The following is a 1,153,433-nucleotide window of genomic DNA, read 5'->3' as shown; positions in this document are numbered from 1 at the left end:
AAAAAATAACATTATCACTTGATTTTGAGACAAGTCTGAATTACAACTACAAACATACAATTACTGGTAGGTCAAATGCATTCTAAGCTGGAAGATAAGCATCAACCCACAGAACATGCTGTTATTTCTCATAGAAAAACAAACATACCATTTTTTAAAAAAAGCTTGATCAGCTCCTTTGAGCCACTAATGTGTGTATTCTGCTCTCTCTCTCTCTCTCTCTCTCTCACTGTCTCTTTAACCTACTTTCAGTTTTTCTTCATTTTCTTTTTATTACTTTAATATCACTTTTAGAGGAGATTAAATATTGTTGCTTTTAGATGTCCTATGTCCTGTTTCTATTGGATAATTCCTTCACTCTCCTTTTCATTGCTCAACTATATAGTTCTATCAATTCACTTTTTTTTTTTTTTGCCAATCATGGGGCTTGAACTCTGGGCCTCGGCACTGTCCCTTAGCTCTTCAGCTCAAGGCTAGTGCTCTACCACTTGAGCCACAGCGCTGCTTCTGGCTTTTTCTGCTTATGTGGTGCTGAGGAATAGAACCCAGGGCCTCATTCATGCAAGGCAAGCACTCTACCACTGAGCTACCTTCCTAGCCCTCAATTCACTTTTTTAAATATTTTGTCAGTTGGGTCCTACTCATTCTAACTGTTCTTGTTTTCAACTCTTTTACAAAATATAATTTCATACAAAACAAGAATCTTTTGCCTCTATTAACCATAAAAGTTGATATATTTTTTCACTACCTTGGAAATAGCATTGTGTTATGATATCCTTTTTGTCACACTAAATCCCTTCTTCTTCAATTGTTAATTGTCTTTTGTCCCTTAAGCTTCTCCTAATTTTGCCTTGTGAAAACACACACACACCCATACATACACACACACACACACACACACACACACACACACTGAATGACTAAAATAAATAAATAACACTGAGGCATGATAAATTATATAGGAACCTACGCATTACCACACGGAGGCCATAGGAGTGGTGGATCACAAGCTCAATAATTATGAACAGATGATCTCTAAAATAATGTTCCATGAAATGAACTCCAAGAAAAGGAAACAAGAGGCATTTATTTTAGCTGCCATTGTTGCTTTTTACGTTTTCTTTTCCTTTTGTCTTGTTTGGTAGTTCATTTGTATTTGGGAGGGGAAGGGTGAGCACATAAAAGATAGAACAAGGATAAACAAATACAACAGTGATACTCAGTAGACACTATGTGGAAAATGAACTGGATATCTTATGGGTGGGGATGGGAGGGAAAGACTGGGAGACAGCAAAAAGGAAGACACACTGCAAAAAGAATTGCACTGATTATACCTGATTTTCATGTAATTGTAACCCTCTGTATATCAATCATATAATAATTTTAAAATAGTTATGTATAATATCATCATTGCTGACTAAAACACAGAAATATTTCCCTTTCACCCTTTCTTTTTCTTCCTTTCTGTTTCTTTTCATGAAGGCATATTTTCTTGATTATTCCCTTTCTTCTTTAAATCAGCCCTCTTCAGATTTCCATGATGTCATCTCTCTTTTTACTTCTGCGATTCTCACTTTTCTGTCAGTTTTGTCACCTATTCTCTTAGGGCTTGATCCATTTAACTTGCCTGATTCCTTAAACAGACATCCTGGTGCTCTCCCCTGATCTAACATACCACTGGTCAGAGAGTGGCATATCATCTGATTTCACATCAGCTCCAGGGCAAACTTGTAAGCTCTGTTGATGTTGTTTCCAGGCTACAGTCTGTCTAGCCAGAGGGTCAGCATGATATTTGGCAAATAATCAATGGCTCTGAAGTTGAAGATCCCACTCCATCTCAGATCATTCATCAACAAACTTTATAGCTGTTTAATCCCATTGGCCACAGACCAAAACGATTTGTTGTTAGGAAATGCATTCCAACACACAGTGGTGCTTCTGAGACCTCCAGGGGCACTGGGAGCATGGCGCTGAGAGCATTCTTAGCTGGTGAGAAGTTGGTTGTCATGGAAACATGTAGGCCCTGGGGAAAAGAGAGCTATTTCCTCTTTTCCAGACAGCTTAAGGACTGCTCTACTACACAAGGAAGGACAATAAAATCAGAAAGGGTTTCAATATTTTGTTAGAAGGAGAACTACCCATGTTCCAGGTATTTCAGTACTCTTCTCATAGAAATAAGTCCTTAGGAAAAATCATATTAACAGAACTACTTTTTAAGAATGAATAATTTCTTTCATAGATTAAATAATTTTTTAACGACATTGATGAGAATAAATACAGTCCCCGGATACCATCCTCCCCTTCCCCATCAATAGATCAGCATTTCAAAGATTCTACCAGCAAGCATCTTAGGCAGGATGAGGTCCACAGTTTTTCTTCTGCCTCCAGACCATCCACCCCAGATGTTTGCCATTGGAAAACAGTTGTTTATGCCCAATACACCAGTCCTTAGCTCTTTGTTGTTTCTGGAAGGCTGCCTTTAGCGTTTTCTCTGCCCCCTCTCTGTTCATGATTATTTCCTCTACTCTTTAAGGTTCCAGTCAAGTCTTCTGATTTTCTAAAAGATTTTTCTCCACTATAACTGCTTTTGCTGACTTCCCTGTGCCTTTAAGTATCACTTATCTCTTAATACATACAGCCATATCTTATTTATTTATTTTAATCTATACTATTGTCATTCCCAAATGGTGGCTTGTATAAGGGACAGAAATTGTTCTCAACCATGGGATAGCAGACTAGGCTCACCCTCAATACCTATTACAGGCAGAAACATAAAAACACAAAGTATAAATAATAATATCAAACATAATATAGTACAAAAATTTTCTGCTTGGTCAAAGTTTCTGTTTATAGAGGTTAGTCTCAAGAATCAGTGTGTCAGGCTGGGATATAGCTCAGGGGAAAAGCACTTGCCTAGAAAGTGCAACATCCATATCTTAGCATTATTTACCATAGGTAAGATATGGAACCAACCCAGATGCTCCTCAGTAGATGAATGGACCAAGAAAATGTGGTATATATACACAATGGAATTCTATGCCTCCATCAGAAAGAATGTCATTGCACCATTTGTTAGGAAATAGAAAGACCTGGAAAAAATTATATGAAGTGAAGTAAGCGAGGCCCAAAGAAACATAGGTCCCATTGTTTCCCTTATTTGCAATAACTAGTATATATCTGAGTCAAGCAGAAAAGGTCAGGTAAATTGATGTTAGGGGAATGAATCCCAAGATAAGTATTCAAATGTTTTTTAGTGTTTTTTGATTTTTCCTTTCATGTAATTGTTTCTAACATATTTATAAGATGATTTCTATGTTGCTTTGTATGTCCCTCCCCCACGGTATAACCCCTGCTTTCACTGTATTTGATATTGGTATAATTTGTGGAGGAGAAGGGAAAAACAAATCATTTAACTAAGAATACAGGTGGACCCATTGCAACAATGAGATGTACAGGTTGTTATGTCGAAAAACGAACTTTACAACATTGGTGGGGAGAGGGAGGACTTGTTGGGGGGAGGCGGGGAGTATGGGAAGGAATGGGAAGGGGAAACAAAGAGTAGGCAAAAATGCTTGATAAGAAATGTACTATTATCTTGCCCATGTAATTGTAACCCCTCTGTACAGTATTTTCACAATAAAAAATAAATAAAATTAAAAAAAAGAATTGCCAGAAAAAAAAGGAAAATGCAACATCCTGGGTTAGATCCCTAGCCCCAGAAAACAAAATAAACAAACAAAAAGACAGAATTAATATATCATGGATATTTAATATTGAACTTATAATATAGTCACCATCTATACGTGTTATAGCCACACCTTCCTACAAGCCTTTTGTCTATGGCTATGATTTACTTTTCTACAACACTCAAAAAGTTAGGGACAGAACATCAAGAATTGTAAGTGGTTGAAAAACCAACTTTACAACTTTGGCAGGGAGGGGGGTAGCGGAAGATGGGAAGGGATGGGAAGGTGAAACAAAGGAGGAGGCAACAATGCTTGATAAGAAATGTATTCTTTACCTTGCCCATGTAATTGTAACCCCTCTGTACAGTATGTTCACAATAAAAAAAATTAAAAAAAAAAAAGAGTCGTAAGTGGAATACTGAGATTAGTTCAGCTTCTGAAATATTCAAAATGTTATATCATGTTTTATTTGGCAACATGTATTTTTCTTTAATTCTACTTCCTTACATGGTAAAAAAAATACCAGCAGAATCTCAGATGAAAAACATAGGTGTTATAGGCATGCTCCTACAGAGATTATCACATGTAGACGGCATGTTACATGTCAATGTACAATGGTAATGTTCGTGATTCTGTTATAATTACACTGCAACAAGGTGAGATTACTAGTTACCATTCTACTCTCTCCTGAAAGCTGTGACCACAATTTGGAATCTTCAGGGAGGTTTAGAATCCCCTGTTACACTGAACAAATCCTTCTCTTCTTTTTGATGGTCAGTTGATATTTAGAACTATAACACTTGCATTTGTAAGGAGAAAAGCATTAGACATAATATAGTTACTTTAACAAAATGCTTGAGAATTGAGCAGCAATCAAAGGTAGCTGTTGATAGAGCTGAGCAAGAGCAGCATGAAGTTATTGGCTACATGGCAAATAAGACAGCAAAAATGCATTGGGCTACAGTAGAAAATCCTTAGTAGTTTCTAATTTATAAAAGTCTCCAGTTTAGTTTTCCTGGTTATGGAGGATATCTGCTGGCTTATCTAGGAATTTAATGCCCTATGCTGCAGACCAGTGAATTTCCTGTTGGAAAAAAAAATTCCTGTGGGAATTTTCTGGGTAATTATCATGTTTCAAAGAGGAAAAGGACTATCCCAAGTGTTTACAGCTGTCTCAGAATAGTTTCAAGGTTTTAGGATGGAAGATGAATAAAACAGGAAGGGTAGATGACTACCTGCAATGAATACAAGTAATTTTCTCTTTTTGTGAAAACTATACTCATGGCTATTGCACAGTTGTTTGGGTAGAAAAGACTCAGTTTTTAAAAGCTACCTTTGTATTTTTGTCCATTATCTGGACTTTATTATTACTAATAATGAGGGTTTTTAGAAATGGCAAAATGAAATCAATTTTCACAGTTAATACAAATGATTCAAAGAATACTTGTACTATTACAGGTCTCCTACCTAAAGCTGACACCATCTTTACTCCCTAAATGTAAGGATAGAAAACTCCAAAATGTTGCTCTGTTATTTAAAATCCTCTTGTCAGGAATAAGGGAACAGAGGTAAAGAAGGCCATTCTGTGGATCTATGGATTAAAAACAAATAGTACAGCATTGCGTGTGGATTAAGATGAAGATACAGTCTATTGTATTAAAGAAAAACTCTAAGTTTAATGAATAGAGAAAAAGTAAATTACATTAGCAAATTCAGAAAGTATGCTTTCACCAATACGATATTGTGTAGAATACAGTAAAGAGTCATGGGATGCATAATATGCAAGTGCTATGGATTCAATATGTTCTACATTCACACCTGGGAAACCTAATTCCAAATACAAAAGTATTGGGAAGTGAAGCCTGTCAAGGTTGTGTGGGCAATAATGTCTCCACCCTCATTAATGAATCAATGCTACAATAAAAAGTACATGTGATGAGGGAAGTGGTGACACTGTTCCAAAAGAAGTAAATTCATTACCAGACCTATATGACTGTCATCTCGCCGTTACATCACATGTACACACAGATGAAAGCAATCCACTCACCTCTACTCCTCTGCTGTATGGGGAGGATGCCACAGTGGCTGTCTCTTTTTTTGCCTTTCTACTTTCCTCCTTGTAAGGATGCAGCAAGAAGGTTTATCAGATGATCTTATACATCTCAGCCTTCAGAACAGTATGAAATGTCTTTCTCTTGCTCATAAAAACTACCTGGTCAAGAGTATTCTTTTACTGCAGCACACACAGAAGGCATATGGCACGTGAGGATAAATAGACAAGCCTGGGTACTTGGCTTACTTCTTTACGGACTGGAGAGTCTTTATCTCTACAATATTTGCCTGAAAACCAATACATTGTGGCTCATATGCAAACAATATTGGCATCCGTAATGAAAGAACCTGTGTTTTGAATAAAATGGTGGAAACAAATGTAATGTTCATGTCCTAGGCAGACTCTCCTAGACAAACATTATTTTAAGATAGAAGTACATAGGCACAAAAAAATTAAGGCAACTTCTAAGTAACGATACAATCTCATAGAATATAAACCCACAGTATGAAAGTTTGTAGTTTGAAGATGATAGGGTTAAAATGAACGAAGTAGGTTTGAGTCAGGTGATTTCATGTTTACACTGCTATCCAGTCATTTTTCCTATGCTGTATTTTTCCTTTTGTTTTTTTTTTCCCCTATAATTTTAACTTCCATTCCTTAAAACATCTTTTTCCCAGTTTTCTTTTAGTAAGTGATCTGGTATAGGACATAATACTTCAAATACTGGCATTTGAGAAAACAGTAAAAGCACAGAGGTCACGCTCACTTTCCCTGTTTTCTCCTGATGCAGTTCAGAAGACCCTTATAGAGAGGTGCTCTACCTATATCAAGAGGAAATGAAGATTCTTGTTATTTTAGGTATTACCATCACATCACTTCTTATGCAATCATACTTCTTCATGACTATTCACATCTCCATCAAATGCGACTACTGCATATATACCTTTACATGTTCCTTTGAGTTTTTAATTTCCTTATGACAGCTTCTACTCTAGCAATCTAAATAAATTCATAGAATTTCTCTGATTAATTTTTCTTTTGTTCCAAGGTTCTGAACTATAGACTTAGTGATGAGTGAGAAATAAAACACTTTCTTCCACTGTTCAAGTAAAGAAAGTAATATGCATTTATATAAGAGAAATCTTTTCGTGTTCTATAATTTACATAAAACTTCCATTCAAGCATAGGTGGAGTTTTTATGGAATTTCAGAGTTATTAAAAAGTCAAGTATTTTCTGCACAAGCATAAAATTATTTTGATGTTATCATGATCTATATACAAAATTCCAGCCTTCTCTAGCCTTCAAAATTCCTTTTACATTAATATTAATTTAGTTTTTGTGAACCACACTAGAAATACTTTATGAAAATGAATACTCACAGCCAACCCTGTGCATGTTTGTTTCAAATGAATGTTAAAATTACAAAATCAAAAGTTCAGTATCTGTGGATTGAAAATAACATCCAGGACAGCAGAAGGAAACATTACATTGTTAGCAGAAACTTTCCAACAAAAAAAGAGACAGTCTGTCAGATATCTGGCCTGTGCCATAAGAAGATTTCTCCTACAAAGACAAAGTAACTTAGCATGAAATATCAGTGGCCCTCCCATCCCCAGATGCACTTGTAAAAGTGTGATAGTAGAACACGACAGTGGACAGAACAAGGACTCTTTCTTATTGGAAAGGAAAATGAAGAATAGTAGGGAAAGGAACAAGAAGAGAAAGAATGAACAGCAAATTTTGAATACAATGACTTCAATTGAAAAAGACATTTAAAAGGAGAGAGAGAATAAATGAGTGGAAGTGAGATTGACATTTAGATGTGGTAAAACAGTCTTGTCAAACATCACTGCTAATCAGAATCTTGATAAATTCATGGCATTTTCCAAATAATGTATACACATATGTGAGGACATGTGTGTCACAGATAAAGATGAATAATGGCTCTGCTTTGGTTTTAACTTTTCAGGATTAATTTGTATTGTATCTAAACTATTTTAAGGCCAGTATAATAACTTTTGGCTAATATCAAAAGTAGTAATTCAATACTATATACTTACAATGTTTAGTTTTGTCTTACATTAATGATATCCACACCTTTATAAAATATTATTTGGTTCACAAAAGTCACAGTTTTGAATTGCAAATATGTTTTATGTATAGTGTCTTTCAATTGTCTTTCTTTTTACTTTTATTTTAATAGTTTTTTATTATGAAAATACTGTACAAAAGGGTTAAGTTACATTAGCAAGGTAATGAGTACATTTCTTATCCAGCATTGTTGCCTCCTCCTTTGTTCAATTGTCTTTCTACATAAAAAATTACTTGATAATTAACTCTTTTCATTCCTTGTTATATGAGAAAGCTTTAACAAAGCAGTGTTCCATTGTTTACAAAAATTTATTTAAAGTTTTATACATGAATTCCAAGAAACAGAAAAAAGAGGTTATTTTTTTCTTAAAAAGTTTTATACCTGAAGGAATTTTTTGAGAGCAAATAAACAATGTATTTCAAAGTTTTCTTTATCTTTTAAAGTCTGAAAAACTCATTAGTTTCCAATTTTTAAACATTTTCAGCTTTCCCTAAAATGTTCTCTAGATCTCCTTCTGAAATGTGAAACACTTATATAGCTAATTTTTAATACATTTATGTCCATTCAGAAATATTGATACAGAAGTGAAAATCGAGGAAAGTAATGAAATTGAGTAGAAATTCAAGTTCATCAAAGTTTTTTAGTTTGAAATCACTGGGGTAAAATTACTTATCATGGAGTCTGCATTTGTTGTGGCTCTACTCCATTAGTTGGAATACTATTAGGTCCCCTGGGTCCTTTACTATTTATACTTTCAAACAGATCCTCCGAACACTATTAATGTTGGACAAATTTAGTGCAGTAGCCATTTGTTACACATACTCAAATATTATGTGGTTGAATCCCAAAGGCAACATAAATGTATATGTTTTGCCACAGCATAGCAGCACATACGCCAGTATAAATGAATGCATACTTATTTAAATCATTAACAGCATATAAGTCCATTTTACTATATGCATTAAGCTGACAAATACCAATATTTTTACATCACAATGTGAACTACATGTGTTAAAGATGTGTAATTCTGTTTTCTCTCATAGAAAAGAGATCCTTGAGAATTGAAAAGGTACATATTACAAAGAAGTTTTCTTTTCTTTTCAGCTCCTTTGCTGCTTTGATATCCTGTGACACCTGGACTCATTCATGAATTCAGCCTTTGAAGTTGAACAACAGTACAATTCTGCATCATTCTCTTACAAGGGAACATTCATCTGAGTGTCAACCTCTGACATAGCCACTTATTAATTTTTAAAAATTACAATCTGTATTGTTCCTGCAAGATTTCCTCACTTAAGAGGCCTAAATTTTATTCGCTGTATTACTTAAGAATTTCCTACTATAATTCTCACACCAGAACATCTTTTATGGTGTCCAATATTATCCATGTTATTCACATTAAATCAGTCTTATGCTAGATGATAGGTGACAACCATAGAGAACTCAATTGATGGAAGGTTTAATTTACTTACTGAATTATTTTCTAATTTATACAGAACAAGAAGCTAATGGAATTGACTACGTACAGCAGGTGAACTACTAGAAAAAAGATGGTGACAAAATTTTGGACAAATGGCATACTCAAGTGCAGAATTTTTAAAATTTTGTTTCCTGAAAAAACAGAATAAAAATTTGAAAGTATGAGATAAAAGAAAGACAAAGAGCAATGTCTTGACAGGGTAGAGGAGAAAAAGGCATTGCACTTTGTAAGTAAAGAAAAAGTGAGCTGACTTAGTACATCTTGCAAAAGGCTCAAATCAACACAATCACTGTGAAAGGAAAAAAAGTCAGTTTGGGGTAATTAAATGAGAACAATTATTTGTCCCAATATATCCTGAGTTCCCTTTCACTCTGTGTCCAACCAGTCTCCCTCGCTGTTTACTTCGCCAACAAAAGGGAAGTGCTTCCACAGAGATGGTAGGTAGTTCTCACAGCATCTTTATCACTATGTTCTTCATTGCTTTACGTTTGTGACCACATGAATTTCCTTTCTCAGATCCTTCCTCAAACTCTCATTGTCAATACACATAACTCAGCTGATGTGTCTAGTGACTATTTGTGTTCCTCCAGCTTTCCTCTGCTGGACTCTCTTCCGTCGTTTCTCTTCTCTTCATAAAAATTTTAATCCCAATATTAAACATTGCATTTCCAAGAGAACTCCTAATCATTCTATATTCCTAAGTGAATGCTGAGAATGAACCATTTTGTTATTGGCTACAATTAATTATTCCCATTCTAAGCACTTCGTTCATAGCATAATCCCATATTTAAATCACTAGTTTTGTCTAATGCACAGAGAGAGTTTTATTGAAATAGAGACTTAAAAGTCTTGAACAAGCCATGGTCGGTAGCTTATATCTATAACCCTAGATACACAGAAGGCTGAAATCTAAGAATCATGGTTGGGAGCCAGCCTAAGCAGACAAATAAACTAGCCAAAGCCATAAACAAAGGCTTGGAGGAAGTGGTAGAGTACAGTAAAGAGAAAAAAAAACAAACAGAAAAAGTGTGAGATTCTGAATCTGAGAGAGAGACAGAGACAGAAACAGAGACAGTCTGGAATCTATCTACTGTTGTGATGTATATTTTCATAGAGTCTTAAAACTGCTATGAAAGTGTAGCAATGTATGTTTAACATTCCTCAGGTGTACAGATGGAGAAGAAGGTGGAGGAGAATAGGTCATTCCAGTAGCAGTTTTCTTAGACAAGTTAGTTCCCAGCCAGCCCATCTGCTGACTATCCATGCATTAAAGAACACAAATGAGGCAAGTTGAGCCTAGTCTCCTTCAGGAGACCCAAAAGCCAATTTATAGCAAAATAACTACATTGTATCTGTTCATTCATAGAATAGAAGAGACTTTTTCTCAAAGTAATTGCCTTAACTTTAAGGTAAAATTGGCCTTTCCTGCCCACAGGGTCTCAATACACTTGAAGAATATTTAATCCACTGACATGTCATCATGAGTATTATCTCAAGTCAAAGAAGCAACTCTAACGAAGATGGTATGGTGCCAGGTGCCGGTGGCTCACACCTGTAATTCTAGCTACTCAGGAGGCTGAGATCTGAGGATGGAGGTTCAAAGCCAGCCAGGGCAGGAAAGTCCGTGAGACTCTTATTCTCCAATAAACCACTAGAAAACCGCAAGTGGTGCTGTGGCTCAAATGGTAGAGCTCTCACCTTGAGCTGAAGAGCGCCGGGACAGCGCCCAAGCCGACTTCAAGCTCCACGATTGACAAAAAAAAAAAAAGATGGTATGGCAATGGCTGTTCGGACAAAGGATCCTCTGGTCTAAATATATATTACATCCTTGGAAGGTAATCAGCATTGATCAACATTGAGATATCATTTTGAATATACAGTGTGATAGAGGACCCTAGGAGAATAGAACACCAAAATCCATGATGTGATTTCCACCCCAATTCAAGAATCATTAACTGGTGCTGTATACATAATAGATTGAATTTATATGCCTAGGATAGAAAGAAGTAGGTTGTTTTGTTCTTCTTGTTGTTTTGTCGGTTGTTGGACTTGAACCCAGATCCTAGGTGCTGTCCCTGATCTTCTCTGTGCTCAAGGCTAGTGCTCTATCACTTGAGCTTCAGCTCCACTTCCAGTTTTTGAGTGGTTATTTGGAAATAAGAGTCTCACAGGGACTTTTCTGCCAGGTCCAGCTTCAAACTTCAATCCTGAGCTCTCAGGCTCCTGAGTAGCAAGGATTACAGGGATGAGACACCATGCCCAATTGGATGGAGTTTTTTTTTTTTGTTCTTGTTGTTGTTGTTTTTGTTTTTAATTGTCAGTTGTGGGGCTTGAAATCTGGGCCTGGGAAAATGCCGCTTAGGTCTTCAGGTAAGCTCTACCACTTGAGCCACAGCACCACTTCCGGTTTTCTGATGGTTACTTGGAGATAAGAGTCTCACGGACTTTCCTGCCTGGGCTGCCTTTAACTTCCATCCTCAGATCTCAGCATCCTGAATAGCTAGAATTACAGGTGTGAAACATCAGTGCCTGCCAGGATTGAGTTTTAAGTGGCTCCATTCAGCAAACATCCCAATGACCCAACTGCAGGACTCATACTTCTTATTCTACATCATTACATTTTCTACTTTATTTTTGAAAAATGGAAGGTCAAATGTGCTATTGTTGCCTATGAATTTTAAGTAACTGAAGCCTTTTTCTTTTACAATATTATTTTCTTCTCATTTTTTTCAATATTAGTGGTGGAAAAAAAATTTGTCTCTGAAGTTCAGCCACTTTACTGACCTTATAACTTAGGTATACAACTGAGACTGATCCATTTAGAAACTATTGCTTTCCATTTGTCTAAATGATAACATATATGGTACTCAATGCGTTTACACACATACAGACTGACCACAGGAGGGTATACTTAGAGAAAGAATACAAAGAGTAACTTCTCGAAACAACTGATTTACTGTTTATCAGAAAGAATACCTGGAAATGGAAATGCTTTTTGGGCATAGGCAAAGAAAAGTGCACAGGAATGGAGACAGGAAGAATAAGCAAATGAGCAAATGTATTTAGATTTGAGTTGAATAAAATCAGGACCTATGGGTTTGGTTAGACATCTCTATGTGACTTTTTCTAGTTGGTTCTGAGTTAGTAGAGACAAAATCATGTCATTTACTGAAAAAGCTATGATCACTTAATGCAAAGGGTGGGGCTTCTCTTTCTGAAATAGTTGATAGTTTGCAAACTAAAGTTTTACATTTTATATGATCAGTCCACACACTGTATATTCAGAATTTCCTTTGTTTTAACCTAGAAAGAGAACCCCCTCAAAATACCGAATACTTCATTTACATATGTTTCATAGTATATTTATATATTTATTAAACACAATATTAACATTAGAAATAAAGTATTTTTTGAAAATAATTTAAATAGACCTATACATAAAATAGATCTCTTAGTACAACTTTAAGTTATTTTGAAAATAGGATTGAGTTTTTATATTGAATTAGAGACCTTCTAAAAGGATTTTGAAAGCCAAAATGGTCGTACTTTATAAACAATCATAACAAACCACTCTAGAAAAACCCACTATCAATGTTCTGTATTCATTGATTATAGTTCAAACTAAGAGTAATCGAACTATAAAGAAGTTTTTATCATTAGCAAATGTTAAATATGATATTTAAAATAATTTAACTCTATAAGAGTCTTCAAAGCATTTTTATTAGAACAATAAAATATGAACTTTATGAAAGGGTAATACATGATAAATAAGCAAAACCTTTCAGCTGCTTAACTGTGGATAAACTTTGGAAGAAAACAGCCTAATACCTCTAAGGATTGAAAAAACACAATGCCTGAATAAGCAATTATAAAAGAAAAATTTTGTATTATTACCAGATCTTTGAAGTAATGATTCTCCTTTAAATATAACCAAATCTTTATTGACTAGTAATTCACACTTAAATCATTCTTTTGTTTTTTTCTGTGGATATACCACAGAAGACTAGACTGGTATGAGAAGAAAATTGTACTATATTTTTATCCATTGAACTAACATTTCAAAATCAGGACATTTTATATAAAAGTCTCAATGTCAATCTTTTCTTAACAACCAGAGCCTGTATTTTTACGGGTCAGACAACCAATGGAAACAGAAGAGAGGCATAAAAAGTATGTGATCTTTACCACACTTCTGACCACTGCCCAGTGAGTTTTTACTTCCTTCAATTATCCTTTACCCAGGTCCTGACACTGAGTTTAACCTCAGAGAAACATTTCTTTAAACCTATGCCTCTATAAAAATTGAAAAGTAAAAGCTAGGCCAGTAATATATCGTATCTTAAGACTAGGGCGAAGAACATATTTCCCTTTGCAGATTTAAATGGCTCTTTTTAATTTAAATTAAGTCTATTGACTCTACAGAAGAAAAGACAAAACTAAATCTGCTTCAATTGTTTAAATTATCACTGTAGTCCCAGAAAATAATTTTTCACAAAATGTTGTATGTCTTGTCAGGTACATTGTTAGTTCCTGGGGATGTTATTTTTAGCATTATTGGGTGAGCTCTTGACTTTGTAAAGTTTAGAATCTTGTATGGACAAAACTAAGAATTCTAGTAAAGTTAAATAACTGTTCACAATAAAGCTCCCTCCCTAAGCCATCAAAGAAAATGAAAACTTCAAAGAGCTGCACTTCAGTGACTGATTGAAAAGGCATTAAAACACAGGTGTTTGGGTTTGCCCTCATTTCAGACTGTGAGATTTGGAGCCATAATACCTGATGTGGCTATGTATGCTGATAATTTCCAAGGCTCATGCTGCTGTCTGCACACTTGCCCCATCCAATCACATTTCACTTTCCTTTGCCCATTTCCACTCTCTAATGTTTCATCAACAAACTTCCCTATAGTGGCCACTTCCTCTCAGAATGTTCTCTTCAGTGGCTGACTTCCATTAAAAAACAAAAAACAAAAACAAAAACAAAAAAGCAAAAAAAAATGGGCTTACTTAGATGAAAATTCTCCCTCTGAGTCGCTCTTAACAGCAAAGTGTTTCATTGTTCTGTCTACAAACATCCAAAACAAAATCCTGAGTTTATTATGATTACTATGATTAATTCCACGTTTCTCTGAGTGAATGAATTCTAACGCCAATGTCTTCTTCCTACATGATTGGATCATTCTTGAGGAATTAATACTACAGCTTATGTCATCTGCTACCGTTTAAATAAGAAATGTCACCCACAGATTCTTATACTGAATGTTTGATACCAACTAATAGTGTTATTTTGGAGGGTTCTAGAAACTTTACAGAATGGTCTCCAGTTGGAAAAAGTAGGTCTTACAGGGGCTGATGCTGAAGGTTATGTCTGTTGCTCTCTGATTTCTGTCTACTGTACTGCCAATAGCCTACTTCCTTCTCCCTTAATGCCATGATTTTCATACTTCTCATGGTCCTGAATCAGTGCAATCAAGACTATGGTCTGAAATCTCTGAACTTGATTAAATATATATTTAATGTATGTATTTGCATAAATATATAAATGTTTATATATTATATGATATGTAATATTTAATATGTTATATAGAATATATGTTATGTATTTATACATTATATATTATAATTTACATTATATATGTATGTTATATATTTAGAATATATAAACTATGTAAATGTATAATATAAAATAACAAATAAAATATAAATATTAAAAATAAATATTTTTATATAAATATACATTTATTTGCATATATATCTTCCCCTAAGGTTTTCTCTTGTGTATTTTGACCCAGTAATGAGGGAACTGACTAATGTATCATATAAGTAGCTAGTGTTTTAATTTATTCAAGACATATGTCAAGAAAAAGAATTTCTCCCTATTTTATTAGCAATTTCAACATTGACAGGTGGCCCTGCCTTATCTCTTTGTTTCTGCAATGTTCATCAGTTCTATAAATCACCAATCTCATGCTCATCTGTGATTTTTTAGAAATTAAGCTAGAATGTAGGTTTTAGACATTACAACTTTCCAGTCTTCTTGATATAAATGTGTTTATATTAGTTTATATTATATTAGTTTATATTAGTTCTTCCCCAATCTATTTTCTTTTTTGTCTAGCTTAATTATAGACTATAGCATTGCACTTATTCATTAGTCAACACTATCAAACATTTTGCTCCTCCTTCAATTTTATACTGTATAAAGAATCCTAATGAGCTCTAACCTACAAAATTTTTCTTCCTGCAACTGATCATTTGATTATTTCTAGGGAAAGGAAAACATAGGCCGGATGCTTGTGGCTCACTTCTATAATCCCAGCTACTCAGGAGGCTGAGATCTGAGGATCACAGTTTAAAGCCAACCCTAGCAGTAAAGTCCATGAAACTCTTTTCTCCAATTTATCATTAGAAAACAAAAGTACAGCTATGGCTCAAAGTGGTAGAGCACTAGCATTGAGCAAAAACAGCTCTGGAACAGGTCCTGTGTTCAAGCCCCATGACCAACAACATACAAAAAAACAAAATCAAAAATAAATCATAACAAAACAAAAAACAAAGCTGGGCATATTTCTCACTACAGTCACAGTCAACATACTCAAATACAAAAAACTATCCTGAAAATCCAATGGTATCTGCCTATTGCATTTGTTTTCTAATATTCTCAGAATGTATACTTGGTTCTCTTTCTAATTCTCAACTCACTTGTGCTATGTGGTGATATATTACTTATATAATATCATTGAGGAAAATATCAAATTCAATCTTAAGAGAGATGTCAATGTAATCCTTTTTAATATTATTTTTTCAATGCCAGTCCTGTGTCTTGAACTCAGGGCCTGGTATTTTGCTCAAGGCTAGTATTCTATCACTTGAGGCACAGCTCTACTTCTGTCATTTTGGTGGTTAGTTGGAGATAAGAGTCTCACAAACTTTCCTGCCCAGGATTATATTTGAACATTAATCCTCATATCTCAGCCCCCTGAGTAGCTAGGATTATAGCTGCAATCCACCAGTGCTCAAATTGTAATCCTTCTTTTTTTTTTTTTATTGTGAGAATACCGTACAGAGGAGTTACAATTACATGGGCAAGATAACGAGAGTACATTTCTTATCAACCATGGTTGCCTCCTCCCTCTTTCCCTTTCCCATCTCTTCCCATACTCCTCTCCTCTCCCCACCCGAACCTCTCCCCATCCGCCACCAAAGTTGTAAAGTTCGTTTTTTGACATAACGACTTGTACATCTCATTGTTGCTATAAGTCCACCTGTATCCCTAGTTAAATGATTTGTTTTTTTCCCATCCCCACCATAAATTATACCAACATCAAATACAATGAAAGCAGGGGTAATAACGTGGGGGAGGGACATACAAAGTAGCATAGAAATCATCTTATAAATATGTTAGAAACAATTGCATGAAAGAAAAAAACATTTGAATACTTATCTTGGGGTTCATTTCCCTAACATCAACTTATCTGTCCTTTTCTGCTTGACTCAGATATATGCTAGTTATTGCAAATAAGGGAAACCATGGGACCTATGTTTCCTTGGGCTTGGCTAACTTCACTTAATATAATTTTTTCCAAGTCTTTCCACTTCCTAACAAATGGGGCAATGTCATTCTTTCTGATGGAGGCATAGAATTCCATTGTGTATATATACCACATTTTCTTGATCCATTCATCTACTGAGGGACATCTGGGTTGGTTCCATATCTTAGCTATGGTAAATAATGCTGCAATAAACATAGTTGTGCTGGTAGCTTTAGCATGGGCTTGTTTGTGATCATTTGGGTAAATGATCAAATGTGAGATTGCTGGGTCATGGGGAAGCTCTATGTGGAGTCTTTTGAGGAACCTCTGTACTGCTTTCCAAAGTGGTTCAACAAGTTTACACTCCCATCAACAATATAGTAAGGTTCCCTTCTGTCCACATCCCCTCCAGCATCTGTGGTTTTTAGAGTTCTTGATTTTAGCCATTCTAAATGGGGTGAGGTGGTATCTCAATGTTGTTTTGATTTGCATTTCTTTTATGGCTAGAGAGGTTGAGCATTTCTTCATGTGTCTATTGGCCATCCTTCTTTCCTCTTCAGAGAAGTTTATCTTTAAGTCTTTAGCCTGGTTATTTATTGGGCAGTTGTTTCTTTGAGGATTTGTTGCTGGGGGATTTTTTTTTTTTTTGAGTTCCAGGTATATTTTAGATATGAGATCCTTGAGAGTTCCGGGAAGATGGCGGAGGAGAAGCTGGAATCTGAACAAGCTCTTGCATAGAAAACAGTTTCAGAGTTCCAGTGAACAGTCCCAAGCCAGAGAATCACACCAAGTGTGCCATCACAGGACAGAGAGTTAGTCAAGAGAGGGGAAGCCAAGCAGACACATCTGAGCGTCTGCCAGCAGCTGCTGCTGCGGCGGCAGGGTCACAGCGGCAACCGCAGCTGCGGCCATACCTGAGCGCTCACACAGAGAGTCCTGGACGAAGGAGCCAGACGCAGCGGGCGAGCGGATTCTACTCAACACCAGCAAGAACCGACACGGAGCAGACAACTTCATCCTGCACTTTGCAGACCAGAGACAACCCAGGATCCAAGACTCGGCGTGAGTAGAAGCCCCACTTTCTCACTCCTTCCCAGGGAGCAGAGGAGGGAAGGCCACCCCTCCCCCCACCCAGCACCAGTGATCTCCATCTTGGATACCAACAAAGCTCGGAGGAGCGGCTAGCTCCAGCTCAGGCCTTGGAATAAAACGAGTCATTTAGCAGGTCACAAGAACTTAACGGCGAAGTGACCTCACAGACTCAGTTCCATCCAGGGAAAAGTCACCCAGCTCAGGCGCCAGCCATTGGAGTGGCTCTCCTCACCGGGTAACCAGAGCCAGAGGCTGCCCCTCCCTCTAGCAGCCACCACAATCAATTGAAAAACAGAAACCCTGAGACTGGCTCCAGGCTGGGTGCTGTGAGTTTTTTTCACAAAATAGCCCCAGGGAAAAGCTACTGTTTGTTGAAAGGCCTCAACTCTACCCAGAACCTAGCCTCATCACTGCATCCCCCTCTTTTGTGATTCTCAAAGCAGATCACCCTCCCAGTAAACTAACCTGGGAGGGGGATCTCAAAATCTTGGGTAAAGCAGAGCATTTTTCTGCCTGTTCCAACAAACTGACTTAAGAAACCAATCAAGACACAGGACCTCAAGCTGACCAGAGACTCCAACCACACTCTGGTTACAGACAAAAGGGAGATACAGGACTCTTCCCACCCCTCCCCCCCCCCCAAAAAAAAATCAAAGACCTTTTTTTTTTCTTCTTCTTCTTTTCTTTTTTTTTGTTTTTTGTTTTTTTTTCGTTTTTTGTTACCTTATATATATAAAAAAATTTTTTTTGCTTTTCTAAAACTTTTATTAACCTTTAATTTTTGCCTCTTCTGAAAAAATAATTGTTTTCCATTAACTTTTTTTTTTTCTCCTCTTATAATTTTTATTTTAGGAATACGTGAATGTGTGTTTTCCTTTCTTTTCTTGTCTTCTTTCTCTTTTTCTTTCATTCTTAATTATCTTTTTGTTTTTTGTCTAGCTCTACTGAACTGATCTTTTCTTCTCACTTTCCTATCCTTTCCATCTTTTCCTCTTTGTTCTTCTTTATGTGACTTAACTCTTGTCCTGCACATCCTCAGATAAACCCGTAGTTAACCAGTAGACCCTACCCCCCATTGTGTACACACTTAATCCACAAACTTATTACTCAATTCAAAACCTCTGAGACTTAAATTCATTAATAGCAGTACTATCTCTTTATACCTATATAATATTTTAAGCATTTTTTTAAAGTTTTTCACATCTCCTCTATGTCCCTCCCTTTCTCTCAACATATTCATATTCCTCTATAAATAGATGGTCTTTTAATCTCTAAAATAACATTAATTTTTACATTTCTATTTTTTTCTGGTCTCTTTTCATTCCCCTTTTCCTTTCTTCTTTTTCTCTCTCTCTCTACTTGCATCCTACCCAACCTATTTCCTGCACTGTGATTAGGACATAGTTAACTCTCCCTGTGCCTCCCCACACCAATCTATTCCTATTTTTTACCCACATCTCTCCCTAACCCTAATAATTTCTGGTTTTCCAAATTCTTCTCTGCGGTTCGAAGTCCTTTAACATATAGTTGTTTGATGTCGAATAGATGTATCTGTTGAACTAGATTGTATCTGTAGACTATTGACTGTACAAATGCAAACTTTGGTTGATGGTTGCCTTAAGATAGTGTTCTAGCACAAAACTGGTACTATCTTCATCTCAAATGGGCAGAGTAAGCCGGAAAAACACAAGAAAAATGGCAAATTCGGGTATCTCAATTCCCAATCTTGATAATCAGGGGTTAGAACAGATAATGAATAATCCAGAGGAGAGTTCCCAAACAGCTCTACAAACACTGCTGGCAAACATGATAAATGAAAAGTTTGACAATGTACAAAGGACTCTGTATGAGCGTGACAGGGAGAGAGAGGAGGCATCCCAGAAGTTTATACAGGAATATCATAAGCGTGAGGAAGCTACTCAAAAACTGATACAGGATTTGCGTGAACAACTTGAGAATACTCAAAGAGAAAGGGAGGAATGGCGTGAGCAGGCTGAGAACACTCAAAGAGATCTGCAGGAATCCCACGAACGGGAGGAAGCTAATCAAAGAGTAATACAGGAATTGAGAGACCAGGTAGAGAACACACAAAGATCACTAAAGGCATTCATGGAATCCATTAACAAAGAGCTGAAGGAAGTCAGGGAGACCACAAAGGGAATGCTGAATGGAACCCAACAGAAGGAATGGGAGCCCAAAGAAACCATAACCAATCAACTAAGTGATTTGAGGACAAACACTGAACACCAAATTAAGGAAGTAAAGAAATTCATACAAGACCTAAAACAGAGCTTCAACAAAGAAATTGAAGCCATCAAAGCTGACCAACTAGAAGGAAAAGAGATAAAAAACAAAGTAGAGAGTCTTGACAGCAGGTTAGACCATGCAGAAGATCGAATCTCAGGGATTGAAGACAGCCTAGATATTATAGAGAAAGAACATACAACTATCCAAGACAAGTCCAAGAAATACGATAGATCTATCCAACACCTGGAAGACACCATCAGAAGGCCCAATCTAAGGATAATGTGTGTAGAGGAGCACCTAGAAACAGAAGTTAATGGTCTAGTAAATTTGTTTATTAGGATCCTAGCAGAGAACTTCCCAAACATGCAAAAAGATAGTCCTGCCCAGATACAAGAAGCCTTTAGAACCCCAAATAGACCAGACCAGAATAGGACATCCCACCGCCACATTATAATCCACACAGGATCAACTCAGAACAAGGAAAAGATCCTTAAAGCTGTCAGAGAGAAAAGGGTAATCATTTATAAAGGGAAACCAATTAGAATCACCTCAGATTTCTCAGCAGAGACAATCAAAGCAAGAAGAGCCTGGAACGATGTATGCCATGCCCTAAAAACAAACAACTATCAACCAAGAATACTGTATCCAGCTAAACTCTCCTTCATAACCGAAGGCCAAATAAAAACCTTCCATAGCAAAGAAAAATTGAAACAATACATCTCCACCAAACCAGCCCTACAAAAGATTCTTAAAGATGTCCTACACATAGAAAACCAACAAGACCGCAATAAAGGCCAAGAAACTGCACCCAAACTGAGAATCCAAGAACCATAGGAAGAACCCAGTTTTCGCAGCCCCCAAGAAGGTAGATAACCTGGCAGGAACTCCCGAATACCTCTCAGTCCTTTCTCTTAATGTTAACGGACTGAACTCTCCAATTAAGCGACATAGACTGTCTAGTTGGATTAAAAAACAAGACCCTACTATCTGCTGCCTGCAGGAGTCACATCTTGCCCATAAAAACAAACACATTTTCAATGTTAAAAGCTGGAACAAAATCTACCAAGCAAACGGCTCTCATAAACAGGCGGGAGTTGCAATCCTAATATCAGATAAAATAGACTTCAAATTAAAATTCGTGAAAAGAGATAAAGAAGGTCACTACATACTAATTAAAGGATCTCTCCTTCAGGAGGATATTACAATTCTAAATATCTATTCGCCAAACAATGGAGCACCCAAATTTATCAAAGAAACACTACTTTCCCTCAAATCCCATATAGATCCAAAGACATTAATAGTTGGGGATTTTAACACACCACTCTCCCCACTAGATAGATCAACTCGGCAAAAACTCAACAGAGAAACCACAGATCTAAACAGCTGCATAGATCAACTAGACTTAACAGACATTTACCGAACATTTCACCCAGCAGCATCAGAATACACGTTTTTCTCAGCAGCACATGGAACGTTTTCTAAAATAGACCACATTTTAGGCCACAAAGCAAACTTGTCTAAATTCAGAAACATTGAAGTTATACCTTGCATTCTCTCTGACCACAAGGGAATAAAATTAGAACTCAACACCAAAAGCCACCAAAGAAAGTCCGGTATCACATGGAGGCTGAACAACACACTGCTGAATCATGAGTGGGTCATGGAAGACATTAGAATGGAAATTCAAATGTTCATGCTATTCAACAAAAATGAACACACAAATTACCAGCTCCTCTGGGACACAGCAAAGGCAGTACTCAGAGGCAAGTTTATAGCTCTGAGCTCCTATATCAACAAATTGGAGAGATCTGAAACTAGCAATTTAATGACGCATCTAAACCTCCTTGAAAAAGAGCAGCAAGATAAACCCCAATCCAGTAGACGGAAAGAAATAATCAAACTTAAATCAGAATTAAATGAATTAGAATCCAAAAAAACTATAGAAAGAATCAACAAAACAAAGAGTTGGTTCCTCGAAAAACTTAACAAAATTGACAGACCCTTAGCAAACCTTATCAGAAAAAGAAGAGAACACACCCAAATTAATAAACTCAGAGATGAGAATGGAAACATCACCATGGAAACAACCAAGAATCAGAACATTATAAGGGAATACTTCTCAAAACTTTATGCTAATAAGTTTGAGAACTTGACAGAAATGGACCTCTTCCTAGCAAATATTGACATGCCAAAACTAAACCAAGATGAGTTAAACTATCTTAACAGGCCCATATCAAGCATTGAAATAGAAACAGCAATAAGAGACCTCCCAGCTAAGAAAAGTCCAGGACCAGATGGTTTTACAGCGGAATTTTACAAGGCCTTCAAAGCAGAGCTCACACCAATTCTCCTCCAACTCTTCAATGAAATTGAAAGAGAAAGCTCACTACCGAACACATTCTATGAAGCCATCATCACCCTCATCCCAAAACCAGGCAGGGACTCATCAAAGAAAGACAACTATAGACCCATTTCTTTGATGAACATTGATACAAAACTTCTCAACAAAATTTTGGCCAACCGACGTCAACAATTCATCCAAAAAATCATACACCACGATCAAACAGGATTCATTTCAGGGATGCAAAGCTGGTTCAATATACGCAAATCAATTAATATTATTCATCACATCAACAGGAGCAAGAATAAGAACCACATGGTTATCTCAATAGACGCAGAAAAAGCATTCGACAAGATCCAACACCCCTTCCTGATGAAGGTTTTGGAAAAATTAGGAATCCATGGAACATTCCTCAGTACAATAAAGGCTGTATATGACAAACCTACAGCCAGCATTATACTCAATGGTGAAAAACTAAAGCCATTTCCTCTTAACTCAGGAACAAGACAAGGATGCCCACTCTCTCCACTTCTCTTCAATCTAGTATTAGAATGCCTAGCTACAGCAATAAGACAAGATGCAGACATAAAGGGGAACCAAATAGGGAAAGAAGAAATAAAACTCTCCCTCTTTGCAGATGACATGATCTTGTATTTAAAGAATCCCATATACTCCACTCCCAAATTACTCAAGCTGATTCAAAACTTTGGTAAAGTAGCAGGTTATAAAATTAACCCCCAAAAATCCATGGCTTTTCTGTATGCCAACAATGAGAAAAGTGTGGCTGAAATTAGGAAAGCAACTCCATTTGTAATAGCCCCACAAAAATAAAATACCTAGGAATTAACTTAACTAAAGAAGTGAAGGACCTCTATGATGAAAACTTTAAAATCTTGAAAAAGGAAATCAACACAGAACTTAAAAAATGGCAAAACCTCCCATGCTCCTGGATTGGAAAGATTAACATTGTGAAAATGGCAATACTTCCCAAGGCTATCTACAAATTCAACGCAATACCTATCAAAATTCCACCCTCATTCTTCAAGGAAATAGAAGAGGCAATCCAAAAATTCATATGGAACAATAAAAGACCCCGAATAGCAAAAACGCTCCTCAACGGAAAGAACACTGCTGGAGGAATATCAGTACCAAATTTCAAACTCTACTATAAAGCCATAGTAATCAAAACAGCTTGGTATTGGCATAAGAACAGACCTCAGGACCAATGGAATAGAATTGAAAACCCAGAAATGAACCTACAGACCTATAGCCATCTAATCTTCGATAAGGGAGCTAAAACAATAGAATGGAAGACAGACAGCCTCTTCAGTAAATGGTGCTGGCAAAACTGGTTAACTACATGTAGAAAACTAAAGCTAGATCTTATATATCACCCTGCACCAGAATCAACTCCAAATGGATCAAAGACCTTGAACTCAAAGCAGACACTCTGAAAACATTACAGGATGGAATAGGAGAAACCCTGGGTCTCCTCGGCTCAGGCCGAAATTTTCTGAATAGAGACCCGGAAACACAACAAATCAAAGAAAGGTTGGACAAATGGGATTGTATAAGTTTGCAGAGCTTCTGCAGGGCAAATGACATAGCTAGCAAGATCAATAGAAAGCCCACGGATTGGGAGAAGATCTTTACTAGCCATACAACAGACAAGGGTCTCATATCTAAAATATACTTGGAACTCAAAAAATTAAACCACCCAACAACAAATCCTCAAAGAAACAACTGCCCAATAAGTAAGTGGGCGAAAGACCTAAAGAGAAGCTTCTCTGAAGAAGAAAGAAGGATGGCCAATAGACACATGAAGAAATGTTCAACATCCCTAGCCATAAAAGAAATGCAAATCAGAACAACATTGAGATATCACCTCACTCCAGTTAGAACAGCAAAAATCAAGAACTCTAACAACAACAGATGCTGGAGGGGATGTGGACAGAAAGGAACCTTACTTCATTGTTGGTGGGAATGTAAACTTGTTCAACCACTTTGGAAAGCAGTATGGAGGTTCCTCAAAAGACTCCATATAGAGCTCCCCAATGACCCAGCAATCCCACTTTTGGGCATTTACCCAAATGACCACAAACAAGGCCACACTGAAGCTACCAGCACAACTATGTTTATTGCAGCATTATTTACCATAGCTAAGATATGGAACCAACCCAGATGCCCCTCAGTAGATGAATGGATCAAGAAGATGTGGTATATATACACAATGGAATTCTATGCCTCCATCAGAAAGAATGACATTGCCCCATTTGTTAGGAAATGGAAAGGCTTGGAAAAAATTATATTAAGTGAAGTAAGCCAGGCCCAAAGAAACATAGGTCCCATGGTTTCCCTTATTTGCAATATCTAGTATAGGTATGAGTCAAGCGGAAAAAGTCAGAGAATGTGATGTTAGGAAAACGAACCCTCAAATATGTATTTTAATGTTTTTGTTTCTTTCATGCATGTGTTTCTAACGCATTTATAATATTATTTCTTTGTTGCTTTGTATGTCCCTCCCCCACAGTGTAACCCCCGCTTTCACTATATTTGATGTCAGTATAACATGTGGAGGAGACGGGGACAAACAAGTCGTTTAAGGATTCAGGTGGACCTGTTGCAACAATGAGAAGTACAAAATGTCATGTCAAAACCAGCTTTACAATGTCGTTGTGGGGGGGAGGGGGGTTATGATTGGGTGGGGGGGAAGAGGGGAGGCTGGGAAGGGAGGTGAAGGGTAAACAAAGGAGGAGGCTGCAATGCTTGGTAAGAAATGTATGCATTTTCCTGCCCATGTAATTGTAACCCCTCTGTGCAGTATGTTCTCAATTAAAATAAAATAAAATTAAAAAAAAAATAGATATGAGATCCTTGTCTGTTGTATGGCTAGTGAATATCTTCTCCCAATCTATGGGCTTTCTATTAATCTTGCTAGCTATGCCCTTTGCCATGCAGAAGCTCTGCAATTTCCAACCTTTCTTTGATTTGTTGTGTTTGAGAGTCTGTATTAAGAAAATTTCGGCCTGCGACAAGGAGACCTAGGGTTTCTCCTAGGTCTCCTAATGTTTTCAGAGTGTCTACTTTTACTCCGAGATCTTTGATCCATTTGGAGTTGATTCTGGTGCAGGGTGATATATAAGGATCTAGCTTTCATTTTCTACAAGTAGTTAACCAATTTTGCCAGTACCATTTACTGAAGAGGCTGTTTTTCTTCCATTCTATTGTTTTTTAGCTTCCTTATCGAAGATTAGATGGCTATAGGTCTGTAGGTTCATTTCTAGGTTTTCAATTCTATTCCATTGGTCCTGAGGTCTGTTCTTCTGCCATTACCAAGCTGTTTTGATTACTATGGCTTTGTAGTAGAGTTTGAAATTTGGTATTGATGTTCCTCCAGCACTGTTTTTTCTGTTGAGGATCATTTTTGCTATTCGGGGTCTTTTATTGTTCCATATGAATTTTTGGATTGCCTCTTCTATTTCCTTGAAGAATGAGGTTGGAATATTGATAGGTATTGCATTGAATTTGTAGATAGCCTTGGGAAGTATTGCCATTTTCACCATGTTGATCTTTCCAATCCAGGAGCATGGGAGTTTTTCCCACTTTCTCAGTTCTGTTTTGATATCCTTTTTCAGGTTTTAAAGTTTTCATCATAGAGGTCCTTCACTTCTTTGGTTAAGCTAATTCCTAGGTATTTTATTTTATTAGGTATTTTATTAATCCTTATTTTTTATTAATCCTTATTTTTGATAATAGAACTCCATTCTTTATGTGAGTATGTTTAGCCTGGTGCTAAAAGATTATTTCTCAGTCTTCCATGAGGTGAGGTATATCATATGACTTAGTCCTAGACACAGAGTTTTGTACAGAAACATAATTTGGCGTCCTCATCTATCAAAAGAGGTCCTTCTTGCTACAACCAGTTACCTGAATGTCAAAACCAAGATTATGGTAGCTTTGTATACTCATATGTAGAAATATTGTGAAGGGAAGACAGTGATCAGAGTTAAGGAGGAATTAAAAACTTTCATTGAAAATCATGATGAACTCTCAATTGAGGTTCTTTCCAAATATTATTCCAAAACAGTAGGAATTGATGTACTTTGCAGTATATAGAGTAAGTGGAAAAGTATGAAATAAAGATCACTAATTTGTAACAAAAGAAATATTTCCAGAAGTTTAATTACACAAGGAATGGGAAAGACAGATAAGTAAATCAAAAAAGAATTAGGAATTAAGATTATGTTTTCTAAAACTAAACACATTAGATGATTTTACTTCATTAAAAATCTCATCAAATGATATTTGTTCGATTTGATAAGTTAATTTTTCTAAAGGCTACTAAGGTGTGGGTTGATAATTTCTTCAATACTTCTCTTTTCCTTCAGCAAACTAGTCTGCATGTTTATTACCATATTTCAATACAACATTGCTCTTGGTTGTTTCTTTTATGGAGAGGAATGCTATTAGCATCTTCCTAAAAGGTTAAAACATTATTTATGTTAATAGTCTTTGGTTATTGAACCTGAAAATTATTGTTTAAACTCAGATCTACTCTACACAAGTCTGATTCCCCCTTTCCATTGATTTCTGGTTTGTTGTGGGAACTCAGATATCCTAACAGATCACTGGGCCTAAAACAGTATATAGAAGAGACATTTGTCTTTCTTTTTTCTTGAATAGTTCCATTTCATATCTCATATTGTATCTGCCTGTCCTCCTCTTCCAGCTCCCGTGAAGATATTCAAACTGGAGATCCCTAAACATATAGCACCACTTGTTCTACTTGCACAGATGATACTCACTTTCAACTGTTGGATATCTCTATTCCTTTTACCACCACTTTTGTCTCTTTCATTTCTTGTGCAGTTAATTTTTCACATGTTACACTATTTTCTTTTCCTAGGTCTTCAACATCCCGTTTAGCATGTCAATAAATATGAAATAGCTAGATGTACATATACATATTATATATTAGATGTTATATAATATGTATATATATATATATATATATATATATATGGTTCTTCAAAGGAAAGATAAGAACAGAATGTAATGGTAAGACAAAAATATTGCAAATGGTCCATGATAATTTCTTTACATTAAAATGGAAAAAAAGATAACTTGCTTGTAGGAGCAGATAAATGGTCAGTACAGTTTATTTTGTATTTTGTTATTTGTGTGCAATCCATTCAACTTGGGCACATATAGGGAGACAGAGACCATGGTGTAATTGTTCTCTACTTCCAATTACATCTCAGCAAGGTAGTGATTCTCCAGAGAGAGTAGCTAAAGTGTATCATATGGAAGGAAGTAGAGCTTTAAAACATGTCCCAGAGGTCCTTAACTTCAAGAGTACATAGCAACAGAATATCCTTTCAACAAAAATAAATGTGAAAAGCAAAAAAGTTTCAACAATTTGAAGGTAGATAGTAAATAATAGGGTTCAAAAATCTCTTCTAGAGACAACAGAAGGATTTCTCTGTCTGAGAATGATACTACAGAAGAAAGAAATGTGTTGAACATAATGAGATGAGAAACTGTAAAAATGTAGTAACAATCCAAGATCTACTACTGAGAAAGAAGCAAGATAAGGCAAATAAAGCAAAATTCCTATCTATGACGAACAAAAATAGGTGGTGGGGGGTGAGGAGGAGAAAAAGGGAAAAATGAAGGAACAGGTGACACTGTTCAAAGAGAAAAGTACTCGATACCTGACTTATATAACCATAAACCTTCTGTATATCACCTTTAAATATAAATGAAAACATAGAATCAGTTTTGAAATAATATTAAAATAAATATGTAATACAATAGTATAAAATTTTATGTTACTCTACTAAAGGTAAGAGTAACTATATTTTGGGTTAATAAAGGGGTAGAAAAGAAGCTTTTTTGCATTGTGAGCCAATTCCTTAATAATTTCATTGAAAAGATAAGGATGTATTTTTTTTAATATTTTATTGTAAAGATACTGTACCAAGAGGTTACAGTTACATGAGTAAGGTAATGAGTACATTTCCTATCAAGAGGTGTTACCTTCTCCTTTGTTTTTACCCTACTATCCCTTCCTTCCTCACCTCCCAACTCCTCCCTTCCACCCCCCTGGAAATTGTAAAGCTCCTTTTCAACATAATGTCTTGTATATCTCATTGTTACAATCAGTCAACCTGTATCCTTGTTCAGCATTTTGTTATTTCCTTTCCCCTCCCCTAATTAGAAAAAAATGTATATACAAAATTTGGGGTACTGGAATCAAATACGGTGACAACAGGGGTTATACCATATGGAGAGAACATACAAAACAAAACAAAAAAAGTAACAATGTACATTAAAAACAACAGCAAGAAAGATAAAACCGCTTGTGTCCCTATCTTGGTCACATGCACATAGCTTTTGACCTTTTCTCCTTGTCTGGTAAAATAATTCTAGACGTACACTAGTTATTGCAAATCAGGGGAACTATGGGACCTACGTTTATTTGGGTCTGACTTACTCCACTTAATATAATTTTTTCCAAGTTTTTCCACTTCCTAAGAAATGAGGCACTGTCATTCATTCTGATAGAATTCTACTGTGTGTGTGTGTGTGTGTGTGTGTGTGTATCACAATCTCTTATTCCATTCATATATTGAGGGGTCACTTGGATAGGTTCCATATCTTAGCTATAGTGAATAATGCTGCAATAAACATAGTTGTGCTGGTGGCTTTAGTATGGCCTTGTTTGTGATAGATGCCCAGAAGTGGGATTGCTGTGTCATAGGAGGGCAGTATGTGTAGTCTTTTGAGGAACCTCCATACTAATTTCCAGAGTGGTTAAACAAGTTTACTCTCCCATCAACAACAATACTCTAAGAATAATTTGTCTTTTTCTTCTGGTTTTGGTTTTTCTTTTTCTTTTCTTTTCTTTTTTTAAATGCCAGAATTGGGATTTGGACACAGGGACTTCTATTCCAGCTTAGCTTCGTTTTGCTCAAACAAAGTTAGCCCTTTCCACTTGAACCACACCTCAACTCCAGTTTTCTGCTTGTTAATTGGAGATAAAAGTTTCATGAAAGTTTCTTCTTGGGCTCACTTCAAAATCCGATCCTTTAGATATCAGCCTCCTGAGTAACTAGTAGTACAAATGTGAGAATATGTTGAATAATTGATTAAATACTTAGATAATTTAAAAGGGTGAATAAGGAATATGATAAAAGTAGTGCCCAGGCCCAGAGTTCAGGCGCCATGACCGGACCCAAAAAAAAAAAAAAAAAAAAAAAAAAGATGATACTAAATGAAATGAACCCCAGAATAGGGACACAAGAGGTTTTATCTTTCTTGTTGTTTTTTTTTTTTACTTGTTTGTTTTTTCCTTTTAAATTGGTCATGGAGCCTGAACTCTGGACCTGGGCTCTGTCCCTCAGCTCTTCAGCTCAAGGCTAGTGCTCTACCACTTAAGCCACTGTGCTACTTTCAGTCTTTTCCACTTATGTGGTGCTGAGGAATCAAACCCAGGGCCTCATGCATGCAAGGCAAGCACTCTACCACTGAGCCACCATTCCAGCCCTCTTGCTGTTTGTTTCAATGTACTTATAATGTACTATGTGATTTTTTTTGGTCTTCTTTTGTATGTTCTTCCCCACAGTATAACCATTGTTGTCACTGTATTTGATTCCAGTGCCCTGCATCTTGTATATACATTTTTCTAAATTGTGGAGGACAGAGGAAATAATGAAATGCTGAAACAAGGATACAGCTTGACCCATTGTAACAATGAGATATACAAGACACTATGTTGACAATGAGCTTCAAAATTTTGTGGGGGAAGGGAGAAGTTGGGGAGGTGGGGAAGGAAGGGATGGTAGGGGAAAAACAAAGAAAGGGATAATAATGCTTGATAGGAAATGTACTCATTACCTTAGGCATGTAACTGTAATACCTCAGAGCACTATCTTTACAATAAAAAATGAAAAAAACAGAAAAGAAACTGTGCCTATATATTCAAAGTATGAATAATAAATTATGAACAAAATTAGTGTGTTTCTTCAAAAGAAACACCTTAATGCACTAGATTAAAAGATACATTTTGAAAATTCCATGTAAAACAAAAAACAAACAAACAGCAACAACAAAAACCTCTTGTAGCCTGGAACAGGTGGCTCACGCCTGTAATCTTAGCTGAGATCTGAGGATCATGGTTCAAAGCCAGCCCAGGCAGGAAAGTCCATGAGACTGTTACCTCCAATTAACCACCAGAAAACCAGAGGTGGTGCTTTGGCTCAAAGTTGGTAGAGTGCTTGACTTGAGCTTAAAAACTCAGGGACGGAGGGAGAGGGACAGTGCTCAGGCCCAGAATTCAAGCTCCATGATCGACCAAAAAGAAAATAAAAAACAAAAACAAAAACAAAACCTTTTGTACACCTAATTATACTAATAAACATTATATCTAAACAAAGAATCAACTGTAAAATTATTTAAAAATATCAAGTATCTGTATCCATTTTGACTAGAATAATATTATTTATTTATTTATTTATTTTGTCGGTCATGGGCTTGAACTCTGGGCCTGGGCACTGTCCTTCAGCTCTTCAGCTCAAGGCTAGTGCTCTACCACTTGAGCTACAGATCATTTCTGATTTTTTCATGGTTTATTGGAGATAAGAGTTTCACGGACTTTCTTGCTCGGGCTTTGAACTATGATCCTCAGTTCTCAGCCTCCTGAGTAGCTAGGATTACAGGCGTGAGCCACCTGTGCCAGGCTAAAAACAAAAAAAGATATTTTATGCAACTATCATAAGTAAATACAAGATAAGGGCTCACATTGTGCTGATTTGTTCCCTGAATTCAGTAGCAATAAGGTATCTTTCACTGAGGTCCCTTAGCTCCAAATTTCCCAGATGCTGCTGTTTTTTTTTTTTTCTTTCTTTCTCTTTTCTTTTTTTCTCCTTGAGGCCAATACAGGGTCATGAAAGCATTATCTGGGCACAGTCACTAATCTTTTTTACTCAAGACTAGTGCCTACCACTTTCACCACAGCTCTGCTGTGGCCTTTTGGTAATTAATTGATGATAAGTCTCACAGACTTTCCTGGCCAGGCTGGCTTCAAACCATGATCCTTTGATCTCAGATTGCTGAGTAGCTAGGCTTACAGGTGTGAGCCCAGCAAATGCTGGTTTTTCTAAGTATGTTCTACTGAGATGTAAAGTAGTAAATTAAAAAGAGGATGATAATATAAATACTCGTGACTACATGTATAATGGAATTAGAAGTGATATCAATTTTTCATATACAGAGATACAAATTCCCTTGGTTTGTATTAATTGCAAGTTTTTTTGTTCTTTTGTTTTTTCTATTCTTCAAAGAGAAAGCTGGTTAGGTCTTAGAGTATGTAAATATGAAAATAAGATGAGAGAGTTCTTTGTTTGCTTAATGTGTTAGTCACAAATTTGGGGATTTAGCAACTATTTTCCAAGACTGAAGACACACATTCAGTAACTGTAAAACAAGCTGTGAATTGTGATACTGTATGTGACAATACCTTCACAATGGAAATTAAGTGAAAAGGTTGAAAGAAGAGAGCTGATCCAGTTCAGTAGGTAGTAGAATGCTCCTTGATGTTTTACCTTTCATATGTGTCTTTATGGGAGTCCAAATATTTTTGTTTATTCACAGACGGAAAATTTCCTAGACAAGGAAGCTGTTATGCAATGATGATATTCCATTTAATCCAATTCCTCAACACAGAAAAAGCCATTTTATTCATTAATTAACAAAAGAGATGAGAAATTTTTATAAAGGAAAATATTACTTTTATAATAAGGCATCAGAATATCCTGTTGTATAGAGTTCAATTTAAAATTTCCAAAAAATTCTCAGAATTAATTAGGATGAACCAGATGGTTGACCACATGTTCTTGGCTTATCATTCCTCTCCCATTAGCGATACTCTATAATATGTATGTCAATGATTCTACTGATCTGTATTTCAAAAATTTTGCCCATTAGCAAATAGTAGACCTATAAAACAACCACCACCAGCTATTACCCATTACTGCTCATGAAGTTCCTCTTACTTTAAGCATAGGGGTTCTGGCTATGCTCTTGCTGATGGCTCAGGCCCATAATCCTAGTTACTGAGGAGGCTCAGACAGGAATCAAGGTTCACAGCCAATTCGGGCAAGAAAGTCTATAAGACTCTTATCTCCAATTAGCCACCAAAAAACTGGAAGTGATGCTATGGTTCAAAGTAGTAGTGCACTAGCCTTAAGCAGAAAGGTTCAAGGAGAGTGTCCAGGTCTTGTGTTCAAGCTCCATGACCAACTAAAATGAAAATAAAATAAAATAAAGGTTCTATTTCCAATGACAAGCAGGGTGCTATGGATTTAATATAACTTCCGAGGTTCAGGGGTTGAAGATTTAAATCTCAATACAGCATTGCTGTGGCTCATGAGAGCAGACTCTCATGATGGAATGATGTTACGGCAGGCAGAGGTAAGTTATATGGAGAGCAGGTTTGTTGTAAAAGCTAGTTAGGCTCCCTTTCATTTCCTTGTCCTCATTTGACTCTTCTTTTTCTGTGATAACAAAACACAGCACACTGTCCCAAAATAACTGCAAGTTTCTCATTCTTCAATTTCTCCAGCTTTCAGAATGCTAAGAAATAAACCTCTGTTCTTTATAGCCAAGTTCTTCATATATATTTCATACATTCTGATACAGTAGCACAAAGTGGAGCAGAATGGTGGTGATAAAATAAGCATAGTAATTATAAGGACATAGTCCCTCTGTTTGAAGATGGCTTTCGAATCTGTAATAAAGAAAGAGGTGTACTATTCTTTTTCTGTGAAATTTGAATACAGAAATAATTTTGAAGGTGCCATAGTATGGTTATGAGGCTTCCCTCTGTTAAATATAACACTAAGTACTTCTGGAGACTTACTAATTCCATGCACATGAAAAAAGAACAAGGCCTGTCAAGTGTAGAAGAAACTATCTCCTTATACCACTGCAGCAGTGTTGGGGATGTCAGGGCCTGTTTTGAATTCATCTGACAATGTTTTTTGAAGTCTGCTCATAAAAGAGAATAACACAGGATTTCCTGCAGATTTCTGTCTCACTCATTTATTAACTAATTTCTGTACAAGGTTGTGTCATCTTACTTATCAATAGTGATGACACAGAATAACTATCATTCTACCACCAATCAGAAAAAAATCATTTTACATATAAATGTTACAGTCTTTTATTATTAACAGTATGCCCAAGCCAGTTCTCTTCTTTTATAGGACTTTGAGCTAACAGAAATTGTAAAGCAGTGTCCTAAATACTTTCCCCCAGTGTTGAACATCATTTAAATCAAAGAGAAGATCAAATGTTGACAAGCTCACATTTTACAGGATTTTTTTTTACCTCAAGTTTCCTTCATGTTCAAAACTAACTGAAAGAATATTATCAAATGCTATAAGACAATGAAAATATTCATTATAGAGCCATCCAAATAAATTCTATATATTTTAAATGTTTTAGCCATATACAAGATCTATAAATCCATGCCTTCAACTAAATGACCTTAATTGATACTTCAAATATAACAATATGTTAAGTAAAGATGTTACCTAGAGTCAATTCTGAATCAGTTCAATGGTGGATAAATCTAAATAAATATTAATACTATGAACTTTTATTCTAACTAAAAGAAAAATAATGTTATTAGGCAATGTTTACATAATTGAATTACTTAGATTATTATTTCATTTTGCTTTTTATTATCAATTAATTTAAACAAAATAAAAATTTAGTAACTATTTAAATAAAGTCTGCAGTTCAAAAATTATATGTATATGCTTCCTTACCTTATTAATATTTCTGGAAATTAAATATTCACAACATAAGAATTCCTCTTTCTGTCCGCTGATGTCCCCAGATTATATATTGTGAATTCACCATATTCCCTTGTTGTTTTATTAAATAAGGGGAGGTTTTCTGCTTTTCTTTTGTTAAATAAAGGAATGAGGTAATACATATTTTCATTTTCTAATTTGGAATGCTAGTATACCCATCCATCAAAATGTACAATGACAACAATATTTGCAGCTTTTAAGTCACATGAATTAATAAGATACATGCCTGCTTTACTTTGACACTATGACTGCCTGGACCTTTTAACAGAAACATCATCTCAAATGCCATTATAGTTCATCCTGAACCATACAGAGTAGTGATCTTCTTACTAACTGGATGTTGTTTTGATGTTCTTCACATTTGCAATTGACATACCAGATATTTTTAAGAAAAAAAGTGAGTTATATATTAATCATTCCTTGAGTTTTAATCGCAATTCATATTCTCCCTAATTTACTAAGAATAAATATAATTTTATGAAACTATACTTCAGCAAATTTCTCTATTTTCAGGAGTTTAGATTGGATAATAAACCACAAACCATATATTTTGTCTTTTGACATGCATTATAAAAATATTACTCTGATAAAACCATAATAATCTGTTAGAATTAACTTTTTGGTTTGGAGTCTTTTTCTTTCTCTGCCTTTTTTAGTAGCGCTAGTGTTTATAATCAAAGACTGGTACTTGTTAGGTAGGCATTCTACCACTTGAGCTATGCCTTCAGTGCTTTTTGTTTTACTTATCTTTCAGGTTGCATTTCATGTATTTACCTAGCATTGGCCTCAGAAGTTGATCTCTTTATCAAAGGATTACTGCATAGCTGGGAAGACAGTTAAGTACTGCCATGCCTGGTTTAGACATTGAGATTGAATATGAGTAAAGCTTTGCATGGGCTCTCCTTAATCCATGAAACTCCCAGTCTTTACTTCCTGAAGTGCTGGGATTATAGACATGAGGTATAATAAATTTTAACTATATATCTTGTGTACTCGCATAGGTGTCTTACAAATGGCTGTGATTTTATCAAAATATAAGTTGATTAAAGAGTTATTCTAAGACTAATATTTTATTATCATTACCAATTTAAGGAATTATATTAACACTTTGTCACTTTTCTTCAGTACAGTTTGTTGTACAAATTAGAAAATTCTTAGATAAATCTGTTGTCCTTATTATACTGTGTAAGAAATTATAGAATTATTAATGCTTAGGTTCTGTTTCTCTGTATCATTCCAATTTTTAGTATATGTGCTGCTGAAGTGAGCACTAGGCTCTGTAGCATTATAGAAATAATGATACAGCAAGAAGCATATGTCAACTTTAGGCTGAAATTCAAGTAAGAAATTAATCCTACTTATTTAGAATTTTAAGTATTCTTCCCTTGTTTCCAGCTGATTGACTAGTTCAAAAGAGCCAAGATAGGAAAACAAAGAAAACTCAGGATATAGAAACAAAGGGTTAAAGTATTTTGTGATATTGATATTCCCAAAGATGAAGGTATTGAGCAATACTGACATTCCCAAGGATCAATCACTCAGTTTTGTAGATATATTGATGAGAAAAGACACAAGAGGCTCATGTTGGAAGTCACCATGCAGAAGTGCATCAAGCAGGATATTAAAAGCAAAGCAGTGAAAAACAACTGAGGATGCCTTAAAGAGATTTATAAAAATATGAACAATCTTTACCCAATTGGAATAAAATGTTTTCTTAAATTGATTGAGCAATGTAGTTTGACTGTAACAAGATAATAAACTGTAGCTTTATTTAATATACCTATTCATTCTTACAATGGTTTATATTACAAAAAAAAGTCTGTTTCCCATCATTTAGTATGATTTCTTTATTCTCCACAAATTAGGTAAGAAAGCTGAGGTCTTTAGTCCTCACAGTTATTTAATATGAATATAACAGAGTAGACTCGTTATAAAGTCAAATGATCTAAAAGAAATAACTTATGCCACTTACAAAACACCATCACTAACAGAAAAATTTCTGTTTGCTACTTTGTTATACCTATTTAGGGGTCTGTGAATGTGGCTGAGTAGTAAAGTTCTTGCCTAGCATGTTTGAAGCCCTGCGTTCGATTCCTCGGTATAACATAAACAGAAAAACCCAGAAGTGGCTCTATGGCTCAAGTAGTAGAGCGATAGCCTTGAGCAAAAGAAGCTCAATGACAATGCTCAGAATCTGAGGTCAAGCTCCAAGACTGGAAAAAAATAATAACCTTGCTTATGCCTATTTTAGAGTATGATTGATTTTGGTAACAGAAACAATATGTAAATGATAAATAGTAGAATGAATGCATATAAAGCTTGACTTAAAAAACAAGAGTAATAGTTAAGCACTTTTTTTCATTGTCTTTCCCCAAAGTAATTATACATTTTTATTTTTCCCTTATATATAAGTTCTAAAATAGATCTCACTATGGCACCACATTAAACAAGAAGAAGTTTAAAATATATACCTTTTCCAGTTCAGCATAGTTTTAAACAACTATTGACAATACCACCAAAGATAGGAGCCAAGTGAATGATGCTATGTGATATGAAGCAAGTAATTCATTTAGAGCCTGACTTAACTATCGTTTCTTTCTTGCTCATTAAACTTGATTGCTCAGTAATCATTTCTGACATTTTCCTGAGATGCAAAAAAAAATTACATGAAGAAAAATACCTGATGTACATTTAGTACTTAATGAACTCAATTAAAAGATCTATTTTAAAAACAGAGAAAGAAAAGAAAAAGGAAGAGAGCTTTAATTTGTAGACAGAGGTCAGGATGTTACAGAAAAGACACCCAAAATTTGCCTGGTCTTCACAACTCTAAGGTTGATGGCTCAAAGAGAAAAGAAGATAAGGAAAGGCAAGGGATGACAGCAGGAAACTCAAGACAGATCCTGAAATACTGAAGTTTAGATATGCAAAGGGTAGCAATTAACAAAATGGTGGGTTAGGAGAAGTCTTTCAATATGGTTACAAGCAAAAGAAAAAATAATACAAGCCCAACAAATATCCATAGACACTTACCAGCCATCATCCTCCAAAAACAAAATTTAAGATGAGAACTCAACATATTACTCAGCAACTCTCCTAAGAATGCTTACTGATGAAGTAGGAGTCATCACAAGAGAAGCAGTAGTCTAACCTCTTGATTGAGGAGAGGAGTAGGCTCTGATAGCTTTTTTCTTATTTTCTAAAAATCTATTTGTAACCTCAAAGATTTTTTCACTACACTACCTATGTAAACAACCACACTTAAAAATAAATGTGGAGCCAGGTGCCGGTGGCTCACGCCTGTAATCCTAACTACTCAGGAGGCTGAGATCTGAGGATCACAGTTCAAAACCAGCCGGGGCAGGAAAGTCCTTGATACTCTTATCTCCAATAAACCACTAGAAAACCAGAAGTGGCGCTGTGGCTCAAGGGGCAGAGCCCTCGTCTTGTGCTGAAGAATGCAGGGACAATGCCTAGGCCCAGAGTTCAAGCCCCACAACTGATAAAACAGAGATAGATAGATAGATAGATAGATAGATAGATAGATAGATAGATAGATAGATAGATACATAGATGCGAACCCAGAAACGTGGACATGGCTTGTTTTTGGATTTACCAACCAAATCTACATGAGTAGAAAGTGTGTTGTTATGTATGTACCCCTGCTTTCACTGTATTTAATTTTGGTATAATTTGGGGAGGGGAAGGAAAAAAACAAATCGTTTAAAGAGGGATACAGGTGGACCCATTGCAACAAGGAGATATACAAGACACTATGTGGAAAAACAAACTTTACAAATTGGGGGGGAGGGTGGAATATAGTTGTGGAGGTGAGAAGGAAGGGATGGTAGGGGAAAAACAAAGGAGGAAGCAACAATGCTTGATAAGAAATGTACTCATTACCTTGCTCATGTGATTGTAACCACTCTGTACAGTATTTTCACAATAAAAACTTATTTTTTTTTAAAAAAGAGAGTATTAGCTGTATTCTAGGTGTCTAGAAAAAGATTAAAGCACCAAAAACTAGGAACAGACCTGTGTGTCAGGTGGAGGTAGTAGCGGAGGAGGGGCAACATCATCTCTGAACCACAGTAAGAGGAAAGATGCAAGCTGCCAATGAATAAAAGTCAGATACTAAGACAGAGAGCTGTGAGAATGGAGGAATCAGGAGAAATTAGAGTCTTATTTCTGGTCCATCTAGTGAAAAATTTTTAGTTGAATACTTTCTATGTTCCCAGAAGGCCAGAGAGAGGAGTAGACATAAGAACTGCTGATAGAGAAATTTCCATGCTATATTATACTGTGGTAAACTCTAGGCCAGAAGGTTCTGATGTTTAACTGGCGGGAAAGATTTGAGGGAAGATATTTCACTCATTAGCAAGTTTACTTACAGTAGGAAAGAACATCATGAATTGACATAGCAGGGAAGTCAGGTCAGGGATCATTATGTAAACAATTCAAAGGTGTTTTGAGATCAAAGATAAAAATTAATAAGAAGAAGTTGAAAAGACAAGTCTATGGGGGAATTTCTTCTTTTCCCCAGCAAGGAAGGAAGATTGACTGTCATCTACTTTATTTTTATACATATTTGTTGTAGTTATTCTTTCATTTTCTTTTGATAACTTTACCTTTTGTCCTATTTGTTTCTTCCTGCTTTCACATCATTATTTAGTGCTTTCTGTAGCTGCATCCTATATGTTTTTCTTCTTTCCAATTTGTTCCTTCTCTCATTTGTCCTTTTTCTGTCTCCCCCTGTTTTTCGTACTCAGTTACTAGAATTGGTAGATCTAGTAAGTTTTTAAAAATTTAAAATTTTTAATTATTTTAATTTTATTGTCAAGGTGATCTACAGAGGGGTTACAGTTACATACATAAGGTAGTGAGTACATGCCTTATTGAACTTCTCTCTCATTTTTTCTCTCACTTTCCCTCTCCCCCAATTCCTCCCCAAGGTGTACAGACCATTTCCAACATACTGTCTTGTGAGTATTGCTGTTGCATCAGTTACTTTTTTGTCCTTGGTCTCACCATTTGTCTCACCCTTCCCTTCCCTAATTTAGATAAACAGATAAACATATATATATATATATATACACCCAGGGTACTAAAATCAGATAGAGTGACAACAGGGGCTAAAACATAGGGGGAAAAATACAAAAGAAGAAACAAAATCTCATACTACATTAAAAACAACAACAGAGAAAAACTTCTTGTGTTTATATCTTGGAGTTCATTTTGCTTAACATCATCTTATATGGTCATATGTACATAACTATTGAGCTGTTCTGCTTATCTGCTAAGATTATCCTAGATGTATACTAATTATTACAAATAAGGAAAACCATAGGTCCTATGTTTCATTGGGTCTGGCTTACTTCAATTAATATGGTTTTTTTCCAAATTGTTCCCTGATTTTTCCCAAGTTCTTCCATATTTTTTTTTTTACAAATGGGACAGAATTCCATTTAGCTAGCTAGAGAGCTAGCTAGCTAGAGATAGACATAGAGATAACAATTTTCTTGATTCATTCATCTACTGAGGGGCATCTGGGTTAGTTCCACATCTTAGCTATGGTAAATAATGCTGCAATAAACATAGTTGTATTGGTAGCTTTAGTATGTCCTTATTTGTGGTCATTTGGGTAAATGCCCAGGAGTGGGATTGCTGGATCAAAGGGGAACTCTATGTTTAGTCTTTTGAGGAACGAGCATACTGCTTTCTAGAGTGGTTGACCAAGTTTACACTCCCACCAACAGTGTAGTACTGTTCCCTTTTGGGCACATTCCCTCTAGCATCTAAAGGTATAGTAATCAAAACAGCTTTGTATTGGCATAAGAACAGAACTGAGGACCAATGGAATAGAATTGAAGACCCAGAAATGAACCCACAGACCTTGGCCAGCTAATCTTTGATAAGGGAGCCAAAAAATAGGATGGAAGAAACCTCTTTAGTAAATGGTGATGGCAAAATTGGTTAAACACTTGTAGAAAACTAAAATTCAATCATTTTATATCTCTCTGTGCCAGAATCAAATTCCAAATGGATCAAAGACCTTGAGATAAAATCAGACCACCAGAAAACACTACAGGAAAGAATAGGAGAAGCTCTCAGGCTCCTTGGCACAGGCAAAATTTTTCTTAATAAACACCCAGAAACACAACAAATCATGAAACTGCAGAGCTTCTGCATGGCAAAGGACATAGCTAGTAAGATCAATAGAAAGCCCACCTATTGGGAGAAGATCTTCACTAGCCAAACAGAAGACAAAGGCCCCATATCTAAAATATACTTAAAACACAAAAAATTAAATCCCTCCCTAAATTTAAGAAACAACTGTCCCATTAATAAGTGGGCTAAAAACTTAAAGAGATACTTCTCTGAAGAAGAAATAAGAATGGCCAATAGGCACATGAAGAAAGTGCAACTTCTCTAGTTATGAAAGAAATGCACATCAAAACAATATTGAGATTCCAGTTAGAATGGCTATAATCAAGATCTAGTAATTTTTTTTTGGGGGGGGGTCCGGTCGTGGGGCCTGAACTCTGGGCCTGGGCGCTGTCCCTCAGCTCTTCAGCTCAAGACTAGCACTCTACCACTTGAGCCACAGCGCCACTTCCGGCTTTTTTATTTTTGCTTATGTGGTGCTGAGGAATTGAACCCAGGGCCTCATGCATACAAGGCAAGCACTCTACCACTGAGCCACCTTTCCCAGCCCTCTACTAACTTTTTAACAGCTGGTATATTATGTATTCTAGTTCCTTTCTTTTCTCATCTTAATAATAGAGTTGTTGATGTTTCTGACTTGTTTTCATCGCTGTATCTGATTTTTTTTTTCTTTTTCTAGGCTTTGTATGCTTTCTCACCAGTGAGTGGTCATATAGAATCTAATCCAAAGGGAAGGCTCTCCATTAACAAGAAAACAAAAGCAAATACATAATACAAAGAGACATTCATCCCAACAGATATGCAAATCACAATGTAGAAACAAGGGGGAAAAACATGCAAAAAAAAGGCACTATTACTTGTCAAAGGTCATAACTACACAACACTTAAAATAAATCATATTGAAATGAATGGAATGTCAAATTGAAGTCTGTTTTTTAAAAAGACAGCAAATACTTGAAAGGCAATTATTAAAGTGAATAAGGTAAATTTTGAATTCAAGATTTAGGCAATAAACTGCAAAACATCCAACAAAAAAATCCAACAATAAAGACACATTAGAAATGCAACATTTGCCAGGCACCAGTGGCTCACATGTGTAATTCTTACTACTCAAGAGGCTGGGATCTGAGGATCTAGTTCAATGCCCGCCCAGGCAAGGAAAGTCTGAGACTCTTATCTCCAATTAGCCACCAGTAAAATGGAAGTGGCTCTGGGGCTTAAATGGTAGAAAGAAAGAAAGAGAAAGCAAGCATGCAATGGAACATTCAGTAAGACAAATACAAAGCATAGAAGCAACCACCACCAGTACATGAGAAGAGTAGAAGAAAAACTTTATCCTAACATCACCTTATCTGACCTTTTCTGCTTGACTCAGACATATACTAGATATTGCAAATAAGGGAAACCATGGGACCTATGTTTCTTTGGGCTTGGCTTACTTCACTTAATATAATTTTTTCGAAGTATTTCCATTTCCTAACAAATGTTAGGGAAATGAACCCTAAGATATGTATTCAAATTTTTTTTTCTTTCATGCATTTGTTTCTAACGCATTTATAAGATTATTTCTTTGTTGCTTTGTATGTCCCTTCCCCACAGTATAACCCTGCTTTCACTGTATTTGATGTTGGTATAATTTGTGGGGGGAAGGGAAAAAACAAATCGATTAAATAAGGATACAGGTGGACCCATTGCAACAATGAGAAGTACAAGTTGTCATGTCGAAAACGAACTTTACAACTTTGGTGGGGGGGGAGAGGATTGGTTGGGGGGGTGGGGGGGAGGTTGGGAAGGGATGGGAAGGGGAAACAAAGGAGGAGGCTACAATGCTTGATAAGAAATGTACCCATTATCTTGCCCATCTAATTGTAACCCCTCTGTACAATAAAAAAAAGAAGACACACCTTTAGTGATTGAATACAAAATGGAAAACAGAATATGTTCAAGCTTGTTTTAACAATAAATAAATAAATAAAATAAATAAATAAATAAATAAAATTAATAACAATAAATAAATAATAAATAAATAAATAAAATTAACAATAAATAAATTTAATAAATAAAATTAATCAAGCATAAAATCAACTCTCAAGAACTTTGGAAAACAATAAGTGGATTAGTCTAAAAATATATGGGTATATGCAGCCGCTAAAATACAAGCTAAAGTGATAGAAAACCATATAATAAACTCATGGTTAAAAATGCTTTAAATCTAGGTAATAGTATGAACATTCACATTGAAAGTATTTGGAATCACAAACAGACTGAAAAGAGTATCTCCATGTCACACAGAGTTGAAATCCAGAGAAGGTAGAAAGGTATTGAAAACCACAAGATAAAATTCCTAATTTATTTACAAAGACACAAATAATAAAAATAGAACTCTCAATAAAACTTCTGAAACCAAGAAAACATATTCCTTATTTCAACCCCTACTGTAAATAATATCCAATATAGAATATTATAAATATACATATATATATTTCTTTTCTTAGAGAAAAATATAATTGTGGAGGAAGGCATTAAAAGAAAACAATCACTTGTTATATACTAGTCATTGTACTATGTCTTATAGATAAAGGATAGGTAAGACACCATTTCTTGCCCAGTGAGAGGAGAAAGCATATAATCATGGAAATAAATGGCTAAACTCAGAGAGATAGTGACTATAAATTATAGGAAGTGATTGTTCTGAGACAGAGAAATTTATTTCAATTAGAAGATCATGGAAATTATTTTGAAAAATTAACTTTTAATCCAAAATTACATTCATCAAGAATTACCTAACCAATAGAAAGTTGGGCTTGAAATAGGTGGACCTGAAAACAGGGAAAGTACATTTCAAGTAATGTGAGATGAAAGTATAAAGGATTTTTTTTTTCAAGGCTTGATTGTAATCCAGAAAAACTAAAAGACAAATGTTACCGGGAATAAGAGTAAGTAGAGATAAATCTGAAAGAATTCCATGATGTCAATGTCAAAGGTTTAAATACTTTTTGAATTATTAAAAATATTTTTATTATGATTAAATAGTTGTACAAAGGAGTTGCCATTCAACAAAGCAGTGTATGAATTCAAAATTTTATTGTCTTGAAAGTAATGCAGAGCTATTGAAAAATTTAGAGCTTTCACATTGCTAGATTTGTGTTTTAAAATTATTTTGAGTGCTATAAAGAGATTGGATTAGTTAGATAAGAGAGTAGAAGAGTATAACAGAAGATAAGTTAGAAAGTTTGGTGACTTAGAAGTTAATGGGGTAGAAACATAGATAATCTGTCCTTTGGAACATTTTTGAGACACTATTGGAAAATATTGGTGTTCAACTTTGTGTGAGCATTGTTCTGCTTGCTTCCTTGAGTCAATGGTGTCATCAATTAGCAGAACAATAAAGATTAAAGAGGAGTAGGTTTGTTTAAGCATCATTTTAAAATTGATATTTAAGATATATGAAACCAACAAAGTTGGCTATGATATGATATTACCTCTATCACTTGTGAAGTATAATAGATGCTTCCAAATGAGAATAATGGAACAAATTTTCTGATACATTTTTTGGGGAGCAGTCAATATGTAAATGGTTTATAAAGGAACTAGTGCTGGATAAAGTAGACAAAGTATAAAATACATGAAAATGAATTTAGAGAGGATATTGAGTTGTACGTGGAGAAACAGTAAAAGACACTTGGGAGAAAAACAAAGAAATGAAAATTCAAAGAAAATCAAAATGATACAAACTAAAGACTTTTTAAAACAAATAGGTCCAACTCATTGAATAAATCACATACTAATAAGAAGTCAAGAAAGACAGAGTGAGAAATGATGATGCACTTGAAAAGATGCATTGTATTGGTGACTAAAGAAAAAGTAAGGAAGTAATCTGCTGAAAAACCCGGGCACCTGTGGCTCACGCCTGTGCAATCCTAGCTACTCAAGAGGCTGAGATCTGAGGATCATGGTTCAAAGCTAGCAGGAGCAGCAAAGTCCGTGAGACTCTTATCTCCAATAAACCAGTAGAAAACTGGAAGTGGCGCTGTGGCTCAAGCCGTAAAGCACTAGCCTTGAGCTGAAGAGCGCAGGGACAGCGCCCAGGCCCAGAGGTCAAGCCCAAAACCGAAGAACAACAACAAAAAAAAATCTGCTGAAAAAAATTCGTGATATTTTTCCTTGGAGGAGAATGTCCTGTCTGGATGAATCAGCACAACATCCCCGATTTATCTTAGATGATTCAGTGAATTCTCTGTACATGTGTAACATATGACAGTGTCTTTAATTGCTTATTTAGTAAATCAAATGTCAAATCAAATGATTTATTTTTCTTAAACTATTATGCCTTGTGTTTGAGAGGTAAGAATCTTAAAATTATTTTTTGACTATTTAGTAGATGAGAACATATTTAAAAGGCAAATGTCCGTGAAAATAAAATAATCAATATTCCAGTAACATTCCAGCAATATTACAGAAAAAAATAAAAGATAGTGTGAGTCTAATAAATATTGATTTCAAAAAGTAAATGGGATAGATGTCAATAGGTATTTGAAGTAAATGGATTTTTTATTTTGAAGTCTACTCCTTCATCAGTGAAGGAAATCAAACCACCATAATAACAGCTTCTTATTCCCAGGAAACTGAAAAAAAAAAAAATTCCTATGCTATTCAACTAAAAACGAAGCCTCTGAATTCAATAAATGTTAATAAATTTTACTGGAAAATAGACATCTACTCTTCCACAAATAGAAAAAATAGCATGCCATCTGTCTCACTACTTGCAAGTTACTGAAATAATACATTACAGATTGGGTAGTTTATAAATAATGGACAAGTCGTATAATTCTGAAGCCTGGGCAGTCTGAGATCAAGGTCTCAGAGGATTCTGTGCCCTGAGAAGGATTGTTCTGCAAGTGTAGCTCTTTTTGCTAGAATCTCAGATGCAGAATATCAGGGTAGCTCTTTTGGGCCTTCTTTTATGGGCATTAATCTGAGTCACTTTCTGTAGGACTTACATAGTTCCAGCTAAAGAATCATCATGTTCTGATTTCAAAATTGTTCTAGCTGATCAAGCAGTGATCTCTTTACTTATTATACTACAAAGTGGTGTGTGTGTGTGTCCGTGTGCATTTGTATGTATTCCACATTTCAGAGAAGCATCAATGTAAGTGAAGGCAACCTAGAGTTATCTAGTTTACTTAGAAGAAATACTGTTCTTTGGTGTTCCTTCATTCAGAATGTTAGTAGTGGAATCTGATGTCATTCTATGTCCTGTAGCTTTCCAATAAATGTTTTACTCAGAAATAAGATCTGGCGAGAGTTTCAGGAAGATGGCAGAGGAGAAGCTGGAATCTGAACAAGCTCTCCCATAGAAAGCAGTTTTAGAGTTCCCGTGAACAGCCCTAAGCCAGAGAACCACACCAAGTGTGCCATCACAGGACAGAGGTTTAGGCAAGAGAGGGGAAATCAAGGCAAAGAGACACATCTGAGCGCTTGCCAGCAGCCGCCGCGGCGGCAGCGGTCGCGGTGGCGACCGCAGGGCACCATAACTGAGCCACAGAGTCTGGGACAAAGGAGCCAGACGCAGCGGGCGAGCGGATTCTACTCAACACCAGCAAGAACCGACAAGGAGCGGACATCTTCATCCTGCAGTTTGCGGACCAGAGACGATCCAGGAACCAAGACTTGGCGTGAGTAGAAGCCCGACTTCCTCACTCCTTCTCAGGGAGCAGAGGAGGGAAGGCCACCCCTCCCCCCCCAGCACCCGTGATCTCCATCTTGAATACCGACAAAGCTCGGAGGAGCTGCGAGCTCCAGCTCAGGCCTTGGAATAAAACATGTCATTTAGCAGATCACAAGAACTTAACGGCGAAATGACCTCACAGACTCAGCTCCATCCAGGGAAAAGTCACCCAGCTCAGGCGCCAGCCATTGGAGTGGCTTTCCCCACTGGTAACCAGAGCCAGAGGCTGCCCCTCCCTCTAGCAGCCTCCACAATCAATTGAAAAACAGAAACCCTGAGAATGGCTCCAGGCTGGGCTCTGTGAGGTTTTCACAAAATAGCCCCAGGGAAAAGCTACTGTTTGTTGAAAGGCCTCAACACTACCCAGAGCCTAGCCTCATCACTGCATCCCCCTCTTTTGTGATTCTCAAAACAGATCACCCTCCCATTAAACTAACCTGGGAGGGGGATCTCAAAATCTTGGGTAAAGCAGAGCATTTTTCTGCCTGTTCGAACAAACTGACTTAAGAAACCAATCAAGCCACAGGACCTCAAGCAGACCAGAGACTCCAACAAGAGGCTGGCTACAGACACAAGGGAGACACAGGATTTTTCCCACCCCTCCCAAAAAAATCAAAGAACTTTTTGTTTTTCTTCCTTCTTCTTCTTTTTCTTTTTTTTTTTTTTTTGGTTCCTTATATATAAGAAAAAAAAATTTTTTTCTTTTCTAAAACTTTTATTAATCTATAATTTTTGCCTTTTTTGAAAAAAAATAGTTTCCCAGTAACTTTTTTTTTTCCTCTTACAATTTTTATTTTAGGGGGATGTGAAGGTGTGTTTTTCTTTCTTTTCTTGTCTTCTTTCTCTTTCTTTTTTTTTCTTCTTTTTTAATTATCTTTTTGTTTTTGGTTTAGCTCTACTGAACTTCCAATCTTTTTATTCTCCCTTTCTTATCCTTTTCACCTTTTCCTCTCCTTTGTTCTTCTTTATATGACTTACCTCTTGTCCTGAACATCCTCAGACAAACCCCTAGTTAACTAGTAGACCCTATCCCCCATTGTGTACACACTTAATCCACAAATCTATTACTCAATTGAAAACCTCTGAGACTTAAATTCCTTAATAGCAGTACTACCTCTTTATACCTATATAACATTTTAAGCATTTTTTTAACTCTTTCACATCTCCTCTATGTCCCCCCCAATCTCTCAATATACTCACGTTCCTCTCTAAATAGATTGTTCTTGAATCTCCATAATATCATTAATTTTTACTTGTCTATTTTTTTCTGGTCTCTTTTCATTTCCCTTTCCCTTTATTCTTTTTCCTCTCTCTCTCTACTTGCATCCTACCCAACCTATTTCCTGCTTTGAGATTAGGACATAGTTAACTCTCCCTCTGCCTCCCCACACCAATCTATTCCTATTTTTTTACGCACATCTCTCCCTAACCTAATAATTTCTGGTTTTCCAAATTTTTCTCTGCGGTTCCAAGCCCATTAACATATAGTTGTTTGATGTTGAATAGATGTATCTGTTGAACTAGATTGTATCTGTAGACTATTGACTGTACAAATTCATACTTTGGTTGATGGTAGCCTTAAGATAGTGTTCTAGCACAAAACTGGTGCTATTTTCATCTCAAATGGGCAGAGTAAGCCGGAAAAACACAAGAAAAATGGCAAATCCAGGTATCTCAATTCCCAATCTTGATAATCAGGGGACAGAACAGATAATGAATAATCCAGAGGAGAGTTCCCAAATAGCTCTACAAACACTGCTGGCAAACATGATAAATGAAAAGTTTGAAAACATACAAAGGACTCTGTATGAGCGTGATAGGGAGAGAGAGGAGGCAACCCGAAGGTATATACAGGAATATCATAAGCGTGAGGAAGCTACTCAAAAACTGATACAGGATCTGCGTGAGCAGGCTGAGAAGACTCAAAGAGAACTGCAGGAATCCCACGAACGGGAGAAAGCTAATCAAAGAGTAATACAGGAATTGAGAGACAGGATGAGAATACACAAAGATCAGTAAAGGCATTCATGGAATCCATTAACAAAGAGCTGAAGGAAGTCAGGGAGACCACAAAGGGAATGCTGAATGGAACCCAACAGAAGGAATGGGAGTCCAAAGAAACCATATCCATTCAACTAAGTGATTTAAGAATAAACACTGAACATCAAATTAAGGAAATAAAGAAATTCATACAAGACCTAAAACAGAACTTCACAAAAAATTTGAAGCCATCAAAGCTGACCAATTAGAAGGAAATGAGATAAAAAACAAAGTAGAGAGTCTTGACAGCAGGTTAGACCATGCAGAATATCGAACCTCAGGGATTGAAGACAGCCTAGATATTATAGAGAAAGAACATACAACCATCCAAGACAAGTACAAGAAATATGATAGATCTATCCAACACTTGGAAGACACCATCAGAAAGCCTAATCTAAGGATAATGGGTGTAGAGGAGCACCTAGAAACAGAAGTTAATGGTCTAGGAAATTTGTTTAACAGGATCCTAGCAGAGAACTTCCAAACATACAAAAAGATAGGCCTATTCAGATACAAGAAGCTTTTAGAACCCCAAATAGACCAGACCAGAAAAGGACATCCCACCGTCACATTATAATCCACACCGGATCAACTCAGACCAAGGAAAAGATCCTTAAAGCTGTCAAGGAGAAAAGGGTAATCACTTATAAAGGGAAACCAATTAGAATCACCTCAGATTTCTCAGCAGAGACAATCAAAGCAAGAAGAGCCTGGAATGATGTATGCCATGCCCCAAAAACAAACAACTATCAACCAAGAATACTGTACCCAGCTAAACTCTCCTTCATAACTGAAGGCCAAATAAAAACCTTCCATAGCAAAGAAAAATTGAAACAATACATCTCTACCAAACCAGCCCTACAAAAGATTCTTAAAGAAGTCCTACACATAGAAAACCAACAAGACCACAATAAAGGCCAAGAAACCGCACCTAAACTGAGAATCCAAGAACCATAGGAAGAACCCAGTTTTCGCAATCCCCAAGAAGGTGGATAACATGGCAGGAACTCCCAAATACCTCTCAGTCCTATCTCTTAACCTTAACGGACTGAACTCTCCAATTAAGTGACATAGACTGTCTAGTTGGATTAAAAAACAAGACCCTTCTATCTGCTGCCTTCAGGAGTCACATCTTGCCCGTAAAAAAAAACACATTTTCAATGTTAAAGGCTGGAACAAAATCTACCAAGCAATCGGCTCTCATAAACAGGCAGGAGTTGCAATCCTAATATCAGATAAAATAGACTTCAAATTAAAATTCGTGAGAAGAGATAAAGAAGGTCTCTACATACTAATTAAAGGATCTCTCCTTCAGGAGGATATTACAATTCTAAATATCTATTCGCCAAACAATGGAGCACCCAAATTTATCAGAGAAACACTACTTTCCCTCAAATCCCATATAGATCCAAAGACATTAATTGTTGGGGATTTTAACACACCACTCTTCCCACTAGATAGATCAACTCGGCAAAAACTCAACAGAGAAACTGCAGATCTAAACAGCTGCATAGATCAACTAGACTTAACAGACATCTACAGAACATTTCAACCAGCAGCATCAGAATACACGTTTTTCTCAGCAGCAGATGGAACATTTTCTAAAATAGACCACATTTTAGGCCTCAAAGCAAACTTGTCTAAGTTCAGAAACATTGAAGTTATTCCTTGCATTCTCGCTGACCACAAGGGAATAAAATTAGAACTCAACACCAAAAGCCACCAAAGAAAGTCCGGTATCACATGGAGGCTGAACAACACACTGCTGAATCATGAGTGGGTCATGGAAGAGATTAGAAAGGAAATTCAAATGTTCATGCTATTCAACAAAAATGAACACACAAATTACCAGCTCCTCTGGGACACAGCAAAGGCAGTACTCAGAGGCAAGTTTATAGCTCTGAGCTCCTACATCAACAAATTGGAGAGATCTGAAACTGACAATTTAATGACACATCTAAACCTCCTTGAAAAAGAGCAGCAAGATAAACCCCAATCCAGTAGACAGAAAGGAATAATCAAAATTAAATCAGAATTAAATGAATTAAAATCCAAAAAAACTATAGAAAGAATCAACAAAACAAAGAGTTGGTTCTTCGAAAACTTAACAAAATTGACAGACCCTTAGCAAATCTTATCAGAAAAAGAAGAGAACACACCCAAATTAATAAACTCAGAGATGAGAATGGAAACATCACCACGGAAACAACCAAGAATCAAAATATTATAAGGGAATACTTCTCAAAACGTTATGCTAATAAGTTTGAGAACTTGACAGAAATGGACCTTTCCTAGCAAATATTGACATGCCAAAACTAAACCAACATGAGTTAAATCATCTTAACAGGCCCATATCAAGCAATGAAATAGAAACAGCAATAAGAGACCTCCCAGCTAAGAAAAGTCCAGGACCAGATGGTTTTACAGCAGAATTCTACAAGGCCTTCAAAGCAGAGCTTACACCAATACTCTTCCAACTCTTCAATGAAATTGAAAGAGAAAGCTCACTACCGAACACATTCTATGAAGCCATCAGAACCCTCATCCCAAAACCAGGCAGGGACTCATCAAAGAAAGAGAACTATAGATCCATTTCTTTGATGAACATTGATGCAAAACTTCTCAACAAAATTTTGGCCAACCGACTTCAACAATTCATCCAAAAAGCATACACCCCGATCAAACAGGATTCATTTCAGGGATGCAAAGCTGGTTTAATATACGCAAATATATTAATATTATTCATCATATCAACAGAAGCAAGAATAAGAACCACATGGTAATCTCAATAGATGCAGAAAAAGTATTCAACAAGATCCAACACCCCTCTATGATGAAGGTTTTGGAAAAATTAGGAATCCATGGAACATGCCTCAATACAATAAAGGCTGTATATGACAAACCTACAGCCAGCATTATACTTAATGGTGAAAAACTAAAGCCATTTCCTCTTAACTCAGGAACAAGACAAGGATGTCCACTCTCTCCACTTCTCTTTAATCTAGTATTAGAATGTCTAGCTACAGTAATAAGACAAGATGAAGACATAAAGTGGATCCAAATAGGAAAAGACGAAATAAAAGTCTCCTTCTTTGCAGATGACATGATCTTGTATTTAAAGAATCCCATAGACTCCACTCCCAAATTACTCAAGCTGATTCAAAACTTTGGCAAAATAGCAGGTTATAAAATTAACCCCCAAAAATCAATGGCTTTTCTGTATGCCAACAATGAGAAAAGTGTGGCTGAAATTAGGAAAGCAACTCCATTTGTAATAGCCCCACAAAAAATAAAATATCTAGGAATTAACTTAAAGAAGTGAAGGACCTCTATGATGAAAACTTTAAAATCTTGAAAAAGGAAATCAACACAGAACTTAAAAAATGGCAAAACCTCCCATGCTCCTGGATTGGAAAGATTAACATCGTGAAAATGGCAATACTTCCCAAGGCTATCTACAAATTCAACGCAATACCTATCAAAATTCCAACCTCATTCTTCAAGGAAATAGAAGAGGCAATCCAAAAATTCATATGGAACAACAAAAGACCGCGAATAGCAAAAACGCTCCTCAACGGAAAGAACACTGCTGGAGGAATATCAATACCAAATTTCAAACTCTACTATAAAGCCATAGTAATCAAAACAGCTTGGTATTGGCATAAGAACAGACCTCAGGTCCAATGGAATAGAATTGAAAACCCAGAAATGAACCCACAGACCTATAGCCATCTAATCTTCGATAAGGGAGCTAAAACAATAGAATGAAAGAAAGACAGCCTCTTCAGTAAATGGTGCTGGCAAAATTGGTTAACTACTTGTAGAAAACTAAAGCTACATCCTTATATATCACCCTGCACCAGAATCAACTCCAAATGGATCAATCCTTGAACTCAAAGCAGACACTCTGAAAACATTACAGGATGGAATAGGAGAAACCCTAGGTCTCCTTGGCTCAGGCCGAAATTTTCTGAATAGAAACCCAGAAACATAACAAATCAAAGAAAGGTTGGACAAATGGGATTGCATAAAGTTGCAGAGCTTCTGCATGGCAAACGACATAGCTAGCAAGATCAATAGAAAGCCCACAGATTCGGAGAAGATCTTTACTAGCCATACAACAGACAAGGGTCTCATATCTAAAATATACTTGGAACTCAAAAAATTAAATCCCCAACAACAAATCCTGAAAGAAACAACTGCCCAATAAATAAGTGGGCTAAAGACTTAAAGAGAAACTTCTCTGAAGAAGAAAGAAGGATGGCCAATAGACACATGAAGAAATGCTCAACATCCCTAGCCATAAAAGAAATGCAAATCAAAGCAACATTGAGATACCACCTCACTCCAGTTAGAATGGCAAAAATCAAGAACTCTAACAACAACAGATGCTGGAGGGGATGTGGACAGAAGGGAACCTTACTTCATTGTTGGTGGGAATGTAAACTTGTTCAACCACTTTGGAAAGAAGTATGGAGGATCCTCAAAAGACTTCACATAGAGCTCCCCTATGACCCAGCAATCCCACTTTTGGGCATTTACCCAAATGTTTACAAACAAGACCACACTAAAGCTACCAGCACAGCTATATTTATTGCAGCATTATTTACCATAGCTAAGATATGGAACCAACCCAGATGCCCTTCAGTAGATGAATGGATCAAGAAAATGTGGTATATATACACAATGGTATTCTATGCCTCTATCAGAAAGAATGACATCGCTCCATTTGTTAGGAAATGGAAAAACTTGGAAAAAATTATATTAAGTGAAGTAAGCCAGGCACAAAGAAACACAGGTCCCATGGTTTCCCTTATTTGCAATATCTAGTATATGTATGAGTCAAGCGGAAAAAGTCAGATAATGTGATGTTAGGTAAATGAATCCTTAGATAGGTATTTTAATGTTTTTTTTTTCATGCATGTGTTTCTAACGCATTTATAACTTTATTTCTTTGTTGCTTTGTATGTCCCTCGCCCACAGTGTAACCCCCGCTTTCAATATATTTGATGTCAGTATAACTTATGGAGGAGATGGGGAAAAACAAGTCATTTAAGGATTCAGGTGGACCTGTTGCAACAATGAGAAGTACAAATTGTCATGTCAGAAAGGAGCTTTACAATGTTGGTGTTTACAATGTCGGTGGTGGGGGAGGGGGGGAGGTTTGGGTGGGGGGGAAGGGGGGAGGCTGGGAAGGGAGGTGAAGGGTAAACAAAGGAGGAGGCTGCAATGTTTGGTAAGAAATGTATGCATTATCTTGCCCATGTAATTGTAACCCCTCTGTACAGTATGTTCACAAATAAAATAAAATTAAAAAAAAAAAAAAGAAATAAGATCTGGCTCTGTGCTTTACTTGCTTGAAATTGCCAATGCTGTCTATATTGCTCATTATTAGGGGGGGGGGGGGGAGGGGGGGGGGTTGTTCACCTAGCCTGAGCCTTGCACTCAGGGCTTCGATGTTCTCTCTGAGCTTCATTTTACTTCAGGTTATCACTCTACCTTTGAGCTAAAGCTCTACTTCTGGCTTTTGGGGTAGTTTATTTGAAGATCTTGCTGTGGCGGGTTTCAAACCTCAATTCTGAGATCTCAGTAGTTAAGGCATGAGCCACCAGCTTCTGGCTGATAATCAGATTCTTATTTTAAAGTATTCTGAAGTGGATTCTCAACAAGCAAATGAGGTAACCTGTAGAAAAATACATGGCTTGCCTGTTGAAGCAGAGTAAAGTAAAAAGGAATCCTTACTAATGACTTACATTTCCAGGAGAATTGAAATTCAGGATATTGGAGATTTATCTAGGTTGCAGACAACATACATTAGTTATTGGTCCAGAAAGATTTCAGGTTTATAACAAAGGAGTAGATTGAGGAAGGTACTCTTTCACAAGGGAAAAAGAAAGAGGAGGCTCAAGTGGTAGAGCACCTCTGTTGGATGTGTAAGGCCCTGAATCTAAACCCCAGTACTTCCAAAAATAAAATAAAGAAAATCAGAGTAAGATGGATTTTTCCCTATTCTTTATAAAGTTTGATGGTGGATCAAATGTTTATTTCCTTAGAAGAGTTGATATGGCTCTTCTCATCTTGTCCTAGGATAAGAACTAGTACACATGTTTGTGGGAATTATTATTTACTACAAAATATTTTAGCAAGAACTCAGAAGTCTGCGTGTTCATTTTGGATGAAATCAAAGTGATGGGTTGTACAAACTCCAAAATGATATAGGACTATACTTTTCACCTTTTGCTTTCTGAGGTTGAGCACTCGAAAACACAAATGGCCTGCTGGAAAGGCTTATTTATGATCTAACAGAGGGAAAAGGATCCAGGCCAGAGCCAGCAGGGAAGTGAAGTCCATAGTCCAACAAACCGCACAAAACTAACCTGTGTTAAAAGTGCAGAGATTCCATGGATGAATTGAGCAATAAATTTTACATATATCTATAGGCAATGGACATTTACTCATCCATCAGGATAACATTATGTCATTCATAGTGAAGGACTGACTTGATTTACAACAACTATTTATAGTGCAATCATGTTGGGATAGACAATGAACATGTGTTTTCTCTCATGTAAAAATTAGATCTAAAATATACATTCATATTCATATGTATGCATGTATATATATATATATATATATATATATATATATATAAATACACAGGGATATACCTAGATACACAGCCGTATTAACTAAACTATCATACATGTAGGTAAGAAAACCCATGGTCCCAAATTTATTGAAATCAGAATGCCTCAATAAATAATAAAAAAGGATTCTTCATTTAATCAACAGTTTATAATACAGTATGCATCTAGACAAATTAACAATGTATGATTTATCTAAGGTATTATCAGAACAACATGAATGAACAGAGGTAAAATCCTTCTTGTCAATTTACCGCATCTGTCTAGTTTTTGATCAAGCAAGAATGATCCACGTATTGCTTAAAATCATCTATGTATGCCCTAGGCATGTATAATACAAACTATTTCAGAATCTGGAGGAAAACTAAAAGCCATTGCCAGTAGGCTTGCCATGAGCAAAAGAAAGATAAAAGAAAAATAAGCTTTTATGAAATATAAATTATACTATTTCCAAGCTCCTCATGTGAATTTTGGTATGGAAAGATTAAGACAAAGAAAATATAGCAACTTAAGACTCTTGGCCTACAAAGTATGTGTACAAATAAATATACATTTATAAATATATTATGCATTTTGTGTTAAGGCTTATATATGAAGAGATTTATTTTATTGTAAACATGTAGTATTAAGGAATAAGGAAAATCAAGCACAAAATGTGGATAAAAGAGGATATTGAGCAATATGTTTTTAAGCTGAAATTGTATTACTTTTTATTCTCAGTGGATATAAAAAGAAACGTATTTTATGTAAACATAAAGTAGCACTGTAGAAATAGTAAATAATATGTAAGTAGTCTGTGTCTTGTCATAGTGGTTGTTTGTGCTATGTAATTATGGGCTGAAAGCATTTAATACACAAAAATATAGATCTATGGGATATGATCCCAGTGGTGGTTATAGATAAAGAGAAGAAATGTTCATGATATTTATACTTATAATAAAAATAAAAACATGCATTTGAGAAGTGCCAAAAATTAAAACATGACTAAGTGTTAAACAGACAAAAAGACACATAGGCAAACACACACACATACACATAGGTACATACATGTACACAATTTTAACTTTTCTCATGTCATTTTAAGGCAGAAAGCAATAGAATGTAAACTTTCTTGGTCTTCAAATACTCATGTAACATTTTTGTTACATATGAAAAGCACTCTTTTTCCATTTTACATAGCATATATCAAATCACAACTCTATTGAAGAAAATTCAGAAAGCCATTTTCTGCTGCATATATGATAGTTTTCTTTTTTTTTTTTTTTGGTCCAGTTGTGGGGCCTGAACTCTGGGCCTGGGCACTGTCCCTCAGCTCTTCAGCTCAAGGTAGCGCTCTACCACTTGTGCCACAGCGCCACTTCCTGCATTTTTTTTCTTTTTTCTTTTTGCTTATGTGGTGCTGAGGAATCGAACCCAGGGCCTCATGCATTCAAGGCAAGCGCTCTACCACTGAGCCACTTTCCCAGCCCATATATGATAGTTTTAAATGGGGAGGCAATGTAATTAATTTTTGTCATTTGAGATAACTTGTATGTATTTGGAAAACAGACAAATACAAAGACTAAGGAGTTGGTCATGGGTTGGAAGCCTTTTGGGAAAGTTTAGAAAAAAACATGGTAGACTTATTAGAGACAAAGAAGGGAAGTAAAACAATTCAAGACATAATATAAATGCTAAAATCTAGCAGAACTTCTAATGATCTAATTGAAAAGAAACTACTGAAGCAGGCGATGGTGTCTCATGCCTGTAATCCTAGCTACTGAGGAGGCTGAGATCTGAGAATTGCAGTTTGAACCAAGCCCAGGCAGAAAAGCCCTCCAAAGTCTTACCTTCAATTAACTACACAAAAAAGAAGTGAAGTTATGGTTTATGTGCGCAATGCTAACTTGGACTGGAAAGAAAAAAAAAACTCAGGGACAATACCCACACCCTGAATTCAAGCCCATGGACCAACACAAAACAAGCAAAATGACTGCTGAGTTATCATTTGAACAAAGAAGGGGACAACATTGAAATTGAAATCACTGATATGGGAACTAGATTTTTGTTTCTTGGTTAGCACACAAGGTTATATTGCCACCCTCCCCCCACCCAACAAAAAACTACTATAGCGATATTTTTAATCCCAGATGCCTATCCAGAATCTTTAAACTTCATTTCCTTTGCATGCTATTTGATCATGTGGTTGCATCCACATTGAAAATGTAATAAAAGGGATGTTTCATGTGTATGAGACTGTTGTAAAAGGCCAGCTTACACATCGGATTTTGGTCCTTGCAATGTAGCCGTCAGAGTGTCTGAAGCTAAGTCTCCATGTTCAAACTAGGAACTCATGCTATGATTTGAGTTAAAAATGCCAGTCACCTCACATGAGCAAACAAGTTATGAGATGATTCCAGATCCCAGATTTTGGAGTGATTCTAGCTGACAAAATGAAGAAGCAAGCTATCACTAGCAAACTCCACCTAGAATAAAAACTTACACCAAAATACACATCATCATGCTTTAAGTCACCAAGTTTTGTAGTTATTTGTAATTTATCCAAAGAGAATAGAAGAGCTGGTTAGTAAGCAGTTTTGCTATCAATCTGATGTATAATATATGTGTATAATATATAAATATATATGTATATATGAGTTAGTGGGTAATGGTAAAATAGATGGCTACGCAGTATAAAAATTTAGACTAGAAATTATAATCTTACATATAAATTAAACATAGACAGATTTTTAAGTAAAATTACCTGAAAATACAGTATAAATAAGTTTCTTTTAACTATCTTAAAAGTTATATAGCAAGTAATTCTGGTAAAGTATCAAAATCAGTGCTAAGGTCTTCAAATGGTGAGGTCTCACATTTTTAAGTATGCACATGCAGTGTATTTCTGAGAATAATTTAACAATCACAAAAATCATATATTTAGTTTGCTGCTTTCCAAGCACATATTCAGTGAAGACCACTGATGATTTGCTCAATTCTCCAATTTGTGTGACCTGCATTAATGCTGTACTTCTGGAAAGAATATCTCATAATAGTATAACATAACCATCAAGACACCACTTTAAAGTGAGTCTGATTTGGTTTTCAGGATGATTTCCTCAATTTTCTTAAAAATAAGGTAATATTTTTAAGGGAAATAACTTGCACTTATTTAATTCTACTCCCAAATTCCTAACATCAGGTCCATCAGGAAACCCTTCTCATTCTTTCTGAGGTGAATATCTTGAATTGTTCTCTTCCTATGAACACAAATCTCTTCTGTCCCTATATTAGGCAAGACTCTTATCATCAAATGTCTAGAGGTGATAGATGCAGTCTCTGTTCTCAGGTCTTCCTTTGCCAGGGGACATTATAATACTAGAAAGGAAATTGTATTTTATTTTCTTACTGCATTGAAGCTAAGCTTGATCAATGGAATGTTGGGAAAAGTGGCAACTATGACTTCTGAGCTGAAGTTTTGACAAGAGTTATTTTTGTTCACATTGCCATGTGAACAATGTCCCTGAAAGGATTTGTTCCCAGGACCAAAAACAGATAGAATAGATCTGAACCAACTAGTAACTAATAAACAAGCCCCAAAGAGTCACAGTAAGCTTCTTCCATGAACATACAAAACCATGAGAAAGAAGCAGTAAAGGTTTGTGTTGAAAGCTACTGATATTGTGGTTATATAACAAAAACTAAAATTCTGCCTTTAGGATCTCTTTTCTCTGACAAAATATACCCCTGCTGGTTTTTACCTACTATAAGACTGTTAGAACTCTCCCCGCTTTACTCCTCAAATGCTTCATCATTCCCAGTCAGCTCATGAAATATCCATATGTTTTTACCTGATTGTTCACAACCAAACTTCTACTTACCTTTTCTGATAGATGCACCTATACAACTAAAATTGAACCTTTTATTTCCAGCAAAGCAATGGATTTTTTTTTTGGTCCAAAGCATTTGTCATCTATTTTCTGGCCTGCTCTATAGCTCACTGCTTAACTCTTTTGAAGTGTTTTCTCCTTCTCTCTTGAGCAATAAACAAAGTTTTAAAAATGTTTGTAAAAGTCATTTTCATCTAGATTATAAAGGTATTTTGTAGCTTTGAAGTAGAATTTGATTTTTGATGTCTATATAATGATCAAATTAAATTGCTACCCTTTGCTTTACGCTCTGGGAATAGATTACTAATGGTGCATGATTTTTTCAATGTGATTTCAACAGCTTCCATGTGCATTGCAAGTGCAAGCTCTTCCTAGAAGATGCATTGTCTTAGCTGTGGGTATCAAGTTACACTGATGGATAGCTTCATATCTCAAGTAAAAACATAAGACAAAAGATGAAGATTGTATATTGACTCATAGTCCTTAAGAAAAGTTAGTTTTGTGTGGACAGAAGGGAACCTTACTTCATTGTTGGTGGGAATGTAAACTTGTTCAACCACTTTGGAAAGCAGTATGGAAGTTCCTCAAAAGAATTCACATAGAGCTCCCCTATGACCGAGCAATTCCACTTTTGGGCATTTGCTCAAATGTTTACAAACAAGAACACATTAAAGCTATCAGCACAACTATGTTTATTGCAGCATTATTTACCATAGCTAAGATATGGAACCAACCCAGATGCCCCTCAGTAGATGAATGGATCAAGAAAATGTGGAATTCTATGCCTCCATCAGAAAGAATGACATTGCTCCATTTGTTAGGAAATGGAAAAACTTGGAAAAAATTATATTAAGTGAAGTAAGCCAGGCCCAAAGAAACATAGGTCCCATGGTTTCCCTTATTTGCAATATCTAGTATATGTATGAGTCAAGCGGAAAAGGTCAGATAATGTGATGTTAGGAAAATGAACCCTTAGATATGTATTTTAATGTTTTTATTTTCTTTCATGCATTTGTTTCTAACGCATTTATAAGATTATCTCTTTGTTGCTTTGTATATCCCTCCCCCACAGTATAACCCCTGCTTTCACTATATTTGATGTCAGTATAACTTGTGGAGGAGATGGGGAAAAACAAGTCGTTTAAGGATACAGGTGGACCTGTTGCAACAATGAGAAGTACAAGTTGTCATGTCGAAAACGAGCTTTACAACATTGGGGGCGGGGGGAAGATTCGGTGGGGGGGGTGGGGGAGGAGGCTGGGAAGGGATGTGAAGGGTAAACAAAGGAGGAGGCTGCAATGCTTGATAAGAAATGTACGCATTATCCTGCCCATGAAATTGTAACCCCTCTGTACAGTATGTTCACAAAAATAAAATAAAATTAAATTAAATTAAAAAAAAGAAAAATTAGTTTTGATATTATTGGTTTGTTTTATAATTCCAAGTAGTTTTTCATCTTATTTAGTAGTGTTTGAATCTTTTAGATACATTCAGGCTACCTAACATTTACTGGACATCTTGATCACTTTCTGGAAAATCTCAAAAGATATACCTAACTACTGCAGTCATAAATATTGCATCCTATGAAATTCTTCTGCTTACTTTTGGAATTTGTTTTCATGTTTTATGATTAGTAAACTTTTTTGTATAGATTAGTATATTCAAATCCTGTAAGTAAACATCAAATTTTGAAGAGTCAATCTAGTTGTTTATAACCCTAAAATCGAGATGATAGCCTAGATATTGTTGTCAAAATAAGAGAAGAGAAAAAAGTATAAGATTTGCGCTTATAAAGAAAATTGTAACTCTACCAATGTCCAAGTTTTGTTGAAGAGATAACTCATCTCTCAAAACTAGTTTTTTTTTGTTTTTTTTTTTTTTTTGCAGATGACATGATCTTGTGTTTATTTATTTATTTATTTATTTTTAATTTTATTTTATTTTATTTGAGAACATACTGTACAGAGGGGTTACAATTACATGGTCAGGATAATGCATACATTTCTTACCAAGCATTGCAGCCTCCTCCTTTGTTTACCCTTCACCTCCCTTCCCAGCCTCCCCCCTCCCCCCCATCCAATCATACCCCCCCTCCCCCCCTCCGACATTGTAAAGCTGGTTTTGACATGACATTTTGTACTTCTCATTGTTGCAACAGGTCCACCTGAATCCTTAAACGACTTGTTTGTCCCCATCTCCTCCACATTTTATACTGACATCAAATATAGTGAAAGCAGGGGTTACACTGTGGGGGAGGGGCATACAAAGCAACCAAGAAATAATCTTATAAATGCGTTAGAAACACATGCATGAAAGAAACAAAAACATTAAAATACATATTTGAGGGTTCGTTTTCCTAACATCACATTCTCTGACTTTTTCCGCTTTACTCATACCTATACTAGATATTGCAAATAAGGGAAACTATGGGACCTATGTTTCTTTGGTCCTGGCTTACTTCAATTAATATAATTTTTTCCAAGCCTTTCCATTTCCTAACAAATGGGGCAATGTCATTCTTTCTGATGGAGGCATAGAATTCCATTGTGTATATATACCACATTTTCTTGATCCATTCATCTATTGAGGGGCATCTGCGTTGGTTCCATATCTTAGCTATGGTAAATAATGCTGCAATAAACATAGTTGTGCTGGCAGCTTTAGTGTGGTCTTTTTTGTAAACATTAGGGTAAATGTCCAAAAGTGGGATTGCTGGGTCATAGGGGAGCTCTATGTGGAGTCTTTTGAGGAACCTCCATACTGCTTTCCAAAGTGGTTGAACAAGTTTACATTCCCACCAACAATGAAGTAAGGTTCCTTTCTGTCCACATCCCCTCCAGCATCTGTTGTTGTTAGAGTTCTTGATTTTTGCTGTTCTAACTGGAGTGAGGTGATATCTCAATGTTGTTTTGATTTGCATTTCTTTTATGGCTAGGGATGTTGAACATTTCTTCATGTGTCTATTGGCCATCCTTCTTTCTTCTTCAGAGAAGCTTCTCTTTAAGTCTTTCGCCCACTTACTTTTTGGGCAGTTGTTTCTTTGAGGATTTGTTGTTGGGTGGTTTAATTTTTTGAGTTCCAAGTATATTTTAGATATGAGACCCTTGTCCGTTGTATGGCTAGTAAAGATCTTCTCCCAGTCCGTGGGCTTTATATTGATCTTCCTAGCTATGTCATTTGCCCTGCAGAAGCTCTGCAACCTTATACAATCCCATTTGTCCAACCTTTCTTTGATTTGTTGTGTTTCCGGGTCTCTATTCAGAAAATTTCGGCCTGAGCCAAGGAGACCCAGGGTTTCTCCTATTCCATCCTGTAATGTTTTCAGAGTGTCTGCTTTGAGTTCAAGGTCTTTGATCCATTTGGAGTTGATTCTGGTGCAGGGTGATATATAAGGATCTAGCTTTAGTTTTCTACATGCAGTTAACCAGTTTTGCCAGCACCATTTACTGAAGAGGCTGTCTGTCTTCCATTCTATTGTTTTAGCTCCCTTATCGAAGATTAGATGGCTATAGGTCTGTAAGTTCATTTCTGGGTTTTCAATTCTATTCCATTGGTCCTGAGGTCTGTTCTTATGCCAATACCAAGCTGTTTTGATTACTATGGCTTTATAGTAGAGTTTGAAATTTGGTATTGATATTCCTCCAGCAGTGTTCTTTCCGTTGAGGAGCGTTTTTGCTATTCGGGGTCTTTTATTGTTCCATATGAATTTTTGGATTGCCTCTTCTATTTCCTTGAAGAATGAGGGTGGAATTTTGATAGGTTTTGCGTTGAATTTGTAGATAGCCTTGGGAAGTATTGCCATTTTCACGATGTTAATCTTTCCAATCCAGGAGCATGGGAGGTTTTGCCATTTTTTAAGTTCTGTGTTGATTTCCTTTTTCAAGATTTTAAAGTTTTCATCATAGAGGTCCCTCACTTCTTTAAGTTAATTCCTAGGTATTTTATTTTTTGTGGGGCTATTACAAATGGAGTTGCTTTCCTAATTTCAGCCACACTTTTCTCATTGTTGGCATACAGAAAAGCCATTGATTTTGGGGGGTTAATTTTATAACCTGCTACTTTGCCAAAGTTTTGAATCAGCTTGAGTAATTTGGGAGTGGAGTCTATGGGATTCTTTAAATACAAGATCATGTCATCTGCAAAGAGGGAGAGTTTTATTTCTTCTTTCCCTATTTTGATCCCCTTTATGTCTGCATCTTGTCTTATTGCTGTAGCTAGGCATTCTAATACTAGATTGAAGAGAAGTGGAGAGAGTGGGCATCCTTGTCTTGTTCCTGAGTTAAGAGGAAATGGCTTTAGTTTTTCACCATTGAGTATAATGCTGGCTGTAGGTTTGTCATATACAACCTTTATTGTATTGAGGAATGTTCCATGGATTCCTAATTTTTCCAAAACCTTCATCAGGAAGGGGTGTTGGATCTTTTCGAATGCTTTTTCTGCGTCTATTGAGATAACCATGTGGTTCTTATTCTTGCTCCTGTTGATGTGATGAATAATATTAATTGATTTGCGTATATTGAACCAGCTTTGCATCCCTTAAATGAATCCTGTTTGATCGTGGTGTATGATTTTTCGGATGAATTGTTGAAGTTGGTTGGCCAAAATTTTGTTGAGAAGTTTTGCATCGATGTTCATCAAAGAAATGGGTCTATAGTTCTCTTTCTTTGATGAGTCCCTGCCTGGTTTTGGGATGAGGGTTATGAAGGCTTCATAGAATGTGTTAGGTAGTGAGCTTTCTCTTTCAATTTCATTGAAGAGTTGGAGGAGTATTGGTGTAAGCTCTGCTTTGAAGGCCTTGTAAAATTCCACTGTAAAATCATCTGGTCCTGGACTTTTCTTAGCTGGGAGGTCTCTTATTGCTGTTTCTATTTCAATGCTTGATATGGGCCTGTTAAGATAGTTTAACTCATCTTGGTTTAGTTTTGGCATGTCAATATTTGCTAGGAAGAGGTCCATTTCTGTCAAGTTCTCAAACTTATTAGCATAAAGATTTGAGAAGTATTCCCTTATAATGTTCTGATTCTTGGTTGTTTCCGTGGTGATGTTTCCATTCTCATCTCTGAGTTTATTAATTTGGGTGTGTTCTCTTCTTTTTCTGATAAGATTTGCTAAGGGTCTGTCAATTTTGTTAAGTTTTTCGAAGAACCAACTCTTTGTTTTGTTGATTCTTTCTATAGTTTTTTTGGATTCTAATTCATTTAATTCTGATTTAATTTTGATTATTTCTTTCAGTCTACTGGATTGGGGTTTATCTTGCTGCTCTTTTTCAAGGAGGTTTAGATGTGTCATGAAATTGTTAGTTTCGGATCTCTCCTATTTGTTGATGTACGAGCTCAGAGCTATAAACTTGCCTCTGAGTACTGCCTTTGCTGTGTCCCAGAGGAGCTGGTATTTTGTGTGTTCATTTTTGTTGAATAGCATGAACATTTGAATTTCCTTTCTAATCTCTTCCATGACCCACTCATGATTCAGCAGTGTGTTGTTCAGCCTCCATGTGATACCGGACTTTCTTTGGTGGCTTTTGGTGTTGAGTTCTAATTTTATTCCCTTGTGGTCAGCGAGAATGCAAGGTATAACTTCAATATTTCTGAATTTAGACAAGTTTGCTTTGTGGCCTAAAATGTGGTCTATTTTAGAAAACATTCCATGTGCTGCTGAGAAAAACGTGTATTCTGATGCTGCTGGTTGAAATGTTCGGTAGATGTCTGTTAAGTCTAGTTGATCTATGCAGCTGTTTAGATCTGCGGTTTCTCTGTTGAGTTTTTGCCGAGTTGATCTATCTAGTGGGGAGAGTGGTGTGTTAAAATCCCCAACAATTAATGTCTTTGGATCTATATGGGATTTGAGGGAAAGTAGTATTTTTTTGATAAATTTGGGTGCTCCATTGTTTGGCGAATAGATATTTAGAATTGCAATATCCTCCTGAAGGAGAGATCCTTTAATTAGTATGTAGCGACCTTCTTTATCTCTTTTCACGAATTTTAATTTGAAGTCTATTTTATCTGATATTAGGATTGCAACTCCCGCCTGTTTATGGGGGCCGTTTGCTTGGTAGATTTTGTTCCAGCCTTTAACATTGTAAATGTGTTTGTTTTTACGGGCAAGATGTGACTCCTGCAGGCAGCAGATAGAAGGGTCTTGTTTTTTAATCCAACTAGACAGTCTATGTCGCTTATTTGGAGAGTTCAGTCCGTTAACATTAAGAGATAGGACTGAGAGGTATTTGGGAGTTCCTGCCATGTTATCTACCTTCTTGGGGGCTGCGAAAACTGGGTTCTTCCTATGGTTCTTGGATTCTCAGTTTGGGTGCAGTTTCTTGGCCTTTATTGCGGTCTTGTTGGTTTTCTATGTGTAGGACATCTTTAAGAATCTTTTGTAGGGCTGGTTTGGTGGAGATGTATTGTTTCAATTTTTCTTTGCTATGGAAGGTTTTTATTTGGCCTTCAGTTATGAAGGAGAGTTTAGCTGGGTACAGTATTCTTGGTTGATAGTTGTTTGTTTTTAGGGCATGGCATACATCATTCCAGGCTCTTCTTGCTTTGATTGTCTCTGCTGAGAAATCTGAGGTGATTCTAATTGGTTTCCCTTTATAAGTGATTACCCTTTTCTCTCTGAGAGCTTTAAGGATCTTTTCCTTGTTCTGAGTTGATCCTGTGTGGATTATAATGTGGCGGTGGGATGTCCTATTCTGGTCTGGTCTATTTGGGGTTCTAAAGGCTTCTTGTATCTGGACAGGCCTATCTTTTTGCATGTTTGGGAAGTTCTCTGCTAGGATCCTGTTAAACAAATTTCCTAGAGCATTAACTTCTGTTTCTAGGTGCTCCTCTACACCCATTATCCTTAGATTAGGCCTTCTGATGGTGTCTTCCAGGTGTTGGATAGATCTATCATATTTCTTGGACTTGTCTTGGATGGTTGTATGTTCTTTCTCTATAATATCTAGGCTGTCTTCAAACCCTGAGATTCGATCTTCTGCATGGTCTAACCTGCTGTCAAGACTCTCTACTTTGTTTTTTATCTCTTTTCCTTCTAGTTGGTCAGCTTTGATGGCTTCAAGTTCTTTGTTGAAGCTCTGTTTTAGGTCTTGTATGAATTTCTTTACTTCCTTAATTTGGTGTTCAGTGTTTGTCCTCAAATCACTTAGTTGATTGGTTATGGTTTCTTTGGGCTCCCATTCCTTCTGTTGGGTTCCATTCAGCATTCCCTTTGTGGTCTCCCTGACTTCCTTCAGCTCTTTGTTAATGGATTCCATGAATGCCTTTAGTGATCTTTGTGTGTTCTCTACCTGGTCTCTCAATTCCTGTATTACTCTTTGATTAGCTTCCTCCCGTTCGTGGGATTCCTGCAGATCTCTTTGAGTGTTCTCAGCCTGCTCATGCCATTCCTCCCTTTCTCTTTGAGTATTCTCAAGTTGTTCACACAAATCCTGTATCAGTTTTTGAGTAGCTTCCTCACGCTTATGATATTCCTGTATAAACTTCGGCGATGCCTCCTCTCTCTCCCTATCACACTCATACAGAGTCCTTTGTAAGTTGTCAAACTTTTCATTTATCATGTTTGCCACCAGGGTTTGTAGAGCTGTTTGGGAACTCTCCTCTGGATTATTCATTATCTCTTCTAACCCCTGATTATCAAGATTGGGAATTGAGATACCTGAATTTGCCATTTTTCTTGTGTTTTTCCGGCTTACTCTGCCCATTTGAGATGAAGATAGCACCAGTTTTGTGCTAGAACACTATCTTAAGGCAACCATCAACCAAAGTTTGCATTTGTACAGTCAATAGTCTAGAGATACAATCTAGTTCAACAGATACATCTATTCGACATCAAACAACTATATGTTAAAGGGCTTCGAACCGCAGAGAAGAATTTGGAAAACCAGAAATTATTAGGGTTAGGGAGAGATGTGGGTAAAAAATAGGAATAGATTGGTGTGGGGAGGCACAGGGAGAGTTAACTATGTCCTAATCACAGTGCAGGAAATAGGTTGGGTAGGATGCAAGTAGAGAGAGAGAGAAAAAGAAGAAAGGGAAAGGGGAATGAAAAGAGACCAGAAAAAAAAAGAAACATAAAAATTAATGTTATTTTAGAGATTAAAGAACCATCTATTTATAGAGGAATATGAATATGTTGAGAGAAAGGGAGGGACATAGAGGAGATATGAAAAACTTTTAAAAAAATGCTTAAAATATTATATAGGTATAAAGAGGTAGTACTGCTATTAATGAATTTAAGTCTCAGAGGTTTTGAATTGAGTAATAAGTTTGTGGATTAAGTGTGCACACAATGGGGGATAGGGTCTACTGGTTAACTACGGGTTTATCTGAGGATGTGCAGGACAAGATTTAAGTCATATAAAGAAGAACAAAGAGGAAAAGATGGAAAGGATAGGAGAGTGAGAAGAAAAGATCAGAAATTCAGTAGAGCTAGACAAAAAACAAAAAGATAATTAAGAATGAAAGAAAAAGAGAAAGAAGACAAGAAAAGAAAGGAAAACACACAATCACATATTCCTAAAATATAAATTATAAGAGGAGAAAGAAAAAAAAAAGTTAATGGAAAACAATTATTTTTTCAGAAGAGGCAAAAATTAAAGATTAATAAAAGTTTTAGAAAAACAAAAAAAATTTTTTATATATATAAGGTAACATAAGACGAAAAAAAAACAAAACAAAAAAGAAAAAAGAAAAGAAGAAGGAAAAAAAAAAAGTTCTTTGATTTTTTTTTTTTTTTTTTGGGAGGGGTGGGAAGAGTCCTGTATCTCCCTTTTGTCTGTAACCAGAGTCTGGTTGGAGTCTCTGGTCAGCTTGAGGTCCTGTGGCTTGATTGGTTTCTTAAGTCAGTTTGTTGGAACAGGCAGAAAAATGCTCTGCTTTACCGAAGATTTTGAGATCCCCCTCCCAGGTTAGTTTACTGGGAGGGTGATCTGCTTTGAGAATCACAAAAGAGGGGGGATGCAGTGATGAGGCTAGGTTCTGGGTAGAGTTGAGGCCTTTCTACAAACAGTAGCTTTTCCCTGGGGCTATTTTGTGAAAAAAACTCACAGCACCCAGCCTGGAGCCATTCTCAGGGTTTCTGTTTTTCAATTGATTGTGGTGGCTGCTAGAGGGAGGGGCAGCCTCTGGCTCTGGTTACCTGGTGAGGAGAGCCACTCCAATGGCTGGCGCCTGAGCTGGGTGACTTTTCCCTGGATGGAACTGAGTCTGTGAGGTCACTTCGCCGTTAAGTTCTTGTGACCTGCTAAATGACTCGTTTTATTCCAAGGCCTGAGCTGGAGCTAGCCGCTCCTCCGAGCTTTGTTGGTATCCAAGATGGAGATCACCGGTGCTGGGGGGGAGGGGTGGCCTTCCCTCCTCTGCTCCCAGAGAAGGAGTGAGGAAGTCGGGCTTCTACTCACGCCGAGTCTTGGATCCTGGGTCGTCTCTGGTCTGCAAAGTGCAGGATGAAGTTGTCTGCTCCTTGTCAGTTCTTGCTGGTGTTGAGTAGAATCCGCTCGTCCGCTGCGTCTGGCTCCTTCGTCCCAGACTCTCTGTGTGAGCGCTCAGGTATGGCCGCGGCTGCGGTTGCCGCTGCGACCCTGCCGCCGCAGCAGCAGCTGCTGGCAGGCGCTCAGATGTGTCTGCTTGGCTTCCCCTCTCTTGACTAACTCTCTGTCCTGTGATGGCACACTTGGTGTGATTCTTTGGCTTGGGACTGTTCACTGGAACTCTGAGACTGTTTTCTATGCAAGAGCTTGTTCAGATTCCAGCTTCTCCTCCGCCATCTTCCAGGAACCATTCAAAACTAGTTTTGAGAAAGGGTTAAAGGAAACAAGTGGCTGTACAATTACTAATGACTAAAAAATTTGAAATAAAATATCTGTTATCAATTAAATTCATTTATCTCAAATTGTAAAATTCATCAAGTTTATATCTGAGAGCTCTGATTTACTCTAGAGCCTGTATATCATATTTGTATGTCTTCAGAGGTAATTTTATCAACATTTCAGCTCATCCATTTATATTTTCAGCAAACCCCAATCAAAAATTAAAAAAGTCAGACCCAACTGGACTGTCCTTAAAAATTCAGAATCAAAAACGTAGCATCAGAGCAACAGAGCTATGGTATGGATCTCTCAGATGTAGAGGGTTGGGAAAAAAAGCTAAATTAGGAGAGGAAAATGAAAAGGAAATGAGCATAGCATTTGATGACTGATGTTAAGTTAGATGCTCTTTCCTAGCACAGATTAAAAATGATAAAAGTTGTATTTTATCTAACTGAAATGTAAGATTGCTTAAAGAATACTCTATGTAATTTGTAAACTCTGAAATTTATATTGCAGTGCCACCGTGGAGACCTGATAGCTCAGACCTCCTCCTAGACACTGAATAAATATATGACAACAATTGATTAAACCACAGGTACAGTGTAATGATTAAGTATCACACACCTCTACTACTCTATCTGTAACAAACAGCTGTTAGGTTACTTTATCAAAAATTCACAAAGTTCAGTATCAATAGAATGACCCCAGAATATTTTTCATTTTCAAACAACTTGATGTTAAGTTTGTAGGCACAGATGACTGTGCCTGTAATCCTAGCTACTTAGGTGGATGAGATCTGAAGATTGGGGTTCACAACAAACCCAGGCAGTGAAGTCCACAAGACTCTTATCTGCAATTAACTAGCCAAAACTGCCAGAAGGGTAACATTGAGCAAAAAAGCTCATGAACAGTGCTCAGGCTCTGAGTTCAAGCCTCAGCATAAGAAACAAACAAACAACTAACAAATAAAGAACCTGTCACTGGTGGCCTATGCCTATAATCCTAGCTAGTTAGGAGGCTGAGATCTGCGGATCATGGTTCTAAGCCAGCCTGAGCAAGAAAGACCATGTAACTCTTACCTCTAATAAATTACTCATAAAAGCCAGAAGTGGTGCTATGGCTCAAGTGGTAGAGTGCTAGCCTTGAGAAGAAGAATCTCAGGGACAGTACTAAGGACCAGAATTCAAGCACCAGGACCAGCTTTAAAAAAAATGCTATCTCATTAGTCATCTCTGGTCTAAATCTTACAATTCTCTCTATATGTCTATAAAAGGACATGACAAAAGAATATTATGTGATAGTATTTAAACCAAATAATTAAACATATCTGCTAAAGTATAAGAACCTCAAGTAGTCAAAACCAAGTATCTTCACTGGGAAATCTAACTAATTAAAATATATTTCTCCATAATGTGAAGCAAAATAAACTTGCTGTTCTTGGACGTAGGCAGTAAGCAGTTCCAGGCCAAAATCAATTTCTTGACACAAAGCAACAAACAGACATGTACTCATCATAGCATATTCCCCGGGAGTTGGTTAAAAAACTTCTTGCCCATTTCCTAACTCTTATTAACACCATGCTTTGTATATGTACTTGAAAACAGTTCTTCTCAGGTAACATCTTACAGGAAATTACAGAACACAGTGTTACTTGGGTACAAAGCCCCTCAGAAGTAATATCCCACAGCCAAGACTAGAAAAGGGAAATAAGGAAAAGAAAAAAAATAGGAAAGGAAAGGTAATATAGTCTAGAAATTTTGTTTTCCATGTGTTTAGCTGATAGAAATCAACTGACCTGGAAAAAAATTCAGAAAATAAGATAGCTGTGATTCATGAATAGCAAAGGCAGTTTATAACTGTCCTATATACTAAAAATCATCTTAGAAACAGTGTGATGCAATTTACCTTCCAGAAAGAATAATGAAATGGTAAATCTGCTAAAATCACAAAGAACTATAAGCAAAATTACAGATCCATACATATGTAAATTTATAAAAATATATATCCCAAACAAAGACTCTTCCTTTTAAAATAAAGTTGAGAACATGGTGGGGAGAGAGTCCTGTAATATAACATAAAAACACTTCCTGAAACTCTTGATATCAAGAAGAAACATTACAGCACAACCTTAAGCAATGCTAGCAAACCTTCTTCATTTTCCTCAATCAACTTTAAAGAGCTCTGACAGCTGCACAGAAAGGGCATGAAACAAGAATAATAATACACAGGGGAACACCAGCATACGAGATTCAGAGATAATACACCCCAGACCAAAAGAACAGCTGTCTTGAGCAAAGATAGAAAGTAAATCTTAAAATTCCCATTGAGGCAATATGAGAAATTATTGACAGGAGCTAATCATCAAAGATCTGAAACTAATATGGGAACTATGAAAGACAAAGACTGAATCTGACATCAACTGTATAGGTATTTGTGAGGAATATGTTTTTGAGAAATATTAAGTGAAAGAATAATTCAAGTGAATGCCTCTTTTACTTTCCTGCCATTCATCTTTTTAGTTTGTATTAATTATACCAAGAGTTTATACCATGGTATTTCAGATGGCATAGCATATATTATATTTCAATTAAGAAAACTTATTTGTTGCTTTTGCTTTCCCAACTCCTCTCAACCACTATTGACTAACAGCTTGCACAGGCTGTGCTTGGGTGGGAAAGTGCCAAGCAGAGGAGGGAGCACTAACAGAGAAGGTGAATGAGGCTGAATATCATTGCATTAGTTTATCTGTATACATGAAAATAGAATAATGAACTCTGTTGAAACTGTTTTGGGAGAGGTAAGGAAGAATAGGAGGGGTGAATTGAATCAGGATATACAATATACATTCATGGAAATTCAATGAAATTTTTTCTTGTACAACTAACATATACTAATGAAAAATCTTAAAGATATAATTATAAAAATATTTCTACCAACATTTCAGATGTATAAACCTGAAGCACAGCATCATTTACAGGTTAAAATATAGGAATGTATGGATAACATGTCTTATTTTTTAGTACATCAAAGAGCTGGAGATATGAAGTAAAACTGTATCCTAATTTCAAAGGTAGATGATCTTCTGTAGGGTAATAAAGCAAAGCACAAGACATGCAAGGACTGTATACAACTCTATATACCAAATAAATTGGATGATTAATTTAAAAGGAAACTTTTTGACATAACGCCTTGTACATCTCATTGTTGCAATGGGTCCACCTGTATCCCTAGTTAAATGATTTGTTTTTTGCCTTCCCCTCCACAAATTATACCAACATCAAATACAGTTAAAGCAGGGGTTATACCGTGGGGGAGGGACATACAAAGCAACAAAGAAATCATCTTATAAATATGTTAGAAACAATTGCATGAAAGAAAAAAAAAACATTTGAATACTTATCTTGGGGTCCTTATGTCGAAAAACAAACTTTACAACTTTGATGGGGGGTTGGGGGAGGGCCTGGTAGGGGGAGGGGAGGGAGTATGGGAAGGGATGGGAAGGGGAAACAAAGAGGAGGCAACAATGCTTGATAAGAAATGTACTCGTTATCTTGCCCATGCAATTGTAACTCCTCTGTACGGTAGTCTCACAATTAAAACAAACAAATTAATTAATTAATTTTAAAAAATAAAAAGAAACTTTTCAAGCTGGTCATAAGCTCATGACTATAATCCAAGCTACCCAGGCTGCTGAGATCTGAGAATTAGAGTTAAAAGCCAGCCTGGGCAGGAAATTCCATAAGACATTGATGTCAACTAACCACCAAAAATCAGAAGTGGAGCTGTGGCCCAAATGGTAGAGTGCTAGCCTTGGGCAAAAAAACCTTCAGTCAGCGCCCAGGCCCTGAGCTCAAACTCTAGAACAGATTAAAAATTCTACTTTTCATAAAGATATAATTGAAAAATTCTGCCACATATCTGAGTATACACATTATAAAACATTTTCATCTTACTATGTAGATAAAATATACTTATGTAGCAAAAAAAGTATTATGTAATATAAAAACGAAAGTAGTGATACAAAAATAGTCATCTAATAGTAGTGAAATTTAGGTACACTCATGATTTCCCAACTGTAATACAAATATTAGCAGTATATGAAGTAACTTAAAAAGCATTTTAAAAAGAAAATTGTTTTGTAGGTTAGATTTTCTAATACTCATTATTGCACACATAAGTTATTGACATCTACTGAATTGATGACTATTCTTTTTATGTTTCTATTTTTATTCTCTTTAGTTGTACGACATAGTTGTAATTTAACAAGTTTATGAACACTATTCATCTTGATTATTGTTACTACTTTCAACATTGTTCTCACGAATGTATAGAAATGAGTCTCCTAAACTTTGCATTTCTGTTGTTGCTTTCATTACCTATCATTAAAACCTGTGTTGCATTCCTTCCTGGCAAGCTAAATTAGAAATCCATGAGCATATCTGATATGAAAACAAGCTCTCCAATTGGCACCTTTAAAAACTTGGTAGCAAGTCCATTTTTAATTTCAGAAATACTAGAAGTTTATTCAGCAAGTCCAATGTTTTGAAGAGAATGTTCAGTTTCCTGCATGCTTTAATAGTTGTTTATGACCTGCTTCCATATGACCACATAGTAATAATCTCACTTTAAATGTCTGAATCTTTATGTGATTGATAAGTATTACGACATTACTAATCACACTTTTTAATAGCAAATCTCTCTCCTGCAAGGAAGTAACATGTTGATGATCATTTTGGCATAAGTTCATATTTTAACACACATAATAGCTCAGAATCTTTTCTGATATTGCAGCTGGGGCTTCACAACACATTCCTATAAACTCTGAAGCATGAAACTGTAATTTAAAACTACGTAATCTTTTATATTTTTAAGTGACGTATTGTGTTTCCAGAAATGATGCTAAAAACATATTCCTCCCTCTCATCACTACTGAGTTCAACTCATGCACATCTATTAAAAGAATTGTCGTATTCGCCTCATCTGCAAATTTGCAAGTTGTGCTGAGAAACTCTTTCAATAGTTTTGTTTCCTCAGATGGTCCTCCTCCTCATTAGCCTGTTTCGGAATATAGCAAAGGCTAACAGAATTTCTAAAATGGCTGCGTTCCAAGAGCTCGCCTTCATGTGACTTAGATGAGAATCTTGGATGCCCAGTCATTTACCTAGACCCGGTTCAGGTACATCCCATAGCTATTCTTTCATGCTTGCCTTATCCACTGACAAATCTGAACAAAAAATGCCTGCTACTTTGAATGTTTGGTAAACTGTTTGGTAAGCTTCTTTCTTTTCTTAAAACCCAGAGTTTACACCTACCATTGGTCCAAGGCATCCAAGTTTGGAACAATCCTGTTAAGAAGGAAAGAAATTCCTTGACCCACTGTCTAATCACATTATCTGTTGCCCTATTTTCTTTTTTTAAAAAAGTTTTTTATTGTGAAAATACTATACAGGGGGGTTACAGTTACATGAGCAAGGTAATGAGTACATTTCTTATCAAGCATTGTTGCCTCCTCCTTTGTTTTTCCCCTACCATCCTGTCCCTCCCACCTTCTCAACTACCCCCCCCACCCCCACCCCCACCCCCCCCTGCACCCCGCCTAAATTGTAAAGTTCGTTTTTCCACATAGCGTCTTGTACATCTCATTGTTGCAATAGGTCAACCTTTATCTCTAGTTAAACATTTTGTTTTTTCCCTTCCCCTCCCCAAATGTTAAGCGAAATGAACCCCAAGATAGGGACACAAGTGTGTTTTTTTTCTTCCTTGCTATTGTTTCTAACATATTTATAAGGTACCATGTGATTTTGTTGTTGTTGTTGTTTTGTGTGTCACTATTTTCAGGACTTGATTCTTTCTAAACTTACTTCTCTCAATTAAGAAGAATAAATAAATTTCTTTCTGCCTGACCTTTGAGACTCCAGGAGATTTTCTGGATGGAGTCACAAACTATTATTTGCTTCCTTTTTCTTTTAAATAGTGTGCATACCCTGTGCAACGAGAATTAATTGTGCCATTGCCACACACGCATATGTTTGCATCTAGTTGTTGTTCCTTTTGTAGTAGCATCTCAAAGCCTTTGACAATAACCCCACTATGGCCCGGGGCACGTGGTTCACGCCTGTAATCCTAGCTACTCAGGAGGCTGAGATCTGAGGATCGCAGTTCAAAGCCAGCCCGGGCAGGAAAGTCCAGGAGACTCTTATCACCAATAAAAACCACTAGAAAACCGGAAGTGGCGCTGTGGCTCAAGCAGTAGAGCGCTTGCCTTGAGCTGAGGGCACAGGGACAGCGCCTAAGCCCAGAGTTCAAGCCCCACGACCGACCAAAAAATAAAATAAAATAACCCCCCCTTGTCCTATTTCAGCTGTTTGAATAGAATGTTTCCTTACATATGCTCAGATATGTTTCTATTTCACACTACCCTTCTACAACATTTAGAAAAGTTTCATCTTTTTTGTGACATATTTTTAATCTTTCATCCTCTGAAATTAAGACTAATACCACAAATGTCAATTCCTTAATTTATCTGATACAGGCAAATTTGAAATTAGCCTTAATGTAGAAATCACTATTTAAAAAATATTTTTCTATTTCTTATATCCTTTTGAAGTATGCACTCAAAAATTTAAACTTGTCTTAGTTTTGGAATTTATTTTCTTTCATGTCAGAAAAACGTACTTAGCAGGCTAACCTTGTAAGTATTTTGAAAGCATTCACTATAAATTCAGAAGCCTTATTCAGTGTTAAAGCATTTATGTGGGGAGTTAAAGGATGAGTGAGAAATGAATACAAGTCTTGCATCATTCTAGAGTAATGAATGAGTTTCTTATCTTTTCTATGTCAGATTCCTTGCTACAATTTTCTTTGTGTGTCTTCACAGTGCTGTGATACGATTTTTACATTAACTGAGAAATATAGGCAAGTGGTCAAAAATGAAAGTATCACATGTAAATTACTCACTAGAAATCCTGTTCTCCAATCTTTAACATTAAATATGTTGGAATTTAGTGACTTGTTTGTTTTGTGTTTTGGTTTCTAAGACAGAATCTAGCTATGTAACCCAGCCTGGCCTCTAACTCATGATGATCCTATCTCAGATTCCTAAGTGCTGGAATTGCCACGCTGAAGTTGTTTTTTAATTAGTGTCTGTGTATGTGTGTGTATGTGTGTATGTGCACATGCATGCACCACAGACCTGGGGTTTGAACTAAGAGCCTGAACACTGTTCTTTATATTCCTTTTGTTCAAGGCTCGTATTTTATCATTTGAAGCACAGATCCACTTTCAGCTTTTTTTCTTCTTTTTTGTTTAAATTACTGGAATCTTATGGGCTTTCCTGGCTACCTGGCTTCAAACGATGATTCTGTTCTCTGTGTCCTGATTAGAGAGGATTACAGGCACAAGACATTAGCATAGGGATATAAGGTATTTTTTAAGTTAATTTATTTTTGTTGTGGCTTTTAAAATGTCTAATTACTAATCATTGCCAACTAGGACTTTTTCTAAAATTCTTTAAGGGTAAACAAGTAATATTTCAGGGATAATTTGTGTGGATAGAAAAAAATATCAATAAGAACTTCAAAATGTCATGTCCCCTTACCCAGGATAGAAAGAATACATTAACTTGGCAAGGCAAATTCTTGAATTGACTGAACAATTTTTCATGAACTATAAAATTTACTAGCCATAATCAGACTGAATTAATTCTCTCTCTTCTTGTTATTTTGTGCTACATAAAATGTGGGAGAATTTTAACATGATGGATCCATCACAAATAAAGTCACTTGGAAGAAGCAGAATCTATAGCTTATAAAAGAGAAACATCTCAAAAAAGCAGAGAGAATATACGGATTAATTCTGTTAGAAATATTTCCACCAAGCAGAAAAGGTCAAAAGCTATGTACATATGATCATATATATATACATATATATATGTATAAAAAAAAATATATATATATATATATATATATAAAACCTGATGCTAAGCAAAATGAACTCCAAGATAGTGACACAAGAGGTTTTATCTTTGTTGCTGTCCTTTTTCATGTACTTATAATATACTGTGTGATTATTTTTTGTTTCTTTGTATGTTCTTCCCCCATGGTACAACCCCTGTTGTCACTGTACTTGATTCTGGTGCATATACATTTTTCTAATTTGGGGAGGGGAAGGGAAATAACAAAATGCTGAAATAAGGATACAGGATGACCCATTGTGACAATGAGATGTACAAGGCAGTATGTTGAAAACAAACTTTACAACTTTACAGGGTAGTGAGAGGGTGGGAGGGTGGAGGGAGGAGCTGGGGAGGTGGAGAGGAAAGGGATGGTAGGGGATAAATAAAGAAGGGTATAACAATGCTGAATAGGAAATGGACTCATTATCATGCTCATGTAAGTATAACCCCTTTGTGCAGTATCTTTACAATAAAAATATATATTAAGAAAAAATATTTCCACCAGACATATATGCCTCTGTTTGGCGAAGCTTTATAACTGAAAATGAACTGCGGAATAGCAGTAAAAGAATCTAGAGACAACTATAATTCAATTTTTAAGATACTCATAAATGTGTTTACACTTGCACTTTTTCCTGCCACATTTGTGTAAAAAGGACATTTAGAAATTTATTTGTCCCAGTATATTCATATCTACATTCAAGATCACCACTGGAGACTAGTACACTGTTTGTTATGATGCTATTTTGGGGTTTACTATTTATGCATTGCTTTTCATTACTTTGTATGCTTCACTGAACCACATTTTAATCATGGGTCTATTTTTGAGAATTAGGGATGTAATAATTCACATGCATGAACAAAAATATAAATTTAGTAATCTTAGCAGTAGCATGAAAATATATACTAGATGAGACAAACTGTGTCCTATTAGTTAAATATTTGCAGATAAACCAAATCAGTCCTTCAAAGGACATGTAGAACTTTTTTTGTCTACATGTAGAACTTTAGAGGACAAAATAATCATTGAGTGAGCAATGAGGTTTCTATGCCAATAAAAATTAATCTTACATATCAGATTTGTTTAAGGCTATAAGCAAATTACTTTCATGGATTTTTCCTGTTCAAATTGACAGCATGCCTGTGACACAGCCAAAAAATCATATTTTAATACTGCAGCCACTGTCAAAGTACCCTGTTTCTTCTCAAATTTCCTGACCCTTGAGTAATTAGACATTACAGTTTTTTTGTGTTTTTCCCTTGAGAAACTTTATATGTACCCATGCTCACACGTTCACACACACACACACACACACACACACACACACACACACACACACCCTTCATAATTGGAAAATAAATTAGAAGAACCCAGTCTTTTGACCTATTATCATAATTTAAAGCAATTAATAAAGAACACAGGAACATAAAAACTTGTCTTGACCTTAGACTACTTATCTCTAAAAGGCCAGATAAACACAGAAGCAGCTTTCATTTGTCCACTGCTGACATGTTCCCTACTGAATTTGTAATCACTGCATCCTTGTTAAGAAAGGATGCTGTGTTATCTTCAGAGAAAAAAGAAACTGAAAGGAGATTGATTCTGAAATAGAAAAAAATTCTCCTTATAGCAATAATGGTAATGCAGTATGCATTTAAAGAACAACCTTTGAGGAAAATCCAAAACTCACCTCTTTGGCACATACTAATGCTATTATGAATAGGCAATTGGGTTCATACACAAAAGTAGTTAGATGAAATTTATAAACATAAATATCTGGCATATTTTCTTTCAAAAACAACCACATACAACTATAACACTAATAAACATATTTATATTAATTCATTCTTTTCCTTTCTTATAAAGTATGAAACTTTCCTGTCTTGACTTATTTTAGTCTCAAATGGAAATGTATTGTTGAAATTAAGTTGAAACTTAAAAGCAGTTGCATAATAAAATATTTACATAGAGCTCTTAACATAATTATAATTGAAACTGAGATGACCCAATCTATTTCATTGTTTTTTTAAGAATGAGCTTAAATTTAATTTATACTGAAAGGAGTATATGCATATCATTTCAGAAGTGTTGACATATAATCATATATAGATCTTTATATAAGTACATATACATGAACAAAGTTATATACAGGTTTGTTTAGTAAGCATATATTGAACATATACTTGACCATTCCACAGAAGAATATTTAGTTCTGACTCTTTGACCTCCTTACGTAGTGAGACTTCTATATAAATACTACTGAAAAGTGCACTTCGTCAAAAATTATAAAAGGGTGAAGGAAAAGCAATATTTACAATATTTACAAAATCAGCATTTTGGTCTATCTTTTATTAATGCTAAATAAAATGTTGACTATGATCTCTTCCTTTTTTCATTTAATATCGTTTTAATTTATTTTCATTTTTAAATTTATCACCTTGCAATAGTTGTACAAAAGAAATCCTATGTAACAAACTTTATGAGTGCAATGCATCTATTATACTTCAGCTAACTCATTTGTAATCACTTGCATACATACTTTAGCTACCGCAAATGAAGGAAATGATGCAACCTTTGTTTCTCAGAGTCCAACTTACTTCATCTAATATAATTTTTCCAAGTCTTTCCATTTCCTTATGAAGTCATTATTTCCAATGGATTAGTAAAATTTCATTGTGTGTATGTGTGTGTATGTATGTGTATATATATATATATATATATATATATATGTATATATATATATATATATATCTCACACATTCTTAATCTATTCATGGAGGGCCTCTGGGCTGATTATCTATTTTGGCTATGATGAATAGTGCTGCAGTGAACGTGGTTGTGCTGGTGGCATTTTTGCAACCATGTTTATATTCAATGACTACTAGGAGTAGAACTGCTGAGCTACAAGGTAGTTCTATGTTTAATTTTTTGAGGAAGAAAGGCAGCCTCTTGGACAAATGGTACTGCAACTATATTCTCATGTTTCACCTTGCACCAGCATCAATTCAATGTATCAGAAACCATGAAACTATCACAGGAAGGGGTAGGGTACACACAAGGTCTTCTGGCCACAGTGGTCAAAATACTCCAGGTAAAGATCCAAAAACACAAACAAATCAAAGAAATACTTGATAAATGAGATTTCATCAAACAAAATTTTCTGCAAGGCAAAGAACATAGATATCAATCTAAATGGAAAGCCCAGAGAATGGGAGAAGATTTTTACCAGCTATACATTGAACAAGGGCCTAATATCCAGAATATACTTAGAGCTCAAACAAATTCTCAAAAATTAAACCCTCAAAGAAACAAAACCTCAATTAATAAATTTGGTAATGACTTAAACAAAGATTTCTCCGAAGAAGTAGAAATGGCCAACAGGCACACAAAGAAATGGTTAATATCTTTGTAGCTAGAAGAATTTAAGGATCAATTATATACCTTGAAACCGGATGGACAAAAAGTGTAAGGGTAAAAAATAACTTATAGCAGAAATAATGAGATGAGACTTGAGTTGGTGCATATGAACTTGGCAAGGCCAAGAGTTTCTGCCTTCACAAGCAGGCTATGCATTACTAAATATATTTATACTAAGTATTATCTCAAAGAGAAAGTGAGCGACAGAAAGGAAGAGACAGAGGCAAAGAGACAGAGACAGAGACTGAAAAAGATGGAGAGATTGCCCAAAGATAGTATGTTTCAAGAGAGCCTAATATCTGTTATAAATTTATTATTCTACTTGCGTTATCACACCTGGGCCTAAAATACATTCTATACTTTGTAGCTCTTCTTCTATATTGACAGAACTAATAATTCTCACTTCTATTATGATGTTAAAATGATGTCACATATGTTAAAAGGCAGCTGTTATGAGAACTTTCATAAGCTTTATAATTGGTCCATATTTCATCTCCTTGGCTATTATTTTTAAGAACTGAGGATTTCTAAGACAATCAATCCCAAGGATAGATGATCTGAAAAGGTACAATTTTCTTGTGTTAGAATTTAAAACAACAGCACAAAGTAGGGTGGGTTTAGCTTGGACAACAAAAAGAAAATAGGATGAAAAATACAAATTGTGTAACAAAAAGATTATATTGTTAAATAATCACATTTTTCTTTGAATGATAATATTTTTTTCATTTTTTATTTTATTGTTATTATTAAGTAGTTGTAAAAAGAGGTTAAAATTCCATATGTCAGGTTATGAGTATAATGCTGCTTGAAATGTTATTCCTTCCTTCTTTCTCCCCATTCCTCCCTTCCCATCCTTACCCATAAGTTACATAGTTTATTTTTTACTTAGCGTACATTAGATACAATTTCTGCATCTATTCACCCTTCATCCCTCCACTTATATGTGACTGCAACCAATTTTGTAACTTGTTACTTAGCAGAGCAGTTTAAAATCATTCCATATAATTCTTAATGATGTATACCAGTATAAGTAGAAGCAAGAAATGAACCATATGTTAACCAATATCACAGTGGTGGACTGGAAGTCATTGACCTCTTCTTCATACAATGCTTTATCTATGGACACATAGTCTCAGAAATAATGAGGATTTTTAGAGAATAAATTATGTGTATGTATATATGTATATATATGTATATGTGTGCAACAATATATGTTATATATAGTAAACTTAGAAATATATTTACATATATCAATATTTAATATACTATATATTTAATATACAATTTATACATATTCAATATATAATAAATATATATCTTATCCTTTGACATTTGTCAAAGAAAAATGCTAATATAGAGACTAAAAGTTAGAAAAGACTTTGGCTTTGTCTCCCATAACTTATTTGTTCTCCTCTGACTGCATCTAAAAAGATAAAGTTGGTAGAACATAGCCTACTTAAGTGAACTTCCAAACATAAGAGATATGATAAATTGGATGGATGCATACTTTAAAAGCACTATTGTCTGTATCTAACTCTCAATGTTTACTTAACTTCCATGAGTCTAATTTAGCTCTTGAATATACAGGTATTCATCTTTTATCACTGTATCAGGGAATGTATAAGATAATAGAAATTAAATGCTTGCATGAAATCTGGCATGTAATAATAAAATTGTTATATCCCTTTTACCAATTCCCTCAAGTGATCTAAAACTTACAAGAACCCAATTATTTGGGTTATATTGAAAAAAAATATTGTCCCCAGGTTTTTCTAGTCAAGTAAATTTTTTACTGGTTGTTTCATGTGTAAAATTAGGGCTCCACTTGCTATTGTAATAAAAATAAATAAATAATGTGAGTCTACAGTTGAGTAAAGAAAGGTATTCAAGGTCAGATAAGGAATTGACTAATAAGGAAGCAGCTGCTTTGTAGGCTGTTTCCCTGGGTGCTCAGAACAGTACTGGAAGGTATGTATTCACAATCGAAAAGAGCACAGTGGCCAAGGTCATGTGGCCAAGGTCAACCAGCTGTTAAGTCATAAAGCACCAATTCAGTCCAGGTATGTCACATGCATTTACATGCATAAATTCTAGAATACTGAGGATGCTACTAAGAAGAAAGAATCAGTCCATCTTAAAGCAAGAATTATGAAGAGAAGAATAATGATAAGCTAATTGATGCTGTGACCAACCACGTAAGTGGCTTATTTACATAATGAGATGAAGCTCCCTATACTGATAAGAACAGATAATGAGCAAGTCACACCTAGAAGAGGAGAAAAAAAAACCCAGTTATTGAATACAATAGGAATGTTTAATGTGCAGGTCTAACATTTTATTTATTTTTATATCTATGAAACTGATAGTGAGAAAAGGAAAATTTCCTGACAATTTATCTTATATCCTAATTTACTTCAGCCACTGATAAAAGGAACCATGCCGCTTGCTGTGACTCCAGAGAGAGAGCGCAGAAATCCTCTACGGAACCCCTGGGTTTACAGAAGTCTATCAATCACACTGTCAATCTTCCGGATCATTATTCAAGTTGCTATCCCCAATTTTGCTGGATATATCAGATCTACTCCAGCTCCATAGGTAATTTTTCTCCCTAATAGATTTAGAAAGTGTTATTTCTTTTATTGTCTTTGGGCTAATGTGCAATTCAAAACTTTGGAAAATGATAAGAATGTCAATCATTTTCTCCGTTTATGGATTATGTATATTCATACATTTATAGCTAACCGTGTTCAGTTATTTCACCAAAAATCTTGCTATTATCACAGTGTTATTTGTAAATATTGTGCTGTATTCATTATAGTTGTTTATATTTTATTTTGTCTTTTACAATGGAGGTGGGAAGGAAGGGATGATATGGGAAAAACAGAAGAGGAGGTAACAATGCTTGGTAGGAAATGTACTCATTACCTTGCTCATGTAACTGTAACCCCTCTGTAAAGTATTTTTACAATAAAAAAGTATAAAAAAAACCCTATAAATACCATATGATTCTGTGATACTACTTCCAGACAAAGAAATATAAGTTGACACACAATTGAAAAAAAAAATTTATACACAAGGAGAAGCATGGCTCTGAGTTGCTGTAGAATTCGTCCAGAAAATCTAGACATTTTATCAAGGATGGACAATTTAGCTAAACATTTAAGAAAATCCAATTATATTAAGTGAAGTAAGCCAGGCCTAAAGAAACATAGGTCCATTGGTTTCCTTTATTTGCAATAACTAGTATATGTCTGAGACATGCAGAAATGGTCAGATAAGTTGATGTTAGGCGAAATGAACCCCAAGATAAGGACTCAAGTGGTTTTCTTTTCTTTCTTGTGATTGTTTCAAACATATTTATAAAATGATTTTTTTTTGTTGCTTTATATGTCCCTCCCCCACGGTATAACCCCTGTTTTCATTGTATTTGATGTTGGTATAATTTGTGGAAGGGAAGGGAAAAAACAAATTGTTTAAATAGGGATACAGGTGGACCCATTGCAACAATGAGATGTACAAGACATTAGGGGGGAGGGGATGGGAAAGGATGGGAAGGAGAAACAAAAGAGGAGGCAACAATGCTTGATAAGAAATGTACTCATTACCTTGCCCATGTAATTGCAACCACTCTGTACGGCATTTTCACAATTAAAAAACAAAAATGAAAAAACAAAATCCAATGCTGAAAAGGGATAAATTGATTAAAACAAGAGGGCTCTAGGATATATTCTCAGGGAAGTTTATTACTTTTTTCAACAAAACTGTGTTACACAGTATGTCATGAATTGCATTTTCTTGGATACATATTAGTAGGCCCATTTTTTCATAACGGGTAAAAAAAAAAAGTTGACAAAGGGTGAGAAAGGTGTAGTGAAAGGTGAGAGAAAGGTGAGTAGTGTTTTAGTGTACATGAAACAGATAAAGCCATGACAACCATGTCCAGACTGCAAAATTCAGGAAGACTTCCCGGGTAATATGACATCTTCGGAATTTACTAAATATCTCCTTCTTAGATCAAGAGGAAACACGGAGCACTAGATAGAAGCGTCACAGGTGACCATAACCATACATTATGGGAAATTCATAAACATTTTAGTATTACCCACTGCAACTGATTTTTATGGATAGTAGGACATTTCATTTTTTTACATTTATTGATATATTTCCAGTAACAGTGCCTCATTCACAATATGTATTAGTTGACTGAATTTATCACTAAATTATAAACTGCAAATCCTAAAACAGGAAAAAAAAAACTCGAGTAAGGAATTAACCACGTCAGAATTTCAAGTGATTCATGCTTTCTCTTCTTTTCCTCCTTCAGTCTTTTCCCAGATACGTGGGGATGACATAACATCTACTCTATGATCAATACTTCACTGCACACTTTCCTTCTAGAATCATTTTCCCTGAGTGTGTGTGTTGTTTTTGTTTTGTTTCTGTTATTTTTATTTTTTGAGGTGGGGGTCTCAAGCTCAGGCTTTTTTTGAACTTGCTATCTTCCCATTGCAGTTGTTTAACTGCTGAGATGACTGGTATATATAAGGATGCCTATGCTGCCTTTGTAATAGATATTATTTGCTGTAATTTCCCGTGGTAACCTCCCCCATGTCAATTTATGCTGGGGCAGGTCTTTAATGATAAGACTAATTCAACAGGTTTTTTAAAGATTTTTGATTTATGAGGGGTACTGTGTGATACTGGCTGAGACCATAAAGATGGTGGTTTGAAGCCAGCCCAGAAAGAAATGTCTGTTAGATTTCATCCCTCATTAACCAGAAAAATATTAAGACTACTCAAGTGATAGGGAACCATGAATAAGTGCAAACATGTGCACACACACACACACACACACACACACATACCTGAGCAAGAGAAAAAGAGAAACACACAGAGAGAAAAAGAGACCCTGAGATTAAACCCCAGCATTGAAACAACAAAAATAAACGAATAAATGAAAAATAAAGCTGGGTGGCTCATGCCTGTAATCCTAGCTACTCAGGAGGCTGAGATCTGAGGATCACGGTTCAAAGCCAGCCTGGGCAGCAAAGTCTCTGAGACTTCGATCTCCAGTAAACCACATAAAAACCAGAAGTGGCGCTATGGCTCAAGAGGTAGAGCGCTCACCTTGAGCTGAAGAGAGCTGGGACAGCGCCCAGGCCCAGAGTTTAAACCCCATGACCGACCAAAATAATAATAATAATAATAAGCTTTAGAATCAAGTCAAAACTATTCACTATGGCTTCTTACAGTAAAAGACTGAAGAATCATCAAAAGTGGTCATGATTCCTGTGATGTTTTATGGATTTTCCAGTATGTTTTGACAAGAGCAGTACTACCCTTTATGACGTATCTTTTACTGTTTTTATATGTGATAATACCCAGTGCACTAATTGTATATTTTATTTTAAATTGTATCTAATACTCACTTTATTTATATTCTTTTTCTTCCAGATGAACAATATGCTTTCTTCCTATTTTTAAAAACAGCAAAAAGGAAAACTGGTGAATCATATAAGGACACACTGGAAAGTGCATTGTTACCATGGCAATAAAAAGGGGAGCAAATGTCCAAATGCTTTTGTGTAGAATTCCATGTCTCCATCTGAAATTTGTCAGTTTCAGTTGAATTTAATATTTACTATTTTCATTTAATTTTCCTGTATTAGACAAATATTTGTTATACTCCTGATATCTTCTGATACAAACACATCCAAAATGTATTCTCTGATCCCTATAATATTCGAGCTTATTTGAAAAAAAAAAAAAAGTAAGCATAAGCTCAACACAAAGTTAATAAGCACTGTGGAGATTAGCAAAGGAAGCAATACTTGTAGCCAGAGTAATGATTGACCTAACCTCTTTCCTCCTCGTATTTTTTAGGAAGTGTGGTGGTGATATACTATCAGAGAAAGAAACCAAGGAAGAAATCCAAGACTTAAGGCTCCCAGAATAAAAGGACATAGAAAATCTAAATAGCTAGGAATACACAAAATGAAGTAGGTATATCCTGCTTCAAGGAACTATTTCAAAGAACACAATCAGATAGATATATCCTACCCGAGGATGTAACATAGACATCCTGACAAACTTTTTATATTCATTTAGTCAGAAGCAATTTCAAGTCTTATCCATACTCAAGGAGAAAGTTTTCTCACTAGAACCTGGACACCTGGAGTCAGGGATCATGGGGACCACTATAGAGTTAGTCTTTAGTTATTATCAATACATACAATCACTATATAATATGTAACATTAATGTTATTTATGTCATATATAAGCTCTATATTATCTATATCATACATATGAGATAAAATACCACCATAATGACTTGGACTACAATACAAATGTATGAAAATTAAGATATTTTCTTTTAAAATAAATCTCATATCATTATCTACATTACCTTTGTTAGGAAAGCAATTAAATGATATGCAACAAGTATTAATGTCTTCCAGTCACAGATTTAATAGAATATATTAATATATAGATTATATTATAGCATATTATATATTAATATATAATAATAGAATGTATTATATGCATGTGTATTTATTAAATATATATATGTAAATGCATATGTAAATACATATATATAAATATGTATTCTATTGGTTCTACAACATATTTATTCTACCTATATAACATATAGTATAAATATTGAAAGACTGGAAAATTTTGCTTGCATTATAATGAAAGCTGGAAAATTTAAGCTGGATGGGGGGTAAACCATCAGTTTGGGGACCCAGGGAAAATCCTGAACTCAAAACAACTCCTTGGCAGTCATTCTCTCTTTTTTTGGTCAGTCTGTCTTTTGTTCTATTCAGGCCTTTAACTGATGAAGTTAAGCCTTTTCACGTCATCTAGAGAAATCTGTGATTTTTATCTCAAGTGCAGTGATTGAGATGAAATTCTTATTAAACTACATCCACAATACTTTTTAAGCAAGCATCTGGACATCATGACTCATCCAAATCATGCAAAAAAAAATCAGCTTGTTAGAATATTAACCATTAGCTTTAATGAATTTTAGGCTACAATTCTACATATTGAGTATTTTTAATGAACACATTAATAATATCTTGCAAAGTATATTTATTACAAATCCTATTTCAGAAACAGATGTCAATGCATATAGAATTTACTTAATTCACTTTGGATAGTGAAGGGATAATTTGTATATGAGTTTGGTTTTGAAGTGTTTTTGTTAACATTTTGTGTTACTTCTGGTCATGCTTGTTGAAAATGCCCAGAATGGACTATAATTATATTTTTTGGCAAAGGATATCTTATGACTTTATAAATACTAGGTTAATGTTCATAATACAATTTGTGGCAATGATCTTTAATAAATTTCTATTTCCTTCAGAAGACCATGAACTTCATAATCTAATATTCTACTTTGTTGCTCACTAATAATTAGAGTTATAACTAAAATATAGTAAGTTCATGGTAAGTCATTAAATCGCAACCTTCTCAGTGACTACATCTGGTGCTTTTTTTTCCTGTACTATCAACTGCTTCACTTCTCAGAGTGGCTAGCACACAGTTCATGATAGGAAATATTTTTCAGATTGGGGAGCAGTGTATGTCCTAAAATCATTGAGCAGAGCCTTTCAGATTACTAACAGATAGGGAGAGAAAGCTAGAATCAATTTTAGTAATGGAAGAGCAAGTTATTTAGACCAATGTTACCACTTCAAACAACTTTCAAAAATATAAAAAAAGAAATGCATCTCTGTAACTCCAAAAATTTAAAAATAAGGAATAATTAAAATTAAGACCTAAAAGAAATAGAATTGTGGTCAGGTTCTGATAGCTCACACCTTTAATCCCAGCTACTCAGGAGTCTGAGATCTGAGGATTGTGGTTCAAAGCCAACCTGGGCAGGTAGGTCTGTTAAACTCTTATCTCCAATTAACTATGAGAAAATGTGAAGAAGTACTGTAGCTACAAGTGGTAGTGCATTAGCCTTGACTGCAAAAACTCAAGGACAGTGTCCAGCCCTGAGTTCAAGCACCATGATCAACAACAAAAAAAGGAAAGAAGGAAGAAAGGGAGGAAGGAAAGAAGGAAGGAAGGAAGGGAGAGAGGGAGGAAGGGAGGGAGGGAGGGAGGAAGGAAGGAAGGAAGGAAGGAAGGAAGGAAGGAAGGAAGGAAGGAAGGAAGGAAGGAAGGAAGGAAGGAAGGTAGGAAGGAAAGAAATGAGGGAGGTAGGGAGGTAGGGAGGTAGGGAGAAAGAGAAGGAAGGAAGGGAGGGAGGAAAGGAAGATAGGAAGGGAGGGAGGAAGGGAAAGGAAGGAAGGAAAAAGGAAAGAAAAAAAAGAGAGAAGAGACATCTGTTGGGTATAGTGATACATAGCTGTAATCTTAGTATTCAAGAGGTCAAGCAGAGGGATCAGTTCAAGTTCCCTACATAGCAAGACCCTGTCTCTTAATAAAACAAGCAATGAAGTCAGTAAACAAATTTTGAAATCCTAGAAATATGAGTCTATCAGATAAGAGTATAAATACTCTTATTTTAAAGATTATTTAAAAATTATTAAATGGAACATTTAATAATCCTAAAGAGATAGCTAATAGATTAGAGAAAATTCTTGACATTCTAACTTTCAAAGATAAATCCTAATCCTAATCATTGGTGGTATGACTGCAGTTGATAAACAACCCCGAGCATTGATGTTCCATGTATCAGACGGATAGAACTAGGTATACGAGGATTTGTTAAGATTTATTATCTGTTGGAGTTCATATTATTATAGTGCTTCAAAAGCCCCATGATAGATCACTTGTTTTAACCTAATATTAAATATGCCCCCAAAATATTTCCCTACACTTCACATCATACTTAGTGATGAGAAAAATCAATTTTCTCTGTGATTAAGAACTAGATAAAGTATTTCTGTCACATTTTCTGTTGCTGGAACCTCATGCCTATAACCTTAACTACTCAGGAGGCTGGGGTCTGAGGATCATGATTTGAAGCCAGACAGAGCAAGAAAGTCCATGAGATTCATATCCAATTAACCACCAGGAAACTGGAAGTGACACTGTGGCTCAAAGTGGTAGAGTGCTAGCCTTGAGAGGAAAAGCTCAGTGACAGTGTGCAGGCCCTGAGTTCAAGCCCCATGACCAAAAACAACAACAACAACAAAAACCCTCATAATAAATGTAGTAGGAAAAATCAATAGGAATAGAAGTTACTCAGAAGTAAAACTCTTCATTTCCAGGGATTTTTAACTATAGAAAATACAAAGAACTTCTAGAAGATCATACTGGAGTCAGTATGGAGATCTAGGGTTTTGTCCAAATAAAGATAAAATAAAAATAGTATCCAGGAAGAAAATAAAAATGGGAGGCTGTACTTCGCAAAGAAGTTTTTACATTGAGAGGAATTCTGTTAAGAAAATATCATTACTGGGGAGACATCAAAAATTGTAAGAAAATATTGTGGGCACATACCTAATAAAGAACTTGTACCTAAAAATTCTTAAAAATTCAACAATGCAACTAAAAAAATGAGTAGAAAATGTGAACAGTCACCTCACAAAAGAAATACAAATAACATGCATATGAAATACAAAAAAAAATCACATTTCCATATCACATATCAGTAGACAAGTACAAATTGAAAAAAAAAAATGAGATCCCACTTCAAACACAGCTAAAACCCTAAACTCAGAAAATCAAATGTTGGCAAGATGTAAAGCAATAGTGGCTCTCATTTACTCCTGATAGGCAAAATAGTATAGCAACTTATTTTACACACCAAATCTACGAACACATTTTCGTATTTTGCCTATAATTGCCAATAAAATGCATTTCAGTATGTGAATTAGACAAATATTTGTTCTGAAATAAAAGCAAATGAGATACTAAGCCATAAGAAAACACTGAGGAGTATTCTTTTTCAGAAAAAGAAAAATAAGTACTCTAAAAAGACTGCATCATATATGATTCTAATTATTCAACATACTGGAAAAATTGAAACTAATAGAGTCAGGGAAAACAATAGCAATTTTAGGCTTGGGAAGGGAAAAGAGGAAATAATGAATAGTTGAAGCCCATACGCTTTTAGGACAGTGAAAATGTGTATTCCACTGTTTTGATTAAGTGGATGACCTTATGCATTTATCAAAAACTATTGAGAAGTATAAAACACAGGAGTTGGCTCTAATATAAATAACTGATTATTTTGTATCAATATAGGTCAGCAATTATAATAAATGTAACACACTTGTTCAACGTGTCTTTAATCTCAAAACTTATAAGAAATAACTAATAACATTTAAACATTGCCTTCTTCATAAATGCTTCATTAATGCTTCTCCAATCAGAGGATCTGGGGGTGTGATTCAGTGGTAGTGTGTTTGGTAGGGAGGGAGGGAGGAAGGAGGGAGGGAGGGAAGGAGGAATGGAGGGAAGAAAGGAAGGAAGGAAGGGAGAAAGGGAGGGAAGGAAGGAAAGAAGGAAGGGAAGGAGGGAAAGAAGGAAGGAAGGAAGGGAGAGAGAAAGAAAGAAAAGGAAAACCTGTTGCTTACTATCCAATTGCAGTAGGTAAAAATATGAAAAAATTAAAATGACTCGTGCTGCTTTTCTTTTGTTTATATTGCTATTCTTGTCTATTTTTTCCAATTCAAAAAATATTCTGTAAAAAGCTGTACTTTGGAACAGTTGTCAGCTTATTAATAGAGGTAGCACTTCTGACACCAAGTGAGAATTTCTATATTTCAACAGTATAACAGAAGAAGGCTTGAATTCCTTACAGATTCCAAAAATTGCTTATTAAACGCTCACGAGCTACTTCAAAAAGCAAAAACAAGATTCAAGTTAAAAAGCCCTGAAGGAAAGAAATAGGAAAAATTCTCTAGCCGGGCGCTGGTGGCTCACGCCTGTAATCCTAGCTACTCAGGAGGCTGAGATCTGAGGATCGCGGTTCAAAGCCAGCCCGGGCAGGAGAGACCATGAGACTCCTATCTCCAATAAACCACCAGAAAACCGGAAGTGGCGCTGTAGCTCAAGTGGTAGAGCGCTCGCCTTGAGCTGAAGAGCTGAGGGACAGTGCCCAGGCCCAGAGTTCAAGCCCCACGACCGACCAAAAAAAAAAAAAAATTCTCTATTTTATTCTATACACAAAGCATCTATAGAAAAGAATGTTTCTTTATTCAATGGGTGGAGCCTATTTTGTAAAAAAGCAAATCTCTTCCATAGTTTCCAGAACATGTTTCCAAAGAGGTTAGATTTGAAGGTGAAACTGACCTGTTTATCATAAAGACTGCTGTGGAGTAACACAAAATTCTTTTACATGGACACTTTGAAATAAGAGTTTGACTTTCCACAAAACAACAACATAATATTAAAGGTATAGTTTAAACCCAGTATCTGAGACTATTGCTTTAGTTTGATTCCAGTGGCAGTTTGTGTTGCTGCTGCTGATGGTAATGATGTTTATATTGATATTAACACTGACAGTATATGATGAAATTGCAAGCAAATGAAGTCATAGTATTTCTATGTGGTTATTTATGAGACCATGTAATTAATATACTTCCCAGAGGAAGACAGTTCCAATACCTTCCACAAACCTCAATTTATTCTATAAACTCTATTCTGTAATGTATAGAATAAAAAAGAAACACAAATATACATGAATATTGGTGTTGCTATATCAACAATATGAAAATGATATAATATTAAAAGAATTAAATGCCAGGATATAATTTTCAAACTACATGAGCTAATGCTGCAAATTTGAAGCAGGTATAAAAATGGAGGTGGTATTTTTCATCATTATGATTTTCTTATAAGCAAAGGAAGCTATTTCATAGCTGCAATCTCTTATTAAAAATCATATGCAACAATTGTGTGGAAGCCTCAAGTATAGCCTAGGAGAATGGAATACTGAACTATGATTAAGTTTATCCATTGAAATATTCAAAAATACTGCAGGAAATGATTTGATAATAATACATAATAACTTTTGAGAATTAAACTTCTCATAAATATGAAGAAATTGCATATAAAGTACATATTTTAATAGTTATTGGGATTATACATTTTGCCTTACTTAGAAAATAATATATTTATTTACTACTTATCTGCAACAGTATTTTCATCTGTTCTTCTAAAAGCAACCAAAAACTAATACCCAGCAAATCTTGGTTAGGATGTAGGATAGAATATAATGGTAGAGCATGTTGTATCATGCTCAGTGCCAAGGTTCAATCCTTAGAACCAAACACAAAAAATATCTGTCAAATTTACTTTTATTCTGCACTAATCTGACTTTTGTATGCTTATAATACAAATCAAATTAAATGTACCTTTTCAAATAATATTCCATATTACAGTGCAGCTTGAGCCTTTACATTTTGTCATTTTTAAATACAACAGCATTTTATACTGAAATACATGCAGAATATTTATGTCGAACCACTTGGATAATTTATTACTACTGGTATATTGACAATATAGGATATAGAACAGTTTAAAATAATTGTTGTATAAGTATATCAGCAAAGTTTGTTAAACATTAAATGTTCCTATTGTTGAATTAACATGAATTATTCTAGGATCTAAATAACAAAGCAAGAAGATACATTTTGAATTAAAAAAAAGAAAAAAGAAAAATAAAAAATGCGTAAAATTTGCATCACAGGTTTTTGTTTTTTGGGCTTTTTTTTGGTCGGTCATGGCACTTGAACTCTGGGCTTGGGCGCTATCCCTCAGCTCTTCAGGTCAAGGCAAGTGCTCTGCCATTTGAGCCACAGCGCCACTTCAGGTTTTCTAGTGGTTTATTAGAGATAAGAGTCTCATGAACTTTCCTGCCCGGCTGGCTCTGGTGCCCGGCTGCATCACTGTTTTATAGGAAACTATAGCAACTGAGATGAAAATTATGCCTTTCACGGTTGAATATCTGCCTACAACCAAATAGCTCTAACTTCAATCCCCAGTACTATCAAAAAAAGATAAGGTAAATTGTAAAATTAATAATTATTTATTAAATATGTAAAGCATAATATCCTCTTAATATTTATTAATATGTAAAATATTTATTAAATATGTAAAGCATAATATCCTCTTAACTGTACTACCACTTGATCTTTATGTGTATATATAGACGTCTTTGTATATATGAATATAAACCCAAGTTATATGGTATTATATTTCTTTTAAACTTTACTATAGAATGAAAACTATTTTAAAATGTATTTAAACAAAGAATAAAGAATGCCTTTGGTCTGAGTAATTCACTAATTATATTATTTTAAGTTATGAATTATTTTAATATCCAGTAAATTTGTGTCCTCATCTTCAAAATTTACAACCTTTTTGGAAAGTATAAGCCAAAATACTGTATGAATATACTAGCATGCCTTCACTGATACACACATAATTAAGTAATGTCATCTATATGCAATTTGTGAAAATTTTAATAAAGACACATTGAGTGTCTTCTCAGTATTAAACATCTAATGTGTTCAATATGAAAATTAAAAACAGTGGAATCTGCACTTTGATTTCCTTTGCTTTACCAAGCTATTCTAGTGAACTAGAAATGAATACTAGTACTACAAGAATACATTATCCATCCTTGAAACTTTTTAATGGCATTTTAAAACTTTGTAACTATAACTGAAAGCGATAGATGATGCTAGCTACAGCTGGATTAAGGAAAGAACAAGAGGAGCCTGAAATAGCTTATGACACACAGGAAGCCACTGATCAAATATAAATGAAGTCATTCCAGGACACAGAAGACCAAAGAAGAGGAGCTACCACAAACCAAACATTAAAACTGTGTAAATACAGGTTCAAGATCTCCAGTTAGGTGTCTAAAATCCAAATGCTCCCAAATCCAATGTTTTGTGTGCTAACAGGACACTACCTAGGAGAATTCCAGACCTGACCTATATCATAGGTTGTAGTGAATTCCCAAGCACACTGAAAATATTGCAAATTAAAACTTAATATCACACTATATGTATAAGGGATATATAAAACATAACTGAATTTAGCCTTGGATTCCATTCATAGAATTACCTTCCTCATGTGTATAGAAATATCAACTCTAAAACAAAAAATCTGAAATTTAAACCATCTCTGGGCCCCAGCTTCTTCAGATAGGAGATATTTGACTTGTTACACATCAAAACTCATGGAAGAAAATTGTTATTAAAATACTTCCAACAAAATATTTATCAATTACTTATTGTGAGAGTTTGGCAGACACCACCTCAATCAAGTTGTCAAATTAATATCCCCACTGCTGGAATAAATTAAAATTGTCACCTAATAGGTGGCAATGAGAACAAAGCTCCACATGTCTAATTTTCCTGCCAAAGAAACACAATGGGCTCCACTGCTAGGGAAAACGCAATCTCCGTTAACGGAATACTCTAAAATGCCTGACCCTGCTCTTGACCTGAACACTTCCAAAACATCACCTATTAAAGTCAAGAAAACTCCGAAGAATCTTTCAGCGAGGAATACAAAGAAACATGCCAGCCATAAGAAATAAGGAAGTTACAAGACATTGTGTTGGAAATGAACTTCACAGATGGGGGAGAGTGGGCGAGGTGGGGGAGGGATGGGATAGTAGGAGAAAAACAAAGGAGGGAGTTACAATGCTGGACAAGAAATGTACTCATTACCCCTCTGCACAGCATCTTTACCATAAAATTAAATTTAAAATGAAAGAAACAAGAAATACACACTAGACCCTTTACCAGAAAGAATATTATCAGACAATTTTCTCAGAACATTTTCTGAGAAAATTTAAGATATTATAGTGAAATACTAGTGCCCCCTCTCTTCCCTCTTCTCTCTCTTCTCTCTCTCTCTCCTCTCTCTCCCTCCTTCTCTCTCTGTCTCTCTCTCTGTCTCTGTCTCTGTCTCTCTCTGTCTCTGCTCTCTCTCTCTCTCTCTGTTGTTACTGAAGTTGAACTCAGCTAGACAGGCCAGGCACTCTATACTACTACTACTAAACCATGGCTTTTTGACATTGCTTAATTTGTAATATGATCAGGACTGTGTTCCACCCCTTTTCAGCTTTCTTCCATTAACTTATTTCCCAGCACAACTAGTATCCTTTGTTCAGACTTTTCTCTTCCTTTTTATTTGGAACTTAGTTTTTGTCTTTGTCTTTTACAGTGTGATTATGTCCTGTTTCTTAAAGTACTTGTTTCATTTGAATCTATTTAAATATGTTCAAGCTTCCTGCATCTGAAAATACGCCCTATCTCTCTCAAGATGTTGGATATTTGCTGGAAAATGTTGAACTACAATGATTGTTCATGATACAAATGTAAGGAGCCTTCAGGGCCAACTGAAAAGTGGTTTCTAGCCACTGCAGCAGGACTCACTGTATTGTAGCAACTTGGACTAAGGTCCAAGGAGAAGAACTCACTATATTTCTGCTGTGGGAATTCCAGGCATCTGCTGAAAATGGGTTCCAGGCTTCTGTGGATAGCAGAATTTCTGCTATGAATGGAGATGCTTATAGTAACAATGTAGATTCTCCTGCTTGCCTTTTTCCACAGTAAGAAGTTTTGCCCAACTCCAAGGTGACTCTGAGATAATCTGTTTCCCCTCCATCTCTTGAAGTCACTGGAGCTTTTGTGCTAATAGAGCTTCCACCAGTCCCTTGCAGTGCTCAGGGCCGCTCCAGAAATATTAGTAGAAGTGTAGTTACTAGTCATCATTCTTCTCCTTTTGACTATAGGGAGGATGAGTGTTAGGCATGTTTAGTCAATTTGTTGATTTCACTACCAAAAACTATACACATATCTATTACTGTCATTGTCATACTTTTGAGACTGAACAGTGAAATGTCATATAAATTTATATTATAAAATATAAGAATAGCCTCAAAGAAACCAAATCCAGAGAAGCTTTCCTTTTTGATATATATATTTTTATTGTAAAGATACTGTACAGAAGGGTTATAATTACATGACTAAGGTAATGAGTACATTTCCTATCAAGCATTGTTACCTCCACCTTTGTTTTTTCCCTAACACCTCCCACCTCCCCTACTCCTCCCTCCTCCCCCCCCACCCCCCCACAAGTTGTAAAGTTCATTTTCAACATAGTGTCTTGTATATCTAATTGTTACAATGGGTCACCTGTGTCCTTATTTCAGCATTTTGTTATTTCCCTTCCCCTCCCAAATTAGAAAAACGTATATACAAGATGCAGAGCATTGGAATCAAATACAGTGAAAACAGAGGTTATACTATGGGAGAAAACATAAAAAAGAATCAAAAAAAATCATCTAGTACATATAAGTACATTTAAAACAACAGCAAGAAGATAAAAGCTCTTGTGTCCTTATCTTGGGGTTCATTTCAGTTATAATCATCTTATATGGTCATATATACATAGCTTTTGACCTTTTCTGCTTCTCCTAGATGTAAACTTGTTAATTGCAAAAAAGGGAAACCATGGGACCTATGTTTCTTTGGGCCTAGATTACTTCACTTATGAGAAGTACAAAATGTCATGTCAAAAACGAGCTTTACAATGTCGGTGTGGGGGGGGTAGCGGGGAAGGGTTGGTTGGGGGGGAGGGGGGAGGCGGGGAAGGGAGGTGAAGGGTAAACAAAGGAGGAGGCTGCAATGCTTGGTAAGAAATGTACGCATTATCCTGCCCATGTAATTGTAACCCCTCTGTACAGTATGTTCTCAAATAAAATAAAATAAAATTTAAAAAATATATATATAATTTTTTCCAAGTCTTTCCATTTCCTAACAAGAGGGACAGAGAAGCCTTCTTATAAAAAAAAAAGAAAGAAAAAAAGAAACAGACACACATATTTCCTTATTTGCATTGCAAGCATTTTCCTTAATGAGGAAGAAAATGGTAAGAAACACAACTCGTACAAGAAAACTCATTAAAGGGTTTTATGCAAGTTACCTACTGTCACAGATTTTATAAAAAGAATATAAAATCATGGTAACTCATTAACATTGTGACTGCTTCAGTACTTGTGCTTCCTTAGTGAAAACTGCTAAGCCATTTGAGCTTCTGATTCATTGTGACCAACCAATAGAAGATTATAAAAATGTTCCTCTCAAGGTTTCTGTGAGAAGTTGCTAGAATATGTGATATAAAATACAGAGCAGCTAGTAGATGAATAAATGGATAATTATAAAATAATATGGTTGTATTGGAGGAACAGTTTTAGAAATTATATTAATAATTCAATTCACTTTCCAGTGGCATTCTAAAACAATTTTTCCTATGAAATCATAAAGGTTTAGATTTCTTAAAGACATGAATTCTATGACAATAAGCATTAATAATTACTTGAAGTATGGTCACTTGCTGTTTTTAAGATGTAGTATCTGATTGCTGGGTATAAATTAGTACCTAGAGCTGACCACAGACAAGGAACATGTCATGTGGGTCTATCCTGTAGCCCTACCATGCCAGCTGTCTGGTCCCAAGACTAAATTCTCAACAGCCTTGTCAGTAACCACCCATTCCTGAAGACTGTTCCTAAATATGTACCACTATTTCTTAGAAACTAAAACACTTGATACAATTACTACACTGTATATCAAAGAGAAAATACTGCTTCATCATTCTTTTTTATACCAGGATTTTCTAAGCATCATATCATTGAATATTCATTAGAAATTCATGAAGTGAGTGTTCACATGCATGGAACTGAGAATTAGAAATCATAGATGAGTCATCCATTGTTTCCCAAGTCATAAAAGGTCCAACTAGAATTCACAGGCAGTCCTTTCTAACACTAGAACATCAGTTTTTGTACATAGAATTATATTTGCATGTCAATTGCAGCCCTTTGGAATATTATATTCCACATTCCTCGCTTGCAAATAACTATCATTAAGCACAATGTGTGAGGGAATTGAGAATACAAAAGGGCTTATGAGCGAGGAACAAAGTACCAAGGTATTTATGAGGACTCATAACAAAACACCAGTTGAGGATGTTTCTTACAGCAAATTCTTTTGTACATTGACATATCCGTGCTATCAAAAGATCTTTAATGTGAATTGTGACCAGCTGATAGCAAGTAAAATAGAGTTAAATGCACTAATGATCTGATCCTACAGATCAAAAAAAACTCTTTTTGAAATTTGTGTCTCCTTTGATCAACTGGATTCATTGGGAACTCAGATAAACTGAGGTGAATCTTGTCTCCTATGAATGTCACCTTCTTGCTTTATGCCTGCATCCCTGATTTAGTGAAGCAAATATATGTGTTACTATTTATATTTACTTAGATAACAAATGCTAATCTCTCACCAACCAATGCTGATTATTATTGTCTCTGACAAACCATGTCCACATCAAAGTGAAGGCTCTCTTGCTTATCATTGCGTTTTCGGACAGTTGATTCTCATTTATAGCACAAGACTTTAAGTTGTCTTTCTGGTAAAGGAATTTTTGTTACAAAAATTTATGGCTTTCCTTTGTGGAATAAGAGTCTTGGGCCTAGCCATAAAAATTGACCGACTCCTGGTCCCCTGTATTATCTAGAGTCCTCTCTTGGGATATATAAAGGATGGGAGGACCTTTCCACCCCTGGATCCAGAGTCTAAGTTGTGCAGCCTTGGCACTGCTCCTTTCCCTCTAGCTTTCTAGCTTTTATTCTCTCTCTCTCTCTTTCCCTCTCCCTCTCTCTCCATTCCTCCCTTGCCCTCTATCCCCCCTCCCTCTCTCCCTCTCTCTCTCTCTCTCTCTCTCTCTCTCTGTATGAAAGATTTTGGAGGATCATTTTTGTTGTATTTATCTTTTTATTGTCCTCAAGAAGTTTTACAAAGGGATTTCATTTCAACATGCCGGTTTGTGAGTGCAATGAATATTAATTAATATCATTCCTTTCACCATTCTCCCCAATCTCTCCTAACCCTACCCAGCTCCTCTCTTTCTCTAATCAGGTATCATTTAATGGCAAGAAGTCTAGAGCAACGAAGTATATTTTACTCTATCAGATGACATTTTTAAACACTATGACACTTTTATGATCTCATATATTTAATTTCTGCTTCTTTATGTATAATTGGTGTTGATCACAGTTAAATAATTCCCAACAACAAACATTGTATCTACTAATAGTACCAGTAATGATTTCTAATGTTCACTACTAAGTTGTTTCTAAGAATATCATCACAAAGTCAAACTAGCACTTATTAGCTTGATGTATATCTTAGAAGATGGCAAAAAGTAAGATTTCCATTTCATACTAGAGTATCACATATTTCATAATCAAGGATTTGTTTAAACAACAATAAATTATTACTAAAAAGTGATTTATAATATTGAGTACAGACTCAGTGTGAAAATTGTGTTATGATCTCGGAAGTAACTCCTCCCTCAAATGACTTATTCTTCATTTCAATTCTGAATCAGAGTAATTAATTTACTATACCTGGACAATACTTATTTTTCTGCTCTTCCTGATTTTTTGATTTAGTTTGGAGTAGTTCAGAAAGAACCACAATGGCTCTACTCTCCTCAGTGCTAAGATTATATGCATGCTAATCATGTTCAACCTGATGGTTGATTTTTCTAAGAATTCAAGGGAATATTCAGTTCAACAGTACAAGTCATTGTGTATCAAATGATAAGCAAAATACTTGGAAAAATTGAAAATTCTCTTTTGCTTTCGTTCTTGGCAGCAATTCCTCCCATGTTCTATCCCTGCCACCTTCTCAGGGTTCTGTTCCAGTCAGCATTAAGCTCTCAGTTCATTGTCTTCTTCCAGGAGATGCGGCCACCTTTCCCAACTTCCAGTCAGAACCTTCATGACACAAAGAATATTGACTGCCTTTTAACTATTAAATGTCATTTATACTTGACATCCTTTCTTTATATTTCCATCTCTACCTTTGAAAATGTATATAAATATATTACATGGCTTAATCCATACACAAAAAGAACCACCTTTTAATGCCAATATGATGGGCACTGAGTTTCAGCATGAACTTTGGAAGAGACACTATTATTCACATCCTAATATGCTACAAGGAAAGATTTATTGGCCTGATTTTACAGATGAAGAGCACGAAGGTCTCATTCTGCAGCATAAATTATACTTTCCAGACATAACCCTGAAGTTAATATAAAAGATAATCAAACCAAAATAGCCTACATAGATTTCCCAGCCCTGCCCCCACCAGTGACGGGAGAAAGTGGAATGATACACACCTATAAGTATACAAAGGTTTATGTATCCAATTCTAACCTATACACAGGCTCCAGAGTAACAGGAAATGGTATTCTTATTTACAATGCAAGTTTTATTAAAAAGCAATTAAAAATTGAATATGTATGATTTGCTGTTCTCTTTTCTGACTTGGATTCATTTCAAGATAGTAATTTTCAGGGTTCATTGGCTTCCTCCTTTATCTTGAGTAAATCTGTTCTAATTCTCTAACTAGAGTCCAGGAGTTCTACCTACTCAAGGACAAGAGGAAGATTAGATGCCTCCTTGATTTAGAAACATAAGGACCCTGAGGAACTAACCCAGACAACTAAGCACCTACAGTGAGGAGGGTTGAAAGTCTGTAGCACACATAAGCACTATATCAGGAAAATGGATGTGTCAAGAATTAGACAATTAAAACCAGGCACTCTTGCTCCTGGAGTTTACATGGATTTTGCTATAGAATATCTAACATTTGTAGGAGAACTGGAATCTGTGAACTATAAAAATAAATGTAGATATGATGTTCATCCCTAGAATGTAAAAATCATCATATCTAACTTACAATCTTATAGAAATATACTATAATAAAAGTTATTTTAGTAAAAAATACTTCCCTTCATTGCAGTCTGCAGTATAATAGACTCTGGAGAATGCAAATAATATAATTTTCCAGTAAGACCATGTTAAAGCCCATATCAAAAGCCCAACCAAGAATGGGTGCAAGGGAGAAGGTGGGATCAAGGGTGGAGGGTAGATAAATGAAAGGGGAATCAGGGAGAAGGCAGGAAAAAAATTCACTGAATATACCAGAAAATGGAGGACCTAAGGGAAAGGATGGATGTAACTTGGGTGAGAATGTTGAAGAGATGACAAGCTGAATTGTATTCATGAACTGCTTTTCTAAATGGCACCTCCTTTGTACAACTACTTCAAGACAACACATAATTTTTTAAAAGAAATCTTGTATTTATAAACTGCTTTGTTATATGGCAACTCCTCTTCTACAACCACTTAAAGATCATACATTTAAAAAATAAAAATTCACTAAGTATATTTTAGCGCCTCTTGCACTAAAGATTTCTAAAATTAAAATCATGTTAACTTGAGAGTAAATCCCTTTGTTATTTCTACTTACAACAAAAATACATAGCTAATGGGATTTGGGGCAGGGTATTAGTGGATACTTCATTAAGATACCATAAATAATGAACTATATATGATCTTCCTTAATGGAGGAATGAGTTCTCTTAGGTTTTATAATTTCTATGACATCATATGCATTCTGAACAGTAAGCAGGGTGGAACCAAATGTTTCCCATTTTAAGCTGGCCACAGGAAAGATTTTAGCTCTGTCCCATGACATATAAACACACAACGGGCAAGAGCTCAATGAAAGCTTATGAAAGAGGCACCTGTGGTTTTTAAATTAAGCCCATTTGACATAATTAGCAGGGCTTATTTTTCATAAGTCAACTTTTTTCATTGTTTTTTAAACCATCCCTGAGGTGACCATAAACATCATGCAGTTTTAATGGGAGAGGATTTTGTTTCTTAAAACCCCAGGCAACTTGAAATCAAATCACTTCGGCTACTACTGAAGAGGGGAGGATGGGAACTGAGGGCACTGGTTAACTCAGCTTTGCTTATAGGCAATTCAGTCCAAGTAAAGTTGGCTGGCATTAGGGCAGCTCCATTCTACAGAGCCTCCATAGATTTACTTTTCCCTTGGAGGCTAATTCCCCACCAGCCTAGTTATTCTGGACTCCAACTTAAGTTGCTTCATGGTTAACCCTTGAGAAATAACTAGGTCTTCAAAAGGAAATATATTTTGAAATAAAATCTCAAGGAATTTCATAGAATATATATGGCCAAATAGAGTAATAAAATGTATTATTTAAGAAGAGCCACTACCATTTTAAATCAATGTAACACAATTGCAGTTTTTATACACATAAAAGGACATTTTAGAAATTATAAGAGTTTTTATTTTCTTTTTCCAGATCCACTTCAAAATTTCAAGCATGGAAAATTCACTTCAATGTACTATGGTGATTAATCTAAATGTAGTTTGCCTCTATTGCTCTGCTAACATATAGATATAAAAATCAGAAATGTTGGCCCTCTGTGCTCCAGAACAAGACTTTTGGAAATTTTATTTTGCACCTTTTTATTGGAAAAAAACTCTCCAAAATACTAATACAAACAACTATTGCTTTAAGATTATTATTTTTAATGTCCTGCTGAAAAGAATTTGAGTAAATCAACGACTTAAAACTATTCTGAAAAAAAAAACTAATCTGAAAATCTGTGAGGCACCTCCATTTTTAATAAAAGGCTGATAGGTGTAGAAAAATACCATTACATAGTTGATACTGCTAAATTTATTTCTTCTGTGTTGTGTTTTTATAGTTGACATTCAGTAAAAGCATTGTCTGTCAGAGTGTCAAAGTCATAATGACATAAGATGCAATCTTCTAAGTGTATTTATGTGAGAAATATGTTAAAACCACAAATTTATTGAGAACTTGATCAACATAATTTCAAAGTTAAACACTGCATAAAAGGAATAAAATGAAACTTTGACCGTATATAAAGTTCAAAAAATACCAATGTAATATTGTAAGTCATAAGGAAAGGCAACGATCTAGACCTCCAAGATAAAGAAATGGACATAGGAACTGAGAAAAATGACCCAAGTGGTACATCCCTAGTTATAAGAAAGCTGAACAAGAGCTCTAAGTTCAAAAAGAATGTCAAGGTAAACTGAGTATGGTTTCATATTTATAAATCTAGTTAGGAGTTTGAGATCAGTAATATCACACTTCCACATCTATCCAGCTCAGAGAAGGAAACAAAAATACTCAACATCACCTCTCAATCAATAGCTGAGTGTGGTGGCATGTGCCTATAATCCTAGTTATATATGAGGCTGGTATCAGTAGTATCATGGTCCCAGGCTATTCTGGGCAAAAGTGTTCAAGAAACTCCATTACAGTAAAGAGGTATGGCCTGGTTGTTTATTTCTGCCATTGCAACTACAGTGAAAATTATAAAATGGGAAAATGTCAATCACAGCATATGCTCAGGCAGAAAGCAAGATGCTGTCTCAAAATAGCCAATGAGAAAAGGACTGGAGGCATGAGCAAGCACTTGCTGAGCAAGCATAATGACTTGAGGACCTGAGGTCATATCCCAGTACTTGTAAAAGAAAAAAAAAAGAAAGAAAGGAAGGAAAGAAGGAAGGGAAGACCGAAAGAAGGAAGGAAGAAAGGAAGGAAGGAAGGAAAGAAGGAAGGAAGGAGGGAAGGGAGGAAGGAAAGAAGGAAGGAAGGAAGGAAGAAAAGAGGAAAGGAAAGAGAGAAGGAAGATAGGAAGGAAGGAAGGAAGGAAGGAAGGAAGGAAGGAAGGAAGGAAGGAAGGAAGGAAGGAAGGAAGGAAGGAAGGAATGGAAAGAGAGAGAAAGAAATGAAAAGAGATAATAAGCCATAGCTAACAACTTAAGGCCCATACCTGCTATCTCAGCACTATGAATCATCAATTCCAGGGGCAGACTGAGCTACTTAGTGAGACTTTGTCTTAAGTAAATACACATGCTGCCTGGCCCACCCCCACCCTAGGGCCTCCTTGGCATAATTTTGTTGGCCTAATCTATTTTGAAAATAGTTTGGCATTTCTAATATGGTAGAAAGCATGACATCTTATGACATATCAATTCCTTTTTTATGGTGTGTGAACTAAAGAAATTAAGGCCTATAATCCTAGCTACTAAGATGCTGAGATAAGAGGATCACAGTTCAAAGCCATCCTGGACTGGTAAGTCCATGAGACCCTTATCTCTTACCTCCAATGAATAACCCAAAAACCAGAGGCAGAGCTGTGGTTCAAGAGATAGAATACTGAGCAATAAAGCTCAGTTCCTATCCCTGAGTTCAAGCCCTAGGAATGGCATAAAATATAAAGGAATAAGATGCATACAAAAATTACCAGAGTAATACGGTTTCAATTTCCATCCACTGAAAATGACTTAAATTTTATGGATAATTGCACAAATTAAAAATTTGTAATAAAGTCGTGTAGCTATGAAATAGTTAAACTCTATAATTGCGTAGAGTATAACATGTATTTCATAATACAATGGCTAAAACATTTTAAATGATACTGAGTTAAAATGCAAGATACAAAATAGTATGTACAGTGAAGTTGCATTACTTGAAAATCTTTTGTTGTTGTTGTTGGTGGTGGTGGTCGTTGTGGGGCTTGAACTCTGGGCTTCGGCACTGTCCCTGTGCTCTTCAGCTCAAGAAGAGCACTCTACCACTTGATCTACAGCTCCATTTCCAGTTTTCTAGTCTCAAGGACTTTCTTGCCTAGGCTGGCTTTGAACCTCGATCATCAGATCTCAGCCTCCTGAGAAACTAGGATTACAGGTGCCCTGTGTGAAAACTTATATGCAAAACTGTGACCATTTTGTTTGAGAAAAAACATAGGGCTTTGTCTAAGAAACACTATACATTAGTCTTCTAAATTGTGAATATTTCTATAAGCAATTGGATTTAATTATACTATATTTTACAATACAAAAATTTAATACAAATTGGAAAGCCAGTTTTTGAAAAAGAAATAATGCTATTAGAAGAGCAGCTGTCTTACGTATAAGTTTAATCATATATATATGTATATATATATATGACTATATTTAAATAATTGGGTATATATTTATGAGTGTATTTTAAGCCTTGCCAAGTAATGAACATAGTATACTAATACAAAATTTGGATGACCAGAAATAATGAGAATGTATAAGAACTAATATGAGATTCTAAAATTTGTTGCCTTTTGGACAAACACAAAAAAATATTTACTAAAATCTGATCTGATTCTTTGGAAAATAAAATAATTGAAAAATGTAATCTTTTTGAATAAAAATTCAGCCTTTCTTACATTTGTTCCTTGTCAAACTCCATTCTTATGTGACTTTGAATAAAATTATTTCAATTAATAGCAAGGTGACCAGTGTGACCTACAACACCCCATTTGTCTGCCTGGTTTAACTTACAGTATTTTAGATTGGTCTTAACATATGATAGAATTCATGACCTCCTGTTTATTCTGCCTACTCTTGGTAGTACTTCCTATTGGCATGACTCGTCAAGCAAATTATATTTGAAATTTTGCTATAGTCAAACTTTCAGCTCAGGTAGCCTGCATCTAAAAGTACTCCACACTTAGAATAATCTGCCCATAGTGACATCCTGTCACTCAATTCCGCGCACCATAAATAAACCACCAAAAATGTGTACCCTTTGTCAGCACACAGATCCTGAATTGGCCACTCCATCTTATTTCAGTTCTATTCTCCTATGCTCTTTCACTTCTTTCTTTAACTTCTCTGCATATGTTTATTGTATTTTGTAAGCAGTTTATTCACTCTTTTTTGAATATATTTTTATTTTAAAGATACTGTACAGAGAGGTTACAGTTACATGAGTAAGGTAATGAGTACATTTCCTCTTGAGTATTGTTACATCCTTCTTTGTTTTTCCCGTATCATCCCTTCCTTCCCCACCTCCCAAACTCCTCCCTCCCCAACCCAAGTTGTAAAGTTCATTTTCAATATAGTGTTTTGTACATCCCATTGCTACAATGGGTCAACCTGTATCCTCAGAAGATGAATGGATCAAGAAAATGTGAATTCTATGCCTCCATGAGAAAGAATGGCAGCACAGCTCCATTTGTTAGGAAATTGAAGGACTTGGAAAAAAATTATATTAAGCCAGACCCAAAGAAAGCTATTTACATATGACCACACATGATGATGCTAAGCGAAATGAACCCCAAGAAATGGACACAAGAGTTTTTATCTTTCTTGCTGTTGTTTTTTACTGTAGTGTATGATTTTGTTTTTGTTTCTTTTGTATGTTCCTATCCACCCCCCAGCCCCATGTATAACTCTTGCTTTCACTGTATTTGATTCCCGTGCCCTGCATCTTGTATATATATATTTTCTAATTAGGAAGGGGAAGGGAAACAACAAAATTATCTGTATATTTTAAAATCAACCAGTCCTCTAGCATGGATTATAGACAAGGAGATTAAAAAAATACAGTTAGCCCTACATCTTCACTTCCTCAAACTATTTTCCCTGCTTTTTCTCTTCTGTCTTCTGACTCTTCCACAAATTCTTGGTCCCAGTCTCCACTTCTCAACGCTAGCTTTTTAAATCTTAATTGAAGGGCTAGTATCTTCTTTATCATTTTAACCCATATTTCCAATATAAAAAGGTTTTGAATACATTCTGGATGATCATATTTAAATATAAAAAATTTTATTGCCTTTCTTTTTTCTATGCATCTCTATATTTTTACCCTTCAGTAAAAGAGTGGCTTACAGTAATTAACAAGAAAATCTTACCAAAAAAAGTATTACAAATAACATTGCTTTTCAAAATATTATTCCATTGTATGAACAGAATCAGTCTAAAAAAATACTATCAATTGTTTCTTGAGATAGTATCTCACTATAGAACACAGATTAGCCTCAAATTTGTAATCTTCCTGCTCACATCCTCGGGGGAATGTAGGCATGCACCATCCTGACCAGAGTGTTTAAAATAATCATTTTTAATGTTTGTTTTAGGAACTTTTAATTACCATTTTCATAAAACTTTTTCTTTCTAGATTGACTCATCCTTATATGTTTTATAAAAGCAAAATATTGTTTTCAGAAATCCTAAAGATAAAAATCATGACTATTCAGTAAATCTATACAGGTAAAATCTATGACTTTTGTTTGCCTGAAACTTAGCTATACCATAAAAGTCAAACCTACAGTTAGTTGCCAGGTTCAAACAATTCCGTTACAATAAAAAAAAATGATACTGAATAATACGTTATTCACTTAAATATTTCTTCTCTTAAACATTATAATAGTTGTGTTTATGTTCTGAATGCAAGATGAAATAATACATAAGTATTCATTTAATATGAGAAGTTTTCTCAAAAGAAATGAGATAGAATCATTTAAGTCAATAGAATTCAGCTCAATTTAACAACCCTTCTTATTCTATTTTCACTTAACATGAAACATGGAGTTGTGTAGATTTTAAGTCCTTCTCTTCTTTTTTCAAATTTTGATTTTCCACAAGAAAGGAGACATTTTATTCACCATATCTTGGAATCAGTAACCAAAACTAATAAAAAAGTTAATCAACAAAATGTAACTAATTTAGATTCGGTTTGTGAGAGAAAATTATATCCACTTCTCTAAACTCTTATTTTCTGATAATTTTCCTAAATTGCAGATGAAAATTGGTGTAACAGAATAGTCTTTTTTGATAAGGTTCACATGTACTTCCAAATAATTATTTCCAAATTAAATATCATGTACTCAGATACACAGAATTTAACAGATTAATATTAATGAGAAATAGTGAATTTATTAATGTGTTTAATTAGTCAATGGTTTCTGGGCTTCACAATTCATCTACCTGAGCGCAATTTTTATAGCAAAGTCGTTATCTAAAAATGATACAAATAGAGACACCAAGAGGAAATGTTTATTCGTTTCTAGAATCCTTTCCCTTTGCGGTAGCTTAAATCTCTTATTCACAAAGCATAAAGAAACCAGCACTACTTACTAGAATTTTTCTCATGACTAATGACTGGAGATGTGCTTTACCACATTGCAACACTCTATCAGGTGAAACACGAATTCTCTCTTTCGAACATACAAAAATCATCAGGTGGACATAGAACCCTGAGTAACTAAAATGATACTTAACTGCTTTTCAATATAACTATTGACAAGGAAAAAAGATTTCTGTTAAAAAAAAACTTTCATTTTAAGGAGAAATTCAATAGAGTGTCTATTCAATTTATCAACTTTAAAGCACTGTAACAAATGCCAAATTCATTTGAAGTTATAGTCAGACAAAAATAGAAATGTATAATTTTTTGTATCTATATTAATTGCAAAAATACTGTACAGAAGGATTACAGTGACATGAGTAAATTATTCAGCATGTTTCCAATCGAGCATTGTTACCTCCTCCTTTGTTTTTCCCCTACCATTTCTTCCCTCCCCACCTCCCCAACTCCTCTCTCCCCACCCCCAAAGCTGTAAAGTTCGTTTTCAACATAGTGACTTGTACATCTCGTTGTTACAATGGGTCATCCTGTAACATTATTTCAGCATTTTATTATTTCCCTTTCCCTCCCCAAATTAGAAAAACATATATACAAGATTCAGTGAAAACAGGGTTTATACCATGGGGGAACATCCAAAAGAAACAAAAAAAAAATCACATGGTACATTGTAAGTACATTAAAAACAACAGCAAGAAAGATAAAACCACTTGTGTCTCTATCTTAGGGTTCATTTCGCTTAGCATCATCTTATATGGCCAGACTTGGAAAAGATTATATTAAGTGAAGTAAGCCATGCCCAAAGAAACATAGGTCCCATGGATTTCCCTATTTGCAATAACTAGTATATGTCTAGGATAAGCAGAGTAGCTCAAAAGCCATGTATAAATGTATAATTTTTGTACCCAAATTATATGAGAAAAGCAGTTTGACATATTCATGTATATATAATAATAATGGTATCATCAGAATTTGAGAAATAAGGACAAAAATGATAGATCTTTCAGTATTTTTTGACCTTGTCTTCTTCATGAACCACACAATCTCTGCTCTTCCTTTGTATTAGTTTTCTATTGAGGCTATAACAGATGACCATAAAGTTGGTTGCATCAAGCAACACATATTGATTATCCCGCAGTTTTTCAAGGTCAGAAACTTACAGTGGGTCTCACTGGATTAGAACCTAGGGTGGAAATCTTTTTTATTTTAATTTAATTTTATTTTATTTGTGAACATACTGTACAGAGGGGTTACAATTACATGGACAGGATAATGCGTACATTTCTTACCAAGCATTGCAGCCTCCTCCTTTGGTTTACCCTTCACATCCCTTCCCAGCCTCCCCCCTCCCCCCCAATCCCAATCCTTCTCCTTCCCCCCCTTCCCCCCCCCCCTGCACCGACGTTGTAAAGCTCATTTTGGACATGACAACTTGTACTTCTCATTGTTGCAACAGGTCCACCTGTATCCTTAAACAACTGGTTTTTCCCCATCTCCTCCACAAGTTATACTGACATCAAATATAGTGAAAGCAGGGGTTATACTGTGGGGGAGGGACATACAAAGCAACAAAGAGATAATCTTATAAATGCGTTAGAAACACATGCATGAAAGAAAAAAACATTAAAATACATATCTAAAGGTTCATTTTCCTTACATCACATTATCTGACCTTTTCCGCTTGACTCATACATATACTAGATATTGCAAATAAGGGAAACCATGGGACCTATGTTTCTTTGGGCCTGGCTTACTTCACTTAATATAATTTTTTCCAAGTTTTTCCATTTCCTAACAAATGAGGCAATGTCATTCTTTCTGATGGAGGCATAGAATTCCATTGTGTATATATACCACATTTTCTTGATCCATTCATCTACTGAGGGGCATCTGGGTTGGTTCCATATCTTAGCTATGGTAAATAATGCTGCAATAAACATAGTTGTGCTGGTAGCTTTAGTGTGGTCTTGTTTGTAAACATTTGGGTAAATGCCCAAAAGTGGGATTGCTGGGTCATAGGGGAGTTCTATGTGAAGTCTTTTGAGGAACCTCCATACTACTTTAAAAGTAGTTGAACAAGTTTACATTCCCACCAACAATGAAGTAAGGTTCCTGTCTGTCCACACCCCCTCCAGCATCTGTTGTTGTTAGAGTTCTTGATTTTTGCCGTTCCTCCTGAAGGAGACATCCCTTAATTAGTATGTAGTGACCTTCTTTATCTCTTCTCAAGAATTTTAATTTGAAGTCTATTTTATCTGATATTAGGATTGCAACTCCCACCTGTTTATGGGGGCCGTTTGCTTGGTAGATTTTGTTCCAGCCTTTAACATTGAAAATGTGTTTGTTTTTACAGGCAAGATGTGACTCCTGAAGGCAACAGATAGAAGGGTCTTGTTTTTTAATCCAACTACACAGTCTATGTCACTTAATTGGAGAGTTAAGTCCTTTAATGTTAAGAAATAGGACTGAGAGGTATTTGGGAGTTCCTGCCATGTTATCCACCTTCTTGGGGGCTGCGAAAACTGGGTTCTTCCTATGGTTCTTGGATTCTCAGTTTGGGTGCAGTTTCTTGGCCTTTATTGCAGTCTTGTTGGTTTTCTATGTGTAGGACATCTTTAAGAATCTTTTGTAGGGCTGGTTTGGTGGAGATGTATTGTTTCAATTTTTCTTTACTATGGAAGGTTTTTATTTGGCCTTCAGTTATGAAGGAGAGTTTAGCTGGGTACAGTATTCTTGGTTGATATTTGTTTGTTTTTAGGGCATGGCATACATCATTCCAGGCTCTTCTTGCTTTGATTGTCTCTGCTAAGAAATCTGAGGTGATTCTAATTGGTTTCCCTTTGTAGGTGATTACCCGTTTCTCCTTGACAGCTTTAAGGATCTTTTCCTTGGTCTGAGTTGATCCTGTGTGGATTATAATGTGACGGTGGGATGTCCTATTCTGGTCTGGTCTATTTGGGGTTCTAAAGGCTTCTTGTATCTGAATAGGCCTATCTTTTTGTATGTTTGGGAAGTTCTCTGCTAATATCCTGTTAAACAAATTTCCTAGACCATTAACTTCTGTTTCTAGGTGCTCCTCTACACCCATTATCCTTAGATTAGGCCTTCTGATGGTGTCTTCCAGGTGTTGGATAGATCTATCATATTTCTTGGACTTGTCTTGGATGGTTGTATGTTCTTTCTCTATAATATCTAGGCTGTCTTCAATCCCCGAGATTCGATCTTCTGCATGGTCTAACCTGCTGTCAAGACTCTCTACTTTGTTTTTTATGTATTTTCCTTCTAATTGGTCAGCTTTGATGGCTTCAAGTTCTTTGTTGAAGCGCTGTTTTAGGTCTTGTATGAATTTCTTTACTTCCTTAATTTGGTGTTCAGTGTTTGTTCTCAAATCACTTAGTTGATTGGTTATGGTTTCTTTGGACTCCCATTCCTTCTGTTGGGTTCCATTCAGCATTCCCTTTGTGGTCTCCCTGACTTCCTTCATCTCTTTGTTAATGGATTCCATGAATGCCTTTAGTGATCTTTGTGTATTCTCTACCTGGTCTCTCAATTCCTGTATTACTCTTTGATTAGCTTCCTCCCGTTCTTGGGATTCATGTAGTTCTCTTTCCTCCCGTTCGTGGGATTCCTGCAGTTCTCTTTCAGTGTTCTCAGCCTGCTCACGCCATTCCTCCCTTTCTCTTTGAGTATTCTCAAGTTGTTCACGCAAATCCTGTATCAGTTTTTGAGTAGCTTCCTCACGCTTATGATATTCCTGTATAAGCTTTTGGGATGCCTCCTATCTCTCCCTTTCACGCTCATACAGAGTCCTTTGTACGTTGTCAAACTTCTCATTTATCATGTTTGCCAGCAGTGTTTGTAGAGCTATTTGGGAACTCTCTTCTGGATTATTCATTATCTGTTCTGACCCCTGGTTATCAAGATTGGGAATTGAGGTATCCGGATTTGCCATTTTTCTTGTGTTTTTTGGGCTTATTCTGCCCATTTGAGATGAAAATAGCACCAGTTTTGTGCTAGAACACTATCTTAAGGCAACCATCAATCAAAGTTTGCATTTGTACAGTCAATATTCTACAGATACAATCTAGTTCAACAGATACATCTATTCAACATCAAACAACTATATGTTAATGGGCTTCGAACCGCAGAGAAGAATTTGGAAAACCAGAGATTATTAGGGTTAGGGAGAGATGTGGGTAAAAAATAGGAATAGACTGGTGTGGAGAGCCACAGGGAGAGTTAACTATGTCCTAATCCCAATGCAGGAAATAGATTGGGTAGGAAGCAAGTAGAGAGAGAGAGAAAAAGAAGAAAGGGAAAGGGAAATGAAAAGAGACCAGAAAAAAATAGAAACGTAAAAATTAATATTATTATGGAGATTAAAAGACCATCTATTTAGAGAGAAATGTGAGTATATTAAGAGAAGGGAAGGGACATAGAGGAGAAGTGAAAAACTTAAAAAAATGCTTAAAATATTATCTAGGTATAAAGAGGTAGTACTGCTATTAAGGAATTTAAGTCTCAAAGGTTTTGAATTGAGTAATAAATTTGTGGATTAAGTGTGTACACAATGGGGGATAGGGTCTACTAGTTAACTACAGGTTTATCTGAGGATGTGCAGGACAAGAGTTAAGTCACATAAGGAAGATCAAAAGAGAGGAAAAGGTGAAAAGGATAAGAAAGGGAGAAAAAAAGATCAGAAGTTCAGTAGAGCTAGACAAAAAACAAAAAGATAGTTAAGAAAGGAAGAAAAAGAGAAAGAAGACAAGAAAAGAAAGGAAAACGCACATTCATGTATTCCTAAAATAAAAATTTTAAGAGGAAAAAAAAGTTACTGGAAAACAATTATTTTTTCAAAAAAGGCAAAAATGAAAGATTAATAAAATTTTTAGAAAAGGAAAAAAATTTTTTATATATATAAGGTACCAAAAAAAAGAAAAAAAAAAAAAAAAGAAGAAGAGGAAGAAAAAATAAAAAAGTTCTTTGATTTTTTTTTTTTTTTTTGGGAGGGGTGGGAAGAATCCTGTATCTCCCTTTTGTCTGTAACCAGCCTCTTGTTGGAGTCTCTGGTCAGCTTGAGGTCCCGTGGCTTGATTGGTTTCTTAAGTCAGTTTGTTCGAACAGGCAGAAAAATGCTCTGCTTTACCCAAGATTTTGAGATCCCCCTCCCAGGTTAGTTTAATGGGAGGGTGATCTGCTTTGAGAATCACAAAAGAGGGGGATGCAGTGATGAGGCTAGGTTCTGGGTAGAGCTGAGGCCTTTCAACAATCAGTAGCTTTTCCCTGGGGCTATTTTGTGAAAAAACTCACAGAGCCCAGCCTGGAGCCATTCTCAGGGTTTCTGTTTTTCAATTGATTGTGGAGGCTGCTAGAGGGAGGGGCAGCCTCTGGCTCTGGTTACCCAGTGAGGAAAGCCACTCCAATGGCTGGCGCCTGAGCTGGGTGACTTTTCCCTGGATGGAGCTGAGTCTGTGAGGTCACTTCGCCGTTAAGTTCTTGTGACCTGCTAAATGACTCGTTTTATTCCAAGGCCTGAGTTGGAGCTGGCAGCTCCTCTGAGCTTTGTCGGTATCCAAGATGGAGGTCACTGGTGCTGGGGGCGGGGGAGGGGTGGCCTTCCCTCCTCTGCTCCCTGAGAAGGAGTGAGGAAGTCGGGCTTCTACTCACGCCGAGTCTTGGATCCTGGGTCGTCTCTGGTCTGCAAACTGCAGGATGAAGATGTCCGCTCCTTGTCGGTTCTTGCTGGTGTTGAGTAGAATCCTCTCGCCCGCTGCGTCTGGCTCCTTCGTCCCGGACTCTCTGTGTGAGCGCTCAGGTATGGCCCCGGCTGCGGTGTCCGCTGCGACCCTGCCGCCGCCACCGGGGTGGCTGCTGGCAAGCGCTCAGATGTGTCTTCTTGCCTTGGCTTTCCCTCTCTTGTCTAACTCTCTGTCCTGTGATGGCACACTTGGTGTGATTCTCTGGCTTAGGACTGTTCACTGGAACTCTAAAACTGCTTTCTATGCGAGAGCTTGTTCAGATTCCAGCTTCTCCTCTGCCATCTTCCCGGAACCTAGGGTGGAACTCTTTAAGAGAGGTGCTAGGAAAAAAACCCACTCCAAAGCTTCCATATTTTGTTTCCTAGAGTTATAGAAGTAGACGCCTTTCATTTAACACTTGGAGCCACTTGTATTTGAAATGTGTGTAAGATTGAAAAAAACTAGAGAAAACTACAGGAACAGGTAATGACTTCCAGAACAAAACTCTAACAGTTCAGAAAATATTTGCATTTTTTGCATATATATATACTGTTTTCACAGAACTATATATTAAAATGTGCTTTCTACTTGGAAAAAATTATATTAAGTGAAGTAAGCCAAGCCCAAAGAAACATAGGTCCCATGATTTCCCTTATTTGCAATATCTAGTATATGTATGAGTCAAGTAAAAAAGGTCAGATAAGGTGATGTTAGGAAAATGAACCTTAAGATAAGTATTTTAAACGTTTTTTTTCTTTCATGCATTTGTTTCTAACGCAATTATAAGATTATCTCTTTGTTGCTTTGTATGTCCCTCCCCCACAGTATAAACCCATGCTTTCACTGTATTTGATGTCGTTATAATTTGTGGAGGGGAAGGGGGAAAAACAAGTCGTTTAATAAGGATACAGGTGGACCGGTTGCAACATGAGAAGTACAAGTTGTCATGTCGAAAACGAACTTTACAACTGGGGCGGGGGGGGGGGGGGGGGGGGGGGGGGGGGGGGGGAAGGATTATGTCGGGGGGGGGGAGGATGGGAAGGGATGGGAAGGGTAAACAAAGGAGGAAGCTACAATGCTTGATAAGAAATGTACTCACTGTCTTGCCCATGTAATTGTAACCCCTCTGTACAGTATTTTCACAATAAAAAAAAATACTAAAATAAAATAAAATGTGCTTTCTTCCCCAATGCATATTTTCTTTTTTTTATTTTTATTTTTATTGTGAAAATACAATTACATGGGCAAGATAATGAGTACATTTCTTATCAAGCATTGTTGCCTCCTCCTTTGTTTACCCTTCCCATCCCTTCCCATCTTCTACTCACCCTCTCTGACCCCCTCACCTCCCACCCCTGCCTCTCCACCCCTGGCCAAATTTGTAAAGTTCATTTTTCTACATTTTCTTAGCACTTTTTTCTAAAAGTAGATAGCTCTGTATGCTTGCTTCTAAATTTTCTATTCTGTTGTATTTTATTCCATGTCTGTTTCTGTGTCAGTGTTATGTTGCTTTTATTTACATGGCAATATAATGTGGTTTGAAGTCAGATATTATGATTCCTTCAGCATCACTTTTTAGCTTATGATTACTTTGGCTATTAAGATGCTTCCTAGTTCCATATGAATTGTGTAAATCTTTCTCTATTTCTGTGAAAAACATTATTGATTTTTTTTCTATGGTATTCGACTGACTTTGCATATTGCTTTGGTGATATGGTCATTATTTAACAACATTAGTTCTGCCAATCCATGAACAAAGGAGGTCTTTGCAACCTCCCATGTCTTCAGTTTCTTTCTTCTGTGTCTGGCATATCTCTCTGAAAAGAATAAGGATTGAGATCAACCTGATGCCATTATTTAAAAAAGTGTCATTTCACTGAGAAGAGGAATTGAAAGGGATGAACAAGCATGGAAAAAAACAACAACAATGGAAAATGAAATATGTTCTTCTGAAATTATTTTTTTACCTGCTTATTTGCTATATACTCCTACACTACTACCTACCTTGGGCTCTTTAATTGTTGGAGTGTGTAACCCCCTTCAGTCTTTGTGTATCTGTATCAGAACTTGCCAGGTTTCTAGGAAAGGTCTTCTGCTGACAAGCAACCATCAATAGTTAGCTATAGTATAACTTAATTCTTATTTTTCTGAAATTCCAGGAACTTAAGATGTGAGCAATTAGCACTTTTGTAACAATTCTTTAATGTAAATCATATCTCCTTTAATAACTATGTGTGGTTATTAAAAGTGTGGGGTCTGTATCAGAATTCCACACATTTATTTCAATTTTGAATAATTTTTTTCCTTTTTAGATCTGTTATTTTATTATTAGTCCATGGGCTAGGTCCTGCTATATAACTCAGACTGGCCTGGAACTTTCCTTGTAACAATGTTGACTCAGAACTCATGATCCCCCTGCCAGCCTCATGAGTACTAGGACTACAAGCCTGTGCCATGACACCAGGCAAATCAGTTTTTAAGTGATATTTTCAAAATAAGTGCTTACTTTTTTATTAGGGAAATGAACTATAGGAAAAATACACAAGTGTACAAAAGAGAAAATTTCATTATTAATTCAGCTATTATTGATTGAGGATATTAATGATAGACCTAATACTAAAATGATAGCAATAATAATGACTATTTGAAGAAATACTAGACACAGAGATTACTATGTCCTCATTTTAAAGAGATTCAATTATTTCCCACAGGCAATTGGTAGTATTCAGATTAAAAAAATCAATTCTCAAGTAGAGAGAAAGGATCACATCTGTCATCTCAGTAATGGAGGAGGCAGAGATAGGATAATCACAGTACATGGCCCAGGAAAATAGTTGTGAGACTATATCTGAGGAATAAACTATTTTTTTTACAGGCTGGCCATAGCATATATTATAGTACTTATCCAGAAAGTGTTATGGCTTGAGTTTTGAGAACAGGCAGGAAGGAAGGAGGAAAGCAAGAAAGGAAGCCAGAATATTTGAAGACACTATCAGAAGACCTAATCTGAGGACAATGGTGTAGAGAAGCACCTAGAGACAGAAGTTAATGGTCTAGAACATTTATTTAACAGGGCCTTAGCAAAGAACTTCCTAAACATGCAAAAAGATAGGCCTATTCAGATACAAGAAGCTTTTAGAACCCTAAATAGACCACTCCAGAAGATGATATCCCACCATCACATTAAAATCCTCAAAGGATCAATTCAGACCAAGGATAGGATCCTTAAAGCAGTCAAGGAGAAAAGAGCAATCACCAATAAAGGGAAATTAATTAGAATGACCTCAGATTGCTCAGCAGAGACAATTAAAACAAGAAAAGCCTGGAATGATGTATGCCATACCCTAAAGACAAACAACTGTCAACCAATTATACTGCACTATAACGGAAGGTCAAATAAAAACCTTCCATAGCAAAGAAAAACTGAAACAATATAGCTCCACCAAACCAACCATACAAAAGATACTTAAGATGTCCTACACATAGAAAACAACAAGACCACAATAAAGGCCAAGAAACTGCATACAAACTGAGAATCCAAGAACCATTGGAAGAACTCAGTTGCCACAGCCCCTAAGAAGGTGGGTAACATGGGAGGAACTCTCAAACACCTCTCAGTCCTAATTCAACATTAATGGACTTAACTCTCCAATTAAGCCACATAGACTGTCTAGTTGGATTAAAAAGCAAGATCCTTCTATCTTCTGCCTTCAAGAGTCACAACTTGCCCATAAAAACAAAAAGATTTTGAAAGTGAAAGGCTGGATAAAATCTACAAGCAAACACCCCTGCAAACAGACAGGAGTTGCAATCCTAATATCAGATAAATATCAGATAAAATAGGCTTCAAATTAAAAAATAATGAGAAGAGATGAAGTTCACTATATACTAATTAAGGGTACTCTCCTTCATGAGGACATTACAGTTCTAAATATCTATTCATCAAAAAACAGAGCACCCAAATTAATCCAAGAAACACTACTTTCCCTCAAATCTCACATAGATCCAAAGACATTAATTGTTGGAGACTTTAACATACCACTATCCCCACTAGATAAATCAACTCAGCAAAAATTCAACAGAGAAACTACAGCTCTAAACAGCTGCATAGATCAACTAGATCTAACAGACATCTCCAATTTCATCCAACAGCATCAGAATACAGCAGCACAGGAATCATTTTAGGTCACAAAGCAGAATTGTCCAAATTCAGAAACATTGAAGTTATGCCCTGCATTCTCTCAGACTCCAAGGGAACAAAATTAGAACTCAAAACCAAAAGTTACCAAAGAAAGTCCTGTAACACATGGAGGTTGAGCAACACACTGTTGACTCACCAGTGGATCACGGAAGAGATTAGAAAGGAAATTCAAATGTTCATGATATTCAGCAAAAATGAACACACAAATTACCAGCTCCTCTGGGACACAGCAAAGGAGAGTACTCAGAGGCAATATTATAGCTCTGAATTTCTACATAAACAAATTGGAGAGATCTGAAACCAACAATTTAATGAGACATCTGAAGCTCCTTGAAAAAGAGCAGCAAGCTAAACCTCAATCCAGTAGATGGAAAGAAATAATTAAAATTAAATCAGAATTAAACAAATTAGAATAAAAAATAGAAAGAATTAACAAAATAAAGAGGTGATTCTTTGAAAAAATTAACAAAATTGACAGTCCCTTAACCAATCTTATCAGAAAAAAGAAGGGAACACACCCAAATAAACAAACTCAGAGATGAAACAACTCAGATTCAGAAAATTATAAGGAATACTTTTGCTAATAAGTTTGAGACTCTGGAAGAAATGGAGAATTTCCTAGCAAATAGAGACATGCCAAAACTAAACCAAGATGAGTTAAACTAACTTAACTGGCACGTATCAAGCAATGAAATAGAAAAACAATAAGAGACCTCCCATCTAAGAAAATCCCAGAACCAGATAAATTTACAGCAGAATTCTAAAAGCCCTTCAAAGCAAAAACTCACACCAATACTCCTCCAACTCTTCAATGAAATTGAAAGAGAAAGTTCACTACCAAATTCTTTCTATGAAGTCATCATAAACCTCATGAACAAACTAGGCAGGAGCTCATCAAAAAAAGAGAACTATAGACCCCATTTATTTGATGAACATAGATGCAAAACTTATCGACAAAATTTTGGCCAATCGACTTCAAGAATTCATCCAAAAAAATCATACACTACCATCAAACAGGATTCCTTTCAGGGATGCAATGCTGGTTCAATATACGCAAATCAATTAATATAATTCATCACATTAACAAGAGCAAGGATAAGAACCACATGGTTATCTCAATAGATGCAGAAAAAGCATTTGACAAGATCCAAAACCCCTTTATGAAGAAGGCTCTGAAAAAATTAGGAATCCATGGAACATTCCTCAATACAATAAAGACTATATATGACAAATTTACAGCCAACATTATACTTAATGGTGAATAACTAAAGCCACTTCCTCTAACCTCAGAAACAGACAAGGATGTCCACTCTTTCCACTTCTCTTCAATTTAGTATTAGAATGCCTTGCTCCGGCAATAAGACAAGATGTAAACATAAAAGGTATCCAAATAGGGAAAGATTAAGTAAAACTATCCCTCTTTGCAGATGACATGATCTTGTATATAAAGAATCCCATGTACTCCACTCGCAAATTACTCAAGCATATTCAAAATATTGGTAAAGTAGCAGAGTATAAAATTAACCCTCAAATATCAATGGCTTTTCTGAATGCCAACAATGAGCAGAGCAGAGCTGAAATCAGGAAAGCAACTCCTTTTTTAATAGTCCACAAGAAATAAAATACCTAACTTACTAAAGAGGTGAAGGACGTCAATGATGAAAACTTCAAAAACCTGAAATAGGAAATCAAAGCAGAACTTAGAAAGTGCTCCTAGATTGGAAGGATCAACATCGTGAAAATTGCTATACTACCAAAGGATACCTACAAATTCAATGCTATACCTATCAATATTCCAACCTCATTCTTCAATGAAATAGAAGGAACCCCAAAATTCATATGGAACAATAAAAGACCCAAGTAGCAAAAATGATCCTTAACAGACAGAACAGTGCTGGAGGAATATCAATACCAAATTTCGAACTCTACTACAGAGCCATAGTAATCAAAACAGCTTGGTACTGCACAAGAACAGACCTCAGGACCAATGGAATAGAATTGAAAACCCAGAAATGAACCCACAGACCGATAGCCCTCTAATTTTTGATAAGGGAGTTAAAAAAAATAGAATTTTTAAGAAAGACAGCCTCTTCACTAAAAGATGCTGGTAAAATTGGTTAATCACCTTTAGAAACCTAAACCTATGTCATTATATATCACCCTGCACCAGAATCAACTCCAAATGGATCAAAGACCTCAGAGTCAAATCAGACACTCTGAAAACATTACAGGATGGAATAGGAGAAACCTTAGGTCTCCTTGGCACAGGCCGAAATTTTCTTAATAGAGACCCAGAAACACAATAAATCAAAGAAAGGTTGGACAAATGGGATTGCATGAAGCTGCAGAGCTTCTGCATGGTAAAGGACATAACTAGCAAGATCAACAGAAAGCCCAAGGATTGGGACTTCTTCACTAGTCATACAAAGGACAAGGGTCTCATGTCTAAAATATACTTGGAACTCAAAAAATTAAATCTTCCAACAATAAATCCTCACAGAAACAACTGCCTGATAAATAAGTGGGTTAAAGACAAAGAAAAACTTCTCTGAAGGAGGACATAAGAATGGCCAATAGACACATGAAGAAATGCTCAACCTCTCTAGCCATAAAAGAAATGCAAATCAAAACACTGAGATACCACTTCACCCCAGTTAGAATGGTTAGAATGAAGAACTCTAATAACAACAGATGCTGGAGGGGATGTGGACAGAAGGGAACCTTACTGCATTGTTGGTGGGAGTGTAAACTTGTTCAATCACTTTGGAAACTAGTATGAAAGTTCCTCAAAAGACTCCACATAGAGCTCCCCTATACAGCAATCCCACTTTTGGGCATTTACCCAAATGATCACAAACAAGTCCATACTAAAGCTACCAGCACAACTATGTTTATTGCAGCATTATTTACCATAGCTAAGATATGAAACCAACCCAAATGCCCTTCAGTAGATTAGTGGATCAAGAAAATATTATATATATATATATATATATATATATATATATATATTAATTCTATGCCTCCTTCAGAAAGAATGACCTCGCCCCATTTGTTAGGAAATGGAATGACTTGGAAAAAATTATATTAAGTGAAGTAAGCCAGGCCCAAAGAAACGTAGGTCCCATTGTTTCCCTTATTTGCAATAAATAGTATATGTCTGGGGGAAGTAGAAAAGGTCAAAAGTTATGTACATATGACCAGATACGATGAAGTTAAGCAAAATAAATCCCAAGATAGGGACATAAGTGTTTTTTTTTTTTCTTTCTTGCTATTGTTTCTAAGATATTTACAATTTACCATGTGATTTTTTTGTTGCTTTTTATGTTCCTCCCCCACACTATAACCCCTGTTTTCACTGTATTTGATATTGGTTTAATTTGGGAGGGGAAGGGAAAAGACAAAATGTTTAAATCGGGTTGCCCATTGCAACAATGAGATGTACAAGACGCTATGTTGAAAATAGAACTTTACTATTTAGGTGTGTGTGGTGGTGAAGGGGTGGGAGGGGCGATTGGGGGGGATGGTAGGGGAAAAACAAAGGAGGAGGCAACAATGTTTGATATATAATGTACTCATTACCTTGTTCGTGTAACTATAACCCCTCTGTACAGTATTTTCACAATAAAAAACTTATTAAAAATATATGTTGGACCAAATGAGTAAATACATACATCCATGATTAAATGCAAGAATTTGAGTTGTTATCTCTTTATTTTTCATTTGGTGCACCCAAAAGAACTTAATAGACAAATGCATTTTAACAAAAATAGAAATTGTATAATGCCTTTGACTTTAAATAAGGGCTCCCTACTATCAGTGTGGCTTAAGAATGCCTGTAGTTTTGGTAATAAGTCTTGAGTCACGAGAAGTTCAAAAGTAAATTAAAAAGTTCAACCACCTGAGACCTTTCTGTCATCTCTGATGTTTCTGGCTCTTCCTGAGGCTGTAACTGTGTTCACAGACAGAAGGAAGAGAGGCTTGGGGGTTCCATTTGTGTACTTCTCTTTTGTAATTTAAGAGAAGAATTATTTTTGTCTTTACCTAGAGTGAGGTCACATGCTCAACTCCAGAAGAGGTGTAGGATTAATGTAATTGACTAGGTGGGTCATTAGTCCAACCTTGTGAAGAACACACTGTGTCCCCTACATCTTAATAAAATCAGAGCTCTGTTTACAAAAATGATGGCAAAGACCACAGTTATTTTCTATTTCCTTCCTCTCTCTCTGTCTTATACCAGACACAGTGCTGTACATTCTTCAAGTATCTTACTGACAAAAGACATTTTCGCTAATGTAATTGCTTGTTTGGACATCAGGAAACAAATACATAACAATGATAAGAATAATTCACACAAGCCAATGTAATAGGTATTTTTGTTTTTCTCATTTATCACTGAGTAAAATAAGATTGAGAGAACATAATTACATTGCCTATTATCAGCAAATAGAAGACAGAAAATGAGAGCAGCTGGACCTGCATCTCATGTTTCTATGACTCCAAAGCTGGAGTTAAGGAGAGAGATACACTACCAAAATGTCACTTGAGGGCTGCCATTTCGAATAATTGAGATGAGTTTCTGTTCCAGGAATATTTTTCTTTACTTTGTAACAATTTAATACCCACTGCTGTTCCTCTGGAATCAAAATTAATATCCCTGAGAACATAATGCAGTGCAAAGTAGCACATGTAATACAAATATCAAAATATCTAGTTTCTGCTTTTGGGGGGGTATAACAGGGTAATATGAAAAATTATCAAGATTATTGATGCAAGTTTTTGTGTCCAAAGCCAAAAGAAACTCATATATAAAATCTACCTGTAAAACATACACATAGAAAGAGAGAGAGAGGAAGAGATGACAGACAGAAGTACACAGCCTTGACTTTGATCAACCTTCATGAAAGCTAAATACAGTCTATGTCTGAACTCTTTTGTCTTGGAAATGAGCAAACACCTGTCTCTCTGAGCTAGAACTATGGATATACAAGTGCAGAAAATGTCTAATAATTTCAAGTACCTTTCAATTAATAATAGATTAATTGAATTTAATATGGTAGGTTTGGGAAAGTCGCAATTAACAAAACGGCCTTACAAGCACCAAATGCAACTAAGTATGATATGTAGAACAAAGCTGCCATATTTTAGTTAAGGAGTCTGTGATTAAAGTACCTTATAATAGCAATGTTGGAGGTTAGAAAGCTCATTTACTATTTACTCTGTTTTAAAATAGAAGATCATCTTTTTTTTAAATGTTTAGTTTTATGTTTTGCATGTGCCTGCGGATGATTTTATCAACATTAAAATAATATGATGGTGATCTTTAATGAAACAAAGGTAATGAATCCTTACAAATACCCAGAGAAATATGTTGAAAATTGATTGCTAGTGTAAACTGCATGTTATCTTTCAGGAGCTAGTAAATATGAATTAAGTGCATAATGCCTGCTACCTAGCAACAGTTCTTATTTCTAGTTGAGTATTTTTAAAAATACGTTTTTATATTGTAAAAATAGTGTACAGAGGGGTTACAGTTACATGAGTAAGGTAATGAGTACATTTCTATAGAACATTGTTACCTCCTCCTTTGTTTTTCCCCTACCATCCCTTCCCTCCCCACCTCCCAAACTCCTCCCTCCCTTCCCCCCACAAGTTGTAAAGTTCGTTTTCAACATAGTGTCTTTTACATCTCATTGTTACAATGGGTCAACCTGTATTCCTATTTAAGCATTTTGTTTTTTTCCTTCCCTTCCCCAAATTAGAAAAGTGTGTGTACAAGATGCATGGTACCTAAATCACATACAGTGAAAACAGAGGTTACACCATGGGAAAGAACATACAAAAGAAACAAAAATATCATATAGTACACTATAAGTATGTTAAAAACAATAGCAAGCAAGAAAAAAACCACTTGTGTCCCTGTCTTGGGGTTCATTTTGCTTAACATCATCCTATATGGTCATATGTACATAGCTTTTGACCTTTTCTGCTTTTCCTAGACACATGCTAGTTATTGCAAATAAGGGAAACCAAGGGACCTATGTTTCTTTGGGGCTGGCTTACTTCACTTAATATAATTTGTTTCCAAGTCTTTCCATTTCCTAACAATTGGGGTAATGTCATTCCTCATGATGGAGGCATAGAATTCATTTTATATATAGATATAGATATAGATATACATATACATATATAATGAATATATATATTCGTATATATATATATATATTTTAGAAAAAGCATTGTTCTTTACAAAATGTCATTGATTCATGCATGGTGGGAAAAAACCCATCTATCTTCTAAAAACAGTGTAATTGTCAAAGAGAGAAATTAAAGTTAGTGTGCTTATAACATATAGTATATCCTGTTATAAAAACCAATGTATTGATTTATGTATTAATTTATTTATTGCATTCATTAATAAAGGATATTTTCAATGAATATAAGTCTCGACTGAAGAGTGTATTTGTCTGCTTTCTCTTTGAAGAAATTCTTCTAGCCTACATGCCACCACTGTTTCTGAAGTGTATAATCATAAAAAATTTGGCTTGCCTTTCCATGACAGTGTCTTTTTCACAGAGTTATTTCATGATTATCTGTTCTTTTTTCTAGCCACTTGCTTATAATGTGTCTGCTTTGCTTTTTTCATAATTAGACAATTTGGGCTTAGTTGAGTTTCTTGAATTGACACTATTATGTCTTTCAATAGAAATAGGATATATATGTGTATATGTATATATTCCTTTGTACCTTTAAATTATACTCTACATCTTTTGATATTCAACATTGTTCTAAATCTCTTTATTAAAAAATCCAGTGTTATTCTCAAGATATAGTAAATGTTATTGATCTATACTAGTGTGCAAAGGCTCTCTTCATGGTTGTTTCCATTCAGTTCTATGCTCATCTAGTAAATTTTTAATTGTATATAACATATTTGTAATTTTGGTATGTCTGCAGTCTTCATTCCTTTGTGTGTGCTACAATTTATTGAAATTTCAACATTATCTCCAAATCCTTATTATTTATTTACACATATCTTTACTTCTTCATGGTTTTGGCTGTGTTTGAATCTGCCCAACACATAAGGAGACATATATACATATATATATATATGTTTAGACATATATATATAGAGAGAGATAGATATATAGATATGTCTGAACATAGGATTTGTGTTTTTGCACCAGCTTTTACTTATTGAGGCTTCTTTTTCTGTTTTCCTTCAAGAATTCTTCATTTTTAATATCATAACTCCCTTAAAATATATTTTCTACTACAGATTTAGCTACCCCTCTCCCCATGATATCTTTCTATTAGACTCTAGACATAAAAATGGGAAGCTAACTTTTCTTCTTTGCATCAACCCTCATCTCCATCTGTAATTTACTCAACTCTAGTGTCACTGGTTTACTGTTCCTGCTTATTAATTTGTGCATTTTTCTTGATATTCATTTTGTATTATGCCCTCAAATTTACAATCATTATCTCCAGAAAGTTCTTGCACAATAGGAACAATTCATAAAAAGAAAAGAATAAAACTCTCAATTTATTTAGTGTGTGAATGCAAAACTCTGGCTATTTCACGTTATTGAGTTTGGTTCACTATTTTATCTGCATTAATTGTAAGTATTTCTCAACACATATTGTAATGTTTATGGCTTATCAATAAAATCTGTACAACAAATTAAAGGCATGAGATGATTTTAAAGGCAATAGCCTTTTCACTGTTATTAATGTATACATAGATATGTGTATTTAGTATATGTAATAATGTACTCATATCTGTATCCTCATTGATTTTATATGTCTTAAATTTTATTACATCTTTTCATATAGAATGATTTTTAAGTATTAGAAAATTACCTCTGTAGGTGTTATGTAGGCAAGGAGTAACAAAGATGGCATACTGTCACTGTGCCCACTTAATAAAATGATAAAACGGTGTGCATTCAGATGAAGATATATTCCTGTTGGCTTTCTCTGTAATCCTAGTTAAGTAGGAGCCTGAGATGTGAGCATCAAGGTCCAAATCCAGTATGGGCAGGAAAGTCTATGAGATTCTTGTCTCCAGTGAGCCACCAAAAAGCTGGAAGTGGACCATGGATCAGATGTAGAATGCTAACCTCGAGTGAAAAAGCAAAAAGAGAACATGCAAGCCTTGAGTTCAAGCCCCATTACTGGCACAAACCAATGGTTCCGATAGTTTAAAAGAACAAAGGAAATGATCAGATCTTCCTCTACTGTCACCCTTCTATAACTAGTTTTCAGATATTCTTATTTTCTTTTTTTGTAAATTTTATTTCATTGTAAAGATACTGTGCAGAGGGGTTACAGTTACAGGAGTAAGGCAATGAGTACATTTCTTGTTGAGCATTGTTACCCTCTCCTTTGTTGTTCTCCCACTATCCCTTCCCTCTCTAGTTTTCAGACATTCTTGTGGATATGATTGAGATAATCTTTCACACTATTATAATTTTTTTACCTTTCCTTCAACATAGTATTTTTATTTTTTCAGACAAAGTTTGTATTAAATATAGCTACCTGGCTCCTCAATTTAGGTTAGTGAGATGAACAACTTATTAATAAGATATTCTCTTGGAATTTTTATTAAAAACCATCTAACTGAACTTCGGAATGCTGGAGAGGATTCTAGCATGTATATATGAAAAATAGCAAAAATGGTAGAACTGTAAGGTGATCTAAAGCATGGTACCAATAGTTAAACATATTCATCTGTTACCAATATAGTTATTTTGATACTGTTTAAGCAAAGTTTTGATGCCAATGATTGTTATATGTTTAATATCTTTCTGGGTCTATAAAAATCAGAATGATTAGGCTTATCAATCTACAAATGTCAACTGTGAATGGATGATTACCAAAACAGTTGTCCTTTGAATTCTGAAACTATAAAACAAATAAATCCTCAAGATGACAGAATAATATTGTTGTCACAATGCAGCCTTCTAAGGTTTCTTTAGTAAATGTTTCTAATGTCTAAGACTAATTCTCCAGTATTTCTCATAATACATTGTTTTCTTTTTCTTTCCAATCAGTTTTCTTCCAGATGTTAGTATGACTGAGATGTTACCTTTAGAAAAAGTTTGATTTTCTGGAAACCAAACATGATAAGCGTGACTCAACTCATTCAGTAATTACAAGCAGCTGTGAGTGACATGCAATACGTTATTATAGCCAACTTCCACCCTGAGAGAGTCACTGCAATTGTATTGGGAAAAACAAGAAAACCTGTTGAAATTGTTCCAAGAGACAGAAAATGGGGATTGTGAGAGAATGACAGAGGAGATAGATTTGATAGGTTTGAATGCATATATCTGTGAAATGCCCTCCTTTCTACAATGAATGGATGCCAAAAGAGGAGGGGGAGACAGAGAGAGAGAGAGAGACAGACAGACAGAGACAGAGACAGAGACAGAGACAGAGATAGAGGCAGACAGACAGACAGACAGAGAATACTTGACAACTTTCCCAAGAATGATAAACAAGTAGAAAAATAAAGCAATATAAGTAAATAAAGGTAAGCTAAAACTTTGCGAAGTTATTTCTGTGTTACTTAGAGTTATAATTGCATTTGTATAAATAAAGTATATGAAACCAGTAACATAGTAACTTTACTTTTGTTCACTACACTTACCTCAGGCATCAAATCAACTCTTGGTAATATAAGTACTATATGGCCTAGAGAAACACGTATTATGCTGTCAGAGAGAATTAAGATGGATGAGACCATATCCTTGCTCCTAAAGTCCACCTTTATCACTTATAGTAGCCAGAGGGATGAAGTATCAAGTTATCACCCAGGACTATTCCAATTTTATATCATTTGTTTGATACTTTTTCTCAGCCCATTGGCATTGTTGTGCTCCAGTATTAGGCTGAGTAACAGCAGTTCTGAAACTTTGTGAACACATTATAAATGACTTTGTCTTCAACTAGATGAAGGACCCAGGAAAATTCAATTCTCTAGTGGACACAGGTTAAAGCAAGAAAAAAATGGACATTTGAAGAGGGAAATAAGGAAAAAGGGTTTTCTTGGCAATGAATATATTTATTTACTCATTGTAAGTCTATGTACTTTGGGTGCTTCGTTTACACTTATGACTGAATCTGATCTTTCCCATCTATTTCTGTCACTTCCAGATAATAATAAAGTAGTACCTCCTTCACCAAACAAAACCTGAGTTATAAGCCTAAAATGGTAGCAAAATTTCCCTCTGGGGTATGTTTTGTTAGATTAAGAAAGAAATACCCTTCTTAACTTATATTTCAATAAGCCAGTTAACTTTCTGAGACTAGAGTTCCTCAAATAACATTCCCCTAAGATATAAAATAATGTATAATTTCTGTTTAATACTGTTCCTGGAATATACTAAGCATTCCTTATGCCAAAAAAAACCTCTTTTATCACCCAGTCACGTCATTTAGTAGAAACAATGGTATTGAGGCATAGCACTGATAATGTATCACTGGAGTCAGATTATTAGTGACACCTCTCCCCACTCACCACATTTGTTTTGCCTTGCCAAGCCGTACCATTTATGGCAAATGAAGTCAGGTGCTACACGGCACAGTGTGTTCTGGGAAACAGACTCTAAATGCTTTCATCATGATGAGGCCATCACACCAGGCTGACACAAGAACAGATGCATAAGGAGAGCAACTCACTGTGACTTCTTGAAGCAATCAAGAAAAAAGACAATGTATGAGGCTTAGCCAGGCATAGCACAGCATTTTATAATAGATGTGTTTACCAGCAATGAAATACACTCAGTAAGAAAAAAAGTATAGAAGAGTAAACACATAAATGATTAACTGACATTTACCACCACTATGACTTATTCTGATTTTACATAATTATGTGTACCATAGGCTTACCCAGTAGGCAGCATGTGGTCTGCTTGCTTGAGCATCCACACAAACACATGAGCAACACATTACAGTGTGATGTTGTGAGGAATTTGAGGTCCTCAGGTGATAGGAGCTTTTTAGTGCTCTTATAATTACCCATATGCAGTCTATGAATGACATAAATATTGTCACGCCATTATGCAGCACACAACTATATGCTAGATAATGAATTATCACATTATTTTGTCTGCCTTGGGGCTTGAACTCTGGGTTTGGGTGCTGTCCTGCGCTCTTCAGTTCAAGGCAAGCGCCCTACCACCTGAGCCACAGCGCCACTTCTGGTTTTTCTAGGGGTTAATTGGAGATAAGGTTCTCACGGATTTTCTTGCCCGGGCTGGCTTTGAACCATGATCCTCAGATCTCAGCCTCCTGAGTAGCTAGGATTAGAGTCGTGAGCCACCTGCGCTCGGCTCTGAGTACATTTCTTATCAAGCATTGTTACCTCCTCCCTTGTTTCCCCTTCTCAATCTTTCCATCTCTTCCCTCCTTCCCCCCACCCCCTCTACCAGCGCCAAAATTGTAAAGTTCGTTTTTAGCAAAGATATGGAACCAACCCAGATGCCCCCCAGTAGATGAATGGATCGAGAAAATGTGGTATATGTATACAATGGAATTTTATGCCTCCATCAGAAAGAATGACATTGCTCCATTTGTTAGGAAATGGAAAGACTTGGAAAAAATTCTATTAAGTGAAGTAAGCCAGGCCCAAAGAAACATAGGTCCCATGGTTTCTCTTATTTGCAATAACTAGTATATGTTTTAGACAAGCAGAAAAGGTCAGATAAGTTGATGTTAGGCGAAATGAACCCCAAGATAAGAACTCAAATGGTTTTTCTTTCTTGCTATTGTTTCTAACATATTTATAAGATGATTTCTTTGTTGCTTTGTAAGTCCCTCCTATGGTATAACCCCTGCTTTCACTGTATTTGATGTTGGTATAATTTGTGGAGGGTAAGGGAAAAAACAAACTGAAAGTCTTATAAGAAAAAAAAAAGCCCTCTAATTAAATAATATCTCAAGTACCCCAACCATGCTATTTTCTTAAGCTATGAGAACCCAATGCTTCTGATCTTCCTTGTGAAGACATTAACCCTTTAGTGTCTAATGGCTTTGGTTTTTTACCAGGACACGAAAAAAACAAAAAACAAACAAACAAAAAAACAGAATCACTTTGTATACTAGCATTGGGAAGCTTAGAAAGAGAGGAGCATGAATTTATTGCAGCTAGACGATGCCGATCCCTCTCTTTCGAACTCCTGGAAATAATAACTACATTCGAGTATCCAAAAGTAGTGTCATTAGATTATGATAGACAAATGATAAGTTCAGAGGGGAGGGGAAATGGAAGATTCAATGTCCTAGGAAAACTATTCTATTTATCATTGCATAATATTCAATTTGAGTACTTTTGAGAATTTCAGGCATTAGGCTGAGTGTAAACATGTGTTGACAATGGAAGCAATGGGCAAGCATCTCAGACAAGTTTCGGGCTTGGGGAGAAAAGAAGATTGTCACCAGTCTCTTGGACTTATTTGAGGATACCATCAACCTCTGTCAACATCAGGATTTTTTGGATGTTTATCATAATTGTTTCTATTTCCATTTATAGAACCCATATGCCTTTCACTTTCTTAGATTCCCTAGTGATAATATTGGGAAATAAAACAAATGCAAATTTATCTTTTTAATGCCACATTTATAAGGACACATCTGACAAATCAGTACAATTTGTAAAAATATATACAATCACTAATTATGTGTCAATTAGAAAATCACTGTGCATTTATATGTACAAATATATAAATGAAAATATTTTATAACAGTGGGTTTTATACTTGACACTCCTGAATTTGTATTGATTTTTAAAAAAATGTTCTCAACATGACAGATTAAGCTATCATAGCCAAACTTGAATCTTTGGCAGGGGTTTTAGTAAAAAAAAAAAAAAAAAAGACACAAAAACAATAACAACAACAATCCTGAAGACACATAGCTGGCGCTTTCTATTATGTGAGGTGATAGTGAGAAAGCAACCTATTGAGAATATTTTCAGAATTTAATTGGTAACTGAAAAATTCATAACCATAATGGAGGTTTTATTATTCTAACTCAGGAAAATTTTTTAAAACACTGGAGAAAAGCAGGATGAACAATATGATAATGGGACACTGGCAAGCATATGTAAAAGCGCTCTTAAAAATTATATATACTGGTAGAGCAATAGCCTTGAGCTGAAGAGCTGAGGGACAGCGCCCAGGCCCAGAGTTCAGGCCCCACTACCAGACCCAAAAAAAAAAAATTATATATACTGAGTGATGAAAACAAGCAAAAATTTAAAAGAATAAAGTATATATTTGTGATCAAAAGGTTTATGCTATGAATCAGTCACTAAAATGCACCTAAAAATTACAAAAAAAGTATTTGTATTATAAAATAGAAATTTTACTTCTATTTGAAAATGTTAGAAGTGTAAGTGCTACATATACAAACTTTAAGGACATATTTAAGAAGTGCATAAGATAACTTATAACTTCAAGGTGTAATTTAGGAAAGAGTAAAGAACTGAGAAAGAATGAGTAGTGTACTTAATTCCCGCTTTGTATGTCCCTTCCCCACAGTATAACCCTGCTTTCACTGTATTTGATGTCGGTATAATTTGTGGAGGGGAAGGGGAAAAACAAATCGTTTAAATAGGGATACAGGTGGACCCATAGCAACAATGAGATGTACAAGTCGTTATGTCGAAAACGAACTTTACAACTTTCGTGCGGGGGGGGGGGGGGGGGGGGGGTGCGGAGAGGATGGGGGGCGGAGAAGATAGGAAGGGATGGGAAGGGGAAACAAAGGAGGAGGCTACAATGCTTGATAAGAAATGTACTCATTATCTTGCCCATGTAATTGTAACCCCTCTGTACAGGATTTTCACAATAAAAATAAAAAAGGAAGAAAATAGATTGAACAACGTTGATTAAAAACCAAAAGAAGAATAATAGAACAGAAATTAATAAAAATAAAAAAATAAAAGCAAACCTAGAGCTGAACAACAGTGCTTAATGCCTACTATTGAAAGTACTTGGGAAATTAAGATTGGAAAATGGTGGTTTGAAGCTAGCTTGGGTAGAAAAGTTCTCAGCTCATAGTTAAGCACATCTAGAATCACAGCTAAGAAGGTAGAACATTTGCAAGAGTTTAGCCCTGGCTTTAAACTTCAATGTTTTTAAAGTTTTATTTATTTTTATTTTTAATTTTTTTCTATTGTGAAAATACCGTACAGAGGGGATACAATTACATTGGCAAGGTAATGAGTGCATTTCTTATTTCTTATCAAGCATTGTTGCCTCCTCCTTTGCTTCCCCTTCCCATTCCTTCCCACCTTCCCCCCACCTCTCACCCCCCAAAGTTGTAAAGTTCATTTTTCCATATAATGTCTTGTACATCTCATTGCTGCAATGGGTCCACCTGTATCCCTATTTAAACAATTTGTTTTTTCCCTTCCCCTCCACAAATTATACCAACATCAAATACAGTGAAAACAAGGGTTATACCGTGGGGGAGGGACATACAAAGCAACAAAGAAATCATCTTATAAATATGTTTATTATCATTGCAATATATTCAAAACGTATAAAATTTAATTTTTTAAATGTAAATATTAGCAAACAAAATATAAGAAGCTTCTCTTAATGAGTATTAAATAAAATCTTATGGAAAATATCACATCTAATCATACAGGTAGTGTTCTATTTGAGATGGTAGAGAAAATATTAACATTCCTAAACTGCTCTCACTTAACAAAGATTTGAAGACCCTAATCAGTAAAACAAAATGATAAAAATAAATAATATTACTGATTTAAAAAGGGAAATAAAATAAATTTCAATACTCAAAGATAAACCAATATGACCATTAATTTCCCAGAAAATCTTTCAGCTAACCTACTGGAATTTATTAAGAGGTCATAGCAAATTTGCATGTATGTTGAGATGCAATACATAAATCAATTATTCTCCTTTATAGTAGCAAAAGTAGTTAGACAATTATTTATGAAAGATTTAACTAGAATAAAAAGTCAAGTATCCATGAAAAAATGCAGCATAAAATATTTGAAACATTGAAATACTTTACTGATAAAAATAAGAGGACCCTAAAATAATAAGAGAGTTACTACATTTATATATTGGCTCATTTAATTTTTTAAAGATGGACATCTTTATGTAGCTTCTGCAGATTCAATCTTATTAATTACAACAGATTTTGTGCATGTAAAAGCACTCATTTCTGGAGAAAAATAAATTATTCTATTTAAAATATATGTGTCAATTCATATTAAATCAGTGACATGTCAAGTGACAAAATACAAAAGTATAATAAGCAATAGCCATTTTTCATTTTGAAAATTGCCTATTTATTTTTGCATTTTGATAATATGTATTAATGCAATTTGATTGATGTTTATATATTTGAGGGAATATATATGGATATAGATATAGACATGCACATACATGTACAATGTAGAATGATGAAACAAAACCAGTTAATATAGCTGTCATTCCACAAATATCTTAGATATGATTAGAATATTTAAAGTCTGTTCTTAATTTTTTTTTATGAAGCACACTATTATTATTATCATTAGTACTGTAGGATAATCTCCATAACTTACTCTCATTCCTAACTGAAACTCTGTACCCATTGATAAACATTTCTCCATTGCATCCCAGACTCAACTTCCAATGTGTTAATGTCAGCTTTCTGTTATTTTATAACAGACACCTAAGATAACTGATTCAGAAAGAGGAAAGACAGACTCTGGTTTATAATTTTGGCAATTTGTCCATGATTAGTTCATCTCATTGCTTTGGGAAATGCATTATGGGGGAAGAATGGGACAAATAGGACAAATTTATTTCATAACCATGAAGTAAAAGGGAAAGAAAGGGGCCAGTGTCCCACTGTCTCCTTCATGTACCTCCCACTGCACTCTTGAAGTTTCAGCAACTTTTCAGTAGTCCAATCCTGAGAACCAAGTCCATAACATACCAGCCTATGGGGGACATGACAGACCTAAACAATACTACAGGGTGACATCATTCTCTTCTCCACTTCTTTGAGATCAACTTCATTGGTAATCCACCTATGAGTGAGAACATGTGGTACTTGTTTACCATATAGTTTAATTTACTTAAGATAATCTTTTCCAGATGTATTTTGTTTTCATAAGTGACAATATTTCCCTTTTTTAATAGTGTACATAAGGGGAATTGTATAGCTTAATAGTGTTCCATTATGTTTAAATGTATCTGTACGTGTGTGTGTTTGTGTGTGTGTGTGTACATACCAGATCCAGTCATCCACTAATGGACACTAAAGTTGACCCTTTTGGCCAACATGATGAACACTGCAAGGTTCATGGGAGCTCAGTTATGACTTCAACATACTGCTTTCACTTCCTTTGCACAGGTTTCAAGAAGTGAGATTGCTATTCAACTTATTTTTTGATATTTTGAATAATCATCACCATTCCCCAAAACATTTACATTCCTACCAGCATTGTGCAAGAGTTCTCTTTTCCTACATCTCTACCTGAACTGGTTATCTTCTTTTCTTTTTCTAATAATAAGTATCTTAGCAGGTACAAAACATGATTCCATTTTGGTATCATTAGGATTTCTCAGGTGATTAGAGATGAGGAGGATTTTTCATCTGTCTGTTGACCATTAATTCTCCTTTCTGGCCAGGGCAATTCAACACTGATTTTCTTCTTCTTGATTTTTGCAGCATCCCCAGGTTCTGAGTCTTCAAAAAGATGTAGCCTACAACTATGAACTGTTGATCACTTGGGTCAAACTTTACAGATTAAAAAAAGTAATCAATTTGTTGTTGATTTTTGCTTTAGTTAGCAATCATGGATAGCTACTGAAATGTATTCAACCAAGACACTCTATCAGTATACTCTACTAATGCTTCATGCAAGGAGCAGTATATTTAACTAAATATAATAAAAATATAATAAATATGATAAAAATAATAAAAATACTCTTAAGTAGAAAGACACAATCTTTATTTTCAATTAAATTATTTGTCAGGATCTAATTACTTTCTCAGACTGATTCTAATACTACTGTTTGTAAAATTTGAAAACACAAGCACCTTTATCTCCCTATTAGACAGTATACTTCTAAGAAAGGAAAAAAAAGTCTGTGCCTAATGCCTAGCTAATTGATAATAATTGATATGATCTAATTGAAAATAATTCTTGTGATTTACACTGGGAGGCAGTATAGCTTGTTGTCAGCCACATTGCAAATGTCAAAAATGAAGTAGAAATATCAGATTAAGGTGAGAACTATTTTAAAACACTGGAATACACTATCTTTCTTATTTTTTACTGAAGTGTATCTTACATTCAAGGTAATGTATTTTAGGAGCTGAGACTTTCACTGGAAAATATTTTTTATAGCATTATTATACATCAGATTTTCAGAAAAAATAACAGTAAAATGATTCTTGGAAAACAATTATTAATAATGATTAAATATGCGTCACTGCAGAATAATGACTTTCAAAATTCTCTTAAACTACAAAAAAAATCTCAATTGTTTTTCTGTATTTTAAGTTCAAACAGGAATGAAAATATGAAAATCATAGTGACTGTAACTTTCCATTTAAAGTATTGATAGAAATGGGGAAAATATTTGAATCCACAATCTGATAATGATTTCTGCATCATAGTTCCACAATTTAAAAAAGACACAAATTTCTTATATTTGGAACATATCATGCCAATGAAAATATAAAATATACTCTTTCAGATCAGAATTACATTGCTAATGTACACTAAGATTTCATGCATTTTGGAAACCATAGTGCCTATAGGAGACAAGAACATCAAATACCTTTGCCAATAGCCATCTGAATTAGTATTTAAAATAACTGTTAATTGCAGCATTCTGCCTGTTCTATCTGATCCTCACAAAAATATTCTGATTTAGCCAAGCAACTCTGCTTTTCCTCATGGCTAATTACTTTCTCCCTATACTTGGTGAAAGTACCATCCAAATAAGCAAACTCTTCTGCATGTGTCCAAAACTATGCTTAGCCCTTGTCTTTTCTTTCTCTGTATACTAAGAGATCACATTGAGTCTTTTAAACCAAATGGAGTCATGTATGACTTTCAAATGCAAATCACATTTCTTCCTTTTAAATGATCTGTAAGCAGATATACAAAGGAGCTGTCATTGGACAAAGTAGTTTGTGAATACAATGTGTTGAGATCAGTGTGACCCCTTTCTCAGCCACCCTGTGCTACTTACCCTTGCCCTCATTCTTCTTAAATTTTGTATACGCACTGAATTCACTGCAATTTCCATCTCTTCTCCTCTTCATTCCTTCACCCTGTCTCCTTGACCCCACACACCCCTTTCAAGTACCACTCCTTGGTGTTTATTTTGTGGAACTTTGCCTTTCTAAGGAATTACACTATTTGAGTTCTCCCTTGAATCAACCATATTTTAGTTAATAAATTTGTATACACTTGTATATCACCCAACATAGGTACTTATAAGTTTATAAGCTAATTCTAGCTTCTACATATAAGGGAAAACATGCATTTTCTGTCTCTCTGGGCCTTACTTTACTTAATGTATTTTTTTCCAGGGCTTTCCATTTCTTTACAAATGTTACAATATCAACCTTGCTAATATCTAAGTAAAATCCCATTGTGTGTGTGTGTGTGTGTGTGTGTGTGTGTGTGTGTGTGTGTGTGTGTGTGTGTGTGTGTTTCTGTGTGTGAGTGTGTGTGTGTGTGTACACCACATTTTTATGTTTTATCCATTAAGAGGCATTTTGACTGATTCCATACTTGGTTACTATGGTGAATAGTGATGTAACCAACATGGTTGTGCTGGTGTGGGTTGTTGTTGTTGTTGTTGTTTGTCGGTCACAGGGCTTGAACTCAGAGCCTGGGCACTGTCTCTGAGCTTTTCTGCTCAAGTCTGGTCTTCTACCACTTTGAAACACATCTCTATTTTGGAAATGAGTCTTGTGGACATTTTTGCTCAGCATGTCTTTAAGCCACAATCAGATCTCAGCCTGCTGAGTAGCTAGAATTACAGATGTGAGCCACCAGCACATAGCAGGCTAGTATTTCTTATAGAAAAAAGATTTCGAGTAACAATTTATGACTTATCCACTACAGTTCTTTCCACTCTCATGACCTATCTTCTTTAAGATTCTGTCAGTGTGTCTATGGGCATGCACTCATCCATCTTCACTCATACCTTCCCTTAAATTCTTCAATCACTGGAAGCACTTCTGTTTTACCCTTTGGCTTGGGTTAAGCACTTTGATGCATATTCCCATAGCACTCTGTCATTCTGCTCTGTTGCATTTAGTGTGTAATGCTATAATTTCAGTAGCGTTGTCTGTGTCTTTTTTCACTTATGGATCTCCAGTGCTTGCTGTTGATCCATGTCCTTATAATATTTACTATCAGATTAATGAGGCCAAAACTTTCCTGAGTCCACAATTGAAAACTGTCTGTACAATAAAGAGAAATGTAAAGCTCCTTATTCTTCTACTAAAATACCTTTGTAAAACATGACCCTTAATGAAATCTCCTTCACCTTCAATAAAGAAACTTTGATTTAATTTCCCCTCAAGTTTTTTTGTTCTGGACATGTAATAATAAAAGGGTAGGTATGCTGGGGTTGCCAACTTACTTCCCTTAACATTAGTTGATGCATTGCCACTGATGGACAAGCTGATTGTCTATCCTAACCCTGGACTCATTTAGAGTGCTCATCTTTATTTAATTGCTTAAAGACAGACTCTTTTCTATGTTTTTCCCCTTTGGGAGAGATTTATTTGATAGCTCAGTAGCAAACAGTTTCTTCCCAAATTATCCTGTCTCTCCCATTACTCCCATTCTAAAAGACCAAGCTAAAAAAATAAAATAAAATAAAAAAGGCCAGGCACAGATAGCACTTGTCTGTAATACTGATTACTCAGGAGTCTAAGATCTGAGGATTATTGTTTCAAGCCAGTCCAGGCAGAAAAGTCCATGAGACTGTTATTTCTAATAAACTACTAAGAAATTGCCAGACGTGGTGCTGAGGCTCAAGTGGTAGAATGATAAACTTGAACAACAACAACAACAACAAAATACTCTCAGAGACAACATTCAGACCCTGAGTTCAAGTCCCAGGACTGGCAAAAGTTAAAAAAAAAATTAAAAATAAAATTAAAAAAATTACAAAAAAAAAAACAAATGAGGTGCTAAATGAACTTTTAGAAACAAGAGTGATATCATTCACATCATTCAATATTTTGATAAAACTTTGGGATGTGTCCTTGCCTTTTTGATTAACATAATCTGATTCTTTTTTGCGGGGGAGTGGGGGGTCTGGTCGTGGGGCCTGAACTCTGGGCCTGGGCACTGTCCCTCAGCTCTTCAGCTCAAGGCTAGCGCTCTACCACTTGAGCCACAGCGCCACTTCTGACTTTTTTGTTTTTTCTGCTTATGTGGTACTGAGGAATCGAACCCAGGGCCTCATGCATGCAAAGCAAGCACTCTACCACTGAGCTACCTTCCCAGCCCCATAATCTGATTCTTGATGGATGAAGTAAGGAAGTGAATAAGGATCTGTCTGTGAAGTATCATATAAATACACATGTAAACATTTAAGACATGTCTCTTGAAAATTTCCAGCAAAATTTCCAAATTCTCAAAGTTTATTTTCAATGTTGTTTCGTATCATTAGTCCTTTTGCATGCAATAAACCAACAATTTGCTTGAGGGCTCAAGGAAAATTGTATATGCAGCCAAATAATTAAAGCACACTAGGTCAGTTGGTTTTGGTTAAAGAGAGGCAAAATATTCAGTGATTTAGGAAGTCAAATATGTAATATAGTAAGCATCAAATACCACTCATCTCGTACCAGAAATCAGCAATTTACTTAGGTTTATATTTTTTCTCCTGATTTAATCATTTCAACTGAACCTATTGTTTTCTTCCATATGATCCTTTTGTTAGCCAGTATGTTAACAGTATATTCTATGTACTTAGTGTCCAAATGCATGCATATTTTCTTAAGTGTTTTGGGCCTTTCCTATAACTCAATAATATATCACCATTATCTATTATTCACCTAAGTTTTACCTAAAATAAATTTTAATATTTTTATGCTAATAAACCCACAATTGGCCTGCTTTTAACCATCCTTTAAAAAGCACTATGAAACTATTATGCTTATAAAGGAAAATAACAAAGGCTACCTCTTCAAATAGACCTAAAAATGACCCAGTTAATTTGTCACATTTTATCCTGAAGTGTTACACTCATATTCTACTGAGTTACTGACACCTTAAAGCAGGTATTCTAAATCAAAATCAACATTCAAAATTATTTGGAATCTGAAAACAACCACATTTTCCAAAGATAATTAAATATTTGAATCAGACTAGGCACCAGAATCCCACATCTCTAATTTTAGTTACTTGGGAGGCAAAAACAGAAGGCTCAAGTTTAGAGGACATACAAGGCAAAAACTGAAATCATAGCTCAATCCATAATTGAAGATAATGGCACATGCCCGTCACTTTAGTTATGTGACAACTGTAAAAAGGCAACTTATAAATCAGGATGGAGTGCTACAGATATATATATATATATATATATATATATATATATACATATATATATACATATATACGCATATGTGTATACATAATATACATCCCAAATACATTTATGTGCATTAGTAATTTTTACATTAATAACATGAAACTAAATTACCGTAGTCTAAAAGTTTAATACACATATAACTAAAACATGAATGCATGCATGGTTATGACATCTGCCAACCTTTTAATGATTATCTTTTGGGTGGGGATGAAAATTAAAGGCTTAGAGTGAAGAATGCTTGGATTTTAGTTATCATATTTTTTACTTAAAAAGCACTAAAAAGTATAAAATTTGTCTAAAATTTTTGTGTATTAATAAGTTTCTGGAATATAAAAAATACTTTATTCAGGTAATTCAGATCAACACCCGGGTTTGGGAAATATTTGAATAACTGTTAGGCTCTGTAATTTATCACTTGAACTGGAACATTATTGATAATTAAAGTGTGCTATTAATAAATTTCCTAGCTTAAAAGACAAACTAAAACATATGGCCAGTCCTAAATTAAACTATTCCAAGTTCTACTTAATGCATTAACTTCTTAACAAGAAAATTTATCTCTTATCATTTCCCATAAGTTCCTTCATCAGAAGTTATCATAGCTAAAGGTTATTGATCTAATCTTCCAATATATTATACATTTTTCCTCCAAAGCACTTTAGGACAATATATAATTTTTAAAGAGGCATGTAAGAATTGAAATGCAAGAAATTTTTAAAATTAAAATATTCCTCCCTAAGCTGCAATACAACATAGGTTGTCAGTCAATAAACTTTATTAAATGTTCAATGTTTCAAAATAGTGAATCAGATGATTTGATGTTAAAAATAACACAAAATGAGTGACCTCAATCAACATTTATTATTATTCCTAAGATCAAATATTGTAAAACAAGAATGAACATTTTTCTAATTTGGGGAGGGGAAGGGAAATAACAAAATGCTGAAATAAGGATACAAGTTGACCCATTGTAACAATGAGATGTATAAGACACTATGTTGAAAACAAACTTTACAACTTGGGGTGGGGAGGCCCAGAGGGAGGAGTTGGGGAGGTGGGGAGCAAGGGATGGTAGTAGAAAAACAAAGGAGAAGGTTAAAATGCTAGATAGGAAATGTACTCATTACCTTACTCATGTAATTGTAACCCCTCTGTACAGTATTTTTACAATAAAAAAAAATAAAAATTAAGTCACCCTGAAAAAAGGGGGAAAAGAATGATAGATTCTGTAACTGATTGACAATAGAATAAAATAAATGATTGTTACTACTAAATGACTCAGAATCCAGGGATAGAAAGTCAAACAGAGTGAATCATATGGCCACCACCAGTCACCAAGTTCTGGATGCAGTTTCTTGCTCTCCATCTTTATGGTGTTTTCTCCATGGGTTCTGTCATGACTTGTGTTTCTCTAGTCTATGGATTATGTCACCAGTACATAGGAATGGCCTCTATGATTTTACCTGATATATATAATGTGCAATATCTTTTCACTAGAAAGATTTTTATAACCCATATATGAAAAAGGCCTCCTAAATGTATTTAATGATCAAAAGCCAACTATTGCCACAAGTAAGTAAATAGTCTAGAGGTAGCTGATGTCGTTAATCTAGGGCTCACTCCCTTGTCCTTAGTGATAGGTTCACTATTGCCTTCACTCACAAGCTGTGCTCCATTCTAATAGAAAACCATGTGTAATCTGCAAGCTATTACCAGCATATGAACAACCAAAGAAACTGTTTCCCAGTTTTTTCAAAGAAAAACCCTGTAACTTCAAATAAAAGTTTAATCTATAAGAATAGCCTGATTTGAGCCAAGTACATTTCCTTGAATCAGCTATGACTAAGGGTCTTAATATACAGCTTAATTTACTCTAAATCCTGATTTCTAATGAATTATGTTACTAAAGTAGATAGGTAAAAAAAGTAGTCATGTAAAGTATTTCTCAAAAGCAATAGTCACAAGAAAGCATACTGAATGATGAAAAGTTGGAAAGGTAGAAAGTCAGAGAGAAAGAGGAAAGGAAAGAGTCAGAGAGAGAGGGTAAAGAGAGAAGGAGGGAAGAGGAAGGTGAGAAAAGGAAAAAGGAATGAAGAAAGAAAGGGAGGGACAAGAAGAGAAGGAAAGGAAAGAGGAGGGCAGAGGACAGAACCGAAGGGGAGGGAGGAAAACAAATAGTTTTCTAAGACAGTAGCAATATTGATAATTATTTAATAACCAGCTCTCAAAATAAAATAAGAGAAAGGAAGCTGAGATTGAGAGGATTGGGTTTCAGGACAGTTCAGATAGAAAATCTATATAAATCCATCTCAGCAGAAAAAGATCAACATGGTGACAAGTGCCTCTAATCCAAGATACCTCACAAAGGCTAAAATAGACTACAGATGAACGTGAGTTTAAATAGGAAATGGGACTAAAAAAGCACTGAGGGCGATGGCTCAGTGGAGAGCAATGACTTATTAAACACACGGCTTGAGTTCAAAGCCTAATATTGCAAATAAATAACTAAATAAATAATAAATGACAGAAAAAGAAAGTTTACTTTATATCGTCAAATTTTACATTTGAAATTCTCCTACAATGATGTCCTACAATGAGAAATTCACTGACTAGAAAATATAAGTATACTGCTTGCCCATGAATATACATGCTCTGATCCAGAGGAAATCTATAACATGAAAAGCAGAGACAATAGCACAATATAGTAAAATATTTAAGGGGCAGTATATATTCAATATTTATAAACTCTGTGTTTAGTGCAATTTATTTGCTTGTAAACTTCAATGAGTTCATTTTAAATATTAAGTATTTTAACATGTGGTTCATAAAATACTTGGAATTTTAGAAACTGTCTCTCCTGTGCTAGGATTGGTTGACTGACAAAGTGTCTTTTCAGTTCTTGGAAAGAATCTGTCATGTAAAACAAACTATGTTTGTGCACTAAAGGCCACAAAACCTTCAGCAGAACAAATAATGTATTTTCATTAAAACAAAATGAACACTTCAAGTCCAGCATTATGAATTGCTACTCTTAGAAATCCTTCATCCTCCACATTTTTTCAGGTTTTATAATTTTACCACCTATTTCACCTTGGGAAGCACCCCACTTCTCATAGTCTCAGAGACTGCCCACTTCTCCTGGTTTTAATCTCCATAAATGTATTCCTATAAGCCTCAAGTCCCTGCAATTCCTCACAATTCTTCTCACATTCCTCTGAGGAAACATCTTACTGCATCCTGCACCAAGACGTAAACACAAGTGAAGTCCTATTGTCATTCCACGCCAGTTGGGCAGGATTGATAAAACTGCAAGCTTTGACAACTGCTTAAATAACAAAGTGTTGATTTAAGATACTGATTCCTTGGTCTTGCTATAGATCTAGTTACAAGCTTCAGGGAGAGAGACTAGATAAGTTCCTGTTTAATAAACTCCCAAAGGGTTTCATGAATATAAGCTGATCTCTTAGGTACTAGGTACCACAGAATGTTCAGGCTATTGATTCCAAAGAGAATCATCACTTATGGATACAGTTTTAAAATCAGCATTGCATCTTGTAATGCCTAGGTCCTTAAGGCCACCTGACTTGCCTGTATGTCTATAAAGGGCTTTTAGAAATCTCTAGTCTCTCTCACCTAATCTCAAGGCTTCCCATGATGTTCTCTTTGTCCGTTTCAGGTGTTTCTCCTTCCAGATGTCTATAACATTCATGTACCATTTAAGAAATTATATTTCCATTTACTTGTCCAGTAGACACAATCTCCTTCAAATTAAATCACTTCTTCTACATGTGAAAACGTCCTGTAATTGATGTAATACCTGAAACATAGAATGTCTCCATAGTCTTTGCTTATGAGGAGAGGAATAAAAGAGGAAGGTTGCGGTTGGGAAGGTGACTCAGAGGTAGAGCACTTGCCTTGCATGCCTGAGGTCCTGAGTTCGATTCCTCAGCACCACATAAGCATAAAGAAAAAAGCCAGAAGTGGTGCTGTGGCTCAAGTGGTAGAGCACTAGCCTTGAGCTGAAGAGCTGAGGGACAGTGCCCAGGCCCAGAGTTCAGGCCCCATGATCCGACCCCCCCCCCAAAAAAAGAGAAAGGTTGCAGGAAGTAATATCAAAAATATCTGTCAATACGTTGGAAATGATCTGTGGGAAGGTAGGGAGAGGGAAAGTAGGAAAAAAATGATCGAAGGGATAACAAGTTTGATAAGAAATGTACTTATTACTTTACTTATGTAATTGTAACCCCACTGTACATCACCTTGACAATAAAAAAGGTGAAAAAAATACATGAAAGGCCAGGGGCTGGTAACTAGCTATGCAGAAAGCTGAGATACGAGACTCATGGTTCAAAACCAGACCAGGCCAAAAAGTCCATGTGACTCTTATCTCCAATTATGCACAAAAGAAAAGGAAGGAAGGAAGGAAGGAAGGAAGGAAGGAAGGAAGGAAGGAAGGAAGGAAGGAAGGAAGGAGGGAGGGATGGAGGGGCAGATGAAGAGAGGGAGGGAGGGAAGGGAGAGAGGGAAGGAGGGAGGGAGGGAGGGAGGGAGGAGGAAAGAAGGAAGGAAGGAAGGAAGGAAGGAAGCGGTAGAGAAGGAAGGAAGGAAAACTAGAAATGGAGCTGTAGCTCAAGTAGTAGAGAATTAGTTAATCAAAAAAGCTCAGTAACAGCGCCTAGGCACTGAAATCAAACCCTAGAACTGGAATTAATACTTTTAAAAAGTTGAAAATAGAAAGAAAATGAAAAAATAATATAATAGAAGTACTTGCTTCAAACTTTAATTTCATTTTAAATTCTTGTTTCATTGAAGAATATCACTTTCAGAAAATCCAAGTCTAAAGATAAAACATGTATTGCACTAGAGTTTTGTATTGCTCCATGTGTTCATCAAAATCAAAGATTTCCATATTGTTTATAGTCTATAAAATTTCCAGATCCTTCTGGGATCCAAAAGTTCATGCCTGTAATAGCATCTACTCAGAAGGCTGATATCAGCAGATCATGATTCAAAACCACCTTGGCAGGAAAATTCATGAAATTCTTATCTCCAACTAACACTGAAAGTCTGGAAATGGACCCGTAGTTCAACTGATAAAGCACTAGCCTTGAGCAAAAAAAACTTAGGGATAGTTACCAGGCTCCAGCATGAATGTACATGCATTGGTGCACACACAAAAATTATATTTACTCCACAAATTTATACTTCATATTTACTTGTATATTTTGGAAAAAATATGTTAGATAAGCATAAAGATTACCAAGTACCAGTATATGGTACTTTTCATACTGTTTGAGATTACACATAGTACAAAAGTTAATCCCACTATTAATAGTTACCCATATGATGAAACTAATTATCCAAAGGAAATATTTTAATATTTAAAAACATTGCATTAAAAGTAGGCGGGTGGCTCATGGTTGTAATCTTAGATACTCAAGAGGCAGAAATCTAAGGATCAAGATTTGGAGCAAGCCTAGGCCAAAAATCCCCGAGAGGCTTTTATGTATTTTTTATTCTTTTTTATGTTTTTATTGTGAAAATATTGTACAGAGGGGTTAAAATTACATGGGCAAGATAAGTTAGTACGTTTCTTATCAAGCATTGTAGCCTCCTCCTTTGTTTCCCCTTCCCATCCCTTCCCATCCTCCTCTCCCTCATCTAACCCTCCTCCCCCCCTACCAAAGTTGTAAAGTTCGTTTTTCGACGTAATGACTTGTACATCTCATTGTTGCAATGGGTCCACCTGTATCCCTATTTAAACAATTTGTTTTTTTCCCTTCCCCTCCACAAATTATACCAACATCAAATACAGTGAAAACAGGGGTTATACCGTGGGGGAGAGACATACAAAGCAACAAAGAAATCATCTTATAAATGTGTTAGAAACAATTGTATGAAAGAAAAAAAACATTTGAATACATATCTTAGGGTTCATTTCCCTAACATCAACTTATTTGACCTTTTCTGCTTGACTCAGACTTATACTAGTTATTGCAAATAAGGGAAACCATGGGACCTATGTTTCTTTGGGCCTGGCTTACTTCACTTAATATAATTTTTTCCAAGTCTTTCCATTTCCAAACAAATGGGGCAATGTCATTCTTTCTGATGGAGGCATAGAATTCCATTGTGTATATATACCACATTTTCTTGATCTATTCATCTACTGAGGGGCATCTGGGTTGGTTCCATATCTTAGCTATGGTAAATAAGGCTGCAATAAACATAGTCCTGCTGGTAGCTTTACCCCGAGACTCTAATCTCAAATTAATCAACAAAATGCTGGGACTAGAGAGGTGGGTCAAATGGTAGAGTTCTTGTCTTGAAAGAAAGTGAGGACCTGAGTTCAAGCACTCCACATTGGCATAATTTTTTAATTAAAAAAATCACTGCAGAAGCTAGTATAGTGTACACATGTCATCTTTGTCATTAAGCATAAATGTTCAACTTCATTGTGATAGATGTCATTGCTGACTAGGATACCTTTCTCTTGCTCTCTAATGATTATTTCTCTACCAAGCTTTCATTGTTACATTGTACTATACAAATTTTTCCTTATAAGAAGCACTTAGTAGGGGTGATTCTTTGAGATTCTTTAAGTTAATATCTTGTCTAAATCATTTATTAACTGTAATCGAGACTTTTATCAGAGCTTTACTCATTCATTTCCTCTGTGAACACGCAGAGGAATTACGTTTTTGAGATTTTTGTTTGACTTGGAGTCATATGACTGATATATCCAACTGACATAAGGAAGCAATGATATGTCTCCAGTGCTGGAAAACACCCTTGTCCCATCCAATCCCAACTCAGACCTTATGTCCTCTAAGTCTGTACAATGATCTTTAGAGCTTGGTATTTCCGAAACTGTAGTCATAACAATCAGGGAACAATGTGGAAGAGATGTGGTATTCTAATCCATCACTTAGAGGACAGCTTCCCAGTACATTTACCCTAAGACATGAGACAGAAACAGATCCAACAGAGCTTTCTCCTGTCAAGTTCTTAGGTATCTGGTATTTCTCTGGCTACAGAATAACCATACAACCTTGGCCAAGTTAATCTTGGTGCTCATTGCCAGTTTTGCAACTAAAACTAAAGGAAAGTATCTATCTCACAGCTATGTCAGTGTGAGAGGCAAGTGAATTAATTCCTATAAACTGCTAAGAACAATACCTGATCTTGAATGATTATCCTATTTTTTGTTCCCCATTGTGTAATTCCTTGGAATTGAGGTTAGCTTTTATTTCTCACACTTTTTAGGGATTTGGAAGATACTTAGCTTTTATTTCTCACACTTTTTAGAAATTTGGAAGATACTGAGTATTAAATAAATGTTTGCCAGTAAACCTAACATTTCTACAAACTATAAAGTCTCATTTCTAGTCATGACATGGCTCCATAACTATTAAAAGTTTCCAGGTAGCAGCATACAGGTCTCACTTCCTCTAGTCTCTTGTTCTTTCTTCACTTACTCCATTGCTCCTCTTCCTCAAATATTATGTATCCCCAAGGATTTAAATAAAAACATTTTACCGTGGGGGAGGGACATACAAACAACAAAGAAATAATCTTATAAATGTGTTAGAAACAATCGCATGAAAGAAAAAAAACATTTGAATACATATCTTAGGGTTCATTTCCCTAACATCAACTTATCTGACCTTTTCTGCTTGACTCAGACATATACTAGTTATTGCAAATAAGGGAAACCATGGGACCTATATTTCTTTAAATGACCACAAATAGTAGTGACAATTTAAATAAAAACTCCAAGATATTTAACTTAAAATTAGTTGAATCTCTTGAGTTACAGCTTTAAATTATATACCCACGTTATGGAACTGGCTCCCCTGAATCATCTAGAGTTTTATTCTCAAATTACAATACAGGAGTGATATAAAACTCAATTTTATATATCCATAAATTAAATTAATCAGTTTGGAAACAGATGGGGCTGTAAGAGTGAATTTTAACTCTGCTTTTTCATTCATTCTAAGATGCTTAGTAATCCTGCAATGAAAAGAGATGTGACCAGCTCTACGCCAGGCATGGGAACATCTTCTTGTCAATTGTGGCTGCTGTCTTTTGTTCTCTTTCTCTTATTTACATATTAGAATCTGAAACAGGTGATTGGGAACAAAAATAAAAGATGTATTATTAGTATCTGTAGCAAATGAGTTGATCAAGGAAGAAACTGAATAATGAAAAATATATTTTAAGTCTTTTGTGTGTGGATTTCAAGTAGGAATGTCACATCCCAATTTTGATAGTAAGTTTAATAGATGAATGACTTTTGTTTAATTTGGACAGCAGTTCTTTATTGGATATATCATTCCAATTATTGTAATTAGAGTTTGTGGCATGGTTTTTCCTTGCTTTATTTTAGCAATACCTTTTCCAAAACAAAAATTTCAAATTCTATTTCAATTCAGCTTATCAGTTCTTTTTTTGTTAAATCCCAGATTGTGCCTTTAGTGCTATCACTAAAAAGTTATTCCCATATGAAAGGTAATCTAGATTTTCTACATCATTATCTTCAAAGATATTTGTAGTTTTCCAATTTTATCTTACTTAACTTTGTGAAGGCTGTGAAGTTGTCCAGATTCTAATATTGTATGTGGATGTCCATCAGTTCCATTGCTTTTTGTTGAAAAGACGATCATTGCTCTGTTGTATTGCATTTGTTTATTGTCAAGTATGAATTGACCATGTAAGTCTGTCTTTGAACTCTCTCTTCTACTCATTGTTATACTTATCTATTTATTTTTATTTGGACAACACTATACTGTCTTCATTGCTATATGCTATTAATATCACTTTCATTGTCTCCTTTCACCACACAGTGAAACTAAAATTTAAATAAAAAATAATGTCAATGTAATGTAAATAAAAGATATACTCAATGTGGACATCCTACTGGAATAAAACATTTCCATATAGTATCTCATTTGACAAACATTCAAAATCATGTGAAAGTATTTTGTTTTTCTATTATCCATACATTGTATTTTGGAATGATTTTCTACCTCATTATCTGAATAATATTAAAAGAATCTCGAAACTTATAATGATTTATGAGATTAAGAATTAACTACGCTAGCAGCTCAGCTGGGCCTTTGTCCCATATCTAAAATATACCTGGAACTTAAAAAATTAAATTCCCCAAAAACAAATCTTCAAAGAAACAACTGCCCAATAAATGAGTGGGCTAAATACTTAAAGAGAAACTTCTCTGAAGAGGAAAGAAGGATGGCCAATAGACACATGAAGAAATGCTCGACTCTCTAGCCTTAAAAGAAATGCAAATCAAAGAAACATTGAGATACCACCTCACCCCAGTTAGAATGGCTAGAATCAAGAACTCTAATAACAACAGATGCTGGAGGGGATGTGGACAGAAGGGAACCTTACTGCATTGTTGGTGAGAGTGTAAACTTGTTCAACCACTTTGGAAAGTAGTATGGAGGTTCCTCAAAAGACTCCACATAGAGCTCCCCTATGACCTAGCAATCCCACTTTGGGCATTTACCCAAATGATCACAAACAAGACCACACTAAAGCTACTAGCATAACTATGTTTATTGCAGTATTATTTACCATAGCTAAGATATGGAACCAACCCACATTCCCCTCAGTAGATGAACGGATCAAGAAAATGTGGTATATATACACAATGGAATTCTATGCCTCCATCAGAAAGAATGACATTACCCCATTTGTTGGGAAATGGAAAGACTTGGAAAAATTATATTAAGTGAAGTAAGCCAGGCCCAAAGAAACATAGATCCCATGGTTTCCCTTATTTGCAATAACTAGTATATGTCTGGAACAAGAAGAAAAGGTCAGATAAGTTGATGTTAGGAGAATGAACCCCAAGATAAGGATTCGAATGTTTTATTTTGTTTTTTTTTTCTTTCATGCAATTGGTTCTAACATATTTATAAGACGATTTCTTTGTTGCTTTGTATGTCCCTCCCCCACGGTATAACCCATGCTTTCACTGTATTTGATGTTGGTATAATTTGTGGAGGGGAAGGGAAAAAACAAATCATTTAACTAGGGATACAGGTGGGCCCATTGCAGCAATGAGATGTACAAGTCTTTATGTCGAAAATCGAACTTTACAACTTTGGTGGGGGGTGAGGAGAGGATCAGGTAAGGGGAGGGGGGAGAACGGGAAAGGATGGGAAGGGGAAACAAAGAGGAGTCAACAATGCTTGATAAGAAATATACTCGGTATCTTGCCCATGTAATTGTAACTCCTCTATGGTATTCTCACAATTAAAAAAAAAGATTTAACTAATGACCAAAGCAAGATTGATTGAAGAACTTTAGCAGCATTTTTTGCTTACATGCTTGTTATATACAATTGTACCTTATCCTTCTTGTTACAATGGAGCTCAGTAAGACTCTGGAAGTTTGCAAGTTTGTGGTGATGGAAAAAACATTAAATTAAAACCATTTCTGTCAAGAAAGAAGAAAGAAGAATATTGTAATGAGGAATTATTTGTTTTAATTCCCAGAATGTTTTACTGAGATAATGTAGCATCTTCAATGGGAGAAATTGGTGCTCAGTCTTCCTCTCCCCTCCTCTGGCTCCACAACTGCTCCCTCATTTGCAAATTCTCCTTACTCAAAATCAAAGCATAGATATGATGTTCCTTGATATCATACCATATTATAATGAAACTAATCATGTTCAACAAAATTTGAGTGCACTTAATGCCATCAAAGCAAAAGAATGACTTCTGTGCATACTTAAATTGGGTTTTTAATCTGATTTCAGAAAATATATTTATTTATGTTCATTATTTATGACAATGCTTAGTTAGTAAAAGTATTGTATAACCAGAGTTGTCTACTGAATAACCGTTTTGATAAATATACACCTATTTTATTTGAAAAGACTTACATGTTTGACATCATATTAAAACTTACTGATGTATGATTTATTTATCATAAATTGAAATGATTGAACTATCCCAGTAACAGAAGTTCAATTACATCCAAACCAAAAAAAATAAATAAAAGTTATATATTTTAAGCTACCTTTGCATTAAGAAAAAAACTATAAATAAACTGTACACATTTTCTTGAAATCTGATATTACTTTTAAACAAAATCAGCCACCTAATAGAGTATTAAACATTCTTTATTTAACAAAATGTAATACATATATACCATCTTTGTGAAATCATTTTAAAATAAACCATGTACTCATTACTTTCATGCAATTTATTATCTTTTTAATCATTTCATACTAAATGAACAAATGAATATTCTCATGTAACAATAAGTCACGTGAAGAAAGTAAATCTTGCTGATGATATACAGAATGGTGATGTGGGACACTAGCAGGCAACAATACAGAATCTAATATAAATTATGAGGTCAGAGAGATAACCTCATAATTTAAGGTAAAGAAGATTTATGCCAAAATCTAAGTGTCTAAGGGAAGAGTTAAGTCTGGAGCCAGAACATTTCAGGATGAAGAAATGGCTTTCACAAGTAGAAAGGATCCTGGCTTGCTCTAAGAATATAAAACAAACCAGTGTGTTTAGAGAACCAGGGTTCAGATGATGAGTGGAAGAAAAAAACCATCAGTAACTGGGATAAAGCCAAACCTGGATCTTATGTGCTATGGTCAAGAGATTAAATTTGATTATAAAGGCATTAAAAGGCAATTTGTGGTTTTAAAGCAAGGGATTATCATAATCTGATTTGCACTTTTAAAAAATATAGCTGCTTCATGGAGAATAGATTGAAAGGGAGATAAGTTTCTGCTATAAATTCAAGAAGTATAAGTGGGATGACAACACTGTCTACTATTGGTATGTCAGAATATTTGATATATGAGATAGGATCAGGACATAGATTTATTTCTATCTCTAACCCATCCTGTCAGCTTTCTATCACTGTGACAACATACTTGAAAGAAATCGGCTTACAGGAGGAAATGTTTATTTTGGTTAATGGCTTCAGAGCTTTGAATCCAAGGTTAGTCTGCTCCTTTATTTTGGGTCTGAAGTAAGGTAGAACATCACAACAGCAGGAGTATGTGTGAAATTAGGTTGAGGAAACAACATATACTCCTGAAATCTATGTCTCAGTGACTTATTGTTTTCAACTAAGCCAAACCTCCTAAAAGCACACCTGGCTATGAACACATTAATGTGTTAGTCCATTGATAAAGTCAGTGCTGTTATGGTTAAGACCCATCTCAATAGTGTCACTTGAAGAGTACAAAGCCCTCAAAATATGAGCTCTTGAAGACATCTAATATGCAAAGCACAACAATGAGATTGCCTTCTTCGGCCCATATTTGGTCAGATTTGGTCAAATCCGTGAATTCTTGCTCCTTCTTATTCAATACACAATTCACTATGAGCAAATGCAACCCCACTATTGTTTATATCCCTAATCTTTCATCAGAATCCGAGTATGTCAATGTCCTTCAAGCAAAGACTTATAAAGATATTGCCTGTCTGTGGGTAAAGAGAATACCATTGCACCTTGCTCAATCTTTCCAGTCAATCTATGGATATTGGCTAAAGTTGAAGCACTCATGGAATGTAGTTGATAGGAAGGAAAGGTTGGGAAGAAGAGGTGAAGGATGTTAGAGACAAGTTTCATTTCATTTTTATCATTTTCCTTTGGTGAATAGCTTGGTGCAAAGTTTAAAGCAGGCATCTTCTTGTGAGTCATTTCTTAGCTCCTTCAGAGTTCTGTTTTTGGAGACTCATGTCCTGTAATTGATTGATCTGAGTGCAGGTTATTTCTATTCTAATTCTGTGTAATTGTGATTTACTTTGAAGTCCATAGGAATGTGTCTTTAACTCCAGCAATGAAAAGTTTCTGAAAATGCAGGTTACTCTCAAGGTTATCATTTTCTTTTTGGAAGGTTAATTTTTTTATTGTAAAAATACCATACAAAGGGGTTACAATTACATGGGCAAGGTAATGAGTACATTTCTTATCAAGCATTGTTGCCTCCTCCTTTGTTTCCCCTTCCCATCCCTTCCCATCTTCCCTTGACTCCCACCCCCCTATCCCCCATCTCACTCCCCGGCCAAAGTTGTAAAGTTCGTTTATTGACATAATGACATCTCATTGTACATCTCATTGTTTCAATGGGTCCACCTGTATCCCTATTAAATGGTTTGTTTTTTCCCTTCCCCTCCACTAATTATACCAACATCAAATACAGTGAAAGCAGGGGTTATACCATATAGGAGGGACATACAAAGCAACAAAGAATTCATCTTATAAATATGTTAGAAACAATCACAAAAAAGAAAAAAAAACATTTGAATATTTATCTTGGGGTTCATTTCACCTTTTCATTTGACCTTTTCTGCTTGTCTCAGACATATACTAGTTATTACAAATAATCCCACTTTTGGGCATTTACCCAAATGTTTACAAACAAGACTACACTAAAGCTACCAGCACAACTATGTTTATCGCAGCATTATTTACCATAGCTAAGATATGGAACCAACCCAGATGCCCCTCAGTAGATGAATGGATCAAGAAAATGTGGTATATATGCACAATGGAATTCTATGCCTCCATCAGAAAGAATGACATTGCCCCATTTGTTAGGAAATGGAAAAACTTGGAAAAATTATATTAAGTGAAGTAAACCAGGCCCAAAGAAACAAAGGTTATCATTTTCAATTCAAGAGACACTGGATTTCTTCATCTGAGTCAGCTCCCACTTTATGTCTTCCGAGTTTCAAAATGATCCTCTTTGAACTTTCTTTAAATTAAGGTAAACAATATTGAAGAAAAAGTAATTAAAAGCTCTCTAAATGATATATATTTTTTATAATTACTCTCACCTGCCCTATAATCAGATTTGTTTTTGTATCCTTGATATTGTCTAAGGATCTAAAAATATGAAACATTTCCAAATCTTTTAATTCTGAATATGTCCATTTTCCTCAGCCTTGTGTTCTTCATTGGTTTAGAATAAATGAGGCATTACTACTTTATTATGTACCTAATTTTTTCTAAGAATTTTACTTCTAATAATATTTTGTTAGGCTATAAGAAACATATTGTTTTTGTCTCCAGTACTTTATCAATAAAGATCATTTATTTTTTTTATTTTTGTTATGGATAGTTATAAAACATTACACATGATCTCTCTATGCTAATGAAGACAACTTTCTTATAGTAAAATAACTGAAGACCTATATAAGCATGTTTTATAGAAGGCAATGAAGTACAAAGAGAAATGGGTGACTGGAGATCTATGACCTATGTGATGACCAGGGATGGGAGAAACAAAAAATGTTAAAAATTAAAAGGAAAGGAGATACAAGTACTGGAAATATACAAAGGCAGAAAGACAGGAAGAGTCTTGAAGAAATTATGGCCAATGCAGCCACACCATAGGCTGCAAGTAAGAAAAGCATTCACAAAGATAGCATCTACAATTTCTTGCCAGTATTCGATGATGGGAAAGCCTGTAACATTCTTTGGGGGAATCTAGATTGACAGTGTGTCTCCTGTGATGTTCACATTAATACATATAAACTACATTAATTTCAATAGGAAAGCTGATTAATGTCTAGTTTGATTTGTCAATGATCATTTCTACTACATCTCAAAAAATAGATTTACTTTCAGGAATGTTATTTAATTCTTTGCTGAACAAAGAAACTAAAAAAAAAAAATCTCCTTAGGGTGTAGAACTATTTCTCTAATGTAGAATGCTGAAGAAAAAAAAAGAAAGACGGCCCACTGTGCTCAAGAATGAATATTGGTGTCAAAATCCTACCAAAAACAAAGAAAGAGAGAAAGAAAGAAAGAAAGAAAGAAAGAAAGAAAGAAAGAAAGAAAGAAAGAAAGAAAGAAAGGAAGGAAGGAAGGAAGGAAGGAAGGAAGGAAGGAAGGAAGGAAGGAAGGAAGGAAGGGAGGGAGGGAGGGAGGGAGGGAGGGAGGGAGGGAGGGAGGGGAGGGAGAAGGAAGGAAGGGAGAAAGAGAAAGAGAAAGAGAAAAAAAGAAAGAGAGAAAGAAAGAAAGGAAGAGAGAGAGAGAGAGAAAGGAATTGAAAAGGGGTAAAAGTTGTGGAGGTGGGAGGGAAGGGATGGTAGGGAAAAAACAAAGGAGGAGGCAGCAATGATTGATAAGAAGTATACCCATTACCTTGCTCATGTAAGTGTAACCTCTCTGTACAGTATTTTTACAATAAAAAAACTTATTTAAAAAAGTTGTAATCAGTTGAAGCAAAGAATTCATAAGGAAAAATGAGGTGGCTCACAGACAAAATCATTAAAAACTAGGCTTCCAAAAACTGTGCAGTTAATCAAATAAAGTCATATATATATATAAATATATATACACACACATATATGGGAAAGAGATTTTTAAAAGATGTCTTCCCAACTCTCTCTGAAATCTCTGTGCATATTAGGTTTCCTTATAAAATGCAACGTGAGCTTAAATTTGCAAATATTTTGGACCAGAGCCTAGAACTAGTTCCACATAAGCCCCTAGGTAGAGCTTCACACAACTCTTTAAATTTCTCTCTGTCTAGAGGTATTGCTCTTCTGGGTCAGATTACTGGATGAGATGAAGGCATCCTGAGCATCAGTATGTCTCCTATTTTATTCAGGCAAAATTTATGCACTTCCTATTCTCAGTTCCCTTGACATTTTGCAAGGATCTGTTAGTTTGCTTTTCCCATCATTATCTAGTTAGTTGACCTTGTATCCATCCCTCTTTCTACCCCTCCTTTCTCTTTCACTTTTTGCCCGTAGATTATGTACTAGAAAGATTCTTAGTTCCCAAACATACTTCTTACATTTGAAACTCAGGGTGAACTCTAAATTTCTGTGTCAACATGGAAGGCAATGTGTGCCCAGGTGTTGGTAAAAAGGCTAGATGATGCTATAAAGATATTCTTGATCCAGTGTATGTTTTCCATCTCCCAGTGTGTTCAGTTGTAGATTTATAGGCACACTCTAGTTAGCACAAATGAGGGAAACCATGCAACTTCTTTCTTTGAGTCTGGCTTACTTCACTTAATATAATTGTTTCCAAATCTTTCCATTTTCTTATGAATAATATAGTACACTGTATTGAACATCAAATATTTCAGGCACCATACGAGGCATTTAACGTGACTGATTTCATGCAAAGTTAGAGGAATTTGAGTCTTTCTTTTAGAGCTGTGGAGTTAGTTTCATCATTTTCCCCACAAGTTTATATATACTGTAGTTACCTTTGTATTAACAAACAGAAGTTCCTATTGTTTAAATTTTATTGAATAATACAAAAGAGCCAAAGTACTGCAGAAAACAGCTTAGAGATTTTTTTACAAAGTGTATTCATACATAGAAATATAATGTACATTTATACATAGAAATATAATTAAAACATTTAAAGAACTTTTTTTAAAAAAGATGATTACATTCAAATACTTTAAAAAAGATAAATGAAAAAACCAAACAGTATCACAATTATAGAATCTCATTTCAGGCAATAGATTTTATTATTATTATTTGGCAGAAATGGGATTTGATCACAGGACCTTATGTTTGCTAGGCAAAAGCTCTACTACTTGGATCACATTTTTAAGAGCATAAGGTTTATTTTTCAGATAGTGTCTCAAGATCCCTCCCCCAACCTCCACTTCCCTCTTAGCTGGGATTATAGATATTTGTCAACATTCCTGGCCCTAACAATTATTTTTAATTTTATAAAATCCCTCATGTATGGGGGCTGGGAAGGTGGCTCAGTGGTAGAGCACTTGCCTTGCATGCCTGAGGCCCTGGGTTCGATTCCTCAGCACCACATAAGCAAAAAGAAAAAAAGCCGGAAGTGGCACTGTGGCTCAAGAGGTAGAGCGCTAGCCTTGAGCTGAAGAGCTGAGGGACAGTGCCCAAGCCCAGAGTTCAGGCCCCAGGACCGGACCAAAAAAAAAAAAAAATTCCCTCATGTAGAAAGATTTTGTCATTATTTCAAAGATTCCCAGCCATTATCTATCTGTGTTAGATGTATCATGGTAGCTAGAACAACAGGTCCAGAGCACCACTTTCAGGGCTCTTAGACATGCCCAGGCTAGCTTCAACCATGGTCTTTCCAACGACTGTCACCCAAATAGCTAGGATTAAAGGTGTGAGCCATTAATTCCCAGTTCCAGGTCTTCCAGTAGAGCAGTGAGTAGTACAAACCTTTGATTCTGGTAACTGGAGAGTCATATTTCTGGAAAGGAAAGACTGTATTTACCTACACATAGTATAAATATGAAGATATAGATAGGACAGAGAGATAACATATTTAATCATAACAAATGACAAGATTCATGTTACATACACTAATTGGGTAAAAACATAGCAAAAATGGTAATGAATTCAAATACTCAGTTATTACTTGTCTGCACTGAACACAAAATCCATCACATTGCTAATTATTCATATAGTTAATGAAATTTGAAACTGATGTAAAAATGAGAGCATTCTAACATGTATTGAAGAAAAATCCTACATGGACTAAACACATTGATAATGCATTTTACATAATAGCATAAATCTTTAAATGTTTCCTCAAATCAGAAGAAATGGCCAATTTATGATAGAATTGTTCTTTTGCATATACTACTATTTTATATATTCACTACTATATTTGTGAATATTTTCTAAAATGAAATCTCAGGAATAATACATTCTCTATAAACATTTAAGTAAATGTTTACATGTAAAATAAATTCTTTGTAAACATTGAAACAATGTTCTAGTTTCTTAATGCCACTGAATCTCATACTGAAGAATATTTTAACAAAGTTTGACAATCTAGTATATTTCCTTCCATGCTACACACACACACACACATATGCACACAAATATGCACATGTCACTGTCTTTACCAGAAAAGAAAACCAAATGCAATTCAAATGAAAGTGCTGGTTGATAAGCATTGAAAATTTATGGACTATTATCAAAAACTAGATATATACTCTCTCTTTTGTGATTAGTTGGTTATATTTGCATGCAACACTAATGATTTCTGTATTGGTAAATCTTGACTTTAAATTTTTAGTATTGTCTTTTTCAAAAATCATTACTGTAACATTTATTTGACTTTCAGTAGACATAAATGTGTTTATATATATATATATATATATATATATATATCCATTTCTACTAATCCACTGTGTGCTCATTTATGTACTTACATACCTTTTTATGATATATTCACAAAAGTTGGATTTCCGGTATGAATAACATGTGGGAATACATGATTTTTTAATATATTTTTATTGTAAAATACTGTGCAGAGGGGTTACAGTTACATGATAAGGTAATGAGTACATTTCCTATCCAGAATTGTTACCTGCCATCCCTTCCCTCCCTACCTCCCCAACTCCTGCCTCCTGCACCCCACAAGTTGTAAAGTTTGTTTTCAACATAGTGTCCTGTACATCTCATTGTTACAATGGGTCAACCTGTATCCTTAGTTCAGCATTTTGTTATTTCCCTTCCCATCCCCAAATTAGAAAAATGTATATACAAGATGTAGAGCACTGAAAACAAACACAGTGAAAACAGGTTATACCATGGGGGAAGAATATATAAGAGAAACAAAAAAAATTACATAGTACATTTTAAATACGTTAAAAAATAGCAAGAAGGAAAATCCACTTGTGTCCCTATCTTGGAGTTCACTTCACTTAACATAATCTTATATGGTCATATGACATAGCTTTTGACCTTTTCTTCCCCAATATGACTCATTTATTCATTTTAAAAAGAGATTAATTTATATTGTTAACTACAATGGAAAACACAAAAAGGAGTAAACTGCAATTTCAGATGCTGTGTACAATTTCTCCCACAATATATAGTTTCTCTTATGTTTGTCCAGAGATTCTTCATTCATATCACATAAAACGAATGTTTCCCCGAATTTTCAGTCCCATTACTGACTTTGCTTTTTTTTAATTGTGAAAATAACGTACAGAGGGGTTACAATTACATGGACAATGTAATAAGTACATTTTTTATCAAGCATTGTTGCCTCCTCCTTTGTTTCCCCTTCCCATCCCTTTCCCTCCGCCCCTCTCCCCTCGCCCTCCTTCTCCTCGGCCAAAGTTTAAAATTCGTTTTTCTTTTTTTTTTATTGTGAAAATACTGTACAGAGGGGTTACAATTACATGGGCAAGATAGTGAGTACATGGGCAAGATAGTGAGTACATTTCTTATCAAGCATTGTAGCCTCCTCCTTTGTTTACCCTTCCCATCCCTTCCCATCTCCCCACCCAATCCTCCCCCCCACCCCAAGTTGTAAAGTTCGTTTTCAACATGACAACTTGTACTTCTCATTGTTGCAACAGGTCCACCTGTATCCTATTTAAACGACTTGTTTTTCCCCTTCCCCTCCACAAATTATACCGACATCAAATACAGTGAAAGCAGGGGTTATACTGTGGGGGAGGGACATACAAAGCAACAAAGAAATAATCTTATAATTGGGTTAGAAACAAATGCATGAAAGAAAAAAAAACATTTAAAATACATATCTTAGGGTTCGTTTTCCTAACATCACCTTATCTGACCTTTTCTTCTTGACTCATACATATACTACATATTGCAAATAAGGGAAACCAAGGGACCTATGTTTCTTTGGGCTTGGCTTACTTCACTTAATATAATTTTTTCCAAGTCTTTCCATTTCCTAACAAATGGGGCAATGTCATTCTTTCTGATGGAGGCATAGAATTCCATTGTGTATATATACCACATTTTCTTGGGTTCTAAAGTTCGTTTTTTAAAGTAACGTCTTGTACATCTCATTGGTGCAATGGGTCCACCTGTATCCCTATTTAAACAATTTGTTTTTCCCTTCCCCTCCACGAATTATACCAACATCAAATACAGTGAAAACCGTGGGGGAGGGACATGCAAATCAACAAAGAAATCATCTTATAAATATGTTAGAAACAATCGCAAGAAAGTAAAAACATTGCCCCATTTGTTAGGAAATGGAAAGACTTGGAAAAAATTATATTAAGTGAAGTAAGCCAGGCCCAAAGAAACATAGGTCCCATGGTTTCCCTTATTTGCAATAACTAGTATATGTCTGAGACAAGCAGAAACAGTCAGATAAGTTGATGTTAGGCGAAATGAACCCCAAGATAAGCTTTTGACCTTTAATTACCAAAACAGTTTAGATGGTATCACATCCACATATGTGATTACCTCCTCTCCAAATTCAATTACTGAAATATTTTGTGTCAATTTAGGAATCAGTTTGTCTTTTCTTATGAAAGTGTGGTACAAGGAATATTAATCCTATAGCTATTGTATACATTTAAAATCTATCACTTGATATATAATATTAATTTAGAATTACATTCCATACCAAAATAGAAAAAAATGATCAATCTACACTTAAATGAACTTTTTTCTTAATTTACTTACAATTGTTTATTACTTCTTGTCATTCCAAATTGTCACTCTGAAATTATTATTATTATTACTATTATTATTTTGGTCAGCTGTGGGGCTTGAACTCTGGGGCTGGGCACTGTCCCTCAACTCTTCAGTTCAAGTATAGTGCTCCACCACTTGAGCCACAGCACCACTTCCAGTTTTCTGGTGTTTTATTGGGTATAAGAGTTTCTTGCACATTCCTACTCGCGCTGGCTTTGAACCAGGATTCTCAGATCTCAGCCTCCTGAGTAGCTAGAACTACAGGCGTGAGCCACTGGCACTTGGATCCTAAAAGAAAATTAATGCTTTTATTAATGAATATTTTGCACTTATTCATGTGTCACCAGACACTGGGAATACATTCATGGAGAGCATTATTAGGCAGTTCTTTCATTGTGCACATATTATGGTATACACATAGAAATCTAAATTGTGTGGCCCACACTACTGCTTGTCAATACCATTAGCTACTGTCATGCATGCAGTGCATCTTTGACCAGAATGTCAATGTGCAGTACATGATGGCACATGTTTCATCTAATAAATACAGATATCTTTTTTTTTAATTTAATTTTATTTTATTTGTGAACATACTGTACAGAGGGGTTACAATTACATGGGCAGGATAATGCATACATTTCTTACCAAGCATTGCAGCCTCCTCCTTTGTTTACCCTTCACCTCCCTTCCCAGCCACCCCCTCCCCCCACTCAATCCTTCCCCCCTCCCCCCCTACACCGACATTGTAAAGCTCGTTTTTGACATGACATTTTGTACTTCTCATTGTTGCAACAGGTCCACCTGAATCCTTAAACGACTTGTTTGTCCCCATCTCCTCCACAAGTTATACTGACATCAAATATAGTGAAAGCGGGAGTTACACTGTGGTGGGGGGAACATACAAAGCAACAAAGAAATAATCTTATAAATGTGTTAGAGACACATGCATGAAAGAAAAAAAAATTAAAATACATATTTAAGGGTTTGTTTTCCTAACATCACATTATCTGACCTTTTCCGCTTGACTCATACATATATTAGATACTGCAAATAAGGGAAACCATGGGACCTATGTTTCTTTGGGCCTGGCTTACTTCACTTAATATAATTTTTTCCAAGTTTTTCCATTTCCTAACAAATGAGGCAATGTCATTCTTTCTGATGGAGGCATAGAATTCCATTGTGTATATATACCACATATTCTTGATCCATTCATCTACTGAGGGGCATCTGGGTTGGTTCCATATCTTAGCTATGGTAAATAATGCTGCAATAAACATTGTTGTGCTGGTAGCTTTAGTGTGGTCTTGTTTGTAAACATTTGGGTAAATGCCCAAAAGTGGGATTGCTGGGTCATAGGGGAGCTCTATGTGAAGTCTTTTGAGGAACCTCCATACTGCTTTCCAAAGTGGTTGAACAAGTTTACATTGTGTAACAATGTTAGTAAGGTTCCTTTCTGTCCACACGCCCTCCAGCATCTGTTGTTGTTAGAGTTCTTGATTTTTGCAGTTCTAACTGGAGTGAGGTGATATCTCAATGTTGTTTTGATTTGCATTTCTTTTATGGCTAGGGATGTTGAACATTTCTTCATGTGTCTATTGGCCATCCCTCTTTCTTCTTCAGAGAAGTTTCTCTTTAAGTCTTTTGCCCACTTATTTATTGGGCAGTTATTGCTTTGAGGATTTGTTGTTGGGGGGTTTAATTTTTTGAGTTCCAAGTATATTTTAGATATGAGACCCTTGTCCATTGTATGGCTAGTAAAGATCTTCTCCCAATCCGTGGGCTTTCTATTGATCTTGCTAGCTATGTCATTTGCCCTGCAGAAGCTCTTCAACTTTATGCAATCCCATTTGTCCAACCTTTCTCTGATTTGTTGTGTTTCCGGGTCTCTATTCAGAAAATTTCGGCCTGAGCCAAGGAGACCTAGGGTTTCTCCTATTCCATCCTGTAATGTTTTCAGAGTGTCTGCTTTGAGTTCAAGGTCTTTGATCCATTTGGAGTTGATTCTGGTGCAGGGTGAAATATAAGGATCTAGCTTTAGTTTTCTACAAGTAGTTAACCAATTTTGCCAGCACCATTTACTGAAGAGGCTGTCTTTCTTCCATTCTATTGTTTTAGCTCCCTTATCGAAGATTAGATGGCTATAGGTCTGTAGGTTCATTTCTGGGTTTTCAATTCTATTCCATTGGTCCTGAGGTCTGTTCTTATGCCAATACCAAGCTGTTTTGATTACTATGGCTTTATAGTAGAGTTTGAAATTTGGTATTGATATTCCTCCAGCAGTGTTCTTTCCGTTGAGGAGCGTTTTTGCTATTCAGGGTCTTTTATTGTTCCATATGAATTTTTGGATTGCCTCTTCTATTTCCTTGAAGAATGAGGTTGGAATTTTGATAGGTATTACGTTGAATTTGTAGATAGCCTTGGGAAGTATTGCCATTTTCACGATGTTAATCTTTCCAATCCAGGAGCATGGGAGGTTTTGCCATTTTTTAAGTTCTGTGTTGATTTCCTTTTTCAAGATTTTAAAGTTTTCATCATAGAGGTCCTTCACTTCTTTGGTTAAGTTAATTCCTAGGTATTTTATTTTTTGTGGAACTATTACAAATGGAGTTGCTTAAATACAAATATCTTAAAGGTAAAAATTTTAAGTATTAATATTATTGTATTTATCATAAACATTTATCATAAACACAATACAATAATATTATTGTATTTATCATAAACATTAAATACTTGTAAAGCATCAAATTGTTCTAGTCTGTTTTACAATTATAATCCATTTTGATTCTGGAGATAAATCCAACTGAAAGTTATAATGTTACGCTTTAATATTCTATATTTGAAAATACCATTTAGTGTATGATTTTCTAGCAAGGTGTAAACATACATTTGATGCTATTTCTCGTGCTTGTCTAAGTCTGAGCTGCAAATAAAGTGAGATATTCTATTTAAAGCTCTTTTAGAGCTCATAGCAAAATGAAGTGAAAATAGTTACCATCTTCCCATCATTCGGTGTAAGGAAAATAACACCAATTACCAGGCTCTTACTTCTCTATCTACATTGCATAGCAGGAAACACTTAATCTTTAGAATCATCTGCTTTTAGAGAGGCTTATCAGCTCTTCACTATCAGAGATAATTCCGACCCCTGTGATCCTCCAATATTTTTTATTATGTACTCACTTTTCTGCACTTGGTCTTTCCTATTTTACAAGTTCAATTATGGTGGTTCACATTATTTTAGTTGCTCCTCTTATTCATCAACAAATATCACTCAAATTTCATAGGAAAAAATATGAAAAAGTCTCATCATCTTACCCTTTTCCTGTCCAACAAAGAGAAAACTGTGGAAGGCAAGAAAGCAATATTATTGTATAAATTTGAAGTACAAAAACGTGATTCTCTAAATATGATATTCTAAAGCAGTAAAGAGAAACAATAAGCTATAACATGAAAGTGAAGAACATTAACAAATAACTCACAGTTAAAAGATCAGATATTATGTTGCAATGTATATGATGAAATATTACAGATCTAAGTAGCATAAGGGAATTTCCTGTCAATAATATGTTTAAAGAGAATAGGAAAAGACAAAAATATAAAGGACAAAAATATAATATAGATAGAAAAATATTCAAATGATGCTAAGTGCTTGATATCCCCTTATGAAAATAAAGTGGAAACAACTATAAACAACTTTTTAAACATCATAGTAGAAAAAGCTGTATTTTAGAAGTAAACCATGAAAATGCATAAGAAAATAATTGGGAAAAAACTTTCTAAAGGTAATTTCAATTTTAGAAATAGAGCCTAGAAATAAAAGTAACATAAATGTGCAAAACAGTCACAAATACGTCATCACACATTTATAGAAAATAATATTTTGGGTTTACAACAATCTTAAAATCAATCTAATTATTAGTAAGTTAAAGAAATAATGCTTCATTTAAAATTATTTTAGAACCAGGCACCCATGTCCACGCTTGTAATCCTAGCTACTCAGGAAGCAAAGATTTGAGGATTGTAGTTCAAAGCCAGCCCAGGCAAGAGGTCTGTGAGATTCCTATCTCCAATAAATCAACAGAAAACCAGAAGTGGCACTGTGGCTCAAGTGGTAAAGGGCTCACCTTGAGCTGAAGAGGTCAGTTTCCAGTGCCTATGCCCAGTGTTCAAGCCACACGACCGAACGACCAAAAAAAAAAAAAAAATCATTGATCTCAGGCCTTCAGTGATCAAGACTGAGATTTCAACATTAAAACACATGCTTATGTGTTAGTTATTTTAAGTGGCTATAGTTTATGTTTTTCATTCTTCCATATGATATTTTAGAAATAAGAATCTACCATGTAATTGACCTACTGTCATATACCACTCACATGAATCAGAAATCCAACTCATTAATATAATTGTACTAGTAACTTGGAAGCTACAAGTAATTCTAACATTGTGAAACAAGGAGAGCTTCAGTTAATGCGTGTAACTACATAATTTACAGAGATCTATTTAAGGAGTTATATCAAGGCTGCTAACAACACTTGGAATTCCAATTATTTGGAAATAGCACCATAAATTTAAAAAAAAAAAAAACATAGTTCTTACACAGTATAAAAAGGTTGCATACTTGATTACTACATAATGATTTTCACATAGAAATCTGGGCTTCTCAAGAAAGTCAACTAATAAAACACTTTCTATTATGTTTTATAAAATATTATTCATCTAACATACGGATAACCATGTATTGGTCTACTAATATTTTGTCTTTTATGTATTTCTAATATGACAGTACGAAAATGCTGGGTTGTAGAATTATTCTCAAAGTATTTATTAAAAGTCACTAAAAATAAATATTTAATGAACTGTCAAAGCCAAATATTAAAACAGCCAGAATGGGTTTGAACTCAGGGCCCAGGTGCTCTCCCTGAATGTATTTTTTTTCTCAAGGTTAGAGCTCTGACACTTTAGCCACAGTTCTACTTCCAGACTTGGGTGGTTAATTGGAGATAAGAGTCTCATGCATTTTCCTGCTGGAGCTGGCTTCAAATCACCATCTTTCAGATTTCAGCCTCCTGAATAGCAACTAGAATTACAGGTATGAGCCACTGGCTCCCTGTCTCTACCAGATTTTGTTTTATTTTTTAATATAGTGAGGTAAAACAGAATTTATTTAACTGAAAAAGTAAAAACCAGTGGGATCTAGAAACTAATTATCCTTTGCATGGTCAAGAACAGAGCAGCCAGAATTTTAAAAATTGAAATTTCACCTACCTCTAACAGAACTAATTTATCTCCTCCACTGCCTCACTCAATGATGTACCAATTAGATACAGCCAGAGCAAGGTTTATTCGAATTAATTATTTATTGAATATTTTTACATTGTATTTTATCCTGCTTGTTTTTTTCTTATCTCAATAATTTACCTACATGATTAGATTCCACTTATTTCAATTCAACTTAGAAGAAAATGAAAAATCTTGACATGAATTAACCTCTGTATATTCTAATAAATTTTCTTATATTTCACATTGACTTAATGTCACTTGTCTTTGCACTAACTTGATACACTAAATTTAAATATAAGATAATAATTACTATTCCAATTAGTTTAAAATATGCAGGCCTTAGCAAATTGGACTGGATTGTCACAATTTACACGTAATCAATTAAGTAAAAACTGCTATCCTAATGAGTGGGTAATGTAACAAATTAAGATATAAAACTTGATTGGTACTTTGAAATTTAACTTAATTGGTAATTGCTTATCTAATTAGTTAAGGCAATAAAATTTGTAAACTGTTTAGTCTGGGAATAGAGAAAGAAACATAACAATGCAACAAAAGAAAAGAATAAAAATTGACTTCCTTCATACCCAAGTCCTAAATTTATAATTAAGCTTTTTTTAACAAGGAAACTTAACCTTTGATGATTCTGTTTAGTTTCTCATAATGCATGTTAAATGAAGAACTAGCTATATGGGCATGCATGAAACTAGAAAAATGAAACCTGCTGAAATTACTTTAACAAAGAGGGAAGGATGGTAGAAAAGTGGTGGAAATGATAAGGTTAACTGATATGTGACTTGTATGAAAATGTCACAATAAAACCCTCTCCTTGTACCACAATAGTATGCTAATAAAAAACAAAATCTGTGTTTGACAGTAGTACTTCTTTATTATGAATAATAATAATAAAGAAGATAAAAGGCCATGCTGGAGATCAGCAATTCCCTATCAGGAAATAGTTGTTGCAAAACATGTCAAAAAATTACTGTTACAGGTCCTAAAAAACCTGGAGCCTCCATTCTCACCAAACGTATGGAATTAATTGTCTAAGTTAATTACATTTAACAAAATAGAACCACTTGTATGTTCTTTCCAAGAGATATGCTTTGCCATTGCCATATCTACATTTTCTTTCTTTAAAAGCCTTTTTTTTGAAAACTAAACTTGATTCTTTACTCTTTGACACAGAAAATAATTATAATTTATCATAGAGCAAATTATCTGAGCCTTGATGGTCCCTGAAGATGAAATTTCTTTTAACAGTAAAACATTTAATAATACATTCTAGCATTTACACTTTTGATTACGTACTATCAAGAACACAGTGTGAGGGGGTGGGAAGGTGACTCAGAGGTAGAGCACTTGCCTTGCATGCCTGAGGCCCTGAGTTCGATTCCTCAGCACCACATAAGCAAAAAGAAAAAAGCCAGAAGTGGTGCTGTGGCTCAAGTGGTAGAGCACTAGCCTTGAGCTGAAGAGCTGAAGGACAGCGCCCAGGCCTAGAGTTCAGGCCCCACGACCGGACCCAAAAAAAAAAAAAAAGAACACGGTGTGACAGTCACTGTGCATGAACACCAATCAAGGAGCCAAGGTCCTTGCTTTTATCCAAGACATGGCATGGCAGGTGGGAAATAATGTAATAAACTAAATGATATGCTATAGAATACATGATTAAAAAGAGCGAATGCCAGGAGAAAAATCAAAATAAATAAAAGAATGCTACTTAGATGGTGGTCATGGTTGGCATTTTTGTAGAGTTGGCATCTGAGCCATAATCACAGTGATATGAGAGTGATCGCCATAGGAATTTCTGACTAGAACACTTTCCAAGAGTGAGTGTAAAAAAGAGCAACTCATTAGAGGAGTTATCTTGATTTGTTTGGAACAAACAGGAGATATGTGTGCCTGCCATAAAAATAGAAATTAAGGGGTTGGAAATGTGACCTAGTGTTACAGTACTTCCCTAACATGCATGAAGCCCTGGGTTTGAGTACCACATTAACAGAAAAGGTCAGAAGTGGCCCTTTGGCTCAAGGGGTAGAGTGCTAGCTTTGAGCAAATGAAGCACAAGGACAGTGCCCAGGCCCTGAGTTCAAGCCCTAGAAATGGAAAAATAGAAATTTAAAAGGAAAGAAGGAGGACTGGGGCTGGGAAGGTGGCTCAGTGGTAGAGCGTTTGCCTTGCATACTCGAGGCCCTGGGTTCAATTCCTCAGCACCACATTAGCAAAAAGAAAAAAGCCAGAAGTGGTGCTGTGGCTCAAGTGGTAGAGTGCTAGCCTTGAGCTGAAGAGCTGAGGGACAGTGCCTAGGCCCAGAGTTCAGGCCCCACTACTGAACTCAAAAAAAAAAAAGAAAAAAGAAAGAAGGAGGAAGGAAGGGGAGGAGAGGGGAGATCTTGAAGGGGAGGAAAAGGGAGAGAGATGAGAGCTATAACAATAAAGTTAATCACATAAGTTAATCACATGAGTTGTAATCCTCACTCTGGTTTTGTTTTTCCAAGTTTGCTAAGGAAATAGGTTTTTCTTTCTTGCTATTGTTTCTAACATATTTATAAGAAGAGAATTTTTTTAGTAACATGCTTGACTCACATTTAAGGGAACAAAGAAAAGATTTTGGTTGGGGCTGGGCGTACACATATAAACTGGTGCCTCTAGACACTAACTTTGATCTTAGATAGATCTCTGAAGACATAAGAAGGGGCAAAATTCAAAGCATATTTTGAAGGTGAGATAAAAAATCTTGCTGTTGGATGGGATTCAAAATTAAAAGTAAAGGTAAAAGGATTTGATCATCTTTCTGATATTGTGAAATAGAGAAGGCAAGAATGTCTTCATGTTTCCATTTGGAGCTGTCATTTGTTAAAATGAGAAGACGTTTGAAAGATAAGGTCTTTTTGTTCAGTGTATGGGGGATAATTACCAAGAGTTTGATTTCACATATGTTCATTTAAATTTTCTGCCTTTATGTTTGAGAAAAGATCTCACTATGAACTTGAACTTGTGATTCATCTGCCTCAGGTTTCCAGATGGTGGCAAAGGTACAAGCTGCTTGACAAGTCCTTCTGTTCTGCCCAAATAGGAGTCATGGGGAAGATGAGGAAAAGCTTCTACAAATATTCTTGTAAATCCTTTGCAGACCACTGCAACAGATAAAGTGGGAAGTAGCAACAGATAATGTGGGAAGTAGCAACAGATAAAGTGGGAAGTAGCACCTGTACCCCCAGTGAGGTCCTGGGTGCTGTCAGTCCTACATAAACAAGCATTATAACTCCAATTGGTTGTTGGGACCTGGGGCAGCACTAGGTCCACCACCATGGTCCCTAGTTCCATTTTACTAGCTCTGCAAGTTTCTGACTTTCCTCAAAAAGCGTTCTCCCTCACTTCCTACTTCTGCTCTTCTTGTTTTCTTTCCAGCTTCTGCTCCTTATTACTTGTGGCTTCAGTGGCATTTCTATGACCACCAGTTCCTGCAGACACAGGTAGCCCACTCCCAGCCCTGCACAATCCTCTTGGCCTACAGGACCTACTGTGGTGCTACCTGGGTGGCTACAATGACCACTATGGTTGTTGTCATTCTGTATACTCTTCTCTGGCATGTTTGAGAGAATCATCAGCTTCGCAGCCAGCTGGACCATCCTCAAGCCATTACTGTCTGCTCTGAGCACACTATGACCATCTTGAGCAAGCCACATGACAGCCACAGCTGCTTACTGCTAAAGCACAACTCTAGTTCACAAAAGCATAGTTGCAATAACCAGGGGCAAGGGAAAATTCTAACAGCTATGAGTTATCAGAATCAAATCACCCCAACATCCTTATTTAAAGGAAAAGATAAACAGTCATTCTTATAAAATGGCTTATTAGACTTCACATTGCACAGACAAGCCCACACTGAAGCTAACTAGCACAACCCCGCCATTGACAACCCTGCCATTGCAGCATCATTTACCATATCCACGATATGGAATCAGTGCATGCACGCACGCACACACACACACACACACACACACACACACACACACATACACACGCATCTAGAATGTGCCTATATATCTACAAGTAAACACACTGGATGGTAAGCAAGTGGTTACAAATGAATTTACTGCGGTAAAAAAGAGAAAGTGAATATAGTGTAATATTTTAAGGAAACCTAAGTCAAACCCCAGCAAAATAAGTACCAGGAAATGGGTACTCATCAGAGGGTAATAAAGTAAGACCAAGGGAGGGGGGAGCGGTAGAAGAATGAATGGGGGCAAGGTGGGACAATGTAGGCAAAAATTCCTGTTATATATTACAGAAACATAAGGGAAGAGATGGGTTGAGGGGAGTTTGAAGGTGTTGAAGTGATGACATAGATCAACACGCACTATACATACAAACCATTTTGTTAGAAGATAAAAAAATAAATGTAATAGCTAACCTAAAATTAAGATACATATGGAAGTGCTGGGTTGAGAGGTATGGGTGAAAATGTTGAAAGGGTAACAGTGATCAAGATGCACGCTGTTCATAAACTGCTATGGTAAATGAGTGGCAGCACATTTGTATAACTGTGTAAAGAAAATAAAAATTTTTTTTTTTTGGTCCAGTCGTGGGGCCTGAACTCTGGGCCTGGGCACTGTCCCTCAGCTCTTCAGCTCAAGGCTAGTGCTCTACCAATTGAACAAGAGCGCCACTTCTGGCTTTTTTTCTTTTTGCTTATGTGGTGCTGGGGAATCGAACCCAGAGCCTCAGGCATGCAAGGCAAGCACTCTACCACTGAGCCACCTTCCCAGCCCAGATAATAAAAATATTTTAAAAATACAAAAATGTTAAAAAAAAAAGTAAATAATAAATTTTAAAACAAAATTAGCATCACTTTAGTGTTTCTCTATCCATATACCTTATGCTGCAGGAAGAAAGAGATCACTACCACACATTTTAGGATACAGGTGTGCACAAATACACTGGGCTCCATTTGACATTTTAACTTCCCACTCCTGCTGGGTTTTGCACTCATAGCTGGCACTCTTCCACTTAAGCCACACCTCCAATTCTGGCTTTTTGCTGGGAAAACTAGAGATAAGAGTCTTTCAGATTTGCCTGTCTTGAAGGATAGCTTAAGATTGTGATTCTCAGATTCCAGCTTCCTGAATAGTTAGAGTAAGTATACTCATGAGCCACCATCACTAGCTCAATTGGCCTTTGAATCAATCAGCCAAGATAACAAGTTGGGTACAGGATCAGATAAAGTGGTGTAAATGTCAGGGGAAAAGTCAAGTCTGAAGATGTAAGTGGTCTTTATTTTTTAATTTAAAATTTAATTTTAGGTCATGGTGATGTTCATAGGGGTTACAGTTACATAAGTAAGGTATTTCTTGTTGAACTTGTTACCTCCTTTTCATTTTTCCCTCCCCCCCTTTACCCATGGCAAGCTGGACAGATCATTTCCAATGTATTGTCTTGTGAGTCTCACTGTTGCTTTGATTCACCCTTTGTCCTTTGACTCACCATTTTTTGTTCCCTTTCACTTCCCCAAGTCAGATAAACATATGTATAATACCTAGGTTACCAAAATCAAATACAGTGACAACAAGGGATAAACCATAGGGAGAAAAAGAAACACAGAAGAAAAAAGAAATCGCATACTACATTAAAAAAAAAAAAAAACAAAAGAAAAATTCTTGTGTCCATGTCTTTGAGTTCATTTCTCTTGGTACCATCTTATATGGTCATATGTACATAGCTATTGATCCGTTCAGCTTATTTGCCATGATTTTTGTAGATGTATACTAATTACAAATTAAGGAAACCATGGGACCTATGTTTCTTTAGGTCTGACTTACTTCACTTATTATGATTGTTTCCAACTCCTTCCATTTCCTTACAAATGGGCAGTGTCATTCTTTCTGATGGGAGCTTATTATTCCATTTTGTGTGTGTGTGTGTGTGCACATGTGTGTTGATCTATTCATCTATTCAGGGGCATCTGGGTTGGTTCCATGTCTTAGCTAGTAAATAATGCTGCAATGAACACAATTGTACAGGTAGCTTTACTGTGGCCTTGTTTGTGTTTGTATGGTTAAATGCTGAGAGTGGGATTGCTGGATCATAAGCTAGTTCTATGTGTATTCTTTTGAGGAACCTCCATATTGCTTTACAGAGTGCCTGAACCAGTTTACATTCCCACCAACAGTGTGGTAGCATATCCTTTTGACCACATTCCCACCAGTATTTCTTCATAATGGCCATTCTAACTGGGGTGAGATGGAATCTCAGTGTGGCTTTGGCTTGCATGTCTTTTATTGCCAGTGAAGTTGACATTTCTTCATGTGTCTATAGGCCATTTTTATTTTCTCTTCAGAGAAGTTGCTTTTAAATTGTTTAGTTCACTTATTAATGGGGCAGTTGTTTCTTCTTGTTGTTGTTAATGTATTGTGTGAAGTTATTTCTTTTTTCTTTCATTTTTCCTTTTTCTTTTCCTTTGGTTTATTCCTTGATGTGGCTGTTTTTTTTTTTTTTTATTTTAGTACCCTGTGTCTTATATGTACATTTATCTGATTTGGGGAAGGGAAGGGGAATAACAAAATGTGAGACAAAGGACAAAGAGTGACCCAATGCAACTGCAATACTCACTGAACCAATGCAACAGTGATGCTCACAAGACACCATCAACTTTATGACTAGGGAGGAATCAGGGGGTAGGGAAAATGGAAGAGAAAAAGAGAGGGGTTAACAATGTTCAACAAGAAATGTACTCATTGCTTTACAGTTACTCATGTAACTGGAACTCCTCTGTATAACACCTTTGCAATAAAATTTAAATTTTAAAAAAAGAAAATAGTAAGGAAGTAAATGGAGGCAAAATAAGAAGAGAGATTTAACTGATCAAAATAATTTTCTTGCTGTCCTAATTTCTTTTTTCTTATCACTCTTGGTATTACAGGATATGTATCTATTTATTTATTTATTTATTTTTGGAGAAAAAAAGGAAATAGTCTTTTTATCTCCACTTCAATTTGTTGCTTTGGACTTTTACGTCACACATTGGAATATACATCCTACAGACAACATTTTATTTGTTCCTTGATGTATTAATCTAATGTGATCTGATATGATTCCCTATGTAACCTGTATTTAAGCTTTAATTTGTTTTTCTGCTACCTTACTGACTATTCTCAGAAGTAAGTGGCAACTTTTAGCAGGGTGTTGATGGCTCAACTCTGTAATCCTAGCTACTCAGGAGGCTGAGATCTGAAGATCGAGGTTCAAAGCCAGCTCGGGAAGGAAAGTCCATGAGACTCATCTCCAATAAACCACCAGAAAATCAGAAGTGGCACTGTGGCTCAAGTGGTAGACCTTGAGTGGAAGAGCTGAGGGACAGCACCCAGGCCCAGAGTTCAAGCTCTATGACCAACCCTCCCAAAAAAGAAGAAAAGGAAGGAAAAGAAAAAGAAATATATGGTAACTCTACCAGTTTTACTCTATCAGTTTTTACTGAATCTGTAGTTCTCTCCATGAAAGCTGTTCTTATTTCAATCTAACCTATATCACTAAAGATGCCAGCCACCTTTTAAGATCCTATATGAGCTGATCATTACCCTTGACCACTCCCTTCTTTTCACCCTTATTCACCTCTTCTAACTAGTCTGCTAATGCAATTCTCATGTATTTCTACATTCATATGCTTATTTCCATTATGGATTTGTCTGCCTTGGCTGTCTTCAAACAATGATGCTTTTATTTCAGCCTCTTGAATAGCTAGAATTATAGGAGTAATCCACTAGTGTCTGACTTAACTTCTTTCTCTTGATTATAAAGACTTAATTTCACTGATAACCATGCAGCGTAATTATTTTTACAGTTTACACATTCATAGTTAGACATAGCAGTAACTTAACGTCTTCTTGCTTAAAAAAATAATCATTAAAATATTTTTATGAAAGAAAAATACTGAATTCTTTGTCCATCAAAATTATTGAACTTTGTGAGAGTATTATTGTCAAAAGTTATTCATATAATCCAAGTTTTATTAGAGGATAAAATATTTTGTTTACTATTGATATTTTACTTGCATCCTCTAGAATTATTGAATTATTGTAATATTCTTTTGGGGTTTTTTGTTGCTCATCCTGGGGCTTGAACTCAGGGTCTGAGTGTTATCTTTTTGTTTTTGCTCAAAGCTTGCAATCACTTGAACTACAACTTCACTTTTGGCTTTTTGGTGGTATATTGGAGAAAAGAGTCTCATAGACTTTCCTGTCCAGGCTAGCTTTGAAGCACAATCCTCAGATCTCAGCCTTCTGAGTGCCTAGGACTATAGGCATGAGTCACCACTGCCCAGCTTTATATGGTTTTAAATATGATAAAATGGAGATAGTGTGTTCTTCTAGGCTACAGCTTGTAATAATACTCAGAATATGTATCAATGGTATTTTCAAGGAATATATATACTGTACAATCAGAAAACATCTACCCATGCCAATACAAAGGAAACTACTTGAAGAATATAAAATTAAATAACTCTCACTGTTCTAACTAATGCAAATATTTTCTTTCTATCTTTAGAAAACTTTTCTGTTTAGGATAATATCTGAACTTTGAAAAAAATGTATATTGCATCATGGGTTAAATAACTAAAGTTTTCCTGTTGAATTTTAACTTTCCCAAAGTCTTTTTATCAGAAAAATCATACCATGTATCCCATGTATCATGACCAAGTATACCAAATACTCACTAAAGTAACTATTTCCAATGGATAACTTTTATGTTTGAGTCTAGACATTTTTCTCATCCATTCCTTTCCTGAATCCTATGACATACCAAGGTAATGAGACTCCGGTTAATATCTCTTATTGTTGATGCCCAGCATCTCCAGATAATGTCCCAATTTCTTTCTCATGCTGTTTTGCTTCTGCCACAGTTGTATTCACTTCTCAATTCTTTGTGATTAAATCCTGGAAATTTGAAATTGTGTTTGTCTGGCCATGGTGAAGGTTAAAGAATGGATACATGAGACAAAAAGAACTTGCAAGATGAAATGAGATTCTTTTGCTGTCATTACTGAAAAGGATTTTCTTCCCCTTTCTTTTGAGACCTAAGATTATGAAAGAACTGGAATCATCTTGTTACCACTTGGAGCCCAAAACATGAATATAAGCCAAGAAATGATGAAAGATGAAATGTCTTCCAACAACATTGAATCCTGAAGCCATATTTGCCATTGCATTATGTCATTATTAGACTCAATAAATCTGATTCTTTCTTAAGCTAATTTTGATTGAGATTCTGTCATTTATGACATTAAAAATCTCTACTAAAACACAGAATGATATTTTATTAACCTAAAAATGAATAAGGCTTCTGCCAACAAACACATCTGTTTTAGCTTTCATATGTGATATTAAAAAAAATGTTCTATGACATCCAGATGTCAGACAAAAATTTGCAAGAAAAACAGTGTGACTCAAAACAGAATTTCAGAAGACAAATTCCAAAGAACCTGTACTTGATATTAGACCAGTTAAGATACTTAAACTAGAAACCATAAGATCTGGGTCCAGAACCAGGAAGAAATAGTAAAGTAATACAGAAAAATAGCCTTTTTTATCTACTCAAAACTTGGCTCACAGGGTAACTGATGTCATTTAACAATTTGGTAATAGCTATGGAATATACAAAGCATAGTAAGGCATAAATTTTTCAGTAGAAGAGAGCAAAGAGTCTAGAAATCCCTGTGGGAGAATTCAGGCACTATGGGGCATGGATTGAGATGCAACATTTCCTATATAAATGTGTGTCATGGGCCAATTGTTCTAAGGTAGAATAGTCAAAGCAGTAGCTACAAGGTTTTGAATGAAGTCAATGTATTTCAGAAAAAAAATTAAAAATGGATCCCCGTAGAATGATGAGTATGTTCAAACCAAGAAATAGTCTAGTTATAAAGCTAGGCAGTAGTTTTTTTTTAATTTAATTTAATTTTATTTGTGAACATACTGTACAGAGGGGTTACAATTACATGGGCAGGATAATGCGTACATTTCTTAGGCAGTAGTTTTATAAGGCAACTTCCCCCCAGGCAGATACCCAAACACCCACTGGCTGAGTGTTCAGGGTAACTAGAAATTCCTTGCTCCCTACTATACTGTTGTCCAAGTCAATCTGTTTAGCCAGATATCAAGAGAAGGCAAAGTATGTCCTGAAAGGATGGGAAACAAGAGAGTCTGCATCTGCATCCCATACATACTGAATGGCAAGATGACATGAAAACTTTTCTGAGGAAAGAGAAAAATTAGTTTCTTTTATTCAACCTTCTCAAAGTCCACTAGAAATAGAGAAATCCAAGTGACCAAACACAGAACAAATTACAGAACACTCAAGGAAATGATACTATCCACAGGGCAAAAATAATTTAAGATTGAGAGGTAAGAAGGGAAAAAGTGAAGAAAGAAGCTTCAATGAGGAAACGGAGTGACCTCTTTTTACATAATGAGGAGTTATACCAAGTGGAACTGATGGTGGACACTTAATAGCCTCAATTATTTCAAAGAATTATACCTGGCAGAAGTCAAGGTGTGGAACTATTCATGATGAAAAAAAAAAGCTCTACCTGATCATTCAATAGTTTGTGGACTCCATGGAGACAATCTTACATCCTTTATCCTACTATAAAGGAATTTGTTCTTGTCCACTCCAAAAATGCTTAATTTCTGGTTGTTGACCCTCTGTACTTTACAAATGAAATATTTTCCTTTTCCTTAGGAGTTTAAATAAATGATTTCATCTGCTTGTATTAATTTTACACAGGTGAAATTATCAGGCTCTAGAAGCTAGAAATATTTTCAATATGAAAGATAATGAACAAATTCTAGGTCCATGAAAAGTGCAGATGGACATTTAATTAATCTTGATAAAAATTAATATAGAAGGGGAAATTTTCTTTTAATATGACAAAAAGTGTAATGCTATCTTTAAAAGAAGAAACAAGAATGGGTCTGGAAAGGTACTATAAAATATCATTTCCTTTTTATTTCAAAAAGATGACAATTTATTATCAGATAAATTAATGTGCGTGTGATTTGTTCACATTTTCTTGACTTAGTAAGGTAAGCAGCCATTAACATTGTATTTCAGTAAAATTTACAGTATCTTATAAAATAAAATATTAATATATAGGAATATTCTCATATTATTGTGGATAAAATGCAACCTCTACTTTTAGGATTCATTGAACCATATTGAATACACTGGATTTTGTCATGTATGTGTGTGTGAAAAAATACAACCCTTATATTTGTATCATATATAATAGTTTAAAAAATTATCTGTAGGTAAACAATAAGGTTACAGATCACTTTTCATTCCACAATTGTTAAATCCTTGGTGAAGTGAGATATAAAAAAGAAATAGATTATATGTTAGCCTGTGAAATAATATTATACATGTTTTCTAAACAGAATTTTTTAGTACTAAATACTTAGGTAACCCCAGCTCAGAAATATTTAAATTGTTTTGATATGACAATGGAAACAGATGCTAAAATTGAAAGATGATGATTTTTTTTAAGGAACATGTTAACTACGAGTGAAACCCCAGACATGATCTCAAATAAGCAGTTCCAAGATGATATAGCTTTCACACAGTGAAAACTCAGTTTATGGGTTGTATTTTCCTAAAAATTGATTTGTCCCAATTAAAACATCAAGCTCATTGCAGTACTAGTAAAGTTTTATATTCTGTACTGACTCCACCAACTGACCCCTTCAAATATAAACTTTCCTTCTTACTTTATTATATCTTTCTCCCATTATAACATCTTTCTCTCTTCCCACTATTAATCGTAAAATGTCTTAAATCCTGAGCCTTTCTGGTAGGACTTTTTTATAACAATATTTATATCATATAAATATAGATTTTGCTCTGAGATATTAATGTAATATTACAACTTGATATTTATTAAGAAAAAAGCTTTGGTTGCTGCATTTTGGCATTCTAATAACATCTCAAAATATTGATGGAATGAATTAATACTTTTCTTATTAGTCACCTAGTCTTTGTTGAGTTAGAAGCAATTATTGTCCCATTTGCATCTCCTGAATTAAAAAAATACTAAATGTCTTTTCCAATGTAGCAGAGATAATCAAATATCAAAGAATTATCAAAAATTGGTCCTTACTACAATTCTAGTCATTTGTCTTCTATATTACACTATTATGAAGTGTCATGCATAGTGCAGTATAACCTTCCTCTAGAAAAATGTCATTGCCAGAATATTCTGTTTAATGGAACATTACAGAAGAGTATACATTACACAGAGTGTGTCTCTCCAAATGGTCTTGATACTTTAGTGTAGGTCAAAATCATCTCAGTTTTTTTTTCATTTTCTACAGGTTTTAAACCAATTTTGCCAGCACAATTTACTGAAAAGACTGTCTTTCTTCCATTCCAGTTTTTGGCACCCTTATCAAAGATTAGGTGGCTATAGGTCTGTGGGTTCATTTCTGGTCTTTGGTTCTATTCCATTGATCTTCAGGTCTATTCTTGTATCTGTACCAAGCTGTTTTGATTACTATGGCTTTATAGTAGAGTTTGAAGTCTGAAATTGTTATTCCTTCAGCATTATTCTTTCTGCTAAGGTTTATTTTTGCTATTTGGAGTGTTTTATTGTTCCATATGAATTTTTGGATTCCTTCTTCTATTTCATCGAAGAAAGAGGTTGGGATGTTGATGCAGATTGCATTGAATTTGTAAATAGTCTTTGGCAGTATTGCCATTTTCACAATGTTAATACTCCCAATCCAGGATCATGGGAGGTTTTCCACTTCCTTAGTTCTGCTTTAATTTCCTTTTTAAAGCTTTTCAAGTTTTCATCATAGAGGCCCTTCACTTCTTTAGTTTATTCCTAGTTTGTTTGTTTTTTTCTATTTTTTGTGGGGCTATTACAAAAGGAGTTGCTTTTCTGATTTCAACCACACTCTTCTCATTATTAGCATATAGGATAGCCACTGATTTTAGAAGGTTAATTTTATACCCTGCAACTTTGCCAAAGTTTCAAATTAGCTTGGGTAACTTGGGAGTGGAGTCCATGAGGTGCTTTAAATACAAGATCATGTCATCTGCAAAAAGGGAGAGTTTTACTTCATCTTTCCCTATTTGGATCCCTTTTATGCTTGCATCTTCTTTTATTGCTCTAGCTAGGCATTCTAATCCTTACATAACAACCTGCACCAGAATCAACTCCAAATAGATCAAAGACCTCGAAGTAAAAACAGACACACTGAAAACATTACAGGAAGGAATAGGAGAAACTCTAGGGCATCTTGGCACAGGCCGAAATTTTCTTCATAAAGATCAAGAAACACAACAAATCAAGGAAAGACTGGAGAAATGGGATTGCATGAAACTGCAGAGCTTCTGCAAGGAAAAGGACATAGCTAGTAAGATCAATAGAAAGCTCACAGACTGGGAGAAGATCTTCACTAGCCATACAAAAGACAAGAGTCTCATATCTAAAATACACTTAGAATTCAAAAAAAAAATCCTCCAAAAACAAATCCTCAGAGAAACTACTGTCCTATCAACAAGAGTGCTAAAGACTTAAAGAGAGACTTCTCTGAAGAGGAAATAAGAATGGGAAATAGACACATGAAGAAATGCTCAACTTCTCTAGCCACTAAAGAAATGCAATTCAAAACAACATTGAGATTCCACCTCGCCCCAGTTAGAATGGCTATAATCAAGAACACTAATAACAACAGATGCTGGAGGGGACATGGACAGAAGGAAACCTTATTGAATTGTTGGTGGGAATGTAAACTTGTTGAACCACTTGGAAAGCAGTATGGAGGTTCCTCAAAAGACTCCGCATAGATCTTCCCTATGACCCAACAATCCCACTATGGGGCATTTACCCAAACGATCACAAACAAGGGTGTACTAAAGCTACCAGCACAACTATGTTTATCACATCATTATTCACCATAGCTAAGATATGGAACCAACACAGATGCCCCTCAGTAGATGAGTGGATCAAGAAAATGTGTTTTATATATATATATATATATATATATATATATTCTATGCTTCCATCAGAAAGAACAATACCACCCCATCTGTTAGGAAATGAAAAGACTTGGAAAAAATCATATTAAGTGAAGTAACCCAGTTAAAAGGAAATTTAGGTCCCATGGCTTCCCTTATTTGCAATAATTAGTATACATACAGGTTAATCTCATCAGATGAGCTGAAAAGCTCAAATGCCATGTACATTTGACCATATAAAATGATGTTAAGTGAAATGAATCATGGACTCAAGAGGTCTGTTTTTATTGTTATTGTTTTAAGTGTACCATATAACTTATTTTTTTTGTGGTTACTTTGTATGTTATTTCCCCAATGACATATTCCCTGTTGTTACTGTACTTGATTTTGGTACCCTGCATCTTGTATATACATTTGTCTAATCTGGGGAGGGGAAGGGGAATAACAAAGTGCAGGGAACCAAGTACTGTTTGCTAAGAAAACACAGCTACTACCTTCAATAAGAGCTGTTAAGCCTTGGGGCCTACCTTTATCCTGTTTGACAACATTGCTTGGCGCCTTCTGAAGATTCCCCACCTATGACCTTTTGCAAGATATATTTTGCGGTTTTGGTGCCTAGCAACCCTATTGACCTGCTGATGTTAATTACCCTGCTCAGGGTGCTATATATACTGCCAAGTAAAAAATAAAGTTTGAGAGCTTGATCAGAACTCTGTCTTGGTCTCCTTCCCGGTGTCTGGTTTGTCTCTCATTCAGGTGAGTTCCTCTTCGAGTCCTTGTTGACTGACCCTGCGGGACGGGGCAACAAAGTACTGAAACAAGTTCACAGGATGACCCATTCTAACAAGGATACCTACTAGACATATATTGGGAACAAACTTTACAACTAGAGCTGGGGGGGGGGGGGGACTGGGAGGTAGGAGTGGGGGGGGGGGATAGTGGGACAACAACAAAGGAAGAGGTAACAATGATCAACAAGTAATGTACTCATTGCCTTACTCATGTAACTGTAACCCCTCTGTACAGCATCTTTACAAAAATAAACAAAAATACCTCCAAGAATTAATAGAGATCAACTAAAGGAGACTAAAATGAGCTTGATATTACTTTGTAAAATCACAGTTCTACAGGAAATCTGGGAGGAAGTTTCTCTATATCTGCTCTTCACAGTTTTGAAAATCCCTTAAAATTTACTTCCCTATTTTCATTATATACTACAATAGTGATAAGAAGAAAATTCAGAATCGACTAGATACTCAGAATATGGTCCAAACAAGGCTCAATCTAGTACTGGCAGTAACCCATCTAGCTACTGCCAAATTTATCCTGGCAGTCCTCAGTCTCTGGGAACATGGGAACCACAAACATGACCACAATGGACACATTCCAGGCTTCTCTTCATTCGCTCCATGTCTCAAGTTTAAAACATCCAGAAATATTTGTTAAGTGGCAATGCTCCTCCTATCTGCATACATGAATGAAATTTAAATTTGGGAGAAACTCAGAGCTGACAGCCTAATATACTTTATAATGATTGCTAAGGTCCAAAACATATTTGGCCAAAAAAAAAAAAAGATGGAGACCACTTTGTCATACTAGATATCTCAATTGAGGATTGCCGTTACTTTTCCTTTCATTTTGCAAATTAGAAATTCATATTCCAAATGTTTGTTTGTTTTGCAGGTTTTGTTTTATTCTGTGCATCTGTTCATTTGTTTAAGTAAAATTGTCTAATTTTTGCTTCTGTTTCCTCTAGTTATAATATCACATCTGTTTGCCATATTTATTTTTAATTGATTTGTGATAAATGACAATTTCATGCCCAATTCTTTAGCTTACAGTTTGGAGTTAATTTGCATAAACATAAGATAAAAAATACCCTCCTGCTTTGTCAAAGACAATAAGACCACAGAGTATGTAGATTTTCTTATTCTAATGTATGTGTAATTCTTATTCTTGTCTTGGATTTCCATCTATTAATTTTGTATTATTTATCTAGTATCAATTGTCATTGTGCATTTTTCCATTAGTATCGACAGTGTAAGAAGATGACATCTCCACTTTCAAGATGCAGGTTGTAATGGATTAGAAGAAATACTAGTAGAAGTTAATAAAGTGAATGAAACAAATACATTGTACTAATTTGCATCAGGTGAATTACAGTTTCCTCATACAAATATTCTCCAATGGAACCTTTGAGGAATATTTTCTTAATGAGTATTCAAATAAATGATTCCACAAAATCAGCCAAATGTGCTTTTGCTGAATGGCTTCACTGAATCATCCCTGGTCTTTCCCCTGGCAGGGTCCACATTTCTCCAAAATGTGCTCTTCTGCTCAAATCCCTGTGTTGACGCTTTCTTTAATTCGCAGTTCTCCGGTGTTTTTTGGTTTTTGTTTTGAGGTATTGCATTCCAACTTCCAGCATGAGATTATATCATCAGAGATATATCTTCTAATTTCCCATTATAGATGACTATTCTGAATATATATATATATATATATTTATTTCTTTCTCTATATTCTCTAAATTTCAAAATCTCTCAGGAAAGACCTAATAAGTTATTGCAGAGATATCACTCTTTCAGGCATATCAAAATCACTTGGCGAATTTGCTAATATACAGACTGCTAGATCTCATCCTCAGAGCTCCTAACCTTGTAGCTCTGAAGTAGAACTTGCAATTTTGCATTTCTTTTAAGTGGGGCTCTGGTATTGTGCCACTGGGCCAAAGGCTGCCCTTTGAGAACCCGTGCTTCTCTACAAGTAGACAATTTTAGAAGCAGACAAGCTTGAGTTTAAATCTCAACTGCGTTTCTTACTAGCCATGTGACATGAACAAAAGACATATATCAAATCCTCAGCAGTACCATTAATGTATATTAAATAGGACAAGCAGTAACACTTAAGGATCATCATGAAGATTCAACAAAGATAGAAACACATGCTTACGTGCCTATGTGGCATTCTGTACTATAGGGAATGCTTTACCATATACATGTTCATTTTCTGTCCTTTTTCCTATTTTTCAGAAGCACTCATCCTGAAGATAGCTCAGTGGGTCTTTTTACAAAGAGGCAGCATCTGCCACACTCTAGGCTACAAAAAAATGCAATATCACTGACTCTATCCCTATGACAAGTATTCTTCCTCAATACAGTATTAGTAATTCTTCGCCAAAGAAATACTGCTTGTTTTCTTCAAGAGTTGTCAAAGCACTCTTGCTGCCTCCCAATTGCTCTCATTAAATTCTCCGTGAAAATAGCCAAGTGACAAAAGGTTTCTTGGTGCCAAGTACTGATCGCTGGGTAGAAACTCACTTGAAGGTAAGTTGTTTAAAAGTTCTCCAACCTGCCTATCTTTCAAAACCTTCCTAAAAAAATACAAAACGAGCTTGAGCAGGAGAAAACCCAAATCTGTTCCTGCTGAGCAAAGGGAAAAACAGGCAAGACTTTCTGCAAGTTGAGTAAACGCATTAACCAACAAAAATACTGCTTTCCCCAAATTTGTCTTCAGATGTCTAAATTTCCACTCTTGATTGAAATTTGATTGTCCACTGGCTATTAAAGTGTAATATCTCAACAGCAGTAGCACAGAACAATTGGGAAAGGATGGCACAGAAGGCATTAGTATCTAGGAAAATTCCAGCTTCTTAGAGAACACTCCGTTTGTAAAGGCATTAGGTGGAAGCATTTCAAAAGTTTCATTTCATCTTTGTTATGGTTTGGATCTTAAATGCCACTCAAAGTCTGGGATGTTGGAAGTATTTTCCACCCCCACAAATTGGGAGATGCTGTAATCTTTGGCATGTCAGGGTTGAGAGAAGTTGGGTCATCGTATACAAACCATTAAAGGGAATCTCCAGACCCTGCCTGTTTTTATCTGTTTCCTCTACCAATAGATTCCACTATGATGCTCTGCCTTGCCAGGGGCCCAGAGCAACAGAACCAAGGAACCTTGGAGCAAACCCTTCAAAAATGGGAGACAAAATAAAAATTTCCTTCTGATAAGTTGTTTTATTTTGGTATTTTGTAACTACGATCATAAGCTAGTTAACACGGCTTATAATTTTTCTCTCATGTAGCCTAGCATTTTTAACCATTTCATATATAATGAAAGTAAAATTGAGAGGTGAACTGGGAATTCATCTCTGTAGTAGGATTCTTGCCTAGCATTTGCAGAGGATTCTTGGTTTGAGCCCCAGAACCAAAAAATAAAAAGCAATAAATAGGTAAAAGGAGTTTCGACATCTAGTACATTGAGGAGTTAGTAGTTGCTTTTAGCTATCTAGTGCTTTTGCACTTAATTATTATGCAAACTCTTTCTTGGTTTTCACTGAGAAACAACTCCTAAGGAATTCTTATCTATGTCGAGCAGTGGTGCCACATACCTATAAATCTTGCTACTAGTGAGGCAGAAACAGGAGGATCGTGTTCAAGGAAGACCTGGGCAAAGTTAGCATGAGACCTTACATGAAAAGAAAAAGAAAAAAGAACTAGGGTTTTGGCTCAAGTGGTAGAGAGCCAGTCTAGGAAGCCAAGACTGACTTGAACTAGAGTTCATACCTAGTGCTGAAGCAGGAGGGGAACCAGTAATCATTAACCCTAAACATGAATGTTAGACCATCTAAAGATTAACTAAAATGCATTCATATTTACATGCACACATACGCACATACAAACATAACAGATATTAAAAATTACTGAACCTCAATAGAAAATATTTGTTGCACTGTTTAACCAAATTTTATTTTTTTCAAATTCAGTAGTTGAAGGGAAAAGACACATTCACCAAGCTTGGTATCATAATAGGATTGAGGGGGCTGGGAAGGTGGCTCAGTGGTAGAGCACTTGCCTTGCATGCTCCAGGCCCTGGGTTCGATTCCTCAGCACCACATAAGAAAAAAGCCGGAAGTGGCACTGTGGCTCAAGTGGTAGAGTGCTAACCTTGAGCTGAAGAGCTGAGGGACAGCGCCCAGGCCCAGAGTTCAGGCCCCACGACCGGACCCCCCCAAAAAAAAAATAGGATTGAGATAACTTTAGAATGTGGATGTAAAAATACAGAAGAAAGAATAAAAGGAAATATTTCACATGCAGTTAAATAAATTGAAATCATTAGAATTAATGCTCTTAATTAAATCTTCCCTTAATTCACTAAGTTTGACTTGGTAACTCTGATGGTACCTTCAATCATCATCAAGGCTCACTTAGTCATTTCAGCCATAATAATCTTATAGTGGACTTAAAATAATCCCTAGGGGAAAATCTTCCCCTTCCCCCCACCTCTTTCTTCCTCCCTTCCTCCCCACACTTCCAACTTTTAAATATATTTGAATTTTTGTATGCTACCAAATAGGTAATTTTTACAGAAAATATGAATATTATGCAATTTGTAGAATATTATTTATACAAAATAAAACCAAGTTAAACAAAACAACTGTTATTTACATAATGACATTTGAGACATAATATCTTCTGTGGCCTAATCAAGTGAACCTGTATTTGAAAAATCACAGTAGACCTTTCTGCTATGCAGACTCTTATTCATAAAGATCCTGGATTTAAACAGTATCATAATCTGCTTAAATGAATATGAGAAATATCACCCAGAAGGCTTGTACCATAATGATTAAATTTAACACTAGAAACAGGCCTGTCTTTTTCCATAACCAACAACAACATATCTTACATGTAATTGATTCACAAAATATAATAATTCACCAGAAAAAATTTAAATATTATAATTATCCTTTAGGCAGAAAGCCCAGTCGTACCATTAGAAGCAAAATTGTCTGGTGAAGAAAATGTTTAGATCAACCAAAAGAAATTCAGAATTTTATATGACAATTGTGAATTATTTCCTTTTGCATGTGGGTCTGGTACAATCAGTATGAAATAGAGGAAAGAAGTTTGAGTTTCAGAAAACATATTTATTTTCAAAATACCTCATTGGAATATATTATTAATATGTGTTATCTCAATGCTAAAAATATATAAATGCTAATATCTTATGAAATCCCCTTTCCTGTATAACTAATTTAAGGTAATAAAATATAGTATCTCAAAATTACTCCTCAACATTTGTTTTTTTGGTTTTTTTTTTAGTTGGTCATGAGGCTTGAACTCTATGCTTGGGCGCTGTCCCTCAGCTCTTCAGCTTAAGGTTAGCATTCTACCACTTGAGCCACAGTGCCACTTCTGGTTTTCTGGTGTTTATTGGAGATAAGAGTTTCACAGACTTTCCTGCCCAGGCTGGCTTTGAACCGTGATCCTCAGATCTCAGCCTCCTTAGTACCTATGATTACAGATGTGACCCACCGGTGCCCAACCCATTTGGGAAATCTTTGACCTTCCTATCCCTCTGTTTCCCTTTATAATTGCTTTATGGAAATAATGATAGAAACTATTTGAGAATATTGCTACTGTGGCTCTTTTTCAGTTTCTGAATAACAAAAAAGACCTGATAATTAAGCACTTAATAAATATTCCTTCTCATCTTCATTGCTTTCATTTCCACACAGAAGTAATGGGGCAGCTCAAACAAAGACTACTCAAAACTAACTTCATCCTCATCCTCTCCAAATTTGCTCCTGTTTCTGGAGCTTGGTTCTGATTAGCAGCATCATTATCCACTCATTCTTTCAGGACTGGAATCTAGGAAATAAAGATAGTCATTATTTAATCATAATATCTACTCAGTAATTATATCACATGAGTGATTCTTCCTGAATAGCTCTCAAATTTTTTTCTTTTCCATGATGTCCTCTGAGCCATGCCATCATCATTTCTCTTCTGATTACTGCAAAAGCTCCTTTTCTTTTTCTCATTCTTGTTCCCTGTGGTGTATACCCCATAAGGTTTCCAAATAGTAACTCTCAAATAATTGTCATCTTTCTTTTACTAAAGTGTCTCTTCTGAAACATTTTCCAATTTCTGTTCAACTGTGGCAAAACACATTTCCATGCTATTTCTTCCTAAAAATATCTCTATCTTATTATCTCTCTAATTATGATGATTTCTATATTGTGATTTAAAATAATAAATGCATCATTTACTGGCCTCTAGGTGTTAGGATCTTGAGTTTATGTGGATGACTCTGTTTCAGTGTTTTCTCATAAGGCTACTGGGCTACTTAGTTTCTGTCATGGTGACAAAATACTTGATGTAAACATCTGAAGGAGGAAAGATTTATTTTGGCTCATGGTTCCAGAGATTTTAGTTCAGAATCAGCTGGATCCATTTGCTTGTAGGCCTGCAGCAAAATAAAGAAAAACCATGATGGAGGAGAATGGCAAGGGCAAGTTGTTTCTTGAAGCAGCCTGAAAGCAAGAAAGGAGCAGGCTAAAGACAAGATGTCCTTCAAAAGGCACACCACTAGTGACCTACTTCCTACAACAAATACCCTATCCTAATTTCCACCAACAACCATGTCACCAAGTTACGACTCCAGTAGTGGATTCATTCATTCATTTACTGTAGAGCTTTTTTTAAAAAATAAGTTTTTTTATTGTGAAAATACTATAGAGAGGTTACAGTTACATGAGAAAGGTAGTGAGTACATTTCTTATCAAGTGTTGTTGCCTCCTCCTTTGTTTTTCCCCTTCAATTCCTTCCCTCCCACCTCCTCAACTACACTTCCCCCTCCCTACCTAAATTGTAAAGTTCGTTTTTCAACATAGCTTCTTTTATATCTCATTGTTGCAATGGGTCAACATGTATCCCTATTTAAAGACTTTGTTTTTTCCCTTCCCCTCCTCAAATTATACCAACATCAAATACAGTGAAAACAGGGGTTATACCATGGTGGAGGGACATACAAAGCAACAAAAAAGTCACATGGTACCTTATAAGTACGTTAGAAATAATAGCAAGAAAGAAGAAAAAAACACTTGTGTCCCTATCTTGGGGTTCATTTTTGTGTTTAACATCATCTTATCTAAGACCTTTTCTGCTTGTTCCAGACATATACTAGTTATTACTAATAAGGGAAACCGTGAGGATTATGTTTCTTTGGACCTGGCTTACTTCACTTAATGTTATTTTTTCTAAGTCGTTCCATTTCCTAACAAATGGGCAGTGTCATTCTTTCTGATGGAGGCATAGAATTCCAGTGTGTGTGTGTGTGTGTGTGTGTGTGTGTGTGTGTGTGTGTGTGTGTGTGTGTGTGTGTGTGTGTGTATCACATTTTCTTGATCCATTCACCTACTGAGGGACATCTGGGTTGGTTCCATATCTTAGCTATGGTAATAATGTGGCAATAATCATAGTTGGGCTGGTAGCTTTAGTATGGTCTTGTTTGTGATCATTTGGATAAATGCCCAAAAGTGGGATTACTGGGTCATAGGGGAGCTCTATGTGGAGTCTTTTGAGGAACCTCCATACTACTTTCCAAAGTGATTGAACAAGTTTACACTCCCACCAACATCTGTTGTTATTAGAGTTCTTGATTCTAGCCATTCTAACTGGGGTGAGGTGGTATCTCAATGTTGTTTTGATTTGCATTTCTTTTATGGCTAGAGAGGTTCAGCAGTTCTTCATGTGTCTATTGGCCATTCTGATTTCCTCTTCAGAGAAGTTTCTTTTTAAGTCTTTAGCCCACTTATTTATCAGGCAGTTGTTTCTGTGAAGATTAGTTTTTGGGGGATTTCATTTTCTGAGTTCCAAGTATATTTTAGATATGAGACGCTTTTCCATTGTATGGCTAGTGAAGATCTTCTCCCAATCCGTGGGCTTTCTATTGATCTTGCTAGCTATGTCCTTTACCATGCAGAAGCTCTGCAGCTTCATGCAATCCCATTTTCCCAACCTTTCTTTGATTTGTTGTGTTTCTGGGTCTCTATTAAGAAAAGTTCAGCCTGTGCCAAGGAAACCTAGGGTTTCTCCTATTCCTTCCTGTAATGTTTTCAGGGTGTCTGCTTGACTCCAAGGTTTTTGATCCATTTGGAGTTGATTCTGGTGCAGGGTGATATATAACTACAAGTAGTTAATCAGTTTTGCCAGCATCATTTACTGAAGAGGCTGTCTTTCTTCCATTCTATTTTTTTCAGCTCCCTTATTGATGATTAGGTGGCTACAGGTCTGTGGGTTCATTTCTAGGTTTTTAATTCTATTCTTATGCTAGTACCAAGCTGTTTTGATTACTATGGCTTTGTAGTAGAGTTTGCAATTTGGTATTGATATTCCTCTAGCATTATTCTTTCTGTTAAGGATCGTTTTTGTTATTCGGGGTTTGTTATTGTTCCATATGAATTTTTGGATTGCATATTCTATTTCTTTGAAGAATGAGGTTGGGATATTGATAGGTATTACATTGAATTTGTAGATAACCTTGGGAAGTATGGCCATTTTCACAATGTTGATCCTTCCAATCCAGGAGCATGGGAGGCTTTTCCACTTTCTAAGTTCTGCTTTGATTTCCTTTTTCAGGTTTTTGAAGTTTTCATCATAGAGGTCCTTCACTTCTTTGGTTAAGTTAATTCCTAGGTATATTATTTTCTGTGGGGCTATTACGAATGGAGTTGCTTTCCTGATTTCAGCCTTGCTCTTCTCATTGTTGGCATACAGAAAAGCCATTGATTTTTGAGGGTTAATTTTATACCCTGCTACTTCATAGCAGGCTTTTAAGATCCAATTAACTTTGCCAAAGTATTGACCATACCATTGAGCACCACAGCTTCAAGACATAACCATTTTATAGTGGAAATAGTTAGAGGCCAATTTAGACATTTATGCTCATTTCAGTATCTTACAAGGAGTCACATAGATTGCTTAATGCAAACTTCATATTAATATATATTTTTTTCTAGTATATATTTCTTAGTATTGATGTTTTAACTCAAGGTCTCAGGCTTGCTTGGCCTACTTGCTCACAGCTGGCTCTCTCCAATTTGAGCCATGCTTCCAGCCTTCCTTTTTCTGTTCATTAATTTGGAGAAAGAATCATAGGGAATTTCTGTCTGGGACGGTTTTGAAATAAATCCTCTGGATCTCAGCTTCCTCCAGAGAAGGTAGAAGCCATTGAAACCCAGCCTACTTTTTAATATTTTAAGATAATTTTTTTCAGTACTGAGCAACAGAGTGACTTTCTTGTCTAGTATTTTTCAACCATCACTAAAATTTATTTGCAGTTTAGATGTTTAAACAAGTGCCTAAACAAAATAATTCTCACTTGAAAATCTGCTTCAGAGTGTGATTATTTGAATTTGGCTAATCGTGTTTTTCAAAGATTTTAACGAATTGTTTTTTAAGTGCTCTCTTTAATGCATCTTACAAAACAACCTGGTATTAATTTTCTTGAAAGACTATTTAAATATTTTATTTATATATAAATATTTACATATAATTTATTTATATTATATATAAATAGTTATATATATAAATTAATTTGAATATTTAACTTATTTTATATATAAATATAAATTAAATATTGAAATAAATAACTTATTTCAAAAATTACTACATCCAACATTTGAATCATATATATGACTCACTATGGATAAAGGGGAAAAACTCTTGTGATTTAATTGTAAAAACATAAATATTTATTGTAAAGAACAAGTCCAAAGATAAATGCTTTCCAGGTGAACTCAAAGTTGATATCACACATAGTTAGCTACAGTATAATAGCAAATTAGTAAGTACATATTGGGATAATCCATAGGGCTTGTCAAATTTGTTCAGTAACTCATACCTTTAGTATGTTTGTGAGGATGTGTGTGTATTGAACCTCATCCCATGTGTAGCTTTCTGTAATTATTATCACAACCAAGATAGTAAAATCCTTGCACCAAAGCTCACTCAAGTACCTCAGTCTTTATTCTCCTTCTTAATTCCTAATCTCTAAAAATCGCCCAATTTGTTCCTGTATCTATAATCATGTTATGGTTACAATGTGTTACTAATGTTATTTTTTTCTGTAGATTTTTAGCTGTGTCATTTGTTACAAAGGGAAAATTTAATACTGAGGAAATCAAAACTAATACCATTCTCAAAAATATATGTGACTATATTAAATAGATTACTCTTAATATCTTCAACATTCCATTTTACTCTTAATACCTTCAACATTCCATTTACATTTTAATAGTAAAATATATCATTTGTTTTATTGCCAATAAGCTAATGTTAAAAACTTTGAAAATAATGGGAAGTTTATCAGTATCTGTGGTCAGGGAGACTATGGGTTTAACAGTGTCGTAGCTAGATCTCTGAGGAGGGTGGTCCTGAAAGAGTATGGAACCTAATTCATAGTTTAGCAGCATTAGTAGATGTAGTTAGATGAGGGTTTTGATGTGTAAAAATGCATTCAGTATGTTAGCCATCTGCAAAAATGAGCATTCTATTTTTCTTACAAGAGAATTGTTTGCCCAGAAGAACAAACTGTTTGCCCAGATAAATTGGTTTACAACAATTTGCTGGAGTAAACAGTAAAGTTATTTTGTTGGGTTTACATTCTTACCTTCCTAGTAAGGATTTTCCTGGAACAAACAAAAAGTGGCCACAGTGCTCGCTCCTCACTTATTCTTGAGTCTGTGCTGGGCATCTCTGATCATTTCAAATCTTTGAGTCATAGTAACAAGTTTCTGTTGGTGGCAATTCAATCTCTGTGAAATTTGGTTTTTCTTTTTTTTTTTAATTGAGTGTTTTGGAATAGTGACTCTAGTGATGATGAGTCTGAGTATGGTGACATTGCCAATTCTAGGAAAAGATTATAAAGAATGTAAGAGCTTTTAGTTTTTTTAAAGAAGCTAGCAGCTAAGAGGACTCCAACTTAATCAAGAAAATTGATTCTTTTACAAATCAGAAAAACATGCAGACTGAAATATTCAGGCATTACAAAAAGCACACTTAACAACAAATATAAATCAATATGTTATAGTCTGAATTGTGTCTTTAAAATTGGTATGTTACTAGGCATGGAGACTTATGCCTATCATCTTAGCTACTCAGAAGGCAGAAATTGGGAACATGAGAAGACCCATTGTCAACCAAAACAGCTTTGTATGGTGATACACACCCTTTATCACAGCTATGCAGGAAACATGAAGAGAAGTATCATCATCCAGACATGCCTAGGCATAAATGTGAGACTTTAACTCCAAAAAAGCCAAAGTATAAAGGATTGATAAAGTAGCTTACGTGGTAGAGTACCTTAACAAGAGTGATGCTCTGAATTCAAACTCCAGTACTGCCAAATAAATGAATAATAGGATGTTGAAATACTAAAATCAATATTTAAAGGTGAAACAATAGATGTGATAAATCAATTAAAATGGTAAAATCAGTTACCACAAACTCATCAATGTTCTTTTAACACATGCACAGAAGAAGACTGTATGAAGACAAGAATGTAATCAGCTGCAAGTCAATAAAGTGGCCTGAGAAGACACAATCCCAGCTGATAATTTCTCCTTGGGCTTCCAAACTCTAGACTTGTCAGAAAATGCTTTACTTAGTTTCACCCATTAGATCTGTGGTGAGATAGCTATGTGGTTTTGTCAAAATTTTCCTTATTTGTTAAACATATCTTGTTTGTTCAATATGATTGTCTCCAGTAGCATCCATTTTCTTACAATAATTTCATTCTTTATTGCTGAATAATATTCCATTGGGTGTGTGTACTACATTTTTCTTATTGTTTATTGGGTACCTAGGTTGATCCCATAGTAAATAGTGCTGCAATAAATACATTTGTGCAGGTATCATGATTGTATGTTCATTGGGGTTTCTCTGCCTAAAAGTGATATAGTACAATCATATTGTCATTCTTCTTTCTACAATAGTGTAGCAGTTTGTTATGAAGCTTCTCTGTGATCAATTGTGTAGAGGTTTTCACATGACCATAATTCCAAGAGTGGAAAAATCCTGAGTATAATTCCAGGACTTTCTAATAAACAGAAACTGTTAAATTATTTTCCAGATTTCACATTCACACCAGCAATGTTTATCTGCACAGTTTATCTCCATCTTTGTAGGCACTTAAGACTGCCACCATACTTTACTTGAGTTCCTTCAATGGACATTTAGGAACACTTAATTTTGGTTTTAATTTGTGTTCCTCCATAGTAGATAACAATTCATGTTTTAAATTGAATGTTAAATTTTTTCACCATTTTTAAACAATATTCTTTTGAATAAAATGTTTCTTCTACATTGCTTCTTTCCTACCAGGATTGGTTTTTGGAGATGGGGATATTTGCTTGTTTGTCTTATTTTGAAGGGTAATTTTGTTGTTGTTTATGATATTCTTGTTATTTAGCCCAAGTTCACTGCAAACTCTGCCTTCACATTACTGGTATTGCCTGTGTTCACATCCATGCCTAGATTACTTTTGTGTTTTGATATCTTTATCAGATATATCATTTACAACTATTTGTCTGCATATCTTATCCTTTATTTCTTATCAAAAAGTCTTTCACAGAGCAAATGTTTTCTTAGTTCTGAAGAAATCCAAATTGTGACAGTTTTCTGTTATCCATCTGTTTTGGGGTATTTTGTCTAAGATAGTCATCCCTAGTTGCCAGAGACCTTTTCTTATGTTATATTAGAGAAGTGCTATAGATTTAATTATCCACATTGAGGTTTGGGTACAGTTTGATGTATAGATCAAAGCTCATTACATTGATCTATGTCTATACAATAATTTGTTGGAAAGAGTACCCCTTCTTCACTAGAGGTCTTATTTAACTCAAAGGCAAATTGTTTCATTTGTAGGATTAGAATATTTGCATATATAGGGCTATTAAATAAACCAATGAAATTGATGATATTATATTATTTTTCCACTCTAGTGTCAATCTTTCATGACTGTACTTTACTCATGTTATCTTAGGAATAAGTAAAATTACAAAATATAAAGTCATGTTCTGACACAACCTGTTTCGCATTAATGACAAGCACATATAATCTTATTTTAAGCCTTTATTTAAACATTTCTTTTATGACCATTCTCCCATCTTCTTTATCCAAATAATAAAATATAATTTATCCTTCAATATTAAATTATAACTCATAACATAAAAGTAATGTTCTCTAATTAGGTAAAATATTCAAAACAGTGATTGGGAACCTTTTTTCTATTCCACTGTAATGACATGATATCACTGGGAACATCATGTAATTAAATACTACAAATGGGCTATTGTTAAAATGAGAACATTGTCTAAATGAATAATCTTTGCTCAGACAATTCTTTAAAATGTTCAAATACTGGTCATAAAAGTTTGGTCATATTTTAAAAAAAAGCTCTGACGTATTTTCCTACTGAATTCTCTATACAAAAATGAATTTAAGAGAGGAGAGAATATTGTTTCATTGATGTTCAACATGGGCCAACTTTAACTGAATTACTCTAGGGAAATTAGAGTATTAGTACTCTAGATCTACAATATTTTCCAAAGCCAAGACTTTGCTGTAACACACTGAAAGATTTTCAGGTTGTGAAGTATTCTTAGATGAACTTGAAAATATTTCTAATTTCTCACTTAGCTTCTTAACAACAAGGCACTTTTCTTTGGGGGGGGGGATGGCAAAGGTATAAGACTGCTCTTTAAAGATGACTTTTCATAGGTATAATGGACTTTAAGGGTGAGGTTTCACATCATGTAAATGCATAAACTAATACACTGAAATAATAAAACCTTTATTTCTGGATATCTAATTATAAAGAAGAAAACTCATAGCTAGAAAAGTATTTATTTTTAATAAGCATCATTTCTCATTTACTAATAGTCCTGGACCATTGCACAGAATAATCATGGAGGGTTTTCTATATCTGGCCAAAGGATGAACTGGTTATGTAAGAAAAGTGAATAGATAATTATTGCAAGGAAATATTAAGTCTGGTTTAAATAACATAATGAAGCAACGTTGTGGTGTCTCACTTCTGTAATGTTATCAACTCAAGATTCTAAGATCTGAAAGTCTATGTTCAAAGACAGCCTAGGAAGAAATTAATAAATAAAAATAGGAAGTAGGGGTGTGGCTCAAGTGGTAGAACAGTTGCCTTGCGCAAAATAAGAAGAAGAAAAAGCCAGCCAAGCTCTAGAAGTTCAAGCCCAAATACTGGCACTCACACAGGAAGGAAGAAAGGAAGGTAGGAAGGAAGGAAGGAAGGAAGGAAGGAAGGAAGGAAGGAAGGAAGGAAGGAAGGAAGGCAAATACAAAGGTATAGATAACAAATAGTAGCAATTTGCTATGCACCAGATGCAGTTTTATGTTTACCTTACCTTACAATAGTAGGCTGATATTTATAATATTAAATAAAATAAAATAACTAAGTTATTACAGCTTGAATAACTTTCCCAAAGTCCCATAGCTTTTTAATTTATTTTATTTTTTTAATTGTGAAAATACCGTACAGAGGGGTTACAATTACATGGGCAAGGCAATGAGTACATTTCTTATCAAGCATTGTTGCCTCCTCCTTTGTTTCCCCTAATCATCCCTTCCTATCTCCCACCCCCCCCCCACCCCTCCGCCAAAGTTGTAAAGTTCATTTTTCGACATAGTGACTTGTACATCTCATTATTGCAATGGGTCCACCTGTATCCCTATTTAAACAATTTTTTTCCCTTCCCCTCCCCAAATTATACCAACATCAAATACAGTGAAAACAGATATTATACCGTGGGGGAGGGACATACAAAGCAACAAAGAAATCATCTTATAAATATGTTAGACACAATAGCAAGAAAGAAAAAAACATTTGAGTCCTAATTTGGGGGTCATTTCACCTAACATCAACTTATCTGACCGTTTCTGCTTGTCTCAGACATACACTAGTTATTGCAAATAAGGGAAACCATGTGACCTATGTTTCTTTGGGCCTGGCTTTTAATACCTGGCTTCAGAATTCATATGTACTACTATTGCATGCTCAATCTTCCTGAATAGTTGGCAATCTTCTTTAGCACAGGGTGTTTTATGAATCACCTCAGAAGCAAGTGCCTAATCCAGCAGGTGACAGATTGATGAATTACTTTTTGTGTGTGTGCTGGTCCTAGGGCTTGAACTCAGGGTCTGTGCACTGTCCCTGAGCTTCTTTGATCAAGGCTAGCACTCAACCATTTGAGCACCACTTCCAGCTTTTTCTGAGTAGTTTATTGGAAATAAGCATCTTGGACTTTCCTTCCCCAGCTGACTACAAACCAATATCTTCAGATCTCAATCTCCTGTGTAGCTAGGAATAGAGGCATGAGCCATCAGCACCAAGGAACTTTCTTTCTCTTGAAAAAGAATGATTGAGAAACCTGGAACTGACCCAATGATATTTACAAATCCTGAAGGGAGGACTTGGCCTCAAAGTGGTTTATAGGCTTGTAGCATTATGATTCTGAAGGACTCTTCTTTTTCCTTTTCCTTTCTTTTTTTCTCCCTTTTTTTAGTTACTGAGGTTTTAACTCAGTGCCTCATGTTTGCTAAGGTGACACTCTGCTAACTTGAGCCATGTCTCCAGTCCTACATTTTTGCTAGTTATTTTTCATTATAGTGATTTTTTTTCTGCCCAAACTGACCTCAAACCATTATGCTCCAGATCCCAGCCTCTTGAGCAGCCAGAATTACAGAGGTGAGCTACCAGTGCTGATCTCGCTAAGGATTTTTCTTGGCCTATTCACTTGTTTAAAATAAAATAGGTCAAGCCACAGCCTTGATGCCTTTCTCCTAAGCCCAAGCAAAGATTCACAAATCTATTACTCTGAAACTAACAAAATATGGAGTATTTCTCATCTACGGAACAACATGTTTCTAAATGATATCTCTGTTACTGATTTTCTCTTCACATCAACGTGGCCTTGGGTTAGGCTAAAAATCAAAGATAAAAGTAATCTATAGTTTTACTATGGCCTTGTTTGTGGTCGTTTGGATAAATGCCCAGGTGTGGCATTGCTGGGTCATAGGGAAACTCTATGTTTAGTCTTTTGAGGAACCTCCATACTGCTTTCCAGAGTGGTAGAACAAGGTTATACTCCCACCAATGATGTAGTAGCATCCCCTTTTGTCCCCATCCCCACCACCATCTGTTATTATTAGTTTTCTTGATAATGGTCTTCTAACTGGGGTGAGGTAGAATCACAATGTTGTTTTGATTTGTATTTCTTTTATGGTCAGAGATGATGCACATTTCTTCATGTGTCTATTGGCAATTCTTATTTCTTCTTCTAAGAAGTCTTTAGTCTCTTTAAGTCTTTTTAAGTCTTCAGCCTATTTACTAATTAGGTTATTGTTTCTTTGAGGATTTCTTTGGGGGGTAAATTTTTGAGCTCTTAACTATATTTTAATTATGAGGCCCTAGACTTTAGCCAAGATATGAAATCAACTCAGATGCCCCTCAGTGGGTAAGTGGACCAAGAAAATGTGGTACACAATGGAAGTCTATGCTTTCATCAGAAAGAATGATATAGTCCAATTCATAAGGAAATGGAAAGACTTGGAAAAAAATTATACAAAATGAAGTAAGCCAGACCCAAAGAAATATGGGTTTCATAGTTTCTCATTTTCAGGAATTAGAATATGCCTATAAATCTACAAGTAAACACAATGGATGATAAAAGAAACAAAAAATACACTTGGACATGATAAATTGAACAGGACTCCAAAAATTCACATACTCATACCAAAGGAGGATATTGTTAGGAGAAAACCACAAAGGCTCAGTAGCTCTGTGCATGTGATCATATGAAATGTTTATGAAAATGAACTCCAAGAAATAAAAACAAGAGGTTTTTTTTTATTTTACTTTTGGGGTTTTGTTTTATTTTGTTTGTTTTCCCTTTTGTTGCTGTTTTTGATTATAATACTTTTTGTCTTATATTTAAGTTTATCTGTTTAGGAGAAAGTAAGGGGAAGCACAGAAATGGTGGAACAAAGAGTTCAGCATTGATACTAGACACTATGTGGAAAATGAACTATACAACTTGTGGTGGAGGGGGGGTCGGGAGAGAAAACACTGGGAGAAAGTGAGGGAATAGGTGACACTGTTCAAAAAAGAATGTATTCATTATCTGACCGATGTAACTGTAGCTCTTCTGTTCATCACAATAAAAATAAATTGCAATAAAAAATAAATTATAAATCATTTTTAAAATTTGATGTATGAGTCAGGTGCCTGTGGCTCACACCTGTAATCCTAGCTACTCAGGAAGCTGAGATCTGAAGATACTGTTCAAAGCCAGCCCAGGCAAGAAAGGCCATGAGACTCTTATCTTCAATAAACCACCAGAAAAATCGGAAGTGGCGCTGTGGCTCAAGTGGTAGAGCGCTAACCTTGAGCTGAAGAGCCAGCTCCCAGGCCTAGACCAACAAAAAGAAAGAAAGAAAAAGGGAAGGAAGGAAGGAAGGAAGGAAGGAAGGAAGGAAGGAAGGAAGGAAGGAAGGAAGGAAAAGAAAAGAATAGCCTTTTACAATTTTGCCACTCATGGTTGTGACATGAAAGTTATCCTACAAAATATGTTTGGATATACAAAATTAAATAGATAAAATATATTAAATGAAAATTGTTTTATCAGAATTTTTTCAACATGTACTACCCTAACATCTGTAAAATCAGCTCTTTCATTTTGTCTATGACTTATTTATAGCAATAAAACTCATCAAAATCATTGTTTAATGTATAAGCAAGTTATCTCTTGCTCAGCATAGCTTATACAAATGTAAATCTACTGAGTACTGGTGGCTCACACCAGTAATCCTAACTTCTTCTGATGCTGAGATCTACAGAATTGAAATTCAAAATCAGCCTGAGCAGAAAAGTCTAAAATACACATTGTCCAATTAGCAGTAAAATTCCAGGCTGCAGGTGTCTCAAGCAGAAAGAGAGACAGATAGAAAGAAAGAGAGAGAGGGAGAGAGAGAGAGAGACAGAGACAGAGAGAGGGAGAGAGAGAGAGGGAAAAAAGAAAGAAAGAAAGAAACAAACAAACAAACAAAGAGAGAGAGAAAAGAAGGAGGGAAGAAGGAAGGGAAGGAAGGAAGGAAGGAAAGAAAGAAAGAAAGAAAGAAAGAAAGAAAGAAAGAAAGAAAGAAAGAAAGAAAGAAAGAAAGAAAGAAAGAAAGAAAGAAAGAAAGGAGGGAGAGAAAGAAAGAAAGAAAGAAAGGAGGGAGAGAAAGAAAGAAAGAAAGAAAGGAGGGAGAGCGAAGCAAGGAAGAGAAGAATGGAGGAAGGAAGGAAAGAAAGAAGGAAACACACTGAATAAATGCAAATAAATAAATGCTATTTCTCAACTACTAAAAAATTTTCAAAAAGTTGACTACTTGCTGTAAAGCCATGGTGAAACAAATGCAAAAATATTTTTGATGGTAAGGCAAAATGGAAATTAATGGGGTAGTGCTAGAAAATTTTCATAAGCTTGAACTTTTTTACTTTAATCTATCCTCACTCTATTTTTTTTCTTTTCATGTATTTTTATTGCTATTGTAAAGATGATGTACAAAGGGGTTAAGGTTACATAAGTCAGATAAACAGTATATTTCTTTTTGAACAATATCACCCCTTCCTTCACCCTCAGCCAATTTTTCTTCAGTCCCCATCCTCCAGTCTCCATCCACAAGTTGTATAGTTCATTTTCAAAATAGTCTGTAATGAGTACTACAGCTGCATTTGTTCACTCTTTGTTCCATCATTTGCATGTCCCCTCTTGCCTTCCCAAAGACAGATAGATGAACAAACAAAACAAAAGGAAAAGAAAACAAAACAGCAACAAAGAAAAAAATCATTTTGCGTCCATTTCCTGGAGTTCATAAATATTATTTTACATGATCACCTACACATAGGTATTACACCTTTTTGTTTGTCTCCTAAGAATATCCTCCTTTGGTCTCACTGCAAGTGAATGCCTAGAGATGTGTATAATTTACCATGCCCCAGGTGACATCTCTGGGCCATAAAGGAAATGCCAGTCAAAACAACATTAAGATTCCACCTCACCCCAGTTAGAATGGCCATTATCAAGAAAACCAACAATGACAGATGCTGGCAGGGATATGGCTAAAAGGGAACTCTTGGTGGGAATATAAACTTGCTCAACTGCTCTAGAAAGCAGTAAGGAGGTTCCTTAAAAGACTAAACAAAAGAGCTTTTCTATAACCCACCAATTCTACGGCTGGGTATTCATCCAATAGAACACAAACAAAACATTAAGGCTTCCAGCACAACCATGTTCATTACAATACTATGTACCATAGCCAAGATACAGAATCAGCCTAGATGTCCCTCAATAGACTAATGGGTCAAGAAAACATCACACACACACACACACACACACACACACACACACACACACACACACACACATCAAAAAGAATGCTATTGTGCCATTCATAAGGAAATTGAAAGAATTGGAAAAATTAAATTAAGTGAAGTAAGGTTGATCCAAAGAAATAGGTTGCATGGTTTACCTCATTTTGATAGCTAGAATGTGCCTATAAATCTACAAGATTCAGAGGGAGGAGGGCAGATGGGAAGAGATGGGAGGGGAAACAAAGGAGGACAAAACAATGCTTGATAAGAAATGTACTCATTACCTTGCCCATGTAATTGTAACCTCTCTGTATGGTATTTTCACAATAAAAAAATCTACAAGATTAAGAATAATTTTGTAGAAAAAAATGGCCTAGATACCTCAACTGGATCATAGTAATGGAAATATAGAATTGGAGATGGATTTTTCTGTGTGTGTGTGTGTGTGTGTGTGTGTGTGTGTGTGTGTGTGTGCTGGTACTGGACTTTGAACTCATGGCCCTAGTTGTTGTCCCCTAGTTGCTGGTACTCTGCCACTAGAGCCACAGCTGTACTTCCATCCTTTTGGTCGTTAATTGGAAGCCTGCCAGGGCTGGCTTAAACTGTGACCCACAGATCTGAGCCTTTTGAGTAGCTATAATTATAGTCATGAGCCACCAGCACTGTTATATAGTGCTGTTCAAAGGAAATGCAGGCATGAACTACTGGCTCCCATCTGGAGACGAAATTTTTGATTAAAAAATAACCATTCATTTTTATTCATGAACTTTATCTCAATTCTAACTTAAAGTACATTCCAAACAGTAAGCATATATTCCCATTCTTGGGATAGTTGGTGATATTTGAAATTGTATTGAGTTTATACATACTTACTTGTGATTATTGTTAACAATCAGCTGGCTGAAGTCCATTTACTCTACATGGATAGAAATCATGAGTAAGAAAGCTTTCCAGTAACTGGGTCCTTGGCTGCCCAAGTGCCAGAGATGGCTTGGCCCATCTAGATGTTTATAGCTCTAAACCCTGAGAACTAGGAGGCTTATAGCTTCAGGCTTCCAAAGCCAGTGACTTCAAAAGTTTATTGCTCTGGGCTCTTCAACACCAGCAGTCCTAGCAAGTGGCAGCTACTGCAATGCTTATATCACACAACAGTAATAATATCAGTTACCCAGAATGTCTAACCCAGTGTCTCACACTGAATGGAGTATCATGTTCAACAGTATTGTATTGTTTGAAACACATAAAAACATATTTAAAAAAAAGCACTACGTAGATTATTTAGAGCTCACTTAGCCATTGGATAGCACTTCTAAACCATTTCTGATGTTCACAGTCACCCGAGGAACTTTTTTTTTTTTGGTCAGTCATGGGGCCTGAACTCTGGGCCTGGGCGCTGTCCCTCAGTTCTTCAGCTCAAGGCTAACACTTTACCTAGTGAGTAATAGTGCCAGAACCTGTGTTTAACTGGAGATAAGAGTCTAATGGACTTTCTTGCCCAGGCTGGGCTGGCTTTGAACCACAAAGCTCAGATCTCAGCCTCCTTAGTAGCTAGGATTAGACATGAGCCCCAGGCCTGAACTCTGGGCCTGGCACTATCCCTCAGCTCTTAGCTAGGGCTCTACCCCTTGTGTAACAGTGCCACTTTCTGCTTATGTAGTGCTGAGGAATCGAACTCAGAACCTCATGCATTCAAGGCGAGCACTCTACCACTGAGCCACCTTCCCAGCTCACCCAAGGTACTCTTACAAACATTCTTCAATCCTTCCTTCAAATGGTGGTTGGTTGCTTTTGCAGTGTGTAGAATAGAACTCAAGACTTCATACATGCTAGACTACCAGACTTATCTTCAAAGTTTTTCAAACACCATCTTTACACAGGAAGATTTCTTATTGCTAATGGAATAAATTATCACAAATTTAGTGGCTAACACAGCAAAATTAATTATGTTGGTGGCCAAAGTTTGGCAGTCTTAGGAATCACCAAAGCCAATGTTCTTCATGAAGTCTTCAGGAGAGAAAACATTCCTTGTTTTTCTCATCTTCTAGAGCTGTCTGCATTCCTTGACTTGGTTAACTCTTGAGCCTAAGATCCATCTCAACCTGTGCCCTTGCTTTTCGACATTGTTCTTGCAAACAAAATTATTACTGCATTGTGGAGGTTATCACCCCATTTCAAAACACTTAACCATATCTGCAAGTCATTTGCCCACATTACAGAACATACTCCATGGACACCTAGTGGAAATTAAATTTATTGCTTTGTGTTTTAGTCAAGATGCACGCAGAAAAAAAAAATACACAAAAATTGCAAAGTAGAGAAGAAAAATTCCAGAAACATTTCAGACTATATCTAGAGCCACTACTGTGGAAAACTTCAGAAGAATTAAAGTAAAAAATTAAAAGTTTATCTCCATTTTGGTACAGAAAACAACGAAGTAGATGAAATGATGAAAAGAAACAATAAGAGGAACAGAACATTTTTAAGAATGCAAAAACAGGCCTCAATATTTAGAGAGGAAAAAAATGGGAAAGAAGTCATATGAATGAAAGAGGAAAACATAAAGAAGAAAGATAAACAGTAGTAAGAAAGCAATTGATAGCACTAAAATAACTGGCTGAGACATTTTGAAAATTGAAGAATAAGCATTGTAATTTAGGATTATATTAGAGAAATGGGATGGTTAAATGTTAAACACTAGAGAAAAGAAGTACTTTTGCAGTAGACCAATTGATTTGGTCACACATACTAAAATGAGTAATTACTGTTACCAAATTCCAGTCACTAGTCTACAAATCAGTGAGTTTTTCTCTTGTTAAAAAGAATTCAAGGACAAACTTAGAGGAGACCTATACAGAAGCAGGTTAAGTGAAAATTAAAAAAAGCAAAGTGAAAACAAAGCTAAGGTGGCTGATTAGAAAGGCTATCAAAAAGCACTGTGCTTGGAATCCCAAGACCTCAGACTTTTATTGAGGTTTGCATACATGGAAATGGTCAGTACAGGAAAACTGGTATATGTGTCATCAGCTCTTCTTGAGTGAGCACATGCAGGAGAACACTTGGCCTTGGACGGTCAGATGAAATCAGTTTTTGTAGGCTGTGCAGGCTGTGAATGAAACAATGTCCTGATATTTGTCACAAGTGATTCTGTAAACATCAGCATTCCATGATGTGATTCCTTGTCAAGATCCAAGTCATTATTCTCAGCCATAAGGTTTCCTAATTTTCTGTCTAGCTCCTAATTGTTCCTTCAAACAATCATTATTATTGGTGACTCTGAGCAATCAGAACAATGAAAATACACAATTATATTCCTCAGACCTAATGTATAAACCAGACCTAATGTATAAACGTATTTTAAAGCTGTATTTACTATTCTAGTTAATTCAAAATTTTTAATTTTAATGTCAGTTAAAGAGTAAGCAAACATTGCTGAGCAAGTTAGCTCAACATAATTTGGAGCAACTTCAGCATTCAATAATATGACTTTAATTGGTGAGCACAATTAAATGTCCAACAAGAGAGACTTAAATAGAATAAGCTATGTGTTCTTCAGACCTAAGCATCAAATTAAAATACAGCCAACCCAGCACAATAGTAATAATTGGCTTATAATGAATTCTCATTTTGATGTATAAATCACCCCGGTTCCCCAAACCATTTCCTTTTGTAGTTCATTTTATTTTAAAATTAATTTGCTTTTTCCTTACCATAATTACAATACTTAATCCAGAATAATTAGAATACAAATAAGTACAAGCACATGCATCCACACAATACCACTGGTAAAACCTTGATATTTGTAATTCAGAGTCCTGTGCTAAATAAATTTTATTCATTTTCTAAATTGTCATATTTTATGTAAGTATCCTATCAAATAACACCAAACTTTTTAGATGCTTCAACCAGTCAACTGTTATTAAATATTTTTTCTATACTATATGTTAGCATTAGATGTTTGGGGGTTACCAACTAATATTCTGCTATTTGGTATTAAAATTGGCCAAAATTTTAAATGTTATGAAAACCTACAGTTAAATTATTCTAAATGGAAATTCTAAATGTACCAAAACCAAACTAGTTAGTTAAGTTGTTGCTCAAAGCATCAGTAATAGAGATTCAATCAGCCATTATGTTGATCAATTTGTTTTCTCTTGAAATTACTTAGGTAATTAGCAAGGGAAAGAGTTGGAAGGTTAAAGGAGAAATAAAAACCAACTGTATATTCCCATTTTCCCTCCAGGGACTGGAATAAATGATTTCTCAGAGAAATACAAGGAAATAAGTTATACTCTAATACTTTCCAGATTTTCTTCTTTGCTTATGAGTCTTAATCCTTGCAATTAAAATTACAAGCTTCACCCCTAGGTAGAGCAGATCATTACTCTCTCAGGCAATCCTACACACACTTCTTAATTTTTTTAATACTATCCCGGGAATATTTGATGCAGATTTTGTTTTTGCTTCAAGAAAATGATAGGTTAAGTCAATATATTACATAAAATTAATTTTAAGTCCAAAGCCCAGTGCCAGTGGCTCATAACTACAACCTACCTACTCAAGAAGCTAAGACTTAAAAGATCACCATTGAGAGCCAGCTAGCAGAAAAGTCTATGAGACTTCATTTCCAGTTAACCAACCAAAGAATGAACTGGAGGTAGGGCTCAAGAAACACAGTACAAGCTATAAATTAGAAAGGTCAGTGAGACCCTGAATTCAAGTCCTGGTACCAGCAAAACCATGCAGAAATAAGTCCATACTACACTACAAAGAAATAAAAGTGAAACTGTTCCCTAAAAAACAATCTCCATTCTTAATATTATGTCTTCCTAGCTTACTAGGAAGTTAGTTTTCAGTCAATGATGAAAGAAATAAACCTCAATGGAAATGAGTAAACACTCAACATTTAAATATTATTAATATCTGTCCCATTTGTAGACATCTAGTAAAAAAAAGAAGTGCAACATCATTTAAGACTCAAGAAATACTTGAATTCTTATGGTATTCACTCCCAGCCAGTCATCTCTAAACCCCCCCAGGAATTAGTCTCTGGACTGGTTTTCCACACTTTTAAGACTTTATATTTTACATTATATATTTACATTTATATTTTACATTATAAAAGGAAATTGAAATACTTGACAGATACATGTCATTATAGTTTCTGTTAACATTATTGTAGGTACTATTGCATTTAAAGAGCCCTAAAAATGGCTAGAACACAAACTGTCATTGTAACACTAGCCCTATATCCATAAAAGTTAGACAAAAATAATAGAATGTGTCACATTTGTATAAATGATATTTTGTCATCCATTCTCTGTATTAACATTGCAATAAATTCCTGCTATATGAAGAAAACTTTAGACCACCAAGTTATAACAATAAAGAAAAACATTTTTCTTGGTTACATCTTATCAGTGAAACAATGAGCCTTGTGACAGGACTCACTGCATATGATGTAATATCAGTCATATAGGACAATGGCTTAGGTAAGACACACTCCAAGTTTGGACAAGCAGGTGAAATAGACTCAACCTACTCTTTCCCAAGATAGTGACATTTGTAATAACCTATTTTCATGTAAGAAGTAAAGTCTGCACAGCGATGTGAGCAGTTCTCAGTCTGATAGCAACATTTTGTTTCCACAGGTGGCCTTTCAACCCATTTTCTACTTTTTCTTTCTCTGAAAATTCCTTGGACCTATTTATATTCCCTCCAAAGAAATGACTTTCTTTATAGTCACCTATCTTTATCTCTTCCATTAGAAAATAAATCTATGCAAAACTCTAAACTCCATCTTGTTCTGAGTATATATAGCTTAAAGTGAGAGCATTATGACTAACATATTGGGTTCAGTCCTCAACATATATATATATGTATATATACATAGATACACATATATACACACATATATACAAATATGTACACACATATATGTATACAGACGTATGTGTATCTACACATATATGTCCATATATGGGCACATATACATATACATATGTATGTTCATATATTTCTTTATGCATACATATGTGTGTACATGCATAAACACCTATACATACATTTCCTTTAGAAACATGTACCCAGAAACCTATGGAAGACTGTTAAAATTATTCTTTGTTGTTTTACTTTTTTTTTCTAAGAGATAAAGTATCATTAGGTTGTCAGGCTGGCAGCAAGCTACTGAGTCCCTATAATCCTCCTATCTTAGCCATCTGAGTAACTAGGACTGCAAGCCGGCTCCTGACACCATCCCTAAAGATGGTCCTTTCAGACACTTTTTGACAATGCATATACTTGTAACCCTAGATACTTGCAAAGTTGGGAGAATTTTGATTGTAGTCCACACTCCATGCAAAACTTAGTAAAACTCATTTTCAATAAAAACTCATGTATGGTGGTATGCATGTGTGATCTTGGTTATGCCAGCAGGTAGGTAAGAAGACTGTCATCCTCTGGTAGAAATGTATGCACTTATGCAAAAACTAACTAAAGCAAAAAAGGTCATGACATGCGTCCTATGTTTTAGCACCTGCCTGACATCTGTAAAGCTCTAAGTTCAAGACCTAGCACCATGAAATCAAAAATAACAGACTTTGACACCTTCTCTACTTTGGATAACTTCTATACATCTTTCCTATTTCAACAGTGGCAGAGACAATCCCTTTGGGAGATTTAATGTAATTTCCCCTTAGTGTTTTATTTTCTACTCTTTCTCACTTTTTAGGCAACCTTAGAAGTTTAAACCATTTTAGTTTTCTTTAGTTGTCCCTTTGCTTCTCTCCCAAGTGTACTTTCTGTTTTTTCTTTGTTTTAACTCTCTTTTCTTGAGAGCAGATACTAATTTCTTTTATTTTAAATATTAGTAGTATTAACCACTCAACTTATTCAGGTTTATATTCGTATGCAAACGTCCTCCTTGATTTCACATTTCTTATGCTTTCCTAAGAGTCCTAGTAACATGATTTCCTGCTATGTTATCTAAGGAGATATGTCATACTGAAACTAATCTGAAAATTATTTGTCAAGATTATCTCTTGAAGCGCCATTAAAATCTACCATTTTTTAACCACTTAGATTTGTCTGATTCCACAATGAATGATCAGGCTAAGCATCCTTATACTTTTCATATCTCAAGTTTATCAAGGTAAGTCCCACTACTTGGAGCCAGCCTTTCTTGGTCACATTTCCTTAAGGACATGTCTTTTTATGGGTAGCTTTATCTGACCTAAGTCAACCTAGTAATATTTCACATATTACTGCTTTGTTAACAGCATTCCAAAAACAGCCATAGCTGGGCATGGTTGTACATGACTGTAACTTCAGCACTTGCAAGGCTGAAGCAGGAGAAATAGTGTGAGTCCAGTAGTTCTAGGTCAAATTGAGCTACTCAATGAAACTCCCGTCTCAGGCACATATGCACGCAGATATATATACACATACGCATATAAGAATTAGGCTACAGAAACAGCAAGAATTTCTGTCTTCATTTAAACACTGTGAGGCATTGCAAATACTTAGGGACTTAATTTTGAAATAAATAATTCTATATTCTTAACTTGAAATATAGGTCTGTTCCAGTCTCAAAGAAGTTGCCTACTTTCAGGTATGTCCCTCTTGTATTCCTTAATAGTTCCCCAGTTTGCCTGTTGCTACTTTCAGAGCTAAAATTTCCCCTGAGTTTCATTCATTTAGTATCTTGGAATTTTTCTGATATTTTATGTTCTCATACACTTTTGATGCCAACAAATGCTCTATAGGAAAGTACATCAGATACAAGCTTTCTTTACCTACTTTTATCTAGGAGTATGTGGAGATCTCATCCCAACTTCCTTCTACCTCAGTCAAATGAAAGAGGTATGTCCATGGAAATAAAGTGCCCCACCCAACTACTTCCTATCTGCTTATTATTTAACATCATTTCTCTGTAATTGAATATGCTGTCAAACTCCTGCAGCCAACACCCACAGTCATGGCTTACATTATAAATAAATCAGAAATGATTAGAAATGATGAGTTAGAGAAGAAGCAGAAGTTGCCCTTGAAACTATTGGGCCAGGCACATAAATTCAGTTATCCACAGTGATTTTTCTTTTACGCTAAATACAGATAATAAAAGAAAAATGAAACAGTACTGGATTCTGACTATCGATTCAATATGACAACTTATGCTGAAAACTAAAATTATAAGGGTAAAAATTGAGGCTTTAATGCTTATATCCCATGGGACAAGAAGCTTATCTTTGAGGTTTAAAGTCACAGCCTGTAAGCTTTGTGGAGAAAATATAGGGAGGAAAAGGTTTGCTAAGAACTAGAGTATACAAAGCCTATGTACTGATCACTCTGAGAAAAATATTCTCTTTGAGACTAAAAGGCTCTCTTCTCCTGGTTCTTTAATCCCTAGCTCAACAGTACCTACTTAGGACCAGCACTGTTATTCAAGGTCAGCCAAAGAAGCATTGATAGTCATCTTGTTTAAACACAGCACAGTTTTCTCTTCCTTGGGAAAAAATATCTTAAATATTAACATTCCATCTGAAGAAATGCTGAACTTATTTTTATCCAGATGATATTTATTGAATCCATTCTAAATACTTTAGAATGCAGTAGGGTGCTAGAGTCAAATGGTTCACAAAAGCTGTGTGGATTACAGTCAAAACACGTGGGTATTAAAAAATAAATAAAACTAATAATGCAACCAAGCAAACCAGGAGATGCAGTACTTTATCAGTTTGAAATCATATTTTCTCATAGTTTAACATTGAATGACACCTTAATATCAGTTGTATTTCACCATCTCTGAAAAACAGGCAGCTGGCATCAGGTAATGTTCATTGTTGACACTTAAGCTGACTCTATGCATTCTTGAAAACTGTTCCAGTTACATTTTAATGCCTCAAAAAGAAAACATTATTATTTTCCATGAAATTAATTTGGAGAAATAAAAATAGGAAAAAGAGAGAATCTAGAACAGGAAAGTAGAAAAAATAAATATGAAGGAAGAGGTATTCAGTAAGAAGATCATGATAATAACTACACCAGTGATCTCTAATCTAAAATGCAGTCGTAAACCAGTAAAACATTCAAATCAGATAAATAGCATGGCAAAATCTATATTCTAAAGGATCTATGGCATCAGCTGACAAAGAAACAGTCCCAGAAAGGCAAACATTTGGAGACCTACTGGGAATGTATAATGGTGACCCAAAATAGAAGTTGGGAAAAGTATACTGATTTGGGTTCCATGTACAGGGAAACTTTGCAGAAGTTGATTGTCAGCAGAATTTTTAGGAACAGAAAGAAGTGTCAAGGATGACTTTTCAATCGCGAGACAGAACAGTAGAGCATATGTCTTATTAAGTGTATGATTATTCTGAAGAAATATTAAGGTAAGAGTTTACTAATATTGAACATTAAGCACAAGGACACTTGTAGGAATTTGTTTTCCTCATAAATTTTCAATCACAATGTTGGGAAGCAGAAATGACACTAACTACTTATAAAGAAAGAGTTCAATATGAAGAATTATTATCTAGTTTTTTTTAACAACTGCTTACAAAAGTGAAAGTAGGCTTTAAAGGATCCATAAAAAAATAGAGGCAAATTGACAAGTGCTTCTTCCAAGCTGATGAAGAGAAATAAAAGAAAGTTGGGCACAAATGGCTCAAAACTATTATCCAGCTACTGAGGAGACTAAGATCTGAGGTTCACAGCTCAATGTCAGCTTGGAGAGCAAATCCCGTGAGATTCTGACCTCACAAACACAAGTTGAGCTTTGGTTTTCTACAAAGACAACATGGCTACCCAAAGTTGATGGCAAATTACAAAGGGATACTTTCATATGGCTTGGAAAAAGTTTTCAGAAACAATCATCTATCTGTTGCAGCTTTCCGAATGCCTATTAAGGAGAAGAATTTAGCCAGAGGTACTGTGGAAGTTTGTCTGGTACAGCTCTTTTGAGGCTCAGATAGAAAAATAAGTTTGGAGAACTTAAAACCTTGGAGAAGATCATCAACACACACACTCATGTGATGCTTAATGACAGAGATATGTTCTAAGAAAAAAGTCCTTAAGTAATTTCTTCATTATATAAACATTACAGAGTCTACTTCCACAACCTAGCTGATATAGACTGCTCCACAACTAGGCTAAATGAACTACAGATTGTAGCCTATTTATTATTGATAACCATGATGAACCAAATAGTATGAGATAAAATCAAACACACGACTAACTGGTGTACTCAAGGGCTGAAAAAAAAAAAGGGTATGTGGGATGCTGATGTCATCTGAAGGCCTACTGTTTTTTTTCTTTGAAAGTAGTACACTCTAAAAATAACAGTGATGAGATAGTAAATGCATAAGCCAATATTTACTTAAGCCAGCATCACCAAAAAACACATGATAGGGCTGGGAAGGTGGCTCAGTGGTAGAGCGCTTGCCTTGCATGCATGAGGCCCTGGGTTCGATTCCTCAGCACCACATAAGCAGAAAAAACAAAAAAGCCGGAAGTGGCACTGTGGCTCAAGTGGTAGAGCGCTAGCTTTGAGCTGAAGAGCTGAGGGACAGCGCCCAGGCCCAGAGTTCAGGCCCCACAACTGGACCCAAAAAAAAAAAAAAACAACAAAAAACAAACAAACAAAACAAAACAAAAACACATGGTAACACACTATGATGTTAGCAGCACAATAGAATCACTACAAAATAGGAATGTTTCACTTTTATTAAAATCTTGAAGGGTCATCAACATATATGTAAGCTGTCATTGACTAAATAGCAGTAAGTAGGAAATGACTTAACTGTCATTTTGTAGTATCCACTCAGTGTACTTTGCCGATGCTTAACAGTCTACTAGCTTGCTAAGGACTCAGAAACCTACTCCAACATCACAAAGTAAACAAGGGTGTTCATAAAGTACTTTCATAAAATTTCAAACTGTAACAAAGAGGCATAGCAATCAGTAAATGTATTGCTTGATATTATTTATTAATAAATCATATTAGTTGCCTTAAAGTTTACATTTAAGACCTTAGCTGAATTTAATGTTTTTACAAGTGAATTTCTGTAGAAGTCAAACAAAAGCAATTCTCTGAACATTAATAAAGAGATTGTTTACTGGAGAAGCTCATTTGAAGAGTAGAAAAATGGTGAATGTAATGTGGACATTATAGGAGTTATTGCAGAAGGAAAGCTGACTGTATCTGAAAGTCTCTCACAAGTCACACACAAAGGGACTTTCTCTTTCCTAAGAGAGAGCAAATAAGACTAATGGATGGAGAAGTGGGATGAAAGGAAGATAATAAAAGATAGTAAATCCAAATCTTTTGCCTTGAGGCCAGCTGTTCTTAAGAGAGGTTGTTAAGGAAGGATTGTTTGCTGATTCATGCTGAGGTCCTCACAACTTTAAGTGCCTGGGGGAAGAAGGGAATCATAACTGAAATGAAGCATTTTAATCCTTTTGTCCAAGTGGACCAGCATTTGAACTAATCACTAGTAAGACAAGGGGGTGGAGGAAAAAAAGAGAGAAAGAGAGAAAGAAAGAGGGAGGGAGGGAGGGAGAGAGAGAGAGAGAGAGAGAGAGAGAGAGATTTTGGAGAGTCTTTGACCTTGTCAGAGGTTAAACAAAGGATGCAGCTATAAATCTTCTCTAAGCCACATAGGAACCAATAGTCCTTTTTGATAATCCCTTTTTCAGAATTGACAAGGTCTGAGGAAAGTTCTTCACCTGCAGTTTAGGATCATAGGACTCAGACGAAATCCAATATTGTCACTTCTAACCTATTGGCCTTTTCAAGATTGTTTCTATAGCAAGAAATAAGCCAGATGTTATGGTTTAGATCTTACATGTTCCCCAGAAGCTCATGGGTTAAAAGACTGGTCCTCGGTAGATGGCATTACTGAGAGATAGTAAAAAATGTAAGGAGTTGGACTAAGTTGGAGGAAGGAGGTCATCACAGGAGTTTCTTTGAACAAAATATTTGTCTCTGGTCCTATAATCTCTGCTTCTGTCTCTGTTTCTCTCTCACTCTCTCTGTGTTTCTGTGTCTCTATCTCTGTCTGTCTTTCTCATTTTAGAAGCTATGAGATAAGTAACTTTGTATACCATGTCCTCCTTACCATGATGCTCTTGCCTTCATTGCATATAATAAGGCCAATGAGTCATGAACTGAAACCATAAACTCAAAAAAATTGTTTATCTCAAGTATGTTGTCATAGAAAGCTTATACACTAAGTAAGAAATTGTCCTCTTAATTCTTCTTAGTAAGCATATACAAAATTCCTGAAGTTAAAATACAAACCTTCCCCCACAGCATAACCCCTGTTTTCACTGTATTTGATGTTGGTATAATTTGTGGAGGGGAGGGGAAAAACAAATTGTTTAAATAGAGATACAGGTGGACACATTGCAACAATGAGATGTACAAGACATTATGTCGAAAAACGAACTTTACAACTTTGGCATGGGGCAGGGTGGGGAGGGGGTGGAATGGGAAGAGAAGGGGAAACAAAGGAGGAGGCAACAATGCTTGATAAGAAATGTACTCATTACCTTGTTCATATAATTGTAACCCCTCATATAATTATATTTTCACACAAACACACAAAAAGTGGGTCTTCTTAAAGTTACTTGACCTTTGGAGTTCAGTCATAAGAGAAATAAAAAACTATCACAGAAAATTATACAATATGTCTTTGTATAAAAGCATTGTCTTGTGCAAGATTTTAGCTAAAAGTAAGACCCCAAGGTAAAACGTTACTTTGTCCTTGGAATTTAGGACAAATCCTGGATAGCTTATGCTAAACAGTACTGGAAAATAAATCTATCATTAGTCCCACAAAAGCTCTGAAAAGAGAAATAAATTCCAGAGATCAACAGAGAGCTATTTTATTTACTGGTTTTCAGGCTAAAATTCCAAAAGAAATCTTGAAATAATGGCTATCCTTTGGACTTCCATCTATTTTTATTATGTTTTTACACAGAGCCCAGAAAAAAAAAAGAGGCCACTCTATAATTATTTTGAATAAGGCTATAGATCACAAACTGTCAGAGTTTAGAGTGTAGTAAGATTAAAACTATTTCAGTGTGAAGCAATAATATTTATTTACCACAATGATGATGATGGTGATGATGATGATGATATTCATGATGATGATATGAAAGGTACATACATGCCCTAAAAAAAGCCATAAATTTAAAGAAAATATTTATTGACGAGGAAGAAGCTTTCATATCAGGCTACAAGCAGACCATGAAGTTAATAATGCTGATTTTCTACATTAATTTACTTATTTTAATTGTATCTCAAATTTAACTGCCATTTAGAGAAGAGCCATGTTTTTTTTCTATAAAGAAAGGCTATTTCATGGGAGAATTAACTTAATTTGTGAAGGCCTTTGTAATTTCAAGTTATTCTTAAATCATTCCTTTCAGCTACTCTGGTAAGAAGATATATCCAATGCCATGTTTTAAGAGCCAATTAATTTTTAAAGTCAGAAAGGTATAAAATAGGCATGTACCTGTCCTGAGAGAATTTTATTACTCAGTCTTCTAGCAAGTCCCAAGTACAGAATTAGAAGTACATCTGCTTTCCTATCAAAATATATTTAGAGTCACAAACTGTAAGTTATTTCAAAAAATGATGACACCATTTTCCTTTCCTTGTCCAATCCTTGGTAATAGGTTTTTATTCTGTGACCTCAAACCTTAAAGAATTTTTCTTCCTTTTCTTTACAATTGTAATTAGCCACATAAACTCTGACAAAGCCACTCTCCTTTGACCCAAACTTTAGTAAGATAAATCTATGTCCTCTGCTTAACTCAGTCTGACCTTGGCTTTTCTTTCTGTTCTTGTTGAAAGCCTTTGAACACACATTTTAGAATCTGACCACTTTTGATATATTCTCCTTTTTGTCTATTGCAACCCAATCAAATAATTTAGTCAGGAATTCTCTATCTTTGAAATTTCTTCTTAATAAATTCCATCCATACCCTTTGCCTAACTTTTTTTTTTTCTGTCGGTTGTGGGGGCTGAACTCTGGGCCTGAGCGCTGTCCCTCAGCTCTTCAGCTCAAGGCTAGCGCACTACCAGTTGAGCCACAGTGCCACTTCCTGCTTTTTTCTGTGTATGTGGTGCTGAGGAATCAAACCCAGTTCCTCAGGCATGGGAGGCAAGCGCTCTACCACTGAGCCAACTTCCCAGCCCATGCCTATTGTTTTTGCCCCATGATACTCAAATAGGAATACTCTGAGATGAATTGGTGAGAACCCTGGTAGCTGCCACATTTCAGGAAGCATATTTTATTAACTTCACTCATCTTTGTGTTCTTTTTCACTTATTTCTTGGCCTCTTCTTCTAATGTCTCAACCAAATCACCTTCCATTGAATATTTCACATCTCTCATATAGTTTCAGTTCATTCTCCCAAACCTTTGTTTCCGGTCAACATCTCCAAAACTTCTGTTTGCAGTCAATCCACAGTCATACAGCAAACAGAACACTCTAGAATCACAAAGACACATTGATAATTTTAAAATTAACACAAGAAATCTTTGATAATTTTGTACATGTACCAGAGGAAGAAAGGGTACTACTATGAGAGTATGTAGGATCAAAATAGGATCTTAAGAAAACTGAACTTTATAAAACATATAGACTACATATAGAGCTACAAATGGCTATGGTTTGGTGAAAACAAAATTACAGCAATAGTATTAAGTGAAAATGTTCACTCTTCTGATTAAGAATGATCAGATGAAGAGAATTTTGCATGAGATGAAGACAAAGGAAACAGTTGTTGTCCATTTTATTTTTAATTCACAGCTAGAAGGTAAGAGATGCAACCCAGGAGAAGTAGTTATTTTTGTTCAGGAAACCTAGCTGCAGACTCCAGAGATGCCAACATTTTACAGATAAGCTGATGAACAACTCTTGTGTAATTAGTCTCAAATGAATAATTCATTCTTTTATATTTCTTGCCTAAATAATCCATAGAGAAGTTTATTAGGCAGATATCACATTTCATCATGAAAACAACTTCAGAAAAAGAAGAAGATACAGTGTGCACTTTGGAGTATAATAGTCCCATTTGTTAAATGCCTAGTCATCTATTTGGAGAAAAGGTGCTATACAATGTAAGCCCCTCATGTGCATAAATAGATTATAGCTACAATTGGTTTGCAAAAGTTTAAGAGATTTCCACCTCTTAATTATTTTCTCTGAACCTGTCTTGCAATAACCATTCATTATTGACAGCACTGTAATGCTATTCTTTTCTTTGCAAATAAAGATCTTAAGTGACTTAACTAGAAAGATGTAGTCACTCCACAACACGAGGAGGAACTACCTTAATGATAAAAAGAGATTCAGAAGCAAGGGGGGAAATTCCACTAGATGAGGAGCCAAATGTTCATGTTGGTGAAAGTGAGGATCTTCCAAAGGCAGATAAAAAGAAAGAAAGAAGACATTCAGCTCCCTTCCTCCTTATGTGCCTTTATTTCATGTTAGGCAGATCCTAAACTCACGGTTCATAGGAGAACTGATTATAGAGCAAATCCCTCAATGGTACATTGTACACATAAATGTTTGTACACACAGATTGCAAGCTTGACATTTGGAAGCTTGGAATTGTTGAATCAAAAAGCCCTCCAACAGTGTTACTGGGAAAATTACACTTGCTGAATAGATCACACTGGAAGCGAAAATTAAGCCCTATAGGAACTACTAGGAGTGACAGACAGGAGAAAGGAGGGGGAGAGCAACTCATATGGGAAAGATATTCTTTTTACTTTTTTTATTTATATGCATCTCTTTTTTTCTTAATATTTATTTTTATTGCAAAGATATTGTACAAAGGTGTTACAGTTACATGGGCAAGGTAGTGAGTCCATTTTCTATCCAGCACTGTTACACCCTCCTTTATTTTCCCCTACCATCCCTTTCCTCCCCACCTCCCCAACATCACCCTCCACTCTCCCACCCTCCCCCAAAAGTCATAAAGTTCATTTTCCACATACTGTCTTGTATATCTCATTGTTACAATGGGATCCTGTATCCTTATTTCAGCATTTTGTTATTTCCCTTCCCATCCCCAAATTAGAAAAAAGTATGTACATGATGCAGGACACTTGAATTAAATACAGTGACAACAGGGGTTGAATCATGAGGGAAGAACATACAAAGAAACAAAAAAAAATCACATAGTACATTATGAATATGTTAAAAGAACAGCAACAAAGATAAAAACCTCTTGTGTCCCTATCTTGGGGTTTATTTTGCTTAGCATCAGGTTATATGGTCATATATACATAGCTTATGACCTCTTCTGCTTGTCCTAGACATATAGTAGCTATTGGAGATAAGGGAAACCATGGGACCTATGTTTCTTTGGGCCTGGCTTACTTCACTTAATACAATTTTTTTAAGTCTTTCCATTTCCTAACAAATGGGGTGGTGTCATTCTTTCTGGGAGAAGCAAGATCTATAGAAATAGCAAGATCAATAGAAAGCCCATGGATTGGGAGATCTTCACTAGCCACATCTAAAATATACTTAGAACTCAAAAATTAAGTCCTAGAACAACACGTCCTCAAAGAACCAGCCACCCCATTAATAAGTGGTCTAAAGACTTAAAGAGACTTCTCTGAAGAGGAAATAAGAATAACCAATAAACACATGAAGAAATGTTCAACTTCTCTAGCTATAAAAAAATGCAATTCAAAACAACACTGAGATACCACCTCACCTTAGTTAGAATGGCTATAATAAAAAAATCTAATAGTTGCTGCAGGTCATATGATCAAAAGGGAAGCCTACTGCATTGTTGGTGGGAATGTAAACTTGTTCAAGGACTTTGGAAAGTAGCATGGAGGTTCCTCAAAAGACTCCACATAGAGCTCCCCTATAACCCAGCAATCCCACATTTGGGCATTTACCCAAATGATCATAAACAAGGCCATACTAAAGCTACAAGTACAACTACGTTTATCGCAGCTAAGACATGGAACCAACCCAGATGTCCCTCAGTGGATGAATGGATCGAGAAACTGTGGTGTACACACACACACACACACACACACACACACACAGTGAAACTCTTTTTACTTTAAAATTAGCTTGTTTGGGCAGAGTATGGTTATTAACAACAGGAATCTCAGGAACTCAGGAGAAAGAGGTAGAAGGATGGTAAATTTGAGGCCATCCTGGTCAAAGATAGAACCTATTTCAAAAACAAAATAAAACTGAAGGGGCTATAGTTAAAGTAGTAAAGTTAAGTAGTGAAGTGCTTGGCTATCAAGCAGGAGGCTCAATGAGTTCAATGTCTGGAAAGGAATAGCTAGGTAGAACAACTTATATTTTGTTTCTAACAGCTTCCTTGGTTGACAAGAGTAATTTTTTTTCATTTCTCTGGATTTGCTATGATTTTTTAATATAAAACTCAAATGAACAAATTGGAAAAGTTTTATCTCAGAGGGTAAGATTAAAAGAAGTATATTTTTCTCTGTAGTGAGATACTCTCTGAAAGCTGTTTATACTGTTTGCTATCATTTTGAATTCATAAGATGAGAGTTGACAGAAAAAAATAATCTTTCCTTTCTCAACATGTAATGTTAGTGTGCTTAATGTGTATATAATTGAAGTATATTGATATTTAACATTGTCTGGGTTGTTACTGGATTTTGGACAAGGTTAAACACATGAAAAATTTCCTTCAAGAAAAGACCTGTTATATACAGATCTACACGGACTATCATACAGAAGTTCAAGGATCCCTCTCTAACTTAAATGGATATACTCTATAACATAAAAATCACCTAAATAGCTTAATTGATTTTGTAACATTCAAATAAACCTAAATAAAGTCAATATTAAGCATCTCTGTAATGATTAAAAAGTTCAAATTTAAATAATGATAAGAACTCATCTACTTAGTATTCTCTGCCATGAAATTATTTTAGAAATCTTTCCCTACATCCACAATTTTTATAATTAGACTAAAGAGAACATTCTTTCTACTAAAATTTCATGTAAATTAAGCTTGAGTTTGCTTTATCACTTTTTATTCTCACAATTGAATGGAATAATATTGTTCTAATTCAAGGAACAATGAGTGGTATACAACAGTAAATAATGATATTATTTTGAATAGAAACAGAATTTTAGAGATGCTGTAATCTAAATGGTAACCTTCAAGAGCAGCTAAACTTTACAATGAAGCATAAATTCAGTTTGTATATCAAATCTAATCTAAAATTAGCTTATTAAAATCAATGCTATTTTATTTGAAAATCAATATCTAAGCTCAACCTATGCTAGAATTCAGGAAATGACAGCTGCTACCTGGCTGTCATGTTTGATTAGTTAAGAATGAATACAAAGAGCTAAACAATATCCCAGAATAAGCCAAAGAGTGTCAGAATGCCAACATGATCCTGTTATTGCAGCTATAATATCTTTGAGGGAAGGATTTTAGAAGACAGCTGTGTTTGTGATTTATACGGCCTACAGACGGTTCCTTATACATAGAAAAGTATTTCATAAATGGAAGTTGAGTATGTTATAGATTATATAGGTTTTCTATTTCTGCACAACAAATTAACACAGTATTTCTCCCTTTACAATATTTTCCATTCCATCATTTCAGTTACCCATCATCAACCATGGTACAAAATTGGTAAATGAAACGTTCTAGATATTAATTGTACACATACCCAATTCAAAAAGACATTTTACAATATAGGCCACATTTGTTCTAGAATATTTTTATAATTACTCTGCTCAATATTAGTTATTATTGTTAGTCTCTGTCCCCAAGGTATAAGCTCAGTTTTATCATAGATATAGACTGGAAAATGTGGTTGTGTATTTATGTATAGACATAGACATGTAAATGTGTGTAAATATATGTGTGTGTTGGAGGTGGGTTTGGTGTCATTTGTGGTTGTAAGGTACTTTGTTGCTAAGGAGAGAAAACTGCTAACAATTTATACCTAAGAATAGATTTGATTTAGGAATCTGGACAATATCCTGTATAGTGAGTGTCTCACATAACTTCAACTTATTTGAGCTAGTATTTATTCCCTTTCAGCTATTTCTTCTATGGATGGCCCTTGCTTTTCTATGACAGTTGGTTGGAGACCAACTTCAGTCCCATTGGCTGCCCACAATCTCCACCACAAGGAGCCTTGTGCTTCAGGAAGATTCCATCCCTACTTGAAGGGCTTTTACATTATAATGTAATGTCCACTCTAAATCCTTTTTATCATCAACTCAAAATCAGAAGATTTGAGCCTAACTTACATCTGAAAATGCTCTTAACTCTTGTCTTATGTTACCATCTGAAATCAAAGTTTACACCTGTGTTTCAGAGGTATAAACATCAGGAAAGAGGTAGGAGTCTCAAGGACCAAACTATATCAATCTGCTATAAAGGTGATTTGATCATTAAATATACCATGAGCCTAGGCAAATATATCAACTTGTCACTATTGATGTCATTTGAAACAACTTATTTAACATCTTTAACCTGAATTTTCCTATCTGAAGAAATAAGAAGCTGAGCTCCGGTGGCTCACTACTGTAATCCTAGCTACTTAGGAGGCTGAGATCTGAGGATCACGGTTCAAAGCCAGCCCAGGCAGGAAAGGCCATGAGACTCTGATCTCCAACAAACCACTAGAAAACCAGGAATGGCACTGGGGCTCAAGTGGTAGAGTGCTCGCCTTGAGCTGAAGAGCGCAGGGACAGCTCTCAAGCCCAGAGTTCAAGCCCCATGACTGACTCCAAAAAAAGAAAGAATGAAAGAAAGAAGAGATACCTTGTTTTGTTGTCATCAACATGAATCAAATACTATGGACATGTAGGTATTTATAATTTGTTGATATTTTATACTCTCATATGATGTAAGGAATCAGAAAAAAATAATTAGATTTGGTGTTGTCTTGAGTCAATTCATTACATGTTTCATCCTAAAGATAAAGTAAGAAGTATCTGCCACTAGTAGATTCTGACACCTTGCATACTGGTTTGAATTGACAGTTGAGCAGGCCAATTGCAAGAATAATGAGTAGATAAGAACTCACCATTGTTTAAATTGATAAATGACTAATATAGATAGAATGATAAAACTGTCCTCAAAATTTGTACTGTCAGCTTTCTGACACCAGAAAAAAAGTATTCAAGATAATCTATTTATAAGGAGAATTGTAGGTCAAGGTAGTTCATGCCAGTAATCCCAAATACTTGGGAAGCAGAGTTGGGGAAGAATACAGTTGAAGGCCAGCTAAGACAATAAATTCTTAATACTCCTGTCTAAACAAATAAACTAAGTAAGGTAACGTGCTTGTAATCCTGGCTACTTGGGAGGCAAAGGCAGAGGATCAAGTTTAGACAACAATGCAAGATAAAAATATAAGGCAATACCTGAACAAAAACCATAGGCATAAAGGGGTTGCAACTATGGCTCCAGAGTGAGTGTACCTACACAGCAAGTATAAAGCCTTAGTTCTAATAAATAAATTAATTAAAAAATAAAAAACATAATGCTAAGTGAAGTGACCCCAAGATATGGACACAAGAGGTTTCTCTTTGTTGTGGTGGTTTTTAATGTATTATGTGACTTTTTTTGTGGTTACTTTGTATGTTCTTCCCCCTATGGCATATCCCCTGTTGTCACTGTACTTGATTTTGGTACCCTGCATCTTGTATATACATATGTCTAATTTGGGGAGGGAAAGGGAATAACAACACCGAAACAAGGACACAGACATCTATTGCAACAATGATAACAACAGACAGTATATTGAAAATGCTCTTTACAACTTTGGGCAAGGAAGGGGGGAAGAATGAGGGTAGTGGGGGAGGGAAAGTATAGTAGGAGAAGAACAAAGGAAGGGGTAATAATGCTCCACAAAAAATGTATTCATTGCCTTACTCATGTAACTGTAACCCCTCTATACAACACCTTTACCATAAAAAAGCCTGAGTTCTAACCATACTATCACTCATACACATAAAAAACAGAAAGAAGGAGAGAGAGAAAAAAGGAAGGAAGGAAGGAAGAAGGAAGGAAGGAAGGAAGGAAGGAAGGAAGGAAGGAAGGAAGGAAGGAAGGAGGAGGAGGAGAAAGGAAGAAGGGAGGGAGGGAGGAGGGAGGAAGGAAGGAAGGAAGGAGGAGAAGGAAGGAAGGAAGGAGGAGGAGAAAGGAAGGAAGGGGGAGAAGAAAGGAAGGAGGGATGAGGAGAAAGGAGGGAGGGAGGGAGGAGGGAGGAGGAAGGAAGGAGGAGGAGGAAGGGAGGAAGAAAGGGAGGGAGGGAGGGGAGAAGAGAATGTTTTAGTTTGTGCTTTCAAAGTATTAGTTCTTGGTCACTTGGTCCTGTTTTCCTTTGAGTCTGTGGTGAGGCCAAAAGAATTGTAGCAGGAACATGTAGCTGAATAAGCTGCTCACCTCAGGCATGCTGGGAAGCAAAGAAAGGGAGAGAGGAAATCATTAGGTTTCCAGTATTCCCTTCAAGTGTACACCTGCAATACCTAAACCCATTCTACAAGGCCTCACACCTAAAAGCTTCTATAACACTACCAATAGCACCTATGGGCTGTCCCACAGGAAAAAGTAGAGAATTGAAATAAAAATAAATAAATAAATAAATACTTTAAAAACTCTAAATTTCAACTCATATTTATTTTTTTCTGGGAAAATAATAATACCTCCACAGGATATTACAATTATTACTTGAAATAACTCTTGTAAAGCATTTTGCATTTGCCTCAAACATGATTAATAAGAACTAGCACTGTTATAATTGTCGTTTTTAGTTGTAAGTGTATCATACCTATTTGGAATTAGGATTCCATTCAAGTTCAGACTACTGATAATTACCTTCCCACTATGCAATTATAGAAGCTGCTAATTCTTTTTGAAAATGAAGGTATAACTTCAGAGTGTTTATGCCAGAATTGCACCTGCTTAGGCAAGGTATCTCTCTAAAGTAATCTGAAAATGTTGAGCCCACAATTTTCCAAGAACAGCTAGAAATTTTGGGGTGAAACCTAACAGGTAGAGCTCAGAAATGACCTAGAAATATGTATTCAAAAGCTTCTTCCTGCTTGTGCCATTCTTGCCATACAGAATAGCTAACGGTGCAATTTCTTTCAGCGATTGCTCCAGTTACTTTTGGGAGACTACACACAACCTGGCTCTAATCCTTCATTTCTGTGCAAGTATATTTTGTAATATTTCAGTTATCATCACTGGTTTTCATGTAATCTCAACCTCTTTTCCTTTCTCTCTCTTCCCCCCTCTCTGTATGTCTGTCTCTCCTTGTCATACTCTCACACACACACAGATACACACACACACACTTATCTCAAAAACATAGATATTTGGGGGAAGAAAAGAGCATAACTTACTATTAATCACCTCTTTTACAATATGCTAATTGTTTCCTCAAGTAATATATAGGTGGTCAAATTTCTCACGTAATAAAAATTTAAGTGTGAGTGAAAAACATTACATGGCAGGAACAAACAATGCAGGGGTTAAATGTGTGCTGTGTTAGATGTAAGACTATGTACCTGAGTCTGCAGGACTGTTTTTTTTTTTGACTGGAGGATGTTAATCTCATAATATAAAAAGTCAATTTCACTATATTATAGTAGATTTACTTATTAGTAAAATTACCAACCAATAGAAAGAAGTAACCTCCCTGCATCTAGTTCATTTTACTTTTCCACAAAACTTATCTCCATGTAAAAGTAATCTTATTCCTTTATCTTCTGCTATTTGACTAATCCATTTATACCATGTCCCTTAGAGGGTAAGATCAGTTTGAACAAACATTTTCACGTCCTTTTATATTGTGTCCATTAGAAGGTAAGATCAGTATGTAAAAAACATTTTCCTATTTATCAGAGTATAAATAAAATATAGAATAGTTCTTTGAATGAAATACAAGATTAATAAATATATAAAGTCTCTTTTAAGAGCTACTAGGTCTGAGGAATGATTAGTTGATAACTTCATATTCATTTGAGCCATAGCCAAGTCAGTAAGAAATACCTCATAGTAATTTGAATCATTGTCAATATTTTAGAGTTGATCTTGACAATTATCATTGAAGCAGTTAGAAAAATAAGCTAGGAAAATACATAAAGAGCTGTAGACATTTACATTTCAGTTGCATTTCCACTTGTTTGAAGGAAAGATATTTTTACTATCATTTAATCAGACTACAGTAAGATAATTCTATTAAGCAAGAATTTGAATTCTCCCATACAAGTGTAAATCATTAACAAATCATCAGATTCCAGTTCATCCAGTCTTCTTTTTTATCTTTGAAGTGTATGAAAGAGAGCTCAGGAGACTTAGGGACTTGCCCTCATTACACATATGATAACGTCAAAGAAAAGATTAAGTCAGATTCTTAATTCTTCCATGCAGTCTTCTTATCTACCACATTTCTTGCCTTTTAAAAAGGATTTTTCTAACTTCCTTGGAGTTAAACTTTTTTCTTTTGTCTTTGACAGTTTTATGTATATATCTTCCCATGATGCATCATCCCGGATGCTCTTTTACCATCACATATTTTGATGTTTTATAGCTGGCCTCAAGTATTTAAGCCAGAAGCATTTGGTAATGGTTTGTCAAGTTTTTTTTTTCCCAATAAAAGCAGAGGCAGCAGCTGAGCTATGTACCTGTTCTATTAAAAACAGGGCAGAAGGACTAACAGGTTTTAAACTACTTTTGATGGCTTATATTAAGAAGCCTTGTCAGAACAAAGGGAACTTAAATTGTGATTGATTGGAATTGTCTGCTACATCATAGTCGGCTGCCATAGACTGAGGGTCTTACGTTAACGCTATTTGTGTGCTGCCCAAGTGTGTCAAAATGTGATCACAAGACAGCTCAGCTGCCACCATTGCAAAAATAATGCACTGAATTTGCTAAGAGTTTCTCAGGGCAGAAAAAAATTTCAATAAAGAGAAGAAACCTGACAGTGGCGTGAAATGTTTCAAATACATTGTTGTTTTCCTACTTGCTTCTTTCAGATGAATCTTCTATTGTCTTTCTGGTTTACCTGTCTATCATTTTCTGCATCTCAGCTTTGAAAATTTAAGAAATGTTGAGCTTTGAAAAAAGTATTCCTATTATTTTTTAGTTATTGGTTTATTTTGTTTTGTTTGCTTATTTGATTGTTTCTTGTAACTACTTAGGCCTTGCTATCCCAATTTTTTTCCCAATGAGGGTCAGTTGTTTTTGCTTAGTCCAGCCTGAACCATGACTCTCAACCTTCCACATAGCTGAGATGACAAGTATTCATCATCATAACCAGCTATGGATGAGGTGAGTCTTGCCACCTTTTTGTCTAAATTGGCCTTGAGTGGTGATCCTCCTAACCTCTGTAACCCAAGTAGCTGGAAATGCAGGCATGAGCCAGTATGCCTGGATCTATGTCCTATTGTTCTACTTGTTACTTTGTTTCTGGAGAACATATGATAACCTTATAATATGGAGAGCAGAACATTATATAATATACTCCTATGTTTTTCCTCCCTCTTCTTTCTCCTTTTATCTTCCTCTACTTCACTCAGGGCCTTGAGCTTGCTAGGCAGGAACTCTACAATATAAACTACATATCCAAGTCTTTTTGCTTTAACTATTTTTCAGTTAAGGTTTTCCACTGTGCAATGGCACAGTGATTGGCTGAGAAATGAGACATCACACTGTACCTTTCTGTCTCATTATCAACAAGGAGTGGGCAGGGATGGGAATGGTAAGGAAAGGCTGGTACAACTCTGTCTCTGAAGACATGAATGAGAGGTAGTGGCTGCCACCATTGAGAAATAGCCAAAAGAAATATATAGATTCCTTTTTGGAGAGTATACTTTTTTTGTTGTTGTTGATCATCAGGCCTGAACCCTGGGCCTGGGCACTGTCCCTCAGAACATCAGATCAAAGCTACCACTTAAGCCACAGCACCACTTCTGGCTTTTTCTGCTTATGTGGTGCTGAGGAATCAAACCCAGAGCCTCATGCATGCAAGGCAAGCACTCTACCACTAAGCCACCTTCCCAGCCCCTTGAGAGTAGACTTTTATTTTCTTTAGTTAGTTGTATAAAGGAGTTGTCACTCAACTGAATGGCTTATGAATACAGTGATTCTTGATCAGTGTCACCGTTTTTACCATTTCTACCCACCCTTCCCACCCCATACCTTCCCCTCACTTTTCTTAATTTTTAGTTTATGTGTCATTATTTTTGACCATTTAACAAAGCAATTTATATATACAACACGTTGATATGAATCATCCCTTCCACATCTTGGTCTTCCTTCCATCCATCCATCCCTTCATTTATTTTTCTCAGTTCTGTGTCATAAACAGTACATTCTTGCACATATTCTACTTATTTGCACACTCATTCTTCTACCTCATTCCTCTTGACAGGCCCACCTTGCAAGTAAGCATTTCCTGGTTTTCATTTTGTTAGACATTGACTTTGTCTTTCTCAAGAAAGACAAAATTCTTTCTTGAGATAGAATTATATTATTTACATTCTCCATAGATTATATTATACTTCAGTTAATTCATTTATAACTGCTTGGGAGCCAAGCAATGTGTTTAATTCTATATTTACAGGCACATTTAGTTCCCACTAGTGAGGGAAAACATGAAATCCGTGTTTCTTTGGGTCTGGCTTGTTTCACTTAGCATAATCCTCTCCAAGTCGTTTCATTTCCTTATAAATGGTTCAATGATGGATGGGTAGAATTCCATTGTGTGTGTGTGTGTGTGTGTGTGTGTGTGTGTGTGTGTGATATTTTCTTAATCCATGCATTCACTGAGGGGCATCTGGGCTGATTCTATATCTTGGCTATGGTAAATAATGCTGCAATAAACATAGTTATGTTGGTGTTTTTAATATATTCTTGCTTGTGTTCTATTAGATAAATGCCCAGAAGTGCAATTGCTAGGTCATAGGGTAGTTCTATGTTTATGTTTTTATGTTTTTTATTAGAAAAATACTGTACAGAGGAGTTACAGTTACATGAGTAAGGTAATGAGTATATTTCCTATTGGGCACTGTTACCTCCTCCTTTGTTTTTTCCCTACCATGCCTTCCCACCCAACTTCCCCAACTCCTCCCTACCCTCCCCCCCACAAGTTGTAAAGTTCATTTTCAACGTAGTGTTTTGTACATCTCATTGTTACAATGGGTCAACCTATATACTTATTTCAGCATTTTGTTAGTTTTCTTCCCCTCCCCAAATTAGAGAAATGTATATAAAGATGCAGGGCACCAACATCAAATACAGTGAAAACAGGAGTTTTACCATGGGGGAAGAGCATATAAGAGAAACAAAAAAAAAAATCACATAGTACATTTTAAATACATTAAAAACAATAGCAAGAAAGAAAAACACGTGTCCCTATCTTGGGGTTCCTATGCCTCCATCAGAAAGAATGACATTGCCCCATTTGTTAGGAAATGGAAAGACTTGGAAAAAATTATATTAAGTGAAGTAAGCCAGGCCCAAGGAAACGTAGGTCCCATGGTTTCCCATATTTGCAATAACTAGTGTAACTCAAGGACAAGCAATAAAGGTCAAAAGCTATGTACATATGTTTAGGTTTTTGAGGATCCTCCATACTGCTTTCCAGTAATATAATTTGTTAAACCACTCAGAAGTACATTCTTATCTTCTGGGTTCAGTGGTAAGAATATACACATCTTGATAGACTCTAATATAGCATGTAAGAAATTGCTCATGTACCTAAAAATAAACTCTAGATACATTGTCAAAATTTTCAGAAAACAGATTTTATTGGCTCATTCGTGTAAGAGTAGACATTTAGGAGTCAAAGCAGGAGGCTCATGTTTCAAGACCAGCTCATGTACACACTCAAGACCTCTTCTCTACTAAGAGCTGGGCATGCTCTGAGGTTGCCATCCCTGCTATCTGGGAAGTTATCAGAAGGTTTGGTGCCCTGAGTCAGCCCTCTCTCACAAGTCCATCTCAGTGGAGGAAACGGGGTTTGGTTCTCCGTGTCTGTCAATGAGACACCAAAAGATAGATAACTTGCTGTCTAGTCTGACCAAAGAAATAATCAGTGCAAAAAGTAGCTGTAGGCATGGTTCAGCAGTAGAGTACCTACCTAGCAAGCGTGAGGCTCTGAGTTCAACTTCCAATGCAACCTCCTCCCCCCATTTTTTTTCAGAAGGGCACAGGTTACCACCTAACTCAAAAGTTCACTTTGGGAACATAGTAAAAATGTAGTATGCCCTTTCACCTTCAAAGGATCACAGTATCTTCTGGGATCTTAAGCCCTGACAGACTCCATACACTGCTTATTTTGAAGGCTGTAAGCCAGCCATCTCGTGATAACTCACAGAACTGAGAAAAACAAGGCCTGAGGGAGGTCAGGGAGCTCATAGAACACAGATGATGGACTTACTTATCACCTTTGTGAAATGTATTAGCAATTGAGGTTTCTCTAAATCAAGCTTTAAGCTTGAAGAAGCAAAGGGCATCACTGAAGATGATATTCAAACTCATGTTATCCGTCCCTTTTAAATGACCATTCAAATTCATCCTGTAACTCTAATTCTTTCCTGTCCTTGAAGAAAATCCTAGTAAGATTTCAAAACAATTAATCTTTCAGAAAATAAAATGTCTCTGTTCCTTTCTAGTTACTAGCAGTAGTCCAACTGGAGTTACATTTTTTAAAAAATTATTTATTGTTATTATAAAGGTGATATACAGAGGGGTTATATAAGTCAGATAAAGGGGACATTTCTTTCTGGATAATGTCACATTTTCCCTCCCCTTTCCCAGTGTGTTAGAATTTAAGAACTTCTTATCCTTCCTTAAATTGGACACAATGTTAAAAAAGCTGGTAGGGTTATGAGAATCATGATGCATTCCAAATTGAATAGGGATTTAATGTTACCTTCTCCCTCTAGAAGTTTATAACTATAACCCCTATTGTTGAAGATGACCTTGTACTCTTGGATAGTATTTAAGACAACTTTAGACTCATTATCTTTTTTCTATGTACTCCAGATTTGTTCAGAATGTTACCATTTTGATCCATTATGGTGAGAGCACTGTACATTTACTTTCCAAACATAGCTCTCATTTTGCTGCTACAGCCCATTTCAATTGGTTCTTTAAGAGGAAAGGCTGGAAAGGCCCCTAGTAAGTAGCTAGCAACAATCTACTATGGTCTCAAATTTCATGCTCCCAAACTTCTTGCTCTGATAGCCATGACCTTCACACTAGACTTGAAGTGATAGAAAACATAATCTCCCCTACCCCTCTTTAAACAATTGCAAATCTCTCCTGAGGAATCTAATCCCCTGTTTGATTCTCTGTGATTAAGATGGAAATCGAATAATGATTGCAAAACTACATTTAGGCTTTTTCATTTGCATATCTGCTATAAGTCTATAGCATCTTACGTTCCACTGATCATTTAATTCTTGGTTTTGTGGGACATATTTTATCATTCTGGCACATAGACAAATAAGAAAATATAACAGCACACATATCTTAAGTTAATGCTACATTATTCAAAACAGTGGCTTCCAACATCACTATCTGGAAAGAATGGCTGGTTATTGCTGTAGTTTTTTGACCCCAACTTTCTTATTCTGTGTATGTGTTGATTACAAGCTATGTGCTTTCTATTCTGGTCAGCAATCTTAGTAGCAGCAAAGATTTGCCTGCTGTGATGATTATACAGATATTTTCAATTCCTTTGTCAGGGAGATTAATTTCTTGCTTTGAATTACTTTTGTAAAATCATTTGAATTATATATCCCTTCCTCATAAAAAAATATTTTGTTGAAGCCCTTAACTCACAATACTTCACTATATTTGCAGATAGAATTTTTAAGTAGATGGATAATTTTAAATGAAATCATTTTAGTTGGCTCTACTTTAACATATTGTAACATATAAGGAAAACAGACAACAGCACAAACAGGCATGAAGGAAGACCAGAGAAAGAAACTCAGGAAAAAAATAAAAGCCTATCTGCATGCCAAGGAAAGGGACCTCAGAAGAAACAAACTCCGCCAACAAGTTTATCCGATATCTCACTTCCAGAAATGTGCGAACATAAATGTCTGTGTTTTAAGCTACACAGTTATTTCTGTTTTGGAAGCCCAACAAACAGATCGAAAGGAAAAGCATGCAGAAAACACATACCCATTTGCCAAAACCAGGACATCATGACGTTCCCTATGAAACTCTCCTAATCATTCCGTAGTTCTCACACTGCAGAAACTCAAGATGGGCTTTTACTCAGCCATTTCACACTTACTGTTGTATAGCTCCAACAGCAGTAGTTAGGTATTTCAATTTACCTTCATACAAAAAAAAAATAAGAAGAAGAAGAAAAAGGTGTACTCGAAGATATGGGAGCAAGAGGATTTTCCTTGTTGTTGTTTTTAATGCACTATGTGATTTCCTTTTTCTTTTGTGATTTATTTCTTATGGTTCATCCCCTTTTGTCACTGTATTTGATGTTTTTTTAATTAATTTTATTTTTTTTGTGAACATACTGTACAGAGGGGTTACAATTACATGGTCAGGATAATGCGTACATTTCTTATCAAGCATTGCAGCCTCCTCCTTTGACTGTATTTGATGTTGGTACTCTGGTATTGTTTATCATTTAAAGAAAGGAAAGGGAACAACAAAATGGTGACACAAATGACAAAGGGAGAAACTATGCAACAGTGATACTCACAAGACACATGTTGGGAATGAAGTGTACAACTTGGAGGGGGGAGGGTTGCAGAGAGGAAAAGTGGGAGAAAAATAAGAGAGGGGGTAACAAGTTTGATACAAAATGTACTCACTACATTACTATATAACTGTACCCCCTCGGTATATATCTGATGATAAAATTAAATTTAAAAAAAGAAAAGAAAAAGAAAAAGGTGTTATTTTTAAAAAGAAAAAAGTATATATTAAAATTCATTAAATTTCAAATGTTTGTGTAAGAGTTACTCAACCTACAACTATCAAAGAAGTAAATGAGAGCATTCACTATTTGAATGCTATTTAAATTATACTAGTTTGTGTAGATATGATTCAGCTGTATTTTAAAAAGGTAATTTAGGGAAATCTGACTTTTTCACCTAGTGTTTTTAATGGGAAAGAAAACACTTGTAATTATGTAAATCAACAAGTAATTTCCTTATCTCAAAGGAATATACATTCTCTACTGTGTTCAAAGATAATGTATTTAGCAGTGGTCATTGTAGGCCTAATTAAAGTTAACCTAAATAAAAATGGGTGTTTGTTTGAGCCAAGAAAAATCTTATTAAATTTTCTACCTAAGACTGTGGGCAGTTATATCTTTAAAAATAGTTCTTACAACTTGGAATAAAAAAACTCTTTAATATAAGGTCTAACTATCCCATGAAAAATAATACTGAAATTGAGGAGCGTAAAACTAATTATTATGGAATCAATGCTCTCATATGATTTCTATCTCCTCTGGTGCAAAGAACAGATATTTCATTACCTTAATGGTGTACATATTATTAGTACTCAAAAAAATCATTCTCTATTTATTTCCAAAGATAAAACTTCTCTTAAACTTAGTAACTTTTTAATAGTTTCTTTTTTTTTTTTTGGTAAAACAAAACTGTACAGAGGGGTTAGAGTTACATGAGTAAGGTAATGAGTACTTTTCCTCAGGAGCATTGTTACTTCCTGCTTTGTATTCCCCTACCATCCATTCCCTTCCCACCTCCCCCACTCTTCCTTCCCCCATCCCAGCTGTAAAGTTTGTTTGCAACATAGTGTCTTGTACATCTCATTGTTACAGTGGGTCAACCTGTATCCTTGTTTCAGCATTTTGTTATTTTCCTTCTCCTCTGAAAATTAAACAAATGTATATACAAGGTGCAGTGCACCAGAATCAAATACATTGAAAACAGGATTTTACCGTGGAAGAAGAACATACAAAAGAAACAAAAGAAATCACATAGTATGTTATAAATACATTAAAAATAATAACAATAAAGGAAAAAGCACTTGCACCCCTATCTTGGGGTTCATTTCGCTTAGCATCATCTTATATGGTTATATGTACAGAGCTTTTGAACTTTTCTGCTTGTCCTTGTCATATAATATTGCAAATAAATGAAACTATGAGACCTATGTGTTTGGGGGTCTGGTTTACTTCACTTAAAGTATATATATATATATATATATATATGTATATACACATATATATACATATATATATGTATATCACATTTTTTGATCCATCTACTGAGGGACATCTGGGTTGATTATATATCTTAGCTATGGCAAATAATGTGGCAATAATCATAGTTATGCTGGTAAATTTAATATGGCCTTGTTTGTGATCATTTGGGTAAATGCCCAAAAGTGGGATTGCTGGGTCATAGGGGAGCTCTATGTGGAGTCTTTTGAGGAACCTCCATACTGCTTTCCAAAGTGGTGAACAAGTTTACACTCCCACCAACAGTACTGTAGGGTTCCCTTTTGGCCACATCCCCTCCAGCATTTGTAGTTATTAGAGTTCTTTTTTTTAATTATTTTATTGTGAAAATACTGTACAGAGTGGTTACAATTACATGAGCAAGATAATAAGTACATTTCTTGTCGAGCATTGTAGCCTCTTCCTTTTTCCCCTTCCCATCACATCCTCTCCTCACCCCGCAACCCAACTCTCCTCCCCCCCCCCCACCAATGTTGTAAAGTTCGTTTTCAACATAACGACTTGTACGTCTCATTGTTGCAATGGCTCCATCTGTATCCCTAGTTAAACGATTTGTTTATACCAACATCAAATACAGTGAAAGCAGGGGTTATACCGTGGGGGAAGGACATACAAAGCAACAAAGAAATCATCTTATAAATGTGTTAGAAACAATCGCATGAAAAAAAACAAAACTGAATACATATCTTAGGGTTCATTTCCCTAACATCACCTTATCTGACCTTTTCTGCTTGACTCATACATATACTAGTTATTGCAAATAAGGAAAACCATGGGACCTATGTTTCTTAGGGCCTGGCTTACTTCACTTAATAGAATCTTTTCCAAGTCTTTCCATTTCCTAACAAATGGGGCAAGTGTCATTCTTTTTGATGGAGGAATAGAATTCTATTGTGTATATATAGCACATTTTCTTGATCCATCCATCTACTGAGGGGCATCTGGGGTGGTTCCATATCTTAGCAATCGTAAATAAGGCTGCAATAAACATAGTTGTGCTGGTAGCTTTACTGTGGTCTTGTTTGTAAACATTTGGGTACATGCCCAAAAGTGGGATTGCTGGGTCATAGGGGAGCTCTATGTGGAGTCTTTTGAGGAACCTCCATACTGCTTTCCAAAGTGGTTGAACAAGTTTACACTCCCACCAACAATGCAGTGAGGTTCCCTTCTGTCCACATCCCCTCCAACATCGGTTGTTATTAGAGTTCTTGATTATAGCCATTCTAACTGGGGTGAGGTGGTATCTCAATGTTGTTTTGATTTGCATTTCTTTTATGGCTAGAAAAGTTGAGCATTTCTTCATGTGTCTATTGGCCATTCTTATTTCCTCTTCAGAGAAGTTTCTCTGTAAGTCTTTAGCCCACTTATTTAACAAAGAAATAACAAAGTTGTTTCTTTGAGGATTTGTTGTTGGGAGGTTTAAATTATTGTGTTGTAAGTATATTTTAGATATGAGACCCTTGTTCCTTGTATGGCTAGTGAAGATCTTCTCCCAATCTGTAGACTTTCTACTGATCTTGCTAGCTATGTCCTTTGCCATGAAGAGCCTCTGTAGTTTCCTGCAAAGTCATTTGTCCAACCTTTCTTTGAGTTGTGGCATTTCTGGGTTTTATTAAGAAAATTTTGGCGTGTGCCAAGGAGCCCTAGAGTTTCTCCTATTCATTCCTGAAGTTTTCAGGTTGGTTGCTTTGACTTTGTGGTCTTTGATCCATTTGCAGTAGATTCCGGTGCAGGGTGATATATAAGGATCTAGTTTTCAATTTCTACAGGTGTTAAACAAACTTGGCCAGCACCATTTACTGAAGAGGCTGCCTTTCTTCCATTCTATTGTTTTAGCTCCCTTATCACAGATTTGGTGGCTGTAGGTCTGTGGGTTCATTTCTGGGTCTTCAGTTCTATTTCATTGGTCCTCAGGTCTGTTCTTGTTCTAGCACCATGCTGTGTTGATTACTATGGCTTTGTAGTAGAGTTTGAAATTTGGTATTGATATTCCTCCAGCAATGTTCTTTCTGCTAAGGAATGCTTTTGCTATTCAGGTTCTTTTGTTGTTCCATGTGAATTTTTGGGTTTCTTCTATTTCCTTGAAGAATGAGGTTGGAATATTGATAGGTATAGCATTGAATTTGTAGATAGCCTTTGGAAGTATTGCTATTTTCATGATGTTAATCCTCCCTATCCAGGAGCATGGGAGGTTTTTACACTTCCTAAGTTCTGTTTTAATTTCCTTTTTCAGGTTTTTAAAGTTTTCATTGTAGAGGTTCTTCACTTCTTCAGATATGTTTACTCACAGGTATTTTATCTTTTGTGGTGCTATTACAAAAGGAGTTGCTTTCCTGATTTCAGCTGCTCTCTTCTCATTGTTGGCATACAGAAAAGCCATGATGTTTGAGGGTTAATTTTATACCCTGCTACTTTGCCAAACTTTTGAATCTGCTTGAATAATTTGGGAGTAGAATCCATGGGATTCTTTAAATCATGTCATCTGCAAAGAGGGAGAGTTTTACTTCTTCTTTCCCTATTTAGATCCCCTTTATGTTTGCATCTTGTCTTATTGCTGTAGCTAGGCATTCTAATACTAAATTAAAGAGAAGTGGAGAGAGTGGATATCCTTGTCTTGTTCTTGAATTTAGAGGAAATGGCTTTAATGTTTTCTCACTAAGTATAATGCTGGCTTTAGGTTTGTCATGCACAGCCTTTATTATATTGAGGAATGTCCATGGATTTCTAGTTTTTCCAGAGCCTTCATCATAAAGGGGTGTTGGATCCTGCTTTTTCTTCATCTTCTGAGATAATTATGTGGTTCTTATCCTTGCTCTTGTTGATGTGATGAATTATATTGTTTTCCATATATTGAACCAGCTTTGAATCCCTGAAAGGAATCTGTTTCATTGCGGTATATGACTTTTTTGATGAGTTGTTGAAGTTGATTGGTCAAAATTTTGTTGAGAAGTTTTGCACCAATGTTCATCAAAAAAATGGGTCTATGGTTCTCTTTCTTTGAGAGTGCCTGCCTGGTTTGGGGATGAGTGTTACCATGGCTTCAATGAAAGAGTTTGGCAGTGAATGATCACTTTCAATTTCATTGAAGAGTTGGAGGAGTATTGGTGTGAGTTTTGCTTTGAAAGCCTTGTAGAATTCTACTGTAAATCCATCCAGTCTTGAGATTTTTTTTTGGGTGGGATGTGTCTTATTACTGTTTATGTTTCGATACTTGATATGGGCTTGTTTAGTTTGGGCATCTTGGTTTAGTTTGGGCATGTCAATATTTGCTAGAAAATCGTCCATTTCTTCCAGATTCTCAAACTTAAAGGTTTGAGAAATATTCCCTTATAATGTTCTGAATCTTGTTTTTTTTCCCCCCCCTGTGGTGACATTTCCATTCTCATCTTTGAGTTTGTTTATTTGGGTGTGTTCTCTTCTTTTTCTGATAAGATTTGCTAAGGCTCTGTCAATTTTGTTAATTTTTTTTCGAAGAACCAACTCTTTGTTTTGTTGATTCTATTTTTTTTTTGGATTCTAATTCGTTTAATTCTGATTTAATTTTAATTGTATCCTTCCATCTACTGGATTGTGGTTTAGCTTGTTGCTCTTTTTCAAGGAGCTTCAGGTGTCTCGTTAAATTGTTGGTTTCAGATCTCTCCAATTTGTTGATGAAGGAACTCAGAGCTATAAACTTGCCTCTGAGTACTGCCTTTGCTGTGTCCCAGAGGACTGGGTTATTTTTGTGTTCATTTTTGTTGAATATCATGAACATTTGAATTGCTTTTCTAGTCTCTTCCATGTTCAACTTGTGGTTCAACAGTGTGTTGTTCAGTTTTTGTGTGTTACAGGATTCCTTTGATGGTTTTTGGTGTTGATTTCTATTTTTATTCCCTTGTGGTCTGAGAGAATTCAGGGCATAATTTTAATGTTTCTGAAACTGGACAAATTTGCTTTGTGACCTAAAATGTGGTCTATTTTGGAGAATATTCCATGTGATGCTGAGAAGAATGTGCAATCTGATGCTGTTGGGTGAAATATTTGGTAGGTGTTTCTTAAGTTGATTTCTGCAGTTGTTTAGGTCTGAGGTTTTTCTGTTGAGTTTTTTCTGGGTTGATCTATCCAGAAGAGATAGTGATTTGTTAAAGTCCTCAACAATTAATGTCTTTGTGGGGGGGGGGGGGGAGGGCGGGAGGAAGATGGGAAGGGATAGGAAAGGGAAACAAAGGAGGAGGCTACAATGCTTGATACGGAATGTACTCATTATCTTGCCCATGTAATTGTAACCCCTCTGTATAGTATTTTCACAATAAAAAAAAACAAATAAAATTTTAAAAAAAGCAATTAATGTCTTTGGATCTATGTGAGATGTGAGGGAAAGTAGTGTTTCTTGGATAAATTTGGATGCCCTGTTGTTTGTTGAATAGATACTTAGAATTGTAATATCCTCCTGAAGGAAAGATTCCTTGATTAGTATGTGGTGATGATGTTCTTTATCTCTTCTCGCTAATTTTTTTAATTTTTTGTACTTTTTTTAATTGTAAAAATGTTGTACAGAGGAGTTGCAGTTACATGAGCAAGGTAATGAGTTCATTTCCTATTGAGCATTGTTGCCTCCTCCCCCGTTTTGGGGGCTATTTCCTTGGTAGATTTCATTCCAGCATTTCACTTTCAGAATATGTTTTTTGTTTGTTTGTTTGTTTGTTGTGGGCAGCAGATTGAAGGATCTTGCTTTTTGATCCAACTAGACAGTCTAGGTGGCTTAATTGCAGAATTAAGTCCATTAATATTGAGAGTTAAGACTGAAAGGTGTTTGGTAGAGCTTGCCATGTTATCCACCTTCTTGTGGGCTGTGCCAACTGGGTTCTTCCTATGATTCTTGGATTCTCTGTTTGGGTGCAGTTTCTTGGCCTTTCTTGTGCTCTTATTGGTTTTCTATGTGTAGGACAACTTTAGTATCTTTCGTAGGGCTGGTTTGGTGGAGATATATTATTTCAGTTTTTCTTTGCTATGGAAGATTTTTATTTGATCTGTTATGAAGGAGAATTTAGCTGGGTACAGTATTCTTGATTGGTAGTTGTTTGTCTTTAGGGTGTGGCTTACATCATTCCGGGCTCTCTGTGCTTTAACTGTCTCTGCTGAGAAATGTGAAGTTATTCTGATTGTTTTCCCTTTATAGGTGATTGATGTTTTCTCCTTGACAGCTTTAAGTGTCCTTTCCTTGATCTGAATTCATCCTGTATGGATTGTAATGTGATGATGGGATATACTGCTCTGATCTGGTCTATTCTTAGTAACTTTTTTTTTGGTCATAACTGATCTTTCTTGACTTCAATTTCTCTAAGGTGGCATTTGTTTATGTATGGTTAAACCTTTTAAAGATTTATGCACATTGAATTTGATTAAAAAATGATTTTCCTTTCCAAAATGTAATGATCCCTATGTAGCTTACAAATGTTTCACTGTTATGGAAATAAAATATATGTATAATAGGCACCTGAACAATAACAGAAATATGAGAATGTATAGACCCTTCTTAGATGGTAGCAAAGCAATAACGTGTATTAAGTTGAAATACGTTGTTAGCAAAACACAATTTTGAAACTTGAGATGTTTTGAAGTAAATAAATAAGATAGTACACTTATGTTTCATGTGCCCATCAAGACAACTGCTGCTAGACTGATGAATCAGTCATTAAGACTGAAGTCATAATGTAATATAACTCATAGTAATGAATTTATGCATATATTATTAGCCCAGAAAAATCTATCAAGACAGTGAAACACCTACCAATTTTCAGTGTCATCAGATGAACTGTAACTAAGCCTTATCTTCCCAAACAAAATCTTTTATTTTGGGGCTGGGAAGGTGGCTCAGTGGTAGAGCGCTTGCCTTGCATGCCTGCTGCCCTGGGTTCGATTCCTCAGCACCACATAAGCAAAAAGAAAAAAGCCGGAAGTGGCGTTGTGGCTCAAGTGGTAGAGCACTAGCCTTGAGCTAAAGAGCTGAGGGACAGCGCCCAGGCCAAGAGTTCAGGCCCCACGACCGGACCCAAAAAAAAAAACATCTTTTATTTTGGTGCTTATATGATCACATGTAGCTTAATGGTATAGATATGTTCTGAGGACAATGACATTAGACAAGTTATTCATTGTGTAAATATAGAATTTTATTACAAACTAAAATGCTATATAACTAAGTGATAGTCTTTGTTTATTGATTTATTTTATGTGTATGTGTTCATTTATGTGTATGTAGTCATTTAAGAGCTTTATCTTGAGTCTGGCTGCTGTCCCTTAGCTTTTTATGCTCAAACTCTACCAGTTTCACTTCCCGCCTTTTAGTGTTTAAGTGGACATGAGTCTCACATTCTTTCCTGACCAGATTGGCTTCAAACCACAATTTTCAGATTTTAGTCTCCTAAGTAGCTAGTTTACAGGCAGAAGTCACTGGCACCTGGAAAAGGTGACAATATTCATAAGGGACAACCATTGTGCAGTGGGTTCTTAAACAAGCAGTGGGTTCTTAAACAATATCAGCAACTAGAATCAACCACAAAGTCAAAAATCTACATATAGCTTTTGATTCACTCAAAAGTTAACTATCATTTAAAGCTATTGTTGACTGGAAATCTTACCAATAACAAATACAGTTGATTAAGACATAATTTGTGTGTTAAATATATTATATACCATGACAAATACCCAAAAATGACCAAAGACCACATTTTACTCTAATACAGAATTTACTGAAGAGATGAGCTGCTCACACAGAGATAATTAGTAGCACACAGTGTTTAAGTAGATCCTCCCAACATGAGTTAATCTCAAAACAACAGGAGGTATCTATGAAATTATTACAATTATTAACTTTATGTGGTTATGACTTAGTATAGCATCCTTGCAATTGTTTACATTTCTCTCAACTTACTTCACATCATCTTGATTGTAAGTCTTTTGCATGAGGTTTGATAATTTTTTGTTTTTTCATACTTTTTATGTATTTTATGGTAGCAGTTCTGTTTGAATATTTTTATCCATCTGGTTATTTGGAGTAAAGAAATGGTCTACCTTCGTTGTTTGTTTTCAGTACTATTTTTCCTGTGCAGAGGTTGAAAATATTATTTCATTTCTACTAGTGTGCAATGGAATAACTATCATTTAAAAAGTATATAATATATCCTTTAATGGTTAATTTTATGTATCAAGTATGTTGAGCAATTGGTTCACCCAGATAACTGACTGATCATTATTTCTGAGTTTCTGTGAAGGTAGATACTCCAGAAGAGATTGATATTGTCATTATTGTTGGACTTTATAAAGGATGACCGTTCCTAATGTGGTCAGGGGTTATCTAATGCATGGAGAGCCTAACAGAACAAAGAAGTAGAAGAATTTTTAATTTGCTATTTGCTTTGGTGGTAAATTTGCCTGCTAAGACCAGACAAAGAAAGAGCAAGGTCTACATCACCAACCATGTGAATCTCAGACTTGCAAATATATATTCAGTATTGCTGGGTCTCTAAGTCCCATGGTTTGCCATAATTATGTTAGACAATTAATTATGGAATATATTATTCTGGACATATCTACTGATTATTTTCTTGGAAAACTCTGACAAATATACACTACACATATGCATTTGGTTTTGTTTTGTGACTATTTGTTCTTTTCTATTGCTCTGGCTTATAGTTTTAGTAGTATGCTATCTCATAATGCATTTTCATCTGGCAGGGTAAATATATCTTTTTTACAACTCTAAAGACACCTTAGTATTTTATCTTTATTACTGTCCAGGTAATTTCATGAGATAATTTGATGAGGAGAAAAATACTGACATCTCATTAGCTTAGCATTAAACCAACAAATTAACTTGGTAAACATTAACCTTTTTATTAACTTTCTACATTTTTATCTGAGAATATGATATGCATCTCCAATTACTATTATCTTGTATTGTAATGTCCAATAGTTACGTGAAGAAATTCAAATAAGTATCACATATAATTTGTGAGTTTTGTCTCTGTTTGGTAGCTTTCTTATCACAACTCCTGGATATGGGTAATACGTTAATATGTATTTGAATTTGGGGTATCTATCTTCAATATAAACATCAAACCTTCTTGTTTTCTCCAATAATATCTAGTAAACTTTCCTGGGTTTTCTGATACATAATTAGATCAGAGACTACTTTACCTAGCTAATGGTCTTCCTCTTGTTCTTTACCAATAGATCTTGGTTTTATTTCATGCATCAATACAACTGTAAATATTATCTCTAAAACTCACTTACAGAGTCTAGATGATCTGGTCCATAGTATGAAGAAGTGCAAGCTCTTAGAATATTTAGGTGGACTTTCCAAGAAAAGATCTTTAAATAGAAGAATGAATTCACCTAGCTAGGAGCTTTCCTTACTTCTTTGTTTTCCTTCCTTCCTTCCTTCCTTCCTTCCTTCCTTCCTTCCTTCCTTCCTTCCTTCCTTCCTTCCCTTCTTTCTTTCCTCCCTCACCCCCTTTCTTTCTTTCTTTCTTTCTTTCTTTTCTTTTTTCTTCTTTTTTTTGTAATGTGGTTAATGTCAAGATATTTATTTTGCCTCAATTATCTACTTTGGTCAGTAAGAGTAAAGACAAAGGTAAAAGGAAGAAAGAAAGAAAGAAAGAAAGAAAGAAAGAAAGAAAGAAAGAAAGAAAGAAAGAAAGAAAGAAAGAAAGAAAGAAAGAAAGAAGAAAGAAAAGATACTCCTAGCAGACAATCACAATGGCTCAATAGCTAACTTATAGTAAAATGAACCCCATGATATGGAGACAAGAGATTTCCATTTGTTGTTGATGATTTTAATGTACTATGTGAAGTTATTTCCTTTTCTTTTCATTTTTTCCTTTAGTTTATCTTCTGTTTTCACTGTATTTGATTTTGGTACCCTGTGTATTGTATATAGGTTTATCTGATTTGGCAAAGGGAAGGAAAATAACAAGATGGCCAAACAAAGGAGTAAGGGTGAACCAATGAAATAGCTATGCTCACAGACAATATGTTGGAAATGAACTTTACAAATTGGGAGGAGTAGGAGAAAGATGAGGGAGGGAGTAACAATGTTAGACAAGAAATGTACTCATTACCTTATGTATGTAACTGTAACACCCTGTATATCACCTTGACAGTAAAATTAAATTAAAGGACGGAAGGAAAGAAGGAAGGAAGGAAGGAAGGAAGGAAGGAAGGAAGGAAGAAAGAAAGAAAGAAAGAAAGAAAGAAAGAAAGAAAGAAAGAAAGAAAGAAAGAAAGAAAGAAAGAAAGAAAGAAAGAAAGAAAGAAAGAAAGAAGGAAAAAATAGAATACCCTGACTCCTTGGTTATATCACAGAATCTCAAGCCAGTTCTGAACTTCTACCTCCAATATTCTTTTTTGTTCACAATAATAACAATAAATTCTCATTTTTGTGTGCGTTGTTCTTGCATGATTCAGCTGAGATGAAATTTCAATACATAAAATAGTTATATTATAGTGACTTTTTCTTTTATTTTCCACAATTTTACCATTTGTTGGGTATAAACCTATTACATTGTGAGCATTTTACAAATCACATTCTATGATTATGCTGACAGTATTGTGGATATAGAATTAAGTTTGAGAATTTTTCTATCTGCTTTAGCCTTCTTTTGTCTTTTATAAGAGACTTGATATTTAACACATTCTGGTTCATATCCGGGAGGGGAATGTCCTTAGAATTAAGAGGTCACTGGATTCATTGCACAGCTTTAACTCTGTCTCAGAAACAACTCAGATTTCCCATTCTCAAAGTGATTAAGATGATCTTATTTTATAGCTTCTTCCATTTGTAACTATCACAAGTGCTAAGCAAAGTAACACAAGATCATGGTGGGCACAGGGGGAGGCTCCTTTTGATAGTTCAGTAGACATTTGGAAGCTACACAGAATACTAGACTGAAAGAAAATTAAAACTGAAACATGAATGTGAAAAATAATATAAGTGAGATAAAAGATAACATTTAGCCTTTTAAGAAAAGACTTGATGAAAATACCGTTTCAAAAGACTCTTTCAATGAAATAGTACAAAACTGTCTTTGGAGGTAATTTTATTACATAGAAAGGGAATTATTCCCTGCAAAACAATATATCTGTAATGGCAGAAAAGGGAAATTTGGTTACTATTTTACATTTTAAGATATTCTATAAAGAGCAAATATTAAAGTAGAAAACAGAAAAAAATCAATCCATTAAAACTGAAAGTACAAAATATGAATTCAACACTAAATTAACTATTGTTAAATTTAACAATAATTTTATTAAACTAAAAGTATTAGATATGGAGATGTATTTCTGTAATTCCAGAATTCAGGACCCTGAGGCAGGATCACAAGTTTGAAACCAGTCTGGACTATATAACAAGGCCTTCATCTCAGAAAATCATGATATATGGAAATTTGCTTGCGGCAGCAAGGATCACATTGTACCAATGACTAGGTGACTTTTAATTTCATGATTCTTTCTGTATGGCTCATAAGAACATCTGACAAAGAATTACAATGGAATCTAATATTCAAAGAAATCTATATCTGGTGTTGAAGGGGAAAAATGATCAATGATTGCACATTATTCAAAAAGCTGATTTCTCTCTTCTCATTTGGGGAAAAAATTAAACTAGGCCCAAAATTAATGCAAGGAAGGAACAGTGATAAGAGACCATGAGGATCCATTAAATGCTATGTGTCTTCTGCTCAAGCAAGCCTCATCCACCAGCCCATTCAACTGCTATCACAGAAGCAAGCAAAAGTAGAACTCCTAAAGCATGAGTTCAGGGAAGTTATGTGCTGAACGTCAAGTGAATAGAACTTAAGTCTGGTGATTATTTGAGACTTTAGCTCAATATTTTAGGCCTTGTTTTTAGAATAATAACTCTGCCTAAGGCATGAGATAGCTACTACATACCCACTTGTGCTTAAATGCGCATTCAAAACAACGCCCACAAGTAGTGCATGCCTAGTTCAGAAATCCTCAGCCTATTATTTTTCATACAATGAAATCACAAAGATAAGCTGATATCAACATTGCAAATGCAACAAGAGACCATGTCTCCTAGTGGTGGTAATTTTTGTGCTATATGTCTCTCTCTACATAAATATATGCCATATATATATACATATATATACTCAAATGCTAGTAAAAGAAAAAAGATAACAATTCATCCTCATTTTACTGAACCATAACTCTCATGTTTTGTCTTCTCATGTTACTTTATGTGCAAGAAGATAATATGTAACACAAAACAGAAGTATCTTGATTATTTCAGGTTTTTACCCCCATCTCTAAAGTAATAAATAATTTGCTTGATTATAACAAGTGAGAATGAAAGAAAGGTAATACTTATTATACTCTAAAATTTCTTTTCTTTTCTTTTTTTTTTTTTTGGTCCAGTCATGGGGCCTGAACTCTCCCGCAGCTCTTCAGCTCAAGGCTAGCGCTCTACCACTCAAACCACAGCGCCACTTCCATTTTTTCCCCCTTTTTTGCTTATGTGGTGCTGAGGAATTGAACTCAGGGCCTCATGCATGCAAGTCAAGCACTGAGCCACCTTCCCAGCCCATACTCTAAAATTTCTGAAGTCAGTCTTTTCAAACAAATATCCAAGGAAGTTTCTTAAGACCTGAAAGTAGAAAGTGAGAAAAATTCACATCTATAATAACAGATACTCAAGAGCCAGAGGCAAGAGGATCCTGATTTGAGTCCAGTAAGGGCAAAATTAGTGAAAGCTCCTAACTGAGGGAGGGTGAAGGGAGACATTAAAAAGTAAAGGTCCAGTGGTGTGGTTTAAGCAATAGAGCACTACACATGGCCCTGAGTTCAACCCTTGTATCATAAAAATTATAAATTGGTAATATTGATTTGTATTTTTCAAAATATCTCTAAAAGAATTCATTCATATTCTGATAAGTAATGCTAAGGTGGTTTACTTCAAAGCTTTAGACTAAGAGATTCACTATCTTTAATTGTAAGTAAAAATATTGAGATTATTTCATGTACTGAGAAAATAAACCACGAGCAAATATACAATTATTTCATGTACCTCTAATCAAATCAATGTCAAGAATTATTTTTTTTCAATGTCAAGAATTATAAAGGCTTACTTTTCCTACAACCTGACAAGTCAGCTTTCCACAAGGTCTTAGACTCTGGTAGAAGACTTGAGACTCCCAGGACAGAGATGAAGGACAGTTCATTACCCTCAATAACAGCATTAGGCAGATCATCAGCATTCTTGTACAGTTCCCAGAATGCCAATGTGTAGGATGGGAAGAGGATGGAAGGCCCATGATGCAGAGAAGCAGCTTGTAGTGGAGGAACTAAGATAGTGGAACTAAAATCTATTTTAAGGATCAGTAAGATACTCTGCAACCCTCTCAGGTAGGAAATTTTCAGTTCTCACTATCACATTAACACACACATACTTTATAATATGATGTCAAGAATTTACAATTAATGGAGTTATTCTGAGCATTACAAAGGATAAAAAGCATGTAGAGAATGTTTAGGACAACTGGTTGGCACATTGTAATACTACTCAGTAAGTCGTAGAGTTTGTTTTCTTTTATCTTTTCTTCTGTGATACAGACACTAGCCACACCATCACACCATACCCAGATCTCCAAAGTTTATACCCAGTAATGGCTTAAAGTTTAACTTCTTCTTAGTAGTGAAATCTAAATTACAGTAGTTAAATAGCTATCTTTTATAAAGTGACAGAAAACAACAGACTAGGTGGGTAGAAGGATATAAGCGTCTCAGTAAATGATCAAAATATGGACAAAAATTGAAACGGATCACAGAACACAAATGTTGTGCCTTTTACAGTTTAGATAAACTTACGGTAGGAAGTACTCTCACCTTTTTATTACCATATATTTTTTTCTATACCACCTTCTAAAGCACTTAGGATACTCCTAATAGACTAAATAAATGAGTCAATCAGCTAACCCAATGGTTAAAACTAATATTAAATTGCAGATAACTAAAGGATTAGATAAATAGATGATTGAATAGTTTATAGTTTACCATGTGTGTTACTGTTTTGTTGTTGTTTTTATTTGTGGGACTCAAACTCAGGTTCTGAGCACTGTACCTGCACACTTTTGCTCTTTTGTGCTCTACCATTTTTTTTTTGAACCACAGCAAAACTTCTCATTTTTGAGTGGGGACTTTTCTGCCTGGGCTGGCTTGGAACCTCAATCCTCAGGTCTCAGACACTTGAATAACTAGGATTACAGGCATAAGCCACCAATGCCTGGATCTTTTAGTCATTTTTACAATAAGAAAAGTGTGTTTCTATCTGAATACTAGACATCATTTTAGCCTTTGAATTTTCTTCCTTTTTTTTCTTTTTGTCAGTCGTGGGGCTTGAACTCTGGGCTTGGGCACTGTCCCTGCACTCTTCAGTTCAAGATGAGTGCTATACCTTTTGAGCCACAGCACCACTTCCGGTTTTCTAGTGGTTTATTGGAGATAAGAGTCTCATGGAGTTTCTTGCCAGGGCTGGCTTTGAATGGCGATCTAGCAGATCTCAGCCTCCTGAGTAGCTAGGATTATAGGCGTGAGCCACCAGCGCCCAGCTAGCCTTTGAATTTTCTATGTCTTATCAAAGACAACCATTTTGAGATATGTAATCATATAACATTTCAAAACAAATGTGGAGCATTGTAGTTGAATCTTTAACTTTATAATTAAGTAGTTATTCTATAATATCCTTAGTTTAATCACTTCAAACTAGTTATATTTTGGATGTGATATTGACACCTTTCTAAGTCATAAGCTTATAACAATTTAGCTTATCCAATATAAATTTTCAGTTAATGAAACTGTAAAATATTGTTAAAAATTACTTTCTACAATGTTCTATTTTTTTAAAAAATATTCAGTTGTGGAAATTTTCTCTTTTTTATGCTCATTAATCCAATATGTAATATGAAGTAAACAATATATATGACCTCTCCACTTAGATTTTTTATTTGGATTATAAAAATATGCCACAAAACATATGTGCCTGAACATACAGAAGTTTATATGCACCTGGAAGAAAAACTTAAGTATAATATTAATCTAATATTTGGTAAACTGTTATACTGTGGAACTTTATAGGATTTTTATCACTTTAAATTTTATAAAATATTTCAAGAATCATTAATAACTACAAAAGTATCCTTATTAACTTCAAGATAGAATTAGATATTCTGAATATACATAGTGCCCTCAACATTTTTTTTTCCCTCAGTTGTGGACTTGAACTCTGGGTATGGGTGCTGTCCTTTAGCTCCTCAGCTCAAGGCTAGAGCTTACCAATTGAGCCACAGATCCTCTTCTGGTTTTCTGGTGGTTAATTGGAGATAAGAGTTTCATGGACCTTCCTGCCAGGGCTGGCTTTGAACCATAATCCTCAGATCTCAGCCTCCTGAGTAGATAGAATTACAGATGTGAGCCACCCGTGCCCAGCAATGATATGCCATCTATGTTTTCTTGGTTTTAGTAAACCAAGCCATCTTTTCATCATCAAGTCTTAGTATTTTTATGTTAATAATGTTTATATCCATCTTCTTTTATAACCTGTAATCTTTCTTTCTATTTCCTACTAGTAGTTTCTGGCTCTGTCTATCAGTCATTATTTACCTCAAGTATGTCCAAATGAAATGTTCTGTTTCTCAACATTGTGAAGTCAGAGAGCAAGGTTCTAGTCAATATGGCAAAAAAAGAAAAGAAAGAGAAAGATTTTAAAAAAGTGAACATGCTCATAACACCTGCTTCTCCTCAGAGTCACAAAGACTGTGGTGAATGAATCAACAGGAAAAATTGTTTCACTTCCCCTTCTCCGATATTAAAATTTAATACATAGCTGCTTCCCTTTTGCTATCCAAATACCCAATGGAATGAAATGATTCTCAGGCAGTGGTTTTCATCAGATGGAAGCATTGATAAATTGAGATGTGAAAGCAGACAATGTATACATGATGGCCTCTAGTAACAGCAGAAACCACTTGTGTCAGGCTATGTGGATGCCCTCATGGAAATATGCCTGAGGTTTCCCAAATGAAAGTCAGCCTCACTGGAAAAGTACCTACTGTGAAACACACAACCTAATCAGTCCACAATGTAACAATGCTGCCCAATCTGCCTGTCAGAAAGACAGCGTTTCACTGAACATAAACTTATTGATTGCTAGTCTACACAAAGACAAGTGATACCTTCAAGTCCAGTTCCTTCAGAAAACTGTGGTGTTAAATGTCTGGCTTCAAGTTAACCTATAACAAAGTCAGGAGGGTAATCAACAACGATGCTCTTACATTTAAGTAACTGGAAACAAGTGTTATAATAAAATACTCAGCAACATGTAAGGCAAATTCTTCCCCTCGGTCCAGCCCATGCTATCTCCACCCACCTGAAAGCCCTTTCTTCTCTCTGCCTGCTCTTCAGAGGCAACTTTAAAGCTCATGTTCTCTATGAAGTCTTCCTCAAATGTTTTTAGTCATCTCTGTTTCTCTCATCCCTGCACTAGTAGATTACATGTGGTCCACAGGGCCCATTTAACTCTGCAGTCATTTTTCTAGTCATTCCACTCACTGACTGAATTATAATTTTCTATGCAGAGAAAGAACTCTTTTGTGTCTTTGCTGTACTTACAGGAGATATATAAAGAACAGAGAACAAATACAAGTACACATTTTATCCACATGGACTTTTTAAAACATTGTTTGAAGAGACACACAGACAACATATGAAAAAAAGTACATTCCAACAGTTGCAAGTGACATTCAGAATTATACTATGTCGATATGATATAAGTAGGAATTCAGAGGCAGTGTTCTACTTTGGGAGAACAACAGAAGTATCAAGAAGGCAGTAATGGTACAATATAAGATCTGAGTACTAATCTCAGCACTAACCGAAGTCCATATAAAAATGACTATCAGGAAGATGAGACAAGTCACTAACAGGAGAACTAATTTTCATTTTCTTCTGGAAGGAAAGCATTTAGCTTTATCTCAACCATTTTGTCTCCATTATCCCTCTTTCTGCTTTCGCCTCTGCCCCCATGATCTTCAGTTTATCTTTTTAACCCCTCTAATTATGTCACTGTATTGCCTTTACTTATCTAGGACTAGATAAATAGTAGAGAAGTTAAGTTGAGCTAAGAAAAATCAGCAGTCATTAGAGTAGAGAGCTGTTGTTAATTTTTTTAAAGGGTAAATAAAAAATGAACAGATCAAAGGAAATCATACATAAGGAAGAGCAAAATGATTTGGAGAAAATCATATCTTTCCCATTTAATAAAATTTTTCATGGTGAAATATTTAACAGACATATAGCTGACTGAATCTTTACTGTGATATACAGATCAGAAAACATTTTAGGAAAGAAAACATCATTTTTTTTAAATATTTAAGATAATACCCAAAGAATTATACCACAAAGTATGCTTCAAATGAAGGAAAGTAATACTACATGTGTATTTGTCAAGAGAAAAGTCAAAACTAACTTTATAATTTAGATTTTTAAATGCACCTAATATTTCATAAATTCATAGACTGTTGTTTCCAGCAGTTCAAGTTATTTCATTGGCTATCACAATGTACTTCACTGCATAGAGTAGATAAACCCAGGTACCTTGCTTTTGGCTTATTTTTCTTTTTCTTTATGAAACTCTAGGAAACCATTTTCTCTCTTACAGTATTAATATTACATATAATAAATATATTTTATTTATAGCAATGCTAAGAGCATGCTGGGTAACATGGTGTGCTCTTCTTGTTTCCGTGGCAACATTTGTGGAAGTGTCCTTTTTGTAGAATTCTCTTAGTCCCAGTATCTAGAATTCAACATTTTTTGTAGAGTCATACCTAAGTAGCCAAAGGAACAATTCTATACATTCTGCAATTCCTAGGGAATGTTAAGGAGTAGCCTATTCTTTTTATGTTAGCAATGTTGACAAATTATGGAAAGATGGCAGTTCTGGGGAAAGTTCCTTATAGTTTTTAATACATGTAAACCAATATTTGTTCTGTTACTATCATTTTGATGAGAACCACAGGGCAATATACTCCCAAAAGAAGCTTCATTTCAGATATCAGGTCAATCAAAAGATGTTTAAACTGAAGATGATACTCTCAGACCTCATCTTCACAAGAAAACTATGGACAAACCTGAAGATTGCCCACTACTCCCTGCTCTCTTCCCCCACAAGTCCGAAAGTTCATTTCCAACATGGTGTCTAGTATCATTGTTGCATTAGTTCATCCTTTGTTCTGCTATTTCTGTGATTCTCTTTCCCTTCCGTGGATCAGATAAGCTTATATACAAGACAAAGGGTACAATGCCAAATAATGTCTCTTTCAGTACCACCACCTCTTCTCCCAAAAATATAGGTACACATATATTTTAAATAACTTGGCAACATGGATATATACCTTGGTAACTGAATAGGAAAATGAAGTGTCGGGAGGATCTGCTGCCACTTGAAAATGATTATCTTCCGTTAGATTGGATTAGGTTTTGTTTTTCTGACTAATGAGGGTAACTGCTTTGTGTAACTGCAAACCTATAAACCCCTCTCCTGAAAATAGTTTAAACAAAAGACTTCTCATCAAGTCGTTTAAAGGCATACTTTAGTATTTATATAAGAAAGTGCTTGTAAGATTTATAGCATAATAAAATATCAATTGCAAGCATACTGTTAGTCATAATTATTATTACAAACCACTTAACTTGGTATTTCATGTTTCATAATCCTCATTAAATACTCAAAGTCTTTGTGTTTTCTAATTCTCTTATGTTTATCAGGTTGCTGAAATTGGTAATATTACTTTTATTTTATTTGTTACAAGTATAGGACCACTTGTAATTTAATTTTTTTGAGAATGTTTTAGTGTGCTCAAAAAATCAGGAAATGTCTTGAGAATTGAAATAAAAGTTTCTATGAGAAACAAGTTTGCTAAGAAGGTTAAATTGATATTTTGTTGTTGTTGTTCTTACAAAGATGATATACAGAGGGGTTACAGGTTTATAAGTCAGGTAATGAATACATTTCTTTTTAAACAAGGTCACTCTTTCCCTCTCTCCCAATAAATTGACATTCTTAAAGGATTTTATCTGCATTATATTTCTAAAGAGAAATTTCTAAAATTTCTAATTTTATTTTTGTCAGTCATAAGACTTGAACTCAGGGCCTGGATGCTGTCCCTGAGGTCCTTTGCTTGAGGCTAGGGCTCTACTTTGTTGAGCTACAGGGTCACTTCCAGTTTTCTGGTGGTTAATTGGAGATATAATTGGAAATAAGAGCCTCACAGGGACTTTCTTGCCTTGGTTGGCTTTAAACTGAGATAATCAGATCTCAGCTTTTTGGGTATCGAGGATTACAGGTGTGAGCCCACAGGGACAGGCTAAGAACTTAACTTTTTAAGTGATTGTACAAACCTGCCAGTAGGACAAAAGAGCAGAAGGTTTTAGGGGAGAGAAGAGCAAATGTAAAAATATAAAGTGGTGAAGTCTAAAAACACGTATTTGAAAGAAAAGCTTAGACTTTACCCTATAGTTGACACTGCTATTGCACACAAACAAGAGCAACATGATCATATTTTTATTCCAGAAAAGTAATAGTTGCTGATAAAGTGAAAAAAAAACATAAACTTAGATGTGAAATGATGAGATCATCTCAACAGCCTGTTACAAATAAGAGGAATTAAGAAGTGGAGGTATGTTTCAAGAGGTAGAGTGCCAGCTGTGAGCAAAACAAAACAAAACAAACCTAAGCAGAGGCCTGAGTTCAAGTCCCAGACCAGCACTATATGTGCTAAGATAAAAATCAAAGAAGTAAAAGGAATTAAAACTGAAGCGAAATAACAAACTTGGCACATAGAAATGTTACTAAAGCCTAAGGAAATAATTCAGAGATAAAATTAGTTTTTACAGAAAAGAAAAATAGGAATACTGTCAGAATCTGGCCATTTATTAAGCAGTATTTGCCAATCACTGTCTGTATACTTACTACAAGAATCCCTTTGTATTCCTTTAAGTCCAAGGTCATCTGCAAAGATCAGTTCATCTTACATTAAGGAATTATAAAAATTTTGTTATATAAGAAAGTATCCCCATAAATCAATAACTCAGCACACATTAAATGCTAATGCTGTTTAAACTAAAATCTGCTCTCATTTATGGCCACTAATGAATAATGGGTATATGCTCTGAGATACCTCACCTCAGTCTCATCCTAATTGTTACGTGGTTGAAACATACTAATCTTAAGCTATCTACATTGGTCCTAATATCTGAGATGGTGTAACATCCTCCTAAATGCTTCAGCCAACCAGTATCATTCTAGGTCCAAGCATCCTTCTCTCCATCTCATTGATAGCTGCAAATATGTAATTCACACACAGAAATAAATGCACAGACAGACACAACATGCTAAGTAGAATATTAGCTCTTCTTTCATTTTTAATCTATTGAAAAGTAGTATCTTTTATCTTTATTTTTTATTCTTCCTTCCTTTTAACTTCCTTCTTATCCTAAATTTGACTCATGTAAAAAAACTAAATATTTATCCATTTTTAGTAACACTGCATTTGTATTCCTCATTACAATATTCATACTTTAAGATTAAATTATTATATTTATAATATACATCTGTTCATCTAAAATGTATATATTAAAATTTAGCATTTCTTGAAGTGACATTCATTTCACTTTGCTTCACCTAGAGTTTAAATTTATGAATCTGAGAATTATTAGTGTTTAATATGTCTACACCTAATAAAACAATAATCCAAGAGATGCATATTAGTGATTGAAAATAGACACTCTTAATAATGACTCTAAAGAGAATCTGCACATGAAAATATTTGAACAAATAAAAGAATGCTGTTGCTGAATGCTCTCTAAGGAGAAAAGTGTGTGTGTGTGTGTGTGTGTGTGTGTGTGTTTATTACCAGTTTTCTGAGGTATACAAACTATAATTGAATAATTTGTCTCTTGTTAAAATACTTCCTATGCAAATTTTGACGATGATGTATGCATATTACAAAGTAACAACATAAATCTTGTTTTATATGCTATATAAACTTACATAATTATTACAATACTTACATAGAAGAGTCTTACCTTTATGTGTATATGTGTATGGGCATACATGGTCAGCATACACCAATGTAAAATTACACGCTCAAGTTTAACTATGAGTTTAATAGAGATGAAAATACTGGCGCTTGTGCACTCAAATGAAGGCTCTAAAAGATAGGAGAAAGGCTGAGGCTGCAGGCTGCAGCTTTGAGGCATGGAGAGTCTAGTTATATAAATAATGTTGAAAGAATTCTCCTTTTAAACAAATGAAAGAACCAGTGATATGAGAAGTTCCTGGTAGGGACCAGAGCCATACGATAGCAAGGCCTGTGAGTGAGAACTGATATCAATGGGCTCTGACCAATTAAAACTGCAGCAGTGTGGAAGGTCCAGACAGATCAAAATATGTTCTTTCAAAGCACATTGCCATATGCTGGGAATGTAAGGACAGCAGCCATGAGATCAAGGTCCCTTCCTTCTGACTAGCCTGTCTACTGCTGTCCTTTTGAGCAGCCTTGGTCTGAACTGACAAGTCTCCTCTAAGTGACCTTTAGGAAAGAGGGTAGAGTGGTCATTTGGACTTGGTTATCTTAGTTTTATCACTTTAGACTAAAGATGAGCAAATGTTAGAGGAAATGTACTTTAAAAAAAAGATTGGATATTTTTAGGATAAAATGAGAATATATATAATGCATTTGTAAAATATTATACTTCATTTGTATTATTTACTAATCAATCTATCATAATATAGTCACCATTTCTTCTGAAATTGACTGTTGTTGTTTTCTGATAAGAACAACAATTTCTGTAGTTAGTTTGATTATGGTTTAGAAAATCATGGAGGAAAGAAAGCTTTATGGTGTTCAATAATGCTATCATTAAGGTAACAAGACATCTATAGGTAGAGTAACAATCATCTTTTCTTATTCTCATAGATTCTGAGGGTTAGAGATCCAGGCATGTCTTAACTATTTATCCACACCTTAGTGTGGCTTCAGTCAATTGGCATCTAGGGTGTTAGGACTGCATGCTTATTACCCTCCAAACATATCCATGTTGGATCAATACCCTCTAACTACCATAGTCTAAATGACCATAATCATGGTAGAGATGATTACCCAGTACTCCCCTCACTAGGAAGGAGGAGGTCTTAGGAATTACGAATCTCCATGGTGGTTAGGCTGTGGCTCCCATGTGTGAGATCTGTGCCCTTTCAAGAGTCACACAAAACTTGCTTCTCCCCTCTGCTCCTCTTCCTGTGAGGAGAAAGCAGTAAGTGGGCTCTCTGCAGTCTTGAACCCTCTTAGAATTCCATCATGTTGGCACCTTTATCTTGGACAATCAGTTTTCAGAATTGCAAGAAATAAATTCCAATCAGTCATAGTCCAGCCAAATTATGTTATTTAGTTACAATAGCTAGTTACAGAATAAAACCACTGGTGTCATTTTAAGAGTCTTGTTCCTCAGATCTGTGTGCAAAGTTGCAACACATGGGTTTTTAGAAAGACTCAGCTTTGATTCTAAACTCAGTCTGGTGGGACTCTACAAAAGCTGCCCTACAGAGGCAAAATCTAATTTCTTGCAGATGCAGCAATGTAGGCAGAACACACAAACTTTTTATGAATATAAATGGTGTCAGAACTGATTTACCAGCCCTTGTTTCTGTACTCAATTCATAAGGCCAGAATCAACGTAAGTCCTTATCACACTCAAGGGGACAAGATTGCAAAACAGTATTAATGCTCAGAAGTGAGGATCACTGGGGCCATCTTAACAGCTTCCTATCACAAGAGGAAAGTGAATTAACTCCACCCTGAGGAGAAAAAAATAGCTAGTCACTACAACTTAAGTCTCTTGGCAATCTATATTCAAGCATGTCTACAAGTAATTTGTAAACTTAACATTGCTTAAAGGTAATACAAGTAAGATCTTAATAAGTAAAGAATATGGAGGATGGGGGCTGGGAAGATGGCTCAGTGATAGAGTGCTTGCCTTAGCATGCATGAGGCCCTGGGTTCATATTCCTCAGCACACATAAGCAGAAAAAAAAAAAGAATATGGAGGGTGATTTGTTCTCATGAACACAGAAAGTATTCTTTGAATTTATTATGGTGATAAATATAAGACTGTAAATTTTACCTGAAATTTTTAAATTGTTTGCTAGGTGGTACAAGAAAGTAGTGATATCTTTGCTTTATAAATAGTGGTAGTTAAATGTATGCTATCTGTTACTTCTTGGGCACAGACAACCATGATGCAAAAATTCCAGTCAAGGGTCAAAACAGATATTTTTTATAAGCTTGACACTTCAGTGTAGCAGAGATGAGGCCCTTCACATTTATAGGGTTTTAAGAAAGCATTTGGCTCCATTCCATGTATTTCAGTGTAAAGATTTCTTATTGCAAAACTTGAGTTAAGCCAAGTGTTCTTAAAAGCTACTTAACCAAATTGTGCATGATCTCTGTAATCCCAGCACTTAGAAAGCTGAAGCAGGAGGATCACTGTTTTTTTCTATAATTTTTTTAAGAATTGGTCTCAAAAATAAAACAGCAACAAAAATTATGCACCTTGGTGGCTATTCACTTAGATTTGAATGCTTGGTCTAGGGATAAAGTAACCTATTCTCTACTCCTTGTAACATAATGAAGAGGCGATTTTAAAAAATCCCTCAAAAGGAAGCATGATTAGCATTAGCATGTCTACATAAGCAGCAAAGATTCTCAGAGGACAGAGAAAGCAGAGAGAGGAAAACAAGATTGGAAAAGCACAGCAGCAGAAAGAGTAGGAAGAGGAGAAAAGCTCGTGTAAGGCCTTGAAATATAAAGAATTTACTGCATAAGATACATCCTATATGGCCTAAGTGAAGAGATATAATTGAAGAGCTCTGAGCACAGAAATGGCCTGGCATGATTTGACTTTTCTTTCTGAAAGCATTATTCAGGGTGCTCTGTTCAGAACAGAGTAAAGAGTAACAAGAAGAGGGACAGAGAGATTGTTACAATAATACAAATTAGAAATCACAATGGTTTGCAACACAGTTCACAAGGGAATAGTAAGAATCATCTGATTCTGGATATATTTTGAATGGCAATAAGAAAAACAAAAATTAAAATGGTCTCAATACTATTGTTTTAGCATCAACATATTTTCTTTTTCTTTATATATATATATATATATGTTTTTTAATGGTAAGGATACTGTACAGAGGGGTTAAAGTTACATGAGTAATGTAATGTGTACATTTCCTATCAAGCATTGTTACCTCCTTCTTTGTTTATCCCTTACCATCTCTTCCCTCCCCATCTCCCCAATTCTTCCCTCACCACCCCTGCCCAGAAGTTGTGAAGATAATTTTCAACATAGTATCTTCTACATCTCATTGTTACAATGGGTCAACCTGTATCCTTATTTAAGCATTGTTATTTCCCTTCCCAAATTAGAAATACACACACACACACACACACACACACACACACACACACACACACACACACACACACACACACAAAGATCCTGGGCACCGGAATCAAATACAGTACAAACAGGTATTATACCATGAGAGAAGAAACAAAAAAATCACATAGTACATTATAAATATGTTAAAAATAATAGTAAGAAAAAAATTACTTGCGTCCCTATCTTGGCGTTCACTTTGCTTAACATCAGGTAATATGGTCATGTATACATAGCTTTTGAACTTTTCTGCTTGTCCTAGACACATTCTAATTATTGCAAATTAGGGAAACCATAGGACTTATGTTTCTTAGGGCCTGGCTTACTTCACTCATTATATTTTTTTTCCAGGTCTTTCCATTTCCTAAAAAATGGGACAGTGTTATTTTTTCTGATGGAGGAATAGAATTCCATTATCTATATACATATATGTGTGTGTGTATATATATGTGTTTATGTATATATATCACATTTTCTTGATGCATTCATCTACTGAAGGGCCTTTGGGTTGGTTCCATATCTTAGCTATGGTAAATAATGCTGTGATAAACATAGTTGTGCTGGTAGCTTTAGGACACCCTTGTTTGTGATCGTTTGGGTAAATGCCCCATAGTGGGATTGCTGGGTCTTAGGGGAGCTCTATGTGGAGTCTCTTGAGGAAGCTCCATACTGCTTTCCAAAGTGGTTCAACAAGTTGACAATCCCAACAACAATGCAGTAGGGTTTGTTTCTGTCCACATCCCCTCCAGCATATTTTGTTATTAGTGTTCTTAAGTATAGCCATTCTAACTGGGGTGAGGTGTAATCTCAATGTTGTTTTGATTTGCATTTCTTTCGTGGCTAGAGAAGTTGAGCATTTCTTCATGTGTCTATTGGCCATTCTTACTTTCTCTTCAGAGAAGTTTTTCTTTAAGTCTTTACCCCACTTATTTATCTGGCAGTAGTTTGTTGTTTTTGTTTTTTGAGGATTTGTTGTTAGGGGATTTAATTTTTTGAGTTCCAAATATATTTTAGATATGAGACCCTTATTCCTTGTATGGCTAGTGAAGATCTTCTCCCAATCCATGCTTTCTATTGATCTTGCTAGCTATGTCCTTTGCCATGTAGAAGCTCTGCAGTTTCATACAATCCCATCTGTCCAACCTTTCTTTGACTTGTTGTGTTTCTGGGACTTTATTAAGAAAATTTTGGCCTGTGCCAAGAAGACCGAAAGTTTCTCCTATTCCATCCTGTAATGTTTTCAGGGTGTCTGTTTTGACTTTGAGGTCTTTGATCCATTTGGAGTTGATTCCGGTGCAGGGTGATATATAAGGATCTAGCTTTAGTTTTCTACAGGTGTTTAACCAATTTTGCCAGCACCATTTACTGAAGAGGCTGTCTTTCTTCCATTCTATTTTTTTTTAGCTCCCTTATCGAAGATTGGTGGCTATAGGTCTGTAGGTTCATTTCTGGGTTTTCAATTCTATTCCATTGGTCCTCAGGTCTGTTCTTGTTCTAGCACCAATCTGTGTTGATTACTATGGCTTTGTAGCAGAGTTTGAAATTTTTATTAATATTCCTCCAGCACTGTTCTTTCTGCCAAGGAATGTATTTGCTATTCAGATTCTTTTGCTGTTCCATATGACTTTTTGGGTTGCTTCTTCTATTTCCTTGAAGAATGAGGTTGGAATATTGACAGGTATAGCACTGAATTTGTCGATAGCCTTTGGAAGTATTGCCATTTTCATGATGTTAATGCTCCCTATCCAGGAGCATGGGAGGTTTTTACACTTCCTAAGTTCTGCTTTAATTTCCTTTTTCAGGTTTTTATGTTTTTATTGTAGAGGTCCTTCACTTCTTTAGTTAACTCCGAGGTATTTTATTTTTGTGTGGGGCTATTACAAAAGGAGTTGCTTTCCTGATTTCAGCTGCACTCTTCTCATTGTTGGCGTACAGAAAAGCCATTGATTTTTGAGGGTTAATTTAATTTAATTTTATTTTTTTGGGTGGCTACTCATGGTTTTCTTCTTTTTATTTTTTTACATTGAATATGCTTAATAAGTTTTTTTATTTTGAAAATATCATACAGAGAAGTTACAATTACATGAACAATGTAATAAATGCATTTCTTATCAAGCATTGTTGTCTCCTCCTTTGTTTTTCCTCTACCATCCCTGCCCTCCCATCTCCATGACTACACTCCCCCCCACCTCCCCAAAGTTGTAAAGTTCGTTTTATTACATAGCATCTTGTACATCTCATTTTTGTAATTGGTCGACCTGTATCCCTATTTAAACAATTTGTTTTTTCCCTTCCCCTCCACGAATTATACCAACATCAAATATAGTGAAAGCAGGGGTTAGACCGTGGGAGGGAGACATACAAAGCAACAAAACAATAACCTTATAAATATGTTAGAAACAATAACAAGAAAGAAAAAAACAATTTGTGTCCTTATCTTAGGGTTCATTTTGCCTAACATCATCTTATCTGACCTTTTCTGCTTGTCTCAGACCCTGCTACTTTGCCAATTTTCAAATCAGTTTGAGTAATTTGGGACTGGAGTCCATGGGATTCTTTAAATACAAGATCATGTCATCTGCAAAGAGGGAGAGTTTTACTTCATCATTCCCTATTTGGATCCTCTTTATGTTTGCATCTTGTCTTATTGCCGTAGCTAGGCATTCTAATATTAAACTGAAGAGAAGTGGAGAGAATGGACATCTTGTCTCATCCCTGAGTTTAGAGGAAATAGCTTTAGCTTTTCACCATCAAGTATAATGCTGTCTTTAATTTGGCCATACACAGCCTTTATTATGTTGAGGAATGTTCCATGGATTCCTCGTTTTTCCAGAGCCTTCATCACAAAAGGGTGTTGTATCTTGTCAAATCTTTTTCTGCATCTTTTGAGATAATCATGTGGTTCTTATCCTTGCTCTTGTTGATGTCATGAATTATATTAATCGATTTGTGTATATTTAACCATCTTTGCATCCCTGAAATGACTCCTGCTTAATCATGGTATATAAGTTTTTGATGAGTTTTCAAAGTCTATTTACCAAAATTTTGTTTGAGAAATTTTGCATTGATGTTCATTAAAAAATGGATCTGTAGTTCTCTTTCTTTGATGAGTCCCTGCCTGGTTTTGGGATGAGGGTTATGATAACAGAGTTTGGTAGTGAACTTTCACTTTCAATTTCATTGAAGAGTTTGAGGAGTATTGGTGTGAGTTCTGCTTTGAAGGCCTTGTGGAATTCAGCTGTAAATCCACCCAGGCCTGGGCTTTTCATAGGTGGGAGGTGTCTTATTGCTGTTTCTATTTTGATGCTTGATAGGGGTCTGTTAAGTTGTTGTAAATCATTTGGTTTAGTTTGAGCATGTTGATATTTGCTAGAAAATCATCTATTTCCCCCAGATTCTCAAGCTTATTAGCTTAAAGGATTGAGAAGTATTCCCTTATAATTATAACATATTTTCTTAAATTTAAATGCTTGGGACAAATAGACATAGAGACAAACTCATTGAAGCCAAGGTGGTAAGTAAATATCCCACACAAAAATACATTTTTGTCTTGCCTCTGAAGTCCTTCTAGGAATGTAAACCTAGTAAAATTTCTCAGAAAATAGGATGTAAACCTAGTAAAATTTCTCAGAAAATAGGAAAACAATTGCAGTGAGTACCACTATCTCAATTTACTTATGTCATTCTGGGGAAAAACAAAACCAAAGCAAAACAAAAACAAAAATAAAAAAACTAAATCCCCTGTTTCATTATTTTTCCCAAATATTTTTTCCCAAAGCAATGGTCAAAAACATGATCTCATTTAATGTAGGTAAGTGTTCTTAATTCAAGTTTTATAACATCAGTTTAGTTTAGTATTTAATATTTTCCAAAGATCTTTCTGTCCAAGGATTTGTTTATGTGGTACTAAGGAATTGAACCATGGGCTTCCTGAATAGTAAGCAGGTACTTTACCAGTAAGCCACATTCCTAGCCCCTTCATCCAAGGATTTGATCATGGAAGAGCAACATTACTGGGTTAGGGTCACATTCATTATAGAATTATACACCACAGCCATTGATAGCTACTACATTGTAAACTGTTATATTGGCACAGTCACCTCTCCATTTTTTTAGTATGTATTTTATTGTGAAATACTCTACAGAGAGGTTACAGTTACATGAGTAAGGTAATGAGTACATTTCTTATAAAGCATTGTTGCCTCCTCCTTTGTTTTTCCCCTACCATCTCTTCCTTCCCACCTGTACACTATACTCCCCCCACCCCACACCCCCACCCCCTCACCCAAATCTAAATTGTAAAGTTCGTTTTTCAGCATAGTGTCTTATACATCTCATTGTTACAATGGGTCAACCTGTATCCCTATTTAAACATTTCAGTTTTTTCCTTCCCCTCCTCAAATTAGACTGACATCAAGTACAGTGAAAACAGGGGTTATACCGTGGGGGAGGGACATACAAAGCAATAACAAAAAATCACATGGTACATTATAAATACATTAGAAACAATAGCAAGAAAGAAAAAAAAACACTTGTGTCCCTATCTTGGGGCTCATTTCACTTAACATCATCTTATCTGGTCATATGTACATAGCTTTTGACCTTTTCTGCTTGACTCAGTCATATACTAGATATTGCAAATAAGAGAAACCATGGGACCTATGTTTCTTTGGGCTTGCCTTACTTCACTTAATATAATTTTTCCAAGTCTTTCCATTTCCTAACAAATGGGGCAATGTCATTCTTTCTGATGGAGGCATAGAATTCCATAGTTTATATATACCATATATATATATATATATATATATATATATATATATATATATATATATATACACCATATTTACCTGTATTCCAATTTTTTTCCCTTTCACCTGCTGTTTCTCCTTTAACTAAAACATAGTACACTTCTATCCTCCTGGACTGAGTAAGGTTGCTTATAGCTTTTGTCTCAGTCTGCTCTGTGATGCTTTCACAGCATATCAGATATTGGGGAAATTTGCAAAATAAAATCAAGTCCAGCAATGTGTTTTTGCACCTGGAAAAGGTGGATGGCATCTTGGTGGAAGGGTGGAAGGAGAGGAACAGCATGGTTGGAATAGCTCCCCTGACTACAGGAAGAAAGGAAACTTACAACCTGATCTTCTGGTAACTGGCCTCATCCAGGAGATAAGTTTGGTCCCTTTCCTTTGAAGATTGGCTCCTCTATTACCAAACTATAGCCTTAAGTGCCACACCACCTCAATATCATTATATTGGAAAAATACTTCACATCTTTTTTTTTCCTTTTCTTTTTTTTTTCAGGTGCTGGATCTTGAACTCTGAGCCTGGGCACTGTCCAGGAGGTCTTCAGCTCCAGGCAAGAGCTCTACCACTTGAGCCATAGCGCCACTTCCCACATCATGTGTTTTGACATGACAAACCACATTCATGCCATAGGATCCTATTTGTCATGTAGATCTAAAATGATTGTCTAATTTATTTCCGAGTTTGAACATGTTCTAAAGGACAGAAGCTACTGAAAAGCAAATGTAAACCAGATTTGTCCTGGGAAAACGAGACTATGTATCTTCTCTTGTTCTCATGCCTGAATGGCACAGGAAGTTTCTGCAAGACTCTTGTAGTACAAATTGGATAATCATGGAAATCTGGAAAGTCATGGACTCCAATCTACTCTCAGATGTCTGCTTCCACTGCCTTAAACTTGGATTATAACACTTAGGAGTTAAGCATTAGAGCACAGAACTTATCTGGTTCTCATCATTTCCATATCTAAACTGTAACACAGAGTTTGAATCTCTTCCAGAATAGGAATAATTTACCCAGGGCTGTTCTTCCATAACTTTTGTTCTTAATTTTTCTTAATTTTCTTTATTTATTTTTGTGGTACTGAGGAGTTGAACCCAGGGCTTCATGCGTGTTAGGCAAGTACTCTACTAATAAGCCACATTCCCAGTCCCTCTTCCATCACGATAAACTTCACCAATTCACTGTCTCTTAAAAGTCAAAACATGTACAGTGTCAGTTCAATGCCTTGGCAATGATGACTATGGCTCAATGAGCACATGCAGGTGATCATAGAGAAGAGTGAGGGGTGAAAGGACAGTAACTAGGTGATAACAATGCAGTGACGACAAATCACTTCTCTTAAATCCTCCTCAGTTGAACTCTATTGTTTAATAGCATCTTTAAAAGCACCTTTTCAGGGTGTGTGTGTGTGTGTGTGTGTGTGTGTGTGTGTGTGTGTGTGTGTTTAAATTATCTTTAAGTAGTTATGCAAAACTGCCATTTAGGAAAGCAGTTTATGAATGCAATGTGTCTTGATCAAGGTGCCATTTTCTTCTTTATTGCCACCTCCAACTCCACCATGGAATATTTCCTCAAGTTTTTTTTTTTAATTTTTGGTTGTATAATATGCATGGCAGCTGAAGATAAACTCTCTGTCTACTTTTTCTCAGTGTATGTCAACGTCTTGATTTAATATACTATATTTTAAAATAACCTCACTTTATTTTACAGGCTACTATAAAACATGTAGTGAAATAATTCAATCAATTAGTTTAAGTGAAAAGGGGATCTTTATATAAGATAATGTTGCTATAAAAACTACAATGATTTAAAAAATATATCCAATTCTAAAAATTACCATGTTTTATGATTTGCTGAGAATAGTAAAATATGTCTAGTACCTTACATTTAGTTTCAAAAGCTTAAATGTGCTAAAGACTGAAATCCTTTAGATCAATGGCATCTTGGGATAATGAAATATTATATTGTTCCATTTATATTATGACTGATATTCAGTAGGGAGCAATTCAGAACATGCTGTTCTTCTATGAAGAAGAAAATGATAGCACATAAGGTTAGAACAGTCAAAACAAATAGAAAATAACTCAGCTTATAAATATGAAAAAGTAATCCAGGTGTAAAATCAAATATAAACATATTTTAAAGACCCTCCCAAACTTTCATGATTGAGATTAATTTATCTGAAAGTACTTTCTTCAGCCTATTTTGTTGTAAATACACAATAGAAACTGAAGATAGATAAATATAGATTGATTAGATATATACATAGATAAACAGATAGATGGATGATAAACAATAGATAGATATAGAAATAATGAATAATTGAATCATTGTTTTAGGAAAAAGTTAGTAAGCTATTTACTATAGGACCACAAAACCAAAACACATAAAGAAAAATTTACCATTTTAACTTCATTTACTTATTCATTTATTAGATTTTTCTTTTAAAATTCTTGTACAGTGTAGAACTTATTCCCTATGACTAAAGCATAAATATGATAGTATAAATGTATAAGCTCAGAATAATTTACAATATAGTTTTAAGGAAAAATTATATATTTTGGGGGGGGCCCAGTCGTGGGGCCTGAACTCTGGGCCTGGGCGCTGTCCCTCAGCTCTTCAGCTCAAGGCTAGCGCTCTACCACTTGAGCCACAGTGCCACTTCCGGCTTTTTTCTTTTTGCTTATGTGGTGCTGAGGAATTGAACCCAGGGCCTCAGGCATGCAAAGCAAGTGCTCTACCACTGAACCACCTTCCCAGCTCAGGAAAAATTATATATATAAATAAATATTTAAATAAAATTTAAAGTACATTATGAAATAATTTTGCATTTTGAAAAAAAAAAGAAAAACATGGGGATATGAGTAAAGAAGTAGCAAATGTATCACAGACTGGTGATTATGCAAGTGTCCTAAATTGGGCTACCTAGAGCAGAATTCTTCCAGCTGCCTAGTATAATCATTTAGGTGGTAAAGAAAATAGTATAGCTAGGTCAATGTGGTTATAGTAGGCTGATTTTAAGAATGACCTAACCCCTACTTATTGTCTGATCTCATGCTTTGTCACCCTAATGGAGAGCAGGTTACCACTGTGGTCTCCAAGTACCAGCATCTACTCAGATACTGCCCCCTACAGTCTGCAAGAAATCCATTATCTCCCTTTTCTTCATGTGTGGTTATCAACTTTATTTTTTAAATTCATTTACCATTCTACTTCTATACAAATATTTTGTTTGTTTGTTTAAATTTAAAGCTAATTATTCCAATACATGACTTTTTTTCCTTCTGAACAGGTCTCCTTGTAAAAGCTACAAAGAATTATAGTAGTTCAAATAGTATCCTTCCTACATTTTTATAAATGTAAATGTTGTTTTTAATGTTCTGACAGATTCACAATGCCCCACAGATATCTCTAGCAAAGAAAGTTGCATAGGTATCTAATAATAAGATGCTGAGCACTCACTCACAGCTATTACGTTGCTTCCAGTGCATTATGTATTGCTCCTAGATGCCTTATCTGCTTCCTTGAGTGTTTCTAGATTGCAAACACTACATGAAGGTAGTCCCTCTTTTATAGCAGTTTGGGACCCTCTTTCTTCCCACAGACTCCACTGTAAAAGACTTCAGACAAATGAGAAATGGCCATTACTGTAAATATAACTTCTCAAGGAGAAAGCGTTCCATGAAAAGGAGATAAGAAGAGTGGAGGAGAGAAGAGAGAGAGAAAGACAGAGGGAAGGAGAAAGAGAGGATGAGAAGAAAAGGGATAGAGGAGGAAAGGAGAGGGGAGGGTGGGAAAAGAGGAAGGGAAGGAGGAAGGAAAGAAGGAAGGAAGGAAGGAAGGAAGGAAGGAAGGAAGGAAAATTAACAAAGGGACATGTTTGTTACTGGCAGAATATATTTTTTGGTCACTCATAAGAATCTGTGTTTGTAAGGACATGATGCTGAGACATGCCCTTCCAGAATATTTGCTCTGAGGAACTCCAAGGGAAGATAAGAAGAAAAACAAAGGAGGGGGTAACCATGCTCGACAAGAAATGCACTCATTGCCTTACTGATGTAACTGTAACCTCTTTACAAGAAAATAAAATTTTAAAAAAGGAATGTTAATCAAAACCAAAAAACAAAGAAATACAAGCATTCAATTTGAACATTGCTCAACTTGAAATTTCTCATTTATGATTCAAGTCCTTTCATAAATTCAGTTTATAATATCAGATTTGTAAATATACCTCAGAACAATCTACAGTACCATAGGTTAAGATATGTGAAATTTACTACTATGATTGCATACAGAAAGATTTTCCTAGAGATGATATCTGCTATATGCATTATCACTAATGTTAATGCCTTCAAAAAATGACACATTGTTAAAAAGATAAATTTTACAATCATATATATATTACCAGATTTTGTGAGTTTTTTCTGCAAACACTAGGCATTTTATTTCAAAGTTTCACCTTTCAATTTCTTTTTCTCATTATGTAATGTATTCATTTTAAAGATATTCTAGTTAAACAAATATTCACTTCAAAGAGCTTTTCTGGGATGGATTTTCTTCCAGGAAGATAATTTATCTTATTGAGTACTGTCTCATAAGCTAAAAAAGAAATTGCTAGATAAGAAACATTCTAAATGCACCCTTAGTATTTGCAAGTATGGCATTTAAAATAAGCAGCTCAGTGTGTGATGCAGTGCCACTGAGTGTGAACTTATTAAGTGTGCACATTTCCTGCAAAGTATTTTTGAAAATGGCTCTCTTTCTTGGTACACTCTAGTAAGGCTTGCTAAATTTGAAACACAGCCATATTTTTAAGATAAACAGGAATGTTTGTTTTATAACACTATAGCAGTTACAGATGTATTCTGCTTTAATTCATTATAGGGACATTGGGAAGCTCTATATTTTGTCTTTTTTCAATTATTTTTATTTTATTATAAAGATGCTGTACAGAGGGTTAGAGTTACATGAGTAAGGTAATGCGTACATTTCTTTTCAAACATTGCTACCCGCTCTGTTTTTCTCCTACTATCCCTTTAGAAGAACCTCCATACTGCTTTCCAGAAAGACTGAACAAGTGTATATTCCCACCAACAGTGTAGTAACACTCCCATTTGGCCAGACTTCTACATCTGCTATTGTTAATTTTCTTGATAATGGCCATTCTAACTGGTGTGAGGTGAAATCTCAATGTTGTTAGATTTCCATTTTTTTTTTTTTTGTTGGCCAGAGATATTGAACATGTCTTCATGTGTCTATTTGCCATTCTAACTTCTTCTGAGAAGTCTTTCTTTAACCCATTTATTAATGGAAGTATTGTTTCTTTGAGAGTTTATCTGGGGCAGAGGGTAATTTTTTGAGTTCTAAGTATATTTTAGATATGAGGCCCTTGTCTGATGCATAGCTAATCTCCTAATCTATGGGCTTTCTTATTTATCTTCTCCATTACGCCCTTTGTCATGCAGAAACTCTTCAGTTTGATGCAATCCCATTTATTCAGTCTTTCATTGATTTGGTGTGCTTTTCGATCTTGGGAAGTTTCAAACCATGCCTTAGGAGTCCTCTTGTTTTCCCTACCTCTTCCTGTAATATTTTCATGATCTAGCCTTACATTGAGGTCATTGTTCCATTTAGAATTGATTGTGGTAGAAGGAGATATATAAGAGTTTAGCTTTGGTTTTCTGCTTGTGAATAAACCATTTTGCCAGCCTCATTTGTTGAAGAGACTGTCTGAAGCTCCCAGCATACCTACGTTTCATCATTATTTACCATAGCCAAGATTGAATCAGCCCAGATGCCCCTCAGTAGGCAAAACAGATCAAGAAAATGTGATATATATGCACAATGGAATTGTACTCACCCATCAGAAATAAATTGTTCCATTTAAATAGAGAAACAGATTGACCCATTGCAACAATGAGATGTACAAAATGCTATGTCAAAAAAACGAACTTTACAGTTTAGGCTGGGGACTGGGCAGGGGGTGGTAGCTGAGGAGGTGGGAGGGAAGGGATGGTAGGGGAAAAACAAAGGAGGAGGCAATAATGCTGTATAAGAAATGTACTCATTACCTTGCTCATGTAACTGCAACCCCTCTGTACAGTATTTTCACAATAAAAAACTTAATAAAAAAAATCCCATGAAAAACAAAACAGGGCTGTTCTCTAGCTTTATAAGCTGAGGACAGATGCCACATGGCTAAATAAAGAACTTCCACCCCCCCAAAAAAATGGAAAGAGTTAGAAAAATTATATTAAGTGAAATAAGCCAGACCCAGAGAAACATAGGTTGCATGGTTTCCCTCATTTGTGGTAGCTAGAATGCGCCTATAAATCTGCAAGTAAACACACTGGATGGTTTGAAAAAATACACTTGGGGAATGATAAATTATACAAGTCTATAGGCATTCATACACAGGGTCAGACCTATGGAGGATATTCATAGGAGAGGATCACATAGGCACAATAGTTGTATGCATCTGACCATATAAGATAATATTTCTCAAAATGAACTCCAGGAAACAGAAACAAGAGGTTTTCTTTTTTCTCTTTGCTTTATTTTTTTTTTCATTTCCTTTTGTCTTGTTTGTTCATATATCTGTCTTTGGGAGAGTAAAGGGGGCATAAGTAAGGTAGGACAAAGGGTAAACAAATGCAGCAATGATAGTCAATAGACACTATGTTGAAAATAAACACTACAACTTGATGGTGGGTGGGGATGGGAGGGAAAAACTGGGAGACAGAAAGGAAGGAGTGACATTGTTTAAAAGAAATGTACTCTTCATTTGAATTATGTAAACATAAGCCACCTATAAATCGTCTTTACAATAACAATAACATTTTAAAAAGAAATTCTATAAAATACAATTTTAAATGTATTGTAACCTTAAAACAATATTTGTCACCTATTTACCAAAACTTTTATTATTCTCAACACTAACTAAATGTTTATGTATATATATATATATATAATTCCTTTTTTATTTATAAGCAAATATTTAAGAAAATATTCATTTTTAAGAAAATGATGACAAAGGTTAGGTTAAATGAGACGTAAATACACAGGAAAGTGAGCATATAGAATAGGTTTTTCAGTATTTAAGGGAATTTCTGCTTACCTTCTTGATTCTAAGTGCCATCGTACATAATATGAAATGATTAATGGAAAAACAACCACAACATTTTGCAAAAGCATTTGATTGTCTCCCTGAACTTCCTCCACCATTCAAGTTCTACAGAAAAATGTAGTCAGTGAGACATCATTCACTGAACAGCTAAAGTCTTTTCACAAAGCCATCCATTCCTGTAACAAACTCTCTAAGAGCCACACCTTTATTTCTACATGATATGAATATGTCAGTTCACAGGACAGTTTTTCCTTCTATAATTAAATTCTATGTAGATAATTTAATATAAACATTATCTTGGAGAATGGTAAGTGCTCTAACAGATACTAAACAGAGTAAGGGAATAGAGACTGATTTAAGAGTACTGTATGGAAAAAGGCATCAAGGCCCAAACTCAAGGACAGCGTGCAAAGAAAAGACATAGGAATACGGAACAAGAACAGGAGAAAGAATGAGCCACACAAAACTGAAACATATACCAAGTAAAGGAAGAACAGATGAAAGGGGTGTAGTGGAAGAGACCAGAAGTTTTATATTGGATCTGCTGAAATCTTGTGATCTTCTAGTTTTAGTGTATTCTTGACAAAAAGGGAAAATATACAAATAAAATAAGGAACTTAAGCAATTTGAGGGGAAGGGTAAAAACAAATCGTTTAAATAGGGATACAGGTGGACCCATTGCAACAATGAGAAGTACAAGTCGTTATGTCGAAAATGAACTTTACAGCCGGGCGCTGGTGGCTCACGCCTGTAATCCTAGCTACTCAGGAGGCTGAGATCTGAGGATCGCGGTTCAAAGCCAGCCCAGGCAGGAAAGACCGTGAGACTCCTATCTCCAATAAACCACCAGAAAACCGGAAGTGGCGTTGTAGCTCAAGTGGTAGAGTGCTCGCCTTGAGCTGAAGAGCTAAGGGACAGCGCCCAGGCCCAGAGTTCAAGCCCCACGACCGACAAAAAAAAAAAAAAAATGAACTTTACAACTTTGGTGGGGGTGGGGGCGGGGAGGATTGGGTAGGGGGGGCAGAGGGGAGGATGGGAAGGGATGGGAAGGGGAAACAAAGGAGGCTACAATGCTTGATAAGAAATGTACTCATTATCTTGCCCATGTAATTGTAACCCTTCTGTATGTATTTTCACAATAAAAAAAAAAAAAAAAAAAACATTTAATGAGTACATTCGAACAGAGCACCCATGGCTCAATCCTGTAATCTTAGCTACTAAAGAGGCTGAGACATGAGGGTTAAGGTTCAAAGTTAACCCAGGCAGGAAAGTCCATGAAACTCTTGTCTCAAATTAGCTACCAAAAAAGCCAGAAGTGGAGCTGTGACTCAGTGTTCCAGCACTGGCCTGAAACACAAAAGCTCAGGGACAGGGCCCATGGCCTGAGTTCAATCTCTAGAGTCTTTACCAAAAAATTAAAATTAAAAATAAAGATTACATTAGTTATAAAAACTGTGACTTTCTCAGGGACCAGGAATAAAATAAAGGTAAGTGTGGTATCTGCAATCTTTAGTTTTCTATCCTTATTACCCAGTCCAATACCAGACATTGTGGTGGTTATTCAGTAAGTGTGGATAAAGCAACTAATTTTAAAATAATTATGAAAACAGTGGACCATAGGCATCCCATTTAGACCTATTTCTGGGTGATAGTCTTGTTCTTTGAGAAAAAAATGTGGATTGTTGTTCTGTTAGTTCTAAATGGGTGAATATATTCTCAAATACTATGTTTTCCTCTATTACTAGACATGATTTTACTGTACTGGCATTATTATATCTTCTCATATTGTAATGTTTCCTTTGTGGGGGGGGGGAAGATAGTTTCTTTATATGTACTAAAGCAGCACAGTTTACAACAAATTTTCTAGGATTTTTTAACAGACTATATAAGCTTTCAAAAGTTAAATATGTGCTTTAGCCGAAGGGATACCATAGTAACACACTACAAAGGTTTATTAAGAACTGACCACAGGTGAAACAGAATGAGCACAAACCAGGAATTCTTTTACTATCACATAACCTCTGTTTAATTAATGACTAATGTTATTTTGAAATGGATTATTTGAGTTCATCTTTACAAACTTACACCTAATTATTTTTAGTGAAATTAATAGCATAGATTTAGAAATGAGCGGGTTTTTTGTTTGTTTGTTTGTTTGTTAGCATAACACAAGCATTCTTCCTCTGGGAGTCCTCTTTTTCATGCTCCGCTCATTTTCAATCACATTCTAGTTTCACTGTTTAAAGGATAAAGCTCTAATTCACTGGCACATGCAATGTACAGCATGGATGTTTGGGTGGACATTTCTTCTCTTAAAATGCACATACAAACTCACTGCTGCAGAGTCCACTGTCTTTGAAAAACAGTGGAGTAATGATAGCTACCAGCTCTGTCATCTGTCAGAAATTTGATGGCAGCTACTGAGCTGCCCCAAAGTATTGCCCTTTTCTCCTTCCCTCTGCCTTAAATTGGTCACTGTGCTGCAGGTTTCGATTCATCCTCACAGTTGTTTTATACAGCATGTCAGCATCTTTCTAGCTTCTCTTTATGTTACACAGGTTTAAAAAAAAAAGAAATACAAGTGGTGACCTGATTCTTGAGTTCATAATATAGAAAACATTCATGTTTGTATAAACTTCAAAAACAAGACTAAAATTATGCAATAGAGCAAGTGGAAATAAAGTATAACCTTGGGATAATTACCCTGCGACTTATCCCTGACCTTATAAAAATTGATGTGTGTGATAACAGATGAATCATTCTTTCAATCACTCATTCTATCTGACCATCATCTACCATGTGCCAAGCTTAACACTATCATGCTGACAGTAAAGCAGGGAGTAAGATAGATTTCATTTTTCTTAAGAAGCTTACATCTTTTTAAAATTTTTATTTTATTGTAAAGATGCTGTATGGAGGGGTTAGAGTTACATAAGTAAGGCAATGACTACATAACTTGTAGATCATTGTTACTCCTTCCCTGTTGTTGTCCCACTATCCCTTCCATCCCCCATCCCCCACTCCTCCCCATTCCACCCCACCCAGCCCCACCCCACTCCTCACCCAAAGTTGTAAAATTCATTTCCGATATACTGCCCTGTGGGTATCATTGTTGCAATGGGCCATCCTGTGTCCTTGTTTCAGCATTTTGTTATCCCCTTCCCCTCCCCAGATTAGACAAATGTATATACAAGATGCAAGGTACCAAAATCAAGTACAGTGACGACAGGGGATATGCCATAAGGAGAAGAACATACAAGGGAAACAAACAAAAAAAGAAATCATATAGTACATGTAAAACAATAACAACAAAGACACATTTCTTGTGTCCATATCTTGGGGTTCATTTCACTTAACGTCATCTTATATGGACATATGTACATAGCTTTTGAGCTTTTCAGCTCATCTGATAAGAGTATCCTATATGTAGACTAATTATTGCAAATAAATTTCTTTGGGATTGGCTTACTTCACTTACAAGAAGCTTACATCTGGTTTTTATTAAAATAAGATTTTTATTGTGAAAATACCATACAGAAGGGTTACAATTACATGAGCAAGATAATGAGTATATTTCTTATCAAGCCTTGTTGCCTCCTTTGTTTGTCCCCTACCATCCCTGCCCTCCCATTTCCAAGACTACACTCACTCCCTTCCCCTTCCCCCCTCCAAAGTTGTAAAGTTTGTTTTTCCACATAGTGTCTTGCACATCTCGTTGTTGCAATGGGTCAACCTGTATCGTTTTTCCCTTCCCCTCCCCAAATTATACCAACATCATATACAGTGGAAACAGTTATACCATGGGGGAGGGACATACAAAGCAACAACAACAACAACAACAACAAATCACCTTATAAATATGTTAGAAACAATCGCAAGAAAGAAAAAAACCATTTGTGTTCTTATCTTGAGGTTCATTTAATACTGGAAAAAAAACTAATCTTGACACAATGAAAGAAATGTTATCAAGGGAGAAATGTAGATTAAATATGAAAAGAAGTCTTCTGTAGTAACTTAAAAGAACATGTCTTTCAGATTTGGGGAGCAGGAGGTTCAATAAAGTGTCTCAGTCAAAAGTGCTCACTGGACTAAACCCTTTAATATGAATAAGATCCTTGAAAGAAAGGAATTCTGGCTAAATTGTGTGTGTGTGTGTGTGTGTGTGTGTGTGTGTGTGTGTGTATGTGTGTGTGTGTGTGTGTGTGTATGTGTCTGTGTCTGTGTCTGTGTCTGTGTCTGTGTCTGTGTACTGGTATTGGGGTTTTAACATAGGGACTGGTCCTGTCTTTTAGCTTTTTTTTTCTCAAGCCATTGCTTGACTTCTAACTTATTTATTTATTTATTATTTATGTTTAATTGAAGGTAAGAGTATCATGGACTTTCCTGCTTGGGCTAGCTTTCAACTGCCATCTTCAGATATCAGCCTCTAGAGTAACTAGGATTATAAATGTTAGTCACCAGCACCAGGCTTAATTTTAACATGTGAATTGCATCAGAGCAAAGACAACAAAATTTAGTTACTTCAGGAAATGCAAGTTTGCTGTGGTTGAATCACAGAGAAAATAGACAAAGGTAGAGAGTGGATGGGGACAAGAATCAGAAGATTAATGGAATCATACTGGGAATTTGAGTCAATTATATAGTCAATCAAAGTTAGTGAAATAGTTATACTAAATCATTCTGGCTACTAAATTGAAAATGAATTGGAAAAGTTAAAATTGGGAGTTGGTCTAAATACCAATTAGTAAGATTCCATAATAATCTAGCACATTTGGCTAGATTATTAGTTGACAGATTTATACTAGTTGACAGATTTATACTAAGACTGGAGAAACTTGATGGGTTAACAGGAAAGATAATCAATTGAGGTGCTTAAAGCAATTAATATAATTCCAAGATTTTCAAATCATGTAACTGCTGAGTTATCTGATATGCAATATGGGCATCTAGTACTTTCTGACCAACACTCTGTATTTACACAAGATATTATATTTATACAAATATGTATATATATATTATATAGACATATAGACATATATACGTATGTCTATATATATCTGTATATATATATATAGACATATGTACATATACACAGGGAGAGTGAATGTATTGATTCAACAAATCTAAATTCCTCTAAGTGCCTAATTTGGACTGAATTGTGTCCCTCTCAAACCCATATATCTAACCCATTTTAATTATTGTATATTTCCTAATAGTCTATAGGATTTAAAAAAATTTACTTGGGGCTGAATATAACTTAGAGTCAGAGCCCATGCTTTTAATGCACAGGGCTTATCAAAAAAAAGGAAGGAAGGAAGGAAGGAAGGAAGGAAGGAAGGAAGGAAAGGAGGGAGGGAGGGAAGGAGGGAGGGAGGGAAGGAGGGAAGGAAAGAAAGAAAGGAAGGAAGGAAGGAGAAAAGAAGGAAGTAAACATGGAAAAAAGGATCCAAGGAAGGAAGGGAGGGAGGGAGGGAGGGAGGGAGGGAGGAAGGAAGGAAGAAAATTACAACCAAAAGTAAACTTATATGTGATTCTTACATATTGCTATTCAAAATGTTTCTTGTAGAATATTATCTCTAAGGGGAATAAAACCAACTACACTACCATGTAAATATGCACTGAAAACCAAATCTTTATCTATGAAAAGCCTGATAATTTTAGAGATTGAAGATACTTAGCTTTATTCCTATCAATTCAATATAAACCACACAATCCAGCTCATCCTCCTCATTGATATAAATCTTGTCAGTTAGCTCTTCTTAACAAGGAAACAAAGCTCAACTACACTGATGAAAATCCACAAAGAGTATTTATTCATGTTTAATTATTAACATCACAGGGCAAATTCAGTAGCATTAATCCAGGTTGGAAAAAAAAGATGACACAACCAGCATTTGGAAAAGATAGAAACCAATTTATAAAACTAATGCCAAAAAAACATGTAATTACATCCAACAAGAAGTAAAAATAATAAAAAAAAGATTGCATAAAGTAATCTTGACACACTTCCCTCCTTAATTCTAAATTCAGGAGCTCATAGAAAACTAAATTCAGGGCTTCAAGCAACTGTTCAGATTATTAACTGTGCATTATAAGAGATCCTTCCCCATGTCTAACCCACAAAGGTATTTGTGCATATGTGTGTGTGTTTGTGTTGTGTGCACAATGGAGATAGAAGTAAAACGAGTGAAAAGTATGAAGTTGTGGCTGAGAAGCAGAGTACCCACAAGAAGTCCTGAGTTCTATGCACACTACATTAAAAAAACAAACACTATATGTTACTCTTAATGTGACAATTAATGGAAACATCTTCAAAGTATAGCATTTATAATCATTTGATAGATTAATCATAACATAAATAGCATGTCAATCAAACTAAGAATCCCTTGGTACTTTGGTTAACAGAATTTCCTTGCTGAAAATATGGAGTGGACTTACAAATATTAGTCCCTGCCTAATGCTGACATCTAGATGTTGAATCCTACATGCTAAGTTGAAGACACCAGAAAGCATAGAACAGAGAAAGGTATGGAATATGTGTGAAACAGAAAAATGGAATGATTTGTTTTTAAAGGACATTTAAGAGAAAACCACAGACCTAAGCCACAGAAAATATAGAGAGGTTTTCATGAAAGAGAAAAGGAATGTTATTGACCCTTGAGATAGTCATTATTGAGCAATGTGTGAGAGAGTGTTGGTAGAGGTCAGAAGATGAAAAGCAAAATCAAGGTTATAGTTCTTACAGGACCGCTTGCTGATGGTCAGCTAGCCACTGTACAGATTATAAATATTTTCAAACATCCAATTCCTCCTCCTCCTCTTAGCAATTTGGGCAGACATTTTCTGTAGTAAAGATGATGTCATTTTAACCTAGAGACTATTTCTTGGAGCAATTCACAGTGTTGTGCTGATAAGAAGTAAATTTTCCATTGTGTTTCTGATGACAGGACAATGCATGATATGTACTAGAGGAAGCAATACACAGAAGTAACTTGGCAATCTTCACTTGAATTGAAACAATCAAGTATTACATAATGCATGAAATTTTCCAATACTCAAAGGCATTGGACGAGATATGTGTCTCAAGTGATAGTGTGCTTGCCTAGTGACATGAAGTCCCTGAGTTCAATCTTCACAACTGCAAAATAAATGAATAAATGAACAAAAAAATGGCTAATTCATCATCACTTCATTTAGGATAAGTGCACAGAACACATTCAAGTATCAAAATTAACATGATAATCTTCTCTTTTTTTATTCTTCTCTATGTGTTCAATTTAAGACTGAAATTACGAATGATTTGTCACTGACTCACTTGTGAGTTTTAAAAATTTAACAAAAACCTGACCTAAAGGGTGGGAAGAGATGGGAGAGAATGTTGAAAAACTGGCATCTTGAATTCAAACATCTTTGTACAACTACTTAACAACAACATCAATAATAATAACAATAATAATACCCTACATTTGAAACATTGTGGGGAAATGAATCTGAAATGTCATATGTATAATGGCTCAAGTCCTAGCTACTTGAGAGGTTGAGATCAGGAAGAATGTGTTTTGAAGCCTTCTCTGGTAAATAATAATAATAATAATTTAGCAAGACTGCATCCTAATCAATGGCTGGTTACAGGATATGTATCTGTTTTCTCAGCTAAGGGAGAAGCACAAAGACTACACTGGCTCCATCATCACCAATGGCAGGCCGAGGCATAAGTTTGAGGACTACAGTCAAGGACAACCCAGCGTATAAAGTGAAGACCCCCCACCTCAAAAATAACCAATGCAAAAACGGCCTGGAAACCTAGCTCAAATTGAAGAGGGCCTACCTAGGAAGCATCAGGCTCTGAGTTTAATCCCCAGTAGTACACGCATACAAAAGTTGAAATGCCTCCTTTGTAAAATTAAGATTTTTTTATAAAATAAGATTTTTTTTAGTAAACTGCAGTCTTTAAAGAACCACATAATTTTTATGTACAACCACAGAGCTCTATAATTGGTATAGATTCTTCTTAATGAAATGTGCCACCGGCACAGATGGGAGAGATTTAAGGGTGTGTCTTGTACAGGCAATAGGTGTTAGCACCATAATGCTACACTTCTGCTAAGCAAGGATGACTCTGTTCTTTTTTGCAAACAAAGCATGTGACAATTTAAAATTTATGCACCTGTCTTGGCTCCTGCAACAATATCTTTCACAAAGTTTAAGTAACAATATACTTCAGTCTGTATCTTTCTGGCACTCATAGCATGCTTATTTTTTTATGTTGTTTCTATTAATAACAGTAACAATACAAGATGTATACTTATATGCACACATAAACACATGATCTATGAAGACTTTGTTTTGCCATCCTAGTGAGGAATATTGTACATCAGTTGTTTCACTACGTAGATTTCTTTGAGGATTCTTAGAGTAGATTCACAGCTTATATCAAATGATTGGATATGATTCATAGCATTTCTCTTTACAGGAAAATCTGTTCTTCAGATTTTGTTCCCTAAACAATTGTCACTGAGTTTTACTTCCAATGTTTCATAAATATATTTTTAAATTATCTTTAATTAATTGCCCAAAGGGGTTTCAACCCATCAGTTTATGAGTACAGCCCATCTTGAAAATGTCATCTCTTCCATCATTCCGTCATCTCTCCCAACCCCACCTCTCTTCTCAAGTTACGCTGCTCCATTTTTATATGTGTACATTAAATATTCTGAATACATTTTCCCTGTTTTAGAGAGTCAAATATTTCATCCTAAAGTTTTCCTTTTAGTTTAGCACTACTGAATTTTTATTCGAGTAAGAAGATGTACCAATAAAAATACAATTTTAAAATAGAAGAGTCATATATTTATATTACTTTTGTTATGATAGAACAAAATAAATCGTTGTTTTATTTGTTCATATGTCCTGTTATAGTACTAACACTGTAAATTAAACAACACAAAATGTCTAAATTGCTATAAAACAAATAAGGTCTAATTCATTGTGTCTAAATGCCTTCAATGCAAATTTTCTTTAATTGGCTTAATGTTAGGATTTCTATTTATTAATCTGGACATATTTACTTCCATTAAATTCCCATAGATGTCTTTAGCCAAGCCACTTTACCTCATGTATCAAAATTCTGTAACTTTAACAGTGTTCTGTTTCCCTTTCATGGTTAATCCTTGGGAAGGTGCCAAACATCACTATTTTAATAACTCAACTTGTGATATGTTATTATAATTACTAATAACAAATCAGAAAGCTTTATTAATGATCATTTTTTAAATCATATACTGTTTGTTGTTGTTGCTGTTTTGAGACAAAATCTCACTCAGTAGCACAGGTTGTCCTAGAACTCTCCATTCTCCCAAAATCTAGGATTAGAACTAGGATTAGAACATTACATAATTGTAGGAAAATAAAACTGTACTGAATAAAATCTTGGAAGTCTGAATCTTCCTAAAGAAAAAACTTAGTAAGCGAAATTGTTTGCATTTGACTGTGTACGAATACTGTTAGAAAATATAAAACCAAATAAATTAGTTTTGAAGTAGAACACTGTGTGCAATAGTGTCTCAGTATGATCATGTGAATTAATTTGCTAGTGTTTCTAGATTCAACTGTTTGACCTTAGTCCAGGATACAGAAAATAGCTTTAAAATGAAAAGTCCTACCCTGGGATATCGAGGCTCATTAAGCTTCAGAAACTCTTGTCCTCTGTTTACCTACAGAGAAGTTCTCAAATGTCTTGAGAATATTTTTTGTAAAAGAAATGATTCTAGAATGTCTATTCTTTGGAATAATTCCCTTTCCTCGGGTGGAAGATGATCTTGAGGAGTTTGAAGATGCGAGGACACAAAGGGTCAATTGGAAAAATGGAAAGAAGGTGCAGGACCTGAATAGAAATTAAGGTCTTAGAGGGTGGGCAGTAAAGTGAGTGAATGTGTTTATGTGTTGGGAGGGAATCAGAGAAAGAAAAAAGAAAGAAGAAAGAAAACCATAAGGAATGGAATTCTCATAATGAAAGGGGAACAGCAAGAATACGTAATGTATATCCGTGATTTTAAAAAAAGGTGAAAAATGTGAATGGAATCTAGAAGGAAAGCACCATGAATGAGGGTGAATGGTGGAAGGGGTGGGCTTGAGTAGGAAATAATGGACATATAGAGGGGCATGTTAAATTATAACTGCCTTGTGCAACTTCTGAAGTCCAGAGATTTTTTTTAAAAGAATAAAAATTAAAATAAGAGAAAGAATATAAACTCCCTGAGTCTTACCACAACCATTTTTTAAATGATATTACTTTGTGTGTGGCTTAAGAGTAGCATAGTATAGAAAACATCAGAATACTGAAGGTGTCACAACCATCACCACTGTGCTCATATTATGATATAGAACAGAAAACATCCCAGGTTTATGTGAACTTTGAAGAGCTGTGTCTTCGTGACTTAGAGACATTCACAGTCACTCTTTCTTAGAGAACATGAACTGACTTCCGATGCATACTGGTGGATTGAGGTAGAGGGGCTTTGAGGTAGCAAAAATGTGAATACATTTGAAGATATACATATTGTATAAATTTTTAATTCAGTAATTGACTCAACAAAAAGCCCCACTTTTCTAAATAGAGAGAGTTGACACTATGTACTACAACTATACTGATGCTGGCTGGAGCTGAATGGTTCTATTGAGCCTCCTTCATAAAGGCCTACATGTTATATTTCTTTTCTATTTTTCCCAAGCCTTCAGTAAAATCCTGTTAAACATTACAACCTGCTCTCAGCGATTCCTGTAGGGAGCTGAAAAACCCGTTATCTACCCAAAGCTAGAATGAAACTGTGTGGATCAGCAGAGCAGCCTGAGAGAAGTTAGAGTTAAGACAGAAGATGATGTGATCTGACACAGCTGAGAGCGAGAGAGAAGAGCAGGAATCTAAAGCCAGATAGAGTTTTTAGATGTGATAAGCAGTGAATAAAACATGCATATGTATTGCTTGCGAATTACTAGACACTGTAACCAAACATGATCTGATAAAAACATGACATAAAGTAATGCAAAGGGATTCCATCTATAGAAGGTGCACTTTAATGAAATGTATCATGTGACACATCATCTACTGAGTCATATGATATTTGCTTGGCATTATAATTAGATTAATAATTATATCTGCATATATAATGAATAGATTTTCATATTTTTAAAAGAGTGAATAAGTAAAAGATTTTTCATCTTGGTACATTTTTCCAATTTAAAATTCCATTGCTTGACAAAACACTGTATAACTCTAAATTAAAATCTCAGCTGCTATAATTTTCTTAATTCACACCTAACACTTTCAGTAGGATCTTTAAAAGTAAAACCATCACTTACCAAATGCCTACATATCTCTGGCACTAATCCACACAGTGGGAGGGAAACACTGAACTTCAGCACAGATCTAGAAGTAAGTTTTGGGGCTCTCTATGCATAGCTCAATAGTGTAGGTTGTTAGCAATTAGAGGAAGCCAGACAAGAAGCAAAGAGGAAACAAAGTAAAGAAGACAACAGATTGTCATGAAAAAAGAACAGGCATGTTTTCCTCCTCTCTTCTGTCACACTTTCAATGCCAGTTCTCCTGCCCATTTTAATCAGTAATACACTCTATCCTAGATTCTCCTACAAGTGTGCATGTACAAAAGAGATCTTTCAGAATATCATAGCCCCCCATCTCTTATTTAAAAAAAAAGAAATCTTACCTTTTGCACACATACACCCTACGCATTATTCCAAAAAGACCAAAGCAAATGATATATTTTTATTTTTAACTTAGAGAAAGTAATATAAAAATTCTTACCCAAAATGTGTTAGTAAATACCTCAACATCATGTTTATTTTTCCCTCTTTGTTTATTCATTATTCAGGAAAATGCAGCACATTTATAGTAAATTATTATAGCATCTTATCCCTAACATACATTTACTAATTAAATGTTTTAAGGTACACCTTATGAGTGTATATCTTAGGAATCTTGCAAGATAGAAAATCAAGAGTTAAAGGCAAAGACACATTTTGTGCTTATAAGATAAAATATAATCTACTAGCAATTATTAATGTAAATGAGAATTGTTTTATAGGTACCAACATTTAAATTTTCTAGTGACAGTTTTAATAGTTTAATAGTTATTACTGTGTCTAGGTCCTTTCCTTAAATTGTAACATTGTGACATATTTAGCATTATGGTAAGTTGTCTAGTTCTACTTCTTCATAGAAATACAAATTTCCACTACCTAAAATTTGTTCTCAGATCCAGTTTAATAGTAATCTTTGCCAACTGTGAAATAAATTGTAAGAGTTTCCAAGTTGTGAATCTGAAACTCATCATTAAACTTCTTTTCACCTAATTTACCTCAGCAAGATTGATAGGCAAATTTTCCTTCACTTACAGACTAAGTCCCTTTAGAAATAATATTCTAAAGTAGATCAGAAGGAAATTAATTTAACCAAGGTACAGAATGAATGAACAATTAAACAAAGAAAGTTACTTTTCAAATGGAAGTGAGTCTTTTCTAAGGAAATAGATAAAAAGAGCTAGATCATAGCATAGTTTTAAAACCTTTGTGAGAATAAAAATTTACTTGTATTTTTGTATTATGTATCATTATGGTCTTCTAGATTCCCAGTTAAAGTTACCCAAATAGCTTACATTTTTCTTTATCAATTAACACAGATATCCTACTGGTTTTTTACAATTTACATTGTCTTGTAACAGATCACATTTTACTCAAATATACAAAAAGCTCAAATTCAATCTGTTTGATCTATTGGTTAATGGAACATAGCTAACATTGCTCACTTATTCTAAGATTCCTATTGAACTTGTCGTATCAAATAACACACTGGACATTTTCATTGTTGTCAAGATGAGTACTCCTCTAACAAAACAAATGTCCTTTACTGTCAAATGCAAGGGTATCTTTTGTCCCCCGTGCCATCACAGACAGGAAATTGCTTGCACTGATTTGAAACAGAGATTTCAGGAAGGAAAAAGGAAAGGCTTCTTGACAAACTGCATTCTTCAAAAATTGTCTATCAATCAACAGAGGAAAAAATTCTTTAGATTACATGTTACCACACATAATATGTGTCTATGTTTATATCATACATTCTCTATGCCAGAAAAGCCTAGGGATATTAGTAATCACAGAGAAATATTCTGAAAACCGAAACAGTTTTCATTCATAATGCTGAAATTATATTACTAAGCAACCTGTAATAAAATGAAACTAAATAGAAAGATGCACCTTAACTATGATTTTAAGTCACATTGTTAAATAGTGTCAAATTATGTGGAAACAAAATAATAAATCTTGACTGTTCTATTTTACAATGAAATCTTGGTTTATAAGCATATGTTAAAATAAAAAATAATGGTGAAGTAAATAAATCATACAAATATTTTAAAAATATTTTAGAAATATAGCCTTAGATATATTCTTTCCACAGTCAGTGTTACAATTGCCTTGCTCAGTTATCTGTGATAAAATCTCTTTGTCTGGCAACTGATTTTCCAAGTACATTTGCTTCCAGAGTAACAAGACCTTTTATTTAATTTTCTTCCCTTTGCAACTTGCCAAAAAGTTTTTATATTATTTTTTTAATCAAGATAGACTATTACAAGTGATCCCTGCACATTTTGGAAAGGAAAATACTTCCATTTCTGATTGCCTTCATGATGAAGTAAGAAAAATTAATTAAATGTAACATTCTACCTTATTGACTAGAAGACTTCAATGTCATTATTTACATTTTTCAAAAGATTGCCATATATCACAAAGCCAAATCTGATTTATGAAACAAATCTCAGTCTGTGAGAAATGGTGTTAAAAAGTAGTTATTCATTGCCGAGTAGAATTTAATGATCTTTGGTAACTTATTGTATCTGTAAGTTATTGCAGAACATATGTGTGTATGTGTGTGTATGTGTATTTCATCATGAAAACATATACAGTAAAAGCAGGAGAAAATATCACAGTATTTTGTCTCTGAAAGTAATAGAATGAGGATGTGATGCAGAAGAAATTTGTATGTTTGGGACACTGTGAGAGTAAGGTGTTAGATGAATTAGCTAACAAAGAGCCTATGCTTAAGCCTGTAACTGAACTGGAAAAATATTGTCACTAATGGAAAAAAGGGCAGAGGCTTTCCATCTTTCCCGTATTCCATCTCTTTGTGAAGTCAATGGGAGGAGAATTATAGGCAAGTACAAAACAGAGATTCATGACTGATAACTCACTGGAAACAGTTTAACATCTAGGAAGAACAGAGACAGCATTTTCAACCATTAATTATAAAAATCACAATAGAAAGCACTGAATTGGGCCTGCTATCTACCAACTGAATAGCATTTAGCTAGAGGCAATTTTATGTAGGACTCTGAGATGGGATTTGGGTGTCAAACAGCACAGGCTCTTTTTCTTGTTTTGTCATTCTAGTATTTTGTAGCTTTGGCAAGCTCAATTAATCTTCTATAGCTTTCATTTCTCCATATTGACAAATGGAGCTAATACCTGCAATACTCAAGTACACCTATGCCTGCAAGTCAATTTCTCCTGCTTTAAACACTGAACTGATGAACCTTATATATTGACTTACAGTAACTTCCTGCAAGTCACTGATTGATTAAATCACTGTGGTAGTCCATTAGTTACTGATAGTCTTCTTAACACCTCAAAGTAAAGATCAGCTCAAAGTGATGACTTTGAAAGTGTTACAGTATGGCAAATGGTGTGCACTTGCAAGTTCCTGTTGGTAAGGAAATGGTGACTCACAATCAGACTCCCAAAACTATCTTAACTGATAATGCCAATTAGATGAGTAAGTTCAGACTGTGTAAGAGAGATATCAAATAGTAGATTTATATTTTAAATTCATATGTATGTATATATGTATGTGTGTGTGTGTGTGTGGTATGTGTGTGTGTGTGTGTGTGTGTGTGTGTGTGTATGTATGTGTGTATGTGCAGGTACGGGGGCTTGAATTCCAGACCTTGGCAAAATTCCTTAGATTTTTTTGCTCAAGGATAGTGCTCTATCACTTGGACCATGCCTCCACCTATGGCTTTTAGCTATTTAATTGGACATAAGAATTTCATGAGGGGGTTGGGAAGGTGGCTCAGTGGTACAGTGCTTGCTTTGCATGCATGAGGCCCTGGGTTTGATCTCTCAGTGCCATAAAAGCAGAAAAAGCCAGAAGTGGCGCTGTGGCTCAAGTGGTAGAGTGCTAGCCTTGAGCTGAAGAGCTGAGGGACAGCATCCAGCCCCAGAGTTCAGGCCCCAGGACCAGCCCCCCCCCAAAAAATAGTAATTTCATGAGAAAGTACTTGAAAGATATGAGGTGGGGTCAAGGAGAAAGGGGTGCATGAATGAAGAGAAGGGGGGGAAACGCAGTCAAGAATTCAGTGTAGCCAGGCACTGGTGGCTCACACCTACAATCCTAGCTTCTTAGGAGGTTGAGATCTGAGAATCATGGTTTGAAGCCAGCCAGGGCAAGAAAGTCTGTGGGACTCTATGTCCAATAATCAGAAAAGGCTGGAAGTGGTGCTGTGGCTCAAGTGGTAGAGCGCTAGCCTTGAGAACAAAGAGGCTTAGAAATAGCACCCAGGCCCTGAGTTGGGGGGAAAGAATTCAATGTATATCCTACAAAATTATAAACAGTGAGGGAAGAGGTAGATAGAGGAAAAATGGATGAGAATGTTGAAAAGGCTGACACTGATCAAGATGTATTCATGATCTGCTTTGTTAAATGACACCTTCTTTGTACAACTACTTAAAGATTAAACAACAATAAAAAAAAAGAGTCTCATGAACTTTTCTACCTGGGTCTAGCTTTGTACTGCAATCTTCAAATTTGATATCTGAATAGCTATGATTACAGTCAAAAGCTACCTGTGCCTGGCAGAATTCCTCTTATATTTAAGTAAAACTATTTGAATGGAATTGACTAGAATTTCTTGCCCTATGGTGCTGACAAGTTCATAAAACATTTCAGGATATTTATCTCTGCAATGGAAGATGGAAGATGTACTTCATGAAAACGATGATGCTTTCTACTTTTAGGTCATGTGATTGATCTTACAATTAATAGCTAAGGTCCTTTATAATCTTTTAATTAATTATAATGACTGGAATAAAGAAAAAGCTAGGGCTGGCAATGTGGGTTAGTGGTGTTTGTCTAGCCCACTGGGTTTGATTCCTCAGTACCACATAAGCAAAAAACCGGAAGTGGTGCTGTGGCTTAAGTGGTAGCGTTCTAACCTTGAGCACAGATAGGCTCAGGGACAGTGCCTGATTTTTTTATTTTTATTTTTTTTGCCAGTGCTGGGGCTTGAACACAGGGGCCTGGGCACTGTCCCTGAGCTTCTTTTCCTTTAGGCTAGTACTCTATCACATGAGCCACAGCACCACTTTCAACCTTCTCTGTTTATGTGGTAATGGAGAATTGAACCTAGGGCTTCATTCATGCTAGGTAAGCACCCTACCACTAAGCCACAGTCTCAGCCCAAGATACTGTTTTGTTTTGATACAAAGTCAATAGATTTTTGGATTGTGGCAAAAGTAAAGATAATAAGCTCAAGGAAGAAAAAGATGAATACTAGGTAAAATCTAGTAGAAGAAAGAAGTAGATATTGGAAGAATTCTAATAGTAGAAAGAAAGAAATACTACAAAAATGTTAGCACAAAGACATGAACTCTGGAGACATCAATGCAAAACTAGACAGTATTGGTCAAGCTATAAAACTCAGCATTTACTACAAAATATATGAGTTCAACTCTATACACTGGTAAGAGCAAAGAGCTGGGGTATAAGGTTCCTGAAAATGTGACAGACGTTGTGTAATAGCAACACAGTGTCTGAAGACTTGTATGAGTTTAATAAAACGTTTTAAGTTTTACTCAGAGGTATCCAGAACAACTCTTTATTTCTTCTTTGTCCCAGCAGACAACCACACAGCCCACACGGCCCATCTCTCAACACCTCTTCCAAGTGTTAACACATTTCCAGTCATGATTTAACACTTCAACAATGTTACCCACCCATTATTCATTAACTGTATTTCTTGAAACAGTTTGCCTAGAGACCTACAAAATAAAGATTTTTAAAAAATCATAGATTTGACAGCAATTGATATAATCTTATCAGCAGTGATTTAATCAACAGGAAAAATGTTTAAGGAACTCAGCTGGATTCAGTGTGGAAAGAGAATACAGGGATACTTACATGCCAGAAGATAAAGTTACCAAGGTAGGGGAAATAGAGAAAATGTTATTCAACACTTAGAGTTTTGTTATGTTGAAACTGAATAGTCAATATACCACTGGCTATACATATAAATGATGTTTGTTTATTCACTGTTAAAAGGGCATACTATTAAGCCACATGGGACTGATTGCTAAATCTCAATATTTTCATAAAAATCTATTTCCAAATGGTTTTACGTTGTCAAAGTGAGTAGAGAAGAAAGCAGTCTGGGCTGATACAGTATGCAGATGGCAGGATATACTGATAAATGAGACCTGTCTGACAATGAAATAAGGGCTACAAAAGTGATAAAGACAGAAGACTGCTGAAATAAAGACAGGACTGGACAGTGACGTTTTGGTATCATAGGCTTACAAGAAATAGAAAAGAAACCCAAAACTTATAAAGCCAGTTCTCACTGTTCACAGGTCAAACTCTGAAAAGGAGAAGATGGTAGAGGATGGCCAAGAGTGTTGACATGGGGTTTAAACTGTGGCCTTCCTTATGTTAGGTTCATTCCACCTTTTCTCTGTCTCCCCTAATAAACTTTCCTGTCACTTGGTTCAAATCTTGTCCAAATTCTTCTCTTGCCAGAATCAAAGACCAAGGTTGTTTAACTGTCCTGAACTTTCTGTTTATATATTTGGTTCATTGGTTGAGAAGCTACAGACTAAGAATGATTTTCTTAGACTCATCCAATGGTTGCAAAAAAAAGTTTTATGTTTGGAAATGTCAACCAAGACCATATTCACAATTATTCTAGTAAACTCAGTGAAATCCATGTAGGCTCTGAAAAGCAAACTTCCTCAGATGACCTATTAGAAAAATATTATGTCAATTATAAAACAACATACTAATAGAAAAATATACTTATTATAACTGTAAATTTGTACATTGAAGCATCTTAGAAAGACCCCCAAAGTAAAAATATGTCATTAAGGGTAAGTAAATAAATATATTATAATTATAAGAAATTTTATTTTATTAACATATATTCTTAAAGAATTCCCTCTCTCCCCACCCCTCCCCCACAATATTCATCTTTAAATATGCTTGATAGAATGTCTTCCTTCCAAGGTCATTGATTATGAAATCTGATATACAATTTCTGAAAAAGATCATATTTATTGCATTTTTCATGAGCATTAACCTTTTGTGCAAAATATTTTCTTTTGACTCATTTCATCCAATAATGACCATATTATCTGAGAATCTAAAGTGACAAATTAGTCCCACTACAGTATCAAAATATCCTGAGAAGGAAATTTACTTTTTTATTTTATTAAATACCAAACTATGTTTTGTACTGAGAAGTTTCTCACTCAATGTTCAGTTTAATCACTTCATAGTGACAGTAAAAGTACTCAGTTGTAAATTCCTTACAGCTTTAAAATAAATTTGTTGTATAATAAAGAAATTAATTTGTTGTACAATGAAAAACATATAAATGGTTTCATTAAGCTAGAACATTATACATTGGTTTGTATTATTTTTAAGCAGAAGAAGTCCAAAACAAAGAAACCATTTTCAGGATAAAGGAAAGAGAGTTGATAGGCTAACATTAAAAAAAAGAGAACTTTCCATTATAGTAAAATGCTGCTTTTAACCAGGAGGTTCCAGGGCAAAAGATGAAGAACTGTCCAAGAAGGGAATAATCCTTTATTTCACCCACAGAGACAGGAATGAATCTAAATGACCGACAGTGAAACCCAAGATGTCTCCCCTCAACCTCCGCTGTGAGAGGTTCAGATTGCCCAGAGCTTTCTTAATGGAGTTACAAGGAAATTAAAAAAGAAGGGCACATTCCAAGATGCAAACAACAAGAAGTCAGGAAGTACTGAGATAAACAGTTTCGATAACACTTCCAGGATACCAGCAATCACTAAGATAAGTACATTCAGAGGACGAGTTTCCACTGATATCATTCACACTCCGAGCACACTAGTCAAATCTCCTCAGCCTGTCACGGTCCCCATGGGACCCTAGGGTTCTTACCACGAAACACACATTTTTAAAATAACAAACAATTTCAACAGAAATGTAAATTTTTAATGGATATGGCTTAGAAGACCTTGGTAAAAATAACTACACTGAGAAAAACTATGTTTTCGAATTATTGTGAAAACACTAAATTACCAACCGAAGAGAGATGGTAAAGGGGAGAAAAGGGAGATCGATTGCATGATATGACATCTGCATGCCACAGGAAGTCAACTCTTCACCATTAGCCATCTTTTCCAATCATTGGTCCTAGACTAAGTAGGAAGAATTATGGGAAGGGTTGAAAGGTATGCATAATTGAAGCAATCTTAAGTCACAGGTGTATTCAGTAGTGATCAGAGGTGGTCTGACAGCCCATTGTCTCAGTATAGTTTATGGAGGGCCCATGGGTACCTGGCATGTGGACCAGTATCCTGTCCCCCTTTTCTCTTCTTCCAGCTTTCCAAGATGGCTGCACACTGAATGGCTTAGAATAGAGACACTTACAAACTGGAGGCAGGGATGCTAAGCTTTTCTCTTGCTTGTAATTAATTCATGAGTGTAAGTAATTATTCAGTGTTTCTGAGCAATAAGCAGTTTAAGCACCTCTTACAGAACCATAATAAGAGGCAACAATTCAATGTTTGTAGTTGTTAGGAACAAATTTAAGCTGACTCTGAATTTTTGTTTTTATCAAGATATAAAATAAAGCCAAAGAACTGAGACTCTCAAAGAAATTTGAGATGTGTTTCTAAAGAAAATAAATTATATATGCTAAAAATGACCCAGAGAATATGTAAATGGTTACATTAATTATGGCTTATTTTTGTAGGGGGTCTTGCTATGTAGCCTAAGTTGATCTTAACTTCCAGTGTATTGGGATTACAGGCATGGACTCCACAATCAGCTACTTAAGGCTTTTCTATTAAACAAAACTAAGGAGTAATTTAAAAGAATAAGATATCTATTTTAAATATAAGAATTTCTCTGTTTATTGTTAGATTTTAAATCAGACTACAGAAAGAAGTTCAAAGTTGCCACTTATGCTCTTGTTTATGTAAATTAATAAATAAGATGATGTGTATGAGAGGGTTTGCTTGTGTCTATAGATATGTTAACTTACATTTAAATGCATAGTGCTGCACCAAAAAAAAATCACAACAAATTGAAAATGGTTACTATGAGTAGAGAAAAAATAGACTTTGTATTTAACTTTTCCAATATGGACATATTTATATCAAAAAATGTACTTTGTGATTTTTATCTAATGCAACAAAGTTTACTTTAATAAGTTGATTAAAGTTATAATCTTAAAACAATTACCTCAATTTTTAATTTTATTATATATAACATCAGTGGGATTATCTAGACTATTCTCAAGATTCAAAAGGCTGTTAAGACTAAAACTCTTGAGACCAACATTTTTCTGAAAGAAAAGAGTTTATAGAGCTGTTCCAGATGTTAGTAAGAAGTGAATCAGGCTTTGGAGTGAGTTCCATAACTGCCAGAAAGAAGGCAAGAGTGAAGTTAGAAGTATATCTGCCGTACCTAAGTGCCAAGACCGTTTCTATTTAAGGAAGGAAAGGATAAATAGTTTACATTACTTGCATTGGTCAAAGGTGAGGGTCGTGAGGTAACAGTGTGAGTGGAGTTTGGGGATGGAGGACAATCTATGAACAGTATTCATTATTCTAAATAGAATGGGTTTCGTAGTCCAGGTAGTAGTGTCTGGGGACTCACTTGCCAGGGGTTTTAAGCAAAGGCTTTAACATCCACTCAAAATGTGAAGCAAACTTTGGTTGCCTTGGCCAGGTACTGTTTACTAATTAATTCCTATATTTCTTTCCTGATTTATTCTTCCCATCTATATATTCCAGTTTAAACTGATTCCGAATATTGAATTTTTGTTTTCTCAAGCTATGACATCAAGGTTAGGTCTAATAGTTCCAATTTAGAGGACAATGAGATTCAGTTTGCATATAGTTGAAGGGGATTAAATAAGACTAGATAATTCTGTGTCTCTGTGAACAATTAAATTCCTCCAAACCCTCTAGAAAGTAAAACAATTGTACTGTAGTATCATTATTATGACTATGAATTAATATTATCATTAAACATTATGTTAAACCACAATTTTATTGCTCTATATCATACTACCACAATTTTATTGCTCTATCTATATCATACTACCACAGAATGCTATTTCTGAAAAACCTTTATATACTGTGAAATCACATTTTATCTTTATTCATATATGAAATATACATTTCAATTGAAAATTACTTGATTTCTACAATTTGACAGAAAGAAAAAGGAGAAGGCAACTTAATTTCCAGGAATAGTTCTCACACATCACTAAGTACTAAATAGATTCCAATTGATTTCTCCTCACTTGATGGCCTTCATGCCAAGATAAGGCTAGCCAGTCTCAACTCTTACTCATTTTCCTAAACCTAATAGAAAAATTATGTTCATGTAACTAAATCAATCATTCATGCAAGTGTTAACTTGCATCTACTTAACAGAAGCAGGAAGGCTGAGGAAGGTCCATTAAAAGGTATACTGATGTAGGTGTCAGTGGCTCATGGCTATAATCCTAGCTACTCAGGAGGGTCTTATCCAGCCTAGGTAGGAAAGTCCATGAGACTCTATCTCCAATTAACTACAAAAAATTATTGAAGTGGAGCTGTGGTTCATATAGTGGAGCCCTCAGGAACAGTGCTAAGGCCCTAAATTCAAGTCCCAGAAACAGCTCCCATACACACACACACACACACACACACACACACACACACACACACACACACACACAAAATCATGCTTTCCTAGCCAGGAAAATATATCATGAAACTTACTGGCAAAGAATGAGCTTTTACAGGAGAAAGAAAATCTTGAGCTGGTCAATTTGTTTATAATTGGTTTGGAAGACTGCCCTTCCTTCAAAGCTCCAGTGACAGACTTGCTTATTTTTACTTCAGAACAATTATTTTAAATGAGGACCATACATTCATGGGATTACTGATGGTAGAAAGCTTTTATGAAAAATAAACAACGTATTTCTTACTAGCCAACTTTAGATAACATCAGATTAATAACCTAAAGCCATTTTGAAAGAAAGAAAATGTCTCATTGTGAGAGTGAATATTAAGTCATCTGCAACATCTGTAGAAAAGAATAACTAAACATTTAGAGCTGGATTCGACATGATTTCTCTCTTCCCCAATCTTAGTAGTAGATTTCAATTGATGAGTGTTGAAATTTACATATTTCAAAACTATCTTCTGCTGCCATTAGAACTCGGCCATTTGCAATACGGAAAGAAAGTACATGGCTATAGAAGAAAGGCAAATATTAAAATGTTTCTCATCTCTTAGAGGTTTATCTCTAAGTTCCTTTCTAGCCATGAAAGCATATGAACAGTGAATGTAACTACACTATACTGCAGAGAGGTAAAAATAATCCTCTACCTACTTACCAAAGTTGTATGGATAACAACTCTCCTTGCACTACTCTATAGAAGCAGATAGAGGTCAAGCCTTGTTTTTACTCAGACCAGCACGAGTCAGGCCTGCAGTGATCTGCTGCTTGGGGAACACTTACTCTTTGATTACTCTTTCTTCTTTGGCAGCCTGATTTTGTTGAGAAGTTGTAGCACAATCCCTGGGAGCTCTTCTCAAAGAGGTATTTATTTATGAAGGGAAGGGCTAATGACACCCAAGGGAACAGTTAGCAGGAGATTTGCATCTCACCTGTGTGTATTTGCTTGCTAGAATCAGGTTTCTGTGTTTCTCAAACTGTCCTATACTGACAAAGTGACCTACATGTTGGCAGCCTTTCCTTCAATGAAAGCCTCTAGCAAAAGCAAACGTCCTTTGAATACAAGTGAAAAAGCAAAAGACAATTCAGAGAGGCCACAAGGTTAACATTTATTTTCTTTTCCATTGTGTATTAAAATTGATAATGGTAAAGAAAATTTAAAATTGGATGAAGGCTGTGTCAATTTAGAAGGTTTTCTGCTATTTTGGAGAAAAGAAAAGCCATTTTTTAACAACTGATGCTTTTTCAAAATTAATAATGATTGCTTTCAAAAGTTATTAGCTAATACCCATTCTTTGTTAATGAGCTATTGTGCTGTCTAATGAATCTTGTCTTATCAACAACTGCATTTCTATGACGCAGATTTGTGCTTTTAAATTGTTTTCAAAAACACGTCTTTACTTTGCCAATAAATCTGCTTTAAAAAAATAAATTCATAAATAAAAAGTGACACACAGATGGTAAATATAGGACCATAATTTGTGGGTGAGAAAGCTAAATCCTATGTGCAAGTTAGGGATTTTAGAGTCACAGCTGTTGATTCAGCTGCCACAGCAGAATCTCCTGAATGTGGTATTAGTGGTAGCTGCATGTGCCTGTTTCCAACAGTGACCTGAAACAACCCCATGCTGAAAACTAACTTATTTACGGTATGTTATTGTATGGAGGTCAGGATTACAACACCTTCCCACACCTTAGTCTCAAACAAACCCTGGGACAACCCCAAGAAAAAACCATTCTTCCAAGTCACACAGGAAGACATACAACAGATACCACCATGTGCCTACACTAAAATCACTCCAGCTTATATGGTCATAAGCACAGGGATGTATCTGCGTTGTCTCGTGGACTTTCCCATTGCTGGTTTTCAGAACAAACGAAATATTTTTTTCTTATTAGCTGGGATTTAGTTTGTTGTAGATGGCATGTCCTACCTTACTTGCAGAAGTTACAGGTTTCATTCATTTTTTTTAATGGGAGTAAGGAAATGTTCTAAGTTTATAATTATTTACATTTTCATTTCTGAAATTCACATCCTTAATCATCCATGTTAGCATAATGAGCTCCCTTCCCATAGCTTAGTCCATTCCTTCCCCTCTCCACAGCTTACCATGTTCCCTTCCTAGGCAACACTAGGCCCATAGAGTAAAAGCAGTAATCAGCCTCCAACCCTCTTTACCTTGAGATGGCACTTCTCTGGGGCAGCTACTACCATATTATGCACCAGGAGCCCCTTTGAGTGACCTTCAGGTCTGGGCAATTGAAGGACTCCTTATCTTCTATTTGGACAGCAGCCATAAATCCTAGTCTGCCATGATGAAGCCCCTGGCCCTCACATCCACACCAGGGTCTTCCCCGCCTAGCCCCTTCTAGCCTCCCCTAAACCTTCTAGGCTATATAGGTCACCTCAGACAATAGCCCTTGCTTCTTCTCCCTTCTCCCTTATGAGAAAGGGTCTTGCCTGCCCCTTTCCCAGCAATAAACCTTTCTGTACCTGGATTTCTGCGAGGTTCTCTGGCAAAGTCTAATAATCTATCAATCCATATTTGTGAATTTTTTTTCAAATTATCAACAGATAAAAGTTAACCCCAGCAATGGTTATTAGCAAGGAACAAAAGTCCTCAAGAAAATTAATTGTGTGACACTTAGAGTATGACTTACCTGTCCATAGCAGGATGTACTTTAATGGTTGGGGGAAAAAACCCACATAATAAGATATACAGATAGAAAATCTTATGTAATGTATTACATTTTTAAATTACTCACATATTTGGGACATGCTGATGGGAAAATAAGTTCCTGTATGCCTTTTTGAAGCAGAAGTAAACAATTAATGATCTATTTTACTGAAAGTAGGTCTTTGGGCCTATAGACAATAAAATATTAATTATCTATACAGATATAAAATAGTTTTAGGCTAGGGACTAGTTCAGTGGTAGAGAGCTAGCATGATTCACTCTCTGGCACTATTAAGCAAACAACCAGACTTTAAACAATTACATCAACTTATCACAGAATAGATCAGTGAAAAGTTAGAATTGTTTAAATACTTAGTGGTTTCTTCTGCATTGTATTTGGGGAGTTCTATTTAATTTAAATAAGTCTAATAGAACTTTGCCTCTCAGGGCTTATGTTGACTTTAAAATCGCTTCACAAAAATGACATGAAAAACAGATAACACCTGATTTTTAAAATCCTAAGTGATATGCAAAATTACCACCTAACAGACGAAGCACTGTCAGCAGAACTGCTGGGCATTACTTTCATCAGTGACCCTGGAACTATTCTCATTAGTTTGTAGGAATGTATGAATTTAGGCTTAATTACAGGTCGAATCAATAGAGCAAAAAAGACATAGTCATATACTTGGTTACATACTGAAAACTGTGAAGTGTAAATGATTCTTAACAACAATATATACATTCCATTTTTCTCAACATATACTTCTTCTCTACTTTATGAGCGTTGTGCCTGGTCTAGGAACTTGAAACATGAGTAATATCCATTTCTGACCCCTAAGATTGTCTTCTATTAAAACTACTTGAAAATTTAACAGCTTCTTTAGCTAACTGAAAGCTTCTTACAGGTGCAATTATTACATTATTTCTAAGTGACTAAAACAGTGTTCAAAAGCTGTAATAGGGGTAAGCAAAGTAAACCAAACAGATATAGAAAGGAGACACTTCTAGCAAAGGTAAAGGAGACTTGTTACGATAAAGCAATAAGCATCCTATCAGGAAATGAAGTAGTGATCATGTGTCTCACCCAGAAGAAGGAACAAGTATAAGGTCATGGATGTAGAAGACATGAAACACCATGGTGAGAGTGAACCAGGAAGACTCCCCCTTACCTAACCTGAGTGAAACTAAGCATAGCCTTTACCAAAGATATTAATAGACTCTGAATCACAGAAATATGTCTATGAATAAAATTTTATTTTTTTTTTTACTTTAAGGTAATTTTTATAGAAGACACTATTTATCCAGCAAGTAGAGAGAGTTTAAAATGATAGATTAATCTCCATGTGTTCTACATATACCTTGAGACTCAATCCACAAATCATTGTTAGGTTTACCGTGGTCTTACTTAAGCCTTTTAAGTCCTCTGACAGAATATTTCTAAGCAAGGAGAGGTGGGTCTGAGAAAAGATAGAATGGGGTATGATGCCTCAAACAAACCAATGAGTATGAAATGTCAGACAGTCTGAATGAAGAAAGTAGAGAGGACTGCTTATAGTGTTTTAGACCAGGTTGAGACACAGGATCCTTCATTGTTTCTCTGAATCAAATAGTGGTGGACACAAGATCAGTATTTCAAATCCTGTCTTAGAGGACCATTAGACAGAGCACTGTGAGCCAGCAGAAAGAATATATGTGAGATAGAAGACTAATGGGAAAGGTAGACTTGGAAGCTAGGAACCAAAGAAGAAAGAAAAGAAGCATCAACGATATCATTGGTATGTAAATTTTCCTGGGGAAGAAGTTTTAAAATGCCTACAAAACTTACGGCATTAGAAAAAGCTACAGAACATGCCAATTGCATGAAAGACAAACTGCCTCCATTATTATTCAGGTTCTAATTATACTAGTAATTATAGTCAACACATACAGAAAGGATTAATATTTCCCAACACACATTATTGACTGCTGTTGACACTGTTGACTCACATGTGAGTTTATTCTGCTTCACCGGCTTCCAGTAACACACATTCTCTGACATGTACTAGTGCTCACACCTGTGTAGTTGTATAAATGGTACTTGACCAGTAATGGCCTGATGTTCCTGTTTCTGTTGTTGCTCTCCTTCTTCCTATGTCAGAATGGACAATTGTCTCTAAACAGACTAATTAATAAACCAGGTCATCTGAAGAAGGAATACAGTCGTGTTTATGTCTACATTCTCAAAAGATCAAGAGAGTATCTACAATAAAACTTGTAGAAAGGGTCTAAAACAGGGAAATGGAACATTCTTTGAAGAAATTCATACTATTTATATATAAGGGTAAATATATACATATATACATAGATAATATGTATAAGTATAGCAATATATTTACATATATGTAAACATAAGTTTACATATATTTGTATAAATGTGTATATAATAATGTAGAGATGTATATGTAATTGTTAGTGAAACGAGTCCGTTCTCATAGCTTAGTCCACTCCTTCCCTTCTCCACAGCTTAGCATACTTCCTTCCTAGGCAACACTAGACCCAGGGAGTAAAGGCAGTAAATAATCAAATTCCAACCCCCTTTACCTTGGATGGCACGTCTCTGGGGAAGCTACCACCAAATAAGGCAACTAGAGCCCCTTAGAGTGTCATTTGGGCTTGGACAGCTTCAGGACCCGTATTTACTATTTGGATAGCAGCCATAAATCCTAGTCAGCCATGATGAAGCCCCTGGCCCACACGTCCACACCAGGTTCTGCGCCGCTTAGCCCCTTCTAGCTCCTCCTAAACCTCAAAGGTTATATAAGTCACCCCAGACAACCGGTGCTTCTTCTCATTCATTCCTTCCTTGTGAGAAGGAGTCTTGCTGGCCCCTTTTCCCGGCAATGACCCTGTCTTTGTTCTCTCTACCTGGTTGTCTGCGTGGTTCTCTGGCAAAGTCTAATTAATCATACTGGAGCTAACAGTAATGATTTGAAAACCATGTGACTTTCATTTTTCAATTTGAAAAATCTTTTCCACTTGAAAATTCTTTCACTGATTAAAAGAGACATTAAAAGTAAAAAACAATGAAAGCAGAGTCAGCCATAGTATCACTGGCAACATTGATTCTTTTTTTCTCTCTTAATGGAACACACAATAAAAACGGTTTACAATTATTAGAATCCTAGAATCCATTAAATCTTCTATATTAATTCCATTCTCATGAAACTTTATAAAATACATAACATTCCCTTTATCGTTCAGGCCAAACTTGTGTAAGTTGGGAAGAGAAGTGGGCCACTGAGGTAGTACTAAATGGAAAAGTGGAAAGGACTTGGGTAGGGCACCACTTTTCCGAAAGAAGGCCCTTTACTCACAGCAGCTAGGAAGAAAGGATAGCTCCAGTCTTTGAAGATTGCTGATAGGGTAAGCCACAGGCTTTGCATGTCTTAAGATATGATTTTACTATTTTTAGAGACTAAAATACTTTGTACTAACAAAGAGCATGCAGAAAGTCACCAGTCTTACCTGAATTGTCATTAAAGAGTAGTTGAGGTCAATCCCACCTAAGCATCACCATACAAAGAAGAGTAACAAGACCAAACAAGTTGCTTTTATGATTACACTCCATGGATTTTTCCTTGTTCGATGAACCCACTCTACTTGGAGTCAATTTCTAATTTAAAAGAAGCATTAAGTTAATTAGTGTCCCTAGCTTGCATGGATTTTTCCTGCATATGAGTGTAGATGTAACTACAGATATGGATAAATATGGATATAATAAGATTGAGCTATAGTCAAAGATAGATTTATTCCACCCCCCCCTCAAACAGGGCATGTCCTGGAATGTTAGGTTAGTTGACAGAGCTTAGTGACAGTTTTACACATAGGACAAGCAAGCAGCCAACTGGAGAGACCCTACTCTCCTCTAACAGTTTATGACAAATTAAGAAGATTAAGAAAAGTAGACCTGTCTGGCTGGGTGGGTTTGTTTGTTTCTTTTTCACTTTTCTGTATCCATTGTAAAAACCTATTTAACAAATTACACTCTGCTTCACTTTCCAAATGCAATGCCCCCACACCCCTCCCACCCCCCCCCACCCCCCACCAGACCAAGGCAAACTCTCACTGGAGTAGTTCAATGACTTGAGCCTAAGGGCAAAGTCCTTGCAGTCAGCCTATTTATTTGCAAAAGAAGCAGGAGGCAGCTCCCAGGCATCTGTTTAATGGATCATTGTGTTGATTACTCACTCTCATTTCTCCTCTGTGTCACTCTGACCTTGGATATCAAGAGATCTATGCTTACTTGGGTCTAAAGCCCAGCATCATAGTTTTCTCTATTCATACCTCCTTATATTGTCTTCTTTTTACTAAGAATTATTTTAGTGTTTTGTTCTCCTCAACACATGTTTTCTTGTTTCTTGATGACAATACAGCTTTGGTTCCCCCCACGCCAAAATTTCAGTAGAAGCCTGAGAGGAAAGAATATATATGAATTTAGAATTCACAGGCTTTTGAATGTTGAAATACATCCAAGGACATTAAAAATGCAATAATTAATAATAATATATTAAAGGTAGCAGTCACAGAATTTAAATTATTATATCAATTCAGCTTTAAAAATGTAAATGTTTTTTAAATCTTTAAATTTTTTTGAACAGATATGGCTTAAAGCATGTGTCCTCTCCAGCTCAAAGATCTCTCGTGCATTTAGCAAAACATTTCAAAAAAGAGTACAGAAAGCCACCTGCACAACCATGTTCATTGTAGGACTATTCACCCTAGCTAAAGTATGGAAACAGTTCGTATGCCCCTCAATGGATGAATGGATCAAGAAAATGTGTTATATATATATACACAGTGAAACTTTACTCATTCAGCAGGAAAAGAAGTGGTATTTTAACATTTGCAAAGAAATGGAAGAACCTGGAAAAGAAATTATGTTACATGAAGTAAATCAGGCCCAGAGACAGCGTGCACATCTTTCATGTGTGGAACCAAGGATTCATTTATAAATATATAAGCCAACAGGAATGTTATCCAAATTTAATAAGTATATTAACTGAAATATGATAAAAATCAGGGGAGAGCTCAAATGATGCAATTCCTTAGAAAGACTAACTTCAGAGTCCAACAAAATGACACCAAGAAATGGGTACTCAAAAGAGAAAGGTCAGATCAAGGGGGGTCGACAAATCAAGAAAGGGTGGGGGAAGAATACAGTCATAAATTTCAATACATATTGTAATAAAATAAGAAAATTGAGGGATTGCTTTGGTAGGATGGGGAAAATAATGAAACAGGTGACATTGGGCAAGAAGCATTACATCCATAAACTGACTTAAAGATTTTTAAAAGAAAGAAAAAAAGAAAGAAAGAAAAGTGAAAGAAGTCAGGATCCGAAACTAGCCTTCAGTAGAAGCAGGTGTTTACCCCGCAAGTGGTGTTGCTCCCGAGCAACCTAGGGCTAAGACTTTTGGTTCCGAGAAAAAACACTTAACGTTCCAACTGACCAGTTCCTCAGAGCCCAGAGCAAAACACACCCTGATTCTGCATACTGCTGGCCCAGGTGTGACACCTTCATGATCAAGTGATGGGACAAAACATATTTTTTTCTCTAAAGATCAACCAATTATATCTGCCCAGCTCAGCTGGCTTCAAATGTTAACCAATCATGTAATTTTCATGTAACAGTTCCTTAAAGTTGTTTGTTTTATAGTATCAAAAGTGTGCTGATTCTATGCTCGAGGCCTCTTAGCATCACTGGTTACCAAGTGTGCGGAGGACCAAGCTCGAGCATGCAAAGAGTAAACTACTCTTTGCTGTTTGCATTGATCTTGGTTTCTGGTGATCTGTGAAGGGGCATCTGAAAACGGGGTACTTCAAAAAGGTTTGCCATGGATTTCACTACCTTCAAGAGAGCTAAGAATGGAAATATTCGAGGTACACCTTTCTTTTTCTTTCTTTTTTGTTTGTTCTGTTTTATTTGTTTTCTTGGTGCTAGTACAGGGGCTTGAACTCAGTGCCTGGACGCTGCCTCTTAGCTTTTTCAGTCAAGTCTAGTGCTCTCCCATATCTAGCTTTTGGTAGCTAATTGTAAATAAGAGTCTCAAGAACTTTTCTTCCTGAGCCGGCTTTGAACCAAGATCCTTAGATTCAGTTTCCTGAATAGCTAGATATACAAGACTAAGACACTAGCATGTAGCAAGACACTCTTTTCTTTTTAACAATATGTCTTAACAGTTTTCCTTTCTGTGTGAATGAATGATGAGCAAGCCTAGTCAGTTCTCAACAGCCTATGAAATGCCTTATTAATCTCATTTCATTAGAAAATTTGTTAGACGTTGAAGGTCTGGCTGAGTGTCTGGGTATCCCTTGAACTGGGATCTTTTCAGTTTTTTATTAATTGTATGTCACAATTATCAATGTTTTCATGATTAGTATTCTTTTGCCAAAAGACAAAGAGAAATGTGAGAATAAAATGGGTCTGACTTTCTCTGGAACAGAAAAAACAAAAACCACTGCAAAGCAAACCTAGAAGTTCAAAAGTTCAGTTCAGCTATGCATCCAGAAAAACCTGGCTTGTACCCAATGTTATTTGAACCTTTAGAACTTATATAATTAGGCTGAAAATCTTATTAAAAAGGGATCACTGTTTGATACCATTTCCGTGCATTTCTCTTCTTGGTGTAGCAAAACAGAGGGTCAGAAACATATGTAAAAGTAATTTAAGAAAATTACCCCCTCTTTTTTTAAGGTAGGGTAGGACTAGAATTGGATTGTCTTCATACCCAATATTCAATCTGCTTAAACATCATTCCCAGTTCAAGAATGTAAAAAGTAATTCACTCAGATGAGACTTTCTCTTAAACCCAGTTACCAGAGCTGATGGAGATACCCCGATTTCTTCATATATAATAAAACAAGAATCTTTGCTCTACCTGAAAAATACTGAAGAGTATTGCACACATGCACACACACATGCACACACACACATGCATGGTGTAATGAAGATCTGTGTGGCCAATGATAAAATTCTTGAAAACATAAACTAGTGTATTTAAAAGAATATCATCCTGTGCAGTGGCACATGCACATAATCCCAGCACCTTATGTAATCAGAAAAATGAGGTAGGAGGCCTAATCTACATAGGAAGATTTTTTTAAGTGAAAGAAAGGGGTACTACCTACACAGATAAATGGACATCTATTTTTTTAAATTTCTCTCTCTAAGTGTGCACTATGTACTCTCAGTGGTCAGATGGAAATGAAACTCCTTTCCTTTGCAATACCACATGTTACTTCTCAACCCTTTTATTTTAAACACATCCAAGTACAGCACAACCTGGAAAACATACAAAACTCCCCCCTCAGCCCTGTGTGAATGACATAACTTCCTTTCCCTCTGGAAAGAGAAAAAGCACACAGCTCTTTGTGACACATTAGGACACTTGAACCAGTCTGGTCTTTGGTCCCCCCCACAAAAAAATAAGGGATAAAATTATGCAGATAAATGCTATTTAATAGCATTTATCTGCAGAAAAGAAAACAAACGTAAACAAAAGACTAGGGTTGAAGTTCAGCTTTATATCCTTTCACTAAGAGTACATTTTAGTGTATGGAATATATCTGCATTTATGTATGATAACCCTAACCTACCAAATGAGCAGGTGAGAAGGAAAAGTAGTAGACAGAAATAGGGAAAAGAAAATGAGAGGAAAATGCATGCCTTTCCATTCTCTCCCTCTTCTTCTCTTCCTTTCCCTCTTTCACCATCTGGTCCATCTCTCTCGTTCCTTTCTGCCATGAAATGAGGAGCCTCTGCCACATATTCCCACAATCATGGTGTTCTCCCTCACTGTGAGACCAGGATCATGGGAGTCAAAGACATAGGTTTATCCCCCTTGAATTGAATTAATCTTTTTTTTTTCCTTTGGAGCTGTTCTGTCAGGTATTTGTTCACAGGAACACAAACTGAAATACTTCAGCGTTTTACCCAGGCTTGTAACAAATATTGCCTTACTCTTAAATATTGCTTCTGCACCAATTTATACAGCTCAAGTCAAAAAGTGTGAGTACTTAAGCATGGTGATACCTGCCTGCAATACCAACACTAGGCATGATGAAGCAGGAAGATGACAAGTTTGAGGCCAGTCTGAACTATACAAGTGAAACCCTATCTTCAAGAATAAAGAGATTTTCTTTCAAATTACTACTTTTTTTACTTTAAAACTCATGCTACTACAATAATACAAAAGAAAACAAGAAAGCAATTCTGGAATAACTTCATCCATGGGGTCTTAATACAAAAAGCATATTGATACTGTCTCCACAGGTCTAGCTACCACATGCTTAAAAAAACAAACAAACAAAAAAGTTGGTGCATATGCCTTAAGGAATATTTTAAAATAATTAGCTCCCAAATTAGTTATAACACAAATTTACCCATTCAGTAATTTCTCACTATCATATAGTCTATCAAAGCAGTCTAATAGAGTTTTATCTTCCTGTCTTACTTAAGAATGAGGAAGCTGCCGGGCGCTGTTGGCTCACGCCTGTAATCCTAGCTACTCAGGAGGCTGAGATCTGAGGATCGCAGTTCAAAGCCAGCCCGGGCAGGAAAGACTGTGAGACTCCTATCTCCAATAAACCACCAAAAACTGGAAGTGGCGCTGTAGCTCAAGTGGTAGAGCTCTTGCCTTGAGCTGAAGAGCTGAGGGACAGTGCCCAGGCCCAGAGTTCAAGCCCCATGACCGACAAAAAAAAAAAAAAAAGAATGAGGAAGCTATCAGAATATTGGTATTATTTTACACATCATTGCTGCAGTTCTGAGATGTGACTGGTTGTCTTTCTTTTAGCATTAACAACACAAAGAGCTTAAGTTCTGAGAAAGTTGCTATTTAGCCAGGCCTGCCCTTTTAAAGAGTGAGAGAATGTCTAGGGCTTGAGTACATTTTTATTTATGGCAATACCAAATATAGAGAAATTATCTAAGGGCTAAATGCTATTTTGATTTTCCACCCAATCTTTTGGTTTCCTTCTATATCAAACAGATACAGGAAACATCACAAGCCATATTCAAATGGCTACTTCAAGAAATTATTAATTTGAACTATTTACCATTGTATTAAAACTATCACCTTCAAATTTGTTCTCTTACTTTAGCTATAATTTTTGCAGTAATAATGATAATTATAGTAATTTCCTTAATTATGAAACTCACTTTTCTGGGGGAGGGAGGCAGAATAATTCTTGCCCATCCCCATTATAAACAAAACAAAAACCCAAAATTAAATAAAAATAAAAAATTAAATAATAATAACCCAAAATTAAAAAAATAAAAACAAAACAAAATTTTGTTACCTTAAGATTTAAAAAGAGCTATAAAATTGTGTAGCAAAAATAATGATTACATTCTTTGTTTTGATTACTGATGCATTCTTTGTAAAAGACAGAGAAATCCTACCAGAGTACCAGTCTTAAATTGATACCTGCCAGAGACAACCAGCCCCAACAATTAACAGCATGTCTTTTCTTCAGGTTCATACTGGCAACAGACCTAGAGTTCTGCAGGAAAAAGCCACTAGAAATCTTGCAAACTACTTTTCTCCTCCGAGGGCACCAGAAATGAACCTCCCTATATTAACAGAAAGACAATATTAAACAGCTGCTCACCATCCCTTTCCAAAAGCACTTGATTTCTATAATAAACAGAATTAAATTGTGTCCAATCCTGCTTGTAAACAACAGAACTGGGCTTAAAAATGTATACCGGGCATATAAAATGCCACTGTAAAATCCAGCCTCTGTCGTAAATGGATCAGTCAAGGGAAATTCCAAGTTGAATTGTGAGCCAAAGCTTATTAACTAGCCACTTTAAGAGGACATAAGCAAGTTTTGTTTTAATTATTTTTTCTTTATTTCAGTACACCAAATTAACAAAAAAAAAAAACTTTTTGTTTGACAAAACAATTTTCCTTTTTAATTTTTGCTCTTCCAATTTGGAATGAAGACAAAATTTAAATTACCAACACATGTCGTTGGTGCTTGAATGACTTTATTCTGTGTTCCATCCAGCCCCATCTATTAAAATCTACAAGTAGAAGGGCTAGGAGATTTAATGGTTCACCTGCTGAGCAGCCAGAGACTCAAGTAGAGAATTTCTTTTCTTTCATGTGTAATTCCTGATCATGGCAGGAATGTCTATCAACAAGTCTGATTTGAATAGCTGGATTATTTCCAAACTCCTCACACCTCCCAGAAGTTCTGATGCCTCAGTTGTTGTATTTTTCTGTGTGCCCTTGGGACATCTTGCATCAGAAACACACAGGGCATGATTCCTCTGGTCTATTTGTTTTCCAGTACTCCCTCTTCAAATGCTTGAATGAAAAGAAGTTCTCAACGGAGCAAATAAGGGCACAAAGCCCAGAAGACATTTTTGAAGGGTGTGAAGCCTAAGGGGAAGTAATTTTAGAAACTATTCTGTTTTTTCATTCTTCTAATTGTGAGTAGGATTCCTCTGCATATGAAAGGAGAAATACAATAAGTTACTTTGGCTTATCAACCTGAACGAACTTTATGCCTCTTGGATTTCTAACAGGAGCATAAGAGCCAAATGAAAGGTACAGAAAAGTGTCCTGAAGGAGAAGTTGACTATTCAGAGATAAGCACACTGCTGGAAGATGGCCATGTTATTAGCTTGAGTGATCTGACCAAGAAAAAAAAAATGTCTTGACATAATCAAGTTACTTAAATAGTTGAAAAGCAAACTGTTTCTAAATTCACTTGAAATGTGTTTGTTCCAGTTACTGAGTCATCTGGGCATAATTAGCAATGAGAACAAAACATATCAAACATTTGCAAGAAATAATATGTATGATTGGAATTTTGTAATAGTAGCAAATAAACACTCGGGCCTTCTAGGCCACTGAGCAAGGATAAAAGTAGTAGCGTTTGCCTGGCACTGGTGAGTCATGCCTGTAATAATTGCTACTCAGGAGGCTGAGATCTGAGGATTGTGGTTCAACACCTTCCCAAGCAGGAAAATCCATTAGAGTCGGGGGAGCAAATTCAGAAATGTAGCTATAGCTCAAGTGATAGAGCACTAAAGCAAAACCTCAGGATCAGGGCCCAAGTCCTGAGTTCAAGCCCCAATACTCACACACACACACACACACAAAGGAGTGGCCTCAAACTATTAATATTAACTTAATAAGTAAGAAATACTTCTCTGAAAGTCAAACACATGGTGCATGATATATTCTTTTACTCCTTGAAATTATCTAAATGACCATTTTTTCTTCCTATTGGGATTATGACTAGATTTCAAGTAAAGTTTTTAGAATGTAATTCCCATTCTTTGTTAACAGAATTTTTATGTGAAAAGTAGAAGTTTGGTATCCTTATATTTTGCTTAGTGTTTGGGGTATCACATTGCCTTAATGACTAAAACTCATTGTAAGATTTCAATTAATTATATTTAGTGTCCTTAACTTCTTTTGCCTCCTCTAATAGTAATCAGAGTTTAAGATTACCTAATTCTTTCTGGCATCTACTGTTTTTTTATGAATTGTTTCTGCAATGGCTAATATCCAGAAAAGGCAAAAAAATGAGTAAATAAATAAAGTGAAAATGACAGACTCATTGATTTTCTAGTCTACAAATTCCAAGTTGACAAATTATTTCCAGGTCAGGTTCCACTTCATGTTGTAGAATATTTTTCTGGTTAAAGTTTATTAAAAGTCACAATATCAGCCATTATTTTTATTTTTAGTTGTTTTTGTTTGTTTGTTTTTTAAATCAACCACATTAGAAATAGAGTATTGTTCGGGTTTTGTGAGACATAAACAGGCATGTAACCACATCATAAGTATGACTAAAATACTTCATTCAACTCAAAGAAACCTTTCTCCCTTTGTATCTTCTGAGACTCCATAGCATTTTTTTAATTTTCTACTCAGAAAATGAAACCTATCCCTGTATTTGATACTCTTTTTAATCTGAAAGGTAATTAACATGAATATTCTCAAATTCTAGTTGGAATTTTTTTCCATTGCCTGGATTTGAGCTCCCTTTAACAGCTGACCACAGCCTGTTGCTCAAATTCAATATTTGGCCAAACTTCATTATGAATAATTATTTGTACATTATTGCTAAATTTGTAAGTGTATGTCTCTTTATGCATCCTCGAAAAAATTTCTTAAATGATGACATTAAGAAAGGAAAAATAGGGCTGGGAAGGTGGCTCAGTGGTAGAGCACTTGCCTTGCATGCATGAGGCCCTGGGTTCGATTCCTCAGCATCATATAAACAGAAAAAAAAAAGCCAGAAGTGGCACTGTGGCTCAAGTGGTAGAGCGCTAGCCTTGAACTGAAGAGCTGAGGGACAGTGCCCAGGCCCAGAGTTCAGGCCCCATGACTGGACCCCCCCCCCAAAAAAAAAAAGAAAGGAAAAAATTATTGAGATTTTTGATAGTGTCAGAATACATTGATAAAACTTAGGTAATTTTTTTCTTTCTGGTGATTACACTCTTACTAAATTAATTCACTTCTCTGTAAAGCAGAGCAAAGATCACCAATTTTAATAACTCTAGATGTAGCATGTAGCTCAGCAGAGAAGTTTGTGATTCACATGCATAAAGCCCTATGTTCAAGCGGGGTGCTGGTGGCTCACACCTGTAATCCTAGCTACTCAGGAGGCTGAGATCTGAAGATGGCGGTTCAAAGCCAGCCCAGGCAGGTAAGTCTGGGAGACTCTAATCTCCAAAAAACCATCAGAAAAACTGGAAGTGGCACTGTGGCTCTGGCTCAAGTGGTAGAGCACTAGCCTTGAGCTGAAGAGCTAAGGGACAGCTGCCCAGGCCCAGAGAAAAAAACAAACAAAAGCCCTGTGTTCAATCCAAGCTTCGCTCCCCTAAAATCTAAATCCTCATTTATAATTGTAAAACCTCAAAATGACACACCTGTTTTAGTGGTATAAAAGCTATATGTCTTACACATACACAATTAGATGTATTTGACTAGCAATATATAGAGAGAGAATAATTGTATATTGAATAAACAAACTTTTCAACTCTGATTATTTATGTTTGTGACTTGAATAACTATTTCAAAATAATGTAAAAGAGAAAAGTTTTGGAAAGGTGTTCTAAGAATCTTTTCTTTCATTAAAAATAATGAATTTATTGCATGCCAACAAAACGATTCCACCAGCATTGCTTCCTTTTCTTTCCAGCATCTGCCACCTGAATCATCCATTTGACAGTTGAAATGATTCTTCCACTCTTCTGTTATTTCTCATAATATCCTGACACCTCACAAAACCCAAAACCTTTTCAAGGCTAAACTTTCTTATAAATATCTTTCTTCTCTGAGAGAAGAGAGGAGAAAGTTAAAATCAATTTTACAACAAGCTACAGAAATGGTTCGACTGAAAGTATGTGCAAGCTACAGACAGAAACAAGCCTAGTCTCTGTGCTATGTTACTTGATGAAATAGAAATGGACAATAAAGTGGATGAAAAAACATACAAGCAAAGATGGAATGCAGCCAGAGAGCTAGTAAATGGAAGGTTGTAATTAAGCAGGCACCTCATGGATTAGAGGAAATTAGACTGTTGCTGCTGGGTTTCTGCTGCTGGTACAGGGTGCTTTTTAACTCAGAGTAGTCAACAGACTACCAGGAGGACTGCAATTTTTAAATTTTTATTTAATAGATAATGACCATGGACAAGATAGAATCAACAAAAAATCAGGGAACTGTTATCAGTGATGTTAAGTGTGATAACTATATCTGTGCAGGAAAAATGAACAAATATCAGCTTAAGAAACTGATGGTACATTTATTTTAATTCTAGTCATGTGGCATTCAGTTAAAGCCTCCCAGATAGGAATCAAAAGGCAAATATGTGAAGAATGTCATTGCCAGCCTCCTGAACAAGAAACATCTGGCATCATATCCTAAAATAACATACACAGAGAGCAAGTACCTTTAGCTACATAAATAAATTCAAAGCATCTAGGCTGGAGCATCTACCTTTTGAATTAATCAAGTCTCCTCAAGCACTTTGATTGAAGACTGACTTTGGGGAAAGTATAAAACACAAAATAAGATTTTAGGGGACTTATCTATTACTGCCTTTTCCTATAAAGGAAAGATGGTGTGTACTTGCTCCTGTATTACCATGGGCCTCCTCAACTCTGTTTTTCCACAATATTCCCCAAAGTGTCTCTGTTTACTAGCCCTGCATCAGAAGTAAAGACAGCAATCTCAACATCTAATGCATCTGGCGGGAAGGGGTGGGGAAAGGTGCCAGTCATGGGTCTTGAACTCTGGGCCAGGGCTCTGTCCTTGAGTTCTTTAGCTCAAGGCTTGTGCTCTACTACTTTAAGCCACTGTACCATTTCTGATTTTCTGGTGATTAATTGGAGATAAAGCTCACAGGAGGGGGTACGGTAGGGAAAAAACAAAGGAGGAGGTAACAATGCTTGATAGGAAATGTGCTCATTACCTTACTAATGTAACTGTAATCCCCTGTACAGTATTTTTATAATAAAAAAATTACTTAAAAAAAAAAGTCGTACAGACTTTCCTGCCAATGGAGGCTTTGAAACGGGATCCTCAGATCTCAGTACTTGTGTAGCTAGGATTACAGGAGTGAGCCCAACAGCCCAGCTCTAGTGAATATTTTTGTGGAACTCATTTTACTGAATATTTATGAACTGCTATCACACGTCACTGCATATTAGGTTGTAAACAATGTTAAGACAAGGTTTCTTAGGGTGTTAAAAAAATCCAATAATTTAGTAATCTAGGCTTTATTTAGTACAATCTCAAAATGCCAAGATTCAGGTCCTGACTCAGTATCTGGTAAACTTTTCTCTGTCTTCAGACTGTAGATGTCTGCTGCTTCCTTTTCATTGTCATGAATAGTGATAACTCCAGCTTAGACTGGTCATTTCAACTGAGGACTCCTCAGAAATAGGTAGGACAAAGCCAGGCACAGTTACTCATTCTGTAATCCTAGCTACTCAGGAGTCTGAGTTCTTAAGATCGAGGTTTGGACTGGCCTGAGCAATAAAGTTGGTGGACTCTTATTTCTAATTAACCACCAGAAAACCGGAGCTCTAGCCTTAGGCAAAAGAGATCAGGGACAGTGCCCAGCCCCTGAATTCAAGCCCCACAACTGTCAAAAAAAGAAAAGAGAAAAAAGAAAAGAAAAAAGAAGTCGGTAGAAGAATAAGTCAGTCTACCTCTGCCAGTTTTCTACTGATAGAAATTTTCCTTACTGCATCAGTCAAGTTTAGTTTATTGTGTAAGTAACTCAATTTTTCCCTCTGCAGTTAACAGTATAGAAGTTTGTGAACAATTATAATAGATATGTAAAACTATCAACCCTAAGAAAAAAATTAAGAAAAACTATCAATTATAAATGTTTGCAAATATGACTTTTTGGTGAAGCTTCAAAACACTGGGATATAAACTACTGCATAACTCTTGTCCAAAAGATAAAACAAGATGGACGTAATATCATATATCTGAAATCCCAGTAGTTTGGAAAAGGCATGAAGATTATGAATTCAAAGCCAATCTTGGCTACCTACCAAGACCTTGTCTTAAAAAAAAAAAAAATCAAAAAGGACGGAAAAATACATACCTGGGCTAATAAAACACTTTCATTATAAATCAAATGCCAAATTGCTATTGGATGACAAAAATTAGGTAATTTCAGATTAAAAAGGCAGTTTAGAAGTAGTTGATACTTTCATTTAAAGTATGTCAAAACTCGAGGTGTAAAACAAAGTGAAACACAACGTGGAAAGCCTGAAGATTGGATCTCACTTCTTCTAGAGTTCTATGTTGCTTCTCTATTTGACAACAATTAAAAATAAGGATTTTTTTCATACTGGTAAATCTACAGAAATATAAATCAGAATTGGACACTTATTTTTATCCATTGGAAAGTAAAATAGTTTCGTAAAACTATTTGGGACCTTTTATTATCTCACATGAATTTTTGGATTGTTTTCTCCACTTCATTGAAAAATGTTGTTGGGATTTTCAAAATCATGTCTGAAGTGGTATAGAACAACATGAACAAGTAAGCTGTGCAAGTGCAAAGCTCTGCGTTTAAGTCCTGGTACTAGAAAAATAAAAATAATCTTTTACATATTGTCTATGCATTCTTCCTGTTTCTCTTATTTTAAGCCTACCTTTCCTGCTTTCCCCTCTTCCCTACAATCTGTGAGACAATTCACCATCCTCCCAATGAATACGTAATATACAAAGACAAAGCAAAGTTTCCAGGGTTTTTAAATTTGTATTTGTTAAGAGATACATATAAATATAAAAATTCTGCAAAGTTATTGGGTACCATATGATATTTAATACATGCATACATTAGCTAATGCTTAAATAAAGGTAAAATACCTTTGACTTCTTATACTTTTACCATTTCTTTATGGTGAAATCATTCAAAAACCTTTGTTTTCTGCCATTTTGAAATATACAGTGCATTATTACATTCTTTAGTCACATTACTGTAAAATACTGCTCCTACTATTGTTTTCATTAAAGAAGAGGAATGTTGTTACCATTATTTTACAGCATGGTAGGCTGGGATCTCCATAACCAGGAGAACTATTTTTCTGAGGTCATTTTTTTTTCTTATGAGTGCCGCCTTTCTCTCTTGAATGAAAATGTGAAAATATCTACTTTTGTTTGCATTTTCTTCCCCTTACCTGCATTTTGCAAAAGAAGTAGTTTTGAAATTAAAAGAAATTATTCTACAATTTAAAAGTTTCACATCTACTTAATTTATTTCTAAAATATCAGCTGAAATTTGACATTCTTTCCTAAACAATAAAATCTCTTTTTAGAGTGACATATTTAAAAACTCAAACAGGCTTGTAATCTGAGCTACTCAGGAGGCTGAGATCTGAGGATCACAGTTCAAAGCCAGCCCAGGCAGGAAACTCCGTGAGACTCTTATCTCCAATAAATCAATAGAAAACCGGAAGTGGTGCTGTGGCTCAAGTGGTAGAGTGCTTGCCTTGAGCTGAAGAGTGCAGAGACAGTGCTCAAGCCCAGAGTTCAAGGCCCACAACCAGGGAAACAAACAAACAAAAAGAAACAAACAAACAAAAAAAACCGCTCAAACAGTAGGAACTCATTTCTATATTAATATATATATATATATATATGTATATAAATGAATGGCTCCTTTGAAAATCTACTTTGCCTTCTCTTTTAAGGTACTGATATTAGCAATGCTAGATTATTTCAATGTAATAGTTTAGAATGTATGTAGAATGTAGAATGCATTTGTTTATCATCTGCAAGGCAATAAACATTAGGTATCTATGGCCCTCATGTATTAGCATGCACCTGTAATGCCTGTTACTTGAGAGGTGGAAATAGATGGATCCTAGTATAAGGCTGTTCCCTGTAGAAACATGAAAGCCTATCTGAAAAACCTATGTAGAGCAAAAAGCGACTTGGATGGGGCTTAAATAGCCTACTTGTATACCAAGAACAAGGGTCTGAATTCATACTCCATCACCAGAAAAAAAATCATTTATACTTATTCAAGATGTTTATCTCTTTTTTAATTACTCAGACTTGGCTGGAAACTACAGACATTTTATGGAGACAAATGAATATACAAGAAAATTCTGTACAGAATAACAGGATAGCTAACGGATGTCTAAAGCTGTCTAGATTAAAATATCCAGAAACTATGGTAAAGCAATTCTTAAATGTATATTTCCTACAGTTTATTAATAGTATTTTAATAATGCTATGAAATAAATTTAGACGTATCAAACTTTAAAGTTCATTCCAGTAATTGGCAATCCACTAACTTAGAAGTGCCAGACCGTGAGCAGCTGGCTTCTACTAAATCAGCACAAGAGAAAACATTTAAAATGTATTTGCGGAAATGAGACCAAAATGTATTTATTGTTGGATTGGTTAAAGTGGAGCTCCCTAGAGGTCAGCTTGATAAACTCCCTAGTTAGGAGTTTCATCGCATGGTTCACAGTGCTTGGGACTTAGCTGTGCTCTCATAGGAATTCAAAGCTGGGAAAACCTTTGCCTGATGTCCTCCCAATGAATATCTTTAAGCACAAATGATAACCTACTTTAAATTTAAAACCTAATTAAGTGTAAGTCTTGCCAGGTTGTAACCTAACCCATTATTTTTCTGTCTCATTAAAAGGGAAAAAAAGTCATCTCCTTTTATTTTACTTGCCGTTATTGTGTTTTGAACTCAAGGCTTGCTGCTCTTACTGGCTTTTCCCTCATGGCTGTTACTCTACCACTTGAATTGTGCCTCCACTTGCATCTTTTTGCTGGGCTGCTACAAACCACAATTCTCTGATTTCAGCCTCCTGATTTAGCTGGACTTAACAGTTGTCAGCCATTGGGTTTCTTGCTAGCATCTCATTTTAATTGTGAGATGTTACTGATGCTAAGATGCTTCCAGATTTCTGAGAGGCTAAAAAATGTAAAATGTAAATCTTACAATCAACAAATTGAGGCATTCATTTTGTTTGTAGTATTTAATTTTTGACAGTACTGAATTTTGACCTCAGGGCCTTTCAGTTAAATTCTACTGAGCCAAACCTCAAAGCACACTTTCAGACCTTCTTGCTCTGGGTAATTTTTCCCATAACTGGACAATCCATCTATTTTAGATTTCTCATTGTAGCAAGGATAACAGGCACATGCCACTACCAACTTTTCAGTTAAGAAAGGGTCTTACAAGTGTTTTTCTGCCTGACTTGGCTTTACTCCATGATACTGTGATTACAGGCTTGAGACATCAGCGTCTGGTTTGGGGTTTGGGATTTCTTTTGTTGGTTTGTTTTTTTGTTGTTATTGGTTTTTTTTAGACATAAGAACTTTCCTTTACTTCAGATAAGTTAATACATAAAACATGAGGTCTTAACAAGCTCTGACATTTCTCTCTATTACTGTCCAAGATTGAATTCCCATTTCTTTAGAAATTCATACTCTTGTAACTGGACTTATTATAGACCTATTATTTCCAAAAGATTATTTTAACATGTCTGATCTTATCCTGTAAAAGTTCTGACCTTATTTTCTACTTAAAACTATATCTCAGGATTTGAGGTTACCCATTAGGCAACTAGCAAAAAAAGAAAAAAAAAGGAGCAGCCCTACTCATACTCTTTTTCTGTTAGGTATTGAATTTTACCTTCTGTTATATTTCAAGTTGGACTCTTTGGAGTCCTAGAACTGAAATATCTGAATATCTGACCAATTTTATTTCTTACAAAATTTTTGGTTCTTTCTCCCTTAATCAACCTTCTGTTGATATAAAAGCCTGTTGTAGCTCTTATCCAAATCTTTTTTCTAAAACCTTGCCTAACCATATCTTTCTCATCCACCTTTGCCAGTGATTTCAATAATGCCAACGTATTCCTCCAGGTCTGGAAAGGTTTTCTATCTGGAAGATAGTATTTTTGGACCTGATAGCTTTTCCTCCTCATTTCCTCCTAAGATGTATTTCATATTATCATTTCTGGTGACAGAAACCAAATGTCAAAAGTCAGCAAGCCAAGAGAAAGCTGTAACAGACTGAAAACATTAAAGTACTGAAAACACTAAGGCATACCAACTTCTGCTGGTGTTCAGAAAGAAACCACAGATGGTACTATTGACAGGAATTTGCTTATTTGTGTTGTAAAATCTTTAATTTGCCCAATGCCAAAGAAAACCATTTGATTGATGAGGTCTACTCAACTCATCAGATGTGTATACAAAAGACAAAATTTATTTCAGTCTTTGAATTAAGATTACTAATTGTGAATAAAAGAGAAAGTAATTAATTAGTTAATTACCTTTAAAAGTATTTGGAATCTGAAAAATATCAAACAGCTTGGGCACTAAATTTTTGTAAAGGATATTTAACTAATCACTGCGATATTTTGACATGGTTTAGCAAAACTGAAAACCTACAAGCTATTCACAAATTCCTAGATCAAAATTATGTGCAATGAATTGAGTTGGAACAATCAAATGGAAGACAAATACAAAATTTCCAATACAGTCATATTTGTTTGTAGTAGATATATAGAATTTTCAACATCAAATGGTATCAGTAATTCCAGTTTTTATACATTTGAGTGTATATAACAGTTTGTACAGGCTCTCCTCATTATTCACAGATTTTGCACATATTCTTGTTCATACACATAACAAAACAATGTTTTCCAGAACTTTTGGTCCAATTAAAGTTCAAATTGTGTAGCATTATGATATAACTCATGATAGCGTGCTTGCCTAGCACTGAAAAGACCCTGGTTTTATCTGTACCATTGAAAAAAAAAGATGCTAGACACAGGAGTTCAGTTGTACAATTCCAGTTATTTATGATGTAGAAATTGAAGTTTAAGTCAGTCAAGACAAAAACTTAGCAAGACTCTCATTCAGTCATTTGGGCATAGTGGCACATGCCTGTGGTCTTAATTACACAGAAGGTATATAAGCAAAAGGAATGTGGTCAAGCTGTCTCTGGGCAAAGTGTCAGACATTTTGTAAAATTATGAAAATAAGCAAACAAATCCTGTATTTGTCCTAGTGATAACTGCTTAGTGTCTCTGATCTTAGAGAATAAGAACAACAAAAACCAATGGTTATAAAATGTCAGGTATACAGACCATATGCTTTTGCTCAGATTTTCTTAATCCAAACCTACTATTATAGAGGTAACAATACAGAGGGAATTCACTAATTGTTCAAGTCTTAGTTGGAGGACTGACTGGATTAGAAAGCTGAAGTGTATTGAGTATTGTCTGTCAGTACTCATTGACCTAGGTTCCTCAACTGACCATTGTTATCTGGGACACTGAATATTGAGCTTAGGATGTAAAGACAGATATAGTTTTAAATGTATTCCCAGCTCTTAGCTGTAGCAGTATTTAGTGGTAGAGTCTAAATAAGTTTATAATATAATCAGAGAATGAAACTTTTTCCTTTTTTTCCATTTTCCTTCCCTCCCTTCCTTTCTTCCTTTTTTCCTTCCTTCCTTCCTTCCTTCGTTCATTCCTTCCTTCTCTTCTTCTTCCCTTCTTCCTTTCTTCCCTTCCTCCATTCCTTTCATTCTATCCTTCTTTTCTTTCTTCCAATACTAGGACTTGATCTCAGGACCTCAGGGCCTTGTGCTCTTACTTGGCTTACTTACTTCACTGGCTGACACTCTACCACTTGAGCTGTACTTCCAGCCCAGCTTTTTGCTGGTTATTTTGAAGATGGGGTCTCACAGACTTGTCTGGCTTTGAATACAAATCCTCAAGCTCTCAGCATCCTGAAGAACTGATAGGAGATATGAGATACCACTATGCAGGCAAGCAGAGAATCTTAACCAGGAGTCTATGAGTGACAAGACAATATATTTCTAATAAGTAGTTCACATATTGTGTTTGTAGTTTGCAGCCCCAAATTCAGAACCAATACAAATTATTGTATGCTGAGAATTATACCAAATAGTGTCAAATTATATTAACTATCTGGATGAATTTAGGATAATTGTGAAATTTTGGAAAGATAAGTGAAATAAATATATTTCCATTTAAGAACTATCTTATCGGGGGAGGGGGGAGGCTGGGAAGGGAGGTGAAGGGTAAACAAAGGAGGAGGCTGCAATGCTTGGTAAGAAATGTATGCATTATCCTGCCCATGTAATTGTAACCCCTCTGTACAGTATGTTCTCAAATAAAATAAAATTAAATTAAAAAAAAAAGAACTATCTTATCACCTTTAACTAATATCATAGTTAAGAAAACTGTAAAAATGAAAAGTGCTTTAGCTGTTTGAAAGCAATATGTATGATTGGTGTGATTATGAAAATGTAAGGTCAAAGGCTTATAGTTACCTCCAGTTGGTCTGGACCTTAAAAATTGATCTTAATGTTTACCTTTTTTAGAAAGATCTTTCACAAATTTATTCTTAGTCAATTTTTCAAATTGGGGTTGAAGTTTTCTCTGCAAAAATGAATTTTCTTCAGAAAGCACAGTTGAACTGCCCATGAAGTCCATCCAACCATGTAAAATTTTATCTAAGTAGAAATTAAAAGTTAATAAAATGCAACAACTATCCTATAAAAATGTGTTACTAATGTAAGTTTAAAATTTTGTATGTTGGTTCATCACACATGACCCTATATATGTAAGTTATTTTCCTGGCATGTAGATATGAAGCCCTTTGCATACAAGCCAACCCAAACATTCAGGTTTCTACTTAATTCTTCATGTCTTTTATAAAAATTCTTTGGTTCACATGGTGCTTTTGGTATTGTTTTGTTTATTTCATTTTCACATTTCAGAAGTGTTGAATAATAAAACTGCTTTCACAGATTGTATTACTCCAAAATTGTTTAGATATACTTGCAATTTCTCTCACTTCTTAAAAAAGATGGTCCCTGGTCCCACATGTTGAAGTGTTGTTGAAAGCCTCAGGGAAGAAAATAAGACTTTTGTAACTCCCAGATTAAACTCATTCTCTGAAAGCAAAAGGCAAACTGCTCAGGTACTGGAAGAACAATTTTCAAAAATAGAAAGAGCAATCACGAGCTCCACTTGACGGACAGCCAACTCAGAGGACCAAGAGGAGGCTCATGGGTACCTAATGTCTTGACAACTTCTAACTACCATACCCTTAGGTATCTGGAAGCCAAATGAACACACCAGGACATCACAAGAATATGAAAGCATGAAATCTATTCAGACCAAAACTGTTTAAAAAAGGTTAATAAACAGGGGATGACAACAAAACACAATGAGTGAGCAAATAGACATTGTGTCTCTTTTCACACTGTAGAAGATGCAAGACCAGGAAATTTTGGATGCACACTATCCAGAAAATTGTCTTCTTTGTTTGGAGATTTTTTTTTAATTAAAACTTTTCCTTGAAATATGTCCAAAATCCAACACTTAAAAGACATTGGATTTGTTTTCCAAATCATCTCTATCACTTCTTAAGATTATAAGCAAATTGATTGAAAAGAACGATTGATAATTAATAGTATGTATTTCCCTGGTCTACAGGTACTTTATATTTCTATAATAACTACCACAAAATTCAAGTCCATGTTGTTTAACGTGTCCAACTTTTCTTCACAAGACTTAACACATTTGATAGAATTCTTTGATGCAGTTAATTTAGAAATCTAAAACTATAGCTTTTCTTTGATTTCATAGTTTTTAATAGCTAATACAAAATTGAATCTCAAAGACATTATGACACTCTTAACTTCTTCCCAATAGCTTGCAATAGAAAATGGTCACTAGGCTGGGTGCCCATGGCTCTCACCTTTAATCCTAGCTACTTCATGAGTCTGAGATCTGGGGATCCTGTTTCAAAGCCAGCCCGGGCAGGAAAAGCCGTGAAACTGGAAAGTGGTGCTGTGGCTTAAGTGCTAGCCTTGAGCGCTAGCCTTGAGGTGAAGAACTGAGGGACAGCACTCAGGTCCAGAGTTCAAGCTCCAAGACTGACAAAAATATAAAAATAAAATTCCTAAAAGTATGGGATAACTATTAAATTATCATATAAAGACTTAGGTCTGAAGAGAAATTAGTAAAAATCAGATTTATAGATTCAAGATATCACTTCATAAATTTATGTCTTATCTCTATATCTCTATCTTGAGATGAATTATGTCACACATAATGAGAATGAATGAGTTTCACCATTTTTTGTTGTTGTTGCTGGTGGTCATGCGGCCTGAACTCTGGGCCTGGGCGCTGTCCCTCAGCTCTTTAGCTCAAGGTTAGCGCTCTACCATTTGAACCATGGTGCCACTTCGGGTTTTTCTACTTACGTGGTACTGAGGAAATTGAACCTAGTGCCTTCTGCATGCAAGGCAAGCGCTCTATCACTGAACCTTCTTCCCAGTCTGACTTTTAACATTTTTACCGAAACTATTGCTTCACTGGCCTCCTACACTCTGTTCTTTTCTGATTCAGAGATGTCTCTGGCTCTCATAATTCCATTTCCTATATTATTACATATACTATTTATAGAAGACTTGGACTTTCAAATTTCAAAATAGAAAAGAGAGTGAAATGACAGCACTACTACTTTTTTTAGTTAATGTTTTCTTGAGGCATCTCAAGTTGTCTTCCAGAGTAGAAGAGAAAACAAAGCTCTTATAGTACCAGCCTAGAAGGGAGTTTACTCCTTCCCTTTTAAACCATTGATTTCCATCCTTATTGTAATGCAATTTAAAAATTGTGTTGGTGACAATGTGTGATGTCAGGACAAACTTTTCATCATTTTCTTTCAGTAACTGGAAAGTTAAAATTTACATAGTAGGCAAGGAACACAGAACATCAAGAATAGAAAACAAGCAAACAAACAAAACCCACAAAGAACCAAAACCCACAGATTAGTCAAAATTATCCTGAGGATCTGGTAGAGAGTTTATAGTATCTTGATTTCAAAACTTACCAAAAAGCAAGAGTAATCAATACAGCAGGTTGGCAATAAGACAGAAAAAAAAACATGGAAAAAGCACAGAACACAGAAATATATGAAAGTGTGACAGAAAATGTTTTAAATCTCACAGGTGATGGCAGTTCCATAGGAAAATAGAATATATGGCTAGATTAAGATGATCTAATTGTAAATTCTAGAAAACCATACAGTGTGATTTTAATTTCTCTTAATGCTTTAAGTTTATTATCTGGAAAATAGAAAAATACTAATACATATTTTGTAAGGTTTTTATGAAGAAGTAAATAGTGTCTCTATATAAAATAATTGTTTAGCTCCCTGGTACATTTATTATTTATTTTATAGCCAAGTATTTATTGATGCCTATTATCATTAGGACCAATATGTTACCTACATGGAGTCACAACCAGACAAGGGCCTCAAACTCCAGAAAGTGAGTATGTCAGGCTAATGAAAGCATCAATGGGAAGATGGCTACGTAAGAGTGCTCAGTAAAAGTTCTTTTGATGCTAACTCTTTTGTAAAAGCAAGAGCTAAATCCCAAAAGGAACTAACCAAGAGATCATCAGAATGAAACTCATTCCAGATGAAATATGCTAGAATTCACTTGGTATGTTCAGAAACACACAGGTTGGTGAAGGAGAATAAGAAAGTTAGAATAAGAGTTAATATAAGTCAATGAACAGATTGAGGTTTTATAATCCAGGATACAGAGTACAGGTTTCAATTGAAATAGAATTGGCCACATTTGGAGTTGTTAATGGAAGGATAACAGGTTAGATATTTGTATTATGTCAAAGGCCAAAATGATAGCAATTTACTTTAACAATCCTCCTTGATTTATTTTTGATTGTAGAATCAGGCAATGCTTTATTTACAGAGTTCCAGTGGGATGAGCGTCAGGGGTTGGTATGGCTTTGTTTGATTTGCTTTGGCTCTTGGTAGTATTGTGATTTGGATTAGGGGTACTGAGCATGCTCGGCAGGTACTCTACTAATTAAGACTCACTCTCAATCCTTGAGTTTGGTTGCATAGAGAAAGACTAAGGACCAAAACAAAACATGAATGGATTATTTCAATGTTGTTTTTCAGTAAAAGGGCAACTGGAATACAGAAAAAATGGAAAAGTAGCTAATTCATTTATACCATCTTATTTCAAAGTACTTTTTTGAGCTTAAGGATTAAGGTAGGAGGATCTTTATTATCAGTACAATTAAACAGGATGGAAAATTTGTATTTTCTTAATCCTGATTTATTAGAAGATAAATAGCTTAGTTTCAGCTTGGTGACGTGAGACTTTAGAACAAAGTACTTTACTTTTAAACAGCCTGGTCTGTTGCAGCACTGTTTAAGATACTGCTGTGATTTTTATTTAGCTATTAGAAAGGTCACTGTGGCTTATGGAATAGAGATTACAGTGCATCAAACACACAGGCTAGCTGTAGTCCATATTAAAGAAAAGACATGATGGTAGCCTTTACTGGACTGGCTGGAGTGTATGGAGAAAAATTATTGCTGACCTTTTTGTGGTTAAGCATCCAAAGTCATCGCTCCTCTCTTTTTCTTTGCTATTTTACCCAAATGAAGGCTAGAAAAATGAAACATTTATTTCTCCAATTCTGTTAAAGCCGGGAATAGCTAATGCTTTGATTCTGGTCAACAGGAAGCAGAAGTCTCATGGTGCTTTTCAGAGAAGCTTGTCATTTACTGATAAAGTGAGTAGACATGTTCCTTCTTGTAAACCTTAATGAAAATGCAAGGCTTAAAATTGTGCAGCATCTCTGCTCATGAGAAAATTTGGCTAAGAGAAAATTATTCATAAAATCGCCATTTTGTCGAGTGGAAGAAACAAAGGCAGTAGAATTAAGTAATTAAAAAGAAGTTATTTGAATGAAGGTTTATAGGTAGTGGCTTGCTGTGTGCACTTGAATAATGGGTTGTTCAAACCAGATCCTGATGGCTCACTCTTGTAATCCTAGCTATTCCGCAGGCTGAGATTTTAGGATTGAGATTCAAAGCCACCCCTGGCAGGAAAGTGAGTGAGACTCTTGTCTCCAATTAACCACCAGAAAACCTGAAGTGGAGCTGTGGCTCCAAATGGTAGAGCACTAGCCTTGAGTAGAAAATCTCAGGGACTGTGTTCTGGCCCTGAGATTAAGCCACACAACCAACAACTACAACATAAAAGAATACACTGAACATTAGCCAGACTGTTTGGTACCAAGGAAATATATATCATACTCATACCATGGAAGCCAAATCTTTAAGCTTGGAAAAGACTTGAGGGATTACAGCGCCCTGACCTAATCTGGTACACTGCAAGGAGCTCTGGGGTTGATTGTATGATGAGACTGCACTATAGTCAGACAAGAGTAAATAATAGAGACATCAAATATGAAGCTATTGCAAAAATCTAAGAAAGAAATGATTGTGTAGTTAAGCACAACAATGTAAAGACATGATTAACTTTAGAGCCAAAGAAAGGATATACTAAGTTTCATCTCTTCCTAGGCTCTTGGAAAGGTCACAATTTGTAACTTAGTATTCTGTTTTTAAGAAGAGCTCCTTAAGGTTTCATAAAGTTCAACACAGCAAACTCTGCCTGTATGCTGCATAAAAATCTATTGTTTTACAGATATGAAGTAAAATAACTGGAATCATGCAGCAATAAGTACCATCACCAACTATTTCATAAAAGAAAGGCACTTCTAGAAATATATAACCTTTCCATGTGCTAGCAGCTCACACCTGTAGTACTAGCTGCTTGGTAGGCTGAAAGCAAACTGAAAAAAGTTAATCAGGGCAAAGAAGTTTGAGTACCCTATGTTGAAAATATCATCCAAATCAAAATCAAAAAACAGGGCTGAAGGTATGATTGGCATCCTAGGAGAGGTGAAATCCTGAGTTCAAATTTCAGTACTGAAAAAGAAAAAAAATCTGTCAGTTTGTCTATTTTTTCAGCTATCTATACATAATCTTTGTTGAATATGTAAAATATTATATTTAGAAGTATTAGAAGGAGATACAATTTATTATTATCAAAATAAAAATCAGCACTTTCGTTTTTTGTTGGTTTTGGTTTTGGCTTTGTCAGTTGTGAGGCGTGAACTCAGGGCCTGCATGCTAGTGCTCTACCAATTAGAGATACAGTACCACTTCCAATTTTCTGATAGTTAATTGGAGATCATGTCTCATGAACTTTTCTGCCTGGGCTGGCTTTGAACCGCAATCCTCAGATTTTAGCTGTTTGATAGCTGGCATTATAGGTATGGAGCACCAGTACCCAGTAACATTTTAGTTTTATTTAGTTTTTATTTAACATTTTCAAAATTCATTCAGGTCTATGTCTCATTTTTACATATTAACATTTTTTGGATAAGAAACAATATTTTTCATCATGTGATAAAAATCTAAAGATTTTACATTTTGGTATATTAGCTTTTAATCACAGACTGTGTCAGACCTCAGGAAAAATATTCAAATTGAAATTGTTATGTGATCTCAATATTGGTTTTCATTTATTTTGAAGACAAAACAAGTGACATCAATGAAAAATTCCATGTGTTAATTACCATGCCTACAAAAATACAATAATTGGTTCTACTGCATTTTGAGACAGAGGATAATGTGGAGCTTGTATGTGTTGGCTTCAAGGGCAATGGCTTGTCAATCTTCCAGGTGTTCAGTGATCTTCCCCCACTCATCCAGTAATTTAAAGGTGGTCACTGAGACTAAGATAGCTTCACTAAATATTTTTTGGTGTTTGTCCAAGGAGGATAACCTAAAATGAGTTTCAGAATAGAGGTTTGTGGAGTTTGTCTGTGTAAATGCAATCTCTTTTTTCTGCACATTTTCCCAAGCCCAAAATAAACAAGTAGAATTGAGCTTCATTCTGGGCCTTTTCCAAATATTGTCTGTCCCTGTATCTGTTTTCCTTTCTCAATTCCATGGTTGTTAAATGAAGCAGATAGCAAACTCAAAATGAGGAAAATCTAATTCTTGTTTTGTATGAAGCTCTGGCCCAGATAAGTAAACATCCCATCCACACAGGGAATTAAATGTCTATAAAACTTGTGAACAATGCGGGGAGGGGGGTGCTTTCTCTTTGATTATATTTTATTGCTTCCCCTATTGACTAGAGTTTATTAATTTTCATGCATTTAATTTCTCACATAAATGAGAGCACCGGTTTGAAAGGATCAAAATTTAAACCTCTAGCATACATGAAGTACAATACTTTCACTCCCTTGCCTCTCTTCTCTCATTCTACAACTTTCTTACAGATTAAGAAACTTGGAACAGAAAGAAAACATGATTAATAGGAACATGACCACAGTCATGGGCTGTTTCTCCATCTTGAAAGAATGTAAGAGAAAGAAAGAGGCATCCTACCAGCACATATAAAGTATAAAGCCCAGATATATTCCAGATATAGTGTAAAAATCTTCAGGTTTCTTGTTCTTAATTTATACTTCTTTTTTACTAGAAACTAGACTGAATATTTCTTCTGTTATTATTTATGCTCTGAATTTCCAAAAGAAAAAAATTAAGCACTATTCACTTATGTTACTGATCATTTTGATTTTCATAGTTAAGTTTGCGGTATAAATGGCAATACCTGTAAATTGGCAGCATTTTCCAACCATCCTCTGTTGTCTCACTCTTTTCTCTGAAAAATTTAGTTGAGAAAACTAAATTTGCTCAAAGCAGTAAAAAAGAAATTGGGAGAGATAGACATAAGATGTGTCATCCAAGCGATGAAACTTAATAAGTCATATCAGAATTCAGTAGGCAAAAAGATTGGAGTCAGCTATCCTGGCAATTTGCACCACATTACCCACAAGGCCCAGTACTTAGGATAGGATTTTAAAAGTTATCATGATTACACAGGAAATAATTTTAAAAGGCGGAAAAAAACTAACATATCCAATCTGCATATTATACCCAGATTTTTGGTAATCACCATGATGTTTGTAAATAAAGCTTTTAAAAAGAATGTGAAACAAAGGTAATTTTGTCACACAATAAGGAATTGCATTTTAGTGCAAAAGCAAGTCTCTACAGGGCCATCAGACAGGTTCCTGGAGTGAAATAATTAAGTTTGAGATTGCTGAAGGAGACTGCAATGGTATTTTAGTTTATAGCCTGAAAGCCAAGGGGACCCATTAAAATGAAATAAGTGAAAGTGTGCTAGTTCCTTGTAGGCCAACTACCTGAGTGACGTCATCGTCATCTAGGTAACACACTTAAGTTATGATAGACCACATTTAAAAATAGCAGAATCTCAGGCAGTCTTTCTTCCATACAGGGATTAAAACAGTATTACAAGGAAAGGAACTTGACAGAAAATGAGCTATTGAAGAAGGAACAATTAATTAAGGAGTCACTTGAGAGTAGAGAGGATTAATAAACAGTCAAAGGAGAATCTGACAATAAAGGTAATTTTAGCTGAATTAGTATACAATGCAATTGCACCCTGTGATTTCCAGATTTCTAAAGGGTGAGTTTTCTCATGTCCAATAGAAGTGGGGACCTAGAACTGTGGAACAAGAGTATTGATCTTGGGTTACCAACTCTTAGTAATACAACTGACACCCAAATTCCCTTTTAACACCACTAAATTTCAAGATGAAACTAGAGTTTGACAATTCAAAAAAATCTTATAGCATATACTTGAAGCACTAAGCAGGTATTTTAACACTCTCCATAACAGAAATGATACAAATTGAGACATTCCAGTTGAAAGTTAAGTGCTATTATATTCCATCCATCTATTCATCTGGAACTGTAACCAAAACAATATATTGTATGTTTTTAAAAAAGAAATGAATCAGTTATCAATAGGCTTAGCTAAATTCTTGGATCCTATTTAAACAATATACTTGATGTGCAAAGAAGCAGGACTTGAGGCGTGAATAAAACTCAGTCTTCTTTTCTCCTTTTCAAAAGGAAGTAGAGATATGTAGCCTTCAGGTAAGTCTCAAGGTTCCCACACCATACACACACACACACACACACACACACACACACACACACACACACACACACCACTCACATTCATAGGGAAGAGATAACAATATGGTTACTTTAATCGGCAAAAAAACAATACAGTGTGGTGATTAGAACACAACCACCTTCAAAATATTCATCCTAGATGTAGCTTAAAGTTCTATCCTTTCTCCAACTAGAGGCTAGTGACCAACAGGAAAAGGTTAAGTACTTGGTGCTCATGCCATTTCCTGTCTGCTGACTCCTTCTTTGATAGTCTTCTGCTGCTTCTTGGCTCCATCCCAGTTCAGTTTGGGCAGCTTTTTGCAGTCTGGGCATGACAGATCTGTGAAGCTGAACATCCTCCTCAAACATGGGAGTTGATTAAAATTCTCTCTCCCATGACCTTGATTATCAAGCTTTGGAATGGTTTCTTAACCTTTTCACTCCAGAGTCCCTTGCCCTGGGCAGATGAACTTCTTCTACTCATATGAAGTACCATACCCTAGCCCTGGTTTGAGGGCACCCAATAGTATGCTTGCAGCTTTTCTCTCTCCTAAAATCCCTAATGAGTGCACATGCCCAAGAAAATCCTTCACCACAAGCTGTATAACTGCTTAACCAGAAATAATCACAAATCCCTATCACTGATCATCTCGGGAAGGTGTGCAGATCACAACAGGGAAGCACTGAAACAGTTAGTTACACTTCTCTATTTCTCTGGAATTTTTTTTTTTTGGACTGGAAAATTCTCAGAAACAAATGTTCTCTAATGTCCCATGTTTTGCAAATTTCAAGCATTAGCCCTCAAGATTTTCTCACTTTCTGATTTTCAGATTTTCTCTGGAAGCCTAACTATCACCCTCTTCAAGACTGGGATGGAAATGTAAACTCCTTCCCAGAAGCGCTTCTTTCCAGACTGGAGGAAGGCAAAGCCAGATTTCAGCAGCTCTCCTCCCCCTTCTCTCTTGCTCACCAGATCATTCAAAAAATAATCACTGTCAAATCCTCTTTGAAGTCTATCTTCCTGCATAATCTCTAAGTACATTATAGCATAAAAATTAAAGGGATTTATCTCTCCATTCCTTTGGTTACTGATTTCATCAACACAGAATCTAGGGTGACAAAGAAGGAGTATCCTATCTTAGAGTTATAAATGTCATGTTATCTTTGTCTAGAGATAAACCTCTTAAGCTTATGCAATTAAGTCATTAGAATGCAAAAAAGAATGATATGTACTTCTTTTAGGAACATCATTTAGATGAAGCCGAATAGACTGGAAATGAAATAATACTAGCTTATATTTGAGCAGAACCTGTCCAAGTCAATAGTGCTTTGGGATTTTAATAACTAAAGTAGTGTAATTACTCAGCATAATTTATTATTCCTTCAAATATGAAATAGTTGAAATAAATAATGAATTTGAAATATTTGAAATAAGGAGGAATTAAATTGTTTTCCTGTATACATAGAGAAGGCCTGGATTTCAAAGACCCTTAAACTTTTGGTAGTCATTTACTATCAGATTATTGAATTTGATCATAACAAATGGGTCATTATCCCAGAAAAAAAAGTATGTACATGTGTGTATGTACAATGGTGTATACAATACTCAGACATTACTACATAAATACCTAAAAGCTATGAATTCTGGGTAGAAACATGACCTTTCAGAAACATGATCACAACAGAGTCCAACAAACTACATTGTCCCCTTGAAGAGCAATTCCTGTAGTTTATAATACTGTGGTTGATTCATCTGCCAGGCAAAATTTATTAGTCAAACACTAATAGCAAACAATGAGCATGTTAGTTTATAATTTTAAAAATTTACATCCAGGCACTGGTGGTTTACACTTGTAATCCTAGCTATTCTGCAGGCTGAGATCAAAGGATCGTGGTTCAAAGCCCGCCTAGGGAAGAAAGTCCATGAGACTTTTATCTCAAATTAACCACCAGAAAACTGGAAGTGGAGCTGGAGTTCAAAAGGGTAGAGTTCTAGCCTTCAGCAAAAAGTTCAGGGACAGCACCCAGACCCTGATTCAAGCCCCATGACTAACACACACACACACACACACACACACACACACATGTACATATGTGTGTGTATATATGTGTATATACATACAGCTATTTCTTCTAAATCATAATTTCTGTACATATAATATCAGTCAGTTTTATTTTAATATTGAAATTTAGATGTAGTGTGACAAAATCATTTAAAGTTTTTTTTAATAATATAGAAAAAAGTGAACAGAAAAATAAAAGAACAAAGTTATGGAAATACCTCACATATTTATTTCGCAGCACAATAAATAGCTAAAAATGAAATATACATATACGTTTGAAAGATAAACTATTTCTAGAGTTGCAGAATAACAAGCAAAATGGTGACTATAAATCATGTCTTATATTTCCTATCCTTCACAAAAATCTCATGGGGGATATGTTACTTGTCATAGGTACAGAATGAGCATGGAAATTTTTAGTATAGATTACTGTCATTTTGTGTAATTAAAGAGAATTAAAGAAATGAGCAAATAGGAAAATCCATCTATAGACAAAAAGGAGAAAATAGCTGAAAGGCAAAAGATCAGATAATTGGCTTCTTGCAATTTTCTGCTACCTGTAAAGTCTTTGGGAAGTCTTGATGGCAAGTGATATTTAATTATCTTGCAAAATGAGAATTTTCTCTGTAGCATATGCACAAGCATATATATACATATATGTGTGTATGTGTGTATACATCTTCATGTATGATAGTATTTGACCTCATTTTTATAAAATATCTATGAATATCTCATTAATGTTTTCATTTTTTCCATATATGCCACTGATTAGAAATTCAATTAAAAAGTTGAAATATTTGGAATTTAAAAGATGCATTATTTGTCTAATGTTGAAATTGGCTTGCCAGTATACACAGTTTGTCCAATTTACCAGTTTAAAATTTAAAATCTTCTCAGTCTCAAACATATTTTAATTTTGGCATAAATATTTGTACATATATGTATGCATGAGCATATACATATTAATACATGTTTAAGATATTTCAATATTCTCTACATGTATTGGCATATAGACAAATATATATACATGAATATTTTAAAACTATATTTAACATATAAAGTACATGTTCTGGGTAAACCTCTATGGGTAAACCTGTATGTGTATATATATATATATATATATACACACACACACACACATATACATGTGTACATATATAAATATGCAAATCATGTAAGTATTGTATAATTTAAATTTTGTAAATTAATATGTATACATATATATGTATATATATTTAAAGTGTGTATACATAGTCTTCTCAGACTACATGTAAAATTTTATGGAAGATAGTCTTAAAGTTTTGACTTGCTACTAAGAAGACCAGATTACTTTATGCTCCTGGTGATGCAGAAAATAAAACCATAGGTGGAGACAATGATATGTTTAAGGACATGACACAGCAAGATGATGGGTGCTGATTCATACAAGGAAACATGTATGGATTTTGGGACATGGATACCTTTGGAGATTTGTAGAATGCTGGCTGTGAACCTACAGCAGATTGCAAGCGGTTCATGTCTATATTCCTAGCTACTCAGGAAGCTGTCATTTGAGAAACAAATATAAGGATAAGAAGATATATCTACACATTGCTTTCCTTAGGAAGAAAGTGATGTATTACCTTACTTTAGATGTAAGTATTAATAATAAGTAAACAATTTATTGGGGAAATATATGAGCTCAAGTATGCATTGAACACAGGAGAAGACACAAGCACATTAGAAGATTACATGTCAGGTTCAAGTCTGTACCTGTATAATGACATGAATGCAACATTATAAATGCTTCCTGGTTCAGGTGTGAAGCACTGGGGATACAAATCTTATGAGCAGCTTGCTGTTGCTGAACTAGTGTTATGAAAAGGTGGCTGATACTAGGTAATGCTGGGTGAAACTCTAAGTGAAATAAAAATGCAGTGATTCCTAAATAAATTTTATTATCTGGAAAATATGCACAAATATTTGGCCTGATTTTATTCTATTTATCTGTCATCTAGCTAATCTTCATAAGCCAAAATATTGTTCATGTTCAAACAAATGTGAAGAGGTTTTTTTAAATGAATATCTCATGTACCACTGAAAATCATGTGGCACAAAACAAAAGTGCATGTATGGATATCTCTTACTCACTAAAAATTATCCTAGCATCCACTCCTAAACATTGTAATAACAAAAAATGTTTTTATGTGTTCTTAAAAGCCACAGAGAATAGAAGCATGGGAATTTAAACATGAACTACACAGGAAAAGCCATCTCCCAGAAGTTAATAATTGCTTTCTTGGAGGCCTGCTAAGATCAGTTTGACAAAATCAGTTTGACAACATTTTAGGTAGCTATTAACACTCTCAAACTGTTCACAACCTGTCATATAGATTGTAATTTAAGCTTCTTCCTCAAGTGTTCATAATTTGTAAGTTTGGTGCTCAGTGTGGTGGTGTTGAGAGGGGGTTGGACTTTCTAGAGGTGGGACTTAGTGTGAGATCTTTCTGACAACCTCACCATGCTCTGAGTCCCTGTCTCACCTTGTGATCCTATGGTGAGTGACATCATATACACTCATAGCAGGACACTATCTATCATCAAGGGTCATGGGAACTGGTGCTACCTTGTTTGGACTTAACAGTCTCCAAAAACTGTAAGGTAAATAAGCCTTCTTATTTAGAAGTGCCTGATGTCAGGTATTTCATTATAGTAATAGAAAATGAAAAATACAATCCTTATTCATAATGATCACTTCCTACATTTGCTTCCCTCCACTATTTGGTGAAATTGCTTGACTAAACTGACTTGACTTTAATCCAGTTTTCTCACTTTACAACTAAGGAAGCTGAAGAGTTGAGTTGGATGTTGAATAAAAAGTAAAACCAAATCTTGTTATTTGCATATTTTTATTAATACTGAAGTTTCAAGCCCACAAACTCCAATGGAACTTGCAGAGAGATTTTCTGCTAAGCATGTATAGATAATGGTTAAATGAAATGTCATCCACTAGGCAACAATCAGTCTGTTCCAAAATTGAAGATAAGGAAAATCCACTACACAACAGTCTAAATAAAACTGGTCGCAAGTAGAGACAGGCATTGCTTGTCCCTTGTCCTGTTCCTGTGTTTATCAGTCTACTCTCAGATGCTATTCAATATTTTCTTTTGTTTAAGATGGAGAGTTGATGGGAAATAAAACGTGAATACATCAGACTATTATTCTTCTAAAAACTGTAAACTAATAAAACTTTTTTAAAGTTTCTTTTTTTTTCTTTTCTGGATTTCATTTTATTTCACTCTCTAAACTTGTCTAAACCCCACAAATCTTCCCTTTTTTGTACGGTTTTTATTGTAAAAATGTTTACAGAGGGGTTACAGTTACATGAGTAATCAGTACATTTTCCATTGAGCATTGTTGCCTCTTCCTTTTTTTTCCACCTCCCATCCCCTGCCTCCCCACCCCTCAAGTTTGAAAGTTCGTTTTCAAGATAGTGTTTTGTACATCTCATTGTTACAATGGGTCAACCTGTATCCTTTAAGCATTTTGTTTTTTCCCTTCCCTTCCCCGAATTAGAGAAGTGAATATACAAGATGCAGGGCTGTAGAGCACATGGGCAGGGCTGTAGAGCACATGGGCAGCGCTGAGGGGAAGTTGAGAGGGCAGAGCCCAATTTGCTTTACTTTCAGTGCATAACCAGCCCGTGGAAGCTTAGGTGCATGATAGGGTGTGACCTTGACAGTGATTGGTTCCTCTTCCTCCCCTCCCAAGCCACCCGCTCTTTTTGCTTTAAAAAGGGCTTGCTCTGTTTTTTCCTGCTTGACTTGACTCCCCGCTGTGTCTGATTGTCTCCCGGGCAGGCTGGGGAGGCGAGGCGAGCAGCTGCACTTACCTTTCCTCGACCCCGTCCGTCCGCCTTTCATGGGACGGAGGAAGACCCGACACAGGGCACCAACATCAAATACAGTAAAAACAGGGGTTATACCGTGGGGGAGGAACATACAAAGCAACAAAAAAATCAGATGGTACATTATAAATACGTTAGGAACACTAGCAAGAAAGAAAAAAGGTATTTGTGTCCCTATCTTGGGGTTCATTCACTTAACATCATCTTATATGGTCATATGTACATAGCTTTTGGCCTTTTCTGCTTGTCTTAAATATGTACTAGTTGTTGCAAATAAGGGAAACCATGGGACTTATGTTTCTCTGGGCCTGACTTACTTCACTTCATATAATTTTTTCCAAGTGTTTCCATTTCCTAACAAATGGGACAATGTCATTCTTTCTGAAGGAAACATAGAATACCATTGTGTGTGTGTGTGTGTGTGTGTGCGCTCGCGCGCCCTTGAGTTTGTCCTATTCTTTCCTGTAATGTTTTCAGAGTGTCTGCTTTGACTCCGGGGTCATTGATCCATTTGGAGTTGATTCTGGTGCAGGATGATATATAAGGTTCTAGCTTTAGTTTTCTACAGGTGAATAACTGTAAGGTCCATTCCTGGACGGCGAACAGACCTCACCCAGTACCTGCGTTACCTAGGCAACTGGGACACCTGGAAGAGGTCACATCCGCATCCGCTGAGGTCACATCTTAACCTGATGTGGCCACACCTTTCTCCCACCTGATCCCACTTCTCTTTACCTGGACACACCCTTCCCCACCCCCTACCCTATATAAGGCCTAAACTGCGGCCAGACCGCCCTCTTTTTTCTTTTGCCAGCCGCGTGGAGTGCCAACCTTGCCTGGTCCCAGCAGGTCTACTGAATAAACCTACCCCTTACCTGAATACCACGTGTGTGGTGCAGTTCTTACTCGGCTACCTCTTTTTAAAAACCTAACATAAATGGTGCCGTGACTCGGATAAAGGGCTTAAAGTCAGGATAGCTGGATTCCTCTCTGTTTTTTTTCCTTTTTTTTTTTCGTTTTTTGTTTGTTTTCCCCTTTTTGCTCTGAGGAATACCCACAGTTCTGACGGCCTTTTATGAACCCGTCTATCTGCTGCGGACACAGTACATCAATTCTATTGCTGGCCTCTGCATCTTCCTCCACACTTCTACATTTTGGTGAGTGACCTACTCTCTAAGGGTTCTGTGTCGTTCAGTCTCTTTCCAGATACCACGCCGGAGAACCTACTAGGCCTTTACTTGACTCTGGTTGCTCGTCACTTCTCTCTAGAGGGCTCGGTGGGCTCGGTGGTAAGTTGGGACACCGCTTCCATTCAGTAAGCCCTCCTTCACTCACTAAATTTTCCTCTTACGTTTTTCTCTTTTACATTTCCAATGGGTGGTTGTAAGTCACGCCCAAAGGAGGAAACTCCATTGAAATGCCTCCTGCGTTCCCTGGATGTCTTGTCTATTGACTGCATCAACAAGAAACAACTGATTTATTATTGCACTCAAGTTTGGCCACAGTACCAACTGGATAATCGTTCTCGATGGCCCAAAGACAGGACTTTTGACTACGTCATTCTCAGAGATTTAGATGATTTTTGCCGTCGTAATGGTAAATGGTCTGAGGTCATTCATATTCAGCCATTCTTTGCTCTCCGGGACAACCCTGCCCTATGCCAATCATGCCCGGCCTTTCCACTCCTCCTGGCACGTGGAGAACCCAGCTCTGATAGCGCAGGGTCCCCTCTGGAGCCTGATGTGGCTGACCCTCTTTTTGACTCTGCCCCTCTTCCTGCTGAGCATCTGGTGCCTTCCCCACCTTCTTCACTCTCCTCTTCTTCACCCTCTCTCTCTTCCCCCCCTGCAGCTCACACCCGGTCTCGCACTGATGGCACACAACCTCCACCAGACCCCCTGTGCCCTTTGCGAGAGGTGGCAGGGGCTGAAGGTGTAATTAGGGTGCATGCGCCATTCTCAATGTTTGATATTGCTCAGATTGAGAAGAGGCTGGGATCTTATGCCCAAGATTCTAGTAATTATGTTAAGCAGTTTAAGAACCTGGCTCAGTCCTATGACCTTACTTGGCAGGACATATATCTAATACTATCCTCTACCCTTACTGCTGAGGAAAAAGAAAGGGTGTGGACTGCAGCCCAGGCACATGCCGATGAAGCTCACCGCCTAGATATTAACTTTCCAGTGGGAGCAACAGCTGTGCCTAGGGAAGAGCCCAATTGGAATTATCAACATAATGCTCCTGGGCGGGAAAGCAGAAATAGGATGATAACTTGCTTAGTGGCTGGCCTTCAAAAGGCAGCCTAACTCCCTGTTAATTATGACAAATTAAACCACATTACTCAAAGGCCCAATGAAAATCCGGCGGAATTTCTTGAGCGCCTTACAGTAGCGCTCCAGCGCTATACAAGGCTGGACCCAGAGTCACCAGAGGCTAAGGTGGTTCTCAATACTCATTTTATTGCCCAATCAGCCCCTGATATTAGGAAAAAGTTAAAAAAAGGCTGAGAACGGTCCTCAGACCCCCAACGAGATCTGGTGAGTATGGCATTTAAAGTTTTCAATAATCGAGAGGAACAGGAGATTGCCGATAAGACTGCCCGTGAGAGGGAGAACTATCAAATCCTGGCTGCTGCCATCCGGCCTCCTCTGAGGAGACGCACCCAACATACACCACCTGGAGCATGCTTCAAGTGTGGGCAAGAGGGCCACTGGGCGAAATTCTGTCCCTCACCACGACCTCCACCTGGACCCTGCCCAAGGTGTGGGCAGCAAGGACATTGGGGAGTCGATTGCCCCTCCTCACCTCCACAAGGTAGGCCAGCCCCTCCCCCACCCCGCCCACCCAGGCAGGCGGAGCCAGACAGGTCGGAGATTTTCTGCTAGGCTACAGAATGAAGGTGCCCAGGGCCACCTGCTCCCAACAACCAGACCATCACAATGACGGAGCCCAGGGTGTGTTTCTATGTAGCCGGTAAGTTAATATCTTTTCTCTTGGATACGGGAGCGACTTACTCGGTGCTATGTCAATACACAGGCAAGACTTTTCCCTCCCAGATCTCGGTGGTGGGTGTAGATGGCCTACCTACCTGTCCCCCAACTACAGGACCAGTATCATGTAAAATAGAAGACTTTCCCTTTTCACACTCCTTCCTAATCCTACCTCACTGTCCTACCCCACTCCTAGGAAGGGACTTGCTCTCTAAATTTCAAGTCTCCCTTTCATTCCATATCCCCAAACAGCCTACACCTGTTCTACTTTTATCTTTAGATGAACCTCCACCTGTAACTTCCCAACTAGATCCTTTCCCTTTACCTCCAGATCTTGTCAACCCTCTTATCTGGGATACTTCCACTCCTACTATGGCTAGACACCATACTCCTGTCCTGATTAAACTTAAAAACCCTACCCATTTTCCTGGTACTTCCCAATACCCCATTTCCCTTAGGCACAGGCAAGGTTTAAAACCCATCATCCTTCGCCTTCTTAAACAAGGACTTCTCAGACCCACTAACTCCCCCTTTAACACCCCTATCCTGCCAGTATTTAAACCTGATGGGACCTACCGCCTAGTCCAGGACCTGCGCACTATTAATGCTGCAGTCCTTCCCATTCATCCTATTGTGCCTAACCCATATACCCTCCTTTCACAGATACCTCCTGGTACCACCCACTTCTCAGTGCTGGACCTCAAGGATACATTCTTCACAATCCCCCTGCATCCCGACTGCCAAGATTTCTTTGCTTTTACTTGGGTGGACCCAGACACTTCAAGGGCACAACAGCTGACCTGGACGGTCCTCCCTCAAGGGTTCCGAGACAGTCCCCATTTCTTTGGACAGGCTTTAGCAAAGGATCTCCTCTCTCTTCAGGTGTCTCCTAGCATTGTTCTCCAGTATGTGGATGATCTTTTGCTTTGCAGCCCTTCCTTTGAGTTGGCTCGCCAACATACAGCTGAGCTCCTCAACTTCCTGTTGACAAAAGGATATAGAGTCTCTCCTTCAAAGGCCCAGATAGCGAAGTCAGAGGTAACATACTTGGGTTTGTCCATAACTCCTACAGAGAGAAGAATTACTCTTGATAGAAAAGCCTACATTGAGTCTCTCTCTGTCCCACAGACCAAGGAGGACATTCTGTCTTTCCTGGGACTTGCAGGCTTCCTTCGTATTTGGATACCCGGTTTTGCCACATTGGCCAAACCTCTTTATGAGGCATCCAAAGGTTCCCTACTGGAGCCGCCAGACCCCACAAAGCCCATTGACACCCCATTTAAAGTTCTGAAGCAAGCGCTTCTTCGGGCTCCAGCACTGGCTCTACCTAACCTCAAGGAACCCTTTATACTCTATGTCACTGAGAAGTGGGGAATTGGCCTTGGGGTTCTTGGACAAATGTCAGGCCCCTCCTTTAGACCTGTGGCCTACCTCTCAAAGCAGCTAGACCCAAGGGTAAAAGGCTGGCCAGCATGTCTTCGAGCTTTGGCAGCAGCAGCCACCTTAGCACAGGAGAGCACAAAACTCACTTTTGGCCAACCCACTACCATTCGCTCTCCCCACAGACTAAAGGACCTTTTGTCTCATAAATCCCTGTCTTCCCTTTCCCCTTCCCGCCTACAGCTGTTTCATGTTACTTTTATTCAAAACCCTGACTTTTCACTGGAAAGCTGTTCCCCGCTCAATCCAGCTACCTTGCTTCCATCCAATTCTAACCCTCTTTCCCATTCCTGTACAGAGACCTTGGAGGAATTCACACCCCATTTTACAGGTATCTCGGAAACTCCTCTTCCTGACCCAGAAGACACCTGGTACATCGATGGCAGTTCCACATCTACCTCTTCAGGAAGCTGAGTTGCAGGCTATGCCATCGTTAATAACTCTACCATTCTTGAAAGCAGCCCTCTGCCCCCTAGCACTACCTCACAAAAGGCAGAACTTATAGCTTTAACTAGGGCCTTAATTCTAGCAAAGGGTCGGAAGATTAATATTTATACAGACTCAAAATATGCCTATCATATTCTCCATTCTCATACAATCTGGAAGGAGCGTGGCTTCCTGACCACCAAAGGGACTCCCATTACTAATGCCTCACTTATTCTTAAACTATTAGAAGCTGCTTCCCTTCCCCAACAGGTTGCGGTCATCCACTGCAGAGGACACCAGACAGGATTGGATGCCATTACAGTCGGCAATTCAAAAGCAGACCGGGAGGCAAAGCTAGCAGCCCAGAGACAACTCCAGGGACAACTTCCAGCTCCCTTGCTACTGGTATTGCCTTCAATTCAACCCTCTTATACCCCACAGGAGCTCGAGGAACTTACGCACCAGGGAGCCTCCTAGGAAGCACAGGGATGGTGGTCCCTGGAAGGACGAGTTGTTCTTCCCAAGGCACAAGCAGACAGCTTTCTTTCCCAGGTTCACCAGGCGCTGCACATTGGATACAAGCCTCTCTCCCACCTTCTTAAACCTTTAATCCATTGCCCTAGCCTAACTACTCGACTAAAGGCTATTACCCAAGCCTGCCCCACATGTTCTCTTACCTCCTCACAGGGTGGTCTCCGACCGGCTGCATTCCCCACACACCAAGCACGGGGACATACCCCAGGGGAAGACTGGCAGATAGACTTCACTCACATGCCCAGATGTAAGCGGCTGAAATACCTTCTAACTATGGTTGATACCTTTTCAGGATGGATTGAAGCCTATCCCACAACGTTGGAGACTGCTGACACTGTTGCCTCTGTCCTTATTAAAGAAATTATTCCTAGGTTTGGCTTACCCAGGTCACTTCAATCTGACAATGGACCTTACAATAACCAACTTGCCAGCACCATTTACTGAAGAGATTGTGTTTCTTCCATTTTATTTTTTTTAGCTTGCTTATTGAAGATTAGGTGACTATAGGTCTGTGGGTTCTTTTCTGGGTTTTCAGTTTTATTCCACTGGTTCTCAGGTCTGTTCTTGTGCCTCTCCCTACAGAGAAAAGAATGTCACTTCTCATGCACTATGAAAAAATGTTACACTCCTCAAATGGACCTCTGGCAAAGAAATCAGCTGGGCCTTCTATTCCTCTAACTACTTGTCTGCTAGGCAGTAGACCATCTAGAGAAGAGTTAGAAAGTTGGATATATAAGCAAATTTGAAAGAAATAAAGGAATATGTTTTCCTTGTTTGGCATGTTAAAAAATGTGTGAGGTTCTCAGAGATTAATTGGATACCATAGAAGGCCTAACCTTTCTTGTCAGAATCCCATATACAAGAAGTGATCTCAAGGGAAGATTAGCAGCCTTAGCTTTAGTTTAATTGCCTGTCTGATACAAGGTTATAATGCAAGAGAGAAAGTGAAGTTTAAAGTTGACCTTTCAGGTCAGGAAAGTCCATTTTGGACACACCCTATGATTCCCTTAATAATGCACAAATGCAACCCAGTATAGTAAATCCTTGGATATCTGTTCCACAGAGTGGCCAAGTATGAGTCTGTATCAGTTTCCTAGGCCTACCAATAAATAATGATAATAATAATAACAATAACATAAATTAAGCATTATAAATTGACAGAAATATGTTTTATCACAGACTGGAATTCAGAAGCTCAAAATCGAGACTGTGAATTTTTGTTTCCTTCCACAAGCTCTCAGGGAAAATTCATCCCATGTAACTCTGCTGCCATCGGCAACAGAGTTTTTGGATTTGCCTGATTAGTAGGTACAGCTTTTTAATCTGTCTCTATTTTCAAATAATCTTCCTTTCTCACAATTGTATTTTGCACCTATACTAATAACAGGATGATTTTATATCTATGAAGACCCTAGCTCCTACTATGGTTATAGTTACAAATATCTTGAGTTAAAATCAGGTACTATTTTGTGAAGGGTAGGATTTATTATCTACCCTGAAATATTTTAAAGTGTGAATAATTGCCTCAAAACTAATGCTACTCATCTTCATGTTTAAACTTTCTCTAGAATTTTTGACAGAAGAAATCTTAGAGGGATAGCAAAATGGAGGCTGTATACTAGAGTTAGATTACATATGTTAGTGTTCTCTTATGATCCCTAAGCCTATGAGTCTAATCTGCTCTGAGTCAAAAGGAAATGAGATATAAAAAAGAATCTAAAGTCCAAGTTACTTTTCATCCTTCTCACAAATTTTATGCCTTTAGAAACAGAATTTTTAGATTTTGTCTTAAGCATTTCATCATACATATATAGGGAAAAATAAGTAAATATGTTGGCTAAGTCTTTCTAAACTTCATATTGAGGTCAACTCTTCTGAATGACTTTATTTTGTTATTACTGACATATTAATTGCATAAAGAGATTTCAGCATGGTATTTCCATATATACAAATAATGTACTTGATCAAATTTAAGTCCATCATTTTCCATCATTCTCCTTCCTCCTCCCAATTTTGACAGGTTATTGTTTTATTTTTACACATGTATATGAAATATTTCAGAAATTCAACATTCTGACAAGTTTACTCTTAATAATATGAGTGGCTAGGATTAAGGGGAATTTCTCTCTATTATTATTCAGGAAACAAGAATCCAGGGTCATCATACCACATAGCCCAAGACAAGAAGTGATGAGAAAAAAAAAATCTCACTGGCTTTAACAGCTAAATACATTGGTTACACAAAACTTAAACACACACACACACACACATATACATAGATACGTTTTAAATGTTTGGAGATTATAGTCAGATTGTGGGTGGGAGAGCTAGGACACCAGAAATTAATAGGTAAATTATTTGGTACATAAGAGAAGATATGATATCCCCAGAGAAAAGGGAAAGATAAAAGTCAAGACTTCATGAAAATCAAAGGTGAAAATACTTAGTCGTAAATCATCAAGCCAATATTTGGGCAATTGGAGAAGAAAAGATGAAATTATACATTTGCATATACACACCCATAACCAAGTATTTGCTTTATTCTCCCTCATATATAAGTGATTGAGACTAAAGTAGGGTTAATATCCTGGCTTAAATGTTCAAAGATGCACGCACATGCACACGTACACATGAACACACAAACACACACATTTGCAGTACTAGTTTACTCACAGTTTCTATCAAATCTTTGCAAAATTATATAAGATACTTAACTTGATCAGGCCTTTCAAAACTAGTGATACTAACATTTTCTAATTTGTTTAAGAGACTCCAGCTCCTTTCCTCGGAAAATAAGAAACAAGAGCAGAATATTTTTACTATGCCACTTAACTCACTTATTTGTCTAAAGTTTATGGTATCTATGTCACATTTGCCTTCCTGAAGCCATTTTTTTTTTTCAAAATTTCTCTTATTTTTTTGTCTTGTTCTCACTGTTTATCTTCACTCAGAGAGAAACATAGTAGACCTTTTGCCATGGGTCTACCCAGTATAGATCTATTGAATTCCTTGGATGTTATACTTACATATCCCAATAATAACAGGAAATTCTTTCAAAGATCCCGTGACTCACAAATATTTCATCTTGTTAAAACTCCTATGGTCTGTTGTTTTGCTTTTCATCTTACATTTTACAACCTTTATTGGCAGCTACATTCTTCCAGAGTTAGATTTTCTTTACACGATTGAGGACAGTTGAAAGTGCAAAAGTATGTTAAAGAAAAAGAAGTTCACAAAAAAACTGAGGAAACAATGTTCATGAGTGAATGTGCTAGGTCATTTACTCAGATAATCTCAAAACCTTGGGAATTAAGGATATAAATTTGTGTCCATTGCCCTCTAAACTCATGTGTTAAAATCTCATCTGAAATATGTTAGTTTATGGGCATGGAGCACTGGGGAGGCAGATGAATCATGAGTGGAAAGTCTTCATTGCTGGATCCAAGTCCTTACAATGAGTGGGAAGAATTTGCTTACTTGCTTTTCTGTCAAATGAGGATATAAAAGGTTTGCAGTTTGAAACTTGGAAGAAGACCCTGACCAGAACCATTTCATGTTGGAATCCTAAACTTGGTTCTCAAGGACCTGTGCTGAAGAGATTCTTTTGTTTATGTGCCACCTCCTCAATGATATTTGGTTTATGACCATTCAATAAACCAGAGATCTCTTGATAGCATTTCCAAATTATTTTCCTTGGGCCCCATGGCCAGCAGTTTAAAACTTGACATCTTTAGCTATCAGCTATTAATGATGGTTAGCTATAAAGACATAAAAAATGCGCTAATCTCTACAAAATTCAATTTCCAGTAAGTCACATAAAGATAGTAAGATATGTCTCACCAGACATGATAGCAAACACCTATAATTCCAGCAGTCAGAAAAGTGAAAGACTGGGATTATGACTTTGAGGCCAAGTTAGGCTACATAGGGAGATCCTGTCAAGATAGATAGATGATAGATGACATTATATTTATGTATAGAGATATGTTGCCTATCCTAATATATAATTAATATAATTTCAGAATGATACAGGCAAAGAGAAAGAGAGAGAGAAGAGGAAAGGAAGAGAGGAATGAAAATGCTTTGGAAACTAATAAAATATAGGACTGACATTCTAGGAAATTTTAGTTTTAAATGTATTACCTATGTATACAGTTTGTAAATAAGAAAACAGGTGTCAACAATTGAGAGTATAACACTTGTATTTATGATAAAGGCATTATGTCTTCTACCTGAAATGAGGGCTGCTAACAATAACAATCTTTCTTGAATGACATGGTTAAAAATTTATGAATATATCCTTTCTCTTTCACCTTTAACTTCATCCATAAATATATCAATTCACATTGCATTAAATAACAAAAGATTTTTAATTAAGTCTTAGCTGAGACATTTCCATATTACATTTTATACCTGGAATTTGAAGATAACCAGAAAGCGATTAGCCAAGGAGCACATGACATATTCCTTAAGATTGTAAAATATAACAAACCTTAGCTCACTATGTGGATAAGTATAAATGGCTGATATTATCATTGTACATAAAAATATTATGTATATAATTGAAAAAATTTAATCAACATCAAATTAAATTAAACTCAATTTCATTAAATATTATCTATTACTGTGAGCAGTACCAAAAAGACAAAAGAGACAGACTCTGGAAGGAGATCAAAGTTTACCTGTGGAAAATGGAAAAAGTGAGTTTATAGCCAGGCACTGTTGGCTCTTGCCTGTAATTCTAGCTACTCAGGAGGCTGAGTTTTAAGAATCGTGGTTCAAGGCTAGCCCAGGCAGGAAAGTCTGGGAGACTCTTATCGTTAATTAACCACAAGAAAACCAGTTGGAGGTGGCATTGTATCTCAAAGAGGTACCACACTAGTTTCAAGATTTAGCAAAAGATCTCAGGGACCATACCCAGACCTCCAGTTCAAGCCCCACAACAGAAAGAAAGAAAGAGAGAGAGAGAGAGAGAGAGAGAGAGAGAGAGAGAGAGAGAGAGAGAGAGAGGGAGGGAGGGAGGGAAGGAGGGAGGGAGGGAGGGAGGGAGGGAAGGAGGGAAAGGGGAAGGGAGGGAGAGAGGGAAGACAAGAAGGAAGGAAGGAAAAAAAGATGGAAGGAAGGAGGAAAGGAAGGAAGGAAGGAAGGAGGGAGGGAGGGAGGGAGGGAAGGAAAGAAGGAAGAAAGGAAGGAAGGAAGGAAGAAAGGAAGGAAGGAAGGAAGGAAAGAAGAAAGGAAGGAAGGAAGGAAGGAAGGAAGGAAGGAAGGAACCGTGAGTTTATATACCAGAGTGGAATAATTACTGAAGAGTTTTTGTAAAGTAATAAGTAAACTAATATTTCAGAGAAGTGTTAAGAAAGCGGCTTAGTTAGGAGGGTTTTCTGGGGGGAGAAAAACCCTGCAATTTGAAAAATAGAAAAGCCAGCTGATCAAGGCATTGTGAGTAAGACAAATATCTGTAGATGTACATCCATTGTTCCAAAATTCAGAGAGAGCAAGCGTTTCAGTATTTTAAGTGCAAATGATAAAGATAAATATCTTGCCATTTTATTAGTTTCACTTTAGAATCTGACATGTTAACCAATACATTGAAGTATACAGAGAGCTACCATGCTATACCTAGGGAAAATGATTATTGACCAGTTCTCCCAGAATTTTTCATTTCTGAAATATTCTATTGGAAAACTGTTAGAAGTATGTGAGAGATTTCATTAACAAATCTCTGGAGCTGTTTCAAAGGCTCTGACCTTTGAATATTGATGAATCTTTATAAAGAAAAAATATGAATGTCAATTTTTCAAATCACATAAAGTGTAAAAGATATCAAATAATTATATCTTCATAGATATAAAATATTTTTACTATACTATAATTTTTCATACAGTCGCTGACAATTTTTATGAACATTCTTATTACTCGTCTGATACTCCTAAAACATTAATGATATATTTTTTCTATCTATCTAGTGTCTTGGAAAACTAACTTTTCTGCTATATTCAGTGACCTATTTTGCCATTGGTAGTCAGCCAATACTTAACAGGCTAGCTATCATTAGTTTAAAAAAACTCTAACTTATTTCTCATTAAAGAACTAGAATTTCATGTTCATTTAATAAACTGAATATTAAAAATTACTGGATACTTATGAGAGATAAAAGAACTCTATCTGAAATCCCAGTAATTTGGGAGACTAGTAAAATTTAAATTAATTTCTAAAGTTTTAGGTTATGTTGACCTACATAGATGAATAATGAAATTATTCTTATATTACATATGCATTTGTAATGGGCATGAGTTTAAAAAAAAATTGGAAGGGATGGGAAGGTGGCTCAGTGGTAGAGCGCTGGTCTTGCATGCATGAGGCCCTGAGTTTGATTCCTCAGCACAAATAAGCAGGAAAAAGAAAAGCCAGAAGTGGCGCTGTGGCTCAAGTGGTAGAGTGCTAACCTTGAGCTGAAGAGCTCAGGGACAGCGCCCAGGCCCACAGTTCATGCCCCACGACTGGACTCAAAAAAAAAAAAAAAAAATTGGAAACATTTATTTCTTCTGAGTTGTTTTCAACACGGGTGGCAATTTTCCAAGTCATCTTGATAAGAACTGCTGTATTTCCTCAGAGTAAAATATACCAGGTAATGTTACAATATGATCTTATAGAATAATATGCACAAAACATGCAAGTTCATGCTACAAGTAACTGCTATTTTTATTAATTCTGAAGATTAGTGGCCTATAAAATGCAATCTCTGTCACCAAAATAGTATTTTTTGCACAAGTAAATATGTGTTATGGGGCAATTTTTAGATAGTAAATAACTGTCTTTTTATTTTCTCTCTCTCATACCAGAGTTTTAAACGCAAAGCTGAACTTTGCACTTGTATGTTCAATTAGTGACACCTCCAGTCAAGCTTTTTGCAGGTTATTTTAGAGATGAAATGAACAGACATTTCTGCCTGGGCTAGCTTCAAACTGTGATCCTAGCCTCCTGAGTAGCTAGGATTACAGGTGTGAGATAAATATTCATGTCTGAAAACTTCCATTTAACAGTTTGGGTGATAACTATAAACATACCAACACGTATGTGGAATATATACCATGCATGATGCAGACTAGCTTCTAATGACAAATATTTCAAATTTTGCTTCCCTTCCTAAAGCCATGATCTTCTAGTGAAGACCATCTTATGATATGAGACATGTAAATATACAATCCAAAGGTTTACCCTGCATTTAGGTTTTGTAATGCTAAATAATGAAGTCAGCAGAGAATCTTAGAGAAAGACTTTTATAAGTTGTTTCCTCTCTTGAGTAGTGACCACTGAGTTTATGAATGATGTGGTTTATATAATCATGCTATAATAGAGTGAAATTAAATATACCCCTAACTCCACTTCCTGTCACCTGTATCTCCCAAATGCCTTCAACAATTCCACACAATGTTTAAGGGATTTGGACAGAGGGGAAACCAAGAGTTACATTGGATAACTAACTGTATCAAACACGGTTACAATATTTTACCATGTTAAACTAATTTTTTGAGTTTTACAAAACCCATCCTCACCATTTTGTTAAGGTCCATTTGAAAGGCTTAGAAGGTGCCTGTGAAAAGAAGATACCTGGAAATTAAAGGTTTATAGATTTCATGATGAATCTCATCTCTCTGGCACAAGAGGGTATGGAAGTTGTATTGATGCACAACTTCCAGACTAAATAGTAATGGACACTATTGGTTTCCACTCAGTTTATATAGCAAATATAAGAGAAAACAGGCAATTAAATATGCTAATGTGATTAGCCAGCATGTGGACAAGTGGCTTTGTGAGTCCAGATGCTGTATTTCAGACCACATCCTCACTACAAATTCCCTGCCAGTCATTCTTTCCTTAATTTTCTTTTCTCTGTTTTCTACATAATTATACAATAATATATTCAAGTGCCATTGTGTTAAAGAGAAATGATCAAAAGGTCATGTTTGCCAACCCTTGTTATGAAACTTCTTCCTCTTCTCCTTTTTTTATGTTTCAATGTTTACAAAAGAGCATTTGGGTTAATGGAGTCTGAGGAAAGGAATTCACCTAGTCCAGTGGCAGTCTCTGCACTTTTAATAAACAAATGAATAAAAAATTCTACTCAGAGAACCACATGGTTATCTCAATAGATGCAGAAAAAGCATTCGACAAGATCCAACACCCCTTTATGATGAAGGTTTTGGAAAAATTAGGAATCCATGGAACATTCCTCAATACAATAAAGGCTGTATACGACAAACCTACAGCCAACATTATACTCAATGGTGAAAAACTAAAGCCATTTCCTCTTAACTCAGGAACAAGACAAGGATGCCCACTCTCTCCACTTCTCTTCAATCTAGTATTAGAATGCCTAGCTACAGCAATAAGACAAGATGCAGACATAAAGGGGATCCAAATAGGGAAAGAAGAAATAAAACTCTCCCTCTTTGCAGATGACATGATCTTGTATTTAAAGAATCCCATAGACTCCACTCCCAAATTACTCAAGCTGATTCAAAACTTTGGCAAAGTAGCAGGTTATAAAATTAACCCCCAAAAATCAATGGCTTTTCTGTATGCCAACAATGAGAAAAGTGTGGCTGAAATTAGGAAAGCAACTCCATTTGTAATAGCCCCACAAAAAATAAAATACCTAGGAATTAACTTAACTAAAGAAGTGAAGGACCTCTATGATGAAAACTTTAAAATCTTGAAAAAGGAAATCAACACAGAACTTAAAAAATGGCAAAACCTCCCATGCTCCTGGATTGGAAAGATTAACATCGTGAAAATGGCAATACTTCCCAAGGCTATCTACAAATTCAACGCAATACCTATCAAAATTCCACCCTCATTCTTCAAGGAAATAGAAGAGGCAATCCAAAAATTCATATGGAACAATAAAAGACCCCGAATAGCAAAAACGCTCCTGAATGAAAAGAACACTGCTGGAGGAATATCAATACCAAACTTCAAACTCTACTATAAAGCCATAGTAATCAAAATAGCTTGGTATTGGTATAAGAACAGACCTCAGGACCAATGGAATAGAATTGAAAACCCAGAAATGAACCTACAGACCTATAGCCATCTAATCTTCGATAAGGGAGCTAAAACAATAGAATGGAAGAAAGACAACCTCTTCAGTAAATGGTGCTGGCAAAATTGGTTAACTACATGTAGAAAACTTAAGCTAGATCCTTATATATCACCCTGCACCAGAATCAACTCCAAATGGATCAAAGACCTTGAACTCAAAGCAGACACTCTGAAAACATTACAGGATGGAATAGGAGAAACCCTGGGTCTCCTTGGCTCAGGCCGAAATTTTCTGAATAGAGACCCGGAAACACAACAAATCAAAGAAAGGTTGGACAAATGGGATTGCATAAAGTTGCAGAGCTTCTGCAGGGCAAATGACATAGCTAGCAAGATCAATAGAAAGCCCACGGATTGGGAGAAGATCTTTACTAGCCATACAACGGACAAGGGTCTCATATCTAAAATATACTTGGAACTCAAAAAGTTAAACCCCCCAACAACAAATCCTCAAAGAAACAACTGCCCAATAAATAAGTGGGCGAAAGACTTAAAGAGAAACTTCTCTGAAGAAGAAAGAAGGATGGCCAATAGACACATGAAGAAATGTTCAACATCCCTAGCCATAAAAGAAATGCAAATCAAAACAACATTGAGATATCACCTCACTCCAGTTAGAACAGCAAAAATCAAGAACTCTAACAACAACAGATGCTGGAGGGGATGTGGACAGAAAGGAACCTTACTTCATTGTTGGTGGGAATGTAAACTTGTTCAACCACTTTGGAAAGCAGTATGGAGGTTCCTCAAAAGACTTCACATAGAGCTCCCCTATGACCCAGCAATCCCACTTTTGGGCATTTACCCTAATGTTTACAAACAAGACCACACTAAAGCTACCAGCACAACTATGTTTATTGCAGCATTATTTACCATAGCTAAGATATGGAACCAACCCAGATGCCCCTCAGTAGATGAATGGATCAAGAAAATGTGGTATATATACACAATGGAATTCTATGCCTCCATCAGAAAGAATGACATTGCCTCATTTGTTAGGAAATGGAAAAACTTGGAAAAAATTATATTAAGTGAAGTAAGCCAGGCCCAAAGAAATGTAGGTCCCATGGTTTCCCTTATTTGTAATATCTAGTATATGTATGAGTCAAGCGGAAAAGGTCAGATAATGTGATGTCAGGAAAATGAACCCTTAGATGTGTATTTTAATGTTTTTTTCTTTCATGCATGTGTTTCTAACACATTTATAAGATTATCTCTTTGTTGCTTTGTATGTCCCTCCCTCACAGTATAACCCCTGCTTTCACTATATTTGATGTCAGTATAACTTGTGGAGGAGATGGGGAAAAACCAGTTGTTTAAGGATACAGGTGGACCTGTTGCAACAATGAGAAGTACAAGTTGTCATGTCCAAAGCGAGCTTTACAACATTGATGGGGGTGGGGGGGGTGGGCGGGGGGAAGGAGAAGGATTGGGATTAGGGGGGGAGGGGGGAGGCTGGGAAGGGATGTGAAGGGTAAACAAAGGAGGAGGCTGCAATGCTTGGTAAGAAATGTACGCATTATCCTGCCCATGTAACTGTAACTCCTCTGTACAGTATGTTCACAAATAAAATTAAATTAAAAAAAAAGAAAAAAAAATTCTACTCAGTATTTGATAATGATTAAATATATTCTCAGCACCATTAGGTAAATTTCATAGTGTTGAATTTTCCTATTTACTGCTTCATATTTTATCTCTCAATCAAGGTGATCTGTTACCACTGACAGTACCTAGAATATAGGTGCTCAATTCTTTAGAGATATTTTTTTCTTCAGAAATCTTTGACTGCTAATCCTTTAAAAACTCAAAGATGAAGCCTAAACCATAGAGTTCTGGCCTATGATCCCCACTACTCAGGAGGCTGAAATCTAAGTCTCTTTGTTTGAAGCCAGACCCAGCAGATAAGTCAAGAGACTTCATCTCCATTTAGTCAGTGAAATCCATCTAAAGCTATAGCTTGAGTAGCAGTGCAAAAGATATGAATATGCATGCAGAATGGGAATGCAAATCCCTGAGTTCAAGCCTTAATACTTGTATAATATATCCTCAAAAATGAGAATAATAGTGTATTTTATAGTTGCTCATTTTTATATCAGTCTTAATAAATGAATGGTTTTGCCACTAAACAGCTGCAAACTGACAAAGATGAGTAAGTCAGATTTTTTTGTCACTATAAAAAAATAACTGAAATAACCAAGAGAAAGTTTTATTTTGGTTTTGAGTATCTCCGTGCATGATTGTTTGGCTCCAGTGGTTTTGGAGTTGTGAAGAAGCACATGGTAGGAGAAGCATGTGGTGATACAAAACCACTTACCTTGTGGTGGGGGAATCCAAAGAGGAAGAGGGTAGGGCTTCATATCCCTACTCAGGAGCATGTCCTTCTTGACCTGAAGGTGACCCACTAGACCCCATCTCCTAGGATCCATGGCCTTCCAAAAGCACCATCATGAGAAGGTAGTGTTTACCACATGGACCTTTAGAGGACACTTATGGTCCAAACTATGTGATTTAATTTCCAGCCCCAAACACACACACACACACACACACACACACACACACACACACACACACACACACACACACAATAAATCCCAAATTGTTCCAATGACTTAATCTAAAACAATATAGAAAGGACATCATAAAAGGAAATGGATTTTAAAAAACATAAAATTCAACAAGACTTCTCTCATTTAGATTAGTTTTCTTGCAATGGCAGAAGCAGCATTGAAACCAACATCTATAATAGTTCAACAAACGATACTCATCTATTCCAACTGTAAATTTTAGTCATTTATAATGAGGATTCATGAAAATGACACAGCTTTCTTATATATCATGGGTCAAAAATACTTCCCATTCTACTTTAACTAAGCCTTTAAGTCATGTGTTGAACACATGAAGGGAGAGGATTCTATGAATTTTATTCTGCTTTTGCCCTCTGCATCACACAAGTCTGAAGAGATTTTTCACACAATTTCACTGAAATCAGGACCTATTGAGTCCCCCACCCTGGCAGACCTATAAATCATATGCTTTAATAGTGGCTTCTATTTTCTGGGCCTGCTCTTTTTTTTCTCCTGGCTTGTACATAGGATTCTTGTCTTCCTCTCAACTTCTATAAGACATAAAATTACATCATTAAGCACAGTGTTTGGATTTTCTTCTGGATCAGCCAATTTAGCTCTTTCCATTTGTCAAGAGTAACAATAATTTATTTTGTACACTACTGCCTCTCATCATCCAAGATTTCTACTGCTATAACAAATACCACACATCTATATCACTAGTGACCCCTAAAACTTTTCTCTGAGCCTCTCGCTAACAAAGCAATTGCTAGGCTGAACAACATCTCTTATGATAAATGGCTAAATACGTTAAGGTTGTCACCCATATAAAACAAAGAGAACCTTTGAGATGATCTTGTTGGGAAATCAACATTTTCTAAGGAAATAAATAATTTTAATTGCCAAAGATCCACACTTAGAAAGACAAAAGTGGCAGCATAGAGGTAATACCACAAACTCTTCAATCGACTGGACACCACTCTCACAATTCCATGTCTTTTCCCCTGTCCTTTATTTCTTCTTCTAGTTTTAACTATGAAGGAGTAGTAGACAAAAGGAATCCATAGTAGCAACCGAAGAAAAAGTGACTGCAAATGATCCACAATTAAGAAGTGTCTGTCCAGAGGAAAATCTTATGTGATGTTTTCTATATAGTTTTCCATCCTGAGATGGTATCATGGACCAATTGTTCTGAGTTGAAAAAACAAATGAGAAAGAAATTGAAAGTACATTTGAAATAACCCAGAGCAAAGGAAATAGTGCCTCATAGGATGATTTATTTGAATGTTTGTTTAAATACATGATAATTTAGAAACCTAAAGTAGTATAATTTGGCAGACTTTAGGGTTGAGAAAATTGAGTATGAAGATCAACCTGAAGACAAACACAAGTGAAACAGAGATGAATTCACATCCAAGAGCAGCACCTTACAATTTACACACTCAAAATAATATGTTCACATTTATAAAATATAAACCCAAAATTGAATTGAAAGGGTATTCTTAGTAATGATATTCATGAATTGCTTTATGGACAGGATTTGGCTTCTTTTTAATTGTTTAGTCAAAACTTTTTGCATTCAGATGAGCTCATAATAATGCCTTGTTCCTACCCTATTATTATTTGAACTAACCATTATTGGAACTGTTTCCTGTGGCTAAAGAACATGTCTTTCTAGAAATTTTATATGCAAAAAATTGTTTAAAAATAGTTAGTTCTTTGCCATTCCTGCTCCAACTGCATTCACTGTCAATCTAGAGGATTCATGGGGTGACATTCTGTATTCCACTTTCAATCTTAGTAACAAAAGCAGGCCTTCTAATTCTGTCACCATTTAATGATAGACTGATGATTTTGCACTTATTTGACCTTTTTCCAGGCTCTCTTGTTTGATTAGCAGCCTGGTCCTGTACTCTTACAATAAAAGGTAGAATGGATTCGCCATTCAGAGTTCCGAATATTGATGCAGTTAAAGCATAACAACAGGCCACTGCTGGCATTTAATGCAGCCATTAAAATTCTAATGACTCATTCCCCTGTCACAGATGAGGAACGGAATAGAAATAGACATAACATGAATCTGTTCTTCTGAAACTAATTATAACAGGAATTTGAGACAGCAAAGACTTCATCCATTCATGTAAATCAGTGTTTCTTTAACTTGATGGAGAAACCCTTGGGATTTACCAAACTTCAGGCTTTCTGCGTATGAAATCAGGTTAGTTTAGGTTCCAGGATTAAATGAGATTTTTCTAAAGGTAATGGATCCCAAGGTGATATAAAAGAAGGCCAAGGGAAGGAAGGAAGAATGCAGCGAGCATATAGACCCTCATAGCTGAGTGGCATGCTTTAATTAAAAACAAAACAAAACTCAGATCCAAAAGAAAAAAATAAAAATTTATAAATTAAAACAAACAGATCCAAAGAAAAACAGTTGGAATTATATCAAAAATAAAAGAAATGAATATCTATACAAGGTTATTCTTTCCTCCAACCCCATTATTCCATATATCTTTAGATCACAATCCCCTCATCTATGCTTCTCACTTAATTGAGATTACAAATACACACCTGGATTTGTTGCTTTACATGGAATTGTGATAATCTTTTGTCCACATTGGCCACCTGACTAGATAGGATTACAAGTTCGAACCACTCAAGGCTGTAAGTATTTTACTATCTATGTTTGAAACAGGTTTTGAGTTTGTTAAGGTACCAGTGATAAATAAAAATTATTCATATATACCATTAACATTTTAAATAGATGTGTGTGCTTTATAATATAATTAAGCAAATTAATGTGTCTATTACCTTACAGACTTACTTTTTTGAATTTGCTGAAAACATTTAATATTTACTATCATAACAATTTCAGGATGATAGATAATATGATGCTATTAGCTCTGATTTCTAATGCATGCAGTAAGAAGATTCAGGGAACTTATCATCCGTCTATATCAGCTGAACTTAGTAGCTATCTAAAACATTGTGCTCGTTTATGGCTATTTGTGTGTGTCTCAATCTCCCAATGCTTGCTGACCAGTCAGTCATGACCTATATCTATGACCCTTACTGGGATTTTTACATTTTTAGATTTCACTTATAGGCAAGCCCACCCACCATTTTTCTTTGTGCATCTGTATTATCTCATTTAACATAATATTTTCCAGGTCTTCTCATGTTGTTGCAAATGATGAATGATAGAATACATATAAGATAATATGATGCCTTACATGTATCTCACTTTTTTGTTATTTGTTCACCAAGTCTATGGTAGACATGAAATATGGATATGGATCTCTTTCCACATACTGTTTCCTTTCCTTTGTATACACACCCCAAACTGGGTATGAAACACATAGGACTTTTAGTTTTAATAATAGCTATTTTTTCCCTTAATAGCTCTATTAACTTACATTTCCACTAGTTGTCTATGAGGGTCTCCACTAATTCAGTACTTAACTGTCTTGTCTTTTTTGATAATAGACAATTCAATATTTTCCTTACCTTCCCCTCCCCCACCCCTTTGGTCAGTTGGAGAACTTGAACTCAAGGCCTGGGCACTGTTGCTGAGTTCTTTTGCTCAAGGCTAGTGCACTCCCATGTTAGCCACAACACCACTTCCGGTTTCCCTAGTTGTTAATTGGAGATGAGTTTCACAGACTTTATTCCCAAGACTGGCTTTAAACCTTGATCCTCAGATCTCAGACTCCTAAGTAGCTAAGATTACAGTGTAAGCCACCAATGCCTGGCTTTGTCCTACCTATTTCTAAGGAGCCTTGGCAAGACATTGGATCCACTCATAGGGTTTTTTCTAATACTCTTTACTGACCAAGATTTACCATCTATTATATGTTATATTTTCAATTCAGTTACTCACCAACCTTGAAAATGTTCCCATCAATAAATCTGTCGGATTCAAAAAAGAGAAAAAAAGAATAAACTACCCTGGAGTTTGGCTTTGCGCTTAGTGAAATGACTTTATTCAACTATGGTTATTTGTGTAGGAAAGAGGTAATGCTAGTATGCTATTCTAGGAAGGTGAATATTGGGGGTAATGGTCTTATCCTGTGGCATGTAGTATGAGAAAAAAGATCAGCCCTAAAATCTCTCTAACCTTTTGAATCAGGATTATCCACATTACCTTCAGGCAGGACCCTTAGAAGCAAGAACCCTTCTTTCTCTGTGCTTTGTCACTCTTTGTGAGTAGGTCCTGTTCTGTCATCCATGGCCGTATGTGTTTTACATGTCCTAAGTTGACAGTGAGGCAAGTCCAACTTTGCATGTGTCTAACGACATATGGCTATCTTGTTTTTAACTTTCTTTTTTTGGGGGGGAAGGGGAAAGGTAAGATTTAAATTCATGGCTTTAAATTCATAGACAACTTGCTTGGCGTGCCATAAGGTGAGTTCAAGCAAGATCAGTCAAGTCTTCACTGACACACAGATAGCCAAGAATAAATGTTAGACTATTTAATACGCTGAGTCCCATGATCCTCCTGTGAAGTAGCAGTTCTCTAAGTTGCATTAGAATAGCTTACATTAATGTCTGTGAATTAACAGTAATATTTTTCCCTAAGTCAATATTAGTTTAATATGCCTGTGTTTTTTCTATGCAGGAAACAGGTATATTAATATATGTCAGAATGTTGACCCGGACATCTACTATCAGCTTGAACTTTTTGGCTATATTCCCAATGCCACAGATAGTAACCTATTACTCCCACATTGTAAGAAACCTGTTAAGCTAGTCCACAAATTACTAATATGATGAAATTAGTCCTTCAGCTACCGACTGCCATTATCTATTTCTAATATCTGTTAAAAATGACTAAAAGGAAGTTAGTTGAATGAAATATATCATTAGAGAAGAGTGTATCCTCTCCATTTTCTAACCCACAAGGAGGGTTTGTCTCTCCACTTTCCCCATCAGCAGCAGCAAATGAAGAGTAGTGCTCAGAAGGATCATACATTAGAATGAGGGTTTTTCAGCATAGAGTACACTAGCATCTTTCACCTGGTGTGGTGATTGAATTCCAGAATATCTCTTGAGGCTATATGAATGGGAAAAGTCTGAAGAAAGTCTGGCATAACTCTTTAGGGTTTGGGAGTATATGTGAAGAGAAAGACAGACATATTTCTCTTTGGAAATTCAGAGGATGGGTCACAAGCCTTGGTACTATGTAATGGTGAAGGGAAAAGATAGCACAGGAAGTAGGTGGCGTTTTATAGAATCAGGAAGTAATTGAATTTCCAAAATCCATGAGGGTATTGTTGTGGGTATGATCATGTGGTTTTTGTCCTTGCTTCTATTGATGTGTTAAATTGCATTAATTGAGTTGCATATATTGAACCAGCTTTGCATCCCTGGAGTGTTTCCCATTTGATCATAGTATATGATTTTTTTGGGGGGGCGGGGGGTTAGTTGTTGAATTCAGTTAGCCAGAATTATATTGAGAAATTGGTCCATAATTGTCTTTCTTTGAGGAGTCCCTATCTGGTTTTGGGGTGAGGGTTATGCTGGTTTCATTGAATGAGTTTGCTAGTAATCTTTCCCTTTCAATTTCATTGAAGAATTTGAAGAGTTTTGGTGTGAGTTCTCCATTGAAGGCTTTGTAGTACTCAAGTATGAATCCTGGACTTTTCCTGATGGGAGATCCTTTACTGACATTTCTATTTCATTACTTGTTATTGATCTGTTAATTTGGTGTAAATCTTCTTGGTTTAGTTTTGGCATATAAATATTCTCTAGGAATTCTTCCATTTCTTTTAGATTTTCCAAATTGGTTGCATAAAGATTTATAAACCATTCCCATATAGTGTTCAAATCTTGCTTGTTTCTATCATGATGTTCCTATTTTCATTTCTAATCTTATTGATTTGGGTGTATTCTCTTCTTTTTCTGGTCAGATTTGCTAAGGGTCTGTCAATTTTGTTCATTTTTTTCAGAGAACTAAACCTTTGTTTTGTTGATTCCTTCTAGTTTTTGGTCTCTAATTTGTTTATTGCTGATTTAATTTTGATAATTTGTTTACATCTGTGGTTTAGGGTTTGGGTTACTCCTATTTCTCAAGGAGCTTAAGGTTCATCATTAAACTGTTGATTTGAATCCAATTTGTTGATGTAGGCACTCAGAACTATACATTTTCCTGTTAGTACTGCCTTTTCAGTGTCCCAAGAAACTAATATTTTGTGTTTTCACTTTTGTTAATATCCATAAACATTTGAATTTCCATGCTAATCTCTTCAACAACCCACTGGTCATTCAGTCATGTACTATTTGGTCAGATAAGTTAGATAATTTTTTTGTGATGGCTTTTGGTGCTCAGCTCTTATTTTATTCTGTTGTGATAAGAAAGGATGCAGGGAATACTTTAATTGATTTAATTAATTTATTTATTTTAGTTTGCTCAGATTTGCTTTGTGACCTAAAATATAATCAATTTTGGAAAAAATTCTATGAGCCGCTGAGAAGAATGTATATTCTGATGCTCCTTGGTAAAATATTCTGTAGATCTGTTAAGTTTAGGTGGTCAATGCAGTTATTTAGATATGAGTTTTCTTTGCTGAGATTTTGCCTGGATAATCTACCCAGAGGTGACAATAATGTGTTGAAATCACCAAAGTTCAACATGTTTAGAACTGTGTTGAAACACCAACATTCAAAGTATTTAGATCTATGTGTGTTTTTAGGCTAAGAACTTTTTATTTGTTGAGGTTGGGTGCTCCAGCATTTGCTGTGTAGATATTTAGAGTTATAATAGAAGAGTTCCCTGTATTATTATATAATATCTTTCTTTGTCTCTTCTCACTATTTTTTATTTGAAGGCTATTTTATATGACACTGATATTGCCATTTGGACTGTTTATGTGGGTCGTTTACTTGCGAGATTTTATTCCAGCCTTTCGCTTTCAGAATAATGTGCTTGTTTTGGAGGTCAAGATGTGTCTAGAAGACAGCAGATGGGTATGTCTTGTTTTTTGATCCAACTAGTAAATTTATGTCATTTAATTATGGAGTTAAGACCAATAATATTGAGAGCTAAAATTGAGAAGTGTTTGGTAACTCCTGACATGTTATCCACCTTCTTAGGCCTGTGCTTCATGTTTTTTAGGTTTTTTATTTACGGTTCTCTGGTAAGAGGGCTTTTTTTTGCCAACATCATGTTCTTGTTGGTTTTCTATATGTAGTATGTCTTGAAGTATCTTCTGCATTGCTAGTTTGGTGAAAATTAATTGTTTCAATTTTTATTTGTTATAGAAAGTTTTTATTTGTCTTTCAGTTATGAAGGAGAGCTTTGATGGGTAAAATATTCTTGGTTGATAGATTTTTTTTTTGCCTTTAAAGTATGACATACATTACTCCAGGTACTCCTAGCTTTCATGGCCGCCATTGAAAATCTCTAGTTATTCTGACCTGACTGGTTTTCCTTTATAAGTAATCAATCTTTTCTCTCTGACACCTTTAAGGATCATTTGCTTGGTCTGTATTGATCCTAATCAGATAATCTTTTTTTGTCTGTTTTGTTTGAAGTTCTAAAGGCTTCTTATAAGTGAATGGGCCTATCATTTTGGATTTTCTGGAAGTCTGCTAGAATTCGGTTAAATTTATTTCTTATCCTGTTAATTGCCTTCTCTTCACTTTCCATAATACTTATCAGTCTTAAATTAGGTCTTCTGATTGAGTCTTGAAGTTCTTTACAGTTCCCTTTCTTATTTGTTGGATTTGTTCTGGATAATTGTCTCCTCTTTCTCTAGAACATCTAAACTGTCCTCAATCTCTTAAACTCTGTCTTCTACATCATCTATTCTGTTGTTTTTTTTTTTTAATTTCACTACCCTCTAATTAACCATTTTAGATGTCGTGTATTGTAGGGCACATGGGCAGCAAAGATGGTGCTGAGAGGAAGTTGAGTGGGCAGAGCCTGAGTTGTTTACGTTAAAATCTGATTGGATACCACGATCAGACGAAGTGATGTCAGTTTGTGAACAGCTAGTGAACGGCAGGGAAAGTATAGAAAGCTTAAGCCCATGATTGGGTGACCTTTATAGTGATTGGTTGGTTCCTTTTCCTCCCCTCCATGCTCTGCGGTCTTTTGCTTTAAAAAGGCTTGCTGTGTGGTAATAAAGGAGTTCTTGCTTTACTTTTGTCTCCGGGGCTAAGGGAGGCTGGGGAATGGGCAAGCAGCGCACTTACCTTTCCTGGGACCCTGTCCGTCTATCACGGGCAGACAAAGGACCAACAGTCTATATTTTTATTGAAAATTCCTTTTAGATTTTGTATGGAGTATTTTATTTCCTTAATTTGTTTATCTGTGTCTTCTCTCATATCCTTTTCTTGGGTGACTTTTTTCATTGGATTCCCTTTCCTTCTCTTGGCATTCATTTAAGTTTCTTTGTGTGGACTCCATGAATTCCTCTAATAATTTTTGGTTGGTCTCATGATACATATTTCATTGTGTACTTATTCTTTTTATTAATCATATTTATCAGCAGTACCTTTAAAACATTTTGAAAACTATATTCTAGGTCTTTCCTTTTCTGCTCTATTGCCTGGTTATTATCTGTGGGAATTAAGCTTCCTTGACTTTCCATTTTTCTTGTCTTTCTGAGGTTTGTTCTTCCCATTTGGAAACTCTTTTGGTTTTAATTTCTGTGGGGGAGAGGATTGTAGTCTTCCCAATATGTGGTTCTCTGCAATCTTTGTAGATTAGCCAGTTGATGGTTTTATTTTCTGTTGTGATTTATTTATCTGGGGTCAGATTTTTGTTGGGATCATTAAGTATAGCATTAGAGTTTAGTCATGTTGAGATGCTGTGGTATTAACATATCTATTAGTTGAAAAAAGAAATTGAGGTTGTTAGGCATGGAAAGCATAGATAAGAGTAATTTTTCAGAGGGAATAATGAGTGGAAGAATCCTAGTGTCATAGCAGATTTAGTTGAGAGTCTATAAATCAGATTCCCTAAACATTAGTATTGCCTAGTCTAAAAAGCCTGTCGGTTGTAAGTATCTGCTATCTAAATACACCTTTTATTTGGGGGTAGAGTAGGATATTGTGGGAAAGGAAAGGAGATTACATATGTTTGCAACTGATGAATGATTCCATTGTAAGTGTTAATATGAGCCAGTTCAAAATAACACTGATACAAATGAAGCAAAACTGAATTCAGTCAAAATTGAATTCTCAACATAAGTCAAAATCTAACACAGAACCTACAATTGCATAGACTTTCAATCAGAGATTTTAAATCTTTGTTAGGTATTCCTGTATGTAAATATGTCTTCACTTTTAATTGGGGGAAGAATATTATGATGCACAAAAGGTGATTATATATATTTATAGCCAGTAATAAAATCAATTGTAAGGGTCAGGATAAATCAATCCAAACCAAAAAGGTAACAGGATGAGTCAACTAAGCAGAAAAAATTGAAAGAAACACAATGAGACAAACAGACAAACAAAAAAGGAACAAAATAATAAAGAAAAGAGAAAAAGATAAGAAAAAATATATAAAAATAAAATAAAAAGGCAGGAAAAAATAAAAACAAGGAAAGGAAGAGAAGGGGGGAAGAACACTCAAAAATATAACCATAATTAAGCACACACGCAACTAAAAAACAAGCTTAGCAATCATCATAGACTGTATATCTAAAACAAAAGAACAACAACAACAAAATGATTTCTCCAATGTGTTTGAGTTATGTTGGGTCTCACAATGTGCAGTATGCAGTATCTTAGTGGCATCTCTCTAATTTAGTTGCTAAAATCTGCAGTTGTCCACGTAGCCAAGATCTGGGCAGCATCCAGTCGTGTAGTTCTTTATTTCACAGGCAGGAGGCATCTCTGATATTTGTAGGTTGGGAGCCACACTACTTAAGTACAGGGGCTGGGGCATAATTCAGTTCTGGAGTCTTCCTGATATGAGAGTGTGGCTATTACCTAGATTCCCACTCTCAGCACAATTGGGGAATTGCGAGGCTTTTAAATCAAGGAGATGAATTATTTGATCAGTTTGTTTGAGTATCCAAAGAAATGCTTTGCCTTAAAAATTGGAGTCTCTGCCGCTCTTCACCAGCCTAGATTAGACAGTACAGGGTGGTATGTGTCTTATCCACAGCTTCAGTTCTATGGTTTGCTTCTGGAAATACACTAGATTTTTAAGACTTGTCTAAGCTCTGTGTGTGTGTGTGTGTGTGTGTGTGTGTGTGTGTGTGTGTGTGTGTGTGTGTGTGTTTACAATGAGATTTAGTGACTTTTGTTTTTGTAATTCCAAGGTGTTCTGTTGGCCCCAGGCAGGGCTGGAATTTGGCTTGAATTCCAACCTTGTTGTTGCTCACTGCTATGGCAGAGCGCTACCTTCTGATGCACCTGTTTTTTGCTTGCCTCCAGAGAGGGGTGGTGCAAGGGTATCGGATTCCTTTGCCCTTTTTGAAAGTGGCACCACTTGTCCAGCAAGTGGTCGTGGCCAGATGTTCTAGTGGCCTCTTTGCCACTTTCAGAAATGGTGCTCTTCTTGGGTGAAGGAAGGATGCTGTTTTGAAGGAAGGTGGGAGGTGAAGATGTTTTGTTGAGGTACTCAAGGTACCAGGTGTTGCTTGGACCATCCAGTGATGTGGCAAATTGTCATTGCATCTGTTTGTGGTAGGCTCAGCTGTGAGTTCCTGTTTCTGCTTTTTCCCCACGTGGGCTTTGTAAATTCCATGCTGAAGGTAAGTGCCAAGCCCTCAGGCTGGATACTTCATCACCAGGCATTTCATTGCTTGTTTCTCTCGTCTTCTTTTTTAGTGTACATCTCCGTATAATTATAGCTTAGTTGGTGTGATGCTCCAGATGTGCAGTGCATGACCTTGGTCAGAGAGCACTGAAGTTGTTCCTGGTTCTCTTCCTGCCATCTTCCTAGCAATCCCTAACTTCTTTCTCTCTCTCTCTCTCTTTCTCTCTCTCTTTCTTTCTTTCTTTCTCTCTCTCTCTCTCTCCCTCCTCCCTCCATCCTTCCCTCCCTTTTTTAATCTCTTTATTTGATAGTGTCTTGTTACTTGACTGAGCTTGCCTTGAACTCCTAATCCTCTTTCATACACTTGTAGAATAGCTGGGGCTAGAGGCAAGAATCACCAGTCTTTGTCTTTCTGCATTGTTCCTGTCACTTAGCATAATATTATCTATGTTCATTGTCTAGAGGATGATATTGACTAGTAGACACCAGAAAGATTTTAAGAGATGACTCTTTCCATCCATGAATTTTTGAGTCATTTGAGTATAGATTATACTCTTTATTGCTAGCTCCTGGAATAAAGTTACCAAATGAATTTTAGGGACTATAGGGAGATCAAGAAAAAAACATAATATCCCAATATCCCTTTAGACAGTTGATATGTCTATGTGTGTTTTACATTTCTAAACCTGGGATCAAGATGATTATTTCCTGTGTGCATTTGTTCTAAAAATGTAATATTTATAAAAACACTTGTTAAATTTTTTAATAATTTCAAGCATACCCAGTTTTTATGTACCTCCAAATATTTCTTTTTTCTTTTGGATGATAAACTGTCATTATTTTGTAATTGCTCTTTGCTTTAAATAAATCTGCTGCATAACACAATTAAAAATGTTAACATTTATTTTTCTATTATTTCATTTATCCAATTTTTAATTTTATGAAGTTTTGGAGTTAGTAATTTTATCTCTGTACATGGCCCTTACACAAACAGCATCTCCTCATATTTTTCTTGTTTGATTTTATCCACCTGTTTGAAACTTTTATTAGACGCTTTAACAAAATTGAAGAATTCTGTCATACTCCAGAAACCTAAGAATTATGCTTCTCCTAGACTACAATGACTAACCATCCAGAAAACTTTTCAACCTTACCAATTCCCTTAATAACAGGTGATGCATGCTTAATGATTGTGCTGTGTGTTATGATCATGTTAGATAGGATTTGATAGTTGAAGGTCATTCCTCAGAAAAGAGAAGAAGCAGACCATCAGATAAAGGTTTTCTTTCATCTCCTGGTTATAAAAGCTTTTGCTTTACCTTTTTCTTGTTTGGATTTATTCACCACTCAGCACCTTACAACACTCTGATATCACACAGGGAAACAATCTTGAAAAAAGAAAAAGATGAGGGGCTGAGGAGGAAAAGTGTGCCTCATTTTCTCCAATAGGCCATTGCCTCTAATGTTTCTTTTCTAGGGGAAAAAGAGAGCAAAGACTTCTTGTCTAAAACATTACAAGGGTGTCTAACAAAATTCCTCAGTCTTGTAAATGATATTGTTTACTTAACAACCTTATTTCTTTTCTTCCTATTTAGGGGGTCTTTGAAAATCAGTGCTATCTATTTCTGTAGTAGCTATATAAATCTATACTATGCTTAAAAATAAAATTTGCTGGGCGGGGGGAGGCTGGGAAGGGATGGGAAGGGGAAACAAAGGAGGAGGCTACAATGCTTGATAAGAAATGTACTCATTATCTTGCCCATGTAATTGTAACCCCTCTGTACAGTATTTCCACAACAAAAAATAAATAAAAAATAAAATAAAATTTGCTAAATCAAGAAATATACAAGTACCTGATAGAAGGGCCAGGTCTACAAGTACACTATAAATTTAAATTATTAATACTTCTTTAAATAAATTTTATTTTATTATAAAGGTGATATACAGAGGGTTTACAGTTCCACAAGAAAGGTAATAAGTACATTATTTTTGAACACTGTTACACTTGGCCTTGTTTTCTCCTGCTTTCCCTCCCCAAGACTTCACTCCCCCACCAGTTGTAAAGTTCACTTCCAACATAGTGTCTAGTGAGTATCTCAGTTGCATTGATTCACCCTTAGTCTGGCTGCTTCTGTGATTCCCTTTTGCTCCCTAAATCAGATAAACTTATACACAAGATAAAGGGTACTTAAATCAGAAACAATGACACGGAGAATAAACCAGAGAAGAAAAACAAAACAAAACAAAAAAAAAAATAATTGAAGCAGTACATGAAAGAAAAGAAAAGAAAAACAAAACTACAATCACAAAAAGCCTCTTATTTCCATATTGTGGAGATCATTTCAATTAGCATCATTTTATATGGTCATATGTACATGGCTATTGGGTTATTATGAATCTCTGCTAAGATTATCCTAGGCATATACTAACTACTACAAATGAGGGAAACTGTGGACCATGTGTTTCTTTGGTTCTAGTTTACTTCACTTAATATGACTTTTCCAAGTCTTTCCTTTTCCTTACAAATGGGGCAATGTCATTTTTTTCTGATGGAAGTATAGAATTCCATTATATACATATATACATGATATATGTACATATACATATATATACATATCTATAATATCACATATTCTCGATCCATTCATCTACAGAGGCACCTCTGGGCTGATTCCATATCTTAGCTATGGTAAATAATGCTCCAGTGAATTTGGTTGTCCTGGTAGTTTTACTGGGGCCTTGTTGTGGTCATTTTGGTAAATGCCCAGAAGTGGGATTGCTGGGTCATAAGGGAACTCTATGTGTAATCTCTTGACAAACCTCCATACTGCTTTCCAGAGTGGTTGAACAAGTTTACACCCCCACCAGCAATTTAGTAGTATTCTGTTTTGGCCACATCCCTGTTAACTGCAGAGCCTCAGCAACGCAAAGGATATAGATGGAAGATAAAAAGGAAGCCCAGATGGGCTGGGAAGGTGGCTCAGTGGTAGAGCGCTTGCCTTGCATGCTCAAGGCCCTGGGTTCGATTCCTCAGCACCACATAAGAAAAAAAGCTGGAAGTGGCGCTGTGGCTCAAGTGGTAGAGCACTAGCCTTGAGCTGAAGAGCTGAGGGACAGTGCCCAGGCCCAGAGTTCAGGCCCCACGACCGGACCAAAAAAAAAACAAAAAAAAAAAAAAAAAAAGGAAGCCCAGAGATTGTTATATCTTCACTAGCTATACAACAGACAAGACCTCATATCAAAAATATACTTAGAGCTCAAAAAATTACCCCCCCCAAAAAACCCCAAATCCTTAAAGAAACAACCACCCAATTAATAAGTGGGATAAAGAATTAAGAAAAGACTTCTCTGGAGAGGAAATAAGAATGGCCAAAAAACACATGAAGAAACATTCAATATTCTTAAGTGTTAAAATAAGGATACAGGTTGACCCATTGTAACAATGAGATGTACAAGGGCTATGTAGAAAAAGGAACTTTTCATTTTAGGAGGGGGCATTAGCGGGGAGTGTAGTTGAGGAGGTGGAAGAGAAGGGCTGGTAGGGGAACAACAAATGAGGAGGCAACAGTGTTTGTTAATAAACGTACTCAACCTTTCTTTGATTTGTTGTGTTTCAGGGTCTCTATTAAGAAGATTTTGGCCTGTGCCAAGGAGACCTATGATTTCTCTTATTCCTTTCTGTAATATTTTCAGGGTGTCTGCTTTGACTCCAAAGTCTTTTTGGAGTTGGTTCTGGTACAGGGTGATATATAAGGATCTAAATTTAGTTTTCTATAGGTGATTAACCAATTTTGCCAGCACCATTTACCGAAGAAACTGTGTTTCTTCCATTCTATTGTTTTAGCTTCCTTATTGAAGATTAGGTGGCTATAGGTCTGTGGGTTCATTTCTGGGTTTTCAATTCTATTCCATTGGTCCTGAGGTCTCTTCTTGTGCCAGTAAAAAGCTGTTTTGATTACTAGGGCTTTTTGTAGAGTTTGAAATTTGGTATTAATATTCCTCCAGCATTGTCTTTCTGTTAAGGATCATTTTTGCTTTTCGGGAACTATTATTGTTCCATATGAATTTTTGGATTGCCTCTTCTATTTCCTTGAAGATTGAGGTTGGAATATTGATAGGTATTGAATTGAATTTGTAGATAGCTTTGGGAAGTATTGCCATTTTCACGATCATGATCCTTCCGATCCAGGAGCATTGGAGATTTTTCCACTTTCTACATTCTGCTTTGATTTCTTATTTCAGATTTTTAAAGTTTTCAAGATAGAAGTCTTTTATTTCTTTGGTTAATTCTTAGGTATTTTATTTTTTGTGGGGCTATTACGAATGCGGTTGTTTTCCTGTTTCAGCTGTGCTCTACTCATTGTTGGTATACAGAAAAGCCATTGATTTTTGAGGGCTAATTTTATACTATTTTTACACTACTTTGCCAAAGTTTTTTTTTTTTTTTGAGTCCGGTCATGGGGCCTGAACTCTGGGCCTGGGCGCTGTCCCTCAGCTCTTCAGCTCAAGGCTAGCGCTCTACCACTTGAGCCATAGCACTACTCCTGGCTTATTTTAGTTGCTATTTTCAGGAAAAAGCCACTATCATATCTAAGGTCCCATACTTATGATAGATAGTACCAACTTTAGACAGGTGATTTAATGTTTGCTATGAGAAGTTCAGTCTCCATCTTCAAATTTTCTAGCTGAAGCCAATGTCAATGCAGAGAAGACTTCCATTGTCTCTTGTCTGAATTCTGGACCCATAGAACTCATGCATGGTTGTGTTATAGCTATAGTTTTGAGGGTAAATTTAGTAACTGGAATATCTATATTTTTAACTTTGTGGGTTTGAACTTTCATAAAAAATATAACAATAAACTAATCCAATGTAATAACATTTCATTTTGAGTATATTGAATACTTTGGATTCATCAAAGCTAATTTTATATAAAGTCTTTGAGGCAGATGTGGATGGTAGCCTGTCTAAAATCAAATCTATATCATTACTCACAATAATAGTCTTGTTAAATATTTGACACCCTTTCTTCCATGCTCAGAATACACCACTTCTGAAAATCAATGTTTTGATAATATAAAGTTTCTTATTATTTCAGGGAAAATTATTATTTGAAAAAAATTACTTGATTCTAGAGTCAAGCCAGTACCCCTGTATGAAAACATGTATTGAGTTGTCACCTCTGTGAGTTTGCTGTACTGTGTGAATCAGCACCGACCCTGGGAACCAGATGGCTTTTAAGTCATCTGGCTATTGAATAATAAACAAAAAGACATCACAGTCAACTCTCTCCATCCAGGTGTATTCTGAATCAGTAGATTCACTCTTCCGCAGATTTATTTTTTTTTAGTTGTTCATAAAATACATGCACACATGCAGACATTTTTGTTACTATTCCCTAAGAAATATATATATTACAGCTATGTATATGTAGCATTTGCATTTTCTTCTTATTGTAAGTAGTCTATAGAGATTATTTAGAACATTCAGAGGGCTATGTGTAGATTAGATGAAATCACCATACTATTTTATATAGAGCACATAAACATCCAAAGATTTTTTGTTATGTATTTTTTTTTTTTGGGGGGGGGTCTGGTCATGGGGCCTGAACTCTGGGCCTGGGCGCTGTCCCTCAGCTCTTCAGCTCAAGGCTAGTGCTCTACCACTTGAGCCACAGCGCCACTTCCGGCTTTTTTTCTTTTTGCTTATGTGGTGCTGAGGAATCAAACCCAGGGCCTCAGGCATGCAAGGCAAGCGCTCTACCACTGAGCCACCTTCCCAGCCCTTGTTATGTATTTATAATGTAAGGCCCATGCATTTACTTCCTGGGGACTAAGGGACAACAACAGTATATGATAATGTAAAGTACCATCTCAAGTAATATTTTAAAGCAAAAACATTAAACTTAATTATATAGATAAAATCTATTTTTGTATTTTATTATTCTTTTCTAACCTAAATCATTATTAAAGCAGTCCTTAAGTTTGTGGTTATTCTTATTTTTAGGTTTGTATGTGATGTTAAGGATCTAACCCAGAGTCTCACATTTGCTAGGCACACAGTACTGTACCACTGAGCTACATCTTCACCTAATTTTTATTTTTCTTTCTTCAGATTTGATATCATTTTCCCTATACCTTAAGGGTCATTTATTATAAATATTTTCTCCTTTTAAAAATGAAATATTGAAATACTGGCTAAATTTCCCAAATAATACTTTATTCTAGATTGTTTCTTTTAAATTCCCCTAGAATTTGTCTTACGCAATTCCTCTATCAATTCAAACAATTTTTAACTGCTTTCTAATTCTCTGTAGAGATAAGTCTTTATTTTTTCTGTGAGATTAAATGCTGAACTGCCTTTCTTTAAACATGAAAGAATATAAAGTCTTATTAATAGAACTCAAATTTTGTTTTGCCTTCTCAATTATATAGATTTTCTTAAGACTTTTCTCCTTAAGAGTAAATTAAGTATTATTATTGATGTGACAAACATATGTGACTACTTTGAAGAAGTTGTGCCTTTTAGCAGTAATTTAATATATTCAAAAGTGCCAGATAACTTCCTAAAAAATGCTTGTCACTAATAGAATTGGGCTCAGAATGAATCAAATGGGAGACATTTAAAGTCAAAGGTGTTTCTAATGGCACTCGTGTGTATATAGCACAGTGTTTCAATGTCGAGAAGAAACTCTGATGACATCACTTTTTAAGCTCTCTTCAGATAAACCAAGTGTGTATACACTAAAAAGTTCATAAAACTAGAGATAGGATAGTTTCATCATTTTTTTTTTTGGGGTCCAGTCGTGGGGCCTGAACTCTGGGCCTGAGTGCTGTCCCTCAGCTCTTCAGCTCAAGGCTAGCGCTCTACCACTTGAGCCACAGCGCCACTTCTGGCTTTTTTCATTTTGCTTATGTGGTGCTGAGGAATCAAACCCAGGGCCTCAGGCATGCAAGGCAAGCACTCTACCACTGAGCCACCTTCCCAGCCGCAGTTTCATCATTTTTTAAAATGTCACTAATACCCCACATGTGTATTTTTCAATGAGTAATTCTTCTGAAGACACCTCAAATCCCTACATCGGCTTCAAATACATTTTACTTAAAGTTGCAAAAACTGTCAAATTTGGGGACAAAATATCTTTTTGTAGTAGAGTTAAAAAAATTAAAATTTAAAAACTTGAAAAAGGAAATCAAAGCAGAACTAAGGAAGTGGAGTAGCCTCCCATGATCCTGGATTGGGAGGATTAACATCTTGAAAATGGCAATATTGCCAAAGACAATCTAAATATTCAGTGGAATACCCATCAATATCCCAACCTCAAGAAGCAACCCAAAAAATCATATGGAAAATAAAAACCCCAAATAGCAAAAATAACCCTTAGCAGAAAGAACAGTGCTGGAGGAATATCAATACCAAACTTCAAACTCTACTACAAAGTCATAGTAATCAAAACAGTGTGGTACTGGCACAAGAACAGACCTGAAGACCAATGGAATAGAACTGAAGACCCAGAAATGAACCCACGGACATATAGTCACCTATTCTTCTATAAGCGAGCCAAAAAAATAGAATAGAAGAAACACAGCCTCTTCAGTAAATGGTGCTGGCAAAATTGGTTTAACACTGCAGAAAACTAAAGCTAGATCCTTACATATTACCCTGCACCACAATCAACTCCAAATGGATCAAAGACCCAGAAAGCAAAGCAGACACCTTAAAAACATTACAGGAAGGAATAGGACAAACTCAAGGACACCTTTGCAATATCTAGTACATGTCTGAGTCAAGCAGAAAAGGTCAGATAAGGTGATGTTAGGGAAATGAACCCTAAGATATGTATTCAAATTTGTTTTTCTTTCATGCTATTGTTTCTAACACATTTATAAGATTATTTCTTTGTTGCTTTGTATGTCCCTTCCCCACAGTATAACCCCTGCTTTCACTGTATTTGATGATGGTATAATTTGTGGAGGGGAAGAGGAAAAACAAATCGTTTAAATTGGGACACAGGTTGACCCATTGCAACAATGAGATGTACAAGTCCTTATGTCGAAAACGAACTTTACAACTTGGGGGGGGGAAGAGGGCGGGGAGGATTGGGTGGGGAGGCGGGGGAAGGATGGGAAGGGATGGGAAGGGGAAACAAAGGAGGAGGCTACAATGCTTGATAAGAAGTGTACTCATTATCTTGCCCATGTAACTCCTCTGTACAGAATTTTCACAATAAAAAAATATATTATCTAATTTTAAAAAAAGAAACACAACAAATCAAAGAAAGGCTGGACAAATGGGGTTGCATGAAACTGCAGAGCTTCTGCATGGCAAAGGACATAGCTAGTAAGAGCAATAGAAAGCTCACAGACTGGGAGAAGATTTTCACTAGCCATACAGCAGAAAAGGGCCTCGTATCTAAAATAGAACAGAAAAAATTAAATCCTCCAAAAACAAATCCTCAAAGAAACAACCACCCCATTAATAAATGGTCTAAAGACTTAAAGAGAGACTTCTCTGAAAAAGAAACAAGAATGGCCAATAGACACATGAAGAAATGTTCAACTTATCTAGCAATAAAAGAAATGCAAATCAAAACAACATTGAGATTTCACCTCACCCCAGTTAGAATGGCTATAATCAAGAAATCTAATAACAACAGATCCTGGAGGGGATGTGGCCAAAAAGGAATGCTACTGCATTGTTGGTGGGAGTGAAAACTTGTTCAACCACTCTGGAAATCAGTATGGAGTTTCCTCAAAAGACTCCACATAGAGCTCCCCTATGACCCAGCAATACCAATTCTGGGCATTTACCCAAATGATCACAAACAAGGCCATACTAAAGCTGCCAGTGCAGCTATGTTTATTGCAGCCTTATTTACCATAGCTAAGATATGGAACCAACACAACTGCCCCTCAATAGATGAATGGATCAAGAAAATGTGGCATAGGGGCTGGGAAGGTGGCTCAGGGGTGGACTGCTTGCCTTGCATGCCTGAGGCCCTGGGTTTGATTCCTCAGCACCACATAAGCAGAAAAAGCAAGAAGTGGCGCTGTGGCTCAAGTGGTAGAGTGCTAGCCTGGATCTGAAGAGCTGAAGGACAGCGCCCAGGCACTGAGTTCAGGCCCATGACCAACCAAAAAAAATGTGGCATATATAATATATATATATATATGTCATATATAATATATATGTCGTATATATATGACATATCTATATTATATATGAATTCTATGCCTCCATCAGAAAGAATGACACCGCCCCATTTGTAAGGAAATGGAAAGACTTGACCAAAAGAAAGCATAGCAAGTGAAGTAAGCCAGACCCAAAGAAATATATGGTTTCCCTCATTTGCAATAATTAGTATACTTCTAGGTTAATTTTATCAGATAAACAGAAAACGTCAAAAGCTATGCACATATGATCATATAAGATGGTATTAAATGAAATGAATCCCAAGATATGGACACAAGAGGTCTTTCTTTGTTGCTGTTTTTAAAGTACTATGAGATTTTTGTTTTTGTTTCCTTTGTATGTTCTTCCATCTATCATATATCCCCTGTTGTCACTATACCTGATTTGATACCTTGAATCTTGTATATACATTTATCTAATTTGGGGAGGGGAAGGAGAATAACAAAACAATGAAACAAGGACACAGGATGACCCATTGCAACAATGACACCCACAGGACAGTATATTGGAAATGAACTTTACAACTTTGGTAGGGGGAGTAGTGGGAGTGGTGAGAGAGGGAAGGGATAGTAAGGGGGAAACAAAGGAGGGGGTAACAATGCTCCACATGAAATGTACTCATTATCTTACTCTATAACTGTAACCCCTCTGTACAGCATCTTTCCAATAAAATAAAATTTAAAAAAATTTAAAAAGATGCCTAAGAGAGGTTCCATATAAGGACATAGAAGGTTATCTGTGAATCAGGTAATTGTGTCTCACCAGAATCAGATCTATCATGCCTTTCAACCTCCAGAACTGTGAGAAATAAGATGTCATTGTTTAGTGCTCTGTGTTTTTGTTATTGCAGCTGGAATAAACTAATACATCTTTGGCATTCCCCCCCCTCAAAAAAATTAAGTTTTCTAACGTACCTCATGATTATTTTACAACTAAATCAATAGTATTTATATTCAAGCCATCCTACAATCAATCATGTTACCATACAGCAAATTGGTTGCTATGATTTATTAATATGTCTAATAAACTAAGAACTTCTAAAGGAAACTGGACAGAAAGTAAATAGGAAAGAAGAAAATTGAATAACAGGAGGAAAAATACAACAGAGCTCAAATTTTCTGTATCCATTCATGAAGCCTCAGAGCCTGCATCTCTGACACATAAATCATGTCTCTGACTCTCTTATACATTCCATATACAACATGTCATGAGAAGAAATTAGTTTGGTGATGTAATCACTGTAATTGGCAAATCAAAATAAATTGAGTTGACCCAATGAAGAGGAAAAGTAAAAATATATTCTGCATTTGATACTTGAAAACAATTTTAAATTTATTTTTATTGTAAAGTTAATGAACAGAAGGGTTGCAATTACACAGGTCAGATAATGAGTACATTTCTTTTTGAACAGTATCACTTCTTCTCTTGTTTTTCTCAATTTTTCTCTCCCAAGCCTCCTTACCTCTAAGTTGTATAGTTCATTTTCAACATAATGTCTAGTGAGTATCACTGCTGAATTAGTCCACCATTTGAACTTGAAGTTTCTATCTGTATAATTGCATTATGATTAATGATTTGCCCTGGATTCTACCCTGTGAGCTTCCTGTTTCCTTCATTTATGATAATATAAAAAAAATTGGAAAGAAAAAATAAAGTCAGAAGAAGTTTGGTAAAGAAAATATTCTTTTGTCAATAGTTAAGAAAGTAGGCTGAGAATGTGGCTCAGTGGTAGAGTGCTTGCCTAGCATGCATGAAGTCCTGGGTTTGATTCCTCAGTACCACATAAACAGAAACAGCCAGAAGTGGCGCTGTGAATCAAGTGGTAGAGTGCTAGCCTTGAGCAAAAGAAGTTCAGGGACAGTTCCCAGGCACTGAGTCCAAGCCCCAGGACTGGCAAAAAAAAAAAAAAAAAAAAAAAGCAATAGCATTTTAATTGCACATTTAAAATATATTGTAATTCATAAATTTACCAGGATAGGCTAGATTCTCTTTGGCTGTTTAAAACAATCCATCTTGACTCTTTATTCTTAGTTTCTACACAACACTGAGATCATGAGATCATTACAATACTATTGTTTACTTGTACTTATGATACTTTCAATTCCATAACAATGTTGAAATTAGGGGGCATTTCAATGAATTATCTTGAGGCAGGGAAAACTAGAAGCCTAGTTTACTTTGGTAACAGGAAGAAAAATTATCCTGATGATGATGCTGGCACAAAGAAGTACACAGAAGTGTCTTGGAAACTGTTGCCATTCTGTTTTTGAAGCAAGATGCACACACTTGAACTGTTCTCTGAGAAAAGGGAGCATTGTTCTAATATAGAAGTATATTGTCAACCAACCAACCTAAACTTTCATCTATATTCACTGTTTCCAATTAGTCATGGGAGAAATCAAGGGTATTTTGCTCTTTATCTGTCCTTTAAATCTCCTTATTTGGTTCTAAATTTGACAAAAGAAGTATAAAATTATTTATGACCTTCAAAACTCTAAAATAAATTAGTTTTTATGTGAGAGACACTCTAATAGCATTTTTCATCTTAGGAATTACATAAGATGGATAATAAAAAACAAAATATTAAATCAGAATATACTCAGTTTAACTTTGTACTACATAGAGATATAAAAGAATATTTGCAAAGTTTATTGACACCGATATTTTATGAGAACAAGAACTCTTACTGTGATTATAGGAAGGCATAAATTCACCACAAAACCTTCTAAATTGGAGTATCTGACCTCTAAATTGTGGATTAGTAGTGGAAAATCTACACTGAATAGCAAGATCAGGAAGTTTTCATATTTGCAGAAGCAGCTCAGAAAAATAAAATACATGAACATCATCACACAATGTCTTCCATGTTGCTTTCCATGTTTCTGAGCTTACCTGTTTCTCATCATGTATATATAAAATTATGTAGGATTATTAAAAGTCAACCCAAACAAAGGATCAAAGGAAAAATTCCATGTGAACTTTGTAGACAAAAGAAAGCATAGATACTATTTTAAGTTTCTGTTTAAAAAGGAGATTCAATAGTAATAAGTATCAAACTCAAATCAGCTTTTCACATGCTCTGCTAGAACCATGGTAACTCCTAAGGAAAGCTTCTTGTCCAGGTGATCAGAGTAAAATTGTTTCAAAAACAACATGAGCAATTGTACTATAATGATATGAATGAAATTAAGCAAGGATGATACTCCAAAAAAGTAAAAATTTGTAAAACCTGGTCCTTCTTGATGCTTTCTCTATCCCATGCTTATACATTTTTGCATTTATCTCATACGGTTGCATAAGAAATGTCACTATTATTTTCTCTTTATAGGCAGGAGATTGAGACATAAGTGGATGATAGAAGTATCTCATTTGTGCAACTGATAACAAAAATCATAATCAATATTATGATGATAGCAGCAAATAATAAAGAAAATCTCAGGGAAAATAGGTATATTTCTAAAAGCTTAGTTATGAGAGATCATAATTTGAGCATAAAAAGTTAAATCAGAAAATGTTTAAAGATGATTTAGAAAAGTTTCTGGTATGTAAAAATTGTTTGGAATACTTAACTAACATTTTGTTATCTAATATACACTTACCTGAAAATAAAGCCATGTCATAACCCCTTTGCACATAACCTTGAAAATAAAATTAAAGTTAAAATTTTTTAAAAATTAAAACCATATAACACTGAAGAATTGAGACTTTCACTGTTTCAAACATTGTCATCAAGTTTAACTGGATTATTTGATTTCATCTGAGTTTTCTGGTAAGCATGCTTTCTTTTTAAAATAATTAATAATATAAATGATTGCCAAATCATATATTCTCCTAATTTTGAAACAAAAATGAAAATTTATTGGTACAAATTATTAGGGCATAAAAAATAAGTTGCTTAATCTTTTCCATTAGAGGAAACAAATGTACAATGCCCTACAAATTCAATTTCAAGATTCTTTTTCTGTTGTAACTTTTAGAAATAAGTTTTTTGATGGCTTCATAGAATGTGTTCGGTAGTGAGCTTTCTCTTTCAATTTCATTGAAGAGTTGGAGGAGAATTGGTGTGAGCTCTGCTTTGAAGGCCTTGTAAAATTCCGCTGTGAAACCATCTGGTCCTGGACTTTTCTTAGCTGGGTGATCTCTTATTGCTGTTTCTATTTCAATGCTTGATATGGGCCTGTTAAGATAGTTTGCCTCATCTTGGTTTAGTTTTGGCATGTCAATATTTGCTAGGAAGAGGTCCATTTCTGTCAAGTTCTCGAACTTATTAGCATAAAGTTTTGAGAAGTATTCCCTTATAATGTTCTGAATCTTGGTTGTTTCCGTGGTGATGTTTCCATTCTCATCTCTGAGTTCATTAATTTGGGTGTGTTCTCTTCTTTTTCTGATAAGATTTGCTAAGGGTCTGTCAATTTTGTTAAGTTTTTCGAAGAACCAACTCTTTGTTTTGTTGATTCTTTCTATAGTTTTTTTGGATTCTAATTCATTTAATTCTGATTTAATTTTGATTATTTCTTTAATTTTGATTATTTCTTATTGGAGAGTTCAGTCCGTTAACATTCTATGAAGCCATCATAACCCTCATCCCAAAACCAGGCAGGGACTCATCAAAGAAAGAGAACTATAGACCCATTTCTTTGATGAACATTGATGCAAAACTTCTCAACAAAATTTTGGCCAACCGACTTCAACAATTCATCCAAAAAATCATACACCACGATCAAACAGGATTCATTTCAGGGATGCAAAGCTGGTTCAATATACGCAAATCAATTAATATTATTCATCACATCAACAGGAGCAAGAATAAGAACCACATGGTTATCTCAATAGACGCAGAAAAAGCATTCGACAAGATCCAACACCCCTTTATGATGAAGGTTTTGGAAAAATTAGGAATCCATGGAACATTCCTCAATACAATAAAGGCTGTATATGACAAACCTACAGCCAGCATTATACTCAATGGTGAAAAACTAAAGCCATTTCCTCTTAACTCAGGGACAAGACAAGGATGCCCACTCTCTCCACTTCTCTTCAATCTAGTATTAGAATGCCTAGCTACAGCAATAAGACAAGATGCAGACATAAAGGGGATCCAAATAGGGAAAGAAGAAATAAAACTCTCCCTCTTTGCAGATGACATGATCTTGTATTTAAAGAATCCCATAGACTCCACTCCCAAATTACTCAAGCTGATTCAAAACTTTGGCAAAGTAGCAGGTTATAAAATTAACCCCCAAAAATCAATGGCTTTTCTGTATGCCAACAATGAGAAAAGTGTGGCTGAAATTAGGAAAGCAACTCCATTTGTAATAGCCCCACAAAAAATAAAATACCTAGGAATTAACTTAACTAAAGAAGTGAAGGACCTCTATGATGAAAACTTTAAAATCTTGAAAAAGGAAATCAACACAGAACTTAAAAAATGGCAAAACCTCCCATGCTCCTGGATTGGAAAGATTAACATCGTGAAAATGGCAATACTTCCCAAGGCTATCTACAAATTCAACGCAATACCTATCAAAATTCCACCCTCATTCTTCAAGGAAATAGAAGAGGCAATCCAAAAATTCATATGGAACAATAAAAGACCCCGAATAGCAAAAACGCTCCTCAACGGAAAGAACACCGCTGGAGGAATATCAATACCAAATTTCAAACTCTACTATAAAGCCATAGTAATCAAAACAGCTTGGTATTGGCATAAGAACAGACCTCAGGACCAATGGAATAGAATTGAAAACCCAGAAATGAACCTACAGACCTATAGCCATCTAATCTTCGATAAGGGAGCTAAAACAATAGAATGGAAGACAGACAGCCTCTTCAGTAAATGGTGCTGGCAAAACTGGTTAACTACATGTAGAAAACTAAAGCTAGATCCTTATATATCACCCTGCACCAGAATCAACTCCAAATGGATCAAAGACCTTGAACTCAAAGCAGACACTCTGAAAACATTACAGGATGGAATAGGAGAAACCCTGGGTCTCCTTGGCTCAGGCCGAAATTTTCTGAATAGAGACCCGGAAACACAACAAATCAAAGAAAGGCTGGACAAATGGGATTGTATAAGGTTGCAGAGCTTCTGCAGGGCAAATGACATAGCTAGCAAGATCAATACAAAGCCCACGGACTGGGAGAAGATCTTTACTAGCCATACAACGGACAAGGGTCTCATATCTAAAATATACTTGGAACTCAAAAAATTAAACCACCCAACAACAAATCCTCAAAGAAACAACTGCCCAATAAGTAAGTGGGCGAAAGACTTAAAGAGAAGCTTCTCTGAAGAAGAAAGAAGGATGGCCAATAGACACATGAAGAAATGTTCAACATCCCTAGCCATAAAAGAAATGCAAATCAAAACAACATTGAGATATCACCTCACTCCAGTTAGAACAGCAAAAATCAAGAACTCTAACAACAACAGATGCTGGAGGGGATGTGGACAGAAAGGAACCTTACTTCATTGTTGGTGGGAATGTAAACTTGTTCAACCACTTTGGAAAGCAGTATGGAGGTTCCTCAAAAGACTCCACATAGAGCTCCCCAATGACCCAGCAATCCCACTTTTGGGCATTTACCCAAATGATCACAAACAAGGCCACACTAAAGCTACCAGCACAACTATGTTTATTGCAGCATTATTTACCATAGCTAAGACATGGAACCAACCCAGATGCCCCTCAGTAGATGAATGGATCAAGAAGATGTGGTATATATACACAATGGAATTCTATGCCTCCATCAGAAAGAATGACATTTCCCCATTTGTTAGGAAATGGAAAGGCTTGGAAAAAATTATATTAAGTGAAGTAAGTCAGGCCCAAAGAAAAATAGGTCCCATGGTTTCCCTTATTTGCAATATCTAGTATAGGTATGAGTCAAGCGGAAAAAGTCAGATAATGTAATGTTAGGAAAACGAAACCTCAAATATGTATTTTAATGTTTTTGTTTCTTTCATGCATGTGTTTCTAACGCATTTATAAGATTATTTCTTTGTTGCTTTGTATGTCCCTCCCCCACAGTGTAACCCCTGCTTTCACTATATTTGATGTCAGTATAACATGTGGAGGAGATGGGGACAAACAAGTCGTTTAAGGATTCAGGTGGACCTGTTGCAACAATGAGAAGTACAAAAAGTCATGTCAAAACCAGCTTTACAATGTCGGTGGGGGGGGAGAGGGGGGGTATGATTGGGTGGGAGGGAGGGGGGAGGCTGGGAAGGGAGGTGAAGGGTAAACAAAGGAGGAGGCTGCAATGCTTGGTAAGAAATGTATGCATTATCCTGCCCATGTAATTGTAACCCCTCTGTACAGTATGTTCTCAAATAAAATTAAATTAAATTAAAAAAAAAAAAAAGAAATGTTTTTAATGTCAATCATAGAGATTGTGCTAGAGCGTAGACGATGCTATCAGAAAGTTAAATGGTTAATTACAACTAAAACATACCTTAAAAATGCAGCCTTTTTTTTCTTGGACAGTCATTACTTTTTTTTAACAGACTAGAGTCATATTTTTTAATTTGAACATGTGTAAAAATTAACTGAAAATCACTATAAACATGAATCACAGTAAGATTCTTAATCTCAATAAAAGCAGTCTATAAGCTATTATGGTCCAATGGATCATATTGTGAATGGTCAAGGGTAAAAAGTACATTGGGTATACTATCCACTATCTCCTTTTTTATTTAAAAAACAACAACAACAACAACTCTCTGTACTGCCTCCACCAAAAATATTAATGTAGCAGCACCATATTCACAGAAATCAACCATTGAACTCAAGTTCCTTTGTCAAACAGTGGGGATTGAGACCTAGAGTCAATTTATCATTTTTCAATAACCCCATCACTTTACATCAATTTCAGAGCAAGTGTTGGTAATTTTCTACCTATAAATTTATCCTGCAATAGAAGAAAAGTAAAGCATAGCATAGAAAAAGAACAGACATAAGAGATTCCAAGAAGAGAACAATGTATATTTTTTATTGTTACAATTCCACTTCAGTTCCTAAGGCTCAGGAATATTGCTGTCCTAATAAAATATATTTTACTCCAGCTGGGAGGGCTAAAGAGTAGTAACTTCCTATTCTGAAATGCATTGTACCTTATTTTCATACAGCTAAAAAAGAGCACATGATATTAGGATGCATAATCAAAGCCTTAGAACATAAACATATGCAAATTCTCATAAAAAATTGTATCAAATATATGACTTTCAACTGGGTTCTAGATATTAATACATGTGATTCTACCTTCTCAGTTGGTTGAAAGTGGAAGGATTTCATTTCAATTCCAGCCTAGCTATAAATGTTAGTGAGAACCTATCTCAAAAATAATCAGCAAAGGGCTGGAAAAGTGGCTCAGTGGTAGAGTGCTTGTCTTGCATGCATGAGGCCCTGGGTTTGATTCCTCAGCATCACATAAGCAAAAAGAAAAAAGCCAGAACTGGCGCTGTGGCTCAAGTGGTAGAGCGCTAGCCTTGAGATGAAGAGCTGAGGGACAATGCCCAGGCCCAGAGTTCAAGCCCCATGACTGGACCCAAAATAATAATAATAATAATCAGCAAAAATTAGGGATGGAAGTATAAATCAAATTGTACAGTGTCAGCTGAGCAAGCATATGGTCTCAGTATGGCCAAAAAGACAAATATGTATGTATACACATACAATATATGTGTACATACAAATACGTGTAAATACATATGTATTGCTTCATATAGCTGTTATATTACAATAAATAAAAATAACTATTATTAAATTTACAGACACTCAGAGAAAAACAATTAAATGAGATATTAAAAGTATTTTTTCTTTGACAACTTTATTGGTAACTATAAGGCTGCAAAACTTATATAAAAATATATGTTAATTAGTAATAAAGGCATCAGATTGTGTTTTTATGTATAGAAACTTAAAAATACTTGTGCTGGGGATGTATCTCAATTGTGAAGCACTCATGTATCATGTGCATGTCCTATCATGTGCCTACCTAGAACCAATAAGAAAAGAGAATAAGAGGAAAGGAAAAGATAGGAAGGAAGGAAGGAAGGAAGGAAGAAAGAAAGGAAGGAAGAAAGGAAGGAAGGAAGGAAAGAAAGAAAAGGGGAGAAAGAAAAAAGACGGAAAGAAAGAAATGTAATTACTATTATTATTCCTAAATTATTATTCATAGTACTAATTTACTTTACTTAAAACTTTATATTGATTTAACACAATATTTACAAATAAGCAGTGCCATAAAATCCTCTCCAACTTTTGGGCTGTAGCCAAGTATGTTTCCTGTAAATATTCAGAGCTGATTTCTATAATTAAGTAGCTAATAAATCCACATCTAACCTAAAATCTTAAAGTCACTCCATACATTTTGAGCAATTAGATTACTTCATCAACACAGGTGTTGTAAAGCTATAATAGAAACTAGTCTCTGAAGAGAATATTAGATTTAACATTTCTCAAGTATTTAGACTAATTATAACACACATGTACATTATAGCAAAAGAATCAAGCTAAAATTAATAATCCAAGGGATGGAAATAGACACAGATCCAGGTTTTATAATGTACCATAGGCTTATTTAGTTTGGGGTTTATTTTCAAAGCAAAAGAAATAAAATAATCGATACCATGTTGTTGCAAAATTTATGTATTTAGAATGAGAAAGGAAATCACAATGAATTACAGGCTTTCAAAAGAAGAAAATAGCACAATTGCCTTAATCCATAAAAAAGAAAGAAGATAAAATACTTTAAAAATTTGTTTTTGAACACATCTGTAAATATTTTCATTGAATCTATATCTATATCTGTTTTGTAAATCAGCACCACAGTTTGAATTCAGGGCTTTATACTTGCTTGCTGGCTCAGCTGGTGCTTTACCACTTGAGCCATGCCTAATGCCTGGAATTTTGCTGGTGATTTTGGGGGCAGAATATCATAGATTTTTCTACTCCGCCTGGCAGAAAAGATCCTCTGCATCTCAACTCTTTGCGTAGGTAGAATTGCTGGCATGAACCGCCACTGGCCTTTATTTACTGTTTTTGTATAACAACTACCTGGTAATATTTTTATGAAAAATGGAGAAGTAAATACATATTGTTCAACATGATTAAAATTAGTTTTTAATACTTGTATTATAGAAGAGTACTGCTTTATTATTTATTAGTAGCATTGTGATACTGTAAATAAAAACTTAAAAAAATTTGATCAACTTGAGAAAACATTTTTATTGTCTTTAAGTAGCTGTACAAAGTGGTTTCAATTCAGCATGTCAGTTGATGAGTACAATGCATCCAAATTGACATCATCATTCTTCCCCATCTCTCCAATCCCCAATTTTCTTGGTTCTATTTTCACATATGTACCTGAAATATGATATCTGCAATTGGTTCACTCTTTCTCCATTCATATAACTCCTTCCCCTTCACCTCACCCTAACCCTGACCGCACACATTCCAGTTTCCTGGTATTCATTTTGTTAAACAGTTAGTTGATGAAAAGAGTTATACCATTGGAATCCTTCCCTGAATATACCATCCTTTAATTACTGATTGTATATATATATATATATATATATATATATATATGAAACTATAAATCCAATGCATTACCCATTAAAATCCTGATGCCATTCTATACTAAAATAGAGAAAAAAATTCATCAATTCACATAAGCCACAAAAAACTTTGAATTACAAAAGTAATCCTGAAAAAAAATGAACAACAACAACAAAATTCTAGGTATCAATACTTCAAGTCTGTTCTATTAATAACAGCTTAGTATGCAAGAAAGGGTTTGAAGATAGATGGAATACACTAGGGGCCCCAGAAATTGATCCACAGATAAGTAACCATCTGATATTTGACAATGGAGCCAAAAATATATGTTGGAAGACGACATCCTCTTCAAAAAACAGTGCTGGGGAAACTGGATATCCACATGACAGAAGCTGGATCCTGGTCTGTTACCTTTTACTAATATTAATTAAAAATGGGTCAAAGACCTCAATGTAAGAAATGAAACCTTGAAATTACTGCAGAAAGAAGAAACACTATGGGCTGGGAAGGTGGCTCAGTGGTAGAGTGCTTGCCTTGCATGCCTGAGGCCTGGGTTCAATTCCTCAGCACCACATAAGCAAAAAGAAAAAAGCTGGAAGTGGCACTGTGGTTCAAGTGGTAGAGTGCTAGCCTTGAGATGAAGAGCTGAAGGACAGTGTCCAGGCCCAGAGTTCAGGCCCCATGACTGGACCCGAAAAAAAAAAAAAAAAAAAAAAGAAGAAGAGACACTAGATTTATTGGCATAGGCAGTAATTTTCAGCATAGATTTCTAGGGGTTGAAGAAACCAAAGAGAGAATTGACAAATGGGAATGGGAAATGTTACACAGATAAGGACATAGTTACTAAGTTAAAAAGATAACTTACAAAATGGAAGAAAACAAAACAAAAACCTTAATTTTAGTTGCACAAAAAATATTGCCTAGACAATTTGACTACACAAATATTATATTCTCTTGAGTAGAAATCAATACACTGTTTGATAGCTGCTCTTGTGCTATTTTTCTAAAACAACAACAAAGCAATCAGCAACTTTCCAATTCATAAAATTGAAATTCTCCTGTAAAGGTTGACATTTATTAGCAGAGACACAAAATGTATAATTTGGCTGTGTATATACATGGTTAATATTATATTTAAGTTGGAAGATAACTCAAAGCCTATATAAAAAATGAAATATTGTAGCAGTTAAAACTCAATTTCTACTTAGCCTTGGGTGACCAACTATTCTGCACCTTAGTGTCTAGACAGAGGCCTTTCTAAGAATCAAATCTAGAGCCATTTTTTCTAAGTAAACTATTATTGATAAGTTAGTGTTTTAAAGGAGAGTTTAAAATTTATTTTTTTAAAAGGGAGACGATCTTTAGCTGCTGTACATCTGCAAGGACTTAGTATCTAAAATATACAAGACACTCAAGAAATTAAGACCCCAAATAATCAATAACCCAATTAACAAATGAACAAAGGACATAAACAGGGATTTCTCAGAAGTAAAACTGGCCAATAGACAAAGGAAAAACTGCTTAACATCTCTGGGCATAAAAGTAATGCAAATCAAAATATGAATGAGATTCCATCGCATCAAATTATAAAATCAAAATCAGATACTCGTGCAGAAGTTGGGAAAGGAACTCTAATTATTTCTTGGTGAGAATATAAATTGGTTCAACTACTGTAGAAGGCAGTTTGGATATTCCTCAAAAAAGTAAACATAAAGCTAATTTAGCCGGGCGCATGTGGCTCACGCTGTAATCCTAGCTACTCAGGAGGTCGAGATCTGAGGATCACGATTCAAAGCCAGCAGGGGCAGGAAAGTCCATGAGACCCCTATCTCCAATAAACTAGAAAACCAGAAGTGGCGCTGTGGCTCAAGTGGTAGAGCACTCACCTTGAGCTGAAGATCTGAGGGACAGCACCCAGGCCCAGACTTCAAGCCCCACAACCGACAAAAAAAAAAGGCTAGTTTATGATCCAGTAATATCCAAAGAATGCAAAAAAAAAGATATAATAATGATACTTGCACACATGTTCATTATTGCACTATTCACTATAGTCAATTTATGGATGCAGCCCATGAGTTCTTCAGTGGGTGAAGGGATCATAAAATTATGCATTGGAAATTTCTTCATCCATCAAGAAGGGTGATAGTATGCAATTTGCTGAGAAATGGATGAACGTGGAAAAACTATGTTAAGTGAAGTGAGTTGGGCTCAGAGAGACAAAGTACACATGCTTTTTATTCTCATATGTGAAAGTTAGATTTCAATTATAAATATATATGTAAACGAGAAAATTTTATGTCTATTAATTAATGAATTCATTTATTTGTTAGTCATGGGGCTTTAAATCAGGGCCTGGATGCTGTCCCTGAGTTCTTTTGCTCACACTTAACACTCTATTACTGGGAGTCACAGTGCCATTTCCAGTGTCTTTTTTTTTTTTTTTTGCTGGTCATTGGGGCCTGAACTCTGGGTCTGGGCACTGTCCCGAAGCTCTTTAACTCAAGCCTAGCTCTCTACCACTTGAGCCAGAGCGCCACTTCTAGCTTTTTCTGTTTATGTGGTGCTGAGGAATTGAACCCAGGGCCTCATGCATGCAAGGCAAGCACTCTACCACTGAGCCACCTTCCCAGCCCAGTTTATTTCATTTTTGAGCTATGAGATTTTAGGTATGTAATCATTTTTTGAAGGGAAAAATAAAGAGGAATTATAAGCCCATCATAAAAATTTTTAATTTATTTTTTAATTTTAAAATGGTGAGAGAGAAATAAGAACAAGCAACAGATGGGACAAAGTTGATCAATGTATATTATAGGCCTATATGGAAACATGACAATGAAACCTCTTTCTGTAATTAATATACAGTAATAAAAAACAAGTTAATTTCATACACAAAATAATTACAACCCCATTAACTACATTGCTGTTAATAACTTCATTGTGAGAAAACATGTTATATTTTAAATAATATATACTATGTAATATTACCTAATATATGCATGATAATCCCAGTAACTTATGAAAGATCTATCAGGTATACTCAAATTTACTCTGACAGTTTTAGATCCATAGAGCATGATACTTGAAGACACTTGTATATCTATTTGTACAACATCCACAAGTTTATTTCTACAACACACAAGCATTCTGACAGATTCTATCATGCAAGATACTTTTAACAAAGCAAAATATGTATTTATAATTATATATATGTGTGTGTATATATACATATATGTGTATATATGTATATATATATATATCTACTAAGTACATACCTGACAGAACTCTTTTCTGAATAAGCATTAAGAAGGATGAGATCCTTTAGTTACTCAGAAATATTTACAATAGATAGGTTTCTGCAGTCATTTATCTTCTCCTATTCATGTGTGTTTTCAGTGCCAGGTTCTTTAGGATGAGCTCACGCAGCAGTTCAGCCTCAGGTGTACAATTCTGTGTTCTGAGGCAGATGGTCAGCACAGTGCGTAGGGGAGGACTCCCAGGAGGAATCCTTGCACCAACGTGACTTGCTAGTGAGCTTATTATAATTCCAAAGTCTATCCATCATGTCACTACAAGTTAAATAAAACACAATGACAAGATAAAGCAAAACATTCTGAGCATGCAAAACTGAGAATTCAGACCCAAATATATGAGTTAATATAGAAAAGGAAAGTGAACCCCAAATAAAAATGGTGCCACCACTAAGATAAGCATTCATACAAAAGGACAAGCAAAGGGTCATTAATCCTACTAAAAGATATTTGACTTAACCTCCAAAAAGCCCACACTATTTTTTAAAAAAAGAGAATATCGTATATTAGTAAGAAACAGAAATAGGGTGTTGTGGTTTATGACTTATAGTCCTGGTTACTTGTGATACGAAGGCAGAATTATTGAGTCTGGGAGTTCAAGAGCAGATTGTAAACATAGTATCACCCCTCCCCGCCTCAAGAGAAATAAAACAAAGAAGAGAGACTAGTTAGAAGTACCAATTGAAATTCATCTATTACATGGTCATTCACTTTTCAAAACAGTTTATTAATTTGGCATTCTTCAGTAAAAATGAAGGAATCTAGATATTCTAACACACATATGCAAAAAAACCTTACTAGAATGCACATGGAAACGTTGATATCATAGGCCCCAAAAGAAATTATCTAACTGTCCAACAATAGTAAATTGAATAAATAAATTTTAGAGAATACAGCAATAAAAAATCAAGTATAAATATTACTATCAATGGTATGGTGTTCACAACATGGAATTGGGAAAAACAAAAGTCACAAAAAGGAGTTAACAAGACTCAAAACTGACATGGCAACAATATACTTTTAAGGGATTCACAGATAGAGGATAACATTGAAAAGGAATGAATAGAATTGCAAGGAAGAGACAAAAAGAAAGATCACTCAATCCTTTTAATGTATTTTTTTCCAATTTTTGGTACTTAACCTGGGTATTGTTTAAATATGTAACTTTTTAATACTTCTATCTTAAAGTATACATTTTGAAGGGTATGCTTGAGAAACTACAATACATTCTATAATTTTGAATATGAAAATTAATCAGTTAGAGAGCATTAGTCAGGAAAAGTCTCTTGGAAGAGCATGAGCCATATACAATCGATATCAACACATATTCATTTACAGAAGTGATTGGAGAAACTGATTGGGGGGTCATGGCACAAAATATGTCTAGTTTGAGGAATAAGAAGAAATTCTCATCTACTTAGCTGTTTTGCTTTTTTTTAGACGTGGGATATCACTAGGCTGTCCAGGTTGATCTTTTTTTGTTAGCATTTTTTACTAGTGCATGCTAGTTGTTGGAGTGCTGAGAGAGTTTGGAGTGCTTTATTGTGATATTTCTCTACTCCTGGGTTGGTTTTGAACTATCTCATACTCCCAAATGCTAAGACTGTGTAGGTTTATTAATAGTCATTTTGACTACCTATCACTTGTCTATCAATGTATCATTTCTGTCATTTCTCTCTGTCTCTCTCTCTGTCTCTCTCTCTCTCTCCATCTATCTAACTAAAATCTACAAAGTTATCTATGGGTCTCTATGCTCTTGAGTTTTATAGGCGTGAGCCAATGACTCCCTGCTCTTGTGTTTTCTTCTTCCTCTTTGTTTAAAACAATTATCTCTACTGCTTGCCATTTATTGGAATAATATCAGCTTTTCAAACACAGTTGCATTATAGAAGTACTTTTTATCATCAGATCTCTTTTACTTACAGCTGGGCTATATGGGAAGTGTCATTCAAAATTATTTTTTAAAATTGTCTTATTTTAATTAAAGCTGGATCCTTAGTTAAGTGAAAGTGTCTTCATGCTACAAAATGACCTCCTGACAAAAGCTTTCCATCCAACTGAGTAGAAGGATATATGACCCATCTTCCTGCTGAAGGTAGTGCTCATGAACCCTGGCATGAGTGCCACAAATTCAATTCTATTAAAAGTAATGAAGTAGGAATGTCACTGTAATTATCTGCAAAAATCTGCTCAGGCTTTTCCACAGTTCATGGTAATAACTACTATAGGCTTATAACATTTTCTGTACAGCGAAGCCTAACTGCAGTGTTTATGTGGACATTAACTCACAGTGTGCATTTCTTTTCTGAGGCAAAGAACTACATGGAGATGGTTTGGGTCTTAAAATTGGTCTCGTGCAATGAATCAGGGGATGATTGGTTTACAAAATTTAGACAAGAGATGATGTATATATTTTTACTTATGCATGTGTGTGTTTATGAATACCTTTTACTTGCAATGTAGTAATGTTAGTGATGGAGTTAGAGGTAGACTGGCTAGTTCCTACTGGTTAATCTTATACCAGGCAGGTTGTATTCTCCCTGCCCCTCTATCTTCCAACATAACAAGAGAAAATGATATCATCTAACTCTTAAAATTGTGCTGTCTTCTGTGAATATTAAGTACAGTTCAATTTGCTCAATATTCTTATCCTAATTTCAGGCATTTCGTTGTGTAATTAGTAACTATTAGCCATTATCAGTGATAGTACAAGTAATGAAAATACTAGTAGCATTTATTCCATACATATCTATATTTTATCTTGATAATAATTTACAAGTATATTTTTCCTTCCTTCTTTCCTTGCTTCCTTCCTTGCTTCCTTGCTTCCTTCCTTCCTTCCTTCCTTCCTTCCTTCCTTCTTCCTTCTTTTTCCCTCCCTCTCTCCCACTCTCCTTCTCCCCCACTCTCTTTTGTGAGTGTGTGTGTGTGTGTGTGTGTGTGTGTGTGTGGTATGTGTGTGTGCCAGTCTTGAGCCTTGAACTCAGGAACCGAGCACTGTCTTACAGAATTTTGCTTAAGGCTGACACTTTAGCACTCTGCATATATCTCAAACTTTCCTGCCCATGCTGGCTTTGAACTGCTATTTTCAGATTTCATCTTCCTGAGTAGCTAGGATTATAGGTATAAACCATTGGGTTCCAGCTGTTTCTTTTCTTTTACAACATCCATTTTACAAGTAGGCCAGAGGTTCAGATTCAGAATAGAGGGGAAAGTTGTACTTCGAATTCTGCAGGCTCTCACTTCCTGTTCTATCTTTATTTCATGCCTTCCACTTGCATAGGAGAGGAGCCTGGTGGCCTACTACTACTGGCCAGCAAATGTGGTGTCATAGTCCAAGCCAGTTTAGCCTAAAATATGACTGCCATCAGGCTAGCATAGCTCTTGTTTGTCCTCTGTTTTGTTTGGTCTAACAATGTTAGCTGTTACATTGTGAGTTGCTCTACAGAGAGGCCTAAGTGGTGTGAAATGAGGGCAACAGCCAATGAAGGACTAAAGTCCTCTGAGAAACAGTCAATGTGAGTTAGTGACAAAATTGTAGGCAACTGAAACTAGTCAGAAACTAGTCAGAATGAACTCTAAAATTCAACTGCTTGGTGAAGAGATTATACTTTGTACTTTTGTTAAATATAAGCTTGTTTATATATATATATATATATATATATATATATATATATATTCTTTTCATAATCTGTCTCTTGGGGATCAGACTAACAGACCTTATTGAACTGACCCTTTAGGTCTTGACACATGATTCATACTTGCTAATCTGGAGAGCCTTCCTTACTCTTAACAAGCCTGCCATTTCTTCCATTTTCAGAATTTTTTTTTTTCCTCTCAAGGTGATATAAAATGTCATATTTATGCCTGTTCCTAACTTCTGTGGGGAAAAAATCATAAAGTACATCGAAGGAATAAATATTGAAATTACTTGTTTCTGTTCGTTTAAATGTGTCTTTCATTAAAAACTCCAATCAAGAATTATTTTGAGGGGCTGGGAAGGTGGCTCAGTGGTAGAGCGCTTGCCTTGCATGCCTGAGGCCCTGGGTTCAATTCCTCAGCACCACATAAGAAAAAAGCCGGAAGTGGCGCTGTGGCTCAAGTGGTGGAGCGCTAGCCTTGAGCTGAAGAGCTGAGGGACAGCGCCCAGGCTCAGAGTTCAGGCCCCACGACCAGACCAAAAAAAAAAAAAAAAGAAAGAAACAATTATTTTGAGTCTGAGTCAAGCAGAAAAGGTCAGATAAGGTGATGTTAGGGAAATGAATCATAAGATACGTATTCAAATGTATTTTTTTCTTTCATGCGATTGTTTCCAATACATTTATAAGATTATTTCTTTGTTGCTTTGTTTGTCCCTCCTCCACCCCTGCTTTCACTTTATTTGATGTCGGTATAATTTGTGGAGGGGAAGGGGAAAAACAAATCGTTTAAATAGGGATACAGGTGGACCCATTGCAACAATGAGATGTACAAGTCGTTATGTCGAAAATGAACTTTACAACTTTTATGGGGGGGAGGGGGCAGCAAGGGGGAGGAGGGAGGGGAGGATGGGAAGGGATGGGAAAGGGAAACAAAGGAGGAGACTACAATGCTTGATAAGAAATGTACTTATTATCTTGCCCATGTAATTGTAACCCCTCTGTACAGTATTTTCACAATAAAAAGATTAAATAAATAAATATTTTGAAAACAGTTTTTGTACCAAACTGATGTATTTATGATACTAAAAATGACCACTTTTATGAGTTTCAAATGCTTTATAAAGATTTATATATGATTTTCTAGAGAGAACTAGGCAATGAAAAGAAACAATAGGATATGAAGCCGTAAGCCCTCAAGCCCAGAACTAAAGTAGTTTATCTTTGTAATCTTAGCAATTAGTACAGAATTCAGCACATAGTATATGCCATAGATTTGTTTTTCTTGCTTCTTGAACACAAGTGGATTTATTGAAACAAGAAACAAACTATGTAAAAAAAAAAAAGGGTAAATAATTTGGAGACAGGCAGATTGTATTTGAAATCCATCTTTGATTCACCACAGTGACATCAACCAAGCCACTTATTTCTTTACAAAATGAAAATTATAGCGAGGTTTCATTCAGTAGGAGAACAAAAAATAAGATGACATATCCTGAAAGTGGCATCATATTTATTATAACATTGTACTAATAATAATTTTTAATGGATCCTGAGAGGAAAGCACAGGCCGACAGGCTTAGTCCATAAGAATCCAATGTCCATTAGTCAATCCAAGTACAATAATTTAAAAGTAATAATTGTGAGATTTTAATTAATCTGTGAAAACAGACTATCTTGATAACAAAACATGTAAATAGCAGAATTCTCTAAAAATACATAAGATACATATGAATTATCTTATTAGTATTCTCTCAATAACCTGATCAATTTGTTCTTATGTGAGCATAAGCTGATAAGCAGTAGCTGAGAGAGCTAAGAGAACTATGGTTTAATAACAGGCAGTATTCATTCAGAGGAAAGCATATACAATTGCTCGACGTAGCTATGGAAATATTATATTGCATCCATGGAAGCATCATAAAAGTGAAAAACAATTGTTTACTAAGTAAGCCTGCAAGGATGAAACACAAGCTCTTATAAACAATTGTGGAAATTACAATGTTTTAACCTTTATTGAGGGAAATTTTCCATTACCAATATTAAGAACACACATACCTACTCTTTCAGAGAACTCTGAAAATGTGGTTACAGTGGCATAACACTGGATCTTCTGAACATATTATAAAAAGGTACTGAGAAATGAGTATAGCAGGGCAAAGCCTCACAATTAGAAGTATCAACAAAAATGTATTAGAAATAATTTCTACAGATTGAAATATAACCAAACAAGGATCACCAACACCTGTAAAATAACATTAGAAAAATGACTATGCCAGGGACAAAATGAAGCAACCAGGCATCTGAATGAGTAGAAATAATGACAGACATAGAACTCTAATGGATTTTAATGCAGACTTCAGACCTCAAGAGTGGAAAAGCATTAAATGATAGAACAACATCAAACACCAGGCATGGATCAAGCCATAGCCAGAGTGTGGTAAATTCCACAAAGGCAACAGTATGGTATCTGCAATAACAAACAACTATAAAACAATTGGCAGACAAATAGATGAACACTGGACTGGGTCTGTAGTTCAGTATTAGAGCACTTGTCTAGCATTCCTGTCTATGTGTGTATATATAATATACACATATACATACATATATACAAATATACACATATACACACATATACACATATGCACACATATATAATATATGCATACATTTTTGTATATACATATATGTGTATATACACATATATGTATACATACAAACCATAGTACTGGTTTCTAATTTTGTGCCCTGTATGTGAGTCAAGAAAGGGGAAACAAAGATTTTGTATTGCTAACCACCTTTAATTGAAGCATACTTTCCTGTCTTCTGACTGTGTACTTCAATGCCATGTTCTTAATGATTACAAAAGAGAGAGGAAGCTCTTTTGATAACCGCAGGCTGGTGATGAGAAACCATGCTGTGCTGGAAAGTAAAAAACAGCTGAGATCCCCTCACAGTGTAAGGGAATCCACAAAGAAATTGGAGTTAACTAGAAATGGTCTGTTATAAACAGTCTAAAAAATGACCTTGATGTACTTGCAGTTTAATTTTGAAATTTAAAGCCTCATCTTTCTCTCCTTATGTTTCAAAGAAATGCCACTATTAATACATCTTCCTAAACAAGAAAATAATGTGCATTATTTACTAAGAATTGTATTTACCTGGGCAAGATAGAGATGCCTAGATCACAATGACTAAAACAAGACACATTTAAACACATTACTTTCTTTCGTTTTTTGAGACAAGTTCCCACTGTGCAGCTCATGATGACCTTGCATTTGCAGCCTTCCTGACTCTGCCTTCTAAGTGCAGGGATTTCAGCCATCCTTTGCCATACCATACTTTGAGATTGTTTTTCTTTCACATTAAAGAGGTTGGAAGGTGGCATGTGGGTGGAACTGAAACTGTGCATGTAGCAGGGATCTCTGCTTCTTCAACCTTTGTTTGCTATTTGTAGTGGCAGAAAAGGAGGAGGAGGAGGAGGAGGAGGAGGAGGAGGAGGAGGGGGAGGAGGAGGGAAGGAGGAGGAGAAAGAGAGGGAGGGGGAGGAGGAGGGGGAGGAGAAGGAGGAAGAGAAAGAGGAAGAAAGGAAGATCTTTCAGCTCAGGAAGTCCACTTAAAGAAGTGGCCTTCAAGAAATATATCTGCTATTTTACTTTCTGCAGCATCGGTTATGTTTCATCAACTGCAGAGAGATTATCAAATGGAAAAACATAGAAGCAAGTATTTTGTGAATTTAAAATTGAGTAGCATTAAGAAATATTATATCATTTCTGTTCAATCCAGCCCAGAGGTAAAAAAGTCACCTTGATCCCATTTTCCATACTATAGATGCTCCAAACATTAGTCACTTAGCAGGCAGTTTGGTCATCAGATTTTTCACAGTATTAAAGCTGTGTGTTCAAATAACACTTACTTTACTTAGTAATAGTCACAGCACTAAAGTAATAGGCTAGAAATTCAGATGTGCCAAAGAGAAGACTTAAAGTATCTTCTTAAAAGTGAAAATATGAAGGCTGATTTAATGCAGATAGAAAAATAAACCATACACTGAGGTAAGATGTATAGTAAGAATGCATATTTTAACCCATGAAATTATGAGGAAGGGAAAAAAAGAAATGTATGCTAGTTTTGCTCTCTTTCCTCAAATAATAGAAATTAAGTCCCTGGTATCTATTTAAATAACATGAAAAATACAACAAATATGCAGGAGGAAGTCAAAAAGAGAACACATGTTTTGATTCATAGAAACTTGTTGCAGGAGAAGGCGATCAGCCTGCGTGAAGACTTCAGGGATCCCATAAACTGAGTGAAACCAATTACTTCAAGTAAGGAATGATAACTGAGATTCAGGAAGAGATCTACTCCGAGAAATATGTATATCACTACATAGAAAGCATTGCTGATGAGGAAACTGCTGCTACATTTCTGGCAGAGCTGAAGAAGTTGATTGAAGAGAAAATATCATCCAAGGCAATGTTCAACGATCATAAAACACAACTCTTCCAAAAGAAGATGCCCAATTCAATATTGCTAAGAGCAGAAAGGAAGTGTCTAGGAATAAAACAGAGGCAACCCGATGGCCAAAAAGATCACACCAAAGATCTCCAAATATTAATATTGTTTGTTCCCCACATACAGCCATTCAGATAGTCTTGGCTCTTTCTTTGAAGATACTTCACATCAGATCATCTTATACTGGTCAGGAAGTCACTTATTGCCTAACACTACATGACAATGCTGGAGTTAGTTACTTCACCCTGTCTCATCACAAAGGCATTGTATCATCTCATACCATCACAAGAATTACACAGAACAATAAGATACATGCTGGGACTTGAACTCTGGGCCTTATTTTCTTGCTCAGTATTTTTTAGCTCAGTGCTGGCATTCTATCACTTCAATCATTCATCCAATCCCAGTAAGGTATTTTGAGAGAATATATTCAAGTAACATTACTCTAGCACATTTCATTATTACTGGTCCTAATTTATCAAAAAATTTAATAGGTTTCTATGTATGCATAACAAAGGTATAGTACATGTATAGGGTTTAGTACTGTTTATGGCTCAGACTTCTTGAGATCAAAGAATAAATGCCCCCATATGAAGAGGGAAAAGCTAAGCAAAAAATTTCTAGCCAGATCTTATTTGTCACCTCTAGTTACAAGGAAGATAGGCAACATAGCCTTTACCTAGGCAAACTGCAAGGTCAATAAAAGAGATTGCATTAGTAAATGTAACCATAATTTACTTCCACATAATTTGATAGCAAACACATGTGTTGTGAATTCTAAATGGGTTAACTAATTAAGTGTCATAACAATTCTCTTGTGTTTGTACAGTCATTCTTGTTTCTCAGATAAGAAAGCTGAGCTGTGCAAGAGATGAATAATTTTGGTAAGGTCAAAATTAAGCCACAATCTGAAGCTTCACAATGTATCCTCCTTACCATTAACCCAGAAGTTGTCAAATATGGTTTTGTAAAGTGCTAAGTAATAAACTTTTATATTTATGAACCATAAGGTCCATACATCTATTCAGTTTTACCCTTACAACTCAAAGCAGCAGTCAACAACACTGAATGAACACATTTGCTGTTTTCAGTTAAAGCCTGGAGGCTCTTCTTTGTTGGTCTTTAGACATGCCATCCTCCTGCTGCAAGGAAAATGATGGTTAGATGGGTAAGGAAGCTGTTGTTCATTCATTGAAGAGCGAGTCTACTAAGTCACTCTTCTGCAACATCTTGACAATGAAGAGAGCATGTCTGTGAATATGTTGAAGAGGACTAGTTTCAGAAATCAATGGATCATGGCCTTGCTAAAGAGTCTCTAGTTTTCTTTCTAATTTGATTTTCCTTTGTTATATCACACCATTTATTTCTTTTTTTAAGGATGATGTACAGAGGAGTTACAGTTACATAAATAAGGTAATGAGTGCATTTCTTGCAGAACATTGTTAACTCCACCCTCATTTTCTCACACTCCCCACATCCAATATAGTGTCTTGTGAGTATCACTGTTGTGTTGGTTCCTTTTTTGTTCATTATTTCATCATTTTGTTTTTTCCCCTTCCCTTCCCCAAATTAGACAAACACACACACACACATACACACAAACACACACACACACACACACACACACACACACACACAAGACACAGAATACCAAACCAAAAATAGTGACAAAGGGGGTAAGACAAAGGGAAAAAAGGAAGGAAAAAAGAAATAGCTTCACATAGTACATTAAAAAAAAAAAAAAGAAAAAACAAAAACCAATGTGGTGTACACACAATGGAATTCTATGCCTCCATCAGAAAGAATGGCCTGGCCCCATTCATAAGGAAATGGAAAGACTTGGAAAAAATCATATTCTTCCTCTTCTTCTTCCTCTTCTTCCTCTTCTTCTTCCTCTTCTTCTTCCTCTTCTTCTTCGTCATGGGGCTTGAACTCTGGGCCTGGGCCCTGACCCTCAGCTCTTCAGCCCAAGGCTAGTGCTCTACCACTTGAGCCACAGCACCACTTCTGGTTTTCTGCATAGCTTATTGGAGATAAGAGTCTCACAGACTTTCCTGCCCAGGCTGGCTTTGAACTGCAGTCCTCAGATCTCAGCCTCCTGAGTAGCTAGGATTATAGGCATGAGCCACCAGGGCCTGGCTAGCGTTACTATTAAGAAGTTATTTCAAACTAATATGTCTAATTTATTTTTGCCACAGAAACTAAAAACACTTACACACACATAAAAACACACAATCTCTAAGCATAGAAATTTGTCCAAACTATTTCAAGAAACATTGACTTCAGACTTAATCTGGCATACTTATTCCATTTTGCTACAGTAATGTTAGTTTAATAGAGATTACTTTGAAAACATAATTTTTTCTAAACTCCTTGAGTAAGGACACAAAATATAAACATCAATTCATTGGGAAACCATTAAGCTTATTTTGAAATCAGTAGACTTCTTTTCTTTTTTCTTTTGAGAAACTAGAAATTGAGGAGAGATATCCAAAGTCCTTTGTACTATATTTTGTTAATATAGTAAATTTCTTTTGCTAAGCCATCAAAGCTTTTGGATAGAAAATCATCTTGGCATGATATATAACAAAAGTCCCTTATACATAACCTTCTACAGTCTTCCATTTCTCTAGGCTACCTTACTTCTCCAAGTTCACTTAATTCAACTTGAGGATGATGTTAAAATTCTAAGTGGATCCCTGGAAGGCTTATTGCAAAGAACATCAAATCACAGTAGCTGAATAAAATACAGGCAGACATCCATCTTCTTATTTCAAAAATGCTTTTTCAATGCCTACTGTAAGAAAAGCATTGTCCTAGCACAGTAGTAAATGTTTGTAAAATAAGTCATTTCTGTCTATCAGTACTTTTGTGTTTATTCAAAATCTAACCTAATGGTGTACTACAACTTAATGGATAGTAGTTAATAAATATGTAATGGGGTAAATAATCTTATCAGGGCATAATTATTGAGCAGCATTTTGAAGCTCTGGAGACATCAGAGATGATATATATATATATATATATATATATATATATATATATGTATAGAGAGAGAGAGAGAGAGAGAGAGAGAGAGACAGAGAGACAGAGAGAGAGAGAGAGACAGAGAGAGAGAAATTTTATATCTGTCCTCTAAAGGATGGTCTTTCTTGCACTTATTTTCTGTAACAACAACATCAGAATTGTTTGTAGTCTAATATGCTTTCTTACAATAGTCTTGAGAGTCATAATCCTTTTAAACACTCCTAGTCCCTTGAAAGTATTTTCAAACACTTGGATATGCAGCAACATAAGACTCAACTGTGATTTAATCTTCAGTAGTTTAGGTTGCTCTAGAAGCCAGTATTCTTCTGAGAAAAGTTATAGTGTATGTAGGTTCTATGCATTTTTAACATTTATCTGATATGACAGATAATGGGAATACTTGACCCTTCTATCACATACCAAATTTTCTTCTATGCCACTCATTTAATGTAAAGCCTATATACATAAAATTACATTATATTATCAAGTTCCACAAGTCAAACCAGACTTTTAAATATAGCAAATATTCAATTGAGTACTGCCATTCAATTAAAAATTTTAACATGGAAAAATTTAGTCTTACCTATAATTAAATCACAATTAGCCTTTAATTATTTGAATTGAAGAATAGTATGATTTCCTCATGATAGGCTCCCTGTAGTTTATTTTAAATTAGATTTACTGGAAGTAATAAGCAATTTCTTCTAATGTATGTCCAAGTCTCTGAGTCTCAGAAATACACACTTCAAATATTTTTTAAAGCTTCTCAATTACTTGTCATATTTCCTTAGCTGTCAGTACTTCTGGAAATGCTTCAGAAGAAAAATCAAAATGTATTACACTCTTATTTTCTTTCCTAAAATTTCTGTAAAGACTTTCAATTAACATGAAACTGAAGTCTATCAAATAAAATGCAAGGGATGGAAATATGAATGCTTTTCACATCTGATTTTGGTACTTTCAAACCTTGCCTCTTTATAAAAGGCATAAGGTCATGTCCTTGACTTAAAATTGTGGTGTATAATACATTCTGATTCCCTCCAAAGTTTTCATGACATTGAAGTAACCTATAGGATTCATCTTTATTGGCTAAAGTTCATGTAGTTTTTTTTTTTCCATTTCTTCCCCCTTCCAGTAGTCATTAGTGTGGTGGTGATGGCAGTAGTAGTGTGGGATTGGGGTTTGGTGTGGGTATGGGTGTGTATGTTGGAAGATAAGATCACTAATCTAGGTACAAGATGCAGTGTACCTGTGAGAAAGGATGCCAAGTTCTGACCAGAAGAATCATCCTTTCACAAGGTCTGCTGTTCTTTCATTAAGATGTGGTGTTGTGTATCCATCAGTTGAAGCCTTCAAGCTTGGTGAAAGTAAGAGCTTCCCTCCCTGTCTTTGCTAATCCTGGATTATACCTAATCACATTTTCCTTTCTCTTTTCTTTTCTTCTCCCTTCCCCACCCCCAACACTTTTCATCAAAACCAATTTAATTATCTTTTCAAGGACATCTACATGGAACACTTCTGCATTTGAAAATTTTTAGTTACAGAATGAAATATGGAAGGAGAAGACACTGAATAAAAGAAATAAACACTATGATTTGATTTTCTACTTTTTAGCATAAGAGATTTAAGAAGTAGGACAAAAGAAATGTGAAACTTTGTAATACTGATAGAAAAGTGAGTTTAATTGTTTATGAATATTACACTGATAAGACAGAGGGAATTGAGAGGAACAATGACTTAAGTTGGTGAGATGTGGAACAAATTAAAGACTGAAGGGTTCAAGGCTTGTGCCTCAGATGGAGAGGAAAGCAGTAGTATTATGAGTGTTATAGTACTATGTTATTAATACAGGTGCGCTTGTCCAACATCCCCCTCAGGCCCCCTTTTCCTAACACCTTGCTGCTCTAGAGAGATAAATAGGTCAGGCATGGTACAAAATATCCCTTTGAAAACAATTGATTAAAGAATAGATAAAATAATCACAGAAAATCCAACTCCTTCCTTGCGATTTGTCTAACCAAATGCTACAGAAAATAAGTTATTTTAAATTCTTCTAGAGCTATTTTATTACAAGCCTAAATTACTTGTAAAATAAACCTTATCAAAAGATAAAAGTGCCCTACAGCAACCATGTGTTATGTGGCAAGGTTGATTCTGCACAGTGTAGAAACTCATGTCTTAAACTCCGTTGCCCCTATAACCCTACCCAGTAGATTTAACTATCATCTCCATTTTCTGGAAACTTTCTTAAATGCATGTAAACAGAAAAACAGAACGAGCAGTCTTTTATGTCAGGCAAACTACATTCGGAGTTTTGACATTCAAGCACTATAAAATAATGACTCTCCATAAGAAAAAAAGCCTAGTGAGAACATAGTGAGAAACATAAACACAACCTGTATATAATCATTACTAGGCATAATATCCTGCTCCCAATTAGTTCTGGCCTCCACATTCTTCTGGATTAAGTGAATGAATAATTCCCACTAATTGCATTAAAATTAGCTTTAATCCTATTAAACTGTGTGGACTTCTAAAATTTTGTTTAGTGTAAATAAGGATGAGTTATTGTTCTAGGTCTTAAAAGCAAAACCACCTAAAAATGCTCTCTGAAAGAAGAAAACCCTTCACAGACAGGGCGGCATAATAAGAGGACTAAGTCATGTAAGGTTTTTTGTTTGTTTTTTGCTTTTTTTGTTTTTTTTTTTTTTTTTTATTGCTGTGACAAATCCCTGGAGAAACAGTTTAAAGAAAAAGATTTATTTAGCTTACAATTTCAGAAGTTTCAGTTCAAGGTCAACTTTACTCCCTTGCTTGACACTTGAGGTAAGGCAGAAAATCGTGTCAGGCTGGGCTACTTCTTCAGGAATGCTGGGACAAGATGGGCATACTTTGCCTACTAGGCCTTATCCAATACACCATCACCTCCCAATAATGCCATAAAATTAATCAGCAGATTAAGCTACTGATTAAGTCAGAGCTCTCATGATCTAATTCTCTCTCATTGATTACATTCACCAGCTTTGAGGGAGGGGGCAAGCCTTCAATATATGAGCATTTGGGGCAATACTTCATATCTAAATGTTCACAAGAATGAAAACAGAAAAACAATGAAGTAGAAAATACACTGATCAATGTAATACCTCTGTGACATAACCATGATGATTACAACTATTGTTTCAGGGTTGCAATTTTGTGAATTTACACTCACCACAGAAAAGACAAATAGCTTAGACTAATGAGTAGAGAATCCCAGAGAGTTGGATGAAAATGGCCTACAGGGGGAAAAAAAATGAGTGCTAAGGATAAGTTGGTTCCAGAACTAGAGAGAGAAAGAGATCGATGAAAAGACTATCTGAAGCAAAGGAATGGCACATAAGATACAAATGGCTTTTGTGGAACACAGAAACAAAAAGGGGAAAAGGGATAAGACTAAAATTAAACACAAAATGAAGAGAGACAAATTGATAGGAAAACAGAAAATAAAGAAAAATTCTGTTCTGGGGTGAAATTGGATAGATCTCAGATGCCATCCGAGGAAGAGTTTGTTTGTCAGGGGTTTGTTTGCATGGGTAGGATGATTGAATAAAGGATGGAGCACTGAGCTCTAAGTTCTAAATGTATCTTGGAAAGATATACAAGGGAACCATGTAGAAGAAGATCATTGCACAACTGATAGAAAATTTTGATGTTGATATATAGATATGTAAAAACATGGTCAAATTAAATGTTGTATACATTTTACATAAACAATCCAAGTATATCAAATTAAAAATAGAATATTGTAGTAAAAATTCCTAATGGAAATACAATTAATATTTTAGAGGTTCATCCGTGAGTCTTTCTACTAGGTATTGTGATTATAAAAAAGTATATTGTAAGAATTAAAAATTCAATTATTCATAATCTTATTTAATGCCATAATGTATTTTAGTTTGGGTATACCTAAATCCCCATTACTAATATGGACAAGAGCTTCTATTGAATTTTTGCATGCAATTTTCCAAATGATTAACAACATTTGAAATTTTCTTGATAAACATTAATGTTAAGTGCTCCTAGGACTGTCATTCATAGAAGAAGTCCTTCAGAGGAGAGGAACAGAAAGGATTTGTGCCCTATCAGACATTTTACACAGAGAGAACTCTTTCTGGAAACAAATATCTTATTAGTATAATATTGCAATGAAGCATAATTACAATGAAAATTTTAAATGTATTTGTAAAATACCAAATGACATTACTTTCTTGAGTGTCTTTGATTTTTCACTTTTTACTCTTGCTGCCACTATGGGTTTTGTCCACTTTGCAGTCAAGTAGAAAACTATCAGATCAATTGCAATTTAGATTGATCTTTTACACAACCAAGCTTTAATGTTACTATTTAATATTACTCCAGGGTGTCTTAGATAAATATTTATGAGGGAAATACCACTTAGCTAAGAGTTTTTGCCATCAAAAACCATTATAGTAATACATGAGCATGTGAATTTTACACATAGACACAATATAACAAACAGACTTAACCCAGTATCTATGGAGAATTGTTTCAGGGACACCCCACAGATATGAAATGTTACAGATGCTTAAATCCTTTATATAAAATGGTAAGATATTTGCATATAGTCTCTGCACATCCTTCAATACACTTTAAATCATTTCTAGAATGTGTATCAGATGTAGTACAATGTAAAGCTACATTTGCAGCTCTTACATTTATCATTTAAGAAATATTGACAAGAAAAGTCTGTCCACGTTTAGTATAAATGCATTATTGTCAAATATTTCGTCTGTTGTTGGCTGGATCCGCAAATATGGAATCTTAACTTAGAAGATCAACTGTAAATACAATTACACATACATACAAACATATGTTTTGTGTATGTATATGTAGTGTGTGTATACATGTGTATATTTATTTTTATAGTCTCCCACTTCTCAATATCATTTTTAGCCTGAAGTTCTAGAGTACTCTCTTTAGCTTGTAACCATCACCAACTTCACAAATACACTTTGCACTTAATTCTAAAAACATTAGCAGATAGACTTTTTAACAAGCCACATTTGAACACTATTCAAAAGGTCTGTTTCCGGGCTGGGAAGGTGGCTCAGTGGTAGAGCGCTTGCCTTGCATGCAAGAGGCCCTGGGTTCGATTCCTCAGCACCACATAAGCAGACAAAAAAAAAGCCAGAAGTGGTGATATGGCTCAAGTGGTAGAGTGCTAGCCTTGAACTGAAGAGCTGAGGAACAGTGCCCAGGCCAGAGTTCAGGCCCCATGACCGACAAAAAAAAAAAAAAAAAAGAAGTCTATTTCCTTTTCCTTGCATATTGCCTAATATTTAAAATAACTACTTGAGAAGAAGAAAAGAGCTGGATGAAAACACAGGGTGAGGCAAAGAGCCTCACTGAGCATGAAGCTGTCGCTAGGGCTTGGGAGCACAACCCCACACCCACTCACAGACTAACCTCTATCAAAGTCTGCATTGCAACAAGATTCTCATGGAACTCCCCTGCACTTTATAAATGAGAAATATAGATGTGTAATGCACACTGCTTTTGTTTCTAGTTGCTGCAAACAAATCAACCCTTAAAGTTAGAAGATTGAAAGTTATACTACAATAAAGAGGTTCTATCTCCAGGGCAGAGTTCTTACAGAAGCATTGGACTCAGTTGTTTTTTAAATCCTTTATAAAAGACTGGGAAAAAGACATATAGTGGAGATATTTTTGTTACATTATTTTTTCATCAGTTATATCAGTTATAAAATCCAATTAATCTCAGTAGAATCCTACCTCTTGCCTTTCATTCTCATAAAATACTCAGGGAAACAAGTACTCAGAGATAGCAAAAAATAATTTTCTGTAGATTTCACAAACTAATGTTGTCATATGTTATTATCTAATGTCCTTGGGGATTTCAAGGTCCGAATGTCAAGAAACAGCATGATGTACAACACTCTTAAGAGTTTGGCGGTGCTTTCTCTAAAATTTTTGCCAAACAAAATTTATTTAGCTTCACACCTTCTAATAAATTTAAACTCAGGAACTCTCTTCTTACCATTATATATACCTGCTAAATAAAGTTAAGGAAGTACTGTTGGTAACACTGTTGGATAATATTGAATTCTGAGAAGTTATTTACATAAATACTAAGTAATATACAGTATTGCACATGTTTTGATAGTGGAGTGGTCTAGTAATATATACCAGAGTAAAATTTAAAATCATTTGAGTTAGAATCAACCAGGCTCTGGTGGCTAATTCCTGCCATTCTAGTTACAACGTAGACTGAGAGACCAGGCAGAGCAGTTTGAAAGACCCTATTTAAAAAATAACCTGGCAAGTCAGGGTTGGAGGGATAGCTTAAGTAGTAGCAAGAAAAAGACTCTGAATTCAAGCTCCAGTACCCTTTTAAAAAGTCTATTACTATAGTCAAACAAGTGTTATTGGTGGGAGGGCTAATAGAGTCAACATGAGAGAGTCTACGTAATATTAACTTGAGAATCCATTAAGTAATTTTCTGGACGAGGTCCTTATCTGTACATTATATATCATTTACAATTATATTTTGATATTTAGAGATGACAAACCCTATTCATAGAGAAGTTAATCAGTCTACTCAAAGGTATAGAACTGGTAAATAAGAAAGTCAGAATTCAAAATTAGGTTTATCTGATGATTTTCTCAGTGCATGGTAGGTGTTTAGATAAACAGACAGATATATAGACTTCATTTTTTTCTCCTCTCCCCTTTCCTTTTCCCTTTCTCTTCCTTTCTTCCAGTCTTTGTGGATTGTTTTCAGAATTGTCAGAACTGTCATTCACACACACACATACACACACACACACACACACACACACATATATATATGCATATATATATGGGTAAAGACATACATGTGTATATATATATGTATATATGACATACATATGCTTCACTGTCTAGTAATATGTGGTTTCCATAATTATTTTGATCCTTGTTGTTCAATTTTTTTCTTGAAATACTTTTTTGTTTTTTAAATGAAAACAGATTGGTTAATTTCTTTCTAGCTAATCACTTAGTTGATATATCAGAATTAAACAATCAAAACTCATGATACCACAGAATTATGTATATATAGCATCTATCTTGTGATCTAAAACATTTTCTAAAATTATACTGTAACTTCTGTTCCAAAGAAGAACAGCATGTCACAGCACAAAGCTCTGTAAGGGCTTTCAATCAATGGTTATCTTTCAAATAGGATCTTGAGTATTTGCCAGTCTTGGACCATAATCCCCTACCTATACCTTCACAAAGCAAGATTACAGACATAAACTACCATACATGATTTGTTTGTTAAAAAGGAGTATTGTTACTGGCCTTGAAATTTGATCCTCCCAAATCTCTGCTTCCTGAGTAGCTAATTCTCAATTTAACTTTCTGTCTTCCTGTAAAGAATAAATAGAGTGTAGACACTTCAGATGGCAACAGTTCTCTAAACACATTAACTAAAAACCCACAAAAATATCAAAGCCTCATATTTTATTATCAGTATAAGAAGGAAAGAGTGTCAGGCATGAGGCTACTGGGCATAGGAAATACATCAAGAGTTCAGGTTTTGTTTTTATCCTGCAGTTTGTAACACTATCCCAAAACCAAAGTTTTGGTAATCCCATGTAATAAGCGTGACTACATCACTTATTGTTTACTGATATTTTTATTGAGATTTGTAGCTCATGATTTTACATGTGATTGTACAGAGCATTTTGTAAAGAATGAAAAGATTGTACAATGGGGAAAAATCCAATAGCTTAAAATCTGGTAGGTGTATATGGTAAGAATAAAAGCAGGTGTAAATATATTGAATCCTAAACCAAAGCTACAATTACTATATTTTAAAAGTGTTTTTTTTTTTCTTATCAGAGAGGAATAGCTCAATTAGTTGTTAGTTTTGTAAATAAAGTATTGTATTTTTAAAAGATACATCTTGAATTAGATTTAATGCTGGAACGTGGGGTGTGAGATATGATATGAAAAACTTGCAGTTTACCCATCTATTTCCAATGCATTTACAGAAGCCAAATGAAGGGAAATCCACCTAACTCTACAAATCTTCATTTTGTAGCTCATAGGCCAAGGTCATTGTCAGGATGTGCAAACATTTGAGTCTTAATTTATAAATGAAAACATTCTGATTATCTACATTTTTTCACAACATACCTTTAATTACTCAAGCAGATTACGAAAATCTCTCAAATGTCGCTTGAGATCTACTTTAAATGGTTTTTACTTCAATTTTTCTTGACTCAAAATGTCATTCCAAACATAAAAAAAAGTTCAAATTCAAGTCATGAAAAACAAAATTCTGGAAAACCAGGAAGATGTTTATCTAAGGGATATTGTCCTGGCCACTCTGATGTGAGTTCTAAATCCCAAAGACTATGTACTAATGAAGGGTTATTGATATATCCATTTTGTCACACACTTTTGAATTCAATCAATACATTTCATTTTAGTGTTAGAATCATTTTGTCTATTTTAACCTTCAGAAAAGTAAGAAGAATGTTTAAAAGATTATATTCAGTGTAGATTGTAGTGTGAATTTTTGCATTCTGGGCACAATTTGGTACAAACTTAACAAATTTAAATGTAAATTCCTCTGATTTGGGGCTAAATTTCTAGAAAGTTCTACCTTGGATTCAAAGAGTATAACGTTCTCCTCTGAAAATTATGCAGTCTGAATGGCAGTGTTTAAATTAGATCCTTGGAAGCATTCTTTCTTTCTTTCTTTTTCTTTTTTTTTCAAGCTCTTCCCTTAATATTCTAGGATGACAAACAGCACTGGGACTACTTAAAGCTACATTTAGGCAATGGAATACTTTGATAACTTATCATGTGTACAACTGTCTGCAGGATTTCATGAATTTAGTACAATAGTTAAAGAGAGAAAATATGAGAGTAATATTTTCAGCAATGTAGTTATTTGTTCAGTCTCAATATAATATTCATATATGAGTTATCCTCTTATATGAACATTGTTTGCTTCTATTTGCACAATGTTCTTATTTCCAATACAATATTAACTTAAGGCTTATTATACAGACTAACATTTTTAAAGATACAAAGCCACGAAGTGCATTATGAGTGTTGGTGCTTGAGTTAGGTGATTAGCAAATAAAAGTGAAGCAACACTTTAGAAATATTTATGAAATATGGGCATTTCCTTATGACAGGACTAGCTACACGAGAACTGTCTAAAGAATGCAAAAGGTACTTAATAATTCTTGTAGAATCATTAGGATAAAATGATCTCATTGAAAAGTCAAATTTTATTTTCTGAAAAAACCTGTAGCATTTGCTACAGTATTTTAATCATTATAAATAATTTCATCTGCCCCCAGGGTTCCCCCCCCACACAAAGAATTAGCTACTTAAATTGAGGTTTGGTTATTTCACCATCAATGTCCAACTAGTTGTTTCTGTTCTTCTTCTGTTGAGCCTGTAGTTGAAAAGATTTCCTCATCATAATAGATGGTGGTTTATGTAGAGTCTTCCTTGACTACACAAAATCATAGTTTGCTTTTAACCTTTGGGCAGAAGCTTCTACCTTTTACTTAATGAAATGAAAATTATCAAGTAAGAAAAAAAAGTGGTTGAGAGCTATTGAGAGAGCAATATCAAGGCATGTTTGAACTCAAGATATTTGAATAATAAAAGTTCTAGATGCTGAAATGCTGACCTTTTACTTTTTAAAAAAGGATAGCAATTAAATATTTCAAATGAGAAAATGCCAAACTACTTGTTTTATTGGGGAAAAATTCAAAGTTTTGTAATGATTGGAAAGAATCTATTGCCATTGAAGCTTTCAAAACAAAATAATCAGTTTGTAAATAGGAATACAGGTTTCCTTTTTAAAGCAAGGGAGAAATAATCAAGGTAAATTATCAAATTGGAAAAGTTTCTCTTGTGATTTAACCATAGAACAGACTACAAATGAAAATTTAGATGTCTAACAGTATTTTTTGAAATGGGTTATAACAGATGTTTGCTGATTACAAAATGTAATCTACTGTTGAAATCTCCTGAAATGATTTCATGAGTTCAAATAAGTTCTTAGGCAAAATTCATTTGCACAAAAATGCCTTTATAAGCTATTTTGCAATGCTGCCATTTGCTTTTATGGCTCCACCTTCCTAACATTTGAATGTGAAGAAATGTAAAGTAGAAAGTATTATTAGGACTTCATAGTAATTATGTATATGATGAGTTGTAATTATGAGTTACTGAAAGAGAACTGATTAATCTTAATACCTTAGTCTAGAATATACTGTGAAGTTTATACATATTATTATGTATTACTGGTTTTGTTACAGAAGAAAGAAAAATAGACCATTATCTTCTCATTCACTCAAAGCCAGATTGGAGTTTTAGGGTTTCCCCTATTGTCTAAACTTTAAGTGGTGTGTACTTGGAGTTAAACAGTATATTATTTAATTGATTTTTGTTGTTGTTGTTGTTTTGTTTTGTTTACAAGATAATAGCAAGGAATCGATCATTGGTGCATTATGATTAGATAAATTCAAAAGCCTAAGTATTTTCATTAATAAGGGCTACAGTTTAGTTCAGAGTTCACTTTTTCCTTATTTTTCTTTCTTATTTTTGTCTACACAATAAAGTAGAGGTCAGTCTCAGTGGGTCTGAATGTATATGTAGTTAAAAAAAAGCTGGATAGTGCTTAAAATTAACATATTCTTTATATATGCAATTCTCTTACATGCTTTTTTCCTTACTATAAAATCAAAAACCTAAATGACTTGAATGTTAATGTATTTTTAAATAATGGTGGTCTTTTAAAAAGCCCAGATCATGAACCATCTTTCTATTTAGACACACTATTTTTTATAGGAACTTAATGGTATTTCTGTTGCCTACTTTTGATTTACTAGATGTTCCTGATTATTTTGGCTTTAATATAATTGTCCTCATGCCTGTTCTTTTTGTTCTTATGAGTGTTTAGATTTTGTGAAGTGGAAGCATGGAGGGAGCCCACAAAACCTAATTAGAAATCTAGCCTTTTTCTCTTTCCTAAAATTTGGGTTTCTCAAAAAAATATTATCAATTAGGTATATACATTGTACAACAATCCATCAGTTTTTTTTAGAATCAGTTAAACATGAAATTCATTACCTACTATTCTGATTTTTAAAAAGACATATAACCTAAATTGAAAAAAGAAAAATGTCAAAACGTAGAACATTATAAAAATATTATACTATCAGAGAGTAATGATCGGTTTGTTTCGTCAACATAACATGTCTAGAAGACTAAGTCATCTGTGATGTCTGTACATTATGTCTATGTGATAGAAGTATATTGAATAAAAAGTCAGATGAAAGCAAAAAATAATGTAGAATAATAGCTCATAAAGGATAATGTAAAAATTGGGGTTAACCACAGGTGCTAGACAGAAAAAATCAGTGCATTCATAGTTTGGCATAAAAAGGCATGTAGACAAAAAGATTCAAGTTCCAGGAATTCAACTCTCACTAGTGTAAACAGGATGAAGCGGCAATATGTAAGTTATACATAAATTTCTATGCAGGATTAACTACTTTCTTTACTGTTTTGTTATCATCATCATCATCATCATCAAATTTGGAGGAATCCTCTCACTGTGAAAAGTCTTTGGGATCTTAGTTCTTTCAGAAATCACACCAGTACTGATGTATGAGATGTCATCAAAATCACCTCTTTTCCTAATGCAAAAGCTTGGTTGTAAGTGATAGTTCTGGATGGGCTTCTGTACCAGCTTATTCAAGTGCTCTTTTTTCATGTTGGCCTATGGAGAGTTGGGGAGGCTACCTGCTTCCTATTTCCCTATGGTGAAACACAAAAGATCACAAGCAGGGAGGTAGCAAAGTCAGAAAAATCAGACAAGCTGAATTGAGGTAGTTTCCTCCAATGTTCGTGAAATAGTTTCTTATGGACTGAGTTGCTTTCATACAGATCACTACACATCAAGACATGATGCAGACAGCCTGTGTTTTTTTGGACTTGCCTACAACAATTAAAAAGTATTTTTTTTTTTGCCAAATAGATTCTCTGTTTCCGGTGGGATAAATACCTTTTAAATGCTGAGATCTCCACAATGTGGCTCCATAAGGAAAACTACTGCTAATCATTGTTGTTCCCCAACTTAAAAAAAAAATAGACTTTGCAGATATTTATAGTATTTGACTAAGCAGGATTCACAAAATATTTGGAGATGCTATAAAGTTTCATGTGTACTCTGGCCCTGCACAACTTTATTTTGTAATACCGTTTTAAAACTGTCAGTGCATCACTGACCATTTCCTAAATTATTCTTTCTCATCTATAATTTACGATATGCATTTATTGGTGGTGTAGAGAATTTTGAAAAATAAAAGCCCTAAGCTATACTACAAGAGGAATTGTGTATTGGCAAGTTCATTTTTAGCTTTTCCCCAAGTAGAACTGAATGTTTGAGTACAGCTGGGAAAGGGTAACTGGAGATCTAAGCCTTATTTTTAACTCCTTGTATGCAAGAAAAAGTCAGAACAGAAACTGTCTTCCACTGTCTATATACAACAGATATTCCCTTTGTTGTACTTGTCAAATTTAGCCAGTTGAGTGAGTTTACATTTCTGCCTTCCTCAAAACAAAGCTTACCAAAATGGAAGAACATTTGACGTCTCCCTTCCAATTTTATAATTAAATCTCTGATTGAATGTGGCTTTTAAAAGAAACATGATGCCTTCAGCTGGCTTACAAATAAACCATTGTAACCTGTTGGTAAACCTAGATCTGAGTAAGGTTTCCATCTTGTTTCAGTAACATAAACTCTGCAAAAACTGTATCATTTTGTGCTTAGGTTATGCATGGAGTTAGATTGATTTCTTTTGCCTGGTTCACTTAGTGCACAGAAGATTAACAAAGTTTATATTTTGAAAACAAAAGGAAAGGCGAGAAAAATGAGAATAGTAATTAATAATATAGTACATACATCCATACAATATAATCTAAATCTCAATCAGTTGTTTATTGGTTGGCAAACAAGTTTCACTTTTACAACAAATATTAGTAATGAGGTCATCCAACTTTGAGACCATACAAAATGGATCATAAATTTAAAAAAAATGTGCTGCTAATTTACCTTTTGTATTTCTACATTACTTAAAATCCTGTCAAATAAATAAGTTTTCTTGTTGATAAACAGAAGACTTAAAAAAAAACACTGCAAAATTATTTGACCTTTCAATTCTTATTATGAGGGAGTGAATTTCCTCTAAAAATTGGTAGTGCAGGTGCCCACTTGGGGATTTGACCCAGAATTCCACATTTAATGCCTATGGAATACCGCTTTTCACATGCAGAAATCCCTCCAGTTCTAATGACACCTCTTGGCTTCTAGAATCATAGCTACTGTCTTAGTGATGAATTGCTTGCCAAATATGCTTTGCATTACAACAGCTGTACCAGAAAACACTAAAAAAAAAAAAAATCTATCCTGTCCTAATTTGCAAACAAAAACAAAAACAAAAATGGTGTTGGAAATATTCCTGCTGGATAAAGATATATAGTGAGGGAAGGAAGTCTAATTTTATTTATTTTTATTTTATTTTTTGTAAAAAATAATTTGTTTGCATTACTAGAAAATGATTCTTATAAAGTGATAGTTTCATTTATTTATTTATTTATTTATTTATTTTTGCCAGGTGAAATTTTAAAAGAAAAAAAAAGGGAAGAAAGGTAAAAGAAAATGCAGGAAAGAAAGAAGTAAAAGAAGAAAGCGTTGCTCTTTTACTGGTAGACAAACTTGCAAGACTAGCACAAAAGAAAAAGAAAATTCCTAATTTTTTTTCCCACTACAGTAACAGGACTGAAATTCTGGAGGAACGAAAAGCAGACTATATGTGCAATGCTAGTATCTGTACATTACATAGAAATTGCTCAATTTTCTGCCATTAGTTTTATCATCCGTTAATACAGCAAATCATAAAATATGCACTTAGCATATAATTCTAGAATTCCCCTCCATCTGATTATTAATTGTGTTGCTTTGTTTTTTCTTTGCCACTGCCCTTCTTGCTGTGGCGAATGTAGGTTGGTGAGTGATCATAAACGACTACATGATACAGTTTTGCTCGTAGGCTGGTGCAGCACTCCCATCTAGACGCAGTATTGTTACTCATCGCAAACAACTGTTCTGGCTTTCACAAAAACAACAACAACAAAAAAAAAAAAAAAAAGAAAGAAGAAAAGGGAAGGAAGATTCAGGTCCTTGTCATGATAGTATCAGAGCATCGGAGATGTTAAACACAACAGAATTCAACAAGGCCACACTAAGCGCTGTTTTCTTCATATCTCCTTCATTAACATAATGAAGTCTCCATCTGAAGGGAAAGGACAAGGAAGGGGAGGGCCCAGAGGACTTTTTTTTTTTCTTTCACAGTTAACCTTTCTCCCCTGGACTGGCTAAAAATCTCAGTTAAAAAAAAAAAAAAAAGAAGAAGAAAGAAAGAAGGAAAAGAAAAAGAAGTCAGAGAGTTCGTGTTTGTCTTTCGAGAACAGCATAAAGATTCAGGAGTACACACAGTCACCACTGCTTCTATTCATGGCAGCACAGTCCAAGGTGGTGTTAGCAGTTCTGTGGGGTTCCATTTCCGTGTCGTCTTCTATAGACTAGTGACCAGATGAGCAGGTCCTTTTGAACTTCCCTCGGGAGAGGTTCCATCCTTGTTGGGAGGAACTATGAATCCATCACTGCTGCCTCGCCCTAGCTGGTAGTAGGTGTGCAGCTGATGGACGTGGTTTCTGGAGCCTAGGTTTGGCATGCTTTTGTAGTAAACATCTTCAGCATCACCACATTTGGCCGCGGGGGTTTCGGTCTGGGTGCTGGTGGTCACACCCTCTGCGGCGGGCACAGCAGCCAGGGCTGGCATGCTGGTGTAGAGAGAGTCCCTGTGGGGTGACTGCAGATCTTCCGTGTGCTCGTTGGTTAGCAGAGGGAAAAAACTCTCACTGTGGTCTTGGGGGATCCTCCTTCTGGTGGAGTGGTGCGGCTGGTGGTTCTCTGTGGAGTACACGCGTGGGGGCAGCAGAGGAGCATCGGATTCTTCATGAATGAGTTCCAGGCCCAGACTCTCTTCGTGGTTGAAGGAGGTGGCATCGTCCAGGACAATGGCGTCATCTTCACTTCCACTGCCGAGGTTATTCACCAGCTTATTCATCAGATTCCGGTTGTGTTCGCTGGAGCGCTCGTGGTTGTTCAGGTAAGAAGGGATATAGTTGGAAGTGAGTTCCTTCAGAATCTTTTTCTCTAGGGCGGTCTCGTTGTGGGTATAGCCACGGTCTATTATTTGCACACAGTTGCTCAGGTATTCGCCGCTGGCAATGCTGTAACTGTTGCCATGGTTACCATTCAGTGGTAGAGTATCCATGACACTTGTATCCCTGGCATTGTTCAGAAGCCCCTCTGAAAAAGATTACAAGACACTATGACATTTATATCCAAAAGGCCACAGAACACACACACACACACAAACACACACACACACACACAAACACAAAAACATTCATTGACTGTGAAATATGTATAAATTGCTAGCATTTTAACAAATAGAAAATGTTCAGAAAGGAGCAAAAAATGTTGGTACATGTATGTGTACATATCAATATCAATGTGAATCTTGAACATCTCACATTAGTCTCATAAATGCAAAAGCTGTATTTAAAGTAAATCTTAAGAGACTTTTCCCATACCTATAAATTATAAACTTGCAATTTCTTCAAACATTGTATAACATTATTTAAAGGATATTTGGTTATAACAAATGGGCGAAAAAAATTTTTAGTGTATTCATTCATAGCTTTCAATTTATACACATCAAAGTCAATTAATTCATTAACTTTACATCTCTTATTGAAATAGCTAAAATATTAACATAATTCCTGTGTGGTACTTTGAATACGCTGGCTAGAAAGGAAAAACAAATAGTTTCTAATAATTTGATACATAATTTCATAAGTTTAGAAATAATTCCTACACACAAAACCACAAAAGGATTATGTTAAATTTGTAGAAATGATGTAGTCATGAAATAAAACTTAAGTCAAACATATGGCTATGACACATCTAAATGATTTCCACATTAGGAACTTAAAATTATTTGGATTTACTTTTTAATTTTTTCTATTTTAAATACTTTTGTAATGGTTATATAGTAACCCATTATTCATTGTGTAGAGTCACTAGATATACTACATGTAAATGTGTAAAAACACAGAGATTTGATTCCTAAAATCATAATGGCAGTATAATGTGATGACTTGGTACATATTGAAATTTGAATTTAAAAGATAAACATTTTATTCTGGTGAGGAACAGTTATAGTGAAATAAATTTGACCATATACTTCTTCAAGGCTTTTGCATCCCCTTGAATAAAGAAATTTAAAAATATGTAATAGTTCCATAAATCACTTCAAATGCAACCACAAAAGAAAAAATACAGAAACATTTAACCAATCAGGAAGGGTTTTTCTTTCCTAAAAAATTAATTGACAAATTCTCTAAAACTTCTCGATATGCTACTAATTTGTGAAAATAGAGCTTTCATTCTATATCTGTGATGCAATTATTTTTACGAGAAGTCAACTAGTTAAATACTGGTTTCATAAAGTATTGAATGTGTTTGAATTTTTATATAGACTTTTGCATACCTTGTGTGCAAGTAAGTCAGTCTTCAAAAAGCAATAATGCATAAAATGCATTAATAAGCAACCATCACAGACATAGGTTGAAGGGACTTATTTTCATGTCATAAAATATCTTGTACACAAATCCACAATGTCAAGGGAAAAAAAGTAAATGCCTAATAAAGTGTTGCATGTGATGGGCGACTGCGCTTGCAGTGACTGGTAGGATGAGCTTAATGGTTATGATGCATTGAAACATGTTCTTTATTTCTGTTGTCAATGCATAACACAGAGAATGAACACAGCCAGAGCAAAGTAAGGTGGAGATGCAGCAATGAGACATGTTTTTATGATGGAATGTACCAATAAAAAGTAAAAGTTTATGAATTACTTAGCAAAAAAATGCTTAATTTAAAAACAATTTAACTCACACAAACATTACATGAGACTTAACTACATTGATTATGTGACAGGATAAAAGAATCAGACAACAAAAGCGTCTAATCTGTATTAGCATATATATATATATATATTTATATATCAGTCAAGATTCATAGGCTCTTCAGTTCTTATATTGTGAGATGAACTGTTTTTAATAACTACATCATCTATATGTGATGCAATAAAAGTGAACTAAAAAAAATTACATTTGATATGCAATGTTTAGCTTTACTCCCATACTTGTCTCTCTGTAGGGCTCTAAACGACAGCATGAAGAAAAGGAAAGAAAACAACAAGTAAGCTTACAGTGACAGTAGAGGAAACATGAGTCAAAAGCAAATTGATGATATGCAGAAAAAAGAGTCAAAGGAAATAATTTCCACTGCCCCAAAATTCATGAGTCTGTGTTACATGGTTTATCAGAATTTAAATTACTGAAATGTTAGTCAGAAAATAAGAAACCCTCCTTTAACACATGCCCATATAATGAGTCTTTAATAAACATTTCTACAGTTTGTCATTTTCATTAGAGCCACACTTACAGTATAAACAGAGGGTAGATTATGACCATTCCACATATCATATATGTCAATATGAGAACACGCCTGCTTGTAAGGTATGCCATACAATCTTACAATTCATTACTGAACTTACAAGCAAAGTCTTTAACTTGGATAGAGAGGATAAAAAACAGAGTTGAAGGCATTAAAATGGTATTCTTTTTCATTCATATTTCTTTTCTCTCTCTGGACAATTGTTATTTTCCCCATTGTACCTATATAAATGTGGTTTCATTAGCAAATGAAAATAGATCAGTATTGTCATTTCTGGAGTTCTTATTCAGAAGTTGTTTAACTATGAGAGGGAATAAAAGTTAAATCCGCTTATTATTTTGTAGTAAGAAAATACATGTGGGAAAAATAGAGCATCTTCAACATCAGGTTTTCCTTTAGATTATTATACAATTGTAAGCAATCACACATTATGAGTGGTTGCTTTAAAAAAATCATAGCCATACTTTTTTTTAGGAAAAATAATCAAGCTAATCAAATCAGATGAATTGTTTTGGCTGATTTGGTTTGCAAGGAAGTTAAAATATCACAAAATAAAAAGGAATGAAATCACTAAGCCAGATTATTTTCAAGGTTCAATTGTACCTTGTGACTAATTCCTATTAGTGTTTATTAACTGTGCAAAATAGAAAGCCTTGTTGTTACATTTTCATATATTTATATAATATAGCTTGATGATATTCACTGTATGAAGAGACAGCTTTTAATACTTTGAAGGTTGGTTTGCTTCTAAGCAAACAGAATGACATTTTAGAATGCACAGGAAATCTCTTTTACTGTTTCAAAGTAGTTTTAAATAAAGATTTGAAATAAACAGCTAAGTTTTTTATGAGAACTGATTGCAGGATTATTAATGGCTCATTTGTTAAATATGAGAAATTATTGACATTTAGTCCCAACTTTTCAGAGACAAGGAAACTATAGCGATCAGTGGCTATGTTGATGTAATGCCACCCAGCTAATACACCAGAGCTAGGATCTGAAAGAATATCATCCAGACTTCTCTCAAATCTGTTCCAATCTCCTCTTCATGTCTGCCAAGAGCTTTGAAAGCCAGAATTGAATATTAATTTATAGACCTTATAATATAGCCTTGTATTCTTACAAACAAAATCATAGTATCTCATCCTATGAATGTCTTTTTTTAACTTTCAGAATTTAATAAATTACTTTGAAATATAAGTTTATCTTACCAAAATCATGAATTCCTCTTTATTTTATGTTGACAGGATTTTCTATAATAAGACTTATCCTTAAAAAAATAAATTTCTACTACTGACAAGAAGATAATGGTCTGAAAATACTATGCATATAGTTTAAAAACATTTCCACAGCTGAAGTCAATATGACAAACATTATTTGTGTTTATTGTTAACTCTACAGACTTCAATAACACAATAAATATATCTTTACATTTCTTGAATGAAGGTGTAATAAACAAGGATGGATTTTGAATGCCTAAAAGCCTATACAGAACTGGTACACCTGAACTGAAAGACTCACAGGGAGTTCAACGTAAACCGATTCATTTATATTTCATATATGATTTCACCTTGGCAGTAAGAATATAAATAAAAATCATCTGAAAAGTATAAGGTTAATAGTGTGGCAGTCATCAAGATTTACTTTTGGAAAGTGGTAAATGAATTATTTTAAGCACTGTCATAAGTCTTAGCATCTTTAAAGGTAATAAAAATAACAACATAACCAAATCTTTCCATTTGGACCATAAAAAACGAGCAAAATTATTTACTTTTATTTTCAATAAAATTCAGTAGAACACATTAAATTTAGTGATGTGAAAGACAAATACATCCAGTCAAAGCCTTTGTATATTTGTTGATAATTTTAATACAAATAATAAGTAATGAATTCCATAGTAATAAAACGTATCTGTTCAGTATTCAGATTTTTTGCATTTTGAAAAATTTAACTTATATCTTTCTTAAGTTTTTGTTTTGTTACATAGCCTAGAATTGCCTGAAAATTTCAGTCTTCCTGCTTCAGCCAACCACATCTAGCCAATTTGCTTTAAAAGTGTTCCTTATTTTGAGACACAAGTAAAAATAAAGATTGAGAAAAATATACTAATTGATAACGGTTTCTTTTTCCTCCTCTACAAATTTGGTAATAGTATTTGAGAAAAGAAAACAACAAAGTAAAAAAAAATGTGATCCGAATTTATTTACTTGTTTGTAAACAACTTCCAACTCTATTAAGTAAGTTGAATAATATATTGTTCATTTAATTTGGTTGCATATCTTCATTTAACACTTAGCATTTTCTAATGTAGAATTACACTTTAAAATATTTCAAATGACACAGTAGTCATCTGGCCTATGGAAAGTAAAGTAAAACAAAGCAAGACAAAAAAAAAAGAAAAAAGAAAAAGGAGCTTTTCATGTCATTCAAATATCATGTAGTGAACAATGACTTATAAAGTACATTAAAAAGGGACTTTGATTAAGGAGAGGCACTACAGAGAGGATATGTATAAGGAACCAAACAATGTCTCCTACTAATCCTTGTGTGTTTTGAGGACAATGGAAGAAGACCAGCAGAAAACAAATGGTCTAGTTTCAGGTACTTACCGGATTTCTGAGAGAAAAGAGAAGAATGCTTTATGCTTTGCTCTTCTCTGCTCTAAAGACAAACCTGACATTTCAGCCAGTGGGTGGAAAGGAATGGAGTATTTTAACAGCAGAATACATGAGATCCTAATATGAGCAATATCTCCATGGTGTGTTTTTTATGCGTATGTGCATACATTTTGTGTGTGTGTATGTGTGTGTGTGTGTGTGTGTGTGTGTGTGTGTGTGTGTGTTAGTAATTCTAAGAAGTTCTGTGCTTATATGACTGGGACAAAGTTAACTTTTGATATCATTTTTCAAGTTGAAGGATATACCTAAGAACTATCTTTCAAAGCCTTGTATATCACATGCAGCCACTGCAGAAAAAGCAATATTGTGACTGTTCTTCTTGGCTCACATAAGGGATGACAGAGCTAATATAGAATCTTAAGGAACTAATGTGGCTTCACTGATCTTGTCTGCCAATGGCTAGTTCAATGTAATTTTCTCTAAAGTTGATCTAATGCTTTTTTTTTTTTTTTGGTCGGTCATGGGGCTTGAACTCTGGGCCTGGGCGCTGTCCCTCAGCTCTTCAGCTCAAGGCGAGAGCTCTACCACTTGAGCTACAGCGCCACTTTCGGTTTTCTGGTGGTTTATTGGAGATAGGAGTCTCACGGTCTCTCCTGCCCGGGCTGGCTTTGAACCTCGATCCTCAGATCTCAGCCTCCTGAGTAGCTAGGATTACAGGCGTGAGCCACCAGTGCCCGGCTGATCTAATGCTTTTATCAATACAAAAGCTTTGTGCCCAGAATGAACTCTGTGATGCAACCAAGATTTTTTTCTCCATCTTGAAACATCATAGCTACTGAATCAAGTCTTCCTTCATCTTACTTACCTTACACAAATGTCTCATTTCTCAAAAATAAATACACAGGTATTTAATAGAGTAGGGGGAATGAACAAGAAAAATACTGACAATCCACAATACATTGTGTAACAATACATAAAACAAACACATGTTGATGGATCAAGGATTCGTTGATCAGAAGGAATCTACTGTTTTCTAAGGAAAAAACCTAAGGAAAATGGAAAATAAAAGCACCAAGGGGGTGGAATGTGAAAGGAGTCTGTGTGTCTGCTTCCAAAACAAAGAAAAGGAAGGAGAAAGGAAAATAGAATGTGCCCATAAAAGCTACATAAAATGGGACTCTCACTTTAAAAAAAAATTAAGATAAATTCCAGCACACCTTGTGTGTTGTACATGCTGACAGAAGGGTTGTTACAGACCGCCGGTTCCCCAAGCAATGTATTATAGGGATTGTTAGTACCATGCGGACGAAGCAGAGCATTGCTTATAAGATGATTAGCCATGACTCCTGGAGCAGCCCCATAGAAAGACAGAGAAAAAAAAAAAAGGTCAATCAGGCAAATGTGTTTGAAAAAAAGAAAGGAAACATTTAGAATGACAACAGTTGATATAGTCCTGATTACAGGCAGGCAGCTAATTAGACCAAAAGGATATGCCACTACAGCACACATTTCCAACAATGCACATATTTGAGTTAAATGGGAAAGAGAGAAAATGATCTACGGTATTGATTTTACATCATATTTAGGGTGCTCTCTTTTCCAAGGTGTATGCAAGAATATATTACCATGCTTGCTAAAAAAGAAAAAGAAGCAAAATCCAGTCATTCATACCAACAAAACACAAAACAAACACTGGGGAAATAAAAACTTTATAATGTGTAAAGCAAAGCTAAAACTAAACAAACATACCCTCATTCACAGAAACTATTGAGTTGTTTTCAGTGAAATTAAAAAGAATAATAGGCAACATTTATGATAACACATTCATTTGGAGAGCAGTTGTTGACACAACAGAAAAAAATCGACACTTCTTGAAATTCTATGAATTAAAGTGAAATAAAATATAATCACTCATTAGTATACCTTAGTGAGCATACTTGTATCATTTAGTGATTACACAAATATGATAAAAATCATTTAAACATTAACTATTTTAAGTAAACTATCCATTTTGTGGTCTCAAGCAATATACAAATATACATAGAATTTCATTTTCCATTTTCCAACTGGTTATCCAAACTTTGGCATAGTAAATTAACACAACAAAATTCTGTTATATTTTTAAATAGATAGTCTTAATTTCTAACAAATCACTAGTATGTCACTCAACTTTTCCCACCCTCCAAAGCCATTAAAACCAGAAGGAAAAAATTAAAAGATGTTTCTTAGATATAACTAGGCCATGAATGAAATGATTGATGGAACTGTATTTTAATGTAACATGATAAACGAAATATGACCGAGGAAATGAAAATCCAAACTGAACAAAGAGTCACGTTCAGCATACATGTATAAACTTATTTAAATTCATATACAATATGATACCTGTAATAGAGAATGAAATAGAAACTATAGACTGAGAAAATATTTCCCAATAAATATGTAAATATACATGATTCAACAAAGAACTATTATCTAGATATAGAAAGAACTCTTAGAAGATAACATAAAAGGGGGAATGCTTATGAAGAACCAGGGTCAAAGAGAGGGAGATAGGATAAGAGTATGATTGAAGTTCACTATATTTATATATGAAGACAGAAAACTGTAGCCCACTAAAAACTGTTAGAGAGGAAGCAAAGGTAGAAAAGAAAGAGTAGTTGAGAAGAGGCATCTGTGTTTTAATGCCTGTGATCCTAGCTATTTAGGAGGCTGAGGTCTGAAAATTGTGGTTCAAAGCTAGTCAGTCAGCCTAAGAAGGAAACCATGACTCTTATCACCAAGTAGCCAACAAAAGCCTGAAATAGATGTGTAGCTCACATGGTACAATGAATGAACAAGTATAATGAGAGCAAGAGGCCCAGAGTCAAGTCCCTAGCACTGGTAAAAGTAAACAAAGTAACAACAACAAAAGAAAGAGTAGGAGAGAGTAGGAGAATATGGTCAAAGTTGCATCGCATACCTGCATGAAAATATCAATGAAACCCTTTTTTGAAGTTAATATGTGCCAGTAAAAATTAAGTCAACATACTCACAAAGCACACAAATAAATCAACACTAAATACAAATAAAATGTAGTTAGAAACTGTTGTAAAGGTATAAATGAACATTTCATGAAGGAATAATACATGGATAACACGTAAGAACTGCTGTTAGTCACCAGAGCAATACAGACAAATACCACAATGACATAACACTACACATAGAAAACAAAAACGCAAAGTCTATTTAAGGCATGTGAGCATGAAAGCAATGAAATGAGATTATTCATATTTTGCTGAAGATGATATAAAAATACTAGGAAAAACAACTACCACTTGAAAAAACAGCTTGGCAGTTTCTCATAAAAGTAAACACAAAATACAAAATCATCTATCACTCAGTCAATATACCTTTTTGAATATTTATCCAGAGAAATGAAAATTTATATTCAAGTAAAAATTTGGATGTGAATGTATGAGGTATCTTGATTTGTAACAGTTCCTTACTAGAAACAAACCACATTTCCTTCAAGTGCAGTACAGGTACACCAAAGACTATTCAACAACCAGAAGGGACAAGTTACTACATACTCAGATCTGACAAGAATCTCTATACTATAAGCAATTATACTATGAGCAAAAAGCCAATCTCCAAATGTTGTAGACTGTGTTAATTCCACTTGTAACAAATATAACAGAATCGTTGAAATGTAGATACGTGGTCACAGGGTGAATAGTGACAGTGACAAACAGGTTGCATGAGGTAGTGATGGAAATGTGAAACTAACTATTCTGTATCTTGAATGTGATGATGGATGCATGAACATATTTCATGGACAAAACTGCATGGAACTAAACAAACAGCCCATACAAAAAACGATGAATGATGAAGAAAACTGAAGAAATCTGACCAGGATGATGAATCTTATCTAAAAGCAGCATGCTAGTTTTGTACAGTTTCACAAGATTTTGGAGAAAATCAGACAAAAAGTACGTGACCTCTCAATTTTATTTTGTACAACTGCATATGAACCTACAAAAAAAGCAACCTACATTGAATTACTACAACAATGAATTTATAAATCTGTTCTGTAAGTAAGATGGAACACTTGTCAAAATAGTGTTAATCATCCAAACTATATCCTGTTGTCATGGCTAGTTATCTGCCAACTAGCAATATTTTGATCTCAATATTAAAATAATCAAATCTGTTTAATAATTTATAGTTCAATATAGTTTTTCAGATTACTAGAGTTGGAAAACATCTCTTCCTTTAGGAACTAAATCACATGTTTACATCATATATCCTGCAAAGAATGAAAGTATTACTTAAATTAATGTCAATAAAAAAAATAGAAAATCGCTCTAATTTGTGCTCCCTCAAAGAGTAAGAGTAAAACCTTCGTAGCTACTGTTGGTTCATTTCTAGTTTCCTTCATTATAATTTATTGCCTAACTTAAGTGAACTGGAAAACAAGGTAGTGAAAATATAGCATGCTATTTCTTTCTGTACTTCATACAGAGGCTGGGAATGTGGCTTAGTGGTAGAGTGCTAGCTTTGAGCTAAAGAAGCTTAAGAATAGTGCCCAGGTCCTGAGTTCAAAACCACAGGACTGGCAAAAAAAATAAAAAGACTATACTTCACACAGTTGAAAATGAACAGCATTCCTTTGTTTCATAGCATAACAAATATACAATTTCTGTTATGCTCAGGCAACAGAAGATAATTTTGGTTCAGATTGAAGAATTAATTAGGAAGAATCAAGTATAAGCAAGAAATGGAGGACTCCATATTTTAATTTCTTTATCATTAGTTTATCAAAAAAATCAAGATCAAAAAAAGGCTAATCACAGAAAAAATATCTATTTCAAAAATTTACATAAAAAATTCTATTGAGTTTATTACAGTTTTCATAGATAATCTATCTGGTTGTTGTTTTTTCCCTGAAAAGAGTTCCTTTTCAGTTTTTATTTTTTAATGTGCTTTAAAGAAAGTATTTTTGGTTAGGGAACCTGTTAATCTAGGAAGCAATATTGCATTTTAAATTTGATTTTATTTATTTCATATTAATTTGGATTCCATTTCTGCTAAGACTACTATGGCGGAAGTTCAAATGGTATCAACAAAGTGTTGGGACATAATGCTGACTACAGGCTGGTAGGGTATGTTGCTTCCTAGAACTTGATGACATCCTGAATCAATTACTGATATGTGGCCATAATGAAGGACTCACTGTCCTAACAGGAGACCCATCTGCTATTTAAACTAGACCCCTATAAACACATAACATTTCTTCCATTTATACATTATGCACCATTTGAAAGCAACTTTGCTCCTGTTGATGTAAATGATAATAGTAGTCCTATTAAAGTAAATAAAGATCAATAGTCCTCTTAATGTAAAGTTATAATTCAGCGGAAGGTGTCAACAACAAGAACGTGAGTTGGAAATGAAATGTGATGATTAAGATTTTACAGCACCATCCCTGGTGGTCTAGTGGTTAGGAATCAGTGCTCTCATTGCAATAGCCTGGGTTCTATTCCAGGTCAAGGAAGCCTTTCTTCTGGAAATGGCGTAGTGGTAAAGTGGTATAGCATTAGGCTTGAGCTGAAGAGCTCTGGGACAGCACCTAGGATAAGTTCAAGCCCCACTACGGACAAAAAAGAAAAAGAAAAATAAATCAACAACCTAGTAAGGGGTGAAAAGGTGGCTTGCCTTGCATGCATGTGGCCCTGGGTTTGATTCCTCAGGGCCACATAAGTAGAAAAAGGTGCAGCACGCTGTGGCTCAAGTGGTAGAGCACTAGCCTTGAGCTGAAGAGCCCAGGGACAATGCCCAGGCCCAGAGTTCGACCAAAAAAAAAAGAAAAAAAAGATTTTACAAAGCTCTCTGGATTTGGGGAGGGGTATGAGAAAACAGGAATAAGGCTGAATTATCATAAAATTGTCACTCATTATTTGATTCACCCAGGTCCGTCAGAACTTACAGGGTCTTTGAGAGATCTTTCTTCCTATAACCACTTTCATGCAATTTTTTTAGGCATGAAAAGGAGCACATTATTCTTAAAATCCACACTCCTATTTAGACATGTCAATTATATTTCTGACTGATGGCACTGATTATGCACAAAGCAAAGAAAACATAGAAACAAATAAGCAAAAACGACACCTTGCTCAGAATGTCATGATCTCTAATCTTGTATGGAACCTAGTCCTTCTCCATCCTTCATATGGGAAGATACTTTTGTCTTTTCTCTCCAGTGGCATTGAATTTCACTTTGTCAATGCAGAAGTCTCTTTGGTTTTGTTTTCCTCCATTGATTTAGGTCATTTGAAATCTGATACCTGTCTTCAAGGATTCTGTCTACCTGTCTCTTCTTTGTCCCTTCAACTAACTGCTGGTTTGTAAACTTCCCTTTTTAACAGCTGTGAAATTACTGAAGACTTTCAAGTTCCTTGGATGTAGACTTGACATCTGTCACTGTTTTTAAAAGTTTAAGATTACTGGCTAGTGGGTTTGAAGACAAGAAAGTAGGTATTTGTGGGAAAAGTAGATAGTCCCATATATGAAAAGAATGCTTTTATATCATTTTCTTTTATGTAGGAAGGCATATGAATATGAGAGTGGAGTATCACTGTTTGATACCAAGTGTCTGGAAGTTTCTAGAACTGAATGGGGGAAAAACCCACTTAATTAATAAAGAGAAATACTATATTAATCTGACTCTGCCATGAAATTGTAAAATTAAAAGTCTGTTCCCACCCATTATATTGATCATTTTGAGTACATTATCTAAGACTGCCTGTTGTCTGATTCCTGATGTTATTTCTTTGTTTCTTTTTAATATATATTGAAACTTTAAAGACAAAAATAAATAACTGTATATATTTTGAAGCTATAGAATGCTACCTAAACAATTATAGTAATGCCATAAACCAAAGCAAACTAAACCACAAGCTACGTGACAATAAGTAAAATGTTCAAGTTAGGGTAAAAAATAAAGTGACTAAGGAAAAATAGCTGTTTTATATGATTTAATTCACTGGCTGTAGTCTAGTAATACCTTCACATTTGCAGAGAGAAATTAGGGTTAGGTCTTAAGTCAGATTAATCTATGGTAAAGCAATTAAGATTGAATTTCAACACATGTAAACCATCAATTGTCAAAAGAGAGACAATCACTTAAAAAAAATCTGGCACCAGTAAGTTACAAAGCAAATAGCTGTTTTATATTTCATATGGGGAAGCCTAGAGGAGTTTTCCTGACAATGATATAGAAAGTCAGACCCATGGAAAAGAGTAAACAGTCATTTTAAGAAGGTTCCTTTTATTTATACCTGAATATTGAGACTGATGTAATAATTTTTCAGTGAAAGGTTTGAAATGGAATAATAACAAGGCTTCTCTTTTCAAATGTATAATTTTGCCACAGAGTTGTGATATTACTTTTCTTAGGAGTATTAAGTGTGTGCTTTGACACTAGAAGCCCCTGAATGACCTCATTGTCTGCAATACTTCACTGTGAGGCTTGTAACTTGGGCCTGGGAATCTAAGGCAGATCAGTAAGCTTTGGAATTGTGAAATGAAAAACAGTTCAGGCAAATAATGAAAGCTGGCTTTCACTGGAATCTATATTCAGTATATATTTCAAGCACTTTTCTTTTTGACAGCTAAGTAACAAAAGTGAGCTGAAAGCTCTTAAAATGGTCTGAATTGCTAACTCCCTCTAGCCCCTCAAACTTAAATTTAAAAAATGTGCTTGCATTATTATTTGAGATTTGGAGACCAAAGAGTGGTCATATAAGATCTTGATGATCCCACGAACCCACTGAATTCTTCAGTGGTCACAGAGTAAGATGGCTTAATTTCAACATTTGGCCCATTATACAATGTGGAATGACAAATATTCCTTTCTTTGTTAGCATATCTCCTTTTCTGCTGCATATTTTTAGTGAATTAATTTCCAATATATTGACTGATATGTGTATATGTATGTATATATCAGAGCTATATTTAAAGCATTACTATTCAGTGATACATTTATGTTTTTATCCTCAGATTTTAATTTGGACCTATATTGTTGTCTTTTCCATAAGTAAAAACAGTGTCTCTCTAATGACAATAGTTTCTATAGAAGAGAAATTGGAATGTAAGCCAAGAGACCTTTTACAGTGATATGGTCTCTATGAGATGGTAATATAAAAATTGTGGATGAAATACTCTGCATTTAGGTTTGTATGCTGAACTGCAAAAACAGACATGCCTAAACTCCTTTCTAGGGAAAAGATCCTGTGGTTCTAATTATTGCCAAAATAGTTATACAGAAAAATGGTGTAAATAAAAAAGAGGTCTTCTTAGCTAGTGAAATATGATGTATACAAGAAAGTTGGAAAACAGTTCATTAGCACTACACAAAATGCATATTATTGTGTTAACGTAAGTTAAAACAATCCACTGAAATATACAATTATGGAGAAAGATTGTAACTCAGAAATTACAACTTAGCAAGATTTTAATACCATCTAATAATCTTCCTCGTCTTTTTTTTTTTTTTGGTCAGTCGTGGGGCTTGAACTCTGGGCCTGGGCACTGTCCCTCAGCTCTTCAGCTCAAGGTGAGTGCTCTACCACTTGAGCTACAGCGCCACTTCCAATCTTCCTCCTCTTATTCTCTTCTTCCTCCTCCTCCTCCTCCTCCTCTTCTTGTTCCTATTCTTCCTTCTCTTCCTCTTCCTCCTCTTCTGCTTCTTCCTCTTCCTCCTCCTCCTCTACCTCCTCCTCCTCCTGTCCTCTTCCTCCTCCTTCTCCTCCTCTTCTTCCTCCTTCTTCTATCTCTTCTTCCTCATCTTCCTCCTTTTCTTCTTCCTCCTCTTTTCTTTCTTCTTCCTTTTCTTTTCTTGGTACCTATTCTGGCTCTTGGACTCAGGTCCTGGGTGCTGTCTCTGAGCTTTTGTGCTGAATGCTAGCACTCTATCACTTAGTTAAATGGAGATAAGAGTCTCATGGACTTCCTACCCCAACTACCTTTGAAGCACAATGCTTGGATCTTAGCCTCTTGAGTAGCCAGGATTACAGGTGTGAGCCACCAGTACCAGGCTCTACTATTTTAATAGTGCTTTTAATACATAAACCAAATGATATGCTTCATTCATCCTAGGTCACACACTCTGATAATTTTACTTAAATATATTTTCTGATTTTCAAACATTCCAGGATCCTCCCTCCTTTTTTAAAAAAGCTTTCAATTAGGACCCTTTGAACAATACACTATTTTTCCTATATGCTTGTCAGCAATTTTCAGTGCTTAATTTTGAATATACTTTATGTGAAATAAGTCAACAAATTCAAATAAAGGTAGGCAGTGTTCAGAACTACAGAGAAAGAGTTTGAAGACATTATCTATTTTAAATGTTCTGTCCTAGATTTTGCTATTCTAGATAACAAAATTATAGCATTGATCTCCAAAACATAATATAAACAATAATTACTCTAACTTCGTAACACTATTTTATGAAATAGACACTACTATATAAATCAAAACTGTTATTGAAACAAAACAAGAAAACAAAAACAACTACTAGAATTTACATGACACTATTAATTGTTAGAAATATAGTTTCACATTTTAATGCTTAATTTAAAAAACATGCAAATGTAAACTGTCAAAGAAATATTTTTTGATCATCAAGAGTTCTCTCATCATTTCTTTGTGAAGTAATAAATTCAAGGACTGACATCTTTATCACACTGGGCACTTTTAATGGCTAACAAGTTTGGTATTAAAATTTAATCAACCTGCCTATTAAGCTTTCATTCAAATAGCCTGGAAATCCTTCACCTTCTGTAAATAGCTAATTAATTCATTAGGAATCTGTTTCTATAGATTTATTTTTTAATTTAATTTTATTGTTTAGGTGATGTACAGAGGGGTTATAGTTATCTATGTAAGATAGTGAATACGTTCCTTGTCAAACTTGTTACCCTTCCCCTCATTTTTCTCCCAACTGTTCCCTCCCCTCAATCCAGTCCCCTCAAGTTGTAAACATAATGTCTTGGAGTAGAACTGTTACATTGGTTTGCTCTTTGTCCTTTGTCTCATCATTTTGTTGTTCCCCTTCCCTTCCCCACTTCAGATAAATGTATATACAAACCCAGAGTAACAAAATCAAATATAGTGACAATGGCGGGGGGGGGGGGGGGGGGGGGGGACACAAAAAAATCACATAGTACATTAAAAACAACAACAACAAAGAACGTCATGTTCCATGTCTTGGAGTTCATTTCACTTAGCATCATCTTATATGGTCATATGTGCCTAGCTATTGACCTACTATGTTCCTCCTCTACACTATCCTTGACATATACTAATTATTACAAATGAGGGAAACCATGGGATCTATGTTTCTTTGGGTCTGGCTTGCTTCACCTAATATGATAGGGCAATGTCATTCATTCTTCCTGATGGAAGCATAGAATTCCATTGTGTATATATATATATATACTACATTTTCTTGATCTATCTGGGTTGGTTCCATATCTTAGCTCTGGTAAATAATGCTGCAATAAACATGGTTGTCATGATAGACTTAGTATGGCCTTGTTTGGGGTCATTTGGGTAAATGCCCAAAGTGAGATTGCTGGGTGATAGGGGACTTCAGTAGTCTTTTATTATTATTATTATTTCATTTATTTATTTTTTATTTGATCAGTCCTGGGGTTTGAACTCTGGGCCTGGGCGCTGTCCCTCAGCTCTTCAGCTCAAGGCTAGCGCCCTACCACTTGAGCCACAATGCCATTTCCGGTTTTCTGAGTGGTTTATTGGAGATAAGGGACTTTCCTGCCTAGGCTGCCTTTGAAGAGATCATTAGATCTTAGCCTCCTGAGTAGCTAAGATTACAGGCATGAACCACCTGCACCTGGCTTATATGTACTCTTTTGAGGAACCGCCATGCTTCTTTCCAGAGTGGTTGAACAAGTTTACACTCTGACCAACAATGCAGTAGGGTTCCTTTCTGTCCACATCCCCTCTAGCATTTGTTGTCATTAGATTTCTTGATTATAACTACTCTAACTGGGATAAGGTGGAATCTCAATGTTGTTTTGATTTGCATTTGTTTTATGGCTAGAGAAGTTGAGCATTTCTTCATGTGTCTGTTGGCCATTCTTACTTTCTCTTCAGAGAAGTCTCTCTTTAAGTCTTTAGCCTATTTATTAATGGGGCACTTGTTTCTTTGAGGATTTGTTTTTGGGAGATTTAGTTTCTTGTGTTCTAAATATATTTTAGATATGAGGCCATTGTCTGTTGTATGCCTAGATGACTCATTTGTTTCAAAGTAAAGGCTGGGTGATTGTAAATTCAATCTAAAATATTTTGAATGTTAAGATGTTGCCTCTAATTCAGTTGGTAGAGTCAGACATTTTAATATTGGAGAAACCTAAGAATCTATGTGTAGCAGTCTCCTTACATTGTGCAAATTGGCTTTATGTATCTCTTGTCCAGATCGGTGAGTTTTTTTTGTTTTTGTTTTTGTTTTTGTTTTCCCTAAGAATTTAGAACCCACATTGTTGGGTCATATATCCAGCTTGCTTTTCCAACACACTTCTGAAGTGCTACCAAATGTGTTTGGGTCAATTTATCTTCCTTTGAACAGTGTAGATATCTCCCTTTTTGCAAAGTTTCATTGTTATCAGACTGACAATCTTTGCTAATCAGGTTAAGTGTAAAGTGACAGTCCTACCACTCTTCCACTTTGTATAAAGTGATGAATTAAAGTTTCAGTGGGCTTCGTCCCCCTTCCCCCACCTCCGCCCCTGCTTTCTTTAGTAAATAAGTACATTATTTACTTATTGTGAACTGTCTGCTTGTATGTTTTGCCAGCATTTATCCTGGATTGTTAAAAAGTTATTTGCTGATTTGTAGACAACCTTTACACAATATGTGTACTAACATTTTTTAAACATATCATTTCATCTTCCCCCTTTTGTCTCACCTAGTATTCCTAGTTTGGAAATTCTGAAACACTCTTGTCTTTATCTTATAGGTTGTGATCTTTGCTATTTTGTGTTTTCAAACTACTCTGTTCATTGAAGTGCTAAAGTATGCATACTTCAAAATTAAGCTTATATTTACAAAGTCTAGCTTGTCTAAAGCCTTAACTATAAAACTAGAGCTTGGATTTTTTTTTTAAATGCCCCCCAAATGAAGTATGAATTAAAACCTGGTACTCATAAGAGTACCTTCACTTCAGAGAATTCTTATTTCATGTCATATGTTCACAAGCAGATTTGTTCTGTTAAACTGAGGATGATTCAGCAAATAAATTATTTTTATTTTTCTAAATCAAACTGATTTACACATCCCTTCAATTTTTCTTTAACTTGCCAGTGATTTTCTGGGGCTGTGTTTTATCTTCTAAGAATTTGATGGGCTAACTCATCTTGGGAAAAAGCCACATTTCTTATAATGATAACCAAGGAAGTTTATTGTGAAAATCATAAAAGAACTGAACACATAAATGCTGATGTTAAAATAGTATGAGTATGTAACATTAAGCTTCACAAAGTATCAGCCTTTTATAATTCAACAACAACTATTTTAATTGAGTATTACATGATTATTGTTAATTACAATTCAGGAATCTATTTTTTTTTCTAATGAGACTTTTTTCCCTAAATGTCTAATTTTTCACATTTTAATTTTTCATGTAAGAACAGGGTAAGAAGAACATATTTTGCAATAAATTAAAAATTAAGACTACATTGATAACTCTGTAAAAAGGTCTGTAAGCCTTTAATTAAATACTATTATAGTAATAAAAATAATAATTTCTAATCAAATTTCAAATAATTTTGAATTTCAAATTATAGAGTTGACTGTATGAGACTAGATTTAATTTGACAAAATAAAGAGACAAACCTGAAAGCTCAGCATAAGAAGGAACTTCTGTGACTCATTTGAAAGTTACTGGTTTTCAGTTCTGCCTACAATTTAGAGTTAAGAACCTTTGCCCCAATTGACTCAAAATTACTATCCATTTCCTATTGCCACTTGAATGGAGAGTTTATCCTTAACATTATTTGGCCTCTTTGAGTTAGAAAGCAGAATATTAATAACATTAATTATATATTTGGTTGAGCATCTTACTTTTTAAAATATGTACTTATGTTGAATTTCGTTATTAACCTTGATTTCTTAACAGATTTCATTATCTTATTGTATATTATCTGACTCTGTCTTTATTGATCACATGTACAAATACAAGAAATGCATATGAAAAACGCTCATGTGTTTATCAAGGATATAAAGATAATGGTGGGCCTCCAAAGAAAAGTTTATATGTGCCATAGAATTTTTGTATTCTCATGTTCTTAATGCTTGCTTATAACAAAAAGTTGTTTGTTGCTCTGATTTGTTGAACTATATGAGTACTATGGGCACATTATTAACTTTTTGCAAATTTCAGCAAGGTGTCAGACTATATTAGGAGTTAGTTCATATATGCAATGTGTAATTTTATGGTCCTTTGGAACAGAAAGGATGTGGACCAGTATGATATATTTGTGCATATCAGCCAAATTATATTTACTGACATTAATAAAGTACATAAGTGAATATGCACATATATAAATAATTAATCACCCAAACATGACTTACATTTTTCATTTTCATTTCTTTTTAAAAACATATAAACAAAATATATAAAGAACTTTGAATATTAATGAGTTAGCAGGTGATTTATTGTTTAGTTTGCTCTGCTGCATTGACTGACTAATTGATCAGGAAAGACAACAGCGACTGAAAAGACATGAGTTAAAAACAGGTCTAGTCCAGTCTCTGCTCCATTATATAATACATAATCAGTTGGCTGTCTGAATGACACTAGCATTCTCTGAGCTTGTGAAGGTCAGGACAGTGTTTGAAAGAAAAGAAAACATTGTTTATATCATTAGCTAAGGAAGGAAAATAGTTATCTAGCCTTTAATTCTTTGATAGTAAAATATGTTTTTCCATCAAAAGTAGAAATTACAAAAAGGTAGATGAAATTTGCATTTCATTTCTAATTTAAAAGGGACAACTGGCTTTATTTGTTTACCCTTGTTGCTAGCCTCAAGGACAGCATCATCTTAGGTAAATTATAATTTGTTTTACTTGGCATTTAGGTTACTACCTCATACTTCCCATCTATTTCTGGAGCATAGATAGAAGAAACCTTAGGTAGTGAATGATGAATTTTATTATCTGCCTGAGAGCATCTCAAGGATACATTTTCATTGATCAAAAATATAAGTAAGCCTCTGAATAAAATAACAAATAGTTCTTGCTACATTCCAGGAACCATTGTAACGATTCACATATATTATCTATTCCTTTCAAATAACTTAAGTGGATATTATTTATGTCTCCATTGCATAGACCTCGAGTAATTAAGCTATTTCCCAAGGGGGTCTCTAATTAAAGTTCAGCATCAAGCTGCATGCAGTGGTTCACTCCTGCAAACCCAGCTATTTGGTCAGTAGAGATCTGGAGGATTGCCACTAGAGACCACCCAAGACAAAAAGTGAGGCCACCCATGGTGGTATGCACCTGTGGTCTCAGCTACGGAGATCTAGAGTGATCTTCACCAAAACTTGAAACTCTATTCAGAAAAATGACTAAAGCAAAATGGACTGGGAACATGGCTCAAGTGATAGAGCATCTGCTTGACAAGTGCAAACCCTGAGTTCAAGCCCCAATACCACACAAAAGAAAAGAAAAACAAACCAACCAAAAAAATTCTCAATGTTCATTCCTAGAACTATTATGCAAAACTACAAGTAAAGTACAAATGTCTACTTGCAAATGTCTCCTTCTTGACAGTAACTTTCTCTTTGGACCAACTGTTAGTATTATGCCCAATTTTAGTCCTCAGCTCCACCATACCTGAGCTCCTCCTTGCCCTGGAGTTCCTGCCCTACAGCTGGCCACTTCCTCTCTCCACCCAGACCCACCTGAGCACCCACCTACTTCACTTCCTGCCTAGGAGACCCTCCTGCTACTACCTGGATAGGGTCGGGTGCCCGTGCTCCTTCTCCTGAGAACTATGGCCCCTCTAATAAACCTTACAATAATCTTTCATGTGTGTTTGTTTGCCTCTGGGTGGTCCCCTGGGATGGACATGAAGGATCCTTTCACCAACAACATTAGTTAAAGGTAAGGTCACTTTTTAGTAGGTATTTGTGTTACTACCTGGGAACTGAAACATACCCTGAAAAAAATTATGAAAATAAATACACCTTGCCAGGTAGGTGCTGGTGGCTCACACCCGTAACCCTAGCTACGCAAGAGGCTGAGATCTGAGAATCCCAGTTCAAAGTCAGCCCAGGCAGAACAGTCTGTGAGATTATTATCTCCAATTTAGCATCAGAAAACCAGAAGTACAGTGTGGCTCAAAGTGGTAGAGTGCTAGTCTTGAGCAAAGAGTTCAAGGACAGCACCCAGTCCTGGAGTTCAAGCCCCACGACTACCACCAACAACAAAAAAAGGAAAAGAAAAGAAAAGAAATACACTAGCATAATCTTACTATTCACACAAGTTTACTAGGAATGTTTGGGGAGATTCACACAACTCTGAATCTCTAAACCTTGCAGAATCAATTTACAGTATTAAAATATAATTGCTACACACATCTAAAATTGCTCTTCTGACACAGAAGAGCTAAGTATGGCTTAAATAACTATAGCTGTTTCCTACCTAAGGAATTGGGTTACTTCAACTTGTTGCCAAAATAGAGAATGGGCAGTTAAGGAGAAAAAAAACAAACAAAAGCGAAAGTGAACAAACAAAAAATCCTTTGTTGTAGCTAACCAAATCATTGCTCCCAGACATGCCCTTTTACTAATTTAGAAGGAGTATGGTTTTTCACTGTAAGTCCAAGCTGGGATGATTTGTGATACCTTTTTGGAATTCACCAAAAGATACTTTGTTGACAAAATCTACTTAGCAAAACTTGATTGTGAACTAGATTACTGGCCTTATTATCTCCAAGTAAATAAAAGGAAAATCGGAAATGCAATAATAGTATTTATAATGAGATAAAATCTAATTTCAGAATACATTTTAATTTATATTTAGAAAATAAATGAAAATGTCCAGTAGTTGACTGAAATGCCTGAGAAGTTTCTCAGTAAAGACTAGATTTTTGTTTTTTGGATCAAACTCAAGCTTTAAAGACATTTTTTTTTAATTTAAATTGTTGGAGATAAGGTTTGACTTAGATTCCTATATAACCCTGGAAGAGGCCAGCTGAGCATGGGCTAAATTTTCAAGACATGTACATATTAGTTAATATTGAGGGAAGCAATGAGAAAATCCTTTTACAGATGTACAATTTTGTGAACACCTGAGTTTGGCTCAGCATGAACTCAGCTTTATGTATTCAGCCATCAGTGTACAGCTCTGGTAAAGTTCCTTCTACCTGTGTAGATGGGCATCCATGGTGTTAACTTGACAGTATTTCAGGTTCCAAGGAATTCTGGATTTGTCTGACTATATAAAACTGCACCCAAGGTACAGTCTTCCCAAGAAGGAAAATAAATACTTGAATAAGTATAGGACCATTCTAAGAAATATCTTCATAGATACAGATATTAAAACATTCTAGATTAAGGAGAGCCTTTCAAAGATATAGAGGGACTGAACAATAAACTCTCAAGTAGAATATATATGAATTTCTATATAATTTACTGAGTTGTTAAATCTTCCAGAGTTTCACATGATACCAAGGAATAAAATCACAGTGGTTGTCTGGTTTATTATAGTACAGAAAAAAAATTATCTGATCTATATGATGCCAGAAGTTGGTTAAGAACAGAGCATAAAGGATATGATTAAAATTTTAAAAAAACTTTACAAGTCATTCTGCACTACATAGTTGATCTTTAATTCTTAAAAAATCCTCAAGATGATCATGATAGATTCTTGTTTGGAAGAATGGATGATAAGACACGGAATTTAAAACAATAATCTTGTGTATTGGAAAGTGATATGGGGAATAAAGAAAATCAAACTTTAAATAGAACAGATTTCAGACAACAGCTTATAGTTTTCAAGGGTCCTCCTTAATTTAAAGACAAAATAAGAGGTTTAACATATCTAATTTAGAAAGAAAGAAATGGAGTTTGAATTAAAAAAAATTCTGGCTGTAACTAAGGATGAATGGGAGGTTAAAGTACATAAAAAATGAAAAGATGTAGTGTCCAAGATTTTCACTGTAACAGTAGATAATATAGTCTTTCAAATAACAGAAGTGAATAATTTATGTGGTTGAGATGACTGAAGTGTTTATCTGGAAAGATGAATCTCAGATGTCACCTACCTAAATATGATACACACGCCTGAATGCAGGGAAGATAGGACCCTGGGGAGCAAGACAAGATTAGAGAAGGAGGTTAAAGACTATCTTTCAAGAACTAATATGAAGAAATAAAATTTTAAAGTATTCTAATCATCTCAGATATAAACTAATGAGAGAAAAAATAAAACTAGGAAATTCTGACTTGGGTCAGGTAGGGAGGCAGGAAATGAATACAGAAAGTGAAGATCATTCTGATTTCTAGCAACTATGGAGTCACTAAGTAAGTATATATTTTGGTGGAAAAAGACCCTGACTGCACCTTCCTCAGATTACACACTCAATTTAATTTCTTCCCCAGAGATGTCATTAAAATAACTTGTGCTATATTACTCACAATATTATAGCCCTCATTTGATAACTTTAATACAGTTCCTTTAAAATTGAGGATCTTGTACATGGGTCTGACAAATTAAATTATTATCAGTTTCTTTAAATATGTTTCAACTGGCCCATTATCACCTTAATTATAAGTTGTTGAAATTCTTGAGAAGGCAAAAAGGAGCTAAATACAAATATTATATAATGTACTTGAGTTTTCAGAGCACAAACATTTTGCAATTAAAACAGTTTTTATTAAAGTTAGATACTTACTGTATTTATGTCAATACTGATAATAATACTAGTCAAAAGAATCTAAAATACTGAGTCTTTCCTCATGATACTCAGTATATCAGTTATATTATCTTATCTTTTAATGAGATTAAATTCAAGGTTCTTCTGACACAAATCCTGTTGACTAGGATAGTTTTCTTTTTGGAACAAGATGCAAATTTTCTATGTATTGGATTAAAGAATAAAAATATATTAGTCACTCTGGAAGCAAATTAGTTCTAAGACTATTAAGGCCTTTGGAAATTAAGGTAAAGTAGAATGTAGATATTTACATACATTTATAATCAACATGAAAATTAAGTTGAAAAATAGAATACTAGAGAAGTTTGTCTAGATCATTGAACACATAATAGCAAATTAATAATAAAAGAAAAGAAGTAGACTGCTGTTTTATTTTAATGTATTGTCCTCATATTATAGGATTATTCTCCCCTACTATACTTGATTAAGAAACTGAAGTAGAAGATTTAAAATAATTACTAGATTATAGTTATTACATTATTGTCCCAAACAACATACAACGCTCAGTACAAAGATGATAAGACACAGATCTCTATATCAAATTCAATTCAATCTGTTCTGTATATAAATGTACACTGACACCTACTTTAGTTCAATTGAGACCACCAACTTATGAGTATTTCCTAATAACAAGCCAGAATTCTTTTTCCATGTAAAGTTACATGTAACAGAAAGCTGACAGAAAGAGGCTGAAATCAGACAATATTTTCAGTTATAGGTTAAATAACAACAACATTGATACTTAAAATAAGTTCATGAAAATACAACCTTTCCAGGTAAACCTTTAATCGATGTTTCCCAACACTGAATCCACAAACTGCACCGAGTAAATTTAACTGTAGTGAATTTGAGAAATTGACTTATCTTTCAGACAGAGAGAGAGAGAGAGAGAGAGAGAGAGAGAGAGAGAGAGAGAGAGAGAATATCTACTGCAAACAAAACCATAGATTAAGTGAATTTCTTTTCAAGTATAAAGGATGTCCAGGGAGCATTTGACTACAAGTACATACCCACAAAGATTCTCAATGTATATAAAGGCACTTTTTTTCCTGGATTGTTGAATGTCTTACATTATCTGGATAAGTCTTTTAGATGTTAAGATTAGATTTAATTTTTTCCCATGTACACAGGTTGTCTTAAGTATGTATTAGACAGAATATTTTTACTCTCATAAGGACTATGAAATCGTTTTTTACTTGGGAAAATGTGGAAGCCTACGATGCTTACAGACTCCGTAACTGGCCATTTTCACTACTTTCAATGAGGCCTGACAGCTCACCAGTTTATAGCCGTGACAGATGACTAGAAAAAGTTTTGCATTTTCTAACTTCTTTCAGAAAAGATTTCCTAAAAATTCAGGATCGTTTTAAAACCGTCTATGAATAATGGAACGCATTGCTACACTCAACCAGGTTTTATATCCTTGCAATATTTCCTTCACATGGTTCAGAATGTGCAAGCAAAGCAATGTATTGAAGAACTTCTTAAAACAATCAGCAGAATAAAACATATGAAAAATCCTTTGTAATTACCTCTGTTGAGTGAGGCTGAACTGTTGATATCCCCTGTAATAAAGGAGGACTCTGACTGCTTTCGAACCGTGTCATTCCACATCCTACGAATTCGGCTCTGAGTAGGGAAAGAAAAAGAACAGAAGCAAACTCATGAAGCTATGGGTTTCATAAAAACTGTTTTTTGGGGATATTTCAGTGTGTGTGTCACTGGCATGTGAGACTTCTTTCTAGTATCTAAATAAAATTTTTTCCATGTTTTCAATATAGTCCTATAAAAACAATATGAATGAATTATATCATATAATATATGATATATATGATAATAGAAATAATACACTATATATCTTGATATATATTGTAATATATATCACAACATAAAATAATATATCATTATATATTATATACTATACATGACATGTTATGCATCATGATACCTAATGTATGTCATATATACATTATATATCCCATAATATGTAATAATATATAATATATTGTGATATATAATGATGCATATAAGAAATAATATTAATGACACTTTATTCTCATGAGGTGTATCTGTAAATATCTATACCACAGATGATTATATGAAAAGAGAATACATATATAATGGTATACATTAGACAGAATTAGCAAATTTTAGTTCCCAAGATAAAACAAATTATTTCCATTGTAACTTATTAGAATGAAAATGTTTACGTATAATTTACACTGTTAGTTTTATTAATAAAAGTTTTAGTTGAAGAGCCTTGCAAAAGTAATTTTTGTAAGAAAAAAACATTCAGTGGTGTTAAAATGCTGCTGTACTTGTTTTCTGTAAGTTTTAGAAAAAAATCTGTAATTTTAGAGGTTGCTATCAAGTTTTCTTTGTTTTGATGGGGATAAACTTAGCTGTTTCAGCTCCATTCATTGATTAATAGTGGAAAGTTTTATAGATAACTGAAGCTCCTTCCATCATTATTTATATATTTAAATTTCTAGGTGGAAGAAATTCAACAAAATATTACTTTATATTTCTCTTTGGGATGGTTTTCTTTCTGGGTTGATCTGTTTGTCCACTTTATTAACTTAGTAAGTAAAAATTGTGTGTCTCAGCTCACTCCTGTAATTTTTCCAACTCAGAAGGCTGATATCTGAGGGCTAGTTTAAAGCCCTCAGGCAGTAACGTCTGTGGGACTCATATCTCCAATTAACTATAAAACAAAGCTAATAATGGTGGTAGCCTTGAAAACAAATAAGGAAGGGATAGCACACAGGCCCTGGGCTTCAGCCCAGCTCTGGCAACAGAAAAAATTTTTTAAAAAAGTAAAAAGGAAGAGAGAGACAGAGAAAGAGTGAAAGACAAGGAAAGAAAGAGAAACTAAAGGAAGGAAAGAAAGAAGGAAAGAAGGAAGGAAGGAAGGAAGGAAGGAAGAAAGGAAGGAAGGAAGGAAGGAAGGAAGGAAAGAAGGAAGGAAGGAAGGAAGGAGGGAAGGAAGGAAGGAGGGAGGGAGGGAAGGTCTCAGAAAATATTTTCTGATGCTTACTGGAGTATTCAACAAGAAATAATTGCAAAACCAAACTAAGAAATGGTTAGGTTGCAAATATATTGGAGCTTCTTGAATAATAATAGTATTCTCAGAATATAAGACAATATTTATCAAATTGTCATGTACACTCAGAGGTGCAAACCTGAAAAAAACTAGTAACAACAAAATCAACAGCAACCAAAAAAAGAAAAAAAAATCTTAGAAAAAGTTGTAGAGGACTTATACAGTCAGATAACATTTATAAACAGATTAAAAAGAGAATACCAAGCAGCAACACACTTTTTAGAGGGGTAAGTAATACAAGTTAAGAAATGAATGGAAAAAATCTAGGATAACTTACTGGAGAGACACTGATTGACTAAGGAGGAGCTATGTAACAACAAAAAAAAAACATGTTATACATGTTCTGTTTCCTAGGGAGGATATTAGGTGGACAGATGCTTTATTATTATTTATCATAATTAGTAATTATTTAATATTAATGTTTATAATGTTTATATTATGTTTCCCATATGTTAAATTCTTTTAAAGATATTATAATAAAACAAAAAATACATCTACGAAGTCAGTAAGCTGAATGGAAGCTACATGACAGAATTCTTACATGTGGGTCAAATTGGGAAGGACAATCTTTCATCTCATAGAGCAGAGTGCTGGTGACTCACACCTGTATAGTAATCCTAGCTACTCAGAAGGCTGAGTTTAGGGATTGCAGTTTGAAGCCAGCACAGGCAGGAAAGTACAGGAGACTCTTATCTGCAATTAATCCCCAGAAAACTGGAAGTGGAGCTCTGGCTCAAAGTGGGAGAGTGCCAGCTTTGAATGAAGAAAATCAGAGAAAGAGCTTAGGCCACAAGGTTAAGCCCCACAAGGATATTTTAAACACACACACATGCACACACACACACACACACACGCACACACACACACTCACCACTATACATATGTATGTAAAATTATATTTCTGTGATTTCATATATTGTCAGCCTTTTAGATGTATAGATGATATTCTTCTACTTCTAACTTATCCAACTGGTTTTCTAGAGTAAACAAAGCAGAACCTCAGAGCCAGCCAGGGTAATCTCAGCTACCCTGGAGGTAAAGATTGGGAGGATGGTGGTTTAAAGCCAGTCTGTGCAAAAAATTATCAAGCCCTCCTCACAATCAATGAACCAGGCCTGATGGGATTCACCTGTGATCCTAACCCCTTACAAAAAGGATGAGATTCTATCAAGGGAAAGGTTGGGAGGGAAAAAAGTGGGAGAAAGTGAGGGGGCAGGGAGTAACACTGATCAACAAGAAATGTACTCATTACCTGACTTATGTAACTGTGACCGCGCTGTACATCACCTTTACAGCACAATTTAAATAGAAATTTAAAAAAAAAGAAAAAGAAAAGGTTATGGGCATGGCTCAGGTGATAGAGATCTTCATTTGGAAGCATGATGTCCTGAGTTCAAACACAGTACTGTAAAAATAAAATATCTAAATTTACATCCGCCTAGAAATATTTTAGGATCTATAGTTTGTCTTTTCCTTTGTTTCCTCTCTCTTTTTCTCTCATAATGTTATTACTCTCCCAACCATCTCCCCCCAAATTCCACTAGCCCAATAAATCTCACTATCCCTGAAACTGCAAGCTCTCCTCTCCTTCAAGGTCTGGGCACTAACTATTTTCTGGCCTAACATTGCCTCTTCCTGAACATCTTTTCCTCCTCTCATTTAAAATAATGTCATTTAAAAAATAAATTAAATAACGTCATTTAGATGTTCGTATTTTTTTTTTTAAATCACTTCCAAAGGCAATCTTTCTCCAGTACTTAGTCCTGGTGGTCACCTTGAGGCTTCATATCTGTGTATTTTGCTATAGCACAGTCTGCTATTTTCTTTTGGTTTGTTTGTGGATACTTTTTATCTCTCAACACTAGCGTGAAACTCCAGGCCACTAGAGAAGTGCTCTTTTAACCATCACTTGTCCTTAGAGCTTGGAAGAAGATGACATCCCAAAGAAACCACTCTTTCTAAATAACAAAATTATATACATGGGGTTAGATATTTTAGAATCTTTTGGTATGAAAAACTACATTCATATCCCTCAATTTTGCTCTTCCATGAATGAGTACTTGAGTTTTTGTTTATGTAAGGTCACAATTATTATGTAATATATTTATTCAGTACTTAATATAGTTATTTAGTACTTACTATATTTATTCACAGTACCTAAGTCATTGTAACTTCATACAAGGTTATATTGTCATAATTACTTAAAATTAACACTATATTATGTACAACAAGAAAATGTATGTTCTTCAAGAAAATTGTGATGTCACAAGTAGAAAGCTGAAGAAAATTATGACACAGCTTTAAAAATATATATGTGAAATTATATCATGTAATGACACCACTACTTATAATTTCTTCTAAGTGGTTTTACATGTAATGGTTTAATTATACTAAAAACCTAACAAATCAATATTATTACCACTGTTTAAAAATATAGAAAGTCAATAACTAAAAATTTTACTCTGGCCAAGCACAGGGATACACACTTATAATGCCAGCATTCAAGAGGCTGACACAGGAGAATGAGTTTGAGGACAGCCTAGTCTATATATTAAGATCCTATGTCAAAAATAAACAAACAAAAAATAACATAAAAGAAATAGCAAAGCCAGAAATGGATCTGTGGCTCAAGTGGTAGAGCACTAACGTTAAGCATAAAAGCTCAAGGCCCTGAGTTCAAGTCTCAAGATTGGCACAAAAAAAAACAAACAAAAAATGAGACAATAACTGAAATCTTTATTGTGTGTCACAGCTGCTGCATGATAATGCTAGGATTAAAACAAAAAAACACTTATAAAATTTATCATTATTTTATCATATTATGAATAATACTGTAATTTTCTGTGACAATTCTATGAATTCTTTATGTTGACTATATACATTATCTATGTGATAATCATTATACTGAACATGGAGCTAATAACCCCCAATTTCATATCTATATATATAGTATATTATATATATATACACACACACATACCTATGTACATACATACATACACATATATGTGTTATTACTTCCTTTGGATTTTAGGCTATGTGGGAAATGTCATTCTTCACTTGCCATACTCAGCTATAAACCATCTGAAGCCACTAATTATTATGCAAACAGATACTCTGTCTCCTATATTTATAAGATTTTTGGTTCTTTGAAGGTTTCGTAGTATCATTCCCAAGCCAGTCAACCAAAACAACAAGTACCAAATATGGTAGAGATTTGAGTTAGAACATTGCTGATCATCACACCACAGCAACTTAGAACGGACTACATGTAAGAGAGGGGTAGGGTAAATGATGACACAGGTTTACCTGTGAGCCTGTGGAGTAGCGTCCAGGAGTTCGAGAGCCAGACGTTTTCCCTGAGCCAATGGAGCTCTCTGTACTTTTGCCACTACAGCAATGCGTGCGCAGACATTTCCCATACTCTTTTCGTACCTAGTCAATTAAATGTTAATCTCTGTTAGAAAGATACTCCAGTTAGCCAGGAAATAAGATATACTTTTTGTACTCTAGGTGAATTTTAGTTTGGGGTACTATAAAGATTTCCTTATCCTACAACTGCAAAAAAATTGTGTTCACTAGACAGATTGGGAGAAAAATGATCAATATTGTCAAGTTTGAAATTTTGCATGAGTCTCTTCACATCACTGTCATTATTGTCAGTAGCATCATAGCGATATTGTCTCTTAGTTCAAAGAACATAGGCTTATGATAATTTCAAGACATATGTTCGGCTTCATAAATTCTATATTAAGTACTCTATTGGTACAAAGTTATTGTAGCTATTGTTCTGTAGGACAAGTTTAATTAGAACTTTAGCTTCTGAGATGTAGAAGGTGGGTTAAGGAAAAGAACAGAGGAAGATAAAAGAGAATATTTAAACACAGAAAGGGAGAATAAGAAGAGTTAAAAATCTTTTAAGTTTTTGTTCTCTTGACCTTATTCACTTAAAAAGTGAGATTTACAAATTTATTTATTTTTTAGTGTAAAGATACTATACAGAGGGTTACAGTTACATGAGTAAGGTAATGAGTACACTTCCTATTGAGCATTGTTACCTCCATTGTTTTCCCCCTACCATCCCTTCCCTCCCTACCTTTCCAGAAGATTTACAAATTTAAACAGCTCAAAAGATTCTAGTCAATAATTGTGGGAAAAATACAACTACTTTATTGTAGATTCAAATTCTTCATCTGCGTTTTAGGATAAAATTATACGGTTAAAAATGAGATTAATATCTAACAACTTTAAATTGTGTTTTGAAGCAGGAAAACATATCAACCATTTTGAGGGAAAGTTTTATCATTGCCTATTTAATTGAAACTTTACTAATACCTATTTATGGAACAAGCCCTACAAAAATAAAAAGGTAACATGTCCAAGTAACAGCTCCACTATGAACAACAACAGAGATAACATAAAATGCTAGTTACATATTATTTTTAGCTCCTTATTTTATTTCACCTGACTTCATATTTTGTAACAATGTTGTTATATTCTATTTACTTTCATTTTAAAAGAAAATTATAAATATGTGCTTTTTAAGGTGTTATTTAGATTCCAAACAGTATACACTCATTTTGTGAAGAGCTCACACTGATTAAATGTTATATATATATATGTATATATATATATATATATATTTGTCGGTCATGGGGCTTGAACTCTGGGCTCTTCAGCTCAAGGTGAGCACTCTACCACTTAAGCCACAACACCACTTCCGGTTTTCTAGTGGGTTAATTGGAGATAAGAGTCTCACGGATTTTTCTACCCCAGCTGTCTTTGAACCAGGATCCTCAGAGCTCATCCACCTCAGTAGCTAGGATTACAGGCGTGAGCCACCGGTGCCCAGCTATATTTTATTTTTTAACTAAGCTTTCATTTTGAAAATACTGTACAGAGGGGTTACAGTTATATGAGCAAGGTAATGAGTACATTTCTTATCCAACATTGTTGCCTCAATGATGGATGGCTGGGATGTAGCAAAAAGTAGAGCTGTCATTTGCTTAACATGGACCCTGCATCCTCTCGTCCAAAGTAAAAACAAACAAACAAACAAAAAACATAGTAATAATACAGCAATGACTAGATGATTGAAACTACGAAGGAAGAGGACCAGTGGGAGTAGAGAGAGAAACCAAGCAAGGTTTAGTAAGATGAGTTATAAGAACAACTTCAAAAGAGAAGTTGGAATGATTCCAATGTTTATGTGATGAAGTTGAAAAGAAAATGGCCAAGAGAGAAAAATTCATTCTTGGTGGAGAAATACAGAGTAAGCAAGTAGAATTATGGTATTCTAGCCCTTAACTTCTTTATTCATTCTGGATTATCCAAAATATATACATTTCTCATGATCTATTTTTTTAACCCATTATCTTCAATGCTACATATATCAATACTTAGAAATGTAGATATTTTTATTCAGTCATTACACAGCAATACTTTTTTCATTAAAAAAAATCCTTAAAATATTTTTGTATGCTTATGAGGGATGTGTGTGCGCGTGTGAGTGTGTGTGAGTGAGTGTGTGTGTGTATGTGTGTGTGTGTGTGTGTGTGTGTGTGTGTGTAGGAGGGTAGACTGAAGAGCCATCTAATTTTTAGTCATTTCTTGTATGAAGTTGTGCAATGTAAGTTCCTCAAAATAACTCTAGGGCATAATTACTAGTCTTATTTTACAGATAAGGTCACTGAAATGATTAAACAGTGAAAGCAAACTGACCAAAAAGGTTAAGCAATGTGCCTTATATGGGAAAATAGGAAACTCATGGTGGTCTGTAATCACAAAGGTCTTTCTGAGATGCCATCTCTAACATTAATGCATCATCAAGTCACATACTACATATTACTAGTACTATTATTAAAGTGGTCTCCTCCATATCTAAAAAGAAGGATAAATGCTTTAATTAGAAATCAGGAAGGCTTAAAATAATCTCCAACCAAAGATAAGCTTTGCTGAAACTAGGTAATTTGTAACATTTCTAAGACCCTAATCTTGGATTGTAACTGCAGCTTCTTCTTGTTTGTTTGCTTTTTCCAGTGTACCCTGAAAATGATTGTCTTTTGTAATGATGTGATTTAAACTTTCACCGATATTGTAGTACTAAGAGAGAACAGAAAAGAGCAAGAGAACCACATTTCTCCTTGCTACAACAGAAGCAATACTGAAAGGGCCACAGAAATTCATCATGAGCTATTTGCATTTTCTAACCGAGATTGAATGTGCTGACCTGATTTCATAAACAAATCAAGAAATCTGGGGATGCCTGCTTCCACATTCACAACATTGTTAACTGATTCATTACACTGACTGTATTTTGCTGTGTTCTGATTTGAAATGGTAAGCATATGTCAAACAGAATAAAGGGAAAGAACATGGACCATGTCCATAAAACATTTTTTTCTGTAGATGATAAGGAAATTCTTTGATTGCTCAATTACTTACATACTCTAATGTGTTTCACATGATCCTCCATCTTAATTACTCCAATCACAAAATGATGTCATATCCCAGTGTGTGTTGTTCTAGACTGTAGCAGACATGGAAGAATATATGCCTAGCTAACAGAACATTTCTTCCACTTTCTCACTTCTGAAGTAAAATACGCTGGGAAGCTCCAAGAGTATATTGAATAGTAATCGCAAAGATGAAACCTCTAGTAACCAGTGCAAAAACTGGGGACAGAACCATGTAATCCATACTTAGAAAAGTACTGTCATCACCAGATTATTGATTATTGTTAATCAGTTGACTCAACCAAAAATAGCCTTTAATTTTTAATTAAAATATCTAAGCAACTACATATGCAGGATCTATGAACAAAGTTGACACATGGCTTAAAAAGAAAAAAAAAAGAAAAACCTTCAAGACTATTTCTACAGCTGTAAGGACAAATAGTCCATCATTTTTTGTTGAAAAAAAACTCAGTAATCACCCATGAGTTTTTATATTTTCTGTTGTAGGGTCATATTCTTGACACTAGAAAAAAATACCATCAAATTTAAAAAATCAAAACTGTAGAAGGCATGGAAGGGGAGTATTATAACATGTATGAAACAAGGGCAGTACATCTGTTTTACAATTCACTATATTTTAAAATATTATGACTGATCACTACAGTGCAGTCCTTTATTTTCATGGACAAATGTCACCAATATTTTAATCCCTCAGATATATGCCCATTTTTGTCTACACATATTTCTCTTGAGAATGCTATGGGTTTTTTTTCTTTTCAAATTGAAACATCTTTCCAAATAATCTCTGATTCGCTGAAGTTTTTTGTTTTGTTTTTCTACAATGCTGACCATTATATCTTGATTTTTTTCTGGTCTTTAATTGGGTATTTTGCTGGGTTTTTTTGATTCCTATTTTATGTTCCTGACAACTATTTTCTTTCTATCTCTCTTCTCAGCTTTTTAAATGTCTCATGTTTTTTAACCTCATCAAGTGTAGTAGATTGCTAGCTGGTGAATATGTCCAATCTCTCTATTTTCTTGGGCAAAATGCTAAGCTATGTCCTAGTTTCCTTTCCAGTTTAGTTGCTTCTATCACTAGGAACTGAATAGGAGCCTGCCCAGTGGTTCCCACAAGATCCACTATTTGTTTCACAGACTGCCTGCTGGATACCGAGACCAATGATGACCACAAAATCAGGCACTGGAATTAAGTAACCCTTTACTAGCTTGGATTTCCCCTTGATAGAAGTCAATATGTAGTAAATAAACATATGCTGAGGTGACCTCTCCAATTTGGGAAGCATAAACATTATTTGGGAAAGTACACCTGCTATTTTATAACCTTTTACTAGGGTAAATTTATCCCACTAGATTAAAATCTATCCATTCAAATACAATCTTTTCTGCAATCTTTTATAGACCTGATTGTTATTCTTTTAGCTTGTATTGTGACTATTGCGTTACATTTTATATAGCTACCTACAAGTGAAACAGAATAAAATTTTGCTTTATTCTTGTTCCATCTTAAGAAGTAGACTAAGCATTGTTCTCAAGTTATTTTAATATTGATTTATTTTATCAAAAATTCTAGTGTTAGAGATCTTTTTCTTCATTTTCTTGTTTTCCAAAGCAAATTATAAGTATGTTATTCTAAGAATTTATGTTTTTTGCATTTTGCCACTTCATTTCCTGAGTCACCTCTTTCAATATTTCATAATTATCTTCATCACCTCTATGTCACACATGAGGAGATTGGGACAAAGGAGGTTAATTAACTTGCTCCAAATCACATAAGCTTTTAAGTGGAGGAAGTGAAATTCAAATTCATGAAATCTGGCTAAAAGGCCTAAGTGATCAGAGCTACAGAGACCACATTTTTTAATAGAGTTGAAAAGAGTAATGTAATAAAAATCAATCTGAGGGGGAAGAAAAGCAATAAAAATATTTGTTTGCTAAAATTGGCTTTTAAAAGTATATGAGGAAAATTATACAATATAAAAATTAAGAACATAATTCTACTCATTCAAGTCATACTTTCTAATGGAGTTGCTTTTAAAGGAAAGACTAGAACATTCTTCATTCAAAAACTATATATTGACTGAAAAATGTATATTATCCTACCATAAAATATCTGTATTTTCCCTTCCATGAAACCTAGCTCTTAGGGATGGGTGAAAATACTCCTTGTGGTTTTCCAAATGATACAATGTTTTTATTTTTTCTTTTATTTGAATACTCTCACCAGCTATTACATTCTTCATTTGTATCTGTTTCACCTTTAGAAGTATAAACAAATGTTTATTTCTTGAGACAAACATAACAAGAATGGTATTTTGTTAGAATATATTAGAGTTCCTTTGCCATGAAATTGAGATTATGTAAAGAATATTGTACAATTGTCACAAAATTGGTGCTATTTAATGTTTAAGAGAGAATTCTCACTTACCTTCTTCTGTAGGACACAATGGAAAATGAATATAAACATTCCCTGTAGAGAATTGAAAATGGTGAAGAGATATGCCATGATGACTGTGCTTTCATTAATATACATGAGTCCAAAGGCCCAGGTCAAGCCCAACAGGCAGAGAAGAGCTATTGCACCTATAACCCATGATCTGTGGAAAGAAGAGAAAATGAAAGGTTATCAAATACTTGGTTTTGAATTAACCCAACCATATCATATCAACAATACTGACACTGAAAAAAAATGTTATGGCAAGTTTTATTGACAGAAAATGTAACACAAGTGGCGTAAGTACTTTACGATTTTAATGGGAACTACAAGTTTCCAAGCTTGAAGAAATATACGTGAATGAAAATGTTATGAACACAGAAATTCATTTAAGCAAAAGCAGATTTGTGCCATAAATTATTCATGTATTTGTAATGCATATGCAAATGGTATGGAGATGTAATTATGGTGAATGGCAAGGGGGAAAATACTTTGAAGTTATGTTAATCCTTACCAGACTCATTGGTATGATAATATTTATTTCATCGGACTTCCTACTTTAGAGCTTCATCTGATACACTTAAACCACATTTTCTCAAATTTTCATAAACATTGTAGTAGATAATAAAATAACAGAACCCTAACTCTTGTTAAAGGGACTAGTATTAAGAGTACATGTATGAGGCTAGCATGTGCTGTGTGTGATTTTATAGGAATCTAATTAGTGTCATCTACAGTCAATGTAAAAGAAAAAAAAATTTCTCTAGTGGAATTACCCAGTCCTCCACCTTTAGATGATTGTCTTCTAGGGTATGTTGGACTAGGTTTTGGAAATCCAACATTTGGCAGTTTTGCTGAAAGAAGATTAAAGATTCAAGGTAACTTCATCTCTGAAGTAGCTGTACATTCAAGGGAGAGGATGAAGCTGAGAATGGGGATGGAGTGGTATGAACAAAGTAGAAGAGCACGGAGACAATTATCACTTGCACTCCACTCTTAACTTCCTCCAAATTCTCAACAGCAGTAATTTTGTATTTATGTATCGAGATAAAGTGAACTCTTCCAATAGATGGGACTCCACCAGCTGAAAATGGAATCTCTCTCAACTTGTCTTTAAATAGATAGAAGAATGGGACCCCACACCAGTCCACTTCTGTGTATAGTCACATAAACCACCTTTTCCTTTGCCAGCACACCTTCCCTGAACAGGATAAAACATTTCTTTTTGGCACCTTTGTGTTTTATTTACTTATGTAATTTATGGGAATTGAAAATCACAAATTGAAAGGGGAAAATGCTTATGTTCACCCTAATCTGAAGCTAAGTTTAATTTGTTCTTGTATTTTGTTTTTGTTTTGTTTTAGAAAGAGCCACATCCATTTGTTAGGAAATGGAAAGACTTGGAAAAAATTGTATTAAGTAAGATATGGTTACAAAGTGTTATTAAATTGAATATTCACATTTTTTTCTCCCACAACAATCAGGCACTATTTCTTAGACTTAAATGTTCTCTCATTTGATCAGTTGTAATGGTAGCCATCAGCATTTTTGAATAAAGGCTTGCTACAGGAAGTTTACTATTACATCTGGCACATTTGCTTATATGAATTAGAAACCATCTTCAATGTTAATATTTTATTTTACAACAGAATTAAGAATTGTGGCAACAAACAAGGGCACGTGCTCAGGTTCTTCAGACATTGAGAACAAGAGAAATGGAAATCATCATCAACAAATAAAGGCAAAACTATTGTTATGGTTTAGAAATAAAATGGTAGGATAGATACTAAAGTCAGATGCTTCCCACTAGAAAACACTTAATGGACCCCAATGTTAAATGATCTAAAACTTCAATGAGCTCCAGTTTGTAAAGGAAACACAGAAGCAAAAGCATGAAGTAAGTGAAATGCATCAGGAGAATGGAAACAAAGGACTCTTCACCAGAAGAACAAACTGAAAGTACAACAAGGTCACCCAGAGGTTGCCAATCTTGGTTAATTCTTGCAGGACAAAATTGTATAGGAAAAAATACTCAAATGTTACCTTTTATGTCTATGTTTATTAAATTGGTACAGACTTGTAGCTTTGTTTCAGAAGCTTAAATGGTGTCACAAGGAATTAGATTATTAATCAAGTGACAGGTGTCAAATTCAAAAGAGAAAAATTTGCTTATGCAAAATTTTAATTTTTGGAGAACTTTTTCCCCTTTCTCAGATATTTCATGCAGTATTTATTCATAGCAATTTAATCCGGGTAGTTTCAGACGACCCGTAAGAAATACCAATAAATCAACAGTTAAGTTTAGATGAATAGTGCTTGAACAAACAACAGAAATCATAGCAGAGACTGACGCATCACACTGTAAAGAGAAAAATTATACAGTGGAACAAGTCTGTAGCCCAGGAAGTTATTATTACTGTGGCACTGAATTCAAGTGATATCCAATTCACAGAGGTGAAGCAGAGCTTCATTTTTTGGCAATACAGCTGCAGCATATTTATTTATATATAAGTGGTATGCCAGCACATTTTCCTGCACAGTTTGCTCTTCTGCCTCAATGTGAATGACAGAAGCTCTAATGATTTTTCAGTACTGATCTGACAACTGGTTCATGGGACCACACTGATAAATGGAATTTATCAGCCATTCAGGTCATTCTTACTTGATGAAGGGTCTGTTATCCTCATAGCTAAAGAATGCATAGACATAAAGACAAGAACACCAACATTAGCATTTTATGACAGAATTTTCTATGAAAAATATTCTCCTGCTCCCCCACCACTCTAAAAAGGTATTGTAACCTTCTCTTTATATCCAGAAGGTAAATCCAAAAATGACCATGAGAACTTAAAAACCAAGGAATAAAATCAATTTGACAATACTGCAATAGCCCTTACGAGACTCAGAAATTTCATTTTTTCATCCTGTGCTCATATTACTTGTGAGTTGACAGAGACATTTATTTCTTAGAGATCATATTTCTCTAGAGAATGAGAAATTTTATGAGCAATCTGGAAAGGGCTTGGGGGCATGCTTAAAATGACAGATTTCATGTCACTTAAAGGTATCCTTATTCTACAGTATTAGTAGGTAAGATTACTTAATTATGGAGAGATGGCTTCTAAGTAATTTTAACTTGCAGAAGATTAACCTGACTTAAATCTGAACATCACAGCCCTTTGAAAACACTCAAGCTTGATGATTTAAAATTCCTTCTGTTAATGTACTGAAAAGCTAAATAATCTTTTGCAGTAACAGGAACAAATGCAGAATCCCATTTTATTGTCACTTATGTTCACTAATTTATTTACTATCAACTGCATAAAATAAAATCTTAGAGTCACATTAGTAATGAAAAGGTAGAAAACATTTTACATTGTCTTTTTACAAGCATACCTTTTGATCAAATACTTGTGATGAGACAAGAAAGAAATAGAAACTATTTAATTTTGCTTTCTTTCCCCTTGGCAGAGAAAAAATATATTTTCTCCTATTATACACGAACTACATGCTACATGCTCTTAGGATGTTTTAAGTGAAGAGAACCATTATAAAAACTCACTCTACAGTAAAGAATGGTGTCTACCTGAGGTTCAAACTACAGTGTGGTCACTGAATAGCTACTTGAACTTAGGCCAAAACTAATATGTGGTTGTGAGCATATATGAAAAATGGTAATGATATTTAAGCATAATCTAATTTCCTTCTTGTACAACGTATCTTTCTGAGAAAGATGAAATTAGTTATTAGATTTAAATTCCTCAGAACTCTGTGATCAATATGGTGATTAGGGGGCGGGGCTGCCAGCAACGTGCATTCACAGTCAGGAGCAGACATACTGTAGGGGCAAGATGGGAGCTAAGCTCTTTGACACCTGGAATCGAAATAGAGATGATCACAGAAAACTTCCAAGAATAAACACTCAGTTGCATCCTGGAAGTCTTCACATATAGTAGTTCTCCTTTACCTAAGAAAACTATGTACTGAGATTTCCAATGGGTACTTGAAATTACTGTTTTATACACACATACTATTATGACAGTTTAATTTATAAATTAGGCACAGTAAGAGATAAAAGAAAGTTACAGTAACCACAAGTGGCCATTTAAATTTAAACTCATTAAAGCAAAGTAATAATCAGAATTCATTTCCTCATTCCAAATGCTCAAAGGCTTTCCACAAATAATATGAATACAGCGGCTAGCACAGTTCTAGAACATTTCTATTATAGGAAGTTCATTCTATTGGATAATATGAGCTAGCATGGTCAAGGAGCGTGTGAAGTCAAGAAATGTAATTGCAAGAGATAACTCTCAGAAATAATTCTTAAAATTCTTAGAAAAAACAAATATAATCAGTTCTTAGAAACAAGAATAAGAGTAAGTTAGAATAAGAATAAATTACCTCCTTTTCTGTCACATGTAGCTAAGCTATAAACATGCATGAAATTATACAGGGTCATATGCATACATACACCAACATATTGACTAGATTAGTGATTGTGTAGGATAGAATTCCAATGATGTAACTGCTTCAAACAACTAACACACAATTTAGCAATATGAGTAACATGAAGCTGAAACTTGTATTGTTGATATAATTGGGCAGTTAAGGAAATGAAAGGCAGAAGAATACAGAGAGGAAGGGGTTGGGATATAATCATAGTATTTAATGTATATTTCTTTTGTAGCTTTTTTTTCTTTTTCTTTTTTTTTCCTTTTTTTCCAGGGTTGAGGACCAAACCCAGGCCTTGCGCGCACCTGGCGGGCGCCCTTCAACTGGACTAAACCCCCAGCCCCTAATGTATATTTCTTTTTTTTTAATTGTGAAAATACTCTACAGAGCGGTTACAATTACATGGGCAAGATAGTGAGTACATTTCTTATCAAGCATTGTAGCCTCCTCCTTTGTTTACCCTTCCCATCCCTTCCCAGCCTCTCCTCCCCACCCAAACCTCCCCACCCCCCCCACCAAAGTTGTAAAGTTCATTTTCAACATGACAACTTGTACTTCTCATTGTTGCAACGGGTCCACCTGTATCCTTATTTAAACGACTTGTTTTTCCCCTTCCCCTCCACAAATTATACCAACATCAAAGACAGTGAAAGCAGGGGTTATACTGTGGGGGAAGGACATACAAAGCAACAAAGAAATAATCTTATAAATGCTTTAGAAACAAATGCATGAAAGAAAAAAACATTTAAATACATATCTTAGGGTTCATTTTCCTAACATCACCTTATCTGACCTTTTCTGCTTGACTCATATATATACTAGATATTGCAAATAAGGGAAACCATGGGACCTATGTTTCTCTGGCCTTTGCTTACTTCACTTAATATAATTTTTTCCAAGTCTTTCCATTTCCTCACAAATGGGGCAATGTCATTCTTTCTGATGGAGGCATACACAACAAATCAAAGAAAGGTTAGACAAATGGGATTGCATGAAGTTGCAGAGCTTCTGCATGGCAAAGGACATAGCTAGCAAGATCAATAGAAAGCCCACAGATTGGGAGAAGATCTTCACTAGCCATACAACAGATAAGGGTCTCATATCTAAAATATACTTAGAACTCAAAAAATTAAATCCCCCAACAACAAATCCTCAAAGAAACAACTGCCCAATAAATAAGTGGGCAAATGACTTAAAGAGAAACTTCTCTGAAGAAGAAAGAAGGATGGCCAATAGACACATGAAGAAATGCTCAACCTCCCTAGCCATAAAAGAAATGCAAATCAAAACAACATTGAGATACCACCTTACCCCAGTTAGAATGGCTAAAATCAAGAACTCTAATAACAACAGATGCTGGAGGGGATGTGGACAGAAGGGAACCTAACTTCATTGTTGGTGGGAGTGTCAACTTGTTCAACCACTTTGAAAAGTAGTATGGAGGTTCCTCAAAAGACTCCACATAGAGCTCCCCTATGACCCAACAATCCCACTTTTGGGCATTTACCCAAATGCTTACAAACAAGACCACACTAAAGCTACCAGCACAACTATGTTTATTGAAGCATTATTTACCATAGCTAAGATATGGAACCAACCTAGATGCCCCTCAGTAGATGAGTGGATCAAGAAAATGTGGTATATATACATAATGTATATTTCTTAAATGGAATCAAGTAATTTTGAAGGAATGGAAGGGGTTGGGAGAGATGGGGGAGAACAATGAAAGATGTGACTGATCAAGAGGCATTTTTGACATGTTGAATTGAAAGCCTTGTAGAACTACTTTATATATGCATATATATATATATAGTACAGAACCTCTATACTTGTTGACATTTAAATGTTATTATATAGAATGGTGGAATTTATTCTATATGTGCATTCTCATTCCATCAGTACATTTCATCTGTTGTGTTGCATTCATGAGCAGAATACTCTTCTGTTAATTTGATCAGTATACAATCAACTAAAGACAGCTGCAGAGGTTAGCATCTAATACATGCAGAAATGCTTTACAAAATTGTGTCAATAAACTAAAAGACTAAGCTTACACTACACTTGCTTAAAGTGACATGCGTTAGGTTTTTGCCTTCAAAATGATGAATTGAAACAGAGAGAAAGGTGCGACTCAGTTTTGTTGGAATTTGTGGAAATCACTAGAAAGACTGTTAATTTCAGCTTCATTTAGAGTTAACTGAAGTTCTTTGTTAAAGTAGTGTTCATCGGGATGTGAAGAGAAGTGAATTGTGACATTTCTAGGTCTTTCCAATTAAAGTACTGGAACTGACTGTCCCTTTTCCATTTCCTCTTTCTCTTTGTCTAGGAGAAAGTGACAACAGTGCATGAGACCCCAAAATGAAAGCTGCTCACCAGTACTACCAGATGTATCAGATTTAAGATACCTAATTTGAGACTTCTGTATAACAGAATTTAAGCCATTATAGTTTAGGGTATTATTTTGTATAGTAGTTAACTCTATACAATGTATATATTTTTTAGGTATAAGCATTTCAAGTTCATATTCGATATAGAAACTCAGGTGAATAAATAAAACTTTTTACCACCAATATTATAAAATTAATATACAATGGTTTAAATCTATAAATCACTGAAAGTTACCCTATATGAAGTAAGTTCCATCAATTTTGTCAGAAGTTCTGTTAGCTCAAGGGGTCATATTTTGTAATGTCTTTGCATCATATCCAAATTGAGTTGAAAGTAATGTTGCCATTACTTGTGGTAGCAAAGCTGTAAGATGTTGATTTCTCTATTTTTATTTTAAAAACATATCTATAGAAGAGTTTATAAAAACTAATATTTTCCTAATGTGCTTTCACAGTTAAAAATAGCCATTAAATAGAAATTCCATAACTAAAAAAACATTTCTCTGCAATTATTTTAACTTTCTAAGAAAATATGTAACCTTCTGGGTTAATGGGATAATTTTTAATTTACAAGTGTCAATTTATGTAAAATATTTCATACATATAGTTTTGAAGACAAATGAAAAAAATGAAACCTATTTGTTTAAAAAGCATGTTTTTCTTTCAATAAAAAATAAGCTTGACAATAATTATGTATATATTTAAATGTTACATAAAATCCCAAAGCCCACAAAAAAGCTATTAAAATCTATTTTCATTGAAGCTTAGCTCAAAGCACATCTTCAAGAAGATAGATTTCTTCCCTAAAGTATTAACTTATAAACTAGTGCTACAATATGAAAAAAATTATATTATCAATATACACAAATGACGAATGGAAGACACATCATGAATAAAACAAGCTAATTACAAGATATTCTTATCTTTCTGTTCTTCAGCAGTTATAGAATAAAATAGCTATGATGTTTTACAATTTTAAGGATGTATCTGAAGTTCAAGAAATAAAGGAGACAAATTCTTTAAACAGTTGAAATATTCCTTTCTATTATCTCCTCCTTGAAGAGATTTTTAGTACTTTACATTCTGCAGAATACTTTTAAATTACAAGATCAGTAAGTGTTGGTATAAAGACAGGTAGGGTGACGAGAAGCATGTTTAAGTATTTAACCCTCAAGTTAAAAGATGTGGTATTGAGAAGTCATAGGTAATAATGGAACAGGAATGATTTTGACAGAACTTTTAATCTTATCACCTTCAAAATTAATGCATACTGAGATCCTTTGGAATTGCTGAAGGATTAGCTAATGGATGTTGATGAGTGGGGTGTGTACTTCATGGTGTGTAAGAGACACTGTGATCCTGATTAGTCTCCCAACTTCGAAGTTTTGGTATATAATTGAATTTACTTTAATTAGTATAGAGTTGATTTTATCAAAGACATACATTTCCCTCTTTTAATTAATATAGTTCATGTTACTAAGAGTAGTAATAAAGTAAGAGAATTAGAACAGAGAAAGAGGTAATAAATACTAATGGGACTGTATATTGAGGGATCTTTGGCTGTTGACCCTCAGTTAAAAAGGAGGTACCCAAACTGGGGACTGAAGAGTCACTCACCTACATGCTAAATGGAGCCAACAGCAATCTATGCTAATGCAAAGACTTCTGATGGGCTTATTTAGAAACCATTCAAGTGATTAAATTGTTGATGGCTCACCCCTATAAACCTAAGTACTCAGGAGGATGAGATCTGAGAATCTTGTTTTAGAGCCAGCTTGGGAAGACAAATGAAACTATTATCTACAATAAATCAGCAAAAAGCCATGTGGAAGCATGGCATTGTTCCACCTGTGAGTCAAAAAGCCAAATGAGAGTGAGAGGTGTTGTGTTCAGGCCCCAGTTGCCAGTACAACAAACAACAAAGTTGTTATTTAGAAGACCCAGCCTTGCTACATGAAGTATATAAAGAAGTACAAAAAAGAAGGAAAGAAAATCTTTCCAAGCCACAAACCTAGAAAATGAAGGAAGGATATTAAAATGGGATATGTAATTCAAGTTTTAAATAAGCTAGACATGCAATAATGAGAATAGACTAGCAAAGTTGCAACACCTATCTCTGAGACCCTTAGGGTATCCGCTAGCCAGAGGTGAAGTGATATTTAATATATTTTTCTAGAAGAGTGATCAGAGAAAAATGTCAACCTTTCAGATATATATGTAAACCTTAGTAGTGCTGAAAATGACTCATCAGTTGATTTGTTATGGCAGAAGTCCTAACTGCTTTATTTTTTTTTTCAAACTTGTTTTCAACTAGTGTGACTATCACACCCAAGATTTACATTGTTATATTTCATACTCTTTATTTACTACTAGGGGAAGATTAAAGGGAAAAGGCATTTAGAATTTAATTAAAAGGTCATAGTAATATATGAACAATTCTTCTTTCTGTTCATAGGTTTAAATCTCTAAGCATTAAAAGCATTAAACTTCTTAGAAAAGTATGAAGGTCATAATTGTAGAAATTATAAAACAGTATGATTGTATTTCACCTATGGATTTTATTGCAGTTGAAATATTGCTTCCAAAATCTATAGTCCTGTAGAATTTACTTAGACAATGAAATGAGCTAAACAAATACAATAAATGGTTTAGAATATAACATAAACATTTTTATTGCTTTGCTTTAAAGTTAAAATATTTCAAGCCTTTAGGAACAAAACAGAAATATAAAAATTTTAAATTACAGGTGATTTAAACTGAAAATAAGGATTTGCCATAATAAATCCAGGTCAATAAATGTCAAGTCAAATATATAGTTTGTTTTGTTTTATTTTGTTTTGTTTTGTTGATGATGATCCTGGGGCTTGAACACATGGCTTGCTTGCAGTTCCTGAGCTGTAGTTTTCAAGGAAAATACTCTACTACTTGAGCCACAGCTCCACTTATAGTTTTATTTCTGATGGTTAATTGGAGATAAGATTTTCATAGACTTTTTTTTTTGGCCTGGGTTGGCTTTGAATCACTATGCTCTGCTCTCAGCCTTCTGAGTAACTATTCTGTAGCTATGATTATAGGCTTGAAGCCCAGGAACCTGCAAAAGTTGTAATTATATTACTTTTATAATGCAATGTTACCTAAATTTATATAACTTCATATAGTCCAAAATAAAGTTACCTTTACAACTCAATGTTACACAAATTTATATAACTTTATATAGTCCCAAAATAAAGTTATATATGAAAGAAGTCAAGTGAATATGGAGTAAATTATAATTATACATCAGTAATTATATACTTACTATTGTTCAGACTCTCCACCAGTCAGGTAGATATATAAGGATGAATTGATAAGTTGCAGGCAATGATATGTTATTTTGAATTGTTTTGTGGGAAGTAAATAATAATACCACTATATGATTACTTACTAATATTATTGTACTAAAAGTGTATACTAGTCAGAGGTGAAGTGGTGGAATATAGTTTACAAGGGACCTGCTTGTCCTTGGATATCCAGCTGAGCCTGGTATTGCCTGCTTCCTTGAGCTAACTAAACTTTCTACATCACACAGCCTTCATCTTTGAAATGAGGATAAATGTAAAACAGTTCTCAAGGAGTGTGTATGTTAAATAAAAGAGCTTAACATATACACCATTATGCATATATACTATATTTTATATATACAAAATTTAAAACAATACAAAATTTTATTATGCAAAGCACTATATAAATATTTTTATACAATTACTGCTATACTTGGACTTTAAGTCTTCAAAAAAGAACCTGGATGGGAAAAATAGGCATAAATTGTTACACTAGGTTCCATTTCATTTAGGAAATTCATATCTTAAGTAGAAATCAGAAGAGGACAAAAGACTTATTTTCCTAGATAATGTCTTTATTTACATTTAAGGAATTCTAATAAAGTTTCATTTTCTTTGAGATAATAAAGTTTTGACTCGGTAAAGGCTACAAACTGAACTCTTCTCAACCGAAAGGGAGTTATATCCATATTCCTAAACTAGAAACATGTATTTTTCTAGTTTACATGAGGAGGCCAAATTCATTTCATACATATATGACGTTGACAGTATACTCAGAAAATGCATTTTTCCCTAAGTGCAATTATTTCATCACAAAACAAAGAGTGAAGGACATGAAATAATATGTGATAGTTTCACTAAATTCAATACAAAATAGAAGTTTCATACCTATACTCAAAATTGTATGACTTTTCAAAAAATGTAACCTTGACTAGAAAGATGAAATAAAATATCTAAAATATCTACCTAAAAGATAAATTTTATATCTATGTTTTATACTAACAATAATTTGCTTTATTCAGCCAACATTTCAAGAACTATAAATTATTATAACTTGATACCTTTTACTTATAAGTATAAATTACTTATAATTTATACTATTTCTTTATGCTCTTTTGTAGATATACTAATATTTATATATAGACTCAGTCTCAGCATTCACAAACTCCAATAATCCATGATACAAGTCTAGATAAATATGGTCAATCAATAGAATATAAAGAGATAAACTTAAGGAATGCCACATTTTCTGAATCTCTTTCTATTTAGAGGACATGCAAAATTTTAAGTAAAGTAAGTCAAGATATTATAACTTTTTATTATTTGGCTAGTGTGTTTTGACAAGTTGAATTTTTTGTTATGCTATCTCTCATATCATGTGATAGTATTATCTTTCTACCAACTTGGGAAAGAGACATTATACTTCTTCTGTGAATAAGCAACACATAAGCAATTAAAGAAGAACTAAGTATTTAAAACACTATACTTAACCAAAAGTTCCCATTAATGGAACCCAGGTAGGTACTGTCATACAAGAGAGACATGATAAGTTTTAATTAGCTTGAGCAAGTCATTTTCCTATATAAGCCTCAATTTGTTAGTGACAAAAATTTCATATTCTACATTGAAATAGGAATGTATACAGATTTCCTAGTGAATGCTGAAGTAGAGACCCGTAATTCTCTGGTTAACATAAGAAAAATTAAACTTGACTCATGAGAACACTGGGCTCTCTGTTAAAAGGAAAAAGTTACTTTTTTCAAAAAAAGTAACTTTTACAAGTCTTACTTTGCTATTTCCACAATGAATAAAGTAATAGAGCTGGGATGTTTAAAAGTGAATTGACCCAAAGCCTTAAACAAAACTGACCTTGGAAGACTCTCAGATAGTAATAATTTTTGAAATCACCCAGCATTCATCTAGATGAATCTAAGTATATTATGATCTTTCTCTGTTTTATATATATATATATATATGTATATATATTTGAAAACTTAACACAGTATTCCAACTGCCCAGAGCCCTTGGGTAGTGAGACTAATTAATGATGAGAGATTTCTATCTCAATTTAACTTTTAATGCAGAAGTTCTGAAAGATGTAATAGTACCTAATTAAAATTGTTGCTAGAGATGTCAACATATCTTTCAAACTAATGTGAATGAGACAAGTGGTAAGAAATGCCAAGTAAATGTAAGGAATACCATAATAAATTTCATTTTATGGCTATATAAAATGCTCCAAATCACAAAATAACAATCTTAACTCAGGTACATTTCAGACCAAAAAGCATCCTCTGTGAAAAATTGCAAATCAATATCAAGCAGAGTGATTTCTCTGAAAATAATGAAATTAAATCAGATAACTACAGCAAAAATATGCACATGTGCATGTAAATATTAACAATTACCATCTGCTGCTTCCTTTACAAAACAGCTTCAAGTTCCACAACATTTTACAAATAAATTCTCCTTAACATTCCAGTAACAAATAATGCATTTTTCATATAAGTTAATCCAAAATAGAAAAGAAAAAACAAAGCCCTTTTGAGTCTACAATAATTAACCAAGTATGAATAGTTTCAGATTACACATACATAAATTTGAGGACTTTTTATTGAAGAAGATAGTTTTAAAGACCTAGTAGCGTATTGAATAACAAAATCTGATGGTACTTGGACAACATGATCAATTAAAATGCATCACAGTCCATTTATCATATGGGTAGTCTTAAAGAAAGACATTTTTTCCAGATATATTAAGAAACACAATTTGAGGAATTATAGTATTTTTCATGCAAATGTAAAACTACTGAAGAACCTGAGACTATATAACAGTTTCCTTAACTTGATAGAATTATCTATTTTTTTAAAAACAAAACAAACATTGGAAAAATGTATATGTATGTGTATATATACACACTCACATATAAACATACACACATATACAAGCATACCATACACACTCATATAAATCTTATCAAATCTCAACAACCATGAAAGGATCCAGACTATTTTTGAAAATGTCCACTATAGTACTTGTACTAATAGATAAAGCTGGAAACAATGTTAAAGTTAATTGTTACAAGATCTAGCATTACAGATGTAATTTTTAAATTATTATTTGGATAGGGCAGGATCATTTCCAGAAAAAATTAAAATTGGCTGGAAGAAAAACCTGTAACTATTGAAAGTTTAGGATGTTTATCAGACTTAAAATCAATATGCAAATATTGGTGATTGTCCTATTTACTAAACATGAAGTAGATAATTAAGGAGAAATTGGATATAATTATAACAACAGCAACAAGATAAAATAAGTTAGATGGGAATTAACCAAGTAGAGAATGCACAGACTCTGATAAATGAACTTACAAATATATAAAAAAGATACGGAGCTGAGCACTTTTGGGTCACATCTATAATCCTAGCTACTTAGGAGGCTGTGGTATGCTTACAGCTCAAAGCCAGCTTGAGCAGGAAAAAACCATGAGACTCTTAATCCCAATTAACCATGAAAATACCAGGAATGAAGCTGTGACTCACATGATAAAGCAGTAGCTTTAAGCTTAAATGCTAAAGGATACTCCAGGCTCTAACATTAATCCCTAGTATTTGTACCAAAACAACAAATACTTATTTATTCCTTGTTATTGTAAAGGTGATGTACAGAGGGGTTAGGATTACATAAATCAGAAAAGAGTACATTTCTTTTTGAACAATGTCACCTCTTCCCTTGCTCACTCCCTGTTTTTCCCTCCAGTCCCTACCGTAGTGGGATAGTTCAATTTAAACATAGTGCCTAGTGAGTATCACTGCTACAGTTATTCACTGTTTGTCTCACCATTTCTGGGCTCCTCTGACCCTCCCAAAGAAAGATAAATGAACAAACAAGACAGAAGGAAATGAAAACAAAAACAGCAACAAAGAAAACAAGGTACATCTTGTTTTTACTTCCTGAAGTTCATTCCAATAAATATCATTTCATATAATCAAAAGCACATAGCTATTGCAGCTATGTGACCCACTCCTAAGAATACCCTTCTCTGCGCTCATTTCATATGAATGCCTCGAGTCCTGTATAATTTATCATGTCCTGGTGAATTTTTTGTCTTTTACCATCCACTATGTTGACTTGTAGATTTACAGGCACATTCTAATTATCACAAATGAGGGAAAACATGAGATTCTACCTCTCCCCAGTTAGAATGGCCATTATCAAGAAAACTAACAGAAACAAATCCTGGTGGGGATATGACCAAAAGGGAATACTACTGCACTGTTTGGTGGAAGTGTAAACTTGTTCATCCACTCTGGAAAGCAGTATGGAGGTTCCTCCAAAGACTAAACATAGAGCTTCCTATGACCCAGCAATCTCCTTCCTGGGTATTTACCCAAATGACCACAAACCAGGCCACATAAAACTTCCAGTACAACTATGTTCATTGTAGCATTGTTTTCCATAGCCAACAAATGGAATCATTCAAATGCCCCTCAGTGGATGGATGGATCAAAAAAATGTGGTATATATACACAATGGAATTCTATGCTTCTATCAGAAAGAATGATATTGCCACAGTCATAAGGAAATGGAATGATTCAAAAAATTATATTAAGCAAACTAATCCAGACTCCAAAAAGACAGTTTAAATATTTCTCAAATGATATAATGAAGTTTTAAATAAATAGATATACATATGTATGGCAGATATAATGTAACTCTGTCAATATACTCACTAGCTCTCCCAACAATCTGTAAAATGAAATGCAATGATAATTGAAAGAAAAGGGAAATATGAGAAGCTATTTAACAACTGGAATTCGTGTGAAAAATTATGGAAGTCCTAGAGTAACTATGTCAATTTTGCAAGTGATGATCAAAAAGGGAATACCTCAGCTCTCAGTTATTAAGCGAGCTCTAGAAATAGTGTGGTAATGGTAGAAAGTCATTCAGTATACTTGTGGAACAAAAGAAAGCACAGTGTAAAGGAGCAATGAGGGCTAATGGCTGAACAAACCTTCAGGTAATTGTTGGATTGTTTAGTAAAGGATGGGGGAAACTGAGCTCAGACAGTAAAACAGAAAATAAGTTTTCTGAGTTGAAAAAAGTGTCTTAATGTGAATTGTAAAACTTGAAGATAAAGAAAACACAGTATAGGGGATGAGAAAACAAAGGGAAATACTTTAATTTCTCACTTTAAAATATTTCAGTTGAGATCAACAAAACATACACCATAGAGAAAAAAGTTGATAGTTTAAATAGAAATATTACAAATCACATATCTCTATATCACAAAGAAAAAGTCAACAGAAAGAAGGCATTTGTAAAAAAGGTATCAGTGAGTAAAATAAAAACAATGAACAGAAAGCAAACTGGGAAATGGCATAAAAATAATTGCTGCTAAAAAGACAGATTATCTAGATGAAACAAAAGGACATAACAAGTCTACTAAAGAGGGTTTCTGTAAGCAATGAGATTTATGGTACCCTTGAATGGAAGAGTTCTTGGAAATTTTTCTATAGTGAATAAAGCAAGATACATCAAATTCAATGAAGGTAGAAAAATCAAAGAAATGCACTCACAATCACTGTTACAAAATATGCCAGTTTATGATAAACATTTTTATTCATGTAGCATATTAATATTTACTAATGTGAGTGCTTTTGCTAATACATTATTGCTGTTTATGCTCATAGTTTATTTTTCTAATAAAGTAACTGATGGTCTCCTAGATGATCAATCTCATTTGTATGGAGTTTGTATTAGAACTTTGAAGTATCTGGTTTGAAATGTCAGCTTCCATAAGAAATAGTCAAAAATATTTGAGACTGCATCCTGAAATAGCACATTTATAGAAGTACCAGAGACTTTGATGACAGACCATTGAAAACTGCATAATTGTATGGCAAAGAAAAACTCAACAACAATTGCGACCCAGCCAAGAGAAAAATGAGATCAGGACTGAGCAGTTCAAGAATGCATAACACACTTCTGTCCACACGTTTTAATTACACATCCAATCTTTTACCTTGTAATAAAGAAAAAAAATCTTAAATGAATGTTCCTGTTGTAAACTACTCCTCGAATCTAAGTAAGAGAAGGAGAAACACTGAAGTTGGGAATTTCACTTGGAATGAACAGAAACTACTATGAACTACGGATGTGGCAATACATTTAGCAATTCATTTGTGATGATTAATCATTCAGTCAGTGGTCATGGGTACTGCCTTCAATCACAGAACATTTTGACAGTCTACTTTAATGAATTGGTGTAGAACTAGCTAGCATGAACTTTAACGCTTAAGAAACACACATCATGGTGTTAAGGATATATATGGACGTGTACATATTGACAATAAGTGTCAGTAATGCTGTCAGTCATGTGGAGGACTTTTCTAATGGATGAGGGATCTTCCTGCCCAGGATGTCAAGTGACCTTAAGAAGATAGAAAGTAAAAGAATTTTGGACAAGCAAAAGTAAAAATTGTCAAGGGAAAAGCACTAATAGTTATTAGTGCCACTTTGTTAAAATACTTTGAGTGTGGTTTTAGGACACACCAAATCGTAATATGTTGGTAACTTTGTTTCCAAAGTAGTAACAATTAGAATTAATGGTATCTTCAAGTATGAAGCCCAATTGGGAGCTGTGGGGGGGGGGGGGGGGGGAGGGTGCGGGGGAGGGGCAATAGCTTATCAGTGGCATCACTCATGGAAGAAACTGAGGTAGTTCTTATAGAGCCCTAACTTTGTTCCTGAAAAAGGATTTTCATTTTAAAGGAAAGGAGGGGACAATCTAGCCAGTGCTCCTGCTCTATCAGTCATGCAAAAGTCATGATCAAGCAGCCAGGGACCACTACAAGAGCCGAAACCATGATGTTTGGACATTCTGCTTCCAAACTACAGTCCAAATAAGGCTCCTCATTTTTAGTTGTTGTTAAGTATTCAGTAAGTATTGTATTACATCAGAAAATGGGCTAACTCATATTCTCCAATGCTTTTGTTTGGGAATCACGCTAATATCCTCAGACCTCTTCTCTCTGCAGCTTTTCACTACAAATATACTGCTGTGTGTTCAGGCTGGTAGAACACCAATCTGAATTCTCATCTTCTTACACTGTGGCTTCCGTGTAATGATTTGATAAACTCAAACTTGAGGAGGAAAATACTGCTGAAGCGAGAAACACACAACTGAAATGTATTTTCCATGATCGTCCAATCTGTGACGGTGCTTAGTAATGCCTAACAAGACAAAAGAACTTTGCCAGTACATACGCGCTCCCATTCTTTACAGGGAAGATTTCGCATAGGAGGAGGATAGGAAGGAGGGCCAAACCTCCTTCCTATCCTAAGCGTTCAAGATGACTTTCATCTACTATTTGCTTGAAAAAAAAAAAAAACAGAAACAACCTGACAGTTGTAAATGCAGTGATGGAATATGCGGGCATCAGTCCTTTGCGTGGCTTCTGCACACATCCCATACCGGGGGCTCTCGTGATGTCATTTATCGCATTGCCTTTCTGACTAAGCAGTGGTCTATTTGGGTGGTTTCACCCAGGAACTCATTTCCAGCACACATAACTCTGAAATATCTTATTTTGATCGTGCCAAGGTTGCTGTGATAAAGCTCCTGGTAACTGTATTTCTTTGGCTGTCCAGATTTTAGGGTTAAAAATAATTTTAAGTGTTAAAATAAGCAAAAGTTTTTTTTCTTTTAAACATACAATCAATGACAATTAATTATCATTGCAATCCAATCAGTGCTGAGATTTTAAAATTTAAAGGATCCTCTTCAAAGGATCTAAACTGAAAAGTTCCATAGAGGTGAAACTCAATTAAATATATTTAAGGATTTATGTTATGTTATGACATAGAGTTCATGGTGATGGTTAAAGAATGGGCTCTTCACTTATGATTTTGAAGAACAATAACTTTAAAATTAAACTTCAATTGCTATTAAAAGTCAAAGGCTCAAGTACACATGGAAAATCATTTAATGGGGTTCAACATACACTACCCTAAAATATGTCACCTAGACATTTGAGAAAAGAGTAGAAGCAGGGAGGTCTCTTTTAAAAAAAAATTATTGTCAAGTTGATGTACGAATGGGTTACAGTCACATAAGTAAAGGTAGTGAGTGCATTTCTTGTAGGGAGGTTTCTTTTATCTTCCCTTTACCCTGTTTCTGGAAGCAAACCATAAAACATAATCCTCTCATTCCATAGGGACTCTCATTTCAAAGGGACATTCCCTAAACCCAGAGGGAAGGAAATCCTTATTGTTAAAGAATCAGAGGTGCCAAGAATAATCTGAATAAAGGGGACATCCTTAGTTATCATATCCCAAGTGTATAACTACTAGGTAATACCCTTTGAGCCTTTAACCATATTTCTCAAAATTAATATAACATGCATAAAGTTAGCATAAGATATGCAAGATTTCCTTTTCATCTCTATTTCTGAAGTTACTCACTTTATGTAAACCTTATAGTAATGTATATTTTTAATGCATCTATCCTTTTAATTAATTAATTTTATCTATTTTTTGATACTGGGATCTCAGCTATGAACCTTGAAACAACTCAGAAATCTTTTATTCTTTTGGAGATTCAAATGTTCTTATTTACATTTGGAATATTGCTGCAAGTATTATTTTTGAATAATTGTCTATAAGCTGAAGCTACACTAAGATGAATATGTTTTTAAGTTTATGAACTTATTTTAGAATAGTATTCCTGGGTTTCACCTGAGGTGAACAAAAAGGAGTATGCTTTCAGTATTTTATACACAAACATGAAAGTAGAACAATAAAAGTTGTTGAAATTGTACTAATAAAGGGAATGAGGGAAAGTGCTAGGTGAAGTTGATGAAGTGATCTGTATACTCGTTCAGAAATAATGCAATGAAACACCCACTGCACAACCAATGTATGCTAATAAAAATCTTAATTAAAAATTTTGTCTATATTCACAGGTTTATGAAACTATATCTGAAATACTTTTAAAAAGAGGATTGTTAAATGGTTTTAAATGATAAAATAAAGGTAATCAGTAAAGGACTACAGCATTAGCAAGGTCCTAATTAGCAACTTGTCTGGTTGTCATAACAATGCACCTCCAATATCATTAAACACATTTAGATTGCTTATGGTTATATCAAGGCAACATTTCCAGTAATGTCTAACCACCCACCAAGAAAGTAGAGGAAGACTGGAAAAATTTAGGTGATGGACCGATGATACACACTTTCAGAATCTTCCTAATGACCATTTCATCTTCTAATGAATGAAACTAATCTGTTACTGACTCTAATCCCAAGCACTAGTGTGTTAACTGTACATTAAGAAGAATATCTGATTGTAAAAGAAAATATAATCCTCATGTATTTTGTAATAATTTAGTATTTTTTTTAAGGTGACCTAATTAAGAGGTGGGGGGTGGTCCTGGGCTTGGAACTTAGGGCCTCCTACTTGCCATAGTGAGGATTTACTACTTGAGTCTCTCCTCCAACCCTGCTTTTGATGTTTACTTTTCCCAATTTGGACTCATAAACTTTTCTGCCTGAGCTGCCCTCGAATGGTGACCTTTCCATTTTTCAGCCTCCCAAGTAGCTAGAATTACAGGTGTGAGAAACCAATATTAGGTTAAGTGACACTGTGTGTCAACAAATATATATCAACAAATATACTGTATGCCAATAAATAAGTAAAGTAATTTGAAGTCTCTGAAGTTGTCACTTGAATGTAATAGTTTTGATGGTTACAGATAAGGTATGAGAAAATATAATAAGATATGATAAAATATGAATAGTCAATTATATGGATATAAGCTAATTTTTAAAGTTTAAGTTATATTAAGCTTCTTTGTAAAAACATAATTTATATTTCAATATTTAATTAATATCTAATATTTCAATATGAATAAAAATGTCCTGAAATATTTTCCACAAAACTCACCTAGAAAAAATTAAGTTAACAGACATTTTTATTAAGTACAAGTCCAAAATATTATCCTCATGAGAGTCCAAACATTTATTTATGTCATTGCTCTGACAGTAGTATAAGGATGAAATAATTTTAAAAATTAGGCTACATCTACTTTATAGGCTATATATATATCTATATTGAAATATTAATATGAAAGATAAAATATAGAAATTATAATATAATTATGTTACTGTATTGTGTTATGTTAATTTGCCTTTATTTTTAGAAGCTAATCAACCTTAACTCCATAAAGTATTAGTCATTCAGTTCCATCCGAATATAGTTCTGACTTGTTTTTACTAACTTAGAACATGATCCTAAAAGTAAAGGTCATCTTCTTATAAAATGTAGTAAGTTATTATGGATATTATTAAGGTTGGACATTTTTTCTCTTTTCCCTGAAGCTATTTAGGAGCTTTCTTTGATTTCTTAACACATGGCAGGTGTCCAGACTCACTAGGACTGCATTGTCTTTCCTTTCCAAAATAGAACTCTCTATTTATTAATCAAATGAAAATTTCACCCCTGGAGCCAGGATAACTCTGTCTTGAAAAAAGATATGATCATCTTCTGCATACTTTTTAATGGCAACAGAAGGTAAACAAAGCCATCTGAAGTCTAGTGGGATTTTGATTGAAACTGAGCAATGCTTTCACCATCATAATAGAAAGGACTAAATGCAGCAGAGCATTACGCACTGATTAACACTAACAAAGCTAAGCCTGTGTGGTAGGTAGTGCATGTCTATAGCCCTAGCTATTTTGAGAGCTGAGTGAAGATCACTTGAACCCACTAGTGGAAGAACAGACTAGGTGACATGGTTACATCCGTGTAAAACCACCACAATAGAGAGCAACATGACTATCTTGTCGAGCACCAATGAATATGCTGTTTGTTTTACACATCTGATTACATTCGTCTAAGACAAAATTATGAAACATGGGTATGCTTATTCCCACTTCAGAGGAAAACAAAGAGATTGCAAAGCTGCACTACAACTTGTTTGGCAATTAAAAAATACAAAAGGAGAAAGGATATCATAAACCAGCCTACAAAGTGGTGACCCATAGCGAACATTAGGTAAGGGGAAAGACCAGATGCTAGAAAACATGCTAAGGCACAGAAAATTGAGTGCTGAAACCTGTCCACAGATAAGAACGTAAGGAAAGACATAGGAAAGGAAAGCAAACCTAGTCAACTACGTGCCCTTTCCAAATAGGCACATCTTTTCATGCCTAGGACTCAAACTTCTATTCTTTCTATTCATTCTTGAAAATAAGTTGTGTTGTTACTTAATAAAAATACTTAAAAATATTGTAAATACCTTGCAGCAATAGAAATGAGTGATCATGAGAACTGCTGGTGTTTTATTTGCACAACTCACAAATTCAAGTTTTGTATTTCACAATGCTTCAGGTATGTTGCATGTTAATTTTGGCTGGTATCAGTTCAATAATAGTCTGCTTCTTATTTACACCTACTATTTTTAATTAGGTTAGATTTTTGCTATGATTACTTTATATTCTGTTTTTCATGCATGAGAAACTCAACCAGAAATTTCAAATTCTTGGAATTACTTTTTATTTCTCACTCTAATTATCTACTTTCATGAAAAGAGACAAATTACGCATCAACAACCAGCAAATAGGCATGTATTGTTTACTTTAAATTACTTTTTAAGTTAAACCTGAGAATTGGGATCCTCATTTTCTCTGTAATCAATCAGACACTTATTGTTTATTGTTTTCAAGAGTGTATTATTACACAGTGATGAGACAGTCATAGAAATGTTCTTTGTTACCCTCACAGGAGTTTATGATAACTCTGCCACTCTTCTGGAATCAAGAAATAGCTACTTTTAAATAAAATGATAACTAACTATGGTTAAAAGAAGCCAGTTGGACAAAGTATTAGGGAAGAGGAACAGTAGAGATAAGACCACAGACCAAAGAGAGCTTACCTAAAATGGCCAGAGGGGCAAATGGATGAAAAGAACCCTGAAGAAAGAGGGAGCAAAAAGCAGGAAAGTTTGGTGGACTGGGCTGGATCAGAGTGATGGGAACCTCTCACAGAGTTTTGCCCTAAAGACCTGCGTGACTGAATTACTATTTTTCAGGAGATCTCCCTGGCTTGAGGGAGTAGGAGCTAGCCTTAATATGAGGAAGGAAGAGAAATGATTAGAAACCATTGCTGACATTTTGTGAAATGATAATATCTGCCTAAAAGTAAATATTGGCAGTGATAAGGAGAAAGAAAGTAAATTGAGTAGGTTATATGTATCTAGAAAAAAGTAGAAACATTTAAATGATATATATATATATACATATATGTATATATTATATATGCATCATATATATTATATATACATATATATATACAATGAAGGAATGGAATTGTACAATGAGAAAATACTAAATATTTGGTGAGTTAAAGACAGCTTTCCATGGAGCTCTTGTGGCTCATGCATGTAATCCTAGCTACTAAGGAGGCCAAGATCTGAGGATGGCAGTTCAAAGCCAGCCCAGTTAGTTAAGTCCATTAGATTCTTTTATCCAATAAACTACTCAGAAAAGGCCAGAGGTGGAGGCTCTGGGTTAAGTGGTACAGCCCTAGCCTTGAGGAAAAAGCTCAGGGATAGGACCCAGGCCTCAAATGCAAGCCCCAGGACTGGTACAAAAAGAAAGAAAGAAAGAACAAATGAAGGAAGGAAAGAAGGAAGGAAGGAAGGAAGGAAGGAAGGAGAGAGAGAGAAAAGAAAGAAAGAAAGAAAGAAAGAAAGAAAGAAAGAAAGAAAGAAAGAAAGAAAGAAAGAAAGAAAGAAAGAAAGAAAGAAAGAGAGAAAGAAAGATTGATTTCCAAAAAGCGTAATGTGGTGATATTTTTCTTCATATACTGAGCACGGTGGTCAACCTTTTTCACCCCTGCAAAAAATACATTAAAAAAAAAAACTACCTTCCTTCAAAATACTCCTCAAACTTCCATGCCTTCCTACGTATACTAAAAAGTATTATCAGATAAATGATGTCTGCATCTTTAAAAAGAACTCTCATATTACCTATATCATATAAATATACATTATATAAATAAAATTTTGTTTTAAAAAGATGACAGCTTTTGCATCTTGTTTAATGTTCCAAACAATTTGTCCAGATCCTTCTTCCTTTCTCAATTTTGCCCTGTTGATTTCAAAGCTCACTTTTTACAAGTAAATACAATGCATTTAAATGTAATTAAATCTCCTTCAGATTCTATGAAGTAGTAAGTAACATTTCTTGAGATGTTTGATCTTTTTCCAACATGGAAGAACATATCTTATTTTGTCCAGGAGAGTCAGTAGATATCCTTCAAACAACTGCTCTAACCTTGCTTCCATTCACCTATCTATGCTATGATTGTGGTTATTTAATCCACCTTAGCAAAACTGCTTCTCTCTTCTGGCTTCTGTTAGTTTGGTAGAGGAATGCCCTTCCTCAAATCTGATGTAGTAAAGTTGTTCTAGCTTTTCTCTGGATCCCACTATCTGCCAGATTCCTTCTCTGAAGTTGTTAACCAGATCATGGTTTTTCTTCCATCTTAAAACCATGGTTTTCTAATACTCAGTTTTCTTGCTTTCCCTCATTAGATTTTTTTTTCTGTAGTTATTCATCAAAGATTGTTTTATATTTCTTCACTTATTTGATGTGTAGGTAATTTCCTCACTCTTCCTGCCACTTTAAAGCAAAAAAGAGAAATCTCAGAAAAGATAAATACTTCCAAAAACACTATCCTAGCAGTTTATATGTTATTTTATCTAGGCATTTATTTATTTTTCAATCCTGAGACTGAATACAGCAGAGCACTCAGGATTTTAGATGTCAATACAGGTGAACTATATCCTTGGACTATAGCAAGCTATTGAGACAAAATTGAAATCAAGATAATGTCATTTATGGTTTTGGTTTTATTTTTAGTTTGGGGTGTTTTTTATTCTTTACCTTATAAAACTTGATACCATCAATGTCACTAAATATAATTATTAGCTTTTATGTGCTTCATTGTTTGTCTAAACAATACTACCAATCAATATCATCTAGAGAAATACAAATAATGAGCAAATTAAACATTTAAAAGGTCTGTACTGAGTATGTTATAAAGAAAACGTCTTCATCTTTAATGCTTTGGACAAAAATGTCATAAAACTGACTTAAAAATATACTTGTAGAATAGGACAAAGAATGATCATTGTCTCTACTTTTCAAGCTAGTGAAGGATGTTATGTAAATAATATTTTTAGTCACTTCTTTCTGATAGTTTTTGAACTAAATAATAAATGATAAATAACTATTTACATCTTGTTTTAGGATACAAGATAACAGATATAAATGCATAGCTTAGTCTCACTAGAGAAATATATTCTATGATAAAGAAAATATATTTTGTGGTACTATTTGACTTATTCAAATTCATTTTTATGATGAATAGTCCATGTAACTAACATTATATTTTAGAATGACAATTTAATTGTACATAATTCAGCACTAGAATGATTATTATGTCAACAAAGTAAAATTAAGAATTATAAAAAGTAATTATTCAGAGCAGATATTCTGAGTTTATGATGTTTTTATCTTTCGAATTCCTTGCTTCTCCTTTGCAATTAATGTTGACAAATGATTTCTTCATTGGAATTAACTGTTTAGTATCATTAATACTTGTCATTAAAATCTTTGGTATACTGATCTTTTTTCCCTTTCCTTTTCAGGTCATGGGGCCTGAACTCTGGGCCTGGGCACTGTCCCTCAGCTCTTAAGCCCAAGGCTAGCGCTCTACCCCTTGAGCCACAGTGCCACTTCCTGCTTTTTCTGCTTATGTGGTGCTGAGGAATTGAACCCAGGGCCTCATGAAAGCAAGGCAAGCACTCTACCACTGAGACACCTTCCCAGTCCCGTTTTGTTTTGTTTTGTTGTGCTAGAACTTAGGGCTTCCTCTCTGATTTGGCTCTGGCTCTTTCACTCCAAGCCTAGAGTTCCACCATTTGAGCCACACCTCCACTTCCTTGTTATTTATTTATTTATTTTAACACGCATTGGAGGCCTCCTTGTGGGCAATGGCAGGTGCAGTAGGATGGAAAATGAATGACAACTGCTGTCTGAAGTGGCTCCCAGAATGTGAGTAAGGACATGATAGTTACAGGTGACCTCCTGAAAACTTTGAATGTGCATCCATTTAAATTAAACTATGGTTCCACATTAACACATATATAAGCAGACCATAAGAAAATCCAATTTATAATATCATGCATATTAATAATAACTATGCACCTAACCATTACTATGTTTTGCAAATATCAATAATGCTAAGCAGTAAGCAAAATATATTTATTTTTGCTTTTTGTTATTCCAAGGAATGTTTCTTCAGAAAGTTTCAACCTCTCCCAGGAGGTTATGTTAGTACAATAAACCCAGAGCTAAGTATTTATCATTCAAAGCAAATTTGGCTATTACTTGACTGAAAAATCCTAAATCCAAAAATGCTCTGAAATTCCAAATGATGAATCAAAACATTTCAGATTTTGAAGCATTTTTAATTTGAGATTTTTAGAGTAGGGATTTCTCAGCAATAAAATCCATACAGATATTCCAAATTTAAAAAAGAAAAGACAACTTAAATACCTGAAATAACCTTGATCCTAATATTTCAAATCAGGGATGCTCAACCCATACATGTATGTTAGGTAAGATTCCCTCCCTCTTTCCTGACAAGGAGACAGATTAGTTGCAGATATCCAGATTCTTCACCTAATGCAGTCTTCTCTGGAAGTGTAAAATCCTACTTTGCTACTTGCAGGTGCCATCTTGTCCTTGTCATATTCAAAGTAGAGAGAAGAATGTGAGAGAATGTAAGTAGTCATTAATCTGGAGAAGAACTGACTATTCTCTTCAGGAAATTTTCTATCTCTTTTGAGGAAAAAGTGACTACAGATTTCACTCAAAACTTTTAGAAGAAAAGTGGGTAAACTAGAGAGCTGTACTGTACTGTTTTCAGGTACTTCAAGAGTCAATAAATGAACTTACTCAGCATAGACAGTACACTGACCTTCATAATAATGTAGTCATATTGTTTTGACACAATAAAAAGCCGGCATAGCTGCAGAGTACAATACGTAGCAAACAAAAATGAAAATCACTTACTTGATATTATCGAGGCAGCCTGATTCAGGTTTCAGTATGGCAGTGTGATGAAACATTTTATATAAAGCAATCCCAAGGAAGATTACATTAAGCTGGAATGCAAAAAGGTAATGTTATGGTTCATAACCACAGTAAAGAAAAAGGCAAGTCTATTTTCTGTTACAAACGAGTCGTTCTGGTAAATTAGTATTGAGTGTACATTTAAAGGAATTTGATCACCAGCGCCTGCCTAGTATTTTAGCAAAGGGCAAGAAGCCAGTTGGAGGAATGTGGGACAAAGCCTTCTTTGTGCCCAAATCACACAAAATCAGCAGCAATTTAGAATGACAGAAAACTGCTCCTTTGCCCCTTTGGTGGTACTCAGAGCCCTGTGCTTGCTTGGTTTGCTTCTCAACTTCTATTCTACCACTTGAGACATGCTTCTGACCTGCTTTTTGCTTGTTTCTTTTTTGAAGATGGAGTCTCATGGTTTTCTGACCAGGTTTGTCTCAAATACTGATCTTCCATTTCTCAGCTTCCTGAGAAGCTAGGACAACAGGTACTCATCTTGATGGACAAATCTTTCAACACTCAGTGTATTTTTTTTAAATAAACACAAGCCACCAACAAACAAAGATTATTATTTCTCTAGGGCTTCTGAGTGCTACTATTTCTATACCCTGAACATTTGGATGAAGTTATTGTGATTCAAATGCTACATTATAAAAATACATATATCACCCAGTGCCAGTGGCACACGCCTGTAATCTAGCTACTTAGAAGGCTGAGATTTAAGGATCAAAGTTCAAAGCCAGCCAGGGCAAGAAAGTCCATGAGATTCTTATCTCCAATTAACCACCAGAAAACCGAAGTGGCACTGTGGCTCAAGTATATAGTGCTCAACTTGAGCTGAAGAGCTCAGGGACAGTGCCCATGCCAGGCTCAAGCCCCACAACTGACAAAAAAAAAAGATAGATAGATAGATAGATACATACATACATACATACATAAAATCAGCTCATTCTTAAACAAATACCTATATGTCATTCTTAAAAGGATTAGAAAGTATTGGTTAAATTCTGATATTACAATCTGTCATGATATTCTTTTGTCATTGAGACTAGAGAAAGCATATGAATTAGAACCAAGAATTCCAGTGTAAACTATCTGTGCCATTTATATATAAACTGCACAGAAAATCACATATTACATTGTCCTTTGGCATTTGACTCATTTATACTTTTTACAGTTTAGAAATTTAATTTAAAAGCCCCATTAAAATTTCCCTACAATATAGCCTGATAACTTTTATCATTTATCCCTAAGTCAAAACAATATTAAAAGTAAAAATTTAAATGCAATGGCTCATGTCTACAATCCTTGCTATTAAAGATGCTAAGATCTGAGGACCTCAGTTCTAAGTCAGCTAGGACAGACAACTCTGAGAGACTTTTATCTTCAAATGATCAGCAAATTAACAGAGTGGAGATGTCGCACAAGTAGTATGATGTCACCCTTGAGAAAAATTGCTAAAATTGCACAAGACCTTCAGTTCAAGCCCCAGTATTAGCAAAAATACATGATTTATATATTGGGTACTTAATAAACCTGACTTGAACTGAGTACATTTGCAGAGGAAAACGTGATTTGTGTTGACATAACTGCACATTGTCAGTATTCTATGAGCTTTTATTCATCTCTTATAAAAATAATGGTTAATATATTTCATTTGGAGCAATATCCTATTTCTTACTGTTTATATATGTATGTATGTATGTTATGTACCAATGTAGGTATGTACATATAAAGTATATAGATCATATTGCCTTTCCATATTCTGAAACATTTCTTACTTCCAAAATATTTTTATCCCAATAGTTCAAAATAAGAAATTGTGGTCCTATATTTTATTCAAAGACAAAAGGATAACAAAAATAAGTAGCATCTATACACATATATTTTTTTCAGTCAGTTGTGGGGCTTGAAATCAGTGCCTAGGTGCTGAATCTCTTTGTGCTTTAAGCTGGCACTCTACACTTGAGGCACAGTGCCACTTCTGGTTTTTTGAGTGGTTAATTTGAAACTCATGGGAACTTTTCTGTCCAGTTTGGCTTCAAACTAGGATCAGTAGATCTCAGCCATCTGAGTAACTAGGATTACAGGCATGAGTCACTCACAGCTGGCAGTAACTATATTTTTAATAAAGAGTAGTACTAATACTTTGATCTAAACATAAAAATTGTATTGGAAATAAAAATATTATTCAGCTGAAAATAAAATGAGAAGCATGATTTCAGAATGCCTGCTTAATTGGGCTGTGCCCAAGTAAATTCTATTAAGCTTTCGTTTTAAAGAGACATGACAAAACTGGAAGAAATAGGTATTTTCCCATCTTTCTCATTCCTCCACACTCTCAATTCAAATTATCCCAAAGAAAAAAAATGAAAATATACTATTGTTGAAGTTATCATTGCTTAATTATCTATATAACTAAATGGACTAAATTGGATTGGATTTGTAAGTGGCCACAGATTGCAAAACACTTCACATTCATGTATTTTTCTCCTGCAGGTTTAGATTAACTATTTTACAGTATAAAAGTAGCATATAATGAGTGCCTAATTGCTTGAGTTATGTAGGGTCAAATAAGTACATGCTTCACCTCAAATTAACCTATGTAAATTAAAGTCAGTACAGGAATGGCTAAAGTCTTATTTCTTGATGTGGAAAATACATAGTTAATTAGGAATTCTCACCATAATTATCAAGGTCGCTGGTCCTATAAAACTCCAAATGAAGTAGGTGTCAAGTCGGAGCCAACATCTGCAGGGAAACACAAGGGAGAGAAATACTCAAAGACAGGGTAGTGGACATATATCAAGAATGAGCGAGTGACAGAGAAGAATGTGAGCTGCAAAGCATTCCACTGGGAGACAGGAAATATTACATTGCTTGTTCATTTAAATGCTGAATTATGTGCCCAATTTCTGACAGCACTATTGATGGAGTAAGATAATTACCCCTTGAGGAAGCAGGGAAAAATCGCACTGGGCCTATTTGCTAAGGCCTTTTGTGCCTGTCATAGAAATCTTATGGGAAACAATAAAGAATGAAAGAACGAAAGGAAGGAAGGAAGGAAGGAAGGAAGGAAGGAAGGAAGGAAGGAAGGAAGGAAGGAAGGAAGGAAGGAAGGAAGGAAGGAAGGAAGGAAGGAAGGAAGGAAAAAGAATGAAAAGGCCATGCATAGAGCCATTAAAACAAGTAGCTTTAAGCTATCCTTTTCTCTCCAATTACAGTGCTACATAACCTGTCTATCAGCTGTCAGGGAAAGTGACATTTTCCTGTCAAGAAGATCTGAGGAAATTCAGTACAAAGAAGAAATAAATTTGGTATCAGACGACTGAAGTTTAATTAGCTTGGGCAGCCAACCTTTGAGAGTTCTTGAGTCTTAAAAAAGTGCATTGTTACTGCTCATACTTCTGGGGTTGCAAATTATCCTTAGCATCTCATGAAGTTGATTCATGACCTAAAAGTGAATTATTAATCACTTAATTTCAGCCACATTTAATACTCCCCCAATTCTTAAAGCCTCTGGGAAATTACACTTCCATTCTCCAGGATGACAGGAAGACAAAATGGAAGTGACTCGTTATGAGAAAGATTAATGTAAATTTTGAACAAATTATATTTGATGTTAAAAATAATATCTTGAATTATTTGCCAAACTGGTACATCTGAAGCATAATTAAAAAGGAAATGCTTTCAGCAGCAAATATCCAAGAATGTTTTGCTGTACTGTAAGCCTACAAATCTTAAGGACTTAAAGTATTCTTGTAATTACACAAATGATAGTTAAACCTAAGCAATAATAGAATACCAGGAAAGCTACAAAGAATACAACTTAAAAATATCTATCAATAAAGTAATTGATACATAAAATATTTGCTTTTCTCTGATAAAATATTATAAAAGTTTAAAAAAAGGAGAAGTAAGACAGGTGCTGGTTGTTTATATCTATAATTCTAACTATGAAGAAGGCTGAAATCTGAGGAACATGGCTGAAGTCAGCTCAGGCAGGAAAATCCCCAATTAATGAGCAAAATGCCAGAAGTGGAGCTCAAGCGATAGAATGCCATCCTTGAGTGACTAAAACTAAGGGGCAGCACCTAGGACCTATGTTCAAGTCTCACTATTGGCAACAAAAAAGTATAGATCTATGCACATGACAAGAGGTTACATTTTAGAAAAGTTGAGGGCTTCCGAAAGAGGGCTTCAGTGGCAAAGCACTTGCCTGAAATGCACAAGGCCCGGCTTTCATTTCCCAACACCATCAATTAATCAATGGATCAAGAGAGAATAGCAGATAGATAGATAGATGATAGATGATAGAAAATCAATTTCTAGACATTTATCTTTCTATTAAGTGAAACACATATAAACTAATTTTAATAAAAGTACAATGAAAGACTTTCAGTTCATCTATTCATCCTAGAGAAGGCAATTTCTTTCTATTCAAAATACACATAATTATCATGCTTGAGAAAAAATACTATTGGTGAGGTAATCAATACTTAAATTCTTCCCCATTTTGTTTGAGTAATTCATTATGCTTTTGTTGTGTTGTTCAAAAACTTGATGATAGAAAATCTATGTATGGTGTTGCCTATAAATAGAAATCAACCTGAGAACTCAAGTTTCATACATGAACCTTTCCCTTCTTACTGATGTGGAGGTGTCATCACCTTCATAAAGGATGCGTGTGTTAGACTTGAGTGAGCTAGGGGAATTTTTCTGATTCTCCACAGACCATATTTTTCCCTCAGGGTAAAAACAAAGGACAAGCAGAGACATTCTCCTAGAATATACTCTCATCCTAAGAATGTTGTTAGAATCCGAGTGCTACAATACAATATTGATGATAAATGTAAGAATGAGTATTAATAATATTGTCCTTGTTTGTAGGTCAAAGTTTTGGAGAGGTAATCTGAGAGCTATAATAAATTTCCAGGAAATAAACTTTATAGGAATATGTGCTTCAAGATTCCCTAGAAATATCTCTACATCTATCTATCTATCTATCTATCTATCTATCTATCTATCTATCTGTCTGTCTGTCTGTCTGTCTGTCTGTCTGTCTGTCTGTCTGTCTGTCTGTCTGTCTGTCTGCCTGTCTATCATACAAATTAAAGACTTGTACAAATAATGTTTATATGATTAGTGATTGTCTTTCAATGAAGAGAGTAAAAAACTTAGCATTGCCAAACACTTTGTTTAAGTAACAGTCATTCAGCTTTTCCATATAAAGCTTGCTTAGGGAATGCTTTCTTTGGAAATGTGCTTTTGGTATAATGGTATCTGAGAAATGCAAAAGTGAAATTAGAAATTATTTTTACTCTAAAAAATGTTTTCAATGTGTATTTATTACAATAGATTTAAATTCCCCTCAGAACTGAACAGTGGAAGGAGGTAAGCTCAACGATGCAAAGTGCACTCACTGAGTGAGCCATCTCTCCATGAGGGCTGCAGGGCTTTATGCCTTCTGTGGCAAGAATGCCTTTGCTAATTTGATTGCCATATGGCCACACCTGCTGTTGTTTCTGGACACATGCTAGCTCTCTCAAAGCTTTCTGTATTTCATCGCTCGCTCTCATTACCTACCTTAAAAATTCACATATTTCCTGCCCCAGTTTACAGTGTTAAAACTGAAACAATTCTCTTAGGCTTTAATGTGAGGAATGGTGTCGTGTGGGTTGTATACAAACATGTCTGGATATGTAGAGTCTAACTCATAGCATCCTATAAATCAGTATCATTTGGATGCAATTCAGATCCACCAGTTAAGGGGAAACCATTTCAGATGAGTGAGACAAATGGAAGAGGAACACTTCATCACAGTAAGCTTGCAAAAGGCCAGAAACATCTACAATTGAAGAAAATGATCCACTTGAAAGTGGCTTTTATCCACCAAGCAACTTCTAACTCATGAATTGAGTCATTTTGATAGAGCATTCTTGTATAACTTTTATGATGTCTCGAATTACTTTTTAATAAAATTTAACCATATGTGTATAATCTATACATTGTGCTTATGAAAGTACTATAACAAAAGAAATCTGAGCTAAAAAAGCAAGGACACTCTGACCACATTACATTTTATTGGAAGTAATACAAAAACTTTCAATACCAAATATATTCTAGAATTCAAAGGAGGACTTATAATGTGCCACAGATCTTGCCTTATCTTTATCTCATTAGCATAGCACATGTATATCATTTAAATTCTATTGTACTGTATTTTTTGAATGATAAAAATAACATTGTTATTTTGTCTAATGAAATGTTACTGAAGCAATATTATTTTCACAAGGATAAATTGTTATTCTCCTCCAGAGTTGTTCTATTCCAAAGCATAAGAAATATCATTAAAATTAAAAATGTAGATTTTAGTATCAGTGCCACCTAAATGTCATTTACCTATTCTGCAAGTACCATATTTGTGTTTAGACAAAAATGAAAAAAATAAACAAAATTAATCTTCCACAACATTACAATAGTGTTTTTGAAATTGGACAACAGAAAACTATACTTCTAAAGTTGATTCTCTTCTGATGTTAAACTAAATGCTAACGTACTTCATTTTATCACAAGTCATTTTGAAAAGGCAGAATTCTGTATATACAAAAAATAAAGCCAACTGGGCAATATATATAAATGTCATCTAAAACATATGTTAAACAATGCTTCTAGCATCCAGTAACACTGTGAGATTATAATTTCTTATTCAAAATCAGCAATGTATTGTCATTTAGATATTATGGAAAATTGCATTATGGCTCTGATTTTATTCTTCCTTGTGAAGCAGATATGTGATTATTATTCAATGTTTTCTTAAGAAATGTAAATTAATAATGGTATTTTTTTCACTTCCTACAGGTCATTAAATCTGAGACTAAACTATCAAGTGCTCAATGTAACCAGTAAACATATTTTGGTTGATATTCAGTCCGGAAATTAATAAGTCTTAATTATATCAAGTTGTTGATGAGAATTTATAAATTATACAATGCTGTTTCTTCTGTAACATATGCAAATATCTCTGTAACATATGCAGATATATTTATCTACTGGAATAGTTGAAAGAGTTTTTAAAAAGAGAGAAATGTAGCAAGCTAGAGAAAGGAAAAAGAGACAGATACATACTAAGCATAACGTGTCTAACCCTAAATTTGCACAATCCTTGTTAATATAATTTTCATTACAGTACACTCATTTAGCTAAACCTGAGATACTTTTGGAGCAGTGCATCAGAATAAAACATTTTTCTGATTCATGCAAGGATGGAGTCTGAATAGTAGTAATCATGATTAACATTTGTAGCTCTACACAGCTCTGGATTTCAAAATAATATAATAATATGTAATATAATATATCATTTATATTCTGATCATAAAGTTTTTATGTCTTCATTTATATCAACTACATAATAGAACTAGTAATAATAGTTGTAATTTAGCTTGCACATGCCATACATTTGATTTACATACATACTCCAACACATATGTAAGTACCTTTATATACACATGTGTAGTTTCAAACACCACAATAGCCTTACAACGTACTTACAATAAACTCCACTTTACAGATTTGGAGAACTGGGATAAACAATTGGGTTTGAGGTTTGTTCTAGTTCAATTGATTCCTAAATCCATATGGCTAATGAACGTGTATATTATTATACTTCTTTTAGTCTAGAAAGAATTCAAGTCAAACATTTGACTTTAGTTTTATTTCATTGTATTTTCAAATTAACAAGACCATCACCCTGTCTGTTTGGTATGCAGTTCTGAAATGGATAAATGCTTAACCAAAAAGTTCATGCTGACCTTAAAATTTCCACATATGGTGATAACTTGATGTCTTTGACCTGTTTCATTTCAATGAAATGTAACAATATTTTTAAATGTCACTTAAAAATTGCTAGACAAATATTCTAAGTGAAAATATTTTCTTTATGTATGTTTAAGTGCTTACTTCTTGTAGACAAATGTATATAATAAACCTATACATGAAACTAGTAGATACTATTAAGTTCAACATGCCTTGACAAGTCTCTTCAATAATAAAATAATCTACAAAATAAAGACCATTTTTCAGTCCAAACACTCATGCTGGTTAAATGATAGAAAGAAAATAAAGAAACATGGCAGCTCATAAGCTTAAGAACTGGGATGGGGATCTAAATTTCAATAGATAATTTAAAGCAATTTTAGATGATCACATTTGAATTCGGTTGTTTTAAGGGCTTGCCTAATCTTCTACTACTTAAGGATTTCTGATTGATCACAAATGTTCAAGATTTAATCCATGTCTTTGAGCAAGCCCTTATCAATAATTTGCTAGCCTGGATTTTATCTCTTAGGCAATCCTCTGTTTTGTGGGTTATTTTTTGTTTTTGTTTTTCTCCAATGATCTTCTTCTTCCTGGTACCCAAATCTCACCCCATCTCCTGATCCACTCATAATATTGCCCACAGCCTTTTCACTTGTATGCATGAGACTCAGAAAATGCTATAAACCATTAATGTGATTTTTTTTCTATTAAAAACTTAACTGTTAAAACACTTTGCATTTTGTGGTAATATCAAGGCAATAAAGTTTGAATGAACTGATTAGCTTCAGGTAATAAAATCAGAATGTGCAGGACTCTATTTCCAAACAGTTCTGATTGAATTGCAAAGTCAATGTCAGACTTCTATACTCATCTTCTGACAGTATTCTATTGAGTAGCTTCATTAAGTGTGGACATGAATAAAAGACTGGAGCTTGGGAAAAGACATAAAAGCAGATAAATGGAAATAAATTCTCATTATTAATAGTGCAATTCAAACATGAGATCCAGTATTGGTTTAAAAAGGGACATTTGGTTATTTGATTAGTCTTTCAAATATAAGGTTATTGTAGCCAAATATTGTTATAACTACCAAGTATATGTGAGATAAATAAAAATGTTTTGTTTTAAAAGACAGAAATAATGACTCTTCTATAAGCATTGTAAATTGATGGCAAATGAAGCAACATTTCAAGATCAAATTATGTATGCTGTGTGTGTGTGTGTGTGTGTGTGTGTGCACGGTACATAATAAATTCAACAGCTTAATAACACTTCATAGAAAAACACATCATAATCTATCAGCCAGATGAAATATGATCGCATCTCTATCTGTATCAAAATAATATTTATTCAAACCTAGGAAAATAATTTTATCTCTAAAGCCATTTTCTATTGTTGATATAATTCTCTATTTTTAGTAAGGGCAAGCTATTATTATTATGAAAGTTTTCTGAACTAACAACTCCTTATACTATAATAAAGCAATTAAATATATACAGAGGAGTAAAAAGGTGAAAAAAATCTTATATGACCCATTGTGATATATATTAAATTGTTTTGTTGTGTGCTCTGTTTGGTTGAAACAGAGTAAGTTTAAGAATCATGAAGTTCTAAAAACAACTCTAAAGAACTTCCAAAATAAAAGATTACTAGATTGAATTTACTGAAAATGGCCTATATCTCTTTGAATTCTGATTAATTCCAGTTTATATTTGACTGTGGATTGCATACATTTTATTTTTAAAACCTACCATAACATACAGGAAGGAGATATTAGCCAGCAAAACAAAAAAAACAAGAACAAAAATTAAAAGGTACATCACAAACTGTTCACAAAGTGAACAAGGAATTGGTAAGGTTACATGGAATAAAATAAACAGTAATAGAAACTAGAATAGTAAAGACAGGTGTGACAGTAAGAACCACGATATCGAATTCTATATGCAGAAATCTTGTGAGTTGCATAGAAGCCAATGTTTATCTTTGTATTTGAAAAGATGCCTTGATTAAGACCTTAGAAAAAAAATGAAATGTTCATTTTAGTTTGGCAAATAAACACCTGAATATTAAAGAAAAGTTCGATTTTCAATGATCTGTTTCTTTTTAAAAAATTGTTTATATAAGTTCCGTGGGTTGGTGGGATATCATTGTTAGAACTCTATCAACACTTGCTTCTTCAGTGAAAATGACATAACTGTAGTTATTGGGTTGGATGAGCTCCCCCAAAGTAGATGTTAATCATTTTTCCAGTGGAGTAGGAAAGCTCCTGTATGACCAGTTGTTGATTTTCTTTGTAATATACAAAAGAGATATTGAGATGCCTTGTATCTGCCCGTGATAGAATTTTATTGATTTTTTTCCTATTTATCTGTAACATTTACCTATTGCTCTTTTTCTCTGTTTTGCTTTTATTCGGGCAAAAAAAATCATAATTATAAAGCTGAACTCTTAAGGTTTGTTTTGAATAAGTACCTTGGAAATTAATTAGCCTCTATTCCCATATAGTAATAACACCAATAAATGAGACATTCTAGTTATGAGGCAGGAAATTAGAGCAATGATGGCCAAAGCTTTCACAAAGTCACCAGTCCTGTACATTATTGATTCTAAAAGAAGACAGATTTCAACTATCCAGGAAATGACATCTGTCTCCAAATAAATCACCGAAATGCAAAGCATACAAGTTGAATCAATTCAGTAACAGGAATATTTGCAAATAACTAAGGAGAGAAATACAATCATTAAATGAAAAGAAAAGAAAATCAGGAACTTCAAGAGAGCAAACAGAATTGTGTAAGAACAATATTTGAAGTCCTAGAAGGTCAGAAATAATGGTATCACTCAAATTAATTTTTAGGGGGAGAGTGTACTGATCAAAATGTAAAATTATACAATCCTAGAGGAGTGACTGCTGTTGGGCTCTTTGCTATTGGGCTCTTTGAGTGGTGCTGAGTGTGTAACACTGAGAACAAACTGCCATTGAAGGGTACAATTTAAAGGTCTGAGTTTTATAACGTGTGAAGCATATCAATCCAGGTGTTGTTTTTATAAGAACCACAAACCTATGATCAATATAACACCTCTATCCTAAAATACCTTTAAGAGAAAATATTTTTTTCTAAGTCTAGTCTATCTCATTCTTGTTACTGCATGAGAATGAGCTCATATTTGACAATACTTCAAAGTCAGGTTCAAACTCAATTGTTAGTAATTACATTTACATATAATTATGTGTGCCCTTAGCATTCTAGCGATTAACTGTACAGCTCTACTTCTAGATTTTTGATGGTTCATTGAAGATAAGAGTCTCCTGGACTCTCCTGCCTAGGCTGGCTTTGAACTACAGCCCTCAGATCTCAGCCTGGTGAGGAGTCAAGAGCACAGGCATGAACCATCAGTGCTCAAATGAGAAAAAGAAAGGAAGGAAGGAAGGAAGGAAAGAAGGAAGGAACGAAGAAGGAAGGAAGGAAGGAAGGAAGGAAGGAAGGAAGGAAGGAAGGAAGGAAGGAAGGAAGGAAGGAAGGAAGGAAAATAGATTTCTTTTATTTGTATTATCGGTGCCTAAGTACCACATATATGTTATATTCACAGGCTTCCCATAATTCTGCTGTCCTTTTCTTGTTCCATCTTTAAGAATTCTCATTTCTGGGAAGCAACCTGCTTTATTACTAGTCAGCTAGGGCTGCTGACTCTCAGAAGCCTGGCTTATTAACTTTTGGACAAATTGATGTTATCTAACCTCACCTGAGCCTTCACTGCTGCTTGGAATTTTTTTTATTAATGTCTAATTGGCTCTTTAACACATTTTCCAGAGGGCTCATTTCAAAGCTCTTCAAATCTCCTGACTCTTCAACGTGACCTTAGCTATTCATTCAACAGGGCTCAGCAGCTTAGATTTGATGGGAACCTTTCTCTGCTTAGAAATTTACCTTTCTTAGCGTCTGAGAAATTTACCTTTCTTTACCCCAAAGAAGAAGGTCATTTTGCTATGTAAAAAGGATCCTCCTACATTTAACACAATGTGACTTGGTTTATGACATGTTTGCTGCTGTCTAAATCTATATATAACCATGGGTACAACTTTGGGTTAATGTGGCTGATTTCCTCATCTGTAAAATCAATATCATCAGTTCAGAAACCACTTTCAACATCAATTCAAGGTGTCCCTAATCTTGTGTGCCATTGTCATCTATATTTTTGTTCCCAATGGTCCGAGAGTATCTTTACCTATCATTCAGCTTATATACATTGACTACAAGTGAGAGGAAAGGTACTTTCTCTCCACTGTTCTTCATAAACATGTTTCTTCTCATCCTACACAGGCTTCCGTTGTCATCCTCTTTAACCACAACTACTGGTAGTGCTGGGAACAGAGTCAAGGCCCCTATTAACACTAGGCAAGTACTCAAAGACTGAGCTACATTCAAACCCCATAGGGCATTGGTTTTCTACATAAATTCCTTGGTTACTTTAATCAAAGAATCTAATATGATCACTATTTTTCAGTCAAATTATTCCATGGTATACATAATTCTTAAAAACTTTGCTTTCTGGATACTAACTTATCTTTTCACACCTTCCAATTTGGCTTCTGCTCCCAACTCTTTCTCCAAATAGCTGTTGCAAAGGTCAAATGATTTTTCTCCAGTGCTTATCTTACTTGAATTATCTTTGACATAAATCACCACTGGTTTTAAAATGTCAACTTGAAACTTTCTCTTACTTTCTTTGACCTTCAATTCTATGATTCTCTTTCTAAGGGTCTGTTTACCTCTCTTCCTTCGCTACTTTTATTTTCTCTCCCCAGTCTACGTCCTCACTATGGTTTTTTCATCAGAGATCTACCTCAGACTTCCTTCTGTTTCTTCCATGGAGGGTTTCTTTCACTTTCAGGACATAAATTGTCAAGAAGCAATTTCAACTGCACTCTTTTTTCCAGTGTGCTGGATATCGCTAAAGAGAAAATTTATCACTGCACCCTACAAAAACACAGAGGTTAAAGGAGGAAAAACACAAAATGTTTCTGTCCTCTGGACTTCCTGTTCATAAAGCAAAAGACTTTCCAATGTCTAGCATATACATAACAAGAAAGTGAGAAGCCACCAATGTTGGGAATCTCTCTGTTTTGTCCTAGTACATGTGTCACAGCTCCTTGTGTGGCAAATGTCTCAGCGCTCTGAAAAAAAATAACAAATATCATCTTTACCTCTTACTCTAAGTGATGATGTAGAGAAATGGTTGTGCTTGAAGATAGCGTCACACTTAGGTTCAAGAATGTTTTTCTTTTCAACTCATAGGCTAACATAACTCGTATAAGCTAACATTAGATCGATTGTATCCTTTGTTTCTGACTTCTTACATTTAATGCTTTAGGTAACAAACCAAGAGAACCCAAAGCTTTATTAGAAACTAGATTTTAAAAGAAAGGAAGGAGAGAGAAAACACACAATCAACTCACACTTTGTCTGTTCCGTAACTTCTGTAGTCCACTGCAGCTGCCACAGCCACAATGAGAGCAGGCATGCCATAGCCCACCAGATAAAAGTACTTCCTTCGCGAGTGCTCGCTCTCAAAAACCTCCACCAGCATGATGTACAGCTGAACCCCCTCCAGGAACATCCAAGTGAAGGCAGCCAGGAAGAAGAAATGTAAGAGGGCAGCGAAAACAGCACAGGCAATCTAGGGAAAAGAACAGAGGAGTCAGTCAAACAGCTTCCACAGGGAATATTCATCAACTGCCTTTAACACTAAACCACTTACCAACCTAGCAGTAATGAAGGAGGACTGCAAATAGCTTAGCTAAGATTGATAAAACGCACGTGCTAAAAACGAATTCAGTGTTCCCTGTCTTTGCAAACTGATTTTAACTTTCATGACGGCTATGGATGACATGTCAGGATAGCATTTAAAGAGAGGGGAGGGAGAGAGGAAAAGAGAGAGAGGGGTAGCATTATTACTAATTATTACTGAATTTTGCCTAAAGACTTTCAAATAGTCTCAGGAAATTCCACATAGGTATGCTAACATAGACACATATATAAACACCACATAATTTATGGTGTTAAGGATCAAACCTGGGATATTAGACATACTAGGCAAGTGCTCTCTCTTTTTCACTTTCTGAACATCTAATACTCTTAACTTTTTAATTACAAAAGAAAAGGAGTACGTGGAGGTGTGACACAAGTGGTAGAGCCCCAGCCTGGAGCAAGGAAATGAGTTCAAGTGCCAATACTGACATGATACAAATATTAAAAAAACTTTAAAAAAAACTGATACAGAAATATTAAACCCATGGAAAATAGTTTAATCTAAATATCATTAACTAATAATAATATTGTAGAAGGAGATTGTAGCTCTTACTAAGATTGAGCAAGAGAAAAATTAGAAAATTTAACTGGAGTCATTAGTTAGTATGATCCCTTAGAAGTGAAGAGAAAAATTAGAAAATTTAACTGGAGTCATTAGTTAGTATGATCCCTTAGAAGTGAGACCGAGGACAGGTGAGTGTCATTGTATTTACAGGATGGCAATGAAGGAGACCATGAGGAGGCCAAAGGACTGAGGTGGAAAAGGAGCAGGTGGCCAGCACTACATGAGTTGTAGGAGAGGACACCTAACCAGTGGTGTGAGAACAGACAAGCTGAGCTACAGTCCCTCTCTTTTCTATCCATCACTATTCTTTGTGATTCAGAGATTTGTTTCATGCTGCATGCAACATTTGGTACCAGTTTTTTAGATCGCATGCAATTTCAGGAAATAAAAATAAAAGTAAGATTTCTAAATGAAAGCAAATCACATGGAATTTGAATTACAGGTTAAGACAGAGATAAATGATACCTTCTTTGAAAATGACACAATTTTTCATTGACTGCTCTTTTAGAGTTAGAATTTCAACTATTAATTTTTTTTAAATCTAGAGCTATACTTTTTTTGGGGGAAATGTGTGTACTCTGATTGCTTATTCATGTATATGTACATTTTAGAGAGGCTCTTTTATAAGTGAGCTGAGCAATTAAAATATATTCACCATAATTATATCCTTTACAGTTATTAATCATGAATACATCATCATAGACATGAATTCAATTGCATTTATATTATTAAGCAATCTACGCATATGGACATATACTAGAGAACAGTATTAAATGAATGAATTATTTATTATACTCATAAATCTTATAAAAATTTTAAAAAATGAAATATTTCCTTTCATTTTCAGTTCTAGCCATGAGAGTAAACTTACCATATACAAATATCTTAATAAAGGGCTTCACAAAAATCAAAAGGGAATAAAGCACATGGAAATCATTACGTATTATGTATAGTTTTCCTTTCTATTTGGTTTTTACCAAAACCAGTTGACCAGTATTGTTCTCTTTTTTTTGTCTGCACTCCTTCCTTCCACAATACAAGGAAATAGAGCGCAGCAAAGTTTGAAGCTAGCACTTAAGGTGGTGAAAGAACTTACCTGCCAAAAGTATGAAACAAAATTGGAGAAGAGCTTATATATTCTAAAATGACCTGTCATTTATACTACTTTCCAAATTATTTCCATTCATAACCTCATTTTAGACTTATCAAATAACCATCATATTTGTTAGATAAATATTCTTCTGTTCTGTAAATTATCTCATTATTAAGCTTATCACAATTTCATCTCTATGATTAAAGTAATGAAAATATGTGTAACAAATATATAAAGATCTTAAGAGACATTGTGAAACAGAATTTTTTAAAGAAATGTGTGTCTTATTACTGGTGAGAATGTAGAGCACTGTAAACAGGTTGAAAGATAATTTAGTGATTTTTTTTTCAAAAATTAACATGATTACCATATAACTCAGTAATTTTGTTTTTTAATATTCACTTAAAGAGGTTGAAAAGGTGGTCCTCACAAAAATCAGTACACAAATATGTATAGTAACTCTCTTCATAATTGCTAAAACTCAGATGCAATGGAGATGTCTTTCAATAGGTGAATGCATAAACAAATTGTGGTGGAACTGACACTGAAATATTAGTCAGTGTGAAAATGAAATGAGCTAGCAAGGTACAAAAAGACATGAAACTTACACATATAATACTAATAGATTAAAGCCAACATAAAAAACTGCATAGTATATGTTCTCAAGTATATGATATTTTGGAAAAGGAAAACAAAATTATGAAGACTTAAACAAATCAATGTTTTCCATGGCTTAGAAAGAAAAGACAAATGCACAACGGAGGCATAATTTTCAGGGCAGTTAAAATACTTTTTGAATTTAAAAGATTGAGTATATGGTGCCATGTATTTGTCCCAAAACCCAAAACTGTACATCACTTGGAGTGAATCCTAGTCTAAATTGTGTACTTGGGATTTTTTAAAGTAATAATGATGTGTCAAGCTAGGTCCCATCATTTGTCAGAAACACAGCATTCAGATGTCAGAGGTTCATAATAAGGAGCAGTGAATCTATGGACGCAGTTTCAACTGACAATAGCCTGCAAAGCCAAAAGTTTATTCTAAAAAATATATATACATATATATATATATGTATATAAATATAATTACCACTCCTGTATGCAAATAAGGCATTTAAAAGTAACAGTGAGCCAGATCTGAAAGTTACTATCAATTAAAATTAAAATATACTTTTAATCATTTATGTTTTTCTTCAATACCGCAAGTATTCGAGAAATTCTTTGCAAATGTCAGTGTGGTTGGCTTACTGGTTGGTCAGTCCGATTGATTCCGATGAGGAAGAGCAACTCAGCTACGAACAGGCTAATGCAGAGGTTCTTGTGGATAGTGTTACGGTCACTCTGGAGCCCACGGAAAAAGCAAAACGTGAAGATGCAAATCAGGAGACAAACTAGGGAGAGCAAAATTCCAACCCATGTGATCACATCCAGAAGAAGGTCATGGACTGCGTCACTGTGCTAGGAAACACAACAAAAAGATATTAAGTTGCAATTGCGTAGAAACCATTACACAGTTGTACAGTAACCTGATTTTTAGTAATGTGCTAGACATCTTCCATATCCACAATGAATAGATCTCTTTCTCTCCCATAGGTAAAACATTTTCTGTTTTCCCTGAGATGTGAATCAGTTGGACATTCGGGGATGATAATAGCACTGGACGCTTTTTCAGAACATAACATTTGCAAGGATATAAAGAATGAAGCACATCAACTGAATTCTATATAAGCATTTCAAGGAGAAGTTATTTTGTTTCTTTAACACTGATTTTTTTTTTATCAGTATTCCCCTGCTGGGGAATACTTACTCACAAAATTAAGCTGTATGCTTAGTGAAGTACTGTCTCAACTGATATTTGTTGAATGATCCAGAAATATTTTTGGTATATATAAAATACAATGCTCATATCCTATAAATCCTTTATCAGCATTTGAAAATTGAGCATTTTAAAGTCCCTAGTTAATTCTATTCACACATGTTCACCATTTATTAAGTGAGATCTGAAAGAATGAGGATATTTGTTGGATTTATATTCATATTGACTGGCTTAAGGAGATAAGGAAATCTCAGCCTTGAAGGGGTTTAAATTTAAAAAAGGTTGTTATATATAGATGAAAAAGAAGTATTCAGAATCACTGTCTGTAACAGCAGTGTTAAACAGAGAATAGAGCTGAGGAACAAGAACATAAAAGCTCATGAGCATTTCTCTATTTCATGAATCTGCCTTCAGGAGCTCTATTAAAATAGTCCTATGAGTTCCACAACTGTAATGTTGGTTGAGTCATTGTCATTTCATTTCTGCTCTTGTTCTAAGATTCCTCTATGTTCACTCTTTGGTAGTTTGGCTCCACCCAAGAATGATTTATTTGAAAATGTAGCATGCATATAGTACAACACTTCAGAAAGAGACAGTATGGAACAGAAAAAATGAGAAATTGTCTAGACTGTCCATTCCTCTTTTCTTTCTCAGTCCCTTGAAAATACTCAACTTTTATTTGTGCTTCTTGAAATATAATCAAGAGTTGCAGGAATATTTCAGAATAATCTCACTGACTATTCCAGGGGAGATTTTCATGAAGTAACAACTGTGAAGTGGCATCTGCATAGAAGGCGGGTTGTGATTCAGATCATAGCATCATGGTTCATTTCTAAAAATTTCAAATTCAGGGAAATCTTTCATAGTGTGAAGCTTAACAAATAAAAATGTAAAAAAGAGGAAAACTTGGATAATTATGTAGTTTTCAGATGGCCTGCTGGATATGTGGTTGCTTTCACCTTGAAACAGCAGCATGTTTGATTTACATAATTGAAGAGCATGTCAATTAGAAATACATCTAATCAATGGCCACCCAAAACTGTTCTATGAGTATTGTTTGCACTTTTACCTGTATTAGATGTTTACAATTTTGCATGTATCATTTAAGTCAATGTCATTAATCTCTATTTTCATTTTTAAACAAATATCATATTTTATAGATCCTTTTTCTGGTTGTATTTTTTTATATTATAAAACACTTTATGTAAGATTTTTTGAGGATTATTTACATTCAGACTGGAAAATTTAGTGCACTGACTTTCAGTTATTTATTTATTTAGTACCACATTGAGACTTGAGCTCAGAGCTTTGGCACTGCCCCTTGGCTTTTCCACTCATGGCTGGCACTGTACAACTTGAGCATCAGCTAAACTTCTGGATTTGGGGTTGTTAATTGGAGATAAGAGTCTCACAGACTTTCCTGCTCTGACCATTTTCAAACTGAGATCCTCAGATCTCAACATACTGAATAGCTAGGATTACAGATGTAAGGTGCTTTTAAATTGAAATCAGGAATGATGACAATCATCAATATATTATTTTGTAACTTATGACAAAAGACAAATTAAGAACCAATTTACCTTTTTTTCCTTAGACTCATACCATAAACCAATATAATTTATTATAAAAACATTGGAAAACTGATAAAACATGAAAAGAAACAAAAAGTAAAAACAGAAATCCTAATATCTTCCAGAGAAGACGAGGGAGATGTGAAAGAAAATCTCAGAGGAGAATGACAGTTTTATTTCTTAGGCATTTGATGATTCTACTCCCTCTAGAATGAAATCTTCATTAAACAATATTTGCTTTTCAGTCTTTGCTGATACTTGAAGCCACAAATATTTAGTAAGATGTAAAGAAAGTTATCATTTCTCTTTTGTCTTTCATCTGGCCTAGCCTGCTTTGTCTTGTCCCTATGGTTGTCATACACCGATAGGCAGGTGATGAGGAAAAAGATGCAGGCAACAATTATGTCTTGTAAAAGCCATCCAGACCACATGAGCTAAAACATGCCAGTAAAGACTTGAATATATTTAATGAAACTAAGGTCATGCTCACAAAGTAGGGAATAAGATTGTTTAAGGATTTAAAATGACTCAGCCTATGCATAAGTCTCTGTGACCATTGTGAAATGTCTAACTTTATTTATCAAACTGCAAGTTAGACTAGATGAAAAGATTTTTAAAATATTTTTCCATTTTTACTACATAAGTATTTCTACATGAGATAGCTCTAGATTTGCTTTTTAAAATAATTTGTTAGTTGTAGTTTTTAGACATTGCTTAAATAATCACTTTGTTATTAACAGAAGGACAGTAATTATCAAGAACTTGTTTTACTTTCTGCGTAGTGCATTATTTTAATGTCAAGCCATACTTGTCAAATTACAATAGTATGGTTTTTAATTTGCTTTTCAAGCCTCTTTCTTCTGAGCTATTTATGATAGCACAAATTGTTATGCACAAAAATTTATGCACTTGTGCTTTATGACTGCTAGTGAATCACATGTGCGTAAAACATGAACGTAAACTGTGGGCTTCACAGAAACTAAAGCTGGTAGGATTCTGAAAAGCCTATATGCTGGTGATGTGGCAGGACTCTGTGAAATAGTTTCCTCGCATTTCTTTCAATCTTGGGAACTGGGTCACCAGACACAAAAGTCACTTCACAAGCCCAAGGGAAAGTAAAAGGCTCAATGGTCTGAGGAAATGAAGATTGCCGTACAGAGCAAGATGAATGTCACAGTTGAGTAACCCAGTAATAAGACCAGATGATTCTATTTCTTACTTTTTGGTAATAGTAAATTATCCAAAATAAACTGCTAAAAAACTTGAAAGTTTGTGTCAAATAAAAATCAGTTCAAATATTTTCAAGTGCTCATTAGTAAAATTAAAATAATAACAAGGATCTATAATAACAAGGGTATCTAGCTTTCTTATGGATTTATTTGAATATATTCAGGAAAATCTCTGCTTTCATAAAACATAATGAAACACTCTAATATACTTGAGATTTTTCTGCAGTAGTTTTAAAAATCATCATATTTCATAAGCCAGAACTACAACTATCTTAACAGAGGAAAGAGAAAAGGAAATGGTTAGAAAAAAAATGGGAAACTAACTACCTTATAATAACTGAGAGTTAATGTAGATAAAGAAAAAAAATTAGGAGTAGTTGTGGTATGAGTAAGGAAGAACTGAAAAGACAGTCTGTTTCATCTGCTTCTCTGATTTGGGGAAGGGAAGGGGAATCACAAAATGAGGCGACAAAGGATAAAGGTGAACCAATGCAACAGCAATACCCACAAGACACTATGTTGGAAATGAACTTTACAGTCTGGAGAGGGGGTGTTGGGGGAGAGGGAAAGTGGGAGAAAAATGAGGGAGGAGGTAAACAATGTTGGACAAGAAATGTACTCACTACCTTACGTAGGTCACTGTAAGCCCTCTGTATATCACCTTGATAATAAAAGCAAATTTTAAAAAAGAACTTAATAATTTTAACAGAAAAAAAAGAAAATTTCATTCTGGGAAAACAATAGAGGGGTGGGGTGACATTGATGAAGATGTGATTTTTCATACACTGAAATGTTGAACTGAAACTCCTTTGTACAACTATTTACATTTTTAATTTTTACCTACATTTAACTTTTAAAAAAGCAGAAGAGAAAATTTCACCTCCACTATTTCTACATTAGGCAAAATGTGACGATGATTAGCAGTGATTATAGCTAACTTAAAATTTTTAAAAGATTATATTTTACTAGTACTGCTTATTTTATTGCTCATTTAACTTTCCAAAATACTGAGCAGTTAACTTCAACTTACAAATAAAGAAATTGCAAAAGTCATTTACCCAATCAAGCACATTCTCTATTATGCAGTAACAGGATAAGTTTTTGGTTTTTTTTTTGGTCGGTCGTGGGGCTTGAACTCTGGGCCTGGGCACTGTAGCTCTTCTTCAGCTCAAGGCAAGCTGATCCACAGCGGCCCTTCTAGTTTTCTGAATGGTTTACTGGAGGTAAGAATCTCATGGTGTTTCCTGCCTGGGCTGGCTTTGAATGGAGATCCTTAGAATCTCAGCCTCCTGAGTAGCTAGGATTACAGGCGTGAGCCACTGACACCTGGCATTAGGATAAGATTTTATAGTGTAACTAATTGCTCAGTACTGTCCTAGTTTAGCACTCTTTTTTTTTATCTTGATGAAGCCCTCATCAAGACATGAAACAACCACAATTTCAGAGATCAGCACAGAAGGTCAGAAAGGATAAAATCTGTATGTCAGCCAGAACATGTGCTCAGATCTATGTGTAGTGTTAAGTTGATACAGCATGATTGTAACACTTTCTCTAGTGTCTCATGTTTTTCTACTTGAATGCTGATATAGTTCAGAATCTGTATCTTCCAATACTGGCTGATTCATTGTTGTTTTACTCTGAGGGCTAAGATATACACATGTAAATTAAATGTGTGGCAAATGAGAGCTCCAACCTGATTTTACTTGAGAATTAACTGTTATCATGACTGTGTTGCTTTGATTCCTTATGGTGGATAATTTGACTATGATATCCAATAGTTCAAAAGGTTAAAATGAGTGAACATGTTAACAGGGCTCAGTAAGAGCACTGAAAAAAGGCAGCAAAACAGCTGCATTATTTTAAAGTTATATGGAAAGGCAAAAAACAATGGAAGAAGACAAATGTGAACAGCTTACACAGAGCAAAAAAGAAATTTGGAAAAAGAGAGAAGGTCATGCTGTGTGAATAGAACATTGGAGACTGAACCTTACAGGGCTAAGATGAGGTAAGTCAGATCATTTTAAGCACAAAAAATTAACCTGACTATAAAAGTTACTAACACTTTGTTGAAAATAGTGACCCTTGAAATAATTGGGTTTGCCACTAAGAAGTAACACTACTTATTGCTATTGTTTCATGTTTCTGGGCACAATTGCTTCTCTTGAATCAGAGGTTGTAACTCAAATATACTGATTAGTTTTAAAAAGGAATGTGGGCAATTGTGATAAACTCTACGTTGGACTTTTCGTAGCAAAGAGCTAATAATTTTCCAACTTACTAATGATCAGGTTTTCAATAATATATCATGTAATGGGTTGAATTATATTAAATATAACCAGTGGGCTGTGCCTGTAATCCAAGCTACTCAGGAGGTCGGGACTTGAGGGTCAAATTTCAAAGCAAGCCTGAGCAGGAAAGTCTGTGAGACTCTTAAATTAAACATCAAAAAATCAGGAAGTGGAGCTGTGGTTCAGGTGGTAGAGCACTAGCCTTGAGCAAAAGAAATCTCTCAGAAATAACTCAGTGCCCAGGCCCTGAGTTCAAGCCTATGGACTGGCGTATGCACTCACACACATACATATACATACACAAGGCCTATAGCTCTTTGTTTTATAAACCATAGTTTAAGACCATCTTGATTATAAAGTGTTTAATTGCAGTTTAAAAATAAAGTTTAGCACCTTGTAAAAATATAAACTAAGTTTTACTCATCTATCTGTACAGATGACCATACAAATATAAATTTTAGAAAATTATGAATGTTTTACAATTAAGAACAACTTCTTACTGCCTGTATGTCCTATTCAAGTACACAATAATGATAAAAAGTAATGTGATTTGCTACCTGTGATATTGAAGTTTCATTCAATTTCCTCAAAGTATGCAGAAACACTTAAAGAGATTTTTGACATTCCAGAAATGGAAGGAGATAGTCTACCCAGAAACATCTCTACAAGATGTCTATTGGGTAGTTGGCCATACAAAAAAATGTTACAACACTTGCTTTCTGTAAAATCATATTTTCAAAGTATGAGGATAATCATGTCTCTAATTATGAAACACATAACAGATGAGAATAGAGAAAAATATTATTACAAAAGAGGAATTTATAAGTTGCTTCTCAAAAATTGACCTGTAAAGAAGTTTCATAGAGGGCTGGGAAGGTGGCTCAGTGGTAGAGCGCTTGCCTTGCATGCCTGAAGCCCTGGGTTTGATTCCTCAGTACCACATAAGCAGAAAGAAAAAAGCCGGAAGTGGCGCTGTGGCTCAAGTGGTAGAGCGCTAGCCTTGAGCTCAAGAGTGGACTGTGCCCAGGCCCAGAGTTCAGGCCCCCACGACCGGACCCCCCCAAAAAAAAAGAAGTTTCATAGAATCTGAATATCTAAGAATCAATTTTCCTGAATTGTTTGAAGTTCTTTATGGGTTAGCTTTAAAACATCATACAATTAAAAAAAAAAAAAAGGCTCATTTTTGTAATTTAAGATTTTTCCTAAGAAATGATTCTATAAATTGGCAGTGATGTTATTTAAAAAAATTGTAAGATGTCTGGAATCCAACCTCAATTTCATAAGTTTTAAATAATGAATTTTAAATTACTCAGTTTAAATCTATTAGCCCTTCCTTCCTATCTTTCCTTCCTTCCTTCCTTTCTTCCTTCCTTCCTTCCTTCCTTCCTACCTTCCTTCCATCCTCTTTCCTTCCATTCTTCTTTCCTTCCTCCCTCCCTCCCTCTCCCCTCTCTCCCTCCCTTCCTTCTTTCCTTCCTTTCTCTTTTTCTTCCTTCAATAGTTGCGTGCAAGATTGGGCCCAGGGCTTGAAAGCTTAGAGCTCTACCACATCATCAGCTTCCCCTCCCATACCCACTTTAAAAGTAATTTTTGAAAGGATTTTGTTACAGGGAATAGTTGGGATAGAGAAGATGAAGTTTAAGGAAAGAGAACCACAGAAATACTAAACTTAAGCTATCCAGATATACTTATTTTTATCATCTTACCATGTTTCTCACAGAGTCATTTCCTCTGGCACATAAGAAAAGATAAATTTATCATAGTGAAAAAGAAAAAAATTAAATTAGAATCAAATTGAATTAAGGTTAAAAGAAATAGTAATTTTTCCACCTAGATTTTTTAAACCATGCCAGAAAGACTGCATCCAACCAAAATACTGGGGAAATTTCGATAGATTCAACACAAGAACATTTGCTGGGTACCTATTATGTGTTAGGCACATAAAAAATACAGCTATAGGTACCTATTATGTTAGGCACATAAAAAATATAGATATAAACATACACAAAGGTGCGTGCACACAAATCCTATTGTATTCCATTATTCATTTAGTTTACTTAGTTATAGCAGTTTCCTAAAAAAATTAAATAACTTTTAGGCTTTCTTTTTTTCCATTTTCACGAATGCATTTATGATATTTTATGCAGAATGGAGATTTTCAGTATAATAATCCCAAGAACAGTTATCCTTCAGACAGTAATTTAAGAAAATAACAAATTAAAAATTATATATATATATATATATATATATATATATATATATATATATGAAATCTTTGAGGCTCAAGGTGTGGCTCCAATGGTAGAACCCTTGCCTTGTAATCATAAGGTCCTGAATTGAGTATCAGCATCAAAAAAATTTTTATATGATCATATGCACACAGTTACTGGGCTTTTGTGATCTGCTTTTATGAATATCCTCCTTTGGTCTCACTGTGAGACTCTCTAGAGACCTGTATAATTTATCATATTCCCATTGTACTGCTTTTTAACCATTCAGTGTCTTTGCTTGTAGATTTCCAGATACACTCTAGTTACCACAAATGAGGGAAAACCTGCAACCTATCTTGCATTGAGTCTGACTTACTTCGATTACTTTTTTCCAAGTTTTTCCATTTCCATAAGAATGGTACAATATCATTTTTTTCAGATGGAAGAGTAGAATTCCGTTGTGTATATATACCATATTTTCTTGATTCATTCACCCACTGAGGGACATCTGGTTTGAATGTATATCTTAACCATGATAAACAATACTGTGATGAACATGGCTGTGCTGGTCATTTCAGTGTGGTGTTGTTTGTGTTCTATTGGATAAATGCCCAGGAGTAGAATTGCTGGGTCATAGGAAAATTCTATGTTTAGTCTTTTTAGAAACCTCCACACTGCTTTCCAGAGTGGTTGAGCAAGTTTACATTCTCACCAGCTGTGTAAAGAGTTCCCTTTAGCCACATCAAGAAATGGAAGGAGTTCATTTTACTTAGTTAGCATCATCTTATATGGTCATATGCACATAGCTTTTGATCTTTTCTGCTTGTCTGTTAAGATTTTCCTAGATGTATACTAGTTATTGCATAAAAGGGAAACCATGGGTCTGGCTTACTTCACTTAATATATTTTGTTCTGAGTCTTTCCATTTCCTCACAAATGGGGTGCTGTCATTCTTTTTGATGGAGGCATAGAATTCCATTGTATCTCTCTCTCTCTTCTCTCTCTCTCTCCATTTATATATATATATATATATATATATGTATATATATATATATATATATATATATATATATGCCACATTTTCTTGATCCATTCTTCTACTGAGGGGCATCTGGGTTGGTTCCATATCTTAGCTATGGTAAATAATGCTGCGATAAACATAGTTGTGCTGGTAGCTTTAGTATAAGCAAAATGAGCCCCAAGTTAGGTACACAAGAGTTTTTTTCTTTGCCGCTGTTGTTTTTAGTGTATTTATAATGTACTATGTGATTTTTTTTGTTTCTTTTTTATGTTCTTCCCGACAGTATAACCCCTGTTGTCACTGTATTTGATTCTGGTGCCCTGCATCTTGTATATATGTTTTTCTAATTTGAGGCGGGGAAGGGAAATAACAAAATGCTGAAACAAGGATACATGTTGACCCATTGTAATAATAACAATGAGATACACAAGACACTATGTTGAACACAAACTTTACAACTTGAGGGCCAGGGAGTCAGGAGTTGGGAAGGTAGGGAGGGAAGGGATGGTAGGGGAAAAACAAGGGAGGGGTAACAATGCTCCATAGGAAATGTACTTATGTACTCATAGGAAATGTAACCCCTCTGTACAGTATCTTTACAATAAAAATATTTTTAGAAAAGAAATGGAAGGAAGAGATTATGTTGTTGCTATTGTTATTTTTGTAGTCTTTTCCTTTTGTGGTATATGAGTTTATTTGTCTTTGGGAGGGAAAGGGGGACAGAGAAAAGGTAGGACAAAGAGTGAACAAATACTGCAGTGGTACTCACACTGTGTGGACAATGAACTACACGTCTTGTGGGTGGGGACAGGAGGGAAAAACTGGGAGACAGAGAGGGAAAGGATGACATGGATTAAAAAGAAATAATGTACTCAGTACCTGACTTGTGTAACTGTAATGCCTCTGTATATCACCTCTACATTAACAATACAAATCTATTAAAAAACTTTAAAGTTACATGAATTAATTTCCCCATAAGAATTAGCCCAATATAAATCTTTAAATAGTAATGTTTAATTGAACTGATTTGTAGAGGAAATTGATAGTCCCTTGAATTGTATATGATGAGAGGGTCAAAGTTTAGTTCAGCCACATTTTGTTCAAATATTCTCAAAACTTTATAGTGGATGTCTTAACTTCCTATCTTAGAAAACTATATAAATAGCTATTTTTTAATCCAGCCTAATTTCTTGAGAATCATGTTCTTTACTAGTGATCTTCCTGCTGTAAAAATAGTCTTAAGGAGGTATGGCTGGTAGCATACACTGGCAATCCTACTCTAAGGGAGATTGAGGTAGGAAGACTGTGAAACCTTGTCTCAAAAATTAATACATAAAATACATAAAAATAATATTAGAGATTTTCCTAGGTGATAAACTCTAGTAGTAAGACACAAATTCCACATAAGGGGGTGAACACGTGTAAAAAGACACAAGACTATTAGCTTTTGTCTATGTACATCTCAAGATCACAAGTTGGGGTGGAGACTTTACACGATAATTAGATATGTGTTAAATAAACGATTCCACCCCTACAAAAAGGATGGCATCAAGACTACACCTGCCCTATTTCACTCCACATCATTTTCCTTGTTTGAGTCTGCCTAGGATTTTCCCTCTCCAAAAACTCTCTTGTGCTGCAGAAATGAAGAAAAACCATGCCTCTCTCTCTAACTGTCAAAACCCACAGGTTGGTAAGAAAACAGCATACTTTCAAATAATTTTAAAAATGAAAAATTTATGTTATACACATTATTGTGAAATTATATTCTTTCAGAGAACTTAAGAATAACTGTTGATCCTAAAATATTGTTAAATGTTTTTGGATCAAGATAATAATCAAGATAATAAAATTTTGCATTCCTTCAAGCCATTTTCTTTTCATGGAACCTGGTGTAGAGGCTCAAGACTATAATCTTAACTATTTGGGAGGCAGAGATCACATGTTTGAGGCCAGCTCAGGTATACATACAAGTTACCAAGGCTCCATCTCAACAAATGGCTCAGCAAAGTGACATGCACTTGTAATCGCAGCTATGAGAAAACTATGATTCTGGGCACAGTGGTGGACATGTTTCATTCTTAGAAACAAAGAGATGGATAAGTAGGAAGATTGTAGCCCAGGTAGGACCTAGGCACAAAGCTAGACCTTAGCTCAAAAATAACCAATGGAAAAGGGGCTTAACTCAAGTTGTAAAATTTCTACTTAACAATAATGAGGCCTTGAGTTCATTGCCCATTATGATAATCAAACAGATTATCTTTTTAAAAAATACACTGGATTATCATATATTTGTTACTATTTTAAAACCTTATGTCTACTTTCATCACACGATACAATAGACATTAAGATATAAAATGTAGAAAATGAATTAAGAGTGAATTGCACTAACATTGTAATGTCTAAATTGCTGAAGTGGTTTTGAAACAATTAGTGTTTTCACTTGGAATGGAAAGTAACAGATTGAGATAAGAGGATATTGAGGTGGGTTTTGTTTGTTTGTTTGTTTGTTTTAAAGGCAATCACCAAACTAAGGAAAGTAAAATCTTTTAAATCAATTTGAACAAGCAGGAGTGACTATGCACATTATTACTGTATTACTATTATCATGTGTTAATATGATGATTATATCTGCGAATTACACTCAAAGTAAAGGAGAGAGCTAGCAAACCATTTTGTAAAGCATTTGACGGCTGCACTACAAAATCACAGTGGAAATGTTCATTACATTACTGTGAACTTGTTACATTTAGTTTACCCCCTTCTCAACTTTTAGTAATCACTGTTCTATATTCAGGTTGATTTTTTTGCCAATGTAATGGGAAGGGTTCTAAATACTATCTCTGTTTTGTATCACCTAAACTTCTGAAATGGGTACTTTGATATTTAAAGGAGAAGACAATCAAATGTTTCCTTAGACATTCAAAGTAGTTAAGCAGCTGTGATGCCACCTTGGGCTTTATGGTTGCAATTCTGGAAAGTTACAAGTACATAAGACAGACTCTGTATGTGAGCATAATGGAGTATTTAGACACAACCATTCACAGCAGTTGCATTTGTGGTTTCTAATCAAATCACAACAACAAAAAGCCTTACAACATCAGTATTATCTGTTTTAACCATTTGAAACAAGAACAGACACAGGACACAAAACCAAGACAACTATTAGATATTTACAAATATCATATATCATCCACTATGATTTTCATCTTAATGGATTCTGTCTACTCCATCAAGACTCCTGTCTTCTTGCAAACAAGAACAAAAGACAATCTATAGTAGAAGTCTAACTCCATTCTAGAGAGGATAAACACATTCAAGAAATAAGCTTCTAAGTGATGAGAGCAAAAACAAAATGTTTTGAAAACTCATGAAAAGAACAGTACATTTTACTGAGCTGTATGTTCCAACACAGTCTCTAAGAACTTTTTATTTCTATTTTTCCTTCCATTCTTCCTTTTCTTTCTTTAACCAGTTTTTTTATCGGCCTACATAATAATGCAAAAATGCTTCATTGTGATAATCCCATAGACACATGCAGTTTAGTTTGAGTAAGTCCAAATCTTTACATCTGAACAGTTGCAGGTATTTCTGAAAGTAGACTAGAAAACAGCAACACTTGTGAAAACATAAAACCAATAATTTCCATTATAAGAACTAAAAAACAGGGAGTATTGTTAATCTGTGACATACACAAATGAAAGAAAAAATGATTAAAGGAGGCTATAAGATAGTTTTTTGTCTGACTTTGTGCTAAAAGCTTCAACATTTTTCAAAATTACCATTTATTCATATTCTTTATAGATTTCAGTATTTCACTATCAAAATGAAGGTTTGATTACATTCTGTTATATTGACAGCAATATCTTTTTCTTTTTTTCTTTTTTTTACAATAATCTTATTTCTAGTTGGAAGCAATGTCTTATCCTCATAATCCTAGCTAATTATAAAGCAAAAATTTGGTGGATTGTAGTTTGAAATCAGTTTGGACAGAATTCTCAACACTGTCCTACTTCAACTAATAAGAAGCATTGCAGGAAAAATAATTAAGAGGATGGAGCCCAGGCTAGTCTGGGCAAAAGAATGAGTCCCTATTTTAAAACAAAAGCAAAATGTACATGGACCGTGATTCAAAGAGTAGAAAGCAAGCCTTACAAATGCAAGATATTGAGTTCTAATTCACACTTAATGAAAGTTGAGCTGTTTTTTTTTCTTTTTTCTTGTCTGCTGATCTCACTACTAGCTCTTGCAAGCTCCCATTCAACAACCACTCTTAACACACCTCTTCCTTGAAATGCTATCAAGAGCTTGTGGTGGATGGCCTAAATTGCCTTGTCCTTCACTGTATTTTGTGCAAAAAAGAGTTGTCTGAAATTTAAAATAGAATGAAAACAATAACAATGTACAAAGACTTGAAGTAAATGAGGAAGTTTGCTATGTGGCTGCCTGACAGGCAAGGGAAAAAAGTTTGCTGTTTAGGTCTAACTAATAAAGTTAGGCTGAAGCAATGGAAGAAAATGGAATAATTGGTAGGAGAAGAATGTAAAAGCTGTTAAAGTGAGCCAGAGTTTGATTTTTTTTTTAAACTAAATAAGGAGTCTTTGAATTTTAATTCAACTTTTCCATTATCATTTCTCAAAAAAAAAAATAAGGCTTTATAGGCAGTAGTTTCTACCAGAGGCACTGAAATCTAATATTATAAGTGACAAATGGAAAAAAGAAAGTTACATTTGTAGAAATCTCCTATGTATTGTCATGTATTTATGATGATTATCTTAAGTTAGGTACTCAAGAGATGTAGATAAAAGAATTAAAAGAATGTTGTCTGAAGAATAGAGATAATAAAATGGATGATAGCCAGAGAGATGATAACTGATTGAGAGATGATAAATAAATATTGATAAATATATAGCTGATATATGGATAGATGGTAATAATAAGTAGATGACAGACAGACAGACAGACAGACAGATACATAGATAGATAGATAGATGCAATTCAGTGTAGGAAAGGTCTTGGAATAAAGATAGTTGCAACTGTGTACCATGTCAATAACTATCAAGATTATTCTAACTCTTCAAACTCACTCTACTAACTTGTCAAGTAAAATTCTCCAATGTAATTTTGTTTCTTCTACCGATTTTTCTGTAAAGTTAGAAAGTAACAACTAGCAGATATAAATATATTTGTTCCAACTGGTTGCTATATTTCTCATTGTGTATGAATAAATTAGTGTTCTATTTTAGACAGTAATCTCATGTACGTTTTGTTAATGTATTTCTTTTTATATTTCTGGTGTTGATTGAGTTCCTTAATTCTATTCTTTTATTACTGAAATGCCAAATTCCTGTTGTGGAATCAAAATGAGACTGACACATGTAATCACAAGAGATTGTTATACAAGAAACCCAAGACACACATGGTGTGTGACTGATGGCTAAAAGACTATATTGATTTCCATTTATTTCATCTCTTGTTCACACACAATACTGGTCACAGTCCTGATTCTTATATAATGGATTAGAGAAAGGTTGTTAGGAAATGAATTGAGCAAAGCAAATATGATATTGTGTTGTCTCAAATTTTTATCAATTTTTCTGTGTTTATTCCCTAGGCTAGCTGAAATGTAGGATCCTAAAGCCTAACAGATTCCAGATTTAAATCTATCATTTATCAATGAAGCCATTCTTTCTAATATAGATCACTTTGTGATGCTTTGTCAAAATAAGGTTTGTAGTCTTCCAAATATCACGATTTGAACTGTGCTGACACAGCAAAGTTACTTCAACTTTTATGATGTTACCTGGGTGCTGTCCAAGTAATTTGTACCATCTCTTTGTAAATTTCAAAAAAAAGAAAACTTTGAATGAAATCATTTGTTTCATAAGGTAGATAAAGCTTTGATAAATTTTCCTTGTGTAAAATTTGTAGAATGTTAGTACTTTTTGTTTTTACTGACATCAGGAAGATGAGAATTCCTAAGTATATAATTCCCTATTGCTAACTCATTTATCAAACTCTGTGAACAAAGTAATAATAATCCTTTCAGATACTTATATCATATTAACTATAAACCATCTTCATACTAACTGCAGACTTCAGATTTCCCCTGTGGAAATACAAGTAGCCTAACAGTTTCCACAGCTATTGACCAAATAGAAGTAGGAATTTTCTGTGTACAATGCAAAATAAACCAATATCATAAATATAGTAAGTGTAGAGTCATACCATAAGTATGCTCTGAGACCCTGGAAAGAAAGCCTTTACCAGAGCCTGGGGGCTTATCTTACCCTGCTCACCAGTTTATAGTCTGACATTTACCAATGTATGATAAAATCAAGATGGCTAGATGAAATCTAAGCAAAGTTCAACTTTTTCAATCAGAATAGAAAGGACCAGTTCTTTGTGGGATACTATAAACCGTTGACTAGCAGTTATGGGTAGGGTCACCTACACTGCAAGGATCAAGTGCTAAACTCTGTGGATTCTAAAATTCTAAACTCAACTCCTACATCCTATTAGTCATTATAAAGTCTTATTTTCTTACATCAGTTTATAATTCATTTTTACAGCTTTATTAATTTTAATTATTTAGACATATGAAAGACATGATATGTGGTCATCCATTCTGACTCCTTCCTGAGCTTGTAGATCTTAAAGCTCAGCTGAATTTCTGTATGAAGCCTTTCATGGGCATAGCCATACTAAATTCTTTACCTCATTTCTCATTACTAACAAGACTTGTATGGTCAGTGAAGTTTTTCTAAACTCTATACCATGCTCTCTATACTATAATACAGAACATCTTCATGTATTTATTCATACTGTAAAGAACTGAAATGTCCTACACAGCTTCCTTGGGAAAATTCCTTCACCATTAACCTTATAAAGCATCACCATCTTATAAAGTATTACCTTTAACCTAAGAAACTGTCTTGACTTCATGCATAAGGTTTCCCACATTATACCATTAACTTCAGTCATTCACCATCTAATTGTAATATTTGTTTCTGTCTCATCTAAGAAAAACTATGAATGTTACATACTAACAAGGATATGCTGAACTGAACAGTACAGTTGCAAATACATGTGATTTCATATTTTGTTCAACCTAAAAAGGCAATTGCCTTTAACCTATCACTTACCAATTATTAAAGTTAAACAGCAAAATATTAAGATATAATGGAAAAGTTCACTTAGGGATAAAGTCTGATAAGTGACAAAGCCACACTAGTGTTCATTTTCTTTCTAACACACAAAGTACATCAAATGATGATGGCAGAGGTATTCTAATGAAACATACTATAAAAATGTTGATGTTAAGAGAATTTTACCCTGAAATAAATATTTATGAAGACAAATAATCTTGTATAAATTGTATGGGACTAATGATTTTAAAATAAATTATACTTAATTTATAAAAAATGTTTAAGATGAAGCTAAAGTTTAAGGTTTTAAGTTTCATTTTATTTTATTCTTGACCCTTTAGAATGTTTTTTAGAGATACATTGTTTGAAAACTTAGACAATAGCCTACTTTTTGTCACATAATTTCTGAAATTTAGCTTTCCTCCAACTATAATTATCAGTTTGACTCAACATGTGGACCCCAGATAGCTCTGGTTCCTGACCTATTATTGCATGGTATTAACATTCTTGGTTATTCTTTTTGTTTGTTGGTTGGTTGGTTGATTTTTGTTTTTTTGTTGGTCATGGGGCCTGAACTCCTGGCCTGGGCGCTGTCCCTCAGCTCTTCAGCTCAAGGTTAACCCTCTACCACTGGAGCCACAGTGACACTTTGGCTTTTTCTCCTTATGCGGTGATAAGGAATCAAACCCAGGGACTCAGGCATGCAAGGTAAGCACTCTACCACTGAGCCACCTTCCCAGTCCCTCTTGGTTGTTCTTGAAGTATCTTGCGTAGAAAAAAAATTCAGAAGTCTCTCAGACTTGCCTGCCTAGGGCTTCTAGACCAGGAATACCCTACATCTCTACGTTTCACAGGTCTCTCACGTCGCTTAGTATCTGAGAACCCTGTCAATCTTTTTTTTTTCCATTGCAAACCTACAGTCTCCATCTTTCTACTGCCCTTAATATAAAAGCCCATCATACCAGAAAAAAGTGAATCTAACTGTAGAAACTTTTCATCATCTGAATTTTTCCTTAGAATAATGTTCTTCAGTTGGAAGTGCTATTTCTACTGTGTTAGTTTGCTAAGCCCTCTACTTTACCATACTCTTTACATTGTATTTATTATTGTCTTTCCAAGAGTCAGTTTGACAGCATCTAACCATACACTCTGATCTTTCACGTTTGCTTTAGTCGATCTCAGCTTCTTAGCCTAACCCAATAGGTTTTTGGACCTGGAGTCTTTTCGACACAATTCGTGAGTTTATAATCTGGTACCAATGTATAATGAAATCAGAGAGGCTAGAAGAAATGGAAGCAAACTTCAGCCTTATGAACTATATTCACAATAGGAACAGAAAGAAGCCGTTCTTTGAATCATCCAGTGGGATAGAGCTTAGAATGCTGCAGTGTCTCTGGGTAGAATTAGTATGAAAGTGGAAAAATATTGAGGTGAGACTGTCTTATAGAGTTAGAACGGACTATCTACCATTAGAGACTTAGTTACAAGGTAATGTGTTTTTATTACATAACACATATCTTACCTTGACTTCCACATGTGCCATGAGTACTGCAAAATTGGTTAGGTGATTGCAGGAGCATGTAGTATGCGTCTTATTTGTTGTCAGGAGCCGACAGCCTTGTGTTGACCAGTAACCTGTCATTGTGCGCTTGGAATAGCTCCAAAATGAACAGTTAGGGTTGAAATTTTCTTCTGACTGCTACAGTGATAAAAAAAATCAATAAAGGCAATAACTATTTTATGATCAGGTAATTTAGGAAAGCATTTTTTACACATAATCCAACCTCTAACTGTTCCAATTCTTGTGGAGGTATCTATGAATCTTTTCGTATTAAGGAGACCTCATAAATTCTATGCAAAATTGAATCTATGCTTTGTTCTATCTGTTTAGAAGTGACTTTACTGGGTTATACAATTGTTAATACTGAAGGAGAATTTCAGAATCACATCAGCTAAATTAGTTGTTAGAAAAAAAAACAACATTTGAAAAAGTGGTCTTTAATTCACTTAATAATCTTTGTATATATGCAAAAACATCACTTCAAGCAGACATGATGTCTTGTAATATATGAACCTGCCTCAAGTTCTAGTGAATATATTGCTAACTCCTTTGCCAGTACTGGGCTTAAACTCTCCCTTGGATTTTACTCAAGGGAAGTACTGCACATATCCCTTACGCCACTCCGCCACTTCCAGCTTATTTCTGGTTAAGTAAATAAAAGAGGCTCAAAGACTATGGTGCCTAGGCTTGTTTCAATCTTTGCCCTCAGAATCTCTACCTCCTTAGTAGTTGGGATTACAGGAATGAGCTATCAGTTGCAGCTATTTTTAAAAATAGTAAGGTGCATTGTATATATGTAAGGTATCCAGTATTACAATAGGTAATGCGTATCATACAATGTAACTGTTTACAGAAAGCTAACTTCATATTCTCATACAGATATCTACTTCTTATCTGCTTTTCACACAAAATAACTCAAATCTACTTATATATAAGAAAATCACACTACAGTTTATAGATAATGACTTTCTCTATGTCAGCACAAAAGAAAGTTTATACATGTAATACTCATGTTAAAATGAATATGGATAATGTGGGCAATTAAACTTACATGCTATTTTCTTACCTTGATATGTTTAACTGTAAACACCACAGGATCAGCCAAATAAACTTTATTACTGAACTCTTTGTTTATTGCTGCTGTAATAACAGGGGAATTGACGATGACAGAATGATTCGTGGACATAGCTTCCATTCCCAACTTCATACTGGCATTCTCCGTGGACAAATAAGGACCCAAGTTGTTATATAAGACAAAGGCTACTCTGATCTCTCCTAAAATGAATGCAAATATGGATCATAAGTTGAGAAAATGTTCTGGTTCATTTGTACAGTCTCCTTAAATTAGTAGTTCCAATTAGATGGCAATCAAAGTTAAGGAATACATATGCACTCACACACAAAATCAAGCATTTCTTTGCAGGAAACCAAACTGCCAAGTCATTGGCCAGGAAAGGAGAGTCAAATCTGCTGAAATAAGTACATTTAAGTATTTTTATCCAAATCTCTATTCCTATCTCAGTCAGTTCGTACTCTCAACTGATTAAAAGATGAATCAGAGCCCTAAACATCAAATCTGAAACTATACTGGCAAAATTGAAAAGTCAAATTTAAGCTAGGAGTGTTAGGGAATTTACCGAGCATGCATAAGGCTCAGCATTTGATTCCCAACAATAAATTTGTAAATAAAGCAATACAAACAAAAATCTATACATGAGTGTGCTTAATTGTAATCCCAGCACGAAAGGAACCGAGGCAAACCTATCGAGAGTTCTCAGTCGGCTTGAGCTACACAGTAACAACAGAATCCAACCACCACTACTACTACTACCACCACCACCAACAACAACAACAAAATCTAAAACACAACAAAAACCCCCACAAACTATGGGGAAATTAAAAAACTAGGACTCATGAATATAAAGTAATTATGCCAACTCACAATTTTTTAAAAAATAAGTAACATTAAAGAATTGTAATTGTACAAATTGTGAATGTACAAATGTACATACCTTAGGGGAAAAGGTAAGTGAAAGATGATTAATGTATGAAAAACAATCAATTCAGTAGTAATTAAAGAAATAAAACATGAAAAACATTGAGATAACATTTCACCTCCACTAGTGTCTGTGAAATTAAATATGGACCAATAAAAATATTGGTAAAAAATTGAGAGCAAGGGGCTGGGAAGGTGGCTCAGTGGTAGAGTGCTTGCCTAGCATGCATGAGGCCCTGGGTTCGACTCCTCAGCACCACATCGGCAAAAAGAAAAAAACCAGAAGTGGTGCTGTGGCTCAAGTGGTAGAGTGCTAGCCTTGAGCTGAAGAGCTGAGGGACAGCGCCCAGGCCCAGAGTTCAGGCCCCACGACCGGACCCTCCCACCAAAAAAAAAAAAAAAAATGAGAGCAATTAGAACTCATTCCAAGTATTTGGAAATATCCTTGGAAAATCTTGTAAAATTAAACCCATAATGACATGAGTAAATTATATATATATATATATATATATATATATGCCTGATATTCATTGGCATACATATTCTTCTCAGTAGTTCAGCAAAGAGATTATGGAAACATAAGTAAGAAGGCTTTCTTGCTAATCTCTATCCATTAAAATAGCTCTAAGTAAGTAGTAGAAACTTGTTAAATATTTAATCTATTACAACAGAGGATTCATTTTAGTTTTTTTTTCTACATTTAGTGTAAACAATCCTGATTTTTTTGGAAGGTTAAACTTAATGATGTCCATATATTTTTCTTATTGATATTATTCACTTTTCTTTTACTTGGCTTATAGCCAGCTATTAATTCAAAGCAATTTCTACTTATGGGTTGGTATCATGTTGCCATTTCTCAATGCATTTAGTCACATATAATTGTTTCAGCTTCTTCATTCTGAAATTAATCTGACTTATGACAATCCTTAGCTTTGCACCCGTACATTCACATATATATTTAATATAATACTTATGATTACATGGCTGTGTGTAACACACTAGAGTTGTATTGTCAAACACATTAGACAAAGGCTCTGCTTTCATGGAATATACTGCATAGTGATAGAGTCAGACAATATACAGGCAGATTTTTCAAATGTAATAGCATACTTTCTTAGAATGGCATGAATACTCTGTAGAAGCATAGGTGTAAACATGGCTGACACAAAAACAGTAACTGAGAAAAAGCAGTCTGTATTACAGAAAAAGAGACAGTCTTTCCCTACAAAGAGTAGAATATATTTCAAGTAATCAGTATTAGAGGCTAAGATGCAAAGAAACACAAAAGTTGTGTTTCAAGAAGAAAGAAAAGAAAGTGCAATACTCTTGATGTCAGAAAATGTGTGGTGTTCATAAGGAACAGAATTAAATTAGTTGACTTGGATCACAGAGACCATGCTGAGGACAGATGTGAAGTATAACAGATGAGTTCAGGCAGTAGATCAAGGCAAGCTTCGTCAAGCCATGTGATAGCTTTCTCAGTTACTTGAGGTGACTCTGTTTTAGGAAAGATTGTTTCTTAACAGCAATACTTTCCCAGGACAGTACCAGAAGCAGAGAAACCAGTTAGTGAAATAACACAGTAATCTAATTTGGCTATATACAATTACTGCTGTCTCAAGTATTTCTTTAGTCCAATTAGCATAATAATGACTTCTAAGCTCAGTCTTACAAGTCTGTTAATGCTTACAAAGCATATTATTCTGATGACAGAAAAATGTGATATATTTTCTTTTTTTAAATTTAATTTTATTCTCAAGGAAATATACAGAAGGGTTACAGTTACATACAGAAGGTAGTGTGAATACATTTCTTGTCGAACTTATTACCCCCTTCCTCATTTTTCTCCCTGCCTCCACCCCTCTCAAGTTATAAAGTTCATTTCCAATATATTGTGTTGTGAGTATCGCTGTTGTATTGGTTCAACCTTTGTCCTTTGTCTCACTATTTTGTTGTTCCTTTCCCTTTCTAATTCAGATAAACATATGTACAATACCCAGAGTACAAAAATCAAATACAGTGACAACAGGTGATGAACCATAGAAAAGAAAAAAATAACACAAAAGAAAAAAAGAAATCATACAGTACATAAAAACAACAACAAAGAAGAACCTCTTGTTTCCATGTCTTGGAGTTCATTTCGCTTAACATCATCTTTTATATGTTCATATGTACATAGCTATTGAGCTATTCTGCTCATCTGCTAGGACAATTCTAGACTAATTATTTGACTAATTATTATTATTTTTGGGGGGGTCTGGTCGTGGGGCCTGAACTCTGGGCCTGGGTGCTATCCCTCAGCTCTTCAGCTCAAGGCTAGTGCTCTACCACTTTAGCCACAGCTCCACTTCTGGCTCTTTTTCTTTTTGCTTATGTGGTGCTGAGGAATAGAACCAAGGGCCTCATGCATGCAAGGCAAGCGCTCTACCACTGAGCCACCTTCCCAGCCCCTCTACTAATTATTATAAATGAGGGAAAACATGAAGCCTATGTTTCTTTGGGTCTGGCTCACTTCACTTAATATGATTTTTTTCCAAGTCTTCCCAGTTGCTTAAGAATGGGGAGATATCTTAACTATGATAAATAATGTTGCAATAAACTTAGTTTTGCTGGTAGCTTTAGTATGGCCTTATTTGTGGTCATTTGGGAAAATGCCCAGAAGTGGGATTTCTGGGTCATAGGGGAGCTCTTTGTTTAGTCTTTTGAGGAACCTCCACATGGCTTTCCAGGATGACTGAACAAGTTTACACTCTCATCAACAGTGTAATAGTGTTCCCTTTTGACCACATTCCCTCTAGCATCTGTTCAGACAAGGGCCTCATATCTAAAATATACTTAGAACCACCTAACTAAGTCCCCCCCCAAACAAATCCTCAAAGAAACAACCACCCCTTTAATAAGTAGGCTAAAGACATAAAAAGAGATTTCTCTGCAGAGGAAATAAGAATGGCCAATAAACACATTAAGAAGTGCTCAATATCTCTGGCCATAAAAGAAATGCAAATCAGAGTAGGAGTTCCGGGAAGATGGCGGAGGAGAAGCTGGAATCTGAACAAGCTCTTGCATAGAAAACAGTTTCAGAGTTCCAGTGAACAGTCCCAAGCCAGAGAATCACACCAAGTGTGCCATCACAGGACAGAGTTAGTCAAGAGAGGGGAAGCCAAGCAGACACATCTGAGCGTCTGCCAGCAGCTGCTGCTGCGGCGGCAGGGTCGCAGCGGCGACCGCAGCCGCGGCCATACCTGAGCGCTCACACAGAGAGTCCTGGACGAAGGAGCCAGACGCAGCGGGCGAGCGGATTCTACTCAACACCAGCAAGAACCAACAAGGAGCGGACAACTTCATCCTGCACTTTGCAGACCAGAGACGACCCGGGATCCAAGACTTGGCGTGAGTAGAACCCCGACTTCCTCACTCCTTCTCAGGGAGCAGAGGAGGGAAGGCCACCCCTCCCCCCACCCAGCACCGGTGATCTCCATCTTGGATACCGACAAAGCTCAGAGGAGCGGCTAGCTCCAGCTCAGGCCTTGGAATAAAACGAGTCATTTAGCAGGTCACAAGAACTTAACGGCGAAGTGACCTCACAGACTCAGTTCCATCCAGGGAAAAGTCACCCAGCTCAGGCGCCAGCCATTGGAGTGGCTCTCCTCACCGGGTAACCAGAGCCAGAGGCTGCCCCTCCCTCTAGCAGCCACCATAATCAATTGAATAACAGAAACCCTGAGAATGGCTCCAGGCTGGGTGCTGTGAGTTTTTTTTCACAAAATAGCCCCAGGGAAAAGCTACTGTTTGTTGAAAGGCCTCAACTCTACCCAGAACCTAGCCTCATCACTGCATCCCCCTCTTTTGTGATTCTCAAAGCAGATCACCCTCCCAGTAAACTAACCTGGGAGGGGGAATCTCAAAATCTTGGGTAAAGCAGAGCATTTTTCTGCCTGTTCCAACAAACTGACTTAAGAAACCAATCAAGCCACAGGACCTCAAGCTGACCAGAGACTCCAACCACACTCTGGTTACAGACAAAAGGGAGATACAGGACTCTTCCCACCCCTCCCCCCCCCCCCCAAAAAAAATCAAAGACCTTTTTTTTTCTTCTTCTTCTTCTTTTCTTTTTTTCTTTTTTTTTTTTTGTTTTTTTTTTTTTCGTTTTTTGTTACCTTATATATATAAAAAATTTTTTTTTGCTTTTCTAAAACTTTTATTAATCTTTAATTTTTGCTTCTTCTGAAAAAATAATTGTTTTCCATTAACTTTTTTTTTTCTTTTCTCCTCTTATAATTTTTATTTTAGGAATACGTGAATGTGTGTTTTGCTTTCTTTTCTTGTCTTCTTTCTCTTTTTCTTTCATTCTTAATTATCTTTTTGTTTTTTGTCTAGCTCTACTGAACTTCTGATCTTTTCTTCTCACTTTCCTATCCTTTCCATCTTTTCCTCTTTGTTCTTCTTTATGTGACTTAACTCTTGTCCTGCACATCCTCAGATAAACCCGTAGTTAACCAGTAGACCCTACCCCCAATTGTGTACACACTTAATCCACAAACTTATTACTCAATTCAAAACCTCTGAGACTTAAATTCATTAATAGCAGTACTACCTCTTTATACCCATATAATATTTTAAGCATTTTTTTAAAGTTTTTCACATCTCCTCTATGTCCCTCCCTTTCTCTCAACATATTCATATTCCTCTATAAATAGATGGTCTTTTAATCTCTAAAATAACATTAATTTTTACATTTCTATTTTTTTTTCTGGTCTCTTTTCATTCCCCTTTCCCTTTCTTCTTTTTCTCTCTCTCTCTACTTGCATCCTATCCAACCTATTTCCTGCACTGTGATTAGGACATAGTTAACTCTCCCTGTGCCTCCCCACACCAATCTATTCCTATTTTTTACCCACATCTCTCCCTAACCCTAATAATTTCTGGTTTTCCAAATTCTTCTCTGCGGTTCGAAGTCCTTTAACATATAATTGTTTGATGTCGAATAGATGTATCTGTTGAACTAGATTGTATCTGTAGACTATTGACTGTACAAATGCAAACTTTGGTTGATGGTTGCCTTAAGATAGTGTTCTAGCACAAAACTGGTACTATCTTCATCTCAAATGGGCAGAGTAAGCCGGAAAAACACAAGAAAAATGGCAAATTCGGGTATCTCAATTCCCAATCTTGATAATCACGGGTTAGAACAGATAATGAATAATCCAGAGAAGAGTTCCCAAACAGCTCTACAAACACTGCTGGCAAACATGATAAATGAAAAGTTTGACAATGTACAAAGGACTCTGTATGAGCGTGACAGGGAGAGAGAGGAGGCATCCCAGAAGTTTATACAGGAATATCATAAGCGTGAGGAAGCTACTCAAAAACTGATACAGGATTTGCGTGAACAACTTGAGAATACTCAAAGAGAAAGGGAGGAATGGCGTGAGCAGGCTGAGAACACTCAAAGAGATCTGCAGGAATCCCACGAACGAGAGGAAGCTAATCAAAGAGTAATACAGGAATTGAGAGACCAGGTAGAGAACACACAAAGATCACTAAAGACATTCATGGAATCCATTAACAAAGAGCTGAAGGAAGTCAGGGAGACCACAAAGGGAATGCTGAATGGAACCCAACAGAAGGAATGGGAGCTCAAAGAAACCATAACCAATCAACTAAGTGATTTGAGGACAAACACTGAACACCAAATTAAGGAAGTAAAGAAATTCATAAAAGACCTAAAACAGAGCTTCAACAAAGAACTTGAAGCCATCAAAGCTGACCAACTAGAAGGAAAAGAGATAAAAAACAAAGTAGAGAGTCTTGACAGTAGGTTAGACCATGCAGAAGATCGAATCTCAGGGATTGAAGACAGCCTAGATATTATAGAGAAAGAACATACAACCATCTAAGACAAGTCCAAGAAATATGATAGATCTATCCAATACCTGGAAGACACCATCAGAAGGCCTAATCTAAGGATAATGGGTGTAGAGGAGCACCTAGAAACAGAAGTTAATGGTCTAGGAAATTTGTTTAACAGGATCCTAGCAGAGAACTTCCCAAACATGCAAAAAGATAGGCCTGTCGAGATACAAGAAGCCTTTAGAACCCCAAATAGACCAGACCAGAATAGGACATCCCACCGCCACATTATAATCCACACAGGATCAACTCAGAACAAGGAAAAGATCCTTAAAGCTCTCAGAGAGAAAAGGGTAATCACTTATAAAGGGAAACCAATTAGAATCACCTCAGATTTCTCAGCAGAGACAATCAAAGCAAGAAGAGCCTGGAACGATGTATGCCATGCCTTAAAAACAAACAACTATCAACCAAGAATACTGTACCCAGCTAAACTCTCCTTCATAACCAAAGGCCAAATAAAAACCTTCCATAGCAAAGAAAAATTGAAACAATACATCTCCACCAAACCAGCCCTACAAAAGATTCTTAAAGATGTCCTACACATAGAAAACCAACAAGACCGCAATAAAGGCCAAGAAACTGCACCCAAACTGAGAATCCAAGAACCATAGGAAGAACCCAGTTTTCGCAGCCCCCAAGAAGGTAGATAACATGGCAGGAACTCCCAAATACCTCTCAGTCCTATCTCTTAATGTTAACGGACTGAACTCTCCAATTAAGCGACATAGACTGTCTAGTTGGATTAAAAAACAAGACCCTTCTATCTGCTGCCTGCAGGAGTCACATCTTGCCCATAAAAACGAACACATTTTCAATGTTAAAGTCTGGAACAAAATCTACCAAGCAAACGGCCCCGATAAACAGGCGGGAGTTGCAATCCTAATATCAGATAAAATAGACTTCAAATTAAAATTCGTGAAAAGAGATAAAGAAGGTCGCTACATACTAATTAAAGGATCTCTCCTTCAGGAGGATATTACAATTCTAAATATCTATTCGCCAAACAATGGAGCACCCAAATTTATCAAAGAAACACTACTTTCCCTCAAATCCCATATAGATCCAAAGACATTAATTGTTGGGGATTTTAACACACCACTCTCCCCACTAGATAGATCAACTCGGCAAAAACTCAACAGAGAAACCACAGATCTAAACAGCTGCATAGATCAACTAGACTTAACAGACATTTACCAAACAATTCACTCAGCAGCATCAGAATACACGTTTTTCTCAGCAGCACATGGAACGTTTTCTAAAATAGACCACATTTTAGGCCACAAAGCAAACTTGTCTAAATTCAGAAACATTGAAGTTATACCTTGCATTCTCTCTGACCACAAGGGAATAAAGTTAGAACTCAACACCAAAAGCCACCAAAGAAAGTCCGGTATCACATGGAGGCTGAACAACACACTGCTGAATCATGAGTGGGTCATGGAAGAGATTAGAAAGGAAATTCAAATGTTCATGCTATTCAACAAAAATGAACACACAAATTACCAGCTCCTCTGGGACACAGCAAAAGCAGTACTCAGAGGCAAGTTTATAGCTCTGAGCTCCTACATCAACAAATTGGAGAGATCTTTAACTAACAATTTCATGACACATCTAAACCTCCTTGAAAAAGAGCAGCAAGATAAACCCCAATCCAGTAGACGGAAAAAAATAATCAAAATTAAATCAGAATTAAATGAATTAGAATCCAAAAAAACTATAGAAAGAAACAACAAAACAAAGAGTTGGTTCTTCGAAAAACTTAACAAAATTGACAGACCCTTAGCAAATCTTATCAGAAAAAGAAGAGAACACACCCAAATTAATAAACTCAGAGATGAGAATGGAAACATCACCACGGAAACAACCAAGATTCAGAACATTATAAGGGAATACTTCTCAAAACTGTATGCTAATAAGTTTGAGAACTTGACAGAAATGGACCTCTTCCTAGCAAATATTGACATGCCAAAACTAAACCAAGATGAGTTAAACTATCTTAACAGGCCCATATCAAGCATTGAAATAGAAACAGCAATAAGAGACCTCCCAGCTAAGAAAAGTCCAGGACCAGATGGTTTTACAGCGGAATTTTACAAGGCCTTCAAAGCAGAGCTCACACCAATTCTCCTCCAACTCTTCAATGAAATTGAAAGAGAAAGCTCACTACCGAACACATTCTATGAAGCCATCATCACCCTCATCCCAAAACCAGGCAGGGACTCATCAAAGAAAGAGAACTATACACCCATTTCTTTGATGAACATTGATGCAAAAGTTCTCAACAAAATTTTGGCCAACCGACTTCAACAATTCATCCAAAAAATCATACACCACGATCAAACAGGATTCATTTCAGGGATGCAAAGCTGGTTCAATATATGCAAATCAATTAATATTATTCATCACATCAACAGGAGCAAGAATAAGAACCACATGGTTATCTCAATAGACGCAGAAAAAGCATTCGACAAGATCCAACACCCCTTCCTGATGAAGGTTTTGGAAAAATTAGGAATCCATGGAACATTCCTCAATACAATAAAGGCTATATATGACAAACCTACAGCCAGCATTATACTCAATGGTGAAAAACTAAAGCCATTTTCTCTTAACTCAGGAACAAGACAAGGATGTCCACTCTCTCCACTTCTCTTCAATCTAGTATTAGAATGCCTAGCTACAGCAATAAGACAAGATGCAGACATAAAGGGGATCCAAATAGGGAAAGAAGAAATAAAACTCTCCCTCTTTGCAGATGACATGATCTTGTATTTAAAGAATCCCATAGACTCCACTCCCAAATTACTCAAGCTGATTCAAAACTTTGGCAAAGTAGCAGGTTATAAAATTAACCCCCAAAAATCCATGGCTTTTCTGTATGCCAACAATGAGAAAAGTGTGGCTGAAATTAGGAAAGCAACTCCATTTGTAATAGCCCCACAAAAAATAAAATACCTAGGAATTAACTTAACTAAAGAAGTGAAGGACCTCTATGATGAAAACTTTAAAATCTTGAAAAAGGAAATCAACACAGAACTTAAAAAATGGCAAAACCTCCCATGCTCCTGGATTGGAAAGATTAACATTGTGAAAATGGCAATACTTCCCAAGGCTATCTACAAATTCAACGCAATACCTATCAAAATTCCACCCTCATTCTTCAAGGAAATAGAAGAGGCAATCCAAAAATTCATATGGAACAATAAAAGACCCCGAATAGCAAAAATGCTCCTCAACGGAAAGAACACTGCTGGAGGAATATCAGTACCAAATTTCAAACTCTACTATAAAGCCATAGTAATCAAAACAGCTTGGTATTGGCATAAGAACAGACCTCAGGACCAATGGAATAGAATTGAAAACCCAGAAATGAACCTACAGACCTATAGCCATCTAATCTTCGATAAGGGAGCTAAAACAATAGAATGGAAGACAGACAGCCTCTTCAGTAAATGGTGCTGGCAAAACTGGTTAACTACATGTAGAAAACTAAAGCTAGATCCTTATATATCACCCTGCACCAGAATCAACTCCAAATGGATCAAAGACCTTGAACTCAAAGCAGACACTCTGAAAACATTACAGGATGGAATAGGAGAAACCCTGGGTCTCCTCGGCTCAGGCTGAAATTTTCTGAATAGAGACCCGGAAACACAAAACAAATCAAAGAAAGGTTGGACAAATGGGATTGTATAAGGTTGCAGAGCTTCTGCAGGGCAAATGACATAGCTAGCAAGATCAACAGAAAGCCCACGGATTGGGAGAAGATCTTTACTAGCCATACAACGGACAAGGGTCTCATATCTAAAATATACTTGGAACTCAAAAAATTAAACCACCCAACAACAAATCCTCAAAGAAACAACTACCCAATAAGTAAGTGGGCGAAAGACCTAAAGAGAAGCTTCTCTGAAGAAGAAAGAAGGATGGCCAATAGACACATGAAGAAATGTTCAACATCCCTAGCCATAAAAGAAATGCAAATCAAAACAACATTGAGATATCACCTCACTCCAGTTAGAACAGCAAAAATCAAGAACTCTAACAACAACAGATGCTGGAGGGGATGTGGACAGAAAGGAACCTTACTTCATTGTTGGTGGGAATGTAAACTTGTTCAACCACTTTGGAAAGCAATATGGAGGTTCCTCAAAAGACTCCATATAGAGCTCCCCAATGACCCAGCAATCCCACTTTTGGGCATTTACCCAAATGGCCACAAACAAGGCCACACTAAAGCTACCAGCACAACTATGTTTATTGCAGCATTATTTACCATAGCTAAGAGATGGAACCAACCCAGATGCCCCTCAGTAGATGAATGGATCAAGAAGATGTGGTATATATACACAATGGAATTCTATGCCTCCATCAGAAAGAATGACATTGCCCCATTTGTTAGGAAATGGAAAGGCTTGGAAAAAATTATATTAAGTGAAGTAAGCCAGGCCCAAAGAAACATAGGTCCCATGGTTTCCCTTATTTGCAATATCTAGTATAGGTATGAGTCAAGCGGAAAAAGTCAGAGAATGTGATGTTAGGAAAACGAACCCTCAAATATGTATTTTAATGTTTTTGTTTCTTTCATGCATGTGTTTCTAACGCATTTATAATATTATTTCTTTGTTGCTTTGTATGTCCCTCCCCCACAGTGTAACCCCCGCTTTCACTATATTTGATGTCAGTATAACATGTGGAGGAGATGGGGACAAACAAGTCGTTTAAGGATTCAGGTGGACCTGTTGCAACAATGAGAAGTACAAAATGCCATGTCAAAACCAGCTTTACAATGTCGTTGGGGGGGGGGGGAGGGGGGGTATGATTGGGTGGGGGGGAGGGGGGAGGCTGGGAAGGGAGGTGAAGGGTAAACAAAGGAGGAGGCTGCAATGCTTGGTAAGAAATGTATGCATTTTCCTGCCCATGTAATTGTAACCCCTCTGTACAGTATGTTCTCAATTAAAATAAAATAAAATTAAAAAAAAAAAAAAGAAATGCAAATCAAAACAACATCAAGATTCTACCTCACCCCAATTAGAATGGCCATTATCAAGAAATCTAATTTATTCTTCTTGCTAATATTTACCAGAATGTTCTTTGTTTAAGACTACTCATCCAACAATATGAGACATCAACTTTGAGTTGAGTTGACATCAGCCTGAGGTCATCTTCTTACCATCTATGGGACTCAAAGTTCTCACTGGCTTGGCAAAAGGTTATATAACTCTTGGGACAAACTTTATCTATAATATTAGTTATTGAATTTCATTCTAGCACTAAATTGAAATCTCTATCTTTCTTCTATTTATCTATCTAGCCTATTCCTTATATTTCCTTGCATTTAATTTTATTTTTATTTTTTGGATCCGGTCGTGGGGCCTGAACCCTGGGCCTGGGCACTGTCCCTTAGTTCCTCAGCTCAAGGTTAGCGCTCTACCACTTGAGTCACAGTGCCACTTCTGGCTTTTTTCTTTTTGCTTACGTGGTGCTGAGGAATCGAACCCAGGGCCTCATGCATGCAAGGCAAGCGCTCTACCACTGAGCCACCTTCCCAGCCCTCCTTGCATTTAAATTTTACTAAGCTTTGTAAAAGGTATTGAAGAAAAAAAAAGAATGTGTAGTGTTTAAATACTTTTGTATTGCAAGTAAAATTTATATTAAACATTTTATGAGATGAATCTGCAATGGCAATGTCAAATAACTCTTTTTTGGGGAAAAGAAGATTGGGTCATCTGGGGTTTGGTGTTATAGTTTCCCTAATTTTGTTAAAATTTGAGTTTCTGACAATTGGAAAGCCATGAAACAGTTTCCCAGTCTATCAGACAGAAGAGTGTAGAATAAATATTATTGCAATATTGATGATAAAGTAGATATGAAGACAAAGAAAAGGAGGAGAAAACAGCAATATAGACAGAGTCCAGGAGACAGAACTCATATTGAGTGGATCTAGAACTCATGCCATGAAGCACTGAGCTGATGCAAGATCAGTGCCATAAAGCATGAAAAGTAAACTCTCGCTTACCATTTCGTCCATTTTGCTTCAGTGTATTTGCAGAAAGCTGGATGGTGCTTCCATGGCCCATGTTTTCTGGAAATTTCAAGTCTTCTAGGTTTCCTTCTGTGCTCAGCCTTGCCACTTCCAACTCTTTTCATAGTAAAAAGATAGCAGTGTTCATGGAGAAATATGCCAAAATTATTATAGAGTAACTTCACGAATCACTGAAACATTTCTCAACTCAGAACATTGTAAGTTTTGTTCTCTTAAACTGAATTTTAGCATATACTTAGTATTTAATTTTTTAGTTTTTAAAATATAGCACAACTGGCTGAGCATGTGGTTCAGTGGTACAACTTCTCTGTGTATTGTTTGCATGGCCTATCACTATCACAAAAATTAATAAAGTAAATAAATAACTGAATAAATAAAGCAAGTGAAAGCTTGCAAAATTGTGTCATATAAGTGTATCAATAAAGTCTAAAATTTAAGTCCAAATCCTTATTTTGTCTTAAATTAATTGCGACACTAATTGTAAGGTTAATTTTAATGTTAATTTTCAAAGTGTTTTATGAATTGAATAAAAAATTCTTTTGTAGTTTGGATCTTCACTATCTTCTCACTATTAATTTAATTTCAAATATAATAAATTTGAAAAGAATTTTATCATTTCCTCAAGTAACACTATCAGTTCCATCCTAAAACCACAGTAAAAACATTTATAATTTTCATAAGCAAAATAATGAAATTATCAAACATTTTTGTCATTTCCATTCAAATGATTTATTTTATAGTTATAATTTAAGTACATTGAAAATACATATAATCCTTGCATTGGGAGGCTAGAATATATAGTGACCTAAAACAGATATAAATATATGCTTACATGAAGATTCTAAAAATGAAATAATCTCACTGTAAGTGATCTCAGGGTAACACATCAAAATATTGGGATATCCCAAACATCCATGGATATTTTTGATCCTATAAAGCCTAAAGGTGATGTGTTCATAATTGGAGAAAGGGAATAACTTTAACTCCATTGAAATAGGCACCAGATAAACCTTTTCATTACTCTTTCTGTTCTACAAAGGTCTCTGCAGCTTTATATCCCAAAAGCTACTTACGAATATTGTCTGTGTTCTCTCTGACAATGTCAGTCTTCAAAAGGTTATCAGCCAGCACAAAAGCACTCTCCTCCACCGTGTCAAGCAACATGGTAGCTGCACGAAGTTGATCACTTGTAGTCAAGTCTTTCCAAGCATTCAGTGCTTGTGGCTGAAGGAGGTTGTTAACTGTCTCTACCATCGCCTACAAGAGGATGAACAGAATAACAGAGGTCTCTAGTGAGCACAAATAGCTGTCATAAATCCAGATGTACATGTTTCCCAGTAAGCAAGGAACAGCAGTGTGCATAAGTTCACTATTGTCCCAGCCTCCCCTGTGACATGCTGTATTAGAAACATTCTTTTTTTGGTAAAACCTTAGCTGAGTCTTTGCAAGGCAACAGGAAAAATGTGAGGTATTTTTTTTGTCTGTTTTGAAGGACAACAAATAGAGCCATGCTTGCTTCTTGAAATCAATAGCATGTCCTCAATAAGACTATGACCACATAATTAAGTTATTTGGCTGGTGACAAGTAATTTATTCCAACAGTTTGTCACATCACTCACAGAAAGTGTTGTGAGTTTTTTTTCTGCACATCACCATAAAACTAGATGCTGACCATAGCAGAGAATGAAGACTGGACAGTATAAGAATTTATTGCCTGGGTTGAGGATTCACTGACCAAACACATTTTTACTTTTTCTTGTCTTTTTTTTTTTAAGCTAGCTAGTCAAATGTCAGAATGAGGACAATATCAAAGTAGACATACTCTCGGGGGCTGGGATATGTCTTATGTGAAGAGAAACCTTCTTTATACTGTTTACAGGGATGGTATAAACAGTTGGACTTCATTATGTATGGCCCTCAGGTGTTTTTTTTTCTTTAGGAAATCAGCAGTAGGTACATCCACACAGAGAGACAGAACACCATATTTCTCATTCCTTCATCCAAAGGAATAATCTCTGTAGTTACAACATATATATATTTCCTGCGGTTTGCTTTATGTTGTAGGTTACAAAGAAGAAACGGCTCTCCCAATAAGGTCTTGGGTTTCATTCAAACATAGAAAATGGCAAAATAGAAAAATACAACACCTGCAGTTTGAACGTTATCGTCCCTGAACCCATTCATTATGAAGTATGTCTCCAATCCAGAAATAAAGATGAATAAACAGCCAAACACAGACACTATTTCTAGGCATTGCCTAAGTGTTCTGCAGCAGAGTTCTCGCTTTGAACACAACTGGCAGAGTGACTGGGTGAGATGAGAGTCATACCCTTTACATGGCTGTGTTTCCTTCTGCCTGGTGTTTTCATGATTACCAAGTAACAACTGTTAACAATTCAGCCTCATCATGAAATACCTTGGCTGCCAATTAACACCAAGTTCTAAAACTAATTTGCCTTTTGACAAAAAGTTGTGTTTCTTCATATTTTTGCAGCTAGTCCAAGTTCTGGCCAAAAACTCATATCACTGGACTTTTAAGGAAAGAAATCCTACTCACAACTTGTATACTTTGCATCCTTAATACACACACACACACACACACACACACACACACAAACCAATCTGTTTTTAATTTAAAACTGGACACATTCAGATTGTTGTTTGTTCTGACCTAGTAGGTATACCAAGATATTTGCAGATCCCTATCACCACCACCACCACAACAACCACAAAAATATATAGATAAATAAATAAACAAACAAACTTTTCCAGGAAGTTCTCTACAGTGGTAATACCAACACATATGCAAAAAATAATCAAAATAAGAGGTGTGTCAGAGAGGAAATAAATAAACCAAAACTTAGATATCTGAACCAAACAGAAAACATCAACCTCTTTAGTGCAAAGATGTACTCTTTCTGGAATAGGATGATCCTTGAAACTCATTAGAAACACATGCAACTGGAATTATGTGACTCTTAGAAATGGTGCTTGTACTCTAGAAGATAATGATCTTAACAGTTACTACATAATAGTATATTGTTTTAAATCTTACCTCAGGCAACACTTTCTGAGAATAATGTAATATTGCTGTTTTGCTCTTGGTTGTTTTAATTCATTTAATTAAAAATGCAGATGAGAAATACAAAAAAATAGCAATATGGTTCACACCATCATGTTTTAAAACATTGTTATGTATAACATGCCCAGGACTAAATGATGAAGCAGAAGGTCTGAACAGACTAACAGCGACTGAATCAATCATCAAAAACTTCACAACAATGGAAAGCCTAGGACCAGATGGTTTCTCTTGTAAATTCAATCAAACATTTAAAGAATATATACCGATTCTCAAACTCTTCCAAAACGCTGAAGAGGATGGAATACTTCCAAACACATTACTTCTCTAAATGAAATGCCAAATAAAGAAACCATAAAGAAAGATAAGCACAGACCATCATCCTGATAAACATAGACGCATAATTCCTCATCAGAAAAATACTAGCAAACCCAGCAGCACATTAAAAATGACCAGTCAGGCCGGGCGCTGGTGGCTCACGCCTGTAATCCTAGCTACTCAGGAGGCTGAGATCTGAGGATCGCGGTTCAAAGCCAGCCCGGGCAGGAGAGACCGTGAGACTCCTATCTCCAATAAACCACTAGAAAACCGGAAGTGGCGCTGTAGCTCAAGTGGTAGAGCGCTCGCCTTGAGCTGAAGAGCTGAGGGACAGCGCCCAGGCCCAGAGTTCAAGCCCCACGACCGACAAAAAAAAAAAAAAAATGACCAGTCAGAACAACCAAGTATAATTTGTTCCTAATATATATGGACAGTCCAACTTATAAAAAAGCAATTAATATGATAAACTCTCATAACAGAATAAAGAATTATTCATGTTACATGGATTTACTTGATACATGCAGGGGGAAAAATCCCTCTTGTCCAATAGAGTACTTTTTCATGATAACTGTCAAAAAACTAGAAACAGAAAGAAATTACCTCACCATAATAAATGCCCTATATGGAAAGCCCACAGCTAACATCACATGCAGTACTAAAAATATGAAAGCTTCTTCCTTAAAATCATCACAAAGATAAGGATGCCCGTGTTTACCATTTTCTTTAACACAGTGCTTGAGGTGCTAGCCAGAGCAATTAGCCAGTACAAAGGAATATAAGCTGGAATTGAAAAGGGAAAAAAAAGTCTCAGTTTACAAAGAGCATTGTGTATAATACACCCAAAAGACTTCATGAAAAACCACTGCTACTACCAACAATAAAAAAAGACTCTTGAAACTAATAAATAAACTCATAAACCTGTTTCCAACAGATTTCTAGACTGCTTTCTCTAAAAGATGTAGCTTCCAACTAACATTTATGAATCAAGGGCATCTCTTGTTAATTTTTCTTAGTTTTTCATCCACCAAAATTCAAAATCTGTACTACTGAAATAATCATAAATTTTGAATATACTGCCAACAACTGTATTCTCTCAAGTAAGGTATTATTTTTCAATTCAAGTTCTACTAAACCTTAAATAAATTCCAAGTTTGTTAAGAGACTAAAACTATGGTTCTTAAAGTGTAGTATGTGATGATTCAAACTTAAGATTCATTTCGTCTACTTAAAAAAAAAAACCATGTATTCATGATTGCTAAATTACAGTTACAAGAAACTGTTAACACAAAGATTGGGAGACAGTCTTTTGTAATATTAAAATGAAGGGTATAAGATTTAGAACCAGATGGACTGAACTTGATGTTTTACTATGTGGTATTGGGTAAATCATTTAACTTCTCTATAACTCATCTGTTAATCAGCGATGATATTATAATCAGTGCCAAAGGCTGCCTTGCTCATACAAGAGGCTGAAATAGAATTGCATTTTTACTTTCATTAGATATTAAAATCCAGGGGAGCAGAAGTGGTGTCTTCATATTTTATCTGATGGCATAAATTCTAATAGTACTAAATAGCCATCCCAGAGTTAAATCTAGAAGCAATAACCTTTCTGTGATGCAATCTTCATAATTTCACCTATTAGACAACTTAAATATCAAAGACTAGATTTGGGGTTTTGAGGAGGAAGAGTATACTGGCTTGAACAAATATAGAGACTAAAAGTATGAATAGACTGACCTGTTTTCTGCTAGTGAAACAGACAATTAGCTTTGTCTTAGGAACCTTCTGAATACAAATTATTTAGGCTTCCTAAAGGTACTGACATGTCCTTACTACCAGCTCAAAGAAATCAGTTAAATAGTAAAAACTCTCAATGATACAGAATATTTTTATTTACTTCTGCTTATGTATTTATTGTATATCCATCTATGATGACATCTGCTACAAAATTATTTTCTAATTCACAATTAGGGTTGATTTCTTCTTTATTTGGTGATGTAGAATTGAGCTTGTATAGACTTCAAATATATGAATGAGACGTACTATGCATTTAATCAAATTTAGAGTAGATACTGGGACATGACATCAAGTTTTAACAATTCTCTTTACTTTATCAAGTTTTCCTGATTCAAATTATATTCTAAATTTGAGGTGAAAAAATGGTTCTGAATTTCTCTTATAAATATTCCTATTTTCATCAAAATGGCTCAATCCAAGAAGGGGGGACGGGAAATAATCACCTGATGGTTTCAACACATATGAACGAAAATATTTTGAGAAGTGAATTTAATCAATGCTGTCTTTGCAAGCAACTAAAATATTAATAGTTTATCTTTTTAAAAAATCACTCAAACTTGAAGAAGAGCAGTGGAAATTTGCATGATAGGTCTGTTACTCAATTTTATCATGTACTAGGACAAATTATATTTTCTAACTAGCCAAGAAAATGTGAACTACTTAGGAAAATAGGTTTCATAATACTTCAGTTTGAGGGAAGACAATGGTATTTAATTCCCTTTCTTATTACATAGTTTGCTGAGTATATTGTAATTATGTGACTGTTTCTAAAAAGTCAAGCATAACTTTTGAAAATTCACAAGTCATTTAGAGTTACCCAAGGAGCAGGTAACCAATATCTTTCTGTACAACATTACATTCAGACATTAAACAAATTCTTTTGACTAGATTTAGTCATAGCATTTATTAAAGACACTTGATAGGAATATTTTGTATATTTTAATATGTAGAATTTATTTGCTAAGACTACTGAGTAACACCTTGGGTAAAACAGCTTTGTGTTCTTGGATTCTTGGAATGATACCTTTCGCAACAATTTCAAAAAGATTTTGTGAAACAACCTGATATTTCTTAACAGGAATACACATGAGCGCATGCATGTATGCATGAGTGCGCGCGTGCGTGCGCACACACACACACACACACATACACACACACACACACGCACACGCACACACACACACACACACACACACACACACACACACACTGAGCAATAGAGAATATCAGGGCCATTTCTTACCCAGGTGAGCACTAAATCTCAAGCTGCAAGCATAATCACCTATGAAACCTAGTTTCCTCTCTTCCTCCACTTGAAAGTCACAAAAATAAATAACTCAGGGAAAGCCTAACGAGTAAAGGTGCATAACTTTGCCACCATTAACTTTCTTTGAAAGACAAGCTTTTAATTATGAGTTCATTCAGTTTTGTGAAAGACTCACATGCTCTAAGATGTCTTCCATAACCAGCAGAACTAGAATTGTTCTACTCCTAGAACTATTTTGTTTTCTCTGTATTATGAATCATTCTTAATAGTATATCCTACATTCATGTACCTGGCTATTCCACAGCTACCACTGTAAAAAGACAATCTTCATGAAATGGGAAGTGTGTCTCATTTAAAAAGTAGGAGCCAAATTAGTGTCTGACAAGTCATGAGGACTTGCTTTTGTGATCTCTCACCACCACAGTAACCTAACCCCCAAAGTCACTATATTAGGCATTGAATTTTAATATAAGGGATATAGGGAGACAAAAATATCCATACTATCACAGAACCTCTTTTAGTGCTTATTCAACTTTAAGAGATTTATCTATATTTTTATCTGGTTTTCTCACTAGACATTTTCACAAAGAAACATTTAACAAAATAGGATAAAACCAAAATTTTGTATTTTTCTGGAGTAAAACTGATATCTTGATTCATTTGGAGGTACTCATTCATTTTCATTATGTAAGGATAGTTTACTTATATTATAAATCATTAATGTCCTTATGTACAATAACTCAAAGCATATGATTTTATTTTTAGAACTTTCTGATATGACTTGTCTCTCAGAAAGTCTCATGAAGAGATGAAGTACTCAGCTATGAATATGGTTGGGAAGAAATGTACCTTGAGTTAAAAGGAAGTAAGATTACTACTAGAACTCAGGGGAAGGAATGCTGGGCTCTATGCTTTTATAGTGAAATTTTCTATGCAAAATGACAATATTTTTGAGAAGTTATTGTATACTAAAGCAAACCAAATTTTATTTTCACTGAAATTCAATGAAATATATTTGTTTAGTTTGGATTTGTTGTTGCTATTGTTGTTGTTGTTGACACAAAGTCTTGCTAAAATGTTAACTGGGCTATAAAGAGAAAACATGCAGTGTTCCTTTAATTGGTATATGTTCCAAGGAAGAAAAATCAACACAAACTAGAGTTAAATCCCATAGCATATATGAAATAGAAATGTTTATTGTGCTTTCATTTCTTACCTTCTGACAACATATATGTCATATGCCATGTTTTTGTCAGATTAGACCATATATATATATATTACCCAGACACATACCATTATATCACCTCGTGTGTATGGTATGGTTTTCACAGAAGAATGAAATAAGCTAAAGAATGAATTAGGACCTTTGACCATATATGTTTACCTTCACATACAAATAGTTTATATAATTTATAAATTAAAGAGATAAAAGTATAATTTCCTTTATCCTTTATTTGTTTATTTGTATATACTGTTTATCACTTAAGAATAAAATAAAACGGAGTAAAATTTAAAACCATTACGGAATAGGGCACATTTTACTCCAATCTGGATTTAGATATTGATTCAAATCAAAATGTTAAAGGTCAAATGTTCAAAAAGTCTTCAAAACAGTTGATAAATTGAAGGTTTTTTAAAATTAGAAGTCCAGTTGAGTGACTGATATTTACACATCTGATCAATAAACCTAAGATTTGTTTTATAACAACTGTCATTTAATATTATAAAGCCAATAAAAATTACTAATCTCTGAACTCACTTTTATTACAGTGAGGTATTGGCATTTTCAAGTCTTCATTAAAATTAGATTGTAAAGCACAACTGGCCATAATATAGTAATATGGACCTTTAACAAAACAAGATGAAATTAAAATCTTGTAGAAAAGTCTGACTCTTTAAGAGATCTGTTGTTGAGTAAAAATTGCTTTTTAATTGCAAGCTGTATTTTGATGTATTGCTTTTTAAAAATGTAGTTTTGTTTAGAATAAAATGACTTAACACTTTTAAAAAACAAATCTGTATTACACAATTAAGGAAAACTAGGGATGCCACCCAACATTCTTGATGATGCAATATTGAGTCCCTCCAATGTGGCAGTCAAAATGTGATGCAATAAGAATGATGTTGTTCCTGCTCTACATGTCTTGCTATGTACAGTGAGGCTAGACAATTAAACAAGTAATTAAAATCCAATATGACAAAGCATTATGATAATGGAAATAACTTTCAAGGTTGGCATTAGAATGGCTTGATAAAAGAGGCAAATTCCAAGATGAAATACAACATTAATTAAAGAGGAAAGATGTGCAAAATGTCTTTAAAGGTATAAAGGTAAAAGAAAATAAGCACTGAAACAAGGATTCAGGTTGACCCATTGTAACAATGAGATGTACAAGACACTATGATGAAAACGAACGTTACAACTTTGTGGAGGGATTGGGGAGGGGAGGGATGGTAATGGAAAAACAAAGGAGGGGGTAACAATGCTGGATAGAAAATGTACTCATTACCTTACTCATGTAACTGTAATTTCTTTGTACAGTATCTTTATAATAAAAATACATATAAAGAAAAAAGAAAATCAGCACTTGGAAGGAGTGCTTAGATTTGGTGACAACATTGGTGAGCAAAAGCTTGATTCCAAAAAGTCTTGCACATTCTCTAAGGTTTTGCAAATATTCTTCTAGGCAACAAGAAGCCACTGAAAAAGTTTAATGTGTTGGAATCTGGAATCATGTGCATTATAATAGTTAATATTTGTTGAGTAGTTGAATATAGTCTGGAGTCTGATGTAAATGCATCATATTAAATTACCTGAATTTTCACAAGGACTCATTAAATTGCCTGATCCAAAGCAAACATACTCAGAGAACTAACTTATTAAAAACTAATTAACTGATATGAGATAGAGTCAGAGTTCAAAGCCATGAACTTTGACCCCTGTGATGACTTAAAGCAGATTCCAAAGATAGTTGAAATGATTTGTTGATTACTTAAAGTCAGTGGTGAGGAAAAACAGGAACTGCAATGAACAGAATTTGGTGAGTAATGAGGAGGCATGTCCTGGAAATGAGAATAAAGAGGAAAATTTGTGTGTGTGTGTGTGTGTGTGTGTGTGTTGAGAATATAATAAACTCAGATTTGCCTATCTAGAACACAAAGCATCTAATGACATCTAAGCATTTATAAAAACAAACCCACAGCAGCCTGCACAAGGAATCTGTTTTTGAAAGAGAGTTTAGGCAATGTGAATCGAAGTTGATTTATTTAAGAAACTAGTGTATCTACATTACCCACAACACTGAGTAGGCGGAGAATAAATGGTGGCAGCAAACAACTAGCAATAGAGAGACAAAAGAGGGAAGAATAGTCAATAATGACATTGAGAAAGGTACTAATTGGAAGTCAAAGAAAGGTTTCTGCCAATTTTAATATTGGAGATGGGAAGAGGTATCTCTCTGGTAAAGGATGTCCTCAGCACGTATGAGGCCCTGGATTCAATCTCCAAAACTAAAATATAATTATATCACGAAAGTATGCAAAAACCCCTTTTCCTTGAACTTGTAAAGATGATTCTAGTTTCCTTTCCCAACTCTCTAATTCCATAAATGGTGGAAGAGTAATAAACCAAAATAATAATAATGATTATTATTATTATACCACAGAGAGATTGCTCTGGAGAGATCATATGGTTCATATATCATTATTGCAAAGCAGATTTATTCATTTGACAAATATTAAATATTCCTGAGCATTTAATATAAAGCAACGTTACTCTAGATACTTGATCTACATCTCAATGTAGAAGAGAAATATGCTAGAACTGAATGTTCTGGCAATGGAATCAAATAAAATATATAATGTTAGAAGAAGATATGAAGTTGCGGTCAAAGTAAAAAGAAAATAGGTCTGGATGGGGGGAATCGAGAGTGCAGTTTGAGTAGAGGGTGGCTTTTGATTTTTTTAAAGTTAATGTTTTTTAAAAATTTTTATTGTGAAAATACTGTACAGAGGGGTTACAATTACATGGGCAAGATAATGCGTACATTTCTTATCAAGCATTGTTGCCTCCTCCTTTGGTTCTGGCTTTTGATTTAAACAGGATGGTTCAGGTAGGCTCCACTGAAAAGACAATGATTTAAAACAAAACAGAGTTGAAGGAGTCCAACCGTGTAACTATCTGAAGTAAACCAGAATGAGCAAGTTACAGTCAAACCAGGAAAGCATGTCTTCAAAATGTAATGACTTGCCAGGTGCTGGTGCCTCATACTTGTAACCCTAGCTACTCAGGAGACTGAAATCTGAAGCTTGTGGTTTGAAGCCAGCCTGGGCAGAAAAGTCCATGAAACTTTTATCTCCAATAAACTCCTCAGAAAAACAACAACAACAGAAGTGGTGCTGTGGTTCAAGGTATGATATCACAGAAGTCAAAGAAATATTTCCATCTGTTTTAATATTAGAGATGGGGGGGATATCTCACTAGTAGAGCATATCCTCAGCATGTGCAAGGTAGAATGCTAGCCTTAAGCAAAAGAACCTCAGGGACAGCGTTCAGGCCCTGAGTTCAAGCACCAGGACCAGCAAATAAATAAATGGCTTATATCTGCAGTGAGATGGCAGAGCAGTTGAGGTGCGACTGAGCCATAGTTATCGAGCTGTATTTCAAAAAGGTTTCCAAATGAAGGCCAAAAATTCAGTTATGGACATGGAAGGACTAAAGTGCCTATTATACAATGAGTAATGAGTGTTTTACATTTAAATCAATGGATCACCACATGAATGCCTTAGTGAGAGAAGAATATTATGTATTGTGCTAGAGGCACTCCAACATTAATGATTTTGAGAACCAGAAAGGGAGAGCACAAACAAGCATTTGATGGGACAAAAGCCTAGCTTATTGTCTATGTGAGTAGATCAATGAAGAAGAGTAATCAACTATGTTACATGCTTCTGGCTGGCCAGGTAAGACTGGTCATTTTCAATCTGTTTAGCAGCATGAAGTCATTAATGACTTTGACAAGTGCTATTGCGGTGAAGGACTAATTCACAACGAGGTGAATTTGAGACTGAATAATTAAACAAACTTAATTCTAATACCTAAAGGAAATAAATGAAGTCCTTGAAAAACAAACGAGAGTTAATGAGAGAACAAGGTTTACATAATAGCGAATGTCCATAAGTGTTAAGAGATTTCTGCTACCTTGGACATATCAGAAGTCAATTGAAAATATGGCTTCAATTAAACAGTAAATATTTAGATATCACATAATGTATGCTAAGTACAATTCTGAAGGTGCCGAGGATATAGAAATAAAGTAGCACTGTTCTTTCCAGGCAGTCAGTGACAGAAAAGTGGGGAGATATTAAAATATAGCTTGATAATTGCTGCCATAGAAAAAAGCTGAGAGTGTTCCAGGAGTTCACATAAGAGGGCATTCATCAGACTTAAGTGGGAAAGAGAGTACTTCTTGAGAGTAATTGACATATGAAGTAGGCGTTGACAGATAAGACAAAGTTGCTGAGATGCAGGTAGGACAATGGGAAGTAAATCTTCCATGAGTTCAACTGAAAGGCATTGGGGATACAAAAGCCCAGAGACCTGAACTGAAAGTGCTTAGGCTGTATGTAAGAACAGGTGTCATTCAAGGCTGCAAGTTGGGCCTGTTAAAGGTGTGAGCAATTAGCAACACAAATGAGACACTTGAACACTGTAGTGCAGAAAAAGGATTTTTTTTTTCTGAAATGGCTAAAGGGATGAATAGGCAGGCAGCCTGTGAGAGGGTCAAGTCATGACCAGATGTTCTTTTTTAAAACATGACTCTGCTGTAGTGAGGCTGGATTAATGGAAGAACTTTGAAATGTGTAAAGCAACTGGTAAACCATCCACCTGATGGTCCTTCCTAGACTATAAGAAGGTTCTGGGTAAGGCAGAGGTATTTATTATTCTGTCTTCTTCATTTAAATTTGCGTGCCTACATCACTTATTCAAAGTACTTATAAAGAAAAAATGCACTTCAACTATGACTAATAAACAATCAAAAGGACATGATAATCTTCATTTAGGATTCCACAGTAACTCTACCTCAACACATCTATGACAAGTTATTAAGTCAGAATTGGATGCAGCATTTAGCATTCTTTATTAAATATGATAAAAAACATTCAATTGAATCTGAAATACCACTTACCAAATATTCTTGTCTTGGACACAGAATCACTGCTAAGCCACCAAGCTACTAATGGAGGATTATGCTGTTTAAGAACAAAAGTTGCTGAGTGGGACCTCTAAAAAAAGTATTGGGTCCATATTATTTGGCTACTGGCCCTTTTCCTTTTTCTTGTTTGAGATTGGCATGATAGCATGATTGGAACCTTAAGTAGCCATCTTCTCATTTGGAAGACAGAAGACCATGTGTCTTATGGAGCAAAGACCACAGGAGCCTTGACTCCAGTGAATCATGGAGTTTTCAAGCCAATCCTGAAATACCTCTCTCTTGCAATTTTCCAGTGAGTGAGAATAAGAGATTTTTTTTTCAAGATAAAACAGATAAGTTCTCGCTATTCGTGTTTGTACCAAATGAATACTTTAGGGAAGAGAAAATGTAAAAATTATAACTCTCTTGAAAGTAGTCCTCAAGTATCATTTAGTTGGTTTCAAGCCATCAGGCAACTACTTTATCCCAAATTACATTTAAAACTTCCATTTCTTTTCTGACCTGTACCCAAAAAGCTAATGATAGTTTCAGAAAGTCAGATTTTAAGTCTGCAATGATGGTTTTAATATCCTTTTCCTTTTGGTTAGTTCTGTGATCATAAAGCTATTAAAGAAATAGCAGAGTAAATTGATGTGTACTCCCTTGCATTTGCCAGAAATAATATCTAGTTGTATTTTATGTATTTCTTATTTTTTCAAAGGTGAATGCTTGTTCAGGAAGCAATGATGCTTAGAACAGACTTAACAAATAGTTTGGCAATTAAGTAATGGTTTGGGCTTTGATCTGGAAATTAAATGAACTACGAGAATACAGGTTGGTGGAGGGAAGGGAGAAATGTTTTTGTTTTGGATGAAAACATTTTACTTAGAAATGGAATAGTATTTTTTCCTCACCATTAGTAGAATTAGTTTCTGAAGCATTCGCAAACTATGTATATAAAGGGCAGCTGAATGTTTGCCAACTTACAGGGAATGTACCAAATGGAAAAGGTAGAAATCCTTTTTCTTAAACAGTCATCTTGGCCTGACCTCTGACATCACCAGAGGAATTGTCAGAGATCCCCAGAATACCATCCTTTCCACGTCAAAGCAGGATTTCTGTCATCAAAACCTGTCATTGTCCACTGGAGGTCTTGTAGCATCATGATTTGGCCTTAAATCATACCTGTGAGATATCTTTTGCTTTCATCACACGGGATTTTACTGTCTTTGATACAATGATTGCATTGTAGCACCTTTTATGAGTACAAACTTATGGGAGGGAAGAGTAACAACAACTACTCTTTATCTAAATAAAATGACTCTGGTTTCATAGATGGAACTTACTTTCTTTGATCTTATTGGTTTTTAACAATAGGTTTAGGGTAACAGAAACATGCAGAGTGCAGATTTATGTTTTCTCTCTTACTGACACAAATCAAGTGCAGATTTATCAAGCTGTGAAATATATTAAGTTCACAGGACTTTAACAAAGGGTTACCAAACCCCAAGAACCTGCTGTGATTCAAACTACTTTCAGATGTCCTTTTAATTATATTAAATGAAAGTTGGAGTTGGCTTTGATGCTTATGGGCAAACATGGAAATCTCTTGAAAGAACTGCTAAAAGTACTCCCTGTTGCTCTAGTTAATATACTACATTGTATGCACACTGCTAGCCAATTTATTCTAGCCACTTTAACAAGGATATCCAGCCTGACAGGCCACACAGAATAGTATCACAAGTCAAGCAAAGCACAAATCATTAGAGGACTACGAAAAGTTGTTTGACATGCACCAGAGAGCTCTTTGTCACACAGCCAATTAAGTGGCCAAACAAGGAACTTGAAAATACTCATTAATTTCTTCCTAGCAGTATAAATGGAGCTCAGAATCTTTCCTGTTTTGGGCACCAAAGGAACACAGTAAAACTGGCATAATTCAATTTGCAATTTGTCAAAGGTGCAAGTAGTAGCTCCGGTTCATAGCAAATTCTGCATTAGTAACAGAGAGAGAGAGAGAGAGAGAGAGAGAGAGAGAGAGAGAGAGAGAGAGAGAGAGAGAGAGAGAGAGAGAGAGAGAGAGAGAGAAACAATCAGCCAAAATGTTCAATATTATGTATGGTAGTTGAGCTTTGGAAATGTTTACATTAATCAGAGGTTGACATTTTAGAATCAGCATTTCTAAGTAGATTGAGTAGACTCAGAATCATTTCCTCCTCCAACAAGTAAAAACTTGTGACTCCAGGACACAAAGTTGTGCCTCTCTCTCCTTCAGGATTCTTTGGTCAACTGCTGGCTTCTCTCCTCTCCTGGTCTCCCAGGATTACAGTGTCTAGGACTCAGCTCTGAGTTGTTTTTGTTTTCTTCTGTTTCTATCTTCATTTCTCTAATAAATCCATCTAGTATACAGTTCAGTGGCCCTCAATGCCACTGTATAATTAACACTAGCAAATGGTAATTGCTAGACAGACCTCACAGATGAATTACACGCTCATATATTTAAAAGTATATTTATTATCTATATCTCATACCCAATAAGAATGTCAGATGTAATATGCCTTATAGTAAAGAGTTTTTTCTTCTTCATCCAACTGGTCATGGCAGATCAACTACATAAAAAGACACCTTCCTTTCAGTTTCTCTGTCACTTCAACCCTTCTCTTCTTCTGACACATCATATACAATCACTAACCAATCCTTTTTTTTTTTTTTGGTTGATCATGGGGCTTTAATTCTAGGCTTGGGAGCTGTCCCTGAGCTCTTCAGCTCAAGGCTAAAAAATGCTCTACTACTTGAGCCACAGCGCCACTTCTGGCTTTTTCTGTTTAATACATGTGAGGCAAGCACTGTACCGCTGAGCCACCTTCCTGGCCCAATAACCAATTCTTTTGTTTTCTTTTTATTTAATATTTCCCTAATATGAATTGTTATCTTAACATACAGCATAAATAGATGAATCCAAGTGAATCACATTACTCTAGTGGTCACCTAGCTTCAGGAATTAATTTCCTAAGATATATTCTACTTTTAAAAGTCATCAGCCCATGTCATGCTCAGAAACTGGTGGTGGTTTCCTGGGTGTCTCATCCTAAAAGCTGCAATTCTTATAAAGGTTCTTCAGAGTATGTGCCCTTGTCACACTAAAACAAAAAACAAGCCAACACTCATTCCCTACTACTCTGCTTGCTTTCATTTTCCTTCACTTGCAAGATGCTCCTCTATCTCCAAGAGGCACATTTACATGTCAGTAACTGCCTGTTCCCTGCTGCCTATTTTTCTTGCAAATCTGCAGAGTTGATCTCTTCATCTCCTTCAGAGTTCACTCAAATATTACTTCCTGTTTCATTTTCTCATTAGCATTTATCATTATCTGCCACTCTACATTCACACAATAGGTAACATATTGTCATTTTCATATCCTAGAACTTCACCCTAGAAGAGTGAGAAGGGACTTTTGCCTGTTACATGTACTGTTATAGCATCCATGTTGATCCTATTATTACATACATGTGCTCAGTTAGCAATTCCTGATTATTTTTGTTTGTTGACTACAAGGTGAGGTTTTTATAGTCTAAGATAGAGACTGGTTTGTATTGCTGATATGTATGATGGACATTTCTATTAGATTACCAAAATCAAATAAATAAAATAGGTAAATTATTTTTTCAACTGAAATAAGAGGGCTTGCTAGTGATATTTCATAAGCTTAAACACTTAGATCAACTGTAATTCAACATGAAATAAAAAAGGGAAAGGAAGAAAGAAAGAGATGAGCAGGAGAAGAACGAAAAAGAGAAAAGAAGAAGGTGGGAGAAATAGGAAGGAAGGAAAGGAAGAAAGGAAGGAGGAAAGAAGGAGGAAGGAAGGAATGAAGGAAGGAAGGAAGGAAGGAAGGAAGGAAGCCTAGTTATGCAGGCAATAGCAACTTCCAATCTAATGAGTCAAAGACTTTACATTAATACTGAGATATACTTATATTTTCTATATTGTATTATCTCTAGACATAACATGCAACCCCTAAGATTTAGAGAACAAAATGTATATATTGCATACATATTATATAATTATAATAATATTAAAATATAATAATACATCTCCATTGATCAAATATATAAATGTTCCTGCTTTAGAACTGAGTAAAGAAGAACACTAATAATAATTAATAGATCTTTCTAAAGAAGAGAGCAATGATAACAAACACTAATATTTAAAGGGTAGTATTTTGAAGTTCAAATGCCAAAAAAAATACAAGGACAAATTACTGACTACAGATATTGAACATGAAGGCAGTTGTTCTTAAGAACATTGAGGTTATACTATTCTCCTAGGTTCTCATTAAAACCACAGATACTTGGACTGGGAGTGTGGCCCAGTGGTAGAACTTCATGCTTGCCAACTGGAAGTCCCTGGGTTCAACTTCAAGTATTATAGAAACCAAATCAAAACCAAAACAGAGTCATCCACTGGATCTATATAGTTCATATGAAACAAGCAAATTAGACCTCCAAATTGATATGAGAGTTTTCTAGGAATATATTGTAAGCTTAACAATAATTAGAACAATTCTATTTTAAGATGAAAGAAAGATGGAGGGAAGGGTGGAGAGAGAAAGAGAGAGAGAGAGAGAAAAAAACAGAGATAAAGAAAGAGAGAAACAAACAAAAATCTATGCTCTTCACAATGATAACCACACAATTCTGCTTAGTAATTCTATTTTTAATAAAAAAATTGTTCTTCTTAATTATGATGTTGATATATGTCAGTAAAGCAGTGTCTGTGCCATTAGTTTTAATCAGATAACCTTGCCATACCATTCAACTCTTCTTTATCCCTAAGATCCCTTTGTGTAATATTTTACCATAGTAGCTTGTTTACTAGTTCATGGACTAAACTTCAAAACCTTCCCCTACCTGCAACCCATCAACAGAGAGTGCAAATCTATATTTCACATATACCATCATGGGTGCAAAGAAAAAGGCGTAATAATAGCAGGTATTGGTGAAGATGTGGAGAAAATGGAGCCCTTATATATTATTGGTGGATCTGAAATAAGGTAAAGCCACTTCGCAAAACAATTTCATACTTCCGCCCTTTGGATAGGTACTCCATTTCAAATTGCTTGTTCTTCTATTAAGATAATAATAAAGTTGTGTGTGTGTGTGTGTGTGTGTGTGTGTGTTGGGCTTGGGCTTGAATTCAGGACCTGGGTGCTATCCTTGAGCTTTTTTACTCAAGGCTAGCACTCCATCAGATCCAAGCTCCACATCTGACATTTTAGTGGCTAATTGAAAACAAAGTGCTCACAGACTTTCCTGGCATTTCTAGCTTGGAACTGTGATCCTCATATCTCAATTTCCTGAGTAGCTAGAACTACAAGTAAGAGCCACCAATGCCTAGCTAAGATAATAACTTTTAGTCAATGTTTCCTTTGAACATAAAAAGACTTCAAGCAAATCATATTTATATATGACCTTGATGTAAATGCAAAATAATTATCAAACAGCTATACTTGATCATCAGAACGAAAAAAAAAGCAAATGTTTTACCCTGTTCTATTTCTGAAATACAGTAAAAAATCAATAAATATTAAGCCAAATTATACATTCTCTTTCTTCCTACCAAATAATGGGCCATATCTGCTATTGTAGTATCTGAGGGCTTAGAAGCCTAAGTTTCTCAAATCAGGATGACCCCATTTCAAGTTTAAGATCTCTTCAGTTTTGATTGTGCAGTCTTATGAAAGTCATTACACCCTCTCTAGACATCATTTTCAAGTCTGTAAGTTAAAACTTAAATGATTATACCATAGATTATCACTATTAAGTTTATACTAACTTATGAATGTATACTAATTGCTGTGCCTGGTGGAGCACACTTATAATCCTAGCACTCAAAAATCCGAGCCAGAAGGATCTCAAGTTGGAGACCAGTCTAGGCTACACAAGGATATCCTGTCTCAAACAAACAAACGAAAACCTACAATGATAACCACACAATTCTGCTTAGTAATTATATTTTTAATGAAAACCATTTTTTTTTCTTAATCATGATGTTGATATATGTCAGTAAAGCAGTGTCTGAGTGTCTGTGCCATTAGTTTTAATCAGGTAACCTTGTCATACCATTAGGTATCGTTCAACTCTTCCTTATCCCTAAGATCCTTCTGTGTAATATTATACCATAGTAGCTTATTTAATATGTTTTTGTAAGCACAATCTTGCTCTCCACATAAAAGTTAAAACTCTCTTTTGAAACAAAAATGTTATGTACAAGGCATGGTAATAATGTTTTATTATGACATTTCAATTTTTATCTTACTGTAGTCAGAGTAAAAATTTTCCTATAGTATAATTACAGATAACAAAAATTATTCTGGACTCCTTTTCTATTTGTTACAAATCTTAGGTTATACATATAATCGCTTCTACGAGATTTATGTAATTTTTTAAAAACTCATATTAAGAGTACCTACAGGTCAGTTATAACTGATTCCACAGTCAGTTCAGACTTTGTCTGCTGTTACTTGTAGGCAAAATAAACCAAAGATAGGAAGAAAGAAAATGTAAATGATGGATCTAAATAATTCATAAAATAGATTAGCCCTCTAATTAATGGATAACCAAAGTCAACCCCGAAAGAATCATTGCTTATGTTTTGAAAAGGCCCTTTCTTCAAGAAACTCCTGATGACTAATAATCATCTTAGGTCAAGCTTAAGGCCTAAAGACCTTACATGGTTTCTTACTCCAATTTCATGGATAGTTCTAACTGTTCAGGAACAATAGGAAACAAGAAAAATTCGTCTTTATGACTCAAATAAATTAAGGCTTATAGTATATATGTCTGAAATTTCATGGGCCAGCAATCTACATAAAAATGATGAGAAATGGTGCTGGGCATTATCCAGTAGAGTAGTTTGCTTCACCAATGTTCTGTCTCTATTCAGTCTTATCAGATATTTGGTCAATAGTTGAAACATTTATTCACAGGCATTCAGTTATAACACCAGGAAATCAACCATTGAACAAACTGTGCTATTAATTTTCCATCAGAGATTCATGTCTGAATGACCATGCATTTCATAGACTTAAATACCAAAAGGCTAATTATCCCAAAGGTCCCATTAAAAGGATAGCAAAGATTGCAATAGAAAACAATCCAAAATGGTCTCCAGCTCTCTCTTGGAGAATAATTTCTCTATTACTTACACTGAGCATAGTTTGTATAAGGATGTTTGCATGCCTTGAAAAGTAATTTCTTTCAAATCTTTAGACAATACTTTCTTATATATAAACACTCATTGTTTTATAAAGTAAAATGTAAATTAAAAGCAAATCTTCTGAATCTTTCTCACAATATTTATTTTTTAAAAACATCTTTGTTTTCCTCATCCTAATGGCTTCAAGTTCAGAATAAAATTCACAAGACAATTTTTTATTTCTCTCTCTCTCTCTTTCTTTCTCTCTTGTGTGTGTGTGTGTGTGTGTGTGTGTGTGTGTGTGTGTGTGTATGCTTAATTGTTCAGATTTAAAAACAAAATTAATCAAAACTGAGGGTAAAAGTAGTGTAGCCAGAATTGATCAGGGCCAGGCTTGCTCTGTGCCAAAATGTAACATGATGCCCTTTAAGAAAATAGAAAAGGAAGAAAGGTTACTCTGACCTTTTTTTTTCTCTTTTTCCCTTGAAACAAATATAGTAAACTCTGAAGCAGACCACAGTATTTTCAGTTTACAAGAGCCTACCTATATGAAAAGAAAGAAGCCAAAAAAGATGGCAACAGGAATAGAAGCAAATACTCCTTGCTTAATTTCCCCAGTTTATTACCATTTTATGACATCTCAGCCCAAATGTGCTCCTTCCTGACTGCTCTGATCTTCATCAAAATACTCATTTCCTTGTTTTTTTCCATGTTTTCAGTCCAAATGTCAGTGTTTCACACAAAATTTCTAGTAAACAACTATGTGTGCTTTTCTGTTTTTAATCTGTCTTTTGTGACAACAGTCTCTGCTATGAGATTCACGGTGAATGAGGGGAAAAGTATCTTTACTCCTTACAGAATCAACACATGCCAGACAAATTTGACTATCTATAAAATAACTGGCCTATAGAGTATTTTCAGAATGAGAATGTAACAGGAAAGATGGACCTTCCTACTCTTGGTTTTAACTCTTTGAGGATTCTGATGCACTAACATATTCATCCAGATTGTCCTTTAGACAGTAAAATCCCAGAGCAGAGACTGGGCTTATATCATTCACTAATATATATATATATATATATATTATATACATAAATTATATATATTATATTAATGTATTTTTTAATGAAGGATTTCATGTAAGGCATTTTACATTGGGGCAGATGGAAGGAAAAGTTTGTCAGCCCTCAGCAAATGACTGTATGTAATAGAGAGGTATGTTTATTCATGAAAACATTTACTGTGCTGTGATCTTCACAATTTTCTAGTTTTCTAGAGGTTAATTGGAGCTAAGGGTCTCACAGATTTTCCTGCCCTAGCTGGCTTTGAACCCGTCTCCTCAGATCTCAGCCTTCTGAGTAGCTAGGATTACAGGCCTGAGCCACCAGCACCTGACTAATGTATAGTTTTTATACTGCCAACCTTACAATCACTAACTTGGTTCTTGTGGACATATCTATACATCGCATCTATCAAATATGTGATAGTATGTATATGCTGCAGAAACTTTAGAGTCAGACAGTAATAGCCTCTTTCCCTTTAATTTTTGTTTGTAAAACCAAAGAAAACAATCACAAATACAACACACACACACACACACACACACACACACACACACACACAAACCTCCAAAACTAAAAGAAATCACACACACACACACACACACACACACACACACACACGCACACGCACGCACACACATACTAATTCTCCAGAGAAACAGAGAGCTCACTTTTGGGATTGTTCCCTCACATTAAACCGAGGAATGTTTACTGCTTAGGGGGAACAAAAATGTCAATTTGACAAAAGATACTTTTCTTTGGGATAATCACTTTTTCAAGGAGAGTAAGATAATCACCACATGCTTTAAGCCAATAAACAGTTCCATTTTAGACTAGAAGTATGATACTATACATCAAGAATCCTGGACTATTTCTTGCCCTGTCTGACTTTGAATGAGTGTTATTTCTGAATGGCCTGACTCCCAGTATATATATGAAATAATCAGATACTAAATTCTGTGATAAAATGAGAGATTTATATATTGGACCCAACTCACCTCTTATGGATCATCAAAATTTTTCCTCCTCAAGTTACACCACTTGCTTAATCTACATTTAAGATAATCTGGCATTGCCATATTTCTTTTAAGCATATACCCTCTCTTAATTCTTTCCATTCCCACCCTTCAAACCCTCCCTGAAATTCCATTAGTTCAAATGGAGCACAGACAATCCAACCACTTAACACATTTATAAAAACGCAGAAAGTACCTGGACATAGGCTCTGCAAGAGCGCTCTCTTTTCTGAAGCTGAATCCATTAAGACAGCAGATTAAACACAGAATAGAAAAAACAAGTTAGTGACAGAAGAAAACAAGAAAAATAAAAGAACGCATCTACACAAAACACCTTCATTTTCATTCACTACTTTCTCAAAGAAAATGAAAGCTAAGCCACAGCAAAATGCAATCAGTGTCTTGAAATATGGTAGCCAATAACCTTTGAGAACAACTCAAGGGAAAACTAGATGGCAGAAAGCTGTTAAGGATTGGAAGAAACTTTGAATCATGTAGTAGAAATTAGTAAAAGTCAATCCACTTCATCCACTTGAAATAATACCATTTCACATCAGGTTAGTTATTAATTAATGGATCACAAGTAAAGACATAAGAATGTAAGCAAATTATGCCAAAAGTTTGGAATTTTTTTCACAACAGGTAATTTGAGGCTTTGAGACAATAAGATGGTTAATATGCACCACATTATATGGGTCCATTTATACATACAAAAATTCTTTGTACCAGAAAAGTAGAAATGTCCATTTATTATGACTTTTTGATTCAAAGCAACAAATAAGAGATAAATTCATTAAAAAAAAAGAAATGTGATTCATATCCTGACTTGTCACTTCTTTTATTTCTTGAAGAATTCCTTTTGACTATTTTGACAAACTAAAATAATAGATTTAACAACTTTGGGGAATAAGAAGCCTGTTTTGTTGTTGTTGTTTGTATGCATACAGAATGATGCTTTTTTCTTGACAAAAAGTTGACAGCAGCTCATATTCGGTCCCAAACATTTTTGTTTCTGGTGCTAAAATGAATAATCTATAACAGTTTATTCATCCTACTTAAATAAGTGACCCAAATTTTATAAATTTGATTGTGGGATTTCCTCTTCTTCCCTACAGCTTTTTTGTTCCTGATTCAATAGCCTTCATTGCTAAAATAGATAATCATCCAATTGTAAGAAGCAGTAACTCTGATGCTTTGTGTAGCTAATACTGCCCCAACTCTAATTCATGTTTTCTGCAAGGAGCATGCAGCAGTTACTCCTCTAAAGAATTAAGGGAAGAATGAATGCAAGTAAATTGCCAGTGCTGTCATTTGGATCACTGACTCCAATCACTGTTTCTCAGGACTCTAACTACTCCAGAATTTCAATGTGGAATGCAATTGATTTGTACGCAGTTGACTTTGCAAATCTGATGGGTTATAACTGCCTCAGGGGAAGACTGAACCACAGGAAATGAGGGGAAAGCCAGCAAGCACTAGAATAACCTTTGCCCTCCCACCTCCGAACCCCAACATGCAAATTAATGTATGACAAACCATTATATAGACAACTGAAAGGAGCCAAATGGGAAACAAAAGAGAGCATTAAAAAGCTTCAGAAATGGAAATTTGCCCATTATGTAGTTATTTGATATTTAGAGTAGGCAAGCTGATTAGCTGTAGCCAGTTAGAAAGTGACATTAATTGCCAGCTTTACCTGATATTCATAGACATCAACACCATTTTTAAATAAAGATACAAAGTATGGATATAACAAATCATGTTAGCGATGTGTACGATTAATAGAAATCGCTGCTCCTACTTCTTTTTGATAACAATAGCTGGCAGCAAAATTCATTAATAACATCCAGCCCATGTAATAACACATTAAAATCACAGCAGGCCCAGATTATCTAGGCAGCTGAAGATTAGTCCATCGTGGCCTTCCTTGGGATTCTATCAAGAAGCACTGAAAAAATGAGATAAATTAAAAATTTTAAAAATCCCTTATGAGCAGCATAAAAAGATGCTTTAATAATTCAAATCTAATAAAGAGTAAAATTGTGCTCTTTTTTTCTGAAGGTAAAAATTGCATAAAAAACTTAATCTGTCAGATAAAATATCTGGCTTTTCCAGGTTGAACAGTCATTACTTTTGAAATATTTTCTGTCTTGAGTGAGATTCTTACTCCAATAAGATACAGAAAAACTAAAAATAAGTCTGCAAAAATTATCTTTCAGTCTCAAAGTCCTCTCAGTAAATTCAGGGAAGAGGAACATGAGAATTTCATTGACAATTTTTTTTTTTAAATCAGAAAGATGATGATAATAGTCAAGGCTCAAAACTTCAGTGTTACTTATTGAAAATCTCTACTATACAAATGCCAATCAGGAAAAGTTGTAAATTGAGCATAGTAATAGTCATTCTGAATTTTTTAAAAAATTTTACCATGAAGGTTAATTTACCATGTGATGGTTTTTTCTTTTTTCTTTCTTTCTTTTTTTTTTTTTTTTTTTTGTGAGTCATGGGGCTTGAACTCTGGGCTTGGGTGGTGTCCTTGTACTCTTCAGCTCAAGGAGAGTGCTCTACCACTTGAGCCACAGCACCACTACCAGTTTTCTAGTAGTTTATTGGAGATAAGAGTCTCACCGCTTTTCCTGCCCGGGCTGGCTTGGAACTGCAATCCTCAGATCTCAGCCTCCTGAGTAGCTAGGATTACAGGCGTGAGCCACTGGCTATGTGATATTTTGTTAAGAGTAAATTACATAAAAAACATATGTAAAAATATATATTTACATAAATATATGGAAATGGAAACAAAATTCATAAAGTATATTATTCCTAAAATTCAAAGGTCAAATTATTGTTACTTATTTGATAAAATATATTTAAACACTTTAAATTTTAATGTAAAGTCTGAGTAATCAAAAAACAAAATAAATGTAGTTACTAAAAGTTTTTAACAGTAAAATAATTTAGATACTTGAATTTATTTAATTAATATTAGGTTACAAAAACCTCATTTTAAAATTCTGTAATGAATACGAATATTCTCATGCTAACATTTTCCAAGAGTCTACTTGTTGATTAGAAACTTAGTTTATTGTCAATCATTTCACTATAAACATTTGAAGGGAAAAGAAACTAAATTGCATTCATGCACACTCCACTTGCCACAATTCAGCATAAAAAATAGAGTAGCTACCATGGAAAGTAGAAGTGCAAGTGCAAACTTAATAAGACATTTCCATACACAGTTACCTTAGATTAAAAGTCAAAGAGTGCTATTATTATAATGAAATAGTTAGGCCAGCTACTGTTGAGTATTGGTTCTCATTAGAATCATGAGGTTCTACACAAGGAAGCAAAATGAAGTAGGACAGGCTGGCCAACCTCACTAAACTTTGAGGATAACTCCCCTGAAGTCCTTACCTTGTTCAAGCTTCGAGCTGCACTGTCCTTGCCACCTGGAGTCAAGTTCCTAAGTTGGACATCAAGGAGGCCAACCAGCTGGTCCATAGCCCGAACTGAGTAGGTGATGTCTCCAGCATTCAAATGATTTCTTGTCTGTTCAGCCAGCTCTCTTGCAATGTTGGCAGCTGTTTCTCCAGATTTCAACTATTATTTTGAAGCAGAACAAAAAAAGAGTACCTTACATAAATACTTTTATTGGTCTCTTTGATAATTATTTTTTTCCTGTAAGATCAAATCACTGAGGCAAGAAATAGTTATGAAAAATCATCTACACCTGAATGCACTTCCTAATTTTTCCTGCTAATTCATCCTTTCCTTCCAAACCTGTTTTAAAATTCATGTCTTCAGAAAGCTTCTCCTGAGGAATCCTCTCAAGGTTTTCCTTACTATAATTACCCATTGGAGTGGTTAATTCGAAGGTGTGTTCTATTGTTCATTTCCTCTGTGAGTTTCTAAGTTAGACTTTCATGAGTGTGTAAAGGAAATTCTTAACTGTATCTTAATTCTCAAAGGTAAGTACAAATTTTTCTTTGCACCTAGCTTAGCAACTCCTAAACTAAGTGAAAGGAAATTGAATACTCACCAATGAACTAAGTGAATACTAATTATTGAGGGGTACAAAATGAATATTCACCAACTGTTAATCCCTGTGAAAATTTTTTCCCTAAATTAAATCTCCGCTTTAAAAAATCATTTTGACTTTCTTTGGCAATTTTTGGAAATTTTCCTCCCAATACATTGAATACTAAATTATTGCCTACTTTCCCATAGTTTCCCTTTCTACAAAGACATGATGATTTTTTCCATATATTCTACAACAGTCAAATTGTCTACATTTCAAAGATGTTAAAAATATGTGTATGTGTATAAACTCTCTCTCTCACTCACACATCCTTCATAAGAAAGACATGGGAGAGCTAAAAATGGAATTGTATCATAAACTCACATAATGAATTGAAACCCCTTTGTACAACTGTATTGGTATAGTACAAAAAGGAAATAAAAAAATCCCCAGAAATAATAGACATAAATGTTTAAAATTTTCTATTCATGCTTTTTCATGAAAGAAAATAAAATAATTTATGACTATATAAAGCTATACCAGACAATAATTTAAAAATATGAAGATCTATTTTGTTAACATTAATCTTCAAAGTATACTCTTAGGAGCTACATAGAAAATGTTAATAACAATATCATATGTATTCATGTATTCATATATGTATATTCTAAATGAATTGAGCAAAGTCTGAAAAGCGAGAAACAATAGTATTCATAAACTACTTTATTGAATGGCAACTTCTTTTTACAACTAAAGATAATAATACAAAGAAAGAAGTTAACATATGGAGATATTTCAAAACTTTAAAAAATCAAGACAGAAAGAGGAAAAAGAAAAGCAGATGAGTGGGGCTAGCTGGAGGCCAAGGAGAGAAGGCCATGGTTTGATTTGATTATTACCTTTGATGGTTTGGAATCTACCCAAACCTTTCTTTGAAAGTGACTAGGATATTTCCTTGACCACCCATAGACCATAACATTTTTTGTTTATGTGTCTGATGCAAGAAATAAAAGTGTTTAGATTAAAAAGAGAAACAGAGACACAAAAGTGGCAACTTTATTTTATAAAATTTTATAAAATTAAATTTTATAAGACTATTAATATGAAGTAATAATGCCTTAAAGTATTATATAGTTAATAACTATAGAAATCATTAAAAACTGTTAAGAGAATTTATAAGATTACTTTAGAAACTTCCACCTAAAACTCTTGTAAAACTTAAATGATTTACATTTTATAAAATGAGTTTCCAAGTCCGAGTGGGGTCATAGTACCTATAATATCTATAAAGTACCAGTTGTATATGTAAATATTTATGATACACAGATTTTTAGAAAGAGGAAAACTATATCTAACTCTATCCATAAGTATCTATAAATCTATGCATCTACCTATGCATCAATTAATGTATGCATGTCTGTATTTACATATCTGCCTATATATATATATATATATATATATATATATATATATATATCATCTATCTATAATCCACCATTTCCAAGATCTGGTCATTTAACTCATATGTTCAATTTTTCTTCAATCAACATTTGAATTTGATGGCGAGGGCAGTGATTGAACTTACATCTTTAGGTACACTAAATCTCTACCCCTGAACCACACCCATCCTCCCAACATTTGTATACTACTGTGCTAATATCTGAGAATATAGTATTAAATAAAGCAGTTTTTCACAACAAGGGTTTTATATTCTAGTGGCAGAAGAGGTATTAAAACCCTATCTATACAATTATATTTATTATTATTATAGTAGGCAATACAGAATCCTAATATGGTTGAATAGTTTTCAGGCATTTTAAATTGGTAGATGAAGTTACTGCATAATTTTGGAAATGCTTCTCAGTGATGGCTGTGGTACAGGAAGAAAATTCCAGCCCTAAATGGCAGTTTTTAGGAGTGAAGGGCACCAGGTCTATAAGATATTGCCCCAAGGTCATTGCCTCTAGATTTTAGGTCATGGGAGAATACAGCAAGGGGTAGTTATTGTTCTAGTTTCAAAATTACATGAAGATTCTGAGAAAAAAGGGATTTAAAAAAGTTATTGCTATTTTAAGGTTGTATATGACAAACCTACAGCCAGCATTATACTTAATGGTGAAAAACTAAAGCCATTTCCTCTTAACTCAGGAACGAGACAAAGATGTCCACTCTCTCCACTTCTCTTCAATCTAGTATTAGAATGCCTCGCTACAACAATAAGACAAGACACAAACATAAAGGGGATCCAAATAGGGAAAGAAAAAGTAAAACTCTCCTTCTTTGCAGATGACATGATCATAGATTCCACTCCCAAATTACTCAAGCTGATTCAAAACTTTGGCAAAGTAGCAGGGTATAAAATTAACCCTCAAAAATTAATGGTTTTTCTGTATGCCAACCATGAGAAAAGTGTGGCTGAAGTTAGGAAAGCAACTCCATTCATAATAGCCCTACAAAAAATAAAATACCTAGGAATTAACCAAAGAAGTGAAGGACCTCTATGATGAAAACTTTAAAAACTTGAAAAAGGAAATAAAAACAGAACTTAGAAAGTGGCAAAAACTCCCATGCTCCTGGATTGGACAGATCAACATCATGAAAATGGCAATACTTCCCAAGGCTATCTACAAATTCAATGCAATACTTATCAATATTCCAACCTCATTCTTCAAGGAAATAGAAGAGGCAATCCAAAAATTCATATGGAACAATAAAAGACCCCGAATAGCAAAAATGCTCCTCAACAGAAAGAACAGTGCTGGAGGAATATCAATACCAAATTTCAAAATCTACTATGAAGCCAAAGTAATCAAAACAGCTTGGTACTGGCACAAGAACAGACCTCAGGACCAAGGGAATACAATTGAAAACCCAGAAATGAACCTACAGACCTATAGCCATCTAATCTTCGATAAGGGAGCTAAAAAAAAATAGAATGGAAGAAAGCAGCCTCTTCAGTAAATGGTGCTGGCAAAATTGGTTAACTACTTGTAGAAAACTAAAGCTAGATCCTTATCTATCACTCTGCACCAGAATCAACTCCAAATGGATCAAAGACCTCAAAGTCAAAGCTGATACTCTGAAAACATTACAGGATGGAATAGGAGAAACCCTAGGTCTCCTTGGCACAGGCCGAAATTTTCTTAATAGAGACCCAGAAACACAACAAATCAAAGAAAGGTTGAACAAATGGGATTGCATAAAATTGCAGAGCTTCTGCATGGCAAAGGACATAGCTAGCAAGATCAATAGAAAGCCCAGGGATTGGGAGAAGATTTTCACTAGCCATACAACAGACAAGGGTCTCATATCTGAAATATACCTGGAACTCAAAAAATTAAATCCCCCTACAACAAATCTTCAAAGAAACAACTGCCCAATAAATAAGTGGGCTAAAGACTTAAAGAGAAACTTCTCCGAAGAGGAAAAAAGGATGGCCCATAGACACATGAAGAAATGCTCAACCTCTCTAGCCATAAAAGAAATGCAAATCAAAACAACATTGAGATACCACTTCACCCCAGTTAGAATGGCTATAATCAAGAACTCTAATAACAACAGATGCTGGAGGGGATGTGGACAGAAGGGAACCTTACTTCATTGTTGGTGGGAGTGTAAACTTGTTCAACCACTTTGGAAAGTAGTATGGAGGTGCCTCAAAAGACTCCACATATAGCTCCCCTATGACCCAGCAATCCCACTTTTGGGCATTTATCCAAATGTTCACAAACAAGACCACACAAAAGCTACTAGCACGACTATGTTTATTGCAGCATTATTTACCATAGCTAAGATATGGAACCAACCCAGATGGCCCTCAGTAGATGAATGGATCAAGAAAATGTGGTATATGGGGCTGGGAAGGTGGCTCAGAGGTAGAGTGCTTGCCTTGCATGCATGAGGCCCTGAGTTCGATTCCTCAGCACCACATAAGCAAAAAGAAAAAAAAGAAAAAAAAAAGAAAATGTGGTATATATACACAATGGAACTCTATGCCTCCATCAGAAAGAATGACATTGCTCCATTTGTTAGGAAATGGAAAGCCTTGGAAAAAATTATATTAAGTAAAGTAAGCCAGTCCCAAAGAAACATAGGTCCCATGGTTTCTCTTATTTGCAATATCTAGTATATGTCTGAGTCAAGCAGAAAAGGTCAGATAAGGTGATGTTAGGGAAATGAACCCTAAGATATGTATTCAAATGTTTTTTTCTTTCATGGGATTGTTTTTAATACATTAATAAGATTATTTCTTTGTTGGTTTGTATGTCCCTCCCCCATGGTATAACCTATGCTTTCACTGTATTTGATGCTGTTATAATTTGTGGAGGGGAAGGGAAAAAAACAAATCATTTAACTAGGGATACAGGTGGACCCATTGCAACAATGAGATGTACAAGTCGTTATGTTGAAAACGAACTTTACAACTTTGGTGGTGGGGGAGGAGGGTTGGATGGGGGGTGAAGGGGAGGATCGGATGGGATGGGAAGGGGAAACAAAGGAGGAGGCTACAATGCTTTATAAGAAATGTACTCATTATCTTGCCCATGTAATTGTAACCCCTCTGTACAGTATTTTCACAATAAAAAAAGTTATTGCTATTATAAAGGTGATATTCAGAAGTTATATTTCCACAAGTCAGGTAATGAGCCCATTTCTTTATGGACAATGTCGCCCTTTCACTCAATAATGGGAATTTTAAGAGGACTGATCTAGTCAGGTTTGTATTGAAATCTAACTTAGAAAGTGGGTTAGAGTGATCATGTATGAACGAAGGGTAGGAGCTATGGGTTAGATCAGGGTGTGGGAAAGGAAAATAGCAAAAGTTTAATCTCAAAGGTTTACACCTTCATTTCACAGATCTCCTGTTTGTTGGACATTTAAAGGAAAGGATGGGAAGGGAGCGGAAGGGACCATGCTCAGATTTTTGGTTTATATAACCTGATGGTGGTGCCAATAACTGGATTTTTCCAAACCTGCAATAATATGACCTCAGTTTTGATTTCTAAACACCTTGTCCATATTTTCTCCAGTGGCATCAGAAAAGTCTCTCTATTTCTGACCACTTTATGCAATTCTCTCCAGTATTATGGACTGTAATGATCTTACTTGTATACAATGTATTCGTGTATCTTAAAACTGCCTCAAATTTTCATGCATGGAGACAAGGTTGAAATAAAATCATTCATAGCTTATTGACATCATTAAAATGTCTACATCTAACATGGTTCCATTAAATTTTACTGTATTTCGTAGAATTAAATGTATGCACAGTTAGAAGTTTTATGAGTTTTCTGCGAGTTAGTAAACTCATGAAAGTATTGATCTGATCTGATTATATCTAGGTGCTGAAAAGGGGAAGGAAACCCTAGAGCTTTAGATAAGGATAATAATAGGACAGACATATCCTATGTGAGTTTTAAATTTTAACACAAATAAAAACAATTTTGATTGAAAATAACTTAGAGCTTATTTTTTTGGAAAGTATATCAACTCTTAAGCAAGAGTCAAAACAATTTATGATGGGTATATTCATGGTGCTTATGTATAAAACTATATAACATCACATCTTTGGAAGATCTACATATTTCATTGTAAATTTGAGTTGAGTGAAGTTTATGAACAAAATATGTCTACCTTATAATTGGCAGTAGGTTAGATAGGTCTAAAGTCTTGGCAACTCTACCAAATGTTCATCAAATTAAGAAACCATTAACATGCCTTCCATTTTCCATAGAAGAAAGTGAAAATGGACATTGCAATTCAAGAAACAAGATTCAGCTTAATCTTTCAGGGTAAATACCTGGTTTATTTTATAATAGAAAAATAGCAATATCACTTCTAGATCTCCAGAACTGTCTTTTAAAATTGCAGGAATAACATCTTATTGTCTGAAAATCTCTAAGTAGCCAGTGTCTGTGCAAAACCAAAAGGGGTTTCCTTTGTTGCAAATAGAGAATTTGCCTGTGACAATTCAGCCAATTCTTTACATAATAGCTGGATCTGGCCATGTAGTGGGAAGCATACCTTACTATGCATGCAAGTAATAAAGAAGCTACTCAAAACTGTGATGTCATGGGATTGTAAATAAAAGAAGACTGCTGAGAGGATAAAGTGCGATGAATTTTTCAAAAGTATGCAAAGTAGAAAATATAAACTGTTTGGAAGAACTGAGTCCAGTCTACAGATCAAACTGTTGCCAGAGTTCTTATAGAAGATGAGAAAACAGGGTATTTTATCACATTTATTTCAGAGGCAAACTCCCAAGCCAATTTACTACCCTTCACTAAAAAACCTGGAAAATGTTTTGGAGAAAATTTGAAGATGTATCTATTTATCCATGTCTTTTTCTGTCTACTTTTCCATCCATCTGTTCATCCACCTATACCCATCAACTCTTCCATTCACCTACCTACTGATCACCCCCTCTTACTTGGGATATGGTCCCATTGGGCGCTTTTAATTTTTCTTTAACAGTTGTGTTTCTTATTAAATAGCATCATTGAGCAATTATTCTAGTGAATCTGTAATGAATTTCTTCATGAATCTGATATTTACATTTAAAGCTTACATTTTCCAGTAAAACATAATCCCCCCTTTCTCATAACATTTAATTCTTAAGGTTACATTACGAAAGTAGCCAAAATTCACTTGCAGCTCTTAGATGGTTGCTAAAGAAAAGCAGCATGATTCATTCCTGTAAAAAGAATGCAAATCTTATTATTGCTTTTTCCAAATAAACTTGTGTCCTAATTAATTGACTTTGTATATAATTAGTGTCTGAAATAGTGCTGGTAAACATGGAACAAATGCTTATACTGAAAGTAATGGTGTTTTCCATTTTACAGATGAGGAACTTGAGACACTATGTCCACTTGTCCACTATGACTAAACTATCAAGAACATCAGGCCAATGCACTTTTCTTTATAATCCCCAGGATTTCATTCTAGGCCTTGTAAAGACACAAAAGAGATTGTTATGGCCTGAATGTTAATGTTGAAACCCATAATATGCATACTGAAATCTAATCCTCAATTAACTAACATTAAAAAGTCAGGAATTCAGAGAGGTGATTGAATCATGAGGGTTCTGCATTTGTGAATGGAATTAGAGACTTATTAGCTTCTTGGTCCCTACCATCACATGAGGATACAATAAGAAGTTGTTGCCTATTTATTTTTTTAATAGAAGTCTCCTAATGGAAACACTGAATCTGCTGGCATCTTAGAATTTCCAGCTACTAGACATAGGAAACAAACTTCTGTTATTAGCTACCTAGTCTACGAATATATGTTACAGCAATCCAAACAGACACAAGAGGCCTCATCTTCCAGAAGACATGCATGCACAACGCACCAAGATATATACATATATAAAACTGTTTTCTTTTAATGAGGTACATGAAGGATGGAGAAGACACGAACGAGAGTTGAGGTGATTGGAGAGAGATGTGTAAGGAAGGAGAGCCAAGATTTAAAACGTGGAGACAACCTGAGGATTGGGGCAGATATGTTTCAAATCCTAGCAATGGCCATGCTCCACTCTTCACTCCCTACCCTTTATTTTGGAGGAAGACATTCTGCTTCCAGTGTTTGGTCACTCCTTTGATCTGGTGAAGCTAGGACTAGTAACAGATGGCTCTGGTTCCTGCTCTGTTCCCTGTAGTTTGTCTATGCTATCTCAATCCTAGTGTAAACAAAGCCTGTATCTGTTGTTGGAATATCAGTGCTGGTCCAAGAGATGCCTTCAGAGGAGGGAGAAAGAAATGGACAAATAACTGAATCCTGCCTGTGGAGTCTCGTCTCCTGATTTCATCAATGGCAATGTTTAAAAGTACAAGGGTTTTGTAGTAATGAAATCAGCTTAAAGCGATCACTGGTACTAAATTAGTCATAAATAGATGTATAAGTGATACAATCATGTACAAAGTTGGACAAAGCAAAGAAATACTAACAGGTTAGATGGGTATTGTAAAACAAGGTACTTATCAAGTATACCAGGTTCCATCAGGGTGAGAGGAGGCCTGCTGTCCATGCCAGCTTTATCACTGAGCCCCTACCCCCACCCCCAGCCACTTTTTGGATAGCACAAAAGCCTCCTGACACACTCTGAAGTTTTTATAAATTTCAAGTATTGTGACAGATTTCCATGGATTAAATTCTCTAATTTTAATATAATATATTCTAACATGACTGTACAGACTCATCATAATTAAGCTGGAATGTTGTGGGAGAACAGGATGTGTTTATTGCAAAACAAACAAACAAAAAAAACCCCATCCTTCCATAAATCAAATGTGCAACAGCTGTCTGGTCTTTGAAAGGAATTATCTCTTTTGTCCTAAGATTAGCAGGGTTGCAGAGGAAAGAAAGGAATTAACTATGATAATCAGTTCAAGTCACCCAGTAATTTCTGCAATGAAATAGTCCAGCCATATTTGGAAATTATCACGAAAACACTCAGCTTTTTAGGTGAATTATTATTGAATTTATATTAACCCTTGGGCTGAGTATCTAGGGAGTATTTTTTTTTAAGTTGCTAATGTAAAAAGATATGCTACTGATCTCTTAATCTGATCACATTCAGCAAGAGTTATTTGCCCTGGGGTCTGAGCTACGTGGTAATAAAATCAAGGGACATAAAAACTGTGGCAGGAACAGTACTGAAATTGGAGAAGCATCATTATGAATAGCAACAAGTATGGAGATGCATATGTAAGAGGGTAACTAGAGTCAATATAACACTATTCTTCCATGATTTAGAGTAAATAGATAGTTATGGCTCATCTGCTGGGTAGATATTTATGGATTATTATCCAGTATATTATGGAAGATAAGCCTGGTTAAAAACAAATAGAGGAAAGAGCAAATGGCACAGGCAGGCTTTTAGGAAGGCCATCATTTGTAATATTTCTCAGGAAAATCTCTTTCAGAAATTCCTCAGCATAGCTAATGTGCCATAGAAGGACTCTCCATTTTAGGAGTGCATAAATCCACATAAATTGCTATAATAAGGATTCATCCCACAGCCCTTTTGGCATAAATGCACATCTGGTCTCTGTTTGTAATGAAATCAATTCAAAGCCCCACAGTGCATTAATAATAAAAATGTTCAACATATTGCAACCAAATAAGCCCTGCAAATTCAAGTCTGCAAGATTCTGTCACACATGTGTGTATTTTAGCACTGATAAATGATTAGGTTACAGAATATTTTTCAAATGACTTAAGATTCGAAAGGTAGAATTTTTTATTATTATAATTATTATATTTCCCACAGGAAAATCCATATGTATGTATGCTAGGCATTTTGCTTGCTTGATTTATAAAGCCTTGTAGACTTTTATATCCCTAGCTCACAAAAGCATAGAAATTTTATTAATAATACAGTTATTGTAAGCTGTACTAGCCTAGCTTAGAGGAAACTCATGGATTTGCATTTTTAAAACAACTGAATTCTGCAGCCTGGACAGAAAAGTCATTGAGACTCCATCTCAACAGAAAAACAGATGGGTGGGATGGTGTATGCTTGTCATCCCAGTTAGAACAGAAAGCATAAAATAAGCAAATCGTATCTCAGTGCATGCTTGGAGAAAGCTGCAAGATCTTATCTCAAAAATAACCAACTCAAAGAATGGCCTAGAGCATGCTTCAGCAACAGAGCACCTGCCTATCCAAAGCAAGGCCCTAAATTCAAGCTCCCTAGTGTCAAAACAAAGAAAACAATAACAACAAACAACTGAATTCTAGAATAGAACCTAGCACATTAGAAGTTGTCTTTAAATCTGAAAGAAATATGAGAACGATATTCCATATTCATTTAAAAAATACCTTGGTTTTTGCTTTCTGCAGTTATAATCAACAACTGCAAAGGATGTAGATTTAATAAAGCCTTCCTATACTGTTCTCCAGATTTACCTTCTGTGTTATGTGATTGACCCAAGGAGAAGAACAGTTGCTGAGGTCTGGTCCCTGGGGATCCCAGATTCCATCCGGAGCAAGGCAAAGGTAAGTTGACACACCTGCAATATGGAAATAAATATGTCCATTTCAAAAAGTCCATTTTCATTAGCATGATTTCATATCCTTAATATGCTTAAAGATAAGCCACAGCAGATATGATATATAATTTAATTGAGATAATGTCCATTAAATGTCAGACACAGTGCCTGGCAAGCAGCTGGCATAGAACAAATGTTATAAACACAACCACTGGATATATTAAAGCACTGGTGGGCAACTCTGCAGGCCTTGGGGAAGAAATGCATGGATGGTATCCAAGTGCAACCTGACTTCAGGTGCTTATTGGTGAATTCTGCGGAGCCAAGACAATAGTTGAGTCTTAAAGAAATCCATTTACAGGGGTATTGTTTGCTTCCTGAAAAGCAAAATCCTGAAGAAAATTTCAAGAAGAAAATGATGCCGTAATGGTGAGGTCAAGGTTTTTAACTGAAGTTATCTGAGAGTGTATTGCAAACATCTGGAAAGGGAGGTCTAGAATCAGCACATAAGGTCCTGTGTTGTCATATATATGTGTTCTGGGAAAACAGTGAAGACCCTTATGAAGAAAAGGGAAGTGAGTAGATTTAGGCTTTAGAAGGAAAACTCTGGTGGCTGAATGTAGGATGAATTTGAAGGTAAGATGGAGAGACTGGCAAGAAGCAATGGCTATAATTCAAGTGAAAAGAAAGAGAAAAGAAAAGACAAAAAAATTAAAAGACAGGACCAGACCAAAGCAGAGTAAATGGTAAAAGGAGAAAGAAAAAAAAAAAAAAAAGAGGACTATAACCTTTAAGACTGTTGATGGCTTCAGAGGGTTTGCTTTAAAACCTGTCCCCAATTTTCACAGGACAATAATGACATATATTGGTAGTGCAAAGTGCTTTCAAATAAAGTGTTTCCCTAATCTTCAAAAGAAATCTCTCAAGTAGGGAAGCTATTATTACTTCTCTTAGAGATGAAGGAACTGAGTCTCTGAGCAAAGACAGAAGACATCATGAATGACTGATTTCAACACCACAGAAAACTTTAGAAATGACCTTTGTTCTCTTTTTCAAAAATGGAAGTAAAATGCTGAATATTTTTTAACTATTTTCTAAAGATAAATATGCACATTTATATAAATCAATATACTCTGATGCTCCTCCCACTCTAATATTTCATAAAATTTGGAATAGTGTGTCCCCATATTGGAACTTTTATATAAATGGTATCTCTGTTAAAAAAGGAATAAAGGGAATAAAGGAAATAAAGCAATTGTTTCTGGGATGTTTCTGCCAAATATTATTTTAAGAAGATCATTGTATATAGCAATGGTGAAATTGGAATATTTCTGTCTTCAAATGGTAAGTAACGATGTGATTGCAATTTGGGAAGATAAGTTGAATCCATAGTAGAACAAGTGAAAGGCTTTCTAGTTCTTAACTGTTCCCTGCAAATCTGGCTTATAGAGATTGGTTTTTGACACTGTTGAGAGTCTTTGAGCATTAAGATATTATGGTGACTGGTAGAGATGGCTAGCTTGCTATTTGTATAATACGAAGAGGTGGTTCAGTGGCCATCATCTCATCCAGATATATTCTACTTAATTTTCTACAACCAATACTGACCACAGCTGGAATGTTGCAAATAGAGGCGACTAGCAGGAAGAGGAAAGAGGAGGTAGATGAGAAAGGAGTCCAGGCATTAAGTTTCATTGTAATTTGATTCCAAGACTTGGCACTGCCTGAAAAGTAAGGATCGCCCAGAAACTCCTGCCAAACTTTCACCTGTCACTTCCACAGGTTGCATTTTCTGCCTCTGAAATATATTGCTTTCACTGTAATTTAGCTGAGTTCAGATTACAATACTAAAATAGGTAGTTAATAGGAATCAAAAGGGGAAAAAAAGGACAAGAGAAGAGAAGAAAAAAAATCCTAGAAAAGGAAGTCAAAATAGTAACAACAACAACAACAAAAGTCACTTTCAACTTTGTGGACTGGACAGGTTTACCTATGGTTCCTGCAGGACATGGCTGCTTTGCTACTTGTCCTTGACGAGTCTTAAACCACATGATTTCCCTGGCTTCCACAGCCTCACAGCTCTCTTCCTGAGCTGGGATTTGGGAGGGTGCTGAGGGCAGGTGTGTAGTGACATCATCAAGTAACTCTACAGCTGGAGATGGGGTGCTGGTACTCCGGTTTCTCCTTCCAGGTACTGATGGGGTGGTGCTACGTCCTGCACTCCAGGTTGTGGTCCGAAGGGTGGTACTGGTGGTTGTACTACCCATTCCAAGAGGGCCTGTGGTAGACATTCCTGAAAGAGAATTAGAGAGAACACCTACATTGGTTGTTCACACTAGGATTGCAGGATGACCCTATAGTGTAGAAACAATTTGTCTGTGACAGTTAAAAGAGTTTTTAGACTCTAAAAATCCTTTACCTCATTTTCACTTTAAAGATGGCAAAAGAATAAAAATAATAAGATACCAGACTGGCACTTGAGTACCAAAACAGCCATTGACCACTGCCAAACATAGACTGGGTCCTCAACTTTAATCATACAAAACAAAATTATAGCAAAACTCAACTCTAGAGTAAGCTTCTTAAGACTCTCAGCCTTTTGGACAATTAGAGGATTAAATCCTTAAGCCCTCTACTTAGAATGTTCCAACTTGGCATAGAAACAAAAAAGAATTGTATACTATTATATACAAATCTTTGTTGACACTAGGCAAGATGATTTTCTAAATCTGAAAGAAATAGGTAACAAGCAAAAGGAAAAACAAAACAAAACAAAAAATAAACAAGCAAACAAAACCCAGACACCAAAGCACCCACAACCTAAAAAAAAAAGAGACAGAGAGCAACTCTGCATATAATTCCCTTATTGCATATTAGAGTGTTGATCTATCCTAACTCTTGACAAATAATCCTTGTTAACAAAGCTTTAAAACTTGATAATTATTGGTGTAAGTACAAACAGTTAGTTCCCAAGACATTATGCTTCTAATTTACTTTTTCTAAGTTCCAATATAAAGTAGCTAGAGTTTTTGATAAGATATAAGAAGTTGTGAACCTATACCTCCTAATGGTATCATTTTAGACAATTCTTTTTCTGGAAAATAAAATTCATGTTTATATCATAGGACTGCAAAACTACACCATTCTAGGCATGAATTACTAATTGTAAGAGCTAAGCTCTTACAAGACAAGCATTAGCATTCAAGCTTATAATCTTAGCTACAGAAAGTTGAGATTTAAAGGATCAAGTTTCAAAGTCAAACCCAGGCACAAAAAATCTATGAGATTCCATCTCCAATTATCAAGCAAAAACTAGGACTGATGACTGATAGTATGGCTCAAGTGGTAGATCACCAGCCAAGTGAGTACAAAGTTCTCAGTTTCATTATCAGACTTGGCAATTGTTTTTTTTAAGTAAAACTAATACTGTCATTCTACTATCAATATATTTAGGGGCATTGTCTCTACCCTGGTACACTGTCACTCACAATTAAAAATGGATAGATAGCCCTTTGATGAGCTTCCAGCTTTATTTAGAGGAGGTTAAGTATCATATACCAGAAGACACATCTTCACAAAATCTTTGCTGCCTTTTAAAGAGTCCCAGGTGTATCCCAGTGCATTTGATGTATATAAAACTTTTAAATCTAGCAGAGATACTTTAGGGGCAGAGAGTATTTTACTGTTACCAGAAGTTATGTCATCTGGTTATGTCCTTTTGTCCTTTGTTTTCCCTCCCTCCCTTCCTTCTCAACTATCCACTCTCTGTCTGCTTTCCATGAGAAACAAAGGGAAAGGTGGAAGGGAAGGTAGTTCCTAAGGACATCTACTCCAAATGCATACAAGAAGCCCAGTGTCTTTCTTAGCTTTCTTCTTTGTGGACTGTATACTCAAGACAACTTTTGTTGATTTTGTGGCAATACACTATGTGAAATCCATCTATTTTCATCTCTTCCCAATCACCACTATCTACATTGAATTCACCATCATTAATGAATAAATACATCCTCTTTCTTTCCTTCCTTCCTTCTTTCCTTCTTCCTTTCTTCCTTCCTTCCTTCCTTCCTTCCTTCCTTCCTTCCTTCCTTCCTTCCTTCCTTCCTTCCTTCCTTCCTTCCTTCCTTCCTTCCTTCCTTTCTTTCTTATTCTGCTAGAAGCAATAACAGATAACAGTTTGGGATTTTAAAAAGAAAACAATTATTGATCCTAAAGACATGACACAATTCAAACACAAAACTCAAAAATTTATTGCAGAAGGACTGGGAAGGTGGCTCAGTGATAGACTGCTTGCCTTGCACGCATGAGGCCCTGGGTTCGATTCCTCAGCACCACATAAGCAGAAAAAGCCAGAAGTGACACTGTGACTCAAGTGATAGAGTGCTAGCCTTGAACAGAATTGCTGAAGGACAGCGCCCAGGCCCAGAGTTCAGGCCCCATGACAGGCAAAAAAACAAAAACAAAAAACAAACAACAAAAACCCCCAAAACAAACAAACAAAAAATCCTGTTGCAGAATATTACATGAAATTTCTATTTAAAGTTATAAATGATTGGGATGGGTGGTGAGATAAGTGATAGATGGTTTAACTCCCATATGCAAGGCTTAGGCTCTAATCCCCAACTCCTAAAGGAAAACAAGACAAAAAATAATAAATAATAAGCTAGGCATAGAGATTTCTGATTGTGATCCCTTCTACTAGGAGCCAGAGATAAGAGGATCACAAGCTCAAGGTCAGTTGAGCAAAGTTATAGAGTCTCTACCTCAACAATTAAAAAAAAAAAATAAGAAAAAGAGTTGGAGGAATGCAATGAGGGGTAGAATATGTGTTTGATTCTCAACCTCACAAAAAAAAGCTATAAACAATAAAAATAGTATTATATGTATATTACATGGGAATATGTTAATGCAGTATTTCATAAACATTAAATAAGATCAGAATACTTAATAAATAGATTAAAGCAGAATTAAGGAAGTGGAAAAACCTCCCATGCTCCTGGATAGGGAGGATTAACATCATGAAAATGGCAATACTGCCAAAGGCTATCTACAAATTCACCATTAATATCTCAATTTCATTCTTCAATGAAATAGAAGAAGCAACACCAAATTCATATAGAACAATAAAAGAACCCAAATAGCAAAAGCAATCTTTAGCAGAAAGAACAGTGCTGGAGGAATATCAATATCAAATTTCAAACTCTACTACAAAGCCATTGTAATCAAAACAGTTTGGTACTAGCACAAGAACAGACCTGAAGACCAATGGAATAGAATTGAAGACCCCGAAATGAACCCACAGACCTATAGCCCCCTAATCCTCGATAAGGGAGCTGAAACATTAAAATGGAAGAAAGACAGCATCTTCATTAATGATGCTGGCCAAATTGGTTAAACACCTGCAGAAAACTAAAACTAAATCCTTATATATCACCCTGCACCAGAATCAACTCCAAATGGATCAAAGACTTGGCAGACAAAGCAAACACCCCGAAAACATTACAGGAAGGAATAGGAAAAACTCTAGGGCTTCTTAGCACAGGCCAAAATTTTCTTAATAAAGACCCAGAAACACAATAAATAAAAAAAGGCTAGACAATTGGGATTGAATGAAACTGCAGAGGTTCTGCATGACAAAGGACATAGCTAGCTAGATCAACAGAAAGCCCATGGATTGAGAGAAGATCTTCCCTAGCCATACAACGGACAAGGGTCTCATATCTAAAAGATTCTTGTGACTCAAAAACAAGAACAAACCCTCAAAGAAACAACTGTCTGATAAATAAGTGATCTAAAGACTTAAAGAGAGACTTCTGAAGAGGAAATAACAATGGCCAATAGACACATGAAGAAATGCTCAATCTCTCTTGCCATAAAAGAAATGGAAATCAAAACAACATTGAGATTCCACCTCACCCCAGTTAGAATGGCTATTATCAAGAAATTGAATGACAACAGATGTTGGAGTGGATGTGGTCAAAAGGGAAACATTTACTGCTTTGTTGGTAGGAGTGTAAACTTGTTCAACCACTTTGGAAATCAGTATGGAGATTCCTCAAAAGAGTCCACATAGAGCTCCCTCATGACCCAACCCAGCAATCTTACTTTTGGGCATTTACCCAAAAGATCAAAAATAAGGCCATACTAAAGCTACCAGCACAACTATGTTTATTACAGCATTATTTACCATAGCTAAGCTATGGAACTAACTCAGATACCCCTCAGTAGATAAATGGATGAAGAAAATGTGATACACACACACACACACACACACACACACACACACACACACACACACACACACACACTGGAATTCTCTGCCTCCATCAGAAAGAATGGCATCGCCTCATTTGTTAGGATATGGAAAGAGTTGGAAAAAAATATTAAGTGAAGTAAACCAGACCCAAAGAAACATAGGTCCCGTGGTTTTCCTTATTTGCAATAACTAGTATATGTCTAGGACAAGCAGAAAAGGTCAAAAGCTATGTACATATGACCATATAAGTTAATGCTAAATGAAATGAACCCCAAGATAGGGACACACAGGTTTTACCTTTCTTGCTGTTATTTTTAATGTACTTATAATGTACTATGTGATTTTTTTTGTTTCTTTTGTATGTTCTTCCCCCAGAGTATAACCCCTGATTTCACTGTATTTAATTCCAGTGCCCTACATCTTGTATATACATTTTTCTAATTTGGGGAGGGGAAGGGAAATAACAAAATGCTGAAATAAGGATACTGGTTGACACATTGTAGCAATGAGATGTACAAGACACTATTTTGAAAATGAACATTATAACTTCAGGCAGGCAAAGTGAGGAGGAGTTGGGGAAGTGGAGAGGGAAGGAATGGTAGGAATAAAACAAAGGAGAGGTAAATAATACTCTAGAGGAAAATGTACACATTACTTTATGCATGTAACTGTAACCCCTCTGTACAGTATCTTTGCAATAAAAAATATATAAAATAATATTTAATAAATTGAAAATAAATCACTTGACCCTTTTCACTGTTATCTGTAAAAAAAGGCACAACAATGATGACACTGCTGGTATGTAAAAATGTTTTTGTTCAAATATTTTTTAGATGATGAAAAGTTCTTTTCAATTTCTCAACACCAAGGGGAGTAATAAGGCAGCAGTTAAAATCTTAACACCAAGTGTTTTCTCAGACTCAAAAGATTAATTTAAATAATACCAGCTTCCAATGATAATTGTGTTGACCATTTTGAATAATTTTATATTTCTTGACAGGTGCTACAGTCCTTTCATTGATACCCAGCTCTCGTTCATTTTTCAAATAAAGCATTACAAGTTCCCTGACTTTCTTAATTCAAAATGGAAAGGCAGAGTCTTACAGTAGTTACCTCTTATTAACTAAAGAATCTCATGCTCAAATTAGTGTGTTCTGAAAAAGAAATCTCTGAACTAGAGGAAAAATTATTTCTAAAATAGAAGCTGTTTTCCCATTGTCTTTCTTCTCTTCTTGAGAGTTATGTAAGTACTGGAGAATGCTTTCAAAATGAACGTGCTTTCTTCTGCTAGGTATTATAATTAATATATACCTAGCTGTGGGAAGATTTCTTCAGTAATCATTTTCATTGTAAAGCTGCATTGTTCTGCATATGACAAGCAGGTTCTCCAAAGTTGCTACCCACCACGAATGGCACATTACCACATTTTTGCTTGCTGTGACTCTAGACTTTCCAATAAATTTGTCTTTTAGCATTGCTTTCCCTGTCAGCTGCCCATAACTACACTGGTAGCTGAGATCAGAAGGACTGAGGTTTGAAGCAATTCCAGGCATACAGTCAAGATCCCTTCTTAGCCAATAGCTAGGCACAATGGTGTGCACCTCTCATCCTAACTGTGACTGGAATCCTAAAACAGGTGGACTATGGACCAAGTACAAGGCTAGAAAGAAAGTGAGACTACCTCAAACATTGAACATCAGATACCAGTTGTTTCATCTGTCATCCTAGCTACGTAGAAGGCTTAAATATTGAGGATTTTGGTTCAAGGGAAGCCTGGGCAGAAAGCTCTCTCGACTGCATTTCCAAATAATTAACAAGAAGCAGAATTGGAAGCAAAGCTCAACTGGTAGAGCACCGGCCAAGCAAGCCCAAATTCAAAATCAAGTTCCACTAAAGAAAAGGAAAAAATTTCCTCCTTTGAACCCATCAAAAATCATTTTAATTCTCCTGTCCCTCAGTCTTCATTATCCAGACCTTAATTCCCTCAGGATTTATTTTATTTTATTTACTTTTTCCTCCAGCGTATATTGAAAAAAAAATACTATTTTGACAGTATACCTTATGGAGTTTACCGGTTTTAAAAAAAAAACAACTATGCAAATATCAATTGTATAACACTTTTTTGCACAACTTTCTTTGTCTCTACTATTACTTCATTTAATTTGGACCCCAAAATGAAGAGTCATTACATTTGTGAATTCCAAATTTTAACAATGACAAATCTTAGCCTGAAATTAAAAGTGAATAATAACAATGTAAGTATGAAGAAATGGTACCTTCTGGCCTACATTCCATGTTATTATTCACCTACTATTGATTGCATATGTTTGAAAGATGCCCAGAACTAAGGAAATAGAGGAAGGACTGCAAATTTCAAGCTAGAGTGGGCTACATAGATTTTTTTTTGGTCTTGAAGCATCCAAGGCTAAGCTGAGGTCAGTGGTAGAACTCTTGCCTACCATGTAAAAAATCCTGTGTTCTAATATTGCAAAATAAACAAGCAAAAAAGATACTTCACATTCTGAATTGCTTTATGTATTCCACAATTTTTAGACCTACATAATCTTTTAGGAAAAGGCTGAATGAATAAATAGGTTGTACTAAAGCATTACTATTCATGATTACAAAACATCGACTATTTGTAGTAAACATATTTGTTTAAAAATGAATCAAGTCAGAATATAAAACTATGCATCTTTGCATAAATTTCACTGTTGCATAAGTGTTTAGCCAGCTTCATGAAGGCCATGGCTTTTCTCCCCCTGATTCTCTTCATCTTCCTCCTTTCTCCCAACCATAGGTAGTTCTCTTCATGGTTTTCACATTACAAACTTTCTTTTGTGTTAACTTAAGTCCAACAGACAGTATTTTGGCAGGGTACAGAAACATTTCCTCCTCCTACCCTCCCAGTGTTGATTTGAATCCAAATCAATTACTGAAGAAAGCTTCCCTAGGGCCAGAGAGAGGAAGTAAGAAAACTACAACCATCTCTGTGCTGCAGGTGGCTTTTGGCCCCATGGTACAGACAACCTGTACGTAGAATGAGGCAACAATCCTTTTGCAGAGCAGTAGAGACAGCAGGTTTGATTAAAAGTACTTTTTAAAAATGAGCATAAATATTACCCATCACAAAGTTATCTAATTCTTTCCAGATTCCTTTTATAATACTTAGCTAATGACCTCTTGGATCTCTATAGACTATCATCCATGGGATGTCATTATTATTTTCTGTAATGTGATCCACTTATATTTTCTCTTTATTTCCTAGGCCATTATCATCACTGGGAATAGAGCAAATTAATTGTTTTAATAAACATGAAATTATAATGGCCTTATTATATAAGATAATATGCTAAAATGTAGTTTTAAGGCATTTTATTAAAATTATCTGCTACATATTTAAGACCCTACAGTGGCAGAAATTTATGGGGTGTTTTGTATACATGGTATAATTTATGCTATCAACAGCCATTGGATGTGTGTTCTCATCCACATTATGGAGATGAAAGAAGAAGTCAAATTAAACAATTTTCCCAAGTTACCGAGCTGGTAAGTCTAGCCAACTCTCTTCCTTTACATTGAACCCATGCTCTTTGTTTCTGGAAGTGTATAGAGAAAAAAAATATATGTGTGTATGTGTGTGCGTACGTGTGTGTGCCTGCATGTGTATATTTATGTATATGTGGGTAAAACTCTTAATATAAAGATTCTCTATGGTCCAGACTAGTGGGGAACTACTTGAATCTATATTATGGACCAAGCAACATTATGTCATTATATAGGGACTGAGCTACTCAGATCTGAGAAATAAAATGGTCTACTCTTCAGAATTCCTATTTTACAAGGAGTGAAAACATTATGAGATTCAGTAAACTTCCAAGTTCATAAGAAGACCAGAGGAACCAGCAAGGCACAGAGCCAGAGACTTGATTCTTCACCACACTAACTGGTCTATTGAGAAGCCATACTTGGTCTGTGAGAAAGTAGGCCCTACTGTTGAGAGAAGAAAAAATCTTTATGCAGATAATTTGTGCCGTGGCATTTCTAATCCATTCATTAAGAACTCAGGAACACAAGGTAAGGCCTAACTGTGGATTCTAGAAAACCTAATATAGTATTCAGCCTATGAATGGACAATATTATTGTCAACCAATATTGCAGCTCTGGTAGTTTTCATGCATTTATTATGCACCATCAATGTTCTGAACATCTTCATATATAACTGAAGTACAGAGAAGAGGATTTTAATACAAATGGCTTCACACATAAATGGAGTAAAGAGAGGTGAAGTAAATTTCCCAGCCCTCGACCATTGCTAATGTTTTAATGATTTTAATATAAGCAGCTTGAATCCAGGTTTTCTGTGCATCCATACTCCCATGGAGTGGTAAAGGTTTGAAGCTGTTGTTGTTGGTTTTAATATGTCAGAGTGTTCATGTATTGCATGCCTACAAATGACCAAACGCTGGGAATTACAAGACTAATTCGGCCCACCTACATCTATTACTCAACTTCCTTGTGAGAGACATACTAGAAATGAACTGCTGAGTGTAATTTTCCACAGGCTTTCTATAAAAGGCTGCATAGGAAAAGCCTTTAAAGAAGAACAAACTACATTCATTCATCTGATTCACATATATGCCTTCAACAAGACCCCAAGTTGTGACACACTGAAAGGAAAATTTGTAAGAATCGTTTTTTGTTGATTCTTTCTTTTTTTGTTTGTTTGCTTTTTTTCTTTACAAAACACTGAAAGGTAAATTTGTTAGAAACTTCTTTGTTGTTCTTTTTGTTGTTGTTGTTGTTTTTCTTTTATTTGTTTTTTTCCCCATTGGTTGTGGGGCTTGAACTCTGGGCCCATGAGCTGTCCCTGAACTCTTTTGTTCAAGGCTAGTGCTCTACCACTTTGCCACAGTTCCACTTCCTTTTCTGGAGGTTAATGGAGAAAAGAGTCTCAAAGAGGGCTTCTCTGCCCAAGCTGGCTTGAACTGAGATCAAATCTCAGCCTCCTGAGTGGCTAGGATTACAGGCATGAGCCACCAGCATCTGACCATAAAAATCTTGAAATGAATAAAATACTGTAAATGTAGCACAAATGTCACCTCTTATAATATAATGAGATAAATAGTCCACCATTTAAAAGAGATTAACCTCTGCCACTTAAGTTTTTAAAAAATTATTTCTCCTGTGGTGATATGGATTAAACCCAGGACCTTCCACAAACTAGGAAAGTGTTTTGCCACTGAGCTGTATCCCCATGTCTGCCTTTGAGTTTTAAGTAGAAATTACCCACGAATCACACGAGAACAAACAAACAAAAATATATATACTAAAGTTATAAAGTGCTTTGCAAAGTATATGACTAAGACTGTTGAGTAAGATTACTAAACAGTTACTACTAGTATAAATATTGTTTTTTGTTCCTTCAAGCCAACCAAGAAATATTGATCAGTTACTATGTACTATATACTTTTTAAGTATTTATTTAAAATGGAAAAATAGTTTGAGATGCAACAGTAAAAGAAGATTCCTGATACAGATGTAGAGAACTTGCCTAGCAAACAAAAATTCCTGAGTTCAATCCCCAGTAAACCAACTAAACACAAGTACTGTTATCAGTACATATATCTTAGCATTCTGCTTTTTAAAAAAATGCTAAACATTTTAATTAATAGGGACTTAAAACTTTAGTGGTAATAGAAACATGACAAATTGGGGAATTCAGTTTGGTGGAGTTAGAGTGTATTGATTTCTCAATAAACAGTAAAATATTCCAAGAGCATAAGTGGCTGAATTGATGTGTGTCTAGAATTATTATTTACCCTTAGCCTTAATATCACATTTTATTTTCTTACTTTAGACATCACTATTATCTACTTGTCAGAATTACTAGCTCATATTTCTAGTGAAATATGCTTTATAATTAACTTGGGAATTGTAATTTACCTATAAGATATAGAAATATCTGCATAGAAATGGTGTGTGTGATTTAGTTATGGGATGTATGAAGTTAAAACAAACTTTAAAAATAAAAATAAAATTATCTTCCACAGTTGGAAATGGTAAATTCAGAGTAATAAGTAGTGAAAGCTCAAGATTTAAGATCTAAGTAATTTTTCAGTGTTTATTTTTCAGAATGCTGTTTAAGTAACTTTGATCACAGATGTTTGGGAATACCTATTTCTTGTCACTCTTATGTGTGTAGCACTTCTAAGAAACTAGTGAGAGGTAAGTTTCTACTTCAGGGTGACAACTGTTGTATGCTATGTTTTGCTGTTTGGGGTTAGAGTCTGGAAAGAGGAAAGGTTTAATATTACTTTCTAAGTACCTTAAAACTTTAAAAGAAAAAAATTATAGCATTGAGTTTTCATCAGATAAACAGCACATTACTTGGTGCTGTCATAGAAAACAGGAGTTCCTATATACTAGGCTACTTTTATTTATTTATTTTTAATGTTTTTTTATTGTGAAAATACTGTACAGAGGGGTTACAATTACATAAGCAAGGTAATGAGTACATTTCTTATCAAGCATTGTTCACTCCTCCTTTGTTTCCCCTTACCATCCTTGCCTTCCCATCTCCCTGCCCCCTAATTTTTTTTGTTTTTGTTTTTATCCATGGGAAAATGATTCTTAAACCCAAGTAAAAACCACATGTGTGTTGCAATGTCCTCTACAACACTTAATAATCAGTGCACAGCATATATGCTTGATAGGGAATAAAGTCTTTCTGGCACAATCACACTTAAATCACATGACTGAGTGCAAGGAAATGACATTCTTCCTTGTGTTTCAGCCAAGTACACCTGCCACCTGGGAGCAACTCAGTGGCTGCAAGATGTATGATAGACTACTTATTTCTCTTATTTTTTAATTTTATTGGTAAGATGCTGTACTGAGGGGTTATAGTTAGGAGTAAGGTATGTAACTATATATGTCGATCATTGGATCATTGTTACCTCTTTCCTTCATTCCTTGTTGTTGTCCCACTAACCCTCCCCTTCCCCCCTCCCGGATTCCACCCCTCCTCCCTCCCCCCTCCCCACTGCCTGTCCTCTGTGTATCCTTGTTGCAATAGGTCATTCTGTGTCCTTGTTCCAGCATTTTGTTATTCCCCTTCCCCTCCCTAGATTAGACATATGTATAAACAAGATGCAGGGTACAGAAATCAAGTACAGTGACAACAAGGGATATGCCATAAGGGAAAGAACATACAAAGGAAATAACAACAACAACAACAAATAAAATCACATGGTACATTTAAAACAATAACAATAAAGACAGACCTCTTAATGTGGTACATATATACAATGGAATTCTATGCTTCCATCAGAAAGAAGACCTTCCCATTTGTGAAGAAATGGAAAGACTTGGAAAAATTAATATTAAGTGAAGTTACCCAGTCCAAAGAAATTTAGGTTGCATGGTTTCCCTCATTTGTAATAATTAGTATACATATAGGATAATCTTATCAGATGAGCTGAAAAGCTCAAAAACCATGAACAAATGACCATATAAGATGAGGCTTAGTGAAATGAACCCCAAGATATAGACACAAGGTCTGTCTTTATTATTAGTTTGTAGAATACTTATTTCCAAAGCATATTCAAAGGATTTATAATATACTAATGTGTCTTCATTCTTGTGTGTGTGTGTGTGTGTGTGTGTGTGTGTGTGTGTGTGTGTGTGTGTGTGTGTTGGTTCTGTGACTTGAACTCAAAGCCTAAGTGCTATCCCTGAGCTTTTTGTGCTCAAGGGTAACATCTTACCAATTGAACTACAGCTCTGCTTCTGTTTTTTTTGGTGGCTAATTGGAGAATCTCACAGACATTTCCTATTTGGGCTGGCTTGGAACTTCACTTCTCAGACCTTAGCCTTTCAAATATCGAGGATTATAGGAGTGAACCACTATTACTAGGTTTCTTAATTACATTTTTAATGTGATAGTTTGATTGAAAACTTGGATCACCACTTCAGACCAAACTTTATACAATAAATATATTATTATAAATTTAAAAATTTACTTGCACAATTTTAATCACTTTAAATCAGATGTCAGAAATTATAGACCTAGAGTTCAAGTACTCATGTAGATATTACAAAGTCACAACTGTTTTCATCTATGATAACAGACAGGTTAGGAATGACTTATTCCGAATTAATGATGAAGAGGTCAGTAATTAGGCCCCAGGGATTTTCTGATATAGATTTAGGAAGCGAATTCTGAATATTCATAACTAAGGCAAACATCAATTAGTTCTCAGACTGAGAACTTAGTAACTTCTCAGTCACCTATGCATCAATTCATTTTTCTTCTATAGTCACAGCAAACCATTCCTCCTACTGCTCACCCTTTAAAGAGTAATAAAATCACCTCTATTTTTTCTGTTTTCTTTTGAAGAAGATAATTGCACAACAGCAATAACTTCACCAAGCAAGCAAATTGCTTAGGGAAATCCAGAGTTTAACATCCTAGAACCACATCCTGAAGAACATGTACAAAGATGTGTCAAAATTTGTGTAAGGTTCTCTGAACACCAAAGATTAGCTGCAACAGAGTATTATAAAGACAGGGTTGGGGTTATAATACAGCATTTGTGGGATGGAGAGAGGAGAAACGGAGGAAGGAGTGGGAAAGAAGGACAAAGAGGAAGGAAGAAGAGAAAAGATTAAGGGGAGGAAGAGATGGGGAAAGAAGAGGAAGAGGGCAGGGAAGGAGAGGAGGAGTGGAGGGGAAAGAGACGCTAAGACTGCTATTCTACCTTGCAGCAAATATTCTTTGTCTTTACAGCATATGAACATAGAAACAGAGGAGGGGCTTAATTACTAGTCTTTGAAGAAATGTACTTGAATGTCAGCTCTGATTAACTCCAAAAGGTTAACACTGAGTCTCACAAATCTGATCACTGATCCAGCGATCATCTTATTTTTTTCCACTGTAACCTGTCTGTTGTATTTAAAAAAGAAACCACTTAAATTTTTTAAATACTTATAGGAAGTTTTAAAAAATAGTACAAAAAATTCCTAAATCCATATCCTGTCAATGGTTTTGACCTATATAGTTACAGTATCACATCAAAGCCAGGACACAGACAACAGCACAGTTGGTAACTTGACTCCAGGCATATTTAGTTTTCGCCTCTTATGAACTTAGTTGTGTCCTGCCCCATTTTTATGTTGAAATCCTAACCCCAAGTAACTCCAGAACATTCTCCTTATTAGAAGAGGAAATTAGGTCACAAGCAACACAGACCAAAGGAGGACCACGTGATGTCAATGTGGTCATTTACAGTCTACGAACAGCAGCCTTCAAAGAAACCAAACCTGTAGACATCTTGATCATGGACTTCCAGAACTGTGATAAAATAAATGTCTTTTGTTTAAGCCAGTCTCGAGTATTTTTCTACAGCATCACTTGCAAGTGAAAATACTAGTATTTTTTAATAATGTGTATAGGGGTGTGTGTGTGATTCTCTGCAATGTTCTATACTGGCTTGCATGCCTGCCATTCTGTTCACAATGCAGAACTGTTTCAGCATTGCCTTTTCTGCCTCTTTGTATTCATCCCTGCTCACCCAAATCCTATGGTTGGCAGCTGTTAATCTATTCTCTGTAGGTATAGTTTCATTGTCTCTAGCATGTTATATAAATGGACTCATCCTACATGAAACCTTTCGAGATGAGCTTTTTCTGGGAAGCGTAATAATGGTCTTGGGGTCCACTCAAGTTGTTTCATGTGTCAGTGGTGAAATTATCTCTGGATATCACTGCACAAACCCCTATAATCTATCTTTCACCTTGGCGCTGGTGTGGTCTTTGAGAAGTGCAAATAGCATGCTGACTCCCTTCAAAAAGTACCCAGCTGACAGTACCAATTCTAAATCCTCAAACAGAGACTCTCTCTGGCTGCCATGCTCTCTGGCTTCAGGTAGGCTGGCTTTGCTTGAGTGCTTTCTTCTGGATGTAAGGCCACCCTTATACTTGTTTACCACTTGCAGAATATATCCAAGATAGTGGGATGTATATGGTTATGCCCACATCAATGTTACCCAGTACAACTATTAGATTGATAAATGAGCCCTTCCTAATTCTAACTCAGTTTATCTCTAAAGACTAAAGGCCAAAATTTTTTCATTAAGTAAGCTATCAAAACTGATAGGATTGATGACAGGGGAAACTGGTAGGATCTAGAATTGCTTCCAACCCCAGGATGGAGCTGTGGCTCAAGTGGTAGAGAACATCAGCCATAGCAAGCCTGTAACCCAAATCTAAATCCCACTACTGAAAAAAAAAAAAGAATTCTCAACTTCGCTTGTAAATTATAATATAATTATCTAATTTTTATATTAACTGTCATACCTACCAGCTGTCCTCATCAGGAAACATGAGATCATAAAACAAGCTGATGCTTGAGTTCTGGGAAAATTTTATCTATTATTGGAAATATCATGATTATTCCCACTTATTAGCCTTTCCTTACCCCTCATGTCTTTTGCTTCCCTCTGTGACCTCCTCACTCCCAGTGGGTTAAGAAGATGATTTCAGGCCATGCTCCTGCTTCTCCTTTCTCTTTCCATTGAATAAACTTGTGCTGATGACATTCAACTTTGGTTTTACATACTGGCTGCATGGCAATGAAGTGAGGAAGAAAGCCAGGATATCTTTTGGCATGTGAGGAGAAGGATCAGGGAGAGATCTCTCCCCTACAAGGAGAGCAGGGGAGAACACTAGCATCCATCTTGAAGAAAACATTTCATTATGTCTTTGAAGAGATAAGCCACTATGTTGTGATCTGAGAAAAATAGCAAGGGTTCAAATGAAGTAAGAAGATCAGGTCTGGCCGGTGCCATATTGCCCACATGGTGGATGGTAGGATCTGGCATCTCCCACAACCCATCACCTGCCTCCCAGGTAATGGTCATGCCCGGACCCCTGGGGCAGGGGCAGGCACTTGGTGATAGGTTACTGAATCTGTCAGTCTAGTACCTGGGACTTGGAATTTCCTGAGGATCTGCCCCCTGCATCTGATCTACTTAGGCCCCGATCAGCCTAGCCTCCAGGACTCTATGCCATGTGTGTCTCCGTGATCCTGTCCTGTGTCCTGTCTCCTGGCTCATCTGCAGTCATCATGGAGTCCCAATTCAGCTCTCCATTGGAGCTGAATTGCCTGTTGGTATTGTTCTTGTTATTTCTTTCCTCTTTACCATGTTTCTAGCTGAGTTATGTGTATTTGCGTGCTGCAGGCCTTTGTAACCACTGGCAGCCTGAAGCCTGTTAACTGTATAATAAAGATTCCAATATCTATATTTTAAAATGTGGCTTCTGGGATGATTTACCTTACAACACAAGGAGTTAAGAGCAATACCTGGTAAGATCTGAAGCCCTGGTTTTGACATTCTGGAAGCAATAGAATGCATCCAGCCCCATGGGCTGGGAAACAGACTCTTCCCTAGTCAAGTCTTCCAGATGAGAACTTCGCTTAGGATGCATAAGTGCTAGGGCCTTGTAGAGTCTCCAGCCTAGGCAATGCCAGAACACGTAATCCATGAAATCTTGGAAATAATACTGTTTTAAGCCATTACTGGCATATAGAAATGCTTTTCCATATGCTAGTAAAGTAATAGAGGCCCTACATTTTTATATTTGTAGAAGTTTCAGGATCAGAACACATCACTTTGTTCTTATTTCCTTATTTGAGGAAGAACTCTTAATCTGCAAGCAGGGCACTAGTGGCTCACACCTTTAATCTTAGCTACTCAAGAGTTTTAGTTCCAGAGCACTGAGACTCGAAACCAATGTAGGCTACAAAGTCTATGAGACTCCAACTGTAATGAACCAACAAAAAGCCAGAGAGGAGCTGTGGCTCAAGTGGTAGATCATCAGTCCTCATTAGCAAGCAAGCCAAGTGAGAGCAAGGCCCCAAGTTCAAATCCCACTATTGAAAAAAAAAATAAAAGAATTCTCAATTTTGGTAGCAAACAACCTGTTAACCACAAAATTCTATTGCATGAATGTGAGTGCAAGGACTTTTCTTATAAATTGTGGGATATATAGTTACATCCCTGGGGCTCTAGCTTCTAGATGCCAGAAATCACCACCCTAAAATACCTCTAGAAACTGCGAAATTGCTTTGAGTGAAAAAGGCAAAATAACCCACAGGACAAATACTGGTTTCAAGGAATTCCTCCATTTACCTCTAATCAGTATTTTCTCTGTGAGAGGGCTACTGCATGCTGATAGTGGTGCTTAGACCATTTAAATGTATAATAATCTAAACATGAAATGGCTGGATGGTTGCTTTTCAATTTGTGAAATGGCTCAAAGGCTGTAAATGAAAGGAAACTGGAAGGCTTTCAACAACACAGATTATGTGGGATTTTTTTTATTTGTTTGTGTTTTTGTTTTTTGTTTTCTTCCAATGTCTAGCGGTTCAATGCTTCAAAAGACACACTTCCACTAATCAGACATTAATATTTAAAATTTCGTTTATATTTGGCTGTTGTATTTATGAAGAACGTGCATAGCAATGAATCAGGAAACTAATGAAAAGCACAAAACACAAAGCATGCCAACGAACTGCCTGGGTGAATTGGGTGGAGGTGGGGGCAGGGAGTTGGTGAGAGAAAGAGGAATTGTGGCAGCTTCATGCTTGCTGGTTTCAGAGATTACACTGCACAGAGTGAATTCTGTGAGCCTCTTGTTTACTACACTCTATCAGCCTTTCAAAGATGTTCAAATGCCTCTAGTGTCCAGTTGCTTTCTGAGTGAGAAATCGGAAACCTCTGGCTTCATTACCACTCCATTCAGTGATGGCAAAGTGTGAGCTTTCACATAAGCCTACCTCCTAGATGTGTTCTCAAGTTCAACATTTAAGGGAGAAATCAGGGGAAACAAACAGACCTGCTCTCTGGAACAACTTTATGCTTTCCTGTTCCCATTTATTATACACTTCGGTTCACATCATTAGCATGCAAATCAGACTGCAAGACAGTGTGTTTTAAACAAAGAACTGAAAGCTGGGCTCATAATTTCTTTATTGGATGATAAATAGGTTTTTTTCCCTAACAGAACAAAATAACCCTGGTTCATTTATGTTCACTCTTTGTGGCCCAAATAATTTCAAAACAAAGTGACAAAAATGTTACAACATTTCTCATTTTGATCACAGACAAGGCTTGCTACCTTGATTTTGATGTGAACATTTTAATGCTGTTTTAAGTAATATAAATTGGAAATAAACTTTTTTTTTTCAATTTCAGGGTTTGAATTTGGGGCCTTACTTTTGCACACTCTACTGGATAAGGTCTGCCTCTAGTCTTTTTCACTTTAGTTATTTTTCATATAAAACCTTGCATGTTTGTGAGGAACTAGCCTTAGACAGTACTCCTGCGATCTGTACTTCCCAGCTAGCTTGGATTATAGGCCAAAACCAACTTGTAGGTTGAGGCAGTCTCACTAAGATTTGACTAGGTTGGCCAGAATCTATAGTTCTAATATATGACTCCTGAGTAGCTGGGATTACAGGTGTGATAATCGTATCTTGCCTCCAATTTTTTTTTTTGTTTTTCCTGCAAGACAAGTTTATCTTGTCGGAATTCTACTATCATTTTTTTAAAGTAAGATTAAATTAGGACTAGAAACTGATTGAGATAGAATAAGTAAGTTTCTGGCTTAAAAATGTAGATAATCCTTAATGTTAAATAATTAAATATAAACCAATTCTGTAAATATTTCCTTAGTGTTCTCAGAAATTCTAACTTAATGACATAAACTATTCTGAGATGCATAGGAAAATGAACATCATCATCATCATCATTATTATTGTTATTATTTGCCAGTCCTGGAGCTTGAACTCAGAGCCTGGGCACAGTCCCTGAGCTTCTTTTGCTCAAGGCTAACACTCTACCACTGGAGCCCCAGCACCACTTCCAGCTTTTTCTGTTTATGTGGTACTGAGGAATTGAACCCAGGGCTTCATGCATGCCAGGCAAGCACTCTACCACTAAGCTACATTCCCAGCCTTAAACATTAATTTTGGAAATGTCTTTCCAAAGGAAAGGACGAAGGAAGGAAGGAAGGAAGGAAGGAAGGAAGGAAGGAAGGAAGGAAGGAAGGAAGGAAGGAAGGAAGGAAGGAAGGAAGGAAGGAAAAGAGAGAGGGAGGGAGGAAAAATAAAAGGAGGAAGGTAGAAAGGAAAGAAGGAAGGATTCTCTCCTCACAAGTTGCATAGAGCTAACACTGATCTTAACAATCTCTGTTCATCTCAACTCTACCATTCTTTAATTTAATTTAATTATTTTTTATTTTAGTGGCACTAAGTGAAGTTGGAACTTAGTCCTCTAGATTGAAAAGATACTTGTATTATCTGAGCCATATATCTAACCTTCTCTGTCATTCTGTGTCTGTATCAGACCTTCAATAACAAGATTTCTTTATCTATAGATTATAATCAACCTAGCTATTAAATATTATTGTTGTTTTTGTTGTTATTTTGTTGGTGGTGGGGCTTTAACTCAGGGCCTGGATGCTGTCCCTGAGCTCTTTGGCTCAAGTCTAGAACTCTACCACTTTGAGCCACAGTTCCATTTCTGGTTTTCTGGGGATTCATTGGAGACAATAGTCTCATAGACTTTCCTTCCCTGTCTGGCTTTGAACCTGTATCCTCAGATCTCAGCCTCCTGTATAACTAGGATAACAGACATGAGCGACTGGCATCCAGCTGTAAGTGATGAAATTTAAATAATACGAGATAAAAATTTGATTTCCTGAAAACATAGTTTACTTATATTTATAAGTAGCATTGCCAGATAAATTAGGCTTTTAGAGCCCTTGGCATATCTGTTACTTTTATGGATACTTCCTATCTATTGAATGAATGCTTCTGAGTATCCACTATGTGCCATGTACTTTTTAGAGGCTAGAAATAATCACCAGTCAAATAGTCAAAAATCTCTCCCTTCACAGCGAGTCAGATAACAGCACTTAATAAAAATGCAATGTTGTATGTTGGATAGTGATAAGCAGGAAGGAGATATGGAGATGGAGGTTGGTCATCAAGCAAATTGAAATCAGTGACATGTGAAAGAATTGGGATATCGTAAGCCATGTAGAAATGTGGAAAACTGAGCCGGTGCCAATGGCTCATGCCTGTAATCGTAGCTTAGGAAGCAGAGATCTGAGGATCGCGGTTCAAAGTCAGCCCAGGCAGGAAAGTCCATGAGACTCTTATCTCTAGTAAACCACTAGAAAACCGGAAGTTGTGCTGTGGCTCAAGAGGTAGAGTGCTCACCTTGAGCTGAAGAACTAGACAACTCCCTGGCCCAGAGTTCAAGCCCCACAACCAACTAACCCAGATGCCTCTCAGTAGATGAAAGGATCAAGAAAATGTGGTATATATACACAATGGAATTCTATGTCTCCATCAGAAAGAATGACATTGCTCCATTTGTTAGGAAATGGAAAGACTTGGAAAAAATTATATTAAGTGAAGGAAGCCAGGCCAAAGAAACATAGGTCTCATGGTTTCCCTTATTTGCAATAACTAGTATATGTCTGAGACAAGCAGAAAAGGTCAGATAAGATGATGTTACAACAATGTTGTACTAGTAGCGTTAGTATGGTCTTGTTTGTGACCATTTGGGTAAATGCCCAAAAGTGGGATTGCTGGGTCACAGGAGAGCTCTATGTGGAGTCTTTGGAGGAAACTCCATAGTACTTTCCAAAGTGGTTGAACAAGTTTACACTCCCACCAACAATGCAGTAAGGTTCCCTTCTTTGTTGCTTTGTATGTCCCTCCTCCACAGTATAACCCCTGTTTTCACTGTATTTGAAGTTGGTATAATTTGTGGAGGGGAAGGGAAAAAACAAATTGTTTAAATAGGGATACAGGTAGACCCATTGCAACAATGAGATGTACAAGACGTTATGTCAAAAAACGAACTTTACAATTTAGGCAGGGGGGCGGGGATGTAGTTGTGGAGATGGGAGGGAAGGGATTGTAGGGAAAAAACAAAGGAGGAGGCAACAATGCTTGATAAGAAATGTACTCATTACCTTGCTCATGTAACTGTAATTCCTCTGTACAGTATTCTCACAATAAAAAAGTTATTTAAAAAAAGAAATGTGGAAGAGTACTTCAAGTGGGAGGAACAACGTGAGAAATAAAAGTTTAGAAATATAGCGGCTTTACTGAGATACAATTTAAACACTAAATAGTTGAACTATTAAAAGTGTATAATTTAACTGTTTTCATTATTTGGATAGCCTTGTGCATCCAGTGTCACATTTCAGAATATTTTCCTCAAGTGGAAAAAAAATCCTGACCTATCAGTTACTCCCTGTATTCGCTGATTACTCATCTTTAAAAATAATTGATTGTCTATTAATATTCCACTTAGGAATATATAATAGTTTATTTTATTCAAATGTTAGAGATTTAGGTAGCTTCTGCATTCTGTCCAGTTGTGATACTTTGCAGTACTCTAAAATGCCTTGCTATAGACTTTGTCAACCACACTAGACATTAATGCTTCTGTTAAGGTTTATGACATTGAATTAGGACCTGTTTTAGGAAGATTAATTTGCCTAAAGAATATAGAAGAAAGAGAAAACGAAGACTAATTCATTAATAATAATCATGTACAATTCAAAGATGACAGGGCCTCAATGCACTGTAAAAGAGAATGCAGTCTACAATGTACAATCCTTCCTATTATTCATTTCTTATAGGAACAAAATGTCAAATGAGATATTGCAAATGCATAATTGGGTCTCAGGAAAAGTTTGAACAGATAAGTAGATACGAAAATTTAAGCCAGGCGCTGGTGACTCATGCCTGTAATCCTACCTACTCAGGAGGCTGAGATATGAGGATCATGGTTCAAAGTCAGCCCGGGCAGAAAACTCCTTGAGATTCTTATCTCCAATAAACCACTAGAAAACCGGAAGTGGCACTTTGGCTGAAGTGCTAGAGCACTCGCCTTGAGATGAAGAGCTGAGGGATAGCACCCAAGCCCAGAGTTCAAGCTCCACGACTAACAAAAAAAAAAAAAGAAAAAGAAAATTTAACAAAATGATGCTAACACTCCATGTAGTAATATGATGATGAGAGAAAGGGAGGTAGAGATTACTTTTTGCTGTTTTTTTTAATAATAAAAACTGGAACTAAAATTTCCTGAGACCTAGAAATAAAGAAGAGAATGGAAAAGAAAAAACAAACAAAAAACCTGAGTAGGTACAAACTTTGTTGGAAGCCTTAATCACTAAATGACTTCCATGTTGCAGTGCATGTAAGAATCAAACACACATTTTGTTTACTGTCAAATGAAAGCACATATGTATACATGTCCTTGAGTAATTGTTGGATTTTCTTTATTTAGATATATACTTCTGGGTCTCTAAAACATTTAGCTAAATTGGACTGTGTGTAACAAACGAAGACTTCCATAGGATAATATAAGATTTTAGCTGAGAAAAACTAGAACTAAATGTTTATGCACATGCAGTAAGGGCATGGAGCCTTTTCTCTATATTTCCAAAGAAGTGAATATAACAAAATAGAATGTTACCAAAGTAATCCGTATACATATACAAACTGGTGCATGTGTTTCAGAAGCACATGAACAGAATACAAATGTGAGGCTGATACAAGTGGCCTACAGATTACTGTCATAGGAAACATGTATACTTAATAGATAAAGGAAAGAACTCATACAAACATCAGAGAAAAAAAGTTTAAAGTGCAAGACCTAGCAATACATGATTTTAATAAGAACATTAACCTTGAGTAACAAAGTACTAGAATGGATAATAAACAATAGTAAACTAAACAATTATTATGTGAGGTATATCTTACATTTCTGGAGGAAATATATATACACATATATTTTTTTAAAAGTGAATGAGAAAAACTAGGGGAAAATGATGGAAGGATTGACGTTGTCCCAACAGAAATGTGCTATTTACTTGACTTATATAACTGTAAGGTGGCATATCACCTTTATAATAACAATAAAAAAAGCAAACAGGAAAACATTTCCTGCTATGTATATTTTTACATATATATGTATAATGTTTATCTCTGACTTGGAATTAAACAAGTGAGTATATTTATGGATATAATTTTATTAAATTTATTAAATATTGCAATGTCACCTCACCTCTAAGTTTTAACATATAATATTATGTATTGCCATATATACTGAAAGAAAATGGAAACTTAAAAACAGCAACCTTGAAGATTGATACTTCATGTCAACATGTGTCACATAAAATATTAAGATGTAAAGCCAGGTTCTGGTAGCTTCTGCATGTAATCCTGTAATTGTGATCTGACGATCACAGTTCAAAGCCAGCCTAGGGAGAGAAGTTCATGAGACTCTTGTCACCAATACCCACCTCAAAAAGGAAATAGAACAGTGCCTCAAAGTGGTAGAGCACTAGTCTTGAACACAAAAACTCAGGGATAGTGCCCAAGCATTGAGTTCAAGCCCATTACTGACCCAAACAAAAAAACCAAAAAAATCTATGTATGTTTGTGTACATATATATATATATATATATATATATATATATATGTGGATTTAAAATAATTATAAAAGTATTGCCTGCAGTCTCTTAAAAATCATGTTATGTTCTAATAACATAACCTTAAAAGTGTTTAACTGTCATAAAAAAACACACAATAGCAACATTTTTATTAAATGACATTTCCTCTAAAGAAAAAAACATAGAAAATCACATTTTTCATAAAAGAAAAAAAAATCCATTATTTCTTATCAATGTTTCAAATGAATTTGGAAAACTGTAAGATAAGGGTTACTCAAAGCACTTCAGAAAAAACAATTACATTGTTCTTCTTCATTGGGCCAACTTCAAAGAGCAGAACAAACACTCCGCTAACATTTTGCCATAAATGTGAGATAAACTTACTAGTCTAATGTACTACTTAAATGTCTGCACACCCCAGGAAGCTACAAATCAAGTTTTATTATATAGTTCTCTCTTTATATTCTGGATACATAACTTGATCTCTGATTTCATTACTTCTGCTTTAAAATCAGCCTCCCATGAGTTCATTTATTAGATATTATTTTCAGGAAAAATATTAACTATCATTTTTGAAGGGAAATGCTATTAACTCTACCGCCTAGAGATATTGCAGAATATCAGAACAGGGTTTCATTCTTGAGATAGATCTTTTTTTCCAGTGTGAAATTTCACATTGCTTCCTTTTTTTTTTTTGGGTCCGGTCGTGGGGCCTGAACTCTGGGCCTGGGCGCTGTCCCTCAGCTCTTCAGCTCAAGGCTAGCACTCTACCACTTGAGCCACAGCGCCACTTCCGGCTTTTTTTTTCTGCTTATGTGGTGCTGAGGAATCGAACCTAGGGCCTCATGCATGCAAGGCAAGTGCTCTACCACTGAGCCACCTTCCCAGCCCACATTGTTTCCTTTCTTACAATCTTTGTAAATTATTCCCAGTTCATCTGTCTGAGTATTATCTGAACAGATTTCTACTGCAGTTCCAGTCTTCTACCCACAGAGTGGAATGTCACGCAGGAACATGGAAAAGAACCTGAATAACTGTGTGCGGGTGGCTCAAATTTGTAAATCTAACTGCTCAGGAAGCTGAGATTTGAGGATTGCCTTTGAAAGCTAGCCTAGCAGGAAAGTCTATGAGGCTTTTATCTACAATTAAACACACACACACACACACACACACACACACACACAAACAGATTGAAATGGAGTGGTGGCTCAGGTGGTAGAGTGCTAATCTTGAACATAAAAGCTTAGGGACAATACTCAGTCCCTGAGTTCAAGCCTCAGTACCAATACCAAAAACAAAACAAAACAAAATCTGAACAAACAGGTTTTGGGTTACATTCCTCTACCCTTGAGTTCATTATGATTGATCATACCCACTTTGGTATGATTGTGTTTCTCCATAAATATCCACTTCATCTTCGCACTTAGCATAGTTTTCCCTTTTTCTTTAGCACTACCTTTCTTCTTTTCTTCCTTTTTTCTTCCTCTTTCTTTCCTTTGTCTCTCCCCCTCTCCCTTCCTGATTTCTTCACTCTCTCCTTCCCTCCCTCCCTTCCTATTAACTATTAAGAATAGGCTTGCCTGAAACTTTTGATCTTTTGCCTCAGCTTCCTGAATACAGAGATTACAGATAAACAGTACAACATCTATCTTAGGTCTTCATTTCTGAAGGTGACTTTGTGATTTAAGACACATAAAATAAATTTTATTTTTTGGTTAATCTGATTTTTTTTTGTTGTGGAAATATTGTACAGAGGGGTTACAATTACATGGGCAAGATAATGAGTACATTTCTTATCAAGCATTGTAGCCTCCTCCTTTGTTTCCGATTCCCATCCGGTTAATCTGATTTTTGATAAGAAGTTCTTGGTCATAAACTTTGTGATGGGAATTTTTTTCCTAATGATATTTAATGTGATAATTTATATTTCATTACAAATTTTTGTTTAATTTTATTAGTAATACAATAGATATAAATGGAGTGAAGTAATAATCCAATCTACTTTCCACATTTTTAAAAATATAAGAACACGAATTTGAATGCCAACTCCACCAAAACTTTTTATGATGTAATCAGAAGAAAACCGCAGCAAAAGTCTGTCAATTACAAATAGTTTGTGTATAATATTTATTGTGCTTGTGACTGACTCTCAGAGAATTGAACACCTTGAGCTTTAAAATTGCAGATGAATTTTCTTTATTTCTTGTTTGTTTTAAGCACATGTATAAGAACTGGTTGATATGATACTATTATTAATCCCTAAAATAGAATTATCAAAAATATGAGAAAATTAAACTCTCCTGAGGTTGTTCTCAAGGGAGAGACGTATTTTACTTAAAGTAAAAGGAACCTTCAGTGAAAACAGCGATTGTATGTGGAATTCCTCAATCACAAGATTCCAGACGAAATCCTGGAAAGCTCAGAGGCATTTTGAAATCTTTTTCTAGCTGACCAGCAGACAGGAAGAAGAGAATGAAGTGAATTGAGGCAAGTCCTCATAGCAAGCATTTTCCAATGCAGAACAGATAAACTCCATGTCATTAAATAATGAGAAAAGTAATTGCACTCTTGGAAACGGATCATGAAGGACATTGGCTGAAGAGTACAATGTCCCATGCCACCACCATACTTGTTTACATTACTGGAGGATTGTGAGGATTCGCTCACCTTCTATGCTAGACGTTAATAGGATACTTCTCCTTCATTGAAGCACATGAAAGAGGATTAAGGGATGTTCATATGTTTTAGAATTTGGGAACAAACTAAAGAAACAGAGACCAAAACCTATGAGAAGAACCTACAGGTTATACTCTGAAAGTAACAAGAAGGCTATTTAAATTTCTCAGTGTTTGGATAAAGTGCTGGCTTGAAAATCAGAATGGTGTTTGGATGTACCTGTTAGATCAATAGGATAGAGCTACCGTTGAATTATCGGGGGCCCTAAGAGAAAACATAACTGATCATGTGCCTGGAAGAACGCTCATCATTCATATTAACTATTAACAGATATTCTTTGATGGGATGATACAGAAATCTCAAGAAATTGATAACATAATTTTATCTTCAAAATATTCAAGTCAAACCCATTTTTACCCAGCCCCTTAAATGGAACAAAGTCTAGAGTCCAGCAAAGCTGACCTCACAGGAACTTCCCTGCTTTTACCAGTCTTCTCCTCTACCCCATATTAAATTAATTACAGAGGCGGTCTATCAAGTAAGAGTTGAGTGGAAGCACGAAGTAGAAATGGCAAGGAACCCCTTAAGTATCAGTTTTATTCTCCACAGACTAAATGCATGGGTCAAGTTGTAGAATGCCAACCAAGTAAGCCAAGTAAGTACATAAGGCCCTAAGATGAAGCCTAGGACTAACACATGTATGAATGCATGCACGTGTAGCTGAATTCAGAATCTATACTTACAAGATATAAGCTTGGGCATCTGAGAAATGGGATCAGTGAGAACTAAATAATCTAGGTTATTGATGGAAGCAAGTGGCTAAAGAAAAAAAAAGTTAGTGCTGCTGCCTGTTGATCAGAAGAAATTCTCAAAGACTAGATTGGACCACTGCATTAATTTAGGGAATCAATGGGTTGAAAGAGGACACTTCAATAGAACCATCTGACTTAACAACATTGGTGACAAATTGAAGTTAAAATAGAAACAAAGATATCTTTTTCGGATTAGATTGAGACTGACTGTCTATTGATGTATAATTGTGCAAAATTAGTCATTTAAGATGTCATTGTGTTAGGTTTTGGGGTGAGCAATTTATCCAGGGAACCCCAGGAAAGATGAGATAATTTGCGTAACAAAGGTCAAATTTTCTAGAAGCTCTGACACAACTGGCAACCAAACTAGGAACTGACTTTTCTCAGCATGGTTTTTAGATTTTGAAAGAGAGGATCTCCAAATAAAACCTCTAGACACCAAAGTCCTCAAGTGACCAGTAGAAATGGACATACATCCTACTGTCATTCAAAATGTAATGTGTACCACAACTGGAGAATGTGATGTGTAGCTTAGCCACCATCAACCAGAGTTCAGCTCATGTAAAGTGCAGGTTATGGTAAAATACCTATGTCAGCTGACCTGCCCCAATGTGTGTGTGTGTGTGTGTGTGTGTGTGTATGTGTGTGTGTGTGTGTGTGTGTGTGCGGTACTCATGACTGAACCTAGTATCTTGCCCTCTTAAGGGCAAGCTCTACCAACTGAGCTACACCTTCAGCCCCTTATCTAGTTTTTTTTAACCGGAGTTGTTTGTTGGCATTGTAAAGCAAAGATGAGAGAGGATACATTATTGTGATAAGATATTGAGAAATCAGGGTCTCCTTGTGTTGGAGGCATTGACTCACAAGACCCCATCTGAGTTCCTGAGGGTGCATGCTGGCATGCATTCCTCTGCGGGGGAGGGGTGGGGAGGGGAACACCCTTTCCTTCCTGTGGGTCAACGGTCCTGCGCCCAGTGCCAGGCTCACGTGGTGCTTTTCAGGATATGCCATTCGTGCTCCTCCTAGTTAATTGTGTTAACTGTTAACTGTGCATCCTTTTGTGTTTTTCTAAATAGATCGCCATCTGCACCTTGTTTCCTCTCTTGTTACCCTGAATAATTCTTTTCGATCATGGATCATGGATTAAAAATTGCTCATCTTCCATAACCTCCAAGAGTTGTTTACGTTCCTGTCCTGGGGTTGGCCCCTGTCTACAGCCTTGCCTTCTATGCCCCTATGCCCTATATAAGTGTATGTTTCAATAATCTTTGTCTATACCTGCATGGTGTAGTCATTTCCTGTCTATACCGGACATCGCGTTCCCAAATCCCGCTATGGAAAATGCAACGTCCTTGGACCCAGATTTGTTGGTGTTTGGCCTAAAAGGATCACCAGCACTCTTAGAAATTAGAGTACCTATGCTACAAGTCTCTATATCCAATGATGGTCTTGAACCAGTAACATTTGCCTCCTCTGGGGACATGTTACAACTGCAAATTCAAAGGCTCTATCCAAGACTGCCTAGTTGAGAGCTATAGAGAGGACACCCAGGAATCTACTGAAACTAGCTCTCTGGGTGGTTGAGATATTTGCTCAAGTAATGAGAAGCATTACTCTATCACTGCTAGATTAGAGGTCCTAGTCCACAAAGTGCATACAAAGTGATTATTTTTTATTTTAAGTGCTTGTATGTTTCGTTTATCAGGCATCGGGACTATCTTTGCTTCTTGGGTACTGTCATCAAAGTAGATCTAATTTAGAACCACAGTGGTATTGATAAAAAAAAAAAAACGTAGGTCCCGAATTTCTGACATGTTTCACCACTTAAATACTGTTGGACTCATTTCTGAGAAGGGTCACTTGAATTATATAGTAACTTGTCTCTGAGAAACATCAGATGAACTATATTTTTATGACTTGTATGGGACCCTAAGATAACTAACAGATCAATACACTATTGACGAGGAAATATTCTTCTGTATATTGTATGTAGATGTCACCCATTCTCCATAATTACATTCCACTTTTAGAGAATTGTGAACAAGTGAATGTTTATCCTAGTAGTAGTATATATACAAACCATAGCTGAGATAACTTCTTAAACAATATGTAACAGAACTCTTACAACCTATCCCATTAGTTGTGAGAGGCATTTAGGTATTTTTAAAGTTCAGGGTTGTAATTGATTACTGGCAGCAATCGGCACAAAAGCTTACTGCCAGCATGAGGACACAGTTTGAAGAGAATGGAATCAGATGTTGCTTCATAAACATTGATTTTTGTCTGGCATAGTTTGAGGAATGACTGATTTTCGTAAAGGATATTATAATTATCCTCAAAACAAGTATTTGGAATGAAACCCTGTATTGCAATTATTCCTGGGAAGGATTTTTTCAGCATCGATTATTCTGAATGTCATCAGAACTAGATGTGTGGATCAAGTTGTACAATAACAGCCATAAGCAAAAAGCCCTAGTATTGACACAAACAACAAATAAACAAACAAATATATATAGAGAGAATACATATTCTATAAGTAGTTAGAGTATCACTGATATCTTGAAAGTGAGTTTGAGGGTATAGCTCAATAGCAAAGTTCATTCCTATCACACAGAAGGCTGGAAATCAAATCCTCAAAACTGTAGAAAACAGTCTTTAAAATAATCTTGGTATATTTAAATGGCCAATAGAGGTTATAGGAAAAAATGTATTCTGTACTTCATCCTTGAAAATTCAGTTACTCAATTTTTAAAACTGATAATTCATTTTGATCTTCTTTTTCAAATCAATTTACTCAACAATGATTATCCTGTCTGACCTATAATGAATTTGTGAATTGGAAGGAAATACTGAAAAACCAGTCTCCAAAGGTAACTTCTTCAAATCAGTACCAATTTGCCCATGGAATGCAAGCCCCAGATGAGAGCACAGAGATGATCTCCCATGTTTTGCCAGTGCAAAAACCTTTCATGAACCTCGCAAATATCATCACGTCAGACATGAAACCCTGCTCTTTCCTGCTTGATATTTGATTCAGAACACTTCAAAGACCTGGAGTATCAAACACTTATGTTAAACTGAGCTCACCAGAAAGTCCAGCCTTGAGATGTTATTGTGACCATCACTTTCTGTAAAAAACAGCAATGCAGAAACTATAGTAATACTAACTTAATGGAGTTCAGAGCTTCAATCTACAATTTCCTCTATTTGTGGTTGGAATAATTTCACTTTGCAAAAGCAACCAGTAAAGCTGAGGTCACTAGCAGAAAACTGGAGCAAATAATGGAATTCTCAAATAAGGTTCCTTTGAATCTGTTGCTGAACCAATTGAAGGAAAAATATTACATTTACTGCATTGAGAGAGTTCTCTGACTATAGCCCCAAAGATACATACAAGAACAGCTTCAGAAAACCGATGAAATTGTGACGGAGTGGAACTGAACAATTCTAATCAATGCAATATAAATTCAGAACATATAATGTTTTATTTAATTGTATTTTGTATTTTATTTTTAGTTTAGGATGTGCACTATCATATTTGTTACTGTTATCCCAAATGGCTCAAATACTTATTAATGCACAACCCTCCTGATTTGGGGCCTGTCAGGATAAAATACAGAAGCTATTATTCATGCATAAATGTTTGTAATTTGTAATTAGCAGAGTGTTCACTTGTCTCTCAAAGAATGAGATTGGTTTAAATTATGAAATAACATTATGGCTTTAAGAATAAATAAAATCATCTGCTGTGTTGATGTGCATTTGTAATCCCAGTACTAGGTAGGCTGAGGCAGTGGTATCACCAGTTCAAGGGCTGCCCCAAATCAATCAATCAACTAATCAATCAGTCAAATAACCAGCCAATGAACTGAATGTTTTCATAGATTTCTCTGGACAAAAAGGAATGTCTGATATACATTTGATAGCAGTTAGCTATCTTCTCCTTATACATATCTAAAGCAACTTTAGAAATAGCTTTAAAAGCAGTAATAGGCTTTGTCTTTCTACTAGTTCAAGCCTGTGAAAGTACAACCAGAAAGGATTTCTGAATAAGCACAATCTAAAATGCTGTGGTTCTGCATGCTGTGCATCAAAATAATCATCTAGATTGTAAATAAGCACATAAAGCAAGAAATGCTGTGAATTCTAGTCATAAACACTCTAGGCATAAACATTCTAGGCATAAACATTTTAGTGTGGTTAAATTCTACCCATACCATGCCTTCTCTGCCCTGAGTCATTCTCCTCATTTGCTCAAACTGACCCAAAATGATGAGTGACTTAACATAGTAATATTTGGCAGTGGACTCAGGAAGGAAAGCAAAAAAAAAGGATTAAATCAAAATTTTTATTCTGGCTCTATCACTTTGTACTGTTAGTTAAAGTACATTGTTATTGCTAAGACATTGTTTCCTTATTTGTAATAGAAGGATGTGTATGAAAATAATAATAGCTACCATATAATATAATAATCAACAAATGGAGGTATAAAATACCAGGAGAGTAAATACCACCTGCAGACACTTCCATGGCAGCTACGAAAAACAAAGAGGTGTTTGGAGAGAATTCTGTCCTGGCACAAAGCACTCTGGGGAGTCCCACAGATGGAGACTAGTTGAGAAGATTTGTATGACTCTGGCAAGGACAAAGGGCCCTAGATGTTGGCACTGGAACCCTGCATTGATGCCAGCATCATAAAAGTCTTCTACTCCACCCAGATCCAGGGAGATAAAAGGATTAGCTGGCAGCTGCTGCTACCCTAGCTCTACTTGTGGGCAAATTTGTTCATTTTCTGATCAGCAATGCAAATAATTGCACACTTCAATCCAGCTCTGATAATTCAATTGTGGACAATGATAGTGAGTAACAGACTTACGTTTATCTCTGGACTGTGAAGAAGAAAGATTTAAAAGGAGCATGGTAGGGTCAGGCTAGTGTTCTCCATGTTTGCTGTGCTAAGTCACTTAACAATACACACATAAACCAACTGCTTCTTGATTTTGGAGCTATATGTTAAAAAGCAACTGGAGAGTTTTTAAGGATGCTTTGTTAGCCCAAATGTACCAAACCCAAACTTCTCATAAGTAATTCGGAACTTCCTAAAATCATTGTCCACAATGGTAAGCATAGGTATATATCTTTATTTTCATTTTTGGGACCATAAGTATACAGGATCTGTGTTTTGAAGAATATTCATTGACTTTCAGGGTGGTGCTTCTTCGTTAATCTAAAAGCATAAAACATATTTTCTAACTGAGACAAGCATCAGATAGAGATGCTATCATCTATTTCTTTCAAATGAAGCACTAACGGGGTTCTCTTAACTCAGGTGTACTCATTAGATACTTGGCTCCGTTTAGTGGTTTTCTTTTCTGTAAGAATAATGCTACTGAATGCTATGCTAGGCAGAAACAGATCACTATCACAGATCCATAATCATAGTCTTTTCTCAGCATTTAATCTGTGCTATGTTATAAATATGTCCTAACAGATTTTTTTTTAAATATTGACATTTGAATTTCTTCTACTTCTCATAGAATGGCAAAAGGTTGTTGTTTCTGTCATGTTTTTTTTGACAACTTACAAATTGGAAAGAGAAAAGTTGAAGTAGAGAAATGTAAAGTTTAGTTCAATAAAACCTACTTAATGATTAGACACTTAACCAATACATGCACTTTAACTAATCACATTTCAACAGCAGGATTGAAGAAAAACAAAAACATAATACCATCATGAGTGAAGTATATGAAAGTTAATTTCTATCTATAATTTGCTATCTTGACTTTACTAACAATTTTGTTGCTTCACCAAACATTGTTTTGAGCTGTGTACCAGTAGTTGATGCCTATAATCCTAGCTGTGCAGGAGACTCAGATCTGTAAAACCTGATTCGAAACCAACCTGGACAGAAATCCCAAGATACTCATCTCATATTAACCACCAAAAAGCTGGAAGTGGAGCTGTGGTTCAAGCAGTAGAGAGCATCTATCTATCTATCTATCTATCTATCTATCTATCTATCTATCTATCTATCTATCTATCTATCTATCTATCTATCTATCTATCTACCTATCTATCTATCTAATATATCTGTCTGCTGTCCGTCTGCCTATCTATGTACGATCCTAGTATTTCACTTAGATTCCCTTCTAAAACTGATATAAAAATGAATGCCTAAAGAGAACATATCAGGCAAGAATTTTATGGGTTAAATTAAAAAAATCTTCAATTTTTTTCTGTCTGTATATCTCTCAGACTATATTTGAACTCCATTACAGATGGAAAAAAAATCATTGACAAAATTGCGTGTAAGAGTGAAAAAGGCCAAGAAGTGTTTAAAGTATGGTACAAGCACAAAAGCAAAGGTATAGATTTCTTCATTACAACGTATTCTGTCCCTTAAATTTTGCTATCCCTTCAATATATCTCAGCTAAGTTTTCTCCATTAACCCAAAGAAGTAACTGAAATCATGGCCACTGTTCTAGACATTCTTGCATAAACTGAGAATAAAAATACTCTTGTCAGTAAGCCATACCTTTTTCCCTAAATTGTGGATCAGTAAATGAAATCTGACCTCCTGTCTGTTGATACAACCTACAAAAATGTGGTGTTTCCCACCTGTTTTGTAATAGATGTAAAAAGAAAACCAAAGAAAAATAATAATTCATGGCATGGGAAAATTATGTGAAATTCAAATTTTATTATTCATATACTTTTATTGGAACACAGCCATGCTCATTTATTCCCATAATCTGCAACTACAAAAGTTGATAGTGATGAAGGCATTAGGTATCCTGAAAGAATAAAGTATATACTATCTGGTACTTTATAGTAAAAGATTGGCGTAGGCTCCATATCATTTTATTTACAGCCATCTGTTCAGACTACTTCTAAGACCCAGAGTATCTTAAACTCAGTATGAAAACTTAGTTCATTATGTCTTCTCAAACACTAACTTTGGCTCTTCTATGCAAAAAAGGGTTAATTTTTTAAATATATGTTATTATCTTACACAGTTGTACAAAGGAGTTGCCATTCATCAAAGCAGTTTATGAATACAGTGCTTCTTCACCAATGTCACCCCTTTCAACATTCTCACCCACCCTTCCCAATCACTTCTTTTTGCTTACTCCTTGTCAGTGGCTAAGTTCTGAATGATTCTGCCTCAACAGTTTCTGATATTTGACATTGTTCCTATAATGATTACTTCTAAATCCTTATGCAGAACTGTGATAGGACTATCCAAAGAGTTGTCCAACATATTTCCTAGCTACTTTTCTAAAGCTTTACTCAACTTTTTGATCTATCACAAGCCTATATATAGTCTTCTTGTTTTGTCATAGTAGAAGAAATTTGCAGTCCTGATTGGATTGGTAGGATATTGAGGGACTCTAAGACATTCTTAAAGGTAAAGCCTTCTCATTTTAATTGTTAAGACAGGACACACTATGTACCCCAGGCTGCATAAACTTAGTTTGAATTTCTGAAATGATAACCACAAATGCAAGGTCTCATTTCACCATGTCAAGGGTATGTGCTCTTTATTTTATTTATTGGTGATGAATTTAATATTGATCTTATAATAAGGCTGCATTTACCCTTTCTCCAAAAAATTGCCTTAAACAAAACCCAAACCCTTTCTATCCTGTGTTCTTTGGTAGCAAGTCTACACTGAAGCCTCAGAATTAAACTCCATCTCATTTATGAATATCTACACAGATAATTTAGAATTCTTTCATAAATGAGATTTATCTCATTGGCACTTATTCGATTATTTATTGGTATGAATTCATAGATATTTAATTTTTTCTAGGTTACTTTCACTATGGTATTGATTTCTTTATTATTTTTATTTCATTTTATTTTATTTTTTGTGAACATACTGTACAGAGGGGTTACAATTACATGGGCAGGATAATGAGTACATTTCTTATCAAGCATTGCAGCCTCCTCCTTTGTTTACCCTTCATATCCCTTCCCAGCCTCCCCCCCACCCCTCCACCGAATCCTCCCCCCCCCTGCACCAACGTTGTAAAGCTCGTTTTCCTTCAACTCTTCAATGAAATTGAAAGAGAGAGTTCACTACCGAACACATTCTATGAAGCCATCATAACCCTCATCCCAAAACCAGGCAGGGACTCATCAAAGAAAGAGAACTATAGACCCATTTCTTTGATGAACATTGATGCAAAACTTCTCAACAAAATTTTGGCCAATCGACTTCAAAAATTCATCCAAAAAATCATACACCACGATCAAACAGGATTCATTTCAGGGATGCAAAGCTGGTTCAATATATGCAAATCAATTAATATTATTCATCACATCAACAGGAGCAAGAATAAGAACCACATGGTTATCTCAATAGATGCAGAAAAAGCATTCGACAAGATCCAACACCCCTTTATGATGAAGGTTTTGGAAAAATTAGGAATCCATGGAACATTCCTCAATACAATAAAGGCTGTATATGACAAACCTACAGCCAGCATTATACTCAATGGTGAAAAACTAAAGCCATTTCCTCTTAACTCAGGAACAAGACAAGGATGTCCACTCTCTCCATTTCTCTTCAATCTAGTATTAGAATGCCTAGCTACAGCAATAAGACAAGATGTAGACATAAAGGGGATCCAAATAGGGAAAGAAGAAATAAAACTCTCCCTCTTTGCAGATGACATGATCTTGTATTTTAAGAATCCCATAGACTCCACTCCCAAATTACTCAAGCTGATTCAAAGCTTTGGCAAAGTAGCAGGGTATAAAATTACCCCCCAAAATCAATGGCTTTTCTGTATGCCAACAATGAGAAAAGGGTGGCTGAAATTAGGAAAGCAACTCCATTTGTAATAGCCCCACAAAAAATAAAATACCTAGGAATTAACTTAACTAAAGAAGTGAAGGACCTCTATGATGAAAACTTTAAAATCTTGAAAAAGGAAATCAACACAGAACTTAAAAAATGGCAAAACCTCCCATACTCCTGGATTGGAAAGATTAACATCGTGAAAATGGCAATACTTCCCAAGGCTATCTACAAATTCAACGCGATACCTATCAAAATTCCAACCTCATTCTTCAAGGAAATAGAAGAGGCAATCCAAAAATTCATATGGAACAATAAAAGACCCCGAATAGCAAAAACGCTCCTCAATGGAAAGAACAGTGCTGGAGGAATATCAATACCAAATTTCAAACTCTACTATAAAGCCATAGTAATCAAAACAGCTTGGTATTGGCATAAGAACAGACCTCAGGACCAATGGAATAGAATTGAAAACCCAGAAATGAATCTACAGACCTATAGCCATCTAATCTTCCATAAGGGAGCTAAAACAATAGAATGGAAGAAAGACAGCCTCTTCAGTAAATGGTGCTGGCAAAATTGGTTAACTACTTGTAGAAAACTAAAGCTAGATCCTTTATATATATCACCCTGCACCAGAATCAACTCCAAATGGATCAAAGACCTCGAAGTCAAAGCAGACACTCTGAAAACATTACAGGATGGAATAGGAGAAACCCTATGTCTCCTTGGCTCAGGCCGAAATTTTCTTAATAAAGACCCGGAAACACAACAAATCAAAGAAAGGTTGGACAAATGGGATTGCATGAAGTTGCAGAGCTTCTGCATGGCAAAGGACATAGCTAGCAAGATCAATAGAAAGCCCATGGATTGCGAGAAGATCTTCACTAGCCATACAACAGAGAAGGGTCTCATATCTAAAATATACTATGTTATTGATTTTGTTACATAGATTTTTTGAGCTCTGACCATGGAGCTAATTGGCTATATTTATTTGATTTTTTTTTAAAACAGATTGCTCCAACTCTAGCCATTGGAGCTCATTTAGACCGGGCCTTTTGTAAGCTTTTGACATATCTATATCATTTTATGTTTTATTTTACTATTCTTCCTTGTGGTATAAGATTCTCTAAACTAAAATTGTGTGTGTGTGTGTGTGTGTGTGTGTGTGTGTGTGTGTGTGTGTGTGTGTGTGTGTTCTACCCTAGCCTTAGCGTCAATGATTTCATCAAGGAGCCTGGTTCATTTAATTGGAGAATGAATACATTTGAAACCAAGACATGGGTCACAAAGGTACTGTCCCAAACGCTTCGTTTCAATTTCCTTCTTTCCAATAAAACATAACTATAAGAATATCTGCTCACAAATGTTCTTTTTTAACCAACAAAGAGGCAATAACTTCCCAGATTCTCCCACTCATAAATATGTAAAGATTGATGATTTCTTAGGAAAATACATCATATTAGATCTGCAAAATATAAAGGTATCACTATTCATAACCACCCAAAATGATAAAAAAAATGTTTTCAATATCCAGTAACGGACCTTCTAAGTACAAGTTACAGAACAGAGACTATAAATTACAACATGTATAGGCAAGAGTCACTTTAGCTTGTACCTTCCACATCTTACATCTCTTTGTTGAGTTTTAGAAATGTAATCTATCCCTCAAGACTATGACTGGGAAACCTGGACAGTCAAATAAATCTCAGACATTAAGGACCACGTGTAAACAGCCATCTTAGGGATGAAATCACCCAATGCAGGAGAAACTCTTTAAGCTTATGGCTTTCAGGACCCCTTGGGTAGATAGGGCTGAGGGCACATACAAGATATCTTAATATTCCTGAGAAAGTGTCCTCCTGTCATGAGCAATAATCTGTACATGCAAAGTGTTTTCTACATCTTTTCCTAATATGTTCATGGTCATTGTACTCTCTGGAGCCAAAAGTGAAATAAAGTAGGGCAGGAAAGAATCCAGTACAAGTGATAGGACACTAAATGCCAAGTGAATATTCAAACCCTGTAATAAATACACACTTGACCTTTAATCTTGAGCTCCTAACAAGCTCCTGAAATCTTTGGAATTTCTTGAGATTTAAGTAGTATAGAGTTTTGTTTTGTTTTGTTTTTCCCCAGCACAGTCTCTTTCAATCAGCCACACCTGCATTTGTATTAATTAGTGACTCAGGGTTGGATTTCACAAAGGGATCTGGTCTCCTGAGAAAGATGGGAAGTTACAACATTTCAGTTATACCCTCAAACTTCCGGAACAGATTAGGGAGTGGGGAAGAGTGAAGATGTGGTCATTAATAACTCAACAGAAGAGCTTTTGGGTTGGGAAGACAGCAAGATCCTTAAGAGCAGCAATATGCACAGAATGACTGGAAACCTCTATACACTACACATCTCCTAACCCTTGTCCTGTGTATCTTCCCTATTTGGCTTTTATTGATTTACAGAAATAGTGGGGAAAGTAAGTCCATGGTCCCTGTAAGTTGTTTTAGGGAATTATTAAGATGAGGAGTGGTTGTAGGAATACTGATACTTATAGCTGGCTGGATAGAAATGCAAATAGGCTGTGCACTTGATTGGAATGTTTTGTGGGGCAAGTAGTCTTGTGGGACTTCTGGCTTCTGTATTTAGTCTGAGAGTATTAGAATTAAACTGGTTGCACACACAACTGGTTGAGAATTGTTTCTTTGTTTGTTTTCGTGGAGGAAAGTCACACATTTGGTGCCACAGTGTATGAAAACAGCACAGGTACAAAAAATATGGGGAAAATGCCTTAAGGAAATTTCAATAGGAAGAGAATGATGGGAAGAGCAGCTCTGATCAAGAGTTGGACATGTCAAATTGTGACCCTGTTATCAAGTCATTTGAAGATCAAACAAACAAAATAAATGACAATACACATCAAGAACATATACTTAGTTTCTAAATAGTCGTTACTTTCAAATGTTCTTTTCTAAGCATCTTAATGCAGTAGTGAAAAAAAGAGAGGATTGCTCATATTTTGAAATAGCAATTGTGCCATCTTTTGTCCTTATGAAAAGATACGGAAACTGCAGCATTCCAAATATACTGTAGTTAAGAAGGAAATGACAAGTGAAGAAGCATCAGGAATACTTTTTTCTTTCCTAAACAATCAGAAGGAAAACACTGTTGTGGGCTGCAGAGTTCTAGCCACTGAATGAAGAAATGATGCTGCAACAAAGGCTACAGAATTCTAACTTTGAACAGAGTTACAATGCTTCATTCTTCACATCTCTGAATACTGAAGGGAGGCATTATATGACATTAAAGCCTGGCTTCCTTTTCATGAGAGAACTGAATTCATTATTGAATAGATATTAAGTATCCCTGTGTACAATGCATTTTAGAATAGTTTTGGTTTAGTTGTTTTGTTTGCTTCACTCATCTTGCAAAAACCCCATGGAACACTGTAAATTACTGAACAAATGATAAGAACTTCATGATGAAGAATTACCATAAAGTCAGTATTAACTCTGTAATCTGGGACAACTTACCTCACTTTCTGGGTATCTGTTTTTTCATTGATAAAATGGAAAAAAAAATAGTAACATAAAGGTATAAGAATATAAATTAAAGTGCATGCAATAAATAATACCAGTAAAAATAGTAGGGCAAGGATCAGGATTAGAGGAACAAGTGGGAATGAACATAATCTCCTAAAATGTTTGCTAAGCACTCATGGTTCATACCTGCAAAGAGAGGTACTCATGATGTTCAAGGATCAAATCCAGCCTTGGACAGAAAAGTCTGTGAAACATTAACTCAAACCTACTGCCAGAAAAGGTGAAAGTGGAGTTGTGGTTCAAGACATGACGTGTTGAGTGAAAAAGCTAAGGGACAGAGCTTAAGCTCTGAGTTCAAAGACTAGTACCAGCACAAATACACAACCATAATTCCTAGAATCCTGCTAACAATGCAAAGGGTTTCATCATCTAAAACTTACAGTCCAAATCTCTAAAATGAGCCATAGAATCTTCAGGTAGTAATTCATAGAACAGCACAGAAAATCATCCAGACATGTCATTTTAAAGTCTTTAGTAGAAGCTGGTTTACACTTATAATCTATATTTACTTTATTAAAGAAATATTCATTTCATGAGGCCAACAGTGAAGACTGGACTATTAAATTTTGTCTATAGGAACTAGGCTATGGGTCTTGTGTGATTTATGGATAGAAATAAGAAACATGAGCTTCTGACAGGAGATCTCAATAACATAAATCCTTCTCTAGTTAGTAGCTGGTAATATCAAAAAGGGAAAATTAAACGTGTTTTGTAAAAGTAGGAAATTGAGTTCAGAACAAAAATACCTATTTGGTAATTCTACAAGATTTGATTCATAAGTACTTTTCATATTTAATTTGATATATTCTAACAAAATGGACTAAACACATGAAAAGCTATGGCAACTGCATCTTAAACCCATTTTTATTATAATATATAGCTAACTGTACCAGTGTACCATCAACATTAATTAAACAGAGTTACAGAAAATAAAATAAACTTTCTTTTTTTGTTAGCTCCTTAAAAAAGTTAAGTGTAACTAGTACATAATACCAATTATATGGTCATTCTTAATTTTGTTGTTTTCCACTCAGCCTCCCAATATGTAAACTTTGAGATATAAACTTTGAGTTGCTTTGGGAAAACTTAGACACTAATAACATACATTTAGCTACGGTATTTTTTTCTCCATAAACAGATTTATAACTACATAATCAATTCCGGACAAACTAAAGAATATGCAAGTTGTTTTCTCTAGGTGTGTGGCAACACTAGTTTATTCTTGTGTGTTAGTAGTGCCTTTTGAGATTTTAAAAAACCAAACCTATCATATCAATTCTGCTATGCTAGAAACAGATAAATGGTTTCACCTGGTACTGATGCAGTTTGCTTTGCATATTGAAAGAGGAAAATTAATTAAATATAATTTCAGGAAACACAGTTTAACATAGTATTCTGTGTGTGATTTTGTGTGTGTGTGTGTGTGTGTGTGTATGTATGTGTGTGTGTGTGTGTGTGTGTGTGTGTGTGTGTGTGTGTAGGTACTGGGGCTTGAGCTCAAGACCTCATATTTTCACTGAGCTTTTCTGTGCAAAGATAGTGTTCTACCACTTGAGCCACACCTCCACTTCCAGCCCAGCAATTGGAGATTAATGTCTCTCAGATTTGTCTGCTTGGGCTGTCTTGGAGCTGAGATCCTCAGATCTCATTCTTGTGAGTGGTTAAGATTCCAGGTGTGAGTCACTGATGACTGGCTAAAGTAATACTTTGAAAAAAGGTACTGAAGTCACTCCATAGTAATTACTACTGTGATACTCACATACACTGACTAGAGAACAATTTATGATTAATATTCTAGGGATGCAACAATGCCCTTGAAATGAATAGATCCTGTTATGAGCTTCACATTTTTGTTCTCTTAAAGTATTTCTAAAGATCGTTATAATGTTTTTGCTGTTCGGATAAATCATCATGTTTAAAAAGAAACAAATAAAATTCATAGACCTAATATTTAAAAAAAAAACAGATGAGTCACATAAAACCACTCTTTTAAAAGATTTGAGATACTTGGTTCAAATTTCAATTCTTTATTATTGAAAATGCCATTAGTTCACTTTAAAAATCTATTTTCATTATGCATAAATATTTTTGTTTCCATAAGCTAATATGATTGAGGGCTGGGAAGGTGGCTCAGTGGTAGATTGCTTGCCTTGCATGCATGAGGCCCTGGGTTCGATTCCTCAGCATCACATAAGCAAAAAAGAAAAAAACTGGAGGTGGCGCTGTGGCTTAAGTGGTAGAGCGCTAGCCTTGAGCTGAAGAGCTGAGGGACAACGTCCAGGCCCAGAGCAAGCCCCACGACTGGACCAAAAAAAAAGATAATATGATTGAGAAAACAGTTCCTTTTAGAAACTCAATTTTCAACAGGAATGTTATTTTTATAATGATTCATTACTTAATACTATGTAAAGTCATTTTTCCCCTTTTATTTGTTGATTTGCAGGTAGAACATGTAAATATTTGGAAAAATAGATACTCTTTTTATGCTAAGGTTTTTAATTTACTCTTTTTTTGTATATCAGAGAATATATTTTAAAATGTTATGGAGATATAGTAGTCATGCTCAAATACAGTATGTATGTTAAGGATTGCAGTCTAGAGAGTTTTCCAAAGAAATGGTGTCTTTAAGCTGTCATTTTAGTTGTCATTAGTGACAAAAACTTCCCACATACTTTTGAACTCTTTGACCTACGATAAAATTAGACACCGGATTTAAAAAAAATCAAGGCTTAGTTACTCAAGTTAAATGTGTCATTTAATTAAGAATGTTAAGGTAAGACAATGTATCATAACAGAATCTTCTGTGTACTTGAGAATTTACTGGTAGCATCTAGTAACATAAATAACAATATTTCACAAAGAGACTCAATAGTTCAATTTGTCCTAAGATTCATTCCTAAGTACAATCAAAAGAAAATTAGTAACACCCCAGAATTAAGTTGAGGCTACAGGAAGATAGTAAGTTTATGGGACTTAGCATAGTGCGTGTGGTCCATGGTATATGTTCAAAAAACAATAGAGAATGTGGATGTACCATCACCATGTTCTCAATAATAAAAAAATTCTCTCATGTTTTATTTACATCAAGATCTATATCAAAACATACAAAAAACCCAAAAAACAAAACAAACAAAAAAGATCTATATCAAGTACACATTTATTAGGAGTGGAGGTTCTAACAGTCACAAATGCCAAAAATCTGCCTGCTATTTTATTATGTATTACGTCTAAATTCAAATCAATGTTCCTCAAATCAATCTGCTTTGCAACAGCCCTTCTGTTTACATGTAATGTGTTTATGCCTAAAATACCTACAACAGTGTTTACTGGAATATGAAAATATTTAAAGAGTCCTCAAATTAGGAACAAACTGCATGTGTTTGCTTATGTTGATTGCAATTTCTCTGTTTGTAAGAAATGAAGTCACAGCTGGCATTTATATATTAAATAAGTATAATATTTATAAGAAAGAACTGGAAATTCAACCTAAAGAGAATTAGAAACAGACTCTAGAAACAGAAAGTTCAGAATTGTTTCTAAATGCCACATATAGCTTCTATGTAAAGTGAATGAAAAGAACTAAAAATGCTTCTGAGAGAATAATGTTTAATGAGGTTCCCCAGAAAAAGTTAAAAAAAAAAAGTGCCTAAAAATTGTAACCACTTAGAGAAAGAGTATCCAGTTTTTAACATATTTAAAGAAAAGGCAAAAATAAAATATCCCTCGGTTTAAACAGGAGAAACGCATATTGGAATTTATCCTAGTGACACAGAGAGCTGCCTTACTGAGTGAAGCTCCAGAAGAAAAACATTCACAAGTTTGCACCCTAAGGGAACACTACTTCATTGGTAATGCATTGCTAAAAAATTACTGGATTTAAAGTGAACTTTGAGCATCTTTATAAGCAGACTGGGACTTCACAAATAGTAATGAGTCCTAATAAGAGCAAGTGACATTGGACAGGAGGCTGTGGTGAGAAAAGAACAATTCCAAATACAAAAAAAAAAAAAGATCAATAGAATTTAGATAAAGCAGAGCAGGAAAAAAAAAAAAGCACTCGAACCTGTTTAAAGAGAGTAATTCTTTTACAACTGTGGCTGTGACATTTCATTAGAAGAAAATTGGTTATTACTGTCATAACTACTGTTTACAGCTTTCAGCTTGTTAAAATATGCATACTTCTTTTTAATGAGAGTGGGCTGAGTTAGGAACTGTTTGGGTAGTTTAATAAATAACTTGCTTGAATATTGGTATGGATGGAATGCTGGATGGAAGGAATTTTCTCCATTGACTCTGTCATAATCTAATCACATCCATAGCATATCTGAAGTCCTCACTGTATTTAAATTATAATATCATTTATAGAGGGAAAGATCTTTAGCACAGATAGTCCAATGATGCTAAAGTGAGCTTTTAGAAACAACTTAACTATGATAAATATTACAATTATTAACTGAGAACTAAACACAACTATCCCATTAACACAACCAAATAATTTATGGAATGATACTAATAATATACATCATATGCATAAGCTGTTTGTTAAATGGTACCTCCTTTATACAACTACTTAAAATAATAATAATAATTAAAAATAATAAAATAGCTCATGCCTGTAACTATAGCTACTCAGGAGGCTTAGATCTGAGGATCACAGTTCAAAGCCAGCCCAGGCAGGAAAGTCAGTGAGAATCTTATTTCCAATAAACTACCCAGAAAAAGGCAGAAATGGAGCTGTGTCTCAAGTGGTAGAGCTCTAGCCTTGAGTACAGAGACAGAGCCCAAGCCCTGAGTTCAATCCCCAGGACTGGCAAAAACTAACAAGCAAAAAAAGACTGAACTGTGTGTTCCACAAAGACAAATTTTAATGTTAACTGATAGACTTGGGAATATGGCATTATTGGAAATTGCATGTTTGCAAATAACCTGAGATTATGAAGTCATATTGGAGTAAAGTGGTCCATTAACTTGATATGGCAGCTACATTAAAAAAGTGAAGACAAGAAATATACAACTGAAAGAGGGACACTGGAAGAGAGAGATAATGAATGGAATTATGCTGTGACAAGCAAAGGACTTCTAGGTTATTATAGAGCAGGCAAGGAAGCATCCTAACCTAGATGTAGGTGGCAATTGAATTCTAATAATTTCTCACAAGCCCTATAAGGACATTTCTCATCATTGAACAAGATCTTTCCTCTTCCTTCCTTTTTCCTTCCTTCCTTCCATCCTTCCTTCCTTCCTTCCTTCCTTCCTTCCTTCCTTCCTTCCTTCCTTCCTTCCTTCCTTCCTTCCTTCCTTCCTTCCTTCTTCTTTCTGTCTCTCTTAAATTCTTAAATTACGAAGTCCAGGTGTCCAGCTAAATAAGGTCTTAAACCTGGATTTATAGCCTCTAGAGCTAGAGGACTTGAATTGTCTTATACCATCAAAGGTGTGGCATTATATAACATAAAGCAAAAGAAACTAATAGGTGTAGTTTCCAAATTAGAACTATTATATTTACATAAAAAATCCCCAAACAATAAGATTTGAGAGACATGATTAAAAAGAAAGTAGAGCTATGAAAAAAGAGGTGTACTTGAGTGTCAGAGTGCTTGTCTACTAGGAATCAAGGATTCAGGGATTGACAGTTAATAATTATATAATATATACATATATCTATTCACAGTTAATAATTACATTTTATATATTATATATATATATATATATCTTTATGTAGTATATATACATCCTTCTCCTTAAAATGGAATACATTTTTAATGGCACTACAGAACTTGCCAGCTTTCTCTAAAAGGGAAAGCTTGCTTTACCATATATGGATGCTTCATTTGTAACTCAGCCTAGTATTTCTTTTTTTCTTTTCTTTTTTCTTTTTTTGGCTGTCATAGGCCTGAACTCTGGGACTGGGCACTGTCCCTCAACTCTTCAGCTCAAGGCTAGTGTTCTACCATTTGAGTCACAGCATCATTTCTGGCTTTTTCTGCTTATGTGGTGTTGAGGAATCGACCCAGGGCCTCATGCATGCATAGCAAGCACTCTACCATTGAGCCACCTTTCCAGCCCCAGCTTAGTATTTCTTATCCATGGAAATTATCAACAAGTATGTTTTTAAAGTATTAGTGATTTTTTTAGTCTTTAGAAATTTCATTATTGTAGGATTTTGTCTTAAGAGCACAATCATGAATATGCACAAAATATAATTACATAATTTATGATTTGTTTATTGAAATGTTATTTAAAATACAAACTAATTAGAATTAGCCCAATTATCTCATAAGATTAGTTTAATATAGTACCTGATATCCATACAAATGAAATACTACATAAATATTAATTATATTACAGACAAAATATTGATGTGGAAAGTTTTTTTCAAAACAAACAAGGCAAAATGGAAAGTATGATTCCCTGTGTGAAAAGAATTAAAGTTTAGATGATAATGTTGAAAAGTAAGTATATGCATAATTTATTGCCTTCTACAATGTTTTTAATATTTTACATGAACAAGAATGTCTTTTAATAAAGACAATTTCATGTAAATAAAACATGAAGGAATGAAGGAATGGCTGAACTGAGAATATTATGCTAATAAATATGTTATGGAATATATTAAACACCAACCAAGCTAGGAAGTAGAATTCCAAACAATTGCTAGAAGGAAATAGTTCTTGATATGAACATCTACTATACTGTCAGTCTGAGTGCATTACGACAGATGTTTTCTCCTGACTTTCCAAAATTGTTACACTCCTTCCTAATAATTTTTATTTCACTAAGTGTATCCTTGGATACTTCTAACAAAATTCTGGATCATAATGTAGAATCCACTATATAATCATAACTTTTAACTTCAAAAGGAGAGGAAAACATGATGAAAGACATTTGTAATTTCTAAATATTTCTCTGAATACTTTTTTTTTTCAAAATAAGAAGATATCAAGGAGAATTTTAGTAGATTTTGCTTAGCCAAGAATATAAAGTACAAGACTACAGAATATCAGTGCTATATATGAAAAATTGTAAAGCCTATTGAACAAACTAGAAATGCATTTAATATATCCATGTCAACATAGAAAGTGAACATAAACTTTCCTTCTTACTAAAGAGTGGTACTTATGTGCCCATTTTTCCTGTGGGAAATAACAATTTAGTTGTTTTTGATTGGATATGTGCTATAAGGTTTACATAACCTGAGTGCCCCCAACCAAGATTCATAAGTAAAATCTTGGTACCAAGGAGAACAGTATTGGGAAGTGCTACAGACCTGTGAGACATTCAAGTATGAAAGAAGAAAGGGAAAACAACATTCGTGGATAACTAGAAGTCTTTCAAAATTCATACTTTGAATACCTATAAATCAGTTTCTATCAACTCAGAAATGGTATCCAGCTTACTCAAATTCTTAAAGTGAAGGAAATTAAACAAGCTTTGTGGAACAGAAAAGACACCAGTCTCTGTTTTATCATATCCTTCTGATTTCTTTATTTCCTTTTCTATTTGAATCTCTCCATTCATGTTCAAGAAGATAAATGCATGAATTATTAGTTGCTCTTTTTCTTTTCTTACATGTGTTTCTTCACAGCCTACCATGGAGAGCAATTTGTAACAGTCCTTTAGGAGCCAATGCCGGAACACCTGTTTCCAATTTCCAATGTATAAACTATCATCTCCTGTGCATATGATCTGCATTCATGACTAGAGGCATCCATTTAGCTGGGTTTTTTTTCAATAACTATACAAAAGTCATCAGCCACTGAAAACAGCAAATAATGCAGCTTTTCACAGCACACATACACTGCTTTGAAGTCATTTCACGTTCCAGCCTTAGGAGTGTCACAAATCTGATGGACTTTGCTCGTCTGGAATCAATACATTCATATGATTTTGATTTTCTAAGTTACATGGCTTTATTGCTATGAATTTTCTTTTTTGCAAAAAGCACCTGAGAAGAAAGTTTTTTAAGGAGATGTTTATTCTTACCAAGAGCGTGACTTACAGTCCACAGCTACCTTTTATCTGCACTTAAACGCAAAAGGAAACTATGCTCACTGGCTTTTCCATCAGCCACTTCCCTCAATCTAAACTCTGAAAGCACTAAAGTAAAAGCATGAAGACCTTACAGCTTTTAGAGCATTCCCTTTAATTATTCTAAAAGCAATTAAATATTTTAAAAATGTGTCAGACGATAGCAAATGTAAACCTGATTAAAAACTTATCACTGTAGGAAAATGAGTAGAAGGAAAAGGGAAAGTTGAGGGTGAATCCCATCCCATTTTTATTTTATTTTTTTAGTAGATAGTTGTCTAACTCCTCTCATGTTAAGAGTATGTTAACATATTTATTTCTATGTTTCTCCGTAATTTTGGTTTAGTTACTAATAGGTTTCAATTATGTACAATTTTTCTCTAGTGCCTTTTAACGTATCTGAATTATAAAATTGTGTCACGTACAGAAATTCAGATTTAAATCAGACTGAGAGTTCAGCACTTTATCAAATTTTCCCTTAGGAATTTTCACTAATTAAATAAAAAGATTGCACAATGCATCCAATATCAGTTCCACTTCCTACCAAAAGACAATAGTAGCCAAATTTGAGTCCTCTGCCTCCAGAGATTCTGGCTTCCAATGATGCCTTCACTTTACCTTGGTAAAGTATGCATTGTAACAACAATGCGTGTGAACTGTAAGGTAAGGCTACTGTCAAAGGAGAAAAGAAAAAAAAAATCAAACCAAAAACCTAAAACGGTTCCCCTCATTTATAACAATTAAAATGTGCCAGTAAATCTACAAGTAAATCCACTGGATAGTAAAAGATTAAAAATTACACTTAGATATGATAAAACAGCACTCTAGACATTCACAAAGTGGGGCTAAAGTAAGATATTCTTTTTTTTCTTTTCTTTTTTTTTTTTTGGTCGGTCGTGGGCCTTGAACTCTGGGCCTGAGCACTGTCACTCAGCTCTTCAGCTCAAGGCTAGCACTCTACCACTTGAGCTACAGCACCACTTCTGGCTTTTTGGTGGTTTATTGGAGATAAACACGTACTTTCCTGCCCGGGCTAGCTTTGAACCGCGATCCTCAGATCTCAGTCTCCTGAGTAGCTAGGATTATAGGCGTGAGCCACCGGCGACCGGCAAAGTAAGATATTCTTGAGGGAGGAGATCACAAGAGCTCAATAGCTGTGTGTATAAGATCAGATAAAATGATGCTTACTGAAATGAACGCCAAGAAATGGAAATGGGAGGCTTTTCACAGAACTGTGTGCAATTCTTTTATTTTTCTGTATTTGTTTCTGTTTTTCCCCTTTGCTCACTGTGCCCTTTTTCTTGTATGTAAGTTTATCTGATTCTGGGAGGGGTAGGGGAAGCACAGAAACAGTGGGACAAAGGGTGAACTAATTCAGCAGTGATACTCACTAGACATTACATTCTAAATGAACTATGCAACTTGCTGGGGAGCAAGGCCTGGAGGGAAAGGAACTGGGAAAAATTGAGGGAGAAGTGACATGACACTGTTCAAAAAGAAAGTGGAAGAAACATGAGAGAACGGGTAAAAATATTTGACAGGAAATATCAAATGTTTCATTGCCTTACTTATGTAACTGTAACCCCTCTGTACAGCATCTTTACAATAAATTTAAAATTTTAAAAAGAATGTACTCATTACCTGAGTTATGTAACTTTATATCACCTTCTGTACATCACCTACATCACCTTAAATGTGAAATATTCTTTAAAACACATCTTTTTATGTTCTTTAACCCTTTCTTCATCTTTCACTCTCAGAATCTTTATGAGTTCCTCATAAAATGGTGGGCCAATTATAATGAGCAGAACATAAAAAGTATGTAAAATAAAATTTGAAGAGAGAGCTACTCTCAGGATATATGCTACTATGTTTTTTTTTTGTTTTTGTTTTTGTCGGTAGTGGGGCTTCAACTCTGGGCTTGGGCGCTGTCCCTGAACCCTTCAGCTCAAGGCAAGCACTCTACCTCTTGATCTACAGCGCCACTTCCGGTTTTCTAGTGGTTTTTTTGGAGATCAGAGTCTCACAGACTTTTCTGCCCTGGTTGGCTTTGAACCATGATCCTCAGATCTCAGCCTCCTGAGTAGCCTGGATTATAGGCAAGAGCCACTGGCGTGACTATGACTTTGACTTGAAAAGTTATCTGAGAATATGTTTTTGGGCAAATTTAAGAAACCTCTATAAAAAAAGAAAAAAGAAAGAAAGAAAGAAAAAAGAAACCTCCCAGCCCATATTTGAATATAGAGGTGAAGCTCCCAGCTCATTAGCCTGCTAAAATGGGTAGACTTTGCTTGTGTTGTAATCATTTTCATAATTTGAGTTTTCAAAGGTTTAAGGTTTGCATTAGTGTTTTGTGTTTTCATTTCTCTCTTTTCCTTAAAGCAAAAGAAGAAGAAGGGGGAGAAGGAGGAGGAGGAAGAGGAGAGGAAGGAGGAGGAGGAGGAAGAGAAGGAAGGGAAAAGGATAGGAGAGGAAATACAGTGGAAGGCAAGGGAACAAGAAAGAAGGGTTGGGAGATTTTCCTTATTTATAGGAATTTGGAGTAGGTCATTTAAAACCCTACTCAATGTAATCCTTTTAGTTTATGATGGTAAAGTAAACCCAGAATTTAGTTACTACTTCACATTAAGATTTGGGGGAAGTCTGGGTCAGGAAGTCTTTATTAGACTTGGGATAGAACAAAAGTAAATGTTTTAGTCAGATTTTCATTTCTATTATAAACTTCCTGAGATAGGCTGAAGAAGTTTACTTTGGCTCAACATTCTGAAGACTTCAAGTCTAAGGCTAAGTGGACTCTGTTGTTTCTCCAATTTTCTAAGACATCAGAAACAGGGAGTCTCTGATAAGAGACAAACTACACATGTCTCTTTGGATGTATGTCTAACTGTAACTTCCAACCTCTCTCTTTTCATCAAGGTATGAAAAATCAGTTTGGGAGATATCCTCTAATGCCCTTTCTCTAATTTAATCATTCTCCACAGGTCCTAACTTCAAAAACCACTGTTGAATTGTTTCTATCATTTTAACATCATTGAATTATAACTTTTTATATGTTTTTATTGTAAAACTACTGTACAGAGGGGTTACAATTACGTGAGCAACATAATGAGTACATTTCCTATCAAGCATTGTTACCTCTTCCTTTGTTTTTTTCCCGTCCCCTCCCCAAATTAGAAAAGTGTATATACAAGATGCAGGACACTGACATCAAATACAGTGAAAACAGGGGAGAAACATACAAAAAAACAAAAAAATCACATGGTTCATTGTAAATATGTTAGAAACAATAGAAAAAAATAACACTTCTGTCCCCATCTAACTTTTCAGACTAAACCCCACCCTGAGTTCAAGAGAAAAGATGCACTATATTTATTCATAAACTACTTTAGTGAAAGGCAACGCATTTGTAAAAACTACTTAAAGATAATAAAAATATTCCAAAACAATTCAAAGCCTGCAGGAAAGAAGGCAGCAATTTCAAAACACAAAATCTAATCTATCTCCTTATTTTGATACATTGCAAAAGAGTATCAATTATATAAGCTTTCCCTCCTTCCAATTCAGATGCAAATGCATGAACAACAGCAATTCATTTCTGATTCTCAAACTATCTGATTTATGTTTTAATGGAAAAACTCTATTTCAGAAGTGATATCAAGAATGCTAAACAAATGAACATAAACATTTATAATAACTTCCCAAAGACTTTAACCATAGTCACTTGTAAAAGTTCTTGAAAAAAAAACATAAGAATAGAGAAGTCAGGTAATATTTCCCCAGTTAAAGCAATAAATGGAGCACTTTCTTTATGGAAAGCAATGAGCTCAGGCTTAGACAAAGGAGTATAAAATCAAACTGTGTTGCTCACAATCACAGCCCATTAGCCTGTCCTTTCCTTACTTGCAAATGGATAATCAATATCACATACTATGCACTTATGATAGTCAAAGAAATAAACTAGTTAATAGTTAATACCTTTACAAACAAAAGGTAATGCTATGCATTACATAAGAGCCTGGATTTGCACCTTGCCTTGTTTTGGAAGTACTGTTTTGGTTTTTCATCTTGGGGGCATTTTGTGATTTTTTTTGTAATTTTTTCATATCTACAAAATCTTTAAAAAAATTCAGAAAAGAAAATTTCTACCATGTCCTAAATTTATTTACAAGGCCTGAGATCAGAGAGAAGAGAGTGAGGTTAGTGAGTTATCAAGATATAGACTGAGAAGGACTACAGACTATTTTGCATTTCTGAATCTATATCAAAACACTAACTGGCTTCCCATTATGAGCAGGTGATGCAGTGTCCTGCTTATAACCCTAGCCAATCCAGATGCAAAAGTCACTTCATCTTATACCCTGCCCTTCTATCCCCAAGAGCTCTCTGCTTCATTGTGGCTTATCTAGAGCCAATACCGTTTCAATATAAGCAACTTAAGATTTCCTTCCCCAATTTCTTATCTCTGGTCCAGCAGACATTTCTCTGTTTTTTTACCCACTGGTGCTATGGATCAAACTCATAGCCTTTCAAATGTTAGCCAAGTACTTTAGCTAAGCCATCTCTAGCCCCTAGCTGACATTTTCTAATTACTACCTGGCCTTGTGGCTGGCAGTAGCAAAGAACTATCCTAGAACTTTGTTTCTTTTTTCCTATTTTTTTCTTTTAATTGCAGAGATCCCGCATTTTGAATGTTGGTTTACAAAAATAAAAAACAAAGAACCACTTAAAAAGAAGAAAATGGGGTCAGGAAGGTGGCTCAGTGGTAGAGCACTTGCCTTGCATGCATGAGGCCCTGGGTTCAATTTGTCAGAACCACATAAGCAAAAAGAAAAAAAGCTGGAAGTGGTACTGTGGCTCAAGTGGTAGACTGATAGCCTTGAGCTGAAGAGCTGAGGGACAGCACCCAGGCTTAGAGATCAGGCCCCAGGACCGGACCCACCCCACCCCAAAAAAAGAAGAAAATAAAACCTAATAAAATATGGCCATGATAAAATCTACTGCATTAATTAACATTTTGTTCATATGTCTTATTTCCAAAACCTAAAAGAAATTGATAAGGGACATTTTCAATAATGTCCTTAATTTAATTAAAAGACAGGAGGATGAAATGAAGATGGTAAGAAAAGTTAATTAATGAGCTATAGGCTGAGAAGAAAGAAAGATTTTTTCCTGCTAATAAGGAATCATAGTCTAGGTGGGTACAGTGCTACACACCTGTAATTCCAATTCTAGGGAAACAGGAGAATCTTCACTGTCAGCCTAAACTGGATACTCAGATCCTTTCTCAAAAAAAGTAAAGAATCACACTTCAATTATAAAACTTATAGTTGTAAGAAAACAAACAAACAAACATACTTTTTAAAGTAGACCACTCCCATTCCTTGTCTGAACTCAGAGACATAATGGCAAGCTAAGTTACAAGTAAACTCTACAACTTTTCATTAAACACACACACACACACACACACACACACACACACACACACACACACACACACACACACACACACACACACACACACACCCTACTAGAACTCTTTTAAAATGGATATATATACATTTCTCAAATATAAAGCTGATACACAACTTTTCTCTGTGCTTGATAGTAAAATAAAGATATAAAAACGAAAATAAATAAATCAAAATGAGTTCTTTTAAGTTTTTTTGGAGGGGTGTGTGCACTGTAGCACTTAAGTCACATCTCCAGCTATTTTTCCTTTAGTTTATTTTTCAGTCTTACTTTGCCTGTGGCTAGCCTTGGATCTTGATCCTCCTGTGTCTGGATCCCAGAGCTGGAATTGCAGACATGCTACGCCATGCCTCATTAGTTTTAAAAATAAAGTTTCAATACCTTCAATATACTAATTTATAGTTTAAAAGAATCAACACTAGGACTCTGAAGCAAGTATTGTAGAGAGGAGGTAAGGTCAAGGGAATGGGGCCAGGTTAATTGAGAGAGAAAGTGGGAATGTATATAGTCATAATATTTAATATACACATGATAAAATAGAATTAGGTAACTTCAGGGGAGGGGTGAGGTTGGGAGAGATGGGAGAGAAAAATGAAAAGGGTGATGTTGATCAAGATGAATTGTATACATAAGTTTCTATGTTGAATTAAAACCTTTTTGTACAACTATTTAAAGATAATATTCTTTTAAAATATGTAAAGATCAGGTTTTAGTAACTTTTTTTTGCAACACCTAGCCTCAAATTATTATCATTCATCTCTGTTTACAAGTAACTGGGAGTACAAGGATGGTCCACCATACATAAACAACACTTTTAGTTATTTGGGTTTTTTTGATAAAATTTTATTTTTTAATATAACAACAGAGTTGATGGTCCTAAATATATCTACCGAAAGATGTTAGAATCCAACATTTATATATTAGACATGTCTATATTTTATTAAACTTAACTCAATTGTACATATTTATATGTATTATATAAACTGTACATATATGTATTATATAAATATATACAATATTATATAAGCATATAATTTTAATTTTCTTCATATAAATTTTCAGCTAATAAAGGAATGATTCTGAATTTGTTTGCTTGGCAATCATATGTGAAATAGAATCCTAAATAAGAACAATAGTTGACTATTACGAGAAATTATAAACATTTCCTGTTTATTTCCAAGTTTCATTTTTTTAAAACAGAAAGTTTACATTGCATCCGTTAACTAATTTTAAATCATTGTAAACACACTCTTAAAATAGATCGGTGTTTTCTTGGAACTGTTTACAAGATTTCTGGACTTCAGAATATCTATTTGTCACATGATGGTCAGAGTAGCTCATGAAAAATCTTTTTCTTTCCCCTATGATAAAATGCAGTAAGTGTAATTATTACTAAATATCATCATGTGGTTTTTCAGTCAGCTACAGCTTGAGGTCTGGGTAATGTTTTTCAGGATAATGAGAAGTTAAAGAGAAACAAAGAAACTTTGTCAATAACCACAAACAAGACAGGATAATGGAATTCTCTATTTGTATCAAAAAAAAAAAAAGTCATTTCAGTTGATTTAAAAATGATAATGCAATACTACCCTCCCATGCTCACCCCTGGAGAGTAAGGAACACTTACTGATACCAGCACAGAACTGTTTTTTTCTTTCATGACTGTTACTATGCTTGAATTGTTTCATAAAATAATAACGGGGGCCACTCAAAACCCCAAGTTAGTATGAGAGATATTTTCAGTTGCAGACTTTTGAGATCCAGTAAATGCAGAGAAAAATTTTCTTAGACATGATGCTGCCATAGTTTTTTGTGTTGTTGTTGTTTCTTGTTGTTTCCCTAACAGGAATAAGCTCCATGGAGCTTATTTATGACCAGGAGTGTGTAGTGTGGCAAAGGGGCATGCCTCATTGAGAACAGGGGAGAGAAGAGAGAGGAGGGGAAGGGAGGGAATGGAAGGTAGTACAGAAGAGACAGAGCTGCCACAAGTACACCCCTAAGAATTTTCATGGAATTTCATTCCATCTCCTAAATTTCCATCACCTCTCAAATCAAATTATGTTCCCATCAATAAAATAGTGAGGTGAGATCCATACTAACCTAATTACTTCCCCAAATCCCCACCTCTGAACATGACATTTATGGACCAAGTCTTCAGAAGGTGAGTTTTGAGGGGAACATTTCAAATCCAAGATTTTAGATATATTTCAGATCCAAGACTACTGTCAGAGTCAAGAGAGAAAATAAACCATCACAAATCTCCTGTATGAGCAGTTTTATAACCTTGAAGAAGTCAGAAGCACCAATCATACCTATATAAACAAACATCATAAACTTTATCTCACATTTGTTTTCTTAATAATGTGTTGCCGGGAGCAGGTGGCTCTCACCTATAATCCTAGCTACTCAGGAGGATGAGATCTGAGGATCATGGTTTAAGCAAACCCAGGCAGAAAAGTCTCTGTGAGATTCTTATCTCTAACACCACTCAAAAAACAGAAGTAGTGCTGTGGCTCAAAGTGGTAGAGTGCCAACCTTGAGCAAAAGAGCCCAGGGACATTTGTCATTCCTAAAGAAACCATTAGTTTTTCTCTCCTCTTTCCTTTCTCTATTAAGTTATATAATAGCATCAAGCTCTAACGATGATTGAGTTACCAATCACTGAGTAGCCTGAGTATCTTAGAGTGTACTTTACCTGTAAGTGAACGTTTTCTTCACATTAATTTAACTTTTTTTTCTTTCTGTCGGTCATGGGCTTGAACTCTGTGCCTAGGTGCTGTGCCTAACAGGTAAGCGCTCTACCACTTGAGCCAAAGCACCACTTCCTTAACTTTTAACCATTTAATTCATAGGCCCAGACTGGTTATTCTTAAGTGGATAGTGGAACAATTTTTCCACTTCACTCTAACTTCCACTAATTATATACAGTAAATATTATATATAAATGTGTAACCAAATGTATATTTTATATTTTAATATTATCTATCTATCATCTATCTATCTATATTTATCTATCTATCTATCTTCTTGTTGTTGTTGGTGGTGGTGGTGGTCGTACAGCTTGAACTTTGGGCCTCCGTGCTTACCCTCAGCTCTTCAGTTCAAGGTGAGCACTCTACCTCTTGAGCTACAGTGCCACTCTGGCTTCCGGTTTTCTAGTGGTTTATTAGAGATAAGTCTTTCCTGGTTGGGTGGCTTTGAATGGCGATCCTCACATCTCAGCCTCCTGAGTTGCTAGAAATATAGGCGTGAGCCACCGGCACCGGGCTTAAATATATTTCAATAAGTATTAAGTATAATGTGGTTAATATTTAGGAGGCTTTACTTGTTTATTATCTTTAAGTAGCTGTACAAAGGTGTTGTCATTTAACAAAAGAGTTTATGAATACAAAACATCTTGATCAATGTCACCGCTTTCAACATTCTCGGGTCCAGACCCTACTGAATGAACTCCCTCTCTTTCTAAAGCTTCACCCTCATGCGTCTCTATTGCAAATAATAATGCCCACCTCATCAAGTTTCCAAAGGACTTAGAAAAACTTGTATGAAGTACTGGTGTACCCGGCATAGAATTGCTAATTAGAGATAGTGACCCTTTTTTATGTTCATATTTTATTTGCTAATGGAATTTCTAATAATATTTTCTGAGTGTTAAGATTTCATTTTGTCTTCTGTGACTCAGTATTGCTTACAGTTGAGTAGAAGCAGAATAAATAAAAATCACTATTTTTGCCTTAACAAGAACACATAAAAAGTTGTATAGAAATAAACTTGTTTCATGCTAAACAAAAGCAACATATTAATAAGTACTATAATAGGTATTAACAAATATCATTGTTACTTAAGAAACGAGTAGCAGGGCGGTGGTGACTCATGCTTGTAATCCTAGCTACTCAGGAGGCTGAGATCTGAGGATCATGGTTCAAAGCCAACCTGGGCAGGAAAGTCCGTGAGACTCTTATCTCCAATTAACCACAAGAAAACCAGAAGTGGTGCTGTGGCTCAAGTGGTAGAGCACTCGCCTTGAGTTGAAAAGTTAAGGACCAGCACCCAGACCCAGAATTCAAGCCCCACAATTATCGAAAGAAAGAGGAAGTAAAGAAGGAAAGAAAGAGAAAAAGTAAGGAATGAAATAAAAGGAAAGAAGGAAAGAAAGATGTCTCCATTTGAAATTATGGGTAGGTACTTCAGGTTCATAAAGTTTTAGAAGTATACAGTGTTCTGAAGTAACATGTATTCAAGTTGTATTGGTATAATTTAATGAGAAAATAAAAACAATGCCAACCATTTAATATTGTCTACTCTGACAGGAAACAAAACCTTAAAAAAGAAAACATTACACTTAATTTATTTTCAGTAATTTTTCACTACCGCTATTTCATGCAACACAAATAGATTTACATAGTTTGAGAGGAGCCTAGTTATGCGCTTTTTCCCCCTCAGAAGTAACAGAATTTGGGAGCACCAATGTAATGAACAGTTTTTATAAATAAAAAAAGGGAGACTAACAAAAAAAGCATAAAATCTAATAAAATGAAAGCATAAAATCAGTAAAAGTGTAAATTCTAAAGAAAAACTACTTTCTTTTAATTAGTTATTAGTTCATAGTTTTTTTAATTGTGTAAATAAATAATCCTAATTTTGTTAGTCTAAAGAAGTTGATTAAATACTGATTCTAATTAGAAACTACAGGAATAAAAGCAGATCTTTAATTTTTAGAATTATTCTATTTCTTACAAGACTGGAAGCCAATTTGCATTTGGTCACTTACAGCTGGAAAGTTTCCTGGTAATTTTAACTAATGTTTATTGGACATCTCAAGGTAAAATTCATTCATAAATGTTAAGATTTGCTATCCTTCCACTGAGAGTATACACATTCCTCTGAAATTATAAGGACACTACAGATATTCCACATTGCAATCACAAATTAATGTTATGTTATTTCCCTCCAAACTTTTTATATTTACAGTTATTAATATCCTCTCTCATTTTAAAACCAATATTTAAAAAAATATTCTCTTGTATTTGCCTTGTCCAACTTTACTGTGTTGATAACTAAAGCAACTTAGTATTATGATTGTAAAGATTGTGAGCTAGCAACATAAATGAAAGCTACTCCCCTTTATACATTTCCTTTTCATATAAAATAAAGCAAATGTTCGAATAGGAATTTTATACTAGTTGTGTTTATACAAAGTTTCATGGAAGCATTCATTTTTCTACTAGCAAAGCTTTTATTTCCAATTCAGTTTAAGTATAGTCAGCAAAAATAAAATAAGTTTGAAGATAAAGCATAAATGCATCCTTTTCTTTTAACTTTCCAGAACAATTTTATTTAACGTTTTTGTATGCTCATTTTTTTTTCAGGCAGTTCTTATCTAGATCTAGTTCTATATACATCCAATGGGCAGAAAGAAGAGGTGGAGGTGTGGCTCAAATAGACTAGTTTGTGCAAGGCCACAGGTTCAATCCACATTACTGACAATGAGTAAAGCAAACGATGTTGGACAAGCCTGAACTGATTGTACAAGCAAATTTTCTGATGAGGTTCCAGAAGATAAGGCTAGATTTTTGATGTGGCTGAGAACACATAAGATGAAAAAGTACAGAGAAGAGACTGTACACTCTCAGAGGTTCTTGTCAAATTCCAGTCTGGTAGTTTAGAACCGGCTCTGCAGCTACTCAGCTGTGTGGTGTGTGGCTCCAGTACAAAGCCAGCCTACATGAAGCTTATTCTGCAAATTCTGGAATTTGTTGCCAGCAGTGAGACCTGCCGCCATCCATACCTTTACTCTGTGTACACATGGCCAAAGGTTCTCATTTTTCAAAAAAAGTGGTCTTGGTATGTTTATTTTGGAATTTTGCACTCCTAAACAGTGTCTAACAGATTCATACTCTGCTACCTTAGCATGAGTTTTCAACTGACACATATTAGCTGTAGTATTTGGGTTGGTATGAGATTTTTTTCCCCTATACCCTTGATACTTATACAATCATTCTGGTAAAACAATTATTCTAGAAAATATTCTATATACTGACCACTCATGTCCACAGAGAGAGGGACTCAGAAGCAGCTAGTGCACAGCAATTGCAAATGCACCACTATTGCCATACATTGTAATTGCATTTGTTAGCAGTTCCACAAATTTTTTGGATATTAGAAATATAATATCTCATGTTACCATGAACTCAAAAATTTTCTTATTTTGCTTTTTATCTTGGCATAATTTTGTTTCCAGAATGTTCAGAAGACAACCTGAAAAGTCTTGTCATCTTCCTTGTGGTTCTATGGTAGTTCATGATGACAAATTCAAAGATAGAACTAAGTGGAAGATAGCCAAGCCAGAAATCTTATGAGATAAATGGAATAAGACAATCTCAACATGGTATTGTTGTCTAATGCAGATACCTTCTTATAACATGCATCTCCACTGCTATGTTACTAGTTTCATGTTTTGTAACATAGTTTCTTCTAATCTGGCTGGCCCATTGATTGCTAAACAAGACTTTGAGATTTATTTTTGACATACAGTTGGTTTTATTGCCCTGGAAGTAAGATCCTCATTGGATAGCAGTTTAGGCAGCTCTAAAAAGATCTTCCCCTTGGGGAGTAACTTCAATTGGAAGTCTTAGAGATGAAGATATCTCTAATAAGTGATCTTGAAAACAGACATGATGCTGTTCTGACTGTAAGCTCTTGAATTTAAAGGGCTAGAAGGTGTTGTAGCTCCCAGTAGGAAACATTAATTCTTTAAACCTACAAAAGACTCACTCCCTGGCTCTCTCTTTATTCCTCTTAGCTTACCTCTCAAAAACAAAACAAAACAAAAACAAAAACAAAACATCTCTTTCACATCTATTTTGTATAAATCCTCCTGATTTTGCCACACTTAAGCATATGTCTGTTCAAGTTAATCAGTTCCTTTGGATTTGTGTGTGTGTGTGTGTGTATGTGTGTGTGTGTGTGTGTGTGTGGTAAGTAACAAATAAGGTGAAATTTACCCTTAACTAATTTCTAATTCTATGGTACAAAGTTGTAAACTACAGCACACTAGGGTAAAGCAAATCTCTACAGAGAAGTCATATGTGTTTGTGTGTATGTGTGTGTGTGTGTGTGTATGTTTTTCTCAAGTGCATTTTTATTATACCAAAATCAGATTGACATTCATTAATAAAACTGAATTAGAAAAAAAATGGTATTTATTTTGCACAGATGCAGGTATGAGTGTAATTGACGATGGCACTTTATATCATATGCGATTTGCATTTGCCATCTTCTAAAAGTTAACAGTTATGAAACAAAACATCTTATGTTCTAAAATCCCAAAGAATATTAGTTTTATGGGCTAATAAAAAGGGACAGCCTGGTATAGGGGAGGAGGAAATTTATGGTAAAATTGACTTGAGTGGACTATCATTTGTGTGACCACTAATTCCTAGGGTGACTGGTCATAAATTAAGTTCCTGACATTCAGTGTTAGACGATTATATCTGACATAATGAAGTTATAATGGAAGGTATCTGTACACTGCTTGACTATTAAGTGCCCATTTATTGTCCCTGCACAGGTGTGATAGTGATAGGCTATACAAATCATCTAGAAGAAATGTCAAAATAGGCTCCTTTGCTGATAAAGTACCACACATGTTTATTAATATAGCAGCTTGTCTTAGGACTGGCCCATCTGCTCATTGAAAACAAATCTTTTTCCTATAAATATTTCAGTGAAGAGCATGACCACTAGTAATGGTTTCTCATAGCAATAGTCATAGAAATAGCAAGGAGAAAAAGGGAAAGAGCTGAGCTTGAATAAAACATTATGGTCTCACAAAATTTTCCCTTAGATATGTTTAATGGGAGAAGGGGCAGGGAGATAGCTTTTAATTTGGCATGTTTCTTTAGATTAGTACTGGATGAGTTTAGCCCATCTTAAATAGCCCTGCCTCCGGCTGTTACTAATACCAGGTGGGAAATAGCAAATTTCACAATGTTTTCAAAAGTACACATTTTAATAAAGTGCAAAATGAGCTACTCAATTAAGAACTCTTCCAGAGCAAGTAGTTCATGTGCATTTGAACATTTCAACTGGGCTGATATTATGAAGAAAAACAACACCACAGATTCTGTTGGGAGTGGGGGTAATTTTAAAACGTAAGGAATTATTTTTTTAAATGTCACTTTCTGTAGTATTTCAAAGTCACATTTTTATATACTAAGGAAAAGAACAGAGTAAAAGGTGAATGTTTACTCATTTACTTACTTATTGGCTTTTACGTTTAGGATCTTAGAAGTATAAGGCTAAGCCTTTTCCATCTGGTACCAAGTCTTCTATGTACTTTCAGTATAGCCTTTGTGTTGTGTGTTCTGTCTTCAAGAATGGTTTTGTGTAACAAACAAGTATGCCCTGAGGTACTCCTCAAATGAACACACATATTTGAAATAAAGAAGTACAATGTTCAAAATACTGAAACAAAGAAAAAGCATGGGCCATTTGATGACCAAGGAGGTAGTTCTCACTCTATTGCTTTGGCTTCATTTATTCATTCATTAAAACCTAAATAAAGCCTGGCAGGCATGCCTTTCAGGCTCCGGGAAAGATCTTTATCAGATTGAGTATAACAGAAATTCCACCAGTCATACTTTTCTAAATAAATTACATCTTGAGGATAACTAACCACCAGTGACCAGAGGGCCAATTCAATTACTTCAAACAGGCTAAAGGTCTCAGACACTCCTAAAATTATTTTTTACATCTTCCACAAACCGAGAGAAAGCACTTGCCAATCTTATTTTGTGTTATAGATTCTTTCAAAGAATGGATAGTGGGTGATTGCTAGTTTGAACATGAATTGCCCTTGTCTTCAAGAATAGGGCCAACATCTACTCGAATTATCCAAATTAGACATCAAGGAATCATATTTGTGTTTCAACATATCCCACATACCCCATCATTAAATGCTATTAGGCTCTAACTACAGGGTCTATGAATCTATCATCCCTTCTTTATTCCCACTGCAACTGTCTCTCAGTTTGGATAACCTTTGGATAAACTTTCAGAAAATAACCTAATTCTTTCTGCTTCCCTATCACACGGCCTGCACTTATCAGGAAAGTGAACATATTTTTAATGCAAAAGCAATACTCACACTATGTTGGAAATGAACTTTATGACTTGGAGGGGGTATTGGGGTGAAGGGAAAGTGGGAGAAAATGACAAGAAATGCACCTTATGTATATAATTGTAACCCTTCTGTACATCACCTTGACAATAAAATTAAAAAATAGTTGCATTAATTCCTTCTACTTGTGAAGACTCATACTTTCCCAAAGGGTAAATATATTTCAGTTTAATACACAACAACTCATAAAATCAGGTACAACTCATTTTGTCAGGTTTTTTTTTTTTCCATTGCGTATGGTTGTTTACACTGAGACACATCTAGTGCTAATAGGCAAATACAGACCAACTGCAGTAACAGACTAAGAGCCTGGCAAGCTACTATCATGGAGTCTAAAACCATGCTTACTTTATCAGGAATCAGGGCTCTTGACTAGCATGAGGATCTGACTTGTGGGCTTAGCAAATGCAAGCTTTTCTCTGGTTATCTGCTAGCAGCTCAAGCTGTTATTCTCTGCAGGAACTGGAACCCTAGGGCTTTTATTGGAAACCACCCATGCAGTTCCTCAGGCACTGCTTGGAAAAAGGCTCCACACTTAGTTCTGTGATGTGAATTTGCCTTTTTCCAAACTCTTCTACTACACCTGGATCAGAGAAGAGAAGTCACACATTACCCAGAGGCCAGTAACTAATGTGGAAAATGAAGGAGAAAGAAGGAAAGAGAATCTTCAGAGAACTGAACTGGCAGGAGGGAATTCTGTAAATGAAATTTTAAGGAAAGGCCACACCAATATGATTGCATTCACTTCCCTCTGGGCCATTTTCCACCCTGCAGCTAGAGTCATCTTTTAAAAATCGAAATCAGATTATGTAGTACTCTGTGTAAAAGCCCTTCAGGGATACTCACAGCTCTTAAAATAAAACCCCGGCTCTTTCCCTTTCTAGAACCCCAGCTTGATAAGCTTAGGATTTGGATCTTGCCTGTCTTTCACTATATCCTGGAAATTATCTCATCCATTTATTTGTTTTTATATGTTTAATTATGCTTTCTCTCCTCTGTCTAGAGAGTATTCTACATGACTAATAAAGTACAGTCAGACTAGGAAACTGCAAAGTTCCAGAAATGCCTGGTAAATGTGAGGTTCTAATTAGTATTTGCTTGGTAAACAAATGCATTAGAAAACCACAAGTTTCCAACTTCAGAGCCTTTCTTACACTGGCCTTCCATTTTCACTATGGCCAACTTACATTCATCATTTTCATTTTAGTCACCGATCACCTAACCAGAATGGTTTTCCTTCACCATCCACCTTATATCATTTTTATAGCTCTAATGATAATGTATTTACAATTTTGATTATTGAATCAATCATTTATCTATTCATTTTCCTCACTACAAGATCAACACATAGAGAGTAAAATCTCTTACTCTTCTTGTTTCCCCCAAAATGAATAGTGCATAGTAGGTATGCCTTTCAGAGGTTCATAAAACTGCTTTTTTGTGAGAGTCATGGACTTCTTACTTGAGCCCATAAATTCACTGGGATCAGCATAAAGGCTGGGTATCCTATATCCTAGAGTCTTCCACTTTGTATCCCTGTCCTTCAACCTGAGCTATTCTCATATGCAGTCACTTTGCAGTCATCTTGGAAATCAGGAAGGAGACCTGACCACCTGCCAAGCATGCAGGTCTCTTATTATAACGAAACATCACCTGACAAATCCTACTGCTGGACCACTACCTCAGACCAACTCCCAACACATGTGTGAAATGCATTTGAAATGATAAAACACATTTGAAAGGAATTTGTAGGAAGACTCCATTTGCCATTTTATTCTGTCAGGACGTGGCTTAGAGGGGCTAAGACAGAGGGACCGCATTCTCTGTAAATGGAAGGCATGTTAAAGGTATGCTTGTATCCAGCATTTCTGGTGTTTAGGGAAAGCCTAATACTGGACACACTGTATTTTATGAGACTTTTTAATGTTTTGATTTATTTAACTTTTTGTGTTTTTTTTTTTTTGTGCCATTGGTAAGTCTTGAACCCAAGCCTGGGAGCTGCCAGTGAGCTTTATTTTCCTCACAGCTAGCTCTCTACCTCTTGAACCACAGATCCACTTTTTTTTTGGTGGTTAATTAGAGATAAGAGTCTCTAATCCATTTGAAGTTTATTCTGGTACAATGTGATATATCAGGATCTAGGTTTAGTTTTCTACAGGTGTTTAACTAATTTTGCCAGCATCACTTACTGAATAGGCTGTCTTTCTTCTACTCCACTTTTTTAGCTCCCTTATCAAAAATTAGGTGGCTATAAACAAAAGAAATTATATACTACCAGGGACATGCTATAGTCTAAAAGAATCAATTATTATATTTTGCAAATTGTGACAAATTTGCACAATGTTATTTTGAATGTGCTTCAAGAAAAACAAAATGAATCATACTTCAAAACATAAAATTTTGCCGGGCGCTGGTGGCTCACGCCTGTAATCCTAGCTACTCAGGAGGCTGAGATCTGAGGATCGCGGTTCAAAGCCAGCCCGGGCAGGAGAGACCGTGAGACTCCTGTCTCCAATAAACCACCAGAAAACCGGAAGTGGCGCTGTAGCTCAAGTGGTAGAGCGCTCGCCTTGAGCTGAAGAGCTGAGGGACAGCGCCCAGGCCCAGAGATCAAGCCCCACGACCAACAACAACAACAAAAAAAACCATAAAACTTTCAATAATAAATGGAATCATTTATTAGCTAAAAAAAAAAAAAACCGAGTCTCACAACAGACTTTTCCTGTCTGGGCTGGCTTTGAACTGTGATCCTCAGATTTCAGCCTCCTGAGCAGCCAGTATTATAGGTGTGAGCCACCAATACCAGGCCTGTTTAATTTTTGAGGGCAGGATGTCCACCTACTAACTTGAGATGATAAGCCAAGTATGAAATGCAACTGAGATTGAATATTGCATGAAAGACTCTCAATAATGTACAGAGAAAGGCTTATATATTAGGTTTGTATATATATATAGTTATAGCTTTTTTTTTTTTTTTTTTGCTGGTCATGGGGCCTGGGTGCTGTCCCTCAGCTCTAGTGCTCAAGGCTAGTGCTCTACCACTTGAGCCACAGTGCCACTTCCGGCTTTTTCTGCTTATGTGGTGCTGAGGAATCGAACCCAGGACTTCGTGCATGCAAGGCAAGCACTCTACCAATGAGCCACTTTCCCATGCCCCTATAGTTAAAATTTTATAATGAAAATATTTCAGATATTTTATACATATATGCACACACATACATCAACCCCTATTATATCTGGGTATGACTACACAATTTGATACGTGGTAGAAATTTTTAGTGCATAGATACACACAAAGAAATATGCTTTCCAAATAGGAAATGGAAATGCTATTATAATTAAGCCAATAGGATTTCAGCCAGACAAGAACATTGAAAACTCTGTGGGGTTCTTTCTTTGGTCTTATCATGTATAAGCAAGCTATACTGAGCTTCAGACTGCAGTAACAGCCCATTACAGCTAAATTAAATTAACCAGTGTTTGTATAGCATTCTACAGATCATAAAGCACTTCTACTTTTAATAGTTGATACTTAAGCAACCTTAGGAATGAGAGCTGATAGAGAATCTGAGCTTTTGTGGTTATGGTCAAAAACATTTATAGAAATTTGGATATCAACATTCAGAGTAAACATGAGTATTCACACTATATTTACATTGGACTCTACCCAAGAGATCCTAATTTCAAAATTACCACAGGGGACACTATTTTGTTGACCTTTTAAGAAATGCAGGTAGTTACTGGAACCACAACTAGAATTTATTAAGACAAAAAGACTACTTAGTATTGAGAAAACCACACACCTCTAATGACAGCCAAGATAGCTATGGTATTAAAGGAACAAACAGTAACAAACACCAGAGATTCCTTTTGCAGAAGCCCAGGTCTTTCATCAACTGTGAATGATTCTTAATCTTCTACTGATGACAGTAAGGCGGCTGCAGTATGTCTGACAGTGCATTTTGAATCTCAGGCAATGTACTCTGACTAGAAAAAGCTAATTTAACAGCTAAGAAATTTCTAAGTATCATTTTAATCACTCTTATCTTCTACATCTATTATAGGAAGAATTGTCTATGTTCCAGAAAATACTCCTGAATCCATGTATGTGGAAAGCATGCATACATCTATTGTGTAGACAAGCCAAATTATCTGGTACTGGGCAGCCTCAGTGCTCAGCAGGTGAAGATGAGCATGATCCTTACATGGGGAAGTCAAGGCAGACCTTCACTCTCTCAGGCTCTGGGGGCTCACAGTCAACTCAACTACTCAACTGAAGCTGTCTGCTTCAGGCACTAAGGTAATTAATTTATACTATACAGGTATAAAATTATCTTCTTCAAAGCCAGGTGCCAATTGGCTCACGCCTGTAATCCTAGCGACTCAGGAGACTGAGATCTGAGGATCACAGTTCCAAGCCAGCCGGGGCAGGAGAGTCTGTGAAACTCTTATCTCCTATAAACCACTAGAAAACTGGAAGTGGTGCTGTGGCTTAAGTGGTAGAGCACTTGCCTTGACTGAAGAGTGCACGGACAGCACTCAAGCCCAGAGTTCAAGCTCCATGACCGACCAAAAAAAATAATCTTCTTCAGAGTGCATAAACATTAACAGTGTAGGGAACTGATACAGGAAAAAGTTTTTAAAATATATCTCATCACAACTGAAAGACAATAAAGCATAGTGTACATACAATTGGTAATGCATTATCCCTTTTGCTGTATGATTTTTAGATTCCAAGTTGAAAACAACAAGAAAGCTTTTATAAAACATTAAAAGATAAAGGTAGCAATAGAACAAAGATAATCTGTCACATAGAAGACCCCAAAACACACAAAAGGCTTATTGTCATTAGATTTTCAGTCAATAGCACGGAAGTGTTTAAGCTACTCACATCCTGTAGTATTTTAAATTAAATAATGAATATATATAAAACTTTTTAAAGAACAACAGTAAACCATGCCTGGAGGTTTGTGCCTGTAATCCTAGCATTTAGGAGGCAGAGAAAGGCTGTGTGTTTGAAGCCATTCTACCTTCCATAGCAAGAAACTGTCTTCACAACACAAGGGCTGGGTGGGGTTAAACTGAGTGCTTGCCTAACCTGTGCAAAGTCCTGAGTTTAATCCCCAGTACGCATAAACAGAACCACTATTAGGGAAGGGCAGATGGCCTCATTCCTTGCTAGTCTTGTGCTGCATTAAAAGCTATTTGTTACAGCATGTAATACTAGGAATGAAGACAGTTCTTTGTGTATGGATGATTGTCACTGCAGAGTTATTATTGGCAGTATTGGAGTCTGAACACAGATATTCTATACTTGAGTCATGTCTTCAGTGCAGATTTATTTTTCCATGTGCATGTTACCAGAATTTAAACTCAGAACCAAGTGATTGGGAGGCAGGTGCTCTTCTGCTGAGACACGACCGCAGCCCTGTCACACCAAATCTGTGTGGATGACTAAGCTTGAATCTTGACTCTAGCACTGTCTTATCCTTAAAATGTAAAGAACTTCTCTGTGTCTCTATTTCCTCATTCACTAAAAATCAGTGAGAACATTGTTGCTTTTGTGGGATGTTGGAAATTAATAAAAAAAATCATCCATGTTAAGTGCTTAGACTAGAGCACAAGTGGTAAGTGTCCTTACCAGGTAATCAAGAAGGTGCTATGGAAAGTCCTGAAGAATATTATCAATGACTATCTTTGGGAAGTGAGAGTGAAGAAGACGTACAGATTAGTTTTATTCTGAACCCATGACTTCAAGCTAATTTACATAAAGGCTACCAATGTATCTCAGCACACCTGGGTTCGATCATGTATCACATGTGCATATGGGATGATAGTTATTCTTTCTACTAAGTAGCAACACCTCTATGGAAAAAAAAAACTTGAAATGTTGGAGGATATATTAAATAATTTACTTAAGGAAATGATAGAGCAGCTGTACTGCTTTCCTGGATGAAAGTAAGAACAAAGTAAGACAAAGATAAAGAAGCCCTAGGGTCTAACTGGGTGAGGTAGCACAAGCTTATTGCCTCTCCTCTATGAGAAGTTTCCACAGGAAGATCACCATCTAAACTAGTCAGGGCAAAATTACCAGACCCTATCCTTAACATATAAAAATATAAAAGGACAGAGTAGGTTGAGGGACTTACTCAAGTTGTTGATCACCATTCTGACAGTATGATGCCTAGAATTAAATCCCTAGTATCATTATTGGGGGACCATAAAATCCCTGCAAGCCTGGAATCAATAGCAGTAATTAGGAGATCTGGGTCTGTAAGTAATCATTGAATTAAAAGTATGGGAATTGGGTGATGGGATAAGGGGTGATGTGAAGCTCAGAAACGGCAGCAGATTATACCTTCTTATACACATAGCAATCCTGAGGACTTTCCCTGTCTGTGAGCAAGAGCTCCACTGTGGAGTCATTATACTGAAGTCGAGTCATTATTGCTAGTTACTTCATGACTCACTTTGACTGTGAAGCAGAATATTCAGGGCACTCGGTATCAGTTACAGTATCAGGCCTGTATCTGATGCTGTTTGAGTAGTGAGAATATCACCTCACCAGCCAACCTCTGGGGAGAATTTGAATTTATTCTTCTCACAAGGCTCATTAGGAGACCACTAGTGCAATCTTAAAATAAAAACCTATCATATCACATTCTTCTCGCTGATAATTATTCTCAGCCTATGAATTATAGATAGTAAGAAACCAGCCAGAGGGTGCTAAACTGTTTCAAATGATAAACATTAGTCTTTAAACAATCACATGTTTGGAAAATGTGTTATAGATTTGCAAAACCCTCAATACTAATTCCTGAAAATACTGAATAACAAGTACTTTTTAGTTGACCTTATTTAGTTTAGAATTGAATTTCCATTATAATCAAAACAAATTCAATTAGAATTATATAGCATTGTGGTAATCTTCATAATGTTAGAAATATAATGATGATTATCATTGATTTTGAATAAAAGTAAGAATCCTTGAGTAACTAAATGGGAAAATGTTTATTATTTTGTTTGCATTTGATAAAACATACATATTTAATAAATGGAGCTTTGTTTATCATGAACACACTGTATTCTATGCCTACAATACACACACGTTGATAGTGTGTTTATTCATTTTTGAACATGAGGGTTGAACTCAAGGCCTTGTGCTTGCTCATCCATCACTACACTACTTGAACCACACCTCTACTTCTGGCTTTTAATTGGAGATAAAAGTCTCATGCACTTTCTTTGCCAGGCTGGTTTGAAACCCCTATCTTCAGATCTCAGCCCCCTGAGTAGAAAGGATTGTAGTGAGCCATTAGGCACCAAAGCAGGCCTGGAAGCTCTTGGATAATAATGCTAGGTGTCATACTCATTTTATTTAATCAAGTTAAAATTTGTGTATATTTCCTTAGATGTTACATCTTTGTCTTGCCCTTTTCTTTTTCTTGTTTCATGTAGATGCACCAGGTAGGACCATCTGCTTATCTTAAATTTTAGAAAATATTTTCAGTGTGTGGATTTACTGAATGTAATTCATTTTGCCATAAAACTTAAATGGCTGGAATTGTTCTATTCATTAATTACCTGTCAATTCACCTAGGTGTATATTAATCCATTTATAATAGAAAAAACGTAAAAAAAAGAATTAGAAGCATGTTTTCCAATATAAGCAAGTAGTTTAGCTTTTCCACAGCATGAATTGTAACTGTTGAAATCAACAAATGTTGCAATTAGTATTCCATATTTAGACATCTTATTGAGATACTACAAGAAGAAAACATATACAAAGTAAGTGTAGTAATATCTCCACCAGCTAGACTCTCACTGATTAAACACACTAAAATGTAGACTACATTTAATACAGTGAATAATATTTTTCTTTGGAAAGCAAAGCACCAAAATTATCATTCTAGGTATTATAAATAGAGAATTTAGAACTTACTGTCTTTTTTGGGAAACAGACATGAATATATCTAGCTTCAATTATTAGATATATGAAGAATTCCTAAATTGCTAAAGCTGGTAACTGCTAAAGCTGTCACCAAATTCTGCAGAAAAACAGTGAAACAGACCAACAAAAGAGTGAAGGAAAACAAAATTATAATCCAAGATTATGTCCCAAATGGTCTGCTTAAATCATCAATTGGGTAAGGGTTCAGAGTCTGCCTTTACACATGTTCCCACACATTTATTTTCATTTTGAGAGATTAAGCCTAGGGTACAGGCATGACTCTGGGGTATGGTATGCAATAGAATTAAAGGTTGTGAGAAGAGAGTTGACCAGGATGTATAATGTTGAGAGCTTCAGCCTACAAAGGAGTCCTAGCTAAGAACTACAATTTTTTATTTAAAAATATGCTTCAAAATTACCAAAATACTATTTCATTTCTACAGATGTAAAATTGGAAAATGACTCTCAGAGGCATGTAGAACTTACAAGTGTATAGAAATATGTAATCAATTTCATTACATTAACTATGAAATTGTAACTAACTTATTTTTAAAACGAATGGTTTAAACATAATAGTACTTCTAGATGAAGCTATTTTTTTTAAAGCCCCAATTATTGAGACATGTGTCAAGAAAAATTACTCTCACGGTGAAAGCTGATTCAGGACCTTATTTTTATTAAGTAGTTTATAGTGAAGGTTGTGACTGTTTTTCTATTTATAGTGGCAGCTCTGGTTAATTACCTTGTAATGTATTGTGACATTAATGCACTAGTAAACTATTGGAATTTACACCCCTATTCAGTAGTAAAATCTGTAAATTGAAGAATGCACATAAAGTCACCACAGGCATAAATTTTGTGGCCAAATGCCTTATATGATCACATTAGATGTAAAGAACAGAATCATCAAATTTGCTCATTAGTGGGTAAGTTCCACCAAATTTATACACAATAGCCACTTTACAATCATAGTGTGTACAACACTATATTCAAGGGTACTTTGTGACTTGCTACTGAATTTTTTATACTAAGTGTATATTAGGTATAATCCTAATGTACACTACCAAAAAGGAAAGCTGAGATGACAAACAGATGCAACAATATCATAAAATACTTTTTCTGTAAGCAAACAAACAAACAAACAAAACCCAGTGGCAATGACAGAAGGTGGGATAATGAGACTGGATTAAACCTCAAATGACTCAGGTGGAAGGACACAAAAAAAGGAGAATGAACTGTGAAGTGTGTGCATGTGTGTGTGCATGCACACACACACACACACACATACACACACACACACACACACAGAGGTTTTGAAAATATAAAGTATCAAGTAACAAAAGACATACAAAACTTGAATAAAAGAATCTGAATAAGTTTTCCTTGTTAGTATATGCTAGTTTATATTTACTATGGAAAAGTACCCTCAGCTAATCTTGTTAACTACACCTCCATATTTTAAACAGTTTTGTTTTAGATTGACAGGCTGATAAATACCAGAATATTTAGTATGATTTTCTTGTAAGAATATTACTAAGTTCAAAACATGAGAATAAAAGAATATATAAAAGAATAATTCCTGAAATAATAGTATGTATGACGATTAGTAAAAATGGCAAAATCTAAACTCTTAGTCATTCTTATCTGTCTGTCTATCTATCTATCTATCTATCTATCTATCTATCTATCTATCTATCTATCTATCTATCTATCTATCTATCTATCCATCTATCTTCTCTATTTAACTGTCTAGCTGACTAGCTACCCATCTTCTGTCTATCATCAATGAATTCTTTGAGGTATGCTATATGGTAGATATTACAAAGTGCTGCCATGGACACACTCCCCATTTCCTTGTCATCTTTACTCTGAAGTAGTGAAGCTACAGCCCCATACCTGTCTGCCATCATCCAATGAGCACAGACCAATGACTGTGGAAGAAATATTTATTCTGAGTATCTCTGTCCTTGAGGATAAAAGAGAAATGTGTATTCTGCAAAGTAAATCACAGTGTTTGAGGTACAAGAGCTGAGAGGAACACAGCACACTGGGGACATGAGGGACTCACACAGAAGTCCTCCCTAGGACACAGGAAGGAAGGCAATGAAAGGAATTGAAGACAACCCTGGGCCTTGACAACACTGGAGGAAACTTGCAGGATGGGCTGGAGGTCAGAGTTATGAAGTCATTGCTATTTTTGAAATAATAAGAAAATGAAACTGAAAACTTAAAAAAAAAAAAAACCTTGAAATACTTGGTATTTATCAAACCGGAAGACATGACTACATTGTATTACCTTTGAATTCTGTCAATGAAACAGTTTGAAAATCATGAGTAGGCTTTTTGTTTTTGATTTTTTTACAGTACAAATTAAGTTTTTTTTAGTACAGTTGGTGTACTGAGGTTACACTTATATAAGTGAGGGAATGAGTACAATTCTTGTCAAATATTGTTCCCTCCTTCCCCATCTTCTCTCCCTACAACTCCCCTAAATCCATACCAAGCTGTAAAGTTTATTTCCAGCATCATGTCTTGTAAGTATCCCTGTCGCATTGATTCTCCTTTTGTTCTTTGTCTCGCCATGTCTAATTCCCCTTCACATCCTCAAATCAGTTAAACTTACATACAAGAAAAAGAGTACCAAAATCAAACACAGTGACCAAAGGGGATAAACCAAGGAGAAAAAGAAGGAAAGAAAACAAAGAACTGTAAACAACTGAGGATCTCATACTATGAATCAAGCATGTTTCCAGCCTGGTAGGGAAGAATACTGTCAAGTATTCATTGTATATGTCACAAAACTAAGAAAAGTAAGGGAAGGAATGAGTTGAAGGAGTGGGGATGAGAATATTAAGGGGATGAAACTTATCAAGATGTGCTGTCTTCATAAACTGCATTGTTATATGGTACCTCCTTCATAAAACTACTTTAAGATGATAAAATTAATAATAAATAACAATCTCTGTATGTATACATTAAGTTAATAAATGTTACCTATCAGTTTCTCTCTCTCTCTCTCTCTCTCTCTCTGAGTCTCATCTTTATTGTGAAAATACCATACACAGAGGTTACAATTACATGGGCAAGATAATGAGTGCATTTCTTATCAAGCATTGTTGCCTCCTCCATTGTTTCCCCTTCCTATCCCTTCCAATCCCTTCCCATCTCCCCCTCCCCACTCGCCTCAGAATTGTAAAGTTCATTTTCAACATAACATCTTCTGTTGCAATAGTCCACCTGTATCCCTATTTAAAATTTTTGTTTTTTCCCTTCCCCTCCACAAATTATACCAATCTCAAATACAGTGAGAACAGGGGTTATACCGTGAGGGAGGGACATACAAAGCAACAAAGAAATATCTTATAAATATGTTAGGGACAATAGCAAGCAAGAAAAAAACATTTGCTTCCTTATCTTGGGGTTCATTTTGCTTAACATCAATTTATCTGACTATTTCTGCTTCCCCACAAAAAATAAAATACCTAGGAATTAACCAATGAAGTGAAGGACCTCTATGATGAAAACTTTAAAACTCTGAAAAAGGAAATCAAAACAGAACTTAGAAAGTAGAAAAACCTCCCTTTATCCTGGATTGGAAGGATCAGCATCATGAAATTGGCAATACTTCCCAAAGCTATCTACAAATTCAATGCAATACCAACCTCATTCTTCAAGGAAATAGAAGAGGCAATCCAAACATTCATATGGAACAATAAAGACCCCGAATAGCAAAAATGATCCTTAACAGAAAAAACAGTGCTGGAGGAATATCAATACAAATTTCAAACTCTACTGCAAGGCCATAGTTATCAAAACAGCTTGGTACTGGCACAAGAAGAGACCTCAGGACCAATGGAATAGAATTGAAAACCCAGAAATGTACCTTCCAGTTTTTATTTAGTATGTTTATTTTTTTCAATATTGAAATGAAATAAGTATCAATTTAAAAAATAGTTGGTATGACTTTAAAGAAAAATGATTGCATTAATATTAAAATGACTTTTGAAAAGAATAAGAGAATACTAATTTCCAAGGCTAAAATAATACAACATTCACTGAGAAATGGTAAGGAAAAAACAAAATAGAAGAGTGAAGGAGAATGGTTCTGTGGTTTATTTGTGTAATACTGAGCTACCTGGTAGAATGTAGAAGCAGGAGAATGAAAAATTCAAAGCCAGACCCAGAAAGAGATAGAGAGAGAGAGAGAGACCTTTCTCAAAAACAAAGAACATAGTTAAAATGGTAGTAATGCATTTAATACAAATGAGGCCCTGGGTTCAAGTCCCACTGCAATAAATAAATAAATAAATAAATAAACAAATACATACATACATACATACATTACATACATACATAACCACACATGATTTAAGTACCCTCACTCAATCTCAATTTGTTTCTTTTCTTTATATAAAGCATTACTCACCTCTCACAGGGGGTCTTTCTAGCTCAGAGTCCAGGTGAATTGGTGGGGAGATGTAAGAAACTTGTCCATGATGTGCCTGTCCTGTGGAGACACACCAAAAAAATTATATTTATATATATATATATACATATATATATGAAGAAAGCATTGCAGCAACATCTTTTTATATCTTTTGGTTTAATGATGTCATATTATCTTACTTCATATTGCTTTAATAGCTAAAATATGGACAAATATGTCCAATCATAAACACAAAACGTTCCATTCAAACATCACCTAATTAGGTCAGTGCTTTCTCTAATCACAGTTTTAAATTTTCTTTCAGGTTTAAGTTATAAAATAACTATGTGTTTTATTTTCCATAACTATATGGAACCAGCCTAGATGCCCCTCAGTAGATGAATGAATCAAGAAAATGTGATATATATGTATGCATATACATATATATATATACATATATATATATACATATATATATATATATATACATATATATATATATACACATATATATATATATATATATATTCTATGCTTCCATCAAAAAGAATGACACCATCTTATTTGTAAGGAAATGGAAGGACTTGGGAAAATCATACAAACTGAAGTAAGCCAGACCCAGAGAAACATAGGTCCCATGGTTTCCCTTAATTGTAGTAATTAGTTTAGATCTAGGATGATCTTAGCAGACGAGCAGAATAGCTCAATAGCTATGTACATACAACCATATGAGATTATGCTAAGTAAAATGAATTCCAAGACATGGGCACAAGAGATTTTTCTTTGTTGTTGTTCTCAATGTACTACGTGTTTTATTTTGAGTGTGTGTGTGTGTGTGTTTCCCCTATGGTATCCCCTGTTGTTACTGTATTTGATTCTGGTACCCTGGATATGGTATATACCTTTATCTGAACTAGGGAAGGGAAAACAAAACAATGGTGACAAAGGACAAAAGGAGAATCTATACAGCCAGCAGCGATGCTCACAAGACAATATGTTGAAAATGATCTGTAAAATTTGGGGGGGGGGATAGGGGGAAGGAAAGAGGGAGTAAAATGAGGGAGGGGGTAGCAAGTTAGACAAGAATGTGATCACTACCTTACTTATGTAACCCTCTCTACATCACTTTGACAATAAAATTAAAATTTAAAAAAAATAGTAAAATGGTTGGCCTTGGGTTTGATCTTCAACAACAACAACCAAAAAGCCAACTATAAACCAATGGTTTTATGGGGGAAAAAAGAAAGAAAGAGAAGATCTCAAAGACATACAGATACACTGCTTTTTATTGTTAAACAGACATTTCTCTGTGTCTAGTGTTTGGAAGTATTCTCACATATTATGTATTATGTATTTTATATTATATATTACCTTGAGGATTTTCTTCCATTATCTGAGTAAAAAACAATTAACATTTTTTTTATTGCTTTGGATGGAAAAAGAAGAGCTAAACACAGTTTAAAAAGCAAGGTGATGAAGTCTTTCCTGATTCCTTGCGAAGCATTTAATCTGCTCATCACACTTACTTGAGATATACTTTTGTTAGGTGAGCTAAAAATGCTAAAGCTGCTGGACACTTGAATCACTCAAGCTCTAATCCTAGTTACTCAGGAAGCTGAGATGTAAATACATGGTTCAAAGTCAGCCCCTGGCAGGGAAGTCCATGAGATTCTTATCTCCAATCAACCACCAGAAAACCAGAAGTAGAGCTGTGGCTCAAAGTGGTGGAGTGCTAGTCTTGACAGACCTCTAGAGGCTCAGGACAGAGGCCAGGACCTGAGTTCAAGCCCACAATGACAAAAAAAAAAAAAAAAAGCTGATTTGAAAGCCAACATGGTGATTTTTTTTTAAGTTAGTTTATTTGAGACCAGCTTAGAGAACATAGCAAGACTATGATCCAGCAAGCAATTTAGGATTTTGAGGCAAGAAAGCACAATTACAGAGTCAGTTCATTTTCAAAAGCCATTTTATATAGAAAAGATTGGGGTAGAAGAGGAGAATGCACCATTTTCTTGCTACATGGGAATATGTAGTTATATTTCACGCATTTACTATAGCCATTTACAGGGCTGTTAATCTCTTTTCCTAAACAAGGAAAGTTAATGATACATAGATTATGATAACAGTTAGAGTAACCTTCCCATTTCAAGTAATATTCGACTTGTAATAAACTCTGCTGATTCCTCTTATGAGGCACATTTCAAATAATTAAGATGGCTCCCTGTTGATAAAAGCTGCTGTTGCTCCCAGCATTTTTTGAGTGTGCAGTACTGACAGCAGAGAGACTGTAATATTCACAGTCCCCCGTAATGGCATCACAGAATATTGCATATCCACTGGCTGCAATTCAACAGAATACTAAAAGCACGATTATAAAGAGAAATAAGTTACCAATTGTGCACTGTTAGCAGTCCATGTTTAATACTGTTTATAAAAAAATTTCAGATTACATTAATTATAAAACCACCTCTTAAGCTGCAGTACACACTTGACTGCAAAATACATTTCTATTTTTAAGGCCCTGCATCATTACATATGAATTGGGTTGAAACTCTGGTTCCTGTAAATAAAAATAAGTATCCTTTACTTTATTGGCTCAAAATAACCTCGGCATATAAAATAATATCGATTTCATGTCTACTACTAAAACATAGCTTTTTCCCCTCACAGTAACTACAAGGCAGCTGCTTTTATCCAATCACCACAACTATGATTGTGCTAGCTGATGTGTATGTATTTTCATATCAAAGAAATAAGCAGAGGAAGGAAAGCAACTCATACATGCAATCAGTGAATAATGCCAAGGCCAGAAACATTTTAACTCCAAATCTGCTGCTTTAATTTCTACAGTGTTTGTTGTTGTTGTTGTTTTTCCGAGAAAGTGTCCATATAAAACATGCACAGGTTTTAATTGTGAAGCCCCTGACAAGTGACAGCTTTCAGAGCTTTGAAGAAAACAGTCCAGTTACACTGCTAAATTTGTTTCGCCTCTAAAATAAGTAAATATCTTCAAAGGCTCTCAGTATAGAGTTCAGAATTCAGGTAGATACAATGTTAACAGTATAGATAGTTAAAAGGAATAGGAACGTCAAATAGGCAATGGGATGAAGGCATTATGGACGGTCCAGTACTGAAATGGGCTTGACACTTTGCTCCAAGGAGAAAATTTAGTAAACTCCAAGACAGCATATGGCAGAGAAAGTCACAGTAGAGGGAAAGGGTTGAGATGCCAAACTTCAGAAGAAAGTTAGAAAGGCAGAAAGAGATTTTGTTTGACTGAGAGTTCAGGTATACAGAATAAAAACTAGAAATTGTGCTGGGACCCTGTGGCTCACGTCTGTAATCCTAGCTATTCAGAAGGCTGAGATTTGAGGAGTGTGGTACAAAGGCAGGAAAGTACGTGAGACTCTTATTTCCAATTGATCAGCAAAAAACCAGAATCTAGTCAGGGCTCAAAGTGGTAGAGCACTTGCTTTGAACAAAAACAGCACCCAGGTCCTGAGTTCAAGTTCTAGAATTCACACTTTTTTTTTAAGGAAAACAAAAAAGGATACAAAATACTCTAAAAATTGTGGAGGTTCTTCTTGATTAGCACTAATTAAATTCTTCAGAAAGATTGCTGCTGCACTTTAGGTCAGTAGTATTTACATATCTATCTCCACAAAATTATATATGATCTGATATTCCCTATTTCTTCCTCTGTGGCTAACTAAAGCAATGATTCTGAGAGACATTTACTCTTCCCCAAAGCAAAGCAGCAGAAAGTAGAGAGGTTTGTGCATAACCTGAAAACTCAAAGCTGTCTATAAGCTCCCTATCATTCCACACACATTAATTTTATGTATAAGCATCTACTTTTCCCATTACAGATAAAATTCTGAAATTTTTTGATAATATTCACTGAATTTTTTGTAGGGGATGTCTGGAATGTTTCTTTGGTCAAAAAGTAGTGGGAGAATCCGTTCATTAAATTTTTGATAGTTATTTCTGAAATAGTTATCAATTCTGGATTGCCTAGTTCTTCAGAGCTAGCGAGATGGCTGAATAAATAAGATTTTTAATTGTTTGATGAGCACTTGTTCTTTTTTGGTTGGGATAATTCACAGACTGTGTACAATTCAGTATTCTGTGGTATGTTCCTGGAGTTGAGAAACCCAGAATACAGTTTGTTTTAGAGAAATATTTTTCACTGCAAGAAGAAATCCCAAGTTCATTCACTGTCAGTCCTCATTTTCCCCCCATTTATCTACTTTGTGGACAAGTACTCATCTACTTTCTGTATCTATAGATTTTCCTAGTCTGGATATTTCACATAAGTTTGTCAATACAATATATTATCTTTTGTGACTGTCTTTTTTCTGTCAACACATTTTTTTTTAAAGTCATTTATATTGTAGGATGAAAGAGAACTTAATTCCCTTTTGTTGCCAAATAATACTCCATTGTATAGACGTTTTATGTTTTCAGTATCTACTCATCTACTGGGAGACATTTTGGCTCTTTTTGATTTCTGACTATCATGAACAATGATGCTACAACATCTCATGCTCACACTTGGTCTGCATTTCTCTTGGCTATGTACACAGAATTTGCTATGTGCACATGTCTGAGGAACAGTCTAAATAGGTTTAACAAGATTGTTCTATCATGGCAAAAGACCCGCATAGGCTTTGTAGTTTTTGTTTTTTATCATGCAACTATAAAATCGGGATTGGTCAGATTTGGAAATAATATTAAGATCACTGAAATCTAGTAACCAAGCCATCTGCCCTAATGTATATAGGAGATACAACGGACAATGTGAACCTAGAGTTTTATAGTTCATTAACACTGAGAAGTGAGAGGAGAAAAAGATGGACCGAACACACACAAAAAAATGGGGGACACTCATGAAGAAAATGTGAACTATTCAGTGTCAGATATGCCAGAGATAGAGAAAATTTTCAAGAGCCTGGTCAATACAACACAGTGCTGTAGCAAAATCCAAAAGGCTATTATGGATTCTGAAAAGAGCCATTCATTTTTTTCTATCTTCAATCCCATTTTTTTCAACCTCTTTCATTTAATTTCTGTTTCATTGTGAAACCCTGTACAATTTCTACTGAAGTTCAAACATAGAAAATATTTGAGCTTCACTCAGAAAGGAAAGAGGCTTTTCTCTTCACTGTCAGTACCTCACTTGTACATTGGAACACAGAAATACCTTCACAAAACTATGTGGCAATTGGATAGGCAAGGAGAGTTGACAGCATCTACTGCCAAAGCAAAATTGTAGAATAATGAGATTAACATCTTGAGAGGCTGGAGATTGCGCTCAAATCGGGGAAGGAGCTTCAATGTCCCAGAATACCCCAGGAGATAGAAGTTATTTTCTAGGTAATTGAGGCATGACTATTTCAGGCATCTGGAGACACTACCAATGTTGAGAGCTAGTCATTAATTAAAACATGCTTTTTTTATTTTTAGAGGGCTATTCTGCAAACCAGAGGCACTGTAGTATAGAGATAAGAGAGTTCCTGGAAACAGGACTTCCTAAGAAGGTATACAGATCCTACCACTTGTAGTTATAAAACCCAACAAATAATTAGGCATTAGCTTGTTTGCATTTTATTTATTTCAATTATCTCATTCGAATAGTGGGATTGTAATGTGGTGGCCTTACAGGGACATTCTGAGCACCAAATGAATTTGTTCACATGTAGTCTTTGATATGAAGCAGTTAGTACATTTTTACTAGCTTTCATTATAAATCTATTTTTGCATTAATCAATTTATCAGCCACAGGTACCTTCCTAAATGTTTTATATTCATCTCATGTGAACTCCTGTGATAATTTATACTCTTCTGTCACGGGAGAGAAAGTAAGTATTAAATTTAATTACATCAGTAATGGGGAAATGCTAAAGACAAGAGAAAGAACAGAATGGGCTGAAAGGATATGGAGAGGGAGAATTCAGTAGATAAAAAGAGATAGATCTGACTTTGACAGGAAACCAAGGCTCAAATCTAATCTTAATTTCCTTTTGCACGGGATGGAATCCGAGTTTGGTGCGTGCTAAATATATTGCAGTGATAAACACATGAGAGAAATCAACTTAAAAGCAGGAAAGGTTTATGGACCCAGAATGTTCAATCCATGGTGGTTCCCATCCTCATTGCTTTTGAGTCTGAGGCAAGGTAGCGTATCATGACAGATTGAAGGATAAACAATGTTCTTTTGCTGATAGTCTAGAAGGAAGACAGAAAAAGATAAATATCTTCCCAAGTGTACCCTCCAATGTTCTGATTTCCTTCTACTAACTGCCTAATCTAATAGCCCCAAAGGTGGTGACCAAGCATTTAGCATGTAGGCTTTGAGGGAACCTTTAAGATCCAAACCTTAAGATCCAAGTAACTGCTCTACCTCTAAACTATATTCCCATCCCCAGACAGCAAGCCTAACTCTAATAATTTTAGACATTTAAAGAACTAAATACTCTGGTATCAGATCCAGTGTCCTAACCCATTTCAAATTCTACACACAATAACAAAAATATTAATGTCACAACTGACCAATGGATAAAAATATGAATAAAACACAGAGTACATAGTTGGGAAAATAAACATGATCTTTGTGTTGAATTAAAGGCACATTTTATTGCCATAAGGTCCCAGTTGGTTTCTCCACTTTCACTCTCCTGCAGCTCAGTTTTTCTTCATTTTCCATATAATGTTGTAAACAAGTTTAATAGCTTATGGCCCTCTAGGCAGGTTTTATTCCTTTTTTTTTTTTTTTTTGCTTTATAGTTTTCAACTGCTGATCTTAAATATTTTGCTCTGGAGATAAAATATTTCTAACCTTTAAAAGATCATAAAATAGATGCCACATTTTTGCTCCTAGGGTTCTTAATAATATTACCATTTTGTTTTTTATAACCTTTAGGATGATGGTAAGTTCTGTCTCTCTGTTCTAACTGCAATTATGGTTTCATGTAGGAATAAAGGGACCAGCACTAAGCTACATTTAAAAAGGGATATATGATTTTTTTTTGGTGGGGGGTCCAGTCGTGGGGCCTGAACTCTGGGCCTGGGCACTGTGCCTCAGCTCTTCAGCTCAAGGCTAGCGCTCTACCACTTGAGCCACAGCACCATTTCCGGCTTTTTTCCTTTTGCTTATGTGGTACTGAGGAATCGAACCCAGGGCCTCATGCATGCAAGGCAAGCGCTCTACCACTGAGCCATCTTCCCAGCCCAGGATATAGGATTTTTTTTCCCTAAGTTTTTGTTTGCTTGGTTAGTTTCTCTGGAGATTGAATTTGGGATCTTATGTATGCTAGGCAAGCAAGTGGTCCTCTACCACTGAACAACAACACTAGCCCTAAATTTTTCTAAGTTTTAAAAGCAATCTGTAAGTCGCTAAACTTTCTCCCCAAAAGTGTAATCCCTTGTTGAAAATAATCTCTGCTAGTGATTTAAAAAATGAAAGAAATATCAAAGATTTTTTATTTGTGCTGTTGAAAATTAGGCAAAGCTAGCATTGTAATATCTTATTTTCTCATGTATTTTTTGTCTGCAAAACAAACTGTAACTATTTTAAAGTGAACTTTTAGGTGATGATATAAACATCAATCAAAAGGATAAAGTTTTTAAAAAAGTTGTAAAGTTGGTAATTTGGTACCTGTTTTTCTTTTTTCTTTTGGATTTCCTATTGTCCATCTTATTAATTTTATATATATTTAATCATATTTATTATATATTAAATTATACATATATATATATATACAGTGAATTTAGTAAAAGATAAAGAAACAAAAATACCCCCACACAGGAACATATATGATATATCAGGAATGTAAATCATTTGATGGGATGTGAAGGTCACTGAAGGCCTTCTCCTTTTCTAGGCACAAAGAAAAGTGATGTTCTAATAGAAAGCAAAGGCCCCTGTGTATGTGTGTGTGTGTGTGTGTGTGTGTGTGTGTGTGTGTGTGTGTGTGTGTGTGTGTGTGTGTGTGTGTGTGTGTTTCATTTAGCAACCATTTGTTCCACTTCCATTCCTAGTCTGTATCCTAGTATTATAGATTCTGTGTGAGCAAGGTGACATCATCTCTCTGCTGACAGATTTCATCTAGATTCAACATTAAGCAACTACAGTGAAGTATGCCATGTACCTTGAGAGAGGTGAGACAGAAGAGCACAGCAATGACATCTAACTCAGGTGAGAACCTTAAGGAAAAGATCTGAAATCTGCAGGAAGGGCAAGTGGTCCTCTACAGGACACATAGGTGAGCCAAAGAGATGGTAGGAGAGGCTGAAGGTAACAGGATTAAGAGGGATGGGAGAGAAAACCACAGGTAGGAGCAGACAATAGAGATGGTGACAAAATAATGAAGAATTCCAGAAATTCACTAAAGCAAGAGCACATAAAGAAGTAAACAATTGTCAAGTCAAGGCCAATATAGTTTCATTTCTTCCCGTGAGTGCCTCTTTGTCCATCCAAAGTATTTTGAGACAATTCTTAAACATCACACAGTTTCAAGTGTTCAATATTTAAGTATGTGTCTATAACATGTAAACATTCTTTTAAAATAACCATAAAGCCATTATGACCTCTAATAATTTAAAAGTTACTTATGAAAAATGAGTTTAACATGAAATTCAATAAAGCAATTGTTGTGGGGGAAAAGAACAAATTTAAAAAGCAGTAAAATGTCTTAGCTTGCAAAACAGCACATTTTTCTTACTGTTGCAATTGCATTGGAGAAGAAATGCTTTATATTTATGATAAATTTCAGGTGCTCACATATATGGAGGAAAATCTAACTTATAAAACCATAGAAATGTTTTTCTTCCTCTTTCAAGCATGAAAAATAGGCTTGGTGGTTAAATGACAAATGTTTAATTTTTCAAGCATCATTTCAAAATATTTCATGAAGTTTCAAAAACCTATTTTAGCAAACATTATGATAAGCTAAAAGAATACATTTTTTAAATGATAAAGAAGTCAGGGCATTCCTTTTCCCTAAATGTCTAGATTTTATTTCATATTTAAAACATCAAAATAGGATGTAGAAATGATACTAGAAATATATTAGAAAATGATGTTAAAATATACGATATAATATATAAGCATATTTACATATTTTTATATGTTGCATATAAATACATAAAATGATATTAAATATATTAGAAAATGAAGGCTCATACTTATTAAAATTATTATATTCTAAGAGACTAAAACTAAGCAGCACCAGGAAAAGTCAATTCTATCTTCTATTCTAAAAAGACAGTAACTCCAGCTCCATAGGTTTATAGTGTTGTCAAAGAAATAAGACAGTGTATACAGACATTAGGTTTCAAATCGAGGGACCGTGTTCTTACATCATAGCCATGGTATCATGTGTACTCACTGTGGTGAAAACAATCATATACACACAGTTATTCATCTTTAGTCTACCTAAAGTAAGTATGTATGTAATCAATTCAGTGAAAAAAATAGAACTCAAAGTTTTCCTTTCATCAAACAAATGAGAAAAATATTATATTCTGTTAAACAAGAGAAGTATATAAGCGCTCGTTTGGATTAAATTTTTCTTAAAAATGGAGACCTTAAAAGTGGTCAGGATTCAATAATTAAGATCTTACTGTGTGATTTCTTAAACCAAACAAAGACCATTGAAATAGACTTTATTCCTTCCATCACACTACTCTTCTGTTGCTTACCATCATTGTACTTTCTCCATATCTTTCAAACAGGAAAGTAAGAAGAAAAAAAGTGACTGCAATAGTTTATATTCCTACCAATAGTTCATTACGGTTTTACCAATCGTGTATTAGGGTTCCTTTTCCTTATATCCCACCAGCATTCCATGAAAGTATCTCAAGATATGAAAAGAAGCACTCTGGGTTTAACTGGAGAGCTGCTCTCAATGAAGAAAGTGGCAATATAATAAAGCTAAGTGGTATTCAACTTTTTTCAGTGTTATAATTGTTAGCATATGCCTTTATGGGTCCAGTGTTCTAAGAAGGTATTTTACATGTGTAATAGTGAAGAATAAGGGAAAGAGGTTGTTACAAGAATATGTATGAAGACTTATAAATGAAATCAATTCTTTTAAAGAAATGAAAGGGAAGCATGCTTTCTCTCCTTTACCAACCTAGTTGACCCAAGAGGGACTCTGTCCAGGGGAATGCGCCACAGACAATGTGTTAGTTAATTCTGATCTACTTAAGTTCCCAAACATCAAAATACAGAAAATTCCATGCAGAGATACTGTATACATAAACTCACAGAAACAGGATTACAGTAACCAAAAGTGTGAAAAACAGACTGGCATACAGAGAAAAAAATAATAATAAAGAGTATTTTCCCAGGATGATGACAATGAATTTTTCCATCTTATTCTTTTCAAGATACTTTAAAATATATCATTGTATAGAATGAAACTACCTGTAGTGAAATTTTGACAACTCTGGTCTGTGTGCTAAAATGCTGTCATCCAAAAAGAAAAGTATCTGAACTCTTTTGTGCAAATTGTTCATTTTTGACAGATTTATCTTACTTTTATGTTTGCAGTCTTCATCAAAAAGATTTGGAAAGGTTAGAATTTAGCTTTACACTCAAAGAATAGAAGGCATTATTCATATTACTTGAAGGTACCAGGCATTTATATTGTCATTACCTACAAAAGTCAGATTGTCATAGATAGAAAATTATTTTTGAACTAATAATAGAGAATTTCATTGATTTGAATATGTCATATAGAAGGTTTTTATAGCATAGCTTTACGTTTTCTTATTTCAGAGGCATATGTTTTCATATTTCTTAAAATGCTATCTTGGGGATGGGAAGATGGCTCAATGGTAGAGCGCTTGCCTTGCATGCATGAGGCCCTGGGTTCAATTCCTCAACACACCATAAGCAAAAAGAAAAAAAACCGGAAGTGGCACTGTGGCTCAAGTGGTGTGCTAGCCTTGAGCTGAAGAGCTGAGGGACAGTGCCCAGGCCCAGAGTTCAGGCCCCACGATCAGACCCAATAAGTAAATAAATAAATAAAAATGCTATCTTATTTCATTATTGAAGTTTAATGAATGATTTCACATGGATTTCATTATTTTTCTGCTTTGGTTTCTATTCTTTTTAATATATATTTCTTTATTCTGTAGAGTGCGGAATGAAACGGATTTTTACATGTTAGACAAGTTCTCTGCCACTGAACTACAACCTCTACTCTTTTATTGCTTACATTTCAAGGTAACTACTAATTAAATTAAAGATGAAAGTGAGTGGACGAATAAAAATATTACAGCAAAAGAAGGCGAATAGAACTTGCTTTCATAGTACAGATACAATATCAAATATTTAGAAAATATATACAAGAAATCAGAAATATTTATCTAATAAAATAAGGTTATTTAAAATTCTACAGAATATCTGAAATGGTAGAAGGTGCACACTTAGTATATAATAAAAAATTCATAGTTTGAAAACCTAATAAAAACTGCAAAGAATATCTTAATCTCCCTCCATAATTCTAGGCTTAGATAGTGTTTTTAAATAACTACTGTATAAAGAATCTAGTACAATCAGTTTCAAATGATTACTTTTGTGATTAAAAAAAAAGAATTTATCCATTCAAATACACATTTAAACAAGTACTGTCCTTGGAGAGTTTTCCTATTTTTTATTTAATTTGAATGTTTTAGAGATGCTCATTGAGCCAGGCATGGGTGGCTCATGTTGTAATCCTAGGTACTCATGAAGCTGAGTTCTGAGGATTGTAGTTCAAAACTAGCCCAACAGGAAAGTGCCTAAGACTCTTAGCTCCAGTTAACCATGAAAAAGACGGAAGTGGATCTATAGCTCAAGTAGCAAAGTACTAGCCTTAAGCAAAAAAGCTCAGCAGTAGCACCCAGGCCCTGAATTCAAGCCCAAGGAACAGCACAAATAACAACCCCCAAATAACAACAACAACACAAATAAATAAGTAAATAAAAATACGGAAACCATTCTTCTATCATAGACCATGCTAAATCACTCTGAGTCCAGATTTTTGTCTGCAGACTGTGGTGAGCTAACCCCTGAGCTATAAAATATCCATCAGTACCTCTGTGTTACAAATAGGAACATGAAACCTCAAAGCAGCTATCTTACTCACTGTTCTTCAATGAAACACAATGCTTTGATCCTCAGCCAAGAGTATCGTCGCCAAATGCCATCTCCTTATTGCCATGCTAAAATATCTATGTCTCAGAAGATATCTGATTAACTTTTCTGGGATGGTCTACCATTTGATCCATAGCCTGACATACAGGTTTTGGTTGTTAATTGGAGATTAGAGTCTCACTGACTTTCCTTGCAAAGCTGCCTTTGAAGTGAGATCCTCAGATCTCAGCCTCCTACGTAGCTTAGATTTCAGATGAGATCTATCAATGCCTGATGGTACTTAATATTCTTGTTATTAACTTTCCATCCTTTCGGCTAAAGACCTCACTACAGAAAGAACAGCAATAATTTTTCTCAATTTCAGTAAACACAGAGGAGAGTATCATTGGTCTTCCCATGTGTACATATTTATCATTTGCTCAGTCTTAGCATATTCAATTCATATGCCATGGGACTTGGAAAACGAATTTCCTGTGTAATTTTAGCTCAGAGAAGTTTTTCAAACTGGTAACTCCTAATTGTTATATTCTGTTATATACTTTTTTACTAACTGATGAAACACAAGGTAATATAATAGGAATTTGTGACAGTTGTTTCAAAAACAGGCATGCTATTGACTTTCTCCTGAAGGTGCAAAGGTAAAGATGAACTAGAAAGCAAATGATAAAGACTAAGGTACACATTCTAAATATCATTTAATTGCCATCATCATCACAACCTGAAAAATGCAATTGAAGTACATGCCTTCCTATATAAAAGATTGGTGTGATCCAGTTGGTTTTTCAAGCCATAAAATTAGCCTACCATAGATGAATATGGAAATTCAACAGATGATAAGAAAAATAATATATTCATTCTTTAGCACTAATAATGATATATACATATGCAAAACATAAATAAGTTGATCATGATAGAGAAAAATTGAAACATCAATTTAGATTGTTTTGACATGAGCAAGATTCTGTTGAGTTATGCTTGTAATTCTAGCAACTTGGATGGATGAGATTTTTGGGATCGAGTTTCAAGACTATCACAGTGGACTGAAAAAAAAATCCTGAAGAAAATTCCTTCTCAACAAAGAGATGAACATGTTGGCACATTGTGCCTGTTATCCTATGAGCTACTAAGAAGCCAAACATAGGTGTAAATGAGACTGTATTTGAAAAAATAAGCAGCGAAAATCATGTGGGAGTCATGGCTCAGGTAAGAAAGAACACAGGTAAAGAAGTGTTCTTTCTGGTCAGGAAATATAAGCATTTCTGATCTGCTTGTATCTCTTGTTTCATATCCAACTCCTTGCCTTGTAGTTCATGTCTATGAACACTTTTAGTCTTAGGCTGTTTCATTTATGCACTTATCTTTCTGATAGGAGGACTTCCTATGTGTGAAACATTCCAAAACACCACTTTCTTATGTATTTCACACTTGCTTCTAGAAATCATGGTACCAGGTCACCCAGAACATGAAAGTGTCAGCTTAACAGAAAAGACTGGGTGCAATGGCACATGCCTGTCATCCCACTATGTCAGGAAGAATAGATTTTTAAACTAAACAGTGCATAAAGATTTGAAGGTATGAATGAAAAGGTAGAGTATTTGACTAATGAGTGTGAAGTCTTGAGTTCAAACCCCAATGCTGTCCACAAACCAAAACCAACAAACAAAGATTGAAAATAATTACCCTAGTGAAGCTGGAGTATCATCATGGGATAGAGGAAGGAGGATCAATTAGTTATACTGAGATAGAAAAAGCTGAATGACTTTGTGACATATGTGAGTTGTGAGGCAGTATCTTTGCAAAAAAATCTATTTGGAGTTGCAAAGTACAAAAGATCTTTATATTTTTTTGAGTGATTTAATTTACTTTAACATGATAAACTAGGGAGAAATAAAAAAGAAAGAAACATTTCCTGTTCCCTAAGCAGAAAAGAGGAGTAAAGACTCAAATAAGCCTACTCTAATGATCAATAGCTCTACTGGAATTTTTCAAGGAGGTATACATATTTCTACCAAATGATGAGAATCCTTAGTGAACAGTTGAAAATGACCCATCAGCAGATGGTAGTTGATAAACTAGAAAGGTGACTTATTTCATTATGTATGCATATACACATTTTTATTTTAATACTTAGCATTACATATTCTCTCTAGCCACAGTTAAGTGGAGATGAAGTTTATATGATTTGTTCAAGGTCACGTTTGAATTCAAAGAAATAAAACTAGAGAATTCCAGTCCTTAGTTTGTCTCTAATCATTCTGGATGTATTCTTTTTTTAAATCTTTTGAGTACAAAACTCATTTCTTACATAAAATAGCCATTATTTTCTGTTTGATATACAAAATGATCCCCTGAATAACTCTTCAATTTCTCTTGTGTAGCCTAAGAGATAAAACTATTCATCTAAAATGCATTTATTGTGTAGGAATTTTCTGAGCTGCTTAGTCATGAAAAAAGGTTAAGAGATAAGGAGTTATTCATGTGAAAGTAATTGAGAAAGCCACAGTAATAAGTGACTTTCTTTAGAATAATTTGCAGTTAATATCTATGCGCAAAATGGTCATCAGTTCACAAGCAAACATGACAGATAATAATCACCTAATGGTTTAAATCATTTAGGCTCTACAACTTACAAAGGAGCAAGTGCCTCTCAAAACACTGCTACCCTATTCTTTAGGAGACAATCATACTCAAGTACATTTGAGTTCTTCTTCACTAAGAATATCTCCAGGCAAGTCAACAATCATTTGTGCTTGCTTTCTGGGAGCCTCAAAAACAGGAAGTTTTTGTTTCAAATTGGAAATAGACAACTACAAATGAATTATGACTATATAGAATAGCATTGTTTTTTAAACTAATTCTGTGGGAAACATCACACTCATAATTTAAAAAGAGATAGGGGCTCTCTTTTTAAATTAACTGGTATAGAAACCAACCAATTTTGCCTTGTAAGAAAGTATTACAAACCAAAATTTCCTTTTTCTTCTTTCTTCCTTAGTACACAAGCCTCGAGAAGAAAAAATACTAAAGATAATGTGCTGTAATAATGCATCCACTTGTGCTTTGACCTTGCAAGGACAAAATGTACCTCCAGCTAAGAGCCAGGTGACAATGATTTGTTTTTTACCTCATTGGTAAATATATTTGCAAGAAGAGGAAATGATAAGATACATTTATTCAAGAATTGTAAGCTGGGGCTGGGAAGGTGGCTCAGTGGCAGAGCGCATGCCTTGCATGCCAGAGGCCCTGGGTTCGGTTCCTTAGCACCACATAAGCAAACAGAAAAAAAAAGCCGGAAGTGGTGCTGTAGCTCAAGTGGTAGAGTGCTAGCCTTGAGCTGAAGAGCTGAGGGACAGTGCCCAGGCCCAGAGTTCAGGCCCCATGACCGGACCCAAAAAAAAAAAAAAAAAAAAGAATTGTAAGCTAAACTAGTTGATATATATGTTAGTGATTGTTCCAATAACAAAAAAAATACATGAATTACCTGGTTCTTCTAAGGGCAATATGACTTTATCAACTTTAACTGTCTTTACAAAGTTGCTCATGACATCTTAAGAGTTATAATGCATCCTTTTACAAAATCAATTTTCTGTGATTCAGTGGATTGGGCATTGTATATCAGGGATTTGTTCTACCTTCTGCTCTGCTTTCCTGTATATAAAACATTTTCTCATTGTACTTTAACATTCTCTTTTATTGAAATTCAATATGAAAAATGCATTGTCATCGTGAAAACTTGGGTAAACTTTGACTGCATATTTGTTTATGTCTCAGACCACATGCTGAGGTCAGATTTGTCTTGATAATTTCCACAGAACTTACCATAAAAACAAGGAGTTAAGTAAATCAACTACAGAATTCACACTATTGTACTGAGTTTGGGGAAGGTCCAAGTGCAAATGATGAAAAGAGAGAATTATGCTGAGACAGGAGGCAATTTGTTGCTTTAATAACGAACAGGTTGCCAACCTCCTGAGTAAGAGAAAAGCCTTCATGTCACTCAGCAACTCACACAGCATCTGACAGATTGATGACATGCAGGATGAGGACATGCCAAACCTGCATGCGATCTGAGGTGACAAATCTAAAACCTAAATGGTCAAAGGGTTCAAATAAAAGAATGCCGTAGGAATGAACTATCGCAAAATTTAAGTTAGAACTTTAAAGACAACACCTTGGTTTTGAATTGAGGGATTTAAATATGTAATATTTGGGACTGGTCAACATACAGTATAATGGCAATATGTAGTGAACAAGGCAAAATTAAGGTTAAATTTGCTACTTTTTTAAAAGTAGAGTCTAAAAGTTACAGAAATGCTCTTTTTTGAAAAGAATAAAATGTGTCTTCAATGTCTTACTTGTTTAACATAAATTCAGGTACAACATTCAGCTCTGCAGAATGACTCATTATCTAAAGGATTCAAATAGGAAAAGTCTTTCTCTATTTTTAACACCAGGCTCTTAGAAAAGGGTAAGGTTCATTTATGCATTTGTAGTTCATATTTTACATTCCAGTTTTGATTATGCAACACTTTTTTGGTGAACTTTGTATCCTTTAACACTGGATTTATATAATATATTTTATAGTATATTAACATATTTTGGAGGCAGTGAAAGTAATTAAAAATTAATTACATTTTGTTGGAAATGACTTATTTCATTCCTTAGAGAATTCTTTGAAAGTCAACCATTAGTCATTTTTATTAGGAACTACTAATTAAACACTTAAAGTTCAAACTTGCCAATTAAAAGAAAGCTTAGTATGTTATTATCAGTATATAATCTCCCATATATTATTAGAAAATCTAAACTAAAGTTAGTATGGTTTAAATTCTGTAGGAAAATGGCTGAAAAATGAATAATATGTATACATACATATATATATAGAGAGAGAGAGAGAGAGAGAGGCAGATATATTTGATAAAACTTGCAAAAAGTGATTACTGAATCTGAGACCTCTCTTTAACAAAGCACAAAACATTTTCTTTCTTTTTTTGATAGTTAGGCTTGAACTGAGGGCGTAGGAGCTTTTTGCTCAATGCAAGCACTCTATTACTTTGAGCCATAGTATGATTTCAGGTTTTCTGGTGATTAATTAGAGATAATAGTCTCACAGACTTTCCTGCCTGGGTCAGCTTTGAACTGTGATCCTATGATCTAAGCCTCCTGAAATGCTAGGATTACAGGGCTGAGCCACTGGCAAGGGGCAAACAAAGCAATTACAAATGTTCCTTAGCACATTATATGATTAACTGGGCTACTTTTAAGTGTTTCATATGATATAAGGTATTTTTCCTCTCTTGCAGTTTCTTCTTTTGCTATGGAATTTTACATACATAGTTTGTGGCATGTTTCTTATAAGACAAATTATGAATTTCTAATATCATGGTTCATATGTTAAATTTGATTAAAAAATCCTTATTATATATAATATTTTAAATATTATGCTTACAGATAAAACTCTATTCAGTGTTGCTTCATCAATTAAATTGGAAAACAATTAGTGAAAATTGCAATTTCTCTATCCAAGGTTTAACATTAGTTGGGACACTCAATTCACTTGATAAAACACTCTCCTTATTTTTCCTTGAAACCTATCAAAGAAATGAAAAGAACCTGAAGTTTTACATAAATTCTCAGTTGCTGTTGAATTACCTCATGTGCATTTACATGCTATGCTAATTTGTGTCATATTTTATGTCTGTGTTGATCTTCCCACTATCTTCAGTGTGAAGAAGCCAAGAAGACATGGACTCTCTCAGTTAGGTCCTTAATCATAATCACATTACTTTTTATTCCAATGTTAGGGCATGGATTATGTTTAAGAGTTAAGCACATCAATTTCACATGTAGGGTGTCAAGAGGCAGAGTCTCTGAAGCTCATCTTTCAACATTTGCATCCCTTTAAAATTGCCCAAGATTTAGTGCATTAACAGAGCAGAATTACACATAAAAGGATTGAGTTCTAAACTTTCTCCTCTACTATTCGTTTTTTGAAATTTTTATTGTATTGTAAAGACGCTGTACAGAGGGCTTACAGTTACATGAGTAAGGCAATGAGTACATTACTTGTTGATCATTGTTATCCCTTCCCGTGTGGTTCTCACACTATCCCTTCCTTTCCTCCTCCTCTTCATTCAACCCCCCCCTCCCTGCTGGAAGTTGTAAAGTTCATTTCTAATATTCTGTCTTGTGGGTATCATTGTTGCAATGGGTCATCCTGTGTTCTTGTTTCAGAGTTTGTTATTCCCCTTCCCCTCCCCTAATTAGACAAATGTATATAACAAGATGCAGGATACCAAAATCAAGTACAGTGACAACAGGGGATATGCCATAGGGGGAAGAACATATAAAGGAAACAAAAAAGCACATAGTACACCACCACGACCACCACCAACAAAAGACCTCTTGTGTCCATATCTAGGGGTTCATTTCACTTAGGATATGTCTAGGATAATTTTATCAGAAGAACAGAAACGCTCCTCTACCATTTTCTCTGTGAATATTTGAGAATACTTCCTGCCTTCCTCTTGATTTCCCTCTGAAACATTCTTATTTATAAAGCATCCCCCTATCTATCCATCTGTTTAGCACTCACATGTCATTTACATGACATTCAATATTCTAAACACTTGACAAATGTTAACTTTTCTTAACAAACTTGAAATGTATGTAGGATAATTTCTATTTTATGAGCAATCTAGTCGCATAGAAAGTAGTAGAGCCACTTTTCAACCCAAGCAATGAATGCCATAACTGCTAGTAAAATATTGATCCTTCAACCTTTCATTAAACAGATACTTGCCACCATACACACCAACTAAACATCTTCTGATACACCAGCTCTCACATGTGGACATTCTTAAGCTGTTGCCTAGAGGTTCTGGATCCAATTCTTAGAAAATAGTCTCATTAAATGAAAATACCAAGATAATGTCCACCCTCATTCTAGGTATTATTACTATTATTACCATTATTAAGGTAGTTGAAGACTGCATTCTTTCCCACTTTATATCCTAAACTTGTGTCACATACGGAACCACTAGTCCCACAAATCATATAACCTTATGAAGATAAGGCTTGGCTGAATCATTTGATCTCCAAGCTATTTCACAGTGGCCATCTACAAGTGAATCATCTCAATACATATTTGATGGCAGAAAATGAATTACAGGATTTTTTTTATTTTGTAAGCAGACTCTTCACTTTTGAGGATCATATAAATACAAAGAAATTCAAACAAAGAATGTTAGATTTATTTGCATCAGATGTTATGTTTGTCATCAACATCATAGATATAGGCAGTTTAAAACTGTCAGATAGTCTATTCTGTCATCCAGCAATGCAGATTTCCCTATCTTCTATATCTTCACAAATGATAAAAGATGAAAACTACTGAGTTGGAGAGAACCAAAGACAAAGTTTGCCAGTCTGCCTAGATCATTACTTTCCAGACCAACTATGATGATTCAACATATTGATTTCTTTTTTTTTTTTTTTTTGTCGGTTGTAGGGCTTGAACTCTGGGCCTGGGTGTTGTCCCTCAGTTCTTCAGCTCAAGGCTAGCGCTCTACCACTTGAGCCACAGCACCACTTCCAGTTTTCTGGTGGTTTAAATTGGAGATAAGAGTTTCACAGACTTTACTGCCTGGGCTGGCTTTGAACTATAATCCTCAGATCTCAGCGTCCTGGGTAGCTAGGATTACAGGCATGAGCTACTGGTACCTGGCTGATTTATTTTCTTTAGGTAATTCAAGGCCCCTTGTAAAAACCAAGTCACAGAATTTTTTTAAGGAAAACATAGTTCAAATATTGGCAATTTTATATAGTTTTAAATGAATTTAATCCAATATGTATTTCTTTATCTTTTATATGAGATTTTGCTAATAAATAAGAATCAACTTGTGTCAAACCTGAATTTTATTGAATTCATTAATTTTTAAGTATGTTTTTATTGTAAAAATAGTGTACAAAGGGGTTGCAGTTACATGAGTAAGGAAATGAGTACATTTCCTAGCAAGCATTGTTACCTCCTCTTTTGTTTTTCCTCTATCATCCCTTCCCTCCCCACCTACCAACTCCTCTCTCCCACACACAAGTTGTAAAGTTCGTTTTCAACATAGTGTCTTGTACATCTCATTGTTACAATGGGTCAACCTGTATCATTATTTAACTCATTATTGTTAATTTCATAAATGTTCTTAAATAAGAAATGTTCATTACTTGGCATGTCTTGGTGACAAGTGTGTTGACATCATAACTAAATAATAAATTTGTTATCTATTGAGCCAATATTCTTATGTGATTTCCAACAGCATTCAGTAAAGTGTATTGAAAATAATAAAAACTTATTATTGGATGAATAAAATCCAATATTTTGAGTACAGCCATAACTCATCCTGCAAAGAATCCTCACTGAAAGGCTTTATATATATTTTTTATCAGCCATCTAATTTTTCTTGACATATAAAATTTTTGGCACATCCCACTCATATGATATACATATTGATGACATTTATAAACAGGAAAATGGCTCTTTTTCCTCATTAAAAAGCAAGCAATTCAGATCCATGGATATATCACATTCATCACTAGTCTTCATCACCTAATTGATGCTCCATTAGAAAGACACAGTTGCCAGTGACATCACAAAAATGTCACCTGACCCAGTCCTAACAATATCACAGAGTCTACCTTGTAACTCATGTTTTTAAATATATGTATATATATATATATGTATATATATGAATATTTAACTTCTACATGGCCCTGAAGGATAGTTGATAGCAAATTTAACTGCTCTAATACTGGCATTTTCATACCATCCTATCAAAGATAGATGACACTAATGCTTAGACAACAGAAGTAAATTTCTGGTAACAGTTGGGTTTATGCCACATATCCTGGGGATACTTCTCTTATCAAAGTCCAGAGTTCATAAATGGGTTTATGACACAACAAATTCATTTATAATTAGAGGAAAATATCGGCAGTTTCTATGGGATTCTTTCCAATTATGGATTTCTTAGTGCTCAAATTAAGCTTTCTTTGGCTCTAAAATGAAGCAGAACATCCCACTCAGACTGTTTCTATCAATATTTCTGGACTAGAAGGCTTATAGAATTCCAGTATCCTTGGAGAGCTGTCTGACTCTTTTACTGGCAATGTCTTCTTTGTCTACTATAGTGAATTTATTATTAAAAGATGATTGCTTATTTTTTCTACTAAAGGAAGCATTCATTTTTCTACCACATAATTCTTAGGTTTACAGAAGGAAAAATAAAATGAAATAAAAATGGCAGTCATCCTCAACAGCATGTGAATGAATATGCATTTATTTTATTCTCTTAAAAGCTGGAGAGCTTTTAACTTCTGAAATGATTTTTTCGTATAATCAGATCATCTTGCCTGTTTCTCTGAGGTTTATTATGTTTATCTGTGGATAACTACCATAATAATTTTTAGAGCCACTTATTAAACCTCATGTCGTGAAGGCTTGCTCAATATTGCTAATTAACTTCTTCATTACCATAGCAGGCTGCTAAGTCACACTACTGCTACACAACTTTTTAAAATGAATAAACAAAATCATTTATTATAAACATGATACAGCTGCTCACTGTTTATACAACTCCACAAATAATAGCCAAGGGCTACAGCCAGAATCAGTGAGCATTATTCCTTAGGCATTAATGAAAAAAGAAAAGAATCCAGCATGAGCTGTGCACACCAAAATAACAGAGAGCTCACACCTCTTCCCAAATGTGTGCTCTAATTATCCTATTTCAAGGCCATATTAATTACTTAAAAAATTGCTTTACAATTTAAAAGAATCCATTCCTCACATATTCACTCTCACTTAAAATCTTGTGCCAAATCTCAATAAGTGTTTGTCAACAGAGTGGTATTATATGTAATTTTTTCCAGGACATTATTTTAAAAGTCTGTGAATTATCTCTAAGTGAATATATGGGATCTAAGTTGAGTATTAGGTAATCATGTACAAATTAGTGATTAGGAGATTAGTGCTAATATTTAGGCTTTCCTATCTTGCCTACAATTTAGAAAACGTCCCAAGGCTCCTGTGAAGTTTTATGTTAAAAAATTGTTCTTCCAGCTTCACATACTTTTTAAATTGCAGTATGTCAGAAGTACTGTACTTCCTAATTGCAATAGGGTTGAATAACAGTAAATAATTCCAACTTTATGAAACTAGAATCAAAGGCTGCATTTTCAGTTGAGACAGAGTTGGTAAAAAAAAAACAACTCAGAAATAATGGAAATTGAATGAAGATCTTTGAAACAATCAACTCATTCCCATCACTAAGCCAAATATTTAAAGGTAAACTCTAAGAATCTACATCTTTTAAAGAAATAAAGAGAAAGGTTAATAAATAAGTGTTATCCTTAAACGGTTATTTCTCCAAGCATAGTGGTGCATTCTTGTACTCCTAGCATTTGGGAAACTGATGTAGGAGCATTAGGATGTTGATGCCAGCCTGGACTATACTATAGTCATTGTCTTGAAACAATAGAAAAAAATCAAAAATAAAACAACAATAAAAAAACCCACACCATTCACATTAATACACACCAAAAGGCTTAAAAACAAAACAATTGTTTGATGAAGTGAGATAACACTTTTTCATGATCCATTCTAAAAGCAGAATGTATAATCCAATAGATTTCTGTGGAATTGAATGTTTTAAATCTTACTGTCATTGGGAGTTCTGCTTTTAAAAAGAAAAACTAAAGGCAGAAAGGTCTGAATACACAAAGACTAACCGTCAGTCTGAATCCTTTGGTACTCTGTGTTCACTCAGAACTGAGCTGGCAAAGCTGAGTGTCATTCATAGTGGCCTTGAATAACTAGAATGAATCGACATAGTCAGAAAGAGTGATGGTCCTCAGCATATAACCATAGCATTTCTAAACAGCTTCTCATCTGTTCATGTTTAGGAAAAACCCGTGGGAATGGATGGAAGAAGGCATCTATCAGTCATATTATATGTTATAAGCTTGTACACCTGGAAAAATTATCCACAAATAAAAATTCAAATGTCCCCAAACATCATTTTTTAGCATAAAAAACTATGTTTGCCTTCAGTTAAAATAGGGAGATGTAAAGTACGGCTGGCGATGAAGCTAAGACTCTGCTCTAGTAAATTATTTAATTACAATAACAGCTCTAATTTGTCTTTCTGTCCACTTGGCACCAACACAGGAACAGAAAATGAGCAAAGGCAAGAAAAAAAACTACATGACTGTCAATAGAGAGTCCTATCTCTTCTCACTCTATTGATTTATCCTAGTAACTCAAGGTAAGGATTAATGGCTCTGTAGTGTGCCATAACAAGTTCATGAAGGACGAGTCCATCCTGACTCAAGCGACTGTTCCTTTCTGACAATCACATAGACAGTAATTGCATAAGGACACAAAACAGGAACTTTTAATAAAACAAAGTGGTGAGTTTTGGTGCCAAAGCAATCTCAGCCCAGCTAGGAGGTGGTGTAGATATTGCTTAATATGCTCATAATGCATGAGGACAATTATTCATTCTGAGATATAAATTCCAATTAAGTGTTAGAAATCTAGAGCAGGAATTCTTTTTCAAATCCAGAATTACCTTTAAGTAATACTCTTCACTGAAAAACTCGTTGGATTCAGACATGATGGAGGGTAGGCAAAAGGCCCAAAATCAGCACTTTGATGTAATCCTGGAGTGGCTTGTGGAGCCCTCTTACACTGCCTCAGTAGAGATTGAGGCAAAACTTAACCCCATGTATTAAGTCTTATGGCTTACGTATTGATTCTAAAACAAAACAAAACAAAAAACAACTTGTTGCAAATAGATTGTAGGCTCTGCCTCTGCCGGGTTTTTTGGATAGCAGTTTTAGGTCCAATAGTTTATATCACTTAAGCTATACTCTAGTAGAGTATATATATGAGCTTATCTTCTATTACATACCGAATGGGAAAAGAGACTTCTAGATCACCTAAGCTCTAGTGATCATCACATAATAATTTGCCTTCCAAATAGTTAAATAGAATCATAGTAAAAATTCTATTACTGCTATTACAAATGACGTGTGTGTGTGTGTGTGTGTGTGTGTGTGTGTGTGTGTGTGTGTGTGTGTGTGTACTGGCACTAGGACTTGAACTCAGGGCCTGAGCACTGTTTATTAGTTTTTTCACTTAAGGATCTCACTCTACCACCACTCGAGCCACAGTTCTGCTTCTAGCTTTTCTGTTAGTTAATTGGAATAAAAGTCTTAGGGACTTTCCTGCGTGGGATGGCTTTGAAAGATGATCCTCAGATCTCAGCCACCTGAATAATGAGGATTACAAACATGACAAACTGGTGCCTGGCTATCTACAAATAATTTTAATGTGATTGTGTCATGCTACTGAGCATCAACAACAACCTCTGACCGTTTTTAGCAGTTGAGGCTCAGTATTCACTTGATATAGTTAAATATGACCATCAAAAGTCTACAGTCATAACATTTTTAAAGATGAGTATCTCAGAGGAACAATTTACCTGTAACACTTCCCTTATAAAGTGTTTCAAAGCCAAATGTAAACATTTAAAGTTTCGTTTAGAGTAGCTGACCCTCCTTTCATTCAAATTCAACAGTAGTGTGTTTATGCTAGAATTTGCCTTCCCTCTTTGCAATTTCTGACCTTGTAAACAACTGATAAAACCTGATGGCTGGAAATATTTGAAGGTTAACTGGATTGAAGGTATCACTGGACAAACTAATGGGATAGAGAACAAGAATTATCTTGTAGATCTCAGGCGTGAGTGGAATGACACATTGTATCATTCTCTTCCATATATCCATTATAAAGTTCTCTTTCCATATGAATAGATGCAGAAATGTGATGTGCTTTAATCAGAGCTCTATGATGAGGAGCTCAAAGTGCACTCTAGAAAGATCCAGTGCTGTGAAGAACTATAGTCATCCCTTTGATCCATAGATCTTTGTTTTTCATGGTTGTAGCTACTCATCGTTAACTTCGGCCCAAAAGTATTAAATAAAATGACCTGAGAAATAGGCAATCCATGAGTTTTAACCTGGACTTTCTTCTGGGTGACATAAATAAATATCCATCCAAAGCACTCTATTCCACCCTGGATGTGACTCATCTGTTTCTCCAGTAGAATCACGCTAATGATACTGGCTTACTAAATTAATAACCTGGAAGCTTTCTCAAAGTTACTAGATCAGCGGTTGAGGTATCACAATGTTTGTATTGAAGGAACCCTTCTTCTAATGGCTGGCCTTGATCTCTGTTCAAGGTCAGCCAAGACAAACCATAGAGAGATCCTATCTCAAAAGTAAGCTGTGTCTGATGGCATGTACCTGAGTTGCCAGATATGCTGGAGAAAAAGATAGGGAATCAGAGACTGAGGATGATCCAGGTAAAGTGAGAAGAGACTCAATTAAAAAAAAAAAAAAAAAAGCAAATGGGCTGAGGATTAGGATCAGTAGGTAGAACATATACCTAGGAAATGTCAGACCTTGAGTTCACGCTCCCATTCTACACTGGGTTCCAAAGCATCAATCTTTATTACAGTCTGTTTTCATATTTTGCATATTCTTCATTATTATTAATAATCAGAAGCCTAATTTACCAATTACACTCTAATCACAGGTGTTTATATGTGGGATTTGGTGGCATTCATGATTCCATGCTTCCACATGAGATACTGGAATGTATGCACCATGAATAAAGGGAGGGCTCTACAATGGTTCCCTCCATAGCTAAAGCAAAACAAACAAAAAAACAACTTAGCATCAGAGTCAGGTCCACTCTTTCTTACAAGTTTATTTTCTCCAGAACACTTTGGCATTGTTGATTTCTTTGTCCTCATCATGACAGGATGCTCAGTATTTCATTGGGTACCTGCCTTGAACACATGATTCTAAAGAATTCTAAATAGATTATTTTTTTTTTATTTATTGCAGATTATTTGATTACTTTTAAGAAATTTACTTCAAATTTATAATTTCTGTTCATTACAGAAATCTGGGAATCCTAGAAGAGTGCAAATAGAAATCACTCAGATATTATGTACAAATATTAAAAGTAACACTTATTCATACTAAAATATTGAATGCTATGCTTGTTGAAATATATATTACATAAAATAAAAATAAACTCATACTCTACAAATCATAAAAAAAGTTACTGAAGGACTTCTTGACATAAGTAAAGGTTTAGAAAATATATAGAGATACAAATTCCAAATCATTTTAAACTGCTTAAAAGTTATCAGCACATATTGAAGATTCTCACATCATTGCATATTCTTCTATGCATTACTTTAATATTTGCACTGCTGACACATTTAGGAAGTGAGCTTAAAAATGTATACAAAGTTAATGGGGGAGGGAACTCATGAATATATTCAAGACCTTTACTCACAAAGTTTTGAAAAAAAATAAGTCTAATAAAAAGGACTTATCTACACAGAAAAGGCAACTGTAATTTCTTTCTTAATACAGAAGAGCTGTATTCTACGTACGTTTAATTTATGTGATTGGAATAGGTGCTAAATATAAGATGATTTAAAATTTTATAAAGATACCTTTTGCATTTAACATACTAAATTATAATATATTCCTATCTATTCTTCATAAGAATATACTTTTGAAAATAGTATATTTTGTAAACTATGAAAGTGCTTTCAGAAGTAATTTTTATTATACTTCACTTTGGTGGGATAGTGAGTCCCGGGATTGAAGTGAAGTGCAGTAGCAGGAAGATTTGCCATCCTTCAGGTCATCTTTTGGATAGGGTTTTACATGTTTTCCTAGACTGGCCTCACCTGTCTGTTTCTGGCATTTCTGGAGTGCCCCACCACAGGATGTTTGATTGTTGGGATAAGTCTTGCTAACAGTGTGCTCACGCTGGCCTAGAACTGTGATACTCCTAGTTGCTGCCCCTCCGAGCTGCCGGGCTTATCGGTGTGAACCATCATACTTAGCTTAATTATAGTTAACTTTGGTTTTAATATTTTGAGTTTAGACTCTAATCCTGACATATGAATTCATGTCACTAAAGTATGATGTATGATTTTCAGTTCCTAATATGAATTTTGTCCTGAAGTTCTGTATGTTTATAACACAAATGTTTTCTGTTGGGGTTACTTATTTTGGCAGTAAATCAGAAAACTAGAAATTCCCACCCTCATTCTATAAAAAATAGCTTATTCCCTGTTAGATTGATAACATTTTGGTTTTCTCTTTCATGTAAAACTTGGCATTTGATCCTTAGCTCTGGAATATGATCAGCCTAAAAAAAATTCAGTTACACTAAGATCTGTCCAAAGAGTCTGAAATATCTGGCAGGTCAATATATTCATACTCAAAGGAAGCTCAGTGAAGGTTGTGAAAAGCAGCATGACACACTATTTGCAAATCAGTCACTTTTAGCGTACTGATTGTTTTGAGCTGAAGACAATTGTGAATAACCAAAGCAGATACTAATCCAAATGGGACTGTATTACCAATAGACCCTCCGTAATCCAAACATTTAGAATCCAAAATGCTTCCAAATACAAAAGTTTATCTTTTCTTCTTCTTTCTTTTCTTTACTTGTTTATTTTCTTTCTTTCTTTTTTCTTTACTGGTTTATTTTCTTTCTTTCTTTCTTTCCTTCCTTCCTTCCTTCTTTCCTTTTTCCTCCTCCTCCTCTTCTTCCTTCTCCTCCTTCTTTCTCTTCTTCCTCTTTTCCTCCTTCATTTCCCCTTCTTCCTCCTTTTTACTGCTTATCTCTCTCTTACATACCCTCTCTCCTCACACACACACATACACCCTCTCTTCTTTCCCTCTTTTTTTTCCAATCAAGTGGTTTGTACTACCATTGAGTCAACTCCAGGTTAAACTCCAAAACTTTTAACACGTAACGAGTGGAAATATGTGAGTGATATTATGTGACACATTAGAATAGTATATGAAATTATCTTAATGTTATGTAGATGAGGAGTAGATGAAGCCTAAGTGAAATTTGTGTTTAGGCTTATGTCCTATTCCTAAGTTATTCCATGATCCACTCCCTCCCCCGCAAAAATTACTGACCAAAATCCAAAATACGTATGGCTTCACTTATGTGGGGCTTGTACAAGAAAAGGTGAAATTCTGGCGCAAGATCTGTTCTGCCTCATCATTTGCTCTTTCCTCACCAATATTTCAGGTTGTATATTTCTAAGGAATAATTAATCACATAACGATTTATCCATGCTCCACCCTGACCAGGCTTTCAGCAGTTTGTTGTAATTGTGCAAATCTTTATTTCTAGCTCTGTAGCTCTCGCCTGGTCTCCAGCATGTACAGTGTGCTCATTCTCTCGCTGTTTCATTCAACATCCTCCTATCTACTGAAGAATGGTCCATGCACTTCACTTTCCTGATGTTTATGCATGAAAAACATTAAGAAGCATAAAAAAGCATATCCTTATGTATATCCCTCACTACACAAGAAAGACTTTTATAGATGTACTGTCAGGGATTTTTTTTTAATTTGGAATATTTGCATATATATCATGGGTATCTTGGGAATGAGACAGTAGTCTAAACATGATATTCATTTATGTATCAAATGAGCAAATATCCAAATGTCCAGAGGAAAAGAGCACTGCATTTCCAATTTGATGGGAAACTAAGAGAAACCAAGAAGGAGGAGCTGCTATGTTTCCTCAGTTTACCTTACTCATACTCCTATATTTTATTTTGCTTCCCATGAATCTCTAACCTTTGTCAAGACATCCCCATTTAATTTGGGTTTGATTTTTATTGTCTCTTATTGTTTTGGTCTTCGTTTCCTTTTGAAGGTCTTTTTGTCAAGAAATGTTTAAATTACTTAAAATAAAAATTTGTACGTTTATCAAATCTGTTTTTGATTATCTGATTGATCCCTAAAGAAACTCAAGAAAGATAAAATGAAAAGATTTTTTTTTCTTCTTCTGCATAGAGATTACCAACTTGTTCCCCAGAATGGTATAAAAAATTTTAAAGTCAGCCAGGCGCCAGTGGCTCACGCCTGTAATCCTAGCTATTCAGGAGGCTGAGGTCTGAGGATCATGGTTCAAAGCCAGCCCGGGCAGAAAAGTCTGTGAGACTCTTATCTAGAAAAACGGAAGTGGTGTTGTGGCTCAAGCAGTAGAGCACTCACCTTGAGCTGAAGAGTGCAGAGACATCGCCCAAGCCCAGAGTTGAAGCCCTATGACCAAAATAATAATAATAATAATGATAATAATAAAAAATAAATTCTAACTGGCCCTGCACACATTATATTTCCTATTGTCCTTATTTTGTTGTTAAGCATTGGAGATTGGGTGAATCAGTCTTGGGGAATACTGTGTTTGTGCACACCAGTCCTAGAGCTTAAACTCTGGTCATGGGCACTATCCTTTTTTTATTCAAGGACAACACTTGAGCCACAGCTCCACTTCAGGCTTTTTAGTCGTTAATTGGAGCTAAGAGTCTCATATTCTTTCCTCATCAAGCTGGTTTTGAACTGCAATCCTCATATCTCAGCCTCCTGAGTGGTTTGATTGTAGGTATGATCCTCTGCCTGCTGTCTGGCAAAAACATTTTAAAAGGAAAACACCTATGTTCTCTAATCATTTTTTTTTTAAAGAAAGGGAACTCATTCCTTTCCATCTATTTTCAAACAAAAAAATACATAAACTTTACTTTTTATCTTCTTTACTTTCTTCATTCTTCACTTCATTATTCTGGCACTTTTTCGATAGACAATAAGCATATGAATATTACTAGCAATACAGTTGAATTCAAAAAATGGAAGTGATACATACTAAGCTGAATTAATTCTAATAAAGATCCTGTTGTCCAATCTGTAAGTCATGCAAATTGCTCAGAATCTGCAAAGTTTCCATCTAATCCTTCTAATCCTTCCATAATTAAATTTCTGTGTCCTAAAGTATTTCGGAGATATAACACACACGAATATGCGCACAATATTATAATCCACAAATTACAATATCACATTCTATTGTAGGCTACATATATATTTTTTTCTATTATAAATATGAAGTATCACAGCTTTAGAGGACAGGTTCAAACCTCTTTGGAATACAAATAGAAATTTGGAATACAATAGAAATTGAGTTTCTCAGGGCAGATACCTTTCATACCTCTCTTTGGTTCTTAATAGGTTTTGTGTTTATGGGTATTTGAAAACTAGAAGAATTTGGAAGGAATGACGGTGTTCTACAATACTCCTTACTGTTGCTTATCCTAACTATTTCATGGTTGATGTGCCTTTGATACATTGATTTGCAACTTTAACTTACATGATTTGACTAAATTCTATCTTATGTATACTATTCTTCAGATATTTCTATTTTTAAAAGACTGGTAAGGTCAGGCACCGGTGGCTTATGCCTGTAATCCTAGCTATGCAGGAGGCTGAGATCTGAGGATCAGGATCACTATTCAAAGCCAGCCTGGACAGGAAAGTCTATGAAACTCTTATCTCCAAAAAACCACCAGAAAACCGGAAGTGACACTGTAGCTCAAGTTGTAGAACACTAGCCTTGAGCTGAAGAGCTAAGGGACAGTGCTCAAGCCCAGAGTTCAAACCCCATGACCGAAAAATTAAATAACTAATAAAATAAAAGACTGGTATTATAGGTAATTCTTTAAAAAAAAAAAAAGTTTTGATGTCAGCAAACATTTAACCATCCTTTTTCACTTTTGATGTATTTGGGTGGACTTGTTTTCTCTTAACAGTATTGAAAACATATTTTAAGGCTAAAATATTTGACTCTCAATTTACTTTCTGTACAAAAGATGGGATACTTTTGATTTTCATCAGTGGAGTTAGTAGAAAGTTTCATACACTGTGAATCTGTATTTCTTAAAATAAAATCCATGAAGAGAATCAGAATTTTTTTCTAAGCAAACAAAAAGAAGTGTTCTCCATTTGTTTTCATAGAAGTCAGACAACATCCTTCATTCAATACAATCAGACAGTATTGTAGAATTTGTGATTTATGTATCTTGGATAATACTTCATTATTAATCATCAGAATTCATCTTTCTAATAGAAATGAATGTAATTATTAAGAAGGAAACATATTTATTCTGAAAAACTCAAAACAGCTGGGTGCCAGTGGCTTGGATCGTGGTTCAAAGTCCGCCAGGGCAGGAAAGTCCATGAGGCTTTTATCTCGAATTAACTACCAGAAAACTGGAAGTGGCCTTGTATCTTAATGCAGTAAGAACTCTAGCATTCAGCAAAAGGACTCAGAGACAGTGCCCTAGCCCCAAGTTTAAGCCCATGACCAACAAAACAAACACACACACATACACATATACTGTTGCTTGTCACCTGTCTCAGGTACTTGTACATTACTTAAAAAGTTAAAGCTACCAGCACAACAATGTTTGTTGCAGCATTATTTACCATGGCTAAGATATGGAACCAACCCAGATGCCCCTCAGTAGATGAATGGATCAAGAAAAGTGGTATATATACACAATTGAATTCTATGCCTCCATCAGAAAGACATTGCCCCATTTGTTAGAAAATGGAAAAACTTGGAAAAAATTATATTAAGTGAAGTAAGCCAGGCCCAAAGAAACATAGGTCCCATGGTTTCCCTTATTTGCAATATCTAGTATATGTATGAGTCAAGCGGAAAAGGTCAGATAATGTGATGTCAGGAAAATGAACCCTTAGATATGTATTTTAATGTTTTTTTCTTTCATGCATGTGTTTCTAACGCATTTATAAGATTATCTCTTTGTTGCTTTGTATGTCCCTCCCCCACAGTATAACCCCTGCTTTCACTATATTTGATGTCAGTATAACTTGTGGAGGAGATGGGGATAAACCAGTTGTTTGAGGATACAGGTGGACCTGTTGCAACAATGAGAAGTACAAGTTGACATGTCCAAAACGATCTTTACAACGTCGGTGGGGGGGGAGGGAAAGGGGGGAAGGAGAAGGATTGGGACTGTGGGGGGAGGGGGGAGACTGGGAAGGGATGTGAAGGGTAAACCAAAGGAGGAGGCTGCAATGCTTGGTAAGAAATGTACGCATTATCCTGCCCATGTAATTGTAACCCCTCTGTACAGTATGTTCACAATTAAAATAAAATTAAATTAAAAAAAAAAAAGTTGAAAAGCAGAGTCATGAAGCAAAAATTGGATGAGGCTATTTGAACCACCAAATAGCACAGTCAATTTGTGCTAATGTGGGAAAAGACATAGTCTTCTAAAAGGAACCTTACCTATTCCTGAAGCTTTCTACTACCACCACCCCACACACAACTATTACCTACTCTTTTAGGATGCATTAATAATGAACTGCAAGCGACTTGAGTTCCACCTGCCTGCCCTTTGGTGGACAGCAAGTCTTGGAAGGGACAGCAGGTACAGTGGGAAGCTTAGTCACAACTAAGTTATCTTTTCATGATGATGAGTACATACAAAAATAATGTCAAATACTTCCCTAATAATTAGGATTTATCCGCAATAATATTTTGTAAGGGGAAAATGTAATGCTTCAGCATTTGTGAAGCATTTTTTTCTCCTTGTCTCCTCCCTTAGGTATTAGGAAGGTTACCTAGGCGTCAGATTAATGGGATAATGGGGTTCAGATGGGTTCTGCTTTGCATAGGACTGTGATATAAATATTCCACCTGAAAAGCAGAATGTGTCATTCTGGAAAGTTTTAACCCTCAATGTAATAAAGAAATACAAATAAAGGAAAGATGAAAACCATGAGAGAGAATTCAGCTGATGGTGAAGGGGAGGTCTTGCAGATCTTGTAGGTTTTGGCCACAGCAGTGTCTTTCCAGCAGTAGTGTCTTTTCACTACAGGTGCTGACGAAGTAAAGAGAAGGGAAGAGAAAGAGAGGGAAACAGCGGACACATGAAAACACAACCAGGGTGAAATTTGCAACAAGTGGCTGACATTTTTTTTCATTCTATAAACTTCTTGCAGCTACTGAGATAAAGGCAAATTAAACTTCAGAAGCAGCACGGCATGTGAAGAGGAACTGTGAAGCACTCATAATCGGTAGGTTGAGGACAGGTTTGATTTAAGATCCCACTCTTCTTGAGCTCTGTTCTCTGTCAAGGGTGCACCATATTTAACCAACCTCATTCAGGAAGCAGATTCAGCTACCTATTAAAACATGAGACAGTTTCAAAATGTTCAGGATTCTCTGCCTGGCACTCACATTACTCAACTGTCAAAGTAAAGGGTTTAGATATATGATGGGAAAATTACATTTTAACGAGGTGTCATGTGTGTTTAAAGTTCTTATTCATCACTACATAGGCACCCCTTTTACAGGAGACACAAATGCACTAATTAGCATATTATAAGGACAGAAGGTTCACCTTATCTTCATTGTTAAACTGTTACCCATAAGTTTTGTTGTTGTTGTTGGTTTAGATTTTACTCTCTTCAGCATATAGAAGAATGTCTTGTTTACATGAAGTGAAATGGCTTTGTAGAAAACACAGGGTTTGTTTGGGCAGTACTGAAGTAGTTACAAATCTGTACAAGAGCAGATACAAGCCTCCAGCATTCTATGGTTAGTGTTCATTGCCTGCTGTGTTTTTCACTGTATCTCAACCTATAGAGTTTGAGATGAATTACATACTCATTACTAATTACATCCTAGCTTTCTCTGTTGTTATTATCAACCTCATCCTACGTTGTCCTTCAACAGGTAATCCTGGGAAAGAACTGCATACCTGGTAAGGAAAACTTAGAATTTTAGGGGTAGTTCAGAAGTCAACTGTGAGAGTCAAAGGAAATGTCACACAGTTCCCTCATCTTCATTTATAAGTGATGAATCTGGCACTTGTGGTTTGGGAGAAAGCACAGCTGAGAGGAAGCCAGGCAAGATCTTCCTTTACAAAGGATAGTGATCTAAAGATCTCTCACACCACTTATCCCAGGACAGCACATACTGTGTTGATGCCAACATAAGAATCCCTCAAATAGCCTGTGGAATGCTGTTATAGTCAAGGTACAATTTACCAACACTAGTAAATTGATGGCCATGACAAATAGATATTTCATGTCATCTTTTATATGATGGGACAGAGGCTCAGTTAAAAATAGATTTGAAGGAAACTCTAGATTGAATACCTGTAGACCTGGTGCTCTGCCAAGAACAAAAGAAGCACGTTCTCACTTGCTTTGTACTGAAGTGCTAAGGCTTACAAATGTTTCTGATGCTTGTGTCCAAAGCTGAATCACTGGTTCTTCAGAAAAGATGTAGTTTCAATAGAATACAACTATTATGCCTTTCTGAGTATAATAGCTTTCATTTTCTCTGTATTGTCGACATGTCAACTGAACAGTTAAGGTGAGGCTTCTCTTATTGTTCCATTGTTTTATGCCAATAGAGAAGCTTGAAATAGAACCTTTTGCAATTTTTGCTCTACCACTTGAGCCATGCCTTCATTTATGTGTTTTTGTTTGTTTGTTTCTGGTTAAGAGATAAGAATCTTTTGGATTTGTCTGCTCAGGCTGGCCTCAAATCTTGATTCTCAGATCTCAGCCTCCTAGGTAGCTATATTAATTGGCATGAACTATGTGCACGCAGGTGAGAATGTATCCTTAATATACAATTTTATGAATGACTGACCACTGTCTTTCATATTATTAGATTACAGGCTTTAATTTCTTCTAATTAATTGTGGAAGAAAGTATATTGTTAATGTGCTTCAGTATTCCTCTTTCACACCTACTAAGCTTCTTTTAAATTACCAAAGCTCATAATACAGATGGGGAAGGTAGAAAACTGGGGGTGGGATGAGAATATCTAGGAAGCTAACTGAATGGACCTAAGAATCTTTCTAGAATATAGAAATTGACAGCTAACAGTGATTACAATCCAGTGTGCATACACTGATCTTGTAAAAAAATTCAGGAACAAAACTTTCATTCTCCCAAGATCCTGAGAAAGCAGATTTTAAAGTGTTTTTCTTTCCTTCCTTCCTTCCCTCCTTCCTTCCCTCCCTCCTTCCCTCCCTCCTTCCTTCCTTCCTTCTTTCCTTCCTTCCTTCTCTTCTTCCTTCCTATCAGGCACTCAGGTAAAATTGACTAGAGCAATGTCAATACATTATTTCAATGTGAAGCAAAGTCTAATTCATTTCCAAAGAGCATTTGATAAATAAAAGATTAATTGTATTTTAATACTTAATATGTGAAATATAGCTATATTTTATTAATATTTTAAAAGTTACAAATATAATTTGTATATATATGTTAAACTTATCAAAATCAGTGGCATTCATTTTCACATGAATCTCATGCTAGAAAACAAGAATGCTGACAATTTTGTGTCTGATAGGCTGCACAGTAAATGATGACAGTATAATGTACAAAAATAATGGTATTTTGTGTGTGTTTTAGAAAAATAAGAACCATTTTAAGCTTCTAAACATTATCCAGATGAACAAGGTCTTAAATATCTTCAAATACTGTGTGTCATTTGCTCAAGCCTATAATCCTAATGATACAGGAAGCTAAAATCTATAGATCTTGGTTTGAACCCAGCTGGAGCAGGAAAGTTTATGAGATTCTCATCTCCAATTAGTCAACAAAAAGTTGGAAGTGGAGGTATGCCTTAAGCATTAGATTGCTAGCTTTGGGTAAATTCATTCAGAGACAGTACCCTGACATTGAGTTCAAGCCCCAGAAGTGGCACAAATATATTTCTAGTGATGCCTGTATAAACATATATATATATATATATATAATATATACACATATATATATACACATATATATCTTTAAAAATTTTAATATAATTTCTTTACATATGTATTGTTGAAAACAGTTTATTTGGCATATTGTATTAGGTTTCAAGATGTAAAACTTTGGAAAAGAAAGCAAGCATCAAGTCATATAATGTTGAAAATTAACAGACAGGAACTTCGTAAGATGAGAGAATTCAGTAGTTTGCAAATGTTTTGGAGAAAAGAAAAGAACTGGAATTAAATGGTTTCTAAAACCATGTTGTAGAATATTTCTGAGTAACGAAGTTTTTTTTGTTTTTTTTCTGATGTATTTCCTCAAAGTTTACCATTCTGTACTTTAAAAATGACCCTTTCACTTCTGTTTAGCAGTCACAAAGAGGGTGGTGGACAGCCTAAACTTGTGCACTGTGCTTTTTATAGGTGATTTGGAAAGATTTACTCAATTATTTTTCAGAAACTTAATTTTCAACCAAGTCAATCAATATGCATGCAATTCAAATCAAAAGGAAAATGCAATGATTGTGCAATAGCATAAGAAGACTTATAAAATGGCAATACTTTTTAAAAATCACAAATTTGTAATATATTTGTTCACTTGTAGAGGGATGGTACCTGCACAAAAATAAAATGAGTTTCTCAAATTAAAAAAAAATGACCCTTTCAAAAACAAAATAAAACACTAACTCCATGATGGAAGAACAAATATGAATGTTAGAGGAAAAATCTGTGATGATCTTTGAAGAGCACAAACTACAAAATCTTAGATAATGTTAAGCACTAATAATGAAACAATTTTAATAACTTACATAAAGTGCAATGCTTTTATAGAAAAACCATGTAATAACTGGTGTGTAAAATCATGTTGCTACTGTTTATTCCCATTATATGCATTATGTATTATCTCGTTAAGATTTAATGATAATCTGATGAAATGAATCTTTTTTTCTTAAATACATTCCATAGTTGAGGAACTTAGGACTGAGAGTCTGAGAAACCTGCTCAAACAAGTGACAGAGGTAGGGTTCAAACACAGATCCTCCAACCTCCTTTAAGTTCATGTTCAGATGCTGCATTCATTTGAACATATTGAGAGGATTTTTACATGCCTTAGAGAAGCAGATGTGCAATTTATCTTCCCAAACTAGAGCTTTTGAAATTTCAAATAGTTATATACAGCAAAAATAAAATATACTAATGTGCTACAGAAAAAAACATTTTAAAAGTCATGTTGTTTTTAAAAATAAAATAACAATTATAATCAGAACATGTTTCACCTTGCTATCTACAGATGTTAGTACACATTTTATCTACAGACTTACTTATATAATTCATTTACCCTACTGTTTTAGGTTGATTTTTCTGTGCATAGATATTCAAGAAGACCCATGCAAAATGGTAATAAGAATTCACTACAAGTAATTGCTTTGAAAAATGTCAATGCAATTTACTATGCTAAAACACTCAGCTGAAACTGTTTGTATGGGAAAAAAAAGAAAAACAGCCTCTATTAATGCTAATTAAAATTCCCATATCCAAACAGAGCATGCATAAAATTTATCTCTATACTTATTCATTCCCACCTCTAAACTGCAATAAGTCCCTGACAAAGTACTAGCTTTTTAATGTAAGCATTTGTGCATGAAAATTGATATTTTTCTTGGTGTCTATATTTTACATTTTAATACAGGTGAAATTCTACTATGCACACAATGTCTTAATTGAGGTTGTTCAGAAAGAGTGAAAGCTGAACTTCTTGCCTGGAGAATTCAATTAGAAGCCAAAACTTATTACTTCTCAGGATTTATCATTTCAGGGCATCCTTTTGACAAACATAGGCACTAACACATATGGGAAAGATGGCCCATAATTTAACTCCCACAGACAAGTAAAAATAATTAATTTTGTGTGATTCCTTTTTGTATTTAGTTATATAGATACAGCTAGAGGTATAGTCCTCTTCTTTTTTGTGGGTTGTGGGGATTGAACTAAGGGCCTAAGTGCTATCTCTTAACTTTTACACTCAGGCTAGTGCTCTACAACTTTGAGCCACAGTACCACTTCTGAGATACAGTCTTATATACACAATTATATAGATATATCTGGAAAGACTATGTACACACACACACAAACACATACACACACATTTTGGGGAAGTCTGTAAATATGTGCACTATGGTACCATGTTTATCTTCAAAACTAATTGATAAAATCAAATTAAGAGAGAGAGCCACATCAAGTGTACCATCATAGTACACACAATTTGGCCAGAAAGGAAACATTCAGGCAGTTTGGTTAAGGAGACAGATTCGAGCACTCACCAGTGTCTGCTGTGCTGGCAGTGGCTGCTGCCAGGGCTTCTATACCAACAGAGAGAGCCCAGGACAAAGGCGCCAGAGGCAGTGTGTGTGAGTTTTCTACTCTCCAGCAAAGAGCTCATAAGGAGCAGAAATGTTCATCCTGCTGACCAAACAGTCTCAGACTGTGGACAGCCCTGAAACCAATTCAAAGTTGTGAGTACCTCCAAGACATCTTCACTCGTTCTCACAGAGCAGCAGTGAGAAGGTAACTCCTCTTCCACCACCAGAGAACTAGATCTTTTATACTCACAAAGACCAGGCCAGAGCAGCTAGCATTTAAGTTAGGCCTTGGAAGAAGACAACAGGAGACATTCAACAGGTCAAAGGAACCTGATCTGTGAGGCTCAGCTCAGCCCCCTGGGAACGATGCCCTTCCCAGGCAAAGAAAGCTCTTCCCAGGGAGGAGTGACTTTCTTCATTGGGCAAACAGAGCCAGAAACTGTCCCTTGCCACTGCAGCACAGGCAGCACCCAGCTTCAGGAGGGTAAAAGAAAAACAATTGGAAAGTCAGTAAATATAAATTCTGAGAATGGCTCTAGGTTGAGCTGTGTGAGTGTATCAGGAGCTAACCACTCAGGGAAAAGGTATTGATTGCTGACAGGCCACAATCCTACCCACAACCTAGGCCCATCACAGCAATTCCAAGCTAGAGGAAACAGCCATCTCCCTCTTTTGTAATATTCAAAGCAGATCTCTCTCCCACTGAACTAGCCTGGGAGGAGGGTCATAAAGTCCCTGGTAAGGCAGAGCTTCATTCTTCCTGCTCAAACAAACTGATTTAAGAAACCAATCAAGCAAACCACAAGCAAACACCACAAGCAAACCGCAGACTTTACCAAGAGACTGATTACAGACACAGGGGAAAAAACAAAGTGAAGAACTCTTTTTTTTTTCCTACCTAATTTAAAAAAAATATTAGAAAGAATTTTAAAATTTTAAATTAAAAAGTGTTTTCTATTTTTATTTTAGTTTTTTTTTAGTTCTTTTTACTCTTTTCCCTTTTGGTCCTTTTTCTTTTTTTGCTTTACTTAATTGCTGTTCTGTTCATCCCCAGATATATACCTGTCTTCAGTTATTAGACCTTATCCTTCATTGTGTGCATAATTAATTCAGATTGATTACTCAATTCACAAATTCTCAGCCTTAACTCTTTTAATTGTAGTATTATTACTTTATACTAATATATAATTTTTAGTGTATTTTTATTTTTGTTTTCCTCTTTCTTTATCTCTTTCCTTCAATTCTTTCCCTCTCTCTGAATTTAGGTCTTGGTTATATTCTCTCTCTCTCTTTCCCTCCTCACATTCCTCTAATCTTATTTTCTCCTCACAATTCTCCCTACACCTATTAATTTCTGGTCTGCTGACTTTCGTTGATTTTCTTGGTCCATTGATCCTAGTAGTTTGTTGTTGAACTAGATTGTATCTGTTGAACTAGATAGTACATGTACTCATTTTGACTTCATCAAATAATCTGTGCAACTACAAGGCTCTGGTTGATGCTTGCCTTAACATAGTGTTCTAGCATGGAATTGGTTTTGCTTTCATTCCCAAATGGGCAGAACAAGCCAGAAAACACAAGAAAAATGGCAAGTCCATGTATCTCAACTACTGCTCATGAAAATCAGGAAAAAGAACAGTTAATAAATAATCCAGAGAAGAATTCCCAAAATGCTCTACAAACATTACTCATAAACATACTGAATGAAAAGATTGGAAGCATGCAAAGGACTCTGTGTGAGCATAATAGGGAAATCTGTGAGCATGATGAGGCTAACCAAAGATTAATACAAAAATTTCGAGAGATTAATGGGAGAATTGCCTGAGCAGTATGAGAATAAACAAAGACTAATGGAGGCATTCATGGAATCAGTGAACAGAAAGCTAAAGGAATCAATGGAGGCCACAAAGGGAATGTTGAATGAAACCCAACAGAAGGAAAAGGAGTCCCATGAAACTATAACCAATCAACTAAGGGATCTGAGAATGAACACTGACAACAAAATTAAGGAAGTAAAGTCCATGCAAGATCAAAAATAAAACTCCAACAACGAACTTTACAAGTTTGGTGGGGGAGGTGGAGAGGTTGGGAAGGGATGGAAGGAGAAACGAAGAGGAGGCAACAATGCTTGATAAGAAATGTACTCGTTATCTTGCCCATGTAATTGTAACTCCTCTATATGGTATTCTCACAATTTAAAAAAAAAAAAAAGAATTTGAAGCTATCCAATCTGACCAATTAGAAGGAAAGAAAATAATAAACAAAGTAGAAAGTTTTGAAAGATTGAAAACTGAATCTCTGGGATTGAAAACAGACTAGACATTATAGAAGAAGAACAGACAAGTATTCAAAACAAATCCAAGAAACATGATAGATCTATTCAACATTTAGAAGACACCATCAGATCACCTTATTTAAGGCTAATGAGTGTAGCGGAAGACCTAAAGACAGAAGTGAAAGTTCTAGGAAATTTATTTAACAGTATCCTAGCAGAGAACTTCCCAAACATGCAAAAAGATAGGCCCATTCAGATACAAGAAGTCTTTAGAACCCCAAATAGACCAGACCTGAACAGGATATCCCACCATCACATTGTAAAACCACAGGATCAATTGAGACCAAGGAAAGGATCATTAAAGGTGTCAGGGAGAAAAGATCAATCACCTATAAAGGAAAACTAATCAGAATAACTTCAGATTTCTCAGCAGAGACAATTAAAGCAAGAAGGGCCTGGAATTATTTATGCCATGCCCTAAAGACAAATATCTGTAACCAACAATACTATACCAGGCTAAAACTCTCCTTTGTAAGGGAAGGTCAAATAAAAACGTTCCACAGCAAAAAAAAAAAAAAAAAGAAACAATATATGTTCATCAGCCCTACAAAAGATACTTAATGATTTCCTACACATAGGAAACCAGCAAAAGTACAATAAAGGCCAAGCAACAGCCCCAAACAGAGCATCCAAGAATCATAGGAAGAACCCAATTGTGATAGCCCCCAAGAAGGTGGATAACATGGCAGGAACTACCAAAAACCTCTCAGTCCTAACTCTCAGTATTAGTGGATTTAACTCTCCAATTAAGCGACATACATTGTCTAATTGGATCAAAAAGCAAGAACCTTCTTTCTGCTGCCTTCAAGAGTCACACTTTGCCTATAAAAACAAACATATTCTGAAAGTGAAAGGCTGGAATAATCTACCAAGCAAATGGCCCCCATAAACAGGTAGGAGTTGCAATCCTAATATCAGATAAAATAGACTTCAAATTTAAATTAGTGAGAAGAGATAAAGAAGGTCATTACATACTCATTAAGGGATCTCTCCTTCAGGAGGATATTACTATTCTAAATATCTATTCACTAAATAACAGAGCACCCAAATTTATCCAAGAAATCCTACTTTCTTTCAAATCTCACAAAGATTCAAAGACATTAATTGTTAGGGACTTTAACACACCGCTCTCCCTGCTGGATGGATCAATCCAGCAAAAACTCAACAGAGAAACCTCAGACCTAAACAACTGCATAGATCAACTTGACTTAACAGACATCTACCGGTTTTCACCCAGCAGCATCAGAATACATGTTCTTCTCGGCAGTACATGGAACATTCTCCAAAATGGACCTCATTTTAGGTCACAAAGCAAATTTGTCCAAATTCAGAAATATTTCAATTATGCCTTGCATTCTCTCAGACTACAAGGGAATAAAATTAGAATTCAACACCAAAAACCACCAAAGAAAATATAAATTCCTATTTATAAATGTCATAGCTTTGGGTGAACTGTCTTGCCAGATTACTTGTTCAGCTTCTCCAATAAAGTGCACTGGATAAACAACCTGACTTGGACAGTGGTGAGCCAGATAATGCCATTGTGTGAGATAATCAGAAGTTGATTTTGCTGCTGTTGAGTACTTAGGCTTTCCTTTCCACAATAGTCCTATTCAAAATAATAATAGTGTTCCTATAATTTTGAAGTAATAGTAGCATTACTATTATTTTGAATTGGAAAGATGTTTCTGAAGAATTCAAGAAAATGTCTTTTTCATTCTCTTTAAAAGGTGAAAATCTATTCATTCACAAAGATCAGTTGATATACATATATATACAAATGTATGTTTGTATGTATATATATATATATATACATTTATATATTATTCTCCCTCTCTATATATGTATTCATACTATTGTCTCAGGAGAAAGAAATGATAGTGAGATAAACATAAAATAATTGAAACAATATTCTGTGGCTCCCAACTGGACTTGAGGGAAAAACTATTGTGAGCCTTCATCTGAAAAATCAGCTAGACCACAAAGGACTGAGGGCATGGCTACCTAGTGCAAGCCTTAAGATCAAAATCTAGTACTGTTCCTTCAAAAGACAAAACATATCCCCTCCAAAGCACATAGCAAACTTCAAGTTTTGCATAAATAAGAAAATATATGTATAATTGACTGAATCACAATAGCATGCTAGTAAGTCTTGGTTAAACATACATTAAGCAAGAAGTCATAAGTTAAATTCTCAATGACCAAAAAGGATTTTTTGGATTGTTACATTATTTCCATGATTCAAACTCCTATCTAGCTTTTCTACTATACTTTGTCTTGGTGAATATCAGTATGTCTTGTTAAAGAAAATTAACTTTTAAATTTAATAATCCTGCTCAGTTTTGTAAATAAAAGTGATGAAGACTATTAAAAGGATGTCTGATTGTCCTTCAACAATATTGATAAGAAATAGGTTCTCGGTAAGAAACCATTGTAAATAACTGAAAGATTATGAGGATTATGTCAAATTTATGAAGATTATGTCAAAGATTATGAAGATATGCAAGTGTATTCAATACTGCTGTTTACACGGTCATTTCTTTTTTTAAATGTAAATTTCTGTACTTATGGATTATAAACATTTTTCTCTGTACCACATAGGTTCTCTCAGGCATATGTACATTCTGACTTGCAATATTCCCCATGACGTAGTCATTCATGCTGCTCTCTGTAAGGCGAATACATAGCGGTATGTCTCCTGAAGCATTGGATATTTCAAGCTTACCCTTTCACATATTCCCAATGAAGAATAATTGTGACAGCATTTCACAATTCATCTGAAAGGGTGACACATAGCAAATGCTGAGTATTTCAATGTACAAAGACAAATACCCTTCAAAGGAGAAGGACTACTTTGAAGACAAGTTGTGCAATGGACAATGTAGTCACTCTCTTGCAGTTATACATTACGAGAATCCAAACTTTATTATCACCAATCTTTCTCAGACAGCAAGACAGTGCATAATTTTAGCTACACTGGTCAGAAGATAATAAGGGAAGCTTCAGCAAAATAGACAATATCAATATTATTAAGAGAAAACTATCTCACCATACAATGTCATCAGAACTCAAACCTACCTGATCTGCTATCCAGAGGTCCAAAATCCAAGGAATATTTCACGACGTGGTAGTTATTCCATACATATAGTAAATTGTCCCTGGGGTTGTAATCCACAGCTGCTATATACTGGTATGAGTTGGGAAAGGGTACATCAACCAGACTGTCCTTGCTTTGGTCCGTGTTGTAAATGTAGTCAATCTTGTTCCCAGTGGCTTCATTGTCATCATCCTCATACACAGACTTGACCACATACAGAATCCCACAGATCATAAACGCGTTGGAAGCTGATCTTTTATCGTATGCCGTATCCCACGTCCCTTCAATCCGTAGCGTGTAAGGGTTCAGTTGACTAATGACAATTTTGCCATTGTTTTGTTCTGTTGCATAGATAACCCAGAGGCCATTTTCATCCACTGCCAAGTCAATGTCTGATTTCCCTCCCCATCGGTAAGGTGAGGTGTCATGGTAGTTGGCGTTAGCGATGATAGCTTCTCCACTCTTTATCCTAGTCCGCAAATCAAACTTGACTATGTTCCTGGTGCGTTCTTTATTGAAGAATAGAGCTCCATCATATACTACAAAGCCAGTGCCATCCACCCGATGAGGAAGCTTGTAGGTAGTGGTGGGTCTTCCAGCAATGAAGTCATCTTTGGATGAATACTCAGTTAGGGTGTCAGTTCTGTATGGGGTCCAGGGCATATAGTAAATCTTATCAGAAGCCTGCAGAGGGTCTTTACACCAAGCCCCAGATTGGTGATCAGATTCAAATAGATGTTCGCTCTGGTACACGCCTTTTAGTAGTCCAGGACAAAGAAAAACTGTTGAAAGCAGAAAAAAAGTTTAAATAGTAAATATATGCATTTAATATTGTCTCTCATGTTCTTATTCACATCAGCCAACACAAATCTAACAAGAGATGCCCACCACCACGGATTTGGCTGGAGTTTTGATTCAACTAAAGTATACTTCCTCATTAATTTTGGAATTCTTTCCAAATCACTTTATTTGCTGAAAAAAAAATTTAGCGATTTTATGAATAGCCATGTCACCTCTGTAAACAAATGTTGTGATTTTTTTATATGCACGGCTGTGGTAATGTATGTCTTCCTTGTATAGACATATAAAACTAAAAAAAAAATCATAGTGTTTTTATTAGTTCACTGAAGAACATGTCTTATTTGGAATTGAAAATACTTCCACTCTGATGAAATTAGCTGTGCAGTAGTTATTATTAAGAAACCCAGATGATAATTACACATTATTTTATTTTAAATAAAGGAGGGCAAAGTTCCATAATACAAGCCACTGAATCTTCTAGCAAAAAAAGATTCTTGAAGCTCCTACAACACACACAGAGCATGCAACCCACACAATTAAAAATGAGTGATGGATGGAGACTGGAAGGAAAAAAAGAGAAAGGAAGAGACAGAAAGGAAAGAAGGAAGAAGAAAAGAAGAAAAAGCAAAAGGTTACAGAAAAGAACCCAAGATCTAGATTTTAATCAGTTAAAAATGTCCTGTTAAATACAGTAGTATTGGAACTTAAAAACATGTACCTTTTACTGTTACATGAGAAAAACATTTAAAAAAAAAACAAGATTACTTGCTATATTTTGCTGCTCATACTTCAGAATGAAAACGGGCCATATTAGATTGCCTTTTAGTATGGTTCAGTAGCATATTGAGAGTGGTAGTCAGAAATCCTGGCAGATTTATCCGTAATGAAGGGGCTATCAAGCAATGTTTCCCAAAGGGTGGTCCTTGAAGCACCTGTTTCAAGTAGTGTACTACATTTTGCACAGAAGGATGAAAGGGATCCTTAGTCATATTTGCTTAAGTGGTACCATATTAAATATAATTGCAATAGAGATCCTAATAGTAGATTGGTAGATCTCCAAGGCAGAAGTATGGAGAGCGAGCAAATTTTACAAATGAATTTGATCCCGGGAGCTTTTGAATAGAGCTGCTTTGGATTACAGTGTTCTGCAGAACCTGCCATGGGAAACACTGCTCTCATATACTTGCAAAGCAAACACACTGAAAGTTAACCATGCAGTTCACTGTTAGGTTCACAGTGATTAGAAGTAGCCTGGGAAGAAAAATGAGGAATTCAAAGAAATTTGGATATCAACCTGTTTTTTATGTTGTTGTTGTTTGTTTGTTTTTTAGTGAACAAAGGGTTATTATTTTGGTATTAGTGGTTATTATTTTGGTATTTAGTAACCAATACAATAACAAATCCATAGGAAAACACACTAAAAGGAAATGAGGCTATGTATTAGAAATTATTGAAAAAAGAAACACATTAATAAAATATACAATGATTTAATTTTGAAGAAATGGAAAGTTTTTTTTGGAGAAAAAAGCTAGCTTCCAAAATCATTCATAGTAAGGACAGAGTGCCACTGTTAATTTATAATCATAATAAATGATAATTATAAGAATTTCTATATCTACTAAAGGAAATTAGGATTTTTTTTTCCAGTAAACTATTTCCTTTTTCCCTAGTAGTGAAAACAGGGACCAGAAGAGATCATGGTAGAGCCAGGAAAATAATCTGGTAAAGAAATGGAAACAGGGGCTGGGAAGGTGGCTCAGTGGTAGAGTGCTTGCCTAGCATGCATGAGGTCCTGGGTGGATTCCTCAGCACCACATAAGCAGAAAAAGCGGGAAGTGGTGCTGTGGCTTAAGTGGTAGAGCGCTATCCTTCAGCTGAAGAGCTGAGGGACAGCGCCCAGGCCCAGAGTTTAGGCCTCATGACCGGCAAAATAAAAATTAAAAAATTAAAAAATGGAAACAAGTCTAGCAATCATATTTCACACTTACTGGATTTTGAATTACTTATTTAAAAATAAAGAATTGAAAAATATATTGTTAATGATTCTACAATATTCATATGTGTTAGGATAAAAGGATTAACCCAGCACTAGTCAGTAAAACATATTAAAATGAAGTTGAGCAGCAGAAGTAGTCAATAAATTTCCATAAAATAGATAAGAATTAATAACAAAATTATTTTAACTAAATGTTAAAACTGTTAAATAACTTAGCCTATAAATAGTATATAATTTATGAAAGGTATTTAATTACCTTTTTGTTCCACTTCTATTGGAGAGAGAGAAGTAAAGAGAGAAAGGAGAAAAGAGAATAGATTAATGGTACGATATTGGCCAAGCACTTTTTATTCACCTCTTCCAAACTGAAAATAATTTACTTCACTCATACTTGTTTCATTGAACATTATGGTTTCTTTTTTAAAATATTTAAATAAGATAAATTTTTCACAATAATTATAAGCTTTCAAGCACAGTCAAATTTTGGCAAAAATAGTCAGATCTAATAAAAGTAAGATAAACACACTGTTTTAAATTACAGGAAATGTAATAGTCAAACACCAGTAGCTGCATTTCAATGATGAGATCAGCAAATAAATACACAGAAAATTTTCAAATAATTGGGTTAGTTTTACTTATACATATTATAGTTTAAACCATTATTCAACTCAATAATTTTGGTTTTTATGCAGCTCAAAGGACAGATTTCTTCTTAAAAAAAATCACCAACAGCAAAGCAAACAAACAAACAAAAACTTCACAACTCATTTCCCAGTACTTAGCTTTTGTGTTTCTTGTCAGTCTTAGGAGGTATGTATATTATAAGTTAGCCATCAGTAGGGAAGGACCAAATTTCAAATAAATGTGCTAAAAGCCCTTATTAAAGTAACTTTATTTCTGCTCATCAATATGCAATATCATGATGAAAAAACCACTGACTTTTTGGAAAAGATATTTAATTAGAGGCTTGACATAAATAATGAACCTTGACTTTGGCCTCTTTTACATTTTTAACTGTGTCAACACACACTTGAGAAAGTAAGAGATTCCTAAACATGCTGCTTAAGTATATCATACTAAGTATACTCAAATCCCATTATTACTTTTAAGGTATTTGTCAAATATCATCAAAAATAATTCTGACAAAATATAACATGTATATGAAATTCATTGTCACCTTTGGTGTATAAACTTGTTTCAGACACACTTATTTGCCTACATCCTAATGAGAGGAAATGGATAAACCAAAGCAAAGAGGTCAGGGAAGCATGGTATCATAGCTAAAACTGCAAGATTTATATTTGAAAAACCAGTTTACAGATAATGTGAAACTAAGGCAATTTCAGTAGAAAAGACTGGATGATATACAATGTACAGAAAGTAAATTTAAAACTCCAGGAGAGTTTTCAGAACAAGAGAGAAGTACCATTTTTAATAACTATATTTGGGTGAAATTTTTGTACTTTGACCTAAATGCATATGTAGTCAATTCTTATCAAAACTGTATTTATTTCTATCTATTGAAATTCTTTAAACTTCAGAATCACACGTTAGAAATAAAAAAGATGACTCCCCCAAATATGCTTAGTAACTTCGATTTCACTAATTCATGAATCTTCATTTTTAATAGCATTTCATGTGTGTGTGTGTGTGTGCTGGTACTGAAGCATGAATCCAGGGCCTTGCTCTCTCACTCAAACCATGCCTCTAGTCTGTCATTTTGCTGGAGTCATGCAGACTTTTCTGTCCATCTGGCTTCAAACCAGGATCCTCTAATATCCTGCCTAGCTAGGATTTCAGGTGAGTGCCATGAGCTCCTGGCTTTAGACCTCATTTTAAGATTCTACAATATGGTCCTAATTTGCTATCATGTCCCATTACCCTTTATTGACTTCAGAATATACTGGACTGGTATAATTCACAACAGATCAGTCAAAGCTTTATCTGGAAGAAAAAGAGAGGATACCGGGTAACGAAACCCATGCAAACACTGTAAGGTAAATAGATCTATAGCTTCCGCTGTGATGGTTCTAGGTCCTAGGCTTGGAATAATGTTCTAACAGACCTACAATATAGGCATTCACAACAAAAATAAATAAATAAATAATAGATAAAGAAAGAAAGAAAGAAATCCAGTGTAGGTTTCCAGATTCAAACCTGGTAAGCCCAGAGCTGTGTGAGGAGCCTAAGGAATGAAGCATCCCAGAGTCAAGCAAGCAAGTTAATTTGATAACACGATCCGGAGATGGTCCATTCCTGATGAAGAATGGTCCAATAGCCGATTATTTTAGTAGAAACATATGCTGTTTTATTCTGCAAAGGCTGTATCTGGTGGCGTATTTCATATCTTGGGAAGAATACAAACCTGTATTCAGACTGAGAAGCAAAATAAGGATGGCCATAACCTGAGATATTAAGTAGTATTCTCAAAAGTTTGGATGTGCCATTATTACAATGAAGGTTGAAGGTAAGAATACAAAAGCATAATTAAGTTGACCTTTTTTCAATTACTATCCCATAAAGACTTTACAACGAATTTGTTTCCTGGAATTAGTTCTATTTGTCCTTTGGAGAATTACATATGGAAGTGTTTCTAAAACATGTAATGTCTACACTGTGAACATTAACCATCTCCTCACACGCAATTCTTCATGGCAAATATTTTAACAACTTTTTAAGTGTTGATTTTTCAAAACCTACACGATGTAGAAGATAGGATGTCTAAGAAAAAGAGGGGACTATGAATCTATTATAGTCTGTAAATATTATCTTATACTTTATGGAATTTTAATTTTTCAAAATCATTCATCTCTATTATCTCAACTGTCATTTGGCAAAATTTTACTTTTAATTTCTAGTCTTGGTCTGATTTCCAGGAAATTGGCACAAACAGTAGTGCAAGCAAATCTTGCCTCTGTTGCTAGCTAGTTATTCAAAATTAAGATTTATTAGGCGGGTCTGCTTTGGAGAAAATTATGATAGTCTTGCCCATGTCATGACTGGCTGTAGCTCATTTATCATTTATTTGCTATTTTCAAGACTGAAGTAAAACAGACCTATAATTTAAGTTGAAATAAGCACACACAAATCATATTCCCATAGCAAAACTGGCAAGATAAAATAATTTGTTGTTGAAACATTTAGACTTGGCTAGTCATTGCCTCTTTTCTAATTCTAACGCTAAAAGCTTCCCATCTTTGAAATAGAAAATTAAAAGGATAGAACCATCAGTTGGACTCAATGTATACAGCTCAAGTAGTAGAAAGCCTGCCTAGCAAGCACAATGCCTTGAGTTCAAACCTGAGGACCATTAAAAAGAAGAATGAGGAGGAAGAGGAAGCGGAGGAGAAGGAAAACCCACATAGTTTAAGCACATTATAACAAAGATTAAAAAACTGGTAGAACTGAATTTGGATGAATAAGATATTCAATTTCTTTTCTACCAGATGTCTTTCACTACTTAATGAATGGAAAGGAAAGGAAATTTTATGAGAAATTAGTGTCTCTAACTCATTAAATATAAAACTGGAGAAAAACAAAAGAAAAATATGCATGATCTTGTAAGTTTCACTGACAAGAAAAAGTTGTTGCTATAAAACCGACTGCAAAGATTTCGAAACACAGGGTTGAAATGTTGCCATCTCTCCTTTGAATAGTGAGATCATAAATAAATGAGTTGTACAATGACAGCTATGCCAAGGTCTTTCTCAGATCTCCTGTCTTTTAGCTGGTCCAATATCCTGAATTCTGACATTATAGCTGTCATTGCTCATTTCCAAACCTCTTTGCAACTAGTTTTTTCTCCTTTTCCCTCTTCACTTTTAATCTTCAAAGTATTTTTATTGTCCACTCAGCCTCCATAAATATGTTTATATATTCCCTTAATGTGATTTTATTGTCGTCCTTTGTCAAACTTAATGTCATAAGCTATATCCCGTGGTTAGAGTAAATGACAATTTCAAACAAAGGGTAATTTTGTTCTGTATCAAGAAAGAAACTGGCAAAAAGAAACCAGCAAATTTTCCTTTCAATCTTCTACAGTTCATAAAGTAGACATAACATACAACTTGTTGTTGTTTAGAAAAACAACATGTTATCTGTTCCAACCATTTTTGTACCATATGAAATACTTTTGAATTGCATTTTGTTGTTGTTGGTAGTGGTGGTCGTGGAGCTTGAACTCTGAGCTTGGGCGCTGTCCCTCAGCTCCTCAGCTCAAGGTGAGCACTCTACTGCTTGAGCCATAGTGCCACTTCCAGTTTTCTAGTGGTTTATTGGAGATAAGAGTCTCACGGAGTTTTTTGCCCAGGCTGGTTTTGAACCATGATCCTCAGATCTCGGCTAGGATTAAAGGTGTGAGCCACTGGCACCCGGCTTGAATTGCATTCATTAATTAGAAAAGGTATGGATCAAATCACATATCATATGTTGTCAAATCTTCCTGAATTGCACTGTAAATTTACAAAGAGTATGATGCATGCCAAAAATTGCTAGTGCCACAACTGAAATGTATAAAATTATATAGACTTCTAATGTTGTTTGAAATTTCTTTTCTTTTAAATTCTGTCATAGACCACATTTTTCTATCTACTGTGTAGATTTTCCAAATGAGTTCAATGTCATAATCCAATAATGCTTCCATATTTCTGCCATAGGTGAATTAAAAGACACGTATGGGAATATAAGATGGTTGCCAAAATAGCAAGTAATTTAGATGCAGGCATGTTTTTAATTGATATGTAGTGGTGTCTTAAATAAACTTATTGTGTTGGTAATATTTGGATTAAAATATTAAAATACATTTGTGTAATCTGACCCCAGAAACTCAGCAGTTAGGGAGGTGGCACAAAGGTAAATGAAATTATATAGAAATAATTAGTCTGGAATATAATTTGTTGGACTAACATCTATGTCTATATAACCAGATATGTCTATCTATGTCTATCTAACCAAATAGCCTATTATAATTTTTAAAAATCATATTAATTGCCTAATTTAAATCTTTAAAAGATCAGTGTGGTAGTTACCATTCCCATGAGGGAAGAGTTAACACAAACCCAAATAGTTATAAACACCTCACCCAGATCAACAGAGGAAAGTGGCATAAATCTGTAAATTGTCTTATGTTAGACAATGTTTTTAGTGACATGGAAACTCAAGGAAACTTAGGTTTTTTGTGTCTGTTTGTTTTGTTTCTTGTTTTTTTTTTTTTCTTTCTCTTGTTCTCCATTCCCTCTGTTACTGTGCCACGAAGAAGTGGAATCTCACTAGGGTAAGAACTGTTTCTCAAATGAAGCACACACTACTAATAACATTTAAACTTCACAGTAATCTTCCAAGAAACATTCTCATTATCCTCACTTTTCAAATGGGGAAACTGATGAACAAAAACATGTGGCTCCATTGTTAATAAATGCTAGTACAGGGTTTCAAATTAAGGCCTTTAGCTTGCTCATTGATCTTCTGTGAGATGTAAAATGATCTTATAAATCTGCAGGGCTAAACTTATAAAAGACAGTGATTAGAATTGCTATTCTTTAGCAAAAACAATGCTTAGAAGGAAGAACAGTGCTGGAAGAATATCAATTCCAAGCTTCAAACTCTATTACAAAATCCGTAGTAATAAAAACAGCTTGGTATTGACACCAGAACAGGCCTGAGAATCAAAGGAATGGAATATCCAGAAATGAACCCATAGATCTAAGGCCACCTCATATTTGAAAAGGGAGCCAAAAACACAGGAATGAGGGAGGACAGCCTCTTCAACAAATGGTGCTGGCAGAATTGGCTATAGATAAGTTAAATTTGTAGATATCACCTTGCACCAGAATCATTTCCAAATGGATCAAAGACCTCACTGTAAGACCAGATAGTCTGAAAATATTACAGGAAGAAATAGGGGAAATACTAGGGTTCCTTGGCACAGGTCAAAACTCTGTAAGTAAAGATCCAGAAACACAACAAATCAAAGAAGGGCTGGATAAGTGGGACTGCATCAAGCTGAAGAGTTTCTGCATGGCAAAGGACACAGATAGCAAGATAAATAGAAAGCCCACAGAATGGAAGAAGATCTTTATTAGCTATGCATCAGACAAGGGCCTCATATATAAAATATACTTAGAACTCAAAAAATTACATCTTCCAGCAACAAATCCTCAAAGAAGCAACAATCCAATTAATAAATGAGCTAAAGACTTAGAGAGACTTCTCTGAAGAAGAAATAAGAATGGCTAATAGACACATAAAGAAATGTTCAATATATGTGGCCATAAAAGAAATGCAAATCAAGACAACATTGAGATTCCACCTCATCCCAGTTAGAATGCCATTATCAAGAAATTAATTATAACATGCTGGCAGGGATGTGGCCAAAAAGGAAGATACTACACTGTTGGTGGGAATGTAAACTTGTTAAATCACTCTGGAAAGCAGTATGGAGGTTCCTCAAAAAATTGAATATAGAGTATTTCTATGACCCATCAATCCTACTCCTGGGCATCTATACAAAGAACTACAAACCAGGCTACACTTAAGCAATCAACATGACTATGTTCATTGCAGCACTGTTTACCATAGCTAAGATATAAAATCAACTCAGATGCCCCTCAATGGATGAATGAAGAAAATGTGGTATGTACACACAATGAAATCCTATGCTTCCATCAGAATGGCATTGCCCCATTTGTAAAGAGATGAAAAGACTGGAAAAAATTATACTAACTGAAATAAGCCAGACATAAGGAAACAGGCTGCATGGTTTCCCTCATTTATAGTAATTATATTGTGCCTATAAATCTACAAACAAACCCAGTGGATAGTAAAAAGCAAATAATTACTGTTGGACATGAATAGTTAAACATCCACACAGTGAGACCGAAGTAGGATATTCTTAGAAGAGGATTACAAGAACTCAGAAAGTATGTGCATATGACCCTATAAAATGTTCCTGATCGAAATGAACTCCAAGAAATGGAAACAAGAGTTTTTATTTTTTTTTAATTGCAGGTTTGTGGTTCTTCTTTTTCTTTCCTTTTGTCTTTGGTATATTCCCTTTGGTCACTCTTTGTATTACATATAAGTCTGATTTGGGAGAGGGAAGAGAAATCACAGAAAAGGTGGAACAAAAGTTGAACCAATTCAGCAAGGATATTCACTAGACACTATGTTGGAAGTGAACTATACAAATTGGGGTGAAGGAAATCAGGAGGGCAAAAACTGAGAGACAATGAGGGAGTACCTGACACTATTCAAAAGGACATGTATTCATTATCTGTAACTAACCCCTCTGTAAATCACCTTTAAATAAATTTTTAATTGCTATTTTTCTAAGCAATCTATATTGGAACTATGATGTTTTCAAGGAAAAGTATAGGATGATATACTTTTTGCTATTATACAGCATCTATCAAAAGATAGAAAATGACTCCTCATTTTTGGCCAAATAAAACAAAATTCTCTTATCATTGGAAACAAACCACTGTTCAACACCTCACCTCATGTTCTACTAATTCTTGCTATTTTGAAATAGATAATTCTCTCTTCTATTTCACATTTACCAAGAAAATATAAAAGCTCTGCAGTAAAATAAATGAGATCTGCGAGATTCATTAAATTTTTTGGTGCATTGCATATCAGAAATTCTGACAGACATCTGTCTCTTTCAGTAAATAAAGTGCTAATCCTTTATTTAATGAGAGACAGCAGTAATCTCTTCTGCTCAGCTTCTAAATTATGTTTTTCAAATAATACCCATGCATCAGTGCATAAAAATGCCATTCAAGCACCTTATATGACAATGGCTTTATATAATATGCTTCCAAAATTAACACCTCCTAATGAATTTCATCTTGGAGTGTGCAGATTGAAAATGTCAATAATTCATAAAATGCTTTCCTAGTCCACATTCTAATTTATGTGCCTAAACACAATATCTATAGATGCTGTGGGAAGCGAGATCAGCCTTTTATTTTGTATTGTCATTTCACCCTCTTGAAAGGCTTTTAAACTGTTAATTTAGCCCTTTAAAAGAAAATGGTGCTCTTAGCACACTTTTTAGAGTAATAGCCCTGATATAAACAATAATTTTGCAAAGTTATTATAAATTACACTTAAAATCAATAGTACATTTGGTTCATGAAGGATGCACCCTGTTATGAAAATCACTCCGCACTACATGGCATTTTTTAAATTGCTAAACAAAATACATAAAAACAGAGTCACCTAAGAGTATGTTATTGTATGGTTAAAGATATATAAGATATAATTAATTCCTCTTTTGAGTCTCATTACATGAAAGGGACTGAGAGTTACGAACAGAAGAAATAATAATACCTAACAATGTTAACAGTCTGATGTAATATGGATCAGTGCTATCCATAAGTGTTGACCTTGGTCTAGGCCTTCAACTTTCTAAGCTTTTATTAACATTTATTTGATGGAAATGATGATTATCACATGACAAAAATGTGTGAAGAAATAAATCATGCAATTCATATGAAAATTTTTTTTACATGATAGTAAGTGGTAGATAAGACTCCTATAACAATTGCTAAACATGCAGCATGGGAGTAGACATGATGTGAATCACACCTCTCAGACACTTGTGAATCTCGTGGTAGGAACATATTTTAGATGAAATGATCTCTGCCTCAGGGAAACTTACAGACTAACAACTGGTGAATTTCAGTTTGCTTATTTTACTCCAAACAAGCTATTTGTAAGCACGAGAAGAGACATGAACTGCAGAGAGAGGGACATTTGTGAAGAGAAGCTTGACAAGGTGTAAAAGTTTGACTGAAAATAGATTTCCCATGGAAAATGTCAATTCCTTGCTTGGAGGACATGTATCTGACCAGCACTTACCATGAAGCTTTATTCTTTCTGCTTCATGCAACTGTGATATCAAAATAAGCCTAGATTTAATACCAAAAACTTAATAAGTACTTTCAAATGAATATTCATTTCTAGAGTTTGGGGGTTCTAATTACATTAGATAGCATTTAGTTTTAGTTGATATTTAACAAATGAGAAAACTAATGCCAATAAATTTAGGTATTACCCTCAATCCACTGTTTCCTTATTAATCCTCAATAGTATAAAAATTATAATAAAGTAACATAATCAGTTTTATTCATGTAGGAATTTTTTTTAATGATAAGGACCAAATCTGAGGTATTTGTGTGGACAGAAATGGCAATCTTAAATTGAAGCTGTCATGAAATTGCTTTTTACTTCTGATATGGAAACTGCAATAAGTATCTTTCTGTCTTTACCAGGGCTTTCAACATCTCGTGAATTTATCTTGTCACTGAAAGTTTCTATCATTGTTATCTAATAGAATGAGGCTGGAAAACAATTAAACAAAAAAAATAATAACACCAGCCACTCAGTAAAGAACAAATGCAACAACAAAACCCAACATTCTAAGGAATAACCTTGAGCACAGAGGCACTAACAACAGTCTGGTTTTTCAAGGAATTTATCCAAATGGCCCAGCCAAGCTGGGATTAGATTCATTTGCCAAAGAATAGAAAATAACTTGTATTTATTTATCAATGTTTAATGAAAACCAGATTAATAATACAAATACGATTTTTAGATCAAAAAAAAAAATAAGCAAAGTAAACTTCAGAAGTTTCTGTGTAGAAAATCCCTCAACATGCAGGCAAGTTTAAGGCTCTTCCTCACTCATTATTTTTAGTGTGTAATAAAATTCGAAAGCTTCCCCCATGATATAACCCCTGTTGTCACTGTATTTGATTCCAATGCCCTGCATCTTGTATATACATTTTTCTAATTTGGGCAGGGGAAGGGAAATAACAAAATGCTGAAACAAGGATACAGGCTGACCCATTGTAACAATAAGACATACAAGACATTGTTGAAAAAGAACTTTACAACTTGGGGGTGGGGTGGGGAGGGAAGGGATGGTAAGGGAAAAACAAAGGAGGGGTAACAATGCTGGATAGGAAATGTACTCATTATCTTACTCATGTAACTGTGACCCTTCTGTACAGTATCTTTACAATAAAAAGTTGGAAAGCTAATTTATGTAATAAATTCCAAGTCTATACATTCACTGATGTAATTTTTCCAAAATCTGTGTTTTTATTTTGTTGTTGTTTGTCATGGTGCCTGGACACTGTCCCTGAGATTTTTTTGATCAAGGCTAGCACTCTACACTTTGAGCCACAGGCCATTTCTGGTTTCCTGATAGGTAATTGGAGATAAGAGTCTCATGGACTTTCCTTCCTGTGCTGGCTTTGAACCATGATCCTCAGACCACAACTTCCTGTGTAGCTAGGATTACAGGTGTGAGCCACTGGCTCCCAGCTTCCAAAATGTTTCTCAGATAATTTTCTAACTTTATTTTGCATTAATTCCATAGGTGACCCATCCTCTTCACAATGGTACTCATTTTTATTTTAGGTAGTCTACATGAATTTCACTTCTTATCTTTGCTCACTGTCCTGGGCAATTCATCTCTTACCTCCCTGTGAAACCACACTCAGTCTTTAGGAATTCTTTTTAATTATCAAAGTTCATATTGAAGACATGCTTTTCAACAATAATATAGAGTAGGGATTGGTAAAGATTTTCTGTAGACATCCAGATAAGAATCAATTAGAGTATTGTGGGGTACACCCAGGTACTGATACATAATCTATCTTTTTCTTTTCTTTTTTTGGGGTGCCAGTCTTGGGGATTGAACTCAGTGTCTAGGCACTGTCCCTGAACTTTGGTGATCAAGGTTAGCATGCTATCATTTGATCCACAGATCTATGTACATCTGTATCTTTGATGGTTAATTGGAGATAAGAGACTCATTGATCTTCCTGCTTAGGCTGCCTTTGAACCATGACCTTTAGATCTCAGCCTCCTGAATAGTTAGGGGTACAGGTATGAGCCACCAGAAGCATCTGGCTGTCTTCTTATTTTCACAACTGTTAAAACTCTTAACTACGATTCCTGGATATAATTTCATGGCTGTAGTACCAAGCTATATCCAAATGAATTTCACTTTGTACAGTCTCCTTTACAGTTCCAAGTATTTGTTATTTGTTACTGTCTGTCCTTCTGGAAGCAGTCAGATGTCATTGGAGGCAGAAATTTCTGCACTGTTTACAATCAATATGCCTTCCTCTAACCAGATGTTCATTAACTGTTGCACTAACATGCTTTCAAAATTATGGACAATGGTTGCAAGAATAAGTTTCAGGAAGTGGAGGTATGGCTCAAATGATAGAGTGTCAGTCATGAGAGGAGAATGAGCTGGATATGATTTTATCAATGATATGATCAAGGGAAAAAGGGGAAATCTTACCATGGTAAGAAGTCTTTTGTTTTTGTTAAGGAGGTACATGAAATCCTGCTACAGGCGACTTCTTATCTCTTTATATTAAGATCTATTACTTATATAACTGGTAACAGTAGAAAATATTCTAGAGTCTGTTGCCAAGAAGTCAAAGCATTATATTTCTGAGGATTTCTCCTTGAGGGTATGTGACTCAATCACTTATGCTAGTCTATTTGTTAATGCTTTATCTGTATTATCTTAGTTCATCTTCACAACAGGTCTATTGAAACTGTGTTCACCACAATATAGATGAAGGAAAAGTGGTTATGAAAATCAGTGAACTGATATTTGAAGTGCAGAATATGCACTCATAAGTCTATGCAATTTTACTTGGCAAAATGAGAGGGTGATGGCTGGGCCTAATGGCTCATTCCTGTATTGCCATCTATTTTAGAGACAAAGATTGAGAGAATTACTGTTTAAGGACAGCCTAGCCAAAAAGTTTTCAAGACCCCCATCTCAACAACAACAACAACAACAAAATAATCTGAATAGTATATGTAACAAGGAAGACTGTAGTCCAGTCTGTCTCCAGCAAGTATACAAGACCTTACAAAAATAACTAAGCAAAAAGTACTAGAGATGTGGCTTAATTTATGAGTACCTGTCTAGTAAACATACTGCCCTGATTTCAACCACAATTCTGCCAAGAAGAAAGGAAGGAAGCAAGAAAAGAAGGAAGGAGGGGGAACAGGGGAGGAAGGAGGGAGGGAAGAAAGGAAGGAAGCAAGGAAAGAAGGAAGGAGGGAAAAAGGGAAGGAAGGAAAGAAGGAAGGAAGGAGAAAAGGAAGGAAGCAAAGAAAGAGGAAAGGAAGGAAGGAAAGAAGAAAAGAAGGAAGGAGGAAAAGAAGAAAGGAAAGGAAGGAAGGAAGGAAGAGAAAGAGAGAGACAAAAAAGAGAAAGAAAAAGGAAGGATAATAATGAATTCATATTTAGTGAGTGCTTAATATATACTAGATAATATAAGGTTTATGTGCCTTATAAGTATTGTCCATATAATACATTACTACTCAAAGTACCGGCATTATAATTTCAGTATTACTAAGAAGAAACCATGGTATGGGGAGTTAACCATGCATTGCATGTCAGCACTGCCAGGCTTCTGACACCACAGGACAAGTGCTAAGCTACTATTTTTTTATTTTTCAAGGAATGAATATTCCTTAAAAGGTAGTTATGGACCAGGTAAGCCACATTTAAAAAAACAAATATTCAAAGAAAGCATTTAAGCCTGTATCATATGAGTCGACATCCAAAGCTAAGAAATTGGATTTAAAACTGAATTAGCATGAACAACAACAAAAACCATAAAGAGTTCTTTCCGTCTAATTCTTTATTAGCACTCAGCCAATGTCTGCTAGGCAATCCACTTAATGCACTTTTTGTTTCTGTTAGTGGAATGTGTCAAATTAGAGGGAAACCGAATTTTAAGAGAATAGAACAAACAACCACATTATTCTTTGCTCTACTAGATCACTGGGCAACATACTTTACTATGTATTTAAACTAGCTGATCAGTAACTGTTTTTTTCTTCTTCTTCTTTAAGCCATTTATAGAAGGGTCATAAAACAAACTTCCAGTGAATTCATTGAGAATGGAGCTACTAGCAATATAACATTATTCGGTGTAACTTTCTTTTCCCCCAATAGTAGAGGTTTAATTTAGTGACTTCTACTCAAGTTTGCTGGTGCTCTATCATTTGAGTCATGTCTCCAATTTGGCTTTTTGCTGGTTATTTTGGAGATGGTGTCTTGCAAACATTTTTGTCTGCGATAGTTTTGCCATCCTTAGGATCTCAGCCCCCTGATTATTTACGTTTACAAATGTGAGTCACTACTCCCTGGCTTTTTCTCACTCATTAGTGAAATGAAACTTCCCTGAAGACAAAATGTGGTTCATACCTAGTGACCATGATGGACAACATTCTGGCATAGAAGAATGAAATATGCTAAAAAGAAAGAGGCACAAAGGCAGATATAACCAACTGGTCTCCTGATAAGTATAAACAAATCAATTTCATGTTTGTTTGTAATGGTAAGTACTTTAAATAATATTAGATCTATATTATGTGAGGTGGTCTTAAACAAAAAGAACCTTAAGAAATAGAATTTCTATTTTGTCAGGATCTCCTATATTATAATATTTTTTGGCTAATCTAATTGAAAGCAAACTGTACATGTTCCTATACAGGGTGCAATTGTCACTCTGTGTCTCAGCAGAAGAATTCCTGTAAAATGTAAGTTTTTGGTGATTATTAAGACAATACAAGTGTTCTTCATGCTATGTGTACTTAAAGAATTGACAATCAACATATTAAGTTTAATATTCTTATTCAAATTAGTAATGGCAAAATGAAAAGAAATCAAATTAATATTACATATGTGTATGGATTGAATACCAGCTATGCTGAAGTGAATATTTTCTGAATTTAAATTTGAAAAAGTACAAACATATTTTTTTCTTCCATTTCTTCTATATGTTAACAAAGGGGAGAAAATGACCATGCTCTGTTCAATCATGCTACATTTTTAAACAATAAAAATGTGGAGACACAATACCTTGTATTTGGACTATTTAAACAATGATTGAACAAATATGAATTGAAATAAGAAGCATTTAGAGCAAAATAACCAATTCCTATTGCATGGTTCTTATGTGTAAATTCTTATTAACTATTAATTAACAAAATAATTTTAAGATAGAATGTATTATCACTCTAAAATACATCTGAAGAGCTAAAAAATAGTGAAGGAGCAAAAATTCTTGTTTAGGGTCACAAATCTAAAAAGAGAACAAGGAATTAATAAAAGATAATCTGGCTTCATAGTTTATTTTTATTGGATGAGTTGCATAGTTTCACCACATTACAATTCAATTTATTAATAATAATATTTCTCACCCAGAGACTGAAGTAACATTGGATACATTGTCTTTAATATACATATATATATATATATATACATGTATATATGCATATATACATACTGATATATAAATATATATATATATTTTTTTTTGGTGAGTTGTGGGGCTTGAACTCTGGGCTTGGGCATTCTCCCTGCGCTCTTCAGCTCAAGGTAAGCATTCTACCATTTGAGCCACAGCGCCACTTCTGGTTTTGTAGTGGTTTATTGGAGATAAGAGTCTCATGGACTTTCCTGCCTAGGCTGGCTTTGAAACATGATCCTCAGATCTTAGCCTCCTGAGTAGCTAGTGAGCCATTGGCGCCCGGCTAACTGATATTTTTATGTAGTTCCAATTTGTGAGCCAGGGTCAGCTTGCTACATACTTATTAAAAGTATGTAACACAGAGAACTTGTATCTACTTCCAAATAAATGGCATACACATTTTGTAACAAACTACGTAGATTTCCTAGATTTATCAAGTTGATATTTAGTAAACAAACCAAGTGGCATTTCAACCAACAAGTTGTTCCTTGGTAACAATTCTCCTATCTTTCATGTGGCATGGATTTGTGAAAGCTGCACTGCTGTGTATATCAAGTTTAGAGACAAACAGGGATTTGTGACAGAAAATGTTAACTCAGTAGAAATGAAAGTTTAAAAAAATCAAATGCATGCAGAAGGGAAATCAAAATAAAGTATCAAGTGCTGGTTTCATGAAGTGGTTTGAAAACGGCCTTGTCTTCTTCACCTCAAAAACAATTTCATGTACGATGGTGACACTGGTGTCTAAATATTATAAACAAGTTAAGAGAAATCAGCATTCTTTTATTGTCTTTTCCCTCAGTTTAGGAAACCACTTATTTCTAGTTTGAATTCAGAGCCATTAAACCCTTACAAAGTGTTTATTGCACTACACATATTATTGGTCCTGTCACTTAACAGTGCTCTCTTTCTGTTTTATAGCAAATGTAGCAATGCTCCATGGCATCAATAGATTAAAACATTTCCTATGAGAAAAACTATGTGAGAATGGAGCAAGCTCATTTTGCTACAAGCTAACTCAATAAATCTGTTCAGTTTACTGGTGTTAGCATTCATTTAAAATCAGTGCATATTTATCTTGCAAACTTCAAGATGACAGAAGAGAGAGGTTAAATTCCCTTTTTTCCTCCCCCTGGCAGGAATGCTGCTTTGTTAATGTTAATAAGTGGGAGCTTAGTAAAAGCAGATCAATGTTTCTGATATATACTCGCTAAGTATTCACAAAGGGTCAATGAAGGTTATATTCAGCGTAACAGTTAATATCTATTGTCTCTAGAAGCACTCAACTCATTAAAGATAGAAGAAAGCTGATTGACTTTCATGATGATTGACATTTTTAAATTCAAAACCAGATATATGAGTAATTGGCATACATCGTTTGCTTCCAATAAGACAAATAAAAAAGTATCATGTACTCTTGTGTAGATTAATCCTATTTTACTCTATTTATAAATCTACTTATGTATCAAGTATCTCTCTTCCCCTGTATTATATCCCATCCCATATACTTATGTTTTTGAACTGCTACTTATAGAGTAAACAAAATGGTGGGAATAGTCAGTAGCTATTTGGAAATAGTATTGCAAAATCTTTTTACTTAGAAGAAAAACCTCCCTTCAAAACTTCTTCTTTTTCCAGTTTCTTACCTCACATTGGAGACAGTTATAGATACAGCCTATAGAACTCTTCCTTTAGATCAATTTGTCAACATATAAAAGTTAAAATGATGCACACCGATGACACAATTTCTCTTCTGGTTGTGTATGACAACTGTATTTCCCTCATTTGTCACAATACAGCAAAACAACAAATATTTACTAAACCAGTTAATGCTGATAGCTGTAAAATAGCTATAGTACATTTTTATATACAATGAGTTCAAAAATATCTCATTAGAATTTTATATCATTAGAATTTTATGTGACATATTTTTGTTTCTGAAAGATGTTGAGTGAATGAATGCCTTATTTTTTTATTTTTATATACCATTTTCTTGCACACAAACTTCTTCATTTCTCTTAGAAAAATCAACATCTTTATAGGAATTTCCTTTGTATCACCAGCTTTTCTGCAAAGAGACTTAATGCTTCTGCTACATTCTACCTATCAATGCTGCCTTTAAGAGGTTCTCATACATAGTCTGGTGTCAAATGAAATCCTCACTTTTTATGAAGCTTTCAGTTACAACCTATAACTGAAAGATGTCTTATGAAGAAACTATTACTGGCAATCGAGAACGAGATAGTATTCCAGTTACCATCATATTAACATGGAGTATAGTGATGAGTAGAAAGCAAAGTAGGAGTAGTTTCTCTATAAACTGTTTCAAACATATCACTCTTACTTGACAAGCTATAACTCCAAGGTAGATATGTTAAATGTTTAAAGAGATGGTGATAATTAACATTTTGTCAAATCAGATATACATTTGACTATAATATTGTTATAATAACACCAAGTAAATAATAGTTGGTAAATAATTTGATGATACCTATACATATTTTTAATTCCTCAAACAGAACATGTCCAAACATTTCTATATGGCAGACCCATGAAAGTCTAGCACAAGACATGGACTCCGATGAAAATGGACAGTATTGGGTATGGACTCGATTCCAGGAACCAAGAGGGAAGGTACAGAGGAGAAAAGTATTCCCTCAAATTTGGATGAAATTAGAGTTGAGTTAGACAGATACAAACACATTTACTAAATATATTTGCATGGGTTCACACATGAAGAGAATACTTATATCTTAAATAAACTGTAACTTTCTCAAAATACCAAGTTTCAATATGATTTGCATTAATTTCAATGTAGTGTATTTTTTTGTTTTGTTTTGATTACATAGCACTATTCTTCAAGCACTCTCCAACATAAAGTTTTGTTTTGTTTTGTTTTTTACTATTGCAATACTATGTCTTCTTTGTAACATTCTTTCCAGTTTCATACAGAGTGAAAAGTTTGGATGAGTACCATGAGTAGAGGAACAACTTTTATGCATTCTGTAGTGCAGTTAGAGGCACAGAATGGAGGAGAAAAAAAAAAAATAGAAAAATAAGTTTATTCTCTTGTGAATTCTAGAAATAGGAAAAAATAAGAGAAATAGCCTAGATTATCTATACTGAATTTACAAATATCTAAGATATCAGGCAGATGATTGGGGAATTGTTAAAAGATGTAATTTTTTCTGCTAGACCTATTTGTTTTGCATGAGAACATTTATTTGACTTTGGCTCTTGGCTACTCTTCCATATTTTGAGAAGACAAAGGGTATTTGGATAGAACTTTATCATAATACATTGCATAGTAAATTATGCTCTATATAAATATTATTTCTCTTTTAGGAACTCTTATTTCTTGGATTTTAAAATATAGCACAGAAGAGTACCTTGAGTAATTACTGCAGGCTCAATTAAATAATCCAAAGGAATCCAGAATTCTGGACTAAGAAGTATAAAAGTGAAAAGAAATATTTTAATTTTCAACTTTGATTATTTCAATTACTAATTTAGCTAGAAGAAAGTCCTTAATATTTAAAGATTCTGAGATAGCATAACTTAAACACACATATAAATCAAGATAAATTACTATAAATCATTAAATAAGGAGGTTTAAAAGTGATTTATTTAAGGCAACATTATATGCTGATACACATTAGTCACACAATAAATTCTTGCTGATTGGTCAACTTAATGAACTTGATGATGAATTAGTACAACTATCTTCTACATGGAGGAAGAACACAAAGAAATGGTATATTCCATATCTGTCAACTTTCAAATTTTTTTTATTCTTAGAAGAAATTAGCACAACTAGTTATTAACTATGGTACAATTAATATAGAAATCCATTTTGTTTATTAATGTAAAATTGGGCCACAGAGTGAAGCTACTCCTAGGCATCTCTATGCATTATATTTATATACTTAAGTAATTACCACTGCAAATCTTATCATTACATATCTATATGAATGTGTGTGTGTGTGTGTGTGTGTGTGTGTGTGTGTGTGTGTGTGTGTCCAGGATATGCTGCACCTTCTGTTGTCAGTCAGTCATCATTTTCTGGGTATCTTGGTTATATATCACAGGTTACAACCTGTGATAACCTGCTTTATGGGTGAAGCATACAAGAGCAATTTTTGTGAAAAGGAGCAATATTTTAAATTCTAAAACAACATATTCCAATGTAGAAATGAAGAATCTATTTACTTACAGAGACACTTATATAAAGAAACAAACAATACTAGTCACAGTGATGACAAAATGTCACTTCCCCTCACCAATATGGTAGACATCTCTTGAATAAGTAAGTAGCAAAAGTTCACATAGTGATGTCAGGTATAGAGCATCAGTGTAAATAAGCTATAAAGAAAACAAAAAAGTTGTAGGAACTGGGATATGTGCTAGTGAAATAAACATTTTAATTTTTGAATTGAAATTGACTGATTATATATGGCATTATATGAAGACCTCTCCAAACAACTTGCATTTATTCATCTTATTATCTTTCCCATGTTGTAGATGAGGAAAGAACATGAGGTCCAGTGACCTGAACCATACAAGACAGGTAGTTTATAACCAAGGAACTTTATGATTAAACCTAAATTTGTAAGATAACAAAAATGCTATACTGATGTTGCATATGTAAGATTTACAGAATGAAATGTAAATGTAAACTATTATTTTCTTGGAAACAATTATTAAACTTTTCAAAAATATTTTTTTTTCTATTCAGAGATGGTGGTTTTCTACATGACTTTATTGATGCAGGGGCAGCTACAGTGTCTACAATTGTACTATTATTTTAAAAGCTCTGAATCACATGCTTTAAGAAGGCACAGTTGATTTGTTAGATGACCTTTTGGCACCTTCATTCTGACCTTGATAAAAGACAGAATAGCACTATCAATAATTGCAAACTCTTCATGTGGTAGAACTACAAAGTAGCATATATAACAAGTACAATGAAAATGCAGTGAAGTGCAATGAAATACATTTCGACTGATAGACTAGCATCCTACAAATATTTGGCCACATCTATATGTGCTGATAGGAATGATACACAAATGTTTTATGAGAAATTACCAATACAAGAAACTGTTCCAAAATTACATTTCTAATGCAATGGAGATGTAAGGACTTGTCATCCCTAAGGCACCAGGTCTACCAATTGATAACTTTTTGTTGCTGGTGGTGGTCGTGGGGCTTGAAATCTGGGCCTGAGCACTTTCCCTCAGCTCTTCAGCTCAAAGCAAGCACTCTACCAAGTGAATCACAGCACCTCTTCTGGTTTTCTGGAGGCTTATTGGAGGTAAGAATCTCATGGATTTTCCTTCCCGGGCTAGCTTTGAACTCAATCATCAGATCTCAGCCTCCTGAGGAGCTAGGATTAAAGGCATGAGCCACCAGTACCTGGCCACTTGATAACTTTTTACAGAAAGATCTCCAAAGTAGGGGTCAGTGGTTCACATCTGGAATCATGGCTACTCAGGAGGCTGAAGTCTGAGAATCACGGTTCGAAGCTGACCTGGACAGCATACAGGCCCTGAGTTCAATGCCCAGGATGAACCAAAAACAAGCAAACAAAAATATTGCAAAACTGCTTGATAACTTTTTACAAAAAGATCTAAAAAAATCTATATAGTTCATAATGTATGACAAAACATGTCAAATCTTAGACAGTATTTAGTTTATTAATACAATTGAGAAGCATAATGTCTGCTGTATGAAATGCTAAATTTATGTGAGTGCAGGTTTATGGTAAGTAACATGTGAAAAACTACTGAACAAAATATAGCCAGTGCCAACACAAAAATGATAAGCAACATCATAAAAAAAATCAATAATGTTTAAAATATGTGAACTTTCCTTGAGTAGTACATTAGAGTGTAGTAAAATCTGTCAGTAGTTATATAAGGGGTCAACACTCTAAATAAATATATAGTGCTGTGACACTGTGACAGTGAAGATATTTTTTATAAGAGACCTACCAATATTCTGATATTTAGATATGTTTTAGATACACATATGTAAATGTAGACCGATATATACAAGTTTAGCACTATTGGCTTATACTCCACACATCATTTATAATACTTTGGTGCAATATAGTTCATTCACAATTGCACTTGAATATTCAGAAATGTAATAAAACTTTATGGTAATGTTAGTGTACATACTGCAGAAGTCAGCATGCAGGTTAAAGTCAAAGTCTCTGAATGTCAAGACACATGTGAATCCTAAGGCTAACTGTCTCCAAGAGAGAAAGGGACAGCACTGTGAAGTGAGGCCCAGCAATCAGTACATCCCCACAAGTAAAACTCTATTATATCATTCGTTGGATATTCTCCAAACTAATTTATTAGCTTTTCTATTGTTCATTATTGTCTATTAATTTAGAAAAAATAAAGTTACTAATAATCATTATTTTACAAAAATAGAATTTTACATATGATTCCAAAACCTAAGGGAGAATCTAGTACAGATTTGTTATTTTGTTGTTGTTTTAGTGCTGAGGATAAAACTCTGGGCCTCATACATGGTAAGAATATGTTTTACTCTGAGTATCTTGAGCTATATCCACATTCCTCTATAATTGTTTTGTTTTTGTTTTTTGTTGGTTTGTTTTTTTGGTTGGTTGTATGGCTTGAACTCAGGTCCTGGGAGCTGTCTCTGACCCTCATAGTGAGGAAGACTAGAACTCAACCACTGGAGCCACAGTGGTTTTTGAGAGATTAATTGGAGATAGGAGTCTCACAGGGACTTTTCTGCCCTGGCTGGCTTCAAATTGCGATCCTCAGAACTCAGCCTCCTGAATAGCTAAGGTTGCAGGTGTGAGCAATTTTGTTAAGATCTGAGAGCATGACTCGAACTTGGTACCTAATGCTTTTGCTGATTGAATAGCTTTCTACAAATTGAGCCATGCCTCCAACACCTATAATTGCTTTTAATGTAAAAGTTTAGGTATTAGACAACCAGAAAACTCCATCTCATTTGTAAACATCCATATATATTCTGCTGAAAAATTCCTGTCCCTTTATTGTTAGCAAAAAATAAAAAATAAAAGATTTGCCACTTTGGCTTACTCTGCAGCTTAAACATGGTATAGAGCAGATTAAATGCTTGTTGACTATTTGGTACCAATTATACAATGACCTGTACTGTGGAACATTCATAGAAAATGACAAACTAGGAAATTCAGTATTTGTTTTAATGGATTTACCAATTTGTTCATGAGTTATATTAATTTAGCAATTCTGAGACTTATGTAAGAAAATAAAACACTATGTAAAATTTTTATATAAAAAATAAAATATATATATAACTATAGGACTAAAATAAAATAGAATAAAATTCTAGAGAAATTTACAAAATAAATACAATGTGCTTTGAATGGTCAATAGAATGTGATAACAAGAGCAATATGACTAGGAAGCATTCTCTATATGGGTCTTGAAAATTTAAAAACTGGAAATAATGGAATAGTCAATTATTCAAATTTTGTTTCCAGGAAAAAAAATCTTACATAGAAAACACCAAGTGCTTCTTTAGATTGCTTGTTTTAGGAATTTAGACATTTTAAATTCAAAATTGTGAATTCAAATACTCAGAGACCTTGAGGGACCTTAAACAAGAAATTGTTGGGTAAACCAGTGTATCTTTAAAAATAGTTTGAATTTTCTTAACAACCAGAGCTGTATTACTAGTAATATAAAACAGATGCAACTATCATGACTACAATGAAGAAAGCATATAAAAGTCTGTATTTGTGACTCTGACACAGAAGTATAGTTAGAATGAGACAATTTATAATGGCTCTAAATCTCTACGCATCCCAAATGACACTTGTTGTTAGTATAGCTGCCAATTTCTCTCAGTGCTAGGGTTAACTTTACATTGTATTTTTCATGAATAAACACAACAATAGCAAAACAAAAGAGATATAAGTCTGAAGATAAGCCAATAAAGCTGTACAAAATGGTCCATGAGGAGACCCGAGGAAGATGGCAAGGAGAAGCTGGAGGATAAACAAGCTCTCTCGCTTACAAGGAAGTTTTAGTGTTGCAGTGAACAGACCTAGGCTAGAGAATCACACCAAGTATGCCATCACAGTATGGAGTTTGGTCAGAGAGGGGAAAATGCAGGCAGCTTTGTCAAGGAGACAGATCTGAGAACTTGCTGGTAGCTGTGGTTGTAGTGGCTGCAACAGCAGCCATGGCCTCCATACCAACAGAGAGAGTCCAGGGCAAAGGTACCAGATGTGGCATGTGAGGGAAGTCTACTCACCACCAGCAAGAAATGACAAGGAGCAGAAATCATCCTGCTAATCACAGACCAGGGACAGCCCAGTACCAAGAGTCTGGTGTGAGTAGAACCCTAACATCCTAACTCCTTCTCACAGAGCTGTGGTGGGAAGGCAGATACTCTCACAACACCAGAGAAGATCTCCATCTTTGATACTGACAAAAGCCCAGTCCAGCAGCTAGCTACAACTCAGGCCTTGGAAGAAAACAATTGGAGCTATTCAGAAGGTCACGGGAACCTGATCTGTCCTGCCAGGCTCAGCTCCTCCCAGGGGAAAGTCACCCCACCCAGGAAGAGAAAGTTCCGCCATCGCTGGTTAAACAGAGCCAGAAGCTGCCCCTCCCCACTTCAGCCAAGACAAAGAATTGAAACTCAGTAAACATAAACCCTGAAAATGGCTCCAGGCTGGGATTTGTGAGTATCTCAGGAACTAGCCCCTCAGGGAAAAGCTACTGATTGCTGATAGGCCTCAACCATACACAGAACCTAGCCTTATCACAGCAACTCAAACCTAGAGGAAACAGCCATCACCTTCTTTTATGATACTCAAAACAGATCTCCCTCCCGTGGAACTAGCCTCGGGGGAGGATCACAGAGTCCTGGGTAAGGCAGACCTTCTTTCTGCCTGCCCAAACAAACTGACTTAAGAAACCAGTCAAGCCACAGGAAAATCAAAAACCACAAGCAGACCAGAGACTCCACCAAGAGACTGGTTACAGACACAGGGGAGATAAAATATCTTCCTCCACTGACCCCAAAAAAATAAAAATCAAAGAACTCTTTTTCTACCTGTTTTTATTATTATCTTAAAAAATTGTTTTCTATATTTTTCTATCATAATTTTTATTGTAGGTGTGTATGTGTGTGTGTGCTTTTTATTTTTTTTAATATCTTTTGACTTTTTGGTCCTTTTTTTCTCTTTTTCTTTTTTGCGTGACTTGATTGCTGTTATGCTTATCCCCAGATATATATGTATTGTCGATGGGTATATATTAGACCTTATCCCTCATTGTGTACATACTTAATCCAGAAATTTAATACTCAATTCACAACCTCTTAGGCTTAACTTCTTTAATAGTAGTATTATTTCTTTATACCTATATAATTTTCAAGTATTACAATTTTAAGAATTTTAATTTTTTTCTTTTTCCTTTTTATCTCTCCCCTCCTCACGTCTCATCCTTTTCTTCTCTCAATATCATTTCTTTATGCTTACATAATATTTGTGTTCAATTTTTTAAATTTAATTTTTTTATATCTTTCCTATCATTATATTCTATCCATTTCCCTCTATGAGATTAGGACTTGATTAAATTCACTTTCCTTTTACATCTCCACATCCATTCCTCTAATCCTATTTTTCCCCACAATTCTCCCTAAACCTATGAATTTCTGGTTTGCAGATTCCATCTTTGATAATTCATAGGTGTTTTATGGTGAATATATTTTATCTGTTGATCTAGATTGTATCTGCAGCCATTTTGACTGTGCAAATACAGGATTCTGGTTGATGCCTGCCTTAAAATAGTTTTCTAGTACAAAATTAGTGTTAGTTTCATACAAAATGAGCAGAACAAGCTGGAGAAACACAAGAAAAATGGAAAGTTCGGGTATCTGGACTTCCACTCATGATAATCAGTTGACAGAACAGTTAATGAATAATCCAGAGGACAGTTCCCCAAAAGCTCTACAAATACTACTGGTAAAGATGGTAAATGAAAAGATTGAAAACCTGCAAAGGCCTCAGTGTGAGCATGATAGGGAGTGAGAAGAGGCAAATGAAAGATTAAGACAGGAGCTTAACAAGCATGATGAGGCTAACTAAAAATTAATAGGAATCTCTTGAGCATGAGGAAGTTGCTCAAATATTAATACAGGAATTGCATGAGCAGGCTGAGAACAGTCAAAGAGAAACAGAAAGATTGCGTGAGAAGGCTAAAAACACTTACACACAAAGACAGGAATTGTATGATCATGAGGAGGCTAATCAAATAGTAATACAGGAATTGCGAGAGTGTGATGAGAATAGACAAAGATCAACAGAGGCATTCATGGAATCCATAAACAGACGGCTGAAGGAATCCAGGGGGACCACAAAGGAAATGTTGAATTGAGCCCATCAGAAGAAAAGGAAGTCCAAGGAAACCATAACCAATCAACTAAGTAATTTGAGAATAAACACTGAAGACCAACTTAAGGCAATAAAGAAGTTCATACAAGATCTAAAACACAACAACGAATTTGAAGCCATCAAAGCAGACCAATTAGAAGGAAAGGAAATAAAAAACAAAGTAGAAAGTCTTGACAGTAGGTAAGACCTGGCAAAAGATCGAATCTCGAGGATTAAAGACAGCCTAGGTATTATAGAGAAAGAACATACAACTATCCAAGACAAATCCAAGAAATATGATGGATCTAACAATTAGAAGACACCAACAGAAGCTTTAATCTGAGGATAATGAATATAGAGGAGCACCTAGAGATAGAAATTAATGGTCTAGGAAATTTGTTTAACAGGATCCTAGCAGAGAACTTCCCAAATGTGCAAAAAGATAGGCCTATTCAGATTCAAGAAGCTTTTAGAACCCCAAATAAACCAGACCAGAACAGGACATCCCATTGTCACATTATAATCCAAACAGGATCAAATCAGACCAAGGCAAGAATCCTTAAGGCTGCCAAGGAGAAAAGATCAATCACCTATAAAGGGTAAACAATTAGATGAACTTAAGGTTTCTCAGCAGAGATAATTAAAGCAAGAAGAGCCTGAAGTTATGTATGCCGTGCCCTAAATATAAAGAAATATCAACCAAGAACACTGTACCCAGCTAAACTCTCCTTCATAACGAAAGGTCAAATAAAAACCTTCCATAGAAGGTTTTCCAAAGAAAAACTGAAACAATATATCTCCACCAAACGAGCATTACAAAAGATACTTAAAGATGTCCCATACACAGAAAACAAACAAGACCACAATAAAGGCAAAGAAACCGCACTCAAACTGAGAATCCAAGAACCATAGGAAGAGCCCAGTTGCCACAGCCCCCAAGAAGGTGGATAACATGGCAGGAACTACCAAATACCTCTCAGTCCTAACTCTTAACATTAATGGACTTAACTCTCCAATTAAGCAACATAGACTGTCTAGTTGGATTAAAAAGCAAGATCTTTCTATCTGCTGCCTTCAAGAATCACACCTTGCCCATAAAAACAAACATATTTTGAAAATGAAAGGCTGGAATAAAATCTCCGAAGCAAACGGCCCCCATAAACAGGCAGGAGTTGCAATCCAAATATCCAGATAAAATAGACTTTAAATTAAAATTAGTGAGAAGAGGGAAAGAAGGTAGCTACAGACTAATTAAGGGATTGTTCCTTCAGAAGGATATTACAATTCTAAATATCTATTCACAAAAAAACAGAGCACCCAAATTCATCCAAGAAACACTACTGTTCCTCAAATCTCACACAGACCCAAAGACATTAATTGTTGGGAACTTTAACACGAGACATGCCCACTAGATAATCAACTCGACAAAAACTCACAAGAGAAACCACAGATCTAAACAATTGTATAGATCAACTATTTCTAACAGTCATCTACTGAATATTTCACCCAGCAGCATCAGAATACACGTTTTTCTCAGCAGCATATGGAACATTTTCCAAAATAGACCACATTTTAAGTCATAAAGCAAACTTGTCCATATTCAGAAACTTTGAAGTTATGCCCTGCATTCTCTCAGACCACAAAGGAATAAAATTAAAACTCAATGCCAAAAGCCAACAAAGAAAGTCCTGTATCACCTGGAGGCTGAACAAAATACTGTTGAACCACCAGTGGGTCATGGAAGAGGTCAAGGAAAGGAAAGTCAAATGTTCATGATATTCAACAAAAATGAATACACAAATTACTAGCTCCTCTGGGACACAGCAATGGCAGTACTCAGAGGCAAGTTTATAGCTCTGAATTCCTACATCAACAAATGCGAGAGATCTGAAACCAACAATGTGATGAGACATTTGAACCTCCTTGAAAACGAGCAGCAAGATAAACCCCAATCCAGTAGATGGAAAGAAATAATTAAAATTAAATCAGAATTAAATGAATTAGAATTTTTTTAAAAAAAACATAGAAATAATCTACAAAATAAAGATTTGGTTCTTAAAAAAGAAAGAAAGAAAGAAAATTGACAGACCCTTATCAAATCTTATCAGAAAATGAAGAGAACACATCCAAATAAACAGAATCAGAGATGAGAATGGAAACATCACCACAGAAACAACCAAGATTCAGAACATTATAAGGGAATACTTCTCAAATCTTTATGCTAATAAGTTTGAGAACCTGGAAGAAATGGACCTTTTCCTAGCAAATATCGACATGCTGAAACTAAAGCAAGATTAGTTAAACCAATTTAACAGGTCCATATCAAGTATTGAAATAGAAACAGCAATAAGCGACCTCCCATCTAGAAAAGCCCAGTACCAGATGGTTTTACAGCAGAATTCTACAAGGCCTTTAAAGCAGAAATCATGCAAAACTTCTCCAAATCTTCAATGAAATTGAATGAGAAAGTTCACTACCAAATACTTTCTATGAAGCCATCATAACCCCCATCCCAAAACCAGCCCGAACTCATCAAAGAAAGAGAACTATAGACCCGTTTCTTTGATAAACATTGATGCAAAACTTCTCAAAAAAATTGTGGCCAATCGACTTCAACAATTCATCAAAAAAAAATCATACAACACGATCAAACAGGATTCATTTCAGGTATGCAAAACTGGTTCAATATAGGCAAATCAATTAATTAATTACATCAACAAGAGCAAGGGTAAGAACCACATGGTTATCTCAATAGATGCAAAAAAGCATTTGGCAAGATCCAACACATCATTATGATGAAGGTTCTAGAAAAACTAGGAATCCATGAAACATTCCTCAATACAATAAAGGCTGTATATGACAAACCTACAGCCAGCATTATACTTCATGGTGAAAAACTTAAGCCATTTCCTCCTAACTCAGGAATGAGACAAGGATGTCCACTCTCTCCACTTCTCTTCAATTTAGTATTAAAATGCATAGCTACAGTAATAAGACAAGATGCAAATATAAAAGGGTTCTAAATAGGGAAAGATGAAGTAAAACTCTCCCTCTTTGCAGATGACATGATCTTGTATTTAAAGAATCCCATGGTCTCCACTCCCATTGCTTGAGCTGATTCGAAACTTTGGCAAAGTAGCAGGGTATAAAATTAACCCTCAAAAATCAATGGCTTTTCTGTATGCCAACAATGATAAGAGCGGGGATGAAATCAGGAAAGCAACTCCATTCGTAATATCCCCAGAAAAAAATAAAATACCTAGGAAATGACTTAGCAAGAGTGTCTATGATGAAAACATTAAAAACCTGAAAAAGGAAATCAAAACTGAACTTAGAAAATAGAAAAACCTCCCACGATCCTGGATTGGAAGGATCAAAATCATGAAAATGGCAGTACTTCCCAAGGCTATCTATAAATTCAATTTGATACCTATCATTATTCCAACCTTATTCTTCAAGGAAAAAGAAGAAGCAATCCAAAAATTCATATGGAACAATAATAGTTCTCGCATAGCAAAAACAATCCTTAACAGAAAGAACAGTGCTGGAGGAATATCAATACCAAATTTCAAACTCTACTACAAAGCCATAGTAATCAAAACAACTTGGTACTGGCACAAGAACAGACCTCAGGACCAATGGAATAGAATTGAAAACCCAGAAATGAACCCACAGACATATAGCCACCTTAACTTCAATCAGGGAGCTAAAAAAATATATATAATGGAAGAAAGACAGCCTCTTCAGTAAATGGTGTTGGCAAAATTGGTTAATCACCTGTAGAAAACTAAAGCTAGAACTTTATATATCATCCTGCATCAGAATCAACCCCAAATGGATCAAAGACCTCGGAGTCAAAGCAAACACCACACAAACATCACAGGACAGAATAGGAGAAACCCTAAGTCTCCCTTGGCCCAGGAAGAAATTTTCTTAATAGAGACCCAGAAACACAACAAATCAAAGAAAGATTGGACAAATGGGATTGAATGAAGCTGCAGAGCTTCTGCATGGCAAAGGACATAGCTAGCAAGAAGAATAGAACGTCCATGTGCTGGTAGAAGATCTTCACTAGCCATAAAATGGACAAGGGTCTCATATCTAAAATATACCTGGCAAAGAAACATAGGTCCCATGATTTCCCTTATTTGCAATATCTAGTATATGTATGAGTCAAGCAGAAAAGGTCAGATAAGGTGATGTTAGGAAAATGAACCCTAAGATATGAATTTTAAATGTTTTTTTCTTTCATGCATTTGTTTCTAACGCAATTATAAAATTCTTTCTTTGTTGCTTTGTATGTCCCTCCCCCACAGTATAACCCCTGCTTTCACTATATTTGATGTCGGTATAATTTGTGGAGGGGAAGGGGAAAAACAAGTCGTTTAAATAAGGATACAGGTGGACCTGTTGCAACAATGAGAAGTACAAGTTGTTATGTCAAAACCGAACTTTACAACTTGGGGTGGGGGGATTGGGTAGGGGGGGAGGGAGGATTGGAAGGGATGGGAAGGGTAAACAAAGGAGGATGCTTGATAAGAAATGTACTCACAATCTTGCCCACGTAATTGTAACCCCTCTGTGCAGTATTTTCACAATAAAAAAAGAAAAAAAATAAAAATAAAATGTACCTGGAACTCAAAAAATTAAATTCCCCAACAACAAATCCTCAAAGAAACAACTGCCCAATAAATAAAAAGTTAAAGAGAAACTTCTCTGAAGAGGAAAGAAGGATGGCCAATAGACAAATGATGAAATCCTCAACCTCTCTAGCCATGAAAGAAATGCAAATCAAAACAACATTGAGATACCACCTCACCTCAGTTAGAATGGTAAAAATCAAGAATTCTAATAACAGCAGATGCTGGAGGGGATGTGGCCAGAAGGGAACCCTACTGTATTGTTGGTGGGAGTATAAACTTGTTCAACCACTTTGGAAAGCAGTATGGAGGTTCCTCAACAGACTCCACATAGAGCTCCCCTATGACCCATCAATCCCACTTTTGGGCATTTACCTGAATGATCACAAACAAGAACATACTAAAGCTACCAGCACAACTATATTTATTGCAGCATTATTTAACATAATGAAGATATGGAACCAATACAGATGCCCTTCAGTAGATGAATGGATCAAGAAAATTTGTTATATATACACAATGGAATTCTATGCCTCCATCAGAAAGAATGACATTGCCCCATTTGTTAGGAAATGTAAAAACTTGGAAAACATTATATTAAGCGAAGTAAGCCAGGCCCAAAGAAACATAGGTCGTATCGTTTCCCTTATTTGCAATGACTAGTATGTATCTGGGTCAAGCAGAAAAGCTCAGATAAGATGATGTTAAGTGAAATGAACCTAAGATAGGGACACAGTGGTTTTTTCTTCCTTGCTATTGTTTCTAATATATTTATAAAGTACCATGTGATTTTTGTTGTTGTTGTTGTTCCTTTGTATGTCCCTCCCTCACCGTATAACCCTTTTTCTCACTGTATTTGAAGATGGTTTAATTTGGGTAGGGGAAGGGAAAAAACAAAATGTTTAAATGGGGATACAGATTTACCATTGCAACAATGAGATGTAGAAGACCCTATGTTGAAAAATGAACTTTACAATTTAGGCGGGGGTGGGGGGCGTGTGGGAAGTGGGAAAGAAAAAAAAATGATCCAAGAAACTGGAATTTCATAAGAACATGACACCTGCAATTTGGGTAATGCAGCATTTTTGAAGAATGCTTATTTAAGTTATAGATTACATCCACAAGAGAGAAGAATGATGAAGAGCAAGAGAGGGTGACCAGCCTTCTGATACTTAATTAAATTAACAAACACAGTGACACAATGAGTTAAGTCTTTTTTCTTCCCAGTGCATGTAACAGGGGCCATTTAGGTTGAAGCAGAAATGAGTGTATCTGTGGGCTCATCTTAGAGCTATCAGAAGAAGGCAGTTGCTAAGATCTCATGTGGAGAGAAGCAAGCACAGTAAATGCTGGGATTTCCATTTCTCTTCCTTAATTCTTTTTTACTGAATGAAAATCTCAATATATTTACAAGTGCTGAAAAATTAGAGTAAGAAAATTATCATAGGCTTGGAGAAAGCTAAACTAACATAGCCTTATGAATACTAAGGTCAAATAAACACCGTAGAAAGGAAAGAATAATATTAAGTAACTAAGAATATTAGCAAGAAATCAAGTTGCTCTTTTTTAAAAACGACTACTCTCTTTGTTAGTTTTTTTTTTAATTGTGAAAATACTGTACAGGGGTTACAATTACATGGGCAAGATAATGAGTACATTTCTTATCAAGCATTGTTGCCTCCTCTTTGTTTCCCCTACCCATCCCTTCCCATACACTCCCCCAGCACCCCCTACCCGATCCTCCCCCCACAAAGTTGTAAAGTTTATTTTTCGATATAATGACTTGTACATCTCATTGTTGCGATGGGTCCACCTGTATCCCTGTTTAAATGATTTGTTTTTTTCTCTTCCCCTCCACAAATTATACCAACACACACACAGTGAACACAGTGGACACAGTGAACACAGTGAAAGTAGGGGTTATACCGTGGGGGAGGGACATACAAAACAACAAAAAAAATCATCTTATAAATATGTTAGAAACAATTGCATGAAAGAAAAAAAAATTTGAATCCTTATCTTGGGGTTCATTTCCCGAACATCAACTTATCTGACCTTTTCTGTGTGACTCAGACATATACTAGCTATTGCAAATAAGGGAAACATGGGACCTATATTTCTTTGGGCCTGGCTTACTTCACTTAATATAATTTTTTCCAAGTAAAACTAACATATCTAAAGTATAAACACACTTTTTTGTTTAAGACAGGATTTTGCTATGTTGTTTAGCCTGGTCTTGAACTCTTGAGTTCAAGTGATCTTCCTGCCTCAGTTCCCAAGTGCTGTGATTACAGTTACATACTAGTATGCTGAACTTATGTGAAGTGTATTTAAAAAAATATGTATACTCATGAAATAAAATTTTAAATGTGGGGAAAAAAGACTACTCTCATCATATTTTTTTTTTGTAGAAAATATCAGTATCTGTTTACAGGTACTTTATATGGAGACATATACATCCTGGAGAGTGAGAGAACTGATATAGTTTATTTTTTTCCCCATCATACTTAGATTTGCTGTGATATAAAATAGCAAAGCCTGAACAAACTTGGCCTTCTTTAGCAATTATAATTTTTATGTTCCCATTAAAATCCTTCAGTGAGTTCTAGTGTTTTCCTGTAAAGCACTGTTAATTTGAATTTAATGCACACATTTTTAATCCAGTGATGTGCAGCTTGTGATAATAGTTGGCCAGCCACTAGTGTGCAGATAACTTTCTTTATCTGGTCTCTAAACAAAACTTTCTTTTAAACTCTCTAATGTAAAAAAAAAAGAAAACTGATAAACATCAAAGCAAACAATAAAAGGAACTTATCATAAAGGAGTTTCACATAGCCTGTTCAAGAAGAGGGATCTGGATGACAAGGTTTGTTCTTTTTCTTAGCATACTTTTGTTTTGTTTTTTTTTTTCTTTTATCTGCCTCTTTGTGTTACCAACCAGCAAGACCATCCTTGATGGCTCTTTTGAAATTTGGATTCATTTTTTCCTAAACCATATTGTATCATCTGATCCTAGTTATTTGTAATGAAATTATAGAAATTTACTTGGATGTATAAACAAAGGCTTCAACATTGCATCTGTTTATCAGATAGAAGTTTCCTATAGATGTTTATTTAGGAAGAATTAAATAGTAATTCCCCCATATAACTCTGTCACTGCTTGTTTATTAATTGAAAACAACTTTTGTATTTATCCAGGTATATGCAGTTCTTGGAAGCATTCATTAGGGATAGGAATGTCTCACATGTCTTAGTGAAGAGTAGGATATTGAAAAATTAACAATCAAGAATTGAAAAATTAACAACCAAGAAATGTTGAATATTTATTTACTTTTTTCTGAGCACTCTTTTAAGCATATAAACTTACTTAATACCTACAATTTTATAAGGTAGATAATGTAATTAGTCTTGTGCTACTGATGAGGAAACTGTAATACAGGGAATTTGAATAAACTATTTAAGGGTCCACATTTATACTTTTTATAAAATTACCTCACAAAATAACAAAAAACAAAGAAAAACAGGAAGGGAACAAGAAAATAAATAAATGTACCTTGTCAAAAGGAGGAGAATGTGTTTTTAAGAAAACATATTCATAGCCTGTGCCATCAATAAAGATACTATTCAACTTGTGGGGGAGGGAAGTCAGGAATGGAACAAACTGGGAGAGAAAAAGGGAGGGGATGACACTGTTCAAAAGGAAATGTACTGATTACCTGACTTAGGAAACTGTAACCTCTCTGTGTATCACCTTTACCATAAAAGTTTTAAATCTAAAATAAAATAAAGGTAGACAAAGTCAATAGCTTTTCCCTTGGTCCCTAAATGTAAAGACTTACATTTTCTGCTCACCTTCAGGTTTCTTCCCTTTGTGCTCAGAGCTTACAACAGTAAAGGACATAAGATAACAACTTGTAAATCATTACAAGGAAAATTAAATAATAGAATTGTGGAAAAATATTTTATTCAAATTTTACTTCCTTTTAGAACATATCTAATATCTGTATATCCCTTTCCTTTGTTTTTCAATCATGTAAGAATATTCACATCATGCTAGAGAGACATTTTAATATCACATTTACAGAGCGTCATTGCCTCTATCAGTTTTCTATCTGTGAACTTAAAAAGAATCATTTTTCATCTTCCTGGCCACCACTCAGAATGATGCAAACATGACCAGGTTCACACTTTAAAGTGCTCAAGAATTGTTTGGATGATAGATGTTACCAAGTGCAAAGCATTATGACCATATCTGATAGGATTACATTTTGAATGGGAAAGTGTAAGTGAAAATCCCTAGAGGAAAAAAAAAAAATACACTAATGATTTAAGTGAAATGCTAAAGTCTCAATATAAACTAATTTCAGTGAGAGTGGCAGAGTTTAAAAGAAAGTAATTTTAACTGAATTGAATAATGTCACTCGCCATATAAGAATAGTCTCCTATTTACATAAGATATAATTTTAAAGTGGATTTTCTGGAAGTCTGTAAAATGTAATTATCTCAGGGGCTGGAATCAAAGGTTAAATGATACCAGGAGAATGAAGAATCACATACCAAAATGATTCTCTCTAATTCTTACCACACATATTTCTTAAGATAAATTCATATACTACTAAAATGTCTGTAAATAACTTATTTTGTGTTTATTAATAGAAAGTAAATCATAATTGCTTGAGAGTGTCATGAGAACTAAGATGAGTATATTCTTTTATATATACCTGAAAGGTCAGTTTTGGCCTCAGCTTTTTCCTCAAAGCCTAGAACAATAACATAAGGCTTCAACGAATAGTTTTAAATGAATCAATAAAGATAACAATCAATAATTATAATAGGTAACTTCATATAGCCAAATATGTTGGGGACTTAACATCTGTAAAGAAAGGTCAGAAACCCCAGTAAATCAATTTAGAATGATGTATAGTCTCTTCTATGATTCTAGGTTCCTAAATGGTAAAAGTCCATGGTACAGTGTTTCTGGACTCTAAATATTATGCTACACTTGAGGGACAATGGTACTAATTAGGATGATCTTCTCTCAGGTAATAACCATTCCTTGGAGAATATAGAAGAAAGTTCCTTTCAGAAACTGTAGTTTAGATGTTAATGTCTCAAAGTTGTGATGCTCAAAGCACAAAATGGAACTCTGGAAGATGGTGTGGGCTGAGGTCTAGTGGGAGATCCTGAGAAGCAATAGTATGAATCAATTTTCTTTTTCTGCTTTAAGAAAGTTATTTGCTTGTTTCTTTACCTCTTATCCAGGAAGTGAGCAATTTTGTTCTGACAGTTGCTTCCACTGTTTCATGTGGCCATTCCATTCTTGGAGGAAATTTTAAAACCAATGAAATATGGACCAAACTTCTGAAACTGTGAACCTTAGCAAACATTTCCTATTAGTTAATTTAGTCAGATATTTGATGCCAAAAAGTGGAGTAATTACTGTGAGTATGCTTTATTGTTGGGAAATAAAAGACTTTTGTTTCTGAAAAAAATCTGGAAACTTTCGGAGGAGTGGGCTAGAAAAAGCCAAGAATGCTTTAAGGTAGTCTCTTTTGTGGCTGAGAATACTAGAATGCTGAAGAGATGTAGACAGCTGAGCTGATGATGGGTGATCACAGACAGAGATGTAAGACTTGGTTGAAATCTGGACTAGAGGCCACTCAAAGATAATTGGGCTTCATTTTACTCATGCCCTGAGACTTAGTGAGAAGTGGAACTCCAAGGTGAGAGACTAGTTTATCTGGTAGGAGGAATTTCAAGACATCACAGAACTCAGGTAGTTGGTAGGAGGGAATTTATTACTGGCGTCTTTTGGCAACTTTACATAAAGAATTAAGAGCAAAAAGAAGCAGAATGAAAAGATTTGAAAAAAATTGCAGTTCATCCAAAAAAGGAATGTTTGAAGGGCTGGCAAAGGAGGATGTGATGATTATACCATAACAATACAAGGAATGGTCTGCGGGATTTCAGGAATCTGCAATGTGAAAATTTGATTCAAGGATTTTTTCAGGGAGATTAGAGGTTTATGATACCTTTTCCACCTACAGAACCCTTTTCCATGTTCTAGCAGCGTAATATTCACAAGCTAGTTGGGCCACAGTTCAAGTAGGTCCAAGTACAACCCACCCTCACCAGATCCAGACCTTGGTATTGTCCATGATACTGGTTTTGTAGGCATACAGGAGAGAAAAGTTATATTTGTGATGCATAATCTCACCTACTTAGCGATAGCATGTTTAAAGCAAATTGAAATTATCACTGATTCAATCAATCTTCTCAGCCACATATTTTCAGGACCGTCTATATTTGATAATAGACTATAGAACAGAATAAAAATGTGGACAAGAAGTTTCCATTTCTGATCACATAAACTTGACAACTCTCTCTCTCCTGATCATGTACATTTAGTAGTACTAATGGCAAATATAAATAAGGAAATATTTGTGGTCTACAAATAGCACTTCATAACAACTAAAATTAAAATATAAATTTGAAGGCCACCAAATAAATTAATTAATAAGTTATCACCTGATGAAAATATTTGTAAAAATTAGAAATGCAGCAATTAATGAACTTCACAGTATATTTACTATTATCTTTCGAAAAATTTGTCACCATGATTGGATATCACTTATAGGTAATTAGTAATGTTGCTAGTCAGGATGCTAGTTCTAAGAATAGAATATTTCCAAGAGAGACTTATGTTGGAGGCTAATGAATGAATCTTTTGAATGCAATATTCTATACTAAAATTTTTATTAGCAAAACTATATATATATATATATATATATATATACACACCTGTATATATATATATATATATATATATATATACAGATAGATATATATAGGTATAGGTATATGTCATTAATGACTATTTGTAATTGATGACTGTTTTCTACTCCAGAAAGAAAACACCTTAGGGTCTTAACCATCCTAACTATTCTATTTTTTTTTTCATGCTGAATACTTCATAGAATCCTATACTCATTACATAAAATTCCATTAATATATACTTAAATAAATAAAATGCCTAAAATTTCTGAAGTAACCAAATTTTCCATAAACTAAATTTACATTCTTCTTTTTTTATACAGCTGACATATAGTAAAAGAGGACTAAACTTTTAACTAGGTAAGGAAAAATATGAAATGGTTGTATTTTCTGCATCTTGATAAGATTAAAGATAAAATTTGATGATGGGGGTGAGGGGGCTTTGAAGTTATTATCACTAGCTTTGGTTCAGAAGCAACTTTGAGAATTATAATTGTGTGTGCGGGGTACTATTAATTAGATGAAGAAATAGAATTTTCCAGATTGCCTTAAGCCAGTGATAAAATGATTATTGTACTTAAGCCAAAATTCACACTCTTAGCATAAGTAACTCCTAGATACTATTAACTTCCTTTACAAAGATTTTAGACTTCCTGCTGCTCTCATAAGTGGACTCCCAGTGATTCTGTTTCATATTACTCTGGATGGTCTTTACCAGATTTCATAAGAAGCTATTTAAGATCAAGCTGAAGAAAGCTGACACTACTATTCCTTTCTTGCCAAATATTGGGAAATTTAATTAAATAGACATTTGACTTCAAGAAGGCAATGTTGAAAACTAAATAAACTATATCCTTTTAACCTTATTGACTGACCAAAGTAACATGAAAACATCAATACCTCTCCACTATAAGAACTCAAATTGGATGAACTTTGTCAACGATGTGATTACTAATAGAGGTAGTGGAGCCAAATTTAAAATCAAATTACATTGATGTAGCAGCTTAATCTTAGACTTGACATAATCTTTATTCTACAACTTTGAAACTTCTTGCTGATTTGATAATATTAATTTCAGGGGACTCACATTAAAAGATTTAGGCGTGTGAGTTAGAATTCTGGCATGCTACACATTGGTTTGTTTGTCTCGTGCAAAAAATAGCGATAAAAATAAAATTCAGTACATCTCAAGCTGACCATTTCCAGTGTAGCCTTAGAAAATGAACAATTGCTTAAAGGTAAATTTGGTTATTTTACAGAAGAAATTAACTAGTGGAAATAATAACAAATTAAAGCACAAGACGATACTGGGATAGGGCAAAAATATGTTTTGACTTCATTCCAGTTATTGTTTCATATTTTAACAAAAGTGGATATTATCAATACTTAGAAAGCTATCAATGAAAGTAGGAAGTATTTCATTGATAGATTTTGGCATTTTTAACTAAGTTGTAAATTGTTTTCTTTTAGGAAATTTTCATAACAAGATAATTACACTACTATTTAGAGGCAGGAAGAACTTGTGAAAGAATAAACCGTAGGTTAGGAAGGTGACTCAAGAATGTAAACCCAGCCATCAGGAGGCTGAGCCAGTAGGACAATGAGCTTTAGACCAGCAAAGGCTAAACAATGAGATGAAACATAATAAAATAATTAGTGCATGATAATTCTCAAGATAAAACCTTAGCCTGGGCGCTGGTGGCTCATGCCTGTAATCCTAGCTACTCAGGAGGCTGAGATCTGAGGATCACAGTTCAAAGCCAGTCCCGGCAAGAAACTCCATGAGACTCTTATCTTCAGTTAGCCACCAGAAAACTGGAAGTGGTGCTGTGGCTCAAGCAATAGAGCGTTCACCTTGAGCTGAAGAGCGCAGGGATATCACCCAAGCCCAGAGGTCAAGCCCCATGACTGACAAAAAACAAATAAAATTTAACCAAAAGATAAAACCTGATTATTAATGTAGTTTGAATTTAAAAAGCTAGCTAATGTCTTTAATAATCTGATAAGAAGATAATGAAATCCATTTTCTTTCACATAAAAAAGAAACAAATACAAAGTAAGAGAGACTTGGATTCTAGTCTTTACCAAAGTAAAAGCATTTACAATGCTACTTAATTTATGTGTTTATATTCCTCAATTAATAAACAGAAATCATATTGCCTAACTAAACAGAAAAAAATAAAAATAGAGTGATATTGTGCATAAAAAGTATTTTACTGCAAATTTGGGATATGGTACTTGCTGAGAAAATAACATTTATTTTAGAAAAATGCTCTTAATTTTCACTAACAATCTCTTATGTTCTTTTGATCATGACAAAGAGGAAGAAAATCAAGAGGAGGAGTCATAATCTATTTTTAGTAAACATCCAAGAATATTCTTTCTCAATCAGCTGTTTGCTGAGCTGTCATCTTCTAAGTCATTCCAGCTCCCACTCCAATCAGAGAATGAACTGCTAAATGTTTAATGAATAATTTGCATCAAATAGTTACCTAGCAACCATCACTAATATAAAATTAGATCTGAGTTTCTGTGAAAGTCTACACTCTACTTAAATGTGTCAAAGATACATGAGTGCTTTCAGGGCCACAATTTTAACCCTTAAAACCATACTCAAATGGAAGTTTCAAGAGCTTACTTGAATTCTATCCAATATTATTGTTTGATATTCAGAATTTTATGATCCAGATTTATTCAACTATAGGATTAATATCCATTATAAATGGAAGATTTAAACTTCTATTAACATTAATTGGGTGCTAGAAAGTATTCTATTTTACCTATTAATTATTTAAATAGCAAAGTAACTTTAATAACAAATGTTATTTTTAGTGGATTATCCTATTGCATTAAGTTACTGAGGATGAAGAGAAGGTATTTCAGCTTTGGAAAATACCATCTGACAGTAAGCAAATAGTGAGATTAAATCAAGTAATGTAACATGTCATAACTCCTGGGTTATATATTTGTTTTAATTATGAATGAGGCCAATATTGCTACATGACTAAAGGATACAGAGTCTTAAAGTTACAGAATAGCATATGTTTGCACTCTGCACTTATCATTTATTTTCAAACTGAATAATGGATGTCATCTGTTGCAGAAGAATTATTAATTAGTAAGTTTCAGTCTTGGTATTTGAACTTATTCAATATGAGCATTAGACAGTGCCAGATAAAGTAGAAGGAGAAATTCTTAGCCTTGACAAAAATCTACAATGATATGTACATCTATATATCTATATAGATAGCTCTCTCCATATATATATACACATATATTTATACAAAGAAATGTATATATGTATACATTCTTGAACTTATGTTTGATGAGTTTAGATACACAGCTATTGGTAAGTAACACATCTGGAAAATATAAAATTCTGCCATTTCCCATTATGGCTGAGGATGGAGATCAGCAGTAGAATGGATTTGGTCCTTTCCAAATTATAAAAATAAATCACTATTAGTCTCTGAGCAATCAATCCAGTTTTTGCTTGAACAATCAAAATGAATTCTGAATAATGAAGGCGTCAGGGAACAACCTTCTTGCAGAAATAATTGCACCTCATCCCCCAACAAGTTTGAATATGATCTCCATTCTGGATATTCCATTTATTTTGAAAAATAGCCTCAAATGGATTACCCACCAGATAGAGATAAAAGAGAAGAAAGAGTCAAGGAAAACTCCAGTGAAGGAAAACTTAATTTCTGCCTTTGGAAAAAAACAATCATTTTCTTCATAATTTCATTATACATATTTAAATTTCAAAAAAATTTTGGCATCTATGAAGCCTCTCTGTTACAGAGCATTGAACTCATTTCAATTTGCTCTAAAAGAAAATTTGCCACAGTAATTTGGACGCATAGTTTTAGGCTTCAAAAGGCAAATGGTTACTGTGCAATGTGTTACTGTGTAGTGCACATAGAAGAAAATAGTACACCCACTGCCCCTAAAAATGTTCATCTATTGGCTTTCTTGAGGCAACTCTGAAATAAATTTATGGGAAAGGCCTTGATGCTTGAGATCCAACCATATGCACTGAGAGATTTCTATTTCATAATATTGAGAAAATTGCAGTTTTGATATTGTGTTATGTCATCATTAATTGTTTTAATTATAGACTGTTGTGAATGCAAATGAAGACCAAAATATCATGCAATCACACTAGGACCATTTTGAATCTGAAATTTCTCTAAAGGCTATGAATTGAAATGAGGTTCTGGATACCATGCCAACATTCAATTAAAAAGAATACATTTTAATCTTTCCATTCTTGAGAGTAAGCTTTTTTTTTTTTTTTCACTTTTCTCTCTAGACTATAGACCATTTATTTTGAAAATTTAAAGAAATAGAGTAGAGGAGATTGATATGTGGCCCAAGTGTTAGAGTGCTCTCTGTGAGTGAAAAATATTAAGAAAGAAAGAGTGAGAGCAAAAGTTCTTGAATTCAAGCTCTAGCAACACCACACACACACACACACACACACACACACACACACACACACACACACACACACACACACACACACACACACACACACACACACACACATGCCCTGGGTTCAATTCCTTAGAAGCACATACACAGAAAAAGCTGGAAGCAGTGCTGTGGCTCAAGCAGTAGAGCATTACCCTTGAGCAAAAAGAAGCTCAGGGACAGTGCTCAGGCCCTGAGTTCAAGCCCTAGGACAGGCAAAAAAAAAAAAGAGTAAGCAAAAAAGGAGGGAAGGAGGAAGCACTAATGGGTACTGGTGGATTATGCCTGTTACTTAGTAGACTGAGATCATGAAGTCTGTAGTTTAAGGTCAACCCAGGCAAAAATGTTCTCTAGATTCTATTTCCAAATTAACCAGCTAAAGTACAAGGCTGGAGGTGTGATTCAAGTGGTAGAGAGTGAAAACAACAAACGAGAGGCCCTAAGTTCAAACCTAGATACTGGAAAAGAAAGATGAAAAAAATAGTAAAATAAGGGAATCTGAACTCAATTGGCAGTTAAGTAATGTCTTCAAATTGTATAAGGATGATTTCAATGTAGTAAGGTTCCCTTCTGTCCACATCCCCTCAAGCACCTGTTGTTATTAGAGTTCTTGATTATAGCCATTCTAACTGGGGTGAGGTGGTATCTCAATGTTGTTTTGATTTGCATTTCTTTTTATGGCTAGAGAAGTTGAGCATTTCTTCATGTGCCTATTGGCCATCCTTCTCTCTTCTTCAGTGAAGTTTCTCTTTAAGTCTTTAGCCCACTTATTTATTGGGCAGTTGTTTCTTTGAGGATTTGTTTTTGGGAGATTTAAGTTTTTGAGTTCCAGGTATAGTTTAGACATGAGACCCTTGTCCGTTGTATGGCTAGTGAAGATCTTCTCCCAATCTGTGGGTTTTCTATTGATCTTGCTAGCTATGTCCTTTGCCATGCAGAAGCTCTGCAATTTTATGCAATCTCATTTGTCCAACCTTTCTTTGATTTGTTGTGTTTCTGGGTCTCTATTAAGAAAATTTCGGCCTGTGCCAAGGAGACCTAGGGTTTCTCCTATTTCATCCTGTAATGTTTTCAGAATGTCTGCATTGACACCGAGGTCTTGGATCCATTTGGAGTTGATTCTGGTGCATTTTACTGTATTTGATGTTGGTATAATATGTGGAGGGGAAGCGAAAAAACAAATCGTTTAACTAGGGATACAGGTGGACCTGTTGCAACAATGAGATGTACAAGTCGTTATGTCGAAAAACGAACTTTACAACTTAGGTCGGGGAGCAGGGATCGGGTGGGGGTTGGGGGAAGTATGGGAAGGGATGGGAAAGGGAAACAAAGAGGAGGCAACAATGCTTGATAAGAAATGTACTCATTATCTTGCTCATGTAATTGTAACTCCTCTGTACGATAAAAAAAAAAAAGAATAAAATACTAACACATGATTTAGATACTTAAAAAAAAGGATGATTTCAATTAATCATACTATTAAGGAAACATTAAAAGATGAGATTAAATTGATTTATACTAAATTTACAGAGTAAATAGTTGCTTAGTATTTGGAGTTTTCTTCAAACGAAGAGAGAGGGACCTACTTACGGAGTCAATATAATGTAGTTCCTTTGGAGTTAGGCACAATAGTATCAAAAGCTAGGACTATTCTAGACAGATACTAATTATTACAAATGAGGGAAACCATGGAACCTATGTTTCTTTGGGTGTGGCTTACTTCACTTATTATGATTTTTTTCCAAGTCTTTCCATTTCCTTATGAATGGTGTGATGCCATTCTTTCTGATGGAAACATAGAATTCTATTGTGTACATTATAAATACTTTAGAAACAATAGCAAGAAAGAAAAAACTGCTGTGTCCCTATCTTGGGTTCATTTCGCCTAGCATCATCTTATCTAGTCATATGTACATAGCTTTTAAACTTTTCTGCTTGTCCCAGACATACACTCATGGTATAACCCCTGTTTTTACTGTATTTGATGTCAGTGCCCTGCATATATCCCTTTTGTATATACACTTCTCTAATTTGGGGAGGGAAAGGGAAAAAACAAAATGCTTAAATAGGGATACAGGCTGACCCATTGTAACAATGAGATGTACAAGACACTATGTTGAAAAACAAACTTTACACTTTAGGCTGGGGAGGGAGGCTAGTGTAGTTGTGGTAGTGGGAGGGGAGGGATGGTAGGGGACAAACAAAGGAGGAGGCAACAATGCTTGACAGGAAATGTACTTATTACCTTGCTCATGTAACTGAACCCCTCTATACAGTATTTTTACAATAAAAATGTATTAAAAAATTCCATGTGTGTGTATATATATAAATATATCACATTTTCTTGATCCATTTGTCCATTGAGGAGCATCTGGGTTGGTTCAATATTTTAGCTATGGTTAATAATGCTGCAATTAACCCAGTTGTTCTGGTAGCTTTAGTGTGGCCTTGCTTGTGATTATTTGGGTAAATGATCACATTGCTGGATCATAAGGGATTTCTATGCTTAGTCTTTTGAGGAACCTCTATATTGCTTTCCAGAGTGGCAGAGGATCACAATAGCTCAATAGCAATGCACATATGACCATGTAAAATGATGCTAATCAAAATGAACTCCAAGATACGGAAACAAGAACTTGTTGTTCTTCACCTTGTTGTTGTACGGTATCATTTTCTTTTTCTTTTTTCTTTTCATTTTATCCCCTTTTGTTTATTCATGGCAGTCACTGTTTTTGATTATGGAATCCTATGTCTTGTATATACATTTATCTGATTTAGGGACGGGAAGGGGAATAACAAAATGGTGAAATAAAGTCTGAGGGTAAACCTTTGCAACAGTGATATTCACAAGACACTATGCTGGAAATGAATCTTACAACTTCGTGAGGGGGTGAGAATAAAGGGAGAAGGACAGTGGGCAAAAAATAAAGGAGTTGGTAAAAATGTTTGACATTTAGATAAAATATATTCATTTCCTTATGTAACTGCAACCCCTCTGTACAGCACCTTTACAACAAAATGAAATGTTTGTTTGTTTTTAAAGCTAATGCCAGTGGAGAAAAATATAGTTTAAAAGATACAACACTAAAATTCATCATAAGATTGAGGTTAATTTTTATAATTGGCAATACCAGCAGGTCAAGTCCAAAAGAATTCAAAGTAGGAAATTTAGGTTACGAATTTAACCAAAGAAAGCCAATGATTTGAGTATAGATTTGGAATATTTGCTCTGAGATTAAAAAGAGCAAGTTTATAACAAAGAGCTGGCTCAAGAACTAAACTGCATGGCAGGTGCTCCTGTAACTACTTCTGTGTGATTGAGAAAAGGTCTCAATGTTCAGTATTAACCTGAAATTTAAAAAAAAAATAGGAGAATTCAAGCTGAAGTGTGACCTGTGAAATTAGGCCATTAATAAAAGAACTTGAGAATGTCATCAGTTTATGATGTCTAGGGCTCTCTAAATCCTGGGAATAAGTTGGCAGCACTGTATAACCCCAACTCACCGGATGTGATGGATGGCACTGAATGTCAGCAAGCCATGAAAACGATGGAGATATCTGAGGCATACTAAGTAGAGTGGCTATGGTGTACTTATAGTTTTTAATTTGGCAATCATTGTGCTAGGTGTTTTACATATATTACGTTCTAATTTTGAGACCAACTCTGTGAATTGATTACAATCCCCACTTCTTAGGTAAAGAACAGCAACATAGTAGCATTAGATCAGAGCTGGTAACAGAATGTATAGTCAACTGTACTGGAATCTAAGGGTTTTTGTACTAACAGGTGTATGATTTCCTTCCCAGTCTACCATAATTACTTAGAGGACCACAAAATGATGAGTAGATGACAGGTTTTAGAAATAAGGAACCATCCATATTTATATTATTGAGGATGTATGTTTGAACAGTATTTTTAGGAAAGTTTTAGATGTTGGCAAAACTAAATTAGTAAAATTACAGACATGGACTTCTAAAAAATAAGAAATTATTTCAAGTAACACAGGTTGGTTACTGTGAAATTCTACTCTGCTCAGATACAAAACAATACTAAACAGAAATTACTACATTTATTCATGTTACTTGAGTTTATTCTGTCAAAACTCATTTTATTCACTATCTTTACTACCTTTGGAAATAGTGTATATGGGCTGGGAATGTGACTTAGTTGTAGAGTGCATTCATGAAGGCCTGGGTTTGATTCCTCAATAATACATAAACAGAAAAATCAAGAAGTGGCACTGTGGCTTAAGTGGTAGTATACTAGCCCCGGGACAGTGCCCAGACCCTGAGTTCAACCCCCAGCACTGACAAAAAAAAAAGAAAGAAAGAAAGAAAAAAAGAAAGAAAGAAAGAAAGAAAAGAAGGAAGGAAGGAAGGAAGGGAAAAAGAAATAGTACATAATATTGGAATGCAATATGATTTAATAACTGCTTTTATTAAGTGGTAGTCTTCTTTGTATTTATATAGTCATAAAGAAAATTAGAATGACCCTGAAACCAAAATTGACATAATTTTAATTTTTATAATAGAGAGCTCTATTGAAATTAACAAGGTCTTGCAGATTATAGTCACTTTGTTTATCCTTCTAGCAAGGAACCTAATTATTCTTGAGTAACCAGAATAATCATTTGTCTAAATTTTCTTTTTCTTTCAAACACCTCATACTTACTAATTGAATGCTACTTGTATTTCAGAAAAGGAAATGAAAATGAAATGTTGGAAATTAAAAGATTTATAGATATTTCTGCTATTTTCACTTATTTATTATTTTTATTTTATTTATTTATTTTAAATCTTTTGTTAGTCCTGGGGCTTGAACTCAGAGCCTGGTCTCTGTTCCTGAGCCTCCTTGTGCTCAAGGATAGCAGTCTACCACTTGAGCCACAGCTTAGCTTCTAGCTTTTTCTGAGTAGTTCATTGGAGATAGAGTCATACAGACTTTTCTGCCCTGGCTGGTTTCAAACCATGATCCTCAGATCTCAGTCTCCAGAGTATCAAAGATTACAGCCACCGGGTTCCTGTAATGTCTTCAAACTAAAAATATTTCTACATAGGTTTGAGGATTACTAGCAAAAAAAGGGAAATATATATATATATATATATATATATATATATATTTATATGTAATTAAATGTTTAAAGACCTGGTTTTAATAGCTGAAAGAATAATGGATTTTATTATTATGAAGCAGAAAAGAAACTTAAAAAGTGTGTAATCATTTGTAAATATTAATTTTCCTGTATTTTCATAAAATGATCAGTATTAGCACTATTAAGTGGACAAATGTGAATAGTGAGAAAGTCTTAAGTGCTATAAGATTCATTTAATCGAACACACATTTTTAGGATCTCTCCAATTTTGTACTTCTACCCTCAATTCCTTAAGAAAATCTGCCATGAAAGAAGACTGGTAAGTAATATGTGCTTTGCATTTCTGAAAAGAAGAGACAAAGAATGGGAAGAGAAAGAGAGATTGTGAGGAAAGACAGACACTTTTGGAGTGTAATGTGCGTGAAATTGTATGCCTTGGAAGAAACACCATTTGTCAGCAGGATACAAAGCAAAGATTCTTTGCTCAAAATACTCTAAGTAGGTGGGTAGTTGTTCCATTGTTTTCTGCCTAACACAAATCCCTGCAACCTGGCTGAAGGAAGGTGGCTCTACTTGTAGACACTACAATTTTGATCTCAAATAAGGTCAGAAGGGCTGGGATGGGGGGAAAAGGCAGAAGAACAAAGATGTGGTGTTGGTAAATGGCAAGGTTTAACCTTTCGAATATTTGGGTCATCTCCTGGGAAGAAAATATTCACCAAGGAGGAAAATCAAACCTCAAAAGAGAACCCAGAGTCTATAAACGCCACAATGGAACTAAGATGTGACAGGAACGGAGAGATGTATTGATTCCCTTGTCCCAAATTTCATTAGAAACACGGTATCTATGAACACAGACAAGAAAATATAGATAAGAGAAAGAAAACTTAGAAGAGGTTAAATATAGCTTTACTGATTCTGAAAAAGAAAAGTAAAAAGAATATAAGACAGTACAAAGAAGACAGTTTTACTAAATCATTTACAATCTAACTTTTCTTATTTTCTTTTTCTATAAAATATTTCCTTGCCTAGAAAGTTGTATCATTTGCTATTGTCAAGGTAAGTTATTTCTCAAGTTGTCATTCAGTTAAGTATCTATTTAATGATGCCTAAAATCCTGTGCAAAATTGTTATACTTTAGGCTAGAAGTATATTTTTCAGTAGTAGCATGTGCAAGGAATTGAGGCCGTGGGGGGTAGGGTGGAGAGGGGGAGGGGGGAAGGGGAAGGGCAATAGGGCAATTCCCACTACTTTCAAACTTTCCTTGGAAATTTTACTTCTCTTATGGAAGGCAACAACCTTTGTTGAATTTTTCTGTGTATTATCTCTAATGCAATTCCTTATTATTTATCTGATCAATAATTTTTTGTTTACATATTTTTCCCACCAAAATAAATGTTAAATCTCAAATCTGAAGTATGCCTTATTCTAATGCAATGTAGGTTGTCAACATACATTATCAAGAACCATGAAGTTTATGATTGAGTACAGGATTTTATCTAACATGGATAATGAAAAGAGCATATTAACTTACTACGTAGCTAAGATACTCATTCTAAGTTATGTAGTATGTTGTATGACACAGACAATGTTAGGCTCTAAAACTTTATGAAGTGTCTGGAAAAACAAAAGTTTACATGGATTCAGCAGCTCTAAGAAAAGGAGCATAAACTTCATCAAAAATAACTGAAGCTGGGTATGGTGGCTAATGGTCATTAATCCCAGCTATGTGGAAGGACTGTGATTCAAGGCTAGCTCAGGCAAATTAATAAGATGGCCTCTTTAATCAACAAGCCCAGGTGTGGTGGTATGCAGTGTGATCTCAGATGCAACATATAGGGAGGGTTAAAGGCTGAGGCCAGCTTAGCCAAAGACACAAGGTTATGCCTGAAAAGATAAATGAAGCAAAAAGATCATAATAGCATATAACTGAAGTGCTAGAGTGTCTGCCTCGTAAGAGAGAAGCCCTGAGTTCAAACATCAGTATTGCCATAAATAAATGAATGAATAAATAAATAATAATAAATGTAGCTAAGGGACCAAGGAAAAAGATCTTAGTCTTTGAGGCACATACTTTCACAACGTGGTGTTGACGTAGTGATGACAATTATAAAGGATTGAACAATATATTGAACAACTGATTGGACCATATTATATGCTGAAGAAAAAGATGGAAGCAACTCATGAGAATATGAAGCAGAAAACTGAATCTATGATGAGAAACAAAGTACTTTAAGAGCAGGAATTATACACAGAGGACAACCCTGTTCTGCTATCTCTACCTAACTTATATTCTTCATGGAGCATATAGATATACTACCAATCACATTTTACTTCAATACATGCATCAAGCAGCAAATGGCATGTAATTTCAAAAAAAATGATAGGGATTTGAAGCAGGTGAGTGAATCCTTTTCTCAGGACCTGGGTGCCGTCTCTGAGCTTTTTGACTCAAATCTAGTGCTCTTACAATTGACCCACAGCTCCACTTCTGCCTTTTCCCCCACTTTAGTGGTTACTTGGAGATGAGAGTCTCATGAACTGGCCTGTCATGGCTGGCTTTGAACCAGAATCCTCATTTTTGACTCCTGAATAGCTAGGATTACAGGCATAAGGATTTTCAATATTGGAAAACTCATGCATTTTATATTTAGAAAAGGAAAATTAGCTAACGTTGATCCAAATCAGGTTTATAACTATACCAGAGAAAGTATACAGGGTGAGACCTAGAAAGCTTTAATAGTTAAGTTTGGCTGAAGAATTCAGGTTTTCTGCTAAGAAATTAGACTATATTCTACCCTCATACTACCTAATAATTCATTGTCTTTCTACTAAACCAATCCATATTTCCAGTGAGTCATAGTAGGATTTTTTTTTGGTTTGGCTTTTACTTTTTTGTAGCATTATTTTCTTTTAAAATATGTTAAATTTCTAGGCAAAATTTTGCTTTACAGTTTTAACTGAAATATATTAAGAAAATATAAATAAATATTAGCATGCCATATGTTAATGAAGGTCATGTATAGAGTAGTAGTGAGTACAACTGAGTTTATAATTCTTATTTAGTGAAACAATCAAATTGAATATTTTAATACAATAAGAAAGATATTTCTAAGGTTATCAGTAAGGTTTCAGGGTTATGAGAAACCTACAAATAGAAGATTGTAAGAAATCCACTTGCTCTCTCTGAAATTTTATGAGAAGTGAAGCCTGTGGTAAAACGATATTTTTAATGGAAAAGTGTAAGAGGTAGTAAATTAAGCTGATGATATTTTAGAATGAATTTTGCAGAAGATTTTGGAGTAGTGATCTTCAAAGAAACTCTGATGAAATACAGGAAATTGAAGAGAAAGCTGTGAAATATTTTAGTGCTCAAAAATTATGGTAAAATCTGTAACTTGCCATTTTACTTCTACTATCATGTTTCAAAATATGAGAATGAAAATACGACTGTAAAGTTTCTAAAAGTGTCTTTACAAGTGCAGTACATCCTATTATACTGTTATAAGATGTCATTCTTGAACAGGGTACAATATATTTCACCAAGATATTGTTATGCAAATCAAATAGAATTATCTCATTTCAACATGGCCTATGCCTTTCATTTTTTTGACATAATACTAGTGAATGATAAATTGTCATTAAGATCTTTATATTTTGTATAGAACAGATAGCAATATCTCTGCTCTCTGTAGATATAATTGAGATGGGCCTGTAAAGAAAACAATGTAATAAAAAAATTAATGGAGATTTAAAAACAAGAAAACCCTACAAATGTATGCATTTTCATAACAAGCATCAGCATGTGAAATGTCACTAGATAAACTTTTACTAATTAATCATACTTTAAGGCAAACAATATTTCCTCTTGATTTCTTAATATAAATGTCTTTCCTTACTGTGAAATCAACTCATTTCTTTTTGTCTGAATTACTATTTTTTTGAAGTATGCACACTTCAGCTGTGAGTAATGTGCTGCCTCTTAATATATGCTTAACTGAGGGAAGATTCAGAATAGTCTGTGGTACAGTAGACCTGCTGATCCCAAGATACTCTGTTCCTTCTGAAACATCAAAGGAAGTTGGAACCTGGGATTTGTTTATGATCCCAGGTGTTTTTTATCTCTGAGATAATGAGCTGCACATCTAATGTAAGTCTACAGGATTTCCTGAGTGATTTTACACTAAGAAATCCCATGATAATTCACAAGTCTTTTTTCAGATGATGAGCCTTTCTTTAGGTAGAAAAGTCAGAAAATGTTCCATAGTAAGTTGTTTGATTCTTCATTATGCTTGTGCTAAATATACCTGTACCATATCTGATACAAAAGTTGCAAAGGCAAATATCTACAGCTTTAAAAATATACTCTAAAGATTTATTTAGCTCATGTAATCTTTGTGTTTTCTTACCAATCTGTTTCCTCCGGATGAACATATTTCTGATTCTCAAAAGGTAAAGAGCACAAGAAACTTAGATATACTTTACAATGTGTCAATTTCTGTTTGTTAACAGATTATTTATTTTCACTATCTATGCAAAACTGTCCTACTATCTCCTCAGCCTTTTTTCAAAACATCTATATTCTTAAATGAATGGTGTGAAATTACATACTGTTGTATAAAATTATCCCAGAAAACTTAAATGCTATCAGGACCTATAGGCAACATGTAATTCTTCCAACAGTGAGGAAGGAGGTAAGAATCATCAAAGTTTTCCAAAATAAAATCCATCTCTGTCTTTTCATTGTTTTGTTATTATATGTATTCACAGAATATATTTACTCAGTGCATGAATAGCTTTGTTATATACCTTTCCTCTTAATGGCAAAAAGTAGAGGAGTGTACATACTGTAAGGGACGCATTCGTATTGCACTTCAAGGTACTTATAAGTTCCTGGGCAAGGGTCTGGGAAAACATCAGGGCCTGCCACCACGGCACACTGGGTTCTGTTATTGCATCTGAAACCAAGAGAAAGAAAAGTTGAGAATAAGTTTATGCCAAGTTAAATCATAATAAAACTGATGGTAAGTCATTATTAACATCTACACTAACCTTATTTTGGTTGTAAATTACACAGATTTTAAATACGGTTTTGTTTAACCAAAGGTTTTTTTTTAATAAGTTTTTTATTGCAAAAAAACTGTACAGAGGGGTTACAGTTGTATGAGCAAGGTAATGAGTAACATTTCCTATCATGCATTAACTCCTCCTTTGTTTTCCCCCTACCATCCCTTCCCTTCCCCCCTCCACAACTACACTCCCCTCCTTCTGACCTCCCCTCCTTCCTGCCTAAACTGTAAAGTTTGTTTTTCAAAATAGTGTCTGGTACATCTAATTCTACAATGGGTCAACCTGTATCCCTATTTAAGCACTTTGTTTTTCCCCTTCCCTTCCCCAAATTGGAGAAGTGTATATACAAGATGCTGGGCGCAACATCAAATACAGTGAAAACAGAGGTTATACTGTGGGGAAGGAGCATACAAAAAAAACAACAAAAAAAATCAAATGGTACATTATAAATACATTAGGAAAATAGCAAGAAAGAAAAACCAACTTGTGTCCCTAAATTTTCTCAATAGAGACCCAGAAACACAAAAAATTAAAGAAATGTTGGACAAATGGGATTGCATGAAGCTGCAGAGCTTCTTCATGGCAAAGGACATAGATAACGAGACCAATAGAAAGCCCATGGATTGGGAGATCTTCAATAGCCATAAAATGGATAAGGGTCTCATATCTAAAATATACTTGGAACTCAAAAAAATTAAATCCCCAACAACAAATCCTCAAAGAAACAACTGCTCAATAAATAAGTGGGCTAAAGACTTAAAGAGAAACTTCTCTGAAGAGGAAATAAGAATGACCAATAAACACATGAAGAAATGCTCAACCTCTCTATTCATAAAAGAAATGCAAATCAAAACAACATTGAGATTCCACCTCACCCCAGTTAGAATGGCTATAATCAAGAACTCTAATAACAACAGATGCTGGAGGGGATGTGGACAGAAGGGAATCCTACTGTATTGTTGGCGGGAATGTAAACTTGTTCAACCAATTTGGAAATTAGTATGGAGACTCCACATAGAGCTCCCCTATGACCCACAATCCCACTTTTGGGCAATTTCCTGAATGATCACAAACAAAACCATACTAAAGCAACCAGCACAACTATGTTTATTGCAGCATTATTTACCATAGCTAAGATATGGAACCAGTAGATGAACCTCAATAGATGAATGGATCAAGAAAATGTGATATATATATAATGAAATTTTATGCCTCCATCAGAAAGAATGACATTGCCCCATTTGTTAGGAAATGGAAAGACTTGGAAAAAAATATATTAAGTGAAGTAAGCCAGGCCCAAAGAAACAAAGGTCCTATGGTTTCCCTTATTTGCAATAACTAGTAGATATCTGGGACAAGTAGAAAAATTCAAAAGCTATGTACATATGACCAGATAAGATGATGTTTAGCGAAACCAAAGGTTTTAAACTCATTAATTTAGTGCGTATAGTAATTTTTTTTAATTTTGAAAAGTAGATATAAAAATCAATCTAACTGGAGTTAAGTATGGCCGATGGAACAAAAACTGGCCCAGAAATATTGCTAAGATAAGAAATATTTGCTAGGCAAAACCCACTCCCATTCCATGAAATATATGTAGAAAAAATAACCACAGTTTCAATGAAGCACATTCAAAACAGTTTCAATGAAGAGTTGAAAAATGATTACAATAACTCCTCTTAATTCTCTTAAATTCCTCCAAAGAAAAGTAATATTACTAAATATTAGCAAAGGCTTAAAAGTCATTAAAAATCTGTGTATTGAAGAGTTAAACAGAAGACATAAAACCGTAAAGCTACTGGAAGAAAACATAAAATAAAGGACTTTTCTGGATTTGTTCTATATATCATATACAAAATTGCCCAGTATAAACTGAAAGGTCAATTTTACTGGAAGTTCCATAAGTTTGTACATTCTAACTTCAACCACAGAGGGATTGTCAGTACACAAAACTTCAGTATGCAGGAAACAGCCAATATTTAGCTGATCAAGAACGGTGAAAGTCAAAAGCACTTTTATAAATCTATGAGCAGTTCATTCTTCAAGTTTGTGCAATACAATGGTATTTCCCTGACCTCTAACTGATTTTCAGACATACATTTAAAAACATCAAATATGTTCAGGTTTAATTCCCATAATATGTCCATAAATTTTGAATCTTAAAGTTGTATTCCTGGAATTCCTAAACTTGACTAAGTAATATTATGCAACTACAGAAACATATTTGAAGGTGGATTGATCTTCAAAGAAGTCCAATTTACAAGTATTCTACATATCTTTGGCAAGATTTGATAAATTATTATAAACATGCATCAGCATCTATATAATATATTCATCAAGCCCATTCCAGAAATAAAATGATTAGTTATTTCAGATATCTTAGTAGAATTCATAGAAATAAGCATTCAAAGAATAGAAGTGTGCTTTCAAATGAACACATCCACACACACATTGCTTGGAAAAGCATTTCAGTCCTGGTTCTATAATTGTGATTTCTAAGCCCTAATCTTCCTGTCCTTGAATGCTCTGACAATGGCTAGATGGAATAATGAAAGTTTTCATTTCGAAATAAATGGAAGTACATACATTTTACTTCATTACCATCTACTTGTGGAAAGGTCTGAGAGCTGAAAATCCCTTTATTGGCAGGTATGCTTAACCAAATAAATTGAAGCCTGGACTTCAACTCATTATCTGAAAAGTGTAGCAAATTGAGATACTACTCATTTTCATCCAAATAAGGAATAACATTTTAAATGATCTTTATTCTTATGCACTTTATATGTACAGACTTTCCTGAAGTGAAGACAATGTCAACTTCTCTAGAGTTAAGTAAAATATTCATATCTGAATTTATTTTGCAGACATATTTATGCTAGTTTACATTTTTTTCTTTTTTGGAAGTCAAAAACAGACTTAATTCATTATATGTCATGAGAATGCTAGAAGGGATTCTTTTATTCTAAGGTAAAGAATGTGATATTTGCATTCCTAAGAGAAGATGAAGGGTATCATACTGAATTATTTAGTTAAAACATTTTTTTTCTGGTAAATATGTGGTATTTCCAAATGAAACTATTTATATATGAAAACAAGGAGAAATGAATAAATCTTGAGAAAGCAAATTGAAAAATGAATCTCACTAATAATATATATTTAAGTTAGTTAACATTAAAACCTGTGAAAGAAAAACTATAAGATGAGCTAGGGGGAAAAGCCCTTGGATTCCTTACATTTGCTTTTAATAAAGTTCTAAAAATTAATAAAAAAAACACATGAGTAACTGTGTACATGTGTGCGTGCAACTTGGGCTTTATTAAAAATAAAAGATTTCCAAACTATGAATAGAATGTAGAGGAAAAAATAAGTGTAGTTATCAAATCCTGTAGAGTTAAAATCTGTACCTAAAATGTGCATTATTGAAAAAGCTCATTATGTTTCTATACACGAAACTTTAGTTAGTGCGATGCTTTATAAATACAATGTAACAGTTATGATGTCCACCATGACAAAACATCAAAAAAGAAAAAAAAAACCCTAACAAATGCCAATGACTGAAAACTCATAATCCTCTTGTGCCATTTTCTTCTTCTATGTTTTGTCTTCTACCTCTTCTCTGATTGGTTGTGCTGGCCTTTTATATCAAGTCCACATATGAAATCAGATATATACCACTCAATCTTAGAGCCCAGTCATTTCCATTCCTAGTAATATTTATGAGAAATGTGATGCCATTTTTCTGTTTACCACAAAATGCACACAGGCTGCAAAAATAGCAAACACAAATAAAAGTGGCTTTCTATAAGACTTACATTATATGTTAAAATTTGAAACACGGATTGGTTACAATTGTTTAATAATGTAAAGGAATTATTTTCACAATTTGAAGTCTTAAAAATTCTCCTGGGTTTTCTTTTATGGTCCAAAAATGATTATGTCATGTCTATGATTATTTTGAGATGACAATATAACAATATATATATATATATATATATATGTATTTTAAAAAACCTTTTATTTTATCTTATAAACTGCTCCAGAGGTTATGATTCAAAGATGCTATCAAAATGAGCAAATGGCAATTATCTGCCAACATATTCCTAAAATCAGGACAACACACAACATGGACAAGACGAGTTTTGCCTAGTAAAGGTTCATCACTTAGGACCAGAAAGGTGTTCAATTTCCATACAAACATTTGGCTACTCACAGAAGAGTGAAGCAATCAAGGTCTGGTAGTTATCCTGAAGAAAATGGAGGTTCAGGACAGATTTGTGGTAAGCAAACAATAATTGGCATATTATTTTCTTAAGTCCATTCCTCTACTGAAAACAGACTAGTTTAGTTCATGCAGAGTAGACCTTTAATATTTGCCAGTATGTGTCCCCAAGAAGACTAACGTTGAGGGAAGTCTGCAAAGTTGTGGTGTGCATACCGTTTAGTGCTATGCAGTCCAATGGACAATTCATTGCAGCCCAATGGACAATTCATTTTGCTTGCAGTTATTCAAGTTCCACTGCAGCCATGCCACTTTCTAAAATTTTCACCTTACCATTTAAATCATAAACATTCACTTGGACCTTGCTTTTGTGGCACTTTTTATTTTTTTTTATTTTTTCCAGTCGTGAGGCTTGAACTCTGGGCCTAGGCGTTGTCCATGCGCTCTTGAGCTCAAGGCTAGCGCTCTACCACTGGAGCCACAGCGCCACTTCAGGTTTTCTAGTAGTTTATCAGAGATAAGAGTCTCATTGACTTTCCTGCCCGGGCTGGCTTGCTAACTTTGCAGCGTGATCCTCAGATCTCAGCCTCCTGAGTAGTGAGGATTACAGGCGTGAGTCACGGCACCAGGCTCACTTTTTGCTTTTTTTGAAGGCAGATTCTCTCAAAATAAAGGGGAGGGGACAATCAGCACATCACAAAATGACTTAAACATAACTGAAAAAAACATGGAGTTGACGTAGAGCTTGTCTGAATCAACAGACCTCTGTCATACATATAAAGAAATTATTTCTTTTTAGAATTTCTCGGTTTTTTTTTTTTTACAATCTATTTACTTTTTGGTCAAAACCCCATGTAATAACTCCACAATAAAAGCAAGATTACTCTCTGATTTATTTATGTTCCCACAAAATTCAAGAGGTGTGGCATGATTGGCTGGTGCCTTGGACCGTTAAGATGTAGGGGGCTGGTGATTGGTGGTTGCCAATGCCTGTTATCCTACCAATTGCAAGGCTGATATTGGGGACATCATGGTTCACGGTCAACCCTGGCAGAAATGTTTGTAAGACCCTTTCTTAACCAAGAGCTGTACAAGTTGTTATGTGCTTGCTATCACAGCTACTATGGGACATGTAAGATGGACAGTGTATCCCAAGTATATGACCAGACAAGAAACAAGACATTATTTAAAAAATAACCAGTGGAAAAAATGCACTGAGGTATTGATCAATAGTAGATTTCTGGCCTAACAAGCACAATTCTCTGAGTTAAAACCCTAGTAAAGGGACGGGGTGGGGGGGGGGAGGGGGGAAGTACAGTGTAAGATGTATGTGTGTGCCTTTGGATGAGGTGGAAGCATGGCCTCAGGCTGCGATAGGATTGCTCCTACACCTCTCATCCCTCCCTCACCATCCCTGCTCCTGTTTGGCTCTCTAAGAAGGTCAAACCACTGGTATAATACAATCTTGTACTTTGACCTCCAAAACTGTGTTCACTAAGCTGCTGCCTCAAGTATTTCATAAGAGAGATTTGAACCTAAAACTGAATCACATATTTACTATTATAAATTTGAGCTGGTCATGATAGTGCATGCCTGTCATTCTAGCTATGTGAGAAGTATACATAGGAGGATTATGGTCCATGGCAGTCTGGACAAATACCAAGATCTTATTTGAAAAATAATGCCTGGAGATAAGGCAAGGCCTACTTAGCAAGTACGAGGCCATGTCTTTCACTTAAACCCTTTCCTATCGAACAAAAAAGGAAAAAAGAAAGAAAAGAATGAAGGAAGAAAGAAAGGAAAGAAGGAAGGAAGGAAGGAAGGAAGAAGAAGGAAGGAAGGAAGGAAAATAGGAAGGAAGGAAGGAAAGAAGGAAGAAAAAAATAAAAATATATAAAATAAGTTCATCTATACATACACATACATATATACTATAAATATTTAGCAGTTACAAAAACCCACAAGACCTGAAATTTTTATGCTTAAAAATTATATTGATTGGGCTGGGAAGGTGGCTCAGTGGTAGAGTTCTTGCCTTACATGTATGAGGCCCTGGGTTCAATTCCTCAGCACTGCATAAGCAGAAAAAGCCAGAAGTGGTGCTGTGGCTCAAGTGGTAGAGTGCTCGCCTTGAGCTGAAGAGCTGAGGGACAGTGCCCAGGCCCAGAAGTCAGGCCCCATGACCGGCAAAAAAATAAATTAAAAAATAGATAGATAGATAGATAGATAGATAGATTATATACATTTTCTGATTAAATATTTTATAAAATAATCTCTACTATAGTATGCTAAATTAATATTAAAATGAAGTTGTTATCAAACGAACATAGTTATACAGTAAAACTGAAAAGAAATTCGTTAAAATCCAATGAGGTCAGCCAGGTGCTGGTGGCTCACGGCTGTAATCCTAGCTGCTCAAGAGGCTGAGATCTGAGGATCGCAGTTCAAACCCAGCCCGGGAAGGAAAGTCCATGAGACCCTTAACTCCAATTAACCACCAGAAAACCAGAAGTGGCACTGTGGCTTATGTGGTAGAGTACTCGCCTTGAGCTGAAGATCTGAGGGACAGCACCCAGGCCTAGACTTCAAGCTCTACCACTGACCAAAAAACAAAAAAACAAAAAGAAACAAAACAAAACAAAACAAAAACAAAAACTAATCTAAACTAAAACCAAACAATGAGGTCAAATGAAGACTATATACTATAACCATTTGTCAAAAAAGAAAGGAAGGCAAAAAAATCACCTATGGAATACTATGCATGCATAGTTGTAGAAACCATTAAAGGATTTAGAACAAATACAATTATCACTCTGGTGTAGAATAATAATGAATTATTGATTATTCACAAAGTGAACAGTTAATATTTCATGATCAGTTCAAACCCTATTTAAAATTTAAAAAGGATGTTCACATTTTGATAACCTTTAATGCTTATAATGGTTAAAACTTTTATATCATAAATTCAATTTATACAGCTTCTACCCTAATTCTACTTTACTAATACTTTTAGTGGCTTTATAGTGTGCTTTATAATCCACTATTCTTAAAATTTTTACAGTGCAATAATCACCCACTACCACTACTTTGTATATCCTAACTTAGAAAGAAAATAGTATCATCAGTATCTAGAGTCACTATACTATTTTAAGTATTGTTTTGTTCAGTCAGATAAAAGTTCCATAAATATTTTTGATAACAAATGAAATATGTTTATGACAACTTAAGATGTAAGTAGACATTTCTACTACTAATAGACTTCACTATTCATATAAATATGTTACATAATTATGTATGTGAATGCTCTGAGGTAAGGCAGTAGTTTCCCATACTTTTAATGATTTATTTTTATTTTAGTAATAAATATAATTTTGCTAGAGAACAGTCTTTTTTTCTTCCACTTCTGTTTCTTATTGTTTTGATGCAGGTAAGTCTGTTACCTCTATAGAAAACAAAGCTATAGAGTACAGGTGAGGGTATAGCTATATTATATCAGAAAATTAGAGAACTGAAGAAACCTGTAAGGTTAAAAATGACAGCCCCTAATAGTTGTAATGTCACAAGTCAATAGAACAAAAGAACCAATGTGAACAAAAGCTTTGAAAAATTAATGTCTGGGGTGCAACATTCTAAGGTAGAGAATATAAAAGTTGACATAAGCCTTATGGATTTTCCTGACTGTGCTGGCTTGGAACCACAATCCTCAGATCTCAAACTCCTGAGTAGTTAGGATTACAAGCATGAGCAACCTGCGGCCTGCTAAAATACCTTTTAACATATATAACTCTAAGTAAACTGTGATTGAACTGAGTCATATGCATATGCATGTTTGCATGTATTAATGTCATATATGTGTGCACGTGACACACACATATCCGTAGACTGTAGCTCTTGAGGGACATGAACCTTGAGAGTGTCACAGGCTGATGGTCCCTTGAGACAGGAAAGAGAGAGCCTGTTTCCTTCTGTTGCATTCCCTGTAGTCTCATTATACAGTGATACCTGCCTCAGCTTGAGGGAAAGCCATGCTCACCCTTGAGATAGAATCAGGTTACATAAAAGCCATGGAAAACTTCAAAGACTTTGAAAGGGAAGTAGAAGAAAGAAGGAAAACAGGGGGAGGGAAACATGCTTTTTATTGGTTGGCATTTGATACTTAAAATTACTACAAAAGAAAAGTCTGAAAAGAGTGGACATTTGGCAAGTGTGTTCAAACTGCTTACTGTCCTTACAAGGGGGGAGAATACTGGAAGGCTTCCTGAAGTAAGAAGACAGGGTCTGAGCAGTGCCACATTGTCCACTTGGTGTATGGTAGTGTCTGGCATCTTGTCTTCATGGGAGATTTTGAAACTCCCCTTCCCGCTCCCCCCACCCCACCCCTGGCTTTGAGGGTGCCTGAATCCCTGGAGACAGGGGCCAGCACTTGTCTGATAGGTTACTGAACCTATCAGTCCAGTACCTGGGACTGGGAGCTTCCTGTGACCCTGCCCCCTGCCCTGACCCTATTGATGCACGGAGCAGCAGCTAGAAGCTATTATTCCATGCATGTCTCCATGTTTCCGTCCTGTCTCCTGGCTGTTCTCCGGTCACCATAGCATCCCACTTCAGTTCTTCATTGGACCTGAATTGGTTTGTTGGTATTATTTTTGTTCTCTTTCATCTCTGGCCTGTTTCCTAACTGTGTTAAGTGAATTTGCGCATTTCAGACCTTTGTAACAAGGCCTGCAGACCACTAGCACTCCAACAAAGACTCCAAGATTAGATCTCTCAAAATGTGGCTTCCATTAATTCTCATCTTACTACATTCTGTTAATTATGCCAGCTTAGAGACAGGAATTGATAAAAGGAGAAAACAGCTGAAGCTAACAGTGAAGCAGCGAAAGAGTCCAAATGGAGGTTGGGCATCCCTAAATATGTAGTCTGCTATCACTCTGGATGATGAGACTGATGAAGCTAGGAAGTTAATTGTTTCAACTCTTTCCAGTAGTGGAGGCCCAATCTAGTAATCTGACATCAATGACTAAATCTCACCTTGCCCAAATTTGTAAAATTAATTCTAAGGTGTAAACATAAACTAGGGCATGCTGGTGGCTCATGCCTGTAATCCTAGCTAATTAGGATACTGAGATCCTGAGGATGTGTTTCTAAGCCAGCCTGTGCAGGAAAGCCCATGAAATCTTTTTTTTTTTTTTTTTTTTTTTGAGTCCAGTCATGGGGCCTGAACTCTGGGCCTGGACGCTGTCCCTCAGCTCTTCAGCTCAAGGCTAGCGCTCTACCACTTGAGCCACAGTGCCACTTCCAGCTTTTTTCTTTATGCTTATGTGGGGTTGAGGAATCGAACCCAGGGCCTCATGCATGCAAGGCAAGCGCTCTACCACTGAGCCACCTTCCCAGCCCCAAACCCATGAAATCTTTATCTCCAATAAACTACTCAGAAAAGGCCCAAAGTGTCCCTTTGGCTCAAGTGGTAGAGCACTGGCCTTGAGAAAAAGAAGCTCAAGGATGGTGCATAGGCCTTGATCTCAAGCAACAGAACCCACACCAACAAAATATATATACACTTTTTCTTGACATATATCTTACTTAAGAATAAAGAATTCATATCTATGGATATTTTTGACATATAGCTTTAAAATTTAGAATCCAAAATTTAGGTTATGGGTTCCAATGAATATTTACTCTAATCTTCAAAAACATTTGAAGTTCACTATGGGGGTAGCAATGGAAAAGCATGTCATTATTCCTTTGTTTTATTTTAACTCAGTAGTCATATCTAGTCTTAATTTCATTATTGTTTTTCATTTCAGAAATAATGAACTTATACATCCACTAATATTTCATTTTATAATTTTGTTTTGACATAGGATCTCCATATATAACACAAACTGCCCTAGAAGTGGTGCCATATAACAAAATATTATGACTCAGAAATTTTAATAACATGATATTTTAATGTGGGAAACAGTATATTTGTGAAATTTTAGTGACTTATGAAACAAAATAAATATAAAGGATTTGTATTCATGATGAAAATTTATCACTTACTATTCCACATATATTGTGTGGAGATTGCAATTTTATCCTTGTGATATGATCTTAAATATGCTTTTTTTTGTTTCTAATGGACAGTTAATGACTTGTTACAATTTCTGAGCCTTTCTCAAATGGAAAGTGCCACCACCCATGAGAATTTTCCCCCCAACATTTAAAAACTACCAGACAAGATGAATTTTACTTACAAATTGACTTGTTGAATTGAAACTGCTTTCTATGACTACTTAAATGTAATAAAATAATTTTTAATTAAAATTAAAACTACAAGGAAAGAAATATCATTCGGTCTCTAAAAGCCAGAGGCTAAAGTTGTATATGAGTACTAATAAATTGATTAATTAAATGTTTTTCCTTGACTCCTTACATTTTTCCAGACAACTAAAAAATGTTATTGAAAAGATACCCTCCAATAATTTTATATTCTCTAGGTAATGAAAAAAAAGCAGCAGCCTCAAATTTTAACCAGGGAATTATAGATGTTGCTACTACTCATTCTAGAGTTGATTATCATATTACCTTGAAATTTTTGCCCACCTACATTTTTTAACAAACAAATTAAGGTATATTCATATATAGCTATTTAGAAGAAGGGGGTAGTACTACATTTAATGTCATGCATTCTCAAAATATATTTAAACTAGAAATATAAAATTGCAAAGCACTACATTTGCATATATATCCATAAATGTTGTATATATATTATACATTTTATATTAAATGTCCTAGTACTGTCAAATACAAAGAAAAAATATATGTGTGTATATATGTGTGTATACATATGTGTATATATACATGTGTACATATGTATATCCACACATATATGCCTATAAAACCACATCCACTATGCCTCATTTTCATCTATAAATTTGTAATAATACCTTAATGACTGGCTTAAAGAAGAAGTTATTAAAATGATATATGTAAGGAGCTTAAGAGGGCCTGGCACATTACAGCTATTATAACCCCCCCCCCCCACACACACACACACCACTCTTTAGTGAATAGTAATGATGTTTCATACTCTACACTGCTCTCTTCCTAGTTAGATAATAGAAACCTAACTTATTAAACATTTAATTTTACAGACTAGAAGGGGGATTATTGGGCACAAGGGAAAGACTGTTCTAAAACAATACAACCAGAAAAACCCAATCTTCCTAATGCAAATTCCAGCAATGACTGCTAAGAATGACAATGGAGATCAATCCCTGACTTGATTAGCTTAGTGACCTAGAAAGGAATGTGTCTCATTCCAATTTAGCTGAATAGAAAGGTGCTCATTAAGGCTTTTTCTTCAAGTTAAAAAAAAAAAAATCCAGATTTCATTCCCAGAGTGAGTCTTAGAAGCTACTCTCAAGAATTGTGGATTACCATAAAAGAGTGCAACCTTTACATATTTTACTTTTATCCTATTTTTAACGTTAGTATAATGTCTAGAATATGTGAATAGAATAAAGCATCTTAAAAATAGAATCTTAAAAAGAGAATAGAGGGTTTGCACAGTGTGTTCCAGTCCATTATCTGGCTCTGTCATATTTGATCACTTTACATGGAATCCAAGTAGAAAGAGTCAGTTTTTTACATATGTATGTATGTATACATATATATGAAAAAGAAATGATTATATTTTTAATGAATGAGTTGATGATATGTTTTAATGAATGTGTTACTCCTGTGATCCTAGGATCAATGGCTTCTGCTAATACATAAGAACTATGGATCACAAAAATTTATGTGAACAGTATATTTGCTTTGGAGAAAATTTATAACTTTTCTTTTAAATACATTAATTTCCAACTTGAGATGTCATAAAATGAAAATATGCAGTGAAAAATGGTACATGATTTCATACAAAAATTGTTTATTCAGTATTTACTTACATATATTGAAAACTGAACTCCCGCATAAAAATTCTGCTTTACTTTTTTATTGTAATGTTCAACATACTATAAGTATTGAATCAACATAAAATATCTGAATATGTACCAATGAACTGTATAACCCCTCTTTACACAGAATTTTGTTTTCACACTGAAATATTCATAATCCTTCAAAAATCTTAATGATATATCTGCCATATAATGACTAACATCAAAATAAATTATTTCATCCTCATATATAAATAATAAGAAAACTGAAAGTAACTTCTTAAGTTATGATTTTACACCTTGGTCTCTAATATATAAGAAGAATACTAAAATAAATGTAGGCACAAAGTCTGACTCCATTATTTTTGTATTATAATAAAATCTCTTCATTTTAAACTCTTTGTTCTGCAGATGAGTTTACAAAAACGTTCTAATCATTATTCAAAGTAAGGACAGGTTATAAATCACTAAATCATCAAATATAAATATAGTAAAAATAATGAATAGAAATGAAATTTGTGCAGCTGAAATAATCAAGAAAATAATTCTGAAAGGACAAGATAAACAGGAATCATAAAATAAATACTTAATAAGCAAAAATAATTTAAGGTCGGTGGCTTCACTAAACAAAGGTGATTATTAATTCCAAAAAATTTTGTTATGAGACTAAGCAAATAATCATAATTTCAGTGGTTAAATGGCATTTCACATAATTTCCTTCCTTCCTTCCTTTTGTTGGTCATGAGGTTTGAACTTTGGGCCTGGGCACTGTCCTTGAGCTCTTCAGCTCAAAGCAAGCATTCTAACACTTGAGCCACAACACCACTTCTGGTTTTCCAGTGGTTAACTGGAGATAAGAGTCTCACAAACTTACCTGCCCAGGCTGGCTTTGAATCGTGATCCTCAGATCTCAGTCTCCTGAGTAGTTAGGATTACAGGCGTGAGCTGGGCTCACTTACTCTTTTATTTATGTTATAATATTTTTTTCATCAGGTCACCATTAAATTTTAATCAAATTAAATGGACTATGGAAATTATATATTAATCTCATCTCTGTTTTCATAGTGAGGAAATGAATAAAATGAGGCTGTCAAGGATTTTATTTGAAGCCAACTTTATCTGCCTTTGAATCTTAGGATATTACTTTTACTCTCAATATTACTTGTAAAATTATAGTCTTCAAATAGGAACACTTTATAACAATCAAAATGTTTTGAACTTGGTTACAACAAACTTTGATTGTAACATCAATTGATATAAACTATTGATTACAATTTAAAATTAAAAGAAAATCTGGGCTGGGTGCTGGTGGCTCACACCTGTAATTCTAACGACTGGGGAGGCTGAGATCTAAGGATTTCAGTTCAAAGCCAGCCCAGCAGGGAAGTCTGTGCACTCTTATCTCCAGTTAATCACAGAAAACTGGGAATGGCTCTGTGGGTCCAAGCGTAGAGTGCTAGCCTTGAGTTCAGTAACAGGTCCAAGGTCCTGAATTCAATCTCTTAGACCAACAAAACAATAAAAGAAAGAAATTTGTTTCCTCATACTTAGTTCACGTAGTTCACAGAGAAGTTGTACTTACCTTAGAAAAAGATTCATAAAAAAGTAGAACTCAAAAATAACAATAAGATCTACTGACTACTGAGTAAGAGAAGAGGAAGGGAGTGGAGGAAAAGGGAATGGAGGGAAGAAGGTAGAGTTAGAGTCCATACTTCAGAAAAAACAAGGTTAATGATCATGTGTCCAGAATATAAGACCATATAGTAAGCTGGGCCCTAGTGCTGGTGGCTCTCACCTGGAATTCTAGCTACTTGGGTGGCTGAGAAAAGAAGTATTGGACTTAAAGGTCATCTCAAGTAGAAAAGTACACAAGAGGCCTCTCCTCAACCCATTCCTTAGTGCACGTTCAATATGAAGGATGATTATACTGACTCTTCACTATTAATGTAAAACTAATTTGAAAGTGTGAATAAATTACTAGATGCATAGCTGACTTTCTTTTTTACTAGAAATTCAAAGTAGAATGATGACTATTGAATATACTCTCAATATAATACTAGATTAAAACATGATATACATTGATCACTAGAGACAGACTGTAATTCTAAAAAAGACTTTTATGCCAGGATAAGCAAATGTTTCTCCCTCACCCCCATCATATTGATTTTTAAGAGTTAAATGCATAGAATAAAACCATCTTAAAATGTATTTCAGTTTTGAAAAAATGATTCGATTAATTTAACCCATACCTTGTGACACATTATACGAGTTGCTTCATAATCCTTTCTCCTCAACTAAGCTCCTATAATAATTCATCTGATTTATGTTACCAAGAAATAGTTTCCTACCATATGAGCCAGGCCTCCAGCCTGTTGTTTGAATTTTTGAGATAGGGGCTAACTTTGTGCCTGAGAAGGCCTGGGCTACAATCTTCCTGCTTGAGTTTCTCATCTCCCTGTGGCTGACAGGACTGTAACACAGCTGGGAGACCAGACACTTTTCACTTTCCCCAGTCAATAAAATTGAAATAAAGTCTAATGAACTTATATTACCCAGGCTGGCTTGAACCCTATTTTTCCGGTGTCTGCTAAGGATTATAGAATTGAGCTACATTGCCCATCATGCAATTTCTTCTTGAAACAACCTTACAAGAAAAATATTTTCATCATGTCTTCTTTATATGTAAGAAAAAAATATATATATATAAACTGGGTGACTTCAAGAAACTCAGGTAGTCTGACTTTGTAAGAAGCTCCAAGCCGGGCACTGGTGGCTCATGCCTGTAATCCTAGCTACTCAGGAGGCTGAGATCTGAGGATCAGAGTTCAAAGCCAGCCCAGGCAGGAAAGTCCATGAGACTCTTATCTCCAATAAACCACTAGAAAACTGGAAGTGGTGCTGTGGCTCAATCAGTAGAGCGCTCGCCTTGAGCTGAAGTGTGCAGCGACAGTGCCCAAGCCCAGAGTTCAAGCCCCACAGCCGACCAGAAAAAAAAAAAAAGAAGAAGCTCCAAAGGAGCCATTGCTTTCAGTTCCCCGTACTCAAATAGTTATTTATTTTCTGAGTCCTGCAAAAATGTGAAATAGTAGGCGTAAGGAGTGGTGTAATTCAGAGTTGATTTGCAGTCAGCATTAATACTGGGATTCTGTCTCCTTTATTGCTTTATTGTAGCAGGAGCACAAAAAAAGATCAGATAAAGTTAGGACTATCCATAAAATATATGTCAGGCTTAAGTATTGGTGCCAGAACAGTATTTATATTTTAAAACAAACAAACAAAAACCTTGCAATATATTTCTAGTTTTATCAAGTTATTTATATCCTTAGGGGGGGAATAAGGAAAGAAGGGAAACTAGTGATAGAGTCCACACAGTGTAAATGAAGGAAACCTTTCTTCTTCACTTTCCCTCCCCCTCCGAGTGCTGTGGATGGGAGTCCTTTATCCTCTTTCAAATGAAGGTCATGGAATATTTGTTACATGGAATAATAATATCCGTTATTACATGGAATGATAATTGCTCTAGTCTTCATAGAGTTGCTACAAGAAACAATGGGGCAATATATGAAGGCGTATTTCAAAACCTGTAAAACAATGTGGGTGTGATGGCAAATGCCTGTTTTCTCAGCTAGGGGGATGGTGAAGGAAGATGACAGTTCAAGGCTAGCCAGGCCAAGTTACCACCAGACCAATCTGAAAAGCAAACTAAAAGCAAAAGGACTACATAGGAGTGCAACACAATATGTAGAGAGACCTAGTGCCTTGCTAGGGCCAAAAAACCTGAGATAATCTCAGAACTGAAATAAAAAACGGGGGAAAGAAAATAAAACACATCAACTCTGTGACAATTTCTCAAATGTAAGATATTCAATATCACTAAAATTATAAAGTCTTAGCTTAAAAGATTTTAATAATATTTTCTAAAAAATGAAAAAAAGTAATGAATGTTTTTAGTGCCAATATGTTGGACTCCTATGTAATTTATCAGTGCTACACTTGGTGGCAGATCAGCTAAGACACTGTGAAAACCCAAGGAAGTCACTTTTCTCAGCTGTTGATTTCAACAAATGTATAATTCATACTCACACTTTTCAGGGGAAATAGAATCATTAAGTTGCAATGATCCTTAGCAAAAGAAATAAAATGACCAGGCAAACAGAAAAGTCATGGGGGAGGGTTTCAATAAGCATACACTATGTGGCTTTCCAGGGTAAAACATCAAGGAGGCAAATCTAGGGTAGATTATGATACCAGTTCACTTTTATTTTTTTCTCCTGTGAATTTAACAGGCACAACACCAGACTGTACATCTAAAGGCTGAAAACAAAGACTCTTCCTATGCTCACAGGCAGAATAAGGAAAAAAAATATAGAAGAAAGAACAACACAGTGGATAATTCCTTCATTGATTTCTAAACAATACAAGCTTTGATGATGACTATTGCTTTTTCTCATTAACTTGAAAGAATACGTTAATACTGATGGAGATGTAAGACTCAACAAGTCACTCTCATTCTGAATGTGACTTCCACAGTATTTATATAAGCATTTTATTTAGCAACAAAAATATTACAAACCCAAAATTTCTAATATGCATCAATAAAAATAAAATTCTTAAATTAAAAAAACCCTAATTTGCCACTATTGGTATTTAAAAAAATAATAATCTGGACATAATGCAAATAAAAATGAAGTAGTTTTCTAAATGATCAGTCATCTGAGATGTTCCATTATAAAATGATCTTCAATTAAGTGTGCCCATTGTAAGAAGCTGTCTTAATATTGTGTTTCAAAATTCTCTTTCAGGTACCTGTCTGCTATAGGTACATAAGTAATTATGGGTTTTTATGTAAAATGCTAATACTTTTTGAAATTGGTAAGTGTACTAAAGGGAACTACAACTGTGGCAGTTTAGTAAGTTTTGATTTTAATTAAATGCATTTTCTTCTTCATTTAGGTAGCTAATTTAATCAACAACAAGCTTAGAAAAAACTTTCTATATGTCTATATTACTTTTTGTTGATAATATAAGAAGAATTTCATAGATAAACTATAAGCAAAGAGAATATAATAGAAACCTCTTCTCATAGTCTCCATTAACACTTCCCTGGTCTGTAGGACTTCATTCTCAGAAGATAGCTATGGTATTCATAATAAAAAGACTCATTATTCAAAGGTTTAAGGAAATGTAGATGGACTCAATATTACCTATGTTTCTTTATTATACAACCTTGGAAACCATTAATGTGCACTAAGAATCTCCAAAGAGAATTAAAGTATACTGGTTCCCAAATTTATTTGACCTTAGTAATTTTTCATTATTAATTTTCCAAACCATCCAGTTATATCTCACTGGATATGACTATTCCATAAAAATGCATTTAGAAATTCTGATCTACATGAAGTCAGAATTTTGAGGAATCACTGAAAATAAAGAGAAAGGTGCAAGTTCATTAAGTATGAAGAAGGTAAAATGACACCAAATTTCTGATGGTATCACCACAGAATATGCAGAATAACCAGTCAGATAGGGTCATTTTCTATTCATTTATTTATTCATCTATTCATTTATGTGCAGGTAGTAAGAGGTTGAACTGAGGGCCTGGAAACTGTTTACCTTTTCCACTCAAAGATGTTGCTCTATTACTTGAGCTGCAGCTCCACTTCTAGTTTTTTTGCTGATAAATCTAAGTATCACACTTTCCTGTTTGGGCTGTCTTTGAAACTTGCTCCTCTGATCTCAGCCTCCTGAGTAGCTAAGATGGCAAGCAATGTCATGACTTTTGAAATGGAAGCATAGAAATAAAGGAATTGCTAAGTTAAGGTTTTGAGTAGCTTAATCATGGGTCTACATTGTAAGTGGACATATATAATCACTGTTTCTTTGAGAACTTCCTTCTTTTTCCTGCTGCATGCAACAGTTCCATGTACAATTTGCACAAATCATATGCCTATTTCCTGACTAATATCTCCACCAAATCCAATGCTCTTTCCTGGGTATTAGGCTTTCTATCTATGGCTGTTTACTTAAAGTGCAGATACCTATGCATGAAGGTTACACAGAGGGTAAGGAGAAAAATGAAGAAAAAGGAGGTGGGAAATATGTAGATTTGGAATCCCTGGTACTCTTACAGTTCTTTCTCGAAAGAAAGAAAGAAAGAAGGGAAGGAAGGAGAGAAAGAGAGAGAGAAAGAAAGAAAGAATGCTAAGGAAGAAAGAAATGAAGGAAGGAAGGAAGAGAGAGGAAGAAAGAAAATGAAAAGGCGAAAGACAACACATTATTCAAAAAATGCAATTAAGAAATTCTTTACTGAATTCCCCTTACTTGAAGAAAAAAATTGCATGATTAAAACAGAAATGTCATGAATAAATTACATGTACAAAATTCATATAATGTGGAAAAGTATTTTGCTTTTTATGAAGTACTACATTAGTCAGAAAGGTTAAAGTGTGTCTGAAATTGTACATGTGTATAAACACTATAAGGATTTAATGGCCAATTCAGTTCAGAAAGTGGAGATAATATACGATTTCCATCTAGACTGAACATTTAAATGCATGTAAAGTATAATAGCCTAGAAGTTCTCATTTCATAGGCACAGTGTTTCACAGTTAAACAAGGTGAGTATGCAAAACACAGATGTAGAGATCTGTCATAGTGCTCTTACTCTGGGGTGTTAAAAATGGGAGTGCTGGGAGTCATTTGCCCAAAGGTTGGCAGGAATTCTGTCAAAGACTTAGCATAGTAATTGATGGGAAATCCAGAATGTTTAGACAGAATTGATTAGAGCTAGTCTCTAAAGAGTATCATGCCAACACACGGATACAATTAGCACACATGTTCAATGCAAATGACTCAGATCCTGCAGCCTACATTACCATTTTCTAGATGAAACCATATTACCTGGAATTTTTTACATGGAGAAAGAATCATACTAAAACTTCAAAGACCATAATTGATGGCCTTGAATAAATAAGTTGAAAGATTTATGTCATTGCACTACAGATTATTACCAAGTAATATGGGGAGCATAAATAATCCTATCTCATCAAGAGGAAGAGAAACATTGTTCCCTACTAACTTCCAGCATTGACACTCGTTCATTGTTATAAGATGTCCTTTTTTTCTAGCTACACAGTAGTTTTAAGTCAATGAAGTTCCCAAAGCATCTCCATCTGTGTATGGTTAAATTTCACTAATTCTCGCCTTGTTGATCTGCAAAGCATATCATTCTCACCAAAGTCTCACTTGTCTTCTCAGCATTGATTTGTTATCTTAGTGCTATTGCAAGATCTCACACTCTCAAGACTCAGAGGCTCTCATGCAAGCAAAGTTATATTTGCTTTGTAGAAATAAGTGCTATGTAAACAGAAAGTACCACCAGCATGGCAGAGTGGCAGCAGGTTCCTCCGGAGGGTTCAACACAATAACAAAGTTTAACCAACCTTATAGTCTTAACACTAAGGTTCTTCAACTGGGTTGTTTGTCCTTGGCAGTATTTTGAGGGAGTAGGTTGAGTTCAGAAAATCAAATCCTTAGTTCCTTACAGCTACCTTTTGTGAAAACTGAATTTGAATAAAAACAAAAAAATTGGAAAGAATTCTCTGTGGGAGAGAAAACAGACAACTTCCTTTTATCTTAGGGGAACATCTAGAACGTTCTCAAGAAATAAGGAAGTTAAGAACAGTAAACTGATTCAGACTGGTAATGTCCATCATGTAATTAAACCAAACTTAATCAGGAAAATGAAAAGTGTCAAATGAAATTGCTTTAATGAACTTGGTTATGAATAAACTGCTTTTAATAAAGTCATTTTTCTTCTAGGGCTTATTTTAAAGTGAGTGCTTTGACAAAGAATCTAAGACATGCACTATATTTTCCTTTACTAATGATAAAGTCACCATTGCAGTCAGTATTAGGTCAAACCAGCAAGTGAAGGGTAAGAAATAAGAGGAGGGTGGCTCTAAGGTGGGGATGCTTAGATTTATTTCCAGGCTTTCTTGATTAATAGCTGTATGAGGACTGGCCAGATTACTTAACCTACCTGGGCCAGTTTTCTTATAATGAAACAATGATTGAGCTTATTACTGGGCAGTCTTGTTTCTGCAGTTTTTTTTTTTTTTTTTTTTACTCAGTTCTCTACCCACCAAAAGCAGTGTGTTCATAGTTTAGAATGGTATACAAAGAGAAATATTAAATTATTTGGGAAATAAGAAAATATAAATAGCATGGGCTAAGAGTCCTCTTGTTTCCTTTCGTGCATACAAATCCTTCCCTCAAGTTATACATTTATTTGAGTACTTCATTCTTTTAACTGCAGTATATTAGAAGATAGTATTTATTATCAATATTTACCACTGTACCAGCCCTGAAGAAAAAAAAACACTTTTAAAAAGACGAATTTTTCACACACCACATAGAAAAAAATTTTAAAATACAAATAAAAAAAAATAAGGTTTCAATGGAGGGGGTAACAATGCTCAATAGGAAGTGTACTCATTACCTTGCTCATGTAACTGTAACCCTCTGTATAGTACTTTTACAATAAAAAAATTAAAAAATATAAAAACATAAAAAAAAAGGTTTCTCTTGAGTAATATAAATCCAATGTCCATTAACACACTAGGAGAATGAGCAACTGATAATTAAAATGTGAATTCATAGCCCTGAAGAATAAAAGATAATATTAGTTTCTTTGTAAAGGAGCAAAATAGAATTAAAATCATGACTGAATGGTGCTATTGTTTTAGCTAGTAAAATATAATGACAAATACCAATTTTAAAATGAAAAATCTAAAGAATTTATAATGGTGTATAATTTCCATGTATTTTGTTACTCATTATAATATCTGAATAATGGGTGACATTTTATTTCATTTTCATTATAACTTCATATTTAAGAAATTTGGTTCCAAGGACTGTGATAGTAAAAATTAGGAAGATTAATGGTTAATTACAGTGACAAAGAAAAAAATTCTTATTTAATTTTTCGATCTTTCATATTAAAGTTTGTTTGCTTCCATCAAAATCAAATTGCTTTTGGAATTTTCTTCTGAAGCATAAGAGAAAATACAATTATACATTAAATGATTTGTAAGCATGTCCTAAATAGTAAAGTTAAAACATTAGTGATTATTATTTTAGCTATTGATATTTTTTCAAGTTAGAATTTCACGACTTCAATCTTACCAGAGGGTAAATATTACTAACAGGCCATTATACTAGAGATAAACAGAGAAAAAGCAAATTATCTTCAAATATTTGAAGAGGATACAAGCAGTGTACAGCCAATAGCTCTAACTTGGTTCTCATTTACCTTTTGTGTTTGAGAAATCTTCTAAATTATGAATTGTGTGGAAATATGAAAGTCTATAAATCACTTAATCCAAATAAATGGATCTTTAGGCATTAGGTTAAACATTCCTTGACCAAGTTATTCTGTATAAAGCATTCATTTAATCTCAATACTATTTCTGACTAGACTAAAGCCATGAAATCATGGAAAAGATATCAGTTCTTACATCTTCGTTGATTCTGAAGAAATTAGTTGATATATTCACACGTATTTTTCTCATTTACGTAAAGGTCAAATAAAAAAGAAATTCAAATGTACACTCTAAATGTAAAAAGTCAAGAAAATATAATTTACTCTTCAAATATATAGTGATGTAAAGATCTACTTACTAGTTATAAACTTGCAGAAATGCCTGAATTACATTGTGTGTGGTATACAGAAATTTACAAAGTAGAGAAAAATAAAATTTTTATTAAGTTCATTGCCTACTCATTAATTGTTAAAAACTAATATTAACAATACACATATAATCCTTACATGCACTTTTCCATTAAATTTAATTCCTTTTTCAAGACAGGTGCAGTGGCTCATGTCTATAATCCTTGCTACTTTAGAAGGCTGAGATCTGAAGATGGAAGTTCAAAGCCTGTCGCTGAGAAATTTTGCGCAAGGCTAATGCTCTGCTGTTTGAGTCCCAGTTCCATTTCTGGCTTTTTTGGTGGTGAATTGGAGATTAGGGCCTCACAGACTTCCCTACTCAGGGACAGCAACCAAGATCTGAGTTCCCACCCTAGGACCAGCATAAACATGTAAGCACAGACAAGGAATGAAGGGAAAGGAAGAGAAAGAGAGAGAAGAGAAGGGAAAGGCTTAGAGAGGGAGAGGAGAGGAGAGGGAAGGGAGGAAAGGAAGGAAAGAAAGGATAGAACCTGAGACATCTCTAAATCCTCTATCATACCATGAAAACCATGTGCTTTACCAATGTAATCCTACCTCATCCCATAAATTTGTCTGACCTCTCATTAGCACTTCAAAGTCTAGAAGGGACAAATGATACATATTCAAAGTCAAAAATTAAAAATAATAAGTAGAAAATATCTGCACAAATTACAAAGAGATATTTTAAACACTGGAACCACTATATATGCTTATAAATAAATATGTGTATTTATCCATTTCATTCTGTACTTTATTCCAGTGCCAAGAATGCTACTTGGCATAAATCAAGCACTACATAAATAATTGCTGAGTGACTGACTGGATGAAAAACAATACCTTAATGTAATTACATCTGAGGATCAAAGTTCATATGGCATTGTTTCACTTTCTACATTTCATTTTGTACATTTATAGCTCTATTTGGGTTGATTGAACCATCGTGGTAATTTTTCAAATAATTTTTACTTCCTTATTTTTAAAAAAGTTGTTCACACTTCAAAAATAATAAGAGGTAAATGTTACTCTGTTTTTCAGAGTCCTTAGAAACATTTACCTTGGGAATATAATATATTTAAAAAATATATACATTTATATATGGGCTGGGAAGGTGGCTCAGTGGTAGAGCACTTGCCTTGCATGCCTGAGGCCCTGGGTTCGATTCCCCAGCACCACATAAGCAAAAAGGAAAAAGCCGGAAGTGGCGCTGTGTCTCAAGTGGTAGAGCACTCGCCTTGAGCTGAAGAGCTGAGGGACAGCGCCCAGGCCCAGAGTTCAAGCCCCATGACCGACCAAAAAAAAAAAAAGTAGCTGCAATATGCATTTTTAATTTACAAAATATCTCCTACAAAGTTGTACCATTGTGAGTAAATATACATATATATATATATACATATATATATATTTCTTTTCATTTTGGGGGGGGGGGGTCCGGTCATGGGGCCTGAACTCTGGGCCTGGGCGCTGTCCCTCAGCACTTCAGCTCAAGGCTAGCGCTCTACCACTTGAGCTACAGCGCCACTTCCAGTTTTCTGGTGGTTTATTGGAGATAGGAGTCTCACGGTCTCTCCTGCCCGGGCTGGCTTTGAACGGCGATTCTCAGATCTCAGCCTCCTGAGTAGCTAGGATTACAGGTGTGAGCCACCAGCGCCCGGCTGCAGCTACTTTTTTATACTTTAAACATTAAGCCAAATTATATTGTTAGGGTGAATTTGATGACAGTGATTTTTCTTCAAACATTTTATAAACATTTCATAATCTTTAGATTCAAGATATAGGTAGAATAGTATCTAATACAGAATAAGCTAACTTTTCTCAAGCAGGATACTTCAAGATAAAGCCTACATGAAATTACTTGGTTATTTTCTCAATTGTTTCAGAGGTTATAAGACTGGTAATATATATATATATATGTCTATACATATATATGTATATATATGAAAGAAGTAACTCATTATATATGAAATAGCATAAGAGGCATTTAGGACTTAATTCTTTTTGCAACCCAGGTTGGAAAGGGGTTGAGTAAGCACACATAAATATCTGTTCAATGACTCTTCTGTCCAAACACCATTTTCTGTTAGGTTTTCCTTACTCCTATTATCTATGTAGCAGCATCGGTTCTATAAAATCTAAGGAAATCATATCAAACATGGCTCTCAGCCTCATATCTGAGACTCCTTTGCCATTATTTGTTTCCTAAGGTACATCTAGAAACATTCTCAATTATCAACTCCACTCACAAACCAAGCTTCTCAAAATGCTAATGGAAAGATCGTTTTGCACCATTGTACTAAATTCATCAGAAGATGTTTTTTGTTATTGGTTTAAGTCAAATCAAAATGTTAAATATGGCCAGGAAGAGCTTGCAAGATCTGGGATAGCCCTGTGTCTCTCGCCTCATGGTGTATCCACATTGCATTACAAGAGTTGGATATACACTGGAAATGCGGTTTGGAAGGGTGACCAGCCACCACCTATTTCCTCTTTTGGAAACAGTATTGCCATCCTTTCTGCACATCTCCTTCTCTTAATTTTCAGCTCATAAGTCTCTTTTCAGGTGGTCACATGCCAGGCACTGTCATCACTCCCCAGAGTCATGGTCACATTCCTTTTTGAACACAATACAGTTCTACAGGTCAAAGTACTTCAGTTGCAATATACTTCTTAGAGTTTATAGTATGAGAAAAATGTTACAATTGGTTAACATGTAAACTATTTTGAGTTAGAGGGCTTTCATACTTAGTTCTTGATTGCTAGTCCACTACTACAAACGCTAACATATGAGTTTCCAAAATATCTATTTCTTCCAAAAAGAAAGATGAGTCTGAAAAGGTGGTTTACTCAACATTTGCTTAATTTTTCCTGAGAAGAATGGTAATGCAAGATTTGCTCTAGGATTTGACTAAACCTGCTGTTGAGATGGCAGAGGCAGCAGAATTTTAAGGGTTCTGCAACATGACTGCTTTGACTTCCATCTGACATCTACTGCTTGCTAGCTGTGTGACTTGAGAAAAATATTGAAATTCCCTTAGATGCAGTTCCATCACTGAAAAGATGGGAAGGTTCAAATAGTAGTTGTGAAGATTAAATGAGATAACTTACATGAATGATACATAACATGTATTAATACGTGTTAACCATGATTTTTTCATTTTACTTTTCTTCATTTTTTTCTCTTTAAGTACTTCCTCTTATTAATGAATGTAAGTCCTTTGTAAAATGGGGGTTAGGGGAGTGGACATGGTGAGTAATTTTTCATTCATTTAACAGCCATACCACCGATAATTGGTAATGAATTAGCATTCTCTAATTTTAACCTAATTAATATGGTAGGATTGTCAACTGAATATAGAGGAGGTTATGCAATATTTTAAGTATAAAATAAATGTCATTGGCTTATTGATATTAGGTCAGTGATTATACATATTTGACTCTAAATCATTACATTTTAAGAAAGGTTTGGAAGAAATTCAGTCCCAAAATTTTCTTTGTTTTGTATATGTGCCCTAAATTTGCTTCTGTAAATACTGAGAAAACACTGACAACAGACTGGTTAGTTATAAATACCGTAACATAACACAGACATGCAGGCAGCCTCCTGATGAATAATTACTGTGCTCTAATTGTCTGACTAAAATTTTGCTTACAAGGACAGACGGATTAAAAACAGCATTTTTTTTCTACCTCCCAGTCTTCACTTGAATATTGGAGGTAGAGATTAATTTTTTCTCTATGAATGCAAGGTAAGAGAGAGAGAACTATTTTTGGTTCCTTATGTTAAAACTGTACAGCCATAAACAAATAAACTGAAAAGAATGGATAAAAACTAAAACTGATTTCATTTTACTCAAATTAATTAATTCTGAAATTTTGGTGATACTGAACTAAAATGGGAATTTAGATGTTTGGAAGAATTAACTACCACTAAGCAAAATAAAGTTGTATTCTTCATCTTGAGGTCCACAGGTTTGAAGTGGAGATACATCATTATCTTTATTGGAAATTACCGTAAGAGTTACTGTTTATACTCCACACAAGAATTTTATCTTTGATAATTTCACTATAATTATCAAGCCTTAATTCACCTGTTGTTAAAATGAAGTGTATAACTGAGAATAACACAAAAAAGCTAGAATTAAAAGAGGACAAATTTTTTGCAGATAAGAAAGTGCTATCTGAAATTAAATACATCATGAATACTCATTCACAGTATGTTTTTCTTAAGTAACATAAAGATTATAAAGAGTGTTAAGGCTGGGAATAGCTGCCAAAGTCTACAAGACTGCAAAATATTCTAAATTATTTCTTTATGAGAGAGAATGCAAAGCACTCAAGAGATCTTGGTGTTGACTCTATTACTTGAGCTTCTCTGGTATCTAATTATAATCCTTTTACTTTATTGTCCATTTCCAAAGTATCTGGTATCATGATAGTCTTAGCCTGGCATGAAGTTAATTTTAGGCCAGTTTCACTATTAGTTTAGAATTGATATACCTTATTTTGCTCAGTTACCATTCAATCATATACCTTCAGGATGTATGTCATAAAATTTTCTTTATTGTTATTTTAGCAGGGGTTTCTGAAAGTAAAGGGATTAGTTTATCAGTTATTTTATTTATATATTCCATATATATTATATAATATATTCCGTATATTATATGGAAGCATTCTTGATTGTACTTTCTTGCATTGTTAAAGAACACTCTACCGAAATCAGTCTTATCAATAAACATATCTATTGCTAAACACAATAGATGTTTTGTTTGCCATTTTACTATGTTATTGTTTCCACCAGTGACTACTCCAACAGAAATGTAAGGCAGAAGATACTTTATCTATTTGCTATACATTTTTGCTGAGTCAGCAGAAACCTCCAAATTAAATTTACTTCCTCCAGAATGTAAAATCTTTCGCTACAATATGTGTCCTTGGAAAGAGATGGTGTACTCTGACTAAAGAAAGAAAGAAAGAAAAAAAGAAAACAGCTGACCTCTGAAACTTTCAACTGAGAACCTTAGCAGCTCTAGGGACTCTACTCTGAATTCATCTGGGTACTGGAAAGCAGCAAGGAGTTGTCTTGTGAGGTTCAGTTACTGTCTAGGATGACTCTGAACACCAGGGGGGAGGGTTGGGGAGAATGAACTTAAAGAATCATAAAAGTGGACAAATTCTATGTATATATTTCCTTCAATTCCCCATGGTTCCATGTACAATATGTATTCTTCAGTCAAAACCATACTCTAAATTTTCCATTTTCAATTTCATAAATCAGTGATGAGCAGTGTGATACTCTCTCATACCTGGGCAGAAGTAGTAAACCACTGATCTCATCTACCCACTGGATTAAAGGGTAAGTACTTGCCATTCTTCTCTAATAAACTTTGTTGTTAAATTATGTCATTCTGTGGAATCAGTGGATTAAAAAGCATTTTCAACTGAAAATAACTTTTATTTTCAAAAAGGGGGTGGGGGTGGAGGCTGGGAAGGTGGTTCAGTGGTAGAGCGCTTGCCTTGCACACCTGAGGCCCTGGGTTCGATTCCTCAGCACCACATAAGCAAAAAGAAAAAAGCCGGAAGTGGTGCTGTGGCTCAAGTTGTAGAGTGCTAGCCTTGAGCTGAAGAGCTGAAGTACAGCACCCAGGCCCAGAGTTCAGGCCCCACGACCGGACCCCGCCCACCAAAAAAGGGGGGGGTTAAGAAAATACAATTCTACTGTAAGTCAAGGATGATTTCTATATAACATATTCTGCAAAGTCTTTATGATAACACTACCCAACAAACTGATCATTTCAAAGGTGAAAATTGCATAGCAGAGAAATTTCTTTCAAACATAATGCCAGTATCTCCTTTCAAAGAAAACAATTTTCTTTTCTTTTCTTTTTTGGAGGGGGAGTTCTTGAACTCTGGGCCTGGGTGCTGCCCCTCAGCTCTTCAGCTCAAGGCGAGCACTCTAACACTTGAGCCACAGCAATACTTCTGGTTTCCTGGTGGTTAATTAGAGATGAGTCTCACAGACTTTCCTGCCCAGGGTGGTTTGAACCATGATCCTCAGATCTCAGCCCCCTGAGTAACTAGGATTACACGCATGAGCCACCAGCACCTGGCAAAAATAATTTTCTTAAAGTTGTACTGGCTTGTAGTTTAGTGTATGAATCATGCTAGAACATAAATAGTTTTCACTTGTTCTTATCTCTTTCGATTCAGTGAACACCTGAAGGTCGGTATAGAGGATGCATAATTTTGTACTTTTCTATTGATAGGGTCCTAATATAGGGTCTAGGCTGGCCTCAAACTTCTTATACTCCAGCTAAGCAGTAGGAGTTATAGGCAGAGTCCTGGTACCTAGTTTTATTCGTCTTTACTGCTTAATGCCTACCAAAACTTCAGGCAAATTAAAAATAATTTAATAATTATTAAGCCTACAAAAGTCATATTCAATATAATATTTCCTAAAGTCATTCTTAGTACACCTAACTCTCATGTTACTTGTTCACTTTCAAACTATACTCATTTCCCCTGCCTTTTCTCTTTGCTATAGTTCCTTTCCAGTAGAAGTGGTTCTTTGCAATACTCTAAATTCTGAAGCTATGTATATAGCAAATTCCTTACTTTAGTTCCAATGATAGACAATGATTATTTTTTCTGTTCCATGACATTCACACATTTATTTTTTATAATGTCTTTTATGTTCCTTACATTGTTTTAATAAAAGCTTACAGCTTGCAGTGCACTTCTGCAATCCTCACTACTCAGGAGTCTAAGACCTGAGTATCCTACTTCAAAGCCAGTTCAGAAAACAAAATCCTAGAGACTCTAATCTCCAGTTAGCCAGAAAAATCCAGGCATGTAGCTATGGTTCAAGTGGTAGCATGTCATCCTTTAGTAAAAAGGCTATAGTGCCTTGAATACAAGCCTTAGTGTTAGCACACGTGTGTGGGTGCACACGCACACCCACCCACACATACACACAGTCTCTATTCTCATAAACATTATATTCTGATTTAGTAAGACAAGAAAGTAAATAAATAAAAAAATTAATAGCTGGACACAAGTAGTTCATGCCTGTAAACTTAGACAGCCAGGGGAAGAAAGCCCAGCCTGGGGAAGAAAGCCTATGAGACTCTTATCTCCTTTTAACCACCAAAAAACTAGAAGTGGATCTGTGCTTCAAGTAGTAGAGCACAAAAGCTTACAGACAGCACCACCCTGGGGTTCAATCCTCAGGATCCACACACATACACAGAGCAAGAGCAAGAGCAAGATCAAGAGCCAGCCAGCTGGGGGGGGGAGGGGGTCGGGGGAGGGGGGTGGGGGGGGGAGGGGGGAAGCTTATGGTGACAAATAGTGATAGCTGAAGAAGGAAAATTAACCAAAGGAAAGAAACAGAATGAGAACCATGTGTTATAAGAGATGCGGTTAGGAATTATTATTAGGGATGTCCAGAAAGGATTCTTTCTTGACGTGAATTTTTTCAACCTTTACATTTTCTTTTTTATTGTAAAGATGCTGTACAGAGCTGTTATGGTTCCATAAGTAAGGCAATGAGTACATTTCTTGTCAAGCATTGTTACTCTTCCCTTGTTATTCTCCCACCATCCTTTCCCCGCCCCCCACCTCCCACACTCCTCTCCCTTCTCCCTCCCCAAAGTTGTAAAGTTCATTTCCAATATACTCTCTTGTGGGTATCATTGTTGCAATGGGTGTCTGTGTCCTTGTTTCAGCATTTTGTTATTCTCCTTCCCAAATTAGACAAATGTATATACAAGAAGCAAGGTATCTTTTTTTTTGGGGGGGGGGTCCGGTCGTGGGGCCTGAACTCTGGGCTTGGGTGCTGTCCTTCAGCTCTTCAGCTCAAGGCTACAGTCTACCACTTGAGCCACAGCGCCACTTCCAGCTTTTTTTTTTCTTTTTGCTTATGTGGTGCTGAGGAATCGAACTCAGGGCTTCTTTCATGCAAGGCAAGCGCTCTACCACTGAGCCACCTTCCCAGCCCCGAGGCAAGGTATCTTGAGGTGATTTTTAAGAAGAGATTGAGCTTCATTGTTTGTTCATGCCTCTAACCTTAGCTCTCAGGAGGCTATACCTGGAGAATCACAGTTCAAGGCCAGCCTGCACAGAAAAGTTCACTATAGTCTACCTCTAAAATATCCAGCAAAAATCAAGGTTGAAGGCATGTTTCAAGTGACAGAGCACCAGCCTAGCAAGCATGAAGTATGGCTGCAAGCCCTAGTTAAACTAATGAACTAGGTGAGCGTCACTCCACATTCCTATGTCCTTCCTTGACACCTTGGATTTCCTGACTGTATTAGACCAGATACACTGACCTTTGGTCTCTTAGCAATCCATACATTACTATGGTAAACACTGACTTGTACCTAATGGGCTCCTTGAAAGGATCAGCAGCTAGACTATATACTTCCCTCATCAGGATCGCAACTGACTGCTCACCTTCTACAGAGAACGTATTTGCAGCAGAAATGAATAGCACTGACTGAGTAGTGATTTTTAAACATGAGCTGTCTTGTAGTAACAACGGTAGTTGCTTAATAAGATCAATCACTTTTCTGAATTGTATGTTACAAAGTTTGGAAATCAATCTTTCTAAAATTTGCCACCTGGGATAGACTCAATACTTTTGAGATGATTTTCTTTGTGAGTTTGTATAACATGCTTAATGAGAGTGCAGTATTGCATCGTCGTATCCTGGCAGCCTTAGAGATTTCCAGTACACAGATGATTTTCACCTCTGTTCTGGCTGGTGGCTATGACTACTGCAAACACAGTTTGCAGCAACACTGTATTATGTGAGAACATTTTTTGAGCTCTAGATACCTTGTTTCCAATGTAAAAATATTGCCGTTCCAAATTCGTTATAAAATTCAACATGTGGGGAATAGATTCTTTATTCACCAAGCATCCCTGTCAAATTTATAATGTGAATTTATTTTAGATAAACTGACCCTTAGGAATTGATGAATGACAGTAAGGAATTTCACGTCTACCCCAGTAGAGTCTGTGGCTCAATAGGATCAAGTTTTGTATCAAGTTGCAAGAATGCTACCACATTGCTACCACATTCAGAAATGTTCTCTTCCCACATTTGAATTTCAGTTTAAATAGTTTATAGTTTGTATCTCATTCAAAACTACACTAGTATTGCCAGGTGCCAGCAGCTGACACTTGTGATCCTAGGTACTCAGAAGACTGAGGTCCAAGGGTGAAGGCTTGAGATTAGTGTAGGCAGACCAATTCTAGAGAGGGTCTTCTTTCCAATTAAACAACAAATGGCCTAAACTGAAGGCATGGTACAAGTTTTGAAGTGGAGTCATGAGTAACAAAGCAAAGCAAGGACATGAGGCTCTGAGTTCAATTCAGTATCAGTTAAAAAAAATACTAATACACTTAAAATGTAATCTACTACTGCAACATGTAAGCCATATTCACTTTTGACCAGTTTTTTTTAGAATTTAGAAATCCTTGAAAACAACTGACAAGTCTTTTGAAGAGCATAGAACTTTCAAACTAGATACAAAATATTTCATGTCAAATATGAAAGATGATGGTTCTTTGTAGTATTAAAAAAAATCAAAGCTACTTAGAGGTTGAGATCTGAAGAGCTATTAGTATTCAGGGCCATCCACAGCAGAAGAATCTGCAAAATTCTATCTCAATGTACTAAGCTAGTACATGCCTGTCATCCCGGACAGAGTGAAAAATAGGAGGTGTGTGGTCCAATGTGCACTCCTACAGGAAGTAAGAATCTGCCAGGTACTAGTGGCTCACGCCTGTCATCCTAGCTACTCAGGAGGCTGGGATCTAAGGATCACAGTTCAAAGCCAGTCTGGGCAGAAAAGTCTGTGAGACTCTTTATCTACAATTAACTACCAGAAAGCCAGACACCCAGGCTGAGAGTTTAAGTCCTACGACCGACTGAAAAGAAAAAAAAGGAAGTTAGAATCTCACTTTTTGAGAGATCTCAAAAAAAAGGTTTGCAGGTGTGGTTCCAAAATAGGACACTTTCTTATCAGGTACAATATTCTGAGATCAAATCTCAATATTGCTGAAGAAAAAAAGGAAAAAGGAAAAAAAATAGAGAAGATAAATAAAATTATAGTCTTCTATCAGTCTGATTTTTTTCTCATTTTACACTTTGATTTTTCCTCTAATTTTTATGTGTTATAAACTACAGAATAGTCCATTCACTGGGTAAGAATAAGAAAAAAAGAAATGGGAGGAATTTCATGTGGCAGGTGTTTAAAGAAGCTATGAGATTTCTTCTCTGATTACAGAGATGATAGCTTCCAGCAAAGCTCTAGAGGTTAGACATACTGAAGTCTAATATAGGACTGCCAATTATCTGTTCAAATTGGCCAAAAGGAATCGTGGAGCACACCTTTTCAGATATCCCATGGAAATATAAATAATTTAGCAGTTTTCAGGATACTCAAATCTATCAATGGTCCTATACATACTATACTGCAAAAACCTAAATTTGCCACATTTTGTTCTAGAAAAAGCAGCTATTTTTCGTGTGACAAAAGGATGTTACATCATCTACTTTTTTTTTAAAGTGCCTTAGCATTTTTGTCTCTCAAGGCATGTCCCTGAATCTTCTAAAGGCAATAAAGGCAAGAAAATAGACACAGGTTTTATCGGTGCTCATTAGACACTTGTTAAAAGGTTCTTCACATTATTGGTTGATTAAACAAGTAAGTTAAATATAAATATTTTTAGAAAAGAAAAACACAAAATTGCTATCTTTGTGTAATCTTGTACCCAATAGCCTTGATTGTGGTTTTGGGTTACAAATGAGTCTTGTAGCAAAATGAATCACTTGATATCTGTAGGACTGTGAGTGCAGGCCATCCATCAGCCCACAGTTTATTTGACAAAATCCACAGAGGCCTCATGACGGAAAGATAGAATGATATCAAAATCAAGCCAAAAATTGTATTACACCTGCTTTCATTTCATACCTATGGAAAGTGTCAATTGGACATATTACAATCTGTAAGAAATTAAGTACTCAATTTTTTCATCGTAGGAATTAATGTAATTGTTTTCCAAAAGAAAAGAACATCTTACTTCACATTTCCCCATTACTGCCATTAAATAAGCACTTTCCTATTTTTAACCAAGCTAAGTGCTTAAGAAGCACACAATATTGCATGGAAAGCATTAGGGCAAAGCAGATACTGATAACCAAGATCTTCCCAATACATCTACCCACACAAACTTTAAAATGGAATTATTTTTAAACAATTAATTTATGCAATGACTGCAATTAAAGATGCAACAGTGATATTCATTAATGATATTTTCATTTACATTTCTCTCAGACCTAACGTGCCTCTTTCAATTTCTATTCTGATAGCTTATTAATACATCTTGCATAAAATCTCTACTACTATATTAAATTTATCCTATTTGCCGGAAACTACAAAAATGAGCAGAGCTCTCTTATGCAACCACGTGGTTATTTCCCGCTAGTGGATTGTATTTAGATGTGATAAATGTAGCTCAAAATTCTAGCAGCTTTGCTTAATACCTTGTCATTCTCTAATGCCTGCCTTTTTGGATGTATGCAGGGTACTCCCAGGTCCTAGAATATGGAAACCTATATTCATATGAGTTCTTAAAGAAAACTACTCTGAACACTTATGAGGACAAGAAATAAAACATATATGTGTGTTGAGCATTTAAAGTTTTGGCATTAATTTATGGGATTATCTGATACCTGTCTACTACAGAACAGTCCTGTATATACCGATGTTTTGCCATAATGAACTTGACGGGAATAAGAAATTTTTTTTTCTCAATGGCCTAAGAATATTAAAATGATTTTGACAAGTAGTTGCTACTTTGATAAAATTGCTAATGCTGATTTTATGTGGGCATTTTCTACCTTTTTGTCCTTTAAGTATTTAATTTTTTGACCTCAAGGAAATGAATTCTAATGTAACAGAAAAAATACTTTTTCTTTTACTGCATTAATCTAATGTTTTCTGTTCTCTTGTTGGAAGCACTTTCATTCTTTCCATTGACAGGTAGATAATACAGAAAGAACTAAATACTTAAATATTTATATTCTTACTACAAATCAAAGAAACTATGCTGTGCTTCAGTCCCTCAACCATCTGAGAACAATCTCTGTGAAATTATTTGCTGAGGAGTTCTCTTCAACAAACTCTTAGACTAAGGTTATTCTTTTAATCTGCCAAATCATTTATAATACTGAAACTTTTATGTTTTATTTCCTTAGGTTGGAGATAATTTTCTCTGCCCATCAACCTTTCAAGATCAATCCCGATAGAAGAAAGTGATCAGTCATGTCTGAGTTTGAAATTACAGGCTGCTGAACTGAAGTTTGCTCACATAACCCAGGGCAGTGCCAGGACTTGAATCTTACTAAAATGTAGAAACAGACCATTCTGTGCAGAAGTTTAAAGTTGGCATGTAGGCACTATTGGTTAATGCAGAGCAAAAAGAAGCAGTTCAGTATGGTCAAAATACTTTATGCACCAGTGAGAAAATTAAACAATGAAGCTTGTTGAGATTGGTTTGGGAAGGAGGTGGGAAGGTATGAAAAGTGATGGAAGTAAGTCCTGATCAAAGCCAAGTGGCACTGATGGATGTGTCAACATAAAACCCCTTGTATAGCTTACTTACGTTCATAACAAATGTAAGAAACAAAGAGAGAAAAATAAAAGAGAGACTGAGTCACAGGGATGTGACAGTAACTCAGAGAACATTCCTGGGTCAGAGATTTTTAAAGTAAACAATCAAATAACATCAAATTATATCACACATTCCTTCAAATGAAAAATATAATTGGGTCATGTTATAGTAAGTATACATACTGGTTCTGTTATTTTAACATAAAATAGAATCAATTCTTGTATTTGAAGGTTAATATAGAATTCTGTGGGTATAACTACTTATAGCTGTTAATATTGCCAACTTTTACTCTCAAAAGTGGTTTCATTTTGCCAAAAAGTGATTGCCAATATATAACACATCTTTGCTTATTATGAATCTATTTCAATTTTTTTCTTTGGGGGCAGCCTTTATTAAAGGTAGCTAAAGTAACCAACAATAATTTATGTTCATTTTATTCATTATACTAAAAATGACTGCTCACAGGACATTTTAAATTTCAGATCGCAAGGTTTCATTAGATTTGTTATCATAACATATTTGAAAACAACAAACAAGGCATATCCAAGGGAAAAAGGTTAAGACATACAATGTAAAATAGTAAATCTAGGTTGCAAAATCCAGACTTGTATACATCAATATAGGTGAGGAAATTAAACAAATAGGCAGCTACAGAGAAATGAAACTCAATAACATAATAGGAAATGAAGTTAAATATTTGGGGTGTTTTTCCTATGAAACATGTTTACTCCTTTAATTTTAAGAACTGAGCTATTAAATATTTATAACCATGGAAATTAATCAGGCGTATTATTACTCATAAATGACTTTATGAAACCTCATAAATGTTTTAAAGCAATCCTTAAGATGTAATCCAAAAACAGTACATAGAGCACATTGTACCAGCCTTATTAATTATATATTTGCTCATGTCTGCAGTTAGAATTTATTTTTTCAGAAAGTGATGAATAACAGGTGAGAATAGATTACTCTGAGAAAACTGATGAGTTAATTTTAGTTAATTACATTATTTGGAGGTCAGGTATATATTTTTGAGGTAAAATTGAAAAGCTTATTAACATGGATATTGTTGGATATAATGTTCCTGCCTTCTTTCTACTGGGCCTTTCTTTGTAAAATGAATAGTTTTACAGTTGGTAGGGCTTGCCTACATAAATATTGACAAAGTATTATCTTTTATACTATAATAATGCAAAATGTTTTTTAAAAGGACAATTTTTAGCATGAACATAAACTCTTTTACCTTTGTAAGCTTAAGGAAGTAGTTTCAAGTAAGCTTGACAAGTAGTCAAATAGTAATTTTATAAAATACAAGAATACAAAAATATAAGAATAACTTTTTATATTGGGCTTATTTTACTTATTTTAAAATAATGTTTCTGTTATCACTAAATTGTACACAGTTACCATCCTACGTGTCATTTTATAAGTACAATGCCTCTTGGTTGATATCATCCATCATTTTCCCCTTTCCACTTAATCTCCTTTTGGTTTTCCTAGTGTTATAGGATATGCTTTAGATATTTTAACTTTTAAGAACACTGTTGCATGACAGTATGAGCTGACTGGATGCCACCAGCAATACTTTTAGTGGTGTTTCTAATCTAAGCCATGTCTTTATACCACTGAGAATATTCTCATTTAAGAGCAGAGACAAATAAGTTATAGTAAAACCTATATATCCATGAGCATCTACTGACACTCATCAGACTTTCACTCCATAAAAGAAATTTTGGAGGGTAAAAAAAATATGGATGGCAAGTTTCACTATCTCCTTGTACACATGTGTTAAAGTGATCAAGAAGACCCGCCTTGAATTAAGTAAGTCACAGAAGAGCTGAGAAACAAATCTAAGGTGTTTGGCTTCCCAATATCCAATACAATAATTTATAAATTATTGTATTTCTTAACTATGAAAAATCAGATAATTTTTTCGGCCTCATCTGATTAACTTAGGCAGTATCAGCTCAAATTCCAAATAAATGAAGGCATGCTATTTCTAATGACATCATGTCTGCGGGAAACAATTTCTAATAAGCCTGTAATCATTTAGAATTTTACTATCTGGCTCTGGTCAAATGTAATTATAAAAATTTAGCTTGGACATAATTCCAATAGATATGGAAAAGTTATCCCCTGGTGTTCTCTGGTCCCATATTTCTCTACCACTACCCAGAGTATCATGGAACATAGGAGAAGCTTTAAATTTGGAAATGCCCTAAAACACTTCTCAAAGGAATGATGCAGACTCATGACAGACTGAAGTAGACATATTCCTCAAAGCACAGCTTAAGTGAAAGATGAACAGGCTTATTGAAGTTAGCACCTTTTGTGGTAATTCTTATTTCTTTCCCTAGGTCCTAGCAACAACATTCAAATCTCTCCTTCAGATGCAGTTTGCTTGTCTCACACAGCATATTTTTTTAAGTGATTCCAAATTGAGAATTTAGGAGATTTTCATAAAAACTCAATTTCTGTCTTCTCTTAAATAATAAACAGAAATAACTTCGAAGTCTTTGGAGAGCACACCACTGCATCAATTTAACAAAGATCTTATTACAATCACCTTCAAGCTACTGAGGCTTATTTTTACATTGAAATATAATAATGAATAAACAGACTGAATGAGGTTGCAAAATTCTACTTTTCCTTTGTTTCAATTTTAATGCTTGCCTTTATTTTGCTTTTCTTCTTTTGAAACTTTGTTCTGACAACTTTCTGTTTATTTTAATTTGCAGTGTTATTTGGTAACAGGTTTTTCAAAAAAAATTGTCTATATTTTTGAATACTTTTCAAATTTCAGCAATAAATAGATGAAAACATTTGTTAGGCACTTTGAATCTATTACGGTACCATCCAGTATAACAGAAAGGACAAGATTGGGAATACAAAGATAAGATTAAAGAGTCAAAGCCATTTGAGCCATTGTTGGTGGTTAATTAAAACTATTTTTTTCTTTTAGGAGTTGTTAGTCATGTTTAAATCCCCAACATTCCTGGCTATGATTACTAGCAGAGTACCATGTAGAGGATAGTGTAGACAACTTTTTAAAATTAATTAATTAATTATTTTGTTGATAATGGGGCCTATACTCTGGGCCTGGGTGCTGTCCCTCAGCTCTTCAGCTCAAGGCTAGCGCTATACCACCTGAGCCATAGTACCACTTTCGGATTTTTCTGCTTATGTGGTGCTGAAGAATCAAACCCAATGCCTCATGCATTCAAGGCAAGCACTCTACCACTGGGCCACTTTCCCAGCCGTAGACAACATTTTATTTCTATACTATTTTGTTTATACTTTCTAGCTTAGACTTACTCAGCATGGGCTTTTAATACTCATTAAACATACATTAGCTTTTAATAAAAGTATTTTGAAGTATAGAAATCCTGCATGTTTAATTTTCAGAAAGTAAAACTCACAGTTTCAATTTTTTTTTTTATCAAAGACATTTTACTACAAAAACCGAATAAAATAGCCATTGGTGTTTTTGTATCTCCAGTTTCAAACCAATTGTCATGAGTTTGCATGATTTAATCATCTCTGAACTCCAAGTAGAAATACTTGGAGAACATGGAAGGATTACTGTTTGGTTTTGCTTCTATTCTGACTAACATTAGTAGCATCAAAGGCTGGTGCTGCACACCTGTAAACTCTGCTGTGTGGGAAATGGAAATAAGAGGACTGAAGTTAGCAGCTAACATTGAAGTCCTGACTTTACATTCCACTACTAAAAAAAGATCATCTTATTTATACGTACTTTGAGAATACACATTAGCTATGATCATTTTAATGAAATACCAAACCAAAATTTGAAATCTTTATCCCATGAAAACACACAGAAAAAAAAGGTTATTTACTCTTTGAAGATGTAAATGCTGTGAAAATTGCTCCGTTATTTCCCATGGAAGTAAAAATTATAGCTAGGCTTTTTAAGAATCCAAGAACATAATTTTGAATTCCATTAGTAGTTTTTTTCCTATAACACATTTTCTAAATTTTTGGTAGAATATTACAATTTCATAGCTTTACAACATTTTAATTTATTTTTCATTTAAACTGAATGTGGAATAATTTTGGAGCATGTGGTTATTGCTAACCAATACATTTGAGCAATTGTTTTTGTAATAGAACACAAAACTACTTTAAAAATAACTGTGTTTTATAATTTAATTTGATGTAAGGGAAGAGAAGAACCAATCATTTGAGATTTTTATTTGTTTCAAAATATACTTGGGGAAGCCATAGTCTATAATTTTAAACCCTTAGAATTATTGGCATACAATTCATTAGTTGTTTCATTATAAAAGGAAAATGTGATGGCATTTCTTCTTACCTTTTCTATTTCAGAGCAAAATATGCCATTGACTTATAAACATCAAACTTGTGGTAGGAACTATTTCAGGCTCATATTCCCTTATCAGCTCATTTAAATCTTAGGACTTTGGCAGCCTGGAGGAAAAGCCTGGTGCTTGCTGACAAGGACTCTGTAGGTGGCTTCAAGTCCTCTACACAGAGTACTGATAGGGACAGAAGGGAAATTCACAATGGCCTTGGAAGGAAAATTGTCACAAATCTCAAATTTGAGTATACTTAAATCTGTGTCAAATGTCACTCTTTTGCAGCATTTCCCTTCAGGACGTAGGACGTACAGCATTTTAAACACTTGGGTGTTAAAACTGTGGAATGTTTATTTATTTTTGTTGTTAGTCTCTTTTGTTTGTGTGTTTCTTTAAAAACTGAAAGACCACTTTGGGAAACTAGTGCTTGTCTTCCTTGATGCATTTGTTATCATGCATGGAGATGTGTTATTTCTTGGCCAAGTCTAGGATTATGAAATTCTGAATTTCTGATGGGGTGAATACAGTAAATAAACTGAATCTGATCTGAAGTGTCTGGGAAACAAAGGAAAATAAACACACACGCGCATGCACACACACACACACACAGGAGTTTCTTGGTAAGACTTTTATCAAAAGACTACTTACTTACTGCTCCCTATTCATATTTCATTCTGAAGTATTATGATGTAACAAGTATTGTACTCCCAAACCCCTGAAACTATCTAAAAGAGTTTGCTTAAGTAATTCTGGTTACGGGAGGCTAGGGTTCCTCAGCAATGGGGAAGTCTGGTTCCACTTAAACTGGCGGCCTTTGAACCTAGTGGAAACCTCTATGCAGAAAGTTATCCACAGTCAACATATCTAGACAGAGGCTTGAGGTCAGTCTTTTTTAAATCTCAGGTTACAAAAATAGCCCTTATCATTTTCACCTTAGCAATTTGATATTCAAACCTTTCCCTTGGGGTTTATTGGGGTTTTTTGTTTGTTTGTTTTGTATCTTTTTTATTTAACTTCATTTATTAGCCTGCCAGATTTAAACACCGGCCCCCCATACCAGAGTGGGTATTTCACAGAGATGAAATTGTGGGGGTCAGGATTTCAATGATAATCCCTCCTAAAATCCTATCTCTGTTAATTAGCCATGTAAACAGTGAGTAGGTGTCTGTTCTGTCCTTGATCACTCTGATGTCTTCAGTAATGTTGGCAGAATTAAATTGCACTGGTTAGACCAAATAGACTAGGATAAGCCATCCTTTAAAAAATCTTCCAAAATACCTTACCCCCATCTTTCAGAAATCTTGCTCAAAATACCTTACTTAAACAGAATAGAAAAGTATATGAGAGCTGATTGCTTAGTAGTAAGTGTAAGGAACAATTTGGGGAGACAGAACAAGGTAGTTCCTTATCACTGTGACCACATTTTCATAGCTCAAAAGAGACCACATCCATACAACACTGTATAGACCAGTGCTTATGTGGAAAGCTTTGAAGAAATAATATTCCTGGTTACATCTGTACTATGATGTACTTCACATATGCCATTGTGCAATTTTCCACCTGTAACAGTGAATTGCCACTGGAGTACGATATGGAGTGTTCTGTTTCCACAGCATCTAATTCTCTCGTTTATAGTCAAGAACATATCATTTCCCTGGAGTGACCATTTTTTTCCTCCTATATCAGTGTGGGCTTCACCAGGGCACAGAAGCAGTCTTAGCTCCCTGCAGGGTGCTGATATAAAAATGTTTGGCTTGTGCAACGTGAAGGAAACACACAGTGAGGGTCTTGGAAAGGCCCTACCAGATTTTGATTTATTTGATGGAAGAGAGATCTAAAATTACAAATTGTAGAAATGAAAAATCAGAAAGATAATTGCAGAATAAAAGAGTAGCATCTTAGTTACATGGGATATAGAGTAGGAAAGAAATCAGTACACTCTAATAGAAATCAATCCAGATGCTCCAGTAATGAAACTTCCAAATAAAAAAGCTGTTTACGTGTTTGAAACTTAAAGCTTACATACTCTAAATACATTTCCAGATCCAGAGAACATAAAAGAATCAAAAACAAGTACAATAAGGAAAGCATTAATAAATGTATATAAATGCCCATACACGCACATGCACAAAGGGAAATGTCTGCCTTTGCTTTCTTGTTTGTTGTAAAATATGGAGATGTCTTGTTAAAGCTATAGTGGAGACAGATCTTTTCTAAGGTGGCAGGCAATTCTTTCAACATTTCTAAATCACACAGGCAAACCAAAGTGACTTAAATACAGAATGGCATCTTTTGCCAGCAAGACACATCAAGGGAAATAGGTCTGCTTCTGATGAAAATAACAGCCATTCAGCACAGTGAAACTGTACCTGTGGGCATGAGTGGATACTTATATCTTTCTAATGACATCTTTAACTTTATAATGAGGCTTGTAGACAAAGACTTTACCACTATGGCATATTATAATAAAAATTCAGATAGGTGTGGCTCAATGAGATAAATGAAACAAAAATTGAAGGCTTACATAATGTTAGAAATAAGGATATAGGGCTGGGAAGGTGGCTCAGTTGTAGAGCGCTTGCCTTGCATGCCAGAGGCCCTGGGTTCGATTCCTCAGCACCACATAAGCAGAAAGAAAAAAGCCGGAATTGGTGCTGGGGCTCAAGTGGTAGAGTGCTAGCCTTGAGCTGAAGAGCTGAGGGACAGCGCCCAGGCCCAAAGTTCAGGCCCACGACCGGAACCAAAAATAAAAAAAAAAAAAAGAAAGAAAGAAGGATATATATATATATATGTTAGAAATACAATGTACACACCTCACAACACAAAATGTTACATAATGTTAGAAATAAGGAGATATATGTGTGTGTGTGTGTGTGTGTGTGTGTGTGTGTGTGTGTGTGTCAGAAATACAGTGGACACACCTCACAACACAAAATGTTACATAATGTTAGAAATAAGGATATGTGTGTGTGTGTGTGTGTGTGTGTGTGTGTGTGTCAGAAATACAGTGTACACACCTCACAACACAAAACTCTCTTGGATGTGGCATATACCCAGCCATTGCAGGACTTCATGGCCCAATTGATTCTAACCAAGAAATAAATAGGAACCTCAATGTTAATAAACAAATAAACAAAATTAATCTTTACTATTATGTTGGTAAAAGGCTACCCTAAAGCTTCTTTACAATACTAATAACTTTGTTAAATAAATCTCCAGGACTATGTTCATTGGTAATAATAAATTATGCAGAGCTATTTATATGATCAGTAGTGAAAGCCTGGTGTCAAAGTAGCTCCATGTAATTCAACCACATCAATAACAAGTGAAAAAGTTCTCTTCTGTTCATTTGGTTAATGCACACCTTTGAATCAACAGTCATCTAGTCCATCTTTTTAAATAGCAACTATCTCTCCTTCTTGTCTCTTTACTGTGTTGAAGCATATTTTCTTCTTCAGTAGTGCAATATCCCTGCAAACTTGTGTTCTCTGCCAAGCATTACTTCTTCAACACACAAACAAGTCCAAGAATCAGCTCCAAATGTTTATTCTCCCAGATTGACAGTGCTAATAATTAGAAGTACTGGCATTTTTGGAAAGACCACAAGTCTTTTTTGAGCCAAAATACAAACACATATATTTATATATTCAAATCAGTACATATGCATGAGGAAACATAGTTTGCTTTTATTACTTGGTAATTCTAATTGCAAATAAACACGAGTCACATAACTTGCTGCTACAGAACTGATAAAGCAAATATCTAACTTAACGGAAACCACTTCCAATTAAAGCAGTTTTTCATATTAACAAATATTAAGGTAATACTTATTTTCCAAAACATTAGAAAATAACATTTTTTATGCTTCTCACTTGACACATGTTGAAAAATTTAAAATATAATATACAGAATAAGTTATGATGTACATTAATTTAGCAACATTCTTAATGATATAAAAAGGAGTCAATTAAAGTTTGTGGGTGGAAGAGGGAAGTGGTGTTCTGGGAAGCAAATTAAACAATATTTTCAGCACAATATGAGTTCTGTTAAGAAAAAATAATATCACAAGACTAACCAAAATAAATATATAAACATTTTTCTACAGTATGTTTATAATAATTTAAAAACAAAATTTTTATAATATTTTCTCTTTTCTTCTAAGTCAATAAGAATATATTCATATTTACATATGTATATATTTGTCCAAGAAGCATCTCTATTTACTTCTTCAGTGTGTTAGGGAAAGCAATCAACCAACTGAAATTCATCTGCACTATCTTATATATTATTGGCAATTATATGGCATTCTGCTATTGCTATTCAAATCTAAGAGAAATTAGTATCTTCTCATTAATAATATTTGAAGGCACTTATAGAATGTAGATTTAGGTTCAAAAATCTTTAATGTTCTTAAATTTACATAGTAAGTGACTTATGTTTAATTTATTTATCTATATCATCCAAATTCCCAAAATCTCCATTATGGTCACATATTTGCAGAAATAATATTATAGATAATTGTGGTGACATAAGATATCAAATGTTAAAAAAATTAAAAATTGAATTTCAACTTGTGGCTGGGGATGGGAAGGAAACCTGAGAGAAAGCAAAGAGTGACATTATCCAAAAAGAAATGTACTCATTATCTGACTTACGAAGCTATAAGCCCTCTGCAAATCACCTTTGTAATAACAATGAAAAATTAAAATTAAAATTAATCTAATTTCATGATTGCCAGTACTGGGGTTTGAACTCTGGGTTTCATGCTTGCTCAGGTTTCTTGTTCATAATATTCTCCTATTGAGACAAGCCTCCAGATCTGAGCTTTGCTGGTTAATTAAGTCTCATGAATTTTACTGCTGACTTCAAATTGTGATCTTCCAGGTCTCAGCCTTCTGTGTAGCTAGATTTAGGCATGAGCCTGGATCATTGTTTTTCTTTGTTCATTTGTTTGTTTTTAAAGTAAAAAAATAAAATCAACAAAACATTAGTTAAATGATTTTGCCTGGAAATTTATCCTAAGGCAAGAAGTAAGAAATATAAATTTAATAAGCTTCATAATATTCTTTATCATATGTTCAAACTAGGCCAACCATTTATAGTGAACTGTTAGTTACGTGTTCATATTAATTTCTGAGTTAGGTCATTTTCATTAGAAAGAGAACACATTTTACATTGCTCACAAAGCAATAGATTTAAGCAGTCAGCATGAATTTTGAGCTGCATTAAAAGGTTGAAGTAGCAGAGTTGTTATATACTGTTTAAGATTGGGATGTTACTTTCTGGTCTGACTATATCCCTTGGTACTGAAGTGAAAAAAAAAACAATGGTGTCTATCTCACAGTAATGAGTGAAAAATCAGACCATAATACATGCTAATTCTTAGAACACTGTACTGCTTATGAGAAATTCTTAATAAATATAGATTATTCATAATCACAGTTAGAAACAATGATGTAATTATCTATGCTCTACTGGTGAGTATTTTTCCAAGAAACATCTTATTACATAACATATTTTACAAAAACACAATTAGTTCAAATTTCAAAAAAAGTTTTGAGGATGTACCCTTTCCAATTCACATGAATAAAATCATTTGTATCAGAATTTTCAACAATAAAAACCAACTATAGCTCCATTTAAATACCATCAGGGCACCAGTATATGTTGAGTTTTTCATGAAAAGGAATTGATTTCTATCCTCATCATCTTCATCAAGACAAAGATCAAAGTCTATCATTTCAAAACTTTTGAGAATTAGGTTTTATCACCTTGGTTATGCCTTCAGTAAAGCCTGAAGTCCTTCAATTAAGACAGCGTGTTGGCCTACAAAAAAATTCTTCAGCAAATAAATATCTTACATGCTTTGTTTCTATGACATAATAAGAATGAGAATGATAGAGGCTCATGACTATAATCTAGCTACACAACTACTTTACTAGGGGGCAAAGAAGAAACTATACACAGTGAAAGATTCTTGGCCAAATAGTAAGCCCAAAATAAATTTTGGTAAGGATTATAATCCTTAGTATAACAATTAAATATAATTTCTATTTTGCCAAATATACAATACCTTGGATATTAATATTCAAGCTAAAGAAAAAGGGCTAAGTATCCAGTCTGCAGAACAGACAGATTCCTTAAAAATGAGAGGTAAATATTTATTATGTTTTAAGCTTATTTTCATTAAACCTTATTTTTTATTATCCAACATATTTGTGGGTAGTGGAGTGGATTTGAATTCTTCTTCACTTGCTTTATCCAATCTACTGCAAAAATAGGGATACAAGTGGACCCATTGCGACAATGAGATGTACAAATCGTTATGTCCAAAAACAATTTTTACAACTTTAGCAGAGGTAGGGGGTGGGGTGTGTAGAGGAGGCAGAGCCCGCCTCTGGGGAAGGGATGGGAAGGGGAAACAAAGAGGTAACAATGCTTGATAAGAAATGTACTCATTTATTTTTCGAATGTAATTGTAACCCCTCTGTACGGTATTTTCACAATAAAAAAAAACATTTTGGGGGGGCTAAAAATTATTCTATTGTCTTTGAAGAAGAAATGGAAAAAGAAAATCAGACAACTTCAGGTGGTCTACATACCAAAATAGAGTCTATATGAAGGTTTGTGTTATCATATCACGATTTTAGGTGTGTTTCTCAAACTCCATGCAACCCAACCTCTTCCTCATCTGTAAACTTTTGTTAAAAAGTAATCATCTTAGGAGGAAGCAACAATGCTCAATAGGAAATATACTGACTACCTTGCTCATGTAACTGTTACCCTCTGCACAGCATTTTTACAATAAAAAATGTACACAAAAATAATCATCTTGGTTCCTATGATGATTAAATGCTATATATGATTATTTTTGCCTGGAAATTTATCCTAAGGCAGGAAGTAAGAAATACAAATTTAATCAGCTTCACAATATTCTTGGTCATATGTTCAAACATATACAACATATCCATATACATATATATATCCATATATATATATATATATATATAGAGAGAGAGAGAGAGAGAGAGAGAGAGAGAGAGAGAGCAACATTCATTGTACCTGAAAATTAAATGACAGTCAAGCTTCTTTGAAACCTATTTCTCCATGACCCAGTCTCAAAAATACAACCAGGTATCTTAAAAGCAATGGTACTTGGTGAGAAATTAGAAAAAAAGTCAGAGACTTTTTAAGAGACCTTTTGCAAGTCTCTTACATACCACCGTAAATTACTTCCTCCAGAAGGTAGTGTTATCTATTGATTACTAACAATGCATGTTCATAATCCACCAGCAATTTTCCATTGGGATTGAAACTCTCCTGAATTAATTTTGTGTTACAAAATACCTCAAGTCAAACTATTCATGAAGATAAACAAGTTTACTTAGTTCCTAGTTTTGGAACTTCAAGGACATCTGCCTTCATTTGTTCAGTGAAGCTGCATTATCTCTATCACTTTACTGTGAGAATACAAGCATGGAAAAGCAAAGGCATCTCCACACAGGAAACCAGAGAGCTGGGTGGAACCAGGCTCAAGATTTCTTTGTCATCCTCTTATTGAGAAGTACCTTATTCCCTTTGAGGGCAGAGCTCCTTTGCCTTAAAACTTCTCATTATTTGCCACCACTTAAAGCTCCATCAGGGCCCACTCTGTCTCAATGACTAACAAGCTTCCAATCTGCAGTCCTTTGGTGAGAGAGATAATAATGCTTGCATTTTTATTCTATAACTTGTAACATTCATTCTAATAATTTATTTTACTTTCTTGACAGTTTCTAGCACATATTTTCTCTATCTCAACTTGTACAGACTGACTAGAAAAGGCTGCTTAAAAATATTAATAGTTGAAAACAACAAAATTAATCAAAATGAATCTTATATTTTATAAATCAAATTTTAAAATATGACAAATCCCAAGGTAAGCCTATCAAACTAGCTCTCCTGTTTTAGAGTCCTTTTTGGCTTTGTACTCCTGAGTTTGGCAAGACACATAATAATGGTTTTATGTGCCTTGGAAGTACAGCTCAAGTAGTAGACTGCCAGTTAGGACTAAGAAAGCCCAGAAATAGAATAAGGACCTGTGTTCAAGTGCCGGCACCAGCGTAAAATAATGGCCCTCTGCACAAGAGCCCACCATGAACACTGCCATACAAAAACAATTACTGAAAATTTAAGAGGTTCTCAAACTGTCTCTGAATGCTTGACTCTTTTTTCAAAAAGAAATTGAAATCAGTAATAAATTAAAATTTAAGAATAGTTTTCCATTCCACATACTACTAATAATTTCTGTATTTAGAATAATATGCCAGGATTATCACTGTCTTTCTCTCCCCAAATCTGCTATTAATTATTGAGAAAATAATAAAATGAGCAAAGTTTCTATTAATCACTATTCTATCAAGCAGGTTTGTACAATCTTGCTAAATACTAAGATATATGAATGTCTGAATAGTAAATGACTGTAGTCATTATAATGGTTATAATGACCCTAATTGTGTTTTGGCTCAGAATTAGCAGGACCCATTGCACTGTCCATATATTCTTTTTTTACAAAAAAAAATTCACTTATTGGGAAAATACAGATGACTTTAAACCACATGGAATGCATACTGCATATTCTAAAAAAAGAATAAGAAGAAACATAAATAGAAACTTTATAAACATATATTTGATTGGCTGGTCATAGGTTAGACATGGTTTGAGTGTCCCCATGGACTCATGTATTAGCAGTTTGGGCCACAGTAGAGAGATAGAGGGAGGTAATAGGGCTAGCTGGTGGGGGGATTAGGTCAGTGATGGCACTGCCCCCAGGAGCTTTTAGGTAAATGCAGTTGTTGCAGGGTCTCAGTTCTTGTGAGAGGGGGTTGGTTATTTTCCTGTGAAAGAATTGAATGTGTGTGTTTCGCTCTGCAAGTGACTGGCTCATTTTCCAACCTCATCCTGTGGCAATGCCAATGAGACAGCAGCATGGGGTTTGGACCTACCACCACCAGGAACCAAACAAATAAACCTTTCTCTTTACTTTTGTAAAGATAATTATATTGTTTCCAAGTCTTTCCATTTCCTAACAAATGGGGCAATGTCATTCTTTCTGATGGAGGCATAGAATTCCATTGTGTATATATGCCACATTTTCTCGGTCCATTCATCTACTCAGGGGCATCTGGGTTGGTTCCATATCTTAGCTATGGTAAATAATGCTGCAATAAACATAGTCATGCTGGTAGCTTTAGTGTGGTCTTCTTTGTAAACATTTGGGTAAATGCCCAATTGTTATTATTAAGAAGTTACACAGAGCGATTACTATTTCATCAATCGGGTAAAGAGGGTATTTCTTTTTTGGACAATGTCACCCCTTCCTTCACTTTCTCCCAGTTTCCTCCTCTCCTTCCTGTCCACAGTTACATAGTTCATTTTCCACATGGTGTATGCTGAAGAGTAAGATTGTATTTGTTCACCTTTCCTCTCTCCCTTTCTGCACCCCACCTTTTACATCCCTAAAAACAAACAAACAAACAAACCGCTCACATCTGTAATTCTAGTTACTCAGGAGACTGATATGTGAGGAACAGGGCTCAAAGCCAACCCAGGCAGGATAGTCCTTGAGACTTTTATCACCAATTAACCACCAGAAAACTGAACTGGCCCTGTAGCTCAAAGTGGTAGAACTCTAGCCTTGAGTTCAGGGCCAGCTCCTAGGCCCTGGTTCAACCCCACAAAAAACAACAAAAAAGTGAAAACAAACACTGCCATGACTTAAAAAAGGTTTCAATGTCCTGGAATTTGTTTTGATAAATAGTATTTTAAATGCTCAGAGAAGTAAATCTTTTTCTGTACAAAGTATCTAGGCTCAGATTTTATGTTATAGCTACAGAAAGTCAATTCATACAGTGCTAAAAGGATTGATTCTTCTGCTTTTTAAAATTATCTTTATAAAGAACATAAAAATAAAATTTAAAATATCCCCACAATAATCATTTTATGTGGGTTACATCTACCAGTATTTATATTGGAAATTACATCTGAGAAATGTTTAGGAACACAGTGTCACTACTGCCTTATACTCAGCTAAGTTACAAGTAGTTTTGTCTAGAATTTCTTTTGTACCACCAATGCCTATGATGATGTAATAAATAATATAACTAATTATGTGTTATTATAAAAAGTGTCTGTTCTGAAGACCTCCAGGAAAAGACTCCGAAGTTACATGAACTTTGCTTTAAAGATGCCTCCAAAAAATGGGGTAAATATTCTTCATGAACTAAGATTAATGAGCCAACAGAACTACCTTTACCTGTCAAAACATTCGAATCATTTGTTGGTTTTGTTTTGTTTTGTAATTTAGAGCTAGACATAAATAACATACAATTTCTTTCAAAAATTAAATTAGTAACAAAGTATACTTTAAAAAACAATGGAGTTGGTTGAACAAAACGTATTTTCAGAATCAAAAGAGGCAAGAATCCTTGAAAAGAAGAGATAAATACAATGCTTCAAATGTCATGTTCTGTATATTTGGGCTTTTGGAATGGAAGTTATCTTTCTCATTCTATTTTTGTGTAAACAAATGTGCATTCATATTATAATCCTGAAGCAAGGCATTATATATTACAGGTTCTATACCTATCTTTCTTTAATGCAAATAAGATAGGTGAGGATTTGTTTGTGATCTGTTACAATATAAGGTAGTGGATTATTCAAAGAAGCAAGAGAGAATACATGAATAAAAAAACTCATGGTTATTGCAGGACACCTACTAGGCTATACCACTGACATTCCTTCTATTATTATTGAAGACTTCTTAACTTCTCCAGGGATGAACACAACAGAAACCAAAAATCTTTTTTGTAAGCTGTAAAATCTCCTGCAGTGCTTCTGATATAAACTGAAATATAGCTCTCAGTAAGGTGAGAAACAACTCTTTCTTTTTCTCTCTCTCTTCCTACCCCATCCATTCCCTCTTTTAATGTTCTTGCTCCTGATGTGATGATAACATGAAAACATAATATCGGTAAAACACTGGTAAAACCAAACAAAAATTTAAAGCTCTCATTTAAATGGAAAAATTAATTTCTCACATTACACATTCACTACCTCTGTTCAATACAGTAACTTAAAATGTATCAATTCATGATCTTTGATTTTAAGAGAATGAAAAATGCAAGTGATACATTTATATCCATGCTTATAGGAATAATGGCAAACATTTTTCCTCTAGAATCACCACTGAAAAGCCCAATACATTTAACTCAATTTCAAATATACACTTATTTAGCTTAACTTTGTTCATTGAGTGTAACATATAACCAGAAAAACAGATTAAATCATTGAATGTGGAGGGATGGAAATAAGAATTAACAGTAATTGTACTACAGAACTATACTGCATTGATAGAAATTTGCTAAACTGATTTATTATGATCGCCATTGGCAGCTATCACTTGGTAAATTTACTAGAAAATAATTTTAGTATGTTTGAAGTGAGTGAATAAATGGTATGTAAAATGGTTTCAGGATAATTATATAAAAATGATTGCCCTGGCTGTAAGAAGCAATAAAGAAACAAGTGCATATTATATGCACTATTACTTAAATTACAAATTTTGTGTAAAGTAAGCAGTCCTTGGGGAGAAGGTGGGCTTGATAGAGAACAAATGGGCACGTCTTAGGAAACATTCATGTCCTACCTCTTCATCTGGTTGTTTAGCTATATGAATGAGATAAATACATACAAAGAAGCATGTGTATCTAATATCTGCAATTATCTGTGTGCATATTATATCCAAATACGTTATATACATATATGTATATGCATACCTGTGCACAAAAGACATTTGATCATATATATGTGTATATATATATATATATATATATATGTTTGTGTGTGTGTGTGTTTGTATACATATATGAACATGCATATAGAAATACCTGGGGACCAAAGCCATTAAATAATAATAAAATGTTTGCAGCAAGAAGCCAGTGGCTCACACCTATAATCTTAGCTACTCAGGAGGCTGAGATCTGAGGATTATGATTCAAAGCCAGCCTGCAGGAAAAGCTGTGAAACTCTTATCTCCAATAAACCACCAGAAAACCAGAAGTGGTGCTGTGGTTCAAGTGGTAGAGCACTAGCCTTGAGTTGAAGAGCTGAGGGAAAGCACTCAGGCTCAAAGTTCAAGCCCCAAGACCGACCAAAAAAAAAAAAGTTTGCATGAAAATGCAATATGGTATTCAATGTTCTGATAGTCCTCTGGAATTTTTTCCCAAATCATAATAAATATGATCATGGAAATTTTTTAAGGAACTTTCTCAATTTTTCTATCATTTTTCAATAGTAATGTTTCATAAGATAATGTTTAACCAAATTATAACAGGGATTGAAGGAAAGAGTGAACCCAAACACTGGCACATTTGGAAAATGAGTCAAAGAGCTGAAGGATGGCTGAAGGAGTTACAAGAAGGAAGCCATTCCTTTGGGTTTCTTTTCAGTACTTTTCTACTTCCAAACTTAGTGTCAGTCTGGTTTCTAAGACACACTAATGCCAGCCTCCTCCTAAAGAACACATCTAATATTTCTCCAATGAACTAGTCTGTACATTTCTCTTTTGGTCTCCTTTTGGTATCCTGGGTATTGTGTATACACTTATCTGAATTAGGGAAAGGAAGGGGAACCACAAAATGGTAGAACAAAAGGGAAACCAATTCAACAGTGAAACGTACAAGACAATATGTTGAAAATGATATGTACAATTTGTGGGGGTAGGGGGTTGGCGAGAAGGGAAAGTGGGAGAAAAATTAGGTAGGGGGCAACAAGTTTGACAAGAAATGTACTCACTACCTTACTTATGTAACTACAACCCTCTGTACATCACCTTAACAATAAATTTAAAATAATAAAAAAGTAAGTGAAGTAGAAAGGAATATGAAGCAAACAACAAAGCCGGCTGCCTTTTATCCGTAAAAAAATATATTTTCATGGGTAGGGACCATGCCTGACTTACATATCCATCAAACCCAAGTAACTGCTGTAGTGAGCTGCATATTTATTTCCATTAAAGCTGAAGAAGATAACATGAAACCTGAGATGAATTCCAAATGTAAAACTGCTGAAATTATCTATTTTTTAATAACCACTTTTTATATTTGGATTCCAAAGCTATGTGGGATATTTCTTTTAATACTTCCTAAAATGTAAAAACAGAAGAGCATACAGATAAGAATTAAAAACATTTTATGCTCTCTAAAATTTAGAGAGCATATTCATTTACTCACATATACACCAACATTGATTTTAGGTAAAATCAGAAGAAATTTTGCCTTCTGAAAGCCAGCAATTGCTTTAGAAAAAGCTGTTTGTGTGATAATGCAGTTTGGTTAATATTAAGATAGAACAGGGGAGGTATAAATGATGCTATGTTACACTAGAAGATAGATGCTAAGGTCTATGAAGGCTAAAATGAATGTGTCCTGGCATCTGAATAAACCCTTCAGTAGGGTAATGATAGAGTATGTAATGTCAGAGATTGAGCAAGTGGGCAGAACGGCACGTGATCACTTAGATTTGAGACCCCAACTTGGCAATTTGCATAATCTTTTCATTTGTTTGTTTGTGCTGAGGATCAATATTTTCTGTAGTAGGGAGTTTCTTCTAAGATCATGCAGTACTGAAAGTTGTGAAAAAAATGGCATCTCTCAGCAGATATCAGATTAGAACATTTTTACTGTAGAAAACCGAAGAAATCAAATATCATATCCTTTTGAATTCAAGTGGGGAATGTTTCACAGTTAGCTTACACATCAGTATGCAGTATAATTGATGCAATGTGTATTCAAACATCGACATAAAACATGTTGCCTGCTATTTCTGAAAGAAGTTAGAAAGCTTTTTTTGTTGTTGTTGTTGTTTAAATAAAACAAGGTTAAACCAAGATTCAGTAGTAATATGTTTTTATCTTTAGTAATAATCTTTCTACAAAATATACTTGAAGATTTGTAGACCTTGATGTAAGGTTGCTCTATATTATGTTTTCAGTTTGCATGCACCAATCTACTTCACGTGTTTATAGTAGTATCAGTAAGATATATCCATGCCACAGCTAGCAATTATGAGCATTATTTAACATGCAGTGGCTGCCCTGTCAGCATAACTAAGGTCATTATAAAGCAGCATGGGTGGCCTTGGCCATCACACAAGATGAAAGTCATTTCTTTTCTTCCAAGAGCCAAAAGTATTTATTTTGGACAAGTGTAAATGTAGCACACTTCAAAGTTCAAATGCAAGTAAAGCACTTGCTTGCATTGAGAATTAACCGCTGTTTCAGCTAGCTGATAACTCTTCAGAAACCCCCAGGTGGGTTTACTTAGAGGTAGCTTTAGTGATGATTTGTCATTGTACTTTATACATTCCATGGTTCTAGAGCACCAATTTTTAACTATTTTCTACATGAATTATAAGATTAAGGGCTTATTCTGAATGTCCTTAATAATATCAATGAAAAGATTAAAACAATTTCAATGAAAATCTCACAGAGAACAAAGAGCTATTGAAGTCAATGCTTCTACAGTATTTCAATGAAAACCTAATCACAAAAAAGCGGAATCTCCTCCTCAAACTACACCTCAAATGGCATTTTGGTATCTTTGAAATTTCAGGGTTGGATGTCTCTGATTTAGATGAAAAAATACACAAACCACCTGGGCCAGCACCGGTGACTGGTGCCTATGATCCTAGCTATTCAGGAGACTGAGATTTGAGGATCAAGGTTCAAAGCCAGCCCAAGCAGGAAAGTTAGTGAGACTCTTATTTCCCATTAATGAAAAAGCTGGAAGTGGAGCTGTGGCTCAAGTGCTTGAGCAAAAAGTTCATGGGCAGCACTTAGGCCATGAGTTCAAGCCCCAGAAAAGGAAATAAGAAAAGAAAAAAATGTAATCACCATGTGTGATGTCTTTTCTGATAATAGAAAGCCACTCTTCAGAGAACCTTACAAGACTACTATAAAATAAAATGACTGAAAATATTAGTCAAAACATTGTATTTCAGTTTGAGGCATATCGAATTTATTATAACCAGAAAGATACACAACAACAAAATATAACCAACCACTTACATAATGTTAAGATAATTTAAATCTATTCTAGCTTGGATTCCTATTGAATAATCTCTTTAAGTCAAAGATAGTTTCTTATTCAGTGTCATTGCATGGTATTTTAACATATTATTTTAATATAGAAATACTTTATTAAATTTATAAAGTTAAATTTTATATACTAGATCACAAATGACTACTTGTTTATTAAATTCTGAGTCCAAATATTTTATCAATAATCAGTAAGTTTATTATTAATCATTAACTTTATTAATTATTAATACTTACAAAATTACTAATTTTTTTTCCACTTCTTTCACCCTATTAGGAATCAATTTTAAAAATCTTTATTTCTGGCCTGGAGCCAGTGACTCACTCCTGTAATTCTAGCTATTCAGGAAATTGAGATCTGAGGATTGTGGTTTGAAGCCAGCTCAGGCAGAAAAGTATCCTTGAGACTCTTACCTCTAATTAATCTCTTAAAACCAGGAAGTGGCACTGTGGCTCAAGTGGTAGAGCACTAGCCATGAACACAAAGAGCCTCAGAGACAGTGCCCAGGTTCTGTGTTCAAGAGCCCAAAGTGACACACACACACACACACACACACACACACACACACTCCTATTTCTACAAATCTTATATAAAATACTGTTTTAGAAACTTTTATTGTATAATTAATTCAGTTCTAGAAAACACTATTGAACAGCGAGAAGATTATATCATGAGCTTTACTAAATAATCTAAATACATTTTAACATTTTCCCAATGCTATGTGCAATTTCCAAATGCATCCTTTTAGTGGTATAAGACTCAGATATTGAAATGCTGCCCAGGAGTAGCTCAAGGGCTAGAGCACTTGCCTTGCATGCGCAGATGCTTGGTTTAAAGGGAAAGAGTATGGGAGGAAGGACAGGAGAGAGGGAGGGATGGTGGGAGGGAATGAAGGAGGGAAGGAAGGAGGGAGAGAAGGAAGGAAGGAAGGAAGGAAGGAAGGAAGGAAATAGGAAGGAAGGAAGGAAGGAAGGAAGGAAGGAAGGAAGGAAGGAAGGAAGGAAGGAAGGAAGGAAGGAAGGAAATAGGAAAGAAGGAAGGAAGGAAGGAAGGAAGGAAGAGACCTGCAGGCAGGCAGGCTTATATGTAAGCATAGAAAAGAATACTGGAAGCACCATACCTTTGAGACATAATCTTATAGGCATCTGGCAGGTAACATCTGATATTCTCCATCTGAGCGGGGTCCGAGTCACAGATTTTGTCATCGGTCCTCCCGTAGTTGGCACTTTCAATCATGATGACGTCTGTTCCCGGACAGCGGAGCTCTATGGGGTAACTCTCACAGGACAGCTCTCTGCGGACCACGGCCATGGGAATTGGGGCGCGGCTGAAGGCTATGGGAGGAAGAGGGAGAAAGAAAGCACAATATGGTTATTACCCATAAAGGGGCACTCTGTGCATGAGTTCGCTTTCCAGTGTTTGGGGGTGGACTGGCACAATGGAAACTAGGGCAAGGTTTATAATGTAACTAAAATATGGTTCTGTTTTGTTTTGTGGGGTTTTGTTTTTTGAGCTCCAAATAACAATGTGGTTAACTTTCCCACTAGAATTTCCCCTCCCCCAAGGCGCGCGCGCGCGCGCGCGCGCGCACACACACACACACACACACACACATTATGAGACCTCCCTCCCCTCTTTTTATTTCACTTAAGTACATTTTATAGTATTATACACTCTGACAACTTGTATATTTTACTTAATAATGTAATATATGGTAAAATATTTTTGTTTCTGGATATGTATACTCCATTTATAATAGATGCATTAAAATAGGGATCATATAAACATATATATAATTAAAATTAATTTGTCCTATGCTCATGGATATTTTAAATAACTGCATATAATGAAGTATATAAATGAATCTGTACATGTTGGTTATAGTATTTTGGACATTATATAATTATCCAAGTTTATTGTATAATATAGCCCTAAGTAAAATTATATTTGTAGAAATAAAACTTATGATATATTTCTAAAAATAAAAATTGATGGGAAATGGGGGAAAACAATTTCAAATCTGGCCAACAGAGTTTGGTTAAAAAGAAAAAAATAACAGTCCTTTCTGTTTCAAAATTAAATATCAGTTCTCTTAATTTTCCCAAATCAATGGTTAAGGAATATATAATGGTATACTATTGTTATTGTAATTTTCTACTTCATTTGTATAATTATTTTTATTTTTTTTACACATAATGTGCTCAAATTTAAGCAAGGCTTGCTGTTCTAAAAGTTCTTTGCATAGTAAGAAAACTAGGTCTCTTTCCGTTGTTTCTTCTAGCTTGTTTCATTTTACATGTTTGTTAATGTATATGTTTACTTTTTATATAGAAGCTTTCTATCTTTTCAGGTCAAGTTTAATAGTTTCTCATTCCAAGAATGAATATAACCAGCCTGTTATGCGAATTGTTGCAAAACTCAGCAAGTCATCATTGGAAGCAAGTTAATTGAAATCCTAAATGAAGTATTTACCAACTGTTAACAAAGTGGATGTCTGCATAACAAATTCAACTAATGGGAAACACATATGACAGATTAAATTTATGTTGATAGTTGATTAATTCACAAATGTACACTTACATAAAAATATGAACTTAAACACAGAGAATTATTTATTTAAAACTTTTATTTAAATAAACATGCTATATAAAAGAAGATGCAATAGGAGATGAGAAGCAGAGAGGTAAGAAAAAGGATTAGTAAAGAAGCAAAACTTTATAATTATTAATATTTCTTTAAAACTGAGAAAATGTGGTTTCTTTTTTGAAGCATATCATTTCAAATTTGAGAAAGAAATTGGGTTTTCCCTTATTTGTGTATTTAGAAAAGGTCTGATTGCACCATAATGCAATGATTCTGTGTGGCTTTGGCATTTGTTTTTTTCTTTCTCTCTCCTCACTCAACAAACTTACACACTCATGTGAGCACACACAAACACACACATAAGAATCTAGCAAATCCACGTCATTGATCAAAGATAGCTTACATAAGTATTCAAAATTGGTTGATGTTAGAGAAATGAGCCCTAAGATATGTATTCAAATGTTTTTTTTTCTTTCATGCGGTTGTTTTTAACACATTTATGAGATTATTTCTTGGTTGCTTTGTATGTCCCTCCCCCATGGTATAACCTCTGCTTTCACTGTATTTGATGTCGGTATAATTTTTGGAGGGGAAGGGAAAAAACAAATAGTTTAACTAGGGATACAGGTGGACCCATTGCAACAATGACATGCACGAGTCGAGTCGTTATGTCGAAAAGGAACTTTACAACTTTGGTGGGCGGGGAGGAGGATTGGGGAGGAGGATGAGATGGGAAGGGGAAACAAAGGAGGAGGCTACAATGCTTGATAAGAAATGTACTCATTATCTTGTCCATGTAATTGTAGCCCCTCTGTACAGTATTTTCACAATTAAAAAAAAATTGTTGCAATGCTATTTCTAAAACGTGTTGTTGAATCAATATTTTGGCAGAGTAGTCTCATAAGATACACACTGAATTTCTACTCCTAATAAATTTATCATTCAAAAAGTTTGTTTTTTGAACATAAATTCATTTTAATATTAAGATCCTATTTTTATTTAATTAGTATACTTAAACTTTAAATAAGGGAATAAGTGAATAATGAGAATGTTTCAATTCAGAAATCTATTCACAAGATTTTTATCATCTTAAACAGAAATCACAGAGGTATTTCTTTTCTCACACAATGTCTTGGGGGTAAAATCACAATTTCAGATGATTTGTAGATTTTCGACAATTGTTAGAAGACAAGTTGATTAGCCTCTTTGCACTTGCCATTTAAGAAAAATTACTTCAGAAAGCTTCCTAATATTGAATTCATCTAGCAATATTGTGTTGTCTTATCCAGTCAATTAAGTTAAAAACAAGTTAATTTAACAAAGAAACAACACATGAGCAAATCACACTGTCAAAGCATTTGTTTTTCTGAGTGGACAATTAGGCTGATGAAACTCATCAGTCAATTTTGTCAAAACATTGACATAGCTTTAATGTGGGTCTTCACTGTCAAAAGTATCATTCAGAATCAAACCATTCAAGCTAGATGCAAAGCCAAGAACAATGTCCAGCCCTAAATTTTCTACAGCTCTTCTAAATGGGTATAAATACTCTAAATTTTACAATGTCATTCCAGAGTTGTTTGGTAGAAACTTTGTTCATTTTAACATATAATTGCATTTGTTTCAGGAACCCAGTGACAAATTACACTCCACAAATGATGAATGCTTTGTTTAAAAGAATATATTGCTGGAAACTACAACATTATGTAATTAGCTATTTGAATTACTTTTAATTAGATTACTAAATGTTTTCACCAGCAATCAAATTCAAAAAAAATGGCCTCAGTTAAAATCAGATACTTTAACCAGTCAGTTATCACACTGCTAACAGTATGGCTTTGGTTACAAAGGAAATGACAAGCAAATATCAACAGTTTAAATGCAAGGTGGCTTGTCAGATAGTGGAGCTAAGCACTATCGGTGCCAGGTAATGTCCCATGGGGCAGTGTGAAGTGGTTTATGGCAAATAAATATGGGGCAATGAATGAACAGCACACATTCTGTAGCTTCTCTCCTGCCCACTTTACAATGCTGTCGCCCCCATACTAGATTTGAACCCAGGACCCTCTGTACTGTTGCTATCACATGACAAAAAGTGTGTTTTAAGGAGAAACACATGGTTTCATCATATAGGTATATAATACATATTTGCAGAATAGAGCGAATGAATATTAGATGTGAAATTTGCTAACTTTCTGGTACATAATACAGCTTAGCACAACTCACTGATTATGAGATGAGACTGGAAGAATATGAACTAAACTACCTTCTCTGCTAAAGATGGTTAGAACCTAAGGAAGCACATAAATTCTATGTCAAACATATACCCAATCCAAAATGTTTCAAACCAGGGATTAACAGTAAGGAAATCAAGTAAAAATAACTAGTAATTTAGAAAATAGCTTCCAATTCTTGGTGGCTTACTTTCATAAAAATCACACAGTATCTTCTTTCAGGACTTCGAGCCATTGTTTCAGCGAAAACCCTTCTTTTCCTGGTTGCCTTTCCTTATAATCACATTCTTACCGTTAAGACTTTTAACTTGATGTACTGTAAATCGTAAGAAACATGTATTTGAGAACTGCAGAAGAGAACTGAAAAGACTAGAAGCTGATGGCCAAACAAGAGTCAGGGGATTTCTAATAAAATCCCAAACCAGAAACTTACCCAGTTAACCCACAGGTGTTAGATAAGACTTTTCAAAGAAGGAGATTGTACATAAAGCATAAGATTATGTGGGGACAGAGTAACAATAGATTAAGTAAAAAGCAGTTAATTAATTGGTGGTGACATTGCACAAAAAAATCAGTTCACACATTGAACTGAAGGTGTCAGAATAATAGCTGGATATATACAATAGTTTGTGGGCTTCATAAACCTAAAATGTTGGAGTCATATACAGACTAAAAATCATCATAACCTATAAGTAGTTCAGGGAGTAAACTAAACTATAGAGTAAGAGAAAAGAGATGATCACAGAAGTGTTTAGTGGACACTGGAGAAATGTACCACTTATTTATTGGACCAAAGGGAATATGTATCTTGTTCAAGGAAGATTTCAGTTTATGGATCAAACCACTTGTCATTACATTTTGGGATGGATGGGAGCACAGGTTGTTTCTACATATTAATCATTAAGTTAAAAAAAAACAATAATATGTAAGAGAGACTGAAAACTTTACCCAAAGGAAGAGTTTGATGCATTGCCATGAGAAAACATGGTAGGGCATTGAATATATAGTTCTGTAAGTGTATATTCAGAAGAATATTCTTTATAACTGTGTTGCAACTCATTATTGTGAAACCACAGCAGCAGATATGATGTCCTAGGAAGGAAGCGTGGATTCCTTTTTTAAAAAAAGCATCATATGGCAGTTTTAAAGTGTGTTAGTGAGTGTATCTATATATCATATATAATATACATAATATATAATATATTTATATATTATATATAATTATTATAGTATATAATATATAATATATATTATATATATCCTCTATTCTTATCTTCTTTCCCCTTCAGTGTGGGCTGTGCTCGGTAACAGGCTTCAAATGAACTTAAAGTTTTATAAATGGGTGTGTGATTTCCCAGAGTAGTTCATTAAAATCACAGGGCATTTTCACACTTTGTTTTATATCATATCACAATGTGTAACAAAGGCTGCCATATCTTGACAGCACACAAGCAGCTGCTTTCCCCATAGAAAGGCCTAGGGGGATAAACAATAGAGGCCCCCCACTTGACAGTCAGCAAGGACTGTAAGTAAGGTCTCTTAAAGGCTGGTCCACATGAACCAGAAAGACTTCCTTAGTAACTGCAGCCCTATATACCATATACCGTATACCATAACCGACTAATGAAACTCCTCCTAGATTCCGGACCCCAGCAATGGTGTTAGGATATAAATACTGATTGCTTAAGCTACTAGATTTGAGGATATAGAGCCCAGAGTGGAGTCTAGCCTGTAGGAATATTTAGAGTTGACATTGAAACTGTTGAATAGATACTAAATAATTACAGAATCAATGGAAGGAAAATATTATGAATGATCCATAGAGATAGTTTAATATTACAGTCTCATTCTTGAAAAGTATTTAGGCCACTCTGTTAATATATCTGGAAGTAGTACAGAGCTAAAAATAATAAAAATGGCTATTATTCACTGCATTCCAATAACTGTAAGAAAAATATGCCTCTTTGAAAATTAAAAAGTACAAGATAGTGCCACCTCAGGAAGAAGCTAATTAAACTATTTCTAAGTCAAAGGTGAAGATTTTTTAAGTTTCTTAATTATAGATAGGACACATGAACATGAAAATAGACATATTTCTACCCTGTTGGCAATGACTGTGGGAAACACTTCATAACCAAAATTATACTATAAAGGAAATATTACCAATATTATATTTCTGCAAAGACTTCCACACAGTTTTCTTAAATATGTACATTTACTCAGTGCCATTTTACATGCCAACTCATTTATTTAAGGTATAATATATTCCCTGAAAAAAGAGTACAAAATAGTTGGCAGTGAAAATAACATTGAAAACCTAATGAAATATCAACCTACCATCTACTTTCTTTAAAAGTACATCTGCTAACAGTAGGTTCATTTTTTTTATTTTAATTTTATTGTCAAGGTGATGTACAGAGGGGTTACAATTACATAAGTAAGGTAGTGTGTTCATTTCTTGTCTTCTTTGTTACCCCTCCCTCACTTTTCTCCCTTTTTCTCTCCCTCCAACCCTTCTAATACACTGAATTTCAACAAGTTTATTTCAGCAATGAACACATATAATTTAAATGATATCTCAGTTTTTAGTGACGTGTAACACGGGAACAATTCAAACAGACTCACTGAAATAATGCCAGAAGCAATTATGTGTTAAGATCAAAATGAAAAGGAAGCAAGTGAGACACTGGTGGCTCACTCCTATAACTTGAACTATTCAGGAGGCTAAAGTCCACTTTAACACCAGCCCAGGCAAAAAAGTTTACTAGAATTCAACTCTAGGAAAGCCAGCAAAAAGCTGGGCTGAAGGCATGCTCAAGTGGTAGACTGCAAGCTTTCAGGTACAAGATCTTGAGTTCAAACATCAGAGCAGACAAAAAAAAATAAGAAAATATGGAATTTATATGCTCTAATATAAAATTTTGACATCTCTAGAAGATTTGTGAAATATCATAAAAATATACTTAAATCAATTGCTAATGCATTTTTTAATTTACTGCTGGGTAATATATTTCTAAAAAAGAAATTTGTTTACAGAAAGGCTGCTTAACCGATGTAACAAGTACTTGAATAAATGTATTTGTATGAGGTTATTATAACTTTTCAACATTTAGTAAAATTATATTCCACACTTTTAAACTCACAATTTTAAATTCACAAGGAGAAAAAAAAATCCCACAATTGTGTTACATTTCTTATACCACAACTTTCCCAATCATGTAAATGTCAAAAACTCCAAACTAGCTGCTCAACATGTTCTTAAGAGCAAGAATGATAATTTATGATAAACACAAATCTAGCAAAAAAAATACATAATTCGAAATATTCTTCTCAAGTCAGGCCAACTGTGCTAAGTACACACAGTGATAGCTCCTGATGCAGAGGCTGGGGGTCATTCAGCATACACCATAGCGCTGCGTAAGATCCGACCCTATGTGTGCTGTTACCACAGGAGCTGGGGTAGCCTTGCCAAGGATGGAGGTCCAAGTTTCAGCAGAAGCAGCTTTGGAGATATCAAATGAAAGCAAGGAAATGATAAAAATTGTGACAAACTCCCAGAAGACAAGTGATGGCATTTTTGATCCTTAAAACTTAAAGTTCCATAATAATCACAAGACTGGATGGGGGAAAACTCAGATCAATAGTTAAGGTGAGCAGATGGTACAAAACAAAGTTCCTCAGAATACCACATGTTTTCAGAATTCCAGAAACTTAGAGATGGAAAAGTAATTCAACAATGTAAGTTTGCAATATTATTATCCGTGTTTATTACACTAGAAACCTTTAATTTTTTTTTCCCTCACCATTACAAAGGCATGGACAAGGAGTCCAGAGAAAGACATAGAGATATGGTGACTCACTCCCTCTCAGATGAAAAGTAAGAGGACTTCTTTTAAGAAATGTCTGAGCCAGGCGCTGGTGGCTCACGCCTGTAATCCTAGCTACTCAGGAGGCTGAGATCTGAGGATCACGGTTCAAAGACAGCCCGGGCAAGAAAGGCCGTGAGACTCCTATCTCCAATAAACCACCAGAAAACCGGAAGTGGTGCTGTAGCTCAAGTGGTAGAGCGCTCGCCTTGAGCTGAAGAGCTGAGGGACAGCACTCAGGCCCAGAGTTCAAGCCTCACGACCGACAAAAAAAAAAAAAAAAGAAATGTCTGAGACAATAGTAGAGTATCACACTAAAATGCAGTGGTATGAAACTATGGGCTCCTAACTCTTTCATGAAATTAATTAAATTCCTGAATTTAAAGCATGTCAAACATGCCACGTGTCTTTTTTAACAACAAAAAATGTGAGTCTAGGGGAAAGCTCATTGGTGGAGCACTTGTCTGGCATTAAGGTTCTGGGCTTCAGTCTTAGTACAGCAAACAACAAAACATAACTAAAAGTAAATCTACAACTTTCTGAACTACTTGAAAAATCAGATGCTTATTCCTTATTCGATTCCACAGGAAGCTGACTAGACTCCAAGGATTAAATGTCAGTCTCTGCATTAAGGGCAGTGAATCCCTATTTAGTAATTTTGGTAATAGAGAATGCAGTTACCAACTCAATTATTTCAGCTTCTGAAAGTCTAGAACTTTGCCATTTCTACAAATACATAACAAAAACACTAGCTTATTGTTTTCATAGGAAATGGTAACAATTTTCTCTCCAAATGAAAAATAACTAATATAATAAATAAACAATTAAGCAAGCAAATATATTTTAAAAATGAGAATGTGACTATCCAAAGTATAACAACCAATCTAATGGGAAAAAGTACAATGGTAATTTTTGAAAATCCCAAACATGAAATCCTCAAAGCACAAAACAGGCCATGAAATCCTCACAGCCCAAACAGGCTAATTCTAGAGATCAGTAAAACTTTTCAATAAAAGTGAAATCTCATTGGCTGGTTCAAAAAAAGAACTCACACCTTTCCCAAATTTTGTAAAGAATCTCATTGAATAGATTTTATCTTCTAACTGGGGGAAAAAAACAAACAACAACAACAAAAAAAACAAATAAAAATATTCTGAGAAGAACTCTCCCACATAATTTTCTACAGTCTTATGAACTGACTATAAAGATACATTAAAATATCACAGGAAATGTGATAAAGGCCATGCCAGGGATTATACATGGCATGCATAACATTCTTATTTGTCCCAGCCACAAAATACACTACTAGGGATAATAAAACACTGCTTTCCACCTTAACAAAAGTAAGAGAAAGTCTTTACGTAAAATATATGCAAGACCTCAAAACAAGTTTCTAGAAAATGTTTAAAATAAGTTTTAAGATTTACCACAATACTGTGACATATGTGAAATTTATGTAATCACCTAATCTCAATTAAAAAAATAAAGAAGAAAAGTGGGAGAAGGGATGGGTTAGGAGCAATGGGTGACAATGTTACCAGAATCTTTGTATTCATGCACTGTTTTGTAGAATAGAAACTTCTTTGTACAACCACTTAAAAATTTAAAAAAATTAAAAAGCATACAGGAAAAAAATTAAAAAATAAAAATAAATAAAAGTTACAAGATTTAGAGATCCCTGTACTTAGGATGCTTGGTTCCCTAGACTAGGTTCAAAATATCAAAATGTGTGTGTGTGTGTGTGTGTGTGTGTGTGTGTGTGTGTGTGTGTGTGTGTGTGCTGGTACTCAGGCTTGAAAATTCAAATCATCATCACACACACACACACACACAAACACACACACAAGTTCCAAATATCCTTTCCAATGTATCTTCAACTGAATAAGTAAATAATCAAACACAATATGTTGCAAAAGAAAATAAAAATCTGAAACAATCTTTGAGAAATACATTGCAACATTTTGGAATGACTAATAGTGTTCATTCACCTCAGGACAAACTTCATTTATTCACTCAAAAATTAAAAGTTAAACACTGGTTAAGTACAAGACACTTTTTAAGGTATTATGAAATCAATGAACCACTTATTTATCACTTTATAGAATCCATACCCTAGCAGAGACAGAAAATGAATTGGTTTAAAATCACTTTAGAAGTAATTAACCTAAAATAGTCATGAGAATTATGATGGAAGAAAATAGAGAATATAGCATGAGTACAAACTACAAGAGTAGTTTGTTTTCTCAACAGCCAATATGAATTCCGTATCATCTCTAGTTTAACCAAGGAAATGGGAATGTCAAAAATGATTTTAAAGATTAAAAAAAATCACAATTTAAAACTCTCATAAAACATTTTTCCCTACTTTATTCAAAAGGAAATATCTCAGTAAATCTGACAAAAACTCATAGGAGAGGAATGTGAAAACAGAGTATTAAAAACAGACCCTAGCTGGGCGCCGGTGGCTCACGCCTGTAATCCTAGTTACTCAGGAGGCTGAGATCTGAGGATCGCTGTTCAAAGCCAGCCCTGGCAGGAAAGACCGTGAGACTCATCTCCAATAAACCAGAAGTGGCGCTGTAGCTCAAGCCCTGAGCTAAAGAGAGAGCTGAAGGACAGTGCTCAGGCCCAGCGTTCAAACCCCACGACTGACAAAAACCCCAAATAAACAAAACAAAAAAACCAAAAAAACATACCCTTACTTAAATCAATGCATTGTTGAAAGGGAGAGCAGAAAGGATAATTACATCCACAGAGCCATTCTGAGATTGACACCACAAAAAGACAAAGGAGAGAAAATCCTGCATTCCTTTTCCACTTCAATCATACTTCATCATGCAGAAAGAAAATGTAGTGTTAAAACTAATCCACTGATGTTTGTAGAGAACATTTTCAGAAATTTTATTTAATTAATAATGAATTGTCAAAAATGTTCTTAAAAAGGCAGCTACAAAATGACACTCACATACCTAAGTAGGTGAGGCAGAGAAATTAAGTGTTCAAGAAATCAAAGACAGGACTACCTAACAGAACAACAACAATGGTAGTAGTAGTAGTAATAATAACCCTGACAATAGCAATAACAACAATATTGTAGGTACTACTAATGAATAATAATAAGGTACTTCAGCCTTCTATTATAAATTCGCGAAGGTCTCCATTTCTAAAGTAGTTTATCTAAGAAAAGATAGGTTACAAATATTATTAAGTCTCCAAATTTCCATTGAAGCTTAATTTGAAATTTAAGTTGCAATTTAAGTTGTTTTAATGAAGGGATCATTTTAATGCTTAGGATTCTACAGAAATATAAGAATGTCCAAAACGAGCTTTACAACGTCGGTGCGGGAGGGGGGGGGAGGGGGCGAAGGGGGGGGAAGGAGAAGGATTGGGATGAGGGGGAGGGGGAGGCTGGGAAGGGAGGTGAAGGGTAAACAAAGGAGGAGGCTGCAATGCTTGGTAAGAAATGTACGCATTATCCTGCCCATGTAATTGTAACCCCTCTGTACAATATGTTCACAAATAAAATAAAATTAAATTAAAAAAAAAAAAGAAATCTATCACTAGAATAAATGAGTCAAAGCCAAGTACCAGTGGCTCATGCCTGTAATACTAGCTACCAAGGAAGTAAAGATCAAGAGGATCTCAGTTTGAAATCCAGCCTGGGCAGAAAAATCCAACCCATTGCCAAATAATTGGACAAAAGCTGGCAGGCATGACTCAAGTGGTTGATGTCCAGAGTATAGGGGAAGCAAGTTGAGGAAGCACAAGGCCTTGAGTTTGGTAAACTGGGGGGAAAAAGTAAAAATAAGGACACATATGTATTTATCCAGATACAATAGCTTTAGCTACTTCAGACACAAGCGATTGGGGCCATTCAGACATAAGAGTTCACAAGACCCCATCTCACTTAACAGCTGGGTGATAGGTGTCTGTCATTCAAGCAGCATACGGAAGCACAGATTGGGACACTGAAGTCCAAGATCTCCCAGGAATAAAGTGAGACCCTATTTATCTTCTGGAAAGATGAACATTTGTCTACCTTCTAATATTTGTGAGCTTCATGTTGATCACTGTTAAAGCATTTTTTTCTACACTCTAAATAAAACTTGGTCTTAAATGTTTGAATTAGAAGATTTTTTAAGTCACTTGGTTCACTGGTTTAAACAAGTTCAAAGAGCATTTTGTCAATATGTCATTTCAAAATTAAAGTATTTAATTGCTCCATGATTAAAAATTTAATTTTAAATTTAACTTAAATATTAGGTTCTAAAGATAGACTATCATAAATACTTATGAACAATGGCTCTCTCTGTATGAGTTATTATGACAGATAGGCACATACGATGGTTTTCTCAAAAATATAGTATTCAAGACGGGCGCCGGTGGCTCACGTCTGTAATCCTAGCTACTGAGGAGGCTGAGATCTGAGGATCGCGGTTCAAAGCCAGCCGGGGCAGGAAAGTCCATGAGTGAGACTCTTATCTCCAAAAAAAAACATTAGAAAACCGGAAATGGCGATGCGGTAGAGCGCTTGCCTTGAGCTGAAGAGCAAGGGACAGCGCCCAAGCCCAGAGTTCAAGCCCCAAGACCAATTATATATTTATTTATTTTTTACTACTGCTGATGGCTGAGTCGAGGTCTGATGGAAACATTTTTTTCTGTTTGCTTGAATTGAAGCTTATTTTCAAGGTGACTGAGGGTGTGCAAATACTCGAATCATATACTTGTGAGCATGAGAGACAAAGGCCATTTTGTTTGAGAAGGACATTATTTTACTTTAAGAAGTTGTCATGGAAATGAGTACATTTTAACATTGTTCCTTTTTCCCTTTTTTATTAGGGTAAATTGTTTGGTCAAGGTTTTATGTTATTTGCATGTTTCAAGATAGAATTGAGATCTGTGCATTGTCAAAATCAAATATCATTCTACAGTATAAAGTTAATCATATCTCACTTTTCATGGATAATGTATTTCCTCTACTTAAAATCTCCATCTGTCCAAATTTATATCACACTAAGTTCCATTTGGTGAACATATATACATAAAATATTTCCCTTTTGATCTTTTTTGTTGTCGTTGTTTTTATGGGGCTTGAACTCTGGGCCTGGGTGCTGTCCCTTAGCTCTTTAGCTCAAGGCAACCACTCTACAACTTGAGCCACAGCTCCACTTCTGATTTTCTGATGGTTTACTGGAGATAAGAGTCTCACAGACTTTCCTGCTGGGATGGCTTTGAAAGGTGATCCTCAGATCTCAGCCTCCTTGATAACTAGGATTATAGATGTAAGCCACAGGCTTCTGGCTCCTTTTGATCTTATAAACACCAAATTAATTGGAAATGCTTTAATTGGAGATTTTATTTCTCACAGATTTATTGGAGAGAATTGATAGATTTCTATTTCAAATAAAATTAATTTTACTATGTTTGGAATTTTGGGAAAAACTATTAAATCAAATTAGAACTATGATTTTTTTTAAAGATAAAAGTGAAGAAGTATGACAAATAGAAATCAGACACATATTCATTCAATCATTTATTCGCTCCCAAGGTATTAAATGTCTTTTGCCATATATAAAATCTTAGAAAATTGAAATTAAAAATAGCATTGTTCTCTCAGGGTAATCATGGCTAAGATAAATTCAGACATGTTTAAAACCTGCATACTATAAAGATGATAAGGGTAAATTCCAATTTGACTACTTCATAACTTTTAATTAGGCAAAGAATACAAGAGAACATATGAATCTTTCCAGAATACTCAAGACTATAAAATACTAGAGAAAATATGTATGAAATGCATATGTCATATTTATTATGGAGGTTTATTCTTTCAAATGTGACAAAACAGATCTTGCTATATTTCAACATCTTGTACTACGCAAAACACAGCCCCAAATTTTTATGAATACATGCTCTTATGCTTTATTAGTTTTCTACACTAATAAATCTATTAGATTGGCCCTAAAATTTGACTAAATAAACCTATAAATTGAATTTCATAAGTGACATAAGAATTCATCAAGAAATAATTCTGAGTCTGGAAGAAGAATATGCTTGGGGATTTAACGTGCCAAAGGCAGTTTCCTTATTTGGGTGATCACAAAGATGAGGTCAGATCACACAATAAAGCCCTGAAGACACATGGAATTTTTACCTAATGCTAAGCCTTTATGGTATTTAATCTCACATGACACAAATTAAATACTATATTTTGATGGAGGATACAACTGAAGTTACATGAGATTTACTATGATCATAAATTGTTCAATTATTTAATTTTTACTATTTTGAGACCCTACATTGCCATAAGTGCCACCAATCATAGAAGACATGACTTAAATTTAATGAGGATTAAAAATGTATTTTTAACACATAAAGAAACAATATATTCAGTTAGAACCTGTGGCAACCCATACTGTATCTTACACTACCCTTCCTAAAAATTCATATGTATCCAATTTTAAGATTTGTCTCTTCATACTACATTCCTGGGTACACTGAGTTTTTACTTTATTTGTGCTTCAGTGTCACTGGGATGATGGGCACATGCCATTGTGTTGTCCTGTAGCTGGTATGACATGTATATACTACCTCTCTGAAGCCTTGGTTGAAGTGGAATCTCATGAACATTTTTGGCTTGAGCTGGTCTCAAACTTCAAGCCAAGATCATATAATCTTCTCCACCCAAGTAGCTAGAACTGCAGGCTTGACCCATTTTATATAGTTGCTTTCTAAATTTTAAGTCTGATTATATGCAATGCTATGAATTGACTAATAGAAAAAAGCAAATTATGAGAATATGAAGGAATCATTACTTCATAGAAGCACAAAATATATGCAAGAAATGAAAAGATAGTATATAGTAAAATTTAATTTATTCAAAAGTTAGTAAAATTTGATAAATTTCTGTAGATAAATGATAAGCACACTGGAATAAGTATAAATAATATTTATACTTTTAAGTGATAAATGGCTTGATTATAGTGTTTGTATGGTTTCTGGGATTATTTATCATAATATTAAATCTATACAGCCAAGTTTTGCAAAGAAAAAAGATTAAAAAGGAGCCAACAGAACTTTCATAAGCTGTTTAACAAATGCTATTAAAAATTACAAATCATACAAAGGGTACATGTGGGGGCAAAAAACATTCGATATGAACCTCTTACTCTTCCTAAGTTACTGTAATTTATTTATTTATCTATTCAACCATGCATTCAATAAACAGCTGTTGAGTTTCATTATATGCCAAGAAGTAAGCTTTATTCTTTGGCAGATGAATATAAATGTGATGAATATGAACACTATCATTCCTGTCCAAGAACCATTAATTTATGAGCAGCTTTCTCAAACTTTTTAAGCATTAGTTTTTTTCCTGATTAAATGAGTATAATAACTTGAACTTCTCATGTAAGAATTAATTTGAAAACACAGTACCAGGTACATGGAATTTAGTGAACATTATATATTTGGTATATATTGCTAGTAGTGATATTTTGGTAAATACTAAATATGTGAATGTAATGAAGAATGTAATGTACAGAGCCCCCAGTGGGCCTAAATACACAAAGGTAATTAATAGAATAACTAAGGTCATACTGCCCAAACTCTCCAAGTTCCTCCAACCTGAGATTTCTGATTGACTGGCATACTGCAAATGTTCCTTGTGTAGGTAAGTTACATTTTAATATACATTTCATGGATTTTACACACTCAGTTTCTTATGACACTCTCAAAAGATAAAGATATCTTTTAAAATAATCTTGATTACAAGTCATAAGATAAAGTATTATTTTTACTACTCTTCCCTTTGATCAAAAACTACAGGACTCCAACATGACTTATTTTCTCCATTTAGTTTAAACTGAAACCAAAAGAGAGGTTTTGAAATGTGGATTTATTCAAAGACAGGCAGAATACTTATTTGCTATATAGTCTCAATTACAAGAAAAGATATACATGCCCATTAGGGAAAAATAGATTATGTTGAACAAAGTATTATTTTTATTTCTACAGCATTCAACACATTGCATTTCTAGATATAGTCTAAAGAGCTGAGTTATGACAGTGGGTTTGCAAATAAGCAAAAATGTTTCACCTTCATGGAGATTAATTTCTAATTCACGGCAACACAAGTCCTAACTTAATTTTGGGATCGCTAATGGCATTATGGTAAAATGAAGACAGAATAGCTACCAAGGAAGAGGAGGTGTTTCAGAGGTGAGGGGTCATATCACTGAGTACAGTCTTGATTTGTTTCTAACTATATGTTGGTGTGTGTGCAAGACAGTATGTGAGCAAGACAGATTTGAATGAATATAGAAAGAGACAATAGAAGAAAGAACAGTAAATATAAATCACTGGATAAGAGAAATGATATTAGACATTGCATGATGTTATTCATAAAAAGAGTTAGATTTAATGTTATTTAAAAAATCAAGAAATTATCCCAGATTTGGACAATAACCAGCATGGGGAAAAACTGGGTGATATTAAAATTGACTAAGGTGGCTGAATTACTAGCAGAAAAGAGAAGTCTGAATTCAAGTTGCAGGAGAAAGAGAATCAAAAGTATGTTCACTTTAAGGCTAACCTTTCTATTGAAATAAGGCTCAGTAGGGCTGCAAGTGGAGCTTCTTGATAAAGCATATACTTATAATGAACAGGGCCATGAGTTTAATCCTCAGGAACAAAATCAAAAATAAAAACAAACAAAAAAAGGCCAAGTAACTATCCCTTAAAATTGGAGCTCAAATATAAATGAGTGACAGGGAAATAAAAAGTGGTCTTCTGAGTCAAAAGTGATATATGAAGTAATGAGTACAAAGGATTAGCCAAAAAAAATGTTCAATCAACAATTCAAAGGTCGCATTATTCAAAAAATGGAGAAAAGAAAGCCAAAAGTGGAGAAAAGACGAATGTCCGTCAATGTACACCAACGATTAATGGATAAATAATGTGATCTATTCTTACATAGTCATATCATTCAGAAATGAAAGAATGAAGTCAGTGATAAAAATAATTTAGTATGTAAAATGTACTAAATGGCTAATGCACTAAATTTAATAATTTAGAATGTACTAAATGGCATGTGACTATGAAAATGCTAAATTGGTTAATTTTATGCTCTGTGGGACTTTTCCACTACAGAGAAAATAAAATTAAAATACGGATTAAGAAGTACAGATATATCTATAACTTACATAAACCTTGAAAAAAATCAATCACAAAATACAGTATATTGCCTTATTATGTGAAGAAAGAGCTTGTGAGGCTCTTTTTTCCATGACCAACATTTTAATCTTAGCACAATGCAAAATCTATACACATATACATTATGAAAGAAAAACCTCTCCAAAATTACATGGTTTGTTATATAAGATTTATACTATTCTAGTCTCAATCCAATAAATTGGTTTTATAATTTAATCATTATTCATGATCTATACTTTAAAGCAATGAGGAATGATAAATGATAAATGAGTGATAGCCACCATGCCCCAGAGGTCTAGTCTCACATTCTACAGAGGGATAAACAAGCATCAATTTAGGAAAGAAAAGCTAAGTAAAGATCATCCCAAAGACTAAGATATAATTAGAGGAAGGAGAAGAAGGAAGAAGAAAGACTCATGAACAAAAAGGAAGTTAAAAAAACAGAGAACCATGACTATAATCTATAGAAGGAAATGGAGAAAAGGAGGTCATAACAGCAATAAATAGAGTTTTTAATGTATAAAAAGACCATTATTAGTCAAAAGTTCTAGTTAATGTCTTTGCGTGGGTATAGAAAACAGGAACTAACAGAGACTGAGAAAACTACTGTTTTCATAATCCTGACTTCCTCACAAATTTCTCAAATTTGTAGAGCCTCACATAAATAATTACTTCATAATGCATTTTTTACAGCTTCTGTTTATAATGTCTATTTTTATAGCATACTGAGAGCGGGAATACATTGAATTTTCAAGATGGAAAATAAAGGATTCGCTAAATGTAAAGATTACACTTAGTCTTGAAGTTACTTGTATGAGTTAAAATTTAGAAAAAGGAGAAGAAAAAGAAGAGGAAGAGGAGGAAAAGGAGAAGGAGGAGAAAGAGAATTAGGAAAAGGAGAAAGAGGAGGAGAAAAAGAAAGAGAAGGAGGAAGAAGAGAAAGAAGAAGAGAAGAGAAGAAGGAGGAAGAGGAAGAGTGGGGGGAAGAGAGGGAAGAAAGAGGAGAAGGAGGAGAAGGAGGAGGAGGAGGAAGAAGAAAGAAGAGACGAAGAAAAGAAGAGTAGGTTTGACAGTACCATGGTACAGACATTTGGAATGTATTATTATTTTATCTTGTTATTTGTAGAGACATCCTTCTGGAGAAGCCTGAAAATTTTGTGTGCAGTCATGGCATGCAAAAATAAGATTAAAAATTAAGAGAGACAAGATTGAACATAGAAGAAAAGATTTAAAGCCATCAGACGAGAAAATAGATAGAAATTTAAATGAAAATTGAATGTGGAAAAAAAAGATCTAATAATAAGAACACATCAAAATGAGTTAATAATTAAACTTAAGAATTAGACTGAACTTCCTCCCTGAGTTAAGAAGAACAGAATAAGAAGGATCTGAGTGAATTCAGTGAAGGATCTAGAAAGGATAAGGAATAGCAATTGATTCATACTTACATAGTTGAAAGACAAAAGGTCTTACTCAAACTTGGCTGTTAACTGTTTTTTACTTCTAAACAACTGAGCAGATCTTTTCATTGTAGCAAATTTAAGTTCTAGCTTCTGACCAGTCTGAAGATTTTAGGATTTTTTTGTACGTATGGACAAATACATACACATAAACACATATGCACACACATGTGAGGTTATTTTGGAGAAAGTATGGTAGAAACCATTGTAAGATACTTAAGGCCCTTTCCTTAGTCCATCTGGAATACTATTACAAATACACTTAGGTGTCTCATGAACATTTATTTCTCACAGTTCCGAAGAACTGTGGGAACTCCTTTCTTGTACACTGCTGTGCGTTCACATGGTAGAAGGACCAAGTCAGCTTTGTAGGGCTTTATTATAGGGACATTAATCCCATCAATGAGGATTTAGCCCTCAGAATCTAATCCTCTCTCAAAGGCTCTGTTGCCTAATATCACATGTGATTAAAGATTCGACATCTGAAATTTAGAGAGACACAAACATTCAGATCATAGCAGCCTCTAAAACATCCCTTGACACTGGCCTTGATTGAGTTCATTTAGAAGTAAGTGCACCAGTTAAACTTGCATTAGTCTACCATTGAACTAACAGTATGACTTTGACAAGTTATTTGATTTCTCTCGGCCTTTGTTCCCTCATCTGGAAAATTTCAGAGCTGTTGAATTCAACGAAACTTTGAAGTTCTAAACTTTGTCAGATTTTCATTCCATCAAATTTAAGTCCTTGCCCTAAATTTCATACTAATTACAGAAGCTTTAGCAAGTCCCTTCTATTTGGATCTATTTGCTCATAGTAAAACATAGGACCTGAAGTAATTCCAAGCTGAATGTGTGATTGATAGTAAAAAATGAGTAATTCCATGCTGCATAAACTAAGATGTTATACTTTTGTTTGAGTAAATCGGTATTTTCTTTAAACAAAACGAATCAACCTTTAATTTCCTGACAGTCAAAGTGAACAATGAAATAGACACAGATATTGCTAATGACAGTAAATCAGCTGGATATATTATAGCAAATATGTTATTTAAAAATATTCTTGTAAGGTGCTATTGGCTCACATGTCTAAGGCTAGGTACTCAGCAACATGAGACCTGGTAAATGTTCATAGACATCCAGGGAACAAAAATTGTAGGAGATTTTACCTCCAATTAATCAGGAAAATGCTGCACTAGAGGTATGGCTCACATCAGAATGCCTTCTATGAGCAGAAAAGGCAAGTGAAAGCAGAAAATCTTGAGTGTGATACATGCTATCACACAGAAAAACTAAAATAAAATAATGAAATTACAATTATTCTTTAATGATAAACTATCAAACTAATATACTCATTTTATTTTAGTCATATATATTTTATTTCCTCATATGCAATAAAATTAGAATTTGGCCATTTTTACATAAGTGTTAAAAATGTGGTCAAGTTTGTCTGTTGAATTTCATTCTCTAATTTCTCAGAAACTTCATTGGGAAATAGAGTCTTTAAAGCAGTGATCAGGTTAAAATGAGGCTATTAATATGAGCCCTAATCCAATATGAATGGTATTAGGAGAGAGGAATTTGGATACAAACAGAGAGAGAGAAAGAGAGAGACAGACAGACAGAAATAGAGAGACCGAGAGAAACAGAGACAGAGACAGAGAAAATGTTCCTCTACAAGCAAGGAGTGAAGGCTGGAATCGATCCTCTCTTCACAGCACTCAACAAGAACCAACTTTAAAGATGCTTTCATCTCAGATTCCTGGACTCCAAGACTGTGAAAAAATAAATTCCTGTTTTTTCGCTACTCAGTTTGTGGTTTCCAGGAAGAAAAATAAGTACCTTCCTGCTTTTTCTAGGACTGTTTCCTTGGGGAGCTGGTTTGCCATAGCCATTCTAGAGAAAACAGTAAATTCCTACAGCTCAGGTTTCTTGAAAAATATCTCCTTACTTAGGACAAAATATTTTGCAATTTTTTTGTAATTATAAATTAGAAATCACACATCCCATGATACACCATAGAAAGATGAAGAAAGTCAAGTAAATTCTGGGAAAAATCATTGTAGTAGTAACAGAGCTGATATATATATATTGGTAGATCCTCAAATCAACATATAACAAAGAGACCATAAGTAATAAGTTGACATAGCCAAACCCCCTTAATTCAGATTTCTTCTAAAGTTGCAGGGTTCTGTCAGTTCAATAAGATTCATTATCTTATATAGTCATCTATAGTGCCAAAATAACGTGTCATTAAATATAAATTTCAAGCATACTTTAAGTCATTTATATATGATCAGGGCCATATCATTAATTAGGTATCAGTTCCCAAAATTTATATCATTTATTGAGTGTAATTTATAAAAATTCATGACATATAAATGGGACAACTGTAACTCTGATAATGGGGGAAAACATGCTGTGGAGAATAGTTCTTTTCTCAAAATAACTTGACTGATATTTATTTAGTACAAGGCTTTAGGAATTTCAGGTATATACTAAAATGTCTTACATAGTGAGTAGGTCAAATATGCTAGTCTCTCTTTGTTCCCACCATCACAGTCACTTGGACTTAAAAAGATGTAAGCCACTAATTTTCCCACCTCTGCACAAAAAAAGTAATGCCCAAAAACATATAACTTGTAATGTTCTAGGAATTAACTGAGACTGTCCTTATGATACACTGTGAAATAAATATATCTTGATAAATGAAAGATCCAGCATACTCCAACACATGCACTATTTTCTTAATAATGTTCCTATACTTGAGAATCAGATAGATGTCACATCCATTCTTTTTTTTTTTTTTTGTCGGTCGTGGGGCTTGAACTCTGGGCCTGGGCGCTGTCCCTCAGCTCTTCAGCTCAAGGCGAGGCTCTACCACTTGAGCTACAGCGCCACTTCCGGTTTTCTGGTGGTGTATTGGAGATAGGAGTCTCACGGTCTCTCCTGCCCAGGCTGGCTTTGAACCGCGATACTCAGATCTCAGCCTGAGTAGCTAGGATTACAGGCGTGAGCCACCAGCACCCAGCTGTCACATCCATTCTTTAAATACTCTTCTAAGATGAGATTTTCAAAAATTGACTGATACAGAGAACCAACACCCTTTACTATGTCACATTTAAGAAAGTATCAGACATGTACATTGAATCTGTTAGAAATGAGTCTTCAATAATTGATTTTGTCTCTAGATGACATGTACATTGAATCTGATAGAAATGAGTCTTCAATTTTTTCTCTAGATGACCAATTTGGTAAAAGAACTTTCAGTGTAATGAACAATCAACATTATCCATAGAGCACAGTCACGCTCTTCAACATTCATAAAGCAGTCATGCTCTTTAACATAACTTTACAAAGATTTAAAATAGTAAATATTGTTTATTTGTCTATATAATATTTTTATCCACATATTTCTTTCAAGTTATAAATAAGTTATCAATAAATCGATATGTATCAATAAATTAAGATAATCTTTCACCAGAATGAAAATAGCTACAATCAAAAAAAAAAAATCACAGAATGTATATTTTAGTGAAGTGGAAACAAATCTAGAGAACAGCTAGACTTACAATTTTCCCTCTGGTTTGTGGCTACAGAAAGCTAGATCCATGTATAATAGAACAAAAATAGTGCAGGATACCACCTGGTGAAGTTTGTCCAATGGAGGTAGATTTCCTAAAGTTGTTATAACAGAGTCCATTTTACAGTATTGTTAATTAGAAAGTAAAACAAATTGAATTTGGATAGATTTGATAAGCTGTTCTCACATACTAGATGACCTCCAAAGGCAGGTACCCATGCTAATTACAGTGGATGTTGAGATAATTTCATTTCACCAAAGAGAAGTCAGATTTCCCCACAGAGATTAAGATTTACTTAGATTGCCATTAGTTTTGATATATATATATATATATATATACATATATACATATATATAAAATTTTTTTTAATTTAAGATGTCAAAAAAGCAGTGATGGGTTCTGGGTGACTTCTAGGTACATGAAAAAAACCTTACTAGTTACTGTAATCAACAAGAATTACTTCATGTAACATATGGTAAGCTAGTCATCATGGGTTTTATATAACAAAAGACATATTCAGTAGAGTTCCTCTTTTCCTGTTTCTATTATGGTTCTAGTCAAATAATTAACTGTAGTACAGTAAGTGAATTACTATAATTGCTTTATGGAAGACTAGGAGAACAGATGGGGTTCTGTCTAATGTTGACTGACCAGGGCAGGAATAATAGCATGAAATGAGCATATTATAAGAGACTGGGTCTTGAAGATGCATCTTGAAAGATTATTAGAGGTTTGTCAAGTCAATCAATGAAGAATTGTAAAGGAACAATTGTAGAAGAGATAGGCAAAAAAGAGTAAGACATGTTCAAGAAGTAAGAAGTACTTAGAGTATTGCATTCTATTACTTTGAAGTTGAGTGTATATTCTACAAAGTGTTTATAACTCTATGCTGAAAAGCTAGTCTGGAGAATTCTATATAAAAAGCTCAATATTTTCCCTTTAGGTAAGTAAACCATACATGCTCATATGGACATAAGCAAATAGCAAAAAATATGTAAATATTTTACTCATGCTTTTCTTGTTTCCTACATTTTGAGTCATACTTTCTTCCCCTTATGCCACTGGCAGAAAAAAAGTAACACATAACAAATATGTCCACACAGAGAGTACAAAATATTACAAAGCCTGAACATTTGTGCTGGAAAAACCTACTGCCAATGTGTCAGACTCACTGACTATTAGTGTTTAAGTTTGAGCCAAATTCAGCCTAATCATACTCATTGCCATAATGGGTGTAATACAAGTGTTCATTTCTGAACTTTTTCCACTTTCTGTTTTTTATTTAAGTTTTACCAAGGTTATAAACAAAAGCCACTCTTCTGGGCAAAAAATCAGCATTAAAAATATGTAACTCACCTCAAAATAATTAAATGGAATCAAAAAAAAACCAACTGAAACTAATGAGCTACTTTCTTATAAATGAAGACTTCAATTCATTACTTAGAAAATAAATTTTGGAATTTTATGCAAGGAGAAGGTTCCAAGGGTTAGGGATGATGATGATGTCTGCTATAATTACACGTTTACCAAAACCTACCCTGGGCCAAACAAAATGCCAATGTATTATATCAACATCTATTTATACCTGAAATAGAACAATGAGGTGATGTAAATTATAATATTGAAATATGACTACGACTTTTTTCTATATTAGTATCTCTGCTAGGGATTATCTTCATTAAGCATCATTAAAATTATTTCACACACAATGTTCTCTTTTAATTTTTGCCATAATGGAAGTATAATCCCCAATTTAACAATGAGGAAAAAGAGAGTTGGAACATTCATGTCATCTGTTCAACAGCTCTTTGAAACTTTAAAAGAGATTTGGATTAATCAGATATGCCCTTGATGGCCTAGAAAACTGCTCATTTCTGCCAGAAGCTTAATAAGATCCTTTGAAATGAGATGGGAAGGTGGCCTAGTGGTAGAGCACTCACCTAACATGCATGATGCCCTGGGTTCGATTCCTCAGTACCACATACACAGAAAAAGCTGGAAGTGGTGCTGTGGCTCAAGTGGTAGAGCACTAGCCTTGAATAGAAGAAGCTCAAGGACAGTGCCCAGGCCCTGAATTCAAGCCCCAGGACCGGCAAAAATCTATCAATCAATCAATCAATCAATCAAATGAAATGAAATGGGCCCATTGTGGGAATGGTAAGAGACTTTGGAGAAAAAAAAAAAAGCTTAGTAATAACCATATGTTTATCCATCAATTTTAAAGGAAAGAATCTAGATAGATGATAAATAGGGAGGAAGTAGACAGGTGGGTGAGAAATAATGGATTAATGATAAGAAGATAGCTATGTGCGTATACAGGGATTTCAAACAGAAATATTACCTTAAAATTTGAATGAACTCCATAGATATATTAAAAATGCAAGCTGTTTATTTTGAAATCATGGGGCACTTCTAAAACATATGTTATTTATTTTCTTAATTTGGTTTTTTATTTTTCTGATGACTCTGTAGTCTTTATGTTATATATGGTATATTCACCTGAAAATCTTTGGGAGGTTAGGTGAGGGCACAGAACCAGCGGGAAAAGGATGAAAAAGTGCAGCAGTGGACTGCATTGGCTGCACAGGACACTGATGAAAGTGAACCATGCAAAAGTGAACAGATGACATTATACAACAGGAAATGCCCTTATTACCTGAGCTCCTCACCCCAGTTAGAATGGCTATAATCAAGAACTCTAATAACAACAGATGCTGGAGGGGATGTGGACAGAAGGGAACCTTACTGCATTGTTGGCCGGAGTGTAAACTTGTTCAACTACTTTGTAATGGAAGTTCCTCAAAAGACTTCACATAGAGCTCCCCTGTGACCCAGCAATCTCACTTTTGGGCATTTACCTGAGTGATCACAAACAAGACCACACTAAAGCTACCAGCACAACTATGTTTATTGCAGCATTATTTGCCATAGCTAAGATATGGAATAAATCATATTTTAAAAACACTTCTATTAGCCTGGTGCCAGTAGCTCAGGCCTGTGATCCTAGTTACTCAGGAGAATGAGATTGGAGGATCTTGGTTCAAAGCTAGCACAGGCAGGAAATCCATAAGACTCTTATCTCCAATTAACCACTAGAAAACCGGAAGTGGGGTGGGGCTCAAGCAGTAGAGCGCTCGCCTTGACCTGAAGAGTGCAGTGATAGTGCCCAAGCCCAGAGTTCAAGCCCTACCACTGACCAAAACAAACAAACAAAAAACAGCCCTCCTATCATCACCATTGGTTTTATCACTAAGGGTCCAATGAGTTTTAAAGTATTAATCTATATTCCCTTGATTGCTTGGTAAATGTTCTTTTTATTTATTTTTTATTTTCAAGATGATATATAAAGGAGTTACAGTTACATAAGTAATAAGTACATTTCTTGTCCAACTTGTTACCCCTTCCCTCATTTTTCTCCTACTTTCCCGCCCACCAACCTCCCTCCCAAGTTGTGCAGATCATTTCCAACACATTGTCTTGTGTATATCACTGTTGCATTGGTTCCCCCTTTGTCCTTTGTCTCACCATTCTGTTGTTCCCCTTCTCTTCCCTAATTCAAATAAATGTGTATATATATATATATATATATATACACATATATATATATATATATATATATATATATATATATATATATAATGCCAGGTTGCTAAAATCAAATACAGTTACAACAGGGGAAATACCATAGGGGGAAGAAAATAGAAATGAAACAAAAAAAAAATCACATAGTACATTAAAAACAACAACAACAAAGAAAAACATCTTGTGACCAGGTCTTGGAGTTCATTTCGGTTAGCATCATCTTATACGGTCATATGTACATAGCTATTGAGCTATTCTGCTCATCTGCTAAGATCATCCTAGACATATACTAATTATTGCAAATAAAGGAAACCATGGGACCTATGTTTCTTTGGGTCTGGCTAATATTCTTATTTAATCAATCTGTATTCCTTCCTGATACAAAAATTCTGGAGCAGTCACAGCTTTCTATTATGCTTTGTAAAGCATAATAAAAAAATAATAAAGCAAGAAACAAACCAAAAATTAGAACACTAAAACACCCAGTCCATGATTTAGAGCAGACTATGTGTGAAGTTTGTACTTTCCTTCTGAAGAAACCACACCCTGGAAGAGATTCCTAAGGTTATTTTTGAGTGCTGTTCTTAATTACAACTCTGGGGACCTAAAGCACTTCAGCATTAAAGAGTGAAAGACAGGAAGTCAGCCTGCTGGATAATTTTACATTAGTAATGATTTAGAAATGCCACTGAAAGGCAGCTCTACCCATTGGAACAGGCAATGCCATCATTAAAATGCCCAATACAGTAGGAGTGGACATTGATAATAAATGGCTTATCGACTTTTACTGCTTATTTTTACTAAAACGACATTGTGAATCTATGGACTCCAGCAATTGCTGGTGCCCGAGGTCTGTGAATCAATGACATATTTGTAATAAAAACAACTGAACCATGCATCCATTAAAGATTCATAATGGAAATTTGTTTTAAATGATATGTGTATATGAGTGTTCTAGCAATTTAAAGATGAAGTATTCTAATGTATGCCTGCGTTAAGAATCGTTTTATACTTAGAGCACATTAAAAATCATTAAGGCAAACAATGCTTTCACTTAAGTCACACTCATTATGGGATTATGAATAAATATTTCTCCAAAGAAAACTTTGCATTGGCCTACAAGAAATAAAATCTGGAGCTTCTCTCTTTCATCATCTTCCATATCAACTCTTAAACTCTTATTTATTTACCTTTTGAAATACTCTGTTTTTTTTTTTTTTCTTGCTGTAGGCCAGAGAATACAAACCTATAACTTTTTGTTAAATCTTATCTGCAGAAAGATTTTAATTGAGCAAGACCATTTGGACTAAAGATAGTTTTAAATATTAATTAATGTCCATATTTCTAAAACTCTGAATATGTGTTAATGTAGGAATTTACCCTTTAGGCTCTTCTTAAATCATTTAAAGTCCTAGCACAATTAAACTATGTTACCATATTATAGAATTTCTGCACTGGGGATTTAATTTGCCTTACAATCAGCATCCTCTCCAGTACTGTCTTTTATCATCCTGCCTCCAGTTGCTTTAATCATGGTTTGGTCACATGATTGGTCCATGTAAGCCTCTGTTATTGTTATAACTGTCTTTCCCAACATCTGAATTTCAAATGAAGATAGCCTTTCCTTCCTAATGCAAGTGATATCAATATCATACAAAGAAATATCTTTTGAAATGATTGCTTAGGTCAAATCAAGATATTGCATTCTCTGTTCATAGCTCTGTTTTCCTGGGATCAAGAGTTCTTACTGTAGGCCAACTACTACTCTACCCTCAACACCTCTCACCTATATCACTCTGCCTGACTCCCAAAGATGCTAGCTCTCACCTCATCTTCCTAGACTGTTGTATCTCTACTCAGAAATCACTTTACTTGGAGAGACTTCCTAATTTTAATCTTTATATTTGCAACTTTCCATATACCAACAGCCTTACTAATGCTTTCTATTTCTCTATTGAACACATGGATATATGATACGCAACATTTTAGATCACATTTCCTTCCATCTTTTTTTGTTTTTGTCTGTCCTACTAGGATGTTTTTGATGATGGCAGCATATTTTGTATTTCTCATCTCCATCTTGGTGCTGTGTTCTCAACATCTAGAACATAGTAGGCCCTCAAGTAACACTTTCTGAAAACAATCTGAAAACACTTGATGCTGGTTTTACTTTCTGCATAGTGTCAAATGTCAATTGCATGCACAAGAAAGATTTCTGCCACATTTTAGGAGGAAAATAAATAATCCCAGAACCTCATTTGCATAATCGAATCATTACTGTACTAATTGGGAGGCACTTTTCTTTCCTTGTAAATTATCTTCAAGCATTTGTACAAAGGAGATATTATTTAACAAATCAGTTTATTAATACAATGCATTTTGACCATTATCACTCCTTTCATCATTCTCTCCTTCCCACTTCCCCCAAAGAGACAGGTTCTCTTAATGGGCAATGAAAGATATTATAAAGGAACTAAAGAGGGTCAGAATGAGCCTGTACAAAATATATCTGTGACTAGAGGGTTATTTTGCACTGAACTAAGAAAATGAATACAGAAAGAACTCTTGGTAATACCTTCTGCCTAAAAGCAGGGCGTAAATTTTCTTTCTGGAGCTAGGAAGGTGGGTCAGTGGTAGAGGCTTGCCTTGCATGCATGAGGCTCTGGGTTTGATTCCTCAGCACCACACAAGCAGAAAAAGTTGCACTGTGGCTCAAGTGGTAGAGTGCTAGCCTTGAGCTAAAGAGCTGAGGGACAACGCCCAGGCCCAGAGTTCAGGCCCCACGACCAGCAAAAAAAAAAAAAAAAAGGTCTTTCTATAAAGAAATGTACAATTATGAAGGCGTCCTCCTGTCCCCTAGCAAGATAGAGATAACTCTATATCATCTCAGATGCAAAGCTTACTACAGAAGCCTTATTTATTGTAGTTTCTTAGTCAGTATATACCTCAGATCACATATATTTTCTTTATCTCTCCGCTTCTCTGGGGACCCAGTCCTTCCATCAATCCTTTCCTTCCTCCTGTCCTTCTTTCTTCTTCCCTATCTCCATCTCTCATACACACATACACACACACACACACACACACACACATACACACACTCAGTAGTAAGGAAGTAAGTGGGGAGAAAGTAAAACTAAAAGCAAGAACCAACTACCTAAATTAGGAAAGTTTTATAAGCAAGAACTATAAAACATTTAAAATACAAGGGAATAAAAACAAGTGAAATTTAGAGTAACTATCTGTAGCTACTATAGCTTAAATTTTTATTCAAAAGTTACCAGTGCAAACTGAGAAAGGCTGAACATTTTTCTTAACAAACTTAAGAATTCCCATCAATTGAAATGCACTGTACAGCAACGATTAGAAGAAAAAAAAAAGATTTTTTTTCCTTTTTGTTTTTTTTTAATTTTAACAGCTTTCAAGCAAAAGAAGACTCATCTCTCCTTCTACAGTTAGAAACATGGCTCAAGTACTAATTTAAAGAGAATTCCACATAACATTGATATGTTAATTTTGATTGCTTTAGTTCAAATACTCTTCATTTGCATAAGCTAATTTAAAAATGGGCTGTTAACTCTCTGCTGCACTTGAGGAAATGAAAAACCCCTAAGATGTCAATTGTGAGAGTTAATTGAGAAGTTAAGGCAATTTGGGCGAAGTTTACAAACATCCGGAGATGCATTAGTCACCACTTAGCCAAAATTCTCAGGGGCAAAGCATTTTGATCAAGGAGGATAAGTACTTGACTTTTCTTTTTTTAAAATGAATTTAAAATATTGAAATTCCACTTCATGGCTGCATTTGTTGTTAATACATAAATAATCATTTCTATAGTAACATACTTAAAAGCTACTTTTGCTGAAAATTACTGCTTATTGACTGGAGCCCACAAATTACTAAAAGCTGGATACTGGCATCCTGCCTCCATTTTGTTTCTATCCTTGTTCTGAGCCATTTACTTTGCTGTCACCTCAGAACTAACTGAGAAAAAACTTTACAGAAAGGGTCTGAAACTTCCCCCAAAGAAGAGGAGAGCCAAGCACATCACAGTTTCTCAGGAACTCAGGAGAACCAGAACTTAGTGACCACACTTAGAGGAATGACTGACTGTTCCTTGCATACTTTTTGCTTTCAGCTCCCCATTCCTTGTATATTTAAACCTATAACTTTGTCCTGTACACTGAAGATGACTGAAGATGACTGATATGCTTACTTTGCTTCTTCCCACAGCTGCCCACAAAATGTAATAAATCTCATTGTCCTTCACCGTATTTCTTTATTTGCCATGCAGAGGTGAGTGACAGCATCTGATATGTAGAGCCCTAGGGTTTAGGTCTGGCATCTAAAACTAGTTTCATTATTTGTATATGTTGAGGATGTCCAGGAATCAATAAGTTCATATGAGAAGATATTCATAATTACACATGGGAACAGTTTCATAATCAATGGAGAAAGTGAATTACATTTTAATGCTAAGGCCCTTAAATTGGTTGGTTAACTTTTATTATATATTGCATGTTGTGGAAGAATAATTAATATTAATCCAAATCACAAAAACCTATCTCATGTTCTTCTGCTAAATACCTATTTTTCCATTTTGTAGGGAGCATTGGAAGTTTGTTTATATTTAATGTTCTTGAAATTATCTTTTTAAAATCTCACTCATATGTTTTTTGTTCCCTTTGGAATTTTAAATTACAAGAGAGTAAACACACAGGAATAAAACCAGTTTCACCTCTACCATATCCCAGCTACATGGAATTTAATTAGTAGAATCTGGCCAGCCAGATAATAAGGTATCCAGATGTGAACACCAAAGACCTATCCTGATGAATCCAAAGATGGGGACACAAGAGGTTTTTTTCTTTGTTGCTGCTGTTTTTAATGTACTTATAATATACTATGGGATTTTTTTGTTTCTTTTGTATGTTCTTCCCCCATGGTATAACCCCTGTTGTCACTGTATTTGATTCTAGTGCCCTGCATCTGATATATATACATTTTTCTAATTTGGGGAGGGGAAGAGAAATAACAAAATGCTGAAACAAGGATACAGGTTGACCCATTGTTATCAATGAGATGTACAAGATACTATGTTGAAAATGAACTTTACAATTTAGGTGGGGGGAGGGAGGAGTTGGGCAGATGGGGAGGGAAAGAATAGTAGGGGAAAAGCAAAGGAGGGGATAACAATGCTTGATAGGAAATGTACTCATTACCTTACTCATGTAACTGTAACCCCTCTATACAGTATCCTTACAATAACAAAAATTTTAAAAATTTCAAGTATAAATTTTCCCTATGTTAAAAAATGTGACCAGAGAAGAGCTTATAATTTATATGGCTCTAGAACAACAAATCAAAGACCTTTAAGATGCACAGAAATTGCCTGTTAACATATGTGTTGCTTCATCCTATATAAAGAGTGATAGTATAAATCTCTGTTTTCTAGCAGTTGGCATGGTTATCGTAATCTGTTGGGTATCCATAAATATTAATGGAATTGCACTGGAACAGATTACAAATCTGAATAAAAGATAGACTGAAGATCAAACAAGGGAATAGGAAAAGAAACAAAACAGAGAGCCAAGTTTAAATTTTTTTTAAATATAGTCTTGGCTTGATATAAAAAAAGACAATAGATATAACCCATTTTACATATAATTACGCTCAGGGGTACTCTTCCAGTGATGTCATTTTATGGTTCTTCTGAAAATTTTAAACATTGAATAATATCTCTGTGTATCAAATGTCTATAATTGAGACTGGGTATGTATTTCAGTGGCATAAAGCTTGTGTATAACAATGAAAGAGTGGATAATAAAGAGTAGTACTTAATTATAGTGGTAGAATGAATTAGTGAGTAACATATGAATCTGTAACTGTCATAATACTGCTGCTTCTGTATTTAATCAGTTTAGTACTTAGACCATCATTCATAATTATTTTTTTATTGTAAAGGTGATGTATAGAGGGGTTACAGTTACATGTCAGGTAATGGTACATTTCTTTTGAACAGTGTAATCCCCTTTCTCATTTTCTCCCTTTTCCCCCCTTCTGGCCCCTCCCCCACCAAGTGATACAGTGCATTTCCAACATAGTATCTAGTGTGTGTCACTACTGAATTAATTCACCCTTTGTCCCATTGGTTTTGTGCTTCCCCTTCCCCTCCCCAAATCAGATAAACTTACATATAAGACAGAAAGTACAGAAATCAAAGACAGCAACAAAACAAGAAAAAAAATAGAAAAGAAAAAAGCAAAAAATGCTTCAAAAAGTAAAATAAAAACCGTCTTGTTTCCATTTCTTAGAGTTCATTTCAATAAGCACCATTTTATATGATTATATTCACAGAGGTATTGAGCCCTTGTGATCCTTTCCTATAAATATCCTCTTTTGGTCTCACTGTGTGAATGCTTAGACTCCTGTTTAAATTACCATGTCAAAGTGTAATGTCTTGCCTTGTACTGTCCATTGGATTTACTTATAGATTTACAGGCACATTCAAATTATTACAGATGAGGAAAACCATGCATCCTATGTTCTTTTTCTTTTACATATTAAGAAAAGATCTTTAATGTTTTAGGAACCAGGATAAATTATATATTTGGGGCTTTATTAATCTTTTGTTATTGTAACTGGTATTTGAATCCTAACATGATTCTAGCATACAGGCTTAGGAAACAGATACCTTGTTTCAAACTAGTTTAAAACTAGTGGCTTATTTTTTTTTCTATTTTTTTTTTTATTTTAAAGATACTATACAGAGGGTTACAGTTACATGGGTAAGGTAATGAGTACACTTCCTATTGAAGATTGTTACCCTCTCCATTGTTTTCCCCCTACCATCCCTTCCCTCCCTACCTTCCCCGAGTTCTTTTTTTTTTTTATTGTGATTAAGTGATTACATAATTTCCCGAATTTCACAGTATTGTGGAATAATGATGCTCATTTGAAGTCACAAGTTCATTCTAACTTTCCTGGAGCAAATTGTCTATCACAGTCTATAACATATAACGGTGTACATGTTATACACCACTACGTTCTTTTTATATCTATAATCAACCCATACACAAATATATATGCATATATACTTCAAATTAGTATTGTTGAAATCATGCAAATTAAGTAACATAAAGTTATGGAGTCACTTATTTTTTAGTGGAATCACCTTCAAATTATAACCAATGTTGTAATTGTGATTACTTGGCCTTAGGTTTATACACATAGACATATTAATCTATGTAGAGACTTCTTGGTGTATGACATAGTTAATTCTCACCAACAGTACTCTAAGTTGAAAATACTGTAAGTTAAACATACTCAATCTGGAAACAGAACAGCATAGGACCAAAAACAGTCCCCTGTGGAATATTATTTCCTCACCCTGAAGACTGACTGCCTGGTGGACTGGGAATACAGAAGTGAAAAGTTACTGGATTGGGGTAAAAAGTAAAAATCTCAACCTGAAAAAAGTGATTTTCACTTAATTGACATCACTTTAGTGCCAGATGAAAGTGATCAAATTTAAGTCAAATGTATATATGGGTTAGAATAGGCAACCCCCAAAATAAACCGATGAAGCTATGGTCATCTGATTCTTAACAAAGTTGCCAAATATACACGTTGGAAAAAACACAGTTTCTTCCAACAATTAGTTTGGGAAATGTGAATCTTCACACATAGGAGAATGAAACTAGATGTCTCACTTTCTTGTTTTTGTTTTTGTTTTAGAAAGGGAAAATCAAATTAGATCTTAATACAAGACCTGAAATTTGAAACTACTATGGAAAGACATTTCATGATATTGGTATGAGTAACAATTTTCTATGTGGGACTATCAAAGCTCAGGAAACAAGAGCAAATGTGAGCAAATGGGACCAGATAAAAATTTAAAACTTCTTCAAAACAAAAAGAAGCAAACAACAACAACTACAAAATTAACAACTTGAATGTAAAGCCTACAGAATAGGAGAAAACCTTTACCAGATATTTATTTAACAGGGGGCTAATTAATGTTCAGAATTTATAAAGAAACCAGAAATTTAAATACCAAAATAACAAATAATCCAATCAATCAATCAATAAGAAAATGACCTGAACTGTCAGTTCTCAAAGGACCAATTCATATGTTTTAAAAACATTCCACATCTTCCATCATCAATGAAATGTAAACTAAAACTGCATTGAGATTTTATCTTGCCAAAGTCAAAATGCTTATCTTCAAGATAAAATACAACAGCAAATACTAAGGAGTAAATAGAAAATTTATACCTAATGCACCGTTGGTGGGAATGAAATTAATACAGCTACTTAATGAGTTGTGCAGGTTCATCAAAAACTAAATATAGAACTGCTACATGATCTTACTATGCCACTCCTAGATATACACTGGTAGGAATCACACAGCATACAATGAAGATTCATGCATACCATGAAGCTATGGTCATCTGATTCTTGACAAAGTTGCCAAAAACACACTGGAAAAAACACAGAAATATTCACAATTGTCAAAATTATGCACTCAGCCTAGGAAGGTATCAATGGATGAATGTGGCATGCAACCAAATGAGTCTCTATTCAGCCATAGAGAATGTTGAGACTATATTTGTCATAAAATGGATAAAAAAGGAGATCGTCATGTTAAAAGAAATTTAAAGAGACAAATACTGAGTGATTTTGCTCATATGCAAAATTCAGAGCTTAAAAAATAAAGACATAAAAGTAAAAGGAGGAAGAAGGACCAGACAGAAGGGGAAGGAGCAGAACAGGTGTGTGTGTGTGTGTGTGTGTGTGTGTGTACAAAAATGACATAATGAAATCCATTGTTGTTTTGCAAGTAATAATCTAATAATAATGATAAAGAAAGCAAAATTGCATATATATTTTATAATGCATACAATATATAGTTTCATTCAAAATATCTATGAATTCATTATTTTCAGAGTATTAGCAACTATTTACTTTTTATGATTGCCAATACAGGTTTTTAAAATACAGGTTTATTTATTCCTTGGCATTTATTCCCTTGCTGTGATTTTATGTAGTAACCCAAAGATGACTAAATTTAGTTGAGATGAATTTATGCAATATATAATCTGTGTAAATTACCTTACAATTAAAGAATAAATGACCCAAGAGGTGAGAAAAATATTGTTCATCTTAACAAAGTAATATCCAATGCTTTATATAACTTGTTTTAGATATCACAGCTTGTGTAAAGGCCAACAGTGCCTCATATGAATAAAATGTACTGTTCCTTCTTTATCCATGAATTCTATAAATATGTTCAACTGTAGTTAAAATGATAGATTCTGATTGATTCTGACCTTTGAGATATGCCATTTTTCACTGAGCATATAACTGATTTATAATTACATAAAATGACTTTGCATTTGATAATAAATTGGTAATAAGTTTTAGGAGTTTAAGGGATTACTGTATAATTTCCAACAGTTACACTTAACTGAAAATCTGGTACAGGAGAACCAGGCTCAAATCCTTGTTTAATCAAAAAGAAATATGTACAGCCATTCTTATATTTGGTGTTTAAAAACATACTGACAGTAGGGGATAGGAAAGCTCCGTTAACACCTCACTTATAACGTATATTTTAAAATTACCTGGATTTAAAGAGCAATTATTTAGCAGTGTAACTACCTACTTTGCCATCTCCCTAGATTAATGACCCATAAATTAATAAGTATATCAGAGCTTTAAAACTAAGCGTTAGACGACTTTTCAAAATCAATTAGCCTTATAAGAAGAATAATTCTGGGATCATTTTATATTCTATTCTTTGCTAATCCTTCCTATTCATATCACTGTCATCTCATCTTAAGCCAAAATATCTTAAAAGTTTCTCTATTATCCAAAAACTGAATCACCAGATATTGTGGGACATTCAAATAATCTGAATACCCATTTTATTTTTATGCCCAAGGGAAAAATGCATATGCTTGCATATGCTTGCATGAATATCTGAATTACTATAAAAATGAAGTACAACACTTTCTAAGCGATAAACTTGAAATTCTCATTCCAACAGACTGCAAATTATTTTGTTACAACTCTGGCTCTTTCATTACAAATGGTATTGTTTTATTTTTAAACATCTTCTATGGAGCTTACTTACTCTGAAACCCATGTATACACACATACATTAATAATAATAATAATAGTAGTAGTAGTAGTAGTCTTATGCGATAAATCTAATTGTCATCTCAGCCTCAACTTAATCACAAAATAAGATTATTCAGGTAAAACACATTTTTGCAAAAATGAATACTCCGTATGTATAATAAAGGAAATATATTTGATATAGCTACAAAATATTTACTTCACAACAAATAAGCTAGAAATGGCCTAGAAATCAAAATAAAACAAACCTTCACGCAAATGGCGTAGTTTATAGTAAATCCATTTAAAGTAAATATTTGTATTTCTTTCTGTATCAGTGCTATATGCCTCAAATTGTACTTTATTATTACTCTCAAAATTATTTTGATTTTGACAATTAGAATGATATATTTAGAAGTAATTTAAAATCCAAGTGATATATATAATTATATACAATTGTTATTTGTGTAACTTTAAGATTAAATAAAGGAAGTTAAAAGCTATTAATATTTGTAAATGTAAAAATGTATTGCATGATTTAGATTTGTACCGATATATTACTATTTGTAAAAAATCATCAGTGTCTTAAATAGTCACATTATTTATCAGTCTTCAGATTCAGAAACTATTTAGTTTCAATTAGGAAAGTTATTTTGTCTTTACTAAATTATTTAACTTTGATTAATAAACTCTAAATATCACTCAGTATCCTGTAAATACTGTAGTAACAACATAGAGCTTCAGACAAGATAGAGTTTCAGGTTTCATAAGTATCATTCTTAAGATGGCGAAGGGTAGAATTTAGGATGTGCATATTAAAGACTTTTAAAAAATACTATGAAAAATGACATCTCAGTTTTCAATTGGGAATTGGGATCAAATGATATAGAAGAATGACTAGTAAATGAATTTCTCTGAGAAAGTGTCTTTTCAAAAATGACAGTTAACATGAGGATTGCAGAGGACCTATAGAACTATATGCGCAAAAGTAGAAGAATCTAGGCAGACAGAGTAGCTAATGTACTAGTCCCCAATGCACAGTTTGTTAGACACAAAAGGAGAAGCAGTATGCCTAAAGCCTAAGGGGTTAAGAGAGAGCAGTGTCATGCCAATGAAGATTGAACTGTTGATCCAGAAACACACGTTCGGTAAGTTTACAAGAAATGTACTGATAGTCAATATATACATAGCATACTATGGAAATAGTAATGAAATGCAAAACACTCCATTATGAGTTCTATAAAGAAAACAGATGCAGACTAACCATGGTTATAACTGATAAAGAACATAGCTCGGAAATAAAATATTGACTAATTTTTTCTTAAAGGGTAAGATGAACATGAAAACAAAACAACATCACATGAGGAAATTTCACTCATTCATTGGTAGTATGAATTATTAACTTTGTTACTGTATTGAATAATAATTTTCAAAAACTAGTGTTGGTGCCATTCACAATTTAATAGTTACAGATACAACACATCTTAAAATTTAATCTCCATTAGTAGAGTTCTATCCAACAGTTTATGTTGAGATGATCAACAAAATACTAAACCTAATCTTATTTTGTAATGTTTGAAAACTTCTACCTTGGAAGTACTCGCTTCGATCAACAAAATACTAAACCTAATCTTATTTTGTAATGTTTGAAAACTTCTACCTTGGAAGTACTCGCTTCAGGGTTCATTGCAAGCTATCCATATGACTTCATTGAACAAGAAGTTGAGAAGAGATACACAGGAGCGTATTTCCACTACACATTCACAATATGCTGTGCACAACTACACTAAAAGCATAGGCAATAGAAAAATGGTCAAATAGCTAGAGAAGAATAGAGGCAAATAAGGCTTCAGATGTAAACAGGGACATAAAAGTCAGTGTTGGGAGTTTATAATTTCATTCAAAGAATAAAGACAAAACATTGGAAGGGCTGAAATCCAGAGAGAGAGAGAGATGACTCAAGTTTTGTTTTAAAATGTTCCATTTCAGTGCTCTGAGGAACATATATCAAGAAGGTAAGAACAGAAGCAGTGAGACAGGCCAGAAGCTACTGTAAACAGTGCAAGTGAGATCTAATGATAGCTGAGAAAAGGATGTATTATTTACAGAAGCTTTTGCACTGGAGGAAGATTGGCAGGGTTTATGACAGACTGAGGTGTGGGTAGCATAACCCTTACCTCAGATCAAACTGTCATATATCAGACTCAGGGAAATAGGACACTTTCTAATTACTATATAGGTAATTAGGACATTTTCTGACACCTCAAAAAACAAGAAGCCAGAAGAAAAGGAAGGAGGGGAGTGAAGAAGGAAAGGAAGGGATAAAGAGAAGGAGGAAGAAAGGGAGAGTGGGAGGGAGAGAGAGTGGGATTCGACTTGTACTAGCTCATGACTTCCCATACCACTTCATTTCTTCCTGCCAATCAGATCAGTACTAACATGAGTGGCCAAGTCTGAGACATGGGCATAGTTCAATAATTTATAAATAATTGTTAACTATCACTTATGGCTTTAACTCTTAACTAGGACTCAAAATATTGAGGTTAACATTTCTATACTCCAAACACTCTCAAGGGAAATGTTGAAGGAGGGAAAAATTGAAGATAGCAGGAGCCCCAAGAATGATTTACAGATTATGGATGTTTTCAAGCTGCTAAAATTCAACCAAAATCTAACCAATATACAATCAAAATCCAATAGTAACTTTAGGAAGAAGCATAAAATGTAATTTAAAACATTTAAGCCTAGTTTTAGAAAGGAGAGTAAAAATAGGAACTTTTTTTTCTATAGCTATTAACTTATAGTGGTTTGTCTAGAAATCAGAGAAAGAATACAAAAACATTAGAATTTGCTATAAAGAAGTAATATCACAAATCACTGGAGAAAGCTCACATTGCTGAGCAACACATGTAGAAAAATAATACATTTCATGAAAAAAAAGTTATTTATTTTCAACTCAGAATCTGTAAAAATGTGGTTGACCTATTGAATTCTAAACATGATTATAAATATTAAAGGTAAAATGTTTATGACACTGAAATAATGTCTGATGAAATACAATCAAGCCACAAATAATAGGAGAGAACACAGAATATTCTGACTCTCTCCATGACACAATTTTACCCAATGTATCTAAAGGGAGACAGAGAGAAAAAAAATTCTTAACCTAGTGAAAATGGTAAATCCTTGTTTCCAAGAGATCTTATAAGCTAAAGAGATCAAGAGGAGGGATGCTTAATTAAACATTACAAGAGTTATTTCATAGAAGAAACGTTCTATGAGTATATATATATATATGGCCAATTAATTGTAGGGGGAAAAAGCATACTCTGACTAGCAATCCTAGAGGAAACAATGAGATTCAATTTTATATCTCTCAAGCTTAGAAAAGTCAAAAAAAATGAGGAGGGGGGAAGAGCATAAATCTTTGCTGAAGTTATGATTAAAAAAAAACCAGGTCTTGTGTGCTGCTGGTGCAAGTGCAAACTGATGTAGCCATTCCCAAGAGTAATCTTTCAATACCTAGTACAGTTACCTCTGCACATAATCAATTTCTAAATATATTTCAAAGAACATACTAAAACTGACACACAAAAAAGAAAAAAAAAGATATGACAAACAATGTTGGACACATTGTTTTTGACATGAAGAGTTGAAAGCATCCAAAGTGGAGAGGTAAAATGTAAAAATGTCCTGGTGCCAATGGCTTAGGCCTGCAATCCTAACTTCTCAGGAGACTGAGATCTGAGGATCATGGTTCAAGGCTATCCTGGGCAGAAAATTCTTCAAGAGACTCTTATCTTCAATTAAACACTCAAAAACCAGAGGTAGGGCTGTGGCTCAAGTGGTAGAGCACCTGCCTAGAGCACAAAGGCTCAGCAACAGAGCCCATGCCCTGAGTTCAAGCCCCACAACAATTTTAAAAAAAAGTAAAAATGCTCACAGGATGGAAGTGAACAGACAGGATCACTAAAAACAAGACTGATCTGATATAACATGGGGTGGGATGATAGAATATACCAAGCAATAGAATTCTCCCCAGAATAGTATACGTATTTAAAATCGCTGAGCAATTTTCAGCAACATGAACAGAGTTCATGACAGTCCTTGAGTGAAATGCGAATAAATGAGAACAGTAGCATAATATCACCTAGGTATTCATACACAGTAAAATTTTTAAAAAAGATCTATTATCTGAAAAATGCAGGTAAATTTCAGAATGTATGACTAGAAGAACATATAAAAAATACACTAGACTCAGGGGAAGAAAACAAGCGTTGGGAAGCTGAAGAGACAAGTTTGTTTTTGTTTGTTTGTTGCTGTGATAAATTGACACAAAGTAAATTGATTTGCTTTAGTATAAATTTATATAGGTCAGAATATACAGAAGGATTACATTTATATAAGTCAGGTAATGAATAAGTTTCCTTTTAAACTGTCACACCTTCCCTCATTCTCTCCTACTTTTTCCCCTGTGATAATTCTTCTATGCTCAAACTGAGTTATAGTGCACTGGTCAACAGGTCTGTGTTACTGCCTGTGCCATTTTAACTTCTAGAGGTCCCCTCTTTCATATTCAAAGATAGCAAACCTTGCTTCTCTTGACCTTTTATCCACCCCCCCCATCCTGTTTCCATTTTAAAGGATCCCTGTGATTATATTGGGCATATTCAGATAATCCAAGGTAATCTTCCTACTTCAGTGTTAATCACATTTACAATGTCCTTTTTGCCATGTAAAACAACATACACTCAAGTACTAGAGAGCCCAATATGGGAATCATTATTTATTTTGTTCACCACCAGGAAGATAAAAGTAAAAATGATAAAATGAGATTGCACAATGTGAGAATAATGTGTCACCCTCTGAGAAATACTATCAACTAGTTTCTGTGCAACAGAATAAAGCTAGTAGAAATGGGGGAAAGGGAATGATAAAACTATGTAGTTATCAGTCAGACGATGCTGACATTGTATTAAGGTATGGATAGAGCAAGCAATCATTGTTTGGCAAAATGGAAATGCTCAATGACCTTAATAATAGCCATATTAATATAATAATATGGATTAAGGAGGGAATACACAATGAGGGTACCATGAGAAAGCACAATGTCACTTCCAGTATACATATTTTTGTAATAAGAAAAATTTCCTGTTCCAAATGAAGTGCCACAAAATAAAAAGCACATTAGAATAAAGTATTCCAACTGGTGCAAACCCTTTCCAAGTCTGATGTTTTCAGTATGTTAGTTGATTAAAAAAAGGCACATAAAAATACTCATACAGTTCCATCATAAAGTCCATTAAAATATACTAATTGATAAAAAGACAGAAATATGAACGAGTTTATAGTGGTAATCTTTACTAGTTTTACATGTTATAGTTTTGCCTTTTTATGTTTTCTGTATTTAACTCCAATTTTAATTGTAGAAATGATTTAAAAAATTTGTAGATACTTAGATACAGGAAGATTCTTCATAATTATTTTTATTTGAGCACTAAAACCCAAATGTACTTATTTCCCTTAAAAATCTGTATATGATAATAAAGAAACAAAATTTGAAGAAAAAAATGGGACTGGATGAACAAACTGAAATTCATTCCATTTATTATAAGGAAGTTATAACTTCCAGGCTACAATTTCTGCTGGCTATGATGTCAAATATTCCTTTTAGCCTAATCATTTTACCAGACTGTCCAGATTTAAGTAGCATTCGTACTTTGACTCTTATTGCTATTTGCATAAAAGTCTATATTGGATAAAAATGTATCAGACACAAGAATAGTATTTAGAGTTTGCAAATGCGTAGATAAATTTGCCACAAGTCTACATTATAGCACCACTAAATACAATCAAAGGCACATATGGGATAAACGTGGCTTCAAAAAGTCAACCAGCTTCTAAAGTATATACTTGCAGTACATACTTCTCTTCCTATCTAAGGCTCAATGTTGTCTTTCTTTAGTGATTATTTGTTTTGATAACGTGGAAAAGGAGGGCCATGTTAGATCTTTGTGGTTACTTTGAATAATGAAGTAGTTCTTTTGGCAGAACATTCCACTCTGGAAATGTAGAGAGAAACTGTTCTCGTGGTAATCAGGCTGAGTAGATTCCTTCTAGCTGTTTTGGGAGGAGGTATGGAGTTCAGCTAGGACGTGAGAACAAATCATTTTTCTTGAAGACTTTTAGCACATTATTTCTGGTCTTTTCTCTGTTCATATTTCTGTAGACATCAGTTTTTAAGGACATAAAAAGAACACCCATGCAAGCTTGAGATCCTAGTAAAAAAATAAATAAACTATTACAATATCTGGCTACAAGAGTCAACTATATGTGACTTGCCCAGCTGTTAGGGAAAAAAAGGAAAAGAAAAGAAAAAAAAAACACTACACTGGAAAATAGCATCTGCTATATCCCTGCCCTCCTTAACAGCCAGCTGTTTACAGTTATTCTCACCTGCTGGCCACATTCTCTCAGGATGAACTCTCACTAGGGGTGAAACAAATAAAGACAGCCAAGATTGAGCAATCAAGCTGCTTCAGTGCTTTTCTTGTGGCTGGGGCCATGAACTTCCTCTACCCATCTTGCTGTGGATCTTTCATTTCCTATAACTCTCCCAAGTGCTAGCATTTTTGATGAACTTTGGAATACCCCTCTTAGTCTGCTCTGCTAACAGTGTCCTTGCAGTTTCTGTTCACCAACCTTCTGCATCATTACCTTCCCAGGTCTCCAGCTGGATCATAATATTGAAAACAAAGTAGGTTTAATAGTTTATTTTTTCACTGGGGCAATTTCCCAGGTTCTTGTGGAATTAAGGCACACTTTCTTTTCTATACCCAAGGATAATTCCTTCTGCTCCCAATCCAGTCAGTAAGTTCTCAATGTGCACTAACTTAAATACGTCTCTTTAGGTTGTCAAATAGATCATTCAATTTGGGTTCGTGTGGAAGCCCAACGATTTCAACTACAAACTGTACTATATCCTCAAATATTTCACTTAAAATTGTTCTACGTATAATCAAGTTTGGAGAATATGGGTAATAATTCTATTGTCTAACATATACAGCGATTTTTGATCCCTTGAAGAAAATTTATTGTACTTAATTCAGTGTTTGTACTTTAAAAGTACAAAAATTCAAAAAGATTTCAGACACAAGGATTTGAGACTTTGAGGGTTTTCTGGGTTTCTATCCTATCTGTTATTGCTTTCCACAAGTAACTCAATTTCTTTATGGTTCAATTTCTTTATTTGAATAAGGGATAATAACAATGGCCACACCACAGGAAGTTATTTTCATTCTGCTAAGAGTATCAATGATAGTATCTGTTTCCTAGGCAATGAGTTATTCTGGGTTATCTATTGAGATATTTAAATGCAAACCTGTATTTTGAAATAATAACAGCAAATTTGTAAATACTGATAGTTTCAAAACCCAGGAAAAATACGTAACTTAACCTTTTGACCAAAGGTATACAAAATCAATTATCAGTACCATACAAGAGTGTTTAGGGTCAGAGAACAAAAGAAAGGACCTCTAAAGGATAAATCAAGTCTCATTCAATAGTCTCATTTTGTAGCCACTGAGGTTAGAGATAGAGAAACTGGTAAGGACAGTAAAAATGAAATGGAAGTGAAATAGAACACTCCCCAAGACAGGTTAGCTGCTGAGGAATTTTAGGAATCAAATTCAGCCTTATCCATCCAAGCCCACAAATGATAATGGAGAGTCAGAGGGGGCTAAAGCACTGTCACATGACCTGTGGCTTGGAAGGGTGTGAGAACAGAAAACTATCACTTGAGAGATTCTATCTGCCAAGTCACAACAATATTATATATATATCTGAGATCTTAAATTGAAACTGCCCATAGGTGCATGTTTAAATTCTACATCACACAGACATTTTTTTTTTTAAATTTTATTTTATTTTATTTGAGAACATACTGTACAGAGGGGTTACAATTACATGGTCAGGATAATGCATACATTTCTTACCAAGCATTGCAGCCTCCTCCTTTGTTTACCCTTCACCTCCCTTCCCAGCCTCCCCCCTCCCCCCCACCCAATCATACCCTCCCTCCCCCCCCCCCCCCGACATTGTAAAGCTGATTTTGAAATGACATTTTGTACTTCTCATTGTTGCAACAGGTCCACCTGAATCCTTAAACGACTTGTTTGTCCCCATCTCCTCCACATGTTATACTGACATCAAATATAGTGAAAGCAGGGGTTACACTGTGGGGGAGGGACATACAAAGCAACCAAGAAATAATCTTATAAATGCGTTAGAAACACATGCATGAAAGGAACAAAAACATTAAAATACATATTTGAGGGTTCGTTTTCCTAACATCACCTTCTCTGACTTTTTCCGCTTGACTCATACCTATACTAGATATTGCAAATAAGGGAAACCATGGGACCTATGTTTCTTTGGGCCTGGCTTACTTCACTTAATATAATTTTTTCCAAGCCTTTCCATTTCCTAACAAATGGGGCAATGTCATTCTTTCTGATGGAGGCATAGAATTCCATTGTGTATATATACCACATTTTCTTGATCCATTCATCTATTGAGGGGCATCTGGGGTGGTTCCATATCTTAGCTATGGTAAATAATGCTGCAATAAACATAGTTGTGCTGGTGGCTTTAGTGTGGTCTTTTTTGTAAACATTAGGGTAAATGCCCAAAAGTGGGATTGCTGGGTCATAGGGGAGCTCTATGTGGAGTCTTTTGAGGAACCTCCATACTGCTTTCCAAAGTGGTTGAACAAGTTTACATTCCCACCAACAATGAAGTAAGGTTCTTTTCTGTCCACATCCCCTCCAGCATCTGTTGTTGTTAGAGTTCTTGATTTTTGCTGTTCTAACTGGAGTGAGGTGATATCTCAATGTTGTTTTGATTTGCATTTCTTTTATGGCTAGGGATGTTGAACATTTCTTCATGTGTCTATTGGCCATCCTTCTTTCTTCTTCAGAGAAGCTTCTCTTTAAGTCTTTCGCCCACTTACTTATTGGGCAGTTGTTTCTTTGAGGATTTGTTGTTGGGTGGTTTAATTTTTTGAGTTCCAAGTATATTTTAGATATGAGACCCTTGTCCGTTGTATGGCTAGTAAAGATCTTCTCCCAGTCCCACACAGACATTTTTTTAATTAATGAGACCCTCCTAGAATATACGATTTAATTCTATGTCTTAATTGACCAGAAAATTCTTTACCCACAACAAATACATTCTATCAGATTTCTTGCTCACATGCTTATTCTTTTGTTTTAGGATGGGGAGCTTTTGCTCTAATTAAGTTTGCATGCAGAATAGAGAGCTTATGCTTTCCACCTCGTCTTTTGAAAGCAAATCCCCTTTTTTCTTAACACTCTGTTCTTTCTATCTAGAGGAACGAAGTCAAAGAAGTTGAAAATAATCCAGTCCTCCTTTTCCAATGGAGCCTTCATTTCATACTTCACTACAGTTCCGCTAATCCCCACTTTCTCTTTGGGTTGCAGTGTATGCCAAACACACAGCAGGTTTTAAATCCCTGCTGATCCCTTGAGATGCTACATGGTGCGTGACAAGGTTTGGCAAGCATGCGTATTGAGACCTTTTAAAAAACAAAACAAAACATGGAAATAAAACGTAGCCTGTATTACCAACACTTTTACTTGGTATTGGAGACCACTAAATCTCTCTGCAGCTCCCCGGAGTGCCCCTTCATCTAGAAGGAACCATCCTAATTGGGTTCTGACCAAACAGCTGGATTTACAAAGAGGCATTAACCATCAGCTAAATTGTTTACACACACACACTACACACACACACACACACACACACACACTTGTGCACACATACACACACATTCTGCAGAAACAAGACTTAACAAATGAGTGTTTGAAGACTCATTTCTCGCTATGACCCCAGGGGTCAATGATGTCAGGGAAACTATTTCTGAAAAGAGCTCTACAGTGGGAGGGAACAATCAGGATCGACAATAATGAGTAGTGCTTGAAGGTCACAGCTGTTGAGCAGCTAATTGTAACTTGAAAAGCTGAGTCTCAAGTTATTAATGATCTTCCCGACTTTTTTTTTCCACCACACCAAGTCACACAAGCTTTTATTTTCACTTTTGAAGATAAAGAAAATGGCTGCTCTAGATATAAATGCAAAACATTTCCTGTCTGGATGCAATCATGCACAGCTGAACGTTCCAGTTTTTTTCTGGTGCGCTCTCTCTCTCTCTCTCTGTCTCTTTCTCTGTCTCTCTCTGTCTCTCTCTCTCTGTCTCTCTCTCTCTCTCTGTCTCTCTGTCTGTCTCTTTCTCTCTCTCTTCTTGCTCACTCTCCATCTTTGTGTCTGTCTTTCTATCTTTGTCCCTCCCTCTTTCTCTGTTTCCCTCCCCACTCATACATGTATGTGTGAGCTAATGACCTTTGTATGCACAAGTGGACATAGTGACTTTTGAATAAACAGAGGCATGCCGTCTGATTTCAAGATCATTCATAAGAGAAGTGATCAGCACCTCTAACAAATATTTTGTTTTAGCTTGTTACCTGCATTCTACTAATCACCAAACTGAGTGAAATCAAATAGTCCTTTACTCAGGGGAGAAAGATTTTCTATTCCATATGTTTGTGATATAGAACATCAGCTTCATTTGAAACATAAGACAATCTATTCCATACTCAATTAACTTACAGAATGTGGATATAATATTTCCACAGGCTAACAAAAGCCTATTTGGTGGTACAAAGGGCATCCTGATTTTCTCAAGAATAACAAAGAGCTAAATAATATAGATATGGGGAAATGCAATGCACGCCATTAGAAAATTAGAGATCCTGTCACACATGGAAATTCTATTCTGATATGCTTTCCTTATCTCTTCAGCTATAGTGTAAATCGGTATAACTCTTCTTGTTGTGTATGTGTGTATGTATTATGTATGTATGTGTGCATATCTATATCTGTATATCTATATCTATATACATGTGTATGTTTATTTTTTTTCCTATTTGTCATTTCTCTCCATGGAAAGGTTATATCTTCAGGCTTCTCTCGTTTACCTACAGATGAGGATTTATTTCCTCAGTGTATAAGTCTGTAATAAATTCTATCTGGATAAAGGAAATAACATCCTTTAATTATGTCATCCCAACTGGAGGGTGGTTCATGGTGCTCACCACAGCAAGCCTCTGAGGTTCCTGAATGAGCCCTTGAGACTTCCAGGGAATGATGCAAGACATCCTTCCTCCCCCCACCTTCTCCCACTACAGCCCCCAGGGAGCAGTGAGCTGCTTCCATAAAGCCTAGAAACAAACAACCAGAATCAGACTACAGCCAGTTAAGACTCTAATGCAAGTTACACTACAAGAAAAACATGTTGTCTATAGGGTGCAGTTGGGAGAAAAGCATCTCACTATTTTATTGAAATTCAGATCTATAAAAAAGTGCAATCAAACATGCACACTATCCTTTTCTTTTTTCAAATAGGCTCTTAGGAAATGCGCCAATATAACTATGCCAATATTTTGTCAGAATTGTTATGTTTATCAGGGTAGTGGTCTCTAGAACACAAACTTTTGGTATGTACATTATAATTAATAAAGATGAATTTCTGGATTTAAGACCATGAATGGTGGATAATATTAAGAACTCTACCAAATACATGATAATTAAAGCACAGATCCTTAAGAAATAAATTAGACAGTTAGATGTCATTTAAATGTAAACAGTTGTCCATTTTTTTAAAAAATGCCAATAATGTGTAGATAAACAAATTTCCATTACTATTTCTTCTGTATACACTTACATGAATGAGAAAGTTTCCCCAAGTCCAATTTATTTACTCAACTTATTATATCTCTCAATAATTTAAAAATTATTAGGACACTATAGGAAGCTGATACTATCATATTTTCAGAACTCACCTAAGCAGAAATGTAAGGAATCTCGAGTGCTGAATCAATGTGCTGTCTTCTTAAAACTGGTTTAACAACAAAAGCACAAAATGCCAAAAGGCAAAATCTATCTCCCCAAGATTTCAAGCTGAGCTATGGAATTTTTTAGATATAAAACCTGAAAGAATCAATATGCATCGAATAACCACAGACAAGAACGATTTCTCTTCTTCTCATTTCTTTTCTTTGTTTTCTGAAGGAAATGTAAACTCAATTAACATATTGTAAGGTTGTTTTGTATGTGTGTGTATGTGTGTGGTGCTAGGCATGAACCCCAGGGCCTCCTGTAGGCTAACACTCATTCTATGTCATTAGGCCACATCTTCTTCCCCATGGAAAGATTTAGTTTTGAGAGGACCCTCCCAGGGAACAAATGATCCATAACTACAGTCAGAGATGTTATCCAGGTTTTCTTCACTACTTGTCTCCATCTCCAGCAACTCTTTGGGGAAAATTCATGAATTTATGATTTTTTTCCCCTCTTTGCAAGTGGTATCTACATCAGTTGCTAAAATAGATTTAATTTAATTCTCATTATTTTAAAAATCTCTGCAAAACTGGCTCAGGAATACCTGGGATTATGTCTGTCTGAAAATTAAAAACCTTTATTTCCTCAAAAACTAGAATTCTTTGCCAACCCTTTAATTTGGTGTATAAAATACTATAGGGCGCATTGCGAGCCATGAAATATTTATAAAAATCTAAACTTGATGATTTCAAATCCTTTAATACACTCTATTTAAAAAAAAGTAATAAGCCGGGTGATGGTGGCTCATGCTACTCAGGACGCTGAGATCTGAGGATCCCCCTTCACAGCCAGCCTGGGCAGGAAAGTCACCAGAAAACCAGAAATGGGCTGTGGCTGAAGTGGTAGAATGCTTACCTTGAGCTAAAGAGCTGAGGGACAGTGCCCAGGCCCAGAGTTCAAGCCTCACAACTGACCAAAAATAACAACAACAGTAATAATAATAATAATAATAATGAGTACTTTCAATTTTTCAACTTTAAGGTATGTGATCACATTGTCTCACATAGTTTGTTACAAAGATAAACTTCTGCTTTCTCACATTTCAATGCAGTCATTGTACACACATATAAAACTTGCCTTTGGGTCTAATTTAATACTTTACTTCTCTTTAAGGTAATAGTCTTACAAATAAATCTAAAGTAAAAAATATTTAAAACTATAATTTGAGATTGGGCAAGTATGTCACAAATAGTCTAGTGAATTTGTTATAGTAATAAATAAGACCTTATATAATTTACCTGAATTGATGGAGTTTTGTGAGTAGGAGAGGCAATGTATTATAAACAAGACTACTATAAAGATGATTGCTCCTTTAGGACATATTTGAGGGCTAAAGAGAGCACTATTAAAGATGACTACATGATAGCAATGTCCGTGGGCCTCTCTGGAAAAACTAGGACATAAGGTTAGTCTAAATGTAACACCTGCAAAGTGTGTTTACTGTTTCCATTGAGGATCTTCAACCTGCCCCAGAAGACAAGAAACAAAAGCAATAAATAAAACCTGTATGCTAAATTATACACGCTACAGGCAATTAGCGTGGGAGTCATAGGAACAATCCATAAGCTGTATTGAGAGCAGTAAGGGGTGGCTGCAAATGTAACTCAGTGGTAGCACACCTGCCTACCATGCATAAATCCCTGCTTTGATCTCCAGGGCCACACAGACAAAATCTAACAACAAAAACAGAGAGGAAGTGAGTGATCTGTGGAGGCTGCCCATACTAAAGGAAACACGGATCTTCTGAACACTAGTAAGAAGGATGAAACTAACAGGAATGTTACTGAGGAAGGGATGGATGGACTATAACCTTAAATATTCACAATGTACAGGAGATATCCTCTCCATTTTGACAGTTATGACCAGACTTAAAGCTGCCATTTCAGTTCTATACCTTATGCTCTCTTTCTTACCATGTGTTTTCTGCTTGAAAATCACAATTGTAAGCTTTAGCAGGTGCACAGGTTAATCAGTGAGGTATAGAAATGGCCAGGGGATAAGCTGCTGCCTCTCTCCATCAGTTAGCCTGTTACCTCCAGGCACTTCCCATCTGCAGAGCATCTCTGCTTTATGGTATTTATAACTATACAAGAAGAAAGAGTTGCTAAAGAACAAGTCAATCAGGATATTACAAGATTTCAAAGAATAGAATTAAACCAGCCTGGTCCTTGATATGCATGAAATCCTACGTTAAATCAACCCCAATGCTTTGTCCTGGATTTCCATCAAAAAAATAAATAATTCTGAAATTCACATCATTCCAAAGTCATGGTATCTTTGGATGTGGGCCTTTCTGTTCTGTAACTGAAAAGTTAAAGCTTACACAATAGTGCAGCCAAAGATCATATTGATAGAAATGTCCACATAATAGCACATTATCTCAGAAACTACCTTTGTTCAATGGCCTTTTGAGTGATGGAATGTCTTCTAGACTGCATGCTTGGTTCTAGGTACTTTACATATACAAAGATGAAAGTTAACAGTTTTGTTCTTAGAGCCCAAGAAGGAAAAGGGATGAGTAAACAAAGAATGATGGTGTTTTTGTGTCCCAAATACTAGCGAGCAAGGAAAGCTTCCCACAGGAAAAGATACCAGAGAATATGAACAGAGTATAAGATAAAGCAAAGAAAAGATAAATCAGATGGCTTATTGCTTATTGCATGTTGTGGGATTGTCTAAGTAGTTGATGTGAAATAACTCACTTAATACAATCATACTAGAATTATCACTGTTGTTATTCGATTGAAAAACAACAAGATTCCAAAAAACAAATCCATGGATGCTTCCCTGAACTAAAATATAAATTTAAATGGAATTCATGTGTAAAGTCCTATCCAAAGGTTGCCTAACTCTACCTTGTTGAAAATATATTCATGTACTAATTATATGTAAGCCTATGGATATGTACTTACATGTATATGTATAGAAATTTAGGATGCGTAAAGCCAAAGATTTCACACCAGTAGCTATTTGGCGATAATGTATTGTCATAGATTTTTTTGCTTTTTATTTTTATTATTTTTTAGAATTTTCAACAGGTTTTTCCCCCCTTATTACAGTGTTTGAAACCTAAAGAAATACATTTGCTTTTCAGGTTTGGATGTGTATATAAATATCATTTGTCTGGACTCAGCACACTCAATGCCTTTTTTTATTTTTAAAGATGGCAGACAGCTTAAAATACATGCAAGAAATAAAGTAAATACATTATACGTAAGCTATTTAATATACATTAGAAAAGAGCATATTTTAATAAAATAAAACCAAATTTGTAAATATTCGATGAAGAAAATGCCACTTTTCCCTTTCATGTGTGAAACTATGCGCACAAAAGTGCTACATTGATAAGACCACCACTTTAAAGTGAAGGGTGTGGCGCATACCTGTACTCCCAACACTTGGAGGCTGAGGGAGAATGATTGTCAGTTTCAGACTGGTTCAGCTACATAGTATGAACTTGTCTCAAAATGAAAATGGCTCATGGGAAGAGGGAAGTACAACAGCTAAAAATAAACTGGAGTCAATCTGTGTGAATTTCTGAGATCTACAGAGAAAAGAGAAGTAGTAAATGTCTTTTAATATAGAAATAACAGTAGCTCTAAAGATTTTTGCATCTAAGAAAACATGTTATAAATAATGTCCAAATATTTTTTAATGGTCCTAGGCTAGCCTTTGCTTGGTATTTTGGCATTCATGTAGTGCTGGAGATTGAACCCAGAAACACCTGACAGCTATACCATAACTCTCATTTATACCCCTAGTTTTGAGGGACTGATTATTAACGACAAGTATTTTTACTGTCATATAATTCTTAAAAAATTTCAGATAAACTTCTTAGAAAGGTTTCCCACATTTTTATAGACTACATAAAATATTTTAGATTCATCTAGTTGTATAATATTTTATTAAATATTTTTACATAATATTTTATTAAATCATATATATATATTAAATCATACATGTCTACACACATGTATATACACACACTCTATATTTAGCCTCATGGTTTAGAATTAACCAATGGTACAATGATGAAATCCAAAAGGGAACAGATTATCAAAATTCCAAAATGGAAGAACAACTTTACATGTAGTCAAGTTCCCTCACTTCTATCACATACTCACAAAACTAATTGTCTATGATTTGATCTTCCTACAAACAGAGCATTTGAGAAAGGTCACTGAGTCAGTGATTTATCAATGAAAATCAAAACAATTCTCACTTTCCCATCCATTTAGCTCAGATTTTCACCATCCTATTCTGTATGGATGAACTTTCTCTAAATTAACATTAGCAAAAGTTGCTAGAGGGGAACAGCATAATAAAAGTTGGGGATGTCACTTTAATTAATCAGTTGTATCAACCATGATTTGATTGCTTTCCATGTTTCACCCCCTTCTGTCAGTGTGCTCTTTTTCTCTGCTTGGGTCATCTAATCCACTCCAATGGCATCTATGTCAAAAAAAATTTCTACCTTTTATCACTAGCAGTAATTTTTCTCTTGATTCAGAGACACAAGCTCTGCTTCTGCCTCCCATTTGCACCTATAACTCAAGATTTCTAGGACAACTCATCATTTATTTCTGAAAAGCTGAAAAGCTTTCTCCTGATGTCCTAATTTGGTGACTGGAACCACCCAATCACCTAGGCACCTTTGATGCTTCCTGGAACCCTTCCTCCTCCATCCAATTACTAGCCAAGTACCGCAGGTTCAAATGTTGCATTTTTCACACCATTCCTCTTCTTTCCATTACCACTGCTATCTCCCCAGTTCAGACACTCATTACCTTCTGTGACACAACAGCAACCTCACTCACCTCTCTACTTTCAAATTGTTCCTCTTTTCTTTCTTTTCTCTCAGAATCTTGGCAGTTTCTAATCAGTGTCTCTAATTCAGTACTTCTGAAGAATTCCCACCACAGGCAAAACTATGTTCTCTGTCTCACCCTAACATGCAAAAACCACCAACAAGATGACGACAACCTATCTTTCAACCCTTCCTGTACAAACTTGGAAAACAGTGTTTTCTATGCACGTATCACTCAACCTGCTCATCCTTTCCATTCTGACTTTGGGTTAATGTTTCTTTAAATACAGTGGAAGTCTCCTACAAATATAACTAAAAAAAATGCTTGAATTAAGGGAAACACTAGAGAAAAGAAAGGATCTCAAACTAATTGATTAATTCTACAAAATACCTCTCATTGTTACTCTAAAATCTGCTTCTTTAGAATAGATAGATAGATAGATAGGCATATAGGGATTAAAAATGCCAATAATAAAACAAATGACAGATTTAAGACATTTTCGATCAAACTATAGATATAAAATATCTTTGAGATTAACTAAAGTGTGGTGTGGGGTTTTCATTATTCATAACTATTGTCATGCAAATGATCAAAATATTATTTTCTTGAACATTTCAAATGCCACTCTTATGCTTTTCAGATGGAGAGGGAAGATAAAGTGTAAATTATGTCCATAGAAACTGAAGTTTAACACATTTTCCTGGACATACATGAAAGTCAAACATAAACTATCTTTACTTTAATAGTACCCATTATTCATGTATTTACACTATTTGGAAAAAGAGCAAGATCCTGAATTTTTTTCTTGAAATTATATTTAGGGCCACAAAGTATTTTGGTTAACCTTTAATACCTCATCTAGTTTTTGAGAAACCTTTTACTCTTCTATAAACATAAAATTCTAATTTGACCCAAGGTACTCATAAGAATTCTGAATACTTATTTGGAAAGAACATATTTTGCATATCAATTATACCAGAAATCAACTAGCAAACCACCTTAAAGACACAAATAAATGTGAACAGGGCTGTCTTTAAAATAATATTATAGTCCTATATAAAATAGAAAGCTAACACAGCACTTTGAAGGCCACATTATATTATTCTCCTGAAATAAGAGTCATATCCAAAAGGCTGAGCTAGTAAAACAGAAGGTTTTCGTTGCTGTAGCAACATTAATCTCTGTTCTTGTTACAATTTCTTTCATCTCCTTCTCTCCCGACCAATTTCTAGACTTCACCTACACACTTCAGACTGTAATGTAATAACAAAAATAGAACAAGCTTTAAAAGGAAAAAAAAAATCTTAGGAGTATGGAGAGTAAGAGTATGAGGACATACCAGAAGGATAAATCATTGTCAATATCAATAACAGAAATAAAGACATATTAAGAGCAACAGAGTCTCAGATTTTCCAATAATTATGTATTATCAAATGAAAGCGTAAGAGTCAGATGGAAATAAAGAGAAATCATTCACCTCTCAGATATACTCACTTTCTCTTACACACACACACACACACACACACACGCACACACACACACACGCACACACACGCACACGCGCACGCACACACACGCACACACACACGCACCACACGCACACGCGCACGCACACACACACACACACACACACACACACACGACTTTCAGATCACTCTAATTCAAAAGCAAAAGAATGGTAATTGTTTTCAGAATAGGGCTAGAGATTGGAGAATGAAGAAGAAAATCACCTCAGTCTAATCTTATATCACGAACATAAAAGGAACTAATGGCCATTTTAACCAGCAAATGTCTTTTCTGCAAAAGGAAGACAAGAAGGGGATTTGCGTTATCTAATAAATGGATGAAATCTATCCACAGGTTTTAGGCTAGTTACCCTCAGATGCAGCTCTTCAGCCTCAACTAAGACCAGGTGTCCATGTTAGGATGAGTGGCATGAGGATGCAATTTGAGGTAAGAAAAGGTGCTGAGTACTAACCTTATATCACTGAATGTAAGAGTTGTGGATTTCTTATATTTTTAAAGCATACTACAAATCCCTGTCACAATATTTTCATTTATTCTTCTGTCTATATATTGTTCTCTCAAGTCAGTAAAACAAGATTTACAAACACATACACACTGGCTGTCCATTCTCAAGTCATGGTACTACATGTCACTGAACAAATGAGCTTTCATTCACCTGTGCCATACCTGTATTATTTATTGATTTAGCCATGCTGGCCCTTGAACTCATTGCCTGGGTGCTGTCCCTGGGCCTCTTTGTGCTCAAGGTTAGTGCTCTACCACTTGAGCTGCAGCACCACTGTTGGCTTTTTCTGTTTAAGTGGTACTGAAGAATTGAACTCGGGGCTTCATGCATGCTAGGCAAACATTCTACCACTAAGCCACATTCCAAGCCTTCTGTATTATTTGTTTTAATACTTGATATGCAAAATTGGATGTAGTTTGAAATTATGCTCTTAGACCAGCAACTTAGAAAGCACTGCCTTTATGGAGTATAGATTTTAGTTGTGAGACTCAACCAACAAGAATACTAACCATTTCCTCAAGATAAAGCATCACTTTACACTATCATCAAGGGATGGGCTCTTTTAATAATCAGTTTTAATTAGACAAGAGATTAATCACAGTTCATTTCTGAGGCACTCTCCAAAGGCACAAAGAGATTACTTTTGTTGTTTTTTATTGAAGTGTGTGCTATCATACATTGTTAATGAGAGCAAATATGAGCAGAGGAGGAGTCTCCTGATTCTTTCCGAATTTTGACATAAAACATTTTACCAGGGACTGAATGAATACTAAATATGTCTAGGACTGAGAAGACACAAAAATCTCAATAGTCAGATCTAATCTTGACTCCATTGTATCCCTGTCAAGTATTAATGAGAGTAAAGACTGAGTGAACCCAAGCAGATCTTCTTATGTTTCAGAGTATTTTTACCATATCTAGGCAAAAAAAGATGTAACATTAATGAAAATAATACTACCTTCCTTTGATTCTTATTTTTTCAATTTTTTAATTTTTAATTTTAACTTATTCTTAACTTATGCTCAATAGTAGCATTTTTGTGCCAGTCCTGGGGTTTGAACTCAGAGTCTGGGCACTGTTCCTAAGCTTTTTCACCCAAGGCTGGCACTCTACCACTTCAGCCACATATCTACCTTGTTTTGTTATGGTTGTTGTTTGGTGGTTAACTGGGCATAAGAGTCTCATGAGTGGAGGGTTCCAATCATGATCCTCAGATTTCAGCCTACTGAGTGGCAGTGATTATAAGAAGCGTGAGCCACTGGCACCTGGCTAGTCATAGCATTTTTAGTTATCTTTTCTTTCAGAATTTTGTATTAGATTTGTGCAGAGGTCTTTAAACTTGGGGCTAGAATATTGGATTATTTTATTCAATGGATCAGTGTTTGGTTAACAATGGAAGAACTCCTTACCAGCATTCTAATTTCTGCAGTCCCATTTACTTACCTCAGGAATGAAATAATCAATTGATCCTTCATTATTTAATCTCTTAAAGCTGAAGCTTGGTTTTCTTCCTGCTTATACTTTTTGTTCCCCTGACTTACTCACATATAGGGGTTCTCACCGCCACTGGCTGGAAAGGGCATCTACCAGGGATCAAATCTCCAGCTTACGGAATGCTAAGCAGAGGCTCTCCTGCTGAACTGTAACCCTAGTTCCATCATCTTCACAACTGTCCTTCACTCATCGAGTCAGAGCCACCAATGCAACAATTGTATCTGAAACAATGTAACAAACTCTCTCTTCTCCTACACACCTTGTACCAATACCTGGGTTTGAACTCAGGGCCTTCTTATACTCTTGTTGGCTCATCTAGTGCTTTACTGCTGGAGCTGCACCTCCAGCCCAGATTTTTGCTGATAATTGTAGAATCTCAAAGAGTTTCCTGCTCAGGCTAGCCTTGAACCTCACACAGTCTTATAGATCTCAGCCTTCCTAGTAGCTAGGATTACAGAAATGAGTCACCAGCACCTAGTTCATACCTTTGTTATATTTCTTTTTGTTAGTGTAAATTAATTATACAGACATTTCATTGGAATATTTCATCCGATGTAATCTGAATAAGTTCTTCCCCTCAACTAATCTTTCTTAGCCTACCCCCTCTCAATTTTCAGTTTTAACAATTTATAGGGCATTTCATTACTCTATTTTCATAATATGTAAGGCACTTCAGACATATTCACACTCTGCTTCCCTCTCACCTCTCCCCATTAGTCTCTATCTGATCTTAAACCTCTACAGTAGTTCACTCTCCCTTGCTTGATTCCTCTAAAATCAATTCAAAATTTCCCATGCTGCCATCAGGCAAATGTCAAACTTCTCATAATATTGTACCATGCTCTTCCTGATCAGAGGTCTTGACCAACTCTTTGGGCCATTTCTACACTAAACTTAGAAAATAATTATCCTTTAAATTTCTATGCTTCAGTCACACTGGACTAAGCCTTTTTTATGCTAACTGCTCTGTCTATAGCAATATATTTCTTTATTGATCTTTGTGCTGAGCTATTTGTATGTCTGCAGCTTAGATGCTACTATCACTTCAGGAGCACTGTCTTCAACCAACCTAGTTGGTGCAATGTGGCTGTATGACACACCTGCTCCTGCATTTCCTATTCCAAGGTCATAGAACCCCCAGTGTCTTGAGCAGTTACATAAGACATGTTGAATACACCTGCTGGGGATTAAACTTCTTAAAGTCTGAATTAAGAGTCAAAAACATAAGGCATTTGGTTGTTGGTTCTGTAACAGAGAGGACTTGGGAACAACTTAAAAGGACAATCACTTATAAAAACAAAAAGTAAACGGGATAAAGAACAATGGAATAACTAATGAAGGAAAAAAAATTTCTACCAGAATTTCCTGGTCTCTAAAATCTTGTACTTAAGCTCCTTCATTCCATAAAAAAAGTGTATTCTTGAGATATTGTTCCCATATTTAGCATCCACTACACACACACACACACACACACACACACACACACACACACACACACACACACACACACACACACACATGTTCTTCTTAAGTACTCTTTTATAAAGAAGTCCTAGCTTGGCATTGTTGACTCATGCCTATAATTCTACCTACTCAGGAGGCTGAGATCTGAAGATGACCATTCAAAGCCAGCCCACATAGGAAAATCCATGATAGTCGTTTCTCCAATTAACCACCAAAACAACCCAAAAGAGGACCTGTAGCTCAAGTGATCGAGGACTAGCGCTGAGCAGAAACACTCAGGAACAGCACCCAGGCTCTGAGTTCAAATAGCAGGATCAGCACTAAAGAGGACAGTGGACAGTGTGTGTGTGTGTGTGTGTGTGTGTGTGTGTGTGTGTGTGTGTGTGTGTGTGTGTGTGTGAAAAAGAGAGAGAGAAAGCAAAGCAAAAAGACAAGAAGAAAAGAGAAGAGAAAAGAAACAGAATGGAAATAAAAGAAAACAAAAGAAAGAGTAAAAAATGCCTACTAGGTACACAATGCAAGGTATTCTTGGTTCATGAGACAATAGATTCTTGGAGAGATGTAAATGTATTCTCCACCATGGTTGTCCTGATACTTTGGGAAGTACTTAGCATGCAGTTCCTCTCATGGCACTGTTGTTGAAAAATAAATAAATGTTTGAAGATATAAATAAATAAGAACAAGAACAAATGAAGGAACGGCTGGGCATAGTGGCATATGCCTGTAATCTCAACTACTCAATTAAGTCAGAGGTAGATGGGAGAATTTTTATCTGAGAAAAGCCTGGACAAAACCATAAAGCCTTATGGGGTGGAGGGGGGAACTAAAGCAAAATGTGTTGGGGACATGGCTCTACCAGTAGGGTCCCTGAGTTCAATTCCCAGTACCACTGGGAGAAGGGACGGATAGAATGAATGATGGAACATCAAAAAGCCATCCATATGTACAGACTAATTTTAAAGGATGAATTTTGTTAAAATAATTTCAAAAAGGAAATGGAATTTTCTCCTTGCTGATAAGTATCACAGAAGTATTCTTATCTACAAATACTGAAACTGAAGAATCTGGAAGAGGGAAATAAAGTTACCATAGAGTTGGATATGAGTTTCCACAAAGCGCTGAAAGAATATATAAGCCTCCTGTAAAAGCATTTTTGATACTCCAAAAATGAACTCTGAGCATAGGGTAATTTTTCAGTTATTGTCAAGGCTGGATTTCTTTACCTGTTTCCCAAGAGAAAATGTGTATGTGTATGTACTTGTCTCACTGTATGTATAGCTTGTTGTTTGTAAGTACTCTCAATGAACTTCCTATGCAAACTCCATGAAGAGCACAAAGAAGGCAAGGAAAGAACTAAAAAAAAAAAAAAAAAAAAAATCCGGCCTTTTGGCCGGAACCGCCATCTTGCAGTAATTTGCCAAAATGACGAACACAAAGGGAAAGAGGAGAGGTACTCCGTACATGTTCTCCAGACCTTTCCGGAAACATGGAGTTGTTCCTTTGGCCACGTACATGAGAATCTACAAGAAAGGTGATATTGTAGACATCAAGGGAATGGGTACTGTTCAAAAAGGAATGCCCCACAAATGTTATCATGGCAAAACTGGAAGAGTCTATAATGTTACCCAGCATGCTGTTGGCATTGTTGTGAACAAGCAAGTTAAGGGCAAGATCCTTGCCAAGAGGATTAATGTGCGAATTGAGCACATTTAACACTCTAAGAGCTGAGATAGCTTCCTGAGAGTGAAAGAAAATGACCAGAAAAAGAAAGAAGCCAAAGAGAAAGGAACTTGAGTTCCTTTCTGAAGCGCCAGCCTGCTCCACCCAGAGAAGCACATTTTGTGAGAACCAACGGAAAGGAGCCTGAGCTATTGGAACCTATTCCCTATGAATTCATGGCCTAAGAGATGTTAAAAAATAAAAGACTGCTGGACTATAAATAAAAATCCGAACATTCCTTTAGTTTCTAGAGAAGTCTTTTATCTAGTCTTTAGCTGGGCAATCTGCCCTGGTTCTTCCATTTGCCTTAATATAATTCAGAGAGGCCTCTTTCTGGAGATTTGTTTTTTTGCTTTTGTTTGGTTTTTAAATTTCTGTATGCTTTGTTATTTTGCCATGAATTCCTAATTTCCACAAATCCAAACTCATTAAATCACCTGTAGTATTCACTGGTAAGATTCAAATGTTTTCAAGGGGAAAATTTGTCAAAATGTTTTATCAAGCCCATAAAAAGAGTTTTGCTTTGATATTGTGTCTACACTTGCTTGATTTGCCATCTATATAAAAAAATGTAGGTTAACATTTGAAGGTAGGATTCATATTATTTTAAGTTAAAGATTGATTGCATTAAGATCAGCCTCAGCTATTTATTTTTGCTTCTGAGTATTATATATTTATAGTATCTTCATTCTATAACATACTGTGTTTGAAAAATACAGAGCAGTTGAAGGAAAGAGGAGTTGAGTTCACTGACATTTTCTTGTTTGAATTTCTCCATGTCTTTCCAACTTAAAGAGCTCAGAATAATGTGAATTTCTTACTTCAATTTCATTTTTAATACCTTTCCAAGCACTCTTGCTGTGTACTCTCTACTTCTTACACATTAGGGAAGATGTTATGCCCTGGTAATATTTACTTATTCCTCTTTATTCTTTCTGTAGAGAAAAGTCTCAAATGACCTTCAGTAACTGTCTCAGTGAAAATTTACTTTTGCAGAAGAGCAACTTTTGAAAAGTATCATCTCATCACAACAGATTGCCATGACTCTCTAAGCTCCTTCATATCCCCTGGTATTTGCTTTAGCCTCCATTTATGAGTTTCCATGGAATTTGCCTTGCACTTTTACTTTTGTCTAACACAGACGTTGGTTTTCCTTTTTTGTTGTTTTAGTTCATAAAAAATACAATTTAAGCCCCTTCATTGCAGCATAGCATGTCATATATCTGGCAAAACACAAAAAGCTAGTAACATTGGAAAATATTATAATGTTCTAAAAGTTGGGGAATGTTTAAATTTAGCCAACTACTTAGTAAGAGCTACATATAAGAAATAAAAATGAATTTCTATCAGAAGATAAATTGCTAGTAGGTAAGTGCTTTTGTGTGTGTGGCGGAGGGCGGGGCGCATGCACGCGCGCATCTGGATGTGTGCTTTTGTGTTTGTTAATTTCAATACTTGTAAGGTGTTTTCAGAAAACTATTGTATAGAACAGATGACTGTGTTTTGGGAAAAGACTTCAAATTCAGTATGTTGTACCACAGAAGGAAAATTGTGTTACACCTTCTTTGAAGAATTATAGGAATAAGAGTGCCTGTATGAAGTTCTGTTAGAAAATGCAAAAGAAAAATCATGCTGTCTCAATGTTATGCTAAAAATTCAAATATAGTGTATTATTAGGAGAAAAAGTAAGTACAGCTTTTTTTTTTCTTCTTGGAAATACTATATCATGTTCAACACTAGAGTTTTAAGGGCTGAACATTCACTCAGTGTAATTTGCAGGTGCAAAATCAGTATTATTAAGTACTTCCCAATATTTTCATGTGACTATTAGCTTGCTTTTGTAACTCTATCTTCTCTATTAGGTTTGGTGCTATGCAGAGTTCCTAACAAAGATGTTTCAATCATAATCTTTTCAAAATCTTGTTAGTTTCCATTGATGAGATTTTTTTTTTATACAAGCAGATGGTCAGAAACACAAAGGTTATCTTTACAGTATTGCACATTTTTCAGCAGATGAAATTGTCAGTTAAAAAAAAAAAGGTTATTTAAAATTTCCTACAATAACGAAAATATTTTCAACCAAAACCTTAAGTCATAACCCAGATCTTTCTAAATAAGGATGAGCCTCCAATATAGAACAGGCATGCATTGGTAAAGCATCTGGCTAGGCCAACATTGGATGAAACATCAACCACTTAGGGATGTAGATGGAAAAGACAAGAAGACATAATTGGGGCTGAGCCTCCCAGCTGCCCCTTCCCAGCCTAGCCATCCCACCCAGCCCTCGCTCCCCACCACTGGCCGCACCTTGGGCTGAAATCTGTGCTCCTTGGGCACCTGGACCACGAACTCCTCTGGCAGCTCCACGAGGCCCTGGTCCACGATGAGGAGTGGCTCGCTCTGCAGTTGGCTGCTGGAGGAGATGTCTGGGAGGTAGAGCGCCTCCTGGGCTGCGCTCAGCATGTCGTAGTGAAGCAGCAAAGGATGGATGTCTCTCACTGTGCTTGCCACCTGCGGGGACCGCAGGGCGCACCATCAGACCCCCACTCAGCTCAGGCCCACCTCACAGGAGCCCTGGGAAGAGGTCATTCCCAAAGCAGCTCTCTGTTGCAGGCTACAGACTCCAGCCACCCCAGGCCCAATCAGCCCTGGATCCAAAGATATGGAAGCTCCTGGGCTCCAGGGCAACCCTGTTCTAGGTAAATACTAACCGGGCAGTAAAAACATCCTGATCCCTAATAGAGATCAGAAGATTCAACATGATTACTCAAAGTAGAATAAACCAGCTGCCTGAAAAAAATAAAGGTGATTTTTTTTTTATTGATCCACAACATTTTGATATCAATTTGGGGCACTAACAGCTACATAAGGGTAAATGAAAGTATTGGTTGCTGAACTCAATGCTTACACCAAAAAGAAAGTTCGGGAAGATAATTAGTGAAGAAATCCTCAGAAAGGTTTTTGATTTGTTTGCTTATTTTGTTTTGTTTGGTCTACAGGCACACTTATATGAACTGTTTAGATATTTACATGTTTTCAGGTCATTTCATTAACATTTTTTGAAAGATATTGTATTGAGATCTGGGTAGCAAGGGTACACACATATTTTTCCATTTACATACACAGTGATTTCACTGACAAATGGTACATCTTACAGAGATCAATAACTATGGAAGACCAAGACAAAAATGAGAAAATAAAATTGTACACACATGATTTTTAAATAATAGACAAAACAGTCGTATATTTTATGCCATGAGACACTGAGCCATTTGAGTACAGATTTTTTTCCTCCTACTGAATTCATACATGGGATATCCATTTATCTCCACTAATCGCAATTAGTTTAATATGAAAGAAATGTCATAAAAATGTACCTGCCAATAAAAAGTGAAATATTATAAACAATTCTCTAATATTTTTAACATACACATGCATGCTTAAAAATACATTAAATATGCTATGCAGCTAACATTAAACAGGAGAAAAATATAAAAGTTATCATTATCATTCTAAGAGAGTTTACACAGTGGTGCACTAATGTCTACATATATAATATTTACAAATTAATAATAAAAGTCACATTGTTTGAAATCATATGAATTATACAACCTTTTAGCAAAAGTACATCAAGTTAATAGCCACATAACCCACTTAGGATGCAAAATTTTAAGTCTGAGATACTGCCATAAAACAACTTCTTAAATTTAACCCTATCATACTACACATACATAGCTATGGAAATGTTATCCTGATGCAATTTAATTAACCTAGGGGCACATACAAAATCTCAAAGAAACAACCACATTTCAAAACAGTTGTGAAAATCAAAAGCACTAACAATTCCTTTAGTTGATATTTCATTCTAGTGGCATTTTTGTTATGTCTTTTATTTCTAAAATGTCCCTCTCCACAAAGTCCAAATTAATAATATGACAAATTAATAATGTGAGTAATTTACATATATGTTTCATAAGTATTCACAGGTGATTTTTTTTTTGCCAGTCCTAGAGCTGGAACTCAGGGCCTGGGCACTGTCCCTGAGCTTCTTTTGTTAAAGGCTAACACTCTATCACTTGAGCCATAGCACTACTTCTGTTTTTTTCTGTTTATGTGGTACTGAGGAATGAACTCAAGGCTTCATGCATGCTAGTCAAGCACTCTACCACTAAGCCACATCCAGCCCTCTCTTAACATCTTTAAAACTATGCAAGGGAGAAAATTACCAAAAGTGTATCATGATGTATTAAACTATATGCCTCAGTTCCAAGGCTGATTTTTTTTTTTTTTTACCCTTGGCCAAGTTGTCTATATAGGCAACTTTGGAGTAATGGAATACACACACTGACACATACACACACACACACATGTATACACATATTGTTTGCACATTTAAAACATATTCATTGCCTTCCTAGGAAGTTTCAGTTCTTCTAAGTGCTAGAAACCTTAGTGAACAAAATAGACTATATAATTACTTAAATACAAATTGTGAGGACAATAGTGAATATACAAATAAATGAATAAATAAGAAAAGTTCCCTATAGATAATGAGTAATCTATTTTAAAAAACTATTAAATCAGTTAATATATAGCCAGGTACCCCCTGCCTGTAATCCTAGAAACTTAGAAGGCTGAGATCTGAAGATGGTGATTCAATGTCAGCCTGAGCAAAAAATCCATAAGATTATTTCCAATTAACTACCAAAAAGCCAGAAGTGGAGCTGTGGTTCAAAACAAGTCATTAGTCAAAACAAGCCTTGAACAAAAGATCTAGCTCCAGGGCTAGCACAAAATAAAAACAAAATAAACAAAAATATTATTTTATTTAGGATTTTAAGGAAGACTTCTGTGGGGGTAAACCTTGAGTTCATTTTTATAAAACTAACATCTGAATTTTCTAAGCACATATAAATCAGGAATCAAGAACATTTCAGTCTATTGAACAGGTATCCAAGCTAGAAAAACAGCAGTCTACAAGAATAATTTAACAATGTGGGTGTTGTGGTCAAGGAGATCAACAGTTTGGGATGTCAGAGAACAAGTAACAGCCCAACAGCGAGTAGAGTTTAGCTTAATGTTAGGCTGTTGAAGATACTTAAAAAATAAAAACAAAAGCCTCAGGAAGGAAGAATAGTACTGATGAGGGTAGACAAAAATATTAGTGATTTCCTGTCAAGGAGAGTTCAGATCATTCCAATTTTTCAGTAGGAACAGAAGGTGAAATGATTAAAATGCACATATAATGGAACCTGACAAATACATTACTGACATCTAAGAAAAAGGATCTCAGAATGAATAAGAACAAGGAATGAACTCCAAAGAAGCATGAGACAAACTCTCAGAGGTCTAGACTTGACTCAGAAAACGATTCATTGAAGCAGACTGAAGGAGGAAAACAAAAACGAAAACAAAACAACAAAACAGGAAGCTATGTATACTTGACTTTTAATTTGGAAGAAATTAGACTCTGTTGCATTCTATAGAATGGAGGTATTTTATAAGTATGAAGTTCAAACTCGTTTAAATTTACCATCTCTATAAAAACAATGTAGAGTCACCAATCAGTGGCAGCAAAACGGGAAACACTGTTTGTCCACATGGAAATAAAGCTATTAGAATAGGCCCTCTCCCCAAAATTTTGTTTGATGGGTCACGGGTCTTGCACTCTGGGTCTGAGCACTATCCCTTAGCTTTTCAGCTCAAGACTAGCACTCTACCACTTGAGCCATGGCACTACTTCCAGCTTTTTCTGTTTATGTGTTGCTGAGGAATCTAACCTAGCACTGAGACACCTTCCCAGCCCTTAGCTTTTATTTTTAAAAGTCTTGTATATACTACACTAATTTCTGGGGATAGGTCTGTTTGAATTATAAACATGGAATTATAAACCTTTTTTTCCCCTAAAGCTATTAAAAAATAAATCCTCAAATAAAACATCACAGCTAAGAGTCTGGAATTCTGCTAGAAATAGGGATAAAAAAATAAATCTGAAAATACCTCTTTAAGCTTGCCATGCTTTTACAATATGTATGACATTCCTGCTAAAAATCTTCTAACCTTCACATAAAGAGGTCATGAGTTCAAGCTGTACTTACGGGACAACTCATGAAGCAGCAAGATACCTCATGTTAAGGGAGTTGATATATATTTACTGTGACACTCTACCTATTTATATACATTTTCTAGATAGACTACAAAATAAAAAAGTTGTTATACCTTGAAGGAAATACTCTTTCAATGTTTAAAGTCATTCTTTATATCTTTTTATCTTACACTGCTTTTTTTTTCTTTTCTAGGCTCTTTAACAACAAACAACAATAACTTTTCAAAATAATAATAGCATGGACATGCATGTCCCATATTCAAACTCTTGTTATATAGCTTAAGATTTCTCAAGGTAACAGTGGTCTTGAACAGGAAGTGATGACCAATAGTTTTGTTTCTATTTTGTAATCTAAATTTACCTATGCTTAGTATCATCTAAATAAAATGGGTAATCTGCTATTATTATAAAGTTTGGAATGCTTTAATCATAGATAATAGTTTATACTGAGAAGCAATTTTAGCTACCATTATATAACAAACAATCATTTTCAATTTTCCAATATTTTTAACTATTTAAATATTTTGATCCTGTTTTCCTAGTAGATAGGTTTGAGATATGAAAATTATTATTACTATTTTTTGTGCTTATCCTGGGGCTTGAAAAAAGCCTGGGTACTGTCCCTGTGTTTTTGTGCTGAAGACAAGCAATCTAGAAATTGAGCCACAGCTCTACTTCCACCTTTTGAGTGGTTAATTAGAGATAAAAGTCTCACAGTCTTTGCTGTCTAGGCAGCTTTGAACCATGACCCTCAGATTTCAACCTACTGCATAGTAAGGATTAATAGTTAGGATTTACTGGCCAGCAAAAATGATTATTTTATGATTTACTGAATTGACTGAGTTATGTCTCCCTTGTTGATATGTTATGTCCCAAATATTAAGGCATATTAAAATATAAAAGCCTCAGAATTTTGATTTTGCATGGACATGAGCCAAGCAGTATTAAAAGGAACAAGAATAAGTATTATAAAAAGAAATATTTCTTATTGTTGCTCCATAATTTTCTTATTATGTGTGGAATATACAATTGAATAAACACAATACTAATGTGGAGTCTGTTTGCAATCTCAGCACTTCAGAGGCTGGGCTACTGGATTACATAGTGAACTTAAAGCCAGACTGATGGTCTGCATATTGAGACTATGTTTCCCAGAAAGGAAGGAAGGAAGGAAGGAAGGAAGGAGGTAGGGAGGGAGGAAAGAAAGAAAGAAACAAAGAAAAGATAGAAAAAGAAAGAAAGGAAGGAAGGAAGGAAGGAAGGAAGGAAGGAAGGAAGGAAGGAAGGAAGGAAGAAAGAAAGACAAAAAGAAAGAGAAAAAAATAATCAAAAGTATCAAAATTCAACGGCATATACTTTCAGAGATGTAAACATTGTTCCTAATGGACTTCAGCTATTTTTCTTTTTCTTTTCTTTCCTTTTTTTTTTGGTCTCCTTAGATCAGTAGCTATGTAATTCAGTCAATTGAATTACAAGCTACTTCCTCCGAGCATAAAAGCAAGTTGGAAATCTTAACTAAACAATGGAATGTGAAATAATAGCTTAAGATCTTTCTCAAATGAGAGAAATTCTAAGGAAAGAACACGTAAGTATTGATACAAACTCCTTGTGTCTTAGCACCCATAAACGATTACTTCTTATAAGTCACTTGTTTTATGAATTTAGGCAATATTTTAATGCATTTTATTAAAGAGTCCAAAATATATATTCATAAGGCTATGATTCCAACTTACATTTTAATGTTGTAGTTCATTATCATCTCTTGGATGAAAACATGCTTATCCAACCATGCATACTGACTAGACTTCTAATAGTATATCCTTCCCAAATCTCACTGTTTCCAAGTTTCACTCATCTCACAACTATTCCAAGCAAACTGTTCACTACATCTATTAAAGCCTTAAATGCATTTCACAATATTTCCCTTCCATTTTCTACTAAGGTTTTCTTAAAAATCTTTACCTTTGATTTTCAAGGTTGAGGCAAAAATAATATTTCCTTTCTTTACTCAGGACTAAAATTTAAATTTGATTTTTTAATTATAATTTGGTTTATTCTTCATGTGCTGTTTTGGTTAGTTTACTTCATGTTTAAGTCATACACACTGAATAGTCAGAATATGATTTTGGAAAAATATTTCTAAGAAAGAAGCTGTAGATGACAAATGGGTATTGATTTGATTTTCTCTTCAAACAACAATGTGAAATGTGTCATCGCATCATAGACTGATAGTTATGAGCCAATTTTTTCACCTTAATATTATCAATACTGTTAACTATGATTCAATCAATTCTTCAAAGTATCCCCTGAACTATTGTAAATAAAACTACTTACCCAAGTAGAAAGTAAATGGGAATTATAGAATTTACATTGAAATAGTTATAGCATCAAAGACTGATAGACCTTTAATATTTAATCCATAATTAGTGGATATATATACATATATATTGAAGGACTATTGTTTTAATATACTTCTGTTTAAATAAATGTCCATTTTCCTGTTTTGCTTCCTTTTGTATAACTGAAGTAATCTATATTCCATCAAAGCCTTCATGTTGACCATATAAAGAATGTGTGCTTCCAGACTGGTCTGTATGGTGTGCATAATAGTGGCATAATTTCTTTATAGGCAGAGTATTAGCCTTTAACAATAGCCATAAAAGTTTCAAATCAAGCACCTAAGGATGTTACTGGGTAGAAATCACAACATGAAAGTTCTATCATGGGAAAATCAGTTTCAATTGTGAGCTTTATAAGAAAATAGCTCAGTGGTGATCAACTGAACTCTTGTGTATAATGAAGCAACTCTCTGATATTATTCAATTCAACTCAGTAGATTCCTTCTCTAGACTGAATTATTTCATGAAGTGTTACTCTGAATTTGGGTGTGAAATTTGCCATACGATCCTTACTAGTTTTCTTTATTACAGTAATATAAAACAAATAAACAGAACAATCTTTTACCAAAAAACTAAATAATAAGGTTACAAAAGCTCTAAAAGACTTATCAAGAGCAAATGAAGAATCAAGTGCTCCTAAAGAATCAATACTCCTAAAGACAAAATTAATTTACTCCTAAAGACAAAATTAATTTGTACTACTTAAAGGCAATAATCAGTTCTTAAATATTACAATGATTGGCTTCCAATCTGTTATTTTATATCTTAAAAATAGAGAGAAAATTGACTTATTTATTGTAATGGATGCATTTATCATGATCCTATGATATAAACATTTCAAACATTTGTGAAAATGAGTAAGCAGAGAGGTCTGTTAATGATATTTTGGGGGGGTATTTTTTCAACTTTCAACTAAAAGGTAGATTTATTTTGATTCAAATTATACAAAATGCAAGTTACATATCTTACTCACCAAAGAAATGCAAACTGTACATTTTTTTTCTAACTAAAAACATCTGATGCTTTGCAAACCTAACACCAATAGATTCATGATAATGGAATTATAGCTTTGAAATTGATTCTTTCTATAATGCTAACTGCCTTAACTCTACTACCCTCTTCAGGAAAATTAATTTTCTAATGCTATGTAAGTTGTGCTTTCAGAATGATATAGTAAATCCTTTCTTTAAGAATCCTTACAACTATGGTAATGGTGTACTCTTCCTCAATCACACTGCCAATTATACTTGATGTGTGGGCAAAATGAACAAAACTGATGTGTATTTTGACAGAGATCTGTCTTGTTAGTGAGTTCTGTCTCCCTGTGCTAAGTTAATCATAAATGACATTTCTGTAGATCATTGAAAAGAATGAGAATTTCTTTTCTATTTTTTTTTCTCAGAACACTATGAGATTTTTACCACCTGCTTCCAACCCTCATTCTCAACACAAACACAAAATGAATGCTTAATGCTATTAACGGCATGGCAGATGCATTATCAAGTTCAAATGTCAAAATGATCAATTATGTTATGTTGGTGGTATATACATAGTGTGATTATTATTGGACACATTTAAAAATCGACATGGTAGGTTCTTTTTTTAAAAAAAAGTCTGCTTGCACAGGCACGATACAAGCCATCAGACAACAGGCTGTAACCTCTAATACATCTGGGCTATCACAGCTCTTCCATCACCCAGCTATAGTGACTAATGTAAAAGGCTTCTTTTTAAGTCTTTCTATAGCACTTCCTGGAGGGAGAATATCACACAAGCCTGTTGCTTTAAATTTTATAAATTGTTCAACTTCATTATTAAATTATGTGTCCTTAAGGTTTGCCTAGTTTCACCAACTTCACTAATAAAAGGAAGGAAAAAAAAAGAAATAGGCATCATTGTTAAGTAGTTGATTTGTTGATTTGTATGGAGAATTATAGTAACCAATAGTTCTTTTCTAATTCAGGTAATGTTTATGATTGCTGCTTCTGTGGCATCTCTAACAGCTTGGAAAGAATCCGTAATGTGTGAAAGCAGACTGTTTGTTCTTTTTATAAACATGAAGCTGTTTTTTTTCCACCTACATGATCTAATCATATCAGTATCTTTTTTTCCCCTCATGGCATCTGTTATTCTAGAATGCAACAACAAAATCAATCTGTTTTAAAGACATCTGGGTCCAAGAGAAAGAGTGAAATGTTGTAAAATGCTATTTTAATTTTGCACATTATTTATGTCTTTGTAGTCAATCAACACCATGATCACCACCCCTTTTAACTTTACATAAGACTAATGAGACCAAAGAAGGGCTAGTCTGTCACTCACACTGAAATTTCTTCAAAGTTAGGAAGAGTTGTAAAGGCAGGAAGCTTTATTGGGACTACAGTCTAATTAGAAGTCGCAGCCAACCAATCTGAATAGCTTTTCAACACCCTTTAGCATTTCTGTTTCTTGAACTCTGATCTAAGCTTAAGATGTTCATTAGTAAGTCATTAAAAACTTAGTTACAGTTCAGTGGGTGAGTTCCGCATATAATGACAGAATGAATGTGTGTACAAATGTGTAGACTTCTAATTAGAGAAACTGTCACATTTGGGATGAAGAATATATAATGCAGTCATTGAAAGACACTAAAGGAAGTAAGTGACCCCTAGATGGTGACATATTTTTAATTTCACTTACATTCCAGGTTTTGTTGTTTTTTTAGTTCTCATTACTGAAAGTATGTTTTAATGACTTCTTGCTACCAAGATTAAGTATCTGAGGGTGTGTGTTACAACCTTCCAATACATTATTTTTTAAAATCCTTATACCATAGCAAAGCTGGCTTAATTTTTTTAATCTTTTTTTGTTTTTAAAGAACACTATGATTTAACTGTTAACAATATATTTTGGAAATACAAAGCTGAAATTATAACTATAAGGCAAGAGTGCTATTCTATTCTATTACACATTTAAGTCTAGAATAGCTTAAATTAGATGATATTCTACATGTAAGTGTCTGGGTTTCCTTTACGCAATGCTTAGTAAAATATGCACTGAAATCTCCCATGATTCCATAAAACTGCAGGAGCTGCCTACTGTCAGTATTTATAAATCATACATTGTCTTATGCTGTCTCCTATCCTATCTTCCAAATGGTAATTCTTTTTTATATATGAGCCAAGCACAACGTGCTGTGATAGTACACAGTTTCTGGGATCCTTTCCATATACAACCTCAGGCTCTCTGCTGATTTCCACCTTTTTTTCTTTGTTTGTTTGTTTGTTTGATTTTGGGTTGAATGAGGTGAAGTGAAGCCAGATGACACTAATTTACAATATGTGGATTTGACATGGAAACACAGTAGTAGAATTTCAAAACTTTCCTACCATAAGTATAAACAGACATTGTTAGAGACTGAATATGGAATATTCCTTGAATGTTCAAAGGTTAGCTACCCAATACTTGGTGAGATTTGCGGAGGTGGTTGAAAGTAGTAGATAAGGCCTAACTGAAGGAAATAGGTCACTGCAGGCTGTTCTGAAAAATATACTATGTACATGGCATGCTTGTCTCCCTGTCTCTCTTCATTGCTTCATCTCTCTATCTCCTTCGCCCTCTCTGTCTCTCTGTCTCTCTCTGTCTCTTTCTAGTGAGCAATCTCTGACATATAATGCTGTCACTAACATATACTTCTTTACTTCGAGTCCAAAACAAACATTGCACTGAATGCTCTGACATCATAAATTCAGAGCAAAAATTTCCCATTTTTCTCATTGTTTATCTCAGAGACAAAAACTGAGGAAGAATTCACTGGTTTGCAGAAGATATTGGAGAAAACTAGTCAATGGAAATAAAATTATTAGCTCAACATTTTTAATGTTGCTTGGAAAGTTCATAATTAAATTAATATCTGAAATACAAATGAAAGGATTTAAGAAATCAGAACAAAAGCATATGCAAAATCCTTTTTTTTTTTCCGGTTGGTCCTGGGGTTTGAACTCTGGGCCTGGGTACTGTCCCTGAGCTTCTTTTGCTCAAGTCTAACATTCTATGACTTGAGCCACAGCACCACTGTTGCCTTTATCTTAGTAGTCTGTTGGAAATAAGAGTCTCAGAGACTTTTTTCCAGGCTGCCTTACAATCATGATCTCCAGATCTCAGCTTCCTGAGTAGCTAGGATTACAATGAGCTACCAGAACCTGATTAACAACAAAATCTGTTTGGGTAATCATGATAATATTCCATATTCTTCATTATTTTCTTAGAAAAGAGAAACTGAAAATGAACAAATAGAATTCAGTCAAGTATAGTGTTATATTTTGTATGATTCACCTGCTACAAGTATATCTGACACTTCTTCTAGTATAGGAATATGCTATACTTCTGTCAGAATGAAGGCATTTAGCATCATAATAAAACTTGAATTAATGAATCACTGTTAACAATCAAATAAAGAGGGAATAGAATAATAATATAGGTAAGATTTGAGTGAGTGAGTGACTCCAGGCAGAATTATCCTTTAGAAAATGCAGTCTAAAGTAGTCTAAAACCTGAGTATTCTAAATAATACTGGACTTAAATCAGATGATTATATCTAATACCTTGCTCAAAACAGAGATCATGCTAGGTAAGTCAAAGAAGTCTTCTTCCAGAATTTTAAATTTTAAATTTAAATTTAAATTTTAAATTTTAAATCACACATACACAAGCCAGCACTAGTGGCTCATGCCTGTAGCCCTAGCTACTCAGGAGGTTGATAGTGGAAGATTGCAATTTGAAGGCAGCCCAGGCAGGAAAGTGTCTGAGACTCTTATCTTTAATTAGCCAGCAAAAAATCCAAAGTGTAGTTGTGACTCAAGTGGTCTCACTAGCCTTGAATACAACAGCTCAAGCTCCAAGGTCCTGAGTTCAAGTTCCAGGACCTTCACACACAAATACACACAAAATAAAAACACACATATACATCTACAAACAGAAATGACTTTGAACCCTACTGCTTGCTTCTTGATGTAAATATTTTATATTTCTGAAGGTTAATTTATATTGCTGTACAAGTTAAGCATAAATTGCAGTGCAGTTTTTAGAACCTCACTTTTACAAATAGTAAATTTGCCAAACTAGGGGTTTTATTTGTAACTACTGTATATTAATATATATGTTATATATATAACTTTTAATTGAGCAAGAATATTCCTATAACCCCTTCATCATATTGCAATTTCAATGTATCCTATATATATTTGAGAATAATTTGAGAGTTTTCTTAGAAATAATTACACTAGAATTTGAAAGCAATTATGTAAAGCACCATGAGGAATAGTTTGATAGTTTTGCCTATTTTTTGTATGTGGGAATATGGCATACTGTGGGTCATCCTATATAATTACTAGTGAAGTTCAAGAGTTTTCTTCCTACCAGCTCCTTACATTTCCTGTTATATCTCAACACATGAATACCTTTGTTCTTTACTATTGCAAATAATTTTACTGTTAGATTATCCATTCTTCTTATTTATGGTTTGTTCATTTTTAAACTTGTGGAATTGTTTTAGATAAATGGTAGTTAATGATAAAAGTCAAAGTTGTACTTGATCATTTATCACCATTCTTTTAAGATCTTTGCTGACTTATAAAAGGGTTAAAGAGAATATCAGAATTATTTTAATATCATGTTTCTTCATAAGCCTATATGTAATGAAAAAAGTGCTACACTGTTGAATATTAAACTACCAAAATATTAGAAGATAAAACATGGTGCCATCGGTTGACATAATACCTTTTTAAAAATTTGTCAAAGTTTAAATTCTGATTTAAAGTGAAAGATATAAATGTACCTAATATTATATTTATTTAAAATACATAAGTATAAATTTGACTATAACAAAAACCTAAAAGGTCTTATCACTGAATGTTGGGAGTAGTAGATTATTTCATTTTGATTTAAATTTGCATGAGAATTGCATAAAAATACACAAGTATAATGTCCAGATGAAGTAAACACCTATAGCTTAACAAATACCATCATGAGTGCCTATTTTATGTGAAGACTTAAGTCTATTACCTTTAAAAATGAAGTTAATATATTTTTCATGAATATTCTTAACTAACAACAACTAACTATTCTTGGTATGGTGGTGAAATATAAGAGAAATAGAGATTTAAAAACAATGAGAGTTCAATTACCAACAAAATTTAAAATTAACTTTTAATTTACCAATTGAAAACATGATAACTAGAACAAATTAGCCCTTGTAAACAAATTGATATGATTCTCAACTATCAAATTAAAATAGATAATATATAGTCCCTTATTTGTAATGATAAACCAATAACAGTGTTTTTTGTTGTATCAAGTTTTGCATGGGTATATTGGCCAATCAAAATGAAAGTAGAAAATACAAGAGTATACTTTAACTACTTATGTTAAATTATAAATAAAATGATCTTATATTGATAACAAATTATATAGAAACTGGAAGGAGAGAGAAATAATCATATCTCATTCATTAATATATTTGATAATTCAAGAAACATTAAATATACAACTATACCATCTTTAATCACAGTCGATTTTTAGCCTAAGAAATATTTTTAAAATATGATAAATTCTAGCTTCTTAAAATGTTCTAAAAAGAAAAACCTGAATCTAAGAAAGTGCTTATCATAGCATCACTACAATAAAAGTCACAAATAACATGTTGGCTAAGAAAAAAAAATCCAATTTTCAACCTGCATACTGGATATTTAAAAAGTCTGTAAACAAATCTTGCAAAGAGTTGTTATCAGCTGTCATAATCTTTTCAAAATCTGTCTTCACTATCCATAGGCTAAAATGATGGCCTGGAATGCTTTGGCAATAATGTTATATACCCTTATCATGAAAGATTTTTCTGTAGAATGCATTTCAATATAAAGGAGTTATATTGTTGTAGTTATTACAAATTACTTAATATGGCAAAAATAAACATTTCAAGGATACCAAAGTTCATCAGAGCTTAGACATCAACTTAACTTTATTACAACTAATAAAATATGACTACACAGGAAGAATTCTCAGGTAAAATATTATATAGTAACATGTAATTTTGATTTTTCAACCTTTGTAATATCCTGTAATTAAAATATGCACATTAAATATTTACAAATTAGTATTCCAACATTATTATAGTGTTACAACTATAAAATTAAAAACAAAATCATACTAAACAGATATTAAGTATATATACATATATATATATATATGATCATTGTTCTGTCTGTACTAAGGACTGCTTACTATTACTCATTGACTATTTAAATAAAAGAGCAGATTAGCTTGTAAAGCCCCAAATTATGATAATATAGAAGCATTTGTGACAAAAACAATAAATAATTTCATAGAATAAAAGTATTTCCAAAGTTGCATCTAGAATTGTTGTTCAAGTCCTTCTTTTTTCTGTGAAGAATCTATGAAATTATTTCTTGTTACTTATAGTAAGTTCTAATGATCCCATTTTCTACTTTTCAGTTGTGAATGTAAGTGAATTATGACTAAAGTAAGAAGTAGTGAAAAATAAATGAACACCAGTAATCTTCTAATTTCTATATTGGGAGAAACTGCATGCCAGAATCAAATCACCTGGGCCAACGCCTCACTGTGAAATAGATATTCCTTTACTGACATCAGAATAAGCCCTAGGAGCTAGGTGAAGTTGAGACATCTGTAATCTCAGATTCTGGGTGGAGAGATAGGAGATAAGAAAAGCTCAGGGAAAATAGTTTTAAAACAAAACTTACAAAATGGATGCTAATATGCTGAGAGGCAGAGCCCCTGATTATTATGCATGAGGCTTTATGTTATATCTCCAGACCACAAGAGGTACTTCAGCAACCCACTCTTCAGTTTTCTTCTTTTCCTTACTCTTTACCACATCAATGGATTTATAATACAAACAACATTTTACCTTTGTGTGACACTAAAGTAATACAGAGTAAAGAACTGGGCATTGCTTAGCTGCTGCAGCTCTGCTAGTTCTTAGTGCATTATATATAGGGAAGGCAACAAATCATGGAAAACAAAAACAAAAAGAGAAATACAGAGGTACATAGACATATAGTATGGACAGATAAACATAGAACCAGAGACAATGACTTTTTTATATTATATGCATGTAATGTAATGTTGATATACTGATTATTCTTGTTTACATGTGCAAAATATTGGTCAGATTTTATAGAGCAGTGCCAATAGACTTAATTAGCTAATATGAACAGTCTAAGGATTAGTTCTTTAGCTTAGCTTACAATTTTATCCATATAAAGACCATGAAAAAAATCTATTACTTGGCAATTACATAATGCTAATTTTATTTTTTTATATAAGTATCCTTATTTACTGGTAAAGTTTTTACCTGGATATCATTCATATTGAAATATTTATATACTAGCATTTAGAAATTTCTAACAAAACTTTTTTGAAGTCTAAAGGTGAGCATAAAGATAATTTTATATATTTTGTTAACCTATCGTTCAAAGATTTTGTTGTAAATTTACTTCAAGGTAAATAAGGGGTAGAATAAACAATGGCAGATTTATCAAATACCAGGTGCTATGTTACAAGTTATACACATATTATTCTATCCACTGATAAAAATAAGCCTGCAAGAATTTTAATCTCACAGATGAAAAATAGGCTTATTAAAAATTTAAGGTAGGCTATGCACCTTGAGGGAAGAAATAGAAATCTTTTGTTCATTACCAAAACCTTAACATCAAGCTGACTCACTCAGTTTTCTGGTTTTAAATAATATTAGTTAACTAGCTGGCTAAAAACAGGGTTACAAAGCTAGTTAGGTGGCAGAGTTGGAATTTTAACTCAGGTCTGTGAAACTTGAAAATCCAATCAATGTAGAAAAGCCAAGTGATCAGTACTTCCAGCTCAATTAAAGGACAGAGCTGAGAAGAGATTCTCTGATAAAGAATGACCTCGATCTGAATTAACTACTATTGGTAGCCTGATCAAAATTTAAGCTAGATCCTTTGCTTTTAATTCCTCCTTGAATCACTTAATTGCTGACTAAATACAATCAAGTACTTTCACACTCAGTAACTTTGTAAAAAATATTTATGAATAATAACTAGTAATAATAAAGGAATGTGATTGCTTTGAAGATTAATTTAACTAATTTATATACAATAGTGTATGGTCATAAAATCAATAGTTGTCATTATTATCTGTTGTGGAGGAAAGGGTAGCTATTCAAGTCACTTCAGCAAAGTTGATTCTTGATGGTCAGGAATGCAAATAAAGCTGGCCATCTATCTCAACAGTACACATGGGGATGCCTTCTGAGGATGTTTTGGAAAGAAAAGTACTTACTAAATGGATATCTGAGTTATCTGAGTTTCAAATTATGCAGTATTTCTTTAAGTCAGGATTGGCAGGAACTGTAAAACGTCCTAACCTGTTCTGTGTTGGCACTCGATCAAAGGAACATTTTTCTGTGTATGAGCAAGTTAGATTCCAAAAGTCTGCTTATAAAGCCCTTTACTGAAAAGTAGGCAAAAGCCAACTTGCATTTTCTCAATGTAAATGTTTAAAGTTTCATAGAAGGTAATAAGGCTATAGTTTCTTAATAGAAACTGTATTGTTTAAGCTGCTATAGATTAAGTCAAGATAATAAGAAGAGGTCCAAATAAAACAGAAAGGATTAGTTTGGTTGTTAGCCCCAAATATTTTAGAAGCAGGTCAATCTTTTATATGCCTTCTATTATATAAGATGTTTATTTTTTAAGTATTTCAATACTTCTCAGGAAAACCTTGGCATATTCCTTATGTGTAAGTGTTTAATACAGATTATAAGCCCCAAACTAAGACCTATGGCTTATGTATGGCTCAGCCATAGTTGGAAATAAATGAATACATAGAAGTATAAATTCTGGAAAATGAGACATTTCCCCTCTAAAATGATAATCCTGTCATTACTTCTGCTGTGTGTGTGTGTGTGTGTGTGTGTGTGTGTGTGTGTGTGTGTGTGTGTGTGTGTGTGTGTGTGTGTGTGTGTGTGTGTGTGTGTGTGTGTTCTGGTCCTAGAGCTTGAATTCAAGAAATGAGTGCTGTCTCCTGAGCTTGTTTTGATCAAGCCTCAAACCCTACCATCTGAGCCACACCTCTACATTTGGCATTTTGGTAGACTACTATAGATAACAGTCTGGAGATAACACAGACTTTCCAGGCCCAGTTGGCTTCTAACCGTGATTCTCAAATCTCTGACTCCTGACTTGCCAGGATTATAGGTATGAACTACCAGCACTCATCTATCCCTGCTATTTTTAAGTAATCTTCCTCTAACAATTATAAACTGACTTTTGAACATAAGTTTGCAAGTTTGTGTTTATGTACATACCAACATGAATATAGGTATATTATACAACTTTTTCTTAGTATCAATGCTCAATGAAAGAACAATCATGGCCAGCTAATAATGATTATTGTAATTTACTGAAGGGACAGATAGTAACATGAGGGAAATTAATATGTTTAAAGATTTATGCACTATGCTAGATTCCTTCCGTATACTACTTAGTGCTCAAAATAATTTTATGAGGGTAGATTTATTTTTCTCTTTTAATAAAAATATCCAATTTGAACCAGCTCAAGCTATATATAAGAAAAACATCTGTTTAAAATTACTCTTTTATGATATTATAAAGTGTTACGTGTGTCCGTGTATGTGAGTGCACTTGGACATATGACTCATTAAAATCGTTGACATATATAACTATTTAGCACACGGCAGTTATGTGAAGACTATCCTTTCATGTTTAAAATATCTTCTACACTAAAGAGTTGTTTTTCAGATAAACATATTAAAACTAGAGGAAAACTACAAAGGAGATGAGAGCTTATATTTTTATTTTAAAGTAATGTCATTATCATGTTTATACTGACAGCAGAATGAAATTCATGTTGAGCCTTAGAAGCATAGACCAGTTCCACTGGTGAACTGCTGCAGAGCTTGGCAGTTGAGTAGGAAGTAAAATTGAGCTAAAAAGTCCAAAAATTCATATGAGCTGATGGCTATGCTATCATATTCTCAACCCTCTTAAGCAATGACAAATATAGCTGTGTTACTTATCCATTACTACATCCCATAATATACCATCTTTTGTCTTAGTGAAAAATTAGTAATAAGAGAAAAAAGTAAATTGTAATAAAGAAGTATAAAGACTTAAATGTATCCATTTTTAGAGAATTCAGTGGAAATTGAGAACTATGCATTTGTAGAAATTCTAAAAGCACATCATTTTTAAATTGGCATGCTTATATTATAATACAAAGAAGTGTAAAGAAAGAAAACAAATACAAAATCTATTACTAGTATTTTAACATGTCTCTGCAAAATTGCCTTTCTCTAAAAACTGAAAGCATATATTTGCATTATCATTTTCTATTTGGGTTTCTCTTTTTGTCATTTTACTTGAGCTACATGGTATATAGCCAAAACAAGGTTCCTTTAAGGAGAGGTTACTGTATGTATTCTGTGTAATAAAAATTTCACAGTGTACAAAACACTCAAACCTTTAATTGATATAGGAAAGCAAATTTCCTTCCATTGTTTTTCAAATGTTTACGATAATTTCTTCAAAAGTCATTTTGAATTATAAAAAATATACAAGACAAAAATTCAAACTAAATAATATAACTAACAACTCAGATGATTTTCCATAAGTGTGACAAAGAAGTAGGAATTCTCAAAAAAAGAAGAAGAAGAAGCAAAACCACTAGATTAAGTGCACATTTCTATTACTAATTAATTCAACTGAAAAAGTTGTAATTCTTTGCAGCTTAAAATACAGGCTATAATATGTATATTAACATAAAGTAAACAAGGAAAACAAGAAAGGATCCAATACGAGTGAGTGAATATTAAACATTACACAAAAATAGAATGAAAGGACTTACCATGAACTAGTGGTGCTAAGAGCATCATGAAGATCAGTAGCTGTGATGGCCACATGTCTGTGCGCTGGGGTGTAAATTCCTCGACAATGAGTGTTTCAAATGTGAAACAAAATGGTTCTGGTTTCTCTTCTGCAGTCCAAGACCAATGACTTAAAAAAATAAAAAAGTCTCAAGAAGAGAAAGAAAAAGTCCTCAAAATAAACATCAATGTCCCAAATCTGAAACCTGTAAGGGGGAAACAAAGGAAAAGAAAAGGATGTTGGACTCATTAAATGAAGGTATTCTTATTTAAATTCCTTATAGATTTCCTTTACTTCCTGAGTAACACATGTTTTCTCCTCATTTTAATGGGCACAAAAACCATATGTAAAAAAGTAAGCAATCAAAAATGCAGTATTTATGCATATATTATCATAGCATTTATTACCCAAACCTGAAAGAAATGATTGTGTTTCCCATGGAGGGATTAGTGTAAAATACACTTATTTAGGTACATATGTATAAGGAGATGAGGGCTTGCTTAGTATAATAGGTAAGTTAAAATAATGGGTTATTATTATAACATCAAGCACACTATACATTATATTTAGTACAAATATTTTCCAGAAATAACTTTTAAGTAATTTTAGAATAGTACAATATTTTCTTTTCTCATAATTTCTTTTTAAAAAGTCAACAAAGGAGGGTACATGTGTGCATCGTAATTCCATTTCAAGCTCTAATACTCATTCAGAAATTATTCTACATATTAAGGACAACACTTTCTAAGCATTTTCATTTGAACCATGTTCACAGCATTGTGTTAGAAAAGATGTTATTCCTTATGATTAATTGTTTAAAAACTTAGTACTAAAATTCCAGATAATTTTGCTGGAAATAGTGTTTACTTTTTGCTATTCTAAACAGCTTATTTTAAATAACAAACATGTAAAACAAGCTGAATTGGAATGTCACTTAATAATAATTATCTCAATAAATGTCCACATATACACAAAGCAAAGGATAGTAACTTTGGGTAGATCACTGAGTATACTATTCTCCTAGAGCATAGAATATTAGTTATGTTGGATGTAATATTCACTGAACATGAGCAAAATGAATTTTAAGGAAGTTAGAAATTAACAAAACACACAAACACACAATAGGGATAATTTACAAGTCTGAAACCTACAAAAATGTTTTTCTTTGAACGTTTTCTTGTTTTTCATTAAAAATATGAGTATTTAGCTTTTGTAATGGTGTGTCCATGTCTATGCACTGCAATGAAATGGAACGGAGTGGAGTGGAGTAAAATGGAATGGAATGGGGTGGAGTGGAATGGAGTGGGATGGAGTAGTTGTGGAGTAGAGTGAAAGGGAATGAAGTGGAGTGGAGTTGAAAACAGTGGAGTGGAATACAATGAAGTGGAGCGGAATAGAATCGAGTGGAGTACAATACAGTGGAGTGCTATAAAGCATGGTGGAATAGAGTTGGATGCAATGTGATGAAATGAGAGGATGGATGGGTTAAACACTTCAACTTGGGTTCTCCTATAGCTCGTACTAGTTTTAAAAATGAACCTATTTCTCCTAGCAACTTATCTCTAAACACCAAAACCACTGCAAGGTTCAAAGATAGTTCATTTCAATATTTATAAGGTTAAAAGAACATCATATGACATAAGTATGTAATGCACATCCTCCATTCAGACAGAATAGGAGCAGTTTTGAAAGTAACACAGAGAAAAGTTCATCCAAGCTAGACACCTGTGGTGGCTCCTGCATGTAATCATAGCTAATCAGGAGGCTAATATCTGAGGTCTGTTGGAAGCCAGCCCCGGCATCCAAGTCCATGAGATACTTATCTCTAATTTAGTACTAAAACCCCTCCAAAAGTTGAGAGTGGATCTATAGGCTCAAATGGCAGAGTGGTAGCCGTGAGCAAAAATGCTCAGTGACAGTGCCCAGTATTCAAGCCCCAGCACCAATACAAAAAAAATTGAAAAAAAGTTAATTCAAATTGGTTGAGGCCCAATATATATTTTGTAACACATAATGACATGGATGAATTCATATAAACCATTGCAAAGTCAGTCAGTTAAGTATATAGGTAAAATATATACTCAGCCCTCCAAATGTGTAGTTGTATATTGCTCCTAAATCTTGAAATAGTATTTTCCTTGAGTTAAATTTATATACTTAGTCTTTTGTTTAAGAAGCTAGAGTTAATTTAATAGAGAAAGGCAGGACGGTATTAAATAAATCATCACATTAATAACCTAACTAGTATTTATATGGTACCGAACATGACAAAACACAAAAATAATATAGACTTTGCAATTTCAAAATATGATATTTCTGTCAGTGTCCCAAGCATGCATAACAATAATGAGTGAATATTAAGATATGTGTGATCAAACATTTTATTCTACATATTTAATAACACTTGTAAATCAAATAGTATTGTTACACATTTGCCAAAGGTCATTTGATAGACATATATTTTATGAAGCATTCAAGTCACATACAATGTGTAAGAAATATGATCTCAATCTATAGAATATATTTGCCTTAACAACAAAAAAAATCAAAAAGCCCCCACAAAACCTGATATGAGTGTACATCCTAAGTTTTGCATAATGTCCCTGTTTATCTGTTATAAAATATAAAGTAACAAAGATAATAGCTGTAAGAAGCAGCATGAATAGAGGACAAGCCATGAGCTCTGGATTAAGAAAAGGCCCGACTTGCATGCTCTGTGTTTGAGATGTCAATGCAATGACCACAGAAAGATGAACTAAACCCTAATGTTCATATCTGAATTTAATTCTGACCAAGTAGTTTAAAGCTTAAAGAAAAGTAACACACACACACACACACACACACACACACACACACACACACACATCTATAAAGATCACTGGCAAGGGCTGGAATTTAGTACAAAAAAGTTATGTTCCTTTAATGATGGGATTTATATTCAGAAGTAGGGTTATAAGTGGCAATAGTTATTATTGTTACTGATATCATTTTGCCAAGGGAGAAGGAAACATAAATCAGAATGGAAATTAAAGGAAAAAAAGAAAAACAGGATGAATCCAGAAGACACAGTAAAGGAGAGAGGTCAGGAATAAAGCAAACTTTGGGTTAGAACACTGTCTTCTTCATTCTTCCCTTGGGTCCTGCCCTCATCAGTTTTAAAGATAGCATAGCAAGATGAGTGAATATGAATATTACAATGACTTTTTATTTACATTCAATGAATGCCAAGCATAATCTTGATTTTAAGATTATTTAAATCATGTTTTGTGCAATGATATAATTATCTACTACATATCTACAACACAAAACCCTAGAAATTTTCTTTAAAAGACAATAGAGATTATTTTGCATGCCTCTCAAAATGAAGAAATATATATTCAAAATATAAAAAAGGAAGTATTAGCTGTCACTCTATCAGAGTTAAGTACAAATTGCAAGTTGGTAAATGATAAAACAAATTAACTTTAAATGTTCTTAATATTTATTGGAATTTTACTATCTATGGGGCATAGATAATTGGGCTGTTCTACAAAGAGTTTTACTTGGGGCAATTCTGTAATTTTCTTGGTATTTTATGATTATCAACAGTGATATGTGAGTCATAGAGAAACTTAGACCCAACAAAATCATATTTTTCTCTAGTGAAATAATAAATAATGGCATTACCAATGCAAGTGATACTACTAGTAAAATGGGCCAAAATTTCCATTCCTAGATATGATGAATTTTAACTGTCAATTTAGATAAGAAGAATCATATCTAACTACTGAATGGATTTGGGCAATGAAACTAAGACAAACATTTCATTCCTTAACATTATTTCTCTGAAAACAATGTCAGGTCTTAACTGAATTAATAAGAAAGCTAGAATAAAGGAAGTAGAGAATTAGGTAATAATGCCAAATTCATTCTATTACATGTAGCAGACAAGGAAATCAAAAGTCTGCTTACACTATCCTTGTAGACTTTCCAAACGAAAAAGCACATGTGTAGGTGTGTATGGAAAGGTGTGTTTCATGAGCTGTATTACTATAGCTTGGTTTCTCTGTGGCTTATAAACCATGTGAGATCATTTTTTTCTTTTTCTTTTCTTTCTTTCTTGTTGTTATTTTTTTCTTTTAAAATTCTGTCGTAGGGCTTGAAGTCTGGGTCTGGGCATGGTCCCAGAGATTTGCTCAAGGCTAGTGCTCTACCACTTTCAGTTTCCTGGTGATTAGCTGCAGATAATAGAAAGCCCACGGATTGGGAGATCTTCACTAGCGGTACAACGGACAAGAGTCTCATATTTAAAATATACCTTGAAATCAAAAAATTAAATCCTTCAACAACAAATCTTCAAAGAAGGGATGGGAAGGGGAAACAAAGGAGGAGATTACAATGCTTGATAAGAAATGTACTCATTATCTTGCCCATGTAATTGTAACCCCTCTGTACAGTATTTTCACAATTAAAAAAAAAAAGTCTCATAAGCTTTTTTGCCTGGCTGGTTTGGATCCTCAGTTCTCAGATCTCAGACTCCTGAGTAGTTAGGATTACAGGAATGAGAGATCAGCACCTGTAGCACCTGTCATTTTCATAGAAGCAATTCACATTTAAATACGTGGAATTTGTGATTTAAATTTAGCTTATCTTTTCAAAAGGAGTTTCAAAAGCACTAAAACAACATTAATCTAAAATAGTGAGGTTTCTTTTTCTTTGTTTTTTCTTTTTTTGAAGTATAACAAGCCTGAAGACGATCTCTTTACCTAAAAATATTTATGGTATATATTTGAAATATTCTGTTCTGGAGATTATGAAGTGAGCATTCTGTGATTCACGAAATATAACAATATAGACTTCTTATATTCCATTCATGATTGTGAAAGTGTAGGCAGCAGCCAGGCAGGACAGAAAATACATGTTTTGATATTACCACACATTAGTAGGGTGCACCTGGATAGGTCTCAAATTATACACATTTTTAATGGCCTATTATGAAGTATCAGTGCCTAAAATCCCTAAAGGGATTTAAGGACCATTACTGCCAAGGGAGAGGATCTCAGGTTGTGGTTTATGATGCAATATTTCTGCTCTAACTTGAGCCTGACTGGAAACTCATTTAAATATGTATTGATGGTGAAGAAAATCAGGTTCACCAAGACATAGTTTGAAAATGGGTGCATCAATATATTTTAATATTAATTGATAATTAGCAATTGTAGGTGGTTAATAAATTATGAAATGGGTCTATTTTTGAAAAGGAGCTTTTAAAATAACTAGCTGAATTTCAAACTATGTTTCTCAAGGGAAAGAAAATAACAACAAGGTAAATTTAAGTACTTAAGATATTATAAATACTGAGCTTTTGTAGGTTCTTCCCCTATGGTATAACCCCTGTTTTCACTATAGTTGATTTTGGTGCCCTGCATCTTGTATATACATTTTTTCTAATTTGGGAAAGGGAAGGGAAATAACAAAATGCTGAAATAAGGATACAGGTTGACCCACTGTAACAATGAGATGTACAAGACACTATGTTGAAAACGAATTTTACAGTTTGGGCGGTGGGGTAGGGAAGAGATAGGTAGGTGGGGAGGGAAGGTATAGTAGAGGAAAAACAAAGGAGAGGATAACAATGCTTGATAGGAAATGTACTCATAGGGCTGGGAAGGTGGCTCAGTGGTAGAGCGCTTCCCTTGCATGCATGAGGCCCTGGGTTCCATTCCTCAGTACCACATAAGCAGAAAAAAAGAAAAAAGAAAAAAAAAGCCATAATGTACTCATTACCTTACTCATGTAACCGTAACCGTACTAGTGCGCAGAGTGAAATTCCTGTTATGCTGTTAAAAATATTTCATCTTTATTTATTTTATTTATTTGTCAGTTTGGGAACTTGAACTCAGAGCCTGTGCACTGTCCCAAAGCACTTTAGCTCAAGGCTAGCAATCTACTACTATGACTCAAAGTGCCACTTCTAGTTTTTGAGTGGTAAATTGAAGATTAAAGTATCAGGGGGACTTTTTTTTCTAAGCTGGCTTTGATCCTCAGATTTCAGCATCCTGAATAGCTAGGATTACAAGTGTGAGCCACCAGTGTCCAGCTCTCTTCATCTATTAGTGTTATTAGGATTTAAAATTTCTAAAGGGGAGGGGCATAGAAATATGTCAGAATAAAACCATATGATTTTTCCCCCTATTAGTCAGGATAGAAGTTGACCTAGAGCAACACTTAACCCAACTATACAGCATTACAATGCACCAATAAGTTAACAAAAGGTTGTAGGGAAATAAGTAACCAAAAGGAAAGAAAAAAGAAACTATGCAGAAATTTCCAAGTTTTAGGAACAGAGTGGAAAAGACCCCACCCTATTGTCTTGGATTATATGCTTAAATATATGAGAAGTATGTATTTAAAAAAGAAAGTATGTCAGGTCATGTCGAGATTCCTGTAATTAATGTTATATAACATATATATGTATATATAATCATTATACTTAGTAAATAAGTTACTTGGCTACTAGCTTATGTATTTACATATATGCAATATATATTTTACATGAATATAATTACAGCCATACAATAGCGTAAAGCTATTTACTATACTAGTGTTTCACATTTTCATCCAATTAAAATTCTAAATCTGTTATACTAGCTGAACAAAACAGAAGAATATCTGTGAATTCAGTCCATTGTGATAATTATTTAATTGTCATGTATATATTAATTATATTTTAATAGCTACATTAGTGAAATCTCAAATCAGTTGGTAACAAACATTTGTCACTAACAAATATACACTGAAAGATTCCTCAACAATCTTTATGTAAATAATCCTGCAAGTTTTCTGATATAAAAATACATAAATCACTCAAATATTTTAACATTAAGATGGTAAATAAAACCTGAGCAAGATTTTGGTTAATGAAAGAAATGCAATTAACTAAAAAAAACAACCCCCCCAAACAAAACAAAAAACCTAATTAAGAAACATGGAAGTTGCTGGGCAACTAGCTCCTCAGGAGGCTGAGATCTGAGGATCACTGTTCAAAGCCAGCCCAGGCAGGAAAGTCTGTGAGACTCTTATCTCCAATTAACCACCAGTAAAACAGAAGTGGCGCTGTGGCTCAAGAGGTAAAGTGCTAGCCTTGAAATGAAGAGCTGAAAGACAGCTCCTAGGCCCACGACCCACCAAAAAAAAGAAAGAAAGAAAGAAAGAAACATGAAAGTGTATAAAGAGCTAAACAAAGACACAGATTCATCTCCTCACCTAGAAACAAGTATTTTGATTATCCATCTATTCTATACAGAATACACAAAGCTGGAAATGTCAATATGTTCTTCTCATTAATTTGTGGTCCTCTGTAAGAAGACTATTTTATTGCCTATTAGCTTACCAGATATAATTTATTGTTGGCCTCCAGTTGCATTTGATTTAATTTAGGTCAAGTGATAACACATTCTGAATGGTCTGTGCAACTAAAATGAAGAAACATAAAAGAAGCCGCTTAAAGTAACTTGTGTTGAAACTATTTTTAAAGACAAAGCCAGCAAGAAATTCTCTCCTAAAATTTCATTTTAATTATTAAGACAATTCCTAAATTAAGTTACTGTCTTCTTTTAGTTGAAAGATATCATTGGTTTTCTCCCCTCTTCTCTCTCATGAGAATTATCTTTGAGTTATTGAGTTTAAAAATATACGTTGACGTTTCAGTAAATAAATCATCTCTCTGTTCAGTTTTGTGAGCAATTTGGTTGTTGACGAACACAATGCAGGAATCCTTTACTTCAAAATTGAGCCTCTTGATAAATTGCACAGAAAGATAGACAGTGTCCAGCTAGAAATAGAAAGAAGGAGTGTGAAAGAAAATTCTGCATATACAATTCAATCTCCAAATCATTATGAACATGATAATTAGGTCCTGACAGGCAAGTATTTAAATATTCTCCTAACTGATTTCTGAGTGATGGCAGTTAAAGAAATAGATAATTTCCTACTGTGGAAAAATTTGAAACATTGTTAGGTTAAAATATTGTTTAAGTCAGTAATTATAGTACCAATTTTTTGAGAGTTGACAATTTCATGAATTAGAGTAATCAGAACTCTTCTGGTAATCAATTTTTAGACCAAACAGTTATCTCTGTTTCTGGGTTTGCTTTTATTATGATTCCTGAATTACTAAGCAAGGGATATCATTTCTGAAAGCAACACAAACATCAGTTCCTCCTTCCATTTTAAATATTGATTAAATTTTCAGTGATATTTTACAGTAAGATGTTTGCTGAGATCTTAGGACAATTGCATTCAAAAAATATTCTTGCTTTTATTTAAAGAAAACAAACAGGCACAAATTTTACAAGAAAAACGAATGTTATACAAAAAGACCAATAGACTAAATATTTTTTAAAATAAAAGAAAATTATATTTTTCTGTGAAAGAGATTAGCAAACTAAATAGTCACATTTAAAATAGGATACTTTTCCCCAGCCTCACATACGTTTACACTATTATAAAAAAGGGGTATTCTAATTTGATAAAACACTGAAAGTATACTTTGCAATCATCCACAGAGTCTCATTTTCATTTGAATGCTCAATCTCTTCTTAACATAAATGTTCCAATAGATCGATTTCATTTAATGGCTCTGAACATTTATCATGAAAATTCTTTCATCTCAACAAATGGTAGCATTTCAATCACAATAAAGACATGTAAGATTGTGATGGATTTTGCTTGCCTTATTGAGTTGGATAATTCTGATTTCTATTTCCATCTAGTCCCCTCATGACACATTTGAGGTTGCAGAGAAGCAAACCATAAATTTCTTTATATACTATTCACAGAAGACCAGCTTTCATTGCCTTTCTAATTTCTACTTTATTCAATTTACTCTTCTATATGTCTATTACATGGTAAAAACGAAACAAAACAAAAACAAAAAAACAACTTTTGCAGCTAAGTAACTTTAGACAGAACCAAGGGATATGCATAAAATGCTTCTCCTAATTCTTATCCTTGAGATTAATTAGGCCCAAATTGTAATCATTGAGTTATTGATAACTACACAATTTCAGACTACAGTTGCCTGAAATAAATGAATGTTCATGATTACAGCCAATCGATTACTGGAGATACGTTAGATATAATTTAATAACTTTAGATAAATAATATGTATCAATATAAATTATTCAGCAAATAATTCAGGGTCCTTTATCCTATTTCACTTTGATTACAAATGAAGAATTCTAGTATTGCCTGTAGACATAGCTACTAGGGAGGCAGAGATAGGAAGACTGCATTTTGAGGCCATTCAAAGGATTAAAAATGACATACTATTTGAAAAATAACTAAGGTCCAAAGTTTAGGAGGCATGGTTCAAATAGTAGGGCTAGCACCACAAGTGCTTGTGCAAGTTCTTGTTCCTGAGTTCAAAAACTCCATACTGACTCTACTGAGTTTCTCTATTGATGCATGACAATGAAAATATTTTAATATATCTGCTGGCTAATTGTATTTTTCTATTGAGAACTATTCATGGAGAATCTTGTTCATTTTTTAAATCAATTTTATTTTGCTTGGATTTTCTCTATTAAATTCAATAAGATCTTTATGTAATTTGGATATAAGTGAATAGATGAAGAAAAGTTAGTACATATAAACAAAGCAACCTCATTCTGATGAAGGAGTAAAGCATTTTTCTAGTAAGGATGAAGCTTTGAGCTCAATCCAGTTATTGTCAATAAAGAAAAAAAAAGATTTAAAGCCAAAGTTTCACATGTATATAAACAAAACATGTACAAAATTTCTTTCCATAGAAGGGGTATATTATTGCAAATCAACAATTAAAGGAGAATTTACTGAAAATGAAGTACTATAGAATTGTAAAATATCCTCACATTTCAGATGAAGAACTATATATACTTATGATCCGCTTTATCTAAAATAGTGAAACATCCTCATACTTTCCCCCCAAAACTTATAGAGAATGTTATAATAAAAAGCATACAGCACTAACCAAAGAAAAATGTGACTGGAAAAGTGAGGATGGGTATTCCCGGAAGTTAAACAGTTAAGCTAATGAAGACATTTCCTTGAAATATAAGGAGCATTAAAAAATACATTTCAGAGATCATTAATGCAAAAGCACCCATTAGCTACTCTCAGACATGACCCCTCTCTGTTTCCATTTTCCTTGTTGCTTCATTCACAGTACCCAGCCAAGAAAGCAAGCGCTCACTGAAATAACTGCCAGAGTCTTGACATAATGAGAGATATATTTTGCACAAACAATATTCGATGTGAGATTGTGAATGTTAAGGTCAGAAAATTCAAAATGATCGAGAAAGAAGTGTCACATGGAACTTTCTAGCATAACAGTTCATCCTCAGATAGACACCCATTAAAATTACTCTGACATTCATCAACTTTTATTGGTTACGGGAGATTCTGTTCCAAATGAAAGTGATTATTCTTTTATGTTCTAGTCTTCATCCAAATTTATAAGGAAATAAAAATGAAACATGTGACGAGATTATTTTATGGAGAAATTAACTAAAAGAGTTGAATGTGTTTAAAAAGTACCAAGTCCATATTTAGGTAATTATGATAGGTGAGAAGTAAGAAGAATTCTTACTATCTTCTACTTCAAGCCACTTAAAAGAAAAGAAATGTAATTATTTAAACGTTAATTAACTAGTGTTCTATGAGTTCTCGAAAAGAAATATATGTATATACAGTATGCCAAAATAATTATTTTTAAAATAAATAACAAAACCTATCATAACATTAAATCCAGACATTCTAACACCAAACCATAAACACACTGTAAAATACAATTTTAATTTTGGAAAGGCTCTTCAATCCCTTTAGGAACATGAGGAGGAGATAATCTTATATACTACTCAAAACTCTGGGCTCATCCCAGTGTATACATTTCTACTATTAAGCTACATTACATGTCTTAGAGAAACTAAAGAAAATATAAGATTAGGAAGTATACAAAATTAGAAAGTAACTTCTGCTCATAATGAGCTGAAGGTATACAGTTCAAATTCTTGATTCCCTAATAACTTTGTCCTAAGTGTTTTGATTGTTATTTAAGTGTTTTGTAGCATATTAAAATATTTTTTAAAAGAGTGATGTGCTGTTATTTATATACTTTTGTGTATGTGTTGGTGGTTAGTATTAATATGTTACATAAACTAACAAAATCTTTGAAAAGTTCTACTACAGTTTAGTAATAATGAAATAATAATAATGGAAATCACCACCACAGCCAAGCCTGACACACTGTTAGAAAGACAACTGAACAGTTAATATTCTACCTTTAAAAAGAAAAAAATAAAGAGGGAAAGGGAATAAAAAATGCTGAATCAAGGATCCAGGTTGACCCATTGTTAACAATGAGATGTAGAAGACCTTATATTGAAAACAAACTTTACAACTTGGTGGGGCAGGGAGGAGGGAGGTGAAGAGGGAAGGGATGGTAGGGGAAAAACAAAGGAGGGGGTAACAATGCTCAATAGGAAATGAACTCATGACCTTACTCATGTAACTGTAACCCCTCTGTACAGTATCTTTAAAATAAAAAAAGAAAGAAATCTTGTATGTTGAATGGTAATCTCTTTGTGCAATTACTTAAAGACATATAAACATGATTTTTAGCTGGATGCTGGTGGTTCATGCAATCCTAACTACTCAGGAAGCTGAGATCTGAGGATAGTGGTTCAAAGCTAGCCAGGGAAGAAAGTCTGTGAGACTCTTACCTCCAATTAAACACCAGAAAGCTGAATGTGGAACTATGGCTCAAATGTTAGAGAACTAGCCTTGAGCAAAAGAATTCAAGGACAGTGCCCCCATGTCGAGTTCAAGTCCCAGGACTGATCATCAAACAATTTTTTAAAAGGGAAATTTCATTGATTTCATCTGGTGCAGTTGAATTTTGAATGTGTATAGTTTGCATGGACACCTAAACTATGGCTGAACTCATGTTGAGATATAATGAACCAATTTGAACCGAAAATCAGTGGTTATATGGATTCTTAAAAATTATGAATAAGATAAATTCCTAAAGGATACTTCACACAATATATATTTTATTTATGTAAGAACATCTCTTTAGTGTTTTTCTGCTCACTAAAATTGAGGACTTTTCAGGGAGGGAGGGAATTTGGAAGGGAAGGAAGGAAGGAAAGAAGGAAAGAAGGAAGGAAGGAAGGAAAGAAGGAAGGAAGAGGAGGGAGGGATACAGGAAGAGAGAGAGGTAGAAGTAGCACTTAGAGCACTTTGGCTATTGTGCAAGAGAAAATCTGACTAAGAATACATTGACAGGGGCTGGGAAGGTGGCTCAGTGGTAGAGTACTTGCCTCGCATGCATGAGGCCATGGGTTTGATTCCTCAGCACCACATAAGCAGAAAAGGTTGGAAGTGGCGCTGTGGTTCAAGTGGTAGAGCGCTAGCCTTGAGCTGAAGAGCTTAGGGACAGCGTCCAGACCCAGAGTTCAGGCCCCACGACCAGCAAAAAAAAAAAAAAAAAAAAGAATACATTGACAACTTTAAGAAGTCATGTGACCTAAACTGAACATATCCCAAAAAATGCCCTTGAGACAAGACAGACTATAATATTGCTCACCTACCCGTATTTGTTGAGAAGCTGATTTATCATTTTTGATTAAAGCCTACATTCTTTACTAAAATGCACAAGAACAAGGCCTTTGTGACCTTAAATGCCATCATTTTTTTTTTATCAGCACATGATCTATAGACCTACTACACAATGAATAAGGCAATGTCTACCGGTTTCAATACTAACTGCACATGGTCATTAAATATACCAAGGAAAGAGAATTTAGATGTATCATTTATCACTGAATTAATATTTTGAATTGAGTTTTATATCCCTGAAATAATTTCCAAGATGTCTAAGAAATCTGTATAATTTCATCAGTTAATACAATATCTTGGCAGGCATTTTGACAAAACATAGAAAAAGTAATGTATATTTTGTGAATATTAAACAAGACCTATGCTTGCTAGTCATTATTCATCATTTCTTTGAAAAAATCAAAGTGGCTTTGCTAACAACTTCCCAAATCCACCTCTAAAATGTAACTCTATAGAAAATACCTTGCTTGCTATTAGCACTTTTTTCTTTTATACTTCAAGAAAGATGAAGTGCCATTAGGACTGATGGGAAAGAAATCATAAATCTCTGTCAGACTTTCCGAGATGAGCTCTGGATTCAACCAGAATGAAATATTTCCCTTCTGCCTGGCTGAGCTAACAGAGTAGTTTTGCCTTTTATCCTGACTTGTACCATCATCATGTTCCAATAAGATATGCTTGAAACTGAGTGTTTTAAATAAATATTAGTTCTTTATAAAAAAAAATTAAAGAACCATGAGGCATGGGTTGTACACTAAAGTATTATAAATATAAGAAAAAACTCAAAGATGGCCAAAGAATAAGTAGAAAATTTCCAGTTAGAAAAACTCTACAGGATGTTCAATGAGCACTCAGTAGAAAACATTCACTTCACATTTCACCTTCATGTTCTATGTCTTGCTAAATAAGCTCAAAATAGTATAACAGATTATTATGAAATGTACACATTACTTAGTGAGAGATTAATCACCTTAAGTTGATAATGTAACTCTGGGATTGGAAAGTTGTGATTTAAGGAGAGTAGGATGATAATTTATATTCATTTAACCAATAACTTTAAAAGTCTTGTGAGAGAAAATGATTTATCTTTGGAAGACATACAATACAGTATATTTAGAAAAAATAGATGAAATACAGTAGTACTCAAATGTATTTGTGCTTTGGATAGTAGTGATAGTAGACAACTACTAATCCTTTGTGCTAAGCTTTGAGAGACATTGTAGGCCTCCTTTTTTTGGGGGGGGCGGTCGTGGGGCCTGAACTCTGGGCCTGGTCGCTGTCCCTTAGCTCTTCAGCTCAAGGCTAATGCTCTACCACTTGAGCCACAGCACCACTTTCAGCGTTTTTCTTTTTGCTTATGTGGTGCTGAGGAATCAAACCCAGGGCCTCATGAATGCAAGGCAAGCAATCTACCACTGAGCCACCTTCCCAGCCCCTGGCCTTTTCTTAATGAAATCTACCATGATTCTGATGAAGTTAACCTATTTTTTAAAGGGGAAAATATACAATGAACAAAAACATATAATGAATATTTCACACTTTTCCTGCTGCCCAATTGTAGTATTGTGTGTTGTTCATTGTTATATAAAATATTACATGTTCTCTTTAAAAAAATGACTAAACTTGACAGGTGTGCCAACAATCCTAGTTACCCAGGAGGTAGAAGGCAGGAAATATAGGACATATCATTTCAATTAAAAGAGAATGATGTGGCCATATTCACCGACAATCCAGCAAAGCTGAAAGCATACAAAAATCATGGTCCAAGTTGGCAGTCCTGAGCATTAAACAAAAAGCAATACCTTATTCAAAAATAAACAAATAAATGAATGTGCAGGAGGCTGAGATAACTGAGATCACTGTTTGAAGCCAACCAAGAAAAAAAAGTCCATGAGACTAATTAACCACCAAAAAGTTAGAAATAGAGTTGCGACTCAAGTGGTATGACACTAACCTTGAGCAAAAAAGCTCAGAAAGCGCTCAGGCCCTGAGTTCAAGCCCCAGGAGTGTCTCACACACACACACACACACACACACACACACACACACACACACGCACACACACACACACACACACACACACACACACACACGAAATAAGGAAAGGAAAGCAATGAAAAGAAAAACGTGAACGAAAAGGATGGAGTCTGGGAGTATGGGATAAGTGGTTTAGATTGCCTTGTCTTACAAGCATGGGGCCTTGACTTCAATCCCAGTATTGCCAGAACAAAAAATAAAAACTTAATCTTTCAGACGAGGATGCTATTATATAGTCCTATAAACCAATAGTACTTTATACTGTACTGCCATACAATCAACAGAATATAAATAATCCCAGTGTCCTAAAAGTGGTACTTAACACAACACTCTGGAAGAATTTGCTGCTGTGAGTGTTTAACTTCTGGAACGTTGTATGGTCAGGAGAAAACATGAAGCCTCAGGTTGGAACTCAACATTCCTATCTTTTTCCTGTTTAGAAGTTACTCAGATAAGAAGATACTTACGTATTAATGTCAAGACTGCTTTCTGACTATTTCAGAGGAATTTTGGTCATGTTTTTACATTTACATTTTACACTAAAATATAGTCTTATAAAGGCTGTTGTATGTGCCACACAAGCAGTAGCTCCAATGCCTGCCATCTTTATTTCCATCACAAAACAGCCCTCACTTCTGTAACAGGCATGGGCATTTTCCTGACATTTCCTCAAAGTGACTCCACACAATTATATCACAGAGCCTAGAATGCTTTATCACTGTGATTTGTGCACATGTGTATAACCCTTCCTAGGTACTAAGACCGCATGGACAAGTTAATGTTTTATTCATCTTTATGTCAGCCAGAGACAGAGCTTGGAATGTATTAGATGGTCAATAGATGTCTACTTCACTAAATTGCAGTAAAACACACCAATGGTTCAGGATCTGGGTCTCAGAGAAAGAAGAGTTAGCTTATACAAAGGAAAAATAAGCTGAAAAAAACTTTAATGGATAAAGAAGATAATAATCAGAGCTCATATTTACAAAGCGTTTAGTGTGTGTCTCTCCTGATGTAACTGCTTTATATGGTTGAATTTCTAGATTTCTCTTTTCCTCCTCATTTATTTATTATTGACTGAAGTTGTACTTATTATGAGTCACAAAACCTTTAAGAAATTTGATCAAACACAATTCATCAAGTTAAGAAGTGTTGATTCCATGATGTTCTGCACACAGTCTCAATCAAGGACATTACCCTAAATACTTACCCATTGACTTCAATTCCAGAAGGTTAAACACTCTTTTCTTAAATAGACAGACCCTGCCTAGGTTTAATTTGCCATAGTCACTGTGCAAGGTACTCAGGGCACAAGTTAAATAAAACTGAGGCATTTCTATATTTCTGTTTTCCTTTTGATATGACACAAAAATCTTTTTCCCCTTTGAGTATGAAAACATACAAATACACAAGCAGTCCCCACCACACACACATACTCACAGACATTTCTCCCCTTTGCTGTCAAAATTATCACCTTCAGCTTGGAAAAAATCGTATTACGTGAAGTAAGCCAGGCCCAAAGAAACATAGGTCCCATGGTTTCCCTTATTTGCAATAACTAGTATATATCTGAGTCAAGCAGAAAAGGTCAGATAAGTTGATGTTAGGGAAACGAACCCTAAGATATGTATTTAAATGTTTTTTTTTCTTTCATGCGATTGCTTCTAATACATTTATAAGATTATTTCTTTGTTGCTTTGTATGTCCTCCCCCCACAGTATAACCCCTGCTTTCACTGTATTTGATGTCAGTATAATTTGTGGAGAGGAAGGGGAAAAACAAATCATTTAAATAGGGATACAGGTGGACCCATTGCAACAGGAGATGTACAAGTCATTATGTCAAAAACAAACTTTACAATTTTGGTGTGGGGGGGGGTGGGAAGGAGGGGGGGAGGATTGGGTGGGAGGCGGGGGGAAGATGGGAAGGGATGGGAAGGGGAAACAAAGGAGGAGGCTACAATGCTTGATAAGAAATGTACTCATTATCTTGCCCATGTAATTGTAACCCCTCTGTACAGTATTTTCACAATAAAAAATTACTAAAAAAATCATTGCCTTCAAAACTAAGGAATGAATAAAACCCTAGGCTAAATTATTTGTTTTTGACATTGCTTTTCTCAGATATTTTAGGCACAGCTGTGCAACATGTGATTAATATAGAAATTTGGTACGAGGGGTGACATCATTTCTGTGTCTGAATCTAACCATTTATTTCTTTATTCTTTTCATCCTGAAGGTAATTTACAGAGGGGTTATAGTTACATAAGCCAGCTAATGACTGATTAATGTCACCCTTTCCTTGTTTTTCTCCAGGTTTTTCCCTCCATGTCCTCTTCCCCAACAAGTTGTATAGTTTATTTTTGACCGTGTCTAGTTTATATCACTACTGTATTTGTTTGCCTTTTGTCCTACCATTTCTATGCTAAAGCCTGGTTTCAACTGGTATGTGAGAGGACTTAGGAAGACTTTGGGGACACAGGCTACAAATAGAATTGTAAGTGCCAATAAAGGATGGTCTGGTGGTAGCTAGGATGACCAGAATGACCATAGGAATGTGGCTAGTGAAGACCAGCCTGGTGAGATATCGAATGGGAAAGAGGACCCTATTGGAAACTGGACTAGAAGGCATGCGTTTACACTCTGGTAAAAAAAAAATGTGCTTACATTTTGTCATTGTCCTAGTTTATTTTGAGAGAGGCTGAATTCTAACCTAGCAATCTAATTAATGAATTCATTGTAGAAAAGTTGAAGACAGCATAGAATTCAGACTGGCGTGGTTATTGCTATCTACTTTTAGCAGGTTTACAGTGAGAATTAAAGCCAAAGCAGAGTAGAAAGTCTGAAAAACCCTATAGTCTGGCTAGAGAAGCAGCAAGTAGAAAGTAGTAGACAAGGATGATGTGGTCCTTTCAAATTAGCAAATTAGCCTTTTGAAGAGAAACCAAGCGCTTCTCAATGGAACCTCACAGAAGCCTCAAGGGCAACTCAGGAGTTATTCAGACCCCACTTATATCAGAGTCTAAGGTATTCAATTGCTAAACTCATTTGAAATATTTTCACTGGAGAAGAGAGACCCTTAAGGAAACTGCTTGATGGAGGCTCCACAGGCAACTGCTTTCCTATCTAAAGACATCCAGATTCTCAGAACAATTTTGTTCTAGGAACTGAATACTGCTCCTGCTCACAGGAGACCTTGGCATACTCCCAGATGAGGTTAGTATTGCAGGAATTGGGAATGCAAGAGTTCTGGAGTAAGGAGCCTTTTACAGAAATTCTAAAAGAAGGTCTGGGAGGCCAGATAGTGGGTAGCAGGATTGGATTCCCTTCAGGCAGCACCTGAAAGGGCACTGGGTAGAGGTGTGGAGTTAGCCATGAACTGCAGTGGTGACCTCAAGATGATGGAGATGCCAGTAAGGCCAAGCTGAGGAAAGCTTCAGGTCATGAGAAAAGCTCTCCCAAGCCAGAGATCATCTGTGTTGGAGACTATAAGGCACTAGGGTTTCTTTCCCAAGCACACTGGAGCTTGAGACAGGATGGCAGGTGCCACAGACACCAGACCTAGAACTGCAGGATTTACTGTTTGTCCAGCTGGGTTTCTGTCTTGTTTTGCTGTGTTCCTGCCATGCTATTCTATGTTGAATGCCATTGAATCTTGGAAGTATAGTGTTTTTTTGCTTGTTTGTTTTTCTCTAGGCACTTATAGCCAACAGTTGCATGACTCTTCTTCCATTTCTTCCTACTTTTACTTTGTTTTACTGAATTATGTAATTTTCAACAAACATCAAAAGGGCCATGCTCACATACTAAAACTAGATTTTAAACTTAAACCAACAACAACAAAAAGCCCAAAACTCCCTTCCCTACAAAATTCTTTTTTAAAGTTAAGTTACAGGTCTTGCATGCATGAGGCCCTGGGTTCGATTCCTCAGCACCACATAAGCAGAAAAGGCCAGAAGTGGCACTGTGGCTCAAGTGGTAGAGTGCTTGCCTTGAGCTGAAGTCCTAAGGGACAGCGCCCAGACCCAGAGTTCAAACCCCACAACTGACAAAAAAAAATGAAAAATAAAAAATTTAAGTTACAAAATTGGGAGTTATAGGAGAGGCAATCTGTGCCTTCTTTGAAATGTTAAAAAGTGGGATGTTATACTCCTTGCAGCTAAGGGAAAAGAGTGAAACGTATGTCTCACCAAAGGAAGTATTGAAAATTACATGCTTGGGTTGGGTCTTGCTCATTTTACCCATCTAGAATCTTAGTCTAATTGTTGGAGGTGGCTAGTCTGAGAAGTCTCAGCTCAGAAAGAATAAAGGCTACAATTTAGTCTTTAAATCCCATTTCTTGTGTGGGAAGCAGGAAATGTTTGTCTCTCTTTTCCATTTCTTCCTACTTTAATCTTGTTTTACTAAAATAAATCCTTGTAGAAAGGCCTGACATGCTTTTCATGATTGGGTCTCAATGACCTGTGACTTTTCCTGGAAGCTAGAAGCTCTCAGCTTTAGTCTCTATAGGACACTTTGACCTTGGACTTTTGAATGATATGGAACCTCTTAAGATTATCTGTACTATTAAAGTTGGAATGAATTCACTTGGCATTAAAATGGGCATGAACTTTAGGGTGCTGGATTCACATAATTTATGATAACCAATTTCCAGATCCTAATGCACAACATTGTCTCTTTTTTTGGATGGGGAGGGGTCCCGTTGTGGGGCCTGAACTCTGGGCCTGGACGCTGTCCCTCAGCTCTTCAGCTCAAGGCTAGTGCTCTACCACTTGAGCCACAGTGCCACTTCTGGCTTTTTTTTTCTGCTTATGTGGTGCTGAGGAATCAAACACAGGGCTTCATGCATGCAAGGCAAGTGCTCTACCACTGAGCCACCTTCCCAGCCCCCATTGTCTGTTTTATAAGTAAGCTTGCCTCAAAGATACTTTAAGATCACCTACAACCCTTTTCAAAATCAGTTTTCAGTTTTTCTTTTCCTTTGTTTCTTTTTTTCTTTTTTTAGATTTCCTCTCATTTATGTAGAATTTTAGGAATGTGCGCAGCATAAAAATGTAATCATGCTATTCAATACCACTAAAAATACAGAAAAACATAAAGCTGGAATCTCTCTATTTTAGGTAGGAGAATACATCCTAAGGGAAAGAATTTGACCTCTCTGAAAAGGGGGCCACAGGACTATTTCTAGGTCCTGTAACCATTTAATGTGACTTTTCTTTAAACCAGGTATCAGTGGCTTGTAAGTCTGGCCACTCCAGAGACTGGCATTCCAGAGGATGGCAGATTTGAAGCCAGCTCAGGTAGGGAAGTCCATGAGACTCTGATGTCCAATTAACCATCTGAAATCCAGAAGTGGGGCTGTAGTTCAAATAGTACTCAAGAACAGTACCCAGGCCCCGAGTTCTAGCTCAATGACTGGCAAAAATAAAAGAAAAAAGGAAATTCCACTAAAGGAAAGTATAGCTTAAAAGAATGAAAGCCATCCAATTGCTTATTACCTTAAAAAAGTATTCAGACATATTTATGGGACTGCTCAATATTGACTTCAGAAATATATTATGAAGATCCAGAATTTGCTGGAAGGCATTTCAAATTTTTATACATTTATTATAATTTTGCTAATGTTTAACATGTTTTTAGAATTAAGACTTAAAACATCCTACTATTTTTTTAAGGGAAAAGATAAATGTAAACTAGCCTATACATACAGCGTAACAAGTTACTAAAAACAGAACCCTCTGATGACAGAAAGCATACCTCATACTTCGTAAACTATTTATCTCTTCTTTGTTTTTGTTTTCCTATTCAACAAGAGCCAATGAAATTAATTATCCTGGAATTCAACTTTAACACAAACACATTTCATTTCTTTACTTCCTGAGGCATATGAACTTAGAGATTGAAACCTGAAATACACCAATCATAACTATATCTTCAGTGATTGGCCAGATTATATATTCCCTTAGCACTTGGATTTCTGTCTTATATTCTTACACTCTGAAATAGTATGGTCTTGAAAGTATGTAAGACTTAAAATCTAAATAACACACAGGGTCAAATCTATTTACATTTTTCTGTCTGTTAAGAGAGTAATTAAAAACTTTTCAAAACAAAGATAACACTATTAAGATGATATGAAGCCAGCACCTGTAGCTCAAGCCTGTAATCCTAAACTACTCAGGAGGCTGGGATCTGAGGATCACAGTTCAAAGCCAGCCTGGGGAGGACAGTCTGTGAGACTCTAATCTCCAATTAACCACCAGAAAACCAGAAGTGGAGCTGTAGCTCAAAGTGGTACAGTGCTAGCCTTGAGCTGAAGCGCTCAGGGACAGTGCCCAGGCCTAGAGTTCAAGCCCCATGACTGAAAAAAAAAGATATGAAAGTAAGTTTTATTATTATTATTATTATCATCATCATTATCATCATCACAACAGAATTTGAAATGTATGAGCAAAGCATTAAGCACTTATGGGCAAAGTAAGGAGGTCAGGTTTAGCCAGTGCCATATTGGCCACATGGTGGATTATAGGTCTGGCATCTTGTCTTCATGATGGGGGAAGGAACCCCCCCTCCCCAATCACCTGCCTCCCAGGTAATGGGCGTGCCCGGATTCCAGGAGGCAGGAGCAGGCACTTGGCTGATAGGTTACTGAATCTGTCAGTCTAGTGCCTGGGCCTGGGAATTTTCTGAGGATCTGGCCCCTGAGCTGACCTATTTAGGCCCAGCCTAATCTAGCTGTCAGGACCCCATGCTAAGTTGTCACTGTGATCGTGTTCTGTGTCCTGTCTCTTGGCTCATCTCCAGTCGTCACAGCATCCCAATTCAGCTCTCCATTGGAGCTGAATTAGCTTGTTGGTATTGTTTTTGTTATATCTTTCCTCTTCAGCATATTTCCTAGCTGTGTTATGTGTATTTGCGTGCTGCAAGCCTATTTATAACCACTGGTGGCCTCTAGCCTGTTAACTGTATATTAAAGATTCCAATATTCTATATTTTAAAATGTGGCTTCTGGAATGATTTACCTTACAACATGGGTACTACATGGGTCCTAAGATTCTATAAATAAATCTGTATATTTGGGAAGACTTGTTTGCGTGAGCAAACATACATACCCATCCCTGCTTAAATCACTCTGGCAAATATAAACTGGATATTCCCATCATCTGCCTAACAGATGAGAGTGCCAAAGCAAAGGACAGTAATTTCCCAGGGAAGTGTCTCTGTTACAAAGTCAGGGGAGCAGAAAAGTGAATGACACCAGGCAGGATGTTCCCTGAAAGAGATGATGTTGCCCTTCTAAGATCTGATCGCTGAGTGGGAGTCAATTAAGTGTAATAGTAACTTGGTTTTCATTAAGGACATAGAAAAATCCAATACAAATGCTCCCTGGAGTTGGGACAGAATTACAAGCCTTAGAACAGTCATGGAGACCATACAGCCTTCAAGTCTGCTTTTGGCTCAAAGGACACAGAAAAGAAGGAAGAGTTTAATTATAGCTTTTCTCATATTTTATTAATCTAATCTAATGTTGTCCTTCATTTTACCTATTGCTTGAAAAATGAGAAGCTTTGTAACTACAAAGAGAAAGTTGTGTTACTACTAAAATAGGTAAGTTAGATGCCTTTTTCTCCCCTGGTTGAGTTGGCAGTGTAGGCTCTGCAAATAGCATTCAGGCACTCTATGCCAGTCAAGGTAACAATCTTTTGAAAAGCCCATACAAGAAGAAACAATGATGACTCACAGTTGTTAATTATCCTACTACTTTCCAGAGCCTACTGTAAGAATCTCAGTTCTCTCTCCATTCTTTGCAACATGCAAATGATTATTTTGGACAAAGAGAACTTTTAATTCAGTTACATTTGAACAAAGTGAATCTTGTTCAAACTGCAATCAACCTGAACATTACACATTATGTAGGACATTCTTAAAAAGACTTTCAGAGAGAAATGATCTCTTTCAGGTTGAGTTAACAGAAGCAGACCTGTTAGAAAAAGAGTTCTAGGACTGGGCAAGGAAAACAAAAAGAAAGATCTCTCTCTCTAGCCACTGACACTTGGATTTTTCAGTTGTATCTTCTAAAGAAGTCAAACTCAAAAAGGCAGGAACAAAACTCCTGGTCTGAACTACCTGGTATATATGCAATTGACAGTAAAAACACAGATAAAGTTTGTTAAAAGATTGCTTGGCCGTTGATTAAGAGATTTTGGCAGGTAAGAATAAAGTAGCAGATATGCAAGAAATGACACCAGTGGTAACTGTTTTGACAGGGTGTTTGTTTATACTTTTTTTTATTTCCTTCTAATAACTTGGTAGCATGTATTGCAATAGGTGGATGATTTACCATGCCATCGACCTACAGAAATTTTGATAATAAAGAAATGCCTGTGAAATCATCAGTATTTCTTGCTATCCTCTCATAGGAGTGAAAGAAAGTAATTTTTGTGTAATGTGTCATGTATGTTATACCACTTAAACCTAACTTACTGTACATTGTACACAGCATAGAATCATTAATGTGTGGATCTTGCAACACAGTTATCTAATGAGGATTAACAAAGGTATTCGAAGAGAAAAAGGAATTATTTGGTATATGAACTAAGGACCATTGAAAATGATCAGTCTTTTGCATTGGTATATTATAATTTTTAATGGTCCTCAGTTCATAAATCACTAACTGTTAGAATCTGGAAATGTACTAAAGCTAGGGTGGTAGTATTATAATGATGCTCTCAGATATTTAGATGAAAAAATAAGTATAGTGAAAAATGTCATTAGTGCAAGAAATCTACATGATTAGCATTCAGTTGCTAAGAAAGAAACTAGACATAACTAAAACCCAACTCCACAAGAAATTACTGTATTTAGAAATATTTCTGTCTCTTTTAATAGTTAATAGAAGCATCAAATTCTTCAATAAATTTTATCTTCTGGATTAAAGTACTCTCATTTTATTTTAGAAAAGGAAATAATGACTTCCTAGTCACAGTTTATGTAAATTTAAGTCACTTTCTAACTATTTATAACCTTATTATACCTTCAAAAATTTTCCATATCTAATTTCTTTAATTTTTAAAAAACAGAGTTTCATCTTTTTGTTGTGGTGGTTGGTTGTGGGTATTGAATTCAGGTTTTGGGTGCTGTCCCTGAGCTTTTATGCTCAAGACTAGTGCTCTACCACTTTGAGAAACAGTGTCACTTCCAGTTTTCTTGTGGTTATAACATTGGAGGTGAGAGTCTCATGGACTTTCCTTCCTGGGCTGGCTTTGAATTGCAATCCTCAGATCTAAGCCATTGGCACCAGGTCGAGTCTTATCTTATCTTTATATATTTTCTATCATATAAAACAAGGAGTTGTTTTACTAATTTTTTTTGTTAAAAGATGTTTTTTTTTTTCTGAATGGGACAGTCTGCTAAGTGAATTTTATACACAGAAATTTTTTGTTGTTTTTAATTGTTATCTTTAGATAGTTATACAAAGGATGTGACATTTTATAAAGGAGTTTATGAATACAATATATTTTTATGTCCTTGCTCTTTTTTGAATATATCTTGACCAAATGTCTTTCCTTTCAATCTTCTCACCCATCCCTCCCTCACCAACCTTTTCCCTCACTCTTTTTAATTTTGTAGGATATACATTGGATTCTTATCTGCATTTTCCCCCTCTTCTCCTCATCATTCTTCTACACTTTGCCCCTTCACCCCACTCTACCCCTTTTGAGTACCGTCTTCCTGGCAACATTATAAAAACCAACTATCTCCTACAGTCCCAGAAATTTCTTTTGCATTGATTTCTTTAAATGTATGATCTATAATAACATAAAGAAATAAAATCATGAATAAGATCTAGAAAACACACTAACAGTAATGTTTCGTGCTTTAAGGCAGCTTATCAAGCTAAATTTGACCCTGCTATGCAAAGAGCCTAGAACAAAACAATTAAAGTAAAATTCATATTCAGTTGGATATCTTAATACATATGACTTGAAAATAACATGCAATGAGATATCTGTATTGAAATTACTTAAAATTTTCCTTCTACTTAGCTTTAAATTCCTAGAGGTTCAGTTTCAAATTCCCAGGATGTATTTAACTATAATTTTGTTTTTGTTTTTGTTTTGCCAGTTCTGGGGCTTGAACTCAGGACCTAGGCACTGTCCCTGAGTTTCTTTTGCTCAAGGCTAACACTCTACCACTTGAAGTCAGCACCACTTCTGGCTTTTTCTCTTTATGTGGTACTGAGGAATTGGATCCAGGGCTTCATGAATGCTAGACAAGCACTCTACCACTAAGCCTATCTAACTATAACTTGGTGTGATATTTATGTGTATGAGTTTTTTTTTTGTGAAAATACTGTACAGAGGGGTTACAATTACATGGGCAAGATAATGAGTACATTTCTTATCAAGCATTGTTGCCTCCTCCTTTGTTTCCCCTTCCCATCCCTTCCCATCTCCCACCCTCCTCACCCCCACACACTCCCCAACCCCCTGCCAAAGTTGTAAAGTTCATGTATGAGTCAACCAATGCATTCAAATTAACTTTTAATACTTGAAATTTCAATGTATATTTTTGTTTTGATAATTTCACTAATGATCTCAAACCCATTTCTCATTTGGCTTTACCATACCTTTATAAATTAGGTATCATGTGTGCTTTTGTTAATATGAGTACAAATATTTCTTTTGTCCTTTTGGGCAGACATTTTTAGTTCAGGTGACATAGCTATAATTAAATTCATGGTGTGTAACTTACAATCTAGTGAGGTTATTTAATCATACTTTCATCTTTATGTGTTTCCTGATCCTCTAAAGAAATCATAAAATGGATATTGTATTTTGGGTATCCATATGAAATATTAATAATGCAAAATGTTTACAGTTCAAAAAATCCAAGTTATAAAAGATTGTAATACATTGGCAGTCATTTCACAAATGGTAAATTGTCTCTAGGCTTTATTTTTCTATAGTATGGAATATGTAGGAAAATGTACCAACAAAATATATTGAACTGTTATGGTTAGTGGAAAGTATCTTAAAAGTTATTATCAACTATAAAACCTTCACCTGTGTGTGTGTGTATGTGTGTATGACAGTTGATTTGACTATACAACAAACATGCATAAGTGTCATGTGTATATGAGTGGCATTTTAAGATTTGCTTATGTGAGATTTTTATAGGCAAGAAATGTGAAGTATAGTTTTATAGACCTATGCATATGATTTGTTGCTATCAATAAATCTCTATTTGAATGCAGTTAGGTCTATTCTTACATATATAATCTTTAGTTTCTTTCATGTCTGGAAAGTGGAGTTGAACAGTTATAACAGAAATGATATCAGGACCTTTAGAAAAAAGTATCTCTGTTGTCTTTTTACTGGATGACAGGGAAACCTGTACCTGTATGTATCAGGCTACAGAGAAACACACAAAATGCACAAATACACTTTCAAGTGTCAGTTAGTTACTTCTGTTCATTTGTTAGCAAAACTCATCTAAACTTAAACTTTAAATTTTCCATTTAATTTCAGACAACACTTGTACCACTTTGCAACAATAATTCATAGGCTGGTACCCCTCTCTACCATTTCCATTATAAAAAGTACCACATTTCTTGAAATCATTATTTGTGTCCCTTTTGTTCTTTTTTAAATGTATCTTTGATTGAATGTGTGAATACTTTGTTCCTAGAGCAAAATACTTTGTTCCTAAGAGCAAAAAGGTTAACAACTAAAAATGTACAGGTCATTCAATGGAATTTGATTTGCAGATGAACAAGAAATACTTTATTAGTATAAGTTTTGTTCAGGTAGTATAGGCAATTAAAGACTCCTTTAACTATATCTCTTTAAAAATAAATAGGACATAGAAAATTTTATCTGCATCTTCTGTCAGGTTTTTTTTTTTCTTCTGTATTAATTTTATTGTAACTCTGCTTCACCTTTATTATGTTTTAGCTCTGTGATTGGGACTTTTGTTTTTGTAGCTAAGTCCCCAGAGGGAGTTAGTTGGGGGGGGGGAGGGGGGGGTGGGGGGGTAGAGGGGAGAAGAAGGGGCCTGCAGGGAAGAAAAAGCAGTGAACTGTGGAAACGGATCTGATGATGCCCAAACATGGCCAATCTTTCATCTCTTCATTTCAGGGATTGTGTTATTTAGCTGTGGCTGTCTAGCTTTTGCCAAGAATCAGGCACTATACAGCCATTATCCTCAGTGAACAATGGCTGTTTATCCTTAGTAACACTACTACACTTGGCCAGGCTGACTGACCCGAAGCACTTGGCCAATTCTAAACCAGAACATCTAATATAGACTTTTAATTTTCTTTTTCTACCTTACTTACCTAAAATACAAAGTTCTTTAACCTGAAGTGATCCTTAATGAATAGTGTGTTGAGACAATAAAAACCACGAAATCATTGTATCATTTGCTTATTACGTTTTAGTACAGACATGAGTTTCTACTGATTTATGTGGACAGGATCAAACTTAGTCCATGTACCCAACAAAAGTCCACAGCCAGACTCCCCTGGTAAGGGGAAATGACTCCAGTTTCAGATTCTTTTCTCTTCAGAAATCACCTTTTGCAAGACTTTCACTCCTTTTTATTTTCCATCCTTGGGAACCAATGGAATCATCTCTTATACTGAAGTATAAAGTTCCCTGTGGCTTAGTTGTTATCCTTTCCCAAAGTGTCTGTATCTTAATAAATGCTAGGGATGTGTCTTATTGTAGAGTCAAAGAGATTTCTGAATACAGGAATATACGTACATCTATTTAAACATTCAATAGAGATCACCAGGTTCCAAAAGGCCTATTAAATTGAAAGGTCAAGTTTAAATTTTATATCAGGTGATTGTTTAATTATCATATAAATATTATATTTTATTATATTTCTTATATAGCTTATAATAAATGCTTATAGCATTGCACTATTTTGTGGGTCTAGAATTTTTAATGTTCTTTTATTTAATTAAGAGAAAGGCAGCCTCTGGGGCAGATGAATAACAAAAAATAGCAATGTCCTTCAGAGATGACTTATTCTAAGAGAAAAGAAATGAATTGGCTATCAACGTGAAGTATTTCATTGATCTGTCTGGGTCTTGCTTGGTATGTGATGTTGTTTATTTAGACCCAACTCAATATGATATTTGATAAAGACTGTGCCGCTAACTTTGAAGGATGACATGATTCAGACCATAAGGATTTTAAAAATCATTTCTAGTTCTGAAGAGAGTTGCCTGAAGATTTAGTATCAGTGAATAGAAATGGATTTAAAACGTAAAGACTAAGTTTGTATCTTTCATATATACTATGATAATTTTATGATGATAATTCATATAGAACAGAATTCTTTGTCATAACATGAATTAATAAAGTAAATTAGAACTTTTGACTATAATATACAATGTACTTATTCACTTAATAAGTGTACATTTTATAACTTAGTAACTGTATACTCAATGAGTGTACCTTTATAACTAACCTACAAAAAGGCAGTAAGTCTTATTTTCTACCCTAATACTTATCATAGAATGATATTTTATTTCCAATTTATGTTGGTATTATCTTTCTCTTTCACATTAATAAGAAGGCAGAGATATTACTATGTTTTTGATTCAATGTTTAAACTAGACACCTAAGAAGGTATGCAGTAAATAAAATACTACATGAATGAAAATTACAATACAACTTCTGTATGTAAAATATATTTCATTTTGAACACACATTTAAGAAATTTTAGTACATATTTTTAGCATACTAATTATCTAATAGAAGTTTATAGTTATTTAATAGGTGTGTGGCTTTTGGTGTGTTTTTTTGTGGGGGGGGGGGCATCATGGGTCTTGAACTCTGGGCCTGGGTACTGTCCCTCAGCTCTTCAGCTCAAGGCAAGTGCTCTATCACTTGAGCCACATCATCACTTCCGGTTTTCTGGAGATAAAGTCTCATGGACATTCCTGCCTGGGATGGCTTTGAACTGCGATGCTCATATCTCAGCCCCCCTAGAGTAGCTAGGATTACAGGTGTGAACCATAGGTGCCTGGTGGTGTTTGGTTTTACCCACCTAGTTATTGAACCAATATTCTATTTTTATCCTTACTATTTTTTAACAAAATATAAAAATATCTCCTCTTTAAATATATTTTCCTCTTTAATATTCAACAGAACTCTAAAAATTATTGACATTCCCATATGTCATGAATATCAGTATTTTTGAGCAAACACATGATTAGTGAAATGGCCTCCCATTTTCTTAGAAAGCCTAGGCCAGGGGAGCATGAATTCAATGTCAATGTAGGAAGGGAAGGTTCAAAATTGCAGAGAGGCTATATGAAAACAAAAGAGTTGGGGAATGTGCCTTCATGTGTTAGAACAGTTGCCTGATTGCCTGGCATGCACAAGGCTCTGACACAGAAAGAGAGAGACAGAGACAGAGACAGAAAGACTGAGAGACAGATCAGAAAAGGTTTTTAAAAGTTAGAAAAATAAATGTAATTGACATTGTAATATCGTAGCATCAGGTAGATCATTGCAATTTCAGTATTTTAAAACCAAACAGAAAGCATCTAGAAAAAATAAAGTGTAAATTCAGTTTGGGGACAAGCAAATATTTTTCATTTTTCATTTAAAAGTCAATTCATATTCTTAAATGTTTCTACACTTAAATGGTTGTCACTAGTGTATCAACAAACATTAATTCCTAAACAAAGCATCCAAGCAATTTTGTGATATAAAAGTACGTCACAATATCTATAGACTTCCAAAGAGATAAGTTCTGGTTTGAAGATCTTAAATATGAATGAATGTTTATTTAGTTTTCCAGGGTAGAAATCTCAGGCATAAAGGCTGAATAAACACACACACACACACACACACATACACATACACACACACACACACACACATGCACACACACGCACACAGCGGTTTTGAGGATATTATACAGATACACAGACATACAGGAATAGTTGACTATAAAACTCTAGTGTAGTTCAGTCAATTTTATATGACAGTAAGAGATGGAAAATAAGTTCCCTATATTTCAAGTATATAGCAGCCCTCTTTAAGAGAAAAAGCAGGAATTCTAATTTCCAGTTTTGCTTTCATTATAGAATACACTGAATGTGATCCATCAGCAAGAGCAAGAAACAAGTCAAAAGGGATTTAAAATGCAAATTAAAGACTAATTAATTTGATTAAATTGCCATTATTCAACAGAGGTTCCCATTATTTAACAGAGGTTTTTCCAAGTAAGCTATTGCAGAATCTGTTACATGATTTAAGTCAAAAGTCTTGCTACTAAAACTGCAGTTACAGATAAGGGTAAAGTAATATTTTTTCACAAATCTATATTTCTCTACAGTTTTTACTTAATCAATGAAAAGGCAAGTTATCATCCCAATTTTATTACTTTATAATCAATAATCAGTTTCTCAGAATTTTCACATTAAATACTATGACTTCCAGGGGTCAGCTCATAATGTTAGAAAATAACTTTGATACAATCTTGTGAATTAATTTTTACAAATACTAGATAAATATTTTTTAATCTGGATAAAATAACTACTAACAGGGGACTATAAATGTTAAGACTGTTTTCGAAGCAGATTGTTTATAACAAACATAATAGAAACAGAATAGAATAGAAGTAGAATCATATTCTGAGAAATATACAAATGCATGTGATACTGTCTGTACGTTACCCAAAGTGGGGAAAATATACATATTGTACACATTTTTTTTAAAAAGAGACCAAAGGGCTGGGAAGTTGGCTCAGGGGTAGAGTGCTTGCCTCTTATGCATGAAGCCCTGGGTTCAATTCCTCAGCACCACATAAGCAAAACAAAACAAAAAAAAAGCTGGAAGTGGCACTGTGGCTCTAGTGGTAGAGCACTAGCCTTGAGTTGAAGAGCTGAGGGACAGCGCCCAGTTCAGGCCCCCAACCATCAAATAAGTAAATAAATAAATAAACTTCTTAAAAAAAGAGAGACCAAAAAACATTATAATAAAACATAAATATCAGTAGTAGAAAAAATGGCATAGCTTGATTACAGAGATAAGAAATTATGTATCTCAATTGAAAAAAGAAATTTACAAAGTTACATAACTTCCAAATTTCCAACATATCACAAAATTATCACTAAAATTTAACTAGTAAAGGAAAGTGCTTCTCTCTCTTTTCTTAAAATTAACTATTCATATTCATTCATCCATACTTTGCCACTTCAAAAAACCCATACATACCACATACACAAGCCACAACCATATATTATATCTTCCATCTAATAATTTCTTGTATTTTGAGATTCAGTTTAGAACATCTCATATCAAATTTATTTCCTAACCAATTTACCTATTGTAGAGTCAAAACAGTCCAGACAGTTTTATTTGAACCACATACCATTTCTATAAACTTAAAGGTGTGGTTTTTATACATAACTTTTTTTGTGTGTTTATTTCCCCAACCCCACTGTTTTGATTTGTCTAAATTATAAAGCAAAATGGAACAAAAGATATAAAACAAAGACTGGATTAAAAAAAAAAACACCTTGGGCCTCTTTTAGATGTATTATATATATATGTATATATATTTCAAGTATATAGATTTTTTATGATTAATGAACATGAAGAGAACAAACAAAAATATATAACCCCTAATACCTATTTTTAATTAAACAGATAAGAATATTTTTGTTATAGACCACAGGTATTTTACAACTCATTCTAAAGATTTTTTATAATAATTCTGAAGTTTTTATAATGGATTTATAAAATTCAAATAGCTAAAAATTGTATAAAGAATATATTTTTATGTAATGTAGGGCTATGATCATTATCTAAAAGTATTTCCTCTTACGTCAAATCAAATGAAGCAGAATGGAGTATAGAGGAGGATAGGGTTGAGTAATGTAGGTCATACTAGAACAAACGATAGTACAGTATAGGATAGACTACAAAGGAGAATGGAAAGAATAGGGGAAACAAGTCATTACAGATTAGTAAGACAGTACACTACTTACTAAAGAGATTTCTTTGCCTTAATCTGTTCATCAGAATAAAAGGTTAACAAATACCTTGGATTAGTTTCACATGCTTCTCATAATCACACAGCCTGGCACATGGCTAAATTCTTAGTGAAATTACTAAACAAATGAATGAATTATTTAAATCTTGTGGCTATTTGGAATCTAGTCCCAAAACATGCCTCACCTGCCATCATATTTTTACTTTTCCTATTTCGCAATGTCCTTATCTTCAAACCTTACCTTACCATTAAAAAAAAAGTTCAGCTTTGAAGATATTCCCAAATTATGGTTGACTCTCCCTTCTCATTTGTAAGAATACTTTATTGGTGCTGTTCTTGATGTTTGTTTACCCCCACATGCAATCTTTCTTTCACCACATCCTTCATGCAATCTTCTTTCTGCTTCAAGAGTCATGTAGTTAAGAAAACACTGCTTTGAAGTGTTTCAACTGTGTGTGTATGCGTGGGCCTGCATGGGTGTGCGTGTGCATGCGTGCACCAGTCCTGGGTATTGAATTTAGGTTTTGGGAACTGTCAATGAGCTTTTGTACTCAAGGGTGGTGTTCTACTACTTGAGGCACAAATCAGCTTCTAGGTTTTGTTGGTTAATTGGAGAAAAAGCATGGACTTTTTCTTCCCACACTGGTTTCAAACTGCAATCCTCAGATCTCAGCCTCCTCAGTAGGGAGGATTATAATGTAAGTCACCAGTGCTTGACTTGTTTCAACTTTGTTTGCATGACTAAACATTAGTATACAAAAGGAAAATCAACCTTAATATATGAAGGATTTTATTCCATGATTATAAAATGGTCTGGAAAGTTTATTGAGCTTGTTTCACTTTAGAGTGAAAATATACTACACACTACCTACTGAAATTCTCTACTGTTAATCTGCTATTATCACTAAAGGTTTTGAAAATTAAAGCTTAATTATGTCTTCCTGCTAAGGAACTTTCACAAAGAAATTTCTACAACAAAATACAAAAGATTGACACTCCTATCTCTTGTAAACTTAAGGATAGTATATCTTTCATTCTGTCCAATCACATAGTTATTTGAAGGTTTGTTTGTTTTTGTTGGTCATAAGCTTTTCTCCACAGGACTAGCACTCTATCACTTTGATCCACAGCTCCACTTCCAGTTTTCCAGTGACTAATTGGAGATAAGAGTCTCATTGGACATCCCTGCCTGAGCTGGCTTTCAACTAAGATCCTCAGATCTCAGCCTCCTAAGGAGCTAGGATAGCAGGCATAAGCCACTGGCATCTGGCTAGGTTTAGTTTTTCTAATGAAAATACAACAGTGGGGGATCTATATATGACTTTTGCCTGGATAAATATTAATGTACAAAAGACATGTGCTTGTGTGGATGTGTTTTTTGTGTGCATGTTGTATATGTAGAGACGAGAACATGCACATATATATATATATATATATATATATATATATACACACACACACAAACACAAAAATATGCACACACAATTCCACACACAAACCAAAAGTATCACTTGGTCAGTCAAATGCACATAGGCTATATGCAAAATCAGGAATTCTAAAATTAGAAGACATTCACTGTTGTAATTTATGATTTATCCTGATCAACTACCCAGAGTTATAAATCACCCTCTTCACAGTTGAAAACATAGTAATAAAGCATTATACTTCATACCAAGAAGTTATATTATATTTTCATATAGTTCAATTGTTTGTTTTAAAAATAAATCTTTATTTAGAAGTAAACTTAAAATGCCAAGTATTTCTCTCATGCTATATGTTTACTGATTATTATACTAAAAAAAAGCAGAAAAGAAAATAACCTGAAAAAAGCAGAAATGAAAACAACCTGAAAAAAAATAAACAAAAGTACTTTCCCTAATTTGAAAGACATTATCTCCCTCTCCCCCACCCATTGAAGCTTGAACTCAGAAAGTAGGACAGGTTTCTCAACTTCTTCCCTAAGATCAGCACTACTTCAATATGCAGGAGAAACCTAGTTCCAGAATAGGCCTCCATGGCAGCTGAGGCCTTCCTTTGAGCTGGGCCCTCTAAAAATGCCAGCTTATTTAGCATTCAGAGCTTTATAGAGGCTATAACTCAGTATCTCTAATCTGTAGAGAGGTCAAGTGACCCACAGTAGAAGTGACTTTTCCAAAGCTCCTCATCAAGCTCCTGCCAGATCCAGATAAAACTGGCCACACCCATTCCTGCTCTTTAACCTTGCATTTTACACCCTCTGGATACATGCATGATCCTTACCATGAATTACCAAGCATACTTATCTCCTGTAAAAGAAAATATTATTTTGCCTGTCTTCGTATATTAAATTGCTATGTTTAGGAAAGGGTTTGTAGTTCCTTTGAGAGCAAAGCAGTTCTTTTACACACACACACACACACACACACACACACACACACACACAAGAATGGATTTTTAAATTCCACACCAACTCAAAACAATTACAGGTCTACATATCAGTTGCCACATGAAAATGACATACAAGGTACAAGAAGAAAGATGAGCATTTATTATTATTATTATTATTATTATTATTATTATTATTAGTCAGTAATGGGGCTTGAACTCTGAGCCTGCACACTGTCCCTGAGCTCTTCAGCTCAAGGCTAGTGCTCTACCCCTTGAGCCACAGCACCACTTCCAGTTTTCTAGTGGTTTATAGGAAATAAGATTCTCACAGACTTTCCTGCCTGGTCTGGCTTTGAACTGCCATCATCAGATCTCAGCCTCCTGAGTAGCTAGGATTACAGGCTTGAGCCACCAGCAATGAGCAAAAGACATGGTTTTTAAGAGATGTTTTCAATACTAGAAGTAGTTTCATAAGAATTTTAGGACTTACGATTCATAGACCTGTTGATTCAAATACATTATTAAAATTCTGAAAATCCACACTTTGGATTATTGACTTAAACAATATGTAGTGATGTAAAAATTAATTGACAGTTAAGGAAAAACTTACAAGTAACTGGGTTAATGGATCTTAAATGAAGGTAATGTAAATATTGAGCCATTAGAAAGTTATAGCAAATCTGATTCTGTTTCCCAAGTTCCATTCGCCTATACCATACCCCTTGTACCACAAGCAAAGGTGGGTGACACAAAGGGCCTGGAGGGAATAAAACCAAGTCATTTTATATGCTGACATATTTGTTCAGACATTTAAAAAAGTAACATCATCCTATTTTACATGCCACAAATGCTCCGAGTTTCATAACAGATTGTGGACATATCATATTCATCATAGCTATGCCAACAATTTTAGTGAGAATGAAGAGAAAACAGGATTGGAGTTATCTGTTTCATGACTTGAAATGCTATTAATGGATGACAAGATGCTAAGGATGATTTTCAAAACCAAGCCAAGAATATTTAAGAGATTCTCACACTTTACCACCACAAGTTCAACAAAGTACAACAGTTTGCCTTCCTGTTTCACAAATCAGCAGAAACATGGACAATATCTTTAAGATCTGAAATAGTATCCTCAATGTGCCTAGAATTATAACTCAGGTTCTCTGAGCATCAGACTCTGAACCTAACTAAGGTTGTTGAAAAATGAACCAAGAAGGAGAAAAATGCAGAACTAAGAAGGGAAGATTGAACTGGCATTCAAGATTGCCCTTTAGAGTGATCCTATAAGAGGTTTGGATCTTGGTATCCTACAATTGAGCGCTATATGAGTACAGTAGACACATAACCTTGACCAAGGCAACCATTTGGCCTAAAGGATATTCATTCAGAGGAACAAATCAAAGCCCAAAGTAGGCATAATCTAGGCACTTGGCAGAATCAAGCCTAAACAGAAAAACAATCTGGACAATGTTCACACCATCATCCGAGCTACTTGCTTGCTTTATGTCAGAAAATAAGGGTTTTGAAAATAAACATGTAAAATCAAAGGTCAGCAGCCAGTAACATTACTCAGTCATAGCAAAGATTACAGCAGTTGTCCATAAGAATTTGATGATTTGTTACTTTTGGGAAATTGGCTTGTGTTTATCTTGTTTAAATTAGAAAGGAGTAAAGAGGACAGGGCCACTTGCAGATAGTTGCTAGGTATGGTATTGCTATGAATGAAGGTTAGGGGATGTTTAGTAGAATTACCTGACATGTTATAATAAGAATGGTACTTAAATACTCCAAGTTCTTTTTTTATGTACCTGGTTCAGTTGTTTAATCATTTAGTCAGGTATTATAATTATACTAGGATCTGTCACTGGCTTATCTCTTCTCTCTAATGATTTTACTATTTTTATACCATATTTACATTGGGAACAGATAATGATATCACGTGAAATATTTTTGGTCACCTGGTTTTTAGCTGACTTTAACAGACTTCTAGAATCCAAGCAAAGGTAAAATAGTCATACTCAACTACCTTCACTGAAAACATCTACTATATACATAATGGCCACTTGAGTATCTCCATCCAGCCCACTTAACAAGCATATTACAAAATGTACCATGTTGTTTTCCCAGGCATACTGGCTGTTAGAAACTACAGTTGTAATATTCTACCAATCCCAAATAATGTGAGGTGTATTTTTTATGGCTCACAAATAACCAATTTAGTGGTGATAATTTGGAATAGTAAAGGCTTCAGCCCTAAACTAGTATTCACATTTTCCCAGGGACAAGGGAGTAGATGGTCACTCAAAGGTTGTACTGAATAAATACGTTTTAGTTGGTTATATCATGTGGGTTTAGGCAATTCGTTTTTTAACACCACTGAGGATTAAATTCAAATCCTATGCATTGCTAGGTAAGCACTCTACCACTTGAATGCTCTCAGTCCTTTTGTTATTTGTTTGTTTTGAGATAAAGTTTGCTAACCTTTTGCCTAGCATGGCCTCAAAACACAATTTTTCTGTTAGCTCAATGAATAGCTGGGATTATAAGAAGGATTCACCATAACATGCACTAGACAATTATTTTAGGTTGCTATAATTGTTTAATTAGTCTCCACATATAAAACTGTTCATTTAATATGATAGTTAAAATACTTAACATTATAAAACCAAAATTATTTTGGCATTAGTGGAATTATACATTCTTTGTACTATTATTATGAATTACTAATTGATCACAGCAAAGGCTATGATAATATTATTATATTTTAAAGGAAAAAAATTCTTGAGGACCTATCTTTCTCACATTATTTATCCATTTTTTTAAATTAAGTTTAAGAAGTTCCCAAACTCCAAAATTATTACATTGAGTGTACAAGGAATACAAAAGTGTGTATTATTTCTATCACTAATGAAAATAGTTACAAAATATTACAATAAATATTACTTTGAATTTGAATGATATGTTAAATAAGTAGTTCATGAAATAAGTAGTTAAGACAATAATACAAATAAATAGTAGCTCAATGTGTTAAAACTATGTCTAGTATTATCTTTAATGTATGTTATGATTTTTGAGGCTAATAATCATGTTCTTTTTTATAATTTGAGATATTAGCGCAGAAAGCAAATTTACAGGCTCTAATTCCTAAATCAGAATTGGAATCAGAGTAGCATTATATAGAATGGTTGGAACCACCCCAGGATATTAATAATTAAGTTAAAGAAAACTTCACAGTTCCTAAACATTAAGACTTTACAAATTGTACTTTCATATATTGAATATATAAGTTATCTCTTTTCCTTTTATGCTAATCAACTATGTGAGTGAGTTCTATTTTTTCACAAACCAATCACTAACTCCTTAAAAATCATATTTCCTTTACCACTATTTTTTTACTGTCTTTATAATCTACAGCAATAAAAGCTGATCTTAACTTCAAGTATACATTACCCTACTGAATTCTAGTCATGACGAAAAGTTCTGCAGTCCATTTATATTTGTTTAAATTAATGAACAGAGAATAATAGTGAAATGTCTGAGGAGAGTTTTTCCTGATGAGTTTAATGATGAGTGTAAGGCTTTCCTGTATTCTTTTTAAAGTATCCCTGCACTATAATTCTTTCTGCTACTCAACAACTCAATGGAACAACACGTCAATGACAGAAAATTGAATTATATTATCTAATACTTAGAGACATCTGTATATCAAATAAATGTCAGATAAATGTTCTATGCTGCTGTTGGCCCCTTGAAATACTCTGCAGACTCTGCCTCAAACTTACTAGTGCGTATGACTGGGAGTGAAAGCAAGGTTAGGTTCAGGGTTATCTCTCCTGTGGCTTTTATGGTAAATACACTATACATCTGTGTTCCATTGGATAGCAATGAAAATCATAAGTATTTTTCAGAAATAAAATGAAATTAACTATTTTGTATACAGACATTTCAAACTACACTGCTATGAAAATAAATGGAACACTAATCATCAGGAGAAAAACTAAAAAATATTAGTATAATTTTATAAACTTGCAAATCCTCTCTTTTTTTTCAATATGGAGAAACAAGATATCAATCCCTATGTAAATATCCTTCATGAATTACACACTGTATATACTATAAAGTAATTACATTGAGAAGACTCTAAGATTGGAAAAACAGACTATTGCTTCCTCTTTACATGTATTCTCTTGTCTAACATATTCAAAAGAATCACTCCAATTTCTAACAGTGATTTTATCAAGGGTTCTTACTAGACAATTATGAAAAAGTAAAGAATCTAATTCTAATCAAAAAAACAAGTCAAGTGAACATTTCAATTTATTATGCGACCAATTAACCCATAATCCTTAACTACACTCAGAATTTGGGAAGAGAGATATATTGCCAAATTTGGCTTCCTTACCCTTAACACCCACTGTTATTTTTGTTCCATAATGCTGCTGCTAATCATACACATTTGGATCAAATTTCAACTTAATCCGCCGTTGAAGTCCACAGGAGTTAAGGATCAGCACTAATCAAATAAAGCACATTTCATGAAGTGTGCTCAGTGCTTTCTATATGTTTTGTCACTTACATGTCCAAGGAACTCCATGAATTAAGCATTTTTATCACCCTCATTCCACAGAAACTGAGTGAAAGTGAGTTAAAATTACTTGGCAAAACTCACGTCTTTAAGCAATAGATCAGGATTCAAGACATGTTCGTTTTTGACCATCAGACTACTCAGAATTATTTCTCCAAGTCCTTTAGTTGTCATTATTGTCTCTCTATCCTCTTCTTCTTATTTTTTTTCGGCATTGCATTTTGCTTACAAACATTTTACTTGCAAATGCCTACAAGAAGGTAAATACATACTTGATTGTTTACAAAGGTGAGAAAAACAGAGGAAGATTTTTTTATAATCACACTGTTAATGATATCACTAAAGGGTTTTTTTCTTTGTTTTTAGGATTTTTTTTGCTTGTTTTTACTATTCTGTGAACATCCCTTAACTAAGTTCTGAGGATTTAACAAGATAAAAATTGCTCTTGCCATTTTATAATCTCTTCCAGTATTAATCTGTATTTCCATCTATGCTAGGCAAGCCATGGAAAATACATTTCCCCTACGGATGGCACTGTCATTACTGACCTACATGAAGGTCCTGATTTCCTTCCTGCATCTCAAGTCTAAATCCTTAAAGGAAAACCAGCATTTAATACCATATTTTAATAATTTGTCAGCTGTTGATTCAATCATATAGGCACAAGTAACAATATAAAATGTCTGTTCTGAGAATCCAGGAATCCCTAAGAAACAGAAAATATGAAAAAACTTGGTTGACAGTTAAACCACAGTTCAGTTGGTATCAATACAATATACAGAGATCACTGGGAGCCAATATAGTGTTATAATACTCAAAATAAATAGTATGGGAATTGACAAAGTGACTCAACCTCAAAGGAATATCTACCCTAAAATAAGAAATTACAACAGTGAATGATAAATAGATGAGAGAATCACAAAAATTAGTAGCGAGTGTCTACACTAGAGCCCCTGATGTACTTAAGATTAGGCAATATATAGTTACCAGGGGTCCAGGCAGTTCACACATTACAAATTTAAGCACCAATAAATTGGAGTAATGGGACTGAGAAAGTAATACCTTTAGAATGTACTTTAACTAAATACATGTTGTTTGATTCATAATAATGGATATTTTGGGTACTGAGAGTATGATATGCCCACACCTAATAGTAGAAATCCTAGTGAACCTATCCAAGTAGATAACTACACAAATATTATATATGATCTCCATCTTACTCTCCTGCAGTGAGCAGGAAAACAAATTACATGGACAAAGATTCCAAAAGCATGCAAACACAACATTTTCAGAGCACCCTCTAGGTATAAGCTGACATGTATATACTGGTCAGAACCCAAACAATTCCTTGTTTTTCCTCATGTTTTGTGTTCTCACGATGCTGAACTAGATTTAGATCTCATGCTCATAAACTGTTAGGCTTCACTCTGAAGATAATCAGGCAATATATCATCTTCTTATATTCAATGACAACCAGACAATCAAGGCAGCAAGGCCCCAGAGAGACTAAACCACTTCTGCTGTTTCAGGTTCTAGGTGAATGGGAGTTACAATGTGAAGGTATTGAGAGTGTCTTCACATTCTTACAAATAGAGATCCATCAAGAGTTTATGTAGCATTGTATTTTAAAAGCAAGACACTAATGATGTGAGGCACTAATTCTTTTCTTGTGTCTGTATGAGTGTGTGTGTGTGTGTGTGTGTGTGTGTGTGTGTGTGTGTGTGTGTGTTTGGTGTTGTTCCTTTCTTTTTTAATGTTAGAATGTGATATTTTCTTAAAAGAAATATCCGTGGCTTTAGTTTTTTTTAAATAACTGACACATGTTAATAGGATAAAATTGTGCCATATAAAAATAGTTTTTTTCCCCCATGCCCACAGTTCAAGGCCCACAATCAACCAAAAACAAACAAACAAAAACACCTTTTTTTGGTAAAGTAAACACTATCCAATGCCCCTTGTTTCTAATAGGATAACATAAAGTCAGTTAGGAAGAATGGTATTAACTCTTCAGTAGTATCACACTGGAATTCATTCACTGATCAGATTTATGTGGTCAGTAACAAAGAATAAATATAGAGGAGCAGGGAAGGTTAAAACTGAAAAGGAAGGGGCTGAAATAGCACTGAAGAAGAGAATGCCCTATTATTCCTTCTTAAATCCTTTACAATTGGGCAAGAATAGTTACTTTCTCTCATTTTTGTAGAGCAGAAATCTCATTTATATTTAGTTTAAAAGCAATTGTAGAAAAAGAAAAATCTGACCTAGACTGAAAAGTCAAAAAAAGTGTCAATGAAATAATATTTTATGCACACTGGCAAGGTCTACAATGAAAAAAGAAGGGTGTTATGTACCAACATGGCAACTATACTTTCTTAATCAGAAATCACAATGTAACTGTTCCCCTTAATATCATTACCATTACTCATCTATATCTATTTAAGTCAAAACCATCTCGCTCAAAATTCATGACAACCTTACTACATAATTTTCCTTTTGTACTTTAGAGATTAGTGAATACAATTCCCAGTCCCCTCCTCCTTTTTAATGTGTTATTTTATATGTATTTCATATAAGTCCATGAATTAGCCTCAGATCTCAGCTCACAAATGAAATATTTTGCTAACCTATAGCACCCAAATGCCTTAATTACTTCATTGCTGAGTGTATATGTTGGCTTCTTCTAAATCAGGAAGTTCAAGATCAACCTCTGACCGTTGCTTTCCACATATATAAATGAAGAGGAGAAAGCCAACCTCAAGTGGCCTTTCTTAGAATTTCTATTGTAAATACATGGAGAGTATCTGAGAGCAGTATTTGAAGATCCAATAAACAGGATGGGAATTCAATAAGCAATGAAACAAACTTCTATAGTGCAAACATCCTCAGTTAATGAAACTAATTGCAGAGATTGTATATATTTAACCAAAAGTGTTTCCAATGATAAAACATTTCACAATACATAATCCTACAAATGCTTCAAGTTTGAAAAATCCAAGCCTGGCCATGGTGGCATACATCTAAGAATCTAAAGACAGTGAACATAATATATGAATGAGGCCACTCGTATGAGAAAACATGCAAGAAAGGGAAGCATTTCAAAACTGGAGAAGAATGACTTAAACTGTTTGCAAAGTTCAATAGAAGTTTTGCGTTCTGAGAGGGTACTAAAGAAAGCAGGCCAAGATCTAATTGTGAAAGTGAAAATCTAATTCAAGAATGAAAAACCTTGAGGCTGGGGAGGAGGGAGCAGACGGGGTGGGAGGGGTTGGGGAGGGGGACAATGTTTGACCAGAAATATACTCATTACCTTACTTATGTAAGTGTAACCCCTCTGTATGTCACCCTTACAATCAAATAAAATATTTTTAAAAAGAACAAAAAATCTGGTTGAGGCAATTTTAACCTCATATGCTATTTCTGGGTAGGAGATAAAAGATAAAAGTCTGGGGCTGAGGGTTAGGTGGGATGGGGTATGATGTCCAGGGACAAATTGAAACATGTAGCTAAGAGCCAAAGTTTAGGATTCAAGAACCACAAGGTTAGCAAAATGGTATCTAGAGCCAGTAGAGACAGACAAAGCTCCAGTATTTCTAAATGCTACTCCACTAAAGAATGATCAATATTGAGCTGATGAATATAAATCAGATCAGAGGCAGCACAAGATGCCTTTATAGTCAGAATGGCAATACATTCCCAGATGTACAGAATGAGTGTAGATATCATGAGCAAGAAGCACTTCCATCCCCACACATGTCTGTCTGCCTTTACTACATAGTATCCAGCAAATTCCTGCCATTTTTTTCTAATAGCATACCCTGATTCACACATCAGATTGAAGCATATTTCCAATGTAGTTAAAATGACATCCACTGCAAAATCAGACTATTGAGATCCAGTGTTGGTGAAATAATCAGTTTTTGATATAAATCTCACATAATGTATACTGAAAGGTATCCTTGTACCCACCATTGATCTTGGTGAATAAGAGTAAAAAGGTTTTAATTTTTAAAGTTAATTCTAGTTTGTTTTCATTCAGCTGCTTCTTCTTTCAGACATTGATATGTAATTCCCCAAGGCAGAACAAAGTAAATATAGGGTGACAAAGTGTTAAAGATTCATGCATGACACCCATACCAGCATTGACAGAAAAGTAAAACCGATATTGTCAGGAATGTCATCTTGTTTTCAATTAATGGGAAAAGTGACAAAATAAAATACTTGCAAATTTATATACCAACTTAATTCAAACCTTTTAAGAGTTTTCTTAAATAATAACCACAAATACTTCATATGTAGTTTTTTTACTACTACATAGCAATTAAATATTTATTAAATATCATTGGTGGTGATAAAGTAGCACAATTGCAGTTATTTCAAAAGATTAAAATAATTTATCTCTTAAGTGAAGTTCTTTAGGCCATGGATTTCTGCAAATCTTATTTAATATTTAAAAATAAATAAGCATTGTGTCTGCAAAGAAAATTGCAGTATGTATACAAAAGGAATGGGAAAATGATTTCAATTGATGGTAAACAGACTATGTTGCATAAAAAGAACACTAAGTAGCCTTTAGTTGAGGAAACTACATGACTTCATTCATCTACAATGGACCAAAATTGGAAAGAATAGGGTCAGAAACAGTGCACTAGATTTAGAACAAAATGGTTTTGTATCTAACTCTTTTAGCTTCTATTTAAAATGCTATATAGTCTGTTTTCTGTTTCCAAGATACATTTTAGTAAACACAATTTAGGGCAAAAATAAATTAAAATTGCAAAATGCTCCAAAACAAGGACTGCCTTGAGCAAAATGTTTTCCATCTCTCTCTTTCTGGTCATAAAAATTCCATGTTTGGGAAGGGGAAAATATAATAAAAAGAATATAAGTTCCCTCCTAGTAGTAGTGCCTTTATTTTTTAAGTACTGTTCACTAAGATGCATAATTACATTTTTGAGTTCAGAAAACCTAGACCATGAATGGATATTAAGGTGACCTTCCTGCTTTCTATTTTACATTGGTGGTGACCTTATCATTCACCCCATCTGATAGTCTAGGAAGATCATTCTCAAATGAGAATGGGGAATAGGACTGGATCTTCCCAGAAAATCAAAATGTAGTTGTAAAGAACCTCAATGACAAGTTTCTCATCACTTAAAACTTAACAGCAAAGTGTATCAATTCAACTTGTTATCTCTCTCCTGGAATAACCCAGTGGCTCCCTTTTAACTATTCAAGCCCACGTTTGTGATTAACACCTAGTCATTTTCTTCCAGGAATGTGATATTGTCCACAGCTCTACTATGTCTCATTCTGTGTACACACATAATCATTCCTCAAAATTTGTGTATCATTTCTTGCTCTATTGGCAAGTCATATTTTTCTATATTCAGATTTACTCTTCTAGGTACAACTTAGATAGAATTCTCTAATACCAAGTAATCAACCCTTCTATATGTTCCCCTGAACACTTTCATTTTTAAATGAATAAACAGTTGTCAACAAAATGTTTTTGATTATTAGAAATTGGCTCCAAGCTGGGCACTGATAACTCACCATTGTAATCCTAGCTTCCCAGGTTGTTGAGATCTGAGGATTATGGTTGGACAGAAAAGTCCCCAAGAGGCTCTTACCTCCAATTAACCACTTAAAAACCAGAAGTGGCGCTATGGCTCAAAGTGGTAAAGTGCTTGCCTTGAGAGGTTTAGGGACAGTACCCAGGCCCTGAATTCAGGCACTACACCCCCAAAAGATAAAAGGTTGGCATTCTATTTTCAGCATAGAGAGGGAGATTTTACTCAACTTGCAAGAATCCAGGAGACAATTTAAATACTAGATACAATATATACCCTATGAGATTCAGAATTTCTGAATCAACACACATTTTTTGAGATGAGTAATAATCTATAAGTTATAAAATCTTTGGAAATAGTGATGAACAAAATTATTCTTTGGAGTTCAAATAAGTACTGTGTCAGAAAGCATTATTTAGAATTTTCACTGGATAACATAAGAACATTTGTTAGATGAGCTTATAAATTTCATCATGAGCCTTACTATTTCATCAAAGTGGTGATACTTGAAAGTTAGCATATTCAAAATTTATGCCCATGCTCATAATCAATGCTTCCAGCAAAGGTATTTCACATGATGCAACACCTTTAGAATTATCTATACCTCAAAAATCCAAGCTTACTATGCGGACGGAACTGATTCAAATCAATATCAAATCAATAAATCTTTATTGATCATTTACAATAGAGAGGAGAATGCTGACTCAGGCACAGATTACTTCCCATTGAAAAGTCATCCACAAAGAATGAAGGAAGTAGTGACTTTAGGAAGGCTGTGATAAGGGAGATATGAAATAAAAGAGTTATCTACAAAGAAATAAAGTCATTTTAAAAATGAAAAGTTATCTAGCTTGACTAGAGTTTATGATTTGTGAAAAGGATTTCTGAATTTGCCTAGTGCTGGTTGTCATGAACTATGAGAAACTATAAATGCCATAAAGTCAGAGGCATTTATGAAATCCTTCTTATGAAATATGGGTATTATTATAAAATAGTGTTATAATATAAAAATCTTTGCAATGATTTTTTGAAAGTTCATACAGCAGCAGCAGGTAAGAAAGGCTTGTAGGGCCTGTCACTGGTGGCTCACTCCTGTAATCCTAGCTACTCAGAGGCTGAGATCTGAGGATCACAGAGTAAAGCCAGCCCTACCAGAAAAGTTCCTGAGATTTTAATATACAATGAACCACTGGAAAAGAGGAATGGTGCTGAGGCTTAAAGTGGTAGAGCTCTAGCCTTGTAAAAAGTTCAGGGATGCCAGTGAGGCCCTGAGTTCAAGCCCTATGACCAACACAAAAATAAAAAACTTTATTTTCATCTGTACAACATGCTAAATGAAAACAATATTTAAAGAAATATATGTATGAAATATACTACTGAATCAGAAAAGTAATGTCTACAGCATCAGCATTATATTTTTCCCATTTGCAGAGGGTGGAGACAAAAAATCATCAATCGAGAGAAATGTGGAGTAAACAGTAATATGAACACAGTGATGGTGTAAGATTATTTCTAGACAGAGTCCTTGGCAGGCATTTGGAGACCTAGATTGGGAATGAGATGTAAGGGGATTACAGATACCAATTTAAGAATTATCTAAGTAGAGATTAAAATTGATGAAGCAAGTACAGATCAGTTTGACATGGGAAGAAATCTACAAAGATGAATGCGGGGGGGAGAAGGAATTTACTGAAACCAAGCTATACTTTTTCAGAAAGAAATGAATTGAGCTATTGGTTCTCCAAGTTCTGAGTTGAACAAAGTTGGACAAATAAGTTAACCCTGTTCTTGAATGTTACATAGTTCAAATGGCATACTATTTAAATAAGCACATATTGACTAAATATTAGGACCTTAGTTGTTATTATTGTAATTCTGTTATTATTGCTGATGTGATGATGCTAGCCATGATAATCACCATTCTTTACACTATTAAGAGGCAAAGAAAATACACAGACTATGCACATTTTCAACATTCCCAAACCTTCAAATCTCATCAAAGGAGTTGAGACAAATAGTGCAGATCTATCACAAATGCTAGCTAGTCCTTTATAAAATCATCTTCAATCATGCCCTTAAGGAAGAGCTATAAGGTATCTATGGACAAGGTTGCTAAGGCAGAGAAGTAACTTGAGGCAACAGATGGTGCCTCACAAATAGGCTTTGGGTGCTACTGCTGCACTTTTTCACAGTTTTTCCCTCTAGTTCTGTACCCTGTCCCCCAATCCTTCTGAAGATGTACACTGATCAAAGTGAGCTATAGAACTCATTGGAGGCTATGGGAGGGAGGAACTAGGAGAGCAACAAAAGACACCGTACAAAAGGAAATGTACTTATTACTGGACCCGTGATTGTAATATTCCTATCATAACAATAAAGTAATAAAAATAGGTTTTTGAAATAACTGTTACATGACTTATCCTTCCCATCTTGAAAACGTTGACATATTCCAAAATGAATTGTAGAGCACAAATATTCCTTTTTTAATTAATAATTTTTTATTGTGAAAATACCGTACAGAGGGGTTACAATTACATGGGCAAGATAATGAGTACATTTCTTATCAAGCATTGTAGCCTCCTCCTTTGTTTCCCCTTCCCATCCCTGCCTGCCCTCACATTCCCCCCACCAAAGTTGTAAAGTCCGTTTTTCGACATAACGTCTTGTACATCTCATTGTTGCAATGGGTCCAAAAGTATCCCTATTTAAACAATTTGTTTTTTCCCTTCCCCTCCACGAATTATACCAACATCAAGTACAGTGAAAACAGGGGTTATACCGTGGGGAAGGGACATACAAAGCAACAACAAATCATCTTATAAATACGTTAGAAATAATAGCAAGAAAGAAAACCCATTTGAGTCTTTATCTTGGGGTTCATTTCACCTAATCAATTTGTTTGACCATTTCTGCTTGTCTCAGACATATACTACTTATTGCAAATAAGAAAAACCATGGGACCCATGTTTCTTTGGGCCTGCCTTACTTCACTTAATATAATTTTTTCCAAGTCTTTGCATTTCCTAACAAATAGGCAATGTCATTCTTTCTGATGGAGACATAGAATTCCATTGTGTATATGTACCACTTTTTCTTGATCCATTCATCTACTGAGGGGCATCTGGGTTGGTTCCATATCTTAGCTATGGTAAATAATGCTGCAATAAACATAGTTGTGCTGGGAGCATTAGTATGGTCTCATTTGTGATCATTAGGGTAAATGCCCAAAATTGGGATTGCTGGGTCATAGGGGAGCTCTATGTGGAGTCTTTTGAGGAACCTCCATACTTCTTTCCAAAGTGGTTGAACAAGTTTACACTCCCACCAACAATGCAATAGGGTTCCCTTCTGTCCACATCCCCTCTAGTATCTGTTGTTATTAGAGTTCTTGATTCTAGCCATTCTAACTGGGGTGAGGTGGTATCTCAATGTGTCTATTGGCCATCCTTCTTTCCTCTTCAGAGAAGTTTCTCTGTAAGTCTTTAGCCCACTTACTTATTGGGCACTTGTTTTGTGAGGTTTTGTTGTGGGTGGATTTAATTTTTGGAGTTCCAAGTATATTTTAGATATGAGACCCTTGTCCGTTGTATGGCTAGTGAAGATTTTCTCCCAATCCATGGGCTTTCTATTGATCTTGCTTGCTATGTCCTTTGCCATTCACAAGCTCTGCAATTTTATGCAATCCCATTTGTCCAACCTTTCTTTGATTTGTTGTGTTTCCGGGTCTCTATTCAGAAAATTTTGGCCTGTGCCAAGAAGACCTAGGGTTTCACCTATTCCATCCTGTAATGTTTTCAGGGTGTCTGCTTTGACTCTGAGGTCTTTGATCCATTAGGAGTTGATTCTGGTGCAGGGTGATATATAAGGATCTAGCTTTAGTTTTCTACAAGTGATGAAACAATTTTGCCAGCACCATTTACTGAAGAGCCTGTCTTTCTTCCATTCTGTTTTTTTTAGGATAGATGACAAATATTCTGAATGCAAGAACTATAAAGTGTGGTGTTGCTTGTGTATGTGTGTGTATTTAAAAAATAGGATGGGCTTTATGAAATTGTAGCAATTTTATTGCAGATTATTTTATTTCTACAAATGTAAGCTATGTGATATAAATCTGCATATGTAACCTATGTAAACCTATATGAGTAACCTCTGTGATATAAACCTATATGCTATTAACTAAAAATGAGTTAAAAAAGCATGGTGATATAGGGTGAGTGCAGAGAAAAAAAGGATATAATATTTTTTCTAATATTTATATGTCCCAGGGTCATCTTCAAGTAAATAGAAAAGCTGTTGAAAAATTCAGCCAACATACAACAGCATATTTATATCTGTTTCCTTAGCAGGACAAATGCCATGTCTAATTTATAAAAGGATCATTCTGAAACATTGCTTGAGACCAGATCTTCACAGAAGAAAATGCAAACTTAGTAACTGTTATCAAAGGCTGACTTTCAAACCCCTAAGGTTCATTTTGTTCTTTCAATCATTGGTAAATACAATGATTTAGAGTTAATATATCTCAGACAGATTCATAAAGAAAGCTTACTTTATTAGATGAAGCAAAATATCAGAAAGTTTTAAGAGAATATTACAACTTAATGAGGTACTTGTGAGGGCCTTCGTCTTGTTATTTAGTATAACTTATTTTAGCTCAGTATCTTGCATCTGGGTTTCTCTTTCCTTTGATAATAGTCATTAAAAAATAATGGTACTCTTGTACCAGATCTATTTTTTCCAGTTATATTTTAGGGTTTTCAATTGACATGATTTGGCAAATATATTCATTCATTCTACTAATATTCAGTATTTTTTAAGTTCTATGAGCAATCTGTGGATGTAGTTTTAAGACAAGCAAGCCCTGTATGGACCACGAATCCATAATTTAAGTAATACAGAGTAGAGTATAAAGAATTCCAAGAACAAAATAAGCTGCTAAACCCTAAGGAGTCACACACATAGCTGTGAAAAACACAAACTTAGAATAATGCTTTGGGAACTGTAATGTTTTTGTGTACTTGGCATTGAAGGAGATCTAGTTTAACACAAACTCAAAAATTGACCACCATTCTATAAAAGAGAAAAACTAAAAATTGCCTGAAATTTCCAAGAACCATGCTTACAATTTATAGACCGTTACTGTCTATATTGTTGTTTTGTATGTGTGCACACAAAAATAGATACTATAATAAGTCCTGGATCAAACAATATTGTTAGGAATCTAAAAATTGGAAAGCAGAGGTTGAATTTGTTAAAACATGCATATTTGAATATAGAAAACTCATCTTTCAGTTGAGAAGAATAATGATAACTACACCAAGGATTTGAACATTAAAACTACAGTAATTTAAAATTGATTAAATTTAGATATTTGAAATATACTCTCATATAAAAAATTTGCAATATAATGAATGTTAAAATGAAAACTGTTAAAGAAAGCATCATAGAATTATGCTTTGTAGGGCTGCGAAGGTGGCTCAGTGGTAGAGTGCTTGCCTTGCATGCATGAGGCCCTGGGTTCAATTCTTCAGCACCACATAAGCAGAAAAAGTCAGAAGTGGTGCTGTAGCTCAAGTGGTAGAGCTCTAGCCTTGAGCTGAAGAGCTGAGGGACAGCACCCAGGCCCAGAGTTCAGGCCCCACTACCAAAAAAAAAAAAACACAAAAAAACAGAAGTGTGCTTTGTAGATGAGGTACCATTGCATACCTGTAATCTCAGCTTCCAAGCAGATGGAAGTAGGGGAGTTAAGAGTTCTAGATCATCCTGTGCAAATGTCAAAAACAAAAATGTAAATCAAATAGCTTGGGTAGAGTATTTGCCTAGAAGACTGGAGGTCCTAGGTTCATTTTCAAAAGTACTTTGTGCTTTGCATTGGTGGTCATGCTAAGTTTATTCAGGAGCAGACTTTAATATACCATAATGTCACTAGGAGTAAGGCAGACATAGCACTGTTTACATGGAAAATGATACTAAATTTGGAACCTCCCTTTTCTCCGGTTGAGAAACGTGTCCCTTGCAATGTCTTTAATAGTTCTATTTGAACTTTAGTAGTGTTACCTTACTGCTACTGATATGTGAGCTCACGTCAAGGTTGGAACCTCCTAACTGATGCAAATTTTTTTTATCATCTTCCATTTTCAAGCTATGTAACGTCTCAGAATCTTTTTTTAATATCATTTTCATCATACATGCCATTTGCCTCCGAAAAATTGAATTATTTCATCTGTTTTGATGTATATGGATCACTATCCCTAGATCAAGGGTCTCAAGAAAATTTTCAGTACAAGGCTTTTTTGTTTTTGTTTTCCCAAGATAGGTCTCACCTTGAGTAAAGCTTGCTTTACTTGTTACTCTTGTTTGTTTCTCTGCCTGTAATCCTCCCAGTCCTGATCTCTCCTTCCCTGTCACTACAGGGTACAGATAATGAGGTTCACCTTCTACACACTGAGGATATTTTTCTGCTACTTTTCTACGACTCCTATGACATATGTATACCTGGGGAACTTAATCCACTGGATTGCCATCTGGTATTTCACATGAGGAGCTAACTTTCTTCTTTATAAACCTGAGCACTAGGATTTCCAGAAAAATGTCCTCAATGGTTTATAGAATTCCCTACTGCTAAGTGTTCACTCCAGTGTCTTGTATGATACTTGACACCTCTGTGCTTTGAACATACTCAACTCTGGAATGAGCAGTATACCATGTTGCATCTCCCATAACTGATTTCTTTCTTTTATGAAATATGGTAAAGTTCATTGGCCTAGTAGTGAATTTGGCAACACTCTTTGTTTCATACATCTCTTAGGAACTTAGGATGTTTCTGAAGCTACATATTTACAAATCTTCACAGATCAACTATGACCTTTCCCTTCTAGTTGATGACATCATTGGTAGAAACTATCCAGTGAGATTTGTGTCATTAGTGCTAATACAGAAAAGAAGGTGACAGTAACCATTTTCTTGGGCTGTATAAGTGATGGATCTACAAAATACAGAAGTAGTACATGTAAGAAATAAGCCAATGACTGTCTGGGTTAGGATAGTTTTCATCAACAGGCTAATACTATTCGGGACTAATGCAGGAAATAGTATTACTGTATCATAACTGCTTAATTTTGTATCATAAACTTTATTCAGTGCCTACCAATGCTTAATCTTGACTACATGCAAATGATTTTTTTCTAGTCTTATTCATATTAAATTATTCAGTGTACACATAATTCAAACTCAAGAGAATTGAGAATTTGAATTCTAAACTGTTCATTGAACCCTCGAATAGAATATAATATTCAAAACAACTATTTTGAGATTTTCATAATGTGACTGCTATAAAAATAGCCACTAATAAGTGGTCAGTAGACATGCTAACTGAAATTAATCCAGTGAAGGTTAATTCCTCATGAGTAAGTTCTATATGGAACTCACAAAGCAACGAAATAACCAATACTCCTGTCAAATTGGGAAGTTGTAAGTGGAGGTAATGGGATTTGATTTACGTATTGGGTTGATCTCCCTGGCCATGTTAAGGAAGAGACTATCAGAAGACTAGGTAAGAGGCAGATGGAATTGTCATTGTGAAGTTGGGACATGTGAACCATGTATTTGAATGCTAAGAGATGATCACATTTAAGACATTTTTAAGAGTATGAGATAAGAAATGGAAAGTACAATACAGATAAAATGATTTGCTCAATCTATACATAGAAACCTACACCAACATTCCTATTTTCACACTGATAATAGGGACAAACATATTCATCAGGAAATGCATTGATGTGGAAAATTTAAGACATTTATTATGAATTCATAAGTACCTGGTGGGCGTTGAAATTGAAGCAGAGCATGTGAAAGAGACCTTTCCTTTCTACTTGCTAAATTTGCCATTGCAATTTTTAAAAACTATTTATTTATTGTAATGATCAGGAACTTTTAAGGAAAATGTGATAAATGCTTCTATCATATAACAGCTGAAATAAATGGCAAAGCCAGTGGTTCATAATTAATTTTAGAAACTACTAATTCTACAAAACAAATATTCGTATCTGCACAAGGGATATACAATTAAATGGTCTTATCACATTAAAACACAACATACCCTAATTGAATATATAAATATGTATAAGTAATATTTTTTTCAAAACATATAGCATGGCAAAATTATTCTGATATTTTAAATTATGAATTACATTGCTGTTACTGCAACATTGATTCCATAAATGGAACTATGATTTCTGTGTTCAGTAATTTAAATGTCAGAAAACTTGCTTGCACAGAATTTGGGTGGTATTTTTTATATTTCAGAGACAATTCTGGAATAGGAGTCAGTTTTGCTTTATAAATGTAAATTAAAACATATGCAAAATCCATTTTTTTCACAATGAGAGGGACAATGTGTAGAACTTGTTTTTACACATCTTAATTTTCTACAAGTTTTATCAGTTAAACCAATCTGTGAGGATGTTTTAAAATCAGCAATAACTGAAACTCAAGAAATAGCATAGCTGAAGAGCCTTCATTAATTCTGGAATTATTCAATGACTAAAAATGTTAAAATTCTACTAACAACTACTGTACAAAGAGCTCTGCTTGAAATTATTTTATCCTGGATTTGAGAATAGTTTTAAAATAGACAGCATGATTCATGGCAATCATTAAGCACTCATGATAAAAGAGGAAACCATTCTGTATGTGTCAATTATCTATTCTAACTACAAAAACAAAGAATTTAAATGAGAATATTATTTAATTTTTGTCACACTTGGCCTGTACAGAATTTCACAGTGAAATGTCATGTCCATTGAGTTAAAGCTGCAGGTACACATGGCATTTGTCATACAACTCAGCATATATCATTGAACTACAGTGTTACAATTTATGACAGCAGCAAGTTCCAGAAAGGGTTCAGCACAAATGTCATCTGACTTTACCTCAGATACTGGGCCACTTTACTATAGGGATTCACAGCAGTCTCCCTGCCATGACTATTGACCATTGGAATGTTACTGTCTATTATTGTGGATTAAGAATTGCAAAGGAGAATCTGCCAGTAGGTACTAACCAATTCATTCATTCCACAAATATCTTCCAATACCTAAAGTGAGTCAAATTTAATCAAAACCTCCTTTTTCTTAATTGTGTGGTATATACAATGAATTATTGATTACATTTGCCTTCCTTTCCCCACTTCCATTAGTCTACCCCTAGACCCACCCCCACCTTGGATGAACCCATTTCCTGGTGTTGATTTAGTTGAGCTTTGACCTAGTCTTTCTAAAAAGATTTCTATTTGAGCTCTCCATAAAGTCTATTATACTTCAGTTAAGTCATTTGTAACCACTTCCCTATGGCCCAATGTGTTTACTTAAAAAATTGCAAGTACATTCTATCTACTACAGAAACCTTGCAACCATTGTTTCTCTGTGTCTGGATTACTTCATTTAGTATATATATTCAAATTTTTCCATTTTCTTTTGAATGATAAAATATCGTTCGTTCTACTGTATGAGTACAATTCCATTGGAAGTGAGAATGTTGAAGTGGGATCAGGATGCATTGTATTCATGATCTGTTTTGTTATATGGCGCCTCCTTTGTATTACTATTTAAAGAGACTAAAAAAAAGAAAATAATAAAAAGCAAGACCTATGTAATCCACCCTTAGAACCTTACCTTTTAGTCAAGGAAATGAATCTGAAAATCAAATGACTTACATTATGTTGGGATATAATAAAAATTGATACATGAGAATTTTATGCTGTCTAGTTAATGGGTTTAAGATGAGAGTTTAAGATTGTTACTTACTAGACTTCTGCTATAAGTTAGATTGTTAGCTCAGAGGTTCAGTATCTATAATCCTTTGCACCAAAATTAGGGGAAAAAAACTTAAAGCCTTCATTTTATCTTATCATTATCACATGATAGGTAGATGTGGAATGGGCTAAAAAGAGAGGAGTATGGGGGAGAGAGATCATGGGGAAAAATCATAAGCAAGCTAATATGATATAATAATAATTTGGCAGTTGTTACAAAGATAATTAATAGAATTGTAAAAGTGCTAGCATGATTACAGTCATGCCTTGACATAAATATGAAGAAATTTCACCTTACCCTAGAAGAGGAAAGCCAAAGTATTCATATATCTGGCAAAGCAACTGATTGTCCAAAAGGGAAAAGAAGGGCACTAATAACAAAATATAACAGCAACTTAGTCTGTGATAGAACACTTTACGAATAAAGCTTAGATTGTGCTCAACCTTCCCATTAAAACTCTGGAAGTAACTACTATACTCACTATGTTACTGGGGAGGAAAAAGGAGGTAAGTTTCATTAAATTATCCAAGGACACTCACATTATTATTGTTATTATTATTATTTAAGAACTGAAATTTTTGCCATGCGTTGTAGAGCTGTATTCAACCTACATTGTGAGGTATTACTCATGTCAAAAATTGAACTAAGCCGGGCGCTGGTGGCTCACGCCTGTAATCCTAGCTACTCAGGAGGCTGAGATCTGAGGATCGCGGTTCAAAGCCATCCCGGGCAGGAGAGACCTTGAGACTCCTATCTCCAATAAGCCACCAGAAACCCGGAAGTGGCGCTGTAGCTCAAGTGGTAGAGCGCTAGCTTTGAGCTGAAGAGCTGAGGGACAACGCCCAGGCCCAGAGTTCAAGCCTCACGACCGACAAAAAAAAAAAAATTGAACTAAAATTATCTTCAGTCCCAAAAAGGTCCTAATACTAAACTTCCTTTACAAACATTTTTGAGTTTTGTTCTCACAATCATATATAATATGGTAGTTTTATAAAAAAAATAAAGTTACCTTCTGAATCATTTAATTAACCTTGACTTTGTTTCTTGTGTAGCACTTATATACATAATTAACAATATTTTATCAGCACTCCTCCCAAAACTTGAACAGTTCAATCTCATTTAAACTTCTTGAGACAAAAGAAACAGGTCCAGTTAACTGAGACTGAGACTATAAAAAAGATTTGTCCTCTACCTCATTGGGTCATCTTCTGTTGGGCCAGGCTCACAAAGACACAGGGTCCTCTGAGAAAGAGAGGTACCTGCTGTCCAAAGAGAGAGCAATCAGAAGGATGACAGCTGCTACTGCCAGATGGCCCTCTTATCTTGTGGTCTTGTTTTATAGAGACTGTTTAAGCACGTGAAAGATCTTATTTCATGGTCAGATTCCTCACAGGGACAGAATTTTTATAGAGATTGTATCCCCAGTATAGCTTTTTTCTTGGTCATAACTGAAGATTATGTTGGTCACAATGAGAAGCAACATAAAATCTGGATAAGGGGAGAAATCATTTCACTGACACTGTCTTGGCTCGTATTTTAGGGAAATAGCCCAGACATATGGAAAAAGGATGAGTGTTAGCAGCAATCAATGCCAATTGAACATCAAAGGCTATGAGACTCTGATTTAGGATGAATTACTCTTTTAATAACCCCATGGAGACTTTCCTGATGTAATGTTGTCACTAAATTTCAGCTATCCTTAGTAACAAAATACTCAGCTGAATATATTCTGATATGTGCATCAGATATGTGATGCACTAGAAGGAAGAATTGTAATTGTACATAATCAGTTGGTGGATTCAGTGTATTAATTCTGTATTACCTAAAAGCATTAAGAAATACCACTTCTTATAGGAGATGAGCAAAGGAAGACATCAAGTCCATTACATTTTATCAAATTTTATTTATTTATATTCATATTGCAATTTTATTGATTGTAGGTTTCAAGTACATGTAATATGAAAATGTACATTTCAGCAAGAATCGAATAGCAAGGCTAAAGGAAAGATGAGAAATAAAAAAATCTGTTGAATGCAATATTGTTAATGCATGTTGCATATACACCGTGTTATTTTTTCTGCAGATGTTGTACTCTAAATTGAAATGTCATTGATGTACTTTTATAAATCAGAAGTGCTAGTTCATGTATATTTTATTCCCTATACCAATCCTTTTAGGGCATAATTAAATGCAAACAAACAGAAAAGAGGTAACTGGAATCAATGTGTCCTTCTGAATGACATATCCTTCATACCTTCATAGCTATCTCATCAGCTAGACTACTGCACTCATACTCATAAATTTGACAAGGTTGGTTGATTTCCTTCCAATCCCATTTACATTTAGAAATATGTAGCCATATAAGCTATTTCTTCTATTCATTTATAAAGGGCTTCAGTTGTGATGAAAGCCAAATTACCTTCTTTCCGGAGTATATGTTAATATTTTGATTATCTTTGTATCTCATTGTTGATGTGGAGCTTTTTGAATGAAAAGTAAAATGCTGGACATTTTTTGTGGTGTTTTAGAAGGAAAACATTCAGTTAGAATAATGCAAAGCTACCAATGATCATCTTTCATTAAGGTCATTTAATTCAATATATGGATAAAATGATTCATCACTTCTACTTTACAAGCCATTATTTCTAATTAAAAAGTCTCCCATAAATACCTATTTTATTATGACATCTGCATGGTAAATAAATCCAAGTTATCAGTAAAACACTCAACAGGGAAATTACCTTAAAAATTACTTCATTTCCAAGTGAATCTTCCTAATTAAATTGACTATTTTCCTTCCATATATCTGAATAGCAATTTATAATAATTTAAATATCCAAAATGTAGGAAATCTATTGCTCTAAGTTTTTCTTAAGTTTCCAAGAAAACAGAAAAATTATTGTTAACTATTAGTTATTAATTTTCCAAATATTAATATGAAAATTTATAGAGCTGCCTCTATAAAAAGAAAAGAAATAAGTTGGAAAAAATCCATAAATTATTTTCCAAAACTCTAAGCTACAATAGTGGGGGTAAAATCCAATTCAAGTACATTTGCCATAAAGTAACCCTGTACATAACATAAAAAGATAGATACAAGACCCTAGTACAAAGTGAATTCCTTAACCTCAAGTAAGTTTGATGCTTCTCCTTTAACTTAGTAGCTTATTTTGTCCATCTGTAATCCTCTGAAAAGACAACATGGTATAATGGAAATATATCAAGGTTGTGTTTCTTCAGACACAGATGTGAATAGTTTATTAGTAAAACAGGCAAAGCATGTTGTTTTTGTTTTTTGTTTTTTGTTTTCCCTTTGTGCCAAGTATTTAGGGCTTGGGTTCTATCCTTTACTCTCCATTTAAGGCTTCTGGACAGTTAACCTGGAGATAAGACTCTGATAGAAATTCCTTCCCAGGCTGGTTTCAAATGATGATCCTCAGTTCTCAGCCATCTGAGTGGCTAGGATTACAGATGTGAGCCACTGGTGCCACATAAAGAATGTTCTTGATTAATCCTCAGTTTACAACCGTTAATCTTATTTACAAATATTTTTAATTTCTCAACCTGAACTGGTGTATACTCTCTAACATTACTGTGATTGTGGCCATATTATTGAAACTGTAAGCAAATACTGGACTGTGTCTTCTGCAAAGAATGAAAACCAAAATAACAGAAAAAAATAACAGAAAGAGAATCCAAGTTAGGAGAGTCAATTAAACCTAGCAGTGCTATCAAGTTTAACTCTCAATGCTTTAAAAATAGCTGTTTTTAGGTCATTCTATTAACTATATTTAATAGATATTACATATATTTAATATATATTACATATATTTTCTCTCCCTCTCTCTCTACACACACACACACACACACACACACACACACACACACACATATGTATACACACTGACTGAGAATGTATATTTGCCACATATAACAAAGTTAAAAGTCAGGCACTGGTGGCTCACACATGTAATCATAGCTACTCAAGAGGATGAGATCTGAGGATCATGGTTTGAAGCCAGTCCAGGCACAAAAGTCCAGGAGATGCTTATTACCAATTAACCACTCAAAAACCGAAAGAAGAACTGTGGCTCAAATGGTAGAGTGTAAACCTTCAGCACAAAGAGGCTCAGGGACAGTGCCCAGGCCCTGAGTTCAAGCCACAAAATCAACAAAACAAAAAATCAAAGATATAGACAGATAAAATTTAAGTCACATACCCTGGACAAGCATTTCACCAAATGAAATTGCTTAGTTCTAATGATGTGCTCATGAGATGGCCACTGTTATCATTACAGCTTTGTGGATGAAGAAACTGGGTAACATGGCATATAATAAGTGTAGCAAGTCATGACTAAGAAGCAGAAAAGATAACACAGTGAAATCTTACTCCTGCCGTGTATAGAACACATACTGCCTCTCACTCTTGGAAAAGAAACTGTGCACCTTCTGACAGAATTGTTCTTAACTTCATTTGAAATTATGGATTCTTTTTCCTTGAAGATTTGAAATTATGGATTATTTTTCCCTGAATTTTTCTTCCAGGTTGTCCTGCTATGACACCGTCTTTGTTTGCTTGGCTTCTTTCTAACTCATTAGCATTAACTCTTGGTGGCTTCCTTTAAGATCTTATCCTTGTACTTCTTTAAATAAGGGTGTTAAGTATAGTTTAAACTTTAAATGCAACCTGATTTTACACACCTTCCATGCTTTATGTTTTCCACTCAACTCCTCTTGTCCATCTTCTGTTAACACAGACTTGGATTCTAGATCCCAAAACAATGTCTATCCAATTGCATAATGAGCAGCGTAAGAACTTTCAGAGTACTCACAGTCTGAATGGCCCTACAATCATTACCCTTTCCTACTGATCCCCGTTCCACTTCCCTGTGACCTCAGGTCTCAGATGAATCAGATTGACGTGTAAGCTTCAACACATCATTCCTCATTCCTACAATGTAACAGCAATACCATCTAGTTCTCCTTACCATCTTAGCCATTTTCCCTCCCCCCAAAATGATGTCAAAGCTCATACAATAGAGGCCTTCTCAAATAACTATCTCAGCTATACCTGAATGGTAGCAATTAACTTTTAAAAATCATCCCTTATGTCAACCAAAATGTCACTGAGAAAGTCTTCCTTTTTCTGTCATCTGTTTAACATTTTCTATCATCAAACCAAGATAGCAACCCACAAATTATGCATAATCTTAATACACACATATATTTTTTCTTGTAGTGAAACTGGTTAAGTATATTACTAGGAACTAGCAGGACAGTCACTTTTCCCAAGATAGCCTTATAATATTTCAAATATCAGTCAGATGTTCTGAAGCAGCTACAATAGCTTTAAATATTTATTTAAATATTATACCAATATCCTGGACTGATTTCATTTTATTAAGTTTATGAAAAATATCTTTGAAATTATAGGAAATGAATGACAAAGTATAAGATTATCCATGCCACTTCCATTTAGCCATATCAATTTAAACATATAAATGCATATGCTTATGAATATATTAGTACATATCACAAGCATAAAACCACATATACTTGGAACAATCTTGGATAAATAAAGAAGTAACAAATCCCAATAGTGAAGGATATTTTACATTAGATATACCTAATCGTCATTCCAGATATCTTAAAAATCACGTATTTTAAATCATGTATTAAAAATTGTATGTATTTTAATTCTAAGCCTCCTGAGTTAAGATCTCCTACCCTGAAAATACATGAACACTCACATATACACACATGCATGTACACACATGCACACCAACACACACACACACACACCAACACACACACACACACACACACACACACACACACACACACACATACATACTGAAACCTAACAATTACAAGAAAAGTTGAAAATGTAAAGCAGGAATTTTATTTGTAGGTGCTTCTGATGAAACATTTCTTTAAAAATAAATCCTTTATATACATTATAAATGACATAAAATTAAAATGTAAGTTGAAGAAAGATATTTAGAAGTCATAATATCATTGAAACTTTGAAGAATGAATAGAGATTACTAAGTCCAAAACGTCATGACAAAATAAATTAGTGATGAATAATGAGGATCTATAGCTACCTACTCATGTCAGTGGATTTTGGCTCATACTCACTAATCTGCTAGTTTCAATAGTGTAGCTATCTTCTGTTACATATTACCAAAGACCCTACAAATTCGACAGTAAAGAGCAGAGTATACATATAAATGTACATAATTACATTAGCACAAATATTAAATACTTTTTACATATTACTAATGTCTACTTGTTTTGGCCTTGGAAAATTAAAAATGATTTCTATGCATAAAAGCAAGCAGGTGAAATAAGTCACTGGAGCAATAAAAAACAACACTTTCCACTTGTGTCAAAAATACAGTTTATTTTGGTTGTTGACAGTATGATTAGACCCCTGGTGATTTTTTTTTCTTGCACCTCATCAGATTGTGTTAGATGATATTTGCTAATTTTACAGAAAATAGCTAACAACTGTTATTTTACCTTAGGTTATGTAGTTATAAAAAACACAGCTAAAATTTTTGACTATAGATCTTATACTAACACTCCAAAACAACTACTGTGTGGTTTCATCTGGTATGTAAATTTGTTTGTCTGAAGTTGGCAACAAAAAAGAATTGGAAAATAAATTCTTAATTCACTTCTGCAAATAAGTAAATTTATTTTAAGCTTAAACATGACTTGAATTACTTTACATTTAAGTTTCTTCATTTATATAAATGAGATTTTGAACTGGTCTCTACACTTTTGGTCTATGCAAACATTTTATTATTCTAGGGTTCCAGATGATAAAATAATAGTTGAAGAAGAACTAAGCAATGAATATTATATGGAATCCAAAACATTATAAAATTGCTGATTACAAAAAATCTAATGCACATTTTTGTACGGATGTTTTCTAGCTCAATTAAAAAATCTTCTTTAATATAAAACATATCTCACAGCACAAAAACAAATTATATTAGAAAAGTGTGCAACAAAGTGTTTCACAGTGTAGATAGGCCCAATCTGATTTAAGATATGAAAGGTTAAAAAAAGATATTAGAAGTAAAAGTTAATAACTTAAGGTATTAAGGTAATTTTTAAATGTCCAAATACATTTTCAATGTTTGAAAAATAAAAACCAAGCTCATAATATTTTAAAAAAACAGTTGAATATAATACTTGAAATATATTACCATTCTTAATGCCATTCATGTCTAAATTATGAATTTTGAGAAGTAGAATAATATCATAATAACATAATAGTACTAAAACTAGAGTACATCCTAAATTAAGAGCAGTAATGAAATCAGTGACAGGATTTCTATTTGTAATAAAGAATAAATAATAATCTTAATTAAAATGACCTCTTTCTTTATATACATCACAGAGGTTGGCTGTGTGCCACCTGTACATCCAAGAAACTGTCTTGGCATCCCTCACTCAAGAATGAATATTCAACCCAGTTAATAAAATTAAATACTGAACACCATATTAATTTCATCCATGTGTGAATGTGAATCAATAAAACTTTCTACAAGAAAATGATCAAAACAAGGATTAGGCCTTACTGAAAATATTTTAAAGCAGATTTTTAAAAAAATTCTATTAAATGGTTTGTTTCAATCTAGGCTTGCTTTCTTTGGCAGAATGTATCAATTTGCCTTATCTTATTAAAGAACAGGGTTCTCAATAATGACACCAAAAAGTAATAAAATCAGTAGGCAGAATGAAAAACTGCAAGTAAACAAGGGAGTACACCACATTCAAACATGAGAGGGAGATACACACAAGAGAGTCTTAATTTTCTGACAACATAGATGTGCATATTAGCAAATGAATGTGCAAAGACAGCTAGGGAATTGCCAAATATCCCTTGTGTATCTTTACTTCTCACCAGCACACCAATGCTAATGACAGCAGTGCTATTCCTACGTTAATGTGAAATTGCATTTCTTTACCCTTGTAGATATGGGAAAACACACATTCTGTAAAGGAAATACAAAAGGAACTTTTCTTTGAGAACAATATTTATGAAATATCCAACATAAATGGTGGGTCTTAGATGACAAAAGCTTTTTCCTCCTTTTCTTTTTCCAACCACAACTATGACCAGCATGAGCATAAAAACAAAAATTCAATATAAGATCAGCAAGAAAACAGAGTCTTTCCCAAACAATAAAGACCTCAACTGCTTTCGTCCCTCATAGGAGATGGAAAAAAATCCCAGCTTCAAGCAATCGGGAGGAAGAGACTTATTGCCTAAAAGATATTTCTGACTTTTTTTTTAAACTGGACAAGTATTAACTGGAAACTTTCTTCTCTATGAACATATGATCAATCTGATCCCCTTCAAGCAATATCTTGCAGGTTTGTGGTTTGTGATGCTGGTGACTAAACTGAGGGCCTCACACAAAACAGGCATGAGTTCTACAATTCCAACTTCTGCCTACTACTTCTACAAAGGTTTTGTTTTGCCCAGATTCCCTCATGGAATTTGACATTTGCTCTGCTATTCAAAAAAGAACCCACATTTAGCACAAGATGAGACCCTCTGTCATATGTATGTAAATCTCTTTACATATAATAAATTTGGCTAAAACTAATATATAAAACCTATTACTATTTTATTCAACATTAAGGAAGACTTTTCTACCTTTTCTCCAAAATAACCATACAGAAAACACACACAAATTCAGAGTTTTTTTTCCTCCAGAAATCAGTGTTTTACACATTATTTGGTAAATATTATTGTTTTTTTTTGTATGAATCTGGTTGTTTAAATTTTTTCAGATAATATTTATTAGCAATACACACACATACACACACACAAGAAATATCCATTTATATTTTGCTTGAATGTAGCAGCAAATATCAAATTGGTACAAGTTCCTAAAAACTTAATAACTTCTACTTTTGCAAATGAGAAAACAGAAGTCAGGACATTGAAATTAGCCCGTGGTTTGTGCTCAGTTACAACTTTTCTAAATTATTTGTACTGGAATTCAGATATAAGGCAAAATCACTTTTCCAAATATCATTTTGTGCATAATATCTAATTTAGTGCTTAGTCATATTTGCTTCTCTATTTACTACAATTTGAAATTGAAATAATAGATTACTTTGGAGAAATGGGAAATTTTCATTATCATTGATTTTTAATTTTGAAAGCAAAGTTCAACTGCTTTATTTTTAAATAATAATTTATTTTATTGTAAAAGTGATGTACAGAACGGTTTCAGTTACATAAGCAAGGTAATGAGTACATTTCTTGTCAAATACTGTTACCCTCTTCCTCTCAACTGCTTTTTGAAAGAAGTTTAAAACGTATTTTAGAACTTTAAAATATGTAGACATGTATCCTTGTTAAGCTTTTTGTTATTTCCCTTCCCCTCTCCAAATTAGAAAAATGTATACACAAGATGCAGGGCACCAGAATCAAACAAAGTGAAAACAGGGGTTATGCCATGGAGGAAGAACGTACAAGAGAAACAAAAAAATCACATTGTACATTAGGTACATTAAAAACAACAGCAACAAAGATAAAAACCTCTGTTGTCCCTATCTTGGGGTTCATTTCACTTGTAACAATGTTCAACTATGTTGAAAATGAACTTTACAACTTTGGCTGGTGGAGTTGGGGAGGTAGGAAGGGAAGGGATGGTAGGGGAGAAACAAAGGTAATAATGTTCAATAGGAAATGTGCTCATTACCTTACTCATGTAACTGTAACCCCTCTTTACAGTATCTTTACAATAAATATATATATATATATATATAATAAAATATGTAGACATAAAAACACAGCTTTAAATTTCACTAAAAAAATCTACAAAATTATTGATTTTCATTTCAACCACACTGAGACAGATATTATGATTTCAAATTAACTTTAAACCTTTAAACTTAATCTTGAAATAAGTGCATGGATAGAATATTCTACTAGCAGTAAAAGTTTAGCAATAACCCATGGCCTTAATCTTGAATCAATATATTTTTAAATTAAATAAAAAGTGATACCCTCTTTAAAATCAGAGTAGAGCAATGTTCTTAGTGTAAGCAGGTCAGGTAGTAGCATAAGCCTGTGACTCTGACTAGTAGGCAGGTGAATCACAATGAGAGGCCAGCCAGGCATAAAAGTTCATAACTCTATTTCAACTAATCAATGCATGGGCACTGTGGCATGCTCTTATTATCCCTGCTAGGAAAGAAACACAGTAGTTGTGTGTGGTGGTATACAACTTTCACCCCAGCTAAACAGGAAGCAAATAGGAGGGCAAGAGTCCAGAACAGCCAAGGTATAAATAAGACCCTAACTTAAAAAATAGCCAACACAAAAATAGCTAGCAGAATGATTAAAGCAGTCCAGTACCTGCCTAACAGAAAGAGGCCCCAAGTAAAAATTTAGTACTGGAGATGAGGAGTTGATGATGGTAATGGTATTTATGATGATGTTGATGATGATGAATATAAAGAAATTTCTCATTCTAGGAAGCAGGTGTAAGGTGAAAATTTTTCTTCTCCAGTAAAACTGAAAACCCTGGACATCAAAACATGAAACCTACAAAGGCTCTGAAATATAGCTAGCAGGCCAGTTGGTGGTCTCAGGATTCAAGACCCAACATTGCCATGTCCTGAATTTTCTTTTTGACTTGGATTTCCAGACATATAGCAGAAGAAAATGGTAACTTTGAAACAGTAACAGGTTTAGATGAAACAATGGTGCTAACTAAAGTTGAGCCAAAGCCCTAAAAAGAGCCAGTGTAGTAATTCAGACAAGTTTTTGAAACTCACAAACTTAACTCAGGCAAATGAAACAAGCAGAAAAATGTGTAGCTCCATATCTTCCCAAGCTAGCAAAGGTCAAGGAAAAGATAAAGTTCAAAATCCCCTTGGATACTAAAAGGCCTGTCATATCCTTCCTCAAAGTGGTAGTGCCAAGAGAGGTTTACTGGGCACCTTAGACTTTCCATCCCACTCACTCTACCAATGAAGATTAACAAAAACCTAACCTCGACCACCAGTAACCAACCTTATGTCCCTAAAATGATGGTATAACCAGAGGCCAAGTGACCATTTTCATCACTGTATATATGTAAGGAGGCACACCTGCCCACAGCATTCATGACCATCTCATTTCAGGAAATAAATGTAGTAGAGATCTCAGCTTCTCAAGCTAATCCAGTAATAACAACAATAACAACAACAATAATGATACATTTTCTAATCAGATACCAGCGACTCACTCATATCTAATCCTAGCATCTCAGGTCTGGAAGAGAGTAATTCAAAGTCAGCCCAAATGGAAAAATCCTTGAGACTTCATATCAAATATTGCTCGCCGTAAGCCAGGCTGCAGGAGTGGCTTGTATGGTAGGTAGGTCACCAAGCAAACAAGCAAGCTGAGCAAGAAGATGAGGTCTTGCATTCAAACCATGGTATCAGCAAAAGAAAAAAATAAAAAGGAACTATTTCAAAAGCTGGCTATCTACAAGTTAAACCCACCTAGCAGTAATAAGGCAGTGCCTCCCTGCTTTGGGCTACAATAAAATATCCAATTAAAACACAATATTCCAACAACATAAAATATTTAAAATAGAATATTTAAACAAAATATCCAAGTTTTAATTGAAAATCATTTACCATAGGGAAGATGCAGAACACTCCAAACTTAAGGTCAAAATACCAAAGATAGAATCATCCAATAGCTTTTAAAGCAGCCACTTCACTAATTCAATGAGTAATCCTAAAGTTGCATGAAATACATCATAAAATGTAATCTTAACAAAGACAAACAAAAATCTCAGCAAGGTAACAGAAGTAAAAAGAAATTTAGAACATAAAAAATTTCAAAAATTTGCATGAAAAATTCCAGAGAGAAACCCTATAGCCAGGAGGAAAGACACAAAGAAAAGAAGCATTCATTTAAGTTAGGTGTTTTTGCTGCTGCTGTTGTTTTTGTTGTTGTCTTGTGTTTGGGAGGGGCCATAGATTTGCTCAATCAGAATCAAGGGATAAGAATAACAGTAAAAAGTGAAAAGAGGGGCTGGGAAGGTGGCTCAGTGGTAGAGTGCTTGTCTAGCATGCATGAGGCCCTGGGTTCAATTTCTCAACACCACATAAGCAGAAAAAGCTAGAAGTGGCACTGTGGCTCAAGTGGTAGAGTGCTCACCTTGAGCTGAAGAGCTGAGGGACAGTGCCCAGGCCCAGAGTTCAGGCCCCACAACCAGCAAAAAAAAGTGAAAAGAGTCTGAGAAGCTAAAACAAAAAAACTGCCATTCCTATTGTGGTAGCTGAGTCAAGAGCCACATGAAGGCTTCCAGAACACCCATTGCCAACCTCTTCCATGGGAGTTTACCCCACTCAACTAAAATGGTTGGTTTTCAATATCTCCAGCCAAACACCAAACATCCTGAAAAAACACCCAGTTTTAGGAGGTGGAAATCTAACTGAATGAGAGTCAAAACATTCTCAGCTCTAATTTAAACAAGAAAATGGCTAATGAATTCTTATCAATAAATAGACATATCACTGCACTACCTGAAATTGCTTAAAGAATTTTCTCAGGAATATCATTTCTGACTCATTTGGCAAAATTCTCTGAACTATCCAAAGTAATTCCTGACATTCAATACATCAAATAGAAGAAGTGCTTCAAATAGCACAGCTTTAGCCATGCTTAAAATTTCTGACAGGTCACAAATGTGTAGAAAATAGAATTTAATAATAAAGGTAAAGGGAGCCGGTAATTTTTCTTGACCAAAGGTAAAGAATACAACAATTTCAACCACATTGATTCTTTAAAAGTAGAAAATAACTAGAAACACAAACATTAGTGCTAATTTTCCTTCATTTGCACTCCTTAAAATGCTATTTTGAGCTGTTTTGTTTCCTTTTAATTTAAAGGAAGTAAAGGGATGACATTGATCAAGATTTATTGTATTCATAAACTATTTTTAATGGCAATTCCTTTGTGTAACTACTTAAAGATGATAAATGAATAAAATAACTATATATATAGGATGAAGGGGAAAAAACACACATGTAAAGATTCAGTTAGTATAAAAATTCAGCAGACCTATGTTCACTGGCCACATTCGGTGATTTCATACTAAGCCCCAGACTGTTTTAGTTCTTTCTACAGAGATATAAATTTTAAAATATATGTAAAATGTAAAGTTTGTACCTCTTAAATTAAGAGAATCTGGCAAAAAATCTTCTTTTTTGGGGGGGAGGTTAACCTTATAAATCAAATAATTTTTAATTTTAATAAAAACAGTTTTTCTGGATTAAATTTTGATTTTAAAAGTATATATACTCTTTCATACTCTTTTGTATGTATCGCTATGACAGCAAAGAATGTATGGAGTAACTTTACCTGTATCCAAAACATTTATATCTCTACACAAGCTGGCTTTGTAGGTGTTTTCCTTTAGCTAGGCTTGTCTGAAGCAGTGTTTTGGAACGTGAATTACTTAAGGCTGTCAGAATGTTTTATTAGGAAAAAAAAAAGAATGATATGTACTCTGCTTGATAAATACAAAAAGATAAAGCTTTGAATAGACATACAAAAATCCTCAATATTTTCAACAAAATGGGACCTATTTTCAGTGACCTTCATTTCCTGAACCCACAGATCTATAGACACGTAATCTTTGATAAGGGAGCTAAAAAATAGAATGGAAGAAAGACAGACTCTTCAATAAATAGTGTGGGCAAAAATCGGTTAAACACCTGCAGAAAATTCAGCTAGGTCCTTATATATCACCAACTCCAAATGGATCAAAGACCTCGAAGTCAAAACAGATACCCTGAAAATATTACAGGAAGGAATAGGAGAAACTCTAGGGCTCTTTGGCACAAGCCAAAATTTTCTTAACAAAGACCCAGAAACACAACAAATCAAAGAAAAGTTGAACAAATGAGATTGCATTAAACTGCAGAGCTTCTCCATGGCAAAGGACATAGCTAGCAAGATCAATAGAAAGCCCACAGATTGGGAGAAGATTTTCACTAGCCATACAATGGACAAGGGTCTCATATCTAAAAGATACTTGGAACTCAAAAAATTTAATCCCCCAACAACAAATCCTCAAAGAAGCAACTGCCCAATAAATAAGTGGCCTAAGACTTAAAGAGAAACTTCTCTGAAGAGGAAATAAGAATGACCAATAGACACATGAAGAAATGCTCAACTTCTCTAGCCATAAAAGAAATGCAAGTCAAAACAACATTGAGATACCACCTTAACCCAGTTAGAATAGCTATAATCAAGAAATCTAATAACAGATGCTGGAAGGAACGTAACTAAAAATGAACCCTACTTCATTGTTGGTGGGAGTGTAAACTTGTTAAACCACTTTGGAAAGTAGTATAGAGGTTACTCAAAAGATTCCTAATAGAGCTCCCCTATGACCCAGCAATCCCACTTCAGGACAATTACCCAATCACAGTCAAGGTCATACTAATGCTACCAGGCCAACTATGCCTATCGCAGCATTATTCACCATAGATAAGATATGGAACCAACCCAGATGCCCCTCAGTAGATAAATGGATCAAGAAAATGTGGTACATATATACAATGAAATTCTATGCCTCCATCAGAAAGAATGGCACTGCTTTATTTTTTTTCAGGGAATGGAAGACTTGGAAAAAAATATATTAAGTGAAGTAAGCCAGACCCAAAGAAACATAGGTCCCATGGTTTCCCTTATTTGCAGTAACTAGTATATGTCTAGGATAATCTTAACAGAGAAGCAGAAAAGGTCAAAAATCTATGTATATAAGACCTTATAAGATGATGCTAAGTGAAATGAACCCCAAGATGTGGACACAAGAGATTTTTTTTCTGGAGGTTTTCTGGGGGATTTTTTTGCTGGGTTTTTTTTTGTGATTTTGTTTCTTTTTTATGTTCTTTCCCCTTCTGTGTAACCCCTGTTATCACTGCATTTGATTCCGATGCCCTACATCTCGTATATACATTGTACTTATTTGGGGAGGGGAAGGGAAATAACTAAATGCTGAAATAAGGATACACAAATCCACCCATTATAACAATGAGATGTACAAGACACTCTGTTGAAAATGATCTTTACAACTTGTAGTGGAGGGAGGGAGGAGTTGGGGAGGTAAGAAGGGAAGGGATAGTAGGGGAAATACAAAGAAGGAGGTAAAAACGCTGATAGTAATTGTATTAATTACCTTACTCATGTAACTGTAACCCTTCTGTACAATATCCTTTTATTTTTTTTTAATTGTGAAAATACCGTACAGAGGGGTTACAATTACATGAGCAAGGTAATGAGTACATTTCTTATCAAGCATTGTTGCCCTCTCCTTTGTTTACCCTTCCCATCCCTTCCCATTCCACCCCCCCACACCTCCCTGGTCCTTCCTCCTCCCCACCCCTCCCCAACCCCCCCAAAGTTGTAAAGTTCGTTTTTCCACAGAACGTCTTGTATATCTCCTGTTTGCAATGGGTCCACCTTTATCCCTATTTAAACAATTTTTTTTTCCTTTCCCCTTCACAAATTATACCAACATCAAATACAGTGAAAACAGGGGTTATACCGTGGGGGAGGGACATACAAATGAACAAAGAAATCATCTTATAAATATGTTAGAAACAATCTCAAGAAAGAAAAAAAACATTTGAATCCTTATCTTGGGGTTCATTTCGCCTAACATCAACTTATCTGACCGTTTCTGCTTGTCTCAAACATATATTAGTTATTGCAAACAAGGGAAATCATGCGACCTATGTTTCCTTGGGCCTGACTTACTTCACTTAATATAATTTTTCCAAGTCTTTCCAGTACAATATCTTTACGATAAAAAAAGAAAGAACAAAAAAGAATAAAGAGCATCCAAGGTCCCTTATCCCATATACTAATGATTAAGGCAGAGCTGGTTTTGAGGGAGAATATTCCCATATCACAGTTGCGCATGAAAAATAGTATTTGTGATTAACTTCTGAGTCAAAATGAAAACATCAACAATGAAATTCCATTATTAAGACTCTGAAGTCAATATCTTTATGCTCAAGAATCAACACCTTTCTATATTCCTGATGTTTATTTGAAATTAATCTATAACAGTGATTTAAGTGCTCTCACAACTAAGCTTAATAGCATGTTAGTCTTAACAATAGGCAGTAAAAATCAGCAATATGCAAACACAGTGTTTTCTCACTAATCTTAGAAGGGGAAAAAAGCAGGCTATCACTCCATTTAAACTGGAGTCTCAACCAGCATCAGTATACACTCATTTATATCCTATATAAATAAAGCATCCTAGCTAAAAAATTCATTCCTAGCACAAACTCTGGTAAGTTAGATCAATTTCATGAGGTTTAAGTTGGAAAATCAGGCCACAGTTCAAGGTCAGTTCCTCAAACCAGTGAAAGCTGAGGAACTGATAAGAGGTGTCTGTTCACTTGTTCTCTACTCAATGTTCTAGTATACCTACTGAAATGAAGCAATTCATAACAAGTACCCTGACCAGGTAGGGAAGAATGGATAGCCATTCATTGCCCCATGTACTACACAAATCCAGGTATAGAGTCCATAGTTTAAAATAGGCTCCTCATTCACCAATGAAAGACTAGCATGAGAGGTAAGATCCAAACTAATCAATTCACCAAATTTGAAATTTATTGAAGGCAAAGAGAAAGAGCATAATAATTACCTTACTTAAAATATTAAGAAAATAAACAGCTTTGCAAGATGCTTAATTTTGGTGAAATTTCTCTGAGATCTGTAGGCCTATCCTATAGATAGTTCTGGCTTCTTTAATTTTAACCTCTCCTTATAGTTTTCTCTCTCCTCTCCACCTTGAAAGCTGTACCTTGTTTCAGAATGATAGAATGTAGGATTAAAATCATATCTATTTAAATGGTTATTTCTCTAAATATTCAGAGGAAAGCATTGTTGTTATTTAAAATATTAATAATTTGAAGCCGGGTATGGGTGGCTCATGCCTGTAATCCTAGCTACTCAGGAGGCTGAGATCTGAGGATTGGGGCAAGAAAGTCTGTGCCACTAGAAAACCAGAAGTTGCGCTGTGGCTCAAGCGGTAGAGTGCTCGCCTTGCATGCCTGAGGCCCTGGGTTCAATTCCTCAGCACCACATAGGCAAAAAGAAAAAAGCCAGAAGTGGTGTTGTGGCTCAAGTGGTAGAGTGCTCGCCTTGAGATGAAGAGCCCAAGGACAGTGCCCAAGCCCAGAGTTCAAGCCCCACAACCGACCAAAAAAATTAAATAATAATAATTTGAGTTCATAATGTATAAAAAACTTTGACTTCTTTAGTCATTTATTCATTCATTCTCTAGTGAATTTATTCACTCATTTATAGACATTTATTTTTTATTTATGTGTAATGCAAACAAAAGGAATTTTAATAATTCTGAAGATATTCATTTGTAAAGTATTAATCGTTAAGTATGTACAGTACATATGAGCCAGTCCAATTTCCTCCATCTCTAGGATTTTAATCTGTAATGCCTTTTTGTAATCCCTGATATTTAAGCCTCTATTCCCTTTTCCTAAATCTTTCTAATCCCATTTTATATTGAATGAGAAATCATTGTTATGGAGCTTTGGAAGTTAAAACAAACTGCATGGTAAACTAAAAATCGGTTTACATGGTTATCATTTTTCCTGTTCTTTGCAGATACCTCCAGGATACCATTAAGATGTCATAAGTAAAGAAAAGCTATGATGATCTTCAGTCTTTGAGTCTGAAGCTTCACAGGACATAAAGAAAGAAAACTATATTAAATTTATTTTATTGAACTTTCAAAGTTTATTCAAAATTTACAACAGAAGATATTTTATGAAATATTTCAAGGAAAGAGTCAAGTAGTATGTGAAGACAAAAACCATATTTACTTCTGCAATACCTAAACAAGCTATGTTCAAAATTACTTTGCCTTATTATATTTAATGCAACTTTTTCCATGTGATTCTAATCCTAGCTCCCAGTTAGCAAAAATTGTCCCTCAAATTGTTGTTATTACTAGTTCTGCAAATTATAATAAAGCTTTATAAATTTTTGTTGTATAAGAATGATGCTTTAACTATATTTATCAAAACACCTGAAACAAGTACAGAAGACTTGAAGAATTACTTGTATAATTATTTGCATTACTGTAGAAACACTGCAGGAATGCAATAAAGCCCATACAAGTCACCAAGGCAATTATAACCATGATATTATATTTTGTTATTTTTACCCTTAGTTGAAATATGAAACCTTACCCTCTCTTTTATGACAGCTGTTTCTATGGAATGATTTGTGGCATGTAACCCTCGGCCATTAGCAAAAGGAAATACCAATGACATCACTTAGCCATTACAGGAGATAAGCTCACCTATTACAGAACAATACTAACAGTGTTTCATGTTTTTAACAACTGGGCATGATAAATAAGGTGTGCAGAATATTTTTTGTGCAAACATACTGTAGTTATTACAATATTTGAATCTCTCTTGTCCCTTCAAAATATGAATATACTTAATTACAAAGGTCTGTTAATGCCAAAGATTTATAAACCACATTACCTGTCTTGTTATATTTTAATAATTAAAAGAAGAAAAAAAGTTAAAATCTAAAATAGCACAAATGCAGTTTACCTCATGTTTTATAAAAGTATGCTATCTATCAAAAGAGAATTTAACAGAATATTAAACACATATGCATGCTCATCATTTGTTGATAAAAATATATTCCCTTATTTATATATCATCTTCTAAATGTATTGGTAACTCATGTAAAAACAACATGTATTTCTTCATTAAATACTACAATCATTAGTTTGACGGATGAAATTTAGCTACTCGTGTTAATTCTCATAGGCAAGTTATCCTAAGCTATACACTATAAGAACCTATAGCACTATACAGGCAAAATACATTATGGAGAATTCTGGTCTCAGCCTAGATTCAAACTTTGGCTTTCCCTAATGTTAACTGTGTTTCCTTTCCTCAAATTTTGTATTTTCCTTTTGTCCTGTTCTCTGTTCTTACAAAGTTGATGTGTACAAAAATTATGATACTGAATATGCATACAGCAGATTTACAATGCCTTCTTAGTAAGTGTTAAATGTGTTCATTAGGAGTGCTTTCTGCTATTTTAATAAAGGACTGAATACAGTGTCTGAGGTTTGTTTATTTCTGCAAATTTCTTTAACTTCTTGTAAATTCATTTCACTGAAATAAATAAAATATTATGTAGCCAGAAGACACATAAGGCAAAAAGTAATATCTGGTAAGCTTTACATTTCTAGCAAGAACCAGATGTTGAATTACACAGATAAAAATTCACTCCTTTGCTGCTTGTGGCTGACCATTACACTGAGCAATGTTAATTACTTAGAAAGCTCAGCATTTGGCAATGTGAAAAACATGTTTTGAATTTTATACAAAGAAGCTTCTAACCTAAGAATTTGGCTCAGTTAGGGTCAAAATCATGATTTGAACATGTTTTTGTCTGGGGATTTTTTAAACACTTAAATCTCATAGGTTCAACATTTAACAAGTAATTTTACATTTTATATTTTTCTCTAAAGACTTTTCAAGATTCAAATCAACTGAAATAAATAATGTGTGTTTGAATATACTTTGGTATCCTACTTGGCTTAATGGACAGTTTTCATGCCATAGGAATGTCTCGGTAATTCTTTTTGTTTTCAACATAAATCTCAGACTTGAGAATCCTTTGGGTATCGTATATTTGAGTTAAATAGCTCATAAATAATGTAGTTAAGATTCAGTGCTAAGTTTACAAATAATGCTTCTTACAGAATAGAGCTCTTTGCATATATTAACAGGCAGTATGTACAGTTTCTATAGTACTAATTATGATTAAAGTTGAATTCCTGACTACCTGTCAGTCTATGAAATGTTTCCTTTCCTACTGCAATAGTTTACTCTTTTAAATATATGACCTTTTGAAATTGGAAATTACTATCTTACTCTCTACAATGAGCAAGTGACTTAACATCTAGGACTCCCCTAAGATTGCATCCCCAACGATATTCTATCTTTTCACAGACATAGGTAGGTGCTCTGAAGATTTTTCAACATCAACTCTCAGAAAGAAATTGTAAGAAGAACCTCTCTGGTCATGTTCCATCCATATTTCCTTATATTTCAGTTGCTTATGCATATTCTGCTATTGTCTATGATATTCTCATATAGTTCAAATATATTTTTCTCTTTGTGTATTTTATTGTCATTATAAAGGTGATGTACAGAGGGATTATAGTTATGTAAGTCAGATAAAGTAAACATTTCTTTTTGATCAGTGTCATTACTTGCTCTCCCCCAGTTTTTCCCTCTTGTCCCTACTCATAAGTTGTATAGTTCATTTCAACATAGTGTCTAGTGAGTACCACTGCTGCATTTGTTCACTGTTTTCTATGCCCCCACTTATCCTCACAAAAGCTGATAAATGAACATGCAAGACAAAATGAAAATAAAACAAAAACAGAATCAAAGAAAAAATCCTCTTGTTTCCATTTGCTGGAATTCATTTCGATAAATATTATTTTATTATGATAAGATGCACATAGGTATTGTGCCTTTATGTTTTGGATATTTTTATAAGATGAGGGAACATAACATTTTAGATTTCCCAAAACAAAGCTTTTCATTTACACCACTGTTTAATTATTCTTTTAATACTTTCTGACTTGATCCTTGAAGACATGAATGGATTTTCCCTTTTGACTGATATATTGCAACTCCTTTTAGAAAGGACAAAAGTGAACACATTATTGATTCAGACTAAACTACATAATGTATCAAGATGGTTAGTTTTTATTCAGAGTGGTAATAAAAAATTGATGTATTGAAAGACTCTTCACATTTCTTAGCAGTAAGTTTACCCGAGGAATCCTCCACATTGGCAAATATTAAAGCCCAGATAAAGAAGTGTCAAATGTTGTGATTCTATCTTTGTTCAGGTAAATTACTTTAAGTCCATCTAAATAATGTTTTATGGATCTTGGATTCATTCTTGCATTTTGCAGACTAGAATTTAAGCTGCAGTGGGGAAAGAGCATGGGTACTGTCTGTGCTCACACTAACTAAAAAGGAAAAATTACAGAAAAGTGCTGTCTTCAGGGAAAATACTTCAAAAGCTGGTTTTTTTCTCTCTCACTCTCTCTCTCTAGATCATACCTCACTGGTCCCCAAAGAGACCTTCTTTGAATCCAACAGAATAAATCAGATTTATTTTATTTTTACAGCTAAAATGTTCTTAAAAATACTATTCCTCTCCCTCTGTGAAGTTATTTCAACTTACAAGTATATATTATTGATGTGTGCCATTATTTAGGGTTAGAAACCTATAGGTTGAGTTCAATTTCATAAGATAGCCTACATGGCAACTTCAGACACAGACAACAGGATAGGTTATTCTCTGCACTCCTGACCAATGGTTATAAAGCTAACATACCTATTATCCACTTCCTTGGGTTTAATAATTGCTGAAACTGGCTCATGAAACAAAAGATTCTATTTATTAGAATACCAATTTAGTATAAGGGATGGGAAAGGGAAACAAAGGAGGAGGCTACAATGCTTGATAAGAAATGTACTCATTATCTTGCCCATGTAATTGTAACCCTCTGTACAGTATTTTCACAATAAAAAATAAATAAAAACTTAAAAAAGCAAACAACTTTCTCTCTCTCTCTCTCTCTCTCTCTCTCTCTCTCTCTCTCTCTCTCTCTCTCTCTCACACACACACACGTATCATGAGAGCATTGGAGAAGGTCAAATATGGAAGGAAAGACAGAGAGTTTCAGACTCTCCACGTGTTCACCAAACCAGCCTTCTCCAGTTTGTCCTTGAGATTCTAATGGAAGTTTTATGATATAAACATACTTGGTTATATCCCTTCCCTTGGTTTTTAAGTTAGGTTCTGGGCCCTGCTTGCTCCTATGAGAGGGAGCTTTGGGACTGAATGCAGCCAAGATGCTGAGCCCATCCAGTAATCCGCAGTAATCTCAGTCATGGAACAAGAGGTAAATTGCATTTACCACTTCAGAGACTGCAAGGGTTTGGGGAACTGTGTGTAGGATGCTGAAGCCGCCCCCAAATACATAGTATGGTGTCACAAGGGGAAAGCCCTGATTGGGCTAGTTTTTGCAATCCAGGCACACACTGAGATTGAGGGAAAATCCTGTAGGGCTAACATGAAAACACAGCTGCGCATAAGCCAGGCTGAGTTCTCACAGGGAAAAAAAATCGGCTGGGAAGTTGATGTAAAATTTCAAACCTCGAGAATGACTAGGGAGTACGTTTCTGTTGTTGAGGTCTTCTCGGTGATGGTATTGTGTTGTAGTAGTCCATGCAATAAAAATTTGATAAACTAATGATGGATGGATGGATGGATAAAGCCACATTTCCTCTACATTCAGCTGCTTTTTTTTTTTATTATTGGAAAGAACAGCATCTAACTTCCTGGCATTTGCCTGCTTTTCTTCACTCTGATGGAGAGAAGAAAGGTGACTTTTCTAACAAATGAGTTTAGGGAAGGAACATGACATAGTTCATTTCACTTTCCTGTCCGGTGTCACCATCTCTGGCCATCCAGAGGAAACCGAAATTCAGGAAAATTAGCCCATCCATAAGTTTTACAGTGATGTCATCTTACCTAAGTAGGCAGGTAAGTATCCTAATGCACTTGAAACTATTCAGTTCCAGGATATAGCACTGGAAGCTGTTAGGGTTTGAATATAAAATCTCCCCCATACACTCTTGTGTGGAGGGGATGGAAACTTTGGGAAAGGGACTCAACTGGACCAAGTAAGTTACTGTGGGCAAGACTTCCAAAGCTATACTGGTCACTTCCTCTCTCTCTGTTGATCATAGGCTATAAGGTGAAAAGTTTCTACTACAAGTTCTGCAACCATAATAGCTTGATACTTAGTATCATTATTCTTATTTATTTAGTTAGTTTTGGTGCTGGTCCTGGGGTTTGAATTCAGGGCTTGGAAACTGTCCTTAAACATTTGTGCTCAGGGCTAGTGCTCTACCACTTGAGTCACAGCTCAGGTGTTTTTGTTTTTGTTTTTGTATTCTTTTCTTTTCCCGGTAGCTACTTAGAAATACAAGTCTCACTGGCTTACCTGCCCAGACTGGCTTCTAGCCAAGACCCTCACCTCAGATCTTAGCCTCCTGACTTAACTAAAATGTACAAATAAATTATTGACTAAAATGTGAAACAACTAATATGCAATTCTGAGTAAATTCAGTCACTGTGTGTAAAAATTTGAGCTATGTAATTTGAGAGTAGGGACCAGATGAGGAAAGAGGGTGAAGACTATAGAAGCGGGGATACTGATGAAGATGCATTTCACTCACAGCCTGAATTGAAACCCCTTTGTGTGAATACTTAATAAAAACAAATAAATAATAAAATATTCAGTGACAATGAGGGATTTATTTCTGGAGTCTGTATGCTGTAACATCAGTCTATATTTCTGCTTGGATACCAATATAATGTTGTCTTTGTCATTATAAACTGGTAGGCACACATTTTATTTCTTGTGGACAAATACCTAGAGTAGAACTGATGCATCATTGAATAGTGTTTTTTCTTTAGAAAAAATTTCTACAAAGTTTTCCAAAACTGTTGTATTAGTTCATACTCTTACTAGCACGAGATGTGGATTGTAGTTTCGGGAGATCTTTGTTAAATTTTGGTGGTGTCACAATTTTAATTTTAACCATGTTAATGGGAGTTGTCATATATGGTTTTGGTTTGTGTTTCACTGATAACTAATCTTGCTGGACATATTTTTGTATTTATTGTCCTTCTTTTATCAACATATTTTAAATGTCTTCTTGTTTTATTTCTTAATTGTTCTACTTGAAATACTACATTTCCCGCATTTCACTAGTTTTTACATTGGTGAATGGTTTAAAATACACATTAAAATGATTCCCAACTATTGAAATAAAAAAATACTATCCATGTATGTTTTTCCTCCAATAGTGACACTAACTATTCAGTATATATTTTAACTAATTTACAAAACGATGTATCATGAATGACTTAGTTTAACTTGTTTCTTAGAACCCTTTTTTGTCATGGATGACAAACTCTCTTAATAAAAATGGAATTTTAAACTGATATCACAACCCCAAATATTAAAAAATTCAAAGGTTATAAGCAAAAATTCCAGTGTTTGAGTTAAATTCACCACACCTTTATTTTTTAATCTACCCTTACATGAACTATCACCAAGTCCCAAAAGTCAGTCAGCGATCTTAAAAAGAATAATAAAAGAAATTGTATAAGTTCAAAAAATTCAAAAGGTGGTAGAAAAATAATCATTCAAAATGTAATAAAAATAATGTTCATATGAGGATTATAACAGAGTGTTCAGTGTATTCCATGAACACATGACTTACCATTAAGCAAATATAATTAAGGACAAGGGAACTGTACTGTACTTTTCCTCTCCTTTTTTTTTTTTTGTAACTTTAGCTACACATATGGAGCATTTTGTTTCACTTCTGGTTAACTTTCTTTTAATCAAAGACCCCCACTGTAATGCCTCCACACTGGGCTCAGTGTTGTGGTTACCATAGAAACCATAATTCTGAATGTCCTAACTTGTGTGATTAAAATTTAACACAAAGTAACATTGATAGTCTCCCCCATTTCCACTACCACCAATATCCAATTCTAATTAGCAGCACAATAACTTGTTTGGAAGGAATAAAAAGCTATGACCACCCTAGCTTCACATTGCCAGTTATTCACAGAGACTCTCACCAACAATGTATATTGATGGTTTTCTTTTACAAATTGACTGGTTTAGACTAGGAATTATTCCTAGTTGACTTTCTTATCACCCCTTGAGGGGAAAAAGCATAGACTTTCCTTCTTCTTTCTATACTATGGGCGGATTTTAGTTTTAATTCTGTATTTTACATGAATATTCAACTAAAGAAAAAAGCTTTCTGCAAATGGTATGACCTACTGAGGTAATAAAACTATTCAACATTTTAATTCCTCAAATCGACTTGTAACAATTATATTCATTTCTGTAATTGTTACATTGCCCTCGTTAAAATAGAATTAACCTTTCTAGATATATTAATCACAAAGATATGACATATGTTAAATCTTTATAACTAAAGTTTAAAAACTCAACTCTATTTTTCCCTTTTCTTCTTCATGAGCACTCTTAATAAGAACTGACAAACTCTTATTATTCTATTAATGGAATACAGTCTTTCTTGCTGGTTATTTTGATTTGCCAAAATTATATTATCTCAAGGCATACTTGCACTAATCACTGCTAATGTAACTTGTTGCTATTTCTAAGAAGTACATATTTATTGCACCAATCACACAACAATGGGAAATTGGGAAATTACACTTAGTCATGTGAGAGTAAACTTAATGGAATTCGTCCTCACTATGCAAATCAGAGGAAATTGTTTAAGTACATAGAACAAGAGGGTAATTAGTCACTAAGTCCAGCACTCACATTTTTTAGACGAGATCTCGGCTCATGCTGCTTAAGGGATGTCTTCATTATATTTGGTCTCATGAGTTCAGGTACTCCTTTAGCATTGTTAATCATGAACTGAAGAAGAGAATTTTCTCTCTCTGTTTGCTACCACCGAATTCTACTACTATTTAGAAGCCTGAATCACTGGGAATATGCACAGTATATTGAAATTGTAAAATAGGCCTTGAAAATAAAAAGTTAATGAAATTAGTCTAAAGGGATGAAATATGTACTAATTTCTAGGATGTTACATTATCTTCTGACACATGATTTTTATCAGGCAAATTTTTGTTTTTCACCTGAAATATCTTATCTTTAATTTTACATCTTTAGTATTAATACAACCTTTAGAGTCAAGGTTAAGGCAGTCAACAGTACCCTCAACTAATTAGTATTAATTCCTACTGTGAAATACAGTTTTAAAGTCACGGCTATGAGAATTTCACCCAGTTCACTGAAATATTATGCATCTCTAGTGAAAGCTCTGATTATTAGTGCAGTATGATATTTTTTATTTTATACACCCAATTTTGGCATTTAAATACATAATAACTTTAATGCTCTCTAAACCCATGAACAATCTACATTTCCATATCCTTTCCACTTACAAGTACAGGATTGTCCTATGCTACAAATGGTCTATTCATGGCTTTTATTTCTAATTAAAATGTGTAAATAAATTCTAGTAACCCTGGAGTAAGTTGTTGTTTCCTCTGAAATTGGAAAGAATGAGGGACAGAAAGAACTTGAGTGTGTGTACTGTGGGAAGGGCAGGGAAAGTTAGAGAGAGAACAATAAAGAAAAGAAGGAATGTAAAAGGTAAGAGGGAGGGAAAGAGAAAATTAAAAACAAACAGATATTGTGTCTACCAAAACGGATCTGGCAGGTGAACATATTAGTTAATGAAGCATCATTGATGAAGCATCACTCGAATATGACAGGTCTCATTTCCAGTATAAAAAGAGTCAAACATGTTTTTAAAAACTGTTGTCCCGGGCTGGGAAGGTAGCTCAGTAGTAGAGTGCTTGCCTTGCATGCACGAGGCCCTGGGTTAGATTCCTCAGTACTACATAAGCAGAAAAAGCTGGAAGTGGTGCTATGGCTCAAGTGGTAGGGCTCTATCCTTAAGCTGAAGAGCTGAGGGATAGTGCCCAGGCCCAGAGTTCAGGCTCCATGACTGACAAAAAATAAATAACAAGACAAACAAACAGACAAAAAACCCTGTTGTCTGATAAAAGAGGTTCCATAAATGGACACATGAAAAGACATAGTCAAAAAGATGAAATGGTTAGGGGTCAGCAAAAACTTATGGAATCCAACCATGGCATAAACCAGAGCAACTTTATTATTGTCAGTAGTAAGTGTCATTTTGAGTTTGTTAAACAGAACGAACATGAGAAAAATTAAAAAATCCAGCTGAAGGCTTTAAAGATGAAAAATGTTTGCTATGTTTTGAGAGTTAACAGACATAACAAAAAGAAATGAAATAGGGCATCTCACAATAAAAAGAACAATATAACTCCTCAAACTAAACTCCAGTGTCTTTACCATCAATTACACTTACAGAAGTTACCATTCTTACTCTATGATAATACATCAAGAAACATGATGAATTCTAACCTACGAAAAACTCAAAACTAAAAGCCTTTGTTTCTTTGAGTTCCACAGATTGTTGCCTTCTAACCTGCTGATGATCACATTTCATCTTTTTTCTCTTGTTAATTCTTTGGTCCATCAGAAAGGATGATAACAAAGTTTAGAATTGTAATTTTCAATGAAATATTATTCAGTGTTCTTGTTCACAAAGTAAAATATCTTAAAAGCAAGATTAATTTAGTATGTCGATTTTCTGAGTATAGCCTGCTGAGTTCAATAAAGACTTCTAAGATATCAGGAGAAATGATTCCCTCCAGAAATTCCAGGCATGCCGTTGTTTACAAAGTCTACCCTTACTCAGGGCCATGGCTCTCCAGTGAACCCCGTTGCTTCTTTTTCTTAAACTATACACGCAAGCAATCTTGGGACTAAAATATAGAGAAGTATAATCTTTCATTTAAGCATTAAAGCTTTCCTTTGAACTAATGAATTTTAGTGATAAGGGATTCAGCATGCCACTGGAGAGCCAGAAAAGATATGTTAAAATGCTCTATTTTTTCCCCTGAGTATCATTGGTTCTTGCAGTTCATTTCAGTTTCCCTAATGTAGGTATTTACACTCAGTATTTAGAAAATACAAGGAACATTGGGGGAGGAGAAGGAAAGAGGGAGAAAAATGAGGGAGAGATTAAGAAGTTGGACAAGAAATGTACTCACTATCTTACTTATGTACATCACCTTCACAATAAAATTACAATAAATTAAATAATTTTTAAAAGGAAAAATACAAGGAACCAATATAGTGTTAATCATCAATTTAGAAAGGCAAGATTTGCAGCTACTGGTACCATATAAAGTCCAAAACCTGGTAAGAAATGGACAATAGTGAATTCGAAACCTGAGAACTGGAAACCGGCTTTCAATTCACAAGTTTGGTTGGGCTCAGAAACATTCGGAAAAACTCGTATCTCCAAAGGTCCTGTGTTTACACCCTTCTCTCAACACCTGCATATTCACTCCATTCTTCATTTGAATATCTTCTTGATTATTTTTAATGATGTCCAGGAGATAAAAGCTGAAAATAATTCATCACTGTTCCCATTTTTTTTTTCTTTTGTAAAAGCACAACTTGACTATAAAACTCACTTGAAATCCAGAAGGACTTATAAGGAGAACAAAGGAGGATGTTTTAGCAACAGAGAAGACAGGACACATAATACATAAGCAGGTAAAAGAAGATCAAAGCTCTTGAACCAATAAAATATCCAAGACCTCACTCAGTTCCAGTCAAATGGACAGTAGTTCATGCAACAGAAGTCAAAATTAGAATCTCTGTTCCCAAATCAGTATAGCAAATGTTATGATGAAATGTAATGTATGTATTCACATAATAGATTTATAGAAACATGTAGTTTATGGCATTACAAAGAGAGTAAAATATTTCTATTTATCTTCAGAGGAAAAGATAAAGCATTAATATTCAAACTGATGTAACTATTCAGACACTGTATATAGCAAAGGCTTTATATTTGTCTGCTTGATTTCTATAAAGGGGAAAAAATCTCTTTTTTTCTTAATTTAAAATTTTTTCACTCTGTTTTAGGTAAAGCTAAAAGAGAAATATGTCAAGCATTTGAGTAAATGGTACACTCTACATAGCTACACTACAATGTAACTTCTTTTCTCAGCTAAAGTGGGTTATCATAAACACAACATGAAAATTGCCTCAATTCAGATGTGGTTTTATGACTATTAAATATATTGGTTGTTTAGAAGATACCCCATTAGCTCATTATTCCTGTATTTGTACATTAACATAATGGTAACCCTATGAACTCTTTCAAAATGCTACTGTGGCTACACTAAGAGTTGTAGATTGTTTTATTTTACATTGATTCCTAAACATTCTATAGAATTTCATTGCAGTTAAAACATCTGCAAATATATGGCTAGTTTCTGATTTATTTCAAATGTGTTATAATTACTTTTTTAATAAAAGCTTTAATTTGTTGTAATATTTTGCTAAATGGATTGAATAACCTATTAAAACGCTCATATCTTTTTATATTGATTTTGTGGCACCAATAATATAGTAGCATGTTGTAACTGTAGCCTGAAAATACTTCAAGAAAGACAAAGCAACTGAAAAACACAGGACAATACAAAGCAACATTATTAAAAATTATCTGTATAACTTTTTTCTCAAAAGATAACTTTTCAGAAGATAGGTAGATAGATAGATAGATAGATAGACAGACAGACAGATAGACAGACACATAGATAGCAGAGGTTTTAGATACACATACATTAGAAGTTTTATCTTTCTTTGTCCTAGTCCTATAATCAATTCTTTTCAGAGGTGATACCACATGAAATTATGTCTATAATATTTCTAATGATAAGAAGTATTCCTTATCACTGGTATACTATCTCTAGAATAATTAACAAGTACTCATTTTTACCCAGTTTTCAGTGAGCTATTCAGAAATAGGTAATCCAAAAATATTGCTAATTCAGTGTATTTCCATCATCAATTATATCCAGTTGATATGAAAAATAATCCATTAAAAACTTCATTTCTGAAATGATTAATATTATTTCTTTACCATGGCTAAGAGCAATACGATGCATCTTAACAAACATGTGCTTACAGAATTTAATTTCTTCATTTACAACAGAGGTTTAGGATTACATATTTACTACCACTGAGTTTTATAAAAATTCTCGCGACTCACCATTTTTGATGAAAACCTACCAAAAAAAAAAATAACTGCTTGCTTCCATTTTAATTCTGAGAAGCGACTTGAGAAGATACACCTAGGAATTAAAATTTATAGATACACATTCTAGCTAAGTGCATTATTATTCTAAAAATATTGGCACCACTCACACTATCTGCCCCTAACATATTAGAAATCAAAGGGAAAAATGCAAATTGTATATTGGCTATAGACGAAATAATTGTTTAAATTAAAGTAAATGGTATAGTGCTTAAAAGGAAAAGTTGTTCCTTCTAGGCTGAACAAATATATAAACATTGAAGATTTATGAAAAATACAGGGAGAACTTTCTTCAGTGTCGAGAACACTGGTATTTCTGAGCAGCTTATAGAGAACTACAGTTATAGGTGTGGACCATCATTTCATTCCATCATTCTATCTATCTTTAATGTACCTTCTATACCGTCAGGACATCTCCTTATTTAAAGCAACAATGCCGCAATACTACTCACCAAGTTCCTAATCACTTGATAATGTGGATGGTCTGTTAATATGCCCTTAAATTTATAATATGGATGTCCTCTTAATACATCCATAAATTTTCTAAGCTTCTTTACCAAGTATTCTGTCATCATTGAAGGAAAATGACATTGCTTTCTAAACAGATTAAACACAGCTAGACAATCTGGTCTTGCTATGTCCATTTTCTTAGATGAATATCTGTTCTCTTCCAGCAGAAAATTCTTTTTCATATGTTGCCAGTTCTTTGAGAATTACTCCTCTTGCTCCAGTTTCTATCAGAGCACGAGACATAGTGTCACATTGCTACCTTTTACTTCACCATATTCCCAGTTAAGTGTCAGATTTTCTCCTGTTCATAACATTTTTACTCCACAACAGAGTAGAAATTCTATGCACACAAGACAGACACTAATACAATATGAATTGAATAAATCATTTCTAGAAATTAATGTTAATGCTTTCTTGTGCATCATTCCTCTCGCTTTTTAACATTCTTGCGGGGGAGGGGGAAGAAGAGTGCGCTGAAGGAAGCAGTAGTTTCTCTGCATGAAGCATATATAACCAAAAGTAATATTTCAATCCAGCACTTGGTAAGAATATGTTGAAATTGTTCTGAAAAATGCATCTTCACTCAAAATATGAGATCCTAGAATGAGTCTGTTTCTTAACTATAAACAGTCAACATTCTGGTTTAATTTTACTTTCATCTAGGATTTTAAAATATCAAATATTAAAAATATACAGAAATTAATAATTCCAAATGTCCAAGCATTTTTATATACTTAGGAAACTTTTTAAGTACCAAGAATGTTTTTTAATTATTATTATAAGTATCTTTTTGTTGTTGTTGTTATTGATCATGGGGCCTGAAGTCTTGGCCTGGGCACTGTCCCTCAGCAATTCAGCTCAAAGCTAGCATTCTACCACTTGAGCCTCAGTGCCACTTCCAGCCTTTTCTGCTTTTTGTGTTGCTAAGGAATCGAACCCAACCTTCATGTAAGGCAAGCACTCTACCACTGAGCCACCTTCCCTCCCAGACCTTTAAGTTTCTTATTGTTAAAATGTTTGTATCTCTGGCTTTGACAGAATATCTTACATTCACACACAAACTTTTTAAATTTATTGTTGTGTTATCTGTAAATACTTGGGCTTTTCATTTTTGAATTTTATTTTGTATATCATCTTTAAGTAGTTATAGCAACTTTTCTCTTCTCAATGACCCAAGATCTTCCAAGAATTGCAACATCATATATTTTTAGAGCAAGAAGGCCCTTTATGGATAATCTAGTGCTGCCCTTACTAATTAGACAAATGAGAATACTACAACCCAGAGAGATTTTGTGCTGTGGCCTGGGTCTCACAGCAAGGTAATTACAAGAGTAGGCCTACACTGAAGGATATCCTGACCCAGGCCTCTTCCTAAGGGAACCACAATTGTAAATGATATTCACTCAAGCCACATGTGTAGGTAATAAATTGTAGGCTAGGTAGTCTATAACTAGGACCTGCAATATATTTACTTAATCACTAGTCCTCCCTTCCAACATAAGATTCTTGCACAACTTGGACATCCTCTTTGAAACAATAGCACAACCATTCATGTTTAAGTTTCTACTATTTAAATGCAATAAAATGTTCCTCTTGATCTGTCCTAAAATTCTCCCTTCAGTTGTTTTAACTCAAAATTTTATTATTGTTCAGAATGAAGGTAAGTATTCTGAGTAAATGTTATCAGCCCAAAAAGTTATAAACTCTGTGATTTGTTTATGTGGCTTTCTAAAACAAAGATCAAAATTGAGAATGGCTCTGGATGTGCTAAGAGTTAGGGGCAAATAGAGGCTCTGATACCAAAGAAGCATTAGGAAACTTTTTGATATAATAAAATGGCTAGAATACCATTTGTGATAATTAAACATAATTTGATACAGTTCATAAAATTCATGAAATTTTATGGAGAGACAATGTATTAACAAATATTGATAAGTATAGAAGATAGAAAATAATTTTGTTTCCACAGGTATAAATGCATCTCAAAATGCATCTAATTTTACAGTACATAATTTGAAATCTATTAGCACAAAGAAAAATGTATGTGTCTTTGTTTAATGAGAGCACAGGAAGAAATTCCCTTCAACAAGTTTTTTTTTTAACAATAGCTGGCAATGTACTGTTTTTTATCTGTGACACAAAATAGTCATCTGTAAATATTTATAGTTCAGACCAGATCTGAATTTATTCACCATAATTTCACTGCAAAGAATACTAACTACAGGCAGAATTGAGCAGTGCTTTGTTTTGTTTTTTTTTTTGAATGAATGAACCTGACATTATTTTAGATGTGGAGCTTAAAGCTAGCAGCAGACATTTTAAGATAAAGAAGTGAAGAAACACAACATAAAAATTTCACCAGGCAGCTGTTAATCTAAGATTTTTCCCAAAATAATTACATAAAAATAATAGATGTTATCACCAAGAGTATTGAAGTTACACTAATTTAGTAATTTGAAATGTAATCATAAGCTGAACTTATTTGAAAAAAGTAAACAGAAACATTTAGAGACAAAATATAATAAAACACTGACAGTAGGATGTAGAGTGATTATTGAATACTTCATAAACTTTTGCCAAAATAACTATGCTTAAATGGGTTGGCTTTTGGTTGAGGGAGATGCAAAACATTTTTCTTATTTTGTATGCATTCCACTTCCTAGTCACTGCTGTTTGACCAGGTCTGTGGGATAGAGAGTGGTGGACAATTTTAGCCCTTCTTCTATGACAGGCGGCTATCATTTCCATGTCAGGCTTATCTTTATGCAGATTTCCCAAAGTTAGCATTTATGCACGTAAATCCTGAAGGGCACCAGCTACACAGCTGACAGACTGTGACAGCTACTCTATCTCCAAGAATGGAATAAGTAGGAATGAATGTCTGAATAATTAATGTGCTGTTACTCTGCTCATGGCCAGTTTTTACATCCTGTACTTTATCAGTGTGGTTTGGAACTTAATTCGAATATAATTGCATACAAATGAAACTTTTATAAAAATCTATAAGCAAAGAAGTTAGAAAAATAGAGACAGCTAATGACCTTCAGTTTATATTTGCAGAAATTATTTCCACTTAGAGATAAGAAAGTAAGGCTGGATGTTGCATTTCTGTCTTCCTTTCTTTTTCGTTGATTGTGGAGCTTGAACTTGGCCTGGACACTGTCCCAGGTTCTTTTGTTCAAGTCTTGTGCCCTACCACTTTGAGCCAAAGCTCTAGTTACAGTTGTTGAGTGATTAATTGGAAATAAGAGTCTTACAGGGACTTTTCCACTTGGCTAGCTTTGAAAACTGATCCCCAGATCTCAGCCTCCTGAGTGGTTACAGGCATGAGCCACTAGTGCCTGGCTAGATGTTGTATTTCTTTAAAACAAAACAAATATTACTGTTTCTATAAAACATTTGACTATTACATTTATAAATATATATAAAATATGTAATGAAATTTGTATGTAACACATTAAATTTAAATAAAATAAGCTTTATAAAGTAAATATAAAACATATCTATAAAATAATATATAAATATGTCCTATACTTATGTTAAATATTTACATGTAGAAATTTACATGTAAGGATATATTGCTTATATAAGTATAGGAATGTATTAAATAGAGAAACACAGAACCATCCTACTTACATATAGACATTTACATATAAGGATATATTGCTTACATAAGCACATGAATGTATATAATAGTTAAAAAAAACATAGAACCATCCTACATACTCAGCTCAGCCATTGGAACCACAGCAACAATTCGAATCCTGAAGCTCATACCTGATTTCAACTTTTCTCTAATCGTTCAAATGCAATCAATTTTAACATTTAAATAGTCTCCAATGTGTTACTACTTCTCAAACTCACTACTGATGCCTTGAACTAGAATCCCATTATACCTCAACCAATCTACTGCAAGTATTTTTATACACCAAAGTAAAAAGGATGCTATAAAGAGGAAATATTTGTAACCTATCAAACCAACTTTAAGAGGTGATAGCAAAGTTATGTATAATGTTGTGTTATATATTCTGGAGAGAAATAGAACAGAAGGTGGGGACAGAAAGAACGCTCAGGAAGTTTACACTTTAAACAGCACATGTAGAAAAAACAGATGAGAAGAAAGTGTTCAGAATCTACTGAAAAATTCATGGGAATAGCTGAAGATACTATTATGGGAGGAGGGAACAACACTGCTGTGCATCTTAGGGACAACGGTCTAAGTACACAGAGATAAAGCCAGGGCAGCTCTCACAGTGCATAGAAGGGTGAAGAGCAACAATGTGGTGGCTTCATGGTGAAACCAGGAGGGAGTTGATTATCCAGGCAGAAGGGAGCTGTGGTTTAGATGAAATAAGACTAAGTGGATTTTAAAAGTAGCTAGATAGCATATAAGTATAGATGCGTCGCATATGAGGAAGAAACACTCCAATGATATCTGCCTACCAATCGGAAGAAAGGAATTATGAGAACCACGATCCTCAATAGACTTTATCATTCTGAAAACTAGGGTTGATGTTTCAGCTTAAGTACATTGGAATGCATCATTTACTACAGAAAGGAAACCTCCATGGCATCTTCCTTCCCAGGTTCAAAAGTGGTAGTTTATTTATACAGTGCCTAATATCTGCCTAATCTTATTCAAAATTCCATGTAGCAGCAAATTTAGTTATGCTGGGTTATACACAAGGAAACAGAACCAGAGAGGATGATAATCAAGAGGTTCTAGAGTATGCCTCCAAACAATTCGGTTTTTGCAGTGCTCTCAGTTGTTTTTTTTTCTTTTGTTGTTGTTGTTTTATGTGTGTATGTTTGTTTCTTTGTCTAGTAGTATTTTATTATTAAAGTGGGTCTAGAGGTTCCAAGTGCTAAATGTGAATTGAGGAGAAGACTACAAAGGATCATGAGGGTAGTCTATGTAGGTGATGTACATTCTATATTCTATTCTAGATTAGAAGTAGTCTATATTTCTAGGCAAGTGTCCCACTCTTCATTAATTATAATAGCTACTGTAGTATAAAAGGAAAAAACTAGTAAAGAATGAAAAAATGAAATTTGTATACCCATATAGTGGAAGATGAGTCAGCTACCACAAGAAATGAATTTGTCATTCCTACCATAATAGGGTGAAACTTAAAAACATTATGCTAAGTGAAAAAGCAGCTTCAAAATGTGGTACAGGACATGATGCATCTTGTGGCAAACCCTCAGAGACAGAAGATCTGTTAGAGGCTGCCAATGTATGAGGTCAGGGAGCTATGGGAAGTAGTGGAAACTGGATATAAGGTGGTGGCTCACAACTGTAATCCTTGATACTCAGGATGCTGAGATCTGAGGATTGTGATTCAAAGCCAGCCTTGGCAGAAAAGTCCCTGAGACTCTTATATACAATTAACCCCTCAAAAACCAGAAGTAGTACTGTGGTTCAAGTAGTAGAGCACTAGCCTTGAGCACAAAGAGGCTCAGGGACAGTGCCCAGGCCCTGAGTTCAAGCTCCACAATTGACTTTAAAAAAGGTGAATTTTTACATAGATAAAAAATTAAAAGAAAAGAAAGGAAAAGTAAAACCCCATTTTAATATTAGGAATAATAGCCAATATTCTTCAATTTTAAAGACAAATAAGAAATTCCAATTCTACTGAGGATTGAATAATATTATCAACTACTTGCCTCCTATTATTTACTGAGGAAAAAAGTTTGGACTGCTATAGGATTAAACTCTTTAAAACCTTCTCTAGTATATTCTGTACATAAATGTGTGACTAGCAGAATTTGAAATTCTCAAAATAATCTTTATATTAAACATTTTGCTGGTATATGATGCATTTTATTTACTAATATTCATATGCACAATTGTAGATATGAAAATAAGAGCAGAAAAAATTAACATCAATTACACTGTCACCCAATCATCAATTGAAAAATCTCAGTATATTTACTTTATGTAATTTATAAAAGTAAAGCAACACATTTGCCATTCGCATGCTGTGTCATTCAGAGGTAAATAGTTACTGAAACTATTCCAGCCATTTATTTTGTTATAACTACATTATATTTCCTTACAAAAACAAATATGTTCAACTCTATCATTCATAATTTGTTGAGAAGGTTTGTGAATTTATTTCCCCCAAATACATGAAAAATGGAAAAATATTTCCTAAGAGCATACAGAATTATACTTCAAGGTATGCTACATTTTCAAGATGATAAAAACTCATAAAAGATATATTAATTTAAACATGAAAATAATAAGAAACATCTGGAAATTAATAAGCATAATTTGTAACACTAATCTATCAAATACCTTTATTTGCTCTTCAGTTGCTAAAAATATCCATGGTTTTTCCCTCCAGTTTATCAAGTTAAACATTTCTGTAAAAGAAAAAAAAAAGTTCCATTAGATGAGAAAACACATACTTTGTTTTATGATGTAGAAGGTAGAAGGCAGTCTATTTCCCGAATGCTTGGAAGCACAACAGTAGTATATGTGATACATCCTCTCACACCGAGTTCACTGCTAATGTTGCTGAGTCTGTTAGGTATAGAATTTATGTATTTCCTTCAAAAGGACACACACACACACACACACACACACACACACACACACACACACACACACAATTTTAAAATACATGTTGAGATTTCTAAGAACTACCTGATTTCTAATAACAAGCTCTTCTAGCTAAAATGTTTAGATGAGTTTCATCAATAAGATATATATATATATATATATATACACACACATATATTCACATACACACACAAAACACAATAGGCACTATATACATTTATTTACATATAAAGGTGACTAGGATTTAAAATTTTAAATGTAAATGAATTTTTAATAAAATTAAAAATAGAAGTATGCAAAATGAGTTCACTTGAACCCTTGGTTTACAGAATGTGATTTTTTCTTTATATTGTCAGAATATTGTTCTACTTCTTTTTAAATTATATTTTATCATCTTTAATAGTGTACAAAGGGGTTACCATTTAACATGGCAGTTTATGAGTGCAATATATTTTGATCGATATCACTCCATCATTCTCACCCATCTCTCCAAACCAAACCCCTTCCCTCAATATTTCTAGTTTCAATGAATATGCATTGAATATTGTGACTGCATTCTCCCCCACTTCCTCTTTTCATTCATCTATTTTTGTTATTAAAGCAATAGTCAAATTCCAGAATTTTCTTTGGGATTTTAATATTCTCTACAATAGGTGATATCAATATTTGAATTTTCTATTTAAAACTTGATGCAAATCATTATTCCATTAATTATTATTCTATTAATTACCCGGATACACTGGATATAGTATCATTTGCTTTAAGAGAACATTAAATAAATACGTACATACCAAACTGTGATACTATTATCTATTCTAACATCGTGCCTGAAATGGTTAAACAATTAAATAAGAAGCAGAAAGTCAATAGTACAAAATTGAAATTGAATTCTGCTTCATAATATCACTATTGATTAAAATCAGATATACTACAATATAATATGAAAAAATCAGATATACTACAATATAATATGAAAAAAAATATTGGAAATTATTCACTGGTGAAGATATTATATTTGGAGGTTTTCAGCATATCAAAGAAAGGGAATCCACTGCATTTTCTCTAGTGAGTAGTATGCACATATTAATCAATCAGCAGGTTTTACACCACAAGGACAATTATTGTGTTTCCTGGATGCCCTATCCCACTGTGTATGTAGGCAAATTAAAAAAAAAAAAAGCTAAAAAAAACCCCAAACTGTTTGAATTGCACTAAACAGCCATTGCTCCAACAAACAAAGCATTTGCATTAACGAAATATCCACTGTGTGAGTTATTTTTTCCCCTCATTTTGGGAGAATGGGCATTTGTCACCTTAAAAATGATTACATATCTGAGGAAGCATAGGTAGAAGCACGGGTAAGTACAATACAGCCTAGCCTACAAATATCATCACTCATTAAATCGTTTTTTTTTCTTTTAAAAAATACGTTCTGATATCTAAGTATAGCTAATGACTTAATCTCTGATATTATCAGACCCACTTCACCACAGACAGGATCAATCATAGCTCTGTGATACTCTCAAATCTCTTTGTGTATTTTTCTATTTTTGAATTCCATACCACGGTAACAGTTACTTAGGAAAACGAATTTTGACTTCTTCAAGTTATATCACCTCTCCTTTAAGGACCAAGAACCTAACAGCTACAGAAATGCTAAGTAAATCTACTTTTACAGCTTGCTTACCTTGCTTGCTTCCCTCATTCCTTCTTTCCTTTTCTTGAAAAGGACAAAGAACAGCAAAGGATTTGTGAAGTTCTAAAATATTGGGCAATTACAAGCAGAAATGTGGAAGAAAATGAAAATGAAAGCCTAGCATATGAGAATTATAAACTGCAGGATGAACAGTTTTCAAAGGCACAAAGATAACTCTCAATAGGCCTACATTAGAAAAGAAGATTGCAAATCAATAGCTAGAGCTTTCCCATTACACAAACAAAAGAATAAGCTAAATATGTTAGTAAAAATAAATAAAAAATAAAAATAAAAAAGAAGGGCACACCAAAGGGAAAATATGCAAACTTTATTAAAACTCCTGTTAAAATTGCTAATTATTCAAAATCCTATGATTATTTTTAATCCCATTTTATTCAGTGTGTTAATTATTAATCCAAAATTTAGATGAATTACTCTTGAGTATCCTCCCCATTGACAAATGTTATAATTAACTTCAAACAGCCAACAGGTCTACAAAAGTTAAAATGCATTCACAATGTATAGACAATTCAAAGTTTATTGTTAAGAGCTGAAGAAAACCCCAAATGTAGAACAACCCACAAAGTTTAATCAACATGAAACCCAATAGTTTTACACAGATGGTTAAACTTCTTGCATTTTGCTTATATAAATATCAAAATAAGCTATAACTATATCAAGAAGGGGAAGAAATTTGTGGTGATGACAGCCAGTTTTCCTGTCTGAATTCACAGAACACTGGGATGGAATAATTTACCACACCAAACCACTACAATTCTACAATGCCAGAGAAGGCAAAGGTTAGAGCATTCAAGTATCTATATACTTTTGCCTCAGGAATGACAGCTAGGTTTAGGGCAGTACAAACAAGCACAGTTCTAGAGGATAGATTTCATTTATTAAAATCCAAACCAGAATTAGGACTTGTATTTATTTCCTTTACATTGTACTCAATTCCATAGAGTTTGTCTCTATCCTCATGGAAATGGTAATGTCCTAATCAATCAGATGCCCATGCACAGAGATGCTCCTCTACTTATAAAGACATTGTATCCCAAATAAACTCATCAGAAATGGAAAAGATGGTTAGTAACTAATGTGTGTAAAGGGCCAGTCAGAGTCTCATGCCTGTAGTTACAGATATGGGAGACAAGAAATGGGAAAATCATAGTTCATAGACAGCTTAGGCAAAATGTTAGTAAGGTCTCATCTCAAAATCCATCTGGGATGCTGGTACATATCTGTAATCTGAGCTATTCTAGAAATTTAAGTAGGAGGATTATGATCCATGGCTGACCTAATCAGAAAGCCCAAAATCCTATCTGAAAAATAAACTAAAACAAAAAGACCTGCGAGTAAAACGGTATGATCCACGTGGTAAAACTCAGGGACTCAGAGTCTCATAACACCAAAAAGTGAGCTTAATTCTGCTACCCTACCAAAAGGCACACAGTAAATTAGGAGCACAGTTCACTGGACAGATTATTTGTTTACTTTCATGATCACATAGTTGACTGGGACTTGGGCATTGGTACACCTGCTTAGCATTTCAAAAGAAAAGTACAGACAGTAATTACTATGTGGCTAAAAAAAAAAAGACAAAAAAGCCTCAAAAATTCTGAAGTACAGTTTTCTACTGAAAGCTTCTCATTTTGCACCATTATGAAGTCAAAAGGTCACAAGTCCCACTACTGCAAATCAGGAGCTATCTATATAAAACCTAAGCTCTCGTTCCAGCAGATCCTGGAGCTTCCAGTCCCAAGTACCTCCTTGTTGGAGTTTGACTGAGGATTGAGACTCCAGGCATTAGCATTTCTGGCATATAGGGACCAGGTTGCTGAGGTCCTATAGTAAAATAACAGAGGAAAACCTACTATGAACAGTCCACTATAAGAAGGGTTCCTGGCATTCGAACTTGACTGTCTAACCCCACATTAAAATGAGATTTCTATGATGAGAGAAATGGTGGCAAATATACAGTTGATGTGTCTGGCAGAGGTAGGGCCAGACACCAATAGGAGGGCTTAATTCCCAATAGAAACTGTATATCCAGAAAATGGATTAAAACTGGGGTAAAGGATTTCCTGCTCTTCTTTAAACACTGCCCTCTTACAAGGAGTCAGCAGCCCACTTGTGTCACCTTCAGAAGACTTGGTGAGCATCCAGGCAGATTATTACAGCAATATTTCTTCTCTTTTTCTGTATGAGAAATAGTTTTCAAATTATCAATATAAAAATAATTTCCCTGTGCTTTTACTCCCTATAATGGCTATGATTGTAATTACACATGACATATTTGCTTCGTAATCATGGTTTCCAATTTCTGTAATAATGGGAATTATCGAGCTTCATTATAATAAAATGTGCCTACACTCCCTACTTTTTAAATGCTTGCTTTTTTAAGGGAAACACACTGTAATCAATCCTATTATTTATATCATGAAATAATAATGGTTTGGCAACATGGCATACATTTAAACATTTTGTGGGGGAAAAAACATTTCCAAAGAATTGGACAGTTTTCTTTGTAATCAATAAAATTATAACAATAATTAAGTATTTAAGGAATTTAAGTAAGATGGGGATTATAGTCATCAAAGTTCATTTCTTTGAATTTCAGTAAAAATATTATGAATTGCAGTAATAAATAATTTTCAAAATCTAAAAGATGCAAATCAATATAGAGAACTATTGGTATCTAGATTCTTGTTAAAAAATAAAAAGAAACAGAAACAAACTGTAATTCACAAAGCATACAGAATTAATTTTCAAAATAGAATCTTAATCTAGCAGCTCTGATTACTGCTATTTAAAAGCACATTGAAAGCTCAGTTTCATTTGCTTTCTTTTTCTTTTCTTTCCTTTTCTTTCTTTTTTTTTGATGAGAAATTTCAGTAATCTTGCAATGGATATAATTTTCTAACAGTACATATGCAATAAGGAACAGCACAACACAAATAATGAGCTTTTGATTAATTAAGATCTACATTTAGCTATCATTCTTCCTTTGGCAAAATTAAATAGGCATACAGGACTTAAGCTGAAACATGGACTTTGGCACAGTGTAAAATCAGGATTTATTTAGGAACTACATTTGCTAATTCATATGAGAATTACCTCTGAAGTATAGACTGGAAATTGGTCCAATTCTTGTCCCAATTTGAACTATGAACATTTTTTTTTTTTGGTTATGTGTGAGTGCCAGTCCTGGGGCTAGAATTCAGAGCCAGGACATTGTCACTAACTTTTTCTCTCAAGGCTACAGCTCTACCACTTGAATCACAGCTCTACTTTTGGCTTTATGATGGTTAGTTAAGAGTTTTATGGACTTTCCTGCCAGGGCTGGCATTGAAGCATAATCTCAGCCTCCTGAATAACTAGGATTAGAGGTGTGAGCCAAAGGTGCCCAGTCAATTAGTGGAATTTTTAAATGCACTGATGCAGAAAAGCTTTAATATTAAAAGAACATTTTAGCATTTATTCTCCTGCCTCTAATAATCAAATGTTACCTCCTAAATATTAAAGCTGGACAAATAAAATAGTCTAATTTCAAACGATCACATAATATATGAAGGAAATAGCCAAAGAAAACCATGTTTTATATATATATATATATATATATATATATAACAATTTTCAGTTTTATTTTTTTGTTTTCTTTTGTTTTTCTTTTTTTCCATTATCTTTAAGTAGTTGTACAAAGGAGTTGCCATTTAACAAAGCAGTTTATGAATACAATTTATCTTGATCTATGTCACCCTTTCAACATTCAAGAAAAAAAATATTTTGCCAATAGATTATACCAAGCATTTTCTATGGATTTATGATTGATTTATTTATAACTACATCTCTGTGTACTTTTACATTTTCTGAATGTCAGTTCTAGAAAACGGTTTCAATCTCCCATCCATAAGGTTAAAATGTCAGGAAATATGAAGCCCAAGAAAACTGGTAGACTCTTTAATGTGTTGCCGAAGTTGAGACTCAACCATCTAATGAAGTGCTTTCTGAAAGTTTACATAGTTTTCACTGTCAGGGCAGACACTGAATCCCAGATGTGCTTCTTTTTGAAAACTTCTCATTCCCCTAGTCATTAAATAAAATCAATAATGTATTCCAACTAAAGGTTTAAAAAGGTTCTAAGCAGTGACCTCTGCCAAAGTGTTCTGGGAATGTTCCAAGCCGAGAGAAGCAGGGAGTGGGATCAGAGATGATGAACTAAAAAAAAAAAAAAAAGCTTCGGCACACGTGAAAAAAAAAAAAAATCTGGCTGAAGGTCCAAACGTGATTAGCTTACACATCAAAGATCAGATTTCCTGCGCATGGCTACTTTCCCTCTGCAGCTCTCTCTCTCTATTTTGTCCCATTTCCACAATGCCTCCAGTTCATTGTACAAAGTTCTCTTTCTCACTCTAAGATTTCAAGCAGAACATCTTCAATACTTAGGTCTTTAAAACCGGACACTTTCGCTTACACAGTAATGAGCCCCCTTATCTAAGATCGGACATCAGACCAGTATAATTTACAAATTTGGGGACCTGATCAGGAAGTGGTGTGTGTGTGTGTGTTATAAAGAACACACTTTACTAAAACTCAATGAGCTCAATCACCACGGAGGTCTTTATATGCTTAGCAATGCTTTTATTTTATTATTTTATTTTTCCTTTACTGAGTTGTAACAAGTAAATGTCTGAAGTAGACCCGGCTTTCTGGAGAAAGTGATACAATCATTCAAACAAATGTGGATATAGTTTTTTTTATTAAGATTAGAAAAAACTGGACTGCAGGGCAGACACCAGTGTAAGAGGAGATAGTTGCTTCCATTTTTTTTTTCCAGAGAATTTTCTTTACTAAAAAATCTTCTGGGACTGGGAGCTGGTGGCTCACCACTGTAATCCTAGCTCCTCAGGAGGCTGAGATCTGAGGATCACAGTTCAAATCCAGCCAGGGCAGGAAAGTCCGTGAGACTCTTATCTTCAATAAACCACTAGGAAAAAAAAAATAAAGCGGAAGTGGCGCTGTAGCTCAAGTGGTAGAGTGCTTGCCTTAAGCTGAAAAGCTGACAGACAGCGCCCAAGCCCAGAGTTCAAGTCCCACGACCACAGAAAAACAAACAAAAATCTTCTGGGTTAGAAATGTGGCTCAAGTGATAGAATAAAGTGAATAAAGAAGCTAGGTAAGCACACACAAATCTTAGGTTCAAGCTTAAGTACTATGGAAAAGGGAGGGGGGGGGGAAATGACTTCTTTATTCACCTACACAAACATGACCTTAGATAATCAAAGATATATTCATGAATGATTCAGACTAGTCATAAATCACCAAGTCCCACTAGTATTAGAGATAATTAAGTTAACACCTTGCTAAAGTTCAAAGGATAATTGTGTGTGTGTGTGTGTGTGTGTGTGAGTGTGTGTGTGTGTGTATCCTAGCCTTCCTTTAGAGAATGCTATAATTGTCTTCCTCTTATCAGTGGCCATTTTTTTTCAAAGAATGTATTCAGGATATAGGGAAAAAATATACTAATAGCTAAAATGAGAGAAAAAGTTTTGTATTGTTTTACCCCCCTTTGCCAATGAAATTGTCCTATTCCTTTGTTTTTACACTTGCCTATAAGTTCAGAATGTTATGTGGCTCTTTTTCCTTCAAGATAGTACTTGAAATTCAGTGCCCATACTGTAGAATATAGCCATGCACCTTCTCATTGATGAGTATTACATGCTCAATACAAGTAGAAAAAGAGTTAGCTATGGTTATTAGAGTAAAAACATCAAGATTAAAGATAAACTAGATATTTCAAGAAGTAAACAGTGCAGTATGGGAAATGGCTTAAATCATTTTTTTGCCTGGTATATGCTCTTTTTCTTCTAATTATTAGAAAATATAAACTACTAGGGCAGACAAGTGTGCTTAAATTCTACAGTATTTCAGCATGTCACTTTCTTTCATTCCACTAAAAGAATAAAAAAAATTAAAATCATAAGAATGACATTACACTTACAAGGTTTTTAAGTGATGTTTCATCAAAAAACAAACAAAAAGGGGGAGGGCAACTAACTAAGCTGCGAAAGTGTACTGAACATTATTCCTGCCCCCAGGGCATTCACAATCCTGCAAACTCTTTGCTGTGCACAACAGTTTCAGTTGTTTGAGTTAGCAATATGAATAGAAATAATAGATAAAACACCAAAGCAATGGCAAGTAAGGACCTTAAGAGGCCAACTAACTCAAATCAAGAACAATTATTAGATAAAATCTACAGAATTTATGTTAACAAGCCCAATGGAGTACACAAAGATAAATTTATTGAAGGCCTTACCTACATATTGAACACCAAATAAACATAGAATATCTTTGATTACTTTATTGCAGTAAAAGAATTAAATGCAAGTTGATTCTAACTAAGCCAATTTAGGGCATACTACTATTTAAAATCCTGAGTTAAAGACTAAGTGATGAAGGCAAAATGGATTCATCCCAAATCCATCTTATTTGCTAAGATGCTTTTCATTATATCTGTATTTTATTATATGAGAGTAAAAAAAAAAATACAAGGTAACTGGTTATTTCCCATTGGGGAAAATGCTAAATAAGCACTTCCTTAAAAAAAAAAAGCCTGTCCCTTAAAATTAGTGTATTTATTGACATCTAGAACTTTTTCAGCATCTCTAGTGATGATATACATATTGAAAAAAAAGACTGATCCTTTCAAAATAAACTAACATTACTCCTAAAATAATACTTTAACACGTTGTGGCTATTATTGAACACTAGCTACTCAGGAAGCTAAGATCACAATTTAAAGCCAGAAGGTTAGAAAACTCTGTGAGACACTTATATCAGATTAACCACCAAAAAGGCAGAAGGAGAGCTGTGGCTCAAGTGGTAGAGTGCTAACCTTGAGTAAAAATGCTTAAGGATAGTGCTCAGGCCCTAAATTTAAGGTCTAAGATCAGCGCGCACGCGCGCACACACACACACACACACACACACACACACACACACACACACACACACTTTTTAACTCTTTAATTTTCCTTAAAACTTACACCCGGTTCACAAAATCTGACTACTATATTCTCAAACAGCTAAACATGTGCTCTTGCCCAATTGAGTTTTAGGTTAAATTGTAAACTCTAGAAAAGATTAGTTGTTGAATGAAAAAAAAATAGGGTTTACAGCTTATCTCAACTATATATCCTTGGTCTCATCCATATAAACCAGATAAACACTCATCATTCTTTGTTATCAGGATGACCAAGAAGAGGAACAAAAAATTCAGCATGGGATTGAGATTTGAAAATTCAAACCTAGTGTTCTAAGGTGCTGAGCATTTTAGGCTGGGGGGATATTCTGTTTTCTATTTCAGGAGCCTAGGAATTGCTTAGAGTTTTGAATCAGGGACAATTTTTGATTTGCTGCTAAAGTGAAATTTAACAAAGCCTTAGCTAATCCTAAAGCTGAGGCTTCCTGACATCCAACAGCCCAGCTAAGAGCTATGCCTGGACCAATTGAAAATATGAAGTACGGCCCACATTCCCTTTCCACCAATAAACAGGGATGCCACTCGATGTCAGTTTAGTCCCAATGCTCTTGAACATTACATAACTTCTGCTTACTGAGTGTGTGTCATATGGCCTTTCCACTTCCCATAATGTTAGTTCCTTCCACAAACTCACAGAACTAAGAGAACTAGATCTTATATTGTAAAATGAACTGGTAAATCTGTACTTGTTGGACTACACTGAAGTTTTTCTTTGTCATTGTGATCTACAAGTCAAATAAACTCAGCAGCAATGGCTCCACTTTTTTTTAAACTCTTATTATTTAGAGAATCAATTTAGATTAGGAGGGCACCTGAGGAATAGTCATTAGAATAACAGTCGTACTGTAATGATGCTCTGTGGCTTGGGTATATTGCTATCAGCCTGTAGTACTCATCTCTTCCATTCCTTTTACCAGATAAACTTTTGAGGGGAGTGGTCCTTCGAAAGTATTCTACTGCTTAATATTGCTTCTAGAAATTCACCTGAAGGGGAAGTATGTCAAGCTTTCCAAGAGCATACGAAGGCAGAGTGTGGCTTCATTACATTTATGGCAATATCATACACAACACAGCCGTTCAAAATTGTATGATGACATTAAGATAGTGTTATGTTACAGAGAAAATAGCACAAGCCACATAGCAATAACTGTTGCTGTAATTACTGAATGTTGGCCATATCTGTCTCTTTAAAGCTCCTCATCTCTAACTCCCACCTGCTTGGACATACGGTGACCCACATTGAGAATGTCCTTCTCTGATTTTCCACTCATGCTAATGGTTTCATCTATTTACTCATTCATTCATCCTATTGCATTTTTTCCAAACCTGATGTGTTCTAGGAAAAAGACAGAGAAGAGAATCAAAGGTAGTGATGTCTGTAGTAGAAGGAAGAGAAGAGGGAGCTTTTTGTTTATAATAGCTTTACAAAGCTTAGCACATAATATTTTAGTATTCCATATGGCAGTCTATTACAACAAAAGTGATCAGGAAATAATCAGTTGTTTGTTGAAAATACACATTATTTTCAATTATCTATTTATATCATAAAATATCTACATCCTTCCCTGAAATTTTATACTACAGTTCACATACCATTTTTCGTAACATGTTTCTAAATATTTTTTCTGAAATTTTATGTGTTTCACAACTTTTGCTTATTTCTGCAAAGCAATAAGATCTGATTTTTGTGGTTTTTTTTTTTTTTGCCAATTTAAATACTTTTTTCACTGGACGTAGGTGGTGGCTCACACCTATAATCCTGGCTACTCAGAAGGCTGGGATCTGAGAATCACAGTTCAAAGCCAGCCAGGGCAGAATAGAACATGAGACTTTTACCTCCAATAAACTATTCCAATAAAGCCGAAAGCTGCGCTGTGGCTCAAGTAGTAAAGCACTAACTAGCCTTGAGCACAAAAGGCTCAGGGACAGTACCCTGTCTCAGAACTAATATAAATAAATAAACAAATAAGCAAACAAATCTGTTTCCTTTCTAATTTTTTCATTAGAAAGACATAAAATCAATTCTAATGATTTCTTCAAAAGTCTATGTTCTACACATTACGTCAACTCATAATCAGGATAGCAAACTTCACAGAGAACTACTCAAGGTTCTAAGCCCTTTCGCATAGTGACATGCCTATAATCTTCCCAACAGTCAAAGGGTGATATACTTCTTGTCCTGGTTTTAGCAAAGGCTATTTTTAAAGTGTAGGCACAGCCTGCAAGTTTAATTGTGGATATATTATTCAAAGGAGTTTATTAAAAACCTTAGTGGAAATACTTGAGAAGGTAGCTACACACTTATACAGGGGACCAGAATGGTCTATGTTTAACAGTCTATAATTAAAATCGATGAATCATGTGAAATTAGATGAAATTTCATGTTAATTTAAAAGATATCAACACAGAGAGGAATGTAGACAGAAAAAAAAAAGAAGATCAAAGATTGTGATTTGAGGATCTCAAAAATGGAGGAGCCTGAAAAGTCAGATTGAAAAAAAACCTATTAAAAATTATGAAACTTGCTCCCCAATAAACTAAAGGAAAACTAGGAAAGGCAGGTGAACTAGTAAGACTTGAAGAAAAAGTTTTATAAAGACCAATTCTATTATATGTTACTGAGAAAGAAGGAAATGATCATTTAGAATTAAAATGTCAATTTATGTGGAAATGATCGGGGGAGGGATGGGGGAGGGAAAGTAGGAGAAACATGAAGGAGGGGGTAACAAGTTCGACAAGAAATGTACTTATTACCTCACGTATGTAATGGTAACCCCTCTGTATATCACCTTGACAATTAAAAAAAATAAAAAATATAAACAACAACAGTTTTGGTAAAATGAACACTATGAAAATCTAATGGGAATGGATGGGCTTACATAAAGATAGATACAGGAAAGTATTATGACCACATGTTCTGACTTTAATGTGAAATCCCACAAGATTATATGTTAAAAGCTTGATCCCCACCTGGTCCTGCTATTTTGGGAGGTGTTGGAAACTTTAGGAGGTTTGGCCTGGCTGAAGTAAGTCCATCACCCAGGTTTTCTTTTGAATTCTATCTGGTTCCCTGCCCTTTCTTGCTTCTCCCTCTCCCTCTCCCTCTCTCCCTTTCACCCTCTCTCCTTCTCTCTCTCTCCCTTTATCCCTCCTACCCTCTCTTCCCCCCCAACCTCTGTCTGTCTAATTCTTGGTTACCACCATATAAGTACTCTGCTGTTCTCTTCCACAGCACCTCAGGCCCCAATTATTGGAGCCAGCTGACCATGGACTGCAACATTTGAAAACTTGAGCCAACATAAATCCTTCCTCCTTTAAATTGTTTCTGTCAAGTATCTGTCACAGAAAGAAAAAAAATGTGACTACCTTTAATTCTCATAAATATTCATAACTCTATACGAGAATAAGGAAAGAAAGTAAATTGCTCACACTGGACCACCGTTCTTAGACTACACCTTAGTCATGGAACTATACTGTTTCCTTAGGCCTTGAAGCTTCTTTCATATATTATGCACAGTAGACTGTTTTTATTTTAGAGTCATTTCTCTCCCAGAAATACTCCATGTTGTATATGTTGAATTTTATTTCCGAGTCTCACCTTTTGTTTTTTTTTTCTTCCCAAACTGGCTAAGTGTTTATTAGTTTTAGAAAGGTTTCTATCTCTGATATAATTCTCAGCAAGAAGCCGGGCACTGGTGGTTCACACCTGTAATCCTAGATACTCAGGAGGCTGAGATCTGAGGATCATGGTTCAAAGCCAGCCCTGGCAGGAAAGTCTGTGAGACTCTTACAAACCACTAGAAAACCAGAAGTGATGCTGTGGCTCAAATGGGAGAGCATAGCCTTGAGCTGAAAAGCTGAGGGACAGCGTCCAGGCCCAGAGTTCAAGCCCCCCAAAATAATAATAATTCTCAGCAAGAAGCTAAATTTTCCCATTACATTAATATGGCAATGCAAAAAGAGAATTTTGCAATTCCCACTAAATGTAACTCAAAACTTATGCATTATTTAATTGTAATTGTATTAGCATTCTTTTTTTTTGCAAACAGCAAAAGAGTCATTTATTTGCAAGCTCGAGCTTGGTCCTCCTCACATTCGGTAACGGGTGATGCTAACAGGCCCCGAGCAGATAATCAGCACATCTTTTATAGCATTTAACAAACAAGTTTAGGAGATTTCCACTCAAGCAGTTACATGATTGGTCAACATTTATAAAGATTGCATAGTCATTTTTTATTGGTCCATGTACCGAGGTTTGAGTCCACCCTAACCGTACTGTTCTTTTTCTGAACTGTTGGTCCATGTTTGACGGTTCGATGATTGCAAAACCGTTATGTTGTGTTCCTGGAACCCTTGGGCAATTGTTCTGCTTCTTTTTTTTTTTATTGTGAAAATACTGTACAGAGGAGTTACAATTACATGGACAAGATAATGAGTACATTTCTTATCAAGCATTGTTGCCTCCTCCTTTGTTTCCCCTTCCCATCCTTTCCCATCCTCCCCCCATCCCCCCACCCCTCTGTCCCGCCCCCCCTCCACAAGAAAGTTGTAAAGTTCGTTTTCAACAACGACTTGTACATCTCATTGTTGCAATGGGTCTACCTGTATCCCTATTTAAACGATTTGTTTTGGGGGAAAGTTTTTGTATTTGTACTATTATTCTTAACACTATATGCAAAAGAAAATATAGAAAAATATATTATATTTGTCATTAATGTAATGTAATTTATGAGCCAGGCACCAGTAGCTGAGACCAATCATCCTAGCTACTCCTTTTGGCTGCTATGTGGCATCTCAAGTTTCAGGTCATTAGTTGATCAACATGAAAAAATAAACTATCAGAATCCCAACAAATCATGAACTGAAGGCGTAGTGGAAAGATTTTAAAGTGAGGCCATTTTAATTCACTAAATTAGTGATATTTACATACAAAACCTAATCAATATTTCACAGAAAAAAAAGACTACACAAAGCACTATATTTGGGTAGTCAATTGTATCAACAAGTTTCCAATCATTAAGGTGTACCTGATATATACCCAGAAAGTATGCAGGGATGTAACCTTGCCTGATGTTTGGACAAGCTGAGTCAAACCAGTGAGAAACACGACTCTTAGGAGCAAGTATTTCCAGTCACAGTTACTCAATTGCTTTTCCATTTCTATGTGACTTTTTTGCTGCCTATGATAAATGATAAAATGTGCTCGTAAGCCATTTCAAGATGAGAAACTGCAAGGAAAATTTTTATGTTTGTTTTTAATTTAAAATGAAACCAAGTGAAGAAAATGAAGAAGCAAAAACGGAAGACGCTCTTTAATGCATTTTGCCAAATTTCCCACAAAATGAACTCTGCAGCTTTGCTGCAGAACTACAAAATGCTTGCAAAAATGTCATGAAAATACAATTAGTATTAGGGAAATGACAAAAGGCTTCTGTATATGGTCAGTAGTTACATAAGTAATTTTTTTCTCTCAGTGAGAAAATAATCTTAGGTTTTTCTTGTTAATAGGTGGAATAATTTTTATTGCATTAACAGAAAAAGAGTTCTAGTTCACTGATGACAAACTGGCACCCAGAGCACTTGATGTAGACTCTTTGGGGTTACACTTCAGTAGTTAAGTACCAGTAACATGAATATTATCTCTACCCTGGGAACATGTAACCAAGATCCACTGGAAAGCTACTATTGGTTTTATTCTGTTATGTATCTAACTCCCCTGTGAAGACTGCCATATCCAGGCTGAGTGGTGTTATGTTCAACAGCTAAGCTCTGCCTACATGTTTAAGGTGAGTGTAGGTCAGGTTTGTTGTGACAGTCAAGTCATGTCCAAATGAACCTGGACACAGAGTGCATCTTCATGTCCTACACAGATGAAAACTATTCAATTTTATTTTGGAATCGCCACATTTGAATACATAGGTGAAGTTCTGGTTTTCATATTTCATACCTACCATCACTTTAAAACTTGGAAAATGTTCATTTACCTAGTGCAACAATGTTAGGTATACACAGGAGGAGCCAACTCAGTCTCTGTGGAGTGAAAGATGCATTGCTAAGAAGGATTGAGAATTTATCAAAAATGATGGCCAACAGATACAGAAAGATATATGTCTCTGAACAGAAGATGGTTTTGAAAAGGCTTAAAGGCATTATTTTCTTTATGCATTTTTATCGTTATGATAAAGGTGATGTACAGAGGGGTTGCAGTTTTTTAAGTTAGATAAAGAGTTCATTTCTTTTTTTTTTTTTTTTTTTGCTTTTACATCAACTTTATTCTAAAGAGCATCCTGTGTGAGTAAACAAACCCTCACAGTGCCAACTGCTGTAGGAATCATATCCTTTCTTACATGTAACAAAATCTCATATCAGCAAGGGGTTCTGGGTTGCATAAGAGGATTTACTGTTTACACCCGTCTGTAAGGCTTTGTTACAAATTAAACACACACAAGTGCTCTAAGAGTACATTTCTTTTTTGGGCAATGTCACTCCTTCCCTCATTCTCTCACAGTTTTTTCCTTCTGGTCTCCACCCAGTAGTTTTATAGTTTATTTTCAACATATTGTCCAGTGAGTACCACTGATAGATTTTTTTTGGTCACATTTGCCACTCCATTTCTGTATTCCCCAAACTCCCTACAAATAATAAACCAACAAGATATATGGAAAAGAAAACAAAAACAACAATAAAGAAAAAAATTCATGTTTCCATTTCCTGGAGTTTATTTTGATAAATATTATTTTATATGATCAGATGTACATAGGTATTGCACTTTTGTGTTCCTCTCCTAAGTATAGCCTCGTTTGGTCTCACCATGTGTGAATTCCTAGAGACGTGTATTTAAATTGACCTAAGATATTACAAAAATTCAACTCTAGGAACATACAACACTGACATGGGACCTGTTTTCAGTTGATAAAAATATTTTATATTATTAGATCTTTATGACATTTCTGCACAGCAAACATGGTGCATTTTGTTTTGCCAAATTGGAAAATGAGAATGTTGAACTTTAGTTAAATGTCTTGAATAACATCATCCAGAAGTAAAGAATTAGTGTTGGAGTAAAGGCTTACACAATATCCTATTTTTATAAAATGAACCTATTCTCTATTTTTTTCTTCTTTTCCACATTTCAATAAAGAACCAAAGACATATTATTCTGGTCCACTGGCCTTAAATATTCTGACTAATTCAGACTGAAAAAATGTTGAAACCACAGACTGCCCTACTGTAACAACTATAAATTGAAAACAGAAAAAAAAAAAGCCAAAGAACTATGCCATTATTTGAACCAATGTAGAATAGGAGCTCAAGGTGAACTCTAGAAGATCTTGAGAGAGACTCAGCAAGGTCATGCTGATAAATTGAAATGGATATGACTTGTAACTACTAATAAATCATAGTAATTTCTTTAGAACCTACTGTCCCGGCCTCTCTGAACCCAGAGGTAATGGGCATATTATTCACATACCTGATTAATAATTTTGAAATTTTTTATATAACTCCAAAAGGCTTATTGAGTCAGAGTTCAAAGGATATATTCTATTTGGGTCATTAATTGCATGTGCAAGCTCTTGCTATCTCTCTCTTTTTTTTCTCTCCCTAATGGGCTAAGAGAAATAAAGAAATGAATATGGGGTATAAAATATATGGTACTTTTGCTTTCATATTCTATTTTCCAAATAAACATTGGCTATTAACATTTCTTTTCAGATTTATGCTTTCTTCATTTCTACAAGTACTTGTGTATGCTGAAGTCCATTTTGAAATGTACAGTTGTGTATACATAGATCTTCTACATACATAAATACCTTATTTACTGGAAATGGCATGGTTTATAGACTAATAGAATGAGTGATGTAAGTAGGCTGCTTAGGATTCCATCACTGATTGTCCAGTTCCTCTCTGAAATCTTGGCTGGCTTTGAACCATAATACTCAGATCTCAGTTCATTAGCAGCAGCTAGGACAGCAATTATGCCTTGTGATACTCAGCTCATAGTTGTTTGATTACAAAACATATAAGCTAATAATATAAGCATTAATATAAAAGTGAATTGGATAGCCTGGTGTCGGTGGCTCACTCCTGTAATCCCAGCTACTCAGGAGGCTAAGATCTGAGGATCATGATTCAAAACCAGCCCTGGCAGGAAAGTCCTTGAGACTCTTACCTCCAATAAAAACCACTAGAAAACTGGAAGTGGTGCTCTGGCTCAAGCGGTAGAGCACTCGCCTTGAGCTGAAGAGTGCAGAGACAGCGCCCAAGCCCAGAGTTCAAGCCCCACAACAGACCAAAAACTAAAATGTGAATTGGAAAACACCGTTACTTATTAAGACACATTCATAAGGAGAAACTTGGAACACATATGGATGCTCATTTTATGCATTTAAAAAAATCTACAACCTACAAGTCTACAAAACGTAAATGAACTTGGAAAGCACAATCTCCATAGATGAAAATTCATAACATGAATTTAAAATGCCTTTAAAGACAGGAACACAGTGTAAAAGTGCTACACATGGATGAACACACACACACACACACACACACACACACAAAACAGACATCACATAGACATCTGTACAAATACATTTACTTCCATAATTGCAGAGTTACTTAAATACTTATTCAAAACAGTACATAAATAAATTACAACTCTTTCTATCCAATTTTTTTTTCTGCAAGAACCAGAACCTGAACCTTGAGCTAAAGTATCCAAGTTGTGGTTTCTTTGTTAAGATTTTTTTTAACCTGAGCTTACTTATTTAGAGCTGTAAGTGTGAGTTCTAAAAGGTTTTGAATAAGTTCAATTCATAACTTTTCACTCAAATCATTACGTGTTCCTACTAATGTACTAATTAGGAATAACAGAGCATGCTTTGCTACTCTTCACTTCAGACTTCTACCAAGATGTGATTATGAAGGTCTAGATTTGCCTGGCTGAATGAGAATACTTTTATCAGAATATCTGGGGGAGGCACATAAAAATAAATTACTCTTCTGCACAGAATTGAAAGTACAAAATGCATGATAATGGCTAAATTAAGTGGAAATCTTACATATACAGGTTCTTGCTCCAAGGATGTTAAGATCTGCCACTTACTTTTTAAACTGATACTAGCATCTTACATTTTTGTTTGTTTTCTTCTTATCTGTAATGTCTGCATCACCAGTCAATATTAAACATTGATATAATTGTGAACTTAATAAATGTTAAAAAAAAAACTAGATAATCCTCTGGCCAACTACAAAGTTTACATAATATCTTGGTTTTAGGTGTGTACAAAATAAATATCATAGAATAAACTGAAATGTTTAAAGTAGGCTTATTTTTGGAAGGTGAAAGGTGAAAAACACTATCTCTAACATTCATTTATTTATTTACTGATTCATTTAATGCCTGTTTACTAAGAACAAGGCACTAATTTCAGAGCCGGGAAGCATATTAGAGAGAACAAAGCCCTTTGGATCCACAGTATAATGGACAAGAACAAAATCTAATATTTTTAATACTTCACTCAAAGGGTTAAGCATTATTTTAAATCCTTGTTACACTTAAAAGACAGCTACTAACATACCCTTTAACAGTTGGCAAAAAACAAACAAACAATATAGCCTTGTATGTAATGCAATTTTTCCCTCCCTCTTTCCCTCTCTCCCTCCTTCTTTCATTCCTTCCTTCCTTCCTTCCATACTTTGTTTCTTTTATTCTCTTTCTTTCTTTATGCTTTTTTATTTTCTTTTGCCAGGACTAAGGCTTGAACTCAGGGTCTGGGCACTGTTCCTGAGCTTCTTTTGTTCAAAGCTAGCATTCTACCACTTGAGCTACAGAGCTACTTCCAGCTTTTTCTGTTTATGTGGTACTGAGGAATTGATCCCAGGACTTCATGCATGCTAGACAAGCACTCTACCACTAAGCATATGATATAATTTTCAATAGGGATGCAATCAAAATTTGTAAAGGGACACAGTATTTGACAATATGGTAAATGTTACATGAAGAATCAGTCTTTAGGAAGGAGACATTAAATGCTAAAATAAACTTTCCTGGGCATGGTGTTACATGCTTGTAATCACAGCACTTAGGGGAGTAAGGCAAGAGATTGCAAGTTTGTGGACAGCCTAATCTAAGCATCAAATTTTTCTAAAATAATAAAATAAAACAAACATGAATTATTATTGTTATGCTAAATTTTCTGTAGTTAGCAGTAAAAAAACAAACAAACAAACAACTAAACAACTTGAAAGTGAGACATGGTGTCCTCGGGGAAAAAAAATATTAAGCATTGTTTATCTGCTGCCCATAGAACATTGTTTTCAATGTTAAATATTACAGAAGACAGGCACTGGTGCCTCATACCTGTAACACTAAAATCTCAAGAGGATGGGATCTGAGGACTCTGATTCAAAACCAGCCAAGCAGATATACTTAAAAGACTTTTAACTCCAATTAGAGCATAAAACCATAAGTGCTCACATGGCTTAAATAGGAGAGCTACATTTTGATTAAAAACTAATCAAAGCAGGGGCTGGGAAGGTGGTTCAGTGGTAGAGTGCTTGCCTTGCATGCATGAGGCCCTGGGTTTGATTCCTCAGCACCACATAAGCAGAAAAAGCTGGAAGTGGAGCTTTGGCTCAAGTGGTAGGGCACTAGCCTTGTGCTGAAGAGCTGAGGGACAGTGCCCAGGCTGAGTTCAGGCCCCATGACTGGAGAAAAAACAATAACAAACAAAACAAAACAAAACAAAAAAAAACCCTAATCAAAGCAATACCATGAGGCTTTGAGTTCAAAGTCCCAACATGGACACAAAGAAACAAATAAATAGATTAATCACAGGGGGAAGGAATCCTGCATTTGACAGAAAATATTTTGAAGTAACAAAAGTCTATTATTAAGCTTCTGTACTTTGTAATATTCTCATATACATATATATATATATATATATATATATATATATATATATAAGATAGTGCTACTAATTTTATACATTTGCAACCAGCAACTTTTCATGAAAAACACTGTTCAATCATGATATTTTCTTAAGCACTACAAATAAGATAAATATTTTAAATTACTTAATTTAAATCCATATACCATAAATAACTTCCTAACACTTAACATCTAAACTCAAAATTTTTCTTCTGACAATAAATGAAAACCATGGTTTAAAATAATAGTGTTAACTTTTTAAATCCTGGATTTTAAACTTTCATTTTGGTTTTATAACATTGGAATTGACTGCAGATTTCTCTATTCTTTAAAAAAGACATAGCTAATTGCTGTAGTAAAAGACACAGGAGTAATTTATTTTAGTAATAAATCGCTGAATAGTAAAACATAGATTTATCAGAGTGTGATATCTTCTAGAATATGAAGCACTGCCTAATAAAAGAAAAGGGTATGAACATGATTTACTTAGGTATTTAAATTCATTATTATATCTATCATATATCAACCTCTGACTAGTCCTTTCTCATATTCTAACTTTCTTTTTTGTACAAATTTATGTTTACTCATTAAATAATCTTAATTCTCCCTTGTAAGATTTGACAATTATATTTCCACCTACTACAGAATGTAAGTTCTGATAAATTATTCTAGTAGTATACATGTATTCTGACACCACTACCAGGCTATTCATTTGAATACACCCCATGTTTTTTCACTCTTCTGCTTTGCAATAATAAAGAACATTTACTAGATATTGCAAATAAGGGAAACCATGGGACCTATGTTTCTTTGGGTCTGGCTTACTTCACTTAATATAATTTTTTCCAAGTCTTTCCATTTCCTAACAATTGGGGTGATGTCATTCCTCATGATGGAGGCATAGAATTCCATTGTGTATATATATACCACATTTTCTTGATCCATTCATCTACTGAGGGGCATCTGGGTTGGTTCCATATCTTAGCTATAGTAAATATTGCTGCAATAAACAGTCGTGCTGGTAGCTTTAGTGTTGGTATAATTTGTGGAGGGGAAGGGGAAAAACAAATCGTTTAAATAGGGATGCAGGTGAACCCATTGCAACAATGAGATGTACAAGTCGTTATGTCAAAAACGAACTTTACAACTTTGGTGGGGGGCGGGGAGGATTGGGGGGGAGGATGGGAAGGGATGGGAAGGGGAAACAAAGGAGGAGGCTACAATGCTTGATAAGAAATGTACTCATTATCTTGCCCATGTAATTGTAACCCCTCTGTACAGTATTTTCACAATAAAAAAAGAACATTTATTATATCGATTGCCATAATAGGGGAAGAAAGGTTAGAAGTTTAAAAAGCACGATTTTCATTAAAAAGTAAAAAAAAAAAAGTAAAAAGTAAAAAATGTTTCAATACACATACAAAATTTATCCTTGCAAATTCAAATTTTATAACATAATCATATGCAAAGTTGAGTCAATTAAATGAGAATACAATCATATCATGATCACTTTTTAATAAAGCGTTCATATACAAATACACAAATAAAAAGGGTCTGTCTGAGGTTTGTGTATGACTTGATGTGATTTATTCATTTTGATATTCATTTTTGTTTTGTTATAAAACAGAATTTGTATGTTTAGAAAAAGGGCTAAAAATATTCAAGGTTGCTCCCAATTTTAGCTGAAGAGGAGACATTAATAAATCAGTGTATTTTCCTTTAAAAAGGTAAATAAGAAATGATGTTAGGGGTAGAGTAATTCACTAACAGACTATTTAGAAAAGTTAGAAGAAAAAGTACCTGAATACAGCATGTTTAGATAGATACAAAAACAATATGGATACATATATTTAATAATACTTTCATTTCATTTTTTGTGGCAATACTGGGACTTAAACCTAATAGGTGGGTAGTTAGAGTTCCAGATTAACTTCTGGCTTTTTGGTGGTTAATTGGAGATAAGAGTCTTACAGATTTTCTGCTTAGGTTGGCTTTGAATCATGATCCTCAGATCTCAGACAGTTGAGTAGTTAATATTATACACTTGAGAAACCACCACTTGATACCAAAATTTAATAATAATTTCAAGTTGCATGGTACTTTACTATGATGAAAGCAAACTCTGCTGATATAGAATATGTTATCAATTGATTCATGAAGTTATACAAACAATGGGCTAATGAACTAAACTGGTAAATAAATCTCTTTAGACTCTGGTTTGGGAAATAATAGAAGAGTTCATTTTTCTTCTGACAGAATTTGCAAGATTTTCTGTGCTCAACTTATTAAAATGTAAAGCACCATGAGAGATTCATTTATTTGAGTGGATTCATTATTTTCCCAGGAATTTCTTAGGTGTCTAGGTTTTAACATAGGCATACATTACATTTGTTTTCTAGATTTCAGCAAATTTAGGCATCATACCACAGGCTTATAGTTCAGAACACCAACCCAAAGAGTTGTGAGTTATATGCTAAAAAACAAAATGGTACCATTGAAATAATATTATTTCAATAATGCATTGAATGGAAACCTACTATCTGGAAAGACCTAATGTGCCTTCCTAGAGCTCCAGAAAGTCTTTTCATCCCTGGAAAAAACATTAACATACTTCTCTACTTGGTAGCAGGGATATATATATATTTCCTCCTGAAGAGCTGGACTTTTTTTTCTTTCACATAATGAAATTCACATACAGTGTTTTGTACAACTCTCTTCATTACCATACTAGGGGAAATTTCTCCTCCTAGTGAAATTTCTTATGGTTTCTTACATGCCCAAATTATGTGACTTAGGGTCCTAGGAAACTTGCACGACCAGTCACAAGTACTCTTCACACTTACAGGCTACCACAGATTAGTACAAGTATGGACCATGGTCTCTGCATGATGCTAAAATGCCTCAAAGATTTTCTGCTTTGGGCAAATATTTCTTTTTTTTTTTCTTTTGAAAATACTGCACAGATGGTTTACAATTACATAGGCAAGGTAATGAGTGCATTTCTCATCAAGGATTGTTGCCTCCTCCTTTGTTTCCCCTTACCATCCCTTCCCATTCCCCCACCCCACCCTTATGTGACATAGTTTGGCACTTTTTGTCTTCAAAATTAGGACTTCCAGGACTGGCGCTAATCTAAGTTTTGGCATTTTCTGTTGTTTTACTTATTGCTTCTCAATACTAAATATAACTGCCTCTTCTGCATATCACTGGCATTAACAAAATTTAGATTGATCTTAGCCATTTTATGACACCCCATAATTGTCAAATTGTGTTAAGATTACATATCATCAGACTCTGAAACTGATGCTCAAGGTTAAAGTGACTTTGCCTTTGTTCCAATGCAAACCCTTTACTTCTAACAGAGCATCTGCACTGCATTCTGTGCTAATTTGTTAACATCATTCCACAATGAAACACATCAAAGCAATGGGGCATAAGTCATAGTGTCAAATCAGGTTTAACACTAATTTTATGCACACAAACTGCTCCTAACCCAGTAATCACCAAACTGAGTAATCTCATAGTTTCTCAAATTGAAAATAATGCATTATTATTATTAGTTGTTGTTGTTGTAATGTAATATGAATCTTGACCTATAACTCATACAAATTCTATCGACTACTGGCTCAAGCCCTAGAATTCTTTTAGAAGTAGGGATAAAACAAAGGAGGAGGCAACAATGCTGGATAGGAAATGTACTCATTACCTTACTCATTTAACTGTTACCCCTCTGTACAGTATTTAAGAATGTACAAAAAAACCCAAAATATAACATTTTGCCACCCAGTGTCCTCTTCAAATAAAAGAATATTACCTTTTTTAAATGATTAATAAATTATACTCTGAAAAAAAAGTACATAACAGCATGTTACCAAAAACTTCCTTTAAAAAGTGTCTGTAATTGCTGGCCACTGGTGCCTCATACCTGTAATCCTAGCTCTTTAGGAGATTGAGATCTGAGGATCATGGTTCGAAGCTAGCCAGTCAGAAAAGACAGTGAGACTTTTATCTACAATCGACTACTAAAAAGTTGGAAGTGGAGTTGTGGCTCAAGTGACAGAGTACTAGCTTTAAGTAAACAAAGCATCCTATCCCTGAATACAAACCCTGGGACTGGCACAAAACAACAACAACAAAAAGTTTCTATAATGATCATTACCAGGAAGAATTCATTAAGCAGTAAATAATTTATGCATAAGCTCTCTTATGCTTGGATCTAAGATCATTTTTGCCCATTCAAAAATATGCAAGTTTCACTACTAAGTCAAAAGTAGTTTGGGGTTTAACTTAGAAAACATTCCAGTGAAACAAAAAGACAGTAAATTAGATGAATGAGGTCTCAATCAACATCAAAGCCAATAAAACAATTATTTTTTAGAAATAACAAAACATGTAATTATTTAATCATAACAGTTATCAAAACTGAACATAAATTAATTGCCTATTCAGAGACATTAATTACATAGAGTTGAAAAATTACACTGTTGAAGCAGTTGTTTAATCATTAGAGCCAGAAAAATTTCTAAGTACTAATTCATTATTTCTGCTATGGTCTTGAGACATGCATGCATCCCTTATTCATAATAAATCAACATAATTATTTTAAAATTCACAACTAGTAACCTTGTTATGAAAGTTTAATATACTGACAATATCAGTATTTTTACATTTTTGTCATTATTAAAGTGCTGTACAGAACAGAAGTGTTACTGTTTCATAAGTTAGGTAAAGAGTACATTTTCTTTTTGAGCAATGTCACCCCTTCCTTAGCTCTCACCCAGCTTCCCTCTCAAATCTCAGCCTATAAGTTATACAGTTGGTTGTCAACATAGTGTGATGGGAAGTACCACTGCTGCATTTTTCATCCTTTTTCTCTCCATTTATGCGCATTTTTTCAAAAGACTCAAAAGTAAACAAACAAAAACAAAATAAAACAAAAAAACCCTTGCTTCCATTTCCTGGAATGTATTCCAATAAATATTTCAGTATTATTAATAAATATTCACAAGTAAAAGAGGCATTGTGATTTTTAGTTCCCCCTCTAAGAATATCCTCCTTAGGTCTCACTGTGTGTGAGTGCTTAGAGTTCTTGATCATTTATCATGTCCCTGTGTATTTAGGTGTGGTTTCCAAGTATGAGAGAAAAGATGTTCCATTTGTATCTCTGAGCTGGGCTTTCGTCACTTAACATGATGTGTTCTAAGTTCTTATATTTCCCTGCAATTGACATCATATTCTTTCTAATAGCTGTATAAAATTCCATTGTGTACAAGTACCATTTTTTATCCACTCATATGTGTGGGGCATCTGGGCTGCTTCCATAACTGTGAATAGTGAATAGTGCAGTAATGCACATGGATGTAACTATATTTTATATGTTTTTATTGTAAAAATACTGTACAGAGGGGTTACAGTTACATGAGTAAGGTAATGAGTAATTTCCTAACAAGCATTGTTACCTCCTCCTGTTTTTCCCCTACCATCCCTTCCCACCCCACCTTCCCAACTCCTCCCTATCCCGCCCCCCCAAGATGTAAAGTTCATTCTCACCATAGTGCCTTGTGCATCTCATTGCTACAATGGGTCAACCTGTATCCTTATTTCAGCATTTTGTTATTTCCCTTCCCCTCCCCAAATTAGAAAATATATATACAAGATGCAGGGCACCAACATCAAATACAGTCAAAACAGGGGTAACTATATTTTTAAAACACAAATTCAGAAAATTGTCCTAAAAAGAATTAATTTGAGACAATGACACACAGAACAAAAAGTATATTATTTACATACCAATGATATACATGTGGTAAATTTAGTAACTTCCTCAAAAGATGTCTCTTTATTACTTGATGATCACAAACTCAAGAATTTTCAGCCATTGTTCATTGTTTCAACTTCTATTAGAAACTTTAAAAGACAAAAATGCCTTACAGCTTTCTTGACTTTCACGATGCCAGGAAATACTTAAATTTAAAAATTCTCTTTGTGAGAACAGTAGAGAGAAGCAAGACTTTTGGCTGGCCCTTTAGGGCACTGACAGCAACGAAATTATTTGCCACTGTAGCTCACAAATCATAAAAACTATGTGAGTATGGCTCTCTTCCTCTTTCATATAGCATAAAATTGCTTCTTAAAGAAGGGATACTGTACTCTTAGTTAATTTTTAGATGATATAGAGCATAAATTCATCTCTTTGAACTATGAACATGCCTAAATGTACCTTTCCTAAATAACTGAGTGAGTAAACAAGCACATAAAGTAAAGTTACTGAATCATAAAATTAAAGATCAAATATAAATAACGTTAAAGGCAACCTGGCTCAGCATTTATCAGAATGAGTTGAACCAAAACAAAATTCTGCAGAAATGAATAAAGTCTGCAGATCTCCCTAGTTAAATTCATTAGAAATGTAAGGATCAACTATGTTAAATCATTTCCTCCCCGTAGAGATGCTCAGTCTTTCAGATGTTACTATGCATTATGAATTTGTAAAGGAAGTAATGTGCTGAGTTTGTCAATTCATTTAGCTGTAGAAATTATTGCCCCCCTCCAAGTAATTTTCGTGTCTGGTGTCTATTATATTTTGAAAAATGATGACTTAATATCATCATTATATATTATGAAAAAGTGTTAGTATAGTACAATAATGTAAGTGGAGAGAGAGGTGATCATTTACACATGACTTTCACTGTCCTATCTAGTCACAATTGCTTGGCTTTATTTTTTAATAACTATCAATAATTTCTTAATATTTGCCTAATCTATACATTACATTAAACTTAATCAATAGATTAAGCCTGCATAGTGTGCAATAGTATTCATGATTTCAAACACCCACTGGAAGTCCTGGAGTGAATGCTCCGTGAATACAGGAGATATAGCAGTTAACACAGCTCTAAGAAAAAGGGTAACCCAAGAACTGAGCACAAATAAACCAGAAAACTGAGATACTATTGATATAATGGCATAATTCTATCAGAGAAAGTAAGTGGGAATCACTGGACTGTAGTCAGACAAGGAGGTATTATTTTTGTTATTTAAATATCAAATTACCTTGTACTGATATATTTCAGGAAAATGATAGCAAGTAATGGAGATTACTGGTGATAGTTACAGTAAAAACAACAACAAACATGACAAACTAGATTTGTTGAAATCATGGCTTTTGGTAAAGAGAAAGTAAGTGGCTCATATTAGGACACTTTCAAATGTTGATAGAGACAAGCAGATAAGTCACATCAGCTATAAAGGGAATAATGCAAAAGTAGTGCCAGTCTCATAAAATACATAGCCTTATCACAGAAAAGGAATAAAATCGAACGAGGAATCAGGGCCAAGTGGAGAAATAGATGCAAACAGCACAGTATCCTCAAAGATTACCCAGAAATCTGTATAGTATAAAGGAATTTTCATAGGTTTAGCATGTCTCCAGAGAACAAGCCCCAAGTTTTCATGATCACCACTAAATATTTATATTTAGGCAATGCTGAAACGATCATGCTTCAGTCCCACAGGAGAAATCATTTATCCAAGGTTATCAAAATCCATAGGACTATTACTACTCTTTAACTCAACTCAACATTCTCCAATAGACTATTATGATCATATAAAAGATACTATTTACCTGTTTGTTTGTAAAAATGGTGACATATTAAAAAAAGTTCATGTTAGTGAGTAACAGCAGACAGAACACAAAAAGAATACTCTTGTTTCCATAATTCCAATCATGCTGGTAGAAATATCTATTCTAAAGAACATCACAAAATTATGAGATGCAAAAAGATGAACATTAAGCACCAAATATGGAGTATACGTAAAGGTATCAAAATATCTTAGTGCTACTACTTCCTTCTAGGCTGTAGGATTAAACATATAAAGTCTTACATTTTATTTTCAGTATCCCTTGCAATTCAAAAATATCCACAATGAATATGTATTATTTTTATATTCCGGAGGAAACATACTTATTGTAAAAATACCAAGATTTTAGTGTTAAAATAACCTCCGGTAGTCTTGTGCTAGTGGCTGACACTTACAATCCTAGCTTCTCAGAAAGCTGAGGTACGAGGATCAAGGTTCAAAGGCAGCCTACACAAGAAAACTCTGTTAGACTCTTACCTGTAAAAAAATTACTAAAACTCAAGTAGTGGAGCCGTGTCTCAAGTGGGAGAATAGTAGTATTGAGGTAAAACTAAACAAAACAAAAGGCACAGGAACAATGCTATTACCCCGAGGTCAACCCCCAGCACTGGAACACACATGAACAATGCCCATGCCCTGAGTTCAAGCCCCAGGACTGGCGCGCGCGCGCGCGCACACACACACACACACACACACACACACACTTAATAATTATAATCACCCAATAAGAAAGAACTCACAGGTTTCATAGAGTATTTCGGCAATAGCTTACTATATATTCACTCAAAATATTTCAACTAAGGCATCAATAACTATGCCCAAGGTGGCTGATGTAGGCACTTTTAAAGTATAAAAATCTCAAATGACTAAGAGATGGAGTGGGACAACTAAATTATATATTAAAGATGAGACAAAAAAAGACCAGTATGGGACTGATGTAATGAGTAGAGCAAATCTATATATCTATGGCTATATATATATATATATATATATATATATATATAGACATATATATTTATATATGTAAATATATTGTATTCATATATGTGTAAATATATATGTAAATACAGGAAAGATCCTCTTCAGACACATTTCTTTTGAGACTTCATTTTTTTTTAATTCCTGTATGTTTTCCAACTAGGTCATGAAGCTCAACTCAGAGATAGGTTCCACTGTGATAAATTTGTACACACATACCATGGACCTTATTAAAATAACCCTCTCTCTTTATCATCTCTCTCTACTTTTTTTAAAACAATTTCAAATGGTTTGATTGTTCTGTTTTCAGATATTTAAGACATGGTTTGAACTAACAAAGCGTCTGAGGGAACAGAGCAAAATAGGTATGTTCCTCTTTTGTTATAAATGCCTGCCATCCATGTTTTACATGCATACAGTATATATATGAATTATGTGCAGTGAATATGTAAAATCATTAAGCTATTCATATGTATGTATATATTAAGAACAGTTTAGAAAGATAGGCAATAGCATCATTTGCTCACAGGCAACAGTATCAGGGCCTAGAGGCTCATGCTTTCCATTTCTTCTTTTCACCTTGATACTTTTACATAAAAAATTGTAAAATCATCTTGAATAAAACATTAAGTAAAAATTTTACAGGGAAAATGTTAATACTTTCATATTACCAATGATTGCCAAAGTTGTGAAAATGTAAAACTGAATCAACTGCAATAGATTATGTGTTTAATAAAACATTCTTCAATAAATAAACAGTATAAAAATAAATAAATCCCACACCTACTTCATTCTGATCACAACACAAACAAAACATGTACTTTAAAATCCTTCTATGTTATAGTCTCACAATTCTATCTATGAAAGTTGCATTTAAAGAAGCCTTTAGTTTAAAAAATGTTATTTTCCTTCCTTCAGATGGGTTAGCATTAATTATCATATTTTTTCAAGTCCTTGTAACTGCACTACACTAATACCTACATATGCCCAGCATACACATAGAGTATATCTGTAAATGTACCTATATCTACACGCATACCTGTATGTCAATAAACAAACCTAGAAAAAATTCTCTGGCTCTTGATATACCAACGCTTATTAGAATAACTGCTACCAAATGTGAGGGAGAAACAGCTTTATGAGAAGAATTTTAAAAGATAAATTAAGCAGAAATCTCTCAGACGATCATTAGGATTCTGGACAAAGAAAAACTATGTCAGAAAAAAAATGGACTAGTATATGTGACATCCAGTGAGACTGCTTACCAGTGACACTGGCCATTAAGCTTTCCTGAATATAGTACAGATTAGCTAAGGAAGTGACACGTTCCTTCATTCCACTTTTACTAAACATATCCTCTGTGTTTGGTATTATTCTGGAGACTTTGGAAATTAAAGCTTCAGAGGAAAGAAGAGTTATGAATCTCTGTTATATTGTCCTTGCCCTCTACAGTAAGAGAAGCTTTAAGTTTTTAATTGCTGTAATAGAAAAAAAAGTTTAAGATATGTGGTAATAAAGAAAAAGGAAGAATTTAATAATAAAAAAATAGAAAAAGTGATATTTTGGACTAGACTTGAAAATAAAGATAATAGAGCTGCAAAGGCTTCATCCTGTAAGCAGCAAACAGTCAGATGTGGATAACACAGAATTCTTCATTCTTCCCCACAGCAGAATATCCAATGATGATGGTTATGATGCATGTCCTAGCTAAACTACAACCCTAATCAACACATCACCATGGCCAGAATATAGCAGGGCATCCTCAGATGGCGAGCTTGATAAGGAGCAGAATAAGCACTGTTAAGACACTCCAACCTGACATCACACACCTATTTACATGGTAGCCCAAACGGTTGGAAGGAATTTATCCTAAATACAGTTCACAAACATGCTGGTTTGTTGTTTCGTTTCTTTTGACCAAATGGACTAACTTCTCTCTGCCTGAACAATCCCTGCCCATGTATGTCCTCTGAGAATATGCCAACTGGTAGCAGACTGGCTCCAAAACACCTGAGCTTCACAAACCCAAGGACCAAGAGACCAAGGATTGTCCCTCTGGGCTTCATCATCAGGCAGAAAAACTGCTCAACTACAAAATCATCCATGCCAACCTACACTATTATATAAAAGTCTAAGAAATTCAGTTACAATGTTTTTTAAATGTCTGCATGTCTATAGAAAAATGTCAAAGAAAAATCATTCAGAAAAGTTATTATGACAATAACCATATTCCTATTAATATAAAATACAAGCCAAGTGCTGGTGGCTCAGATAACAAGTCCTAGGTGTACAAGAAGGTGAAATCTGCTCAAAGCCAGCTGGGGCAGACAAATAGTGAGATTCTTATTTCCAATTAACTAGAAAAACACTAGAAGTGTTTTGAGTGGTGCTCAAATGGTAGAGCACCAGACTTGAGTCACAATCCAAGTAAGAGCACAAGGCCCTGAGTTCTAGTCCAAGTAGAGCACACACACATGTGTGTATATGTATGTATGTATATGTATACACACAACACACTATAGACATGATATGATATATATATATATATGTAAAGTATCTTGCTTGACTGATGCATTTCAACTGAATAGATGTTATTTCATAGCAATGAACTCAACTTCTGTGAGTTTATACTCTATAATTTAATATTCAAAGTAAAATAGGTTTAGATCATATCTCTTACATTCCTGAATCAAATAAACCAAGTTCAACTCCAGCTTAATCAGTGCTCTATTTCCCTCAGCTTCAAAAAAGGAAGCATGAACTGGGCAGAGGGTTTTTACTTACAAGTTTAGTTCCCTTTTGAAAGTAATCTGTGTTGTTGAATTTAAACACCTTCTAAAAATAAAACTCTGCTGACCACAAAATTTAAAAAAAATCTGCAGATTGTGTGGTTGCTTCTTACTGCTGAACAACTAATTAAAAAATATTGCAGGTCCTGAATTGTGCAAAAAGTACACACACACACACACACACACACACACACACACACATACACACATGATTTATCACACCCAAAATTAAATCTGGTTCTTGGACTGTTCTTGGAATTGTTTAACATAAAGCACTGAAAACTTAAGTACTATAGCCCTAGACTAGAGAATACTAAGCTTCAGTAAATCGTTAATTGAGTCAGTCTGACTCTAAAGTAATTAAATACAGTATAAATCATCATGCAAGGAAAATTGCATAGGAATCACTTTCTGTGTGTAAACATGAAATGATCACAAAACATGGAAATGTCTGAGAACTCTATCCAGTGAAGGTAAAACACTAGTCATTCTGCTATATTCTTAGCGTGTGTAAAATTTGTCACAAGCTTTCAATGATCCCCATCCATTAAAAATATTCATTGTGGTTAACATGGTAACTTTGATGTTTACACAATAGTTTTTAAATGAATGGAAAAACAAATAGAACATGGTACTATCTATATACTACTAAACTACATCATCACGAACCATTATTATGAGTTCTTTACTTGACTGTATTGTTAAAGTATATTTAATCATTCAGCTCTTCACATACACACATATATGCATATAAATGTACTTGTACAAATACATGTATAAACACAGACATATATACACATATCTATGTATATATGTGCATATAAATGTATGTATATATATATATATATATTTATACATACATCAAATATTCTTCCTGATCATTCAATTATAAAACAAGAAATATATGGATAAGTTGACATGTGTTTAGCCAATTCTGACAGCACCATTTGTTGAAGAGGCTGTCTTTCTTTCATACTATTTTTTGGCTACCTTATTGAGGATTAGGTAGCCCAAGTTCTGTGGGTTTATTTCTGGGTCTTCTATTTCATTGGTTCTCATGCCTGTTCTTGTGCCAGTACCAAGCTGTTCTTATTGATATAGCTTTGAATAGAGTTTGAAGCTTGATATTGATATTCCTCCAGCATTGTTCCTTTTGCTAAGGATTATTTTTGTTATTTGGGTCTTTTGTAATTCCATATGAAATTTTGGATTGCTTGCTCTATTTCATTAAAGAATGATTTTGGGATGTGATGGGAATTGAATTGATAGCCTTTGGAAGTATTGCCATTTTCACAGTGTTGGTTCAAGTGGTAAGCGCACTAGCTCTTTGATTAAAAATGTAAAAAGTACTATCCTATAGAATAGTACTCAGGCCCTGAGTTCAAGCAAATATATAATAAATGCAAATATAGCTGCACATCATGCTGTTCTAATCAACAACTAAGATATGATTGCATGAATAGAAACATGTACCTTTAAAAGTCAGACATTTATCAAGTAAATCATTAGTTTTATGATCATATACAAGTTTATCAGTTAAATGAGAAACATAGTATACTGGCAAGTACTCAATGAACTTTAAGGTGATCATTTCAATTATATAAGTTTCCACTGATTTTTTTTTTCAGAAAGAGTGGATGCACACATCAATTCTACCTGTGGTTAGGATTCCAACAAAAACAAAATAGACAAAAAAATAAGAGGAAGAAAGAAAAAAGGAAGGAAGGAAGGAAGGAAAGAAAGGAAGAAAAAAAGAAAGAAAGGAAGGAAGGAAGGAAGGAAGGAAGAAAGAAAGAAAGAAAGAAAGAAAGAAAGAAAGAAAGAAAGAAAGAAAGAAAGAAAGAAAGAAAGAAAGAAGGGAAAAAGGGAGTAAGGGAGAAAGGGAAACACACACACACACACACACACACACACACACACACACACACACACACACTTTTAAATCTTTACAAGCCCCTGAGAGGAGAAAAGTCAGAAAAGCGGATTCCAGTCTCTTTAAACATGTTGTAACACCCAAAGATCTTGCTTTTATTTATCACTCAGAGACTAAATTCTGTCACCAAATACTTCACAATGATGAGGAGTGAAGGAAAACAAACCTGCATAATTTCTAATCCTTGATTGAAGAGCCTATATCTTCAAAAGCTCCTCAAATGCTCACTGATAAGAGAGAATAAGCAACACAGACTCCAAGGAGGTGACCACAAAAATGCCAGAGGCACATTTTCCTTGGAGAAAAGTGCAGGGTTAAGAAATCCACATGAATGTTGTGGGAGGAGCCCCAGCTTACAAGGATCAGAGAAGCACTTCTACAGCACAAGCCAAAAACAATCAAGGAGGCCACCTGCCAGGCAAGGTAACTGAAAGACAAGAAAGTCCACTTCACCTACTTCTCCTCCACCTATAGAGAATGAGTCTCAAGTTTCAGCCATTTTAGTTTAAAGAATAAATCAGGTTTTAAAACTAGAAGAACCACAGCCCCCCCCCCCCCAAAACCACTTCGTGGAAGAGTAGAAGAGAATGGTGACAATATGTATTTTCCTTCCTAGTTTCAAAAAAATCCCCTCTTTAGAGCTAATGAAGATAAAAGGATTATAAAAAGATTAAGAAATACAAAGGATATCATTGTTTCCCCCTCAGACTGTTTATACCCAGATACCATGAAGCTTTGCATTCAACACCCAGTCGGAATGGAGTTCCACAGTAGAGTGGGTACAGTGAATGCAGACACCATGAATGTTGGCAGATTATTATACACAGGGCAGCTATCCCATAGGGAGCCCTGGCAGGTTGACAGGGCACCAAACAAATAAACTTAAAGACATAATGAGCCTAATTTCACCCTGACACACCACCCATACCTTACACACCAAGGAAAACAAGACACCGGAATAATCTGTGTATTCCATACTTTATACCCTGTTTATTAGAGAGGGAAACTAAACAGCTAGCCTCCTAGACAGTCCAGTCCTCCTCAGAGAAGAGAAATTGTAAAAGGAAGGAAAGGCTCAGCTTAATAACAGCATGGACTCCAGGAGGACATGCTCAATCCATATGGAGTGTGGGTAACAAGCAAATTAATTCTGCCAGTGTAACTCATATTTGAATTGAAAAAGGCAAACAGCTTCCTCAACTCATCCTCCCACAAACGAAGTGTTTCAGAGCTATTTCAGGGGAGACTGTTTGGATTTGATGGCCGGCTTGAAAGGGGATGCATGTGGCTTCTGCATTCTCTCACTGAGCTGAGTGTCATTACAGTATTCGAAAGCAATTCCAGTATTTGGAACTGTACCTTTGATAATAACCAAGGATAGACAGATGACATTTTATGTGTTTTATATTATTAATATGAATATTTGTTCTCTACACAAAATGTTATATATTACAAATGATAATGTATGTCTATGAAGTTCACATATATAAAAAATTAATGCTACCATACATATATATATACATACATATATACACATATATATTTATATATACATATATGTATGTACCTCAAAGGAAGTTCTGACTTTTATACAATATTTATGTGATATACTTGTGCAAACTTTCCAATCTTTTCATTTTGCTAAATACTTTTCCCTGGATACATACAAACTACTGGAACCCTGATATGAATTTGATCATTTACTTCTATACTTCATACGGTCAATCTCTGCTCTGATGGCTACAACTGTAAAATCTCTTCAGTTTCTCTGTGTGTTTGTGTGTGTGTGTGTGTGTGTGTGTGTGTGTGTGTGTGTGTGTGTGTGCTGGCTAAACTGCTCTGAGTTGAACAAAAGGAACTGATATTCTCCTTTTTTAAAAAATGAAGCTTTTGAAATTTCAGGATGTTAATAGATGGATAAACTGTGGAACAGGAACATCATCCCTGAAAAGGAATTTGACCTGAATAGCAGTGCACAACACTCATGCATTTTTGACTTCACTAGCAGATTAAAGAGAAAAGATGAATCAGAACCATTGTTCATGAAGCATGCTGACTTCCCTCATTACAGGCATAATCTTAAACAGCAAGGATAGTTCTCTTAAAAACTGAATAATCATAAACATAAAACAGGATATAAAGGAATCTATGCATTAAATCCTGCTTTTCTGGGTGTCAATTTTCTAAGTGAGATAATCCCATCATCATAAACACAGCTGTGAATTCTCCATGAAGACAATAAGGTTTGTTTAGTAAAGATAAGAGGCTTGTCTAAATGCCTTTGCTTCAAAAATGAAAATAGAAAAATAGCTTCAACACATTTTATTGAACAGTTCTATTTCTAATAAACCAGTTTGTTATAGTGAAGTACGCTCTTCCAAGTAGAAGTCATTCTCTACTTTTTCTAACTTTCAATTAATGAGTTTTTCAAAGTAAAAAGTATTAATTCAACTCATATGGATTATAATACTCATGCTTTTACATAATGAGGTAGTAAACATTCCATCTCATATATGAATATATGAAAATTTCAATTAATTCAATATGATGGTACAAGTTAGGGTTATATTTGTCACTATTTAGGTGATTAGAGTGATAAATATCTTCCTAAATCCAATTTGAAGAATACAAAACTTTGTAAGGTATTCAATGAAATTAAATTTGTAAAAGATACATATATAACATTCTCTAGAAGATCCTTTTAAAAATATGTTATATGTCATTTTCATATTGATGCTTGTAAGCAAAATTTTAAAAATAATTAAGAGACTATGAAATCCAACTGGAGACAAATTTGCAGGTGGCCCTCCTCACATCCTAAAATGTAGCTTCAAACCTCACTTCGAAGGCACATTTCTAGATCAGGAAAGAAAGGTGATATGGAACCAACTCAGATGCCCCCTCAGTAGATGAATGGATAGAGAAAACGTGGTATATGTATGTATACAATGGAATTCTATGCCTCCATCAGAAAGAATGACATTGCCGCATTTGTTAGGAAATGGAAAGGCTTGGAAAAAATTATATTAAGTGAAGTAAGCCAGGCCCAAAGAAAAACATAGGCCCCACGGTTTCCCTTATTTGCAATATCTAGTATATGTCTGAGTCAAGCAGAAAAGGTCAGATAAGGTAATGTTAGGGAAATGAACCCTAAGATATATATTCAAATGTTTTTTTTTCTTTCATGCGATTGTTTCTAACACATTTATAAGATTATTTCTTTGGGGTTACGAAGGTGGCTCAGTGGTAGAGCGCTTGCAGTGCATGCCTCTGAGACCCTGGGTTTGATTCCTCATCTTCACATAAGCAAAAGGAAAAAAGCCGGAAGTGGCGCTGTGGCTCAAGTGGTAGAGCGTTAGCCTTGACCTGAAGAGCTAAGGGACAATGCCCAGGTCTAGAGTTCAGGCCCCACGACCGGACCCCCCCCCCCCCAAAAAAAAGATTATTTCTTTGTTACTTTGTATGTCCCTCCCCCACAGTATAACCCTGCTTTCGCTGTATTTGATGTCGGTATAATTTGTGGAGGGGAAGGGAAAAACAAATCGATTAAATAGGGATACAGGTGGACTCATTGCAACAATGAGATGTACAAGTCATTAAGTTGAAAATGAACTTTACAACTTTGGTGCAGGAGGGTGGAGGAGGGTGGGGGGAGGCAGGGAGGATTGGGTGGGAGGGGCGGGGGAGGATGGGAAGGGATGGGAAGGGGAAACAAAGGAGGAGGCTACAATGCTTGATAAGAAATGTACTCATTATCTTGCCCATGTAATTGTAACCCCTCTGTACAGTATTTTCACAATAAAAAAAAAAAAAAAAGTGGCTCCTGACAACATTCCTTTAATAATGAGGTCCCTGGCTCTTTGTATTTCTAATTTAAAACTTAAATGAGCAAATTTAAATTCTCATTTTATTCCAACTATACCATTCTAAGCTTTGCTATGAAGAAGTGATATCTATCTGTACCTTGCATATTATCTTTCTCACAGTTCCTTCTTGTTTACACCTTAAGGGCAGAGAGCAATTTATGACAAATTCCCCAGGTAGATCCACTTTATATATAATGCTCTAGAACTTAACTTCTCAAATCCTTAGATAGAGAAATAGATTTCTTTGAAAAGCATTTCTTAAAACGCAATTATCTTTTGAAAATATTTGATACTAAGGTCAATAAAAGAACACTTTCAAGAAAGAATAGAACAACAAATCAAGAGTAAAGTTACCATAATATAAATGAAAATTGTCAATACAATTATGATAGCTTTTGATTTAATACATTCCTAATCTAGCATACCACTATAATTGGTGATGGGTTATTTGTATCCTAAATTCTAGAACTCAAAATAAAGCAAAATCCCATTTGTTTATCTGCATTCAAAAATTTAGAGCTCAAACCACATCTCCTGGAGCTGTATGACACTGAAATAAAGTATTACATAATACACTAGTTTATAATGGAAAAATTAGCTATAGTGACTGCTGTTGTATTTACCAGACTTATCATTATGTATTTATTTCCACTTATTTCACGAAAAGAAATTAAATTTCAGTAAGCATTTTTATGCTTATAACTGAGACCAACAATGAGTCATTTTTATCTGTATCATTGTTACCATTATTATAGAGGCAGCTTTCAAGTTAAATTGGCCATATTTACCATGCCTCACTTCCCTGAAGCACAAGAAATGAATTTTATCATTTGCTTCTCTGTAAAGTATATTATTTATCACACAGGTGAGAAGTTCAGCCATTAATGGAATACATATTCTTTCACAATGCCAACGACCCCATAGTCACCTTTCAAAACAGGAAATTCTTTAACCTTGATCTAACATATAAGCATGTTTTCTCCAGCCAGAATCTGCAAAGTAGAAGTGACAGTTTTATTTTCATTGAGATTTAGTTGCTACACTTTTTTTGCAACCAATATTAATTGCATGAGAAGAAAATGGTATTTTTCCAACAGAATTATGTAGTAAGAGGATGTTTTCATGACTACATGTAAGTATATACATTTTAAGGCCAAAAATAAATTATAAATAGATTGCTCTCCCTACATACACACACACACACACACACACACACACACACACACACATAAACATGCGTGCATATCACGAGAAAGAGTACTTAACTAATGATTTGTTTTACTCAACAAAGCTACAACTTTATTGTAGCTAGGTTTTAAGAGAAAACCATGAGATACAAGAACATATATTATAAATTATTTTTAAAACATTATCATGTGAGTAAATCAATGGACTGAGGAGAGTCCACATAGACTCCTAATTATTTTAAGTAGAGGCTTCATATTCTGAAAAAGTAAAATGATACGCACTGTAATCACCTATGTTCAAGAGCTTTATCATTTTTATTACATCATGCTTAAATGTGCTGCAACATTTTAAAAATATTCATAACAAAACTGATAATTGAGGTAAATAGTTCACACTTTACATATTTCCAGTTCCTTTTAGTCAGAATGTCTGATTATCCAAGTAGCCAATTTATCAATGATTCCTGATATATTTTAATATCAACTGTTTGAATTTGTGTTTATCATATCATACAAAAGACAATTTCTTTGAAGTCAATTAATAATGGTAATTCAAAATAGAAATTGTAAATAAATCTCCAGCTATTCTATCTTATTTGTGGTATTAATCTCTTGTCACTATTTACAAAGTATATGAGATTCTCTTTTTCAAATGATTTAACATATTTTGGAATAAATTCTTGAAGGCAGAAAATTTTAACAAATTATTGAACAACAAGTTCTCTCCTAGAGTACAGTAAATACACCCATTTATTTCATTAGAATACCAGGAAAAAGCTTCAAAACTTGTGCTTATATTGCCCAGACCAAGAAACAAAAGATTTTTTTTGAAATTGATTATATACATTCAAGCTAGATTTATGATTAAGTTCTGGAAAGAATAATATGCTCATTTAGTTCTATAATATGAATTTTTATTTAACAAGAAACTGAGCTGAAATTGTTTATAGCTAATTTTTAATGCATATACTTCAAATTCAATATTTCATAATGTTTCAGAGTTGACTAAACTAAAAGAATAATTACCTCTGTATTACACTCACCAAATGCTAAGTGTGATGTCAGAAGTGTAAAATATTTCATAACTGATAAAACACTAATAATACAAATATTAAGAAAAAATCCAGAGTGTTGAACAAGTTTGCATTACCACCAAGACTATAGTAGCATTCTCTTTGGCTCCATTCACACCAGCATCTATTACCGAAAGTTTTCTTGATAATGGCCATTCTAACTGGGGTGAAGTGTAATCTCAATGGTGTTTTGATTTGCATTTCTTTTATGGCCAGAGAGATGTTGAACATTTCTTCATGAGTCCACCGGCCATTCTTACTTCTGAGAAGTCACTGTTTAAGTCTTTAGCCCATTTACTAATTGGGTTTCTGTTTCTTTCAGGGTCTGTTTTCAGTGGGAGAATTAATTTTTTGAGCTATAAGGACATTTTAGATATGAAGCATAGCCAGTGAGCATCTCCTGTTCTGTGAGCTTTCTGTTTATCTTGCTAGCTATATCCCTAGCCATAAAGAAGTTCTTCAGCTTGATGCAATTCCCTTTATCCAGTCATTCTTTGATTTGCTTTGATTCTTTATCTTTACTTAAAAAATTTCTACCCATGCCTAGAATCCCTAGGCATGGTATTTCTCCTTCCTTACTTCCTTCCTTTCTTCCTTCCTTCCTTCTTTCCTTCTTTCCTTCCTTCCTTTCTTCCTTCCTTCCTTCCTTTCTTCATTCCCTCCTTCCCTCCCTCACCTCCCTCCCCCTTTTCTTCTTTCCTTTTTTTTTCTTGTCAAGGTGACATGCAGAGGGGTTACAGTTACATAACTAAAGTAGTAAGTACATTTCTTGTCAAAATTGTTACCCCTTCCATCATTTTACTACTACTTTCCCTCCCCCACAATCCCTCCACTACAAGTTGTACAGATCATCTTGTGTATATCTCTGTTGCATTGGTTCCCCCCCTCCCCCGTCCTTTGTCTCACTATTCTGTTGCTCCCTTTCCCTTCCCTAATTCAAATAAATGTATATACAATAGCAGTGTACCAAAATGAAATACAATGGGCATGGCATTTTTGCCCAATATGTGTTTTTCTCTAGCTGTGTAGAAGGTGGGTGGAACTCAACAAACATCATCACTGATGTCCTTCTTCTGATATATTAACCTCGTAAGTTGCTGCCATCCAAAATCTCCAAATTTCAGAATTCTTGGCAATACTTTCAACTAGGTCAATCCTAACAGAGAAAGGAGTCAAGTCTCATGATAAATTTCATTCAAAGCACAGGACAAATCACTATCGACTAGAGATCAATTTTCATCTTTACAGATGATGAAAAGCAGTATAAAAAGCAGGGCCAAGAATATTCCTACCAAGTCAACCAAATGAGACCTTCTTAGTACAAAAAGAGGCCAATTGTATCACCTACCATAATTGACATTTTATTTATACAAATTAAATATATAATATTTTGGTATAGAAATAAATAGCATACAATAATCAAATAAAGTTTCAGTTAAATCTTAGGTGGTACTGTTGCTTATATTTCAAATGAATAAAAGTTACACTGAATAAATAATTTTTAAAACATAAATTTTTGGTTATTTTTCACTTGCAATGGGTAATTAGCTTTGTTTTCATATTCTCTAATGTTTGATTTATCTTCTGTAGAAATTACTGAGCTTTTTTCCTTTCAATATATAATAAAATTATTGGAATATATAATGAAATTATTGGAATTATTCCAGTATTTGCCAGTGCATATGAACATTTTACAGTGATAGCTTCATTAGAAAACTATTACTGGGCCTAATTATTTCATCAACAGATGTCATAATGGTTCTGGTCTCTGTATTTTCCAGATCTCTAAAAGCTTCCTTGCTACTCCAAACTGTCCACCCAATGATACAATTCAAAAAAAAAACAATTACTAAACTTAGTTCTCTTATCATCTAAATAAGGCAGAATATGCAGCTTTACTTTAGCAGGTACAGTCTCTGTGTTTTCCTCTAGTCCTGTATTAAGAGCCTCGTTTCACTTGCAGAGTGATTCAGTTTAGGCCACATAATGAAAATTCTTCCTGATGATGACTGTTTGCAGGTTTTGCAAATCAAATAACAAACAAAAAATCATTTCTAACTCCTGCTCCATCTCATACACCATCACACTTTATTCCTTCTTTCCTTTGACAATTTATTTGGGATCTATTTATTGTGCAATTTATTTGTGTTGTATTTGACCACCCTTCCCCTTCCCCATTTACCATTTTCTATTGAGCTCCCTACCTGGAATGACACAACATAGTTCAATTTCCTGTTATTAATTTGTTAAAGTAATAAGTTCCATTGGAATCCTCCCCTATATTTGCCATACTTCAATTTGTTTGTATATAGGCTCCTACAGATTTGTATATGTTGACCTGTATGTTTATAATATAGTTCAAACTTCTAAATATCAGAAAATGCATGCCCTTTATCTTTCTGAGCGTGATTTATTCTACTTAATATATTTTTTCAGATTCATCCATTTCCCTGGAATTGATATAATATTAATCATTCTGATGATGCAAGAATAAATTTCTGCTGCATGTTATATGTATGTAAGCATGTATGTGTATATATATAATATGTTGCATATACAATGTGATATATATCTATATACACAAACAGTATATGTTAGATAGATGTGATATATATCTATATACACACAGTATATGTTAGATAGGTATAGATATTTGACCCACAGTAGGGCATCTGAGATCTTTTCATAATTTGGCTATGGTAAGCAGTGCAGCAAAAACCATGGGTGCAAAAAAAAGTGCCCTTACTATATTCTGATGTCCAAAAAAAGGAGTACTTTTGTTAACTATAAAGTTACAAGGTTTATAACTACATGATACCATCTCAAAACAGCATATATCTGATAAAGTAGATTTACAGGAGGCTTTTTAAAAACAGGCAATGGTAAGACATTTTAATGATAAAATACATCCTAAGACTAAAGTGGGAAAAGCAAATACTGCAGGAACACACTTAATAGGATAGATGTGAGTATATCAACCAGCAATATAAAGGAGAAAACACAGTAAAACTCAATATGTGTGGCCTGTGCTAGATAAAAGGAGTCTGAAGCTTTAAAAATCAAGCCTTAAAAGTAAAGACCATGAGAAAACAAGAAAAATGCTAAGATTCTTTCTCACCATTGGATGCCCTCACTCTTAGTGTGATGTTTAAAACAAATCATAGCAAAGAAGAAAATGAATTCAGAAAGAAGCATAGTATCTCTGACTTGCTTGAAATAAAACATATAGTTTTATACAATGGACACCACTAGTTTCTACATTAAAAACTAGAGTATTGAGTTTGAGTTCTGTGTAACAATTCCCATAACCCTATAGCAAATAAATATTTTTAAACTGCCTAAATATGCATTTATACTATGCACCACAACAACTCAATTTTAGCACGTATGATAGCTGAAAAACATTAGGGGGTACATTTTCAGCACAGCATGGGAAGATTTAGCTGAAAGATTCCCACTAATGTCAATAAGAGTTTCACAGTTCAATCTAAATCCACACTGTGTTGAAATCTTACCCCCAAAGAAACTAAACTATAGTTCACCAAAATTTAAAAAAAATTAAAAGTTTCCAATACAAATCTACCTTTCTAATACCATTCTTAAAATCATTATATAAACTGGTATTTTTATTCCCTATCACTAGGTGTTTCATGTGGAAACCAAAACTTCAGCATTTTAACTGAAAATTTTAGAAACAATAATGATGGTTCTGTTCTTATTAATAGATATACTCTCACAGACATGCTAGCTGAATATTTTCACTGAAATGTTTTTCTATTGTAAAATTTAATACCATAGTCTTAACAAAGTATTGACTAATAAGCTGTTTTGTATGGCCTTCCATTGATTGCAAATAACTTACAACTAAAAATATTAAAAACAGTGTTTTATAAATTTCTGGTTTATATGAATAAAAACAATGCTTAAATTGTATAGCTTTTTACATTATTATTTCATACACTTACTTTAATTTATATATTACCATGGATATGACATGATAATATGACTGAAAAATGCTAAGTCAGTGGTATATGATGAGTGGAAATATAGTAAATATAAAAAAGTTAAAAACAAAAGAGTTCTCTTGACTTATTAAATAAAATGAAATCTAAAGTAGTAAGTTGAGGGAGAATGAAGTCATAATAATCAATGAATAGGAAAACTGAAGGAAAGGGTTGGGTTGGAAGGAACTAAATAGAGTTCTTTTTCATAAGATATGAAAATAAAATAAATGAAACATAATTCCTAAAAACTACTAAATCTTACCTAATTCTTGGCTGGCCACTAACAAGTCTGAAACTTACAGTTTTTCCCCCCTCAATCTACTTAACCAGTATAACTGGGTATCTGGGGATCAGTAAATAAATAATACATAATTAAAACCATATTCTTCTAAACAAAACTAATCTAACAAATGATCATAGTTTTGCCATATTACGTAATTACTGGGATAAAGTTATAGTTACTATGGACCAGATATTGACTTTTTTATTTATATGTACTAATGGTTGAGAACAAATTAGTCTTCTTGGTGATAAATACTTTCTATATTGAACAATTATTTCTATACTGAAAAATTAACAATGGGAAGTGATCAAGATTGTCTTTTTGTGCTTTACGCAACATTTAAATAACATAAATATTTGTCTGTATTTAGTTCCTGGAGGAAAGAAAGCAGTAATTCACCCTTTTACACCTGAATCTAACAGATTATTCATGAAATGCTTATTGGAAGGTGTTTCAAACTGGGAAATAAACCATAATAAACTTTTCCCCAGAGTATATATCAAACTAATGAGAAAAAATGTAAGTAAACCTGAACTAAAAAGAAATACTGTGATGGTAATGGAGATTCCAATTTAAATTTCATAATTAAGAAACAGCTAATGAGGAATCCATTTTTCTACAAGTTAAGGAAACCACAAGTACACTGCCCAACAGAGGAAACACACACACACACACACACACACACACATGCTAGTTAATTAATTAATTATACTAAAATGTAAATAGTGAATTCAGTAAGAAACCTATAAAGTTAGAATTACACACAATTTTACCAGGAACTTCGCTGTAACCATTAAAATAAGGATTATATTTTGGGCTCTTAGAATTTAATATTTTACATGGAACATATTTTAACAGGCTATATTACATAAGTGCTGTTACCTTCTGCTTATTTGAGCCCATGTAAGTACTAACCTCTAAATATTTTTAATGAAATAGTGAAAGCCAAGAGACAAAAATTAAAAATTGTTATATGTTGTTCTTAAGGAGGAGGTAACAATGCACAATAGGAAATATACTCATTACCCTACTCATGTAAATGTAACCCTTCTATCCAGTATTTTTACAATAAAAAATAAATATGAATGAAAAATTATTAAATCTAGGAAGGTGCCAGTAGCTCACACTTGTAATCCTAGACATTCAGGAGGCTGAGATATGAGGATTGCAGTTCAAAGCCAGCTTATCTCCAATAAACCACCAGAAAACTAGAAGCGATGCTGTGGCTCAAGTGGTAGAGCGCTAGTCTTTAGCTGAAGAGCTGAAGGACAGTGCACAGGTCCAGAGTTCAAGCCTCCACACGAAAGAGCAAAAAAAAAAAAATCTTCAAAATGTAGTCACAGAAACGATGAAATCTTGTCCTTAGAGACAGCCTGAATAAAATTGAGGATTATTAGATTATATTCAGTAACTCAGACACAGAAAGGCAAATTCTACTTGATCTCACTGAATTAGTCAAGACTTTCTGTCACTGTAACCAAACAACTGAGAGACAGATGAAGGATTTACTCAGGCTCCAGATTTCAGAGAAATCCTTTCATGGCCAACCAGTTGCATATTTCTTAGCCTGTGATAAAGCAGAATATCACAGTGGAAGGATGTGGTGGAGAAAAATACAACATTTCATGGCAGGCTGAAGGCAAAAACTGCCCAAGGAAAGTGGCAGGGCCAATGAATACAACCACAGTGACTGATTTCCTACAATGAGGTTCCATCTTCCACATTTTCACCACTTCCCAAGTCTATTCAAATTTTAGATCCATCAGTGAATTATATATTGATTAGATCAGAGCCCTTATGATCTAATCCTTCCTGCCAACCCCTCAGAATGCATTTCAAGAGGTGTGCTTTACAAATTTCTAATCAAGTCAACAACCAAGACTAACAACCACATTCATTCATAGGGGTAACCTAATAAAAATGATCTCATACAAATAGAGAGTGGAATGGTGGTTTTAAGAGGCTGAGGAAAGGAGGGGGATGGGGGTTATTGATCAGTGAGTACTCAAATATAGTTAGGAGTAAGATGTTTTGCTGTGATATTATATATACTGCTGACTATAAGTAATGGTTAAGGCATACGTTTCAAAAAGCTAGAAGGATTTTGAATGTTCTTGCCATAAAGAAATGATAAATATTTGAGGAAATAGACATAGTTAACCTGATTTAAACATTATATGATACATAGGTACGAGAATATAACATGTTATCTATGCACTTTTTCAGTCTCTATGGCATTATGTATAGGTTAAAATGAACTTAGAAACGTATAACAAAATATTCTGCATATACTTTTATACATTATGGTTAAAAAATCTCTGCTATTTCATTTTTTTTCTTGCTGAGTTGCCAGAGCTTAAGAGCATAAGAGCAGATTATTTCTCATTTCTAACCATAAGAATCATAAACATAAATCAATGCCTGCAGTCAATTTTGAAACCTAATCTGTTTTGCTTTTGATTTTCTAATGTGAAGATTGTTCACATGAGTATATTATTATATACACATACATAGGAATAACCAAAAGCAATTTTACTCTATCATCTTTTAAACCCTGTCACTGCCTTCAAATCAGGAGGAAGCAAATACAAATCAAACTCCTACTCAAATACTTATGCTAATATATTTTTGGTCTTTCTTTTGATGCTTTTTTTGTTTGCATATTCCAGGAATATTTTTCCAAATTTTGCAGCTTCTTTGGTTTCATTGGTATGTATGTATATATTGAAACCATAACTGTGTCTCCAGGTTGAAAAATATCTTAGAATAAGTAGGTTATCCTAGGTGCCCCAAAAATTATCAAAAAGCTATCGAACAAAGTGATAACTATCATATCTACCTCCTTCCCTCCATATTCCTATACTTCCTTTAATTTTCTAAACAACTGAGATTGAAATTCATGAGTTCCTAGTATGTGCTTATTACTTTCCTGAGTGCTTGACAAGTATTTCCATATTACTCCAATTTACAAAGTGAAAAAAAACCAAGGTCAAAATGAAGTTAAATCACAGGTAACAAAAGGAAGAACTGAAACTGCTAAAGCAGGTGCTTGACTTCAAGAGTGCGTGTCAAGACTGATCATAAGTTTCTTTGTCTGTGACAATGAGGTAGTACAGTAGGCAAAGAGTGGATTACTGTAAACTCTTGCATGTCCTAATATCATGGGTTCATAATATGTTATATTCACAGCAAAGAAAATTAAGTTTCCAAATGGAATTAGGATCAGTAATCTGATTATCATTCACAACAAACTAGATGGATCAAATGTAAGGGCCAAACACACTTATAAATGCAATGAGGACACACCACTAATGAAAAAGCAATATGAGAAGGATCTGGCTTTGCAAGGAAAGCAACAAAGACCTATGTCAAAGAATGTGGGCAACCACTAGAAGCTGAAGGAGGCAAGGAAGCAGATATTCTCCTAGAACTCTTGACAGAAAATCAGTTGTGTCTGCCACTTGGGTAAGCAAGAGCCATTCCAGGCATTGACCATTAAAATAGCAAGATAATATGTTTTGTGTAAAGTCATCATTTGTATCCATTTTCATAGCAGTATGCTATCCAACTTCATGTGTTGAACAGCACTCCACATCTTGCTGTCAAGATTATATTTTAGACAGAATATTTACAGGTAGTTAGCTCCAGGGACGAGAACATTCAATCCATTGGCCTTAAGAACAGAGACAGATGTTTCTCAAAGATGAAAATGTTCTGCCTCTGGGATGCAACAGAAATTCTGCTTACATCTCTAGCCCTAAAACTCAAGACTGAAATACGATCTCTTACCTGAGTCTAGTCTTAGCTTGCCATTCAGCTTCTTCATTGGCAGCCTCAAATTATATGAACAAATTCCTTGCAATAAATCTCATTCTTGTTCTCATTATCTCTTTCACTATCTAATTAGCTTTTTTTCCTCTGGAGTTCGCTAAGCAGAGTACGCAGTAATAGAAAGCTAAGAGCCACAATAATGTTGTTCAGGTTCAAGTTACTTCAAGTATCCTTAGGTATATTAATATATTAGTTAGCTTATCTATCCATAGAATACCCAAAGAATTATGTGTTTAATACTTGTGGAGGATAGAAAATCTAAGTTGACTCATGCCAGGTGAGGGCTGTCAACCTCTTTTAATAATTGGCTACTTCTCCCTTTGTCCTTCAGTGAAGAATAAGAGTTCTATTAGAACACGAGTCAGATTGAAGCTTCATACTTATGATTTCATTTAACCTTCATCATCTTCTTGAGACATAGGTTCATACACAGTCATGACCAAATTTAGGATTCAAATATATGCATCTATAAATAAAAGGAGTGGAGGGGACAGACAATGCAATCAGAGCAAGGTAACAGGTTTCTAAGTACAAATACAGGTTGAAACTTTTTAAAAATATTTTATTATTGTAAAAATAGTGTATAGAGGGGTTATAGTTACATGAGTATGGTTATGAGTACATTTCCTATCGAGCATTGTTACCCACTCCTTTGGTTTTTTCCCCTACCATCCCGTCCCTCCCCACCTCCCCAACTCCACCCTCCCCCACCCACAAGTTATCAAGTTTGTTTTCAACATACTGTCTTGTACATCTCATTATTACAATGGGCCAACCTGTATCCTTATTTCAGCATTTTGTTATTTCTCTTCCCCTCCCCAAATTAGAAAAGTATATATACAAGATGCAGGGCACAGAAATCAAATACAGTGAAAACAGGGGTTATACCATGGGGGAAGAACATACAAAAGAAACAAAAATATCACTATTGTTTTTAATGTCCTTATAGTGTTGAAACTTTTATTGTCAAAATTGGAGAGAAAGCTAGACAGGCCTAAACACCCTCCCTTACCTAATTGCAAAGGAATAACAATTTTTACCCAATAATATTTAAATTATATATATAGCAAACAAAAATAACCAATAGTTTACTAAATGTTATCTTTATTTTAGGGTTGGTCAAATGCCAATGCAGTGTAATACATTGAATCTCAATTCATTAGTCTAGCAAGCACTGAGCAGGAGCTTGCAGCTATGTTCACAGTAGTGTCTTATAGAGTTGATAATTGGGAAGAGCTCTGTGTTGCACTAGAATACAGCAGTAATACACTGAGGTGATGCAGAATCTTCATCCTGGTCAAGAACACGTGACATTTCACTTTAGACTCTTTTGACATTGCCTCTATCATGCTGTAGAAAAGATAAGCTAACTCCACAGCAGCTAGTGCTGCAATTAATTCTTCTGAAAAGGAGTGACAGCTCAAATACTACAATTATCATACTAGTTCACTATATCCCATCTTTCCCAAGCATACCTCATCTGCTCATGAAAATAACCAGGAGATGGGATGGGAAGGTGGCTCACTGGTAGAGCACTTGCCTTGCATGCATGAGGCCCTGGGTTCGATTCCTCAGCACCACATAAGCAAAAAGAAAAAAGCCTGAAGTGGCACTGTGGCTCAAGTGGTAGAGCGCTAGCCTTGAGCTGAAGAGCTGAGGGACAGCGCCCAGGCCCAGAGTTCAGGCCCCATGACCCGACAAAAAGAAATTAAATAAATAGATAAATAAATAAATAAATAAAATAATCAGGAGAGAAAGGCAGGGCAGAATATTTTAGTCTTTTTGCTTATGTGGTATTTAGAGCTCTGATAAAGTAAAAATTTGGCCCGTTAGCAAAATCAGATCTGAAATTTACACCTTCAGTTTATATCTCTAGTATGGTTGAAAACAATCTTCTTTCAAAGTTACTGAAATATTAAACATAAAAATCATTTATTTACAAGACTATTCTTGTTTTATAATGCATAGAAAAAACTTATCTTGAAGATTTATATCAGCCTGGAGAAGATTAAAATGACTTCAGGAAAAAAAATTGCCATTAAAAATTTTAGCATGCCAGATTATAAAACTGATCAAGATTCTGGATTCTCTACCTAGGGAAGAAGTTACGATCTTCAAACTTTGCTTTTCATTCTGTAATCACAAAATATGACTGGGACATAGCTACTTATCTCATTACTAATCTTCATTTAAATCTCATAATTCATTCTTATTGTGTCCTTCCAAACTGCATTTCACCCAGTAGACAAAGAGAAGGCAACTAACGTATAACATGTAAAAAGAAAATAAGCAAGTTAATAGCTTTTGATATAGGGAAATTCATTTCTAGCACTCCTTTAATCCCTAAAGGACCTTGGCAGTACATAACGAATACACTCTAACAACCCTGAAATATTACATGGTGAAAGGCTATGTAATGATCCTATTAATCTTTGGATCAAACCTGTGTTACAATGTACTATGATACTGGTATATATGTTCAAAAGAAATATGCTCTATCTGTTTTGCTAATTTTTTTAGTGGTAGAGATAGCAAAGATATTAATCAGCTATATGTCATTGTCCAGAATTAGCTCTATGAAACATATTAATGGTAGAAAATAGGCAATTTAGCCTCACAGACAATAAAAGAACAATCTCAGTAACCAAACTTTTCTGAACTATAAGGGAATTTAGAAATTAATATCATTCTCTCATAAGAGGAAGCTAGAGGTAAAATACATGAGGACATGATAAATTAAACAGGACTCTAGGTATTCAAACTCAGTGAGACCGAAAGAGGATATTCTTTTTTTTTAATTATGAAAATACTGTACAGAGGGCTTACAATTACATGGGCAAGATAATGAGTGCATTTCTTATCAATCGTTGTAGCCTCCTCCTTTGTTTCCCCTTCCCATCCCATCCTCCCCCCCCGCCCCCACCCAAACCTCCTCCCCCTCTCACCAAAGTTGTAAAGTTCGTTTTTGACATAATGACTTGTACATCTCATTGTTGCAATGGATCCACCTGTATCCCTATTTAAACGATTTGTTTTTTCCCTTCCCCCGAAGGAGGATATTCTTAAGAGAGGAACACAAGGGCATAATGCCTATATGCATCTGATCATATAAAGTAATATTTACTGAAAGGAACTCCAGGAAACGGAAACAAGGTATTTTATTTGTCGCTGCTTCTTTTTTTGTTCTCCTTGTCATGTTTGTTCATTTACCTATCTTTTGAAATGTGGGGGCACAGAAATGGAGGGACAAAAGGTGAGCAAATGCAGCATTGGTACTCACTCGATGCTGTGTTGAAAGTGAGCTGTACAACTTGTGGGGACATGGGGGAAAACTGGGAAAGAACAAGGAAGTGGTAACAATATCCAAAAAGAAATTTACTCTTTATTTGACTTATGTAGTTTTAACCCCTTTGTACATCAGTTTTATAATATCAATAAAAATTAAATTAAACAAAGAAATCAAAATCAATGGAGTTTGTATTTCTGCAAATTATATGTCTATATGTTATATTTTCCCAGACCATGAATAAATACTCCTAACAAGTACTGGAGGAAGCTTAACACTATATATAATTCAATTTATATATTATCATGAAAAGATCACCTAACCTTTAAAAATTCTTTTTCCATAGTTCCCAGAAAAAATACATTTACCTGTAGATAGACATATGCTTTGGTCTATATGTATAATGAAATATAAGATTCATATAATACATAAATATACAATATATAATATAATATGTTATATGTGACTTATATATAATGTTTGTATATTATAGAATATAAAATATAATATATAATAAATTATATAATATAAAAACAAAATACATGTATGTATATCTATACTATTGATAGATATTTTATAATAAAATATTTACAGATTATATATAGTCTAGATAATAGACAGATGATAGATAAAACTTCTTAATTTGATGGCAAAATGTGCCCAAATTAAAAAAAAAGAAATCTTCAATGGCTGAGAGAATAAAGTAACAAAACTCCAAATCATTTCCTAAATCACTCAAGTTCTGTTTGCAACTAACTGTTCCTGTCTTCCAGGCACCTGATTATCTTTCCTAGAAAACCTCAATAACCTCATAACTGATCATGTACCTTCTCCTCATTCCCCCAGCTCACTCTCAGTTCATTGTCCAGCCTGCCCAGCCATAAGGATAACTGTTATATAATGTAAATCAGATATGTCATCCTCACTTCTTAGAGCTCTCTACATGATTTACAAGAAAGTCAAAGAAAATCCAAGTTCTTGTCCTGACATTTCAGGGGCCTATATAATTTAGATTCTGTCTGCTTTTACCCTACCTGGTCTGCCACACTAAATGTCAGCTCTACTGACCTTTTCTCTGCCACCCCCATTCCCAAATAAGCCAAATATGTTTCTGTCAGAGTTATTACTGTACTTGTTCTCTCTGAGATCATCCCAAGGGGAGCATATCACAAGGTTAGGGAAGCTTTTTCTTACTTATCATTTAGGTCTCACCATAAATTTTATTTTTAGTAGAACCTACCTGAGCTTCCTTTGTAGTCCCATGTCTCCATAATTTGACTATTCTAACTATAAAGCTATTTAGAATGTTTGCAATTTTTTGACAGTCTCTCTCAAATGGCCTTAAGATTCATGGGAACAGGAACATATTTTTCTTAAATATATATATTTTTATTGTAAAGATACTGTACAGAGGGGTTACAGTTACATGGGTAAGGTAATAAGTCTATTTCCTATCGAGCATTCTTACCCCCTCCTTTGTTTTTTCCCTACCATTCCTTTCCTTTCCAACTCCCCAACTCCTCCCTCTGCCTGCCCAAACAAAGTTATAAAGTTGTCAACATAGTGTCTTGTACATCTCATTATTACAATGGGTCATATACTGCATCATTATTTCAGCATTTTGTTATTTCCCTTCCCCTCCCCAAATTAGAAAAAATATATATACAAAATGCAGAGCACCAGAATCAAATACAGTGACAACAGGGGTTATACCATGGGGGAAGAACATACAAAGAAACAAAAAATAAAAATCACATATTATATTATAAGAACATTAAAAACAACAGCAAGAAAGATAAAACCTCTTGTATCCTTATCTTGAGGATCATTTCACTTAGCATCATCTTATATGGTCATATGTACATAGCTTTTGACCCTCTTCTGCTTGTCCTAGACATATACTAGTTTTTGCAGATAAGGGAAACCACGGGACCTATGATTTTGGCCCTAGCTTACTTCACTTAATATAATTTTTCCAAGTCTTTTTTCCATTTCCTAATAAATGCAGCAATGTCATTCTTTCTGATGGAGGTATAGAATTCCATTATATATATAGACATACATATGTGTGTGTGTGTGTGTGTGTGTGTGTGTGTGTGTGTGTGTGTGTGTATATAAAACATTTTCTTGATCCATTCATCTATTGAGGGGCATCTGGTTTGGTTCCATTTCTTAGCTATGATGAATAATGGTGCGATAAATATAGTTGTACTGGAAGCTTTAGTACGGCCTTGTTTGTGATTTTTTGGGTAAATAACCAAAGGTGGGATTGCTGGGTCATAGGGAAGCCCGATGTGCAGTCTTTTGAGGAACCTCCATACTGCTTTCCACAGTGGCTGAACAAGTTTACACTCCTACCAACAAGGCAGTAGGGTTCAAATACACATTTTTTATGTATTGTTCTGTATTATCTAGCCCTCAGTCTTGGCCAATTGCAATACAATAATAAATACATAGTGAATAAAAAAGTAATGTATGAATTTTGGAATACTAATCTTACTATAGAACTAAAAACTAAGAAACAGAAACATTCAAAACTAGAAAGATGTTTGGCAATTAACTCACTGCAAAGAAGTAGCATGATTTTAGGACTCCTTAGAATATGAAATAGGACTCAAAATCATTTCATAAAACACTGCTGAAAGCACTACTGAAAAAAAACTTCCAAATAGTGCTACTATTATGCTTCAGATCTCTAATTTTTTCCATGAGTTCCACAAGTTGCAGATAAAATGAAATGTACAGTTAAATCTACATGTCCAAATCTTAAAATGTAGACCAACCTAGTTTCCTGCTTCTGAAGCCCCAAGTCACTTATAAATTTCACGTAGAACAAAGCAGCATCTTTGTTCAACTAACCTCAAGATAAAAAATAGAGATATTGTAAAAAAAAAAAAAAAAAAAGGAATCAATATGTAGAGAAAATTGCATCCGTATGGGGAAAAAAAGACAAAAAAGTTCCAACTAGCTGGATACCAGTGGATTGGACCTATAATCTTAGCTACTCAGGAAGCTGAGATCTAAGGATCGTAGTTAAAGTCAGCCCAAGTCAGGAAAGTCCATGAGATTTTTTTTTTATTGTGAAAATACTGTACAGAGGGGTTACAATTACATGGGCAAGATAGTGAGTACATTTCTTATCAAGCATTGTAGCCTCCTCTTTGTTCCTCTTCCCATCCCTTCCCATCCTTCCCCCCCCCCCACCCCAGTCCTCTCCCTCCTCTCCCCCAACTGGCCACCAAAGTTGTAAAGTTCGTTTTTTGACATAACGACTTGTACATCTCCTTGTTGCAATGGGTCCACCTGTATCCCTATTTAAACTATTTGTTTTTTCCCTTCCCTTCCACATATTATGCCAACATCAAATACAGTGAAAGCAGGGGTTATACCGTGGGGGAGGGACATACAAAGTAACATAAAAATCATCTTATAAATATGTTAGAAACAATTGCATGAAAGAGAAAAAAATCTGAATACATATCTTAGGGTTCATTCCCCTAACATAAACTTATCTGACCTTTTCTGCTTGACTCAGACATATACTAGATATTGTAAATAAGGGAAACCGTTTCTTTGGGCCTGGCTTACTTCACTTAATATAATTTTTTCCAAGTCTTTCCATTTCCTAACAAATGGGCTAATCTCCAATTAACAACCAAAAAAAAAAAGCCAGAAATGAAGCTGTGGCTTAAGTGGTAGAGTATGAGCATTGCTCTTACCCCTGAGTTCAAGGCCCAGATTTAGCACAAAAAATAGAAGTTCCAACTGCGAATCAAATCTATTACCTATGAGCAAACATCAATTGCCATATTGAGTGTTGTGTTGGAAGATGGAAGGTCCTTTCAGAGAAAAAGAAGAATCTTTTCATAAATGGTGCTGGGGAAAAGGAATGTTCATAAGGAAGAAATAAAGAAAGTAGACATAGACCCTACACACATTTCATAAAAATAAACGCAAAGGTAGGGCTGGGATGTAGCTCAGTGGCAAGGTGCTTGCATGGTAAGTGCTATGTCCTGGGTTTGATCCCCAGTACTAAAAAAGAAAAGGAAAAAAGAAAAACATGGAAAAAATAAATAAATAAATTCAAAGATCAACATCTAAATCTAAACTAAAACTGAATTTTTTTAGACTCTGGTCCACAGATGTGAAAACATCAATAAAATAAAAACATTTCAAAATTTTTAGATAGATTTAGGGAAATCTGGAATGCCTTCTGATCTTGCTGAAGGCCTTTGATCTTTGACAATAAGAATTTTTCTGAATTTTCACCCATGTCACATTATCTAGAAGTCAGTAGAAATCAGGTAGTAGAAGTCTTGCAACTTCATTTTTGTCCTTTGAAAATATGAATAATATTTTGTGTTTTAAGAACACCAGCATACAGAAGGCATTTAAGAATATGATGTGCATGAGCCAATTTGGGCAAAGGTGTAGAATTCATTATGTGGATTTTTTTTTTTTGGATAATGGTCTCACTATTTAACTCAGACTGTCCTCAACCCTGTGAACTTTCTGCCCTAGTGTCTCAATGATTGGAATTACAAGCATATGTAGCAGCTGATACACTTTACAAAAATTTATTGAAGCATTAACAATGGCAGAAAAAAAACACACGGCCTGCTCATCACAACACTTCTCCTTTCTCAATATATGAGCACACTAATTCCCCAGGATTCTTTACAGATTAAGTGCTTAAGCTCCTGATTATGAAATTTTCAGGCCAGGAGGTCCTGTCCCTCTAAATACAGCCCTTTTATCTGTATGACACCACACTCAAAAGCTATGTATTCCAAACAACAACAACAACAACATTGGTCTATAAATCCCCATTTGGAGAGGAGAGGAGAATCACCTGGTATTCACTGGATAAAAGAAGATACCAATCTCTAAAGCTTTTGGTGTCACTACCACATAGCCTATACTGACTTGAATTAACAAAAAAAAATGAGAAATTTAATTTGAACTTTGTGAGCATCATTTATAAAACAGAAAGAGGAGCTCAGAAAAAAAATATTTGGTCTAAAGTTAAAAGTTGGCACAAAACAGAATGTGATCATTTGAGATCTATATATTCTATCAAAGTAAAACAATACATGTCATATACCACTATTCATCCAAAATCAGTGTAGGCTGGAACACACCAATTCCATTCTAATATTTTCACTATACACCAAATTCATGTACAAGATTTTAATGTCTGCAAACATCGGGACTTCTCCCCTGAAGTAAATAAATAAACAGCAGACAATAAAAGAACATGAGGAGGAATAAAGAAAATGAAAAGCTGATCTGAGCAAAAATGGAATAAAGACCATTTTAGAAAGTAGGAATCATAATGAGTATGCTTATCATTTTCACAGGCTGTCTTTATTCTAAAAAGCTCAAAGGTTTTTGGATTTGATCTTCCAATCACAATACACATGTGATTGCCTGAGAAAACTACTAATACTCATAAAATATTCTCTTTGAAGAGTAGGAAATAATTATGTCCCAATGGATTGATCTCTTGACTACTCTCTGGAATAACCTATGCCCTTGGCAAAACAAGAAAAATCAGTGTTGTTCTTAGCAGAGAGAAAACACATTTTCCTTTTAATCACCTATTATATGAAGTCAGGAAAGACAATAAAGGTGTATTGAACACAGGGGATGCAGTCTAGGTAGGAATAATCGAGTTACTCTATTCATATATAATTATGCTTATTTAACAAGAAAAGTCATTGAATGGTTAATCATTATTAGAGTTGGTTCATTTTGCATATCTCCATTTATTTGGTTTTAGACAAGAAAAACAAAGTCTCCAATTTTCTGAGGGGTCTCAGTTTCTGTACACAACCTCAGAAAATGAGCATTAAGAAAGACAACCTTGAATGTTTTCCAGACCTTGACCTTCCCGTGTTGTTCTTTTTTTGAAATTCAATGAGCAGAAAAACCCCTTAACAGTATACTGCATTTATATATAATGCTGAAAGGTTAAGCAGTGCATATACATTCTGCACAAAGCTTGTGATGTGTGCCACCTGCTAAATAATAATAATAATAGTTATTATTATTATGATGGTAACATATCCTTAAATGAGTGAGTGAATTCCTTATGTACATAAAGTTGCTTGCAAGAGAGAAAAATAGATAAATTAGCATAATTCCTTCTTTCCTCAATATCCTTGGCAGCAAAGACCAAAATCCCCCACTGGTAAAAGCTGTTCCATCTGCCATTCTTCTGCAAGAACAGTTCGTTTTCTTGGAAAGATGATTTATGGGACAATCGAATCTTTTATTTTTTTACTGTGGAAAATTAAGAGTAGTGAGATTTTTGTGGAGAACATCCATAAACCCCCCATGGGTTCACCAGTAAAAACATAAAAAACCAATATTCAGAAGGAAGGAATTACCAACGACATAGTTTCTTTTCCCATCTAATCTTTTTAATGCATTCTTATTCTCATGTGAAAGCACTACTATATTATTTGTGATTGATCAAGAAAGATGTTGAAGTAGGGAAGAAAATTTTAGAACAGTAAATGACTCTTACTAAATAGCAGTAGTATTGCAGAGAAAGTAATTGTCTTACTAATATTCCTAAAAAGACAATGAGTAGCTAAGATGTTACTATCATGCTAGTACTATGGCTACATTTCAGGATATAGAAGCTTGATTTTAAAAAAAATTCTGAGAGAACACAGAAACATTGAAAAATTTGACTCCGATGTCTCTTGGACAGAACGAAATTAAGATATCAGATATTCTAACCTAGCCTGAATTCTTCAGCATATACTAGATCAAGCTTATTTTTTTTTGTGGGTCGTTTGGCTTGAACTCTGGGCCTGGGTGCTGTCCCTGTACTCTTCAGCTCAAGGCAAGCACTCTACTGCTTGAGCCACAGCACCACTTCCGCCATCTTTTTTAATATATATTTTTATTGTAATGATACTGTACAGAAGGGTTAAAGTTACACGAATAAGGTGGTGAGTACATTTCCTATAGTGCATTGTTACCCCCTCCTTTCTTTTTCCCCTACCACCCTCTCCCTCCCCACCTCCTCAACTCCTTTTCCCCACAGCATTTTTTGTTATTTTTCCTTCCTCTCCCCAAATTAGAAAAATGTATATACAAGATACAGGTAACCAGAATCAAATACAGTGAAAACAGGTGTTATACCATGGGGGAAGAACATACAAAAGAAACGAAAAAAAATCACATAGTACATTATAAGAACATTAAAAACAACAGCAGGAAAGATAAAATCCCTTGTGTCTCTATGTTGGGGTTCATTTCACTTCACATCATCTTATAAGGTCATGTGTTCAGAGCTTCTGACCTTTTTTGCCTGTCCTAGATAAATACAAGTTATTGCAGTTAAGGGAAACCATGGGGCCTATGTTTCTTTGGGCCTGGCTGACTTCACTTAATATTTTTTTTCCAAGTCTTTCCATTTCCTAACAAATGGGGTGGTGTCATTCTTTCTGATGGAGGCATAGAATTCCATTGTGTGTGTGTGTGTGTGTGTGTGTGTCTGTGTCTGTGTCTGTGTTTCTGTGTGTCTGTGTGTCTGTGTGTGTGTATATCACACTTTCTTGATCCATTCATCTACTGAGGGGTATCTGGTTTGGTTCTGTATCTTAGCTATGATGAATAATGTTGCAATAAACATAGTTGTGCTGGTAGCTTTCGTATAGCTTTGTTGGTGATCAATTGGGTAAAGGCCCACAAGTGGAATTGATGGGTCATAGGGGAGCTCTGTGTGGAGTCTTTTGAGGAACCTCCATGCTGCTTTCCAGAGTGGTTGAACAAGTTTATATTCCCACCAACAATGCAGTAGAGTTCCCTTTTGGATACATCCTCCAGCATCTGTTGTTATTAGAGTTCTTGAATATAACCATTCTAACTGGGGTGAGGTGGAATCTTATTGTTTTGATTTGAATTTCTTTTATGGCTAGAGAAGTTCTTCATGTGTCTGTTGGCCATTCTTATTTCCTCTTCAGAGAAGTCTCTGTTTAAGTCTTTAGCACACTTATTAATCAGGCTGTTGTTTCTTTTTTTTTATTATTTTGAAAATACCACAAAGAGGGGTGACAATTACAAGAACAAGGTAATGAGTACATCTCTTATCAATCATTGTTGCCTCCTCCTTTGTTTCCCCTTCCCATCCCTTCCCATCCCACCCACCCCCCAAAATTGTAAAGTTAGTTTTTTCAGGTGGTTGTTTCTTAAGGATTTGTTTTTGGAGGATTTAATTTTTTCAGTTCTAAGTATATTTTAGATATGAGACTCTTGTCTGTTGTATGGCTAGTGAAGATCTTCTCTCAATGCATGGGCTTTCTATTGATCTTGCTAGCTACCTCCTTTGCCATGAAGAAGCTCTGCAGTATCATGAAATCCCATTTGTCTAACCTTTTTTCATTTGTTGTGTTTCTGGGTCTTTATGAAGAAAATTTTGGCATGTGCAAAGGAGCCCTAGAGTTTCTTCTATTCCTTCCCATTCCTTCTTCATTCTGGAAAAACTGATGAGGAATACGAATATTTAAAGCCTTATATTTTTATGACTCAAAATAGTTTGAAATTTACACTGGAGCCATTAAATGTGAGCAAAAAGTATAAGTGAAGGACTTTGAAAACAAATGTATAATTTATCTGGCTATAAATGGAAACAATAAAATTGAATCACAACATATTATTATGTATTTCATGGTATTAACTTTTAAAACACAATAATAAACTACACACCCAATAAAACATATTCCTTTTTCAGGGACTTTATGACTTTCAGAGTGACAACCTTAGATGAGAGGAAGGTCCCAGTAACTCTGATCTGATCAGGTATATCTTCAGAATTATTATTGCATTAGGTTTTACATAGACATTTTAATTTTTCTACTTTATGACATCATTAATCTCTCATTTTCAACACTCTCCATTATTAATTAAAGTGGAAGCTTTACAGAATTTATTTTTATTGCTGACTGATGCCTCACTAATGGGTTTTATTTTATTATTAATTTCAGATATGGTTCAGTTGCCACACTGAATTATTACAGTAGCAATGGACCGGAGGGACTGAACAAATAGGTTAAGCATAGGAAGTGTCCTCCAAAGAAGTCTTTTTTTAATATATATATTTTTTTCTTGTAAAGATACTGTACAGAGGGGTTACAGGTACATGAGTAAGGTAATGAGTACATTTCCTATCAAGCATTGCTACTCCCTCCTTCTTTTTTTCCCCTAGAATCCCTTCTCTCCCATCTCACCAACTCCTCCCTTCCTTCCCCCTCCCCCCTCCGCGAAGTTGTAAAGTTTGTTTTCAACATTGTGTCTTGTACATCTCATTGTTACAATGGGTCAATCTATATCCTTGTTTCAACATTTTGTTATTTTTCCTTCCCCTCCTCAAATTAGAAAAATCTATATACAAGAGGCAGGGCACCAGAATCAAATACAGTGAAAACAGGGGTTATCATGGGGGAAGAACATACAAAAGAAACAAAAAAAAAAATCACACAGTAAAACAGCAAGAAACATCAAAACCTCTTGTGTCCCTATCTTGGGGTTCATTTCACTTAGCATCATCTTATATGGTCATATGTACATAGATTTTTTTTTTGGGGGGGGGGGTCCGGTCGTGGGCCTGAGTGCTGTCCCTCAGCTCTTCAGCTCAAGGCTAGCGCTCTACCACTTGAGCCACAGCGCCACTTCCAGCTTTTTTCTTTTTGCTTATATGGTGCTGAGGAATCGAACCCAGGACCTCATGTATGCAAGGCAAGCGCTCTACCACTGAGCCACCTTCCCAGCCCTGTACATAGCTTTTGACTTTTGTTGTAGACATATACTAGTTATTGCAGATAAGGGAAACCATGGGGCCTAGGTTTCTTTGGGCCTGCCTTACTTCACTTAATATAACTTTTTCCAAGTCATTCCATTTCCTAACAAATGGGGAAGTGTCATTCTTTCTGATGGAAGCATAGAATTCCATTATATAAATACATATACAAACACACACACACACACACACACACACACACACACCACCACCACCACCACCACCACCATTTTCTTGATCCATTCACCTACTGAGGGGCATCTGGTTTGGTTTCATATCTTAGCTATGGTGAATAATGCTGTGATAAACATATTTGTACTGGTAGCTTTCATATGGCCTTGTTTGTGATTGTTTGGGTAAATACCCAAAAGTGGATTGCTGGGTCATAGGGGAGCTCTATGTAGAATGTTTTGAGGAATCTCCATAATGCTTTTTCCAGAGTGGTTAAACAAGTTTATAATCCCACCAACAATGCATTAGGGTTCCCTTTGGGCCAAAGAAGTCTTTTTAAAAAAATACAAAAACAGGAATATATAAACATTCTCTTGTCAACTGAATGGAAGCCAAATATATGTGGAACAATGAGCAGCACTGTTGGGGAGATTCCTTTTCTCCTACCCCCACTTTTAACTCTCAAGCCTCTGGTGTTCATCATCCCTTGTACTCTGGGAGCTATTATGGATAAGAGTTTCTGCTCTTTTGCTAACATGCACCTGTTCCCCCTTGGAGTAGATGAAGAACTGCCAAGAGGATATTTTCCAGTGAATCACAATCAATTTGCATGGAGTTAGTGTACAATTAAGAGATATAACACATTTCAGGGAAGAGTGAGTTCAATGATTTGGTCATTGGATCATTAGCAATGTAAGTGTTTGGTCCAATTGGTTGAGGATCCCCTCATATCACGGATCTCTACCTTCTAGTGGGCGTGGATGTCATTCCCAACTTTTTGTTCTCAAGAAGTGAGCCACACTAGAAAAGGCCTCTTTTCTCTGAGATCTTAGTTCCCTAATTTGTGATTCTGCTAATTAGTGAGAGAAAAGATTTCAGGGGCATGTAGTGGAAAAGTCCACTTTTTCAGCCACCCTACATTTTCTAAATTAGCCTTGACAGATCTAAAAATGCTATTTTGATCTCAACTTTTCAATTGGTTTGAATATGAAAGAGAATAAGTTTCAATTTAATGTTAACAAAACCTCATGATAGTGTTGGGCAAATAACAGAATCAAAATGCTTAGATAGGATTCTGCAGCAATATTTTGCACTACTGTATTAATTTGCAAAAGTATAACTCCAAGTAGAAAATAATCTATAAAGCTATTTAAGTCTCACCTTGGTTTTTAATTCTCACCTTGGTAACTAATTATTTGACATTGGGCGAGTCACCTTTATTCATTATGATCCTTAGATCTTGCATCTAGAAAACACTATTTTAAAAAAAAGCATAGATTTTTCTTTGCACACAAGAGGTTCGCTAATGCATCTAAAATAGTGTGCACAGAGTTTAAACATTGAATGTTTTATCTCTCCTCTCTTTCCTGTGAGCAAAGCAGTAAGTTCATTTCACTTGGCGTTACTGCATGAGATTGGCAAAATTGTAACGTTGTTCTTCATCAAGTGTGAAGACCCAGTTTCTTTATGCTTACAATTGTAATCAGGTATATGGTTCAAATGGCAGAGCACTGACATACCAAGACAAGATCCTGAGTTCAATCACTAGTATAGAAAAAAAAAAGTAAAGTCTTAACAAGCACAAGAGAAGACATGAGGAAATGACTAGAAAGTAAGAACCAGGGAACCTTCAGGATTTAGAGAAATTTTCTTATTTTTTGAATTTTTCACTGTTATCATAAAGGTAATGTTCAGAGGGATTATAGTTTCATAAGTCAGGTAATGAGTACATTTTTGAAAGACATTGTCCTCCCTTCCCTCATTCTCTCTTTCTCTAAGTCATATTTTGAGTGGCTAAACAGTCACAGTTGTATATAACTACCAAAAATTATTTAAGAGAACAATTTTGAATTTTTCCTATTATTTTAATGACATATCTTTTTTAAAGCCGGGGCTAACCCTAGAATTAAAAAAAATTTACATAAAGATACTGCACTTTTTTCCCCCTGTGAAACATTTATTGTTACACAATTATGGTGGGGAAAGTTTTAGTTAATGTTCAACATTCTAAAGATAGGAAAACACATAGGGAAAGTTCTACAATCTAGTAAGAGTGAACCAACATTCTCTTGGGGAACGGAGGCCAAATGTAAACTAGTCCTTCACCCAGACTTTCCCAACTCAAGTGTTTCTCACAACTATATCCACTTAAGCCAGCATAAATCTTCCTGACCTATCAACCAATTCTACAACACCCTATGCAATGTAGTTGGATGTGTATGTACTTTAAATGAGAACTCCCTTTGGAAAGTCACAGGAAGCAATCTGCACAGTTCCATAATGATATTATGATGTACAAATTCAAATACATGTGTCCTCTTACCTTGAAAGTCTAGTCAAAATTGTTTGCACCCATAGAAATATATTCACTAAGTATTATAACTATTGTATATTCTGTATGTTATAGTCTGTATGTAAAATGGTTTTCTAAAAATAATAATAATAATACTAAAAAGTGTCTGTGAAATCTGCTTCTGCAAAGAATTTTCCCAGCAAATGCTTGACGCAACAGTCAAAGGTTATTGCTGGATTAGACTATGAGTTATTTGGTTTTGAATGTTAACACTCTAGCCCGCCAATCTAATATAATAAATATGATCTAGCACTCTGCTCTCTCTGCCTACATCTTGAGTAACAGTACCCAAACTACTTGTTCTATGGTAGGAACCAGTGCTTCCCTGTTGGAATACATTAATTTCTAGAACTATCAGAATCCTTCAAGTGTTCTTATCTAAAGACTAAAAAAATCCTTTATCAGTGGTCTATGATGCTTTGGAATGTCTGTAAGCATTCACTATGCTATTCACTATATTATTCCCTAGATTAGCCACACTCATTTGAGAGATTTAAAGAATTGAGAAGACATTCAAAAGAAGCATTACTAATCAAAGCCCTAAGGAACTTGTTAAACCAGGATCCGAACTATAGAAACAAGGTTTTGTAAGGAAACCACACACCTTTCTCCCTTTCTCTGTCTCTGTCCCCTCTCTTTCTTGCTTTTCCTCCCCATCAGAACATCACATTTACACAATTAGTTTCTCCATATGGAAATCTAAAAACTATAACAAACATGAAATGGGAAGGGATTAGGATGGAAAATTTTAAGAGCATTCACATATAATTAAAATATGACAATATAATAAGTACAAAAACGCAGACATAGGTTCTTTTTTTGAAAAAGGATCAGGTTTCCTCACTATGGTTCAAGGAGGCATTTTTCAGTAGCATAAGCAAAAATGTGTGCAGCTGTGTGTGTGTGTGTGTGTGTGTGTGTGTGTGTGTGTGCGTGTGTGCGCGCGCGCGCATGTTGGATGTATGTGTGCACATGTGGGTGCACATGTGTGTGATAGGATGAGAGGAGGAGGTACTTGTGTCTACCCAATGTTTAGTTAACAACCTAAATGTACAAGATAGATGCCTCATGACCTGAACTACACAGAGAGCATTAAATCTAAAATAGTGCCGTGGATATTCCCTTGAGAATTCTGCAATTACTGAATTAAAATCAAATTCCATTTCACTACAAAATAAGACACAAAGGTCCAATCAATTACCTGAAAGAAAAACCAATTGCACAGTGCTGCAGAAGAGCGAGGCAGGAGGGCTGCAGCACAGGTACTCTACAATTATCAGCAGATGCTACACAAACAACATTGTACCACTCATTTACCTGGAGTGACTATCACATCTGTGCACAGCAGTCACAGCTGCTACCCAAGTCAGACACCAAACATGCTCATACTCTCGAAAAAACAAGGTGTCTATTATTGTCTCCTCATACTGAACATCATGCCTGAAAAAAAGGGCAGAGCTTATGAACTGAATGCAAATACACATCATTAAACACTGGAATTGATGCAAAGCTTATTTTCCTAACAAATGTGTAATCCACGAGTATGTATGAAATAAAATGAAGAAATCAAAGTGTATTGGTCTATGGAACCATTGATAGAGTCCACAAAAGATTTAAGAATAGAAATGCACTCTTTAAAAACCTGAGAATCTGTACCAACCTCAAAATTTTCATTTTCCTGATACTGAATGATGTCATATGGAATGTACACTGTATAAATATCTGACCAACTAATCTTTATTATAAAAGCTTAAGACTCCAAACAATTAATCAAAGAAAAACCACAAAGTAAATTCAAATTCATCATCCACACTGTAAGTGGCAACATTTACACAATAGTTTCCAGGCACGGGCTCCATTCGAAGCATTACCCATATTACTATGTCATCAATCCTCACAACTTGATGGAAGGGGAGACACTGTTTCTTGTCCCAAGTTACAAAGGAAGAAATTGTTAAAGCAAGGTGAAGTGATTTTCCACCTCAAGACCACAAACCTAACAAGAGCTGATTCTTGGCTTTTGTCTTAGATAGCCTGTCTCCAAGATTCTGAGTTTTAACTACTATGCTACTTTCCATCTGAAGAACAAATGTGATCTACTAATTGCATAAACAAAAAAACTCCATTCAAGTAATCATACCATTTGCATTCACTCATTCACTAACGTTTTATGGGGGAGTGGTGAGATACACTATGCTTCATAAGATACTATAATCTTCACAGACTACATATCATTTCTTTATATTACTTAGATGTAATATATATGTAAATATATATACATATATATTGAGCCAGCATGATGAGCAAAGTAACAAAAAAATACCTCCTGTAAGCAATTCCAGTGAGAAATCCCAAAAATATTTCAGTAATATCCTCATCAATGGAATAACTGTAGTGTCTTAAGATGACTCATTTAAAAGGTAGCTCACCTCTATTTGCATCAACAGCATCAATTTGGCATTTATTTTTCAAAACTGAATTAATCTATATTTAGATTTCATATTGTAAAATGAGCTATGAGTCAGAATTTTGTTTTGTGGGTAGTTTAGAACACAAAGAATCAATCCTTCAACAGAGTGAAATTGTATCTTTGAGACTATAACTTAAAAGTTTGACCCATTGCAACAAGGATACCTACAGGACAGTATATTGGAAACAAACTTTACAACCTCAGGACAAGGGCAGGGGGGAAATATGGGAGGTCACGGAGGGAAGGGATAATAGGACAACAGCATGGAAGGGAAGGGGTAAGAATGATTGACAAGTAATGTACTCATTGTCTTACTCATGTAATTGTAATTGCTCTGCACAGCATCTTTACAATAAAATTAAACTTTAAAAAAGTTTTGTTTAGGCAAAGAAAAAGTATTAAAAGAAATTAAAAGAAAAACAGACAACTGGGAGATGTTTAGTTTTTGATTGTTCAAACTTGAATTCAAGAATCTTCCCCATACTTGGTTTTTAGTTAAACATATAAGGACATTGTGGACTTTGGAAGAGTCTTGACAGTCCCCACTAGTGGCCTTCACTCTGTCACAAATTCTCACTTGGCCAGCTACTGGCCTGTGATGCACTCCATATTTTTACCATATCCTCATCGCTTACCTCCATCATCTCATCCACACTGTTCTTTAAGCCACACCCCAGGCTCACACAGTCTAAGAAATAGGGATTCATTCATTTTGTTCTCTCCCACAAGCTTATGGTAATGTTTCCCTCTCAGTTCATGCAGTGGATACTTCTGATCTCTGCCTGAACCTTCCAGAAAACTTGAGGCTAGGGATTATGATACAATCTTTACAATGCAAGCTAGAGACAAAACAGGATATTAGCCTAGATATGAAGAGATACTTTCCAACTAACTTCAATGCAAGTTTTGCTTGCCTTTGTTAATTTTACAAATGACAGAAACTTTAAAAATCTGTAAAATTCTGAATATCAAAGTATTGAGTTTTGATTACTTATATAAAAAGTTAAAACTTTAGTAATGAACCCTAACTATTCATATGTTTCAAATCCTAGATTTTCTTTTTATACTTGTTGTTTTTTTTTTTAAGATCTGTCTTCTTCAGCAGACAAACTCAGGTTTGTCCTTACTTTGAATATTCAAGGAAAACTTTCTCTGTGTTCTGAAATTGCTTATTTGGCTTTTCAACCAGTAGGGGGGTGAAAAAAGAGGCAAAGCATCAAAAAGAGATATGCTGGCCCTTTGGGAGGAAAGATAAATTCTTACACCAGTTAAGATGGTTGTAAGTGTATTTAAAATATTGACATAAGATTGGCAGCTGCTCACATTCTGCCTGAAAGGTTTACTACTGGCAGGAGCTCTCAGCAGCTGCCTGTTTGAAACGTGAGAAAACATTTGGACAGTTATGATAGCCTGGTTTTCCCCTTAAAATCTGTTTGGCAAAACTTCCTGGCAGTTAATACAATCCTCTGGGGGGAAAAAAGATTTTTAGAAAAAGAGTTTAAAAATCTTCAAAAAATTTACTTTTGCCAGTATAGACAGTGTCTTTGAAAGCCATATTTTCAACTCACAACCTTCTTATCACTGGTTAATATATTTCTTTTTGCTAGTACAAATGAAAAAAACAATGTTCTACAAGTGTATTTTATGGTAAACCACAATGAAATATTCTTAAGAGACAACCAGCATCTCCCAGGGAAATTTAAAATTGAGATTGCAAAAGAGCCCCATAGTCTGTACTTTTATCCATGAGTTGAAAAATCTTTATTAGGAGACCATTTGATGTTAGGATATAGAAGACTCATTCTGAATCACTAGGGCAAATATGCATGAATAGTTCAAACCTCTTAACTGAGTCACAGAATAAAAACTAGCACAAGTCATCTCATTCTTCCATGCACTTTATGTAAAATAACCACTGCCCAGGGACATGCAATTTGTATAATCACCTTTTATAACAGTTTTCTGAGCATTTCTTTTTCTTAATGGGTGTTCCTCTCTCACATTACTGGCTTCCTCTTATTCACTCTCAAGTATGCCATGGCCTGTGCCGTGCCAACCCTTAGCTAAGGCAGAGCAATCAAAAGGATATTGATTTATGAGGGCTGTGTAATTTACACACTCTGCAATTTTCCCATATGATTTATTCAAAAAATGGATTGTACATTAAGCTGGCATTCATTAGCCTGGCTCATTCCAGTTTCATATTAATCCTGTATCAGATTTGTTTTGAAGATTTATGTACTTAGAGTATGTATAGTTGTCTGGCAGATTTTAAAGTATTTGCAAAGCTCAAGTAACCCTTTAGATATATTTGTACTGAAATACTGAACCAAAAGCCACTGGGACCAGAACCCTGGTACTGTATAGAGATCAAATGTGAATATTATGTAAAGTAAATATAAATATTATGTAAAGTAAGTTAAAATGACCATGAATTTTGACAAGCTGCTAAATTTCAACTGTGTTTTTATTTCAATTAAAGAAATATAAGAACATTGAGAGAACTATCCATAAGCACCTAGTATACCTTCAATGTATCTGCAAATTTGTAGGACATCTACTATTTAGCAAAATTCTTGACTGGAAGAGAGCACTGGAGACAAGAAATGAAAACTTCAATCACAACAGCAACGTAAAAAATGATAATAATGACTACACATACATAGTCCAAAGCTTAAAATTTTGTTGATAACCTTTGGATTTGGTACTGAACAGTGAAGTTGTCATTGCTAAGGTTATTTCAATAACCCCACCACCATCAGAATATTTTTAAAAGACATTTTTAGTCTTTAAAAAGAGTTATCTGGATTCTTCCCAGGTGTCCTATATTGTCAAAGTAAAAATAAGTTGTCAGGTCATGCAACATAAGCATTTTTCCTTACATATCATGTAAACAGAATTAATAATTATATAAAGTTTCTCAATTGTTTGAGGTGATAGCCATACCACCCTGAACGCACCCGATCTCGTCTGAAAACAAAATTTATCTTTCCACTGATATAAAGTGTTCAACTGAAGGTTACAACATTGTGTGTAGACTGACACCACTAATTCTACATGAGATTTAAAGCAAACTGATAATCTGTGTCAGCATGACACCTCATTCTTTTATTTTTAGCATAAGAAAAAAATTCACTGAGTATAGTGCCGGAAATGTGGGCTTCCATTTAAGACATTAGTAAGGAACACAGTGAGCAAGAATATGAACTAATGCTTTCAAAAGGAATTCTTTGAAAGCATGCTCATGATACAGCTTGCCTATGAGGCTGTACAAATTTATATTAATATTTATAATGCCTGGATTATAAAACATTGCTTCAATGTTCTGAACAACGATATGCATTGAATGACAGAAATGACAGAGAAAAGATGGAGAAGACAGCCCAGTGTCAGAAAGCTGCAATTTTAGACAATTATTTTCTAATTTAATCACAGACACACCACATATTTAAGAACAAGCTTAATATTTAATGAGTACCATGCTTACTATCCCAGACATACAAAACTAAACTTGTATTACTTTTGTGCCAAAAGCTATTTCAAAAGTTGTAATTATTCAAATGCTTACAATTTTTGACTTCTTAGTGACAAAACTACCAAAATAAAAGTTGACAACTGATTAAGTTATATTCACCTCCAATAAATCATTTGAAGCCTTTTATTTGGAAATAGAGCATTTTATCATCTCTATGATTAAAACATGTCACCCAATCAATTTAATTTTCAACAAAGAGATTGCTTTTTCTTACCTTTCAAAATGTACAATAGGGCTTCTGCTGGATGTAAGTAATTAATTTTTAATGATAGAAGTAAAGATCTCTGCTTTTAATGATATCATTTTATTACTATTTTTCTCATGGAAGTGTTATCCTGATGGTTATTATTTGGCTGAATGAACTGAAGTGAGTCTCCCAGGGCAGCTGCTGACATAATGACCGATTGTGTGTACTACAAAGAATGGGAATGATAAATTTTGAAAGGCTCTGGAATTTGAGAACAACAAAAGTCTCTAAAAATCCAACCATTTGTTCTCAGAAACAAAAGATAACTCAAGGCTTTTGTTTAATGAAATGATTCGAAAGCAGGACACAGAGGAAGTAAGGGTTATCACCAAGAGCACCATTGAGCAAGTACCTTGGGTACCCAAGTCTGATTACAAAAGCAAATCAGTTAACATGGTATAAATGGAATTGATCTGATTCTATTCTTCTATATCATTGCAATATTCTCATGACAGTAATACTCTCCATTTTTAAAAATGTATGTAAAAAGAATAACTACTTAAATAAACCTTATAGGCGGAGGTTACTGCTTACTTTAAAGAGATCCAAAATTAAAACATCACTCAAATAATTGGTAACAAAATTCTCACCAATCATTATAGAAATAAAAGGCAACTGAAACCTCTGTTTGTGATGTAGACTCAGTGGTATAACGTAGGCAACTTGATTCTTCTTATGCCTCAATTTCCTTACTTACAAGACAGCTATTTTCTAAGATTCTGCAGGAGAAATCCAGAGCAGGAGGCCTGGGGGTATTCTAAGTATTGGTGTGAGATGGAAGAGGAAAGGCTACACCCACAATTGCCATCCCAGGAAGTCCCATTCCAAAGCTCACACTGAAAATGAGAGTGGGGGAAACCGTGATAAGGAAAGAAGGAAGGAAGGAAGGAAGGAGGGAATGAAGAAATGAAAGGAGAGGAGAGGAGAGGAGAGGAAAGGCAAGGCAAGGCAAGGCAAGGCAAGACAGAAAGGAAAGGAAAGGAAAGGAAAGGAAAGGAAAGGAAAGGAAAGAGGAAAGGAAAGGAAACCTACTCCAGGGTACTGAGATCTGAAGATTGTGGTTCAAAGCCAGTGGAAGCAGAGCAGGAAAATCCGTCAGACTTCTATTTCCAATTAACCAACTGAATATGTGGCTTAAGTAGTAGAGTGCTAGCCTTCAGACAAAAGCTTAGAGACAGTAACCAGTCAATTAGTTCAAGATTCAGTGCTGATACATATGCATTCACACAAAAAGTGAACAATTAACATCTCTCCCTTATTCAAAATCTTCCTGCCTCCTTCCCTTGGGCCTTCAATTAACACCAATAGTTAGGTTAAAAGAGAGCGAGCGAGCGAGAGAATCAAAACAACTTAAATTTCAGGTAAAAAACAAAAGTGGGGCGAATGTTTTATCATTGGCATTAATAAATTAGAAATTTATTTAGTATGTGTACAAATCTGATGGGTTTCAGAGTAAATACAGTAGTCCCGCCAGCCCCGCACCAATTGCCAAAAGCTTTTGGAAGTGATAATGTAACTATGAGCAATGGGAAAATGTGAAGGGAACTGAAGATGAAGGACTGTATCAAAAGGTCCCTGAGACAAAATTCTGTAAAATTTCTAAGACACAGTTACCAGGCTTAATTAACATCAGAGCATCCCAACAAAATCATAGAATGACAGAAGATGTTTTGAGTTCCCCACTAAGGAACAACTACAATGTTTTATTTAAAGATTAAAAATGGTTCTATAATAAAGTGCCTGGAACAGAGGATCTTTTAACTTAAGAGATCAAAGATGCAGAATAGTAAACTATCCTCAAAAGGCCAAGGGTAAGAAGGTGTTATCTGCTAATTCTATAAACTTCCTCTAGTTTGGGATTACTGGCACTAGACCTCAGTATTGTGGGCTGAATCTAGGAACAGGAATTTCTTATGGACAATATCAATAAGTACACAAATTTCAGAAGCTAATGCTATCCTTTCCTTCCCATGCTAAAGAGGACTTGCTTTCAGTCTTTTAAACTTTACACATTTCCTAATAAACTTCGCTCTCACTTTCACTATGATTACCATATGGCTTAAGGACTTCTCTTCCAGGATGCAAGCTATCAGGATAGCCCAGTCGTCTTTCCATAGAACCTTGTAACTGGAAGTTTTTAATCTCTGTCTCTGTCTTTCTCTGTCTCTGTCTCTGTCTGTCTGTCTGTCTGTCTGTCTGTCTGTCTGTCTGTCTGTCTGTCTGTCTGTCTGTCTGTCTCTCTCTCTCTCTCTCTCTCTCTCTCTCTCTCTCTCTCTCTCTCTGTATAACCTCAGCAATGTGTCGTTACAGACTCCTTAACTGACCCTGTGGGTAAGTACTGCTGCTTTTCTCTGCAAGGATAATACTCCAGATTGGTGTCCTTTATATTCAGAAAGATAGTTTAAGAGAACGTCATTGAAAGCAGATTGCAGTAATGTTCACATTGCAGGTTATGCTTCAAGTTCTTCCTCTTCCTTTAGAGATGACTCCGTGAGTTCATTCAATTCCTCATTTTTTTAAAACACTTGTCAACATATTCTTCACTTCTTTAGCAAGCAAATCCTTCTCCACCCACTTGTCTTCCTTTATGAATGATCATTCTACCTTCTCCATAGATCCTCCCAAAGCCTTTCAAAAGCATTCATGACTTTACCCCATAAGTTTTTCCAGCAGGCATTCAAAGACTCCAGCTTTAATTTACCCATGCAGCTTTGTTCCATGTTATTTTGTCTGCACTAGTGAATAACTTCCAGCATGCATTTTGTCCACATTAGGGTCCACAGCAGTTGCTGCCTGAATGTGTCCAAATTACAGGAGGATGATACAGCTTCGACATACTGAATAAATGTCACATCAAAGAGTTGAAATAATGAGGTTATATTTGAAGATTCAAAAAAGTACCCTTTTTTTCATTTTCATGGTAAATGGATTCAGGATGAATAGTAAAATTGAATACTAGCCACTGGTAGAACTATTTTGTTCAATAAGATGACTACCTTTTGATTATACCATCAGAATGTAGGCAGTTTTTTTTTCATTTTTGTGCTAATTTTGGTTTTGAATTCAGTGTCTCACACTTGCTAGGGAGGCAATTTTCCACAAAGCCACACCTCTAGCTCTGTGTGTGTGTGTGTGTGTGTGTGTGTGTCTGTGTGTGTGTGTGTCTGTCTGTCTGTCTGTCTGTGAGACCTAGTTATTTTTGAGATAAGGTTGTACAGCTTGGACCCAATCCCTGCCGGAACTGTGATTTTCCTATATTTTTCTTCCCATGCTAGCTAGAATGAAGTTGGGCTCCATCAAACCAGTTTCTTCCATTGAGATGGACTTTTCTACAGGGCTGGTTTGGAGCCACACTTCTAACAATCTCAGTCTTTCATTCATCACCACCAGAACTCTGCTTGCTATTGTTTTATGAGTGCTAAGAATAACATGCTAAGCATTACCATGTCATGCAACACTGCCTGAAATGGTCTGAGTTATAGTTGCCAGCCATGTTTTATGACCTGGTAGCATATTTGTACTTGTGAATGTTGATCCTACTCAGTATCTTATTCCTGACAAGTGCCATTTCATGACAGCTCCAAACTAGCATTGGATGATGCATTTTTTTTCCTCATTCAAATTCAAATCTGCAGAAATCTGTTAGCAGATTCTCTGAATCAACAGATTCAGCTTCTCTTGTACTTTCTGTGTCTGTCAATCTAAACTTATTTGTGAATCTCCTTACCCATTGCTTATGTGCAACAAATGAGCTTTATGTCACTTATTTTCTAGGCTTTTTCATGAAGTCCTCAGGCAGGCTCAGTGCTCCCTGAACAAAGCATTATGATCCAGTACAGCACATTTCCTATTCATGTTTCCCATCTATAAACTTAATATTATTTATTTATTTTTGATGGTCATGGCACTTGAACTCTGAGCTTGGGCGCTGTCCCTCAGTTATTCAGCTCAAGGCTAGCGCTCTGCCACTTGAGCCACAGCACCACTTCTGGTTTTCTGATGGTTTATTGGAGATAAGAGTCTCACAGATGTTCCTGCCCGGTGTGGCTTTGAACTGTGATCCTCAGATCTTAGTCTCCTGAGTAGCTAGGATTACAGGTGTGAGCTACCAGCTCCCAGTTACCTATTGTATTTAATTAACCATGTACTGTATTACATATTTTGGAAGTGACTTTTGCAGTTAGAGTCGAGGGAACAAAAACTAGTACACACTTCTTTGTCCTTTTCAAAATTTCATGGAAAATTGATCCTTACCATAGATCTTAGCAATGGTACCATATAACTCATTCTTCTTTCCTTACTAGAAAGAAAATACTCACTATTTCAGTTAAAGAAATTACTTTATGGCTTCTTTTTTGCAATGTATAATTATCAGCATTATTATTCTCCCACTTGGGGGACCTTAAAAGTTCAGTAAACTTGAACACATGCACTGCAGTATCACAACACTTGATTGCTTAGAGAGCGACTAATTAACTAGCTGACCAGTAACATATACGATGTGGGTACATTGAATTAATGGATAATTCCTGTCCCAGGTAAATTATAGCCAGCTCTCATAAGTTTTTCTTATACTACACAAAAGAGACACAATTTAAAACTGTATGAACTGTTTAAATTTAAAACTGTGAATGTCCCATTCACAGTTTCAAACAATAAAGAACAAGTAACTGAAACACCAGAAACTGACCTTGTAGATAAAAAGGAGATTACTATATGCTTTTCTATTCCACTGATTCAGATTGGTATCTGTAATTTAGCATATATGATATGAGGTATTTTTCCAAATGCATAAACTAATTAGCTGGATGTCTTCACCATATTACTAATAGTACAGCAAAAAAAATTAAAAGAATTTTCTGGGGCTGGGAAGGTGGCTCAATAGTGGAATGCTTGCCTTGTATGCATGATGCCCTGGGTTCAATTCCTTAGCACCACATAAGCAGAAAAGACCAGAAGTGGCTCAAGTAGTAGAATGCTAGCTTTGAGCTGAAGAGCTGAGGGACAATGCCCAGGCCCAGACTTCAGGCCCTACGACAGATAAAAAAAAAAAAAAAGGTAAAAAAGAAATTTCTTTCCAAAAACATTTTTGGGATTCATTTATTAATGGTTTTCAGTATAATCAATGAATAACAGAATTATCAGTTTCACCCAGAAAATTGCACTGTTTTAAAGTCAACTGCCTTCAAAAATTATAATGAGGCTGTATAATTATTGTTGTTTTGATTTGCATTTCTTTTATGGCTAGAGAGGCTGAGCATTTCTTCATGTGTCTATTGGCCATCCTTCTTTCCTCTTCAGAGAAGTTTCTCTGTAGAATGGCTATAATCAAGAACTCTAATAAACAACAGATGCTGGAGAGCATGTGGACAGAAGGGAACCCTACTGCATTGTTGGTGGGAATGTAAAATTGTTCAACCACTTTGGAAAGTAGTATGGAGGTTCCTCAAAAGACTCCACATAGAGCTCCCCTATGACTCAGCAGTACCACTTTTGGGCATTTACCAGAATGATCACAAAGAAGACCATATTAAAGCTACCAGCACAGCTATGTTTATTGCAGCATTATTTACCATAGCTAAGATATGGAACCAACCCAGATACCCCTCAGTAGATGAATGGATCAAGAAAATGTGGTATATGTACACAATGGAATTCTATGCCTCCATCAGAAAGAATGGCATCGCCCCATTTGTTAGGAAATGGAAAGACTTAGAAAAAATTATATTAAGTGAAGTAAGTCAGGCCCAACGAAACATAGGTCCCATGGTTTCCCTTATTTGCAATATCTAGTATATGTCTGAGTCAAGCAGAAAAGGTCAGATAAGGTGATGTTAGGCAAAATGAACCCAAGATAAGGACACAAGTGATTTTTTCTTTCTTGCTATTGTTTCTAACATATTTATATGGTGATTGTGGTGATTGTTTTGTTGCTTTCCCCCACAGTATAACCCCTGCTTTCACTGTATTTGATGTTGGTATAATTTTTGGTGGGGAAGGGAAAAAACAAATTGTTTAAATAGGAATTCAAATGGACCCATTGCAACAATGAGATGTACAAGATGCTATGTCAAAAAATAAGCTTTACAACTTTGGCGGGGGGCGGGGGGGGGGGGATAGTAGTGGAGATGGGAGGGCAGAGATGGTAAGGGAGAAAAACAAAGGAGGAGGCAACAATGCTTGATAGGAAATGTACTCATTACCTTGTTCATGTAATTGTAGCACTCTATGATATTTTCACAATAAAAATTATTAAAAATTATAATGAATAACATCAGACTCGAAAATGTATTCATCGCTTTTTGAGAAAGGAATAACATAGGTAGTAAATCTGCAAATTTTATTTATAGGGTCTTAGAGAGTAGAGGGAGTGTTAGCTATTATAAAAACAATCTTACCTTTATGATATAGTGTTAAAAATCATATGAATATGACATATGTCTATTATTTCATAACAATGTAAAAATTAATCACATTGTTTTACATGAGTCAAAATAAAAACAAAGTATGTATTTAAGTATTGCTATTTTTGCAAAATAGTGGGCTGTAAGCATAATTTAACTTATTTTCCTTATTTAATACTACTTAGTCTGTCAGAAATTAGGATACACAAAATTGCATCTTGAAATCAATAATATATTTGGGTAATATTAAAGTCTTCTTCATTTCTAAATTACGTGTCAAGTAAAACCTCTACTATTTACAGTTTCTTAAGATACTGTGGTTTGACATGAAGTAATCTTGGCTTGCTGGGGAAAGTAGATCAAATAAATCCCTTAATTCTAATCCAGTATCTCGCTCATCCTTAGAGTAGAAGCATTTTAAATCCTTAAGCTATATACCTATCAAAATTTAAGCAAGGAACTAACTCCCAACTACTGATTATTATTTCATTTATCTAACTAAATTTACAAACCTGCTGAAGGCACAGAGGGTTATCAAGGCTCCTTTATGCCCGAGCGTGCAGATATAGACCATGAAAAGGCAATAAATTTGTGTTTGTTCCCAACCTCAGAGTGTCAGCTCGCCTGAGAGACTAGCTCCCAATGAAGATTCGCTCTAGTTTCTATTTCATTTCCAATGGCTCTCAACCTCTTTTGCTCTGATTCTGATTTTTCATCAATGCCTTCAACTTGAGCTTTCCACACTACATAACTAACATAGCAACAACAACAACAAAAACCAAAAACAAAATCAGAGCTAATCGGTTAGCTTTGCTTTCGTTTCTTATTGTAAACAAATAAATAAACAATATCTGATTCACATCATCCTTCTTGTATTGCACATGTAAATTACCCAAACTCATATTGCCACCAAAATCTATCTACTTTAGATGAAGAAATTATGAGAACTTTAATCTGAACCTTTATAATGAACTTAAAAGACTGGCCTATCGCGTCTACACTGGTGGATTTGCTTTTCAAAATCTTTTCTGTATTGTAGGAAAATGTGGTGAGGTGTATAAAAGTACATTGAACAAACCGATAGAAATAGTTAACTGTTACAAAAAGATAATTACTTTTGTGCTGCTGTTATATATGCTATGCCCAGTTTTTCTTAATAATATATGTCTAGATTGAGACTGGGGTGGTCATTAATATCAAACAATGATGTACAAAAACCAAGCAGAGCTCCATGGAAGAGGAACATAAGTGAATGCAACAGCTCTGACAATAATAATTGAATATGAAGACATGTGGAATTAAACAGCAGACTTTCACAGTTTATTTTATGAACCACGCTTCTTTTTCTTTTATCTTTTTTATTTTACTTTATTTTTTTGTCGGTCATGAGGCATGACCTCTGGGCCTGAACACTCTCTCAGCTCTTCAGCTCAAGGCTAGTGCTCTACAACTTTACCCACTGCACCACTTCCGGTTTTCTGAGTGGTTTATTGGAGATAAGAGTCTCACAGACTTTCTTGCTCAGGCTGGCATTGAACCACAATCCTCAGATATCAGCCTCCTGAGTAGCTAGGATTACAAGCACGAGCCACAGGCACCTAGCTATGAACCACATTTCTACACATGAATGATGCCTCTGGTTATTAGGCTGTTACAATGCAAAAGTAATGTAGAACTTGGAATAGACAGACTGTTAAACCTTCAAGTCACTATGAGAAACTCTTAAAATTGTTAAAGATTTTATCCCTAAATACCACAAAGAAGCTTTTCCCAGTTATGAAGTGAAATAAACTGGTGGAGAGAGACATAGTTACCACTCCAGGTAGCACAACTAGAAGAGTCGAGCAAGGATTTAAGATTAATCCCATATTGCTTTACCCTGACTCAATGCTTACTGAATACAAGACTGAATTACTAATAGACTCATTATGAAATCATCTCATATTAAAAAGTAAGAGTACAAGTATTGGTACTGAAGCTTCTGCACTCATTATATATTTGTATTATCCACAAAAGCAGCACTAAATCAGAACAAAATCATTCACATTTCATTAATAAGTGGAATACAACAATATGGACTACGTAGGTAAGGCATTTGCTGACACTGTATTTAGAAGAATTGAGTATGCTATAATAACTAAAATGAAGCACGGGTCAGAATTCTCAATACCATTTGACTGTATTTATGTATTTGCATTTACAGGAAAATAGATGGTTTTAAAAATCATTATAGCGGCACAGACAGAACACACTTTAGAATTGTCTGAGTATCAAAAAGTTTTCAAGTAAGTGGAAAAAAAGCTTGATTCAAGCATCATATTTAATTTCTACTGGAAGTTTTGTTTTATGTAGGTCTTTCTGAACATTCTATAGTAAGAATGGTTTAAAATAATGTTTTGTTTTGTTGTAAAGTGGGCCCCAGTGACTCATGCCTGTAATCCTAGCTACTCAGGAGTTTGTGATCTAGAGGACCAAACTAGCCCTGGCAGAAAAGTTGGTGGGACTCCATCTCCAAAATAACCAATAAGAAAACAATAAGAGGCCCAAGTGGTAGAGTGCCAGCCAATAAGCTACAAGAGCACAAGACCCTGAAAGGCTTTGACTTTAAACTCCATTAATAATGAAGAAAGAGCACAACTGTCCTCTCCCTTCTCTGATATCTACACTGTTCCTTCTAATGAGTCAGATTCATGGCCCTCTTCCTCTCAATAAAACCAGCATTTGAACTTGACTTTAGTTTTCAAAAGTTTCTCTCCCCTCCCTCCCTCTCTTTCTGGTTAATCATAGGACTTGGACACAGTCCTTGAGCTTTTTTTGCTCAAGACTAGTGCTCTGCTACCTTGAACTCACAGCCTAACTTCCTGGTGGTTAATTGGAGAGAAGCATCTCAAGGAACTTTCTTTCCCACACTGGCTTGAAACCTCCATCCTCAGATCTCAAACCCCTGAGTAGCTTGGATTACAACATCTGGTTGAAATTCATGTTTAATATTCTTTACAACCTCAAGCTGGAAATTAGGAAAGTTCAGGTCAAGAAGATAAGTCAAGCTACTCAAGTACAGATCTTGCAAAATTGATTTTTGGTTAGTTGTTCAAGAAGGTTCTATTTTCCTTCCTCATTGGGCCATCTGAAGGGATAAGAGCATTTTGCAAATAGGAACCAAAAAGAATACAACAACTACCTAACAACAGCTATCTGAAACTTCCACTTTCACAGAACAGAAGATACCCTGACTTTCAGTTATTTCACAACTTTCAAGAGTTTCTCTTATTCCAAGTCTTTAACTTTGGTGTTGACAAAGCCTTCAGGCATTTTCTCTGCCTTCTGCATCATTCCCTTCAATAAAACATGAATATCCAGAAGCTGTATTCCATAGACATGAATGGACTGTGTTGTTGGCAGCCTTAAAATCGGCAGGCAAAATAAAAGTCTAAACAATGGATACACAGTCACACATACATACACAAACATGTTTCTATATAAACAAAAGATAATTACATACATGTGCAAGCTAGCTATCTAACTGACAATAATCAGATTCTCAGACATGATAAGCATCATAAAAGCTGTAATTAATGTTATTAGTCTTACAACATTATCCTCAAACTCCCAGAGTTTGTTTTATGTTATTATTATATTTCTACTTGTCATCAAATTTAGAACACTTTCTTATTGAAATAAACAAGATTAAATTTACTTTTTTCCCAGGATATTTTATACTTCAGCAGTAAATAAAAATGTATAGTAAAGTTAAAGGTAGTTTCATTAGGTAATGCTTTGGAGCCTCCACTAGTTATACCATTTTATTTATTGAGCATTTTTATTGAGTAGTGTCTATGAATATGGAAGAACCACATCTTACATAGTGGTCTCTAAAATATATAATATTTTTCCTTTTCATTTTGTGTCTGTTGTGGGACTTGAAATCCCCCAAAACATAGGAAAAAAGATTCAGTTAAATTATCACTTATAACTTGTTTGAAATATTTTAAAGTTTTTAGAGATTTCATTGAAATAATCTTCAGACAGGCAGAGGACATTAAAATGTTTCATTGGAAGAGTATTTGTAAGCTCTCACAACATCATCAAACATATTTATACTCTTGGAATCAAGACTAGTAGAGAATGAGACCCTGATCAATACGTGTCACCTATTAAAATACTAATGTGTTCAGGAGCTCAAAGGGTCTTCAAAGTAAAACTCATACTCTCCAGTTCACTCTCCAGCTCACCTCCCTAATATGACCACAACTCAACATTCTATACTTGGGGTATTTCTACCTTGATTTGTTAAAATATAAAATATTTTTTAAATTCAAGAACAGAAAAAAATGGTCTCTTTACATACTAAAAATCCTTACTACACAAAATGTATTATTTATTGGTGATGTTGAATCATCACTGATGATAATCAGTTATCATTGGGTCAGTAAAAAGAGTATATTTTTCTTATAAAGTGATAGAGGACTCTGACCTTCATGACAACAAAGCATATAATGATCATACAAAAAATGTCGGTAGAAACAATATTGTTCAACATCTCTGGCCATAAAAGAAATGCAAATCAAATCAACATTGAGTTCCACCTTGCCCCAGTTAAAATGGCCATTATCAAGAAAACTAACAATAACAGATGCTGGCAGAGATGTAGCCAAAAGGGAACTTTACTACACTGTTGATAGAGATGTAAACTTGTTCAACCATTGTGGGAAGCAGTATGGAGGGTCCTCAAAAGACTAAACATAGAGCTTCCCTATAACCCAGCAATTCCATTCCTGGTCATTTATTCAATTGACCACAAACCAAGCCTTTCTAAAGCCACCATCACAACCATGTTCATCGAGCACTGTTTACCATAGCTAAGATATAGAATCAATCCATATGACCCTCAGTAGAAGAATAAATCACGAAAATGTGATACACACACACAAATACACACACACACACACAACAGAATTCTATGCTTCCATCAGAAAGAATGATATTACACCATTTGTAAGAAAACAGGAAGACTTGGAAAAAATTACATTAATTGAAGTAATCTAGAGGCAAAGAAACATAGGTTGTGTGGCTTCCTTAATTTGTTGTAACTATGAAACAAACAAGGTGAATGGTAAAAGACAAAAAGTTACATTTGGACATAAGTTATATAAGACTTTAAACATCCACACAGTGAGATGAAAGGAGGATTTCTTAGGCGAGGATCACAAAAATGCAATAGCTAGATGCATATGATCATATTAAATCACATTCATTGAAATGAACTCTAAGAAATGGAAACAAGAGTGTTTTTTGTTATTTTGCCTTCTTGTTATTTTGTTTCTTTTCCTCTTTTACCTGTTTTTGATTTCTTACCTTTGTTTTGTATATCAGTTCATTTGCTTTGGGAAGGGGAATGGAGAGTACAGAAATGGTAGGACAGAGGTTGAACAAATGCAGCAGCAATACTGACTAGAAACTATGTTGCAAATGAACCATACAACTTGTGTGTAGGATGCCGGGGTGAGGTGCGGGGGTGAGGTGCGTAGGATGGGGTGAGTGCAGGAGAGAAAACCTGGAAGAAAACAAGGGGAAGAGGTGACATCTTTTAAAAATAAATGTAAGCCGGACGCTGGTGGCTCACGCCTGTAATCCTAGCTACTCAGGAGGTTGAGATCTGAGGACGCGGTTCAAAGCCAGACCCAGCAGGAAATCCGTGAAACTCTTATCTCCAATAAAGAAAACCGGAAGTGGCGTTGTAGCTGGAGTGGTAGAGAGCTAGCCTTGAGCTAAAGAGCTGAGGGACAGCGCCCAGACCCAGAGTTCAAACCCCACGACTGACAAAAAAAAAAAAAAAAAAAAAAGCATTCATCACCTGATTTATGCAACTGTAATCCATCTGTAGATATATAGATTTATTTTTACAATTTTTTTAAAAGTAAAACCTAGTGACTTCTAACAAAAAGAAAAGTAGATTTTCCAATTTTGAAATGCATTTTATCTCCAACATTATATATCTAGAAACTGCAGGTTAGGGTGTGTTACAGTTTGGTGCTGTTGTTGGTTTACTTTTTTCTATATTATTCAAGTCTTGTACAAAGAATATATCAATGTAAAAAATTAATGAATGTGGTGAATTGATAACCATTCACAATGTTTAAGTGTACACATAAAAGACAGAAGACTAATACCAAAATAAACTTATTTAGCATTAAATCACACAAATGTATCTTCTCCTATATTGACTTATTTCTATCTCAAATATTGACTCCTAAATAAATGCAAATGATTATTAAAATGACTACCAAAAATTACTTTAAAGTATCATTGCTAATGGCAGCTACATTTTATGGCAAAGTTAAAAAAAAACATAATGCTGAACAAATAGATTCATACTTTAAAACTTGAAAGCAAATTTTATTATTTACCAAGAATGACATCAATTTGGCACAGCAACTATGTGAAATATTCTATTGGTTCAAATAATGGAGCCAAAAAATAAATCAAACTTCAAATTATTATATTTTTAAAAACATACTATATTCTCATGCCAACATACCCTGAAACAGTTGACTACAGAGAGAGTTAATTTTATGGCCAAATAAATCAAAGTGGTTCAATATAGTTTAAAATTAAGTTTCATTTTGTAAAGGATGTGAATAAATTAAACACTGTTCCATACTATTTCTATACATGAGCTGAAAAAAGTTAAAATATAAGCCTGTCAAAGCTGCCTGAAAAGACGAAGTGGTTTTTGTTTGTAACTTTCTTTAGAGGAAGCAATCCTTTCTCTATTTCTGTTTTGAATTTAGTAAACAAATTCACACTCACAGAAATGTAAAGGCAGCCTTAAAAGGGCAGAGAATTTCATACAATTTTTAATTTTGCCCATGCCTGGTTGTCATATGGGTCTTTCAAGCTTCAAACTAAAACAAGAACAGGATAAAAAGTGAAGAAGAGAAATAATGTTTTAAGCTGGACAGGATGTTCACACCTTAAATCTCCGTTACTCCAGAGGCAAAGAATTTTAGTTTAAGGCTAGCCTTAAACTATCTCAAGCTCAGTGTGATGACATACACCTGTGTCTCTTTCTACTTGCGAGACAAAAGTAGATGAATCAAGATCACAGGCCAGCCTGAGCAAGCTTAGTAGGATTCACTAGTTGGAGGGGAACAAAACCCTAAAAGCTAAAAGAATTGGGGGGTGATGGGGGTATGACTCTGTAGTTCAGGAAGTTGTGAAGAATGTTTAAAATCAGTTAATAGTCTACAAATATTGTTGCAATGGAATCCTGTGTTTTTACTTCACTAGGACTTATTACATGTTTAAACAGTTGTTTGCAAGAGACCTGGAGTTTAAATTGTCTTTTCACATCAATGGAGAGGACAATGAACAATGTCCTGGGCTTAGTTATGATGTAGGGTCACAGCATAAGACAATGGTTCTGCATGTAGCAAAGCCTACACAGTTATAAGATTAAATGGAAGAGAATGTGTACAGTTGAATCTGTTCAACATAGAGAGATGAAAGCCTCTGGGCAAGACCTTCCCCAATGCAAAAGCACAAGAGGAAATGAGACAGGTAAATATCCCCTATCAGAGAAAACTATTCCAACTATTTGGAAACAAGAAGGGACCCATATTACTTTGAGAATAAACTTAAGGCTCAGAGGTCTGAGATTTCTTTAACTATATAGTAATTTGTGAGTTACTTTATGTTTTTCTTTTCTTTGTTCCTGAAATTTCAAATCCTCACATTAGTATCTGATGTTTGTTATATTTGGAAAACTGAAGAAAGAATCTGTATCATAGTTGGAACTTAGTTGAAAATGGAGAGAACAATATTGAGAGTTCAGAATGCAGATCTTATCAAGCCCATCAGATATTGGAAAGGGGAGAAAATAAGGATAGAAAGTAAAGAAATAAAGGGAAAAATAGTTTAGTTGAAGTAGTGGAGTGTCTACTCTAAGAGTACAATTAAGACAACTTCACACACACTCATTCTTTAAAGGACAATTTTTATGGAAGGTAATTTTTAGCCATCAGTACAGTGATAACCTAAATTAGAAGGCTAATTCTCATTTGCTTACTTTCAATAAAAACATGAACACAAGGAAATGGATAGGAAAATTTTTTATTTTCCCAAATTATAATAATAAATTCATGACATAAATATTTATGGCCATATTGGTGTCCCCTAAAAAGGTGTGTTCTACTACCTAGGGAAATGTAACCTTCTATTCTTAAGGTCCTATTTCCCATAAGAACATATCTTAAAGAAAGAAACATCTGGATTACAAAAAAATGTTGGGTCATGACTAAGCCAGCCTGAGAATTTTACTTATTTAGAGAAAGTTCTTCACATTTGAAGTCTTTCAAAAAAAAAAAAAAGCAAAACAAAACAAAACAAAAATCTCAGTTTGTCCATCAAGTGTAGATTAACTAAATTAATGGTTCCACCAATCAGTTTTCCTCATGTAGTTTAAGTTAAGAGGTTAAAGATCAACATTGGTACTCAGTTATTGTGAAAAGGCAGGCCTTAATTTGTATCATGGGTATTTGTTATAAGTCTATTCCCAGTATTCAACTCAGTAAGCAGTTCTAGGCAGTAAAAGAAAAAGCATAAATGAGTATAGGGAACTAACACACATTAACTACGTTTGTGTTAAATGTAAAACAGTTGGATCTCTTTCATGAAACATCATCCACTGACAACCACCCCCCCACAAATGAGACAAAACCGTCAAAATCTAATATTGATAATTCTTAGTTTCCAAAAAGCACTATAGAAATAACATCCTGACCCCCAAAGCCAATTTCTCATTATACTACAGGAAAGCAAAAATCCCATATACAAAATTACCTTATGAATATTAAAGTGGATAGAAATCAATAATTTAAAACCCAAATGTGGATTTTCATATGATGTATAAAATCTCATTAGAGTCCTGATTATCTTGTGAATGTAGCCTTGATACCTGGTATTAAAAGTTATAAGACTTACCTTCTTTAATCTTCTTGAAAGGTTATTATGCAATGGTAGTATTTCAGAAACAGAATGCATGCATTTGAACAGCATTTTAAAAAAAACAAAAGACCTAACAGCTCTTTATAGAGCAAGCCTTTTCCTCAGAACTTCAAGAAGCCCTGAACACTGGTCATGTAAAATTGTAAGCCTTTTCTACAACCATCTGAGGTTCAGAAATAAAATCACATTTTCTTGATCCACTCATTGACTGAGGAGCATTTGGATTGGTTCCATATCTTAGCTATGGTGAATAATGCTGCTATAAAAATAGTTGTGCTGGTAGCTTTAGTATGGCCTTGTTTGTGATCATTTGGGTAAATGCCCAAAGGTGGAACTGCCAGGTCATAGGGGAGCTCTATGTGTAGTGTTTTGAGTAACCTTCATACTGCTTTCCAAGTGGTTGAACAAGTTTACACTTTGTGGAGGGAGATTTTTAAATCAAGATCATCAAATATTAAGTCCCTATTGATATCTGCCTATATGACATGGTACGTTTAAAAGCAATCTATTACAAATTACTGTTTTAGAGTGTCAAATAATGCACAGAAACTTTTTTTTAAATAGGTACTTTGTTTACTTCAATAAACTTACTCTTTTCTTAGATATCCAATCTCCTAAATCTACAGGCTTTCATCAAGGGGCATGGACAGACAAAACTTAAATAAAAATTAAGTAATGGATGCACGATAAGGAAATATTAAAATTGAAAGTTGTCCATGACTGGCAAATCCAGCATAAGCTATTTAAATCACTATTTTACAGAGAAAATACCATACATGGTGTCACACATCATAAAGCCCACCTTTATTTCATAAATGAAGGGGTTAGCTCTAATATTTTGAATATGAACATAAATATGATCTACTTAAGGATGGTTTCTCATCCACACCTTAACAGAAAATATCTTAATGTATCATTCATGTAAGTCACACAGAAATATATTTTAATAGAGGAATAGAAATGCAGTCAATTGGAGGACATGAAAAAATAAATAACATTTAAGGAAGCTCATGTTTCCATCTAATAGACATAAAACATAATACCATTAAGAAATTGTCGATAAATACCTAGATTTTGGTACAATAGTTCAGTAAGCTACATTTTGGTAGTGAGACCTTTTTGTCTTCAAACCAGCCCAAACAGATCCATATTGTTAAAATATCTACCCCAAAGCTGAAATACAACTGCCATTATCACATAATGCAATATTCCTTTTGAAACCAGTCTAGACAGGCACAATCTGCTAAAGTCTGAAATATTTTCCTTTTCTGATAATAAACAGACATAGAACAACAGGCTTAAAGCACTAAATTATTGCCACACAAGAATTTTATTTCTAAAGGCATTTCAATGTGAGTTAAAAGTTGGCATATATGAATGCGAAATGTACAAAAGCCGTGTTATAAGTTTCATACTGTATTTTGTTCATCATTGTATATGTGCTCAAAATCAAGTCTACTGAAGTGTTTGTCTCTCTTTGAATTATCTCTTCAGTGTTCCCTAAGATATTTTGTAATTCAATGTCATGTTCCCCATTTTCCACTCTGAAGACCATAAGAAATGTTTTCATAGACTTGGACAAACAAAATTCAATTTGGTATAGTTCATTAAGTACCTTTTCTCAGAACTATTGAGTTTTGATCTGAGGGGGAAAATGTACTTGATGGAAAAAAATGCAGTATCTTAGATGCATTTCAGGCGTCAGGAAAACAGGTATATTTTATTCTTTATATTTTTTATATTCTTCTCAGAATATAAACATGATTCCTGACATGATTGTTTAAGCAGAGAAGCCCAACTATAATAGTTTTTGTTTACTTTTTTCTTTTTCTTTTTCTTTTTGATGGTCACAGGGCTAGAACTCATGGGCTGGACACTGTCCCTAAGTTTTAAACAGTAGGCTGCCAATATACCACTTTCAGCCACAGCACCATTTTGTTTTCTAGTGTTAACTAGGTAAGAGTCTCACAGACTTTCTTGCCAAGGCTGGCTTGGAAAAATCCTCAGATCTCAGCCTCCTGAGTAGTTAGGATTACAGGTGAAGCTACTGGCGCCCAGCTTTTATTTTCTTTTTTATAAAAAGGATTAGTTGTGCCTCACTGAAACAATTCCAGGTACTATATCAAAAGTCAGGAAAAACATTATCCAATTTTAATCTATTCTCTTAATTTTCTCATCAGTTTCTTGGAAACTGATGACTAGTCAGATCCAAAAGAATGTACCCAACTGGTCAAAATTCTTGGCCGGTTACAATGAGAAGATTCATTCCTAAGACATTTACAGCTTCTTCTACAGGTCTTAGGATCTATCAGTATTTTCTAGTTTTAATATTTGCAATACTTATACTAATATAAACAACAGCACCATTTGTTTCAGTAATTTATTATAAACTGGAGTTTATATATTTGGGGTGTTTGGCATATTTTCTAGATGACTACAATGTAATTAACAAAGTTAAGTGCTAAGGATTTTATGGCTAAATGTTGAATGGTTAAAACTTTTCATGGTTCTAAATCATTTTCTTATGAAACAAAAGAATTAAAATTCAAGATTTTTCTAAATTTTGTCCTATTCATAATAACCCAGCTTTCAAATAAAATAGGAAGATTCAGCAAAGGAGGAAAATTTTCAAACCTGAATAAAATGATGCCTAGTTAATGTGTTTTCAGCTAAGTTGACTGAAATGAATTATCAATGAACATCAGGGATTACAAAATCTATAATACAAACTGATTCCTAAAATACATCTGCGAAAATCCTGCTGCAGAACAAAGTACTTAATAGGCTAGAGAGACAAAAACAAAACTTAAACATGATCAAAATCTATAATATCTTGACAAATGGGAATTTACTAAATCAATGTATAACAGAATTGAATGATATTCTTGGACATTTAAAGGAAGTACATGTTTAACAAATGAAAAAATACATTATCTACACTGCACTGCAAGCAATTACAAACCAAGAAGTTGCACTGACTGAAACCTACATGGCTTTCAAATGTTTAGATTATAGATGTTGGGCCCAGAAAGGGATTTGTGAGGAAAGCCCAGCCTCATGCTGGGAAAGAGCTTTCTTTGTGGAGGACACAAACACAATGAAATTGTTGAGGAAGGCACTAATACAGTCCTTTTCTCCTCAGCTGCAAAGTCATTATTTAAATGGATTGTCTTTCAGTACAATTATCCACTTCTCAGAACAGTCTTTGCCCCAGAGACTTACTATTTTTCTGTCTTTTCACCTGCACTCTTGGATCATGATCTCTGATGTCAAGTTACTGTCTGTCTTTTCTCTAATATCTCTCTTTGTCTGAGTCTCAGATCTAATGCTGGGAAAAATAAATAAGCAAATAAATAAAAGTTGAGTTGCAAGTGTCTACTACTTTAATCTTTATTTGGCTTTCTACTTTTACATTTTTATGAGTATAAATAGATTCAGCAGGGTTTCCCCTAAGGCCAACAGACATCGCTTTTTTAAAAAATAAAACAGTAACTGAATGCTCAGCCCTGATCTGTCTAGACACAGTTCATGCTCTCAACCCTTCAGAGACTAGATAGATTATATAAATAGTCAGTGGTTTGGGGAGAGGTAATGGGAAGGGGTGACATCTATGTAAATTGAACATGCATGCTCCTTCTAAAGCAATCAACTTCAAAGTTTTTAAGAACATTATGATACAGGTTTTGCAGATTGGAGAAACTGTGCAGACCACACTAACAATCTAGATTGAACAGAAATATCCAAGACCTCATGCCTAGTGTGGATAATAGGTCACCAAGAGAGCTCACTCTTATCAATATGATCTCACACACCCATAGCCCACTTTCTAGCTACCACATCTGTCATATGGCTTCATTAGTAAAAATTAGATTTGGGTTGTTATTGAAGAACATCCTTTGTAAGGATCAAAGTTGATAAAGGCTGGGTTCATAACCTCATATAAACCTCCACTGTAATGGAAGAGATAATTATTACATTAGCGTGACAGGAAGGTACAGACAGTCCACATAACAAACAGCAAAGAATAACCACCTTATCCCAGCTATGTGGACAATATGCAGCCTGTGGGCCTACACCATGTTGACTTTATCCTTTTTACAAAGTCCCCTCACTTCCAGTTCTAGGTCATGATTTTCCAGAAAGAAAAATGGAGTCCAGGAAAAGAAAGTGACTTACTCAAGGTCACAAAAGCAGTTGATGGCAAAGCCAGAAGCAAATTTTTAAGTGTGCATCTAGTGTTCTTTTTTGGCTCTGATAATCAAAGAAACATATAGAGAAGATAGATGCTAGGTGTGAAGAGTAATTTAAATCTTTCATTCTGCAGCACCGTTACTTAACAGTTCTAGGCTAGCTCCTGGAGACCTAAATTGCTGAAGACAGCAAGAACTATCCAGTTCTCTTGGAAATTTAGTGTCATGGGAAATTTGATTTTTTCAACGTGGAGCCAATAACGCATTCTTCTCTTTTTGTCTTCCACTAATGGGATGCAATTTGGAACTAACTCCTGAACTTCATACTGGAGATGGCAGTCTTTCCTATGGTTTCTATAATAATGTTAACATTTATCATTTTAATATTTGTTCATGAAACTGTTAGACATTCTTTGTGATGAAAGGTAGGGAAAAAAACTACCCACGCCAGGAATCTGTCATCAAATATTTCTCAGACTTCCACACTTTAGCTAACTTTTCTTGCCAAAGCCACTCAAAGTGCTGCACTGTCTTTCTCTAATATTGCTACAACATGCATTTCAAGGTTGCTTAATGCCTTGCTCATTTATTATACCTCATAGAGATTCACCACATAATACAATGATCAAGATCACCTTACCATCCCTAATTATAAAGTTTATAATTATACCTTATTTATGATAACTTATCCTTTAATATAGCCCTTTATATATGATAAACACATTTACTGAGAAAGTCAGAATTTCAACATTAAGAGCATTAATAGTTACTGTGCCTGTTTCTCCTAAGAATACATTATTTGATGCATAAAATTAGATATTGCACATAAGTATTTGTAAGATAAGTAATAAAATATGTATTACACAAAGCAATTAAGAATTTCATCATAAATTCTGTGTGAGGAAGGAAAATATTAGTTACAACTGAAAAATACCACATAAATTTCAAATAAAATTATGATATGCAGCTGTGGTCACTGAGGTAGAATCAGAGACATTCTCCTTTTATATGCCACATGTGGGCAGGATGAAGGAAATGAATGAACTTTTTGTGGGGTGGGGGATCAGTTGTGAGGTTTGAATTCAAGTTCTGGGTGCTGTCCCTAATCTTTTTCACTCAAGATTAAGCACTCTACCACTTTAAACCACAGCACCACTTCTGGTTTTCTGGTGGTTAATTGGAGATAGGAGTCTCTGGGCCTTTCCAGCCAAGGCTGGCTTTGAACTGCAATCCTCAGGTCTCAGCCTCCTGAGTAGCTAGGATTATAGGTGTTATCCCCTGGCACCTGGCGTGAACAAACATTTTATCACAGTTTTTGTGAAACCACACTTCCATCTTCCAATGCTACTTCCCTCTTTTTCATCCTTTGTTTTCTAACATTGGCTAAAGAACAGACAGTAACAAGTCAATGGCATAAACTACCACATGGACAAGTGAATTATATTTCAGCATGTGCAAGATCTCTATACAACTGTGCAAACAGGCTGATGAGTGGTCATGGTGGGGCTAGTGGGAAGGGGTTGTTGAAAGGGGATGGGTGACTGCTACAGGGATAGAGATTAACTTTTTCCTTATCTAGAACAACATCTTAGTAGCCACTGGACAAGACCAGATGTAAAAAGAAACTTTCAATCTTCCAATACCATCCTTGAGAAGAGGACTTCAGTGCAATGCCAGTATTCTCATTTGAGTATTTAAATAGTTATTCACCATGGCAAAATAAAAACATTTTTTTATTTTATTTTCCACAACAGAAATAAAATCTAGTCCTCAGTAAGTCATTACCCATTCTTCCACTGCTAAAAACAACAGTATCAGGAAGACAAATGCTAGTGCTCAGGAAGACTGAAATCATATTAAGAATCTACACAAACTTGTAATTCTGTTCCCAAAATAATTCTAAGAAGTTTTTTTTTTGTTTTTTTAAATCATCCTACTTACATATGAGGACACTGAGCTGTAGGCAATATAAATACCTTGCCCCAATGTGCATGCTTTACAAAACATAGTGACAATTAGGCGTTGAATTTAAAATCCATTATACACACTATACATGTATACATGCATAAACACACACACACACACACACACACACACACACACACACACACACACACCACTCAAAAACACCACCCAATACTTAGTTTAAAGCAGATTTTATTTGTCTTCAATATACTATGTAGACAGTAAACCTGCAAAAACATTGTGGAAAAGAACCCACAATTCAATGCTTAGGCTTAAAGCATTTCAGAGATTCTAAAATTCTACTTGTAAGCATTTTGACTTTTAGATGTAGTTGTGCCTTATAAACTGAACAGGTCTAAATTATTTGTATTCTAATAATATAAGTGAATTGGGATCTTGAAATGAGCAGACTTACATAAACAAAATTAAAAGAAAAAACTTTCTCCTTTTATGTGTTAACAAATCATTGATGTATTATGTGGGAAGGAAAACTGGAAGTCAGAAGAACTGTATTTTCTAGCAAAATTTGATATCCTACTTCGAGCTTGTGTCTCTTGGTTTGTATAGGTTTCTCTTGGCTTTCAAATCTAACATCTGATTCAAATATTTTATTTAGATGGGTGAAAGTTGTGAGTTAATAAATCATCTGTAAGATTAAATGTGATGGTCCAATTTAAGTTTCAGTGAAGGGAAGGCAAGGGTCTTACATGTCAGGTTAATTTGAAAATAAGGAATTTAGCCAAATTTAGAGCTTGTTGATTTTGTCAACTTGTTCTGCAAATGACATTATTATCTGAATAGGCCATATTTTGGGAGTATATGAAGTAACAAAGAAACTTAGGTTTTATTAAGACTTTAATACCATGCTTCAAAAAATAAGTCACAAATCAACTTTACTAAACAAATACACATTTAGAATTTGGCCATGATGAATATGATAAGAATCATTACTTTTCTACATACTTGGTACAACAACCAGTCTGCATTCAATCATGAAAGATTTTGATCCAAACTTGAGACAAAGAGGTTCCAGTACATGCTGGCTACATTTATCAAAACTCAAAGCTATTCTTCTCCAATTCCCTTTTAGAAATTCCTTTTCTAAAGAACACCTACAAGAGAACTGGAAGGAGAATATAAAATTCTACTAACAAATTATCTATGCTATTAAAAACCGATTAAAAAAAGAATGTCTGAATTCTTATTCTAGCGTGATGTTCTAATTGACATTAGTCATACAGCAGATATTGCACCTGCCAGCCAAAAGTTTCTAATGAACCGAGAGAGAGAGACTTACTGTGGAGTCTCTTATCAGTGTGGCTCCCTTGGGGCCAAAAGTATTGATCTCTTTTATTGAATAAATACTAAAGTAACAACAAGAATCCATTATGTCTGACCTAACAAGAATTTTTAATTGAACAAGTTACTGTCTGAATGCACAAGAAGAGTAGATATACTATCACTTTCTCTTTTCTTCTTAAAGCTCTCAGCTTAAAGGACAAATAAGGAATGAGTTAACAGAATTACTCACTCTAATGGCTGTTTCCTCAACATACATGTTTCTAGTTTTAAAGAATATAGTTCTTAGCTTCTGAAGAACTTGATCATATTGTTTCCAGTCTTATACCAATGTTTCTTGAGAAATTATCTTGCCTAATTAATAAAATGATGTATTGCAGGTTTAACATTTAATTTTACATAATGCCTTTTTCCAAATAAGTGTCACATTCTAATGTCATTGCATCTGAAATAAAATGTGAAAGGAAGGAATCCGTTTCTTTGTTGTCAGGATAATTATTAGTACCAAAGATGTATATAAGGAAGTCAGTGTAAATATTTTACACATTTCCGGAGGAAATGAGACAGATGAATGTTATTTACTTAAATATGTTATTTACTTAAAATAAATGAGGCTCAAGATATTCTTACACTTTACTAGACCCAAGGCTCAAAACAGATAATAAGAAAATGTCTATTTGACCTGATTAATCAGGAAATAAAAAGAATAACAATTTCCCTGGAGATGAGAGCTTGCATTTTGCATCAACAAAGAGGAAAATTAAATAAAGAGAGGAAAGTTGCAATAACTTCATTTTGGCATATTAGTCCTGTGACTGTTCTATTACTAAATATGTGACCTTGTCTACCTGCAATATAGATATTTCCATTACAGTTGAAGCAATGTTAACTCACTGAGTCTTTTCCCTAAAAAATGTATTAGTACTGTTTTGAATTTGGATATTTATCAAACTGAATCTCTAACAAGGGGAAAATAAATTTTATTAGCTATGAAAAACAGTCATATTTTTATGAGCTCATAAAAAACAAACTGTTGGTGAATCTGTTCATTATAAATTTTCCTACAGCTTAAGGTCAGTTATCAAATTTTCCTTGCAAAACCTTTATATTAAGATCATATTCACAAACTTCCATAAAATTTACTTGCATCGTTTTTGTGGGTTTTTTTCCTAGTCAGTCATAGGGGTAGAACTCTGGGCCTGGGCACGTTCCCTGAGCTCTTCAGCTCAAGACAAACACTCTACCACTTGAGCCACTTGAGCCACAGTGCCACTTCCAGTTTTCTGGTGGTTTGTTAGAGATAAGAGTCTCGTGGACTTGCCTGCCCAGGCTGGCTTTGAATTGCAAACCTCAGATCTCAGCCTCCTGAGTAGCTAGGATTATAGGAGTAGCCATAGGCTCATGCCCACTTGGCTCATTTTTGTTTCTTGTTTTTCTCTGTTTTGTTTTTTGTTTTTAGTTGTGTGCAGGGGATTGAACCTAGGTGTCATAATGCCTAGCACTCATGTATATGCCTACAATATCACTGAACTATAACTTACAGAACTGCTACATATCCCAAAATGTTTGATTAAATCTTCAAAAAAATGAACAAAATAACCTATTCATTTAGTTATTTTATTCCAGCACACTTTCTTTTACTCAAATTTACAAACTTAAACCCTTACTCTTTTTCACCTTATAACAGCAATATTCTGTGACTTTCTTACAACAGAACAAAAATCATGAAAATTGTCTATGGATTACTATAAACTCTGGACTACTATTATTAAGATAAAAAACACATAGCTCTCATATGAAATATTTTGGAAAGACAAGGTTTATTTTAAATATACAATCAACTTTGTAAGAATAAAATTAAAACATATTGTATTCATAAACTGCTTTGTTACATGGTAACTCCTTTGTACAACTACTTAAAAAATTAAAAGAGGACTCAAATAATGCAAATCTTTAAAAAAAAATCTAAATTAGTAAATCAGAAAACTTGTTTTCTCAAAATTCTTATCCTTGTCTACAAAGTTCCAAAGAGTTCCACAAATCTGAACATGGGATCTACTACAGAATATCTCCCTTCCCCTAACATCCAGTATGGATTAGTCCATGGAAATAAAGATATCTGTCTCCAATAGAAATAATCTTAGAACTGAATGGCGTGTTCTTAGATTCTCAAATCATCTTTCTATTTAAAGTTCTTCTGAATATAAACCAGGTTTGTTCTGCCTTATGAATATGCATGAGCACAATATAATCTTTCTAAATAATACATTGGTAAAACAAAGAAAAGGCCTGCATAACAAAGCTCTATGCCTGAAGTAATTCCAAAGTCAAAAAATCATGAAACACAGAACCAAATACAGAGTCAGGGAAATCCTGAGGATAAAACCATGAGGACGTAATTGTACAGGGTGCCAAAGGAGGGAGGTCTGAAGCAGGAAGACCAGAGATCATCTCAAAATGGAATTACTGACAGAATCATAAATAGGCAGACTACAAAATAGCTAACAGATTGCTCGAAGTAGTAGAAATTACCACTGTGTCTGTTATCAAGTTGTAGCTGCTGTTTGAATAAAAATTCTGGCACTAGACTAGGCTTAAGAAAATGTCAGAAGTCAATACAATTATCTTATGAATAAATACAAAATATCAATGCATATTGATGTACGTGGTTTTGTAAGGATGAAGGGAGAAATACATGTTAAATTGCAAATTCTGAAAGCCACTTTTTAAAGTTTAAACTGCAATGAAGGTGAATGCATTTTTACGATCTTTACTAAATTTGCACTGCCAGTATTACATCTTGTACTTAAGCTTGTTATTCAAATACAATAATGTTTCATTTTTAAGTTGCTCATATATTATCAGATGGCCTATTAGTATCATTTTAGAAGCATTAGGAAGGTTTTGCTCAAGGAATATCTCATGGGACCTACATATTCTTGAATTAAATTGTGTAGTTCAAGAACAAATAGATGACCTAAAAATGTATTATTAGTGGTACTTATGATAGAGGCTTCCTTTTATGTTAACTTACTAAAAAGTTGGGAGAGATCCTCATGTTAACCTCATGTTATCCACATGTTAATCCCTAAAAAGTGTCTGTCTTCACAGCAGAGTTGCCCCATAGCCGGGCAGCTCTCTGAACACTTCCTGCTTTCAGTCACCAAAGGCACAGTCTGCCAAACACTCATCCTCAAGAAGCCAGTGCTGGACAGATGCATCTCTCTGGAAGAAGGAGACAGTCATGAAGTAGTGCCCACCCAGGTACTTGGTCCACTGTGATGTATGCACACTGCGACAAAGCAGAGGAGGCTGCCCCAGAGAGGACACTCATTTATTTTAAAGAAATTCATATAGAAAGAAGCCCTAAAAAGCTACATGAGTGGACTGCAAAATACAAGGTGTTTGGAACTTCTGAGGGAGAAAAAGAATAAATTTGTGAAAGGTCAAAAACATTGGTATGAAGCTAATTCTGCACATTAGTGTGTGTGGTGTGTCAGAACCTCCCACTAGATAGAAATGAGTGACCTCCACTATACATGATATCGCTTTAATTCAAAAAGCCAGTTCCATTCAGCACTTTCAGTTACTCATCACTGCAAGGTTAGTGAAGTTCAAAATTTGTTCATTTTAGCCAATTGTCTCACTTTCTTTTCTCCACTAACAAACCTACTCATGATGATACACTCTTTACACTTTTATCCAACAGAGCTTTTGGCCACAGAAATTACAAGTTGTTTACAACACAAAATACACTGAATACATTATTCAGGCACAGTTCAAAGTTATTGTATCTAACTGTTCTCCTTATAGTTGGTTCAGGGAGATAGAAAGTAACTACTGCTATTGTGGTGTGGAGATAAAAACTAGAAAAGATAGCACAGAGTCAACAGGCATATGCTAACCCATCGTGAACCACAGGAAAAATCAGTAAAAATGAACTACTTTGGAAATGACCTTCCTAATTATAAATGTAGTAAATAAAGGTCATTGGCAGATAATAAAGCTTTATTTGTTAAAATCCAATATTCACTAATAGTTTTTAGCAAGGTTTTCCTTGATTGATTCATATCTCTCTCAAACATAGAAATATTAATGGATATTAACAGAAGTAATAACTACAATTAAAGTCAAAATTCCATCTACAAAGATGAAACTTGATCATCAAATGAACCTTTTGTTGTTGTTGTTGTTGTTGTTTGGGTATATGTTTGTCTTTCATTATTACTGGGGCTGAAAACCAAGACCTTAAGCACTGTATCAATGAACTACATCCTTGACCCTAATGAGCACCTTACCTTTCCCAGGCAGATATAAATGGTTTGGAAATTCTTCCAGTACTCCCTTGCTCCTTGGGTGATAAACAGTACAATTTGCTGATGACTGTCTGCAGCCATGAAATTTAACATACATGATGACTTTGATTCGTAGCCTTGGCCTTTCTAACTTATTCTGGTATTTATTCTAAAAGCTTTCTTTATTTAACATATTTTCTTTCCAGACATAGTACATACTTCCAATATACTCTATCTGTTTTTACCCATTCTCATTCTAGAGAGCAAAAGATACAACAAAATTCTAGTACTCCTTACCATAGGACAGCAGAACATGTTATACTCCTCTAAATAATAATTCTCCATTTCATTTAGGAAAAAAAATATGTTTGACCAAGTTATCTGTCTTCCATGAACAATAGCTGTCATTGATTTATAGCTTGACATAGACAGCAAACCTTTGTGTAATATGTACTGGCTTTACTTTTATTGAATACACATGCAGATAATTTTTAGAAAAGATGAAAGGAAATGAGAGGGAAACTGAATTTTGGTATGTTTTAGAAGCTCATACCATCCCTTGTAATCTATGTGTCTCCAACTTGTTTTATGTCTTTCCAAATTAATAATCATTGTGAGAAAAAGCTAAATCTAGATACTTGCTATCTTTGACCATTTGGGATTCTAACTGTAGAGACGGTAGTTTAATAAAAAGGTTAATTAACACAGCTGTGGCCTACATGGAACATTTTCTAGTCTAAGACAATTTCAATTTCATTTCAGTTCCCCTTAAAACCAGCTGACTGGAATTCTTGGCTTCTTCCCAAGCTCTTTCTTAAAAAGGTTACCAGTTTAATTGAATGAAATCAGAGTCTGCAACTGTCAACAATTATCTATAGAGCAATACTTGTTATTAGACTGAATAAAATCAAAGTTAGAAACCAACCACAATTATTTATGGAGTTGTAAGTAGTCCTCAGTATTGGCCAATTTGATTACATCTGTTTCTGCTGTGAAAATTTCCTGAAAATCTTCTTTCTTCTAGCAAGCAGACACCACACAGATATCTAAAAATACCAACAAGCTCATCTTGAAATGATTTCTTTTTTTAAACTTAAATCGCAATTAACCAAGTTAACCTGAAACAAATGAGGAAAAATCTACACTAAATATACAAACTACCCGTCTTATCCAGAAAATGAAGCTATCAGACATTATGTTTGCTCGTCCACAATCACTTCAACTTCACCATTGTATTGCTTCATCATTTCAGTGTTTGTGTCTCCATGGTCCATCAAGAATTTCTCTCTTCATTAGTGAAGTGAATGATACACAGTTTGATGGGCAAAACTTGAAATGGTCAAGTAAGAGTCATATTCATATTGCATTGAAAGTCTTACTGTGTGTCATCTCATTTTGTACATCAAACAATTATACCTCGAAGACAGTCATTTGCATCCAATTTGGTATGGTTCAGAATGACTGATACATCTAATAGATGATGTGCTAGAATTATACATTAAAAGACCGGAGATCCTATTGTTCTCTTTTTTCAAATGCACATTATTTGAAGAAAAGATGCTTTACTATTTATATTCAATTACAGCTTTTATTAAGATATTAAATGCCAGTCATTAGAGTTTTCCCATTAGAATCAGCCCACTTTTTAAAATTTAACCATCATTTTAAATTGTAACTTAATTTAAACATCATTTTAAATTGTATCTGCGGAGTAAATTTGTTATCTGTACAAGAAAGCTCAACCTCTATTAAATATTTCACATACTTCAAAGCTCATTTCATTTTTTGCCATAGTAGTGCTAACAAAATATTATGTATTTAGGAAATAATACAGGAGAAAGCAGGATGAATTGTTTCTTCAAGGATTTCACACTCCCATAGCATTTTAATTTAATTATCTGTTGTTTATCTAATAAGTGACTAAATGAACAGTGCACCCAATATTTTTCAGAAACCAAAATGTGAAATTTTCATAGGTATCTTATAATCTAAATATACATGATTTCCAATATAACTGAGGATTCTGTTACAAATCTTTCACTGCACTACCATTTCAGAGTTGAGAAGCCTCTTGTTTAAATGCATATTGTTATCTGTTTGACCTACAATATTTTAAAGAGCAGGAAGACATACCTGAAAGAACAAATTAAAGGAAGGACTGTTTTCCTTACCACTCAACATAAAAAAAGAATTAGATGGATTCTATGATTCTCAAGTGAATAAGTAGAAACAGAACATGTAAAATGAAACTAGGAAATAGAAGACTAAGTCTTCCTTTCCTGTTTCTTTCTCTGTTTTTCAATATTTTTATTATCTTTGAGTAGTTGTACAACGACTGTCATTCACTGAAGCCAATTATAAATACAATGCATCCTAATCAATGTTACCCCTTTCAGCATTCTCATCCACCTCTCCCAACCTGCCCCTTCCCTTACTTATCTTAATTTTTTGGTTATGCATTGATTTTTTGACACTTAACAAAACAGTTTGTGTGTACATTGCACTTTGATCTTTGTCATCACTTCAATAGCTTCACCCTTCTGTGATCCACCCCTCCCCTTATGTTTCCCGCTTCTGTGGTATATATAGTACATTCTTGCCTGTATTCTCCCTGCTTCTCCCTTCGTTCCCCTACCCCTCTCCTTTGGCCCAACCCTCCTCTTACAAGTATCCTTTCCTGGTACTTATTTGGTTGGGCTTTGACTTAGTCTTTTAAAAAAATTATACTATTTGCATTCTCCATAGGGTCTATGACACTTCAGCTGATTCATTTGTAATCCCATACTTACCACCCAGTGTGTTTATTGATAGATTTGTAGGCACATTCTAGCTACCACAAGTGAGGGAAACCATGCAACCTGTTTCTTGGGTCTGGCATACTTTGCTTAGTGTAATTCTTCCTAAGTCTTTCCATTTCCTTATGAATGGTACAATATCATGTTTTGGGTGGATGAGGACAATTCTATTGTGAATATTCACCACATTTTCTTGATCCATTCATCCATGGATGGGCTTCTGAGCCGATTCCGTATCATAATGGCAAATAATGCTTCAATGTGGATGTGGCCAAAAATAATTGTATTACATTTTTGGTTGGAATGTAAAGTTGTTCAACCACTGTGGAAAGGAATATGGAAGTTCCTCAAAAAACTAAACATATAGCTATGCTATGACCCAGAAATTCTACTGGGCATTTATCCAATGGAGTACAAACAAGGCCACACTAAATCTACCAATTTTTCCTTTTTTTCTTTTTCTGTTAAACATAAACTATCTTACACTGAGAATGACAGAATAAGTGTGATTAGTAGAAAATCAGGGTCTAAAATATAGAATAAGATTTAAAGAAACCACAGGAGTTCATGCTGCTGTACCAGGCAGAAGCCCAATTTAGTACAAGTTCTGAAAGCCATGGTCACCAAAACCTTGCATAGAGAATGCAAATGACAAGTGCCCATTTTTTTAATGTTGGGTTTAGTGGGTTTTTTTCCTGTCAAATGTAAAACAAATATAAAATAAAATTAGCATTGAAGGGGAAATGGCTAATTTCTAGTAAAGTCAAACCGAACTAAATATATTCTTGTGTATATGTATGTGTCTGTGTGCGTATGTTCTCATGCATGCATGCACACTAATCCCAGGGCTTTAAAACAGAGCTTATGTGCTGTCTCTGAACTATTTTACTCAAGACTAATGCTCCACCACTTGAGTCACAGCTCTACTTGGACAAGCTTGATGTGGAATGATGTTCAAAGCTAAAATTTCTAAACAGGGCTTGCTGAGCATCATTCAGTTCTCTGTTTTACCAATGCAGTTTTCTTTCCTTAATATCTCTGGTTCTTCTTGAAGACTATGCTTTAGCACACTTAGGCCAGTGGTTTGAAAGAACAGCCCCTTTCCTGCCTCAAATACTTGTGTTCTTATTCTTTGCATAGCAATGCCTATAAGTATTCAAAACTCATGTTAGACATTACTTCTTTTGAAAAGATATACTGTCCTTGACTTTGGAAGTTCGAATATCCTTTCAAAAACTAGGATGCAATATTATAACACATAGTATGTTGATTTACTTTGTTATTTAATTATTTATTTCTTTGTATTTACCACTGGGCCTACAACTAGCTGAAAAAAATGAAACACTCTGATTTGTAGTAGAATATCACATGAAAAATATTCTCCAGCTCTACTCTATGCATGACATAGGCCATTTTAAAATAATGATCATTTGGATCCTTAAAATGTTCTTGGTAAATGTATATATTTAAATATATCCTCTTAAACATTAATGAAAATTATCATTTGCTTGTATAATATTACAAAGCCCTTAAACAAGTCTCTGAATTCAAGTCATAGTTAGATTTTTATGTGTTGAGATACATTCTATAAACCATTCTTCCGGAAAGCACTTTTATGCATCTTATTTAAAATGTGGGCAACCATTCTGATATAAGCATCTATGGATAAGAAAAGGGGACCAGTGACATTCAATAACTTTTCCAAAAGACAGTAAATGTCCCCAATGAGATCTGAAACCATATAGTTTCTCATCTAAATCTTTGATGTTACCATTCTACTGTACTTCTGATATAAACTATGTTATTCATTCTTGATCCACTCCATTATTTATGAACAGTTCTAAACATTATTTATAAGAAATACACAATATGGTTCCTCATTTAAACATGTCTCAGTTAAATATTTTAATAGAATGAGATGGTAAACTGTAAGCCATGAATTTTAGCCTTTAGTTTAACCCTCATCTGTAAAATATAAAAGAACCAAATCTTTCTTAGGTTTCAGATACTCTTCAAGTGTTTTGTATTGTTATAGGTTCATTATTCAAGTAAATCATCTTCAAATAACATTCTAATTTCTCCTGCCTCGGATTGTAAATGGGATTTTATCTAGTCTGTTTATCATATATTTTGGTTCAATCATATACATCTCATAAACACCAATGGAACTTGAAGTCCCTCAATGGTAAGAAGCATTGTTATACTTCTTTGGGAAACCCTGAAGCGAAGCCTCTAGTACAGAGACAGATATCAAATATTTATTCAAATATTCTCTAAATTCAATCACAAAGTAAAGATTTTTGAAGCTGTAGGAAAGACAAATCTAATATGTCACAAGCCTGTATCTTGGTAACCTATTTGAGTCTGCATTGATTTGTACTGATTGATACTGTATTTCAAACATTTCCAATGAAAACTAGTTATCTTAGAATATGACCAAGTTCGAAAGGGGTGGGGAGAGGAAGAGCAGATAAAAGAGAAAGAAGAAAAACAGACATTCTACTTTCCTTCTTTCTCTCATCAGGTGAGCCCAGTAATGGCCTCACAGTTCTGTAAGGCTTCTGGCACCCATCATGAGTAGAAAGATATAAGCAAGACAGAGCTGTGGGAAAAATTGCTCTGCTTAGTTTGCTTATAACTGGGAAGATGCCTGGCCAAGGCTAAGCAGTGAATGGTTTTCTAACAAACTGCCATGTCATTTATGTGGATGGCTAAAATATTAGCCATCTTGACAATAGGAAGATCGTGATGATAGATTTTTCTGGGAATATAGCATATATCAGTCTCTAAGCAAGCTTCATTGATGGGAAAATGTGGTTTGGGTGAGATGAACAGCCAAAGAGACTGAAAAGCCTATTAAAATTTTTGGAAAATAAAATAATCTATAATGTGAAGTTTAGTATAAAATGGCTATAGACACTATTTGTAACATATTTACCACTGTCATATTTTATTTGTTTTTGCTTTAAGATTGTTATTTATCATGAATGCAACAATACATTAATAGTGATTTCTATGGACTTCAATTATAGTATGTATCTTCAACCCTAAAAGTGGCAATCTAAGTGTATATTTAATGTGTCAAATATCATATTTGAATATTCATGATTTTTTAAAATACACACCTGGTATAAGAACTTAAATGAGTTCACTTGCATACATAACATAAACTTGTTTCCAAAATAACAATAATATACAACACTAATTGGAAACCATATATAAGCATCATATCTAATGTTTTGAATAAGTTCTTTCTTCTCCTGTAAAATATGGAAGCAAATGTGGATTTATCTTTTCCAACAGAGTTAAAAAATGGAAGAAGATCAGTTTCTTACATTCTGTACTATCATAGACTATTGTGATAGCACTTAGATGAGGGCAATAATGCCAGTGACAAACTTGGAAGTATGGATTTAATAGAAATACTGCATTTCAATCCAGAGGAACTCAAGTTATTGCAAGGTGAAGTAAAAACAGTGAACATATTCTTACAATGGAAATGCCCCTAAGAAATATTGGGAAAATTTGTCATTGGTTTTTATAGGGTATACATGAAGATTTTTCAGAACATTATGCTGAATACTGTGCTACAATATTTCACTGTAGTTTTCCTTTATGCTAAAATCTGATTTCATAGGTGTGTACGAAGTGCATGAAGGAGAAAGACAAAACTGTTAGAACTTTTAGTGGCACAAGATTTTTCATAAATACAAGTGACAGATTATAAGACTATATAGTTCATTATATATGCTTTACCTTTAACTGGCTGTGCATTTGTAAAATATGACTTCATCGTTGATGTCTTCAATCATAAGGAGAGCTTATAACCTCTAGTTTTTCCAGATTACATGTAATAAAAGGTAAAAATTAATATAGAGTGAACCATTGGTTAAGTAAAAATAAAACTATGCTCTCCGTGTTTGATACACTATTCATTGACTCATAACCGCCCAAAACAAATAAATACAAGAAGTACTTGGAGCCAGACGCCTGTGGCTCATGCCTGTAATTCTATCTACTCAGGAGGATGAGATCTGAGGATCCCGGTTCAAAGCCAGCCGGGGCAGGAAAGTCCGTGAAACTCTTATCTCCAATAAACCACTAGAAAACCAGAAGTGGCGCTGTAGATCAAGTGGTAGAGTGCTAGCCTTGAGCTGAAGAGCTGAGGGACAATGCTTGGGCCGAGTTCAAGCTACACAACTGACAAAAAAAAAAAAAAAAAAGAAGTACCAGGAAACTTCAGCTTTGAAGAAAAGTAATTTGTGGTTTATTACTAAATTTTCTACCAGGTAAATTCCAAACAGTTATTGCTGTAGTTAAAAAGTCAAATGTTCCCAGGATAAGAAAGGGATATACAGCATAAAGGATGATTAAAAGAATGATTAAAATGCACACAACTAATGGCCATATTGTTTCATATTTTACTCTCAGAGACAATGACTACCTGACCAGAGAGAGAGAGAGAAAGAGAGAGAGAGAGAAAGAAAGAGAGAGAGAAAGAGAGAGAGAGAGAGAGAGAGAGAGAGAGAGAGAATATGGAGTTTAACTTTGAAGACCTAGTCTACCATTTAAACATATACTTTCCTTTGGTGCATCTTGGCTTTCTCTTTAAAAAAAATGTAATACTTGTACCTTTTCCTAACACTGTTGTAAAGAGGAAATGTGTTCAACAGATCTGTATGAAAATATAAGATGCTAATTCACATGTCTCCCTCAGAGCAAATAATCAAAAGTATTATCTCTAACTGTAATTCCAATCTTACAGAGCATATCAGACATTTATGGTAGGCAAATGAGAACGATAAAGTCCAAATGGGTTTGCACAAGGCAAATGACAGGATTGTTTATGACAGTCCTGTCCATACAATGGGAGATACAGAAATAAAATCAAACAGATGTGCCCTTTGTTTGAATCTTGAGTAGCTGAAAAATGCCCTGTGTGCAAAGCTGAATGCTCAGAATAGACCTACTGGCTGCTCATGAAACCTTTAAGAAGTGGCACCTGAGGGAGACCTTTATGTCACTGAGGAAAATAAGGAACTCTATCTACTTCCTCTTCTCTTGCTCCCTTCCAACAAGGTGACAAAGTGAGCAGTTTTGTTCTATGAGTTCCTGTCATGATACAAAACAATGCAGCCAAAACCAATGGTTATAAACTGACTATCATGAGCATTTTCTCATAGATAAAATTGTCTTACACAGATGTTTATTGAAAGGAAACCAAAATCCATTTCATAAGAGAATGAATACCAGCATTTCAAGAGCTGCCATGTAGCCAGGCGCTGGTGGCTCACGCCTGTAATCCTAGCTACTCAGGAGGCTGAGATCTAGGATCGTGGTTCAAAGCCAGTCCAGACAGGAAAATCCGTGAGATTCTTATCTGCAATAAACCACTAGAAAACTGGAAGTGGCTCTGTGGCTCATGCGGTAGAGCGCTCTCCTTGAGCTTAAGAGCGCAGGGACAGCACCCAAGCCCAGAATTCAAGCCACACGACCGACCAAAAAAAAAACAAAGAAAACTGCCAGGTACCATTCTCCATTCTATGTAAAAATTCTAACTTCTATGCCAAAAAAGCAACTTCAAGACAGAAAACCTTGTGGTTTTCCACTTAAGAAACTTCACAGAAGTAAGAAAAATCTGTCATAAACCCTGACTTCCACCCAGCAATAAATGTATGTAGCCTTCAGATCATTTCACCTTCAACATCTATAACATCATACTGTAATGATCACATCTACTGTATGTTCTTTATGTTCAGGCTACAGTTTGAGTGTTTTGTATACATTTTCACTGTACTGTTTCATAGTGTTTAGAGCATACACAAAAAAATGTTAAAAGCAATTAGAGCCCGGATCTGGTTTTTCATGCCTGTAATCCTAGCTACTCATAAGGCTGAGATCTGAGGAACAAGGTTCAAAATCAGCCTGGGCAGGGAAGGCTATAGCTGAAAAAGAGTCTAAACTATAAGTAGAGCACAAACTTTGAGGGGGGAAAAACATCAAATTAAAAGATATTAATGCAGGAAGTGCTGAGATGTGCACTGGATTAAGAGCAGGAATGATGATAGTAAAAGATGAAACTAAGCTAGAAGAGGTGTCTGTTTCTGAGCTGATCAACAAAGGAAAATGACTACCTGACTGAAAGAAGAATTCTGCTGGCCATCATAGTGCATGTCTGTAAGCCCAAAACTCGAGACTAAAGCAAGATAACTAATTTTTTTTTTTTTAAGAAATGTGTGAATGACTAGGAAATCAGCATAATTCCTCCCTGCCAGGAAACCTGATGCTAATTCCAAAAGCAGAAATTTGCTCATGAACATATCAATAAGCATGGCAACAATGAGTTAAATACTAAGGGGTTTTTGTCAACATCCATGGATAATTATAGCACATAGGCATGCTCACACTTGTACAACATTGTAGTGAGGAGTAAGTGGAGGTCCCTAAGGGACTGAGTCTAGATGGGGGATTGAATCTTCATGAATATAAAGAGCATGCCTGTTTTTTGTTTTTTGTTTGTTTGTTTGTTTTGTGGGTCATGGGGCTTGAACTCTGGGCCTGGCCACTGTCCCTGAGCTCTTCAGCTCAAGGCAAGCGCTCTACCACTTGAGCCACAGCACCACCCTCAGTTTTTTTGTGGTTTATCGCAAGTAAATGTCTCACGGACTTTTCTGTCTGGGCTGGCTTTGAATCATGATCCTCAGATCTTGGCCTCCTTAGTAGCTAGGATTATAGGTGTGAGCCACGGGCACCCGGCTGCATGCCTGGTTTTAAAATAGAGGCACAATAAAGAGCAATAAATCTGGCTCTCTCTCTCTGTCTCTGTCTCTCTCTCTCTGTCTCTTTCTCTCTGTCTTCCTATCTCTCTCTGTCTCTCTATCTCTCTCTGTTTCTCTCTCTCACACACACATAAGCACACACATATACTAAAAATTTTAAATAATTTCAAGTAGCACTAAGACAATGTAATATTTAATGGTTAAAATCTGAGTTTCTGATTTTTTTAAATGTAATCTGAATACTTGTAATAGATACACACAGTATATATTTGACATTAATAAAGGATGCCCACTTAACATTTTTAAATTTAAGATATTTTCACAACCTTCAAAGGTCTGACCTACCCCTTCTAAGGGAAGAAAATGAAAGAAATACTCCATGATAAACACATCTTTGATCTGACTGATCCTAAGACTGGAAATAACGTACAACAAATTCAAACATTGGCTAAAACAGAAAGAGTTGAAAATTGGAAGGTTTTTTTTTTTCAACACTAATATTGATAATGCTGCTCAATTTGAAAAAAGAAAATGTTTACGCCTAGCTTTAAACAACGGTAGACACATAAAACTGGAGGCTTAATTTGGGAAAACTAACCAATGACAGAATCGCAAGGACTTAGGCCTGCAAAAGCCTTTGACCATCTTTGACGATCTTCAACCTCCACAAATTTAAGACTTTATTAACTTACAAGGAAACATTTAAAGCATTTGAAAGTCACTTTAATTATAAATCACAGATGCACTTGTAAGTTGCAAACCAAGTATATTGATACAAAAGTCTGGAAATATATACCTAACCATAAATACCATGCACATATGAACAGAACTAAACATGTAAATACAGTTGTGTATGTTACAAATTAAGCCTTTCTCAGTTCTCTCAGCTTTCAACCCTATAACCCAGTCAGGATGCTTTAATGAATACTCAAGGGGAACATGCAGTAAAAATATTCCCTGGACTGTTTGGAAATGAGACAACAGTCCCTCTTGGAATTAAATCTATGGTACTAAGATTTTCATCTCTTTTTTCCCCAGCAAATAAGAGCCATTTTCACCACTGGAATAAGACAACACTGGTTACTTGCCTCCAATGAGTACCCTGACTAAACACCCAAGAGATTTCAGAAGTCCTGAAGCCTGATAATGAATGTGCTATTCATAGCACAAATACAAAAGTAAATTACTAGATGATAAATGCTGAATCTATGGAATTCAGAATAGCCAGCTTTATGAAAAAAAAAAAGTCTTGTGCATGAGTCAGAATCATTACCGTAATTCTGCTGTGTCTGCAAGTTTCTGGCAGGTTAATTTTTGATCGCTGAGGAAGAGCATAGCTTCCAACCAATTTTCTAAATCATCTTTAGGCAAACATCCAGAGGTAGTCACCTGTAGATTCCTGTCTAAAGGCCCAGGTATGTTTTGAGAAAGCAGTCAAGTGCTTGAATGATTTACAAAGTTAAACATCAAAGATTCTCATGCAACTGGCTGAGACTGAAATGAGTACCTATGAAAAGCATGCATGACCCACGATCACCTCTGCATCTCCATTTCACTACGGGACTTTCATCAAGATAAGGCGAATTTACTCTGCCTATTGAAATTCTCTTTAGGCTATTCTGTATGCCAGGTATTCCTAGCAAGAGGTCATTCATAATAAAAATGAAATAGCAGGCTTGATGATGAGCTAGAAAGAGCATGGTCATTTAAATGTAAATACGTTTCATTTTTGCTTTTAGTGAGTGTAAAATAGGCACTAACTACTGGGTGCTATAATGTCAGCTTTTTAAAGTTTAATTTGAGGCAACCGATAAGCAAATGAGAAGTGAGCCAGAGTACAGTGATCTGAACGAGTATGAGCTGTTAACTGAGTTTGATGATAGGCTGCCACTTCCAATAAGTATTGGGGTGAATGGGAAAAATAAGTCATAGATATTCATATCTGAATAGAATTAGAACTAGAAATAGAATTAGTACCTAGAAAGAAATAAAGACTATTCATTCACTGTCTTTCCAGAACTAGAATCACTTAGCTATTTGTTCAAATGAACTTTGACTAGAAAACAATACTATATGCTGACAAAACATGTTAATATTCAATGTATCAGCCATTTTGGGCTTTTTTTCCAAATCATTTGACAAAAAATACTGTGATGATATTGCTTGTATAATACCAATAAATATAATGACTTAAGGGCAATTTAGTTCCTATTTCCCTTGTATCTATTTGTTGTTATTGTTTGTTTTTTTGTCGGTCGTGGTGCTTGAACTCTGGGCATGGGCGCTGTCCCTCAGCTCTTCAGCTCAAGGCTAGCACTCTCCTACTTGAACTACAGCACCACTTCTGGTTTTCTAGTGGTTTTATTGGAGATAAGAGTCTCATGGACTTTCCTGCCCGGGCTGGCTTTGATCCAAGATCCTCAGATCTCAGCCTCCTGAGTAGCTAGGATTACAGGCGTGAGCCACCGGCGCCTGGCTTTCCTTGTCTCTTGAAAAGAAGCCTACAGGTATTTATTTGTTAAGTTTAATGAACACATAACAGCATTTTTAAATAGGCAATTCCATCTTCATAAGAAACTTCTGCAAGAGAAAAACAAACAATGCCTGCTTGTAAACTGCAGTTAATTTTTAACTTTAAAACACGATCAATCCTGGAATTAACAGTGCAAAGTTCAAGAGTAATAAGACTAAAAGCTAGTATTCTGTTTACAGTGATTTTTGGTCTCTAACTGAAACTTTTAAATACTTGCCTATTGCATAGTGATAGGTTATAGTTATTTTGCATTTTCAAGAATAATTTACATGAAAAAATATTTTCCAGTAAAATGTTTGTTTCTTTTGATTGTGCTTGTGTTTGTTTGGTTGGGTTTTTCCCTGTTTGGGTTTGGGAATGTTTGTTTGTTTGTATTCCTGACACCAGGGCAGCAAGATTGTGCAGGCTAACTTGCTCAACTGACACTCTACCACTTGAGCCACTTATTATTTTGGTGGCAGGGTCTTGTAGATTTTTTTGCCTGGGCTGCCTGTGAACCACCATTCCCCAGGTCTCAGCCTTCTACATAACAGCTAGGATTAGAACTAACATTACAAGTATGAGATACCAGTACCTAGCTTAAGTGTTTCTTATTACCTTTCATCTTTGTGTAATAGACAGACAGTATAGCACTGAAAAGGTCCCTATGTTATTTGACTTTCCTTCAATGAGTTGTCAGATTTACAACTTCTTTTTTTTAATAAATTTTTTATTGCGAAAATACTGTACAGCTTATTTCTACAACATCTTTCCTTCAAATTAAGTTAAATTTGTGAGGGCTTTCCATACTTCAATTAAGGCAATGCGGCAGTGATGTGCTCCTGAAGTAAGGTCATCAAATGTCATGTAACTTGCAGACTTCACTTGAATCTCCTGTTCTCTAAATGCTCATTTTTCCAAACACAACTATGAAGGTGGGGGAAGCGCATGCCACAAGGAGAAAACATGTGTAGATCCCCTACTCCACCGTGGACACTGGTGGCTTTCAAGTCAACACAGCTCAGAAATCCGTGTGGGTTAAGAAACCTTCCAGTGATTCCAGATCCTGGAATTCTGAGCACACTTACCTTTGAACTCCACTGAGGCCCTTAACGTTGTGGTGTAGACACAAGCTTCAACAAGCATTCTACCCAAAGGATGAATATGATCTTTTTCCATTAGATTTGAGATAATGTATTAAGTAGCTATAGTTAGCACTCTTGCAGATTTAGCTAATTACCTAAGCCGATATAGGTAATTGCAATATAACTGCAATCACAATAAAATTACTAATTCAGTTGTTGTTTTTGACACACCACTACTGCTACTATACATTTATGACATCTCTAATGAAACCCTATAAAAGCAATATTATAAATACTACCATTTTGCAGATGAATTAAGTCTCCTAAAGTATAAGTTACCTGTCCATAGGCAGGCATAGAAATAACAGAAAACAGATTCAGTATATTTTGGAGTTAACTGGGGAGGGAAAAGTCTCATTCATAATACACTGCACATTTGGAAGACCAAAGCTATGTTGTTCCTTTCATAAATATGCAGGTCAAAACTGCTTTAACGTAAGAATCACTACACTATTGGAATCTCAAGATTATTTATGGGAAGTACTTCAAACCTGAATAATTTGAAATTCTTGGAACTAAAGGCAAAAAAAAAAAAAGAGAAAAAGGAGTCAGAGTCCTGTATAATATATTATGTCCAAGTATATATTTTTGTCTTTTAACTTGGAGATAGATATTATGTTGAAATAAACTAAACATCTTGTATGGGAGGGGAGCTGGAGGGAAAAACTGGGAGAAAAGGAGGGGAAGGGGTGACAATATTAAAAAAATGTGCTCATTACCTGACTTATATAACAGTAACCCCTCATTATATCACCTTTATAATAATAATTAAAAATAATAAAAAGAAACTACTTCAAGCAGTGGAAGTCTGTGCTATAAATTATAAATGTTCCTTCAACATCACTGCATCTAAGTCACTACATCCTAACAGATGAAAGGTTCCAATCACTATCAAGGTATAAGAATTTAGAAGTCTGGAGACAGAGCCTCAACAAGCATTTTATCTTAGTAGGAAGAGGCCTCAGAGAACAGACAATCCAACTGTTCCTTTAATAAGGGCACTGCCCTGCAATCTTCCTGAATCAGATCCTGTTGTCTAACTCCCTTCAAGGGTTCTCTCCTAAAGAGTTTGATATTCCCTTAGGTTGAATTTGTTTTGGCGAAACGAATCACCCCTGTGTCAAGTCCTCTAATTCAAAGAGTGAAAAAAAAAATCCCCATTTCTCAGAGATATATAACACATTAAGATACAAGGTAGAACACTACCTTGTAAGACATTACCAAAGAGAGGCAAGTCACGGAGACCCCAATTACAAAAGAAAGTGCATATTAATCCATAAGGTAAAGCTATTCACAAGGTAATGTTGATTATCATGTAGCCATGATTCTTTGAAACCTCCCACTGTTCTAATGTTCTGATAATAAAGAAAATGAGGATTTGAAATGCAACTGTGTTAAGACGTACCTTGTTCCAGGCCTAACTATCATTTACCTTCATTGTTCAGGCCTTAGCTATCATTCCCTTCATCATCAAAATACTACTATGAAAAGAACATATTTTACCCATTTAATAAATCAGGAAATCAGTCATTCAGTAAAGAAACAATGGGAGTGCCTGTTAAGTGAATAAAATATTCATTTCCTCTTTTTATAAAAAGATCTTACAGAATAGGATGATACCTTCTCCAACCTCTTTTATAGGTATTAGAAGTTAGGTCAGTAAATTCAAGTGTGTGTGTGCATGAGTGCGTGTGTGTCTCTGTGTGTGTGTGTGTCTCTGTGTGTCTGTGTCTGTATCTGTGTTATTCCACTGACAACATATAGCTGGTTCAACACTGTTAATGTGGCTGGAAAACACATCACTTTTCCCTGCTTTGTTTCCTTCATGCTTTAGGAGATATAGATAAGTTAGCTCCTGCTTGGGAAGCTACCTTGTGATGTGAGATGAAGAAGAGAATTTTGACAGAGAAAGGGAAAAGCTAGAGCTTGGGTCTCTCAAGATCATGAAGACAACATAAAGCTATTCAATGCCTATTACTAATCTTCCTGTTCCAAGAAACATAATAAAATTATTTTATTCTTTACTCCTCTAATTCGTTAGTTTTTTGATAAATGCTCTTAGACACAGTTAACCTTACAAATGTTGACAGAAGCCTGGTACCAGTGGCTCACGCCTGTATTCTTAGCTTCTAAGGCAGCTGAGATCTGAAGATCACAGTTCAAACCAGCCTGGGCAGGAAAGTCCATGAGACTCTTATCTCCAATAAACCACCAGAAAGCTAGAAGTGGTACTGTGGCTCAGGTGGTAGAGTACTTGCATTGAGCTGAAGAGCTCAGGGACAGCACCCAGGCCCAGAGTTCAAGTTCCACAACTGACAAAAAAAAATGTGGAAAGAGAAAATATTCAAAGCTCCCCCTAAAAGTCATTTTATATTTAATAGTCAACTTCACTTTTATTTCATCCTTCTAGAAACCCTTGCTTTATTTCCAGACAGAATGTATACATTTAAAACTAAACATAAGGACTGCAGTCATCTAAACAAAGTAATCATATTTTATCCAATGTGAGTGGGGGATGGGAGCTTATTAAGAATAGGGAAGCTTAAAGAAGAATCAAAGTTGCTACACTTAGTCAACTCTGAGCCATATGCGAACACACAGAATACAACCAATCAAGAAATTCTCCCTATTATTTACACAGAGACAGATAAAGGAAACAGAGGTATAACTCAATAAACAAGCTCTGTCCCAAAGCAGATTTAGACACTATGCATCCTCATCTTTTCAGTCCACAAACTTGCTTAGCTGGAACCATACAATAAATTCCAGCCCTTGGTACACTTCAAGGAGGAGTAATGTTCAAAACTAGCTCAGGCTTTACTTTTATTCATTTTGAAATTGATTAGATGTGCTTTCAAAAGAAAGAATTGGTTGGTATCCCAAAGAATAAAGTATTTAGGACAAACGTAAGACAATGAATTATAACTCCATTTATTGATTCTTTCTAGACACTCTAGCTTTTCAACATTCTATTCCTTTAAATCATCAGCAACAAACAAATTGCATTGTTAGGCTACATTACAGTTCAAATTATACCAAATGACAGTCCATAGTATTTTAATATTAACCCAGTATTTGCCATTTAAGTCAAAATAATTGTGAAACAGGAGATAAATTTTTTTCAGAACACTTTAAACAAACAATAATGGACTAAGGTAGTGGAAATAAAAAAATCACTTTTTATTTATTTGCTAAGTAATGGAAATCAGACTCAGGACTTGGAAATATAAGCAGTAATTTAATTTAACTTTTCAATTTAGGGCATGTCTACTAACATGTAACTTTCTGAAATGAAGCATTTCAAAAATCTCACCATGAGACTGCTTTAGAAGATAATCTGAAAATCTGTAAGAATGGCAAAAAGCAAACTACTTCTAACACTCAATGTAACTGCTGAACAAAAAAAAAATAAGAAATTCAGTGTGAAAGTTTCCATTCAGAGAGCAAACATTAAATTTCATACATATTAGCAGTTTACTTCCCTAAAACTTTTTTCATGTTTTTTTAATTGTAAAAATAGTGTACAGAGGGGTTACAGTTACATGAGTAAGGTAATGAGTACATTTCCTATCCAGCATTGTTACCTCCTCCTTTGTTTTCCCCTACTATCCCTTCCCTTCCCGCTTCCCCAAATCCTCCCTCCTCTCCAAGTAAAGTTCCTTTTCAACATAGTGTCTTGTACATCTCATTGTTATAATGGCACAACATTTATCCTTGTTTCAGCATTTTATTATTTCAACTTGTAAATGGCTTTAAAAAAAGTTACTAACATTGGCTCCAAAAAAGATTGCTCACAGTAGTTTACAGAATAGTTCTGAATCATGACTCATAGTAATTTTGGTCTAAACAGTTGTAGATGCCTTTAAAGAATTTCTTTCCTATTAACCCTATGACCAAGGAAACAATTGTAGGAATGCAGTCTGGTGTTGTATATCTAAATTGTGAATGAATGATGAGTCAGAGGTATTAACAAGTCTCATATTAATTAGCTAAATAACTTGTTAAGTCATGTTAAAAAAAAAAAAAGGAGAAGTATGGTAGAAAATCCTGACAAAAACACAGAACAGAGAGATGCATACTATGCATGAGCTTTCAATGTTCAACTGAGAAAAGAAGTTAATAATACATAACTTCCATACTTACCACAACGGAGAGTTGCTGGCATTGTTTCTGATTATTCCTAAACTATAAACTAATATTATTTTCAATACCTTCAGGTATCTTTTTATTATCTAAGAGATAGGGAATAATGATGGTTGCTTAGCCCAAATTTCAATGAGGTTAGAAAAATGAAGTCAGATCGACATATGAAAATCAATTAAAAGATATAAAGTCAATTATGATAGCACAAGTATCCTTGCATTGTTTACTTAGAAACCATAAAAACTAGCTCAAATTAGCCTGTATAGTGTCAATACTTAAATGTCAGTCTTTGGATTATGGCAATAGATGGGAAGTAAGTTTGAAGAAAAATAAACCATTTGTGTTCTTTTCAACTCCCACTAAAATTTGTGCAGAAAATTATTTACCCAACATTTACACTTGGTGCTATCACAAGGTTGAATTCCCATGAACTTTCAGAAATGACTAAAATATGGTCATATCTACATCACACAAATCATTATACATATGTTTGTATACATTTAAGGAAAAGTATACAGCCAGGACTGCTATTTATGAACACACCCCTGAATTGCAATAGCGTATAATGTAGTCACTCACTCAATGTGTTATACTATGTTGTGCCCCCCGGACTACAGCTCACTGCCTTCAATATTATGAGCACTCAAGAAATATATGCTAAATTGATCATTAGCTGACTTTAACTGTAAAATGTGATTGCTTCTATTATGCTTTGAAAACAAATATGTCCCTGTCACAGATGGCTGAAACCAAAACATGGAGAAGGAAATTTAAACATCTTTTTTCTTTTAAAAATGTAATCTTACATTGTTATACTTTAAACATCTTTGTCTTGTAAAAATGTAATCTGACATTGTTATATCATTGCATGTTTGTGTGGATGATAATCTATTAGTATTAATATTTTAAGTTCATATTTTGGTACATATAATGGATTCTACCTTTTCTATAAGCACATGATCCATTTTTAACTAGGATAATTACTTATAACTCTTAAAAGAGTTATCTGTTAGCAATAACAGATATACCCATACAAACATCCAAATACACGTCAGGAAAAAAAGTTGGAGCCTTATTTTGGAAAAATTCTGTATTGGAATATAATTATTATCATAAATCTGATTTTTAGGTCAAAGTGAACCTTTATTTCTGTTGAATACAACAAAATTAAAATCATAATAAAACAAAAACATAACATGAAATTTACATTCGATTTGAATCTCTTCAAAATAATCCTCAAGATACACACACACACACAGAAACTAAGGAAATCTAAGCACAGACAAATAATCATAAAATCATACAGCACACCCTTGAATAGCCTCTAATACACAGCAATACAGGAATTAAATTCACCCTGACATTTGATATAAGCTCTCAGCCACCACCTAGCTTCCTTAATAACTAACCCCACTATTAATCATCCTATAGAAAACTCTTCCCTGATCACCTACTTCAAGATATAGACCAGCTGGGCTACTTTATGTAATATGGGACTTGGGTTTTCAAGGCAGTGAGGGAAGAGAATCAGAAGCTTGGCAGCTGTGAGCCACACGTACAGGTTCCACCTTTTCACTGTACAGCAGAAGTCAGCTGTTGCCTCAACAGCTGGCAAGCAGCCTCTGAAAATGAGACCTGGAAGAGCTGTAGATTTTACACAGATGAGAGGCATAGCTAGGAGGCAACAGAGAGCAGTTTTTGTGCACTTTTTGTTGTTGTTTGTTTGTTTTAAAGGGATAAGTATTGGAAAGAAAGACAAAGAAAGCTAATGGAATCTGTAGCATACAGATCAGATGCTAACCAACTGTGGCAAGAACGACTCACAGATATGACAGACTCCTACAACCTGAAAAATCTTGTTTTAAAAAAAATGACATGTATTTGACTGAAGGTATCTATTGTCCTATCTGAAAGGAAGAAAGCTAGACTGTCATTTGAACTATTTCCTCGCCCTCTCATCTGTTTTACTGCTCAATGCTATTACTACGGAGGGATGTGTTGAAAATAAAGTATGACATTATAAGCAAGACGTTTCTGACAAATGTAAAGATGATGGCACTCATTCCTCTATCAGACTGCACTTCAAAACTAACAACATATTCACAGGAATTGTTTCACTTAGCAAACCCAACCTAGTTGGAAGCATGTGCCAAGAACTGGGCAAAGCAACGGCTAAGAAGGCATATACATGGACTTCCATAGGAAAGAAAGGCATAAACACTGATGACAATGACAATGCTACTTGGGCTGTGCTACAATCACAGAAAAGAAAGGAACAGACTGTGCCCGAGACAAGACTCAGAGAAGGGAAGGGGCAGACTATAAAGCTACATAAATTGAGGTTACATCCATTCTTGCCTTGAAGGATGACTAGGCTTTATCTGAAGAGGAACATTTTAAAGGGTACTTCAGGAAAAGAATAGCACATGCAAATAACAAAGAGCATGACAGATGAGAGAAAGAGCTGACTGGGAGATGGGAAAGGATTTGCTGAGCCCTACTCAAAGTTCAGCTGAGGTTAAAAACCTTACATGTGTAATAGCAACAATTCACATGAACATGACTATTTGTTTTTCTTTTTTCTTCAGCTGTCCTTGACAGTCTGGCAAAGAAAAGAGAAGCAAAGAAGCTAAATTGAATGTGCCTCAGAGAGAAGAGAATGAGAAAGAAGCAGAAAGACACGGTGTACCAGGTGCTGTCCCTTCACTGACCCTTTTGCAACCCACTCACCAGTTTTCAAACCAGTTCTTCATTCTACCAAATGCCAACGACTAAGGAAAGGGGAAAGACAATACACAATGCATACCATTTAATAAGCCCTTCACGTATCAGTAAAGAAACTCTTTCATTAAAAAGAAAACACAAAGTATTCAGGATAAATAAAGATAAGTAGAAACAAGAGTAGGAAGCAGAGAAATGCTGAAAACCAACAGGGAGACCGTGTCACCATGCTATGGTAAGTATTTAAAGTGAAGGTTGTCAGTTTGCCTATTTCCCTAACCACCATTCAATAACCCTAAACCATCCTATCTCTCCCAGAGTCCATAGGTTTCACTGAGTTGGAGACTGTGTTTCCATGGGGGCTGGTTTCATCTGTGTGATCCCAATTAACAACTCAGGGTACAACAGCTCCAGAGGAGCTAGAAGATTGTTAGTTTAATTTTCTTAGTATTACAAAATTGTACTCACATAAGAAAACATGATGCATATATACACATGCATACATTCATTTTTGAAAGAGGAAGAACCACATCAATTTTATGCTAATTAAATATTTATTTATGTATTACTTGTTTAATAATTTAGGCCATGAAAGAAAAGTAAAAATAATGTCTGAAGTCCTATCATACTGTCTAAAGGACATTTACAATCTATCAAAGGAGCATTTGTATCATGAAATTATTTTCAGAAGGGAAATACAAATTCATTCTCCAGTACTCTACTGGATTTCTGACCAGTAGAAAATAGTCTTTCCCTTTTCATTATGTTTAGTACTACATAAATCATTTTAAGTGCAGCCAGCTAATAAACTTTCAAAGCTAAAGGTCTCACACTGAAGTCCACAGACTACAAACTTTTGCCCCATAAAATATGACAGGTTGGAAAAATGGGGAAGGTCTGATAGCATCAAAGACTCTGTCTTTGCCTCCTGTCATTGAACTGTATTTAAAACTACATTACAAATTTACCTCATGAGTCTGAGGATAATATCTCACCAAGAAAGTTTTAATAATTAAGTAAAATCAAATTTAAACTGATCCTAATAATGTGCCTACCTTTACTGAATTCTGTAGTGAAATAAAAATATGATGGCAGTATTAAAAGTCAATCTTTGGGTTCGATTCACAAATCAGACATAAGAGCATCCTACTATTATTTGCCAAACTTTCCACTAACACACACACAACATCCTTTAGAAACAAGAGAGACTAAAATAGACATTATCTTGTTTTTCTTTAAATCAAAATGAGAACTTCAAGGTAAAACTAGTATAGAACTAAAAAGATCTTTCTTATATACCTATATATATATATATACTTATACAATATATATATTTATACAATATATTTATATCTATAGGTATATATGCTCACATACATGTTTGTGTGTGTGTGTGTGTGTGTGTGTGTGTGTGTGTGTGTGTGTAGTTAGACAGAACAATTTCCCCTCTTATTCAGAATCTTCTCAAAAAGGTACAATACATTAGATAATTTCCCCATATCTTAGTCAGTGCTGCCAAGAAAAGAAAACAAAAAAGAGTGTGGGTAGGACCTTGAATCTGTCACCAATGGCATTGTTACGCAATTTACTAAAAGAGGTGTAAAATGTCATAGTTGCCCTTGACCTGCATCTTTGTTTTGTCTGGGTAAGTTCAACATGGTGGAAGAATAATTTGGAAAAATTAATTGACTGCAGGTCTAGACTGACTTTGTAATTATAATCTACTGGTATCAAAGCAAACACTTTGATGTTTTCTGCTTATTTCCCATTTGATCCAATATTTAAACCCAATATAAAGAAGGAACGTGGTGTTCTGACTAATTCATCGACTGAACTTTATTTACCTACAAATATTCATGTCTAACATCACCTATTTCAGTGGGAATTTTAATGATATCCCCTCTATGTTATTACAGCTCATTGCATATTGCTTATAATGCTAATCTTGGTCAGCATTATAAAACAAACTCCTTAAAACTAAACATTAGACATTATTAGTTGGAACTCTGACTGTAACTTCCATAGAAGAACAACTGATTGTCCAAATCCAAAAACTGATATATTTTAATGTCAAAGTAAAATACTGATATTAAAGAATGTGTACAGTTATGAAGTGTTAACAAAAATAATGAGTCTGGAAAAACAAAATCACATATAGCTTATTTAGCCAACAAATACGTACATTCCTAAGTAGTTTAAGGCCAGTTGCTTTTAGGCATTGATAACTTAAGCACTAAGAGTCTCTATGTATTTTCTGCATTGCTAGTTCTGATGTTAACTCTTTCTCTGGAAAATTCCTCAGTGACATAACTAGACTTTTTGTTGTTGTTGTTATTTTGGGGGGAGGAGGGAGAGTTAGGCATTAATCCTAAATTTAAGCTTACACAATGTTAACACATCCAAATACTAAGAAATTTGAAATACAAATCAATGAGATAATATAAATTTTAAAAGTATAAAAACTCTCATAAGCTGGGCACTGGTGGCCCACGCCTGTAATCCTAGCTACTCAGGAGGCTAATATCTGAGGATTGTGGTTCAAAGCCAGCCCGCGCAGGAAAAGCTGTGAAACTCTTATCTCTAATGAATCACCAGAAAACTGGAAGTGGAACTGTGGCTCAAGTTGTAGAGCGCTAGCCTTGAGCGGAAGAGCTGAGGAACAGTGCTCAGGCCCAGAGGTCAAGCCTCATGACCAAAAACAAAACAAAACATAACAAACCCTCTCAAATAGCTAATGGGCTTTCTCGTAGCTTTAATGTTTATATGTTTAGAAAACACTGGAGCAAAATGTAATTGGTCTGAAAGACATTTATTCAACTAATTTAACAGGTATTTACTGAATACCACCAACATGCCTAATCCTCTATGGAACAATGGATAAACAACAGGGTAATGTAATTGGCAAAATCTTCACCTTTACTGAGGTTACAATTGGCACGGGGAGTCAGACATTAAACAGATAATTAAGCAAATAATATAATGAAAAAGCATACTCAGAATAGGAAGGTAGGATGACAGAACACACTATAGGTAAAGATAAAAGTTCATGTGAATACTGAAACTAAAGAAAGGATCACAAGTAAAGAAAAGGGATTAGTCATAAAAAAAAGCAACATTACAACAAGAAGAAGAATTACAACAGATAGAACCTACTGTACCTGGTCCTAAATGGAATTCAGAGAACAATAGGAAAAAAAAGTTAAGAAAGACTCATTTAATCAGATAGACTCTGATAATAAAATCATGGAAAATAGCAGAACAAGTAACTTCTATCACTTACATATACTACAAAACATAAATTTTGAGCAAAATGTTTTAAATATTTTCTTAACAATATCAGGTAAAAATAGAAAGTCATATGTAAAAATATTTTCAAGGCCTAAGCAGGGTATCGATGGATGTAGATTTAATGTATCAATAAGAATCCACAATTTTATCAGTTTCCTGGTTATATCAAAGTGCTTTTGTCTTTTATTCCAGGCCTCCTGGAATTTCTGTCAAACTACATAATCTCTTTCATAAATTGTATCCTAAATACTCATAAGTCTTACTATGTAAGCCAGTCTGGCCTTGAACTCTTGCCTAAGTTCCAGCCACCAAATACTGGGAATAGTGACAAAAGCCAACACAATCTGTTGCTATTTCTGTTCCTCACATCCCAACATAAGCTATTATTTGTTCTAATGGATTATTTCACAAATTGGTAAACTAGGACTCTTTAATATATTTATATGTATGTGAGCAAAAGATAGTTTTAATTTATATAGCTCTACATACCCTTGGAACTAAACAAACAAACTCGAGAAATGGAAGTTGCTGCTTAGTGATTTGCAGAAAATAAAATGTTGCAGAATCAATTTGTTAAAACATCCCTGAATGTGTATGCTCTCTCAAATTTTGGAATTGCAGATTCAGTATGCTACTATAAGGAGGTGGGAAGCTGAGGAGATACAGGATACAGAGCCTTCTAAGAGGAGTCTCAAGAAGCAGCTATCTTCTTTGGCCCCTCACTTTCCCCCAGTGAGTGCACAGTGCCAGGGTAGACAAGTAGTAAACATCCTGAGGAAGAGTGTGGCTCTCAACAGGCACCAAATATTCTGGCACCTTCATCTTGGACTACCAGGCTCTAGAATGATGAAAGGTAAATGTCCTTTCTCTAGAAACTGCCAGGCTAAGATATATTTTGGTATAGAAGCACAAATACACAGAAACTATCCTAATTAGGGAGTTCTGAAAGCCAACATGGTCAACAATAATGCACACTCAAGGAAACAGACATTTCAGATAATAAACTTGAATACAGTACCACAGCTAGTTCTGCCTCCAGAATCTATTTCTTAACTGTTTCCTAATTCTACAGAAACAAACCTCTTTCTTCAGTGCCATGCTGATTTTGACCTACTGAATGAAGGGATTCCCTGAAAGGAAATCCTATTTCTTTCAATGCTAAAGTTTCATTACAATCAAGCACCACTTAACCTGTCTCAATGAAATAAAACCTTGCATTTCTAGTTTTGTTCCTGTAAGTTTTGCTTTTTTATTTTCTGGAAATCTACTTTGATTCATTCTGTTAGTTTTCCTCCGTTTGTATTTAAGTAGGCAGGCAGCAAGCAGGAGAGGTAGAAATTTAGAAGTCAATCATTCTGCTCAGTTAGACCTTTGCATGCACTATTAGTTGTCTCCTGAGAGAATAGCATCCATAATAACAAATGTAAATGCATTTACTTTAAGGCTAGTTTAATAGCCATCATTGGGAGATGTGGGGTTGCAGAGTTTCATACAGGACCTAATTTCTCTAGGCACTAGGGATCAGCAATAATTTTCTCTTTAAACAATAATAGATAAAGTTTCATTGTGTTGACATTTGATACATATTAAACAATCAAACACTGACCATCTATGTAGCACCGTTCTGTCTACTATTAGAAACCTAAAAATATGCACCACATTGTGTATATAGAATAAAGGCCTCATCTATATGAATATTTCATTATTCCTGCTTTGACTTTTTCCTCTTACCAATTGTTGAAGGAACCATTTAAAACAAAAGAAAACAAAATTTAGAGCTCCATACTAGTTTTAGAGAGGACCTAGCTTCTCCTTATAGGATTCCTTGAAGGAATTTCTGTTAAGGAACAGAACAAAGGTCCAGACATGGTGATACACACTTGTAATCTCAGCTAAGTAGGAGACATAAGCTAGCCCTTCTCAAAAGTGAGACTCTACCATAAAAATAACCAATAAGAGCTCCAAGCATGATGTCCTCAAGTTCAAATCCAACCACCACCAAAGAAAAATTACAACAGAGGCAGAAATGTCTTTCTGTAGATGTTGAAATGCATATTATAAAGTGAAAAGGCTGGCCTGTTTGGAACAAAAGACACATTCATTTTTAAGAGTGCTTTGTTATTCTGTAGGCATTTAACAATCATTTTGTTTGAAAAAATAATTTTTTGTTTGAATCAATAACTTATTAAGTGTAAGCTATTTACTTAACATGCTGGATGTTTTTATTGATAATTGCTATGAATGTTGTTAAAGAGGTTTCTTTCAAAATATCAATTATAATTTTTCACAAAAATTATGACTTTGTCTTATACATAAGGACACTAAGCATTGAGGTAATAAGGAATTAATTTAACCTAGGAAATATCACAATAAGCACTTGACATAATTAATTTACCCTAAAAAGCATCATAGTATACACTTGAATCTTGGTTTCCCTGAAACCAAATCCCTTTTTTTCTTAAACTATTATACTATCTTTAAGACTTGTACAAAGAAGTTTCAACTCAACATATCTGTTTATGTGTATAATGCATTTTGATCATTGTAACCCCTTCCCAAATTCTCTTTCATCTCTATCAAACCCACAAATACCAATTCTTGTCTTTCACCCTACTATCTCTAGTTGGGTCTCATCAATTTTAGGTTGATCCTCAAATCAACTCTAGAACAGAGTGTCATTTATATAAGAAAATTATGGAAACCAAGACTTTGATTTTGTTTTCAGACTAATACATAGTGTGCATACTCATAGACACCAGTAATGACCACAGCTTCATGGAAATAAAATTTAAGTTCCATTATGAAATATGTAGGTAAGTCTTGAAAATAGAGGCAACATTTATACAGAGAACATAAGATAAATGAAAATATTTTTCTCGACATAACAACTTGTACACTTTGGTGCGGGGGGGGCGGGGGGGACAGGGAGGATTGCAGGGGGGGAGGATGGGAAGGAATGGGAAGAGGAAACAAAGGAGGAGGCTACAATGCTTGATAAGAAATGTACTTATCTTGCCCATGTAATTGTAACCCCTCTGTACAGTATTTTCACAATAAAAAAAAATAAAATAAAATCCTTAGGAATATCTACCTAGACAATCATGTCAGTACAAATAAAGACAGTATTAATTTTGAAAAAAAAAGAAAATATTTTTCTCTTAAGTGAATCATCAATTTGCTGCAATATTTCAAGTACCTAGATGATTAAGTATTTTAATAATGTTACCCTCTATCAAAAGAAACAATGTAAAGTAGGCATAGTAACTCTATTCACTGCAGTAGTTTGCATCTTGCACTATAAGAACAAATGCAAATTACTGTTCAGCCCCAATGCTAATCTCAACATCTGCTAATTAAAAGATCACATCTTCTGTCAAGTCAGCATTACCATTCACATGAAAACATTAATCAGTTTGAAAAATTCAAAATCAATCAGCTGAAAGGAGGAAGTATAGCTCTCCAATGAGCCAATAACAGCACAAACTCACGGGCCGCAAGAAAGCAAGTGTCAACTTACACAGCCACACAGACTTATACTGCTACGTAAGTGACTCCGAAGTATACTTACTACTGTGTTTCCGTATTTCACCCTAACCATTTCACTACATATATTTTTATAGGCAAAAATCAAACAACATCATCTGGCTCGCAGACAGAACTTGTTTCACATTGAATGCACTGGCGATGTGATTACTGATAGATTTTAAAAATAGATTTCAAAAATGCAGGGTGTTCAGATAGCTAATGTTACTCCACGAGCTATTTTCAGAACAGTAATACCTGAAGAAAAACTCAGTTGTATTTATTTTACAACTGATTTTTCTAAGCTAGCAGATAATTATTTTTAATGTCCCTTCTCATCATGCAGGACATTCGGTGCACAGATTAGGAGTATAAGTCAGGGTCCAAGGAAAAGAAACCTGTTTCAAAATAATCGGTGACTGTGATGTGGACCAAAGACACAGATTTTGTTTCTTCTGTTCTTTCTGGTCACAGTTGGTGCTTTTCCTTTGTGTCAAAAAACACAGGTCAATGAGAACTTTCTCTCTATGTAGCAAAATGCTACTGATCTAATAACTGTGCACTGAAAGAGCATTTAAACTGTCACAAGAACCCCATATTAAAAAAGCTAAAACCTTATAATATGGGTTAAGACAAGGTCTTCAGCTACTTAAATTTGAACAGATTTAATAAACATAACATTTCCAGCAGTCACAATATATATCTATAGATATAGATATATATCATCAATTTGAATATTAGAAAGAATCCTAACCTTTCAGAACCTTTCAGAAGTCTAATGTTCACTACTAAAATTAAATGAAAACACTATAAGGAAAATAAACAACTGAATTCTTGTTACAACAACAATCAAAATATTTTGAAAAATAGTGATTACAACTCTAAAGGCATAAATAAAATTTTACTTGGACAAAATAAATGAGTAGCTGTCTATGAATTCACATGCCAAGCAAAATACATTTAATGCAGTATCTGAAGAAGGAAATCAAATTCATGGCCTTGTTTATCTAAAATGGTAGGCAGAACTGAGAACTAGATAGATTTACAAGAGTGATTTCATCAGACAAATAGTCTTGATATACACCACACGAAGGAAACTTAGCTCTAATTTACTTTATTGGATTAAGAAATGATTAACAACTTCATATGGCAATAGTATTTCAAAGGAACTATTAGTAGAATTTATCATTTCTTCCATAAAATTAATGAGGCAGACCACAGGAGCTTGTTTTTTTTCTCACACAGCCTGCCTCTTATAAGACCTAAAAAAAAAAGTCATCGAAGATAATTTGCTATCATAATATTGACATGTGCTCATAAAAGTTTTACTTCATATAAATAACCCTTGAACATTCTTATTGAATAACACACACATTTTAAAGATTATGTCCATCTAATACCAAATAATAACTAAGAAGAGCCTTAAGGGTATCAGTTTTTACCTCCATGATGCATGGAGCACAACATATGCTCACCAAAGAACAGGCTACAAAGTGATCACACTACACAGTAGAAGGGTTCACTCTCAAACATTTCAATGGACAGCCAGATAATCTATCTCACAATGGTGATGGTCTGAAGCAACAGAACCAAGACTTACCTTGTATTATCCAAAGTTAACCAGGATTCATTCTGAGTGACATCATCTTATCAGATCTAATGGAACCCAACCACTCTTTGCTCTTTGCAAAGTGACTGGATCTGAGATGAGTTTCAACACTCATGGCTACCTATCCTTCATCCATTCTGTGTTCTTGGCACTTTATACAGAACTTTCACTTACTATTTCTTATTTCTATGCACAACACTGTAGTCCATAATGTCCAGCATTTTTTTTTTGCCAAGCCTGGGGCTTCAACTCATGGCCTGGGTACTGTCCTGAGCTTCTTTTGCTCAAGGCTAGCACTCTACTACCTGAGCCACAGTGCCATTTCCGGCTTTTTCTATATATGTCGTACTGAAGAATTGAACCAAGGGCTTCATGCATGCTAGAGAAAAACTCTACCACTAAGCTACCTTCCGGCCTAATGTCCAGCATATTATAAGAGCTTTCTGAATGATAATTTATAAAGCTTTATAGAATCAGTGACATAGCCAGAAAACACATGTTAATAAAAAATAATCAAATCAAGGTTTCTACTAAATAGAAAAAAGTGAAATCAATTGGCTGACCTCTTTCCTTTACCACTATATGTGGGTGAATACAGTACAGATAAGACCTTTACTTTAATGCATATCAACAGGGTACAAATCAAAGGCGAGCTGAGGTTCATGGTTGAACCAGTGTGGGCAGAAATACCTGGAGGCTTCTACTTCCAATGAAGCTAGCAAAAAGTTAGAGGTCTGGCTCATGTAATAGAACAGCAGCCTTAAAAAAAATCAAGTGACAGTATTAGAACTATATGATCAAGAACTATACTAGCACCAGGAATAAAAAGCTAAAACATAAAACTAAACTTTAAAAAAATATAAAGATAAGCAAAACAAGGCACATGGTTAGAGAGAAATAGAGGCTGAAGGCTGTCATTTATCCCAAGTTTACTTTACTCAGGGCTTTACCAATAATAACTGTACTAAATTAAAAAACAAATCTTTTCGTATTAATTTTGTAGTGCCATACTTCATTTTTGCTTTCCATTTACACAGAAAGGGAAACACAGGCTCCTTTTTCCTCCTCTTTTGAGATTTTGTCCAGTTCTAAGTCTTCCTATGTCCACGTTTCCACTTAGAGCTGACTTCTTACAACTATTTCATCCTGTTCAACCTTTCACATCTTGAAATATAAATAAGTACATATCAATACTCACAAATATCTGTAATTTTCTTTTTGGCACTATTGAAACTTGCTCTTCACATTCTCTACGTCCTTTTCATATTACATCTGCCAGAGCATTGCCAAAAGAGGAGGCCAAGTAATACTGTAAAACTCAATATTGAAATTGGTCCTGAAGGGCTTAGAACTGAGGTCTGAGTAAATATGTATCAAGTTTCCTATCATGTGACTCTATTGCAGAACCAAGTGTCTGAGGATTGACACAGACTTTTACTAAAGATTATCATGGAACAAGTCAACCACTAAGGAAATCATTCACATTGGCTCTTTTGTTATCCTCCATTTAATCACTAACCACTGTAATTATCTTTTGTGCCACAAAGCCCCTGACTAAAACTGCTGTAGAAAAAAGACACTAATTGTACTTCAATGTAACCTTCTAGAACATTCTCAAGCTCCAAAATCTTTGACCATTCCTCTAAACACTTTGTTTATTCTTTTCATTTTTCTTTTCTGGTTTCTATCCTCAGAGTAACCTTCCCCAAGGATATACCACTGGTCATAATCTATATCCCTATTATATGTCTCCCAGAAAGGTAACCTATGTACTTTATCTAGACTCAGCCTTCACTGGAAGATGCCAAAAGTCTTTAATTCTAGCCTGAATTTGCATCAAAGCTCCAGATCACTGCACATGGGCCATTCCCACACAAAAGGGAAAAATAATAGCCTATACTGGTGGTATCTAACTAGGTGGAAATGCATTGGAATAAATTTCTGTCTTCTGATATACTTCAAGAGTTTGCTCACATTTTTACCTTCTCACTGAGGCTTAAGCTAACCTTCCATTCTATGATAAGTTGCATAACATCCGCCCATCTCATACCTCTAAGTGCTCATATCCTGCTTGGCTTCTTTCTGCAATAGTATTTAGGACCTTCTATATTTGTCTATAAATGCACAAAGAAGAGAAAAATTTAAGGGTAGTAAATGATAGAAAAGTAGGATGGCTCATGTTCCTAGAATGAGAAAAATAATCGAAGAAATGTTAAGAGTTTTTAAAGTGAATTAAAAAGAGAAAGGCACACAGAGAGAGAAAGACAAAGAGAAAGTCAGAGGGAGAGGAAAAAGACAGAAAGTCAGAGACAGAGAGAGTGAACTTATCCTATTATCTGATCATTCAGTTGTCTAAATAGATTGCCTGGTTTTAAATGAAAATAGGTAGGTAGAAGTGCTTAAGTAAAGCCTAAGTTTGATATCTTTAATAAAAAATCCTATTTGTATTAGTATTTAGGACAGTCTATAATTTTGAATTTTAGTAATAATTATGAAACAAAAGTCTATTAGAAAAGCCTATATTAATATCCATCACATAATTCTACAAGAAATTATGTCATAGAACCTTTGACATATCATCTGTACACATTCAAACTGAGAGAAGACAAAAAAAACTAAAAAGATATTGTAAGTTTGATTACAAGCTGCAGGGAGATAAGTAAGACTCCAGTGGCAGTTTCACATAATAGCTTGCCTCCTGCTACAGCTCTACTCCAGCTACAGAAGCTGAGGGCCCAACTATATGACATCATGATTAGGGTGTCTTACCTACATAATAATCATCTGAAAGCACATTCCCTATGCACCAGGTACTGTTCTAAACACTTTATATATCTTAAGTGATTTAACCTTTGTAACAACCTGACGGTAATAATAATAGCAGGTGCAATTACTACACCACCTTGAAGAAAAATAAACTTGCTCTTCCAAAGTTAGTTGCTGGTAACTGGTAGGGCTAGAATTCAAACTCAAGCAAACAGGCTTCAGAATTGATTGTATCTCTTTGGAGCACTTAGTTTGCTCAAATCAAGGTAAGAATATCACATGTAGTATAATATAATGTGTATCTGAAAATATGATCATACACTCTCTACTATGCATGGTTTTGAATGTTTCACACATTTTATCTTGAGGAGAAAAGAAATCACTGTGTTTATATTAGGAAACAGGGGCTCTGAGAGGTTGATTTCATGCAGAAGGCTCTGTCCCCACAAATTTGCCAGTAGATCTATCTAGCAATGTTCCCCACACATAGAACTTCCTTTGCTTCTTTATTCTGTGCTAGTACTCTCCAGTTAGGCTTGTAAGAGCATGGAATCTTAATTATTTCCATGGCATTGCATGTTCAAATACATTCTTTCCAAGATATTATCAATTCCCATGCAAGTATTTCTGAAGCTCTGGGTAGTATTTTATTAGTTTATCATATAGCATTTGTCATGTTGCAGTATGTAGGTTTATTTCAGAGGATGTAATGAAGGACATGAAGACTAGCTTTCCATGTCTTACATATTTATGGGAAATAAAGTAGACAGCAAGACAGTTACAAAAGGCTCTGACCAAAGCACTGTGAAGAAGGAAACGCATAGGACAACTCTCCCTGTATAGGAGGGTGTCAGTATCTAATCTGAGGCCTAAAATATAAACTTTAAAAGCAAGGTTAAGAGAGAAGTATTCTTAGAGAGAAGCAAAATACAATAAAGTATTGGTAGAGAGAAACAAAATACAATACCCTGAAGAAAAGGCACAAAGGCCCAACACTATGAGGTTGTTTGTCTTTTGTCCCCTAGCCCAACCTCCCACAGCCTTCATACATTATAATCCCTGTGTGAATCACTAGTCAATCGCTAGCCTTATTATTCATGGAAACTTCTACAGTCAGAGGAAGTCCCAAACTTCAATTTCTGCCAATGAACACAGGAAGAAGAACAGCCACCAAAATCTACCACTGAAGTCATGTAGATTTAGGTTAATAGCCTCAAGCTAGTAATTCCTAGGTTCAGCTATAATACTGCTGCGTACATTTTAAAGACTTCTTACTGCCAATGTTCATCACTGTTACACTTCTCCTAAATGGACTTTCGGTGTACTTGTCTAATATAGTAAATTCCTGTTTGGGTCAGATGCTTGTGCTGGAAAAAGAAATCTGCTTGACAAGTCCCAGGTCCTCTTGGCCCAGTTTTTCAGTCACTTAACTCAAGAGTTATCCTCTGCTACTTAAGATGAAATTGGTCCCATCGTTTCCCTTATTTGCAATAACTAATATATGTCTGGGACAAGCAAAAAGGTCAGATAAGATAATGTTAAGCAAAATGAACCCCAAGATTGGGACACAAGTGTTTTTTTTCTTTCTTGATATTGTTTCTAACGTATTTATAAGACACCAAGGGATTTTTTTTGTTGCTTTGTATGTCCCTCCCCGACAGTATAATCCCTGTTTTCACTGTATTTGATGTTGGTATAATTTGGGGAGGGGAAGGGAAAAAACAAATTGTCTAAATAGGGATACAGGTGGACCCATTGCAACAATGAGATGTACAAGACACTATGTCGAAAAACGAACTTTACAATTAAGGTAATGGTGGGGGAAGGGAGAGTGTAGTTGAGGATGTGGGAGGGAGGGAAGGGAAGGTAGGAGAAAAAAACAAAGGAGGAGGCAACAATGCTTGATAAGAAATGTACTCATTACCTTGCTCATGTAACTGTAACCCCTCTGTGCAGTATTTTCACAAGAAAAACTTATTTAAAAAATACAATAAAGGAGATACATTTGATCAAAGAAAGAGAAATTTCAGACAATGATCTCCAAATCTGATCAACTTCAAGGTATGATCATATGTACTAGTAAACAATCTCCCCCTTACTACACTTCACAATAAATATTTTGACAAATGGATAAGTAAACTTACAATGCTATAAAACTCATATGTGACAGGTAGTTGAGATGAATAGTAATTTGCATTTCTTGTAACTATTACCAAGAAATTCAGGAAATACACTAGAGATGAAAAGACGCAAATAAATTGAAGACAAATTATCTCTCATTACAATATCTTAATCACTTGTGCAATTAAACTCACATTACAAATTCAGAAACACAGTTTTATCTATTCATGTAGGATGTTTGCTTTTTTATGATTTCAGTTACTCAGGATCAGTCACTATCAAAAGAATGACAGCAACAAAATGACATTTTGAAAGAAATAACACATCTACATATCTTATTATAATCCTTTTCTTACAATACTATTTATTGCTGTAATATCTTACTCTTGATTTCTAGATTAAATTCTACTAGGTATATTCAACTAGGGAAAAAAAGATCACCGTATTGACAGAGAATTTATTCCAGGTAGCCATGAGGGTCTTGGAACATATCCATTGTGAATAAGAGGAAAACATTAATCACATTTCAGTTTTATAAAGTATTGTTTCATTTTAATCAAACTGGGATGGATCCTGATGATTTAAAAGAATGCAAATGCAATATAGTCAACACAGTAATAGTAGAAAAGCTGCCAGACATGGAAGATTCTCCATGCGACAAGTGCTATGTTAAGGCCTTTTGGCAGTCCTGGTGGTTTGTCATTCCTAAGTAACAGAACCCCTTTTGCTAAGTAACAGAAGTTAGCTGCTCAGGATAGCAATGGGCTTACTTCAAATGTGTTTCTTCCCCAGACACCTGTCATATACCACTGATGGTGGCCCTGTCATATTCCACTGATGAGACATAAACTAGCCCAGCATTTTCCAGGAAACTTTTCCTCTCAGAGTGCTGACTTCATTCCCTTCCAGTAACTTTTCTCTTCCCACACATAGCTGTTGTGAGGGGAACTCATACCCCTACTCTGCTAGACACAGGCTACATTTATTAAGTTATTCTCTAATCCTCATGTATACTTATTTTTTGTAGTGTTTGGTATTAAAACTTGGGCCTCGTTTTGTCCATATTTTAATAAAATACTTCCAAGTTATGATAATCTTTAAATTTATTCAAAAGCAAATCAGTACTGTCTCTCTACTTAAAACAAAAATAGAAATAGCATGTTCAAATTAAGTGACATGTTTAAATAATTTAACTTCCAAAAATGCTAACATCTAATCATATCCTCAATAATTTCTCAAAATATTATGTTGTAGGACACAATCATTTAAAATCCTAAAATGATACCATCTTTGAATAATTATAACAACTAATAGAGCCCAGATTATGGCCCTAAGACTGTGCTGTGTGCTCTATAATCATTAAAATTTTAACAATGTTGATTTAAGTACATCTCATCTGCCTGATTTTCAGGAGATTTGGGAACAAGCCGTTGTCGCAGGATTAAAAATTAGTTGAGCCAAACTCAAAGAATTTTGACTTTCAGACAATTATAAGCCCTCATAGCTAGAAATATTTAATGATCAGATAGTTAAGTAAGGCATTAAAAGTAATGTCTTAATTTTTAATTCTTGAAGTCATTTGATAAAAGCCTAATATATATATATATATATATATATATATATATATATATATATTTCCTGATTTAAAATGGCCACATACTAGGTTCCACAACACGGTCTTTGGAGCATAACGTGGACTGCATTAGTTATTATAATTATTCAAAGATTGTATCATTTTAGGATTTTAGATGACTGTGTCCTACAGCATAATATTTTGAGAAATTATTGAGGCTATCATTAGAAGTTAGCATTTTTGCAAGCTAACATTATTAAAACACATCACTAGGTTCATTTGAAGTATTAATCTGAAGAACAAGAAGTATACTACAGTAAAATTCAATCCTAACAAATACCTTGCTTGCTCAAAATGAAAGTTCTCAACAAATAAAATTAGGAAGCTAATAGTATCTACAAAAACTCTAACAGAGTAAGTATTTTCATGGGCTGATTAACAACAAATTTGCTCTCTTTATAACTTACTTTACATTAGACATTTATAAACAACCATTATTGATTAACAGATCAAAAACAAGACTTGGGAATATAAGCAAAGGTGTACACAAACACTTGAAATGTTCAGCCTATTGAGTAAATAGGTAGCTGGAAAAAGTGAAAAATGTAGGAGCAATCACCTTAAAGTGGTCAGGGCTGAGCCTACAAACTGGAAGATCAAAGGACTCCCATCTAAGTCCCTTGCTTTTCTTCTACATCATATTCCCCTCCCCAAAGTGAACAGACATTTATTTATTGTATCTGTACACTTGCCAGATACATGCTCAGCTGAAGCATACAAAGATAAATAAGAAATGAGCCTGCCCTCAATGAGTGGATAATCTATAACTGCTGTTGACAGAATGAGACAGATTGAATTTATACTACAGCCTAAGATCAAACCAAAAGACAAATTTCTCTCCCTAATAGGTTGTTATTCATGCTAAAGACTAAGGAAAGTCTTTTGCAAATAATCCAAATTCTCACCTATCTGGAAATGCCAGGCCAGTACTATTTTAATTTGGAACAATCACATTTTACTACTTTTACTTGGATAATCACATAATTACATAAATATAGAAAAGATCATTGAAGGGCTGGGAAGATGGTTCAGTGGTAGAGCACTTGCCTTGAATGCATGAGGCCCTGGGTTCGATTCCTCAGCACCACATAAGCAAAAAGAAAAAAGCCGGAAGAGGTGCTGTGGCTCAAGTGGTAGAGTGCTAGCCTTGAGCTGAAGAGCTGAGGGAAAGCACCCAGGCCCAGAGTTCAGGCCCCAAGACCGGACCGCCCCCCAAAAAAATCATTGAATAAAATGTGAGAATTAGCAATATTTTATGGTTTCTTAAAATAGCAATAGCATTCCTTTTATGAAATGATAGCAACTAAAATGTGCTTCAAAACAAGAAAAAAAGAATAGTAGAGTTCTTACATGAAGTATTAACGTGATTGTCAAAATCTTATCACTATTTTTTAAAGTAAATAATAGCGCGTCCACACACAGACACACACACACACACACACACACACACACACACACACACACACACACACACAAACATATCAACTTCAAATGGCTTCAAGTATAAGTTACCCTATTCCATTAAGACTCCTACTACATTCATGGAAAAGCAATTAACATTTGAGTAATATCTTAAATAGCTTAAAAATAATGACCCAATTTTAATGTTCAGATTTTGATCATTAAACTATGATTGTGTAAATGTTCACAAAAGAAGCAAAGGATAAATATATGGAAACTCCAACTTTCTCTAAATTGATTCAAAATACAAAGTTTAAAATCAGTGCAGATTTCACATCAAATAATGACCAGCTCAAATGTTCAAAATTTTATCAGTATACCATGTTATCTACTGACTGTTAAGTTGGGACTTATTAGCCTTTAATTTATATAAATTTAATTTATATTGATAAATCTATAATTAAAAGTGAAAATCTAGTTGGTGTGCTACTGGCTCATACCTTTAATTGTAGCTACTCAGGAGGCTGAGACATACAAGACTCAGTCGGCAGACATATTTGTGAAGATAAAACAAAGCCTCACTCCTGTACTGATATAATACTCATTTAAGAAACACATACTATGTACTTATCTAGGTACTAATGTATGTCAAGCTTCTGAGAATAGATTTAAAGTAAAAATGGTCACTTAAAAAACTTGTTTACTTTCAATGCATAGAGTATTCAAATGTTCTAATTCTAAATCTCTAAAGAAATGAAATAAAATTCTACAGTAAGATAACTTTGCCATCTCTCTTACATGTGTTCAAATATCTTCATTTGTCAAATTAATTATCTTCATGTATTTTATTTATCTATTCTGGAAATGATACTGGCAAAGACTTCAATTTGTAAAATTGGTTTAAAGGTTGCTTTTCCCATTCTTACTATACCTAACCATCTCCAGAAGGAGAAAAGTTACAGCTCCAGGTTAAATCCCTTGTGCTTTCCTTCAGGAAGTCTGCTGGGCACTTGAAGTAGAACTAAAAATGTCTCAGTTTTCACTTCCTACCATCATCTCACAAAGTAAGGCAAAACAACAAAGGTTATGTATATTCTATAATTCACAATTTATGCACCATAAGTGATTACATTTGTGTTTCACTTGAGAAGTTAAAAACAAGTCATAAAATGACCTCTCCTAAGAACTTCAGATTGAAATCTCAGTTCTGCTGATCATACCCTCAAGAGTTAAACAATCACAATCAAACAGAGAACAGACTATTGCCATAATGGAAAGCAAGGCTCCAACCTGAGGGAAACCAGTGTCTTATCTCCTACACTTGGAAATTACTTATTTGCTCTCTGTAATGGAAACCATTGTACCCTTGCAGCTAAAACAACAGTCATTAGTCTCTGGATTAGTCCACTGGATGACTTTAAGTTCTGAAACATTTTTGGGAGGTCGGTTTGCACTGAGGTCTGGTGAGAAGCAAAGTAATTGTACTGGATTCAGAAATCTGAATGTCTATTTGTAAAAAACTCGACCTGGAAAGGAACAATACAGAACTAAATCAAAGCTTGGCAAAAGTGACTCATATGCATCTCAAAATGAGTCATCACAAGCCCTATATGCTAATTCTCGAGGAGACAGCGTGAGGAGCACACGGAAAGCTGTTACAGAAAAGTCAGAACTTTAAAGCTTTTAGCCAAAGAATCAGAGGACCAGAAGGAAGAAAGCAGTGATGGAAAAATATGTATTAAGAGAGTAGAGGGAAATACTTAACTGCCTTTTCACTGTGAATGTGGGCCAGGTCAGAAAACAGATAGGAATGAGAATCCAAAGATCTTGATGACCTGGGGTTGTGCCACTAAAAAGAAAAAGCATGTACGCATTGACTGGGGACTCAGAAGAAAAGACATTGGTTCTCTTAAGAACCCCATGTGGCTCTGGATTAAAATAAGTATCCCTGAATAAATTGAAGGAAGTAAAGACAGAGATGTCAGGTCGACAGATTTCTTGTTATAATGTAACAGTCTATGTTTTACTAAAGTAAAAAAAAAAACAGATAGTATTTCTAAATATATGCACAGATAAGTCATGACCATAGTACAAGGATTGATTTTCACTTGTCTTGCAACATGAACCATATGACTTGATAGCTAAATGATACATGATTTATACCTGAGGCAAACATGGAGGCACAGAAAGGATAATGGCCCTATCAAAACTGGGACAGGAAGGCAGGGAAATGGGAAGGGCATAGGTTGGCATAATAGCTACATGAAGTTGAACATATTTCTAAAATTTTCAGATATCACAGTGAGAGATCATCAACTCGAGGAAGATAGATTTGGCTGAGTACCCACGACCCCACTGTGGCATCCAGAGAACAGACTAAGTAACAACGTGATACTAAAGGAACGTGACTCTCTACTCCTGGATCACGGATGCCCTTCCACTGTACCAAGCAGCCAGGCTGAAAGCACCACGGGGCAAATTACTTCATTCAAGAGAAGGGTAATAATCTCAGGGAAAAAAATGACATGTTTTCCCCCTTCTTTTCACAGGGAATAAAATAGAAAAAAAGTGGGCTAGAAGAGCAGAATCTAGAGAAGTGTTTAAAGTAGAATTAAAGAGAGATGTTTTGAGCTCCCATTCTCCACAATGTCTGCAGTTCTTGTAGGTAGGGTGGTGGGGATATTATTTATAATAGTCAAGGTGTAGGATCAACCAGGCTAATATTGATATGTGTAGATGGGGAAAATATGGAGTATCATTCAGCTATCAAAAGAGAACAAACACAATGAAATCTACCCATTCTGTGGCAAATCTGAACCATAAAACATTAAGTGAAATAAGTCAAGCAGAAAGACAAAATGATGCATGATCTTATTCACATGTGGAAGCTGAAGTAGGCGGTTATCCACTAAATTTTAGGTAAAGTAGAAGAGGGACTGGATAATGGCTCCCAAAATTACAATTTGAAAGGAAAAATGATTTGTTGTGCTCTACAGCTCATAATTTGCTACATACCTTACAAAGAATTAGAAGAGGAGAATTTGGAGAGTCTATAAACAAATCATAGATGTTTAAGATCATCACCCCTTACTCCATAAATATATACAACTTAAAATATACATTTTAAAAATGGATAACCCAATTTTTCTTTTTCTTCCAGAAAGAATCTGAAAGACCCAGTTTAATCAATTCCTTTCTTCTTCAGATAAAAATAGTACAGACATGGGCTGGGAAGGTAGCTCAGTGGTAGAGCGCTTGCCTTGCATACTTGAGGCCTTAGGTTCGATTCCTCAGCACCACATAACCAAAAAGGAAAAAGCTGGAAGTCGCACTGTGGCTCAAGTGGTAGAGTGCTAACCTTGAGCTGAAGAGCTGAGGGACAGCACCCAGACCCAGAGTTCAGGCCCCACCACTAGAACCCCCCCCCAAAAAAAATAGTACAAACACGCAATGCTTTAATAGGAATTAATAATGTATAATTTTCAAACTGTTCTAAGAACTGAAACAAATAAAGAGTAGCTTCCATATACTGATGACACATATTTTATATTTAATGGCAATAAGGACCTAAACCAAACACACTGGTTTTAAGTATAAATTGATGCAACAAATTCTAACTACTATACACAACAAACACATTTAAAGTTTCTTGGAGGTTATAAGAAAGAGTAATCAGCCAGGAGTCAGTGGATCATGCCTGTGATCCTAGCTACTGGGGAAGCTGAGATCAGAGGATAGTGATTCAAAACCAGCCCGGGAAGCAAATTCCATGAGACTCATCTCCAATTAACCATCAGAAAACTGGAAGTGGCAATATGGCTCAAGTGGTAGAGCACTACCTTGAACTGAAGAGCTGAAGGACAGAGTTCAATCCCAATGATGAAAAAAAGAAAGAAAAAAAGAGAGAAAGAAAGAGAGAGAAAGAAAGAAAGAGAGAGCAAGAGAAAGAGGAAGAGAGAGAGGAAGGAAGGAAGGAAGGAAGGAAGGAAGGAAGGAAGGAAGGAAGGAAGGAAGGAAGGAAGGAAGGAAGGAAGAAAGGGAGGAAGGGAGGAAGGGAAGAAAGAAAGAAGGGAAGAAAGAAGGAAAAAAGAAAAGGGATGGAAGGAAAAGAAAGACGGAGGGAAGGATAATTAGAAAAATGATAATTAAAAATTTTTCATCAGATCTAATCTTGAAGTACTATTCAGGTATACAAAAGAAGTATTTGGGGCTGGGTACAAGTGACTCATGCCAATAATCCCAGCTAATCCAATAAGAACATTAGAATACAGACTTCTGAGGATAGTGGTTGGAACCCAGCCTTGTCAGGAAAGTCCATCAGACTCATATCTCAAAAAACACTGGAAGTGGAGTTGTGGCTCAAAGGGTAGAGCACAATCCTTGAGCAAAGAAAGCCCAGGAACAGAGCTCAGTCGCTGAGTTCAATCCCCGAGTTCAATCCCCAGGAATGGCACAGAAAATATTTTGGAAATTACAATGTAATTACAATTTTAATGCGTTCTAAAGTAAGTTCTAAAGAATGAATGTAGAATTTTGCAAGTAAAAAAGTATTGGACAATTCACCAAAAATTTCAAGTAATATACAAACAAACAGAAAAGTACTTACCTGACATGTTATAACTCATATTTTTATTTGAATACTTCCAACAATTTTTCATATAAATTCTGTGACCTGTTAGAATTTTACTTGTGGAAGTTGAACTCTTTCTTTCTATATTGTCATTTCTATTGTGTTTCCCAAGACTTGCTGAGACAGACAGAAACTAGGCAATGTACAAATGACAAGGCAATGCAAAATGTCTAAACCATCACTAATTCATGCTCAGTCACACGCCCTGAATATCATGAGGGAAAAAAAAACTTATATATGATTGTTACTCCATAGTGTGTGGGCCAAACACCCACGACATTGACACAACAATCTGAAATACAAGTGGCAACACCTGAACAGCCCCACCAATCTAGTTCTACACCTACACTCAATCCACTCTGTTCCAAGAGACAGAGAGTACTTCTCTTCATCAAGTCATGGAGGCAGAAAGGCCAATGAGAAATCCATAAAAGGACATTTTTTTTTTTACTTTGCATTGCTCTTTTGCCTGTCTACATCATAGATTGCATCTGTCACTGCAGATAGTACACTCAATCTACTTTTTTCTCTTTCTTAATGTCTCCATAATAAAAATAAGAGACACAATAAAACTACTCCTCCTATCATTCAACCCTCCTCCTTTCCAATGTCTCTCCAAAGACAAATTTGTGATTTACTTCTAGGAACCCTTTCAAAACCTGTTTCCTGAAGACAACACAAATGAAATAGAGATGAGAAAGAAAGCTTGACTTTCAGAAAATTATTCTGAGACTCAACCTTAAGAGTTATACTTAGAGGTTGGAAATAAATTCCACTTTTCAACTTCATTTTCTTCAGTTCCTTGATAAATACCCTATACAAATATCCACATCAACTATACAAACATCCACATCAACTGGAACAATCAGTTAGTTCTGGTTTTCTACTATTTTAACCATCTTCCTTATAAACTTCCCATTCTGTCAGAATGAAAAGTATATAGGGAAGATGGTTAAAATAGTAGAAATCAACTTACAACCATAAAACCAAACTCCTAACCAGAACTCCTATATATAATAACTCTGTGGTCCCCTAAGTGTAATACGCATTTACTTTTCAAACTTTATTATGAAAAGGTAGTTTTACTACTGTTGTGGAAAGAAATTTTTGGTCTAAAGTTTTCTTTTTACCTTTCAGTAAGAAAATCAGAATACTGACTCCTTTCCTTAGCAATTCGGTCCCAGTCCTTATCATTGATTCCTTGGTATTCTTCTCACTGGCATTTCCAATGGAGCCTGAAATTAACTTCATATATATACACATATATATGTGTGGGGGGGGTGTGTGTGTGTGTAACAGAAGATATATATATGTGTATATATACACACACACACACACATATATATATATATATACACACACACACACACACACACACACAAACACACACACACATATATATATGAAACTTATTCTGTTTGGTTAAGTTAGTCTAGGTTTTGTTTGACTTTACGCAACATTTTTTTCCAAAATCAGCATAGCTGTAAAAGCAGTTTCACTCTGCTAGCAACACTACAGAACCCAAGAGAACTAGCGTAAAGAAAATGTTTACATTTAAGCTTCTCTCATGAATTAAAACAGATTTTAAAGATAGGTAAAGAATGGGGTTTATGTTTGGGATGAAGAAAAAGACAAAGGAAAAAGTACCTTGATCAAATGTTTGGGGAATAAAACACTCAACAGTGTCAGAACAAGTTACCTTTAAATTATTCAGATTACTCAAGCTTTATAGATGTTTAATGTAAATGAAAAGTAAAATCAAATTAAATGCTTCCAGCAGGAGAAAAAGAAGTAAAATTTGTAATTTTTTATAAAAATGGCTTCCCTGAAATTATAGTCCTGATGGACTTGTCCAGCCTAGTCTTAAGTATACAGAAAATTATTGTTTATTTTAAACAAATGTAGCTAGAAAAATGTTATTGTATCTTCCCTTCCCTTCTCCCCCCCAACCCCCTTTCTCTCTCTCTTTCTCTTTCTCTACCATTTGGGAGCATGCTGATTGAAACAGGTTCATTTATCTTATCTGACAGCTAGACAAAATTATATTTTGAATATTTTTTATCTCTGATTACATAAGAATGCAGCAACATCTGGTTTGCTAGCATAATCACACGAAGTTATTGAAAATAATTTTTAGCATGCTTAAGTATTACATTCTGTATTTAACAGCTCTTTTTAATTCATCATTCAGAAAAAATAAATTATACAAATCATTTGTAGAAGTATTAATTCTATTTTTTAAAAAGCAAAAATTACTAATTCACTTTTAGAACAGTTCAGATTTTAAAAAAGCAATATCGCTTCTCCAAAATAGGAATTTCAGTCTTTCAACTAGTCTTTCATTTTTTAAGAGAGATTACATATACATATATATATATATATCCTTATATATATATATATATCCTTTATATCCTTTAATTATGGAACCAAGCATATCTCATAGTGAAAAATCAGTTCTTTAAGAGTACACAAATATTTGTATTATATTACAAACTTATCTTTGAAGGGTAAATTCCCACAGGCCAAGTTTAAAGTTATACCAACTCATAGTACACACATACATGCCACAGCTAACAGAATACTTGGCTTCAAATTATTCCTGGAACCAATATTGTTGCATCATGTATGTGAATTGTGTAATTTTTTTCTCATCACATCTAGTAAATTTGCTAAATATTACTTAACACTGCACTGTATTTGATAAGAAAAGTTCATTCAAGATAAAGGTATCTGAATTTCTCTATTCCTATTCTCTATCTTAATGTTTCCTCTTAACAATGGTACTCTTTTCTTAAATTGTCACTTCTAAAATACATAATTTTCTCCAAGTCTTACAAGTATTTGACTTAGGTCAATGTGCATTGGAGAAAGAGGGAAACTGTGTCTATCCTTAAAGGTTAAGCATACAGACTACATTTTATAGTCCATGCATATTTTGTACACATACCTACATAAGTGTGGATATTAAATCCAAGTACTAAATGCCTTTGTGGCATTTTTACCTGGCAGTCACTGCAGGTGCTCCAGTTTTCTTTTGTATATCACAAATTCTTAGACAATCATTCTTTTCAGAAGAAGTCAGAGATTTAAAAAGATAGCATGATATGCATGAAATAACCTGACAGAATGACTCTAAATGGGAGACCACAAAGACTGAAAGCAAAAGATATAAAATGCAATATCGATCTTGCAAAAAGATTGGAAACAAAGAAGAGACAGAGAGAGGAGAGAGACAGAAAGACACAAAGTTGATTCAAGCCACTGTGTTCCACTTTGTTTATGTGAGGTGAGTTGACAACACTTATTTTCCTTATCTGACTCTTACATAAAATGTCCAAATCTTTTTCTCGGTGCATTATGTTACATGGATCTAATGTACTCTACAGAACCAGCCTGTGAAATAGACATCTCAGTCCTGGGATTCAGTGAGTTGACTGAAGTTAAAGGTATGATATAAAGTCGCAAAGCTGTTTTAAGACAGTCTCTTGAATTCACATTCATTGGATTTTTAAGGCCCATTTTTTTAAATCAATAATCTCATGATACAATCACACTTATTAAAGTTTATGCTGTTTAAATCATAGAAAGCATTTTTCATAGGATGTTTACCACACTGTATGCACATCCATATTGCAAACTATGAGTTATCTTAAAATAAACACTCTCATAAATACTCATGTAGTACAGGGTATAAAAAATGTGAGGAATCCCAGTCATAAATAAATTTATATTTTCTACAAATATATAACAAAAGCTGGGCACCAATGGCTCATGCCCTTAATCCTATCTATTTAACAGTCTTAGATCAGAGGACTACAATTGAAAAACAGCCTAAGGAGGTAAGTTTTTGAGACTCTTATCTCCAACTAATTACCAAAAAAGCTGGAAGTAGAGCTGTGGCTCAAGTGATGGAGTAGTAGCCTGGAGCAAAAGTTGCTCAGGACAGGTCCCAGGCCCTTAGTTCAATCCCTAGGACTGGCACCAAATACACACACACACACACACACACACACACACACACACAATATAAATGGCACATATATACATATATATGTCTCAACAGACAAAAATCAAAAGGGCATTCCATAATACAATGAATCGCATAGAATATATAACAAAAGCCAACTACCAGTGCATTATGCCTTTAATCCTAGCTCCTTGGGAGGCTGAGATTCATAGAAATTCATTTCAAAGCTATCTCAGGCAGAAAAGTCAAAAAATTTCATCTCCAAAATAACCAGCAAGAAGCCAGGCTCAAAATATTGTTTAAATGGTAGCGAACTGCATGTGAGCCAGCAAACCAACACAAGAATAAAACCCTGATTTCAAACCCCTCTACTAGAAGAAAGCAAAGGACACAACAAAAAGGAATGAAAAATCTGAGAGCAGAAGCCAAGAAGAAAATAAAAGGTAAAACCCGATAAAAACATAAAAACTAAAGTTAGTTTGTAGGTCTTAACTAGCATATCAACATTTTTGCTTTTGTCAGTTAGAATCTCAGAGCACTGTAGTGGCAGAAGACAAATGTACTACTGCTTTTTTGAGTATCGTTAACATAAGAATTCCATTGAGTAACTTCATTAATGTGATTTATAAATAAATCTCTGAGCAAAACAAATGATCTTTGTGGTTTGAACCCTCTTAACTAAATTAAATATAGTTCCATCATCTATCTGGTTGATTGATTGATTGATTGATTGATTTTTTTTGTCAGGCATGGTGTATGAACTCAGGGTTTGGGCACTGTTCCTAAACTTTTTTGCTCAAGTCTAGCACTCCACCACTTTGAGTCACAGCACCACTCTGTTTTTAGGTGGCTAATTGGACATAAGAATCTCAAGGGCCAGGACTGGCTTGCTTCAAATAGCCAATAGATCTCAGCCTCCTGAGTAGCTAGGATTACAGGACTTAGCCACCAGCACCTAGCTATCTGATTTTTTTATAGCCCTCAAATTACAAAAAATTTCTGTAGTATCACATTCTCTTCTTCAGGAAAGTATCTTCATTTCTTTATTATATGAAAATATTACATTTCTCTTAATCTTTGTTTTCCAAATCATTAACTGCTCTTACTGCTAGAACTTTGCACAAGCATTCCTACAACCCATTTTTCCATTTCTACAGCTTCTGTTGGCTAAAGATTGAAGATCTTTCAGACCCACAGGGCTAGATGTTAACCCATAAGGATGAGAGAAGCCTCTTCCCTACAAGCCAAGCTCTTTTTTAATAACAATGCACTGATACCCCATCTAATGCTAAACTAAGAACCTGGGTTTCAGTATTTATATAGCTCCTAATTATCCTTCTCCATCTCAAATCTATAGAGCCTGATCATTGATATGTAGTTTACGACTTTCTAATATTTCATATTCCAACTAGTGAAGTAATATGAAGACATTCTCCACGCTAACTCACTCTGTGTAAAATTAAAACAGAAATTCACCCTTATCCATATTGCCAAATCCAGTGAACAATTATCTTTTCTTTATTATTCGTTAACCACCTCCACAGGAATGTGTTTGGGTCTGTGCTGAGCTCCTGATGACAGAACTTGTAGCAGCACATTCCTAGGGCTGCCCACTAAGTCTGCCTAACTCCTTTCAAAGGTGACTTGTGTGAGGAAGTCATTTCAGGTTCCACTTGTGCCCTACCTCTCACCAGATCTGACTCTGTTCCTAAATCCTCAAAGCTTCCTGACCTGGGCTTGTCCTTTCGAGCACTTACATGCAATTACACCTAAATAACTAATGTAGATATACTGCTTAAAACCTATGTCTTGCAGTGACACCATAAAAACAGAGGCTCTTCCTGCTGTGTAATACACCTTGTATTCTCAGCACCCCACAGATAGCTGGTTCAAATGAACAGTCAGTGGAGGATAAAATTAATAAGGTTGTGGTGTTAGGGTTTGGTGAACTACAGAAATAGAGGTCTCCTGAGCAACAGGCATGAAGTTCAACAAGGGAAGACAGGGAAAACGCACAACAGCAATACGACCATCATTTATCAAGCAATGAAATAAATCTAGACAGTGTTCTGAATTGTATGTATGTCAGCTCATTTAATCCCCACCATGACTCTGAAAGGAAAGCATCATTGTTATGCCCATCTTAACAGAGGAAAGTGAAACTCAGGAAGAAGTTAAAGAACTTTTCTGGTCTTATCTACAGGAAAGATTGATGCTTTCTTTATCCAGTTCTTAAAATTACGCTCTTGCTGGTATTCTTCTTTGCCTTTCATGCATACACATTTTTTGCTACTGTGTTTTTTTCATCCTTATTATATCCAATAAAAATCATCCGCAAATCTAGGGATAAATGTAATGGTAAAACTTTGGAATCATTTATAATAATTTTATGGAAATAAATTCTGGCATGTGAGAAAAAGGAATAAAGAAACATAGTAGTATTCATTATTCAATACATATATCTGCTTTATAAATGAGGAAATGTTGAAATCTCCTTGATACATAGTAATCCTCTGGGCACAAAGCATATTTAATATGTAAACAGAAGGAAAGGAAAGTTGACATAGAAAGAGTGATTTTAAATGCTGAAGCCATTCCTTGCAAAAACAAAAACAAAACTTAGTAGTATCTTTCTGTGGGATAGGGAATATGTGAAGTGGATCTCTGTAGTCCAGGATGGTCTCAAATTTATGATCCTCCTACTTCAACTTCCTAAACACTAGGATGGAAGGTATAGAAAAATGTGAGAGGAATTTATTGGAGATGTTTTTATATTTTTACAAAATATGTTTGTCACTTTCTCTCTAAATCATCACAAAAGAATAATTAACCGGGGCTGGGAAGGTGGCTCAGTGGTAGAGCGCTTGCCTTGCATGCCTGAGGCCCTGGGTTCGATTCCTCAGCACCACACAAGCAAAAAGAAAAAAGCCGGAAGTGGCGCTGTGGCTCAAGTGGTAGAGCGCTAGCCTTGAGCTGAAGAACTGAGGGACAGCACCCAGGCCCAGAGTTCAGGCCCCACAACTGGACCAAAAAAAAAAAAAAAGAATAATTAACCTATACTATCTTTTTACATATTACCACTTGTAGTATTGTCTTAGCCCTTCAAGGAGGATGAAGTGCAAAACTTCTTACAAAGTCAAGTATCTGTTGAACTCTAATAAGTCAAGTGGTTGTTTTTTTATTGTTACCTTCAAGCAGGAGTATTATATTATTTGTGTATGTTTGTGAGCATATGTTGTGCATACATACACAGGTATGTTGGACATTGAACCCAGAGTCACACTAGTGAGGCAAGTTCTCTGCCTCTGAGTTTTATAGATGCTTGTGGGTATTGTATGCTACTAAGTACTACCATTTTATGTGACATTTTTGTCATTTTATTTTTTTATATTTTTATTATTATAGAGTTTACATGCAGAGAGGTTACAGTTAAGTGAGTCAGGTAATGAATACAATTATTTTGAACCACGTCTTCCCTTCCCATGCTCTCTCCCAGTTTTTCCCTACTGTCTCCGTCCATAAAACATACAGTTCATTTTCCACATAGTATCTTGTGAGTATCACCATATTTTTGACATTTTAGAAAAAAGGAATGCTATCCTACTCCTGGTTTGTTGAAATAGATCTCCCTAGTAAGCTAAAATAGATCTGTCTAGAGAAGTTATATGGTTTTTTTGACAGAGCTTTGTTGTACCAAGATCATGCCTGGAATTAGACATGACAATTCTCAAGTATAAGACTGAGATATTACCTAGTAGAAGGTATTCTGGGCTACAAATTTGCTGTGTTACTAAGGACAGCTACTCTCCACAAAGTTTTGCAAGGCAACTAACATGTAGAAAACTGTACCTTTTAATATGAGTTCTACTCTTTTATTATTCCATACACAGTTACAGAACAGTTTTCAAGGGCACTTACATCTGTCTTGCAACAGTAACTTCAAACACAGCTCCCATGTCCAGATTTTTCTTGTAGGTCCATAAAGCAGATTCCAGCAGTTATAAAAACTATTTTTCAAGCATTAAATTCTATCCCTTAAGTATGCCCTGGTACAAATAGTAAGAGAACACTAAGTTTTCTGACTTTTAGAACTCTACTTGAAATATATGTCTTTACAATTGGCAGCAGAGGTTACCAGTGATATCATTTATAAAGTACAAATGTTGTTTCACCTACCTAAAGAATCAGCTAATAAAAACAGATTCAGAGATACTTGCATTAGTATAAAACTAATAAAAATTTGCATTCCTCACATGCTATTCTCCTCTTCAGTGTTACTGATCACCTCACTTCCCTTTTTACCTAATTCCCATTCTTACAGTCAGGTCTAGGTATTACACAAAGACAAATTTGCATTCATGTTTGCTAATTATGGACCACAATGTTCTGCTTCTCAACCTTTTTAAAATGGACTTTTGTGGGTTTTTTAATAGACAAATGACATTTACTTTAAATGTGCTTGCTCGTAAAGTACTCTACCTGTTCATACTAAATTTTAAAAGAATGATCAAGTCACTAATTTTGGTTTTCTACAGAGGGTTTGATGAAAGACAGCTTTGTGGACCTGATGCTGTAGATGAACTGAACAGATAAGTCGTCCATTCAGGACAGAGAAAGGAATGAAAGAAGTTTACAGGGATATAAAGCAGATGACTGACTTTAACTCTTAATGAATCAATTTCTTTGTATGGTGTGTTTTAACATTGTGTTAAGACATGGTCCTACTTAAATTCTATGTCCAGAAATTTATATTTATTAATGACTCTTATTGACTAATACATTGGCCTTTATACATAAATACATTTATAACTCAATATGTGTTAAAAAATTAAGTAAAAATTAAAAATTATAAAAGTAAAGATCATTATTTTACCCAACGAAGAATTGATAGGCTGCTACCTATTTTAAAAAATGAGAGTAATTACTAAATTACTAAAGAAAGTATTTTCAAAACTGTTCAGAGAACCAGCAAGCACTGAGCTACTGGCCACTATGACCAAGTAGTACATGTCAAACAGTATTTATTTACTTTTGGCTTTATGATAGTATTTGAAGGAATGTGTACTGCAGAATTCATTGGAGAACTGACTAGGTTTTAACACATGGATTTTCTATGATGTCATTTATCCTAGCTCTCCTCCCCCCTCCCCCCCACAAATGGCACCCACATGAATGTTTAAATCAAGCAATGTATCTACTGAAACTTGAAGAGATCAGTAAGGTTGGGACAGATGGTGGGAGAATAATGGATGGGTGACATTGATTAAGATGCACTGTACTCATAAACGCATGTTCAATTCAAAGCCTTTGGTGTAACTCCTTAGAGAGGGAAAAATAAACTTAATTTTTAAAATGATGCCTTGCCAGGTGCCAGTGGCTCACGCCTGTAATCCTACTACTCAGGAGGCTGAGATCTGAGGATCACAGTTCAAAGGCAGGCCAGGCAGGAAAGTCTGTGAGACTCTTATTTCCAATAAAGCACCAGAAAACCGGAAGTGGTGCTGTGGCTTAAGTGGCAGAGTGCTATCCTTAAGGTGAAGAGCTGAGGGAGAGCGCCCAGGCCCAGAGTTCAAGCCCCAGGATAAAAAAAAAAAAAAAGGAAGAAAGAAAGAAAGAAAATGATGCTGTACAAAATTAATGACATGAGGATACGAGAGAAGATTGTTTATATATACAGTTTGTATACCATGTAAATAACTTAATCACACCTCTGTGAAAACAAGCACACATATACACCCACAATATGAATATGGATAACCAAACTAAAAACATAAGTATGAAATAGTCTATGAGTATGCGAACAAGCCACTGTACTATAACACACTGAGTAATTTCTATGTGTTAACTTTATGTCACCATGTTCATTGTGAGTATATTTATAAATAGAAAATAGAATAAATACGATTTTCAGAATCTACCATAAGATACATAAGGATGAATGAATGGGAACCAAACACCGCCGTTACTAAGGCTCAAGTAAAAATCAAAACATCATAAAAGATAACATTGAGATAATAGGGAAAAATTCATCCCAGACTAAAATATATCAAACAGGAAAAAAGTTCAAAGAAAGAAGATTACTGAAACAAAAGCACACAGAGTCCTGTACTGTCCTCTGACAGTGATACTGTAACTCCTTTGTTCATTTGTAACAAAGCAGGTTAATATCTCATTTATAAACCTAATGCTTTCTTTCATACACCATTACTTTTGTTGTTGTTCCATCTCAATACTCCTGGAATTCAAGGTAGAACACACACACACACACACACACACACACACACACCACTGCTATCTCACAATCATCTATTATTCAAGAAAGGTCTCATTGAATAAACGTCTGCTCAGAGGCTCTAAGCAAATTTCATTTCTGAACACTACTGTCTGCAGCCCAGCAGGCGATTTCACCAAGATAAAATCACACATTTAATCAAATGCACCAAAGGTAAGGGGGTGGGGGGACTTGCTAAGTTTGCTTAATAACGTCAAGTCTCAAAAAATGCAATGATGACAGCATACTAATTTTTAGTGCTCTCCCTTCTCAGAGTGTTTTCAACAATAACTGAGGTCACACCAACCTTTCCTCCATAGTACATGGGAGTTCTTCTAATTAAGGTTTTTGACAACCTTTAAAAGTTCTTCATGTGGTACACCGATTTGTATTTAGAAAATGAAAACTCAATACAACTTTCTAGTTGAATAAGAAACATGAGTAACAATACATTTAGGATTCTACACTTCTATAAATAACACTATTTTATGTTGTATGATTAAGTCTTTGCATTAGCCTGTACTTAGACTCTGGATTTTTTAATATTAGATTCATATCAGATGACTATGACTTAGAAAACACTGTGATTGGATAGATGATATCCAATCATATATAACTTTCCATAGGTTCATATTTTAATTATTCACATTTAATATTTTCATTTGATTCCTTGGGCAAATATAAAGCTTGATAATTTCAAGCATTCTACTTGATGCACTTTGAGATATTCTGCCTCTAAACAGAAGGTTTACTTGAATAAACATATATTCTCATCTGACGCATGACATAATGAGTACACTAACAAAGGAAACTAATTAATATTTTAAACAGATTTATGCATACATATCTATAAATCCATTTTTTCCTTTCACTTCTGTTTGCACTTATTTTATGCTGTATTTATTCGGATGCTATGATTTTGTTTCTTCAGTTTCTTTGCAGATAACTTATTCTGTGCAATCTCCACTTTCCATTTAGAACCAATGTGTTCCTTTCCAGCAAGGACAATCTTAACATGGTCAGTACAGCTCATGCATGAGTTAAGACAACCTTGAACACTGTCAGGTGGAACATTTTGAGAGTTCTGTTTACATGGATGTGGTCTGTAGGTAATCTATGTGAAACTTATAAGATCAGCATTATTCTCTGCATTTTTAAGCATATGCAGGAAAAATTCATCACTCTGAGTCACCAAACCAGAATCTATCTCTCCTGTTTGGCCTTGCTCAGTGGCAACTGAACCATTAAAAGAGAATGCCACATCGTTCTACTGTAAAGTCACATTTTTTTAGATGTTTGGGTTCTTTTTGTTTGTTATTTGTTTTTGTTTCTAACCTATGCAGAGCCTTGATGACTTCTTAGGGTTTATTAAAATATATCTGAAGATTTGAACCCTTCTATTTTTATGATCTTGTAGTTTTTCTGGGCACAGTGAGTAAAGAATGATTGCCCATGATCCTCGGTCCACTTTTAAGAAACAAATTCAACCCACTGTCAATTATTTTCCTAAACATTTCTCCAAAGGGTAGATTTGGCTCAGTTAAGAAGGGAGCACTATAGTTACCAGCCACTCTTCCATTTTGTGTGAACAGTGTCCTCTCAATTCAGCCTTCCCTTCTCCAAGTTAACAGTCCATCCTTCTGGAAGAACAGAAAATACCCTCACTGACTGCCTAAAACTGATGACACAGGTTGAGAATTAATAATTTATCCCAATGCTTGGGGCCAGAAAAGCTTGGACTTTTTGTTTGTTTGTTTGTTCTGTTTGTTTGCAACATCTGAAAATACATAATAAGATACGATGGGGATGAAACCTAAGTATACACATAAATTTCATTTATGCTCCAATATACTTTATACATACTGAATGACAGTATTTTTTTTTAAAAAGATGAGTATGTGCTTTTGTTTTATTGGCATCTAATGATATGTCAGATGAGAAATTTTCTCTCTGAGGGTTCATATTGGTGTCTCAAAAGGTCTCAAATTTTACAGTTAAAAAAATTTCAGAATTTCTGCTTAAGCATTGCTCAAAATGTAGTCACTCCAACGTGGTGAAAGGGAAACAATTCAGTAACTAGACAGAAAAAGTGATATATACAGAGTATGGCTACCACTGAAGAAAAAGCTTAGTGCTAGAAAAGGTATTAAGCTGGTTTGATGCCCAGATAAACTTCCATTCCTCTCCAGGTTTCCTTAGGTAAAAACACAACAACTACCCAAAGGTAGCTGCAGGTGTCTTCAAAATTAAAACAAAATATGTTATCATAAAATCATAAAATATGCATCCTTTCAGAATGACTGTACAATAATATTTAACTGTGATGCATGGAAATTACTGAAAATCAAATTTCATTACAATTGTCTAAAACTGAAAAAGAAATCTAGATATCATTTTAAAAGAAAATGGCTTCCACGGTTGTTCCTCCATATCAACTACTATGAATAATACGAAGGGAACTTACAGGCAACTTCCAATAAATACTTAAAGTCAATATAAAGTAAAGGGGGAAAAAGGCTAGATACACACATGCCTGTGTTAGTACAAAACTATTTCTCAATAGGTTCTCCTTGAAGTCATAATCAGTATTCTGAGTCAAGGTTCAAATAACCACCATCAGCCATTGACAAATAAGGAAACTAAAAAATTGAAGGGGGGAAAAAAAGATGCTAATATAAACCAGTTGGCCCTTCTCTTCATGCCAAGAAGAAAATCTCATACAAAAAGATGACTATCAGTCAGGACCATTTCCTCTTATCCAAAAGTATTTATTTGGAAGCGCTTTGAGGAAAAGAAAGGGCGGAGGGCGGGGGGAAGAACGAAACAAACCAAAACAAAACAAAACAGGAGACTGTTGAAAAATCTCTTACAGGGTCAGCTGTCAATGGAATGCATTTTAGTATTCAAGTTACCCACCCATGCAGAACATCAAAAACTGGGCTTGAGTCTCTCCCTATTCTCACAGGCTCAGGCTACTGTGAGTCACTGGGGTTGTCCTGAATAGTAACACACTCTGGCTCTGCGGGATGCATAAACATCAACACAAGCTGATCAAACAGAAGGGGGTATCTTTTTTTCCCCACTTGGCTCTTATTTTCTTGGGTCATACTTTCAACTACTTATCTCTGGTACAATTTAGTCAGTTCATTGTCCAATATGCAGTTTATTTTTTATGCATTTCATGTCCTACTTACTATGTGAAACCTTTCCCTTTTCAGGTTAATTTAGATGTTTATTCTACACTTTTGGACTTTGTTTTTACTAATATTTTACTCTTCATGGTAACTTTGGGGAGCTGAATTTTAAGAGTTCCTTTGGAAACGCATACCCTTCAAACAACAGAGAAAGCTGTACATCTTGAATTTGATTACAGCATTACAGAAAAGTCTGCAAGATGCATGGACAACATATGAGAAGAGGATTAGCTGTTTAATTTTAAATGTCTTAAGTTTGAATTGTTAATTTTATCTTATATATGATTTAAAGTCAATCTTCAGGCACAGTGTCGGTGAACATCATAAATATTTCATTCATTCTGTCACAATATTTGGTGGTGAATTAGTAACATTTTAAGATTAAAAAGAAGCTCTCAGAAACAGATATTTAAAAGGTTAGAGAAAAGAGGAGAAGGAAAGAACATAGGAGAGACAAATTAAGGAACACAAAACCTTTCTCAACCTTTTAAGAAAATGCTATTGTTTTTCATAGCTCATCAAGAACTCTTCAATTAAGAAAATGATATTTAATTTAGCTAAGTTTTCTTAATGATGGTGCTCAAGGGTATTTCTAATAACACAATGACTAATAATAACAGGTATCATGCACTAAAATACTCATTCAATCAGATAATATTATAGTCACTTCTTATTCTCCCAAAACCAGCAATTTGGATGTTATCTCCATTTCACAGGCAGTTGGTAAAGTTCAAAACTTGTACATAGGCGATCATATTCAAGTATCTCCACCACAGAGATCATATAGGCCTTTTTTGAAAAGTTAATAATGAAGAACAGTTCCCATCAGTATCTATTTATAACCTAGAATTTAGTATCTACAATACTATAACAGCAACAATCAAGGTGTTGAAGGTTGAAGACAATAGGTACTATAGATATATGTGTGTGTAAAGAAATATATATACTTACAAGTTTTCAGATAGTTATTAAAGCATCTTATTCAGAAGTAATTCAGTTAGTTCTCCAGTTAAACTTAAGCATCTAGTAAAGCTAATCTGTATGTGGAGCTCCTTTTACTCCTCAGGCCTATCACCAGTCACAAACAAGCTGAGCTACAGTATATAATTACCAGAAGATCCTTTTCACTGAAATGGCTTGTTGTGGTGCTTAGATAGTGATTAACAGATTAAGTGTGTAGTGAGTCGTCTTGATATCACTTCAGAAAAGTGATTTCCTCCCTAATAATTCCCAAGATACATAAATATTCAATTAGGGTCTTTGAACCTAATTTTAATTGGGTATTCGTTTCTCACTAGTCAACTTCAAACTTAGCCCAAGCTAACAAAGGTGTTTTTATTCATTCTTCCTATTAAAAAGGGCTATTGAGTCTCCACAAGTTTTGAAATACCAAAGTAAAATAAAGATTATAATTTATTTGAAACATGTAAGTTTAGCCACAATTTAAGGTATATTCTAATGCAATAATGTGAAACATAACTACATACATAAATCACATAGGGAATTAGTAAAAGCTTGATAGGACCCTCATGAGACCTTAGTAATAATGACGATAATAATAATATTTATTATTATTATGCAGCATAAAATGATTAGCTCTTACTATGTACCAAAAACTGTCTTAAATGCTTATTATATATTTTCTCACTACATATTTACCACATACTATAAACATGGTACATTTTTTTAAAAATAGGAAGTGGAGCCATACCTAAACCACCAGCCTTGAGTGAAAAAACTAAGAGACAGAGGCCATGTCCTGAGTTCAAGCCTCAGTAAGTACTAGCCCCAAAACAACCAACCAACCAAAAAACAACAAAAATCAAAATAAAAGATATAAGGGTAAAAATTATAGCTGAAAATGGAGACAGTAATATTAGAGTCTTGTCTAAAATCAAACAGCTTCTCAAAATCTAGGCATGTTCTAGCATGTTCCTCTTCATTTCCATACGTTTCTATATAAAAGAGTATCTACTCCTTTCATACATTTTCTATTTCCAACTTGACTCCTTTGCTGCCACCCTAGGACCTGTTTGAAGAGGAGACATTTCACTATCGGAACTTTAAGAAATAGAACTTCGTGGTTCTCCCAATTAAATGATTTTAAAAAACGTCCAACTTGCTGGTGCTTTACAAAGATTGAACATCTATTTGCTTGCTTATTCTAAGTAGTTTCCTTTATGGTAAAATGAGTGATGTTTACACAAAAGGAGGCAGATCTAGGGAAAAAGCTTAACACATTTTATCAGAATTATTTTATACCAATAGAAATTAGTGAGTTAGATGTCTTTTGATCATGTTGCCTACAGATATCAAAATTAATGTATTGATAAACTGGGGAAATCTGAAAACACAAGAATATACAAGGGACAAATGTCACAAGGTATCAAAGCAATGATGTCATCACATATCATATTGTTTCTGGAAATCTCCATAGTTGTTAAAATATAAGAGTGAATGGCAACAGATGTCTAAGCATCATTAAGAAAATGTTATTTTCTCTTGGTGGACCCTCTGAAAGGATCTGAGAGCCACATTATTCACCAAAACTTGGAGACCACTGAGACAACAACATTATTCTGGAATACAAGGCTTACAAAACAAAAATATTCAGTTAGGCAATTCATTTTCTCATTCCAAGGACGGTTTTCAAAACATGATTGCCATTAACAATATTCCACTTAAATGACTGAATAATATAGGGCAAATTCTTACTTCATTTGCTTTCAAGTACTCGTACAAAGATATTGATAAACATTAAAATCAAGTTACTGCTGTTTTAATGTCAGTAAGACAGGCAAAGAATGACTGATTAAAACCTATTATAGGGGTGCATTTGACTCAGTGGTACAGTGATTGTTTAGTATACAAAACAATGTGGGTTCAATCCGTAATACTACAAAAAATATCAAACAGCCCTCCCACCAAAAAAATAAGACTTATGGAATGTATCACTACCCAATACAGAAGAACTAATCTCCACATGCTCAGCCCCCAAAATAAATGGAGAAGTGCAAGTACATTGGAAAAGGCTAACTCATTTTCTTTTGAATAATTTATGGGGGGTGATAGCATTAGAAGATTTCACAATTAAAATATTTTATTTGGATATAGAAGAGTGATTTTATTGTTACTCAGACCAGGATAAAATATTAAATATTTGGAGAAAACCTATACATCTTAGTAATCATGCATGCTATTTATGAAGATACAAAAACTACTTTCTAAACTGCCAATAAGCATGAATACCAAAATCACAATGAATGAAAAATCTGGACTCTTCTCTGCATGGATAAACATGTATTTGTGTGTGTGTGTGTGTGTGTGCATGCATGTGTTTGTGTGTGCATGCATGTGTGTGTGTGATTGTGTGTGAGAGAGAGACAGAGAGAGAGAGCTAACAAAGGAATAGTATCTGGAGGACCTTACACTTGACTGTTTTATTTTATTATAAAATATGGTATTCTTTAAACAAATGAATTTGCATAAAAGCAAAAGATCTAAATGCAACAGTAGTGTCAGTGTTTACATGTCCTTGGGGGCAAACAAATCCTGAGTTACAATATAGCCTCAGTCTTCAGAGTTCAGCTCAAAGAGAGCAAATGCATATTTTGAATGGAATGCAAATGTAACTAATCAAAGGCAAGAATAGCCATTTGCCAAACTTAAAGAAGGATTTTCTTGCTGTAATTCCCAGTGTTCTCATCTTGATTCAGACAGTACTAAATTAAAACAGCATAACATTTCTTTAAATCACAATTTGTTCCTAAATGTAAAAATTGCTATCAGTGTACCTTGCTGATTTCTGCACCTATATATCCCATTTTTAACAGTAACTGTCACTTCTACTTAACAGTCCTTTTCAAAGAGAGTTTCAACCAAATCTAAAAGTGGTCCAAATCAAATCTGAGAAATAATACAGTTTTGTATTATATCATTTCATTGACTTCAAGCCTTATGATTTTATAATCTTTTAAATCTACTATTTATGATTTCCTTGGGTATCATTTGCAAAGGGAATCAAAGGTAAATCAAGTCCATAAAGCAATTTGCCTATCCTGCATACTAGAAACATTGCCAGACACAGCAGCTGGAGCCAGGAAGTCCCATACTTGCTATTATTCCCTCAGGATAGGAATATTTAAATCTGCAAGATGTACAAGAACATTAATAAGAAAATCACTTCTGAAAGACCCTCCATTCATATACTTGAAGAAGGCTCTTAATTTGAAGGAGAATCATCACTCTATTCAACCTCAACAAACATCAAAAGCATTTTACTCATCAGACAAATCACAGGTTGGCTTACCACTTCTCTGCCCAGGGATGCCTGATGCAGCCTAACATCTCTATCTGAAAAAAAAAAATCAAGTTGTTCATATAACCCTTCCTCCTGAACATTCCTCCTGCCCAGTATGTAGTAACCCAGTCAATCGTACAGTCCAATGGAGCAGGTCATTGAATATTTAGTGAAAAAGTAATGCTATGGAATGGCATTCAAACACTGCCACATTCACCTTCAGCTAAAGACAGTGCAATGCACTGACGGATACAGCTCTAATGACATCAGGACCTGTGGAATGTATGACTGCCTCGAACTGCATGCTGCTAGGAAACAAAGAAAAGATCTGATCTTTTTTTTTTTTTTTTTTTTTAGTATGTAAAGATTGGGAATCGCAGTGATCAGACCTTCTAAAATGGGAGCAAAGCAATCAAATCCTCAAAAACATTTACAAGTGTAAAGACAAATGAAACAGAGACAGGTAAAGCTAGATTTTCATGACTGAAATCACAACTACCTAAGTTCTCTATTAGGGTCGCCACTAGCAATCTCTCATAAAAACTTAATCAAAATCAGGCATCACTGATTCAGGAGTTTTCTCCTGCAACATAAGCTTTCCAAGAGGTCAAGATAGAAGGAGGAGCAGAAGGAGGAGGAAGAGGGGGTGGAGGAGGAGGAGGAGGAGGAGGAGGAGGAGGAGGAGGAGGAGGAGGAGGAGGAATGATTTTTAAAAATACTGATTTACATAACTTTTTTTAAACTAATCAGACTGTAGCCATTTGCTATATTCACCAAAACATTTAGTCTAGAATTAAGGGGTTTGATCATTTATTACAGTCTAAAAGCAGTTCTCTTTGCAAAAGTAACATTGGGAAAAAAATATTTATCCTTACATGCTCTTGACCTTACTTTGGATACTTTAAAAAGAAAAGATGAGACTCAAAAATGCTAAGAGGGATTTCAACACAAATACCTATCAGTTTCACAAACGATCTGGTACCCGCTTTGGGTGATAGTATAAAGGAATTAGCAGTACTATTTGCAATCCTCGTTCAGATAATTCAGGCAACAGAACTCCAGATCAGTTAGTGCCACTGCAGATTGAACAATTTATTAGGGAAATCTGACTAAGCTCTGATCGCTCCTAGAGAAAAATACAAGATACTCTCCACATTGAAAAAGAAAACCGCTAAAGAAGTGTTTCTTTGCAGATTCTCTTCATGGCATTCTTTAACTAGTGATGATGACACTAAAATTAGCAGACAGCCTATTTACTTTGGAGCACAACACAGAAGGCATCTTTTTTCCCTTCCTGCCAGAGTCTATGCGTCTCCTCCTTCCCTCAGCAGCTGCCTGGGAGGATGTAAAAATGAGAGGTGCAAAAAGTCTTATACTCCACCCGGGAAAGTAAACACCACAGACACCAGCAGGTTCAGCTCTAAAGGACTGGGGCAAGGGTGCTTACACTGTTGTTTACAATGCTCCTTAACCACTGCAGACAGGGACACACGGAGACGCAGGGAGGAGACACGACATAGGGAAGCATGCCTAGAGTTCGCCCAACTGCTAGATCCCTAGCCATAAATACAGGCAACACACGTTTCAACCCGAGCAAGAGAAGTGGCCAGACGTTACACGGGCTTCACTGGACGACTTCAAATGGGCACGAGAGGACTACTCTAGGAGGTCCTCCTCACAGCCCATCAGGGAAGCGTCGAGTGCAGCCCCAGTGACTCTCACACACGTCGCACCCATCTGGGGCAGCAGCGCTTCTCTGGCGGCGGGGGAGCAGGAAGAGGAGGCTTCTTCACCACCTCTCCGAGGGCCCCTCAGCCTCCTCAACCAGATTTTCCAGTTAAACGAATCCTAGGCGATTTGCATGCACAACCTCAGCTCAACTGGCGTCAGCTCTCCCACCCCCGATCAGAGCTCCCTACCATCCCGGGGGGCGAACGAACGCACACATCCAGACACACACAAGGCCGACGACCCCATTGTCAACTAACCCCTGGCCCGAAGACACACACACACACACACATACACACACACACACCTATGCTGCAGGCATGCTCAGCCTGCAACCTCCGACGTAGGACCAGCAGTACAGTCTCCGCTGCAACCCAGAGACTTCTCTTCTCCCGACAGAAGCGCCAGGATGCCTACCCTCCTACCTGTAACCCGGCCACCAAATGCTCTGCCCACCCCACCCCGGGCAGGCGCCGCAGCCCGCACTGATTTACTTACCACCACCCTCCCCACCGCCCAGTGCCTCACTACCAGCACCGTCAGCCCCAAGCCACCCACCAAAGAGGCTGCTTTCTCTCGCCACAACCTAACAAAGCCTGGGCACGCAGGTCTAAGCCGAACTGGCGTGAAGGGGACCGAACAGGAGGGGTGCAGGCTGAGCTGAGCTGCTCCACCGCTCAGGGGCGCGACCTGGGCAAGCGTGGCCACCTCGTGGAGGGAAGACAGCGCCCGGGCTTACCACCCTGCATCCTCCATCACCTCGGGTCTTAGCTCCTCAGTGGGTCCTCCAGCCCGCTCCCGCCTGGAGTGGCAAGGGCTCCAGCCCAGCTTGGGGAGTGGGGATGGGGATGGGGGGGGGGGTGGAGGGAGCGTCCTTCGGCTGCTTTCTGCCCCTACCAGAGGATGGCACTGGAGTGAGAGGGGAGGGAACATTCCCGGGGTGAAAGCCGTCCCTATTCCCCCGGCGTGTGCGACTGCAAAGGCGCCCTCTCCGCTCTTCCCTTCATCCCGCTCGGCCGCCAAATCGCCAGTGCCTGGGAAAATCTCGAACCCCGACCAGATCCCAGCGCCCTCCCCCCCACCCCCCCCAGCCAAGAGGTTCCCTTCCCGCCCCGCATCACGATCAGTTGTGTGAGTGTGTGTGTGTGTCTGCGCGCGCGCGTGTGTGTGCAGGCGAATGTGTGAGTGGAAGGGTGAGGTGCGTGAACCCCGCACCCCCCTAACCCCCGCCCTCAGCTTATCCGCCCGCCGCCGCTGGCGCCCGAGCGGGGCGAACACGATCAAGCCAGAGTGTGAAGAATACATTACCTTCCGGAACCGCCGGTGCCTGCGATCGTCCGTCCCATCAGTAGCTCAACAACCTGCAAGCGGGTGCAATGTTCCACAATCCAGCCATGGAGCCCGGGGCAAAACGATGGACCAGCCCCAACGAAGACAACACCCCCACCACGCGCGGCACAGGAGGAGGAGAACCAAAAACGCAGGGCAGGCAGCCGGAGGGCGGAGAAGCCAATCAAGGAAACAACACAAAGTCTTCCCTTTCTTCAGCTTACACAGCCATAGGGAAAGAGGAAGGTGTGGGGTGGAAGGGGCGCGGGGCGGGAGGTGGGGGGGAGAGATAGAAACCTCCCCCCAATGCTTCTCTGGCTTTAGGTTTCCTCGCTTCACCCGCTCCAAGGGGACCAGAGCGGGGCCAAGAGGAAAAATAAAAATAATAATAATATTTTAAAAAACAAACCAGGGTTCAAATGTCTCTCCCAGTCCACAGTTGCACAACTTCGAAGTGAGGCTGGGTCTCCAGCAGCAGCAGCAGCAGCAGCAGCAGCCCAGGGACCCGAGCGGCAGCGATTAACATGCGACAGTCATAGCTGGGCTGCTTCTCCTCCACTCGCAATTGCTGTGGCCGCCGCCGCTTGAGCAAAGACGCTGCCGAGACCAAAAATCTTCCACCATCCCCCCCCAGCCGGTTTTTATACCCGGTGCATCCACCCCACCCCCCGGCTCGGTCTTTTTCTTCTTCTTCTTCCCCGTCCTCCCCTTTCCGCCTCAGAGCGGGACTTGGGGGATAGGTAGGGGGAGCCGTGAGGGCCAGGGGTGGCTCCGCCGAGCCCTCCTCCTCTTCCTCCTCCTCCTCTTCTCCCTCCTCCTCCTCCTCCTCCCGGCGAGGTTCTCTCCCAACCCAGGGTCTGCTCGAGCGCCCGCAGCCCGCGCCGAAAGCCAGAGTCAGAGCCAGAGCCAGAGCCGAAGCCACGCAAACTCCTTCCCCGGAGCACGGCGGGGACGCGCGGGCAGAGCGGGCGCCGGGCCGCCGAGGGCTGCGTCCCCCGGGGCTGGCGAGCCCCGAGCCCGGGAGGTGGCTGATTAGCTCGCCGGTGGAACCGGGCAGCTGCGGGCATGTGGGAGCTTCATCGCGCGGCCCGGGTTCCGAGCCACCGCCTCCGTCTCTTCCTCTTCCTCCTCCTGGTCCGCGGTGCTTTCTCTTCTTCGACTCCCCCAAAGCGAGCGGGGGCTCGGGCGCTCTCCGGACACGCACACACACGCGCGCACACACCCGAGCGAGCTCCTGCCAGAAGCAGAGCTGCGTGCAGCTCCCGCGCGCGCGCTCAACGCCCCTCTTCTCCGGAGGAAGGGGGGAAAAATAAATACAAAGGAAAGAAAGAAAGAAAGGGGAGGGGGCGAGTCACAGGCGGCGGCGGCGGCGGCGGCGGCAGCTGCGAGAGCCCAGGCAACCAGCAGTCCGGGAAATGCCAGCAGCGGCGGCGGCGCCCTCCTCCTCCCCGACCGGCCGCAGCATCCGCATCCCCGCTCCGGGGAACAGGAGCGCGAGATGCCCAGCGAGCAGGCGGAGCGGCGGCGCGCTGACAGCCGGTCGGAGCGCGGGCGCGCCGGGGCCGTGCAGCCTGCGCTCGGCGGCCGAAGCAACCGAGGCCAGAATGAGCCACCCGCGGGCCACGGGCGAGAGCTCCGTGAGTCCGGGAGGGGGGCCCGAGCCAGGGAAAGGGGGCGGTCGGCAAAACCCGGATCTGGAGTCCCGCGCGGGCTCCGCGGCGCGGGCTCCACCTAGCAGCTAGGCAGACCCTTGGAGGTGGGAAGTACTGGGCTGCTGCTGCAAGAGGCTTCCTTTTCAGGGTTTGTCAGACAAAGGGTACCTCTCTAGCTGGGAAACACAGGCTGGCTGGCTGGCTAGCGCTCGCTTTCCTCTCTCTCTCTCTCTCTCTCTCTCTCTCTCTCTCGCTCTCTCTCTCTCTCTCTCTCTCTCCCTCTCTCTCTCTTTCTCTCTCTCTCTCTCGCTTTCTTTCTCTCTCTCCCTCCCTCCCTCCCTTTCCTCCCTCTCTCTAATCCTATTCCTCCCCGGCTCTCTTTTAGGTGAAATAAGTATCCCAACCTGTGAGTCCTGCCAATATGAGTATTGTTTTTTTTTCCCCCACGTGTAGATTATTCCCTATTTTTACTTCGCAGATTCTGACTCCCAAAGCATTTCCTGCCTTTGGCTCATGTTAGGTTCCTTCCCAATTTACCTCAAAGCACAAGTTTACTGAAGAGTTTACAGGATCCTTCTCTAAAAAATGAGTCCTGGAGATTCAAGGATCTCCTAACCTCCATGAAAATGACCTTAACAGATATAGAATCGTTCCCCCCCCATCCCAAATCTAGGCCTTCAGATGAGAGAGAAAGGTTGCCCAAATGGACTGGTGACCTTGCTCAAGAACTGAGCCTTCTTGTGACTTCTTTGTGAAAGGGATTGTTTTAAAGACGCAAGTCCTAAGGTCTTTCCCTGCTCTAAAATTTCATAATTTGAATTGGCTAAGGTTCTGTTTTTTTCTATTTAAGTGTACTCAAGTTATTACAATTTGTTATATGCACCCAGTAAGCACTTTCTATCCATAGGCACACTCCCGCGTTGTATTTAGTTGTGTACAGTCAGAATGTCCTCACTACTTATGAGAGCTGTACAAGGAGTAACATCCACCTCAGCATATCTGAAGAGCAGAAAACCATCTTAGAATTAAGAGAACCTTTATCCATTCACTTGTCTACACGTGGCAAACAAAATCTTATTTCTTCAAGACTCAAATTCCAGTGCCAAGTTGCCCAAAAAGCTCATCAACTAAAAAAGTCATATTTTAAAGGTGTGACATTTGTGTGTGTATATACAAATTATTTCTTCCATTATCTCCTTGCTATGTTTTGGATCATGCATGTGTTAAAAGTTGGTCCCCAGGTACTGCTGATATGATGGAACCTTTAAGAAGTAGAAAGACATTATATCACTTAGGATATATCTTTAGAGGGAGCCCTAATTATTGGGGCCCTAACTCATCCCCACCCACCCTCTCTTTGCTTCCTGTGAGCATCCTTGCTCTTCTATAGTCAGTGAAAAAAACAGAGTCAACCAGCCCCAGACCAAAACTTCTGCAACTTTGAGGGGAAAAATAAAAAAGCTTTCCTCCTTTTTCAGTTGATTTCTCAGGTATTCTGTCACTCCCCATTGCCCTTTGATAACATTTCTGCAACAACATTTTACATGTCTCTTACTCTTTTTAAGCAGTAGCTCATCATATGCCTTCTCAAATTATGAGAATTTTCTCGAATGCAAATTCTAAGTTTTATTTCTCTAAATAAGGAAAGACTACTGTGTATCATAGTACTTTGTACATAGTCATTATATTTTTAAATAAATGAAAGGGGGCTAAACGTATTTGTAATCCTCAAGAATATTGTACACTTATTTGTAATCCTCAAGAGGCCGAGCTGTAAGGATAGTGGTTTCAAGCCAGCCAGGAAAGTCCATGAGACTCTGATCTCCAATTAAGGAACAAAAGCCAGAATTGGAGCTCATGTGATAGAGCTCTAGCACTCAGTTCCTGAGTTCAAACCCCAGGACCAGCACACACACACACACACACACACACACACACACACACACACACACACACACAATGCAGAGTGGGAAGGTGACAATGTTCTTGCTAAATTCTAAACAAAAATGACTTCATGTGCTCAAGTTAAGCTGCTTGGGTTTTCCTAATACAGGACATTCACATGGGAGCTGACATTTGAGCCCTTTCGTATCTTAAATAGTTTTAGAGAGACTCTAGGCAAATTGTGACAGGAGGGTCTTCTTTAGAAGGAAGACAAGATGGAAACTACTCAATCCATTTCCTATATTTAATGACCATATTCAGAAAAGTGATGAAATATTTTTAAATGTATAGAATTAAAAGAGCTGTATAAATAATAATGTTAAAGGTAGCAGCAAATATGTAAGCAGTAGTGATAGATCAAATATTAGACTTCACTTCCACAACTTGAGAGGCTTGGAAAGATACAGAGGAAGAAGTTGCAAAAGAGAATGCGTCAAAATATGAAACATACTAACTGAAAACTAGCAATAGTCAAATGAGTGCATGACACACAGGATGTGATCACAAACATATTAAATTATAAAGGCCATAATGAAGAAAAATACAAAGGACAAAAAAGGAAATCAAGTATTTTTTGATAATGGCATGAAAAGAATGGTTGTTTATACAATTTAATCAAATGGGAAGGTAGCAGTCTTTCTAGCTGCTACCTCTGTTTTAAGCTCAAGCTTTGCGCCCAAATTTTTCTTAATCTGATGGTCAGAATCTTCTCTATTTGATCTAGAATATAAACAACCCTACTCTATCACCAGGAAATCCATGACTCTTGTCAATATTTGTCTAAGGTGAGCCTTCCACAAAAATAAATCCCATGCTTTCTCTTCTACACAATTATATTTAACACCTTTTTTTTTTTAAGGATAAGACAGCTTCACAGATGACATTTGAGCACAGATGCTATTATACAAAGCAGCTCCTTGAATAATAGAGTGGTTTTGGAATAATATTTCACTGATGTCTTTGGTGCTATTAAATTAGGCAATAAATCAATACTTACAAAATGTTAAGGACTTCAAAATGGAAAAAAATCTGAATATCTAATCAAATTGAAGAAAAGTTAAAATATTTTAATATCATTTAAAATTCCTGACCAAAAGAGACTTTTCAAATGAATAAGACAAATCCTAAGATTATCAAAAATATGAAAGTCTGGGGAAAGCTAGGCCCTAAATCTGGAAGACCAAGATTGGAGGCTGGTCTGGACAGGAAATAACCTCCAAAAAAAGCAGCAAAAAGTAGATCTGGAGGTATGACTCAAGTGGTAGAGTACCAGCACAGCAAGTGTAAAGCCCTGATTTCAAATCCCATTACTTCAAAAAACCAGTTTGGTTAAAAAAAATGAACAGTTTGTGAACAGAATAGCCAGTCAATTTGTTCTCCCTATAGAAATCCAACCCACATACATGCACGCACGCACACACACACACACACACACACACACACACACACACACACACACACACAAATGTCTGCAATTAAGAGATCTATCATGTTTCATATTTTGCCATTGAAATTACCTGAAACAACACTGTGCCCTAATGATAACACTAACATTATTATTATACATCAATATAATATATTGAGTGCTTGAGAGGTACTTTAATAAAATTGAACTACAAAGAAAGTGAACAATATGTATTAACACCTTGTAGACCCCAGGTACAATTGATCAGCTTACTGTTTCCAATTAGATATCTAAAAATAAGCAGAGGCACAGAGTTATGAACAAGAATTTTGTGCAATTAAACATACTTTAGTCATAAGTATTACATACAGGGAGAGTATGTAAGGTATGTGTGTACTTTTAATCAGAGTAACTATTTTTTTCTCCTCTCAATGAAAGTCCTTTTCTCTGATCAGAATCTGTAATTATTCATTAGTGAGGGAAAATAGTTTGTGAAAGCCCAAACTGAACTTCAAGTGATTATATACATATGATATTTAGGCAATGTTCCTCTGGGCTGTAAGAGAAAAAAATGCTCATCGAAACAAGACAGAAGTTTATTTATTTCCATTCTCAGATAAGAAATGTAGACAATTTTAGGTGGTCATGTAGCCAACTGACAATCTGGATTTTTCATGATTTAGCTCTTTAATCTAGGATTTAACATTGCTCACCTTTGGCTGGAATTTACATATGTTAGTCTTTTAGAAGCCAAGTGACTAGATAATACAGACACTACACTATGTTTCTCTCACATACAATGACCTTCTATTTTGATAAGATGTAAGCTCCCTCAGCTTTTGCCATCAGAGATAATTCTCTAATACCCAATCAAATATCAGTAGACAGTTATGATCTTAAGTGCTTCTAGGGCTAAATACTCTTACAAATCAAGGTAATCAGGGGTAAATCACATCTGCAAAGCAGACAGAAAAGCATAGCTCTCAGACTCCTAATCTGCCATGGCATGATTAGAATTCTAAAGGGTTTGGGGTTCATAAGAATAATGACAAATATAGATGACATAACTTATCAGAATATTTCACTAACATACATGATAGTTTGATCCTAATAGGCTCCATTGCCCTCGCTTATCCCTGGAATGTTCCTTAAAGGAATACTTCAAAAGAAGCTAAAAACTTACTCAAATTGTGCTTGTATTCCTTTGTTTCTTCAAATATGTCGCTCTCCTTTTTCCACTCAAAAGAGCACCTGTATTTTCTGCATACTTAAAGGCTTCAAAGCTTACCTGAAGATATAGATCTACATATTTCTTCTCTTTTAATTTAAGTAATACACTTTACACATCCTAATGCTTTCATTCCAATGGAAAGGCCTCCTTCAAATTTTTAAATCATAATTTCTCAAAGTTTTGACTACCTGTGTGCCAGTTTCAGTGGGTTGCAAAAGCAGCAGCAAGCTTTCTTTTCTTGTGTAACATTACCAGCTACCTTGATGTAGATACTACAATTAAATTACCTTTCATTAAGTCCAAAGTAGGCTAAACACAGAATGTGTACAGCTGCTTACTCTAAGTGTTAGTGGACACTTTTAGAAGTACTCAGCAATGATGCAAGTGACATTGCATTAAAGGCATCACATGACTGTGCCGATTCTAGACTGTAGATATATAAATGCATTCTATATAACACTTTTCTTTTAGTTCCCTTATTATAAGAAAACAAGTATATGCACTTTACTGGTGTATATGTAATATTCAACTAGGGATAGTCCATAATAGCTACCATGCCTGGAAAGAAGGAAATAGACATTTTGCTCCTTTGTAAAACACTGCAACATTCTGACTTACGATTTTGTCTCACATTTTTAAAACTATAAAAGACACTGATATTAGATGCCTGACTTCTTCTCTGAGAATAGTTCCTACACCTGATTGGAAGGATGTTCATGTGAAGTGACCATAGATAATTGGCCCAGACGTGAGCAACTAACTCAAGCTTGGCTAATCAGAATCTTTCTCCAGAATTTTTCATACAATACAGGCAAAATTATCTCAGTGTATCATTTATGAGGGGAGAAGATTCAAGAACTATTGATGTTAGACTGACTGTGACTTTAAAATATCCACATTCACAGGCCACTGTAATCACAGGCTGAGATCTGAGCTTCCAGGTTTGAATCCAGCTCCAGGCAGGAACATCTGTGAGACTTTTTTTTTTTAAATTTTATTGTCAAGGTAATGTACAGAGGAGTTACAGTTACATAAGTAAGGTAGTGATTACATTTCTTGTCTAACTCGTTACCCCTTCCCTCATTTTTCTCCCTCTTTCACTGTTATCTCTAATTAACCACCAAAAATACCAGAAGCATAGTTGTGACTTAAGTGGAGTATTAACCTTGAGAAAAAAAAGCCCAAAAACTTCAGGGACAGCATTCATGCCTAGAGTTCAAATCTCAGGACTGGCACACACAAAGAAAACTCCATATGTTTTAAGTCTACAAATACCATGACAGGAGAAATTGGGGATTTTGAGAGGTAATTAAATCATGAATGGGGAGTCCCCTCAATTAGGATTATTATAATTAAAAGAAGGATTCAGAGAGCTCTCTTCCTTCCTTTCCATGAGGAGGATTTACTAGAAGCTTCTACTTTGCAACCCAGTAAAGAATCCTCTCTAGAACTCAGCCATGCTGAAAACTCTGATTTCAAACTTCCAGTCTCCAGAATGATTAGAAATAAATTCCTATGATTTATAAAGATTCAGTCTGATACTTTGTTCTAGCATTCCAAATTAAGACATTAATCATGGTTACATCATGGGAATACAACCTAGTAAAATGCTTTTTAGTAGGGAGCACCTTCACTAGAAATTCTTGTTTCTTTTCTATCTGTATTTAAACTTCCAAATCAGATATACAGGAACAGAAAATTCTGTATGGATGTGCATGTAATCTGTGATGCCTACGAAATCAGTTTTTCTTCTGATTGTGTGCTGAAATTGCTTAAAATCTGAGCTCAGAGAAGGAATATCACATTATTTTTTTTAGAAATGTTGACCCCATTATTTTTGCAGTAATTCCAGCTAGATTATTTTTGCATTTTTGCATCTTCTCCAATCATGTCTTGCTTGTTTTCTTGTAAATAACAAATTAACATTCAGAAGAAAATAATGGTTACTAATTACATGGTTTGTAACATTAGATAGTCATAAAAATGTTTGGTGAGTGAAGTAATTCAAGCAAACATTATGTAATATTTAATATTAAATTAATAAAACCTATTATGCCATATGAATAATTCAAATATACCTATTATTCTATGAAGATTATAGATTAGTAGAATATATATATATATATATATAACGAAATGAGAGCTATCAACTTAATTACCTTGATAAGAGAAGGATACTATATCTAAAATATAGCTTGAACCCCTTTATAATCATTTCAGGTTATGGTATGCAGTAGAATAGCCTTGAAATTTTAGCAAATCTCATGGTTTAACAGTGAATTTGATATTTCTTGTTGGTGGCAGTGATAGTGGTTTGGAATCAACTAGAAGAATTCGCTAGTATTATAGAACTGGAATAGTTTGGAAATAGTATGGTTAGTTATCAAGCCATAGGACAATGTTTTTGTCTAAAATAAATAGAGCATGACTAATTTTGTCACTCTAGTTTAATTTTGAACCATAAATCTTTTAAGTCAAGGAACATTAACTTCTATGGGCTAAGCCTTTTCTCATATTAAAAAAAAACACCTAGCAACATAAGTATCATTCCAACATTCCCACAGTATTAAAGATACATAGTTTATAATTTTTCAACGCTCAACACCAGTAACTTACAATTAAGATATGTCTACTTTCTTATCTGTCTGCTTCCATTGGTCAGAATCCTAAAAATAGCCTTTTTGAATGATAAATAATTCCCCTACTTTAAGTTATTGGGTCACTGAAGAGGTAAACTCTTGATTAGCAAGCTGATCAATTGCCAGGAAAAGTGGAATTGAGGCTGAGACCATCACAGCTTTCTTTAGACAAGTCCTATAAGCTACAAGCTCTAGTGTGCCTCTTTTTCCTGCAATACGGATTCACAAAACTGAGGAGAATTAATCTTGATTGGAGAAATAAACTATTCTAATACCTACTGAATCTGCTTCTAGCCAGCCTGGAAATAGTATGACTCTTCAGAGAGAAACATAAAATACATCCACAGAAAGGATGAAATTCAGTGAGCAGTTGGAAGATCATACCTAGTTTCCAGAAGATAGCTCCGCTAGTTTAAAAGCACGTTTACCTTTTCATGAACCCAGTATACATACCTTCGCTGTAGCCCTCTGTGATTTTGTCTGGTCATTTCTTGTCTACTCTTCTAGAAACATTATTCATTGTTCTTGTTTGTCCTTGTTCTCTTTAAGTACTTGCACTACCCTTCATATTACTAGCCCACATAGAGAAACTAAACAACTCTACCCAGTGATTTTTTTAAAAGAAGTGGTCATGTGACTTAACCCAGCTGCATTATTCCCAACTGTTTTTCTTTCATATGATGTTCTTGTGTCTCTGTCTTCACAGGGTGTTTTCTTAATGGCATTTATTATCTTATAAGGTTTTATCTTTCAAGGATAATCCAACATATTGGATTAGGATCCATCCTATGGCCACATCTTAACTTAATTGCATCTGTGAAAGACCAATTTCCAAATAAGTCACATTCACAGGAATCAAGAGTTGAGTAATCAGTATGGTATAGAGTTCAACTCCTGATGATGCGTCTGTGGCAAATTCACCAGTGGCTCTCTCTCTCACTCAGCACAAAGATGAAGATGTGCTACACAGTCTGACTCCTGACACTGCACGACTTCACCTTCAGCTGGGCGTTCTAGAGATCACTGTTGTAACCATAACAGCCTTTTTGTTGGGCCTTTTACCTGCCAGGAAGGACCCTTATCTCCGTGCTTTGCATCTGCTAGTCTTTGGGCTTAGAATGCTCCTCCTATGAAGACTTATATGGCTCTTAATCTCATCTCCTTCACCTTCTGAACAAATATTGCTTCTCAGTTGCTCTGACATTTCTCTGCCACTATATAAAATCGCAAAAAGGTTACCCTACTCTCCCTCACACATTCTTTTCTCCACAGAGCATCTTCCTTTATAATATACCATTCATTGTACTTTTTACAGGTCTACAATATGACTTTCACAGCAATCATTTGTCATAAAATGTTATTAAAATTAAGTCTAATGTGTACATTGGTAAAAAGACATATAATCTAGAATAAACACACTAATGTGTAATACTATATTGCTGGTGGCTCACGCCTGTAATCCTACTACTCATGAGGCTGAGATCTGAGGATCACCGTTCAAAGCCAGCCCAGGCAGGAACATCTGTGAGATTCTAATTTCCAATAAACCATCAGAAAACTGGAAGTGGAACTGTGGCTCAAGTGGTAGAGTGCTAGCCTTGAGCTGAAAAGCTGAGGAACAGTGACCAGGACCAGAGTTCAAGACTCATGACCAAAAAAAAAAGAAAAGAAAAGAAAAAAAAGGAAAAGAAGTTATGTCTTCCAATGGAATATGGATTCTTTTGCCTGTTTTGGTCATTGATGTTTCCTTAACAAGCAAAATATGGCCTGAATTATAAGTTTTGTTGAAAATGTAGGTGCCATCCTTTTGATTTTCCATTAGGATTAGGCTTTCATTGACTCTGTAAAAGAGCTTTGTGTGGCTTAACCTAGAATGTGCTATTACACTTCAACACTTGATTCATCAGCATGAAGACTACTTCTACAAGAGAACAACAAACCATTGAATTAGCCACTAGACTCTAGCCTTACACAACTCTTAAGGACAGTAGGAAGATATTGGCAACTGACTTGGAGGAATTACTATTTTGTAGCTCACTTTAGTGCATTGGAGAGTTTTATGGTCTATTGGGAAGTAATCACAAATATTATGAGACACAGTTCTTACAACTTTATAAAAGAAAATGCCCTTAAATAATTACAGGAAAAAATTGTGTGAATAGCTTGAGTTAAGATATAGTCATATTGAAGTATCTTGTGTTTAAACAAATAGATCAGGAAAACATTTAAAATAATGTTATAGAACTGAACTAGCAAGGTTAACATATTACAGAGATTTATTTTAATGAAAATAAAAGAGAACTCTATGAAAACTGGTGAGTCTCAGTGGCAGAGAGAGAATAAGAGAATGACCAAATTTGATTTATATTTATTAGGAATGAAGAGATCAGACTTTCAATTTGATTTGGGAAACTGAAGTTAAGCTTATTGCCAGGGTATAAATATTGCTTATTATCACAGAAGAACCTTTGGAATTTCTTAGGGTAAAATGTGAACACTGAAAATTTTTGTGAGGCAATGGTGTTTTGCCAAAGGCAGAGATCATTAAAGTGCTACTTATATTCAATGATATGCAATATATTTCAATCTATTGCTGATAAAGAATCTTTTTGGCTATATTCTTGCCTTTGTTTCAGTCAGCCTTTGCCACTGTCACAAAATACATGACCAAGTGAGAATGTGGAAAGTGATTTTGTTTTGGCTCACAGTTTCATGGTCTCCAACCCTGGTAGTCTGATGAAGCAGAACATAAGGGAAGAAAGTACATGATGAAGAAGAGCTACTTAACCTCATGGTAGCACAGAGGTAGAAAGAGAATGTCTAGAAAAAGATCCTGGGAGATCTGGGAAAAGATCTCTTCCTCAAGGGCACAAATCAACTGAAGGCACAAATCAACTGACCTAGGCAACTTCTTCTCTTTTGCGGGGAGCGGTCCAGTCGTGGGGCCTGAACTCTGGGCTTGGGCGCTGCCCCTCACCTTTTCAGCTCAAGGCGAGCACTCTACCACTTGAGCCACAGCGCATCTTCCGGCTTTTTTTTTTTCTTCTGCTTATGTGGTGCTGAGGAATCGAACCCAGGGCCTCATGCATGGAAGGCAAGCGCTCTACCACTGAGCCACCTTCCCAGCCCTAGGCAATTTTTCTTAAATGTCAATTAGGCTATGAATTTGTCAATGGATTAGTCCATCAATGAAGTTAGCACCTATGATCCAATCATCACTCAGTAGTACTACCAGCTGGGAATCAAGACTTCAACCCATAAGCCTGTGCAACATATTTCATCTTCAAAAATAGCCCTTTTCAGGACTGGAGAGGTGGCTTAGTAGTAGAGTGTTTGCCTTGCATGCATGAGGCCCTGGGTTGGATTCCTCAGCACCACATAAGCAGAAAAGGCCGTAAGTGGCGCTGTGACTCAAGTGGTAGAGTGCTAGCCATGAGTTGAAGAGCTCAGGGACAGTGCCCAGGCCCAGAGTTCAAGCTCCATTACCAACAACAAAATAAAATAAAATAATAGCACCTTTCTAGAACTATGGTAACTTTCTATTAACTTTCACTGCCAACAATACCACATTTTCATACAACCTTGGTTTTATGACTTAGCTCATAGGCCTTTCTTTTATCAGACTGATATGGAAACATAGAGAGTTTAATTCATATATTTCCCAGAGTGATACTAGAAAGTTGTAAAGTATTTTATGAATTAATACATCCCAATGACATGAAGCTGTGTACTTATAGCTTTAGGTTTGTTTTTTTCCATTGTGTTAACTACTTAGGAAATTCCTTTTGATTTTAATTACCACATATTAATTGTAGAAAGGGGTCATGCTGTAACATTTACATAGTACCTTAAACAATTTATCCCTCCCTTTTAAACTCAATTAAAAATATTTATTGGATTTTATTATGCTATCTTTCTCCATATATATATACACATATATGCATATAAATAAATATATTTTAAATGTAATAAACTACAGTAATGTTCACCCGTAGTACCTTTTCTTTCCCCTTTCTGCTTCTGTGGGTGTATATCCCCATAGACAGTCCTCCCTTTAATGCTCATGTCCTATTATTTTATTAATGTTATTATTATTATCATCACAGGTAAAATTTTGACATAGGAGCACAATATGTCACATTGGTTCTTTGACCTGACCTTGTCTTGTTCAACACAATGATCTCTTACTTTACTTCTTTTCTTGCCAGCAACATAATTTCACTCTTATTAATGACTGAGTAATGCTTCACAATTTCTCTACTCAGTCATTGACTGTTCTTAAAGTTGTTTTCACAGTGTAACTATTTTTGAAATTCTTTTCTTTCCCATTGGTTTCTGGTTTCTTCTTTACAAGAAGTACATTTCATTTATCTACTTATGATATGGTGTTCCTATGCCGTTAGAATAGAGCAGAGGACAAGCTCATAATGAAATACTTGCCTAGAAACTTGCTTGGCACTTTATGTGCACAATTTTATTTAATAGTCAACAAGTATTTAGCACTATAAGCATTTTCTATAAACCTTGGTCACTTAACAATAGGGATGGGAATACATTGTAAGACAAGTGTTATTAGGAATTATCACTACTGTAGAATATCTAGAATGACACTAAATGGTAACATTCTTATGAGACTACCATGGTGTATGTGGTCCATCATTAACTGAATGTCCTGTGGTTCATGATGCTATTAGAAATAAGAGAGGCCAAGTGTCAAAACGCTGACTAACTTGATCAAGGTTAAATAACCAATGGTTTCATAGCAAAATTCAGACTTAAATCTATCTACAAAACCCTTATCTTTGGCCAGCCCTGGCAGCTCATGCATGAGACATAGCTATTTAGGAGTCTGAGATCTGAGACTCAAGATTCATAGGAAGTCCCAGTAGGAATATCCATGAGACTCTTATATCAAATTAACCACCAAACATACAAAAACTCAAGTGATAGAGCACTATCCTTGCACAAGGTATCTCAGAGACAGCACACAAACCCTGAGTTCAAGCCACATCTCCACACCAACAGCAGATCCCACTCTGTATCTCAGCAAGCAACATGCTTAGGAACAGAATATACTCATGGAACATGCTTTTGAGACAAAGTACACATTTGAGGAAGTTAGATCTAACCTATAATCATATATGTAAACATATATACACATACACATATGTACAAAAACATGTGCATGGGAGGAGCACAACAATGTAACTCCTCCAAACAAATAACATAATTTAACAAAATAATTTCTGGAAGCTGGAATATGCATCGTCAGAGGTGGAAGTGATGTGAAGAGGAGGGACTCACATGAGTATAGAGGAAAAGATGCACAGATGTGGTCATCATAGTCAATGCACATATGTAAAATGGAATTAGGTAAATATTGGAGATGGGTAGGATTGCAAGAGAGATGGAGAGAATGATGAAAGGCGTTACATGGATCCATGTGTGTTCTGCTCATAAACTGACATGTTGATTGCAACTCCTTTGTACAATGAACATCATGCTTTTGAAAGATAGCATGATGAATTTTTGTTTATTTTTTGTTAGTTTTATTTGAAAATGCTAAAATCATTTGGGTTACCATTACATAACTCAGATAAAGAGTACATTTCCTTTTGGACAATGCTCTCTCCTAGTTTTTCCCTCCCACCCCTACCCACGAGTTTTATAGTTCATTTCCAACCTAGTGTCCAGTGAGTACCATTGCTACATTTGTTTATCATTTATCCTTCCATTTCTGTGCCTTACCTTACACTCCCAAAGACATATAGACAAAAAGACAAAAAAGAAAAAAAAAACAGCAAAAAAGGGCAGGGGAAACCTTTGTTTCCATTTTCTGGAGATCATTTCTAAATATTATTCTAATATATTCATAATATAGTAAATATTATTTTGTATAATCAGAGGCACATAGGTATTGTGATTTGTGCTTTTTCCTAAGAGTATCCTTCTTTGGTCTGTGTGTGAATGCCTAGAGACCTGTATAATTTATTATGTCCCAGTGTATTTTAGATCTAGCATGATGAATTTGTATAAAACATCTTATAATCTTAATTCAGTGACTACTAAATTAAACATGAATTCTGAGTCATGGCTATGCTTGCTGGGGAGATGTATATGAAATGATGGATATGTTCCTGGGGAAATGGACATATTCACCCTGACAGTTATTGTTCCATGGACTCTTATAACATTTTAACATCTGTGTTTTGTCATGTTCAGGTCAATTGTAAAAATGATTCAGGCACTTTTATCTTCTTAGTGCTTCCTTACCTTTTGTGATTATTTATTTCTGCCTGTCTCCTTTATTTTTATAAATCTTATCTTCACTTGCCTTGCTGGGTTTTTTTCCCCTATGAATTCATTATTTATATGAAGCTACTTGATGTCTTCTTTTTTCTTCCATAAGGATTATAATATTATCTGTGATTCAAAAATGTCCCCAAAGTAAACCCATGTGGTGTTACTTCTCAGTTTTCAAAGCTGGGGAAAATATCTTTTCCTTGATGATTTGGTCTTCTGCCTTGTTAGCTATTGTGAGTGATATATCCTATTATGTTCCACTTGGATCTGAATACCTAAAAGATAAGCATGTGCTTTTGTGCACAAAGCAGTGGTTTGTTGAGTCTTCATTATGTGGAGTGATTATTGCTCCCATCATTTGTTGTCTATCATCATTGTTCAAGTGATATTACACTTGTGACCTTAATTTGTATGATACTTCACATTCTTATTGAGGTAAGAAAGGAAAAGAGAAAAAAAAAGATGTGAATGACACTGAAAGAGGAAGAAAGAAAAGTACAGGAATTGTTTCATCAAATTTGTTTCAAGTATGGCTTTGCCCTGTTCTCTTCCTTTTAAGGTAATGATTTCTGTCTTTATCCACTAAGGTCTTTCTCTGCCTCCAGTCTCTAGCTAGGATGATGCTTTGCTCTTTTGTGCAAATCTTGCTATCGCAGATCCTCCAGGACTAGCATACTTTATTTGATAAACTAGCCTTTCCTTTTCCCAAGGTCAGAGCTACATTAAAAAACAATCATACTCACCAATCAATATGCCCGATTCTGAGTATGAACATCTCTGTTTAGCTGTTGCTTACTGTACATTTGTACACATCCACCCCTTCATGCACACATGTGTGCATATGCACATGACTATTAGAAATTATGAACATTCACAAGGGTGTTTTAGTATTTGCATTAATGCTATTTACCTAAATCAATTCTTGTTATTGGGTCCATATTTTACTAATTTGATTGAGTTTTATTCAACCAGTTATCTTTCAAGTTAAATGTTATACCTACTTTAACATTCATGGCCATTGCTACTAGGTTTGTATCATTCCATTTTTGTAGTTCTTCCATTTAGTTTGCAGTTGGATGCTATGTTGGTAGACTGGATCAAACTATACACGTGTACGTGTTTGTGTTTATATGTACATGTGTATCCTCTGCTTTTCAAAATAAAAAGATACATCTACAGGTTAGTTGTGCAGTGAATATAATGTTGCTCTCTAATTCAACTAATTAGAAACTTAATAGAACTCTCCTGTGTTCAAAGCTCTAACTTAGCTAAAAATTAACAAATAGAAATAAGACAGGAAGTCTATTCTTACAGAGTCACAAATGATGTTGTTCCACACACACACTAAATATGCTTCCTGATGGCAAACTTCTGGAACAGACCCATGCTTGTGTGAATTTCAGAGATCTTTGGCTTCCCACCTGCTGCTGGAAAAACTGGTGGAGAATTTAGGAATATTTTAAAAAATCATCATGAATTCAAGACACTGAATCGTGGTACATGAACCTTAATATGTTACTTACCCTCCCTAATACTCAGTTCTTTTTTTGACACAATGCAGTTACAGGTGTTTATTAAATAAATGAATGTAAATGATACACATGGTTGGCTGTAATTATTCAGACTTTGAAGACACAGTGGTGTACAGGCAGACAAATTTATCATTACATGGATATTAAATTGGAATAAAAATTAGTATATAGATCTGCTGTCAAACTACAGAATCATAGTTCCATATCAAATGTGGACTATATTATAGTCAATGTAGTCCATGCATTGCTTTATAAGAACACAAAGTATGTCTGGGTGCTGGTGGCTCACACTATAATCCTAGCTACTTAAAAAGCTGAGGTCTGAGGAATACAGTTCAAAGCAAGCCCAGGAAGATGTAACTACAAGATTCCAACTACCCAGCAAAAGCCAGAAATGGAGATGTTGCTCAAGTGGTAGAGTACCAGTCTTGAGCTAAATAGTTAAGAGAGAGTGCAGGGCCCTGAGTTCAAGTCCCAGTATTAGCATCCTCCCAAAAGAATATGAAGAATGAACTTCTTGTATTATCTATAAATGAAAGGTGTCAAAGATATTACAATCACAAATTATAGTGTATATCAATTATAATAAATGTTTTATGACAAAGTACAGAATACAATACAGTTACTTAAATTGGAAACTTTTATTCGATGCCAAGATATTTTAAAATGCAGTGTGATTTGACATTTCACTGATGCTTGAGTCTGGCAGTTGAGAAGAATCCCAGAGTATTGACTCTTCCATCTCATAGATTTTAAATCACAGTCTTGATTGTTGTTATTCTCAGAACTTAAAAAGGACATTATACTCATGTGTTTGCCAGATCACACAAAGTGTGAGGGGATGGAATTTAAGGTGTTGAAGCATGAATGGGCAGATACCTTGGAATGTCCTCTTTCATCCTGATCACACAGAAGGCCACATGAACATAGATCTATGCCCTAACCAGCAGTTGATCCACAGAGAGCTTCCAATAAATGCTCACCTTTGGACTAGCTTCATGCCGAGATGAAAGGAATGTGTACATGTATGTTATAAGGGTTTTTTTAAAGATATGTCAAATTTTCTAATTTTTTTCATCATTTACCCAAACCTATTTCTGAAAGCAAGTATCATTAGAAGGTTTTTGTTAGGGTTTTTTGGTTAAACTGTTTAGCGACGTGTTAAGAATTGTAACCGAATGCTCAATGAGGAAAACAATGTATATGAATAGAGATGTCGTGGGCTTCAATGTATTTAGATGTAATACAAGGGCAATATGGAAGACTCCTGTGAAGATTAGCTTGAGCTATGTAAGATCCTTAGAAAAACAGTATATGCACCAATATGTTAATGGTAGATTTCTGCTTTATTTGATTCTAGATGACGTTTTTTGTTTTTACCTATCTGTATTTTCTAAACTTTCTGTGAGTTCATGATCAAAGTGAATTTTACTTGCATAATATCCATGTAAATTTTTTTTTGTCAGTCTTGGGGCTTGAACTCTGGACCTGGGCACTGTCCTTGAGCTCTTCAGCTCAAGGCAAGTGCTCTACCACTTGCCACAGTGCCACTTCCAGTTTTCTGAGGTTAATTAGAGACAGGAGTTTCACAGATGTTCCTGCCCAGGCTGGCTTTGAACCGCTATCCCCAGATCTCAGCTTTCTGAGTAGCTAGGATTACAGGCGTGAGCCACCGGCACCTAGCTGTAAAAAGTATTTTTAAATCTAATGAAAATGATAATCTACTAAGCTAGCAAATATCAAGCGTGTTTCATACCAAAGAGGAAGAGGCAGCCAGGAATTCTGAAATGTAGGCTGAGGGTGTAGCTCTCAGTGTAGAGGGCTTGCCTAGCAAGAACAAGGCCCTAGGTTCCATCTCCATGTCTTTCTACCATTTAAAAGACCAGAATATGAGAGAAGATGGTTTCTGATCTAGCATCCCAGTTCTTCTGGACAGGAACTGAGCCTAGCCAAAAGGAAAATCAGAAGGAATTCTGTTAGATCTTGTTTGTTTGTTTGTTTTATACTTTGTTTTCATAAAGGAGGTGTAAGATACCAGCCTTTGAAAGAGTGTCTTTGCTGGCAGCCAATCACATATTGTGTTATTTCTCTTGATGCACAACAAATTATATCCAATCATGGAATCCTAAAGCTATAGATATTTGTTATTTTTTATTTCACAGTATCTGTGGATTAGGAATCTGGGCTCAGATCACTTAGATTCTGTCTCAGGCTCTCTCACAAAGGTGCAGTAGTGTCACTAGTGAGGGGTAGAGATTATCTTAAGGCTAGGATACAATATGTCTCCAAGTTCACTCCTGTGGCTATTGGAAGACTTCAGGTCCTTACTGAATGAAGGTCTAAATTATTTTAAATATCACAGAGATTGGACATACATAATACTTCAATACTTCCTTTCTGCTATAACTGCATTAAAGTGTTTATATTATCTTACTGATGCTTTCCAGTGACCTATGCACGAGATACAATCTTTATTCCCATTTTAAAGATAAGAAAACTAGGGCTGAGAAAGCATAACTGAAAGTTTAAACTGGTAGCCGGCAACTGTTAGATACTTAAAACTGTAGCATGGAGATAAGATGTGATTGATAGTCATTAATCTCATGAATATGGATAATATTCCTAAGGTCACTATGCTGTGTGAGGAGAGATAAACAAAACCAAAAAATAAAAATAAAGACAAGAGGAAAGAGGCTTCTGCAGAAATTCAAATGCGCCCCTTTGAAAGCATGGAGAAAAAGCCTCACAGAACCACTGTCATCAAAGAATCAGAAAGGTGGAGGAACATAGAATATTTTCATCGTCTGAAGGAAAGTGAGAGTTTCAAATGCAGGATAATCAAGAATATGAAATCTTACAGAGAGAGCAAATAAAATAGAGCACAAACAGCATGCTTTCATTAGAATTTTCAGGAAAAAACGTGACCCTGATGAGCCCTGGAGGAGATCGCAGTGGGCCGCTTGTGGCACAAGGAGTGAGGATAGGAAAACGAAGACAGTGAGTTAACTCGACAGCTGGAAGCCTGGCTGTAGAGGGAAAGGAACACATGATTAGTTTTGCTGTCACAAAATATGTAACAGGAACCACTTAAAGTAGGAAAGATTACGTTAGGTCACGGTTTCAGAGAGTTCAATCCATGGTTGCTTGACTCCATATTTCTGGGTCTAGAGAGAGGTAGTGCTTTATGATGTCAGGAATGTGTGGGGCAGCTCTTCACATCATAGTTGATAGGAAGGGGACATTGAAGAGGGAGAGAAGAGAGAGAGGGGAAGAGAGAGGAAAAGAAGGGAGAGAGACAAGGAGGAAGGGAGTGAGGGAGGAAAGGAGAAAATGGGGAGGGAGAGTCAGGAAAAGGCCAAGGACAAGATATACCCAAGAACACTAGCTCAATTACTTAATTCTTCTACCGTAATTCCTCTATGGCCCACCATGTAATATTCCCACCACACCTCCTATAATGGTACCACCAGTACGTACAATATATGAGCCAATGGAAGTTAATCCATGCTCAAACCATAACAAGTAAGGAGGTAATAGAAGTGGATTATAGATTTTTTTTTTAATTTAGGATATATGCCATGAAAGGATCGTGTTTTTGTGTTTTGCTTTGTTTTTGTTTTTGAAATGCAAAACAAAGAACCTGCAAATAAGACACAGGTCTCCTGAGGAAGCTAGAAGGATAACATCCCATGCTTAGGTGCATTTACATTTTAACCTCAGTGAAAGTGAAAACAATAGGTGGCAATGAATACAAATTTGAGGCTAGGAATCTAGCTCCCAGTGTGAGGCTCTGGGTTTAATCTCCTGCACTAAACACAAACAAAAAAGAATGCAGAATCATACCATTTGTAAGGAAATGGAAAGACTTGGAAAAAAATTATATTAAGCGAAGCCAGACACAAAGCAACATAGGCTGCCTGGTTTCATTTGTTGGAATTAGAATGTGCCTATACATCTACAAGTAAACATGCTGAATAGTAAAAGACAAAAATAAATACACTTGGACATGATAAATTATACAGACTTCTGGGCTTTTACACAGGTGAGACCAAAGGAAGCTATTCTTTTTTTTTTGGGTCCGGTAGTGGGGCCTGAACTCTGGGCCTGGGCGCTGTCTCTCAGCTCTTCAGCTCAAGGCTAGCACTCTACCACTTGAGCCACAGCGCCACTTCCGGCTTTTTTCTTTTTGCTTATGTGGTGCTAAGGAATCGAACCCAGGGCCTCGAGCATGCAAGGCAAGTGCTCTACCACTGAGCCACCTTCCCAGCCCCAAGGAGGCTATTCTTAAGAGAAGATCACAAAGGCTCAATAGCTACGTGCCTATGATCATATAACATGATATTTATTGAAATGAATTCCAAGAAATGGAAGCAGAGGTGCTTTTTTGTTGTTTTATTTTTGCCTTTGTCCCAGGTTTTTGTTTTCTGTACCTTTTGTCTTATTTGTAAGTTTATCTTTTGGGGCGGGTAAGGGGCGAGCACAGAAATGGTGGGACAAAGGTGAACAACTGCAGCAGTGATACTCACTAGACATGATGTGGAAAATACAACTGTTAGTTGGCAGGGGAGGGGATGGGAGGAGAAAGCTGGGAGAAATCCAGTGAAGGGGTGACACTGTTCAAAAAGAAATGTACTCATTACCTGATTATGTAACTGTAACCCCTCTGTGTATCAGCTTGACAATAACAATTTTAACAAAAAGGCAGAATCACTTTAGGTTAGGGGGTGCCAAGTATCTTCTCTGGCATTTTATTTTCTCTCTCAAGAGGCTGTAGGGTTAGCTGGCTAAATGAACTTGTTAGAGAAGGATGGCTATGGTTATAAACATTTTTCAAACACAAACAAACAAAATCCAGCTTCCAGGAACTCACACTTGAAATTCTAGCTACTCAGGAGGCTGAGATCCAAAGAATCATGGCTTGAGGACAGCTTGAGAAGAAAAGTCTGGTAAGGAAGGCTCCACTCCAAAATAACTAGCAACAAGCAGAGCAGGAGGTGTGACTGAAGTGGGAACATGCCAATCAAGCAAGCTGAGTAACTGTAAGGCTGGAAATAAGGTGAAGTGTCACTTCTAACCACATAGCAACTACTGGTTGGCTACAAATGACAGAATTTATTTCTCATCGTTTTGGAGCCTGGTATGGCCAAGATATATACCTTGGGAGATGTGGTATATCTGATGACAACCTACTTCCTGGCTCATAGACAGCTGTTGATGCCTGAGAATCTCACATGATAGAAGAAGCGAGACCTCTGTGGGGCCCTCTTTTGTAAGAGCACCATTCCTCTGTTGACCCAGTGACTTCCCAAATGAAGTATCTAATGACAGTCACAATCTATAGTATGGTCTTATGGAGTCTACTGTTAACACACTGCTCTCAATGTAGTATAAGCAATACTAATTTTAAGGAAGATCAACCAGATTCCTAATGTCATCAGTTTAGGCCTCAAGTCTCAACATGTGAATGTGGAAGGAAACTGAATATGTTCTGTGGCAGCATATGAGATATATTTCTGTTCACTCTAGTTTGTAATTACACTCCTCTTATAAACAGGCATAACTGTTACTATTAAAATATTGTACTGATGAAGTGTTTATCGAGAACTTACTGACAAATCAATGTACCATAAAATACAGTTCAGGACAGTGTCCAGTATTCTACAGGATGCTGTTTTGGAAACATCCATCCATGTACTCTCCTTAAGTATACGTGTGGGGAAATGCACAGGTTCAAAATTTTTCTGTCTAATTTGATGTTTCACAGGTGAGAATCTTAATGGTAAGACCTCAGATCTTTCAGTACACTCATTTTTATTGTGACTTTTCTAGTCCAACTTTAACTGACCCACTGAATGCTGTCTGCACAACAGAAATTTAAAAAATAGTGTCTTTAAAATTAGTGTTTCTTATATTGTACTGGAATCACTATGCTATGATTAGATTCTTTAGAACATAGATTGTGACAGTCATTAGGCTCTTCACCATCATGACATCTAAGAGCAAGGGCACAGGAATGGATCTTTATGGGAAGATAAAAAGTGGTTTTAGAAACTTCTTTAAGAACACATTTGTCAGTCTATAATTATATATATATATTTTTTTTCCATTTCAGAGATGTTATGTTTTTGTAGGTAACAGAACTTTTACACTGCTTTACCAATTCAACACCAGGCTTACTAACCAGATAAAATCCATGAAACCAAGTGACTGAACAGTACTTATACTCATCATGAGACATAGATCACTAGTGTTCTAGTGTTGATGTTCACCTTTAACAGGTGGGTTTTTTGCTTTACTGCCTCTTTAATTCATAGGTGTTTGGGAATGAAAACCAAAGTTTAATTGCACATTTACCTTCTTAATTTATTCAAGATGTCTTAAGTGGAAACTATGGAAGTCTATTTCCCTTCTTTTTACTTATCTTGTTGTAATTTTCTACTTATCTTAATCTACTTCTTATTTTTTTAAGTGATCACATGCCAAAGTGTTCACTGAATTTATGATATAATGGTGGGATTCACATGATATAACAGCATGTAGGAGAACCCAAAGGACAATGACTTATCATGAATATTTAAATCAGTTTAATTGATATAAAACCAGAAAATATATGCACAGCAATAGTCAATTTAATTCTGCTAATCATACTTAATTTGCATTTCTATGGTCAAGAATCACTCACATTGTTATTGGTTTTCTGTCATTTATAGAGTAATGAAATTATCCAATACAATGAGAAGTGTAAACCCCAAGTAATCAACTACCAACCCCAAAGGGTGTGCTCTACCAATGAATATATTCCACTGAACATTACTAGTAAACATTAGTTTATTTTATAAGCCTTCCCCTTTCCTCTCCCCCAACCAAGAGCCATAGAGAATTGAACAGTTTCAGATACCACAGGATTAACATCTGTAAGGAAATTTTTGTAAGACTTTTCAGACTTGTTTTAAACTCACTTTTAGTATTTATTATTCACACACTAGGAAACAAAGTCCATTAGAGCACTCTCCACCACATCAAAATACCGATGATTTTTCTCTCTTCTTAAAGTACTGTAAATTTTCTAAGGTTCCTTAGTTATCAGGAGGACCTTTCTTCCCGTCTGTAAAGCTAAGACGCTGCACATTAAGTAGTGACACTTTGCCTTTGTGCGTCTGGTAGGCATTGGCTCCATCACAAAGCAAACCTTTGTTTCTCAAAGTCAGCTTGTCACTTCTGATGAAAGGATATTCTTCTCAAGTGTGACACTTTATATAGAGCTGGGATTGCCCAATCATTTTTCTGCATCTTGAAAAAAGAAAAGCATTTTTACTGAACTTGTGTACCTACTTATATTGCCATACAGAGTGAGAATATGTAATAAAATTTCATGCTTTTGGTGATCAGTGAGAGCCATCATTCAAATTCTTCCCTTCAGTTACAAAAGGAGAGCTTACTCAATTGTTCTGGATTACAGATAGCAGAATAATTTTCCTCATCAGCTCATTGAGTTCATTCTTGTTCTATTGGATTTTAGATTAGCATTTTCATAGAGTCATCTGCTTCCTAGCTAAAAAGAATTCTGGAGATTCTCACATCAATTTACCAGTTTAGTCTAAAGAGACCTAAGTAGTGTCAGGTTAGAAGTGTGTACCCAATAACCTCATCTTTGAAGTATCTGTTGTTTGATGTACTTACTCAGGATAGGCTTTATCCTCAAGGTTTTTAGGACTGTTCTTTGTGAAAGACACAGATCTTTGTTTTCAAAGACTTCAGAGAATAGTGTATATTACATTCAAAACATGGAGAGATTGCTTTTGTAGGAGGACAAATAGTTGAGATAAAACATGATCCTAAATATATGATCCTAAATATGATCCTAAAATATAACATATCCTGAAAATATCAAGAAAACCAAGTAAAGACTAGTTTAGGATTGTGTGTGTGTGTGTGTGTGTGTGTGTGTGTGTGTGAGTCATTGGGCTTGAACTCAGGTCCTAGGTGCTGTTCCTGAGCCCTTTTGCTCAAGGCTGGCACTATACTACTTTGAGCCACAGCGCTACCTCCAGTTTTTTTGGCGGTTAATTGGAAATAAGAGTCTCATGGACTTTCCTGACTGCTTGCCCTTGAATCCTAATTCTCAGATCTCAGTTTCCTGATCAGTTAGGATTGCAGGTGTAAGCTACTGGTGCCTGCTAGATTAGAAGCTTAATGCCACTATTTTTAGAAACTACACAGGTAAGTCTCATATTTAGAATTGATGACATAGAGGATACTGCATTTATATGAAAGAATTAAATAACTAAGTAAAATAAAAACCATGCCTGAAAATAAAGCCAGAAGTAGGCTGTGGCTCAAGTAGTAGAGCGCTAGCCTTGAGCTGAAGAGCTGAGGGACAGCGCCCAGGCCGAGTTCACACTCCATGACTGGACCCAAAAACAAAACAAAACAACAACAACAAAAAAAACCATGCCTGAAACCATACATTGTTGATCAGTACAAAATAAAGTTTTGTGAAGGTCTGACAAATTTAGGAATACTTGAAAAAAGGCATAATTTTTTAACACACAGAAGTTTTATTGAGTGAAGTATACAAATCTTTTAGAATTTTTAGAATGACAAAATGTTATCATGAATATGCCACATAAATCAGGAGAAGAAATTATAGCTTAGGTAACATCACTATAAAGAAAACAGGTAGTATTCATTTGGTACTTAGCATTATTTTATTTAGCATTTAATGCAACAAATCAGAACAACTTTGTTAATCTAGTAAAATCAGCTGCCTTGGCAAAGTGGCCAAGGGAAAAAGGTAAACATTGAACAAATAGTAATTCATACTCATTCCTTCCTTTTTTATACCGGTGTGGAAGATGTCCATCCAGATCATCACTATACCAAAACACAGTGAAAATATTCCTTCTAAAAGTTCAGAGTTTCTGGCTTGACCCCCTGAAAATGGTTCTGTCCTGCGTGCCTTGATCATTCTCTGCCCTCCGAACAGTTGTCTTTGTGAAGCATCAAGACACTCATTATCTATGCCCATGACTTGCTCTCAGCTTCATCCTGCTCACTTCTTCTCTCTCCATTGATCATCCACACCCAGCTACTTGTGTCCTCCAGCAGACCAGAGCTGGAGTTGTGTTCATTGTGTTTCATAAGAATTTTGATCCATCTTATCTCTTGAGTTAAAACTTATTAATGGAAGAAGGGCGTTAACTAATTCTCAAAGACTTCCAACAAAGCATGTAGTAGTAGTAGTTGTTGTTGTTGTTTATTCCCCCATCAGTAAGAATTTACAAATTGTAGTTTAACTGAGGAAAGGCTAAAACATCCCTTTTGATTTGAAAATTCAGTCCCTATACAATTCATAAAACAAACCTGTCTACTTCTCTTTGTAAGGGGGGAAAAAGATGAATCTTTGTGATTTTCCAGGGACATCTGGGAAACCTCAGGTTTAGGTACAAAATATCCTGGAGAATTTTCTTCTCCTCCTTTTCTGGTGGTATTGGCTTCCACTTGGGGACTCAGTTTTACTAGGCAAGCCTATACACTCTAGTCCTTTGCTTGTTCAGGTATGGTCTTCCATGTTTGTCCAAGCCAGCCTCAAAAGTGTGATCTATCTTTTCTTCTTCCCTCCCTCCCTCCCTCCCTCCCTCCCTCCCTCCCTCCCTCTTTTCCTTCCTTCCTTCCTTCCTTCCTTCCTTCCTTCCTTCCTTCTTCCTTCCTTCCTTCCTTCCTTCCTTCCTTCCTTCCTTCCTTCCTTCCTTCCTTCCTTCCTTCCTTCCTTCCTTCCTTCCTTCCTTTCTTCCTTCCTTCCTTCCTCAGCTCCACTTCCAGCTTTTTTTGGTGGTTAATTGGAGATAAAATTATCACAGATATTCCTGTCAGGGCTGGTTTTAAACCATAATCCTCAGATCTCAGCCTCTTGAATACCAAGGATTATTACAGACATAAGCCACCAGTGCCTGACTCTATGTCTCCCATGTCGAGTATTACTTTCTCTCCAAGTAGCTGGATATCGGTGTACCTCAGGCACCAGATCCCGGAAAGTTTTGTATCATGTCTCTGTGTATTTGATGTAATTTCTGGAGGGATAAAAGAAGGAAAAGAATTTTCAAAAGACATTTGGATTCTTGATTATAAGATTTTCATGTGAAAAATAGTGTTTGACTAATGATTGAATAAACATAACAGTAAAACCTTCATATAAGCCTTTAAGGAGTTCAAATAATTGTAACTCTTTGATAAGTGAAAATTTTTGTTTTTGTTCCTTCCACGACCTAAATTGTTAAGAATACAGGAGTATTAACAAGAAGCATAATTTTTTTTTTGGCAAAACTCACAATTTTACAAGGTAGACAAATTAACTCGATAGGTAAAAGTATTACTGTCAGGCTAAGGGAGCAAACTAACAAGCACTGAGTATAGTCTTAATTTATTTTTCACACCTTTTATTTATTTTTCACACCTTTCTTTTCAGACTTAGTTAATATAATGCAAAGCAAATAAAATTCTAAATTTTGTCCTTATTGGGTGCATTCTTATCTAGTAAAACACTTTAAGTACCTCTTAGAATTAACAAGATTCATAATTTCATTAAGATTTTTGTGAAATAGATATTTGCTCAGGCTGGTCTCAAACTTGTACTTTTTCTGCCTCCTGAGAAGTTGACATATACCACATATACCATCACAGATAACTTACAATATTTTTGTATTGACATGCAATTTGTTCACCATTTTTTCTTCAAGTATATGAAAACAAAAACTAAATTTTAATTGCTACATTCATAAATATAATCCACATGGGGTCTTCAATAAATCCTAAGAATGTGAAGACATTCAGAGCTGAAAATACTTGAGAATACCTGCTTCAGGACAAATTAATCTTTTCCTTGAGACATAAAGCACTGAATTCTCACTAAATTGTACTCGCAATTGCTCATATTAATTATAACCTTTAAAAAAAAAACTACTGTTTCTCAGGGAAAATTGGGTAGGTGTGTGATATGGGAACTGTCTGATTCTAAAAACTTTTTAACAGATTAGAAAACAAATACCTGACAATAAATGCATAACAATGTTTTTTTGAGATTCACACATACCTTTTACCCTATCTTAAATTGCAAAATTAATATTCATTAACATTTCCCAAAGATATATTCTTATAGAAAAATTAGTGAAGTATAGAATCTTAACTTAAAAGTGTTAATAAATGTCTTGGATGCTTTAAGATTTAATTTTACTTAGAAGTCAGGTATTATGATCAATCCAAGGTTTGAAGTTACCTGAGTAGATTTTGGGATTTGTCTTCAAATCAACATATTTAAGTATATAATTACTGTTGACATAAAAATTGTCAAAATAAGGACTCAATTTAATTGAATATAAATTTATGTTTTCACAATCTTAAATATTATGTTTGATCACTAAAAAGTCTATTTAGGAGAAACAAGTTTTTTTTAAAAAAATCTATGTTTAGATAATACTGAAAATAAGAGGAAATCTTGAAATTTCTGTCTGAGCAAAGTCATAGTTGATATTAAGTGAAACCTATTAAAATTGTTTAACAAAGATTTTCTTTACATATACCTAGATTTTATTCTGTAAGTGCATAGACTTAAATTCTTAAGCCATTTCTGAATTAGTTTTATAAGAAGGCATTTTTATTAGCTCAGCATTTAAAAAATATGTTATATTTCCTTATGTTCTATCAATTCAAAAATATTGATTTTCATATCTTCTTATCTCAATTTGAACACAATTTCTTTATATAACTTAGGCTTATTTATAAATATTACTGGAATAAGAACACTATCTCATCTAAAATAATAAAAATCAAAGTCCTTTCTGAACTACAGCTACATAGTTTATAGTATCAAATCTACATTTTCATCTATATATGAAGAGACCTAGAAGGAATTGAAATTCAATATCTCTCAGTCCAGATATAAAAGAACTATATTATATTTTCTTGTGGGCATGCAATTCTCAAGTCAACTGAAATCAAACAATAAAGTAGGCAATGTAGACTGTCAGCTCTCGCTCTACTAAGAATAGCATAATATAATCATTGATTTTCAGGAATCACTACATTGTCATACCACAAGACCAAATCCTTAATCATTTACTGCCCTCATTGGCGGGAGAGGGGGTGGGGAGGACTCATCTGTTGTGTACAAGCCAAAAGCCAAACCGAACAAAAAATAGTGGGGTGTAGGAACTAGCATAAGAGAAAGTCAGAAGTTGGCATTTCTGTTGGAAGCTCAAAAAGTTCAAGAAAAGACGCCTTACCTTAAACCACCATTAGGAGCAGTTATCTGACAATACATTTTACCAGCCACTGTCACTTAAATCTAGCAGGTAACTTAATGATCCATCTTGAAAACTGTCAAAGAGTAATTTTTTAAAAAGTAAACTGTAATTTTCATGGAAATATAACATGAACACAAGTCAGATATGTTATTCAACTCATGAATGGATAAGGACCTAGCACAATACTACAACTGGTTCCTATGCTATTTTTTGTAACCTCATTAACTTGATGTCAGCTTACCAAAAATTTCTTTGGGGCTAGCACAATTTATTACCCCTGACTCCATGTTTCCAGTAGTATTTTTTCACTTGGCTTATCTTTTAGCTTATTTCAAAAAGATTCAACTTTCAGACTCCTTTGCTTAAATATTTTTCTAAGGCCCTTTGAATGTAGATGTTAAAGTCATGTACAAATTAAATCTAATAACCCACATTTTCAACTTATTTTTCTGACTCCAGCTGCTTCTAATAATATTAACTGATATGCCATCTGCTGTTTCTTTGACAGCCATGTGAATGGCCTTTTCCAGTCGCCTAGAGTCCACATTTGAGCTATCTATTGCTAAACACTGCCCTGTCTGCCATAGACTCCAATATCCTAAATGGATATTATAACCACCATCAGATATTGTTATCTTCAGTGTTCACCCATGCAAAGCTACCCTCATCTGGTTGTATGGAATGCTGTGGTCCACACAATCTCTGAATTCTTCCGTGTTCCAAACTATATGGTATTCTATGATGGTGCTTTTAGTCTTTTCTCATAACAGTTTTAACTTGCATTTTTATTCACTGTGATTCCTCATTCGAGGTGGATATGGAAACCAAAGAATTGCGCTTAACTGAAATGGGGATCATGTTTAATTGATAGATCATGGGCTGAGTTCCAAATCTAGACATCCTTGATGACATTTGATGTATTATGCGGCTATATTTGTTTGTCTGCTTGAATCTCTCTCTTGTTTGAATTCTTCCCAATGGCTTCCCATAAAAGTTGATAATCCTCACGTATGCCATTTCTCTAGGTGTTCATTAGCATATTAGATTCCCACAGGAATCTAATTTACAACAGAAAAAGCACAAATTCCTTTAGCTTTGTCATCTATCAGTGTACTCACACAGACATTATAAATTGTGTTGTCGCTATATACAATTTATTAAAAAGTATAAATATATAATGTATACATTATTCATTGGACAGCATATTGTATATTATGTATGAGAATCATAGATAATAATTAAAAACAGACATAAAACATAAAATTAAAACTATACACACACACACACACACACACACATATATATATATATATATATATATTTTTTTGTCATTCATGGGGCCTGAACTCTGGACCTGGGCACTGTCCCTGAGCTATTCAGCTCAAGGCTAGAGCTCTACCAATTGAGCCACAGTACCACTTCTGGCTTTTTCTGCTTATGTGGTGCTGAAGAATTGAACCCAGGGCCTCATGCATGCAATGCAAGCGCTCTACCACTGAGCCACCTTCCCAGCCCTCAAAACTATATTTTTAAACAGTGACATGCTAATCCCCCTAATTTCTAGAAATACTTTATTTATATAAATTTTATTTTATTCTTTTGGTTCTAAATCACCTTAGAAAATGAATGTGGGCCAAAAACATTCACTAAATTTCTGTTTCAGCACTGGTAATTCATGTAGCCTATGATACAATCATAATTAATTGCTACACAATTCTCCTTAAAATTCAAGTTATTTTATTTTTTTATGTTTTATTCATTTAATTTCTATTATTTCCCTTTGTGAGACTCTTTATTCTGTGACTTGATTTTTTTTTTAATGTTTTTTATTGTAAAAAATGCTGTACAGGGACTGGGAAGGTGGCTCAGTGGTAGAGCGCTTGCCTTGCATGCATGAGGCCCTAGGTTCAATTCCTCAGCATCACATAAGCAAAAAAGAAAAAAGCCGGAAGTGGCGCTGTGGCTCAAGTGGTAGAGCGGTAGCCTTGAGCTGAAGAGCTGAGGGACAGCTCTCAGGCCCAGAGTTCAGGCCCCACAACCGGACCCCCCCAAAAAAATGCTGTACAGAGAGGTTGCAGTTACATGAGCAAGGTAATGAGTACATTTCCTATTGAACATTGCTGCCTCCTCCTTTGCTTCCCTCTACCATCCCTTCCCTTCCTCCTCCACAACTACTCTTCCCTCCCCCCAACCCCTGCCCCCTCTCACTGAAGTTGTAAAGTTCATTTTCAACATAGTGTTTTGTACATCTCATTGTTACAATAGGTCAACCCTATCCTTATTTAAGGATTTTTTCTTCCCTTCCCCTCCCCTAATTAGAGAAGTGCATATACAAGATGCAGGGAACCTACATCAAACACAGTGAAAATAGGGGATATACCGTGGGGGAGGAACATACAAAACAACAAAAAAAATCACGTTTTACATTAAAAATACATTAGAAACAATAGCAAGAAAGAACAAAGATATTTGTGTCCCTATCTTGGGGTTCATTTTACATAATATCATCTTATATGGTCATATGTATATGGCTTTTGGCCTTTTCTGCTTGTCCTACACATGTACTAGTTATTGCAAATAAGGGAAACCATGAACCTATATTTCTTTGGTTTTGGCTTACTTACCTTAATATATTTTTTTCTAAATCTTTCCATTTCTTAACAAATGGGGTGGTGTCATTCTTTCTGATGGAGGTATAAATATATACCACATTTTTTTTTTTGGGGGGGGGTCCAGTCATGGGCCTGAACTCTGGTCCTGGGCGCTGTCCCTCAGCTCTTCAGCTCAAGGCTAGTGCTCTACCACTTGAGTCACAGTGCCACTTCCGGCTTTTTTCTTTTTGCTTTATTGTGATGCTGAGGAATCGAACCCAAGGCCTCAAGCATGTAAGGCAAGCGCTCTACCATTGAGCCACCTTCCCAGCCCTATACCACATTTTCTTATCCATTCATCTACTGAGGGGTATCTGGGTTGGTTCCGTATCTTAGCTATGGTGAATAATGCTGGAGTACATGGGGTTCTTTAACTACAAGATGATGTCATCTACAAAGAGAGTTTTACTTTGTCTTTCTCTATTTGGATCCCTTTATGTCTGCATCTTGTCTTATTGCTATAGCTAGGCATTCTAATACTAAATTGAAGAGAAGTTGAGAGAGTGGACATCCTTGTCTCATTCCTGAATTTAGAGGAAATGGCATTAGATTTTTACCATGAAGTATAATGCTGGCTGTAGGTTTGTCATACACAGCCTTTATTATATTGAAGAATGTTCCATGGATTCCTAGTTTTTCCAGAGCCTTCATCATAAAGGGGTATTGGATCTTGTCAAATGCTTTTTCTGCATCTATTGAGATAATCATGTGGTTCTTATCCTTGGTCTTGTTGAGGGCGAATTATATTAATTGATTTGCATATATTGAACTAGCTTTGCATCCTTGAAATGAATTCTGTTTGATCATGGTGTGCGATTTTTTTTAATGAGTTGTTGAAGTCAATTGGCCAAAATTTTGTTGAGAAATTTTGCATCGATGTTCATCAAAGAAATGAGTCTATATTTCTCTTTATTTGGTGAGTCTCTGCTTGGTTTTGGGATGAGGGTTATGATGGCTTCATAGAAAGAGTGTGGTAGTGAACTTTCGCTTTCAATTTCATTGAAGAGTTGGAGGAGTATTGGTGTGAGATCTGTTTTGAAGGCCAGCTGTAAATTCATCTGGTCCTGGGCTTTTCTTGGGTGGGAGGTCTCTTATTGCTGTTTCTATTTCGATTTGATATGGACCTGTTAAGTTGTTTTAAATCATCTTTGTTTAGTTTGGGCATGTCAATATTAGCTAGAAATTCATCCATTTCTTCCAGATTCTCAAAATTATTAGCATAAAGTTTTGAGAAGTATTCCTTTATAGTATTCTGAAACTTGGTTGTTTCTGGGTGATGTTGAATCTTGGTTGTTTCTGTGATGTTTCTATTCTTATCTCTGAATTTGTTTATATGGATGTATTCTCTTCTTTTTCTATTAAGATTTGTTAAGGGTCTGTCAATATTGTTAATTTTTTCAAAGAACCAACTCTTTGTTTTGTTGATTCTTTCTATTTTTTTTTTTTTTTTTTGGACTCTAATTTATTTCATTCTGATTTAACTTTTAATTATTTGTTTCCATCTACGGTTGGGGTTTAGCTTGTTGCTCATTTTCAAGGAGTTTCAGGTGCCTCTTTAAATTGTTGGTTTCAAATTTTACCATTTTGTTGATGTAGGAACTCAGAGCTATAATTGCCTCTGAGTACTGCCTTTCCTTTGTCCCAGAGGAGCTGGTAATTTGTGTGTTAATTTTTGTTGAATATCATGACCATTTGAATTTCCTTTTTAATCTCTTCCATGACCCACTGGTGGTTCAACAGTGTGTGTTCAGGATTTTCTTTGGTGGATTTTGGTATTAAATTCTAATTTTATTTCCTTGTGGTCTGAAAGAATACAGGACATAATTTCAATGTTTTTGAATTTGGACAGATTTATTTGTGGCCTAAAATGTGGTCTATTTTGCAGAATGTTCCATGTGCTGCTGAGAAGAATGTGTATTCTGATGCTGTTGGGTGAAATATTCGGTAGTTGGTCTATGCAGTTGTTTAGGTCTGAGGTTTCTTTTGGGTTTTGGCTGGGTTGATCTGTCCAGCAGGGATAGTGGTGTGTTAAAGTCCACACAATTGATATGTTTGGATCTATGTATGATTTTAGGGGAAATAGTGTTTCTTGGATAAATTTGGGTGCTCTGTTATTTGGTGAATAGATATTTAGAATTGCAATGTTGTTCTGAAGGAGAGATCCCTTAGTTAGTATGTAATGACCTTTTTTTTTATCTCTTCTCACTAATGTTAATTTGAAATCTATTTTATCTGATATTAGGATTGCAACTCAACCTCTGTTTATGGATGCCTTTTGCTTGGTAGATTTTATTCCAGCCTTTCACTTTCAGAATATGTTTCTTTTAGGGGCAAGGTGTTTCTCTTGAAGGCAGCAGATAAAAGAATCTTGCTTTGTGATCCAACTAGACAATGTATGTCATTTAATTGTTGAGTTACATCCATTAATATTGAGAGTTAGGACTGATATGTGTTTGATAGTTCCTGCCATGTTATCCACCTTGGGGGCTGTGCTAACTGGGTTCTTCTTATGCTTCTTGGATTCTCTGTTTGGGGGCTATTTCTTGGCCTTTATTGTGCTCTTATTGGTTTTCTATGTGTAGTACATCTTTAAGTATGTTTTGTAGGGTGGGTTTGATGAACATATATTGTTTCAATTTTTCTTTGCTGTGAATGGTTTTATTTGTCCTTCTATTACGAAGGAGAGTTTAGCTTAGTACAGTATTCTTAGTTGATAATTGTTTGTCTTTAGGGCATGGCATATATCATTCCAGGCTCTTCTTGCTTTGTCTCTGCTGAGACATATGAAGTTATTCTAATTGGATTCCCTTTATAGGTGATTGATCTTTTCTCCCTGACAGCTTTAAGGATCCTTTCCTTGGTCTCAGTTTTTCCTGTGTGGATTACAATGTGACAGTGGGATGTCCTGTTCTTCTCTGGTCTATTTGGGGTTCTAAAGGCTTTTCTATCTGAATGGGCCTATCTTTTTGCATGTTTGGAAAGTTCTCTGCTAGGATACTGTTAAATAAATTTCCTAGACCTTTCACTTCTGTCTCTAGACCCTCCTCTACACACATTGGCCTTAAGTTGAGCCTTCTGATGGTGTCTTCTAAATGTTGAATAGATTTATCACATTTTTAGATTTGTCTTGAATACTTGTCTGTTCTTTCTCTGTAATGTCTAGGTTGTCTTCAATCCCAGAGGTTTGATCTTCTGCATGGTCTAACCTAGTGTCAAGACTTCCTATTTTGTTTTTAGTTTCTTTCCTTCTAACTGGTGAGATTGAATGCTTCAAATTAATTGTTGGAGCTTTGTTTCAGACCTTGTATGGATTCTTTATCTCCTTAATTTGGTTTTCAGTGTTCATTTTCAAATCCCTTAATTGATTGGTTATAGTTTCATTGGACTCCCTTTCCTTCTGTTGGGCTTCATTCAGTATTCCCTTTGTGGCTTCCAAGGACTCTTCAGCTTTCTATTTGTGGATTCCATGAATGTTTCTATTAATTTTTGTTTATTTTCATCCCACTAATGCAATTCCTCTATTAATCTTTGAGTAGCTTTGTCATGCTCATGAAATTCCTTTATTAGTCTTTGGTTAGCCTTATCATGGTCATGGATGTTTCTATCAAGCTCACACAGAGTCCTTTGCAGGCTTTCAATCTTTTCATTTAGCATGCTTACCAGCAGTGTTTGTAGAGCATTTTGGGTACTCTTCTTTGGATTATTCATTAACTGCTCTGTTGCCTGTTTATCATGAGCAGGAGTTGAGATACCTGGACTTGCCATTTTTCTTGTGTTTCTCTGGCTTGTTCTGCTCATTTGGGTGTGAAAGCAAAACCAATTTCATGCTAGAAGACTATTTTAAGGCAATAATCAACCAGAGTCCTGTACAAATGTTTGACACAGTCAAAATGAGTACATGTACATTCTAATTCAACAGATACAATCTAGTTGAACAACAAACTACTATGTATCAATGGACTAAGAAAATCAAAGGAGTCAGCAGACCAGATTAATAGGTTTAGGGAGAATTGTGAGGAGAAAATAAGGTTAGAGGAATGTGTTGAGGGAAAGGGAAAGAGGAAATATAACCAAGACCTAAATTCAGAAAGAGGAAAAGGATAGAAGGAAAGAAGTAGAGAGAAAAAGGAAAAGGAAAAAGGAAAAATAAAAAATTTAAAATGAAACAATTAAAATTATATAAGTATTAAGAAATAATACTACAATTAATGGATTTAATGCTGTGAATTTATGAGTTGTGAATTGTTATGTATCTTGCTATGAACAGAACAGTGATTAAGTAAAGCAAAAAAACCAAAAAGGACCAAAAGGAAAAAGAGTAAGAATATAATAATAATAATGAAAAAGATGAAGAAAATTTAAAAAAATTTCATAAATTAAAAAAATTAGGTGGAAAAAGTTCTTCAATTTTGAGGGTGTGGGGGAGGAATCTTGGGTTTCCCCTGTGTCTGTAACTAGCCTTTTGGTGGAGTCTCTCATTTGTTTGTGGTGTTTGGTTTTCCTGTGGCTTTATTGGTTTCTTAAATCAGTTTGTTTGAGCAGACAGAACGAAGCTCTGCCTTACCAGCGACTTTATGACCCTCTTCCCAGTCTAGTTCAGTGGGAGGGATATCTTCTTTGAGTATCACAAAGGAGGGAGATGGCTGGTTCCTCTAGTTTGGAGATGTTGTGATAGGCCTAGTTTGTGGGTAGGGTTGAGGCCTGTCAGCAAGTATTAGCTTTTACTTAAGGCGTTAGCTCCTGAGACACTCACACAGCCCAGCCTAGAGCCATTTTCAGGATTATGTTTACTGAGTTTCCAATTGTTTTTCTTTTACCCTCCTGAAGGTGGGTCTACTGCTGCAGTGGGGTAGGACAGCCTCTGGCTCTGTTTGCCCAGTGAAGAAAGTCACTCCTCTGTGGGTGGAGCTTCCTCTGCCTGGGAAGGGCAACTTTCCCAGAGGGCTGAGCTTAGCCTCCCAGGTCAGGTTCCTCTGACCTGTTGAATGGCTCCTATTGGCTTCTTCCAAGGCCTGAATTATGTGCTAGCTGCTGTGGCTCTGTGTTTGTCCTTATCAAAGTTGGAGTTCTTCTCTGGTGGTGAGGGAGCAGCTATCTTCCCACTGCTGCTCTATGAGAAGGAGTCTTGAGGGGTACTGATGCCTTTCCCTTGGTTTCTGGCCCATCCAAAGTCTGTGACTGTCTATGGTCAATAGGATGAAGATGTCCACTCTTTGTCAGTTCTTGCTGGTGGTGAGTAGAATCTGCTTGCACATTGCCTCTGAAGCCTTTGTTCTGGGCTCTCTCTGTTGGCACAGCCACCACCGCTGTGGACACTGGTGTGTGCTCAAATCTTTTCTTAATCAAGTTGCCTGATTTTTTCCTCTCTGGCCAAACTCTGTTCTATGATGGCACACTTGGTGTGACTCTCTAGCCTTGGACTGTTCACTGGAACACTAAAACTGGTTTCTATGCTTGTTTAGCCCCAGCTTCTCCCCTGCCATCTTCCTCCAAACCTCATTTCACTTCATTTCTGAAAATGTTTTGCAGTCTAAATTCTAGGGCTTAGAGGCATATCATTTGCTATTATGGATTAATTTATCTTAAGAAAACTATGCTATTAACTATACTAAAACTATACTATTACTCAGAAATAACTGAGTGGGTTATAAAAACCGAAGTTCTCAAACAGAATAAAAATAGGAACTTGTCACCCTCCCTGACATCTATTTATTTTTATTTATCAGTGACATTAATTTTTCTTCCTCCAACTGTCTGTCTCTCTAGACACTCTAGTCCTTGAAGATGGACACAGTGAAATGTAAAATTTATATTCCAGTCAGCACTTATCTTGAGTTCAGTAAACATCTGCTGAATAACTTCAATGAAACAGCTGGTCTCTGTCCTGTGTGTTGGTGCATACCTGTAGTGCTAGTTTTCAGAGAGGAAGAAGGAGGCCGATTGTAGATTAAGAATTGTCTTGGCAAAAACTGAGATCCTGTCTGCAAAACTAAAGCAAAAAGATTTGGAGATATGCCTTAAATGATATATAATATGCCTAGCAAGCCTAAGTCTCTGAGTTCAAACTTAGAATAGCCAAATCAAAAAGAAAGGAAAAGAAGAAAAGCAAAAGCAAAACATGATGCATACTATAATATCTGTGTATTTTATATTTTACTTATATTATGTATGTATTTTATATTTTCTAGATATTTTGTATTTCTTTACTTTCAAGTCTACATCTTAAATTTGGACATTTCAATAATTGCATATATCAGTGTGCATATTGTTATTTCAATTTATAAGTCATACATACAAATTCTTTAGTGGCTTTTTGGTTTTATCACTTGATAATCTGAATTCAGCAAAGGTAGGCCCAGTTTTGTAGATACTGAATCTGCTGAAAATTTGTGTCTCTTTGAAAAGAAAATAATTTAAATACTGTATATAAAATTAAGTAAATTAAAGCTTATGTGGAGTGAGAAAGAAACGACAGCACATTCCACAGCATCACACAGCTAGAAAAATTGATTCATCTTCGTTAAGTGCTTGCAAGGCATGTCAATATATGTCCACTCTTTTCCCTCTGTCTTTACACATGATAAATGTACATTTTAAAAACGAGGATCAGAGAAACAGTTTGCTCTTTCTAGGAAACGAACTGTTGCAAAGCACCAGTGACTCACACTAATAATCTCAACTACTTAGAGGGCTGAGATCTGAGGAAGGAGGTTCAGAGTCAGGCTAAGCAGATCAGTCTGGAAGAGTTTTATCTCCATTTTAGTAGGGAAAAGCCAGAAATGGAGATGTGGCTTAAATGATAAGAGTGCCAGCTTTGAGTGGAATAGCTGAGTGAATCTGAGGCCCTAAGTGAAAACTCCTTACTTGTTTTTATTGCTTCAACTTCATAACCCACAATTTATAATGTCATGTAAATTTATAAGCTATTTAAAAATTGAAGAGAACTTTGATTTACTTTATTTCACCTGTAAGCTACAAGATCTGGAAGAGATGTCCTAAGAATAGCTGCTGGATGGGCTGGGAAGGTGGCTCAGTGTTAGAGTGCTTGCCTTGCATGCATGAGGCCCTGGGTTCGATTCCTCAGCACCACATAAAGAAAAAAGCCGGAAATGGCACTGTGGCTCAAGTGGTAGAGCGCTATCCTTGAGCTGACGAGCTGAGGGATAGTGCCCAGGCCCAGAGTTCAGGACCCATGACTGGACCCTCCCCTCCCCCCTGCAAAAAAAAAAAAAGAATAGCTGCTAGCTATATACATGTCTGACCTTGTTTCTCTTATATTAACCTCATGCTACAGTACAAGTTTGTTTGCAAAACAAACATGTTTTTCCCCATCCCCTCCACAAATTATACAGACATCAAATACAGTGAAAGCAGAGGATATACTGTGGGGGAGGGACGTACAAAGCAACAAAGAAATAATCTTATAAATGTGTTAGTAACAATCCCATGAAAGAAAAAAGAAACATTTGAATACATATCTTAGGGATCATTTCCCTAACATCACCTTATCTGACCTTTTCGTTGGGGGGAGGATGGGAAGGGATGGGAAGGGGAAACAAAGGAGGAGGCTACAATGCTTGATAAGAAATGTACTCATTATCTTGCCCGTGTAATTGTAACCCCTCTGTACAATATTTCCCAATAAAAAAAGAAATAAAAAAATAAAGTGATTTTACACATAAAACAAACAAACAAACAAACATGTCTTTTACCTTCATGTCATAATTCTTGGTGAATGGCACAGTAGTCAGAATTCAGATACATTCCTTCTTGGAAAGTATCTACTAACGTCTCAACTACACATGCAAATTTTCCCACTAAACTCACTCCAATGGCTCCTCAATTCTATGGAACTTTAGCTGAATGGAAAAAGTGCTATGGATATGGTGCACCTGACATGAACAAAAGCTGATTAAATGGAAAAAAGCATGGAAAGGGCACACTTGAATGAATGTTCCATTTGGGCAAGTATTAAAGGAGAGAAAACTATACAAGGATTTGAGGTGCATCTCCCACCGTTTAGGATTAACTTTGCAAGGCATCTAATGTTTAGAATTAGAGCTTCACAGCATAGTAAATCATGGTATATCCAGCTTCATACTAAAATCTAGCTCTGTTTCAGGCACTATTCTTTTAGAGCAATTTGCTTCTAATTAGCTCAATTAGTAAAGATATTGTTAAATGTTATACTATTACATCAATGATTATTCCCAGTTTACAGAGGAGGAAAATTAAGTCACACAGAGGTTAATAAACCTGTGTGTGGAATTAATGAATAGCCTAGTCAACAGATAAACTGTTAGGTAGCTATAGAATATATAACATGTACTCTTTGTACCTTGCTGTGCTTGTTTTGAAACTACATGTTTAATTTCTTTCTTCTCTAAAATTAATCGTATAGAAATATATACATTGTTTATTCAGAAGCACTGCTATACATCCCTGGCATGTCACCTTAGATGTGCCTATATCTCATTTAAAGAAACTGAACAGGCCGGGCGCTGGTGGTTCACGCCTGTAATCCTAGCTACTCAGGAGGCTGAGATCTGAGAATCACGGTTCAAAGCCAGCCCGGGCAGGAAAATCTGTGAGACTCTTATCTCCAATAAACCACTAGAAAACTGGAAGTGGCGATGTGGCTCAAGTGGTAGAATGCTAGCCTTGAGCTGAGGAGCTGAGGGACAGTGCCCAAGCCCAGCATAGTTCAAGCCCCACAACTGACAAAAAAAAAAAAAAGAAACAGAAAGGGAACATGTTACTCACTCTTTTATCAAAAATGAGCAAGTCAAGGACTGCACATCTCTACAAAAAAGCTAAGGAACCTCTTTTATTTCCTTAGTGCATTTGGATTTTATTTATTATTATTTTTGTGAGATTATTTATATTGTGAAAATTCTGTACAGAGGGGTTACAATTATATGGGCAAGATAATGAGTACATTTCTTATCAAGCATTGTAGCCTCCTCCTTTGTTTCCCCTTCCCACTCCATCCTCCCTCCGCCCATCCACCCAACCCTCCTTCACCCCCCCACCAAAGTTGTAATGTTCCTTTTTGACATAACAACTTGTACCTCTCATTGTTGCAATGGGTCCACCTGTATCCCTATTTAAACGATTTTTTTCCCTTCCCCTCCACAAATTAATAGTGAATGCTACTTAATTCAGTGGCAGTATTTATTGATCTGAGTCTTATGAAATACCAGATTTACTTAGTTATACTACTTGATTACTAAATATCAATCAAACATCATGTTTGAAGTCTGATAGACACACTTGAAATTCCACAGTACCCTCCCAGTGCATTCAACATGTTCCTTTTCAACACACCTTTTTCCTTTTCACATTTCTGAAAAGTTACAAATACAACTAAGATCTCACGAACCGTAAGTAAAATCAAGGAAAACACGCTTTAAGATTTGGAGTTATTGATTTCATTATTTTATAATCCCATCCTTAACAATGTTCCTTGTAATAACACTGTACAACAGTCATCACTAATAACATTTCATTGCTGTACATTTCATCCATGTACATCTGACATGAATCAGATAAAATATATGCGTTGTATTAATGGATCCATATATTAAAAATAATCTTAAGTGGTTATCAACATACACTTTCATAGTGAAGTTGATGGTAGGAACCTAGGTAAGTTAACTAATTTATCCAGAGCACCGCACATAGTGAAAATAGAAGTCAACAATTTACTTTAAGAATTAGCTCAGATCTCCTCTTGCTTTTAGTTTTGTTTTATTTTTCAGGTAAACTATTCTTGTCCTGGGCATTTTGTTCACTTCTATCACAAAATTCAACAACTCCCTCTTGGTTTTTTCATTCTATTACATACTTTTGCCTTTTAAAAATATAAGACAACCATTCTCATGTGTCTTTGTCACATTCAAAGTGAGAGAAGTTAAGAGAATATATTTTCAACAATTATTTGTTGAATGGATTAAAGTTTCTTTGTTTGATATCAAAACAAAAAACTCCATTTTTGCTTTAGATATTTTTGGATTATGTTGTACAGTCAATAGCACATTTTTTTTTTCATTTAATTACCTTTGAAAGCCAACAGATTCTTTCTTCAGTTTTGAGGATAAGATAAATTTCCCCAGATGTCTGAATGCTTGAAGAAGTTATTGAAATATAAAATGTAACCAAAGAAGAAAATGGAATTTCAAATTATTAGCAAATGTTTAAACTATTGATCAGAAGCAGGAAATTCTCAAATATACCATGGAAGTTGCTGGGAGAAAAAAGAATTGTCTTTGAAAAGAATCCATTGAAATGCTATTTAACCCAATTTGATTCTTAATATATTTGGCCTAGCTTAAATCAGCACATTTTTATCAAAATATAATTATGTGTAAAAATATTTGACAGCTTCAAAGATGTATAAAACACTTGTTTATCCCAAAGAAATTAAATTTAATTAATGTTTGGGTAGCATACAGACCAATATTTACAAAATACATACTTAGATGTCAGAAACTATTCTAGATAATTTTTTAAAAATACAATAGCTTATTTAACTCCTACAATATCTTTGAAAATCAAGCGTGATTTCACTTCAGAGTGTTTAATCTCAACGAAGTAAAATGATGGAAATTCAAATGATAATTGGGTAACAGCATTATTTGCTATAAAAGTGATTATTTTTGTGTTCTTGCATGTCCCAGCAGGTCAGAAAATTTTAACAAACTAGCTCGTTTATTTTCACAGTTCTTGCTTTCATAACAGGAAAATGTTTTAATTTCTGTTTTAGAAAAGACTGGCGCACAGCTAGATGAAACACTCCCTAATGTGTAACAAGTGGGCCAAGATTAAGGTGATTGCTGTAAGACAATCCAGCCAGTAAACGTGAAGTTGGAATTTCTATGTAGGTCTGGGTGATACTTACAGTCTAAGCTTTTTCCTTCTTGTTATGACCCCAAACTAGAAAAGGCCAACAAGTATTCAAAGCAATAATACAAAGCCAAGCATGATATGAACTGAATGTGTTATAATGGCTACTGGAATTCAAATGAGACTTGAGGTAATTAAGAAAATTCTAAAGATGAAGTAGGCCGAACAGGTGACTCAAGAAGAGTCTGATTGCTTAGTAACAAATATCTGCATTATTAGAACTTGTTTTAGGTCAATCAAAAGTAGGTAGCTGATAAAGAGAACACTATCGTGGTATTCAGGCAGGGAGAGAAGTTTATTCTGAACTGCTTTCCCACCTCCTACCAGCTGTGCATGGTGGAGAGGCACGGCAGAAAAGGAAGGGAGTGAGGTCCTGCCTGGTTCTAAGTAGGGAAGGGGGTGGGGAGAAAGGTGTGGTCATGTGAGAGAGGGTGTGGCCACATTAGGTGCTGGTGTGAACTCAAGGCTAGAGACCCTCCCTTTGACCCATGGAAGGTGTGACCAGGGTGTCCCAGGATGTGACCTCAGAGGGAAGGTGACTGCCTCCAGATGTGTCAGTTACCTAAGTGACACGGGTAGTGAGCACAGACTTAGCTAAGAGATGTGAAGGCTAAGGCCTGTATGGCCCAGAGCAGACTTTACAGTAAGATAAGATGTTTCTTAGAAACTCCCTGTTGTGTATGTGTTTGTGATAGAAGGTGATGGACCTTCTGTCTGGGAAATAAACACTGAAGAGGAGAAGACCAAGAAAGAGATAAAAGCACAAATACCCCCAAAATATGCCAGAAAAGCATGGAGGAAAGTTACCTTCTTTCTTTCTTTCCTTCTTCTTCTTCTTCTTTTTTTGGTCGATTGTGGGGCTTGAACTCTGGGCTTGGGCGCTGTCCCTGCGTTCTTCAGCTCAAGACAAGAGCTCTACCGCTTGAGCCACAGTGCCACTTACGGTTTTCTAGTGGTTTATTGGAGATAAGAGTCTCACGGATTTTCCTGCCCGGGCTGGCTTTGAACAGCGATCCTCAGATCTCAGCCTCCTGAGTAGTTAAGATTACAAGCATGAGCCACTGGTGCCCGGCTTGCTTGCTTGCTTGCTTGCTTGCTTGCTTTCTCTCTCTCTCTCTTTCTTTCATTCTTTCTGTTTGTCTTTCTTCCTTCCTTCCTTCCTTCCTTCCTTCCTTCCTTCCTTCCTTCCTTCCTTCCTTCCTCCTTCCCTCCGTCCTTCCCTCCCTCCCTTCTTCCTTCCATCCTTTATTTTTTCTTCCCTCCTCCCTTGTTCCCTTGTTTCTTTCTCTCTTCCTCCCTTCCTTCCTCCCTTCCTTCCTTCCTTCCTCCCGTCTTTCTTTCTTTCTTTCTGTCTGTCTTTCTGTCTGTCTTTCTGTCTTTCTTTCTTTCTTTCTGTCTTTCTGTCTGTCTTTCTGTCTGTCTTTCTTTCTGTCTGTCTGTCTTTCTTTTTCTTTTTTGTGGGTTGTGGGGCTTAGACCCAGGACCTGCACTGTCCTTGAGCCTGTTTGTGCCCAAGGTTAGCACTCTACCACTTGATTCACAGCACCACTTCTGATTTTTGAGTGGTTCATTGGAGATAAGTCTCACTGGGACTTTTCTACCCTGGCTGGCTTCCAACTATGATCCTCAGCTCTCAGCTTCCTGATTCCCAAGGATTACAGGCATGAGCCACTGGCAACAGGCTTATAATTTTTCTTGGGAAGGACTCAAGATGCTAGAGAGGAGAAATGTATTTGCATTTATTTATCATGTTTTCCAATTCTTGTAGGAGTAGGGCTATGCTAGGCACAAGAAGAAGACTTGTCTCACCTAAGTTGATGTGCATATGCTCCAGATGGAGGTGTCTTGAATGCCAAAGACAGAGTCAAACCCAGAATAAACTCTGACCAGTTCATAGTGAGGAGAACTGCTAAGAAATTTGCCACATGTGTTTTAACCAGTCAAAAAATGAGTTTTGATTCCTAGAGATGGAGTACACAGATTTTAGTTTGGTGATTTGACACATACTGCACATTTACCCTTGGCTAATATTGTTAGATGTAAACAGACTGGACAGAGCACGTGCCTAGAATAATTGCTGAATGCCTGCAGATGGCTAAAAATTGTTATACATCTAATCACCATCCAGCTGAAGGTAAATTAAGCACACACACACACACACACACACACACACACACACACACACACATATATAATTTGTTTTTTAGTTCCAATATAGCAAAAGTGAAATTTGAGATGAAATATTGGTCAGTCCCAAAGATTATTTCAATTTTGTTTTTAATTTACTTTTAGTTTTACTTTTCCAAGTGCAGTAGTTTATGTTTATAATCCGAGCTATCTAAGAGGCTTTGATGACAGTTTGAGGTTTATCCAGGCAAAAAGTTAGATCCAATCCCAGGAAACAAGTGGGGACTCTGGGCTCACTCATTTAATCCTTGCTTCTAGATGAGCATAAGTAGGAGGATCATACTGGGAGGTTGGCCCTAGGCAAAAAGCAAGACCTTGAAAAGTAAATCCAAGCAAAGAGTGGGTGGTGACAGGGCTTAAAGTGGTAGAGTACCAGCTTGGCAAGTACCAGGCCCTGACGTCAAACTATTTTTGCCAAAAAGAATGAAAGCGTGAAAGAAAAAGAAATAAAGGAAAAAAGGAAGTTAGAAAGGAAGAAGGAAAGAAAGACGGAAAGAAGAAAGGAAGAATAAAAAGAAATAGAAAAAGAAGTGGGGAGAGTAGGAGAGGAAAAGAGGACAAAGAGAAGAGGGGTTTGTATTAGAGGGGAAGGGAGAAGAAGAGGGGAGAGAGGAGAGAAAGGTGGGGAGAATCAGAGGAGAGGGAAAGGGAGGACAGAAGGAAGGGAAAGGGAAGGGAAAAAGTTCGTTTTCTTGTATAAAGCTGACTCCAGGGAAGTCTTTTTTCCTGTTTTAAAAGGGCGCAGGCCGACCAGAATGCCATTTCTTTCTTCACCTTTACTAATATAAAATAAAATGGATTAAGAGCCCTAGGCATCTTAGCTATGCGTTATTATAAAACCATAAACCATATTTAATCATAATAAATATGAGTAATATATTTCCTGGGTACTGTCTCATTTATTTAGTGTTTATTAGGCAATCTCCACAGTAGCAATTAGAACCTGGGAAGGTAAAAGGCTTATTGTTCATGGTCCCTCTAGGTCATTCTCTTCATGTAGTCATTTCATGGCGTGCCATTCTGGATCTAGTCCAGAAATGAAAGACCATTCATGCACTGGTGTGAAACTTCACAGTGACCAACCTTCATGTAAATGCAAATGTTGAATTATTGAAAGGCTCCAAGATTCAGAAGAGGTAATTTATAATGGTGTCTGAAGTCCAGATCTTAAATATTTTATAGGTTTTTTTTTCACTTTTAATGATTACTAAAAAAGAAAGCTTAACAGAAAAGAATTCAATTGCTCCGTTTCAGGAGATTGCTCTATAATGTTTTATAATGGGATTAAGATGAGACACTACCTTGTTTTAAAGATAAAGACTTGTAATTTATGTCTACAAACAAATACAAAATCAGACTACTTCATAAAATATTTTTTCAACAAACCCACATATTAGTAACATAAATTATAATTTCCAAGATAATTTTATATTTGATTTCAACATGAATGTAATAACTTTTAATGTTTTATGTATTTGTTAGTAATATAGTATTCTGAATATTAGAATAATTAGATAATTATTCAACAAAACTGATATTCAAAAGACTGTTCCCTAGTTGAGAGCCAGTAGCTCCTGCCTGTAATGCTATTTAGCTATTTAGGGGTTTCTACGACCAGCACATAAGCACACACACACAAGACTGTTCACACTATTTTGAGAAGAGCAAATTTTCCTGAAGGTGAAATGAGAAAATAGTTTAATCAAAGCAAATAGTTTAATAAGTTAGATACTAATTATAAAATAATGATAAATTAGTAATAGTTTAATAAATTCTTGTATTCCTTATGTAAACTATTTTAGATAGCTTAAAAAAAACCTTTGCATGTTCTATTTAAGAAAAAAAGCGAAA

The 1,153,433-nt window shown here is 35.1% G+C and overlaps 1 protein-coding gene, 1 non-coding gene and 1 pseudogene across 2 annotated transcripts; 1 reads left to right on the top strand and 2 right to left on the bottom strand.

Moving 5' to 3' along the window:
- Window positions 1–403,826: 403,826 nt before the first annotated feature.
- On the bottom strand, window positions 403,827–1,106,976 carry Adgrl3 (adhesion G protein-coupled receptor L3). Its single transcript, XM_042678231.1, has 25 exons — window positions 1,106,814–1,106,976; window positions 948,423–948,490; window positions 857,618–857,842; window positions 839,495–839,698; window positions 778,172–778,385; window positions 722,807–722,916; window positions 672,512–672,526; window positions 669,440–670,240; window positions 625,763–625,843; window positions 552,008–552,310; window positions 549,935–550,038; window positions 539,416–539,601; window positions 536,201–536,239; window positions 515,146–515,329; window positions 514,046–514,168; window positions 501,184–501,392; window positions 500,079–500,255; window positions 482,522–482,731; window positions 479,265–479,485; window positions 468,673–468,739; window positions 465,938–466,029; window positions 439,622–439,790; window positions 434,030–434,155; window positions 429,150–429,246; window positions 403,827–404,775 (listed from the first exon to the last, which is right to left on the bottom strand). The coding sequence occupies exons 3-25, from the start codon at window positions 857,670–857,672 to the stop codon at window positions 403,976–403,978; spliced, it is 4,587 nt and encodes a 1,528-aa protein (XP_042534165.1). The 5' UTR covers window positions 857,673–857,842; window positions 948,423–948,490; window positions 1,106,814–1,106,976; the 3' UTR covers window positions 403,827–403,975.
- LOC122106727 lies at window positions 836,855–837,408 on the top strand (annotated as a pseudogene).
- On the bottom strand, window positions 963,763–963,883 carry LOC122106947. The gene has a single exon (XR_006147265.1). It is a non-coding gene; the product is annotated as a small nucleolar RNA SNORA40 (small nucleolar RNA).
- Window positions 1,106,977–1,153,433: the final 46,457 nt, after the last annotated feature.

The sequence above is a fragment of the Dipodomys spectabilis genome, unplaced genomic scaffold, assembly GCF_019054845.1.
Source record: "Dipodomys spectabilis isolate Male_0828 unplaced genomic scaffold, ASM1905484v1 ptg000043l, whole genome shotgun sequence".
NCBI classification, from domain to species: Eukaryota; Metazoa; Chordata; class Mammalia; order Rodentia; family Heteromyidae; genus Dipodomys; species Dipodomys spectabilis.
Note: the sequence above shows the minus strand (reverse complement) of the source record. Positions and strands in the feature narration are given on the sequence as shown.

Coding starts and splice junctions, on each gene's coding strand:
- Adgrl3 (XM_042678231.1), bottom strand. CDS start 857,672: ATGTGGCCATCACAGCTACTGATCTTCATGATGCTCTTAGCACCACTA. Junction 839,699..857,617: donor CTTAGCACCACTAGTTCATG/GTAAGTCCTTTC, acceptor CGGTCCCCGCAG/GTGGCAAGCACAGTGAGAGA. Junction 479,486..482,521: donor TCAATCGGACTGACCAACCA/GTAAGCCAACCA, acceptor TCTTTTCCCTAG/ATTGCCTGTGCTGTTTTCGC.